Source organism: Nycticebus coucang, chromosome 13 (assembly GCF_027406575.1).
Source record: "Nycticebus coucang isolate mNycCou1 chromosome 13, mNycCou1.pri, whole genome shotgun sequence".
NCBI classification, from domain to species: Eukaryota; Metazoa; Chordata; class Mammalia; order Primates; family Lorisidae; genus Nycticebus; species Nycticebus coucang.
The window spans coordinates 98,535,733-99,525,977 of NC_069792.1; the positions used below are offsets into that span (position 1 = coordinate 98,535,733).

Below are 990,245 nucleotides of genomic sequence, written 5' to 3' on the forward strand. Positions count from 1 at the left end.
ATTTAATAAGAAACACCAACCAATGAAATATCTAATGAAACCAGTTGCAGAATTTTGATAAAGTGCTAAGGCATTTTAGCTCACCTCTTTAACATCCCCCTCCTCCCCAGCTCAGCAGTAGCTATGAAGACTAAACCCCATATTCCTAGTAGAGGCTGCCGGTATCAGAGAGAAAAACATAGACTTTATTCTCAGAGAAATGTGATTATATGTTTTGATCTACTCAGTAACCTTCAGCTTGTCCTGGCTTCACCTTCCCTAGAGCTTCCCTGCAGATGAAGTGGGTGGCATTTGTCCAGAGGATTGAGAGGCAAATATGTTAGCCATGGCTTCCTGAGGAAAGGCATAACAGTCAAACAGTGGGGCAAAAGGCCTTGGGGGGAAAGGTTAGAGGAGATATTTGGGGGAAATAAAGGTTCTGAAAAAACACCCACATATAGTGAGAACTAGAATGTCACACACATGTCTAGGACAAAACTCCTACTCAGCAAAGACCTGAAAAGACCCTAAGCTCTTACCTCTGGCGGACCTTTAGGCATTCTACAAGGACCGGAAGGCTAAGACAGTTGTGAATGGCCCAACACAGTGTTGGGGGTGGGGGGCCAATACAGAGGCAATTTGCAAAGATTAGGAGATTACTTTTGTCTTTTTCTCATTTTGGGCTTGAAATTTTGAGGAAATCTTTTTTGAGTTACCTAAGTCTGTTCAGCTAACTGAACATTAAGTTAAAGGTATGGAAATTTTACTGGCCACACATGACAATACAAACCATACATAAATAAGAAAAGTCACAAGACAGTGACCCACAACAGGAAGTAACAAAGATTTCTAGTCTTACTATAATATTAAAAATATCTAGTTTTCAACAAAATTGAGGCATGGAAAACAGGTACACTTACAGGGGAAAATGTTAAGAGGTACTGTCCCTGAGGAAGTCCAGACATTGGACTTATTTAATGATTTTAAATCAATTCTTAAATATGCTCAGAGCTAAAGGCAACCATGGACATAGAACTAGAGGAAAAAAGTCTCAAATGGTGAATATCAACAAAAAGATAAATTATAAGAAATCTACAGTTGAAATGCACAATATCTAAAATAAACTCACCATGGGTTCCAACAACAGATGATAACAGGCAGTAAAAAAGAATCAGTACATTCATTCAAAGGTTAGGTCAATTGATCTTTAGTCTGAAAAACACAAATGAAGAAAATTTATACAATCTAAGATTTGTTAGGCATACCAATGTGTTCATTGGAGAAAAAGGGCAGAAAGACTCTTGGAAGAGAGAATGCCCTCCCCCAAAAAAAACTTGATGAAAGACTGGCAAGAGAAAGCTCAAATTCTCAGTAGGGTAAACTTGAAGAGCTCCACACTGAGACACATTATAATCAAATTGTAGAAAGACAAGAGACTCTTGTAAGCAGCAAGCAAGAAGCAACTTGACACAGATAAGGGATCCTCAGTGAGATTAACAACTGACTTCTCATCAGACCATGGAAGCCAGAAGACAGTGGGATGTCATATTTAAAATTCTGAAATAAGCCTATCAATTCTATATGTGGCAAAACTATTTTACAAAGAATGAAGGAGAAATTGACAGTTTCAGATAATAAACAACTCAGGGAGTACATTACCAGTGGACCTGCCCTACAAGAAATACTAAACCGTCTTTCAGGATTAAATGAAAAGACCATGGAAAGTAACGCATTTAAATGAAGTAATAGTGACTATGGTGTTTCCTTTGGGGGTGAAAAAAACATTCTGAAACTAGACAGTAATGGCTGCATAACATTGTAAATATACTGAATGCCATCAGCTAATGCACTTTAGAATGGTTTGGTTTTCTTTTGTAAATTTTCCATGAGTTAAAAAGTCTTCTGGAATACATAAAGTAAACTTAGGAACTGTTTAAGACCCATGCAATGGAACTACTATACTCCCAAAAGAGCTCACGTCAGCAAATCAAGGGTAAATTTTTGGAGCTACACAATCTTTACTTTGGAACAGCCAAGATTTGCGGAAGACGAGTTTAGCAAAATGTGTACACAGATTAGGTTACCTTGGCAGAATTTACTTCAACCTTTAAGCTTTATGAACTCATAATAAAGTCTTAGTTCAAGAACCATCAGATTAAATTGATGGCATTAAGACTCAGACTGAGCTCACCACTGAAAACTCTTGGACACTGAAAGATAGTATTCCATGCTATCTTGTCTACCATCTCTTCCTCAGATCTGATTAACTTCAGGAATTAGGGAAAAAAGTGGATCTTTTCTCAATATTACTCCTTTTTTGAGCCATATTGGCTCTTTCTCTCAAACCCACACCAGCCCCTAGCAAAGACAATCTAGTCCTTAGCAGCAATGGTCTTACAAACTGCCACGCTTGAATCTCTAAAGATGAGGTCCCCTTTTTCTTTCCTGTTAGGTCATCTAGGATGATGCCCCCATGGCCATAACTCTGGTTTCTCTGTCATGGATCATTCACCAAAAGAAACTATCTGCTGTTTAATGCAGATCCTCTGAAATTACAGATTCAAATTCTGAAGCCATTACAGAACCAGCCCAGGAAGTCGGATGAGTCTGGACATAATTCTTAAGGGCAGGAGCCCTTGCAGAGCAAGTCCTCTGGAAGCAGACTGAGACAGATTAATGTGTAAGATGCTTATTGCAGAGTGCTTTGGGGATTAATACCTGTGGAAAGAAAAGCAGCGGGAGTAAATAGAGAAGCTGAGCTATGACACAGACCATTGAAGGACACAGCTTACCCTGCAGGGAATTTTGAAGCTAGGATGGTGATTCAGAGCTATCCCAAGATTGGTGAAAAGAGCCAGGACTTTATGGTCCTGCCAAGTCAGTCAAGGCTGAGGACATGTTGCATGACTTTAGGCAAAACAAAGCTCTCTTCAGCTGAAGCAATTCCCACAGAGCAGGAGTAGCTGAGGGCTGGCTTCAGGCAGCACTTTCCTTGGGTGGCATTTCAGGTAGCTGAGGAAGAGTAGCCAGCTGCCCTTTACTTCTGATTGGGAACCTGAGTAGCAGGTGAGTGTCCACCATAGTCTGCCTTTGTACCAAGAAATAGATCTGGGTGGTATAGGCTCTAAGAAGTGCCCCTGGGATTCCTGTGCTGTGCTTTCCTGAGAGAAGTTATGTCCCGTGAAGCAGCTGGTGTTTGCTAGTCTTAGTGGCTTGCCTGGTAGTATGAACCAGGTCCTCATCCCTCATGGGTCTGCGTTCCCATACATCACATTCTTCTCAAGCTGTGGGTTCTGGACACTTGCCCCTTTATGGACAAAACAGAATAAGAGATCACCAAGAAGAACCCAAATCAGTCACCTGGTATAAGCAATCCTATCTCCTCCTGATGATCGGACTCAATTACTTCTATGCAGATGGTGTCCCTTTTGCCTGCTGGTCCCTTAGCTAAAGGAGTCTAGCATGCTCAGGGAGCAACCACCACTTATGGTCAAACAGGTTTCTTGTTGTACCTCCTTTGAAAGCCAGTATCTCTAAATCTGAGAAGTCCCAAATTGTGGGATCAGAAAAAGGGACCAGTCCAAACATGGGTCACTGGGGGTCTTGGTAGATGGGAGCCACACCTACCAGAAGCCCTTGGTTCCAGACCCATTGCAATGCCCACCATGATTCACCTCTTGCATTCTTAAATCTACTTTGTATTATGATACAGAACTATAGAAAGGTCTCTGATGTAAAATATACTGCATTAAGAAATTATTACTCCAAGCCTGTACAGTAAAGAAATTAACTTAGCACCTCTGAGTGGTCAATACCCTGCTTGTTCAAATGACAAGTTTGTCCCTACTTGGCTCCTGGGGAGATGGTGTCAAACCTTGGCCCAAGTGTGGCCAGGTCAGCCATGACGTTCTGAAGGCATCTGAATCTTCTATATCCCTCGGTTTCACAAAGGTAGCCTAACTTCTGTGATCCTGCCCACGTGGAGTTGGAGGCCCTGTGACCTCGTAGATTTTAGGCTCCTGACCACTTCTGTTTCCAAACTCAGCAGACCACAGTATCATGCCCTGCTTTTTGCATGGTTCTGTGTCACCTCTAAACATATCTTTTATCTTTTTTCTATTTTGAGATTGTGGGAGATTTAAACAATATTTCACCATACCCTACGTTGGTTGTTTGGGATTTATTTTAAAAATAGGAGACTAGATATCTGGTCTGACAAGGATTTTAAGCCCAATAATTTAAAAAGTACACATGGGTAGGAAAGAATTTTTAACTCCAGAAGTCTAAGACTTCCGAATGATTGTACATAATTGGTCACCAATTTATATCACATATTCGTTCCCTTGGTGGTACTGCTTTCTTTCAATCTTGTACAAATTCCTATTTAGCATCAATGAAGTATAATGTGATTTAGTTTTGTTCACGTTAATAGAATCTCCAAACAGAAGTATCCAACTTAACATTGTCCTTTGGATAGCAATTGCACTTCTGGACTTTTGCGTATATTAACATGAAAACTCAGTCTATGATGTTTGACAATTAAGTTCACAAACTTGTCCTGAAAAATGTGCTATATACCTTGTTGGTGAATCTGTCGCTTTTGACTTACTCTCCTTGGGAACTATGTACCAATCCAGCACCTAGTCCACCCTTCATAGAAATTTTGGAACTCTTTATTTTGAATGGCCCTCAGAGCCATCATATTACTCTTGATGTCCTGAATGCCATCAAAATGTCTTTCAATATTTTCTGCAGCTAAAAAGTCACTGGGGGCCACATCAGCTGAATAGGGAGACATCTCAATGAAGTTATTTGTTTACTGGCTAAAAACTCCCTCACAGACAGTGCTGTGTGAGCTGGTGCATTGTGGTGATGAAAGAGCACAAGTTGTTGGCCAAGATTTTCAGTTAAGATTTCCTAACTATCAATGTTTACTTGTTCTGCTAATCTTCACACAGTCAGCCAACAATTTTGATGCACAATTTTTCAGTTTCACAATGTTTTAATCAGTTCTGCTTGTTACTGGCCCCCCTGTCCTCTCATCAGTGATACTTTCTCTCCCCTCAGAAAAATGTGTAATCCCTTTGTACACTACTGTTTTCTTCATGGAATTATCACCATAAACTTGGACTAAAGTTTCACTCCCACTCTTCCTAGGTTTAACAAATTTACAAATATTTGTTCTTTGCTCTAGTTCAAGCTCTGACATTCTCACAACACACACCCAAGAATAATGAATGCCACTCAGTAAGACACTACATGTCCATATGAGCGCACAGTGAGACACTGATACACCACGGTTATGAAATCTGTTTATACAGTGCTGCCAATGTAAGGGCACAGTGGCAAGTTAGTGAACTTAATTGTCAAACCTCTTATTCTTCCTGAAATGTAAGCTTCTCCTTTAGATAGGCTTGCCTGATAAAATATATAACATTCAGTTACATAAAAATTTTCTAAAATTCAAATGTAAGTGTGTCCCTAATCTTGTAAGACATATGTATGCTAAAATATTAGTGTTTTTTGAATTTAAGTGTAACTGGGCATCCTATGCTTTTATTTACTAAATCTGAAAAACTTCTTGATACAAAGGCAGTAAAGATAAAGACCCCTGCAGCCCTCACACAGCAATTCCACAAACCAATATTCCGATTTCTCAGTATTTGCCACCAAAAACAAAGCCAGATTGCTTTATGCCACTAAGTGGATATTGAGATCAGAGGCTATTGTGACTCCATGAATGACCTCCATGCTTCAGGATAGGGGGACCCAGAGAAGTCGCCTTAGAAATCACCTTCCTCTGCCCATGTTCCCACTGCCACTGAACTGTGAAGTGGAACCCTGACTCCAACTTGCAACACTAGCAATGATAATACGGAGAACCACGTACTAGGAGAACCACGTACCTGAGAAATCAACTGGAGGCCTCTAAATTTGCAATAATTGGGGGATCCTAAAAATGTTTTGACCATTATTTAGCATATATTCATGATTCATCTCTTTTTATCTCTTGGACCATTAACTGAATCTTAGCCTCTACATGGTTGGGTGAATTGGGAATCTGTCTTTTAGCATTTTCTTCATGAATGTCCTTCAGTGACATTTTCAAATGATTCCCATATACAGTAGCACCTCTGCAAGTTTACCACCCAAAAGAGTATAAAAAAAAAAATTGGTCAACTTACAGAGGTAATCAACATAAGGAACTAGGCCTACTATGCTGTGGACATGTCCTTAAGTTGACCTAATTGTCACAGAGCAGACATGTCTGGTGGAGGTGGTCAGCTATGGAGATTCTACTGTATTTGGTAACTTTTTATTAAAGACTGCTTTCCCCAAACAACTCCCTCATCTTTACGCTTATTATACTCTAAAATACCAGGTGTAGGCAAATATCTTGAAGCAGAGGCCATGCAGTTCTCACCTGTTCTCAACATTCATTGGTCAGAAATCAGGAAGGCAGCTTCTTAGGGTCTGGTGGGTGGTGGCAAGTTAGTGCATTTGTCTAAGCCTATTGATTGTAGTGACACAAAATAAACTTTCTAATTTTCTTACCAATGCTCAAGTTATTTCCAGGCTTTCTATATAAAGCTGTAGACTGCAAAAGGAATCCAGATAAAAGATAAATTGGGATTTTCTTTTCTCATTTCTATAAAAGGAGTTATGACTACCTCTACAGTTAATTGACTGAAGATGGGACACTAGGATGTGAGAGGAAGCCTCTAAGTCACAACAGTTCACCTTGGTGTCACGTGATAGCAGACACCCCTCTTACTACATATAAGCCCTCACATCAGTGTGGTTAACTGCATAGTGAAGTAGCCCAGATCATTTTCCTTGACAGCCTCATCTGAGAACAGCCAGGCTTCCTGCAGACAGAGGTCTTCGAGGGCTCACTAGTGAGCACAGTGAAATGGCACACAGAAGGTAGGCACTTGGGCTGGGTGCAGTAGCTCACACCTGTAATCCTAGCACTCTGGGATGCAGGGATGAGTGGATTGCTTGAGCTCAAGAGTTTGAGACCACCCTGAGCAAGAGTGAGATTCTGTCTCTTCTAGAAATAGAAAAACTAACCAGGCATTGTGGTGGTCACCAGCAGTCCCAGCTACTTGGGAGGCTGAAGCAAAAGGATCACTTGAGAGTTTGAGGTTGCTGTGATGCCACAGCAGTCTACGCAGGGCACCAAAGTGAGACTGTCTCAAAAAAAAAAAAAATTCTATGCACTTAGAGAAAATAGTGAAAAGGAAAAGGCAGGCAGATACTAGTCTTAAAGTTTTGTCTCCTGAACCTTCCTTGTTCCTCAGGCCAGAAATCTAGATCTCTCTTCATATGTATTTAAAACGAATGTGTCAAACAGTCTATGAACCAAGGGTATGGTGCCCCATGATCATACTAATGTACACAGCTATGATTTAATAAATAAATAAATAAATAAAAATAATAATAAAAATAAAACATAAAATATCTTCCCCAAATTTTTAAATCTTTAAAACCTGATAGTGATAGATCCTTCACCTAGATCAGCACCTAACATTTGTTACATTTGATCGACATCTATAAACCCTATTTCCTTCCCTCACCTACCAATGAAGGTTTTCACTTTGCATTTGTTCTAGTCCCCTTTTGTATGTTTTCGAGTTTTACAGAGTTGTAATTCATAAGCCATAAAATCCACCCATATAAAGTATGCAGTTCAGTAGGCACATTCCTGGACTGTGTGACCATCACCACTGCCTAACTTTATAACACCCACCTGTATGGAAATGCCATACAATTAGCAGTCACTGCTTCCTCCCCTCAGTCCCCTCCCTAATCACTGGTAAACATTGATATGCTTCGTCTCTTAGACTATGCTGGGTGTTTTATATGAACAGTCCTACAACACGGATCTCGTTTTTTTCTCGCCTACCTTAATGTTGGCACATACTGTGCCCCATAACACACTTCAATTCCCTTGCACAGGCAGACACTATTCACTGCACAGATACACCACAATTTTTTAAACCTATTCTTCCAGTGATAGACATGTGGATTGTTTCCAGGTTTTTGGCTATTGGGAATAATGTAGCTATAATCATTTGGGTACAAGTTTTACACAATGTTTTCTTCATTTCTCTGGGGTCTATACTTAGGAGTGGAGTTGCTGGATCACATGCTAACATAACGTTTAATGTTTTGAGGAAATGTCAACCTGTTTTCCAAAGCAACTGTGCTGTGTTCCAGTCATGTGAGGGCGTAGTGAATTCCTACGGTCTTGTGTTGCCTTGGCATCTGTTTTGAACACAAGTTGGGCTTTCTCATACCAAGGACCCAGTTACCTTGACACATATCCTAGTTCTCTGCCTCCTCCCAGTTCCTCAATGTGATCAGTTTAGATATCTGCTCTATATAACTGCCTCCTGGTGACCACCTCCCCTGTGGGACTCACATCTGCTTGCTCTAAACCTACCAGTTAGAATTGAAAATGTGTGAGGCTTTAGCCCATAAGTTCTTCTCACTCAGTACCCACCACTTGTTGAGCGAGTGTGTCCTAGATGGCTTCCCTCCTGTCCCCTCAGCACACTCCCATCTTTCGGGCATATGTGAATAACAAAATACTCCACTCACTTCGTGTTGAGTTGACCCAACCAGCACACCCCTAACTCTTTCCCAATTGAGGTTCTCTTAGAGAATGGCTCTCTCAGTAGAAGTAACCTAGACACAGGTCAGGCAAGAGCCACAAGGGGGTCTTCCAGGGTAAACCAGTTTCCTGGTCATGGTGCAGACACTGGAGCACTGGAATGAGAAGTGCCCCAGGAACAGCACACCACAAACACCAGGATCAAATCCTCTGGAGCCCTTCCATGCAGGGCTGGAGTTTACAGCCACTCGAGAGACCTCCAAACCAAGTTAGAAAAGATACAACAGAACTTCCAGCTTCTCCACACCTTCATTGTGTCTTTTTTTTTTTTTTTTTTTTTTGTCTATTCTGGTGAGCACAGTAGTATTTCACTACAGTTTTATTTCCCTGGTGGTGACTTCCAGCATCTTTTCATAGACTTGTTAGCCATGCACATATCTACTTTGAGGAAATGCCTAATGCCCACTTGAAAAATGTGGCCTTTTGCCTCTTTGATCTGTAGGAAATTTTTACATCAAATTATACACTCTATATTTAATGTTTGTTCAATTATTCAGAGTTTTATTTTGCTCTAGGATACTTAGAAGTAATAAATCACTGATTTTCTGAGTAATTAAGAAACTCAAAGACTTATCAAACACTCAACTTGGCCAAGACACAAACATATTATAAATAGGAGATTCTAAAATAAGCATCTTACAAATTTAGCAATGGAAATTTCATGTCTCCAATTAAGTAACATAATTGATTGTTGAGAAGGCATCTTCCCAAACAATTACTTCCAAACTTTTGCAAATGCTAAGCACTAATTTTAACCCAATTATCTCTATACATATTTCAACAAATTCAAGTCCAAGACCAGCGTGCCTTAGATTTGCTATCCAATTTCTTTGCCAAAAGTGGGATTTCTTTTTCAGCATTTCTTTCTCTACATTTCAAAGCCAGCAAACTCAGGAACATATTTGGGTGTATGTGAGATGGTGATTTATTGTTTATGGGGAAGACAACCACAATTCTTCTCTTTCCCTGTAGCAGAGGGGCCAGAAGTTACCAGAGTCCTTTACCTCTAGAGTCCTAGACAAAATTTACATTTTCTTCATGAGAAATACTCATGTAAGGCTGGAAAGTAAAATTTGCAAAGGATCCATTTCTTCATCTCTGTGTGTGTTTGCCAAATGTGAGCTTTACCAGTGTCCTTCAAGCTCCTGGGAAATCCTGCCTCAGGCCTGCGGATCAGCATGAAATCTGCAATGATGTCCTTGAGGGCCTCAACTCTGGGTGGCAGCTGCTGAGTCTTTGTAACAGAGTGCCAGGGTCCCACCCTAGGGGCAAGGTCCTTTAAGACCTGTGGAAATGGATGGAAGGAAATTAAAAAGTGCCAAGAGATTAAAAGATAGGACACAGAATAGTTTTCAAAGGTGGGAAACACGGGACCATCGCTAACTTGGGTTCACAGCAAATGGCCTGAGTACTTGTTCTACTCAGCTTTTATAGAAGGTTATTATCTCATTTAACCCAGAGGGTAAGCTGAGGAAGGGAACCAGAACGCCAGCAGTTTGTGAGTAAGCATATTAGTTCTTATTCTTTCTACAATCATTAACTTTAAGGGTCTGAGCAGCCTTGAGAAATCCAAAACCTGAGCCTTGTGTAGGGCAGCCTCCTGTCTGTGGTCACACACAGATTCCTTAGGGGAGCCTCATCTCCACTAGTTCACTGTGGAGCAGACACCATGGCATCAGTTCCCTCTGAAGAATCATGGAACAGAAGTATTTCCTCGAATCTCCACCCCAGAGGCATCTTTCTCTGTGATAAGGGGCTACAAGCCCTCCTGCCCATATGTCAGGGCTCGAGCTTTTCCCTCGATCTCTGCTCATGATACAAATGCTTACATGGGGTATTTGCTTTGGCTGTTGACTGGGCAGGGGACAGCCTAGGTAACGCTTCTTGCCAGGCCTTGCCATAGCCATTATTGTGGCCATTATTTCTTCAGAGTGTTCACAGACCCAGCAGGGGTGTTTCCAAGCTGTATTCCTTACAGACCAGGCTTCTAGGAAAAGCAGGAACTGCTCAGAGAAGGAATTTAGTGGCTGATTTAAAAGGAAACTAGCTAACCTGTTTTTATTCTGCCTTGCTCAGCTTATTTCTGTTTTCCCCCTTTTCTGGGGGATGTTTTCCCTTGCCAAGAATGGGGTCTCCATTCCCCATTCTGCCTGTAGGCTGAACCTGTAAGTTAGAGGTGGTCCCTGCAAATTCCACTCCTCTCATCATCCTGGCAGTTTTGTACAATTCCCTAAGTCAAATCATTTCCACTCAGAAATCTATGGTAATTGGTCTATTTTCCTGTATGCTGAATCGGGTGGTACTTGATGACCCCAAAATGGGCAGCCTGCCTACTTCTGGCCATACCAAGGTGCTTATAGAATTAGAAATGACAAGTGAAGGCCTTCATATTTTCATTGCAAGGTTTTGCCAAAATCAGTTTCTAAGACGTCCCTAAACATTTCTCCTGTGTATCATAAAGTCAAACGCAGACTTTAATCCTTCAGGTTGCAAAACAATCACAAAACTTAGCTTAGTATCTCCATGAGCTCAATGTAAAGGTCAGATTCATTCTCAACACTCCAATTCTCAAGATACTATTACTTCCAAATCAGTCACAAACTCCAAAATCCTGCTGAGCACCACGACTACACAAGTTTCCCTTCCTCACCTGTCTGAGGATTTTAATCTTTTTTTGTTTAAAAGACCCTGTAAGGATTTCTCCTGAGGAAGAGTCCCCCTTGCAAGCCGACTCTGAATCTCCACAAAGCCCACCTCCACCTCTCCCTTCTTCCGGACCAGTAACAAGAATTAGAGCCAGACATACCCAGAGGGCAGCGTCAAATGTAGTGATAGTGTCCCACACTTTTGATAGTCCTATCAGCAGAAACCTCTGTGTGTGTGTGGGGGGGGGGGGGCGGATAGATTATAGAGGTTGTTAAAATAGGAAAGAAATATAACGTTGTATTGATTCAAAACCCAGCAAAGCACCAACTGTAAGAGTCCACATTAACATCAGCGGCTTGGCCTGAGCATGAGTCCGGTGCTGGCCTGCGCTAAGTGAAGTTAACATGCCAGAACTTCTTAACAAATACAGAGAAAATAATCCAAAGACTTAAAAAGATGGAGGAGATGTTGGAGTGTGGATCTAGTCATCTTTCATGCCCTATCTCATATACTCTCAGCCCGCCTTTTTGCTCCTGAGTTGCTGCAGTTATGTAAGAACAGCTTAACATGCCAGTTCATCTGCCATGCCACGAGGCAAATTAGCACCTGAATCTTTGCACTACATCTGCTCTGCTGCTGCCCAGAGCCTTGTAGAGGCCTGTGGGAGCCCCTTCTCAATTTTTGGCTCAGGCACAAACCTGGAATTGCAAGGGAACTGTGACCAGAACTGTGACCAGCGTGATAGAACAGAGGAGAATTATTCTCTCCTATGCCCTTTGTGGCACATGCTGCGTGGTTCCTTAGAGCAGGGTTCTCAACCTTTCTAATGCCATGGCCCTTTAATACAGTTCCTGTAGGTCTGTATTGAGAAGGTTGAGAAGCGGTGCCTTAGAGGGTTCCAGAAAAGTTCAGGTAGTCCCAGTTTCTAGCAGTAATAACAACTCAAATAATTCACTGAAGCAGATGCCATTGGGTCCCCCCCTTATACCTTCCTATCATGCATGTGCTGACCCCGCCATCTTCCCTCAGCTGAGCACTGTCTCCAACCACTGGAGCCCACTGCTCATGCATACCACAGACCTGAAGAGCCTGAGACGCTGCACCCAGACCCTCTCCCCAGAGCCTGCTAAAAAGTTAGTGCATACCTTTCCACAGCCTCCTTGACCTGTGGGTGGGACAATCCTGAGCCCCAGTTCTGTGCTGGTTCTGAGTCCTCCAATGGCATTCAGCTCTTGTTACCCACAGGGTTAGCTTGGTTAGCAATGTGCACCTTATTCAGAAGATACTCCTAGGACATGGTGAAGAAAGGTGCAAATCAAAGGGAATGTCAGCCAGTTAGCACTTGGATCCTGTCCGAAGGCCTGCTTCTAGGGGAACCTCAAGGCAATTGTTACCAGAATGACACTTGGAGGAAGATGCTCAGAGTGGAGAGCTGGAATTGGGTCACATGGCCCAAGGGCCAGAAGCACCACTGTGATTCCCTGGCATGCTAGGGGAATTACTAAGACCCCCCAATGTGGTTCATTATGGTAGGACATGGGTAGACTGTTACATAGTTTAACAGGGGATACACTTGGCATGTCTCACACAGTTTTGGTTGTCATACTGGGTAGGAGGTGCTGCTGGTGTGTAGGGGGCAGAGGCAGCTAGACAGCTCATAATGTGTATGACAGTCCCTCACAAAGAATTACTGGGTCCAACATCTCCCGGTGGGGATTAGAGCCCCAGGTCTTTGATTACATTAGTCTCTAAGGTTTATACTCTATATTAAACCACTGAACTTTTGTATACAATTCAAATTAACCTAGCATGTTTTTAATCTATGTACTAGTCAATCAAAAATTTTAGAGTACTTGCAAGTCTTTAAAAAATTAACACTTTAAGGTCTCCTAATAAAAAGCAAATGACACATGCAGGTATTTCTATTTAAAAAAAAAAAAATGGTCAACAAGTATGTGAAATGATATCCTCATTTAGTAATCAAAGAAATAGAAATGTGTCAGCCAGGATTCAGTCAGGAAAACGGAACCATAGTGTTCTGGTTTTTTAAAACGGGATTAAATGTTTATAAAACGTCTGGGAAAGATGGGTCACTGCTGGCTCTGAGATGTCCCTCTGCAGAAGTAGCCACCTGGGTGAGAAGAGCAGGAAGCCATCACTTAGAACCAGCAGCAAGGAGGCAGATGGTTTCAGCATCATGTCATTAGGACAGCAAGCTCTACGTCACACAGGGGCTTTTCAGCCACTAAACATAAGAGATGTGTTTGTATTTATTGGAGCATTGATTTTCTGCGCCCCCTTTTGACCTTCAGTTAAAATCCAAAGTCCTCACCTGCAGGTGTCTGGGCATCGTGGCCCCGGCTTGCTGCTCCAACTTCATCCTGTGCTATTCCTCATGCTATTTTTCACACCACCAGTGCCACCTCCCTCCCCAGGGCCCCATTCACACTGTTCTTCTGCCTGGAACACACCACCATCCTACTTAAGCATTTATGTAAAAGCACACGTAAATATATGCATACAGAGAATGGTTTTAAAAGGAGCTTTCCTGTATTTCTGTACAGGGTTATTCGCAACTCTACAGAAGCTTATTAAATTACTTTGTTACTCTGACAGTTAATTTGAAAACCTAGAAGAAATTATACATGCAACTTTGCAACAGATTTGAAATTCTAGTGGAAACAGATGCTTTTTTCACAAAATGTTAAAAGAATGACTCACCAAAAGGGGGGGGAATTGACCAACCCATAACCATAGAAAACCTTTGAGTCACCACATTTATAAGATTCTCTTGAAAATATAATAGAGGTAGATTTTATTTTATAAACCAGTTTGAGAATCAGTGGGGGTGAAACTCCCACATAGGAGGGAGTTTATGACATATGGGTATAATTTAATTTTCTTTGTTTACTATTCAGGTAAAAATCCACTAACGAAGTGCCCTGAAGGCCTCTCTATGCCCCCATGATAATTTCTCTTCATCCCAGAACCCAGGAGATTGACAGCAATACTGATCATGATTTCTTTTTTTTTTTTTTTTGGACGGAGCCGGGTTTGAACCCACCACCTCCAGTATATGAGGCCCGTGCCCTACTCCTTGAGCCACAGATACCGCCCTGATCATGATTTCCTTTTTAAAAAAATAAATGTAAATCCTGCATAGGAATGCCAACACAACATATTGTATAGCTTTTTTTTTTATTTTTTTTTTGAGACAGGGTCTCACTCTGTCACCCTGGTTGGAGGGCAGTGGTGTGGCCATAGCCTCCCAGACTGCTGGGATTGCAGCTACCAGCCACCACACCCAGGTTGTGTGCCTTTTTAAGTGTGTGAATAACAAGCATAATCCTAGATAAGGAAAAGGCACTTACCTCTACTAGACAAGGGCTCCTAAAAGGAGAAAAGCAGATTCTTTGGGTCTCAGTCTGGCGTGACCCTCTCCGGCTGTTTGCAAGAGTCTGTGAGCTACAGTTAGCAGGACAAAGGAGTTCTGAGAGAGAAACTCACCACAGGTGGGGTGTGTAGCTGACTACAAGGAAGAGGCTATTCTTGGCTTTTCCCTTGCCTACCTCCAGTTCTGGAAATTTCTGAACAGAATTGTTCTGTTTTGACCTGAGTTTCTTCCAGGGACTCCAGCACCTGGAACTGGAGGGGAAGAAAAACTTCATTAGCTCAAGACAAACCAGACACCACAAAGAGGATGAGTCGAGCTGACCTGGGGAATTGTGGGCTATGTTTAAAGAGGATTGCTCATTCTTTGGACACTCTGGGAACCCAGCCATCAAACTGTGAAGTCCAAGCTCCCTGACGAGACCATGTGAGCATTCTCGTGACTCCCCAGCCAGCAGCTGAGCACCCAGCCACAGCAACGTCACCTGCCAGCCCTGCACTGGGCCTGTGCAGCATCCACCTGGTGGAGGCTCCAGGTGACTGCGGACCCCTGGAGTGTTCAGTCCTAGGTGTCACCTCAGCTAGGCAATGGGGCCCAATTGTCGGGGCAAACACCAGAACGGAGGTTGCTGTAAGTGTTTTGTAGATGTGATTCACATCTAAGTAGACTTTGAACAAAGCAGATTACCCTCCACACTGAGGTAGGCCTTACCTGATGGGTTAAAAGCCTGAATGGAATAAGACTGTCCCCAAGCAAGAGGGAGTCCTGCCAGCCACACATTTCTAACATGAACGGCAATGTTCTACAAAATATTTATGAAATATTCTCGATATGTTGGCCACCTCTGTGTAAAATTTTCTAATGAATATTATGTAAATTACATTTAATTCCAATTTCCCATTTTTCCCTACGTGTGGTGAACTTGAAGGTGACTTTCAGGACACCCCATGCATGTGCCTCTGTTTCTTAAGAGTAATCTTATCCTAAAGTAGCAGCACCCAGGGCACTTTCGTTCTCTAAACTCCTTCCCATTCTTCCAAGTTCTTACTTCATTTCATTTTTGTAGTATCTCTAAAGTTCTCAAGACTTCACTTATTAAAAGTCCAATCTGAGATTCCTTATGAAAACTTCCAGCAACACAAACGTACGGCCTGGAGGTGGATTAACCCTCTTGGTACACGTAAGTACGTCATCACACTGACGACACCAGCCTTGCTCTGATACTTAAATTCTTTGAGATTTACTTTCTTCAAAAGTGTGCAGATAAAAGGGAAACATTGTACTTCCATGGAGAACTGTAGAAAAGTGTCTGCAGCACCCTGAGTTGGGTTCTCATGGGAGCTATTTTACAGCTCTAAGTTGTAGATGGCCAAGGACGGCGCGAGCTGGTTATTATATGAACACATTTCAGTTCCACGGGGACGTCCATATTTTTGATCAACAAAATATAAGGTGCATGTTCTCTGGAGTCCCCTTTGAATTGGTTGTACCACCTCAATTTTCTCATTAATTGAAATCTTATTTCATCTTTAGGTCTGTATGAGGGTAAAAATTCTTTTAACACTATTCTGTCAAACTGATCTGTGTGGTGGAGGCCACGTCACACAGTGAGGGGAAAGGACTGTCTCCTGGACAGTGGAGACCACGTCACACAGTGAGGGGAAAGGACTGTCTCCTGGACAAATGTCACCAGTCTGCTTGGCTCCCACCTAGAAGGAGCAGAGATAGATCCCCTAAGATTCCATCTATGAAGATGAACTCAAGACAGGTGGAAAATTTCAATGTAAAGATGTAAAAAATGTTAAAACCTGAAGAGTTAAATGCAGAAAAAAATGTAATAAAACTGCTAGAACACTCAGGAAACTTTTTAATCAGTGGGGTGTGATGGAGACCTTCTATTCACAATGGGGAAGCATACCACCTGATTATCTGGGATGCCAAGGTTTATCTTCCATGTAGGTTATAGAAGACTCTTGCTTATTAAACTAGTAATAAAAGGACAGACATCTCCTTGGGCTATTTTTCTTTTCACTTTATCATGCTTATTGTTCAGAATTTGAAACTTCTTAGTCAAATCTATTTTACTGCAAGGCTTCTGGGTTTTTTGTCTGGCCTAGGAAGGTCTCTACCATTCCAACATTATTATTTTTCTATCCATATAGAGAAAGCTCTTTGGAGATTTAATAATAGAAGACATATCTGGATGATTATGTACCAAAGCATACATACCATTTTTTTCTGAGGGCAGGATTACAGGTAATTTTATTCTCTTGGTTTCTGTTCATATCTGCATTAAACAAGTAATTTGCTCATTGTGGAGATATTACAAAAGAAACATAACTTTCTAAGAATGAAAATGCTACCTCTAGAAGGACACATAAAAGCTGGGTAAATTGGTTGCCTCCATGGCAGGGAACTAAATAAATGGGAGATAGGAGTGAGAGGAACGTATTGCTAGATACTCTTTCGTACCTTTTAAATTGTGAACCCTGAAAATGTGGCACCTCTTCAAAAAATGAAAACGTGATTTCTTCCTTCCCTCGGGATATTCTCTCTCCCACCCAGTACTTTAGGCACCAATTGTCCAGGCTCGTATCCCCCAGTATCAGGCCTGCGTTAGCTCCTTCAAAACTCGAGTTGAGATTTAATTGCTGCTGTAGCAGACAGAGGTGAAATTTTAAGTATTAAACCATGAGGGCTCCATCCTCATGAGTGGGTTTCATGCCTTAGGTAAAGGGCTTTCAAAGAGGGTCTCTTTTTGCCACCTTGCCTTCAGCCAGCATGTATCAGCCTCTTGAATTGGACTTCTCAGCCTCTAGAAACATGAGCTAGTAAGTTTCTGTTTCTTATCACTTACCTCATCTGTCATCACAGGGCAAAATGGACTGAGACCAGTCCCTTGCCATCAGACATGAACACAGCCAACTCCACAGCATGGTACAACCTGTCACGGGTATGTGGCTCCTTTGCCTGGGGTTCTAGCCATTGAAGGCCTGAGTTTTAGAGTCAAAGCCATTTCAGTTTTGTCAACCTAAGAGGAAGAAGCTGAGGCAAAATGAATATAAGCAGAGTTTATCTGGCCAAGCTTAAGGATTTACAACCCAGGAGCAGGGATTCAAGGTGCCCATTCAGGACACTCAATATTCAAATACTCCAATTAGCAGTTGCATGTGGATTTTTTAAAGGCAAAGAGGGAAGAAGTGGACCAATAGCAGGTTGTCAGGAATTCTCCTTGGTTTACAGAAATGGCATTGATCAGCGAATGGCTATGCATTGCTATGCTTCAGGTTTGTGTTAGAGCTTTGGTTAGTGTACAGCTACCTGTGACAATAGCAAGAAGTCTCCAGAGATGTGTCCTACTCCGGCCTTTGAGCCGTGTGCACAACTGCTATCTCCTGGGTCTGATAATTAAAAGGACCCAGGTTCCTCAGGTAAGAGGCAGAGAGAATTAGAGAATTTGATCATTCCATGTGCAAGCCCAGGTCAGCCACCACATGGATTCGATTTGAATCCATGTCCCAGGGCATCCTGAGGAACTTGCTTCAGCGCTCTGCTCAGGGTGGTCGTTTCCAAAGCGAAGGCAGTTAACCTCAACAAGCCTGAGTCTGGAGCGAAGGTAACGCAGGCAACATGTTTTGTATGCAGTAAATGCTTATTAGATGGTCACTGTAATTACATTGGTAAACCCATTCTTTACAACCTGGCATTGCTGACATTTGGATGGGACAATTCTCCATTGCGGATCTGTCCTGTGTTCTGTGTGACACTTGGCAGCACCTCTGCCCCTCCTCTCTGAATAACAGCAGCACCCACCCTATGAAGCTGTGACAACCAAAAGTATCTCTAGATTTTTCCAAATAGCCCCTGGTGGGCAGTATCAGCCCCAGTTGGCCAGCCCATGGATCTAGAAATCCAGAGTCCAATTAAGCCAACTATTGCTGAGTTCTCATAAACAGGTTGGTGGTCACCCTGTATCCTGGATAAGGGCAACCCTGACTAGCTAGACCTATGAGCAAGTTGGAAAGCCACTTCATCTTTTTTTTTTTTTTTTTCCGCCAGGGCCGGGTTTGAACCCACCACCTCTGGTATATGGGGCTGGCGCCCTACTCCTTTGAACCACAGACGCCACCCAAGAAGCCACCTCATCTTTTCAGGGAACATAGGGCTTCCTGAGCCACATGACTGTGTCTGCCATTTTCACTCCCTCCCACTGGTGGAAATGCCCAGATATTCAAACAGGGTTTGTGACTTTGTAAGAGTAGAGAGCATGAGAACTTTCTGAAAACTGCAAAGGGCTGATGTAGATTTGAGAAGTGAGCTTCTCTTTTCTGGGGCCTTCTGTGTTGAGTTGTGAGTCCCTGGAATCTGACCTGGATTGTAGTTTCTCTTTTCAACCCCATCAGTAAGAAGAATCCCCAAAAAGGATGCAGGTAGACATTAATGGAGAATCCATCCCAGAAAGAATTAGAGCTGACTCTGTGTCCCCAGAAAGATTGGATTCCCTCAGGAAAGGAGTACAAAAATAGCTCATAAGCCTCTTAAAGTATGCAAAAAGGAAGGTCAGGGTTGGTGACCAAACGGTGTTCTCTGTGCTTGATGAGAATAGGACCCACCACTCTGTTTGTACTCAAGGAGGTGATGTGGGTGACACTACGCCATCCATATCAGAGCTGCAGAAGTCACTGCCTCTCCAGGGGCTGCCTTCTGAGTTTTGAATCACCTGAGAAGGCTGGAGTCTTACGCTGCCCAAAAGCTTGGCAGAGACAGAACTAGAGCACTTGACCCATCGCTCCATCTGTAAGCCCAGGTCAGCCGCCACCCCTTGCCATCATGAAAACTGTCCCAGCTCTCTGCTGTGGCCATGCCTAGCTTTCTGTGAGAGCACATGATGTGGGGTTCCTGAGCATAAGCCCCTTTGCTTGCTCACCCAAGTCAGCTGTCAGCCCAGCTTGGTGGTTGGCTTGAGTTTCAGAGACATTGTCCTAGGTTGGGCTCCCACCTTCCCCAAGGTGGAACTCTGGATAAGGGATAGGGAGGGAAAGTGAGGGAAGGAGAAAAGCCGACAGACCAAAGGGGCTTGAATGCTGCGGGCAACAGGCTCAGGCCCACTGAGGAACTGTGTACGTGCCTTAGACCAGCCATACACGGGGCTCAGAGGCTGGGCCTTGGTGCAGGTGCTCCCACTCTCTGTGGTTGAGGTTGCTCCTCAGCAACTCCCCTGTGCTCCAAGGTTGCATCTTCACGTGACTGAGCTATTTTCAATGGGCTCCTGAAAAGCAGAAGGTCTCCTTACCCAAGACAGACCTGGAAAGTGAGTGGAGCTGTCCAACACCACAGTGCTGAAATCAAGAGTCACCATGAGCGTCAGCTCCAGGTGTTGCCAAGCCTGAGGGCCCACTGTACTTTATAGGACATTGTGATATATGGGAATATTCCCAGGACAGGAGCCTTCTGGATCTCCCTGTCCAGCAACCCTCAATTTGCTAATATTTCCTCCACGTACCACACCCTCTGGCTTCACATCATCACCTGCATTGTGCTCTCTGCCCAGGCAGCCTCACCCAACCTCTTCTCTCCAGGTGCCTCTTTCCTCATCATTCTGCAGGTATTACTTCAGCATGTATTAATTCATCTATCCAAATCTCATGTTCCTCATCTGTAAAATGCCAGGGGCAGGAGGGTATTGTTATGTAAGAATTGTGGAGCTCATATACACGTGTGTTCCACATATGAACACACATAAAGTATATAAAGCAGAAGTGAAGCCACATGAAGTGCCTGGCACATGGTACATTTTGTCAGTGCAAATTATTACAATAACCATTGATCCCTAAGGCTTTCCCATCCCAGGTCCTGCCTGATTTCTTTGGGAGGATTACAAGAAATACCTTTTCTCAGATATTATTTCCAGGACCTCTAGGAATAGCATGTTGAGCTTGGGCATTGGTCTGCCAGGGGGAGGGACACCGGCCATGTGAAGCAGGAAAATCAATCAGCTGAGCAGGAATATCCCACCCCACTTACTGAGTGCTTTCCTAGTCCTGGGAATGTGGTCACAGGGATTTGTGGAGCCTTCCCACCCCTCAGATGAAGTCAAGGAAAAGGGACTGAAGCTGTTCTGGGTGCCCCTCTTCTCCCCACCCCTGCCATGAAGACACATCCCCAGCTCTCCCTTCAGGGAAGAACTTGCCGCCCCACTGTGAGTACTGCTGTTCACTGGCGGCTTCCTTCTGTGAGCACTTTGGGGCTTTGTCACAGCTCTGAACCAAGGCAACACTCTTCCCAGGCAGCTGACAAACAGTGACCAAGCACTGTGGGGGACAATGGCCTGGCTGTTTCTTCCCAACATGGACTCCTAAGGAGCTGACTTTGCTCTGAAGCTCCTTGTCGGGTTGACCTAGACTCTGTTGGACCTGCTCCTGATTCAAAGGCTTTCTCTGCCAATCCTGCTTCTTCCCTGCTCTGTCACAGACATCTCTCAGCCTATCTCTTGCAGTCCTGTCTTATGGTCAGCTTCCTGGAAGCCTCCGTCACACAGTCCTTTTGGCCAGTGTTGCCTCAGGTGCCTCAGCCTCCCCAGCTGGCCCTGAGGGGCCTCGCTGAGCACTTGGTCTCTGTCAGCTTTGGCCATGACTGAGTTTGGCCTCATCAGGATCCTTATTTACAGACCTGCATCATCATGGTGACATCATAACTCTGGTTTTAGCACTCTGGGAGGACCGCAACCCTCCACCACTGACATTTCCTGATGTTTTCTCTTTTGGGGATGCTTTCAAATGCCTTGCTTGGCCCTTCCCCTCTCCCCACAAAGCTTCACAGTCTTGGTTCCCATCTAGGAGCTTCATCCTATATGAGCATGGATTTGTGAGAGAATCAGAGTTTTCTAGTACTAATCTCAGGTGAACAAAAATAAGACACTTTAAGGCCCAGAAAGGGGAAGGGCTCAGGCAGGGCTATATCTACCGTGGGCAGAGAGCGCAAGAGAAGTGTGATCTGGAGACCTTCTACCTGAAACTTTCTCTTCTCAGGGTGGCATATTATGAAAATATATCTGATGTCACTGACTCCTGAAATCCCCACTAAAACTATAGAAAGGAATTTTTAAAGCTCTTGGCAGCAAAACATTTTAGTAGCAGGAGGGCAGCCTGAATGGTAATACTTAACTGGGCCTCCCTGAGAAAATCAAATACTGTGAGCAGGCAGCCTGGACAGGCAAGAGTCAACTGGAAATACACAACAGAATCTTCAAAAGACTCCACAACTGATGGTGCCACCTGCTTCTTCTAGAGGTGGAGGTTAGAAGGGAGACTTCACTGATAGCTGTCTTGGAAGCAGTTTTAGCCTAGATCCCTCAGTCCACACCCTTTGGTGGCTTTCCTCCCCTACTCTGGCAAAAGATAGGAAGACGACTTTGGGAAGTCCTTCAGAGAAAGTCCTGCTATGTCACCTTATGTTGATGTTCACAGTCAGCAAGTCCTACCATGTGCTTAGGGACCTCATCAATTCCACTGTTCCCCACTCCTAAACATGTGCAGATAGATTCCCAGAAATCTGAAGGAAAATATCTAACATGAAAACAGAACAAAAGAAGCAAGCGGGAAAAAACAAAATTGGAGCAAAGCAGGAAGAAATGTCAAAGATTCTACATCAGTATTGTCAAAGATAGGATATCCGTGACTTAAAACAGTTTGCTATTCTTTTTAGAGGAAAATGTTAGAGAACAAGTGAGTTTGGGGATTTGAAAACAAATACATGAAAAACTCAATAGAAATAAATGTAATAGAAGCTATTAAAAAATTGAGATTTCCAAAAAATAAGAACAAAGATAAATAAGATATATGAGAATATTAAGAATACCCTAGGAGAAACAAGTTTTAAATAAGAAAGGCTCCAGAAAGGAAAACCGGGGAATAAGAAAGCATTAATAAAACAAAGTTTTAGAATGTTCTCAGAGGTGAAGGACATGACTTTCTAGATAGAAAGGCCCTAGCAAGTTTCCTGCATATCAATGCACATCATCATGAAATTATGGAATGATGAGGATTCCAATGAAGAGGAGATTGTACACATCTGAAGGGAAAACCATCTCCCAAACACAGGAGCAGGAATCACATGTCTTTAGACTTCCTGGCAGCAGGGCTAGAAGAGAGAATTCTAGAACATCTGTGAGAACTTGCAGGAAAATGATTTTCAGCTCAGAATTCTATTCCCATTCAAACTATTAATCTAATAGTAAAAGATATTTTTAAAAAGGAGGATCTCCAAAGATTGATCTTCCATGCAACCACTTTGCATAAAGCTCCTTGATGAGGTGCTCTAGGAAAGTAGAACATAGTGAAGGTGGAATGGAGGAAGCCAAAGATGAAACAAAGTCAAAGCGAGATCAAGGGTGACTGAAGTGTACCAAGCAATTAGTCCGAATTAGAGAAGAGTGAATCAGGAACAGAAATTTTGAGGACTGTTGGTACCAAGAGACCTATTGCCATTGTTAGTAAGATCAAGGATTTGTTTTGTCTGGAGGTGTTTTTATTCTACATAGGTAACTTTGCTGGATATAGAATTATAAGTTTAAGTCATTTTCCTTCCAAATTTTATGAAGCAGATTGAGTATAGTTTTAACTTAAATTGTTAGACTGTTATCTTTTCAAATGAAAGCTAATGTGGCTAAGCCAATGCTTTGCATTCTCAAGTTATAAAAGTTAGTTTAGGAAGATATTCTCTTTAACTGTTAGATCAATCTTGTGGCCTATGGTTTCTGTCAAATTTTAAAGTAAAATCAAAGAAATGTAGGGCTTAGGAATTTCTACCAAAAGTAAGCATGTGAGATTTGCTATCCAATGATTGCCAAAGAACCCTAACAGACTGGCCTCTGCGGAGACTACTGTACTGCTGGAGTCAGTTGCCCACATAGTCAAAAATCCATCAAACTTTATCCATAGACGGAGACTCTCCATTCTTATGGCCCCCGAATTGAGGATCTGAAGGCACTACCTAGTTATTTCTCCCCCAGGGGCTGTCTCCAGAACCTTCTCAGTTATTTAGGATTATTTAATCTTTGTGTTTTAATTTCCTCCTATGCCAGTTGGGGATAAATGGTAGGGCCTACCGTGTAGAGATGATGGTTGAGATGATGCATGTAAAGCACTCAGACACATGCCTACCTAGCACACAGCAAGTGCCAGGGAAGCATTTGCTATGTGAGGTTCAGAGATTGATGGAACAAAACAGAGGAAAGTTTCTTTTCAGTAAGGGTGATTCCTCAGATGTCTGTCTACTCTTTCAAGAGAAAGTCACGCTTTTGTTACTGATTTACTCATTTAATTGAGGAAACATTCATTAGCACTCACCGTGTGGCAGGTTCTCTGGTGCTGAGTACAACAGTGACAGGCCAGATTCTGCTCTAAGTGGGCAGAGGCATATACAGTTGTCTTGTTATCTATTAACATTGTCTTACAAAGTTTTGCAGATGCTATAACATAAATGTTCAGGACATTGTGAGAGCAGAGGAAAACAATGAAGGGTAGGAGGGGGCATGGTCAGGGAAGTCCCCCTGAGCCCTAAAGGACGAGTAAGAGTTTACCAGGCCCCAGGAGAGGGCATTTCAGGCAGACCAAAGAGCAAGGGCCAGGATCTGAGTCAGGAGGACACTTGGTGCCCTGAAGATGCTGAGACATGACTGGGGCAGCGGTAGAGAGCCAGGAGGAACAAGTTGAAAGATGGGGAGGTGACTGGGCCCAACCTCGTAGAATCTCGTGGTATATGGCAAAGAATTCAGACAATGGCCTTCCTCTGTACAAAACCCACTGTGACTTCTCATTAGCTTAGGACAACAGTATTGTGGTCAAGAGTCGTCGTCACTTTTCACAGCAAGTGAAAACCAGTGTCACCATCGCCCAAAAAGAGGCTCTGATCTGATTCAGAGCAGACAGCGACCCTTTGGATTCCTGGTGAGATTCAAGACTTCAATACCAGTTTGATCAGTACCTCAAAATCCCCTGGAGGTCTCGGGACCTGGAGGAGTTGATTCACGTGCCATCATTTCACCTTCTCTGGCTAACCTGGAGGTAATGAGGACAGCAACAGACATGGCATGGGAGAGGGCTGGAGCTGTGCTCTGTGCTGCCCAGACAATCCCTGGCTCCAAGTGAGCATTCACCAGCCTGTCTGTGGAGCAAGTGAGGGTAGGCACAGCTTGTGTTATCAGTGAGCCAATGTATGTAAAGGCAGGTTCATGTAACCCAAAGTCTCTGCCTGGCATCAGTGATTAATCACAAACTTCTGCTCACGCTTCCCTATCAGGACTTCAGGAGGAGGTGGCCCATGAGTTGACATTGTCATGATAGCAATTAAGCGTGCCAAGGGGATTCCCAACCTTAGGTGAGAGGCACAGAGGAGGAGTGCTTATCTGGTTGTATTTTAATGATTATTAAATCCTCAGTAATTGTGCCGGGCCCTGGGGATGTCATCTGCCAGGCAATTACACTGAGCTGTACCTTCAGAAGGAAAATGTTTCTAGACTATGAGCTCCTGAGGTGAGGCTGGGAAGAAAGGGCCTTGGTCTCTTCAAGGTATGTCCCTCCCACCTCCTCTGGGGAGCCTGGACCCGAGCACCTGCTGATGGCTCTGGGCATCTCCTAAGGATGGTGCATCCCCCACAGCAGTGGGCAGAGTGACTTAAGGGTGAATACTTGTCCTGGTCCTCCTGAGATGGAAGTTTGAGAATGTGGGACATTTGATGTTAAAATAAATCCCAAGCAAACCAAGACAACTGCATCCCCCTACTTGGTCCCTTACACATGCAATGGGACCAGGCCTCGCTGATCCTATCAAAGGCTCATAAAGTATGATGTCATTTTGAAGAGACTAGAGTGGCCCTGCTCACCCCCTATCTCAATTCCTATAAGGTACCCCCACCACCCTAGGCATGCCCCCACTTAGAACCCCACCTGCTCAGGGCTCCAACAGGAAGCAAATGAAATTAGTCAAAGGGTTTCCTTGAAGAGTTTCATGGGAGGAACTATTACGAGATGAGGGTAGTTAAAAGGTCAGAAAGGAGTGATAAGGCACCTGAGGTCTAGGAACTGTAGAAAGCCTTGTCCACCTGGGCCCACAGGGATCTGAAGGTGGGGGAGTCATCAGAGCCCAGGAAGAGACAGACCACCGCCCAGGCAAGATAGGGAGGGGCCGACAGTCAGGATATATCCTGAGATATTTCCCCACCTCCCACCTCCTACCAGGGTCTTCTGTTGATCAACTCCAAATAGAAGGAGCCCAGATGACGCAGCTGTGGAGTCCGCCTCCTGGGCCACAGAGTAGGGAAGAGGTGGGCAGAAAACAGATCTGGGGAAGAGCCAGCTCACACATACCCACGAGGCAGTTACCCCAGAGCTGAGGCTTGGAAGCTTGAGTTCAAGACCCCAAGGCCAACCAGGAGCTTCCCCCAAAGATGTGAAATACCCAGGACAGTGCAGGCCTGGGAGTCCTCCAGACCCCCACTTGACATAGCCAAGTAGAAATGGATGGTAGTTGGCAGGAAGGAGGCCAGTCCAGAGACAAAGGGGAATTAAGGGAAAGAACAGAAATGGAGTCTGAACCAGAGTCAGCTCAGCCCCTCCCAATTCTATGCATCTTTATCAAACTTATCACTATAGCAAGAATGTGGGTGGAGGTAGCCATGGAACGGGCAACCTCCCACAGAGGGGCTGCTAGCCAGGGTGGAAAGTCCACTCTGCCACATTCTGGGAGTAACTGCCCTGCAACACTCTGGAGACATGGGGCTTTAACCACTGTTCTGTGATTCCACCTGCGAATTGGCCATCATTCTGCAGTATAACCTTTGGCTCAATTCATTTGACTTTTTGGCCCAATTTCTCTAAATGGCCACCTTGCTAAAATGGCAATGTTTATGCTAAAGAGATGCCTACGTTTTGAGGATCCCTTTCCCACATTGTCTGCTAGGAAAGTGATGGGACCAGATTGAATTGGATCCTCCCACGATTCTTATATGTAAAGTGCCCAGCTCAGCACAGCACCTGGTGTAAAATGCATCATCTTTGGCTTCTGGACTCTGCTGGCTCTTGTGAGATCTTAAACTTAAGTAACTTGGCTCTGTTTCCCCTTCGGTAAATGAGGACTGCTACTGTTCATGTCCCCCCAAAATTCATATATTGGATATTTAATCCCCAATGTAACAGTGTTGGGACATGGGACCTAATAGGTGAATGGATTAGCTGTTATCTCAGAAGTGGGTTATTGTAAAGGTGAGCCTGGCCTCTGAGGCTGTCACACCAGTGCTCACTTCTGGCCCTTCCACACTTTGGCTGGGCGATGACCCTGGCTGGATTCTGAGCCATGCTCTTGGGACTTCCCAGTTTCCAGAACCACAGGCTAACTAAAATTCTACTCTCTATACTTACCCAGTCGGTAGTATTCTGTTACAGTGACAAAAAACAGACTGTAAGGCAAGGATCAAAAAGGCACCAGACAGGAGGCCCATTGTGAGAATTAGAGGTGCTTAGAACATACCTGGAACACAGCTGTCACTGGAGCTGCATTCATCACTTTATTGTTGCTAGTACCAGCAGCATGTAAATCACTCAGTGAACTCCCCAAAACCCACTAGCCCCACAAGGAAACACTCATGATGGTCTTCATGTGTCAATTTGGCTGGGCCATGGTCCCTAGCACTCACCCAAATGCTAACTTAGATGTTGCTGGGAAGGTGTTTTATAGGTGTGATTAAAGGTCATAATAAGTTGACTTTAAGGATGATTGTCCTAGTAACCTGGCAGACTCTGCTCAGTCAGTTGAAAGGCCTTGAGAAGAGACCCGAGGTTTCCCTGATGGAGAAGCAATTCCACCTGTGGACACCAGCATCCACCCATTCCCCAGGGTCCCAGCCTGCTCCTCCTGGAGCCCTGCCCTTCAGATTCTGCACTTGTCTAGCCAGACTCCACATTGGTGTGAACCACATCCTTGCAATAAATCTTTATTTCTGGTTATTTCTGTTTTCTGGTTGATGCCTGGCTAATACAATGTCTGAGCCTTCAAAACATTAAGAAATTTGCTCAGGGCTTGCTTGGCAAGAGGTGAAGAGCTGTAATTAGGAAGCAGGTACCCTGACCTAAGCCTTGTACTTCCCCATTAACTACAGGAGGCTACCTGTATGGCCAGGCTGGGTACTGACCCTCAAGCCTCCCACACCTGTGAGTATTGGTGGCTCCCCACCCCTAGCCCCCCAGGAACTCCTGGACTTTATACTTCTCTCCCCACCATGCCCTGCACGGTGACTTGAACTCCAGGCATGTGGCAGGTGTTTGTACCAGAATAAAAGCCAGACCTACCTGCTGTCAGGACAACAGCCCTGGACTGTGGCATACCCCTGGACTGTAGCTCCCTTCAGGAAAAGTCCCCTAGCCCCCAACCTACTAACATTTTTTCTTAACAAGATGCCACACCCCCCTTCAAAAAAACTATCTATTCTTGGTACTGCACTGGGGCGTTGTCATGGCAACAGGCAAAGCAGGAGGCCCAGCAAACAGACTTGCTTCTCTGATGGCTCTGTGGGGACTTCACTGCTCTCAGAGGCTGTGCGAGCCAGCACCATCTGCTCTGAGCAGCAAGTACAGACTCCCTCTTCACTTCCTTCCCTCCTCACCCCACACCCGGGCCCCTAGTGCTGAAACCAGGAGTGGGTTATGCCTCCTGTGCCACTTGGGCTCAGAGTGAGGGAGGTGGGGTTCCCAAGGAAGGGCTGGGTGGGTGATGCTCCCAGGGGGAACAGTGAGAGCAAAGAACTGAGGTACACAGTCGTTTCCTGCCAGCCTCGGTGGAGCCAACTATCTGCTGCAACTCTAGGGAGTTTTAGACCACTGCATGGCTGGTGTGGGAGGCTCTCGTCCCTCTCCAAGGTCAATACATCAAAGGCAGTCACCCCTGGCCTCAGACCCATCTCCAAGCCATTGCTGCCACCAGTCCGAGTTGGTACCTCTAGCAGGAAAGACAGCATGTGATGACAGATCCGTTGTCATCTGCCATGGACACATGGTGGCAGGAGCAGAGTGGACACTGGGCTGCACACTGGCTGTCCTCACAAGGCACTACTGACCCCGCAGAGCTTGCACAGCAGGACTGCCTCAAAGTCCCCAGACCTTGTTGTCCCACCATTCTTAGCCATAACCCCGCAAGGCAAGGTTCCAGTGAGATCACTACATGGGACGTACATCATAACTCCCACTGTCACAGACGCTGGAATCCCTAAAACAGAGGGAAGATGACCAGGCCAGAGTGTGCTCCTCCTCTGCACCCCACGCATCCTCCCATGTGCAATTCTACAGATGTCTGCCCCTGCCTCCCAATTCTGCTTGAATTATCATCTGCCCAAGAGCTGACATCAGATAAGGCCCAGGAGGAAGAAGATGGCTGGCAGACAAAGACGTGGCTGGGCCTGTGTGGTGGTGGGAGGCCTGGGGGAACAAAGGGGTACTTCTGAAGAGCAGGGCAGCGATCAGCCATAGGGGCCTCCCGGGACCCTGAGCAGACAGTAAACTTCCTGCCTGAGGTCTCCCCTCTGGCCTCTGCACTGAGCTCTTCCATGACATTGGCCCTGACTGCCGACTGTTTATAGCCACCTGCCTCCATTCTGGACTCCAAGCCCTGGTCTGCCTGTACAACTCTGGTACATTTATTTCTCACCCTGTAATAGAAAATAAGTTTCTCAATGGCATGTATGAGCCTAATAGTCACATTCCCAGTCCCTGGAGCATAATTCCTGGCATATAATAGGCTCTCAATAACCATTTCTTGAATGATTAAAGCATCTCAAATTGAGCCCACCTTAGTAGGTACACAATAAATGTGGTGGGTTTTGGATTTTTGTTTTTCTTTTTTTCCAAATTGGGAACTAGGCAAGTGCTAAACATGCCCACAGGGGATAATCTGCCTTCCACAATTAACATTCTGGCCTATTTGTGATTTAATTTATTGCTAACTCCAGAGTCTCTGATTTGGCCCTTCCATGCCCTGAGTGTGATATTTTTTGATTTATCTGATATACAAGACACAGGGCTGCAGTGTACAGTTGTACCTGTTATGCACTGCACAAGCAAGCTCAACTATGGTGATGTAAAGGCGTTGAAACAGGGCTAATGCTTACCAAGCCGTTCCTATACAAAGGAAAGAGTGACTTTGTCTTCCACAAAAGTGACATCTGCTCGCCAGACCTGGGCTATATCTCATTTTAACAGAGGTGACACAGGGGATCATGAAGCACTGTCCCTGTTTTGTGGGTGAGCCTCAATGGGAGTTCTTGAAAACCCCAGGTCTTGCCCTTCCCACTCCTAACTCCCAATCTCCAATCTCTTTACCTTGAGCACAGGAAATAGATAACCAGTCCTGTTCTGAGGTGATACAGCACAGGGTCCCAGCATAGGGTCCCGGATCAACCACACAAAACAGCAAGTCTTCTTTTTTTTCTTTTTTTTTTTTTTTCTTTTTTTTTAATTTTTTTATTAAATCATAACTGTATACAATGATATGATTATGAAGTGAGTGTAAAACAGCAAGTCTTATCTGCAGGAATCCAGAGACCAGACGCCAAGAAGCGGGTAGGAGACATAGACTCTGGTCATCCATGCCCCATCTGTCATCTCAGCCAACCTAGCATCTCCTTTTTCCTCGGAAGAGAAAGTGTCTGTACTTAAGTCACCCTGGCTTACCCCCAAGTAGGTCCTGTAATTCTAACCACAGATGTATGAACACAACCACATTTGGTCTACCAGATCCTCTCTTCTGGAATTTGGAAATGAGATTCTGATGATAACTAATTGTAGGAAGCCAGAGTGAAAGGTGAGGTAAATGTAGGGGCTGAGCCCCACTGGGGATAGCTTTAACCTTCACATTATGTTATGCCAGGAGTCTCTCAAAGACCGTACCACCAGACAAGTCAAATTTAAAGAGGAGTCCTTTTATTGAAGAGCTGGCCAGTGACTGCCTCAGTGTCCCAACATGGGGTTTCTCAGAGCAGCCCCGAGTTGTCTGAGGCTCTGGTTTTTATAAGGCAAAACCAGAACCTTGGGGTGGGGGGGCATGGTTACAGAAGCCAAAACAGCAGTTAGGGTAGGGCAGTTAGAATGCTATAATCACAAGGGCAATTAGCAATTTTTCCTTAACAAAGTGGGTACAATCTACAATGTCCTAAGGAAATGTAGAGAGGGGAACTTACAGTTGAAAGTCCAGTTCACAGTTATACAATGGGAAGGCAAATAAGAGGAACCAGTTTTGAAGGGAATGGAATGTAACAGAAAGGGAATGAATAGTAAAGTGAAGTCATACTTGCTCTTAACATCTCTATATCATATACGGATGGGATGAAGACCACCTTAACATCTCTTTCACCCTAACAATTAGAGAACTTAGAGATGTGAATTTGGTTTGCGTCATAACTCAGCCACCCACATGATTAAATGCTGAGCAACAGAATCGACTTGAAGTCTAGTCAGATCAATAAAAAAATCAATTCCTTGACCCTCTGCCCACCTGTGGCTACTTCCAGCACCAACAGCTGTATCTCATGCTCTGGGGAGGTGAAGACACTGTGAGTGGGAGTCAGAGGCTTGTGAGAATTAGACCCTACATGATGTGGGCAGGGCTCTGGAAAACTACTAAGAATATAAATCTGTGTCCTTAGATTCTCCTAGTTACACAGCAATCCCACTGCTTTTGTAACCCAAGAGACACGTTTCAGAATGTTCATAGCTGCATTATTCATAATAGTTGAAAACTAAAGAACAAAGCTCCACGAGCAGTGGCCTGGCGTGTTCACAGAGCAGGGCGCCATGGAATGCAGCAGGATGGAAGTCAGAGACGCTACAGAGCACATTAGGGTGCGGTTGATTCGGAAATGGAGATTAGAAAGTCAGAGTAGTGCCCTGGGAGGGGGAAGTGCTCAGGGTGGGCAGGAGGACGGCTGCTGGAGCTCCCATTGGGTTCCATGTCCTAGGGCTGTGGTGCGTGGTTCCATAGTATGTGTCAGGCCTCCATAAACTTAAGAAAAAAACCTTCGGAACTGCTTCCATTGGAGGATGAGCTGACATTGGGTGGGCTGTGAAAAAGTACATGAAACTCTAGAGTCCTACTCTAGCAGTAGGGCCAGTTCCGGGAAGCGCCCCAGAGGGAACCTGGCGTCAGGAGGTGCCCGATACTGTGCATGTCGTAGAGCAATGCTGGCTCTTAGGGGAAGCAGTAACTTTCCTAGATGACCTGTGTTCACTTTCCCAAGATCCCTGCCTGGACCACACTTGCATCCAGGTCTCGCAATGAAGTAATCTAACATTGACTAAAAGGATGCATTGTCCATTCAGGCTGGGCTGTCCGGGTGTGGCCATCAAATGGTATATAGAGCCTACACCTAAGAGACAGGGCACCTCCCACTGGGAGCTTTGTGGATGCTTCAGTGAGGTGGACCTGAGCTAGAATTCCCTGAATCATCTGACCTCCACAATCACCTGCTCTAACTGCCAGACCATGGGGCCTCAGGGTCAGTTCAGAGCCAGATCTGGTAACCCCTTAGACGTCTGCTTACTTCCCTCTCCTGCAGTCCCTCTGGTAAATGGCCACGGCACCCTCTGAGAAAGGCTGGAAGAAAAATTAATACAACCTGTGTAAGTTGACCATCCAAGGGATGTAACAAACTGGTCCACACACGGAGGTAGTCAACATAAGGAACGAGGCCTATTGTAAAGATACACACATGTGGTGCATGTCCAGTCTATGAAAATTAGGTCAGCTTGAGGTGGTCGATGTAGGGAGGTAGTCAGTGTGGAGGCTCTGCTGTGTTTGGTTTTGGCAGAGGATCAGGGTGCTGGGTCTCCCTTTCATTTGCAAGCCCCTGGGTCTGTATACTGGCTCTAGTCTCAACTATTACCAGAAGAGAAGAGGTGGGCACCAAGCCAATGAAAACGCTAGCAATCACTTTACATGGCAGATACACAGCCAGCAGGAACATGTTCCCAAGCACACACAGCTGAAGTAAAAATAATACTCACCAAGGCAGTGCCTCTGAGCAGAGCCTGGCACAGAGCTGCATTTATTATGAGCATTACATACATTATCTCAGTAGGTGCTGTGACTCATAGGGAGATGTTAATAATTCCTCAAAAGAGTACTGTTTACCCATGAGACCTGAGGTGCAGAAGAGTGAGCTGTACCACCTAGGATCCGTGTGATGTGGGCGTGGAGCCTAGCAGCAGACCCGGTCCCCACCCTGGGGAGCTCTGAGCCTCGCTGAGCCCAAGAGGGCCCAGCAGGCAACCCAGATGAGAGCTGAAATGGGGGCACCCACACGAGCAGGGTCTCTGGATTCATCTATCCACGCAATTGTTGGTCTGGCTCAGATGGAATCGGTCCAGGAAGCTAAGGCAGTGAACTTGAGCTTCTCTGGCAATTCTCGGTTAAGCCAACAGACCTAACTTCTCAGTGGGCCTAATCAGGCCACCCAGACCATGCCGGTAAGCCGCAGTCCTGAGCTCCGGCCAACCCTCTTCCGTTCTCTCCTCAGATGAATGAGTTGGATTCTTATGTGGACTTGGCAGACCTAGAATCACAGCTGAGCCTCAAATTTTTTCCTTGCAGCCCCCAGCTCTCAACACATCTTGAAAAACAAGATCTAGGTTCTTATATGAAACCAGCGCCTTTCTAATCCTCCCTCTGTGCTGCAGATCCAGAAAGGGACATGGCTCCCGGACATCCTCACTTAGAGAGGGGTGTCACCATCCCCTCGTGTGTTCCCTCAGTGCTGTTTTAAGGAGGGACCATTGAGAAATGGAAACAGAAGTCCCATTTAAAAGGAAAGGCCTGTACAAGCAAAAGAGGCTTTAAAAAATAAGTCCTCGGGAGGAGGCTAGACCTAGAGGGGGTGAAGGTAACCCAGAGAAGTGAGCCCACCATGAGACCCTCATTGCATACGAGCATCTCTAGGGAGACTCCTCTTACTGTTCAACCAGACATTGATTCAACACACTTTTAATAGGAACCATGTGCCAGGCACTGACCACATGAGGGACAAGTGACCACAGGAACAAATATGGGTCAGCAAGATAGGCTGATAGCCCCAGCGCAGAGGGAGCTTGTGGGCACTCTCCTCGTTTGCTGTGTCTACCTTAGGTGAACTGGAAAGCCTTTACCTCACCTCTTCTCCTCAGGACCTGTGCTTAGCAGCCCCTATCTGTCACTGTGACAGAGGGAGGACATTCTAGAGGGTCTCACACTGACAGTTAATATTCCAGCCAGGAAGTGTCCTGGGCCATGTCACCTGTGACTCACCAGCCAGAACTGATGGAGGGATTGCATCCACCCAGGGGACCAACAGGTGCAGGGGTGTGGCCTGGAGGGTGGGGCACCAGGAGGGGCCAGCCCACTGCATGGCAGACTGCAGGCAGCCGTGGATGGGTGGTGATGGGCAAAACCCAGGTGTTTGGGGTACAACAGATTTGCCCATCTCATTTGCTGAGGAGCCCCTGAGCTAGCAAAGCTCAGAAGTTTCCTTAGGTTAGTAAGTGCTATGAGGTATCCTGCGATGTGGTGGGCTACAAATCCATAGAAAAGGGACTTAGGTTACAGCAATGCACATGACCTTTGAGGGGGCTCCTAGGACTAGCGTTGTAGTCCACAGAACGCTAGTCCGCAGAAAACACTGGGCGGTTACATGGAAACCTCCCGGCATGCCATGCCTGGCACACACACCGTAACATGAATAGCCGCAGCTCATGAGGGTGAGCTACGAGGTTCTTAGTTGATAATTTCTACCTGTTTGTAGATGTAGAAAATGCCTAGGGACACAGGGGCAGTAAATGGTAGAGCTCACTTGCTGACGAGAATCATTAATCATTATAAAACAAAGAATCCCCTGCTATTGCTCGTCTGGAACCGGACATAGGTGGCCAATGAGCAGCCCAGTGAAAACCCTCCCCCCTGTGCTCTGAACCACCTACTCTGTGGCTTTTGGATTTGTGAAAAAGGAGGGAAAAAAATCTTTGAAACTTCATGTTCTTTACACTGTGGCATGTGGCTACCTATCGGGGTCACCTTAGTTTCAGGTGCCCTAGAGTATAACCGCTTTTCCCTCGGGGTCATCTGCAGGGAACACATGTACATCTGTCATGGGCTGCTGCGGTCACCAGCACAAACGTGTTCTGCATACTTGGTGAAAATCTAACCACGTGATATGGTAACAAACAGGGCGATATACAGGAAAAGATTGATTCTATTTAGAAGGATTATTTTTGGTAACAACTGAATGGTGATGACAATCTGGAAGATGATTCCCTGGAATGTGCCCGGAAGTCACCAGCCTGCGTGTCTGTACTGACGAACGCGCCGCACTGGTGAGACGCAGGACCAGCAGGAGAGTCCTGCAGTGCGGGAGGACCTCCGAGAGCTGCAGTCAGGTGGTGAAAGGAAGTTGTGGGTTCTCCACTGATTAGCCAGGGACTGGAGAAACCTCATCTGTGACTGCCCTGGGCAGTCCCTCTGAGCTAAGTGGGACTCAGCTAAAACAAAAATAGACAGGAAGGGAGCCCTGCCTGTGTTATCCTTGAGGAGTCTAGAAAGAGCAAGAGAGTATTCTTGGGGAGTGCTGACTTCACTGAGGACAGCAGTTGTCTTCAGAGAGAAGAGAAATAGACATTGTCTTAGTTCTTAAACCAAGAACCAGCCCTGGGAGCTGCCAGACCCCACTACGCAGTTCAGCAAGTCACCTCCCAAGGTGGATGGGCAGTGCGGACACCTGGTGCCTTGTGCCCTCCTTGTGACCTTCATGTCTCATGTCTCTTGGGACACATCTCCAAACTCGTGTTGGGGTTCTGGGGCCCGTTCGGTCTGGCCCTGGGCTAAGAGCGTCTCCTTCAGGGTCAGCATATGCTGAGAGGTTTATCTGCAGGCTGGGAGAAACAGAGGAAGAGTGGAAGGAAGCAGAGGCCTCCCTGCCCGCACCTGCAGCACCCTGACCGCGTCTCACCATCTACCTGATGCAGGAATCCTGAATGGTTTGCACCAGGCAAGGCTCTGGGTGCTGAGGTCCAGCAGTGAATGACGTGGGTGAAAATCCCCACCCTGGAGTGTGAGAGGTGGTGGTGGCAGCCAGTGGTGATCAGTGCTGTGGAGAAGGCGCTGCACTCAGGAAGGTCACCTTTGAGCAGAGCCCTGGGGCTAGAGGCCGTGGAATGTAGGGGGCTCAGGAAAGAGGTGCTGGGGGCTGGTAGGGACCAGGCAGCCCCTGTGGGTCAGCAGGGCCAGGTTTCTGGCCCAGGAAGCCAGTGCAAGGGTGGGGCAGATGAAGTGATCTGACCTTATTTTTATTATAAAAGGATTTCTTTAAGACCCTACTTCAGAATTCAGAGAATTGAGCACATAAAAGCAAAACTTTTTCTGTATGTAAATTAAACCTCGATAACCCCAGCTTTAAAACCCCAAAGATGCCTTGACTGCTGTGCCGAAAACTGCAGAAGGAGTGGGAAGTTGTTTGGAGAGGAGCGGGGCTCACACTGTTGGAATAATCCCAGTGCCACCAGGATGGTTTGGCTTAGGAGGGGGAGAAATTGGGTCAGATTCTGAAAGTATGTTGAGAGCCAACAGGATTTTCCATGGGATTGGATTTAGGTGGAGAAGGGGGGAGTCACTGACCCCAGAGTTCTTGGGTCTAAACATGCAGAAGGAGGAGCCTCTCACTGGGAGGAGGAAGGCGTCTGTGACAAGTGATGCCTGGATGCTTCCGGCACTCCACATGCAGATGTGGGAAAGGCCACTAGATACTGGGGGGATTTAATGAAGGTCTGTGGGAGGAGAGGAGAGGGAGGGGGGAAGCAGGACCCATAAGCCCCCCCGGGCCTTGGTGTGGTGCAGAGACAGGGACCCCACTAATCAGGCACAGGGGGGAGATCCAGGTTTAAATCCTGTGGGCAGGACCTGCACGTAATCTTTTCACCAATGCAACAGAGGAGGGTTGTGGAGACCTGCCAAGGTGGTGCAGGAGCCTGCTGAGGGGGCTCCCCAGCCCCTCGCTGTGATTTCTGACATGTGTGGAGTTTTGCCCATGGGAGGGTAGTGAGGAGGGCGTGCAGGAGAAAAGGAAGGACCCACAAGGTCCTTGTCTGGGCTCTAAACCTTCCACAGAGGTAAAGCCAGGAAGGATGGATAAAACTAAGACTCCTCCCTTCCAGCGCCTATTTTTAGCTCTTGCTACCCAAGAGAATAGCAAAGTAGCCAAACAGTATGGCCCCTGGCAGGCGCCACTGGCCTTCAAATTCTGGTTCTGCCATTCCTTCTGCAGACAAGCACACCAAGGGGCTAGTGATGGTCCCAACCGACCTTGGGGGCTATGTGAGGATGAAAGGAGTCCAAACACGTGACAGAGCTCAGAACAGGGGCCAGTAAGCTCTGACCCATGCCAAATCTGAATGTCTGTGGGATGAATGTCTGTTTTGTGTAACTCGATAGCTAAGAACAGTTTTTACGTTAATAAATGGTTGGGAGGGGGATTCAAAGAATAGAATTTTTGCAGCACATGAGAAGTGAGATTCGAATTTATTCCCATTAATGTGGCTTTGTTGGAACACTGTGCCACGTATTATTGTATAGTCTGTGGCTCTTCTCTGTCACCATGACAGAGTTTGGTTCTTGTACTTTCCGGCCATGACAGAAAAAGTTTGGCAACTCGTGGCTTAGAAGACTCAGCTCCTGAAACCAACTTTCCTATTAGGCGGACACATTGCAATGACTTTAAGTCATTACCGGGACCCAGGCCCATCTGTTTCCTGGTGAGCCCATGGGCAGGAACCCAGGGAAGCAAAACCAGAGCTGAGCAGGCAGCTAGAACAGGCACATCCCCCAGGACAGGCAGGAAGCAGCCTGGCTCAAGGCAGCCAGGGTTCTAGAATGTGACCTGTGGCCTTGGTCTGCTCTTGACCAGAATCTCTTGGCAGCAATCTTAGAGTTGGACAACACAGGGAAGCCTAGAGGTCCCCAGGAAGAGCTGGTGTCTCCACACCAGGTGCAGCAGCATCACCTGGGTCCTCGTAAGAAATGCACCTCTCAGCCCCACCCCGCCCCGACTGAGGGCTTGTCGGAAGCCATATAAGGCACAGCTCTGCCTTACTTCCTCTTTAAGTAAAAAACAGTTTCACCTTTTCCCGGTAACTTTACCCGGCAACTAGTCAACCAATTACCTTATGCCCCATCTTACTTACTCTAGCCAATCCCCAGTTAACAACTCCTTGAACCTCCCAACAAGACACACCCTCCTTCCCCGTAATGCTTATAAGGCACAAGTTTTTTCAATACAGTTTGAGACTTGATCAGAAAACTGTCTTGTCTCCCTTTCTCGCGCCCCTTGTTTGTTTTTCTCCTTTAGGTGGTTCCTGCGTCCCCCGTTGCTGTCCCGCGGGTCGGGACAAGGGCTGGGCCTAGGGGCCTATGTTTTCTTGAGGCCTCCAGGTGGAATTTGGAAGCCCCTAACCTTTGGCAGCTACTGCAGGGTTTTAGGGAGCAGACTCGGCCTGTGATACAGAGATAACACTGAGACCTCTTATCTACCTTTTTCCTTTTTTCCATACATAGATAAAAATCAGAGGCAATGTGGGTTGTCTCACTTTTGAACTAAGAGTTCTTGGCCAGGAAAAGAGGACTAAAAGTTGACAAAGTTAGTCTCAGTTCAGTTGAGATCAAACTCTCGTTTTGATTTGGTTTTAGTTCCGTCCTGGACACAATACTCATCCACCTTCTATCCACAAGTATCCTCCTTGGACTCCACCTGCTGACTCCGTATTCCTGGTGCTAGTAGGGTGTTTAAGGGAAGGGCGTTGTTGCAGGCACTGCCCGCGCGGAGGAAGCCCCATGGCAGACGGGATGCTGTCCACCCATCTGCTTTCAGAATGTGCTATAAAGGCAGAGACCAGTTGAATCCAAGTGCCTGCGGTCCCAAAGAAAGAGCAAGAGACATTTGTAAATGTGCCACAGATATTTTACTGAAAAATTAATGAAATGCATTATTTTACAACACGACAGCAAATGATTTTCTGTAAAGACACAGCAAAATGCTTACAGCGTTACTTAGTACATTTGTCACACAATAAAGAGGCAAGTCCTTGCCTAGGTTTACATGTGTTTATCACGTAAGCTGCGATAATAATAAATACCTCTAATATTCATTTGATAAACTTCAGAATGGCATTCAAAGGCTATTGGTGAAGGCACATTCTCCGCACATGGAGAAGCAGAGAAGATAAACAAAAGGAAAGCAAACAGTGACAGCAGCTGCTTTGAACTTGGTTCTCTGGGTGAGTTGGAATCACTGGGTCTGCCACCAGATGAGGTGCCGCTCCGTGCCCCAGGTGTGGCCGCACTTGGGCCTGCTGTCCAAGTCTCCCACAGCAAGAAGGCAGGTGTCTCTGATAAGGGCTCAGGACAAACAGGCCATCCTCCTGGAATGTGAACAGACTGGTTCCTGGGGTAACTAGCCCCCTTTCTGGTAGAACTGTCCTGAGCCCATCACCTTCCCCTGGAGTGTGCTGGCAGGCCTCTGGCAGTGTCCTCAGAACCTAATGCAGGGCCTCGTAGTGCACAGTCACAAAAGTGCCCAGCAGTGTCAGGAAACAAGATCCAGAGACCCACAGATGCCTGGTCAGTGCACATGAACCCTACACCCCAGTGAATGCTCAAGAGTCTGCATCCCACCCCGCCAAGAATGAGCCCGCAGGGAGTGTTGGGCTGATCATCTTGATGTGTGTGAGTTTGGACCTAATTTAAGCTTAAGTTCTATGCTTAGGGTCACAAATGACAGGTTTTCTGTTTGTGTGGGTTTTTTTATTTTGTAGTATGAGGATGCACAGTTAGCTAAAGCCAAGAAGACTGTGCATCAAAGAGGCATTATCAGCAATTCCTTGGCCTGCTGGAAATAGGCTAGAAATTCTTCCTGCTGTTAAGCAATTCAGTGGTTTGAATTCCACATATCTTTGATATCTTTGTCCCGTGTTTCCCACCTTTAATTATAAACCTCCTGATTGACATTGTTGGTTACATACGCTGTATTCCCAAATTAGTTGGGGTTAATCTGTTTTCTTATTTGAATTTTGCTCAGGGATGCCAACAATCCCACCTACACTGAGGCAGATCCCTTCAGCAGGTCTCTGATCCAGCCCAGAAGGGACTGAGATGGCCTCCTGAGGTCCTGCCTTGGAATGGTGTCAAAATGCGATTTGTGGGCTGAATAATCAAATATATAATTAGCCTCTTTCAGGAGTGTGTTCCTCTCTGAGGAGCCATCAAATTATAGAGAAATCTTGTTAATTGTGGGTTCTGCTTCATTGGGTTCCCACTAATCGTGTTTTTCTTTCATTAGATTTTAATTTTTCTACCCAACTTCTAAACTTCAGCCTGAGAAAACAAAACCATAGCCAAGCATGTGCCCTGTCCCCAGGGCCCTGCTCCCAGACCTCATGCATCTTGGAAGCTCTGTGGTCCACTGGAATCGTCTGCTGGGCAGGGGACTTGGCCATCTAGTGCTCCATGGTGGCACTTGGCTGAGACTGACACAGCAGGAGCTCAGTGTGCTCAGGGAGTAATGGCCGAAGCAGCAGCCAGCACTGCCCGGGGGGCCCTCAGAGTTGCTGGACCTGCCATTGCTGCAGTTCACATCCGCTAGCTGCGTCCTGCTCTGTTACAAAGAGGTGGGACTTCCCACAAAGCTTGTTGGGGGGAGAAGACTTTGGCTCCCTGGAAAACCCTCCTACCTACACTGCTGTCCAGGCATCTGGGTCCTTGGCAACTGGCATTTGGGGACATCAAGGAGTATTCATTTGATAGGAGAACATGTCAAAAGGATCAAAAGGGCTGGGTGAGGACCTGAGTCCTCAGTGAGAGGGAGCCTACAGAATGACATGTGAGGGACCCAGGAGACCCAGGAGAAAGGAGTTGGGCTACACCAAGGAACCCACCCAGGGCTGGAAGGACTTGGCCCTGTCCCTCCCCCTAACCCCCTGGCAAAATGAGGGCACTTAGCTCACTTTGTCATCACCCATAGCTGCCTGGGAGACACCTGCTGCTTGCTCTGCTGGTCCAGCTTTTGTGGGAGAGGTTAAGAAGTGACTTACCAGGGCCATGTGGCCTGATTACAAATGCAGGGAGGAGGGCAGCCGGGGTGGGGTGCTTAGGAAGGCCCCCGACCTCTCCACCCAGTGCCTGGCAAGCAGGAAGAGGCCAGGCTGAGAGCTTGTACCTCCAGAAGCCTGGTCTATGACTAAAGTTTGACACACCCTTCTCAAGACCAGGTGGTGGTCTCTGGATGATAGAGATTTCCAAAGAACTGGACCAACATCTTCCAAAAGGCCAGAGTTGGGACCCAAAGTCAATGGGGAGATGTCAAGAATAAAAACTTAACCCCAAATATTCCTTGCCCCTCATATGCTGTGTCCCCTCTTCCCTCCAGCCCTGCCCCCATTTCTGTCCTCCTAACAGTACCCTTCACGTGCTGAGACCACCTGTCACCATGTCAGACAGATGCCAAGTCCCACCTCCCGGGTGGCTGCCCACCCACTTGTCCACAAAGTTTCAAAAGAAGCCCAGGCAGCCCTTGGGGGAAGATTCCCAGTCTGTCTTAGACAGGCAGTCACACCAGCACCAGTGGGCAGGGGTCTCCATCCTTGCCCAGTCCTTCTGGAACAATCCCAACCTTACAGATCCTTTCTTCACAGCTGAGGATATTAAGGCTCAGAGACAAGGCACATTCACCAGATGGCCTATTTGAAAATTGTCCCTCCCTAAATCATTCTCACATCTGTGTCTCAGCAAAGGTGAGCGGCACGGGTCACGCAGCACAAAGTAGAGGGGCGTTCAGGCCCTGTGTCCCATGAAGGAGCTGTGGCCGGCTTCCTGCAAGCCTGTGCCCTTCACTTGCAGCCTACCAGCAACTGCACCCCCCTTCATGCCAGAGAATTTCTTACCACTGTTGTCAGGGCTGTCCTCAGGGCTCCATTGGTGAGAGAAAGAGACATCTGAGGACAAAGTTCTGCACATGGTTTTGGTCTTGGGGTTTTGCCCATGGTGCCAAGCACAGGACTGGCCTTTGAACCTGGTGACAGAACTAGCAAATTCCAGCTAGCCTGGAACATTATCCTCGCCAGCACCTGCCCATTGCAACACTCCCTCCCCAGCAGGAATCCCTACACCCATTCCATTTACCTGGAGAGGACAACCCTCTCCCTGCCCCTGAGGCACATCCTTCTCCTATAGCAGCTGGAGGGACCCACCCCCTCCCTATAGCTTGAGGATCAGCAGCCTGGAAGGTGTGGTCAGGACGTCTGGCTCAGAGTTGGAGCTCTGCCGCTTCTCTGAGCCTTGTCACCCCACCAGATGGGGTGCCCCAGACACCCCTGCCCAGAACAGAGACACGTGCAGTGGGAGGTGGTCCTTCTGGTGCACTCAGCTGCAGGTCTGAGGGCTCCCGGTGTGGTTTGGACCCCCCACAGAGCAAAGACTAGCTGCCTTGAGGGGAGGTCCCTTGCTGGGCCAACTGGGCCCTGTGGGTGGGGGGAGAGATGCTTTCAGGGAGCAAAGACAGCCCTGAAATAAGAACAATAAGGACAAGCCAGCATAGGACACAGGGTAGAACTATGTCTGGGGGTTGCATCTGGGGGAGTCACAGCCCTGTCCACACTGGGAGGGTGAGCACCAGGGCCAGGCCTGTGGGTACTCTGGGAGCCTATGTCCCCTGGCTCTGACCAGCTGAGGCTTTTTCTCGTAAAAGCAGGGTGTCTCTCTTGGTCAGGATGGGAACACAGCCTGGCACGAAACCAGGCCAAGGGGCAGCACATAGGGCTGCCAGCTGATTCAGCATCTACCTGGGAGTCAGTCACCTGCAGCAGACAGATTGGGAGAGACTTTCCCATGCAATTGTCAGCCCAGCCATTCCTCCCAAGGCTGGTGCCCCAGTGATGGACAATTGGAGGCAAGAGGGAACCTTGTGAGCTTGGCCTTCAGTCTGGAAATGAGGAAACCTAGGCTCAGTGAAATGACTCCCCCAGGTCACACAGCAAATCACTGAGGCAGTGGTCTGAGCCCTGGCTGTATCCATGTTCCCAAGCCTCAGCTCATTTCCTCAACTCTGTCCCCCTACCACCACCTCCACCCCCACCCCCAGAGTCCTCTGCTCAACATCAAGTTCATGTTGTAATTCCTGGGGAGGGCAGCTTTGCTGCAGAGCTCCTCACTGAGACATGCCATCCCTGGGCCCAGCACTCGCCATGATGGCACCCTGCATCTTCTGCCCATACCCTCAAAGGACCCTGTCCTGGGCACCAGACCCAAGGGCGGCCTCATCTCCAGGGGAGACACAGGCTACAGGAGCAGGTGCTGAGTGGGAACAGCTCAAGTTCCCACACGGTCTCAGTCTCACCCCATCCCCACAGGCCTGGTCAGTGTCTGCTGGTCACAGCACCAACCAGAAAACAAGCCCTCCGTGCCTAGCAAGCCCGAGAATCATTTCATGCACGTTTTCCTTTTGTTAGTTTCATGCTCATCTTTGGTAAAGCTGTCAGAAGACTCCACCAGGACAAGTCCCTGGGTTGCTTAAGTGAGACCGAGTTGGTCTAATTTAGAAATATTCCTATATGCAAATTAGAGCTAATGCTCCTCAAAGACAAACAATTAACGTCACCGAGGCAACAGGATGCCACAGAATACAAGTCTGAGACCCAGGATCTGCTTTTAGAATTTTATTGTCAGGAGGACCAAGAAGGGACATCGAGATTGATAGCTGTTCCATCAAAGCGCAGGACAGGGTTATTAGCAGCGTACAGGACCTTAAACAAACTCACTGTGCAGACACTGGGAAGCCAGGAATAATTCTTGAGCACAAGAATGACTTGGATGACTTAGGGTGTGGCCAGTTCTCGAAGGGCCTTGAGATTTATGCTGCCTCATCTCTTAGGCACGGGAGGGTCCCCTAGTCCCAGGATGGGGTCTGTGCCCCTGCACTTTAATGGCACTGTGCCTTTGCCCATGCTGTGTCTCTGCCTAAAATAGCACCCGCCTGCTCCATCAAGGCTGCTCTCAAAGATTTCCCAAAGCCAGTTCCTCAGTCAGACTCCATCACTTTCTTTCTGGAATCTGATTTCCAGTAACATGCCCCAGGAGCAACCTCCTCGGGGAGACATGGGCCTTGCTCTTCTGAGCAATGTGAACACACGTGGGCACGCTAGCGCGGTGCTCAGCACAGAACAGGTGCCAGGAAATGCCAGCACATCCAGCTCTCATAGGTGCCCTATCTGGTGTGGGCTATTCATAGTCTCCAACTGAAAGGTGGGAAGGTGAGGCTCAGGCGTCACCACCCACGTGTGGCAGAAGCCGGTGGCAGGTGTGCAAGATGCTCGTGCCTCAGCAGTTCCCACTTCCATCATGCTGTTCTGGGGGTGGGGGGGAGCGGGCAGGAGTCTTCTGCCCTTGCCTCTCTCAGGACCCAGAGCCAGGGGCTGGACACATACAGATCCACCGAGGCCCTGGCATCCTGTCTCACTCACTGCACGTGGCCCCACACCTGGCACTCTCCACCAGAGTCTCCACCAGAGGTACTACTCCAAGAAAATGGCACGGACCTGGTTCCCTGATGACATTCCCATCACTTCCGAGTGAAATGTCGTGAGCACATTCCTGGAGTCTGAAGATGGACTGGACCGTTCACCCGCCTTATGGGAAGCGCCCAGCCTGGGCAGCTCCTGGCCCTCTCGTGCACAGCACACTTGGCCCTGCCAGATGTGTGCCATTGAACTGTCAACAGTAGGATGGCAGGTTTTTATCACGTAGATTTGGATTGGTTTCCAAGGACTGACCAAATGCCTGCGTTGAATTACCTGTTCCTAATTACAGGGTGCACAGCCCTTTGCGAAGATGCCAGAATCTAACTGCCCTATCCGCGCCTGTTCTCCCCTCTGGGGGGCTGCCCCACACTCACTGCTGCCAGGGTGGGGGCCATGCAAGGTTTGCCCCCTCTATGTTCATCCAAGATAGAAACAAGGACTGGGGCAGTCCGGGGAGGACATTGTTGAGTCCATCAGGGCAAGAGAGTCAGAGACGAGGTGTGAGACGCTCCCTCCATACCTCCAAGCTGGAAGCAACAGGGAGACGCTCCAGGTGACGGCAGGGCACAGGCAAAGACACAGAGGTAGGAGCCCACGTGGACAAGTTCTCTTGATTGAAGGGAAAGTTTCCTTCACCACAGCAGGTAGGCTGCTTCCTGTTATCAGCGTTGACAAGGCTGTGATCTAGAACTTGCCAAAGTAAATATCTCAAGGACAGAGGTCATGAGTTATAGCCCTTAATGGCCAAGAGTACTTGCCATACAATAGATTACATTTTTAGGATTGCTAATGAGGAAGGGCCTATAATCATTACCACCTACCAGATGCCAAAATACCCCAACTGGTTTGCAGGGACCCTCACCACAAGCATTTCTCTGTGCTTCATGTCTACTTCTAGCTGGACCATCCCCAGGAGTGTTCAGGGAAAAGAGTCCTGACACTTGCCCAGCACAGAAGAGCTCCACGTGAGAAGTCAGATCCTGAAGCCTGCCCGGCTGTGGCAGTGAGAGCCAACATCCATGGACGCCTCTCTTGAATCTGCAGTTAGTTCCCCTAACAGAGGAAAACAAGATTTAATATGACGTATTTACCCACCATGAAAACAGTAACCACAGAAATCCCAGAGAGCCAAACATCAAATCATAAATCATGGCTGCACAACATCAGCTACGTTCTTTTTCTTGTCAAAAACTCTTTAACCTGAAGATACATGTGGATTACTCAGATCCTGGGCATTCTCCAAAACACCAGCCTGGGCTCTTCAAAAGCATGATCGCAAAAACAGTAGTGCAGGGGTGTCCTGGGGTGGGGGCTCTGGGGGCAAGAGACAAGCGTGGGGTGTGATCCTTAGACTCACAAAAAAGCCCTGGAGGACAATTTTGGAGTGAGGTGGGGGAGGGTACTAGAATCTATTGTATGAGTGCCAAATTTCTAGGGTGTGACAATGGCACTTCTATGTAGGAGAATGTGCTCATTCATGGCAGATAATTTTTTGCTTTGGCTGAACCACCTAAAAGTTGCAGACATCACACTCTGTTCTCTAAATCTACATGTGAATGTGAGAAGGTGGGGTGGGGTGGCTTAAGGGAAAGTGGCATCAGATGAAGCTAGGGGTCTGCATGGCAGGTTAGGGAAGTTCCTGTTCTTCCGACATTGCTCTGTAATTCTAAAATTTTCAGAATAGAAGGTCTGGGGGAATCACGGCCATAGATTTGTCTTCCTGAATCAGCGGCCTCTATGGAGGTGTGGCTAAGAACTGCGTAGTGGGGACCCTGGCCACAGGGAGCTGGGAGGGACTGGCCTGGTCCATGTGCTGCTGACTGTCATTCTCTCTGCTGTTGCTCATTTCTTTACATCTTCCCAGTTCCCCATTCCCTGCCAATCTGATGACTTTGGCTTACTTTTTGGTGGCTGAACCTTTGAATGTGCCCAGTGGTCAGAGTGTCCAGGCCTGATGCCTTTGTGGAGTAAACTCACGCTGTGCTGAGTGCATGACACCGTCCCCCTGCCCTGTTGTGCTGGTGAGGAAGCAATGGAGGCCCTGGGGTCAAACAACCTCCAGGAGCTCAGTGGAGCCAGACAGGACGGCAAGGGCCCTATCTCACCACCCCTTCCTCCCCAAGGTCACTCCCAGAGCCCTGGAAAGACCATGACTCTGCTAGAAGAACGCTTCAGACCCCCCAGCAACTGGCCCACACAAGATAGGCCCCAAGTCACAGCACTTTGAGAACACCGAGCGTGTCACAGGTGATAGCATCCATCCTGCCGATAAGACAGACACATCCCAGCACACGCCTCCTGCTTCACCTGGAGTCTTAGTGGGTATCTCAGGGCCTATTTTAAAAAGAAAAATTCTGTAAAGAGAAATGGGGCCATAAACCTTAGTGATGGGTCATCATCCTTCCATGATCATTTTCTCCTCTTACCCCCCTCTCCCACCCACTGCCCGCAGACAGTGGAGGCCTCCAAATAACTGTCGCCAGCTTCCAGAAGCAGTGATGGTCACTGAGAATCAGGACCCACAAGACTTTCAGCAATGGATGAGGCAGAGAAAAATGACCTGCCGAGGCTCATCTGTGTGTGTCTTAGTTACTGTCCAGATGTTCTCTCGAGGCCCTGGCACAGAGAATGAAGCGCCAGGATTAATCAGTCTCCTCCTTTTTTGCGCATGGGACTTGAGTGAGCACCTCCCAATCTGTGTAACAATCTGTGTCCATTTGCTTTCTCTCCTGGAAGGATGACGGGCCCAGGAGGACTCCTAGGCTGTAGATGACCTACTGTGATCATGCCCAAGTTCAGGCACTCCCCTCCAGACCAGCCCTGCACAAATGCCTCAGAAAGCGAGTTTAGATTTGGAGTAGCAGGCAGCTATGGTGCTTAAAAGACCACTGCCTTGGCTTCAAGACAGAGTGGTGCAGCTCTAGGGCTGAACAGACATTTCAAGACCTGGAGAGATACTTGGTTCACTCCCAAATAAGAAAAGAAAACAAAAGTCAAGTCAAACAGACCAAGACAGCACCTTCCACCAAGGATGGATGTGATGAAGATTAAAGTGGGACAGTCTCTAGAGACCGCTGGGCCCAGGGACTGCAGGGATAGTCAGTACCACTGGCCACCTTCCTTTGGTCTCTGATAGGAAAAATGAAGACTGAGGGCCCAGCTGAAAGGGGTCAGGTCAGAGTCAGAAATCTAAGCACCTACAAGGCATGTTGGCTTTTAGGGACTGGCCAGTGGGCCAGCTTCCCCTGACTCAGGAAGGTAGCTCTCCCTGAGCTCACTGGAACAGAAGGTGAGTCTTCCATCCAAACCACCTGGAGAGATTTCGTCCTTGCTGAGTGGGCAGGATTAACTGGAAGAAAGGTCTGAGAATCACCTGGCTGAAAAATCAGCAGGTGCCAGAGGGAGGAAGAAAGATTTGGGTCTAAGATACTGAGAAGTCTGGCAACAAAGGATCTCTTATTGATGCTGTTCACAGCCTGGGAACTGGGAGAAGGAAACAAGTGAGAAGAGACAGTCTGGCTCTGTGTGACCTTAAGCAGGAGTTCACTCTCTGAGCCTCAATTTCCTTCCCTGAAAATGAGGGAGTTCAGTGAGATGACTCAGACAAAGCTTCCACCTGGCTTTGAGGATCTGACTCTAATGATAATTGAGTAATGGAGATCTCATCAGAGATCTGTTTCATCAAGGGAGAAGACCCCTTGGGCATCCATAACTTGGTCCCTGCTCCCAGAGTACTTAGACAAGGACTCTTGGCCAGAGACCACAGACCAGGGAACAGATGGACCATCTGAGAAGATGACCATCGCAAGAGAAGAAAGACAAGGTTTACCCCGTGCCCTAAACACTTAGAGCATAAACAAGGATGTTTAACTTCAGAAGGGAGACTCAATGGTCACCCTTCAGTGGGCTAAAGATGGGAGGAAGATAGAACAAGACCAACCACAAGTTGCCTACACCCCTTGGTCAATGGTCATCACATGAGAAAAGACTTCATCTTTAATCCTAGTTTTTAAAAGTAAACTCTGTGAAAATAGTGTTTTCCGTATTTCCTGCAAAGAGAGGAGCTCCTTATTACCTTAAGCCTTCAAGCAGAATTTGGCCTGTGTAACCACCATATGCAGACACTTCAATGGGGGAACCAGCTCTGTGTGAAGATTGAGCCATTGTCTCCCCACCCCCCAGCTGTCCCCCAGGTCCCCCCAAGGGTTTGGTGCCTGTCCCTGTGGGGAAACAGAGCAGGCTCCCTCATCTGAGGGCTGAGTCGGCCCACCTTGGTGTGGTGGAGACGGCTCCTCGGACCCTTCTGGAATCCAGACTGAGACACTTGTCTCAGTTCTGTCAAGGACATTGTGACATTGAACAAATCACTCATCTTCAGTGACATTAATAGATCAAAGATCACACCCGCCCACCCCCATCTGAGGCCACATCTTACGAAGGTCTTCAGGAGAGCCCCCACGTTTATCCCAAGCAGCCTTCTCCAAACCGCCAAGCAGCCAGCTCTTCTAAGAGAAAAATGCACATAAAAAGAAGGGCTGCTTCTATTCTCTGGACACACTCCAGGGCCTGCACAGGGCATTCCACAAAACAAAATCTTAAAATGAGTAAATTGATAAAGACCTTTCCAGTTGAGAACTGTCAACTTTGGCCTAGAGAATCTGAGGTTCGCAGACTCCTTCGAAGGCCCTGTGTTCTAGACGAAGGGGGGATTTCAACAAGGGGTGTAGCATTAAAGTGCATGCACAGCCTTCTCAGAGGAGTCTTGAGTGCTCCTGTGGTTCAGCCCAGTGGCCAACATAGCGTTCGGGTGCTGTCTCTTAAGGAATCCTGTCGGTCTACTCTTTCTAGGGAGCAAAGCCTCCTTTCTGGGAGATGTCGCCGCAGCCTTCGACAGGCGCATGAACGTGCTCCTTCTGAGTAGTACAGCCAAAGTCCATTTCCATCCAAGAGCCATGAACTTCCAGCTTACGGAAAAGGGGAATGGGAGGATGGGTGGATGGGTGATTTGTAGAAATGGCAGAGATGGTAATGAGGGAAATTAAAGTCCCCTCTGGGAAGTGGGAGGTCAAACTGTCCTTTAATCCTGCCACCCTGAGGCCCCCCTATGTACTATATTCTACAAACTAAACTGCTCTCACGAGGTTAGCAGCTCTTCCCTTTGGGGCAGTCCCCCATTCAGAGTGGGGAAGAACTTCTTTCCTACTGCTCAGACAAAATTGTCCCCTGAGATCGGCAAGTTCCCAGTAGACCAAGACACAGATCCTTGCCTCTAAACTCTTCCTGAGACCAACATGAACTTTCTCCTATTTACAAATAAATGCAACTAGAGACAATCTTTCTTGAAATATATATGAATTTTAATGAGGAACACCCTGTCATGTCTCATTAGAAAAAGAAACCACATCCACATACTAATGCCCATTCTCTTCCAAGCATTCCAAAACCGTAATTCTTATTCATGCAGACAGTGCCCAAAACTGTCATCAGTGAGAGGGAAATACACTCTGTGGTTCCAACAATTTTCCAGTTTCTCCCGACAATTCCAGTTTCATGGTAAATTGTTGGAAGTGGAGATGATGAAATTAAAAAGTTCCCAATCAATTAATAGTGCTGACTTTTGATTATTCCATTGCTACTTTTGTTTTCTCGTGTTGAAAATGGCATATCAGTTTAATGAAGTGCATGCTTGTTAAAAATGTTTGAACTGGCAAGCCTAAAATGATCCAGGTTCACTTGCCCGCCCACTCCCTAAAAAAAAAAAAAAAAAAAAAAGTTAATTTAGAACCTAGCATTTAAAAAATATAATCAGGACATATCTGGGATAAGGACTGTCTGTGAAACGTGCTTGATTTGGCAACATGATACGTCAAAAACCTCATGGTGTGTTTGTTTTTTTCCAATTTGGTGTGGAGTGGTTTTCTTTTTCATTTGGAGGTAGCCAAAGCAAGCTAAGGCATAATTGTGTAATGGGAAAGAAAACTTGCTGATACTTTCCATTTTGTCACATTACATGCACACACACACACACTCACACCACACACACACAGTCACACAGTCCTGGAGGGGAGGAGTCGGGTCAGGGACCCTCTGTGGGGGGCAGTGCAGACTCCCAGCTGGGTGTGACTTTGGGCCGGGCATCCTCTCTGCTCTGCCTCCGTGGTCTTGGTCTCCCACCTGTCTTGGGAAAGCCACCGCCGAAGTGGGCAGGTCAGGGAGATATAAGGCATGCTCTTGGGGGAAGGAGGGAAGACATCCGGCTTCACGCTCAGAAGCGAGTTTCCGAGGAGGACGGGCCTTTCTCTTCCCTTTGGCCTGCTCTGTCTAGCTAGAGAGGTGGGGAGAACATGAGACCAAGAGACCAAGAAAGGAGAGAAAGAAATGATGACAATAATAATAAATAAATAAGAAAGAAAAGACGAGTTGGACCAATGGAACTGAATGTCGACTATGACAATGACTTTCCTGCCGCCCTCCCAAGCCTAAACAGACTTGCGGCGGCGCATCAGCCTGTTGTGGTCGTTAAAGCTGTGCAGCCCGGGAGAGACGGAGCTAATGGGGGATGGAAAGAGGCTGTGTTTTAATGTGCTTGGAGAGATCTCCTCCATCTGGTAAGAGATGGGTTGTAAGGAATGGGGGGGCTTGGCACTGATGGTGTTCGGCGGCACCTCCTCGGGGGGGTCCCCGCCAGCATCCTGCGAGCGGTAACACGTGCAGGTGCACACAGACAGCAGAGTCGCGATGTCCGCCTTGTACCTGGACCTGGCCGACCGCCGCTCCCTGCGGCCCTGGCGCTCCCCGTTTCCCTCGGGCAGGGCTGCTCTGTCCTCAAGGTCTGGCTGCTCTTCCTCGCCGTTCATGGTCAGGAAGCGGAGCACCACCAGGTTGAGGAAAGCCCCGATGACCGTCAGCCCCACCAGGATGTACATGAAGCTGAAGGCCACGTAGAGTGGCTTTCTCTGCAGAGCGCCTTTGCTCTGCAGGGCCACGTAGTCCCCGAAGCCGATGGTGGTCAAGGTGATGAAGCAGTAGTAGTAGGCGTGGAAGAAGCTCCACTCCTCACACTGGGAGAAGGCGGCCGCCCCGATGCACAGTGTGCCCATGCAGGAGAAGAAGCCGACGGTCACCATGTTCTCCATGGACACCTCCGTGTTGCGCATGCCACAGCACTTCTTAATGCGTTTCAGCAGGTAGCGCACGAAGGTGTTCATGCGCTCGCCCAGGCTCTGGAACATGACCAGCGTCAGCGGAATGCCCAGCACGGCATAGAACATGCAGAAGGCCTTGCCTGCGTCTGTGCCGGGGGCAGCGTGTCCGTAACCTGGGGGACGAGAAGGACAGGAAAAGCAGGTAAGCGGAGGACTGGGGGCGGGCGTGCATGTGGGACATTCCAGTGTGTGTGTACCGGGAAGCTTGGGCATGCCTGGGTCCTGGAGGGATGGGCAGAAAACCAGGGAGAACCAATTAAAAAGAGTCAGCAGTGGGTTAGAGTTAGGGTTAGGGGTGGGCAGAAAACCAGGGAGAACTAGTTCAAAAGAGTCAGCAGTGGGTGGTGGCTCAGCTGTAATCCCAGCACTCTGGGAGGCGGAGGCAGGTGAGTCTCTTGAACTCAGAAGTTCAATACCAGACTGAGCTAGAGCAAGACCCTATAAAAATAGGAAAATTAGCCAGGCATGGTGACAGGTGCCTGTAGTCCCTGTTACCCAGGAAGTTGAGGCAGGAGGATCATTTGAACCCAAGAGTTGGAGGCTGCTGTGAGTTATGATGGTACCATGGCACTCTACCTAGGGTGACAGAGTGAGACTCTGTCTCAAAAAAAGTCACATGATGGTTGGGGCAGAAGTGGGTGGGGCGTTGCAGCAGGGAGGACAGCGCAGGGGAGAACCAATAAAATAGCCCTTGTGGTTCAGTGTTAGAGGGATTTGGGTGGCCTCCCACTGTTGTCTTAGAGTAACATGAAGTTTTTAAAGAAAGAACATATTCACTACTGAGGCACCAAGCCCAAGCGAGAAAATTATTCATGCCCACCATGGACTGACATCAAGAATCAAGGAATTAGAATTCTGTCACATGCCTGGCACTGTGCTAAATCTTTTCACTCTAACCTCAAAACAGAGGTTAGAAAAACCTCCCCTATAAAGCAGACAGAATGGTGCCAACTCCACCAACAAGAAAAACGAAATAGCAGATGACTTGATTTCTTCAGATTTGAGATTTGAGCCAAGAGTTTCCAACCACCAAGAATGAGGCTTAAAAGCAGAGACTTTGAATCAAGAGAGGTACGGGTGGAGTGAGACGTAAGTGTTGTGTTCACTATTCCCTGTACCTGGAAAGTGAGGTATTTCTTTAATAAAGAAATGTCTGAATTCCTACCGCTATATGGACATAGCCTTAATGGAGAAGAGGAAACCACCCTTGAAGATCACACATCAAGACTTCTGAAAGTCTCTTGGTGACTCCATTGACCCTCTACCACAGCGAAGTCAAGCCTGTTTCCTACATTTAAAATGAGGACCGTGGTGCTAGAAAGGGGGAGTTATTTGCAGAGCCCCCAACTGGTCAGGGATAATGTCAGAGCCAGGGAAAAGCATGCCCTGTATGACAGAAGGAACACAGGATTTGGTAGGTTCTAGTTCAAGTTCTGGGACTAAAAATTCCCACAAAGAACCTGGGTCATGGACAATATTTGGACTGAGAAGTTAGAAGATAAGCCTGGTCTTCCAACATCTAAAATCCTGTCCCATCAAGAAAGGCATCCCTAATGTGACCCCAAGCCACATGCTCTTGATCACTTAACCAGCTACGGTACTGTGGGCTCCAGGTTTTTGAATCTGTCATATGGGACACAATAATAGTTCTCAGGTGGGGCTGTTTTGTTGTATGGACCTGCTGCAACCAGACAGCACCTAGCCCTGGGCCTGATCCACAGTGGGGCCCTATCAGACCTCAAGACCTCCACCCCCACCATCATTATCTCTGCAGGAGGCCGCACCGACTGCTCCAGCCTACACTTCTGGAGGGGCTTTCTCACTCAAGGTTCAGTCCACCCGTTGTCCCTCCCTTGGCGTGCGCATGTGCAGACCCACTGGCCCCTGGACCAAACTCTCGCTAGAGAAGTGACATCACACATTTGCCTATGAAAGGTCTTCTCACGCTCTCTGGCCCTTAATGCCACTCCCCCAGATGTCACTGAGTTCTGTCCCCTCACAAGCCCTTTGGTCCTTACAAAAGGAGAGATGGCATGGCACAACAGTATTGGAGGCAGGCCAGAAAGGATAAGGTGGGGAAATCTACTGTGCTCCCTTCCCACTCTCCTCTTCCCACTGATGAAAACCATCCAGTCTGAAAGCAAAGCCCTGCCCTGGTTCAAGTGGGAGCTGAGCAGTGGGCACGCTTGGTCACACAGAGCGACTTAATGGACCCTGGAGAGACTCAGAAGGGGGAGGGCAGGAAGGAGAGGGGGAAAATAAATTACCTATTGGTGTATTACCTATGAGTGTATTAAACGCCTTGACTCCACCACATGCAATTCTTCCATGTAACAAATCCATTTCTACTCTATAAAGCTACTTAATTTTTTTCTTTTCCCATTTCAAATCACATTTTATTATTACCTAACATTTTCTTTATCATATCTTATATAAACACCATTCTAAAATGTCTCCTTTGTATCTTTGAGGATTCATTGAGGGTACAAAGAATTAGGTTATACTGATTGCATGTCAGAGAAAGTCCCTCTTCTGTGTCCCACACCCCAGTGGTGTGCCGTACGCCGTGACCCCCCCATTCCCCTCCCTTCTCCCCACTCCCTCGTTCCTCTAACCCCGCCCTTGTATTAGCTCATCTACTGCCTTCATGTTAGAATTGAGTACATGGGATTCTTGCTTCTCCATTCTTGTGATGCTTTACTAAGAAGAATGGGTTGTACCTCCACCCAGGTTAACACAAAAGATGTAAAGTCTCCATCTTTTTTAACGGCTGAATAGTATTCTATGGTATACACGTACCATAGCTTGTTAATCCATTCCTGGGTTGGTGGGCGTTTAGGCTACTTAATTTTTTAAAACCTTATTCAAACTAAACAGAGAGGAACAAAGGTTAGAATAAAGCTTTGAGGATATGTAAGACAATATCAGAAGGTACAAAATTGAAAGACACAAATTGTCAGATTCAAAAAGCTCAGTGAACCCCAAACAAGATAAACACAAAACTACACCAGGGTCAAACTGCTCAAAGTCAAAGAATCTTGAAAGCATCCAGAGAGGAACCACACTTCACATCCAGAGCCACAGCCACTTAACACTGCTTCCTTCTAGGGATAAATGATGGGGGCCAGGAAACAGTGGAATCCTATCCTTAAAGAGTACAAAGACAAGACTGGTAACCTAGAATTCTAGATCCAGAGAAAACACCCTTAGATTGACAAGAGACATTTTCAGGTTAAATAAAACCAGACTTCGTTACCAGCAAATCTGAACCACATGATTACTGAAGGAAGTTCATCTGCCTGGGAAGGCTACCAGACGGAAACCTGGGGCTTCAGCACAGAGCCTGTCTCGGTAAACAGGGTAAATATAAAAGACACGGGAGTGGGAGTTCCACTACCTCTCATAGCTCACCTGTGCAGCTGATGCCAAGCCAGATGGAGAATGACAATAGATTGTTACAAACTTAATAAATAGTAATGCTAACAGTTCCAGATGTGAAATATTTACTGGAGGAAATCAACATTTTCTGGTCCCAAACCTGCACACCAGGCATCCTCCCCACATCCTGCCAGTAAAGATCAGAAGCAATTTTTCTTCAAGTGGCCTGGACAGTAAGTAGCACAGAGGGAGGGACCTCTGGTGAGTCACCCTGTAGACAGTTTCATCTGTCCTGCCCCACCAGCCCCCTGGCCCTGCCCTTCCCTGGTTCACAGCACTTGTCACCCCTACCCTCCAGCCAGTGGTGCTGCCCAGCAATGTGGTCTGCCTAGAGTCAGCCCAGTAGGGCTGACCAGGACATAGCTTTCAAATCAAGTACAAGTCCCCAAGTGCCCAAGCAGGTCTTCAGCCAACAATGTCTGGGCCTAGGGGAAGAATTGCCTTGCCTGGGCCTTCTCAGTTGGCTCACTTTGTACCCCCTTCCAGCCCCAACCCCAGGGGGTAAGGCTGGGGCTCCCAGGGCAGCACCACCCAGGCTGCATGCCTCTATCCCCTCAGATATGGACTGGCCCCACCAGGCAGTCACAGCCAAGGCTACCGTGGGCCAGACCTTTAGTTCCCAAGGAGCGCAGAACCACCTCCAAGTCCAGCACAGAGGAAGCACTCAGGACACTATGTAGATGGTTCCCTGAGAGTCCCAGCCACACCCAAGCCCCCAAAGGCACTAGGGGAAGCTTTGCCCAAGAGGCTGCATTGACTGGGCCGATTTTCATTGTCCTTTAATTAATGAATATACTTAGTGGGTCTCTTTGGTCTGTCCTGGGAGAGGCTTTGCAGAGAAGAGGCCTCCCTGCTGCAGCTGACTAACAAGATGAAGAGGCATCTCTGGGAGAAGAGAGGCAGAGGAGGAGGGCATGAAAACTAATCATTTCTATGGGGTCTGGGACTCCCCGAAGAACTAGCTGTGGCTGGAAAGTGCACTCACATGAGATGCCTCATGATCCCCACTGTAAGTTTCCAGAAGCTTCCACACCCCACTCCTGATCTGTCATTTGAAGACGCCATAAGCATCCCACAGGCTGTCCCATGGGAGAAAGGGAAATAAGGTGGCCTGGGCAAGGTGAATTGCAGACCAGCTCCAGCGCTCTGGAAGTCTCTGTGGTTCCCACCTGTCCCCTGGCCATAGTGACCTTCATGGACTTCCACGGCACTTCAGTCTGCGAAGCCTCTGCCCCTGTGTGGAGCCCCAGGGAAGGAGCTGCTTGAGTGCCCTGACCCCTCAGCCTGAGGCCATCAGGATGAGCTTTGAATTCCCAGCACAGTAGAGGGGAATAGAGACCACAGCGTGTGGCATAGGCCAATCCAGGTTTGGCCCTGACTCTGCCCCCCTGGAGCCTGTGGATGGCCACGGCCCTTGCCATGAGTTCCAGACCACCTAAGGAGCATGGGTGAGGGGTGGTCATGGCAATCTCCCCAGCCCACAGGTGTCCAGGTCCAGAATGACTACCCAACACGGAAGGAGAAGACCATGCAACTATTTGGACATCGAAATTTGCTGCCAGAAGAGTGAAATATGTATGAAGGACATGCAAGGTTTTGTTCTGGTAGGAATAAAAATAGGTGCAAATCCCATCAGAGCATGACTTAGGTGGCTCTGAGAAGGGGCTCGCTGGACACAGGAGCCACCTAGCTCCGGTCCCCCCTGGCTGGCATCCTGCTGAATCCTGTGCCCACCCCCGGGCGCCTGCCCAGCTCAAGCCCTCGAATGAGCTCAGAAAGATTAAGTCCCAGGTGTGACAAACACCAGAAGGAAAGTGATTCATGGGCTCCACAGGGGTAGAGGTGGGCAGAAGGGACTAAGCAGGCTCCCAGGCAGAAATCAGAAGGTCCAAGTTCTGAGTCTGGCTCTATCTCCCACTTACCAACCATAACCTTGGGCAAGCCATCTTGCATTCTCTAAGCCTCGACTTTATCTTCTATAAATGTGAAACGAAGCAGCCTCTTCCAATTACATAGCACTTCACAGGAGCTGCCCAGTCTCGAGTCACCTTTTCTTTGCAGTACAACAGACCCCAGTCTCCAGTCTGTACTGGGTATCACCACGCAGGCTGGTTCTCCCGTTCAGTCTGAGAGGGGAGTGGTGCTTCTGATGAGCTCTGATTGAGGCACCAGACAAGCCCTGAACCAGGCAGGTTTTTGCCCTTTTCTGCCAGGGTGTAAGGTCCGGAGCCATGGCAGTCATTTCCACATCATGAGGATGAGCCCCAACCATAGCAGAAAATACCCTTGATCTCAGAGCCATGGAGCCCTACAGAAGATATTGACCTGAGAGTCAGCCCCTACTTACAGACAAATCTTTTAGCCCTAGCCAGTGTTTTGACCACAAGTGATTAGCACTCAACCGAGAGTAAGTGTTATAATACCTAAAAGTGACTACCAATGATGAATAACAGTTTCGTTAGCAAAGCACTTTTTGATTCACATTTCCTGGCATCTCATGCTTAGAAGCTGCCTCAGCTCTGTCTAGAGGAGCTGGGCTGGGGTGGTGACCAGGCTCTGGGCAGACCCTGGCCCGCCGGGAAGCTGGGTCCTCTCACAAAGCAGATGCACCCCATCCCCGTACCCAGGATGTAGGCCAGGATGACTCCATTTTCTGAGTTTTAAAGAAAAGCTAGAAATATGGATTTTAAAATTGTGCTATCAAATTAGTGTCTAATTAAACATCCTAAACCATGGCACAGGCCAAACAAAATAGGACAAAACAGACCATCTGTGTCAAAAACAGAGGTCACACCTGCTCCAGAAATGGTGAAAGGGAGGAGAAAGACTGGCAGGAGAGACCTGGGTGGGGGCCAATGGGACACCCCCAGAAATCCCATCCTGCTCACTTTTCTCCATCCTCGTTAGGTTGTTGGGACGGGGGTCCCCAGCTGGCCCCATTTCACAGGTGAACAAAGACAGCAAGGTGGCTTCACACACAGCACCAGGGAGCCCCAAACCCTACCCACCAGGGTCACCCCGGGTCATTCACGGCCCCTGGACCCCAGCGCACAGATGGAAATGCACAGATCTCTGTCCCAGGCCCTTGCTCCCCACATTCAGGCAGGGCCTGCCACTCACATCCTCCATAGCCACCAGGAATGTGGGCCCCAAGTCCCAAGCCTTTGGCTGCTCTCGGAGCCACCAGAGGCCCTCGGGACTTGCTTGTTCAACATTTGGCCCTCCGTTCCCTAAAGCAAAGTCTGGCAGATTTGGTGTTTTATTTAATGAGAGCAATTTCCTCATATAATCTGTTATTAATTTCCAAAAAGAATTTCAGTTCCCTTTTGGTTTCTGTTCATTTTATGCCTTAAGGTGGAAAAGAGACTAAATATTTGATTTTTTTTAAAGCATTCCAGTTTGAGAAGCACAAATTTCCAACCACAGGTCTCCCTCCTCTCCTGTGTGGGCCTCGGGTGAGGATCCCCGCCTCAGGAGAGCCCTAAAGGCTCTTCCCACACCTATCCCTTCTCCCCCTTCCCGAAGAGGGCAGAGAAGCCAAGGGTGAGGGGATGAGGAGGGAGGAGTCCCCACACTCATGCCACCCACTCCTGGAACCCGCCCCTGGGCTGCTGAGTGTGCATGGCTCACCCTCGAGGTGGCTCACAGCTCTCCCCTCTCTTCCCGTCTCTGGCGGGGGGGGCGGGGGGGGGCGGCAGGGCCTGAGACAGTGGGCACAGACTGGGCTGGGAACCACAGAAGGCTGGGATCACATTCCCCCAAAGGGGCTGGGGGTCATTCATGCACCCAATAAGTTTGCCTTTGAAAAAGGCTCGTAGAAAATGTGGCCGGGGACTAGTGGCAATGACAGGAAAAGCCCCTGGCCTTCCTGGTTTCCAGGAGGCTCACAGGGATGGCTTTGGGACCGGACACCGCAGGTGCAAGGGTGCCCTCTGGCGGGTGCTCGGGCCACCAAAGAAATGCTGATGCAGGCACAGGGGCCACCCACATCCTCTCCTGGAACGGCAGCCAAGACCCAGGCGTCTTCAGCCGGCTGACTGACAGTCTTCCCTCTCTTTCATAGAGGGGTGTGTGTCACATGGTGAATAATTTCTCTCAGACTACTCCCAATCGATGACATTTCAGCATTGATAAAATATAACAAGTGATAAGGGTCCGGAACTGAGTTAAAATGTTTCACACTCCTTAACTCACCTAGCGGTGGCGCCCTTTGCAAGGCAGGTGGTAATTTCTCTGTAGGGAGAGTAACTCACCCTGCATCCTTGGGCAAAGCGTCTTTCTGAGCTCCCAAGTTAGATCCTAAGGCACAGTTATCAGCCACCCAGGTGGCCAAGGGCATGGTGGCAGGCACGGTGGCCATACCTTTCCAACACTCATGAGAAGTGGGGTTTTCCTTCGTCCCTCCTCCGTCCCTTACCAGCAAAATCCCCTCTATCTTGTCCGTTCACTCACCTACCTTCCTCACTAGTAAATAATTCCTCTCTCGCACACACACCCCCAAAACAATATTACAAGAAAATGTGAGAAAACAAACCTGTATTTAAGAACAAAATGCATAGGAAAAAATATAAAATGTGGTTGACTTTTGAAAAGTTCATGGGAGAATAAGAAAATTTAAAACCAAGGTAGGTCCTAATCCCCACTCATTAAGTGATGAGTGGTACATTTTGTTTTAAAGCAGTAAAACCAAGTGAAAAAAGGTTAAATCTCAGGCTTTTTTTCTGTGGGGGCCTCTCTCAGGAGTGCAGGAGGGGGAGCAGGTGCACTTACACCAGCAGATCCACCAGAGGAGAAGAGCAAAGCCTCGAATGCCAAGTTGCTCAAGCTCTAAGTGCCAGCCACACCTGACCAGGTGAGAGCATCCTCCACCCCACCCCCGGCTTTATTCAGATTGCTGCTGCGCCTCCACAGGATCACTCCCCTCTCTCTGGGCCCTGCTCCAACGCCACCATCTGCAGGAAGATACTGTGCTCCTAGCTCTGCATACACAGGGAGCTAAGTGCCCTGAAGTCTGGGCAGCCCTCACCTGTAAAATGAGTGTGAGTGCCCGGGGAAAAGCTGGGGCAAGGAGCCACATTAAAGGGTTGTGTTTGTGACTTCTAAGGCACGGCTTCCCAAACTTGGACGTCTGCATGGACAGGGTCACCTGGGTCTCATGGCAATGCAGGTTCGGTATCAGGAGGGCCTGGGACTCTGCACTCTTAACAAATAGTTTGGTGATGCAGACCCCAAGGACTCTGCACCATGCAGGCTGAGGCGAGTGTATGGCCTTGCTCTAAGCTCCAGCTGCTACAGCTGAAGCCATTTCACATTCAGAACAGCAGCAGCGAGGACTGGAGGGCAGCAACCTTGCTCCCAGGGCCTCTCACACGGAGACAGCTCATTTTGTTTCAAAGCAACAGAAGCAGGTGGGTTATAGCAGAGACTGAAGGTGTCCACCCACATATGACCCCTCCTGCTCCTGGAGGAGCTGGGCCACAGAGTCCGTTGCAAGCAGAGTGGCAATGTGACTCAGCGCCAGCCAAAGGGGTCTGAGCTGGACCCTGGGTCTCTCCTCCCCTCTCTTCCTTTCTCTTTCTAGCTCCCGTCCCCCTCCCCGCTCCTTCCCCCTCCCTGTCTCTCTCTACCCCCTTCCCTTTTCTTCCCCTCTTCCTCTCCCCCCTCCGTCTTCCCCACCCCCCACCCGTCTCTCTCTCCCCCTTTCCCTCTCTTCTGCTCTCTTCCCCCATCTTTCCCTCGGCCTCCCTCCTCCCCTCTCTCTCTCTCTCTCTCCCTCTCACTGAAGATGGAGAAGCCTCAACCTAAGGGAAGATTGACTGTCGAGCTGTCAGGTGCCTAGGTCCTGAGTGACCCTGTGGGACACAGTCCTCTTGATGTGTGGTGGCTGTGACGTGAGAGACAGAGGAACCAGGATATGTCTGCTATGCACCCAGCTCATAATAAGGGCCAAATAAAATGGTTCTCTGCCAGCATAGAAATTGAATTTTTAAGAGCAAATAGGTACAGACGGGACCCACCTGCTAGTCACCTTATTGTCCAACAAAATCCCAAGACCCTCACTTTGTAGACATGGGTAGTTCGCAAAACCCGTTGTTACCCTATCCTCACATCACAGGGCATGGTCAGGATGGGGACAGTCGTACCCGCTTTACAGATGACAACACAGGCTCAAGGACACAGCTAGCTGTTGGGCTATGACTGCAGAGTGCAGCTTGCTATGTGATAGTAAGACCACATGACCACACATACACCAGAAACACGCAGACATGTACACATCCCTGCAGAGACAGACGCACACAAGCACACAAGCACATAAGCACATGGAGAGGACACACCTGTGCCTGAGACAGCCTGTTAGAATGTACTAGAAGAGAAGAGAAAACTGAGGAATATTAGAGGCCCACTCAGTGTCCTGATCATGAATAGCCAACATGTAACCTTGTCACAAAGCTCAGAACACGGTCTTTCTGTCCTGTTTCCTTTTGGCCAGACAGGATGTAATGAGGACCTCCTGGGACTGAGGATTAAGTGATCACTGCCAAGCCCTGCACCCAAGGACACACGCTGATGCCTGGGCAATCCTTGATTGCTGGGAAGCTGCCCTGTGCTGACCTCCTGCCAAGAATGCTGTGGCCACACCTGCAGGACACACACAGGCACACTCACAGACACAGACGCACAGCAAGCAGGACCCCTTCCTTACATCACAGCACCCTGAGGTGCCTCCACGTCTGCAGAGCAGAGTGGAAAACCCCAGGCTGAGAGGCAGGCCAGGCGGCCGGCTGCCCGTGTGGCTGCAGCCCCTATGCCTACGTGTTTCATAGATGGTCAAACACACACAGGGCCTTCTCCCGGGGCTTGCTGCAAGCCTCAGGAAGATAACAGGAGGGCACAGGCCTGCCTGATCTGCCTGGATCCTACTGCTCTTTGATTTTGCCTTTAAGTTTCCAGGTCCCCCTGTAAAGGCTGTAAAGGAGCTCAGTTGAAAGATCTTTTCTTCTGCTTTCTGCCTCAGGGCCTTCGCATATGCTATGCTGGGCCTTGAACCCAGGCACCCTCCACAAGCCCCATCCCTCGCCTGTCAATTCACTCCCTTGGGCCTTGGTGGACCCAAAGGGCTGAGTCAAGGGGCCCCTACTTCTTGGTTCCCACAGGGTGGTGGACCCAAGTTCAAGTGGCTTTGGGGAACAGGTAAGTGCCAGTCTCAGGGAAGAGGGACCTCTTGGAGAGGTCAGAGGGAGGGTGGAGCCCTGATGAGGGAGAGAGCATGTGCCCCGCTAAGGAGGCAGCCATCACGAAGCCCCTGCCAGTTCCTGCCTCATGGGAGTGTGGCCAGGAGGCCTGACTTCCCTCTTCTCAGAAAGGCAGACCTCGAATGTGTGGGTGGTCCTGGCGGCCCTACTGTGTCAGCCTGTCTTCTCCATCCTATTGGCAGGAGGGTCTCGTGTCTGGGTGGCAGGGTCCACCCTCCCTGGAGCCCTCACTGCTCCCATTCGGTGTGTCCACCACCGCTGGCCCCCTGTGATGGCACCATCTCTTGAGATGCCCCACAGCCTCTCTCCTCTCGGTAAAGGGCCTTTACGGAACCCAGCTGGATTATCCACCTTGAGGGGCCAGCTGTGCCCTGCTGTGCCACCTGTCCTCCCCAGAGCCCAGGACACCCTGAGTGTAGCTCAGGCCTGGCCTGTGGTAGGTAACTGCCACATGTCTGGACCAGCGAGGCCCTTGCCAGGGTCTCCTGCCCAGCGTCATTCTGCACTTCATTGAAACTAAGGAGATGGGACCTTTGGGTGAGGCAGGATGGCAGGGAGGTGACATGGACATAAATTAGCCCAGTGTGCCAGGCCTGCCTTGAGGACCCAGGGAGGACAAGCGCCCGATCTTGCTGTCCTCACGACTCAATGTTTTGCAAAAAGCTTCCGGGCCTTCGTGTAGGGGGCGTTACCTAGACCACGGGAAGTGACAGAAGAAGGGACGGGAAGCACAGGGTATGCCAGGTGCCTGGGGGCAGCCTCAGGCTGATCTGACTTGGTCACCATCTGGGTTGTCCCTCTGCTGCAGCTGGCCATGGAAGGGTAAGCATGGGCAGCCAGCCTGTGGGCAGGGCCAGACCCTGCCTGTCTTAGAACCTTCCAGAGCCTGTTTTATTCACTGTCATGTGGTCCCTGTTGCCTGGCACACAGTGGCATCTCAGTGAAAATTGTTAAACATATAAATGAACAAAGAAAAACAATTAAGCATACACCAAATGCCAGCCATGAGCTAGCTACTGTTTTGAGCATGAAAGTACCTACTGGAGGTCCAGTTACCCATGCTAGGAACCAGGCACCCGAGGTCGGGAGCTGAGCAACTAGCACAAAGTTACTGAGCTGGTAACACCGTAAAACAGGGACTCAAACCCAGACCCGCCCGCCCCAAACTCCTGTCTCCCGGCCACCTTGCTACCAGGGTGGGATCAGATTCTATACACCTGACCAAGTCGTGCTATCCTATGGAGAGAACAGAGGCTGGGAGCCCAGTCCCCTCCCTCCTCAGCCAGCAGAGGGGAGCAGGTGCAAGGCCAGGGGGAGTTCAGGTAACAAGACGAAAGCTGAGGGTCCGACGTCAGGGTCAGATGGCTCACAGCTCTCCAAGGGTGTACACCTGCTCTGTATGAGCAGACTCTCGTCCAGGGTGGCAGGGGACGCCTCCCCTCCTGTCTTGGGTGAAAGGTTGTCTCTCATCTCTGCATTCCCAGGGCCTGGCCCAGGTAGGAGCCTTAGCTGAGCCCCTCATTCATCCAGCAGATAACTACTGAGTGCTCGCCATGGGTCAGGCACTGTGCTGGGCACCAGAGAGCCCAAGATGGTAATGACATCAGTGCCTGTGATAATGAGGCCATGTCTGCCCTGTCTGCAGAAAACACAGCAATAATGAAGGTCCATGTGCTCTGGGGAAGGCCTGCAACATCCCCAGCTCACAGGGGAGAAACTGAGGCACAGTAAGGCTGTCACTTGCCCAAGATCTCCTTTGCTGAACCCGCAGACTAGCACCCGGCTGCAAATGGGGAACCCAGCCCCCCAATATATAAGAAGGGGAGGATGCCTGTCCACCCACCTGTCCCAAAGGATGTGAAGAGCCTGCCCAGGCACCTCTGTCCCCACTGGAGGAGGTGTCACAAACAGGAACTGACCCCAATTCATCTCTCTGGAACTAGGGAGCCCTTTTAATGAAGGCGGCTGCCCAGCTGTCTGAGGATGAGGAATGGCCCTGGGACCATGAGAGCAGCTCACATCTGTCTTGTTAGTGGCTGGGAGTCCAGAAACTGCTTGTGTGGGGAGAGGAGAATCTACCTGGGCCAAAGGAGCTGGACAGGCAAGTGACAAGCAGGACGGCTGTAGCCTCAGTCACTGGGGAGCGCAAGGACTCCGGCAGGTGTGAGGTGAGGTCCCTCCTGGCTGGACGGTGCTTCTCATGTGGAGCTGCACCAGGGAAGCTGGCCTTCAAGGCACATCTGGGAAGAGCCCTGGGCTTAGGGTATGAGGAACTCTCTGACTTCTGACTGAGACTCAGTTCCTCCCTATCACTTTGGGACAAGACTGCCAAGCTGCCTGGCGTGGCTATGCGGGTTGAGTGGGGCAATTGGGCAAAGCACTTGAACTCTGCTATAATGGCACCAGATAGGAATCACCAGGTAACACCAACAAAATGCCAGGCCATCTGCTACTGAACTTCTTCCTAGAGAACCAGGGAGGGCACCAGTGTGGTCACAGGAAGGACACAGTAAGGTCTCAACGAATGTCCATGGAAACCCCTCACTGCCTGGGTCCCCAGGGAGTTCCTTCTCCCAGGAGATGGTCCTGGGAACTCAGGGCAGAATCATGGCACGAAGGTCTCTGCATCCCTTTCTAACAGGACCAAGGGGACATCCATGAGGAGCCCTGCATGGGTTGGTCTGAGAGCTAGACTGTGGCCCTCTGCCCGGTCCTGGGGCTGGGAGCCTCAGTTTTCTTATCTGTCACAGGGAAGGCAAGCTGTACTTGGGAGGCAGGCAAGCTGTACTTGGGAGGCTTGGGAGGCAGGCATCGAGTGTCACACTCACAGTCCATCCTGAACTCCTGGAAGTCCCTGCTGTGGCCTCTTTCTCCCCCAAGCTACCCTCGTGTCTTCCTGCAAAACCCCATGTCCCTTACATTTGAGGCACTGGCCACTCGTGCCCTCCCCAGCCGTGTATCTCACAGCATGGCCACAGGCTGTTCCCTGGAATCCTCGGGTGCTGGTCGGAATGCAGACTCCAGGGTCTGCCCAACACACTGACTCAGCACGCCAGGAGCAGGCCCTGGAATCTGCATCACAGAACACCCCCCAGCTGGGGGTTGAGAGCTGGGGCCTGGCACCCATTCCTGGCCTGCTATGAGGTGGAAAGCTAGACGGTGAGCCAGGGCTCATGCAGTTTAGACACAAAGCCCACAAGGTCCGCAAAGGCAGACACCCATGGATTTAGGCCTCTCAGCCCCAGCTCTGCAGGGAGCAAACTGGTGCCCTGTGAAAACATTGCCCTGGGTACCCTTCCGAAAAAGCCAAGGGTGACAGTTGCTGGGGTGGACACTCGCCTGCATCTGTCACTTCAGATTCACATCAACAGCCAGTGTCAGACACCACTAGCAAGGGGGGCGCTGGCCTTGCCCCGAGGGGTGCTTTGTAGTCATAATTACTATGATAACAGAGAAGACCCGGGTCCTGGCGAAACCGCCTCCCTGTCTTAGCTGTGTGACCTTGGGCAAGTCACCTAACCTTGTGGAGACCAAGAGACTTAACAAAAAGCCAGAAAGAAATGGGGAAATTCTGCCAGTCTAATCCTAATTCATTTACTCCCAGACTGCCAGCCACTTCTCTTTATTTTCTACTTTTTAGATTTTTCCATTTTGTAATTTGCTAATCAAAGGAATAGTATTTGCCCACTGAAGAGAATCACAAAGTTTAAAAAAAAAAGTCTAAAGAAGCAGAAAAAAAATCACCAAAAATCTTCCAAAGAAGCAAAAAATAATTACCCACAATCCCACCACTGAGAAGGCCACTTGTGCATGTTTTGTTATTTCCTGAGTCCTTTTCCTGAATATCCTCCATGGCCAACAGCAAGCTGTATGTAAGTAATTATGCAGCCTACTTTTTTTCCCTACTCATCAGAAAATACTTATGCTATTGTATTGCCAAAAAAATGCTTCATAAACATCATTTTTAATTTTTCATAAACTTCAGGGAGACAGGCCATCATTTCTTCACCTAAATAGGCTAAATAGGGAATCTGTTGTACTCCAGTTGTTTCTATTGCTAATAGACATTTGTGTTTTAGCCAAAAGATCCGTTTCTGGCCCCTGGGATTTTATTCACATTCCACACTCAAAGACCAGACACCAATTAAGCGGCTAGAATTTGAGCTATGTACTGCAAGAAACTCAACGAAATGGATCTGCCCAAGACTAATATGAAATATCCAGAATGGTCAAGTCCGTAGATACAGAAAACAGACCACCAGTTGTGGGGGGTTGAGGAGGAGGAGAATGGACAGCCACTGACCCCCATGGGGTGTTATTTGGAGTGATGTTTGGTAGAGGTGATGGTTGCACTCCCAATGTCAGGACCTTTGACTACAGAGGGGCAGAATTGCTTGCTTTTGCTGAAGATGGATGGACTCCAATTAAATTACCCTTTTTCACTCCAACTCAGCTGGTGGAAAGTGACAGGATTTTCAAGTCGATGAGATTTGGAAAATTGGCCCAAAGGATGTGTCAGAAGTATGTGTTTAATTATGGAAACGCTGAAGCCTGGGGCTCTGGGAACCTCTAGAGATGATCTTGGAACTTTTGATTTGGATGTTGGCAGAAAGTGGACGTTATAGGCATAGAAGGAAGATCCAACAAAATCCAAGAGGCATCAGGTGAGCTAACCTCACCCCCGATGGGTCCCACGGGTGTGCTGGCCCTCTACCGGGTCCCTGCTGACACCTGGCTACTATGGACTTTTCATCCCACCCCGGGGACAGCCACAGCCTTGGATGTGACCTTTCTGCATCTGGCCTGATACCCACACCTGATCCTTCTGCACTGTGTCAAGAGAGGCACCCACCTGCTCAAAAGCCCTCAATGGCTCCCTAGCACCTGAAGACAACAAAATCTAGTTCCAAGGCTGCGCTTGTGTCTTTCTCCCAGCCCGGTAACTTCTGAATTGTGTAACGCTGGGCAAACTACTTAACCTCTCTGCCTCAATCACTCAAAAAATATTTACTGGGCACCTTCCGTGTTCTTAGGTCTGGGGACACAGCAGAGAATGAAGCCACAGCAGCTGATTGGCCGTAGACAACGTCTACCCACCAGAATGGGGAATCCTGTAAGCTCAACAGGAACTCCGTGCTCACAGGGAGAGAGGAACACAGGGCCCAGAGAGAGGAAGGCCCTCTGTCCAGTTGGTTCCCTAAAGGTAGTGAGGGAGCGAGCCAGGCAGCCGCCCAGAGTAAGGGCATCGCAGGTGGAGCCTCTGCCAGGTGCAAAGGTCCTGTGATGGAGCGACTCCCCCGGCCACCTGGGGCCTGTGCCTGTGGGGAGAACTTGGCTTCAAACTCTCCAATGGCTTCTCATCCCCAGCCCAGAACAAGAGCCAAAGGAGTGAATCCAAGCTGCATTTTGAAGGGTTCATTCTGGCTGCTGTTCGAAGAGCAGACTGCAGGGGGCAAGGTGGGAGCGCCTTTGGGGATGTGGGCACAACTCTGAGATGCTAGTGATTTCCCTGCCCGCCCGAGCTCCATCACATCTCACTGTGAACAGAGCAGCCTGGCACGAGGACAGCCCACCAAGCACTTGCCGTGCCTATGAACAGAGCTGCAAAGGGCATGGCGGCGACAGCAGGGCCGGTGCTGCCTCAGGGCAAGGCAGGGGCTGAGCAGGGCCAGGTTGCCTGTGACCACCCTGGTGCCTCTGGCTGCTGCTCCTTGAGAGGGCAGAGGCTGAGGAAAGAGAGTCCGGGGGTGAACAAAGGGCCTGAGTGCCTTCCACCTCAGGGTCCCCGAGCATCTGACCCGTGAGCAGGCAGGGCCTGGCGCTGAATTGGATAGAGATCGGAGGTTTGCATCTGGACCAGAGTGGCTTTCAACCCCCAAAGTTCCCGGGAAATGGGAAGTTTTTTCTAGGCTATGTACCAGTGGGGCAGGCCAAGTGCCTGCCTAGCCATCTGCCACATGGAGGAGAGATGCGGCAGCCAGCACCTGCCCTCAGAGAGCTAAGCTCGGACCTCCTCATTCGAGAATTCCAGAGCAGAGGCCACCATTGTATGGTCCCAGCTGAGCCTGGGTGACCTTTAGAGTCCCGCCCAACCCTGCGAATATCTGCCCCTATTAATCCTGAAAGCTCCCGGACATCTGATGACATTCGTGCCTGGCACATTAGGAGAGATGCATTGCCCATGGGGAGATGGCAGAGGCCAGGGCCAAGCAACTCCCTTTGAACAGGTCCCCAAATGTGTGAGGGAGGCTGGGGGACCTTCTCAACCTCTGTCACCAAGTGCTGACACCCACACAGTCAGAGACACAGGTGTGTGGCCTACATTGCTTCCTCATCATACCTGTGTGACACTGCCAGGCCCCTCCCATTCTGTGGTACTGGCAGCCCCGCCCCCCTGACCACAGGTGGCATGGGAACCACACCTGGCCTGTGGCTCCTCCACCCTGTGGATAAATTCACTCCTTGGGCACACCTGGGCTCCATCCTGCTCCTTGGCCCAGCTCCTTCCCTGGCATTGCACATAAGGAGCAGTGTTTGCTCTGAAGTCGTCATCTGGCCCAGGGTGACAAATGCTATGGCCTGAGCCCAGCGAGGGACCAACCCACTGCAGAGAGAAGCAGCTGGCCTCCCCGTCTGGGCTCTGACATCGCTGGAACCCTTGGAGCCTTAAGTACCTGAAATCTGATCCCCTGAATGCCCTGTCTTCTGAACGCCTTGTGTTGCCAGCTTGGTCTCCAATGTCCTCATTCTCAAAGCTCTGAGGAGCCGGGGCACATGGTTCCCACTCCGTCCAGATCAAATGAGTTGATAGCATACAGAGCCACGGGGATAACTCCCACAACACCTGGGGCCCTCCCAGCAGACAAGTGGCCAAACAGCCCAGAATACAACACACAGGGCTTTCAAGACCTGATTTCCCCAAGGCACTGTTCTTTTGGGTCCCATTCCAGGTCCCCTGACCCCAATCCCAGCACTCACTCCTCACCCCATCAGGCCTCCAGGATTCTGTGCCCTTGTCCTCTGTGGAAGACATCTAAAGATGACTACCCAGGCACCTGGGCAGGGAGACATGAATGCATGGGGGGGCTGCACACATGTATGTGGGGCTTCACCTGCTTCACCGGGAGCCAGCCCCACTCTCTATAAAGCCGAGGGGGTGGGAGGAGCCTTCCCGCCCTGGGCCTCCTCCCAGGGCAGAATCTCGAGTCAGGAGCTGGAGGTTGATTAATGGTTATTTGTTCTGCCTTCCAAATGGGGAAAATAGGGACCTCAAAGGCCTTTCCAAAGTGCTTCACGATGATTATTTAATATTTTATAGGTTCATAAATACAGAGCACCGAGCTGCCAAATGCTGTCACGGCTAATGATGGAAACCCCCATTGGCAGGTGGGAGACTCCAGGCCTTCACAATGCCCAGATTCTGGGACAACAGTGGCCCTCTGGAGGCCCCTTTGAGACAAAAGCTACAGGGCCAGGCAGGGGCACACTCCAGGCTGCCCACACTGGCTCTGTCCTCACCTGTGTGTCCTAAAGTCAGAATTCAACATCATGGAGGCTGAAGCCACCTGCACACCAGGCATCGCATGCAGTGAAAGCAACGTGCTGCCTGCCACACCCTACGTGCCGTGTCCTTCCTTCTGCCCCACCCCCCGTACTCAGTGCTCCTCAAACAGTCACAGGATAAGGGTCTGTTGGGGTGAGGGAGCCTCACCTGCCTGTGACTGACACATGCAGGCTGCTCAGAGGGTCCACTGTGGGAGTCAAGGAAGAACCATCACAAAAGCCACCAGCCCTGTCACCCTCTGATTCCAGATTAGGTTTCTATATGGCACATCCAGACCCTGCCAGGTGACCCAGGAGTCCATCTGAGGGGCAGACACAGAGATGGACACTCTTTCACCCCCAGGCCCGGCTGGTCTGACCCCCACTCCCCACAGGTCATCCCTGCCCATCCCCCACTGAGCTCAGGGCCTCTGGCTGCTCCCCTCAAGACGACAGACCACTCCCCACCCTAAGGCCTCCCTGGGCTCTTCCCTCAGGTAGGGCAACAGAAGGGGCAGCAGATTCCCAGGTGGCCTCAGACCAGAGTACCAGAAGGGGCTGGTCCACGCCCCATGTTCTCAGATCCTATCACCTCCCAGAAGAGGCGTCTACCAGGTCCCTGTGCAGGCCCCCCACATGGCACCTGGGGATCCTGTAAGATCCACAAAGGCAATTGTTAAATGCCAAAATTGGTTGTCTAATCACAGCCACTGGTGGGAAGGCAGACTGTTTGCCATTCTACCCTGGACCCAGCACACAGCCCAGGATTTACAGAGCTCCTGTGTGTCTGCTGCTACTGGCCAGCAGGGTAGGGGGACAGCAGCGTGAATGGTAGGTGGGCAGATACAGGGTTATTGTTGGACACAGACAGGTGGGTGGAGAGATGATGGATCGATGGATGGGTGGTCAGCTAAGCCATTCAAATGGACAAGGAGGGGACAAGCCAGCAGACGCAGGGCTGGCCAGAAGCGCTAGAAATCAAAGTCTGTGTGTCAAGATCCAGGTGCCCTGGTTTCTGAGTTCTCCCTTCCCCCACTGCCCTGTTGTCAGACACTGTGGGATGCAAGCTGACAGTGACAAGAGACAAGGTTGGGCTGCAAACCCAGGTGGCCTGACAGTCCCTCCCCCAGAGAGCCATATTGCTCTTTCCTGCTTCATCCCTGCTCAGACCTCACTTGGTGTCCAAGAACACAGAGCAGGCCTCTGCCACCTCTTCTGTGCACAGGGGCAAACAAAACCAAACACTCCTTCCCAAAATAGCCTGCTCCAGACAGCCGGCTGGCTGCCCTCCCCCATTCCAGCCTGATGAGGCGGATTTTCTAGAGCTCTGGGCTGGGGCTGGGGGAAGAATGGGCGTGAACGGCGTGACCCCACCCGGTCCAGGTGGGGAGGAATAGAGGTGGTACCACCACAGAGTGGGGCAGGGGGCTTCACACTCATCTACATGATGAGACCCCCAAGCTTCCCTGCCCCCCTGCAGGCTGGAGTCAGGACCAACCAGGAGCAGACAGATGAGTAAGTAAAGAGAAGTGCTGAATCTGGTCCCACGACACCTCCTCCCAGAAGCCCTTCATCCTCCCTACCACTCCCTAGAAATGATCAGCTCTCCCCTCCTTCAGCCCAAGTTCAAGGGGCACAAACCCACACAATGCTCCCCTGTATGACACAGGCTTCCTAATGACCACCAGGACCCCTTTTATGTAGCTCCTCCTCCATTTGACCCCATCCCCACAGTGCAAACAACTCCAGGGAGCAAAGAGCCCACCGAGTCCCAGCCTTCTTGGGTCTAGCCACACTCTCTGAGAAGCAAGAGCTTAGTTCTGGCTGTCTCCAAAACCAGATGGATCCTCAGGCACCACCTCAGAGAAATAGGCTGATGGACTCCAGAGCCCCAGGTCTGCGACTGACGGGCCTGGACTCACTCACACCACATCACCCACAAGTGGCAGGGCCAGTGTCCATGAAGTAAGGCAGGTCTCCCCCTGCTCTGTTCCTTGCCTAAGTCCTAAGTCTGTCACTAGAGTGTAGACCTGGCTGCTAGGGCCGGCCTGGCTGCCTTGTGCGCTGTCCGTGGTGCTGACTCCCCCGCAGTACACACAGGCTCAGGGTGTAGTGGGAGGCTGGCGCTGGCTGAAGCACCCATGGAGGGGGCGGTCCCAGGATGCTCCCCCAAAGGGGTGAGATAAGGTAAATCTGAATACAAAAATTAGTATTTTTAGGAAACACAATTTAGTAACAAAGGCATTATAGGTAGAAGAAACAACATGTGCAAAGCCACTGAGCCTTGAGAATCTGAGAATGTCAAATTCATAGCAAGAAAGTGCTTTGTGATCTCAAGCATCCATATATATGGAGGCCTAACTGTCACTGTAGGGAACAAGCCAAAGGTGCCCCACTTGCTAGGGGTGGCTCCAAACTAGAGTCCCAGCCCTCTGAGACCAGCCCAAAGGATCTCCCTCCTCCACCACAAGGGTCTCCTTCAAATTTCTGAAACAAAGCCCATGCCTAGGATTGAGGATGCAGGATGGGCTTCCCTCTTCTCCTCATCCCTTACCTCTTCCATGCTGATTAAAAATAGAGAATCCTTTCCTGTCCTCCTCTCTCACAGCCAGGTGCTAGACTCCTGGCCTCTGGCTCAGACTATGCCAAGATCTCTAGGATTTATTGTTATGAGAAAAAAGCAAGAGACAGAACAGCAATCAAGCTGCCTTTTGTGCAAGAAAAGGGGGGATTATGTACATTTGTGTGTGTACTGGAAACACAAAATATTAATAGAATGATTCCCTATTATATGCAGGACGAGAATAAAGCAGGATAGACGGGACTGGGATGGAAAGAACAGGGTGGGCAGGAGTGGGATCCCAAAAACACCTGTGTTCTGTCTTAATATCTGAACTATGTAAATGCATTTGCCATTCAATAAAATTGCCAGTCAGAGCTGTCCTATTTGTTGGTTTTTATGTGACCCTAGGCACATTTCTGGATATACTATTATTGCCAATAAAACAGAGCCTCAACCTCTCTGGAATATGGGTATATTCATTAGTGGGAGAGTCTGTAAGAAGCACCGGGAATACCTCCTCACAGAGCTCTCACAGTGAAAAGTGGTGACACATCCCCCAGCTCCTTCACCAAGGCTCAAAAAATGTCAGGAAAAAACCAACAAATTAGATGTATTCTTCAGTTAGCCAATAAGCAATGTGTACAGCCATCATTAAGGGGTGGGGCACACAGGCAGCTCCTCCTCCAAGGCAATTATCATTGTCTTGATAATGTGTCTAATGACAATCCCCATTTTCCAGACGGGAAAACTAAAGCTCTGAAAGTCACATCATCTACCTAAGGGAGTCTCAGAGCTAGTTGGCCCAGTTCCTTCCAGCTTCTCATGGGGCTTCCAGCCATGGGCACCCTCACTCCACAGCTTATGACCGTACCTGGCACTCCCATGCACCTTTGGTACAAATGCAATGAAAATGCTCAACTCTAAAGAACTTTCCAGAGGCCCCTATGAGAAAGTAGCAGAGCCAGGACCCAAACCTAGGTGGCACACCCCAGGGTACCAGCTAGCCAACCACCCCCAAGATTCAGAGCACCCCAGTGGGGCCCCCTCATGCTGGTCACAGGGTATGCGGCTTCCAGCAGATGCAGGCACTGTTGTAAGTGCTGAGGATCTAGGTTGGCCTGTATGCCCTATGGTGGGGGCCTCCACCCCCATGGAGCTTACACTCCCCAGGGCAGATGCTCACCCACTCAACTTACTGCTCTGGGCCATTCCATTTTCCAGACAGCCAGGGCAGAGGGCTGCAGGCTCAGACCCTGGCCCATTGGTGGTTACCTCTGGCCCTGCCTTAGGACATCTGCCACAGGCTCTCCGGACCTCCTACCCTGGTTACATGGAAAAGCACACATGGTGGGGTCATGAGCACCAGGTCCCAGGCTGACCCTGTATCTGATGGAAGTGGTCAGGGCACCCAGCAAGAGTAAAGCCCCCTGTGGCCTCAGCTCCTCAGTAAGGATCACCTTCGAGATGCTGTGAATGCCGCGTTGCTCCAGCTCCCAGCCCCAGCCCCGACCAACGGGGACATAGAATTTCAAGAGAGGTCCCAGGAGAGGTCAGTTGGGACCAGTGTCTACAATACCGGGGCAAAGGAAAGCAGCCTGAGATCCTGACACATGGGAAGTGTAGGCTCTGTCGTCTTCAATACAGGGCTGTGGACAAGTCCCCAGGCCTCTCAAGGCCTCTGTCTCTGGGCTGCAAAGTGGCTCATTTGGCCTTCCTGGGTGGATGTGGTGGTGTCCAGGCCTAGAAGGGGGAGTAGAGGCCAGCTCCATGTGTTCCCTGCGCAGTGGCCGGGGGGAGGGTGTGGGCTCTCCTGCTGAGCTGTGCGTCCGTTTACCCTGTCGACCAACAGCTGCTCTGATAATAGAACCCTCAGGTTCAGAAAAGGGGGCTCCAGTCCTGAGCCGCCAGCCACCAACCCACCCCACACAGCAGGCCCAGGTTAAGACCAGCCTCCTGCCCCACCCCCCTGCCCTCCCAGCTATTCCTGGCCTTCGGGAAGGGTCATGCCGGATGACGCCAATGGTTCTTATGATGCCAAAGAACTGAAACGCTCCCCACCAACATTTTTAGTATAGTTCAGTGTCCTGTGAGGCTCTGAGCCCAACCCTGAAAGATATGGGGGTCAAGAAGAGAGACACAGTCTTGTCCTTCTGGTGTAAAGGGGAAGGAGCCTAAATACAGGCCTCAGGCTGGGAGCTTCTGGACCCCAGAATGGGTGGGGATGGCCTCAGGTCCAGGGGCTTAACAAAGGAAGCCCCTGCCCTTGCCTCAGCCTCTCACACCAGGGTGGTCCCCCACCCTCCCCCACGTGTCCCCAGTATTTGTTTTTGTGGGTGGTTCTAAGCATGTCTCCAACAGGTACATTCCCTGACCCCCAGCTAGGGAAGGCAGCAGTGGGTGGCCAAGGAAGGCGGGTGACCTGTGAGGCTTCACTGTGACACTGCACGTGTGTGCCTGTGTGCGTGCATGTGAAGCAGCATCCCAGTCTATTTCCAGCAGAGTCTCTGGGTGAGTCTGTACAAGCTCACCTCCAAAGACATGGGCTGGATCTGTGGGGCCTAGCTTGGCCCAGGGATGGGACGAGAGCTGAGAGGCAGCTCCCAGCCCAGAGGTGAGCAGTTACCACCACTGCAGAGACAAGAAGACTGAGGCCACGTGAGCAAAGAAGGTTCAGCAGTGTCAAGGGAGAGAACCACTGGCACCAGGGATGGTCTCCAGACACTGGCTCCAGCTCAGTGACCAGAGGCCCCTTTATCAAGGCAGACTGGTACAGGGGTGTCTGTGATCGTGACATTGCACTTCCAGCAATTTATTTGAAGGGGAAAATTGGACAAGTGTGTGCAAGGTGAACAACGGTCATCAGAGCATTCCTTATGATGGCACAGAACTAAAGCACTCTGCACCACATGGGGAAACAGCTAATGAGGGCTGCTTGCAAGTCCACAGCAGATGGGCCATCACCTGGTGCTTATCACATTTACACGCACCCTGTGTTCCATGGCGCTTCACTTCCCCGCACTTCCCAATTAGTGTGTTTTCTATAAGTCGGAGGTTTTGGCAACCCTGCATTGAGCAAGTCTATCAGCGCCGTTTTTCCAATAGCCTGTGCCCACTTCTGGTCCCTGTGTCAGCATATTTCAGTACTAAAGTATTTTTAAATCAAGGTATGTACATTTTTCTAAGACATAATGATACTGCATGCTTAACAGACCATGGTAGAGTGAAAATATAACTTTCATTTGCATTGGGAAATCAAAACATTTGTGAGGCTCACTTTATTGCAATATTCCTTTTATTTATGTATACAGTAGAACTGCCACAGCTGACCACCTCCCTAACTTGACCTGATTTCCATAGACTGGACATGCCCCACAGGCACGTATCAGTATAGCAGGCATAGTTCCTTATGTTGACCCCTCCATATGTTAGCCAGTCTGTTACAGTCCTTTGGGTGGTCAACTTACAGAGGTGCTCCTATAGTTATATTTATTTATATTTATTTATTTACTGCAACATTCCAAGGTACGGAACATATGTCATTTTTGCTTTCTTTGAGGTGCATCTTTGGTGCATTAAGCAGCTTCCTCATCTTGCTCACTTCTATCCTCTACACCTCCAAGATGCTGCGGGTTTGGTTCCAGACCACCATCATGGAGCAAATGTCACCATAAAATGAGTCACAGAAACATCTTGGTTCCTCAATGCATATAAAAGTTGTGTTTAGAATATATTGTCTGTTAGCTGTGCAATAGTGTTATTTCTAAAAACAATGTACACACATGCATTAATTAAAAATACTTCATTGCTACAAAGCTATGGCCACATTAGCCTTTAGTGAGTCATAAGCTTTTTGCTGGTGGAGGGTGTTGCCTTGATGCTGACAGCTCTGGCTGAAGGTCAGGATGGCTGTGGCAATTTCTTAAAATACAAGAACAATGAGTTTTGCTGCATTGACTCCTTTCATGAAAGATTTCTCTGCAGCATGTGATACTATTGGAGAGCATTTTACCCACCATAGAACCTCTTTCAAAATTGGAATCAGTCATCTCGAACCCTGCTACTGCTTTATTGACTGATTTGGCTTAATATTCTAATGCTTTAGCTGTCATTTCAACAATTTTCACAGTATTTTCCCCGGAAGTAGATTTCATCTCAAGAAACCACTTTGCTCATCCATAAGAAGCAACTCCTCATCCAGTCAAGTTTAACCATGAGATTGTAGCAGTTCAGTCCCATCTTCAGGTTGCACTTCTAACTCACTTGTCTTGCAATTTCTACCACATCTGCAGTTTCTTCTTACACTGAAGTCTGGAAGCCCTAAAAATCAGCCATGAGGGTTGTAATCAACTTCTAAGCTTCTGTTAACGCTGATATGTTGTCCTCCTCCCACGAATCACGATGTTCTTAATGGCATCTAGAATGGTGAATCATTTCCAGAAGGTTCTTGATTTACTTCACCCAGATCCATCCAAGGAATCATTATCTAGAGCAGATATGTACAGACTTACAAAATGTGTTTCTTAAATGATAAGATCTGAAAGTCAAAACTATTCCTTGATCTGTGGGTTATAGAATGGATGTTGTGCTAACAAGTATGAAAACAAAATTCATGTTCTTGTATATCTTCATCAGAGCTCTTGATGACTGTGTCATCACTGAGCAGCAGTATTTGGGGAGGAATCTTTCTGAGCAGTAGGTCTCAACAGTGGGCTTGAAACATTCAGTAAGCCATGCTGTAAACAATGTGCTGTCATCCAAGCTCGTTGTTGCATTTATAGAACATGGGCAGAGTAGATGGCGCATCATTCTTAAGGGCCCTAGGACTTTTGGAATGGCAGAAGAGCAGTGGTTTCAACTTAAAGTCATCAACTGCATTAGGCCCTTGCAAGCTGTCAGGCTTTCCTTTGAAGCTTTGAAGCCTGCCATTGACTTCTCTTCTTTAGCTCGCAAAGTCCTAAATGGCATCTTCTTCCAAAAATGGTGGTTTCATTCACATTGAAAACATGTTGTGAGTGCAGCCTCCTTCACCAAGGCTACATCTTAGCTACATCTTCTGTATAACTTGCTGCAGCTTCTCCCTTGGCACCTGCTGCCTCACCTTGCAGTTCTATTATGGAGACAGTTTCTATCCTAAGCCTCAAGAACCAACCTCTGCCAGCTTCTAACTTTCCTTCTTCAGCTTCTCCTCTCAGCCTTCATACAACTGAAGAGAGATCAGGCCTTGCTTTATATTAGGCTTTGGCTTCAAGGAATGCTGTGGCTGGTTTCATCTTCTATTCAGACCACTACAATGTTCTCTATATCAGCAAGAAGGCTGTTTTGCTTTCTCATCATTCCTGTGTTCACTGAAGTAGCACTTTTAATTTCCTTCAAGAACTTTTCGTTTGCATTCGTGACTTGGCTAACTGGCACAAGGGGCCCAGCCTTGGACCTACCGCAGTTTTCAACATGGCTTCCTCACCAAGTTTTCTCACTTCCAGCTGTGGATTTAAACAGTGACTCTTCCTTTTACTTGAACTCTTAAAGACCACTGTAGGATATTAATTGGCCTAATTTAAATATTGTTGTGTCTAGGGAACAGTGAGTCTCAAGGAGAGGTGGAGAGACAGGAGAATAGCCAGCCAGAACACACACAGTTACTCATTATGTGTACTATGTGACATGGGTGAGGTTAGTGATGCCCCAAAACAGTCACACCAAAGATCACTGGCCACAGATGATCACAACAGATGAAATGATAATGAGACAGCAACACAGAGACACCAGTGAGCACATGCTGTTGAAAAAATGGTGCCAACAGACTTGTGTGAGGCAAAGTTGCCACGAACCTTCGTTTGTAAAAAATGAAATATCTGTGAAGTGCAATGAAGTAAAGCACAATAAAACAGGCTATGCCTGTACATTGCTTTAAGTATTCTAAGTAATCTGGATATTATTTAAAGTATAGGAAAGGGTTTTTAATATCTAAGAACCATTGATTTGGGGGGTAAGAGATTAGAACTTTTTTCCTCATCTATATCTTCTACTTTCTCTTATAATCCATATGTATTATCAATGTGATTAAATTTTTTTTAAGTTAAAAAAATTGTGGCGGGTCAAATATAGGTGATCTGACCTCCAACCTGTACATGCTCCAGTTCCAGGATGTGGTGACCTCCTGGGAATATTCCCATTACCAGGTAAGGACAGAGCCTTGAGCTGGCCCATGACCTGCACCTGCAGCTGCCTCTGTCCTCCTCTGAGCCCTGAGCCATGTGGAGACCTCAACTGTGTTTTACATCCTGCTCATCTCATGGGCCTCATTTCCTCACCCCTCCCCAGATCCACATCTGTTCTAATAATGATGTCAGGAAACAGAAGGAAGCATAAACATAATAGCAACCATCAGCCTGTCCAGGGATCACCCATCGTTTGGCCTCTCAAAGCCAGGGGCATCAAAATGAGCCCATTGCGGAGAATGCCCAGGCTGCAGGCTGTCTGACCCCAGGGACAGGGCTCCTGCATAAATGGGGGCTGTCCACTGATGGCACCACCCCTCTCTTTCCCTGTCTAACTCCCACAAATGCCCTCCTCTAGGAAATACCCTCTGGAACCTTTGGCTGATACCCTCACTTCTTTCCTCTGTGGTCCTGACCCCAAAGAAGGTGAGAGACACCTAACCTCTGAGCTCTCACTGGTAAGAAGCATGGAGGATCAGTCTGCACAGACAGCAGAAGCCGATCCCCAGGGCTACTTGCTAACATTCATTCTCGTATTCTATTTACCTAAGACTCCCTGTGACTGTCACACCATGCACACAGCAGGAGCAGCACCAGTCCCCACCTGTCCTTATGGGGTCTGCAGTCCAGTGGGAGAGGCAGATGTCACAAATGTGCACATGCAACTCCCACTGTGACGGCGTGATAAGAAGCACCTGGGGCTCAGAGCTATGGCGGGGCCAAGGCCCGACATCAGCCTGGGCAGGTGGACTTGACACCAATACAGCTCACCAAGGCTCAAGCCAGGTCACTTGCCCCAGGCCCCTGGGTAATTCCCTGGAGCCTGGAGGTAGTTCCCTAGGTTCCTCATCTGTCAAAGAGGGCACATGCCCACCCCCTGGATGTCATCCAACTGGCCAGAGGCAGGAGCCAGGCATCAGGGAAGAGACTCAAAATTAATGCTATGATTCCTTCCTGGGCACCTGCCTTCCATGCCCAGCCTTAGAAAAGAGTTCTCTAGAGGATCCAGCCACCTGCATCCGAAGATAAAAACAGCCCAAGCTCTCTGGCCAATCAAAATCCATTCACTTTAGCAAATGTTCCACCAACTTGGGGCCTCCCTCCTACCAGAGTTAGACCTGTACCCTGCTGGGGCCCTGTGTTTGCCACTTATCCACACTCTCATCCCATCCTTCAAGCTCCAAACCCCTCTACACGCCAGGGAGACAACCACCCCCACTTGGTCCGTAGCCCACTTGGGTGTATTGTGGACTGATGGTTTGTGTCCCCCAGAATTGCTATGTTCAAGCCCTAACCCCTAACTGACAGCATGCACAAGTAGGGCCTGGGAGAGGCGATCAGGTTTAGAAGGGACCGTGAGGGTGGGGTGGGGCCCCCTTGTAAGGAGAGGAAAGGGAAGATCTCTTTCTCCTCTTAATTCTTTCTCTCCGCCATGTGGGGCACAGCAAGAAGGCCACAGACCGCAGCCTGGACGAGGTTCTTCCCACTTCTCTCCAGAAGCTTCCTGCTGGTGCCCCAAGCACAGACCTCCAACCTCCAGAAGTGTGAGAAAAAAAATGTCTATGGTTTGAGTGACACAGTCAATGGAATCTTGTTACAGCCCAAGCCACTGAAGACAGGGTGCTGGGACCAGGTGGACAGACACCAATGTTTCCTGGAGCTATCTGTCTGAGGGTCAGGGGACTTTGCCCCTCACCCTCACATGAGGAATCCGGGTCTTTGTCACATCTTGGCACACAGCTATTGAGGGAGAAGTCAGGCCATGAACCAGAACTCCATGACCCCAGCCCCTGGCTCTGCCCAGAACACCTCTGCCACCCTTACCTAGCAGATAGCCCTTCTCCTCTCCTCGCCTGTTCTTCTCTGAGGCCTTCCCCTGCTACCCCATTTGTGAGAGCCACCAGGTGCTGTGACTGGGGCCAGGCTGTTGGTCACTAAGGCCCAAATACCCCAGTTTCCCTGAGGCCTGGATGCTGGGTCCCCTGCATGGCAGGTGCTTCCCTGAGAACCACAGGAAAAGCCATGTTCCCCCCACGTGTCACCCCCAAACCTGGCTCTTCCTCCTCTAAAGCCTTCCCTGCCCTGAACCCCTGCAGGCTCAGTGACAGTAAACACTGTCTGGGCTACTAGAAATAGCGCTCAGAGTCAGACACACTGGGATCTGATCCCAGTGCTATGCTTTCTGGCTGAGTGAGAACATTACCTCATCTCCCTAAGCCTCAGGGTCCTCCAACCCCAAAGGAAGTGGGGAGGACCAAATGAGGTAATAAGGTCCCCCCGGCAGGGCCTGAAAACACAGGGACCCAGGGTGGGGGCTGGGGAAAAAGAGGGCAGAAGGGAGGGGAGTGCCCCAGCACCTCCCTATATGCTCCACCACCCACCCTGGGACCCTGGCTTCTGGTCTTTCCCCAAATGTACTGTGCACTCTGCAATAGGCTCGATGTCCCCCAGAATTTGTATGTTGAAACCCTAATCCTAAAATGACAGCATTAGCAGGCAGGGGCTTTGGAGGTGATTAGGTCTTCATGAGAGCTAGGTTGCCCTCTATCCACCATGCACAGATACAAGAACTCAGCCATCTGCAACTGGAAGAGGACCCTCACAAGGGTCTGGCCTGCTGCCACTTGGATCTCAGACTTGCAACCTGTCTGTGATGTTTTGTTAAACCAGCCTAAACCAAGTCACAAGCTCAATCCTTGCCTTGCCAGAAGATGACCCCCTTCCTAGAGACCTGGTGTCTCTTCACCGTCACTTCCCAGCCATTTCCACAATCTTAGTCATCCCTGACACCTCTCAGAAGCCTCCTGTGAAAGAGCCTGCTGGTGTTCACCAAACCTCACAACTTTGTGCACATTTCCTCCTGGGCACAATGCTAGCCTACATTTCCCAGATTCCTTGGTGGTCAGGTAGGATCATGTGACCCAAGTGCTGGCCAATGGAATGTGGGCACAAATGATTCCTTGGTCGGCAGGTAGGATCACGTGACACAAGTGTTGGCCAATGGAATGTGGGCATACTACTTCCAGGCCTATCCTATATCCATGTACACCTGCAGGCTGTCCTTCCCTGTTGCCCCACTGGCTACTTGAATGGAGAGGATGCCAAGGCCCCAGAGGAGGGCAGACACAAGATGAACAGCCTGGGGCCCTGACTGACCAAGTGGAGCAGAGCCTCCAGGCTGACCTGCATTCATGTGAAAGCAAAGTAAATTTGTATGTGTTAAGGCACTGAGTAGCAAGGGCTGTTTGTTACAGCAGACAGACCATGAAGACTAATACACAGGCTTCCCTCCTCTCCCAACAGCAAAAGTGCCTGCCCAGTGGCAGCTCCCTCTTCCAGCTTCCCTCCTAGACCTTTGCTCTCTGAACCATCAATGGCTGGGTTCATCTCTGTCACCTGCTTTGGCCTTTTTGAGGACCAGAGCTACACTCTGTGACTTACTCCTTTCTGCTTCCCTAGCTGAGGCTGGTGCAGTGCAGGCTTATACATTCTGCCCAACAAGCACCAGATTTCTCAGAAGAGGGCCACCTGGAAAATAGGAAGTTTGTCCTCCAAGGGCTTTCTGGACTCAGCCTGCCCCTGATTCTCCAAGAAGATGCACATACTGTATAAGCCTCATGCCCGGCACCATCCTAAGTGTGCCCTGAGTGTGTGCTCACTGTAACCTGCCCAAGATGGACACACAGAGGAGGTGACTCACCGTCCACAGGATCATGATGGGTAGGCTGCAAAGACAGAATGGAAACCTGCACCAGCCAGGAGGCCCCAGGACACATGTGCATCCCTGGAGGCAGCTAGCAGGGCACCCTTGTTCCTGTCACCCTCTCACCCCTCCTGCTGCTGCAGAGACACCCAGGCAGACCCTGCACAATTCAGCCCACACAGGCTCAGCTGAGTGAAGATTCTGAGAGCCACCCCTTCAACTGACTGGCTGTGAGGCTTCTGAGAGAGGGATGGTGGTCCCTGCATCAGGGCCTATGTGCCAAGGAGCCTACCAGAGCTTGAGAATGAGGACTCATCCCCAGGGCTTAGGGACTAAAGACTGTCCCTCTAGAGGCAGGTAGGCATAGCATCAGTGCTCTCACCATCACTAACATGTTGACGTTCTTTGTCCCAGCTGGGAAACAGTCCTTTAACTGCCACCGCCCACACCCCAGCTAGAACCAACTAAAGGCCAATGCCAAGCACAGCAGATTGTGCCACTTCAGCCTCTGTGCCTGTGCCTGTTGCTGGATGCTCTGTCACCTGTGAGTGTGCATGCCCCTGGGCTGCAGATGAGGAAACTGAGGCACAGACGCTGACTCACACTGGGAACGAGAACCAGCTGGGCTTCTACGCTGGCCCATCTAACCACAGGGCCTATGGCTCTTTCCACAACACTTGTCCCATGGGCCAGTCTGACCCCAAATGCCAAGAAGCATTCATCACCCACTTGCCTGGGCTGCTGGTTTGTTTAAACCCCAAGAGGCAGCTCAGGGCCAAGAGAGACCATAATTCCTCTAAATGCCACACATTCAGCTAAGGAAGAAAAACTGGCCCAACAACCCCACAAAGAGGAGGAAAAATAAACCAGACACTCCCCATTGCTCACACTACAGAGTAACGCCCCATATCCCGCCCAGGGGCCCCACAGCCCAGCCAGCCCACCCTGCCCAGGCCCACTGGCAATGGCTAGGAGACTCCTCTCCCCACTGGCACCAAAGGCCAGTACCTGGTTAGGCCTGGAGATCACTGGGCTCATGTAGTCTGCAGTTTCCCACTGATTTCTCTGGGTCATGGGAACTCCTTAGAAGACTCTGGAATCAAGGCTCTGCCGAAGTTTCAAGCTTTCCTCTCTCAGGGTGAAAGAATTCCTTGGAAATTCCATGGAAAAGCCTCTCCTAGAACATACACCTTTAGGGCAGCCCCCTCTCAGATTCAAGATCAAACCTCAAATGATCTGTGGCTGAGAACCCTGAGGTCACTGTCTCTCTGGGACCACTGCCCCGTGTCCATCCAGGGCTTTCAGGAAGCGCCACTCTAGGTCAGCTGGCATAAACCATCTGACCTTTGCCCCCCCCCCTTTCCTGCCTGAAACAAATACCAATATGCTACAGAAGATAAAGTCAAAAAAGAAAAACCAAAGGAGGCCAGGTCCCAGATGGTCCTGAACAGTGTACCCCAGGGACTGGCACCATCACTTACCAGACATTCCACCCAGACATCGTCTGGGAACTCCACGGCCTCTGGTTGCTTCCAAGTCAGCAGCATTTCAGTGTGGTACTCACACCAACACAACATTACCTGGTGAACCCTCAGTGAAGGCATGAGAGTACATTTTTTTTGTGTAATTTAGCACCAAACATTTCCAATGATAGCAACTATAACATTTGACATGTTTTCTTTTTGTCCCTTCTCAAGGAAGCTACAAGTAAATTTGAACCTTTATCACAGTCAATATGAAGGTTAGTATACATGGACCACACATGCACCCCAGATTTGAGAGCTGTCTTTATACCTTATTTTTATGTCTTTTATTATAAGCCATGTCTTTTATTATAAAACCTTCCTAGAAGAAAAAAAGGGTAAAAGTAAGCTAAAACATAAACCTATATATAAGATGCTAAGAAATCAGGCAAAATGATAATATCAGGAAGAACAAAGAAATTAAGGCAAAAAGCATCAAACACCATAAAATGTCATGCTTTATACATGTATAGGCAAACTTGTATCCACCAAGAAGAAATAGCAAACATGAACCTTTATGTGTCTAACCATACAGCTTCAAAATATATGAAGCTTAAGATATCAGAAAAACAAAAACTGGTAAGTCACAGCAACAAATCATGGAAAGAAACACTAATGGATCCTCCTCAGAAATTAAGTAGACCTAATAATAATACCAAACTCTAAATAAAAAATAAATAAATAAATAAATAACTCTAAATCAAGTGGACAGTTTTAATACCTATAGAGCCAGGCAGTTGAAGTAAATGAGTGAGATGGCCTGATATGATGATTCTGGGTACTGTAGTGAACTGGAAAGAACACACAATGCTCCATTTAAGGCACAAAATTTAACAAAATAATGATAATTTAAGATGCTGCCTGTATAAGCTCAACACGTGTATGGGCTAACTGAGCCAGCAATCACTTCTTTTCAAATCTTGAAAAGTATCTGAATAAGATAATAAGTTTTATTTAATATATTTGTGTAAAACTTTATACACAAAGAGATAAATGTTCTTTTCAAATATCTGTGGAACTCTGAAAATGTAATTATTGAACTGTAAAGAAAAAAATCCAATAAATTATGCATTAGAAATGTGTCTGCAGATAGTTAACACCCAATATGTTAGCGATTTTAAATGTTTGCGATGCAATAGCTAACTCAATCTTCTCAACACCTTTGAAGGCTGTTGTTGTTGTATTGTAATCATCCTCATTTTGTACATGGCGAAACCAAGGCACCAAGAGGCTGAATTACATGCCAAATATCACAGTTAGTAAATGACCAAGACAGAATTATAGAGTCTTACTCTAAACTCACACTCTAATAACTGTGCAACAGAAGTGTGTATATGCGTGTGTGTGTGTAACTTCAAAACACATACTTCAAATAACCCTTCAATTAAAGAAAAAACTTAGAGATTATAAATAAAAAATAATGAAAGACCTATGAGATGCAGCCAAAGATGTAGCCTTTCGTATATTCATAAGACAGAGCCTAGTGTCTGCTAGTACATGATGCTAGGAAAAAATAAACCTAAAGCATGTAAAATAAGTACTTAATAAAGGTAAAAGTAAAAATCAATAAGATAGATAATGTACTACAACAAAACCAAGGGCTGGTTCTTTTAAAAGATTAGTAAATGTTGGCAACTAATTCCAAATATTTTCAAACAATGTAAGAGCCAAAGAAAGGATGCGTGCATGCCAAAGTCTGTGAAAGAGACAAGTGTTTCATCCTCTTCTACGCTGCAACCTGCTGCCAGCTGTCATCTCTTGGAAGTGGGGCTGAGGGGCTAGCCATGAGCCTTCCACTTTAATGCTATGTTTTGTTTGATTTTTCTTAAGTTTTTATTATGCAAATTTTGAAATATATACCAAGGCAGAGAAAAAAGTATAATTAACCTCTAGATATGAATAATCAAGCTTCAGCAATTAACAACTCATGGCCAATCTTGTTTCATCTAGACCCCCACCTACTTACCTTGTGATTCAGGTTATTTCAAAGCAAATCTCAGACATTTCATCTATAAATGTTCATTCTCTTTTAAAGATAAAGACTTCATTTATTATATGTAACCCTAATAAAGTAATTATACCAAGAGGGTAACATTGATGTGTGTGCAAATATTTCAATCACAGAAGCATTGCATGATACCTATTTAAAAATCTAACTAAGAAAAAGGTTTAAAAGCATAATAGACTTAATAGACCTCAGGACACACAGAAGGAGAGAGGATCCCCACAGCCTACAAATGGGGACACTGAGGCTGACAACAATGAGGTGGGCTGCTACCATTCCTGGCTGGTCAGAGGTAGTAGAAGGATTTGAGCCAAGGTCCCCACCACCTCCCACCTGTCACGGGCAGAGTCCACTATATCATGGCAGCTTTCAACCCAAAATATAGCCAGATTTTGAGAATGCTAGTAGATTAATTAACGACCCTCAAAAAATAAACTTGAGGGCAGCACCTGTGGCTCAGTCGGTAAGGCGCCGGCCCCATATACCGAGGGTGGCGGGTTCAAACCCAGCCCCAACCAAACTGCAACCAAAAAATAGCCGGGCATTGTGGCGGGAGCCTGCAGTCCCAGCTACTCGGGAGGCTGAGGCAAGAGAATCGCTTAAGCCTGGGAGCTGGAGGTTGCTGTGAGCTGTGTGAGGCCACGGCACTCTACCGAGGGCCATAAAGTGAGACTCTGTCTCTACAAAAAATAAATAAATAAATAAATAAACTTGACCCTCAAAAAATAAACATGGCAGAGAAACAACATGTATTGGAGTGACTGGCACAAGACAAGCCCTAAACAAGTGTTTCATTTCCTTGATCTCACATAATCCCTGCAGCAGTCCTAGAAGGTTGTTGTGAGCTGAACTGTGTCCCCTTGCACCAAATTCATTGTTCCAATCCCAACTCCCACTACCTCTAAATGTAACTGCATTTGGAGGGAATAAAGGTAAAATGAAGTCCTTAGTTTGGGGCCTAATCGAACCTAGCTGATGTCTGATAAGGAGGGGCAATCAGGATGCACACACGGAGGGAGATGACAATCATCTACCAGCCAAAAAGAGAGGCCTTAGGAGAAAAAACCCAGCTGACACTTGACCTCAGACTTCCAGCCGATGGAACTGTGAGAACATGAATTTCTATCATTTAAGTCACCCTGCCATTGGTACTTTATTATGGCAGTTCCAGCAAACTAATCCAAAGGTAGAATGTAGATTGTTTTCCAGACAAGAAAACAGCATAACGGTTGAGACCCATGCTGAGTGCAGGATTTGAACCTGGTGAGGACCCAACACTGTGCTCACCCCTGTACCAGGGAGCAAGTCATGGAGGAAGTGGTGTTTGGCACGAGCCATGGAACAGCTCTTGGTCAGACAGTAGGATGGGAAGCTGCACCAGAAAGTAGTGCCCGCCTCTGTCATGTGACTTTCTTGGCCCAATGGCATGTGGGGGAAATGATAGCTTAACAGAGGAGTCTTAGCATCAGAGGTCTCACTGGCTTCACTGCCCTCCTACAACGTTGATCAGCAAGAAGAAAACAGGTGATGGGGTGCTCCGGTCAGCCTGCAGACCAGCAGCAAGAAAATGCTGCCCAGCTCACTTTCTGCAACAGCCAAGCACAGCTAAGCCACAGACCATGAACAATAATAAATGGTTGTTTTTCTAAGTCTCTGTGTCTGTGGGTGATTTGTTATACGTTGCTAGCTAGCTGATACAAAAGGTCAAGAGAAGTAGCACATGATGACATGGTTATAAGCAGACTCTGCCGTCAGACCGCCCAGGGTGTCTCCTTCCTGCCACATATTAGCTAATGACCCTGAACAAGTTTCTTGGCCTCTCTGACCTTTCATGTCCTCATCTATAAAATCAGGTTACATGAAAATGTCTACCTCTTGGCAGATAGAATTAACTCATATAGTATCTGTAAAAGCCCAGAACACCCAGCCTTAAAGAAACATGGAGACTTTACCTCTTTCATGTTTACATGGATGGAGCTGGAACATATTCTTCTTAGTAAAGTATCTCAAGAATGGAAGAAAAAGTATCCAATGTACTCAGCCCTACTATGAAACTAATTTATGGCTTTCATATGAACGCCATAACCCAGTTACAACCTAAGAATATGGGGAAGGGGGAGAGAGAGTGGAGGAAGGAGGGAGGATGGGCAGAGGGAGGGTGATTGGTGGGATTACACCTGCGGTGCATCTTACAAGAGTACATGTGAAACTCAGTAAATGTAGAATACAAATGTCTTAACACAATAACTAAGAAAATGCCAGGAAGGCTATGTTAACCAGTGTGATGAAAATATGTCAAATGGTCTATAAAACCAGTGTATGGTGCCCCATGATCGCATTAATGAAGACAGCTATGATTTAATTAAAAAAAAAAAAAAGAAAGAAAGAAAGAAAAGAAAAAAAAAAAGCCCAGAACACCTTAAACATGCTGTGAACTGTAGCTCTCTTATTTTGGCAAGAGAATAAGAGATTACACTTGTCCTGGGGACTCCAGTTAGCAGGACCAAGACAAGCTGGTAAGTTATTTTGTCCTTTTGTTTTGTTCTAACATTGATGCCACATCTGCCTTTCCCTGTGAATTTAGTGAGACAATGAACTCCCTGTCATGGCAGGGTTCAGCAACAATGTATTCTGAGGGTAGAACAAGATGATTTCAGAGTCCTCTTGACAGATGATAATCACAGATGATGATCCTTTCTATTTCCAAGCCCACAATTCCAGACAGGGGACAGTGCCTGGGCCAGCACCCAGGAAAGTCTGTCAGTATAATACAGACCATGTTGGGCTTAAGGACAGAAGATGCGGGTTCAAGTCCCAAGCTCCACTGAGGGAACTTGGGCAAGTCACTAGATGTCTCTGAGCCTTATCAACATAACAGGGTTAGTTAGCCTGACTCTACTTCATAGGCTTGTTAATGGATAACAGACAGTCATGGATAGGAACCTTCCCTATAAACAAGATCATACCCAGGACAAGCAATAGTCACAGAGCTATTCCTAATGACATTCTCAACACACTGATGAAAAGCTCTCTGAAGTTCTCTCTTCCACCAGCCCAGGGTGGGCAAACAGGTGGCAAGCATGCTATCACTACCCATCCCCTACCCATGCAGACATGACTAATCAATCACACCCGTTACTCCTCCCCACTGGGCTGCTTCCCAGCAGAGAGTTCCAGTGACCACAGCCCACTGGCTGAAGCAGAGTGGCAAGCCAAAAGTTCCCATCCCTGTAGCTAGCCTGAGGTCTACAGGATCCTCTGCTCTGCTTGGTTCCATGGTGTCTCCAACTGCACATGCAGACACCCTAGGACTAGCTATGTCTGAAATGACTGGGGATTTCACAGCATGGGCACCAGCCTTCCACGCAACCTTGTCCCAACTGCCTTTTAAAGGTCAAATGAGGACTGCTAAGAAAACGTCTAAAATAAGAACATCAACACTGTGTTGCTGAGGACTGCCAGAGTTCCAGTGAAACCAGAAGACCCTTGTCAGACTTGTGCTGTTGTTGACAGGGACAATGGAGAAACACAACCCCTCTGACCTAGGAATTCTACCAGCAGCAGCAAACATGTAAAGGGAAGACCATGCAGAATCCATATACCCACAGAGATGTTCAACAAAGCATTATCTGTAATTAGCAAAAAAAAAAAAAAGGAAAATATATTAAATCACTATAAATAGTGGAGTGGCTAAATAGATAAGCATACAGTGAATATATAGCCATTGAAATAATTTCTCTAAGACTATGGAAACAGAAGGTAATATTTGGTATAAACACAAGAGGAAAGTGGCTCTGAAACACTACCCATACCACCCCAGATACCATGGTGCCTACCAATACCTGCCTCCAGTCCTTCCTTACCAGCAGCACCCAGTCTGCTCAGAGAAGATGCATGCACATCTTCCAGACCCGTAGGGTCCCAGGGTGCACAGCTCAGAAGGCAGGGAAGTGGGAGGGGTGGGGACCCAGGGGAGTCTCCGCAGGGTGGAGGGCTGGGCACCATGGCCTTGTGCCATGTGCCCCCAAGCCTCAGGTGAAAGCCTGATGACTCTGTCTGCTGGGAGGCTTCTCATCTTCCTGAGCAGGTTTCACCTTGCAGGTCTAACAGGACCAGTGACAGCCAAAGGCCTTTTCACAAGTGGGCATCTCTTCCTGCCAGGTAACCACCAGATTCTCATGTGCATGGCACCAACAGGTAACCTTGGGGACATATTTAAGCCTTAGGAGTGAGAAGCTCCTTACCTGGCAAGGTGGGTTCCTAAGCTGTCTTCTCCTGTTAAAAGCAACAGCTCAAGTTCAAAAGGCTGGAGCCTCAGTCCTGTGCCTGCCCAGTGGCCCCAATGCAAAGCTGAACAGAAAGATGTCACCTGAATCACTCAGCTCTAAGCCACTCCTGCTCCCACGTCAGCTCTCAGGGACCAGGAGTACGAGCTGATGTTGTTGGAAAGCCTTTTCTAACCACCTGTGTGGGCCTGGTTGGTGTCTTGTGAGCCCCTGGCCTGCCCTGGGGGCCTCAGATGACTACTAAGGAGACTGAGGCACAGCAGGCTGGGCAGAGGAACAGTCCTTTGCTCAAGAGCTTAAAGGACAATTGGGGAAGAGGAGGACAGAGCCGGAGCTGGGCAGGTGATGAGAGAATAGGGCCCAGGTGGGGCTGGAGTATGACCTGGGGCTTCCAGCTGAGCACAGGGGTCTGACTCCAACTGGGGCAGGAGGAAGGTGGTGGCTGTGGGCCTTGTAAAAGTCGCCACAGAGGCCAAGTGGAAGGTAGCATCCCAGGAGCCATATATTCCAAGAGAAATGGAGTGGGGGGACTCAAATTCCTCCAATGAACCCTGTGGTGCCAAAGCCTCCAGCCTGTCACACATACCAACCACCCACCCCACATCTCCTTCCACTGGGCGTGGGAGCCTTTCCATCTTGCAGGGGGCATTTCTAACCTGAAGGGGGTCTCAGGCAGCCCTTCACGAGGATTAGGGCCTTAAGGCTGGGCATCAGTGGTGTGGTGGAGTGTCAGGGCCACAGAGAGAGGGAAAGTGGCGAGGGGACTGCAGATGACAGAGTACACAGGACACAGGGCATCCACCCAAGGGTCACCATTACCCACCCACCATCTGCCTCTCTAGGCCTTTCACACGCACTTTTTTCTGCCCTACAACACCCCTGGGTTCTGTGTCTCTATTTCACAGATGAAGAAGCTGAGGCTTAAGGGACATGCCTTGGATTAGGCCTCTGGGACAGGCTATCAGCCAGATGTGAGCAGTCCTGCATGGGGCTGTGGCACCCCAGGATTCCTCTGCTCCCTTGTTCTCCGTGGATCCACAAATGATGCCCCAAAGCAGTCTCAAAAACCCTACCCAGGAGACAGGGGTATTGTGGCCCATTTATCTGATTGGAAGACTGAGTCTCCCCTTGGCTGGCTGGAGACAGGTTGGAACTCTCAACAGCCACCCCTGCCATAGCCCACTCTCCTTTAGTGTGGCTCCACCCTTCACTGCATGCCTGGCTCCTCTCTGCAGCCTGGCTCCCTGGACCACCTCAGCACACCCTACCCACTGCAGACTCACCCACATATTGCTGTGCAGAGATCCTTCTCCTCTCCAAGGCCTGAGGCCCTCAAGGTCCAGTTTTTAAATTATATCCACTGGTTCTCCTCAGGGGACCACTGCAGAGACTGGCAGCCCCTTTAAAGGAAGGCCCCTTCACCCATATGTACACACCCCTCCTCACCAGATCAGAACACCAAACAATAACCTCAGTGTTCATCTAAACACACACACCACTTCATTATGTGTGAGGTAATGAGCTCCCTGTCACTAGAAGCATTCAAGAAGATGACTGGCTGAGGAGTTCAAGGATGCTGGTAATATTTTGTGTCTTGTTTTGAATATTATGACAATTCATTTAACAAAATACTTGTGAAATGTGTACTTTTCTGTATAAACATTATACTAAAATACAAATGTTTTAAAATAAAAAATTATTGGGATTGAATAATCCACTTGGCGGGAAGGAGATAGGGCTGAGACATCTTGGAGATCCCTCTATGGAGGCCATCAAGCCACTAACGCTTACTAAGTCTCTAGTTATAGTACTATGTATGCTTACCACTATGCACCTCACACCAGTACAGGGCCTCCACCTATCACATGGACAGAGAGGGGAAAAATCCTGCCAATGGAGGAATAAGCAGATGAGTGTATGACCAAGGGAGCACAGAGGAATGAATAAGTGACAGAGTGAATGCACAGAAGGATGGATGGATGGATGGCTGACAGATGAATAACGGACGAATGGAGGATGAATGAAGAGTGATGGATGGGTGAATAGGTGATAGATGGATGAATGACAGAAGGGTGAAAGAGGGATGAAAGGATGAAGGATGAGTGGATGGATGATGGATAATAAAGGGATGGACAGATGATAGGCGATGGATGGATGATGGATGATGAATAGATGGATTGTAAATGAATGATGGATGGATGGCAATGGATGGATGATAAATGGATGATGAATGAATGAATGGGTGGATTATGGATGATGGATGTATAATGAATAAATGGATGATGATGAATAGATGATAGATGATTAATGAATAATGGATGGATGAATGATGGAAGGATGGATGGATGATGGATAGATAATAGACAATAAATGAATAAAGCCTAGATAGATGATGGATGGATAATGGATGGATGAAGGACGGATAATGGCTGGCTGGATGAAGGATGAATGGATGATGGACGATGAATGTGTTAATAGATGATAAATGGATAAGGGCTGGCTGCATGGATGATGGATAAATGATGAACGGATGGATGATGGATAGATGGATGGATGGATGGATAGGTGGTAGACGAATGCATGATGGTTGATGAATGGATGGATGATGGATTGATGTATGGATGGATGGGTGGGTGGGTGGTAGATGAATGCATGATGGTTGATGAATGGATGGATGGATGATGAGTAATGGATAAATGGATGATGAATGGATGATGGATGGATGGTGGGTGGGTGGTAGATGAATGCATGATGGTTGATGGATGGGTGATGAGTAATGGATAAATGGATGATGGATGGATAAATAATGGATGGCAGATAGATGGATGATAGATGGATGGATGATGGATGAATTATGGATGTATGAATGAGGAACGAATGGCTGGACAGATGGATAATGGATGGGTGGATGGTGGGTGGATGACAAATGTATAGATTGATGGATGATGAATAGATGATGGATGGATGATGGATGAATGAATAGTTAATGGATGAATGAATGATAGATAATGGATGAATTGTGGATGGGTGGATGGATAATAGAATGATGGATGATGAGTGATGGATAGATGGATGGTGAATGGATGATGGATAGATGATGGATCGTGGAGGGATGGATAGATAGACAATGGGTAAATGGATGAATGATGGATAGATAGATGATGAATAGACAATGGATGGATAAATGAAGGATAGTTAGTGGATGGATGAGGGATAGATGAATGGATGGATGGAGAGGTGAACAGCAGGAGGATCCAGTGAGTAAATACATGGAAAATGGAGGGTGTATGAGAAAGTGTACACCGAGGCCTGGTTCCCTTCCTGATCCTTCTCTGACCTCACTAGACTTAGCTGGTGAAAGTGATCCAGGAAAGACAGATGAAAGCACTCAAAATCCTCAGCCTTCCCTCACCTAATCCCCATCCCTGCCTCAGATCACCTAGCTGGGTGTCTCCATGTATCCAGGTCCCTCATGTATCCCATATGTTCCCAGAGTCAGAAGGAACCCTACTTTTCCCCCACTTTGCCTCCTCCAAGACATCTATAAACAGGCTGTGTTTCCTGGATGGCCCAGGGCTATCGAGTGAGCCCATGTCCAAGAAGGGTCTGAGAAAGAGGAGCTGCCCGCAGGCATCTCAAGCCTCCCCTGTGTGGCCAGCTGGCCCACCAGGTATTACCAAGGAACCGCTGCTCCTCCCTGTCTCAGAATGGCTCAGAGTAGGCCCTTCACCTGGGTCTGGATAAGCACATGTCCTAACTAGGGGAGCTAAAGAGAGAAGCAGAAAGACACAGAAGGAACACCCCAGGGGCTCAGCCCTGGCCATGGGAACAGCTCCACAGTGAGACCCTGCAATAAGCAGCTCTCAACTGCATTACAGAGTTCTAGGGCCTCTCTACCTTGGTGTGCATGGCCTTATCTTCCTCCGTTTCCTCATCTGGAAAGTGGGGCAGTATCTCCTGCCAGCCCAGTGGAGAAATGGAGTGCATGTGTGGAAGCTCCGTGTGCCCTCTAGCCCTGGCTTCCACCCTGCAGTCCTTCAGGAGACACCCTCTCTGGCCAGGCACTGTGCTGGGCCCTGCAGGTGCAGGAAGGAAAAATACAACTCAGGTATAGGCCCGGTGGAGGAAGGCAGGGAGTGCAAGGTCACAGCCCAGGGAAGCAATGAGAGGAAAGGCTGGGAAGTCTTGGAGGACAAGGACCTGTAAGAAAACTTCAGAGATGCAGCCGGGATGTGTGTCCTCTGCATGCTGAGCTGAGTGGCCCAGGGGGGTTAAGGCAGACCCTAGCTTAACTGCCTGCGCTTCACTCAGGACGGCCACCAGCTGTTTGGGTTTCCAGCTCCCTCCTTCTCCCCCCTCAAGGTCAGGCTTCTCATCTAGAAGCCTTGACCCCAGGGTCTCAGAGGTAGCACAGGCCAGGCAGGACCAGGTGCTCAACAAAGAGTGTGAACAGTGTATCACAAGTACACTCAAGACCACCAGAAAAAATGGCAAACACTCCATTTCCTGGAAGCTCTGCTTAAGGCTCTGTATATGAATGAGAAAAGGAAGGCCTCCCAATACATGCTGTTTTTAAGCAGGTGGAGGACCTAGAAACTACAGGAGCCCCAGAGCTTTTGCTCAGATGTGGCCTGTTCCCTGGCAGCAGACCTTGGCATCTATGTCGGTCATCACAATTCCTGCAGCAGCCACCTCTGGCTTCAGATGGTCCCCAAGGGCCTGGGGTAGCACTGCTCCTGATGTGCGTCCTCCTCCTCCAAACTGCAGCAAAAAAAAGGAAAAACCCATATCTCCTACCCTCCTTCCCTACGGCAATCCAGCTTCAGTTGTCCTTCACCCCTCTGCAGATGAGAACTGATTTCTAAGCACGGTTTCTTCTTTGTTAATGATCCTGGAGGTGGTAAGAGATCGCAGATGTTAGATCGAAAAAAGATGTGTCGTGGAAATTCCAGCTCTGTTCCTTAGAGCCTGGGTAGCAACTGATTGTGGGACACAATTTTGGCCTAAGCACCCACCGCAGGAAGGTTACAGGTCTGCACCAAGGGTCCCTTAACCACCAAGGCTTTAGCCCCAAGCAAAGCAAATTCGAATAAAGCACCTACACCCCTGTCCAGAGGCCGGCCTGCTCCCCAAGCTTCTACGTCTTTTGGTTGCAGGGGAGGACACTCCGACTGTCCTGCTGATCAGAGCAGCAGGGCAGGGTCCACATAGGAGCTTCCCACCCAAATGTCTGGGCTTCGCAAGTGTAGAACTGAGCACTATAATCTCCTTGGAAGTAGCTACAAGTGGCACAGACATCAAAGGAAGCCTCTGGGGAGGAACTGAAGCTGGAACGGGCATCAGTGATGTAACCAGTAACCAAATTTGCCCTTTTCAGAGCCAAGCTGGACTGTGTGCTTCCCTGGTTATTAGCAGAGCCACTGCACTCCGGGAACCCCAGAGAGCTGGGGAGGGATTCAGGTATTATCCTTCCAAAGCCTTTGACAAAGGCGCAGCCACAGATGCAATGTGAAGTGGTAATTATATATGTTTTTAAAATCCCTTTCACAGAGTGAGCTAATAAATGCATCTGAGAAGAATTGTTTGTTAGCAGATGCCCAGTGCCAGTAGCTCCCACCCCAGCCTCCAAGACCTGGGTGCAAAGGAGAAGCACACTGGAGAAACTGCGCAGGGTTAGATTAAAAACAAGAACTCCCATGAAGATGAACCGGACTCATTAATATCACTGTCCAGTAGAAGGCAATTCCTTGGAGGGCATGGATTGGGGCTGGTTTTTGTTCTAGGCCTAGGAGCACCTTAATTTGCATTTATATTTTAAAAAACAACAACAAACAATTAACTGGGAAGGTGCTTTGCTTCCTACACAGTTGAGCTTTTCCACTAAACAGCTTCTTGGGGCAGAGAGCACGAGGCTCGACCAGTCTACATCGAAGAGCAAGGATTCCACACCCACTAAGTGTAGGGTACACTGTGCCCGGCAGCTGTGGGTGTGGGGGGTCCCACGCAGCACTTCAAAATCAGCTGTCAGGTGGTCACTGCATAATGCTCCTTCTACAGGTGGGGAAACTGAGGTCAGGCATCAGGAAACGACCTCCTGTGGTCCTGCACTTTGGAAGGATTCAGATGCCCAGCCAGGTTTGTGGGCTCCCCCTGCAGCAGCTTTCCACCACCGGGCAGCTGTGTAAGGACCTTTTCTTTACACACACACACCTCAACCTTTCTTTCCACAAAATCAGTTGAAAACCCAATATAGTAAGTGAGAAAATCAGCATACTCCTCAGATGCCCTCTGGCCTGGCACTGACGTGAACGCTCCTGTCCCCTGGCCAATGTCCCCTCCTTCATGTAGCTACATACTCTTTCCTTCCCTCGTCTGCTCTTTGGAGTTTTGACCATTAGAAGCTCACGCCAGTCAATCAAATTCTATCATGAAAACAATTTCAATAAGAACTTCATCAGTCTCAATGTATTTCTTAAGGAAAACTGAAGATTTGCTTTCAACTCCAGTCCTCTCCCCAATGTTGTCGTTCAACTCCCCGGAGCAGCAACCATTTATGTACCTGTTTTACTCTGGCAGTTGGCATGCCCGCCAACTTCACCTGCTTATACTAGAGCCATGACCACATGGATAGGTGTTACCAGCTTTTTTCCTTCCGCAGTGTAGTCATTTAGCCCCAAGCAAAGCAAGAGGCATATTTCTCATTCTGGCAGTCCAGCCAACAGGCCCCTGGCCCCTGGAATCACTGCCCTGTGCATCTAAGTGCCACTACCACAGTTTAAAGACAGAGATGATAGCGATGACCTACCGGCCCTCTCAGACGCTTGGAAACAGCCTGGGGAAGGAAGGAATGGTCTGTGTTTGTGGCACTGGGCAAAGGTCACCGGCAGGCAGGAGCACAGCTGATTATGTCAACAACATAAGGATAATTTCCTTCATGAAGCGTGGAAACCTGCACCAATGGATTAAACATTTAAAACAAGATCACACTCTAAAAAGTCTTTTCAACCAAGAAGGAAAGACAGGCTGTCCTGTGCTGTGCTTTCTGTTGCATATGGCACCGAAAGTTCTGTTTTTCCAACATACAGAGCTTTCCAGACAAAGGAAAACACCACGGAAATCAGGGGAGCAGGAGGTGCTGCCAGTGAGGCGGACCGGAGAAGGGCAGGGAGGACAGAGCTCTTCTGGAGCACAGGAGGGGTGCAGGAAGGATCCACCCCAGATGTGCCATCCTGGGACAAGTGGCCAACCACAGAGACACCACCCTGGCTCCTGCCACAGCCCCTGGGCTGAAGGGACTGGCTCTAGTTCCCACGGGTATGTCTGTGCGTCCTCCCAGCCCCCGCCTTAGTGGGACTGACACCCTGCGCATTCACCAGAGACACTCCTCTGGGAACAGCATGCCTGGGCATCTCTGTTACCCCAAGTGGACCCTCTCTGGAGACTGGGGATAAACTTCCCCCTGGTTTCTGGGCAATATCCATGCTTGCTTTACACACTGTCAGTTGGACAGTGGGGGAGATGGGGGGCCCTCACCTCCACTCTAGACCAATTCACCACAATGCTCCCACCGCCAACTCCATCCCATGCCCAAGCCCCAGAGATCAAACTCTCTCCTCCCAGGGGCCTGAAAAGTTCAAGCTCTGAAACTCCTGGAAAAGGAACTAAGAGGGAAAGGGGGTGAAATCTGGGCTCAGAGAAGCCCGGAGAGGGGCCCAGAGGCCGTAGAGAGCCAGTGCCTCCCACGCACCAGGAAACTCCACGGCCACCCGAGTCCCTCTCGGAGCCGCGGGTGCCCTCTCCAACTCCTGGTGAAGTAGTAAGTGTAAGGCTTAGAACCATCGCAGCCCAGCCCGCGCTGGGGCGGTGGGTGGGTGGGTGTCTGCTGCGGGATTATTCTTAGCGCTCCACTCTCTTCCCAAAAGTGGCGCCTCCGCCCTCCTGGCTCCGGCACACTCGCGCCGGGCTCGCGCGCCCAGCCTAGCCAGCCGCGCGGTGGAGAGCCCCAGTGGGATCCCCGAAGGGTGAGGCTCAGAGCCATCGTGGAGGCGGGGGGGCTCCCTAAGGAGGAAGGGGCTCTACGGGAGGCTCCCCGCAAGAACTGCCTTTAACCCACCAAGCCCCACACCCAGCCCGGCGCGCGCTCCGCCGCCTCCTCGGACTCCTGCCGGGGCGCGGGGAGCCGGCGGCGGCGCGCCCAGCCCTTACCAATGGTGGTGATGACCGTGATGGCAAAGTAGAAGGATCCGGCGAATTTCCACTGGACGCCGGCCCGGTGCGGCTCCGACTGCAGGATCACCAGCTCCAGCTGCCGGTAGTCCTCCGTGCTGATGTTGTACTTGCCCCGGATCCGGGTCTCCTCGGCCTTGAGTTTCTCCTCCTCGCGCATCTCGTGGTCCGACTCGAGGGCATCGAAGACGGCGGCGCCCACCAGCAGGTAGGTGAAGGTGCAGATAATGAGGGACAGAGTCCGCACGTTCTGCTGCTTCATGGCCGCCAGCAGAGCGCCAGCGCGGCTCAGGTGTCCCATCGCGGGCAGACGGACACTCACCACCCGCGGTCGACGCCGGGCCCGCGACCGCTGCGCCGGACGGTCGCCACCACCTTCTTCGCCGCCGTCCCTGTCCCCGTCGCCGTCGCCGCCGCTTTCAAATTGTACGCGGCGGCGGCAGCAGCAGCAGCAGCAGCAGCAGTGGGAAGGCTGGGAAGCGGGAGACATTTCAGGGGCCCCATCGCTGGGGCCGCCACCGTCACCCTCACCGAGAGGCGGCTGGTTGGGCGCGGGTGGTGCGGGCCCATGCTCAGCTGAGAAAGGGGACAGGCACAGGAGGCTGCTTGAGCGCCGGGACCAGGCGCCCGGGAACCCGGACACCCTGCGCCAGACCCGGCTGAGACAGCCCTCCCCAGCGCCCAGGGCCACGGAGGGTTGCCCCTCCGGGCACTGCGCGGGCTCCGCCGCGGCTGCCGTCTCCTCCCCGACTCCCGCTTCTGCGGGAAGTGCAGGGTCTGGGATAGGCGCCAGCGGGAGAAAAGAGGTCGGCCCCTGGGGCCGGAGTCCTGCGGGATCCAGCTTGCCGGCTGTGGTATCCCGCGAGAAGCCCTTAGGGTTGAGGTCCGCGCGCGCTCCGCGGGACCTCCTTCCCCTTCCCTTCCTCGATCCCCCTTGGTGGCGGGGAGGAAAAGTTTGCTAAGTGGTGGCGTCTCTAGAGTCCTCCGCAAGCAGGGAAGGGGCTGAGCAGGTGCGGCTGCGGGCGGAGCAGCCCGAAGGTCTCAGAGTCCTGCGCCCACCGAGGCGCACCAGGGCGCAGCGGGGTCCCCGCCGGGCGTCGGCCAGTCGGCTAAGTTTGCTCGGCTCAACCCAGAGGCACGGAAGCGGGGCGCGGCCCCGGGACGGCAGGGACAGCGGTGGAGAGGCCTCGGAATGAGGGAGAGCCGGGGGACAGAGCGGCAGTGGTCGGCCAGCCCGATCCTCCAGAGGCGGCTAGCTCTGCGGCGGCGGCGGCGGGAAGGGTCCCGCCCGCCTAGAGGAGCAGCCGGTCCGGCGCGGGCTTCTAAGCAGCGCGGCGGTCCGGGCCCCTCTGGCGTCAGGGCGTCCGAGGAGGCGGCCGCCGCGCTGGTCTGCCGGGGGTGCTACGTGCGTGCGCGCTGGAGGGAGCCCGAATGTGTGTGAGTGTGCGTGTGTGCGCCTGGCAGCCCCGCTCGGGCGGGAGGGTCTGGGGAGCGGGGGCCGTGCCTCCCTCCCTCCTTCCCTCCCTCCCTCTCTAAGCCTCCGGGCGCGCCACCTCCCGCCTGGTCCCCAGCCAGCTGGCGAGGCTATTGTGGCAGCTCCCGCTGCAGACGGAGCGCGACGCAGGGCGCACGCTGAGGGAGCCCGGCAGAGGCGGCCTGAGACGCCCGGGAGGGGGCGGGGGCGAGCGGAGGTTTGGGTGTCGCCAGAGTGGGGGGTGGGGCGGAGCCACAGGCTGGTTTCGGCGGGGGATGGAGGGATAAACTAAGCTGCAGGGTCCTTCTAGCCCCACTCCACTAGAGCGCACGCAGCCGCTGCGGCTGAGAGTTTGAGGGACTGGGGTTGGGGGAGGGAAACAGGATTCAGCCCGAGATAGCAGATTGGCAGCTTAAGGGAGAAGAGAGGTCTGCGAGAGTGGGGAGAAGAGGAAGGGGCCGTGGGTATCCGAGAGCGCTGTGGTAACGGTGCACACTGTCCCCCCAACCCCCTTCCCCGGACCAGACACCTGGCACGGGAGCGTGTCACTGGCCAGAGACGCTGCCTCTTGGAGTGGCAGGGTCCTGGCTGCATCAGCCCCAAAGAATGGCGCCGCCAGGGTGGCCCAGCGCCTGCTGACCTGAGCACTTTTCCCAGAGAGCGCTGGGAATAACGCGAGCCGCCACTCTTGCAGTCAGGACTGCAGGGAGGGCGTCTCATCCTCCCTACCCAGTAACCTCTCGGTTGCTTTTCTGAAAAACACTTCTTGGTTTCTCACGGCCGGGCACAGGTTGCACCTGAGAGCAGAACACAGCTCTTTCTTTCCCCAAGCCGTGGGAAAGGAACACGAACCTAGAGCCAGGGCGCAGCTACTCCATGCGTCCAGGCTTGCCTCCTTCCCACTGCGGCTTCCTTTGCCCCGTCTCCCTCACCCCCTTCCTCCCTTTAGGATACCAACTTTCTCCTAAATCCTCCCACAGTAGCGCCCCAAAGGACAGGCCCAACCGAGGGAGACCCCTGGACAGCCTCTCCGGGCCCCAGCCAAGGAACGGACGGAGCCTTGGGGGGAAGGAGTTGGCGGGTGTTCTGTCCAGAGCTGGCCAAGGAGATTAGAAGTAGCCCCAGCCACCTGACAGCTCCCTGGCTCCAGGAGCTCTGTCTCTTCTGGGTGGCCCCCCTTGGGCCGTACCGAGGCTCCCTGTCCGCGGGAACTCGGGATTCAGCTGGTCTAGGACCCCTATGCCTCACCGAGGCTCCCCGTCTCGGACGCTCTCCACCCCACTTTGAAGGCTCCTGGGTGCCCACCGGGGTAGGGGAAACCCTCGCTGGGCGCTAAGTCTGGGCAGTTGGGTCTTTGCTGGGGCTGCGGGCGCCCTTGGGCACCCAACCGGGGAGCTCCGCCCTAAGCAGGCACTCTCCCCAGAATTCGTTTTGGAAACCGAGGCCCCCGCGCTCGCAAGTGAGCCTGGCTGCGGGGTGAGTCACAGCGAGCAGGCGAAAAGGATTCCCAGCAGCTGGTAATTAATTGTGCCGCGGCTCAGCCCACGACGGAACCCCAGTCAGGCCTCCCGCCGCCCTGGCAGCGGCACCACCCCGAGTCACCGCCGTCGGGCCTCGGCGCGCCCCGGAAGCGGCCTGCCCAGCCAGGCGCCACCAGGGGGCACTGGACTCCGACCCACGGCCCTGCGTGGGGCAGGCCCGGCTGTCCCCACTGGCAGACGCGGGAGGGGGCTGGGACACGCTGCGCTGACAGATTGCGCGTTTCCTTTCGCAGAGAGCCACTTTTATTTGGTTTATGGAACTGCCATTTACATACAGCCTTTCAGGAAAACGCAGCCGCCGTGTGTGAGTGCTGGGGGAGACCTCAGGGATGAGTTACTCCAAACTCCTTGTTTTACAGATGGGAAAACTTCCAGCCGGAGAGGGTCGCGTGCCCGGGATCACCCAGTAACGCGGACAGACCTGCACCTGCCGCGCCAGCAGCCGCTGCTCCGGGGCCAGTCCCTGCACCGCCGCAGCTGCCGCTTCAGTGAAAACACATGTATCCGACTGGTTAATAAAGAACGTCACGGCTCTATAGCTCCGCTTGCTGCTCACTTGCTAGCGCCTTGCTGTACACGCAGTGGGGGGTCTGCAGCCCCGCCCCGCCCCCGTCTACCCTGAGAGGCAGAGTAGTTAATCTGGGTCCCACGGTGAGTAGGAGAATCCACCTTCCGCATCACGTTAGGAGTCTGAGAAACACCCTGCTGCTCCTGCAGGCAGGAGGCACTGTGCTCTGAGTAGGGCTGCTGCCAGCCAACTGTCCTGTCTGTCACCCCGGGGCCAGGGCAGGTCCTACCTGCTGGAGCTGTCTGCTGCTCTCAGAACATCCTGACCCAGAGGATGTGCTTAATCCTTTGTCACTTAATAGGTACATCTCTGAAGATAGGCAGAGGCTGCAGAATCACCACACCCATTTTACAGATGGGGAAGGTGAGGCATCACCTTCCCCATCCAACTGTCCCTACATGACAGGAGCTGGGCAGAGTCCCCCCCAACTCAGGGCTCCATTGCCAGAAGTACATGCTCCTCGCCTACTAACATCCCTCCAGGGTGGTGATATTTGCACAGTTGATGGCGTGTCTCCACCTTAGACCCCCAGAAATGGCAGTTTCCGGAGAAAAGCATTCCCAAGGCATGCATCCAGGCTCATCCAGCACTTCCCAGACTGTTCCTTTTCCTCGTAAACAAGTGTTATCTTATAGTCATTCCCAGTTTGGGAAACACCAGGTTAAACAGGGGACATTTCAGGACTTCTCAAAGCCTTTGGTCCACAAGCGTTGTGGCTGCTGGACGTGATACTGTGGGCAGTACTCAGCCAGCCACAGAGCCTGCCTCTGGGGGCCCTGCTGCTGCAGGGCGGGGTGGGGGAAACTGTGTCCTTCTTCCCCAGGCATGGGCAGTAGGGGTCTGGGCCAGTGTGGTGTCAAGAAGACCAAGGCATGGGGGAGGGACAACTCAGTCTCAGTACACAGAGGTGCTCAATACTTGTTTCATTGGCTCCCTAATTAAATCCAAAATATGCCGAGATAAGTCCTCAGGGATCAGAGGCTAAGGATGTAGGTGTCAGAGGGAAGAGACAGAGGAAAACGGCTTGGAGCTTCTAAAACACAACAGGCAACCCCAGAAATGGGAGAGGGAAGCTGAGGCTGGGCTTGGCTGTGACTCCTGAGTGTAGACCTCCAGCTGCCCAGAATGTGGGCAGGTGACATGGGGACATGAGCCTACACTGGCTGGGGCCCCCTCCTTAGATGCCAACCCCTGGTGGGTCTTTCTGGGGGTTTCCAAGCCCCAGATTCTCAAGGTGCTATGGGGTCTCCAGGAATGACCACATGGGGGAGATGTGGGTGGCTCATGCTCACACCACTGCAGGGCCTGGGTGGGGGCAAAATCAGGGCATGGAGCAGAACTAGTCTGCCCTCAACACCCCCCCCCACCCCCGAGTGAGAGTGCCTTCGGGGACAGAACTAATGGATGACCAGCAAGCCCCTCTCGGACTCAAGGTAACAGAGCAAGTGAGGAAAAGCCCACCCCTCCACCCCTCCCAGTTTAGGCCAAGGAGGTGCCCAGCACGCCAGGAATGCACATATTCCTGCTTTATCAGGGGAAATCTGATTAGTGGATTTCAGGATTCTTAACATAGCCCGAACCACTGTCTATCTCCACACAGATCCATAGATAGCCTCCTTGCATTCCCAACAGAGCCCAAGTTACTGCCAGGATCAATTGGACAATCGGCAGAGGCTTCTTCAGCTAACAGCTCCGAGAGGGCTGTAGCGGCTGTGAGCCCTATGCGCTCAGTGACAGTCTCATTAACCCAGTCCTGTGAGGCAGAGCTGATGCCCCAGGACATGCGACTGTTCTGAAACCAATGCAAAGCGCAGGTAGTGCCTGTGGCTCAGTGGGTAGGGCACCGGCCCCATATACCCAGGGTGGCTGGTTCAAACCCAGCCCCAGCCAAACTGCAACAACAAAATAAATAGCCAGGCGTTGTGGCAAGCACCTGTAGTCCCAGCTACTCGGGAGGCTGAGGCAAGAGAATCACCTAAGCCCAGGAGTTGGAGGTTGCTGTGAGCTGTGTGATGCCATGGCACTCTACCAAGGGCAATAAAGTAAGACTCCATCTCTATCAAAAAAAAAAAAAAATTCTGAAACCAAGCAGAGGAGTCGAGAGGGCAGCCGTGCCCCACGGCAGGCTGCCGCAGTGACTGGAGCTTTTTCCGAGGAGCTGGGCCTCCTGGGCAATGGCGAGGGCATCCCTGTCCCCACCTATCCCCAGCTACACTTCTGGGTGCCTGGAGCTTGGCACAGATCAGAGGCTTCTGGACATCTTGACTAATGAAATAGATGGGGGGACAGTAGGGATATAGGTGGCCAGAAAATGGCATTGGTCACCTCCCCACCACCCAGTGCCCCACATAATTAGACATTCATAGTAAAGGGACATGAGTTTGACCCAGCTCTTTTTTTAAAATAAAGATAAAAATAAATTTTAAAATTTTCTATTAAAAACAAACAAGCAAAAATACCAATGAATCAGGAACCCACTCAATGTCAGACTTGGGAAAGAGCCCCAGTCAAGTTCCCTGATCTTGATTTTGGATATGAGTGGGGTCATTCTAGGGCTGCTGAAGTCATTAGGCTGCAGCTCCTGTGCAGGACCCAGCAGAGCTGGACAAAGCTGGGATTTGAATCGGGTCTGAAGACTCTCCCTCGGCCCTCGGGTGTCCCCAGCATGACCAGATGCTCCAGTACTTGAATCGGCAGGTTTCCCTGGACCACTCAGGCTGCGGGATGAGCCTGGCGTCCCAGTCAGGCCTGGTTCCAAGTCCTAATGTTGTCATTTACTCCCTGTGGGCCCTCTCTGTGCCTCTCTCCTTGTCCATAGAACAAGGGAAGAGCTGGTCCCCACCAGGGTGTGGTGACACAAGGCCTGCACGGCTCTGGCGGAGGCCTGGCCTGCACTGGCACACAGTTAATGTTGATTCTCTTCCTGCAGTAGAGGGCAGCCGCCCTCCTCTCTGCACCTAAGTGGCCACCAGCCGGGAGTGGTGCCAGCCCCACATGCCTGTGGGGCACTACTACACAGCCAGCCCCCCTCCCCAAGCAGGAGCTAACTTCAGCCCCATCACATGGAGCATTAGTTGCGCCCGTGCCAAGAGTTTACAGATCTCTGTGGAAGGTGTTTAAATATTTTTCCTTTTCGGAAACCTGGTTCTCACCTCTGCCATTTTCACCTTTGTGTAGCAGAAGGTATTTTTGCAAACACAGCCGAGGTGGCAGCAATTTCGCAGCACAATGTGGCATCCCTGTACACACTGCTGCTATTTCGGGGACTCACAGGTGTTTTGTATGTGTCATTATGGGTGCTGTCAACTCCCAGGCAAAGGGAAGAGAGGACCGGGTGCTTCCAAAGGTCCCCAAAGGCCTCTCTGCCTCCTGTCCCACTGGAATCTCCTCTAGGAGGCCTTTCTGGACCCCGGGGCAGGGTTAGAGCCATGGTCCTAAGAGTTCCCCATTGCAAATAGCCTAGACATCAGGCACACTGTTACTCTCCCACAACTAGGCCTGCACATCCTAAGGACAGGGCCTGGGTCAGATTCATCTGTGTCTCCAGCACCCAGAGCAGTGCCCAGCACAGAGGAGGGCTCTGTACTGTTCACCAAGTCAGGTGTACTCCCATGGCCTCCAGAGATGTGTGGGCTCAAGTCGGGTGCACCCCACGGCCTCCAGAGTGTGGGTGCCTCAGGACAGCTCCCATTCCCTCCGAGTTGCTCTCTGCTCCCAACATTACCACCAGTGACACAGGTAGGTGGGAGGTACCAGGGGATGGAGACCCAAAGAGCACACGGTGGGGGGTTGCCAGAGCCCAGATCAGCTTAGGCCGAGGGTCCCAGGGGGGTTCCCAGTAAGGGGACCTTAGCCTGCTACTCCCAGGCTGAAGGACGGGCCACTTCCCAGTGCAAGTTGCTGTGGGCCTTGAGCCGCCCAGATGAGGCCTCCGAGATGTATGTGGTACCAAGTAGGAAGCCCCTTCCTCCAGGGTAGGAAGGCGGGGGCAATTTAGCCTCTTCCTCTCTGACAGACGAGGAGATTAGGGCCTAGGGGAGTCCAGGGTCTTGCCCAAGGTCACAGAGCTAATTATTGGCATAACTGGGATATTACCTCCCAGGTTCTCTGAGGCTCCCTGGGGAGCCCAAGGCAGCTCAGTGGTCCAGCCCTTGCCTCCAGTACCTATGAGTGTTAGTGGAGATCAGGTGGTAAGACCCACCAAGCTCCTTCTGTCACAGAGCAGACATTCTGTGGGAGAGGCAAGCAAGAAACCAGTCAACCAGCAGGGTAAGGCTGGAGGAGATGATGGCGCTGAGGCCGTCACACAGACGACGGCCATAAGGAGGCCATCTACACATGGTGGGGAAGCTCTCCTGGATGCCTTGGTCAGGGAAGTGTGCTGAGGAGATGGCATTTGAACTGAGTCTGGCATGGCTTCTATGGACCTTGAAGGAGGGCACCAGGCAGAGGGGGACGGGACACCACAGCCCTAAGGGTGGAAGAACGAGAAGGCGTCTGTCACTGGGGTGTGGGGAGCCAGGGACATCTGGCTCAGGACAGGTTCAGAGGTCAGGTCGGGGTGGCCCTGAGGGAGACAGGAGGCAGAGCCAGGTCACACAGGTTCCTGAAGGCCAGGGGAGGGGTGTGGATTAATGTTGCTCATTTGCAGAAATCGACTCCATGCCTTGCAGGATGGAAGCTGAGGCCTCAGCGTGGGTGTGGGGTCTCTGCTCCCACATCCTGCTGGCATCTGCAGCACAGGAGTCAGGGCTCAGAGAGCCCTCCGAAAGCATTTCTGATTCTCGAGTGGCAAAGTTCTTCCCAAGAAATGGGTGGCCAATTAAATGATAATGACTCAGAGGCTGATGACTGTAAACACACTGGAGTTACAGTGTGCACAGCTCACATCACCAGCCCCCCAGGGGCCAATCTGGTTTCCTTTCCACCCTAGCCACCTCCACAATGTCAGGGTCCCCTCACAGGGACCAGGGACCAAGGGCTGCTGGGGGTGAGTTTGGCAAAGTTCCTGCAGCAGCTTCTGATACCGACTGGCTCTCCATGTCCTGGGCAGGCCTAGTGGACAACCCATGATTTTCACAGTACTAGGAAGGGCCTCTAAATCTACAAATCCCTCCCCATTTCCACCCCAATACCTAAAATCTCTTTAATTATGGTAGCAGGGTGAATCACTGACATTGATTTTGAAATCATGTTAAGCTTTTTACTTATTTTCAATCACAAAGTTGAAACTCTTTGCATAAAATCTGAAAAAGTAGAGCAAAGTATAAATATAAGAAAAGAAAGAGACGGTGCCTGTGGCTCAAAGGAGTAGGGAGCCGGCCCCACATGCCAGAGGTGGCGGGTTCAAAACCAGCCCCGGCCAAAAACTGCAAAAAAAAAAAAAGAAAGAAAGAAAGAAAGAAAAAATAAAAGAAAGAATGACTCCAAATCCTAAGGATTTTATCCCTAGGGAAGTTTGGCAGCAGCAACATTTCGGCAACAGGGTTCAACTCTGGGGAAGACTGACTTTTGTGCTCTAAAATTAGTTGATGCTGACTTAAGACCCTCTCTTAAGAGTCAAGTTGAACACAGAGGCAACGGATTCTCAAGATGGTTCTGGGAAGAGGAGGCCCCAGAGAGGAACGAGGGGCACTGACACCCCCGATGGCAGAGCTGAGAAGCTTTATCAGAGTTGGGCCACACCCCAGCCCCCCAGCTGTGCTCCACATCTGATCACAGCGCAGCCCAGGGTCAGCCGAGGCAGAGGCTCCTGTCTCCACCTGGCACAGGGCTCCTGCTGAGGCCAGAGAGCTGTTTCAGACTGTCTTGGAGAGCTGGACCCCAAACAGCTGCCCAGGCCCACCTGTGTCTCACATCCCCAAACTCCCCAGACAAGCGTTGTCCTCTCCAGCCCCAGCCGGCTGTGACGCAGCCCAAGAGGTGCCCATAAAGAGCTGGAAGAACTTCCTGAGCAGGAGGTTATGGGAGGGGCCACTTCCCAAAACTTCGGGAGGTTTCAGGCTGGCCTCCCTGACTCAGGTATGACATGCGTGTGGGACAGGTGGCTGGAAGGAAGGTGGCAGTGGTCAAGAACTCTGGCTACACCCTCTGGCAGGCCTGGCTCCGATCTTGGCCCTGATCTTGGCCCTACACCCAGATTTCCTGGGGAAGGACCCCGGACTCTGAGCCGCAGGCCCTGGCCTTGCAGAGTGGGTGTAATGAAGGCTCCGTGCAAACCAGGCCAGGTGGCCGTGGGGGCAGAAATCTGAGAAAGTGAGCAAGGGGCAGCCCTAGCAAGTCTCTCTGACCTGGAGGCAGCAGCTGTGCAGAAAGGAGAGCTTCGTGTGAGAGCGTCTCGGGCTGGAAGCCTGACCCCAGGCCAGTCACTGCCCCTCCGAGTCCTGGTTTCTCACCTGTAAAATGGGGAGGGGTGTGTGTTTTCCTCTCACAGATTCCCGGCCCAGGGCGCACTGAGGGGATGTGAGCTGGTCACACGTGTCTCTGTCCTCAGCCTCGTTTGCCCTGAGTCTCACTCTCGAGCAAGCTGCTGTTGATTCTCCTAATGGGCTGTGGTGACACCTGGAAACAGCCCCAGGGACTCATAACCCAGTCGAGCAGAAGGGACAGCAGAAGAATCCATCAGAGAGAAGGAAGGTGAGACAGAGAAAGTGACGGGAAGCAGGGTCAGGCAGTTGGGAGAGATGAGCGAGCAGCTTAACCTGTCTGGACATTTCTCTCATGCTGGTCCAGGCAGGCATCTCCCTGGCGTCTCACCCTGGAGTCCTACCTCTCCCAGACACGCGCGACCCTAGGGTCAGGCAGCCACACCACCAGCACAGAGATACGTGCCTTCATTCTTTCCCGACAGAAACATCTGTCCGGCATCTGCTTGGCCTATTTCTGGAGGTCATAAAGGTGAGGTGGGCACAATTCCTGCCCCCTAGCAGCTTGCACTGCAGACCAAGGCATAGGTCCATGTCGGCCACCATGGCAACCCAGGTCTGTTGTCACAGCAGCAGCACGTAAAGTTCAGCCCCAAATGCATCGCCCACCTCCTGGGGTGGCGTCCCTGGCTGTGCTGCCCGCAGCCCACCCGGCGCGTACAGCTCTCCCCTGCGGCTCTGCCACCTGCTCTGGCATCGTGGAAAGGACAGAGGGCCAGGTGCTGGGCCAGGGCTCCTTGTGTCCTTCCTTGCCTCTTTTCACTTGGGGCCAGACCTACATCAGGTGTGAGGCCTCCCCCAGCCTCTCCCCTTCCCCTCCCTCCCCTCCTCCTCTCACAGTCCCACCGCCACCGAATCAACTTCTCTCTCCTGGGTTCAATTGCGCCTCCAGATCTTAACCCAGTCACGCCTGAGACCCCAAGAGCTGACAAACAAAAATTATAGCATCTCAGGGGCCCAAAGCCAGACAGGAGAACAATTATGCCTAGAGAAAGAGAGCTCCCCACAATTTACTGGTTTCTTGCTCCATCAGGGTGGAAGAGATTATGTAACAGTGACAAAAGTTTAAAAACAATGACAAATCAGAATCTTAACACAGCAAAGAGGTACTTGTTGCCTGTGTGGGGTGTGGGATGACTGGGGGCTTTGCTCACTGAGGTTGCTGTCCGCCCCTGGTAGGGAAAGGAACGTCACAAGTGTGATGATCATTCCAAAAGCTTCTATGAAGAACCGTCCTACATCTGATCCCACTTCACGGCCACAGCACGTACCTGGGGTGTGCAGTCAGACCTCCCACCCAGAAGGACCTTGACCCAAGAATCCTGTGCCCAGACAAGCTCCCCGGAAGGTAAATGACAGAGATCAGGGGGGTGTCGCAGGAACCCTTGTATGCCACCCACACTCCTTGTTTAAGGAAAAGACTCAAGAGAAGAGTCAAGTCCAAGAACAAATGAGACAGACGGAGCCCACAGCATGAAGACAGACCAAAGACCTCGGACCTGCATAGATCAAACGGAAATGGATAAGGACAGGCCTGTCTCGGACGGGGCAGGGGAAGTGCTAAGCAAGGGCTCCTGAAGCAGAGGGCCGGGCTGGGAGGAGACATTCTAATGACAGCCTCTTCATAAAAGTCAGAGCTCAGCGACTTCAGGAGGGGGAAGGGAAGTTATAAACTTTCCAAAGGTTTCATCCCTGAGGGAGGAGGGAGGGGAGGAGAAGAAAAGAATTCTACAGGTGTCTTTTTTGGACCGAGAAGGAATAATTACAGAAAGAACAGAACATCTTATCGTGTGAAATAGATGGTGTGTTGTTTTTCACTAACAGCAGAGACGGCTGTGTGAGGTCACATGAGCAGGGACGGGGGTGGCCCTGACGGCAGTGGAAGGACCCAGCAATTAATTTCCCAAGCTGAGAAAGGGCCGACTAAATCAAAACATAAACAACAGGGAAAGAGGAAGGAGAAAACAATGGCACAGAATAAATAACGAGCGAAAGACACTGTAAGAGTGACATTAGCTGACTTAAATAAAGTCGGCGTTCTAAATGGGAAGATGTGAATTCTCCCCATAAAACGCAGACACAGCCATGTTGGGTTCAACAGGTAAAAGAAGCAAACGACAACAAAAAAATCCCAGTAACGTTCAATTTCTTAGAAATAGACTCAAAACAAAAGAATTTCTCAGAATAGTTTTTAAATGTCTGGGCAAACTGTGCAAGAATAAAGTACATGAAAATAAAGTAGGACCATCAGATGTTGATCTCAAAAATAGTTTAAAATATTTAAATGTGATAAATTAGAACATTTTACAATGAAGCAACGTAAGCCTGTCTGGGGAAAATAATAAAGAGGAGCTAAATACGTAAAGCTGGAACGATTAGAAAAGAAAAAATATTTTTGATAAAACTAAAATTGTAACAAGAGACAATTGCAGCCTCTGTGAGAAATGGACAAAATATTCGGCAATGAATGAAGAAGCAGCTCGGCGTACGCCATGCCCATTGATTGCATCCTGGCATCCTAGTTTAAAGAAATCAGATTTAAAGAGCCGTCTTAGGGACCAATAGAGAAATTTGAGTACGGATAGAGTTTTAGAAGATCATAGAACATCATTATTCTTTTCTTCTGTGTAATAATGGCATCATGGTTATACAAGGAAGCATCCTTTTTTTTATTGAAGATGGGAACTTAAGTATATAGGGGTAAAACGATTTTTTATCTTTTTTTTTTGTTTTTTTGAGACAGTGTCTCACTGTGTCACCCTTGGTAGACAGCAACCTCAAACTCTTGGGCTTAAGCGATTCTCTTGCCTCCGCCTCCCAAGTAGCTGGGACTACAGGCACCTGCCACAATGCCCGGCTACTTGTTTTTGGTTATAGTTGTCATTGTTGTTTAGCTGGCTTCGGTTGGGTTTGAACCTGCCAGCCCTGGTGTATGTGGCTGCCGCCGCAACCACTGTGCTATGGGCGCCGCCTATAATTTACTTTTAAAAACTTCAGTGGAAAACAAATACGGCAATATGTACAGTTATTGAATCTTGGTGATGTATATGTGGTGTTCATTAAACTTACCTCTGCTTTTCTACACATTTCAAACTGTTAAAAACAAAAACCCCCCAGAGGAATAACATTAGAATTGTAAAATGCAACCAATGAACGTGAATGTCTAAATGGTAAACAATGGAGAGTAGATTTTTCTTTAAGAGACAGAATTTCCCCATGTTACTCAGGCTAGCCTCAAACTCCTGCCTCTGCCTCCTGAGAAGCAAGGGATGCAGGCTGTGCCACCATGCCTGGCTAAAAATCAGTGTAGAATAGAAAAGAAAGAAAATGTTATAAAATTCAAGAACATAAGAACAAAGTTTTTCACAGGCCGCATGCTCAGGCCTTATTCCATGCAAGTAGAAATAAATAAAATAAAGAAAAAAAAACTCAAAGCACTTTACTTGAAAATTAAAAACATTCCTACTGGATCAAAGAGAAAATCAAAAGAGAAATTCAATACTACTTGGAAAATAAAGACAAAAGAAATTTCCTATTACAAATAAAGAGCAAAGTTAAGACTATTTAGAAACACCCAACCTAAATACCTTCATGAGAATAGGCAAAAGATGAGCTATAACATCATTTTTACTGCTTGTATCACGAAATTAGGAAAAGGAACCACAAAAGAAACGAGAGAGAGAGAATTCATCAAGATAAGAACTGAAATTGATGACATAGAAAATTAAAAAATAGTGAAATGAATAAGTAAATGCAAAAGCCAGTTCTTTGAAATGGCTAATAAAATAGAAAAAAGTCCCTCACAAGTCCAATTATGCAGCATGAAGAAAGAGAAAATGTGAAATTATACAAGATTCAGCATGAGGAGGCACAGCCACGTAACTACAGATGTAGGGGAGATAAAAGCAATTATAAGAGAATATTACATGCAACTCTGTGATAACAAATTGAAACCTCAAGTAAATGGACGGTTTCCTAGTAAAAGTAAATTACCAAAATCAATCCAAGAAAAAACAGAAATTTTTAATAGACCAGTTACCATGGAGGAGGTTATGAGGTGACTGTAGATCTATCAGGGAACAGACAGGAGAATCAGACAGGCTCACAGCTGAGTTTTATCTAAGTTCTAAAGAACTAATTATTTCAACGCTATTTAAACTATTTTGAGCCATAGAAAAAGATAGAAGAGGAACTCCTTTATTTATTCCGTGCATCTAGAATAACTTTAATATGAATAATACGTGATAATTGGAACTACACACAAACGGTGCTTATGAATATAGGTAAAAACATATTCTAAATAGAATATAAGTAACCCATCAGGTTTGTTCTGGGAATGCAATGTGTGGTTGAGGACCCTTGACCCTGGGGACTTTTTGTAGGATATTCTCACTGATCTTCTCCCAGGTTCTCTCAGCAAGACGGAAGGGCACCACCAGCAACGGTCACTACCACACGGAGGGGCTCACGCGAACAGAACTGTGCAGAAGGAAGACATCAGCAGAACCTTAACATCTTTTAGGAAATGCTGCTGATATCTTAGCAGAAATTTTACTGGGTTTATTTCCAAAGCAGGTTATAAAAGACGATATTGTTACAGAATCCTTTAAAACCATGCTAAAAGCAACTCCTTTCTGATTTGAAATCTACTGAGGGAAAGGCTAAGAGAATTTGTCTATTTTTAATTGAGCAGCAGGGCAGTACTCAGGTCACTGTGCTGTGACGTACCTATTAGCACTGAGCTCTCCCAGCACCTGTACAGGCAGGTGATCCACTCGACTCTGAGCTTGGAGAGGTGCAGCGATGTGCCAGTGCACTCAGATGGCCAACACAGAGTCCACATCGAAACTCTAATGAGACTGGATGCAAAGCCCATGCTGTCAGTGGGGGGTGTGGAAGCCTCACGTGTCTTCTGGTGACCTCCTGGTTCCAGGCCGAGTCCCAATCTGAAGCCAGGTGCAACACACCAAGCACTGAACTAGGGTATCACAAGACCTGGATGCTATTTCCTGATCTACCACCAGCTTCTTGGTGGCCTGGGTCCAGACTTTGAAGACTTCTGCACCTCTCCTCCGAGAGCCTCACACAGCTGTCTCGGCAGGGCCAGCGGCAGGTCTCTGTCCATGGTGCTGAAGGCACTCCTGCACGAGGGCTCCTGTCACCCATTTTCAGAGAAGCTGGCTTGAGCGGCTGCCAGGAGCATGCTGTGATTAATCAGCAGGTTTGAAATGGCAAACTAAATTCTAAAGGTGGATGGGAGGAAGAATTCTTTATTGGATTGCTGATTCGGTGCCAAAGGATCTTTTTCTTTTCTACCTCTCTTTTTTTCTTTTAACCCAAAGCTATGTCTTTGACAATTCTCATCACTTGAATTGACTATCTCAATTTTGAGACAGAGACATAGAATTAACTTTCCACAGTCCAGGTGAAGGAGTGGAGCCTTCCCTAATTCTCAGTGCTCCTGTTTGCTCTTCACAAATCTCATCCTTCTTTGCCTCAGAGGGAATCAGTATACTAAGTTTGGTGCTAATTACTTATTTCTCTTTATCAGGTGTGTGTGTGTGTGTGTGTGACTTGTGTGTACATCCTTAATAAATACACTGATTTGCCCTGGGAACCTCGCTTACTTGGAATCACATTGCACGTAGTCTTCTGTCCCCCGTTCTCTTCCTTCAACATCAGATTTTTGGTATGTTGTTGCATATTCACCGTTGTATAGTATTCTGTGACGTGAATGTGCCACAGGTTATTTCTTTCCTTTCATTCTCAACATGACAGATGGATTTTGTACCCTACTACTGGCAATTCTGCTATAATAAAGATCTTAAGAATTTTTTATGGAACTTGGCAAGCCGATTCTCACGTTCACACAGGAAAGCAAAGGTCCAATGATAGCCAACATGTTCTGGACTACGCCTTGCCTTACGCAAGTCCTTGAGTTTCACTAAGGAATACACCTGGTAGTGAAATCATCGGGTTACGGTGTATGACAAGTTCAGCTTTACTAGAAGTGGTAGAGACTTCTGGAGCTCACCACCCCCCATTCTCCCCTGTGCTTCATGGCAGTCATGACCTATTTTCAGGTATTTGAGGCCAGGTAATTTGCTGTGATCCATGGACTGTGAATGTAAGTGACACATCATTTCCAGGTTGCATCTCCTCAATACAGTGTCAGACCCTCATCATATGACCCCCAGTTTGTGACTTGTCTTTCCACTTTCCTTATATTTTAATGAATAAAAGTTCTTAAAATTTACCATTTTTATGGCTTGTGTTTTTTGTGCCTTTAGGACATCATTTCCTATGCCAAGATCTTAAAGACAGCTATAATGTCTTCTAAATGTCTCATATTTTGCCTTTCACATTTAGATCTTTACCTAGAATAGATTTTTTTTTTGTACGTAGTGTGTAGCAGGCTTTAATATCTCAGTTTCCCTAAGAAAATCCCCATCCTTTCCCCACGGTGATGGGACAGCAATATTTCATACATTGTGTCCATTACCCATGTGTTCATTTTGGGCTCTCCATTGGTCCAGCTGTTTACGTCTCACTGTCCAATTACCTGAGCATAATGTTTTAATTTATTCTTCAAGAACATGTTGGCTATCATTGGACCTTTGCTTTCCTGTGTGAATGTGAGAATCGGCTTGCCAAGTTCCATAAAAAATTCTTAAGATCTTTATTATATAGTGCTGCACTGAATCTGCAGATTGATCTGGGAACAATTTACATCCTTCTGAGAAGGTATCTCGCAACTCATTTGTTTAGACCTTCTTTCATGTCCTCCGGTTAAGTTTTAGAATTTTCTCCATAAAGGTCTTGGGCATTCAAGATCTATTTTTGAGTTCTGTATTAGTTTCCTATTGCAGCTGTAACAAATTACCACAAACTTAGTGGCTTATAACAACATAAATTCATTACCTTACAGTTCTGGAAGTTTAAAGGCTGAAATGAGTCTCATGGGGAAGAAATCAAGGTGTCAGCAGGGCTTCATTCCTTATGGTGGCTCCAGGGGAAAATCTGTTTCCTTACCTTTTCCAGCTTCTAAAGTTTGAGGCATTCCTTAGCTCATGACCCCTTCCTCTATCTGCAAAGCCAACATGGGGCTAAGTTCTTCTCAGATTACCACCTGTCTCGTTCTTCTTTGCCTCCCGTTGCTCCCTTTTAAGGACCCCTGGGATTACACTAGGTCTACCTGGATAAATATGCCTATCTTCAGGTCAGGTAATTAGTAATCCTTATTTTATACCCATCATTGCCCTTTGCCATGTAACCCGACATATCCACAGGTTCTGGGAATTAGGACATAGACATCTTTGGGATGCTATTATTCTGCTTGTCCCCAGTTCTTTGCATATATTTTTCACAGTTCTACAAATAGTAACATTGATTCTTTCATTTCCTAGGTGTTTGTTGTTGAGGTGCAGAAATGCTGTGGATATCTATATATTGATTTTGCATATAATTACTTAGTAATTACTTACCTAAGTAAGCTAAGTAATTCTAATGAATCTAAAGACTCTTTAGGGTTGGGCGGCACTTGTGGCTCAGTGGGTAGGGCGCTGGCCCCATATACTGAGGGTGGCGGGTTCGAGCCCAACCCCGACCAAATTGCAACAAAAAAAAAATAGCCAGGCGTTGTGCCAGGCGCCTGTAGTCCCAGCTGCTCGGGAGGCTGAGGCAAGAGAATCGCCTAAGCCCAGGAGCTGGAGGTTGCTGTGAGCTGTGACACCATGCCACTCTGCTGAGGGTGATAAAGTGAGACTCTGTCTCTACAGAAAAAAAAAAACTCTTTAGGGCTGTTCATGTTATCAATCATATAATGAATGACAGGTTTTTTTATTCCTTTCTGGATTTTATCATCTTCGTTATTTTTCTTTGGCTTTCTCTGCTGACATGGACCACTGATACATTGTTAAATGAAAGTGGAAAAAATAAGCATCCTTGTTTTATTCCTGCTCTCACAGAGAGTATCTCAACAGTGATGATGAGGTTTTCTCCATGTTCACTTTTAGGGGGTTAAGAGAACTCTCTTCTAGACCTAGGATGCTATGAGTTCTTTTGGGGGCTTAGGAGTTGTAGTCATGAAAGGATGACGAGTTTTATCAAATGCTTTTCCACATCTATAAAGATGATCATATGATTTTTCTAATTTGTTTATTTATTTATTTATTTTATTAAATCATAGCTGTGTACATTAGTATGATCATGGGGCACCATACACTTGGTTCATAGACCGTTGGACACATTTTCATCACACTAGTTAACATAGCTTTCCTGGCATTTTCTTAGTTATTTTGCTAAGACCTTCTAATTTGTTAAGGTGATGGATTTATTAATATCTTTTCCAATGTGAAACCAAACTTGCATTCTCTGAATAAAGACGCTCTGGTCCTGATACACTACCTTTTTCACACATCGCTGAATCTGTTTGTTAACGTTCTAGATCAGAAGTTTTGCATTTACATTGATGCCTGACTCAGCCTGAAATTCCCTTTCTCAGGCTGTTTTGGGCATTAAAATTACACTAGCCTCATAAGAAACACTTGAATGTTTACTCTTTTTCTGCATTTTGAAACATTTCATTGTATCATTATAACTTTTTGTTCCTTAAATGTTTATTAGAACCATTCAGGCCTATAGTTTTCTTCTTGGAAAGATTTTTAACTTGATTTGATCTCTTTAACAGCTTTAGGGTTATTCAGTCTATTATTGTTAGTTTTTATTACATTTTTCTAGAAAAATTTATATTTCATTTAAGTTGTCAGTTTTCTTGGTATAAAGTTCTTCGTAATTTCCTCTAATGTTTATAATATCCTCCTATTATTGTCTGCTGTATCTGATATCCCGTCTCTACTTGTAATACAGGTATTTGTACCTTTTCTTTATTAATATAGTCAGAGGTTTCTCTATTTTATCAGATTTTTCAAGAAATAACCTTTGGCTTTCTGCTATTGTGTGTTTCTTTCCTATTTTATTCGTCTGTGGTCTTATCTTTATTACGTTCCTCCATGTTCTCTGGTCCCTCCTGCCACCTCCTTGCTCCTGAGGGGGCTGCTTAGCTCATTAACTTTCACGTTGTCCTGTTTTGATTATAAGCATGTAAGTTTATAAATTCTCCCTCTAAATGTGGACTTACCTGAACCACCCAAGTTTGGATATATGTACACTTTTAATATTGTTCATTTTCAACATTACCTATTTCCCATAGTGACTGTTTTTTTCAACTATGAGTTATCTAGAAGTGTTTCTTAATTACCAAATACATGAGACTTTTATAATTATCTTTTTCAGAGAATTTAATCTGTATGGCTACTGTCCTTACACTGTATACGGGGACATAAGCAAATCATATGCTTGGTAAAATATGTCTTTCTACAGCTGTTGAGTGACATTTTCTACATACACCCATTAAGTAAAATTTATTAAATTTTTCAAATATTCTATATCCTTAATAATTTTTGACTTCTTGATGTTTCCTTTCTCCCACTGTAATTGTGGGTTTATATATTTCTCCTTGTAATTCTGTCAGGTTTTTGCCTATAGTATTTGAGACTATATTATTGGTTGCATACAAATTTGGAGTTATGATAGCTTCCCAGTCAGTTATCACTTTTATGTTATAATGTTATTACCTTTATTTCTAGAAGTGATTTATTCTTTGCCATTATGACTTTTCTGGCACATCCTTTATTACCATTTTATTTCAGTCTTCTATATTCTTATGTGTTAATGTCTGTTGTAAAACATAGATCTGATTTTGTGGGTTTTGTCTAATTTTTCATCTGGAATATTTAGTTTATTTCAATTTGTTATAAGTACTTATGTTCTTAATTTCTACAATTTATTTATACTCAGTTCTAATCAATATTCTAGCTGCTGTGTAACTGCTTTGTGCCTCATTTTTTTCCCAATGTAATATGAGGATAATATCTACTTTAAAGACCTTTCTAAGGAAGTTTAAAATATATATCTAAATATCTCAAAGGGAAGGAAAATAGACTGCCTTATAAGTATACTTATTTTATAGTCTAGCATATACACAAAGATTATATAAATCTTAGAATAACGCCTAACACAAAGCTCCCCATTAAGCATAAGCATTACTATGACCAATATGGTTGTGGTTTTATTCTACCATTTTTATTTTTCTTCTCCTGCTTTCATTGCTTGCCCTATTTGAGGCTGATACATTAGTTTTCCTTATTCTAATTTTTAAAGTTCACTAATTTAGAAGTTGTTCATATTATTTTTTATTTTCTTAATGATTACCCCAGAAACTGACATTTCCACAGTTAAAACACCAAAGTTAATCAACATCTTTGAAATTTAAATTAAATGGCCTTATATAATAATTCAATTCCAATCATCCCTTCATCAATATCTATGTTATTTTGCTGTATATAGGTATGTTAATTCTATTATAACTCCATAGTTCACAATTATTATTATTTGAACTGTAAATATTTGTTTTGACTTACCCTCATATGTATCACATAATTTGCCTTCCCATCTTTTATGTGTCTGGCATTCTATCTGGTATCAATTTCCTTCTGCCTCTAGTTCACTCTTTCACATTCTTTTTAATGAGGTTTTGGTGGTATAAAACTCTGTTTTTGTTTATAAGAAAATGTCCTCATTTCACCTATTGAATAGTATTTTTGTGACTCAGCACATTCTCAGATATTTTTCCACTAACTTCTGAAGACCATTGTTGTTGATGGGAAGTCAGCTGTCAATCAATTATCACATCTTTGAAAGCAATTTGTCTCTTCTTTCTAGCTCCTTTCATGATAATTTCTTTTTAAGTGGTCTGACATTTCATTAGGATGTGTCAGTTACGTGTTTTAAATGTTATGCTACTTGGAATTTCTTGGGATCCTCAGATCTGTGGATTTTTGTTCTTATCAATTCTGAGAAGTTCTTAGTCATTGTTTCTTCAAATACTACCTTTTCTCTGTTTTCTTTATCCTTTCCTCCAGGAACTCTGAGTAGATACTTATGGGGCTTCTCACTTTGTCTTCCATGTTTTCTTAAGTCTTTTTCATATTTTCAGGTTTTTCTGGGATGCATTTTTATGATACCATCAGCTCTATATTTCATTCACTAGTTCTCTCTTAAACTGGATTTAATCTGCTCTATAACCTATTCATTAAATATTTTCTTTCAATTAATTTTTCAATTATTGAGGTTATGTTTATTTCTTTTACAACATTCTAATCTAGCTCTTTACCCATTTTAATCTTCTTTTTAATTTCTTAGAACATGTTAAGCATATTTGTTCTATAGTCCGTGTCTGGTAAGTCTAATATCTGACTTTTTTTTTCTCAAGCCTGCATCTGATTTCTATCTTCTGGGTCACCCTCATGATGCATTATTTCCTTGTGTATTTAATGACTTTCTATGTTTATAAACTCAGAATTATTAATGTTCTTTGTAGAATTCCTTATAGGCTTGGGATAAAAGTAGATTCCTCCAGTAGTGTTATGTTTACTCCTGCGAGATGTCTGGTATATTTGTGTGTGACGGGTGCTGTCTAGGACTACTTTGAAATTAACAACTTGAGGTTTGGGAGAGGCATTTGGAGTATAATCTGAGACTGCAAATTCATGAGAGGACCAGTTTAGGTTGCAATCAGAAGATCAAGACAGGGCAGTTTTATTTCCACTCTCATAGAAGGTTGGAGAAGAGCATTATTTTTAGTTCACCCTTTATGAAAGGTATGATTACTTGGCCCCCAGATTAATGGGCAGCAGTCTCCTATTAGGTTCTATACCTGGTGCGTCCTGTGCTTCCAGTTTTGGAAGGCTGAGAAGTCTGAGGCTCCTGTTCTGGCAAAAAACCTCAAAGTGAAATCTGCCATCTGTGTACAATTCACCTCTCTAGTTTTTGCCTACATGCTGGTACTGGGCTATTTCCTACTTTCTTGCCAGATCACAGATGTACTTACAAACATGTTTATAGTATGTTTCACTAAGAGGATTTTTAGTTGTTTCAGTAAGAATCTTAGTCTGGACCCCTAGTCTGGGCCCTAGTCTATCATGTCAAAACCCTTTTCTTGATCTGTATTTATTGTCTTAATCCCTTAAGACATAGTTTGGCAGCCCCAGGAGCCAGGTGGCCACATATATCTCACTCTCCCTTCCCTGCATTCTGGAACAATGGCTGGTTCTTAAAATGTCATAATGACAGTGGTTTCATGGACTGGCAGGCGCAGAGGCCCCATACAATGCTGAATTTTTTTGAAAGCAGATCTAATCTGCTTGAATACCTCTAGTGACAAAGAGATATTCCTTTAGTGACAAATACCTCTAGTGACAAAGAACTTACTCCTTCATTAAAGCATTTGTGTGAGAAATTTCTGCCTTGTACTATTTCATGTTACCTCATGAATTAACCTAAACGAGGGATTAATGGAGCAGAGCAATGTCACATGTTAAGGGTCCAAGAGAATGGTGGCATTTCAAGCACGTGACATATGATTGCGATTAAAAAGGCAATGAGCAGGCTAGGAGAGGGAACCAGGATTTATTGAGAAATTGATACCAAGTGCTAGGGAAATCAAGGAGACTAAACCAAACTATTAAAATAAAAGTGCCCAGGAAATAAATATTTTAACTCAATTTATTTAGTTGAAAAAAAAATCAAGGCTTAAGTAACTTGTCTGAGGTCACAGAGTTGACAAGTGGCTAAGCTGGAATTTTGCTTCTCAGACATCTTCCTCTGAATCCTTGCTCTTCCTTGTGAATTTAGGATGACAGAGAATGATGGTTGGGTGATAACGGGGGCACTGCAGGCCTGTACTGCCCAAAGGGAATAAGTATCAGAAAGGCAAAACCAACCCACTCAGCTAGTGAAGTGAAATGGACCTGGTCTATTCTTATTCAGCCTCCTCTAGCCCTCAGAAGCAAAGAGGTCTCTAGATAAACCAGGGGCCAAGGGAAGTACCAGATGAAGGACTTCTGCGGCATAGACAGGATGGGCTCCCGGAAGAACCAAAAGACATTGTGCTGTCACTGTGACATCTGCCCCAGGTCTTGTGTCTCAGCCGTCACACACCAACACAACTCCACCACCAGAATGATTCAGCCAAGGGAATGCCAATGGAAGACAGCCCTGCGTGGAACAAGTCCCTGCTTTCCCACAGCCCCACAACAGAGCTCTGAGTGCTCACAGAACACCCAGGGCCTTCCTTGCCCAGATTCCAGGTCACTTTCTCCACTAGGAGAGAAAGGGCGCCCTGGGCATGAGGAAGGGCCCAAGGCCCAGGCCTTATCTGGGTCGTTTTCCCAGGTGCCTGGGTTATTTCTAGCACTTCTCTTCCAAGAATACAGTCTTTCCTCCCGCCCCGTGAATCCTCTTTGTTGTGGCATTCAACATCTCAGTAACTGTTGTGTTTTTTGTGTTTCTGGTAACTAAAAAACATAGAAAACTTCAAAAGGGAATTATGAATATGAACACCAATATGGTGATTACTCAACTAAAACACTGCCAGATTTTCCTTGTTAGTTGTTCTGGGCTCATATCTGTGTCAGTATCTGTATCATATCTGTGCCTTCACCTGTATCTGTAGCCGTGTCTATATCTGTGTTAGTATCTGTATCAGTATCTATGCCTATCTTCACCTTTGCCTGCGTCAATCTCTGTATCGATATCTACATCTGTGTTGACATCTACATCTGTATCAGTATCTACATCCGGGTGGGTATCTACATCTGTATCAGCATCTGTATCAGTGCCTATATCTTCACCTACATCTGTATTAGTCTCTACCTCTATCTCAGTATCTGTATCAGTATCCACATCTGTACCTTCACCTTCATCTGTATCTTCACCTATGTCTGTATCTGCATCTATTTCTGTACCTTCACCTATATCTGTTATCACTGTTTTATCTTTATTGGTGTCTACATTTTTATCAATCTATTGCATATTTGAAAAGAAAGTAAAACATTACCAAAGTCCCCCTTGACCTCGTTTTGACATCAGATGAGGTGTCACTTGCAGCCCCAGTCAAGGTCATGATTCTAAGAGAGGTACGTATCCTTTCTGCCTTGTGAACATGTTCTATAGAAAATGCACAGTTGGGGGGCACTGGTCACACAAGTGCACTGGGCTGCACCCATTACTCTGAAATGTGCTGTTTCATTGAACAGTGTATCTTGGGGCTCTGTCGTGTTGGTGTACATAGATATTATTCGTTCCGTTTAGAAACAGTCCACGTGGCCAGGCCACCCCTTGCTCAGGCTTCACCTGCTCTTCAGGCCTCCCTAGGGTCCCCATTGCCCACTACAGATGACCTTCCTGAGTTGTGGAGCCCTGAGCCATGGGCAGAGGGCAAATGTGTTTGAGAGGCTGGGGCAACGGGGCACCCACACACCACACCCCACAGCCCACATGGCAGGGAAACCCACCTCCTACCATATTCCAGGTGACAACAGGGGCCCTGGAGTTGCTTGGGAAGCTCCTCCAGCCCCATAGGGCACCTGATGCAAACATGACACTCAAACATGGGTGGCCAAGGAATGCCCTTCCTGTTGAGCCAAGTGGCCTTGGGTGAGACCCAGCTCTACTCTCCAACCCCCAGTATTCCTGGGGACTGTCAGTGTTCCAAGGGCTCCCCACAGGCTGGTATCCATGGGGCCCGAGGGCTGCTGCTGGGCACCGAGGGGCTCTGCCCTGCCCACACATGTCAGGTAGCAGTGCCAGGAAGGAGCCCCAAGCTGTGGCCCTCAGGACTTGGCATGCACAGGCTCCAGCTCTCACCTGGGGGATGATCCTGGGCTGTTCTTATTCTTCACCCATGTTTCCCTGAGGAATCCAGGGCCAGCTGCCCACTGTGGTAGTGACTAAGTAATGCTCCCTCTACCAGCTACTTCCCTTCCCTGGACCTGTGATCCTCCTGTGGAGGCTACTCCACCTCCCAGACAAGCTATAGGGGCCCAAGTTGTTGTCTTGCTCCCCGGAACCAAGCTAAGATCACAGACCTTCCTAAATCTGGCCTCTGCTGCCTGGGGGCTGAGGGGAGCACACTGGTTAAGCAGACAAAGGAGGCATGAGAGGTGGGAGGGGGCGGTCAGGCCTTTTATTGAAGTACTTGGTATAGACAGAACACACAGGCCACAGCACCCAGAGCCTAACCCAGGCAAGAGAGTACCCATGAGCATCCTTGGGCTTCAGACAAGCTGGCACCAGCCTGGACGTTTGCCTACCTCTCTTGGTGTCAGTCACCCATGAATCCATCCCCACAATGCCATCTCTCCCACCTGGGCTGCTGATAGGAGCCCAGGGCACTCCAAGTGTGTGGGGAGGCTCCACCCTCATGCTCACTTTTTCTTCCTACAGTCAAAGGGGTGAGAGCGGCAGGGCAGGGCTGGGGGCCCCAGGTCACGGGAATGGGTGCAGGGGCCCCCTGGATCAGGACTGGGCACGTGCCATCCTCTGGGTTTAGGCAGTACAGCATCTGCATGGGGGCCCCAGGGGACAGCATGGGCAGGGGTGAGGCTGCCGTGCCTACAGGTCTTGCTTAGCCCAGAACAGACATTGCCAGAGGAGAGAGGGCTTATGGGTGTAGGGGGCGAGGAGGACGCAGGAGCTGTGGAGAAGGCCTTGCCCAGCACAGGAGTGGAGGGCCGGGCAGGGTCAGGAGCAGGGCCCAGAACACACTCAGGCCTGCGCCTCCAGGGCACGCACGTGCACGCTGGGCAGACAGAACCAGGAGGGCGGCAGCTCCTTGCTCGTGCTGTCCTCATGGAAGCGGATGTGGAGGAAGAAGTCACCCGTGTAGAGGAAGAGGAGCGCCCCGAGGCAGGCCGACTGGCCCGACGGCTGCACCTGAGCAGGGAGAAGGAGGAGACATTAGCCTGGACCATCTGGTGGAGCCCTGGGAGCCGCAGGAGCCCCACGAGCTGCTGGACCAGGGCCATGGGGAGTCGAGGACTGCCTGGGCCTGCTCCAGCGCTTTCTCACCACGCTGCTGTGGGCAAACTGCTGGGCCTCTCTGCGCCTCAGGTTTTGTCCTTAAAAGTAGATACTCATTTTTGCCTCTCTGAACTGTTTGGGACTTCAGTGAGATCAGGAGTGTGGGTACAGGCAGGGTCAGGTGGGTACAGGCAGGGTCAGGTGAGTGTAGCAGGCCTGTGCGGGGGCAGCAGTGAGGGTCAGAGGTGGGCTGGGGATGCGCTGAGTACTGCACCAGTCCCGGCTGGGTGCGCAGCGCCCTCTGAGCAGCAGTGGCTGGCGTTGGGTGGGTGACAGTGGCGTCCTGGTGCTGTGCAGTAGGGTGTGCTCTACTGTGCAGCCTGTCCCAGGCACAGGTTCTAAGCTCTGTGAGTTTTCCCACCTTCAGCAACCCTCAGGGGAAGGGTTATCACCCTGGTCTCTGCGGCCAGGACTTGGGGTTTAGAAGGGGGAAAGTGCCTGAGCTCTCACAGCGAATGAAGGGACGCAGTGTTAGCATGCAGGACCACAGAAGCTCTTCGTGTGCTGATGTATGGAGACCTCAAAGCCTGCTGCCCAGGGAAGGGGGCCAGTGACTGTGAAAGCCTGGGCTGTGCACGGCCAGGGTCTCCCAGGCTGCCCTTGACGCCACCACGTACCGCGTCCAGGTGGAAGGTGCTGGAGCCGACGAAGGAGGTGACGTTGTGCAGGTCGTAGTTGTGCACGCCATTCTGGTGGTCCTGGAAGGGGACCACAGTGAGGGCGAAGGGCCCCACACTGCGTGGGCTCCGGTTGGTCAGCCGCACCTCCAGGTGCACAGGGTCACCCACCTGGCAGGCCGCTGCTGCCTCACAGTCACATAGCTGTCCATCCACTAGCACATCTGCAAGGGACACAAGACAGTCAGGTCTGGCCTGCACAGCCCAGTGGGTCTCCCCCCGCATGCTCAAGGATCTGTTTACTCTGTCCCTCCTTCCCTCTTCAAGTTGCCACCCACTGTGTGCCAGGCTGGGTGCTGGGGACACAGGTGTGTGACCAGCCCGTGGACTCCTGAAGAGCCATCTGGCAGAGACGGGTGTAGCTATAACTCAGGGTCTACATTCCACTGAAAGGGTGTCTGTGCCCCCCAGGTCCTCTCAGAGCCTGGAAGGGCCTCCTAGACACTCCTGCTATGGCTGCCTAGCAGGGGCCCAGCACCATCCAGAGAGTCAGGGCTCCTGTCCAGTGATAGATCCAGAAACCACAGGGGTGAGAACCTGGAAGGGGCACCTATGGTACCCTATGGTGCCCAAGTACCCCAGGCCAGGCATGCTGCACCCCTGAACACCCTGAGTGCTCTGGTGCATAGACAGCCCAGGGTCCCCTTCCCGTCTCACACCCTGGGGGTGGTGCCTTGTTAGTTGCTCCCTCCAGAGGCCCCAGAGTTTCCTTCCTGTGAGGCTAGAGAAGGGGCTGCATGTGTCTCCCTCCTCCAGTCTTCCCGGGTGCTGGGTCGCCAAAGAGCAAGTGGTCAGGGAGCCGCAGGGCCTGAAATCCACGAGTCCTTGCTAGGTGCAGGGATCTGTCCTGTCCCTCTCTCCTTCCCTCATTCACAGACCCTGGGAGCTTGCAGCCTGGGAGTTCACTCTCTAACCTGGGCAGCAGCAGGCAAGGGTGGACCCAGTGTCATCACGAGTCCTTACAGGGAGGCAGGAGAGCCAGAGAAGGCGAGGATGACGACAGGGGCAGAGACAGCTGGAAGGTGCTCGGCTGCGAGCTGGGAAGACGGAGGAAGGCCGAGACGGCACCTCCCACAGTGAGGACACAGGTCCTCCCCGAGTCCCAGGAGCAGGGCAGCCTGCTGACCTCTCAGACTCTGGCCTCTAGAGCGAGGCAGGGAATATGTGTTTGTTGTTTTAAGCCACTAAGCTTGTGGTCACTTGTTAGAACAGCCAAAGAGCCCAACATGGGTGGGGTCTGGGACCTGGGAGCCCATGTGCTCAGAGGTCCCACCTAGGGGCATCTCAGGCAGACAGGCATGGTTGGGCAAGCCCGACAGGCTCCCACAAGGTGCTCAGGCTCCCAGAGCCTCAGTTTCCACACTGTGATGGCAGTGCCTCCCTCACAAGGTTGTCAAGCATGTGTCAGGTCCTCTGTGAAAGTGCCAGACAGCGAAGTGCTCAAGGGATGTCGGGCACTGCCTGCCCCAGGCTAGGAGCACATACTCATCTATTTCACTCCCACTCTGAGCACCCAACAGCTCTGCCCAGGCATCGAAGCATCTCTTACACTTCACCTGGTCAAAGGGGACCCTCTGTTTTCTCCTAGAGCTCCTCCCTCCCACTTTCCCATACAGAGTGGCTCCACCACAAGGACAGGCTCGGGCGGAGCCCCTTCTACCTGGACCCCCCCGCCCTGGCTGCAGGTATATCCAATGGTCAGTGTGGCTGGTCCTTCCCTACCTCTCTCCACCCACCCTTGCCTGTTGCCCCTTTTGGGTCTCTCCACACCTACACTGGCTGTTCTGACCCCCTCGGCGCACAGCTATGGTGGTGGTGTGGAAGCACTCAGAGGACTGTCCTTTCCTTGCTGGCCCCTGTCTGGCCCACAGCTTCCCTTTATGCTCCGAATAAAAGGGAGTCCTGAGCACATCCAATCCCCCTGGGGTCCCTGTAGCCCACACGGCCCAGAGCTGGCTTCCCTCCAGTGCTGCGGCGTCCCCTCCCAGTTCCCCTCGCTGTTCCTCAGGCATGTCACTCCTGCCCCAGGGCCTTTGCACCCTCTGTCCTTGCCAGCTCCCTCCTGATGGTCCAGCCTTCGACCTCCCCCACAGCTGTCTCACATCCGCGTAAGGATGCTGAGTGATATGGCCCACCCAGCAGCAGGCGGGCCTGTCCTGGAGAGTTGGGGGTGAGGAGGGCAGACCCAAGGGGGTGTCCCACATGATGCTCTCATAAGGGGAGGTGAGCTCTTGGAGGACAGGTACCTGACTCAGGGCCATTGTCCCTGTTCTTGGAAGGGTCACCGGGGCTACAGTCCTGCTTCTTGGGCCAGGCCCTGCTCCTCAGCCTGTCCCGTCTCCCACTGTCCTAAACTGCTTACAGCTCTGGCTACAGGAGGGCAGACTTGGGCTAATTCAGGTATCCTGGCCTGGCTCTGCCAAGCGCTGTTGCTCCCGCACTCTGCTGCATTTGATGCCAGGAGGACAGGGCAGAGCTGACACAGCCCTGGGCAGCTGCCACGCTCATGGCACTCTGCAGCTCCAGGGCTTCCAGCCAAGGTTTCCGTGACTCCAGGAGCCCCAGGAGAAGGGTAGAGAATGTGGGGAAGTGGCCACTCTTCACTGACTACCGTAGTTGCAACAACCCATCCCTGGAACTGCCTGGTTGGGTGGGCACTGTCTCCGTCCTGCTTTGCGGGTGAAGGTACTGAGGGGCAGGAGGGGCAGGAGGAGACGGGCACAGGTGCCGAGCCCTGGAACCTGGCACCAAAGCTTGTCTGCGGTGCCTGTTTTTCTAGAAGCTTTACTGAGATGTAATTCACAGACCACTCAATCTATCCATTTAAGGTGCTTGAGTTAATGGTTTTTAGTATATTCACAGATGTGTGCAAACACAGTCTTAGAATGTTTTTATCCCCTCAAAGAAAAACCTGTGCCCTTTTGCATCTTGCCCTACCTTTCCAGTCCCTCCCCGCCTCCACCAGGCAACTGCTCCCCCACTTCCTAGCCCTCCCATGCCCCACTCTGGATTTTCCCATGAGTGGAACCCAATGGTGAGTGTCTTCTGGGATGGCTCCCTTCTCTCAGCATGATGTCCTGAAGTTCACCGGTGCCACTCCCTGTATGGGTGGTCACTCCTTTCCATGGCAGGACCATATTCCAGGGCATGGACACGGCATCCGGCATTCATCCCTTGGCTGTTACTAGCAGCGCTGCTGAGAACACTCCCAGGCAAGCTCCCTGCAGACACAGGGGTGCTTTTCTCTTGGGTGCACACCTCAGAGGGGAGCTGCTGGGTCAATGGCGGCTCTGTGAACTGTGCAGGGAGGGCCAGCTGCCTTCCAGGTGGCCACACCATTTCACAGTCCCACCAACCCTGCACAAAGGTTGTGTGATGTCTCCACACCTTTTATAACACCTGTTACTGTCTGTCTTTGGTTCTAGCCAGCCTTGTCAGGGTGAAGTGGCATCTCATTGTGGTTTTCATTTACATTGTACCAATTTAACTGTGCCTGGCCAGTGTCCCCTCGGCAGAGAGGCCCTCCCTGCACCCCTGCTGCTGGGGTCAGGTGTTTGGTGCAGTCTTCACTTGTTCCATCTATAAGCCCTGAGAACCCTCTGGAACTCAGTTCTGCGGGAGTTTCCCTCACTTTGGAGCCTGGGGGCCTGAAAGAGGGGTGGGACCCATGTTGGAAGTCTCTCCCCTTGAGAATGTACAGTTTGCAGAGTCAGGGGTCGGGCAGGCCAAGGACCACCACTGACAGTCAGGACACAAATTCAGGGAGGACACCAACTCTGAGTGAACCATCGACCAAGAACATGGCCATGGGCAAGAGACAGGATGGCTGGATGGACACAGGGGCCAAGAGGAATGGTCGGGTGGAGACCAGATCCCAGAACCTCCCACTGTCTTCTCGTCTGTTCTGTGGAGTGGGTGGGTGTGGCACCCAGAACATGTTTGCTAGATGCCATGTCCACAGGAGAATAGCAGGGGCTCAGGGTTCTAAACCACAGCAGACTTGTCAAGAGCCCTGCCTGGCCACATGGGGTCTTGGAGAGTCTGGTTTCCTGCATTTAGGTGGTGTTTCTGTCCAGGGCTGCAGGCCCAATGCACAAGCTCAGAGTGGGCACAGAGGGGCTGGGGAGGAGGAGGGGTGAAGACAGTGGGGCTTCCTCAGGGCAGAGCTTGTACTGCTGGCTCCTTCCTGTAGGTGGCTGAAAGAAAGACTTACTATATCCTAAAACATGAGCAAGCTCCAAGGTCATGGGGCAAAGAGGGATGACCCATGGATTTCTTTCCTCCCTGGATCATCCGACAGATTGAATGCTTGTCCTGTAGGACACACCTCACCTCCCACAGCCAGTAGCTGGAGGCTCTTATATTCAGAGCTCACATCCCAGAGGACGTCTTCCCTGCATCACCCCACAGCTCCACTCTCTTGCCTTTGCTGATGATGAGAAATAGGAGACCAAGTGAACTTTAGAGGGAAATTTCTAGTGGGGATAAAACATGAAAAGTACAGGCTTAAGAACAATGCAGTGGGAGTAAACGAGGTGAAAACCTGGGGACAGAGTGAGCCAAGTTTTCAAGGCTCTACCCAGCTTGCTTGATATGTTAATTAGCTTGATTTAATTATTTCATATTGTATTCATAAATCATAATGTCCCTTTGTATCCCATAAATATATACAACTATAATTGGTTGATTTATACTTAAAAATAAAAATTAAAAATAAACTAAAATAAATAAATAAATAAATAAATTTTAAATTTTAGAAGACACGCATATTTTTCTAGCTGACATAAATCGTAGGTGGTCCTAAATTTTAGCGCCAAATCTGACTCAGGCAAGGCTTGGCTTTGGAATTAATCAAGGAGCTCTGTCATTCTCTATGAAGCCAAACAAGTTCATAAGGGAAAGAGCAGCTGAGACTCGAGAGAGCCTTAAGCCGAAATCCTCGCGGTGTGGGTCTTGCCTCCTGCTCTTCAACGACACCCCCAGCTGTCCTGGGAGGGAAGGCCCAGGCAGATCCAGGATAAAGCCCTTTAACTTCCAATTAGCGAGTGCAAACTGGTGAACTTTTTCTAAAGCCAACACGGCTACTTGCTAGGTCCTCAATCACCCAAGCCACATGTTTTCTCTCTCTACAGATGACAGCCAAGTAACTGGCCTTTTCACTTTAGATGTTAGGAAGCTCATTATCAAATATATGCCAGCCCAGAGCACCACACTGGGCCTTGGTAGCTGTACCTCAGGCACACATGTGCTCACAGGCAGGTGCACGTGTGTGCCCACACAGCCTCTCCCGCACAGTGTTCTTCCAAGCCTTAACCAATTACACTAGTTACATATTCCTGTGGTCCAGAGTGGGGGTGGTGGTGCTGTGAGTGAGGGTCAAACTGCACAGTCCCCCCGCATTGGCTCCCAATCACATCTCCTGCCATCGACATCTGCAGAGCCCTTGGCTATGGGGGAGGGGCCCTTCTGCATGTGCTGGAGCCACAGAAGGCTTAGACGCAGAGGTGGCATGAGACGCAGGGTAAAGAACGCGTTCTGTCTTCTCCAGACCCAAAGCACAGCCTCCAAGGGCCACAGCAGGCTCCCACAGTCACACCTTCCCTGACCCGAATGGGGACAGAGCACAGGCTTTGTCCTCCTCAGTGGCGGTCATGGCATGCACTCGGGAAAGCTGGAGCATGGCTCCCCCATCCACTTAATGGCATGCATCGCTAACAGTTACCAAGGCAGCTAATTAGCTCACAGGCCACAGTGCCCCCTCCCACCACCCAGGGAGGGAGGACGTTCAACACCTGTGTGTGTAATTATCCTCAGTCAGAGCAGCTCCTGAGGAGCCACTTGGCTCTCTTGGGTAAATAATTTACTTTTACAACTTTTCATTAAAGATTCAAGGGAATTAAATTAAAATTAGGACAAATTGGAGGTGGAGAGGAGACCCATGTAGCTTGGAGCTCTCTCCTCCAGGCTCTGCTTCCTGAACTCAACCCCTCATCCACGGCCCCTGTGATGGGATGGCCGGGGACGCACAGGAGGGAGGTGGGCTCCAGAGTGGAGGGAGCGAGGGCCTCCTGCTCAGTGGCCTCCAGGGTGTGTCCTGTGTGTCCAGGGCTGGCTGTGGGCTGTGGCTGTGCCTGTGCCTTGTAGGGCAGGATGGAATGCTCTTCGGCAACACCATGCCCCATGTCCAGGATTTCCCAGCCCACCAATATCCTCCACAGCCCACCACCACACAAGGATCCTCAGGCCACATGGGTTTGGAGGCTTACAGCTCAGACCTGAGCTGGTGGGTGTGGTGGCTGGGGCTTGGGGGCTGAGGTGGGGCCTGGGTGAGCCCCTTCAGAAGCCAGAACTTCTAACCTTGTCTGAGACAGGCAGTGGTGCAGGGAGAAGGCAGAGCACTGGGAGAGGGCTGAGCTGTGCCTGGCCAGACAGGGAACGTGCTGTGAACAGAGGGGTGCGGGCCACTGGTGCCCTGGCCACCCACAGCCCGTGAGGCTGAGGAAGGAGTTATAAGCTAACCCAGGTCATACACTAGCAGTGCGTCTGATCCGCAGCACCTTTTCTGAGACTGGGAGGATGGCAGGTGAGGAGGGCAGCTCAAGCACAGAGGGCTGCACCTGCCCATGGCCTGGGCCCCCGGACCTTGTCGCCAGGTCTGCTCAGTGGTGGCCAGACACCCTGCTTAAGGAACTAATCCTCTTTTGGGCCCAGGAGCCCCTAGAGTCTCCTTATGGAAAAACAAAAAGAAGGGCAGGCAAGCAGAGAGAAATTGGATGTTTCTGGATGGGGTGAGGAGTCAGGAGTCAGGGTCTGGGCACCCACTCCCCCACCCGCCTGCTATATGACCTTTACCAAGGAGTTTACCTCTCTGAGTTCAAATTTACAAATCTATATAACAGGAATAAAATAAAATAAGTCACCAGACAACAGGCCACCTATACATGCCCAGGCCAGTACATATACTCCCACAGAAGACTGTCCCTTCCTTCAACGGACAAGTCCGCTTGGTTTAGAGACTGAGTGAGGGTCAGAGCTGGCACTTGGACCTGGTCTCCCTGGTACCAGAGCCCATGTGCCCCTCACCCCAGGGCACCTGCTGCCCCCTTTTCTGGGCCCCTGCGATGTCTCCACATTAGCATCCTGCTCGGTCTCTCAAGGTCTACTCTCATGCCTCCTCAACAGGGGGTCTACACGGAACACTTGACCTTGAGAATGTCCTGGCTACAGAGACTGTCTGAGAAAGCCATTTCCTTTCTTGCTGGGTACAGCCAGACTGCAGCCCCAGCCTCCCTGGCACTGAGTTGTGAACACGTGGTCTAATCTGGCCAATGGAAAACACATGGGGGAACTGACAGACCTGGGTCACAAACATGTCCCTCTCATAGACCCCTCTCCGGGCTGAGAGCAGAAATGATGAGACAGGGACAAAGGCAGGAGGGGCCATGAGACACGCAGGCCCTGGGCCTGGCAGAGCCACATAATAGACAGAGTCACAGGGTGGTCAGAGCCACAGCATGCATGGGTGGACCTGGGGTCCCCAGATGAGCTCCAGAAAGGCACCTCCACACAGAACACCATGAGACTTAAGTGAAATAAGGTCAGTGTGTTAGGTCCCCGAAATTTGGGACCTGTTCGGTAGAGCATCTGGCTGGGACATTTATAGCCCTGACGTGCCATGGCCAGGCTGGGTGCTGGTGGCAGGGTGGGTGCTGGAACTTGGCCCCCATTCCTCTGACAGAAGCAAAGTGTTTTTCACTCCAGGAACACCTTGACTTGTGGAGACAACGACTATATTAAACCCTTCCCCTTCAGTCTTCTCTTCTTGGACATGCACTTCAGACAACTGAAGATGAACCAGAAGAAAAAGATGGGAGGAATAAAATGGAAAATACACCTGCTGGCTGGGAGAATTATGCAAAGACAGCTTTCTGAGAACAGCAGAGAATTTAAAATGACTCCTCTGTCCCCGAGCAATGTCTCTACCTTTTCAATCTCTCATTTTTCATCTCCTCTCAAGCTTTTCTAAATAAAGCGAAGTCTCTTGCCACCCAGGCAGGCCCCCACAGCTCTACTGACTCTGGCTCTGTGCTGGGCCCTCCCATCCACCGTCCACTCCAGGCTTGGGCCTTCTCATTGCTGGTCAAATCACACATGGGCACAGTGGGCACAGGAGGGTGGAGGGAGCCTGCAGCCCTTCCTTTCCTGGAGGAGGAGGCTGGGGCCTGGAAGGGAAGGAGCATGGGAGGGTCAGAGGGGTGTGAAGGCCCTCAGCATTCTGCACCCCTAGTCAGATATGTGAGTGCCCCCCAGAGAGGCTCTCCCTTCCCACCCCCTTTCCAGGAGCCCAGCAGGGCCTGTATACGTGAGCCTCTACTGGAATCAAAGACTTGTGACTGGTTGGTCGCAGCCTAGAAGCAGGTCTCTGGACTCCTGGGTCTGTCCAGTGGGGGAGACAGTCCCGGGGATGACAAAGGGTTTCCAGTGAGAAATCACCAAACTATCACAGGTGCAGGACTGATACCCCCATTTCCCCTCCAGAGTCTTTGAGGTTGTCTGTCTGTGTCTCTCCCTTATCCCAACACCCCACACAACACCCTCTCGGCCACAGTTGCCCTCACATCTTGCCCCTGCTGACTCCTGTCAGCCTTTTTGAAGTCTGGCTCCAGCTGTACGTGCTCCAGCCAGTCTTCCTGCACCAGGTCCAGCCCCCCACGTGCCCTTCATAGCGTGTATGTCCTCGTGTGGGAATCTTCTGGTGACAGACTGTCTCCCCTGAGCTCCTTGGGGACAGGGGCTCAGAGACCATCCAGTGTATTAATGGATAAATTAATAAATAACCTTTGCCCTTTGATGCTTACTATATGACCTTGGGTAAATCACTTAACCTCTCTGAGCCTCAGTTTCCTCATCCATTAAATGAGAGGAACGTACCTGGATGATGTCAGAACAGGCTCACCATTTTGTGTTCTCACCCCTGGCCCCACTCCAGATCTTCCTTCTACTGGGAGAAGACTCATGGGCAGAGCACCCGGGAGACTCCCCTCTCTGTGCCCCTCCCCACAGTCCAAGGCCTGACACCTGCCTGGTGCTGGGTCAATATTTACAGGGTCAAACAGACTCCAAGAGGTGACAGCCAAAGCTTCACAGAGAACCACAAAGTCGCGAAACACAGACAAATCAACTGAGAAGGACACGGGGCGCAAAAAATGCTTCTGAGTGGCCTGTCTGCCTAAACCTCAGTATGGGGCCGCTGGGTGGAGGAGGTGGCAAGCCCGCTGCCACTGTGCTCAGCCAGGAACTGGGTCTGGGCTGTTCCTGACTATGAGAAAGAGCCTCCCTTTTTGAGTCCACCAGAGTATCCAGGGTAAAGGGGCTTTCAGAAAAGGGCCACAGACAGCCCTGAAGATTCCTAAGGATAAGGTCAAGGTGTCTGGGGCCCTCGCGTGCCCTTCACTCCAGGCTTTAGCTGGCAGCACACAGGTGAGCATGGTGCAGCATGTCTCTGGGAGCTCCCAGCATGGAGGAGACCGAGGCCTGCATAACCCAGGAGCAGGTGAGGAGGGTCTCCATCCCAGTGGGCACAGCAGGGCTAGACGCAGGGGGCCGGCCCAGTGTGGCATGGACGTGGCCCCTCCTCAGTGCTCCACTAGCAGTCACCCTGCTGACTGAGGCCCTGGGGGTGACCTTCCCTGCCTGGGCTTCTCTGACCAGAACTTGAGTACTGATGAGGATCCCAGCCTTAATTTGGGGTATGGCAGGCACCTGAGAATGAGTGCTGATTTACCAGACCCTGGTGGCAAACAACATCTTCCCAGAGCCCTGGCCAGGCTCCCACTGCCCTTCCTCCCACACAGACCATTGCCTCTTCCTGTCACTGGCTTTGGTCTTCTCTATCTGAAAGGGGGAAGTCTGGGTTCAGGCAGCACCCCTGCAGCGTGAAAGGGCCCATAGAGCTGTATTTGGCACAGGCTAAGGGCAGTCTGGGCAGCACTGAACTAGAGAAGAGAGAACTTGCAGGGCCCTGAAGTGGGCTTGTGGCCCTCTGCTCCTGGACCCGGGCCTCTGGCCTCCCTCCAAGGACTGTGTGGCTTCTCTAAATGAGCCTTCCAGCCCTGAGAGGACAGGAACAAAGAGGCCCTCCCCAAGGGCCTCCCTGGGATGAGTCCCGAGGGATGTTCGAACTGCACCTGTCCACCAGCTCCCGTTGTCTGCAGCACCTGGCAATGTGCCTGTGGGAGAAACTGTCTCGACAATCTCAGTGGCTGCACATCAGACCAGTTTCTGCTGACCAAGGTGGTGCCAATGCAGGACAACACCAAATGGTGACATGCCTAACTCTGTTGGAGCCTGTTGACTCCCCCAAACTTTCTGTAGGAAACTGCCACCATCACCATAGCCTTCCTTCCCTACTCCTTCTAGATATCAAGACAGCCACCAGCTGTCCTCAGGGAAATGGCTCTGGGTCCTGAGACTGCACAGAGGGCAGGCTGCCAGGTCACTCACCCTTAGGATGGCTACAGGCTGCCACTCTCCCTCCCAGCCTAAGTCTTCCCCTCTGTAAGACAGGCTGGTGACACCAGCTGGCAAGGTCAGTAGAGGAGCACCTGAAATAAAGGTCCAGGACATTCTCCACGTGCAGGCCCTGTGTGAGCACTGCCTGTGAACATGCAGGGTCGCCGGAGCTCTGCTGGGCAGATCTTCCCTCTTCTTGGACCCCTTCCTGCAGCGCTGCAGCCATGTCTGCTCAGTCATGTGCCAGAGCCTGGGGCCTCCAGCCCACTCCCAGGCACAGTGCCTCAGTCATTCTCCTCACAGGCTGGGAGCCCAGTGAGCAGGGGCCACGGTGCCCTTGTCTCTGCCTAGAGATGTCTGCAATGAATGCACAAGTGGGGCAAATGCAGAGAGCCCTTCTGGTGTGGACACCTGTCTTCCAGCTCCCAAGAGCCCCTCTCCCCTGAGTACCTGCGTTCGAGGGTCACTGCACTCACCCTACACAGGAGCTCTTGTAAGGATGGAGACATTTACTGTTTCCATTTTATGGATGAGGCACGTGGAGTTTGGGTCACTCGCCCAAGCGGGGACCCCACCTGCACAGCTCACTGTCTCTGGGAGCCACTTCACTCCTACAGCAGCAGCAAGTGATGCTGGCAGGTGGGTCTTCATCCTGCTGGACAGAGAGATGCCAAGTGCAACTCCAGTAAGACAGCCGAGAGCCCTCCTGGCCTCGCAGCACAGTGCAGTCCTGGCCTGCTCTGAAGGCTCTGACAGCCAAGTGCGAGGAGGAGGCCAGGCACAGCAGCACCTGGCAGGTCATCCTGGGCCATGGCTGGCCTGATCCCCGTTCCAGCTGATCAATATGCATTTAAAATGGGCACAGCCTAGTCTGAGAGAAAGGTCATGGGTGGCCAACATAGTCAGAAATCTCTGGCCCAATTCTCTCAGGCGTTCATCTGGAAATCACAGTAGATTTCTCAGCCGTGAAGTGACCAGTGGCCAGAAGTAAACAGAAAGCATCTTGTAGCAGTCCAGAGGCCAGCGATGCCCAGGGGCCAAGCCCACAACACCTGGGATTAGCTCCAACCTTGGCTTGTCAATAAACACAGCCCTTCCAGAAATCAGATGACCCAGAGCATCCCTGCTGCAGGTACCAGGGCCATGGCCTGCCCTTGCTCACTTCTGTCTCTGCACACTGCCCACCTGTGTCCAATGCCAGCTGGTAGCCACTGACAAAAGTATTGGCTCTCCTCTTTCATTTACTGAAGTCCTTGACCTCCACCCTGGTGTCCTCCCAGCTAGTATGACCCACATAGCTCTATCTGCTTAGCTATTTAGCCTTAACTCTGGAACAAAGACCTGGATTCTGCCTTCAAAAACTTACCTAACACTGAACTACATGGCACCTATCCATCCCTCATCCATCTATCCATCCATCCCCTTGTCCACTATCCTCCCAACCATTCCCCATCCATGCATCCATCTACACGTCTTTCCAAAAATCCATGCATTCACCCACCATCCCATTCATCCACCCCCCCATCCTCTATCCATCCATCCATTCACCCACCCATCCGCGATCCACCCCCATCCATCCACCCATCCATCTCCTCATCCACTTGTCCAACCATTCACCCACCCATCTGCGATCCACCCCCATCCACCCACCCATCTCCTCAACCACTTGTCCATCTGTTCACCCACCCCTCTGTCCATCTGTCCTTCCCTCTATCCTCCTTCCTTTCATTTACTTTCCATCAGATTTCCCAACAGCCTTTTCCTGTATTTTCCCATTTTATGGATTTGTTCTCAGGGTGGGGTCCCTGCAGCACCTGCTTCACTGTCCCCTACATGGAGGCTCAGACCCACTCAAGCTGTCACTGCCAATCTTCTCTCCATGCCTGCTGGGCCCCAGCTGTGCCTGTACTTGGTTTTCTGAGTCAAGTGGTTCCCACAAAGCCTGAGTCTGCCACTATGATCCACTCACTTGGAAGGGCCCCAGTGCACAATGCTCTGGCCCTCAGCACACACCCGTGCTGGGATGGCGCCATCTCTCTTCCTCAGCCAGCGTCATGGCAATAGGACGGCTGCCTCTGCTCCCTTGGTGGGAGCACAATCATGGTGGTTAGTGTGTCCCAATTCTGCTTCTTGCTCACAGCAGGTATTCAACAAATATTCGCTGAGTCACACTGACTTCATCTCAGACAGTCTGAACCTTGAACTGAGAAGTGTAAGAAGAGAGACCGTCTGGGGTGTTCTGAGCTTGTGCTGGCTCTATAGGGACAGTTGGACCTGCGGTGGGCAGCAGCCATCGGCCTGGGACAGCTGAGGCCATCTGGCCTGCTGCTCCTCCTGGCCTTCTCCAGCCCGGGCAGCTGAGGTCACCTGGCCTGCTGCTCCTCCTACCCTTGTCTTGAGCCTCTGAGGAGCCTGGTGCTCTCTGGATCTTGGTTTCCTCCTCTGTGAAATGAAGTGATCAAACCAGTGACCCCGGAAGCCCTGTCCCCTTTGACTGCCTGGTATTAGTTGCCTAATTGACAGCAAATGCCACCAAGGGTTGGTTGGCATAAACTATGGCTGTCCACATCTGCCTAAGGCATGCAGAGGTCTGCAGAGACAGCAGTGGCCACTGCCTGGTGCTCCTCAGGAGTAGGGGCCTGAGTCCACAGGCATAGGGGTGCTCCATGCAGACAGCCTCCTCCAAAGACTGCCTTAGTCAGGAGCACTGTCTTGACCAAGGTCACAGCCCCTCATCCAGCAACTGATTTCCAACTTGGGATAACAGCAAGGACCCATCCCTGGTCCCATGGATGGGCAGGAGGCCTCATGTGTCTGCCTGCCCAGCTCTCCCTCTGCATGGCCACTTCCTCCTTTCTCTCCCACAGTGTGGACCCAGGTACACCACCTGCCAGCATGTTTTCCAGGAACTCCCAACAAGATGAATAGCACCCCTCCTTTCCCCAGCTGAGAGAGGCCTCCCACTGCTACAAGACCAGGGTCCGATGTCCGCTCGGAGGGACTTAAATCTTGGCTCCACGCTAAGAGACTGAGTTTCCCTTCCCTCACCTGCCAAATTGGGGTGAAGCACTAAGAACATGTGGTGTGGTGCTGATGAGGTGAGGCAGGCCACAGGAGCACGGTGGCACAGGAGCTGTCCCTGCTGGGCATCCTGGGAAAGACCAGCTAGGGCCATCTGTCTTGGCTGTCTGGAGCCAATAGGACAGCTTCGTGGTTACCACAACTTGGGAAACCATGAGCTCCAAGCCAGCGTCCACCCACCTCTTGCTGCCGGCTCAGTGCTGGGACAAGACCTGTGTCCTCAGCTAATCTGTGCTCACTGAGTCAGTGACTCCAGGAATATACAGGGCAGACACTGGAGGAGATGGCCAAGGGCCCTCATTGGCCAGACAGTTTGGGGCATTAGGAGAAGGTGCTGGGCTCACTGGAGTCGGCCATGAAAGAGGGTGTGGGGCGGCTACCCTGCCAGTGCTGGGCAGCATCCTCCTCAGGCCTGGCCCCAGCCATCATCCATCTCTGGGGCCCTAGCCAGACACACATCAGTGTCTCAGGGCCAATGCCCCTAAGCACAGAGATGTGCCCCTGCTGCTCTGGGCCGCCGCCCTCTGTACCCTTGGTGGGTGCACACGTCACGCTGCTGCCGCCTTTCCTTCCTGTCTCAGGGGAAATGCCTGAACCTGAGCAGGGCCACCTCCTGCCTGGCATCCACCAGCAAGACCTGTGCGAGGAAGCAACATGTGCTGTGCCAGGAGGATTTTTCCAGTGATTAAAACTGTGGCCCTGTTGGACTGGCCTCATTTTTTATTTTAAACAAACATGGTCCCACGGATGGTGCCTGGGCCCTATGGCAGCCTCCTTGAGAGAAGAGCGCAATTAGAAGATGAATTAAAAACAAATTAATCTTTGTCCTCTTGCACTTGGAAGGGAGCCCTGTGACACGGAGGAGGCCAAGTGCTGGGGCCTGGGATGCCAGCACCTGCCCCTCATGGATGGGAATGGCCAGAGGTGCCCATGGCTAGACTTGCCAGCTGGGGACAAAGCGAATTCCAGGGTCTGCGTAGTGGGGAGAAAGCTGGGCCAATGTGAAGGCTACATCAGTGGGGTGGGACCCACACTGGGCATCAGCTCTCCTAATTGGTCATGCAGCTTCCTCCTGCCCATCACAGACAGGACAAGAAACAAAGACTGAGCTTGGTGCACAAGTTGAGTCCATCAGCATCCTGGTCTTGTCCTAGCTCTGGGTGTGTTATGACGAGACCAGGAACATCCTTGACTAAAAGGGAGGGAGGCAAGGAGTAGTGTGACAACTCTCTTGCCTGTGACCACAAAAACAGGTGGAGACGAGGATGGGGAGTCCAGGCCCGCAGACCACCTACTGGTTGCAGGCCTCCTGGAGGGCGTGGGGACCCAAGGCAAGGGGCCCTTTGCATGGCAAGGTGGAGGCAAGCGGAACTTGTGTCAGAGGGTGACGGAGATGGGGGTGGAACATGGAGCCTGGTGCCTCCCAAACTTTCAGTGTGGGAGGTGGTGACAGGGAAGGAGGCCAGAGAGGTAGAAAAACTGAATTATGACAGAAATCAGCCAAGGGATAGAGTTACGGAAATTGCTCAAAGTCACAGTTGGTGAGTCCGAGTTGAGTTTCTGAGGCCAGGGTGTGTGTTGCTACCACTCCTGAAGTGGTTCCTGTGCAAGCACCAAGGAGTCACACGGAGACCATCTGGAAGGGCAGGAGCAGCCGTGGACTCCCCAGTACTGAACCAAGACACTGCCCCTGTGAGCTGAGGCCTCTGTTCTCTTTCTGGTCTGACACAAAATGAACAGGGGTGGCATTTCTGCTAATGACGGCAGCTCACGTTTGTCCAGAGCTTGCACAGACCGTGGGCTCTGTTCTAATTCCCCCACATTCCCTGAATTAGGGACTGTTACTGCCCCATTTCACAGATGAGGAAACTGAGATTCAGAGAAGTCAATAACTTGCGCAGGCTGCACAGTAGTGGCCCTGGAGTTTGAATGTAGGTGGTTGTTTACAACTTAGCAGCAGGTTATCCCCTGGGGAATGGAGGAAAAAATGGGGGCAGGAGGCTGCCATTTACTGAGTTTATCATCTTCCTGGCCCTGTACTGGGCATCTTGTATACACTGTCCCCTGGAATCCTGGCCACAGTCCTCTGTCACTGGGTGCTGTCTTCACAAGGAAAGTGAAGGTAAGAGGAAGAAGCACCTTGGCCACACTGGAGAGGCAGGGGCAGGAACATAGGTGAGTTCTGGGCTATGTCACACTGGCAAGGCCAGAATGGCAGGACCTCAGGAAAGCACGGAATTCAAAGGTCCACAAAGATACAGGGAAGACAGACTTTGCTTCCTGATCTTGGGCTATGCTGATCATCTCCTGCAGAGGAGCAGGGAGTGAAGGAGCTTGGCAATTTTTTAAACAAGGCTGAGACAGATGAGTGGCTGTTCTGAACAGAAGCCGAGGAGGTTTCTGAAAGGCAGCCTCTGCTGGGAGATACCAACTGTAAGCAGACTTGGGCTCTGGGCTCCCAAGGGAAGAACAAATTCTGCATCCAGCTGCCGCTCAAATGCTTCCAGGAGGTCAGTCACCCACTCCTTCCCTTCCCCAGTCAGTCCTATAGATGTGGAGGCAAGACTGCTCCCCCCTGCAGCCGCCCAGCATCACCACTGTCACCAGAACAAACTCGCAGGCCAGTGCCCACCCAGCCATTACTGTGGGGGTAGCTGGGCTCCAATCCCAGCCCTGCCTCTGGACCACCCCACTGCACAGCTGACCTCTGGTCTCTAAAGATGAAGTGTGTGCGTTTGTGTGGTGTGCTGCGTATGGGTCATATCACCACCTTCAGTAGGGCTTGTGAAACAGGCAAGGCCACACCTGTGTGACTGGATGTGGACCCTTCACTCCCTGTCCTTGTATTACCAGATCCAGAGAGTGCAGAGCAGGGAAGGGACGGTGGTGGCAGTAAGACATGTGGGGGCCCAGCCCAGGGAGGGTGTGGGGGCCTAGGTACACTCTTGCCCCCTGGCTGCCAGTGTCCCGTCTCAGGGCAGGCAGAAAACCCAAAGGACCTCCAGTTCCTTTGCAAAGGGAGCAAGATTCTCTCCTTAACCAGACTCTCTGCCAGCTCCCCTGAGCACTTTCTCGACACGGCCGGGCTGTCTCTGCATTGTCTAATCTGCACAAGAATCCTGCTAAGTCAGTTTATCCAGCCTCTGTATCTGATCACCCTTGACATTTGACGGGCTCCTCACTCTCCACCAGCCAGAGGGCTGTCTAACCTCCCTGGCCTGTCTCAGGATCCCCCATCTCCCGAGGCTGCCTCTTAGTAATTTTCCATCTACTGATGCTTCTGCAGCTCCTTGCCTATAAATTCCCACTTTCCCTGCACTCAGAGTTGAGCCCAATCTCCACCCCCCACTGCAGAACCCCACTGCAGTGGTCCCTATGCCCATGTCACCGGCCTGCCTTGCATCAAGTCTGCTGTACTGTTCTTGAATAAGTGTGCTGAATAATGTTTTCTTTAACAAAAGCTTCTGATGTGTCCTCAGAGGACCCTGGCTGCAAAGAAGGTTTCCTCCTGGCCCTTCAGCACCCATGTCCTTGCCTGCTCCTCCATGAAGCTCTTCCGGATTGGTCTGAGCAGCACCAGGGGCTCCTGTCCGTACCTTCCCATACCCCTGTGGGCAACGTCTCTCCCTGAGCAGGAAGCTCTGAGTCTGAGTGACTATTGTCCTTCCCCATCATCTCTGCACAGTCCCTGAGCTCCTCCAGGGTTCACCCAGGACACAGGACCTTCTCGCCCCTCAGCACCCCGCCCATCCCCCACCCCATCCCCCAGGGGCCTCCCTGATCTGGTGTGAATTTATCAGCAACAGATCAGATCTCTGCCCACTCACAACATTCTCCACCTTTGGGTGGTGAATTGTAGGTCTACACCTGTTAAACAGCAGGTCTGTTTCCTACCCTCAGGCCCCGTGTTTAAGGTACAGGGTAAAGGCTGCCAGCTTCTTATTCCCGGGTAGAGGAACCTTAGTAGAAGCAATCTTGGCACAGTTGTGAAATCCAACTCCCACCCCAACAAACCGGAGTTAAACCGGAGCATCTGGTAAGACTGATGCTCATCTTACCAGATATTTGTCAACTGGCTTGTCATTAACTGAAATAAAAAATAAAAGACAAAAAACACTGATGAGATGCAAGAGGGGTGGATTATGGGTAGGGATGAGGTACTTGTGGCTGTCCCCTGGGGCTCAGTGGTCACATCCTCATACCTACCCCAGCACCCCGTAGAGATGGGGAAAGCTGGGTGAGGGGTGCAGGCGACGCTAGGCCTGCCTGAACCCCTCAGATTCCACTATGGGAGGCCTGGCCCAGAGTGGTGCTCAGGGAACATGTGTTGCCCGGGCTGCTTAGCCTCTCTAGTCCAGCCTGCCTCAGCGGGCCAAGGGAAGGGGCATGCACCTCACCACCCCAATGTTCAATTAGGGCTCCAAGGTCCTTCAAGAGGCCCAGAAAATGCAGGTCGAGGTCCTGGTTTCCTCCTGCTGGGCTCCTCAGAGAGGAGAGTAAACAGCGTCCCGTCTGGCTAATACTAGCCAGACAATGGGCACGTCACCCCCATGCCACCCTTGGGGCCATACGGTACCAGCCACCCTGGGTATCTTTGGCTCAGTGGCACTGGCACCCACAGTCAGCCAGAGAGAAACCAGATGTCAATCACATTCTGTCCCTGCCAGCCCCGGTCCCCTCGGGCCTGCCTGATCACTCCAGCTACACTGGTGCTCTCTCTACCACCCCTACCCGGCAGGTAGCTGGAGAGCAGAGGCTCAGACCAGGGACTGTGGGGACCATGGGCCTGGGTTTAAACCCTGAGCCAGCCTACACCATCTTGGGGTCTGGAGCATCTGTCCCACATTCTGAGCCCCAGAGCCCACTGTGGTCTCTGCAGCCCCACAGTTCTACTGTGCACACCAATGGGTGGCCCAGGAGCTCTTCCCAGAGCTGGGTGCAGGACGGCAGTCACCAAGCAGAGTGTGGGTACCCTTCCAGGCCCCTGCGCCTCCTGTTTCTGGGGCATGGGATCCCCTCTCCTGACACTGAGGATGCCCCTTTCTCCTCCCCTCTCTGCTTCTGCCCTATGGCTCCAGTCAGGCCTGTACAATCCCTTCCCTCTGATCCTGCACCTGCCTCAGGCTGTCCTCCTTGGAGGTCCTGTCTGCCATGTGGACTGTGCATTTCTCAGGGCACGGCCTGTCCCTAGTGCAGAGCACAGCACATAGCAGCTGAGATAGCCCTGCTGACTGATGGAGCCTGACCTTGCCACCTTGCTGCCACAACATGTGGGTCCCATGTGAACAAGTCAGAACAGGGCTGGCCCTAAGGTGCTTCCTGAAGATAGTTCCCGTGGCAAAGTCCAGGGGTCTGTGAACACAAATATAATGACCACAGGTTCAGCCCTCAGAAATCAGAGCCTTGAGGCAAACACCAAGCCTGAGCCCCTTAACCTTAAACAGCACAAGGAACATGGGGCAAATACATCCCACTCCCTGGCAGAAGGGTCAGAGCCCAGGGATGAGAACACAGCACGCTTCCTGGCTTACTTGACAGAGACTGAAGAAATGACCTGAAAATTAGTGCATTAACATACACAGTTATGATTTAATAAAAAAAAAAAAGAAAAGAAAATTAGTGAACCCTGGTTCTTGGGGAAAAGCGGAAGCCAAAGGCCCTGGGTGATTTACCCAAGAAGGTCGCTCAGCAGCGTGAGAGGCTGAGGAGCTCTCCAGTGATTCTGAGGTCTCCCCAGACCTCCCTGAAGCTATTCCTAGTGTTGCGTCACTTTGACGAGTGTCATGGAAGCTGCCCTTGCTGGCTTCCAGGTGTGCTGGGCTGCAGTGAGACTGTGCACCTTCTCACAGCACTGCGGGGAGAGCACAAATGCTGCCTGTTTGCAGATGAGAACGCTGAGGCTCAGAGAAAGTCAAGGGGCCAAGTGGGCAGCCCCACATCTGTGCTGGTGCCCTGGCCAGCTGGCCAGCACTCCCCCCGCCACCTGCCGTGCTCAGCTCAGGGCCTGCCCTCTCTGGCCGGCCTGACCTGCCCTCTGGGCTGTACAATCACTTTTTGAGCTCCACTAGGTCCTTGTGCCATTACAAGGATGCCACACAGCTGCCATCTCCATGAGGCTGTGAGCTTGTCACTGGCTCCAAAGCACCAAGTTCCTCCTCACCCCGAGCCTACCTCACCTCTCTATCTTAAGAAAGGCCCCATGTGGGAAGGGCCAGGCTCGATGCCCACCCTCACCTCGTCTCCTCCATCCACTCCAGGGCATGCAGCAGAAGCCACCATCTACCTGGCCTCCCAGCTGCTGTTCCTGTGCATAGAGCAGTGCAAGCCACATGGTGTGACTTCTCTGCTTAAAAACCTTGGGTGGCTTTGCAATTTTCTTAGAATAAAATCCACTCTGCCTCGCAGCCTCCACAAGACTTTATATCCCTTGGCTCCTGGAACCATCTCCTTTCCCCCTTTACCATGGGGCTTCTTTTGTTCCTCAAATGCACTGAGTTTGTCCCTACCTCAGGGCCTTTGCATATGCTTTCTCAGCCCTCGCCTGCATGCAATACTGTACTCAGATCTTCACATGGCTACTCATCCCTCCCTATTTTGCTCCCAGCTCAGGGTTTCCCCTCAGAGAGGTCTTTCCTGGCACTCGTTGTCTCTCAGTCACATGAACTTGTTTCTTAACTGACTAAGCAGCTGCATACATTAATTAGGGCCTCTATGTACCAGCTGTCTCTCTACCACAAGCTAGAAGAGGGTGGAGCAGATTCTCTCTCACAGCCTTCCAAAGGCGCCAACCTTGCCCGACCTTGATCTTGGACTTGCAGCCTCCAGAACTGTGAAACAATAAATACCCATTGTTTAAGCTGCTAAATTTGTGATACTTTGTCATGGCAGCCTCAGGACACTGATACAATAGGCCTCTATGAAAAGTAAAGCAGGCATCCCACCACCCCCTGGAGAGGCAGATGACAATACTTGAGAGTAGGGAGAGTTCCATTTATCCACTGTAGCACAGCAAACTCCCCCAAACATAATGGCTTCAAACAGCCATTATGTTTTGCTCATGATTTTGTGTAACAGCTCAGGAGTTGAAGAAGGGTTCAGCTGGGTGGTTCATCTCTGATCCACACAGCATCAACTGGGCAAGTGACACTAGGGGACCCACTGGCAAGAAGGCATCTCCACATCTGTCTTGGTGCTCTTTAGCCTACCTGCCTTTCCCCCTCCCTCCCTGGAGGACGGCTCATTTTTCAAGGCCCCTCCACGTGACTTGGGCTTCTCACAGCAGGGTCATCACGCTTCTTATATGGCAGCTGACTTGCAAGAGGCAGGAAGTAAAAGCTGTTAGATCAGTTAAAGGCACATTCTCCCTTCCACCACCTTCAGTGGGTCAAAGAAGTCACAGGGCCTCCCTAGACTCAAGGGGGCAGAGAAATAGAGTGTACTTCTTCATGGGGGGGGGGGCGTGGCAAGGCAGTGCTGCAAAAAGTTATGTGGTAGTGGAAGATATTATACAATCAGCCGTAAGTAGATTTCTTTTGGAAATAGATTAACATTCTTGGTGCTCCCAAGGCAAGGAATTGATTCCAAATAGCAGATGCTGGCTCACGTCTCTGACTTCAAGTCCAGTGGTCATGGTGGTATCTGGTCTCCAGCCCTGCCCTCATGGCTCCCACTGGGGGACAAGCAGGGCAGTGAGGGCTGCGGGGAGGGACCAGCCGGGACTGGGGCCTGAGGAGGTACAGAGAGGAACAAGGGGCTGTGGCACACTGGTCTTTGGAGGAGGCACAGAGGATGTGATTTTCAGCTCAGTGAATGCATATGAAGGAATAAACGCTGGGACTTGTGGTCCTTGGAGGATAGGGAGCCTTGGGACACCTCGCACAGGCCCTGCCCCTTCCTGTTTGGCTGGTCAGCCTCTTATCATCCAATGCAGAGTGGCACATACCTCTCTGCCAACAACACAGCTGCCAGGAGAGAAACAGGATTTTTGAATGCCACTGGGAAATGATTGCCTGCCATGTCGTTTGCTTCCTCAACAGAAAGCAATTTTAGACCACTAGGCAGCACCCTGGGTGAGACGAGGCTCCTGACCTAGGAGAGTCATTGGTAAGGGCTGGGCACCAGGGCAAGAGCACAGGTGTGGATCCACCTGCCACACTAGTATCAGTCAGTGGCCAGTTAGTAACCAGGCCCTATAGCAAGAGGCGACTGGCAGGTGACCAGGCAAAGCTTCATCTGTATTTACAGCCATTCTCCATTGCTTACATCACCTCCTGGGCTCTGCCCCTGTCACATCAACAGTGACATTAGATGCTCCTAGGAGCACAAACCCTACTGCCAACTGTTCATGAGAAGGATTTGGCTTGTGTGCTTCTTATGAGAATCTGAGGCCCCATGATCTGTGGTGGTGATGCTAGAGCTGGGGAGCAGCTGCAAATACAGGTTATCGTTAACAGAGAGGTTTGACTGCACAGAGCGTATAATACATCAATTGCTTGCAGATTCATGTCAAAACCATCCTCCCTTTGGTCCATGAAAAAATTATCTTCCAAAAAACTGATCCATGGTGCCAAAAAGGTTGGGGATCCCTGCCTTATATCACAGCCCTACCCCCTACCTTGGATCCCAAGACCAAGGATACTCCTGCCTGGGCCCTGGTCCAGCCCTGCAGACAATCTAGCCCTGCACTCCAAATGGGCCTGTTGCAGGCCAGTCAGTCTGTGCGAGAACCCTGGACACCTCCACAGCACTGCTTGTGTGCAGAGCAGACTGCTGGAGTGCTGCTTCAGAGGACCAAGAAGGATCGCTTATAATTGGCGTGTTAAGAGCCAGTATGCAAATCAGCACACTTTACAACAGTTTGCTCTCTTAAATACAGTCACCTTGTTGAAGGACTGGGCTATGGTCTGAGAAACACATCAGGTGACTCTGTCCTTGTGCAGACATCACAGAGTGTTCTCACAGCCCAGCTGGGCAGCCTACTGCTCCCAGGCTGCTAGCCTGCACACATGTTACCGTGGGGAGGCTGTGGCACTGTGACTCAGTGCTAGGCAGGTGAACGGTGTAGTGGAAAAACAGTGCTGCGCCGCCTGGGTCCACGGTCATACATGTGGTCCATTGTTGGATGAAACATCACTGTGTGGCACATGCCCGTGATTCAGTCCTCTCTACTACCATGTCTCCCCACAGTGTGCCTGTACTTAGGAAACAGACGGCCAAGGTGGGTGAGGGGACCAGGGTTCAGAAAGCCCCCGAGCCATGGGAACTTCAGCCTCTGAGCAGCTCACTCTGGACTCCAGCCCTGCAGCAGCCTGGGGACAGAGGAGGAGTAGCGGCCCAGGTAGCTCCTGTACACCCCCAGGATGTGAGCACTGAGGCTACAGCTCCAGGGGGGAAGGGCCCTCACTTCCCCAGCCTCCTGAATGTGGGGAGCAGGTCTCAGTCATGGGATGGGCAGAACCTTTCTTTATTCTGTGGCTGAACAGCAGTAATTCTTCCCTTGGGCCTCAATTTAGAATCAACCAGGTGCTACATACAGCAATAGGCATTTTTCAAGCAACTCACTTTTGTCTTCCTAATAACTCTAGGAGGTAGGCTTTATAGAGGAAAAAGACCCAGGCTCGGAGAGGGTGAGCCAATCCAATCAAAGCCATAAAGTAGTGCTGGGGTAAAATGTGGCTCTGCCTAACATAAAGCCCGTGATCTTTCACCACGACCACACTAGGCCGAGCCTTCAGAAAGAATGAGGAAGATCCATGGATTTATCTAGGAAACCACATAAATCCTTGTTGAAACATCTTTACTGAGTCATGGTAAAGCATGGTCCCAGAAATGACAGACCATCGTCCATGCTGCAGCTGTGCTCAAAGTGTAGGCCTTGCCACTCATTCTCACCTAGGTCTGTCCTACTGCGGCCTTAGCTTACTCTCCAGAGCATGCCTGTGTTCACAAGGACGCACCAGGTTAATGCCCTTGGATCCTGAGGCTCCAGGAGTCCTTGTCCTCCGTGTGGATGTAGTAGGCATGCAGAGACAGGAGGACTGGGGTCAGCCAGGCAGCTGTCTGAAGGCCATGACACCACCACTGAGCACCACTCCCTACCCATGGCCACATGGGTCGAATCTCTCAGATGTGCTGGCACTGAGTGAAGATAGCGCACATAGGAGACTGAGCTTCTCTGGGGATTCTGCCCCTCTCTGCACCATCTGCAGTATCCAGCACATAGTGGGTTAGCAGGCAACGTAATATCCATTTGTTCTAATAGGAGATGCTCTGTGGCCTCTCAGCCAGTCTCTGCCAGTCAAGCTTGGTTCCCTCTCGAGGATTCACTGAGCGTCTGTTTGGGTTGGCCCAGGGGCTCCCAGGAGCTGCCTGAGGGTGGAATCGTGGTCACACCACTTCCCCACGCTCTCTCCCCCAGCTGGGTCATTTGCTGTCCTGGCCACTGTGTGCTGGGAACACTCAGAGGGAACCTCTAGTAGGTCCTGGTAAGTGCCAAGCTCTGGGAACAAGACAGAGGGGAGGCCAGGCCAAAGCCACTAGGACCACAGGATGAGTCTCCTGGCACTCGCCCATCTCTAGAGGCTGGTCCTCCCATGGACGCCCCGGTGAGGACACTGTGTGGACGTGTGGGTATACACTCTGGACACTCACCCATCTCTAGAGGCTGGTCCTCCCATGGACGCCCCGGTGAGGACACTGTGTGGACGTGTAGGTATACACTCTGGACACTCACCCATCTCTAGAGGCTGGTCCTCCCATGGACGCCCCGGTGAGGACACTGTGTGGACGTGTGGGTATACACTCTGGACACTCACCCATCTCTAGAGGCTGGTCCTCCCATGGACGCCCCGGTGAGGACACTGTGTGGACGTGTGGGTATACACTCTGGACACTCACCCATCTCTAGAGGCTGGTCCTCCCATGGACGCCCCGGTGAGGACACTGTGTGGACGTGTGGGTATACACTCTGGACACTCGCCTATCTCTAGAGGCTGGTCCTCCCACGGACGCCCCGGTGAGGACACTGTGTGGACGTGTGGGTGTACACTCCAGACATTCGCCCATCTCCAGAGGCTGGTCCTCCCAGGGACGCCCTGGTAAGGACACTGTGTGGACGTGTGGGTGTACACTCTGGACACTCACCCCATCTCCAGAGGCTGGTCCTCTCACGGACGCCCTGGTGAGGACACTGTGTGGACATTTTCCTGCACTGGTTTGGAAGCTTTCATTTGATTCTCAAAATGCTCTGAGGCCTCACAGGGTTAATAGCCACTATCTTAAAGGACAGGTTTGACTTGGGTTGGAGGAAGAATAGTTTAGAAAAAGGAAGTTAAAGAGGGCTCTTGTTCTGTTCTGGGTCAGACCTATGTCAAGTGGCTGGTGGGAGAGGTGGCAGTAGTTTTTATGGCCCGTGGCAAAGGGCAGGCACTGGGGATGGTGTGAGTGTCTGGGGGACGGAAGAAGGACGGCAGCAGGGTGTGCTCAGGTCACGTGCTCTGGAAACTGAAAGCCCACACCAGTCTGCTAATTTACACCCTGAGAGAGTGCCTCTGCCACACTGAGTTTGGATCCCCCAATCTGTGCAGCCCCACGGCTGGAACCTGTGCTGGGGTAGGAGGTGGGGACCTGCTTAGCCAGGCTCCCCCAGCATCTGAACAGCAGGGTACAGACGTGGCCCTGAAGGTTCATTCCCCTAAAATGATCACTGCATAATCTCCACAGGCACGCATCCAACAGCAAGGCCTCAGGGAAACTTCCTAGACCCTTTGGCCCCCAACACAAGGAGCAGAGAGGGAAAAAGAGAGGTGGCTGGCAGCTCCAGCCTCCCCTCCGTTCTGCCAGCCTCCTGTGAAAGGAGGGGCATACAAGTCCCCTCCTCCACTGTACTGGGAGTGGTCATCCACGGCTGGCTCCAGCCCCTGTGGCCCTTCGACTTTAGAAATGCCCCCAGCTAGGCCCAGCCTCCCACTTCCCACCCTCTGGTCCCCACAGTGGGTGTGGCAGCCCTGCCCAGCCTCCCCTACAGGCCGCTGCTACAGCGCCACAGCTTGCTCTCCAAATGGGAACTGTGGCTCTAAGTCCTTCCCTAACTTCCAGACCAGGGGCTCTGGAACCAGACACATGTTCCAATCAGGGCTCTTACCACCGGCAGGACCTGGGGGCCCGGGGACCTGAGTTCTTAACCATGACAGCCCTGATTGGGGACTCAGTAGATACTCAGCAAGCACATCTACGATGGGCCCTCAGCACGTGGTGTTTATCATTAAAATCCTACCACAGAGGGGGGTGACAAGGGGGTTCACGGCTGAGCATTCTGCCTCCAAGAGGCTCCCTACTGAGATCCTCCTAAGGTGTTGTGTGTGCACCGTCACACCACTGAAGATGCTGACAGGGACCCTGCACCCCGTGCCCACCGCCACACCTGCTGAGGATGCTGATGGGGACCCTGCACCCCGTGCCCACCACCACACCCGCTGAGGATGCTGACGGGGACCCTGCAGCAAGTGTCAGTCACCACTTGGCTCCAGGCGCTTCACAGGCATCAGCAGGTTCACTGTTACTGTTCACAGCATCCTGCAAGGCAGGACTGACTATTTCTTACATAGCCAACAAGAAGATGGCCTGCGAGAGGCTGCTCAAAGTGTGCAGCCAGATGGGTGAAGCACAGACACGGCCCAGGTCTCTGACTCAATCAGAGCAGTGCCTTTCCCATGCCAGCATGCTTTCTCAGGTGAGCCGAGTTAATCAGCCTAACCAGGTAGAAAGTGCAAATTGCCAGGAGAGCAGCAGACGGAGCGGCTGCCCCAGGAAGTGCACTGTCCCCACAAAGGCCCACATGGAGTAGCCTCCCAGGCTGGGGAGAGAGGTCCAGGTAGAAACTCAGGCAGGTGTGGGCGGGTATGTGAGGAGGGAGAGAGAGAAGATTCCAGATGGAAGAAACTGACAAGCTCTGGTGCAGAGACGTGGGCTTGAGCTGCAATAAGCAGTCTCTCTGGCTGGGCTCAGATTCCTCACGGAGACAAGAGAAATAGCCACCAGGACAGGCTTCATCAAAGGAGCAGCACCCGCAGCCGATGACCATGCGGCCAAGGCTGTGCCTCGCCAGATGCAAAGCAAGCAGACTGGAAGGCTGCAACTCCATTCTTCTTAACCTAGGTGACTGACACAGACTTTTACGGAAAACACAAGCTATTGCTGACAAGAGTCAAGGGAAATGGATATTTTTATACCTGGCTGATTGGAGCCTAAAAGCTATAAAATTTATGGAGGACAATCTCATACTAAGTAGCAAACAGCCTTGAAAAAGATATAGACCCTTTGACTCAGCCATTTCCCTTCTAGAACATTATTAATATGAGAAGATTTATAATATAGACAGGATTTTAATATAATACTGAGAAACTGGAAACTACCTATAGGTCAAAAATATGGGGGATGGGCTAAATAAATCAGGGACTATTAGAATAAAGTAACACCATGCACCCATTAATAATCTTAAATTAGACTTAAATTAGAAAAGATGGTGCCTATATATGTTAAGCAATGACATAGTTATATACCCAATGTTCAGTAATATCTCATTTTTTATAAAGCATGTACCTAGAAAATAGTCAGATAGCACATGCCCGGGTCACACGGTGGAACCTCCACAGTCAGATAGCACATGACTGGGTCACACGGTGGAACCTCCACAGTCAGACAGCACACGCCCGGGTCACACCGCGGAACTTCCACAGTCAGATAGCGCATGCCCGGGTCACACGGTGGAACCTCCACAGTCAGACAGCACGTGCCCAGGTCACACCACGGAACCTCCGCAGTCAGATAGCACGTGCCCAGGTCACACTGCGGAACCTCCACAGTCAGACAGCACATGCCCAGGTCACACTGCGGAACCTCCACAGTCAGATAGCACAGGCCCAGGTCACACCGTGGAACCTCCATAGTCAGATAGCACATGCCCGGGTCACACGGTGGAACCTCCACAGTCAAATAGCACAGGCCCGGGTCACACCGTGGAAAGTCCACAGTCAGATAGCACATGCCCGGTTTACACTGTGGAACCTCCACAGTCAGATAGCACAGGCCCAGGGCACACCGTGGAAAGTCCACAGTCAGATAGCACATGCCTGGTTTACACCGTGGAACCTCCACAGTCAGATAGCACATGCCCGGGTCACACCATGGAACCTCCATAGTCAGATAGCACAGGCCCGATTGACACCGTGGAACCTCCATAGCTGACCGCCGCCTTCCACTGACCGCCTCCTTCACCTGACCTAATTTTCATAGACCCACATGAATATAGGAGTGCAGTAGGCCTCGTTCCTTGTGTTGACCACCTCCACATGTTGACCAATCTGCTGTAGTCCTGTGTGGGTCCCTTACAGAGATGCTACTGTAGTTATCTCTGAATAGTAGGACTTCTGGTAATATTTAATTTCTACTTTGTGTACACCTGTGTTGTTATTTTTCTACAATGAGCATGAAGTATTTTTCCATTTTAATTAGTTAACAGGGGTTATCTGAACACAGAGCTCACAGGTTACTTTTATTCTCATCTTTGTACAATGGTATTAAATGTACATTTAATGTATGTCACATCTAATGTTAGAGGCTGTATTTGATGCCAAAAATTCAGCTGTTGAAGCCATAAAACCCAGCATAGTACCTCAACATGGGACTGAATTTGGAGACAGGCAAAGAGGCCATTAAGGTAAAATGAGGCTCCAGGTGGTTCCCCACCCTATATGCCTGGTGTCATAAGAGAAGGGGATTCAGACACCAACACACCTGTGGGAAAGGCCTCAGGAGAAGCCCTTCTGGCACCTTGTCTTTTTGAATTTCCAGCCTCCAGAACTCGGAACTAAATTCTGTTGTTTAAGACGTGCAGACTATAGTATTTAATGTAGCAGTAATGTTTTGCTCTGGCAGTTCTCGCAGACTGGTACATAGCCCCCATTATCTGTAGGGGATATACTCCAGTGAGTGCCAGAAACTAAGGATAGTTCTAAACTCTTACTTATACTGTGGTGCTTTGACCAGATAACAGAGAGGGGTATGGGGTGACTCACGGGCAGGTAGTGCAGACAGCGTGGACATGCTGGACAAAGATGATTCACACCCAGGCAGGACAGAGAGTGACCGCATGAGATTTCATCATACTACTCGTAACAGTGCACAATTTAAAACTTATGAATTGTTTATTTCTGGAATTTTCCATTTCATGTCTTCAGACTGCAGCTGACTGCAGATAACTGAAACCTTGGAAAACAAAACTATGGCTAAGGAGGGGGACCTCTTATACCCCTTCTTATCCCCCATTCATTTAAAAAGAAATAAATGCAAACAGAATTAATCAAAAATAAAATTAAGAAGAAAGATAAAATTAAATAAAATAATTCCTCAAAGATTTAAAATAAAAAGCAGATAGAGTGACACAGAACTTAAATGGTCAGGAAAGATGAATGGGGAACTAAAATTTTTAGAGCACTCACTATATTTAAGGTAGAACATGAATTACTTTTTATTTAACACATGTTTTAAAAAAGAAAAAATACATAAAAGAACCAAACATTTATTCAGCAGCAGCTGATGGAGTGCCCCAGGTGCTGGACCCTGACCTAAGCAGTGACTGTGACAATCCTGATCCCAGCTCCTGTAGCTTCCCCGGCAGGCAGGTTCTGCCGCCTGCTAGAGCTGGGGCCAGGCTCTCTGGGCCATGCTGACCACATTGGCCTGTCAGCCCCTCATCCACCCCAGGCAGGCTCTAAACAAGGCCCATCTGCAAGTCTGGACAATCCCCTGCACTGTTTGCCTCTTTAAGACCCTTCATTCCCCATATGCTTCAACACTGCCACCCCTTTTACTCCCAGCAGCCCGGCATGGAGGGCAGCGGCAAAGGGGCACAGCGGCTATGGACAGCATCCTATGGCTCAGACCCCCAGAAAGCAGCCCGCTGTCTGCTGATCTCATGCAGAACTGTGACCTCCTACCCAAAGAAGTCTTGGCTCCTGGAAGCTCATCCTCCAGCACAGAGGAGCTCTGTCCTCTCTCTAGACTGACTTTCTTTCCAGTCTCCACTTCCCGCAGATTACAGGGGATTTAGAGACTCATAGTGGGAATGTCATTTTAGTGACCGTCCCTGGCATGGCTTTACACAAAGGTCACAGGAAAGAGTAGCACTCTTGTCAGATGGGCCTGGCTCTCCACTTTCCTGTATCATTCTCTAGCTCTGTGACCTTGAGAAGTAAAACGAACTGTGGCTTGACCTTGTCAGCTCTAAAATAGGACCAGCACCACCTAGCCGAGTGCTTAAATGTGGCCCTAAACTGAATGCACTTAGCCAGTGCATGGTGTTCCTGAGGACGTGGGGCATAGGGTGACTTCATGGGCAGATCCCTGAAGAATAGAGTGGTGGAGTTAGAAGAGCCTTCACTGATCATCTGAACCAGCTCCCACAGAGGGAGAGACAGATGGACCCCAGGCTGTGGCAGACTCAGAGGACCCCATGGACTTCTGTGGCATCAAGGGGGTCAGGGCCCAGATGTCAGTGGCTCCGGCCTGTGTGTGCAGAACACCTGGCCTGAACCTGGCCCTGCAGTTCTCCTGCCCAGGCCAGGCAGCCTCCACCTCCCAGGTCAGGGTACCAATGGACACAGGAGCCTGAATCTAGTGCCCATAGCTCTCCTTACCTGACAAGAGATGAGGGCAGGAAAGGTACCCTCCCTTCATATGAATCGGATGGCTGCCCAGGTTGGTTGGGCAGGAAGATGACTCAGTTAGCAGTGACAGCCCCTTTGGTAGAAACGTCTATGACAATAAAGCTACAGCCTGGCTCAGAGGGATGGAAGGGGAGCTGGTTGCCTAAATGTTGCTAATGGCTATAGATTTGTCCCGCCAATCTCTGGTACCTATATATAGCCTGCTTGTAAAATCACTTGGAATCAAAATGGAAAGTGATCATTAATCAAGCCACACAGCCCACATGGTGCACACGTGCTTACATGCGTGCACATGCACCAGGTGGTCACACCCATAGACAGATCTGAGGCCTGTGCACATAGCCAAGGGGCCCATTCTGGGTAAGGGTGAGGCCAAGGCGAGTGCCCTCCCAGAGCCTCATGCCACAGGGGAGAGTAATATGCCTGTTTCACAGACAAGAAACTAGGGCTCGGAGCTCAGAGACTGTCCCATAGGCATCCTTCCAGCCCCTCGCTGGGGGGCAAGACATTGGTAGCCACTCCTTATTTTAGAAGGGGCCAGGGGCCAGGGGCCGAGGGAGCAGAGTTGGCCTCTTTCTCCCAGATCCCTGTGCCCTTCTTGGTGGAGTGAAGAAGAGGGAACAGATTAGTCTCCTACCAGGGGACAGATGCTGCCGCAGGGGCTGGCAAGCTCCTGGGGGCCCTCCCTCTTAGGAGCTACAGAGTCTCCTCAGAGGGGAAGGTGGGCATGAGGGGTCTTGCAAGGGACTTACCCGACAATCCCCAATTTTTTCACTCTAGCCATCACCACGGCCACTGTCTCAGCCCTGAGCAATGCTACACTCTGCCCACGAGCTCCCTGGGAGTCTGTCTTCCAGGCTTCCCCTTCTCCATGGGCCTGGATCAATAAGGCTGACCCCACCACCTCTGCCTGCGGTCCTCTGTTCATCTCCCTGATGCCACCTGGGGTTCCCAGGGCTGAGCCCAGATATACCTCTGTAGAGTAGCCTATGGAACTAGTGGGGGCACAGGCTGAGATTGTTGCATTTCTCTGTGGCCCAAAGCCTGCTGTGCCAAGCGTGGCACCGGTCCAGCTGCTTCCCTCCTGGGCCTCCTTGCCGCAGCATGGGTCCTGAGGCAGGGCCTTGCCCTGATGGAGTGTGGCTTTACCTGCTGGCAGGTGGGCCACACGGTGCCCAGCACAATTCCTCCTGCTGGTGGCTGTAATAGGGTTTAGCAAAAATCCTAAGTAGAAGCTATAGAGTATTTAGCACTAAAGGGATCATTAAATACAAATGAATACATAGTTCCCAATGGCTGCCAGAGGCCCTGATGACACCTGTGTGGTCTGTCTGGAGCACTGATATAATTCCCTGGGAGTAGACAGTGCAGCAGACAGAATGCTGTGGGGACCGGAGACCGGACTGACCTGTGATGAGAACCCAAGGAGATGATGGGGAGAATCCTCATGAGAGAGTGAGGATATTCAATACTCAGAGGGTGCTGGGACAGCTGGGTCTATAGACCGAGAGACACAATGAAGCAGCTTCCTACTTACCCTCATCATCCCTCCTGCCCTGTGCTCTAAGTCTTCTGGCACTTTCACCTGCAGGCTCCAGCCCTGGCTTCCAGGGGCTCTGCAGCCCGCCCTGGCTGGCCCTCGTCACCCACTGACCCAAACCAAGCTCTGGGGGCCTCACTGCATGTGTGATGGCAGTCCCTTCACCTACAAGCAACCAACCAGTCAGCCAATGCATTGGTTCATCTGATGACTCCATTTGGCTCCTCCTATGTGCCTAGCACTCTTCTAGGAAAAAAATTAAAATTTCTAGAAATAAAACAAATAGAAGGACAAAATGCCTGTTTTCGTGGAGCTCATGCTCTGCTGGGGAAGGCAGAAAACACTCAAGGGTCATCCCTATGCCAGGCAGTAGTCAGCTCTAGGAAGGCGAGTGAGACAGGGTGGGAGAGGGTGCGTGGTGCTGTGTCAGAGAGGGTGCCTGGGGAAGGATGGGGCTGTGTGAGTGGGCACAATGCGGGGTGGGGGTGGGCACAGCACTTCCCAGGCTGGGTAGATACAAGGTAAGGTCCCCAGGGCAGTGGGCATGAAGGAGGCAGCCAACTGATGCTTGCTCCAGTGAGAAAACAGGAGAGGCTCGGCAGAAGATTCACAGTCTGATTTATGGGTCCAAGGCCACTCAGGCTGCCGTGTGGGAAGACTGTGGGTGGTGATGCTGAGTGAGGACAGATGGAAGGCCCTAGAAGGAGCCCAAGGGAAACCTAGGATAGAGGCCTGGACTGGGTGTGCTGGTGCCTTGGGGCGGAGCACGTGTCTTTGTGTGTTTATCTGCATGCATCTACCGGCGTGTGTGCGTCCATGTGTATGTCCACACCGGAGGTCTTTCTTCTCTCCACTCACAGCCTGCCCTGTCCTGACCTTCAAGCCCTTGTGGAGTGGCTTTTCTGAAGCCCAATAGCAGTCACAGCTATCCCCTGCCCTTGGCCAGGTGCTATGTTTTCCCATCTCCCAGGGCCAGAATAGCATGTGGCAGGAAGCGGGCCTGCTTAGCAGCATTTACCTAAGAGATGAGGGCATCTTTCTGACAACTCTGAGAGCGGCTCATTACCATTAATTATTGAAATTATTGTTTCCCAGAAAGGACAGGCAGGGTAAACAGGGGAATGGAGGCTCTCCGACTGACAGAAGAGGGACAGAGCTGACCCCTGTTCTTCCGGCCCAACTTGGACCCCTGCCCATTTGGGGGGGGGTCCTTGGGGTGACAGGACATAACATAGAGTATCAATAGAAAAGTCTACAAGTCACGGGAACTCGAGAAAGAGGGAAACACTGATGGTATCATGCCACCTTGGGCTGACACCTGGTAAAAAGCAGGTGAAGGCTGTGATTTAGGGGTCCCTAGGGCTCTGGTCTGGGACATGCAAGGGCCAGGGACCCACGAGGCATCTCCCAAGGCCACTGCGGGCTGTAAGTCACATGTAGTGCCAATGTGGGGGGGACTCCTGGGAGAGCGGGGGACTCTGTGCATACCTACATTTCCCCAGGGGTCTAGAAGGCACCTCAATCCTTTCCTGCCCTTTGACCAGGAGCCTTTGAGGGTCTGACTCCCAGTTCTCAGGGCGAGCTCTCTCAGCTCACTTCTCAAATAAAAGCAACTAGACTAGAATATTGCTCTCTGGGGCCCAAGAACTGGGCCATGATTATTCATTCATTTTGTGTCTTCCATCCCTATAAACATTTCCCCTTTTCACAAGCTGATAAATTTGCTTTTCCCAGAAATTCTTAGAAAAGGGCCTTTGGCCCCAGCTGGGCACAGCATGTCACTCAGGGGTAGATCATCGCTGCTTTTCTGGGCTCGGGGAAATGGAGGGCTGTGGGCTAGCTTGGGCACAGGGCTGACCCAGGACTGAGTCCCAAGGGGCTCTGAGGGTTTTCTTGGTGGTCGCCAAGCAGATCTGAGCCAGGGCTTTGAGTCTAGCAGGCTGGGGTCACCCCCTTACTGGCCACTTCCCTCTTTCCCTGCTACTTCATAGAGTGAAGCCCAAACTCTCAGTCGAGATGAAGGACTCAGTCCTCGGCGATCATCCATCCTTCCGGCCCAGTACCTGGCCTCCCTGTGCAAGGAATGCCCCATCTCCATTTCTGCCACTGAGATTCCACTCTGCCCTGGGCTCACCCCAGGCAGGCCCCCTCCTGAGCACCTGCATCTCTGGGACGTGCCTGTGATAGCCAGGCTGCTCAGGCCTCAGGACCCCTGCTGCCTCCCACTCCCTACATCCAAGCTGCCTATCTCCTCTCACTGGTTACTTTTGGAGAGCTTAGGCATGAGTAGCCACCAGCCCTGACACTTCCTTGCTGAGGACAAGAGGAGGCTTGGCATACTCTGCCAGCCCCATGTGCTAGCTAGTGGGCATGTGCTCCCAGCCAGAGTCTTTCTTGTTCCTGAGGCCCCCCACTTGCCTGAGCACTAAAGCCAGGCTGCGCCCTCCCAGGTAGACAGGTAGACAACTTGAGCACTCAACTCAGCACATGAGCTGAGGCCAAGAGGACTCAACTCAACAGGGGAGCGTCAGCTGCTGCGTGACGTCATGCCACTCATCACAACACAGTACTGACCCACAGAGCAGCCAAGCTGAACTGAAAGGACAGGCCACCACAGAGGTGAAGACAAATGTCTGTGCCCTAGGGGTTGGCACCTCTTGTTTACACAAAGTGAATGTATACATGTATTAGCTCGTTTAGGAAATAGGAGTCTAATTAGAAAATGGCCTAATTAGGAAAGCACAGTGACCACCATAGTGGCCCAGTGGCCTCCCTTGCAGCTGGACCCCGAACTTGGCCTCCAAAGCGACTTCTGCCATAAGGCTTAGAGCCTATTGGATTTGGAGCCTGTCATCTGCCTGTGTGCATGTGTGTGCCCACACAAACAGGCACATGTGTGCTGGCTTCAAGAGCTCGGGATGGGACAGGCTCCCATGTCAACAAAAGGAATTAAAAATTGTACCTAGGAAATGACTATAAATAAAGTTCCTCAGGGAAACCAAAATGATTTTGAGGCAATAAAAGCAAGAGCCCACTGTGCCTCTGATTCCGTATAAAATGATAACATAATCATTTTTCCTTCAGCTGCAGACTCATGAGGCTGGGGCCGTGCCTGGAACTATCAGCAGCTCCTACTTGCCTCCTCCACCTGCCTGTGACCCTGACTTTGGTTCCAGCCACACCAGGCCCTCCCACTCGGAGGCACTACCACAGTCTCACCGCAGGGTCTCTTGTCTCAGCATCTCTCAAGAGCCAGTTTGACTGCCGCCTTCTCTGGGAAGTGGTCTCTTTCTTTCTACCTCATGATCAACATTAAACATGATCTTCTCTGTGGACTTCCCTTTCTGTGTTTAGTAGGAAGTATTCTGATTGTCCCTCTGCCTCTGTTAGACCACATGCAGTGCCTGGCAGGGTCGGGGGAATGCTGGGTGTTAGTAAATGTTTGCTAAATGAATGACAGAGAGCTTTATTTTTTCTTAAATTTAGTGAAGAGAATTATTAAAATTCCTTAGGTCAGGTTCCAAATAAGCCCCAGGGAGAACAGAGTACACCTATTTTATTTACTGTGTCTTCCCCAGACTTCTACAGACTAATAGGTAAATGGTTCCTGAATGAGCAAACGAATGGATTTCTCCTTGACAATAAAGACTTCATAGATGATTTATTCACCCTGGCCATGAGACGTCTCACATATTAATGTGCATGTTGTCAAAACAAAATCTTGTCAAAACAAAATCTTATCAAAACACTCTAGTGAAAGAGAATTCTGCTTCCAGCCAAGATGGAGTAACAAGGACACGTTTACCCTCCTTCTGAAACAAATAAAGCAAAACAATGAAACAGACAAAATATATGAAACAATTATTTCCAAGACACTGGCCGTCAGGGAACAAAGAAGAGCGAGAGATGAGACACAAATGAATTGAGCTCGATGATCCCACTAGGTGCTTTGAAAGAAGGATGAGGCCACAGGGCAGCTTCAGGTGACCTCCTGGGGACGTCTCAAGTCTCTGTGAATTGAACAGATGAAACTGAGAGTCGAGCTGAAGACACAGGGAGCTAGAGTTTATAGGGCAGAATGCTGGAGAGGACAGAAGAGAGCTGGAGAGAAAAGGGAAGGGAGAAAGAGAAGCTACAGAGATCCGTGGAGGGTTCTCTTAGGTCTCCATTGAGATGCTAAAAGTCTCCAAGGCTGGGAGCAAGAAATCTGAGAAGATTATAGGAAAAAGTACCTGATACTCGTAAAGAGCAGTGAATAGTGCATGTTCCCATCAGACAAAAACAAACAAACAATATCCTTAAGGTACTGTTCGTACACTTAAAAAGCTCTTGCATTAGTAGTAAGTAATAATTAGCCCCAGACTAGTACTAGTCCTGCCTAAAACATCTTAAAAGCAAAACTCAAAAGGACATAACTACTTCTGTGTAATTCAACAGTATCCCAGCATCTCAAGTATATTTATATCCAGTACCCAATAAAATAAAATTTATAATGTCTGGCATTTAATTAAAGACTACCAAGAATGCAAAGAATAGAAAAATATGACTTACAATGAGAAAAAAAGCAACTAATCAAAACATGCCCCAACTGACACAAATGTTATAATTAGCAAACAGGACATAAAAATAGTTACTGTAACTGTAGTCCCTTTGTTCAAAAAGTTAAGTAATGAACAGCCAATAAAGGGCTAGTAACCAGAATTTATAAAGAACTCAAGCAAATCAGCATGAAAAAAACAAATTACGGTATTACAAAGTAGGCAACAGACACTAAGTTTCTCAAAAGAAATGAACAAATGGCCAATAAACATGAAAAAATGCTCAACATCACTAATGCAAATGCAAATTAAAACCATAATGAGATGTCACCTTACCTCAGTTAGAATGGCATTTATGAAAAAATGCAGAAACAATAGATGCTAGTGTAGATACAGAGAGAAAGAAAAGCTTATGTACTTTTGGAGGGACTACAAATTAGTACAACCTGTACAGAAAATGGTACAGAGATGACTCAAAGAACTAAAAGTGGGATCCAGCAATCCCACTTTTGGGTATCTACCCAATAGAAAAAAAGACTTTTCACCAAAAAGACTCCTGTGCTTGATTATTCACTTCAACATAATTCACAATTACAAAGGTGTGGAATCAACACAAATGCCCATCAATTCATGAATGGATTTAAAAAATGTGGTAAATGTTTACTACAGAATACTATCAGCCTTTAAAAAAAGGTGAACTTTTGAATAATATCTTTTGAAACAATATGGATGGAATTGGAGACCATTCTTGAGTGGAGTAAAGTGTCTCAGAATAGAAAAATAAGCACCACATATACTCACCAATAAATTGGAACTGATGAGCGCACATGTGCACAGAAGGAAGCAAAATCCAGTGGAAATCAACTGGGGAGAGAGGGCGGGAGAGAGGGGACAAAACCCTTAGAGGTACCAGGAATAGTATTTGGGTGATGGGTACACCGTTAGCTGGGACTCAAGAATTATAAAAATTACCCATGTAACCTAAAACATGTGTACCCCCTTAATGTTTTGAAATTAAAAATAAATAAATAAATATGGGAAAAAGTTAAGTAATAACATAGAAGATACAAAAATGAACTAAATTGAACTTATATGTCAATGAAATTTATAGTATCTGAGATAAAAAATAAAGTAGATAGGTTAGCAGAAGATTAGACCTTGCGGGGGGGGGAACTAAGTGAACTTGAAGACATAGCAATAGAAACTACTCAAAATAAAATATACAGATTAAAAAAATTATAAAAAGAACATCAGTAAGCTCTGAGACAATATCCAGTTGCCAAACATAACTGGAGTTTCTTGAAGAATGGGAGAGTGGAGGGAGACAGGAAACATAATTTAAAAAATAGGGGCCGAACATTTTCCAAAAGTCACAAAAACTCATAGATCCAAGGAGGTAAACAAACTCCAAGTAAACCACATTATAATCATACTGCTCAAAGCAAGAGATAAAGAACCTCAAACCTGCCAGAGAAAGAAGCCATCCTATCCACAGAAGAGCAAAGACAAGGAGGAGAGACAGCGGTGAGCAAACCCTTAAAGCGCTGGGGTAGGGGTGGGGGGGATGTTAATCCAGAATTCTGAATCCAGCAGAAACCAACTCTTTCAAAAAATAAGAAAACTTTTTCAGAAATACAAAAGCCGAAAGAATTTAGCTACAGCAGACCTGCATTGTCAGAAATATTAAAACAAAGCCTTTTAGGCACAAAGAAAATGATGGAAGCATCGATCAATAAAAACAAGTGAAGGCACGGGAAATGGTAACTACATGAACTAATACATAACCTAAGTTTTGTTTTTTTTTCTTACTGAAATCTGTTAAAAAAAATAACAATGTTCTGTGGGGTTCATAACATATATAAATAAAACATATGACAACATTAGTATTAAAGCCCATAGGGAAAGATTAGAACTGCCATGATAAGGTCTTTATAGCACACATAAAGTTGTATAATTTCACTTCGAGACAGACTGTGAGAAGTTAAAGATGTATATTCTAAACCTGAAAGCAACCACTAAAATAGTAAGAGACAACAAAGGAAGTCAACTGTCTTTGTTTGCAGATAACATGATTGTCTATTTAGAAAATCTGAAAGAACTGATAAAAAAAAAAGACTCCTGGAATGAATAACCAATAATTACAAGGTTGAGGATACAAAGATACAAAGTCAACTGCTTTCCTATATAACAGCAATTAACCAGTAAAATTAAAAACATTAATACCCCCCAAAATGAAATACTGAGATACAAATCTAACATATTTTTCTGTACAAGATGTACCTGAGGAAAGCTACAAAACTCTGATAAAAGATATCAAAGAGGAAATAAATGAACAGAGAAATATTCTATATTTATGGATAGAAAGATCAATATTGTCAAGATATCCATTCTTCTCACCTTAATCTATACATTTAATATAATTCCAACTAAAATCACAGAAAGTTATTTTATGGACATTGACAAATTGATCCTAAATTTTACAGGGGCAGGCAAAATGCCCAGAAGAACCAAGTTAGAGAACTGACACTGCCCTACCGTAAGCCTGGTGGACAGTTACAGTGATCAGACAGTGGGCACACCAATGGAACAGAACAGGGAGTTCAGAAATACACCCATGTCAGTACAGTCAACTGATCTTTGACCAAGGAGCAAAGGCAGCAAAATGAAGAAAAGAAAGTCTCTTCAACAATGGTACTAGAACAACTAAACATTCACATGCAAAGAAATTAATCTAGACACAGACTTTATACCTTCAAAAAAACTTAGCTCAAAATGGATCATAGACCTCGATGTAAAATGCAAACCTATAAAACTCCTAGAAGGTAACATAGGAAAAAATCTAGATGATCTTGGGTATAGCAATGACATTTTGGACATAACACCACGAAAGGAAGAATTGGTAAGCTGGACTTCAATACAATTTCAGCTTATGTTCTGTGAAAGAGACTCAGAAGGAAAGACACGGAGTGGGAGCAAGTGTTCTCAAACATTTGCCTGGTGAAGGGCTGATTTTGTGTATCTGTAATCCAAAATATACAAAGAACTCTAAAAACTCAATGATAAGAAAATGAACACTTGATTAAAAATAGGCCAGAGACCTGAACAGACACTTTATCAAATAAGAGAAAATGATTGCAAATAAGCATATGAAAAAGATGTTCCAACATTACATGTCATTAGGGAACTGCGAATGGAAACCACAATGAGATATTGCTATGCGCTTATTAGAATGGCCAAAATCCAAGACACTGACAACACTAAATGCTGGCTGGCGGGAACGCAAAATGGCACAGCTACGTTAGAAGATAGTATGTGGACTTCTTACAAAACTAAACATACTCTTACCACATGATCTAGGATTTACGCTCCTTGTATGTATCCAAATGAACTGAAAAATTATGTCTACACAAAAACCTATACACAGATATTTATAGCAGTTTTATTCATCATTGTCCAAACTTGGAAGCAACAAAAATGTGCTTCAATAGGTGTGTGGGTAAACTGTAGTATACACAGACAATGGAATATTAGTCAGCACCACTTCTACACTGCTGGTGGGAATGCACATTAATACATTCCTTTTGGAAACATGTTTAGAGAACACTTAGAGATCTAAAAATAGATCTGCCATTCAATCCTATAATTCCTCTACTAGGTATGTACCCAGAAGACCAAAAATCACATTATAACAAAGATATTTGTGCCAGAATGTTTATTGCAGCCCAATTCATAATTGCTAAGTCATGGAAAAAGCCCAAGTGCCCATTGATCCACGAATGGATTAATAAATTGTAGTACATGTACACCATGGAATATTATGCAGCCTTAAAGAAAGATGGAGACGTTACCTCTTTCATGTTTACATGGATGGAGCTGGAACATATTCTTCTTAGTAAAGTATCTCAAGAATGGAACAAAAAGTATCCAATGTACTCAGCCCTACTATGATACTAATTTATGGCTTTCACATGAAAGCTATAACCCAGTTATAACCTAAGAATATGGGGAAGGGGGAGAGGATGGGTGGAGGGAGGGTGATTGGTATGATTACACCTATGGTGCATCTTACCAGGGTACACGTGAAACTTACTAAATATAGAATATAAATGTCTTAACACAATAACTAAGAAAATGCCAGGAAGGCTATGTTAACCAGTGTGATGAAAATATGTCAAATGGTCTATAAAACCAGTGTATGGTGCTCCATGATCGCATTAATGTACACAGCTATGATTTAATAATTAAATTAAATTAAAAAAAAATGTGTTATCAGCCATGAAAAGATATGGAGGAAACATAAATGCATATTATGAAGTGAAAGAAACCATTCTGAAAAGGCTAAACACTGCATCATTCTCGCTATAGGACACTGTAGAAAAGGTAAAGCCACCAGGGTTAGGGAAGAATTAACAGTCAGAGGGCAGAGGATATTTTCAGGGTAGTGGAAATGTTCTGCATGGTACTCTAATTGTGCATACACGACAGTATACCTTTGTCCAAACCCACAGACAAAACCCACGTGCCCATAGATCCACAAATGGATTAATAAAGGTAGCACACAGAAGGTAGCACATCCCCAAGACTGAATTCCACCATAAACTAAAACTCTGGATGACAGTCACGTGTCAATGCAGGTTCATTGATTACAACAAATACAGTAGAACCTCTGTAAGTTGACCATGTGAGGGACTGTAACAAATTGGCCAATACAGAGTGGTGGTCAACATAAGGAACTAGGCCTAGTGTACTGATATGTAATATGGTGCATGTCCAGTCTATGAAAATTAAGTCAACTTAAGGAGGTGGTCAATGTAGGGAGGTGCTCAACTATGGGGGAGGCGGGGATCTGCTGTATATCACTCTAGCTTGGGATGTTGAGCTTGAGAGGTTATGTGTGTGTGGTGGGGAATGGAAGGTATGTGGAAACTGGACTTTCTGTTCAATTTTGCTGTGAACCTAAAGCTCCTGTAGCAAATAGTCTATAAAAAATAATGGAATCATAAAAATACTCAGTGAAAACAAGAGAAGGCAGGAAAAGAGGAAAATGGAACAAAGAGCAGTTGGGAAAGAAAGGGAGCTGATAAAACTGATAGACGTAAACCTAAGCATGTTAATAATCACATTAATTATAAATGGAGTAAAGGCAAATTGACCCAGTAAAAGGCAGACAGCGATCGTAAGTATAAAAAAGCAAAAAATGTACTTTAAATATTTAGAAACAAATAAGTTCAAATTAGAAGTGCAAAAAATGGTACGTCATATTAATACTAATATAAAAAAAGACTGGAGTAACACTAGAACAATTGACATTATAAAATTAAGAATGCCATTACGTAAGTACAAGGGGTCAATTCATCAAAGAAGACATAAGAATTCTAAATTACATACTAATAACAGAACTTCAAAAATCACAAAGTAAAACCTGATAAGGAAGAACAGAAACTAACAGGCCCACTGCAGTAGTTAAATATTTCAATAGCCCTTCTCAATGACTGATGTAAGTCTACAGAAAAATCAGTCAACAGAAGACTTCAATGACACTATCAAAAACTTGATCTCATTAATATTTATAGAATATCCTACCCAAAAAACAGACTCTATATCATTTTCAAGTGCACACAAAATATTTATCAATATAGACTATATTCTTGATTATAAATTTAAAAGAATTCAAATCACACAAAGATACTCTATGATAACAGTAAAATTAAATTAGTAGTTACTAATAGAAAGATACATGGAAAATATCCAAACATTTAGAACATGAACAATATACTTCCAAATAATCCTCAGACCAAAGAGCAAATTAAATGGGAAAGTAGGATTTATTTTGAACTGAGTAAAAATTAAAGCATAATATATCAAATTTGTGAGATGTCACTAAAGCAATGCTTAGAAAGAAATTTGTAGCACTAATCACCTATTAGGAAAAAGAAAAAAATCCTCAAACATATGATTTCACCTTCTACTTTAAAAATCCAGAAATAGAAGAACAATTAAATCCGAAGTAAGGGAGAAAAAAGAAATAAGTAGCAAAGTGGAAGTCAATGAAATAGAAAACAAAAAATCAACAGGAAAAAAAAATCAATGAAACCAAAGATGGGTCCTTGAGAAGCTCAATAGAATTTACAAACGTCTAGCTAAACTGATTGGGAAAGAAGAAAGAAGATGTAAGTGATCAATACCATGCATTAAAGAGGCAATATTACTACAGATCCTCCAAATATTAAAAGAAATACAAGGAAATATTCGGAAAAGTTTTATTCCCTTAAAGTTGACAACTTAGATAAAATGGTTACATTCCTCAAAAAACATGTGCTACCAAAGCCCACTAAAGGAAAAACAGGTAACCAGAATACTTTTTAATGCAGCTATTAAATAAATTGAATTTGTAGTCAATATCCTTACCACAAAAAAACTCTAGGCCCAGATTATTTCACTAGTAAATTCTACCAAGCATTCTAGAAAGAAATAATTTCAGTTCTTTTCTTCTAGAAAATCTAAGAGGGGATACTTCGCAACTCACCCTGTGTCAGCATTATCCTCATGCCAAAACCAGACAGAAATGTTACAAGAAAAGAACAAATATTCCTTATAAACATGGATGGAAAAAATTCAAAAATGTTTTTTTGCAAGTTGAATATATTAAAAGAATAATACATCATTACCAACTGAAGCTTATCTCAGGAGTGCAAGGTTAGTTTAGCATTTAAAAATCAATCAAGGTAATTCATCACATTAACAAATTTAAAAAGAAACCATTTCAATAGTTGAAGAAAAAGCATGGGACACAGTCCAATATTCATTCCTGATTAAAACTCTCACCAAGCTAGGAATAGAAGAAAATTGCTCCAATTTGATAAAGGGCATCTCTGAAAACCTACTAATATTGTACTTAATGGTAGAAGACTCAGAGCTTCCCCCTCTGATTAAGATCTGGGTGAAATGTCTTACTTTCACCACTCTACTCAACACTGGACTGCAAGTTGTAGGTAAGGAATAAGTAAGAACATCGGATTGGAAAAGAAGCAAAATGGTCTTTATCCTCACAAACCCCAATGGAATCTCTAAAAACAGCAACTGGAGCTAACAAGTAAGTTTAGAAAGGCTGTAGGATACAAGATTGCCATATGAAAATCAGTTGTATTTCTATATACCAAACAATTGCAAATTGAAATTTAAAAAATAATAGCACTTATAATAGCATGAAGAATATGAAATCTTTAGGGCTGACAGAAAATGTGCCAGACTGGTGCATGGAAATCAAAACACTCCTTGGAGAAATCAGAGATAGCTTAAATAAGTGAACAGATATATCTTGGTCATGCTTCTGGAAACTCAATATTAACATGTCAATTCTCCCCCGTCGATCCATATGTTCAACATAATTCCAGTTAAAAAACCAAGCAGGCTTAAAAAAAAGAAAAAAACTACCAAGTGACAAACTGAACAGAAGATTCACATGGAAATATAAAACCCAGAACAGCCAAAATAGGACCTGACTTCAAGGGCTTTCATAGAGCTGTGATAATTAAGACTCTGTGGTGTGAGCTTCCAGATAAACAAGCTTATCATGAAATAGAATAAACAGTCCAGAAATAGATCCACGCATATATGGACAAAAGATTTTTGACAAATGTGCAAAAGCAATTCAGACGAGAAAAGATATTCTTTTTAACAAATGATGCTACAACAATTGAATATACATAGTAAACATGCTAAAATGAAGTTCAATCCCTAATCCGTATTCCATACAGAATTAACTCAAAATCAGAGACCCAAACACTTTAATACTATAAAACTCCTAGAAGAAAAGGCAGTGCCTTTGGCTCAGTGGGTGGGGTGCTGGCCCCATATACCGAGGGTGGCAGGTTTGAACCCGGCCCTGGCCAAACTGCAACAAAAAATAGCTGGGCATTGTGGTGGGTGGCCTGTAGTCCCAGCTATTTGGGAGGGTGAGGCCAGAGAATTGCCTAAGCCCAAGAGCTGGAGGTTGCTGTGAGCTGTGACGCAACGGCACTCTACCAAGGGTGACAAGGTGAGACTCTGTCTCAATAAAAAACACACACACACACATACACACACACACAAACTCCTAGAAGAACACATGGGGGAAACTCTTTGCGACCTTAAGTTAGGCCAACATTTCTTAAAAACAACACCCAAACACACTCCATAAAAGAAAAACTTGTTGAGCCGGACTTTGAAATTAAACATTTCTACTTTAAAAAGATGCTATCAAGAGAATAAGAAGACAAGTGATAATCTGGGAGGATTTATTTGCAAATCATAAACTTGATGAAGGACTTTCACACACAATCTATTCTCACAGGTTAATACGAGTAAGAAAATTATCTATAAATAGGCAAATGATTTGGATAGATGCTTCACTGAAGCAAAGAGGATATGATATGACACTTCGCAGCGTTAGTCAGTAGAGAGGCACAGATGCCAATCACAACCACAGAGAGACGCCACATCATCTGTTAGAAGGGCTGAAGTTAAAATGCCGACCTAGCGAGTGCTGGTAAGGATGTGGAGAAACTGGCTCTCTCACAAATTGCCAGCGGGAATGCAAATTGTATGACCCCTTTGGAGGATGGTTTGGCAATTTTTTAGAAAAATAAAAACACAGCTATCATGACCTAGCAATTCTACTCGTAGGTAATTACTCCACATAAATGAAAGTGTATCTCCATACAAAGACTTTTACACAAAAGGTTGTAGCTGCTTTACTTTGACTAGCCCAGAACTGGAAGCCTGCGAGTGTCCGAGAGAGCCGATGAAGCACACTGAGGCACATACAAATGGTGGGATACTACTCAGCAATAAAACGGAACTTGCGAAACACACAAAACATAAGTGAATCTCAAAATAATCATGCTGCATGATAGAAGCCAGTCAAAAAAAGAGTGTACAGTGTACAAATCTATTCAAATGAACTCTAGAAAGTGCAGACTCATCTGCAGTGACAGGAGGCAGATCGGGGACTGGTGGGGAAGGAGTGGAGGAGGGGCGGGGAGATGTACGGGACCCACTCTGCATCATGGCTGTGGTGAGGGGGTGCACGGTGTACACACTTGTCAAGCTTATCAAATTATGCCCTGTCATTATGTTTATTAGACCACAACAAAGCTGCTTTTAAGAAAAATTCAGAGATGGAATCAACCATGGTGTACCAATGTTTACTTTTATTACCACCAACACTGAGCAAGGCCAGGCCTTTTCTGTGAAAAAGTATTGAACTGTCAGGAATGAGGGAGTGTGGCCACAGAGCACAGTCATGGCCTGGGGGAATGTCCAGTCTCTGCTTAATTGGAATTTGAGGAGGAAAAATCTTGTTCATAGGCAACCAAGCTGCTTCTCATCTCCGTTGCCGCCTGAGCAGAGAGAGGCCGGGAGTGTGGGCTGAGCCTGTTGCACACTTGGTGCTGGCTTTGTCCTCAGTGTGTGTGTGGGGGGCCTGCTGTGTCCCCGAAGGACCTGGGCTCAGAGAGGCAACTTCTCTGAGGTCTCACTGCTAGACAGGGACAGAGCTGGGGGGCAGGGGACGGGAACCAGGCCTGCCTGCTGTCCCTACCCTGGGCAGCATTCAAATGCCTGGATAGAAACGGGTCCCCTGAAGAGTGAAATGTAAATGTAAATGTAAATGGAGCAAGCTAAAGACACTGAGATATGTTTAACTTTTTCTCTAAATCTTTATCAAGTAAATAGTTAAAAATTATTGACTATTTAACTTGGACTTTAAATTCATTTTTCCAGTTAACGCTACTGTGTCTCAAGTTGTGAATCTAAAACTTCCCTGTACTGGGTCAGTGCTACTTCCTAAGGGCATGCAGGCCAGTTTCTGTCCAGGGTCCTCTGGGTGCTCACTGGGCCCCATAAAAGGGCGCTCCAAGGGCTCCAACGTTTGTCCTGGGTAAACATGGGGACAGAAATCTTGATTCGTCTTCTCTCCCAATGTGACCATCAGGAAACTATTGGGTGGGGACGTGGATGGGCTTTAAAAGGCAGAAGGCCATTTGGAAGTGAGAGGAGGCCCCACTGAGAACTGGGGACCCTGGGATCTCCATCCTGCCAGCCCATTTGCAAGGCTGGCCACATGCAACAAAGGGCATGGCCCCAGATTCCAACCAGGCTCAGACCTACGAGATGCTTACCCCTCTGCATTTGTTTCCTGCTGGGGACTACGATAATAATGCCCTGTGTCTAACAGGACCACTGCCCAGATCAGAGACCAAGTGGAGTACACAGGCCTTGTGGACATACCCCTTCCCCAACCCCTCCCCAGGCCAGGCCTTCACCGGGCTCCGCATCGGAGTGGACACCATGTGTATGTTAGCGTGTGCTAGAGGAGGAGAAGGGCGGAAGATTAATTTTAAAATTTAACTTGCTTTCTTTTTTCCTACAGGGAAAAGGAGTGGGAACAGGGTTTCTAAAAATAGCCTGGCCTGTCAAAACTGCTAACTATCAGGCAGGGCAAAGATGGGGGCTTCTGGGGAGGCAGAGCCAGAAGGAGCCTCCGGAGCTGCGGAGCATCCACACCCGGGACCTTCCCGGCGCTGACGCCTGCTGGAGACGGTTACCCAGCAGGCAACCTGTACTCCTGGGGCCATGGTGGCCGTCAAAACCTAGCATGGGGGTCACATGAATGCTTCAGGGCAGCCACCAAGAAGAAGAATGGTGACCACCTCCATGTCAGATGCTGGCCCTGGGTCATGGGCTTTGTCCTGCTCTTTCACTGACAGCCATGCTAGGGTTGAGTTACTGTCACTCTCACCTTCATGGGTGCAAACTGAGGCTCTGAGAGAGGTACGCAGCTGGCACACCTCCAGGAAGGCTGCAAACCCTGCTTCTCTGGTGGGGATGCTCATAACTGCTGGGGTTGATGCTGCCTGTGCACCACAGTCCCCAGCTCTACCCCAGCGGGGCTGGCTCTCTCCAATACCTGCCTTCCTTTCCAGAGACAGAGCAGACTAGCAAGGGAAAGGGTAAAACCTGGAGCAGTATCAAGGTCACTGACAGAGAGTACAAGGCACACAGCCCTCCCCAGACACCAAGTCAACTCACCATGACCCCCAAATCACGTTTAACACCCTAGACTCTCTGTTCTCCTGGGACAGGTAGGGGGAATTTCAGGGACAAATAAGATGTCAGGGGCCAGGCTGGGGGCCGTGCTGCTGACACTGCAAGTCAGACCAAGCAGATTTGAAAGAAGAAAAGAACAACTTCATTTCATAAAAGCCAAAAAACAAAACCCTTGGTCCTTTTTAACCCAAGAACTATTCTATACATAAAGATGTGAAGAAGGAAGGTACAGGGAGCTAAGAGCACAGAACAGCTAAAATCAGCAGCTAACATGCATGGTAATCTAACATCACAGATTACACAGAGCGCACCAGAACACCAGTCTGGAGCCTGTGTTTGGAAAAGTATACCATTCACTCAAGCATTTGTTCTCTTATATCTGCAGCTAGCTCCTCTTCTCCAGGTGGGCACCTGGATAAGGAGCCCACAGCCATGGCCCCTTGGGGCAAGTGAACACCACACCTGCCTTGGCAGCACAGAGCCAGGGTGACTCAGGTTTAGGGCCCCTTCCATGCCCTAGAGCTGCCCTTGAACATGAATGGCCACGAGTGAGGCAGCAACCAGGGACCCACACCCCCAGGCTTGATGGGAGCTGCAGGGATGTGGCCCGGGGATGAGCACACTGTCCGGTGCCATGCCATGGTTGGTCATCGTCAGACATCACCAAACCTGTCTTGATGCCAGGTTTAGGCCCAGCCTCACTGCTCCCCAGGCTGCTTAAATTTCCGCCATGCTGAAGCACACCACGTAACACACCCGCGAGGTCAGGAGTTTGATGCCCATTGAAGCGGTGGAGGATAACAGCTGGGGTAAATTTGCCACCAAAGTCCACCCAACAAGTAAGGACAGCCTAGGGGTGGCAGCTGCTAGAGCTCAAGCACCCAGATCTCCCTCTTCCAACTGTCCGCATGCTCCAGGCTATTTCCTCCTATGCTGGGGTGAGTGGTCAGTGTACCAGTAACCCTGGAAGCATGATTTAGTCTCCAAGGGAGGCGTGGGCAGGGGGGGTAGAAAAACTGAGAGAATGGTGTTGTCCAGGGTGCACAAACAGTGGTGTACTGAGCACAGACCTGGACTCTGAGACCAGCAGATCCATTTTATTAACAAGCCTCAGCTGGAACATTTAAACTGTGTAATCTGATTAGGGAGGGCCCTGCTGGCTGCCGCCTCTGGCTCTCCCCCCTCTGGCCACCCTCCCCACCTGTGGGAAGGACATTTGCTGTAGATCATCTTTCTTGGTAATGGGGTTATCTGGGGCCTGGCTGGGCTGGGGACATCACGACGTGTCGGTGCTGAACTAGAACAGCAGGTGTCTGTGGATGCATCTGTGGGAAATGCTCACAGCACAATCTCTGCATCAGGACACACACGGGCAAGGACGCTGGGAAATTGAATCTTATTACTAATTAATGGCTCTAATGCCTATGATTAGGCCTCAAAAACAGTCTATTTTCTGAAAGATAAGTTTAGCCCTGTTTGAACAGGAACTCAAGTGCTCTGCTAAAGCTGACTCCAAAGAGCTCAGCTCTGCTAATCAAATTCACAAGTTCTGAATCAACCGCCTAGATTTTCAAAAAACTGTGATCCGAGAATAAATGAGAGCAGGAAGGTGCTTTGTTCTTAAGCTAGAGGTGCTACGGTCTGGGAGTGGATGAGCACAGGGTGTAGGGTGCAGGGCCCAGGAGCCAGCATTCACTGGGCCAGTCCCACTGGCCAGGCCCCGCAGCCGGCACCTAGGAAGGCTGTGCTCTCTCCCTGAGAGAGCAGTTCTCAGCTAGTAGTGATTCCATCCCCCAAGGAATACGTGGTGATGTCTGGTGACATGTATTAGTCCTTACATCTGAGGGAGGGTGCCAGTGGGTAGAGAGGCCAGGGACAAGACAGAATATCCATGACCCACAGGACAGCCAAACAGCAAAGGATGGCGCAGCCTGAATGTGGAGAGGCACCAGGTGGACGGCCCTTGAGGAGAAGGCACAGGGCATGCAGGGGAGTTCCCAGCACAGCCCGGTGAGAATGGGGTCTCAGGACTCCAGGAGCCAGCCCCAGCCACCTTCTGCAGCCCACATGTGGGAGCATGCTCTCTCACACACCGTCTCTCCCTTGACTCAACTTGCCATAAAATCATGGCCTGGGCTCTCTGATCTTAAGAGTCCCTTCTAGGCCAGTTATCACATGGATGAATGCCGGAGCCCAAAGTCAAAGACGCAGGAGTGGCCCTGGCTCTGCCTCTGCCCGGATGAGTGGTCACCAGCACATTAGAACCTCTGTTGCCTAACACACAGGGATGGAGACACCACATAGGCCGTCTGCCACAGGACATGGCTATGCCACCCTGGACTCAGCAACCCTGTGTACTCGTTCCTCTGCAACACAGGCAGGGTGTGTATGCCTGGCTGGTGCTGTGAGGGAGTGTGGGTGTGCGTACCTGGGAACGTGTACATGTGTCTGGCTGGTGCTGTGGGTGCATGTGTGTGCGTGTACCTGTGTGTGTGTGTGTGAGTGTGCACCTGCGTGTGTGCATCTATGCTTGGCTGGCACTGTGGGTGCACATATGTTTGCCTGCCTGGTACTGTGGGTGTGTGTGTGTGTGCCTGTATGCCTGGCTGGTGATATGCCTGCGTCTATGTGTGTATCCCTGGGTGCTGCTATGGGTGCATGTGTATGTGTGTGCCTGGGTAGTGCTCTGGGTACGTGTGTGTGCCTGCATGTGTGTGTGCGCGCTTGTATGTGTGCCTGGCTGGTACTGTGGGTGCATGTGTGTGTGTATGTGTGTGTGCCTGGCTGGTACTATGGGTGTGTGTGCCTGTGTGTGTGCGTGCCTGTGTGTGTCTGGCTGGTACTATGGGATGTGTGCCTGGCTGGTGCTACGGGGATATGTGTGGAGGTGTGTGTATATGTGTGCCTGAGTGGTGTTGTGGGTGCGTATGTGGGTGTATATGCCTATATGTGCCTGGCTGGTACTGGTACTAAGGGTGTGGGGGTGGGTATGTGTGCCTGTGTGTGTGGGTCTGTGTACACGTCTGGCTGGTACTGAGGGTGCATGTGTGCATGCATGCCTGTGTGTGCCTGGCTGGTACTGCGGGGGGAGAGGGGGGTGTGCCTGTGTGCCTAGCTGGTACTGTTGGTGCTCATGCAGACTGGTGAACTGGGAGACAAATGCCCCGCTACTCTTACTGAGCAGAGTCATGACCTGGTGGCAGGGGCTGGGCTGGGCGAGCCCTGCTTTCCTGTCTCTGAAGACTACCCTGGTCCATCCCCTGAAGGTAGCACGTCCTCCATGACGGCAAGAGGAGCTCGATGGCTGCAGGCCTTGGACCTCTTGCCACACTGCCTACTGTGGAGCTGCATCCAACTCCTACTACCTATAGTCATCAGGAAAAACATTATTTACAGGGAAGGGAACCGTAACAAAGAGTCTCCCAGGGATGTCATTTGTCAAGGGACAGGGAACAGCTCTGTAGAGCAGCCCCCAGCATTCTCAGGGCCCACTGGACTCGGCTGACATGTAGGCTGAGGGATGTACTGGGTCTGGTGAGGTGCGGCCTCTTCAAACCTAGCTTCTGCCCCCAACTAGGCTTTGTGCCCTAGGCAAGACACAGAGCCTCTCTGAGACTCAGTCTCCTCTCAGAGTGGTTGTGCAGACTGAGCTGGGGGAGCTGACTGCTCTCTCCTCTGGAGCCCTCCTCCAGCCCATTCCTGCAGACACACCCCCCACACCCTCACCTGCTAGCCCACTTTCTCCACTAGTCTCCGTCCACATGTGGTCCCAGCTCCTGCCCATGGCTCTCCCACCCTATGCCATACTGGTTCTGGCCATAGGCACTCAATCTCCCTGAAGACCACAGTCCTGTCTCTTCTGTGCATCAGGACACTGTTCATCTCTCAAGGATCCACTGGCATGATTTCTTCAAGGAAGCCACTTTCAGCCTTCTCAGACTCCCTGCTTACTGCCCACCTCCCTGGCCCTGGACACCCCATCATGCCCCATGCTGACCCAGAGCCAGGCCTCAGCCCTCGAGAGTTCATAATCAGTCATCTCATTGTGCAACCCTGGAGCGAGAGCTGGATGGAGTCCTCATCTCTGTGTCATGGCACTTGGCCCAGGACCATGTGAAGAGTGTGTCGGGGGTGGGGCAGAGTGATTCATGTCAGATTCTGGTCCTGAGGAGGCCCCATCTCCACTCAGGAGGTAGGGAGACTGGGGCCTGGGCCTGCCCTCTCCATATCATTGACAATCTCTGTCCTCTCTGGAGTTCTTGGCCTGCAGAGTACTGCCCAAGATTCGTGACACATGGGGTTCCAAATGGATCCTGACTAAAGAAGCCAGTTAATGGCTCAGGCAATGGCAGGGGTCCCATCAGGCCCTTGGGTCATTGCACATGCAGGGGAACCGCCATAGCCCACAGGTGTCCATCTGCATCAGCCAGATCATGGGTGCTCTGTGACGCCGGGTGCCCTAGGACCATGTGTAGGGGAGATGGGCACAGGGAGTGTTGTTCCAAGGGAGACAGTGAGTGAGAGGCTGTGGATGAGGCATCTCTACTCTCTCCCAGAGGGCCAAACCAAGTGGTCATGAGTGTCCACTTTGGAATCATACAGATGGGCTGAGTATGAGTCCTGTGTCTGCCATCTATCAGCTGTGACAATAGGGTGGCAGGAAGATGATGTAGCAACCCATGGAAGAAGAGAAGTACCCAAAGGGGTAGGTTGGGAACAGAAGAATAACGTCACTGGGAGCCACGTGGCTTTTGCCCTTCCTGGTCAGAGAGCTGGGGCAATTCATTTAAAAGTGGAAAGAAAACATAGACTCTCACTATAAATGACCTGGCCCTGTGGCTCGCCCTGCAAATGACCCGGCCCCTTGGCTCTCACTGTAAATGACCTGACCCTGTGGCTCGCCCTGCAAATGCCCCAACCCGTGGCTCTCACTATGAATGGCCTCACCCCATGACCCTGTAGCTATCACTGTAAATGACCCAGCCCTGTAGCTCTCACTATAAATGGCCTTATCCCATGGCCCCATGGCTCTCACTGTAAATGACCCGGCCCTGTAGCTCTCACTATACATGGCCTCATCCCATGGCCCTGTGGCTCTCACTGTAAATGACCCGGCCCTGTAGCTCTCACTATAAATGGCCTCATCCCATGGCTCTGTGGCTCTCACTGTAAGTGACCCGGCCCTGTAGCTCTCACTATAAATGGCCTCACCCCATGGCCCTGTGGCTCTCACTATAAATGGCCTCACCCCATGACCCTGTAGCTCTCACTGTAAATGACCTGGCCCTGTAGCTCTCACTATAAATGGCCTCATCCCATGGCCCTGTGGCTCTCACTGTAAATGACCCGGCACTGTAGCTCTCACTATAAATGGCCTCATCCCATGGCCCTGTGGCTCTCACTGTAAGTGACCCGCCCTGTAGCTCTCACTATAAATGGCCTCACCCCATGGCCCTGTGGTTCTCACTATAAATGGCCTCATCCCATGGCCCTGTGGCTCTCACTGTAAGTGACCCGGCCCTGTAGCTCTCACTATAAATGGCCTCACCCCATGGCCCTGTGGCTCTCACTATAAATGGCCTCACCCCATGACCCTGTAGCTCTCACTGTAAATGACCCGGCCCTGTGGCTCTCACTATAAATGGCCTCACCCCATGGCCCCATGGCTCTCACTGTAAGTGACCCAGCCCTGTAGCTCTCACTATAAATGGCCTCACCCCATGACCCCGTAGCTCTCACTGTAAATGACCCGGCCCTGTAGCTCTCACTATACATGGCCTCACCCCATGGCCCCGTGGCTCTCACTGTAAATGACCCGGCCCTGTGGCTCTCACTATAAATGGCCTCATCCCATGGCCCTGTGGCTCTCACTGTAAATGACCCGGCCCTGTAGCTCTCACTATAAATGGCCTCATCCCATGGCCCTGTGGCTCTCACTGTAAATGACCCGGCCCTGTAGCTCTCACTATAAATGGCCTCATCCCATGGCCCTGTGGCTCTCACTGTAAGTGACCCGGCCCTGTAGCTCTCACTATAAATGGCCTCACCCCATGATCCTGTAGCTCTCACTGTAAATGACCCGGCCCTGTGGCTCTCACTATAAATGGCCTCACCCCATGGCCCCATGGCTCTCACTGTAAGTGACCCAGCCCTGTAGCTCTCACTATAAATGGCCTCACCCCATGACCCCGTAGCTCTCACTGTAAATGACCCGGCCCTGTAGCTCTCACTATACATGGCCTCACCCCATGGCCCCGTGGCTCTCACTGTAAATGACCTGGCCCTGTGGTTCTCACTATAAATGGCCTCATCCCATGGCCCCGTGGCTCTCACTGTAAATGACCCGGCCCTATAGCTCTCACTATAAATGGCCTCATCCCATGGCCCCGTGGCTCTCACTGTAAATGACCCGGCCCTGTGGCTCTCACTATAAATGGCCTCACCCCATGGCCCTGTGGCTCTCACTGTAAACGACGTGGACCCATAGCTCTAACTATAAATGGCCTCACCCCATGGCTCCATGGCTCTCAATGGCCTGGCCCTGTGGCTCTCACTATAAACGGCCTCACCCCATGGCTCTGTGGCTCTCACTGTAAACGACATGGACCCATGGCCGTCACTGAAAATGACCACGCCTCCTACTGCAGACATTCACGTGCCTGCATCTCCGTGGCCACGATGATTCCCTCTGAGCCTCCCCACATGAGGATGAGAAAGGTCGTGGAGCTGTGAAGTTCTGCTCCAGCACTAGCTGTTTCCAGCCCTGCTGCGTTGGGGCTAGGCTATTCTCAGGAGTAGCCCAGCCCAGTCCTGAGGAATCACAAATCTCAGGGTCAGTCAAGACTCACAGAGAAGTGAATATAAAAAGCAAAAGAGAGGAGTGAAGCAGCCATCACCTGGAAACTGCCCCCTCTGAGCCTCAGAAAGCTATGGAAGCGACTTCTGTGAAACGGCCAGCTTGATATCCAATGTTGGCCTTGCACAACTTGCAATCATAAACTGTGTCTTTGCATTCCTAAGCTATTCCACAATTGGTCCCTGAGAGAAAGGACCCCAGCAGTAGCCACCTTCATCATGTCTGTTCTCAAGTTCCATTCCTACCTCTTGGCCAATGAGCAAGCCAGCCTCCTCCAGCCCTGCAGCCCTCCCTTGGAGAACCAGTGGGATGCCCCCAGGGTCAGAGTCACAGGCAAGAGAGAGGGCAGGCAGGCTCCTGCCAATGATTTGGCGGGTCCTTTGGCCGGGCTGGGGAACCTCTCCAAATCCTTGGCATGGCTAGAAGAGGCCCTGTGACTCTTGAGAACTACCTAGACTCTTAAGTTACAATTCAGCAGTCATCTTCCAACATGCCTGTCCTCACTACCCGGGATGTGGCCTCTGAGCCACCCTCTGGGCTCCCATAGACCTCTCTGTGGCGGCCCACCCTAGACTGGCAGTCATCCGTCCGGGAGGCTCTTCTCACATCTGACAGCCAGGGCCTGGGCAGCCTTGCACCTCTCAGGCCCTGCCACCTGGGCCAGTACTGGGGTGGGGGTGCTGGAGGCGGTAGTAGAATGAATGAGGGAAGGGACGGGTGAGTGAGCTAGTAAACAATCCCCAGGGCAGCCAATCTGTGGGGCAGGTCAGAAGTGACAAGGAACAGCAGAGCAGGAGACAAGCCATGAGGCTCTGCCATGGAGAGAAGTGGTACCCCACCTGCTCTGCCCGGGGTTCTCACTCACTCCATACTCCAGGGAGGAGCCAGTCTGCTGAGATGCCTGAGGCTGGAGGTGCAGTGGCCACTCTACCTCCCACTCACACACAGCAGAGGACCTCTGCTGTCCAGGAGCACTGCTGCAGCCCAGGTCCCCTGTGCAGAATGTGTCCACCCTGACCCACAATGTCACCACGACACCCAGGCAGATAGCTTCTCAATGGCTACCCTTACCTCATGCCACCACTGTGTCTACCAGGATGGACCCTGGGAAGAGACTGCTCGTTCACACATGGCAGAAGACCCTGAACCACGCTCAGGCCCAGCCCAGACACAGCTTCCCTGGGGATGAGAGTCCTTATGGGTGGGGGGCCCTGTCCCTTGGGGCCGGCATGGGGACCGAGGGTCTGCCTGTTTCAGAACACAGCATAGGAAGGGGAACAGCATGAGCTTCAGTTCACAAAGCCCCACCCAACTCCAGCAGTTCCAGATTGTGGGGAAACGGTGAAACATCTCACTACCTGAGTCTGGGCAAAGGAAAGGGAGAGGGTAACCCTCAGAATGAAACGTGATGGCCCGTCCCTGAGCTTGTACTCGAGCCCTGCTGTCAACCACCCTGCAGCACCCTCCCCACCCAGATCCTCCACAAGCACAGTGCTTCCCTGCCCCTGCAGGTGTCTCTGGAAGAGGCCTCCCTTGACGGCTCCCTGCCCCCACCCTGCTCTGCTGCTCTCGCTCAAGCGCAGCACCTCTGCACAGACCCATGACCCCCACCTAGCCTGTCTGACCTGCCTCCTGAGATCCACCAGCGCGAGGCTTGGCTCCCGACTGTGGTCTCAGCTCCTGGAACCCGTACCTGGCACTGTGACCTTGGCCATCCACTAACAGTGCAGGGAGGAGCACACAGTGCCTGCCTTTTCCCCCTGGATGTCTCCAGAATTCCGACCCTCAGCATCTGCCTACAGAGTTCTCAAACTATCATCCTAGTCAGAGGCAGTTTCCCAAGGCTGCTGTCCACAGAAAAAGAAAGTTCCAGGGCCGAAGGAAAGTGTTCTTGCTAACAAGGAGCCAGTTCCATCACAGAGGGCTCCCAGGAGTCTCGCCCACGCCAAGGTATAGTGTTTCTCCACTAGGGGTGCTACCAGGTAGCGTCCCAAATGCAACAGGGTGCTGGGCACAGCCCAGAGACGCACTTTGGGTGTGAACTCCACCAGCAACTCTGTACCCCTAGAGCATGCAATGACCTGGCTGTCATTCCTGGCACAGGCCAGGTTGCCATCTGTCTCCCACACCACAGACCAGCCTCCCTCCTTCCTCCCCAGGAGCACTGCGTGGGCATGCTGCTTCTGCCTGGAAGCTGCAGGTGTCCGACCTGTGCACCCTACCTCCTCAGAGGGCTGGCGGGGATGGGTGCTAAACAAAGATAGGCTGGTCAGTGCCACCATCTGCAGGATCACCTCACTGTCCAAGCAAGCAGCACTGGAGTGCCAAGAATTCCTATACTTATAAGGCCATTCACGTGGCAAAGACTGTGCCACCCTGTGAGTCACCTGATGTCAGCCCCATGGCCAAGACACCTGGGCAAGGAGAGCACAGGGAATAAAAGAGCAGCAGCAGCATTCACCGGGCGTCTACTTTGTGCTGGCTACTTTCCATGCCTTATCTTGCTGAGGCCTCTCAACTCCCTAGGAAGAACAAATTCATCAGAGAGAGCCCTAAGAAAATGGGCAGGCATGAAAACCCATTCTCTGTACCAATCAGGCTGCTGGGGCAGGTCTCCCACAGGCTGCGGTAGGGCCAGGATGGGGGCCCTTGTTCTGCTCTTCTTTGTATTCTGCCCATGACTCCATGTACCTGGTAGGTACAGTGGGCGGAAGGGCACTGCCTAGAAGCCAGGAAAGCCAGGCAGACACCCCATGTGTCCTAACTCCCCAGGGGTTCTTCAGCAAGATGCCATGCTTGTCCTGAATATAGAGGTCTCAAGACACTGCCCACAAGATGAAGAGTTAGGCCACAGAATCCTTTAGGATCCTTGTCGCTCTAGCAGCCTATGCCACACGATTCAAACCGATTCAAACCGGCTTTTCCCCTGAACACCAAATGGCTTAATTGCTAGGCAATGCGGCTGATAAGATCTGTAATCAAAGTCGGGCAGGGAGGGGTGGTGGGGGCGATGGGGAGAACTGAAGTCATCACTAAGTGGACACTCTGGTGAGTACTTACAACCACTATTTACCATCTGAAAGCATCCTTTTCAATTATCTGAAAAATAATCCACAAACTAACCTGAACCCCAGAGTACACAATTAAAGTGCCGGGAAATGATCAGAGATGCCATGATGCTCTCTTGGGTCCAGTGAGTACGAGGGGTGGGAGGCAGACCTCTGGAATTGAAAACCAGCCAAGCACAAGCCAACTACCACCCTGAGATCAATCCTCAAAATGGCACAGGGAGGGAGCTGGATCCCAGCGTGAGAACGCTCAGGGTCATTCGTCCATGGTGAACAGTCACTGAGCAAACAAAGCAGAAGGCAGCCAAACCCGGCCTGGGGTGGGGAGGAGGAGGAGGAGATTTTACTTAGGACTCTTCTTACGCTGCTTTCACATATACTCCTAAAACTCAGCCTATTTGATCAGAACCCACTGTGCCCCGTCTGTGGGGTCTGGGCAGGTCTCTCAGTGCTCAGGGAGAGGAGGTGGCCTTGCAGTCACCTGATAGGTTGCTGGTTCCAGCCTGGGGACCTTGCTGCCATGATGTGTGCCTGGCACCAGACACCCAACCCCAGCAACCACTCACTGAACATACGTCTGTGGACACTGGATATAATGGAGTCGCACAGTCTGCGGCCTTCTACGCCTGGCTTCTTTCTTTTCCAGGTTCGTCCGTGTGATACCATGTGTCCGTGCTCACTCCTGCTCACGGCTGCATAGTAGTGCATCATGGACACGGTACATTCGTTGATCCATTCATCAGTGGAGGCATATTTACATGGTTTCTACTTTTTGGTTATCATAAATAATGCTGCTATGAATATTTGTGTACAAGTTCTTGTGTGAACATATTTTCAATTCTCTTGGGTATACAAGTGTCCATAAAATTTGTGTGCTGTTTAAAACAGTATGCAATTTAAAAGCCCACACAAACTTTATGGCCACTCATAAAGGTATTTATCTAGAATTGGAATTGCTGGGTCATATAGTAACTTTTTGTTTAACTTTTTGAGGAAACCGCCAAACTTTTCTCCAAAGCAGCTGCTCTGTTTTTCACTTTTCGCCAGCAGTGTATGAGGGCTCCAATTTTTCTTCATAATCATTGATGCTTGTTATTGTCTGGCCTTTTGATTCTAGCCATCCTAGCTGGTGAGAAGTAGTGCCTCATTGTGGTTTTGATTTGCATTTCCCAAGTGACGGATTAATGATGTTGGGTGTCTTTTCAAGTGCTTGTTAGCCATATGTATTTCTCTTTGAAGAAAGGTCTATTTAAGTCCTTTACCCAGTTGCAAAAGTTCTTCATATATTCCGGATGCCAGTCCCTTATCAGATATGTGATTTGCAAATATTTTCTTCCATTCCACAGATTATCTTGAATTTCACTTTCTTGATGGTGCCCTTAAGCATATAAGTTTTTAACTTTGATGAAGTCCAATTTATCTGTTTTCCTTTTTGTGTGTGTGTGTGTGTGTGTGCGCGCTTATATTTTTGGTGCCCTACCTAGGAAACTATTCCAAAATTCAAGGCCATCAAGGTATCCCCTATGTTTTCTCCTAAGAGTTTTATAGTTTTAGCTTTTATATTTAGATATCTGATCAATTTCATTCTTTTACATATGGATATACAATTGTTCAAGCACCACTTCCTAAAAATACTATTCTTTCTCTATTGAATTGTCTTGGAACTTTTGTTGAAAATCAATTGGCCATAAATGCAAGGTTTTCCTTCTTATAACTCAATCTTATTGCATCAATTTATATGGTCATTCTTGTGACAGTACCATACTGTCTTGATTAATGAAGCTATGCAGTAACTTTTGAAATTGAGAAGTATGAGATGTCCAACTTTGTTCTTTTCAAGATAACTTTGTCTGTTCTGGGTCCCTTAAATTTTCATATAAATGTTAGAATCAGCAACTTGCCATTTTCTACCAGGAAGCCAGCTGGAATTTTGAGAGGGATTGTGTCAAATCTGTGTATCAATTTGGGGAGTATTGCCATCTTAAAAAAATTGTCTTCCAAACCACGGAGATAGGACATCTTTCTAGTCATTTAGGTTTTTGAAACATATAATTACTTTTAATAGTGTTTTAAGATTTTCATGTTCTTTTTATGTTAAATTTATTAGTATTTTATTGATTTTTGCTACTATAATAGTTTGAATTGTTTCCTTAATATCATTTTTGGATTGTTCATTGCTAGTATATAGAAATACAATTGATTTTTTTTGTTGTAGTTGGTCGGGGCTGGGTTTGAACCCGCCACCTCCGGTATATGGGGCCAGCGCCCTATTCCTTGAGCCACAGGTGCTACCCTAGAAATACAATTGATTTTTGTATACCAGTCTTATATGGAAACAGAAACTTTTAAATAGAGTCAGGATTTATTTTAATAGAAATACTACCTTAGCCTCCTCAAGAGAAGATTCTGGGGATGCATAGGAAGGTGGTGGTGCTAACCCAGGACAGGGAGATGGGGACCTGGATTGCAGGAATCGCTGCTCCTAATCATGTGTTTCTTTAGGTTTTTCGAAGACGGGGTGGAAGTTCTGAGTAGGATGTGGCCCAAGGCATGGCTATCTCAGGATCCATGATTTGAAAGAGCTCATCCCCATAAGGGTGTAATTAGCTATTATTACAGACCCACTGGAGACGATGTGAGCTGGTCCCCAATGGTATCTTCTGAGACTTCAGGTCCTGGCTTCAGTAAGTCAATGTGGGAACACATAGTGGGGTCTGAGAAGTATTCCTGTGTGTTTCCTGTGAATGCTGTAACAAGTTACCACAAACTTGTACAGATCTTGGGCCCAGAAGTCTAAAATCAGTACCACTGGGCCAAAGCCAAGGGACTGCACTTTCTTTGGAGTCTCCATGGGGAGATTCTATTTAAGTCATATAGTAACTTTTTGTTTAACTTTTTTGTTTTTTAACTGTTTTGTCTTTGTTTTCTCCAGTTTAGGGTGGCCACTGGCCTTTACTGGCTTGCGACCTCTGAGTTCACATGGCCTCCTCCTCTGCTGTTTATAAATTCCCCTGTGTTCTCCTCTTACAATAGTATGTGTGATGGCATTTAGGGTGCACTCAGGATAATCTCCCCATTTCAAGTTCCTGCATCACATTTGCAAAGATCCTTTTTAAAAATACATATATAGCAAGAGGGACTTTACCTAATAAATGCAATCAGTGTAACCTGGCTTATTGTACCCTCAATGAATCCCCAACAATAAAAAAAAGAAAGAAAAAGAAAAAAATACATATATATATATATGAGGAAGGAGGAGAGGGAGGGGAGGGAGGGGAGAGGATGGGCGGAAGGAGGGTGGTTGGTGGGATTACACCTATGGTGCATATTACAAGGGTACATGTGAAACTTAGTAAATGTAGAATATGTCTTAACGCAATAACTAAGAAAATGCCAGGAAGGCTATGTTAACCAAGTGTGATGAAAATGTGTCAAATGGTCTATAAAACCAGTGTATGGTGCCCCATGATCACATTGATGTACACTGCTATGATTTAATAATAAAAAAAACAATAGGGAAAAAATAAATAAAAATACATATATTTAAGGTAACATACATAAGTTCCAGGGATTAGGACATGAATGACTTTGGGAGGGCCACTTTTTAGCCATCAAACTTCCCTTTGTGCAGGTGAGGATCACTCTGCATTATAAGGACATTATAAGGTTATAAGCGGCATCCTTATAACCAACCCCCTACATGCCAACTTTCAAATTCCGCAAAACACCAATAGAAGCCACCAATGCACTACTCCTAAAGGGTCTGTTTCCTCATGTTGCATTTGCTGTCCAGTCTCAGGGGGCTGAGACTCTGTACTTTCCATTCTACATCTTCTCCATGGAAACGCATCCCCAGCCAGACACACCAAGCCCCTGGGCAAGCAGCAAGGAAGAGCTCCTGAGAGCCCCTCTCCACAGCAGCAAGAGGGAGCACCTGAGGTTCAGTGGGCTGGGTGTCAGTTAGTCACTCATCAAACCTTTCCAGAGCCGGCCCTATTCCGGGTAGGAGGACACTGAGGCAAATACAACATGTACTTGCAGCTTTCAAGGGTTCTTGATCTGATGGGGAAAGACAGGCAAGAAAACTGATCATCATAATCTGAAGCGAGAAGTGCCAATGGGCCCAGAGGGCAGCAGCTCATAGGAGAATATGGAGGGATAAAGGGCCGAGTCGGAGCTGCTGCAGACGTACAGGAAACGTGGGCGACAGGTGCCACAAGACACCTAGGGGTTTCTGCAGCTCATCAGAGTTGCCAAAGGATGGCTCAGGCATCATACTGGATGGGTCAGACTGATTTCCTGCCTATTCACGGCACCTCTGTTGAGGTCCTCTGTCCACTGTGCTGTGTGGGATCACAGGATCTGCCACCTCTGCCAGGCTGACTGGATAGTGGCAGCTGTCTCGCTCCAGGGCTGCACTTTCTCAGCTGGGCAAGGCCTGGGCAGGGGTCAGGCCCCAGAACTGAGTCCCACAGGGATGGAGATGCTTGCTTGGGGCAGCTCCTGGAGACTAGCGAGGCTGACCTGGTGGCAGAAGGCACACATGTTCAGACCGAGGAGCAGGGCACAGGATTCTGGTAGGGCAGTACAGAGTAGAAAGGAGCTCAGAAAGGCCAGTTGCTCTCCTAGTCTGCTACTCTGCAGCTGAGGAGCAGCGAGACAAGCTGCTCCCTGGAAGAGCAGGGCTCCCCCAGGAAGGGCTGATGCTCAGGAGGTGGCCACCGTCACGCCTAGTTAGAGGCGGTTTTCTGTGTGGCAGATGGGACTCAGAGATAGTCAGTTACTGGCTCATGGTCCCAAGGCTAGTCTGTGGCAGGGCTGGGACTGGAGCCTAATAGAGCCATCTCCAAAATCACCTTCCTTCCCTTCAGCAACTGTCACTTAGTGGCATGGATGTGGGGTGTGTGTCAGGCAATGTGCTGATGGGTGCCCAGGACCAGGGTGGGGTGGGATGTAACCCTGGGTGCCTCCTCTCCTAGGAGATTCCTCTGTTGGTCTCCCTGCTTTGACCCATTCTCCTGAAGCGGATGCGGCCTCGACCTCCCCACTGCTTGAGGATGCCCCAGCACAGGGGCTCAGATGCCTTGAGAGCCAGGGAGCTCCCCAGGAACAAGGCCACAAGCCTCAGGGCTCACACATGATTGGGTGTGGTGGGAAGCTCACTGGGAGGTGTGTGCTGGAGTCCCTGCACTGTGTGTCCTCAGCCCAGGTCAGGCTGTCCTCCCCATCCCACCTGGGCTATGTCCCTCTTACTTGAACAAGGCATAGGAAGTGCAAACACTGGGGCTGTAACGGGGGCAGGGTGACCGGTCAGAACCACTGATGTCCTGGGCAGGAAGCGTCATGACAGTTAGAGCTCTGGGTCTGAAGTGTGCAGCGGCGGGCGGGACCGGCCCGGAGTCCGCACTAACTGCTCAGAATCAGTTATGCGTGTTACCTCCTTTCTTCAATTTTTCTTTATCCTTAAACCTCTCAAGTGCCAATTAATACTAATAAATGGGATTTGCCGAGCATGCAAACACCAAAGCAGTGGTTCTGCCTATTAAAGAATCAGTGTCTCCGTAACCTTCTAATCCAGGACTGGGCCTGCAGAATCTGTCTGGGAGTCCCCGAGGCCTGTCCACATGGCTCATGAGCTTCCCCTCCCCAGTGTCAGAGGCCCTTACCAGCCTGGGTGTCTGAGCAAACTCACACCAAGGGGCTGAGTCCTCCAGGACATGGCTGCAGCTTCTTCATCTAGCTCTGGGCTTCTTCCTCTCACCTGCTCCTCCCCTCCCCTCCCATGTCCCACAAGCTGGCTCAGTACCACCAGCATGTGCTAGGTAGAGTGAGGGGTGTCGAGAGTGTGCCCCAGTACAAACGTGCTTGGAGGGAAGACTGCCCAGCAAGTCACAAGGCAGGAAAGATAAGAAGTTGGACTGGTTCTTAATACAGGCTGGAAGGGAAATAAGGAGAGGTGCTGTTCGGGGGAAAAGTTCCCTTAGTAATCAGAGACCCTGGCCACATGAAGGCCACTGGAGCAGTGGTAGGTGGTCAGAGGAATAGGCTTCCCATCCTGGCTCCTACCACTGTCCAGGGAGACTTCAGACATCCTTGGGCCCGACTCAGTTTCATCCTTAACTTGGGGACAGCACCAAACGGCTCACATGGTCGCTGTGAAGATGAACATCAGGTCCTGCAAGGTGTTCACGTGAGTCCAGCAGACGGAAGTTGAGCAATAGCCTCTTTTACACCAAAATGTCAATGGTATTTATTTCTGATGATGCGGGAATGCACCCTATGTAGAACATTCTGTTTGAAAAAAATGACTGTTTTTTTCTCTGGGATTAGGAAGATGCACTCTGAAGCTTCAAGGCGTGGAATGTGAAATCTGTGCACGTGTGTCGGTGCACATCTATGTCTATGTCCGTGTGCAGCGTATCTGAGCGTGTCTGCGTGTGTGTGCTCCGAGTGTGAGCATGTCTGCGTGTGTGTGCTGCCGAGTGTGAGTGTGCCCATGTTCAGCGTATCTGAGCATGTCCGCGTGTGTGTGCTGAGTGTGAGCATGTCTGCGTGTGTGTGCTGAGTGTGAGTGTGCCCATGTTCAGCATATCTGAGCATGTCTGTGCGTGTGTGCTGCTGAGTGTGAGCGTGTCCACGTGTGTGCTGCCGAGTGTGAGCATGTCTGTGTGTGTGTGTGCTGCCGAGTGTGAGTGTGTCCGTGTGCAGCGTATCTGAGCGTGTTTGCGCGTGTGCTGCTGAGTGTGAGTGTGTCCACGTGTGTGCTGCCGAGTGTGTGTCCGTGTGCAGCGTATCTGAGCGTGTCTGTGTGTGTGTGCTGCTGAGTGTGAGCGTGTCCACGTGTATGTGCTGCCGAGTGTGAGCATGTCTGTGTGTATGTGCTGCTGAGTGTGAGCGTGCCCATGTTCAGCGTATCTGAGCATGCCTGAGTGTGTGTGCTGCTGAGTGTGAGCGTGTCTGTGTGCTGTCGAGTGTGTGTCTGTGTTCAATGTATCTGAACATGTCTACGTGTGTGTTCTGCTGAGTGTGAGAGTGTCTGTGTGTGTGTGTTGTCAAGTGTGAGCATGTCTGTGTACAGTGTATCTGAGCGTGTCTGCATGTGTGTGCTACTGAGTGTGTGTGTCCCTGTACAGGGTTTCTGAGTGTGTCCGTGTGTGTGCTGCCGAGTGTGAGTGTGTCTGCGTGTGTGTGCTATTGAGTGTGTGTGTCCCTGTACAGGGCATCTGAGTGTGTCTGTGTGTGCGTGTGCTGCCGAGTGTGAGTGTGTCTGCGGGTGTGTCCTGCTAGGTGTCCTGGCAGGCTCACCAAGCCCGGGGCCTCTCAGGCATCAAGGTCAGAGTAAACTTTAGACCAGCTAGTCATGCAGTCTGCCCCCGCACCCTGCCCTCCAGCCCCTTGTGCAGAACATGACATTGCTGCCACCAAGGAAGGGGGTAACTGTGCAGGATGGTCAGGCTGGGAGCCATGGCCTCAGCCCACACCTAATGGCCAGCACACATGTGGCTGCAGGCCAGCACCCTCTCGCGGCTCTACCTGGTAACCTGCCCATACAGACCACTAGCAAATGTCTGTTTCCTTCATTCCACAAGTAAAGGTGGAATGTTTTCCAAAGAACTTCAACTCCGCTTCCTCAAGGGAGAGGAGCCGGCAGCTGGGAAGGCAGGCCCGTTTCTCAAGGTGAATGCAGTGTGCGTTCTCGCTTCCCTTCTTGGAGCCTGCTTTACCTCTTCCCAGGAGGACCAGGCAGCAGTTGGGATTTTCTTTCATCACTTTGGCAGCAGTCTGTAACAAATGATACCCAAATGCGCCATTTGAACTTCCAGCGGAGTTCGCCATGGATAAAGCCAAGATGTGTCCCCATCTCCTTTAGTAGCAGCACTCCCTAGCGCTGCTACCAACAACCTATACTGCCTGGTCCTCAGACATCCACTCCACAGGGCCTACATGTGAATTCAACCAGGCGCTGCTTCCACCAGCCCTGACAGCTGATAGCAAAAGAGCTGGAATTTAGGAATTTAGGGCCAGGTCCTCTGCTTCCCTGGCCATGGCCATCCTCAAACAGTACCACTCCCAGCATGTCTCCTCCAAGGACTCACGAATCCCCGTTGCCCAGGGACAAGTCCTCATGTTTGGGCTCCACAGGCAGGACAGAGGCAGGACAGCACCTCCTAACTGTGTACCGGGTAGTGGCGAGGATCACACTAACGCTCTCTCCCTGCCTCCTTTGAGTACCTGCTCCACACCAAACCCTCCCGAGATACCCCCAGCCTTGGCCAGGTAGCCAGTGCAGAGAAGATGTCTCCTAGTGTGTGCATCCCTTGGCAGTTTTGGTGAGCTTGTGGAACCTGGAGGGGAGGACAAGGGTAGGAGTGTGCTGGGGCTCCTCCTGCCCAGTCTGACAACTCCAAGCCATACACAGGCACCTGGACGCCACCTAACTCAGCCTCTTACCATCTTGGGGCCCTTGTCAGAGCCAGATGGGGACAGGTCCTCCTGGTTCAGCAGGTGGGAGCCCACCAATGTTCTGCCGTCCACCAGGTATGCACCTGGGGCGAGGCAGGCAGCATCCCTGGCCCCTGTTTCTTGGTTCTCTTGCTTGCTGAGGGAATGTGTACTGAGCATCCAGAGCATGCCAGGCACTACCCTCGGCATCTACATCTGCACTAGAGGGCTAGCCTTCCCGCTTTGCAGGGACAGTGAATTAATTATTTCTAAGTAGTATACATTTTGACAGAAAAAAAAAAAAACTTTCAGAATGCAGAGTCCAGGAGAGGAGTTATAAAAGGAGCCCTTGGTATAAGTAGAAAGGCTGGCTAACTCCTGAAGTGTATTAGAAAGATCAAGCAGAATCTGGCCTTAGAGAACAGTCACTGAACAGAGCCTGTAAAATACCGTGTGAAGAACAGCTTGTGACATGCGTTTAAGTACCAGAATGTCCACTCCATGGTTGCTCCATGTACGAAAGGCTAGCCAAGACCACGCTATAATCATGCATGCCCACAAAGTCATACGATGGCACCGCAGAGTCAGAAGAGGTAGCCCTAACCCTTTGGTGCAGAACTCAAGGGCCCCACAACGGCTCTGAGAGAGGAAAGAAGGATCTAACGCTTTCTGTGTGCCAGCAGCATGCCAGGTGCTGAACATGCCCTGAGAGGATAACCCAGCACCACGACAGGGCAGGAGTCTCTCCCATGTCACCAGTGAGAACGCTGAGCCTCAGAGAGAGGCCTGGTCACCTTACACAGAGCAGAGGGTCTTCCCATTTTCCTTGTCATACAGTTTTGCTGCTTGGGTAGAGGTAGATGACCCTGTGTGGAGTGCTGGCGGCATGCAGGTCATGCCAACTTCGTGGCTAAGGGAGAGCTTCCCTGCCCATTCCCCATTCTTGGCAGCTAAGCCACGGGCACGTGACCTTGGCCACCTGGACGTTCCCACTGGAGGCTTGGAGAAGTGACAACAAGGACGCACACAAACTATTATAGTAGCATCAACGGGTGGGGCAAAAGCAGCTCCCTATGAGTGTACCTAAGCCAGATGGTTCCAGGGGTGACTATAGTCAGGGTGCAGGCAGCTGCCCAGCCTCCTGAAGCCCCTTTCTGAATCTGGGTGACTCCAAACCTCTCAGTATCCTTCTAGGGCATTCCTTTTCTGCCACAGTTGGCCAGAGGCAGCTTCTGCTATTCTCAACTAGGAACCCTGGCTCTCATCTGTGAGATCAATGCAGGCCTTTCTCACCAAAAGCCATGTTCCTTCCTGATCCTGCTTCTCACTGGGGTGAAAGAAAATTCCACTCCCTCCTCTCAGGTGATAGGAGCTTGTGGAAGGGTAAGGGTGCTGGAGAAAGCTTTCTTACAGCTTGGCTTTGGAAAAGAGCCAGTGCCTGATGGCAGTGGGCAGAAAGCCTGTGTGCCGAGTGGACCTGGTGGGCTGCTTGCCAATGCCTCCCTCAAAGCTGCCTCAGCCACCTAGGGACCCCCAAAGGAAGAAGGTCACCAACTAATAATGCCCCACAGAGTCCACATCCTCCTGCTTAAATGGGCCCCCACCCTCTCTGAAGGGCTGAGGCTTCCCAAGAAGGACTTGGGGCCTCCGGAAGCTGAGGGTTTCACTGTAGACAGCTGAGAGGGGCAGAAAACATGGCCAATCTGTCAAGAGTCCTTTGAAAAGACACCATTGTTCGTGAGACCACTACTGTGCACGTCACTCCATGCCTCTCAAAGCACAAAAGACCCAGCCCCAGAATCACATGCAGCACAACTCACAGATTGAGGAGCATCTCTAAGGTGCCAGGGGCACAGCTAACAGCACCTCATGGCCAGCACAGGGGGCATCTCTCGTACAGCTCAGTGGGGGAAGGAAGGTGAATCTGCTTTACTGAGCCCCTTCTAAAATAGGAGACACTGTGCTGGGTGTTTCCAAAGGTATTCCTACTTAATCATCAATAAAAACTGCAGGGAAACCCAATAGACGGCCTCTGCACCTGTTAGGTGTCTCAAACATAACTGCAGAATGAGGTGTTGCGGGGGAAAGTGCTCACGCTGAAGGAGGGAGGCACTTAACCAAGGTGGGAGTGCTGAGCGAGTAGGGTCCGTGTTACAGTCTGATCTGCTCAATGCCCACATGGCCTTTGATTGCAGGCAGAGAGGTTGGTAATGACTCTGAGAGGAAAACCACACCAACACAGGGCCCACAGTAAGAGCCCAAGAAAGCTTTCTTGAATGGAGAAAGTACACGTAGGTATCTGAGGGACATCCTAGAGGCAGGGACTGAGCTCTAGCTTTGCCCATGACAGGCTGGACTCATAAGATGAGAACTTCCCCACACAGAAGGGGTATTCAAAAGATGTGGGGGCAAGCGCATGTGTGGCAAGTGGACCTGCAGTTGGGTTTCACCAATGAAGCTGACACAGGGAAGGGCAAGATGCTGAAAGTTTAAGAAGCTTGGCTAAGACCATAGAGCCAAAGGGTCACAGAGGGGCATGACTGGTTTCTACTTAACTTTTACAAAATCATTATCTTTAACATCATCACTGAGACACATTCCACATATCTTATAACTCACCCATTTAAGGTACACACGTCAATATTTTAGAATATTCACAGATCTGTGCAACTATCAGCACCAATCTAATTCCAGAGCATTTCTATCCCCCCTCCCAGAAGGAACCCTGCACCTCTCAGCAGTGAGTTCTACCCGCTCTGATGACCACTGACCTCTCTCTGCCTCTAGGGACTCACCTAGTCTAGACTTTTCATACAAATAAAGCCATGTAGTATGTGGCCTTTTATTTACGGATTTTTTTTACTCTGTATTTTTTCACACTCATCCATATTTTCACGTGTATTAGTACTTCACTCCTTTTTCTAGCTGAGTAATATTCCACTGCGTGGATACGCCACACTAGCTGACGGACTTGAGGCTGTCACTATTCTGAGCAGCACTGCCATAAACACTCCCGCCTGGCATTGGTGGGACACCTGTTTTCACCTCCCCTGCCAGGGAGTGGGTGTGACTACTCATGCCCTGGGTCCTCTCTGCCTTGCTCCTGGTGGGGATTCCAATAAGAATTGACACCAGATTCTCTGTCGATTGTAATATTTTATGACTAAAAACATCTGAGAACTTTGTGAGGACTAGGAAACAAATGCCAAGTCTGGATAATCCCCTTAACTTGCCCCACTTAGCATCCATCACAAAAATGAGAAAAAAGTCAACTTGAATTGTACAGGAGGCAATTCTAAAATTGGCTTCCCAGTGCAGCCTGTCCAAAGGCAGACCCAGCAGTTTGCCCAGAGTGCATCAGCAGTATTTTGACGAAATGGGCACAGTGGCTGGGAGTGGCTGATATGTCCTCCTTCGCGCATGCCTGAAGGCCACAGTGCTTCAGAGGGAGGGGATGGGGAACCCAGAAATAGCAGGAGACTTCCTGAGAACCACTGGGAAGTCTCCTCCCCCAGAAGGGAGGTGGGTGAAGAAATCCCTCAGTGTGGCTGCGCTCACAGGTGTGAATCTTGGGGAAGGACCAGTCACCTTCCATGCCAGTCTCTCCCCCACCCCCGCACCCCACAGAGCCCTTCCACCGCCTCAGGCTGCAAGTCTGGTTCTGCCAGCCGGCACCCCAGGTCCCACAGAGCTGGGCCTCCCAACAGCCCAGCCCTGCTCCTGCTTGTTTCCCTGCTGAAGGCTCCTTCTCTAGTGGAACCCCAGACGGCAGTCAGCACAGCCCTGCAGGCATCACCCACTGCACACACCTTAGACCCGGCATACAAACAGCCACCACAATAACCCCCATTCCTAAGGCCTGCAATAACCTACACCCCAGCCCCCTGAGGTTTGCAAACCACATTCCTGAGCTATGTCTTCCCCTTCCTCCTACCCTTCCTGACCTCAAGGAGCAGAGGTTGCTGTAGGCACATCTGGCATCTCAGCACATCTGCCTGACGCTGAATCCCTGGGGAACTGGAAACATGCAGGTTGGGGGAGCTTCTGCTCAGGCCGACCTGGCACACACAGTCATCGCCTTGCCCTCCTGAACCCACAGAGGGACAGGGACAGGGACAGCATAAATAAGGTATGAAGCCACAAGGAAAAGGAGACAATGACAGATGTAGAGGGAGCAAAGAGGATGCGTGAGGGACACGCGGCCTAACAGCCTCAGGAACTACCCCAGGGGAGGTTGCATCTGCTGGGGTGGGGGTGGGGCTCAGAAATGAACCTTCAGGAGGGGCAGGGGAAGGAGAGGGGCAGAGCGGCAGAGCTGCAGAGCTGCAGAGCTGAGATCGTGCATGCAAAACGCACAGCTGAGACCACTGTCAGACAGGACAAATTTTGAAACTTCATGAGTTAGTTGACATCGTGATGGGAGCTTGAAATCGGCCGATGTAGGAGTATTTACATCTCAGAAACCAGCAAATGCTACCAACCAGGGCATCTGTTAAATGTGGTGGTTGTTAAACATTTACCAGCACACCATTGCTCAAAACCCTTCTCCTCCAAATGGCCTGGGATTGGTAGCACAATGGACCTGAGGCTGACAGCACAAAAGTTCTATTCTTGGCAGACCTCACCCCAGGGAGCCTCTGGACTCAGGATTCCATAAGTGGAGATTAAGTCAAAGTCGCACTAAGCAGTTCCCTTCTCGGACGCAGCTCCCAGAAGTTTGGCGGTGCAGCACATGGCTCTAGTGGAAGGTCTTCTCTGGAGATGCCAGTTAAAGGACAGATCTGAACACTGGGACAGTTGGGGGGGGTCCCCTGTGAGTTACGTGGGTCCCCAAACACTCCCCCATTACCCACCCAGCCCAAGCACTAAGCTTGGGACTTTCCACCCGTTTTAGGGCCTCATGCTCAGGAACAAAGGCAGAGGGCACAGACACCTGAGGACAACCTTTCAAAAGAAAGAGGCAAACAGAAATAAGAGAGATGACAGAGGAAAAGTGAAACAATGCAGGGAACAAAGAAAAGTGCAAAGAAGCTGCGACTCACATTCTCAGAGAGAGAAGAGAAGACAGTCCATCCACTGCAAGAGAACAAGACCCTGCAAAAAGGGGGGCCAGGGAGAAGAGCTCCTGGAAATTAAAAATTAAACAAAAGAAAGTTAATACACAGACTGGAAATGAAACAGGGGACATTTCTCAGGAAGCGGAATCAAAACTCTGAGAGATGGAAAATGGGATAGAAAAGAAAATGAAAGAACTAGTCAAGGAAGTCCAGGCCCCCATTAATAGGCATTGAGAAAAGAAAATAGGAAGGAAGGTAGAATCAGCTAAGAAATCATTTTAAAAGTCCTTTTGGTTTTGTTTGTTTGTTTACTGAAATGGCCCATTGGGGGCCTAGTACAAATGAATTTCAAGAGAACAACACCAGGACACATTGTGTGAAATTATAGGACATTGAAGACTGAAAAGGAAACACCAAAGGTGTCCCAAGAGGACAGAGCAGGTCACTCAGAAAAGGACCAGGAATTCAGAGTTCATATGGCAGGAGACTTCTCAACAAGAACACTGGAAGCTCATTTTTTTTTTTTTTTTATTTTTGGCCGGGGCTGGGCTTGAACCCGCCACCTCCGGCATATGGGACCGGCGCCCTACCTGTTGAGCCACAGGCGCCGCCCTGGAAGCTCATTTTTAAAGACATAAATTTCTGGAAGCTAAAAGATAAAGTTTTGTTGGAAGCTGGGAGACAAGAACAACACCCAAGGGATAAAGTCTAAACCCAGCCAAATGATCCATTAAGTTTGGGGGAGAATCAAGACACATTTTTTCAGACATGCAATCTTCCAAACCCCTTTTTTCCTAGACTTCCTTTCCCAGAAAGGTACCAGAGGATGTGCTTCAGCAAATGGAGAGACTAAACCTACGAAGAGAAAGATGGAGGAGCAGACGCAGGGCTCTGCACAGAGAAGAGGCCAGGGGCCTGCCGGGGACAGTGAGAGGGACATGCCAGGACTGCAGTATTGCAGCAGGCCCAGAGGACAGCAGAGCAGGATGAGAGAGTGCCAGGAGAGAGGGCTCCCAGGCCAAACACACATATTTCCTGCTTGTGTTGGAAAGTTCAAGAAAAATCAGTGATGGGTTCACAGAAAAAAATCAATAATAAAAAATATAGAGGCCAAGCGCAGTGGCTCACACCTGTAATCCCAGCACTTGGGAGACTGAAGCAGGTGGATTCCATGAATTCATAAGTTTGAGACCAGCCTGAGCTAGAGTGAGACCCCATCTCTAAAAAATAGCCAGGTTGGGAGTCACCTGTAGTCCCAGCTACCTGGGAGGCTGAGGCAAGAGGATCGCTTGAACCCAAGATTTTGAGGTTGCTGTGAACTAAGATGCCACGGCACTATACCAAGGCTGACCAAGTGAGACTCTGTCTCAAAAAAAAAAAAAAAAAATATATATATATATATACACACACACACGACAATTGTTAACTCTAGAAAAAGCAAAAAAATGTGCAAGGAAGGGAGGTGTCATCAGACAACTTGGCTCAGTCATGCTGTCATAGCAAAAATGAACAGAAGAACTCTATGAATTAATCAAAACTTGCAACAGGACTGTAGCAGGAAGCTAGCAGGAAGCAGTCAGCAGATGATGCCCAACGCTGAGATGCAGTTTAGATGAGCCACCATCCATAGCACCTGAAGAAACAGCTTGGCACCTGAGGGTGCCTTCGAGGGTCAGGCCCAGCATGAGGGAGGCTCCTGCTTTTCATCACATAGCCTGCAGAACTAATCAGCTTTTAAATCATGAGTGTATAATACTTTTAATAAAATGTATACAGAAAATTAATCATCAAAGGACAATGTTAATAAGTGAAAATATAAGCATTGTTAACTACAGGCTCCTATATAAATTAGAATGAGCATTTTATGTACCCCTGAAATCTCACAAATCAAGCATAAGAGTGTTAGAATCAGGGCCCGGCCACAGGCTATCACTAGTGTGAACTTCAGTTTCCCCAACCACAAAATGGGACAAAACTAACCTACTTCACGTGGTTTGGGAGAGGATTAGAGAAACTGAGCCCTCTTTGCAAACCCTTGTGCTCGGGGCACACTGACTGAGCCCCCCGGGTCCCTAACGGCTCTTTCTCAACAGTAGCGACTGGCCTGATTCTCTTACCTTCCCTCATGCCATCTTCTCGGGGGGCAGAGGGTGCAGAGAGCCTGGCCAGCTGCTCCTGTCTCTTCAGACAAGAAGAGTATGGCCCATCAAGCAGAACAAGAAAGCAGAAAGGGGGTGAGGGAGCCACTGCAGCAGACTCCAGGCCCATCTGACTTGAGTCAGTCATTCTCCCTCTTGGGCCTCATTTTCTTCTCTAAAATTCTGTCGTGGCCATGTACCTACCATGAGGCGGGCGTGAGGGTGGTATGAGAATGAGCGTGTAGCAACACACGGCTGTATATCACGGGGTCCAAGTCTAGCCTCTCTCCTCCCATCATGATCCAGAAAGGAGACACCCTCCAGAAGGTTCCTTTACCAAGACTGCGGATGCCAGTGCCTGGGTGAGAACAGGGCCTCCTAGAGCACTGAGCTGTCACCACCTTGGTGACAAACTGCCCACTGCAAGGTCTAAAGAGCTATCTCTGGGCCCAGCTCTGCTCAGCAACAGTGGGGGCCTCAGCAAGCTGGGGCCGAGGGCTTCCCAGGCCCTAACATGAGCCAGGCCTCAGACTGGGCTGCCTGGGGACACAGAACGAATCAGCAGTCAGAGCCCTCAAGCAGCCCACACAGAATCATGAGCAAGACAGGCGTGTAGCAAAGGCCACATGGTGACAGCACTGGGACAGAGGGCAGAATGACTGCAGAGTGGAGGAGAGCCCCCGGCCCAGCCTGGGGGAAGGGTGCCCGAAGCTTCCTGGAAGAGATAACAAAATCCTGCCCAAATCCAATGACTCCAAAGCCCTCTTATCTCTCCAGCTTCCCTCATGTCCTCTGAGCTTCTGCCCAGGAAGGAATAACCATGTTGTTCTAACAGCCACTGCTGGTATTGGGTCCCATCTGGTGCCCTCCTGCTCTGCAACGCTGGCAGTGAGTGGCCAGGGGCAGACTGTGATGTCAAACAGGGAGGCCTGTGGCTGCTGGGAGAGTCAGCAGAGACAGAGAACAGCCTGGAAGCTGAGCCTGTTTCCATGCCAATGGCCTTCCCAGTGGAGACAGGAAGATGAGAAGCCAAGAACAGTCACCACTGCTGCTCAGAAGCCCTCAAGCTGTCAGGGAGGAAGAGAGATGACTTGACTTGGAAGAACCAGCAGTCTAGCAGAAAAGGGTGAGATGCCCCCCAGGCTTGAGCTGGGCCAACAGTAGGTGTCCCGAAGCCCCCAAGCAGGATCAAAGGAGATGAGGGGACCACAGTGTAGAGGCTCACTCTGAGGTGGCCTTAGTCTCCCTGGCTCAGGGCTCACAGCCCTCCTTCCAGGTGGACATGAACTAGAGCTACAAAATACTCCCTTTTCCAGGGTTTTCCAGCAAATAAGCAGCAGAGCTGGAATCTGAATCCAGGTCTGATTTCAAAGCTTTCTCTCCTAAACTCTGCTAGTTGGCCTCAAGAAAAGAAAAGGAGAAGAGTAGCCGAGAGCTCCAAGTGTTCCCATCCTGAAAAACTCCCAGAAGGTGCCAAAGACAGACAGAGGAAGGATGTCGCTACAGAACTCTGTACCACAGAGCTCCTATAATCACCCAACGAGCCTGCAGACAAGGTCTGGGAAACATCCCAGTCCACTCTCTGAGGGCAGGCACAGCAGGGTACCAAGTGGATGAGAGCAGAGCCATGAACATGACAGAAAACCCACGTGTTCCCTGCTGCCAAAGAGGCACCCGGACCAGGCACTATGCTTCCCTCATTTCTTGGCACTGCTCAGCATCAATCCTAGGGTGAGCTCAAGAAGCTCTGCTGTGGACAATCTGCCCTAGAACATCTTATCAAGGAACTGGGATGGGCCACAGAAGTGTGAGAAGGGACGGGACAGCACCGTCAGGCCCCTCCCCTCATTTCACAGTTCCCGTGTCCTACGCAGAAGGCACGCCCAGGTGAAAAATAACATGCCCATGGTCACATGGCTCATTTGAGACTCAGATTCCTCCAAATAAATCACCAGGATGCCCAGCACTTGTTGCCACTCAGGGTTCACCCCGGGACTTGCTGAGGGCAGGCCCTGTGGAAGGGCGGAGGAGCCTGGCCTAGAGACCTCCAGCAGGAGGCGCACCTTGAGATGACAGGGAACCTTCTGCATACTACACGGGCGGGTTCCGTGCTGTCGCTTCACTCCTAGAACTCACTGAACATTCTCAACTGCCCTTGAGACCAGACACAGAATCCAAGGCCCAGAAAGGTTAAGGAACCTGAGCAAGGGCCACGGGCAGTGAGTGGCGGGGTCGGTGTGGGCACCTGGAGGCTGACTCTGAGCCTGAGCAAGACCAGTGAGGATGACCGCACCGTGATGCCGAGGTCATGAGCACAGGTGTGGCGGGGGAGCCTGGGGGACGCCCAGGGCAGCCCTGCTGACTGAGGAAGCTTCCTGAAGGGAGTGGCCAGGAAGGCCAGCGAGAGGGATGAGAGGCGGCGCTCTCTACAAAGCATCTACAACCAGGGAGGCTGGTTTCTCCAACAAGGTGCAGTGAGGGCAGCAAACAGTGTGGGCCGAGGGACAGGAGGCTCCACATGTAAAGCAGCCTAGCCCTGCCAGGCACAGGTGAGGCTAGGGAAGGAGAGGAGGAAAGGCTGGGGACTCTGTCCCTGGAACATCCCTTTTCAGTCTTCCAGCAGCAGACTGACAGCAGTGCTGCTCTAGCTTCAGGCACTCAGAGCGACCCAGGCTCCAGATGAGGAGCCGCAGAGCTTAGACAGCTCCTCCCCACCCTCTGTGCACTTAGAATATGCCAAGGCTCTGGAGAGTTCTCTCTGACTCACACATTCTAGGACTTGCCTACAAAGAGGAAATGGAGATTCCTACAGAGGGTCTTTTCATTGTTAAGTAATATTCACATTTTAAAATGAAGGGGCATCTGTCATGATCTTTGCAAAAGCCTAGGGTTCCTTCCTGTGCTTTGCAGGTAGGAACACCATCACGGTCTCCGCTCCTGCCAGAAACAGTGAATTTTCACCAGCATGTCCCTCCTGCCATCAGCTGCTCAGAACCAAACCCAGGGACCAGGCCTCTAGGCACACAGCCTCAGCTTTATCCCTGTCTCCATTCAATGACCACCCTTTCCTCCTTGTGCCCCAGTTTAAATGCGTGTTATTCTGCTTTCTTCAAGAATCCTTATAAGCCTCTCAAGTCCCATCTGCAGCAAGGAAGTCCACAGACACATTCTTGTGCCAACCGCTGTTTTCTGTGCACCCCGTGGGCGCCAGCCTCTGGGCCTGGTGTCTGCATGCATCAGCTCGACTCCCTGAGGACACTCCTGAGTAGCGTGCAGCGCCCAGCTGGAGCCAAGCCAGGGCAATTCTGAGCACAGAGAGGGGAGTCCCTTGCTTAGTAGACATAGCTGATGAGTACCAGGTTCAGGCTCCCATCTCTGAATATTTTCACTGTCCTATGCTGCAGTGGTGGGGACAGTTCTGTTTTTTGAGCACAGAATTTTAGAACATTTTAATGACAATTACACTTTGGGAGTTACTTTTTCCTTAAAAAGAGAAAAGTTATGGGCTACTGAGGGGGTGAGAGAGTGAAGAAGACCCTAGGAAGAGCAGCTTCTGGGTGGGGGAGCTCCTCTGCCCACCTGGCCTCCCACTCCTCAGGTGGCCGCAGCACTCACGTTCATTATTAGCTCATTTTTTTACTGGCAGCTGCTTCCTGTAGCAGGTATCACCTGGCCGGCAAGCAGAGCCAGGCACAAGCCCACGGCCACCACTCGCAGCACAGCTTTTAGAGCATTTTCCTTTATGAGGCTCTGAATTAATTCTGCTTCTGCCACTACTAGAGGACACTCAGCCATGAGCCACTCACTTCCCTGTGGATGGCGGTGGAACAACAGAGCCCAAGTGGGGCTGCTTCAGCAGACAGCCCCGGCTCTGGGGACCTCACGGAGCTGCAAGGCCATCCCCACCCACACCCCTGGGTCAGAGAGACATGCTTATTTTTGTCTTAGGAAGATGAAGCCATTCTGAGATCCACAAAGACAAACGGGAGGATCACAAAAATGTGGTGACTAATCAATGCATAAGTTCAGTTCTGTGATTTTACTTTTCTGCTACTGCTTGCAGCAGTATGGGCTACACAGCTGACTGCACTATTGACCCAAGATGTGGGGTTTGCCACCTAATTTCATGGGCGAGGAAAGAGGGCTCAGGGACTTCAGGTAAGCTGCCTTCGGCTAGAAGCGACTGACACGAGGGTGCTCAGACTCAAGCTTGTGTTCTTGACAGCTTGGCTGAGGGTCAAGTCTCTAGGGCCAGGCCCTGTGAGGTGATAAAATGACAGATCCCGGCCCTCAGGGATCTGGGAGATCTCTCCCAGGGAGAGTCTGGTTAGGCACCGAAGGTAAGATAAGAAGACAGACAGCAACACAGTCTGTGGCAAGCTGGCAAAGTTGTGACAACCGGCTGTCTGGGGGAAGAAACAAGCTGATTTTCACAGTACAAACACTTCCCACCTGCCTGATTTCTAGCTACCAACATGATGTTACCTGGCTCACAAAACTCCTGCCTCCAGCACACCCTGGCCAGCCTTTCTCCTCTGTTGCCGGTAGAAACTGATTCATTCTGTGAGACCCAGTTCAAATGTCAGAACCTAAAGAAAGCTTTCTCTGACCTCTGGTGACACAACATGTGACAATATTTCTGTGCTCTTAGGCCCCTGGACGCATCTCAACCACACGCTCATCTGCCAGCACTTACTGCTGTTCTTTGGAAACCCCCAAGTCAGGGATGATCTCATCAGTATGTAGAGAAGATGGGAGACAGTGGCACGGCAGTGACAACCACAGATACAGTCCCCTCACAGGCATAGAGGCAAAAATTCTAACGAAACATTGCAAAACATTGTATCAAAAGAATAATTCATCATGACCAATGGGTCATGTCAAGAAATCCATCAGCCTAAATCGTTACATTTATAAGTGGGAAAAAAATTATGTTAATAAACGCCCAATGTTATTTGATTTTAAAATTTCAGAAGCCTTCTGAAGAAAAAAAAGAAAAACAACTCTTAAAACAGGAAGAGAATGAACCATTAAATTTTTAAGAACTATTTTACAAAAAGCAAATATTCCACATACATACTTTTTTTTTGTATTTCCAAATAGAAACCTCATTTTAAACTGGACAAAAATGTTCTTGATATTGATATAGACACATAACCAAGGACACTGTCCAAGATTTGAGGGGGACGGCTTGATGTAGCAGGTGTTAAATAAAGCTTGCCCTGAGGCCACTATAGCGAAAGGGTGTGGCATTAGCACAGAAACAGACAGATCATTGCAGCGGAACACATAAGGGAGAATTCAGAAATAGTTCACACTTACACAGTAACAAGATCCATTACAAAGGTGACATGCTAATTCAGACAAGGAAAGACGCTCTTTAAAATAAATTGGCTCTGGCAGAACTGACCAAACATCAAATAAAACAAGAATTTACTTCATCCTCTATGCACAAGTTCCAGGTAGATTAATGTTTTAAATGAAAAACCTAATAAATTAAGAGACGGCATACACACACATACATACTTACACACATAATCTGGTAATGGGGGAGACACAACGTATGACAGAAGAATGGACAAATTTTATTTGGCAGAAGCCATGGAAACAAAGTCAAAAGAAACAAAAAACTAGGAAAGTGTATCTGTAACATATAAGTTTCTGCCCTAGGTTACAATTTCCTACAAATGGGTAAGAAAAGGTACAGTTGGAGGGAGGAGCAAGATGGTGGCCGAGTAACAGCTTCCTTGCAACTGGGCACGGTGAGACTGGGGAGAGAAGATTCCAGGCATCTCTGGCTGGTGGGATCTGCTCAGAAACATCCCTTTGGGGACACAGGGAGTCAGCGAGAGACTTCTGGACCCCATGAGGAGGACAAAAGCAGTGAAGAACTGCAAGTGGTTGTGTGTGTTTGGTCGGTCTAATCCCGCCAGCAGCTGTAAGTACAGCGGCAGTGAGATGGAAAACTGGAAAGGCCTTACCTGTTAGCTGTTTTTTTTTGTTTTTGTTTTTTTTTTTTTTGACTTGTCACTCAGTTGAACTACTTTTGGAGAACTTGGGTGAGAGTGTGGAGGATGTTAAGTGTTGTCTAGGGCCCCAGACTGTGCCACTGAGCTGAACGGGGCTAATAGTGTTTGGCTGTGGGCCATGCGGAGCCACTGTGGGAGAAGGGCCCTGAAAGCTCTGCCCTCAGGGTGGCAGAGTGAGGATCGGGCGGGAGACCTTGGGTGAGTAATATAGTGACTGAGCAGCCTAAAGGAGGGGACTGAGACACCTTATAGCTTTGGCCCTCAGGAGCATAGAGTGAGACCGGTTTGGGCAAACTGGGTAGCAGGCAGCCAACTCAGGAGTGATCCCAGTGACAAATGCTTTCCTGGGAAGGCTTCTACTTAGCCAAGGTTGACAGTTTAAAGTGCCTTTTAAGTGGGCTGAGGAGAATTTAGACTTTCCAACCTGTGGAGTTCAAGAAGTCAGCAGAGGCCTCCAGTCACCATCTTGTATAGCTGTATCAGCATTGTGAATAATATCTCATACCCCAGAAGATCACCTGTTGCCCAGACAATATTCAGCCCTATACCAAAAGGATTCATCGAAACCCTAGGTCAGAGGCATGGTAACTTAAAGAACAAGAGGAAGTGAAAGGAAAATTAGGGCAAGGAAACAGATAAAAGAAAAAACACTGTGAGGAACAATCATCAGAAAAATCCTGGCAACATGAAAAACCAATCCCCGCAAGGGACTGGTTTCCCTTGCTATTGCCGAGGATTCCACCTACAAAGAAATGTTAGAAATGACAGAAAGAGAATTTAGAATACACATGATGAAAACAACGAAGGAAATGATGGAAACAATGAAGGAAACTGCTGGTAAAGTGGAAAATAACCAAAAGGAAACAAAAAAACAGAATCAAATAAGAGATGAACCATATGAAGAATATAGAAAGGACATAGCAGAGCTGAAGGAACTGAAGCAGTCAATTAGTAAATTAAAGATGCAATAGAAACTATCAACAATAGATTAGACCATGCAGAAGAATCTCAGAGGTAGAGGACAAAGCTCTTGAGATAACTCAGATGGTTAAAGAGGCAGAAAAGAAGAGAGAGAGAAAGTAGAACGTTCACTGAAAGAATTATCGGACTTTATGAAGTGTTCAAACCATACGAGTTGTAGGTATCCCAGAAGGGGAAGAAGCATACCCCAGGGGAGTGGAAGCCATACTAGAAAATATTATAAATGAAAATTTCCCAAATATCACCAAAGATTCTGACACATTCCTTTCAGAGGGATATCAGACCCGAGGTCGCCTCAACTCTAACAGAGCTTCTCCAAGACACATTGTGATGAACATGTCTAAAGTCAAGACAAAAGAAAAAATTCTTCAAGCTGCCAGGAGTAAGCACTAGTTGACCTATAGGGGCAAATCCATTAGGGTGACTTGCAGCCTTCTCTAATGAAACTTTTCAAGCAAGAAGACAATGGTCATCTACCTTTAATCTACTTAAACAGAAAAATTTCCAGCCCAGAATTTTATATCCTGCTAAGCTAAGCTTTAAAATTGACAGAGAAATCAAATCATTTACTGATATACAAACATTGAGGAAATTTGCCACCACAAGACCAGCTCTATAGGAAATACTTCAACCTGTTCTACACACTGACCATCACAATAGATCAACAGGAAATTGAGAACTCAGAAATTAAAGGAGAGAATCTAACTTCCACAATGCTGCACAAGGTAAAACTATGGAATGGACTCTCACAAAATAAGATGAATAGAACACTACCACATTTATCAATTATCTCAATAAATGTTAATGGCTTGAATTCCCCACCAAAGAGGCATAGATTGGCTGACTGGATTAAAAAACACAAGCCTTCCATTTGCTGTCTGCAGGACACACACCTAGCTTCAAAAGACAAATTAAAACTCCAAGTTAAGGGATGGAAGACAATTTTTCAGGCAAACGGAATTCAGAAGAAAAGAGGGGTTGCAATCTTACTTTCAGACACATGTGGATTTAAAGCAAGTAAAGTCAAAAAAGACAAAGATGGTCACTTTATATTGGTAAAGGGAAAAATACAACAAGAAGACGTTTCGATTCTAAATATTTATGCACCTAATTTAAATGCTCCCAGATTCTTGAAAAAGACCTTACTCAGTCTGAGCAATATGATATCCTGTAACAGCATAATAACAGGGGACTTTAACACTCTTCTTACAGAGATGGACAGATCCTCTAAACAGAAATTAAACAAAGATAAAAGGGACTTAAATGAGACCCTAGAACAACTGTGCTTGATAGACGTATATAGAACATTCCATCCCAAAGATAAAGAATATACATTCTTCTCATCACCCCATGGAATATTCTCCAAAATTGATCATATCCTAGGGCACAAAACAAACCTCAACAGAATGAAAAGAATTGAAATTTTACCTTGTATCTTCTCAGAACACAAGGCACTAAGGGTGGAACTCAACTCCAACAAAAATGTTCAACTCCACATAAAGGCATGGAAATTAAACAACCTTCTGTTGGATGACAGTTGGGTGCAGGAAAAAATAAAAAGAGGAAATCATTAATTTCCTGCAGCACAACAACAATGAAGACACAAGCTACCAAAACCTGTGGGATACTGCAAAAGCAGTTCTGAGAGGAAAAATTATCACTTTTGATGCCTACATTTGAAGAACAGAAAGAGAGCACATCGACAAACTCACAAGCCATCTCATGGAATTGGAAAAAGAAGAACAATCTAAGCCTAAACCCAGCAGAAGAAAAGAAATATCCAAAATTAAATCAGAGATCAATGAAATGGAAAACAAAGAATCATTCAGAAAATTAAGGAAATAAGGTATTGGTTTTTTGATTAAAGAAAAAAATAGACAAACCTTTGGCCAGACTGAGTGGAAAAGGAAAAATAAAATCTCTAGTAACCTCAATCAGAAATGATAAAGGGGAAATAACAACTGATCCCACAGAGATACAAGAGATCATCTCTGAATACTACCAGAAACTCTATGCCCAGAAATTTGACAATGTGAAGGAAATGGATCAATATTTGGAATCACACCCTCTCCCTAGACTTAGCCAGGAAGAAATAGAGCTCCTGAACAGACCAATTTCAAGCACTGAGATTAAAGAAACAATAAAAAAGCTTCCAACCAAAAAATGCCCTGGTCCAGATGGCTTCACACTAGAATTCTATGAAACCTTCAAGGAAGAGCTTATTCCTGTACTATAGAAATTATTCCAAAAAATTGAGGAAGAAGGAATCTTCCCCAACACGTTCTATGAAGCAAACATCAACCTGATACCAAAACCAGGAAAAGACCCAACCAAAAAGGAGAATTTCAGACCAATTTCACTCATGAATATAGATGCAAAAATTCTCAACAAAATCCTAGCCAATAGATTACAGCTTATCATCAAAAAAGTCATACATCATGATCAAGTAGGTTTCATCCCAGGGATGCAAGGCTGGTTTAACATACGCAAGTCCATAAACGTTATCCACCATATTAACAGAGGCAAAAATAAAGATCATATGATCCTCTCAATAGATGCAGAAAAAGCATTTGATAAAATCCAGCATCCTTTTCTAATTAGAACACTGAAGAATATAGGCACAGGTGGCACATTTCTGAGACTGACTGAAGCTATCTATGACAAACCCACAGCTAATATTTTACTGAATGGAGTAAAACTGAAAGCTTCTCCTCTCAGAACTGGAACCAGACAAGGTTGTCCTCTGTCAACATTACTATTCAACTTAGTGCTGGAAGTTCTAGCCAATACAATTAGGCAAGACAAGGAAATAAAGGACATCCAAATGGGAGCAGAGGAGGTCAAACTCTCCCTCTGTGCTGATGTTATAATATTATACTTAGAGAACCCCAAGGACTTGACCCAAGATTCCTGGAAGTCATCAAAAAATACAGCAATGTCTCAGGATATAAAATCAGTGTCCACAAGTCAGTAGCCTTTGTATATGCCAATAACAGCCAAGATGAGAGGCTAATTAAGGACACAATTCCCTTCACCATAGCTTCAAAGAAAATGAAATACCTAGGAATATACCTAACAAAAGAGGTGACGGACCTCTATAAAGAAAATTATGAAACCCTAAGAAAGGAAATAGCAGAGGATATTAACAAATGGAAGAACATACCATGCTCACGGCTGGGAAGAATCAACATTGTTAAAATGTCTATACTTCCCAAGGCAATCTACCTATTCAATGCCATCCCTATTAAAATACCAACATCGTACTTTCAAAACTTGGAAAAAATGATTCTGCATTTTGTATGGAACCAGAAAAAAACCCATATAGCCAAGGCAGTTCTTAGTAATAGAAACAAAACCAGGGCACCAGCATACTATATTTTAGGGTGTACTACAAAGCCATAGTGGTCAAGACAGCATGATACTGGCACAAAAATAGAGACACAGACATTTGGAATGGAATAGAAAACCAGGAAATGAAACTAACATGTTACAACCACCTAATCTTTGATAAACCAAACAAGAACATAAACTGGGGGAAAGAATCCCTATTCAATAAATGGTGCTGGGAGAACTGGATATCCACATGTAAAAGACTGAAACTGGACCCACACCTTTCTCCAGTCACAAAAATTGATTCAAGATGGATAAAGGACTTAAATTTAAGGCATGAAACAATAAAAATCCTTAAAGAAAGCATAGGAAAATTACTGGAAGATACCGGCCTGGGGAAAGACTTCATGAAGAAGACTGCCATGGCAATTGCAACAAAAACGAAAATAAACAAATGGGACTTCGTTAAACTGAAAAGCTTCTGTACAGTTAAGGAGACAACAACCAAAGCAAATAGACAACCTACACAATGGGAAAGGATATTTGCATATTTTGAATCAGACAAAAGCTTGACAACTAGGATCTATAGAGAGCTCAAATTAATCCACATGAAAAAAGCCAACAATCCCTTATATCAATGGGCAAGAGACATGAATAGAACCTTCTCTAAAGAAGACAGACGAATGGCTAACAAACATATGAAAAAATGTTCATCATTCCTATCTATTAGAGAAATGCAAATCAAAACCACCCTGACATACCATCTAACCCCAGTAAGAATGGCCCAAATCACAAAATCTCAAAACTGCAGATGCTGGCGTGGATGTGGAGAGAAGGGAACACTTTTACACTGCTGGTGGGACTGCAAACTAGTACAACCTTTTTTGGAAAGAAGTATGGAGAACTCTCAAAGAACTCAAGCTAGACCTCCCATTTGATCCTACAATCCCATTACTGGGCATCTACCCAAAAGGAAAAAAAAATCCTTTTCTATCATAAGGACACTTGCACTAGACTGTTTATTGCAGCTCAATTTACAGTCGCCAAAATGTGGAAACAGCCTAAATGCCCACCAACCCAGGAATGGATTAACAAGCTGTAGTATGTACACCAGGGAATACTATTCAGCCATTAAAAATGGAGACTTTACATCCTTCGTATTAACCTGGATGGAAGTGGAAGACATTATTCTTACTAAAGCATCACAAGAATGGAGAAGCATGAATCCTATGTACTCAATTTTGATATGAGGACAATTAATGGCATGGTTAGGTTGGGGGAAAGGAAGAGCAGAGAGAGGGAAGGAGGGAGGGGGGTGGGGCTCTGGTGTGTGCAACACCTTTTGGGGGCAAGACACGATTGCAAGAGGGACTTAAGCTAACAAATGCCATCAGTGTAACCTGGTTTCTTGTACCCTCAATGAATCCCCAACAATTTAAAAAAAAAAAAAAAAGAAAGAAAGAAAAGGCACAATTTTGTAGGAGAAGAGGTAGAGAATGTGAATAGAGCATCTGAGGAGGGAGAGCCACGTGACTGATGAAGAGACACCCCAGTCCACACACAGTGAGGGAAAGGTGCTGTACGTAAAGGCACAAGGACATGCTTCACATGCTGGACCACCAACATGACGCGGCGCTGCCCCCTGGAAAGTATGCTGGGGAATGGACGAGGATGGCGGGGACACGGACCTTAGAGGGACCCAAGAGTAGCAGGACCTCACTGCTGTAAAGCAAATACATTTCCTGTATATAAATACATGTCTGTACAATTTCATACAAGCCTACAAAAATGTATAAAAGGACCAATGCCAGTGCTGAGACCAGGCTTCTCCTCAGAGGGGTGAAAATGAGGAAGACAGGCAAGATTGATGCATTTTACACTAGTTAGAACGAGCAGGGATTACTTTTATGATAAAAAATGTAAAAAACAGTTCTTGAGTGCTTTCTAGACTGCACAGCCCCCACACAAGGCCTGATGAGTGGCACAGCCATTACTGCTTACAGGGCTCGCGAGCGTGTTAAAGCATCTGAGTGGAGATCACAGACCCGCACCGTAACAGCCTGGTAAATAGGAATGGAAAAGGTAGCAGCTGGAGCTTTCCCAGCGGAGCTCAGCAGAGAGAAAAAGAATCGCAGTGCCCTGCTCAGCTATTGGCTGGGCCTAAATTGGTCCTCTCTCTGAGAATTCATTAAGTGGCTGAGCAATAAAGGAGAGAGATTTGTGAGTCCTTTCTCGGCACGATGGCTTTGACTTCTGCCCTTTAGTCGGGATGCCTTCATTAGGGATTTGGCTGTTGCAGACTCTCCGAGCTCCAGGCTCTAGGCAGACCAGTCTACCCAGCTCAGTTAAAAACCCATTGCCTGGAGCTGGGCTGGGCCAGGCCAGGAGGAGCAGAGCGACTTCCCCAGGCCTTCCTCAGTTAGGCACCAGCACATCTTCCAGAATGAGCCCCGCCTCGAGGAAATGGATCTGGAAACACGGACCCCGCCCCAAAGTGGCTCCCATGCCACGGGATCCCAACAGCTTTCTGGTTTGCAGCTTCACATTTGTCAAGTGAGAGGGTGGAACCTAAATACTCCCCCAAGTGTTCACATGATCTGAGGGAAGGATGCCAGGTGTAAGGTACACAGGGCAAAGAGAACTGACCCCAGGCTCCTGGGGAGTCCCGCTGAGGGCAGGGATGCTGGCAGTTGTTGCCTGTGATTCACAACTTGCTCTACCCCTTAAGGGGGTGCACCAGGGGCCAGATCTCAAGCGAGTACTAGAGATGGCCCTTCCTGAAGAAGAGCCATCTGGCCGAGAACTGCAAGGTGGAGAAAGCTTACTTTGACCTCAGGGGAACAACAGCAGTGGGGCTACCCCTGCCGGGGGAGGGCTGCAGAGCAGACCCTCTCACACACTGCCCGCTGCTGGTATTCCAGGTCCTCAGATACAGGCCATGTCTGGATAGGGCACTGGCAATGGAAAGATGAACAGAGCCTTGTCCACACCCATCATAGCCAGCTTGGGCTGCCAGAACAACATACCATGACTGTGTGGCTTAAATAACAGACATTGATTCCTACAGTTTTGGAGGCTGCAAGCCCGCCATGTCCCTCCCTGGACTTGCTGTCTGCTGCTGTCTCACTGTGCTCACCTGGCCTTCCCTTGGCATTGTGCTACTCTCTGATGGCTCTTTTTAAAAGGACACACTAATTCTGTTGGTTCAGGCCCCACCATTATACCTCTTTTAAGCTCAGCAGAGAGGCCTCCTGAGGCAGGCAGAATAGAGGGGCGGGTGAGGGTAAGAAGAGGGCCCACAGAGAGGGAGACGCTCCTCTCACTTGGGGCTCCAGGCGGTGGCACGGGCACGAGGTCTGGGGAGTGCTGACCATGCCTCGCCCTTGCCGTGCTGCTTCTTTTGATGCCCTGGCAGACCAGCAGGCCAGAACCTGAATCCTGATTCTGCCACTTACAATCTTTGATTTGGGGACAAGTTTCTTCAACTCCCAAATAAAGACATATCTCACAGGGCTATAGTGAGGACCAGAGGAGGTGACATGTGCCCAAAAAGTCTCTGTCTACTGTGAAGTGCTCCTGAAAGGGCAGGGATTATTACTGATTGTTCATTCGGATCCCACTGTCAGCACAACCTTCAGCTCAGATGTGCCCTGTGGGTGCTGGAGTCTGTCTTTCTCTATATTAAGCTCCAGGGAGTAATATGTCTCTGTCCTGTGTCATGAGTCCAGAGGCCAGGGCCCTGGGTGTGGGGAGCAGTGACCCAAGTGGGAGGGACTGGAAGGTCTTACAAACGGACAAGGTAGCCTCAGTGCAAAGCCAGGCATGTGGATTGGAAGTGCTCAGGCACAAGCTGACGGGCAGCTGTGCAGGGTGCGGCAAGGACGGCTCCTGCCTCTCCTAGAAGTAGCCTTTCTCTGGGGATCCTCGGGCCCACTTGCCCCTTTGAGCAGAGGGAGCACAAGCACAGGGCTGGTGTGAACAGTGCTGACACCCTCTCCAGGGCCAATGTCCTGGCCCTCTCGTGGCTGCACAGGATGAAAAATGCTGAGCTGTGGGCCCAGGACATGCTCGCTGGACACTGGATGCTAGACATCAGGGCTAGAACAGGGAGTCCAGGGCACAGAAACATCCAGCGCATACAGTCTCAGACCGCCAGGATCTGAAACTGCCCAAACAATCTCTGCACTCAGTCCCTTTGGGATCAATTAATGTTCCCAATAAAAATGGAAATTTAATCTCCATAATAAGTTCTGAGAGAAAGGTCACTTCCACCCACGGGAAATTTCATGGCCCTGGTTTGCTTGCTTTTGGCTGAGCATTCTGCAGGCTAGGGCTGGTAAGTGGACCCCGTGGAGGCTCCTGAGCAGCAAGCCCAGAATGCAAAGGGGAGCAACTCGGGAGGACAGCGGCAGCTCTGTGGCAACGAACGGAGCCGGTCCGTACAGGAGCACTCCAGGGCTGCCTCACTCCTGCTTGGGTGAGCTGAGCCCTTCCCTGCTGAGTGTTGTACTTGGCTCTAGGGTGAAAGGACAGCAGTAGAACACAAGCTGCCCGGGGTCCTGTCCTCCCACTGGTGGGAGTGGGAGCTCGTTCTGCCTGGAGGACCAGAGAGGAAGGTAGCCAGGGGTGGGCTCTTGGGCAGAGAGAGAGCCTGGGAAAGCTGGGGCGTACCCCAGCCTGGAGGCTTCTTGGTCCTTCCAGGCCTGGGGGAGGTGACATCTCTAAGGGACTCCCTAGGTGCCAGGCACATTATGTGTGCAGCCTCTTTCAATCCTCCCAGCCTCCCTACAGAGCAAGGATCATTTTCTCTTCTGCAAAGTTGAAGAAACAGATGTTCAGAGACACAAGGCCACAAGCCCTGTTCCTGCTGTTAGAGGTGGGGCTGGTGTTACAACCTCTGTGCCCTGGCACCAGGCTCATGCTCATCCACCAACAATCTGCCCTAGTTTCTGCAGCCCCCTCCCTCTTGTTCCTGGGTTTGAGCAGTCACTTGTCTAGCACATCAGGGCCAAAAGACATCATGGAGGCCGCAAGGCCTCTGGCTACAGCATGGGCTTGGAGGCCAGTGGGGGTTGAGGCCATTCCAGCCTCATTTCTTGGTTTCATATAATTCCCAGCCCCTTCACACTGGGGAGGTACAGAACACATCCCTCCAGCTATGATATTGTTAAATTAGTGCCAGCCATGACTCACTATGCAGCAAATACACAGAGGCACAGGTCACCCCTGGGGCTGAAAGAAGAGCACAGGGAGAAGGGGACAAACAAATGGTCTTCTGAGCACCCACACTGTGCCAATCTCTTCCAGCCATTATTGTACTTTCATTTAGTCCTCTAGCAAGCCCATGGTGGTGATGCCATGCCCACTGTATCAGGTGACAAGGCACAGACCTGGGAAGGGTCCCATAAGTCTAACCAGGCCATAGCACTGGGGGCAGGAGCCAGCTGGGCAACAGAGCTCCTGACCTGCTTCCATCCTACAAGCAGACGCTGAGTGTCAAATCCCTGCAGAGCAGTGGAGACTGAAGACCATAGGAGCAAGGATTGTTATCATGTATGCCATGCTGGGGAGCCTGCAGTGGGAGAGCCACTGAAGAAAGCCAGCCACGAGGCTGGCCCGCTGTGCTCAGGAGGGCCCCTCCAGATCTTGTGAAGGGAGGCTGCAATGGAGGGAGCACAAACTCGTGACCCCTTGCTGCCTTCCTGCCAGGCTGGGAAGTGGGGTTATAATGAGGCCTAGGGTACAGACAATAAATGGTGGCCACGTGGCAGTGAAGCGAAGTGACATGGAAAGTCAGATGCTGGAACAGTGGAGGAGGAGCTCCCCCTGTGGAGGTGGGAAGAGAGGTTGATAACGGCCCAGCAAGAGAGGGGACCAAGCCTGCAGATGAGAAAGGGCAGCAGGCTGAAAAGATTCCAGACTTCAGATTAACAAGAAGTTATCAACAAGGATGGAGACATGGGTCAGAGGAATCCATGACTTTCCTCCACTCTAGACATGACTGACGAGTATCGGATGCCCCCCTGTCACCTTCCTCCCAACCTCAGCCTGCAGCCACGCCCCAGCCATGTTGAGACGGTGCTCTGGAGGGTGACGCCATTGGGGCTGTAGGAAGCAGTCATTCAAGCCCTCATAGTGCAGAACGCAAACCGCAGTGGCTTTACACACAGATTGACAGCACAGCAAGGGACTGGTCTTTAGTCACCTGGTCATCCAGGCATGCCTACAGGCTCCAATTTCTCTGGGTGTTCATCTGACAAACCCATGCCAAATCCCAAAGTTAGTATCTGAAAACCTAGGAGCCCAAGGTGCTGAATCCAGTCTTGATTTTCTTCTACCAAGAGATTTCCTTTACTCACTAACAGGCTGAAGCCAAGTTTACAGTTGTCAGTTGAGCAAACTCGTAAGGCACAGTCCCTGGGAGTGACCGAGTGGTGACCTAAGGCCCGTGGGCTTCTTCTGGACCTTGCCTTCCTTCCCACCATGGAAGCTCATAGCGAGCCCCCCAAACCCCTCCCTGGCCTTGCTATGCGTGTCTCTACTCCCCTCACCCTGCCTGACATCTGCACAGAGCCATCGTGACTCAGAAAAAGGAAAGTGTGGGAAGGGACCTTGAACAGACCTCAGAAGTCCAGAATTCAAGCCAAAATGTCACCTGGCCTGAGCCTGAATACTTCAGGCGAAAGTCACCACCTTCTGGAGTCACCATGCAGCTTCTGAAGGCTCTGACCACCAGGCAGTCATCCTTAGGGCCTTCCCATCCTATGTGAGGCTTTGCTACCGGGGGCCCTAGGGCAAGGCATAGGAGGGATAAAGGGATAGGCTATATTTCCCAGTGACAGCCTCGCAAAGATTTGAAGATTCTGCCTTCTAAGACCAGTAGATCACAAAGAGCCCACAGTAGATGTCACAGTGAATGTCACTGCAGACAAGAGCTCATTATTCTTGAGGCAAAGCCTGATGAGAGGCTCTTCCACTGCCCCCCCACCCCGAGCCATCAGTGGCCCAAAGTATGCTCATGGCCAGACCGAGGCCCAGCCCCACATCAATGGCTAGCACTTGATATTTGTGATAAAATTTGTGTTTTTTGCTCAGTAGAAAAAGAAGGAATTGTCCAAGAAACTGAGTTCCTTGTCTCATAATTTCAGGGCTGCCCAACAGTCCAGCCCGTAGCCATAACTGTTATCATGTCTTAAGCATATCCCTAAAGGTAAGTGTCCAAAATCAAACTCAGGTCAAAGAATCTGAGGAAGTCCAGGCTGGAGGGAGCTATAGGTAGGTGATCACCTGAGGCAAATCCCATCATTTAGAGATTTAAAAATACAGGTCAAAAGATTGTAGAAAATTGCAGTTCCACCTGGTTTCGATAATCTTAGGGTAAGTCCATTGCTGGTGGCCCTGCATGAAGAAAAAAGAAGACTGTACCAAGGCTGGTCCCTGCAGTCCTGTTTCCACTTCTGATGACGTCATACTTGGCTGGGGACTAGCAAGTGGGGGATGAGGGCTCTGGCAGCAGGGTGGCATTCAGACAGGGCTGACAGAGACAGTCTCCGAGAATACCACTGGCTTTCTCAGGAGCATGGGTAGCAGTGAAGAGCCAGTCAGGCAGCTCTGCTTTGATGTCAGGCCTGTCCCATGCTGCGGTGTTGCTAGGGAGGACTGTTCACCCATTTGACTGATGAGCAAACTGAGGCTCTGAGAAGTCGGGAGTCGTGGCTGTCAGCCAGTGGGGCAGCAGTAGAGAGAAGCGCCTTCCAGCCACCCAGCTGTAGAGCTGTGCCGTCCTGCTGCTCTCTGCTCCATAGCACCTGTCTTGTGTGCTCCCAAAAAGCCACCTGGGGCTGGCGCTCGCAGTCGCTGGCACATAGAAGTACTGTGCTTCCGCCAGCTCATTCTGAACTGGCCCAAGGACAGAGCACCCTCTACCCCGAAGGGTGGCTGTCTGTCCCCCAGCATTCTCTTTCTGATCTGCTCAGCATCTTTGGTCCCCATGAGCTAATCTAGGAAACTACACTCCTGTTATCCTGAAATAAGCCGGACAATGTGGTCCAAGCCCCACTGTAAGTTGTCAGCTGAAGTAACTGTTCATATTTTCTATCAAGTGGATCAAAGACCAAGCTCCACCAAGAAAAGTGATTACTGGCCTGGGAACCTGTTCTTTAGAGGAGCACCCTGAACTGCTCAGCATGGACTGTGTGACGCAGTTACTATTCACTGCTTGACAGCCCAAGGTGCCTGACTTTGGGCCAGGGGTCAATCTGCCCATCATTTTGTTTCCCTGCAGTTGATCTCCAGAGAGTAACTGGAATGAACCCTGCCCAGGTCTGTCTGGCTCCAGAGACAGCACCCTAGGACCATGCCAGCAGGCCCTCTGTCCCCAGAGCTCCGAGTTGAGACCTAGGCAGGAAATCAGTAAATAATTAAAGAGCAATATTTATACAAATGCATGCCAACCAAAAGGGAGCTCAAGAAATGAAATGACAGATGCATTTCAATAAAATCAGCTAAAGATACCCAACCATTCTATATTTGTATGATCAAAACTTAGAAAAGAAATTCTTTTTTCCTTCCATATATGTTCTGTGCTTAAAAATTCTGACAGAGCAACATGGCAAGCTTCTTCCTGCTTGTTCATGTACATGCCTTTATAGAGTGAGGGCTTCTTTCCTGACTAGCACTAACACGTGAACCAGGCGGATGTGTGAGGATGCTGCGCACACAGACTCGCTTCCGGAGGGTGGGAAGCCTCCTCTCTTGGTTCTCACTGCATACAGTCCCGTCCTGCTTCAGCTATGCACCACTTTTTGAAGCCATCCTCTCACTGCTCAAGCACCATGCAGGTGAGGAAGGAGGAGAAAGCTGCCTGCAGGGAGGGCAGACAGGTGCCTGCTCACAGCCCAGGAGGGGCAGGCCTGGTCTGGGCTGCAGCAGGGACTCTTTCTACCACTGAACATGTGCTTCCTAAACGTGATATGAGGTGGGAGCCTCCACACCTGCCTGCCTGCAGACACGCGCAGCACCGGAGGGGTGCCGCTCGGGACAGTAAAAGAGAGAGAGAAACGGAGGCCTAGACAAATTAAATCACTTGTCTCGGCCTACAAGGGGAGAGCCGAGAGGCTGCCCAAGCAACTCCTGCATCTTCTTCTACAGAGCCTCCTTTAGTGTGTCTATATATCCCATCATGCCTCTGAGAACAGCTCTTGTTTCAGAAGCACACGTTACTCAATAACCCCTTCTCCTCTGTATAAAGTGTCCACTGACCTTGTCTTTCCGGGTTCCTGCTCCCTCCCCTTTACACTGTCATGGGTCCAGCTCTGAGAGGGGTGAGGACCCTCTCAGAGGGCTCCCTCTAGCTCAGAGGCCTGCAGTGGGACGATTCCCAGGCCCCATGAGACACACCAATCTCATCAGATGGAGTCTGATACCTCATGAGTGCATTTTCTAATCAAAGTGAAAGTCTCTTTCTTCCTTGGCCTTCCTGTAAAAATAGTAACATTTGCATGATAACATCTGACTGCTCAGAGTCTGTTTTTTAATACTTGAAATCTGACAAGGCACTCACAACATGGAGACAAAACACTCGGGTATTCTGGCGGGAGTAACTGTCCATCTTGGCCAGAAAGCTGTACTACTGGTCAGTTCTGAGGCAAGTAGGAACTGCCTGCAGCAGAGGAGGCGACTTTGAAGATAAAGGTATCCCCTATGAAGTGGGCACTGGGCCAGCTGCAGATGCCTTTGGCCCTCCTAATACTTAGGTATTTCTGCTGATTGGGGTTTCGCCGCTAATGAATGTGACCTTGGGCAAATCTCTCCTCTTCAAGCCTCAGACTAGAGCACTAGTTTTCAAGCTGGGGTGTGTAAGGAGGTGGGGTAAAAGCATCCCAAATCTTCACTCACCTGACTAGCTTCTTTGTTCTCCTCATCCCCTTCAACGAAAGAGGAGCTGCTTTTTATTTGTATAATACATTGACTTGTTTGATATATCTGTTTGATACAATCATGGCCTTTGATTGATAAATTTCTAAAGCTACTGAGCCAAAGAAGCCCGAAGGCCTTCTGAGCCTGCCCCCAGACCCTGTCTGAGCACCCTCGCAGCCAGAGGTCTTCCCTGCCGCAGCCCGCAGGGCCCCTGTGAGTGTGCACGTCACTCCCTCACTCTGGCTGCTGAACCCACATGTGCACGCGCATCTAGTCATCTACGTACCTATTTTTGTATCCACAACATCCTAACTAATAACTCTGGGGATGGCACTGGGAAGCAGCAAGAATGGCCAATCAGTGCCACTACTATAAGCAATCGAGTCCCAAGTGACAGCAGATAAGAGACACTGGGGCCAAATCTGCTTTCTTAATTAAGGGGAAGACTGATAAGAGCTGTCAGAGTAAAATGAAGCTGTCAGAGTCACTGGTTTGCTAAGACATGAGAGGGAAAGCCCCAGATTAAAACAAGTTTCCCAGCAAGCACATGAGGGGGTGGGGGGCGTGAACGGCAGACAGCAGGAAGATGTATGGCACTGCCGATCACCGCCTCAGTCACCAGCAGAGGACACGGCCTGATCTCGCCAGCTGTTTGGGCCAATGACACATATTACATCTGGCTCTCCCTACCCATCTATCTATCACAGATTGTGTTTTCTACTGGGGCAAGCTAGGTGTAGCACAAAGGGCAGTGTTTCTGGGGGAACGAATCTTCCCTCTCAGGCACTCATGAGAGCCCAGCATGGCTCTGACCCCGTGCCCGGCATTCCCCTGCATGCATCTCATGTGTCCCTCCCCAAACCCTGGGTGCACTGGAGGCTTCTCTGAAGCCTTTCTCCTGAAGGGACGTGACAGGAGCACCTCTATGACCAAGCCCCGGCCTGCATTAAGGCCCCTCTGCTCCTTCACTCGGTCCTGGGGATGCTGTACCCCATTGGGACTGACTGGAAATTCACACAACTATATGGATTCCAGAAAGAAGTGGAAATAAGCAAGCATGGCTTGCTGAATGTCATTTGGAACGGTCTCTTGAATTCCCATGAGCAGACACCAAGGCTCTAAGAAATGTCAGCATACATACAATTTCATATGAGAAGAAACAAACCTTCTTTCAGGAGGATGCTTCTAATTGGAGATATTTTATTTTGTAAACTAAAAACAGGACCTTTTAAAACCTCAACGTTTGGTATTATTGCTGAAAACAATAAGATATGATTGAGCCCCACTGTCTCTAGGGAAGTCAGAGAGGCTTCATGGAAATTACTTTTTCCATCTCTGCATACAAAGAAATAACAACGAAGACTTGACACCTAGAGACAGCCCCACTTGGTTGTGAGACCTAGCAAGGAACAAAGCACCATAGAGTTTAGTTAGGAATCATCACCAACTACCCATGGTGCTAGTTTAGGGAACAAACCAGAAAGTGGACAGAAAAATACTGTGTTAGTTTCAAAGTTCAAGGTAACACATCTGTGGAACACAGACAGGCCTGTGTGAGGCACTATGGTTCTTGGGGTTATCGTGACATAATGTGAGACCTCCATCACTGGTGGTGTGCACACAATGACACGCCCTTGGAGCGAACTCAAGCACAATTGTGTTTGACCCCAACCACCACTTCCTAGTGTCTCTAAGCACCAGGCTCCACCAGTTACACTTACTTGTCAATTTCTCCCTCCTACAATCCCTCCATCAATCCACAATGTTTAATGTCAGGGCTCCACTTTACAGATGTGGCAGTGGAGGGGTGCCTGGGTCAGGTGACAAACAGCTGAGCTACCTGGGTGAAAAAGTCCTTGGCCTCCTCATTTGCACACAGCAATCAGGTAAAGAGCCATGCGGCATCAAGTATGCCATAATGCTGGGTGTGCCAGATGCCACAGAAGCACAGATTCTGGGGGGCAGGGGAGAGTGGCAGAAACACAGGAGAGGATGGTGCATTGGTGTTGCCTTCAATGTCACGGGAGGGGGCTGTGACTCGCACAAAAAAGGACCTAATGGTCACAGCCATCCCCTCGTGAGTGAGCTGCCTCAAGCCTGCATCACTGAAGTCCCTTCCTATGGCTGAAAAGTCCTCGCTGGGGTATTCAGGACTAGGGAGAACATGGGAACAAGGCCTTCAGAGGCCCTGTCCACTCTGGATCCCAGATTTTGTGGTTCTGGACCTACCCAATATTTCATTCACTCACTCATCCATCTCTCCAATGAACACTCATCGACCTGGTGCAGGGCTGGGAGCACACCCCTGGCCTCTGTTCTGCTCCTGCCTTTAACACAGGACACCGGAGGCTGAGGCCTTTGAAGGGACTTTCAAGAAAATGTGCCTTCAGACTGACAAACATGAGCATTGTTCAGACATGCTCTGCTTCCCCACCCCATACTTTCCCCTTGTGGGAACCAACATTCCCCTCATGGGAATGTGCTCCTGCAATGGGGGCCCACTGTCCAAACCAGAACAGAGCTTTCTTGCTTCATGAGCCCCATGCAGACTCATCCACCAGCAGCTAGTTTTGTCCTCCTCACAAGAGCATATGGTAATAGAGGCGGGGAGTCACAAAGGGAGAGATTGCCCCAGGTTGGAAAGAGCATACCTCAGGTCCCATGCTACCAAACACTGGGGACTGTGGCCCACCAGCTACCCAGCTCAGCAGCCCATGGTGAGTGGCTCAGCTCCCTGCTGGGCTCCTGTGACCAGTGGCCGCAGCAGCAATTCCCACCTAGCTTCTGTCACCTGTGGCCCGTGACTGGTGACTCCCCTCTGGCTCCTGAGACCCGAAGTCTGCCACTCCCGTCCGGCTACTGCAACCCGTGGCCTGCGCCTAAGGACTCCCACCCACCTTCTGTGACAAGTGTGGCCCACAGCCGGAGTCTCCGCCCTCTGATTCCCTGCCTGGCTGCTGTGACCTGCACACAGCAGTACCCTAGACCGGTGGCACCACCCCAACAGTGGCAGTACCACCCCTGACAGTAGTGGCAGCTCCACAGGGGAGAGTGGCAGAGACATAGGGGAGGATGAGCTGCCAGTGGACCTCCACTGCCTAGATGCTGAAGATCCTTTGAACTTTCCCACCTGATTGGTGTTTGTGTTGACCAGGACAATTGGCTTGGAACTCCTGACCCGGGCTGATCACCCGGGGACCCACCAAGGTTGTACTCTGGTTGTGTTGTTGTGGGACTGTGAGATAATCCCCTTTCAGTTGTTGCCTATAGTGGGGTGTTTTAGTTGCTTATATATCTCCACATCTGAGATTTCAGCCCAAAGCCACTGATTCACTAGGATTGGACAGAGACTAGCTGAATACCGGTCAGTGCCATCTAGCCCCACCACACCAAGCAGGTGCCCAGAGTTTCAGGCAGTAGTTCTGAATGGGACATTTCTAAAGCTCTAAGGGAAAAGCCACAATCACCGTTCCAGTTCTTTGGTAAAGGCCTGGTTAATTACAACTCCAGGAGCCCTCAATCCAATTTCATCTTGCCAGTTTCTCTAGCCAAATGGTGAAAAATAATTATGAGGCTGAATCAGCAGAAAAACTCTGGCAACATGAATAATCAGGGTAGATCAACTTCCCCAGGGAATGACAAAGGAGACACAACAGAAGATTCTATTCATAAACAAATGGCTGAGATGTCAGAAATCAAATTCAGAATTTGGATTGCGAATAAGAATAACAGAATGGAGGCAAAGATGGAATTAGAAATTCAAGGATCAATTCAAAAGTTGTCTCAAGAATTCAATGAATTCAAAGACAAAATCACCAAAGATTTTGACACATTGAGGCAAGAACTTGCAGCCCTCAAAGAGCTGAGAAATATGGTAGAATCCCTCAGTAAGAGAATGGAGCAGGCAGAAGAAAGAATCTCTGACATTGAAGACAAAGCTTTTGAATGCTTCCAAATGCTGAAAGAGGAAGAGAAGTGGAGAGCAAAAATTGATCATTTCCTGAGAGAATTCTGGGACCACTCCAGAAGAGCAAACATTCGCCTCATAGGAATCCCTGAAGGAGAACAGGATAATCCAAAAGGCACAGATACTCTACTCCAAGAGATAATTGAGGAGAACTTCCCAAGCATGGCAAGAGATATTAAAATTCAGATAGCAGACAGTTTCAGAATCCCAGCACGACTCAACCCAAATAAAGCATCTTCTAGATACATTGTAATTAACTTTGCCAAAGTTAATATAAAGGAGAAAATCCTGCAAGCAGCCAGATGTAAGAAAAACATAACCTACAAGGGGAAGAATATTAGAATGACTGCAGATCTTCCTGCTAAAACTATTCAAGCCAGAACACAATGGTCAGCGACCTTCAATCTCCTAAAACAAAACAACTTTCAGCCCAGGATCCTGTATCCAGCTAAAGTAAGCTTCATTTATGACGGAGAAGTTAAATACTTTAATGACATACACACATTGAAGAAATTTGCCATAACTAAACCAGCTCTTCAGGATATCCTCAGAACCCATCCTCCATAATGACCAGCACAATGTTCTACCACCAAAGTAAACTTACTCGGAAATTCTTGACCAAAACCCAATTTCCAAAGTGGTGAAAAGATTCAAAATGGACTTTTGAAAAACTTAACATCCAAAATACTACCAGGCTTATCAATACTCTCAATTAATGTGACCAGTTTAGTCTGTCCTCTTAAGAGGCACAGGTTGGCTAACTGGATACAAAGACTCAGGCCAGATATCTGCTGCACATAAGAATCTCATCTTACCTTAAAAGATAAATATAGACTCAAGGTGAAGGGATTGGCATCTGTAATCCAGGCAAACGGAAATCAGAAAAAAAGCAGGGGTGACAATTTTATTTGCAGATACACTAGCCTTTAAACCAACAAAAGTAAAGAAAGACAAGGATGGTCACTTCATATTTGTTAAGGGAAACACTCAACTTGATGAGATGTCAATTATTAACATTTATGCACCCAACCAGAATGGTCTTCAATTTATAAAGGAGACCCTAACAGACATGAGCAATTTAATATCTTCCAGCACCATAATAGTTAGAGATTTTGACACCCCTTTGGCAGTGTGTTAGATAGATCCTCCAAGAAGAAACTAAGCAAAGAAATTTGGACTTAAACTTCACCATACGACAATTGAATTTAACAGACATCTGCGGCACATTTCATTCTAAAAAAAATGAATACACATTCTTCTCATCAGCTCAGGGAACATCCTCCAAAATTGATCACATCTTAGGTCACAAGTCTAACCTCCACAAATTTAAAAGTATAGAAATTATTCCTCGTATTTTCTCGGATCATCACACAATAAAAGTTGAACTCACCAACAACAGGTGTATCTGCATACTCATGCAAAGACATGGAAATTAAATAACCTTATGCTGAATGATAGCTGGGTCATAGATGAGATTAAGAAGGAGATTGCCAAATTTTGGAACAAAATAATAATGAAGTCACAAATTATCAGAACCTGTGGGATACTGCAAAGGCAGTCCTAAGAGGGAAATTTATAGCATTGCAAGACTTCCTTAAGAGAATTGAAAGAGACGAAGTCAATAACTTAAATGGACATCTTAATCAACTGCAAAAGGAAGAATATTCCAAACCCAAACCCATCAGAAGAAAAGAAATAACTAAAATTACAGCAGAATTAAATGAAATAAAAAACAAAAGAATTATTCAAAAGATCAATGAATCAAAAAGTTGGTTTTTTGAAAAATCCAACAAAATTGATAAACCTTTGGCCAACCTAACCAAAAATAGAAAATTAAAGTCCATAGTGTCATCAATCAAAAATGACAAAGGCGAAATAACAGACACCTCAGAAATTAAAAAAATCCTTAATGAATACTATAAAATCTTTAGTCTCAGAAATATGAAAATCTGAAAGAAATTGACCAAAACTTGGAAGCACGCTAACTTCCTAGACTCAATCAGAAAGAATTGGAAATGCTGAACAGACCTATATCAAGTACTGAAATAGCATCAACTATACGAAATCTCCCAAAAAAGTAGACTCTGGGACAAGATGGCTTCACATCAGAATTCTACCAAACCTTTAAAGAGGAACTAGTACCTATATTACTTAACGTTTTCCAAAACATCAAAAAAGAAGGAATACTTCCCACCACATTCTATGAAGCAAATATCACCCTGATCCCCAAACCAGGAAAAGACACAACAAGAAAAGAAAACTATAGACTAATATCTTTAATGAACATAGATGCAAAAATATTCAGTAAGATCCTAGCAAACAGAATCCAGCAACACATCAAATTAATTATACAACATAAAACCCACATCAAGTTAATTATACAACATAAAACCCACATCAAGTGGGTTTTATCCCAGGGTCTCAAGGTTGTTTCAATATATGTAAATCTATAAATATAATACATCACATAAACAAACTAAAAAACAAAGAACATATGATTCTCTCAATAGCAGAGAGACAATTGAAGCAACAGCACAAATACATTACTGGGATCTGATCAAACTAAAAAGCTTCTGTACAGCCAAGAACACAGTAAGTAGACAGCCCTTTGAATGGGAGAGGATATTTGCAGGTTATGCTTCTGACAAAGGTTTGATAACCAGAATCCACAGAGAACTCAAACTTATTAATAAGAAAAGAATAAGTAATCCCATTTCATTATGGGCATGGGACTTGAACAGAAGCTTCTCTGAAGATGATAGGTGCATGGCCTACAGACACATGAAAAAATGCTCATCATCTTTAATCATCAGAGAAAAGCAAATCAAACTACTCTAGATATCATCTAACTCCAGTAAGAGTGGCTCACATAACAAAATCCCAAAACTATAGGTGTTGGCATGGATGTGGAGAAAAGGGAACACTTCTGCACTGCTGGTGGGAGTGCAAGCTAATATGTCCCTTTTGGAAAGAAGTATGGAGAATACTCAGGGATCTAAAAGTAGACCTGCTGTTTGATCCTGCAATTCCTCTACTAGTTGTATATCCAAAAGGCCAAAATCACTTTATAACAAAGATATTTGCATCAGACTGTTCATTGCAGCTCAATTCATAATAGCCAAGTCATGGAAGAAGCCCAAGTATCCATTGACCCATGAATGGATTCATAAATTCTGGTATATGCATACCATGGAATATTATGCAGCCTTAAAAAAGATGGAGACTTTACCTCTTTTACATTTACATGGATGGAGCTGGAACATATCCTACTTAGTAAAGTATCTCAAGAATGGAAGAAAAAATATCCAGTGTACTCAGTACTATTATGAAACCAATTTACAATCACTCACACTTTCATTTGAAGAATAGATCACAACTATGGCCCAGGATGAAGGAGGGAGGAGGGGGGAAGGGGGAGGTCAGATCCAGGGAGGGTGATTGCAGACGGAATTAAGCCTACTAATCAGTTGACCTTAACATGGGGAAATTAGCCTGGATTATGCATGGGCCCAGTGTAATCACGGGGGTCCACAGAAGTGGCAGACGTGGTGGAGGGGCAATCAGAGTGCTGCCGAGAGACGTGGGCAGCCAGAGCAGGAGCAGGCAAGGCAGCAGGCAGATGCCAACCAGGAGTCTCTAGAATAGCGGTTCTCAACCTATGGGTCACGACCCATAGGAACTGTATTCAAGGCCTGTAGCATTAGGAAGGTTGAAAACCGTTGCTTTAGAAGGAATGTGGGCCCACCAACATCTTGATTTTAACCAGGTGAGACCCATTTTAGATCTATGGTGCATAATGCAAGGTACATGTTGGATCTATTAGTATAGATTATAAATGTGTTTAAGGTATATATTAACCAGTGTGATGTAAGCGTTCCTAATTCCATATGAAATCAGCACACTGTACCCCATAAATGCATTAATGTACACATGGTCTATGTCTTTATGAGTTAATAAAAAACAAAACAAAACGAGAGCATACGGTGACTTATATCCTATCGGGAGCAAGGACTGGATTGGGTGGGCTGAAGAGTGTGCCTCCAACTCTGCCAAGTTTATGTCTACCCAAACCTCAAAGTATAACCTTATTTGCAACAGGATCTTTAAAGATATAAATAAGAAGGGATCTTCAGACAAAATCATGCTTGATTAAGGGTGGCCCTAAATCCAATGAATCGTGTCCCTCTACGAAGAGAAGACAGAGACAAAGGCACAAAGAAAAGGTCAAAGACCAGCTTGATGCAGTGACAAGCCATGAGCACCAAGGATGGCAGTGGTCACCGGAGCTAGAGGAGGTAAAAGAGGGTTCTCTCCTAGACCCTTCACAGAGAGCTCAGCCCTTCTGACACCCCAATCACAGACTGCCAGACTCCAGAACTGGAAGAGAATACATTTCTGATGTCTTAAGCTACCTAGTTTATGGAATTTTGTTATGGCAGCGACAGAAAAATAGGACAGAGTCTGTATGAGATAGCTCTGAACAGCAGAGTCTACCCCACGGCCTCGCATGCGTGGATCTAGTAGATCTGGGTCACACAGGAGTGGACCTGCCTGCTTCCACAGTTCCACTCTGCATGGCCTCTGATGGACCCTTTGGCCCTGTGCACAGAGCTCACCTGCAGGAGGTGCCTGCAGAGGACACTCAGCTCAGATGCTAGGAGGTGAGGAACATGAAGCATGTGTCTGCTGTGGTTACTGCGACACTTCTCATTTGTCCAGCTGAGTTTAGTGTGTGTCTACGCTGTATCAGGTACCAGATGCTGGGAATACAAAGTGGACTCAACTGAGATACAAATGCTTAAGTCTTCTTAACAAAGTAACAGGTGAGCAGGGCCTGACAGGGTGCTGGCTTTGCAGAGGTGGATGGGGATGAGGAGACAGTGTGACCACAGCGTGGAAGGAGGAGAGGGAAGTGGATGTGCAGCATCATGCTAGTCTTAGAGGGCCTTGAAGATGTTGGAGACGTTCCGCACTCACACCCTGGCCAGGAAGAGTGGATGGTTTCCATGCACAGGAGGTTTCCCAGCAAGGGAGTGACATGGCCCAACTCAGCTCTGGGGCTCTACCCTGGGTGACTCTTCCCAAGGCCTCACCCCTACTCAGCTAAGCCAATCCAGTGTCACACACAGCTCCCCCACCCCAGCCCAGCATTATTAACAGAGATCTGGCTGCCCCTCTCTGGCTTTCCTTTTCCCCTGCTGAAGTCAGAGAGTTTCCTGCCACTTTCCACTATGGTTGCCTGAATAACATTCCCTCAATGATCCAGCCACCCCTCTTCTAGGGTGCTTGGAAGGCTAGGAGCTAATGCCTATGCCTGGAAGGTATTAATGGGATGTCTTAGCTTCTTACTGCTGAGGCTTAAAGCAATACAGATTTAGTCTTTTATAATTCCAGAGGTCAGAGATCTAAAATGGGTCTCACCTGGTAAAATCAAGATGTTGGTGGGCCCACATTCCTTCTAAAGCAATGGTTTTCCACCTTCCTAATGCCGCGGCCCTTGAATAGTTCCTATGGGTCGTGACCCATAGGTTGAGAACCGCTATTCTAGAGACTCCCGGTTGGCATCTGCCTGCTGCCTTGCCTGCTCCTGCTCTGGCTGCCCACGTCCCTCGGCAGCACTCTGATTGCCCCTCCACCACGTCTGCCACTTCTGTGGACCCCCGTGATTACACTGGGCTCATGCATAATCCAGGCTAATTTCCCCATGTTAAGGTCAACTGATCAGTAGGCTTAATTCCGTCCGCAATTTTAATTTCCCTTCACCAGATAAGGTAACTGAGGATGGGGCTGTGAATATCCCTGGGCACCGTGACTCTATCCAACACTTGGGTGAGTAGGAGGTGCCCACAGCTCTGGGATGGCATGCCCTGCTCGGTATGTCTCTGCCCCGTCTCTGCCCCGTCTCTCCCAGGATTCCCACCCTCCTGGCAAGAGGCAACTTAGTGCACGGAGTCAGCCGCACAGAAATGACTGTGCTCATGGCCCACACACCTGCTGAGTGCAGGCTTTGCCTGATCTGTCCCAGGGCAGGGTGACCAGGTGGGAAGGGTGGTGCTGACAGCTTTCTTGGCACCTCATGGATGCAGGTGCTCCTGGAGTAGGAGCCTGTACTGTCCACAGCAGGCAGCCTATGGAAGGCCCCTCTGTGTTGGGAGACACGTGGCAGTCCAGTGCCCCCCAAGGAGCTTGCTGACCTGAGGGATATCCAGCCCTCCAAGACCATGTGATGAGTCCCAGAAAAGTGACACCCCCATTGGGAACAGTCCGGGTAGGCTTCACAGCAGAGGGAGCCTCTCAGTCTCCGTGTAAATGACCAGCTCGAGTTTTTACCAGGTGTTATGTAGGAGGGAGGCAGTGGCACTGTGGCCTGGGCTCTGAGCCCAGGAAGATAAGGGCTAGGGGTTCACTTTGAGAATGCGGCAACATGCCTGTGGCTGAAGCGCATGGGCTTCGGGAAGAGGAAGAAAAACTCAGCAGAAGCCAGTCCACAAAGTCTTTGCATTGGAAACTAAGAAGGCTGGACTGGGCTTTTGGCCACTGGTCAGGGCTGGCTTTTAGAAGATTGTCCTGGCATCAGCTTGGCCAATTTGCAGCCTCTCTTTTGACAGCTGCAGGGAGAGTTAATGTCCCTGCCTGTTGAAATATTGCTACTGCTTGGCCTTGGGGCTTTTTTTTCTCCTCCTCCTTTTTAAAGAAAAGCCTGGACATAGAGCTTTCTACCTATGGAAACTTGCTGTAAAATTCCCACTAGTGTCCAGATCTCTGTCCTGAGGAGAAGCCCCCAGCCAGGCCCACACTCCATTCAAAGTGAACAGCGGGAGTTTCTCAGGGAAAAACAAACCCTGCTTCTAACTCCTGTCAAAGCTTGTCCTGGCTTCGATCGGCACAGACATCCCCCACTGACACCAGGCTTCACAGCAGCCCTGACAAATAAACACAGTCAGCGGGCGATTCATCACATTCATAAATTGAATCAACATCTTTTGCCTTCTTGCCCAGGGCCATGATCACAGCTTCCCCTGCACAGCGAGGCTGAACTCCCACAGAGGAGGGGCAGATGGGGTGAGCTGAGGATGTAGGGGCTGGCTTCCAGGGAGGCCAAGGGCAGTGGCCTCAGCCCTGTCCTGGGGTCCCCATACTACCTGTTTATAGTCTTTCTGCCTCTGGTCTCTGCCACAGTGTACATCCCACCATTGCTGCAGAGCGTATGCCCCTGGTAGGCCCAGGGACAAAGCCTTGTTTAAGGCTATAGTCCCAGGAGATGGCTATGAGCATTTTCATTCCACAGATGAGGAAGCTGAGACCTGGGGAGAAGAACTGACGGGTGCATAGCAGGCTGGGCCTATCTTGCCAGATGTTCCCAGCAACCCTGGCCTGTCCAGCACCACCCAGCCCCAGGCTGGGCAGTCCAACTAGAGGCAGCCAGAGAGAGGCACTGGCCTGTGCTATTTAATGGCTCATTCCCAGAGCCCAGCACCATGCCTAGCACATAGTATGCAGTCAACAAATACTGAGCCAGTGAAAGAGCAGGTAGCAAACAGTAGGTATTTGAGCACCTGGTGAATAAACTGCCATGGAGATAACAAGGCAGAGATAGGTGGCCTGGTTTTACACACGAACAAACTGAGTCTTGAGGAAGTGAAAAGATGGTTAGCAGGTGGCAGGACCAGGACTAGAACCCAGAGCTGGTCCCCAGCTCGCTGCTCTCTGGGACTTCCAGCCTCCTGCAGCACCAGGTAAGCAAAGCCCCAAACTACCCATCTGCCCCCCAAGATGAAGCTGAACTCCTCTGAACTTTGGTCTCATAGCAAAGTTGAGTTTCTCGAACTTGAAGCAGCTGAAAATGACGTAGGCTTTCAGAAAATACAGGGTTTGATGCTGGCTTAGTATCTACTGGTTTTATGGCCTGTTCAAATAACTTCACTTTTTCTAAGTCTCAAGAACAAGATTGAGGCCACCTGGGCACTTTGAGGCTAGGGAGGTGGAAGGGAGCTTCATAGGGCACAGGTCTGGTGCGGCTGGCACTTGACAGAAGCTCAAGTCCTCTCCTGGCACCATGTTGTCCCCTTTGGGTGCTCATAAACATATATAGTACTCTGCCAAAGTCAAGTGTGAAATGGCTTCAAGTGGAAGACTGCTGTCAGTCAGCTACTTCCCTGTGCACAAGAATGGGACCCCAATGTCCAGCCTGCATATTAATAGAGCCCACACTTCCTGGCCTCCCTCGCAGCCAGGCCAATGGAGTATATATAAAAAGAGGAGACTCATGCACATTCCGGGAAGTCTCCCTAACAGAGGAGAGTGTGCCCTCCTTCTCCCTCTCTGCATCCTGCTGGATGAAACCTTGGTGTGTCAGCTGCTGTGGGGGCAGCCCTGGACTCCTGGGGGCCAGGAACGACAGGGCAGGAGCAGAGCAGCAGCTCTGGTTCCTGGCACAGGGAGGTCATGCCATCTTTGGCCTGTCTGCCACCAGATTTGCATGGGACAGAGACACAGAACTTCACTAAAGCCAAGCAGAGCTCCAACAGACAGCTGTGTGTGTCAGGCACGGTTCTGTTCTACAGGGGCCCTTAGTCCAATGAGGGAGCCCCCAGGTCAGCTGTGATCCGCACAGATGCTCTGAAAAGGGAGCAGAAAGGACTGGGGTACCAGAAGGCTTTGCAGGGGAGGTAGGCACAGGGACACCTCACAGGGCCAGCAGGCATTGCAGAGACAGGACGGGAGGCACCACCAGCCCCAGGTCAATGTCAGCAGAGGGGCCACAGGGAAGCAGCCGTGAAGGTGGCTGGCCCACGATGGGCCTTGAATTTAGCCATGTGAAGGAAGGCCTCAGACGGATTGCAGTTAGAGTGGCCACGGTGGGACCACACTGCAGGAAGACAGCTGGGCTCAGAGCTGCGAACAGTCCCAACAAGAATTGGTGGTGGCTGGCCTGAGGCCCCCACAAAGCCAACATCAATTCTGAAGTGAACCGGGCTCTCAGTGACCAGGGTGACTCTTGCTGCCTTGGTGGCTGATTTCCTCTCCAGCCTGCAAACCCTGGACTCTCTTTTCTCCAAACTCACTGCCTCTGGCAGGATGAGGTGAATTACAGCCTAATCAACTGAATGCAATGAGTATGTTATCTCAGGAACAAAATGAGTAATGAAGATGGATATTTACAAACTACTTTAAAGAAACTCATCCATGCACACATACAATTTTAATGGTCTCTGAATGCAAATGTAACTTCCACAGAGTTCCAGTTCCTCTGTGTCAGTAAACTACTCTGGCCCCAGTGGGAGCAGACCAGAGCACTGGCAAGTGTGACAGACACGAGGCCATCCATCTCAGCAGCCTCGAAGTGAGCACAGAACCGCGGTGCCACAGCCCTCTCACCTTCTGTCTGGTATTTGCTGCTGAGCACTGTGCCCAGCTGGCCATGCCCTGCACTGCCTGCAGGGAGGACAAGGTGAGCCTGGTGGGCTGGCTTTCAGACTTCACACACAGGCTGCCATATCAATCACTACCTTTATCATGCAAATTGATTATCCAAGTTCATTAATAAGCAAGTGGAGCTGTCTGGTCTAGTCCAGATAGTCATCCGCCCAGTCGCTCGCTCATTGATGACTTATTAAAAGATGACTCTGTGCCAAGACCTGGGCCTGAAGCCATCCCTGCTCTGTGGGGTCCCCAAATGCCAGTGACTGTGGGTACACAGGCAGAATGAGGCCCTGACTGTGGGACGGAAGGAAGGCGCAAGACCACTGAGAAGCAGACCAGAGGCTGGAGGAGCGGATGTATCAGTTTTCCGAAATCAAGGGCTTGTGCCAAAACAGCTGAGTGCTGGCTTATGGTAAACAGAAAAAACACACAAACACCTGGGTGCTCTGCCACCCCTGCACACTCAGCAGTGAGGTGAAAACCAAGTGGAACCAGGCCTCACCCTGGTTGAGGAGTGGGATCATTCAATTATTCAATAATTCAGTCACAATGAGATACACACGTTAACTCGTGGGTTTCTGGAGTCAGCTGATCATACCGCTCACCCAAACCCAGGGGCCAGAAAACATAACACAGCTCTGCACGGCCTGGCCAGGGGTGCGTGGGCATCTACTCCGTTCCCCCCAGGAGTGCTGAGTGCATTTAAAGACCTCTCCCGGCAGCCAGATCACTTGCTCCCCAGCCCGCTGTGAGCACGACGCCACAGAGCAATGGCCCTGGGATATCAGGGGTTGGGCTTGAGTTTACAGGACCGGAACAAGGGCCTCAGTTACTCCCACAGAGATTGCACTCTGGACTCCACAACTTCCCCTCCTCAGACAAATCACAATCAAAATGGCTTTCCCAGCAGGCCTTGAAGGGAGGAGGATGAGAAGGGAAGCAGGTGGTGGGAGAATGTGGCAGATGAGAGCACAGCTGGGCCGGCGGGCGAAGGCAACATCCTCTGTACAAACAGCCACCAGTTCTGGACTCCTGAGCGGGTCTTCAGTAAACACTGACCAAGCAAGAATGAGGGAGGAACGCACTGCAGGTATTCACAGTGGGGGAGTGCGTCCACGCCAGCAAGCTTCCCACCAGCACTGTGGGCGACAGTGCTGCGAACGGGCCTCCCTGTCCCCAGAGCGCATGTTGCTTCCCTAAAGATTACAGAGAGCATGTGCACACACACATATTCTTAAGTGGCATGTCACACAACGCTGTACACCTACAATGGAACCTTCTGATGTTTATTAGAAAACCAGGATATGATGCCTGGAATTTACATAGATACGTGTAGTTTAAATACACACACAGCCTATTATGTGCAGGCATCTCAAGCTGGCTCACTGTCTGTAAAGAGATATACCAGTGTGCAGACACAGCTCTCCCCACATGAATATGCATGTGTGTATATATATCTCCCAGCCCAGAAATAGAAACCTATATCCTTAGATGAATTACGGAGCTGCGTGTGCCTGTGTTTCCACTAAAAGCGTCTCTCTCTCTCCCCCTTAGGCAGCCTCCCCGCTCAGCACTTGCTCCTCTGATTCTCAGTCATGGGGCTGCCAAAGTCCCACTGCAGGCTCACTGTCCAGACTGCTGTGCCGCCACAGGGCTGAGACAGGTTTGTTCTGTACTGAGTGTTTTGCAGATGTCAAAAGTAGGATGGAAATCATCTTGAAAGGTTCCTAAGATTCAATGCAGATGACTTTCTAAATATTGCTGCCTGACAGTCAAGGTGCCCACTGATCCCCACAGCCCCCAGGTACCATGAAGATGCTCAGGGTCCCCTCAGACCCTAATGGCACATCTCCAGCCATTCGTTAGGTGACACTATTCCTGAGACATGTTCTTCTCTCCAGCCTTTCTCTAGGATACGGAGGGAAAAGACATCCTGGGAACCTCACAAATATTTCTAAAGGGCCACAGCAAGAAACACAGAGCAAACAGGAGAGGGAAGGCAGGGCCAGGCCGCCAAAACACTGCCCTAAAGTCACTAGGAAGAGTTCGCGCTGACACCAAGCGTTCACATCGCTCCCTGTGGGGCTGTCCTTGCCTGCTTAGGGCCAGCAGCAGCAGAGCTAACACACTGGGAGGTGCCCAGGAGCTGGGGACGGGGACAGCACTCAGTCTTTCCCCCACCTCTCAGGGCCCTGTGTTCCCTCCGCCCTCATCATTCTAACAATGTGCTGTCCTAACAACAGTAGGGGGACTACAGAATAATTACTGTTCTAGAGCACAGATCATCATACTCACTCTATGAAGCAGACCCTAAATTCTAGGGCATATATTATAGGATGTAATATTCCATAACATCATGCATGATTGTGAATACTGTTGAGAAAACATTACCAAATGCTCTGTGCCCTCCTCCCCCACTCTGCCCTGCCAGGTAGATATTAATGTGCCCCTTCTGTGGGAGAGGGCAGGTGGGGGGTAAACAGCATCCTCAAGGTCACCTTGCTGAGACTCACATCTGAGTCTGACTCAAACCAGCTCTACCAGGACACCTGGAGGCCCCAGGCCCTTCCTGTTCAGGAGAGAGCCGGGCTGTTCTCACCCTCCTTGTGACCAGTGACCAGGCCTCCTGATGGCTCTCCACTTTCTCTCTCAGTCCCTGCACAACTCTCCTGTGACACCGAGCCCAGATCTAAGTCTTGGTCTAGTTGTTCAGGGCTCTGAGCCCCCAGGCCACCATAAAAGCTCCCTGGCATCCGTTTTCTCATCTGGTACATATTACAAATGGCTCCGGAAGGTGATATGAAAACTAAAGTTTTTGAGCGCTTACCACATGCCAGTGACTGTGGTAATAATCATTTATGTGCATGGCAGCAACTAATGCTCAGTTCTGCAGCTGGCCAGCTCTCACGCGGAGAGATGGCAGAGCCAGCACTAGAATCAGGGCTCCTGCCTCCCCCAGCCCTGTGTTCCTTCCAGGTATCCCAACTCATCGGCACCCCTCATGAGGCAGGAACTCCTAGGGACTCTCTTGCCATGGCATCCCAGCACTGCCTTGCTTTGTCCTGGGGAGAAACTGGGCCACCTGTGACAACATTTTAATCATGAGTCACAATAACTGTTAAAGAAAAGTAAGAGAGAGAGTATAATGAACATGCCAATGCATCTGAAAAGGCTAAGCCATGTAATCTGCCATTTTTAGGGATTTAAGTCACAGAAGACAGACATCTTTCTATGTCAATGAGTTGTGCAACAGAATCATCCCTCTGACTCCAAATGCAATACTACGGACGACATCTACACGGTACCCTTTCCACCCTCCAGCTAATCCCTTATTCAACATTCCATTCAGATACCCAACCACGTGTCAAACTCCCCCCAGCCATTTACCCATTTAGCTGTCAACTCATCCTTCCATCTACCCAGCCCTGTCCACCTCTCCATCAATTACTTCTTGAAGTCCTAGGCACATGCCACGATATTCCAGATATCACAGCAAAAAGCTAAGTAAGATATGCTCCCTGCTCGAGGTAACTCCCTCAAAAAAAGAGATCATCATGGAAAACAAATCGCAGAGGTTCTCCATCTGTGGGTTCTCACCTTAGGAACTTTCAGGAGAATCAACAATGGAGAAAATCCACATCAGCTCAGCTCATTACTAGCAGATGATGTTAAGGGTCCTTACATGGTATTACTTTCAGAGCCTAACCTGCTGGGTCATAGCAGAACTTCTGCACAACTGAGAACTGTGGGGCCAGGAGAACACTGCACCAGGGTGAAGGAAAACTGTATCTGTTTGAACTTAACCGGATTCAAATCCAAGTCAGTGTTATTCAAAGTGCACATTCTCCCTGTGTTACCATATTGCTTTCAACAAGAATTGAGGAGTTTAGGCCCAAGGCAACTCAGACAATAGAAATGCTGACTGCAGATGCTAACACAGCCCCTCCATCTGCACTCCACGAGCTGTGTAAGAATGACACGGAATGGTGGTCTCTGGAAAATGGCATGTCCTGGGAGGCAAGATTCCAGGCTGGTGCTCTTCAGAAGGTCTCTAAGCTCTGGTCTCCAGAGGAAGCATAGCTAGAGGGGTGCTATCGACCCTGAGAGACAGCCTGGAAGCTTAGAGAGTGCCGGGAAACCAAAGAGAAGCAGTCAATGAAGAAATGAGTCAGGAAGGGAAAGGACTTTCCATGGACTTATTGGAAATATCTATATTTAATAACTTTTGGAGCATATGTGTGGCTGCACAAATTATTTTACTGATAACATTTTGGAGGAGACTGAACTGGCATTAGAAATACCTAATCTCCAAAGTCGTTCGGCTGCAAACAGCCTCGTCACTCTCCCATGAAGGTGGTGAGGGAGAGAGGACACTGGAGTTTGGCTGGTAGGTGGGCCATGCATCCTGTGGGTGTTCCTGGATGGCCCGTGACACAGGGAGCACTCTGCCAGCCTGGGGGCAGGTCTCTGGGGCCTGTTCTCTTCCCTTTCTACACATTGCATGTACTCACTTGATTTTTGCTACTGGGTCCTAAATCCGTCTGTTTACACTCGTCTCTGCCACTGGGCCATAAGCCCCTCGCAAAGGGTCAGGCACACGTGGCCGATGCCTGCTCAACACCTGCTTTCTTCCCAGTCCTGGTTCTGACACTTGAGAACTTCCTTCATGTAGACACAGTTTCCAAATGCATGAAATAACAAGAGGCACACTGATGGCTCTCACCCAGGCTCCCAAGGGCACTGATGGTATAAAAGGTAATGATTTTCAGCATTTCAGAGAATTAAACTAGAAATCTTATGTTTATCCTCCATCAGGCAGCACAAACCAAAGAAAACTTTATGGTTCTCCCTTTGAGCTGGAATGATTTCTGTTCCCTGAGGTTGCAGCAGTTACCTCAGGCTGGCCAGGAGCTCTGCTTGGCAGATATGTATTTTTGATTAATGACTTGAAGAAAATGAGTTCATCATCCTTCATTGAATAGGTTTGGACACAATTTTTCAAAATCTGGGTAGACCCTGGGGAAAGGGAGCTATAAACAGAACTTCTCGGAGGTGGGTGAGGGTCCTTGGACCCTCGCCTGCACCCTCCCCAGCTCCTGTGCCTGCTGTTGACCAGGACACACATGGTTCTTCTTCCCATCTTCTTTCCCAGAACAGTCTGTTTCGGCCTCCTGTGAAGCGTTCCAAGGTGATGCCAAAGCCTGGCATTCAACCATTCCTGTCCTTTCAGCACAGGAAGCCCCGTGCTCAATTCTGGTAAGGCCCCTGGCCCCCAGGCCTTCCCCATTCCGGCCCCTTTTGGCCAACCTTCCTACACACACCACCCACACACAGCGTGGCTGTGGCTGGGGTGTGCACATCCAGGACACTTGCCCTCCTGGTTTCCCATGTGTGACCTGGGTCTTCACACCACTGTGATAAGGAGAAGCCATGTGTTCAGTGTGTAGCCCCTTGGAAGCACTTTCCAAATCTCTTCTTTTTTGGAAAGAGCTAGAAACTGTATCCTCACAGCCGTGGTGCCCTGTGATCTGTCCACTTCATTCACCACCAGTGTCTGCCCTGCAGTAGGGGAGTCTGGGAAGAAAGGGACAGGGCCTCGCCCATCCTCATCACCAGCAGCTCGCACAAGGCAGGTGTTCACTAAATGCCTGCGAGGCTATGAGGCTACAGCTGCCTCCTACTGGGGTGGTGGAGGAAGAGGAGGGGGCGGGGCTAACTGGGAGTCAGGACACAGCATTGTGCATTCACCCGGAGGCCCGGAGGACGGGGATGGACCAGGCAGGCACCCCTAAATGGGCGGGGCCTGAGGGCCAAGGTGGGGAGCACTGTATAGAGGAAGCAAAGGGCTCTTGTTTGGGTTTGGGATTTTGTCATTTTTACTTGTGAATAAATCTGTAAATATTTAATGTTATGCTACCTTTCCCTAGTATATCCAATTACCACTCACGCACATATTTACATATATTTACATAATACATAAACATTATTTAATTTTATTATTTAATTTTGTTTTGGGTTAACTCTCAGGGCAAATGGTCTCACTGCAGCATCTAAATAAAACAGTAAAACCAAGAACATTAACACAGTTGATCGTATTTTATGTCTGAGTGTTCCACAGGAGAAAAATTCATCATTTTCTATCAAATTATCAGACCCTGGGAGGGTTTTGTGAGGGCTTACTCTGGTCAGAAACCTCTTCCAACACTCTGGAATTTTCTCCACTCCCCACATGACTTTGGAACATCAAGAACAGAAATCACCTCATTCTCTTTGACTCAGAATTATGTTAATTATGCTGTTGGTGTGGGAAGGAGATGAGGCCTCTGCTGGAACAGGCCTGGTGACAGTCCTGCTCTGCCCCCGGTCAGCTGTGGGAGCTGCGCACTGGTCAGAAAGACCCCCGGCGTCCTCATGTGGGCGCCCAGCACGAGGCCTGGCACCTGGGATGCCTCAGTAAGGGCAGCAGATCAAACCACCCAGCCTCAAACCCTGGCCCCCTGCTTCCCAGCTGTGTGGCTCTGAGGAAGAGGTGTAGCCTCTCTGAGCCTCCATGAGGTGCCAGTGGCAGCAGTGGTGGGAGCAGTGCTCATTATCACGGCTAGCACGTGGTAAAGTCGGAATCAGGGCTGCTCTCATTAACTCTCTTCTCTTCCTCTCTCCTGCTCAATCCCACAGAAGACCTGCTGGTAAACCTCCCCAGCCAGGTCCAAGGACTTAGCAGCGGCAGGTTCTCAAAGGAGCTTGGAAAAGAGGGTGCCGAGAGGGTACTGAGGCCATCACTGGATCCCCTAAAGTCCACCTGGGAAGCACACAGGCCTGCTGACATCCCCAAAACATGCCAGCGTTGCTGCCCACTTCTCAGCTTGAAGCAAGGCCAGTGGGGTCCTCAGCCTCGGTATGGTTCCCCAGTTCCTCTGCTGTGCGATCACTGATCTTCACTTGCAGCTGGCCCTGTGCTTCTGGGGCAGACACGTCAATCATTGTACCACTGTATGTGCACATCACAGAGGCGGGAGCTGGCCTCCTCCGTAAATATCCCTGCAAGACTGTTGGGCCCCCCTGGTTAGCCTGTAACCAAGAGCTGGGCCACAGATCAAAATAAATGAATAAATAAATGAACAGGCCCAAAGATTTCAAATTGAAGGACATGAATTAAAATGTATGGGGAGTGAATAAAGAGCCCCTAAAGATCTGCCTTCTTGGTTTTCAGGAGAGAGGCTGGGGCCTTCTGTTCAGGGCCACACACTGAGCTCTGGGGCTCCGGCCAGCAGTGCAACCTCAGCATGTTGCTTTGCTTCTCTGCACCTGAGATTCAACAACTTTCAAATGATAATGGATTCACCAATGTGGCAAATGCACATGGAGACCCAAGGCAGTGGCAGGCAGAAAGTCCCGGCAGCCTCACCCAAGAAGCTGGTGGAGGGGCACCAGGTAGACATGGGCTCTACTCCCGACTTCTAAGTGAGAACTTTTAGTAGGTAAAGGGGCCAGAATCCTCCCACACAAGCCCTTCAGATGGTCTTACGAGGCCAGCCCAGCCCTGCTGCCCTCCCTTCCTCTGGGAACCTCTGAAAAGAGCCCTGGCAGCTGTGGGCACCCAGAGCTCCCTGGTACATGAATGCTTTTCTCTTGGAAGCCCCAGCTCTACCCTGGCACCCAAGGGCCTCCACATGACAGAAGCCACTTGATTGTGGTTTATAAAGCCTGTAAGATTAGCAATTCCTGGAGGCAAAGGCCCCGCTGTGTTCGTCCTATTGCACCAGAACTGCCAGTCTGGGTCCCCAGAGAACCACAGATCTGGGAGACTTGGGGCCTGAAGAAAGCACATATATGTTGAGTCAGAAATGGGTTTAAATTCTTTATTTTCTCTTTCTGGCTGTTTGACCTTGAGCAAGTTACCCCAGCTCCACAAGCCCCACCCCTTCACTGGGTCACTGGCACACTGGGAATGACGGTCTGCCCCTGGGTGACATTAGAGACCCAGCGAGACGATGAACACAGAGGGACGACATACGTGGACTGGGCACACACAGTGACCAGCTCCTGCCCCGGGTGGTGGTCTCTGATCTCGTCCTCTCAAACATGCACATGACACGCAGGGCCCCGGACTCTGGAGGAGAGACCGGCAGGGCCAGGGACTAAAGATCAAGGACAGAGCTGGGAAATCTCAGCAGGGACCAGTAACATGTTGAACTCAATGCACCTTTCCCAAAGCCACCACCTCTACCTGGAACCATATCACGACAAAGGCTACTGCTGTCAGGGAGACACTGGTGCTGCCTTCTCCTGCACCACTCCAACCTCTGGGTCCAGGAGGCAGAGAAGACTTGGCTTTGGGGTGTAGACCCACCTGCTGCCTGCTGTAGCCTGAGTTGTGGCAGGAGAGACAGGTATGGGCCACCCTCTTCCTTGGGCCATCTCAGCCTCCCCTGACAGTGATGACACTGCAGCTGCACTGGGGTGGGCAAAACAGATTTGTGGATTTCTTTTCATGAAAGCAACTACATTAACTGCATGTGAGTGTGAAGACAGGCTTGCTTTCAATGTTAACTTTCAATGTTCCCAGTCAGAACCTAGTACCGCCAGAAAACACCTAATGGGGAAGAGAGAGGGGCATGGAGGGAAAGCACAGGCAAAATCAGTTAGGGTGAACGAGAATGTGCTCATTTACTCATTCAAATATTCATTCATTCTAATATTGTTGGCTTACTCATTCACTCGTCTTTCATTCAAATTTTTTCTGAGTAACTGTTAGGAATCTGACACTGCTCAGCATGGGACAGAGACATGACTCAGCCACACACCTCTGCTCTCCAGAAGGGCTTGTGGTCTGTGAGAGAAAACCAGGCAATACAGAACGCGGAAGGATAGTCAGGACACTCTGGGAACTCTGGGTAGGGGAGCTGGCCCAGATGGAGGCGCATGCTGTCCTGTGCTGTGAGAGAGCAGGAGGGCACCCTGGGTGCTCCAGGCATAGTGGAAAACATGTGCAAAGTTCTAAGGGACATGGCAATTACACATGGTGAAGCATGGAAGAGGAACTGGCTGAGTGACAGCAGGGGAGGCCAGAGGCTGGCAGCAGCTCATGAGCCTGGTCTTGCAGGCCGGGCTCGGGAGTCTGGTTTGTTATTCTGAGGACAAGGAGCATCAGTGAATATTTGTAGTAGCAGGTCTTTAGAAAGCCAACCACAAGCTCACATACAATCCTCCCATTGTACCCTAACAACAACACTAAGAGACAGCCCCCATTTTATCTCCATTCAACAGCCAAGGAACCTACAGGCCACATAAGAAGCAAATGGGGCCGTGTGGATCCCAGGCCAGGCCTGCTGACACCAAGGCCAGCACCCTCACCTCTCCCAGCTAGCGGTGACGAAGAACAACACCCTGACCACAGAGCAGCCACACAGTAGCCGGAAAGCCACAGGAGCTCTGCGTCATGCCTCTGAGGGTCAGGAGCCAGGTGCTGGGCCCTTCGGCCACACCTACCTCTCCCTTCCCAGGCTGCTCCCACCTTATGAAGCAGCTTCCATGGCAGGAGAAACATGCATGTCAGTGACTACATGAAGCATGCAGGTGCCAGAGGCGAAACAAGCCCCCCAGGAAGGTGTGATGGATCCTGCAGCCTTTCAACCACTACTGTAGTCACTGAAGAGGCAACGTCCCCAGGGCGGAGGCATCGTCATCTGGGAAAGCAGCCAGAAAAAGTGGCTGCTTGAGGTAGAGCTGCTTACACGTGGGCCAGACTGCCGTGGCAAATAGTGTAAACAAAATGGGCCTGGGGGGTTTGCCTTGAAAAAGGAAATGAAAAACTTATGAAAACAAGTTGATTATAGGTTTACTTAATCAACTTTATATTGTATCTGCCTTATGCACTGACTCTTTAACAGAATAGCAGGAGAGTCAAGTTTCAGTTTCTTTTTTTTGCACTTTTCTGACAAACATGCCTGTGAAAGGCACAAAACACACACTCCGTGGGCGTCTGATCCCACACCCTTGAACGTCTAGAGCATGTCCGCCTCACCCTGAAGCCCCCGGCCAGGCCGTGCACCCTCCTGGCTGTGGACAGCTGCGCCTCCACTCAGGTGGGATCTGGCAGCAGCTCCTCGTGCTGCTTTCACTGACTTTAAGAAATACTGCATTTTTTACAAGATTTTTTTTTTTTTTATTAAATCATAGCTGTGTACATTAGTATGATCATGGGGCACCATACACTTGGTTCATAGACCGTTTGACACATTTTCATCACACTAGTTAACATAGCTTTCGTGGCATTTTCTTAGTTATTTTGCTAAGACCTTTACATTCCACATTTACTAGGATTCACCTATACCCTTGTAAGATGCACCGCAGGTGTAATCCCATTAATCCCCCTCCCTCCACTTACCTCCCACCTCCCTCCCCTCCCTTTCCCCCTTCTCCCTATTCTTAGGTTGTAACTGGGTTATAGCTTTCATGTGGAGGTCCTACATTAGTTTCATAGTAGGTCTGAGTACATTGGGTACTTTTTCTTCCATTCTTGAGATACTTTACTAAGAAGAATATGTTCCAGCTCCATCCATGTAAACATGAAAGAGGTAAAGTCTCCATCTTTTTTTAAGGCTGCATAATATTCCATGGTGTACATATACCACAATTTATTAATCCATTTGTGGAGATTTTAAATTATTTTGCAATTAGTCCCCATTTTCTCTGCACTTTACTGTCAGATGTTTGAAATACACAACCAGGAGGCCCACATAGAAACGGTGACTCATGGGGACATGGATGCTGGAGAGAGGAACAGGACGGGTTGGGGGTTCCCTAGGGTTCTTTCATTCGTGATGTCCATATCTGAGACATGGCCTGCACCTGCAGGGACCTGAATCCTGAGTGGCAATCCTCTGTGCATTCAAGAAGTGCCAAAAGGTTTGCCAAGGCCAGAGCCAGCAAGCTGCCACTGCAACTTGGGACTGCTAATTCAGGGACACAGTCTGCACCGCCACCCACCTTGAATAGCCCCACTTCAGTGCCCTGGCTCATCCTGCTATCTCCATCTAGAAACCTTTTCTTCTATTTCACGTGGCAAAAGTCCATCCCTTCTTTTAGACTTCTCTGAGATGTCACTTCTTCCATGAACTCTCCCTCGTCACCCTCAGCAGATATGGGCCCTACAGTATCTCCTGTTCTCAATACCATGGGAATGGTGTGCAGGCCACACTGGCATACTCTGAGTCTGGCTACCTCTCTGCCCCTCAGGTGCCCAGCCTAAGTCAAAGTTCAGAACATGTCCTTGATTTGTACTGAGTGCCTTTGTCTGATGCCCAGATGCCCACAAGTGTGGCCCTGTGGTCTGAGGGGCCTGTCTATTCCCGTCCTGCTCATAGCACCCAGGAGCCCATAGGTCAGGTCCCTTCCCAGTAGCCCAGCCCCATTCAGGTGCAGCGATCACTGCTGTTCCAGGGACCCGCAGAGACACTGTACTGAGCAGGGCTTCACTGTTTACCAAGCGAAGCAGAGATTCTCATAAGGAAGTTCATGCTTCTGGAAATAGGAAGGGCATCTGTATGGTAGCATGCCATGCCTTCAGGAAGAATGGGAATGAACACATCCTTCTAATGACAGTGTGACAGTTTCCACATTCCCCAAAAGAGAACTGACCAACCATGACTCTGCTCTCCAACCAGAATTAGGCCTGTGGCACTTGCCCCTGCACGCGAGGCAGGCCCTGCTCCATGCAGCCAGTAAGGTGATGGGGACAGGCAAGAGCTCAGCCAGGCCCTGACCCCCTGAGGACATGGGATGCCAAGGAAGGAGGCATGTAGATGGCACTTATATGGGAAGAGCTGCCATTCCAGGGGGTGACATGGAGGGAGCTCAGGGGTCAGCAGCCTAGGTCAGAGGGGACAGCAAGCCGTGCCTTGAAGGATGGAGCCTAGAAGGCAGAGGGGAAGGAACTGCTATCCTAATGATTTAAATAAAGCCATCCCAGCCTCTTTGGGACCACAAATGTGATGAAAATGATGGACCCTATTCCCAGAAAAATGAACCCACACTTGTAAAGTGTACATAATTTCATGCCCTTTGAGGATGACTCATACCCCAATTTCTGGTTCAAACACTTGCTCACTGAAATGAGAGTTTTTTGAGGACAGATCATTTTTCATCTCTGCATCTCCAGTATTAGCACAGTGTCTGGTACATACAGTAGCTGAACAGATGCTTCTAGAATGAACAAACAATTGAATAAATGATCCTCCCAAACCACAGGGATGTGAGCACTAAACAAGCAAATGTGTTTTCTCTAGAGAAAAGCCCCTGGAGACCACCTCGCTATAACCCCATGCATGCTGAAGCTCTCAGGACTTGGTCCAAATGTGACTATACCAGTACCTCCAAGGTTCCCAGGGTGCAGGAAGGGACGTACCTCCCGGAGGCAACTGCCGCTCCTGCGCAAGGCACTTTGGTGGCTCTGTGTCTCTCCACCACAGGCCTCCTGGCCTAAGGAGACCAACAGCCTTCTGGTGCTTTCACACACAAGGCCAGGTGTGGTGGTCTCACCTGTAATCCCAGCACTTGGGGAGGCTTAAGGCCAGGAGTTCAAGACCAACCTGGGAAACACAATTAGTCCCTACCTTTACAAAAAATTTTAAAAATTAGTCAGGAGCAGTGGCATGCACCTACAGTCCCAGATACTCAGGATGCTGTGGGAAGAGCATTGCTGGAGACCAGGAATTTGGGGCTACACTGAGCAAGGACAACATCAGTGCACTTAGGTGACAAAGGGAGATCCTGTCTCTAAAAACCATATTTTAATTGAAAAAAAAAAAAACAAAAACCCAAATAACAGCGCGGAGCAGGGGAAATAAGTCCATAGTAAACTGCAGGATATTTCATTCCCACTGTAGTTTTTTTTTTTTGAGACAGAGTCTTACTGTCATCCTCGGTAGAATGCCCTGACATCACAGCAACCTCAAACTCTTGAGCTTAAATGATTCTCCTGCCTCAGCCTCCCAAGTAGCTGGGACTACAGGCGCCTGACACAACATCTGCCTATTTTTTTTCATTGCAGTTGTCATTGTTGATTTTAGCAGGCCCCAGCCTGGGTTCGAACCCACCGGTGTATGTGGCTGGCACCCTAGCCGCTGAGCTATGGACGCCACCCCCACTGTAGTTTCTTAAAAACTTAAACTGGATTCTCACCAAAACTCAGCCAAACAAATTCAAACCAATCTATTACATACTGAAATTTCAGAGCACAATAGAATTTCGGCTCTGGGTAACACTTCCTTCCCTGCTGCCTGCTGTCCTTCCATTTCAAATCATTCATGGTGATCTCTGAATTCTTTTTTCTTATGGCTGCCCCAATTCTGACTGTCACAGTGGTTCAGGAGCCCCCCCACCTTCACATCTGCAGTGATGCCCTCACATCTCACAGGCTGCCTGTTGAAGTGCGAGACCTTAGGTCAGATTCTGGGCCCTGGTTTTTGCTTCAGAAATATGGGATGTGGCAGTCTGCGTCCAGGACCCCATGTGACATGTAATGAACTATGAATGAGATCTGACCTTGAGAAGATCAAAGGACAAGAAAACACCACCGTCCAGAGAAAAGTGGCAGGAACCCCAGGAAGGCAGAGGTAACGACGTGCTAGGCAGGCAATGACTGTGACTCCTCACTGGGAGCCCAGACTCACCACAGCTCCTACGAGAGTGCACAGGAATTGGGGGTCACGGTGACTGCAGAGACTCGGCATTTGACGTCTATGTCCAGTGACAACTCACATCATCTGTCCATGGTCCTCTCCTTTCTCTTGTCCTTCATGGTCAGCTCCCCTGTGTTCCTGGCGCCCTGCCTAGGCTCCCTTCCTCCCTGCATCCACGTGGTAGGACTTCCTGAGACTGCCCTGTGACTGTGCGCTCCTCCCGTAGTTCCCAGGGACAACCTGCTTCCTCCTCTGGCCACATGACCATCAAGCCCTATGTTTAATTGATGTGCCCTCTGTCTACACTTCAGAAATGTATGCCCACCTGCCTTATGAACTCCCCCACAGGACATCCCAGGCTGTGTCCAGTCAGCCAGCTCGGCTGGCTGTGAGAGCTCCTCCAGTTCCCCACTGGGCCCAGCTCCTCTGTACCCCCAACATCAGTTTTAGTTTGGGAACTGTGTGACATTGAGAAAGAAGCCCACCTGGAAACACAATCCAAGAAAACTGGCCGACTGGAGGATGAGACCCTCCTGCTCTGGGCACCAGCTTGCCCCTCTTGACTCCTGCCCAGACAGGGGTCCTCACCCATGCTGGGGATGTATAGATCAAGAACCTTCTGTCTGGGCTCGGTGCCTAAGCTCAGTGGCTAGGGCGTCGGCCACATACACTAGAGCTGGTGGGTTCAAACCCAGCCCAGGCCTGCTAAACAACAGCCAAAAAAATAGCCGGGTGTGGTGGTGGGCACCTATAGTCCCAGCTACTTGGGAGGGTGAGGCAAGAGAATTGCTTAAGCCCAAGAGTTTGAGGTTGCTGTGAGCTGTGATGCTATGGCACTCTACCGGGGGCAATGTAGGGAGACTCTGTCTCAAAAAAAAAAAAAGAACCTCTGTCTGTCAGGCATAGCACTTGACAATAGAATCTGCTCATGCTTGGACTCCTTCTTGCCCCTTTTCCTATGTAATTCTTCTTTGAACGGAGTACGCTCCCTTCCTGCCCACATCTCATCCTCCCCTTCCTCCTATGAGCCCAGCAAACACAGCAGCTTCTAACTACAGGGCAGAAGTGCAGAGCTCTCCCTGTCTCCAGACTATACACAGACTCTCAGGAGTTCCTAGACTTCTATCATCCACTGGTCTCTGAGGAACAGTGGGGCTGGAGCCTCAGTCTCCAACCTACCCCATGAGACAACCTCACTTCCATGCCATAAAGGAAGCACACCCCAACAAGTGGGAACTCTGCGTCCTCCTGCTGCCAAACTCGCACCTCCCACATCTGGGCCACACCAGACTCCACCTCCTGCCTGCCTCCTTGCACCAGGGCAGATCTGACCTACCTCAGCCCACCCGGGCTCTAGCCCCATTGTCCCTTAGAGATCTTTGGCCCTCTCATCCTCACACATGCCACCCAGGGCCTGCTCTGTCCCCTACCACCTCTGAGCCTGGTGAGCCTAAGGTCACTTCTGGGCACCCTGTCCTGATCACCCAGAGTAAACCCAATCTCCCTATTACTTTCATGGCCCCACACACTACCCCCACATAGCATCTGCTACCAACAGAATTCTATGCTACACGTGTGACCTCCTGGTACACGAACAGTCATCTCTCTGGGGCAGTCAGCCCCTGACGCCAGGATCTGTGTACAGCAGTCTCCCCAGCCCCAACCTCAGAGATAATTCAACACTTTGCCAGTGTGCTCATGGTTATCCCATAAGCCAGGACTGGTACTCAGGGCGGTCTGCAGCCTAGCCCCAGCTCTTTCTGTCACATCACAGGACACTACCTGCAGCATCCCCTACCAGCCCTACCCTCTCCTACCCCAGGTTCCTGAGGTAGGAGCTGGGCTCACGGTCTGTTTTCAGAAAACAAGTGAAGAGTGAGTGAGCCCTCAGTGAGCAGCGACCAAGCACCTGCAGCCGCCTGCCATCCCTCTCTCCAGGCTCCCTGCTGAGAGACCCCCCCCCAAGCCCTGAGCTCTGCCCCTAGCTTGGCTGCACAGAAGTAGCTGCTCCTTCATAAGCTGCACCAGCAGATGTATAGCCTGCAGACCGGGCTGCGTGCTCATGGCACAGCAGGCTTCTCCCAGGCTGGCAGGCACTGACTCTGTGGCACTTTCCCACCGGGGCCCTTCTGTACTTTGTCCAGTGCATGCTGACGGGAGAACTGGTTTCCCTCTGTGCTCTGCACTCTTCCTCTGCCTGTCCCAGACTGGGGAGAGTGAACATGCTTGGGAGTGCTGTGAAGCCTCCAATTTCAGGGATTTTGAGCAGATATTCTGTGCCTCCAAGATGGCTCCTTATGTGAAAAAGTGGAGCCTACAGTCCTCTCCTTCCTCTGCTGCCCTGCTCTGATGTGCTGTACCCGGTGCCCTCAGGAAGCAGAACTCTCCACCAGAACCCGCAGTTTCTGGGAGGAATATGAGTCTGTGTCCTCGAAGCACCCTCCCTATTTGAAGGTGATGTCAGCAGGCACATTTGCTAGATGGATACGATGTGTACGCTACCCACTGAATCTTCCACACAGTCATATAAATCAGAATTATGGTCTACCTTACAGATTCAGAAACTAGGGCAGTGTGAAGTGAGGCAGAGAGTGAAAACAGCTGAGTGGGAAACTGAGGCACAGGCCCCAGCTGTGGGGTGGGGGGTGCTGCACCTTCACAGCCCAGTGGGATCTAGACACTTCCCCTCAGCAAGGGAGACCTGAGAACTTGTCACAAGCTTAGGAGCTTGTCCTCAATGAAGCCGAGGTCTCAAAGCGAAGGTTGCTTGGCTGTTTTTTTCCAGTAGATAAACTGGACCAACCGTCCAGTGACAAAGCAGCAGCCTTGGGCCTTGGGGAGAAGGACAGCATCAGGAGCTGTCTGGGAAAGGCCAGGGGCCTGTGGCTTTGAAGTTGCCTATCAGGCTCAAGGTCTGCTTCAAAGCGGCCTGAGGCCACATGCCTGCAAGGGTCACTTCCTTTGTCCATCCTCCAGGAGGGGAGAAATTATTTTTCCCCAAACCTCTCAGCACTGAGGCCCAAGCTGACCCACATTTTCTTCCAGATCTCTTCTCCTTCCTAAGAAATTAAACATCTTAATTTCACACGCTCTCCACTGAGCATCTGCTCTTGCTTATTTTGCAAGTTCTAAGGACCCTCAGTACATCACCCAGAATGGGTGACACATGCAAAGGACCCTTCTCTGACAGCACAGTGCACCGGGGTTGGTGTTCTATCTCTGGGCCTTGCATCCAGCACGTGCAGCAAGGAAGGTGAGGTGGCTTGAGAGGTCCCAGTCGTGCCCATGGTCTGGGTCACCACACACTCAGCTCGGAAAGGAGGTGGGGGAAGTTCTGATCCCCTCTCCCACAACCTGGCTCTGAGACCACCACTGTTGCAATCTGCGTGGGTGCCATCCCCCTGGGGCAGGGATGGGTAGCATGCAGTGGCCTCCCTTCATCTCCCAGCATGGGCCGGAGGAAGCTCCAGAACCCTGGGCTGAGCAAGGGGCTCTGAGACCAAGTAGATGGTTCCAAAAACACTGACAAAAGCTCATTTAGTTCATTGTCCCATAAGAAAGAGCCATAGGAATCAGCAGCAGTCAACTCAAAGTGTCAGACTAGGATGGAGATGGTTCCCAAGGCCCTTTCAGCCCTCCCTGTACGTGGTCCGAGCACAGAGCCTGGTGCACTAACCTGACATGTCAGCCCTGTGCTCAGGGGGTCTAAATGAGTGAACCCTGAGTATCAGGAAGCCGGGGGGCATGGAGCACGGGTGAGCAGGGGACAGGAACCACAGCGGGGGAGGAGGCACTCCCCCTGCTGCCTGATGGATGCCCTCTACCAGGGTGGTCCCCACACTTGCTGGTGAAATCTTGGGGTGCAGCTTCTCTGCCCCAAGCACTGTGATTGGCCTGTGCCCCCAGTGAGCCAGTGGGACCCCACATGGTAAGTGAGGCCCATGTGCCCACAGGGCCATGTGAGGTGCAGAGCCCCTGGCAGGAGCACTATGGGGAGGGAGGGCAGCTCCCCACTCAGGCCTTCTGCAACCGGCATTAGGCATGGCTCAGCAACGTGCTCTAGGTAGGATGGAGGTTTCCGGTCCAGAAGTCCGGCTTCCACTCTGAGAAAGGTGGGGAAACACTTTGACATGGGGAAGGCAGAGACAGCCCTCGGGCCCCCACGGTGCTCATCAACACTGACTGACTGCAGCCTCGGTTTGAAGACTGTGGCTAAAAATAGATCTGCCACTGAGAAGCATGGGAGGGGACTACAGCGTGGGCAGGAGCTGCGTTTTTGCCATAGTAGGCTGGAAATGGAGTCCAGGATTTGGGGCTCTAGTTGATGTCACACAGGATGGCTGGAAAGCTTAGGGGTTCCCAGCCAGGCCTGAGAGGGGGCACCATGGCACCCTCCAGTGGGAGCATAAACGCCGCCCCACCCTGCTTACCCCATTCCAGGCCCAGCTCTGTCAGGCCACCACAGAGCCCCTCTCCTGTGCACAGGGGACACTCACGGCCTGGATCTCAGTTCCCTAAGGTCACATCTCATTACCTTAAAAGCTGCCCTGTGGGGCTGAGGGAGCAATGGAGACTGGCTTCACCATCCACTGACTATCAGCCCCTAAGTCACCTCCCAGGGCTCAGGTCAAGAGAGATGCTTGAGCTCTCAAGTCCTCAATGGAGCCCAGGTCAGCTGCCTCCCATCTCCCCAAATCCCTGTCCCCAGTTCAGCAAGGAGGCAGTCAAGCACCCCAACCACTGCCCTATACCCAGGGTCCAGCGCTTGGCAGATGTTTTTGTCTCCTTGCTCCAGAGGCCACACCCCTCACTGGGCCTAATGCCCAGTAGGTGAGGTCACAGGGGAACCTCTCTGGGCATTCAAGGAGCACAGCTAAAGGAGTCCAAAGCCTGGATTTGACTCCTGGCAGAGACACCCTGGACAAATCACCCCCTCACTGGATGCCCCAGGGTGTGCATTTGTGAACCAGGGATGGATAATAATATCACCCTCCAGGATTGTTAGAAGGCTCTCATGCAACATTCATGCACTCTGTAAACTGCACACATGTCACCACCCTAAAGGGTAAATAATGTGGGCCTCTGAACCCAGCATGTTCTCAAGGGAAGTTGGAGAATAAGGAAAGCAAACCCTCTGTCTGTGCTCAAGGAGCTTCTGGGATAAATTCTGAAAAATAAGGTAATTTAAAGAAAGTAAAGGTGGTCCCCATACAGAGGCACAGAGTTGGCACAGGGCCTGCCCTCACCTGCATCTGTGCAAGGACATCCAACAGAGGACAAGAGGACTGGGCAGATGGGGAAGATTTTCACAGATGAAACGTGAGCCTCAGCAGACTTGTGAGGTTAGAAAGAGATGGGAAGGACAGGGAGGCAAGGCTGCTTGGCTGGGGCTGCCCTGGAAGTGGACAGGATCCCCTGGCAGAGGCAGGTTCCTTCCTTGGGGCTCCCACAGCATCTGTGTGGACTAGGGTCACTGAGTCTGGGAAGGGACTGTGGAGATAGGCAAGCAGAGTCTCTGGGCAGAGGGAGCAGGGGGGAAGTAGCCTGCAAGGAACTTTACATGATAGAATCCACAGAGCATGGGGGCCCCACATGCCAGCCTTCAGCTTTATTTGGGCAACTGGGGCCATGGCAGGACCTGGGATAGGGAAGGCCATTACCAGGAGGGAGTCTTTTGGAAACAGCAAAGAATTTCGTGAATGGGTGAGGAGCCTGGAGGCAAGTCATCCAGCAGAGAGACCCATGTACCAGATAGGGTGAGGAAGCAGGGCCACTGCTGGGCCTCTCCAGGCGCAGGATGTGGGAGGCCATCACCCACCAGCCTGGAACAATCTGAGACAACACCTGCCGGAGTCTATGGCTGCCTCACCCAGGCAAGGGCAAGATTTGTCAGGCAGATGGTCTCTACCACGCAGAGGCTTCAGCTGCCTCTGCATGTGCTCAGCAGAATAATGGACGCCAGGGTTCTCAACAAGGCCCTGTTTGATGAGCATGACTTTCGGTGCTCCCAGGAAGCTCCAACAGCTGCACAGACTTGGTCAGCAGACTCATCCCTCTCCTCGAGTGAGCTACCCTGCCAGAGCCCTTAGTGCCTGGCTAGTTTGCAGAGCCATTTAGTCAGCTGGCGCCTGAGGCTCTTTTCTGCACTGTCCTTGGACAAAGCATTTCAGAAAAACAAGAGATTTCATTCACTGGTGCAGTGAGTCCCAGCTGATCCACATCCAGACACTCCATTCAATTACTCTTATCTCCACCAACAACATATGTTTTCTCCCTCCAAGTTCTTAACACAAGGGTTTAGAAACACTGCAAAACCCAGAGATACAAAATTTCCTGCAAGATGAAAGCACCAGGGGTTAATATTTTTTTCTAATCTTATAAACAATGGAAATTTGGAGAAAGATTGAAATCTCTGTCACTTATTTCAGCATGCCATGTATCTTAAAATTCACTTGAATTTCTAATTTACGGGGTGGAATACACCTAGGACAATGAGATACAGGTCCAGCCCTGTGGACGACACCAGACAGGCACTGATTCAAATGCTGGCTCTGTGACGTCCTGGCCGGGAGACTGCAGAGCCCCAGTGTCCACCTCCCTGGGCCCATAGGGAGCAAGGCGACAATGTCTGCAGAGCAGACGGTCCCAGCAGCACCCCCAGGGCTGTATGCCTGATCTGGGAGGTGAAGTCTCAGCACATAGAAAGGGCTTGGGTGGGCACCAGCCATGTACCAGCGCTGGGCCTGCCTCTGCTGCTAGAATGAAGGGGCTTTGCGCTGACAGCCATTCAACTGCACCACTGTGAGCGGTGGAAAGCATCCCCAGGGAATGAATGTCCACAGGTCCAAGAGTGATGACACGAGCTATGCAGGAAACACATCTGTTAATTCTGCTGGGAACTCACATGAAACTGTGGAACCAGGAAGCCCCCTGAGACCTGGCATGGTGCACCCTGCACTAATTAGCACTGAGTCAACCAGCAGTCTGAGCTCTCTTGATTTTGCTGTGATTAGGTGGCAGCAGAGGGAAGACTCAACACAACTAGGGCTGTCCCCATGGGGTCTGAGAGAAGAGCTGCCCCAAGCAGGGGCTGCCCCATGTGGGGTACCAGAGCCCAGCTAGGGAGGAGGGTGTCCACACAGAGGACAGCAGATGGGATGGGCAGACAGGACCCAGTGGTTCATGCAGGGCACATCCCCTTGGTGAGAACGCCCAGAGAAGATGCGAGATTGGTCACATCGAGGAGGACTTATAAATCAGTGATTATAGCATGAAAGAGAATGAAAACTGAGTCCTCAATTCTGAGGAAGTATGGCACACACGACAAAAAAGAGCAAACTAGAAGGAACCGTGCAGTGTTGGGCAGGAATTAGAGGGATAAGTGTGAACCTGTGGCTACTAATATGGATAGATATTGAACGTGTGTGTGGCTGTTTCCTGGCTGTATCCTCTGAGAAGCCTTGGGAGCAGGACAGAAGGGCAAATACCACTTTAATCAAATAATCAAATGACCGTCATTGATAATGAACAACTAGAAAACATGGGCCACCAGAGAGGGGCAAAAAGAAGGACACAGCCTTACTTCTGTGACGTTCCTGCCGAGGTGCATGAAACGGAACTGAACCATGAGGACGCCTCAGACACATCCAAATTAAGGGACTTTCTATGTAATCGCCGATACCTTAAAATTGTCAAAGTGATAAAAGTCAAAAACGATTGAAGAACTATTCCAAAACAAAGGAGACTAAAGATATATAACAACTAAATGAAAAAGTGATTCTGCAGGAAACCTGGGTCCTTTAGGTATAGACTCTATTGGGACAACAGGCAAAAGTTGAAAGAGGGTCTCCATATTAGATGGTTGTGATATATTAATGTTAGTTTCCTGATTTGGGTGGCTGCATGGTGGTTAAACATGAGAATGTCCTTGTCTGTAGGAAATGAGCATCAAAGACTTTGGAAGTGACAGGACGTAGGGTAAATCATGTGCTCCAACATGGTGGAGGGAGAAACCATTCTCACCACTGTGCTTTCAACTTCTCCACAAGTGTGTGTGTAACATCACCACTTCACTTCTTTCTTCTTAAAGGATACCTTAAGAAAGTGGTGAAGTGGAGTGTCTGCCTGGAAGTCATCTGGAGCCAAGTAGCTCTTCGTATGATTCTGGGATGTGCCATAGAATGGAAAAGGCGTGGACTTTGAAATCAGAGTGACTATGTTCCAGGTCTCGCGTTCCAGGCTGAATGACAACCATGCACACTCTTCAGGGGCGTCTCCTTCCCCCATGCACAGGAGTGGCACTGCCGACTTCAGAGGCCACATGATTAACTTCTCCCACAAGTTTTTATTAAGCATGAATTAAATGCTCCAGTGATAGTTCTAGGTTCTGAAATACAGTGGAGGGAAAAATCTGTCTGCTTGGAGCTTATACTATGATGGAGGTGGGGAGACAAATGAGAAATAATTCTGCAAATATAATGAAATTTCAGAGAATTATAAGGATTGTGACAAAAAATAGAGCAAGTGAGAACTCACCAGGAGGGATGGAGAGAGGTCAGATGAGAAGTAGAAGGAAAGATGAGAAAGGAAAAAGAAGAAAATCATCACACAAAACCATGAAAATACAGATCACAGAGGTAATGACAAAAGCTATAAACAAAAAGCAAAACAATCTTTGACATAACTGAGACCAAACAAATACGGCATAGCAGTGAATGTAAATGGTTACCTCAGTCAGTAATGAGAAAGATTTCAAAGTTAGAGCACAAAGAAAAACTCAGTGCTTCATCCAAGAGAACCAGATTTTCCCAAAGGTTTAAAATAACTAGGCAAAGGTAGACCAGCCAAACAAAAAGAAGAAAGCAGAGGCAAGACCAGGCTGAAATAAGGGCAAAAACATTAAAGGAGACAGAAGTTATAACAAAATGAGAAAAGATAAAAGGTACGACGAAACTATAATAATTATTAATATCTATGCATCAAAAATCAATATTCATACCACAGATATTATGGGACACATACACCGATGGACAAAAAGCTCATTTGTGGTGAAACAGACTCATATAAGTATCAATTATAATTCACCTCTCAAAGCTCACGGTATATCAAATAATTAAGGATAGCAAACACCTACCCCATATAATCAATAAAGAAGAGCCGGTGGATACATTTTCAAATACAATGCACTAAAAACAAGGAATATACCTTTTTAAAACTTGTCCATGTAGTAGTTCCCCAAAACAACTTTAGCACAAAGAAATCTCAGTATATTCCAAGAGGTGAAAGTAATACTAAACTGATTATAATGCCATTATATTACAAAGCTACAACAAAAGCAGAAAACAAAACAAAATTTAACATGACCACAGGAAGATACATTTTTTAAAAGCTTTCTTTTAAACAACTCTTGGGACAGAGATGAAACATAATTTAAAACTGCAGAATACTTAAAAAATTTCAAATGTAAAAACATTGAATTCTAGAACATGGAATAGAGTTAAAGCATGTGACCACAAGAAAATTCATGACCTTAAATAATCATAGGTAATTCCAAATAAATTTATTAAATATCCCACTTACAGGTGAGGACTAAAAAATTACAAAAAGTGCAAATAAAGCAGAAACAAGAAACTAATTAAGACAGAAGCAACAATTACTGAATTAGTAAGGAGAAAGGGGACAGGATTAATTAATAAAGTAGATCATCAGTTTGCCAGCTTAATCAAGAAAATCAAGAGGGGAGTAAAAATATACAAAAAAAAACAACAACAACAAAACAAGGATGGGGAGATAATCTCAGGTAGAGTCAGTTGAACACCAGTAGAAGATTTTCTTGTTTTTTTTTTTAAATGTTAGGCAAGCTTTCTGAAATTATGTAAAAATAAATAATCAATATGAACAGTCCTGTTCAATGGGTGGAGAGTTTCAGTTTTGCCGTAGGAGAATTTCTAGAGCCTATTGCATAATAAGACAAACAGGTAGCACCACTGGGCTGTACCCTTTAAAATGGATAAGGTGGGAAATTTAGAGGGTTTTTTTTTACATAAAGGGCCCAAAAAAATGGCATTGAAGAAGGATGCTCCATTGCAGATATGACAATATACTATACTATAAAGCTCTAATAATTAGAGTCCCAATAATCAGTCCCAAAATCCCTGTAAACATATGAGGAAAGTGATACTGCTTATTAGTGGAAAAGTATATTATCAATTTATTAAATGACAATTAGGCAGCTTTCTGGAAAAAGAAAGGGTGGACCCATGACTCACATCTTATTAAATTCCAGATAAATTATTTACATATTAAAACAAATGAGCCCATGAAAGTATTAGGAAAAAGCAGGCAATAATTTTTTTTTAATAATACAAATTAGGAAGGTCTTTTTAAGTAGGATACAAAAACAGAAGGTATTTTTTAAAAGATTGTTCAATCTGAAATAAATATCCTACAGTGTGACTCACTGGTGTGAAGAATGACATATTTATAAGAATATTTATTGCAACAATGTTTATAACAGCAAAAGATTGGAAACAGCCTAAGAGTCTCTCAAGAGGTAAAGAGTAAACAAATGCAGACACATCTCATGCCACACTAGAAAGAATGAGGCAGCTCTTCACAGAGTGGCTGGGGACTGAGACAGAATGACGCTCACGTGAAAACCGTGGAAGTGGCAGAACAGAGCGTGCATGTGCTATGGACAGGGTGGGGAGGGGAGGCACGGCCTGCACAGAGGACTGGGCTGGGAGGGAGACCTTGTTCCTGCATAACCTTTTGCACCACTTAATTCCAAAGTATGTTTGTGCATGGCTTTTCTTTGCAAAATAAATAGTATGTGGGCTCTCAGGGGTTGCCCTGCAGTGAGGGAGGGCTGTCACTTCTGTGCTGAGTCTTCCCCTGGGAGAGGGAAGTGCAGAGAAAAGAGTCTACCCTTAGAGTCAGCCTAGAATTGCTCGGCACTCTGTTGGACACTTGCTGGTGATTGTCAAACGCTCTTTCTAATTTTCAAGTCCCTCTCTGTAAAATAACAGTATCTATCTTGGAGAGGGCGGCGGGTGGGGGGTGAGTGGGGGTAGGGTCGGGAGGACTGTGCATAAATTACATTAAATACCAACCCTGATCTTGCCATGGCGGCTTCTCAATGAAGGCAGTTCTGTTGCCTCCTGGTGAAAGTCTGCACTCTGAGCGGCTTCTTGCTTTACAGCTCAGTTTTCTTATAACCTGGGTGCCTGGGCCCACTTTGGGTGGGCAGAGAGCATGTTCTTGCTAGCAAATTCTTACTAGCTCTTAGCTTAGCAGGATGGATAACCTGGGACCTGCCACTCCGTGGAGATTTCAGACTTCTCTCCTGAACTGTTTTCCATCTCCTCGACACTCGTAGGCCACTGTGCTGCCAGACCACTCACACTGCACCTCTGCTCTCCTACCAATGGCCTGTCCTGGCCCAGGGAGCCAGAAGGCACTGGGAGCACACCAGCTTGCCAAATACCACACCGGCCAGGGGGACTGTTAAATCTTAACTTTCCTGGAGTCTGAATCCAGAGATGAAAGGCAGGCCCAATGCCTGGTGCAGAGTAGTGGATCAGCAGGGATTTACTGAATGAATGAATCAATCAATCCATCAATCAACATGCTCCCTGCAGCCTAAGGTATAATAGTTATGACCGAACAGACATGTGTGGGTCAGACAAGATGCTTACAACAGTCTGGACCATGAGTCTGTCCCCCACATGTGAGGAAGCCATACCCTCTCTGAGGCCAGGTGTGAAGTGTCCCTTATACAAGTTGCCAAGGCACCACTCTGATTTCCAGATTGCTATTAGCATCATGCCTCTAAGAGTTCCCTTCACATTACCACTCAGAACGCAAGCTCACAAGTAGGATTTGTGTGGTGATTATTTGGAAAATGTGTACTGAAGATGTCCACTCCATAATGCAGCGGAAACCTACTTTGTATTCGCTGGATGTCTATGAAAACCTTCACAGACTGATCGTTGATGTATCTAAGCAGACGAAGGTGCGAGAAAAGTGTTACCAGTTGAAGAAGCAGGTGGAGGAGGGCACAGCAGTGGGACGTGCAATCTGTGTGGCGAACACTTAGCCCCATTAGTCACCGTGACCGGGTATCTATGGAAACGTCCGGAAGCTGGTCCTCAAAATAGACAGTCAGGGAGCACACTGATTTCTACAGCAGGCACAGAGAGCCCACCCTGCTTCCCTTTTCTCGCCTGGAGTATTGGGCCAGTACCCACCGTTCCCAGGGCTGTTCGCAGACTGAGATGTGAAGATTCAGTGCCCAGTCCCGTGCTGCCCCAGCTCCCAGCCAGCTCTGCCCTGTGTGCCTCTTGCAATCAGATCCCCTGCAGGAACACTCTCAGCCCTGGGTTCATGCCCTACGATCTCAGCTTCTTCCTCTCTACAACTGAGATATGTTAAGAGACCCTGGCAGCCCCCACTTCCTGCAGTCTAGCTCCAGCACCCACAAAACAGCCCCCAAGGGCCACACCCGCCTCTGTGAGCCTGAGAAACATGCTCTGCACTGGGATAACAGCATTTCTTCAACCATCACTGAGGATTCGGTGCTTCAGCATCTCCATTTCACAAAGAGGAAACTGAGACTCAGAGAGCTGACCACTAGCCTGTGTCAGGATTCAGCCTGGGACAGAGCAGAGCCGACACAGCAGTCCAGGTCTTAGCACTCACGCTCTGCCCATCCAGGCCGTGCAGCTGCTGTCACCACATAGTAAAAGTTGATGGCTCTGCTCTCTGCCAAGATCCCATAAAAGATTAATAACTTCTGAGAATCTATGCTGAGAAAATAACATCCAAACACAGAAAAAGCTCTGTGTACAAACCACTGCATGAAACTTATAATTGGAGACATTTGGGGACAATCTAAACACTCAACAATAGAACAAGTATTAAATTATCCTATATCCACTAAATTGATGAAATATAGTTCAGTCTTTAACAGTATGTGTAAGACATATTTATAAAATGGGAAATGATTATGTTTTGTCAAGCATAAAAACGAATGCACATGTGCAAATACCATCTGGTCATCTCTAGGAACAATATTAAAACCAGGGAAGAGCAAAAAGACTTGGAGTGCATAGCAATGAAGTAGGGATTGTTTGCGGGACAGGAAAAGGCTTTTTTGTCTGTCTAAATTTTCTGATTTTCTCTAAGCTTCTACTGTGAGAATATATTACTTTCAGGCTGTGATCTAGCAGAAAGGTCAAAGTTCTAAAGTGAAGAAATAACGTTCGTACCTAGGCCTATGTCTCCAGCTGTGCAGGCTGTGAGGCCGCCCTTGCTGACTGGCACCTGGGCCTGAGTCTCCAGCTGTGCAGGCTGTGAGACCGCCCTTGCTGAGTGGCACCTAGGCCTATGTCTCCAGCTGTGCAGGCTGTGAGGCCGCCCTTGCTGAGTGGCACCTAAGCCTATGTCTCCAGCTGTGCAGGCTGTGAGGCCGCCCTTGCTGAGTGGCACCTGGGCCTATGTCTCCAGCTGTGCAGGCTGTGAGGCCACCCTTGCTGAGTGGCACCTGGGCCTGAGTCTCCAGCTGTGCAGGCTGTGAGGCCGCCCTTGCTGAGTGGCACCTAGGCCTATGTCTCCAGCTGTGCAGGCTGTGAGGCCGCCCTTGCTGAGTGGCACCTGGGCCTATGTCTCCAGCTGTGCAGGCTGTGAGGCTGCCCTTGCTGACTGGCACCTGGGCCTGTGTCTCCAGCTGTGCAGGCTGCGAGGCTGCCCTTGCTGAGTGGCACCTGGGCTTATGTCTCCAGCTGTGCAGGCTGTGAGGCCGCCCTTGCTGAGTGGCACTTGGGCCTGTGTCTCCAGCTGTGCAGGCTGTGAGGCTGCCCTTGCTGACTGGCACCTGGGCCTGTGTCTCCAGCTGTGTAGGCTGTGAGGCCACCCTTGCTGAGTGGCACCTGGGCCTGAGTCTCCAGCTGTGTAGGCTGTGAGGCCGCCCTTGCTGAGTGGCACCTGGGCCTGTGTCTCCAGCTGTGTAGGCTGTGAGGCCACCCTTGCTGAGTGGCACCTGGGCCTGTGTCTCCAGCTCTGCAGGCTGCGAGTCCACCCTTGCTGAGTGGCACCTGGGCCTGAGTGTCCAGCTATGCAGGCTGCGAGGCCACCCTTGCTGAGTGGCACCTGGGCCTGAGTGTCCAGCTGTGCAGGCTGCAAGGCCACCTTTGCTGAGTGGCACCTGGGCCTGAGTCTCCTGCTGTGCAGGCTGCGAGGCTGCCCTTGCTGAGTGGCACCTGGGCCTGTGTCTCCAGCTCTGCAGGCTGCGAGTCCACCCTTGCTGAGTGGCACCTGGGCCTGAGTGTCCAGCTATGCAGGCTGCGAGGCCACCCTTGCTGAGTGGCACCTGGGCCTGAGTGTCCAGCTGTGCAGGCTGCAAGGCCACCTTTGCTGAGTGGCACCTGGGCCTGAGTCTCCTGCTTGCAGGCTGTGAGGCCGCCCTTGCTGAGTGGCACCTGGGCCTGTGTCTCCAGCTCTGCAGGCTGCGAGTCCACCCTTGCTGAGTGGCACCTGGGCCTGAGTCTCCTGCTGTGCAGGCTGCGAGGCCGCCCTTGCTGAGTGGCACCTGGGCCTATGTCTCCAGCTCTGCAGGCTACGAGTCCACCCTTGCTGAGTGGCACCTGGGTCTGAGTGTCCAGCTGTGCAGGCTGCGAGGCCGCCCTTGTTGAGTGGCACCTGGGCCTGTGTCTCCAGCTGGGCAGGATTCGAGGCCACCCTTGCTGAGTGGCACCTGGGCCTGAGTCTCCCACTGTGCAGGCTGCAAGGCCGCCCTTGCTGAGTGGCAGGAGAGGCTGGGAATGTGGGGAGACTCGGCTCCAAGTAACAGCACAAAGTCCTCACACCTTGCCCAGCAGGTGATATGTACTTGCAAAATGGTTACTATAAAATAACAAACTTTTTCTTTAGAAATGACCACATGAGCCTGCTCTGAGTCAGAGCCATCAGTGGGCTGGGCCAAACACACTGTGACTGGAAGCTCAAGACAGTGCTGCTGGGGCAAAAGGGCCCAGCCGGAGGCAGGCAGCCTGTAGGATCTGAACTCCTTTGGGCCATGGGGGCACTTGAGGACTGCAGCCTCAGTTCATCCTCTGGGGGTCTCTGGTAGAATCACTAGGGGAGCCTAAGTCAGGTAAGTGGGGGATGAGGTAGGCCAAAACCCTGGCTGGGGACTAGGAACAGGTGGGCCCAAGACAGAGGATCTACTGCACAAGTGACAAGTGAGGTGGGAGGCAACGGTGCCAGAGCCAGGGATGGACACCCTGCACCACCAAACAGGGTATGCTCAGAAGTGAGAGTGGCAGACAGAACTCACTTTCTCTTGTATGCACCCTCACTGGGCCACCATCTAGCTTCTTGGCCTGGCCCTCCCCAGATGGTCGACTCTGGTCAACTCAACCCAATCAGCCATCCTACCAAGTCCAGCTGAGCATCCCACCCACTTCAACGTGACCTCCCTCCTCCCAAGGGCTCCCGCTGGTGGGACTGGGCTGCTCTGCCACTGGGGTCTCAACAAGCACTCACTGTACAGTTGATGTTGTTCTTATTTGAGATAAATCTTTTCTCCTAGGCTGGGAGCTCCTTGAGGAAATGAATAGAGAGAAAGAGACAGAGAAAAAATAAAACAGACAAAGAGGGCAGCGCCTGCGGCTCAAAGGAGTAGGGCACTGGCCCCATATGCCAGAGGTGGTGGGTTCAAACCTGACCCCAGCCAAAAACTGCAAAAAAAAAAAAAAAAAAAAAAAGACAAAGAAAGCTCTATCTGTGAGCACTAGTCACATGGCAAGGGAAAGGTCTGTCCGTGTGAGCTTCTTTAATTCTTCCCTACACCCTATGAGGTAGCTGTGTCACAACACTTCACAGAGAGGACCACGGTTCAGAGCATAAGTAACCACTCAAGGCACACAGCAACTCAACAAAATACAGCAGTCAAGACCAGAAGCAGGTCTGTGCGGCTTCAAAGCCACTATCATTCCACAGGGTCTGTGTCTAGCTTATTTTTCTATATCCCAAGGCCTGAACTATGAGTCACAGAGCAAGGGTGCCTGTTCTCCAGAATAAAATTTTTAATATTTGAATTATTAGCCAACATACTGGCATCCCCGTGAAATGTATCCAACTGACTCAAACAGCATCAACTGCCAAACAGAAAAAGCAAACCCCTGTGAGGAAAGCAAGGCAGCAGAAGGAGCCGCCCCTGCCCCAGAGCCCAGTCGTCTCTGGCCAGAGAGGCCCTGGCAGGCTCAGCTGTGGGACTGCTCCTTCTCTGGGGAACCATTTCTTCTCACCTACAAGATGCTTAGTCTTATTAGCCTTTTGGGGAAACCCAGCTTACTTTAGAGCCAGTGGATTTTTTGCTCAAATCTTAAGAATATAACAAAAACAGGTCGCACTGTCCATAGCATCACAGTTCACAGAGTTTGTCCACCAGACATCAGTTACGAAGCACCCCACATGTGGTGGGTAATCTCCCTCCCACCCCCAATGCCCTCTGAGCCACCCAACACCCCAGTGACGGGAGCATTACTGGGGCCTACAAACTAGCAATCTTCTCTGGCCTCACCAGGAAGAAGTCAAGCCACGTCTGGAAATTGTCCTCAGATTTCCAACATGCAGCATCTCAAACACAACCGTGAAAGCACTCTGACCTTTCTGTACCATGAAGAAAAGAGCTGGCGTCCAAAGTGCTGACCATCTCTCTCTGCCATACACAGGAGACCCCCAAAACAACCTTCTCAAACTCTCCAAGGACAAGAGAGAGTAATGACAGCAACTCTCGGGCCAACTCCGATTCACTGGTAGCAGGAAAACCGTAACCATTATGAACAATGTCCACCAGCCCGCTATCCTCACAGGCCCTCCCCCAGACTGCTGGGGAGAGCGACTACCGGGGAAGCTCCCTGAGCTCCCCCTAAAGATGTCCCAGGATTGTACAGATATCAGAAAGGAGTCCTCCTGCTGCCCAATCCCTGGGGCAGGGTGCCAGGGTGAACAGACTGAATTTACAGAGCACCCCACTCCAATTTCATCATGGCACGGCTCAGACATGTGGCTCCTAGAACTCAGCTGATCTTCCAGGAATATCAAAAATATCTGTATGAAAGACTCTGTAACTTTTAAAACATAAGTGATTGTAATCAACCTTTGCTCTTCAGCCAGTAGGGACTTTACAAATGTCCTTTCACTTTGATTCTGCCCCTCAGAGCAAAACTGAGGTGCTATAGGAGATGTCCATGCCAGCTTGTGATGGGGAAATGGAGGTTCACAGACATGCCACAGTCTGTCCAGACTGACCCCCACCCCCAACATGTGGCAAACCCAAAACTTGAATTCAGTTTCATCTGACTTCACCAACAGCGCACGATACACCAGGAGGGTAACTGAGAGAGCCCTGACAAAGGCCCCTGCTTTCAGATAAGGATGCAGTTGGAACCTCTGGCTCTGGTCTCTCACCCATCCCCACCTTCTCCCTCAGGCTGCACTGCAGTGAGGGGAGTGACCTCACACCCTGCGCTGAGGTCAGAGGCCAGTGGGGATCCGAGGGTCCTCGTCCCACAGCTGGCTGCATTTCCTGTGTGGAAGGAGAGCCAGCTCAGGAGGTGGGAGGGGACGCGATGGACCAGGGAGGCAGAGACTGCAGAGCACCCAACTGATGGCATCTCACATGGCCTTCCTCCCGCCAGCCTGGCACTGTCCAAACTGCTCCCCACAGGACTTCACAGGGCAGGCATTATCCTCTCATTCTATAAATAAGGAAACTAGAGCTAGAGAGGTTGAGCGACTTGCCGGAGGTTATGAAGCTAACATATAAGACAGCTAAGATGAAACCTCAAGGCTGCCTGATTGGGAAAGGCCTGGGACCAGATGGCCTTTCTGAAAGAACTCCCTGAACTTCTCTGACAAAAGGGTGCCACGCTGGAATGTCCCCTATAACACTCATGCTGAAACTTAATTCCCAAAGTGCAGAGCTAAGAAGTGGGCCTTTGACCAGTGACTGGGTCAGGAGGGCTCTGCCCTCATGAAGAGTCTCCCTGACTATAGACTAATGGGTCATCACTGAGGGAACTGGTAGCTTCTTAAGAAGAGGAAGAGAGACCTGAGCTAGCAGGTGACAACGCTCGGGGCCCTCACCTGGTGATGCTCTGCACGGCCTTAGGGTCCTGCAGAGAGGTCCCACCAGCAAGGAGACCTTGGACATAGACCCTCAATCTGGAACTTCTCAGCCTCTATGTCTATAAGAAATAAATTTCTTTTCTTTATAAATTACCTAGTTTCAGGTATTCTGTTATAAGCAACAGAAAATGGAATAATACAAAGGGGACAAAAAAGAGCAAGAAACAGAAGTGGGGTAACACAGCAGGGTCTGTGCCGGGGCAGCCTCTCCACGCGTGGTGGAAACCCTCACTCCCGGGACCATGGCAGGAGTCAAGGGCATCTCGCATGGAAAATGCCAGGGGAGATGCTCGACAAGCCAAGCTCCCTCCTCTCCTCTGCCCTGTATCTATCCAGTCTCAGAACTCTCATCTTACTTAGGGTTACCTAGAACAGCACCAAGAACCGGCCCTGCTCTCGGAAAGGCGTCCTCTGCAGCCTGTCCTGCCAACTAGAAGAGCAGTGGAATGGAGAGGGCCTTTCTCCCGGCAGCCCAGACTACTGCCCAGACTTCTCCCCAGGGCTCTGCTTGTTGGTGCCCACTGGTCACTCCTCACCTAAGGCCCTAAGCCAGCTTGTAGACCTTGACAGGGGCTGGGGCTACTGACCCCGGGGCAGAAGGAGGGGAGCACACATGCTGCCCACCTACCCACCCCAAGTCACCCTGCTCTTTGCTCTTGGGCCCTAACCCTGTCCTGCCTGTGACCTCCCATTTGCTCATGTTCCCCATGAAAGTCCTGCTTATCTGCCAGATGGAACCTCCTCTGGCTATGGATTAAGTTAGGACCAATTATTGGGGTCTGTTGCAGCCCCATGGCCAGGAGGGTACAGTTATCTGACCCTTTTCAGCTGCCCGAATCTGGTGAAAGCAGCTGACTATGCCCAGGTAATCAGGAGACTGGACATTGCAACCTAGAAAAGTGTCTGGGCGACAGGAAGTCTCCAGAGGACCAAACTATGAAAACCTCTACAGAAACACCAAGCCCCTCCTCCCACTCAGGGTGGGCCAGTGAGGATGCCACAGAAAGAGACCCACCCCCCAAGTATTAAATACACAGCAGTCACAGCTGCCACAGCTACCTGGCCTCCCTGGCTTTCACCTGTGAGAAGCCAGAGGCCAGCAGCGATGAGGCCACCTCTGCAGGGAGCAGGTCTGAAGGGTAAAGAGGGATGATGGGGTCTAAAGAGAAAGGCTTATTCTCTCTTCAAGCTGCCGGGATAATTTCCACGTCTCTCTCATGCAAAAGGGCAGGTGGGTCAAGTTTATTAATTAACTGGATCTTAGATCAAAGAGGAAATACTCATTTAAAATGATCTCTTGGGTAAAGAGGAGGAAAGAGGATATATATGTGTGTAATCATTTATTTGCAGTTGATCCAAAATAGATTATCTAATGAAAGAATTTTCTAGAAATACTGTTTGTTTCTCAGCAAAATATTTTTGAGTTTAGCAGTTTAGCAAGGCACAGACCAGGGTAAAAGCTCCTAGCTGCAAAAGGAAGCAAACATTCAAATGGTCATCCTGAATGTTAGATAACATGGGCTCTTTGGGGTTCCTCAACCTAGTTGAGTTGAGGTTTTTCATACCAACAGTATGAAATGCTCTCAAAGTCCAGTCCTGGTGAGTAGAGTAAAAGCAAGGAAGTAACTTTACTCTGTTCTCTTCTACCATTCAAAACTACTCAAAGTTCCAGAAACATTCCCAGAACACACACCTTGCCAGACAAGGTCACTGGCCATTTTGGAACACGGTCAACTATATAGCAACCAGAAGTCCGGGCGTAGATGGAACGCATGGTGCTGTGCAGCATGGAGCCCTCCCCCGAGGTTAGGCCAACAGGGCTGCCTGGCTCGGGAACGCACACAGCTGCGAGCACAGGCAGTACTCTGGTGTGCTGAGTTCTCCTCTCTCAAAGTTTCCCATGATGACCTTTTTAGCACGCTCCATTTGGGGCATCTAACCACATATCCCTCAAGCACTTGCTTGCACGTTGTCAGAAATGAAGCCTGTTCACCCAGACCGGGTGAGCGGCAGCAGCTACTCACCCCACTGCAGCGGCGCCAGCTGTAGGTGGTCCAGCACCAGCTGGGTCAGGAGTCCTTCCACACTTGCCTCGCCACTGCGTTTCAGAGAGGGGTGAACTTGAGTCAAGGAAAACTCGGACCCTGCTAAGCTTGAGACAGGAGGGGCTCCAGACAGAGACCCCCAGATGGGGAAACTCATACAGATGTGTCTCCCCTCTCCCCAGGTGAGCTACTGACCCACCACGAAGATGTCACCAGAGCATGTACAAACCAGGGCCACATAAACACACCAGCGCTTCTCCCCTCACCCTGACATCTATTAAATTAGGCCAGTATTGTACAAGAAAGGGAAATCCACTGGGATAATTGTAATCCAACAACTATTCTTGCTGTGTGAAATAAAAAAAAAATGAAAGGTTATTTTTTCCTTAATAAAACATGCCAACTGGGATTCACCATTCAATGCACCCACACGTTTCTCCACCCATTATCAGTTTCCTGCTGGTTTCGTGTCTGTCATGTTATACATCTAGATGTAATTACACATATTATTACAAATGGGCTCACTTAAGCGAGTCCATAATCGAGGAAGTCATAGAGTTCCCAGCCAGTATCAGTGGATGAAGAAATTAGGTTTAGAAACCCAGAAAACAAAATTTACTGAGACTAATATTAAACCACCAACGTGGTTCTCAGAACCAGATTTTCTATAAATTTCTGTCCTGTCCCTTTCCTACATACACTAAAGCCACCACCACATTTAACTTGCAATCAAAAGGGAATATTTTGGTTTCTGACATTCTCTAGTGATTGGGAAAGTGGGGAAAACCCCCCACTTTCTTCTTCCTCCAGAAAGTTAATTCCATTGCAGACACATCCAGTGCCTCCAGCAAGCCAGGCACTTAGGTGGGAGGCACTGAGGGTGCAGGCGTGAGTGCTCCAGTTGTGAGGCTCATGTCCTGGTGAAGATGGCAACATGGAAACTGAAAATCACATGTGCCACACTGAGAGACAGTTGAGTGGGGACAAAGGCCTTGAGGGTTGAGGTAGAAGGGATGCAGAAGCTGGAGTGGGGTTGGGGAGCAAGAGGATGGTCAGTGCAGGCTCCTGGGACTCTCTAGCTGGCCCCAGGAGGACTCTAGGCTGAGGACCACCCAGCATAGCGAGCACATTTCCCGGGTCAAACAGGATGAGTGGGCATCCCTGGTGAGCTATCCAGACAAGGGAGCTGCCCAGGCGAGCCAGGCTAGCCTCACCAGGACAGCCACTCACAGAAGCACAGGATGGGGTGTGGGATCCCCTGTCCCCTGGGATGGGCAAGGGATCAAGTCTTCTAAAATACCATGTGCTCTCTCTGGACTCCATACCTCTCAGTACTCTTGTGTTTTTGCTGGAGATGCTTTTCCCTGCCCTCTTCTCCTTCCTGAATCTACTCACCCACTGCATTTGGACTTAGACCTTGCTTCCTTAAAGAAGTCTTCCCTGACCACCTGTTTGTAAGGCTTATTTATATCCTCTTGTAACCTCACTGGATGTGCTGTCTCCCCACAACTTGGCTGCCCCCTAACCTATGAGCTCAATGAGGGTAGAGGCCTGGTTCAGGGCCCTAGAACAGTGTCTGGTTCACAGCAGTTGCTCAACAAATCCTGTTTGGTGCATAAGTGAACCCTAAGAAGACATTCTAGGTAAGTAGTGCAGGGCCAGGCCTCTACCCTTAGTGCAGCTCCCAGGCTGTGAGACACAGCAGATCTCCCCCAGCCTGAGCCCCACAGTCCTGCCCACCGGCTTCTATTTCCACCCATGCTATTTGCTTCATTCCACACCAACCTGAACTTCCAGTTCTTTCCTTCTTCCCTCACTGCCACTCAGCTAAGATTCCAGAGCTTGGAAGCTGTCATGAAGCTCTGGGGTGCTCCAGGGAGGCCCAGCCCCAAGGAATCTGCTCTATGCCCTCTCCTCCCCATAGAACTTGATGCTGGAAGGTCATGTTTGGGAGACTCCACCCAGCTTTAAATTTGGCACCAAGTCTGATGAGCTCTGGTTGGGCTACTCAGAAGCCCGGGTCTCAGTTCTATCCTCTGCAGGGTAGGTGTCGTGAAGAATAGCCAGAAGGCCACTCCTGGCCCACAGTGAGCAGCAATACATGTCACCCACTGTCACTGTAGTCCCATTCTCCTCCTGTCTCCTGACCTCCTCCCTCTCCCAGGGCACATGGAAACTGCTGTTGCCTCAGGAATTTGGCCATCATTTTTGTTGCTTCAAACTCCTTCAGGGATCTTACTCTCCTATAAGCAATTTATCAAAGTGTTTCTTCTCTCTTAAAAGAATTATCCAGATGACATTTTCTCCATCTCATCACACACAGTCTGTGTTTGTGGAACTGATATTGTTATTGATGAATGCTCTTGCAATGTATTTTTAATTATCTTATTTGGTCCTGTGATAATCTTGGAGATTAGATTCATTCATTCACCTCAATCATTCAATGCTTCCTAAAGCAGCTCTGAGCAATCCTTTAGGGGTCCTGGGCTCACGCTGTGACCCAAGCCCTAATAAAGACAGGCTTGTCAGAAGAGCCTGACCGCTAGCAATCACATCCCTAGGTTCATGCCCCAAAGAATTGCAAGCAGAGACTCAGACAGACATCTGATACCCATCTTCACAGCAGCACTCTTCACCACAGCCAAAAGGCAGAGCCTCCTAGGTGTCCTTCTAGGATAAGATGGATAAGAAAAGGTGGGCTCCGTGCCCGCTTCCCAGTGAACTGTGAGAGCTGTCCCCATGGCACCCAGCGGCCCAGTCTCGGTCGTGTCCTGTGATTTGTTTTGTTTTACTTCTGCCCTCATGCAGCAGGCAGCCAGGGAGAAGACTACAGGGAGACCCCAGACACCTCTCTCTGCAGTCCCAGCATTCATCTTTAAAAGGAGGTGATTAGAAGATGGCGACTGCGTAACAGCTTCCCTGCAACTGGGCACCATGAGTCTGGGGAGATAAGACTCCAGGCAACTCTGGCTGGTGGGATCTGCCTATAATCATCCCTTTGAGGACACAGGGAGTCAGTGAGAGACTTCTGGACCCCAAGAGGAAGACAAAAACAGTGGAAAACTGGCAAGTGGTCGCGTGTGTTCAATTGGTCTAATCCCGCTGGCAGCTGTAAGTACAGCAGCTGCGAGATTGCAAACCAGAAAGGCCTTACCTGTGAACCGTTTCGGTGTTTTTGGACTTGGCACTCAGTTGAACTACCTTGGAGAGAGCTTGAGCAGGAGTGCAGAGAACTTTGGGCGTTGTTTAGGGCCCCAGACTGAGCCACGAAGCCGGAGGAGCTAACAGTGTTTGGCTGTGGTCCACAGGGAGCCATTGTGAGAGAACTGCCCCAGCAAGCTCTGCCCTCAGGGTTGCAGAGCAAGGATCAGGTGGGAGCTGGTAACCTAGTGACAGAGTAGCCTACAGGCGGGGACTGAGCCACCTTACAGCCTTAACCTTCAGGGGCAGAGTGAGACCGGTTTTGGCACCAGGGGTAAGTAGATAGCCACTTCAGCAGTGATCCCAGCCACAAGCACTTTCCTGGGAAAGCTTCTGCTTAGCCAAGTTTAGAAGTTTAAAGTGCCTTTTAAGAGGGCTGAAGAGAGATTCAGGGTGTCCACCCTGTGGGGTTTGAGAAATCAGTGGAGGCTTCCAGCATTGTTATCAGCATTGTGATTAACATCTCATACCCCAGAAGACCACCTGTTGCCCAGACAATATTCAACAAGATATATATAGCTTTGTTTTTGGTTGTTTTTGTTGTTGTTTTGTTTTTTAATTTCAACCTTTTCTGTACAGATTTTTTTTCTTTCTTTTCTTTCTCCATTTTTCAAGGTTAAATACAATTTTCCATAGCTACCTTTTTCAATAATTACAACTTCATTTTTGCTAGTGTTTCTACCCCTATTATTGGGTTTTTCACCCAATTTTATCCCGTAAAGTTTTCTGTTTGCTTTTTTTGGTTTGATTTATAGCATTTTTGTCTTTCCTCTCTACTTGGTGGAGGTGGGGTACTGTGTCCGATCAGATTAGCAAAGAGCTGCTGACCTCAAGGGAACCACCGAACCAGGCACTCCCAGAGATTGGGTTTTTTTTTTTTTCTTTTTTTTTTTGTAGAGACAGAGTCTCACTGTACTACCCTCGGGTAGAGTGCCGTGGCGTCACACAGCTCACAGCAACCTCTAACTCGTGGGCCTACGCTATTCTCTTGCCTCAGCCTCCCGAGCAGCTGGGACTACAGGCGCCCGCCACAACGCCCGGCTATTTTTTTGTTGCAGTTTGGCCGGGGCTGGGTTTGAACCCGCCACCCTCGGCATATGGGGCCGGCGCCCTACTCACTGAGCCACAGGTGCCACCCAAGATTGGGGTTTTTTTAAGGTTGTGTCAAAGTACCCTACTGTACACTTATATTGCTCTGTCTCCCTCTTTCTGTGCCTCTCTTCTTTTTGTCAACATTCCCTTTTACCCACTGCCCCTCCAGTAAGATTAGCCTATATCACAAAATCCCAAGACCAGAGATGTTGGCGTGGATGTGGAGAAAAGGGAACACTTCTACACTGCTAGTGAGAATGCAAATTAATACATTCCTTTTGGAAAGATGTTTGGAGAACACTTAGAGATCTAAAAATAGACCTCCATTCAATCCTATAATTCCTCTACTAGGCATATACCCAGAAGACCAAAAATCACATTATAACAAAGATATTTTTACCAGAATGTTTATTGCAGCCCAATTCATAATTGCTAAGTCATGGGAAAAGCCCAAGTGCCCATCGATCCATGAATGGATTAATAAATTGTGGTATATGTACACCATGGAATATTACTCAGCCTTAAAGAAAGATGGAGACTTTACCTCTTTCATGTTTACATGGATGGAGCTGGAACATATTCTTTTTAGTAAAGTATCTCAAGAATGGAAGAAAAAGTATCCAATGTACTCAGCCCTACTATGAAACTAATCTACGGCTTTCACATGAAAGCTATAACCCAGTTATAACCCAAAAATAGAAGGAAGGGAGAAAGGGAGGGGAGGGAGGGGGAAGGTGGGCGGAAGGAGGGTGATTGGTGGGATTACACCTCTGGTGCATCTTACAAGGGTATATGTGAAACTTAGTAAATGTAGAATGTAAATGTCTTAACACAATAACTAAGAAAATGCCAGGAAGGCTATGTTAACCAGTGTGATGAAAATGTGTCAAACAGTCTATAAAACCAGTGTATGGTGCCCCATGATCGCATTAATGTACACAGCTATTATTTAATAAAAAAAAATAAGGAGAAGATGACAATGGTCATCTACCTTTAATGTACTTAAACAGAACAATTTCCAGCCCAGAATTCTATACCCTGCTAAGCTAAGCTTCAAAATTGACGGAGAAATCAAATCATTTACGGATATATAAACATTGAGGAAATTCGCCACAACAAGACCAGCTCTACAGGAAATACTTCAACCTGTTCTACACACTGACCACCACAATGGATCAGCAGCAAAGTAAGAACTCAGAAATTAAAGGACAGAACCTAACCTCCACACTGATGCAAAAGATAAAACTAAACAATGGACTCTCACAAAATAAGATGAATAGAATACTACCACACTTATCAATTATCTCAATAAATGTTAATGGCTTGAATTCCCCACTGAAGAGACATAGATTGGCTGACTGGATTAAAAAACACAAGCCATCCGTTTGCTGTCTGCAAGAAACAAACCTGGCTTCAAAAGACAAATTAAAACTCCGAGTCAAGGGTTGGAAGGCAATTTTTCAGGCAAATGGAATTCAAAAGAAAAGAGGAGTTGCAATCTTATTTTCAGATACATGTGGACTGAAAGCAACTAAAGTCAAAAAAGACAAAGATGGTCACTTTATATTGGTCAAGGGAAAAATACAACAAGAAGACATTTCAATTCTAAATATTTGTGCACCCAATTTAAATGCCCCCAGATTCTTGAAACAGACCTTACTCAGTCTGAGCAATATGACATCCAATAATACCATAATAACAGGGACTTTAACACTCCTCTTACAGAGCTGGACAGATCCTCTAAACAGAAATTAAACAAAGGTATAAGAGATTTAAATGAGACCCTAGAACAACAGTGCTTGATAGACGCATAAAGAACACTCCATCCCAAAGATAAAGAATATACATTCTTCTCATCACCCCATGGAACATTCTCCAAAACTGATCATATCCTGGGACACAAAACAAATATCAACAGAATCAAAAGAATTGAAAATTTACCTTGTATCTTCTCAGACCATAAGGCACTAAAGGTGGAACTCAACTCTAACAAAAACGTTCAACCCCACACAAAGGCATGGAAATTAAACAACCTTCTGTTGAATAATAGACGGGTGCAAGAAGAAATAAAACAGGAAATTATTAACTTCCTTGAGCATAACAACAATGAAGATACAAGCTACCAAAACCTGTGGGATACTGCAAAAGCAGTTTTGAGAGGAAAATTTATTGCTTTAGATGACTACATTTGAAAAACAGAAAGAGAACGCATCAACAAATCATAAGCCATCTTATGGAACTGGAAAAAGAAGAACAATTTAAGCCTAAACCCAGTAGAAGAAAAGAAATATCCAAAATCAAATCAGAGATCAATGAAATTGAAAACAAAACAATCATTCAGAAAATTAATGAAACAAGGAGTTGTTTTTTTGAAAAAATAAATAAAATAGATAAACCATTGGCCAGACTAATGAGAAATAGAAAAGTAAAATCCCTAGTAACCTCAATCAGAAATGATAAAGGGGAAATCACAACTGATGCCACAGAGATACAAGAGATCATCTCTGAATACTACCAGAAACTCTATGCCCAGAAATTTGACAATGTGAAGGAAATGGATCAATATTTGGAATCACACCCTCTCCCTAGACTTAGCCAGGAAGAAATAGAGCTCCTGAACAGACCAATTTCAAGCACTGAGATTAAAGAAACGATAAAAAATCTTCCAACCAAAAAATGCCCTGGTCCAGATGGCTTCACACCAGAATTCTATCAAACCTTCAAGGAAGAGCTTATTCCTGTACTATAGAAATTATTCCAAAAAATTGAGAAAGAAGGAACCTTCCCCAACACGTTCTATGAAGCAAACATCAACCTGATACCAAAACCAGGAAAAGACCCAACCAAAAAGGAGAATTTCAGACCAATTTCACTCATGAATATAGATGCAAAAATTCTCAACAAAATCCTAGCCAATAGATTACAGCTTATCATCAAAAAGTCATACATCATGATCAAGTAGGTTTCATCCCAGGGATGCAAGGCTGGGTTAACATACGCAAGTCCATAAACGTTATCCACCATATTAACAGAGGCAAAAATAAAGATCATATGATCCTCTCAATAGATGCAGAAAAAGCATTTGATAAAATTCAGCATCCTTTTCTAATTAGAACACTTAAGAGTATAGGCATAGGTGACACATTTCTAAAACTGATTGAAGCTATCTATGGCAAACCCACAGCTAATATTTTACTGAATGGAGTAAAACTGAAAGCTTTTCCTCTTAGAGCTGGAACCAGACAAGGTTGTCCTCTGTGCTGGAAGTTCTAGCCAATACAATTAGGCAAGACAAGGAAATAAAGGGAATCCAAATGGGAGCAGAGGTCAAACTCTGCCTCTTTGCTGACGACATGATCTTATACTTAGAGACTCCCAAAGACTCAACCACAAGACTCCTAGAAGTCATCAAAAAATACAGTAATGTTTCAGGATATAAAATGAATGTCCAGAAGTCAGTAGCCTTTGTATATGCCAATAACAGTGAAGATGAAAAGCTAATTAAGGACACAACTCCCGGGCAGCGCCTGTGGCTCAAGGAGTAGGGCGCCGGTCCCATATGCCGGAGGTGGCGGGTTCAAACCCAGCTCCGGCCAAAAAAACCACACACACACACAAAAAAAAGGACACAACTCCCTTCACCATAGTTCCAAAGAAAATGAAATACCTAGGAATATACCTAACGAAGGAAGTGAAGGACCTCTATAAAGAAAATTATGAAATCCTCTGAAAGGAAATAGCAGAGAATATTAACAAATGGAAGAACATACCATGCTCATGGATGGGAAGAATCAACATTGGTAAAATGTCTATACTTCCCAAAGCAATCTACCTATTCAATGCCATTCCTATTAAAATACCAACATCATACTCTCAAGATTTGGAAAACATGATTCTGCATTTTGTATGGAACCAGAACAAACCCCATATAGCTAAGGCAATTCTTAGTAATAAAAATAAAGCTGGAGGCATCACCATACCAGATTTTAGGCTGTACTACAAAGCCATAGTGGTCAAGACAGCATGGTACTGGCACAAAAATAGAGACATAGACACTTGGAATCGAATAGAAAACCAGGAAATGAAACTAACATCTTACAACCTCCTAATCTTTGATAAACCAAACAAGAACACACCTTGGGGGAAAGACTCCCTATTCAATAAATGGTGTTGGGAGAACTGGATATCCACATGTAAAAGACTGAAACTGGACCCACACCTTTCCCCACTCACAAAAATTGATTCAAGATGGATAAAGGACTTAAATTTGAGGTATGAAACAATAAAAATCCTCAAAGAAAGCATAGGAAAAACACTGGAAGATATTGGCTGGGAAAAGACTTGATGAAGAAGACTGCCATGGCAATTGCAACAAAAACAAAAATAAACAAATAGGACTTCATTAAACTGAAAAGCTTCTGTACAGCTAAGGAGACAACAACCAAAGCAAACAGACAACCTACACAATGGGAAAGGATATTTGCATATTTTGAATCAGACAAAAGCTTGATATCTAGGATCTATAGAGAACTCAAATTAATCCACATGAAAAAAGCCAACAATCCCATATATCAATGGGCAAGAGACATGAATAGAACCTTCTCTAAAGAAGACAGACGAATGGCTAACAAACATATGAAAAAATGTTCATTATCCCTATCTATTAGAGAAATGCAAATCAAAACCACCCTGAGATACCATCTAACCCCAACAAGAATGGCCGACATCACAAAATCTCAGAACTGCAGATGCTGGCGTGGATGTAGAGAGAAGGGAACACTTTTACACTGCTGGTGGGACTGCAAACTAGTACAACCTTTCTGGAAGGAAGTATAGAGAAACCTCAAAGCACTCAAGCTAGACCTCCCATTTGATCCTGCAATCCCATTACTGGGCATCTACCCAGAAGGGAAAAAATCCTTTTATCATAAGGACACTTGTACTAGACTGTTTATTGCAGCTCAATTTACAATCGCCAAAATGTGGAAACAGCCTAAATGCCCACCAACCCAGGAATGGATTAACAAGCTGTGGTATATGTATACCATGGAATACTATTCAGCTATTTAAAAAAAATGGAGACGTTACATCCTTCGTATTAACCTGGATGGAAGTGGAAGACATTATTCTTAGTAAAGCATCACGAGAATGGAGAAGCATGAATCCTATGTACTCAATTTTGATATGAGGACAATTAAGGTCATGGTGGGGTAGGGGGAAGGGGAGAGCAGAGAGAAAAAAGGAGGGAGGGGTGGGGAAAAGAAGAGCAGAGAGAGGGAAGGAGGGAGCGGGGTGGGGCCTTGGTGTGTGCCACACCTTCTGGGGGCAAGACACTATTGCAAGAGGGACTTTATCTAAAAAATGCAATCAGTGTAACCTGGCTTATTGTACCCTCAATGAATCCCCAACAATAAAAAAATATTAAATTAAAAAAAAAAGAATATGTGGGCTTTCTGTACTAGGGAATATCATCAGCTTCAAAAGGAAGGAGATTCTGACATGCACTACAACATAAATGGTCCTTGAAGGCTTCATGCTGAAAGGAACAAGCCAGTCAAAGAGGGACAACTCCTGTGTGTGCCCACTCTCACACAGTCCCCAGAAGAGTCAGCTCTGTGGAGACAGGAAGCAGAATGGTGGGGTCAGTGGCTGGGGAGAGGGTGTGGGGAGTCAGTAGTCTGATGGGGACAAATCTCAGGTTGGGACAGTGAGGAAGTTCTGGACATAGATGGTGGTGATGGTTTCATAAGAATGTGAAAGTAGTTAACACCACTGAACTGCACACTTAAATATGGTCAAGATGGTACTTTCTCTCTCAAGGAGCCAGGGCAGGTAGAAAGCAGCAGGTGCTGTGGACACTTGAGTTATTTGGGACCTCAGGCATGACCTCTGAGCTCCAGGCCCCCCACAGGCACCTGGGGCAGGAAACACACCACACCAGTGAGACTATTAGAGGTTCCAGGCAATTTGTTTTCATTTAGGTTTCTAGGAGGCCCCACACTGGCTCAGAGGCTCAGGGGTGCTGTGCTGCTGGTCAGTGCCGACCCAGGATGAGGCTGCAAGTCCCTGCACACACACTTGCCAGACTTGGGGTGGGTCAGCTCTCCTGAGTCAGTCTCCCTGAGTCCCGCCCTGCCAGCAGCCTAGCTCAGTGTCACACTGCTATTGTACACTCCCCAGTGTGACATCTCAGAGTCTACCCCCAGTGGAAAGGCCATCCTCTGAAGAGGCTAGTGAGGACTAGAGTGCAGGGACTATGTAGTGGGCAGAAGTAGGGCTGCCGCCTCCTCTCTCTCCCTGTGCAGCCATTATGGGACAGAGCCACTTTGTCGTTCATAAAGAAGACATCAGATCTCCCCTTCCTTAGCTCATGAGGTGCTCAAATCTCTGTGAGGTGTGCCATGATCCACTCTCATCAAAGGCAGAGGGAGGGTGGTAAATCTCCTGGCTCTGGTGTGGGCACTCAGCTGTCATCTCATGGCCCATATGACTCACAGCACCCACATGCACAAAGTGCTGACCCTTCTCAGTGAAGAAGACGCTCCCAGGGAGGCAGTCTCAGAGTCATTTGACTGGGCCTCACTGAGCAGGAACAGGGAAGGAAAGTGATGTTGGGATGGTCCTGAAACATGGTGAGCACAGTCCAATGGGACACACTCCCTCCAACCAGGGGGACTGGACAGCTGGCACTCACGAGAGGAGAGTCCTGCCAAGCTCTTGTGACTCCCACACCTTCAAGGAGGGAAAGGCAAGAACACACCTGCCAGGCTGGCAAAACCCAGAAGTTCAAATGTGTCCTTATCAGTATAGGCAGGTTCACACTTTGCTGTAATTTTTTTGTAGCTGGAAAGAGGAGATTCTCCATAAAATGATTAAGCAGAGTTTTCCAAGATACATAGTAAGTGAAAAAAGCAAGATGCAAGAGAGCATATACCTTTTCTATTAAAAAGAAGAAAAGGAAAAAATATAAGACTTTTGGCATTTCACTTATAATTTCAGAAAGAAATTCATGAAAGTTTATTCAAGGAATGAATGAATGAAAGTGGGAGCTCTGGTGGTAGGAATTGGGCAAATGAGAATATCTATGTTTTTTTTTTAATTTTGAACTGCATGTACCTACTTAAAATAATATTAAAATTATTTTAGAAAAAATACAATATAAAGTACCCTTGACAACATCAGGAGTAAAACTCAGCTCTGAGAGTCGGCCATAAAGCAGGGACAGGGCATAGCCAAGCTCGAGGGAGCCCCAGCCAGTCAGAAAGAAGTGCACTCAGGGATGCAAATTATTGATACATTTGGGTTTAAAACGCACATTTTTATGTTTCTGCTTTCTTCCATTATTCTCTCTAGGGTTTATTTTCCCTTGAATGAAATTAAGACCTCAAACCATGGCACAGTATTATCTTATTAAAACGCTCAAGTCAGGCTAGCAAGGTGGAGAGCACCCCGGTGCCCACAGAAGAGCAGCCGTGTGTAGCAGACCTGGCCAGGCTGCAGAGTTCTAGAACAATTAGTCAGAGGAACAAGTTAGGCTGTGAGTCATCAACAAGTTGCCAAATGGCACTGGGGCTTTGGAAACCATTCCAACAGCATATTTCTATATTAATTTGCTTTCGGACGTGAGCCGTAAAATTATATAGCTGAGCTTATAAAGCTAATTACCTGCATGCACATCCTCCTTCCTTTCAGCACCATAAGCCACCGAGACAGCCTCGCATCTGAGCCACAGCATGGGGCGGCATAGCTGCCCAGTCGGTCAGCCTCGTCATGGCCCCCACTGTAACAGGATAACAGCAGTGCCAGTGTGGGGGATACTATTTCTTAAATGCACAGACTCTGGCATTCAGCGCAGCTCCTCCTGCCCATCACTGCCACCAGAGAGCACATCTCCAAGGTGTGCGTCATGACAGGGGCCTGTGGTCAGTGTTCAACCGGTATCTTCTCATTTTTTTCACATTAAGACTTCAGGACATGATAGGCATGAGATAGATACTGCTATTTCCATTTCAAATGTTAAAAATAAAACAAACTCAGGCCCAGGGAGGGGATAAGAAAGCTAACACTGCTAGGAAGTGGCTTGGTCCAGACGTGACCCCAGGCAGGCTGACCCAGGCAACCACACTCTGAAACCCAAGTTAGGACTCTACAGATACACTGTATTGATTCCTCACAGTAAACCTGGAAACCAGGAATCACCCTGCTGCTCATGAGCCTGGGGCACGCCAGGCCCCTGCATCTGGCCAGAAGCCAGTCAGCATCCAAACTGGCCTGACCAGTCCTCCCAGCCCAGAGGGAAGCTCTGCTGGAAGCTCTCCGTGGTGCTGAACAGGCTGCCTCCACAGAAGGCTTTTAGTCACTCGGGGACACAGCCATCCATTTCTAAATCGCCAACAGGTTCTTCTTACTGCAGCTCTGTCCATCTCCTAGGAGACAGAGATGACGACCTTGGCAGGAGGAGGACTGTGAAGTTACTGTTGGTGCCAACCCAGGCTCCACAAACGTCCTCTAAGACACAGCCCTTGTTCAACGCCTGCTACCCCTGCACACCTGAAGTCCCACACACATCAGCCAGCCCACATTCTCTTTGCTGGTGCTGGCCACAGGTGGCTTCTAATGCCCTGGTAGGGACACTGAGGGTCCTCTCAAGATGCCCTTTGAGCTTGCTGCTTTCTGCCTCAGAGACACTGCTGAGTTACCTGAAGTTCACTAAAGTTTGATCACACTTCCTGCTGGTCTCAAGCCCTTGGGGACAGTTAGCCAGGAGGCCCAGGGTCCAGGGCTGGCTCTTGCTCAGCAGAATCTTTCTCTGCCATCGCTGGCTCAGACCAGCACGGTCAGTGAGCAGGCAGCCCCACCCCCCAACTGCTGGCCGCCTGGCTTTCTTGTGAGAATGTATTAACCATAGAACAGAAAAAAACGAAACCCAAAAAAGAAAGAAGCATTGGGGGAGTGAGAGATAGTGTCCCTGGTCACCAGCACCCTGTCCAGCACATGGTAGCGATTTGTGAGGCACCGCATGCTTTCACACACACATGTGCACTGGCCATGGGCTGTGCTGTCACTGCCCTGGCACCTCTGCTTTGCTTTCCCTCTGGCCAAGCACTCCGAGCCTCATTTTCCTAGTGGACACCTTCACATCTTCTAGAGCTTGAACGTCACCTTGGAAGGCCACCTGTCCTGCCCCCTGCTGTCACCACCACACCCTGCACAGCGCTCACCCAGCATCTGCCACGTGGCGGAGCACTTGTGTCCACACACCTCCTCCCTCTGAATGCTGTGACTCACAGCAAAGTTGTCACCAACACCTCCTGTGCACACCACGGTAGATGCTGGGGATAAAAAGATCAAGATGGGATGTTGCCTACTTCGAGGAAGCCCAGGTGCTTCTGCAAGATTACATCTCACTTATCAGTCATTCCTCATTATTTATTACATTTAATTGATGAATCAGTATTTGTACACAGTCTTTCTGTTTACAAATATTTTTACTCACACCGCCTCAGTTAATCTACCTATCTTGGGAACCATGAACATTCACTTGCAAATCTTTGAAAAATATGGCCAGATGCAAAGAAAATGCGGAAGGTTAATAAACAACTTCCCTGTCGTTTTCTGACAGGCCGTTAGGAATAAAATATTTGGTAATGTGCTATATTCAAAGACTGTGTGAAAGCATCAGGGACCTTCTGAGATCCTGTCTATACATTTATTCACTAAAGTTTACTATAACTCAGTTTGACATGTGAGAAATAAATGAGCAAGCCGGGCATTGTGGTGGGTGCCTGAGGTCCCAACTACTCAGGAGGCTGAGGCAAGAAGATTGCTCAAGCCCAGAAGTTTGAGGTTGCTATGAGCTACGACACCATGGCACTCTACTTAGGGTGACAAAGTGAGACTCTGTCTCAAAAAAAAGGTAAGAAATGACCAATCAACTCTTCCCTTGGGGGATATGAGGCCCAGCAGGGATTTTTAAGGTCCTCCTCTGACCCTATAGACCTGAGGTGGGTTAGCCTCACCTCCCAAAGGAGAAATGAGCACCATTCTCAGAAAGTCTGGTTATATCCAAAGACCACTGAGCAGAAGCTGGAAACCCATCAGCTTTCTGGGCTTTGGGACCCAAGTGCTCTCAGGTGGTGGCCTCTCTGCCCACCTGCCAGGAAAACGGGCTGTCTGCACATCCCGTGCCAGCTTGGGAGTGAGCAGGGTGCAGGGGCTCAGCACGGCCCTGCTCAGATCAAGCAAATCAGCAAATTGTCCACCTAGAAACCACACTCATGGAAAGACCGCTTTAAGTTACTAATGAGGCTCTTGATCATGACTTTGTTTTCTAATTTACGTCACAAACTTCTGGAACACTGCTCCTGCTGTTCCCATCTCCTGAGTGCTCCAGCACCTCAGCTGAGCTCCCTGGCATCAGAGACGCGCTGCACAGAAAACACCGTGTGGCAGGATGGGCTGCCTAGGGGAGAGGCCGGAAAGTCTTTCCCAGGTGAGCACGCCCCAAGTGCAGGTGAAACGACAGAGCTCTGTGTGAGGAGTGGGCACTGATCAGTGGTATAACCAAGACACACTGTCGCCTCTACAGGTTTCCTCTAACAGGTAGAATAACTTGATAGCTGTGGCAGAGGCCGGAGGCCCTGCTATTCCTGGATGGAACTAGGGGCTCAGCCCCGAGGCAGACAGCTGCATGTGAGCCCAGCTTTGCTACTATGGTCTGGGTGACCCGGAGCAAGTGAATTAATCTCTCCATGCCTCTGTTTTCTTATCTGTGGATCATGAATAAAAGCCACTTCTGACAGTTGTAAAAATCAAGTGAATAAATCTATGTAAATTGCTCAGAATGGTACCTGGCATCTAGTAAGTACCATATGGGCGTTAGCTGTTACTTCAATTCTGTGATTTTGTGATTCTATTATATAAGATACAAATGTCCACAATAATTATCACACTAAAAACACACAGAAAGTGTGTGGTTCCCAACAGCAATGATCACACAAATATAAACCGTATCAACCATAGTGTGTATTCCAGGTGAGCACACACACAGATCTGAAATGGTGCTGGGCTGCAGGGGACATGCCCCTCCTCACCCTCGTGAGCCAGCCAAATCTGAAATCTTGGCTCCCCACATGCCACTCCCTGATTCCTTTCAAAGTAATTTCAAGGTGCGCGCAGCCACCAGATCTGGACTTGGGAGAGACAGCAATCAAATCTGTGCTTCTCCCACCTCAACCCCCCACCCACCAAGGCCACACAGCCAGGCAGTGTGACAGCCTTACTGGCCAGGTACGAGCTTTCCTTTTGGCTGGCAAAGTTTCCCTGCTAGAAGAGATTAAAGGCCTCTGAACTACATTATTACAAACGGCTATAAAAGTCAAATTCCCTCAAGGCAGATACAAAATGCAACCCCGAATTTTACTAAAGATGATCAAGGAATCAGCTGTACTGATGACAGAAGCCATTTGTATTAAAATTCATTTAGATAAAACTATTTCTCCAAATGTGACTTTAGAAAAACACAGTGTACTGCGTTTAAAAGAGTCTTATTTATAGGTTTGTTATTTTTTTTTTCAGATGAGAAGGCAGAGCTCCACTGAGAAGCATCCTGCAGAATAGACTAGAAGCCAATCAGACAGGCTGAAGGGTACGAGCAGTGCAGCCCCTGCCTCTGTCATAAAAGGGAGGAGAGGTAAGTTAAAGGCAGCTTTTCCTTAGTGAGAAGGAAGTGGTCTTACAAATTGAGAACCAAGCCCAGGTGAGCTGTATCGCAGGTGGGGCATCCTGATCATGGTTACTGAGGGCACTGTGCCTAAAATCCTTATAGGGTTACACTTGTGAAATCCCAAATAAAAAGTGAGCCAAAGGTCTCAGCCACTGCTGAGACTCTTCAAGTTTTATGGGTTGATGTCTGTGAGACAGGCACAGACACCACTGACAGCCTGGGATGAGACCTGTCCAAGGGCTCCTCTCCCTGGAGGAGCTGCCCCTGCACTCTGAGGCCACACCCAAATTCCAAGTCATGTATGTGTATTTGACCTTTGCCTCTCACTAAGATGTTATACCTCCCATCTGAGGCACAGATTCCTAGGTATCTACAGCTTCTGCTTCTCTCAACATAGCCAAACTGGTTAAAAATACTTCCCAAACTGAACACGGGAGGCAGATGCTTATCAGACCTCCTGGAAAAGGCTGCCTAGATAGTCCAGGTCATCAGCCATGGGGGTCACCAACCAGGTTGGATGCTGGTATGCCACCAGCGCTCATGTCTACCCTTGAAATGCTCAAAACAAAGAAAATCAGATGGGGAGATGACCCCACACTTGCTCAGAGCTTATCTCTCCCATTACAGCCATAGACAGTCTATGCGAGGCTGCCTCTGGCAAAGGAGCAAATTTTAGCTCAGGTTCATCCTGCTACTTGCAAACTCCCTTCATATATTCATCACAGCAGCCAGCACAGCACAACTAAGCTGGTCACCACACACAGCACAACTAAGCTGGTCACCACCTGCCACATTACTGGCATGGAAACTATTCATTCAACAAACAGTTTAATGCCTAAGTGATGGGGATCATGTTCAGTACTGGGGACAGGAAAGAGAATACAAGCTCTTGGCGCTGGGTCTACATCTGTTTGTGTGTACCACGGTGCCTCTGGGTGCTCAGCACAGGGCAGGTCCTCAATAGCTCGCTGCTGAGAGGATGGGATTCCTCCTCACCTCAAGGCCAGGCCAAAGAGGCACCTTCAGAAAAAAACTAACTTTCTGCCCTCCCTAAAGACTATAACAAACAGGACTGAGGCCCAGGGTGCTTTGCTGCAGGAACCCACAGGAAAGGGCACTGGGCATGATGGGCAGGAGGCCGGTAGACAGAAGACTCCTCAGAGAAAGGCCCACGTTGGGGATGGGGTGGGCTTGAGGAAGAGCCCTGCCCAAGGTCAGGCCGCAGAGCAGTCTGAGGTCTCCAGTAAGAAATGGAGGTGTCGCCTTTGCTGACACCTTCCAGGGTTAAAGGCTATGGTCATACCTTGCAAATGTGACCTCAGATGATGTAGTCAATGGTAAAGTAATACAAACTTGGAGATCCTGACTATCCCACCAGCTGTGCAGTCTCGGGTGAGTTACTGAATTTACAAAGCTTGCTTATTTTTCAAAGGTATAGATACTGCCTGTTCTGCAGGTTTGGGTAAGTGAAATGCTAGTTTACAGCTTGGTGCCCTAATGGCTACTCTGCAGCAGGCTTCCTCTCCTTGCCCGGACAGAGGAGGACACAGACCCTATAGGTCAAACAGCAGGGCCAGCCTGCTGACCCCAGGGCTCCGGGCCCCACAACACAGCATCTTTAGTCCTGTACCAAAGTCAGATAGAGAAGATTTCTGGATCACGTGCTGAAGGCTATTATCTGCTATTAACAGTGTTCACAAAGCATTGGCTATATTAAGGTTTTCCAAGTTCAGTAAAAATTGTCCAATATTGGTAACTGGAGGATAAGAAAAAGGTTAAAAGGAGAGAATACCAAGGAGCTGAAAGTGAGGGGCTGTTTTATCCCAACAGCATCCATGTACATCAAATAAGCCCAGCTCCCTAGGGCCAGATGCCGCTGGTGCCAGGCAGAGATACCTCCACCCCCAGGGAAACTGCACAGACTTACAAACAAGCATGTTCTCATCAAGAAAGCAAGCTCTGGGTGAAAAATTCCTTTTAAAAGCCCCCAGGCTAATGTGGGCAATATGGACTATGTGACGCAGATGCAGGAGAAAGAGCTTAATACACAGAGCAGGAGTCCTCCACGAGAACTCCAGTCCTGGGGCAGAGACGTGCAGGCCTCCAGGCACATCAGTGGCAGTGAGAGGCACAGGAGAGAGCCCCAGCTGCACACAAGGCATGGGCCACGCACACACTTCTCGCCAGCACCTTGGAGGTGGGCGCCACCCCATCCCCACTTGATGGTGAGAACAGAGAAGCAAAGCAAGAAGTCCATGGCTGAAGTCACACCGGGAAGGAAGTGGTGGGAGGATGGCGGGAACCCGCCATGTCCCACTGCCGGGTTGGGCTCCTATGCCTGTGGGACATGCTGCCCAGCCTCTTGCAGGACACACGGGGTGTAGGGAGGACAACACAACAAGCAGCCAACACACAGTCGTCAATAAGAAGTCATGATGACAATGACAATGACGAACGGGGCTACCAACAGAGATCTCTTTAAAAAAGAAAGTGATATCTAATACATTAGCTCATCTGGACAGGCTCAGTGCCAAGGAGTGTAAATTCTACCCCAGAATGAGGGAATCCCAGGGCTGAATATACCATTAAGGTTCCCAGGGCTCCCCATCACTTGGATGATTACCTGGCCTGGGCCTCCAGCTCCGCTGAAGTCACCCTGCCCCTTCCAGGGATGGGGCCCTCATGGCCTCTCTGGGCAGCCTATGGAATGCAACCCTGGGAACACCATGCTTGCTACACTTGGCTTCTTCCTAGGGGTGTGATCCTAAGGTTCTTCACCTTAAGCTCTCTGGTCTCACACTCCTTGTGACGGACCCTGCTGCCTCCATCACAAAGCAGGTGTGAGGCTCGGGGGAAGAGGCCTGAAGTAGTGAGGAGCTGGTCAGCACAGCTGGGGATGCTCAGAGGCCACACTCTATGCAGGAGGCCCCTGGGAGTGCCCACTGAGTGTAGCTCTTTGTCTTCACCCAAAGAAAGGGCATTGGTGCTTCCCCCAAACCAGAACTCTGCAGGCCCTCGGTGAGGAGCACCCCCTGCACTGAATTACTGTGGCACGTGGCTGTCTTCCACTTCTTTCCCAGGGCACCCTGTTAAGTCCCCCATGGTCCCTGGCTTAGACTGTGTGCATAGCGAGCGTCTCCTCCCCTGCTCAACCTCTCCATAGTGGCCCAGGCCAGTTAGCCACCCAAGTGATGGTGAGCCCTGAGGAGCATAATGGTGTTCTCAGCCCTGGAATTCATGGTTATGCTGTGGCCAGGGTGGCTTTCTAAGACATCTATCTGGCCATACCAACACTCTGCCTTCTGGGTCTCCACTGCCCCAAGGAGAAAGACTCTACACCATAGCACAGCAAGAGGCTGCTGTGGGCCCACTGCCCTCTCCTGTCTCACTATCACCAGACACACAGGCACCTTGGGGCTGCTGCTTGCCAGGCTCTGGAACATGCTGAGAGCACTGCCCCTGCGGCCCCTTCCCTGTGGAAGCTCCCGCTGAGCCCTTCAGTGCCACGCTGGCCCAGAGCGGGAATGCCCAGATCTGCACGAGATGCCCCACTCACAGGGGAAGGCGCAGGCACCACGTGTCCACTGACAGGTCCCCATTCCCTTTAAAACATGTCTCCTCAGCCTTAGAGCTACATATGTGCAACAGCCATAACCAGGGACAGGTGTTAAATTAAGTTCAAATTTTTGTATAAAGTCTAAATATTTAGAAAATATTAAAATGCATAATGAAATTAATAGCCAATTCAATCTTTGGTCTTTCCATCTGCTTGGATTCAGGTTTACAATAGCAAAAATCTGCTATTCAGCCCATGCCAGATGTCATCACCAGATGATAGAGAAAGAGAGACAGAGAGACGGAGAAAGAGAGAGAGAGAGAGAGAGAGCGAGAGAGAGGCAGAGGCAGAGAAAAAGAGAGAGAGAGAGAGGGAGGGAGGGATAGGATATCCTTAATGATAAGTCTCTTTAAATTTGCTGATGGGAACAATCTCTCATAAACTTATCAGTAAGTTTGTGGGACTGATGTGCCTGCCACATGGTAAGCATTCAATAAATATTTTTGTACGAATTATTAAGCAAATATAGAAAACAGGAAAGTCAGATGCAAAGACATTTTCAGTACACTAGTTTGCAAAGGACATAGGGGTTCTGTTGGTCACTGTTATCCCAGTAGAAAGCAGCTTCCCTGGGGAAAGAGCACCGGCTCGGAGGCCGATCACTGGACTCTGGCACCCCTCTACTTTCCACCTGTGAACAGGAGTCACAGTTTTCATCTACCAGACATGATAAGAAACTGTGCTGGAGCTGAGCTGCGAGACACGGCCACATCCTAGGGCAGGGCCTGGGAAGTGGTGGGTCTGCCATCAGCAGGACATCTGAGCGCCCACCACTAATGGACCTGGTGGGGGGGGTGTCTCTGTGGAGCACACGAACACAGGGGTCACCACTGCAACCACTGGCTGCTGTATTGAGCTGAGGCTGAATCAGCCCCGTCTAGGCCTGCCTTGCTCTGAGAGGGGTCTCTTGCTTAAAGCTAAAGCTCAGAGACCACAGGCGAGGGGCACCTCCTGCCTCACATGGAGGCCCCCACAGCATGAGGGTAGGATCCCCTCCAACCCCATCAGAAGGCTGTGCCCTGGCTCCAGCGTCACAGCACAGACACCGGAGGTGAGGGCTCACGGCCCTTTGCTTCCACAGTCTGATGGTCTGCATGCTGTTTGCATAGCCCTCTCGCTTGAAGTCTGGGGCTTGGAGTGAGAGCTTTGCCAGCACACAGAGCTGGCTGGCCCCTGGCACTACCTCTTACTGGCTGGCCCTTGCTGAAGCTCCATTTTCATGGGAAGCATCAGGTGAGGTGTGGAATGCCACGTGTCAGCACACAGCCAGAGGGTGCCCACCTGGTGCCCTCACTCACCACACATTCAGCAGCGAGGACCGAGTGACCCTGGCTGGGAGTTGGGGGGTTCTGGGATGGCAAGAGCACACCTCCCATCATTCTCCCTTCACTTCTCTTGCCACCAAAGTCAACACCTGTGACTCCTCAACAGGCTGCTGCTGTGCCCTCTGCCAGTCCCAAGCACGCTATTTTTAGTGCCCATTCATAAAACCTTTTCTCTACATGTAAAGTGCTTATTTTGTCACAAACTCCTTGGAGACAGTAGGTCAACCAGGCCCAAATTCACTTTAGGTTGAATGAAGAAACTTGCCTCAAATCCAGGAGCCTCTGGGGCAAGTAGACACAGGGTGTTTTCAGAATCCAGGAGGCCATTGGAGCCATGTGAGACCAGGCCATGCAACTTGAGCATCACCATAGCCACAGAACCCACACGTAACTAAGATAACTATCTGACACGCGTACCCCTGTGACTCTTCATGGAGACATCCCCTGAGCCCTGCTCTTCTGCCTCAGCACCCTTGAGGCCCTTCCTACCCTCGTGCCTTTGATAAACTCCTATCTACCCATAACAGCCATACAAATGCTGCCACCCCTGTGGCGCCTTCCCTGTTGTCCCCGTCTAGCACTTGGCCCAGGGCTCTGTCCTCGCTGTCCCACCACACGCATACCTCCCAGATGACACCCCCAAGTCCCTTAAGACTGCACAACTGCACTGAGACCTTATTTTTCATCCCAGCCGCTTAAGTGCCTCAGAAAATGCTTGACCCCAAAGTAGGTGCTCTGTGAAGACTGCTGGACACACAAGTGAGAGAACCTAGGTTTCTCCAGCGTGTTTATTGGGTCAGTGGAGTACCTACTACAAGCCAGGACTCAGCAGTTTCATGAAATACTCCCTGACAGTGCTGTCCTTCTGAAATCTCTCTCAGTCTTTCTGAAAGGGCATCTTCATGCCTTGGTAAGCTGTACAAGTAGCTTTCAGTTTCTCAGACAACTGCTGTGTTTTCAGCTGTCTGTCTGTGAACTCCTCAAGCCCAGCCCTGATAGATGGCCATTAGAACTTGTCACTAACATGAATATCAAGGTTGGTAAGAAACACGTGACCCAGAGACAAGAACACCACCAGCTCTATGAAGACCTTTCCTCACACCCAATCAATACTTCACTAAGTGGGGCCTTCGAAGTGTTAACAGGTTAAGAAAAGGCCAATCGTTGGTTCACATCTCCTTACCATGGCATTTTTGAGCTATCTGTGGTTGAAATTCAATAGCTAAACACCTCCTGGGTCCTTCTCAGTGGTCAGAAGCCCTGGACAGGGCTCCCTCAAGGTCCCAGGTGGGCCACCGTGAAAAGGATATGATGCCCCAGCGAATGTCCAGTCTGCTGCTGATCTCCAGGCCTCGGGCTTCCTGCCTCTCCTCTTCCAGCTGCTTTGGACTTGCAAGTTGCCCCTTCTCCCCAGGGGATTCTGGGAAACTCTCAAAGTTGAACTTGTCCACTTGAATCGCCATTCTAAGAAGCAGAAAAACACAGCAGAGGATTAATAAGAAGGGCAATTCCTTCTGCCGGCTGTCGGGGAATCAGCACAAGCCAGCGTGAGAACAGGATAATGAATCGTTATTGTTAGTAACTCATAACAGACTCATTCCAAGAAAATGAAATAATAGACTCCCAAGGTGGCCCTGACTTCAGAGCTGGTGTAACACACAGTTTGGAACTGAAGACACAGTAATAGATTTCCATCTCTGAGAAGACCCACGTTACCCCAAATGAAAATTTCAATTCTGTAACAGGGTAAGGCAGACAGTGGGTCAGACTGGGATTACACTGCTTGGAGATAATCATCCTGAAGATCCTAAAAGCCTACAGGGCACTCGCAGCTCACGCTCTGTGCACATCCCTCTCTGGCCAGGTGGACTTGCTGCCCAGCGCCCACACTGCCACAGCCAGCTTCCTGTGCCTCGGGCCCCACTGTGTCTGGAGCTGCTGCCCATCCTCCCTGCAGGCCTCTGCTCAAAATCACGTCCTCCTCCAAGCACCCCCCCATCCTCTGCATTGCTTATCTGGCCCTTTTGACCCTCTGACAGTTTCTGGAACATACCAGACTCTCCCTGCCTCACCCCTTGCACTCTCTGCCCCCACACCTGGAATGTTCTTTTCCAGGTCCTTGGCACCACCAGATTCCTTCACTCTTGAGGTTGCAGCTTAAGAAAGCAGCCCCCAGGCCACAATGGGCTGCAGCTGCTTCTCTCTCACCCCTTGCCTCATTCTCTGCGGCAGCAGCCAACTTACTTCTGTCAGGGCATTTATCATGAGCTTAAAGATCTAGCTTTGGATTTGTTAATTGTGTATCAACTCTATTGGAACTTAGCTCCTTGAGGACAGAGATCCTCTTGTATTTGTTTACCAGTCTCCCCAGGCTGAGGAGAATAATCAGTAAATAATGAGGGGAATAAATGAGTGAGTGAATAAAAAGCCTCCCAGATGCCCCAAGCCAGTGTTCACCTCTGCCTCCTTACTGCTCACCAGGCCTTGCACTACACCCAGCTCTGCCTGGGTCTCTGGACACAGAGTCTGTTATGTGGAAGGCGCACAACCCATGTGTCTGGAAGCTCTACCGACCTTCTGTAGCCTGTCTCCACTTCAGAGCACCAGGTTCACATAGGCTGGGGCTGGTCCCACCTCTCAGCACAAAATCAGACCAACAGTAAGTGCTCAACAAAAGTGCATTACATGGGGCGGCACCTGTGGCTCAAGGAGTAGGGCACCGGTCCCATATGCCGGAAGTGGTGGGTCCAAACCCAGCCCTGGCCAAAATAAAAAAAAGTGCATTACATGGATGAATGCGGGAGAGAGGGAAGGAGTGGTTTTGTTCAAATCCAGCTGAGAGATGACGGAGAGTTCATCAGTCAGGGGACAGAAGTGGGTGCCTTGGATCATCACGGAGACTGCACTAGGGCCAGAATTATTCTGGAAAGCCACGCTCCAACTTCCCTCTGAAGCTGTCCCTTAACTAAGAGGCAGGAGGAACTACTGTTAAAGGGGCAAAGACACAAGATTAAACCCAAAGAAGAGGCCTTGGTAGCCACGACAGCATGGGAAGAAGCACTGTGGTACCCTAAGCTAACAGCTCTCAGCGCAGCAGGTCCAGCCGAGCCCACAGGCGCCAGACGCTGCTGTGTGAGCACCCAGCACGGTGCCTTTGTGGCACAAACACTTGGTCAAAAACACATTTGTTGATCTTCTCTGTTATTTAAGCAGATAGCTTAGTGTAAAAAATTGAGTAATAGAAAGAAGCATAAGAAAGAAAAGAATAGCAATCAAATTTTATACTCTCGTGTTAATATATTAATTCCATAGTATTTTCCCTAAGTATGAGATCAGATAATTCAGTTCACAAACTCATGCTACAAAAGGTGCTACATACCTCATTGTTGAGTAACACTGCAGCCACCTCTGAAGTACTCCCCTTGGGAAGCCTGTGCCTATTCCACCCTTCAAAATAATTTTGGAACTCTTTTTCTGGAATGACTATCAGCACTGTCGTCGCATGAGGTTTGACAATTAAATTTGCAAACCTGTCCTAGGAAAACTGCTTTGAAGTGTGGTCTAGGTCCTGGTGCTGGTGTATAGTTCCCCTCGGGAGTACATCGAAGATGACCACAGTGATATTCAGCAACAAGGTATAGAGCACTTTTTCTAGGGTGGGTTCACAAGCTTTATTGTCTGACCTTGTATGTGTACCTGAATGTAGTATAAATCATTATACATGTACAAATCCTTATGCGTTATTATATATACATATATAATTTAAAGTCTTATTTTATTCTCTTAACATACCATGAACACTTTTCATATCATTAACATTTTTTTCAAAATATTCTATCATATGGATGTCATAATTTACATAACAATTCCTCTATTTTTTGAACTGTGAAGTCTTTTCTATTAAAAAAAAAATTACTATTATAAAAACAACCCGGACAAACATCTCTGTGCTGAATGCTTCTGTGCGCGTTCAGGACTGGCCCCTGGGTCTGCGTCTAGAACTGGAACCACCACCGTGAGAGCGCGCGGTCTGTGAGGTGCAAGTGCAGAGTGCCAGGCTCCTGTGCAGCTTCCACAGAGGCCTTCTCCAGGGGCGCAGCGGGCACCCGCCTCTCTGGGCACCCTTGCCACTAATAGCAAAGATCAATTTTTAATCTTTGGTAGTAAAACGCAAAGTGCTAGCTCATTGATGTTTTCATTTGCAGGTCTGAATCATCCTTGGGACTGACCGCTTTTTCCAGGTGCTTAACCCGGCTCTGAGAGTGAGCATTTCCCACCCTGCAGAAGCCCTTCTAACTTCCTCACCTCCTAGGTACACTGGAGCCCACCAGAGCTCTCTTCAAATGGAAAGGCAAAATATTTCTGAAGTTTCACTAAAAATGCCAATTTAAGTTCATCGCATAATAACGCAAAAGGAACTAATAACTTTAACTCTTCAATTGGGTATGAAAATAGTCTCCAGTTCCAGGCTTCTTCCTGTTGAACACAGAAGGGAGAGAAAACTCCAGCAGGCAGCAACCTTGGGGTCAGAATACACACTGGCCGAGGCAGCCACTGGAACTGCATTTATCTGGTCATCTGGGGGGTACCTTTCAATAATTCCTCATTGAGTTAAGCACCCTATGTTACCCACCTCCAACTGTAACAAAATTGTGGCCAACAGTGCCCATAAAATTAACAAGAGAAAAAAAACAAAACGAAGGGACACTTACTATGCACCAAGCCTGCGCCAGGTGCTTTCTACACATTCTTCCTGCTTAACTTGCACCAGCCGGGAAAAGCCTGCAATTTGCTTCACATTATAGATGACAGGGTGACGCCCTGGATGCACAGGTCCCCTGCCTGGCATCACAGGGCCAGTGGGCCTCCTGCTGAGTGTCTCTCACACTCAGCCCTCTCAGCTTCACTTTCAGCTTTCCTGGGCTCTCCTTTGCTGAGGCCAAGCACCTCAAAGTAGACCACTTCTTACTTCCGCTGTCGGCAGAGCCACGCAGGATAGACCCGCCCACCATGGCCTGCTGCCTGGCGAGCGGCCGACTGTTTCCCTAGTGTGCAGCCACCCCTGCACGGGCAGCCCTGGGATGGCCATGCTGGGAAGCACCCCCAAGGCAGTATTCCATCTCCTGCAGTTACAAAACTGAGATACCAAGAAACTGAGTAACTCAACTAGGGCCACCCAGAATAACATCCCATTGCCAGGATTCCAGCTCAGATCCATCTGACTCTAAGAGCCAAGGATTATTCCCCAAGTCCCTGTGGAGCACTGCCAGCCCCTCCAGGCCTCTGCCCATGTCCTGGCACAGCTCTAATCCTAACCCCGCCTTCTTAGTTCTCCACCCCAGGAAGTGATGTCAATGACTATTAACCTGGGAAATTGCAAGGTGTTTTCCTGAAGAGGAGTCTTCACACTGGAGCTCACCACCAGCCTGCAGACACTGCTGTATCATGACAATGCCTTCCAGGGAGGTCTACTGGCCTGGGTGCCCTAGTAGCGAGCTGGCTCTAAGTCCAGCCACATAACTGCAGGACTTGTAACTGAGGGCTGAAGCCACCCTGTTTTGAGCCTTGTTGCTTTTGTGGGTACCAGAGCTCCACAGTGATAGGAGGTAGCTTTAGAGGTGTGTATGGAGAGTCAGCTACAGCAGGCTGCTGCCAGAGAGCATTCCAGGATGGCAGGTGCTCAGTTGACAACAGCTCATAAGGGGAACTGACCCAGCTTGCAGAAACCCAGGTTGAAAGGTGGAGACGAAATGCAGAGGAGTGGAGGGAAGAGAGGGAGAGACCATCTGCTGCCATCACCTCTATAGGGGAGGGAGCCAAGGAGCTCAGGCTTTGGCGCTAACCACCTGGGCAGCATTCCCAGCTCTGCCTGATTTGGAGGTGACCTTGGGGCAAGGCCCTCCATGGCCCTGCACATCTCTGTGGAGCGTGATCAGCACTGTCTGCCTCTAGGGGACAGTGGGGAGGATTCAAACATTCTTACTTAGTGTCAGCAGTGGGCTCCACCACTCCCCCATTTCAACAGGCTTCAAGATCAGCTTAGCTCCTGAACAGCTTGACAGCTACAGTCTCAACTAGCAGCCACTTTCATAATGACGACAACGACAAAGCAATACGTGTGCAACTTTGCTGCCAAATTAACTTTCCCCACACAGCCTCTCAGAGTCCACCTGCCTGCCAGTGCAGACCTTATGCTGGGGCACCCACTTTGGGCTTAAGGTTGAACACACAGGTGAGATTTTTTACCAGGGTGGGGCAACATACATCAGAGAATATTTGTGCAGCCCCACCCACTAGAAAAGGTCCAAAGAGTAATTCAGAACTGTGGCTAATGTTTCTGGAAAATCAGAGCAAAATGGTTGGGAAGCACAGTCTTTGGAAATAAAGCAGGCATATGCCCCTCGGGGGGACCTTCTTCCTCTGTGCCACAGGTGCTGGAGGGAGTGGTCATCCGGGTGGGCTCCTAAGGGGTGGCAGCACACAGCCCTTGCCCAGAAGCCTGCCCATTGTGGTAATACCTCTTTTGAGCAACGACTCTTTGCCAGAGTGGTTTTACTGTTATTGTTGTTTCGTTTTTTTTAAATATCTTTTTTAATGATTATTATTAAATCATAGCTGTGTACATTAATGCGATCATGGGGCACCATACACTGGTGTTATAGACCATATGACATATTTTCATCACACTGGTTAACATAGCCTTCCTGGCATTTTCTTAGTTTTTTTTTTTTTTGCAGTTTTTGGTCGGGGCCGGGTATGAACCTGCCATCTCCAGTATATGGGGCCAGCACCCAACTCCTTGAGCCATAGGCACCACCCATTTTCTTAGTTACTGTGTTAAGACATCCATATTCTACATTTACTAAGTTTCGCATGTACCCTTGTAAGATGCACCGTAGGTGTGCTGTTTCGATTTTTAATAAAGTAAGGGCATTGTGCCAAGGATAAGGTGTATTACCCACTCTTGGCATCTGGCCAAGGACAAGAATCCAGTCTCTGGTTCCCATGCTCCCAGGAATGAGAGGACGTTGCAGTGAATGGGCAGAGTGGACAGGAGGCCAGTCCTTGCCATAGCCACTTGCTGGCCCAGGGAGCAACACTCGGGCTGGGCTTGGTGCTCCAAGGGCGGAGCTCCCACCATCCTCTAAGTCTCTCCCACACACTCCTCAGCATCTCTGCATCTTGGGTCATAGGTCACTGTGAAGACGGTGCTCATGTGGGAGCTCACTGGCACCCTGACTCGGTCCCCGAGGACAGCTGAAGGGACAGACTGGAATCCCGGGGGGAGGAGAGGACCCGCCCACACAGTCTTCCAGGATAGGACTTCTGCGGATCTTATAAAACATGCCATCAGGCTTGTGCAACCATATAAACCCTGTTACAACATCTCCCTCCTGGAATAGTTGTTTCACCTTACAATTAAAGTTGCAAACACTGAAGATTAGTATTTTCATCTTATTGGGGCTAATCAAGATTGTGCAGACTAAATAAGATAGCACAAATGGTCAGCACAGGGCCTCATACAAAAACCACCCTCTATCAATAGTGGCTACTGTTAGGATTATGATCCTGTGTCACTGACAAAGGGACTGAGGTACTGAGAGGTTAAGGAAACAACCTATGGCTGAAGGGATAGGCCAAGGCCCTAGAAGAGCTTGATTTCAATACCAAATTCAGCTCTGCCCCCAGCTAGTGACTCTGCACCATGCTCTTCCTGCCCCCACAGCCCTCTTCACCATACTTGATTCATCGTTGATGAATTGGAGTCAAATAAAATTAATACTATTACTGGATGCCAATTTTCATGTTTAACTTTATGGGCAAATGTGACAATAATAGTTAAGAGTTGGCACTAAAAAAAGTGCTGTGATTTTTGAAGAGTCTATAAAAAAGCAGTGGCTTTTAAAACACGGCATCATATGATTCAGTCTCCGAGCAGCTGATACCGCACCGGGAAGTCATAATGATGACATTTAAATACAAATCAAGGGTCGGATTTAAAAGGACTATCCACATGTAATTAAATTGAACTTTCATTGGGAGATAATTGTTAGTTGTAAGACTGGTATTCTAAATTTATGTGGTGCGTCTCATGGGAATCTATTTGACTACGCAGATACCAGCCGATGCTGTTGTACAACGAAGTCAATGCCCAATGGATGGGAAGCAGCCGCCCCCCAGAGCCATCCATTCTGAATGGTGGACAAGGAAACGGAGCGAACACTGACGTCTGGCTCAGCTCACACCAAAGAGAAGATTATTTTCTCGTTAGGCCTCACAAATCTATTATGGTAAAAAGAGAAACCCTTCCTCATTATTACTTTTAATTGAAGGAAAAAGATAAGCTGTATTTTAAAGTCAAAGCTCTACGTGCTCCGCCCAAAGCATCATCTGGGATTGTGCCCACACACAGCACAGGTGCCCGGCGCAGCCTGCACCCACATGCTTTGTCAACCAGGAGGGGGCACACCTGCCTGCTACAGGGAACAAGGTCCCTTGCCCAAGGCCACAGAGGGGGCAAGTGAAAGACGGAGAACTCAAAGCCACACCGGGAGAGCCTGGAGCCTACAGCAAGTGATGACCAAAAGGATCCAGAGAGCCATCCCTGTCACCTGACCTGGGGCACAGGCCCGACAGGGTACTTGGGAATCACATCATTCTCATGCTGACAAGCAGCCCAGTCCCCCACAGTCAGCTATGTCCCACACGCTATGGGGATAGGGACAGGGTGCTCCATCAGGGGTCAGTGCAGCATATAAACAAGGTGGGGCCTGGGGCCAGGCATCTGGGTCCTGTTCTCTGCCCGCTGCATAGGCCAGAAGATCATTCAATGGGAGAGACTTGGGAAGGTGCAAGCGTGAGCTAGACCTTGGGTCTCTTCTAATCTACAATTCTGAGGCAATTCATTTCTTAGAATCCTTACTGTAGACTGGAAGTTGCTCAGGCCTATCTATTTCTGCAGCAGGAGGCTGGGAGTTCGGAGGCGGCCAAGGGTTGGGACTGCTGTGGCTATGAGGCGACAGACGCCTACTACTGCAGGGACAGCTTCTCAGCAGCGACATGTGGTCTGCACGCCCTGGTTCCTAAATCTGTCTCAGTCTGGCTCGTCCCATAGGGGGAGGCCAGGGAAAAGACCCCCACCCTGTGCTGAGAAAGCCCCTGAACATGCATGATCTCATTTTACACCCACAATCCCAGGTCACTACCCTCATTTTACAGAGAGGTGAGCTGAGCTCCTAAGAGCAAAAGCCACCCACTGTCACTGGAGTGCTCGTCAGAGCCAGCCTCTACATCATTTCTCCTATATCCACAGAGCACCTGAGCTCAGGGGACCTCTCAGCTGGGAATGAGCCCTCACCAGGCTCCTGCCCCTGCTGCCCACTGTGCACCCACCCCTGCACTGCCCCTCCTATCCACTCTATCATTACTGTCTGGGTGGGTCTTCCCTGAGGCCAGGGCCAGTCTCGGTCGTCTGTGTGTCTCTGTCTACAACACACCACTGCTAAGTAAAACTGTGTGTGTCGATGAGTGGTGCCTGCGCCTAGAGCCTCAGGAATATTTCCTCAAACACTGATAATAGTTCACATAACATTTATACATATTTATCCTGTATTGGAGGGAAAATATGAAGTGACACTTCTGGACTAAGATGCTACGGAGAAGCCAGCTGTGCAGTGTTAGAGCAACAGGAGCACGGCCCTCCCCCAGCCAGCATGGCTGTGGAAAGCACAGCCCTGTATCTTGTATTTCTATGCATGAACCTTTAAGGACCTTTAAGTACTTTCTTTCCTCAGCACAGAAAACAGTGCTCAATAAAATGAGACTCACTCTTAATGCCACTGTCTGCCAGCTGCCCTCCCTCACCAAACTGCAGAAGGTAGAACCAGGCTGGGTTCCTGCATCAGGAGTCATTTCTAAATGACCCCTCCACACAGGCCTCCGGGAAGCAGCTTTTCCATCTAACAGAACAGTCTGGCCCACTGGACCCCAGCAGCTGACCAGCAAAAGTAAGCTTATGCTTCTGTCCCCACGACCTCGTCAGTGCAGGGGAGGGCCGGGTTCCAAGTCAGTAGACGGGAGCTCCCTCAGCTCCTGGCTACACATGGGGTCCTGTACGGGGCACCTCCCAGCTGTGGGGTGCAACTGGGGTGGAGAACTGTGGAGACGAGGGGGCAGTGGGCCTTGAAGCAACACACAACAGACTCCAACCCACTCTTTTTCACCTGTTAACTTTTGGTCAGAGGCAAGATACCCAAGTGTCTCTGCCTCAGCTTTTGATCCACAAAATGGACATTCCACACTGTGGGTTAGTCAGGATTTAGAAGAATTAATTTGCACCCTTGACGCATAATCGGTGCTCAAAAAAAGTATAGTTGTTACTTTGGGGGGTAATGAAAATGTTTTAAAATGGATTGTGGTGATGATTATACAACTCTGTAAATATGCTAAAAACCACTGAATGTATGCTTTAAATGGATAAATTGCCTGGTATATACAGCAAATCTCAATAATGCTGTTATAAAAAATTATGGCTATGAAAGGAAGTTATAATATAGATCAAAGAAGATAAGTTTTATGAAGCCATTTTGTGAAGTATAAAATGCCAGATAAATATTAGCTATTTTGTGTATTGTATTCACTCATCGTCTTGTGTTCATAAGTGATATTTCACTTCCACTAATATCAAGGTGCTTCTGTCTCCCCCACATCCTCACCTTAGTTGTGTCAAAGCTGTTTCTTCATTTCGGTCCCCCGACACACACACACACACACGCTACCAGAGAGCAGCACAGGACAGTCCTGAAGACCCCTACCTGAAGGAGGCAGAGGCTTGGAGGTCTCTGTGCCCATTCCCAGCCCCAGGAACGACATGATGTTGGCCACAGCCTCTTGGAAATCATTTCAACCTTTCTCCAGATTTGCTCTGTCACTAAAGGTGGGTTCCTCACTGAATATTTCAGGGATACATGTACTAAGATTAAAGTACCTATCTGATCCTCTATTGATTTTCTGCTATTCTTTTAAAGACAGAATTGCTTTTCCCAAAGGGTCATGCTTAGTGCACAGTAAGCTAGAAAAATCTGCTACCACAGCAACGGCCAGGCAAAGGAGCTCAGACTAGGACCAGCAGCACCTGTCAAGGCAGGTAGCTACGGTTCCAAATTTCCTTAAATGCAAACTCTAAGGCATATTTCAGCTCCTTTAATGTTCTTCTAAGTAACTAGCTTGGGGAGCAGATTAAGGAGTGGCATGTGGCAGTCACAGCCTGCTTCTGCTCCCCATAGCCCACAGCAGGCAGACCTCTGCAGGGGTCCCCTTACGGTGCAGGTGCCCCAGCCGGGGGCTGCACTGCCATCACATTCATGTAATTTGAATCATCTTGGACAATAGCTGGGGGACACTGTCCCCATAAGACGCAGGCTGGTGTGACCACCCAGCTATAGTCTTGTGAGGTCCTGCACGGCCTCACTGTCCTAGGCAACTCCACTAGCTAGCACGTGCGGGCGGGCAGGCAGCAACACTGTGGTTTACACAGGGCTGCTGCCCAGGGCTCAGTCTAGGGCAGGAACCTAGGGACAAACCACACTGGGATCAGCAAAGCAGCACTCAGAGAGTAGCTTTCAGGTTGTAGACCCTGTGCTAGGTACATGAGGACATTAAATGAGTCAGAAACAGGCTCCTACTGTTTGGCAAGACGGACCCCAGAGAGCCAGACAACTACGTTTCTGGGAAGTTGTGTTAAGTGCTACGATGTAGGACTTCAGGAAGTTACAAGAGGGTAGAAAGAAAAAGCCAATTTTGCCTGAGGAGCTTTGGGGAGAGTTGGAGAGATGCTGTCCAGGTTCAGATGTGCAGGCCAGGGGAGCAGGTACAGAACCACCCCAGGTCCGGAGAACATTACCTGCAAAGGGTCAGGCGTGGTGGTGCCTGTAGGCCAGCTCAGGCCCAGCAGAGCAGTCTGGGCAGGCAGAACGGACTAGGAAGAACTGAAGTGGAGAGACAAGCAGCGCTCACAGGCCTTGCCAAGGACTCTGGATGCCCACCTCCCCACTGCTGCCCGTAGATGGCTAAACAGATGGGCAGGTGGTCCAAAGTGGAAGGAAGGTCAAAGGCTGTTCTCAGGAGAGAGGAAATCTAAAAAGGTCACACAAAAAAGGAACTGAGGAAGGTGAAGAGGAGGTGGCAAACCATGGAGGGCGGGAATACGTGCTCACTGTGGTGATCACGTGACCACATATAGAACTCATTTATGTTCATTCCCCTCCATATTTAATCCTTGAAATGGGCTTTATCTTCAAAAAGCAGATGAGGAGACTGTGGCTCCAGCAGTGAAGTGACTGCCAAGGGGCAGGTCTCCGGGGACACTAGCAAGTCCTCCCAGGGAGCCTACCGGGAGGAGTGGCTGGAGACCAAGCCAGGGCAGCCAGAGCCCTGTGTGCACACGGGGGTGTCCAGAGCAGAGGAGGGCAAGGCACGGCTTTCTCCCAGTTCTAGGTAACCAGAAGCCAGACCCCCAACCTCAGCCCATGACTCCGTAATAAGAGCACAGCCTTCCCATACACCTCACACCACAGCAGACAGGCCAGGGAGCAAGTGGTCCGAATCCACTTAGTGACACAAGGCGGAGCCCGGACACAAACCCATCTTCTCACTTCAAGCCCAGAGAGATTTTTTCCTGGTATGTCACTAAAGAAAGGAAGCAAGAGAAATCCACGAAAGGCTTTTTAACATCCGGATTTTGGAAGGGTCATGGCAGCCTCCCTCATCAAGCTAATGAGAAGCCAAAGAACCAATAGAGTCAAATGCTAAAATAGCTCTTGTTAGAACAGCTTCAGACAGATCAGACTGGTAAACCGGCTGAAAGGCTGCTTGAGGACCGTGGTACGCTGCCAGCGGCCTGGGTATACAGACCACTGTGCTTCAGTCATTTGGTCTCTGTGGAAATAAAAATCCCCTTGTATAAAAATGCCGTTAAGTGGAGCTGAACCAATAAAAGATGGCCATGTTGCATCAATCTTCCAGGATTGTTGCATCAATTTCGACAGAAATCTTTCCATTTTAGGGTGCAAATTTCTCTGTCTTCCAGGATGTGTGCCCAGGCCCTGAGTGTTCTCTGCACAGCGGGTGCATGGGCACATCAGACTCAGATGTTGCTCCTGGGCCTCGGGGTGGCCCGGGGAGGGCCATCACCCCGCCTCCCCACAGGCCAGGACACATCACCGTCAGAGCCTGTACCCACTCAGAGAGGAAATAGAGGCTCAGCATTTCCCCACTTCGTAGGAGCCCACAGAAGTTGTGTGCGGTGGGATCAGGCATGCACTGACAAAGCAGACGTGGCCCTATCATCAACAGAGTGAAGCCTCCTTGTGACACAGGTCACAGCAGGCCTGGCAAAGTGCACTCAGTCCCTAGCAAAGAGCTCAAATGCACAGAGGTCACCATGGACTCTGCTTGCACCACAAGACCTAGTGACTTGTGTTATCTTGACCACAACAGAGGTGACCTGGGAAGGTGTCATGATTAGTGCAAGTGTCAGATTGTCATGTGAAACATGAGCACAATACCCACCCAGACAGAGACGATCTGTGGCATACCTGAGATAGCATATTTTTCATAAGGAAGACCTTTACATAAATTCTAGTTCCTTTACAGCTACAGCTTTCCACTGGCATCTCAAACTCAACACATCTAAAACCAGACACACCTATTGGTAAACTCATGGGTCCTCTGCCCCACCCAGCCGTCACGGGGCCAAGGCTCACCTTAGATTCCTCCTTCTCCTTTGCCCCCAGGTCTAGGCAGTCACCAGGCAGAGCACACCTGACCCTGCCCATCTCACATCCATTGTCCCCGTCCCCTTCCTGGGGCAGGCCTCTGGCTGCCTCCTCCTTGGGCGAATGACGACAATGTCGTTGTGCCTCCCAGATCCTGCCTCTCTCCTCCCAACCCTCTTTGCCATGCACCCCACCCCCACCCCCTGCTCTCTCTCCACAGGAATCAAGTCACATATGAACCAGAACACACAGGAGCCTGGTTCTGAAGGGCTCCTGCTTGCCTTTCACACGAGACAAAATCCCACTCTTAGGTATTCACCAAGGCAAATGAAAACAGACACCTGTTCAAAGGCTTGTATGTGAATGGTCATAGCAGCTTTTTTTTTTTTTTCTTTTTTAGACAGGATCTCACTCTGTCACCCACTGGTGTCAACATAGCTCATGCAGCATCAGTCTCCTGGGACCAAGAGATCCTCCTGCCTCAGCCTCCCCCGTGGCTAGGACTATAGACATGCACTCCCATGCCCAGCTCATTTTTCTATTTTTTGTAGAGACAGGGTCTCATTATGGTGCTCAGGCTGGTCTCACTCCTGTCCTCAAGGGATCCTCCTGCCTCAGCCTCCCCCGTGGCTAGGACTATAGGGATGCACTCCCATGCCCAGCTCATTTTTCTATTTTTTGTAGAGACAGGGTCTCATTATGGTGCTCAGGCTGGTCTCACTCCTGTCCTCAAGTGATCCTCCTGCCTCAGCCTCCCAAAGTACCCTGTAGCTTTAACTCTAACAGCCAAAAAAGTACATAACCCAAATGCCCTTCAACAGACGAATGGATATATAAATAATGATGTCTTTTTAGAATGAAATAGTAGTTGAGTATGGTGGCTCACATCTGTAACCCTAGCACTCTGAGAGGCCAAGGCAGTATACTGCGTGAGCTCAGGAGTTCAGGACCAGCCTAAATAAGAGCAAGACCTCGTCTAAAATAAAAAAAACTAGCCAGGCGTTGTGGCAAGTACCTGTATTCCTAGGTTCTTGGGAGGCTGAGGCAAAAGAATCACTTGAGCCAAAGAGTTTGAGGTTGCTGTGAGCTATGATGCCATGGTACTATACCCAGGGCAACAGAGTAAGACTTAGTCTCAAAAGAAAAAAAAAGGAATACTAGTCAACTATAAAAAGGAATGAACTATTGTTACATGCCAACAATGTGGATGAATCTCAAAATCCTTGTGCTGAGTGAGTGAGGTCAGACTAACATGAACACATACTATACAATCCCCTTTATAGAAACCTCTCTGGAACATTTAAGCTAACCGATAGCAGCAGAAACAGGACAGTGGGCGCCAGGCATAGATCACACAAGGGCATAAAGAACTTTTGGGGGTGACAGAAGTACCTGTGGTGAGTGTGCTGGACAGTACCTGAGGGTCTGGGGGGGGCATATGTCGAAGTGGGTCACTGTGCACTGTAAACATGTCTGGTTTACTCCACTGTACCACCCATATGTAATGTGTAAAGGTCTCACCTAAGGACTGTCTGCCTCTCAACTACTAGGGTCTGGGAAACCTGGATCTGAATCCTAGATCGTTGAAGTCCCCCTACCTCAATTTCTTTGTGTGTAAATTAGGAAAACCCACCATGTCCACCCACCTCAGGGCTCCTGCCAGTGTCCCGAGTGTGTGGCCACAGCTCTGCTCCTGAGCCATGTTGACAAAGGGGACTCTGGTTCTACTTCCTTCCTCTGAATGCCAGAGCACTGTTTATGGTCTTCTTTTGTTGGTATGTTTGACATCACTAGGAAAGTGCAAGTGTCTCAGGGGGAGGATACAGCTCACTGCCACCGTGCCCACAACTCCGAGCGCGAGGCCTGTGAGCAGCAGGTCCTGGGACACTGTGTAAGGAGGGCCCTGACAGATGCATCCTACGTGCTGAAGGCAGTTCTAGCTGGTGGTAAATTTGTGACAAGCCAGTAATTAATGAAATTGGGAATTATCATTAGTTCTATTTTTTTTTTAATTTTTTTTCTATAAAATCTATCAAGTCATAAACAGTGCCCTAAACTAAGTGTACACCTTGGTGCTGCTTTCCCTGACAGTCACACAGACAGGGACCGTGACCGTCATGTTTTAAACATGATGTTTCTGAAGGCTTGCACAGCATAGAGCAGATGGTCAGTAAATGGCTACACTGAAGGCTTAGAGTTGCAATAATGAAACAGAAAGTCTGATGCATTGTAGTAACACAAGGTGCCTGTAAGTACCCTCAGGACACGGAGCAGCGCTTGCTCAGGGCGAGGGTGGGCTCGGCCTCTCCAGTGTCTGCAGTAGCCATGCTGCCCTTGGCTTTGCTTTTCGCTTCCTGCCTGCTGCCCTTCTGATGTTCAGGGATCCATAGTGCCTCTGCATGTGTCCTGAAATCCTGGGGTGCCATGCACCTGACAGCAGGTGTGCAAGGAGTAGACTGAGGCCTCCCTGGCCTGAGACCGTGACTGGGCGAAGCTGTGAGGGCTGCAGTGGAACAGAGCTGAGGACAGGCCACTGGGACACATCCTCACTGCCCCTCTGTCCTCCGCTCCAGCCCATCCCTCTCTGTTTCAGCCCCTTCAGTCATCTCCAGGGGCCAAAGTACAGCCGTTAATCTGTAAAACAAGAGTGACTGCCACTTTGTAGGTAGGGAGTAGTGCTGGACGCAAACAAGGCCACGGAGTAGCTGGTGCTGTGAGTGGATTCTGCTGCTCCTCTGCACTCCTCTGTTGCACACAGATAACGTACAGAAAATATTTAGCATCATGTAAGGCACAGAACTGATGTTGAACAAGCATAACTTCACCCTATTTCTAGGATCTCCTCGTGTCTCAGACGTGACAAGCGGGCCGTGTATGTGCTGCCCTGTGTTCTGACTCCTGCAGTGGGGCAGGAGGGTAAAGCTGGCTGCAGAGCTGTAGCCAACCTGTGGCTGACGTACATGCTCATAGAAATGTGACACAGAGGCCACGTGTGCAGCCGGGAGAAGAGCATGAAGGCACACAAACCAGTCTCTCTTGGGCAGACTTCAACCACAGCGCAGGGAGGACAGATAGCTCAGGATTATGTGGGGAGACAAGGGAATAATGACTAGAATGAAGCCTTGGAAATGAACTTGTTTTGCCTTCCAAAGAGTAAATGTGAGGTGGGTCTTTAAGCAAACAGGCTGGTGCTGTTCACATCCCTCTTTTTTCAAGTCTAGACATAAAAAAGACAAAAAAGTTTCAGCAAGGGGGTAATATTCAAAGGCAATCTCACCCCTTCATAGCCTGCAAGTACAATAAGGGGCATGCCCACGTTTGACCCTACAGAGGAGGGAACTTAATATGAAAAGAGATTTCACTTTTAGCCAATCCTCCTGAGTAGCCACGTGGAGCTAGAGATCCCTTAGAGACCTGACCTGACTTCACGACTGTCTTACATATGGGACCCTACGGGGAGAGGCTCAGAGGAGGAAGGAGGTGGGAATGGGGCTGCCTAAAGGTTACCATGAAGATGACACCAGAGCAACAGTGACCTTACTGCATGTTCAGCACATACCAGACACAGGCATTAACTCATGTACTGTTCACACCACTAGTGTCTCCAGTTTGCACAGGTGTGAAACAGGCTTAGGCAGGCGACCACCGACTGCAGTCAGCCCCCAGGCACCAGGGCTGTCCCTTAATGGTTCTACAGACTGAACACGAAGCATGCCCAAAGCCCTAGCTCTTGTCCTCTCGCCTCCCAGGCTGCTCCAAAGGGGGTGAGAGAAGGAGCTGCTAGAAGATTCCAAGCCCATCTCCACAACTACAAGCTATTAGAGATCACTGGGAACTCTTGTGAGGTGCTCCTATCTGAAAACTGAGAATATTAATAACATAATTTCCAGTCACAGAGGGCCTGGCACACGAGGCACTATTTACCTGTAATCCCTACAAACACCTTAGGGGCTGGACATTACTATCTCCATTTCACAGAGGAGGAAAATGAGGTCTGGGCAGGTTATATAACAACAGCTTTCAACAAGATTCTACTGGTGGAATCCCATGAAATTAGAACTCTGGAGAGAAGTATTCTTATCCCCAGGGCCTGGCATACACCTTGCGATAGCTAACGACCCAGAAGCCCGCCTGCAGCTGAAAGGAACCCTGAGGGTCACCTACACAGACCTGAGCCACAAGGCTGCACAGGGCTTTGGGCTTTGGCCTCTAGGCCCTGCCGTCTGCAAAGAGCTCCATTCTCTGCATAGTGCTTATTAACTTGAGATGGTCCGTCTGCAAAATCCAATCCTGGTATAGGCAGGTGATGGACTGGGCACAGATCTCTACAATCTGTTGACCCATCTTGGTGAGACGGAGGCTCTGACCATCATATCTGATCATCGCACCCTAAGGATCACCATTCCCATGCAGTAGACCAAGAGGGAAAACATGTTTCCAACAACAAGAAATTAGACCCATTTCACCCGGAAGACATGACTCAGATTTATTGCTCTAAGGCAGCTGATGATGGCCTGTCAGAGGAATTCTGTGTTGAAAATAAAGAATAAAAATTGCCCAGAGTTGTTTTCCACACATCCAAATTAGAAAACACTACTCCGGGTGATTTGTGCTTCAGTTTTCCCCTCATTCACAGAGAATTTGTCCAGCACTTATAGAAGCACCTGAGAACAGCAGCACAATTCAAAATGAAGGAAAGAGCTGATGACACCCAGAGGCACAGCTAAGGTCTGGTGCCATTCCCAGGTCGGCAGTGCAGTCCTCAGAGCACAGGAGAAGCAGCTGGGCACAGCCCTGCACAGCCCTCAGCACCACCGCACTGCGGAGCCTGGCTCAGAGCAGCCTCCATGGGACGAGTCTATCTCACCCCGACAGACAGCGGGCCTGGCTATATGGGTTTGGCTACTGGCCCTGAGCAGGGTGACATATGCCTTGTGGGGTCAGAAGCACATCTGACCCGGTGTAACAAGGGGAAGATGGCTGGCCCAACTCCCGGGACAGGAAAGGCTGTAGCACAGGGTCCTTGAGCCTCAGTCAGTCCCTCGCTGACGTGTAATGGGAGGAGATGGCAACCTCCAACAACTAGGAAGGATCTGTTATCACCACAGAAACAGCTAGAAGCCATAGGCTTCCCGCAGCGCCCTGGACCTCTGGGCAGCACAGGGACACTGCCCCGTTGGAAGGCCGCAACATCCAAAAGCATTTCCTTACTCCCACAGCAGCTTTGCTCTTCTCAAAACCCCTTGCTGTTGACCTGTGGACCTCCTTGGTGTCTGTTTTTTTGCACTATGATTGTCTAGGACCAAGCTTTGTTTCTCCTGCTGTTTGAGGACATGCCCCAGGGAGCAGCGTTCTGAATCCTAGCTGGACCCCGCACCTACTGTTCTATATGATGTGTGTAAACAAGGAAACTCCGTAACCAAGACCCCTTCCAGCATTTAAGGCACATGGCACATGAAGATGTGTTGGATTATGAATGAATAAGTGAATGAGGAAAGCACACTATCCTGATACTTGCAGAACCAACGCTGCTCCTGAGGGAAGTAACCCACTGTTCACCCGTCATTTAGCACATCGGCTGTGCAGAGCAGAGCTGCCAGTTCCAGACCTCAAGTCGGAGTTAAGACTCAACAGAGGTGAGGTGAGCATGGGGCCAGAGTCTTGAGCTCACACCAGATGCTTCACCCACCCTTGGCACAGAAGGACGCTCATTCATGGTTTTGCCCAGACTCTGCACCCTGCGGCCACATCTAACTTCCCTGAGGCCACAGCTGACTGTGTCTCAAAACATGGACTCTGCCACCTTGGCTCACTCATCATCTTCTTCCTCCTTGGCCTTAGCTGGTCCCTGTCCTGGTCTCTATTCCTCCCAGGAATAGAGGAAGTTTTGGGAATCAGCTATGACACACTTGAGATTAGTCTAAGTCCCTGGTCGGTTTTTGATTGATGTGTACCCCAGATCCCCTTGCACAGCTGTGTGAGCTCACACAAATCTCATGACCTATCTGAACTCCAGTTTCTTTATCTAAGTCAGCAGTCACTAATTAACCTATCGGTGTCACACAAGATTGAGGTAAAGGTGAGAAATAACATCTAAAAGGCATCTCCGAGGCCACGCTGTTACTAAAGGGCCAGCTATTATTTTATAAATCTATCTGAGGGTAATAGCACCCTTTCCGTATTTCTCCATCCTTAGCTGATATTAAATTATAGAAAACTACATTACAAGTTACACTTAGCAGAATCATTTTTGATAACAATTAAAAAAAAAAAAAAAGATCAAGCCACGTCATTGCTTTCAATCATTCAACAAAAGGCTCAGTGTGCTGACTCAGTAACAGCCGAGAGAGGGCGGGAGCCCCATGCTCATGCAAGGCTGCCTGGAAGGGGTGTCTCCATCATTATGGTTAGTAGTGACAGTAAGGAGAAATATCTGACTGCCATGGATGGCAATTTGGAAAATCTGGGCTCTTTAAACTTCACTCTTCTAACCTCATTTAGACTGCGTATTGCTAGTTGGCTTTCCTGGTGCTTTTCCAGTGGTATTACAGTATAGAGCATCTTTTACTAAATAATCAGCCCCTGTCTGAGTCATGAGTTTTAAAATGCTAAGCAATTCTCTTTTAATTTTCTTCTATTGTCAGGAAACTGGCTTCAGTCCTGCCAGTAACCTCCAGGGCTACATAGGTGGCCAGAGACCCCAGCCCTGAGATGGATGAGGCTCACCTGCCCTGCTCTCATGAACAGACACCCTGGGCCCCCTCCAAGAGTCCTTCCTCAGTTGGTGTTCACGGACAAGTGACACTTCTCTGGACAGTGTGCTGGCCAAAGTACAAAGCCAGCCTGAGCTGGAGTTGCTCACACTTGCCAAGTCCTATTGTGGTCTGGTTCAAACCAGGTAAGTGCTGTGTGGTTCTGCTTTCCTGAGCTGCACAATGGGGGCAAGAATCCCAGCTTCCCAGATGGTAATGAGAATTAAGATAATGTTCAAGGAGACTTTGGACAATACAAGTAGAAGGCAGAAAGAAATAAAGGTACTCCCTAGGAAACCTGTCACTTCATCCATCAAGATTTTAGCCCTGCCTGTAAAGGATCTTACAGGAGCCCAGTGAAGACCAGTCTAGGCAACACTGACAGAATGTGCAGGGACCAGGGCAGCTGAGGCCTCTGTGCAGAACTGCCTGTCCCAGATGCTGCCTCACCCCTCCCCCCCTGCCCCACAGGGTACATCCGGGGATTTGTAAATGGAATCACTGAGAGGGAAGAGGGTGACATGACAGAGTGGGTGACAGGCTCAGAGTGGTGCATAGACAAGGCCACGGCCAGTGCACGAGAGCCCTCCCTCCGCCCAGTTCTCACCTAGGACATGGGCAAAAGGCAGAATTTTGTTTCCTCCCAGAGCTCAGTACTACGGAGCAGGGATATGATAAGCCATTTTTTTAAGCATCTCTCAGATCTGTACCTTACATTAAAATATGTTTCTTCAGATTTAGAATTATTTTATATCAGTTTCAAGTTCAGCTACTTTGTCAGAACTCTGGTAAGGTGCATGATATTGATCACAAACGAAAGCATTCCTTTTGCTACTGGGATCAACCATGACTTGGTGTGTTGTAATTTCACGTACCTGCAGACTAATCACCTCATCTCATTAGCACAAGAGCCCTTCCTCATTCAGTGATGGGGAAACTGAGACACACAGCTGATAAACGAGGTGCCTAAAGCCCAGTGCTGGCCTAATGCAGTGCAGGCCCCTGCTCGCCTCCGCCTCATATGCTCTCTGATTTCTGGCCTCTGAAGACCTTATGACAGGATGCCCAGAGCCCAGGAGAGCCACGGGTTGACAAACTGTCTAGCATAGCCCAACACAGCTGTCAGTCCTGTAAAGGAGCATCTAGAGTTGGAAAATCCCAGGCACCTCCAAAACTGCCTTCCCAGGGAGGCAGTGCGCTCACTCATCCACAGCATGCATCCTGCGTGCCTGCACTGATAGCAGCTCCAGACCACATGCCAGAAACTCGGAGACCAGTGAAACGCAGCCCCCGTAGCCAAGAGCAAACAGTTAGCGAGGAGACAGACACCTGTCTGCAGAGGGTGTGAGATGCTACAATAGCACCGGAGAAAGACCCAATAGGGTGCAGGGAGACCACTCAGGGTGGCAACTGGACAAGGTGGAGGCCCAGACTGAGGACTGGGCGGGGTGTGCAGCGTCCTCAGGGCTGAGCAGTCCTTCAGCCTGGTGCTAAAGTGAGCTGGATCGGGACCTTCGGGCTGGAAGGGGCAAGGTCAGACCATCACCTGGCTCATCCCTAGGAGGCTTAAGCCAACTGTGTTTATAGGATGTCATGAAACCGTGAAAAATTACATTCTTGAAGTGTAGAAACAGAAACTCGTTAAATGTAGGGTCAAGCCCAGCTACAAAAAAATGAACACAAAGTGATACCAATTTTGCACAAATAGACCCAGATCAACATGGATGTGGGTCTAGAGAGTGAGGCATCATCTCTGGGAGGTGGGATTAAATGTAATTTAAAAATTATTTTCTTCATACTTTTCCTTATTTTCAAATTAAATTTATGTTGTTTTTATAGGAGTTGGCTGAAGTTCTCTCAAAGAAGAAAAGAAACTCCTCTCCTGGGAAGCTGAGGACAGTGGTGAGTAGCTTTGGGCTGGAGCACAGGTGGGGCCCAGGCAGCAGGGACAGGCTGGGGTGAGGGTGCCAGGAAAGAGGCAGGGACAGAGCAAGTGAGATGGGCCTCATCCACCAAGACAGCAGAGAGTGACGGGGGAAACTCGAGGGAGGAATTCCTGGAGGTGCTCCTGGCAGTGGCAGGACCATGAAAGAAAATGCTTGGAAGGCACAGTGTGTGGTGGGAACTCGAACATAAATGTCACGTTTATAGTTTCTAATTGCATTAAGCACGGGCAATGGAGTTTTCTCTGACCAGCTCTTACAAAGCCAGCACTGAGTAGAGGCCACTGTGGCCCTACACTCCTTCAATGCTGGATGTGGCTCAGAACACAGGAAAAAAAATGTTGCTGAGGCACATAAAGAGAGACACACATCCTAAACTGTTCTGCATCTTTGGGGATTTGGAAACAGAGAAGTCAGCTTTGTGAAAGATCTATTCAACTAGAAAAAACTTTCAGGAATCATGTTTAATATTGAAAATGCCACCACCATTGCAAGATAAATAGAGAAGGTCCCCTTAACAATATGGAATTGGCAAGTTGGGATAAGAATTACATTCCTGATTTGAAACAGGAAAGCAGGAGCCTCTCTGCTTCCCAGGCTGGCCAGTCTTCATCTGGGGAGCTGAGTAAAGGGGTGCCCTCCCTACGTGTCACTTCAGAGGTCCCTACACCAAAATCAGATGAGAAAATCAAAGAGGCCTTGGTCATTTGAAGCAGTCAAGTCATTTGAAACAGTCACTATTTTTACATGAAAACTTAAATATATAATTGCTTCAGACCAGCAGCATTCTCCCAGACTAATTTTTGAAGGTCAAAGGAGAAATAAGATTGCTGAACAAAGTGTCATGTCCTCTGATTCACCTTTCCACCCTTTCTCTCTGACCCAGAGTGACTGCTGGGTGCTATGCTTGGTACTAGCCCCAAAAGCAATCCCCACATGGTCCTGCATTCAAAGAACTGGCCAGACATCTCAGGGGAGAGACACATGGACAGACAGACAAGCAAGTGAACCCACCTTTGGTAAGAGCAAACTTTGGGGGACACATCACAAAAGCCAGAGAATGGGCACAAACCCAGATGGAGGTCATGGACCATCCCAGAAGAGGTAATGCCTCAGCTGGGTGCTAAAGCCTGAAGAGGAGGGAGAGCCCAGAAGCCAAGGCCCACATGGCAAGAAGCATGAAAGGCAAGTGCTAGAACCTGCAAAGGAAGGGCCATGGGGGGAGGCACCCCATGTATCAGTCTAGAAGGAAGGGGCCCAGCAAGTTCAATGGTGCAGAAAGGTCAGAGCATGCCCAGCCAACACCCTTACCCACCCTTACGCCTTCATTCCCAGGGTAGAATCTGCTCCCGTGGGAGGTGGGGAATAAGCCCTGTGTCCTAGGTCACCCCAACTCTGGAGCCTCTGAGTTCCTCTGTGGTCCTTCTAAGCCACTGCTCACAGGCTCTGATGGTCTAGACCAGATACCACCCAATAATGGTGTTCTGTGTTTAAATCCTAGAATTGGAAAAACATCTCTAAATTCAGGGTGGCAACAAAAATGCCTCCAAGACCCAGGAAGAGAGAGAATGAGCAGAGTCAGTGTGACCAGTGTGTACACGTGTGTGTGTGTGTGTGTGTGTGTGTGTGTGTGTGTTGTGGGGGCCTGCTGGGGCTGGGCCCCTAGACGGTGGAGATGTGGCATGTGGCTCTGTGTTGCCCAAGCTCCCAATCTTTCGAGAGAACCAGAACTGGATTGAATCTGAAATTTTTATAACTTTAAAATGACAGCTCAATTTGCCAGGCTGTTTGTTTTTTTTTTTTCTTCACCCTAGGCAGGCTGAATACCTCTGTGAGCTGGACAGAGCCTACCGGCCTGTGTTTACAATTCTCTGAGGGTCACTTGGCTGGCATACACCCTCCTCAGTGCCCTGCAGACCCAAAACACCTCCTTAGAGAATCTGCCACAGCCCCCCCGCCAGGCACAAGGAGCCTGGTTAGGTCACTGCTTGGAGGTAAGTGTCATTTCTGAACAGCTCTGTTAGGCAAGTTTTTCTTAGTACATCTTTCTCTGCCATCTCTCTGTATACAATGACACAATTACTAAATATAGAAATATTCTAAAGATTGTTTCGGAGGGAGGCAAGATGGCTGACTGAAGCCAGCTTTTGGCAGAGGCTCCTGTCCAGAGGGAGAAATAATGGCCAGAAATAACCCAATGAAGCAGAAGATGGGAAGCTGAGCTGAGAGAGAGGATTGATAGTTTGCATCGTCCCTGTTGCGACAAGCTGGGACTCCAAGGAAACAAATTTCAGATACAAAACCCATCCCAAAGCGGACAGGAATCCTTCCCCCCACCCACCCAGGACAGCAGCTTGAGGTGAGTAGAGAACAGAGGACCTTTTGTTTCACCAAGGGGAGAGAGCCACTGAGGCACCAGACTCCCTCCATGGAGAGATACTGCTGCAAGCCCAGGCAGTCTTCTGCCTGGGCCAAAAGTTCATCTAATATTCTCCCTACTTTCCTGAACTCCCAATCCACCCCTCCCCTCTCTCCTGGCAGTCTGGAAGACTACCCCCTGCAAAATCCAAAGCATTAGGCAGATTTTTGCTAGGGCAGGGCACCTCATGAGCTATAGGGCAGTTGTGCTGAAACTGTAACTTTAATAGAGGCAGGGAATCACAAGGGGAGAGAGACTTGCCTGTGTTGGAAAGAACATAGCTTGGGACTTCTACTGACCACTGGGGACCGTGGCCCACCAGCTCCCAGACTCAGCAGCCATGGGGGCACAGCTCAGCTCCCTGCCAGGCTCCTATAACTGATGGCCGTAGCCGAGACTTCCACCTGGCTCCTGCAGTCTGCGGCCCACAGCCAGCAACTCCCAGCTGGCTCCTGTGACCCATGCAGCCCAGCGCTGGCAATTGCCCCCTCTAGCTCCTGTGATCCATGCGGTCCACAGCTGGCGACTCCCACCCAGGACCTGAGACCTGCGGCCCGCAGCCAGCGACTTGCACCGGGCCCTTGCAACCCACAGCCCATGACTCCTGCCTGGCTCCTGAGACCTACACCTTTTGGCCAGGGACTCCCACCAGGCCCCTGCAACCTGTGGCCCTCCTGTGGCGACTCCCACCTGCCTCTTGCCACCTGGGGCCTGGGACGGCAATTCTGCCCTTCGGCTTCCCTCCCAGCTCCTGAAATCTGTGGCCTGTACCTGGCGACTTGTGCCTGGCTCCTGCAACTCCTGAGGCCCCCAAGGCCGGCGACTCAGCCCTCTGGCTTCCCACCTGGCTCCTTGGGCCCAGGGTGAGCGGATCCAACCTCTGATTCCCTGCCCAGCTCCTGTGACCCTTGCGACTGGTGGCAAAGCCCTCCAGCTCCCCACTGGCTCCTGCAACCTGCACACAGCAGTACCCAGAGTGGCCCCTGACAGTGGTGGTGGCTCTACAGTCCCTCCCACTGGGGTCAAATTGAGCTGCCAGTGGATTCCTGCTGCCTAGATGCTGAAGACCTTTTGAACTCTCCCAACTGATGGGTGTTTGTTGACCAGGACAATTGGTTTGGAATTCTTGACCTGGGCCGATCACCCAGGGACCCATTAAGGTTATACCCTAGTTGTGTTCTTGTGGGAGTGTGGGATTCTCCTCTTTCAGTTGTCGCCTGTGTGTGTGTGATGGGGTATCTTAGTTACTTACATATCTCCACAGCTGAGATTTCAGCCCAAAGCCACTGATTCACTAGGATTGGACAGAGACTAGCTGAATACCGGTCAGTGCCATCTAGCCCCACCACACCAAGCAGGTGCCCAGAGTTTCAGGCTGTAGTTCTGAATGGGACATTTCTAAAGCTCTAAGGGAAAAGCCACAATCACCGTTCCAGTTCTTTGGTAAAGGGCTGGTTAATTACAACTCCAGGAGCCCTCAATCCAATTTCACCTTGCCAGTTTCTCTAGCCAAATAGTGAAAAAATAATCATGGGCCAAAATCAGTGGAAACACTCTGGCAATACAAATAATCTGAGTAGATCAACTCCCCCAAGGAATGACAAAGGAGACACAACAGAAGATCCCATTCATAAATAAATGGCTGAGATGTCAGAAACTGAATTCAGAATTTGGATTGCAAATAAGATTAACAGAATGGAAGTAAAGCTGGAATTTGAAATTCTAGGAATAACTCAAAAGTTGTCTCAAGAATTCAATGAATTCAAAGACAAAATCACCAAAGACTTTGACACATTGAAAAAGAAATTATAGCCCTCCAAGATGAGAAATACAGTGTAATCCCTCATTAACAGAAGAAAGAATCTCTGACATTGAAGACAAAGCTTTTGAACGCTCCCAAACGTTCAAAGAAGAGGAGGAGAGCAAAACCAGATCATTCCCTGAGAGAACTGTGGGACCACTCCAAAAGAGCAAACATTCACCTCATGGGAATCCCTGAAGGAGAACAGGATGGTCCGAAAGGCACAGATACTCTACTCCAAGAGACAATTGAGAAGAATTTCCCAAGCATGGCAAGAGATATTAAAATTCAGATAGCAGACAGTTTCCTACTTAGTAAAGTATCTCAAGAATGGAAGAAAAAATATCCAATGTACTCAGTACTATTATGAAACCAATTTATAATCACTCACACTTTCATATGAAGGACAGATCACAACTATGGCCCAAGATGAAGGAGGGAAGAGGGGGGAGGTCAGATCCAGGGAGGGTGAATGGTGGGATCACACCTATGGTGCATAATGCAAGGGTACATGTCAGATCTATTAGTATAGAGTATAAACGTCTTAACACAATAATTAAGTAAACGAGATGAGGTATATACTAAACAGTGTGATGTAAGTGTTCCTAATTCCATATGAAATCAGCACATTGTACCCCATAAATGCATTAATGTAGACATGATCTATGTGTTTATGATTTAATAAAAAATAAAAAATAAATTTACAAAAGATTGTTTTAGTTGGGGAGATTTTTTACTACAGTCCATTCCAACCAATAATATCATCTTCATCATCTTCAGTTTAAATTTCATACTGTAAGAATCTTGCAGTGCCAGATGGAAGGAAATGAAACATCATAAGGAAGGAAACACCATAATGAAACAGGGGGAAATTAAAAAGTGAATGAATCAGACACACAGCTGGAACATAACTGCTCCTTCTCCAAAGAAGCAGGATACAGTGAGGGGAGCCCTAGACTCAGAGGAATCATAGGCCCATACTCACCTGCCCGGAGGGGTCAGTAGTCAGCCCAGCAGAAGGCGCACAGACGGCTGGGTTGACGGGGACACAGGGCAGGGACCACAACCCAGCCAGACCAACAGCAGTTCCACTGCCACCTACAGAGCATTCTCCAAGAAGCATGACCACATCAGCCAGAAGGGAGTGACAGGCACCTTGGCAAATGCCCCTGTTCACTCTCCCAACCTCGTAGCTATACAGATCTTTCGGAATTAGGTTCCAATGGCATCAGCTCTGACTGCCCTCATAGCACAGAGGTGGCCACACTGAGAAGCCATGGGTGAGGAGAGAATACACTGCTTTCCACAGTGGGACCCAGACTGGGTGAGGAGGTGTTGGGGAAGGGGCCAAGACTGTGGTTGGCTCTAAGCATCCACAAAAGCAAAGGCTGAGAGCCAGGGCAGCCAGCAAAGAGGCCCTGTGCTGGCACTTTCCATCACTATCCTCACCAAGGGTTAACCAAGAACAGACCCCTTGGTTTTCTGACCATCCTCAAACTCCTTGCTGTGTACGAATTGGATTAGCTATCTGGTCCTCTGCAGGCTCTGGACTGAGAAAGAGCCAGGGGAAAGACAGTTAGCTTGTCCTCACAGGATGTGGGTGCCCTCCTGTCCCTCAACTGCCCCAGTCCACATGTACCAGCACCAGGCCCTGGGCTGAGAGACCTAAGCAGGGTAGAGAGGAAGATCATCTGAGCAGGAGTGGATTATCTAAGAGGGCCACGTCACACAGGCCAGGGAGCGGTAGCTTTTAGCAAGGGCAACACTATTTTGGTTTTCTTAGCCTTGTTATACCATGCTACCTTCCCAGGGGCAAACCGTACTTACCATTTATTGCCTCACTGGACATTGACCATGAAGAGTCCTATTTGGATCAGGAATTTGGTCATTTATCTTTAGAAAAGAATAGGAATCTTAAAAGCTTCTAAGGGAAGCAACATGCTAAAAGTAGAACTTCCCAAGATATCTCAGAAAATCATTGTTCCCCAAACTTCTTATTGGTATTTAATACATACGGCAAGAGTTCTATAGTCAGATAAACACAAGAAACGTAAAATTTTAAGAGGCAGAAAAGTTCCAGTATGTCTGAGCAAGTTCCAACTACTTCTGCAAATAACAACTATAAATTCTGGACAAAATCTTATTAAATGATCTGAAGCCACTGGGTGAAGAAAAACAGGCAGATTATAGAAAAAAGCATTTGGAGAAGGAAACAACACACAAGTGGTTACACTTTCTTCAAGTCGGCTTCACGTGAAAACTAACCTCTGGTGGAGAACCTGCCAAAAAGTCAGAAGGCAGAGTTTGGAGCAAGTAAAGCAAATTAAAGTCGGGGGATGCCAGAAAGGGGAGGCCACAGTAACAGGGTCCAGACGCACAGCCTACCCAACACTGTGCTCGGAGCAGAGGCGGCATGGTCCAGTTAAAGATGGTCTAGAGAATCGAGGTGTCCGAGGGGTGGAGTTTCCAATGAGTCTAGCAAGGTAAATGCCTTCTAAAGAATAATTTTTAAAAAACTGGTTCTCTCCAAAGGAATATAGCAAAGACCAAACATAAGATCACAGTGTCCAGGATACAAATGAAAATAACTGACTGATGAAGAAATGGAACCCATTCTTAAGAAAAAAAGACAATCAATAATTTGACATCAATCTTGAAATCAATATCATATACATGCTGTAATTAGTAGGCAAATAATTTTCTTAAGTTATTGAAAATATACTCAGGAACATCATGGCAAATATTCTGGCAATGAATCAAAAAGATAGAAAACTTCGACAGGTAAGAATTGTAGAGAAATAAGCAGAGAAGCTTAAACTGAGAAACGGACTATCTTTAATAAAACATGCACAGGAGCAAGGAGTTAGGAGACTAGAATAGAAGTTAGAGCAAAAGAAGTGATGCAGTCTTAAGAGAGATAAATGAAGACTAGAACAACAACAAAAAAAGAGCTTCGGGAACATGCAGAATAACACTAAAAATTCTAACACGCCTGTCCTTGGTGTCCCAAAAGGGAAGAATGGGGCAGCAAAAGACATGTTTTGAAAGAAGTAATAGCCAAAAAGTTCCCTAATTTGGTGAAAGACATAAATATATAGGCTCATGAGCTTCAGTGAAGCCCAAGCAAGATAAATGCAAAGAAAATCATGAGGAAGCATTTCATAGTCAAGCTGCTGAAACCAAAGATCAGAAGAAAATCTTGGAATCATCCAGGAAAAAAAGGGGCACATCACATACAGAGGAGCACCAATTCAAGTAAGTGCTGGCTTCTCATCGTACACTGTGGAAGCCAGGACACAGCGCTGAGTAAGACTTTTTAAAGTGCCGAATAAAAGTAACTAGTAACCAGAATTCTATATCCAGCAAAAATATGCTTCAGAAACAAAGGCAAAATAAAAACATTCAAATGAAAGAAAACTAACAGTAACTATCTGAGGAAGACCTCCTCTGCAAGAAAAGTTAAAGAAAGTCAGTTCTTGAGGCTGAAGGGAGCGAGCACCAGAAGGAAACATGGATATTGGGGTGAAAGTGAAAACCCTCAGAAATGGTCAGACACTTGGGCAAACACAAAATACCCTCTTCTTCTTTTTTTAAATATATACGACTTCTCAAAGCAGAAATTACAACACTGTCGTTTGTGCTTTATAACAGGCATCAATTTAATATATATGATGACTATAGCTTAAAGGATAGGGCAAGACACGTGAACCTATTAGATTGCAAAGTCTCTACATTTTATCATAAATGGTACAATTTAACTTTAAGCAGATCATGAAAATTGAGCTTGTATATTGTAATCTCAATGGCAACCATTAAAAACATATAAAGAGATACAGGTAAAAAGTTGACAGATTAATGTATATACGAATACATAATTCAGGTATAAATACAGACACATACTATGTTACTATATATAATTAATTCAAAAGAAGGAAGGTATGGTGAACCTGAATATCAGTAGATACTTTAAATATTTTTCTTCTGTATACATTTATGGGGTACAATGTGATGATTTGATATACAATGTAGAATGCTTAAATCAAATTGATTAACATAACCATTATGTCACTTACTTATTTTCTGTGGTAAGACATTTGTGATTTTCTCTTAGTTATTTTGAAGTGTACCCTTGCACTGTGCACATTAGGCGAGATCCCACCAAATGCCCTCCCTCATCCCCTCCCTTCTGCTTCCTTTCCCCTTCCTCTTGCTAGACTATATATATATATATATATATATATATATATATTTTTTTTTTTTTTTTTTGGTAGAGACAGAGTCTCACTTTACCACCCTCGGTAGAGTGCCATGACGTCACACGGCTCACAGGAACCTCCAGCTCTTGGGCTTACGCGATTCTCTTATCTCAGCCTCCCAGGCAGCTGGGACTACAGGCACCCGCCACAATGCCCGGCTATTTTTTGGTTGCAGTTTGGCCAAGGCTGGGCCCGAACCTGCCACCCTCGGTATATGGGGCTGGCGCCCTACTCACTGAGCCACAGGCGCCACCCTATCATTCGTGTGAATGTGCAAGTGTTTACACCATAATGGGATTGAGTACATTGGATACATTTTTTCCATTTTGGAGACACTTTACTAAGAAGGATAAACTTTAAATATCAATGAACTCAATGCTCTGAACCTGCAGGCCCCAACCCCAGATACTAGTGTGCAGCCTGTTCGCAGCAGGAGCAGAGCTCCCACTCCTAGCACACTCCAACTCCCCTCCAGAGACCCCAGTCCCCCTCTGTGAAAAACCATCTTTCATGAAACTTAGGACCAGGCCACACAGCAGCAGTGAGCAGCCACAGTTCCTCTGTATCTCCACCAGCTGTGCCCCATCAACCCCATTCCCCCTGCCGGTCTGTGGAAAATTTTCTTTCATGAAAGTGGTCCCTGGTCTCTAAAAGTCAGAGTTTTTTACAATAGATGAAAGCAGTAAAATTCAATTCATGTTATCTACAAGTGATATAATTTAAATAATAAAGTGAATGGATTGAAAAAGATATCCCTTGCAAATAGTCTGGTTATATTAACATCATATAAAATAGACTTCGAGCCAAAGTGTATTACCAAAGAGAAAAAGTCCATGATGGTAAAGAAGTGATGTGTCAGAAAGACGTACAGTCATAACCATGTGGGAGATGGAAGGACGGCATCTCTCTGACTAACTTCAAAATACATGAACAGAAATTGGCCGCAATTCAAGAAGTCAAGACAGTTCCACAGTTATAGTTGGAGATTTTTAATAACACATTCTCAGCAAATGGTAGGAGAAATCTTTAAAATTTAGTAAACACATGAATGAACTGAGAACGCTATTGGCTCCAGAAATGGTACCGACCACACCCAGCAACAAGCTGAGCTCTGCACTCTTTTCCAGGGTATCAGAATTCAGCAGGACCAATCACAAAACAAATCTTAAAATATTTAAATGACTGGAATTGTACAGAGTATCCACTAAACTCCAGTTAATGACACAGCGAGGTTCTTGGGGGGAATATACTGGTATTTACAATTTATTTTAAAATGCATGAGCAAACTATGATATATTAATAGGTGGATAAAAAGATGGATAGGTGATAAAGCAAAGACAGCAAAAATATTAGTAGCTTTAACTTTGTTGTTCAGTTAAACATGTGCCTGTATATGAAGAAGAGAATGAAACAAAGAGTGAGGAAGATGCATGATAATGTGTGCATGCTTCATACACAGGCATGTGCATGCTTCATACACAGGCGTGTGCATGATAATTACATGCTTCATACACAGGCGCGTGTATAATGTGTACGTGCTTCATACACAGGCGTGTGCATGATAATGTGTGTATGTTTTATACACAGGCACATGCATGATAATGTGTTCATGCTTCATACACAGGCGTGTGCATGATAATGTGTGCATGCTTCATATACAGGCGTGTGCATGCTTCATACACAGGCATGTGCATGATAATGTGTGCATGCTACATACACAGGCGTGTGCATGATAATTACATGCTTCATACACAGGCACGTGTATAATGTGTACGTGCTTCATACACAGGCGTGTGCATGATAATGTGTGTATGCTTTATACACAGGCACATGCATGATAATGTGTTCATGCTTCATACACAGGCGTGTGCATGATAATGTGTGCATGCTTCATACACAGGCGTGTGCATGATAATGTGTGCATGCTTTATACACAGGCGTGTGCATGCTTCATACACAGGCACATGCATGATAATGTGTTCATGCTTCATACACAGGCGTGTGCATGATAATGTGTGCATGCTTCATACACAGGCGTGTGCATGATAATGTGTGCATGCTTCATACACAGCGTGTGCATGATAATGTGTGCATGCTTTGCATGATAATGTGTGCATGCTTTATACACAGGCGCGTGCATGATAATGTGTGTATGCTTTATACACAGGTATGTGTATGATGATGTGTGCATGCTTCATACACAGGCGCGTGTATGATAACGTGTGGATGCTTCATACACAGGCACTTGTATGATAAAGTGTGCATGCTTTATACACAGGCACATGTATAAAGTCTGTGGTGACGGATTCTAGGGTGGTCTCCATGATTCCACTCTGTGTTCACACCCAGTGTAGCTTAGTGCCCTTCCTTCAGCGGGGAGGGGAGACCAATCCAAGGAGCAAGGACAGCCAAATGTCAACAGTCTCAAGCAAGAGAGAGAGAGAAAGAGAGAGAGGGACAGGGGAGAAACCACAGATTACAGAGTGGGGAGGAGGGTGGCCCAGCACCCTCCTCCCCACTCTCCTCTCATTACAGCACTCCCTTCCTTTTCCATTTCAAATATGAAAGAAGCCCAACCTGCTGGCGGCAGGTCTGGAGCTGTGAGCCAGGCCTAGCTCTCAAGGACTCTCTGTCTGCCCCGCTCTCTGTTACACAAAGGAGCCTGTCAACCAGGTGTGAGCTCTGAGATATTAAAAAGACAATAACAAACTAATTAAAATCGAAATATCTGGTGAGAATGATCAAGGGGAAAAATGAGAAGGCACAGATAGAAATATTAAGAATACGAAAACCTGACTTCATTAAAGATACTAATACAGTAAAAGGGTAGGAGAAAATTATAAACTTTTCGCCAATGAATTTTAAACTTTAGGTAAAATTGACAAGTTCACAAGGGAAGAAATGCAACTCACCAATGCTGATGCAGCATTACCATATAGATGCATGGCCCAGCAAATTCATTCCTAGGTATAGACCCAAGAGAAAGGAAAACAAGTGTCCACACAAGGGGAGGCAATCTGGATGCCCACGGGCATAGACAAAGTGTGCCATACCCACACAGAAGTGTAACCTAGCCACAGAAGGAAAGAAGCATTGACACGCACTAAATACCACGGATGCCTCTTGAAGCACTGTGCTGCAGAGGAGGAGCCAGTCACCAAAGGCCATCCACTGCGTGACCCCGTGTGCGGGGCTGTCCAGAAGGGGCCAGTGTACAGACACTGGAAGTGGGTCCACGGCTGCCTGGGGAGGGGGGCAGATGGGAAGGGGCAGTGATGGCTACTGGGCAGGGGATTGCAGGGATGAAAAGGCTCTATAATTGAGTGTGACAATGTCTACACAACTCCATGAATATACCAAAAAGAAATTACTGATGCTATATATGTTAATTAGCTCAATAAAGCAGTATTTAAAATTGTGATCAAGGCTGGGAGCAGTGACTCATGCCTCCTAGCAGTCTAGGAGGCCGTGGCATGTAGATTGCCTGAGCTCACAGGTTCAAGACCAGCCTGAGCCAAAGTGAGACCCCTCCCTCTAAAAATAGCCAGGTGTTGTGGCGAGCACCTGTCGTCCCAACTACTTGGGAAGTTGAGGCAAGAGAATCGCTTGAGCCCAAGAGTTTGAGGTTGCTGGGAGCTGTGACGTACTCTACTGAGGGCAACAAAGTGAGACTCTGTCTTAAAAGAAATAATAAAATAAAATAAAATAGTGATCAATCCATCTGATATAATTAACTCTGCCCCTCCTTCAACAGGGACATCTAAACCTACACACCACACTCTGCAAAACAAATGTCTGTAATGTCATTCAGGACAGCAGAAGACACCTCTTAGAAGGTCCATGCTGCAAAACCAGTATAAGTACATACGGCCAAAGGAGCATCAGATGGATGGTTGTTCTGAAGCCCAGCTTCTGCTTAATTCTCTTCTATATAATGAAGGTGACTTTCATCTTCAAGTAGCGATAGCAAGGATTAAAGACAATACTATGTGGAAATACTCCATCCTCTGCAAACTGCAGTGCTCAGCCTGGTACCACTCGTATGCTGAGTAGAGCCCGAGTCTGTCTGCAGCTGGGATCAGCTACGTGGTCCCTGTCAATCGATTATTATTCTCCACCGATTCAAGGGTGCGGTAACTCAGCTCAGAGTGGTTAGGACACGTCTAGAGTGACAGTGCTAATTCCACAATTAGTAAACCAGGACTCAAATCAAACCTGCTGCTGCTGAACAGATAGGCAACTTCCCACTGAGCAGGATATCCAAGTGGCCATGGCACCATTCTCAGCAGCAAGAGTGTTTAACTCACTGTGAAGAAAACAGGTGTCATACTGATGATGTCTCACCAGCTGAGGGCTTTCCAAGCACTGATGATAAAAGCATCAAACAAAACCAAATAAAAACACTTAAAATACTACTACCAGTATTTCCCAAATAATCTTTTTTTTTTTGGAAACAGTCTCACTTTGTCACCCTCGGTAGAGTGCTGTGGCATCACAGCTCACAGCAACCTCAAACTCTTGGGCGTAAGAGATTCTCTTGCCTCAGCCTCTGAAGTAGCTGGGACTTCAGGAGCCTGTCACAACGCCTGGCTATTCTCGCTCTTGCTCAGGCTGGTCTCCATATCATCATTTCTTCATAAAGTCATAGAAACCAACAACTTAGACATCTGTGGATAACGACTTGCTAATGTGCTGCAGTGGCTGCAGGGCACTTGTGGGCGACCTCAGCCCTGCAGCTCTCTGGCACGCACCACAGGCCCCACCTGCAGGCTCTGCAGCAGAGAGGCCGCACCCATGCTTACTTCACGGTCAAAGCAAACAAGCTGTAAAGGGGTCGGATGAGTCAGCTGAGGACAACCCCTGGCAAACAGCATGCCTCACTCTGTCCACACTCTGGAGTTGGCCAGACACAGGCTGGGATGTCCCCAGTGCCACTTCCTCACCTGTGCCCTGGGAACAACTGCATCACCTCTCTGAGCTTGACTTCTGTATCTAAAGAATCAGGAGAATCACCCTAACATCCCACAGAATCAATATGGAAAGGACAGAAGCAAGTGGGTACTCCCCAACACAAACCCTGGCCCACACAGTTCTCTCTCTCCTTGGAAGTGCCACAAATTCACATCCCAGGGACTAGAACACAAGTCTGGCTGGGTGAAGCCAACCATTTCTTTCTGTCATCTGAGTGTTCTCAACAGCGAACAAAATCTGTGCCCAGGAATTAAAGAGGAAGAAGAGAGGAGAGAGGCACATTCTGGGGCAGCTGTCATCACAGCCCCCTGCAGGCCGTCTTCCCCAGCAGGCTGTTCCTGACGGCTCACAGAGCCCCTGGACCTCCATTACTTCCCCTTGATTTTGAATCCCAGAGGGCAGTAGGTGCTACATTAGGTGTTGGTGGTGTTGTTCATTTAAGGAATACATGCCCATTCTGCACACAGACCTGACACCTGGGTGGTGCTTTACTCTAGGCTGCAAGGCCAGCAGCTGAGACACAGACCCAGGCTCCGCACTGTGCACTACACAGTTGCCGGTTCCGAGTTCACTCCAAGTATGCACCAAAGGACTTGGGCAGGACAGGAGGGGGCTCACAAAGATGATCTTACGCCCAGAGCATTAGTACTGATTAATTAGTCATTTCAACTGTGACATAATTCAAAAAAAACACACCCTTGAAGCCGTAAGGCCTGGGGAGGCTCACACACACCGTCATTGCTGCGTGTGCCAAGCATAAGGAGGGAGGGGGGCATTCTGGCTGCCACATTTCAATCATTTGTTCATCGCCAAAAAATATATTTTTATAAAGGGCAAATTTTCTCTTCTAACTTCCTTCTTTTGAAGGAGTAAGGAGAAGGAAATGAACCATCATTCCAGGCTTAAAATATGAAGAAATACCTCACTTTATTTCTACCCCACAACTTAAGTTGTGATTAAATTCACTCTCAAAATGATTGTTTTCTTTCCTTTTCTTTTGTGGCAAAAGCCCTGATCCATGCAACTTTCAGAATTAGGTTAATTAATAACAAGTGTGTGCCAGGGGCTATTGTATCCAGCATCGCATTTAATCTTCACAGTAATCACAATAATGAAAAAATCATTCCTTTTTTTATTACTGTAGAAGAATCGGGCCCAGAGAGTTTAAATGACTTGTCTAAATCAAACAGTTAACTAAGCGACAAAATCATGGTATAAACCTGAGTCTGTCAGACTCCAGGTCCAGAGCTTTCTCTCTCACTGGACTTTTAAGGAAAACTAAAGTAGAACGTATAAAACAGGGCCCGAAATGGCAAGATTTTACAGGCACCCAGCGGCCCGGCTTCTGAGAGGGCTCTCCCTGGGGGCAGTGAACAAAGGGCTGTGCACAGAGCAGACCCAGCAAATGGAACAAGAGGGAACAATGTGCCAAGAAAATGGAACAAGAGGATATAAAAAAAGACTCAGATGTGAGGATTCTAGGGTGCCTATGTTTGAGAACAAGGTATTAGGAGACAAGGCAGGACATCAAAGGAGGGGGCCGAGGGGCACTGGCAGTGAACTCAGAAAGCAGCTCAGGCAGTAGACTACTGCCCAGGACGACAGTGGCGGTAACAACATCGATGTTGCTATTTACTGAGCACTCCTCTGTACCAGGTCATACTAACTATTAATACATTGTATATTAATACTTTGTCTAATCTGATTCCCCAGCAACCCTAACAAGAATATTCTACCATGAAGCACACACTACAGACAAAATAAAAGAAGGTTAAAAGATCTGTTAACTTCCCAAGGCCCCACAGCTTCTAAGTGGCAGCACTGGACTGGAATCCACGTAGCCTGACTGTGGACCTGACTGTGGAGCCTGAGCTGAGACTCTACCCCAGCCCACCTGCTGCCTGTGAGAGGCACACGGCTGGCAGCTGCCCTGGATTTAAAGGCAGAGAACATGTGAGAACAGCTGGGTATCTATACGCCCAAATCCTCACTCTGACCTACACCTTGCACTCTTTACAATTAACTCAAAATGGACCACCAAAATGAATGTAAAACCTGAAACTATAAAACTTGAACAAGTGAACATAAGAAAAAAGATTACCTAGAAACGATATGGAAGGCATGACTCATCAAAGCACTGACTGACAAATTGGACTTCACCAAAATTAAAAACTTCTACTCTTTGAATGACACTTGAAAAGAAAAACCAGATTGGAATTAAATATTGGAAATCATATATTGATTAACGTTGTGTATCTAGAATATGCAAAAATGGCAAAACTCAATAGGAACAAAATAACTCGACTGAAAAATAAAGGGCTTAAATACAAACTTCAAATTTTACAGTTGGCAAATAAGGACATAAAAAGATGCCGCTTAGGGCGGCACCTGTGGCTCAAGGAGTAGGGCGCCAGCCCCGTATACCGCAGGTGGTGGGTTCAAACCTGGCCCTGGCCAAAAACTGAAAAAAAAAAAAAAAAAAAAAAAAGAAGCTACCCCTTAATCGGTAGGGAAATTCAAATTAAAACTATAATGATATGCTACCAAAACATATTAGAATGTCTACAGTAAAAAAGATTGACCACAGCAAACACTGGAGTAGAAATGGGGAACTGTTAAACACTCAGCAACACGAACAAGGCTCAAAATAATTACCTGAATGAAAAGAGCCAGACCAACAAATGAGTGAATAGTACACGGTTCATCTATGTAAAACTCTGGAAAATGCAACATAATGTATCAGGTGATTACCCAGGTACTGGGCCAGGGACAGGGAGAGATGTGGGGGCTGCAGGGAAACTCTTGGTGATGAATATGTTCCTTCTCTTGATTATGGCAATGTTTTCTTGGATTCAAACATATGCCTACACACTTTTACACATGTGTAGTTTTTGATACATCAATTATACCTTAATAAAGCTGTTAGTATAAATTGAACGTTTATATCCCCTAAAAATATTGCACATTGAAGCACCAACCCCCGTGTGACAGAAGTAGGAGGCAGGGCCTTGGGGAGGTAGTCAGAGTTGCATGTGGTCATAAGGGTGGGCCTCCACCATACGATTAGTACCCTTATAAAAAGAGATAGCCAAGAGCTTACTTCCTCTCTCTCCACACAGGCAGACAGGAGAGGCCTGTGAGGACACAGCAAGAGGGCAGCCATCTGCAAGCTGGGAAGAGAGTCCACAGGAGGAACCAAATGCCTGGTACCCGTATAAGACATCCAGCCTCTAGACCCGTGAGAAAGAAACTGCTGTAGTTTAAGCCAGCCAGTCCACAGTATTTTCTCCTGGAAGCCTGAGCATACCAAGACAGCAGTCAAGAACCAAGATAAGTGTATTCCAAATGGAAGAACCTACTGAGTAATCTCAGGAACTACACTTGCTTCTGTTATTACTGACGCCGATAGCCGACAGCAAAGGGACAAAGGCAGACATGCTTACGTCACTTGACACACAGATGACATTGGGGCATGTCGGCAAAGGGCTTGCCCTGGTTTGAATAAGGGCAATGTAGAGAATACAAATCTATCCATCCCTTCAGTCAGTTCTATAGCTATCAGTATTACAGTCACAATTCTGCTAGCAATTTAGTCACACCAAAACATCTTGTTGAGTCAGTCTGGTAATTTTATTTGTATTGGTCTTATAATTTGGCACAAAATTTGAAAAGAGTAGTTTCACAAATATAAGTGCATAAGAACTCTCCATTTAATTTTGTGTTAATATGTATTTAAATACTTATTACAGTATTAGTACATAAGTAGTAGGAACCCAAGGCCTGCTTTCTTATTAAAGGGGTCAGATTTCTAAGCCTCTGCCCTGGACCACACTGGCCATCATCCACCCTCCCTGACTGCCTTCCAAGCTTAGCTTGCCCGTGGCTCATAACAATCACAAAAGAGCTGCCATTCAATCCTGTAATTCCTCTACTGGGCATATACCCAGAAGACCAAAAATCACATCATGACAAAGATATTTGTACCAGAATGTTTATTGCAGCCCTATTCATAATTGCTTTTTCCATAAGTCATGGAAAAAGCCCAAGTACCCATCGATCCATGAATGGATTAATAAATTGTGGTATATGTACACCATGGAATATTATGCAGGTTTAAAGAAATATGAAGACTTTACCTCTTTCATGTTTACATGGATGGAGCTGGAACATATTCTTCTTAGTAAAGTATCTCAAGAATGGAAGAAAAAGTATCCAATGTACTCAGCCCTACTATGAAACTAATTTAGGGCTTTCACATGAAAGCTATAACCCAGTTACAACCTAAGAATAGGGGGAAGGGGGAGAGGGAGGGGAGGGAGGGGGGAGGGGGGTAGAGGGAAGGGAATTGGTGGGATTGGGATTGGTGGGATTACACATGCGGTGCATCTTACAAGGATGTATGTGAAACTTAGTAGATGTGGAATGTAAATGTCTTGGCACAGTAACTGAGAGAATGCCAGGAAGGCTACGTTAACCAGTGTGATGAAAGTGGGTCAAACGGTCTGTGAAGCTAGTGTATGATGCCCCATGATCATATCAATGTACACAGCTATGATTTAATTAAAAAAAGAAAAAGAGCTATCAGGACGAGAAGGGAACGTGCAAGAGCAATGTGCAAGCCTTCAGCTTGGATCTTGACCATCTCCTTGTGAGTTCTGGGCATGTTGAACATAAAGAACTAGGGTGGGTTCTGGGGCTCCTCAAAGGCAGATCCGAGAGTCAGTTTAGTTTCAATTACCTGCCCTACATTCAGCATCAGCAAACAAGGTAAATGTCAACGTGAAAAAGCTCCTACGTATCAGAAAGAGGAAAGACTTCAACTCCACTGTTGCAAATTCTCTAAGATAAGAGGGAACTAAGGTTAACACTAGACAGCCAGTCCAAAAACAGATGATATATAATCACCACATACAAGTTGAATGCTATGAAAAGTACTGAACTGAAAAAGCACAGTAGTAGGAACATGGGCCACAGCTGCTGGAAAAGAGTCAGAAAATCTACCCATTTAAGCTGGTTATCTACTAGACTTACCTCCATTCTGAGTCTCCTGTTTTTGAAGTTCTGCACTAACAGTGTCCAGAAAATTCCAGAAAGCTTCAAATGGGCTAAAGTCTTCTTTAGCACGCCAAGGACAAGTGGTAAGTGGTCTACAGGAGGTGACATCTATCTGGTTCCCGGGCCCCGACCTCCTCTCACTACTCGAGGGATACCCTGAGCACCATGAGCAAAGGCCAGTGTCCTTGTCCTGGTCCCCACCGTCCCCCATCGCTGGCTGAGGGAGGCAGCTGCTGAGCACGCAGACTGCAGGGGACAGGGCAGGTGTGTCTTGACCCAACACAACCCCCTCATTTGGCAGGCACCTCACCCCCACACAGCACTCTATGCGGAGTATTGTTCCTCAAGTGTGTGTCCCCATCTGTTTCCAGCACAGGGTGTCCTTGGCATGGGGGCCAATGCCGGGCCTATTTCTCTATCATCTGCCACGGTACTGCATGCACAGCAAATGCTTCACAGGGACTGTTTGAGACCAGGACAGGCCCTTTTTGTTGATGAGAAACTAAGACCTGCATGTCTGAGACAGCTCTTTTCAGCTCACTGGAGCCTGACGCCTATGGAAAGTGGCAAGGGGACGGAGCTATCTGGTCTTCAGTTGCTCAGAAGCACCGAACTAGGAAGGGCCTGAATTCAGCCTGGGTGAAGGAGTCCAGTAGAAGGTGATAGACACCAAAGGTGAACCTTAAGGGACAAGAAAGACTTGGTCGGGCCCAGTGATGTGATAGGGCAAGGTGGGGCTAGAGGCAGAAGAGGAGCCAGGGCTTGTCGGAGCTCCACCCTATACACGCCAAGGGCCACCAAGGGCCACGGAGCAGAGTGCCCTGCTGCAGTGCTTCTCAGACCACTGAGGGGCATGGGGCAGACACAGTGGGCGGGTGGGGCATGATGATGGGAGGGGCTGCCACAAGGCCCTGCTGAGAGACAGCCAGTGCCCCCGCAGAGAGGGCACTCTATGGACCAAGAGGGTACCTCCCTGGGGACCCTACTCTCTGGGAACTACACAGGGTCAGAGTTTGAGAAGCACAGACAGCGCTGTGAACCATCAAGTTGGGAACAATTCGAGGCTTGCCCAGCAGCCCTGACCATCAGCCGTAGAGATAGGACAGGGTCCTGAGGGGCCGGGACCTGACACCTCCCACCGGAACCCACGCAGAGCTAGCACAGGGTCCTGGAGGCCCGTGGCCTGACATCTCCCTCCGGGACTCACGCAGAGCTAGCACAGGGTCCTGAGGGCCCGTGGCCTGACATCTTCCCCCGGGACCCACGCAGAGCTAGCACAGGGTCCTGAGGGCCCGTGGCCTGACATCTTCCCCCGGGACCCACGCAGAGGTAGCATGGGGTCCTGAGGGCCTGTGCCCTGACATCTCCCTCTAGGACCCATGCAGAGCTAGCACGGGGTCCTGAGGGCCCCAGGAACTGACATCTTCCTCCAGGACCCACGCAGAGCTAGCACAGGGTTCTGGAGGCCTGTGCCCTGACATCTCCCTCCGGGACCCACAGGCGGCTCCACCAACACATGGCTCCCACTCAGGGGCACAGCTCCGTGGTGATGTTGGCACCAGACGAGCCTGCCTCACCACCCCAGCGCCACACGGACACAGACACAATGTGCGACCCTGGCATGTCATGTGACTTCTGCTCACCTCTGCCTCACAGGGCAGACCCCTCCCCCCGGAAAGAAAGCACCTCGCCTTCAGGCAGTCTTCATGGAATAAATTCTAGTTGGTAAGAGAACCATCATCTCTTCTATTTATCCCACAAATCTTTTTTTTTTTTTTTTTGGCCGGGGCTGGGTTTGAACCCGCCACCTCCAGCATATGGGACTGGCGCCCTACTCCTTGAGCCACAGGCGCCGCCCTATCCCACAAATCTTAAAGGGGTTTCAGGAGCTAAAAGAGTGAGAGAAAGTGAATCGGGAGGAATGAAAGGCACTTTTAGAGTGCCTCCAAGTTTGAAAGAAGATGGCATCAAAAGGCCACACCCCACAATGGGTGTGTTTTACACTTTAAAAACATATCTGATCCTGTAACATTTATAAGTCAAAAGATTTTCCTTACAGGAGCTAAAAATAGCTAACACAATTCCAAGTAATCCCAACAGCAAAAACCACCTTTGCCTAGGAAACCTGGGCAAGCCCAGGCTGAGAGTTGCCATGGAAATGGCAGGTGCAGGGAAGGTACCTGAGCAGAGGACGCGCTGCCTGCACAGCCTCAGCGACCTGAGAGGTGGCCATCCTGGAAGGCTGGGCTGTTTGCCTTGAGATGCTTCTCCAAGCATCCATCTTAGGTGAACATCAGATAACCTTTCATGCTCTAACATGTAACTTATTCTTTTCTTTTTAAAATAAAGTAAGAGATAATGGGATGTTTTGGAAAGGACCAGAACTCTAGAACCTGAAAGAGGTGGGATCAAAGGCAGCTATTGCATACTAACTGCCAGGACCAAGGCAGATCACGGAGCCCTCAGGAATAAAGTGGGGACCACAATGTCCATGCCATAGAAGGGTCACGTGACAATGTGATCGGCCTTCTGACCTGGCACAGGCTGTTCTCTCTACCTCCAGCTGTGATACCCAGACAGAGAGAAGGTAAAGAAATGAATGTCAAATTCCCTGGCTCAGACAGACACAGCATCAGGTTCACCTCAGAACAGAGCTGGGGGTCATAGTCGAGGTGCCAGGATACTGGCTTCCTAAGCTGATGGAGAAGCCCCACAAGCAAGGCCGACCACGGCTCCCCTGGGGCTGAGCCCTCCACACAGGGCTGGCTGCCCCACCCTGCGCTGCAGGGTCTCCAAAGACCCTGTGTTCTCATCAACCTGACCTATTTTCAGTTCTCAAACATACCAGGCTTTTCTGCCAATTCCCCAGCTCCATCCACAGCACAGCAAGGAGCGGCTGTGAACAAAAGGTACAAGTCTTGAGTGTGGCTGATCACCCAGGATGGACGCTTCATCCAAGCAGCTAATTTCCCTGGCTGGCCAGGCAGGGATCACACACTCTCTGCAAATGAATTCACACACTGGAATCACTTGGTGGGAACTCTGGGTGAAAGGGCTTGCTGTGCTAGGGCCAGGGCCAGACCCCAGCAGCCAAAGATCCCTACAGCTCACAGTGAGGGTGGCAAAAGGAGCCCAACTGTAGGCAGGAACGAGGCAGCCAAATACCAAGTTCCACAAAACAGGGAGAGTGGTCACCCCAAGCCTGGGGCCCCAGAACCCATCCCTGTGGCAGCCATCCAACTCTGACTTCTGGGGCTCATAAATGGGGTATCTTTGTTTCTGCCACTAAATATTCACATTTATTTAACCTTAATGCCTCTTCTTTAGTTTTTCCTCATTATCTCAGCACACTGAAACCACACCATTTCATAGTGCTGAGCTCAAATGTGTCCACTGAGGCTCAGGCAAGTTCCTCACACTCAGTGGTTGCTGACACCTGTTTCCAGTGGCTGTTGTCTGTGTCACAGTGTGCCTGTTTTGTCTCCTCCACCACATAGCAGGCTTTGCAAGCTAAGACTCGTTTTAGCATGATTCCTATTGTCCTAGCTGCACTCAGCAGAGAGCAATTAGTTACTCAGTAAAATGTGTCTGATAGATAAGAGACCCACACTCTTCTGCAAAAGTGCCAGTTCCACCAAGAAAGGGACTCACGGTTTCCGAAGACCACACAGCTAGAGGGAGGAACAACCAACCCACAGCACAGAGGCCAGTTCCTGACCCGGCAGGGACCACCTCATTCACAGACACACCTTCCAAAATGGGTGGCGGGCAAAGCAAGCTTCCTTGGTGTGAAAGTGCCCTTTCTTTTCCACAAGCAGAGTCCATGAGACAACAGAACCATGACCTGAGCCCGGGAGGCGCATGCCCGATGGAGAGGACCAGGCAAATCAGCTGGAAACCACCAGCCTCGCGCAGGCCACGTGGCTGAGCACTGAGCTCCACGTCACACTGAAGAGGGTAAGCTCCCGGCTTTGCCATGTGCTACATGAGTAACCGAGAGCAAGTCCTATAAGCACAGGGGCCCCATGTGTGGAACGAGGCTAAATGACCATCTAACCCAAGCGCTGTCAGCAGAGTCTGATGAAGGACTCCCACATATCTGGGGGTTTTTAGTGTCAATTTCAGTAAATGTTCATCAAGTGCTTCCTATGCCAGGTACTCCCTGGGGAGCCACAATATCCGTAAATCAATAGCCTTCACAGAAAGCTTGTAAAACACATTGCTATTCCCATTTTATGGCCAATAAAATGGAGGCTCAGAGAGGCACTGAGTGGCTTCTGGTCCACAGCTGGTGAGAGCTGATGCCAAGCCTTGAACCTGGAGTGCAGTGACACCAAGCGGGCAGGCCAGGCCCTCTGAAAGGACACCACCGCCATCACCAGCACCCCCTACTGCCTCCTTAGCACTCTGGGCTTCTGATGGGACAAACAGAAAGAGAAGAAGAGACAAGAAGAATGAATAGGACCACTGAGGGAAACCCCATCAAGAGAATGCGCTACAATCCTAGGCCTCCTTTAGCCAAGACAGAAAGTCCATAGGCAAGAACCAAAGGCCAAATGACACCCACCCAACACCAGGCTACAATGGGCCTCCTGCAGAGCAGGAAGGGTGGAGATACTGACTCAGCCCCTTGCTGAGCTCCTTCCAGGTAAATGGAGCCTTCAGAGGGGCAACGAGGCCACCCTGGCCGTTGTTTCAGACCACACAAGACCTGGGAGTCTTAGCAAAGCCTCGAGTTAGGCCCAAGAAAAAGACAGAAAGAGAGAGGACTGCAGGGACAGTGAGGGGAGGTGAGTGGAGCCTGTGCACTGAGCACCCCCCTAAGATGCTCGCACAGGTGTTTTATGTGTAATAGAGTGACTCATGTAATATTCAAAAGAAATCATTTTTCAGATGTGGAAATCGAGGTGCCAGGGTTAAGTATCTTGCCCAGGGTCAATGGCACACAAATGCCGGGGCTGAGATCCAAGCACAGTCCTGCCTGGCCACATGGCCTGTCGTCAGCTGAGACAGTTCCCTCCTGACAGGGCTCCTCTGAGCACACTGCACCTCCTGCAGCTCAGAGGCCTGAGTGGCAAACGTGTCCCCAAAGCACAGAAGCCCAGCAAGAGTCCTGTCAGGGTGAGTCTGCACCACATACACTGTCCGAGGGAGTTGACCTGGCCCGTGCCCTCTCCTGCCCAGTGTCCAGAGGGCTCAACCTCTGTCCTTGTTCTAGATGCCCCCCTACCCCTCAGCACCCATCTCTCAGTGTTATTTATACTTTTGTAAGCCTGACTCTCCACAGGCTGACCCCCAGCACCTAGGACAGTGGCCAACCCAAAGGCCAGACCCCACCAACCAGAAAACCCAGGCACTGCTGCTCACTGTAATTTATCAGTCTCTCCAAATCTCAATGTCCTCGCTGGGAAACTGGAAGAATGCCTGCCCCACAGAGCTGTGAAGCAGACAGTGGTGCCATGGAGACACGTGGAGGCTCAGGCCCTACAGTCCCATAGCAGTGATGCCAACTGGGAGCTCAGTTATCACAGGGGCTCTGAGACAAGAGAAGCTACAATCCCAGTGATGCCCACAAGAGGTTCAGACAAGTAAAGGTTGTTGGCAGCTTAACCCCCAACTTTTGAAGGCCTGCCTCCAGTTGTCTTCAGTACCGAGTTTCATAAAACAAAGAGATAACAAGAAAACACCTTCTCTTATGAGCCCTTCTTAGAGACGGCGGGGAAAAAAAAAAAAAAGAAAAGAACAGGCAGAGTATGAGACATCAGGTCCCAGTCCGGATGTCCTTTTTCTGCTATATATTTAAGAGAAGAGATGACATTTGAACAGTAGAAGAGCAGCCGGAGCGTACTAACCCCAGAGCAGCTAAACCACAGGTCTGCACCGTTGCACTGTGCAAGGTTCACTGCACGCTGCTGCACGGAGGTGAGCCGAGGTGTGGAGCCCAGCCTCCGACTCGAGGACCTTAATTCTGTAACAGAGCATGGCTAAGTCACTGTGGTTCCAACACCACAGAATAAACCTGATAGACACTCCATAAGCAACAGATGCCTAAGCCAAGGCCCAGATGTGCAGGCCACAGCTGGACTTCTCCATCTTCATCCGTCCATCCCACAGGCACCCACTGAGGACAAGCTGAGCAGCCTCTCAGTACTCAGAGTCTCAAAAGGTGCAGCCCCCGACACAAGAAGTTTAGTATGGGTGGCAAATATGGAAACAAATTAATAGACTATAAAGAGTTAAATACAAAAACTGAAAATACATGCACGTTAAAGAGAAATGCAGTGGCTCACCGCAGCGGGGGTGGCCAGGCCAGGCTGCAGAGAAGAGAGCACCTCACAGAGAAGAAGGGAGGAGAGAGTGCCCAGCGAGGATGGGAGAGAGCAGGGAAAGGCAGAGGCATAGCACGTGCGCGGCCCCTAACCGGAAAGGAGGTCAAGCGGACAACGAAGGAGCCTAGGAAAATAATGGCAGGACAGGAAGCTAGAGGGCCCCTCACACCCTGCCCTCGCAAACTATTACCTGTCAGCCGCCTTACTAGTGAATTTTCAAGAGCAGAAACTAGTTCTGCTGCCACTGAATCCAGAGCCTCACCAGTGTAATCTCAACACCTGTCTGAACAAAGGATGGGAGGGAAGAAAGGAAGATGGAGAACTTGTTAGTCATGTGAAGGGATTCAGACTTTACTGTATAGGTAAAGAGGATTTCCAAAGGGACCGTACACAGAGGTGAAAAGATCACCTGTGTGGTAGTCCTAAAATGGACAGACAAGCAAGACAGCAGGGAGCCCTGGTAGGCTGGCAGATGGCAGGACCCTAAAAATAAGACTAGTGCCTCACAAGAGTACTGGGCAAGAGCCCCCCACAGGCTGGGGCAAATGAAGGAGGTCAGACACAGCTGCAGAGAGCTGCGAATGCACACAGGGTCAAGGAGGCTGCCCAGATGCACTGCCTCCTCACACTGGGGTGACACTCGTAAACACTCTCACTCTGGGGTGCTGGGCAAGGCCTCAGTGGCTGAGCAAACTTGAGACACAAAAGCTGGGAGACGGAATGAATGAAGTGAAAAAATGATACAGCCAGCATAGGTTGTAATGATTTCAGAATTAGTGTCTCCCTCCTCAAGGGAGCACTGACCTGGCAGTTTCTTTTCTACACAGGTTTAATTTTATTTCAGGGCCCACAATGAGTGGTCTCCAGATCTCCAAAGACCACTCCTGCCGGCCAAGGCAATGCCTAGCTGCTCAGCAGAGAAGCCCCAGGCAGTGTGGAAAACTTAGACCGGTGCTTGAATTGCAAGGTTGGCCAAAGTGAAATGGGAAAAGTGTCAAGTTCAAGTCTGTGCCAAATACATATGACGCTCCCACGTACCGAGGAGACATATGCAGTCCAGTGGACAAAAAGTGAGCAAACCCAAACACACATACAAAACAACAAAAATGGCATAAATGAGCACGGTGATGCTTCAAAATGCAAATAGCACTTTGTATGTAATGCAAGGTGGTGAAGGGTGTTTTTTAAACAGCTCATATACATATCAAATAATAATACTACATGCGCACTATTAAACTTGAAAAACACAGGACACAAATCACCCATGACTCTCCGTGAGAACACATCGCTGCACTTCCTTCCAGATACATGTGCACACACACACATGTTCTCTATGGTGGTTGATTTTTATGTATTTATATCATATTCTAAATGTCCATGTAGTAGTAATAAACTTGGGATAAAGCTGAAGCTGGGCCTCGACATGGATGCGGGGAGCCCAGCCTCATAGTCCAGTGCCCTGGGACCCTCTGAGGGTCAGGCTGCGTCTGTCTGGGGGACATTCCCTTCATACCTTTCACTTACACTTAAGGAGTTTGTTTCTTTTGCCTGTGTCCATTCCTGTCATTACCTCCTTGTGACAACTGAGCATAGCATTAAAAATTCTACAAAAACAATTCTTGGTAGCCATATAATAGTTAATTGTACAAATGCACCATAATTTACCAATCATGCCCTGTTGTCGGCTTCAACTGCAGTTTAGATATTTTTGTGTGAGAAGAGTTTCCAGGAGGGAACCCCTCACTGGCTCCCAGGCTTCCCAGGCTCCGTGCTGTGCAGCAAGGGCTCAGCATGGAGGTGCCTACTGTCGTAGACTCCTGAACTTTTCTTAGCAGGACATCTGAAAGTGAAAGGGAGAGGAGCCCACATGAACTAAGGCCCTGCAAAAAGAATAAGTTGTGTTGCCTTCAATTAAAAGGAGATGCCCCTATCCCTCCAACAGTTCCTTCATATCTGTGGGCTACTGGGAGCCGAGTCTACTCCCACAACAAGGAAGAAAGGGGAATGCATACGCTGACCAACATCCCCAAAGCCACTTCCTGAGACACCACACCCAGCAATGCAAGAACAGACAACAGCATCTGGGGGCACCAAAGGTAAAGACAGTGCCCAGGCCTGAAACCAGCAACACCCGGGTTCAGAACCCGGTTTCTCTCTGTAACATCGGTCAGATCATGTCAGTCCTTCAGCTAAAAGCCCCTGAGCCATCCTGGCTCTGAGTCACCTCCTCAATGCCCCACGCACCTGAGTGACCCTGCACTATCCCTCCTCTGCCCAGCATCTGCCTCCTACAGGACACGTCCCATTGCTTGACACAGCGTGGTGGCCTGCAGAAGCCTCTGCTTCTGTTCACGTCTTCTGACTCTGACCCTACTGCCTCCTTCTTTCCCTTATGAGGACCTTGTGATGACACTGGGCCTACCCACATGACCCAGGATCACCCCCATCTCAATGTCCATAACTTAATCACATCTGCAAAGTCCCTTTCCACGAACAGGTGCTGGGGATTAGGATGTACCCATCATGGGAGGAGCATTATTCTGCCTCCCACACAGGCTAATCACTTGCCCTCGCAGTGGGCACTGTGGGAAGGCAGAAGGAATGAGCTATGGCCCCTGCTCCTGGTGCTCCCCTCTGTCAGGGGACCTGAGATAATGGCATGGGGGCAGGGTAAGTTGAGGAACTATAGGACCCAGAGAAGAAAGGACTCATCTGCAAGGCCAGGGAAGGCCTCAGGGTGAAGAGGGTACCTGGAGCAGCTCAGGAGGATGAGCTGTAGTTCTCAGGACTTGGCAGGCAGAAGGAAAGACATGGGGTGCGCAGAGAACCTGTGTACATCTCACCCAGCGAGCCCTGACTCGACCCCCTGCTGACAATCCACTGCCACAAGGTCAGAAAATGGCTGAGATCTAAGAATCAGAAAATGAAGCCCTAGTCTGGGCTCTTCTGCCACACCTGACCAAGCCACTGCCTTCCTGAGCTTAGGGCTGCTCACCTGTGAGATGGGGGTCTGGGCTGTCCATATGTCAGAGACCCCTGCCATGTTAACACTCCAAAATTTAATGGACACAAGAGGCATTTTCCCAAACAATCATTGCAAATATTCAGAACTGCATCTCCAAAAATAATATAAGAATAGTTTTTTTAAAAAAACATTGAAAGATGGAATGGAAGGGAAACCTAGCAAGATCGTATAACTTCAAGCACTCAGCAAATTTTGGGAAAAGCATTTGATGGAGACTAGATTTTTAATTCCCCTAAAACTAAGCATTTCCAACAAAGAACCTTGACCCCAGTGCTATTATTAATACATGCCCTTGAGAAGATCATTTAATGAAAGCTGTAAAGAAATGCTGTTGAAAATCACCCAACGGTAACCAACTTACTCCATTGTTCTGCACATAACCAGAAGCTTTACTCATATTGATCCAGTGAACACAGGCAGGGAAGAGCTGGACTGTCCGCAGCTCTCTGGGCTGAGTCTGCGATTGCTCTCCCCAGGCTGGCCTCATGCTATGGCCTTGCCTATCTTAGCCCCTTCATCCAGGAGGCCCCTGGGGAAGGGGCTGTCCACCTCTCTTCTACACACTTCTAACTGCACTACAAGGCAGCCAGCTAGTTCATCTGTAGATCCTACACACTGCCTCACATACTTGGGCATTTAGAAATGATTATTCAATGGGAAAGAACTACTTGGAATATTCTGATGTAATCTGCAATGTGCCCTCTGCAGCTTTCAATACCAGGCCTTGTTGTACTCTCTGAAGTTATAGATTGACAGTCCTTGAAAAGTCGCCTTTTCTGCAGGCTACACCCTGGGGTGCTACAGCAGCTCCCCGGGCACTCGGCGGCCCCTCTGTCTTCCCCTAAACAGACTCAGGTCTGTACGCCCTTCTCACAGGGAGTCAGGGGAGTCAGAATGAGTCTCGGGGCACAGAGCTGCAGAACTTGGGCTAGGAAGGGGGGCCTGAGAAAATCTCATTTAGCAGAAAATGATGCATTTATGAATCTTTAATAGTCCTAAAATTCATCAAGAATAAAGAATTAAGGTTTCCACAGCAAAGCAGCTGGGCCTCCCAGTCTCCAGGAGCTCCAGCCAACACCAGCTGAGACTTGCCTCCCCAGTTGTCCCCACCCGCCTCCCCAGCATTCCTCAACCATACACTCTGCTCCCTTTTTCCTGAGACGGCCCCCAGACAGCAGGAGCAAACACAAGCAGTGCAGTTACTTTGTGAAAATAGAGAAGACCACAGAGGGCAGCAAGGAGCCTCCATGCCAGGTGACGATGCAGTTGTGGGCAGATGTGCAGTGGGCCTACCAGGGCGACTGCCTACCTGGAGTGAAAGCACGCCCTTTAGCCTGATCACCAGCCACAGCAGGGAAGGAAGCAAAGCTGGCTGATGCCTCCAAGTGCAGTGTGTATACGGCACCTTCTAGCACAACCCAGGCCCAAACTGAAGATCTATAAAGGGGAAAACGTCCTCAGTAACTATCACTTTTAAGAATGACAACTTCTAAATTGGACATTTCTGTGAAGTCACGAAGAGAGTTCTGTTCAGCCGGTGCCTACAGACACCTCCTCTGAGCCAACCTCTGTATTAGAGGAGAGGGTTCAGGACCAAAAGACAAGGGCCCCAGCTTGACAGTCTCTAATCCCAGTGTAGAGGTGGACACAGGGCAAAGTCATGCCACACAACTCCAGAGCAAGAGACCAGATGCAAAGTGACCTGCACCCAGGTCCTGTCTCAGCAGACTTCTGGGCATCTGACGTGGAAGGAACACAGGACCAACCTGTGCCCGACTCTCTCTGACAGGGCAGACAGCACTTGCTGCAGGGCAGGTAATTCTCTCAACTCAGCTCTCAAACCCTGTACCCTATTCCCAGGGGACGCACCCTACACCTTCCTCAGCACTGGTTCCCGTGATGGTGGAGCACTGCAAGTGGGGCACACAGGCCCAAGCTTGCTCCTTTCAGAATAGCCTACTATTTTTCATTACATTTTTAACTTGTTCCCCAAGTCAGTTTCCTCATTTGTAACATAGGTATAAACTTCCCTGCTCTTAGGGCTGCAGATAGCAGGATGCCTAGCACCTACTGAATGTTAGTAAATGCCAGACCATTTCTGATCCCCTATAACAACATGTCCTTCCAGCAGACACAGGGCTGTTTCTGTGTACTAGCCACAGTCCCCAAGTCCTATAGGTGCTAACAAGCCCCAAGTAAAATGACAAGTTCCACATTTACAGGCTGAGCGCATGTGCACAAGTGTCACCAGGTATTACTGTGTGACTCAGCACAGTACCTGGCATGCTGCCTAGCACATACTAGGTGCTCCTTTAAAGCCTTCTGAATGAACACAGGAAGGAGTGAAAGAGCAAAATAACTAAGAAAATGCTACAAAAGCTATGTTAACTAACGTGATGAAAATGTGTCAAACGATCTATGAACCAAGTGTATGGTGCCCCATGATCATACTAATGTACACAGCTATGGTTTAATAAAAATAAATGAAAAAAAAAAAGAAAGAACACAACATGAACTATAAAGTGGCATGTTAATATAGGACAAGAAAAAAACATGCATCCTTCAAAGGGGGCAAAAAGTTACATAAGAAGACAAAGCGTTAAGAAACATGGTAAGCCTCCCCTAAAAATGCACAGGTCTCCCCTAAAAGTGCTCCCCTCCTCTGCCCGAACACCAGCCTGTCTCAGTGAGGACAGGGGTCACTGGGTGAAAACAGGCTACAGCCACAATGACCCACCTGAGACCAGCACCCAACCTCCCACCAGCCATCACCCACTTCCAGGCCCTTCCTAAAAGGCCAGTCTCATCCCACCCCCACCACAGGAGACCCAGGTTGCCCTTGGCTCTCAGGCCCTGCTGCCTCTGCAGCCCCCTACCCCCACCCCAGACTCTACTCTCTGCCCTGTCACCCCAGCTCTGAACAGTGTCCTCTTCCCTGGCCTCCTGGCCTGGCGCACAGGCTGTTGTCTCTGGCTAAGCAGCCCCCACCCAGTCTACCCTCTGTTAGCCCAGCTCCTCTGACCCATTCATTGCCTTTCAAGGCCACATCTACCAAGAAGCTGCCCCAAGGCCCGCCAGGCTGGCAGGGGGATAAGCCCTGCTTAGCAGCCAGCCCCTGGGCAGCCCTACCACCTTGGGGCCCAGGGCCCTGAACAAAGAACTGCCTTGTCCTCAGCTATCTCACCAGCACCTAGCGCGCTCGGCAGGATGATGTGCATCTGACAGATGTGGAGTGTTAGGGATGAATGCTAAAGCACTATCTACATATTCTTAGTTTTCAGTATAAAAGGGGACATTGCACTGCCACGTTCCCCACTGCCACCCCATCCTCATACCCTCATGCCACCAAAGCTCTGGGGAGAGGTTAACAGAATGCATTTCAGAGGACAAATACTTTTATCTGTCTCAGCTTATGAAATACCCATGGCACAAGGCTGGGGGGCGGGGCGGAGGGGGTGGTTCTATACAGAATAACACTTTATCCCTGTTTTTACCAAAGTTTCCCCACAGAAATAGAGTTAAATTAAGAAGATAAAAGTCATCTGGGAGGATGTGCGCAGGACTCTGGGAGCACATGGAGCCCTCCTGTCGCTAGCAAGTGTGCCTCTGCGAAACTCTGCTCCTTCTGGGAAAAGGTGAGAGAAAAAGGTCTTCTCCCTCCAAGCCAGCATCAGGCCCCAACAGGGCCCCAAGCGGAATGTGGGTGAGGTTTCAGCTCCTTAGGTCACAGACGAGTCACACAGGCATAACCTATACCCCACGCTCCATTGCCCCAGCCACGACTCAACCCAAAGCAACAAAGGTCATTACTGCTGTGGTGGAAGCATTTCCTATCTGTCCCTCAGCCAGACTGCAGCATCCGAGGCTGGACCCCGGAGTGACAGAGAATAACAATTTCAGACCCCAAAGAATTTCTTCAAAACAATGTGGAGTATGCAGAGCAAACAGAAACGGCTTTTCTCCATTGACAAATGCTTACAGGTGAGGCAAAGGGGAAGGGGGTCAAAGTTCAAACTCTGCACGGCTGACACTTGCTGCAGCCCCAGGCCATCACCGCCTCTCGTCCAAGTGGCCAGTGCTGGGGCACAGCAGCCCTGATGCCTTTGATGACAACCAGGTGCTCCTTTCTATCTCCAGCTTACCCAGTGGAGCAGGGGAAGAAGGAAGAAACGGTCCTGACAGCCAGAGAGCAGTGGGTATAAAAGCCATTATGTTTTATGGCAAACGTTTCCACAAAGTAAGCTTCGGATACTGCATTCCTGCATGAACAGGTATCCAGCAAGCATGTGCAGATGTGGACCCAGTGAGAACTGGCCTCTACGGTGTGCTGGGAGGTGAGCTACCAGATGGAGAGTCGGTGCACACTGAGCGGTCAGCCCAAGGCAGGGTGGCCACGTGCAGCATTCCCTGGACAGTCGGGGCTTAGGGCTATTTCCCTACAAAATTACTTCCACTATCACTGTCTCCATGTCATTCTGAAAAATACCAAGGAATGGATGAGAATCCTATGGTCACACTGCCCACCAGTCCTTGCCTGTTCTCAAGGTGGCCATGAGGTCAGCAAGCAAACCCACCTACCCAGGCCTGACCAGACAAGTGGCCTAACTGATAAATATGTGAAAAAGTTGAAATATTATACTGATAAGAAAAGAAGGAACACAACTGTAAGTAAAAATCATTGAAAATTTTCTGTGAAATTAGAAAATGTTGAATGAACAGAAGTGCTTCCCTCTTGAGGCGTTGACACTGCTCTGCCTCTCGAGGCGCTGACACTGAGAGCAAACAGCACCAAGGATGCCACACTTGTCTGAGTAGCACCAAGGCCCCGTGTCCAGCCAGGAGGCTGGCAGGTATGGGAGGGGTTGGGGGGGGCGAGGGCACCACACTTGTCTCAGTAGCACCAAGGCCCCTTGTCCACCTGGGAGGCTGGAAGGTGTGAGAGGGACCAGGTGGGCGAGGACAGCACAATTGTCTGAGTAGCACCAAGGCCCCCTTGTCCACCCGGGAAGCTGGCAGGTATGGGAGGGGCCGGGTGGAGGCCAGGCCCTCACATTGTCCTGGCAATATCCCCAACAGACCCACTCCTGCACCCCAGGGTGGAGAAGCTCACCCAGCCCCCCAAGACACTGCCCTCCCTGTGTCCCCGCTGACCTCCCCATGTGCCCTGTGGGCCACCAGAGGAAGAAATGTTCTCCAAGGGTCATTTTAACATAAACTCCTGGGACGACTAGATATCCACAGGTAACCAAAACTTAGTTTTTACCTTACATCATACACAAAAAATATTTGACTCAAAATGGATTACAGACCTAAATGTAAGATCTAAAATATAAAGAAAACATTGGAGAAAATATTTGTGACTAAATTATACAAAGTTTTCTCAGATATGACACCAAAAGCACAATCTATTAAACTGGACTTTATCAACATTTAAAACTTATGCTCACCTTTAAGCAAAAGACAAATCACAGACTAGAAAAAAAATTATTTCCAAATCACATATCAGCAAAGGACTTTCAACCACTCTACATCACGAACTCTTGTGACTCAGTAATAAGCAGGACTCTAAACCAATTGTCAAAAGTAGGCAAAAGCCAGGTACTGAGCTTCATGCCAGTGGTCCCAGATACTCAGGAAGATCATTTGACTCCAGGCGTTCCAGGCTGCGGTAAGCTAGGATTGTGCCACTGCACTCCAGCCTGGGTGACAGAGCAAGATCCTGCTTCTAAGAAATAAGAAAGTGAGCAAAAGACTCAGACCCTTCACCAAATGAGTTATCTAGAGTGGCTCAGAGCACCAGAGAAGATGTACATCACTAGCCAGGAACTGCGGAACTGCAGATCAAAGCCACAGTGAGACACCATGCAGGTCTCTTAGAAGGCTGAAGGTTAAAACTTACACAAAGTATCCTGTTCGGAGTCTGAGCCCCCTTTTCCTCCTGCAGTGGCACTGGCACCAGAGGCAGCGACACACCGTGGGCACTTGGCGGTGAGGACAGTGCCCGCTCCTCTCTGTACCTCTGTCACTAAGGCGTGGCAGAAGGCAGGGTGGACTGGAGGGAGACGCATGAAGAAAACCGACAGAGTGCCCCCACTGTGTCTGCGAAGCAGCGCTGAAAAGGAAAATCACTGAACAGGACCAGCCCTCCAGCTCCCACAACTAACTTATCCAGGAATAAGGGAAATGAAAGAAGTCGGAGAAACAAGTTAAACGCCACTACAGACACACAACTGGCAGAATCCCACCGGTAGGACCTGGTTTGTTCAATGAAAAGTTTGCAAGAGAGAAAAAGATGAAAAGGAAACCTATAGATCAAAAATGGATTTCAGACATGTCAATTTCTTTAATTCTGACTCAGACAAATATTAAAAACCATGACACAGATAATTGGAAATGTAAACATCGGCTGGATATTTGTTGATAATGAGGAATTATTAATTTTAAAGCATATATACAGGGTGCCCCAAAAGTTACCATACATAGGGAAACTGGAAGATTATAGCTATGTGTACTTTTATTTATCAAAGATTCATTATAAAATATTTATAAAACCTTCTCTGGATGTTGGCCACTTCTTTCTACACACACAGTTTCTTTCCCACTGTTATAATTCTTCCTAATGTATGATAATTTTTGGGACACCCCACAGTATTGTGATTTTTAAAATAGTTCTAGCATCAGGCCAGGCCCACTGGTTCACGGCTGTTATCCCAGCACTTTGGGAAGCTGAGGCAAAAGGATCGTTCAAGGTCAGGAGTTCAAGACCATCCTGGGCAACATAACAAAACTCCATTTCTAAAATATTCGTTTTAAATATTAGCCAGGTGTGCTAGGCACCCATAGTCCTGGCTACTCAAGAGGCTGAGGTGGGAAGATGACTTGTGCCCAGGAGTTTAAGGTTACAGTGAGCTCCGACGGCCATGAATGGCTGTTTGTAGAAGCTGGGTGACAGGCATGTGAGGGTTCTTTATGCCATTATGGCACTTCTGGCATCATTCGAGCACATGCATTAAGAAGGCCCAGGGAAGCTCATGTATCTACCTATGCTACTGCCTGCAGAGTCCTTTCAGGCCCCTTCACAGAAGCTGCTCAGTCCTGAGAGAACCAGGGCTGGGATCCTTACTCCCTTGGACAGAGGAGCTAAATGTCAGAGGAGCTAAAGGTCCTGACCAAAGACCAGCCCAGCTGGGATGATGACACACGTCTCTGCTCAGTCCAGGACATGCTCTTTGTCCCTTTCCTAACATGAACAGAGACATGTGGCAGCCCAGACAGGTGGGGGGGCACCACCCAAGACCTCTGCCTATGGGGCGGAGTAGCCATTCCAACACCCGGGAAGGAAGAAGTCTTCTAGTTGCCAGACAAATTGGAGCTCTGTGATTCAGGGACAACTGGGCCTACAGGTTGAAATGACAAGCCCTGACCAGAACATGAACACTGACCAATGATAATGGGAGACTGGTGTCAGTGCACAGCCTTCGGGGGACCAGAAGGCTGACTCCCAATTCGTCCCCCAGGAACACTTCCTGTCTGAGTGAGGCTTCCTTAATAACTAGGTGAGCAGGGGGGATGAGAGTCTGAGCAGTGACGGCACTGGTGGACGCACGTCACCAAAGAGGAGGGGGACACAGTGAGTGGCCAGATGCTGCAGCAGAACTGCTGACTCACCAGCCAAACATGCCCTGAGCCCCAAATGCCTTGGCCAGAGGACAAATGGGTGGCAGAGCAGAGCTGCACAAGACACCAGGCTGCTATCCCAGCTTGCGTATGGCCTGCCTCTGCTTCCTGCATTTCGCTGCTGCAAGTTAGTCACCAGGCACGATCTGAATACCCTGGGGCCCAGGATTGCACCTCTCCTGTCAAATCAGAATGTTGGCAGGGGTGAGGGTAGGGACAGGCATCACTCTTTTGTAAAGATCCCTTGATAGTTACAATATGCAGCGAAGTTTGGGAACTTCTCGTCCAGCAAGAGCAAGAATTTGAGGAAGAAAACAACAAACCCCATCCAAGAGACCCACAGCATTCAGAAGAGAAGACTTTACTTCTCACGGCAAGACTGAGGAGGGCACAGGGCAGAGCTGTTTTGAAGCAGAGCACAGAGGAAAAGAAGTTGGTGGCTGACGTGCAGAGGGACAGGGTGCTGGCTGCTGTGTGCAGCCTGGGATGTGGGGGGAGCCTCTGCAGACCACACTTTGGCTCTGCCTGCAGCTCCCTGCCAGGTTATGCCCGTGAGGCATTGCAGGAGGCCTCAGGAGTGCAGGAAGAAGAAGGGATCTGTACTTGTCCTGAGGGTTTCCGGCTGTTGTCAACCCAACAGCACTATACCTCACTTCCAAGGCCCCAGAAGCCCTTTCCTCAGAGGATGGCCCCAGCCCCAGACTTCTAGGTGTGATGATTCCATACCCCTGCTTGGCTCCCCAGCCCCGGGGCTAGTGCTTCCCTCTACAGCTGGAAGCAGACACCTTGATGCTGTCTTCTACCTGTTCAGCAACCCAGCAGCTGACTGTCTGACCCATGCATAGCTCCAGGTTAAATCCGCTTTCCTGGCAGATGAAGAGAGCACTTTCTCACCCTCCACCTTAGACACCACTGAGAAAATGGGCAAATGAGGGCACAACTTACCTGGGCAAAAATCTAGTCCTTTCCACAGCAGGAAAGCAGAGCCCTTAGATGCACCCCTACACAGGCCACAGTGTGCTCAAGCTAATAGACCCAGATGCAGAAAGGTCTTGACACGGTAAAAGGGGCGCCCAAAAGATGACGGCATCGTCACGAGCTCCTGAGCACCTGCTCACATTAGCGTGGCCCAGGTACTTAACGGATGAACATCACTACTTACAACATGTAGGACATGGATTATAATCTCTATTTTAGAGAAAAGCAGTCATCAGCTTGACAAGCCCAGGTGACTTGCCCAAGACAGATAAGCCAGGTTGTGACAGAGCCAGACTGCAAAAGGGCTCTGGGTGGCCCCAGCTTTTGTTGAGCAGAGGAAGCTGCAGAAAGCTAGTCTGCAGACAGGAGGGGGTGTACCTGGGGATAAGCCACACAGTGCACACATCCAAGACAAGGCCCTCCCGGAGAAGTCACTCAAAAACAGAGGAAAAACCCAGAAGGAGAAAATGACCTTGCAAGATGGCTGACTGAAGCCAGCTTTCCATAGAGGCTCCTGTCCAGAAGGAGAGTTAAAGGACAGAAATTTAGCAAGTAACCTGGCAGATTAGAACTGCGCCAAGAAAGAAGGTTGAAGAACACACATCAACCCTGCTGAGGTGAGCTGTGACCCCAAGGATATAAACAAAAGGTACGAAATTCATCACCAAGCAGACGGGAGTCCCCTTCCCCATGAGAATGGCTCAGAGTACCCCATAAACAAACGAGCAGAGTTCAAAAGTCCTCCCATTATACTCCACAGGACACACCCTCTAAAAACTGGACCTACTTCCCCTACTAGGGTGCCATGGCGCTCTCCTACCAGGCAAAAATCTGTGTAAAAAAATATATATTATCTATCTGCAATTCTGAGCTCCCAGTACTCCCCTCCACTCTCACTCTGAGGTCTGGAGGCCTGTCCCCCAGGAGTCCAGATTCTTGGGTGATTGATTGAGGGATGTGGACAGGGCCTGGACTGCAGCTGGTTAGTGCTGATTCTGTGGCACGGGAGTGAGGAAAGGACAGTCAGCTGAGAGGGAACCACGCAGGAGCCGCGGTGCCCTGAGGCACAGAGCAGCAGCCATTTTTGGCAACAATAGGGCTCACCCTTGAATATTCTGGGATCACACCCCCTGTCTCTCTGGGCAACCAGAGGAGGCCGGGAATCTTCTCAGGTGGCAAGCACAGGTGGAACAGATCTGGGACGGAAACACAGGCCCCATGAGTAAAGGGTTTGCATGAGGTGGTACCGGCTGGGTAGAGCATGGGGACTAGAAAACGCACGTGTAGTGCCGGCTGACTCCCAGGGTGGGGCTGACCCAGAGGATTAATTTACTGAGCCTAAGATGCACCCGGCCCCCAGGGGATCATCGGCCTAGACAAAGGAGGGCAGGAGGCTAGAACTGACAGCTAACCATGCTGCGAATACAAACTACCAGGCAGCAGTAAAGACAGGACCCAAGGAACAGGTTCTGTGAACTCAACACAGCCTCTCTTCTGCAGGGGAATTTAGCCAGGACAGAAACAAATTCCGCAAAGTTGTTTTGTTCTGTCAGGAACATCAATCAGGGGCGGGGCTGGAAATGAGTGAACACCCCCAGCCTCCATCAAGCACCAGAGGTTGTCAGGCCTCACCTCCCCCTGCTGGATAGAGGCAGAGAACAGGGGCCTGGCTGAGGAGAAATAGATTTCCTTGTGATTCAGGCAGGTGCAAACCTCTGGAGTATCTGCTCATTGGAGGCAACTGGGTCACAGCCCTGCAGGATTATTAGTGACTGCATGTGACAGAGGTGCAAGGTGGGGAAAGAGGCATCAACCTTCCCAGACTAATCTATTTCCTGGGTGGGTCATCCCGACCTCATGAAGCACCAGAACAAGTCATATTTGAGTTCTCAACAGACCCCCACGATCTAGTTGCCAGAGACCTTATAAACTCTTCCACCTGAGACAGGTGCTGACTGAGACAATTGATTTGGACCTTTTGAACTAAGTTAATCGCCCAAGGACTATCCAAGTGGTGCCCTGGGTATGTGGTTGTAGGAAGGTTTGATTTTCCTTTTCCAATTGTTGCCTGTGGGGGGGGCGGGGTGACTTAATTGCTGCTATTTCTCCACAACTGAGACTTCAACCCAGAGTAACTGTTTCACTAGGGTTAGATAGAGACCAGCTGAAAACAAGACAGAGCCACTTAGCCACACCATATGAAACAGGTCCCCAGTTTCTCAGGCCGTAGCACTGTACAGGTCCTCTACAAAGCTCCAGGAAAAAGTCAAACGGTGTAAAATAATCATGGGGCAGAATAAGCGGAAAAACTCTGGTAACATGAATAACCAGAGTAGATCAACCGCCCCAAGGAAAAATATGGCAGATGTAACTGAAAATCCCATTCATAAACAGATGGCCGAGATGTCAGAAATCGAATTGAGAATTTGGAATGCAAACAAGATTAATAGAATGGAGGAAAATTTGCAATTAGAAATTCGAGGAGCAATTCAAAAGTTGGAATTAGAAATTCAAGGAGAAATTCAAAAGTTGTCTCAAGAATTCAACAAATTTAAAGATAAAACCACCAAAGATTTTGACACATTGAAGTAAGAATTTACAGTCCTCAAAGATCTGAAAAATACAGTAAAATCCCTCAGTAACAAAGTGGAGCAAGCAGAAGAAAGGATTTCTGACATTGAAGACAAAGCTTTTGAACACTCCCAAACTCTCAAAGAGGAAGAGAAATAGAGAGCAAAAAAGGATCATTCTCTCAGAGAGCTCTGGGATAATTTGAAGAAGGCCAATATCCGCCTCATTGGAATCCCCGAAAGCAATGACGTGGCTTCGCAAGGCACAGAGGCCCTTCTCCATGAACTTATGAAAGAGAATTTTCCAGACATGCCAAGAGATTCTGAAATTCAGATAGCAGACAGTTTCAGAATCCCAGCACAATTCAACCCGAATAAGACATCCCCCAGGCACATCATAATTAACTTTACTAAAGTTAATATGAAGGAGAAAATTCTGAAAGTAGCCAGACATAAGAAAACCATTACCTACAAAGGGAAGAATATTAGAATGACTGCAGATCTTTCTGTTGAAACTTTTCAAGCCAGAAGAGGGTGGTCATTGACTTTTAATCTCCTAAAACAAAATAACGTTCAACCCCAGATCCTGTGTCCAGCTAAACTGAATTTAATTTATGATGGAGAAATTAAATATTTAATGATACTCACATGTTGAAGAAATTTGCCATAACCAACCAAACCAGCTCTTCAGGATATTCTCAGACCTATCCTTCATAACGACCAGCCTAATCCTCTACCACAAAAGTAAACTCACTCAGAAACTTTTAATCAAACTCCAACTTCCACAGTGGCGAAAGGATTAAAAATGTCCACTGGACTTTTGAAAAACTCGATACCCCAAATTTGACCAGACTTATCAATATTCTCCATTAATGTGAACGGTTTGAACTGTCCTCTAAAGAGGCACAGGTTAGCTGACTGGATACAAAAACTCCAGATATTTGCTGCATACAAGAGTTACATCTTACCTTAAAAGATAAATATAGACTCAGGTGAAAGGATGGTGGTCCATATTTCAGGCAAATGGTAATCAGAAAAAAGCAGGTGTTGCGATTCTATTTGCAGACACACTAAGCTTTAAACCAACAAAAGTACGGAAGGATAAGAATGGTCGCTTCATATTTGTTAAGGGTAATACTCAATATGATGAGTTTCCAATTATTAATATTTATGCACCCAACCAGAATGCACCTCAATTTATAAGAGAAACTCTAACAGATATGAGCAACTTGATTTCCTCCAGCTCCATAACAGTCAGAGATTTCAACACTCCTTTGGCAGTGTTGAATCAATCCTCCAACAAGAAGCTGAGCAAAGAAATTTTAGATTTAAAGTTAACCATCAAACATTTGGATTTAGCAGACATCTACAGAACATTTCATCACAACAAAACTGAATACACATACTCCAGCCCACGGAACATACTCCAAAATCAATCACCTCTTAGGTCATAAGTCTAACCTCAGTAAATTTAAAGGAATATAAATTATTCCTTGTATCTTCTCAGACCACCATGGAATAAAAGTTGAACTCAGTAACAACAGGAATCTGCATATTCATACAAAAACATGGAAGTTAAATAACCTTATGCCAAATGATAGCTGGGTCAGAGATGAGATTAAGAAGGAAATTGCCAAATTTATGGAACAAAACAACAATGAAGACACGAATTATCAGAACCTCTGGAATACCGCAAAGGCAGTCCTAAGAGGGAAATTTACAGCACTGCAAGCCTTCCTCAAGAGAATGGAAAGAGAGGAAGTTAACAACTTAATGGGACATTTCAAGCAACTGGAAAAGGAAGAACATTCCAACCCCAAACCCAGTAGAAGAAAATAAATAACCAAAGTTAGAGCAAAATTAAATGAAATTGAAAACAAAAGAATTATACAACAGATCAATAAATCAAAAAGTTGGTTTTTTGAAAAGGTCAATAAAATAGATAAACCTTTGGCTAACCTAACCAGGAAAAAAAGAGTAAAATCTCTAATTTCATCAATCAGAAATGACAAAGACAAAATAACAACAGACTCCTCAGAAATTCAAAAAAATCCTTAATGAATATTACATGAAACTTTATTCTCAGAAATATGAAAATCTGAAGGAAATTGACCAATACTTGGAAGCACATCACCTTCCAAGACTTAGCCAGAATCAAGTGGAAATCTTGAACAGGCCTATACCACGTTCTGAAATAGCATCAACCATACAAAATCTCCCTAAAAAGAAAAGCCCGGGACCAGATGGCTTCACATCAGAACTCTACCAAACCTTTAAAGAGGAACTAGTACCTATATTACTCAACCTTTTCCAAAATGTAGAAAAAGAAGGAAGACTACCCAACATGTTCTATGAAGCAAATATCACCCTGATCCCCAAACCAGGAAAAGACCCAACAAGAAAAGAAAATTATAGACCAATATTACTAATGAATATAGATGCAAAAATACTCAACAAGATCCTAACAAACAGAATCCAGCAACACATCAAACAAATTATGTATAATGACCAAGTCGGTTTTATCCCAGGGTCTCAAGGCTGGTTCAATATACATAAATCTATAAATATAATTCAGCACATAAACAAATTAAAAAACAAAGACCATATGATTCTCTCAATTGATGTAGAAAAAGCTTTTGAAAATATCTAGCATCCCTTCATGATCAGAACACTTAAGAAAATCGGTATAGAAGGAACATTTCTTAAACGGATAGAGGCCATCTACAGCAAACCCACAGCCAATATCATATTGAATGGAGCTAAATTGAAATCATTTCCACTCAGGTCAGGAACCAGACAAGGTTGCCCATTGTCTCCACTGCTCTTTACCATTGTAATGGAAGTTTTAGCCATTGCAATTAGGGAAGAAAAGGTGATCAAGGGTATCCACATAGGGTCAAGAGATCAAACTTTCACTCTTTGCAGATGATATGAGGGGGATTGGTGGGATTACACCTGCAGTGCATCTTACAAGGGTACTTGTGAAACTTACTAAATATAGAATATAAATGTCTTGACACAATAACTAAGAAAATGCCAGGAAGTCTATGTTAACCAGTGTGATGAAAATATGCCAAATGGTCTATAAAACCAGTGTATGGTGCCCCATGATCGCATTAATGTACACAGCTATGATTTAATAATAAAATAAATAAATAATAAAATAAAACAAATTTTAAAAACCCAGAAGTAAAACCTCCCATCTGAGATTGCAGTGGAAGTCTGTGCAGTGCATGAAACCCAATCAAATAATCTTATTTTTCTTTTCTCACAAAGAGGAAAGAATTTCTTCTGTCATCTGAGTCAGCACACCACTGTATCTTCCCAAGTATTGAATTTCTCTAATCAAATTGCTTCCCTAGGCTGAACTCTAACATTTCTGCCTTCTGCCTATTAATCATTCGGAGGCGCCTATTGATTCAAGAGCCATCTGGGTTTCTATTAGGAAAACTTTAAAACTGCTAATTAGCAGAGAGGCAGTGTGGAGTGGCAGAGACCCTGGACAGATAGCTTGGAGCCTAGGCTCCTAACAGCCTCTGCCGAGGACTCTCCGGATGAATTTGATCCTCAGTTTCCCCTACAATCAGTTGTAGTTTCTCCTTGTTTCTAGAAGTCAAGTTTCTGAAGAACTCTCCCATTTTCCTCTCAGATGAAAAACATAGCATAATACATGGGAAATTTTAAAAATCACCTTCAACTCAGATGAAAGGGAACACAGAGGGTTGAGAAATGCTAATAACATAAATGAGGTTGAGCAACAACTAGGAATCAAGCTTGGTTCCACGCAGCAGTGTCCCACGGGGGACTCACAGGGTTCTTAGGAATGTTCCAAGATATCAAACAAGCCCCAAAAGAGACAGTTGAGAGGCAGAGCTGGATATCTGAGTTTTGAAGCTGCTCTGGGTGGGGATAAACAATAACATGGGGCAACAGCATGGGCCCCAGGAGAAGAGACTGCACAGAATTCCTCCAGGAGAATTTCAGAGCACCCTGCACTGCAGATTGCTCAGGGAGCTCTTCCCTGCCCCTCTTGCACCAAAGCCACGCTGTGATCCACAGGCATGCACTGGTAAGACAGGCAGCAGAGCTGATCCATTCAGATCCTCCCAGCAATCAATCTCTCCAGCGATGACAATGTTTGGACACATCCTGTGAACGTGGTGCCTCTGCGGTGAGGGGGGACAGAGCAAAACCGAGCATCTTGAGGCATGTAATGAGATAACATTTATTACCATAAATTATAAAGAGGCTTATGTGTAAGTGAGGGTTGCCATGAAATTTAATCCTAATGGTTTGATAATTAAACAAAAAACACAATAATTATCATATCTTAATTTTCCAGTAAATTTGCTGCTGTTGACACTGTATCTTCTTAAGAAAGTTCATGCTGCTTCATTCAGAAAAGCTGCTACTGTCTGTGGTTATCCCTTGAAACTGGATGACCAGGGCTGTCCAGATCTGCATGGCTTATGGGTAACTCATGCACAGAGGCCTGCTGCAGTGCAATGGTGGCTGGTGCTCAGCTCTTGGGTCTGATTCCAACTGACTGCACTGTCCCTTGGAAGCTTCAACTGGCCTGACTCATAGGGAAAATGGGCACAAAGCCCATCCCCACAGAGGACTGCAGAAGCCAGGTGTGTGAAAGTGTCTTGCGTGACACCATTCCTAGGACGGAAATGAAAGTTAATACTGGCCTTCAGCTGCACAACTGGGGACAGTGTTTTTAGTGTCATGACGGATGGTGCAGAGCCCAGGAAATGTAATCACTGCACACCAGGAACCACAAATCATGTCGGGCAAGAGCAAAGTTAACCAAGGGTCCTTAATCACAGAGCTGATGCATCGAGCATGTCACAGAAACTCACAAACTGAGATGAGTCACTAATTTCCAAAGGACATTTTAAAGAAGAGATTAGGAAGGTGAAAAACATTTTCTACACTCATTTGCTTAAATGTTCTAAGACAAAGAAGATATCTCTAAAAAATAATGATGGCAGGAGTGTTATTTCCAATTTTTAAAAGCTCGATTATTTAAAAAAAAAAAAAAAAAACCTCAATTTTTCAGAGTCTGCAAACAACCCATCCATGCTACCCTTTCCCCTGCACCCCTCCCCAGCATGCCCCCATCCCACACCATGTGCTCCAGCCCTAGCTAACTCCTGCTGTCCGTCACATCCTGCTGTGGAACGAATACCTATGTCCCCTCAGAATCCTCATGTTGACATCCTCACCCCCAAAGGTGGTAGTTAGGAGGTAGGGCCTTTGGGAGGTGACTGGCTCATGAAACAGAGCCCACATGACTGAGATTTGCATCCTTGTAAAGTCAGCTCAGGAAAAACCCACTGCCTTCCCCACAGTGTGAGGACACAGCAGGAGGGCTCCATCTACGGACCAGGGAGTGGGGCCTTGCCAGATGCAGAATCTGCTGGCACCTTGAGCTTGGACTTGTAGCCTCCAGAACTGTGAGAAATAAATTTCTGCTATTCGTAAGCCACCCATGTCTGTGGGGTTTCTGTTACAGCAGCCCAAGCAAACTAAGATGGATTCCATGTTCACACCACCTCCGCCGGGATGCCTTCTCCGCCACCTTCCGCTGCCCCTCTACACTGTCAACTGTCCTCGTGCTGTGTCACGAGGCATGTGTGTGCTCTTCCTCATACCAAAGTGTCACTGTTGTGAGGCATGAGCTGCACCATATCTACTCGCCAGCTTCACTCCCAGCAAACTCTGACACCAGGTAGACCCTCGGGAAAAGTTTGCTGATGGACACAGGAACACCCTGGAAGCCAGACGTCTCACCTGTTTCTCTGCCTCCCCCTTTCTTCTGCTGGCTAGAGTCATTCTTAACAATGCTGAACACAATTTACCAAAGGTCACACGGAGCAGAACCCTGCCGCAGCCTCTCCCACATCACACCAGGCTTAGATCAAAGTTACCTGCCCTTGGCATGAGACACGTGTGGTTCCCTCTATGTGATGTTGACCAACTCACTCAGTTTGCTTATCTATAAAATGAGAGCAAAATCTCCCTCACGAGGCTTTTAGGAGGTTGACTGTGATTTCACATGGGAAATGGTAAGTCAACGTTGCTTCCCCTGCTTTCTTCCCTGGGAGCACGCTGCTCCTCCTTCCTGCTGCCAGGGAGCACCTCTGACCTCAGCTCTTATACTAAGTCAAACAAGATCACCCCTTTCCATCAGGAGGAAGGGACCTAGGCAGGTGCCCCAGGAATCTGACTGGGGTTGTTCTCTCCCCCAGATTGCATACCACCCTTACATGCCCAGGTTCTGCAAAGGGCAGCATTGATGCCACATGGATATCAGGAGTGTGGCTCTTCTTTTCAGACTAGGCTGTGCTCTCTCTAGAATACAGCGGTTCTCAACCTGTGGGTCACGACCCCTTTTTAACAATGAAAATACACTGCGGCATTAGGAAGGTTGAGAACCCTTGCTCTAGAAGAAAGTACCATGTACCTACCCTCTTCCTAGGGAGAAGCGTATCACTCGCTGCTCTTTTGGTAGAGAGATAAAGATGGAGTCTTGAGCAACATTCACACCCACCCACAGCAGAGCCCACCCTCTGCCCTCTTCAGAGTGGCAAAGCCCAGGCAGAGGGAAGCTTGCTTTGGCACCTAGCAAAGCCCAAGGAGTGGCAGGAAAGGCTCCTCATAGGGGAATGGGAGAGGTGTGAAGCTCAGGGCTATGGGAAAGACAGGACACTGAGGAGACAAAGCCTGGATGTATCAGGAATTGTCTAAGGCCAAGGTCTGCAGGTGCTGCCCAGTAACATACAGCTACCTCCCCTTTCCTCTGGACCCCTCAATGAAGGTTTCTGACCCCAGGAGGCTGACAAAGCAAAAGAGGTGTAAGAAAGGGAAGGGAAGTGCTTCTCTGCCTGCTGACCCTCAGGGCTCAGACCTCCCAAACAAGGACTCATGGCAGAGTCACCATGGGTTAGTGGGTGCTGTTAGCAGTGGAGACACTGGGGAAGGTACCTACAATGACATCCCAGAGCAATGGAATGTCGCGACCTCTAGTTTTCCCACTGCTCCCACTGCCCCCAGGACAGCAAGATGTCTTGGTCAGGCACAGAGGTGGGACTGCCCTGGAAGGAGCAGACATGTGTCACACTGTGGCACTCCCCAGCTGGGAGAAGTCCTTATTTATTCATCTCAGCACTCCTGGAGCCTGGTGCAGGGCCTACCACACAGCAAGTTCTTGAAGTATCAATATTTATTAAATGAATATTTTATGAATGAAAGAAACAATATATGAGTTAGGAACATTGAGAAATGAGAATTTAAGCAAAAAAAACTCAATAATGCAGAAAGCTGAAGCACAGGAATCAACTGCAACTATTTGCAACTGGGATTGATAATATCACTCAGCCTTCCCTTGCCAAGAATGATTCAAGCTTACTATACTGACAAGTTTAGCAATTTATAATTTTTAAAAAGTGTTTCATATTAGTGTCAAAAGAAGAAAAGATTTATGTTCTTTGGGATCTTGGGCTACAGCAAAATACCTAGACACGGAGGACAAGAGAGAGGCAGACAGGTCCCTACACAACTGTGGACAACGTCACTGGGGCCCACGCCTGCCAGTGGCTTAGACCCCAAAGGATGCAGAGGTGACTTCTAAGGCACCTGTCTTTACCCTCAGGGGCCTGAGACACCACATTCAGCCATAGCGCTTGTGGCTCACACATGGAAGAGTACAGGAGCCCCCCAGGCCCACTCACATCTCTGTGGGAGGTTCTGTTTGGGGAATAAGCACAAGGAGGGTTACCTGGCCCCTCTCTAAGTAAGGCCATAAATGGCTCCCAAGCCATTGGACCTCTAGCTTCCAACTACAGGCCCACAGGGCCTAACTTGGCATTCGTGTATGTCATGAACAGTCCTCACATTAAATACAAACACCCTGGAAACCACCTCACAGTTAGTGCATTAGCACGGAAATGAAAAAGTGAAATATTTACACAATGAAATATTAATAGCAGTCAAAATGAAAGAACCAGATTTATATTTAGCTCTAAAGGATAATTCTGATTTTAAAAGTTTTCAAAGGACAAACATGATATGGAATCACTTATGTCATTAACAAAAACCGTTCTCAAAGTAATGTTTGGTTGTGGAGATGCATATATGCTATACGATAAAAGTATACAGCATGTGTGTGAATGACACCATCACCACCAAGTCAGAACCCCCCCCGAAGAGGAAAGAAGATGGATGAGGGTGCACGGGAAGGTTCAGCTATTTTTTTCTTTTGTTTATTTTTTCCAACATTTTTCATGAAAAATTTAAAATACAAAGTTTGAAACATTTTAGTGGACCCCTATGTGCCCACCCGTACTCTCACCTGCTCACCTCACCTGTCCCTCTGCCCACCTGTTAATCCACCTAATATTTCACACATCCAAAGACTACTGCAGACACCACACACAGACCCCACATCCTTTAGTCACTGACTAGAGTTCAATGTTTGTTCACACTTTTTGAAATACAGAAATCCCAAGTGAATATTTGCTGACTTTCCCCAGACATACACACTTGTGTAGCCCAGACCCCTACTGAATCAGACCTCAGGACCACCACTTAGAAAAGTACCTCGCCCCTTTCCCACTCACATCTCCTGGAAACCCCTCCAGAGGGAACTGATATTGTTATGACCTGTTTCCATAGTGGACTGGTTTTGCTTGTTCTAAGATTTCATATAAATGTAATCACATGGAGTGTGCTCTTTTGAGTAAAGCTCCCTTCACTCAGCACAACGTTCCTGAGACTCACTCATCTTGGTTTGTGTACAAGCAATTCATTCATTCTTGCTGCAGAGTACTGTCCCATTTGTAAGAAAATACCAGCACCTGTTTATCCATTCTCCTATAATGGACACCTGGGTTCTTTCTATTTTTTTGGCCAGGAACATTCTTGTATAGGTCCTTTTGTAACCATGTTTTACAGCTTTCTTGAATAAATAACTAGAGTTGGCCAAATGTGGTGGCTCACTCCTATAATCCCAACACTTTGGAGGCTGAGGCAAGAGAATTGCTCAAGGCTAGGAGTTCAAAACCAACCTGGGAAACATAGTGAGATCCTGTCCTACAAAAAAAATAATCTTTTTAATTAGCTGGGTGTGGTCGCATGTGCCTGTAGTCTGAGGCAAGAGTTGGAGACTACCGTGAACTCTGATCTGGCCACTGTACTCCAGCCTGGGTGACAGAGCAATACCTTGTCTCTAAAAAATGAGTAAGTACCTAGGGTTGAAATAGTTGGGCAAAGGGTAAGTGTATGTCTAGTTTTATAAACAAGTGCCAGATCTTTTTCCAAAGCAGTGGCACTATTTTACCTTCTCACAAACAAGGCATGAGAGTTCTAGTGACTCCACACCCTCTCCAACATCTGGGATTATCTTTTCTACTCTCACCATTGTGAGGAATGTGTTGTGAGTATCTCATCATACTTCAGGTTCACATCTCCTCACTAACCAGTAATATTAATGTCAGCTATTTCTTTTTTTCATTTTTTTTTTATTGTTGGGGATTCATTGAGGGTACAATAAGCCAGGTTACACTGATTGCATTTGTTAGGTAAAGTCCCTCTTGCAATCATGTCTTGCCCCCAGAAGGTGTGGCACACACCAAGGCCCCACCCCTCTCCCTCCTTCCCTCTCTCTGCTCTTCCTTTCCCCACCCCTCCCTCCTTCTTTCTCTCTCTGCTCTCCCCTTGCCCCACCCCCACCGTGTCCTTAATTGTCATTAATCGTCCTCATATCAAAATTGAGTAGATAGGACTCATGCTTCTCCATTCTTGTGATGCTTTACTAAGAATAATGTCTTCCACTTCCATCCAGGTTAATACGAAGGATGTAAAGTCTCCATTTTTTTTTTAATAGCTGAATAGTATTCCATGGTATACATATACCAAAGCTTATTAATCCATTCCTGGGTTGGTGGGCATTTAGGCTATTTCCACATTTTGGCAATGGTAAATTGAGCTGCAATAAACAGTCTAGTACAAGTGTCCTTATGACAAAAGGATTTTTTTCCTTCTGGGTAGATGCCCAGTAATGGGATTGCAGGATCAAATGGGAGGTCTAGCTTGAGCGTGGATGTGGAGAGAAGGGAACACTTTTACACTGCTGGTGGGACTGCAAACTAGTACAACCTTTCTGGAAGGAAGTATGGAGAAACCTCAATGTCAGCTATTTCTTAAAACATTTTATTTCTTTAAAATAAAAGAGAGATAGAAAGAAAGATAGATCCGGAGCAAAGAAAGCAAAATGCTTAAACTAGAACACAGACTTGTTAGTTTCTAAATTATTTTTTGTATGTTTGACGTGTTTAGCAATTTAAAATAAAAAATGTTATTCCATCTCTAATTCCATCTCTGGGCATATGCCCTTACAGCCTAGGCTGGGATTGGAGCCACGGCATCTTGGTATGCAGGAAGGCCCGGGGTAGAGAGCCGGGCTCATCCAAGGGGCTATTTCACAGAAGGATGACATGTTTCTAAAGTCACTGAGCTCTGCCTGCCTCAGGGATATCTCCTAGTGGCCCTGGCTTTGCTCCTGGCCAGTTCTCACTTCCACCTCTGGACCCCATTCACCTCTGCTGGCCCAGGGCATCTCCCAAGGCTGGCCCTGGGCTCCCTAGTGTCACCCCTCTCTCCCTTGGTGACTGGGCTCAAGTGGCAGTGCTCCTCTCTGAAAAGTGTGAGATTAGCCTCTTTTACTAGAATTAACTCCTCAAAGGAATTCCTACTGATGTTAATAATACAGCTTCCAAATCAATGCCAAATTTTAAAAGTGAAAGATGCTCAGATGAGTCAAAGTCTTCAAATGTGGTATCTGAAAGCATGTGCTGTTGCTGCCTCAGACAAATGCCTCCCGGTTTAGCCACTTTACACTTGTCTCTAATTTGAAGCCATCACAGACGAATAACTACTATAGTATCTCTGAAAGGGAAATAAGACTGGACCATCCCGTCCTCCAAGATGTCAGAGGGTGATTATATGCACAGCATCCCCAGCAGGGTGGTGAAAGCACAGGGACGTGGGACATGGGGACACTCACCGCTGGCACTCGCCGGCATGCAGGACAAGCTCTTCGTTGCTCCTGGCACTGACAGTCAGCTCATGCTCAGTGGAGTTGAAGGCGTCCAGGAGCAGGTGGCACTGCCGGGTGCTGTGTTAAAAGACACAAGAAAGTTCAGAATCCTTTGCCGGCCAAAGAGGAGTGACTTCGCCTTTCCTTCCTCTTCAATATCTTACTACTTATGATGTACAAAGTGCGATTATGAAAGTGTCAAATGCCTTCGGGCTTAGAGGATCCCTGGGACTCACTCTGAACACGTGTGAACTCTAAAAAGGGGGTTTGGGCAGCAGGTCCTCTGAGGTCCTGGGGACATGTTCTTACAACCTAGTCATCCCCTATACTAAGTGACCTTGAAAAGGTCACTAGAAGCTCTCCAAACCTTGATATAAAATGACGTCTAGAATACCTGACCCTTAAGATAAGCCCCAGGAAAATGCCAGGCATATAGTGCCAATCACTAACCACTGCGTCTGAGTCAGGACCCTTCAGCTGACAGGCACCAGGAAAGGTGCCAGGGGCTGCAAGGTGAAAACTCAAGTGCTGGCTACCATACACACACCCACCATGATACAGTTTAGACATCTGTCCCCTCCAAATCTCATGTTGAAGTGTGGACCCCAATGGAAGTGTGTAGAGGTGAGGCCTAGGGAAGGTGGCTCCCTCACGGATGGCTCGGGGTCCTCATTCCACAGGAATGAGTGAGCTCCGGCTTCACTAGTCTCTGAGAGTTGGTTGTTCACCTCCCCCCCACCCCCTTGCTGCCTTCCTCACACCATGTGACACGTCTGCTCCCCTTTGCCTGAGCCGAGAGTAAAAGCTCCCCGAGGCCCTCACCAGAAGCAGATGCTGGTGCCGCACTTCTTATACAGCCTGTAGAACCCTGAGCCAAGAAAACTTCTCTGCTTTATAAATCACTCAGACTCAGGTGTTCCTTTATAGCAATGAAAGGACAGACCACCACCTCCTCATTCAGGGGCTCCATCTCACTGCTCCTTATCACCACGGCAGACACCCAGCTTTACTCACCACCCATCCAAACCCTACTCCTTTGTTCATGGCAGAGGTGGAGAGGAAGATGCTCAAGAAACTGTTGGTCCTTGCAAGGGGTAGTCCACATGGCAAAGTTCTAGCCAATGGGCTTCCAGAAATGTCATCCTAACGAAATACAGTGCCTTGAGGGAAGGCTTTACCCCTCAGCCTCTCTCCTTCCTTTGGCGTCCTCTGTAGAAATGAGCTGGGTGCCTAGAAGCTGAGCAACCATCCAGAGACAATGAGGACAACCACCCAGCTGTGGGTGTCAGAAGGAGCCTAAGACAGGTGACATTCTTGAATGCCTGGGGCAGCTCCATGTGCCTCTCTCCCTCCATGAAAATGGAAAAAAAGCAAAAACACATGTCATTTGTGTTAGCTACCATTTGTTAAGTTTCCATTGCAGTCGACCATCTAGAACTAACACAGTCTCGCAAATACCAAGCATCACAGCTAGCATGACAGGTGATCAGTGAGTGTCTACTGACCTAAACCAGTGGCTGCACCCAAGGCAGGACAGATGGAAACACAGCCACAGAACAGAGCTATTTGTGTTCAGGAGCAAGCTAAATAGTGCTCCTTGGAGGGAAAACACTCAGAGACAAAGATCGTGTTCTGGGTCATTTTTAGCTGAGTCTGACTTCAGAACACAGCCTTCCAGAGGGCAGTCAGGTGTTCGGTGTGCTTCCCGAAAAGGAAGGCAAGGCTTTGATGGCTGTTAAAGGGAAGTCTAGACACGGTGGACAAGGATGGTCAGCCCTGATGGGCACCTGCTGCTCCTCTCACTGGCCCTGAGGTGACTAGAAGGCTCTGGAGAGGCCCAGCATGCTGCAGGGATGACTGAGACCCAAGACTTAGAACTCAAACCCACAGCCTTCCTTGGTGGACGGAACCTATGTTCCTAAGGCCTGCCTGTCCTCTGCTCATTCCAGAGAAGGGAACTAAGGCGCAGATGGTGCAAGGACGTCTCCACAGGTTCACAAACACATGCAATTCAGCCATTGTCAAAAGGCTCATGAAATGCCTTTTTTTTTTCTCCAGAATACAGGTGTGTGATCTACCATCAGAAGGGAAAGCAGGGAGCACAGTTACCATTTCTACGGCACACTGCAGGGTGGACAGGGCACCATGTCTTTAGAGGGTTCTCCTGGGACTTGGGGGTAGAGTATCTTCCCCAGAGGCTCAGAACTTAGAAAATATTCACCAGTTCTGACAAGAGGGCTCCATCCTGAGATCACACACAAAACAGCTTCTAAGAATGAAGATCTATTCCACCATTGCCATAACCTCATGAAATCTTTAATCACAGCAAAATCTTTCATCAGAAAAGGGAACTCGTAAAACATTTATCAGAAGAGGAAAATTGAAGTGATTTTTTTAAAGCCTAGAATAAAAGACAAATATATGTTGTTTTCACTCACAGAATATGCTACTTAGAAAACAGCACAGGAACAAACAGCATCAATACAAAATAGATTTTTTTTGTCCTCTTCTTTCTTCTGAGTCACTGTCTGAGTGTGGGGGTGGCTCGAGCTAGCGTCCCCTCTCCTCCTCCTAGTTGGTGACATTATGATATATTGGTGGATCTTGGCTTTCTATCTGTTATTCATGAATAAATTTCCTTTCCCAGACTGCACCAGCATTTTGTGCCCACCATAATGTCATTTGCTCTGTGTATCTTTCTATATCACTTTGGATGATTTGTTTTAAGGCTTAGATTCTGCTGGAACATACAGATAATGTTTAATTCTTGTTTGCTTTTTGTTTTTGTTTTCTGGATCTATCTTTCTGAAGTATGAGAAAATCCAAGAAAACTTCCTGCAAGAAGTGAGATCAGAACAAGCCTTGGAAAGACAGATACACCTGCCTGGATTCCAAGAGGGAGGGAGCATAGGCCCAGCAGCCCCAGGAGCACCTGCAGTCGGGCTGAGGGAGGGGAATGAGGCTTATCAGGCGAGAGGGAGAAGCACACTCCAGCAAAGAGGAGCAATACTGCGTGTGCATTATTCCTTCAGCCCAGAATTAGGAACTTGATTAACTAATTCCTCTAATGAATATCTACTGAGCCCCTCTATGAGCCAGGTATAGGTTTAGGCACTTGGAGTAGGGGAGGGAACAAGGAAGACAAGATCTTTGCTTCCATGGACATTGTGCCCTGTGTACAGGAAGGGCAGAAAAGATGGAGGAATTAAAAAAGCAAATTTTAGCCATTTTTGTAAAGTTAAAGAAAGAGGTTTAAAAAGATTATTGAATAAAAGAATAAGACACCAAATGAATAATTTTCCTATACATCAATTAAAAACAACTACAGATAAATTTTCAAGAAAATAAATTTATAGCCACAGTGCGGGTAGGAATAAATTTAACAAACTATACACAAGATATTTATGTAGAAAATTATAAAGCTTTATGAAACTATATTAAAGAAGATAAAATAAATGCAGCGATATATAGGTTGAGTATTCCTTATCCAAAACATTTGGGACCAGATGTGTTTTAAATTTTGAATTTTTTGCACTTTGAAGTATTTGCATCATATTTCGCAATCATTCCAAATCAGAAGATCTGAAACCTGAAACACTGTAATGAGGACTTTCTATGGTGTCGTGTCAGCACTCACAAGGTTTCCAATCTCTATATTGTTTATAAGCATTAAGTTTTGCAGCAGTCATTTCCAGCAAGAGAGGAAAGAGACTTTGTGCTAAGGAGAACCATACAGAGCTTTAATTGAATTTAATTTTTTTAAAAAAGCAAGGGTCAAGTATCGTGGCTCTACCTATAATCCTAGCATTTGAAAAGGCCAAGGTGGGAAAATTACTTGAGGCCAGGAGTTTGAGACCAGCCTGAGCAAAGAGGAGACCATGTCTCTGCAAAGGCATAGAAATATTAGCCAGTGCGGTGGCATGCGCTTGTAGTGGGAGGCTGGACTGAGGCAAGAAGACAGCTTCCGCCCAGGAGTTTGAAGTTCAGTGAGCTATGAAGAGGCCACTACACTTCCAGCCTCGGTGACAGACACCCTGTCTCAAAAAAAAAAAAAAAACAACTGGCAAATATACTATAGTGAAATCTTAAAATTTGACAATCTTTGTGGTAGATATCCTGTCCTTTCTTTATATTCCTATACTTGAGATGATTTATAACAAGTATTTTTAAAGTCACATAGAATATTGTCTTGGTCTGAGCAGAGTCTGAGAAAACGTTCTGCACAGAGCTGGGGTTGGGGAAGAGACGTGACGAGGAGGGGAGCGTGAGCAGAATGGGGCATGAGGCACAGCTGGTGTGTCGCTGAGCTGGTTGCCCCGTGGGCAGCGGGAGCTCCATCACACTGTTCCCCTGAGGAGCTGTGCACCTGAGGCGCAGAGCAGAGAATAATTTCTCCACCAGCTCTTGCCCTGCCTGGCCAATCTCTCCCCAGAGAGGTCGATTCTCTTATACTTCATGCATGCACTGTGCAGAGTGAGCACCCAGGGGCATCAATTCTTAAATGCCTCAGAGAAGGCATTTAGAATGGTCTTAGAAAGCAAGGGATGCTCAGCACAGCTGAGGTGAGCTGCTGTTTGCATAAATCTTGTTGCCATGGCAATGGCTAGTGTAAAAAGTGGGCTACTATATGAGGCAGGGCACAAGACAGACATGACACAAAGACTTTTTAAAAATTAAGTGAATCTCTTAAAAGAGAAATTTTAACACTGACTTCATGTATGATGGGTAAGGAAAGCCTCCCTGAAGAAATGATATTTTATCTGAGGTTCAAATAACAAGAAAGCAATCATGTGAAGGTCTTAGAAGGGAGCTTTTCAGAGAGAATGAAAAAGTCATGCAAAAAGTCTCAAGGCACAGCATGATCGAGGGATAGAAAAAGCAAAGAAGAAAGTGGAGTGAGAATAATAATGGAGGAAAAGTTGTGGGGAATACTCAGATTTTATTCTAAGTATGACAGTAAGTTATTTCGAGAGTTTTAAGCAGATGAGTGACATGAATTGGTTTATGTTTAAAAAAAAAATAAAAAAGATGAGCTACAATTCTGGAAAAGATGGAGTAAGCACAATTCACCCTGTCTCTCCTGCTAAATGCAACTATAAATCATGGATAGAATGCAAGGAGCTGAAAAGCAGACTCAGATATAAATTGAAGAAGGCACATCACGGTGGGAGGCCAGATCTGAAGCTACTCTGAGTGGGCCGTGAGCTGCATCTCCCCCAGTACGGCCTGGCCTGAACTGAAAGGGTGTGCGGCCTGGGCGTGGCTAGGAGCTCCCAGCGCAGCCTCTCGTCCTGGTCTGATGAGTGGAAAAATTGGCCTAGGAAGGGCCAAACTAACAGTAGCCCTGGTTTTTTCCCTTCCCCTTTTTCCTTCCCTTTTCTTCCTGCCCAGCCCCTCAGCAGACCACAGGAGATGATGCCATGAGGGAAAGTCACCAATAGACAGGCACGCCCCGCCCCGACACAAGCCTCTTCCTCACCCAGGGAACTGAAGTTCCCATACCACGGAACCAGCCCCATCACTCTATTCCTCTCTTGGTGCTAACCCTAGATTTGTAGATGGAAGGTTCCCAGAAAGTGTTGGGGAGGTTTCAGAAATGAGAGAGATAAGGAGAGCAGTCTTGATAAAGTGATACATGATTCCTGGGGTGGAGCTGAGCATGAGAGAATCAGACCCTGAACAGCAAATCATGGGGCTTGGTAACTAAGCTCCAGGGAAGAATGCTAAGAGGCACACGTGTGGGGCTGGTCCAAAGAGCACCACAAATGCTTTCAACCAGAAGTACAGCACTGCTCACAACAGGCACCAAGACTGTGGCAAAAAAAACCCACAACAAAACAAACAAACAAAATGCACGGACTACTTGCTGAAACAAAAATAGTGACATCTTCACAGTATTCAAATGAGACAGCGATGTATCCCAGCATTATATGCAAAATGTCCAGAATACAATCTAAAACAACTCAACCCATAAACAACCAAGAAAATACCACTTTCAATGGAAAAGTGAATTAACGCAACAACTTCAAGATGACTGTCTTATCAGAAAAAGACTTTAAACGCATTCAAAGATGTGAACACACTTGGAAGAAATGAAAAGACAGAAAACCTCAGCAAAGAAAGAGAAGATACAAAGACCCAAAGACAGACTTTAAAAAAGAAAAAAAACTGAACTGAAGAACTCCCCAGATGCCGAATTATCTTAGTAATTGATAGGACAAGTAGACATAAAATCAGAAAGGAACAGAACCACCACTGACCCCCTAGACGTGACTGACACTCAGAGCACAGCCTCCCCCCCCGCAAAAAAAAAAAAAAAAACAGCAGAAAACTCATCCTTCTCAAGTGTATGTGCAACATCTACTAAAAACCATATTCCAGGCCATGAAAAAAAATCCAAAAGTGTAAAAGAATAGAAATCATATAAAGTATGTTTTTGGACCACCAAAGAGTTAAAATAGTAAATTGAAAGATAGATTAAAAAATCACCCAATGGAAACAGAGACAGCGGAGGAGGAAAGATTGGAGAAAAAAGTAGAAAGGGCAGGTTTGGTGGTAGAGGGGTAAGTGGAGGCGTTTCTTTATCAAAGGTCAACAAGCCGTCCAGACCTCTGGGGGGCGACATACTGAAGGCAGGAAGGGTGTCTGTCTTTAACTTTTCAATTAATAAATTTTAAATTGTGTTTTTAAAATGTTACTTTAAAAGAAATAATCTGAAGTGGCTATAACCAAAAGATATACACAATAACAAATATTTGGCAAGGATGTGCAGAAATTGGATACTCATGCACTATTTGTGGGAATGATGCAACCACTTTGGAAAACAATCTGGCAGCTCCTTAAACATTTATACACAGAGTGGCTGTAGGAGCCAGCAATTCCACTCCTAGGGTTATAGCCAAGAGAAATGAAAACATACATCCACACAAAAACTTGTACATCAATGCTCATAACAGCATTATGTGTTATAGCCAAAAGGTGGGTTCAACCCCCAATGTCCCTGAACTAGTGAATGAATTAACAACATGTGGTACATCCACATAATAGATTCAGCAATAGAAAAAAATGACATACTGATACATCATTGTGGTTGAACCTTGAAAACATGCTCAGTGGAAGAAGCCAGTGACAAGTCGTTTGCTTCTGTTTATGTGAAATATATGGAATAAGCAAATCTACAAGACAGAAAGTATTTTGGAGGATGTCTAGGGGGAACACCAAAGTAGGAATGGGGGGTGAAAGCCAGTGGGCACAGGGTTTCTTTTGAAGGACGAAATGTTCCAAAATTAGATTGTTGTGAGGGTTGAACAACTCTGAATACACTATAACATTGAAAAGGACAGTTGAATTGGTATTAAATGGTATGGTAAGTAAATTACATTTCAATAAAACTATTTGGTGCAAATGTTCTCATGGTAAAATGAATTTTTTTTCTTCTGGGTCAATGCCTAGTTAGTGGGATTGCAGGGTCAAATGGGAGATCTCATTCGAGTTCTTTGAGGATTCTCCATACTTCTTTCCAAAAAGGCTGCATTAGTTTGCAGTCCCAGAAACAGTGTAAAAGTGTTCCCCTCTTTCCACATCTGCACCAGCATCTGCACTTTGGGACTTTGTGATGTTAAATAATCCTTTTTGTTTTGTTGAGACAGAGTCTCACTATGTCGCCCAGTAGAGTACTGTTGCATCACAGCTCACAGCAATGTCAACTCTTGGGCTTAAGTGATTCTCTTGCCTCAGCCTCCCATAATGCCCTGCTATTTTTTTGTTGCAGTTGTCATTGTTGTTTAGCTGGCCCAGGCCAGGTTCGAACCCGCCAGCCTCGGTGCATGTGGCCGGCACCATAACCACTGTGCTACAGGTGCCAAGCCGATGTTAAATAATCTTACTGGGGTTAGGTGATATCTCAGGGTGGTTTTGGTTTGCATTTCTCTGATGATTAGAGACGATGAGAATTTTTTCATCTATTTGTTAGCCATTTGTCTGTCTTCCTTAGAGAAGGCTCTGTTCATGTCTCTTGCCCAGTGATAGATGAGATTGTTGGCTCTTTTTTGTTGTTGATTAATTTGAGTTCACTGTAGATCCTAGTTATCAAGCCTTTGTCTGATTCGTAATATGCAAATATCTTTTCCCATTCTGAAGGCTGTCAATTTGCTTTGGTTGTTGTCTCCTTCACTGTACAGAAGCTTTTCAGTTTAATTAAGTCCCATTTATTTATTTTTGTTGTTGTTGCAATTGCACTAGATTGTTCATCACAGCTCAATTTACAACCCCAAGATGTAGAAACAATCTAAATGCCCATCAACTCAGGAATGGATTAACAAATTGTGGTACAAGCACACCATGAAATACTATTCACCCATTAAAAAAATGGTGACTTTACATTTTTGTAATATCCTGATGGAGCTGAAACATATTCTTCTTAGTAAAGTATCACAAGAATGGAAAAGCAAATATCCAATGTGTTCAATACTAATATGAAGCCAGTAGATGATGTAATGAATACCCAAAGAGGAGAAAAACTCACTTCAATTCAAGTTGGGGGGATGGGTGCTCTCACTGAATGAGCATCAGGTGGGGGAGGGTTGGCACAACTTTTGTGTGTGGGATGGAACCACAAGACAAACTCTACCTAACAAAAATCAAATACTGTGACCTGGGTGCTTCTACCCTCACATTAACCTGTAATAAATTTACTTATAAACAATTTTTTTCTTTTTTTTGCAGTTTTTGGCCAGGGCTGGGTTTGAACCCCCCACCTCTGGCATATGGGGCCGGCGCCCTACTCCTTGGAGCCACAGGCACCGCCCCCATAAATAATTTTTTAAAACAAGAATTCTTCATCCGATGAATGCAGCATATATATTCCTCAAATACCCATAAAACATTCTCCAGGATATATCGTATATTAGGCCACAAAACAAGTCTTAATAAATTTTTAAAAACTTGGAAAAAAAATAAAGCTATTGAGAAGGAAAGAAACCACTTGAGATCCTGAATGAACAGAAGAACTCTGGGAGTGGGTGGAGATCAGATAAATGTGCTCATGATCTAGTCACACCTTTGCTTTATCTCTTGACTGACGGATGCTCAGCACCATAGCGGTTTTGATGAACAAACAGTTTAAGCTCTGCTAAATTATCAAATGTGTGCCAATAATAATGGACCATTGGTTAGAGAAAAGAGCAATGAAGAACACACATTAATGAGGGACATAAAAATGACCCAGCCATTGTGCCTCCAAGTGACGGTTACGAGGCCAGGGGGCTGAATTCATCTAATCAGAATTCATTTGTAGCATACCAGGAAATTTGTAGTGCCTCAAAAACAATGTTTAAAATATGCCATATAATGATGACTCAGTCCAATTTTGCTTTTCATTTTCTGAGAATTAAAATAATCCAAATTCAAAAAAGATTATTTGTAGAAAATTTCTTGCAAATAACAATCTCAAATCATATTTTATGTATCATCAACTAGAAATTAAACTCTACAATGATTGAACAAACAGTAGAACTTTAAAAACACAAGAATTCAGAACATGAAGTTGAAAAGAAATTCTGGCCAAGTGTTGATGTTGAACAGTCTACCTTTTGACACACATTCAATTCCCAAACCAAACAGGACAAACTCATTTTTAGTTGATGTTTATAAAGTAGGCTTTTAAGTATATTAAATAGTGTTCAGTACTTATTAGATGGAAAAACTTTAAATCTGTCTTTAGATAATATGATGTAAAAACCAACATTAACATGTAGAAATAAACCAATCTTAGAATATAGTTCACTTAAAATTACTGATTTTAATAATTTAATAATATGAGCCAGGCATGGTGGTTCACACCTATAATCCTAGCACTCTGGAAGGTCAAGGTGGGTGGTGCTTGATCTCAGGAGTTTGAGACAAGCCTGAGCAAGAGCAAAACCCCATCTATACTAAAAATAAAAAAACTAGCCAGGCGTCATGGCAGGCACCAGTACTCCCAGCTACTTGGGCAGCTGAGGCAAAAAGGATACAGTTGCTAGTTGCAGAATTTCTTTTCAACTCTTGCTCAAGCCCAAGAGTTTGCCATTGCTGTGAGCCATGATGCCACAGCACTCTACCCAGGGAGACACAGTAAGGCTCTGTCTCAAAATAAATAAATACATAATTTAATAATATGCATCACTGAAATATAAACTATGTCCTCCTCAAGATATACCTGTGAGCAAAGACAGAACAATGTGAAGTCGTTTTCCAGGAGGTGGTACATTTGAGTGGATCACAGCTGGGTGACACCTGGAACCAGGGAGTTTTAATTAGGGAGTAGATGTCAGTTGGGATGGAATGTCTGGCTCCTCCTGCCATGTGGCAGGCTAGGCCCCAGCTCCTGACCTTTACAGATCCACTTAACAATTGGAAAGGCAACAAAAAGCATGTTCATCATTTCAGGGGACACAAGCCAACAGGTGAGGGGTGGGGTGCACACACACATTGAGTTGCTAGGATGCTTTCCAGGCTGAGATTCCAGGAATCGACTGTGACGGCAATCTCATGTTGGTGTGATGTGCACAGCCTGCAACAGCAGCTCACATGCGCTCTCCAGCTCCCTTTTCTCACAAAGGCGATCTCAGTACAGACCTTACAGGACGTCTCTGTGACTTTCCTGATCCTCCTCAGGGCCCACCACAATTAGTGACAGATGCTGAGGGCGATGGGCCAGGGCTTCCCGCTAATTGGCACCACCCTTTCCTCGTACCAATGCCAAAGATGGGATTCTCCCAGCTTCCACGAGGAAGAGGGTAAGCCCCTCACCTTGCCCTTGAACTGTCTTTCTGAGAATTTCTGAGATGTAAAACAGCCACTGATGTTAGCATCTGGATTCTAAAATCACCAGTCTAAGAGAGAGCAGAGTCTAAGAGTCACGAACCTGGCTTGGCTTGACAAGCACTTACTCTGGAGAAAGGGCAAAGCCCCGGGCACAACACTCAGGAGAAATCTCTGCCCCTTCACCTTCGTCTGCTTTGGCCACCAGTCATCTCCTGGCCTATCATGACTCGCCTATGTTAAATGCCTCCTTATAGACACATACTCAGAAAGTTGATCAGATTTAATAAGTTGGTCGGATTTTAAAAATATTACAAAGCCATCTTAATTTTGGCACTTAAAATAATTCCTTTCAATATTTGTTTTCTACATATCCCAGCCAAAGACCTGAATATTTTGTATCCCAGTAGGGAAGGCTGGGTGTAGAGTACATAGAATTTTCCTATACACCTTTTTTTTTTTTTTTTAAATTTTTGGTGCAACTGCCTATGAATCTATAATTATTTCAAAATAAACAAAAAATATTGTGGGTCTGAATCAAACCAACAGAACCTAAAAACTTTTATTGTTAGTTATCTACAGAGGGGAGAAGGGGGAAAAAAAGGTTTTGTCTACAGCCTTAAAATTCTTTCCAGGATTTGGAAGCATAATGGAATTAGAACATTTTTCCCCTTTGCAGGAATATCCTTATCAGGGGGTCGGGGGTTAACAGAAAGTCTTAAATCCTTGATACTTCAGAAGAACAGACTACCCCATTTCCACACTAGGTCAACCAACCACCAAGATCAAGAAATTACTTTCAATTGTTGTATGCATTCATTATTTCTACCATGAATAAAGAAACAAAATTTAGTTTTTAACAGTTATAACAACTCAATTTGCATAGTTATATTTTACATTGTCCTTTAAATTTTTATTGTTAAGAAAGTTTCCAACCCTTACCAAATATAAAAAATAAATGAAAGATGTATGAATAATCTAATTGTAAAATTATAAACATATTAGCAGAAAATAAAGAACATTTATTTAAGCAGAAGTTTTTCAAAAAATATATGAAACCTAAAAGCCAGTAAGAACAAAATGATAATTTTTCTACATAAAAATAAAATCTACAGCAAGAAAAATACAAAATAATTTGTTTAAAATACAAATGACAAATTAGGATAAGGTTAAAATATGCAGCACACAAAAGAGTTCCCATTAAATAAATGAATAAAAATTTTTAAATCGGCTAAGACTAAATATAAAAACACATAGAAGAAATATAAATGTTCAATAAACATATACAAAGATATCTTGCCTTACATTAAATTAAAATTATAGACAGTGAGATAGTTCACAACCATCAAACTTCAAACCATGAAAAAAGAATGATATATTCAAAGATGACTAAGATAAAAAGAAATCAGCATTCTCAATACTCAGGAGTATAAACTGTGGAAGAAATTTGATAACACACATTAAAACTAAAAATTCTTATCATTTATATTATAAAAACCATTCCATACATGCACAAAATTTTATATATGAGAATATTCCTATTTTGAAATAGGAAAATCCCAAAAACAATCCAAATATCTCCCAATAGAGAAGTACTTAAAACATTATGATATCTCTAATACAATGGTTCTCAACCTATGGGTCACGACCCACAGGAACTGTGTTGAAGGGTCCCAGCATTAGGAAGGTTGAGAACCACTGCTCTAGTCAATGAAAAGTATGCAATCTGTAAACAAATAAGGAGAACGATCTATATATACTGATATGGAAAGATGATCAATCAACATGTACTATTTTTTTTAATTTGCAAAAGAATAAGGTTTTATTTTTAAAATAATAGTAATAACTATATACATGTATATACATATATATATTTAGGTGAGTACATAATTTGTAGAAATTTGCATCAAACTGGTAATGGGTGCCTCTGTGAGATGATAATAGATTTCTTAACAGATGTATTTTCTACTTAACATATTTCCACAAGACATGCATTTTGTATAACAAGTTTGAATGATTTGGGCTTTCAGGGGGAAAAAATGTGAAAGAAAACACATCGTTTTATATAATTGTCCCACTATTTTTAGACAGAGAAAAGCAGGGCTCAGAGCATCTAAGGGACCAATTCAAGGCCAGGCGGAGAGATCCATAAATCCAAAGCACTCATCATTCACAGCCCTTTGCAACGTTCCTACCATGTGCCAGTGATTTTAGGGACTTGCTGAAAAGCAGCAAACAAAGACCAGGCCTTGCCTGCAACACCCATACAAAGCCCGGAGCGAAGGACGGCACCAGGTCCCAGGAGCAGCCGGCTCGCCACACGCCCGGCTCTGCTTTAACACTTAATATGTGATTTCTTACTTCAGTCCTCCCACCAATCCCATAAGTCACAGCATTTTAAAGGATTCTACAACTTGCCCAAGGTAGCAGAGCTGGGACCCCAACACAAATCAGTCTGCCCCCCAAACCCATTTCCTCTTCTGTTGGTTATCCGTGGCTCCCCAGTGGCTTGGGACCAACTGCAGCCATGGAGAAGGACAGGCTAGTTATTTCTCCTGTCTTAGCCCTTCTGCTATAAAATGGGATACAATACTTTACATTTTTATAGCCAACACTCCCCTGCACTCACATGTGCTTTATGGGACAGACTACTTAAGCTCCCACAGGTCTCTGAGGAAGGTGCTGTGACCTCATCACACAAAGGTCACCTGAAGCACAGAAAGGTGGCAAACCCAGAAATACCTCCCAGTGGAGCTCCAGCTGGTCACTTCTCTCTGCTCACACCATTCCTGATTGAGGGGGAGTGACTGCACCCCTCCCTGACAGAAACTCCTCCCGCACTTCATCTGACCACTCAGTGCAAACTTCACTTTTCTTTCTAAAAAGCTCCTGTCACACTTCAATTATCTTCCAGTTGCACTACTCCATTTATTCACCAATTTCAGTGAGTACCAACTACTCATTCAACACCAGGCACTATACTAGGTGTTGTGGGAAGGACCAGCTGCGGGTGTTTGTCTGCTAGGACTGACGCTGACGAGGGAAGGAAGGTCAGCAACAGGGCTTGTGCATGCGCCACGGGGCCAGCTGCTGCAAAGCTGCTGTGCTTATAGGACTGACTCATCACCTTGTCCCTAGAATCTGGCACACAATAGATCACACATACAAGAAAAAGACAGCCACCAATTTTTTATTATGTACCTCGTGTCAGACACTGTATACAGATTTTCAGACACATTATATACAATTTTTAAACATACAATTTTATGACCCCGCAAGATCGATGCTATCTCCATTGCAAGATGAAGGAAAATGATGCTTAACAAAATGGGAATGACGCACCCAAGACCACAGTACAAATAAGGAGAATCAAGATGTGAAAGCAGACGCAGGTACATTTGGTTCTGAATCCTGGTGCTCACCCAAATCCTGAAGTCTTGTTAAATTTAAAACAATTTAATAAATAAATATGAAAACTTGAAAAAGATGTCCCACGACAAAACTCAACATTAAAAGTGCCTTTCCTAGGTATCCACAAACAGACTCTCCCCGCAAAGCCCAGTTGTCCCTACCCACAGGAGCAAATGTGACATTTTAAAACAACCGCAGGAGTGCTGTGGTGTCTCAAGTGGTACAATTTCCATCAATAATGTAATAACTATCACATGCCACACCCTCCTCAGAGGAGTATATTTTCCAGATATCTCAGAGTAGAAATGTCTAAGATTGGATCATTTATTGCCACAGGCTAGAAAGAAATTGGTCCTCGGAAGACAGAAGCTCAGCCTTCAGACAGGGACAAGCTCAGCCTAATCCATTTCAATCTAGTCCCTAACGACATTACCAGCCAGCTCTGTGTAAAAAGTGAACCTCAAAGGCAATTGATCTTCTAAATAAAAGTCAGCTGAGACGGATGTGCTCCCCAGAGGGAGAACTGTAAAAAAATAATGAGGATTCCACCTCACATCTATATTGTGCTTTGGTGTTTAGGGAAAAAACGCCCCTCTGTTGTTGAATCTGTTTCTCTTATCACTCTGATGAGGTGAGTAGAGCTGAGAGGGTCACTCCAATGAGGGACAGGAAAGCTGACGCTGGGAGAGATGAAAACCAAACCAAACGAAAATCTACACAAAACCCTCCAAAGATAGGTCTCTTATAAAGAGTGTGAGCCTCAGGATGGAAAGCTGCAGCCAGGGCTCTGGACACCCGTCCCAGAGGTGTGGCAGAAAGCCTCGGTCTAGGGGCGGTGCCTGTGGCTCAAAGGAGTAAGGCACCGGCCCCATATACCAGAGGTGGCGAATTCAAACCTGGCCCCAGCCCCTCCGCCCCCCCCCAAAAAAAAAACCTGCAGAAAGCCTCGGTCTGGGCACTGGGAAGGCCATGATTCAAACCACATCTCTGCCACTCATCAATGTGCCTGCCATGAGTCAGGGATTTAACATCTCCAGATAATGATGCCAACCTCACAGTGTTCTCTGGAGTTTAAATGAGAGCCAACCACGATGTACCTAGGACAGTTGTTGGACTATAACAGGCCCTGAGTAAATAGGACTGACTTCTCTTTCTCTTTTCTCTTCTAGAATACTATCATTTAAAAAAATACTATCAATGAGAAAAACTGCAGAAATTATCAATATTAATGAGAGGTTCAGACACACACTCTCCTGGGGCAAATAACTGACATCCATTTGTTTCACAAAAGATGATTCTGTTCCTGCCAGGACAGTTGTTGGACTGTAACAGGCCCTGAGTAAATAGGACTGACTTCTCTTTCTCTTTTCTCTTCTAGAATACTATCATTTAAAAAAATACTATCAATGAGAAAAACTGCAGAAATTATCGATATTAATGAGAGGTTCAGACACACACTCTCCTGGGGCAAATAACTGATATCCATTTGTTTCACAAAAGATGATTCTGTTCCTGCCGCAGTAAAGTGACCTTTGGCCATATACTTGGCTTCTATTTGCACTACAATCAACCCGAACCTTTATGCAAGCTCCTTAGCTATGGTCTCCTTGTAATGCCCCATCATCAGTGAGCTGTGTGAATCCAGGCAAATCAGATAACCTCTCTGGGCCTCTTTTGTAATACACTTAGGTTGAAATAGGCCATCTCTGGGAATGTGGATAATTCTAACGACATGATGCTAAAAGAAAACTCTTCACCTGTGAGTAAAATAAAAAATAATGGATTCACAATATACTATGTCACAGAACTTCAATAACTTGCAACGGTTGGATGCCCAAAAGGCAAGCTAATTCCGCAGTGTTCCAGGCCACTCACTCTACACAGGTATCTAAGAAAAACACAACTTAAGGTAGACAGAGGTCATTTCTTTGACATAAAAAGACACTTGAATATGGGTGGCACCTGTGGCTCAGTGAGAAGGGTGCCGGCCCAATATACCAGAGGTAGTGGGTTCAAGCCCAGCCCTGGCAAAAAACTGCAAAAAACAAACAAACAAAAAAAGACACCCGAATAAAATTAGTTTGGCTATTTTGCATCCAGTCATTCCTGAGATGCTCACGAGCTGCCTACAATGGGCCAAGGTCCTGGGTTCTGCGGTACAAAGGTGAACACGGTGGCTCCAGGTGCCACTCAAACTCCAACAAGGACTCAGAAACACTTCCCCTGTTCCCTACATTTGGCAGGATGGTGGATCCTACTCTTTCCTCAAGAAATAGTGCAATGCTTCATTTTCTGTGATGCCTTTCTGACCTCACCAGCAAAAATTAGGGGTTCTCTCCAATTGTAGATGTATTCTTTATATGATTTACATATAATGAAATACACAAACCTGAAGTGTATACTAGTTTTACATGTACTTACATTAGTCTACAACCTACAACCCACAACCTTATCAGGATCGACAGCATTTCATCAACTGAGAAAGACACGCTCTTCCTTCTAGAGTCACCAACTGTTCTGGTTTGCCCAGTACTGAGGGTTCTCCGAGGCTAAGGGAATTCCGAAACTAGTCTCTGGCAAATCCCAGGCCAGCCCTAATCCCTTCCTAGTCAATTCTTGCCACACCCCACTTCAACCCAGAGTCAACCACTGTTCAGACTTGCTTTATCGTAAAATAGGTTTCCCTGTGCTAGGAATTTGCATCAATGGAATGGTGCAGTCTGTTTCCTGTTGTGACTAGACTCCTTGATAGGTCTGTAGCATGACTCTGAGCGCACCCCTGGTTGTTACAGGCACTGCATGAATAAACCACAAATTCTTTGTTGATTCACTCACGTGTTGATGAACATTTGAGGTTGCTTCCAGTTTGGAATTACTAAGAATAAAGCTGTTATGAATTTCTTGTGGGAGTCTTTTTGTGGATATGGATTTTTATTTCTCTTGAGTAAATATCTAGAAATGAAACTGCCAGATCACTAGAAAGGTAGCTGTTTAAATTCATGAGGAGCTGCCTGACTGATTTATAAAGCAGTTGTACCATTTTACATGCCAACCAGCAATTTATGTTAGTTCCCATTGTTTCCTGTACTCATCAACATTTGGTGGTTTGTTTTTTTTTAATTTCAGCTTGCTTGTTCATTCTTCTTTGTTTGAAGTACTCTTTTTGTTGTTGTTCATTTTCTTCTTCCTCTGGCGGTGCTCTTTCCCATTGCCTCCCGGGACGGCTGTTTGGTGTGAATATAAATCTATATCACTGTGGTGCCTCCCACCACAACGTCCGGCTGTTTTTGATGTTGTTAGTAGAGACGGGGTCTTACTCTGGATCACTGCTGCTCAAACTGGTCTCGAACCTCTGAGCTCAGACAATCCACCCGCCTCGGCCTCCCACAGCGCTGGGACTATAGGTGTGAGCCACCACGCCTGGCCAGTGTTGTGTTTTTTTAACGTTAGCCATTTTAGTGGGTATATAGTGGCATCTAATTGTGGTCTTAATTCCCATTCTCTAATGCTTAATGATGTTGAACATTTTCCAGGTGATTTTAGGCCATTTGAGAACTATCTGTTCAAATCTTCTGCCTATTTTTTATCTTTTCAGTATCTATTTTACAACTTCATTATACATATATGTGTATATTATGTAAGACATTTATTAAATATTTTACCCCAGTGTGTAATTTGTCTTCAGAAGAGCTAAAGTTTTTAATTTTAATGAAATACATCTTACTAACTTCTTATTTTATTTAAGAAATCTTTTTCCCAAAGTTAAGAAGACATTCTGCTACAATTTAGCAAATTTTGGGTATGATGCCAAGTGTAAAGTCCATTTTTTCCCACACACATATCCAGTTGTTCCAGCACCATTTGTTAAAAAGACTTTTCTTTCTCTGTGAAAAATTTTTTTGCATCTTGTTAAAAACTAACTGATAAAATATGATTGATTCTATTTCTGGACTATCCATTATAACCCATTGATGTCTTTGTCAATATTCACACCAATAACACACTCTGTTGATCACTGCAACTCAAAATCATGTGGCCTAAGTCCTCCAACTTTGTTCTTTTTTGTCAAATTATTTATCCATTCTAAGTCTATTCCATTTCAAAATGATTTTTAAAACTAGTTATCAATTTCCACTAAAAAACAAATCCTAGTAGAATTTTGATTGCGATTGCATTAAATTTATAATCAATTTTGGTAATAAAACCTGACTCTTGATCAATAAGCATGATATACTTCTCCAATTATTTAAGTGTTCTTTAATTTCTTATCATTTTATATTATCTTATATGTAGAAACCATATTTTTAGAAAATATTCCTTAAGCATTTATGGTTTTGATTCTATTACATAATTTTCAAAATTTCATTTTCAAATTGTTAGTTGCTAATATATAGAAATACAATTGATTTTAAAATACTGCACAGTATCCTGCAATCTTGCTAAGTTGACTTCTTATTTCTAATAATTTCTTTGGTGTGCTAGATTTCTTGGGGTATTTATGTAAAAGAATCCAATTTTTACCTTTAATTATTATTATTACAGTATTCCTCTGGTTAGGATGACTCAAAAAGCAATGAATATAGTGGATGCTTGTCTAATTATTCCTCATCTTACGAGGAAAAGTGAACAGAATTTTACCTCTAAGTATAACATTAACAATAGGACTTTTTGTAGATGGTCTTTATCAGGTTAATTTCTCATCTAATCCTGGTTTACTGGATGTTTCTAACACAAATAAGCGTGAGTTTTGTCAAATAATGTTTCTTCATTAACAACAATAATCATATGATATTCTCCTTTATTTTTCTAATATGGTAAATTCCAACAACTGATTTTTCATTGGTAAAGCAACCTTACATTTCTAGGTAAAACCTGAAATGTTCATGCTGTTTTAGCTCTTTCATATATCGTTGATGTTAATTTGATTAATAATTTGTTTACAGAGTCTACATTTTATACATGAAATTGTTGGTCTAAAGCTTCCTCATAATGTCACTGTCTCTGTTGGGCATCAAGGGGATGCTGTTGTCGTAAAAGGGGAGTTATTTTCTGAAAGAGTTTTTAGTAAAGGTGATATTTCTTTCTTAAAAGCGTGATATATGCCACAGTGAAGACATCTAGACCTAAAGTTTGCTTCACAGGAAGTTTTTCATTGAGAATTTAAATTCTTCAGCTGATGTGTGACAATTCTTCTTGTGTCAATTTTAGTAATTTGTGTCTTTCAGAACATTAGTGTCTTTCATCTAAGTTGTCCAATTTATTGGAATATAATTTTTCACAATATTCAATCATCATTTTATTGTCTGCAGAATCGGTGGTGATGTTTACCTCCTTTGTCACTCATTCTTCTCCTAATCATCCTGATCACCAATTATTAATTTTATTATTAATCTTTTCAAAGAACCAGCTGGTTTCACTGACTTTATGCATTCTTTCTTTCATATTCTATTTCAATGTTATCTACTCTTTATTATTTCCTCTGTTTATTCTGGCTACATTTTGCTTTTCTTTTTCTAATGAAGAATCTATATCACTAATTGTAAACCATCCACATTTCTACTACCATGTATAAAAATTTACTGCTTTACAAATAATAATTAGGAGAATTAGTTAATAGAATTGTTCAAATCTTCTATATTTTTACTGGTTTTTGTCTACTTATTCTATCAAATACCAGGACACAAGTGTTGACATATGAAACTGTAATAGTTAGAATTATCTATTCCTGCCATTAGTATGTCAGTTTTATTTTAAACTTATGCTTTGAAATACATTTGCACATAGGATTATTGTGGATTTTTGGTGGCTTGATCCTTCTATTATTACAAATTGTCCTTTTTCTTTTTCACTTGAGTGTCTACCTGTTTGATTTTAATATACCCTAACCAGCTTTCTACTCGTTACTGTTGACATGATGTCTTTTCCTTCATCTTTTTGTTTTTACATTATGCATATTTAATTTCAGCTTCTGATAAAAAGCACATAGTTGGCATCTTGCTTTCTTATAAAGTTTGACAATCTTGACTTTTAAATGTAGTGTTAAGTATATTTACATTTAATTCTCTTTTTATATTTAATTCTTGACACAGTGGGTTTAAGTCTACCCAGGAGTTTGCTATTCAACTATGTCTCTTGTCCTCTTCCCCTCCTTTGTTGACACCTCTGCCCCTTTGTTCTGGGTTAAATATTTTTTAATATTCCATTTTATCCCTCCTGATTTATTATCTATAGTGTAAGTGATTGCTCTACAGTTCACAATATGTATATTTAGCTTATCACAACCTCACTTCATTTTTTTTTTTTTGAGACAGAGTCTCACTATGTCCCCCTTGGTAGAGTGCATGGTATCACAGCTCATAGCAACCTCAAACTCTTGGGCTTAAGCGATTCTCTTGCTTCAGCCTCCCAAGTAGCTGGGACTACAGGCACCTGCCACAATGCCTGGTTACTTTTTGTTGCAGTTGTCATTGTTGTTTAGCAGGCTCGGGCCAGGTTGGAACCCACCTGCCTCAGTGTATGTGGCCGGCACCCTAACCACTGGACTATGGGGCGCTGAGCCCTCACTTCAAATAATATTTAACTTTTTGCTTATAACCCAAGAACTTCTATTTCCCTACCCATTTTTATGTTCTATTTTTGTTACATATTTTATTTGAATATATGCTATATACTATAGAATCAAATATTATTTAGTCTCTAAATGTTCAATAGTCTTCTAAAGAAATTAAGAAATGATGTGCACTCTAGGAGGCTGAGGTGGATGGATTGCCTGAGCTCAGAGGCTGGAGACCAGACTGAGCAAGAGTGAGACCCCATCTCTAAAAATTATCTGGGCCTCATGGCGGATGCCTGTAGTACCAAGTACTAGGGAGGCCAAGGCAAGAGAATCACTTAAGCCCAAGAGTTTGAGGTTGTTGTGAGTTATGATGCCACGGCACTCTACTGAGGGTGACAAAGTGAGACTCTGAAAAGAAAAAATGAGGAAAATACATTTTTTATAATTATTCTTTATTTACATTTCCTGGTTTTAAGTTTCCATTTGGTGTTATATCTGACTGATGAGCTCATACCAGGCTGGTGAGAAAAAAGGACTATTTCCAATCCACATCTCAGCCCAGGAAGTGCTTCACAAAGGTCCTAAAACTTCAGAGGTGCGGTGTAAAGAATGCACAGAAGTGATTCCAGTGCAGACTGGTGAGTGCTTCCCTGGAAGTACAGGGATGTGAAGAGAGCCCACAGAAAAACCACTCCACTCTGCCTAGTCAGGCTCAGGAAAACTTTACAAAAATGGTAACATAGACTACAGGCAAATAGGTATTTTCCAAAAGATTAAATGAAAGAATGATAGTTTAAGAAAGATAACAGTTTTAGAAAAAGATGTGTGCAAAAGCTCCCTGGGATATCCCAGTGACAGTGCAAAATGAAGTGAATTGTACATGAAGTATGGAATTGAGATAAACAGAGCAAAAGAGGAAGGTCTAGGTGGGATGTTTAAGCACCTTGAATATCACAGGAGGAACTCTGAATTTTATCTCACAGGCACTGGGAAAGTCTTCAGCAGGGCTATGGCATGGGAACACTCATATTAAAAGATGACTCAGGACAAGACTAAAGACAGAGTGACAGATTAGGCACTCAGTCTACGTGACAATGTGCAGTGGAACATAGAAGGCATCGGAAAACATTTCAGAGGCTCAATCTACAGGACCTGGTGATCAATCAGATTTGGGAATAATGGAAAAGCAAAATTAGAAGAAATCAAATCATAGTCCTAAGAGCAAGAAAAAGAAACATGTAGGCCAAAAGAAAAGAAAGCAGGGTCCCCAGACTGGGGGACCCAGATCTGCACACCACCTCCCCTAACTATCAATGCTTCCAATCTGTGTTTGCAGCATTTCCCATCTTTAACTGTCATATAGACCTCCAGGGCCCATGATGTGAAAGCCAGATATCAACAGAAGAAAGAAAAACAAACAAACAAAAAAAAAACAACTCAATAACTGCCTGTCCGCTTCCAGGGATTATTTATATGGGCACCTCACAGGAGATGAGAGGATGAGAAAGAAACACCCCAGGTTCATGATGTCACAAATCTAATGCACAGAGAGGGCCTGAGATACTCTGACTGTGCCTGGCAGCAGTCCTGGCCAGGCCCTCCCCAGGAGCAACGGTTTTAATGCTTTATACAAAAGCCAAATAGAGGTGAGCCTTGACAGGAAAGGCTCCTATTCTAGGACAAGTGATAGATGATGAAATGTGATGCTAAAAGGCCCAGATAAGCTGTTAGTTCTTGCTGAAGGCATTCTCCAATGGCTGGGAAGAAGTCTTTCCTACAAACTAAAACCACACTTATTACTTGGAGTTGTATCACTGTAAAGGGACTTTCATCTCCACATTAACATACCTCTGTGCTGGGGCTGCTGCGTTCAGGGCAGCCGTGTGTGGCATCGCTGCTATCATAACTCCACTGGGAGTAAACACCAACCAGCCGCTCCACCCCCAGAAGCAAGGCCCTGATGAACAGGAACTCAGGGAAGGACTCCATGGGGACTGCCCCTGCTTCCCACAGGCTGCTGGCTCCAGGGCAAGAATCTGGGCTGCGGAAGGATTCCAGCTGGCTGCAGCCCCACTCAGAGCTCTCAGACCCCATTACTCCCACTTCACCAGAAATCAAATTTGGGGAGGAGAAACTGTCATTCTCCCACCTCAAAGAAGGTAAATACCCTTACTGACCTCAAAGAAGAAGAATACCCTTATTATCTCTTGCTTCTTCCGGTTTTGAAGTAAACAAAGGGTCCAGTTTCCTTCTTAAGAGCACCCTGGGAAGGAAGCCTTTGTAGGAGAAGGGCTCTCGGCCTCAGAATAACCTGACGCTCCAAATGGCTGTGGGCTACAGGAGATGCTGGACAGCCAGGCACCTGTCTCACTGGAATGCCAGGAGTGACACAAAAGGAGATGTCAGGCTCCTCCAGGAGTTTGACATGTGGCTTTCTACTGATCCCCCCACCCCAGCTAACAGGAAAGGCAAGCCAGGCTGCACCAGGCCCAGGCTGCTCAGGCACATGACTGCACACAAGGCCCACACACGGAGCGCCGCAGTCCTTGGTGCTGCTGTTCCAGCATGCCATGCGGTGTAAAGCCCACCCACTTGCACCCACCCGAAGGCACAGTTCTGATAGGCCTGTCTTTCTAATGAAGAACCGAAATTGAAAAAGAGTAAGCAACATGGTATAATGGTACAGATAGGGGCAGGACCAAAGCCCACCCTGAGGTCAGCGTTCCAAACTCAGCAGACTACGTCCAGCTCTAGAATAAGGCAGTGGGACATTTACCTGGTTGCTGGGAGTGTACTGACACGGGTGAAAAATACGGATGGCTCAACTTCGACATGCAGCCCCATGGACAGGCTCCTATAATAGCCTTCAACGTGGCCTGGGCCTCCAGAGTATTTGAAATTCAGGATAGCTTCCAGGGTCTAAAGAGATGTGAAAAAGGATAAGTTAGTACTCCCTATGTTGACCAACACCCCTCGCCAGGAGGCAGGCTTCACTGTGAAGAGTCCGTGAGTAATCCCCGAGGCTAACGTTACAGCATTAACACCTCTCACTGACTCCGCCCAGCTGAGACCTGGCACCTGGCACCTCACACCATCTTTCCTGTGCTGCCTCAATATATACACAAAAATTCTCAGTCTGGACATGCAAATGGAAAGGGGTTCTAAAGTTTGTTCTGTGGTTGAATACAGCATTTTAAAGAGAAAAACACAGTTTAGTGGGCATCACTTAGATACACAGATCAGATGAGGTGCAGAAAGGGGGCGTTTGTGTCAAGGAGGTAGAAAACGGCTGCACACTAATGTTGAGTAAATGATGACAAACTCCACATCCACAATGCTTCTCTGAATGTGTCCACAACATGAGGTCACAGGGCAACCAGGACCCCTCCACAAGGGGCAGGATGCCACATTTGCTCCCCAACAGCAGAGTAAAGGGTAAGGAGCCACTCCAGGGTAGTGAATTGCTAAAAGCTGAGTAGGACCTCTGAGCCCAGGCAGGAGAGCAGTTCCCAGGTACTCCCAGGCTCCCCTCCGTGGGTCTCTGCCGGGTGCTTACACAACGGACTGCAAGGAGGACAGGACAGCAGAGACACCCACCACCTTAGGGCAGGCTGGGCACAGAGAAGGCCAGCCACCTCCACGGGATAGGAGAGAAACTGAGAACTGCACCCAAGCTCCTCTGGAGGAGGCAGCCCTGAGCCAAGACACCACACCACTGCTGTCAGAGGTCCTGCCACTAGGTCAGGGATGAGAAATTGCTCACGCGCAGTACCCACCAGGCTACTGAGCAGAGCCCCGCTGCTGTGGGCATTGGGCAGCAATACCAAGAAGGCCCAGTCCCACAGGCCTACCTACCTGGGGCTGAGGAGACGTGAGGATGGCAGGGGCCCATCTGCCCTGCTAGGACGCCCGCCGCCCCACCAGGCAAGGGGGAGGTATGGAGAAACCTAGCCAGAGGCCGGCACGCAGGAGGACCGATTGCTGAGCAGGAAGGGGAGCACACAGAAACCCTGTATCTTCACCAGAGGACTCTGGAGCCTGGGGGACACCAAAAGTAACCACAGCAACAAGAAATCCGAGCACAGCTCGACTCCCGCCTGCACGACTCAGCCTTCCAGAGCAATGTCCTAAAACAGGTCTCACAAGCTATGACCTCTGGGCCAAACCTGGTTCGCAGCCTCTCTCCTAGCCTGAGAGCTAAGAATAGTTTTTACATTTTTTTAAAGGCTGTAAAACAAAACAAAACAAAAACAGAGAAGAACAGGTACAAAAATCATATGTGGTTGGCAAAGCCTAAAGTATTTCCTATACGGCCTTTTACGTTAAAAAAAAAAAAAAATTACCCATAAAACTCTTAAAAGAGGCCAAGTATGGTGGCTCCTGCCTTTAATCTTAGCACTTTGGGAGCCCAAAGCAGGAGGATCATAGCGGGCAGAGATTTAAGACCAGCCTGAGCACCACAGAGAGACACCCTCCCTGCCCTCCAGGCTGCCTCTATAAAAGACGTGATGCACCCATAGCTCAGGCAGAGGGATCACTCTAGCCCAGGAGTTGGAGGTTGCAATGAGCTATGATGACACCACTGCACACTGGCCTGGTCAACAAACAGAGCAAGACCCCTGTCTCAAAAAAAGGGGAGAGAATATAGGAATAAATCTTCAAGACCTTGGATTAGGCAATGGTTTTATAGATATGACATAAAAAGTGCCAGCAATAAGCAAAAAAATAACAGGATACTATTGTAGAAATCTGAGAAGGGCAAAGCCTCAGTAGGAAGGGTCAGGCGTGTCCACTGCTGCAGGCAATTATGGCAAATGAGAGGTCTGGCACTGACTGTGCCCAGTCAGGGCCCAAAGCCGTGTGCTAAGTGCAGAAGTAAGCACACTCTCTCACCTGTTGAAAGCAACCAAAGCCATGTTTCCAAAAGGTTAAGACAAGGCTGCTGCCTTCCTCCCTGCCTCCCTAAGCTTCAAAAGTCTCATTTCCAGAAGCCTTCCTGGCAAGTTGCATTAGGCCTTGGTTACAGCTTTTGTTGACAACCTATTTTCCTTTCCAATGAGGAGGCAGTCACAGCTACAGAATTTTTAAAAAATAAAGAAAACAGCCTGTTTGAGCATGGTGTCAGCCCAGAGCAAGCTCAGGAGAGTGCATCCCTGGGGGAGGGCAGCAGACACACCTGGCAGCCAGCAGGGCAGAGGGACAGCAGGGGCGGTGCCGGACCAACCTGGCTTGCCACTCTGGCTCCGTGCGACCTTGGGCACTCACCTCGCCCTTCTCAGCCTCGATTTCTCCACTATTAAATGGGAACAACAATGAACACAATCTCACTAGACTTTAGTGAGGATTCCGTGAGAAAACGCAGTAACAGAACAAGTGCTTGCTCACTCAACAAACTCCTTTCTCCCTCTGAAACTATGCATCTGACAGCCTGGGTGACAGTGCTTAGAATAGGAGGAAATGGATTTCAGCCCTATTTCTCCTATTTATTTTTCTTCCTTTTTATTGAGCTAAAATATAATAATATAGAAGCTACCACTTTCCCTGGATTTAAACAGCTCTGTGGTGTGAAGTGCACCCACACTATGGAGGAACTGTCACCGTCATCTGTCTGTGGAACCGCTTCTCCTTCTCAAACTGAAACTTCGAACCCATCAAGCAGTAACCCCTGCCCCCCTGTCTCCCACCCCTGGTAACCTTTCTACTTTTTATCTCCACAGACTTGACTGCTCTAGGAGCCTCATATAAATGTTGTCACACAAAATTTGTCCTCCTGTGATTGGCTGATCTCACTCCAGCGTAACGTCCATGTTGCAGCCCATGCTAGAATTTCCTCTTTTGTAAGGCTGAGTGATACCCTGTCCTGTGAGGTATCACATTTTATTTATCCATTCATCCATCACAAACACTTGGATGGCTTCCCACCCTCTGGCTGTTGTGACTAGTACTGCTATGAAGACAGAGTGTACAAGGACCAAGGCCCTGTTTACTCTTTAGAGTAAACACCCAGAAGCGGGTTTCTGAACCATGTGGTTGGTCCACACTGAGCTTTTCTGCAGACTCACCACCCCGTGTTCCACGGCAGCTGCACCATGCTACATTCCCACCGCAATGCGTAGGGTCCTATTTGCCCATATCCTCACCAAACGCTGCTTACTTTCTGTGTGTGTGAAAACAGCCGACCTAATAGTTGTGAAGTGGTGTCTCACTGTGGTTTTGACTTGCATTTCCCTAATAACTAGTGATATGTAGCATCTTTGCATCTGTTTATTGGTCATTTGTGCATCTTCTTTGGAGAAATTTCTATTCAAGTCCTTCAACTCCATTTTAAAAGCTCCTCCCCTGACTCCTCAAGATGTCTTCCATGCCTACGTGTTTATAGGTTCCCTTCAACTTCTGTACTACCAGAAATGCCTCAGTGATTCTCTCTACCTATATAAATATTACTCCTCCTGAGAGCCCAGATAAAGCCACATCTTCTCACTACCAAGGTGCTCGATGCAACACAGATTTTAATAGTCAGGATCATATTTTGGCCTTACCAAAATTCCAAAATCTTTTCCCACTCCCCTTAGCCCAAAGCACTGCCCTATCATCTCAGAAAGCAGTGCTGTTTCCTTGTGTCATAAACCTCTTGAAATTGCCCTTGCCATCGTCAGAACTTAGTAAGCGTTTCTGTAAGAACTCTGAGCCTACTTTCACCTGTTTGATCTAGTCTTTCATTCATCTTTTCAAATACTTGCTGGGTGTCTTCTGAGTACCAGGCTCTGTGCTCAGCATAAGACAAATAAGATGTGGTCCCTGGTTGCAGAAAGCTCAGTAAATGCTGAGTGAACAAATGTGTGAATAAATTAAGCAATAAATATACGAAGCCAGCCCATTACCTAACACATAGACGGCATCCTTCTCAAATTGCAGGCATAGTAGTCAAAAAGATAAATAAATAAACAGATTCTCAATAACAACCTCAAAAAGCCAAAATCTGTGAAGCAACAACAAATATCACACTGGCTTTTTGTCTTTTTAAAGTAAACTTAAAGTCATCTCCAGAGAGTGATGCAGGAAAAAAAACCCAGAGAACGGGCAAAAAAATACTAACATAGGTAACTGTCAAGTCCTATGTAAGAAAGAAACAGTCTGTTTCTATTTTCTTGGAATTATCTGGTTCTCTATTCTGCAGAGAAGTAAGGAAAATACATAATTATGGGGGAAATATCTAATTTATGAAAACTGAGCATAGACCAGGTCTCATGAAATTGAATATTACTACCTTTCCTCCTTAATTAAAAATATAATAATAATCCTCCTCTTTAACCTGGTGAAATTAGAATATTTTCATAAAAGCATAAAGTGGGCTGAGAAGGACAAAGTCATGAATGCCCAAGCTTTTTTTCCATCGAGTTAATGAGAATCAGGCCCTACTTTGCATAAGACTTTCCCTCCTGAGTATTTCTCAGTCCTCACTTTGAAAGAAGATTATTGCAACAATCAGAAAGACAAAAAGGGGACTAAAAATGAAATATTTCTGCAACTTATTATTCAAGCTACAGTGAAAGTTCTTCAATGGCTGCCTTTTCCTGAGCAACTAGCAGGTGCCAAGGAAACAAGCGATCCTTGTTTCGATCAGGCACACTGACCACACAAGGAAAGGGCCAAGGTGCCCCCAACGAGCGACCAGGCACACTGACCACACAGGAAAAGGCGATTCTCTCAAGTGAGGCTCAGGGCAGGTGAGTGGCTGGCCCAGGCCACACATCCAGGAAGTGGTATATCCAGAATTTGAATACCATACCATGAATACCATGTCTGGGCTGATAATCTCTTCACCATTAATACCAACTGCTGAGAACAGCATCCATTCCCTACGCAGCCGTTCACTCGCTAGCCCTGGAAGGGTGTCTATCATGTGCCAGGAACCATGGCAAGTGAGAGGAGGAAGATGATCAAGTCTGGTAAAGGAAACAAGCCCAGAGTCTTCTAAAGCAAACTGGGATATGTTATGTCACGAGAAAGTGCGTCAGGACACATGAAGACATGAGGAGGAAGGACTGCGTGTGCCTGTCGGGCAGGAGCTGGGCAGGGAACAACAATAAGCTGGAGACAGGACAAGACCACTGTTAAATTGATGGAAATCAGACAAATCAGAGAAAAACCAATTAAATTAAAACCCACTTCTTGAAAATATCAATAAATAGAACAGTCCTCTAAGCTGGGATGTTTGATGGAAAAGAGGAGAAAAATGACCAACACCAGGCATGAAAATGAGCATCAGCAGAGAAAGACCCAATGGACACTGAGAGCCTGACGAAGGGACAGTGCTGACAACTGTGTACCAGCAGAGCAACAACTTGGATAAAATGAGCATCAGCAGAGACCCAGTGGACACTGAGAGCCTGACGAAGGGACAGTGCTGACAACTGTGTACCAGCAGAGCAACAACTTGGATAAAATGAGCATCAGCAGAGACCCAATGGACACCGAGAGCCTGACAAAGGGGCAGCGCTGACAACTGTGTACCAGCAGAGCAACAACTTGGATAAAATGAGCATCAGCAGAGACCCAGTGGACACCGAGAGCCTGACGAAGGGACAGCGCTGACAACTGTGTACCAGCAGAGCAACAACTTGGATAAAATGGACACCCACCACCCAAAACAATCAGGAGAAACAGCAAACCCCAAGAGCCTCGTGTCAACTGAAGACACTGGATTCATAATCAAAAACATACTCTGAAAAGAAACAGCAAGTTCAGGTGGTTTCTCAGATGAATTCTATCAAACATTTAGGTTATAGAGATTACCAATCTTATACAAAAATTTTAAGAAAGTAGAAGAAAGGAAAAAACCCTCCCCATTCTTTTTACAAGACTAGTCAAATGAATATGAAAATCAGAGAGTTTATGAGAAAACTATTCATGAGGCCAATACCTCTCATAAAGTTCACTGTGAAAATTCTTACCAAAATATTAATGAACCAAATTCAGTAACACGCACTCTATGAAGTAGGTAATACATCGTGGCTATCAGTAATACAAGATTGGTTTAACCTTCAAAAATCAATCAGCATCATTCTCCAATTAACAGACTACTAACAGACAAAAAACTATATGATCAATGCCTCAGAAAAAATGTGGAGGGAGGGTAATTGGTGGGATTACACCTACGGTGCATCTTACAAGGGTACATGTGAAACTTACTAAATGTAGAATATAAATGTCTTAACACAATAACTAAGAAAATGCCAGGAAGGCTACGTTAACCAGTTTGATGAAAATATTTCAAATTGTATATAAAACCAGTGCATGGTGCCCCATGATTGCATTAATGTACACAGCTATGATTTAATAAAAAAAAAATAGCACAATTCAATAAAATTCAAAACTCATTTATGATTTTTAAAAACTCTCAGAACATCCTCAGTCCATGAAATGCTCCCATTTAAAACCACACTTAATGGTAAACAACTGAACGTTTTGTCCCTAGAAACCACAATAAGGCAAGGATGTGGTCACAGTCACGTCTATCACTGTCATACTCAAGATTCTAACAACTTTAATAAGGCCAAAGAATTAAAGGCATACATGTTGGAAAGGAACAAATAAAATTATCTTTGTTTGCTTTATATATGATCATATATAAAAAATAAAAAACGAAGAAATCTTTTGGAATTCTCAGAAATTACTGGTAGTAACGTAAAATACACAATCACTTTGAAAAATGGTTAGGCAATTCCTCATAGACTTAAAGTTAAAATCAATATATTACTCAGCAACACGGCTCCTACCAAAACAAAAATAAAAATATATATACACACAAAGACATGTGTGTCAATGTCCATAGAAACTTTATTTATAATCTTAAACTAGAAATAACCTCAAAAAGAGGCAGGTAACTTGATAAACTCATGACAATACATCCATAAAATGAAACACAACTCAGCAACAAAATGGAACAACAACACAGAAGAATCTAAAAACGTTATTCTGAGTGGAGGAAGCCAGACACAGAGAGTTTCTCCTGCGGGCACACACCTTACATGGGATACTAAAGAAGGCTGACCTTTAGTGACAAGGAGACGGGGACATCGGTGGTTGCCTAGGTCTCGGAGGCAGGACAGGACTGTCTGCAACAGGGTCAGAGAACTTAAGGGGTGATGAAAATATTCTACATCTTATGATGATAGTGATTATTTAGGGTACACTTTGGTTAAAATTCATCAAACTGTATGGTTAGTGAGGCTACATTTTATAGGATGCAAACTACACTCAGTAATGTTGATTTGAGAAACTGACCCTGACCATTATCAGGCACATGGGTCCACCATGACTCGTAAACATTAAAACAAAAACTCCAAGTCACAGCATAGGCCATGCTGGTGTGCTGCCCACATCTGGAGATGAGTGCGAAGCCCTGGAAAAGGGTACAGATGAAGATTAGGATTCCCAGCTTGTTCAGCAAAAATAATGGAAGAGAGGCCATGATTTACTATAACCAAAACTTCACATGACCTTGGAAAAGTCAGGACCCTTCTCTGGTTCTCAGTATGCTCACCTTAAAATCTGAGTGTTGTACCAGATACCACCTGAGGTTTTGACTAGCCCTTACGTGAACTGTTAGGGTTCATTTTACATCACTAATCTAATAAAGATGATCCCCCATGGCTTCCAATATAAGTACGGCTATTACCAGAGAAAAACAATCACTCTCACATGTATACTAGCCAACTTCAATGTATATGAATTAGATCTCTAATTTTTAAAGACCCCAATTGAACCTGTCGCCATAGATTTCCTTCTGCTCTATTTCTGTGTTGTGACATAAAATTAATAGCTCTGATGTGATCCACTTAATCAGTCAAATGCTCAGGACCAGAGGCTGAGGCTCTTCCCCAGGAGACCAGTGCAATGAAACTTACAAATGAAAGCCATACCATTACTTTCCAGTTAATTAGCACTTTCAGCCAAAGTCTTTCTTCAGTGTTAATTACTCCTGAAAGATGCCAAGTGACTACAAATTAAGTGGTCGGTCCACACTAAAGCCAGAATGGGAGTGAGCAGCTGCAGCCATCCAAACAGCTCTGACACCAAGGAGGCCCCGCAGTCCCGCAGTGGCAAAGAAGAGTGAGGACACAGGTTGGGGGCGTGTGCCTGGGCACTGTTAGAAGACCATATCAAAAGCCTGGTTTGGGACACCAAGTAAAGAAGGTCAGAGACTTGTGGGTTAGATGAGGAACAGGAACCATGCCTCAGACTACAGCAGAGCAGAGGGCTGCCGTGTCCCAGGTGGACTTATCCCCAGGTTGGATGTCACCTCCGCTGAGAAGCCGGCCAGTGTCTTCAAGAAGAGTCTGCTAACCCTGACAGGTGCTTCATGGGCCCTGCTTTTACTCTGCTCTGGCACCTGCACTTTTGAATTAAGTGCTTTTCTCAACAAGAAATGTATTCACATGATTTAAAGCCTAAATGATATAAAATGATAGGCATGGAGAGGGCCTGCATCCCCCACAATGCCCATGCCATCGCCCCTCCCACTGCATGTAGGTAACTGCTTTTATTAGTTTTTCTAATGTGTCCACCAGGTGTTTATTAACAGAGACACAAGAAAATACAAATATAAACTTTCTTCCTCACCACCCTCTCCCAAAGCCCACCCCCCTACCAAATATATATATAATATCCCCCTTTGTGCACCATCTTGTTTATTAATTTTCATTTGACTATCCCTGGAGAGTTGCACTTGTCAATACAGAGAAAGCATTCCTTGTAGAATATTCCTTATAAATTATTTGTAGACGTGTAGTATTCCATTGTGTGGATATGCTTTGGCTCGTTTAAAACAGTCCCCTAGATACTGGCTTTCTGGTCGTGTCCAGTATTTTGCTGTTAGGAACAACACCACAATAAATAGCCACATACAATAAATAGCCTTCTCAATAAATAGCCACATACAATAAATAGACTTCTATAGACATGTCCCTGTCTATAGAAGGTAGTAATTCTGAAAGATACACTTTCCAAAGGGGACTTCTGGGTCAAAAAGTAAATCCATTTATAATTTTAATAGAGACTACCAACATTTGGGTAGGTCTGAGCCATTTCCCATGCTCACAGCCATGTTTGAGGCACTTCTTTCCTCAAAACCTTGAAAGTAGTGTCTACCGTGAACAGATAAGGAATCTCAGTGTAGTTCGTTTTACATTATTCCATTGTTAAGAGAGATGAACATCTTTTCCTATGTTCAGGATGTTTCATGCCTTTTTGTGAATTCCCTGCTCCTGTCACTTGATCATCCTTTATTGACCTGTCAGTCTTTTTCCCCTAAGGTCCTCAGAGGTTTTTTAGATTAAGGAGATTACCTCTTATATAAACCCAGGCCTGCAAATAACGAAGTTTTCCTGCTTCTTCATTTCTAATATCTAATATCTCTTTTTGGGCCTACTGCACTGGTAAAGATCAGTAAATCAATGGATGAGAATAAAGATTCCAAAAATAAACCCACATTGTCACAGATTATTGTTTTTTGAGCAAGGGCTAAGGCAATTCAATGATCAAATTCACCTTTGCCAGTCATGGTACAATAACTACATAAGTGTACAGAGACAAATAAATCTCGACCTCTGCCACACATCATACATGCACAGTTTATTCTGAGGTGACATAAATATCTAAACATATAATGTAAACACCTAAAACTTCTAGAAGAAAGCAGAGTATCTCTGTAACCTTGGGATAGGCAAAGAGACCACAAAGAAAGAACTGAATATGAAGTGAGTAGTTTAATTCAATTAAAAGTCTTTTTATGCAGAGAAATCTCCAGTAGCAAGAAAAAATTTATCTATTTCACCCAAGCTGCCAAATTTCTTAAAATGCAAATGTGAATAACGCCCCTTTAACCTTTGCATGTCTGTAGGATCCACACTAGTCCCTCTTTCGTTCTTGATGTTAATAATCTGTGTTTCTCTTTCTTTGTCGTTGGTATGTCTGCTAGGGCATTATCAATTTTATTGATGCTTGAAAAAATCAATTTTTGTTTTTTGTTAATTTTCTCAAATGTTTGTACTCAACATAGGGCTTGGCACAGAGCAAGTATTCAATAAATGCTTGCTAAGGAATGAAGTTTGTGGATGATTCAGACATCAACTATATGTCAATGTCCATTAAATAGAGAGATGTTATTATTGTATTCATAAACACATTTTTCCCATACTTCACCACCTGGCTTTAGAAAACTCTGCCCCCGCTGCCCTAAACCCACCAGCAAATTCTTCCTTGGATATTGTTTTTCAGCATACCCTTCACACCACTCAGAGAGCCTCAGGGATCCTGCAAGGTCTAGGCCGGCTGCCCCTCTTCGTGTGACATTACAGTGCAGGGTCCTTTCCAGGTCTGTCACCAGCCACACTGCAGCATGTGTGCTCAGCTGCTTTGATAGAAGGTGCTCGACACACTTGCTTGATTTAACTGAGTGACAGCATCTTCACCATTAATCTCAGAGGAAGAAAGAAGCTAACCTTTATCAGGCTCCTCCTCCATAGTGATATGAGTTAAATGGTTTTGGGAATCATTACCTTAGAAGCTTATGATTATCTAAAACTTAGAGAAATGAAGAATCTAAACCTACAGAAGTGAGGAATCTTGCCACAAGATCTTGGTATGAAGTGTTGCATTCAAGATGTTCACAGTTTTTCTCCATGTACACACTGGAAGAGGGTGGGCTGGGAAAGGGATATTTTTTAATAAATTTAGTAAAACTTAAACACAATCAGCATGGAATTAGGCAGCAGAGATGCGCTGGAATCAGCAGAATCATACCTATATTAAAGTACGGTTACAAGCCATGAGCAATTAGGACATTTTCCATTCGCGCTCAGTTACCAGAAACAGTCTCTGGCCATAATATACAACCCTTTAAGAACTGTTCACCTTCAGTATTAGAGAAATATATTTGAAAACCGAGCACCCCAACAAATTTCTGACATGCAGAAAGGAAAGTTATACCCTTCTAAAGCTCTAAGACTGAACTTCCACTGCAGAGCAAATACTAAGGTACTACATAGGCAGGGAACTTAGGGGGACCTGCAGAAGGCTAACAGAGACTGCTAACAGGTCAGCAATGAGCTACCATAGCAAGCAGTGTGTGGGAGGTGGCCAGCACCAGCCGACACATTGCTAGGAGCTGCACACAGTCCATCTCTCCCACCTTCCCCATCCTGGCAGAGGAAGGCACCTGCATATGAACTGAGCATGCAGGGTAAGTGCGGTGACCAAGTTCCCACACCTAGTCATGAGAAAGCCCAGGTGTATCTGACCCCACAAGCCACATCTGCCAGACCCTAACTGCACTGGAGGCCACTGATGAAGGAAGCGTGGGTACATCACCAGAGTTCAGCTCCGAGAAGAGCTGCCGACCCTCGTACCCACGTGAGCCCACAGCCAACAGCACAGCCAACAGCAGGTGGACCGAGCATCCCGCAGAAGAGAAAGTGGAGTCTGCTCACATTTCAGCCACCAAGCTTAGGTGTATGGTAGACAAAGTCATTTTTCCCTTCTTGCAGTGAAATATGGATTTGTACCAAGCAATTCCAGTGGCCCTTTCCACATTACTATTCTACATGTGCTAATTATGCCCTACGTCTAGACATTTGGCAAACATTTAGTAAGATGTACCATGTGCTGGGGATGGAGACTGAGCAGAAGAGGCCTGCTCAGAAACATATACACCACCAAGAAGGGCCAAACGATAAGCAAGCAAGCACGCGTCAGGTGGCGACAGACACGAGGAAGTAGAACACGAGTTTCAGAGGCGGAAAACAATGGGCCAGGCTGTTCCGTCAGGGGCAAACAGAATGAAGACTCAGTTCAAACTTCCCAGATGCAGGAAGGGACAGTGGGACGGCATTTGATGAGCTCCAGCGCGGAGGGAGGCAGGCAGAGGGAGCATGGATAGGCAAGCTCAGAGCGGAGGGCAGAGCCAGGCCATACAGGCCTGTGGCAGCCAGGAAGAACGTGAGCTTGTACCCCAAAGGTGGTGGAAAGGCTTCAAAGATTTGTGGCAAAGGCACAATCTGAACGACTTCTTTAAAAGAACACTCTGGCTGCAATGTGGAAAACAGATTGTACAGGACAAAGCCAGAGAGACGGCGTGAATCAGAGGGCAAATGTCACCATCCAGGTGGAGGGCGGTGGAGACGTGTCCATGGGCAGCCGTGGGGTGAACACCAGCACTCAGACTCTGCAAATGTGCTGGTGTGGAGACATCAGGACAGACCGACAGACTGTATTCTGGGGGGAGGGGGTCACAGGCATCTTCAGATGTCCGGCTGAAGACACTAGAACAGGCAGCTGTTTCCACAGCGAGGGGGGACGGTGGAGGGGCAGGGTGAACAGGGTGTGGTGGGAAGACCCAGGGCTTTAGCTTGCCATGCGCTCAGTTTTAAATTCCCAAGGTCATAGTGAAGACAATATGATGTACAAATCTTGAGTTGGGGGTAAAGTCAGGGCCAAAGAGCCAGCACTCACATCCCGAGAGCCGCAGCCTGAGGACAGACGCAATCTGTCAGGAGAGAGCAGGACACTCAGCCTGACTCCTCGGTCCCCTCAACAGAGATGATGCCGAGCGTGTTAACTGAAGCACATCGAAATAATAAAATTATTTTTATTTTTATAATATGGTTTTTCGGACTTCTTGGTATTAAATATTTGTCAAACGAAGTATTTCAAACTTTTATAAAATGCATTTTAAGCAGCAAAGAATAAAATAGTTAATAGCATCCACTCTGAAAGCAGACTGCCCGAGTTCAGACCCCATCTGTCATTTACTGCCCATGTCCATGAGCCAGTGATTGAATCTCTTCATGCAGCAGCTCTCTCATCTGGGTTATCAGTGACATAAAACCAGAAGGTCAGTGGTCAAGAGGCAAGGTCATTTGTGAGCTCAGTGGGAGCAAACTGGCAAGGCGTCCACGTCCCACCCACCCCCTCAGGTTTCTCTAAGAGAACTGCTGACTGCAAAAAGCCAATTACAATGACATAAAGAAGGTGGAGAAGCAGTTAGTCCAGGACTCCCTGGAGGACATCCTGACAATAAGGAGACTAGGTCTCCTGAAACTGTAATAGAGATAGCCACTGATTGACAGGTGAAAACTTTTGATGCTGCAGCTAGTATTACCTTCAACAACTGCCCTATCAAGGACACTTCCAGATATGAATCAGGCTACAGGTACATTGTGAACTTGTGGTCCATATGACCTCCCAGATGACCAGCCCTAACAATAGAAGAGGAAAACATGCCCTGGGATTCCTGACCCAGATCTATCCACACGAGATCCCAACCCCCTATGGATTCTATCCCTAGATCCCTGAAAAAGAGAGAGTAGGAGAACTATGTACAATCAACACCCAGCAGGAAGAAAGATACATAGTTAAATGTGCAAATAACTAGAGTCCTGCAAAGTGAGAGGCCTGCAAACAAGAGCTCTCTGTCAGTCCCTGTGTTCATACAGTGAACAGCTGTTAAGGCCACACCGCCTTGTGAAGTGATCTAACTGACTTCTCCAATAATTCTTCCCAACATCAAAAAAAATTAGCCACAAAAAATCAGAATTAAACAATAACTGCCCTTAGAAATAATCAAGTCAGAAACCTTGTTTTTCAACTGGGGGAACCAAAGGTCTAGAAAGAAATTGACCTGGATCCCAAGCCAAAGCTGTGCTCCAATCTGGCCCCATCACACAAACCCATCGTGATGGAGATGGGAAGAATGCCCTTGCCTTATCCTGCACATTGGTCACACACCACTGAGAGGCCCCTCGTTACAGCCCTTAGGTCTAGACCAGTTTCTTATCAGTGACGTAAACCAAGAGAACATCTTAGAACAAGCTGCACTGGGAGAAAAAGGAATTACAGACTGAGGTATAGACTCCGTATCCAACAAAGAAAAGATTATCAACAAATTGATATGTGGGGACAAATGGAGAAATTTGAATATAGAATGTATATTGGACAACAGTATTGTACCAATGTCAAAGTTCTTGGGTTTTTTTTTTTTTCTTTTTTTGTAGAGAGTCTCACTTTACCGCCCTCCATAGAGTTCCATGGCGTCACACGACTCATAGCAACTTCCAGCTCCTGGGCTTAGGCGATCCTCTTGCCTCAGCCTCCCGAGCAGCTGGGACTACAGGCGCCCGCCACAACGCCTGGCTTTTTTATTGTTGTTGCAAGTTTTGCCGGGGTCGAGTTTGAACCTGCTATCCTCGGTATATGGGGCCGGCGCCCTACTCACTGAGCCACAGGCGCCGCCCTCTTGGGTTTAATAATAATGGTTACTTAGGAAAACATTGTTGTTCTCAGGAGCTGTGTGAAGAAGTATTTAAGGATAAGTAACATCAAGTGTGCAACTTACTCTCCAATGGTGTCGACAGGGCATATGTGTGCCTGGATGTGCACACAAGCGTAAAGAAGAGAGAAAGAAGAGAAAGAATACAGATGTTCACTATGCTATTCTTTCAACTTTGTGTTTGAAATATTTCAAAATTAAATGTTGGGAAAAGCATTAACAAATCAAGTCTGCTAGAGCCTTTTACTTTAAAAATAACTAAAAATGTGTAAAGGATATAGCTACCTTGCTGAGCATATACATACAAGCTGCAAGGATAGTTCTAGCTGCTTTTTATAGAAGATTGCTAATTTCCCCTCAAACACTTTGGCATACATATTAGTACCCTCCTCTTCCTCAGTTGAGCTAACTGGGGTTCGGCCAGGGTCACAGAGGTCATCCCAGGACACTCGGTCTTCAAGAAGCTTTGCTGGACTCACGCCCTCTTCCTCAGGGCCCTCCCAAGTGCACAGCCCAACAGATAGTGGGTAACCAGCCAGGAGGGCCCTTTGCATGTGTCAGAGGAAGCCAGCAGGCAGCAGAGGCCACAAGCCTCCTCCCTCACAAGTCTCCAGCACTTGGCGGCCCTCAATTTAATTTTTCTTTGGTTATTCAGTGCCTCTTCTAGTTTGTGATCTTTACTTCTTTCTCGCTCTAGCAAAATTCCTTATTTAAACAGAACACAGAAACTTTGTGCAGCTGAGTGTGGGCTCCTCCCAGCTGGGCCACCGCAGTGAACCCCCACCTCTCCCAGAGCCCCGTCCCTGATCTTTCAAGGGAAATAAAGTCAGTAACTCCCACAGAATTGTTTTCAGCTCAATTGGCACAAAAGCATGCGAGCTAGAGCCCACTTGCCCTGTCTCTCCCTTGGACGTCAGCTGCCCATACCCCCAGCGGAGAAGTGAGCAGCTGAGACTCCATGAGAAGTGCTGTTCTAAGCTCTCTGCTGGTGTGTAGTTGCAACAGTCAAGGCTGAATCAATTATCTAGAATTTCCTCCTATAAACTGCTCCTCCATTTTTGAGAACTTCCAGAATATCTTACGTAAGACAATAGCAAAAGAGGGTAAGGAAAGGAAACTGCCTTTAAATGAACATCTATTAGTTTTGTTTGTCATGTGGTTTAAGCCTCAAATAACCCTACAGAAAAGAGCCCATTATTCCAATTTCATAGGTATGGGAAATGAGGCTGAAGGATTAAGTAGCATGCCCCATGTGGCCCCTTCCTGCAGAAGCCTGGTTCCCCATTCTTCTTGTTTTCCATGTGGAGGATCCCGGAGAAGTCCCGTTACCCTGGCTGCCCCAAACCCATCTGAACATCCTGAGGCCTGAGGGCTACCTCTGGCTTTCCAGGAACCCACTCACAGCACACCTGCATCAGAAAGGCCCAGGAACTTATTTCAACACAGTTTTCTGGGCCCAATGCCAAGGTTTCTGACTTATTCGTCTAGAAGGAGCCTGAGAATTTGCATTTCTTTCTTTCTTTTTTTGAGACAGAGTTTCTCACTCTGTCACCCTGGGTAGAGTGCCATAGTGTCTCTTAGACTCAAGGGATCCTCTTGCCTAAAACTGAAGACATCTGGGGCTGACAGTCAATGCAGGGCCTGATGCCAAATGGCATGCCCTCCTCTTCTCCCTCACGGCAGGCCAATGCAGTGCACATGCCTCGACTACTCAGCACGCGCTAGCCGGCCACCTCCTCCTTCTTCTCCCTCACGGCAGGACAACGCAGTGCACATGCCTCGACTACTCAGCGTGCGCTAGCCGGCCACCTCCTCCTTCCTCTCCCTCACGGCAGGCCAACGCAGTGCACATGCCTCGACTACTCAGCACGCACTAGCCGGCCACCTCCTCCTTCCTCTCCCTCACGGCAGGCCAATGCAGTGCACATGCCTCGACTACTCAGCACGTGCTAGCCGGGCACCCCCTCCTTCCTCTCCCTCACGGCAGGCCAATGCAGTGCACATGCCTCGACTACTCAGCATGCGCTAGCCAGCCACCTCCTCCTTCCTCTCCCTCATGGCAGGACAATGCAGTGCACATGCCTCGACTACTCAGCACGCGCTACCCGGCCACCTCCTCCTTCCTCTCCCTCACGGCAGGACAACGCAGTGCACATGCCTCGACTACTCAGCACACGCTAGCCGGCCACCCCCTTGCACCATACACCGCACTGGTCTAGAAGCAAATGAACCACAATCACCAAAAAGAAAAAGTCCCAATAGACTGAGACACAACATTCTACCAAGGCAGGGACTCCCAAGACTGCATCCTTGACCACTATCACCTGCTACCTCTCGTGGGCCAAGAAAGAAACTGGGGCTTGGATCTGTACCTTGCCAAACTAATCCCACCGCTTGCCAGTGGCAGAATTCAATCCCATTATCTGCCCAGTTCTAAAGCCCTTGCTAAGAGATAGACACAGTGCTACTGTGGAAATGGACACATACAACCTGTTTTGACTTCAATGCCCTTGTCAGAGAGCCCTAGTGCCCACCATGCTTAGCACAGAGCCTAGCAAGCTGCCCAGGGAAGAAGCCCATCAGTGCTCACAGAATAAATAAATAAACAAAAGAAACACCGTCAGCATTTCCATCCAGGGCTTTCAGAGGATTATCGCTTCTAGCCCCTGGGAGAATAGTCCCTATTATAAATGGAAACCTTATAGTCCTGCAGATGCTATTTATTTTTTCTCATGCACAGCTATGAAAGAGAAAATTATCCCTGTGTGCTAAATATGCATTTCTAATTAAACTCACCTAAGACTATTTCACTCCAAAGAGTAAGAATAGCTAAATGATACAACTTATGAAGGAGGACTATTCTATTTTAGCTGAAAAAATTAAGCCAGAGGTAAGCTAGGATTAGAGAATAGTCAATAAGTCATCACAAGGAATCTCTAGTATTAAAACAAATCGCAGTACAGAATGAAGGCACAGAACTTCATTCCTAACACAAGAGCTACGTTGTCCACCAAGGCATTTGACTGTACATTTCATTTGGGTCCTTGCCTTTGAGTAGACAGGAGTCCAAAGGGCCAACGTCAGACACCAGTCCAGTACCGCACAGGCCGTGAGGCCTGGGCCGACGTCCTCACTAACTGCACTTCAGATTCCTATGTGCACAGTGAGAGGATAAAGGTGCACCTGTCTGCAGGTGGCTGTGGCATTAAATGAGAGGATGAGGGCCTTGTTAGTTCCATTTACTTCTGCTTAGAAAACATCTTGCTTCTTTTACTTCTGCTTAGAAAACATCTTGCTTCCTAAGGATAATGATGGTGGCCACTCAGGTCTCCTGGGCTTACCCTGAGGCTGCAGAGAGCCTGATCAGTTATGTCCCTCTACTTATCCTTTGACCAAACAGTTGTTCTAAGTCCATACTATTCTATTTAACTAAGAAAAATGAAAAGCCGTTATCACCAAGACTACAATCTGAACTTGGTTAATATTCTAGCAATATTGACTTGTCATAAATCAGCTCTCCTTCTCAAAAAAACAGTGAAATTTTAGCCAGAAGAAAAAGGAATTTGAGGATTCTTTTTAAATAAAATAGAAGGATGGATTTAGACAGGGACTCTAATGACACGGCAAACCCACCTCCTTCTTTTTTTTTTTTTTTTTTTATTGTTGGGGATTCATTGAGGGTACAATAAGCCAGTTACACTGATTGCAATTGTCAGGTAAAGTCCCTCTTGCAATCATGTCTTGCCCCCATAAAGTGTGACACACACCAAGGCCCCACCCCCCTCCCTCCATCCCTCTTTCTGCTCCCCCCCCCATAACCTTAATTGTCATTAATTGTCCTCATATCAAGATTGAGTACATAGGATTCATGCTTCTCCATTCTTGTGATGCTTTACTAAGAATAATGTCTTCCACTTCCATCCAGGTTAATACGAAGGATGTAAAGTCAGAAGACTGCCATGGCAATTGCAACAACAACCCACCTCCTTCTTAAGGAACACCTGGCTAGGAACTGGAGAACTTCCAGAGACCAGCACCCCTGCCATAGACTCCACTGTGCAGCATGGGCCTGCTGCCCCAGGCAGTGCTTAGCAAGCTCCACTGCATGGGCAACTCTGCCCAGCAAGCAGGGGCCCTGGCTCATCCCTCGGATCCCTCTCTGATGGCTGTGAGGCCTGCCCCCTCACTGTGAGATGGAGCAACAATGCCCACATGCCAGGGAAAGACAAGCTCCCGGTGCGGCTAGAGCTCAGGCTTTTCTTCATCTGTAAAACCAGAAAAATATTACTTATTCTGTAGGCTTGTTCTGATGAACACCAACATGGATGGGAAAAACCTAGAAAGGTTCCTGCTTCGCCCACAGTAAACTGCTCTCGCTCTTTTCTGCAGAGATGGCTGCACATGGGCCACAACTCTCGTGACCTCTTGTGTGTGAGGAGTCCTGGAAGGCAGGACTGCGGCCCCCACCTGTACCGCATTCCCCCCAGCACACATAGGCACCTCAGGGGAGGTACCTTCCAGAAACACACGGAAGCCCAATCAATCCACCTCTACCTACTGAGAACAGCATGTCAGAACCAGAGTCCACACGCAAGAGTGTATCAGCCACTCTCTGAGGAGGCCCACCTGGCGCATGGAGAGCCAGGCAGAGCAGCCCCTGGGGAAGGCTGGTCCCACAGAGGTCCCAGGGGAGGCCGAGAGAACAGGCAGGAAACAAGGGACTGCCCTGGGATAAAGGGGGTGTGAAGAAAAGAACAAGAGCAGCCTGGAGGTCTCAGCGGCCATCACCTAACTCCTCCACCCGCCCACACAGCCCAGCCTCTGCTGGAGAAACTAGAGAGCACGGGGAGTGATGACTCAGGGGTAACGCCTTCAGGAGCTGGGGTGTCACAGCACTCCTCAGAGCTGCCGGGCACATGAGCCTCGCCCTGCTGGCTCTGCCACCATTAGCAGAAAGCCGAGTTGGTATCCACTCAGGCGCCAGCCCAAGTAGTGGTGCACACCACTTCCATAACCAGCTGAGGAGGGGCAGAGTGGGGAGAGAGGTCAGGAAGCCGATGACCATCAAGAGCCAGGGGAAGGTGCTGACGAGCCAAAGCCTCAGGCCCCAACCACCGTAGGACCGGGCCTGTCCCCGCCTCTTTCCAAATAGCCCAGCACAGGCTGGGCTTGCTGGAAGCCTCTCTATTGAGAAGTCCCCTAGATTTCCCTCCTGAAATGCTGCCTCTAGAGATGGAGACATCTGGCTTTCCCTGCAACCTCCACTCTAACACCTGTGTGCCCCTGAGCAAGTCCATCTCTGTGTCTAAAAGATGAGGTCAACCCCTGTGACTTCACAAGGTTGCTGTGAAAACAGAGCCTGGCATATACAAAGTGCACAATAAATGGTCACAAAAAAGATAATGACAGTGACTCCACTTCCCATGTCATAACACTTACATGGAATAAAGACAATCTTACTAGAACCTCTGAAAGAAACCACCACCGACTCTTTGAGGCCCACCTTTATACAGCTCCGGGAAGGAGGGGTAGGAGAGGCTGGGGCCAACATTCCTGGACATCAGTACTGTGCCCAGCACCAGGCTGTCCATGAAATGGAGGCCAAGAGCTCCACCCAACAGATAAGCAGACCGAGGCTTGCAAAGGTTGGCATCTGTAGCTCAGGCAAAAATCCCCAATGCAAATTCTGACTCCCAAGTTGTGCTCCTTACAGAGGAGGAGACTGAGTCTGAGAGAACTGAAGTGATTCGCACAAAGCCAGGGGACATACAGGATCAAGCAGAGAGGGAGCAGCCCGTGAGCCCAGGACTCCCGTCTTCTATGAATACTAACACTGGCAAAACTCTTCCTTGGGTCCTACGCCCCCACCTTGCTCACTCCTAGTTCTAATCAACTAGCTGGCATCACCCCTCTCTCTGAAGGCGGGAATTGGGCAATATGGATCTTTATGACCTCAGTGGCAGCAATACAGCAGAAATTCCAGAAATGTTTACCAAACATTTCCTTTTTCCAAAAGGAAAACATGAGAGAGTGAGATAGAAGGCAGGCAGACCTACAGGCCGGGTTGCAGAGAAGGCCTAAACGTCCCCTGATTGTGGAGTTGGTTTTATGTCTTTTATTTCATAGCTAGGACTCTAATAGAAACTTCACCTAATCCTCTCACTTTGCAGATATGGAAACTGAGGCCCATGTAGGTTAATTCCCCAAGTTCACAAGACCAAAGGAAGGCGGGGCTGGGGTCAAAATCCATGACTAGGGACTGCTGGACCAGAGTTTATCCTAATGCACCAGGCTCCTAAAAGTTTGGCAAAGAGAGCCATATCATCCAATTTAGAAAAATAAATGCTCCCTTCCTGACCTAAATGGAAAATCAATGCATTCCAAATCAGCCTTGCTACTGCCTGAGGGAGCGGCTTTCAGAGGCTAATGCTCATGAGACTGGGCTCCTGTTAGTGGGACTTGTGGAGGGCTCACGGAACTGATGGTCTCCTGGTGGGAAGAGACAGCCCACAGTGAGACCTGACGCACCCAGTCAAATCTCTCATCAAGTGTGAAGGTAACGGCTTCTTTCAGAGGCCCCCAGATTATTTCCCTGGCAACCAAGAAAGCGGCCAGAAGATTTCCTAATTATGTGTCCTCCCCACTCTGCTCATCCATCCTTAAGAACTAATATCCCATCTGCAAGTGGAGGGAAGTAGCACGCCCTGACCAACCAAAACCCTGGCATGTCCTTGAGGTGGTGATCAGAGTAGAACAGCAAGCTGCCATCCGCAGCACCCGCGTCCACCCAACACAGGCGCTGAACCCTTAGAATAACTGTGAGGTGCTGGCTTTTTTCATTATACACATCAGAAAACTTGCCCAAGATCAAGTGGGAAAACCTTGTCCTTCAATTCCATTGCAACCCAGCCCCCAAATCAGACAGTCACTGAGCAAACAGTGGAAGTGCTGGTAAAACTGCTGCCTGAACTACCAGTGACACTTGCCCATGCTGGGGGGCGGTGACTGCTGAAAGAGGAGGAGGGCTGTGAACTCAGAGCACGTCAACAGGCCTTCGGACACTCAGGGATCCCAGGTCTGCAATGAGCTGGTGAGAGGCCCGGGCAGCAGAGATCTCTGGTTTTCATACTGGACAGTCATGTGTCCAGGCAGCTTGGATGGGAATCCCTCAGTGATTCACAAGTCATTAAAAAACTCCTTTTCAGAGATCTTTTAATGTCAGCTGTGGCGAGTATGGTATGAACATGTGTATTAGCTATGCTGAGTGGAGAATGAGGAGACCTGGGTCCCCCTCAGAGAACTGATTTCTGTGCCAGGCCTACTGTGTGCTGGGCAAGGAACACACGCTCTCCCACATGACTCTCACAAATGAGGAGAGAGAGGCTCCAGGAAGCAGCCACTCTGCTCACCAGCCTCTAGCCTCTATAAGAACTTGGAGGTGCCTAAACTCACAGCAAGGCTCTGGCCACCTTTCCCTGGAATGTCCTGCCTAAGCAAGGCACCCAGCCCAACTCCCAGCTCAGGCACCACTGCCTCCCAAGGTAGCCATTGGCCCTCCTTCCACTGAACCCCAAATAAAAAGAATTTCCCCCTGTGACTCTTTGGGGCTCACAGACCCTCCCTGATTCTCACAAGAACTCAGCACACCCTTCCTGATCTCTCAACACGCCCCATACAGGCACAATAATGCTCAAGAAACATCTCTGGAGGTGGAGAGAAAGCGAAAGGGAGCTGGGGTCAAAGAGGAAGGAAGGAAGGCGTGATCAGAAGTGAGCCAGGAGTCTCACAGACAAGGCAGAATTCCCTCACCACCACCACCACCTCACAGAGCACAGATGCCAGGGGGCACACTGGGGAGAAGGTGCTGTGCACACCCCTTGTTCTCAGCACGGCACTTCATTGCTCCCATGTCTTCTGGACGTTGCCCTCCAAGTTGACAGTACAGAAGTCACTGAAGCAGTCCTTATTGCTATTTTTAGACCCAACTGTTGTTAAGACACAATCTCACACACAGAGCCCTTGTGGCTGCTCTGTACTAGGAATTAAAATAAATAAAAAAGATTTCCACCAGGTTACTTTGTACTTTTTGTCTTACATTTCCTATTTGTTTTATTTTTCCTTCTTATGCTTTTGAATTTATTGAATATCAGCTTATTCCATTTTTTCTGCTCCACTAGTTTTTAGTCATTCTTATTGCATTTCTTGTGTTTCTATGTATACCTCTGAAATTTTGTCATAGTAAGCATTTGTAGTAAAGTTTAAAGTTAATATTTTTTTAGTCATCCTCCTGAACATAAAAAGACCTTAGAATTCTTGAACTATAACACCATCATTTCCAACTTATGTAAATCAGTTTGCTCTTTTAGCTTTTAGTTCTAACACATAAGTACAAATTATTGTTTCTTTTGCTCATTACTATTTGTGGACATTGTCCTGTAATTGCAGGTTTATATTTTTCTTTCAATACATAAAGTATATTCTTCAGATATTTCTTTTGTGAGCATATATTGGTAATAAAATGTCTTTTCCTTTAAAAAAAAAAAAAAAAAAAGGAAGATGAGCGTCCCTGCAGACATTTTCCTTACGTGAGTCACTGGAGACGCCCAGATGTTAACAAAAGAGATGTCACCATTCATCTTCCTCTCCCACGGCTGTCAGACCTGAGGGGCAGACGGGCTATTGCAGTGAGAGCCCAAGAGCACGTGAGAGCTCTGTGGTCACTGTGTGACCCACCAGGATGGACACAGCAGTGTGCAAATCTGGACCAGGGCCCTGGCTGTTGTTGCAAGCCCCATGCTGTCGGTGGGTCGTTTTTCACATGGGTACGTCTGAACACCTGCCCCCCACGTTGGATTCAGAATCATTAAAATCTCCACATCTCTCTGATTCTCATTGCCCCACTCTCTTTCCTGACAAGCAAGCACAGGATGCTGCACCTGACAGGTGCACCAAACACCCTCTGCTCACACCTGGGAGGAATGGCTCACTGCTTCCCACACCCTCACACCCACATGACGAAATGTTTGGTTTTGGCTTTTTTTTTTTTTTTTTTTTTTTGCCTTTAAGAACTTAAGATAAATAGCAAACATAAAGCAAATTCTTGGAAAAGGGAATATTTTGTTCCCCAGAGATTTATACTAAATGGCCCATAAAGGACATTCATAATTATTTAAAGATGCTTAATTAGGATGGCTGCTTCTCCACCTGAGACAGAGATATTATTTGTCGTCTTGAACCACTTCTGGGTAAGCATATGCAGAGAGGACCTAAACAGAAGAGCACACGTTTAAACTCACCATTAGTGACTCAATAGTTTTAATTCTCACATAAGGTCACAGCAGGAGTTTAAATGCATTTCCAATCCATATTTCGTTCCATTATAATCAGGGTAAAGGAACCAGAGAGAGGAGGAGGAAGGGTGGGGAGAAGGAAATGTTCTCTATTTGCCACTTCTCTCCAGCACTGGAAGTGGCAGCACAAGTGACTCAGGAAGGTAGACTAGCCAGGGCCAGCGAGGTGACCCACCGTGGTGGATAGTGGAACAGGCCCAGAGCCAAGGCTTGGCAAGAAAGGTGAAATTTCGTCATTCCAGCTCAAAGGTATATATATATATTTTTTGTTTGTTTGTTTTTTGAGATAGCGCCTCACTTTGTTACCTTCGGTAGAGTGCCGTGGAATCACAGCTCACAGCAACCTCAAACTGTTGGGCTCAAGTGATTCTCTTGCTTCAGCCTCCCGAGTAGCTGGGACTACAGGCACCCGCCACAATGCCCGGCTACTTTTGGAGACAATGCCTCGCTCTGGCTGGTTTGAACCGGTGAGCTCAGGCAGTCTACCCGCCGCAGCCTCACAGAGCAGGAGGATTACAGGCGTGAGCCACTGTGCCAGGCCTCAAAGGTTTATAATTCTAATTCAAGATCACTGTAGCAAGTTTAAAGAACATGCAAACCTATCTCATTACACAGTATTCTCCCAAAAATCCAAAAACAAAATAACATAAAACAGAACAAAAAGCCAGAGCTCTTTCTCTTAATTGGAAGGAAACACAGGGAAACCTTCTACTCAAAAGTGAGTCACGGATAATTTGAGCAATAAAATGAATAATGATAATATCAGACTCTAATCCATAGAATAAAACAAATGCCCATGACCTCCTATCAGTGAGTAAAAGGGGAGAAGAGACATCTCTTTCCTACAGCAGAATTCCCACACAGGAAGAGTGATGAAAACAGAGTCGTCACCATTTGGCAGACTCTACATAGTCACTGCTGAAGGTAAAAATGATCACCAGATACTAAAGTTGTGAGTAAAAGGAAAATAAGAACCAGGGTACTTACATAATCTCAAAGTACCTCTCACAGGTATTTATTAAACACAAAAGGAAAACTGGAAACTTGTCAGTGGGGCAAACTGGGAGGTGCCACTTAACCACATGACCAGCTCCCATCTCCAGAAATGAGGCAGCACAACATCAGGTGCCCGCAGATGCAAGGCCCAGTGAAGGGCACATTCTCTCTAACCTATTTGTGCCAAAAATAGATAGCTTCTGTTTAATCACGGGGGAATCCCCCTAGACTGAGGGACATTTAAAAAAAAAATAACTGGCCGTGTTCTTCAAAAGTCTTAAGACCACGAAAGACAAAGACTGAGGAACTCCCCAGATTAAGGAGCCCTAACAACTAAATGCACCATGCAGTCTGTGGCTGGGTCCTGACCTGGAAAATGGACATTTGTCAAGACAACTGACAAAATCTGAATATGGCCTATAAATTAATTAATAGAATTATATCAGTGTTAGTTTCCTAGCTATAATAATTTCAGAGATATTACTAATATTTGGAGAAGATAGGTGACAGATAGACAAATTCTTTGAACTACTTTAGCTATTTCTTTGAAATTATTTTTAGGCGCAGGCAAGAAGTCTCAGCAGCAGCTAACACTTCCAGAGCACAGACCTGGACAGTATACCAAACGTGGTTCCTGTTCTAACTCATGTAATTCTACCCACAGTCACTTGAGGTAGGTTCATTTATTATTCCCACTTTAGAGGGTATAAAACTAAGGCAGAAAGAGGTTAAGGTCACACAGCTATTAAGTGGAGGACCAAGCTTAGGAGGACAGGGAGAGGAGCAGGTGTTGATTCCAGGTGCTGCCTTACCCAAAGGGTCTGGCATATACATGTGTCTCTAAGCTGTAGGACTCCACAAGGCTCCTTTGTGACCGACCAGAGGTGACCCCTGTGAAGAGTCAGGTGTGTGTCACCTGGGGTCACACATCTAGTCATGATGTGTATATTGACATGTGTCTATAAGCAGTAGAACTCCACAGGCTCCTTTGTGACCAGAGCTGAGCCCTGTGAAGAGTCAGGTGTGTGTCACCTGGGGGTCACACATCTAGTCATGATGCGTATATTGATATGTGTCTCTAAGCTGTAGGACTCCACAAGGTTCCTTTGTGACCAGAATGAGCCCTGTGAAGAGTACCACCTGGGGTTGCACATCTAGTCATGATGCATATGTTGACATGTGTCTCTAAGCTGTAGGACTCCACAAGGTTCCTTTGTGACCAGAGGTGAGCCCTGTGAAGAGTCAGGTGTGTGTCACCTGGGGTCACACATCTAGTCACGATGCATATGTTGACATGTGTCTCTAAGCTGTAGGACTCCACAAGGCTCCTTTGTGACCAGAATGAGCCCTGTGAAGAGTATCACCTGGGGTCGCACTTGTAGTCATGATGACTATATTGCACCCCAGGACCTCTGACTGCCCAGCCCCAGAACATTCTGGTAGCACTTTCTAGGGAGACAGGAGAGAACTGGGAAGGCAGAGGGATTGAAGCAGGGCACTGGAAGGCTCAGGACTGGAACAGAAGGCCTGAGCACTGACAGCCCCACATGAAATCCACATGAGCCACCTGGGCTCATTCATTAGCCCTTGCCTCTGGGTTCTCACCTTAAAAGGGAATCATCACCTCCTTCCCCTTTTTGAGAGCGCTAGTGCCAACTCAAATGTAATTCTGGTACAAAAGGTGACTAATGAGGGCCTCATTCATTCACAGGGATGTGGAATTTCCCATATGCCCTCAACTCTGAAAGCAGAAGACCTCCAGGACCACAGAAAACATGAACATTGCATCTGGACCAGGCAGGCCTGGGAAGGACACTAACACTTGGTTTTACTTAATTATCATAAAGCTTCATAAGATACTTATTATACCTACATTTCACAGATGAGAGGATAGACTTGAAAAGTCAAGATACCAAAGTCCCCATACTTGGAATTGGAAACAAGCACTGCCAGACTCCAAAGCCAATAATATCTCTATTTTATGAAATTTCCTCTAAAGATAGATACAAACAACCAAACTGTCTACTGAGTGTTCACATAAAGCTCCTCTCATTTAGACTGAGAGAATTCTCTTACCAAAAAAAGTCTTTTTTCCCCCGAATAATCCCTTGAGATATTGTTGTATAACAACACTGCCATTTCAAAAGGAAGGTAGGTCACAAGAAGCAAAGAAAGCAAGTCTTATAATTTCTCTCCCCCTATTCACGATGTGAATGCAGATGTGAGCAAGCTTCTCAACCTTTCCATGTCAATCTCCCGTTTGAAAGGGAAGATGTGACACTCGGCTGAGAGGACTGTGTTACAGATGAGAGCAGGTCACTAGGAAGACGGTGTAACAGGAGTCGCTAGGCTCTCCCTCCTGCTGGCCCACACAGACAGACTGTCAACAGCAACATACAAACAAATTCCATTTGTGATAAATCCAGAAACTAGTTGAGTTGATTCTTGAACCCTAGGCAAGTGCAAATGAGCAAGATGGAAGCCAGAAGGAAAATACAAAAAGTTCTCTCACCAGAAGTCCTACTCCTAGCCTGGTGCTAAAGAGTCAAAGAAAAGCTCCGGCTCTCAGCTCCTCTCTGAGAGGGAACGGGTTGGACCTCACGTTCTATGCACCACCATTTCAGGAGCTTTTCAGGAGCCTGAATTCTGTCTCTCAAGTCTCAGAGTGTTGATAGAACCAGCATACTGTAGATGCCTGGGACCACTGAGAACAAAAGACAATGGTTTGGATGAGCATGCAGCACTCACGTACCCCACACACACACTGTGCAGAGCAGGCAGAGGGAAAAAAATGAAAAAGAAAAAAAACCCCTCTCATTCCAGCTTCTTCTGGGAAGGGAACATTTCAACTTTTCCAGGGGCTGCCTAAAAGAATGAACTCTGTCTCAGAGTGTTGACAGAAACTGGTAAACTCTGGACACTAAGCATAAAGACGGCAGTTTCCAGCAGCACAGAAGCTTGCCCATCCCCCAGAACCTCTGGGCAGGATGACCAGGGAGGGAGGGGCTTCTCATGTATCAGTGGCATCATGAAGACTGGCAAAGGTGGCTGATTTTTCTGTGGATACCAACACAAAGGATGAAAGAAAATGAAGAAACAGGGAAATATATCCCAAACAAATGAACAAAATAAATCTCCAAAAATCTATCCTAACAAAATGGAGGTATATTATTTACCTGAGCGCAAATCCAAAATTGCCATCATAAAGATAAGCAACAAGGTCACAGAGAACCTGCGTGTTCAAACAGACTGAGACTTTCCCAAGAAACAGAATATACTCTAAAAGTACCAGTTATCCTAAAAATGAGGACTATTACAGCAACACTGACAAATTCACTAGGGCAGTGCAACAGCAGACAAATCAAGTGGAAGATAAGGTCAGCAAACTCAACGATGGGCCCTTGGAACTGGATACGGTCAGTGTAATAAGACAAAAAAAGGAAAAAGGTAAGTCCATCAACAGTGGACCAAGACGGGTATTATGAGAGTCCTAGAAAAGAGAAAGGAGCATAAAGCATATTCAAAAATAATAATAACAGCAGAAAACTCCCCAAATCTGGAAAAAGAAACAGATACCCAGATCCAGGACACCAAACAGATGCCAAATAAAATAAATGCAAAGTAGTACACACTAAGACACGTTATGACCAAATTGTCAGAAATAAAAGTCAAAGAGAGGGCGGCGCCTGTGGCTCAGTCGGTAAGGCGCCAGCCCCATATGCCGAGGGTGGCAGGTTCAAACCCAGCCCCGGCCAAACTACAACCAAAAAATAGCCGGGCGTTGTGGCGGGCGCCTGTAGTCCCAGCTGCTCAGGAAGCTGAGGCAAGAGAATCGCTTAAGCCCAGGAGTTGAAGGTTGCTGTGAGCTGTGTGAGGCCACGGCACTCTACCGAGGGCCATAAAGTGAGACTCTGTCTCTACAAAAAAAAAAAAGACAAAGAGAATTTCAAAATGATAAAAATTGTTCGTAAATATAAATATGTAAATATAGGACACTCTAATACTATAACAGTGGTATATAAATCACTTAATTCTAGTATAAAAATTAAAAGACAAAATTGTGACCTAAAATATGTTAATGAATAAACAATATAAAAGATAAATTAAGACATCTATAAGTTAAAATGAGAGAGAAGTAAATGTGTAGACTTTTTATATAGTTGAAGTTAAGTTGGTTTTAGCTTAAAATAAATTATTAAAAGATATCTTAGATTAGCTCTATTATAACCACAAATGAAATACCCAAAGAAAAAAGAGAAGAAATAAAGAACATCAATATTTTATAAATCAACAAAAGACAAAGAAAAAATATTGAAAAGAACTAAGAGACAAACAGAAAACAATTAACAAAATCGCAATACTAAGTTCTTCCCTATCATTAATTACTTTAAATATAAATGGATTAAACTCCTCAACCAAAAAATAGAGTCACTAAATGGATTTTCTTTAAAAAAATAAATAAATCAAAAAAATGCTGTCTCCTAGAGACTCACATTAGATTTAAGGACCCATATGCTAAAAGTGAAAAAATGGTATAAAATGTTGTACGAAAATGGTAACCAAAAGAGAGCAGGAGTGGCCATACTTGTATTAGACAAAATAAACATAATGTCAAAAACTGTCACAAGAATAAAAAGCTATCAAAGTGTCAATTCCAGGAAGATTTAACAATTAAAGGATATATACATCCAATATCAGAGCACCTCAATACATAAAACAAACAGTGACTAAAGGGAGAAGTAGAGTCAGTAATGATCAGCATCCAGACGGAGTCAGTAAGCAGTCAGTGGATGTGCATGCGACGTTCCACCAACGGCAGCAGAATGTACATTCTCCTCATATGCACACAGAATATTTTCTAGAAGCGATCACACGGTAAGTCACCAAACAAGTCCTAACAAATTTCAAAAGACTGAAATCATACCAAGTATCTTTTCCAACTCAACAGAATAAAACTAGAAATCAGCAGAGGGGAAAATTACAAAATTACTATATATGTGGAAATTAAACAATACACTCCTGAAAAACCAATGCGCCAAAGAAGAAATCAAAAAAGAAATTAGAAAATATCTTCAGACAATAACAAAAGTATAACATACCAAAACCTACAGGAGGTAGCAAATCCCACCTGTGGTGACAAACACTTTCAATGAAAAAGAAGACTTCAGATAAACAATCTAACTGGACACTTAAAGGAACTAGAAAAACAACAAACTGAACCCCACATTAGGATAAGGAATAAAACAATAAAGATAAAAGCAGAATAAGTGAAATAGAGACTGGAAAACAATTTTTTAAGATAACTGAATTTTTAAGAAGATGTTTTAAATTGTCAAAGCTGTAAGCCTGACTAAATAAGAAAAAATGAAAGATGCTGCAAATAAATAAAAACAGAAAGAGTACCCATGACAATCAATGCCACACAAGTAAAAAGATCATTAAGTGACTACTATGAAAAATTATACAAAAATTGGATACCCTAGAAGAAATAAACAAATTCCTCGAAACACAAAACCTCCAAGACTGAATAATGAAGAAATAGAAAATCTGCAGGAAACTACAACCAGTAAGGTGATCGAATTGCTAATCAAAAATTTCTCAACAAACTAAATTTCAGCTCTAGATAGCTTTGCTGGTAAACACTATCAAACATTTAAAGAAGAGTTACTTCCAATTCTTCTCAACTTTACAAAATAAATAAATAAATAAATAAAGAGGGAATATTTCCAAACAAATTTTATGAGGTCAGCATTACCCTAATACCAAAGCTAGAAAAAAATCCTACAAAAAAAGAAAACTATAGGCTATATCTCTGTTGAACACAGATGTAAAAATCACCAGTGAAATAGAGAAAACTAAATTCAATAATACATTGAAAGGAGTGTGTACACCATAACGAAGTGGGGTTTTATCCCTGGGATGCAAGGATGATTCAACATAAGGAACCAATTAAAATGCTACATCACATGAACAAAATGAAGGATAATAAGCAACATGATTATCAATCGATCTAGAAAAAGCATTTGACAAAATTCCATACCTTTTCATAATAAAAACTCTCAGCAAATCAGTAATAGAAAGAAATTGCCTCAACATATAAAAGCTGTATATGAAAAGCCCACAACGAATGTCATACTTGATGGTAAAATACTGAAAGCTTTTCCCCTAAGATCAGGAACAAGACAAGGATGTCCATCCTTGCCACTCCTATTCAACATAGTACTGGAAATTCTGACTGAGCAATTAAGCAAGAAAAAGAAATGAAATGCATCCAAAGTAAAAAGAAAGAAGTGAAATTCTCTCTTCTTTCAGATGGCATGATTTTATACATAGAAAACATTAAAGACTCCACAAGCTATTAGAACTGCTCAACAGCTACCACTGCAGATACAGCACACAAAATCAACATAAAAAATTAGTTGCATTTCTAAATACTAGCATAAAAGGAAATTAAGAAAACAATCTCGTATTAATATCAAAAAGAGTAGCACGCTTGGAAATTAAGTTAACAGAGGAGGTGAAAGACTTAAACATAGACAACCACAAAACACTAATGAAAGAAATTAAAGACACAATTAAATAAAGACATCCCATGTCCATAGAGTGAATGAATATATTGATAGCTATCCACAGCAATCTATATGCAATTCCCAGCTAAACAATGTTTTTTATTTGTTCTTTGTTTTTGTTTTTTTACAAAAATACGAAAACAACCTTAAAATGTATATGAAACCACCAGGGACTGAGACTAGCTAAAACAATCTTTTAAAAAAGCAAAAAAAGCAGGAGGAGTGGAAAGGCAGCTGCAGAACAGGGGAGACATCTGCACACCATCCAGTGATACGGATTCAGTTTCTAAAATACATGAGGGACTCCTACAACTATTATGTAATAAATTAATATTAATAAAAACCCAATTAAAAGAGGTTAAGGCTGGGCGCAGTGGCTCATGCCTGTAATCCCAGCACTTAGGAGGCTGAGGAGGGTGGATGGCTTAAGCTCACAGGTTCAAGACCAGCCTGAGGAAGAACAAGACCCCTCTAAAAATAGCCGGGCATTGTGGTGGGCGCCTGTAGTCCCAGCTACTCGGGAGGCTGAGGCAAGAGAATCGCCCAAGAGTTGGAGGTTGCTGTGAGCTGTGACACCATGGCACTCTACCCAGGGTGACCAAATAAGATTCTGTCTCAAAAAAAAAAAAAAAAAAGTGGTTAAAAGATTTCAATGGAAACATTTCTCCAAAAAAAACATACAAACACCAACAAGAACACGAAAATATGCTACACATCACTAATAATTAGGGAAATGAAAATCAAAACCACAAAGATTATCATTTCACATTAAGATTGTTATTAGCAAAAATATACATATAACTGTTAGTATGGATGTGGAGTTACTGGCACCCTTGGAAACCATTGATAAGACTGTAAAATGGTGAAGATGGTATGAAGGTTCTTCAAAACTTCAAAGTAGTCGCGGGTAGCAGCTCATACCTATAATCCCAACACTTTGGGAGGCTGAGACAGGAGGATTACTTGAGGCTAGGAGTTCCAGACCAGCCTGGGCACATGAAGAAACACTGTCTCATAAAATACAAATAAACCAATAAAATAAAATAGGCTGGGCGTGGTAGGAGGCTAAGATAGGAGAATGGCTTTGCTGGAGACCTGGAGTTGGAGACCTGGACTGAGCTATAATCAGACCACTGCACACTGGCCTAGGTGACAAAGCAAGATCCTCTCTCAAAATAAAATAACACAACATTAAAAAAATAGAGTAAAATCAAAATAGAACTACTGTAAGATCCAGCAATCCCACTTATGGGAATATATCCAGAAGAATTAAAATCCAGATCTCAAGGAGAGATTGCACTTCCATGTTCACTGCAACATTATTCACAATAGTTGTGATGTAAAAGCACCTAAATACACATGGACAGAGGAATGGACAAATGAAACATGGCATATGAATACAACGAAACATCACTCCATCTTTCAAAGGAAAGAAGTCCCACCGTGTGCTCCACCACGGATGAACCTGAGGATACGACGCTAGGACACGCAGCTGCAGAGAATGACTGGGACTCCACTTCCAGGGGGGTGTACAACAGTCACACTCACAGGAGCAGGAAATACAATGGCAGTGTCCAGTGGGTGGGGAGGGGAACGGGGTGTTTTGTTCAAGGATATAAAGTTTCAGTTGTGTAAGATGAATATGATCTAGAGATCAGCTGTACAACATAGTACCTCACTATAGGCACTAACTACGGTTAGTTAACTACAGGCATTAACTATAGTCAACACTGAATTGCACACATAAAAATTTGTTACAAGGGAAGATCTCATTGTAATGTTACCACAGTGAGAAGAAAATGAAAGCGAACACAAGATGCAGCAATGAGATCAGTGCCTGGAAGAAAGGTCCCAGGCCCCTGCACTCCCACGCTGCAGCGAGCGGCACTGGTGTGAGTGTTTGTGTTCCCAAGCACACTGCATACAGGAAGCTCTTGCAAACGTGACAGAGAGCAGGGCACATCTACTCCCAACTTCTGGGATACTGTCCTGTGTGGCCTTAGAAAATTCCCAGGTCAGCCATTAAATGAGCTGAGGTAGAAATCAGGCAACAACAATGGAAAATCAATTTCCTTTCCCCCAGTGCCTTTTCAGAATCTTTAATATATAAGGTTTGGGGGAAGGGCGGTCACAGATATGGTGGTGTCACTTTGACAGCTAGTTCCAAAAAGCCCTCCCTATGGATGTCCACAGGGCTCAGTGTCAACTTAGCAGCCTGTGAATGAGAAGATAAACCCATTGACAAGATCTCCTTGAAATCTCCTTCACTAATTTTTCTCTTTCTCTATATCAGAACGTAGCCCCCACCTCTTCAAGCCCCATTCATCCAGTTTCCTCTATATCGCTTTCCTCAACTACTCACTAGTTCACTCATTATTCATTTATTCAGCCTCTCCTTGGCTGGCTGTGCATCAGGAACAGAGAGGTGAAAACCCAGGGCCTGGGAGAGAGGCTCTCACAATGGAGGAGGAGAAGAAACCTGAGACAAAGACAAGCCAGGCAGGAGACGTCCCAATGGAAACCTGCAGGACACAGGTAGAAGGAGGGGAAAGATCAGCCAGCACTGCCAGGGCCACCACAAAGGCTGAGGGGAGGAGGATGTGGAAGACACACTGCAGGTGAGTGCGACAGGTTGGGAAAAGAAAAGGCCCCCAGCTGCAATCCTGGGTGGGCTCTGTCTGGCCACAGCATAAAGAGCTATGAGTGGAGAAAGAGTCAGGAATTAAGAGAGGGGCAGAGGCTCAGCACCTGTAGCTCAGCAGCGAGGGCACCAGCCACATACACCGGAGCTGGCGGGTTTGAACCCAGCCTGGCCTGCCAAACAACCATGACAACTACAATCAAAAAATAGCCAGGCATTGTGGCAGGCACCTGTAGTCCCAGCTACTTGGGAGGCTGAGGCAAGAGAATCACTCAAGCCCAAGAGTTTGAGGTTGCTGTGAGCTGTGACATCATGGCACTCTACCCAGGATGACATAGTGAGACTCTGTATCAAAAAAGAAGAGGGGCACAGCTGGACTCTGAAGGCTATGAGGCAGCCATTCTCTAACTCCACCGCACAGTACAAACCTCTGGGGAGGCGGGATCTTTGTTGTTGCTGCTGTTATTTAAACCCATAGTATGGTATAATTTCCATACAATAAAACAACTTACTTAACTGTCAAGTTCAATGTGTTTTGACAAATGTATACTTACATAATTGACACAGAAAAAAGGTAAAGCCTCTGCACTACTCCCAAAAAGTTCCTTCCTGAAACTTCCCCAACAGGTTCTATGAAGCAAACATCACCCTGTTAACAAACCAGGAAAAGACCCAACTAAAAAGGAGAACTTCAGACAAATGTCACTAATGAATATAGAAAAATTGTCAATAAAATCCTAGTCAATAGATTACAGCTTCACATTTAAAAAGTCATACATCATGATCAAGTAGGTTTCATCCCAGGGATGCAAGGCTGGTTTAACGTATGCAAGTCCATAAACGTAGTTCACCATATCAACAGAAGGAAACACAAAGAGAATGTGATCCTCTCAATAGATGCAGAAAAAGCATTCGATAAAATTCAGCATCTTTTTCTAATTAGAACACTTAAGAATATAGGCAAAGGTGGCACATTTCTTGATCAAAGCCATCTACAACAAACCCACAGCTAATATTATACTGAATGGAGTAAAATTAAAAGCTTTTCCACTTAGAACTGGAACCAGACAAGGTTGTCCTCTATCCCCATGACTATTCAACATAGTACTGGAAGTTCTTGCCAATATAATCAGGCAAGAAAAGGAAATAAATGGCATCCAAATGGGAGCAGAGGAGGCCAAGCTCTCACTCTTTGCTGATGACATAATTTTATACTTAGGGAACCCCAAAGACTCAACCACAAGACTCTTGGAAGTGATCGAAAAATGCAATAATGTCTCAAGATATAAAATCAATGTCTACAAATCAGTAGCCTTTGTATATGCCAATAACAGCCAAGTTGAGAAGCTAATCAAGGACACAATTCCCTTCACAGTAGCTTCAAAAAAAATGAAATACCTAGGAATATCCATAACAAAAGAGGTGAAGGACTTCTATAAAGAAAACTATGAAACCCTAAGAAAAGAAATAGCAGAAGATATTAACAAATGAAAGAACATACCATGCTCATGGCTGGGAAGTATCACCATTGTTAAAATGTCTATTTTACCCAAAGCAATCTACAGATTCAATGCAATCCCCATTAAAATCCTAACATCACACTTTGAAGAACTGGAAAAAATATTACCTTGTTTTGTATGGAACCAGAAAAAAACCTTGTATAGTTAAGGCAATTCTTAATAATAAAAACAAAGATAGGGGCATCACCCTACCAGATTTCAGGCTATACTACAAGGCTATAGTGATCAAAACAGCATGGTCTTGGCACAAAAATAAAGACAGACATTTGGAACCAAATAGAAAACCAGTAAATGAAACTAACATTTTACAGCCCCCAATCTTTGATAAACCAAACAAGAACATGCAATGGGGAAAAGAATTCCCATTCAATAAATGGTGCTAGGATAGCCACATGTAAAAGACTGAAACTGGACCCACACTTCTCACCACTTACAAAAATTGATTCAAGATGGATAAAAGGCTTAAATCTAAGGCATGAAATAATAAAAATCCTCAAAGAAAGTACTGGGAAAACACTTGAAGATACTGGCTTGGGAAAAGACTTTATTGGCCTAGAAGAAGACTTCTGTGGCAACTGCAACAACAACAAAAATAAACAAATGGGACTTAATTAAACTGAAAAGCTTCTGTACAGCTAACGAGACAACAACCAAAGCAAACAGACAATGTTCAGAATAGGAAAAGATATTTGCATTTTATGAATTGGACAAAAATCTTGATAACTAGGATCTACACAGAACTCAAATTAATCAACAAAAAAAGAGCCAAAAATCCCATATATCACTAGGCAAGAGACATGAATAGTAACTTCTCTAAAGAAGACAGATGAATGGCTAACAAGCATATGAAAAAATGCTCATCATCCCTAATCATGAGAGAACTGTAAATCAAAACCAACCTGAGATATCATATAACCCCAGTGAAAATGGCCCACATCACAAAGTCCCAAAGCTGCAGATGCTGGCATGATGTGAAGAGAGGGGAACACTTTTACACTGCTGGTGGGACTGCAAACTAATACAACTTTTTGGAAGGAAGTATGGAGAATCCTCAAAGAACTCAAATTAGACCTCCCATTTGATCTTGCAATCCCATTTTGAAGCATCTATCCAGAAGAAAAAAGTTCTTTTATCATGAGGACATTTGCACCAAACTGTTTATTGTGGCAGTTTATAATCGCCAAAATGTGGAAACAGCCTAAATGCCCACCACCCAGGAATGTATTAACAAGCTGTGGTGGATGTATACTGCGAATACTGTGCAGCTTTTAAAAGAGATGGAGACTTTACATCTTTTGTATTAACCTGGATTGAGGTGGAAGGCATTCTTAGTAAAGCATCAGAAGAATGGAGAAGCAAGAATCCAATGTTCTCAATTCTGATATGAAGGCAGTAGATGACCAGATACAAGGTTGGGGGTGGGAGGAGATGTCAGGGAATAAGGGAGTGGGGAGAGAGGAGGCGGGAGGAGGTGGGGGGGTCACAGTGTATCACACACCTCTTGGGGGCAGGTCACAATTATAAGAGGGACTTTACCTAATAAATGTAATCTAATCCTTTGTACTCCAACAAATCCCAAACAACTAAAAAAAAAAAAAAAGTTCCTTCCTGCCTTCCTGCTCCTTTACAACCAATCCTCCCACTTCCCAGGACAACAAAGATCTGCATTCTAGCATTACATAGCTTTGCCTAGTCTAGAATTAATGTAAATAGAATAATACAGCACGCATGTTCTGTGTCCACCATCTTTCAGACAGCACGTTTTTTAAATTCCTTCATGTTCATGAGTGTATTAATAGTTTGTTCCTCGGCCAGGCACAGTGGCACACACCTGTAATCCCAGCGCTTTGGAAAGCTGAGGCAGGAATATCACTTGAGGCCAGGAGTTAGAGACCAGCATAGGCAACACAGCAAGAGCCCATCTCTACAAAACAAAAATTTTTTTTTTTTTTTTTTTTTGTGGTTTTTGGCCGGGGCTGGGTTTGAACCCACCACCTCCGGCATATGGGACTGGCGCCCTACTCCTTGAGCCACAGGCACCGCCCTACAAAAAGAAAATTTTTAATTAGCTGTGTAGCGAGGCACATGCCTACTGTCCCAGCTACTTAGGAGGCTAAACCAGGAAGGTCGCTTAAAAATGGAAATTTGAAGTTATAGTGACCCATGATGCGGCCACTACACTCCGGCCTGGGCAATTTCTAAACTAAAAAAAAAAAAAATTTTTAAGTAGTTTGTCTGGCTTGGCGCCCATAGCACAGTGGTTACGGTGCCAGCCATATGCACCAGGGCTTGCAGGTTTGAAACTGGCCCGGGTCAGCTAAACAATAATGACAACTGCAACAAAAAATAGCCGGGCGTTGTGGCAGGTGCCTGTAGTCCCAGCTACTTGGGAGGCTGAGGCAAGAGAATCGCTTAAGCCCAACAGTTTGAGTTTTCTGTGAGCTGTGATGCCATGGCACTCTACCGAGGGTGACATAGTGAGACTCTGTCTCAAAAAACGAACAAAAAATAAATAAATATAGTTTGTCCCTTACTATTACTAGTAGTATTCCACAATACCACAATTATTGATTTATATATAGTTGTACACAGGGGTTATTAGCACTCTGGAACTATTCTGAATAAAGCTATAACAAACATCAATGCATACATCTTGTATAGATATTCTTTTCCATTTCTCTTCGATGAGTACCACAGAAAGGGATTATTTTGTTGTTTCGGAGCCCTACGTTTCACTTTAAAAGAAGAATTCCCCAAAGCGGCCCTACTACTCTCCATCATCACCAGCAGAGCTTTCCAGCTGTCCACACGCCTGGTCATCATGTAGCATGTGTGCTGGTAAGTTTAATGATGATTCCAACCTGAATTTCCCTGAAAATCTGTGATGTTGCACATCTTTTTCCACACTTATTGGCTATTTTGGCACACTTTTAAGTGTGTCTTCTTATTGTTGGGTTATAAATTTTCCTTATATGTTCTAGATGTAAGAACTAAATTTTCAGCTATAAATAAATGTTCCATTTTATCCGTTTCCTTCCGTTTCTTTCCTCATCATATTTATGTTTTTCTTTAAATCCTTGAACGTGATTATAACAACTATCTCCAAGTCTGCTAATACCATCATCCTTATCATTTCTGAATCTGTTTCAATTGGCTGGCTTTTCTCCTGGTTATTATTCCTATTTTCCTACTACTTTTGTAGGACATTGTGAATTTTAAGTTGTTGAATATCCAAATTTTCTGTCTTCTTTGCCGGGGTGTCCAACCTTTTTTCTTTTCTTCTAAACATTGGAAGAATAAGGGTTATCTTGGGCCACACATTAAATATAAAAATACTAATGAAAGCTGATGGCCAAAAAATAAAAAATGGTCCATGTATACTTTTTGCAATATCCAACACCACAGATAAGCAAAACAGGCCTCAAATAATGTGCAGACAGCCCACAGGCTGGAGGGTGGACAACCCTACAAGAGCATTGTCTTTCATTCTGATTGGCAGTTACACCTGTGCAAGGCCAGTACAGACTCTGGAGTGGGGCTGGCCCAACTGAGTCATGACTCTTGTGTGGGTTCTTCTTCAGAATGCCTCAATTGTTCAGTTAGGTCTCTCCACTGCCTGCTCAGACTTGACTGTCCCCATTCCTGTGTGAGTTCTTGGAATTGTTTGGCTGACATTCCCTGGTAGCTCTTTGCCTGGCCTCCCAGTGCTCAGCTTAGAAGGTTTAGCAATGAGTGAAATGAAGTCTTCTAGGTTCTGGAGCTCTCTCTTTGCGTAGCTCCTTTTTCACCAGTACTCTGCCCTAGAATTTCAGCCACCTCACCCTTCCTGAACTCTGACGTCCAGCCCTTCTGCTCAGCCAAACTGGCATCCTTTGCTTGAGTTCTATCTCCCTATACACCAACCAGGACTGTGGCTTCAGGGAGGAAGCCAAAGCTACACAGGGCTCACTGAACTCGCCTCTCTTCTCTCGGAGATCACAGTGCTGCACTGGGTGGGTTTGTGTTGTTTTGTGTGTGGGTAGGTGTGTTAGTCTATTATCTGCAAATCCTTATTAGTTCGGTTTAGTCTGTTATCTGCAAATCCTTATTAGTTCATCCCCAATTTTTAGTAGTCTGCAGCAGGACAGCAAGTCTGGCATCAATTGCTCCATAATGGCAGAAGCGAATTATGAACCCAGTGAAGGTTTTAGAAATCTCTAAGCGGAGAGAGCCTCTTACTTAGGTAAGTCTTGGTGGTCAGTAGTCGGTGGGCAGGGAGGCTAGCTGGCTAATCAGCACAGGCCAGGAGGCCAGCGTGCAGCCAGTCCTTAGGCACAGGAAACCCAGCAGAACACAATTGTTCACAGAGTGTGACTTGAATTAGCTTGGACTTAAAGTGGTGCGGCCACTGAGCCTCCTTATATTAGGCATTGGCAACATGAGTTGGGGGAACAAGAGAGAGCCAGCACCAGCTCTCTAGGGATTCACAGATATTAAATAAACATTGTTATGTGGCAGAACACAATTGTTCACAGAGTGTGACTTGAATTAGCTTGGACTTAAAGTGGTGCGGCCACTGAGCCTCCTTATATTAGGCATTGGCAACATGAGTTGGGGGAACAAGAGAGAGCCAGCACCAGCTCTCTAGGGATTCACAGATATTAAATAAACATTGTTATGTGAAGAAGGAAGGAAGGAAGGAAGGAAGGAAGGAAGGAAGGAAGGAAGGAAGGAAGGAAGGAAGGAAGGAAGGAAGGAAGGAAGGAAGGAAGGAAGGAAGGAAGGAAGGAAGGAAGGAAGGAAGGAAGGAAGGAAGGAAGGAAGGAAGGAAGGAAGGAAGGAAGGAAGGAAGGAAGGAAGGAAGGAAGGAAGGAAGGAAGGAAGGAAGGAAGGAAGGAAGGAAGGAAGGAAGGAAGGAAGGAAGGAAGGAAGGAAGGAAGGAAGGAAGGAAGGAAGGAAGGAAGGAAGGAAGGAAGGAAGGAAGGAAGGAAGGAAGGAAGGAAGGAAGGAAGGAAGGAAGGAAGGAAGGAAGGAAGGAAGGAAGGAAGGAAGGAAGGAAGGAAGGAAGGAAGGAAGGAAGGAAGGAAGGAAGGAAGGAAGGAAGGAAGGAAGGAAGGAAGGAAGGAAGGAAGGAAGGAAGGAAGGAAGGAAGGAAGGAAGGAAGGAAGGAAGGAAGGAAGGAAGGAAGGAAGGAAGGAAGGAAGGAAGGAAGGAAGGAAGGAAGGAAGGAAGGAAGGAAGGAAGGAAGGAAGGAAGGAAGGAAGGAAGGAAGGAAGGAAGGAAGGAAGGAAGGAAGGAAGGAATCTCTAAGTGAACCCCTTGTTCAAAGCAAGTGAATCGGAATATTTGGGAGCAGTCCCTGGGCAAGGATAGTTTTAAGCTCCCAGGGTGATCCCATATTCAATTAATTTAAGAAAACAAGGCTTTAAGAGGGTTGATCTAATGCACAGACCAGCACTTCTCAGTCACATTGAAACAGTCTAGGGATATTGTCAAGACTCACTACCTCAGGTTCTGACTCAATCAGCCTGGCATGGAGCCCAAGTATTTTTTTTAATACCTGCAGAAAATTCAAATCTAATGTGAAACTAGAATTGAGAAACAGATCTGTAGGCACTGAAAGCCACTGAAAGATTTCAAAAACAGTTCAGGCTAACATGTGGCCTCATACTGAAGTTAGTACAAATCCTTAGTTTACAAATACTCTCTTAGCTCAGTGAAAGGATTAAGTTGCCCACAGGGAGCCTGTCATCCCCAAGACTACCAGGCAGCCTACCGTGTCCTCTCCTGTGGCTCTTGAGGCTCCAACTTTTATTTTGATTCTTTCAATCAAGAAGCATTTCCTGAATATCCTGAATATCTAAAATGTGGCAGATACCATCTCAAAGCCTGAATAAGGCTCCTCTGTCCTCAAGGAGCCCACAGGCAAGATGGGAGCAGGGACGCAGATACACACTGCAGCACAGGGAGCCAGTGCATGGCGCTCTGATGGCCACACAGCATGGAACCACGGAACATAGGCACTGAGTGCGGCCCCGGCAGTCTGGGAGGCCAGCCCAAAGACAGACTGCTGAGCTGAGCTCTGAAGGATAAGGAGGTGCAGACAGGCAAGTGAAGTAGAGCATTTGCAAAACTGTACAGGACAGGAGCCTGGACAGAAGTGGGCAGAGACGGAGTGGGCTGAGCATGGGGAGGCAGCCCAGCCTGTGCCATGGCTGGCACGGACACCTCTGACTACATCATAACATAGCACCGGAAACCATAAGCCCTGATGCAACTTCTCTCGGCCAGGCCTTGCACTGTTTGGGAAGACCAGGCCTGCTCCTAATATTACAGGGAGCGGCATGAGAACACAGACAGGAGACCCTGACCACACATCTCAACACTTAACAAGGCATAAGTCAAGCTAAGCTCACAGCCCAGCACCCACTCCACACAGGTGCACACACACTTGGGGGACTTCCTGGAGTTCACTCTCATGATCTGAGGGTGAAGGAAATAATCTTCAGGACCAGTCTCAATTCTGAGGAGCCTCAGCCTGGGGCAGGACAGGAGGAGTACCTGCCTGAAAGGAGGGTGAGGACCCCATCTCTCCTGCATGTGTCAGAGTCACAAGGTCACCCCCCTCCAAAAACATTTCCGATGTTCCATGCTACCACGTATGATCAGACCCCAGCATAAATTCAGGCTTAGAAAAAACCACACTACTGAGCATAGCTTGCTGGCAGGATGTGTGTGACCTGGATCCTGCCTGCTCTTCCAACTCACCCTGTGTGTCTCTCTCTGGTTCCCTGCGCCCCAGCCATGCCCCTCCAGCCCCAAGGTCTTCCTTTAGCTGCCGCTTCTCCCAGCTTCTTTCTCTGGCCTTTAGATGCTTCTTATTCTTTAAGGCTTACCTCCAACCACACCCTGAAAGAAGCCTTCCCTGCTTCCTGTAGCCCCCATGCATTGCAAACGTGTCACTGTTGGCAGTCTGAACAGCACTTTTCACCAGCCACACTCTTACTTTCCTGTTCACTTGCTCACTACCTGCTCTCCCACGAGAAGGTGAGCTCCCTGCAGGCAGGAACCTCATCTTATTCACTACCCATCTCCAATACACACAATGGCACCTGGCACACAGTGGCGCTCAGTAAGCAAACGTGGTGGTGCCCGGTATACAGTGGAGCTCCAGGAGCATACAGGGTGGTGCCTGGCGCACAGCGATGGTTACTGTTCAGTACATACTTTATCCATAAAATATTTTAGCAGGATGCTGAATGAATGAATAGAAACTAAAAATATCTCTGCTTTAAGAATCCATCTATGTGTCTTATGAAGAGATGCTTGTAGACAGGTGACGCCTGGCCATCACCCTGCGTGGCCCGTGCTGCCCTGCTCTCTTTCCTGCCCTGAGTTCACGCCGTGCCCACTCCCTCAAGGCACACTGGTGGCCCTGCCCCCCAAACACACCTCCACTGATGCTGTGCCCTTTCCGTTCTAGCCACCAAAATTCTACTCTCTTCCGAAGGTTCAACTGAAAGTCTTTCCTGGAGAAAATGAATTCTTTTTACTGTCATTGTTTTTCACTTAGCCATTTATTGCCTGTGATTTTCTGACTCTATGCATCAAAACAGGATACCTGTCTATAATGACATATTCAAATAATTAATTTTTCCAGCTCAACTCTTACATTTGGCAGGAATAACAAATGCCTATGCCAATTACACACAACCCACATGACCCTTTCCTGAAAAGCATGAAGAATATAGTACTGTGTTCCCACAATAATGGCTTACACGAAATGGGCAGCTTTCTGTTCCTTTTCCTTGTTCTACAAGTGACATTCATGGATTTAGACCCAGAAGTGTCTGTAACAAGACAGGGAGACAGGAAGGCATTTGCAGATGGATGAACTAGAATGGCTCATCGAAACCAGAAGCTTGGACAGCAGCCCCTCATCTCTGCCCACCCAAAAGCACAGGGGCAGGAATCGTGTTTTACATGTGAATCTCCCCTGTGCTCAGCAGAGATCCCTAACAGAATTAAAGAGCTGATAGATGAAAGAGAGCTTCCTGGCCCTCTGCATAGCTCTCTAGCATTTAGATGTCTAGAACTTGCATATTCTAAACACCTAAATGCTAGAGGGCTAAGCAGAGGGCCAGGAAGCTGTGTGAGGACAGCTAGTCCTGAGAATTTGCAAACATTGGTCAACATATCTTGGCAACATCCTGAACTCCTGGTAATAGGATCTATATGAGGTGCTTCTCTGGGACTGGTACAGACGTCAGATTAGAGAAAAGGGAGAATACTGGGGTCCGGGTGTGCTGCTAGTACATACAGGCTTCCTGTGGGACTGCAAAGGCCTCTGCACGTGCAGGTCCCCTAGGCGAGGCTGCCCATGGGAACTGCCAGGGAAGGAGCAATCCTGTGACGCTCACAAAACTGCCATCACCCCTTCCTAATGCACACAGACCTTGTCAAAAGGAAAGGGTTGGTGATTTTAGCAATAAGATGTTATCCCTATAAAGGGAAATCATACACACAGGTTTAATACAGCATCTATTAATGTCCCTTACCACCTGTTACTGACTGTGCCTTTTTTCCTTTCCAAATTGGGAAAGCCTGTGTAAAACTAAAGCACACATCGCTGAGAGCCTCTGATGGTGGAGGTAATTATCTTAAGTGAAACAAGCCAGGCACAGAAAGCCAAATCTCACATGTCCTCACTGGTAAGTGGGTGCTAAGAACAGTGCACGCGTGGACCTGGGAGCAGAATAACAGACTTGGAGACTCAGAGGGGTGAGGCGGGAAGGGAGGACTCAGTTAATGGGCACAACATACGTTATTCAGGAGACAGATGCCCTAAAAGCCCTGTTCTGACCACTGTACGCCCATGCCTGTAACACAATTCCACCTGTACCCCATTAATTTGTACAAATAAAAAATCCCAAGTTTACGATGAGGATGATGTAAGGCACTTTGTACAGCACCTGTGTAATACAGCACCCAGCTGACTGTGGTGCTCAGGAAATGTTAATGGAATTTAAATTTGGGGAATATAGGGCCATTTCTAATTGTAAAGTTTCATGTGTCATCTGAGTCTTCAACACTGCAACAAGTTAAATGACCTACATTCACCTATAGTCCTGCTTCCAAGAGAAGCTTTCTGAATGATGGCACAACTGTGCTAAGTGACCTACGTTAATAGCCACTTAAGGGCACTAAGTAACACTAATCTATTAACTTTACAAAATAATAATAGATTATTCTATAAAAATTTTTAAAAAACACTTGGGCAGTTAAAGAAAAAGTGGTAATTCAGAAACAGTATCAACTGGGTATATTGGAAAGGCAGAATCCCATCAACGTTCTGCCTTTCAGGGCGGACGAGCACAAGGCCTACCTCCATCTTCTCCCCAACCCAGCCTCCTCTCCCAGCCCCTGCCATGATGCAGAGCAGTAGGGCACTAGGAAGCTTCTTGTCACCTCCCCACATCCCCATTCCTCTTCTACAGACGCTTATAAGCTCACCTTGAACATCTCCTCTTCCAAGAAGCTTTCTCTGAAAACTGCCACTGCTGCATTTAAAACAGGGTGTGGCTGTGCCCAGTGTCTGGCTGTGCCCTGTGTGCGGCTGTGCCCTGTGTGTGGCTGTGCCCTGTGTGCAGCTGTGCCCCGTGTGTGGCGGCCATCCATCAAGACCATCAGTGACCTGTGCTTTTCCTCCTAAGAGTCTAGGATGCATTTCTCAATACAGGCATACCTCATTTTACTTCATTTCACTTTATTCCACTTCGCAGTTGTTATGAGTTTGTCTTTATGTATTTATTTATTTATTTACAAATTGAAGGTTGGTGGCAACCCTTTGTCAAGCAAATCTATTTGCACCATTTTTCCAACAGCATGTGCTCATTTCATGTCTGTGTATCAATTTCCAAACTGACCTGTTTTTCTGAATCTCATGGGTCTTTCTTCAGCACATATTAACTTAGTTCATTTCAATTCACCATGTTTTGACAGATACTCACTGTGCCCACTGTGGGGGAATCACATTAAACATAGCATGATCCCTGTTCTTAAGGAGCTCACAGGCGTCTGAGGACGATCCCCACAGCTTTCACGTCTGTCTTCACTCTGTCTCCACGGCTTAGAATGTTTCTGTGAAATCTCCACCACACCTGTTGCTCCCATGTCTCCCTCTTGTGTATCAGTGATGGACTCCTTCAAAAAGAGTCAAACGTCTATTGACTATTTACCAACATCCAGAGAAAAGTACTGGCATACCTCGAAGATATTATGGGTTTACCTCAAACTACCACCACAAAAGCAAATATTACAATAAAGTGAGTCACAAATATTTTGGTTTCCCAGTGCATATCCAAGTTATGTTTATGGCCAGCCCCAGTGGCTCACACCTATAAATCCTAAAACTTTGGAAGGAAGATGAAGAGGACTGACTGACTGAGGTCAGGAGTTTGAGAATAGCCTGGGCCACCTAGTGAGATCCTGTCTATCAAAATAGGAGGGGAAGGGGAAGGGGAAAAAATTAACTGGGTATGGTGGCACATGCCAATGTCCCAGCTTCTTGGGAGGCTAAGAGAGGAAGATCACTTGATCCCAGGAGTCTGAAGTTGCAGTGAGCTTACATGAGGATAGGACCTGGTCTCTGGGTGAATCTAAGCAAAGGGAAGAACTGAAAGGGAACTTGGAGGGCATATTCCCCAATTTCTTCATTTCACAGATGAAAAATCCAGAGTAAATGTATTCATGATCTATGTGTATATGACTTAATAAAAGGGAAAAAAATAAAAGAAAAAGAAAAATCCAGAGAATAACATGAGATAAAGGTCTTAAGGCAAGTAAACAGAATGCAAGAACATTAAAGGAGGTGAGTATAAAATAGAATTGTTTCATTGTTTTCCAATCTATAAGTGCTATTAGCCTAGACCAAGTACTCATGCAGAGAAAGTACAAGGTTTATGAGAAATAGGTGAAGGAAAGGAATCCAGTGGAGCTTCATTGCCAACTTCAAAGCTCTAAGGGACAGTGGAAAGAGGAACTGAGGCGTGCATGGTATCTAACCAGGGGCAGAACCAGGCCCCCCACCTAAAATGTCTAAAGGAGGCACATTTTGTATATAGAGAGAAAGGAGCTTTCTTACTGAGCAAATAAAACCTGTTTATTTATGCATTAATTTACTTTGTTGACTGGCTGTACTGCTTGTGAACTTTGCACTTGCCTATAGTACGTGTGTGAGAGAGAGAAAGGGGCAGAGAGAGAGCGCCCCCGCCCTGTGTGGGAACTTAGTCTCCTTACATGTCTGAGCTCCTCGCCAGCAAGGTTGACGACAGATTCACCGTTCCATCCCCAGTGCTGGGCTTGGCACTCAGGGATGGAACACAGCTGTCTGGGAAGCAGATATGGCTTCATGGAGAAATGACTTTTGATCCATTTAAGAAATAAATGTTGGCTTCAGAGGGGACAGAGAAAGGACAGAAGACTTTCCAGGCAAAGGAAGCAGCTCTATCTTCTGCTGGCCTTGGGCAGCCTTGAAGACACTGGTACCGGAAGACGACCAATCCCAACAGAACCGTGAGAGATGCTGCAGTCGCCTCACATCATGGCAAAAACTCTCGAGCAGGCAGCTGAAGTGAAGACATTTTTATTTTTCTTTTACAGATTAATATTACAATACAACTGATTAGGATACAATGTTTGTGTTTGTTAGGTAAAAATCCCTGTTGTAGTTGTGCGCTGCACCCAGGAGCTGTGCCATACGTACTTACATTGCGTCCATTAGTTCTGAGCACACCAGCGACACAACCTTTACGTTTGGAGAGAACCTTCACTCAGAAATTTTATATTATATGAAATAAATAATTTTCACCTTCAAAAATATTTCCATCATTAATATTCCTATTCTAAAAGAAAATTCAAACTCTGCCATCCTCCTAATGAAATCAGGCCACTGGATAACACAAGAAAAAGTGATCACCTGTATTATGAAATTCTTAAATCAAAATAGCTTAATTAGTCCATTTGTATTTTGCAGGCAGCAATCAAAGCCTAATTAGTTTACCATAAACAGCACTACTCTGGACACTTGTTCAATCCTCATTCACAACAACGCTTCATTTGGTACAATATAGCTTTGCCTAATAAATTAAATCAGTGAATATTAAGCACCTGAATTATGCATGAGCCTTTCTATGTCAATGCAAATTTGATTATTTAATTTGTGTTACAATATTGAGTAATTTACCTTTGAATTTCCCTTGCATCCACAATATATAGGGATAAAAAAATATAAGAAGGAAAAGAAAATTTAAAAATAACACTGAGAAAATTACTTTCTGATATGCACAGACCAGCTAGCTGTGCCCGAGTTCAGTTCCCAGCACAAACAGAACGAGTTTCCCAGGCCCAGACCTCTGAGCACAATTATGCCATAAAGAAAGAAAAAAAGAGATCCCACTTCCCTTTCTGACGCCACCAGGCTCGTGACACTATTAATGAATGCAAGCATAATGCAGAATTCAAAATCTATCAAATAAGGAGAAAGCTCAGACCAATTTTGTTCTCTGTCCACCACTCCAAGATGGGGCAGTAGCACAGGGTCTGGGAGGCACAGCTCTTAGAGGGGGCAGGATCTGGACAAGCACATGCGACTTACATGCTTCTAACTACCCGGCAAGGTATCATCACCAAAATGAACCGCACACTACCAAAAATGTTCCCTCCTGAAGGGTTTATTAGTCAGGTTTCTCTAAAGAAACAGAGCCAATAGGATATAGGCGAGTGTATAGAGAAACACAGATACATGAGGGGAGTTATCAGGGAAATCAGATCACTCGACTGCGGACATTGAGAAGTCCCATACAGGGCCATCTGTGCCCTGGAGAACCAGTGCAGCTGGTGGCATGGCTCAATCCACGCCCCAAAATCTCAGAAGCCAGGAAGCCAAAGAACAGAGAACCACGGGAATGCTGGTCTAAGTCCTGGAGTCCAGAGGCCAGACAGCCTGGGGCTCTGACACCCAAGGGCAGGAGAAGAACTGGCCCCAGCTCCCAAAGACACTAATTCATAGACATACCTGTAAATAATACTTCACCAGTACTCTGAGTATTCCTTTTTTTTTGTAATCAACTGAATTATTTTCTTTTTATTATTTTATTTTTTTGTTTTTGTTAAATCATGACTGTGTACATTGATGCGTTTATGGGTTTCAGTGTACTGATTTGATATACAATGTGAAATGCTTACACGGAACTAAGTAACACATCCATCACAATTATATTCTTTTCTTAATAGTTTTGAAATGTACCATTGCATCATGCACATTAAGTGAGGTCCCCCCAAACACCCTCCCTCCTCATATCTCCCCTCCCCTCTCTCTCCTCTTCCCTTCTACTTTCTGAACTATAGTTCTGTTTTTCCGTTCATATGAATGTGTGGGTGATAACATATTGATTTCATATTAGTATTGAGTACATTGGATACTTTTTTTTTCCATTCTTCAGGTACTTTGCTAAGAAAAATATGCTCCAGCTCCACCCAGGTAAAAATAAAAGATGTGAAGTCACCATTTTTTATGACTGCATAGTATTCCATGGTGTACACACAGCACAGATTGTTCATTCTCTGGCTATTCCTTAATCTAGTCAACCCAACACCTAACATTAACGTCACACAGGCATTTAGCTTGCTCTCATATTTGCCGATACAAATAAACTTGGAAGAGTGTCTTCATGTCAATGTTTGGTTTTTTTTCTACTTTTGGATTATTTTAAGGCAGAAGCAAAACACAGAAAAGTCATCTCAGCACAGATGTTGTATGTTGACATGCAATCTTCTTAAGAGATTGTACCAACTTAACGTTGGCCACAGAAAAATATTAATACATCAATCTTTTGCCAGCACTGAAATTAATGTAAAAAACAACATGCACACATCTATAATACACATATCCATGTATAATGGCATCTCAAAGCTAAGTGAATTTTTCTTTGAATAATTAACATTTCATTATTAATTTCCATGACAAAAAATAAAAAAAGATCAGATAAACCAGACTGTTCTTGCTCCATAACTAGACAAAGAGCTCCCTGAGGGGAGGAACAGTGGAGTTTTATTTTGAAATGTGACATGGTGACAAAATAGTATGACAGGTTCTCAAAACATGCTAAAAACTGGCTAAGAAGGATCAGATGATTCCAGTATTTCACACCAGCATGGCTGTCCCCAAAGCCTCACACATACACATACTCTCAGTGGCCTAGCACACAATCAAGGCCATCGAAAGGCCTAGGAAACATTTTTAGAGGGCCTTGAAACATGCTGACAAGAGTCCTCAAGCTGCCATGCATGTTGGTGCCTCTGTTTCTCTTCCTAAAGCTCAGGGCAAGGTTGTAAAGCAGAGGACACTAGGCGCACAGGCCTCGGTGGCACACCCACTGAAGAAAAGGGGACAGAAACAATACCTGACCCACAGCAGCCCATCAACAAGGACTGGTCACCCGATCAGCCCAGCACATCGAGCTCCTTTGTGCCAGCTACAGGACCAACTGTTTTACCCATATTATCTTGCCTAATCCTCATAACCACCCTAAAAAGTAAATAGCATTTTTTTTCTCCTAGTACAGCTGCTAGGCCCTGCCCCTAAAAGGCACCAGAAATGCACTGTCCTGTAAGCCCCAACCAGACTCCTACCATGGGTGAGCAGGGCGGTAGAGAGAAACAAGCACTTGGCCCAGATGAGAGAGAGGAAGTGGGGCCTGAGTGCTGAGTCTCCCTATTGCAAAGCAGCTGTTTAGTATTCAACAAAGCCTCAACGTCTCATGAGGCCTTCCCTGGAGTCATGCAGTCCTGCCCGCAGACAAAGTGCTGACCTCTGGAACCCTCAGTCTCCCTCTGTGGATGGGATAGTAATGCCCGCCTCTCAGGGTGGTTGGGGGGTCAGGTTTATTGCACATGCAGCACACCCAGCTGTTCTCCTAGTAGTGGTTCCTTTCTCTCACTAGGCCTCTCTGAACAGTGCAGATACCACAGTCTGCCTCCTAGAAAGATTCTGAGGCTAAAACGAGGTGGCATGCATTCTGTCAGTGACAAGCAGCGGGCAGGAAAAGACAAGATATACCAGACATTCATCCCTGGGATGCAAGGATGGCTCAGCGGAGGAAACCAACCAAGACGCTGTAACACATTAATAAAATAAAAGATAAAAAGTATACGATCATCTCAATTGGTGCAAAAAAGTGTTTGACAAAACTACAGAACATAAATCAGGATCAATGCTTGTCAAGACCTCAGAGAAAGGCCAGGTGCTACCAAAGAGGATAAGGACATTTTAAGGAGAAGGAACTATTCTGGATCTTGATTTTGGTGGTGGTAGTTACACGTATAACTGTCAAAACTCATAGAATTGTACACCAAAAAGAGTGTGGGTAAATTACACTTCCATAAATCTCAACTTTTAAAAAATGAAGAGACAACCCATCAACTAGGAAAAAATATTACATATCTCCACCCTGTGTGTGGGGACTGCTCCACTGCGCGTCTCGGCCCTGTGCGTGTGGACAGCTCCACTGCTGTGCATGTCTGTGAGTACGTGTGCGAGCGTGCACAGTTATATCGCCACTAAACATGTCTGCACTATGTATCTGACCAGTGATTTAGTCCAAATATGCAAAGTACTCCTACAACTCAATAAAAATACAAACAACCCATAAAATGGACGAAAGGCTTTAAGACACACTTCAGAAAGGAAGGTAGTGGATGGCCAATAAGTACATGAAAAATTATTCAAAGTCATTACACTTAGGGAAACACAAATCATAACACAGAAGATAATCACTAGAATGACTAAAATTTTAAAACTTGGTAACATTGTCCTATGATGAAGCTATGAGCAACTACACATCTTAACACTGCCAGGAGGGATATAAAATGGTGCTACCACTTTGTAAAACTGCTTTGATGCCTTCCTATTATTAAACATAGAGTTAACAAATGACCTAACTATTCCACCCCTATGTAAATCCCAATATGTTCAAACTACCAATATTTCCAAGAGAAAATAAATCATATGTACAGGCTGGGCACCATGGCTCACGCCTATAATCTCAGCATTCTGGGAGGTGGAGGCAGATGGATCACCTGAGCTCAGGAGTTCAAGATCAACCTGAGCAAGAGTGAGACCCTCTTCTCTACTAAAAAATAGAAAAGCTAGCTGGGTGTTGTGGCAGGCACCTGTAGTCTCAGCTACTCAGGAGACTGAGGCAAGGGGATCTCTTGAGCCCAAGAGTTTGAGGTTGCTGTGAGCTGTGACGCCACTGTACTCTACCAAGAGACAAAGTAAGACTATCTCTCTCTCTCACACACACACACACAAAATAATCATATATACACAAAATTACTTGGTTAATAATGTTCATAACAGCTTTATAATAATAAAAATAATAATATTATTTTAACCAAAATAATTTGGTTATTATATAACCAAAAAGTGGAAACATTTACAGTAATGGTAGATTTCTTTTTTCTTCTCCCCTCACAAGATTTTATACATCTTATTTTAAAAAGTCCTATGAATGTAAGTGTATGTTATTAAAATTGCTTTTTCTCAGTTAAACAAAAAAGGGAAAACAACTAAAATGTCTATCATCCAGAGAATGAGTAAACAAATTGCGGTATGTCCATACCATGAATTACTAATTCAGTAATGAAAAGAAATGAACTGCTGGTACAGCAATGTGGATGAATCTCAAGAAGGTTATGCAGAGCAGAGGTAGCTGGTCACATAACAGCACTCACAACTCGATTCCTATCACACAACGTGCTAAAGTAGGCAAAGGCAAACAACCAGAACAGAGGTCACCTATAATTAAGGTACGAGGATGGACCTACAAGGGATAGGAGAGAACCTTCTGGTAAGGTGAAAATGTTCTTTATCATGTGATGGTAAGGATTAAAAGAATCTAGCTATCTATCAAAATTGCAGTTTATGCAGTTAAATGTATGTAACTTTAGCTTCCAAAAAAGTAACTGAAAATCATTATCATCATCATTGTGGACCTCATCATTCAGCGAGGGTGGAGCAGGCAGTGATCATGAGAAAGGGCAGAACCTGACGGTTACTGAAGCAGGCTGGTGGGCACGCGGAGGATTCATCACACTGTTCTTTTACTTCCTATCTGTGTCAAATTTTCCATAATAAATGTTTAAAATTCAATCACCTGTTATGTCCCAGATACACACCCGCTGAGTCTGCTACCTCATTAAATCCTCACAACAACTCTGTGAGGCAAATTCATTACACAGAAGAAAAAATGAAACTTGGGGAGCCCTAAGTCACTAACTGGCGTCGCTTCACAAAGGAGCTCTGAGGCCACCTTTCCTCCTGACTGCCTCTGCCCAAATGCAGGCCTGTGTAATCACAGACAGGGAGCGATGCGGACATTGACCAAGTCCAGGAGGACTCGCGGGCTGGTGGCAGTGAGGCAGATGTATAGGGTAACTAAGCAAACGCACGGGGAGGAGGGAGGCAGGACCACGTCCCTGGATACGCTGCCTCCCCATCCCGGCACCAGATGGTGTGTGGACAGGCCGACCTCTCTTCCTCCCTAGGGCCCAGCACCGCCACTCCACACCACAATCCTGCCATGTGAAGTGTCAGTTTCCCTTGGAGTGCAATGTGGTACACACCCTGCTGAAAACCAGTGACCCTGGGGAGAAATACTCAGAAAAGCTGCTACCTTTGGCTTTGGGGCAAGTGTATCCCCCCCTCGTCCTCCCACCCCTCCTCATGTCCAGAAGAGTGGCCGCTTCATCAACATCTATTTCCACTGGGGCTTTGTCCACCTGGGCCCCTCTCTAGTGGAAAGAGGAAGAAGCAGGGGAGATGGTGGGGCTAGAAGAAAACATGGTTCTTGCCTAAGAACAAACACTGGGTGCCCACTGTCAGTCAAACTTTGTACTAGATGATAGAAAACCTCAAAGGAAAGACAGTCACCCTCAGGGGCCCATATTTTGGAAGAAGACAAACAAGATCAAGCTGTTGAAGAAGTAAGCTCCCCAAGAACCAGTCCAGCTCTGTTAGGGAACAAAGAACTCTGGAGGAAGAGGGTGGGAGGAGGGCTGCTTGGAGCGGCTGGAGGTGCTCCAGGATGACAAAGCTCACAGGCAGACAGACACAGGAGGAGGCAGCAATACAGGGGCTGCCGGCAGCAGCGGAGCCCCTGGCTCCTCTATCACTAGTGGTAGGACCTATATTCAGATACTATCCCACTGAAGTTTCAGGGAAATGCTACCAAGTTTCTCAGCTGAGGGAACTGGAGCCCAAAAAAGAGGCATAATTCGCCCAAACCTCGTGTTATAAGAGATCTCAAATCAGATCTCCTGTCTCTGGCCACTCTCTTCCCTGTGATGTCCAAAGGCAGCGTGTACACATCAAGGGGGTTGCTTGGCCTCGACAGGTACCTCCAGAAAAACACCTCCCTTCTCTGCCTCCCAGGCCTCACATCTATAAAATGGATTTTGAATGTCTGCTTCAGTAGTCTGTCCTGGGGCTTAGATACCATGATGGATATAAAACTACTCACAGAGAAACTGTGTTTGTTATTCTAATGATGAATATTACTTTTAATAACTGACTGGTTGGGGCCAACCAAGACTACAGCAGGTTGTCTATGGAGTGGAGAAAAAGACCCAGCCAGCCACAGGAAGCAGCTAGCACTGCTGGTGAGACCCACACTGTGCCTCTGCGACCAAGGTGCCACTGCCTCCTGACCACCACCACTCTGGGTGAGTAAGTGCCAATTCCTCCCCCATTAGGGGATGTCTGAACCCCACTGAACTGCCTTCACCCCTCCGCATCAGCAGTAGCAGCACTGCCACCGTCTTTACCGGCTCCACCATGTAGTAAACATCTACATTATACGAGTATGCAAGACAGTAAAGTGAGCACGTCCTCATCCACCTCATTCATTTCTGTTGCTGGACTTTTTTTAATAGAGACAGGATCTTGCTCTGTTGCCCAGGCTATACCTCACGGAATCAAGCCATCCTCCTGCCTTGCCTCTGAGTAGCTGGGTTTACAGTAGCTGTGACTACAGACATAAGCCACCATGCCCAGCTAAATTTTTTTGTTATTTTTTGTGAAGATGGGGTCTCGCTATATTGCTCAGACTGGTCTCCCACTCCTGGCCTCAAACTATTCTCCTCCGTCAGGCTCCCAAAGAGCTAGGATTATAGGCATGAGCTACGTACTTGGCCTCACTTTAGTTCTTATAATCACTTTTCCATAGAACAAGAGACTGCCAAGTAGAGGGAACCCCCTCACCATTATGGTGCCCATGTCTGTGATCTTTCTGGGACCTACTTGGGATTGACCATAGTTTCAAGTTGACCTGGGCAGCAGCCATAAGAGAAATAACTTCTGAAGCTAGGCACCTGGCATTCTGAATCACCTGTATTTATGCTTTTTGCTTTACTGCCTTTGAGTAACAAAATGTTAAAGTCTCCTATGATAGCCCAATTCTAACACACTGACACCAAGAGCAATGATAATAACAGCACTAACACCAAGTCCTCACTTGTCTACAAGCACACTGTGACTATTTCTCATGAACCACACTCCAGTCCTGAGAGGAGGCCATAACAGCATCCCTATTTTACCAGTAAGGAAACGGAGAGGCAGCAAGCCATCCACCACTCTTAAGCACCACCTGTGTACACAGCATCGCTATGATGACCCTGCCTCAGGAGAAGAGACTCTGATTTGCATTACTGGCAGATGGAATGGCCCATAAATGTGCAGATGACATCACTGCAAAATGACGTGCTCAAGAGCCACTCAAAAAATCTGGCACCTTCCTCTGAGGTCCCACGGACCCTGCTCATCAGTAAGCTCTGATACTGGGCACTCTCCAGTCACACTTACTCATACAAGTTTTCATGTAAAAGCATTCTTAATACTGTTCTCTCTGAAAAAGCCAGGATGTAGCCAGGATCAGCCATTAAAAACGTGAAGACAAAGTAAGAAAGAGCCCAGAAGAGAGAGTCAGGCCCCCAGTCCCTGGCACACATCCATTCACAGTCCTGTTGTGCCCTGTAGGCAACAAGGCCTGTCCCCTCTGGGTGCTAGGACTCAGACACAGCAATATGTGCTTCCTCAGCAGGTCACTGTGCAGTCTCACAAAGAGCAACCAACGTGCCCCAAGGCCAACCTCCACATGGTGCCCAGCCACACACTGTCCCCAAGATCACACCCAAGCTGCTAGTAAATGATTTAATCCACTACACTAAACCAACTAATTTATCATGACATCATTTTCAATTTGTGTTGACATGTTTGTACTAGCTATACACTATATATGTAATTATATATAAGATAAATGTAAATAATATATTACACATAGAATTACAAAATACAAACAACATAATTTAATACATACTTGTTTATGGATTGAACAAATACCTCCCCGTTAAGCTAAAAGCTCTGTGACTACAGAGATCTTGGCTCATTGCTCCACAATGGGAATTCAATAAGTACTTGTTGAATGAACAGACATACTCTGCTTTTAACAAACATGTCATTTAATGGAAGAGAATAAAAAACAAACAATCTAGTGGATTTCCAGCTTTCTTTTCTGCCATCTCACAAAGAAAGGTAAAAAAGGCAAGTCTGACCTGACCTCCCTACTCTTGAATTTTGAAGAATTAAGCCCATAGGTCCCAGACTGAGCTCAGGGCCAAGGCAGCCCAGAGAAGATGCTTCGAGACACCTCAGCTTGCAAGCCTTCGAACAGGGCATGCGCTGCCCAGAGCGGACTCTCCAGCAAAGCATGTGCACAGGACCTGATGGAGGAAGCAGGCAAGGGGGCAGGGAGGGCCCTTCCACTATAGACACCCAGAGATGCTTCTTGAATGAGGGGCAGCCACACAGCATGGGGGAAAGAAGGACTAGAAATTTTGAGGTATGAGGACCAGGCAGAGAAATTATTGTGTAGAAAATAGGCAGAAAAGCTATAGGAAAACAAAAGACCAAAAGGAAGCCTTTGGAGAAGAGGTGAAAAAGTCCACCACAGTCTTAGAGAGAGAAAAGCCCAACACAGGCTATCACAGTGTTTCCTAAAGAAAAAAACATGGTTTTCCTCAGAAAATAAAGAACTTTATCCTTTATTTGTCATGGAGTTAAAATAACTAGATATGAAGCATGTAAAAACCCAATAACATTAGTAAAAACACTGCAAGGCAAGACACACCTTCGAAGCCATTTGGTTCATCTGCATTTAACTGAAAATTACTTTCAAAGAAAGAAAAAACTGTCCTGCGATCAGCTCACAGATAAGAAGGAGCCTATTTCAATGCATTTCCTCATTGTTTTCTTTTTCAAAATTGCCCTACACTGTCACTTGCAAGAGTACAAAGTTTCATGGAATTTTAAGACAACTTTGTAAAAAGTTATTTTTAACGAAAGAAAAAGGAAGATCGCAGAAGTGCTAGTGGCTTTATAGCAGTGGCTCATTTACTGCTCTGAGGAAGAAGCTGTCTTTGTGCTCAGAGGAGTTTAAGTGTCTCAAAGGGGCTGGGTTCAAATTCCAACCCAGGCTTATCAGCTCTCTCTGACCCCCGCCCAAATGTGGGCCTCAGGAAGAGAGGGTGGGGGCTCAGGGAGAGCTTCTAGAAGGATGACAGGTCAGGAAAAGAGATTCCCAGGTAGGGAAAGGGAACTATACTATTACAGAAACCAAAGTAAGTCTGAGTAAAACCCTGAATCACAAGGACAAAGTGAAGTCTGATCCAGGAATGGAGCCCACTTTAAGAAAAGGCAGCTCAGAGTCAAGCCAGCACTGTCTCCTGAGAAGCCTAAGTACAGAAGCAAAGCCCCCAGCTCAGAGGTCCCATGCTCTGAAACCTCACCACCACCTCCCCTCTCTAACTCACCACCACCAATCACTTGGGAGGCCCGCCCAGCAAAGGCGCAGGCTTTTTTGGCTCTGACATTCCTGAAGCTGAGTTGTTCCTAATCATTTACTTAAAAACATACAGCCTTGGACAGCCAAAAAAAAAGAGTTCAGGCTTTGAACAGGCTGAACTTGGTTCAAATTCTGGTTCTGCTCCTTTATCAGGCTTATGAATTTAGCAAGTTTCTCAACCTGGTGAGGCCCCTAAGACGCAAGGTGCCACACTCTGCAAACAGCTCCATAAGCCAGAGGGGACAGGAAGGGACTCCAGTAGGAAGGAGGCACCAAAAGAAGGTATGTGACATTTGCTGATATTATCACAAGTGCACTCCCTATACTCAAGCACCCAGACTATTGTTTTTCTCACTTTGTAATGACAGGAGCACAATGGTAACAAGAAATCTAATTCTATATCATGATAAAGTATCATCTTCACCTGATCAGATGTTGCATCTCAAAGTTTTGCTTCAAAATCACACCTTGCAATGATTAGTCCTGTTTCGTCAAAAGGCCAAGATCCCAGAAAGTGATGTTGGATAATCCAGAAGAACCATGGATATAAAGGATCATGAATGAAATGTTCAATGACAAACATTTTGTGGTCCCACGTGTAAGCACGTTTATAGTTTTCCTTTCAACTTAATGCTCAGCATTGTGGATACTCAGAACATCAGTAAACTTTCCTTCAGCTTGCGATTTAGAACAGCTAAGAGAATAAAACACACACACCATTCACTCTGTCTCAGTCTGTTTAGTGTTACTATGACAGAAAATCTGAGGCTGGGCAATTTATAAAGAAAAGATGTTTATTTAGCTCTAGATCCTAGTGGCTGGAAAGTCCAAGAGCATGGCACTGGCACCTGCTCAGATCCTGGAAAGGCCACGTGCGGCGTGAAGACACAGCAGAGAAAGGAAAGGCTGGCAGCTGTGCAAGGAGACAAACACGAGGGGAACCTTGCTGTGTAACTACCTGCCGTCTCTCAGGGACAAATCCAGTCCTGTGGGAGCCAGTGCCAATCTGTACATGAGGGCTGTGCCCCACAACCCAAACACCTCCCACTATGTCCACCTCCCAGCCCTGCCACAAAGGTAGTGATTAACTTAAACATGGCCTGGCGCCGTGGCTCACACTTGAAATCCCAGCACTCTGGGAGGCTGAGGCAGGTGGATTGCCTGAGCTCACAGGTTGGAGACCAGCCTGAGCCAGAACGAGACCTTGTCTCTAAAAAGAGCCGGGTGTTGTGGCGGGCACCTATAGTCCCTGCTACTTGGGAGGCTGAGGAAAGAGAATGGCTTGAGCCCAAGAGTTTAAGGTTGCTGTGAGCTGTGATGCAACAGCAACAAAGTGAGACTCTGTCTCAAAAAATAAATAAATAAATAAACTTCAACATGAGTCTTGGCAGGGACAAACCACACCTAATCCCTAGCACATGTCACACACCCTGAAAACATGAATTCTAGTGCTATGTGACTAAAGCTGGATGAGTCACGTTATGTGGACACTGACCCTGCAAACTGTCCCAAGTGCCAAAGAAATAAGCACAGAACAAGAAACTTTCTGCTGAACAGTTCAGGGCACAAAGTACTTCCCATCCATTCTCTTCAAGGTCCTGACATCAGCACTGTAGGGAAGGTACTGGTATGGCCCCCTTGTGTCCACAGTGCAAAGCCCAGACTTCTCCTGTACCACTAGCCAGGAAAGCCCCCTTCTCCAGGGAGGTACCAAGACTGGCTCTGGAAGTGTGACTGCAGGTCTCAAAATTATCTGCCCCACACCAGCTGCTCCCAGCTGCCTCTGCAGGGACAGACCTGCCCTCCCTCCACCTAGAGTGCTCCCCAGCCCAACCCACATCTCCAGCCTCACATCCCAGCTCAAATGCCCTCCCCTAGTATCTTTTTCTTTTCAGTGTTTCTCTCCATTCTAGTCAGGTTAAAGAATAAAAGGAATGCATTCTGAAATGTATGTTTGCTCTGTAATACATTTCATATAATGATACTTACAAATGAAGGAAAACTCTGTTGAGTCATGCACGCTTTTTTTGGAGGGGTGGGAAAAATGGTCACACGCCTGTGTTTCAGTCACTGTTCTCTAAGACACAGATGCCTTCCCACCAGTCTGTGTGCCTCTCAACACATTTCTCTGTCCTCTACATGGAGCCCACGGCCTAGAGGATGAGCTCGGTAAACGTGCCTTAACCAGCGCTGGCTGAATGTAGCTGGCGGCACTACCATCTCTGCCTCTCCCGGGGACCTCACACACCTTGTTTCCTTTGATTACTCAGGCCCACCTTCTCCGGCACACGTGTCCCCAAAACAGACCGGAGAACCAAATCAAACTGAAGAACGCTTACAAGGAAAGGATGGTGCCAATGGAAGAAAAAAACTTTTTAAATGTTTTGACCCATTTTTTTCCTTATCTGAAATTTGAGTTTCAACCCATAGGAAAGCCACATTTCTGTTATCATACCCAACAGCCACATGAAAACCACATGTTTTGGGCAGCGCCTGTAGCTCAGTCGGTAAGGCGCCGGCCCCATATACCGAGGGTGACAGGTTCAAACCCGGCCCCGGCCAAACTGCAACCAAAAAATAGCTGTTTTGGCGGGCGCCTGTAGTCCTAGCTACTCGGGAGGCTGAGGCAAGAGAATTGCTTAAGCCCAGGAGTTGGAGGTTGCTGTGAGCTGTGTGAGGCTACGGCACTCTACCAAGGGCCATAAAGTGAGACCCTGTCTCTACAAAAAAAAAAAAAAGAAAGAAAGAAAACCACATGTTTTTCTGACCTGGGCCTGGCAATGGCTTTTTTTTTTTTCTAAGAATTTAAAAGAAGGAAGAATCTGAAACTTAACTAGGCAGAAATGTGTCCTAAGGATGGAAAATGTGCTGAATAAAGTAGTGAATTGTTCTTTCTTCTTCACAAACATAACTCAACTACAGCATGCCCCATATGAATGGGCAAGAAGAAAACCCCAAAAGCACCGGCAGAAAGGGCCCTCTCACTTCCCAAATAATAAAAATAGGTGAGAATAGAAAGTCACCACATCTTGACATGTTAATGCATTTCAACAACCTAAGGAACATTAATAAGGTGGTTACAGATACAGAAAAGAAAGGGGGTTAAGAAGTAAAGGATTATAAACTACTGAACTTGAAAATACTGTTTTGAATAGCCCAGCCCTTAACAAACTTGCTATTAACTTCATATTTCTCCAGCTTGATGTCCAAGTTCATTTTTCCTTTTTCTTTTTTTTTTTTTTTGAGACAGAGTCTCACTATGTCACCCTGTGTAGAGTGCTATGGGCGTCACAGCTCACGGCAACCTTCAACTCTTGGACTTAAGTGATTCTCTTGCCTCAGCCTCCAAAGTAGCTGGGACTATGGGTGCCCACCACAATCCCTGGCTACTTTTTTTTGTTGCAGTTGTCATTGTTGTTTAGCTGAGCCAGGCCAGGTTCTCACCACCTCCAGTGTATGTGGCTGGCGCCCTAGGCACTGAGTTACAGGCACCAAGCCCAAATTAATTTTTCTGATAGAAACAAAACTTCTTCAAAAGATTGTGAAACACATTCTTTTCTCTTTTGGTTGAATAAAATTTAAGAAAAGAAATCAAATAAATATGATTTATTTCAAGATTATGTGACTAGAAATCAAAATTATATACATTTCAGTTAAGTTCACATCTGTTTGAGTCCATGATAATGAGGATGTCGGAGTAAGATAAACATCCTCAAACACGGCTGGTAATGCTGATTTGAGATAGCTTTTCTGAAAAGCAATTTTACAGTACATAACAAAGGACTTAAAAATGTCCATACCTTTTGACTAATTCTACTTCTGAGAATCTGTCCTAAGAATATAATCTAGAATTCAGAAAAAAAATCTTTCCACAAAAATAAACTTTATCACAACAGTGTTCACAAAATTAAAAAGGGCAAAACTAAATGTCTAACATTTTGAAATAATATTTAGAATATTCTAGTAACATCATGTACATCCTTTAAAATTATGTTGACAATAAATGTTGAATGAAATGGAAAAATGCAGGTACGTTGACATTGGGCAAATAAGATAGGACACAGAAATGGACACACAATTTAGTAAAATAGAAATAGCAAGAACCATGGACTCAGAAAGACAAGGACTCAAATCTTTGCTTTACCATTTACTAGCTAGGAGATCTTGGTCAATCTTCAGCTTCCATGTACATAAAATGGGGAAAAGGACTTGGCACCTGTAGCTTAGCAGCTAGGGGGCCAGCCACATACACCGGAGCTGGCAGGTTCAAATCCAGCCAGGGCCTGCCAAACAACAATGCCAACTACAACCAAAAAATAGCTGGGGGTTGTGGTGGGCTCCTGTAGTCCCAGCTACTTGAGAGGCAGAGGCAAGAGAATTGCTTAAGCCCAGGAGTTTGAGGATGCTGTGAGCTGTGACAGCACAGCACTCTATGGAGGGGGACTGAGACTCTGTCTCAAAAAAAAAAATAAAATAAAATAAGGAAAAGAATACCCACTCAAGTTTTTCTGTTCCTTCCACTGTATCCTGCAAACCTAAATTCAAGCTTGTTGCCCACCTGCCCTCAGTAATGCTGAAATGCAAAAGCAGATTAAGGCTGGGTGCAGTGGCCCACGCCTATAATCCTAGCAACTTTGGGATGTCAAGGCAGAAGGGTCGCTTGATCTCAAGATTTAGAGGTTGCAGAGAGCTATGATGATGCCACTGCACTCTAGCCCAGGAGACAGAGCAATACTCTGTCTTAAAAAAAAAAAAGAGAGAGAAAAATTGGCACATGATGGCTTTCACTGAGTAAGAAGCCAATGAGAAAACAGCAGAAACAGATGCAAAGGCAGAAAGAGTTCAACATCGACAAAGGGTGGCTTGTGCAAACACAAAGATTGAAGATTACATTATGAAAAAGGCAAAAGAGCAGACTGAGCTGCAGAAGAAAATTCAGATGAGCAATTTGATGACTAAAGCAAGATTTGAAGTCCTCAGAGTGAGAAATGACCTTATCACAGACCTACTAAATGAAGTAAAACAGGGAGTAAAAGATACACTCAGGGACCAAGTGCTGCTGGATGGATGGACCTGTCCTCCAGGGTCTGTACCAATTGTTAGAGCTCCAAACAATTGTTTCAGGAAACAAGATTTCCTTCTGGTAAAGGCTACAGTACAAATGGCCATCTCTATGTATAAAACTTCCACTAAAAAGAATGTTGATATCCAAATTGATCAGGAAACCTACCTGCCTGAAAAAATAACTGGTGGCACTGAGATCTATAATAGGATGGCAAAATAAAGGTTTCCAACACCCTGGAAAGCAGGCCGGATCTCACAGCCTAGCAGGTGTTGCCTTAAGTCTAGGGAGGCTGGTTTGATACAAAAGCTAACAGGAAGTTTTTGAACTTAGCCTTTGGGCAGTGGAGTGCATCCACTGGTCAATTGCCGTGATATGGAAGTTTCTGATTTCTGAAGAAACGAGGGTGTCTAGGCAGCTTCCTCTTTGTTGCCCTAAATACTGCCCTGCATTTATCACTGGTTACTCTCCTATAGCTGATGTCTTTGGCATAATTGTTAAAAATGGGAGAACATTTCACTTACTATCAGCAGGAAACTACCTCTAATTCACCTAATAGTAGCTTTCAGCTGGGCCTGGTGAAGGGCTCAGATGGTGGTGTGTGAACTTCACCAAGTCGCCAGCCCCCTCCCCAACCCCAGTTGTCCAGCCCAGAGGGTGGCGTGGGTGGTGCTCTCTGCCTTGCAGTCTCTACCCTGTGGGTGTAAAACACACATGGTGCATGCATTCTTTCCACCACACGTAGCTTCACTATCACTTCTTTGGGCCTAGAATTTTCTTTTCATCTATAAATGTGATTTTTGGCTAGGCATCCATAGCACAGTGGTTATGGCACCAGACATATATACCGAGGCTGGCGGGTTCGAACCCAGCCAGGGCTAGCTAAAACAACAATGACAAATGCAACAAAAAATAGCTGGGCATCCTGACGGGTGCCTGTAGTCCCAGCTACTTGGAAGGCTGAGGCAAGAGAATCGCTTAACCCCAAGAGTTGGAGGTTGCTGTGAGCTGGGATGCCACGGACTCTACCAAGGGCAACAAAGTGAGACTCTGTCTCAAAAATATGTGTGTGTGTGTGTGTGTGAGATTTTAAAATCTAAGCCATGAATATGCTTTATTTATTAAAACAAAAAAAATTATGTGGGGGAAAAAAAAAAGAATACCCACCCAAGTCATTGTTTTCTTTATTTTCAGAGACAGTCTTCTTATGTTGCTCAGGCCTGAGTGCAGTGGCTATTCTCAGGCACGATCACTCCTAGTAATATTTCAGTAAAGAGCTTAGAACAGGGAAAAGGGAGGGCAAGTGGCCCGATCTCACCTAACGCACACAATGTGAGTGCGTTGTACAGCCCCTCCCACCGTGAAGTGCTCAAATACAACTTGAACTCTACCTGAGAATTGAAAATAATGTAACTTAAAAATTTGTCCCCTCATATTAATTTGAAATTAAAATAAAAAAAAGTAGGCCCTCCGTAGACTAACTAATACACACTTATACAAGAGAAAAACTCCATTTAACTCAAGTGGGAGGGAGAAGAGAAAAGGAGGGGGACTGGTGTGCTCACCCGAGGGGCACAATATAAGGCTATCTGGCACACCTCCTGGGTGTGGGATGCAATTAGAACAGGGACCTCACCTAACAAATGCAAACGCTGTTGTAACCTAATCTTTCTACCCTCATATTAATCTGAAAAAAAAGCTTAGAACATTATGTATGCAGTGCAAGCACTCAAAAAATGGTAGCTATTATTATTATAATTGTGCATAAAAAAGAGAATAAAGCGCCAGGCACCCCGGGGCTCATGTCTGTAATCCTAGCACTCTGGGAGGCCCAGGCGAGTTTGAGCTCAAGGTTTGAGACTGGACTGAGCAAAAAGCAAGACCTCATCTCTACTAAAAACAGAAGAAAAAAAAAAAAATGAGGCAAGAGGTTCACTTGAACCCAAGAGTTGGAGGTTGCTGTGAGCTAAATGTCATAGCACTCTTCCCAGGACAACAGCTTGAGACTCCATCTCAGAAAAAAAAAAAAAGAGAGAGAGAGCATAAAAACGTAAAATTAAGTTTGGGCAGTAGAACCATGGTTAATTATTTTTTTCCTCCAACATTTTCACATTGTTAATATCTTCTATAATAAACATGGTATACTGCTATAATGAAAATAAATCTCTACAAACCTAAAACCATCCACTAAAAAATCTCAAATAGATCAGGTAATAAAAGTATCATTGGTATCCTCACTTTCACTTCCTCTCTGCCTCAGATGGGAACCCATCTGTCTCTCATCCATGTGTGATGGCTACCTCCATGGTGAACGCGCTGGCACACCCCTGTTCTGGTTAAAAACCTTCAAGAGCACCCAGGCTCACCTGACCCCAACCTATCTTTCCAAAGGCCAAAATGAAAATGAGAATGGATCATTTCACCAGCGCTAATTTTGCCTTCACAGTTGAGTTGCATGAGAGTGTCCAAGGACAGGCCTGCTCTCTGACTGGCCTGAGGACCAGGACCTTCCAAGCCTGCCGATGAAGAACAGCATCCAGAAAAATCTGTCTTGCTCCTGAGCCAGATGATCCATCTGTCTGAAAGGCCCTGTGGATCTGGGAGCCTGAAACCTTAAGAGACAAAACAATCTTTTCCCCTGTGGAGATGTCTGTCAAGCCTGAGAGAGCAGAAGCCACAGGGCCAGCCTCTTTCCTAGCATCTTTTTCATTTCTCAGGAAAACACCCTTAGAGTAGACATATCATTACTCTCATCTTACAGATAGGAAACCAGTTCCTCGTGAGGTGCAGTAACTTGCCCAACCCAACAGGGCTGGGATAAGGTTAAGCTGGACTCTCAATGCCCCACTCTTCTAGCTTTGTAACTATGTGACCTATACCCAAGACCAGGTACAGACGTGAGTTCCAGGAGGATGCGGAGACATAGATATAGGCGTAATATGTACATATAGACAGAATATCAGCCATTTTTCACTTCAAACACCTTTGGCCCATGAGTTCTTAAACACAAAGATGATATGTTTCAAGAATGATCAGGTCCACGATTAAGGCTCCAAGAGCCCACATGCCCACTCCTGTCAAGTCCATTCTACTTGTGGTGGTTTTATACTTTGGGCTCTCTCTGCATGGTTTTGTTTGCAGAAAGAATTTTGCTGTTAAAAAAGGGGGGGAGGGGTTGGAAACCACTAGAATAGACTGAAAAATATTATTTCAACCTTTTCTAACTTTACCATCCTGTTAAACATCTCTCTTTAAATATAAACAATACTTTCTTTTCCATGCAGGTCTTTCTGCCGTAAAATGATAACCACCAAAAACTCTCTTGAATGGAAATGCCAGGGAAGAACATCAACCAGCCCAGTCTGAGTGCGCGCAGAGGCGCTGGAGGGGAGCATGGGCCTCCAATTCCACCAGGTGACTGATTCTGTTGTTTCAAATGGGCATCTCTCTTCTGATCTGCCTGTGTACATTTTTTTAGATAAGAAGGGGCAAGTCATTAACTCCCAGCACCTGCTGGGGTCCACCCTCCACCCCACCCTGCAGAAGCAGATGACAGCCATTGGTTTTGGTTAATACAATGCCCTGATTTGGTGCTCTCCGTGGGAAGCCACAGCCCATTTCTGTCAATACCCTGCCTCTCATTTCTTTGATTCATTGTTAAAAATAAACATTTCTTCTTCAAAATGCTGGCAGAACTTTCTCTTGAGGCTATTGTTTTCTTCCCCCCACCCTTTGCAATCGCTGTGACTTTCTACAAGGGTAAGCTGGCAGAGGAAACAAAGAGGAAGCAGTTCAGGCCTGCACACCTCCCTTTAAGAAGACTTCATTTTCTATGACTTTCCCCAACCTAGCAGGCAGTTGGATTGTCCATCCTCCTGAAGAGTAGACTACAAGTCTGCCCTGACCAGGATTCAGATCCTGTGGAACACACAGGTTCTGAACTATGCTGTTGTGAAGAAAGCGTGAGCGGAGCTCAGAATCTGGAGGATGGGGAAGTGGAGAGGGAGATGAGACAAGCGGGGGATGAGAGCTGCTGGGGGAGACAGAGAGAGTGAGAAGATGGGGAGAGGCAGAGGGGCACGGGGAGGCGACCAGCTGGAATGGTGGTCTGTCCACCAACAACTCTCTACTGCAGCCAAGGCTTCCTTCAGTAACCAGGGGGGGGCAGCGTCCCCCTGGCTTTTACATCCACCTTCTCCTGCCCCCCGCTCCTCAGCTCTGCTGCCTTCAGACAGGTGCTCTCAGGCCTCGCCCACCTGCCCAGCTCCATCGGTGGTCTCTCCACTCTTGGGTCCCTCTCAATGGCAAACAGCCACACACTGCCATCATTTCCCCTCGCCCCACACTCTCCAGCCACCGTCCTCTTCCTTTGCTCTCCAAAGCACCACCCGCTCTTGCTGCGTCCTCTTCTCACCACTCCTTCTCTCCCCAACTACTCCAGTCAGGTTTCCAACCTCCCAACTGCAAAGCCAGTGGTCCATCTTCCAGCCTCCTCTTCCTTGACGTTCTCAGATCTGTCTATCCCACACTTCTATGATGCCCACTTTTCTTCCCAGCTCACTGGCTATTCCTTTGTGTTCTCCTCTGCCCACTCCCCCACCAGTCATGCTGAAGATGTTGGGGTGCCTCCAAAGCATACGCTCTATCTTGGCAACCTCCTCAAGAATGTCACCTAGGCCCAGGGTTTTAAATGCTATCTACAAGCTGCCAACTCTCATACTTTTCTGCCAACCCAGACCTCTCTCATGAGCACCAGAGGGAGCACCCACAGGCTCCTGTGCAGACTTGGAGGTCTGAATGGCTCACAAACATGATAGGCCTGAAAAGAATGATTACATTTTCCCCACAATCAAATCTTCACCAAGCTCACTCCAGCCCTGCAAATAATTCCACAATCCACAATCCAGCTGCTCAGGCCAAAAGTCTACAAGACACCCTTGCTTACTCCTGGTAAGGGTGAACCCCCGCCTCCACCCTGAAACCCTGGACATTGCTTGTTTGGACAGTACCATGTTTCCCCACCTCCTGTCCCCTGCCTCTGCTCACCCACTCCTTCCCTCTGTATTCTGTAATCCATATCCAGCTGGCAGGGGCAGCAAGCATCCTAAAGCATGAAAAGGGCGTGCACTGTCCCATAGCATCCTCCGTGGCTTCCCAGCCTTCCTCAGTGAGAGCTCTGCCCACCAAGGAGGCCCAGGAGCAGGCTTTCTCTCCGCAGCCCTCACAGGCAGCACACTCAGTGCCATCTTTTCGCAACTGCTTGGAAGATATTGCCTACCCCACACCCTAGGGTATTCAACCTGCAGCCCTTAGGCCATGTGCTGATTTTGTGAAGACTTTTTTTGCTTATTTATGGTGTCAGATATCACAAAAAGTATGCACAGACCTTTTATTTGCTCATCAGCTTTCCTTAGTGTTTGTATATTTATTTACTATATAGCCCAAGACAACTCTTCTTCTCCCAAAGTGGAGCAAAAAAAAAAAAAAAGAAAAGTTTGGACATCCCTGCTAGATCTTTATATGTCTGCTTCTAATCATTCAGAACTCAGAACAAATGCCACCTCCTTTTCTTCCTGGAAATGTCACTCTCTGCAACTATTTTATTTGTTCACAATCATTCTTTACCTTCTTCTCCCACTAAAATAAATGTAAGTTCTTTGAAGGTAGGATTCTGTTTATCTTGTTCACTATTATATGTCCCTTGCCTCAAAATCTGTCTGACACATAGTAGTTATTCAGTAAGTATTTGTTGATAAGCGGTTACGTAAGAAATATAAAAATAACACCTAAAACACATTCCCAAATAAAAAAATCTTGCTGGTAAGATACAACCAACTTAGAGACAATTAAGAACAAACTTGAGAATGGAAAAGTTGTAGCAAAGGGCAATCGGTTAGCATTGTCTCCACATAAATACACACTGGGCCCAAATATCTTTTGAAATGAGGATTTGAGAACAGAATGTAAACATTATAAAACTTAACAATAAATAAATGGCCAATACTTAGGAGTTGGGAGGACATGGTAGGAAGTGTTTTAAGAGTATAAATTTCCTCATTTTTCCTAAGAAATTAACCAATAATTGGGAAAACTGAAATACATAGTCCTACAATATAACTCTGCTACTTCTTCGGGTTTTTCACTCTTTTGTTCACCTTAAAGAGATGTGACAGGGAATAATTTCTCGTCATGAGTAAACGTAACAGAAGTTTAGCAAGTCCTTCAATCTCACCCTTATTTCTTTTTTTCTCTGTTACACTAACATAAAATAAAACATAATAGTTTTATTTAAAAAATAGCATGCAAACAATTTCAAAAAAAAATCAAAAAACAAACAAAAAAAGTAGCATGCGTAGTATGATGTTACTTTTAGGAGAAGTAATTTCTCCTTCCCACCAGTCTCTCTCTCCATGCTCCAGACAGAAGAGCGGTCTGTTTGAACGTTTACCTAACATTAAAAAGTATTTCTAGGTAATAAGATTTGGGATGCTTCCTTCTATAGGCCTTTCTGCTGTGCTTACATTTGTAAAAATGAAAAACATATTTACAGTTAAACAAATAGCATTTAAGAAACAAACACAAAAACAAAAACAATAGCTCCGCCTTCTGATTTACTGAACAAGTTCTTGATGTGGTTATACAGTTTCTCCTCCAGGTCCCTCAGTTTGCTGGAGTCCCGGAAAAGCCATTTCTTCAGTCTTCTCTCCCTACCCAACAGACTACTTCAAAAGCCCCTTGCTATCCAACACCTTCCCTGATGTGTTCCCCAGAGGCAGCGCCTCCCCAACTTCTCTATTTCAGATGTCAGAAAAACACTGGCCCAAAAGTCCTTGAAGCCAGGTGTTTTTCAGAACTGAGACTTCTTTAGGTATCAGAGAGGCTCTGTGTACACGCACTCCAGACGAGGCAGCACCCTGGCATCGGACAAATAAAGTCTGCAACAAAACCTATAAATAGCCCTGCTCAGTAAATAAAGACTCTAAATGACATCCCTCACCCCCACATACACACACACACAAAATGAGTGTGTACCATCTTCATAAAAAGAAAAGCCTTTCTTTGGAGAGTTTTTTGGATTTGGGAATAGCAGGTAGAGGGCCACAAACCTTTCTAGGCTGCCTTCCTGCCTGTCTCCCTGAAATGCTGAGTTCCTTAAGGACAGGCACTCACCTTCTCCTACAGAGAACCCCCAGAGTCAAGCAAAGAACCTGGCATGTGAGAGATGTCCAATACTGGATGGAGGGGTAGGCTAGTAGATCTCTGGAGCTTACATGAAAACCTATGAGCTGGAAATGTTCATGCATATGCAAATACACCAGTGAGGACATAGGTCTCTATTAGCTGTTACATGTAGGCTGACCCAGTTTTGAAGTCCAGTCGAATGCATCTGTATGAATCCAGCTTCTGCCTGTAATACAGAAATACTCAAACCAACACATACAAATGGAAACATGCTGTTGCCTGGCTCCAGCACTGCCTTCCATCCCATGAGCAGCTCCTATAGAAGCCCTCCAGCTGTGGCTACACCTGCTCAGAACAGAAACCAAGAGAACTCAGCTCTCAGCGTGTCCTATGCTTGGAGCAAGACCTCACCAGAGGACTGACTTCATTTTTTCACTTGATATTAAATAGCTGACACTTGTAAAAGATAATCTCATTATCTTATCTCCAAAAAATAACCTCATTACCAGGTACAAAATGACTCACTTCCAGTTTATTGAGAAACCAGGGGATTGGAGATACTCCCAATAATTCTTTATTTACTAGGTACTTGGGCTGTGCCAAGGTCTGTGCCAGATTCTCAACACACTTCCTCACTAACCCTGAACATCTTATCCCCCATCGAGTGTACCTATCTCCCCCAGTTTCAGAGCATGGTGTATCAGAATATTCCAGGCTAAGCAGAATGAACAGATGAGCCCTTCTCTACCTCTCAGCTCTCATCTCTGGCTCATCGAGCAATGTGGGCTTGCAGCCCAGCTTCCCACATAGCGGCTCATGCACAGCCGTGGCCCACAGGCTGCTAGGAAGTGGAACGGGGTATACACAAAACCCTCTTTCTAGAATGCATTAAGAGAATGGCTTCTGGGTGACATATCCAGCTCCCAGGAGCAGGACAACATGAGACGCATGTGCTCTCAGTGCTAAGAAAATGTAGTATTAGACCTGGAAAGGCTGAAGACGGCCTTCAAGGACTGATTGAAGACACAGCACAGAAAGGCAAAAACCCATAAATACACAGGAACAAGTCATAAACAGTTAAAATACTAGACAAGACATCATACCTCCTCTCAATGAAAACAAAGTCACCATGAGGTAAAATAGCTCCCCTGCACCCCGGCAACTGCCCCACTCAGCCACACTCTCCCTCTTCTCTCTCTCTCCCCACACCTCTCTGGCACATACTGGGTGGCCTTGGCTGGCTTGGGAACTGCAGGGTGTCACACCAGGCCTGCACGTAGTAAAAACCAAGTGCCTTTGTGGAGGAAAAGGCAGGAGGGTGTACAGCCAAGGCTGAGTCAGCTGGAGGGTTCTCAGTTTGATGCTCCAGGGAAAAGCAGTCAGAGGCTTTCAGGGCCCCAAGTACTCCTTCCAAAGTCTCCAGCTGAGTTTGCTCAAAGACCCTTTTAAAATCACTTGCATGTGGGCACTGCTGTATCTGTTTCTTGGGCACCGAAATATTACCACCAAAGGTATTTCTTGTGGAAACCAGGCTCTTCCTGTTGGAAGATGATTGAAAATCTCATTATAAAGTCACGGATGGAGTTAATATTTGGAGAAATAATTAACTGCAGTGATCTAGATAAGAGCACAGATGAAAGACGGCAGGAAGTCCGCAGCCAAGCAGGGGCAAAAGGGGCCTCTGAAGTTGGCTTCAAAGGGTTCTGATCTGCTGTCCCGCCTGCTGCGATTAAGTTACAAAAATAACAGAGAATTAAAAACTGTCCTCAACCCAGGACTGCTCTACCCAGCAGTCTCCTCTCAACTGTTGGTGACTGCCTGGGGACAAAGGCCAACCCCTGCATGGCTTTCCAGGCCTTCCATGGTTGGGCCATCCCAGCTCTGCAGACCCATCCCCCTGCAGCCTCACCGATACCCTACAATTCAACCACGGAAAGTTGACCACCCCCAAACCCAGTCCTCCGCCATTTCCGCAGTCTAGAAACCTCCCTTCTCCTGCCAGCCAGCTTAGGCAATTTCCAGGCACTCACAAATGCCTTCATTATCAAAATATTAATGGAAACCACTGTTAAGTGAGTACATGCTCTACTAGTAAACAATATTATTTTACCAATTCTTCGGTATTTTAGATGCTACACACACACTTATTCTTATTTGACAAATAAGAAAAGTGGTATCAAAGATGATGCCAGTCCCACAGGACTGGAGCAGGCCCAGGAATCCAACCCTGCACTGGCTGCCAAGGCACTTCTCTTTCCCTGTGACCTACCCCACTAAGACCTAAAGTCACCACTGCCTACTTCTGGCAAACGAAGGATGAAGACGATAAAATATCACACGGTGTGATCGTGTCTAGCTGCTAGAAAATGACAATGATATTTTAATCTTTTCTATACTTTCCATGTTTTTGTCTTTGTTTGAATTCTGAATACGAGGGTTAAAAAAACGGAACTCAGGGTCAGACAGATCTAGATTCTTGGCTTGTCATTTAGTAAGCCTGAGAACTTAACCTCTCCAAACCCTACTTTTCTAATCTGTTAAATGAGGACAACACATTTACTTTGTGCTACAAAATCAAACTAGGTATTTGTAAGGAGCTAAGTACCTTGCTAATACAATATCTGTGCAATAATAACATTTATAAGGGGGGAAAGCGAGCTTTTCAAAACATCCTGCACGTTTTTTCTCTTTTATCAGCCTATACATAAACCATCCCCATACATGACTGGTTGTAATCCTGAAATAGCTACATTAACAAGAAGCTCTCTGTGTCAAGTAAAGAGAGAAAGAAGAGGAGGAAAAAGAGGAGGAAAGGAAGGAGGCCAGGACGTGCTCCCCAGAATGGCAGTGTGATCTTTTTACAGCAGTGAAAGCTTGCTGCCCTTTAAGTGACATGGAAAAGCAACGTAACAATCAAGAACACTTCCCACACTTATCAGGAGGAACACTTGTAAAATTTACTTATTAAATGGTTTGACTTGCGCGGCATATGGAATACAGCAATAAACAAAACAAAGTTACCCGACCCCCCCCCACCATGCACAAAAAACTTAACCTTCAAACAAGGGGAGAAAGACAATAAATAACAGACATAATAAACAAGCATATCATATCGAATGTCATGGGATTAAAATTGCTCTGAAAGAAGAGAAAGTAGAGCAACGTAGAGGGGTGAGAAGGAAGAGGAGGCGGGGCTGCATTTAAAACACTGTTCAGAGCCCGCCTGGCTTTACTGGAAATGTTCGATTTTAGTGAAGACCTGAAAAAGCTGAAGAAGTCAGCCTTGGATGTATCTGGGGCCAGAGCACCAGGAAAGGGTGACAGCCTCCTCTGAAAGATAATGTAATATAGACACATGCCCACGACTTCCTTCAACAGCTAAAATGGTTTGGGCCTGAGTGTCAAAGGGAGAAAAGACAGCCAGGAAGTACAGGTGGGAAGTGGAGTAGGGAGAGGAGACTTTGAACTTTGCTCTGAGCAGGTAGGGAGCCACAGCAGAGAAGCAGTACATCCCACTGAGATGTTAAGAGGGTCTCCCTGGCTTTGTTGTTTAAAACAGAACAGACCGCAGAGAGGAAAAACTGAAAACATGGAGCCCAGTTAGGAAACTACTGCAATAATTCTATCGAGAACTAATGGTGACCAGGATCAGTGAAACAGGTGAGAAGTAGCTGGATTCTAGATATCCTTCAGAAAAAAAGAATTTACTCGAGAATTTGATATGTAGTTTAAGAAAAAAAGGTTAAGATTGACTCCAAGGTATTTGGCATAAGCAGCTGGAAGGGCAGCATTGCCAATCAGTGAAGACTGGAAAGCTGCAGGCAGAGCAGGTGCAGGATCCATCCCGTCTGAAGGATGTCCAGCACAGGCTGCACCAAAGGTGCCTGCGGAGTGCCGAGCAAGCAAGCGGGTAGGAGTCCCCGCAGCTCAGAGAGTGCAGACGTCGCTCCTCCGCTGACTGAACCGGCGTAGACGCAGCACAAAGGGGCCCACGAACACGTAGGAGGGTACGTGCTCGCAGCTCCACCGCAAGTGCCTCACAACCAGCCGCCAGAACCAACAGCAAAGGATCCCCGACTTCTCCTGCAAAGAGGCACGCGAGCTGGTCTAGTCGCAGTCCCCAGGACAGGGCCATCTGCCTGGGTCCAAGTCCTCTGAAGGCAGCTGTAGCGGTGCGGCAGGGGAAGACTGCACGCCTGGGTTCCCCGCACAGCCACGCTGCAATCTGCATGGTTTCCTGTGCCGACCACGGGCCTCAGCGCGCAGTCACAGCTGTGCCTCCAGCCCAGGTTCTCGGGGAGCGGTCTCGGTTGAGCTCCCGTGTGCGGGTAAAGGACACTGAGCTGGGTCCTCAGTGCGCAACCAGGAGGTAATCCACAGGGTAAGGACTTCAGTCTGGGTTCTCGGGGAGCGAATGCTGCCACGCTGTCATCTGCAGGTAGACTCCCAAATAGGCCCCCAGGTGTGACTGCTGGCGTGCCACCACTCACAGAGTAAAAACACCTACCCTAGTCCAGGTGTGCGGCCTCAGTCCACAGGGTACGGATGCCCACTGGGCTCCTCCATACACAGTCTGGGCAGCGCTGTTCTCGGTAGGGAACGGACCCCCAAACTGGCTCCGCAGTGTGTAGCCGTGCTTCTCTGAAAGAAAAGGATCCCCAAACCGGCTTCGCCATGCGTCGCAGCAGTGCCCTCTCCTAAGGGAAAGGACCCCCAAACCGGCTCCTCGGTGCGTACCCGTGGCAGCGCCCAACTCCAAGGGAAAAGAACCCCAAAGCCGGCTCTTCTGTACTTAGCTGCGGCAGCACCAATCTCCGAAAGCAGAGGATCTCCAAACCCGCTCCACAGGTCTCTTAAAAAAAAAAAAAGGATCCCCAAATCCGCTCCGCGGGGCGTAGCTACAGTGCAGTTCTCTGAAGGGAAAGAATCCCCAAACCGGTTCTTCTTTGTGTAGCAGCAGCAGCGCCTTGTCTGAAAGGAAAGGACCCCCAAACCCACTCCGCGGTGCGTAGCCGCGGCAGCGCCTTCTCCAAAAGTACCCCAAACCAGCTCCTCTGTGCGTACCCGCGGCAGCACCCAACTCCAAAGGGAAAGGATCCCCAAACCGGCTCTTCTGTGCGTAGCTGCGGCAGCGCCAATCTCCGAAAGAAAAGGATCCCCAAACCCGCTCCGCGGGGCGTAGCCGCAGCGCAGTTCTCTGAAGGGAAAGGACCCCCAAACCGGCTCCATCGTGCAAAGCTGCAGCAGCGCCTTGTCCAAAAGGAAAGGACCCAAAACCGGCTACTCGGTGCGTCCCCGCCTCAGCGCCCAACCCCAAAGGGAAAGGACCCCCAAGCCGGCTCTTTCTGTACGTAGCTGCAGCAGCGCCGATCTCCGAAAGAAAAGGATCCCCGAACTCACTCCACAGTGCGTAGCCGCGGTTCTCCGAAAGGAAAGGATCCCCAAACCGGCTTCGCCGTGCGTCGCAGCAGTGCCCTCTCCAAAGGGAAAGGACCCCCAAACCGGTTCCGCAGTACGTAGCCGCGGCAGCGCCAATCTCCAAAGGAAAAGGACCCCCAAACCGGCTCCACTGTGCGTAGCCGCGGCAGTGACAGTCTCCATAGGGAAAGGACCCTCAAACCGGCTCCACTGTGCATAGTCGTGGCAGCGACGATCTCCATAGGGAAAGGACCCTCAAACCGGCTCCACTGTCCATAGTCGTGGCAGCGACGATCTCCATAGGGAAAGGACCCTCAAACCGGCTCCACTGTGCATAGTCGTGGCAGCGACGATCTCCATAGGGAAAGGTCCCTAAAACCCGTTCCGCGGTACGTAGCCGCGGCAGCGCTGGTGTCCGAAGGGAAAGTACCCCCAAACAGGCTCCATGATGGGTAGGCACGGCAGAACTGTTCTCCAAAAGAAAAAGACCCACAAAGTGGCTCCTCGGTGAGTAGCGTTGGCAGCGCAGGGCTCTGAAGGGAAAGGACCCCCGCCCGGCCTCTCCGTGCACAGCCCCAGCAGCGCCATTGTGTGCAGAGAGACGACCCTTGCCGGGCTCCTTATCCGAAGGGAAGGACCCCCGCCCTGCTCTTCAGTGCGCAGCTCCAGCAGTGCCCTTGTCCAAAAGGTGAAGATCCCTCCCCCCCCCCCGCTTGGCTCCTTGGTAAAATGGTGCAATTGTTATCCAAAGGGAAAGGACCTCCGCCTGGCTCCTTGGCAAAACGGCGCAACTGTTATCCAAAGGGAAAGGACGCCCGCCCGCCTGCCTCCGCAGCGCATAGCCGGGCAGCACCAATATCCGAAGGGCAAGACCCCTGCCTGGTTCCTTGGTACGCAGCCTCAGCAGCGCCATTTTCTGAAGGGTAAGGACTTCTGCCTGGCTCCTTAGTAAGACGGTGCATGCTGTTATCCGCAGGGCTAGAACCGCGCCTGGCTCCTCGGTGTGTAGCCTGCGCAATGCAGTTGTCTTAGGAGAAAGGATTCCTGCCTGGCTCCTCCTTGGTAAGACCGTGCAGCGGTGCCGCAGTCCAGAGGGAAAGAAGCCTATGATTAAGCAGCCTCCACCCTCAGAATAGTGACGCAGGCCCAGGTCAGTGCGCAGCCGCCGACGTGCCGCAATCTGCAGAGCAATGACGCCACCCTAGGTTGTCAGCCTGCTGCTCGGTATTTGCCGCAGTGCGCAGAGGAAGAACTGCCGGCTGGATTCTCGGCAGCCGTGCTACAGTAGGCAGGGTGAGGACACCCGCCTAGATTCTCTGCAGCCTTCCGTAGGGTGAGGGCCCCCAGCTAGGTCTTGGCGCTAGCTGTCGCAGCGCCACCATCTACAAAGTAAAGAAGCCCGGCTAGGTCCTCCTTAGCCTTCCACCAGTGCCACAGCCCATAATCCCTAAGTCTTGGCGTGTTGCTGCCCCAGTGCCACAGCCCACAGAGTAACAACACCCGCCTGGATCCTCCGCAGCCATCAGCAGGCTAAGCACCCTCACCTAAATTTTGGCACATGGCTACTGCAGTGCCACAGTCCACAAAGTGAGGACACTCGCCTGGGTGCTCCACAGTCGTCCGCAGGGTAAGGAACCCCTAGCTAGTTCTTGGCACCCAGCTGCCGCGGGGCCAATTCAAAGAGTAAGAACACTGGCCTGGGTGCTCTGCCCAGATAGGACTTGGCCACAGGCTGCAGAGAAAGGGCCCCACTGGGTCTCGGTGTGCAGCTGCCTCGATGGCACATTCTGCTGGGGGGACTCCCAGCTAAGTCTTAGTGTATTGGTGCGGCAGTGCCACAACTGCAGGGTAATAACGCAAGTGAGGAAGGCAGCCTGAGTCCTCCACTGTGGTTTCCAGACTCCTGCTGGGTAGTATTCAGTGCACGACTGTGCAAATGCAGCGTCTTCAGAGTAAGGGTACCTGCTTGGGTCCTCCAGAGCCATGCACAGAGTAAGGACCCCCAGCTAAGTCTTCACCACAATACGAAAGGAGAGAGCCCCCAGCTACGACTTGGGGCACAGCCGTCTCAGTGCTTCAGTCTACAGGGTAGGACCCTCCCCCCACCCCAATAGGTCTTGGCCGGCGGCTGGTACAGTGCTACAATCTGCAGCATAAGGACGCCCGCCTAGGTTCTCTGCAGTCCCAGCTAGGTCATGGTGGCAGGTGGCACAGTGCCACAGTGAGGAGCCAGCCTGAGTCCTCCACAGCGGTCTACAGAGTGGGGACCCCAGGTAGGTTTCCGTGCACCACTGCGGCAGTGCCGCGGTCTGCATAGTACGGATGCCTGCTTGGTTCCTCCGCAGCCGTCTGCAAGGTAAGGATCCTCATCTAGGTCTTAGGGTATGGCTGCTGCGGTGCCACCATCTGAGGAACGCCCGCCTATAGCTGTGCTGAAAATCCCAGGGTAAAGACGTCCAGGCAGCTCTGCTAAGGCTCACATCCCAGGTTTGCCATGCTTTATCCTGTTCTAAAGCCCCTCCCTTCTTGGGCACCACTGAGGCCTCCTTGGTGGCGGGGCTGGCCCTATGTCAAGCAGAATCCGTCTGTACATTCGGGCACTATTGGGAGTGGACCCTGCGCTCGGAATCACTCACTGCGAGCTTGCGCGCTCTCGAAGGAAGAGGGCGGGAGACAGGCGAGTCGGCTGCTGGTGAGCTCTGCGGTTTAGGTTTGCAGTTAATCTTAGGCGGAGGTGATGGGGACCCTGCGGGGGACCCAGTGGCCCTTGACTGCCAGCCGCCACGGGTGGGTATTTGCACAGGGACTTTTCCATGCCTAGTTCAAAAGCGTCAGGAGGGTCAGTAGTAAAATAGTATAGGTAAAGTTTCAAGGCTTCCTGCTCTGGTAACCGAAGAGACTAGTCAGAGGATCTCAGAGCGCTCCCTGGGGGGCAATTTGCAATGCACTAATTTCTAACAAAAAGTTGAAATAAAAATAATCTTGCCTTGTTTCTGTTCATGGAGCCTTTTTTGAAAGTCTTTTTGTTTGCCCTTACTCTTACAGCAACCGGTTGTTTTTTGGCCAGGGAAAAAAAGCTTTACTCTAAATCATAATGAGCATTTTATTTTATTTTATGGCCGGGGCTGGGTTTGAACCCGCCACCTCCAGCACATGGGGCCGGCGCCCTACCCCTTTGAGCCACAGACGCCCCCCATACTGAGCATTTTAAAATATACTTTAAGTATGTAAGTTATTATAGACAACTGTTTGAAAATTCTAGTTGCTAAAACTTTGGGCTGGTTTTATCATTTTCCTTTTTGGCAAATTTTGCATATGGAAAGGAAAGACTTCCAACTTGGGAAAAATGTTTATTTTGTGATACCAGTATTATTACAATTTGGAATATCAAATCCTAATTAAATCTCAGATTGGCTCCAGCAAATGCATATTTGTTTTAAGGAGTTTGCTTTTTGTTCTGATATTTTGTTGGTTTGTATCGGCCTGGTTACCACACTTCAAATCATAATGGAATATAGTTAAAACTAGTGACTGATGCAACTTACGATGCTTTGTAAGAGACAATGAATGATAGCCATGCTTGGTGATGTTTGCTGTGGATTCCCAGTATAACTCAAAATTATGGCTTTTCTCAAAGTTTACAACACTCTGTGTTGTTTAATCTTTTCTTTTTTTTCTTTTTTTGAGACAGAGTCTCACTTTGTTGCCCCAGTAGAGTGCTATGCTGTCCTAGCTCATAGCAACCTCAAACTCAGGCTCAAAGCGATTCTTTTGCCTCAGCCTCCCAAGTAGCTGGGAGTACGGGTGCCTGCCACAACTGTGCACAGCTATTTCTTAGAGACGGGGTCTCACACTTGCTCAGGCTGGTCTCAAAACTCCTAAACTCAGAAGATCCACTTTAGGCCACCTAAAGTGCTAGGGTTACAGGCGTGAGCCACTAAGCCTAGCCTTTCAACTTTCTAAATATACTTGTTTTACCTGTTTTCCTGACTAAGCAGGTGGAAATGTATATGTAACAAACATATACAAATTTAATTGAAAATCTTAGCCTAGGCCTCGGAGAAATTGAAAGTCTTATAAATGTCTTAAGTCAATGTCTGGCACATTCTAGTGCCAAATAAATGTTTGTTCTGTAAATAAAATACCTTCCCACACACACAAACACACACGCACATGGAAAAGGAGAAGAAAACACAATTTACCACGTTCTTTCCCTCTTTGCACAGGGACTTTTCCATGCCACCTTAGGAGTTAAGTTTCGCTCCCCCTCACCATTTCACTCAGTAAGTTTAACTTTCCAGGCAAGCCCAGGCAATTCCCTGAAATCATGAGACAACTGCCCACCAATCAGGGACCCCCCCCACCTGACCAATCCAGAAGCGCCCCCTTTGTTTCGAGCTGTGCACGCCCACCCGCTGCGCAGGACCTTAAGAACCCCCCTATTCCAGAGCTCGGGGCTCCTGGCTCGGATCCACTGTAGCAGAGACCCCGGGAGCCCAAAACATCCCTTTTGCTTTTGCATCGGACTCTGCTCCCTGGTGGTCTTTGTGGGGGATTTCAAGATCTGGGCACAACAGCACCTTACTCACTGATTGCCAAACACACACCCATTGGTTTGTTTTTCTCCTAATTCACAGCTCACACCTTGCAGGCTCTGTCGTCAGACTGGAGTGGGCTGAAGGAAGAATGGAAGGAGAGGACCTGGAGGCAGTGAGCAGAGACAGCCTTTCCAGGAAGAGTGACAGTGTGGACTGGAAAGACACGACAAAGCTGTCTCGCATTTGAAGCTGTCTTGCCTGATGCTGGGCAAGTCCTTTCACGTTCTATGCTTTTCACTTTGTCCACCACCAGAGTAAGGGCACAGGGCACAATAACCCTCAATCTCCACACTCCTGGGGTCCCTACTGCAACAGAATTACAAAGCCGAAGGTTTCCCAAGAGCCAGGACCATGTCTGACTTATCTCGACTACTCACAATTCTGACACGTAAGACAACCAACCCAATGTACTCAGCCCAATCCCAATGTACTCAGCCCTACTATGAAACTAATTTAGGGTTTTCACATGAAAGCTATAACCCAGTTACAACCTAAGAATAGGGGGAAGGGGGAAAGGGAGGGGAGGGAGGGGGAAGGTGGGTAGAGGGAAGGGGATTGGTGGGATTACACCAGGGGTACATCTTACAAGGGTATATGTGAAACTTGGTAAATGGTCTGTAAAGCTAGTGAATGATTCCCCCTGATCATATCAATGTACACAGCTATGATTTAATAAAAAAAAAATAAAATAAAATAAAAAAGATTTTGAGATGTTACTTTCCTTTTGCTAATTCAAAAAAAAAAAAAAAAAGACAACCAAAAGGACACGAGGAGCACTAGAAACTAGGAATCCACTGCCAGAGCAGCCTCAGAGACCCCCTACCAGGAATCCCACTGGCACAGCAGCCTCAGAGACCCCCTACCAGGAATCCCACTGGAAGAGCAGACTCAGAGACCCCCTACCAGGAATCCCACTGGCACAGCAGCCTCAGAGACCCCCTACCAGGAATCCCACTGGCAGAGCAGACTCAGAGACCCCCTGCCAGGAATCCCACTGGCACAGCAGCCTCAGAGACCCCCTGCCAGGAATCCCACTGGCAGAGCAGACTCAGAGACCCCCTGCCAGGAATCCCACTGGCACAGCAGCCTCAGAGACCTCCTGCCAGGAATCCCACTGGCAGAGCAGATGCAGAGACCCCCTGCCAGGAATCCCACTGGCAGAGCAGATGCAGAGACCCCCCTACCAGGAATCCCACTGGCAGAGCAGCCTCAGAGACCCCCTGCCTCACCTCTCCACAGTACAGATGGGAAGACAGAGAAGTAGCAGCAAATCTCCTTGTGCTCAACCTCTAGATTCCCTCCCTAACTACCTCACCTCTCTCTTCTGGGCCCCTGATAAGAACTATTTAGGAAGCTTCCTTTTTTTCAACACATCTTTTTTCTTTTATTATTAAATCATAAAGAGGTAGATCATGTATACATCAATGCATTTATGTGGTACAATGTGCTGATTTCATATACAATTTGGAAAGCTTACATCGTACTAGTAAATATATCCCTCACCTCATTTACTTAATTATTGTGTTAGACATTTAAGTATAGCACTCTCAAGGCAATTATTCACCTCCCTGTGCCTCACTTTCCTTATCTGTAAGCTAATGGCAGGACCCCTCAGAGAACTGTGGGGACTGAATGACAGAACTCAGGGGAGGCAGGGCTCTCACCAGGGGGCGGTCCTCCCCACCACCAAGCCACCCCCACATTTCTCTGGGGACATTTGGCACTTGGCAATATCTGGAGAGATTCTGGTTGTCTCACTGGTGGAGGTGGACTAGGGGGACTACTGACGTCTAGGGGTAGAAGTCAGGGGTGCTACTCTGTAGCCCACACCCAACAAAGAATCATCCAGTAGAATATGTCAGTAGTGCTGCTGCTGAGCAACCTTCATGTGAAATATTAGAACAGAGCCTGGAATCTAATCAGTAGCCATAAGTAACAGTGTGTAAGGTATTGTCATTGATACCATCATACCTTCAAAGCTGTCATTAGCTGAGTTGTTATTCCAGCAAGTCTTCACAACAGCCTTTTGAAATATACTACTATTCTTTTTTTATAGATGAAGGTATATGACTTGGTATCGAGTCACCCAGCTGGTACCGGACAGAACCAGGTCGGGAACCTGGGCAGCCTAACTGTCTGTGGTCTTTCCACCGCTGCCTCCTTCCTACTGGAGAGAGGCGATATGCACCAACAGCTGACTCCTCAACTCCAGAAATGTGTTTCTGAACATATTGAAGGAGATCAGAATGTTTTACCCTAAAATAAATTTCTTTGACATGTTTTGAGGTAGCTACCACAAGTCCAGCAGACACAAGTGAGGCTGCAAATCTGTCTTTTATGGGAGAAATTTGCATCTGTAGAGAATCTCCATCCACGTGGCCAGGTCTTTTCTTCTCTGATCTAAGATTAACTAAGGATCTGACACCGTTAAAGGTCTAGAAAGGAACATTTGCCACCTATTCTCTCCAAAGCTTACTACTTGTCATGTTTCATTTACATAACAAGACTATCTTTCTTTCTTGCTGGCATAACTTCTCTTGCCCCTAAAATCTGTTTTATTATAATCCAAGCCCCCACTCTTTATAAACTTCTATACCTCCTCAGGAGTTTGATTCTTCATTCACAAGATTCCCATGTATACATGCTTAATAAATTTGTATGCTTTTTCTCCTGTTAATCAATCTACCTCAAGTAAGTGATTTTTCAGTATCCTTTAAAAGGCCAAGGGCCTTGGTCCCCACAATGTCAATGAAGATATCAGAATAGGTAATTTATTAAATGAATCTGTAAATTCAGACAGTAGACATCCTTTGCTTCACATATTTATTCATTCACTCGACATTTACTTAGCACTTACATGCTGGGTACCAAGCATTATACTATATACCCGGAGATATGGGGCTGAAATAGTCTTGGGGAAGGCAGAACTGTAAACAGAGTGACAGTGTAATACACATATACGCAGTACATGCAAATATATTGTATGCCCAAGTTGTACACTCTTCAGCATAGGGTTACAGGGCCAGAGGAAAGATCCCTGCATGTGCCTAAACGGAACCAGGACTATTCTCCCTCTAAACTGGGACTTGAAGAAAGTGACCTTTTCTGAGCAGGTCACTGAGGGAGGACATTGCAGGAAGGGGAGGAACATGAAGAAGCCCAGAATACCATCAGGAATAAAGGTGGCTGTGATACCAATATGCAGCCTTGAGACACAGGCTAGTGCAACAGTTAGATGTAATAAATGAACATGACAATCGTTTGTGAAAATATTATGTATGTAGTGTGATACAGATGGGAGGAGGCAAGAACCAGCTATGTTAAAAGAAGGAATAGGCTAAGTTATCCCTGATGTTCTCAGCCCTGGTTACTCAGTAGCTCTGAGGAAGGAAGCTGACCACTCTGGTTTAAGGGATGTATACAACAGGTGTCATGAAAGTTACAACGTGTGCCCCCCTAGAGGATGTGGTCCCCCTCAGCACTGGGGCCCAGACTAGTTCCTGTTACAGCAACAGAAGGAGGATTCATACTGACATGGGTACTTCTTTTTTTTTTTTTTTTTTTTTTTTATTGTTAACATGGGTACTTCTTAACATCACTCTCAGGAGTAGAACATTTCCCAGAGTTGTGCAAGAAAACTGCCTCCTCACTTCCTCCTTCTAACCCTTTTATAGAAATAATGCTAAATGGCCACACTCAATGATTCTGAGCTCACAGAGCTAACTCTGCCCCATTTGCCCCCAGACAGTGAACTGGGCCACACTATGACGGGACAGTTTCTCCAAGAGCCCACGTGCGGTCAGCCACAGTCTTTGTGACAAGAGGTGACAGGGCAGCCTGCTCAGCTTCGTCCCCGGAAGTGAGAACTCGGGTTTATACGCAATACAGAGTCCCACCCTTCTCTTCCTCTCCGTTATACAGTCCTACCCTTCCCTCATACCATCCTTCTTCCAACCCAAGCTCATAAGGCGTTAGGGTCCTGTTTCCTTACTGTGATTTAGTATCATTCCATTATAATTAGTAGCCTCACCCAGAGGCCTCATCAAGGGAAATGTTGGCTGTGCTCAAATAGTACATGACATATAATGAATGCTCTGTAAATACGCAGCAAATTGACAGATCAATTCATAATTTATTCTCAACAGTCAGCTCTGGTCTTAAGACTTCAGCTAATACTGCTGAACGTGCCTCCCCCAGTTGTTGAGCTATGACTCCTTGGGTGATCAGATCCCTCTTTCTCTGGACCCATGTGGCTCCCTATCTTACTGTGGCTTATAGTGATACGTGCTCAGGAAAGAAGTCAGACCTACACATATAATAAACAACCTGTTACGCTCTTGTCTTTTCACGCTCTTGCTTTGAACATCCTTTCCACCTTCCTAGGATAAACTCTGCCCATCATTTTCCTGCCTGCCTGGTAAATGCTGCCTTTCCTTATCGCTCTAGCAGTATTTGAAGCCTGTCCTCATCTCTCTGTCCATACCTCCCTTATGACACCTCTGTGTCCTCAGTCCTGTCTCCATACCTCATTCGCCACATGAGGAAAGGATCCAGGAAGGAGGCAAACTGCACGTGGTCTGGGTCAGGGACCACCTGAGGGTCTCTCCTCTGTGACAAGAGCCAGCAGGCAGCATTCAGGAGTGACCACCAGTTCCCATTAGACCCCAGGTGGCAGAAGGGTCTGTCCCTACCTTTCCTTGGAAGCAGCAATGAAGGGAAAGAGCAGTGAAAGGTCTAAGCCTATCCAAAGAGTTAAATCAAGTCGAATGTAGATTTTGTAATGATAAATTTTTTTTTTTAATGTCTGGTGCTCAGATCAAAAAGAAACACTGATGACAAAGTGCTGGATGATGAATCACACAGGCTCAGTTCAACCTTCAGAACAAAGGCAAGGTTAGTGCTGCCTCAGTGAGAGCCTCTCTGCTTCCTCACTGGGCTCCCAAACAAAGGCCATTGCGCCATCAGAGCCAAGGCCCTGGGTCCCCAAAAATGAACACCAGGTTTATATTTTTGGGTCAGACAGTAGTTCACAGAAAAGCCAGAAAAGCTGATGGTAGACTAGGGCCCGGGAAACTGATTTTTGATTCAAGATCAGAAAGAATTTCCTAGCTGTCAGGGTTATCTGAAAAGTAGACAAAATGCCTAGACAGGAACCGCCAGTTACTAGGCACGTTCATGCAGCATCTGTCCTTGTAGAGGGCAGAGCAAGCCAGGCCTGGCCAGAGTGCCTATGGGGTGAGTCAATACCCGGCAGCGGCGGCTGGGATGGCCTCGCAGAGCAACCAGCAGTGGACAGAGGCAGAGGCCGAGAGCAAGCGACACTCTCCGGGAGCGGTCAGGGAGAAGGAGGAAACCCAGACCTTTGAGCAGGAGAAACTAACTCTAACCTTCCACTGGCTAGCTGTATGACCTTGAAAAAGTCATTTCACCTCTCTCAGACTAATTTTCTCCCTATGGCAAAAGGGGACAATGTCTGCTCCATAAGCATCATATGAGAATTAGCAGGACAGTCTGTATCAAGGGCTTGAACAGTGCCAAGTTCCAGTGTACAAAAGCAGGCCCTCCCCACTTTCTTGGAGTTTCACTTAGCTTTACCAAAGCACTGGCACAGAGGATGATCTTAAGAAACTTCTGCGAAAGTTCAGATCTGATTTAGTGAGTGCCTCTGTGGAGAGTAGTTCTCACCCTGAGCTCCACGGGCTCCAGGAGGTCTAAGAACCTCCCCACAGTGCAGAGGAGATTTTGTGCACATGATACTTTCTTTTGAAGAAATGATCCATGGCTTTTATTAGTGATTCAAAGGAGTCCTTGACCAAAAATACCACAAGGACCACTGTACTACAGACACTGAAGCCACCCCCAGGCATATTCAATTCCTCTCCTCTACTCAACCGTCAAGCCCTAGTTCAATTCCAATTGCCTCCTCTCAAGTCTTAGAGCAGTTATTGTCTGTACAAGGTCTTAGTAATTTCAGAATCTCAGACCCATAGAAAGGCAGACTTAGAAGACACCTTACAGTCCCTCGTTCATTTATTCACATATCAAATATTTAATTCCACTCCTACAATGGACTAAGCATGGTGCTAACCACTGAGAATAGAGTAGCTGGTAAGATGGAACAGTCCCTGCTCTCAGGTGACTGCAACACAGATACAGTAAAGCAACCAGAGAATTACAACATCTTTGTAAAGCGGGGCTGGGCAGCCTTTTTTTTTTTTCTCTGCCGCACATTGGAAGAGTAAGAGTTGTCTTGGGCCACACATTACATACACAAATTATTAACCACAAAGGGAAGCAGATTAGCTCCAACACACTAAAAGTTTGCAGGGAAAACAAGTAAGACTTAAAAAGTCCTGCATGCTTCCCCTTGTCCACAGCTGTGGCCAAGAAAGGCAAATACAAGGCTGTCAGTTTTCAATATGTGAAGAAAATGATAGAAAAAGAGGTACGGTGACTCACGCCGGCCTATAATCCTAGCATTTGTACAGGGTGAGGCAGAAGATTGCAGAGACCAGGTGTTCCTGGCTTGAGCAAGAGCAAGACCCTATCTCTACAAAAAATAGAAAAATAAATTTGTTGTGGTAGTCCACACCTATAGGCCCAGCTACTTGGGAGGCTGTGGCAGGAGGATGGCTTGAGACAAAGAGTTTGAGGTTGCTGTGAGCTGTGATGACATCACTGCACTCTATCCCATATAGGTATGCGTATATATGGATGGAAGTCTGTTCGTGTTGCTTCTGTCTATATGTAAATAGAATATCCTTTGGGTAATATCTGAAGTTAAAACTCATCAGCTCATACATCTCTGGGGGCATGTCAGCAGTTTATCCAATCCAGTCCTCTATTTCTAAATAAGGAAACCGAGTCCTTTGAGAGGGCAGCCAGCCAACTACACAATTATCAAGTAAGTTTTCTGCAAAACCAGAATCAGAAGCCAAACTGCCAATTCCCAGCCCTAAGCTCTTTGTTATCCATCTGAGATCCTTGCCGGCCTCTCACAGTGGACGGCTATCCTGTTGCTCATTTTTCACAAGCTATTTTGGTCTTCTGTTCCTAACCTGATCACATTGAGGAGCTCCCCATGCTCAGCACGGTGCTGAGCACAGAGTAGGTCCGTTAACTCTATGGCATTTCTGCCTGCACTTACACCCCTACTTGCCAGGCCACTCCTGCCCCTCGGACCTCCTAGATGCCTGTGACCAGAGGGATGAGTTAAAGGTATAAACTTTATTTGAACAGTGTGTTTTCAGAGTCTCCCCACTTAGTACAGCATCTTCCTGGCAATGTTTTTTGTCTTTCTCATTCTCTGTTGCGTCCCTGGTGCTTAGAGCCCTCCTGGCACGTAGCAGACCCTCAGCAAATACGCATGGAGTTAATTGGCAAATGTCCCAGGACCTGAGATGGCCACTGTTTGCTTTACCCAAAGTTGCTTGACATTATCTGTTATGTATCTGGGGTTCTGTGAATGTTTCACTTGAAATAACATCCTACGGCTAAAATTAAATCTAAAACAACTATCCAGAGGGTGGATTTTTTTTTTCTTTATTGCAAGAAGCATTTTTACTTACTGAAAAACAGAGTAATATAAATGGAATTTCCAAAAACCAAAACAGAGATAATTTATAACTACTCAAAATACTTTTCCTCTCCAATTCTGAAATAAATGTGATTCCAAATTGCCTCTAGGTACATGTTCAAATTTTATAAAAATCACCAAATGAAAATGATGCCTCACAAACAACAGGGAGGCAAGGTCGAACCAGCCTTGCTCTGCACCAGGGCCCTCCCACCAGAGAGTGCAGGAGCTAAGTGGAAACAACCTGAGTGACTCTGGGACATCATGAGACAAGGAAGCAGCACTGATAATAATTAGTCTAGGGCAACATCTCAGACAAACAGGGTCACCCTAAGGAATGACCAGCAAGAAGTCACCTCTAGTCAGAACAGATGATGACCATCTAGAAAGGGTCATGCATTAGTGAAATATGGCCACTCAAAAAATGCTAAAGAGGAGATAGGCCACGTGGTACAGTGGAGCCAACACATCGGGGCTTGACTTCCAAGCCTGCTCTTTACTAGATGGGTGACCTTGGGCAAAATACTATACTACTTACCCAGAGGGTTAAGGATTAAGTAAGAAACGATACCTCGAGTTTACTCTGGACTGCACCCTGTGTTCAGGTGAGAGTAGGCAAAGAGAGAAGCAACTGAGGGTGCGTGGCTGCCATTTTACTCCACCTTCTCCCGGAACCGGGAGTTGCGGGGCAAGTTATTATTAAACGTCTCAACAAATCTGTCTCCTGATTTGCCAGCCAATAATCTCTCCCACCTGACAGCATCAAATCAGATAACAGACAGCCAAACAGGCCCAGACTGCCTGCTTCCTGGTCTGATGGACACAAAGGAAAGTTAACAGAGGTTCAGCAGCCTTGTAAAAATTAATTACACTAAATCCTGAATGCTGGGCATGTGCTGTGTGCTCCTCCTTCACTGCTCCCACTCTCCACTGTGCGCCAACAGGCCAGCTCAGGCAACAGTGGCAACAGGCTCCCCATGCTCCTGAGCTTCCCACTAGGCTCAGCCCATGGGAGATACCAGCAGCAGATGAGAGAGCAGAGAACAGGACAGTACAGTGGTTCCCTTAACTGTGGGGCTGTGCTCTACCTCCAGGAAGAGCCCTAGTGCCTTCCTGCAGCAGTCCCCTCCTCTCCCCTGCAGCAGCCCTTCCACCTCCTGCAGCAGCTCCTCCTCCCCCTGCAGCAGGCCCCACCATAGCAGCCCCTTCTCCCCCTGCAGCAGTCCCTCCTCCCCCTGCAGCAGCCCCTCCACCTCCTGCAGCAGGCCCCACCATAGCAGCCCCTTCTCCCCCTGCAGCAGCCCCACTCCCCTTCAGCAGCCCCTCCTCCCCCTGCAGGAGCCCCACCCCCCTTCAGCAGCCCCTCCTCCCCCTGCAGCAGCCCCTCCTCTCCCCTGCAGCAGCCCCTCCATGCCCTGCAGCAGCTCCTCCTCCCCCTTCAGCAGCCCCACCATAGCAGCTCCTCTCCCCCTGCAGCAGCCCCTCCACCCCCTGCAGCAGCCCCTCCTCTCCCGGCACCAGGCCCCACCATAGCAGCCCCTCTCCCCCTGCAGCAGCCCCTCCTCCCCCTGCAGCAGCCCCTCCACCCCCTGCAACAGTCCCTCCTCCTCCTGCAGCAGGCCCCACCGTAGCAGCCCCTCTCCCCCTGCAGCAGCCCCCACTGCAGTAGCTGGCCCCTCTATAGCAACCACATGCCAGTCACTGTGTAGGGAAGTTAAACCTCTGCCCCCTAAGGCTCAGACAGGTCAGCTCCTCCTACAGTACAAGCTCAGAGGTCACCACATCCAAAACATCCATCTAGACCAGCTGTTCTCAACCCATGGGTCATGACCCACAGAAACTGTATTAAAGGGTCGCAGCATTAGGAAGGTTCCACTGATCTAGACTCTTTTCTGCCTGCCACTGCCTAGGCTGGCCTCAGCAGCCCTCAGCTCCAGCACCATGCCCTTGCTCCCTGAGCACCAAGCCCCATGCTGTTCCTAGCTCACCTGTTGTTGGTTGTCTCTAGAACTTGGTCTGGGGAGAGAGAAGCAAAGAGAACAACTTCCAGCCCTTCCCTCAACCCTGCACCCAGAACCTGGCAGGCCTTCCATAGCAGCTGGGCTGATGCCCATGAGAAGGACGCAACACCTAGGGCCAGGCAGTCTTAGACCACCAAACCTAGTCACACACACTCATGTTTTCCTCAGGATGACAGTAACGCAGTGAAGTGCCCAGTGTATGGATGAGGGCAACAGAGAACTCTGCTTCAAAACTGAAGTAAAACAGAACGGAAAGAAACTGTCCATAGTATTTGTGACTCCCTGGTAAGAACAAGGCAAGGTACTTTGTCTTTAAAAAAGTGATCAGTATGATAGATTAGTATACAGAAAACAGTGGGCAGATAAACCTGCTTAAAATATTTATAACTTTCCAGTGATTCTGAAAGGAAGCACGCTTTCCCGGTGCACGCCAGCACACTCCATCAAGGGGACACTTTAATAAGGTGACTCCTGTAGGAGGCTCAGGCGTCACTGCAGGACTCCACGGTGTGTTTCATAAAATATTCAGAGAAATATTCAGTTTTCTCTAGCAAAGAACATCTTGGGTAGCCCTTCTCCTTTATCAACTCGGCCATAAACAGAGAAGTAATAATACAACTGATGTGTCAACAGGAAGCTTTGGCCTGTTTTGCCTAAGTTTTGCCTAAGACATAAGGAAGATAACTAGGAATTCTGGCCGATAAGCCTCTGCCTCCCATCAGGTAGCTTTGTGAGCTGTGGCATCCGTACGGGAGGAACTGCAGGTCAGAGCCGTCCCAATGCAGTCATCACCTCTGCACCTCACCGCCTCCTGTCAGACAGAATGGCCACATCTGCTCAGAGGCCCCACTTTTCCTAAGTGGCTTCACAGATTGCAAGCTGCAGTTCAAACCAAGTCTGTCTGAGTCTAGGGTTACGTCTCCCCCAGCACGTGATACTATATCCTGCATTTTTTAGATTAATTTCTTGACATCAAAAAATAAAAATATTCTTCCCACCAAATTTTTCCTGAACTCACTTATTACTTAGTGGTCATTTATTAAGTCAATATTTGCTGAGCATCCATATGTCAGACTATTTCAGGGACTAGAAATATGTCCATGCTATTTGGGGAGCAGAGAGATGGGAGAAGAAAGGACGTACTGTGGCCCAGTAGTGACTGATGTGCTAGAAGGTGTGACAAATAGAACATGGTCTCCTGGCCAAAAGGAGCTTCATTTTAGAAGAATGAGACCAACAGTACCTTTTTGGCCAGTGTCTGCCACGTCACCCAGAGCTGAGGCCTGCCCATGGACTTACAGGAGGGTAGGGCACTCCCAACAGGGACACCAGGAAAGCATCAAGGAGGTGCCCAGAAGGGGGGCCTTTGGGAGTAAAATGGCGTCTGCCATCTTTTACTAGGCCAAGGCGAGCTGCTTTAAAACAGCCAAAATGTTAGGTGGTTCTTTCAAAGTCAGGAGGGGGAAAGAGCCTTTTCCCAACTTCCTGTTTTCACAGGAGCAGGCTCCATGAAAGGAGTGCCCTGGTCACTGTCCGGACCCCTCATTCACTCAGAGGGACTCCATAAATATTCAGAATGGTAACTCTGAGAAGAAAAGTTTGGTGTGCTCCACATGGGCCCCCCACCGCTGCAACTTGGCCATCTGCCTGTCCACAAGAAGCAGTATTCCATTTTCCCTTTTCTGTGCCATGAGTGGGGGCGTGGGCAGGTTCCCTATGGAGGAAGCCTGGAGTTTGGGGGGAAGGGGAGGTAAGTCCTATTCAGCAAAGTCTCCACAAGTCTATTTGACTAAGACAGTGGTTCTCAACCTTCCTAGTGTCCACAGGTTGAGGACCGCTGGACTAGGAGAACAAACTGAACTCCCCATTAATGACTTTATTAGTAATGCATGTGGCATTTTAACCTCCCAACTGATTTCTACCTTCAAATGAACCCAAACTCAAAAGGCCCTTTCCCTTCCCACGTGGGAAGCATCTGCAGCATAGACGTGAGGGCAACCTCCACACCCCTGCAGAATTGCTGGCTTATTTGCAAACTGGCTGATTCTGGCATATGGACCACTCTTCGTGAGAATGACCTTAAAGTCTCAGATCAGAAAGCATCACTTCCACAACTCTCTGCAGCACAGCAGCACCTGGGGCATGTCTCCTTATCTCTGCTGTTAACTTGCCAAAGTTTTCCTATAACTCATACATACTCCCTTGGAGCACAGACAAGTTTTATTCCTGTTTCTAATCCCCACCTCCAGGGCAGAATGGAGGTGTACTCCTTACAACCTTTGTTTGTAAACTGAATGCCATCCCCAGGTAAAGTTTCTCCTAAAAGAAAATATTCCTAACAGCAACTGTGACATCACGGAAGACACAAGGTACTTTACGGCCATGTTGTCCAGAGAGAAATCTGTTACCAGGTCATTCAAGTGACTGTTGTCATGGACAAAAATTTGAGTTAAGCTTGATCAAAAAGAGGGCATTAATGCAGTCACCCTGAGCAATTCACCATCAGGTCTTTAATCCCCACACAGGGGGGAATCCAAATTATAATTGCGTTTAGGCCCCGGGTCATTACAAACAAGACATAAGACAAAGGAAGAGGAAAGAGCATAAGTACCTGTGATTAGGACAGCAAGTAAGTGGCTAGTGACAAAAAGGTATATGGGAGGGTGGGTGTTGTGGGCTTGGAGAACCAGTTTCCACAAAGACTTCTCAGGAACAGAAAAGGCTGGAAGAAGAAGGGAAGTAAAAGAAGCCAAGAGACAAGATGAGGGAGGGAATTGCTAGTGATGCAAAAATAATGCAGTTTTCTAGGCTTTGTGAATAATAATATAGGGCTCAAAGAAAAAGGTGCAAGATCCACAGCATAATCCGTTCAATTACGTTCAGCCAAGAGTCCAACCACCTCCGGGGAACTAGGCCTGAGCTAGACCATGGAGGGAAAGCAAAGTATAAGAAAAGATAGCTCCCGATCAAAGGAAGCCCACAATCTAGAGAAATCAGAAGTGCAAATAATAAATTACAATACAGTGTACTTGTGATAGCAACAAAAAGTGCAGCTGTCTCTCAGGGCCCGGGGGGATTACTTCCAGGAACCCTGGACACCAACATGGTGGATGCTCCAATCCCTGGTCTACCACAGCGCACTGTGGCATATGACCTACCCACAGCCTCCTGTGTACTTCCCATCATCCCCAATTACTTACAACACCTAATGTAATAGAAATGCTCTCTAAGTAACCACTACACTATGTTTTTATTATATTGCTTTATCTCCCCCAATATTTTCTACCCGAGATTGATTGACTCTACAGATGCACTGCCTGAGAGGGGAGCACACAGACTTGGGGTTAAAACCTTGTACAACGACACCACAGACTGGGAGACACCAGGCATGTCAGCCCCTCAGGCCCTGCTCTTCCAAGGTCCCGTAATAATCCCCCTTCTGGGGACTGCTGGCAGAATGTTTGTGGGGAAGGAAAGACGGGCCAAAAGGCAGCACCTGAGTGAGGGTCTGAAGGTGCTCAGGAGCCCCAGAGGTGAGGAAGGCTGTTCTGAGCATAGGAGCCATGCAACACAGTCAGCCTGGGGAGGGAGTGCTGCTCCGGCAAGCGAGGGACGGGGGAGAAGCAGGGGCAGGAGTGTATGTCTGTGGGCAAAGAGGGTGGATTTTTATTTTGGCAGCTATGAGTAATAATGAAAAGGCTGAAAGCAGGGTGAGGTATAATCGTACCTGCATTTTAGAAAGATCATGTCAGCAAGTATATGGAAGCTACAGAGGGTTTATTTTGCACCTGCTGGAAGAAATTCAGGCCAACTTTCAGAGGCAGGAAACTTGTACCTAAAAGTAAGGACCATCACTCCCCAGGAGGCAGGCTAATTTCTAGTGTGACATGCTCTCTCTTGTGGTAATTTCAGAGCAATCCAGTTAAGCAGTCAACTAAACACACATTTTTCTTCCTTTGAGAGGAGGTAAGAATCTTACAGAACCTAAGGGAAGAAGACAAGCCATTTGTTTGGTATTGTCATTATTTTATTGATGCTGATGTCTGTAATTTACAAATTTTAGGGGACCATTAGAATCACAGATATTGCTCAAGCACTAAAATTGATTCATAGCACTATTGTATTTTAAAGACAAAGAATGCCCGCAGTGACTGGGAGAGTAAGGTTGCCCACAAGCCCACAGGTCTGGGGAGTGTCTCCCGCAGCAGCTGGCAAGCTAGGAAGGAGAAGAGACCTGTGGCTTCCAACTGAGTCCTGAGCAACAGAGGATTCCCAGGAGGTGGGGGAGAGGTTATGGTGGGGCTGTGGGTATGGGCCTCGGGCTCTCCCACACCACTCAGATGCAGCACAGCCACCACCACATTCAGGATGGTATAGACACGAGAAGAAGGGGTCTTCTCACCTGAAATTCTAACATCCCCTCATTCTGAATTATGATGCAGTGTGGGACTGTCGGAAGAAGGATTCTTTGGAGTCTGAGTCTTACTAAGTTGTACAAGTCAATTTTAACTGCCAAGACTCAGTTTCTTCCTCTGTTCACTGTAGACTGGTGTAAGGATAGAAATGAGATGATGCGTATAAAATGCTCGCACTGTAGTAGGCACCGTCTTAGTCTATTTTCTGTTGCTATGACAGAACACCTGACTAGGTAATTTATAAGAAATAGAAATGTATTGGCTCATAGTTCTGGAGGCTAGAAAATCCAAGACCAGGGTGCCAGCAGTTTAGGGCCTGGTTTCTCTGCTTCGAAGATGGTACCCTGCACCCTCTGTAGAGAGGGTAGCACTGGACCCTCATATGACAGGAAGCAGAAGGGCCAAGAGAGAGCCCACTTCCAAAATCCTTTCATCTAGGCATTGCATCCATCTCTGAGGGAGGAGTGCTCCTGGCCTAATTATCTTTCAAAGATCCCATCTCTTACCACTGTCATAATGGCAGTTAAATCTCATTCAGACCACACATTCAAACCATAAAAAGACATGGGATGGTAGCTTTAATTTTGTGCCCAGCAGTGAAAAAATATAAATCTACAGGAAGTGAATCAGGCTCTAATTCCTGAATAATGGAACTTGGTGAATAGCAAAAGTAAGCTTGATATTTTTTTCCTCTTAAAGAGAATTTTGAAAATAAATTCTGATTCAACACTTTGTGTTAAAAGATACATAGATTTCTCCTAATCTTAAGACCTACAAAGACAAACAGTACAATTCACTTCTCATGACTGAACCATTTACCTGCAGCCACTAGGAATTTGAAATCAGAACTATATGATCAATACAGTTATTTATCAATACAGATAAAAATATATCTGTACAGAAGTCTATACAGATATATTTTCTCATTCAAACCTCGTAACAACCCTGACATGGTTACTATTAATCCTATTTTGTAAATTAGGAGCTAAGATTTGCTGCAGTCAAAGTTCTGTGAGATGTACTTTGGTGCCTTCTTGCTAGCAAGAAGTAGGACCTAATGGCTGCATGCCCACAGGCCAACCTGACCACAGGAATGGGGAGTGGACAATGAAGTCAGCTACATGCAGCCAAAACAAAGCTTCCTGGTAAACCTGGATTCCTACAGTCTTCTGGGAAGCAACTATGGAAACACATTTTATCCCCAGAATCTAACTAGTGCCTGCCATTATAGGTAACTAAGAAATATTTAATGAATCAAGAGCCATCACTTCTGCTGTTACGGCCTTCAAGGGGGTCATGAGATTTCAGGCTAGTAGTCAAAGGATTCAACAACTTCTAAGTACCTTAATAGATACCCTCTGAAGCCTCTGCCCCTCCCACAAAGGCCTCCTCCTTAGAAAGCTGTCCTCTGTAGGCAGGAAAGTAATTTGTCACTACTAGACTCAGGTCCCACTGGGCCCAGGTGACAGGACCAGGAAAGAACACCCAAGAGAAGCTGGGCCATGGAAGATGCCTCCTCGTGGAGTCCAGAGTTGGGGCTGAGAGACTGTAGTGAGTCAGGGCTGTTGGTCTCACCTGTGGTGACGTGAACTGAGGGCTGGCCCCCAGCTACTGTTGGAGGCCATGAGTTTGAAGAAGCAGAGGAGCCGGTGAATGGAAGAGACAGAGGAGGGACAAGAAACCATTGCACACTGGAGCTAATAGCCTGGCAGTGGTTCTGAGGACTTCCTCCAGCCCATGGCCCACTTGCTGCCCAGCTCTGCAGTGCCCTTGCATTCTATGTGATACCCAAGCTTCTCCCCAGTGCTTTCTCTCTTCTTAAGATACCTTTAAAGGGAGTTTGTTAACTACAAGTCTTACTTTAGACAAGACACTTCCAAATGCAGTATAATGTCATATGCCAAAGCCATCTAAAGTGGAAGAGTCTCCAGGAGACCAAGGTGGACGCAGCTGTGTCATGGTAAGGTAAGGCAAAGAGAAATGAGGAATGGGGAGCCAGAGCACACCGCAGGGGGCTAGAACAAATCAGAGGCAGCTGAACATCCCAGGCAGTGCCATCCTGCAGCCAGCAAGTACCTGGGCTTCAGGATTGCCATTTGGAATAAGTCCAGGAAATTCAGGCTAATTCTAGCCATAATCTAAGAAAACTGTGATCATGATGATGAATTGGCTGAACAAAAATGCAATCATGATGAAGCAAAAGAGAACTTCTTTCAGGATAGCCCTGGAGGGGCTCTTCTCACTCACCCCACCCAGGCCCCTCCCACAACCAGCAGCCAGACTGAGCAGGAGCAGCCTCGCTCAGCCCCGCCGAGGACCCCACCAGCTATAAGGCCCTTTTTTCCTGCGCAGCTCCAGCCTTCTGCTAAGGGCAGCTTCTGCACACCGTCATAATGAATGTAATCCTTAAGGAAGGCTCTTTCATGTACTGTTAAGTCATGTGATCATCACGTATATACACTTGGTTTGGGTTAAAATCTGAGGTAAGAAGAGATTGTGCAGCTAGGGTGAGAAACAAAGCCAGGAATTCAGCCAGGTCTTTCGACTCCAAATTCCTCTCTGCCTCACATCATGAGGCCTCCCAAATGTCATCTCCTCTATTAAAACCTTCCAAGTTCATCTCCATCAGAAAGGAAGCCCTGCCCCTCCTTCCTGTGGGGGGACTCCCTCAGGACTGTGGGCTTCTCTGAGCATCCCCTGTGCCTGTTTCTGGCTGCACCGCTGCCTGCACATCTCTCAGCACCCCTCAAGACTGGATTCCCTGGTTCCAAACCTGACTCGGATTCTGGGGTACCACAGTTGCACACGAGTGGTCAGTATCTGTTCAGGCAGTGAATGAGGATAAATCTAGCACAGAGCTTTCTCCTGGACCTATTTCTCGTGCTAGTGCATGGGGGTGTAGTGGGTTAGCACTCGTCTGTGCATGGTGGTGGATGAGAAGGGCGCACAGCCCTGGCCCTGAGTTAGGCAGAATCTAACACGTATCCACAGAGTAGAAATGAAGGTGCCTGTGGACTCTAATGGAAAATCCCTTCAGCTCAAAGTATGGCACAATTTCTTTTCATTATTTACCAGAAAAATAAGCACGGACAGACCCAAGCTGAAAATGATGACTGAAGCAGGTGCTCTGCCAGCTCCTCTCCTAGCAACCAGAAGAAGAGGCCCTTACCACTTCCCTGATTCACAGGTTTCCGAGTTAATTAATACAATATAGGGTGCTTCTCCCAGAAAAGAACTTTGAATAGATTTTGCTCTTCAGATCTTCACTTCTACACAGCTCCACTGCAGTACTCTCAATTCATTCCTTCATCTATCACCATTCATTAATTCAGTCACAGCATATGGAGCGTGTACTATCAACAAATTCTGCGGAACAAAAACCAAATCTCTACACGAAATGCTGAGTTCTGTGAGAGGAGGCTGCATGGAACTGGGTGGTGAAGCACAGGGAGGATGGACACTTCCCAAGGACATCAAGGAGCCAGGCTCCCCTGAGGAATGACCTTCGCAGCACACCCTGAAGGAGAAGTAGGAGTTCACTAACCCACACATGTATATGGGAAAGTAAAGAGTGCAAGCAGATAAGAGCAGAACACAACAGGTGCAAAGGCAGGAGGCATAGACCACAGAACCACCAGGACACCCAAACTCTCGGGCATTGTTGACTATGGAGATGTCCAGAGATAGGGCTGGAAAAGTAAGAACAGAAAAGCCCATGGAGGACGGGGCATGGCCAAGGAGCTTGGGTTTTATACCAGAGCTAGGAGGAAGTCAGAGTCAGATAATCATGTGAGAATACTCCAGCAGGAGGAAAGAGAGCAGACTGGTCAGACCTGCCCAAAGGCAGAAAATGACCAAGGGGGGAAGTGGTAGGGCTTGGGGCTGCAGTCAGGGCTTGGGCAGTGGCAGCAACAGCAGCAACAGCAGGACCAGAGGTGACCTGATGGATTCAGAGAGATGACCTGGATTTTTTCGCCAGTGTTATAGTTACAGGCACATCATGAGGTCATCATGTGGCAGACAGCCTGCCTGTCCTACTGCAGACTCAACTGTAAGTTATTTGATGGAGAATCAGCAGCTTAAACTTCACCATCACTTTTTAAAGGCCTCCTCTGCAGGGCTCTGTGCTCCTTCCAGTAGGGGTGAAAGTAAAAAATAGGACACCATCATTGCCACCTTCTGGTGTTCACACTTCTGTGTGAGACACTTGCCTTGCGTGTGGGTGGGTCCTGTGACTTGCTTCTAACCAGTAGGACCTGGCAAGATTGACAGGACTTATGTCATACACAGACATGAGCACACCGCCTGAGACTGTGGTGCCCATCTTGCTGAAGTCTCTCTGTCCTGTGCTGTTTGAGGAATCAAGCAGGCAGTCATGTGGCTGGGACCTGTAAGTGGCTCTAGAGGCTGAGGCCAGTCACCAGCCAACAGGCAGCTAGAAATTGAAGCTCTCCTATGACTGCAAAGAGTTATTTATCCAGCGTCCTGAGGGAGACTGGAAACTGATCTGGCCTCAGACAAGAAAGACTGTGGCTCTGGCCAACACCTTGACTTTAGCCTTGTGAGACCCTAAGCAGAAGACCCAGCCAAGCCATGCCTGGACTGCGTACTTGCAAAAACTGTGGTAATAAACACATGTTGTTCTAGGCCACTTAGTTTGTGGTAAGTCGTTCCAAAGATACATACCTAATACATATAGTATAAGTGAGCAAAAAAATTAGGATTACAGAGACCTAATTCCGTTCCTAAATCTGCTACTTACTAGCTCTATGACTTGGAATATAATACAAAAGCTCTCAAGCCTTAGTTTTCCTTTTCTGGGAGAAATAACGCCTATATCCTAATGTTTCTGTAAGAACTAACTTTTTTAAAAGTGTATGTCTGGATTCAGCACAAAGGAGCTCAATGCCTCTCCTGTGCCTCAAAGCCCAGGTGAGGAGTGGAGACAGGCGGGGAAGAACAAAGTTTTCTCCAGTGTCTGAGGAGGGAACACAGCAGGACACAGACACCGGGGAAGCCACTGTCCATGGCCCTCAGACAGTTCCTCTCAGTGTGAGCATCTGGGTGGTCTTGTGGACAGGAACAAGTCTGTGAGGCTGAGGTCAGCAATGCTGAGATCTGTTGCCAAGATGATCACCATTGTTTTCTATAGTTTGCACACGCTTAATGTTTACTGAAGGCACATACAGAAAAGCTTTACTGTGCCCCATAACTATTTACTTTTACTTTATATTGAGCAAAACTCATCTACACAACTGCCCATCTGACATCTCCAGGTGCAAGTCACACAAATACCTCGAGTTAATGCCTCCATAGCTGAAATTTCTTCCTTTCCCTTCAGACCAGGTCCTCATCCAGACTCCATCTTAGTAAATGGCTCCACCACCCCTTGTCACTTATCACTACCCCCATTCCTCATTTTCTCTCACATCTTGGCCAGTCTGGTTATTTGCCTTTGGAAAATAACTTGAAAGCTCTCTTCCATCACAGTAACAGCCACAACACCCAGTGCCACCCAAACAGGTGCCACACCCAGCCCCCACCCCAGCCATGTTTGCGCCCTTCCTCTTCTTCTCCACACTCTAGCCATCATGGCTATTTGTTTCTAAGTGAAATTTGCAATTCACTGCTTAAAAATCCTCCTTGGCATCTGCTGCCTCTTGGTCACGCGTAGACCCTGGATGGGCCACGTGCTCCCACCTGTCCTGCCCTCCCTTTGAGGCCTGGCCACACGTTCTCTGCACCAGGCATTGCAGGGTTGGGGCTGCGTCTCCCCTGGCAGTCACTGTGCCCACCCCATTTTGGTAGGACTGGGTTGATCCTGCCCTCACCGTCTCAGCCTCAGCACTGCCTCGGGCAGAAGGCCTTCCCATAGCCACTCCATTGTACTTCATGGGTTTCTGGCCTATCACTCCTCAGAAATTATAATTACACACTCATTTACTACTTACTGATCTTTGGTCTTCAATGAATAAGAATGATGGATGTCTGTCTGTGGTCAACTATATACCAGGCTAATATGGCCTATCAAACAGTAAAAGTGTTCTTTGTGAGGAGTACAGACAGGGTGGGTCAGTCAGAGGAACTAGGTTCCACTGCAGGATCAAACAGCCCCCATACCTCTGCGGCTTATGGCAAAGGCTCACTTCTTCCACTGGACAGGGTCTATCTAGTCCACATCAGTTTTCCCCCTGGGCCCTGGCTGGGCCTGCTAATGCTAGAGGTGAAAGAAAGATGGCCACACTCCCCAGCAGCTCTTTAAACTTCTGCGTACCTATGCCTATGCCAGATTCTTACTGCTGTTATGACAAATAACCACAAATTTAGCAGCTTACAACAACGCAGATGTATTCTCTCCCAGCTCTTGAGGTCAGAAGTCTGCAAGCCAAGGGGACCGCAGAGCTGCACTGCCTCAGGGGAGGCTATGCCCGCCTGCACGTGTCCTGCCAGCTTTCTGACCCTCCCACCCCTCTCACAAGGGCCCAGTGATTGCACAGGGCCTACATGGAGAATCCAGGATCCTCCCTGCATCTCAAGGTCCTTAATTTAATTACTTCAACAAAATCCATTTTGCTCTGTGGGATCACATACTCACGAGGTCTGAGGATTACAGCATGAACCTCTTTGGGGGGACTCAATTCTATCTACTGCATTCCCCCACCATTCACACAGCCCAAACCTGACACCAACAGGTTAGGGAAGCAGGGGGTGAAAGTCAGAGGGGTGAGCAGGTGTAAGCCTACCACAGGTAGGTAACAATATATTTCGGTAACAATATTTGGTAACAATAATAATATCTACCACAGTAGGGGTAATCACCTGGAGAAAAGAGACTTTACTATTTGGCTCTAGGAAACATGTAGTTTTACCTTTTAGAAAGCTTGAAAAGATGACATCCTCAGGCTTAAATCTAGCCATTTTTAGAATGAAATACCCTGGTTCTGAATGTATGCTCTTGATAAAAGGTATGGGGGCCTGACTGCACCCCAGTGGGATGCCCTTGCATAAACCCATGTCTTTAAAGCAGAGATAGCAGTCATCTCCTGGACACTTCCTCAAAGGGGCTGCGAGGGAGTATGAAGCAGGGAGAGTGGCCAGAGCTAGATAGCCACAACGCACCAGAGCCCTGCAGCCCCTCTGCAATCCCAGGTGCAGGACATGCTGTCCCTGAGGGCTTCAAAGGCAGCTGACTAGAGGGTACTAACAGGGCCCCACAGAGCTGGGCTGTTCCTGAGGAAGACCCCGCTGGAAGCTGTGTAGGATGCTCAGAAAGGAGTACAGATTAGAGTTAGAAGGGTTGCTCAGAAAACAACCACAGGAACCCATGCCCGGCAACAGTGCAGAGACATGCAGGTGGCCGGTTCCGCACTTAGTTAAGGGAAAGCATCACTCATTCACATGGAAATCTGGAAAAGACCAGTCTCATCTATAATTTCAGAGAGGCTGACAGTGCTTGGCTGGGAACTGGGGTACAGGCTGAGGGGACCTGTGGGGTGATGGGAATGTCCTGTGTCTGGCTGTGATGATAGCTTCAAGGCCGTGTATATTTTTCAATCTCATCTTTTATGCAATTAAAATAGGAGCATTGGGGATCTAAGTTATACCTCAGTAAAATGGACTTGAAAACAATTGTCTAGAGAACTCAGCGGCAGCCAGAGGAGGTGAAGAGGAACAGAGCTATGCTAGGCCTCTCCTCTGGACTGGCTAGTGCCTGAGGGAGGAGGCCCAGCAGAAAAAGAGGATGGCCTGGCTAAGGAAGGAGGCCTGGCTAAGAGGAGGGAATGGTGGGCTCTGCTGGGAGCATCTTAATCCTGAGAAGAGGTCTGTGGCCACCAGATAAATGCAAATGTGCAGCCCCATTTCAGAACTAGACTCCCTAGACACTAGGCTCCAGACAAATAAGTTAACTAACCAAGCCCCCAATGCCACTTCCCCCCATGTCAAGGAGCTCTCTCAAAGAACATCAGAGGAAGGGAATTCAAACACCCCATCACGACAAGTTAATCAGACACTTGTAAGAACATAATATTTTATAGTGTATAAAAGCTCTAAGATAGGGTCCAATTTAGTCTGCAGTTGAATACAAGAAGCACAATGATCCTGAAATTAAATGACATCATCTGTCAAAACAGCAGCTTTCTAATTTGAATTATAGCACTGTGGAATTTTAAATGAAAAAGAGACATTTAATTAGGACAGTGTATTTAACGAAAGTGTAAGTAGTGAGAAGTGGCTCGGTCTGGCTAACTCTACCAGAGCTTCCCTCCAGGCCCTGCATGGAGGGGGCCTCACAGCCTGCAGGGTCTACTTGGCCTGGAAAGGGGCAGTTGGAGGCATAGCTCCTGTGACCCTCACTATTCCAGCAACACTGGACGTGTCACTGACTGTGCACCTGACTTCATGGCACACCATTAGCAGCTGTGGGTTCTAATCTTCATGCAATTCCTCCTCTAGAGGGGCCAAGACACTACTCAGAACTCAGCAGGGGCAGAAGGGGTCTGGAGTCTAGGTCTGCCTGTCCCCAGCAGCCAGCCTTGCCTCTCTGGGTACAGTACTTGCCGCCTAGACCCAGAGAAACACTCCTCCTTGTGGACCCTGAGAACTAACTAAATATGGACATGTGCAAAAAAGCATTTAGGACGGTAATTGGCTCCGAGTAGATACCTGATAGCTGTTCCTTTACCACGTTAACTGTGGTGTGAGTTTTGAGCTTAGGGCCCTGTGAAACTGTGAAACTTCTGCTCACTATTTTCACTGTCATTGTGCTCCTCCAGCCCACCCAAGCGCGCCACACGTGCTGGACTACAGTCTCTGGTTACCATGATTTCCAACTACATGTTTCCCCTTGCATGTTTGCCTGGCAGCTCTTTGAACGAAGTAGATAGGGTAGTAGGTGGCAGCATGACTCTGTTGCACATACTCAGAGAGTACGATCCAGGACCACCCATGGGCCACTAGAGATATCACTAAATACTTGTAAAATGACAAAAGACTCAATTCTTAGCAACAAATTCAATAAGTATATTGTGAGTCACATGGCATGCACCATATGGGTCACATATACACACAGAAAACAATAAAAAAAAAAAAAGATTCATTTTGTTTTTGAGGTTTTTATGCTATTTTTGTAATATAACACCTTGGCCCCAAGGGAAAGTAGTTTTTTTTCTAGCATGGCAGTCCTGTATTCAAACAGAGCTTGAGATAGCTGTGTTCTACAGAGCCAGCTTGGCTTGCTAGGCTGATGGGAGCAAGCTCAGCTCACACCGACTCACCCACTGACTGAATGAATGAATGAACAAATGAATGTGCAGGTGAAACAGAACCACGCACACACGAATACACAGCCAGATATGTGAAGAGACAGAAGAAACGGGAATTTATTTTCAATGAGTTAGGTACTGAAAGGAAAAACTAAATTCCATCATCATGTATCATACTCTATAAAGCCACTGTCAACTCAGGTCCTTCCAGTGGGGCCTTCAGCACCTGGAGGGCAGGGCCATGGTTCACACGCCACCATACCCCAGCAGTCAGGTGTGTATCTGGCACATAGTAGGTACTCAGTAAACATTCAATGACGTAAGAAATAGTTTCCTTTGGCCCCCTTATTTACAGAGTCATTTTAAGGATGCAGCCGTGGGGGCTTTTTTGAAGCCACATATTTCGCTCCAGCACTTCATGTTATCAGTGAACATTTAAAGGAGGTTGTGGTCTTGGCTGGGAAGGCGAACCCTCCACAGGAAGTGCCTGCCACGTCAGGAAGTTTTGTCCTTATACATCAACTAGAGGGAGCTGAAAACCATAACAGTAAAGAAAATCTGGGGGGGAAAAAGAAAAGAAAGAAAGAAAATCTGGGTTTACAGATCTTTGCAGCTCCAATAAGTTCTTGCCAAAAATGAGAATATAAAAAGCAAGGTGATTTTACTAGATTAACCAAAAGTCAGAAATTCTAAAGCCCAAATTGACCTTTATTATGAAAGCATAAGCGATACTATAACTTTTGCAGGTTAAGTTACACCAACGAACAGATAGCTTCTACTCGCCTTACTAAAATGATTTACCGTGACGAGCTAAATTGGCTTTTCAGCAAAAAACAAAGACAGGACAATGACATTTACAAATTTGGGATTTACAATTGAGTTAATTTGTTTTTATTAACACCAAAGGCAAGAAATGTTTATCTTTAACTGTGTTAAAATTGTAATAATATATGTCAATAACAAAAGATGAATGCAAGTCACACTGAGCACTTGCAGAAATCAAATGTAACTTAAGCATTACAATTTTAATAGTTTTTTCCTTTCTTAAATTGTCTATACATTTTTTTGGCACCCTCCATATATGAGTTTTCATGACCCCTACCATAGCACTGGCACTAATGGGCCATCCACACGAGATAGCTGGGACTAGAAGGGCGGGGTTCTCATGTAGGAAACAATGAATAAGGGTCTGAGGCTGTTGTGCAGGCTGAAGGCCAGGGATGGGGACAAAGGCTATAGTATACATTGTTTCCAGGTTTTCAAAGTCTGCTGGAGCAAGTTCACTTTCTTTGAGAGAAGTGACAGAAGGGAAAGGGCTCTAATTGAATACTGACTACTCCCCTCACTGAAGAGCCCCCAAGCTAGCATGTGAGACAGGGATGATCAGTGCTGCACTTTACCTGAGTAAACTGGGCAAGGGGTGAGGGGGAGTACAGGAAGGAGGGGGCCTGGCAGCCCAAGGGGCCAGTGTGATTTAGCCAGTAAATGGCAGAGCTTAGCCACTGCTCTGCTCTCTCTTTGGCTCCATTCTACCTCAGTTAAAGCAGGATGGTAATGAATCAGTCCCACGAAAAGGTCTGCACACAGGGGGATACGAAAGCTGATTCCTTGCAAAAGCAGGCAACCGCACAGTTATTTAAGCTCCCCATTAAGAAGACTCCTCTTCTGAAGATCATCTTTGCTCTGCCAATGAGGTTGATTTTCACGGGGATTTTTATTTAGCCGGAAGGCAAAGTCCTCCTCTCTAAGCCTTCAGTCACCTCTAAAGCATATGCTAATTCCACACTTACATCTGTTGCTTTAGCAACAACAAACTGGTGTCCACCTCCCTTCTTAACCAGTCAGTCCTCAGGTTACCAGTGAGGCAGCGCAAGGCAGGCATCCACCAGAAGGGAGGATGTCAGAACCCAGGCAGGTTAAGGGGCAGTGCCCTGTAGGAGGCAAAGCCTCCCAGACAGGAGGACACCCATGTGTGGGATCTCAGAGCCTGAGCGGGGGTAAGGGCATCTGGGTGAGGGCTGCTCTGGACAGAAGGTGGAGTACACACAGTCCACCGTGAAGAGCCCAGGTAGGAGAGGGCAGACTGCATGGACGTCTGACCAATGAGGGGCACAGAGGCTATCTATCCACAGGGCAAGCAGCAAGGGAGCAAAGCCTGGGTTGGGGAGTGATCCCCACGAAGGACAGCGCAGCAGCGAGACACAGATTACACAGAGGAGACTGAGCACGCAGGTGGACACGTGAGGACAGGGAGAGCCAGGGTTTCCATGAGAGAAAGGGGAGTTAAAGATACAGAGAGGTGAAATGAGAAGAGCGCCGATGCAGCTGTGCTGGAATGGGAGACAGGGCTGAGAACTCACACTTCACAGTACATGGAGATGGTCAGAGAAATAAATATAGACATAGACGTGTGTGTACAGATGTGCACGTGCACACAATTATAACCTGGCCACAGGTCTTCAGGAGCCTGAAAGCAGTGACATCCCAATCAGCTGTGCCCACACTTAGAGCCCCAATCTTGGCTACTAAGGAATGAGGACTCCTGGAGAAATGACTGGCTATAGGGCAGGAGCAGGTCTGAAGCTTGAAGCATCTTCTGCCAGAAGCAAAGGAAAACTCAAAGAATGATGCACACATGCGGAAAAAACAAAAGCAGCTCCAAGGGGGTCCTGCTAGTCAAATATAAGATGTTGAATCTCAAAATAAACAGCTGTAATGGATTATAACCTAAATAAAATGAAACCGAGTGCACGGTGTCATGAATTGATGAAAGGACTCCGAGTCTGGACTTTACAAGGGTACCTGCCTAGCAGAACCTTCCTTCCTCTAGTGATCACAGTGACATCGTCAGAATTGGGAGAGATGAATGGGGCACTAGCTGATACAATGGGGTACAGCATCATTTCCGTGATATTCCTGCCCAAATCACAGAACCTGAGGGCATAGCAAACCCAAACTGAAGGGCACTATCCAGAGTAACTGAATTATAATCTTTAAAAATCAAGGTCATGAAAATTGAAGAAAGCCCAAGGAACTGCCCCAGATCACAGGTACAGCTAGACTAAAGGGATGTAAGTGGAGAGAAACGAAGGATTCTGAGTGGGTGCCTGTCATCAAGAGCACTGCTGGGAGAGCTGGCAAACGGGAGCAGGGTCTCAGGACCTGTTTCCTGTTTGGATGGCCACACTGTGCTCGTGTAGGGAATGCTTTGTTTGTAAGATGTTCACAACAGAGTGTCTGAGGGCGAGGACACATCAGGTCGACAACTCAACTGAAGGGCAAAAAGAGTTTCGGGACTAGGCTTGAAACGTCTATAAGTGTCTGATTGTTCCAAAAATGTTTTTAATTACATAAAAAAATTACCAAGCATAATAAATGTTCATCATAAAAAAATTTTTGAATGGAACAGAAAATTAAAATGTGTTATTTTAATACATTAATTCCATGTGCAGACTTCCAGTCCTTTGTCTATGAATAGATTTTTTTAATAAGCTGAAATTATACTTTAAGGATATTTTATAATGTACTTTTTAAACTTTCTCAGTGGTTACTATTCCCCTGTAAAAGTGTCCAAGAATTCAATTAATTGATTCTCCGTTATTACACATTTGGTTGTTTGCAGTTTTCTTTGTTATGGATAACACTGCAGGGCCTCCCTGCACACAGATCACTGTGCACATCAGCTTCCCCCTTAGGGTATATTAGTAGACGTGAAATCATTGGGCAATAGGGTGTAGACTTTTTAAAGGTTCTTGATATATAAAGACTGCCAAGATTCCCTGCAGAAACATTATACTCAACAGCACTACTTATACAAGCTGTATTTAGAGGATCTGCTAAAAAGCGCTTTAGATTTTAACACAATCACCATCTGTCCAGCACTAGCTACTTATGAGGCTTGCTCAGAGACAGCTCATCTGGCCTCGGCAACAACCCTTTGAAGAAGGAGGGAGATCAGCATGAGTTGGGAGAGCCAGGCTGGAGGGCCGGTAAGGGGCTGAAGCTCTGTGATAGAAATTGTGCACCTTTCTCCTAGATGACCTGCCTCCTATAAATGCAGCACTGACTTTGCCTCCAGAGTTCAAACCCAAGACCTGTTCATTCACAGAGAACCTTGAAGGAGCAAAGTCTTGAGGTCCAGTCACCCAGACTTACGTGCCCAGGTGGTTCTCTCCCTCCAGACACTCCAGGGGCTCACCCACACACATTCAGCAGCCTCTCACCAACTTCAGGGCTTAGCTCAGAGTCCACCAAAACTACCCTCTATCCTCACCTCCCACAAGAACAGGCCACCTGATGCCTGCCCCACACTGAGTCAGCAGACTCAGAGGCCTGGGCCTCCCCAGGAAGAGTTCTCTCTCCTGGGCCCTCCTAAGCCTCCCCAGGAGGAATTCCCCCCATGGAATTCCAGCCTGCCTCTCCCAATCTCCCTTGCCACACCTCCACTGTCACCTTCCACACTGTGCCAGGAGAGCTGCCTGGGAGGACAGAGATCCTCTCATTTCTTCACCCAGGGTACTCTGCTCAGAGCCCAGAGGAGTCAGTGCCTCCCAAACAATGCACTTTCTTTTTAAGAAATGTTAATTCTCGTTTACATGGGTGGAGCTGGAATATATTCTTCTTAGTAAAGTAGTTCAAGAATGGAGGAAAAAGTATCCAATGTACTCAGCCCTACTATGAAACTAATTTATGGCTTCCATATGAAAACTATAACCCAGTTATAACCTAAGAATATGGGGAAGAGGGAGAGGGAGGGGAGGGAAGCTGGAGGATGGGCGGAGGGAGGGTGATTGGTGGGATTACACCTACGGTGCATCTTACAAGGGTACATGTGAAACTTAGTAAATGTAGAATATAAATGTCTTAACACAATAACTAAGAAAATGCCAGGAAGGCTATATTAACCAGTGTGATGAAAATGTGTCAAATGGTCTATAAAAATCAGTGTATGGTGCCCCATGATCACATTAATGTACACAGCTATGATTTAATTATAATAAAAAAAATAAAAAATAAAAAAACGATGTTAATTCTCAAAAGAGGAAAAAGGCCATCTGAAAAGGGACTGAAGCCACAGAAGACTTAATTTCTGATTGTGAAACCCAAGGATATTTTCATTTGCCAGAGGTGTTTTTAAAACAGCATAACTTTCTCTCATATTATTGTATTATCACCCAAACTTCAGTCCCAGTGGCTGCTGCTATCTTCCCTGTTTATGATGTGAGTCACTGAGAAATGAGATTATGGCTTTGCTTTTGCTACTGCAGCTTCACTTTGTCAAGCCCACCACTGCAGAGCTTGACACAAAGATGGAACAAACAGCAGTCTTCACGCACACAGGGCGTCCTCCTGTCCTCTCCAGTAAGCGCTTATCAAGTAATCCCTGTGTGCCTGGAGCTGCAGGTGTAAAGATGAACAGTAAAGACCTCAGTCTCCAAGACCTGAGAAAGGTCGCAAGACAATGGCAGGATACCAGTGAGGACAGAAAGGGATGCAAAGAGCCTGGGGGGGAAGAGTCAAGGAGGAAGAGGAGAAGGAAGAACCAGGGATGGTGGGAAGAGGAACCTAGGGAGAGGACACACAGCACCCTGCTAAGGCCTGGAGGCCGGCCAGAGAGGGCAGGGGCATCCAAAGAACTCCACAGAGAACTGTCATCAACTGTTACCTTCTCCAGGCAAGGAGAAGGTGAGGACCAGATGGCTTCACTGGCAAATTTCATCCTTCTCAAACTCTTCCAAAAAATAGAAGAGGAGGGAATACTTCCAAACTCATTCAATGAGGCCAACATTACCCAGAATACAAAATCCAGACAAAGACTTCACCAGAAAAGAAAGTTACAGACCAATACTCCTGATGAATATGGATGCAGAAATGTTCAACAAAGTGCTAGGAAGCCAAATTGCATGGCACACTAAAGGAATCATATACCATGACCAGCTGGGATTTATTCCTGTAACGAAAGGATGGCTCAACATTCAAAAATTAGCGGCACCCTACTAATAACAATGAAGGAGCAAACCACATGTTCGTCTCAGTAGATTAAGGAAAGGCATTTGTGAATCTTGTGAATTCATATTCACAAAAAAAGCAGTCAGCAAAATAGAAACAGAAAGGAACGTCCTCAACTTAAGAACAGGTATCTGTGAAAAACCCACAGCAAACACCACACTCAGGAAAGACTAAAAGCTTCCCCTAAGATCAGGTGTGGAGCAGTGTGCCTCCCCCCCTCCCCACCAGGGGGAATGTGCAGAAACTAGAACACTTGCACTTTATACCTAGTCCTAGCAAGAGGATTGGACAACAAAGAAATAAAAGGCATCAAAACTGGAAAGGAAGAAGTAAAACTATCTGCATTCACAGATGACATGATCCTACATACAGAAAATCCAAAGAATACACAGGAAGCTACTAGAGCTAATAAACAAATTCAGCAAAATTTCAGGACACAACATCAAAACACAAACAGTTGTATTTCTATATACCACAAACAAGCAAGCTGAAAGGAAAACTCAGAAAGCAATTCCATTTACAATAGCATTTGAAAGAGGAAAATAACTGGGAACAAACTTAACCAAAGAGATAAAGACTTGTACAATAAAAATTATAAAACATTGCTTTAAAAAAAATTAAAACAGGTCAGTGCCTGTAGCTCAAGTGGTAGGGCCCCGGCCACATACACCCCCATGATGCCGTGGCATCATAGCTCACAGCAACTTCAAACTAGAGTTGAATGCTAGGATTATGGGCATGAGCCATGGTGACCAGCCTTAATTGTTTTTTTCTTTTTCTTTTCTTTTTTTTTTTTTTTTTAACTATTTGGGGTCTTTCCAGTTCCTAAAGAAGTTAAAGTCATCTTTTCCATTTCTGGAGAAAAGTGCTATTGGAAATTTGAAAGGGATTGTGTTGAATCTTTATTTTGTCTGGGTAGTATTGTCATCTTAATAATAAATCTTCCGCTCCATGAACATGGGTGTTCTTCCATTTATATAAGTTGTTTTAATTTTTTTTTTTTTTTTTTAGACAGAGTCTCAAGCTGTCACCCTGGGTAGAGTGCCGTGGCATCACAGCTCACAGCAACCTCCAACTCCTGGGCTCAAGTGATTCTCCTGCCTCCGCCTCCCAAGTAGCTGGGACTACAGGCGCCCGCCACAACGCCCGGCTATTTTTTGGTTGCAGTTGTCATTGTTGTTTAGGCCACCTGGGCTAAACCAGCAATGAAAACTGGTTCTTGTATAAGGACAGACACAGTATAATAGAATTCAGAGTTGAGACATAAACCCATATTTCTACAGCCAGTTGCTTTTCAGCAAGAGTGCCAAGTTCACGCAATGTGAAAAGAATAGTCTCTTCAATAAATGTTACTTGGGGGTGGTGCCTGTGGCTCAAGGAGTAGAGCGCCAGCCCCATATGCTGAGGGTGGCGGGTTCGAGCCCAGCCCCGGCCAAAACTGCAAATAATAAATAAATAAATAAATAAATGTTACTTGGGAAACTGGATTTTCACATGTAAAGGTATAAAATTGACCATTACCTTACATCATATATTAACTTATATTGGATCAATGCCCTAAATCAGGGCTAAAATCATAAAGCTCTTAGAAGCAAACATAGGGATAAATCTTCATGACATTGGACTTGGCAATGGATTCTTAGGCATGACACTAAAAACATAAGCAATAAAAGAAAAATATACCATAAACGGACTTGATCACAATTAAAAACTTTTGTGCCTCAGAAGACATTAACGAGAAAATGGAAAGACAATCTACAGAATGGGAGAAAATATTTGAAAATCTTACAGGATTTAATAATATTCAGACTACATGAAGAACTCCTACAACTCAACAACAAAAATAAACAACCCAATTTAAAATGGGCAAAAAAATTGAATAGATATTTCTTCAAAAAGATATACAAATGGCCAATAAGCATGTGAAAAGATAATGAACATCATTACTCATTAGAGAAACGCAAATCAAAATTATAATAGGAGATAACACCATAATCAGAAAAACAGACAGTAACAAGGGGCAAAGGGAATGTGGAGAAATTAGAACACTTGCACGTTGCTGGTGGGAATATGAAACGGTGCAGCTGATGTGGGAAAGTTTGGTGGCTCCTCAAAAAGCTGACCATGAGCCCGTGGTCAGATGTCTCACATGACACAGCAATTCCAGTCCTAAGTCTATACCCAAAAAAAGTGAAAACGGGGCACAGACACATATACATCTATATGAATGCTGATAGTAGCATTACTCTTCATAGCCAAAACAATCCAAGTGTCTGTCAACGGATAAATGGATAAACATTGTACTATATACATACAACAGAATATTATTCAGCCATAAAAAGAAATGAAATTCACCCACTTTATGGGTGAACCTTAAAGATTATTATGCTAGGCAAAATAATCCACACACAAAAGGGCAAACATTGTATAATACCACATATTGAAATATCTAGAATAGGCAAATTCATGGAGACAGAAAGTAGATTAAAGTTACTGGGGACTGGGAGCATGAAGGGATGGGAAATTATCACTCAATGGACATAGAGTTTCTATGAAAACCTGAGGCATTTTTGACCAAGGTAGTAACTAGGTTGACATTCAAATCCTGGTATGTCTATTTCGTAACCCACAAATATATACAACTATAATTTTTTGATAAAATAAATAAAAATAAATCCAGGTGTGTGTATGTCTGTTTCTGAAATGTATACCTCTAGGCATATTGTGTGGCCATATATATTAGCAAATCTCCATGGGATATTGGCAAATACATGGCAATGTTACTGTCATGTTATTAATGGTGCTAACAATTAATGCTGTTAATTAAAACAGCAGCTGATACTTAGGAGCAGTAAATTTAGTGCAGGGCACTGTGTGGCTAGCACACAGTATCTGTCTGCTCTCTGTGTCTCCTTAAGAAGGAGCTTGGGAGGAGCAACGAGGATGGTCCATGTCCCAAAGGCCCTTCCTGCAACACTGTCATTATCTCACCCTGGGTGTTCTCTCGGTGCACCCCCGGTTTCCTCTGTGTACTAGTTGGAATTCATGGTAATTTTCAGTTCTGCCTAACTGATCCCAGAGGGCAAGGCCAGCTTCTATCTCTGGGCTGATGCTGTCCTGTATGGCGACAGCAGCTCAGAACAATAAGCAGATACTGCTTTGTCCACTCGGAGTCTCGATAAACAGAAATACAGAATGACAGGATGCATCTGTTGTCCTCTGCCTTAAGAAGACAGAGACAAGTGGTAAACAAACAGGCTGAAGCCAGGGTTTTTCCTTTAAAAAAAGATGATGAAGAAAAGAAAGAAAAAAAAAGAAGAAGGGCAGCTGTTTAGAAGACAGGCAGCAGCAGCAGGTTGGCGGCTGCCATCTGCAGCCTGGGGCAGTGACTTTCTGAGGATGCAGAGGGCTGAACCATTGCAGGAGACCAGCTGTGTTGGGCCGAGTCACGGACTCCATGGCATCCTAATGCTGGAGTTTAGACCCAGAAGTCTACATGGGCTCTAGAAAGAACAGCCAAATGAAGAATTTCAGAGCAAAGCACAGCGCAGCTAAAGGATTGCTGAACTCATGAGTCCAACAGGCACAGAGGAGAAAAGGCAGATAGCAGGTGGTGGGTGCCTGTGACTCCTCCCCCTCGGCCCGGGGTCCATCCACCCTCTGCTTGGCATATTCCACTGGCTACCTGACGGCTTTCTCAGATTCTGAGACACTCTTCTTAAGACCTTCCCTGGGAAAGTTAAGTCCTCTTCTTTCTTTGAGCTCATTTCGTCTTCACTACGCTGCAGCTACAGAGCTTATCATCCAGCACTCCTATATGGAGAGTTATACCTAACAGAAATAAGTGAATATGGGAACCAAAAAGACATATGCAAGAACATCCATCTAGCATTCTTCTGTATTATCTCCAGACTGGAAATAACCCAAAGGTCCATCAACAGTAGAACTGTTATATATCTATACAGCCGAACACTATACCCCATTAAAAAATGAATTAACTACCGCCACATGCAAAAACGTAACACTGAAGCCATTTATATAAAGTTCCAAATAGAGAAACTAACGTGGGTGCCCAAATCTGGGAGAGCTGTCACTCTGGGGACTAGTGGCTAGTGAGGGAGCAGGGCCACTGCAGGCGGACTTCCAGGCACTGTGATGTTCTATGTTTGATCCAAGAGGTGGCCAGATGAGAGCACTTAAAAGTTCACAGTTAGGTAAGTGTTCAATATTTCATTAAGCTGTATGAAACCTTATGATTTATGTGTTTATTCAACTTTGTGTTTTAATTCAATAAAAAGTTCATTTTAAAAAGCCATCAGCTACCATCTACTGAGAAACTCTTATGGGACTATGCCTGGTTGGGCAGAGTACAGATATCATCAGACTTAGCACCATCCCTGCTCAGCCGGAGACCTCTGTGTTTTCTAGATGGGTATCTGAGGCTTGAAGCCATTGGGAGGCACAGCCTAACGTCACTCAGTACCCAGGACTTCAACCAAGGTTTTTTTGTTTCGTTTTTTACAATAAAGCCTGTATGGTATTTCTACAATAACAAGGGCATCACTAATCACCTGTTTTCCCCATGGTTTCACTAACTAGACTGAGTGCCCAAAAGCAGACATTGCCCCTCCCTCACTCTGCATCCCCCAGCACCAACACAGCCTCAGTGGAGGAATGAACAAGGGATGTCGAGCACATAACAACAGCTGAGGCTGACATGGCACCACGCAAGGGGCAGGTACTGTGCTGAGAGCCAGGCCTATGGCATCTCCTTTAATCTTCATCACAGCTTTATTTTTCTTTTCTTTTTTGACCGAGTCTCACTTTGTCTCCCTTGGCAGAGTGCCATGGCATCATAGCTCACACCACCTCAAACTCTTGGGCTCAAGCGATTCTCTTGCCTGAGCCTCCAGAGTAGCTGCGACTACAGGCACCTGCCACAAAGCCCAGCTATTTTTAGAGATGAGATCTCGCTCTGGCTCAGGCTGCTCTCAAACCCATGGGATCCATGGGATCAGGCGATCCACCTGCCTGGGCCTCCCAGAGTACTGGGATTATAGGTGTGAACCACCACACCCGGCCTTTATAAAGTTATGACTTTATAAAGCAGATAACTAGAATCTTCTTAGCTTTCCTGATGAGGAAATGGAGTGAGTAGAGATATGTCCACATGCACATGTGCCTGAAAGAATGAATGAGATGTGAAGGCTCCTCCACCCTCAATGAACTTGGGCAACAAGCCACCGCCATGAGACATCTCCCAAAGTCTGCAGCTGTCTCACAGTCCATGAGCTTCTGCTTGCTCCAGTAGGAATAATTCCCTTTGGAGTACAGTACTTTCAACTCATTTGAAAATTGATTCCACCTCTCCCTTTCTGAAGTTTTAAATGCCAGAGGAACCCCACCAACCATGAGAGAGCTTGCTGTAGGACATGCCATTAGCAAATCAAAGACGGCCTCATGGGGTGGCCTGTAATCCCAGCACTCTGGGAGGGTGGGTGGATCGCTTGAGCTCCGGAGTTCAAGAAAGAGTGAGACCCCATCTCTCAGAAAAATCTCTAGGCATTGTGCTGGGCATCTGTAGTCCCAACTTCTTGGGAGACTGAGGCAAGGCAATCACTTGTGCCCAAGAGTTTGAGCTATGACACCACGGCACTCTACCAAGGTGACAAAGTGAGACTCTGCTTTAAAAAACAAAAACATAAACAAAGATCGCCTCTTCCCAAGAGGCAAGGTAGCCTCCTGTGGATTCAATATTTCAACAAAGGGTGACCTGGTTAGCCCCAAACTACCCCACAAGGAAGGCACACATGCTCTGATTTAAATCCACCCAGAAGCAGATAAACAAGAATAAAAAAATGTCCACAATCCAATTACAGATTGATGGTACAGTCTCTTTACCAGCTACGGGGCATTTTAACAGGAGCACAATCATGCACTGGGAGAAAGTGGCTGAATTATTCCTGGAATTTCCTCTCAGGTCCACACGCCTGCTCATGTGGTTACCTTCTTCTCAGGCAACTAATACTAAACAATTTAGGTGACCCTGTGAAAGGCAGAACAGAAATCCATCTCACTGGCACATCTTTTTTCTTTTTTTAATAAACATTTTTGAGAAAACAATGTTGTGTTTTTTAGTTTTCTAGAAGTTGATAGCTATAGTTGGTGTCTAATCTGCAGCAATTCATGGCGTGCTCAATAATAAGAAAAGACTCACTGGATAAAACTAAAGTTATTGGATAATATACTGATTTTTTTTTCTTGTGGTAAGAAAAACAATATTGAAAAACCCAAAACATCTAATTTATTTACAAATAAACATGAATAAGTGGAGCTCATGATATTATGTTTCAAAGTCAATGTCAAAAGAAAAGCCCAATTTCTTGGGACTTCATAGCTTTCTGGGATATTTTCAAGTGTAGTTGATGAAAATTTCTACATTATTACATTCCTAGGGTCCAGTTTCCTCATTCGTGGAATAATAGGCTGTGATAGCTAAAATACAGATGAAAAGAGAAAATAAACGTGAAAGTGCTTTGCAAACTACAAAGTCCGCATACAAGGAAAGTCCTCATCATTTAAATCACACTGGCAGGTGTGACCTCCAACCCAGGGCACAGACCCCACACTGAGCTGTGCTCCCTTCCCAGGCCCTGACCTCCCCCATGCTGAGGTTCTGGGACTCACCTCTCCGCCTCTCATGTTGTCTCTCCCAATGTGTGACCTGACATGGCCTTGGAAGCTGGTTTCTAAATTCCATTCCAATTCAAACAATACAATTTATTAACACCTTAAAATATGTAAATCAACATAGACGCTATGGATGAGTGGTACCTGTTTAGTGGAAGCATGAGAATGAGAACCACCCAGCCGAGGACAGTGGGTGGTAGATACAGGACCCATCAGGACATCCTTTCACTATGTCCCAACAAATGTTATAAAAAGCCACTCCACTGAAAAGCCATTAATTTCTTAGTTTTATTTTCCTTTATTTACTCATTCAACACTCATGATACCTATTATGTGTAAAGGTCCATTCTAGAATGAGTAATACACAAATAACTAATATCAGTTCCTGCCTTTAAAGGAACATACTGGGAGTGGGTAGGGGGAGAAATAAAGAAAGTGGAAGACATTATTCTTAGTAAAGCATCACAAGAATGGAGGATGAATCCTATGTACTCAATTTTGATATGAGGACAAACCTTAATGACAATTAAGGTTATGCGGGGGGAAGCAGAAAGAGGGATGGAGGGAGGGGGGTGGGGCCTTGGTGTGTGTCACACTTCACGGGGGCAAGACATGATTGCAAGAGGGACTTTACCTAACAATTGCAATCAGTGTAACCTGGCTTATTGTACCCTCAATGAATCCCCAACAATAAAAAAAAAAAAAAGGCAAGAAAGAAGGGATAGAGGGAGGGAGGAAGGGAGAGAGAGATTGAAAGAAAGATAGATTGATTATTGTGGAACATGGCCAAAAAGTTTGCAAACCACAAGTTTAATTTACAGCAATACATATCTAATTTCTACAAAATACAAACACTAACCATATGAATTCTTGAAGCAAGCTAGTGGGTGAAAAAAAAGCTATGTTTTTCTCCTTTCCTGCTTCATAGGAGTGAAGCACCTCTCTGCAAGGTCAAAGTCTAAAATGTGTTATTTGTAGTCCCTTTCTTCTCAGTCCTCAGTAAAAATAAATTTTCCAATTGTCAAAAAAAAAAAAGATGAGCACACCCACGACAGCACTACCACCAGAGGGCGCGTGTACGCAGCGCAGGTGAGCAGCTACCGGCCAAGAGATGACGGGGGAGCACAGGGCAGAGGAAAGGAGACAGAGGACAACATCTTGTAAGTCTCCTGTTCCTCTCTTTGACCACTCACTGAATCTGGAGCTATTCTCTCCTTTCTCTTTTACACATTAGGAAACAGAAGCCAAAGAGTTAGAATTCAGACATCCTGGCTCCCAGCAGCAGCCCTTTGATTTCCTAAACCACTTCTTCCATGCTTAGAAATGATATTTTACATTTAACTTGTCCAGACAGACTATTCTTCCCAGAGATGCATATCCTCCAATTAAGTGGGAAGTTCTAACGAGCAAGAATCATCTGTCCTCCTGCTGGTGTCTGTCTGTGCCTATATACTTAATATCTCGCTTTCCCCAATATGCTTGGCATTACTTCTGGCATTTAACATGAGCATAAATGTGTCTCTTTGTATACAAAGAGAATGAATGAATGGAATATAATTCATCTCAAACAACTATCCTCCTATATATCAATCAGGAGAGAAAAATTCTGTGTACTTTAGAATTCCACCCAGAAACACTTCAGATTCTACTATTTTTCTGCCTCCCAGATCTTGATTCACACAGCTGTCTTCACAAAACAGAAATCAGATCAAATTAACCCTCTTTCTCAAGAACCTCAGTGTCTCCTCAATAAGTCGCCAGTCCTCAGCTTGCATCTTTGGCCTTCAGTGGTCAAGCACCATGTCGTCTTTCCAGCGTCAACTACCACTGGATCCTCCCGAGGTTCACGAACACCACCATCACTGCCCTGGCAGGCTGTGCACTGCCAGTTTCCCCAGCCAGTTATTCTGCCTCTGCCAATCATAATTAACCCTTGAGGACTAGCACAAATGGCTACTTCTCTATGTTTCGATAGAACATTTTTGCTATCTTTTTATAATACTTATTTTGTTCTTCATGCTAAAATATCTGTTTAATTCCTCTTCCAACTAAAAGCTACACGTGGGTAGGAGAACCAAGCACACTTCTAATACACCATGCCTCATGGTAAAGGTTCTTTATTCACTGGACTACAGTAGTCCCCCCCCTTAAGCATGGTTTCAGTTGCACATGGTCAACCACAGTCTGAAAATATTAAATGGAAAATTTCAGAAATAAACAATTCACAAGCTTTACATTGCATGCCATTCGCAGTGGTGTCACGAAATCTCTCACCCTCCTGCTCCATCTTGCCTTAACAAGAACATCCCTTTGTCCATCACATCCACAGCCATCGGTCACTTGGGAGCCGTCTTGGTTTCTTCAGATGGAAGAAACACAACAAATACAGACTCAGTGCGACCAGAACTTTGAGGCATCTGCCTTGGAATATGCCCCCTCGCATAAGGGGGGCTATTTTACATCTCTATGTGTTTCAAGCCTACAGACCCATGAGTCTTTCTAAGAGATGAACTCTGCCCTAAGAGATGCCAGTTTTGAAGCTTGTTATGATGTTCTGGTTAAAGAATGAATATTAATAAAGAGATACTTTGATTTTTAAAATCAATAAGTATATGTAATGAAGCAAGAACAATGTATCTTAAGGAACTGAGTAGTCTTTCCTATGGGTTAGTGTATATTCAAATTCAAAGGATGATCACCCACCTACCCCCACACTTGGCAGTGGCTACAAAGCTACCTTTATTGTTATTTATTTTTTTAAGAAAGAGAGAAATCTCTAATATTAATTACTACCCATTCATTTATCAAGTTTATTTACTGTTTAAACATAAAACGCACTCAATTTTTATTTCCATTTCAGAGTACATTTATGTATTCAGATGCTACTGAGCACCCTGGGGGAACAAAGCATAGAACTGATAGACTCTTCCAAAGCAAAAGGGTTAATGGTAACCATGGCAACTGCCTCCAAGAATAGCATCATCTGCAGCAGCATTCATGCTGGGGCAGTCGACAGAATGGTTATAAATATACCTATTAGCAGCCTGAGCTGAATCTTTAAACAGCACTGTTGGGAGGAAAGGTGCCTAAAAATAGCTCCCCACGATTGCATTTGAAGACGTGTCCTCAGAAACAGCATCTCGTGCACACATTCACACACACACACAAGATTTTTAATTTTCTTTTTTCCAAGTGCCAAGAATTGAATAAGAAGGCACACAACAGACAATGTGACAGATTAGGACCTTTCTTTCTCACTACCATATTCCAAAAGGAAGTCCCCACCACAGCCAGGCGTGGGCCCAGATTCAGCAGTCAGCTGGAGCTGGCACCACAGTAGCCCCAGCATCCCGCACAGCAGGGTTGCCCCCAGGCAGGCTCCATCTGCCCTTCTCGCCAGGAAGGCTGTTACTGCAGTTGCCCCATGTGGAGGACAACGGGCTACCCTGAATGGCAGCTCCAGCAAGGGGGTGGCATCCCACCCTCACAGCACTGCGGTGCACAGTGGCCCACTTCTGTCCAGTCTTCTCCTATCTCCCCCACTTTTACACTCCAAAGATGTCTTATGCACATTCCTCCTAAAAGACAGATTATTTTCTACACACGAGCAGGGGGCTCAGAGCTAGTTGCAGACATGAATTTCAGCTTGGCCACATTACTAGTTGACTTGCATAAACAAATTGGCCACTCCAAACCTTCATCTCTTCATTTTTAAAGAGGGATAATGAAAAACCAAATTTATTTTTTGTGGGTTTTTTTGTTTGTTTGTTTTTATTTCTTTCAAATTAATATGAGGGTATAATTTTTAGGTTACATTGTTCTCACTTCCAAGGTAAAGTTCCATTTGTAGAAGAGCCCCTCACCCAGGGGAAAAACCAAATTTAGAGGGCTGTTACAAGTAATAAATCAAAGAGTAAAAGAAAAATGCCTAGCACTTGTTACCGTTCAACTTGTGAGGTTTGTTTTCACTTTCCCTCCTACTCTAAATTATAAACCTCTGGGAGGCAAGACCATATCACCCAAACCATGTATCCACATAGCACAGTGCCCGCCCGGCATAAAAGCAGCTATCTGTGGAGCAAGTGAGTAAGTGAACAGGAGCTCCATTCTGGGCCCTCGGACACAAACGTAGAATGAAACAGTGCAGAGAACAGAGAGCTGTGATGTTAAAGTGTGCTAATTAACACTTATTTTCCTGATTAGCATCACTAGAGCAATATTAAAAACAGCAATCGATCGTGGTGGGGGCAGGGGGGGGAGGAGCACCAGTACATCAAAGCTGAGCATGGCCCTGCCAGAAGCCAGGTGCAGGACCCAGCCCTGACCACTCCGGCTCCCTCTGCTGGAGAGTTCTCGGCAGCCCCACCGCCATTTCCTCCTCACTGACCTCCTGTCAGGGAGAGGCAACGTCTAGACACCTGTCCTCTGTTGGGTAAGTGTCAGTCGAGGGATTCTCTCTCCCTCTGTCTTTTTAACTTCTATTTATTTGAGTTATATAATATGTGCAGGAAAATGCTTAACACATAATGTACATGTGACTTAGCTTTTAAATTTTGCTGTGTCCTTTGTAGAATTCTGTTGATGTTTGACGGAATCACACTCACTGATCAGTCTTTTCCTTTTGATTTGAGCTGTATCTGCTGAGCTTCAGAAACCCTTCCCTTCCCCAAGATCTTTAAGATCATCTCCTACATTACCTTCTAAAATGTTAAACATGTTTCTCTTTCATACTTGTGTATTTATCCTACCTGATGTTGATTTTGTACATGGCATTCCAATTTTTTCATATGTATAACTAACCATCCGCATAGGACATATCAGCTTTCCCTTCCTGTGGATCTGATGTGGGACCTTTTGTTCTTTCTCTCATCTACCTGTCCCTGTACAATTTATCAGACCATGTTTATTACTCTTGCTTTATCAGCCTTCATCTGTGACAGGGTCACGTCCCCTAGTTCATCTTGGCTATTCTTGGTCTCTTGTTTTGCTACATGAATTCTGAGATTAGCATCTCAAATTGATTTTAAATTCCTATTGGAATTTCTCCAAGAGTTAGATATAATTCTTAGAATAATCAGGTGTTACATGGACATCTTCACAATATTGAGTCATCCAGTCCATGAAGATGGTATAATTTGCTATTTCAAAGAGTCTACTTTATGCCTCAGCACCCATAGCACCAGCCACATACACCAAAGTTGGCAGGTTCGAACCCAGCCTGGGATCCAGCTAAAACAACAATGACAACTGCAACAAAAAGTAGCTGGGCGTTGTGGCAGGCGCCTGTAGTCCCAGCTACTTGAGAAGCTGAGGCAAGAGAATCTCTTAAGCCCAAGAGTTTGAGGTTGCTGTGAGCTGTGAGACCACAGCACTCTACCAAGGGTGACATAGTGGGACTCTATCTCAAAAAAAAAAAAAAGCAAAAGGTCAACTTCCATGTTCTGTATGTTTCTTGTTTTGTAATACTCTTCATGAAGGTCTAGCACACATCGGAGGATTTTTTTTCAAGGTACCTTAGAGTACTAGCGGCTTGTGAATGGGAATATTTTCAATTGTGTTTTCTAATTGGTTTTTACTGTGATAGAGGTGTGCTATTAATTTTTTACATTGAATCAAGCAAACAGGTTGACCTCTCACTCTTAAATTTTCCATACAGAAAACCCTCTCATCTATCAATAAAAATAGTTTTGCTTCTTCTATTCTAATTCATATACTCTTTTGCCTATTCTTATTGCAGTAACTAAAACTGAGATAGTTTCGAATATAAGCCATGATAGCAGACATCCCTGTCTTGTTCATGACTTAAAATGTCATGAGTCTGAAGTTTCACCAATAAGCATCATGCTCCTTAGCGATGTGGAGAGACATCCTTTATTAAGCCAATAAGCCTCCCTTGTAGTCTCAGTTCACAAAGAGCTGTTATTATGAATAAATGGTGGATTTTACTGAATTCTTCTATAACTATTTACATTTTATATTGGTCCTCAATTAATCTGATAGTATATAATACGTAACACTGAATAATTTTCTCATGTAGAACCATCTTTGCATTTCTGAGATAAACTTGAACTCATCCTGAAATATTCTTTTATACCTGGCAGGTTCTAACTTGCTGATATTTTATTTAGCTTTCTTTGCATTGTGCTAAAATCCTCACCACCAATGAATCTTTTGGACCTCAAACCCAGATAACAGCTTCATATCGTATTTATAATATTCTATTTCATGAAATGCTTATCTTATATTTTTTAACTCATAGGGGTTTTTTTCACCTTTTAAATGTTTTCTATTCTTTCTTTCTGTCCTTGCCTTTTGCTGGCAAGGAACACATCAAAGCTTGGATGGAATGCCGTGCCAATTTCCTCTCCATAATTCCATCCTCATTGTCTCTCCTTTTTTCGAACCTTCACATAAACTCAGTACTTAACTACCTTACATGGAACGATGTATGTTAAATTTCCTAGTAGAATATCAGGCATGTAATAGAGTTGATTCAATCCAATTAACAAATTGCTTTATGTTCGATATGCTTGTTGAATTTTCAAAACAAGTTTTTTCAAGGACTTAGAGTTTGAAAATGTTATATATTAAAGAAATATATGAGAATATACTTAATAAATTCTTCAGTAGCTACTCAATATATATATGAGTATATTCTATATATATATATTCTATATGCTGGACTTTGTAAATACATCCTCTGCCTCCTTTGGAAATGTATCAGTCAAAGCTATAGAGTGGCAAGTAGCTGTGTGGACCCCACAGCACGCATATCAGTGGCCCTAGCAGACACTCATTTTAGAGCAGCTTTCAAGTAATTCTTTAGTGAAGAATTGAATCCTGCACTCATCCTCTAGGAATGGGCACTGTGTACACATGTGTGTAGGGGCTGGAGGAAGGGGAGGCATATGATTGTAAACACACACACCAATACAGTTTGGGTATTAGTCTCCTCCAAACTTCATGTTGAAACGTCGTCCCAGGTGTTGGAGGTGGGTTCTCGTAGGAGTTGGGGTCATGGGGATGGATACCTCTTGCACAACTTGGTGTCATCCTCATGGTCATGAACAGGTTTCTAGCTCTATGAGTTCCCATGAGAACTGACTGTTGAACAGAGCCTGGCACATCCTCCCTTCCTCTCTTGCCTCCTTATTCTCACCATGTGACATCCGCTCCCCCTTCCCCTTCTGCCATGAGTGGAAGTTCCCTGAGGCCCTCGCCAGATGCAGGTGCTAGCCCCATGCTTCTTGCACAGCCTGAAGAACCATGAGCCAAATAAACCTTTGTTCTTTATAAATTACAGCCTCAAGTATTATTCTATAGCAATGGAAAATGGACTAAGCCATATACTTTTTTTAACTCAATTTATATTCCAGCTCATATAAGTATCTCCATTTTTTGTCTCCTGGAAACCAGCTCTACTTTAAAAGACTGTTTTTAATCTCAACGACATTTTGTAATTAATTTTTGAGTGTTAAAATTCGCTTCACTTTCACCTTAATGAGACGGCTCTTGCCTGCCTCCCCCGCATTACTTTGCCTTTCCTACTTGGTGATAAATAAGAACTCACCAGCTTCTTACAGCTTCCTAGGTACCAGGCCCTGAAGCCACTTGCTCTATCGTTTATAAACTCTACAACTTTGGGCAAGTTACTTAGTGTCTATAAGCCTTGGTTTTCTTACAGAAAGAAAGTGGGGACAATGTTGACAGCACTTATTGAACAGCACTGTTTTTATAACTGAATGTAATGAAGTGCCCACGGCTGCACAGGTACTTGATAAAGATCAATTTCCATCCAGCAATATTTCTAATTATCAATTTATCCTTTTCTTTGAACAGTTTTGCCTCCTTTTCTTCCATTTTTTAGTTCCATATTTTACTCTACAGTACAGAATTAACACCTAAATACCCACTTTATTATCCCTACTTTTTCTTGGTTCTCTTATACTATGTTTGTTTTCTTTAAATACCCACTTTAGTGTGAACTTCTGCAGAAAAACCAGTAAAGCGTAAGTGCTTCCATGAGCAAGAGCATCTTTTTATGTCTGAATCCCTCTCCTATGTCAACCATAATACCATCCATCCCTTATTCAGCAAGTATTCAAACAAGTTACTTTACTGAGTGAAGGAAGCACATGCTCTTAGCACACAGGCAGAGCTTTACATCTCATAAACGTCTGAATTTCAGTTGATACCTTATAATAACACAGGGGTACACAGGCTAACACTGTAAAGATAAGTTAGTTGTGTCAGATAAGAAGCCCAGTTTCAATTCTTCTATCATAAAACAGTCATAATATTTATTTATAGATTTATAACTTTGGGGCAAAGAGATGAGAAACAAAGACTAAATCAGAATTTACTGACATTATAGTTATCTTTGTCCTAAGTGTGAACAGCACTCTGGCTTACGTAAGCATAACTGCAGTGATATATAGTGATGGACAGACACCGGTTTAATCACCAACACCACTTGATGGTTTAAAAGCATTTTCAATAACTATTATTACTTGACTTTATTCCCAAATAAGCTAGAGAGAGTTAATCTACAGAAGATACTGAAACCAGAGAACTGACCTCAGCAAAGTGACACAGCATTGTCTGAGGAAAGGCATGGGGGTCAGCGCCAGACCACACAGGCCAGGGATGTTCACACCTGGCACCAGGTGCCGTCCAGTTCCGTGCAGCTCCCCTCCCCACACTGGGACTCTGCAGAGAGGAAGGCAGCTGTGCTTGCATTCCTGTGTTCAGGGAACATTCATCGAGGTCTAGTACTGCTAGGTGCTGGCTCAGGCGCTGAGAACAGCAGTGAATAGGACAGACAACTCACTGGCCTCTTGGAGCTTCCCTCAGTGGGCAACACCCACAGAACGAGGCGTGAGGCCCAGAAGGAGGTGACCATGCAGGGAGGAAGGACAGTCCTCAGACTGCTGGAGGGACTCAGATGGGTTCTGAACATTTTGTATGTAAACACCTAGATCATTTTAATAAAAATGACTCAGGCATTGTTCTATACATTCAGAGCAAATTTCCATTCACCATTCATAGGAATAAATCACATTTTCACTTGACTTTCACACGCACAGCCTAGTTATGATAAATTCTTTGCCATGCCAAGTTTTCCATTGTCAGAGAAATGAAAATTGCCAATGTCCTTCATGGACTCATCTGAAAAGAAATATAAGACGTGTCCCTTTATCATCTCCTTTTTTTTTTTTAATTAAGTCATATATACATAGATAATGAATACATTTATGCCTTTGTGGGATTCAATATGTTGATTATTTGTACAAATTGGAGTGTTTACATCCTACTAATTAACATAGCTTTCACCTCATTTACTTAATCACAGTGTTAAGACATTGTGTTCTATACTTGATAGATCTGACCTGGACCCTTGCAATATGCTCCATAGGTGTGGTCCCACCATTAACCCTCCCTCTATCGAACCACCCCCTCCCTTCCATCCCCTCCCCTTCCCTCCTTCATCCTGGGCTATAGTTGTGATTCATCTTTCATATGAAAGTGTGAGTGATTATAAATTGGTTTCATAGCAGTACTGAGTACATTGGATATTTTTTTCCATTCCTGAGATACTTTACTAAGAAGAATATTTTCCAGCTCTATCCATGTAAACATAAAAGAGGTAAAGTCTCCATCTTTTTTTAATGCTGCATAATATTCCATGGTGTACATATACCAGAATTTATTAATCCATTCATGGGTCGAGGGGCACTTAGGCTTCTTCCATGATTTGGCAATTATGAATTGAACTACAATGAACAATCTGGTGCAAATATCTTTGTTGCAAAGTGATTTTTGGTCCTTTGAATATACACCTAGTAGAGGAATTGCAGGATCAAATAGCAGGTCTAGATTTAGATCCCTGAGTGTTTTCCAAACTTCTTTCCAAAAGGAACATACTAGCTTGCATTCCCACCAGCAGTGCAGAAGTGCTCCCTTTTCTCCACATCCACACCAACATCTGTTGTTTGGGGATTTTGTGATGTGGGCTACTCTTACTGGAGTTAGATGGTATCTCAGAGAGGTTTTGGTTTGCATTTCTCTGATGATTAAAGATGATGAGCATTTTTTCATGTGTCTGTAGGCCATGCGCCTTATCTTCTTCAGAGAAGCTTCTGTTCATGTCTCTTGCCCACAATGAAATGGGATCACTTATTATTTTCTTATTAATAAGTTTGAGTTCTCTGTGGATTCTGGTTATCAAACCTTTGTTAGAAATATAACTTGCAAAAATCCTCTACCATTCTGAGGGCCGTCTACATGCTTTACTTACTGAGTTCTTGGCAGTGAAGAACCTTTCTAGTTTGATCTGATCCCAGTAATGGATTTTTGGTGTTGCTTCAGTTGCCCGGGGGGTCTTCCTCATAAAGTATTCTCCCAGGCCAATTTTTTTCAAGTGTTTCTCCTGCACTCTCTCCAAGAATTTTTATAGTTTCATGTCTTAAGTTTAAGTCCTTTAACCAGTTACAGTCAGTTTTTGTTAGAGGAGAAAGGTGTGGGTTCAGTTTCAGTCTTCCACAGGTCACCAGCCAATTCACCCAGCATCATTTGTTAAATAGGGAATCTTTCCCCCAATTTATATTTTTGATAGGCTTATCAAAGATCAAATGACGATAAGTGTCTGGGTTCATCTCTTGGTTTTCAATTCTGTTCCATACATCTACCTCTCTATTTTTGTGCCAGTATCATGGTGTTTTGATCACTATAGATTTATAGTATAGTCTGAAGTCTGGTAGCATGATTCCTCCTGATTTGTTTTTATTTCTGAGTAATGTCTTGGCTATTCGAGATTTTTTTTCTGTTTCCATATAAAACAAAGTACTAATTTTTCCAGATCTTTAAAATATGACAGAGGTGCTTTAATAGGGATTGCATTAAATCTATAGATTGCTTTGGGTAGTACAGACAACATTTTAACAATGTTGATTCTTCCCAGCCATGAGCATGGTGTATTTTTCCATTGGTTAACATCTTCAACTTTTCTCAGAGTTTCATAGTTCTCTTTATAGAGATCTTTCACATCCTTTGTTAGGTACACTCCCAAATATTTCATCTTCTTTGGCGCTACTGTAAAGGGAATAGAGTCCTTGACTGTTTTTTCACCTTGACTATTGTCAGTACACATAAAGGCTACAGATTTGTGAATATTGATTTTGTATCTTGAGATGCTGCTGTATTCCTTGATCACTTCTAGGAGTTTTGTAGTTGAGTCCCTGGGGTTTTCCAGATATACAATCATATATCATCTGCAAAGAGTGACAGTTTGATCCCCTCTGATCCTATTTGGATACCCTTGATTGCCTTCTCCTGCCTAAGACTTCCATTACAATGTTAAAAAGCAGTGAAGACAAAGGGCAACCTTGCCTGGTTCCTGATCTGAGTGGAAATGATTTCAATTTAACTCCATTCAATACAATATTGGTCGTGGGTTTACTGCAGATGGCCTCTATCAGTTTAAGAAATGTTCTTTCAGCCGGGTAGGGTGGCTCACACCTATAATTCCAGCACTGTGGGAGGATGAGGGAGAATTGCTTGAGCTTAGGAGTTCGAGACTTGCCTGAGTGAAAGTGAGACCCTGACTCCTTTAAAAAAAAAAAAAAAAGAAAGAAAAGAAAAGAAAAATGAAAAAAATAAAAAAAAAAAAACCAGCTGGGTACCATGGTGAGCGCCTGTAATCCCAGGGGCTTCCAGAGGCTGAGGCAGCGGGATTCCCACAGCCCGAGTCTGAGGTTGCAGTAAGCTATGACGCCATTGTACTCTGCTCAGGGCATAGGGGTGGAACTCTGTCTCAACAACAATAAAAAAAAAAAAAAAGAAAGAAAAAAAGAAATGTTCCTTCTATACCTATTTTCTTAAGCATTCTGATCAAGAAAGGATGCTGAATAATATCAAAAGCTTTTTCTGCATTAATTGAGAGAATCATATGGTCTTTGTTTTTTATTGTTTATATGATGCATTATATTTATAGATTTATGTAAATTGAATCATCCTTGGGATCCTGGATGAAACCCACCTGGTCATGATGTATAATTTGTTTGATCTGTTGCTGGATTTTATCAACTCCTTCTTACTGCCCTGAGTCATTTAATGTACCACAATGCCTTAAGTCCTCACTAGGAGGATGAGGATGTGAGCATCCCTCAGATGTGGAGCCCAACACCCGGCAGCCCCAACTCATCAATGGAAAGCCTCGTGGTCCCACTAATCTCGGTCCCAGGAGGGCGCCCGTACCTCCCAGCCGCCTTCCTCCACAGCAGGGGACAGCAGGCAGTGTGCTCAGAGGCCACACCCAGCAGTGCTTGCATTTGCCTCTCAGTAGCAGACACACAAACGTTCCAGGGACAGCGAGTTTGCAGTTCTCAACACAAGATGAATGACAGAGTCATTCTCACTTTTATGCTCACTTTTTATATTTACTGCTGTAATCTCTTCATACTTTATTGGGATTGCACATCGTTAATTTACAGCCACTATTTATAGCCATGTTCTATTGACTGATTCCTGAAAGAGCTAGCCCATTTGGGGGGTGGTTTTCTTGTTAACTTCTCCGTCTCTAATCATGAAGAAGTCTTACGTTCCAGTCTGTACTTTGCTGGGCTACACTAGTTCATCCTGTGGAGCTCACTAATACACAGGAAAATGCTTTCCAGGTGGCAGGACTAGTAGCACGAGCATGCTCCCGAGGGCATCATGCTGTCACCCTCTGGTCTTGTTTCATTGCTCTAGTCTACCTGCAAACAATGACCAGAAAGTCCCACTAGCACGACCAACACGGCCCTTGATGGCAAGCCAATCCCAAATGGACCAGGAAGTTCAAAAGCAACTGCAGGCTCTCTGGGCTCTCAGATAGGAATAAGGAGACTATTCCCTGGGACAAGTGACTTGGCTTTGATTCCTGGTTTGTGAAATGGGGATAAAATATCTACCACACAGGGCTGCTATGTATATAAGTCATTTTCCATGGTATCTAGCAAGTATTTATAGATCCCCTGCACAACTCCATGTATCTGCTCAACTTGACCCAGTATATGAGGATCCAGTGCTAGTCCTTGGACCTATGTGAGATGGCTCTATCCACACATATATATCTTGTATATACACATACGCGTGCATACGTGTGTATATATATGTATGTTTAAAGCCCAAAAGATTCTAGACTGGATAAGAAGAGGAAGCAGGAGAGCTACTCAGCTACAGCTAAACATCCATAGCCTGCCATCCAATAGCGAGGCACAGGGAGAGACACAGGGAGGCCATCTCCAAGGAGACATGCATGCCACGTGACAATGGTGGTGCAGCAGCTATAATGATGGTGCACATAGAGTGAGGCTTAGTTTGTAGCAGGCACTGTGGCCAAGTTCTCTACTGATGTTGCCTAATTTAATCAGCACAACAACCTCATGTATGTGTATTATTATCTTCATCTTACAAATAAGGAAACCAAAGCCCAAGAGTTCATCAGCTCAAAGAAATTCACGCAAAGAGGCACTGACCACAGATGGTGGAACCTGGAGGCAGAGAGCAGACTGCCAGCACAGAGAAGGGCATGTAAAGGTCTGGTGGGTGAAGACCAGACCCAGGCCACGGGAAAAACAGGAAGCTAGGAGGGAATCAGGGACAAGTAGGATGAGCAGAGCTTCCAGGGTCCAGAGGAGAAGGATGCTCAGCGCAGACTCTACCCCTTTGGCACTGTCTCTACAGCTTGTTGGTTTGTTTTTGCTTTGTTTTTTTCCCATCAATGACTTAAATAAGGACAAAAGAAGTAAGTTTGTTTCAAGTTTTCTCCTGCCTGATACACAGAACCAAAACTAGCAAGATGACATTTAACAGGGACTCATTTAGCTCCCACATTCAGGATCAGATATGGGGCAGTTAAGATTGATGGCAGATGAGGGAATACACCTAGGTTGGGACACCTGACCCCCACTTCTGCTCCAGGAGAGCCAGGAATGTGACTGGGGTGGGGGGTGACACCTCAGGTCCTATTAGCACCAAGGTAGATCCAGACAGGAGGCTGTGACCTCAAGTCCAAGAGCCAGCTCAGACCTCACAGACAGTGTACATCATCTCTCTCTGTATTGGTCTGCAAGGATTGTCACAATAAAAGACCACACTACTTTAGGGCGGTGCCTGTGGCTCAGTCGGTAAGGCGCCGGCCCCATATACCGAGGATGGCGGGTTCAAACCTGGCCCCGGATGAACTGTAACCAAAAAAAAAAAAAAAAAAAAGACCACACTACTGAGTGACTGGACAACACATCTGTTCTGTTCGTGTCATAGTTCAGAACTCTGAGCTCGGGCTGTTGGCAGAGTAGGCTCTTCTGAGGCATCTCTCCTTGGCTCACAGACGGTGCCATCCACGGCATCACGTGATGTTCTCCCCATGTGCATGTCTGCCTCCACATTTCCCTTTTATGAGGCCACTAGACAGATTAGATCAGGGCCCACCCCAATAACTTCATTTTATTTAGATTGCCCCTGAAAGACCATCTCCAAATAACACCACATTCTAAAGTACTGGCAGTTGAAAGTTCAACATATGGACTTGGAGGAACACAGTTTAACCTTTATGTCAGTGACATCTACCTTTATGTCAGTGATGCTCAAATCTTTATCCCAAACCAAGCTCTCTCTCCTGCTTTCAGGTGTGAAGCCAGCTGCCTGCTGCACACCTGCATTCATATGTCCAGAAACTTCTGACTCAACATGCCCACACTGCTCCTGCCATCTCTGGCCCATTAAAGGAGGAGGCAGTACTCCAAGGGGGTGACAACCAAGGACTCAAGGCAGAATGCCTGGTTAAAACTCTGGCTCCCCTGCTTCCCAGCTATGTCACCTCTGGCTAGTTATTTTCTATTCCTTTGTCTATTAGTGGTGGACTTACAGGCTTCTTATAAAGATTAACTAGTTAATGCATTGTATCTTGTACAATGTCAACTATCTGTTAGGTTAGCTATGACTGGGTAAGGCCATTCTCCAACCAACTCATGCTAGAAAAACATGTCAGTTTTAGGATTTGCTTGTCAACTTCTGCAAAGAAGCCAGCTGGGATTTTGCTAAGGAATGCACTGAATCTGTACGTCAATTTGGGTAGCATTGCCATGCTAATATTAAATCTCCCGATCCAGGAACACAGTATCTTCCCATTATTTAGGTGGTCTTCAACTTCCTTCAGTGATATTCTGTGTTGGTCAGTGTACAAGTCTTAAACTTCTTTCTGTTAAGTTTATTCTTCATTATTTTATTATTTTTTCCAGTTATTATTATCCAGAAAAGAATTATTTTCTGGATTTCATTTCCTGGCTGTTCGTTGTATCTGTACAGAGATACAACTAATTTTTTGTAGATGCATCTAGTAGTCTGCAACCTTGGAGAATTCATTAATTCAAAGAATATTTTACTGAATTACGTACGCTTTTCCATACGCAACATCACAGAGGCAGCTTAACTTCTTTTCTAGCCAATTCCTGGCCCAATTACTACATTGGCTGGAACCAGTGCTGAATAGAAATGGCAGTGGTGGGCATCCTGGTCTTATCCTGACCTTAGGGAAGAGCCTTCAGTCTTTGACTATTCAGTAGGGTGCTAGCAGTGAGTTTTTCGCAGATACCCTTTATCCATTTGAGGAAGTTCACTTTTATTTCTACTGAGTTTTGTTTGGTTTTGTTACCAGTTTTATCATGAAGGTGTCCTCCTCGGTCTCTTGCCTGCAAATCCATTCTCCCCACAGCGACTGGTTTGATCTTTCTAAAATGCAAAACTAATAGTGTCCCGGCCTTTTCTCTTAGACAACAAGACTTGTCCAAGCTGAGGCCCCCCCTTCATTCCTCTATCTTCAGTTCTTGCCACTTTTGCTTTGCTCTTTGCCTTCTGGCAAAAAAAAAAAAAAAATTGATTGTGATTTGCCAACATAGTCTGTCAGCCCCTTCTTCCCTCCCTGACTCTGCTCTTTCTGTTCCTTCGGTTTGAAATGCAACTCCTATCACCATCCATTGGCCTCTACAATTCTTCTACAACTTTGAGAAACCTTCCCTAAAAAAAGTGCAGAGAACTTCTCCTAAGACACTGTGCACATTACAATTACCACATCACACTCTGAGACTGTGTTTGTGTGTCTGTCTTCCCCACAATCAGTTGTTAAAGGTGTTATCTCTGCCTGTTGACCTTTGTTTTGCAGCATTTAACACAGTGCTTAGCATACCATAGATAACCTACAGCGCTGCTGAATCAATGAATGACTCATCAAATGGATCCCATATTTTACTGGCTTAGTGATTTTCTAAAATGCAAATTATATCAATTGCATAAAAATCATTCAGTTGCTAAAACCTCTCAGTAGCTGTAGATACCATTTAGGATAAAGTCCAAATTTCTTAACACAGCATCAAAGATTCTCCAGGATTTGATCCTGCTCTGCTCTCTCCATCCACATCTTCTGTGACACCTACCAAGCTAAAACTACGTACAACCCCCCTAACGTGTTGGCCCTCTGCCTCAGGCTGCCTTCAACATCCTTCCCTGCTGTTCACCTGGAAACTGCCCAATCCTTTTCTCAAGAGTCACCTCAAACATCACCTTTGAGCTCTAGATTTGTTTATACATCTGTCTACTTTGCTTGAATGTCTCAAAGGTACCCTAAGTTCCCCAAATCTGAGCATGCACTTGCCGCGATCTTTACCCTGCCACTGACAGTGAGGGAAGAACATCTCGCCTTCCCGCCTTCCCTCGTCTCAGCACAGTCATGACGCCACTCCCCATTTGTTTCTCCCAGGACAGAAACCTGGGAGCCATTCCCCTCTCGTTCTCCAAATATCTCTGGAATCCTCAATTTCTCTCCAGCTCCATGTCTGCGGACTTTTCCCTGGTTGTGTACAAAGACCTGCTCGCTGGGCCGCCCACCCTGCAGCGGGGGTGCAAACCTCAGCATCTCATTCTTTCCTGCCCCTCCTACACCTGCTGATAATGAACTCCAGACCTCACTGTGGCCTCCACAGCTGTGTGTTCAGACCTCCCGGCCCCTGCTGCAGTCCCCAGCCCTATCTCTACTTTGAACACTCTCCTCCCTCACCTTGCACGTCACCTTTGGAGAAAACCCTGGTCTGAATATCAGAGTCAGTCTACGGCCTTGTATCACATCTCTTTTCTGCATGGCCTTTATCGCAGTCTGAAATAATACACTCATTTGAACTGGATTACTACATCGACCACAGATTGTGAACCCGCGGAGAAGGCACCACACAATCACGCCTCACTCTTCCGGCACAGGGCTGGTGCAAAGAAGGCACTCGGCAAAGTTACCGTTGACTGAAATCTTTATTCACTGCAACTCTCAAGTAGAAATGACCAGTTTGCTACTGTGGGCTATGCCCGTCCCAGGGACGTAGCTGTCCTTTATTAGTGTCCTAGCATAGCAATTAGAGTATCTTATTAGAACATCCTGTTCAGATAGCCCCTCCTCCTGGGCTGTGAGTCCCATGTAGACAAGCTTTTTCATTTCAATCCCTGGCACTCAGCAGATGCTCAGTAAATACCTCACAACGAAAGGTATTCCACTGGTTAAGCACAATGAAAGTGGTGAGAAGATGGGTTTCCAGATGGAGGCCACTTAGCTCAAAGACAGAGAGGCTTAGAGGAGACAGGCTCTTTCTCCTCAGGGTTAGGAGGTGCTTGAGCAGATGCAGTGGGGCCCCAAAGGCAGGGTCTAGGTCCACCAAATTCAGACTGTAGGGTGGCCACAGAAAAGAACCTGTGCCCCCTCTCCCAGGAGGTGGCCCAGAAGGACCCCACAACTTCTGCACCCTCTGCCTGTGGGAGAGGTTAGATTGGATTCTTTTTTAGTCCAGTATGTATTTGCTGCACACCTTATGACATAGACAGCAAGAGCTAGGTAAACAGAGAGAGAAGACCCACGCTGCAACCAGGAGAGCCTGCAGATGACTGTGCAGATTGCTTTCAACCCTTAGATTCTAAGAAATTACTTTAATAATTTAATAAATTAGAAGAACAGTCTCATTTATTTTCTTTTTTTCTTTTTTTGGAAACAGAGTCTCACTTTATCACCTTCGGTAGAGTGCTGTGGCGTCACAGCTCACAGCAATCTCCAATTCCTGGGCTTAGGTGATTCTCTTGCCTCAGCCTCCCAAGTAGCTGGGACTACAGGTGCCCACCACAACGCCCGGCTATTTTTCTATTGCAGTTTGGCCAGAGCTGGGTTCGAGCCCACCACCCTCAGTATACGGAACCGGTACCCTACTCACTGAGCCACAGGCACCGCCTGTGGGAGGGACCCCAGAGCTCCCTCCCTCACATGGGCTATGTCAGTAAGGGCGGCTTTCTTCACCTCTCTGAGTGAGACGGAAAGGGAAAAATTCAACGCAGATAGGACATCAGGAGAATCAGAGAAGAATCACACTGGGGGGCTTAACACACAAGCACCCCTCAACCCTGCTCCACACCTCCAGTCCCCACCTGCTTTATGGATCACATGATCCCTTGGCCAAACACAGCAACGTCCGGCAGCCCTGGAGATCTGAGCATACAACCTAACCTGGACACTCACTGCTTATGTAACTTCAATGCAGTCATTTAGCATCTTAAAGCCTCAGTGTCTGTCTCTGAAAAGTGAAAATCATGACAATGCCCCAGGAAAGATAGATACAGAATTGTGAAACTTTTGTTATCATCACCACAAGCACTATCAAATTATTTTTTAATTAAAAATTTATTTTCTTTCTTCTACCATACAAAAAAATTAAAAGACCATGTGATTCCTAAGAGAAATCTGGCAGCAGTCCGCATCTGCAGCAGGAGCCTGGGAGAGTCTGTAACACCGTGAACTGCTGAGAGCAGGGGAGCGCCAGCCCCTCCCTCCAGGACCTCTGCAGTCAGGGAGACAAAGGAAAGAGTACAGCCACTGATACACTAGGAAGACGGGGAGATAGAGCTGAGAAAAACGTGTAAAAATTAACCGTGTGAAAGCAGAGAGAACAAAAAAAATGTAACGTAAGAAGGAGAGAGCTTCAAAAAAGCAGATCCAAATAAAATGAGCATAAGCCCATTGTGCCGCAGCAAACATGGAAAAAGCATTCCTTTTCCATTCAACACCTTTCCTTTTCTTCTCTCTGTGGATGGGAGGAGAGGGAAAGGAGGGAGGGAGCCACCAAATCACCAGGCTGGATGAGGAAGCAAGTACAGGGGTCTGCAGAGACCACAGAGCAGAGGAATGGACTTCATCCAACACTCCCAAGCACTAAGCAAGGGGCTGCATCCAATCTGGGGCTAAAGACTCAATTTAAATAAAAACACAACTCTCTTCAATGAATGGAACTCTCAGATGCCAATTCTACATTAGATCACAATTTTTTTCCACCAAATTCAGTAATCTTTTCTTTAAAAAGGAGATTCTTTTTATAAGAATAATGTATTTTCACTGTCAAAACATTACAGTAAAAAACAAAAAGAAGAAAAATTGCCTGTAATCCCAAAACACAGAAATCACCCTTGTTAACGTCTTGGTGTATATTCTTCTAGACATTTTTCCATGCACACATCTACATGCATATCTTTTATAAGACCAGGGTATCATTCATACTGTCTTGTTATTTGCCTTTTATTTCTTAAGACATAGATACCTTCCCACATTAATATATGCATCTAGATCTTTGCTTTTCACAGTCATATATAAACAGATACATCACTTGTTTAACTATTTCTCTATTATTGGACATTTATATTGATTCTAATAATTCTGGCATTGTAAGTAATGCTATGACAGGCACCTGGTATACACATCCTGGTGCACTAGTCCATTTTTTTGGTAAGATAAACTCAATATGGAATTGTTCTGTCAAAATATTTATACATGTGATAGACCCAATAAAAGCCTCCTTCCCAGAGACACTCACATCCCAATCCTTAGAACCTGTGAATATGAACTTTGAGGTGGAATGAGTACTTGGACACTCATTCACATGGACTCTCAATGTGACCATGAGATCCTCATTTAGAAAGAAGGAATCAGGAGAGTTGCACAGGGACCTGCAGCTGCTGTAGTGTAGGCTTTGAAGACAGAGGAAGGGCCTATGGGCAGCCCGCAGAAGCTAAGAAGGCAAGGAACACCTTCTCCCCAGAGCCTCAGAAGGAAGGTGTTTTGCTCAGTCAGAATTTGGGCCTCTACTAACTGTAAGATGATAAACTTGTGTTGTATTAAATCATTGAGTTTACAGTATTTGTTATAGCAGCAATAGGAACCACACACATTTTTAATATACATTTATTATATAAATATAATATATTTTAAATATAACATAAAAATATGTTACTAATTTTAAGGTAAACTGTATAAAATATTACCATTCAATACAACGCTCCCTTTCTGGTCCCCTCAGCCGAGGATCATTGTTTCTACTTTGGAGCCACCTAGACTCCACTGCTACAGATGGGTGGGGAACTAAGATTTAAGATTTAAGATTTTCTTGAGCATATACTATATGCCAAGCACTGCCCCAGACTGATCCCATATCTTCTCCTAAGCTTGTAAACAATGACTTAATGACATGATTTTACAGATGAACAAACTATAGTTCAATAATGTCAAGTGACATTTATTCATTCAACAACTATTGGAAGAATAACTACTGTCACACAGGCCCTGAAGTTCTAGGCATTAAAGATGCAGCTTCCACCCCGGGAACATGACTGGGAAAGGGGAGAGCCAGGCTGGAAGCCTCAGCCCTGCCTGCCACCCTATGGCACATGGTACCTGCTCTCACCCGCAAGTCATTCTTCCTCCACTCTTTTTTCTTCTCTTACATATTATCTAAAGTTCTACTTAGATACATTTGAGTTTAAAATACCTAAATCTAAGCATTACTACATTCACAATCACCTCTACTCAAGTGCAGCCTCCCCCAGGGCAGGGCAATGCGTCCCCATAGGCAGAAAGGTATGCCCTGCACGGAGTAAGGCCCTCAATAAGTATTTGTTGAGTTACTGTCCAAAACCCACACCCTTTCCTTTATATCCACATTCTCCAACGCCTTAGAAACCTGCAGATGTTTCCTCTGCAAAGGTTTGCCTCCCACCTGCCTCTAAATCGCGCCCACAAGTAAAGCACATTAGGCAAGGGAAAAACAGAGTACTGCATTTTAAATGAAGCAATATTTCACAGATAACACCAGAATTTCTTCTGAATCTAATTAGCTAAAGTAAGAAAAGAAGTCATGTCTCTCTGAAAATCCAAAGAAAATCAGGAATAACATGTAAAAGAGGAACAAAAAAAGAAAGAAAGAAAAAAGAAAAACAAATCAAATTCTCAATACTGTTCCTTAAACAAGACTCTATGCCCCCAGACAGCGGCGCAGCCTTTTTGTGAGAAAGGGCAGCCCCGTGTGGCAGAACGTAGGAACTGCAGCGTTCTGGGTCACCAGCCACCTCATCAACCTGGGTCCTCTGGCTCAAGCCAGAGAAAACAGGTTAACAAGTTAGTTTGCCAGCCTCTGTTCTAGAAGTCTCTGCCCCTTCTCCCCTTCAGCATAATGGAAGAAATACCTGCAGGCATTTTCTGGGAGCTGAGTTTGTTACAGGCACCTTGCACACATTACCTCTACTCATACGACGTGTGAGGTAATCCTGATCCCACATGAGGGAGGCGTAGCTCAAAGAGAGTGGGTGACACAGCTAGCAAGGAGCAGAGTCAAGATCACTCCCTGGTCCTGCTGCTGCAAATAGAGTTTGAGTATCCCTTACTGAAATGCTTGGGACCAGAATCATCTCAGATTGCATGTTTTTCTTAGATTTTTGGAATATCTACATATATGTAATGAGATATACACATATTGGGTATGGGTCCCAAGTCTGAACATGAAATTCATTTGGGTTTTATATGCACCTTATAACCATAGCCTGAAGGAAATTTTATATCATATTTTTACTAGGTTTGTCTATGGAACAAAGTTTTGTTTGTAACCTGTCACAGGAGGTCAGGTGTGGAATTTTCCATCTATGGCATCATGTCTGCACTCAAGAAATTTTGGGTTTTGGAGCATTTCAGATTTTGGATCAGAGAAGCCTGGCCTGTACAACTGCTCATTGAACAATGGGCTCAATATCTAAACCTGGGCAGTGTGGGGCCTGTAAAGGACAGGAAGAGGAGAGGAAGAGAGGGTTGGAGGTACCAGGGAACAGGCCACCAGGATGCCGGGAGCAACTGCACAGTGTGCAGACACCAGCAGAGGCAGCCAAGTCCCAGTGTCTGGCAGTGAGGAGTCCAGAGATGTCTCTACCTCTAGCAACTCTTTGTGCTGCCCTGTCTTGCCTTCTGTGGACAAAGGTGCCCCACCAGCCCCTACTAGACTTCTGTCAGGACACTGACAACATCTATCTGCCTTGATCTCATAGCTTGTCACTCTTAAGTACAAATTGTACTGCCCTGACCTACCAAAATCCAGCTAAGTCTGAGAATGATTGAAATGTCCAGTTTTCTGTTTTAAGAAAATCCCAAGTGGAGGTTACCAGGTACACCACAGCCTACCACTCTGTTTCCTGCCTCACTGCTGCCACCCGCAGGCCTGCACTCTGTCTCACAACACGGTGAGCTCCAGCTGGAGTGGGCTATTCATGTTTTCCCCAATGGTCATGCTGTTCATGGAAGGTTTTCCATGCACTCTAACCTGGTCCGCAATTGGCTTCTTACTGTGACAGTATGAGTTCCTTGAAGAAAGTATCTACTTTATTTGATCTGTATTGCCAGGACTGAGTTCAATGCTTAATACATAGTAGGTGTTCAATAAGTATTTAATGAATGAATGAAAAAAAAATCAATGAAATCTATGTAGACTGTTTACTACTGTGAAATAATTAAATGGGGGGGAAGGAATATAGAATCATAAGCATGAAGTTCTGTGGATGGATCATGGCCACACACAATTGAATGCGCTTAATGTGACTGAACTATGCACTTGAAAATGGCTACAATGGTACTTTTTTTTTTTTTTTTTTGTAGAGACAGAGTCTCACTTTACCGCCCTCGGTAGAGTGCCATGATGTCACAGGACTCACAGCAACCTCCAGCTCTTGCGCTTTTGCGATTCTCCTGCCTCAGCCTCCCAAGCAGCTGGGACTACAGGCGCCCGCCACAACGCCTGGCTATTTTTTGGTTGCAGTGGGGCTGGGTTTGAACCCGCCACCCTCAGTATATGGGGCCGGCACCCTACTCACTGAGCCACAGGTGCCACCCTACAATGGTACATTTTATGTTCTGTGTATTCTACCACAGTTTTTTGTTTGTTTTGTTTTTGAGACAAAGTCTCACTCTATTGCCCAGGCTAGAGTCCTGGGTGTAAGCCTAGCTCACAGCAACCTCAAACTTTTAGGTTGAAGGGATCCTCCTGCCTCAGCCTCCCAAGTTGCTGGGACTACAGGTGCCCACCACAATAACTGGCTAATTTTTCTGTTTTTAGTAGAAACGGGGTCTGACTCTCATTCAGGTTGGTATTACATTCCTGAACTCAAGAGATCCTCCCACCATGCTAGAATTACAGGCATGAGCCATCATGCCTAGCCTCTACCACAATTTCTAAAAATGATTTTTAAAAAGCATGGTCTGTACTCTTTCAGCTCTGTGGAACTGCCTAGCTCCTGAAGCAAGGTGGCAGCTATGTAAATATGGAAAATGTGTTCACCACCAACCCAGCCTGTCCCAGGCAGAGCTGTAGCCCCACTCCATGGCCTCTGTCCCTGGCAGAGCTGCAGCCCTGCTCCATGGCCTCTGTCCCTACCAGAGCCCTCATCTTCATAGAATACCAGATTCATTTACCTCACAGTGACTTTCTTTTTTTTTCAATTAATTAATTTATTTTTTTTATTAAATCATAGCAGTGTACATTAGTATGATCATGGGGCACCATACACTTGGTTCACAGACCGTTTGACACATTTTCATCACACTAGTTAACATAGCTTTCCTGGCATTTTCTTAGTTATTTTGCTAAGACCTTTACATTCCACATTTACTAAGATTCACATATACCCTTGTAAGATGATATTAAATTGTGGTATATGTACACCATGGAATATTATGCAGCCTTAAAGAAAGATGGAGACTTTACCTCTTTCATGTTTACATGGGTGGAGCTCACAGTAACTTTCAAAGCCAAATGACACTAGTATCTCATTCAGGCTATGAGCTCTTTAAAAAGAAGGACCAATCTCTTCCAATGCCCAGAACCCAGAGTTCTAGACCCAGCAGGCCTTCAGTAGGAAAGAACAGTAGCTAGTGGTCATAGAGCAGAGACCAGATTTTGGATGTCAGATTTTCTGGATGTTATTTCCATTTTCCACTAAACAGAATCAAATTTGAGTCTGATACCATCTCAATGATGAATGAAACTACAAATAAATGAATATGAAGTGCTGAATAAATAAATTCAGTAAGAAAGGGAAAGGTTGGCAAGGCGTGGGCACAAAGAGGCTTAGAAAGCCACACTGCATGTCTCACATGTCTGAGTCCTGAAATCTGATTGGTCTGACTATACCTACAGAATACATCAAGATTTTCTGTTTGTTATCATAGCCATTGTTTTAATGGATTGCCCTTTAAAGGGACAATGGAGGAGAAGGGCAGGCAGGGGAGGGGAGAGAAGAGAAAGGGAGGGGAGGGGAGAGGAAGGGAGAAGATTTAGAATATAATTACTAGTTTAGATCTCAAAAAAGGGATAAGGCCAATGCAAAAGCCTATTAACGCCAGGTCCAAGAAGAGAATTCTGAAGAGAGAATAGACTCACAAATTATATTTTTTAAAAAAGCAAGGTTAGCATTAATTAACAAATGGAAAGGAGAAATTTTTTGAGAAACTAAAAATAGCTCACATAATAAAAGAATTGCTAATTTAAATCATTAGTGAAGACAAGATAATGAAGAATTTAAAAAGCGTAAAATCTTTATACTGTGTATCTTTCATCAAAGTATGTGGCAGACAGATGGGGAGGTGTCAGGGGCACACATCTACCTAGCACACAGCCACGCGCCTGCCATGAGCAGTGGCTCTGGGCCGAGGAGAAACAAAGATGCACAGGCCGGCTCCTCCTCTCTGACTCTTTCTCTCATGATGTTTACCACCAAAGCACTTGAGGCTTACTCCACCCTAATGACTCCTCAAAGCAGAGCTTGGCATCTGCCCATATGCTCTATAGAATCTTCTCCCAAATACTTAATAAGACCATCAACAAGTTCCACATTGCCAAATTCCATGGATATTTTACACATTTTTCTACTGGACTGCCCTCCTATCATTTATATCTTTTCTGGACAAGCCCTGGGTTTCTGTGACCCACCTCCTTTCTTCTTCCTCCAGTCTCTCCCATGCAAACTTCTTCATTTCCCACCACTCAGTCATTCAGCACTCCAGCAATGGCCCCATTTCTCCTCCCACAAGGTAAATCCCTGAGCGTCTGCTGCCATCGCACTGCTGTCTTCCCCCTACCTGGTACAGCCACTGGCCTCTGGACCTGCAGGTGGCACAGGGGCCACAGACCCAGCAAGTCCCGAACTCAGCTTGGACCTGCCATTCCCACCTTCCATCCAGAACCACCCTAGGCAGAAACCAAAATCCACCCCCTGCCACATCCTATCAATTGCTGAGGTTTCTCAGTTTTACCCTTTGATGCTTTTTTTTTTTTTTTTTGAGACAGTCTCACTTTGTCACCCTCAATAGAGTGCCGTGGTGTCACAGCTCATAGCAACCTCCAAATCCTGGGCTTAGGCGATTCTCTTGCCTCAGCCTCACAAGTAGCTGGGACCACAGGCCTTTTGATGCTTCTTTTATGCATCCTCTCCTGTGTAGACTTAACATCTGGTTCAAGCACACATCTTTCTCTCAGCCCCACCAGCAGCGGCCACCTGTGTCCTCTCTCTAGTCTTCTGTGAGCAGGCTGTGGGGAAGATGAGGCCGCAGCACAGGCCTGGCGCGCAGCACTCCGCCCTGCTCGTATGTAGTCTGACGACACCTAGCACTGACTGCACGAAACACTCCAATGGGTAAATGGATTTCACCTTTGATGTCCATCTTATAAAATGGGTCCCACACTATCCTCATCTGACAGATGAAAAAGCTGAAGTCACGGTGCTTAAAGAACTTATCCAAGATGACACACAGATCAGTTGCAGAGCCACAACTTCAGCCACAGCAATCTGTCCAGAGCCCATGCTCCGAGCCACTCCTCCCTGGCACCTCTGCCCACCTCTGAGTATCATCTCATATTACCTTTCCACCTCACCTCCTGCCAAATGTAGAATCTGGTAAATGGCTCCCTATTCCGCACCTTCCTCTGCTCACGCTGCATCCAGGATCCATTAAGGATCCTGCCTTCCTTAATGCCTGGAGTCAGCTGCCCTGTCCTTCCCAAGGTGTCCTTCCCACACCATCCCCGTCTCCTTTAGGAGCCCTCCCTGCATGGCCACAGCAACCTGTGCACACATTCACTTTGGACCAGGTGGAGAGGGACCCAACTGGGATGGACAACTTGGAGAGGTGACACTAACCAAGACAAACCACTGTTAAATCTGTGCTGATGGGGAAGGTGGCCCCCTTGCCAGACAGCGTTTGTGCAAGCATAGACAATGAATACCATTTCCGGACATGAGTTTAGAACAATAAAACTTAACTAGAAAAAAGAGAAACAGAAAGCAGCCTCTGGCTCTAACCTTCTAGGTAGCTGCACTTATCTAAATGTATTTCCTCTTAGAGGGCCTTGTTCCCTAGAAGCTGGAACAGTATCGCTCCTGGGTGGACATCTGCAGAAGCACATGGTCCTCAGAGTTCAGGAGGGGAGCAAGGACCTCATACACACAGCCCCTGTGTCAGCAGCTTCCATGCATGAGGCCTTAGGCAGGGCCTGAGCTGGAGATGCTGCCCCAAACCTTCCCAACCTCAAAAGATGGGGAGGGAGAGTTCTGTCCAAGATCTCCCAGCTTCTTACAATAACGGCTGCTTAGGCTCATCAGAATCCAAAAGCCACACCCTCCATCGCACCACTGAAGACAAATGGGTAGCTGAACCAACAAACGCAGTGTTGACAGCCAGCTGCTTCATTTTCACCATGACTCCAGGTCACACAAGACAGAGCAATCTAAGTGACAGTCTCTAGTCTTAAAACAAAACGTGGAGTCAGATTGAGGGGATGAGAATATATAGAAATATTGTCACCAACAGAGCTACACAGAGTACAGGTACAGAAGAAACAGCTAAGCCTCTTGGAACATAATAGTGCCAATGACAGTTAGGTGAGGGTTTAATGCTTATGCCATAGATTATATAAGAGGATTTCAAAAATAAGGGTGACGTGCTTTAGTGATTATATGAGAGAGAAAAAAACCCTTTTGTGCATGTGGAGGGCCTCACTGAGAGTGCAGCGTGAGGCCCTCCACATGCATCGTCAATGTAACCCTCAGAACAGCCCTCTGCAGGTATCAGCACTGCCACTTTACAAGTAGGGAAACTGAGGCTCTGAGAACTGGGCAAGATCACACAGCTGTGAGAGGCCAAAACGGGTCTCAACTAGTTTCAAGGTAGCTTCAATTTAGACATGCTTAGAACACTAAAGTCATCTGGATGGGAATACCTCAAAGAAAATTGAAAATTCAGGAGGAAAGGCCAGGCGCAGTGGCTCACACCTGTAACTCTAGCACTCTGGGAGGCCGAGGCGAATGGATTGCCTGAGCTCACAGGTTCAAGGCCAGCCTGAGCCAGAGTGAGACCTCGTCTCTAAAAATAGCCAGGCATCGTGGTGGTGCCTGTAGTCTCTGCTACTCAGGAGGCTGAGGCAAGAGAATTGCTTGAGCCCAAGAGTTTGAGGTTGCTGTGGGCTATGATGCCATGGGACTCTACCAAGGGTGACAAAGTAAAATTCTGTCTCAAAAAAAAGGAAGGGAGGGAAGGAGGGAAGGAAGGAAATTCAGGAGGAAGGCTCAGAAGGCTCAGGTAGGAAGATGGAGCTGAGACAAATGTTAAGTTCCTACTACTTCATGCACATGAATATGGATTTTTCTTTCACTGCAAAACCAAAAGGCGACATGAGAGATGGCCCAGCACTCCTACGCAGAAATGGCTGTTGCTGCATGGGAACATCTCTATTTTCCTGATGATTGAAAGTTTCCCTCAGCTCTGACTGAACCTGCTCAAAGACCAAAGGTAACTCTAGCGCCCAAAAAAATCTGCATCATGGATAAAAGGGAAAGTTGCAGCTTTGTAGAAATCGCTACAGCACCTGTGCGAAAAAGGGTTGGTGGTTCTTGCCCAGAACGGGTGAAGCTGAGAAGGACATCAAGCGCCACCTCCCTCTCCTGCACCAACGGCTCCCTCGTCCACTAGATAAGGAGCTTCATGAAGAAATGCTTTGAAAACAGGGCACTTGCAAGGGTATCTATAGATGTCTTACTGGTGGTCATTTCAAAGTGATCAGGGTTTTCATTTTCAATAACTTTTTAAATTCAAAGTCAAGTTGACATAACATTAACCATTTTAAAGTGAACAATTCAATGACATTTAGTGCATTTGCAATGCCATGCAATCACTGCCATCTATCCACTTCTGAAACATTTGCTTCAACACAAAAGGAAACCTCAGCTACTCGCCATACCCACCCCCAGGTCCCAGAAACCACCAGTCCATATCCTGCCTCTACAGACTCACCCATTCTGAATATTCACATTAGTGAAATCACACACTTTCACTTCACTTCTTGCACTCAAAATGTTCTCCAAGCATACTGCTCAAGACAACAGGCCCAGGGCAGAGAACACAACCTGTCCACGCCCCAGAGTACTCACATTCCAGTGAAGGAGACCACAGTAAACTATTCAGTATGTAACAGCGTTAACGACTGTGGAGAAAACTCAAGCCAGGAGAAAAGATGGAGCTAGAGAAAGTAAAATGCCCCTCAGAGATAGACAGCCTGGCCCCAGGCCACCTCCTGGATGCTGGCCCTCCAGCAGCACCTCCACACCTGGCCTCAGCCCACTCATCCCTGCCTCTTAGGGAGGACCAGACGTGAAAACAAGAAATGCCACACACGGGAAGATGGACTCAACTCTGATGACAGTGAGGCGTCCTCAGAGAGCCCTCACAGCTAGGAGCAGCTATTACTTAGCTGCCTCAGTGGGCTACCACTCTGAGCAGACCAGGCCACACGCCCTGCCGTGTCAGTGTTGGCTTAAAGAGTGGTGAAGACCAGTGCTGGCCAAATCTCTTCTATAGAGCAACAAAAGCAGCAGCAAGGAACATGAATTTGGAAACACGGTCAAGCAAAGCAACAAAGGAAATGAACCACATGGACGGGTAATGAAGACGCAGGCGGCCCAAGAGTTTTCAATCAAGAAAGAAGTACACGTTCTCTTCTTCTCATCTTACCTAGCATACTGGCCTCTCGTTACTACAGCCATTTTTTCTGCCACGTGGAACTTAACAATGAAATCAACTTTCAGAAAACAGAGAAGAGAGCAGAGAGATGATGTCTAAATGTGAAAAACAAGCCTACATCTGAAGTTTTCCATTAAATGAGCTGATAAATTACCTATGCTGAATAAACCACTTAGAGCTGGGGCTTCTGCTATGAACAATGTCAAGAATCTTGCTGCAGAAATACTGGACTTTGAGTAAGTACATAGATGTAAGGGAGGACCGCGGTTGACAGAGGGGCACTGTAGAGGCAAACACTTCTCAGGCACACCGCCGAGTAAGTAGTAGACTCCGGTATCTAAGGACATGAGCGCAAGGGAGTAGGTGCCTGGTGCTCCCTCTGCAGCTCCCAGCTGAGTGGTCCGACTGGTGGGCACCTGAGACGTGGCTGGCATGTGTTAGTGAGAGGAATCATTGCGTCCTCCCACTCTTCCCCTGTGCTCTCCTATGGCCACCAGGAACACAGGGGACCAGACCTTTGTCCCCAGCTCCCTCTAAGAGAGCAGTAAGAGTCAGAAGTAGGAGTGGGGACAGTATTGAAAGAAAACAAATCTGACAGAGGTAACTGGCCTAAGGCTTGCACCCCAAGCACCTCTGTGCCAGAGCTCAGGCCTGCGGGTGGCGCCACACACACCATGCAGGCGGTGATACTTTGAGTCCTCTTAGACCATCTTTCTTGCTCAGCTACCTCAAAACCTCCGGTGGAGATGAGGAGGCAATTAGCTGGTCATCAATGGGCAGGTTGGGGTCTCTGGCTAGACAATCAAAATGTCCTCCTCAATCTTAATTTTCTTATATGTAAGTGTTATGGAGATAAAGAAAATTGTTTCACTAGCTATAGGCAGAACTAGATCAGTGATAGGTGAGAAAAAATACTCTTAAAAGAAGAAAAATAACTAAATGCTGTGATACCACTTATTCATCCATCCACTGAAAACATTAAATGTTTACTATTTAATGGGAAATTATCTAGGCATCCCCTGAAGATTAAGTTTTCAGAAAGAAAGAACATGTCTTAAAAAATTTACTTGTGAGTCACTGAGGGTCTTCATGATTACCTATGTGATAGCTGTGTCCTGTTAAATCTTACAAGTTATTAACAGCAAGCATTATAAATAACAAAGTCAACAGTAACTGCTCATAGCAGTCAAAGCACAGAGAAAGACCTGAGTCCTCTGCCACACAGCTCCTCCCCTCCCTCAAGCCCCCAAACACCTGCATTGTCTGGCAAAGGGAACCCCATGGAGCCACACAAGGAACAAAATGAAAGACCTCTAAGTCTGTATTTCTGAGATCCTCTCTGCTTCATTCAGTGCCAGAGAAATATTCATACTTTGTAACACGCTGAAAGTGAAGCCTTGGTGTAGGAGCTGGCACTCTGAGAAACCACCTAGGTGCTGAGGGCCATGGATGCGGAACACAAGGACTCTGTCTTCAGAAGCACCTGGGGTAGTGAGGACAGAAGAGTAACAGGAAGTGAAAGCTGCTGTAGAGCCCGCGTGTGCTCTCAGGCCACGCTTGGAGAAAGGCTGAGTTCATATCTGAAGGATAAGTAAACAAATAATGGAAATTCAATGATTCTCATCACTCAAGTGTGTGCAAACTGCAATGGACCTGCAAGAAGAGCTGCTCTTTATTCAAGCACAGAAAGGCAGGCTGAGCTGCGACACTGTTGGACCCAAGAGCACCGGGGCGTACAAGACACAGCAAAACAGCAGAGCGCTGAGCGGGAGGGTGCCTTCCATGAGGAGAGGAAAGGACACCAGTAGAGACAAACTGAAAAGCCAGGAGTGTATCCGGGTGAAAGATAACCCCGATGTTGATAAACCAAACAAGAACATACCTTGGGGGAAAGACTCCCTATTCAATGAATGGTGTTGGGAGAACTGGATGTCTACATGTAAAAGACTGAAACTGGACCCACACCTTTCCCCACTCACAAAAATTGATTCAAGATGGATAAAGGACTTAAACTTAAGGCATGAAACAATAAAAATCCTCCAAGAAAGCATAGGAAAAACACTGGAAGATATTGGCCTGGGGAAAGACTTCATGAAGAAGACTGCCATGGCAATTGCAACAACAACAAAAATAAACAAATGGGACTTCATTAAACTGAAAAGCTTCTGTACAGCTAAGGAGACAACAACCAAAACAAAGAGACAACCTACACAATGGGAAAGGATATTTGCATATTTTCAATCAGACAAAAGCTTGATAACTAGGATCTATAGAGAACTCAAATTAATCCACATGAAAAAAGCCAACAATCCCATAGATCAATGGGCAAGAGACATGAATAGAACCTTCTCTAAAGATGACAGACGAATGGCTAACAAACACATGAAAAAATGTTCATCATCTCTATATATTAGAGAAATGCAAATCAAAACAACCCTGAGATATCATCTAACCCCAGTGAGAATGGCCCACATCACAAAATCTCAAAACTGCAGATGCTGGCGTGGATGTGGAGAGAAGGGAACACTTTTACACTGCTGGTGGGACTGCAAACTAGTACAACCTTTCTGGAAGGAAGTATGGAGAAACCTCAAAGCACTCAACCTAGACTTCCCATTTGATCCTGCAATCCCATTACTTGGCATCTACTCAGAAGGGAAAAAATCCTTTGATCATAAGGACACTTGTACTAGACTATTTATTGCAGCTCAATTTACAATCGACAAAATGTGGAAACAGCCTAAGTGCCCACCAACCCGGGAATGGATTAACAAGCCGTGGTATATGTATACCATGGAATACTATTCAGCTATTAAAAAAAAATGGAGACTTTACATCCTTCGTATTAACCTGGATGGACGTGGAAGACATTATTCTTAGTAAAGCATCACGAGAATGGAGAAGCATGAATCCTATGTACTCAATTTTGATACGAGGACAATTAATGACAATTATGGTTATGGGGGGGAACAGAAAGAGGGAAGGAGGGAGGTGGGTGGGGCCTTGGTGTGTGTCACACTTTATGGGGGCAAGACATGATTGCAAGAGGGACTTTACCTAACAATTGCAATCAGTGTAACCTGGCTTATTGTACCCTCAATGAATCCCCAACAATAAAAAAAAAAAAAAGAGAGAACCCCGATGATAGTTTGAACTACTTCTGGACAGTGGAAGAGGAAGTAAGAAAGGAGCAGACTAACTGGAGTTTTATAAGAGATACAATAGCATTGAACATTTCCTGAGGGCTTGGCAATGCTTCCCACAATGCTTGATGCTCTGCGTGAGTTTAGAAAGTCCCGAGCACTTAGTAAGCAGGCAATGACATAGCTACTACTATTAAAATAATTATTTTAATAAACCTATTATTCTTCCCAGTTGTATAGGTGAGAAAACTGAGGTTCAGTGAGATTAGGATTAATTTGACCAAGGTCAACAGCTACTAAATGGTTGGATCCAACAGCCTGACTGCAGAAACTGTCTCTGAGCCACCACACCTGCTGGCAGTCCAGCGGAGAATGGACTAGAAGGTAAGAAACCAAAGCTGGGGATATCTGTGCCCAAGGACAGCAGCTATGGAGACAGACACACAGAAAAGTTGGATCATACCCTTGATGGGCAGAGACACTGCTGTTCTGTCCAGGCTGCATTAGTACTAGATTTACACCAAATGCATGACCTTAACAGATAGGACTTTTGACTAATGGTTTACAACGGCAAGAATGAAGAGAACAAAGAGGGAACACATGCAGGAAGCAGGTAAACCATAAACTAGAGCCCTCAGGTTAAAGACACCTCTACCTTTCAGTCAGGGTACTTTCTGGGTACCCCACATACCTCCAGAAGAGAATCTGCAATGCCCTGCAAGCATCTGCTCACCCTGATCTCAGGTATGTCTGTGGACCAAGTGCAAACTTAGCTATCTCTCCACTCACTGAAAATATACACCAGGAAGACTTCTTTGAACGAGATAGAATATTAGCGAGAGCCCAAGGGCTATCCAGTCATCAGAACATTCTCTAATCCTGGCCCTGCTCTTTATTGGCACATGAAATTGGGAAAGCAGCTCAGCTTTTCTGAGCCTCTGATGATGTCAGCATCTGTAAATGGAGTTATTATAATCATTAGATAAAATGATAAATATTCAGTGCCTAGCACAGCAGAAGACACATGGTAGGAACCTAATTAGTGGTAACCATTAGAATTGTTATTCAGAAGACATGAACTGAGGGGTAAAGGGTAAGAAGGGAAGTGGAAGGGGAGGAAAAAAATGCTTAGCTTTAGGGATTTTTAAAATTGAGGAATAATTCACACGCCGGAAAACTCATCTTTTAAAAGCATAATTCAGTGCTTTTTAGTACAGTCACAAAACTATGCAACCATTGCTACTAATTTCAGAATATTACCATCATCCCAAAAAGAAGCCCAGTGCCCATTAGCCATCATTCCCAATCCCCTATCCAATGCCCATTAGCCATCGCTTCTCCCAATCCCCTCCTCCCTTCCCCTACCCTCTGGCAACCCCCAATCTGTTTCTGTCTCTATGGAACCTCCTAGTCTGGACATTCCCTGTAAATGGTGTCATATGATGTATGTCCTTTTGTTTTTTGGCTACTTCCACTTACCATAATGTTTTTAAGGTTTCTCATGTTGCATCTATCAGTACTTCATTCCTTATTAGGGCTCCATAATACTCTGTTGGATATGTAAACTAAAATAAAATCTTAAGCACCCCCTCTGGCTGACTGACTGGATCTCCCTCTTGGCAGAGGGCACCCTAGAAATACCCGAAAGCTGAGTTTCTGGCCATGAGAAGAAAAGTCAGGCCTCCTCATCACATCCCTCCCTTCCTGGTTGCCTTGATGGCATCAACAGGCCCAAGGCCATGCAAGACAAAGCTTAAACCACACCTACAGGTCAAATATTTACTTAACAGATCACTGAGTCTGGGTATATGTCTGGTGGCTTATCTCTAATTAACAGACTTCTTTATCTTAAAACATTCCTAGTCTTCAGACAAAGCTTCATTTCTTCAACCAATCACAAATCAAAGAATCTTTAGACATATCTGCAACCTGTAAGCCCCTGCTTCATAATGTCCTCCTTTTCCAGGCCAAACCCACATAACGCCTTCTATGTATTGATTTATGACTTTGTATGTAATTCCTGTTTCTCTGAAATGCATAAAACCCAACTGTAACTCAACCACAGGGAGACCACTTTCTCAAGGCTTCTTGGGAATGGCTCTCCAGGCCATGGTCAAACATAATCAGCTCAGAATAAACCTCTTTTCCATTGACACATACATAAAGCAGTTTGTTTATCCATTCTTCAACTGATAGACATTTGGGTTGTTTCAACTATTTGGCTATCATGAATATTCGTGTTCAAGTTTTTCTGTAAACGTGTTTTCAATTCTCTTGAGTATATGCCCAGATGGTACTGCTGGCTGATATGATAATTCTGTTTTCTGAGGAAGTATCAATGTACCCAGGATTGTTTCTTCACTATAAGCTAACATCAAAGATATTTAAAAATCTCTTCAGATTTTAATAGAAAAGAAAAATGTGGTGTGCCTGGTGTTGCCTAGTTTCCAATCATCAAGTCTCAGAATCCACTCAATATAATGTAATTTCCAACAAATAACCACTTGCCACATTTCTTTGGAAAACAGTGCACACAGCTAACAGGAAAATCAGCCAACAAAAGGATGCTGACGAAAATTCATCCAATAGTTCCCAAAATAATTGGTTTTTGAATTATGGACTTCCATTATGCTGAGTGTCAGGAAGAGATTTATTTTTTCTTTGAGGGAAAGGGAACAAGCAGAAATTGGCATCACAGTTGTCACAAGAGTTTTTTAAGCCTCTAACACACAGTTAGTTTATTATGCAATTAAGCAAACAGCAATGCAACTCAACTTACATGCCTGGCCAGGCTCTGAAGATGGGTAGGTTCCAGCATAGTTCTTGCTTTAAATCATTCACTCAAACAAAAGAAACTGATATCAAAGAAATTAGAAAAGGTAAGGCTCACATCTCTAAGGTAAACTCTACCTGAAAAGAACAATTCTAAAAACAGAAAAGTAACTGAGTCTTAAATACATGGAAACAAAAGCTGAAGACCTGAATCTAAAACAATAGAATCTGGTAACTTCCAGGGATTTTAATCCTGACACTGCCATTCAACAGTTTCATGATCTTAAGCAAATATTTAAATCATTTAACCTTCAGCTTTTATGTATAATATACCTGATGATAGTACAGCCATGTTACCAAAATTTCTGCAATGTATTAACAGACATTTACTATGTACCAAACTTTTACTAAGGATCAGAAATAATAAAAAACATCTAGCACTATCTTTGGCACATAGTAGGCAATCAACTAATTGAAGCTATTATATGAAACACAAACAGTAGAGCCTCTATATGTGACCATCCAAAGGACTGTGATGGTCACATGTAGAGGCTCTACTGTCTGTGTTTGGAGACAGTAGAGGTGGTCGACATAAGAAACTAAGCCTGCTGTGCTGATGCATACATGTGCTGCATGTCTGGTCTATGAAAATTAGATCAACTTAAAGAGGTGGCCAGTGTAGCGAAATGGTCAACTATGGAGGTTCTATTGTACATATTAAGAGATGAATTAGCCATGCCAAACATTGGGCTGTTCTCAGGGGATAAACGCATAAAAGACATTCCTTGCTCTTAAGAAACAGGGCCTGAAGGGTGAGTCAGGAAGCAATTACAACTCACTGTGTGCTAAGTGATATAAGAAAAACTTGCAGGTTGCCACTCAACACATCAGCAGATGGAATGGTGAGGAAAAACAGTCAAAGAGACTTCTCTTGAACTAGGAAAGTAATTTTGATCAACATATTTGAGGAATAATTAACTTATAATAAAATACTGCCACTTTAAGTGTATGTAGAAAAACTTTTAATAAATTAACCATTGTAACTACCAGCACAATTAACATGCAGAATGTTTTCACCCCCCCTAAAAGTTCCTTCTTGTCTCCTGTCAATGCTAATGTTCATTCCACTGACCAATAACCTGTGTACTTAAACAGATTACCATGAAGTTAAATAAAATCCTAACCCTCCCCTACCAGCGAATGACTGACTGACCCCCCCTTGGGCAAGTGGATCCCTAAAACTGAGTTGCTAGCCATGAGAAGGGAGGTCAGACATGTCTTCTAATGTCCCCCTGCCTTCTTAGAGACATCCTTTGTGACTCCTTAACAGGCCTAAGGCCATGAAAGACATACCTGCAGGTCCTCAAATATACATAACAAATCACTTGGGACTGGGCATGTGTCCTATAGTTTGTCTCTGATTAATAGACTCACTTTCATCTTAGCTCAGCATTCCTTTTCCCTGACTCCTTGTCTATTAGACAAAGCTTAACGCTTTTAGCCAATTAGCTGAAGAATCTTTAAACCCAGAGAGCCTCCACCCTTTCCCAGCTTTTCAGGTCAAACCAATGTACCCCTTCCATGTATTGATTTATGACTTTACCTGTAATTCCTGTCTCCCTGAAATGTATAAAAGCACACTGTAACCCCACTACAGCAAGTCCACGTGCTCAAGGCTTCTTAGATGTGTGATAGTTCTCAAGCTTGGCTTAGAATCACTGTCTTTAAATTATTTTACAGAGGATGGCTTCTTTCCCATTGATATTACTATAGTCTTATGTTACACATTTCACAATTCCTTATATATGGAATCATACTTTTTGTGTCCTGCTTCGTTGGCAGATTATAGTGTTTTTGAGATTCTTTTGTATGGTTGAGCATGTGAGCAGTTCATTTCTTTTTACTGCTACAAGGTATTTGATAGGTTGGGGAACCTACAGCCTCAGGGCCACATGTAGCCCAATGCATCCCCAAGTAAAGCCCTTCCATGGAATCCAAATTTTACAGGGCAAATAGGCGGTAGACCTATGCTTTCATTTTTCTAGGGTAAATACCAAAGAGTAGAATTTATGGTTCCTAAGGAGAGTGTATGTTGACTGTAATAAATGACTAGGAGGAGGCAAGATGGCTGACAAGAGCCAGCTTTACAGAGAGGCTCCAGTCCAGAAGAGTTAAAGGACAGAAGTTTAGCAAGTAAGCTGATGATTTGGAGCTGAGCCAAGAGAGAAGATTGAAGACCGCACATCACCCCTGAGAGTGAGAATGAGAGTGGAGGTGAGCTGAAACCCCAAGGAAACAAACAATAGGTACAAAACCCATTGCCAAGCAGACTGGATTCCCCTCCGCCATGAGAATGGCTCGCAGTATACTTTATACAAACAAGCGAGCAGAGTTCAGATCTCCTCTTATTTTATCCAAAGGGAGAGACCCTCTAAAAACCAGAACTCCTTCCACAGAGAGGACCCACTAATGTGCCATGGCACTCTCCCACCAGGCATAAAACTGAACGTATACTCTACCCACAATTGTGAACTCCAAGCACTCCCCTCCAATCTCACCCCATGGTCTGAAAGCCTATCCCACATGGATTCTAGATTCTTGGGCATTTTCTCAAAAGGTGTGGACAGGGCATGGGCTGTTACAAGTCTGTGCTGAATCAGCAGGGGCACGGGTGTAAAGCAGGACTGTGGAGCGAGAGAGCTATATAGGAGAGGGAGAGATGGTGCCCCGCCGCACCGTGCAGCAGGGGCAGCAGTGGGAACAATAGGGCTCACACCTCTGGTGATGTTTTGGAGAAATATTTCCCACCTCTTTTAGCAAGCAGAGGGAGACAGGCCTCTGCTCTTGTGGTGACCACAGCTGGATCAGATCTGGGTTGGAAACACAGGCCCTGAGAGCAGAGGGTATGCCTGACGTGGTACCTGCCTGGGCGGTGAGTGGTGAGGACAGAGAGCAGAATCCGCAATCACGCAGAGGTGGCATACTCCCAGGGCAGGGCTGAGTCAGAATTGCTGCTTTTGTGAGCCCAAGATGCAACTGGCCCCCAGGAGAGCATAGCTCGGACAAAAGCAGGCATGGCAGCAGCATCAGCCCAAGGAAGGACAGGAACTGAGAGCCATTTGTGAGCTCTAACTGTGCCCTCCCCAACACAGAATGCAGTGGAAACAGAGACCCCAGCTCTGTGAGAACTGGCACAGTGGCAGTGGCACTGGGCGGGACTGAGTCCCAGTTTCTGTGAACTCAAACAGCGCCTGGCCTGCAGGGGAATATAGCCAGGATAGAAATGCAAATTCTGTGAGCATATAAGTGGCAGCAACATCAATCGGGGCAGGGCTGCAACTGAGTGAAACTCCCCAGCCTCCATTAAGCTCCTGAGGTAGTCAGGCAGCTGGTGGCAGAGTCGGCAGCCAGACCGACAAGGCATAGATTTCACAGTGACTCAAACAGGAGCAAACTCCTGGTGAATCTGCTCATTGGAAGGAACTGGGTCACAGTCCTGTGGGGTTACCAGTGACTGGGCGTGACAGAGGTGTAAGAAAGGGAAGGAGACATTAACCTTCCCAGACTAATTCATTTGCTGGGTGGGCCCTTCTGACTCCATGGAGCACCACAGCGAGTCATACTCGAGCTGCCAGCAGACCCCTGCTATCTAGATGCTGAAGACCTTTTGGACTCTCCCAATTGAGACTGGGTGTGGACTGAGACAACTGATTTGGAACTTGTGACCTGCACCAATCACCCGAGGACCATCAAAGGTGGTACCCTGGGTTGTCTTGTTCTGTGAAAGTTTGAGTTTTCCTTTTCCAGGTGTTGCCCATGGTGGGGAGGGGTGTCTTAGTTGCTTGTATTTCTCCACAGCTGAGACTTCAACCCAGAGTTATTGATTCACTAGGATTGGACAGAGACCAGCTGAAAACAAGACAGAGCCACTTAGCCTCACCACATCAAGCAGGTCCCCAGTGGCTCAGGCTGTAGTAATTTAGGGGTCCTTTGCAAATCTGTAGGGGGAAACGTGCAGTCACCAGTGCCAGCTCTTGGGCAAAGGGCTGGCTAATCACTACTCTAGGAGCCCCCAATCAAATTTCACCTTATCTGCTCATCTAGCCAAATGGTGAAAAATAACGATGGGGCAGAATCAGCAGAAAAACTCTGCCAACATGAATAATCAGAGTAGATAAACTCACCAAAGGAATGACGAGGCAGACACACCAGAAGATCCCATTCATAAACAAATGGCTGAGATGTCAGAAATTAAATTCAGAATTTGGATTGCAAATAAGATTAATAGAATGGAGGTAAAGTTGGAATTAGAAATTCAAGGAGCATTTCAAAAGTTGTCTCAAGAATTGAATAAATTCAGAGACAAAATTACCAAATATTTTGACACATTGAGGCAAGCACTTACAGCCCTTAAAGATCTGAGAAATACAGTAGAATCCCTCAGTAACAGAATGGAACAGGCAGAAGAAAGGATTTCTGACGGTGAAGACAAAACTTCTAAAAGCTCCCAAATGCTCAAAGAGGAAGAAAAGTGGACAGCAAAAACAGATCATTATCTCACAGAGCTCTGGGACAATTCAAAGAAAACTAATATTCACCATATAGAAATTTCTGAAGGTGACGACATTACTTCAAAAGGCCCAGATGCTCTACTCCTAGAAATAATTGTGGAGAATGTCCCAAACATGGCAAGAGATTCTGAAATTCAGATAGCAGACAATTTCAGAACCCCAACACAACTCACTCAAATAAAGCATCTCCCAGACAATCACATTATAATTAACTTTGCCAAAGTTAATATGAAGGAGAAAATTCTGTAAGCAGCCAGACATAAGAAAACTATAACCTACAAGGGCAAGAATGTTAGAATGATTGCAGATCTCTCTGCTAAAACCTTTCAAGCTAGAAGAGGGTGGCCATCAACCTTTAATCTGCAAAAACAAAATAACTTTCAACCCAGGATCCTGTATCCAGCTAAACAGAGTTTCATTTATGATGGAGAAATTAAATACTTTAATACTTTCTTCAACACTCACATGTTGAAGAAATTTGCCATAACTAAACCAGCTTCTCCAGGATATTCTCAGACCTATCCTCCATAATGACCAGCGCAATCCTCTACCACCAAAGTAAACTCATTCAGAAACTGTTGATCAAATTCCAAATTCCACAGTTGCAAAAGGATTAAAAATGTCCACTGGGCTTTCGAAAAACATGATACCCAAAATACTACCAGGCTTATCAATATTCTCAATTAATGTGAACGGTTTAAATTGTCCTCTAAAGAGGCACAGGTTGGCTAACTGGATACAAAAACTCAGGCCAGATATCTGCTGCATACAAGAATCTCATCTTACCTTAAAAGATAAATATAGACTTAGGGTGAAGGGGTGGTCATCTATAATTCGGGCAAATGGAAATCAGAAAAAAGCAAGTGTTGCAATTTTATTCACAGATACAATAGGCTTTAAACCAATAAAAGTAAGGAAAGATAAGGATAGACACTTCATATTTGTTAAGGGTAACACTCAACATGATATTTCAATTATTAACATTTATGCACCCAACCAGAATGCACCTCAATTTATAAGAGAGACTCTAACAGACATGAGCAACTTGATTTCCTCTAGCACCATAATAGTCAGAGATTTTAACACCCCTTTGGCAGTGTTGGATACATCCTCCAATTAGAAACTCAGCAAAGAAATTTTAGACTTAACCATTCAACAATTGGATTGAACAGATATCTACAGAACATTCCATCCTAATAAAACTGAATATACATTCTTCTCATCAGCCCACGGAACATCCTCCAAAATTGATCACATCTTAGGTCACAAGTCTAACCTCAGCAAATTTAAAAGAATAGAAATCATTCCTTGCATCTTCTCAGACCATCATGGAATAAAAGTTGAACTCAGTAACAACAGGAATCTGCATAGTCATACAGAAACATGGAAACTAAATAACCTTATGCTGAACAATAGCTGGGTCATAGCTGAGATTAAGAAGGAAACTACCAAATTTTGGAACAAAACGATAATGAAGACACAAATTACCAGAACCTCTGGGATACCGCAAAGGCCATCCTAAGAGGGAAATTTATAGCACTGCAAGCCTTCCCCAAGAGAATAGAAAGAGAGGAAGTTAACAACTTAATGAGACATCTCAAGCAACTGGAAAAGGAAGAACATTCCAATCCCAAACCCAGCAGAAGAAAAAAAAATCCAAAATTAGAGCAGAATTAAATGAAATTGAAAACAAAGGGATTATACAACAGATCAATAAGTCAAAAAGTTGTTTTGAAAAGGTCAATAAAATAGATAAACCTTTGGCTAACCTAACCAGGAAAAAAAGAGTAAAATGTCTAATTTCATCAATCAGAAATGACAAAGATGAAACAACAGCAGACGCCTCAGAAATTCAAAAAATCCTTAATGAATATTACAAGAAACTTTATTCTCAGAAATACGAAAATCTGAAGGAAATTGACCAATACTTGGAAGCACATAACCTTCCTAGACTTAGCCAGAATGAAGTGAAAATGTTTAACAGGCCTGTATCAAGTTCTGAAATAGCATCAACTATACAAAAATCTCCCTAAAAAGAAAAGCCCGGGACCGGATGGTTTCACGTCAGAATTCTACCAAACCTTGAAAGAGGAACTAGTACCTATATTACTCAACCTTTTCCAAAATATAGAAAAAGAAGGAATACTACCCAACACATTCCATGAAGCAAACATCACCTTGATCCCCAAACCAGGAAGACTCAACAAATAAAGAAAATTATAGACCAATGTCACTAATGAATATTGATGCAAAAATATTCAACAAGATTCTAGCAAACAGAATCCAGCAACACATCAAACAAATTGTACACCATGACCAAGTGGGTTTTAACCCAGGGTCTCAAGGCTGATTTAGTATATGTAAATCTATAAATATAATTTATCTCATATACAAAATAAAAAACAAAGACTATATGATTTTCTAAATTGATGCAGAAAAAGCTTTTGATAATATCAAGCATCCTTTCATGATCAGAATACTTAAGGAAATTGGTATAGAAGGGACATTTCTTAAACTGATAGAGGCCATCTTCAGCAAATCCACAGCCAATATCATATTGAATGGAGTTAAATTGAAATCATTTCCACTCAGATCAGGAACCAGGCCAGGTGCCCATTGTCTCCACTGCTTTTTAACATTTTTTTTTTAAGAATGCAAAACCCATTTTTATTTATTTTCACATCAGATGGGTAATGTGCCCATGTCATAACAAGGTTTGAGGGAAACGCATCTCACATCAGTGTGAAAACCCAATTATCATGCTTATAAACTGTAAAAGGATCATCCTTTGCATGTTTTTATTTTAGAGCCAGGGACTCTATGTTACCCACGCTGGTCTTGAACTCTTGGTGTCAAGTGACCTCCTGCCTCAGATTCCCAAGTGGCTGGACTATGGGCATGCACCACTATGCCCAGCTCCATTTGGATCAGGGACATCAAACACAGACCTTCATTGCCCTGCCCCTTCAACCTACTTGCTCACCCCTGCCTCCCATGTCCTACCCCCTCAGGGGGACCAATGGACTCACCTCTGTAATTAAGAGCTTCTCAAAGGGAAGCCTGGAGAAACAATGTGACTAGAAAGCCCCGCACATGGATTTGGGAGACTCCACTGGTTACTGTGACCTTGGGCCCTGTTTCCCTGGTTTCACTGGTAAAATGAAGTTAACAATGCCTATATGCAAGATTGTGGTAACAGACAAGATAAAGTGTATGAAAGTGCTTGGCACAATGCCCGATCAATAATATGTGCTTAATAAATGTTAGGTTATCAGGGGCCAAGGAGACGGAGCCAAAGGAGCATGGGAGATAGAGCAGAAGCTACTACATTATTGCCGTTAAATCTCCTAGGTTTTTACAGAGAATGGGGTGGGGACCTGTGTCCTTACAGCAGTGATTCCACATGGCCAATCTGCACTGGCTTTTTAACATTTTAATGGAAGTCTTAGCCATCACCATCAGGCAAGAAAAGGCAATGAAGAGTATCCATATAGAATCAGAGGAGATCAAACTTTCACTCTTCACAGATGATATGATTGTATATGTAGAAAACACCAGGGATTCCACTACAAAACTCTTAGAAGTGATCAAGGAATACAGCAGCATTTCAGGTTACAAAATCAACACTCATAAATCTGTAGCCTTTTTATATACCAATAACAGTCAAGCTAAAAAAACAGTCAAGGACTCTATTCCTTTTACAGTAGTACAAAAGAAGATGAACATTTTGGGAGTTTACCTAATAAAGGATGTGAAAGATCTCTATAAAGAGAACTATGAAACTCTAAGAAAATAAATAGCTGAAGATGTTAACAAATAGAAAAACATACCATGCTCATGGCTGGGAAGAATCAACATTGTTAAAATGTCCATACTACCCAAATCAATATAAAATTTTAACGCAATCCCTATTAAAGCACCACTGTCATACTTTACAGACTTCGAAAAAATAATTTTTCATTTTATATGGAATCAGAAAAAAACTTGAATAGCCAAGACATTACTCAGACATTACTTTGTTTTTATAAACAAAGCAGGAGGAATCACGCTACCAGACCTCAGATTACACTATAAGTTAATAATGATCAAAACAGCATGGTACTGGCACAAAAACAGACAGGTAGATGTATGGAACAGAATAAAGAACCAAGAGATAAACCTAGCTACTTACCATCATTTGACCTTCAATACACCAATTAAAAACATTCAGTGGGGAAAAGACTCCCTATTTAACAAATGGTGCTGGATGAACTGGCTGGCGACCTGTAGAAGACTGAAACTGGACCCACACCTTTCACCATTAACTAAGATAGACTCTCACTGGATTAAAGATTTAAACTTAAGATAAGAAACTATAAAAATATTACAAGAAAGTGCAGGGGAAACACTTGAAGAAATTGGCCTGGGAGAATATTTTATGAGGAGCACTCCCCCAGGCAATTGAAGCAACACCAAAAATACATTACTGGGATCTGATCAAACCAAAAAGCTTCTGCACAGCTAATAACACAGTAAGTAAAGCAAACAGACAGCCCTCAGAATGGGAGAAGATATTTGCAGGGTATGTCTCTGACAAATGTTTAATAAACAATCCACAGAGAACTGAAATGTATTAGCAAGAAAAGAACGAGTGATCCCATCTCAGGATGGGCAAGGGACTTGAATAGAAACTTCTCTGAAGAAGACAGGCGCATGGCCTACAGACACATGAAAAAATGCTCATCATCCTTAATCATTAGAGAAATGCAAATCAAACCACTTTTGAGATATCATCTAACTCCAATAAGATTGGCCCACATCACAAAATCCTAAAACCATAGATGTTGGTGTGGATGTGGAGAAAAGGGAACACTTCCGCACTGCTAGTGGGAATGCAAACTAGTATGTTCCCTTTGGAAAGATGTTTGGAGATCACTTAGGGATATAAAAATAGACCTGCCATTCGATCCTGCAATTCCTCTATTAGGTATATAGCCAGGGGACCAAAAATCACTTTATAACAAAGATATTTGCACCAGAATGTTTATTGAAGCCCAATTCATAATTTCTAAGTCATGGAAGAAGCCCAAGTGCTTCTTCCCAAGCCCAAGCCCATCAACCCATGAATGGATTAATAAATTGTGCTATATACACCATGGAATATTATGCAGCCTTAAAAAATGGAGACTTTACCTCTTTCTCATTCTTCTTAGCAAAGTATCTCAAGAATGGAAGAAAAAGTATCCAATGTACTCAACCCTACTATGAAACTACTTTATAAGCACCCACACTTCCATATGAATGCTATAACCCAACTCCAGCCCAAGATGAAGGGAAAAGAAGAGAGGGAGGGGCGGGGAGGGGGGAAGATGGGTGGAGGGAGGATAATTGGTGGGACCACACCTATGGTGCATTTTATAAGGGTAAATGTTAAATCTACTAAGGGTAGAATATAAATATCTTAACACAATAACTAAGAAAATGTGGTGAAGGCTCTGTTAACCAGTTTGATGAAAGTATTTCAAATTGTGTATAAAACCAGCACATTGTACCCCATAATTGATTAATGTACACAGCTATGATTTAAATGGCTAAGCAGTTTCTCTAAAATAGCTGCACTATTTTACCTTCTTGTTAACATGCTCCAAGGTAATTCAATTGAGTTCCAATTCAATATGAGTTCCAATTCCTCTATAGCCTCACTGAAACTAAAAATAATCACCCTTTTTAATTGTAGTCACTCTAGTGGGTTGTATGCTGACGCCCACTACCATCTTAGTTTGCATTTCCCTACTGACAGGCAATACTGAGCATCTTTCCCTGTGTCTGTCTGCCATGCTATTCAAATCATTTGCCTATCTTGAAATCAGATTCTTTGTCTTACTATTGGTGTAAGACTTTTATGTATATTCTGGATACAAGTTCTTTCATATATATATGTTTTGCAAATACTCCAAGGCTGAAATTGCTTTTGCATTTCCTTAAAAGTGGGCTTTTGATGAGAAGATTTAATTTTGATGAAGTCTAATTTACCATTTTGTCCTTTATGTTTTATGCTCTTTTCTTGTATGCTAAGAAATCTTCACCCAGTCCATGACTGAGATTTTCTTCAATGTTTTCTTCTAGAAACCTTAACATATTATCCTTTATATATAGATGCATGATTCATTTTTATTTAATTTTTATGTATGTGTGGGGTAAGGGTCAAAGTTAATTTTTTTACATAGAGATAATATCATTGTTCTAGTATCATGTGTTGAAAAAGTTCTCTTCCCCTTTGAATTACCTTGGAGCATTTGTCCAAAATCAATTGTCTGTTTATAGATAAGTCTATTGCTGGGCTCCCCATTTTGCTCCCATTGATCTGTATTTATCCTTATGCCAATACCACTCACTGCTTTAACTACTATAGCTTTACTGTCTGGGATATTTCACTTCCTATGTACTTCAACATAAATTTTATAATAAAACAATCCATTTCTTAAAAAAAAAAAAAAAATAATAAGCCTGCCAGAATTTTGATTACTATTGCACTGAATCTGAAAATCAATTCGGAAATAACCACCATCTTAGCATTATGCATCACTACCCATAATCATATACATCTCTGAATATCTATTTATTTGGATCTTTATTTCCTTAAGAAATAAAGACAATCTTTATAACTTAAGATTATCTTTTAAGACAATCTTTTATAACTTTCGATGTATAATTCTTACATATCTTTTCTTAAATTTAAGAAATTTAAGAAAATTTCTGTTTTTCTGTTTTTATAAATGGTATGGTATTCTTAATTTCATTTTCCAAATGTGCACTGATGATAAACAGAAATAAAATTGATTTTTATATATTAGCCATATACTTTACTAAATTAATTATTCTAGCAGACTTTTTTGTAAAGTCCTCGATATTTTCTATGTATACGGTAATGTTTTCATTTCTGTAATAGAGTTTTATTTCTTCTTTTCTAAAGTATTTTTGTTTCTTTTTTATTCCTTCTGGGAGCAACTTGACTATTCACTACCATGTTAAAGAAAAGTAATGAGAGTGAACATCCTTGCCTTCATACCAATCTTAGGAGAAAAGCATTCACCATTAAGGATAAGGTTACATATAGATTTCTCTATATATGCCAATTAGCAAGTTAAACAAGTAGCTTTCTGCTTCTAGTTTACTAGGTGTTATTTATTTCATCAAAGGCTTTTTACTCATCTATTGATATGATAGTTCTTATTCTCCTTTGATAATTATGATAATTATGCTGATTGAATATTTAACAAACTTGCATTCTTAGAATAAATCCCAGTGGATCACAATAAATTAATCATTTTACACAATGCTGAATTTTTCTTCTTTAGTTAAGTATATGGCTTGATTACATTTGCTAATTTTTTAAGGATTCTTACATATGTATGCATGAAGGATATTAGTCTGTAATTTTCTTATAATGTCTTCATCTGATTTTGGTATTAGTATAATGCCAGCCTTATGATATACACTCTTCTATGTTCTGAGAGCTTTGATAAAAATCTTTATTTCTTTATTATAAAGTGATAAAAATTCACTGGTGAAGCTATATGACTTTAATTTGGGGAAATATTTCTTAAAATGAAAGCATTTCCACTTAGATCAAGAACCAGGCAAGGTTGCCCATTGTCTCCACTGCTTTTTAACATTGTAATGGAAGTCTTAGCCATCACAAGCAGGCAAACGAAGGCGAGCAAGGGTATCCATATAGGGTCAGAAGACATCAAACTTTCACTCTTTGCAGATGATATGATTTTATACCTGGAAAACCCCAGGGACTCAACCACAAAACTCTTAGAAGTGATCAAGGAATACAGTAGCATCTCAAGATACAAAATCAATACTCACAAATCAGTAGCTTTTATATATACCAATAATAGTCAAGCCGAAAAAATAGTCAAGGACTCTATTTCCTTTACAGTTGTGCCAAAGATGATGAAATATTTGGGAACTTACCCAACAAAGGATGTGAAAGATCTCTATAAAGAGAATTATGAAACTCTGAAAAAATAAATTGCTGAAGATGTTAACAAATGTAAAAACATACCATGCTCATGGCTGAGAAGAATCAACATGGTTAAAATGTCCATATTACCCAAAAAAAATTATAAATTTAATGCAATCCCTATCAAAGCACCACCGTCATGCTTTAAAGATCTGGAAAAAATAGTACTTCCTTTTATATGGAATCAGAAAAAACCTCAAATAGCCAAGACATTACTCAGAAATAAAAACAAATCAGGAGGAATCACACTACCAGACTTCTATACTATAAATCTATACTGATGGTATTGGCACAAAAATAGAGAGCTAGATGTATGGAACAGAATAGAGAACCAAGAGATGAACCCAGACACTTATCATCATTTGATCTTTCATAAGTCTGTCAAAAAATATAAATTGGGGGAAGATCCCCTATTTAACAAATGGTACTGAGAGAATTGGCTGGCAACTTGTAAAAAACTGAAACTGGACCCACACCTTTCACCATTAACAAAAATTGACTCTCACTGGATAAAAGATTAAATTTAAGAAACAAAACTATAAAAATACTACAAGAAAGTGCAGGGAAAACACTTGAAGAAATTGGCCTGGGAGAATACTTTATGAGAAGGTCCCCCACCCCCACCCCCAACCAGGGCAATTGAAGCAGCACTAAAAATACAATACTGAGATCTGATCAAACCAAAAAAGCTTCTGCATAGCCAAGAACACAGTAAGTAAAGCAAGCAGACAGCCCTCAGAATGGGAGAAGACATTGGCAGGTTATGACAAAGGTTTGATGACCAGAATCCACAGAGAACTCAAACTAATTAATAAGAAAAGAATAAGTGATCCCATTTCATCATGGACAAGGGACTTGAACAGAAGCTTCTCTGAAAATGATAGGCACATCGCCTACAGACACATGAAAAAATGCTCATCATCTTTAATCATCAGAGAAATGCAAATCAAAACCACTTTGAGATATCATCTAACTCCAGTAAGAGTGGCTCACATAACAAAATCCCAAAACTACAGATGTTGGTGTGGATGTGGAGAAAAGGGAGCACTTCTGCACTGCTGGTGGGAGTGCAAGCTAATATGTCCCTTTTGGAAAGAAGTATGGAAAATACTCAGGGATCTAAAAGTAGACCTGCCATTTGATCCTGCAATTCCTCTACTAGGTGTATATCCAAAAGACCAAAAATCTCTTAATAACAAAGATATTTGCACCAGATTGTTCACTACAGCTCAATTCATAATGGCCAAGTCATGGAAGAAGCCCAAGTGCCCATCGACCCATGAATGGATTAATAAATTCTGGCATACGTATACCATGGAATATTATGCAGCCTTAAAAAAAAAGATGGAGACTTTACCTCTTTTACATTTACATGGTTAGAGCTGGAACATACCCTACTTAGTAAAGTATCTCAAGAATGGAAGAAAAATATTCAATGTACTCAGTACTATTATGAAACCAATTTACAATAACTCACACTTTTATATGAAGAACAGATCACAACTATGGCCCAAGACGAAGGAGGGAGGAGGGAGGATGGAAGGGACGGGAGGAGGTCAGATCGAGGGAGGGTGAATGGTGGGATCACACCTATGGTGCATAATGCAAAGGTACATGTCTGATCTATTAGTATAGAGTATAAATGTCTTAACACAATAATTAAGTAAATGAGATGAGGTATATATTAACCAGTGTGATGTGAACGTTCCTAATTCTATATGAAATCAGCACATTGTACCCTATAAATGCATTAACGTATACATGATCTATGTGTTTATGATTTAATAAAAAATAAATAATTTAAAAAAGAAAGGGCTGTTTAGATATTATTTCATCTTGAATCGATTTTAATGTGTCTTTCAAGAAACTTTTTCATTTTATCTAACTTAACAAATTTACTCTCAACATGAAATTGCCCCTTAAAATCCTTTATTTTCCTTTTAATGTCTATAGGAAAGAATGATGTCCAGATACTGATACTTTACATCTTCTCCACCTTGATCACTCTGGCTAAAGATGTATCCATTTTATTGATCTTTTTACAGAACAAGTTCTTGGTTGCATTGAGCTTTCTCTATTGTTTGTTTTTCATTTCTTTGATTTCTGATCTCTATTTTCTCCTTTCTGGGTCTTTGGCTTTAATTTCTTCTTTTTAAAAAATAAGTTTAAGGTAGAATTCATTAATTGTAAACCATCTTCTTTTCCCGTGGTAAGTATTTACAGCTATAAATTTTCCTCTAGACAATATGATATGCTGTGTTTTTATTTTTATTCAATCCACAGTGTTTTCAAATTGCTCTTGTGATTTCTCCTTGCAGTCTCTCAGTTATTCAGAAGTGTGGAGCTTAATTTCCAAATACTTGGGGCTTATTGACACATGTTATTGTTATGGAGTTTAATTGTGTTGTGCTCATAAAACATACTCTGTATTATTTAAATCTTTTTAAATGTACTAAGACTTGATTTACGGCCCTGCATATGGCATATCTTGCCAAATGTTCACCACGTATTTAAAAAGGATGTATTATTTTTGTTGTTGAATGATATATACATGTCAGGTAGATCAAGTCGGTTGTGTTGCTCAAGCCTTCTGTTTCTTGTCTAATATCTATTTGATCTATCAATTACTAAGAGTGGTGAAAACCCCAACTGTAATTACAATTTTGTCCATTTCTCATTTCATTTCAATTTTGTCCATTTCTCATTTCTCATGTCAGTTTTTTGCTTTATGTATTTGGAAGATCTGTTATTACTTAGGTACACACTTCAAAATGTAACATCTTCTTGAGGAATTTAGCCTTTGATCATTACTAAATGTCCCTCTTTACCCATCACAACATTCCTGGTCTACTGTTTCTTACATTGATAAAGCTTCTCCTGCTTTTGCAAGTCAGATCTTTTCCAATCTATTTATACTTAAACTGTGTTTTTATATTTTAAATGAATTTCCTGTAAGCAATATATAGTTTGGTCCTGATTTTTTTTATTTATTTATTTTTTTGTGTGTGGTTTTTGGCCGGGGCTGGATTTGAACCCACCACCTCCGGCCTATGGGACTGGCACCCTATTCCTTGAGCCACAGGCGCCGCCCGGTCTTGATTTTTGTTTTTTTTTCTTTTGAAGTTTTAAGACCGTTGACATTTCAGGTAATTATAGATACGCTTGGGTTTAGTTCTACCACCTTACTATTTCTCCCATCTCTTTTCTGTTCCCTTTTTGCTCTTTTCCTTTCTCATTTTATGATTAACTCTTGTTTTGAGGTTGTTCTATGGTTTATCGTGTAGATATATGTTTTTTTTCTCTCTCTCTCTCTTTTTTTTTTTGAGACAGAATCTCACTTTCTTGCCCCTGGTTGAGTGCCCTGTCATCACAGCTCACAGCAATCTCAAACTCTGGGGCTCAAGTGATCCTCTGACATCAGCCTCCCAAGTAGCTAAGACTACAGGTGCCTACCATATGTCCAGCTATTTTTAGAGATGGGGACTTACTCTAACTCAGTCTGGTCTCAAACTCCTGAGCTCAAGTGATCCATCTGCCTCAGCCTCCCAGAGTGCTAGAATTATGGATGTGAGTCACCACACCCAGTCTATTGTATACATCAAGTGATATCATATAACTTTACATACAGTGTAAGAATTCATCATCTCATATTTCCATTTCTCCCTCCCAACCTATGTATGTTTTAAAAACATAACAAAATAGTGAAGTCTTTTCTTTGTTTTGCTTAAAATGTAGTCAATTTTCTTTTAAGGAAACTTAAAAATTCCAAAAAGTAAGTCCTATATTTCTATCATTTCCAAAACATTCCAAATCTGAGGTATTACTTTTCTGCTTTAAGAACCTCCTTTAACCACTTTTGCAGAGTGAGTGTGTTGGAGATTATTTCTCTCAACTTTTGTTTGTATTTCACCTTTATTTTTAAAGGATATTTTTGCTGGATATAGAATCCTGGAATAATAGCTGTTTTCTTTTACCAAGTGGAAGATGAAATTCCATTGTCTTCCCACTATTATCTTTGTTCCCATATAATGTATGTTTTTTCTCTACCTGTTTTGAAGATATTTTTCCTTTAATACAACCAATTTTCAGCAATTTGATTACAATGTATCTTGATGTGTGTTTCTTGGTGTTCATCCTGATTGGGGTTTATTAAACATCTTGGATCTGAGGACTTCATCATCATTAAACTTGAAAACTCAAACTTTGATGTACATGTCCAACATAAGGGCTCACACACTTGTTTACCTAATTCTCAGTCACTGTCTCTTTGTATATTTTTCACTCTAAGATTTTTTTTTCCTGCTTTCTATTCCTGGACCTCCCCTTAGCCGTGTATTGGAGCCTCTTATTTTAGCCTCTTAACTGCTCTCATGATTTCTACCTATGTCGGGGGAACCCAGTATGAGATCCCTAAGCTCTATTTTCTGACACACTTATTCTGTCTCCTTTAATCCAACCATTGTGTGTTTTTAATATTTTTACTTCAATAGCTATATATATGTGTGTGTGTGTGTATTTAACTTCAGAATGTCAATGTGGCTCTTCATATCAGCCTGCTTTTGTTTAGTACTTGTGGTTTTATTTCTTCCAATACCATTCTGACCATTTCAAACAGGATTGTTTAAAAGTCTCTTTCTTGCGGTATAAAATTCTCCCATCTGCCATACCTGTAGATTGCCCTTCATGGAGGGCTGTTTGTATAGTTTGTAGTCTATGATTCTACACTCACCCTCGGTAGAACTTACTTCATATGGAAAGTCCATGTGTCTGTGGCCAGGAAAGCATCTATATAGAGCAATTCTAATCTGGATATGGCTACCCCCCACCCCCGGAGGTTTCAAGATGCACTGCATCCTAAGGGTAACTCTTTGCGTCCTCATGCTGCAGGGCCATAGCATGCTTCCCTGCCTCTCCCCAGTCCAAAGAGAAGACTCTCCTGGTCCAATTTCAGGGGACCCCTTCAAAACTCAGAAGCTGAGACCTGCAGCCTGGACTCCCTTCTCCACATCAGCATAAGAAGCCCAGCACTGGTTAGTAAAGTTTATCTCAAGCAAGCACTTTGTATTTACTTTCCATTAATCACCTGGATTTTAAATTTCCTTTGTTTAAGGTACCTAGAAATCTTGATCTCTAGGTTTCTAGTACATATTTAATTTAAAAAATGTTTAAATTATAGTTTCTGGATTGAAGTACGCAAGTGTTTCAGAAGCTTTTCTTTCCCTAAGAACTTGGTCTACAAATCTATTTTCTGTTTTGTTTTTGTTTTTTTGAGACTGAGTCTCACTACGTCACCCTCAGTAGAGTGCCATTGCGTCACAGCTCACAGCAACCTCAAACGCTTGGGCTTAAGCAATTCTCATGCCTCAGCCTCCCAAGCAGCTGGGACTACAGTACTAATCTGTTTTCTACATATTTCAACTAAATTTTAAAAATTTAGTTTAGGAATGTTGGTTTCCAAAAGTAACTGCCTACTACTTTAAATTGTCTCTCAAATATTTCTAAGAATGGCTGCTTCCAAGTTGTTATTCAGTCAACAGAAAATATCTTCACTGCTGATAGACACATGTCTGCTAATTCTTAAACTGACAGATCTACCTCCATACTTATTTTAAATGATTTAGTGCACATTGATCTATTGAAAAGTGTCATTTTGTTAAGTGTACTCTCAACCTCCTTGTCAGAGCCTTCCCATTTCATTTGCCAATGAACAATATTAGGAGCTGGCAGAACAGATCCTGTACCATTTAGCTATTAAATCCTATGAGCTTACTTTAAGATTTGGGATCTAAAAATACAATCTCTTGGCCCTTGGACCTTATTGACCTGGCTCTCAGTCTCAGCCACACACACCATCATAGACACTGCCAATTGCATCACCCCATTCCCCTTTCTCTGCCTGATGAATGTTAATGTGGTCGCTAAATTATAATTCAACCATCAGCTTCCCAGTGCAGCCTTTCCAAGGTACAGAAACCAGTAATTTCTCCATCCTAGAGTGGTTTGTGTCACTATTATTACCTCACTGTTACCTTCCAGAATAAACTAGAAGCTTCCATATATATCACCTCCCTTATTTTTCACCATACTCTGATGTGGGAAAAAGAAATGTTATTGAATTTGTCATATTTTCCCCCATAGTTCTAGCTTTCTCTACCACTAAACAATATCTTCCTTCAGGGGGAGAACCAGATCTTCACTCATTCTTTAATCCAAAAAGCATTTGCTGAGCCTACTAGGTGCCAGGCACTACACTGGGCACTCGGAGAGAATAAAATTAAAGAAACCCTGCCTAGAGGTGTTCACAACAGAGTTGGGAAACAGAGATAGCTGGTGGAAGACCTGCAGGCAGATAAAGAGCAGCAAACTTGTCCATCTTGTTTCTACACCCCAGCTCCTAACAGTTGAGTGAACATGGGAAGGGGAGAAGTGGAGAGGAAGACCATTGAGTCCAGCAAAACCAATTCAGGACAGAGATGAAAAATATTACAAACTGCTAAGGACAGAACTCCACCTCTGTTATTTCTCATCACATGGGGCAGCTCTAAGAGTTCATGTCTCAATTGAGAAGGGTTCAAAAAAACATTAGCTGGTAAACAGTCATGAGCTTCTGCCAATAAGTAATTGGGACTGACTTGGCTTGTCTACCCTGTGATTGGGCCTGACCCTTCTGGTTGCTGACCAGGCCTAAGAACTAGCCAGCACCATGTCTCCCCAGCAGGAGCAGGCTGCGGGTGGGAATGGGGCCACATCTGGTAGGAGAGCAGGATGGCAGGGAAAGAACTCAGAGGGTGGACATCTGTAAGATCTGAGTCATATCTCTGAGAATGCCCTCTCTAAATATGTGCTATTCTAATTTGCCCAAGACATGCTATGTGGCTCTTTTTTCATTTTAAAAGTGTTATACTGTTCTTTAAAAAGCAATACACAAGGAAGAGAGGATTGAAAGAGAATTAATTCATCAGAAGTTGACACCAATTGGCTAATTTATACAGTTAATGCTTTTTTTTTTTTTTTTTTGGAGACATGGTTTCACTTTCTTGCCAGGGCTACAGAGTACAGTGGGTCATCATAGCTCACTGCAGCCTCAAACTCCTGGACTTATGCAACCTTTCTGGCTCAGCTCCTGGGTGGCTTGGACTATAGGTCACACAGTATGCCATCTAATTTTTGTAATTTTTGTAGATACAGTATCTCACTATCCCCCAAATGCTGATATTACAGGCATGAGCCACTGCACCTAGCCGAAATATTCATATTTTATACCAATTTTGTATTTTAAAGTAATTAAAATTAATTACCTCTTAAACACTACCTTTACTATGAAGTAAAACATAAATACATAAAATTACCCAAAATATAAAGGTTAGATCCATTAACTATCACAAAGCACACATCTAAATCAAGGGCTTAGCTACAAGAGAGATCACCTACTCCCGAGGTCCTCCTGCCTACTCTCAGTTGCCAGGCTTGTCCCTCCCTCCAAAGTAACCTCTATCCTGACCTGTTACACAAAATTTTAGATTTGAATAGAATAAATAAAAATGAAAGAACTTTTCATTCTCAAATTCATTACACTATTCCCAGACAGAAGAGCACTCCTTCCATGATCTACCTAGTAGCAGGATAATAGCTATAATCCCACTATAGTCTCATATTCACCCATCAATTCAGCTATAGAGTGACAGTCTTTGGCAGTGGCTCATGCCTATAATCCCAGCACTTTGGGAGGATCGCTTGAAGCCAGCAGTTCAAGGCAGCAATGAGATATGAATCCTGCCAGTGCATTCCAGACTGGGCAAAAGAACAAACCCTATCGCAAAAGAAAAAATAAATGATAGAGCGTTTTTCACAGCTAGAGACTACAACCGATCCAGGGTTTTCCACTTGGTACCAGGCACAGAAGACACTGGAATCAGCTGGCAGGCATATGGGTCACAGGAACTCTTCAGCACTAATGGCACAAACAAAGACAAAACGTCCTCCTGCCCTCAAGAGGCTCAGAGTCCAGTGGATATATACACACATCTGGTTATACAATGCAGTGGATGGAGTGATGGACAGGCCCACCTGTCTATAAGAATGGGGAGGAGAAGGCACGGAGGGGAGGACCAGGTGGCTAGGGAGGAAGGCTAGCCAGGACACAGTTCTGGGTGCAACGGTACCACCAAAATACCAATGACTAAAAGACCATCAAACTGTATCTCTCCCTTCACAGGCCTGCCAGGCAGGCTGGGGACAGATTCCTGCTGCTCTGCCACCCCCAGGGTGTGGCCTAATCTTTAGAGAGCAAGACTGGTCACCATCTCATGGCATTCCCAGCTGGAGGGAGGACACAGAGTTCTGTTCACGTGGCCTGTATTCTAGACGGGTTGCTGCCTACAGCTCAGTCGCATTCTCACACCTAGGGCCAAGAGCAGCCTTTACCACATTAAGGAGTGCTGTGTATGACATATCAAGGAATATGGCATTATCTCACAACTAAGAAAGAAGCTGGGAAGGGTTTTAAGTGAGGATTGATGTAAACAAATTTATAATTTAGGAAGTGCTTAAGTAGCTTCGCATCAAAGAAAAGCACAAGCAGGAGAAGCAGTTAGGACACTGCTGTGAAGCTCCAGGCACTGAAGGTAGGAATTAGTTATCAAGAAGGTGAGGCTGCAGAGGGGACCACAGGAGGATGCCTCTGCACCTGGCCTCTTTGTCCATCAAGTTGGGATATTGATATCTAATGCTACTGTCAAAAGGCTGTTGTGAAGGTCAAAAACATACAGGATAGAAAAGCCCTGTGAAAAGTATAAATCGCTACAACTTAATTTGACGAACTCATAAAATAAATTTAAAGAATCCTATTAAAGAATTTCTATAACCACAAGGTAATAGTCACTTCATAATTTTTACGATTTTTGTATTGTTTCTTGCTTAACAGGACTAATTCTGTTTCATTTTAAAAGTTATTAATAAATTGCAATCAGTGTAACCTGGCTTATTATACCCTCAATGAATCCCCAACAATTAAAAAAGAAAAAAAAAGTTATTAATAAGGCCAGCATTACCCTGACACCAAAGCCAGACAAGGACACAGTAAAAAAAGAAAGCTGTAAGCCACTATCTCTGATGAACATAAAGGCAAAAATCCTCAACAAAGTACTAGAAAACGGAAGACAACTACACATTAAAAAGACCATTCACCATGATCAAGTGGGATTTATTCCAGGGATGCAAGGATGGTTCAACATATGCAAATCAATATGTTACACCACATTTATAGAATCAATCACAAAGACCATGTGGTTATTTTAACAGATGCTGACTACACTTAATAAAATTCAACATCTCTTTATGATAAAAACCCTCATCAGAGTTGGTGTAGAAGGAAAATACCTCATAATAATAGAAGGTTTTCTATGACAAACCCACAGCAAACACAGTAATGAACAAGGAAAACACAGTCCTTTCCTTTGAAGGCTAGAATAAGTCAAGGATGCCCATTTCATTACTGTTATTCAGCATAATATTGGAAATCCTGACCAGTGCAATTAGGCAAGAGAAAAAAAAAAGGGTATCCAAATTGGAAAGGAAGAAGTCAAATTAGCCTCAATCACAGAAGACATGACCTTATAGCTAAAAAATCCTAAAGACTCCACAAAAAAACTGCTAGAATTGATCAAATGAATTCATTAAAAACTGTAGGATAAAAAAAATTAGCATACAAAATTAGTAGCATTTATATATACCAACACCAAACAATATGAAAAAGAAATCAAGAACAGAATACATAGCCACAAAGAATATAAAATACCTAGGAATTAATCTAACCAAAGAAGTAAAAGATCTGTACAAGAAAACGATAAAATTATGATGAAAGAAATAATAAGATGGCCAGGTGCGGTGGCTCATGCCTGTAATCCTAGCACTCTGGGAGGCCAAGGCCAGTGTACTGCCTGAGCTCATAGGTTCGAGACCAGCCTGAGCCAGAATGGGACCTCTTCTTTAAAAAAAAAAAAAAAATAGCCGGGCATTGCAATGGGCACCTATAGTCCCAGCTATTTGGGAGGCTGAGGTCAGAGAATCACTTGGGCCCAAGAGTTTGTCAGGTTGCTGACAGCTATGACACCATGGCACTCTACCCAGGATGACAAAGTGAGAATCTTGTCTCAAAAAAAAGGAACTATTAAGAGGACACACAAAAAAGGAAAGATATTCCATGCTAAAGGATTGAAATAATTAATATTATTGAAATGATAATACTCCACAAAGCAATTTATAGATTAGTACAATCTCTATCAAAATACCAGTTATACTTTTTACAGAAATAGACAAGAAAAATCTTAAGATTTAAGTGGAACCACGAAAGACCCCAAATAGCCAAAGCAATCTTGAGTAAAAAGAACAAAGCTAGAGGCTTTGTTCATACTAACCTGACTTCAAAATTACAAAGCCATTAAAACCAAAACAGCATGTTACTGGCATAAAAATAGACACATGGACTAATGGAACAGAATAGAGAACTCAGATATCAATCCATTCATTTATAACCAATTCATTTTTAACAAAGGCACCAAGAATTTACAGTGGAGAAAGGAGAGTTTTTTTCAATAAATGGTGCTGGGAAAACTAGACTAACTATATGCAAAAAATGAAAATAGACCCCTACCTCTCACCATACACAAAAATCAAATCAAAATGAATTAAAGACTTGAATATAAGACCTGAAACTATGAAACTACTACTAGAAGAAAACATTGCAGAAATGCTCCCAGGACATTGGTCTGGGCAAAGATTTTTTGTGTAAGACCTCAAAAGCACAGGCAACTAAAGCAAAAATAGACAAATGGTATTATCACATCAACCTATAAAAGTCTTCTATAAAGCAAAGGAAACGATCAACAAAGTGCATAGACAACCCATGTAAGAAAGAAAATACTTTCTTTCTATCCATCTGATAAGAGATTAATCACCAACTCAACAGCAAAATAATTATAATAATTATAAGAAGAAAGCAAATAAAAAGTAAGTAAAAGATCTAAACACACATTCTCAAAAGAAAACATACAAATAGGCTAGAGTTACATGAAAAAAATGCTCAGCATCACTAATAAGAAAAATGTAAATCAAAACCACAGTGCAATATCATCTCACCCCAGCTAAAATGGCTTATATCAAAAAGACAAGTACCACTGGATGCTGGCAAGGATGTAGAGAAAGAAGAATTCTGCTACACTCTTGGTGGGAATGTAAACTGGCACAGCCACTAGAAGAACAGTATGGCTGTTTCTCAAAAAAATAAAAGCAGAGCTTCCATATTATCTAGCAACTCCACTCCTGGATATACATCAAAAAGAAAGGAAATCAACGTATCAAAGCGATAGCTGCACCCCATCTGTATTATACCACTATTCACAACAGCCAAGGTGTGGAATCAACCTCAGTACCCGTCAATGGATGAATGGATAAAGAAAATGTGGTGCATACACACAACGGAATACTATTCAGCCATACAAAAGAATGAAATCCTGGCACTTGTGGAACACAGACAGAACTGGAGATCACTGTGTCAAGTGATGTAAACCAAGCACAGGAAGACAAATATTGCATGTTCTTACTCACAAGTGTGAGTTGACACTGGGGTCTTATGAAGGCAGAGTTGACAGGGGTCACCACAGGCTGGGAAGGGGAGGGAGAAAGGGGTGATGACAGGGAAAAATATATAAATATATTTAAACTTTACACTTAAAAATAGTTAAAATTATTAAATTATATATGTGTATGTATATTTTACCTCAATAAAAAGGTTTAAGTTATTAAATGTTACATTTAACATTACTATTTATAAGCAATGATCCTTTTCTTCTTGAAGTTTCTGTGTCCCTACATTTTATTTAATTACTTGAAGCAGGTAGAAAAAAAGGAATCCTAAAATGATCAGATCTTAAAAATAAGAACGAGAATTTATGGATAGTGAAAAGATTTGCCCTAAGGTATAGAATCATCAGGTCTTAATAATTATTTTAACATTAAAAATTAAACCCGACATTTCAAAATCTTGCCTTGTTTTTTTCAATCAAACAAATCAATAAAACTATGATCGAAAGCCAATAAAAAAACACACCAAACATTGGTGTTATTATTCTAGTGGCACTAGTCGTCCTATTCATCAACAATACTCACTTGCTACTTTTCCCTGCACAATATTCAACAGGTCAAGTATCCCTTATCTGAAATGCTTGGGACCAGTAATGTTTCAGATTTTGAAATATAGTTGGCCCTTGAACAACCTGGATTTGAACTTTGTGGATCTACTTATAAGCAATTTTTTTAGTTAGAAAATATAGAAATCTCAGGATGCAAAACCAACCTGTACAGAAGGCCAACTTTTCACATATACCAGTTCTGCAGGGCTTACTGGAAGACTTGAAGACATGCAGATTTGGGTGCATGTGGGGGTCCTGGAACCAATCCACAGCCTGTGTTTGCACTATACTAACCAGTTATGCATCCCAGCTCTGAACATCTGAAATGCTCAACTGAGTGTTTCCTTTGAATGTCACGTTGGTGCTAAAAAAAAACTTTCAAATTTTGGAGCATTTCTGATTTGGGATGCTCAGCCTGCATTAAAAAGCTGTGGCCACTGTAGGTCCAAGGGTCCCATGTGGCTCAGACTCAGCTCAGGGCTCCCCTTCATGGAGGACGGGTCAACAGCCATGAGTTACTGAAGATTCCTCATTCCAGTCCCTTGAAGAACGCTGAAAAGCAACCACTGCACACCTCTAAATATCTTTCACACATTCCAATTTTCTTCCAACAGCACAAAGACTCTGGAACCAACAGAAAGACCTCAATTCCAGCTCACACATGTCCATTCTTGCAGATGGTCGGCCGCTGAGCTCTTCCCACACCTGTAAGGCCTCTGGGCTTATTTGGCTCTTTTCATTATCCCAGTTTGTTCCCCAAAAAGATCTCAGAGCAGCCAAGAAAATAGAGCCCTCCTCAGAGATTGTGGGAGGAGAACCTGAATGCGTGAGCCAGACCAGCATATTCTTCTGCAGGTTAGTAGGGGGTGAGGAGAGAGTTCCTCCAGCATGAATGAATGACAGTGTCACTGCCTCCAGGGAATTCAAACTTTGAACGATCTTTGATATTGTAAGTACACAAAACATGGTAATGAAATCAATGCGCAAGTCCAGAATTAAACAAATATATGAAAACATGAATAGAAACCCATGAATGAAGGTGTCTTTGCTGATCCTTCAACTGATGTCCTCTAGACTCTCAGATTTAAGTGACATCTCCCTCCTCTGAACTCCAAAACACACTGCTTCTCAGCACTACTCTTAGAAAATTAGTACTCTATATTCTACAGCACTGTTAATTATAGGCACAGCTTACAGCTTTACCTCTACTGGATCACTGCTCCCTATGAAAATTCCAACTCCTTCCACTCTGGCCTTGCCGTCACAGCCTCCCAACCACGCTAATATGTTCTGCTTTGAACACAGGCTTCTTCACCAGCCTCTGCCCTGCTCTTGCTGGCACCCAGGCCTGAAATGCCCTTCCCCTATTCATCCAGCAAGTCTCTTCACTTTCCTGACTGCCCCTTAAACGGGGATCAACCTTTGCTCCTCTTCTCTCTCAATTCATTTCAAGGAATCACACAATTTCAACCACCACTCGCAGGCTCATGGCCCTGAAGTGGTGCCACCAGGCTGTAGCTTCCTCCAGAATCCCAGCTGAAATTTACTTATCTAGTAGCACACATCCACCTGCTGGCCAACAACTGTAACCCAGGGGGTGGCTCTGCCATCTGCTACATGCCCAAATAATACAACAAAAGCTTCCAGAGTCTACCCCATATCCAAATATTGTTTTTTACCCAAATACTTCTAACATCGGTCCCCTGCACTCAATCTGCACTAAAACTGCCTTCTGCAAACTTTAATCATCTATTCCTGGGCTCTTTCAACAGCCTCCTAAATGGCCCATCACATGCTTGGCATGTATTTGCTGAAAACATGCTAGAATAAGTGAACAGTGTTCCTGTCACCTCTAGCCTCTCCTGCTGCCAGTCTAGTTCCACACAGCCACAGAGTGACGGCCCTAAAAGTAAGATCTGATACATAACTCCCTGTTTACAAAGCTCTGCCAGCTCACGGTTTAGTAAGACAACCTTCTTTTCATCCAAGTGTCATCATCGTGAAAAACTAGCAACCCAAGCACAAACCAGAGGTGACTCATTTTATTACATAAGTCCTATAGTTCTATTGGGCAATAACTCAAGAATTTGCTTGACCGTCCTTTGATAAAGTGAAGGCAACAAAATTGGGTATGAAAGCTTTAGGGATGACAATTAGTTAATTAACAAATCAATTCACCAGTTAATTCCAGTCAAGTATGAACTGGTTCAGAGAGACTGGGTCCAACTGCCTGAGAGTGCAGAGAAACAGAGCCTGGAGCGCTTGGTGAGAAAATGCTTATAACTTTAGTGGAACACGCAGGAGACTAAACTATCCATAAGGTATGATTTCACCTGTATAAAAAGAAGCATAAAGAAAACACTAAACACGCCAGAATGATAAGAGCATCATTTCTGGGCAACAAGATCGTGGGGAATGTTGTGCTCTTCTCCTTCACATTTTTCCAAACTTTCCAGATTTTTCTTGCAAGGATCATTCATTACTTCTATGATTAAAAAAAAAAAAAAGCACAAATAAAAAAGCAAACCCCACCGTTTTTTGCTTTGGAGCTCCTTGTATCCACCAGCTGGTTCCCAGCCCTCCCTCTGGTCTCACCCACCCCAGGTCTCACACCTCAGCCCACAAGTCCCTCCCTCTCCTCAGTGCCCTGCATGTGACCTGGTCCTGGGATAACCACCAGGTTCTGCAGGGCAGATGCATGGTCTCCACCTCTCTTTGTCTGTGTTGGGCACCAACACATTCTACTGAACTTTAGAAGCACAGACACTTCCATTATAACTGATGGACTGAACTCAGAAGACAGGGAAACCAAAGCTACTAACTCTCTGTTGATAACTGTCTATTCCAGGAGCTCCCACCAGAAACCAGAAGTGAGTGTGTTACTCGAACTCTATAGAGACCAGCTGAGTATTAGGGATGATGATCAGCGGAACTGCCAGCAGGTATTAACTGGCTTAGGGAGACTGGATCCAGCTGCCCAGGTCTAACAGAAGCAGAGCCTGTCTTACTCGAGAAAAAGTGCTCATTGTGTTACCAAAGAGGCAAAAAGCTGAACAAAAGAAGAAATTGCTGGCCCCTGTGCCAATGCCTTCCATCCTTCCTCACTCTAGGAAGTTGTTATAGAAGATTTATCTCACACACACTTCTCAACAAATTCAAGAACTTACCCAGTTTTGTTGCCCAGCCTTAACCAAAGGAAGAAAGTCAAATCTTTAAGAGATGAATAGAGGGTAAAACAAACCTTTGAGCTCTGAAGTCAATTTTTGTTGCAGCCAGACAAAGGGCTATCTCTGATGCTACATGTTGAGGGATTCTCCAACAATGAGATTCTCAAGTTCACTGTCCAGTACCAAAATCATGTCTGCCATAAATCCCTGTTCATAAAGAGGAACGAGCAGTCTCTTGGAAAGGCCAGGTTAGCTGACAGTAGAGGATTACACAAGAGAGGTTGGGGTCACAATGTCCTCTAAAATTCTCAGCATCTGCCCCCACCAGGGCATAAGGGGGGCATTAGTTTAGGGTTGATCACTAGGACAGACAGCAAACTAACTTTTATAGAGGGTCTACAATGTGCCACATGCTTTCATGTGCATTTTCTCTGGTCTCACAAGAACTTTCTGAGGTCCACTTATTTTACAAATAAAGAAACTAAAATGCACAGCAGCTCAGGAACTTGCCGGTGGATGAGACTGGTAGTAGCAGACCCCAGAATGTGATGCCAGGTCGACCTTTACAGATCCAATTCTTTCCTAGTCCCATATTCACTCCAATAATACTATGCTGCTCACAAAGAGGCAGGTTTCACTGGGCTTATACCCCATAGTATAGAGAAAGGAGCACAGGAATAAGAATAAGAAACCCCAAATTTAAGTCTCTCCTACCCTTTCCAACTACATGACAGTAACAATTTACTTATTTGACCCTAAGTGACCCTGCAGGAAGATTTGAGCATCCCTTCTGCTCTGTATAAACGCTAACATCTCAGAGCTTTGCTTAATAGAGTCCCTAAATCATTTGTGTGCATTTCTAACACCGGGCTTCAACACGGCTCCCCAGACAGGCTATAATTTGCAAATCCACATGCAGTCAATGAAGGCCAAGGACACTGGGTAAACTGCCAAGCATAGAAAAGGGTTCCAGATAGTTAAAGCAAGGTCACGAGAGTGGCGCATGTATATTTCACTTATTTACCTGAAAGTGGCTTCCTCACAGCCATTCGGAGTAAAGGGTGCCATATCTCATGGCATAATCACCTCCAGGTAGGTGACAGAATTCTGTTCAGAAGTCACTGGCTGACTTCCATAATCAACAGAGCCATTTAGCCATAAAGTAAGGTGCTATACAGAAACCTCCCAGGACAGTGCCTGGGACATAGTTTGCAGCAATAAAAACAGGCAGCCTACTGTAAGGGAAAGAACAGGCAGACCTCCCCCAGCCTTCAGGCTCTGCTGTGTGGTCAGGAAGAAACTACTTCTACAACCTGCAAAACCCACCCCATCTAGGCTTAAATACTGGAGATAGCATGCAATGTTAGCAAATGTTTTTTCCCATTCTCTCAGCTGTCTATTTACTCTGATGAATACTTCTTTTGCTATGTAGAAGCTTTTTAGTTTAATTAAGTCCCATTTGCTTTTTATAGCTTTTCTTGCATTTGCTTTGGGGGTCTTAGTTCTAAATTCCTTGCATATGCCAATGTCCAGAGTTTTTCCTAGGTTTCCTTTTAGAATTTTCATAGTTTTAGTTCTTAAATTTTTGTATATGGTGGGGGATCCAGCTATATTCTTCTGCATATGGCTAAGTTTCTCAGCACCATTTATTGAATATAGTGTCCTTTCCCCGGTATATGGTTTTGTCTGCTTTGCCTAGGATCAGTTGGTTGTAGTTATATGGCTTTATTTCTCCATCCTGGTTCTCTAACCTGTTTTAATGATCTATGTGTCAATTTTTATGCCAACACCATGCTGTTTTGGTTACTGTACCACTGCAGCATAATTTCAGAATCTATAAGAAACTTATCAACTCAGTAAGAAACAAGCAAATATCCCCAATTTAAAAAATGAGCAAAAGATATAAGCAGACATTTTCAAAAACAGACATGCAAGGTTGGAGTGGAAGCGAGAGAGCAGCAGTGGTTCCAATGGAGGTGGAGAAGTGTGAGAGACCTTGCTGGCCCCACTGCAAAGAGACTCAGCGGTGGCAGCTCCGCAAGGATCCCCTTCTCCTCCTCTAGGACCAGGCAATGTTGGGGCTGGGTCCCTTCCTGGTTCCTCCCCTCACCGGCCAGTGCGGCCCAGACTGTGATGGTGGTGGCCAAGGTGATGGACCCTGGGCAGGTTGTTGGCGTGGGGTGGAGAACGAAGAGCCACCTTCTGAGCAGAGTATCTCTGGGATATCACATGTTCATACTTTTAAGGCAGGTTCATCCACCCAGACACCTCACTCTTGTGACATATGTGGCCCCAACTTGAAAGATATTTTGCACCTGGATGAACACCATGGCACACACCACGGACAGAAATCTCACGCGTGTAGGGCATGTGGGAGACAACTCCAGTTCAGTGCAAACATGCACCAGCAGCATTACAGTGTAGAGAAATTCTTAAGAAGGGATGAAGGCGAGGCCTCATTTGTGAAACCCTTTATGTGTGAAAAGGATCAGAAGACCCTCCCATCTAGTTTGGGTGATCACCAGCGAAAGGCCTCTCATTGCAAGAGGAAGACATCCAGGTGCACTGAGAATGGGAAGGACTTTCACATTGGACAAATGCATTCAAGTGCAGTGAGTGTGGAAAAGTGTTCAGCCGCAAAGACACACTTGTCCAACACCAGAGAATCAACAGTGGAGAAAGGCCTGATGAATGTAGTTAGAAAGACAACTTTTTACTCAGCACAAGGGAGTCCACCCTGGAGAAATGCCTTATAAGTGCAGTGAGTGTGGGAAATACTTCAGCCTTCACCCCAACCTAACTGTATACCCGAGAGTTCACAATGGAACAAGGCCTTACAAGTGCAATGATTGTGGGAAAGTCTTCAGACACAAATCCACACTTGTTCAGCATGAGAGGATTCACACTAGAGAAAATCCTCATGATTGCAGTGCTTATGGGAAATCCTTTGGCCACAAATACACACTTATTAAACACTAGAGAATTCACACTGAGACAAAACCTTTTGAATGGACTGAGTGTGGGAAATTCTTTAGTTGAAGTTCTGATTTTACTGCACACCAGAGGGTTCACACTGGTGAAAGACCTTTTGTGTGCAATAATGTGGGAAAGACTTCATAAGAACCTCCCGCCTTATTCGGCACCAAAGCGTTCACATTGGAGAAAGGCCATATGAGTGTAGTAAATGTGGGCTTTCCACATTTACTACAAAGCCCACAGCTTAAGCTCCCACCTCATTCAACACCAGAAAGTTCACACTGCTGGCAGGCTTTAGGAATGCTTTCAGTAAAACAAGACTCATCAGTCAGAAGTTGAACCTCAGATGTCTGAACATTCACAAGGGGGAGATGCCTTATGAGTGCACAGGAAGCTTCCAAGGATTGTATTGCACCTTCTGACCTGCTCAGGTTTCTTGCCAGAGTTATGTCACTGTCAATGTTTATGGATGAAACCACCTTAACTCTTAGCAGTTTGGTCACCCTAATATCTTTACAGAAGGCAGGACTGTGTACTGTCTCCAGTTCCTAGAGAGAATCAGAGATGATTGAGTTTACTGTGGGTCTTCATGCCCTCCTCTGTCTGGTATAACTGTGGACATGGCCCATCTTGAGCCAAGAGGACCTGAGCTACATTGTGTTAGTAGCTTACAGATATTTACTTTCTTGATGGACATTGCTGGCCGTAATACTTGGGATGGATTTTTCCAGTCTCTGTGTTACCCAGCCTGAGAAAATACTTGCCTCATATTGCTCTATTTGTGATAATAAAGTCCTTATAGTTTAAGCTACCTTAAAAAAAAAAAAAAGACATGCAAATGGACAACAAAATGAAAAAATGCTCAACATCATTAATCATCAGAGAAATGCAAATTAAAACCACAATGAGACACCATCTTATGCTAATAAAAATGGCCATTATTAAAAATTCAACAAACAACAGACACTGGTAAGAATTCAGAGAAGAAGGAATGCTTATACAATAGAAATTAGCACAACCTCTATGGAAGACAGTATGGAAATTTCTCAAAGAACTAAAAATAGATCTAGCATTCAATGCAGCAATCCCACTACTGGGTGTCTACCTAAGGGAAAAAAAAATCATCAAATCAAAATGATACTTGTATTCATATGATTATTGCAGTACTATCCAGAATAGCAAAGACATGGAATCAATGTAAGTGTCCACCCCCCACTAACTGGAGAAAGGAAATGCAGCGCGTGTATTCACCACGGAGCACTGCCAGCCATACAAAGGATGAAGTCAAGTCTTTTGCAGCAACTTGGATTTAACTAGAGGCCATTCTCCTGAGTAACTCAGAAAGTCCAATACCACATGCTCTCACTTACAAGTGGGAGCTAAGTAAGAAAACATGACACAGAGAGTGGAACAAGAGACATGGGAGGTGTAGAAGGTGCGGATGTGGGCAGGTGGAAGGCAGATGTGGAATGAATGGAAATTACCTAGTCAGGGCTCTATGTACACTAACTGGGTGAGGGCTGCACAAAAAGCCCAGACTTCACCTCTATGCAATATATCCAGGTAACAAATCCACACACAAATCCCATAAATCTATAAAACTAATTTTTAAGTGCAACGTATTAAATGGAATGCTTGTCATATAGGTAGCTATTAACCATTCTACCTAATAGCCAGTAGCCACTATTGATTAGGTCTTTTTCCCAAACTTCCAAGAAATGGCTATTTAAATCTAACAGTAAAATAAGCATTCCACTGGGGAAAACAACTCTGTCACATATACCTTCATTCTAGAGTTGCTTGGAGGAAACTTTCTAAATAAATAATCTTTTAAATCCTTGGGCTCATCAATCTAAAATGTGAAAATGTGTTCCAAAGTGACTGCCTAATGGAGATATTGGCTATTCCCCCACAGGAATAAATTTAATTTACACTCTCAGAGCTTAAGGCATAGATTCTTGCAAATCTAAGCTGAAAGTTATGAGCACAAATTCAACCAAACAGAGTGACCTACGTTCAGAACAGAGAGCAGCTTCATGTGGTAGACATTGCAAAGTCTAACTTTTTGCCTAAGTCAGTTTTTTGAATATAATTCTTAAACATACATCTGCAAAGTTGAGATGAAAACATCCACTAGGACAAACTGTTTCTTGTTTACCTCACCAGCATGTTTAAGAAGTTCAGATATGGACTGCAAACTAGTACAACCCTTTTGGAAGGAAGTATGGAGAAACCTCAAAGCACTCAACCTAGACCTCCCATTTGAACCTGCAATCCCATTTCTGGGCATCTACCCAGAAGGAAAATAATCCTTTTATCATAAGGACACTTGCACTAGACTGTTTATTGCAGCTCGATTTACAATTACCTAAATGTGGAAACTGCCTAAATGCCCACCAACCCAGGAATGGATTAACAAGCTGTGGTATATGTATACCATGGAATACTATTCAGCCATTAAAAAAAAATGGAGACTTTACATCCTTTGTATTAACCTGGATGGAAGTGGAAGACATTATTCTTAGTAAAGCATCATAAGAATGGAGAAGCATGAATCCTATGTACTCAATTTTGATATGAAGACAATTAATGACAATTAAGGACAGGATGAGAGTGGAGGAAGGGGAGAGCAGAGAGAGAAAGAGGAGGGAGGGGTGGGGAAAGGAAGAACAGAGAGAGGGAAGGAGGGAGGGGGGTGGGGCCTTGGTGTTTGCCACACCTTTTGGAGGCAAGACACGATTGCAAGAGGGACTTGGCCTAACAAATGCAATCAGTATAACCTGGTTTATTGTACCCTCAATGAATCCCCAACAATAAAAAGAAAAAAAAAGAAGTTCAGATATGAGCCAGAAAAGAGAAAATGACACTTTTCTACAAAGATTCATAACAGCAGAAGGAATCTCTATCCTTTCAGGGGGAAAAACACCGATGTGTTTGATAATTGTGCCCTCTGCTAGAATGTCCACCGGACAGTCTGAAGTGGACCTGGGAAAAGTCAACCATGCTAATGAGAAGAGCACATGTTTTAAGGTCAGGTGGCCAGGCCATCTCCATGCTGTGTGACTGGAAACCAACTATCCCTGTGAATGAGGACGTAATGCTAACCACTTAGGGTTGATCTGAGAATTACTGGTAGTGTAATGCAAAGTACTCAGCAGAGTGCCGGACACAGAGCAGGTTCCCAAAATGCAGAAGCTAATACATGTTGTCATTTTACATAAGACAACTTTCTGGGAAAAGTCCAAGAACTGGATTTAGAAAATATAGGGTCCAATCCCAATTCTGGTGCTTACTTGGAGCCACAAATTCTAATCCAAGTTTTAATCCATCATTCTAACCCTAACTCCCAGAGTGAGCTCTCTTAAAATTGATTCCCTACAGATTGTTCCTCTGCTTAAAACCCTCACTTAAAATTCAAACGCAAAGGCCTTTGTCTCTTTTCTGCCTTTCCCTGGCCCTCCTAACTACTCCTATTCAGCCTTTCCCTGGCGTGTACCCCTTTGCACCCAGTCCACTTAAAACACCATTGTCCCTTGGTATCCATGGAAGACTGGTTCTAGAACCTCCCAAGGATGCCAAAATCCTCAGTGCTCAAATCCCTGACATACAATGGCATAGTGTTTGCACATAACCTATGTACATCTCCCTGTATACTTTAATCATCTCTAGATTACTGATAATACCTAACACAACGTAAATCCCATGTAAATAGCTGTTATACTATATTGTTTAGGGAATAATGGAATGAAAAAAGTCTATACGTGTTCAGTACAGAAGCAGTTTTTTTCCCAAATACTTTCAATCCACAGCTGGGCTGAGGAACCCAGATACGTGTGGATGGCAGACTATAAGTGAAGCTCCTGAAATGTGCTAAGCACACTTCCACACTCTGAAGGACCTGAATGCTACTCTTCTTTCAATACCCAGATAGCTCACCTATCAACTGGCCTTCAAAGCTTCAAAATTCATGTGTGCAGGTGCATGGATGCCCCCACATGGCTCTAACCAAACCTCCTAAACACACTTAATGATTTACACATGAACTCCTTTTGGGACAGTTCTGTTTTATCTCTTGTATCCCCAGCACCTAGCAATTGTCAGGAGCAGAGCGATGCTCAATGAATTTATACTACGCACATACATGAATGCATTCTTGATCACTGCCTCATAGAGATTTGTAGGAAACTAATAAAAAATGAAAGGGACTAGACTGGAAAAACCAGGAAGAAGACAGGAGAAGGATGACAAGCGCAAGAAGGAGAAAGAGAAGAGGGAGAAAAGGAAAAGAGAATGATTGGGGCCATCGTTGGGATAATTTAGAAAGGAACTAGGAATAAGCTTTGGAACTGACAGTCATAATTCTACCTGATATTAATTTAAGAATGCTGCAGTCTAAAAACCCCCACTTATCTGTTACTCCCCTTTGACCTTCTTAAAAGGCCGTGAAGACAGCAGAGCAGGCATTACCTCTCCACTTTGCAGATGAAAAGAGCAGCACAGTAACTTTCCCAAGGAAACAGGGATAATGGAAATTGGACTCAAACCCAGGGTGGCTTTGCTGTTTGCATGGCACATAGTCCTGCTATTGGGATGCACCTACCCCAATGTCAAGGACTGTCCAGATGAAACACTGCAATGTGGATGTTAATTTCTTTTTCCTAACCAGATATGTATTGACATTCAGCCCACAATCCAACCCTTAGGAATATTTCATGTAATGAGCTTCATGTTGCTTTTTAAAAACATCTGTATCTCGCTAAGAGCAGAGAATATAAAAGAACATAGAACAAAAGAAAACAAATCAAGATTTGTCGGGGGGAGCGACATAGGCTAAAGACAAGGGCAGAGCAGGCAGCCTTCAGGGCTCAAGAAGAGTCTTCTCCCTGAAGCTCACAGCGCACCTCAGATGAACTGGCTGTCACCTACTAATGCATCTAAGATTAATGTTCCAGCAACAAGAGAATGCCAGTTTTCCCCATGCCTGTGCAGTGAGGTGAGAAGGAAGCTCAGTGGATGGGTCGTCTAGTCTCTTCAGCATCAGCTTAAACAAAACCCATCCTGGGGAAACTCTCCGCTTCATCCACAGAGTATTCCCAGGTCTGGGTGACCTATGGTAAAAAAAGTCTGCCTCAAGTCTTTCTCCTCCCTGTGTTAAGAGTTCCTGAATGACAGGAACCATTTCTTTCCTCTATTAGTCTCAGAAGTTGGCCTAAAACCAAGAACATTTTTATATTCAGCAGCACATATTTATTGAGCACATTTAACATGACACATACTGTATTTGAGACAGAGGATACAACAGTGAGAAGGACAGAGAGGAACAGATGACAACAGCATGGAAGGCTAAACGCTGCAACAGAAGCTCGTGGCAAAGAGGTGAGTGGAGGGCTTCCTGGAGGAGACAGCAGGGCAGCTGAGGCCTGCACGTTGTAAGAAATCAGAAGGATGAGTGAAGCTGGGGGTGTGGGTGGATCACAGCACAGGGCAGGGCTTCTCCAGCATTATCACACACTCGAGTCCCTGGGGGGCTGTGAACATGCCAACTCCAGATTCAGCAAGGTCTGAGGAGACACTGATACTGTTAGCTGGTGAACCACACTTTGAGTAGCAAAAGTATAGAGTATTCAACCTACACATCAATCTCATCACATACACATTAACCAGTGTCACAGCAGGAAATGATTCCTTAGAGAGGCTAGGTAACACGCCTCATGTCACACAGTCAGCAGGTGCCGAGGCAGAATCTGAACCTCTCTCCCTCCCACTGTGTCTCTTGATGCTTTCCCAATAAGTGTTTGTGAAAACATCAAAAAGCTACTGGGGATCCCAAAGTCAAGGGTAAATATTTCTGTATCATTTGCACCATAATCTAAATCCATATATCTTCAATTTTCTGATTGTAGATACCTATGAGTTAAAAAAAAAAAAAACCCCTTCTGAGAATGTGCTCCCAATATGCACACTTACTTATACACAGTATATTTTTAAACACATGTAAAAATAAATCTTAAAAATGATGAGACAGTAATTTTGGAAGACAATGTGTAGACTGAAAACTGTGACTAAAGGAAAAGGCACCGCACAGAAACTCTGTACTCTGATGGGTAAAGCCACTCTTCGCAGGGTCTGGACTAACAGTTCCACAGAGACTGGGCTGAACAAACAAGCCAATGCCTGGTGCTGGTGAGCGTCTGGCGGCATTGGAGAGGGAAATTACAGATGAACAGGAGGGAAGAGAGAACAAACCCTGGGGGGCTGGATTAAGTTAAATTTGTAAATAATTACAGATATGTGAAGATACGTGGGTTTCCCAGCTCTATCCACTGTGGGGGCCTAGGAGCAACACCACACCAGGACAAATCCTTCCTATAGAATCCAAACAGTTTCTCTGGATACTCAGTCCCCTCCCCCCTACTCCCGCCTGCAGCCCCACAGCATGGTCTGCCCTTGGTGATCTGCTTCCCAAGAACAGAGGAGGGAAAGGTGACCCCAAAAGCAGCTTTCTGATGGAGAAAAATGGCGCCCTACTCACTGAGGCACAGGCATTGCCCAAAACAAAATATTCTTAAAGCACTATCTGGGCCAAACCTCAACCTGCAGGTTGAATTTCCCAGCCCATCCAGCCAGTTTGCTTCCTCTACAGATACTGGAGACTGTATTGTAATCTTTACGTATTCTTAGTAAAGCATCACAAAAATGGAGAAGCATGAATCCTATGTACTCAATTTTGATATGAGGACAATTAATGACAATTAAGGTCATGGGGGAGAAGGAAAAGCAGAGAGAGGGAAGGAGGAAGAGGGGTGGGGCCTCGGTGTGTGCCACACCTTCTGGGGGGCAAGACATGATTGCAAGAGGGACTTTACCTAACAATTGCAATCAGTGTAACCTGGCTTATTGTACCCTCAATGAATCCCCAACAATAAAAAAAAAAAAAAAAAAAATAGGGAAAAAAATCTTTATGGTGGGATTAACTTGCAGTTTTATATAGTTTCAACATACTTATTGTTTAGAATTTTTTATTAATATTAGGACTCTGTGAACTTATATAGACTAAACTTACTTACTGAGAAAAGCTTACCCATCTTGTATTTCTTAGTCAAACACTGCTAACCTACTGATGTGACTTGGTGTTTTAAAAAAAAAAGGGTGGCACCTGTGGCTCAGTGAGTAGGGCACAGGCCCCATATACCAAGGGTGGTAGATTCAAACCCGGCCTCGGTCAAACTGCAACAAAAAAATAGCCGGGTGTTGTGGTAGGCGCCTGTAGTCCCAGCTACTTGGGAGGCTGAGGCAAGAGAATCACCTAAGCCCAGGAGTTGGAAGTTGCTGTGAGCTGTGACGCCATAGCACTTTACTGAGGGTGATAAAGTGAGACTCTGTCTCTAAAAAAAAAAATTCTAGATTCTTCCAAGGATGCCGTAGTTGATTTCTTTAATGTTCACTTGATATTTGACAAGTTTTATTTTAAACTTTTCCAGAAAACAAATTATAGAGTTAGTTCTCATTTACTTATTAAATGTCTACTGTGTATACATACTGTCACAGAATGCCTCTGATTCCCCAGATCTAATTTCAAACATTATACCTCATTGTCATTCATATGTTTTTTTCAGATGACAAGTCTTCATATTTAATTTTAAAATACAGTCATAGTTTAACTATGAGTCATCTTGATGATGGGGACATTGTTATGCAATGCATCTGGCTCCCACTCAACTACCAATCAGTATTATCATCCTAGAGCTTATCAAAAGGGAAGGATGAGGTAAAGGACAGCAGCAGGGACGGGAGGAGGCGAAGGCCCGGATGACGGCCTGGCTCTGTGCAGCAGGCATCACCCTGAGAACACTAGCAAGGTGCAGACAGAATAGGTGCCAATAGCAGTGCTCAGTGCCAGGAGGGGCCAGGGAAGGTGGTGAAGAAAGAACAATCAATTAACTGTGATAAAACACGGTCAGAGCCACAGCAGAAGAGGGAAGGCTATGAAAAAAGAACATAGAAGCTTCCAGCTCTGTGGGAAAGATGTTGGTGTCAGACACACCTGAATTTGGACCACCATGACGGCATTCATTAACTGGTTTGGGTTTTGTTTTTTGTGACACATCCTTGCCCTGTTGCCCAGTCAAGAGAACAGTAGCATCATCACATCACGGCAATCTCAAAGTCCTGGGCGCACGGGATCCTCCTGCCTCAGCCTCCAGGGTAGCTGGGACTAAAGGCACATACCTCAATGCCCAGCTAATTTTTTTTTTCTAATTTTTCATAGAGACAGGGTCTCACTACTGTCCAGGCTAGTTTCAAACTCCTGGCCTCGTGTGATCCTCCTGCCTTACCCTCCCAAGGGACTAGGATATTTATTAGGCATGAGCCATCACACCTGGCCTCATTAGCTATATTAACTGTTTAAAAGTATCTGGTACAGGCCTGGGTTTACCCCTACAAATGGAGATGTGCATACATTACAGGTTACTAGTGATACGAAAAGAGGTCAACCTTTATAACAAAAAGCAATAAACCTTTCAAAGCCTAATAAGTCAAAAGGGCACAGGAAGCAATTCAAGAAAGCTCTCTTTGGCCAAATTATGACAATTTGGGCAGTAAGAATAATGACTAAGTGGATCAAAACACTGAATCAGTGAAAATCCACATGTCCACAGTGATAATTACAAACAAAAAAGGGGGGGGAGGATAAAACCCTAACTTTTTGCCATATGAAGAATCTCTTAAAGGGCTTATTAATTTGAAATAAGAAAGTAAATGAAAAAGGATTTTGCTTTTGTCTTTCAAGTAGGCACTGTATTTCTGAGGAACCAAATAGCCCCAGTAGTTGAGCTAAAAATTCTAATTTATAAGCTAAGGTCGCTTTATGAAAGTAAAAGAAATAATGGAGAAAACCCATTTTATAAAATTTTAACGATATTAAATCAAAGATTATCAATTGATTTTAAATCCATTACATGCACAACTGATGCATTTTTGTAACTGCTAAAGTATTGCCACTCAGAATGCTCCAGTTACAATTCATCACCCCATCCAGGGGTGGATCTTAATCCCACTCATGGCAGGACACCCAGAGACTGGGCATCTCTAGGTAATACACCTTGAGGTACCAACTTCACCTACGAAATATTCTGGCAAAAATGTTTCATCTCAACCCAGCAAGTCTTTACATACAACTTCCAGTTTACAGGAAATCAGGGGGTAGAGCAGTGGTTCTCAACCTTCCTAATGCCGCGGCCCTTTAATATAGTTCCTGTGGGTTGCGACCCACAGGTTGAGAATCGCTGGGATAGAGGAACAAATTGAATAGAACTGTGAGGAAGCAACCAGACAAATCCAAAAGGTAGGACGTTCTACAGGACAACTGGTCTCTTCAACAAGTCAGTGCCCACCCACCCCCACCAAAAAAAAAAAAAAAATGGTGCTTAAAACAAACTTAAGCAACACAGTCATCAGATGCAATGAGTGGACCTGGATTGTATATTGATCCAGACTAAATAGTTATAACAGAATCTGGGGGGCAACTGGGGGAAATTTTAATATTGTCTGCATCTTAGAGGCAATAAAGTATTACTGAAACAAAGAATGGAATAGCACTAATTGAACAAAGCAAGTTACAAAACAGTACTTATAATGATGTAATTTTAACTTAGGGGAAACACACACACACACACACACACACACACACACACACACACACGGGTATCAGTGTATGTGCGTTCATTAAGAAAAGATCCAGAGCAATATACACTCTAGTTTCACAGCAGTGATCTCTGGGCAGGACAATGAATTTCACCCCTCTCTTTGTTGCTGTCTCAACTGCATTATTGGCTTAGGTTTTGCTGACACCGCTTCTGTAATGATGAATGTTTCCAGTTCGTCTGAAATGTCCCCATGCTCTAATAGCCTGGCAATACTGCTTAGTGAGATCAGGACAGTGATAGTGCTAAATGTTTGTCATTTATGCTAAGGTCAACGACAACTTTATTTGATTGACAGTAAGTCCTCTAACAGGAAAATGTGAAAAAGCAGGGATATTGCAGGGAGGTTGAACTAACAGGTAAGCGCAAAGTAGATTCCATAGAGGCAACAGATGAGGCCAGTTGGAAAAGACCAAAAGAATTCAGCTGGAAGTAGGTAGGGGCTCAACCAAGGTTGTGGTCATGTGCTATCATAGAAAAGGTCACAGTCGTCTAGAAACGTTTATAGGGAAGAACCTGCAGGATTTCCTGGGTAGCTGGGTGCTGTGGGAGGTGGAAGGGTCACTTAGGAGACCAGAGTATTAAGCTTCAAAGACATAGAACTGGAAGACTTCTGTCACACACAGAAGGAGATGAGGCAAATGAGGGAAATTACAGCATCCAGCAGGATCAAATTTGGTGAAAAGATGAACAATGAGTGAGGGCATTGAGAAGATCAACTACAGAAAAGAAGTTCAAAGACAATCCCAGACAAAGTAGGTCCATCAAAATGCTGAGGATTTAAGCCAGATGCTAGAAGGTTAAAAGGAGGGAAAAAAACAAAAACAGAAAAAGAAACAAGTATATGTAGGAATATTCAAACTAGATGCATAGTGATCATATTAAGTAGCTATAATAAGTCTCTATTACTATGACTAATGTCAAGTTTATGCTGCCTTGAAAATTCTTAGGGTCACCAGGAGTATTCAGAAAATAAGACATTAGAATACTCAAAAGTTATCAAAAGAAAGTCATTTATATGGTCCAATGCATGAAATCATGTCCTAAAGGCTATAGTAAATGTGCTCATTTATTGTTTGCTTTGCAAGAAAGATTGAAAACATTCATCACTAAAACCTTTATAAAGAGATTGTTATATAAAGCTCATTAATATAGAATTAATGTTCTTTAAGTGCCGTGATCCAGAGGAAATGATAAGACTAAGAACTTTAACTTAAATAAACAGAAAAGACCGTCACTTCATGGCCTACACGAAAATTACAGATTTTAACTGTAAACTACCATGAACTACCATATTTTAAAAATCAAAGTGTAAAACTCACAGAAATTTTGTTGAGAATACAGATGGAGTCCAAGTACAGGAGCCATGCTAGACTCTGTCTACCTGCCATCCTGACAGCAGTTCAGGAAGGTCAGGATACAGTCCTGCCACTGCTCCTCCTCCATTCTCCATCTCAGGTACCAGAGGCACCATTTGCCGAATCCTTGCAGCCAGCCATCGTGGGCCTTTAACCTCACACTAGACTCTGACTTGCCTCACAAGGTGTTGTTGCTAGAAGTCTCTGAAAGGCGGCCACACCTCCCTATTCCCACTTGTGGGGTCTCATTTCAGACCCTCACCATCTGCCCCAGAGACTACCTAGGTGAACAGATCCTTCACACCTTTTGTCAGATTCACTCCTACGTATTTAGTGTATTTTGAAGGTAAAAAAGATGCTACATCAAGATGAGGTAAGGTTTTCCCAAGAATGCAAGGTTGGTTTAACATCCTAAAACTAATCAATGTAAGTCAGCATATTAACAAACTATTAAAGAACTATCTGATCATCTGATAAGAAACATTAAAAAGCATTTGAGAAAATCTAACAGCCATTCCTGGTTAAAAAAAAAAAAAAATTCTCAGCAAACCAGGTTTAGAGGCTCAGAAAGGTAAAATAATTATCTTCCGTGTTATAGAACTGCTTTTAAAGTCAGCCAAAGCCTTTTTCTACTGTACTGAACTCTTTATGTATTTGATCTTACGTTTGCTTTCTTGGTTCTCATTCTTGTCTTAAATTTTTCCTTAGAGGCTATTATTTACAAAGCAATGATTTTCTTTATACGAGATGTTTTAGGCATAATTTGAGATGAACACCAACATATTGTCCGTATCCTGTCATCCTTGGCAGAGCAAGGAAGAAAACCCAGGACATTCAAGTTTTGGTTTACAAAGGCAATAAATTTAGCTAGGGGTAGGTCATATGTTATTACTCCCTGTGGCCTACGGTGCCTCCATGGCCCATGCTATAGAGTCTGGGTCTTTAAAGTGGCATTCTGGATTCTTCACTTGTGGTCTCATCTTATTTTTTCTTATTTCATCTTTTATTAGAACACATCAGCAAAACTGCTCCAAATATGTAAAAGAAGCCACTCCTGGCTTTTGCCGAGGATGGTCCCTCATTTTGGAAGGCCCTTTCCCCATTCTGCTGACAGGATGCTTCTCCCTCCTTCCTCATGGTTCCTTTACAGGTAACCCTCATTTATCGTCCACCCACGCCGTGCTAGATATTCTGCTAGAAGAACAGTGAAGCAGCATTTTCTGCCTTTATGGAGCTTGGGATTTAGCGAGATGACAGACAAGTAAATACTGATGACTCCAACAAGTGACGATGAGTGACACAGCAGGCCAGAGGGAGTGTGGGAGTCCTAGTCCCAGAGCACCTAGTCATTTTCTTTAGTTGGACTCCATGTAACCTGCTTCCTTCCAGTCCTGCTTCTAGGACATCACTAAGGATTATCTCCACTTCACAGATGACTGGAAGTAACCCATGATAAGATGAGGTTCCCCCTAGGTCATCGAAAACCAAATAAATGTGTGTGTTTCAGGGAGAGGTAGGTTCATCCTTCATTTTGCCTGTTTCAATAGTGCAGATATTTCCAGGGGCGAAGAATAAAGTTTTCTTGTTTGATGTCATCTCTATTTAGACTGTTTTGGATTTTTTAGGAACTAATAACGTCACCTAAATGCCTTTACCCAAGGCAAATATATTTGCTTTCTGTCAGTCATTCTGAATAGCAAAATGAAGTCAATTTTCCCGTTTGGCAAGAACGTGGTAACAGTGCACATTTCTTCTGACTGTCTGTTTCCATTCCCCACTGTCTCCAGATGAATCACACTGAAGACAGTAGCAGAAGCTGGTTTCCAGATAATAGTTCACAAGTCTTGTCTAGCACCAAGAAGCTGCCTCACAATCCCTACAGACCCTGCAGATGAATTACCAGACACCTCATGGCAATATAACCTCATAGTCAAAGATTTGGGGGGTGCTGGTGCTGTGCCACCATTACTCCCAGCCTATGGAGTGCCCTCCGCCAGAGCAGGGCTGCAGGTTTATATACTTGCTAGGTGTGTGTTTCTTGACTTACCCCAAATAAGCATTTTAATGCCTAGATTTAATTTTAATTATATGCTTTTGTTATGTTAAAAATTTACCACTAATGTTTATGAAAATTCCTTCTCAGGAATCCTGTTACTATATAAATCAGTCACTGGGGCACCTCAGATTGAGACACTTAGAGAAAGCTTACCCTGTGCGAACCGCAGTGAGGTACATCAGAAGGTCGAGAAGTGTTCTTAAGGATGTTTATAGTCTAGACCAGCATTTCTCAAATTTTTTCTTTTTTTTTATCTCATGGCACATTTAAACCTACAGTTAAACTTCCATGGCATATTTACATTATGTTGATCAAAATAAGAGTAAAAAAAGAATATACTTCGTGTGCTTTGACTTCTTTTGAAAATAATGATCTTTAAAAATTTTTGCAGCACACCAGTTGAAAATTAATAGTCTAGACACACAGACAACAAAAAATGCGAAACGAATCAGAAAATATTTCCTCTCGTAAAGCAGCAGTCCTCCTAAAGGGCTCCCCACACCAGCAGCAGTGGGCACTTATTGGAAATGCAGATTCACAGGCCTACTGAGGGTGGGGCCCAGCAGGCTTGTGCTAAGGAGCCCAGCAAGTGATGCTGGTGCACGCTGAGCTTACAAGCCACACCCCGAGGCACAGGTATGATCAGAGGCAGCACACGGTCCACAGGAAAAGGAACAGAGAAGGCACAGCAATTCTTTAGAAGCCATTTCATTTTCTTTCCTGGCTATTCATTCAGCATTTACTGGGAGCCTGCTATGTGTCAGTCCCTGCACAAGGTGCTGGAAATGCAAAGATGAACACAGTATCATCCTTAGTTGTCATTAACTCACAATTTACTAGGGAATTAGGCATATAAATAATGTAAAATGTTGGCAGCTGACAATGCACATACTGTCGACTTCATTACAGTCAACAACCAGCCCTGACACGGCGGAAAGAGCCAGCATGGTCATGTTCCTCCTCTGCAGCGAGCCCTTTGCTGAGGAGCTACCTGAACTAGCAAGCAGAATACACTCCCATTTCTTCACTTTTCTATGCAGCACCTGTCACCCGCTGTCTGTCCCTTCTGCTACAAGGTCAGCTCTGGGACTTCCTTCACTGTTGTACCCCAAGCAGCAGTTGCTCACTAGATATTTGTTGAATGAATGAATCAGATGGAATGTTGTAGAAGGTTCAGAGGATCAGCAATCATCATAGAAGGCAAAAGTTCTAAAGTGTCATAGAACCTCAAGGAATATTCCTTTGACCTCTCTCTGTCCTGAATACGTTTTAGAATTCCACATGCAGCAGACTCATCTCTTACCTCTAAATTTCTTATTAAGTTTTGAAATTGTTGAGCAGATTAAAGGATTCCTTTGAAGCTTTTATGCTTAAACTTTGTAGAAAGAAATTCTCTGTCTCTGTAACTATTACTGGGACAGATTAGAAATAATTTGGAGCTGACTTGGATTTGCTGTTTTTTCTTTTTTTTTTTTTTTTTATTGTTGGGGATTCATTGAGGGTACAACAAGCCAGGTTACACTGATTGCAATTGTTAGGTAAAGTCCCTCTTGCAATCATGTCTTGCCCCCATAAAGTATGACACACACCAAGGCCCCACCCACCCCCCGTCCCTCTTTCTGCTCCCCCCCCCATAATTGCTGTTTTGTAAGCTTTTCTTCTCTCCCAGGGCTAATAGCAGACACTTACCCCTTACAACAACCCAGGAGAAAGTATGACCACCCACAGTTCACAGAGGAGAAGCTGAGGGTCAGGCAGGCTAAAAACCTCACACTGGACTGCTCTGTGAATATAGCTGAGTCAAAAGAGAATGCCGTGCATCCCACAGTAAGTTTGGGAACTTGGCAATTATACAGACAGGGGTAGCATGCTATCATGAAAACAGCACAAGCTGTGGATTCAGACGTATCTGGGCTTCAATTCTAACTTCTATTTAGCAACTGCTTGACCTTTGGGCATATTATTTAAGCTGTTTAGTAATTTCCACTTGAATAGTGTGAAGCTGTAGTCATGAGGAAAGTCATCTGTAAACACTGTTAAAGTGATAAATCTCCCTGGAGTGACATCCCTCGCCTCTCTGTCCCCACACGCCTCCCTGACCTTGGTGCATTCAACTGCTTGCCATCCTCAGGTGCCAGTGTCCTGGAAGGGCTGGGACTGTGAGCTCTATGATCAGATGGCCCGCTGCCACTGGGGGATTCTGGGCAAATCATCCACCAGGTCCATGCCACCCTGTCCTCATCTATAGAATAAAGTGCTGAAAGCAACTCCATCTCGCAGGTGGCCATCCCCATCACCTTGTCTGCCTGGTGAATCCCACCCAGCTCCAGGGCTGACACCTTCACTCTTCCCGACTCTCCCGCTCTGCTTCCCACACCTCCCCTCCCTTTCCCACACTGCTCCTCTCCTCTCCTTTTCCTCCACTCCCACCCCTTTTCCTACCCAGCAAACAGATTATTGCACTAATGCCCTGGGGATACATATAGATGATGATCGTATTGCCTGCCCCCAAGAAAGTCAGCAGTTCTAACTGCACAGCTCTATGGCAAGATCAGCCTTGGGCTTCTCTACTTACATGTACCTTCCTGCCCAGCCCTACCGTGCACTTTTCAAGGGTGGTAAGTCTGACTCACTGAGCCTGTGGCCAGAGAGCCTCGTACACATCAGGGTTCTGTACAGTAAATAAGAGGCATAACACATGTTCTCCTCGCAGTTGATGGGAACTTTAATCTGTTGCCCCCAGGCTACAAAGGCTCAAGGAACAATTTTTAATCTATAACAGAGTTTGGTGAAAAAACAATGCTATTTTGTTGCATAAGATTTTTTTAAACTTAAATACTTTTGATTATAAGTTTTCTTTGCAGATTGTTCCAGGCAGTCCTTTTGTAGCTATAATTATTAAAATGTAAAAGCATATAAAACTTTATGAACACCCCACAATTCTTTATTTTAAAAGCTAAAGCAATATAAAATGTTTTTATAGGACACATCACTCAAATGTTGTTGGGATTCTGAAGCACTCTACAGAGTTGAGATTCACTCAGATTAGGGCAGTGCCTGTGACTCAAAGGAGTAGTGCGCTGGTCCCATATGCTGGTGGTGGCAGGTTCAAACCCAGCCCTGGCCAAAACCACAAAAAAAAAGAAAAGATCACTCAGATTGAACAAGAAGTGTACTTTACTATCTTGCTCTGATTCTCTACTGAAGACAATCTCCAGTCAATTCCATGGAGAGCAAATATTTGACCTAGCAATCTGGAATATCAAGATCAAGAAACACGGGCCAGGCTCAGTGGCTGGCACCTGTAATTCTAGCGCGCTGAGAGGCCAAGGAGGATGGATTGCTTGAGCTTACAAGTTTGAGATCAGCCTAAGCAAAAGCAAGACCCCCATCTCTACTAAGAATAGAAAAACTAAGGCAAGAGGATCGCTTCAGCCCAAGAGTTGGAGGTTGCTGTGAGCTATGACACCACAGCACTCTACCCAGGGCAACAATTTGACATTCTGTCTTAAAAAAAAAAAAAAAAAAAAAAAAATCAAGAAATATTTACCAGGCCAGACACAGTGGCTCATGCCTGTAATCCTGGCACTTTGGGAGGCCACGGCAGGAGGATCATTTGAGGCCAGGAGTTCGAGACCAGCCTGACCAAGAGCAAGTCTCCATCTCTACAAAAAATTAAAAAATTAGCCAGGTGTGATGGTGAGCACCAGTAGTCCCAACTGCTCAGGAGGCTGAGACCAGAGGATCCCTGGAGTCCAAGAGTCTGAGGTTGCAGTGAACTATGATCATGCCACGATACTTCAGCCTGGACAATAGCACAAGACCCTATCACAAAGAAAAAAAAAGGGGGGGGGCACATTTTATCAGTCCATGGCCATGAGAAGTTTACATCTAAGGGGAACTAAGGGATATAAGCAAAGGACAACAATGGACAACATTGTAAGCACTACAACAGGTAGGACAGAGAGCTGAGCAAGAACACAGTGAAAAGGGCCTGACTCCATATGCCACCCACGGAGGAAAGCAGGGCAGCTCAGGTGACTTCAGAGCTGGCCCAGAAGGAGGATGTAGAAACATGCCAGGAATGCAAAGAAGTGAGAAAGAATGTCCAATCAGAGTGACCAGCCCGCGCACCTGGCTGGCAGCGTGAGTAGCCATGCCTTGTCTGAGCCAGGTGCACAGGTGAGAACAGCTGACCTCCAGGAGCCCAATCAGCCTCTCACCACCTGGGACAATGGTAGCTGTCCGGGTTTTGACAATAGATGCACTTTATCAGATAGGGACATTCCCTTGCGTTGCTAGTTTGCTGAGAGTTTTTATTGGAAATAGACATTAGATTTTTTTCAAATGCTTTTTCCTTATCTATTAAGATGCTTATATAGTTTTCCCTTCTTAGTTTTTTAATATGGAGATATACTTTTTTGGCTTTCTAATGTTAAACTAACTTTGCATTTTTCACATAAGCCCCACTCAGTCAATATTTTTACATATTGTTAAATTTCTGTTTAAAATATTTGCATCTGTGTTCAGAAGAGCTATTGGTCTACAGTGCTGATGGTCTGGGTTTTTGGTTTGGAGAGCTTTTTTTCACCATCTTGTATTCCCTTTTTCAAGTTTCCTAAAAGAAGAGTTTATGTCGATTTTATATTATTTCTCCCTTAAATCTATGTTAAGACGCATGAGTAAAGCCATCTGGACCTGGAATTTTCTCTGTAGGAAGATTTTAACAAAATTCTATTTCCTTAGTGGAGATAGAGACATCAGGGTTATCTATCTCTTTCTATGAGTAAGCTTTAGTATATCTTTCAGGGAATTTGTCATTTCATCTTAGTTTTCACATTTATTACCATAAAGTTATTCATAATGTATCCTGTTATCCTTTAATACCTATAATATCCGTGTGATTCCAGCTCACTCATTCCTAATATTGGTAATTTGTGTCTTTTCCCTGTTAAACCTGGCAGGAAGCTTTTGTTTGCCTCATCTATGTTAGTTTTTTTGTTTCCTATTTCACTGATTTCTGCTCTGTTCTTTATTTCCTTTTCTACTTTCTTTGGGTTAATTTGCACATTTCTTTCCTAATTTCTTAAAGTTGAAGCACAATCCCAGGCTCCCATGGGAGGTGCTGATGAATGAAACTGTAGCTATTATGCCTACCTGCTAAAATTTTAAAAGGCAAGATGTTGTTGATAAGGGTGACCAAGTACCAATAAGCTCTCCAAAGCCAAAAGTGCACAGAGCCTACAGGAAGGGCTGGCCCCTGCCTCCTGGCAAACTCTGGTTTTGTTAGGATTTCAAAATCGCTTTCCAGCAAGCTATAAGCAGGTGTGAAGTGTTTACAGAGCAATATTGTAGATGGAGGAGAGAATGGAACCTATCTGGCAGCCAGAGAACACACTATGGTGAATAGCTGCAGCAGTCTTTGCTAGAGTTGGCTCCCTGACTGTTCCGCAGTCACTCCAGCCTCTCAAAATGCTTTATGCTCCAGGGCTCAGCTGGTTCCCAAATCTCCACATAGTCCAGCTCTGGGGTTGTGAGTTGGATGCTTCTGACAGGCAAAGCTATGGGTAGCAGTTTGTGAGACAGAGCAACCTAACTCAGGTGAAAAGCTTCCTATTGCCTGGGTATTTCTGCAGCCCAAGCCCAGGACACAGCACCCTGGAGCTTTGGCCCCTCTCAGAAGCCCTTGCCATGTAGAAAGTAGACACTAGTCTCCCTTTGCAGTTGAGGACAGCAGGGCTAAGTAGCACTAGGTATGGCCTCCAGAATACAGCTGATCTGGGCAAAGGCCAGGCTCCAAGTCACCTTGGTAACCCCATGACCCTGCTTATTCCAGAGCTGTTCTTGCTATTAACAACCTGCAGGTCAGAGACTGACCAGGGCTCAATGACCAAATCCCATTTTTCTCTTTACAAAGAATGAAGTTCCAGGTAATGACTATTTCTTGATTTGAAGCAGCTTTACTTCTTTCCCCTATTAGCCTCCTTTATTATTTAAGCCTCTTGACAACTCTACAAAGGAAACATTTTACAGATGGAGAGGTCTTACTGTGAAGTCTGGCTTTTATAAATACTATTTCTAATATGCATCCACTTCACATAATCTCCATTTTCAGTCCTAGCAGATTCTTCCCAGGTATGCAGGAAGAACAGCCATGAACACGGACAGACAGTCACCCCTGGCTGGACAGGGGCAAGTATCTTTTCGAAAGATCTAAGGGAACACATGTTATCTTTTCCCTAGAAGCCGCTATCTTCCCCATGTTATCTTGGTACTCCCTAGAAGCCGCTTTCACTTCGTTACTTGTTTCCATGACTACGCCATTCCTCAGTGATAATTTTATAGGTTTAGCACAATTCCAATTAAATCATACCATTCCCGCTTTAGGGAGAAGGGCTCTGTAACAAGCTCACGGTGCCAGATGCCCCCGGGCGAGATGTCCCCACAGATGGTACCACCAGCTGTTTTGCTTACACAGGTCCTGCCCACTCCCCAGAGAAGCCCGACTACCACAGAAGACACCCTTAACAGGTTTGAAATTACCACCACTGGATCTCAGACAAACTGAAGTGCTCCCTTTTACCTGTGATGGCTCCCAACACCCCACCCTGGCGACCTTTGATGGTGCCATGTCTGTGAGCAGGAATGCCCTTCTCAGACCTTCTTTGTCAGATCCTGTCCTCCCCAGGACGAGGGACAGTAGAAAGGATGTGGACCCTTGCCCTTTCTCCACCACCCACCAAGTCCATGAGCTTGGGCAGGTCTTCCCTAAACTCCAGTGTCTCACTCACCTCATAGGGCCCTTGCAAGGATTGAGTAACTTAGAATGTCACAAACTGAGCTCAGCTCCTGGCCCTTCACACACAATCTATAATGTTAATTCTTCCATCCTCACTTTCCCAAGAAGACACCAGTGGAGGCAGGTGCCCAGGATGTTCGATAGAAACTGCAGGAATCTCAGTGTGGTTTAGAGTGGGATGGGAGTTCTGCAACAGGGAGAACCAATGAACAGGGCGGTCTACCAGGCCAAAGTACAAAGGGCTTGAGCGCAGAACACAGAGGCTCTGGGACTCCGATGCACAAGTAAAATTCAGGAGGAAGATGTCGTAAGAGAAGAAGGCAGCATAGTGCAGTGGGCAGAGACCAAAATGGGTGACTTAGACAGTGTCACATGACCTGACGGAGCCTTGGTTTTCTCAGTGGCAGAGAATACCATCTACTCAAACAGCTGTCGTGATACTCCAGAACAGCGGTTCTCAAGAGACCAAAATGGGTGACTTAGACAGTGTCACATGACCTGACGGAGCCTTGGTTTTCTCAGTGGCAGAGAATACCATCTACTCAAACAGCTGTCGTGATACTCCAGAACAGCGGTTCTCAACCTGTGGGTAGCAACCCACAGGAACTGTATGAAATGGCCACGGCATTAGGAAGATTAAGAACTGCTGCTCTAGAAGGACTTACTTGGTAAATGGTTTAAATAAACTTAAATAAACATAAACTATGTTTAAATAAATACATTTAAATACATCAAAGAGCATTCATCCACATCCATACACATTTATAATCGTTCAGACAGAAAACACCACATTCACTCTTGCAACATCCAGGTGAAGAAAACAAAATCCACGCCACAGGCACAATTACTCAACCAAGTGTGAACACCATCTCCTGAATTTTGAAATTTTACCCTCAGCTGTAAGAGTTTATCCTGTGGGAGAAAGAAACCCTCTCGTCATCTGACAGAGTACCTAAAATGTGTTAGATACTCCCAAAAGAAGTGTGAATGACTAACAGATGATGGAGCCGACAAACTCAGCACGCCTCGGAAGCCCTTCACAGCCTGACCACAGCTTCCCTCCAGCCCTGCCCCATGTTCCTGCTCTCCAGGGCACCACTCATGCAGCAGAAGGTGATACATGCACAGACCTCCGTGTATCACAGAGTGTATCACGGAGTGTGCAGACACTACTCTGCACATGCCATTTCCAACGTCAGGAATACCTCTCCACCCTGGGTTGCTGGCCACTCCAATTTGTTCTTCCTTCAATATTCAAGTGCCACTTCCTCTGACAGGCCTTCCTTGACTTCCTCTGTGTGCCCATAGCAATGAGCATTACCTGTATTCTTTTTTTTTTTTTTTTTTTTTTTGCACCTTAAGAAAAAAAGTTTATTTTATTTATTTATTTATTTTTATTGTTGGGGATTCATTGAGGGTACAATAAGCCAGGTTACACTGATTGCAATTGTTAGGTAAAGTCCCTCTTGCAATCATGTCTTGCCCTCATAAAGTGTGACACACACCTGTATTCTAACTGCTTTTTCTTGTTTTATTTCTTTCTGTCTTGCCCACCAGCTCCAGATTCCCTGAAGGAGAAGTGCTATCTGATACACCCCTGCAGGCCCATCATCTGGCACACTACTCAGGCATAGTAGGTGCTTAATAAATAACACTGAGTGATAGCAGGGTACTATCCATGTTTCAGTTGCTGACATGTATGGCAGCACCCCCCCCCCACCATGAGACAGCACTTAAAAAGTAGGCCCCTGAATTTAATCACTCTGTCCCACCTCCAGGGCCAAGCATCACGGATGACCCATGAATGGAAAACAATATATGTTGTGCTTTAATTAAGCGAACAGAGTGAGGGTGGCTCAGAAACAGGCCTGAGCCCAACCTCAGTAAAGAGTCGCAGTGCTAAGGTAGGGACCCTGTCCAAAGGAACACCCAATGCCCCAGATGCGTGATCAAGGCCAGAGGGCACAGGAGCACAGTTGTGGAAGGCAGAGCTGCTCACCAGGCCCCGCTGCATCAGGGCAAAACGGATGAAGGGACAAGTTGGGGGAAGGGGGTGGGAAACCTCATCTCTGGCCTCCACCTGGGAAGAGATGTGGAAGAGCACGAGGAAAGGTGAGGGGAAGACTCAGAGCATCACGAGGAGGAAGGTGAACCACGGGCAGCGGGGCCTGTGGGTGGGAGGAGGTGTCAGGGGCAGTAGACAGCCTCTCACAGGATTGGAGTGTAGAAAGAAAAAGTGGAGACTGGTTGGGCTCCTTTCCCACAAAAGGGTCCACAAACCTGTGTCTGAATTCATGTCATAATACAAATAGATACGCCACCCGACTTTTGCATCAAAACAGTTTGTAAATAAGCGTAAGCACCCTGGCCCCCAGATTTCATTAGGGTGCCATAGCAGGTAATCCCTACTATAATAAGGGGAAATAAACAATAAAAGGAATCACACATTGAATAAGCAATTGTATTCAAAGTAATGGAGAAAGCTGTAAGGAATCCAAGTGCTCAGACAGCAATGGCGTCCACACAGACACGCACCAGCTCCTCACCAGACACAGCAGAGCTGCAGGAAGGTACTATGAAACTTAGGTCTTCCTGTAACTCTGTCAACTTTTAGGAAATAAACACTTGAGATATTAATGGGCTCAAAGCTACACCTTTCCAAATAAGTATTTTTCATTCATCCTCAGCTTTGAAAATAATCAGAAAGCATGTGGGTACAGGCAGGGTAGCATTTCCAGAATGGCTTAGTGAGAAGTGTTGCTAAACCCCTGCCCAGATGGCAAAGATAAAAATGTGCAAAGTCATCAAGACGATCATTTACAGATGTTCTGAACTGAGCAAAGGCATACCACAATTGAGGAGCACTTACTCATGAAAATATGCTTGGTCTCAATAAAAGCAAGGGAGACAGCATGTGTTGCCACATAAGAGAGAAGCCTGAGGGCTGCTCTCCATGGTGGACACGGGCCAGGCACTGAGCTTGGTGGCAAAGTTACGATGCTGAGTATGTGAACACAAAGTCGGAGGGTGGTGAGGCTGAGGGTATAGGCTGAGGGTGTAGGGAAGCTGGGGGTGGGGGAAGGCCAGCCTTCTGGGAGGGCCCTCCAGCCTCCTCCCCGGCTTCCCTGGCCCAGCTTCGACCCCAGCAGCTTCCCCTGCTGTTGGCTCCTCTGTGCCTGGGCTGCTGCTGAGAGTCAGCATCCACACCCAGCCCGCTGGCCATCAGGAGGCTGTGGGACGGTTCCCAACCATACCAACAACCTCTTTCTCCCTTGCAGAGCAAAGAAAAGGGGGAGAAGACCCTCTCCCTAAACTTAGGTCTTCATAGTTGCGATCCACCAATCTGACTTCTATCAACCACAACTGCCTTGTTCCCTCTGGATGACCTCACTCCAGACAACATCTCACATTACCCTTCATCCTGGTATAGTCAGAGCAGCCCCAGTCCTCAAAGTCTGCTGTACCCTGACCCACAAGCATCTTGGCTAAGACATTCTTACGATGCTAACCAGTCGATGCCCCTCTTGGATTTTGGTGTGAGGATTATAAACAGCATTCCCAAGGCTGGCCCTAAACACACTCACCCCAACGTGACTGTGCTGCCTGCGGCCCAGCCTTAGCTCTCAAGACCTTCAGTTCAATCCTCCTGCCAGACACAGCATCAGGACAAGGCAGGAAATACTCTACTTTGATGGCACTCTCTGAGTCAGCCCACAAAATCTCAATGTCTCAAGGAAGAAGAGTTTGCAACACCACAACACAATATGCTCAAGCATCACTGGGACTATTTCCAAAACGCTGCACAAGAACAACAAAGACTAAGAAAGCAGTTTTCAAATACACGCTTCCTTTCTCTTCTTAAAAAACTCAAAACTGTTTCAGAAAAGGCTTTGCAGAAACCACCCAGGGCACTCAGGAGACTCGCCTTCTGCAGAACAGACTCACCTTCACATGGCTGCAGTCACCAGCGCGGCTGCTCTCAGGTGGGTTCACAGGCTTGCTCTCCACGCGGGGCCGAACGACCTGTCGGAAAGGACTGGACAGAGGAAAGCTGCTCACACTGATTCCATCTAAAAAAGAGGAGGAGAATTGTAAGTTAGTTTGTTTTGTTTTTTTTTTAACATAGGGGGTCTTATTCAAGGACAATAATTGCTAGAGCCTGAGACAGGAGGATGGTTTGAGCCCAGGAGTTCAAGATCAAAGTGGGCAACAAAGCAAGATCCCGCCTCTGAAAAAATAAAAGCCACTGGAAGAGCATTCAAGTCTCTGTCCTCACTAAACTATCTTGTATTAATGACAACTGCATATGAATCTTCCATGAGCATACATTCATGCCTACTATGCCTAAAAAGTAGAGAATGGACCATCCTAAAAAAGAACAGTTCCTCTCCACCTGCAGTTGACAGCCCTGAGGTCCCCACAGTCTTGAGCTCAGACCATGCCAGGCCCGTCCCTCCCCTTGGGCCTCTGTACAAGCTGCTCCCTTGGGCTGGGATGCTTCTCCCCTGACTTTGTGGCCAGCTCCACCTTACCACTTTATCTTAGTCAAAATGTCACCTCCTCTGCCAATTTCTAGCAGCCACCATCTTTGCCATAAGACCCTATTTCCACCTCCAAAGCACTCATTGCCATCTGGTCTTAGTTGCTAATGTTCACTGTTGCCTGATCAGTCAGTCCTTTCTGTCTCACACCCCACACTCAATCCTGCCCTCCCTCAGCACCCTGGTCCGAGTCACGGCCTTTTCCATCCTGGCCGTGCTCCCAAGTCACCATCACTCCTCTACTGTCTACTGTCCTCACAGTGGGCACAGGGAGCCTACTGAAGTGTAAATCACATCATGCCTTTCCCACAGTGCCCACTGTACTCAAGAGGAAATGCCAAATTCTGCACAGGTCTCCAAGGCCTCTACCTGCTCTGGCCCTCATTCCCTCTCTAATTCCTTCCCATTAACTGAAGAGAAGACCCCAGCTGAATTAGTGAGTTGACTATAGTTTTATTATCTTTCAAGAACATAAAGAGATTTACCCCTAATTCATCTTCCAGTAGTTTAAGTTTCCTAACACAAAGCAGCTGGCATGTAGGAGAAGCATAGCCATGAGTGTGTGAAGTGTGAGAGACTTCCAGGGTAAAGCAGGCCAAGAGAACAAACAACCACAGGCAATCTCTACAAGAGCTGAGAGTTAATCCTAATTTTGATGGAAACAGCAGAGATGAAAGAGCAAATGGTAGAAAATGAGATTGGCAAGATGCCAGCTTATATCATATGGTACTTTATAGTTTACAAACTTGCCCTGTTTTAAAGAGCAATGAACAACCTCCCCAAAGTCACATCAGTAGTAAATGATCCTAGACACAGTACCACACATAAATGGACATTTGGTAAACTTGGATGGAGGAAGGAAGGAAGGAAGGAAGGAAGGAAGGAAGGAAGGAAGGAAGGAAGGAAGGAAGGAAGGAAGGAAGGAAGGAAGGAAAGAAGGAAGAAAGGAAGGAAGGGTGGCAGATCTGAAACTTAGACACTCCGTAATTTTCATTCCAAGCCTACTATCCTTTTCACTATGCATAGTTGTTGGGAAAGAAAACATAAATGGTTGCACATCTCAAACAATCTAGGTAATTTCTTACTAAAAAAGCAAAGTTTCTTGTGATAAGATAAAGAGTGCTTATTTTTAATTAATACAAAGCAAATATTTCCAAATTCCCAGTCACTTAGACCCAAGGCCTTATGTCTAATATCTCTTTGCAAGAACTTATAATTAATCAAGCATAATAGAAATAATTCATAATTTTCTTTTAAAATAGAAAAACTTCCCTTAAACATCATTTGCTAAGGTATTTTCCATTAAGTAATTCAATTTTCAGGATGTCAAGAAATAGTCCACTAAGTAAAGAATTAAATTCTGTTTAGAGACTTGAAATCTTCAAATGCTAAATTATCTCAAATAAGAAAATAGTCTGTTATAGTCTAAAATAGTCTATTAAGAAAAGTTTATTATACGTTACGTTCAATCAGACTCTGAGCATCTACAGTAAAAAAACATTACAAATTGATCTGTTTCTATTAGCAATGCCTATGGATGACATCCATGAAGACCGTGATTAAGCCTTTAAGGGCAAGCTGTTCTCCACACTTCCCAAGTGTCGAGCCACAGAGGCACATCCAATGCCCCCAGAGCAGCTTAAGCTAAAGAGGCACAAAGCTGCACAACAGAAGATTCTGCTCCTGATGACAAGGCAAAGCAGACAAGCTCAGCCGGTGAGAACAATTGGAAAGCATGGACAAGGAATCTGAAAATCCACTCAGGCATTAGAGCCCTAACAAGAACAAGAGGGCTGAGCTAGCAGAGGAAAATAGAGACATGAGCCTGATGTGAAATTTCCCCTAGTGGTGCCTGCAGATCCCAGGAGATTTGACCAAGAGACAGAGAATCTGGGCAGAGCTTTGGACATATTCCAAGGACTAGGTATAAAACAACACCACCACCACTAGGACCTGGCATTCAGCGCTCCCTGCCCCCGACAGAGAGGGGACAGCGAAGTCCAACGCTTTATTAGAACCCCAAAGGATGACACACGGAGTGAAGGACAGCCTGGAAAGAAGGCAGGGGCACACTTCTGAATCATGCCAGTCCCTAAAATTGGATTAGGCATTTTTTCTACCAAAACATTTTGCTGGTCACTCCTGGCTCTGCCCCATATTCTTTCATCTTTACATGTTGTTAATTCTCTTCCTTCTGACCACCCTCCTGCATATCCTCAGATCCCCAAAATCTCTGCCATGCTTCAAAAGCTGCCTGTCCCATAATCCCTCCCCAGGTCCCCAACTGAAAGCAAATGCACCTTCTGAAATACAGCAAATTCTCTGTCCCCGGCCCCCATGCTCAGGTGTGACAGCCCGTGGGCAGGCGAGCAGCCAGGCACGGTAGGTCTGAATCTTGGCCCCCACCCTCTGGCTGACCTTTACCAGGTTACATAACCTCTATGAGCTTTAATTTCCTCATCCCTAAAATGAGAATAATTAGAACAAATAAACTGTAGGATTATCTTGAAGAATAAAAGAATGACTGCATATGAAGTTTTTATCACAATGCCTGGTACTCGGCAAGCATTCAACAGAAACTGCCATTGTTACTATTGCAGCGGCTTATACAACTGCAAACTCCTCAAAAACTGAATTCTTGTCAAATTCATCATTGTAGCCCTCACAATAGCTGACACAGGATCTAGCAAATTGTAAGCCCCCCACAGTAAATACTAATTGAATTAATAAATTACAGGGTCAAATTTAACATTTGGTTCACCCACAACAGTTACACACACACACACACACACACACTCTCTCAACAAAAATTCCATCACCCCAAAGTCACAGTCAATAACCAAATACTAATTAACTTGAAATTTTATCAGGTTTCTCTCATTTGCAAAGATTCAGTCAAAAGCTGTTAAGTTTAAATAAGTTAATTTTCTTTTTTCTCATTCTCCTAGCACCATGGACACAATGTATAAAACCTGTCTACTCCACATAATGCCTGCTGTCAAGGGGAACTAGAATTATGAACAAAGACATTTGTAAAACGTAAACTCCACATTTTTTAGCATCCTACACTTATTTGGGCATTAAGGCCCAGTGCCCAAAAGGAGTATGCCATCTCCCTGCCACACCCTGCCCTGGCCCCCTGCCTGGGAAACAGCTGGGTCAGCTCTTCCCTTAGGAAGGCTCCCACCATCAGCAAACTACACAAATGCTATTACCTGCCCAAGGACTGAGATTCTTTTTTAACTTGCAAATACCAATCCTGTTTTATACTTATAACAATGCTAAATTTTTCATTTCTGGAGAGGGCCAGAGGCATTGGCCATAGTGCAGAGAGGCGGGGAGCATCTGTGCAGCTTTGCCTGCCCAGCACGCCACACCTCTCTGCAGAGCACTCCTTCTCCATCCCATGGGGTTCCAAGACAGAAACATCCCACCAACAGAAAATAATCAGAAGACACAAAGGATCATACACAGTCCATCTATGAAATTTCAATTATAGATTTGAGGAGAAAAGAGAGTCAGGTATGTGTTCCTCTAAATCGGGCATCCTCAAACTGCGGCCCACGGGCCACATGAAACGGTGTGAATTGTATTTGTTCCCGTTTTGTTTTTTACTTCAAAATAAGATATGTGCAGTGTGCATAGGAATTTGTTCATAGTTTTTTGTTTTTAAACTATAGTCCGGCCCTCCAATGGTCTGAGGGACAGTGAATTGGCCCCCTGTTTAAAAAGTTTGAGGACACCTGCTCTAAATCATATGCTAGGAAGATGCAGCTATGAGGCTTTCCTGCAGCCATCCCTCCCAGCACACTCGGAGACTCCAGAGACTCACATCAGTCTGTTAACCCCCCTTGTCATTGCTCTAAAATGGGAACCAACTCAAGGAACTCCATGAAATAAGAGGTATAAAAATGCCTTGGAAAATACAAATTTGCAACATCCTGGAAATGGCAGCCTCTAGAATATGGGCATTTAAAAAGGAGGGGGCTAAAAATTACATCTGAAATTTGCCTCCTTTTTTGGACACAGACCTCATAAACTTGTAATCTTCGATATCAGAAAAATGCTAAGAAAACCACTCTATGGATTCTTTATAGACTAAAGAAGTCTGTTCTCTAATCCAACTGAAAATGGGAAAGACAAATAGCATATAAATTACAAATGGGGGCAGAATATCACAGCATAGGCAGGAGGCAGAAGCCAGCATTTGGAAAACGAAAACTAAGCCTTAGTCCGATACAAGAAGAGAGCTGGAGAGGAGAAGGGGGCAGCTGCAGAAGGACAGTGAGAGAGGCAGAGGGACAGGATGTCCCAAGCAGGGCAGCAAATCCTTAGGAAGGGCCATGAAGGTTCTCTTTCCAGCTGGGGGAGCATGGAGGGGAGAAAATTATGTTCAATCATTTGGCCAATTTTTTTCTGCCAACACAGGCTATCACAAATAGAACAGAGACCAGATTGAGATGACAGCTAATAGGAAGACAAGACAAAAAAAGTTACAAACAGATGGAGGCAGCTTAGTAGAAAGACCAAAAAGTCTACTGGATGTATCAGGACAGAGGCTATTTAAGAATGATGTGAGTCTGGTAGATGATCATGAATAAAACTGAGCTTTTAGAGAGAATTTCATAGTTACCATTCATAGTGCTCAATTTTTCTATTAAGAGCATTTCTGCGGGCAATTCAGAAATATAATTTTGTATGTTGAAATAATACTTCTGTCTTGAATTCAGCAATATCACAACTGTGATGACAATTGGGAAAAATGACAGCTGAAAGCAGGATTTGTACAGCAGAAAGAAAAACCACAGTCACAGTAGAAACGGCTCTGCTAGTAAGAACTGCTGGGTGAACACCACACCCTTGGCTTGGCAGCGGGCTCTCAGTGCATGCCCTTTGACTGACTCCTCCCTCTGCCCAGTAAGCATCACCTGGTCAATTCTATAGATGAGGAGGCTGAGTTTCAAAGACGATACATAACTTGTTCAATACTACACTGTCCATCAGAAACACAACCAGAACAAGAAGTCAGCACAGTGGGAATTACCAATACCCAGCAGAACTGGGCCCAATAACACAGTTCTGTCTTAACACTAAGCTCACCATCTCAGGCGGCTCTGCAGCACCGCAGGGTTACAACCATGCCCCGCATTCCACTGAACCTACTGAACGAACTCTCCCAATGGCGTAAGCAGCCATCTCCAGCGGTGGGGTCTACTGAGCTAGTGTGTCCATTTTGGCACACTTTCAAAAGAGATACTATAGTGCAATGTAACTAGAATGAAATATATTAGCAAAGGCAAAAAGATGCAACAATCTCTTAGTGGAAGTTTGTCTGTGTTCGCTGTTCCAGGTAGAGCATATTTTTGAGACATGTTCTTAATTATTCATAAAATCTATAGGTGCCAAAAAAGCCCATCTGGTTATCATAAAATATCCTCAAGAAAACCAAAGCAGTAGAAGCAGTTGGCTAAGCAATTAGCCAATACTCATCCTTAATTTCCATAGAGAAAGCAGCATGTTCATTCATTCAGAAACTTTGGAATATACTTAGAAAAGAAAAAAAAATAATCACACAGAAGCAACAGCCTTCACATGCTATCGGATGGCAGCAGGCCTCACCTTCCATGGCAGCCTCACCCTGAGACTGGTCTCGCTCTCCCTGCAACGGGACCAGGCTTGAGGTCTTCTGCCCTCACTGTTACTGGCCTTAGTGTAAGTGGAGGCTTCATAACTACCAGATGAACACGTGAAATGTGTTGGACGTGTCCCAACTTGTTCTAAACTTAGATTTTGGTGACAACTGCCCAACTCTGAATACATGAAAAATCACTGAACTTACGGTATGTGAATTTTATCTCAACAAAGTTTTTTAAAAGTAAAGGAATAGCACAATTTTCTTAGGATACAAACATACGTCAGAGGAAAACAAAGATAAGGGGAAAAGATTACATCCAAACAAATAACAATTAAACCAGCAGCTAACCTAGCCGCAATGGAGGCCAACGGACAGTGATAATTCATCTTCAAAGTATCGAAGACACGTTTGCAAACGAGTGATCTAATATCATTTCCTAGTGACCATGTGATGAGAAATATCTCATAGGCTCAAGTGCTGTGTGACACACAGGTGGCCAGTGTCCTCCTCCCTGCCATATCGTGCACAAGGACAGTGACACAGAGGTGCTCCCTGAAGTTTTATATGTAGTGGTCTGGGACTGCACACCTGTTTGAAAAGCACCTAATCAGAAGGGGATAAATTAATGACTTTGTGAATAAATGATATCATGAATGAACAGGTAAATGACCATCTTCCAGCAAAAAGAAAGAAAAGCAGGTTATTGCTAGGCTTTCAAATCCAGGGATTATTTGGGGCAACTACTAGTAAATCATTTCAGTATAAGAATGTCAGAATGGACTTCTCAGAAGAGTAGTGAGTCTCTTGTCACTAGAACTGGCCAAACCAAAGGCAGATAACCTCTTAACCTCCATCCTCTTCTCCTGTCCTCAGCACCAAGGACACCCTCTCTCAGGCCTTCCCCTGCTGTGGGTCTGGGTTCAAATCCCGCTGTGTTCTCTGCCCTTCTTCAGAAGCAATCTGCTAAAAGGAGTACTGGACAGGGGTCAGAGCCCTGGGGGCCACCCCACCCTGCCCCTCTGGCCTGAGCAGAGACACACAGTGTCGCTGAGGACCCACTTCAGACGTTAAATCTTCTACATCTTGTTTACAGGTGTTACTCCATTTCTAAAATACACAAGTAAATGAACATCAATTCTCCAAAGAAAGCCGCAGTTAACTTGCTATTTTAGGTAAAAATATCCGAGAAAGAAAACCAAAGTAATGTTAGTTTGAAATTAAAGGAGAATGTTTTTTTTCATAAGATAATAAAGGGAGGATGACGGTGTCTCAAGCCAAATAATGACATGTGCTTATCCTTCTTTGAGAAACTAGAAATTCAAAGTATAATCTGAATGTTTTATGCAGTCTTCACATGGGTCCCAAAGCACTGCACATCCCTAAAAGACAGTGCAGGTCATCATTTCCTCATTAAACAGTCAGCCAAATCAAAGAAATCACAAGGTGGGCATTGATTTTAAAAAGTTTTCAAGGACGGCACCTATGGCTCAGTGAGTAGGGCGCTGGCCCCACATACCAAGGGTGGCGGGTTCAAACCCAGTCCCAGCCAAACTGCAACAAAAAAACAGCTGGCACCTGTAGTCCTAGCTACTCAGGAGGCTGAGGCAAGAGAATCAGCTAAGCCCAGGAGTTGGAGATTGCTGTGAGCTGGGACGCCACAGCACTCTACTGAGGGTGATAAAGTGAGACTTTGTCTCTAAAAAAATAAACAAATAAATAAAAAGTTCTCAAAAGCAAAGGCTCACCTATCAGCCCACAAAACCTTTCTTCCCCATAAACTAGTTTTAATCTTGTGGCCTAAGCCTCTCAAGGACTATCTTCCTACGAGCTTCCCTTCTCTCCCTTGCTTCGTCTTTCACATACACACACTTTTCGAAAACATTAAGTTCTTGGGATTTGCTTTGCCCTTTTCTGCCACAGAGCTTTTATACAGGCATAAAAACTACTCTCCCACCCCAGCATTTCCCCCTATTTAAGTGCAGCTCCTTGTGTAAATCTTACCTCCTCCATCACTATTTCCATGGAAAAGCCTTCCCGAGCCTTTGAAATCAGGCCAGCTCTGACTGCACATCTACACTCACACACCCCTCTATACTTCCCAGACCCAGCACTTAGCGAAGTAGCAGCACTTCATTTACTCATGAAACTGCTTCTCTCCCCCACTATGGACATATGCTGTGTAATACAGTGGCCACTAGAGAAACGTGGGTATGTAAAGTGACAAAAATCAAATAAAGTTAATAATCAGTCCTTCAGATCTACCATCCATGACTCATGTAACCAAAGCCACACATACCTAGTGGCCAGCTCGGTGAACAGCACTGGACAGGCCAGGTCCGCCAGGGAGAGTCCTGTTAGACAGCACTGCACTAACATGAGCTCCATGGGGGCGGGCCGGGGTCTCACTCCCCACACAGAATAAACCAGACATTCAACAAACACTTGTGAGCGAGAGAGGGAGAATAGGAACTACCATTGCTTATTTTGCTAAATTATATACCCATTTAAAAAAAAAAAAAAAAAAAAAAACAGAAAAAGGAAGGAAATTGTACAATTCCTGTTACCTCATTAGAACAAAATATTAAAATTAGTTATTTCTATAACTTAAAACTGTAAGACACAATTTCAAACATTCTAGACTGCCTGCTCCCTATTCATCTAACATGTCCCACACAATACTACGCACAATATTTAATTCAGGACAGCTCGCAGGCCTAAATGTGACAACTAATAAAGTTTCCGGAAGAAAACGTAAAATATTAATAATACTTCCACGACCTTGATGTAAGAAGTGAAGAGTTCCGGCTCAACGCCCATAGCACAGGGGTGATGGAGCCAGCCACATACACTGAGGCTGGTGGGCTCAAACCTGGCCGGGCCTGATAAAATGATAATGACAATTGCAACAAAAAATAGCCGAGCGTTGTGGCAGGCACCTGTAGTCCCAGCTACTCAGGAGGTTGAGGCAAGAGAATCGCTTGAGCCCAGGAGTTGGAGGATGCTGTGAGCTATGATGCCATGACACAGTACCATGAAGGTGACATAGTGGGACTATCTCAAAAAAAAAAAAAAAAAGAAGTAAAGAGTTCCTAAAAAAATTAATGCTAACCAAAAGGAAGTGAATGATGATAAAGTTAAGAAATTACACTCATCAAAGGACATTAAGAGAGTAGAAAGCCCAGGTGTGGACTGTAAGAAGATGCCTGGAATATTCACGAGTGACAATGGAACACTGTCCAAAATGTGCGGCATACTCCTGTCAATCACTTAGAAGGTAAAAAGCCCATGGGAAAAAATGGGAAACTATTTTATCAGACACCTCACAAAAGTAAATATCCAAATAATAAGCACATGAAAGGTGTGCGACATCTTTGGTTAACTGGGAAAAAGAAATTTCAACCACAGCGAGGCACCGCTGTACGTGGGCCAGGAGAGCTGTAATGTAAAGACGGATGGCACTGAGGGCCGGCGAGAGGAACTCACACATGTGCCCGTGGATGTGGAAGACAAAATAACAACTGTGAAAGTCTGTTTGGCTATAGATCCATTAAAACCAGCAAAAACGTGGGCTGTGTCCACCAAATACCCATACAAGAGTGTTTACAGCAGCATCACTCTAACAGCCAAAAGGTGCAAACAGCCCAGATGTTCATCGCAAGCAGAACCCATAGACTGTAGTCCTTACACACAACAGAATATCATCCAGTGATAAAAACAAACAAATGTGACAAATAATAATATTCATAGATCTCAGATACAACGCTGAATGGAAAGGAAAAAACAAGACCCAGACACTCACAGGTCCTGGACTTCTAATCTCGAGAAATGCAAAAGAACACATTGTGTCACTTTAAGCCAAAGAAGAAAAAAGAAAACAACACACAAGAATGTATCCTGGGGCAGCGCCTGTGGCTCAAAGGAGTAGGGCACTGGCCCCATATGCTGGAGGTTCAAACCCAGCCCTGGCCAAAACTGCAAAAAAGAAAAAAAAAATAAAAGAATGTATCCTGGACTTATTACTTCTACATGAAATATAAGAAGCAGCAAAACTGCCCAATGAAGAGAGAAGTCACAGCAATCTTTGCAGGGAGATACTGCCTAGCACAGGACTCAAGGGAACCGGGGTGCTGGGAATTATTCGTATAGTGATCTGAGTGGTTACAGATTAATATGCAAATAAAAATTAAAGTTCATCAAGCTGCAAACTTAACATTTGTGCTAATTATTGTATGTAAGTTATATTTCCATTAAAAAGGCTTCAAATACCATTTGCAACACAACAAAAATAATATATTTGGGACTAAATCTCATAAAATACTGTAAGACTTTTACAGAGAAAATTATAAAATGTAATTGAAAGATGTTAAAGACAAGTAAAAAGACATATAATAGTCACCAATAGGAAGACTAAGTATCATAAAAATATCACTTTTTCCCCAAATTAATCTGCAGATTCAGTGCAACCCCAATCAATAGTCTAACAGACTACTTTGAGAAACATGACAAATTGATTCTAAAATTAGTAGGGAAAATGAAAGGACAAAGAACATCCAAAAAGCTCCTGAAAGATCACCCGCCCTCCACCCACCCGGTTTCTAAACTCATCAGTGCAGGGAGAGAGAACAGCAGCACCTGGAGAGAGGCCCCAGCGCCCACTGGGAGCCACGCGCGTCGGGGGGTTCAGAGTGAGGGAGAACACAGCAGAAGGAAGACAGTCGACTCCCAAACTTTGCTGCACTTCAGAGCAATTTGGTGGTGAGCTTTAAAAAACCCTAATGGTAATTAAATCACAATGGCTAGATGTGGGGTTTTGTAAGATCCCCAAGAGATTCCTAAGTGCAGAGAAGTGAACCACTGCAACCCATACTTGCAGGCAGCAAACAAACATATGGGCCTGCCAGTCAGTAAAGTGGGAGTAATCCAGGCTTTCTGAACACAAGGCAAACAAGGGAGAAGGGCCGGCCATGAGCTAAATAGCAGCAAGGGGGCAAGACCACACAGGCCCCAGGAGAGACGCTGTCCCAGAGCGGTGGAAGTTGTGCAACCAAAGAGGAACAAAATCAGATTCCACTTTAGAAATCTGACTGTGATGACAAAAACAGTGGAAAGGGGCTCAATTAACAGCTGAGAGACCAATCAAAATACTAGAAAAGTAGTAATGGTGAGAAATGGCAGGACCTGAATCAGAACAGTGACGCAGATGTGAAAAGAAGAGGTGGGAATGCTCAGAAAACAAAATTGGCAACCCTAGATGTGATCAAAATCCCAGACTAACAGTAAGCCACCCTGCAGTGATCCATAGAAATCATCCCTTTCCTCTTTGGACAAAAATACTCTTAAATCCCCTCTAGTGAACACCTACCTAATTTGTTTCATGGTGAGTCATCACCAGCTTTGTTGGAAAAGGTAATAATGAGATCAGTGAGACCAATGGTCTTGAAGACTTCACCTCCTGGCCGGCAGCAGGGTCACCTGTTGCTGAGGAATGACAAACACTTGGATTTTCATTCCATCTTGGTGGTTTAGGAAGTTATTTTACAGCCCTGATGTAAATTAAAGAAGCAGCTCAACCTTCCTACCTGCAGGGCAAGCGATGGCTAGGGATAAGTGCACTTCACAGGTTATTAGACAGATGTCTGGAGCGAGAATTCAGCTTAAGGGTGTTGTAAAACTTTCCGTATCAAAGAAAGCCTGACACTCAGAGCTGTGGTCCTCAGAGCCCCCAGGAAGCAGGAGCAGGCTGACCTTTCCCTGGCTAAACCATCATGTTGTGAAATTACTGTTTGTGAGTCAGAAGCCTGTAGGTGGCACAGACTAAATATAACAATGGGCAGCCTGTCCAATGCATGAGTAACCTTTTTCCTTCAGAACAAAGGCAGATAACCCTCTGAACATAAAACAAAAGCAGTATACAATATGACTAATAGCCAACACAATCTGAAAGTGATTGCGGATTTAAATGAAAATATAAGATGTAAACTGATTTCAGTTGGAGAGAGCTAGAAGATGTAGAGAGCTGGAAAAAAGCATTGCTCACACCTTTATAATATCGGGAAAAAAGACTGGACAAACCAACTTTCCCTGACTGATCAAAGAGCTGAAGTCACAGGGAAAACAACTAACCCAAAATGTGGAGAGAGGCAACAGCAGAGAGGAGTAGGACCCCAATATTGCCAACACGAGGCTCTGCCAAATGCCAGGCAAGCCAACAAAAAGGTTCAGCTGGGCTCTTCAATGAACGACTAAAGACCCAGCACAGGCAAGAATACCCGGGGCTTCAGGCAGGGGCTTTCCACTGCATGTAGGCCTTTCCACCAGGAGCCCAGTGGAAGACAAGGAAGGACCCTGAGAAGGCTTCTCCTTGGAGCCTGTGCACCAGCCCAGCCTTCCCATTTCCCTTACAGAGTCAAAGCAGGGGAAGAACAGTGAAGCCCACAGCAGCAGGAGGCCGCTGCTGGAAACCCACCACCACTGGGGAAGGGGAATGGCAGCCCAGACTCACCGCCCCATCGCCCTACAGTTGGAGAGCCTTGCAGGCAGGTGGTGGGATGGGCTGGAGGGGCTGCTGCCGACATGTGAGCAGATGAGAAGGTTTTGAGAGAGCCTAGGAACAAAGTAGAAGAGGACCCTGGATAGAGCCTGCAGGAATTCTAATATTTGACGGTGAAGAGGAAAAGGAAGAGTCTCCAGATAAAATGGACAAACAGCTGCCTCAGCAGCAGAAGGAAAGGCAAGAGTATAGGAAGAGAAAGAATCCAGCAGCACAGAGCAGGGAGCTGGGATCCTGGCCCTGCCCTTCTGAGGCACACGGTGGAGTGCAAAAGGCCAAAGTGAAGGCACAATTCCATCTGTGGGGACAGTGTGGGCACGGGAGTGCGCCCAGAAGTGGGGAGGTCATGTCTGACCTCCCGTCACTGCTATAGTGAGAGCAAGTAGGAAGTACCCTCCCAACATCCCAACATGGTGAGCACTCAGATATTTATGCTCTTTTCGTCCCCTCTACTCTCTAGCCACAAGAAAAAACCCAAGTTTCAGTAAAGTCCCTGGCCTTCTTCTTAATAGAGCATGTTTATGGAAAAAATCTTGGAATTTCAAAGAAATAAAGAATTATGGCATTAATATTCTAATCCCCTTTGTCTATGAATTCTGGCTAGTTTGGGATGGGTCTCTGTTCTTTAAAAACTAAGACCGAGACCCCAGCTAATATCATACTGAATGGAGTAAAACTGAAAGCTTTTCCACTTAGAACTGTAAACCGACGAGGCTGCCCTCTATCCCCACTACTACTCAACACAGGGCTGGAAGCTCTAACCAAAGCAACCGGGCAAGAGAAGGAAATAAAGGGCATTCAAAGGGGGGCAGAGGAGGCCAAACTCTCGCTCTTTGCTAATGATATGATCTTATACTTAGAGAACCCCAAAAGACTCAACCACAAGACTCCTGAAAGTAACCAAAAAATACAGCAATGTCTCAGGACATAAAATCAATGTCCACAAATCAGTAGCCTTTGTATATGCCAATAACAGCCAAGATGAGAAGCTAACCACGGGCACAGTTTCCTTCACAGTAGCTTAAAAAAAAGAAACACCTAGGAATATATCTAACAAAAGAGGTGAAGGACCTCTATGAAGAAAACTATGAAACCCTAAGAAAATAAATAGCAGAAGATATTAACAAATGGAACAACATACCATGCTCATGGCTGGGAAGAATCAACATTGTTAAAATGTCTATACTTCCCAAAGCAATCTACAGATTTTATGCAATCCCCTTTAAAATACTAACATCATACTTTCAAGATTTGGAAAAAATAATTATTTGTTTCATATGAAAAAAACCCATATAGCCAAGATGATTCTTAGTAATAAAAACAAAGTCAGGGGCAACAGCCTACCAGACTTTAGGCTATACTACAAGGCCACAGTGATCAAAACAGCATGGTATAGGCACAAAAATAAAGACACAGACATCTGGAACCAAACAGAAAACCATGACATGAACCTAACATCTTACAGCCCCCTGATCTTTGATAAACCAAACAAGAGCACACATTGTGGAAAAGACTCTCTATTCAATAAATGATGCTGGGAAAACTGGATAACCACATGTAAAAGACTGAAACTGGACTCACACCTTTCACCACTTACAAAAATTAATTCAAGATGGATAAAAGATTTAAATCTAAGACATGAAACAATAAAAATCCTCAAAGACAATGTGAGGAAAACACTTGAAGATATCAGCCTGGGGAAAGATTTTATGAAGAAGACTTCTGTGGCAATTGCAACAACAACAAAAATTTTTTTCTGCAGTTTTTTGGCCAAGGCTGGGTTTGAACCCTCCAATATATGGGGCCAGCAACCTACTCCTTTGAGGTACAGGTGCTACACAACAACAAAAATACATAAATGGAACTTAATTAAACTGAAAAGCTTCTGTACAGCTAAGACAGTGGTTCTCAACCTTTCTAATGCCACGGCCCTTTAATACAGTTCTGTGAGTTGGAATTCACAAGTTGAGAGCTGCTGAGCTAAGGAGACAACAACCAAAGCAAATAAACAACCTTCAGAATGGGAAAAGATATTTACATATTACGAATCAGACAAAGGCTTAATAACTAGGATCTACAGAGAACTCAAATTAATCAACAACAAAAAAAGCTAACAATCCCATCCATCACTGGGCAAGAGACATGAACAGAAGACAGAAAAATGGCTAACAAACTTATGAAAAAAATGCTCATCGTCCCTACTCATCGGAGACATGCAAATCAAAACCACCCTGAGATATCAGCTAACCCCAGTGAGAATGGCCCACATCACAAAGTCCCAACGCTGCAGATGCTGGCATGATGTGGAGAGAGGAGAACACTTTTACACTGTTGGTGGGACTGCAAACTAATACAGCCTCTTTGGAAAGAAGTATGGAGAATCCTCAAAGAACTCAAATTAGAACTCAAATTCCCATTTGACCTCACAATCCCACTACTAGGCATCTACCCAGAAGAAAAGAAATCATTTTATCATAAGGACATTTATACTAGCTTGTTTCTTGCAGCTTAATTTACAATCGCCAAGATGTGGAAATAACCTAAATGCCCATCAACTCAAGAATGGATTAACAAACTGTGGTACATGCACACCACAGAATACTATTCAGCCATTAAAAACGATGGTGAATTTGCATCTTTTGTAATATCCTGGATCGATGTGAAACACATTCTTCTTAGTAAAGTATCACAAGAATAGAAAAACAATTATCCAATGTACTCAATACTAATATGAAGCCTGTAGATGATCTGATGTATGCCCACAGAGGAGAAAAACTCACTTCAATTCAAGTTGGGGGGAGGAGTAATGAGGGAGGGTTGGGGTGCTCTCACTGAATGGCCATGGGATGGAGATATTTGGTACCCCTTTTATGGGTGGGACATAACCACGAGGGGGACTCTATCAAACAAAATCAAATATTTTGACCTGGTTGTTTGTACCCTCATATTAACCTGAAATAAATTTACTTTTCAAAAAATAAAAATAATAAAGTGAGACTGAGAATTCAAAAAATTGGTATTTATTTTCAAGAGGAGCAGCACACTAGGAGAAAGACATTGAGTAAGTGTCCCAGTTTCAAAGCCCAGTAATAGGGTAGGAGGCAAGTTATGAGAGTGAATATTTTATGTTCTAAAGTGAAAGCTCTCAAAAGTAATTCCTGGCCACAATGCTAAGTTGAAGCATCTATTATCATTAAATTGCAGAGAAGCAAAATATAATGAAATGCCAAATAGAAATTTTCCTTTATAAAACCAATGTATGGTGCCCCATGATCGCATTAATGTACACAGCTATAATTTAATATTAATTAAAAAAAAGAAATTTTTCTTTAAAACTAGCCTCCAGTTCCCAGACCAAAAAAAAAAAAACTAAACTGATCTGAATGATACCACCTTCCTATGGGCAGAATTGTCTTTAGCCTGATAACATGAGGCATTTCAGGCAAGAAGAAATGCATTTTCCTGTGGAGACAGAACACATTCTAACAGGAGCTCACCAAACTGTGTGGCTGGCTACTAAACTATATGCTGCAAACAAAGCATTCGCACGGTCTGCCTGCTCTCCAGCCCCTGGGGCACACCCCTGGCTACGAACTACATCCCTCACCTTCTGCAGTCTCACTGGTCACCTGCCACACCCAAGTAACTCTCAGGGGACACTTCCAATCCAGCTCACTCACCGTCTTGAAACAAAGTCTGCATCCTACCAAACTTCTTTTTAAAAGCTTTCAGTGACTCCACAGTTTCTTCCCAATAAAGCCCAATTCCTTCTGGAGTTCCGGGCCTTCCGTGGCCTAAGTCTACCATTCCCACCCAGACTCCCCCTCCTCCTGAAGTATCCTCTGAGCTACCCAGACTTGCCTGTATTGAGGCAACCCCGTTGCCCCCATCCCTACCCAGTAGTGTTGAGCTCATCTCAGACCCCATCCAAGTCTCACTTTCACCCTTCTGGGTGGATGGCTTTTGTCAGTAGAGGAAACAGAAAGATGAGCAGGTTTGGAGTGAATTGCAGCATATCAGAGTTGGGTTTTTTCGTTTGTTTGTTTTTTGAGACAGAGTCTCACTATGTCGCCCTCAGTAGAGTGCTGTGGCGTCACAGTTCACAGCAACCTCAAACTCTTGGGCTTAAGCAATTCTCTTGCCTCAGCTTCCCAAGTAGCTGGAACTAGAGGCAACCACCACAACATCCAGCTATATTTTGCAGTTATCATTGTTGTTTTAGCTGGCCTAGGCCAGGTTTGAACCCGCCAGCCTCAGAGCATGTGGCTGATGCCCTAACCACCGTGCTTCAGCTGCCGAGCCCGTATCAGAGTTTAGACAGGTAAAATTTGAAGCACTCTGAGGAATGCCAGGTGAAAATATAAAAGTGGAATTCAAGACCAGAAATAAAAATTTCAGAGTTGGTACCAAAGTATTTGAGCTTGTGAAATCATTTAAGGAAAATACAGTGTAAGAAAAGGATTAAGGAAAAGACTGTCAGGAATATCAACAGCTAGAATGCAGGCGGTGAAGGAGACTCAGGAGGAAAGTCCACGTGGTAAAGGAAGGGCCAGGAGAGTGAAGCACCTCAGCCTGAGAGGAGGACTATGTCCTTAAGAAAGACAAAAATTGAGCTTATCTGCTGAGGGACTGGTACAAAACTGCTCCAACCTTGGGTTATAGAAGACTCTCCAGGAGAATAGGCCAGAACCACAGGTCCCAGCCCAGTCCCCACAAAGAGGGATGTGGAAGAGCCAGGTGGGCTGAGGCAGTGGTCTCCAACCTTTTTGGCCCCAGGGACTGGTTTTACAGAAGATGATTTTTCCATAGGTGGAGGGGACAGGCGGGGGAGCTCAGGCAGTGATACTGTGCAGCCCTTTCCTAACAGGCCAGGGAAGGGACCAAAGGGCTGAGGAATCTACATTTAAGCAAGTACCCTCTGACATAGGTCGTCCAGGACCATGACTTAGAGTTCCAAAGTCCAAAGAGAGGATTCCTAATCCAGAACACAAGCCACAGGACTAGTCTCCGATGAGTAGCAACACATCTTCTAAGACAGTGGTTCTCGACCTTCCTAATGTCACGACCCACAGGTTGAGAACCCCTGTTCTAAGATCAAATAGATGGAAAGGAGGAAGCTGAGAAAGGTTCTGCTTAGTGGCCTCCATCTATCCCTGAAGGGGTACAAGAGTGAGAAGGGACTTTTAACAGGGTGGCACACTGACAATAGCCAAAACTGGGTATGTATTTTTTTAATGAATGGATGTTTAATAGTGGGAGAGCCCTCACATACAGATAAGCATATTTTCCCCATAGCACTAAAATTATTGAGGTTAAACAAATGCTACTCACCAAAGTTAACTAGTCCCTTCTCAAGACACAAAAGCAGCAGATAATTCAAAGGACAAGGTCTACCATGCACTGCCTATCACCCCCATCTGCCAAGGGTGGGAGACACCTCACATGGACTGATATGATATCCCTATTTCTGCCTATCACCCCCATATGCCAAGGACGGGAAGACACCTCACAGGGACTGGAATAGCAGCCCCATTTTTAAAAAAGTGTCCATTTGTCCAATAGAACCGTGACGTCCAATTCCCAAGAAACCAGAATTTTACCTTATAATAACCCTAAAGATGCACGTAGAAATATTGTTCTGTTTGTTCCCTAAGGGAGGCGAGAAGCAGAGGACAAACAGTAGGTTGAGCTCCCATGATAAGCAGGGACACTGGTGCTTTGTCAGGACTTGGAGGAATCATTCTGCCTTTCCTGTTTTGTAAAACACATTACACCAGATGACATCTACCATCTCACCTCATCCTGTGACGCCAAGGATCACTATTTCCCATATTGAAATTGAAATGCCACATTTAATTATCATGTCTAACAGAACAGTTAGCAGGGAAAGCTGGCATTTCTCTTACAAAACTGAGAGCCAAAAAGTACACAGATAAAGAAAACCAAATTAAAGAATTAATTAATTACCAAGAAAACCCAAAGCAAGTGATGCTGTCATTCCACTGTCAAGAAACAGCAACCCCTGAAGGTAATTTTCATCTAAAGCATCAGTCCCAGTCAAATCCAAACACTAATTTATCAGTCTGTCTGGGACCTCGCCGTGCTCAGACGCAGCCCTCAGACGCAGTGGGCACAGCCAGCAGCCTGTCCTGATCTTCTAGATCGGGGTCCTCAAACTACGGCCCGCAGGCCACATGCGGCAGTGTGAATTGTATTTGTTCCCGTTTTGTTTTTTACTTCAAAATAAGATACATGCAGTGTGCATAGGAATTTGTTCATAGTGTTTTTTTAACTATAGTCCGGCCCTCCAATGGTCTGAGGAACAGTAAATTGGCCCCCTGTTTAAAAAGTTTGAGGACACCTGTTCTAGATAATGCCTTGATGAAAAATTTCTTGGATAATTTTTCAGTCTTACCACATGAGAAAGCTGCTATACAAAAGTATTATTGCATTACCAAGACATTGTTTCATTCTTTTTAAACATTTTTTGTAAATCACAGTACTGATTGACAAAATAAAGACAGCTTAATAAATTACTATGAAGCAAACACTGTGAAAGCCACCACACAGCTCAAGTAATAGAATTATGCCAGCCCCCCCGAAGCCTCAGGATGCCTCACCCTGGTCCTCAGACCTCTCTGGCCCCAGAATGCCCACTGGCCTGACTTGGTGGCAATCACATCCTCGCTGTTCCTTGTCGTTTTACCATCTAAGCACCCGCCTGTGAACACCATGGTTTAGCTGTGCCTGTTTATTACCAAATACGTGATTTAACTCTCTTTTCAACTACAAGTAGTCCTTTTATCCCTTTCTATGTTGTGTTTTATATATGTCAAATATACCTCACTTAAAATTGGTCAACGTAGCCGTTTTCAAGAGTGGAGATCAGTGACACTAAGGGCCTCTCGCTGCTGTGCAGTCGTCACCACCATCCACTTCCAGGACTTCATCCCTTTTCCCCACTTGTAATTTACTTGTTGAAGAAAACAAGTTGTTTGACTGCAGAGTTTCCTGGAGTCTGGACTGCTGACTGTGTCCCCACAGTGTAGTTTAACACATTCTTCTGTCCTCTGAAGTCCTGTAAATTAGTACGTAGAGCAAGGTAGAGCTGGGGGGCTGATCAGCCTCAGATGGGATTTGGGGGCGACACTAATTCCCAGAAGGTGCTGTGTTCTCTCAGCAGGAGGGACATAATGTGTCTCTTGCTATATGGATTTTTATTTTTTTTTTAGAGACAGAGTCTCACTTTGTCTCCTTCAGTAGAGTACCGTGGCGTCACAGCTCACAGCAACCTCAAACTCTTAGGCTTAGGCGATTCTCTTGCCTCAGCCTCCCGAGTAGCTAGGACTACAGGTGCCCACCACAACGCCGGGCTATTTTTTACTGCAGTTTGTCTGGGGCCAGGTTCAAACCTGCCACCTTTAGTATATGGGGCCAGCACCCTACTCACTGAGCCACAGGCACCATCCATATGGATTATTTTTGTTTTATTTTGTTTTGTTTTTCCGTTCCAACTGTACCCCGCCCTCACCCAACTGCAACTGCCGGAATGGAGCTCCTGGATCCCTGCAGGTTGAGCCTGGCCTCTATGAATCCCTTCTGTGTGCCACCCATTTTGTCTGCCTGCCCCTTATTATTATCATCCATTAATCTCTTAGAGATCTCAAGATGGTAATATTCTAGTTCTAGCATCCCTTTTTCAATTGTTAGCTGGAATACTAATACAAAGAGAAACTTTCCTCATCAACTATTAGGCTGTCCAATTGTACAGTTTGTAGGAAATGGCAGAATAAATACTAATTACCATTTTCTAAAATAATGAATCAAGTTTTCCATTGTTTTCCAAAGGTGACCAATTCTTTTGAGCAGCATTGGGAACTAACCAATTGAAACATAGTTACCTTTATGGATGCTCAGGTTGTGAAAGTGTCTTTTTTTTTTTTTTTTTTTAAGACAGGGTCTCACTCTGTTGCCCAAGCTAGAGCGCCGTGGTGTTAGCCTAGCTCACAGCAACCTCAAACTCCTGGGTTCAAGGAATTCTCCTGCTTCAGCACCCCCAGTAGCTGGGACAACTGGTGCCTGACAAGACTCTCAGCTAGTTTTTCTATGTTTAGTAGAGACAGGGTCAGGGTCTTGCTCTTGCTCAGGCTGGTCTTAAACTCTTGAGTTCAGGGATCCTCCCGTCTCGGCCTCCCAGAGGGCTGGGATTATAGACGTGAGCCACCATGCAGGCCTGGCTGGCCCCTTTTCAACACAACCTCAGTACTCTCTAGTGGCTCCCATGGGTTTGACAAGAGGCTCCAAGATCACCTTGCTGCTCCAACTCCTGTTACAGACCTGGAATTTGTTATTTCCCTAGGAAGCACTGGTTTCTTTAAGTAAGAAAGAATATTCTAAGACCATGATGTGGGCATTAAGAACATCATTGCTACTGGGCTGGTCAGTTTCTAGGCTTTAATTATGTACAGGGCTAGGAGATGGGTAATTGATTGATAGGTCATAAAATAGCTCATGATTTCTTACTGATTTTTTAATTCAAATTCTAGCCTACAAGATTTTTACTTAATCTGTTATATCTTACATCAGTTTCCTATCTTACATATAAGAATCCTAGTTTAAGACTAGACTCTTATGATAGAGTTAAGTAGTAACAAAATCATTAACTTTATTCTACATTAATACAAGGTTTCAGAATATCAATACTGACACAATATCTACCAAAATAATTACCAAAGACAGTTATAAAATTATTTTTGCATATGATTTCCTTATGTTCCCCTCTGTCAAATTATTGTAGTGTATGGACATCTTAAGAGCAGAGTGCCTCGATACACTATATTCTCTCTCCCAACACTCAATTTGTCTCAGCTATACAAGTGACTGTGTTTAATGCTCCCCATAAGTCCTTACAACAATCTCTCTCCTCATTCTGGCTGCCCTTCCCTAGCAGAATCCTCAAGAAGGAATCATGAGAACATAATCCTCACTTTACAAAATGTTGACAACAATTTGTCTAAGTTCTTTATACCTAAAAGTTAATATGGCTGGGCCTAAAATTTCTGGCTCACATTTTCATTGTGTGAGTATCAAAAACACTCTATTTCATTAACTTTTGGCATATACTGTTGTTGTCAAAAAGTCCAATGACAATCTGATTTTCTTTATTTCATAAATCACTTGCTTTTTTGGCCTGAAGGCCCAGGAGGTTTTTTTCCAGGTCTGGTAATTTAATTAGAATATGTCTTGGTCATTCTGGGTCAACATTCTCAGCAGCCCATTTAGTAAATAGCTTCAAAGGTATTTTTTTTTATTTTAGAAAGTTTTTTTGAATTGTAGTTTTTAACACATTATGGTCCTACTGTTCTGGTTTCCTTTGGTGTTTCACAGCAGATTATATATATATGTATATATGTATGTTAGATCTTCTTTGCCTACTTTTGAAATGTGTCACTTTCTCTTTAACCATTTTTCTCTTACCTTTTTTTTTTCCCTTCTTTTTATGTTCTGTTTCCCTTAAAGTATTTGTTGGGTATATTCCACTCACTGGAGACTACATTGATAAAAAAAAAAAAAAAATTTAATTCTTTCCTGAGTTCCATCCATCTCATTTCTTGTTTTTTTTTAATTAGGATTCAGGTTATTCTTCTGTACTTGTATTACTTCTTAGTATCTCTTAGCTCATTTTGAAATACTTTATAATTCCCATCAGCTCTGAGCATGTTCTTCTGGCATGCTTTCATGGTTTGTATATTATTTTGCTTCTTATATTTTCATTCCAATTACTTTATAGGGTATTTGACCATATTTATTATTTTCTGTTGACTACTTTTACATGAAATTCGTTTACATACACTTTTGGGAGAGATGATTGGGGTATCTCTTCCAACTGATGAATCCACACTCTATACTCTGTGTTTCTAGGTGGCTGTTTAGAACATGAGGGCTTATTTCAGATGATCAGAGTATCTCTTGTAACTGATGAATCCACACTCTACACTCTGTGTTTCTAGGTGGTTGTCTGGAACATGAGGCTTATTTTCTCAGCTGCTTGGCCGCTCTCCTCCCCACTTTCAGGTGGACTCGTTCCTTAGTTCTACTGCATGTATCACACATCTATTCCTAACAGCTCCTCCTCAGCTGAGTCTTGCTCTAAAAGAATTCTTTGCACTTCTCTGCTATCACAACATGTAGGAGCCTGCCCTGTGTCAGTCCTCTCAGGCCAATGAGTGCTGGCCAGAGATGCCCAGGTCTGTGAGTAACTGCGTCCATGCTCTCGTCGCCCATTTTGCTGTGTATCTTGCCCAGGCGTACTGGTTTCCTATCTGAGTTGGGCAGTCTCTTTTGTTTTTTTTTTTTTTTTTAAACCAAAAAACATTTTTTCATTTAGAAAAGTATTTAGAACACATAAAACAAGGCAGCATCTATTCCTTTTTCTCATCTTCTGGTATGGGATCTGCTGGTGGCTCCTCCACGGTGGCACTGTTGCTCTCTGAGCTCATGTTGCTCTCACTGGTTCCTTCCTCGGCCGTGCTGTCGGCCCCTTCCTGCCCACTCTCCTTGTCATCAGGAGTTTTGTGCCTTCTTCGCCATTCTGCTGGCTCTCTGTCGTTTCTTCAAGGTGTGTCTCCTCTGTGTCCATTGGAATGTTCTCATCGTCTTTCTTTTCCTCAGTTTTGCTCGCAGCTTGCTCCTCCTCGGGGATGATGCTGCTCTGGCCGCGCTCGGCCTGCTCGGCGGCCTCCTCCTCCCTCTCCGCCTGTCTCTTGCCGGCCTGCTCCTCTGCCTGCGCAATCTCGGCGGCGATCTTCTCCATATCCACTTCTACATTCAGACCGCACAACCTTTTAAGTTCATTGTTAAATGAATCTGTGCTTTCCAGAAATTTCCTCTTCTTTTCTTGATGTCGTTCCTCTATTTGAAGAAGTTCAGCTTCTAGTTTTCGCTGATGAACCATTAAAGACTGGACCTGTCGTTTGAGGACCTGCATCCTAGTTGTTGTGACAACTGACCGAATGTCCAGCACCACAGTCTCACTAAGGATTTCACTGATGAGGCGGTGGTTTCTCTGGAAACGGACAGTGGCTGTATGCTTCATTGAAAAGCCATCATCATAATCATCTGGATCTTCAGCAGGCTGAATGCTCATGTAAGGTTCTCCTTTCTCCATGCGAGACTGTCTCTGTCGACTTTCTTCCTCTAAAGCAGCTTCTGCATGACTTTTTGCATTTATGTAAGCAAGGTATGCGGGGGAATTATGATAGGCCTTCATAGATTCATTGTATTCTATCTTTTCTGCTTTGTATTTGTTTAAATATTCTTGTTTCTCTTCATCAGTAAGATCTCGCCACATGCCACCAATAATCTTGCCAATCTCCCACAACTTCAGGTCAGGGTTAGAAGCCTTTACTTGGTCCCAGACCTTTCTGCTGTACCTCATGTAGGGCATCAGCGGCTTATCTGGTGGCCTTGGGGGTTTTGGAATCGTAATACCAGAGGATGCCAGGCCCCAGCTGTTCGTGCGTGGGTTTCCTCCCAGGCTGTAGTTGTTGTAGGTGAGATGACTGTATGGATTGTATCCCACAAACCCTGGTGTGCTGGGCATTTGTGTTGCAGGAGCTGGGGTGGGAGGTGGGGTATAAGATGGTCTTTTTGACATTTTGGAAAATTAAGTTCTCAGTTCCTTAAGAATGAATCTGAGACACAGCGGGCAGGAAAAGCCTGGGCAGTCTGTTTTATTGAATATTTCAGAAATATCTAAAACCTATGAAGGTTTGCCACCATCTTCCAAGATCTCTAATCTTAAACATAAAATTCTAAGAAATCAGATTTCTGGGTGTCATAGGAAAAGATATGCCATTTTCTAGGTGAAAATTTGACTTCTTTTGTGCTAGGCTGGTTATGTGAGAAAAAACAGAGAGAGAGCTCCCAAGAATTTGAAGACACAGGAAAAAATCTTCCATGTGAAAATTCATGTAGAAGGGCTGGGTGCAGTGGCTCACATCAGTAATCCCAGCACTTGGGAGGCCAAGGTGGGTGGATTGCCTGACCTCACAGGTTTGAGATCAGCCTGAGCCAGAGTGAGACCTCATCTCTAAAAATAGCCGGGTGTCATGCCGGGCACCTGTAGTCCCAGTTACTTGGGAGACGGAGGCAAGAGAAGCACTTAAGCCCAAGAGTTTGAGGTTGCTGTCAGCTGTGATGTCACAGCACTCTACTAAGGGCTACAAAGCAAGACTCTGTCTCAAAAAAAAAAAAAGAAAGAAAGATAAAGAAAATTCATTTAGAAATCAAAACAATAGATCAAAGCAGGCACTCTACAAAGTCATCTTTCCCCACTACTTTTTATTTAAAAAAATACAAAACCTACAGAAAAGTTACAAGAATAAAAATAAATACCCATATTCCTTTTTCTAAAGCCACTAATTTTTAAGAATTTGACAAATTTACTTTATTTCTCTCTATATTCACATTCATACAGTATTTTTTTTTTCTCAATCATATCAAAGTAAATGCAGGCATAATTATCTTTCACCTGTGAATACTTCTGCGTACAGGCTCGGCACCTGTAGCCTAGAGGGTAGGTTCGGACCTGGCCCAGGCCTGCTAAACAACAATGACAACTGCAATAAAAAAATAACCAGGCATCAGGAACTTGGGAGGCTGAAGCAAGAGAATGGCTTAAGCCCAAGAGTTTGAGGTTGCTGTGAACTGTGACGCCAGGGCACTCTCCCAAGGGTGACATAATGAGACTTTGTATCAAAAAAAAAAAAAAAAAACTTCTGTGTATACAGGAACATTCTGCTACAATTTTAATTTCATTATCACATTTAATATATTTGTCATTGATACAATGATATTATCTCCTATATGGTACATATTCAGTTTCCCCAATTATCCCCCAAATCTGTTGTTTGTAAATCCAGGATACAATTAAGTTCCATACATAGCATTTGACTGTTATATTGCTTCAATCTCCTTTAATCTAGATCATTCTTCCCACTTACTCTTACAAAATGGGAATTATGAAATTTACTTTATAGAGTTGTTGGGAAATTTACATGGAAATAAAGCAAATAAAGTAGCTAGCCCAGACTTTATAAGTAATTATATATAATACTCAATAAATATGAATTATCTTCCATCTGTCTATAGCCCACACTGAGTCCAGTACCCTGTATTGTGGGACAGCTATATTTATTGCTATAAATTTTAAAAGTGGTATCTATTTTCAGTAACCATAGTTAATGTGAGTCCAAAGCACATTCGTGTACATATGTGGTCCCAGATAGAGGTTTCTGAGGCTGTCTTCAGACTGTGATCCACATGAGGGGTCCCCTCCCAGTCCCAAGAGGCCACAGCGAGCCTCTGTCACTGAATCTGCAGCTGTCTCCAAAGGAAGGCTTACTGATGGCCTGACAATTGCTTAGACTGAACTGTGAGATATTCAGCAAGGCACCACCCACGGACCACATTTTTTAAGGGTTCTGTGAGTTCACCTTGCTCCTCTATAAACCTTGGACCTGGTTTCCTCTGTAAGACTTGCCCATTAAGATTCTGGCTCAGTCTATCATCTGCTGTATAAATAACTTGCAGAACTTCTACCAACCATTATCAATAAGGGGGGGCATCTAGTTAATAATAATCATGTGCTATTTCACATATATGCTATACCTGATTAGAATTTAGGACAGCCTTACATTTACAAAGCACTTGATAACTGTAATTCTAGTTCTGATTTGGTTTCATTTTTAAAAGTAGAAGAAAGTATTTCCAAACTGCAATTTTACTCTCAGGTTAGAAAGGGGGAGCAAATGCCCAGTCCCCTCTGCAACAAAAATCAGAAGCAAAACACAGACCAAAATAGGCCTGCACTGAACACGTAGTCTCATCTTGTAGTACCCAGAAAAGGGACCCCTAAAGGCCCCTAACTGTCTCAGCCTGAGTCCCTGCACATCTCAAACCCCTCCTTGGGTTAATTCTGAGAACAGGTTTCAGAACAAGGAAGTTCCCTGAGTTCCCAAAAAACTTCTAGCCACAGAAAAAACAATGGTAGAACTTACCCCAACCCCCTAGCAATGGCTAAACAATGGTGGAAAGCTTATTCAAACTTAGTTTCCCAAGCTCAGTTTGTCCTGGTGCCAATTGCCACGATGTAACCCCCTGAGCCAGCTCACTGTAACCCCACCACATTGTAGCCCCCCTGACTGTAACCCCACCCCTGAGCTAACCGGCCACGTTCTGCTTCTATGTTTGCCAGCTTACCTGCCAACACAGCACAAAAATGGTACAAAAGTCAACCTGCTCCTCACTTCACCACCGTTTGTCCTTTGGGCAGTGACCTGCCTGCGCAGGTGTAGTAAGTCGCCATCTGATTCGCACCTGAAATAGGGTCTGAGTCTTTCTTACAGGTGGCACATGAGTGCAACAACATAGACACCAAAACATAAGAGCCAAGGTTTCCACCTGGACGCCTTCTAGACAATTCCACAGAACAACACGACACAGGTGTTCAGTGGCAGAAGCCCCAGTCACAATCACTTCTAGGTGACTTCCCTTCCAGCCTGGAAATCTACCAAGATATGCACACCTGGGACAATATCCAACTAAGTATTCCTAGGACTGGTGTTGGACACCATCCACCTGTGCCAAATTCCTGTCTGGGAAGAAAAAAGTCAGAACCTAGGTGACCTTTTGTCTACTGATTAAATAAAATACATAGTTCAGTAGAATAAAGCATTTTACTAACAAAAATCCATTCCAGTCCCGGTGTAATTTTAAATCCACCTGACTTTCTGGTATCTAATGTGGCAAACACTAAATCTGTTTTTCTTAACATTATAAAAAGAATGTTTTATTAAGCATTAGCATTACACAAGGAACCTCATAACGATTTTCTTTTCTTTTTTTTTTTTTGAGACAGACTCTGTCACCCTGGGAAGAGTGCTGGGTTCACCTCAGGCTCCTGGGCTCAAGTGATCCTCTTGCCTCAGCTCCCGAGTAGCTGAGACTACAGGTGCCTGCCACTATGCCTGGCTAGCTTTTCCACTTTTAGTAGTGATGGGGTCTCACTCTTGCTCAGTCTCAAACTCCTGACCTCAAGAAAGCCACCTGCCTCAGCCTCCCAGTATGCTAGGATTATAGGCGTGAGCCACCACACCTGGCCATGAGGATTATTTGAACATTGCAGAGAGTACAGAAAGCAAATTTTATGGAGTGTGTTAGGACCAAATTATGCCCCCTACCCATATTCCATGTTGAAGTCTCACAATATCAAAGTGGGGCCTTCAGGGGTGACTAGGTGCAGATGGGTGGTGGGGGTAGAGCCCCCAGGATGAGACAAGTGGCCTCATAAGAAGAGGCAGAGACACCAGAGCTCCCTCTCCCCACGATGGGGATGCAGCAAGAAGGCGCCTCTGCACAGCTGATCGACACACCCCACAGTACCTCCAAATGAATGTCTGAGCACATGTTCCATAACTGGGCATCATTAATCTGCGAATCTCGTCCCTCATCAGTCCTAATGTTACAACAAATATAAATGCCCATTTCCTTCACACTCCAGCTCCCTTATAGAAATCACCAAACTTTGAAGGGGAACTTTATCATCACAGCTAATTAGATATCTAAGGAATCACAGCAGTTATTCTTGAAATAAATGCAGTAATTCCTACATTCCACTAGTTCAGAATGACCTCTTGGCAAATGAGTACAAAACTGTAAAGAGTGAGAATTAAGACATCATTTAGCTAAAATGTACTTTTATTACTTTCAGACACATACAGTAATTCACTCTGTTAACAAAGTGCCCAAGAGATGTCTCAGGCAACTTGAGTTAATGAATGATGAGTAAGTTACAAAGAGAAAACAGCAGGCATCAAGGAATGGAGACTGCTACACTGTCTCTTGGACTGTGACGTGCTAATTAAAATTAGGAAAAGAGCTTACCGTCACTAAGGTCCTGGAGGAGGTTCTCCTGGCAGGAGAAATCCAGCTTCACTCTGATGCTGATGGTGAAAGTGGCCACCTTCCCAGGCTGCAGTGGAAACTGGGCAAGGGTTTCTTCCATCTTCCAGCTCAAGAAGTCGCCATATAATTTTTCTATAATAAAAATAATAATAATAATAATGGTGGTGATGATGATGATATAACTGAGGCAATATGAGATTTACTGATCCCCTAGAAAATTCTGGTGAATTCTCAAAAGCAAAGTAAAATGATTTTAAAATGTGTTAGCTCAAACTGCCAAGAAAATTCCAGAACCTAAGAGGTGTAACAAGGAAATCCCCCCTGTCTATGAGCAAGCCACAAAGAGCAGGAAGAGAAGGGCATCATTAGAGGCATGAGCGCCCAGCCACGTTTACTCCTAAGGAGCAGTTCCTTCTTGCTGACAAAATAAATGCTTTTTTTGCTCTTACTAATAACTAAATCAGAGTTAGCCTAAATTTTTCCACAATGAATATTTTCTGTATTATATCACTTTAAAGAGATATAGATCCAATTTTAGTAGAGAAGCATACTCAACATGAGACCCTTTTCAGAAAAAGAGAACACAAAATCGGAAAGAGGGAACTAAGTGCAGCACCTGGGAAGGGCCTGTGGAGAGAGGCCTACCCTTAGCTTTCCTGCAAATACACTGCTGTCTTTTAAAGATCTCCATTGCCCAGTCAAATGGCCCTGGGTTTGGCATTTTTTTGACACTGACTAGCTAAATGCCATGGAAAAGGGCGACTCCTTTGCTCCAAGGCTTCTTCACATATAAAATGGGAACAGTGACTGCTGCTCCACAGGGTAGCTGTACAGATCAAACAGTAGTGCCTGCAAAGGACCGAGAATTGCAGCATATAAGACCCAACCGCACAGCGTGCTGGGTACAGAGGACAGGAAGGGCACACAGATGACCCCATCTCCGTCAGACACTGGGGGTGATGTGTGACAAAATCAAGGCCCAATGTGAAGCACAGCCTCCGTATCCAGCGAAACCCAGAGGGCCTCAATGGTCTCTCCACAAGTCTCCTTTCCCACTTTACTATCATAAATAATGTCCTCCAGCCAAACAGCCCTCCTGGCCATGCAGCCAGGTGCAGCCCTGCATATCCCTGAGGGGTCAGTTTCAGATGACCACACTGAGCTAATCACGTCCTCCCGGGGAATTGGTGCATCCCCACCATCCTCCTGCAACACAGGCCTCCCATGGGGTTGTCACTCTGCTCCTGAGGGCAGCCCCCACATGATCCTGTGTGGCGCGGGGTCCTCCCAGGGCTCTGAGTAATGTGCTAATACACTGCTTTCAGGCTCACCTGTCTGGTGTCCGGCCTTGTGTGTTCAGCTATCCCCGCAGGGCAGAGAATCCCTCCTCACCAACAGGGAACAGAAGGCCATTAACACAGGGCCCTCCTTCTACCCAGAGCCTGGCATCTGGATACTGTGAACAAGCCCCCCACCCCGTTGTGCCCTCAGCCTGGGGACAGGAGCAACTTGCTGCTCTTCCTACCCAGAAGACCTGGCTGTGTTCTCCCTGCTGACTGGAGGGCCTGGCATCTGGGTCCTGTGAACAACCCCACCACCACCACCGTTGTGCCCTCAGCCTGGAGACAGGAGCAACTTGCTGCTCTTCCTACCCACAACCTTTTTGTGAACCAGTTACCTATGCTGAATTTCCTCTCTCTGAGCAAGGAAACTGAGGCTGAGAGAGATGAAGTAACTTATCCATGGTCACAAACTGGGAGATTCCAGAGCCAAATTATTCCAAAGCCATTACGTTCATTTCCAGTATAAAAACACTTCATATTAAATTTGAAATACAAAGTCCTATCTAGGGACCCAGAAACCAACCTGACAGGAATTTAGTGAAAGATAGCTTGGCCCAGTCCCTATGAAAGAAAAAAGATCTGCAACATTTGATAACCACAAGACCAGGATGCCAAACTGTGCTACCAAGGCAGAGTAAGTTAATACCTCCCCAGCAGGGGGTGCTGGGTCACTGCACAGCTCCTCCAGAACTGGCCGCGCTCTGGCCAGAGCGTGTCTGAAAGGTGACATTGAGTTCTGTGTTTCCTTAAAGAAGGTGCCGACAAATAGGGACAGGTCCAGGGGCTGGTGTCATTAAAAGGTGTTCACAAACCACATCACATTCATTTATTTACTTTGTCATTCACTGAACACATCTAATGTGCCAGCCACTTGCCACCTGTCACCCAATCCTCCCAATAACTAGTAACACAGTCATCATTATCCCCACGGGGAACAAAGACAGCACATGTCCCCGGGGCCATTCAGTCAGGAAGCTGCAGCCGCACATGTGACAGGCGCCAAATAAATACCCACTGCCCTTCAGCATTCCCTACCCTACTACCTTACGAGGTGTTCAGGAGTTTTGTGAAGTGCTGTTATCACATTATTCCAGAATGATCTGGAAAAAAATAGATAAGAAAAGGATGAAAGGACTGGTATCTGGAAAGTAAGGTTTTAATGACAGTGTAAGGGATTAATCACCACAGCCTGGGAGGCCTTCAGGAAGCTGTGGATATTACAAGATTCCTACAGGAATTTAGAGACAGACCCAGGGATGGAGAATTGGGGGGTGCGGGGGGGTCAATTATTAGCCAAATCCCTAATACAGTGGGAAAAGGAATGGGCCAACAAAAATAGCCTAAGTAGAAGTGCATTTCATCTAAGACTATAGTTGTAAGATCAAAAATCTAAATATTTAGCCAAAGTTTTGGGGGGCAAAGGACATAAAACACTGATTCTTTAGGCATTTAACTGTGATAATAGGATACTGAATTATCTTTCCAGAAACCTATTTCAACATTTCACTTGGCTCCTAAATGTTCAGGGAATGTGTGGACATTCACATATGATCTGTCCTTCAGAGGGTGAGTCAAAAAAGAACAAAGACTGCCTCCAAACTGGAAAAGAACTTCAAAGCCTAAATAAACAAATAAAATAAAAAGAACTTCAAAGCTATCTCATGTGTGAGGAAAAATAAAGAAAAAAGAAAGTCATGATTGCAAGAGGGACTTTACCTAACAATTGCAATCAGTGTAACCTGGCTTATTGTACCCTCAATGAATCCCCAACAATAAAAAAAAAAAAAGAAAAAGAAAAAAGAAAGAGTCTGACCTAAAATCACACAGCCAGTTGAGCTGTATCTTCTTTTTTTTTTTTTTTTTTTACAGTTTTTGGCGGGGGCTGGGTTTGAACCCACCACCTCTGGCATATAGGGCCAGGGCATCTTGGTTCATTACCAAAGAAAATAACTGGTTTCCTTCACTTTGCTCTTTTGAGAAACTGATCCCACCTGTCTCTCCATCCATGTCAGTTCGCTCCCTATCAATGTGACTTCTTTCAGGAAGCATCCCCAGGACAGGCTCACCGAGCTCCACTTGGCTATTGCTCGAATAATCCAAGTGGGTAGAGAGCCTCAAAGCTATCTGGTCCACTCTCCCCTTTCACTGTGCTCTTCTGGAGATACCAACCATCTGTGAGTGGCAGCAGAGAACATGGTTAAAAATAAACTGAACCAACTCCTGGGTTCATACCCCAGGTCCATCCTTTGCTGTCTTGCCCTTGGGTATGTTATTCTGAAGGGGGTTCAACTTCCTCTGTCCTTTCCAAGTAAAGGGAGGAACTAATAATATCTAGGAATTTTGTGAGGGTAAGAGAGTTTGAACCATGGAGAGTAGTTAGAACACTCCAGAGTACCCAGTAAGTCTTAAATAAGCATTTGTGAGTATAATTATTCAAGCCTGGCAAAAACACCTCCAATGACAAAAACTGACAGCCTTCCAAGCCTGCTGGTTCCATTATGGAATGGCTCTAGGATGTTTTCAAGGGCATGAGCCCCAGCTCCGGGCCAGGCACTGTCTGAAGCTCACACTCTTGGGACAGAGTGGGCACGTGCACGTCAGCCATGTGCTGGTTACTTGCATCACCTTCAGTTCTTCACAAACTCTCCACACATTAGCAATATCCACATTCTATAAGTGAGCAAACTGGGCTTCAAAGAGTTCAAGTGCCTTTCTTAAAAGTGCAGAGCAGGGGTGTCCAGAGCCAAGGGCTAGACTCTGGGCTCCCATACCAGCACCTTGGCACGGTCCTCTGCTCCAGCTCTCAGTGCAGTTTCTGCCTCTCTCCCACACCTGCCTAGGCCTGATGTGGCAGCTCCTGCACCCTGGTGTTAGCTGGGTATCCAAGTTATAAAACTTCTGTGTGCCTCAATTTACTTGTCTACAAAGTGGGTTGTGGTGCAGAATCAGTAATTGATAAAAGCCCAAACACTGAGAAGAGCCTCGCTCAGAGCTGTACTCAGGCAGCACTAGTGACTCCTCACTCCGCAAAGCCCCATCTCCCTTTCCTAACCGGATAATCTCCATTCCTCCTTCACCAGAGCTGTGTGAAGTGCAGTAATTCTTGCAGAATACCTAAGGCCGTGCTTGGCATTCGGTCAGTGTGCACTGGGGTTGGCTGCTATCGACGACCCTTCCCAGTCAGTGACTCACGGGCCCTGGCACTCAACAGGCACTCACTAGTGCTGATGCTGAGCACACAAATGTAAGACAAGGCATCACTCTAGATTTATTGTTAAGGCAGATGGAGATGACTTACATGAAAACAGAATACGAAATTGCTCATACAATATAGTTTCAACTGCATAAAAATATTCACATAGGGTGGCGCCTGTGGCTCAAAGGAGTAGGGTACCAGCCCCATATACCAGAGGTGGTAGGTTCAAATCCAGCCCCGGCCAAAAACTGCAACTTTGTGAATATATATATTCACATAGAAAAAATGAGGAAAATATAGCTCTATTGCTAATATTGGTTGTCTGAGTTGTGGGATCATGTAAATTTCACATTGTTTTATATTTTCTGAATTTTCTACAATGAGTATATATTATATTTTCATACCTGTAAACAAATACATACACATGTACACACACACCCCTATAAAAGCATACCAACCAACAGTTCACTCTTGAGTCTAAGTTCACTACCCCTCCATTTACAATAGGGAGAAGCCCTGTGAATCTGACCTGCAAGTCCACATGCCAGAGTACCATGCTGAGGACTGTGGGCACCCAGGAGAGCGAGGTGGGCTCTGAGCCAATGCAGATACTGTTTGTGGAACCCTAAACCAGGGTCAGATAGTAAGTGACTTGGTGACAAGGACAACAATTAACTGGAATCCCCAGACTCAGTACATCAGCTGAATTGTCTTCTCTGAAGTGGTAGATTAACTCTGCAGTGGCCTTGCAAACTGGCGATAAAATGCCTAGAAAAAAATTGATCAGGTAAGGCCCTACCTCTCCTCTGCATGCCCTGCGCTAACTTGGCAAGGGGCACTCTGGAAGAAATAGAAAAGAACAGGCCCAGGGACTGCAAGACAATAGCCAAAGGGACCACCTATCAAGCACCGTTTTCAACTTCACATATGTCATTCCCAGTTTATAAAAGAGCCAACCAGTGCTCAGGGAGCTTCGGCTTCAGCTTCAGCTTCAGCTTTAACTGACCTAAAGCTAAACAGATAGTAAATAATGGAACCAGGAGGACTGGCAAAGACACCACACTCTTTCCTTATACCACCTGCTTCTCGCCCCTTTTCTGAAACAATTAGCCTCCCCAGCATTATAACCAGAGTGGAGAGTACCCACATGGAAACATCACTGAGGTGATGTGATATAGCACCTTGCAAAGAGATGGCAGAAAATATAATACTTAAGTACATGAGATTTGGGGTCAGACATACCAGAATTCAGATCCTAACATAGCTATCTGACTAGTTCTTTGGACACGGGCAGTCACATATCCTCTTGTCATCCGAAGGCACCCCATCAGGAGATGGAGACAGTGTTGGGGTTTGAAAATAAAGTGAGACGATGTAAAACCTCAGCACAGCAACTCATACTTAGAAACTGCTTGGGTAATTTACATGAAAGTCTTCTGTAAACTACACAGCACTATGATGAGACTTGCTTTTTACATGCTATTATTGCCCATTTAATTCATTCAACGAACATTCACAGCATAGCCATTAAATATCCTCACTGGCAAGTGCTACACTAGCTTCTGGGGACAGAGAGATAAATATGATTCTGGGGGGTGAAGGGGTGTGTCTGACTATAGAAGAAACAGGTGTCAGAGGCATAGGAGAAGCCCCCAAAAACGCAGAGATGAGAGATGAGAGAATCCTCGCAATCTGAAGATTTCTTAAAACTTTAAGAAAGTTCAATAATTGTTTGCTGAATTAATCACCCAAATCTGGGTGGCACATAACTAAAATAAGACTTAATGTCCAATTAAAAAGTAGACCTACTAGAGTCCCAGATCTGCATAAAAGAACTAATTATTTCAGCTGTCAGTCTAGCCCACCAGGGGTTTATAACTTGTGGGTGGAGGGGACTAAACTCAGAAACTACAGCACTGTGCTGTGTGGATGGCTTTTCATCTCTGAAAAGATTTTTGACTAAGAGATCGATTCCACTCAAATGCACTCTGAGCCATCTGACAGGCTCCCCCAGGGCCATGGCTGAGGGACACCTAAGGACCCAGAGACCAGGAGACAGTGGCTTATAATGGAAAAGTGAAAGTAAGGAATGTCTCCCGCGACTTCAATGGGGTGTTGAGGGGCGAGGGGAACCCATCACACACAGCCCATAAGGAAGGGAAGGGCAGGTGACAAATATTTGCTGAGTGCTAAGTGATGTCACTTAAATACCCACCACCAGTGAGCCTCTGTGGAGCACTCCATGGACCAATACTGAGACCTATATGTCCACGGGCTCATTAAATCCCCACCATTGTTCTCTGAGCAGACCAAACCTCTATCACATTCATCTCAGGGAAGCTGCCCAGGCACACAGAAGTGGGCGCAGCCGGAAGCCACCTCTCTACAGTATGGCCTGTCCTTAGTGGGTTCACATGTGTGTCCTACAAAACTAGGAAATAGAGCTGTTTCAATTTTATACCTTTTTTTTTTTTTTTTTTTGCAGTTTTTGACTGGGGCTGGGTTTGAACCCACCACCTCCGGTATATGGGGCCAGTACCCTATTCCTTGAGCTACAGGCACCGCCCTCAGTTTTATACTTTTTTACCTCATTTTAATGTTTTACAGAGGCGTAACACACCAAAGACCCCAACCAACTACCTGGGAATTTATTGATATTGAAAAGTTCCCAAATGGCAGGGCCAGCTGTCCTAATGCCTTCTGCCCTCCAGCCTTATTTACTTCCTATCCATGCTCCCAACAAGCAGAACACAGAAGTCCTCCCTCAGCAATTAAAAGGCATTGCATTTTGTATTACAATCAACTCATTTTGTAGACTTTCCCAGCATCACGCTAGAACTGTGTAAAATGCTAAACTGCAAAAGAAAACCACTCTAATTATCTATTATACAAGAGGGTATCAAGTTGAATGGCTTCTACTCATTCAGAAATCTGATGTCTTTCTAGGAGGCATACCAATAAATCCATTCACTGTGACATCCAGCAGAAACAGTGCAGGATGTGCAGTCAGAATTCAATCAGTGAGCACATCTGAACTGTGAGCTCCTTCAGGCCTGGGTTTATGTATTATTCATGTGCCTGGCATGGTGACTGGCATATAAATGTTTGATTGTTAAATAATACAAAGCCAAGTGAGGTGAGTGTTATTCTAACAGTGTAAGCAAGGTAATATATGGGAGGAGGGGCATAATTAATTCTACTGGAAGGGCTCAGAAAAGCTTTCAGGAGGTTGCACTTGGACTAAGCTGTGACTGAGGGATAGATTTTGAGATACACAGAGGACATCTGAGAGTCAGCAAAGTTCTGAATACACAAAAGCATGTTCCAATATGGCCAGAGCACAAAGATTTGGAAGCACCTTCTGCTCTCCATGGGCAGAGCCCCGTCTGATTCCCCTGGGTATCCCCCATGTCCGACACAATGGCCACATGTAGGAGGAGGTCAGTAATGGCTGGTCAAAGCATTAAGCAAGGGCTGAAAAGAGGCTAGCCAGAAGGACAGATAAGTGAACAGCAGAGGAATCAGCGGTGGCCAAGCAAAGCTGAGTGGCTGATCCTGCCCGTGCCTCCATCCCACCCTCTGCTTTCAGAGGACACGCTGCATCTGCTCACTGTCCAACCTCCCCACTACACCTGAGCCCCATGAGGACAGGCGTTACTGTGGTCCTGCTCCCCAAACCACAGAACCTAAAACACAATAGGTACTAAATAAGTATTTGTGGGAAAAAAAATAAAGAAAAGAAAAGAAAGAAGGTGGGCAACAAGCCATGTGACAAATTTCTTTGAATGCTGTGCTAAGAAACGGAGTATAGAAAAAGTATTTTAGTCGGCGCCTGTGGCTCAAGGAGTAGGGCGCAGTCCCATATGCCGGAGGTGGCGGGTTCAAACCCAGCCCCGGCCAAAAACCACAAAAGAAAAGAAAAAGTATTTTAAAATGTTTAAGAAAAGTGGCAAGTGAACTGACATTTTATTTATTTATTTTTATTTATTTAGTTATTTATTTATTTTTCTGAAACAGAGTCTCAAGCTGTTGCTGTCACAGCTCACAGCAACCTCAAACTCTTGGGCTTAAGCAATTCTCTTGCCTCAGCCTCCCAAGTAGCTGGGACTACAGATGCCCGCCACAACGCCCAGTTATGTTGTTGTTGTTGTTATTGTTGCAGTTGTCATCATTGTTTTAGCTGGCCTGAGCCGGGTTTGAACCTGCCAGCCTCAGTGTCTGTGGCCAGAGCCCTACCCACCAAGCTATGGGCACCGCCAGACCTGACATTTTTATAAGATACAGCAATGGTGGCTGCATCAATGATGACAACACCACCTACAGGAAGAGCCGCTGTTTACTGAACTCCTAGTAATGCCAATGCTGTATTAGGTGCTTACCCTGCCTGACCATAACCAGCAGAGTAACGGATCACCCTCTCCTCTGTGAGGGCACCTACTGTCACAGAAGCAAAGAACCTGGTCCAAGTCATCCCGCCAGTAAGTGGTAAAGCCAGGATTCTAACACAAGTTAGTCTGACTCTAAAGACTGTGATGTGAACCAGAATACTAAGTTTAAGTCTGAGGTGCCCTGACCCTGGGAGGTATCCTACCAGCCTTCTCCCCACTGACCTAGTGCCAGCCCCACAGCCTGCTCTCAGCTTCACTCTGGCCTCTGCGCCTGCACACGCAGGTAGAACTTGGCATGAAAACCGAAGGGAAGATGGAAGATGGAAGACTCTGAGTCTTTTCCTTCTGCTCGAGATGCTCTGCTCTTTGACAATACCAAGAAGTAGAACTCACTTTTCTCCAAGATTTATTTTTAAATGTTTTCCCTGTGTTGTCATAATGTTTTTTAAAAAAAGAATTATATAAAAATAGCATAATAACCTGGTTTCTTGTACCCTCAATGAATCCCCAACAATAAAAAAAAGAAAGAAAAAAGAAAAATAGCATAATAAAAACACCTCAGAAATAGGCCAGGCCAAAAAGGCAGGAAGCCCAGCAGGGTGGGAGCTCTCACAAGGCACCTCACCCAGCTTATTACTGAACCCCTCAGGTCCTGAGAACTGCACTGCTAACAGGTCTCCCTTTGTCAACAGGAGCAAACAGCAAATCTTCTCCTCATTGTCACAGCTGCCTGCGGCCTCCCCCCAGGCACTTCTCACTCTCACCTTTCCCGGCTTCATCTCTGTGTAATGAGTAGGGCTTATGCTGACTCTACTAAGTGATCTCTAGTTGTTGTTGTTGTTGTTGTTTTTTGCAGTTTCTGGCCAGGGCTGGGTTTGAACCGACCACCTCCGGCATATGAGGCCAGTGCCCTACTCCTTTGAGCCACAGGCACCACCCTGATCTCTAGTTTTAATATGCTACAGCTTTAATTTAATATACACCCTCATTCATCTGAAAAAATTGTTAAATTTCAACATTCTAGAGAAAGTGAGGACAAAGAGAAAGCTAACAAAGTTTTGTGAAGCATTTTAGAGGGAAAAAAAGAGAGCAATCAAGCCAGGGCACGTGGATGAAGGCTCCCGTCTCCCTTACACAGGACACATACTTGCTCACTCAGTCAGACCTACGTTTCTGCTCATCTATTTCCCCAGGCCCCAGTAGACAAAGGAGGCCAAACCCTCAGCACTGGGACTGCAGTTTAGCAGTTACTCCTCCCTACCTCATGCTAACACTGTGCCAGGCACTTCAGAGACATGAATGGGTGTTCTGGAACTACAGCCTGAAGGAAAGACTGAGTCCTGGTTGTTCTCCTGATGAACATCCTAAGCCTCCAGCAGTCAGTTAACTCTCACACCGCTGATAATTAACAGAGCGGGGCAGGGAGCAAAATCCATCAGGCTCCAAAACGTGAGTTTTGGAGCTGAAAAGAGGCTGTGCTGACAACCTTCACTAACAGAGTAACTAGCAACAGCTCCAACCAGGAAAGGGAAAGACAAATTCACACAAACCGAGACTGCACAGGAGGGATGTGAAGAAACCGCAACTAAATAATGCTCAAAGTCCTATACTCAGAATCTCACTATCTCCAAGCACAAGGTATACTTAGGAAGCCGTCTGGCTGCACTGCTTATTTTTGTATTAAGTTCTGCAGCTTAAGAGTGACGCATTCAAATAACAGGCAAATCCACTCGCAAGGCAATAGCTTATTCCCTCTGATGCCAAATAACCAAGGTATTTACAGCTAAGAAATAGCACAGAGGAAATTCACAGTGCAAAGCCTTTTTTGTAGCTGCATTAAAGAAAGCTGAATGACTTCGTTCTCAGATTTAATCCTGTTGTGTGCCGCAGAAGTCGGCCTCTCCATCTCTGTTTCTTCCCTCCATTACTGCAGCACAGAACGGCATGACTGAAGGGCTTTGCAGAACCCCACGTAATAACATTCCGTCAAGAATGATGAGAGAAACATACATCAATCGTGTAGCATTGTACATCACCCATTCTTCCCTCTGAGAAATTAGCTTTAGAAATAGTAGTTATCATTCTAATGTTAGAGTTTACTTGAGTGCTGTCAACTGAAATCAGTTATTTTACATTGATAATCATGCAGAAATTGTTACTGTTCTGGACCTTCAACATCTGAGAAGCCATTAATATTTGCTTCTATTTGCAGAGATGCTATGCTATCACATTCATGAGAAAAGTAAGCAGCAAAAAGAATCTCACCTCAAAACATTTATGAATTTTTAATTATACTAACAGTCATTGTTTTCTGTTAAAATATTAAACTGTACATTTATGTACATATGTACGTGTATATTTGTTTGTATACACTCACATACTGACATGCATCTTAGAACATTTGTAGAAAACTTAATATAGTACATTTTTCTTACTTAGAGCTTTATTGCAATGAAATCTATAATTATTTATGCAAAGGCTGTGTACATGTTTCACAACCGACAAAGACTTACGAGTGAATTATAATTAGAATGATTACATGACATTACTAAATAATCCTTTTCTGGAAATGAGATGGATTATAAATACTTATCTCTGTATCAGGAACTTGTGAACACAAGGACACATTCGCCCCATAAGCACCCACATGTTTATGACAGTCTAGGACCCTGAGAGGCCTACAAAGCTCTATCTGACCCTTAATATCACTGATCCTTATCATACGCTTAATATGGAATCATTATCCCTCAGGCAAACGTGCTCAGTATTGTCCCAAAACCTGTCTGTGTCCTGCAATGAACATTTCATCCTTGAGACCTCCCTATGTGCTGGTACTAGTACTGACATTTACTGAGTGCCTACTATGTGCCAAGCACTGTTCTTAGTTCTTCAATACTGGGAATGTAGCAGTGAAATAAATAGACCCCCACCACCTGCTCAAAAAAAACTCTCAAGGCTGTTTAATTATTTCATAAGAAAAATGCTATGAAGTATCCCTCACCTCAAACACGGAGAGCACTAAGAGTTATTACCACCAGCGAGATACAAAATAACCTTAATAGCTATACAAAGAAAATAATATGGGAATCCAGAGAAGGGCACGCTTAATCCCATGCAGCAGAGTTTCAGAAACATTTCAGAGATCATTAAAGAAGCTAAAACAAAGCTTTTAAAATAAAAATAATGCTGAAATAGAATTAGATGCTACTTCATATCCACAACTAAATCTTATATCATCTCTGCTTCTCCCAGCCCAACACACAGGTCTTGCTATGTTCTCAGCTGGAGACATTCTCCCGTCTTCTCCTAGAGAGCAGGCCTTCTATTAATACTGATGGCTTTTTGGAACTGTAGAACAAAAGTCACAGGAATTATTATTCCCTTTGTATATTTTGGAAACAGATGGTTTGTTTTCATTAATTCAATTCCACATGTAAATGTACTGCAGCTTGAGACACGAATAAAAAAAGAATGATGCCTTTAATTTTTCACTCATAACCACGTTGCTCTGAAAATGACTGCACCTGCTGTATATTACATGTTTGTCACGACACAGAGCTGAGAACTGGGAAAGTCCACTCTCACCCTGGTCCTCATGAACCTGCTGTGTGACCTGAGGCGGGTCCTGAACCCCCTTTGCTTTTACTCTCCCTGGCCATAAAGTTGAGGGCAAATGATATTTGCTCTACACATCATTGGCCGGACAAGAGGGGCACTGATTAGAGATAAGAACAGAAAATGACACGACAGGACAAGGACAGGTTGGGCACAAGCTAGGCAGAACAGAAAACCGAGCTTGACGGCTGGGGAGAGCGTCAGTACAGACCACTCCACAAAGCTCCCCCCTGGGAGTACTGGGGGTACTGTCTGGTTTCTGCCTCACTGCTAGTAAAAACTTACTAGGGGTGACCAGGTAAATGGAGAAGAATAGTTGCCTCTGGGGGTAGGACAGAGATTGGCTGGGGAAGGAATGCGAGGGATTTTCTGGGGTGATGGAAATCTTCTACACTACATCTTAATGAGGGTTTCAGTTAGACAGATATGTGTATTTGCCAAAACTCATCAAATGGTGCACTGAAGATTGGTATATTCTACTGCACAGATACTTTACAAAAAAATAACGAACTCTAATGATACCCAAGCAGAAGCATTTAGGAGTAAAATGCACTGAAATCTGTAAGTTAGTTTAAACTGTATTAAAAAATAAGATGGATTAACGGATGGATAGGAGGGTGGACAGATGTGTAATAAAGCAAATATAGCAAATGCTAATTACAGAATTTAGATGGTAGGTATACACGTGTTCACCACAAATTCTTTTAACTCTTCTGTATATTTGTTTTCATAGTAAAAGATTGGGAGGGAAGGGTGGCAGATACAAAGACTAAATTCTAGAAGAGTTCCAAGGCATGAGGAACACCAAGGATACAGTTGCCTAGAAGAGCATGCTGTCAGCTGGACCCTGACACAGCAGCTCTCAGCTGACCAAGCCACAGCAGAAGGCCCTTCTGAGCAGAGGCAGAGGCAGTGACGTGCCCGGAGGCGGGAGGTGGAGAGGTGAGTCCCTAAAGGGGACTCATGAGAAATTAAAAAGTGATTCTCATACATTCATTTCTTTCTTCCACTTAGCCAACAAGTGAGACAGGCATACTCTCAACGCCCTCATTCTATAAATGCAAAAATGTCTTCCCCAACCATCCCTGAGCACTGAGCACCTACGATGAGACAGGCCTTGTAAATAACACCCTGGTTGGAAACAGAGGCCAATAAACAAGCAATCACAACACCTACCACGTGCTTATAATACACCATTTGCAGCAGCTAGAGCACTCTGAGACATCAGGGAGGGAACCCAGCAGTGCGGTCTCAGCAAGACTTTCCAGAAGAGTGGCCACTAAGCAGAGAAGCAAAGGATAAGTTACTCAAAGTTGAGGGGGCGAAGGCAAGAGAAGCAGACACCAGCAAGCTGTGCCCTGTGAGAGGAAATTCACACCACAGTCTCACACAGACAGCAGGAATGCCCATGTTCCCAGGGACCAACACAACCACAGCTAAGAGGAGAGGTGGCAAGAGAGGAAGCCAAAGCTCGGGGCCGAGGCTCAGTCATATAGGCCCTTAGAGCATCAGGGACAAAGGGGTATTGTGCCAGGATTGCAAAAGGAGACAAACAGGTGAGGATTCGTGCTTCAGGAAGAACAAGAAGTTCTGTAATGAATAATGGGCACACCATTACCATTTGGGTTTATCTGAGAGAAGGAAAAAATATTTTCCAGTTGCTAAGCTGCAAAGGCAAGATAAATTACGGGAGATGTGAAAAAAGTTTGCCGTACAGACTATAATTTTCTGTCATTCAATATTAGCTTGCTTGTTCAAACATTAACCAAACCCTATAACCAATTAATTAAATTCAGAATACCAGATAAAAGGTTTTTATATCCCAGAAAGGCTAAAATGCTAGCTCAAATGTATCTGGTTCCAAAAATAGGAGAGGAAAGGAAGAAAGCATGAAATTAAAGCAGTATCATTACATTTCCCAAAGAGTGAGAGTATATAAAGTTTTTAAAACAAGACACAAAAAGTAACATTTTTAAAAGAAAAAAGTGAGTAAGTGAACCAGGTTAAGGTTAAGAACTTCTGTTCATCCAAAGGTACCACTAAGAGGGTACTGATGACCAGAGAGTGGAAGATGAAGGCCAACGCCATGCCACATACTTCTGACAACGAATCCATACCCAGAATATACTGGATATGCCAAAAACTGGATACACATTTTAAGAAATATTATATATGTATTAACTTTTGAAGTGGAATTGAATTATGGTGGTAATATGTAGTATGACATTTGCTCAAAAAACAGCATTAATCAAATGAGTACTAGTGACAACACCTGACAGGCAGGCGTCAAAGAAAATGGGGGAAGACCAACATTGCTCCAGCACAGTTCACCATAATCACAAGCGTCTGGATGCTGGTGGTAACCACACTGAGCACTTCTTACAATTACAGCAGCCAAACCTGACTTGTATTCATCTTTTGTCATCGGTATACATTGAGTATTACAGCTTTAATACAGTTTTTCACTTTCTTAAATTGTGTGTGTATTTTGGGGGGGGGTACCCTCTGTATATAAAGAAGTCCTACAAGTCAGGAGAGAAGGGAAGGGGAAGAGATAGAGACAGAGAGAATAATCCTGTGATATAGGCACTATTATGGGCATTATTTTATAAAACAGGAAAATGACACAAGAGGTTAAGCTGTTTGCCCAAGAGAATACACAGCTGGTAAGTGACAGCCAGGATTTGGATCAAGACAACATATCTCATGAGAAAAAGGAAACACGATGAGGTGGGTCAGTGTAAAAGGGACCGACAGCACTGCCCGAAGTGCCCTCCTAGGAGGCCTGGGTCTTCTGAGCTCCAGACCCCAGTATCACAGACCAGACTCTCTTCTGAGGCCTGAGCTTCAGTCCTGGGTACTTTCTCTAACTTTCTGGGCTTTCCTCGTCTCAGCGTCTTCCCATGTTCTCCCAGCCCAGGGGCAGTAGCTTCTTCCTCTCCTTGCTACTTCTATGTTATCTTGGAGTTATCTTTTTTCCCTTCAATCATCTAACTCTTTATACCTAGAGGACAACTGTTCACATTCATTCTCATCTGATGTGACTTGTCCCCTGGCTGACTCCACATGACATGAGGAAGGGCCTAGCATTTGGTGGTTGTGCCTGGCTGTGGTTGAGCTACACTTCCACCAGTTCCCTTAGTCCAGCGCAGGCCTCCCTGGGTATTTATTGCTTAAAAGGTGGATGAGGCTAACAGTGACGCTCTCAGTGAAGCTCGGACATTACCTCACCTCTTCCGGCCAAGGGCCTGGCACAGAAAAGGGAGTCCCACAGCATCCCCATGCTCCAGGGGCTTTCCCAGGCCCCTTCTCCATGCTTCCATCATTTGGATACTCTGCAATATGATGTTGCCCAGTCCCAGGGGAACCTTTTCCTGATGACGCCCTGTAGGAGTGCAGCTTCTGCTGCCCTTGGCCCTCACCCTGACCTAGCTTCCACAGCACTTGCAGCCAATGCTTCAGTGTTTGGGGTTGAAATAATTTCTTTGCTTCACAGGGACTGATTTTATTGTAACTATTGTCATACTTTGTAATTCTGAGGAGATTTCAGAGAAAAAGTAGATTAAAAATGTTACTCTTCTGCCATATTGGCCCAGAAACCACACTACGCTAACAACTGCCAGTGAGTCCTGAGCTTGGCCACCTCCCTCCAACCTCCTGGGACTGAAGTAAGCCCTAGATGAGTGTGAGAACCATTCTTGGGGGGCAGGATGAAGAGAGGAGCCCATCTGACTTTTACTTGTAATAACTATGTAGCATGAACACTTCAGGGCTCACTAGTAAGAAACATCTATATGTATACGTATGTGTGTGTGTTCCATGTCGTGTGATCAGCACTACAAGGAAAAAAAGAGAAAACATCATGAAGAAGGAAAGGATTCAAGACCAGATATGTCCAGCCCACCTGTAGCCAACTTCGGCCTTCATCCTCACTACCTGCGGGGCACCCCAATCCTTCTGATCAAGAAAGACCAAGAGCAAATGACGCTCAGCAGCTCCACTTCCAGGACAACTTACACAATCACTGAAACAACAGGCCTACTTACCAGTGCAAGGCTCCTTCAGGGGAGACCCGACAGGGAGAACAGGCTGGAGGATGCAGATTCGGAGATACACCCCATACGTAGATTGCCATCAAAGTAAGTGAGAGAAATACAGGAATACAAGACACCCTGAAATTCTCCAGAGTAGTACAAACTCAAATTACCCTTTTCTTATGCTCCCCAAACTCATCTTCCTCTGAGATAATTCTTACATGGAAATTCCTCCAAACTCATCCGTGGACCTTCCCTCAAGCTAGAACTAACCAGATGATCTGTGTCTTTATCTCTAGCAAACTTAGTTTTTCCCATTATAACGTCATTAGCATGAGGAAGGGAGCCCTCTGCCAGGGAAAGACAGATGATTAGTACATCCTTATTAGAAGCTTAACCAGAACCAGTCGAACTCTCACTGTATGCCTGGGTCACCTCACTCCTATACCAAAAGCATGTAAAATGCCCAAAGTTCTGCCAGCTTGCTGTCCTCCTCTTTTTCATTCTCTGTCTGGTCTCACTGGCCTGTATAATTTCCCTAATTTTATTAAATTACTTGGTTTTATCTCCATGCATTACTCATCATACCTTTCCTTCTCCTACACAATATATTCCCCCTTTGATAGATGAGCCCCTCACATCTAACACACTTGGTATTCTATTCTGCCACACACTACTTCATTTCACTCTATGACAACTGTGTATCATAAGCACTCTCTCCGCTATTCACTCATGAGAAATCAAGGCAAAATCTCAACAAGCCCAAGCTACAGTGCCTCCCTCTCAGAGGAAGCTCTGAGAGTGGAACCTGCGGAGCAGCCCGGGCTGGATGTGTCTGGAGTGGGTCCCATGAGGAATGCCTCCAAGCCCGCTCCTGTTCTCTCTCATCATTCCAGGATGGGTTGTGCTGAAGGTCTGACCAGCTTTCAGGCCCGGGAGTGAGCCCCAGGAACGCGTCAGGCCTTCAGGCCCAGGAGTGAGCCCCGGGGACACGTCAGGCCTTCAGGCCCGGGAGTGAGCCTCGGGGACGCGTCAGGCCTTCAGGCCCGGGAGTGAGCCTCAGGGACACATCAGCATGTGCTTTGTCAGGTCCTCCTCTTCTGAGTGCTCTTCGTGCACAACTTGCCACTGTCATGATGGCACCAAATTAAAAGTGGAAGAAGCTTTTAGATGTTGTAAGCACTGGCTATTTATTTTTATTTTTTGAGACAGATTCTCACTATGTTGTCCTCGGCAGAGTGCCGTGGTGGCGTCACAGCTCACAGCAACCTCAAACTCTTGGGCTTAAGCGATTCTCTTGCCTCAGCCTCCCAAGTAATTGGGATTAAAGGCGCCCACCACAACGCCCAGCTATTTTTTGTTGTTGTTGTTGTTGCAGTTGTCATTGTTGTTTAGCTGGCCCGGGCCGGGTTCGAACCTACCAGTGTGGGTGTCTGTGGCCAGCGCCTTACCCACTGAGCTACAGGAACCACCCAGCACTGGCTATTTAAAGTGTCTCTTCTGCAAGTAAACAATACAAACATTCCTAGGGTGAAAACTGCTTAAAATACTTACCTTTGGTGGTGAGAATTTTTGAGGTGACTTCCAGTTTCTCCAAAGGTTCCATTCCAATATTTTCCAATTTAATGATAACTTGCTGAGTTTCTCCATTGTAAAGCTGGACAGATATGTTGGTAGATATTTCATCACCAGAAGAGGGTTGCAATGAATGTGCAGATCTAAAATAATAGTAATAACAATAATAAATGTAGAGAAGAGATAAGAAACCATGGCATTTTAGAATCATTCACATCAGATAAAAGGATCACCACACTTACACATTTCAAAAATCGGTGTTGGGAAACCCTGACTCTAAATATGAAATCCAGTCCTGAGCTATCAAGAACAGAGAGTGAGCCGCAACTTGCCACGTACTGCCCACAGGCAGACCTGTCTGGGTCTGCTTGTCAGAAACACAATCACCTTCACTCAGCTCATATGTATGTAAAGCACAGAAATGCTTAATTACTGAATTATGGAAGATAAAAACTAAAGAACGAATTAATTCAAATGAACCATCAATGTTGTTCTTCCTAAATCTAAAAAAAAAAAAATTTGATGCTATTATTGCCTTGGGAAAATCCATAGATTTAAAAGGAAAACTTGTATGTTATCTCACTTGATAACATGAGAACTGAGATCAAAGAGAAATGAAAATATATGTGACAGACTACCCCACAGGTTAAACACTATGAGAGATGACCACCAATACCCAATCTGACACAGGCAGCTCAGCCATGGTCTGGGGTCAGACTGTGTCCACAGGGCTCTGTCCATGGGGCTCCATCCACACACCAGTCTGCTGAGGCAGCCACCCCTCCCTGGTAGTGCAGCCCAGAGGCCACGCCTCCCCCAAGATTCCTGCGTTAAAGCTCTCGGTCTGTAAGCTCCCACCTGAGTTCCACTGCCTCTAACCAATAGCATAAAGCTAATATCCTGGTTGTCTCTATCTCAACCCAGAGGCAGCAAACAGATTTCCAGGCAAGGAAGTCACTGTTGACCATGACCACAGGGAAAAGGCTTTGCTTAGCACAATGGGGACAAAAGCCAACAGATGAGGAACAGAGGTGTGTGTGGGAGGTGAGGTTAAAATGTATACCCAACTCTCAGAAGAGGTCTGCCCACAAAAGAGAGGGGAAGCTGGAAGGACCCATCAGAGGGGAAAGGTCAGTACATCCTCCTGGGACCAGAAAGGTTTATGAGCACCTTACTATTTTCTCTCTGTACCTGAAGGATATCCACAGACAGCCACATTAGCTAAACCCATATGAGGCAACAGTTGGCCTCAGGGAACCAGAAGTGACTTATGAAGTCTGCTAAGCAGCCTCTGGGCTGTACCTCCCCAGCCAATACCCAACAGCCTTTCCAACAACCAGACCCTTCCAACTCTACTCTTGGCCACAGCACAAAGGATAAGAGTCAGGCCAAGTGCTGTTTTTCAAGCCACAGGTCAGGTTTCTGTCCTCACACTATTTGATCCAAAGGACAAATAAGAATGTTCTAGACAGTGATGGTCTCACACTTCTGGCCAAGGAAAGAAATACTTAAAACAAGTCAGGCTCATCCATCCAGTCACATACTTCCCAGGGGCTTCCACTTCCAGACTCTGATAGCAGAATGTTTATATCCAAACCAAATATTCATAAAATAATAGCATAATGAATTGAGGTGAATTCCTTTGCATTAAAATATGTTTAATATTGCTCGTAAGTCAAGAAATAAACTTCGTTTTGTCAAGGAAGGAAAATTGACTCAGGTCCTCTCACCTTTTATCAGGCCATTGTTCCCAAGTGAAAGCTGTATGTAGTCCATCTGGATTTGCAGAGAAGGTATTAGGAAAAAAACAAAATATTTCCCAGACTAATTACTGTGTGTCTCCAAACAACAGGGTGCCAAAGCCCCTGGTGCTGTGGAGAAAGAGAGGCCGAAGAAAGTACCCAGAGTGGAGGACCCAGACAAGCCCGCATGGCCCCAACCCAGGCAACTGAAGAGCCACAGTGTAGTGCCACAAGGGTCCTGGGCACCCCTCTGGGTAGCTCTGCCCTCTCCATCCCTATGTTGAACCAAAAGCTTTTTCAGGGTAGAGACACTATTTGTATTTCTGCACTACCAACTCAGACCTAGCCAGATACCTGGCACACAATAAGTACCATTAAATATCAACTGAACAAATGAATAGGCATCTCAAATTTGAATGACTTGTACAACACAGAAAAGCACCCCTGGCAGGAATTGGACATAGGCCCAGGAGAGAGACCCATTACACACTCAATGGCTGCCTCCTAGTAGCTCAGCCAAATGGCGTCTCATCACGGGCTACTGGGACACAGAGAAAGCAGGACAATGCATCTCCATAGGAGACGCCATCAGGCCACCTGCCCTTGACTACTACCCTTCCCTACAACCTCCTGCTCTGCCTCCCTCCCACCCCAATCACAGCTGGCTGCCTACAGGCCCCTGCTCCTCTGAAGAGCCCTTTCTTTTTTTTTTTTTATTATTTATTTTGTTTTGTTTGGTTTTTATTAAATCATAACTGTGTAAATTGATGCATGCATGGGGTTCAGTGTACTGATTTGATATACAATGTAAAATGCTCATATTGAACTGATTAACACATCCATCACAATTATACTCTTTTCTTAAAAGTTTTAAAATGCACCATTGCATCATGCACATTATGTGAGGCCCCACCCCCACCCCCAAATACACTCCCTTCTCTCTCCCTTCCCCTCTCTCTCCTCTTCCCTTCTACTTTCTGGACTATAGTCATGTTTTACCATTTGTATGAAACTCAGGTGATTATATATTGATTTCATAATACTATTGAGTACATTGGATACTGTTTTTTCTATTCTTGACATACTTTACTAAGAAGAATATGTTCCAGCTCCATCCATGTAAACATAAAAGATGTGAAGTCTCCATCTTTTTTATGGCTTCGTAGTATTCCATGGTGTACATATACCACTATTTGTTAATCCATTCATGGGTCAGTGGGCACTTGGTCTGTTTCCATGTCTTGGCAATTATGAATTGGGCTGCAATAAACATTCTGGTGCAAATGTCTTTGTTGTAAAATGATTTTTGATCATCTGGGTATATACCTAGTAGAGGAATTGCAGGATAGAACAGTAGGTCTACTTTTAGTTCCTTGAGTATTCTCCAAACTTCTTTCCAAAAAGGTCATATTGCATTCCCACCAGCAGTGTAGAAGTGTTCCCTTCTCTCCACATCCACACCAACATCTGTAGTTTTGAGATTTTGTTATGTGGGCTAGTCTTACTGGAGTTAGATGATATCTCAAAGTGGTTTTGATTTGCATTTCTCTGATGATTAAAGATGATCAGCATTTTTTCACGTGTTTGTAGGCCATGCACCTGTCTTCTTCAGAGAAGCTTCTCACAAAGAAATGGGGTTCTTTGTTCTTTTCTTATTAATTAGTTTGAGTTATCTGTGGATTCTAGTTATCAGATCTTTGGATTCTAATTATCAGACCTTTGTCGAAAGCAATAACCTGCAAAAATCTTCTCCCATTCTGAAGGTTGTGTGTTTGCTTTACTTACTGTGCTCTTGGCTGTACAGAAGCTTTTTAGTTTGATCAGATCCCAGTGATGGATTTTGGTGTTGCTTCAGTTGCCTAGGTGGTCTTCCTCATAGAATATTCTCCCATGCCAATTTCTTCAAGTGTTTTCCCTGCGCGCTCTTCTAGTATATTTATAGTTTCATGTCTTAAGTTTAAATCTTTTATCCAGTGAGAATCAATTTTTGTTAATGGTGAAAGGTGGGGGTCCAGTTTCAGTTTTCTACAGGTTGCCAGCCAGTTCACCCAGCACCATTTGTTAAATAGGGAGTCTTTCCTCCACTGAATGTTTTTGATAGGCTTATCAAAGATCAACTGCTGATAAGTAGCTGGGTTCATCTCTTGGTTCTCTATTCTGTTCCATAAATCTACCACTCTGTTTTTGTGCTAATAGCATGCTGTTTTGATCACTATAGATTTATAGTATAGCCTGAAGTCTAGTAACATGATACCTCTTGATTTGTTTTTATTTCTGAGTAATGTATTTGCTATTCAAGGTTTTTTCCGATTCCATATAAAACGAAGCACTATTTTTTCAACCTCTTTAAAGTATGACAAGGTGCTTTAATAGGGATCGCATTAAATCTGTAGATTGCTTTGGGCAGTATGGACATGTTAACAATGTTGATTATTCCCAGCCATGAGCATGGTATGTTTTTCCATTTGTTAACATCTTCAGCTATTTCTTTTCTCAGAGTTTCATAATTCTCTTTATAGAGATGTTTCATATCCTTTGTTAGGTAAATTCCCAGATATTTCATCTTTCTTGGCCCTACTTTAAACGGAACAAAGTCCTTAACTATATTTTCAACTTGACTATTGTTGGCATATATATAAGCTACTGATTTGTAAGTCTTGATTTTATATCTGGAGATACTGCTGTATTCCTTGATCACTTCTAAGAGTTTTGTAGCTGAGTCCCTAGGATTTTCCAGGTATAGGATCATATCATCAGTGAAGAGCGAGAGTTTGATCTCTTCTGACCCTATTTGGATATCCTTGATCACCTTCTCTTGCCTGATTGCAAGGCTAAGACTTCAATTACTATGTTGAATAGCAGCGGAGACAATGGGCATCCTTTCCTAGTTCCTGATCTGAGTGGAAATATTTTCAATTTTATACCATTCAATATGATATGGCTGTGGGTTTGCTGTAGATGGCCTCTTTGAGACCATCAGTTTAAGAAATGTCCTTTCTATGCCTATCTTCTTAAGTGTTCTGATCATGAAAGGATGCTGGATATTATCAAAAGCTTTTTCTGCATCAATTGAGAGAATCATATGGTCTTTTTTATTTTATTTATGTGATATATTATATTTATAGATTTGCACATCTTGAACCAACCCTGTAACCCTGGAATAAAACCAACTTGATCATGGTGTATAATTTTTTGGATGTGTTGCTGAATTCTGTTTGCTAAGATCTTATTGAATATTTTTGCAACAATATTCATTAATGATATTGGTCTATAATTTTCTTTCTTTGTTGGATCCTTTCCTGGTTTGGGAATCAGGGTGATATTTACTCCATAGAATGTGTTTGGAAGTATTCCTTCTTTTTCTATGCTTTGGAAAACGTTGTATAATATAGGTACTAGTTCCTCTTGAAAGGTTTGATAGAATTCAGGTATGATACCATCTGGTCTCGGACTTTTCTGTTTGGGAGATTTCGTATTGTTGATACAATTTCAGTGATTGATATAGGTCTATTCAAGATTTCTAATTATTTCTGGTTGTGTCTAGGAAGGTGGCATGCTTCCAGGTATTGGTCCATTTCCTTCAGATTTTCATATTTTGGGGAATAGAGTTTTTAATACTAATCATTGAGGATTTTTTTTTTTTGAAGTTCTGAGGTATCTGTTGTTACTTCTCCTTTATCATTTCTGATAGATGATATTAGAGATTTTACGTTTCTGTTTCTGGGTAGGTTAGCCAAAGGTTTATCAATTTTATTAATCTTTTCCAAAAATCAACTTTCTGTTTTGTTGATCTTCTGAATGATTCTTTTGTTTTCAATTTCATTTAATTCTGCCCTAATTTTGGTTATTTCTTTTTGTCTGCTGGGTTTGGGGTTGAAATGTTCTTCCTTTTCCAGTTGCTTGAGATGATCCATTAAGTTGTTGGCTTCCTCTCTGTTTTCTTGGTGAAGGCTTCCAATGCTTTAAATTTCCCTCTTAGGACTGCCTTTGCAGTATCCCACAGGTTTTGATAATTTGTGTCTTCATTGTCATTTTGTTCCAAGACTGTGGTGATTTCCTTCTTAATCTCATCTTTGACCCAGCTATCATTCAGCCTAAGATTATTTAGTTTCCATGACTTTGTTTGAGTATGAAGATTCCTGTTGCTGTTGAGTTCATCTTTTTATTCCATGGTGGTCCAAGAAGATACAAAGAATAATTTCTGTTCTTTTAAATTTGATGAGCTTAGACTTGTGTCCTAAGATATGATTAATTTTGGAGGATGACCCATTGGCTGATGAGAAGAATGTATATTCAGTTTTATTAGTATGAAATGTTCGGTAGAGGTCTGTTAAGTCCATTTGTTCTACGGCAGTGGTTCTCAACCTTCCTAATGCCGCGACCCTTTAGGACAGTTCCTGTGGGTTGAGAACCATTGTTCTAGATTCAGATTTAAGTCTAATATTTCTTTGTTTAGTTTCTTCTTGGAGGATCTATCCAAAACTGTCAAAGGGATGTTAAAATTTCCAACGGTTGTAGTGCAGGAAGATATCAAGTTGTTCATCTCCACTAGTGTTTGCTTTATAAATTGAGGAGCATTCTGGTAGGGTGCATAAATGTTAATTATTGAAATCTCTTCATGTTTGGTGTTTCCCTTGACAAATATGTAGTGACTATCCTTATCTTTCTTTATCTTTGTTGGTTTAAAGCCAATTATATCTGCAAATAAAATTGCAACTCCTGCTTTTTTCTGGTTTCCATTTGCCTATATTATAGATATCCATCTCTTTACCCTGAGTCTATTTTTATCCTTTAAGGTGAAGATGAGATTCTTTTATACAGCAGATATATGGTCTGAATTTATGTATCCAGTCAGCCAACCTGCTCCTCTTTAGAGAACAACTTAAACCATTCACAGTAATTGAGAGAATGGATAAGCCTAATAGAGTTTTGGGTGTCACGTTTTTCAAATCCTTTTTAATCCTTTCACCACTGTGGAAGTTTGGTTTTGTTCAAAAATTTCTGAATGAGTTTACTTTGGTGGTAGAGCATTTTCCTGGTCATTGTGGAGGATGGGTCTGAGAATATCCTGAAAAGCTGGTTTAGTTATGGCAAATTTCTTCAAAATGTGTATATCATTAAAGTATTTGATTTCTACATCACAAATGAAACACAGTTTAGCTGGATACAGGATCCTAGGCTGAAAGTTGTTTTGTTTTAGGAGACTGAAGATGACCATACTCTTCTGACTTGAAACGTTTCAGCTGAGAGATCTGCAGTATTTCTCCCTTTGTAGGTGATACTTTTCTTACAACTGGCTGCTTGCAGAATTTTCTCCTCCATCTTAACTTTGGCAAATGTGTCCAGGAGATGCTTTATTTGGATTGAGTCTTTCTGGGATTGTGAAACTGTACTATCTGGACTTCTTTATCTTTTGCCATCTTGGGAAATTCTCCTTCACAATCTCTTGGAGTACAGCATCTGTACCTTTAAGACCATCCTCTTCTTCAGAAATTCCTATAAGATGAATGTTTGATCTTAGAATGATCCCACAACTCTCTGAGGGAATGCTCAGTTTTTGCTCTCCATTTGTCTGCCTCTTTGAGTGATTAGGAATTTCAAAAGCTTTGTCTTCAATTTCAGAGATCCTTTCTTCTGCCTGGTCAACTTTATTGCTGAGGAATTCCACTGTACTTCGGAGCTCCTCAAATAACTTTTTCATTTCCTTGAACTCTGCTATCTCTTTTCTCATTATGTCCATATCTTTGGTGACTTTGTCTTTGAATTCATTAATTTTTTGAGACAACTTTAGAACTACTCTTTGGATCTCAGTTTCCAACTTTTCTTCCATTCTATTCATCTTATTTGCCATCCATATTCTGAATTAGATTTTTGACATTTTATCCATTTGTTTATGCATGGCATCTTCAGTTGTATCTCCTTTGTCATTCCTTGGTGGGAGGTGGTGGTCTACTCTGGTTATTCATGTTGCCAGAGTTCTTCTGCTGGTTCCACCCCATGTTTATTTTCCACCATTTGGTAGGATGAGATTGAATTGGGATTTCCAGGTAGTAGAGTTAATCAGCCCCTTGCCCAAAGTGCTAGGCTTTGTAATTATGGCTTGTCCCCTACAACCTTACAAAGACCCCTTTCAGAGTTTTGGCCAGAGACTCTGAGGACCTACTTGGTGAGATAGTGCAAGGTGGCTCTGTTTTGAAATCAGGCAACCTCTACCCTATCCTAAGAAGCCATGGTATTAGGTTTAAATATCAGCTGTGGAGACATACAGATAGCTGCAGTTCCCCCCCCCTCGCCCCCCATTCAGTTATTTTCTGCTAGAACTTCCAAGGTCAAACTCAGTGTGTCCCCGGGTGGACAGCCCCAGACGAAAGTTCCAATCAAATTATCTTGTGCAGTACAAACCCTGCTCAACAGAGAGGGATCCAAGGGTCTCCAACAGGTCAATTGGAGCCAGGAATCCATGCCCCCTCACACCAGACTCAGTCCACACTGTTGTCTGCTTCTCTGCTTGCTGGTCCAGTTGGAGGTGGGGACCCACACCCCCGCCTGCACATCTCAGTCCACACCCAGCAACCCTCTGCTCTCCAGCCAGTTGGAGTCAGGGGACCATGCCCACGCCCACTGGTCTCAGTCCACACCCGACAAGCCTCTGCTCACTGGTGCAGAGCCCTTTCTTAAGAAACTCCCTGCCAAGAGGACACACCATCCTACCCTGCACTGAAGGTAATCTGCCTTCCATTGTTACAGGTGCACCTTTCTGGACATTTCATCTGACTCTGCTCTGTCCTTGTCACAGCATTTAATTCTACTCCACTGCAGTATATTCTTGTTTAGTTGATTCACTTTCCCTCATTGTGTGTTCTTCCTTACTTGATTACCCAAATAATGTTTGTGAATCTCAAAGGGTTACCTTGAGCAACATATGCTCTATGAAGCCTTCCTGAATTGAACCCCACTCCTCTTCCCATTTTCTTTTTTTTTTTTTTTTTTGTAGAGACAGAGTTTCACTTTATTGCCCTCCGGTAGAGTGCCGTGGTGTCACATGGCTCACAGCAACCTCCAACTCCTGGGCTTAGGCGATTCTCCTGCCTCAGCCTCCCGAGTAGCTGGGACCACAGGCGCCTGCCACAACGCCCGGCTATTTTTTTGTTGCAGTTTGGCTGGGGCTGGGTTTGAACCCGCCACCCTCGGCATATGGGGCCGGCGCCCTACTCACTGAGCCACAGGCGCCGCCCCCTCTTCCCATTTTCATATGACAGGAACCATCAGCAGATTTAGTTAGACTATAGTTACTCAACCTCCCCTCCAGAGTATGAGCTCATATAAGAGATGAGGCCTCAGTCAAGGGCATTTTTTTTATTAATTGCTAGTCCCATGGCACAAGGCCTAAAGCATATAGTAGGTGTCAATAAATGTGAGTGAATTTGATGAATCAGTGACAGGGATGTTTACATTAGATTAATTCCAATCAAGACTCACTTAAAGAATAGTGACTTTTTATTTCAGAAGATCGCCCTAGGGAAAAAATATATAACACACAGGGTATCCACAAAGTTTATCAACTATTTTAAATTGCACACAAACTTTATAAACACCCTGTATACGATTTTTTTTTTTTTTTTTTGAGACAGAGTCTCATTATGTCACCCTCGGTAGAGTGCCGTGGTATCACAGCTCACAGTGACCTCAAACTCTTGGGCTTAAGCGATTCTCTTGCCTCAGCCTCCCAAGTAGCTGGGACTATAGGCAACCATCACAACACCCAGCTATGTATATGATCTTTTAAAATAAGAAACTGAAAAAAAAAAAAACATTATAACTCCAAATGAGTTCCATGACACTGGGCCCTCCCTCCCATGGCACCTGGTTTCTAGTGGCTCAGTCAACCCAGCAGGGCTTGCTAGGGCCTGTGCTCCTCACAGGGGTCCTGGTTCCATGCTGTGGGTAAGCTGCCCTGGCACAGGTCTTCTCAGTGGGAGGAAACACATCCCAGAAAGGACAAGTGCAGCCCTCATCAAAGCACATGCATAAGACAATAAAAAATGGGGAAGGACAGACATTATCTCTGCAACCTATTCTAAAAGCTGGGAAAAACAGGGTGGCAAAGTATGTCAGCTGGCTAATTCTTGTAATCACTGACTGATACAGCTGGGGAGAAGACCTTCAAGACAGCCTTACTAGCAAGACAAATGACAAAGCTGCCTTTTCCCAAAATATTTTCCATTGTGGTAACAGCCTTTCCACTTAGTGCCCTCTGCCTTCAGCCACCCATGCCCACCTTTTGCCGAGCTGCTGGTCCTAGCAAACCCTGCCTCCATAACTAGACTGCTCATCACCAGCCTCCTTAACTAGACTGCTCGTCACCCTGTCTCCTTAACTAGACTGCTCATCACCAGCCTCCTTAACTAGACTGCTCGTCACCCTGCCTCCTTAACTAGACTGCTCGTCACCCTGCCCCCTTAACTAGACTGCTCATCACCCTGCCCCATAACTAGACTGCTCATCACCCTGCCCCATAACTAGACTGCTCGTCACCAGCCTCCTTAACTAGACTGCTCGTCACCAGCCTCCTTAACTAGACTGCTCGTCACCAGCCTCCTTAACTAGACTGCTCATCACCCTGCCCTGTAACTAGACTGCTCATCACACTGCCCCGTAACTAGACTGCTCATCACCCAGCCTCCTTAACTAGACTGCTCATTACCCTGCCCCATAACTAGACTGCTCGTCACCAGCCTCCTTAACTAGACTGCTCATCACCCTGCCCTGTAACTAGACCGCTCATCACACTGCCCCGTAACTAGACTGCTCATCACCCAGCCTCCTTAACTAGACTGCTCATCACCCTGCCCCATAACTAGACTGCTCATCACCAGCCTCCTTAACTAGACTGCTCATCACCAGCCTCCTTAACTAGACTGCTCATCACACTGCCCCATAACTAGACTGCTCATCACCAGCCTCCTTAACTAGACTGCTCGTCACCCTTCCCTGTAACTAGACTGCTCATCACACTGCCCCATAACTAGACTGCTCATCACCCAGCCTCCTTAACTAGACTGCTCATCACTTACCTCCAGCTCTCGCTCAGTGGCAGGTACTCTGTACAAGCTGTAAGCCCATGCCTTAAGACCACGTGCCAAGGCCTATGTTCTCCCTAGCCTAATGCCACTAAGTGCCACAGCACTACAGGGAGCAGTGGCAGGATTCATTGCCAGAGCCTGCACTGGGAGTTGGCAAATTTGGCTATTCATGCCAATGTGCTCAGAGGTATCCTTTGAGACCAGAGTCTCATTATGTCACCCTCGGTAGAGTGCCGTGGTATCACAGCTCACAGTGACCTCAAACTCTTGGGCTTAAGCGATTCTCTTGCCTCAGCCTCTCAAGTAGCTGGGACTACAGGCAACCATCACAACACCCAGCTATGTATATGATCTTTTAAAATAAGAAACTGAAAAAAAAAAAAAAAACATTATAACTCCAAATGAGTCTGGGGAGCACTGGTTTCTTTATACCCAGAACAAAGACAAGAAAGAATCTCCTCCTGAGGCCCCTGTGGCTGCAACAAAATACGTGTGTCTATTCTGCACTGGAGCCAAACCAAAATTCACTTTTCTGAATAGTTTAATTCAGGTATATATAACTTATATACCATAAATTCACCCATTTTAAGTACACAATTCAATTATTTTTAATAAATTTAGAAAGCCATACAACCATCACTTATACCAGTTTTAAAAGCACTCCCAGCACCCAAAAAGATGCCTCAGTACAATCAATCCCTACTCTCACTGCCAGTCCAAGCAGCCACTGAGCTACATTCTGTCCCTACGGACCTGCCTTTGCTCGACATTTCACCCCCAAAGACTCACATGCTAGATGACCTTTTGCATCTGGCTTCTTTCATTTACCAATGTTTCCAAGGTTCCTCTATATAGGAGCACATATCCAGTCACGCCTTTTCATTGCTGAGTAGTATTCCATAGTATAAACACCCCACATTTTGTTTATCCATCCATCCATCCATGTCCAGTTGATGGACATGTGGCCCTTCCCCTTTTTTAGTATAAATAATGCTGCTATGAACACTCATGTGCATGTTTTTGTGTCAACCTATGTTTGACACAAACATCATTTGTCTAAACTACTTAGGAGTAGAATTGTTGGGTCGTATGATAAATTCACTTATGTTGGCTCTTTAAGAAATTGCCAAAGAGTTTTGAAAATGATGTACCATTGTACATTCCCATCAGCAGCGCATGAGGATTCTAGCTTCTCCACCACCTTGCAGCCCATGCTATTACCTGTCTTTTGATTATAAGCCTTCTCAGTTGGTATGAGCTAGATTCTCATGAACTACCAGTTCTGTAAGATTAATGAGGCTGAACATCCTTCCAGATAGTTTATTAGCTATTTGAATACTTCTCTTTTTTTTTTTACATATACATGTTTTATTAGGTTTCCACTTTTTGCCTTCACAGAATTAAAAAAGGCTTAAAATTTAATAACAATAACAATGTTTAAGATAAGGACTAGAAACAAAAACCTCATAAAGAACAAAGATACATACATTCAGTAAAGAAATCAGACGTGACTGCTGCATCGAAATATTAAGCAATAATAATAATAATGCAAAGAAAGTAACATTCACATTGCCAGATAAGAGTATGTCTATTATAAAATGCTTTGACTCTGAGGTTCAGTATGGAGTCATCAGTTGACTTATTATTATTTTTTTTCCAAAGTCTCAAAAAATAGACAACTAGGAAAGAAAGGGAGAGGGGAAGGGAGGGGGGGTCAGTCAATATAGGGAGGATTAGTAGGGGCACCACGCCGATGGAACATATTGCAAGTACAAGTGGGATCTATCAGGTGTAGAACACAAATGTCTTAATGCTGTAATCGGGTAAATGAGGTGAAGGCTATGTTGATTAGTAAGATGTAAGCACTCCTATTTATACAAATAATCAACACATTGAATCCCATAATGGCATAAATGTATTTATGATCTATGTACAAATGACTTAATAAAAAAAATAAAAGATAATTTCAAAAAACAGATCATGCCAAATCTTATAAACAACAGAAAAAGAAGAAATACTTCAAAATCATCTGGATACACCTGATATTAAAATTGGAGAAAATATATTATTATAAAGGGGAAATTACAAACATATTTCACTTATAAATGAAGATGTAATATCCTAAACAACATATTATTTGAATACTTTTTTTTTGTTTGTTTGTTTTTTGTAGTTTTTGGCCAGGGTCAGGTTTGAACCCACCACCTCTGGTATATGGGGCCGGTGCCCCACTCCTTGAGCCACAGGTGCCACCCTTTGAATACTCCTTTAGTGGTGAAATAGCTATTGTAATATTTTGGCAATTATTTAATTAGGTTGTTTGTCTTCTTAAGTTTTAAGAATTCTGATATGAATAAAAGCTACTGATCAGACATATGACGTGCAGATATTCTCTTCCAGCCTGTGATTTGTCTTTCATTTTCTTAATGGTGTCTTTGGAAGCATAGAAGTTTTTAATCTTGTTGAAGTCTAATTTATCAGCATTTTATTTTATGGATCTGGGTTTTGGTGTCACATCAAAGTGTTCTCTGCCTAAGCCAAGGTCATGAAAAATTTCTCCCATTTTATTCTAAAAGTGTTACATTTTTAGCTCTTACACTCGATCCACAACCGCTTCTGAGTAGGCGTTTCCTGCATTTCTCTTTATTCCCCAGCCATGCCTGTTTCTCACCCTCCTTCCTTTGTCAGGAAACTGCTCCCACTACCCATCCCGCACAGCTCATTCCTCCTCCCTGTACCTGGGCATACCTGTGAATTTTACCTCCTTAGAGAAAATCTTCTCTAAGCCCTGTGATCCCCCCTCACCAGTCCTGATAACAGTGCACTGAGACCATCTGGCTACTTGTCAATCTCTCCCACCTGACAGAACCACCGTGAGGACAGAGACCAGCCCATTGTGGCCCCTGTTATAGTCCTAGCACCTAGCACAGTGCCTGGCAGATGAAAAGGATCACTGAACAAATGAATGGGCTTTAAAAACATTTTGGAAAATCCCAAAGTACATTTTACAAAAATAGCCAAAAGGATATCCATTAAGTATTATTCATAAGAGCCAAAACTGAGACTATCCCAAATTCTAAATAGCAAGGAAATTAATGAGTATGCAATTTTGAGTTATATTTATGACGTACTTTTTTGAGGCATTTAAAATTTAATTTTATAAAAACATTTGTAAGAGCATAAGGAAAAGCTTATATTATATAGCTGTGAAAAAAGTAATCTATGATATCATTTATGATGTAGTATAACCTCAACTATTCAAATTTGTATTTTAAAAATGAAATGGGCCAAGCATGGTGGCTCACACCTGTAATCCCAGCACTCTGGGAAGATGAAGGAGGAGAATCAGTTGAGGCCAGGAGTTTTAGACCAGCTGGGGCAACGTAGTAAGACCTTGTCTCTATAAAACCAATATTTTAATTAGCTGGGCATGGTGGTGTGCACCTGTAGGCCTAGCTACTCAGAAACTGTGGCAAGAAGATCGCTTGAGCTCAGGAGTTCGAGGCTGCAGTGACCTGTGATCATGCCACTGCACTCTAGCCTGTGCAACAGAGTGACACCCTGTCTCTAAAAAGAAAAAAATAGGCTAGATAAAACACTAGGAGATCCCACACAGCATTCATAGAAATTGCTTCTGAAATGCTGAGAATTATTTCCCTTTCTTCTTTATGCTTTTCTACAATGCTTAAAAAAAAAAAAAAAAAAAAAAAACTTTTCTTAAAAAATAAGAGTTTTTTCTTAAATTCCCTATATGTTTTTAGGAAATTTCTTAAATCTCTATATTTCCTAATTTGTTTAAAAAAATAATGATTCCATAGGCTAATTTCACATTTTGTTCTAATCTTGGTAAGAAAGATTTCAACTTTTTTCCAATTCACTGTAAGCAAAACATATTGACTATTGGTTATCAGATAGCCTTCACCCATATTCTGGTCATAAGAATTACAAATTAATTCAGGTTCTTTATGTCATTAAAACAATGCATGTAACTAAAAAACATTCATAAGAGCCATTTCCTGTCAACAATTAGACACCTGTGCTCCCTAGGTACACTACCTGGGCAGAGGAGTGCTGATCTGTAGTCTTGGCAAAGCAGGAATGACTTCAACTGTGGAGCCACCAGTTTTTACTCCTGGGAGGCTGTCCAGCAAGCAATCACTGAAGACACCAAAGACCGTGGTGTGGTAGCCTGGAACACAGAAGGAGAACCTCATACCACCTGCCAAGGTTTGGCATCTCACACCCATGGCCAAAATCATGGAAACAGGACACAGTTTGTCTTCTGAAGACCCAAGTTCAGATGATGGCCCGTCACCTGCTAGTTCTCACCCAGAGTTCCTGCCCTCTACCCTGCAGCACCTTGATGTCTTCAGGCATAAAGGAGATGATACTAGCACCTATATTCCTATTTTGTAAGGCTGACTAGGTCCAAATAAAAGTGTGTACATGAAAGTCTTTATAAATTATAAATCTCTATCCAACTTAATAATTAGTATCTCATCCCTTTACTTATTTGCTTTTCAGATTTATCCATCTCTAAAATGAGAATAGCTAATATTAGATGAGATGAGAATAGCTAATATTCCTTTCCAGGGCATAATATGATTTAATGAGCATTTGAAAAATGCTTTAAAACCTTCTTTTGAGCAATGAAAGTTCAAAAGCCAATTGTTGTGATCATAGCTGCTCCATGACATGGCCAATCTTGTGGTATGTGAACAAGTACTATAATTTAAGATTAGCAAATTCCACACCAGGCATAGTGGCTCGCACCTGTAATCCCAGCACTCTGGGATGCCGAGGCCAAGTAGACCGCTTAAGCTCACGAGTTTGAGACTAGCCTGAGCAAGAACGAGACCCTATCTCTAAGTAAATAGCTGGGCATTGTGGCAGACACTTGTAGCCCCAAATACTTGGGAGGCTGAGGCAAGAGGATCACGTGAGCCCAAGAGTTTGAAATTGCTGTGAGCTATGACACCATAGCACTCTACTGGAGACAAGAAGGTGAAACTCTGTCTCAAAAAATAATAATAATAACAAAGAACAGCAAATTTGCAAAGCATGCCAAGAAAATGTCCATTGGTTAGATAAGTACTTGAAATTGTTCAAGCAAAGCTTTAAAATGATTTTTAAAATTTTAAGAGATAATTATTATCAATAACATTCACAGTATAACAAAATTAAATAATACCCAATGGCTAGAAGCCCGGGGTGACAGTTTTTGTACATTCACACGAAACTGTTAAACATTCTAAACAGAGAAGCAAGCCATTCTCTCCAGGGTAAATCAGGGCCCTCAGATATGCCATCGGCCCTGCCCTTCACCCTCCACCAGCTTTAAGCTGTTCTTCCAATATAATTCCAATTCACAGCACCCACATTACCTCCTTTCTCAAATATATTTCTTGAAAGACTTCTTTATCTGGCCAACATTTTCCTCCCCAGAAACCCACATCTGGCACTAATGTCCTTTATACTTTTCTTTCTATAAAACCTGGTTATGAAATGGTTTCGTCTGCTAAGCACCCATTATTTTACAATTCTTAACTAAAATCAGTCATTTTCCTTTTCTTACCCTCTGCTTAAAATAACTGCCATAAACCCAGAAGTCTGATGACAAATATTCAGCACATTATTATATCTGATAATACAAGGTCAGCCCTTTTGACTTCAGACATACGGCATGACAAAAATGAACAGTTGTTAGTCTGCGCCAAAGAAAAATCACTAAGAAATATGTTACCAAGGCTCCTACTACTCATCTCTGAACATATGAGTTATAGTTATGTGTTATTCTGAATCCTCATTATTTCCTCTCCAATCTGTCTCCTTTGTACTGTTCCCAGCCACAGCTCTGGTCCTTCTTCATTATTTTCTACCCAGTTCATCCCAGAGCTTGATAACTGGTCTCCCATCTCCAGCCTGGACTTCTGAGGAATCACTCCCAACTGTCCATCTGTACACATCTCTCCTCAAACAGGGTGGTGCCCCCCACTTCCCTCAGGAGAAAACCAGTATCCTCTGGCCTGATTTACAGCCATTCTAGGTCTGCCCTCTGCCCACCTACTCTGACCACCCCAGCCCCCCAAGCATATTGTGTTCTCTCTCAGCACCAGGCCTTGGAAAAGTAGTTCCTTCTGCCTGGAACTCCCTTCCTACCCCCCATTTACTATCCTTTCTCCCCCATTTCCCCACTGCATATTTGAAGATCTCCTACTGGACTTTAAAACTCTGGGTACTTACTAAGAGAGGCCTTTGCCCGCCCACACCCCCTCTAGTTATATGCCCAGAAGGGTTTACTTAGCCATGCATTGGGCTTGCTGAACACACCCTAACCTATGGCTATGCCTTCCTTACCCACATTCCCAGAGAACGTCTGTTCTTTCAGCCAAGAAATACATACTGAAAACCTGCTATGTACAAGGCTCCCCATTAAACACTGAGCTGCAACCAAGCAAGACAGACGAGGCCAGCAAGGCATCGTTACTATGTAGGACACAAAGGAGGGTCCATGGGGGCCTGAGTCAGCATGAGCACACTGAGGGCTCCAGGGGGAAAGGAAGCCTGGACGCAGACCAAGGAAAGCTCAGGGGTCAGTCAGGGCTCAGAGCACCTGACAGCACACAGGCAAAGGGTCAGAGAGCACATAAGACTCCAGAACTAGACATCTCTCAAGATGAAGTGTCATGTGGGAGAGGAGACTGGAGCAGGGCTTCAGCCTCAAGAACAAGGGTCTCTCCGAGGCTTGCAGCCAAGAGACAACAAAGCAGACTGTACCAGAAAGACCACCTGGCTGCAGATGGAGATAGATTTCTCAGCAAGCAGGACTGGAGGCAGAAGACCTATTCTAACCCTTTGTGGCAGTCCCGTAGCAAGAGTCATGGTCTGCAAGACCAGAAGTTTTCATGGAGATAGACAGAAGTGGCCATTCTCAGAAGGTTCCCAAGAGTCAAGGTGGGGGTGGTGACAGACAGGGAGGGGTCAGTGGTGACTCCCAGGAAGCTGGTTAAGGCCCCTAGCTAATGGAGATGCCTACACTGAGATGAGCCTGGGGGTACAGGGGAACTTTGAGGAGGAGAACCTAGCAATCTGGCTTGGACACGTATGTGCAGTGCCCATGAGACTTTCCAGCCACAGCTATAGGCAGCTGGATGTGAAGGCCAGGAAGAGACCTGCCCTGGTGATCACCAGCATGTCAACAGGAAGGCAGGAAGGTCCACTGAGGGATGGATCACTGAAGGTAGCTTGTGGAAAAGCAATGGGAGTGGAGGGAAGAACAAGACAAGAAGAGGGCTGGAGGCAGGGGTGGGGAAGAGGAGGCAGAGACAGGGCAGGAAAGAAGGGGCGATGCAGAGCCTGGAGGGTCAGGCTGCACAAGAGGCCCCTACAGAACATATGGAGCCCACACAGAAGGGCCAGGAGGCCCAGCAGCAGCAGCAAAGGCCACTGAGCAGTGAGCTTATAAGAAAACTAAACAGCAGGCCTCGGATTCAGCCAGGAAAATACTGCTAGTGACCTTGGGACAGTTTTAGTGAAGTGATAAGAGCTAAATGCAGGATAGAGAAGGTTAAAGAACCACTACAGAGGTGGAAAGGCAGGTTCAGTGTGTACGGAAACCTCTCTGAGGAGGCCCAGCTGAGAGGTCCATAACTGACCAGAGCCCTGGCTTGTTTTTAAGACTCCATGGAGGAAAACAGGAAAAGGAGAGAGAGGAGAGGCAGAGAGGCCAGAGCCCAGAAGGATCCCTCCCACAGCTACAGCAGAGGCCCGCCACATCCTGCACACTCAAGAACAGGCTTTTTATATCACGTCCCCCCAAAAGAGGTCCTGACATGATATTTTCCTTGTCTTCTATTGGTTAGGGCTGGAAGGTCAAGGGAGGATCCGTGCTCGGCCTCAGGGACACAACACAAGAGTTCCGCAGTCCTTCTTGAGCAAAAAGCACCACATGATTCTCCTTACCATTCACAGTAATTGTGCCAGTCGTCTGTGGGACCCCAACGAGCGTCACTGGGTACAGGCCAGACTCAGCAGGAAGGGACAGCGCCGCAGGAAGAGATTCAAACTCCACTCCACTGGTGAGAAGCCCCTGAAACAAGTGACAGAGCATCGTGAGCCCAGCCCGAACCCACCATGTGGGCCTCAGATAAGCTTTAAGGTATCACTACGGCACACTCCAGAAGTGTTGGATGAACACTCTGATGGTCGTTATAAAACCCAGCAAGGTGGGTGTGTGTCACACTTTATGGGGGCAAGACATGATTGCAAGAGGGACTTTACCTAACAATTGCAATCAGTGTAACCTGGCTTATTGTACCCTCAATGAATCCCCAACAATAAAAAAAAAAAAAAAACAATTATATAAAAAAAAAAAAAAAAAACCAGCAAGAACTTCAGAGACGATCTAAAGAGTGATTAACACAAAACAATCCTGACACAATAAGCACTGTGGGTACTCAGGTGAAAAACAATTCCACTTGCTTTTATATTTTGTTATGTTTGTTATATTTTTGTTATTTGTTTTATCGTTTTACCAGATGGGAATGTGAACCCAAAGAAAAAATAATTTTTTTTTTATTTATGAACATAGAGAAACAAAAACTTGAAATGTGGAAATATATCATCAGCCAATACCCCTCCAGCACATCTAAGAATTACAAATTCATTCCAAAATGCCCTAAGCACTAAGCTTGCTGGTGAACAAGCAGATGGATTCTCTACATCAAGGAGCTGCCTCATGATTGTAAAGATGCAGGGATGTCAGCTCAGGGCTTCTCAACATTGTCATAGGGTCCTACTCAGGACAATAATGGAATAAAAAGAAAGAAAGCCATACAGACAACTATTCACGCACACGCACACAAAATGAACATGGAAAACCCTAGGGAATCTACAATGAAACTTAAACAAGTACATTTAGCAAAGTGACAAAATCAGAAGAAAAAAGCAAACATATTTCTATAATTTAGCAACAAACAATTGGAAAGTAAGATGTAGAAAAATATCATTAATAAAAGATCAAAAACATCAACTATACTGGCATAAATCTAACGAATGATATGCAAGGGTGTCCAACCTTTTGGCTTCACTAAGTCACATTGGAAGAAGAGTTGTCTTGGGCCACAAGTTAAATACACAAACACTAACAAGAGCTGATGAGAGGAAAAAAAACATGCATAATTTTCATGATATCTGCTATCAAAGATAAGCAAAAAAGTCCTCACGTAATAATCCTAATTATGCAGCAGCCCATTCAAAGAGACTTTCTAAATTGTCAAGGATGTTCCAAGTTTGCAATCACTAATATAGAAAATATACATAGCTAAGCAATAAAATGTCTTTGGGTTGTTTTCATACTTTTTATTATAAAATTAAAAGAAATGTGGGCAATACAAAACTTAGGGATATTCAGCATTGCTTCTGAGAAACTAATGCATTAGTATCTGGTGTGATGGAAGTAGCTGCAATTCTCCGTGAGCTCTCAAGGTGCTCATCAGATATTTTGGTTCTAATTTTACTCTTAATGTGCTTCATTCTTGAAAATAATTGCTTGGGGATGTAGGTGCTGCCAAAAAGCAATGACATGAATTAAGGTGTGATTGTGAAACAAGGGATATTTGTCTCTGGGAGGCCAGGATCTACTCAAGTCTAGTAAAGAGACTGATCAAATTTTTCTTTAAGTTGAATGTCAGATTGCAGCACTATACGTTCCATTTGAAACCCTATTTGGTAACATATTTATTTCAAATGAAAATGGAGGCAGAAACGCACCAAAATATTGATTATTTTCCTATCGAATCAAAAAACAAGGCCACATATTTTTTGCTATTCACAGAACTGTGTGTAGCCAATGTGTCAAAATGCATGAAACTGTTTCCCTTATTTGACCCTGCCATAATTTTCAGTACCATTTGGAATGCAGCTATGGTTTGAAACACTGTATTGACAAGTTCATTTTCACCTTGAAGATGCATGGCTAACTCATTTAAATGAGTGGTTAAATCTACAACTGTTAAATTTATAAGCCAGTTTTGATTGTAAAGTTCTGGCACCTATTCGGTTTTTGAACTATAAACAACTTGATAACATGTTGCAAATCATACAATCTTTTCAACATCTGGTGTCAACTCAGCTATCTTACTTCCATCCAGTAAAGGATGTTTCCATAGTCAGCATCAATACTTATAAAGAATTCCTATAATTGGCAATAACTCAGATCCTTGGCCTTTATGAAATTCAGGGAATCATCCTGGAACTTCCTTTACCATTCAAAGATTCCTGCCAAAAGGAAGTTATAATCCTATTGGCCCTAATAGGGCCTTAAATCCAGCCCTACCCCAGGAAACCCCCCTTCTCCTGCTCCTTCCCCTTCCACCCAACTACCAACTACAGTGGCACCCCGCCTATAGCCACACCCCAACCTAGATGCAGTGTTCCAGTATATGAATAGTAGTAGCCCTAATATTACTAGAGATTGTTGGCTTTGCTTAAACCCTGCCCCTCCATATTGCATGGGTCTAGCTATAAATGGAAGTATAGAAGAGAGTGGTCAAATCCAAAATATAACATATGAAGAACAACAAACTCACTGTAGACGGGGAGAAGAACCTAAACTGACTTTAGGGGATTTGCAAGGGAAAGGATTTTGTATAAAAGCATTAGGATTTACTCTTTTTGTTTGTTTTGTTTTTGCAGTTTTTGGCTGGGGCTGGGTTTGAACCTGCCACCTCCAGTATATTGGGCCGGCACCCTACTCCTTTGAGCCACAGGCGCTGCCCCATTAGGATTTACTTTAAAGGAATCACCCTAGAAGGCTTCCTGCCTCACTGTGTGAACCCCGCTGTCCTCCAGGGAAGGGTATGTTCTTAAAGCACTGGCTGGAGCCTGGTTTGCATGTACTACTGGTATTAGCCCATGTGTAAGTTCCACATATTTAGAAAAGGTTCCTACCCTTTGCATTTTTGCCCCAAGTATATTATTACTCTGGGGATGGCAGGCGGGAACATTTAGGATTAAATTCAGGAGATTTATCAAAACATTTCCATAGAAAAAGAGCACCAATTTTAATACCTATAGTCACAGGAATTGGAATAGCTGGATCAGCTGCCATAGGTGCAGGTACCCTAATAAAGGAAGGAGGAAGTTTCAAGGCCCTAACTCGGATAATAGATAAAGAAATAGAGGCAATAGAAAGATCTGTGACAAGATTGAAAACTTCACTGGATTTCCTAGCAGAAGTAGTCCTTCAGAATAGAAGAGGCCTTGATCTCCTGTTTTTAAAGCAAGGGGGGCTTTGTGCTGCCTTGGGAGAAGCTTGTTGTTTTTATACTAATAATTCAGGAGTCATAAGAAATAGCATGGCTGAAGTAAGAAAGAGATTAAAAGAGAGAGGGGGACTGAACTAGGGCCAAAGAATTGGTATGAAGGAATGTTTCAGTGGTTGCCCTGGTTAACAACACTCCTTTCTGCAATTGCAGGCCCCTTATACTCCTTTTGTTAGGATTAACTTTTGGGTCATGCATAATAAATTGTCTCACTTTATACATTCAAAAACAAGTGCAGGCAGTAAAATTGCTGGTCTTGAGAACCCGCTATAAAAATACAATACAAGAAGATGAAGAGGATGAAACAAAGATTTAGTTCATCCCCGAATCAGAAGGGGGGAGTGAGGTGGGATAAGAAACCCCCTATAACCCCTTGCCCTTGCTTAAAAGAAGGAAGTAAAGTAGCAAAAATAAAATCAAGGAATAAGAATAGCTGCCAGTGTAGTGCCATAGTTATTGCCTGACCCACTGTCCAGAAATAAAATTGTTTCCCTATCCAGTCCTGTGACCACGGTAACTGCAAGTGCAGTAATGCTGTTTCTGCTTCTATAACAAACCAATTACGGAAGTCAGTTGCTTACTTGCTGGTTGGACTACACGCAGCCCCTGATAGTATAGATAATTTACCCTATATAAACCCTTCCCTTTTCACGGCCAGTACCGTTCCCTCTGTATCCACACAGAGGGGCAGTCGGTTGGCCAACCTAATGAAGACTCCTAAAATTGGCTTTAATTAATTGATGTCCCTGGTGGTCTTTTAATCTCGCACTCTATAACAGGAGCAAAGCTGTGCAATGACCCACATGTGGAACAGATGCCACGGGCAAGGGTGGAACCAAGATGCCACTGTCTCTCGGCAGTATATCCTCGTATGCATTTCTTATTAAAATAGCTAAAGCAATATAGCCAACCGTTAACATTTGTTAAATGTGGACAGTGGATACATGAGTGATTATTCTTCCCTATAGCATTTCTTATGTTTAAAATATTTCATAATTTAGTTTGTAAAATTTTGACCACAATCCGTGATCTTTGTGGTGCTTTTTCTTTTATTCTTTATACTTTCTAATTTTCTTATAATAAGCACATATTATTCTTAAAACAGATACAAACAGGGAGGCGCCTGTGGCTCAGTGAGTAGGGCGCCGGCCCCATATGCCAAGGGTGGCGGGTTCAAACCCAGCCCCGGCCAAACTGCAACAAAAAAATAGCCAGGCGTTGTGGCGGGTGCCTGTAGTCCCAGCTGCTTGGGAGGCTGAGGCAAGAGAATCGCGTAAGCCCAAGAGTTAGAGGTTGCTGTGAGCCGTGTGACACCATCGCACTCTACCCGAGGGCGGTACAGTGAGACTCTGTCTCTACAAAAAAAAAAACAGATACAAACAAAAGCTATTTTTTTTAAATGAAAAATGTGTAATAAAAAGCAGCAGGCATATAACACTTTAACCACTGTGGGGAAAAATCCCTGAACAACGATCATTCCTGTTTTAGGCTGGAGACAGAGCGACGGGCGGGCCTGCTGCTCCTGCTGGTGCATCCTTGTGATAAGAGGAAGAATGAGGAAAGCCCTCATCTCCAGTGAGCCTCCAGCGCAGTGAGCTTAGCTTTCAGCTGCGCTTCTAAGAGCTCAAACAGATTTTGGAAAACTATGCCACTTGCTGGAAGCTTCAGCACCATCTAAATAACTACCAAACAGTCCGCCTGGCGGACTATATCTCAGGCTTACAGCCCTGGTAGAGCTGCCCGTCTGGCCCAGGACGCCTTCTCTGACTTTCTACGACAGGCACATGCCCCTCACATTGGTCCTGCAACACCTCCTGCTCTCCCAACACAGCCCTGACCACGGAAAGCAAACACCAGGGTCTGTCCATCTGGGTCCCCTCAGAGCCTTGCCCAGGGCCTGACACACGATGTAGGTACTTGGCATTAAGAGCTGCCTGCTACCCTGAACACCAGTCATAAATCTCTAAAAGAAACCAACAACCATGCCAGCACCAGCCTTTGCATGTTGCTGAAAAGTGACCCAGAAGTACACATAGCAACAGAGAGGAGACTGCAGGGATGGAATCCTCCGGGGGCCAGGGTCGGGGAGTCTGCCCGGAAAACACAGAATGAACATAGAAATCTCCTTCCTCCAACTGTGGGCTCTGGTGAGGAGGACCCACGAGTGGGACTACAAAGTGCATCTCTAAAGCCCTATACAAAGCACAGAAATAGAACACCAGGATTTCAAAAAGGAGAAACCTCACAGTAGCAGCACAGTGATTTATTCTCTTATTTGACCACTTGTTTTTCCCTTGGGCCCTGATCACCTTATCTTCTTGCTGCAATAAAATAATGGTGACACTATTAAGTAGCGGGCATATGGTAGACTTTGTAACTGGTGCTCATCTCATATAAACTTCAAAATGATCATTTCAGATCTTATATCCAATCATCTAAGCTCAAGGTGTGTTTAAATAGGTTTCTGTGTTGATTCAATTATTTATTGAGTACCAAGCCCAAAGACAGGAATGATAAAGCATGTTCTTAGGTCATAATAAGCTTGTAACCTTTGGCAAAACAAATATAAAAACAGACATCTGACATGAGACGTGTGCCTCAAATATTAAGTAAAGGACACTTTAATGAGAAGTTGGTGCGTTGGCCCAGAAAGGTCGAATGACTGGTGATACGTACCATATTTTCCACTCTAAGTTCAAAGGGCATAGGGTTGTATACCATCAGCTGAACTTCACAGACGTCTCCTTGAACCCACTGGAAATCTAGAAAATACACAGCCCATAGAATCCATGTATTAGTTGGCATTTTCTCACTTTACACATGGTTATGGGTTATTCCTCTGGTAATTTATTTTCCAGTGAGGCACTGGGCACCAGGATCACAGTGGGAAGAACAATTTGAAGCTGGCTTTTCCACCAAGCCATCCCCTTCCTGAGAGTGCCCCTTCCTGAGGGGTCACATGGCAAAGACAGAAAGTGGCCTCCAGGAACTGAGAGCAGTGAACCACATTCAAGAGAACAGAGGCTTCAGTTGTGCCACCACAGGGAAAGAATGAGGAGCAACCCGCAGAATTCTGAGTGCAGGTTGTTCCTCAGCTGAGCCTCCAGATGAGAACACAGCCTGAGTTGATTTCAGCTTTGTGAATCCCTGAGCAGAGAACCCAGCAAAAATTCCTAACCCATATAGTGAGAAAATAAATTTGTGTTGTTTTAAGCCACTCAGTTTTTGGTAGTGTGTCACAAAGCAAAAGAAGTTGATACAACTCCCATGTCCATTTCCATCATCCCCTCCTCCCTGGCAGATACTCCCCTAAGCAAACCAGAGAGAGTTCAGAATCAATTAACAGGCCTTGGGCACACCTCAGGTGTGAGGCACTGGGAATCAGGTCATCTCATCACTCTTAATAATTACCTCATGAGATAAGTATTGTAAGCCCTATTGTTATAAGGCAGGCAGTTAAGGTCCAAACAGGTTGATAAATTTGCCTACGAATCACAAAGCTAGTGGTACAACAGAGAGTCAAGTGCAGGCCTTTGAACTCAACGCCGTATCTAGAATGGACATGGGTGGCAAAGAAAGCAGTGTGGGATTTTTTCTAGAGTAGACACAGAGACTTATTGACCAGAATTCTTCAACTTCCACAGAGCTTTCATAATAACCATGTTTCCAAGACACAGCTACACAGCTTCTTGCAAACACTTGGTACAGGCACCCTGCACAGAGATAAAGACTGGCCCCACCAAATCTATGAGATATGACACAAAGTTGGCATCTTGAGACTGCACAAACTAATAAGGAGCCTGCCAGGTGAATTTACAAAATTCTTGCACAGCCGTGTATTCGTTTGAGCCTCTGGGCAATGCACGGAATAACCAAGGTCTACTTGGTTGGTAGAACAATTATTCTTCTCATTCTAAATAAAGGAAAACTTCACCTGACAGGTTGAAATGCCTGCCCGCCTTATGGCCCTTATAAATGAGATAGCTAGGATTCAAACCCAAGTATGCTCTTTGCACTCTACTGCTTCACCCCTTAGGGCTCTGGAAATTCAAGTCTTGTCCCTCCATCATCCCAGCAGCTGCATCCAGCCTGCCCGGATTTGCAGGTGCCAGTGTCCTGGCTTACTCTTCACCACAGACAGAAACACTCATTCTTTTCAAACAAGTTGCCGTGCCTAATAATTAAGAAATTGTTTCCTCTGTCATGGTCAAAAAATAATTTTTAAAAATCATTTAAAAAAAGATTTTAAAAATTATTTTCTGAGAGGGGCCACACATGGTAGCTCATACCTATAATCCCAGCACGCTGGGAGGCAAAGGCAGTTGGATTGCCTGAGCTCAGGAGTTCAAGACCAGCCTGAACAAGAACAAGATCCCATCTCTAAAAATAGCCAGGCATTGTGGTGGGCACCTGTAGTCCCAGCTACTCGGGGGGCTGAGGTAAGAAGACCACTTGATCCCAAGAGTCTGAGGTTGCTGTGAGCTATGACGCCACAGCACTCTACCCAGGGCAACAAAGTGAGACTCTGTCTCAAAAAAACAAAATCATTTTCTGGGGTGCTGAAAGGATACTTAGGTGGTCTTTGTCTACTAAAGGATGGTTCTAAGATAAATTACTTATTGCATGACAAGTTATTTTTGCCTGAAGAAGGAGATAATCCCTCTCCAATCCTTAGTGTGTCAGAGCATGTGGTGATGCCCTTCCTTGATGTTCTTCCCCAGGAGCAGTGGGAAGGACAGGAATTAGCAGCTATTAAGCATATATATTGCCAAAAATATATTAGAAGCCAGAGAATATAAATTACCTTTTCCTACTTATGAGTAGGAAACAAATAATATGCATTCTGGCTGAACCTTCTGCTATATTTCAGAAAAAAAATTCTACATCATCCACTAAATTTACCCTCAGTCAAGATGAGCAGGTATTTCTTACCATGGTGAGCACTGAGTCGCACAAGCTGGGATGGAGACGGGCTCCACCACCTCCTCATGAGCTCTCTCACCTAAGGCAGGTAATTTATATTTGTTCAGGCTCTATTTTTCATCTGTAAATAGGGAATATAATAATGGCTGCAGCGTCAGCATCAAACAGTTATAAGAATCACTGCATAGTGTCTGCTTAAGCCCTCTTCAACAAGCGTAGGGCATGACTTCATAAAAAGGAGCCCTCACAGTTTCTTAAGACTGAAGAGGCACCAGAGGCCTGTGATCCACAGTCAGGGGCGCTGGCCCCACACTCAGAGGCCACATTTGGTTGTCTGTGTCTTTGAATCCTCAGTAATATTTGAACAAAGGACCTCGTGCTTTCCTTTTGTACTGGATCCCACACATTACATCCCTGGTCCTAAGAGGGATTTCATGCCTCCAGAGCTCTCAATCATGTCTAGAAGTTTCTCTTCCGTAAAAGTTCTTTAAGGAGAAGACTCATCACCAACCCTAATGAGACCCAAAAAGAGCAGCCCGAGACCCTCGGAGGGTTTCAGAGAGAAGAGCCTCCGTACTTCCACGTCCATCAGCCCAGGTCTGCTGGAGAGAGAGGCTCCTGCAGAGTAGCATGCCCGTTGTCTCAGAGCTGGTGGGACAAGCACCAGCACAGGACCACATCTCCCACCTCCAATGAGGGGAAAGGGGAATTCTGGTTGCTGGACATTGATGATCACTCACAGCTGTGCCCACAGGTCACTAAGATAGCTCTCTAGGGGCTAAAGCCTAGCTCCTGCCTGGCGATTGCCGACTCCCTCTCAAGACTGTAAGTAGAACTGGAACTTTTGAACTCTGCTTTGAAATTCAGAGGAGTCTCAGTTAACAGAAGTCTTCCTGGTTTCCAGAACTTCCACAAAATCGCCTTTTATGAAATAAATTTTCTAAAAATCAGATCTATGGGCAACTCTCTGATAAAGGCAGCAAAAACCAAATAAACTTATAGAGAATATACGCACGCCTATATACCTGTATGTGCACACACATGTGGATGAACTGGCCTGAGGTTGCAAAACTCTAGGAAAACATTGGGAATCAGGGATAGAAAACAGTTAGGAAGCCCGGATAGATGGTCCTACCTATTTTCTTGTTCCGCTCTTCTCCACGGCTGTGTGCGATAATTGGTGAATAGATGAAAGGACTCTTGGTCGACACGTTCTGACCCACCAAGCTTTTCATCTTGTGCGGCTGCAGGCTGGCAGGAAGGTTCAACAGTTTCACACGCCTATTGTTTCAAAGGGAACACAAATACTTCAACTGCCTTGTTAGCTTGGTTTCAGGATAAACACTACCAAATGCCAAGTTAGAAAAACAGTTAAGTCAGTCAAAATAGAAAATAAACAGAGAGAAGAAAAGCACTTCAATTCACCAGGACAAAGCAGAAGAATGCTGCATGAAGCTCAGGACTACCCCAGAGGGCATCTCGGGCCTTTGTAGGCCCCGGAGATTGGGCCCCGGGACAGTGAGTCAAGGGCCAAGCTGAAATCTCACTGCAATACTTACCAGCTGTGTGGCCCCTGGGCAGTGCCTTGCCCTCCCCAAGACCTGGGCTCCTTGTCTATAAAGTGCAGACAGGGCCACCACCTTCAGGATGCCTGCAGCACAGCATCCAGGGCTCAGCCAGGCTGGCTCTTCCCTCTTTGCCACTCCCTGCCCTGTGGGCCTCCCTGCAGCAAGAGGAAGCTGAAGCCTGGCCCATGACCTGAGAAGGCACCACAGGAGACAGGTAATAGCACCTCTGTGTTAGGGACAGGAACGGCTGCTTCTCCAGCAGCACCATCTGTGCCTTAAATTGCTTTCCCTGCTGTGGATGTCTGCTGATCTGTGCTCATGCTCAAATTCAACCAGCCAGCATTTAGTGAAAATGTACTGATCCATGGAGCCTGAGCATATGTAGGTGCTCAGGTTCCATGCTAATCACTTCTTGTGTATTATCTTGATCAAACATCACAACCACCTGCTTAGTTTGGGTGCTATTTCTATTGTCTCCATATTATCAACGGGGACACTGGACACGAGAAGGACTAAGTATACTGCCCCAAATCCCATGGCTGAAAGTGATGGTGACAGGAGGCACTGTGCTCTTAAGATCATTTAATATGCTGGAACCTCAGCCTTTTCACTCACAAAATGGGAAAAATAAGAGGTATCTTTTTTTTTTTTTAATTTAAGAGGTATCTTATAATGTCATATGGATTAGAGAACACCTCCTTTCCCCGGTTCCATGTTTCCACTGGGGGGTGGGTACCCATTAGAGATACTGTGGGAGAGAAAGTTCTGAACAGTGGTATGAACCTGTTAGGATTATAAAGAATACATCTGGGAGGCCGAAAAACTGCCCTGAGTTTGGATCCCTAAGCCCCTTTTTGAAAAAATGCCTATAATCTTTCCTCAATAGTATAATTAACTTAAAAGTTGAAGATTTACCGTGAAAAAAAAAAGTTGAAGATTTAAAAACACCAAAGACACTCAAAGCAGCTCAAACCTCACTCTGACTGGAAGGTTTTGATCTTTAGCAATTTAAATACCTTCATTAAACTCTAGAGCTCTTTTCCAGGTTGAAAGAGTTCAATGTTAGTCCCTTAGAAGAAGAGCATCAGGGGAAGGGGGGGGAGGGGCAAAAGCCTACCTAATGGGTACAAAGAACACTGTTTGGGTGACTGGCACACTTATGGCTGTGACTACAGCATTACAAACGCAATCCATGTACCAAGAACATTTGTACCCCATATTTTGAAATTTAAAAAAAAAAAAATCAGTGAATAATCCTTCCCCATCATTGCCACCAAATTAAAGACTCATTGGTTAACTGAAAATGGCACCTGAACTCTATCTCAAATCTATAATTTATAGTGTGTTAATAATCTATGTAATTACAGTGGAACCTCATAGCTGACCATCTCCCTATATTGACCAACTCCTTAAGTTGACCTAATTTTCATAGACCAGACATGTACCACATGCATGTATCAGTAAAGCAGGCCTTGCTCCTATGTCGACTACCACCACATGGTTATAAGTCTGTTATAAACCTTGGGTGGTCACTTGCAGAGGTTCTACTATATTTAGGGCCTGATATCTACTATTGGCTATTGTGTACATATTTTTATCATTTCCATAAGTAATTACTTTTGTTGGGCCAGGCATGGTGGCTCATGTCCCAGTACTTTGGGAAGCTGAGGAGGAAGGTTTGCTTTACAACAGGAGTTTGAGAGGACTTCGAGACCAGCCTAGGCAATATAGGAAGGCCCCATATCTAAAACCAAAAAAGAAAAAATTAGCCAGGCATGGTGATGCCTGTAATACCACCTACTTGGGAGGGTGAGGCAGGAGGATCATTTGTGCCAGGAGTTCAAGGTTATAGTGAGTTGTCATTATGTGTCACTACACTCCAGCCTGAGCTCATACTGAGCACTAGCCACCCTCCCTCCTCTGCCTCCCAGAGTACTAGAATTATAGGCAAGAGCCACTGCACCCGGCCCAACAATGTTCTCTTTAAGAGAAAGCACAATATATGGGGGCAAGACATGATTGCAAGAGGGACTTTACCTAACAATTGCAATCAGTGTAACCTGGCTTATTATACCCTCAATGAATCCCCAACAATTAAAAAAAAAAAAAAGAGAAAGCACAATAGGAATTTCTGGTCCCATTACCCTGAACAGGTGCTACTTCTCCAGGATAACTGACAGGTGTCTGTTTATGAGAAACAGAGGATTTTATAGTCAATTGCAATTCCTTCTCATTAGTTTATCAGAATCATGCTTCTTCCCGCCTCAACCCAGCACAGAGGCCCTTAGGATCTCTAGGTACTAACAGAACTCATCACTCTAATTTCTTATCCCACCCTTACTTTCCCTTCATTCTGGTTAACTTTAACTATTTTTAACATAATATTTATATAAGCTTCCTCAAGTGTTTTAGGAAATAAGGCAAAATACGTATCTGCATCACCCATTCTGAGGTGAGCTTAGTTCATGTTGTACTAAGATCTTAAAAACAAGCTTATTTATTGCTCAAAACAGAACAAAAATCATCTGCCCCTTTCCTATGTCCCCCTAACAATTCAGTCATGAAGCCCTCAAGGAGGGCAGAGCCAGGGAAGCACAGGTGCTGGGCTGCCACAGGAAATCAGAGTCCAAGGGGCAAGAAGGGCGCATAGGGGCGGGAACAGCAGCAGCCTAGCACAAAGCCCAGGAGCTCCATCTGGAGAAACCATGGTGTTCATCTGATTCTTAATCAACCCAGAGAGGGTGGCATAAGTTTACTATCATCCTGTCTATGACTATACTGGGCAAGAGCAGCGGCACCAGGACTCTAGGCAGCACTCAGTAAGCTGCCCACAGGGAACTCTGAAATCTGAGCCACAAAGAATCTGACAGTGAAAGAGAGGCTCTGCCACCCCCAAACAACACAGAGCACAGGAGATTCAGGGGCCAGCAGCTGCATAAATCTCATACTAATAAACTTTACCTCAACTGTTTAAAGTTTGTAAACAGCAACAGGGATTAAAATGTTAGTATTATAGTATTTCTTTTAATCAATGTACTGTTTAAAAAACAGGTGTAAAAGTGTTTCCAAGAGGAAAACTAGTATTTACTGAGTGCTTATGGTACGCTAGGCACTGGGCTCCGTGCTTTTGTATGTATCAACTTGGCTAAAACAAAACCAAACTACAATTTTTGTGGAGGGGACAATTTTTATACTCCCTTTAGAGGTAAAGAAAATGAACCTTAAAGACGCTCCATCCTCACCCAAGGTCACTTGCTAGTGACAGATAAACCCAAGGACTTTAACTTCTAGCCAAGGCTGCCTCATTGACCCAGCCTGTTTATCTTCTGTAATCTCTGTGAGAACAGAGGCACTTTTCTTCTTTGGTTCCAATCACCTGCAAGGACGAATCTTCCCTAGTTTCAGACAAGAGGCCTGAGGCTTAGATATAGCATTGAAAGACCAGAATGTTCTGTGAGATTCAGAATGTCCTATTTTAGAAGATTTCCTAAATTTAAGAATGATCCAAGGCTTAGCTCAGTGGTTAGGGCGCAAGCCACATACACAGGGGTTGGTGGGTTCAAATCCAGCCCAGGCCTGCTAAACAACAACGACAACTACAAAAAAAAAAAAAAAATAGCCACGTGTTGTGGCGGGCACCTGTAGTCCCAGCTACTTAGAGGCTGAGGCAGGAGTATCACTTAAGCCCAAAAGTTTGAGACTGCTGTGAGCTAGGACACCAAGCACTCGACACTCTACTAAGGGTGACATAATGAGACTCTATCTCAAAAAATAAATAAAGAAAGAAAGAATGATCCAAGTCATGATGCAGATAAAAATTATTAAGAAAGGCTTTTCTACCAAGGACCAGATGGCTTCAGGTCACAATTCTACCAAACCTTTAAAGAGGAACTAGTACCTATATTACTCAACCTTTTCCAAAATATAGAAAAGGAAGGAAGACTACCCAACACATTCTATGAAGCAAACATCACCCTAATCCTCAAACCAGGAAAAGACCCAACAAGAAAAGAAAATTATAGACCAATATCACTAATGAATATAGATGCAAAAATATTCAACAAGATCCTAACAAACAGAATCCAGCAACACATTAAACAAATTATACATCATGACCAAGTCAGTTTTATCCCAGGGTCTCAAGGCTGGTTGAATATACGTAAATCTATAAGTATAATTCAGCACATAAACAAATTAAAAAACAAAGACCAGGGCAGTGCCTGTGGCTCAAGGAGTAGGGCGCCAGTCCCACATGCCGGAGGTGGTGGGTTCAAACCCAGCCCCTGCCAAAAAAAAAAAAAAGACCATATGATTCTCTCAATTGATGCAGAAAAAGCTTTTGATAATATCCAGCATCACTTCATGATCAGAACACTTAAGAAAATTGATATAGAAGGGACATTTCTTAAACTGATAGAGGCAATCTACAGCAAACCCACAGCCAATATCATATTGAATGGAGTTAAATCGAAATCATTTCCACTCAGGTCAGGAACCAGACCTGCTGTTTAACATTGTAATGGAAGTTTTAGCCATCGCAATTAGGGAAGAAAAGGCGATCAAGGGTATCCATATAGGGTCAGAAGAGATCAAACTTTTGCTCTTCGCAGATGATATGATTGTAAACATGATTGAAAACACCAGGGATTCTACTACAAAACTCTTAGAAGTGATCAAGGAATACAGTAGCATCTCAGGTTACAAAATCAACATTCGTAAATCGGTAGCCTTTATATATACCAACAATAGTCAAGCTGAAACAACAGTTAAGGACTCTATTCCATTCACAGTAGTGCCAAAAAAGAGGGAATATTTGGGAGTTTATCTAACAAGGACATGAAAGATCTCTATAAAGAGAACTATGAAACTCTAAGAAAAGAAATAGCTGAAAATGTTAACAAAAGGAGAAACATACCATGCTCATGGCTGGAAAGAATCAACATTGTTAAAATGTCCATACTACCCACAGCAATATATAATTTTAATGCAATCCCTATTAAAGCTCCACTGTCATACTTTAAAGATCTTGAAAAAATAATACTTCGTTTTATATGGAATCAGAAAAAAACTCAAATAGCCATTACTCAGAAATAAAAACAAAGCAGGAGGAATCACACTACCAGACCTCAGACTATACTATAAATCAATAGTGATCAAAACAGCATGGTACTGGCACAAAAACAGAGAGGTAGATGTATGGAACAGAATAGAGAACCAAGAGATTAACCCAGCTACTTAACCATCATTTGATCTTTGACAAGCCAATTAAAAACATTCAGTGGGGAAAAGATTCCCTATTTAACAAATGGTGCTGGGTGAACTAACTGGCAACCTGTAGAAGATTGAAACTGCACCCACACCTTTCACCATTAACTAAGATAGACTCTCACTGGATAAAAGATTTAAACTTAAGACATGAAACTATAAAAATACTTGAAGAAAGTACAGGGAAAACTCTTGAAGGAATCAGCCTGGGTGAATATTTTATGAGGAGGACTCCCCAGGCAATCGAAGAGGTATCAAAAATACACTACTGGGACCTGATCAAACTAAAAAGCTTCTGCACAGACAAGAACATAGTAAGTAAAGCAAGCAGACAGCCCTCAGAATGGGAGAAAATATTTACAGGTTATACCTCCGATAAAGGTCTAATAACCAGAATCCACAGAGAACTCAAACGTATTAGCAAAAAAAGAACATGTGATCCCATCTCAGGGTGGGCAAGGGACTTGAAGAGAAACTTCTCTAATGGAGACAGACGCACGATCCACAAACACATGAAAAAAAGCTCATCATCCTTAATCATCAGAGAAACGCAAATCAAAACTACTTTGAGATATCACCTAACCCCAGTAAGAGTAGCCCACATAACAAAATCCCAAAACCAGAGATGTTGGCTTACATGTGGAGAAAAGGGCACACTTCTACACTGCTGGTGGGAATGTACACTAATACGTTCCTTCTGGAAGGATGTTTGGAGAATACTTAGAGACCTAAAAATTGACCTGCCATTCGATCCTATAATTCCTTTACTAGCTTTATACCCAGAAGACCAAAAATCACAATATAACAAAGACATCTGTACCAGAACGTTTATTGCAGCCCAATTCATAATTGCTAAGTCTTGGAAGAAGCCCAAGTGCCCATCGACTGTCGAATGGACTAGCAAACTGTGGTACATGTATACCATGTAATATTATGCAGCCTTAAAGAAAGATGGAGACTTTACCTCTTTCATGTTTACATGGATGGAGCTGGAACATATTCTTCTTAGCAAAGTATCTCAGGAATGGAAGAAAAAGTATCCAATGTACTCAGCCCTACTATGAAGCTAAATTATAGCTTTCACATGAAGACTATAACCCAACTATAGCACAAGACTATGGGGAAAGGGCCAAGGTAGGGGAAGGGAGGGGGCAGGTCAGGGTGGAAGGAGAGCAATGGGTGGAGCCACACCTATGGTGCATCTTAGAATGGGTACAGGCGAAACTTACTAAATGCAGAATACAAATGTCTACATACATTAACTAAGAAAATGCCATGAAGGCTATGTTGAACAGTTCGATGAGAATATTTCAGATTATATATGAAACCTAGCACATTGTACCCCTTGATTTCACTAATGTACACAGCTATGATTTAACAATAAAAAAAAAAAACATTCAGTGAGGAAAAGATTTCCTATTTAACAAATGGTGCTGGGTGAACTGGCTGGCAACCTGTAGAAGACTGAAACTGGACCCACACCTTTCACCATTAACTAAGATAGACTCTCACTGGATTAATGATTTAAATTTAAGACATGAAACTATAAAAATACTAGAAGAGAGTGCAGGGAAAACCCTTGAAGAAATCGGTCTGGGCGAGTATTTTATGAGGAGAACCACCGGGCAATTGAAGCAGCTTCAAAAATACACTACTGGGACCTGATCAAACTAAAAATCTTCTGCACAGCCAAGAACACAGTAAGTAAAGCAAGCAAACAGCCCTCAGAATGGGAGAAGATATTTGCAGGTTATGTCTCCGACAAAGGTTTAATAACCAGAATCCCACAGAAAACTCAAACGTATAAGCAAGAAAAGAACAAGTGAACCCACCGCAGGCTGGGCAAGGGACTTGAAGAGAAACTTCTCTGAAGAAGACAGGCGCACAGCTTACAGACATATGAAAAAATGCTCATCATCCTTAATCATCAGAGAAATGCAAAAATCAAAACTACTTTGAGATATCATCTAACTCCAGTAAGATTAGCCCATATCACAAAATCCCAAGACCAGAGATGTTGACGTGGATGTGGGGAAAAGAGAACACTTCCACACTGCTAGGGGGAATGCAAATTAATACATTCCTTTTGGAAAGATGTTTGGAGAACACTTAGAGATCTAAAAATAGACCTGCCATTCAATCCTATAATTCCTCTACTAGGTATATACCCAGAAGACCAAAAATCACATTATATAACAAAGATATTTGTACCAGAATGTTTATTGCAGCCCAATTCATGATTGCTAAGTCATGGAAAAAGCCCAAGTGCTCATAGATCCACAAATGGATTAATAAATTGTGGTATATGTACACCATGGAATATTATGCAGCCTTAAAGAAAGATGGAGACTTTACCTCTTTCACGTTTACATGGATGGAGCTGGAACATATTCTTCTTAGTAAAGTATCTCAAGAATGGAAGAAAAAGTATCCAATGTACTCAGCCCTACTATGAAACTAATTTATGGCTTTCATATGAAAGCTATAACACAGTTATGACCTAAGAATATGGAGAAGGGGGAGAGAGAGGAGAGGAGAGGGAGGGGGAGGATGGGTGGAGGGAGGGTGATTGGTGGGATTACACCTGCGGTGCATCTTACGAGGGTACATGTGAAACTTAGTAAATGTAGAATATAAATGTCTTAACACAATAACTAAGAAAATGCCAGGAAGGCTATGTTAACCAGAGTGATGAAAATGTGTCAAACGGTCTATAAAACCAGTGTATGGTGCCCCATGATCGCATTAATGTACACAGCTATGATTTAATAAAAAAAATAAAATAAAATAAAAGAAAGGCTTTTCTAGCCTGCATTTCTTTTTAAATGAATCATGCCCTTAATCTCAAATCAAATACATTCTACTAGAAGTCTTACTCCTTGGAAAGCCCACAGAGGGCCTATCTGCTCCAGGCCGCACCAGTGTGAGGAGGCAGCACGGGCACCAGAGTGAACACTCCCTTCCTCGGGGCTGCACACTGCGATGCTCTAAGTCCATCCCAAGTAGCGACCAGAACAAAGTGTCAGGCCACAGCCAAGCCTTCTGAATGCTGCACCTTGCACCTCCCACATTCCCTGTAGAACGTATTCTTAAAATTCAACTGTGACCAGCAAGGGACTTCAGTGAACAGTACCCCTTCCTGCCCCTAAAATTCTCACTTTGGCAAAAAAAAATATTTCATTCAGCAGTCCTAAGAAATGCAGGAGAAAGAAAACTAACATGTATTAAGCACTGTACCACACAATTTTAAACGTTAGTTCTTCTGAATTCTCACAGTAACTTAATGCCATGGGTTTTCATTCTAAATTTGGTAGCGGGTGAGGGGAGGTGAGCAAACTGACCCCTGAAGGGTAACGTTCATGTAACACAGCCAGCCTATGAGTCAAAGCTCACTGCATAGCCAGGCAAAGGGGGACTGGGGAAATAGGAGCCACACCAAGAGAGTTTTAAAGATGCATCTTCACCACATCAGCACTTTTACTCAACCACAAAACATCTCATTTCAACTGTTTCATTTCAGCCTTCAAACAAATCTTTCAGAAATTCAGAAATTACTTCAATTACAAGATTAGGTTATAATCTTTCATAGGTACCCACTTTGCACATGCCAAAGGATTTCCACTCTGAAATCTCACTATCTGTTAGGAGCCCTTTTGGAGACAGGTAATTCCAAGACTGTACACAATAACAAACACCACAGGTGCCATGGAAACCCAGGGGCTGATAGGAAACACTCCCTGTAAACCGGGCTGGGAAAGAGTCACAGGGGTCCTTAAACTTTTTAAACAGGGGTCCAGTTCACTGTCCTTCAGACAGTTGAGGGCCGGACTATAGTTAAAAAAAAAAAAAGAAAAAAAGAACAAATTTCTATGCACACTGCACGTATCTTATTTTGAAGTAAAAAGCAAAACCAGAAGAAATACAATCACACCGCCTTATGTGGCCCACAGGCCGCAGTTTGAGGACCCCTGGACAGGAATGAGGATCAGACAGGATCAAGCCAGGGAGAGGAAAGTGATTGCCCGCTTGGCAGATGCAGGGCACGAGCACAGCTGCACAGCCGGAAAGTGCTGTCTTTGGAGGAGCTGCCCTGCCCCTGTGCCACTGGGGTGCCCAGTCCAGAAAAAGGAAACGGCTGACAGCTTAGAGGGAGAGTGATGTGGTCAGAGGGTTTCCACCACTGCACAGTGGTCACAATGCGAGCCTTGGAACCAGGCAGGCCTGGGTTTGTACGTAGCTCAGCCATTTAACAGGCTCATGACTGCAGCAGTTATGGGATGTCACTGGTCGTGATCCTCTAATTTCCACAGCATTCACACTTTACAGGACTGCTATCGCTTTCAATGACATAGCATGTCCAATACTCAGCCAAAAAAAAAACCCAGAACCTCTTCTAAGATCTCTATTCCCAATCAGCCCAGAGCACTGTCTGGGATGAAACACGCCTTTCCCACTCACCTGACGATGGGCAGCTTGGTAAAGGGGACCGGGGGCAAGGTGAGGCCCCCCGGCAGAGTGATGGGTTCCATGGTCCCAGGACACTTGGAGGTATAGTTCTCTAGGCTTTGAGTCACGTCTTTCTTTTCTGAAGAGAAAACAGAAACAAAATAAAGGTTTGTTGAGCAACAGTGGGTAGATTTTACTTGGAGCATTCACAACATAAATAAGGGGACAGGGAGCACAGAAAACAACCACAGAAGCTTCGTTCAACTTACGTGAAAACTGCTGCCGCCTCCCCACTTAGGAGGGTGAAGATGAAGTTACTGTCCTCTAGGAGATACCCAGTGTCAAAGAAAATAAACTCTTACAGATTCTAATTAGTTAGACAGGAATGCAGAATCAGTGTATGTTTATAACTTCATAATCTTCTTCTAGCAATTACTAGGTACCAAGCAAAATACCAGGACCTGTCCCTGAGAAGTTTATAATTTATCTACAGAACAGATTTTTAGGCAAATAACTATAAATTGTTATTTTACTGCAAATATAGAGCTGTCAGAGATAAGACTGTTTTCTCTACCCTGCCACATGCCTTTCATGAACAGGGGGAAAACAGGAGACAGGTGATGGTAACACTTGCTTCCTGTCCGCAGTGTGCTCTGGGCTGGTGCTCACACACTCACATTGTCCTCACTACTACAGTGCTCACAAGCTGACATGCAACAGCTCAGGAAGGTGGCATTACTGTTCCCACTCTGCAGACAAAACACCTGGGACCCCGGGAAGCAGTCTTGTTGAGGATCATGTATTTGGCCTTAAGCCTGGGTTTTCTCACTACAGTGTTTTAAAAAATTAGGAAAAGGAGGTAGAGCACAGTGGTTCACATCTATCATCCTTGTGCTTGGAGAGGTCAAAGCAGGAGGATCACATGAGGCCTGGAGTTCAAGACTAACCTGAGCAAGAGTGAGAACCCGTTTCCACAAAAAAAAAAAAAAATTAGTCAAGCGTGGTGATGGGTGCCTGCAGCCTCACTACTCAAGATGCTGAGACAGGAGGACCGCTGAGCCCAAAAGTTCAAGGCTGCAAGTGAGCTACGAAAAGGCCACTGCACACCAGCCTGGCTGATAGAGATCCTGTTGAGAGGAAGGGAAGAAAGGACAGGAAGGAAAGAGGAAGGGGAAGCGGAAGGAAAGGGAAAGGAGGGGAAGGGAAGGGAAAGGGGAGGGGAGGGGAGGGGAGGAAATTGGGGATTAGGGAGTTCACTCCTTTGGGCACCTATTTTCTGTGTAAAACCCCAAACTCATTGCAAAGAGAAAGACAGAGGTCTGGAAGAAAACAGCAGCAGAGGTATCCCTGGGGTTAGATGAGGTTAGACCCAGACTAGCCTTGGTCTTTCCCTGTCACACTGTCACCTTAGGGGAAGTCCTTCAACCACTCAGACTCTTGTTTTCCTGCAGTATGAGTAGTGCCTATATAAGGAATTACTAAGGATAAATGAGATAATGCATTGAAAAACAGTGACCAGTAGAAATGACACTGACTAAACTGAAATCATTGTAACCATTATTACCATTAGCAGATAGCTGCAGTGAAGAAACGGCAGAGAGTGGACAGAGACGAGGTCTATGGCTGCAAAGTGAAGCCAACTGCACCAGGAAGGCTGGCGGCCATAAATAACAAGTATCAAGGCACAGACTTTAAAGATCACGGGCACAAATATCGAATTGCTGCCACAATAATTTCCTTTGTCTAAGCATCATTCTTTAGGAAGTAAGAGGGCAGAAACCAGAACTACCTTTTTTTTTTTTAAATTATTTTTTTTTATTGTTGGGGATTCATTGAGAACTACTTTTAAATCTAACACAGTAAAGTTAATCTGCAACATAAAAAAAATTATTTAAATAATCAAATTGTTTTCAATCTAAAGATAAAAAAAAAAATCTCTCAGAGGGCTCCAGCTGGTATCATGCAAATTATCTAATCTGCCTAATGTTAGGTAGAGCATTTATGGCTTAGGTGTCTTATTGAGTTATACCACCGCCACAAGCATGCTCATGCTGCTAAAATAAAGGAAAGGAATCTATGCCTGATACCTAACACTACTTGCAAAGTTATCCGAGAAACGAAAGTCACCACAGTGCCTTACTTGGCTAAGCTCTGAATGGCACTTCCAGAGAGAAAATAGTATACCTAGTGAGGAGAAAGGGGGAGCACAGCAGCAGTGGGTATGCCGCAAGGGTGGCCGTGCTGTGCCACTTCCTCGGGAAACCCTCATGTTTTGCTTTGGGTCTGGTCATTTTCTTAGGAGGAATTTCCCACGAGGGAGGAAGGCCTGGCCATGAGTACCCCCACAGCTCTGAGGAAGGCGGGGTATATGTGAAGGGGTGAGCACAGAGGGGCTCAATGTCCTCTTATTCCCCTTGAGTGCAGAGGGGCACACCTCTCCAGCCGTGCCTCATGACTCCCAGCCAGGCATGCTTCCATTTTACCCTGCAAGGAGGCAAATACTAATCTTCTGCTGGATGGAAAAGGGACCATCACCAGCCTCAGGAGCAGAGACCTGTGGGTACAGCTGATTCATACACCAATTTTTAGCTGCCTTTCTGCTTCACTGCTGTCCCCACGCTCACATGTGGACGTGCCTGCTGCCTACGGGAGCTCTTGCTGGGCAAAGGGGTGCAGGACACTTCATGGCTTTCCTCTACCACCACAGGACCTTGTTGTCCTTTCAGAAGGCTTTTCAGAGTTCAATGCTCATGCTCGACTGTCATCACGGCCCATCCATCATAATGTCCCAATTGACCTTTCTCCTAGTGAATTTAAGTAGCTGCCATAAATTTTTGCCAGATCCATTATTTCATCAGATCCATCAGATCACAAACTGGTGATTTTCTAATTCTCTAATTTGCACTTATAACCTAGAATTTATCTATAAAGAAGGATTTTCCCCTCATCAACCTTTTAGAATCCTGACACAGATAGATGATACAGACAGGATAGTTAACAAATGACAGAGTCGTTCACTTTTTTTCCCTGAGTGGAGAATTCTTGCCCTATCAGCTTTGAGCAATGGCTGGGCATAATGGTTCATGCCTATAATTCCAGAACTTAGAAGGTGAGGTGGGAGGACTGCTTATGGCCAGGAGTTCGAGACCAGCCTGAGTAATATCACAAGACCCCATCTCTAGAAAAAACTAAAAATTAGCTGGCTATGGTGGCATGGGCCTGTAGTCCCAGCTATTTGGGAGGCTGAGGCAGAAGGATTCCTTGAGCCCAACAGTTTAAGCCACAGTCAGCTATGATCACACCACTGCATTCCAGCCTGGGCAACAAAGTAAGATTTTGTTTCCACAAGGGAGGTGGGAAATGCTCCCAGTAATGGCCAAGGAGTTATTATTTAATATTAATATGAACAGATGGGTTTTCACATAACTGATGTTGCCATCACAATCTTTTTTTACTTTTAATTGACACATAATAATGGTACATATTTATTGGGTACAGGGTTATGTTTTGATACACGTATGCACTGTATAATGATCAAATCAGGGTAATTAGCATAACCATTGCCTCAAACACTTATCAATTCTTTGTAGTGAGAACATTCAAATTCCTCTCCTCTAGCTTGTTTTGAAACATACATTATTCATAACTATAGTCACCCTTCTGTGCCCTAGAATATCAGAACTAATGTCTCCTGTGCAACTATAACATTGCACCCCTTGTCCAGCCTCTCCCCTCCCACTCCCCTGCACCTTCCCCAGCCTCTGGTAACCTCTCGTCTATTCTCTGCTTCTGTAAGATCGACTTTTGGAAATCCCACACGGGAAGGAGGCCATGGGGTACTTGTCTGTCTGCTCCTGGCTCATCTCACTTAACATCATGTCTTCCGGGTTCGTCCAAGTTGCCACAAACCACAAGACTTCTCTCTTGGTGGCTGAGTAGCATGCTGCCGTGTACATGCCACACTCTCCTTATCCATTCATCTGCTGATGGGCGCGTGAGTCGATCCCAGGCCCTGGCTGTTCTGAACAGTGCTGCAGTGGACACGGGTGCAGGCAACTCTTTGACACGTGGACTTCCTTTCCTTTGGCTGTACACCCAGGAGTGGGGCAACTTGATCATGTGGTAGCGGTAGCTCTATTTTTAGTTTTTTGAGGACCCTTTGTGGTGTTTTCTATATTGGCTATAGTAATTTACATTCCCATCAACAGTACGTAAGAGTTCTTTTTTCTGCACACCCTTGATAGAACTTGTTATTTTTTGTCTCTTTATCAAAATAGCCACTCCAACTGGGATATGATGATATCTTATGCTAGTTTTGATTTGCATTTCCCTAATGATTGGTGATGGTGAACGTTTTTTCATGTGCCTCTTGGCCATTTGTAAGTCTTCTTTTGAGAAAGATCTATTCAAGTTTTGCCCATTTTTTATTAGATTGCTTGCTTTTTGCTTTTGGCTGCTGGAACTCCTTATATATTTTGGCATAGTTTGTAAATATTTTCTCCCATTCTGCAGGTTGTCTCTTCACTTTGTTGATTGTTTCCTTTACTGTGCACAGGTTTTTAGTTTGATATAATCTCATTTTGTCTATTTTTGCTTTTGTTGTCCATGTATTTGAGATTTTATCCAAAAAAGACAATGCCTAGACCAATGTCATGGAGCTTTCCCCTAGTTTTCTTCTATTAGTTTCAGAGTTTGGGGTCTTACATTTAATCCACTTTGATTTAATTTTTGTTTTGGGGGGGTTTTTTTTTGAGACAGAGTCTCACTATGTTGCCCTCGGTAGAGTGCTGGGATGTCACAGCTCACAGCAACCTCAAACTCTTGGGCTTAAGCGATTCTCTTGCCTCAGTCTCCCAAGTAGCTGGGACTCCAGGCGCCCGTCACAAAGCCCGGCTATTTTTTGGTTATAGTCGTTACTGTTGTTTGGCAGGCCCAGGCTAGGTTTGAACCCACCAGCTCCAGTGTATGTGGCTGGCACCCTAGCCGCTGAGCTACAGGCACCGAGCCTTGATTTGATTTTTGTGTATGATGAGAGATAAAGGTCTAATTTCATTCTTCTGCATATGGATATCCAGTTTTTCTGACAACATTTATTAAAGAGGCTGCCTTGTTCCCATTGCCTGTTCTTGGTAACTTTGTTGACATTGGATTGCCTGTATACACACGGATTTATTTCTGGCTCTGTATTCTGTTCCATAGGTCTATGTGCCTATGTCCAACAATACCATGCTGTTTTGGTTACTGTAGCTTTGAGTATATGTTGAAGTCAGGTAGTATGATGCCAACAGCTTTGTTCTTTTTATTCAATATTGGTTTGGCTATTTCAGATCTTTTGTGGTTCCAGTTCCATCCAGGTTGTTTAAAGAAGGTATTAGTTCACCATTTTTATTTATTTACTTATTTATTTTTGTGTGGCTGAGTAGTCCATGGGTACATATATCACATTTTATTAATCCACTCACATGTTGATGTGCACCTGGACTGATTCCACATCACTGCAATTGCAAACTGTGCTGCAATAAACATTCGAGTGCACATGTCTTTTTGATAAAATGCTCTTTTTTTCTTTGGGCAAATACCCAATAGTGGGATTGGGTCAAAAATGGTAGCTCTACTTTTAGTTCTTTGAGATATCTCCATACGACTTTCCATAAATGTTATACTAGTTTTCAGTCCCATCAACAGACTATAAAGAGTTAATATCTCTCCCCATCCATACCAGCATCTGTTGTTTTGTGATTTTTGGATAAAAGCCATTCTCACTGGAGTTGGGTGACATCTCATTGTGGTTTTAATTTGTGCTTCACTGATGATTAGAGACACAGAATTGCTTTTTCTATTTCTGTGAACATTTTTACTGGTATTTCAATAGATACTGCACTGAATCTATAAATTATTTTGGGTAGTATACACATTTTAACAGTATTTACTCTTCTATCCATGAACACAGAATAGCTTTCCATTTATTTGTGTCTATATTTCTTTTACCAGTGTTTCAGGTTTCAGTATAAAAATCTTTCATCTTTCTAGTTAAATTCATTCCTAGGGTTTTGGGGGGGAGGGGCGGTTGGTAGCTCTTGTAAATGGGATTGTTTTCTTGACTTCTTTTCAAGAAAGTTTGTTGTTAGTATATAGAAATGCTTCTGATTTTTGCATATTGCTTTTAAATCCTGCTACTTTTCTGAATTCATTCATTAGATCTATCATTTATTTTCGGTGAGATTTTTAGGATTTTCTATTCATAAGATCATATTATCTGTAAACAGGAACAATTTAACTTCTTCCTTTCCAATTCGTGTGCCTTTTCTTTTTTTCTCTTGCCTGCTTTCTCTGGCTAGGAATATCAGTATTATGTTGAATATTAGTGGCAAGAGTAGACATCTTTGTTGTCTTCCTTACCTTAGAACAGGGGTCCTCAAACTTTTTAAACAGGGGGCCAATTCACTCAGACCGTTGGAGGGCCGGATTATAGTTTAAAAAAAAAAAAAACAACTATGAACAAATTCCTATGCACACTGCACATATCTTATTTTGAAGTAAAAAACAAAACGGGAACAAATACAATTCACACCGCCTCATGTGGCCTGCGGGCCGCAGTTTGAGGACGCCTGCCTTAGAAGAAAAGCTTTTAACTTTTCCCTATTTGGTATGATGCTAATTGTGAGTTTGTCATATATGGCCTTTACTGGATTGATATACATTCCCTTTATACTGAATTTGTTAAGAGTTTTATCATACGGGGCAGCGCCTGTGGCTCACTGAGTAGGGCACCGGCCCCCATATACCGAGGGTGGCGAGTTCGAAGCCAGCCCCAACCAAACTGCAACAACAAAAAAAAATAGCTGGGCGTTGTGGCGGGTGCTTGTAGTCCCTGCTACTTAGAAGGCTGAGGCTAAAGAATCTCCTAAGCCCAAGTTCATTTTTTTTTTCTTTCGAGACAGAGTCTATGTCACCCTCGGTAGAGCTCACATATGGAGTCATAGCTCACAATAACCTCAAACTCTTGGGCTTAAGAAATTCTCTTGCTTCAGCCCCCCAAGTAGCTGGGACTACAGGTGCCTGCCACAATGCCCAGCTATTTTTTGATATTGCTGTAGTTGGCATTGTCGTTTTTAGCAGGCCCAGGCAAGGTTTGAACCCGCCAGCCCTGGTGTATGTGGCCAGTGCCCTAACCACTGAGCTACAAGCACTGAGACTGAATATAAAATCTTAAAGGCAAGAGATTCTGGTACTGAACAGAACTTCAGTACTTTTGGGGTCTAAAATAGGAATGTAATACCCACCAACAAAATCTCTGCCAAAATGGGGAAACATTATTATCCCCCTTTTAAAGATTATAAAAAAAATATTATTAGAAAAAGTAGATTATAGATTGGTATTAAATGATACCAAAACAATTATTAATTTTTTAAAGTATAATATTAACATTGCAGTTACATAAGAAATGTCATTATTTTAGTAATGCATACTAAAGTATAAAGGTGTGAAATGAGATATCTCTAAGATTTTCTTTAAAATAATTCAGAAAATGGCTCGGCACCTGTAGCTCAAGCAGTTAGGGTGCCGGCCACATACACCAGAGCTGGCGGATTTGAATCCAGCCCAGGCCTGACAAACTACAACCAAAAAATAGGTGGCTGTTGTGGCAAGCACCTGTGGTTCCAGCTACCTGAGAGGCTGAGGTAAGAGAATCACTTAAGCAAGCCCAGGAGTTGGAGGTTGCTGTGAGCTGTGATGCCACAGCATTCTACCCAGGTAACAGCTTGAGGCTCTGTCTCAAAAATAAAAATAAAATAATATAATTCAGAAATAATAAAAAAAGCAAGAGATAAAGTGAAGTAAATGTATAAAAATCTTGATAACCATTGAATCTAGGTGACTGATACAAAAGGATTCATTTTACTGTTCTTTGTACTTTTATGTCTAAAAATATTTCACAGCAATAATTTATTATTCATGGGCAAATCACAGTTATATGTACTTATGGGCTACAAACTGATGTGGCGAGTTTTCAACACAATGTGGAACGATTAAATCAAGCTAATTAACACATCCATCACCCAATACAGTGAACATTTTTTGTGATGAGTGCGTTTGAACTTTACTCTATTTGTGATACCGAGATGTACAGTACTCAATTATTTGCAATGTTCACCACACTGTGTAATACATCTCAAAAAAAAAAAAAAATCAAACTTAATCCTATCTACTAAGGCTTTCTACCTACTGTTGGACCACCATCTCCCAAATCCCCTGACCCTCTAAGCTCTAAAACCACATTCTACTCTCTGCTTCTACAAAATCAATTGCTTTAGATTCCACATATAAGTGAGAATATGCAATAATTGTCTTTCTGCAGTTGGCTTATTTCACTAAGCATAAAGTTCTTCAGTTCCATCCATGTTGTCACAAGTGACAGAATTTCTTCCTTTATAATGCTGAATAGTATTCCATTTTGTGTGTGTGTGTATATATACTTATACAAATATGCACATATATATGTATACACACATGCAATATTTTCTTTATCCATTCACTGGTGGATACAGCAACAGTGCTTGGGGAACTGAAATTATTTTCTCAAGATCATGCAGAGGAACTGAGTATCTGAGTCCTCCTGTCCTGACGGGATGAGGCCTGACCATGGGTGCCAGTGTCACCAGACATAGATAAAAGAGCACAAGGCCATGAGGACTGCCCATCTGTTCCACATGACCCGCAGTAGTGAAGCTTGTGATGAGTCTTAACACTCTCGTCGCATATAATTTGGTCAGTGGGAGTCAACCACTCCTGAAGTAAAAAAGTCAATGTATCTCAGTCCATTTCCATCACAACGTCCAACAATAATTTCAGCTGAACTAGAATAACTGATATGTTTAAGAGTTATTTTTTCATTCCAAAAATTAAAGAATTCATGCTGACAGAACATTCTTAATGTCACCTAACTATATTATTCTTTATAGAAGCAGAAAATATGATAACTGAAACTTTGATAATAAACAACACAGAGGCTATTTGCCATTACAAGAAGTAGCTCCAGCTACTGTGACAACCAGCACATCAGGATTTCACAGTTCATTCTTGTTTCTTCTGAGTAATAATATGAGACAGCCATGTTTGCACTAAGTCTGTTACAGTATTCTACACAGGTAAAGGATAGGAGAAAGAAGTACATTTTTTTCTGAAATTGAGAGAAAAAAACTAAAGATGAAGGAAAAAAAGAATATAGAGGAAAAAGTACAGGTATGCTCTAAAATAATTTTAAATTATATTTTCAGAATTGATTCTGGTACTTTCACTTCTAAAAATAAAATACACAACTGTTATTGATCTTTCAACATAACTTGAGGTTTCCCGGGAGGTTCCCAATAGGCAATACCCCTTTTGTCCACCCAGTTTCTGCATAAGGTGAAAGTAAAACAGTACGAAGAAACAAGGCTAAAACATCTTTATTGCCAACACAGACACAACTGTAACAGTTGTGAAGAACACAACTGCAGGCTTCTCAGAAAGTGAAATTCCTCAGTGACACCAAGAATTGGGCAGATAGATCTTCCTCCCCAGACACGGCAGCAAGGAACTGGACAGGCCCCAGGGGAGGCTGCACCAACTTCCAGCCGGAGCTGCCGACAAGAGCCTGGGCTCCCCATGGCCACAGACCTCCCAAGAGGAAGCTGAGCACAGCCAAGCTGAGCCAAGCACACTAGTTATCAGGACCATTTAGCAAACAGGTAAGTTACTCTGTCTCTCCCAGCATGGGATAGCAAGACCTGCAGTCACCAACCAAATTCTTTTCTTAGAAAAGCAACTATCGAGACGCCATCTTCCAGTAATTCACCAAAATGACAAACACAAAGGGAAAGAGGAGAGGCACCCGATACATGTTCTCTAGGCCTTTTAGAAAACATGGAGTTGTTCCTTTGGCCACATATATGCGAATCTACAAGAAAGGTGATATTGTAGACATCAAGGGAATGGGTACTGTTCAAAAAGGCATGCCACACAAATGTTACCATGGCAAAACTGGAAGAGTTTACAATGTTACCCAGCATGCTGTTGGCATTGTTGTAAACAAACAAGTTAAGGGCAAGATCCTCGCGAAGAGGATTAATGTTCGTATTGAGCATATTAAGCACTCTAAGAGCCGAGATATCTTCCTGAAACGGGTGAAGGAAAATGATCAGAAAAAGAAGGAAGCCAAAGAGAAAGGTACCTGGGTTCAACTGAAGCGCCAGCCTGCTCCACCCAGAGAAGCCCACTTTGTGAGAACTAACGGAAAGGAGCCTGAGCTCCTGGAACCCATTCCCTATGAATTCATGGCATAATAAGCATATAACATGGCACAAAGGAGTACTAGTGGACCCATGTTTTTAGGAGCAAGAACCTATTTATTCCCCATTAGCTCATGGCATAATATGTGTACAGCATAGCACACAGGATAACCAATAGACCCCATGTAACAGTGATACAAGGTGCTGGGACCTATTTCCCACGCATTCAAAAGTCAATTAACACTTTGTCACATTAAATGGCAAGGTGCCTCCCTGAGCTGCTGGAACCTCTTCCCCTATGAATTCATGGCATGGTAGATACAAATAATAGCATAAAAATGTTTCTTGTTCATTCACTACAAGTGTGTTTTTTTTTCCCCCCCAAAGAAGTATTAAAGCAAATTTTAATGTGTCCTAAAAAAAAAAAAAAAAAAAAAGAAAAGCAACTATCACTTCCCCTCCGCTGGGAAGATGGAGGGTGGGCTTTGCCTCCGAGGGAAAAGACACTGTGAGGTAGCCAATGGGGAGAGGCTGAAGCTCCGCCGGCCCAGATGAAGCAGGAGGCTCACATCAGGTCCTGGAGTGCCAACAGTAAGTATACAAGCATTTGACAGGAGTATCTATGTATGCAGGACTCCTCACATGGGGCGGCGCCTGTGGCTCAGTGGGTAGGGCGCCGGCCCCATATACCGAGGGTGGCGGGTTCAAACCCGGCCCCGGCCAAACTGCAACCAAAAAATAGCCGGGCGTTGTGGCGGGCGCCTATAGTCCCAGCTGCTCGGGAGGCTGAGGCAAGAGAATCACTTAAGCCCAGGAGTTGGAGGTTGCTATGAGCTGTGTGAGGCCACGGCACTCTACCGAGGGCCATAAAGTGAGACTCTGTCTCTACAAAAAAAAAAAAAAAAAAAAAAGATTCCTCACATGGGAGCTGCAATACACAGATGTTGTGAGATGATTAAAAATGGAAGACCTGGAGGAAGCTGTGGCTCACTTAACCCTCTCAAAAATAATCACATTAAAAGTCAAGATGCTGAAGACCTAAAATTAAAACAGAACCAAGAAGAGCCTCAGGCAAGTGGGATCACTGTCACTTGTCCACCTATTAGAGGGCAGTGTAAGAAATCTGATCATTCTGTTAAAGTTAGCATGTTTTCTATTCCCAGATATCTTCCTGTAGACATTTCTTTCTTTTTCTTTGTATACTTCAAGAGAACTCAGCTTTCAACAAGTATAAGAATTATTGTATACATAATCCTAAAATTTTTACTTTATGGGCAACTTTGGAAACTTTCAAGAAAAGTTCTGTCATTAGCCAATGTTGGTGCACATAGTTGGGATTTGATGACCCATGAGCTGATCATCCCTGCTTCAGCATTAAAGCTCCTAGAAGATGACAGTCTTCAGTATTTGATGATGTTCCATCTAATTCTAATATTATATCATCACTTATTTAAACATAAACTTTTGGAATGCTGCTGAACCATACTTTTTTTATTTATTCAATAAAGTTTGATGCATCAAAAAAAAAAAAGAAAAGTGACTATCTCTATGCCTGAGGACTAAGAAGAGAAAGAGACTGACTTTAGGGTCACTGAAAACTGTTATTCTCCACTAACAAATAAGATAAATGTCATTATTATTCCCCATTTTATTACTGACATAAGTTAGCTCCAAGGAGATGAAGTGATTAGCTCAAAGTCACAAAACAAGTCATCTGTGAAGCTCAAACTCAGACTTTCAACCTTAAATCCCTCATCTTTCTATACTAACCTTGTTTATCTAATCCCACTGCCATAAAAGGGCAACAATATCCCAGTAGGTGCCCATTATAAATACAGCCACCCACAGCTACTTCCATTTCTGAGTAATTTAAAACAGAACAACACTCCTAGCCATTTAAAATATCAAAAGGGACACACACACACACACACACACACACACACACACACACACACACACACGGGGAGTTGCTAAGGCTTCAAAGATCTGAGAGGCTCCAGAGAGAAGGGAAACTCACTAAGATGAGCCAAACTTCTGACATGTTACTGTATCCCTGAAAGTTTGGGCAGATTCGTGGCAAGGAGAAAACTGCTGCCAAGAGGCAGGGGAGCCCCTTTGAGGTGTTTCATGGGGCTGGGAAGCAACAACTGAGGTTGGAGCCACCGAGTCAGCCAGGCCCCAAGAACCAGACCCCTAGGAGGAAGGAGGTACAGCGAGGGTGAGCTTGGTGTTCAGCAAGTGTGCCCCTCATGTCTTTAGGGGGATGCCAAGTCCCTCCAAAAGTGTCTCAAAGCAGAGTGGCAGTTCAGCTCTGAACAGTCTCTTTCCACACAACGAGAATAAAATACATAAGTTATAAAAGGGGCTTTTTTAAAAGCCCATCAGAGATCTGACAATGCACAGGAATATAAATGAACTGAATTCCAAAGGGCATCAAGCAGTCCCTATGAGAGGAGACCCCACAGCTGCCTTCACAGACGACAGGGTGCAGTGCAGGCTGAGGACAGGCAGAACTGGAGGGCAGCCCACCCACATGCTCAGAACCTTCCCCGCCACTGCCAGGCAGGTGTCCTCAGGAGCCTGGATAGGCAGAGAACTGGGAAATACCTGAGGTGCACTATGCTTTCTCTCAAGTGCAAAGCAGAAGCCCATGAGACTGTGCAGATGAGAGAATGGCAGGGATCTCCTCCAAGTACCTGGCCTGCAAAGGCTGGGGCCAAACAGAAGAGCAGGGAATCCCCACAAGGCATTAGAAAGTTTCACTGAGGACAGGAGGCTGAAGACACAGCCAAAAGAGAACTTCCAAAATGCAGAAAGTCAGAGGTGTGGCTGGAGATTAAGGAGAACTTCCCCAAACCCACAAATCCAGTGTCCAGGCTTAAAGCAGAAAGACACAGATCATGGTAGGAAAAGCAGCAGTGGCTGTAAACCAAATTCCAGAGTCTTTCCTGCCTCAGACCCCAAACCTAGTGAGTCAAATCTGAACAGCATTCCAGACACTTGGACCTAATGATGAATTGACCAAGAGGAGCACTGTGACAAAGGCTCACCCAGCTCACCTACAGATTACACTGGCAAAGCCCTAACCCTTTTTCTGAGGATAAATGTCACTTCATGCTCTACTGTTTTTTTTATACAAGTACAAAAGAGAAAGTAGTACATTATTATTGCAGGGGAACTATGCACTATGTAAAAATGCACATTACAATCTCTAGAGCAAGCACTTAAAAAATAGAGATGGGGTTTAAACAGCCAATAGAGATGACAAGGTAGAATGAAGTAAACCCAGAACCTTGGGAGGCAGGAGGCTCACGTGAGGTCAGGAGTTCCAGACCAGCCTGGACAACATATACTAAATGTATATATACTTATAACAGAGCTTTAAAATACATGAAGTAAAATATGATGGAGCTAAAGGAATAAGAAGATTCACAATTTTTTTTGAAGTTGTAAGTATTAAAACACCTTAATTAAAATAATTAAAAGAATAAGAAGACAAACAATAATGACATAGAATATTTGAACAGACTGTCAAAAAATTTCTCCTAATTGACGTTTATAGAACACTATATCCATCAACTGCAAAATACAAGTTTGGTCTAAGGGCTCATAGGAAATTCACCAAGACAAAACTTATGCTGTGCCATAAAATATGCCTCCACACCTGTGGTGCATATTACAGGGGTATTTGCGAAACTTGGTAAATGTAGAATGTAAATGTTTTGGCACAGTAACTGAGGTAACGCCGGAAAGGCTATGTTAACCACTGTGATAAAAATGTGTCAAATGGTTTATGAAGTGAGTGTATGATGCCCCATAATCATATCATTGTATACAGTTATGATTTAATAAAAAAATTAAAAAAAAAAATATGCCTCCATAAATTTTGAAAAACTGAAATCATACAGAATATGTTCTTTGACTATAACAGTATTAAAACAAAAACAGTAACAACAGCATGTCCACAAAAGCCACAAAAACCTGAAAAGGAAGTTATATACACAAGTCAAAAAAAAATGGCTTTTAAAACATTTCTAATTGAATGGTAATAAAAACACAACACATCAAAACTTGTGAGATGTACGAGATGTACCTGAAGCAGTGCTTTTCTAGAAAGAAAGTTATAGCTATAAATGTTTATATTAGGGGGGAAAAAAAGTCCAACCCAATTATATAGCTTTTTCCCTATAAAAGCTAGGGGAAAAAACATAAAATTAAATGCCAGCTAAGGAGAAAGTAACTAATACATGAAATAGGAAATAGAAAACAATAAGGAAAATCACCAAAGTCAAAAGTTGATTTTTTGGAAAAATAAATAAAATTTAATAGAGGTCTGCTTTTAGTTCCTTTAGTGTTCTCCAAACTTCTTTCCAAAAAGGTCATATTAGCTTGCATTCCCACCAGCAGTGTAGAAGTGCTCCCTTCTCTCCACATCCACGCCAACATCTGTAGTTGTGGGATTTTGTTATGTGGGCTAATCTTACTGGAGTTAGATGATAACTAGAAAGTGGTTTTAATTTGCATTTCTCTGATGATTAAGGATGATAAGCATTTTTTCATGTTTCTGTAGGCCACGCGCCTGTCTTCTTCAGAGAAATTTCTGTTCAAGTCTCTTGCCTACATAGAAATGGGGTTATTGAGAAAAATCCAGGCCTCTACTCCAGTGCAGCCACTGGCAGAACAGATCTGAGATGGGAACACAGGCCCCCTGAGACTTCAACCCAGAGTTACTGTTTCACTAGGAGTGGACAGAGACCAGCTAAAAACAAGACAGAAACACTTAGCCCCACCACACCAAGTAGGTCCTCAGTGTCTCAGGCCATAGCACTGTATGGGTCCTTTGCAAAGCTCTAGGGGAAAAGGTACAGACACCAGTCCCAGCTCTTGTCAAAGGGCTGGTTAATCCCTACTCCAGGAACCCTCAACCCAACTTCACCTTATCTGATCATCTAGCCAAACAGTGTAGAATGATCATGGGGCAGAATCAGTGGGAAAATTCCAGCAACATGAATAATCAGAGTAGATAAACTCCCCCAAAGAACATGATGGGCACACCAGAAGATTCCATTCATAAACAAATGGCTGAGATGTCAGAAAACAAATTCAGAATGTGGATTGATATTAAGATTAATAGAATGGAGGTAAAGTTGGAATTAGAAATTCAAGGAGCATTTCAAAAGTTGTCTCAAGAATTCAATGAATTCAAAGACAAAATCACCAAAGATTTTGACACATTGAGATAAGAACTTGCAGCCCTCAAAGATCTGAGAAATACAGTAGAATCCCTCAGTAACAAAATGGAGCAGGCAGAAGAAAGGATTTCTGACATTGAAGACAAAGCTTTTGAACGCTCCCAAATGCTCAAAGAGAAAGAGAAGTGGAGAGCAAAAATGGATCATTCTCTTATAGAGCTCTGGGATAATTAGAAGAAAACTAATATTTGCCTTATAGGAATCCCTGAAGGTGATGAGATTACTTCAGAAAGCCCAAATGCTCTACTCCATGAGATAATCAAGAAGAACACACCAGAGATGCCAAGAGATTCTGAAATCAGATAGCAGACAGTTTCAGAACCCCAGCACAACTCAACACAAAGAAGGCATCTCTGAGACACATTATAATTAACTTCACCAAAGTGAATATGAAGGAGAAAGTTCTGCAAGCAGCCCGACATAAGAAAACCATAACCTTCAAGGGAAAGAATGACTGCAGATCTCTCTGCTGAAACCTTTCAAGCTAGAAGAGGGTGGTCATCCACTTTTAATCTCCTAAAACAAAATAATTTTCAACCCAGGATTCTGTATCCAGCTAAGCTGAGTTTCATTTATGATGGAGAAATTAAATACTTTAATGACACACACGTTGAAGAAATTTGCCATAACTAAACTAGCTTCTCCAGGATATTCTCAGACCTATCCTCCATAATGACCAGCGCAATCCTCTACTACAAAAGTAAACTCACTCAGAAACTTTTGATCAAATTCCAACTTCCACAGCAGTGAAAAGATTAAAAATGTCCACTGGACTTTTGAAAAACTCAATACCCAAAATTTTACCAGGCTTATCAATATTCTCCATTAACGTGAATGGCTTAAATTGTCCTCTAAAGAGGCACAGGTTGGCTAACTGGACACAAAAACTCAGGCCAGATATCTGCTGCATACAAGAATCTCATCTTACCTTAAAAGATAAGTATAGCCTCAGGGTGAAGGGATGGTCATCTATATTTCAAGCAAATGGAAATCAGAAAAAAGCACGTGTTGTGATTTTTTTCGCAGATACAATAGGCTTTAAACCAACAAATGTAAGGAAAGATAAGGATGATCACTTCATATTTGTTAAGGGCAACACTCAACATGATGAGATTTCAATTATTAACATTTATGCACCCAACCAGAATGCACCTCATTTATAAAACAGACTTTAACAGACATGAGCAACTTGACTTCCTCTAGCACCATAATAGTTGGGGATTTTAACACTCCTTTGGCAGTCCTGGATAGATTCTCCAATAAGAAACTTAGCAAAAAAATTTTAGACTTAAAATTAACTATTCAACAACTGGATTTAACAGACATTTACAGAACATTTCATCCTAACAAAATTGAATACACATTCTTCTCATCAGCCCATGGAACATCCTCCAAATTTAATCACATCTTAGGTCACAAGTCTAACCTCAGCAAATTTAAAAGAATAGAAATTATTCCTTGCATCTTCTCAGACATCATGGAATAAAAGTTGAACTCAGTAACAACAGGAATCTGCATACTCATACAGAAACATGGAAACTAAATAACCTTATGCTGAACAATAACTGGGTCATACTTCAGATTAAAAGGAAACTACCAAATTTTGGAACAAAATGATAATGAAGACACAAATTATCAGAACCTCTGAGATACGCGAAAGGGAGTCCTAAGAGGGAAATTTACAGCATTGCAAGCCTTCCCCAAGAGAACAGAAAGAGAGGAAGTTAACAACTTAATGAGACATCTCAAGCAAGTGGAAAAGGAAGAACATTACAATCCCAAACCCAGCAGAAGAAAAGCAATAACCCAAATTAGAGTAGAATTAAATGAAATTGAAAACAAATGGATTATACAACAAATCGGTAAGTAAAAAAGTTGGTTTTTTGAAAAGGTTAATAAAATAGATAAACCTTTGGCTAACCTAACCAGGAAAAAAAGAATAAAATCTCTAATTTCATCAATCAGAAATGACAAAGACAAAATAACAACACACTGCTCAGAAATTCAAAAAATCCTTCTTATTCTCAGAAATATGAAAATCTGAAGGAAATTGACCAATACTTGGAAGCACGCCACCTTCCTAGACTTAGCCAGAATGAAGTAGAAATGTTGAACAGGCCTATAACAAATAGCATCAACCATACAAAATCTCCCTAAAAAGAAAAGCCCAGGACCAGATGGCTTCACATCAGAATTCTACCAAACCTTGAAAGAGGAACTAGTACCTATATTACCCAACCTTTTCCAAAATATAGAAAAAGAAGGAATACTACCCAACACATTCTATGAAGCAAACATCACCTTGATCTCCAAACCAGGAAAAGACCCAACAAGAAAATTATAGACCAATATCACTAATGAATACTGATGCAAAAATACTCAACAAGATCCTAGCAAACAGAATCCAGCAACACATCAAATTATACACCTTGACCAAGTGGGTTTTATCCCGGGGTCTCAAGGCTAGGTCAATATACATAAATCTATAAATACAATTCAGCACTAAACAAAATAAAAAAAAAAAAGACCATATGATTCTCTCAAATGATGCAGAAAAAGCTTTTGATAATATCCAGCATCCTTTCATGATCAGAACACTTAAGAAAATTGGTATAGAAGGGACATTTCTTAAACTCATAGAGGGCATCTACAGCCAATGTTGTATTGAATGGAGTTAAATTGAAATCATTTCCACTCAGATCAGGAACCAGACAAGGTTGCCCATTGTGTCCGCCACTCTTTAACATTGTAATGGAAGTTTTAGCCATCACAATTATGGAAGAAAAGGCTATCAAAGGTATCTATATAGGGTCAGAAGAGATCAAACTTTCACTCTTCGCAGATGATATGATTGTATATGTAGAAAACACCAGGGATTCACTACAAAACTCTTAGAAGTGACCAAGGAATACAGCAGTATCTCAGGTTACAAAAGCAACACTCATAAATCTGTAGCCTTTATATATACCAACAATAGTCAAGCTGAAAAAACAGTCAAAGACTCTATTCCATTCACAGTGGTGCCAAAGAAGATGACATATTTGGGAGTTTATCTAACAAAGGATGTGAAAAATCTCTATAAAGAGAACTATGAAACTCTAAGAAAAGAAATAGCTGAATATGTTAAAAAATGGAAAAACATACCATGCTCATGGCTGGGAAGAATCAACATTGTTAAAATGTCCATACTACCCAAAGCAATATACAATTTTAAAGCAATCCCTATTAAAGCTCCACTGTCATACTTTAAAGATCTCGAAAAAATACTTCATTTTATATGGAATCAGAAAAAACCTCAAATAGCCAAGACATTACTCAGAAATAAAAACAAAATAGGAGGAATCACCAGACCTCAGATTATACTACAAATTAATAGTGATCAAAACAGCATGGTACTGGTAGAAAAACAGCAAAGTAGATGTATGGAACAGAATAAAGAACCAAGAGATAAACCCAGCTACTTACTGTTATTTGATCTTTGATAAGCCAATCAAAAATATTCAGTGGGGGAAAGACTCCCTATTTAACAAATGGTGCTAGGTGAATTGGCTGGCAACCTGTAGAAGACTGAAACTGGACCCACACCTTTCACCACTAACTAAGCTAGACTCTCATTGGATTAAAGATTTAAACTTAAGACATGAAACTATAAAAATACTAGACAGAAGTGCAGGGAAAACACTTGAAGAAATCAGCCTGGGCAAATATTTTATGAGGAAGACCTTCCGGGCAATTGAAGCAACACCAAAAATCCATTACTAGGATCTGATCAAACTAAAAAGCTTCTGCACAGCCAAGAACACAGTAAGTAAAGCAAACAGACAGCCCTCAGAACGGGAGAAGATATTTGCAGGTTATGTCTCCGACAAAGGTTTAATAACCAGAATCCACAGAGAACTCAAATGTATTAGCAAGAAAAGAACAAGTGATCCCATCTCAGGGTGGGCAAGAGACTTGAAGAGAAACTTCTCTGAAGAAGACAGACATATGGCCTACAGACACATGAAAAAATGTTCATCATCCTTAATCATCAGAGAATGCAAATCAAAACCACTTTGAGATACCATCTAACCCCAGTAAGATTAGCCCACATCAAAAAATCCCAAAACCAGAGATGTTGGCGTGGATGTGGAGAAAAGGGAACACTTCTGCACTGCTGGTGGGAATGCAAACTAATATGTTCCTTTTGGAAAGATGTTTGGAGATCACTTAGGGATCTAAAAATAGGCCTGCCATTTGATCCTTCAATTCCTCTACTAGATATATACCCATAAGACCAAAAATCACTTTATAACAAAGATATTTGCACCAGAATGTTTATTGCAGCCCAATTCATAATGGCTAAGTCATGGAAGAAGCCCAAATGCCCATCGACCCATGAATGGATCAATAAATTGTGGTATATATACACTGTGGAATATTATGCAGCCTTTAAAAAGGCTGGAGACTTTACCTTTTTCATGTTTACATGGATAGAGCTGAAACAGATTCTTCTTAGCAAAGTATTTCAAGAATGGAAGAAAAAGTATCCAATGTATTCAGCCCTACTATACAACCAATTTGTAGCTTTCATATGAAAGCTATAACCCAACTATAGCCCAAGAAGAAGGGGAAAGAGGAGGAGGAGGGGAAGGGGGAGGATAGATGGAGGGAGGGTAACGGGAGGGGAAGGGGGGAGGATGGATGGAGGGAGGGTAATTGGTGGGATCACATCTATGGTGCATTTTACAAAGGTACATGTTAAATTTATTAAGTGTAGAATATAAATGTCTTAACACAGTAACTAAGAAAATGCGGTGAAGGCTATATTAACCAGTTTGATGAAAGTATTTCAAATGGTATATAAAACCAGCACATTGTACCCCATGATTGCATTAAGGTACACAGCTTGATTTAATAAAAAATATATAGATTTGGAACCAAAAGAAAGAAATGGGGTTATTTGTTCTTTTCTTATTGATTAGTTTGAGTTTTCTTATTAGATCTTTGTTGGAAGCATAACCTGCAAAAATCTCCCATTCTGAAGGCTGTCTGTTTGCTTTAATTACTGTGCTCTTGGCTGTACAGAAGGTTTTTTTGTTTTGCTTTGTTTTTTATGAAATAGACATATAAAATTTAATCCCCTTTGGTTTAAAGTACATCTTTGATGATATAATTAAAAACAACAAATAAGGAGGAGGCGGAGCAAGATGGCAGCCGAGTAACAGCTTCCTTGCATCTGGGCACCGTGAGTCTGGGGAGATAGGACTCCAGGCATCTCTGGCTGGTGGGAACTGCCTATCATCACTCGTATGAGGATACAGGGAGTCAGCGAGAGACTTCTGGACCCCAAGAGGAGGACTAAAACAGTGGAAAACGGGCAAGCGGTCGCGTGTGTTCAAAATGTCTAAACCCGCCCACAACTGTAAGTTCAGTAGCAGGGAGACTGCAAACCAGAAAGGCCTTACCTGTGAACTGTTTTGATGTCCTTGGACTTGGCACTGAGTTGAACTGCCTTGGGGAAGGCCTGAGTGGGAGTGCGGAGAACTTTGGCCGTTGTCTAGGGCCCCAGTCTGAGCCGCTGAGCCAGACGGAGCTAATAGTGTTTGGCTCTGGGTCACACGGAACCATTGTCAATGATCTGCCCCGGCAAGCTCTGCCCTCAGGGTCGCAGAGCTAGAAACGGGTGGGAGCTGGTAACCCAGCAACCAAGTAGCCTAAGGGTGGGGTCTGAGCCGCCTTGCAGTCCTAACCCTCAGGGGCAGAGTGAGACCGGTTTTGGCACACTGGGTAAGTGGATAGCCACTTCAGCAGTGATTCCAGCGAGAAAGCTTCTGCTCAGCAAGTTTACAAGTTCAAAGTGCCTTTTAAGTGGGCTGAAGAGAGACTTAGGGTGTCTACCTGCTGGGGTTTGAGAAATCAGCAGCCTCCAGTCGTATCAGAACTGTGATTAACATCTCATACCCCAGAAGACCACGTGTTGCCCAGACAATATTCAATAACATATACAAACTGCTTTGTTTTTGGTTGTGTATTTTTTCTTTTTTTTTTTGTTTGGTTGTTTTTTTTGTTTGTTTGTTTGTTTGTTTATTTTGACGTTGTTGATGTTCTTTTGTTTTTTAATTTCAATCTTTTCCATACAGATCCCTTTTTCTTTCTCAATTTTTCTAGTTTAATTATAATTTCCCATTGCTGCCTTTTTTAATAACTACAACTTCATTTTTGCTAGTGTTTCTACCGCTATCATTTGGTTTTTCACCCAATTTTATCCCTGTAAAGTTTTCTGTTTGCTTCTTTTGGTTTGATTTATAGCATTTTTGTCTTTCCTCTCTACTTGGTGGAGGTGGGGTACTGTGTCTGATCAGGTTAGCAAAGAGCTGCTGACCTCAAGGGAACCACCCAACTGGGCACCCCCAGAAGGTGGGGTTTCTTAAGGTTGTGTCAAAGTACCCTACTGTACACCTATATTGCCCTGTCTCCCTCTTTCTGTGCCTCTCTTCTTTTTGTCAATATTCCTTATACCCACCCCCTCTCCTTTCTCTATCTTTCTTTTTTTTCTTATCACTCGGTCCTCCTTTCTTTCATCCCTTTTTTGCTCTTCAACCTTCTCACCCTTCTGGTCCTGTAACCCTTAGTCCACAGGCACAAGAACTTAAAGAGCAAGAGGAAGTGAAAGGAAAATTAGGGCAAGGAAACAGATAAAAGAAATCACTCATGAGGAAGAATCAGCAGAAAACTCCAGGCAACATGAAGAACCAGTCTAGAACAACCCCACCAAGGGACCATGAGGTAGCTACTGCAGATGATTCCACCTGTAAAGAAATGTTAGGAATGACAGAAAGGGAATTTAGAATACACATGTTGAAAACAATGAAAGAAATGATGGAAACAATGAAGGAAATTGCTAATAAAGTGGAAAATAACCAAAAGGAAATCCAAAAACAGAATCAAATAAGAGATGAACGATATGAAGAATATAAAAAGGATATAGCAGACCTGAAGGAACTGAAACAGTCAATTAGGGAACTTAAAGATGCAATGGAAAGTATCAGCAACAGGTTAGACCATGCAGAAGAAAGAATTTCAGAGGTAGGAGACAAAGTTCTTGAGATAACTCAAGACAGTAAAAGAGGCAAAAAAAGAAGAGAGAGAAAGCAGAACGTTCACTGTCAGAATTCTGGGACTTTATGAAGCGTTCCAACATACAAGTTATAGGAATTCCAGAAGGGGAAGAAGAATGCCCCAGAGGAATGGAAGCCATACTAGAGAATATCATAAAAGAAAATTTCCCAAACATCACCAAAGATTCTGACACACTGCTTTCAGAGGGCTATCGGACCCCAGGTCGCCTCAACTCTAACCGAGCTTCTCCAAGACACATTGTGATGAACCTGTCCAAAGTCAAGACAAAAGAAAAGATTCTGCAAGCTGCCAGGAGTAAGCGCCAGTTGACCTACAGGGGCAAATCCATCAGAGTGACCGCAGACTTCTCTAATGAAACTTTCCAAGCAAGAAGACAATGGTCATCTACCTTTAATCTACTTAAACAGAACAATTTTCAGCCCAGTACCCTGCTAAGCTAAGCTTCGAAATTGACGGAGAAATCAAATCATTTACGGATATACAAACATTGAGGAAATTCGCCACAACAAGACCAGCTCTACAGGAAATACTTCAACCTGTTCTGCACACTGACCACCACAATGGATCAGCAGCAAAGTAAGAACTCAGAAATCAAAGGACAGAACCTAACCTCCACACTGATGCAAAAGATAAAACTAAGCAATGGACTCTCACCAAATAAGACGAATAGAATACTACCACACTTATCAATTATCTCAATAAATGTTAATGGCTTGAATTCCCCACTGAAGAGACATAGATTGGCTGACTGGATTAAAAAACACAAGCCATCCATTTGCTGTCTGCAAGAAACACACCTGGCTTCAAAAGACAAATTAAAGCTCCGAGTCAAGGGTTGGAAGACAATTTTTCAGGCAAATGGAATTCAGAAGAAAAGAGGAGTTGCAATCTGATTTCCAGATACATGTGGATTTAAAGCAACTAAAGTCAAAAAAGACAAAGATGGTCACTTTATATTGGTCAAGGGAAAACTACAACAAGAAGACATTTCAATTCTAAATATTTATGCACCCAATTTAAATGCTCCCAGATTCTTGAAGCAGACCTTACTCAGTCTGAGCAATATGATATCTGATAATACCATCATAACAGGGGACTTTAACACACACTCCGTATGAGCACATCTGACTGACAGTGGCATATACAACAGACAAGAATTGCGGTAGTGTTTAACAAACTTAAACAGTGCAGAAATCCAAATGGTAACATTCTCACTAACAAAGAGAATCTCTGTCATTTGAGAAGGTTTTGCTACGCTACAGCATGACTGTTCGTGTTTGGGAAAACAGAGAAAAAGGTTTTAAGTGGGTTCCGCTAAGCACAGAATTCTATCTGCTTGGTATACATTATCAAAAATAACTTACCCTTTTGTCTAGAGAAAGTCTTTAAGGTAGATCTGACTGCATGCTTCACTATATGTACACAGACACCATATTTATATATATTTATATAAGATATGTATGTACATATTTACAGACAAGACCTTCAAAAATATATTGCACTTATATACACTGCAGCTTTATCTTAATTGATTTCATACTGTAACCCATTTAAATTCTTCATAAGAAAGGCAGTTGATATGTCCAAGAAAGTTGCAAAGGAAGATTTCAGTAACATGCCCTATTTTAGTAAACATTTATTGGAAGATGAGAGGCTAAGGGAGAAAAGACTCAGCCCTGTACCCTTCAGGTGCTCCCACTAACCTGGGGCAATGGGAGTTACAGAGTTCAGGCAAGGACACAACGTCAAGGACACAACGTCCGTCCTTAAAGCCACACTTGTTCCTTCTGACTTCCATTAGTGAGCAGGCCCACCAATACTGCAGGAACAAGGCAGATACCCTAGTATTTTGATAAATAAGGTATTGGGTATCCTAAAAGTTCCCAGAGACTCTGTTAAGGCTCTGGAACAAAGTTTTACCTTTAATCCTAAATATGTCAGAAAATTCAAACACAATGGTATATGGATTTCTCTGTCATGTGAAAAACGCCAATGTAATAACTTAAATGCTGTTTCCAAGCCAAATGCAGCTCCATCTCCAACTCGAAAGGAAGCCCTTCCCTTGATGTCACCTGTTTGTGCAGTGCCGACTGGGGAAGCCGTGGCCAAACTGTAAGATCTAGTAACACCTTCTAGAACTAGTGGGGGCTGCGGATGTCTGGCCTCTAGATCTCTGTCAGGGTGAGCTTGTACGATCCCCCCCGCTTCTTCGATCTGTAGCTGGAAGGTGTCCTCATTGGAGTAATGCTTCACAATGTTGTCATCCATGTTCACCAGGATCCCCTTTTTACACTTCTTGAATATCTTCCCAAACTTGTCATGCAGAGCATCGTATTTGTCTGAGATAGCTTCCATCAAGCCCTTTAAAGACGGGGTCTTGAGCATGAGGGCATCAAAGACTTCTTCTGCCTCCTTTCCAACGCAGAGCAGCACTCTCTTCGGTTCTTCCATCCGGGTCAGCTTAGCCGGAGGTGGACGGCAAGGTCATCTTCCTGCCATATGGCCCTCTTTTCAAGGTGGAGCCTTCACCCTCCAGCTCCTCTGAGGCAATGGGAAGGACATGAGTGCCCCGCTGCAGGCTGGCAAAGTGCACGTCAGGAATGACGAGGACAGGCTGAGTGTCGAGATCAAGAAAGGGTTTGAAAACCGTGATGTCAGAAGGCTATGTTAACCAGTGTGATGAAAATGTGTCAAACGGTCTATGAAACCAGCGTATGGTGCCCCATGATCACACTTATGTACACAGCTATGATTTAATAAAAAATAAAGAAAACCATGATGTCCATGCGTTTGTGAGAAGGAAGCAGTGGCACTTTAACATCTGAAACTTTTCTCTTGCTTTGCTTTCATTCTTCATCCCTGATTTTCCGTTCGGCTCCCTTGTCACAGAAGACCTGTATCTGGCAGTAGGCCCCGTGCACTGGCTTGTTGCTGCAGTTGTTGTAACTGTAGTTGTCAATTTGAATGTTCAGAGGCGACCCCTTCATGCCCTTCTGAGAGGAGAAATCTGTGCTTAAGCAGTTCACAGAGATGAAAACTTGCATCATCATGGGCGGCGTCTGTGGCTCAAGGAGTAGGGCGCTGGTCCCATATGCCGGAGGTAGTGGGTTCAAACCTAGCCCCGGCCAAAAAAAAAGAGTCAGAAAACTTGCGTCATCGTTAATGTCCCAGGTGAAGGAAATAGCATTATAAGCGACCTCCTCAATGCCGCTGATGGTGTTGAAGCTTTCTTTGTAGTCAGCTATGTCAACGCACCTCTGTTTGGCCGTGTGCTGGCGGGAGTGCCAGTACTTCCAATGCCTTAACTGATCTTCTCTGCTTTTGTCTTCAGCAAAAACCACCATGATCACACTTCGGACTTTGCTGATGGGGTGATAAATTCCTTCATTGCTGCTCACCTCCTTCAAGGTGACAGGGTAGAACTGGCCTTTCTTCAGGCATGTCATAGTGCTGTCTCCTGGCTTCTGGCGAAGCGATTTTGAAGCTTCTAGAGTATATTCAAAGTTGTTCCAGAAACACTGTCAAAACATAGTCCTCTGAATTCATCCCAGGCATCCGCAGACTGAGATTCGAGGAGAAGAAAACCTCCTGAACGCCCTCCTTGAAGGTCTCTGAGAAAGTAGAGTCCGGAGTCCGCCATTGAGCATTTGGGGGTTGAGCACCAGAGCTGAACTGGTCAAGATTGAGGTTACGGTCGAAAACTACCACCCGCTCGGTGGGCTCGGGGTGTTATACTGTGGGGGGTATTCCCACAGCAAAGCCATGTGGCTGGGTTTCAGTCTTGATGGAGTGAGTAGGCATTGTTGCTATGGAAACTGTGACCATCATATCAGGAGCAGTGAGGTGGCCTCACTTATCAATGCCCAGCTGATTGCCGTGGGGAAGGACAATGTTAAACGGCACATTTTTCAGTACTTGCACTCTGCTTTCTCCAGCAGAAATGAGGGGCTGCTCTGCCACTACTGGTATGCTGTTTCTTTTGCTGTGATCTGGCTCTGGGTGCTCAACATCTGACTTTACTGTTGAAGACCTTCTCTCTCTTGGAACCTTGTAATAGTCATAGAGCAAGCCCAGCATGGCCGCGCTGTCTTCATCCCCATTGATGCTCATCATGGCTTTGGTTGCTGCAGTGAGAGGATTTTCCAGGAAAGATTTCCAGGCTTCATCCTCACTAGTGTAGGAGCGCCGCTGCAGATAAAGCGCTTCATTCTGAAGAACCAATACAGGCCGTATTGGTTTGTTGTCGTATTCCTGTGTCATCGCACTCGCTGGCTGCAGCCGGGCCACAGAAGTGGACTTTCGAGTTGGGACAGTACACCCGATCTGGGGAGAGGAGGAGGCTGGCGGCGGGTCCGAGCAGTGGCCCCAAAGGGTTGGGTTTGCTTTTCTCCTGTACAGAAGCTTTTTAGTATGATCAGATCCCAGCAATGGATTTTTGGTGTTGCTTCAATTGCCTGGGGGTGGGGGGGTCCTCCTCATAAAATATTCTCCTGGGCTGATTTCTTCAAGTGTTTTCCCTGCACTTCATTCTAGTATTTTTATAGTTTCATGTCTTAAATTTAAGTCTTTTATCCAGTGAGAATCAATTTTTGTTAATGGTGAAAGGTGTGGGTCCAGTTTCAGTCTTCTACAGGTCACCAGCCAGTTCACCCAGCACCATTTGTTAAATAAGGAGTCTTTCCTCCACTGAATGTTTTTGATAAGCTTATCAAAGATCAAATGATGATAAGTAGCTGGGTTCATCTCTTGGTTCTCTTTTCTGTTCCATAAATCTACCTCTCAGTTATAAAAAGAGTGATATTCTTAGAACAGAAGAACATTTCTTCTTGACCCCTTTTATAAATGATCACTGTGTAATACTGCTTGCATATACCATCTTTTGCCTATTTTTTATGCTAAGAATTATATTCAGTGTTTTGGGGGTGGCTGTCAACCTTAGTATACAGACCCTTTAGCTTGTTTTATTTACTAATTGCTCTTCAAAACAGAGCAGATGATAGAAAAGAGTGATGTGCTTGAGGTGGGAAATTGGCATGTCATGGCTCTACAATTTGGGCAGTTGTAACTTAGTCATTTAACTCACGAAACTTGGTATCTCCATTAGTTAAAGGGGAATGGTTAATCTTGGCAGCATTATGAAAGGACATATTCAGAGCAAAAAGTTAAATTAAATTAAATTAATAAAACTCTAGGAGAGAATCCCAAATCACTTATATCAGGAATAAAAAGGGGACAGATCCTATACTCATTACCGTATTTTTAGTTCTATATTTTTTATTTTGTCTTTGTGTCAATTTCTTTGTTGAGGCTTTCTATTTTTTTTTTTTTTGTTTGTTTGTTTGAGACAGACCCTCAAGCTGTCACCCTGGGTAGAGTAACATGGCATCACAGCTCACAGCAACCTCTAACTCCTAGGCTTAAGCAATTCTCTTGCCTCAGCCCCCCGAGTAGCTGGGACTACAGGTGCCCACCACAACACCCAGCTATTTTTTGGTTGCAGTTGTCATTGTTGTTTGGCCACCCAGGCTGGATTCGAACCCCTCCGTGGGGAAGGAGGGCACATGGAACCCATCCTCTCAGACCTGCAAACCTCCCTGTGGCTCTGCAGCACGGTGCACAAGTGTGGCGATCTGCCTGCCTGGAGCTGGCCTGCTCATCAGTGCAATGGGCTGCTTGGGTGTCAAGTGCAAGGGTAAGCCTCAGTGGTGCTGTGAGGCTTGCTGCTGGAACAGGGAGATGGAGAGAGGAGGCAAAGAAGGCAGTTAGTAATAACGGGCAGAGCACAGACTGTCTCATTTAACAATCTGAAAGATGAACCCTCAGACCCTCAGAGCTGCTCACAACAGGCAAAGCCAACACACCAAGGCCTGGCACCCTGCCATCTGCACCAGGTGTTCCAGGAGGGGCCCGAGATCAGGCTGAGCTGCCGTGGACTGAGGAGAGTCTTCTCCCTGAAAAGGGGGGTCATTTGTACACAGAGAGAAGATAAATGCTAAATGTTCTAAAGAGAATTTTATTTTACTAAAGGATATACCATTTCTTCCCCTAAAATAAGTTTCTTTCACTTAGAACTTGCTAAATGAATGTGATGAATGAAAATTAAACTCAATCTCTTTTTTAAAATGACATCCAGAAAAACCTGAACTGAAGCCTCCTCTTTCTCTCTGATCACTAAAACAGGAAAGTAGCAAGATTTAATGGCTCGCTGGGCTGACTAACTGCATTCGGTTCAGATACCACACATGTAAACAGAGCTGACAACTACGGGCCACTGGTCACAAGAGACCCTGAGGAGGAATCAGCGGACACATCTCAAATACACTGATGCCATTATCATTTCCGAAAGGGCAACGCTAGTGCACACCCTATGGTGTTGCAGGGGACAGTGACCAGTGACCTCTGAGATGGGATGGGATGGAGTGGATATGACAGGACAGGACGGATCATGGTTCATGTTACGGCTTGAATTATGTCCCCCCAATTCCTACCTTGATGTTCTCACCCCACTACCTCAGAATGTGACCATAGGTGGAGAAAGGTGATGTGAAGAGATAATTAGAGGAAAATGAGGTCTCGGGGTAGACCCTCATCTGACCCGTATCCTCATAAGAAGAGGACATCAAGACACAGACGCGCACAGAGGGGGACCATGTGGAGATGACCCTTCCAGAAGACGGCCATATACACACCCAGGAGAAAGGCCTCAAAGGAAGGCACCTCTGACGTGGCGATCTCCAGACTGCCGGCCTCCAGAACTGTGAGAGAGAAAGTGGCCGGTGAGAGGCACTTTGTGACAGCACCTGGCTATAGTCAGCAGACCAACAAAGACACCACATATGCAGGAATACACATAGATGCCGCTGCATGAAACATCTGATTTTACACAGACTGTGCACTTCCTGCAGGCATGGTGCTTCACGCCTGTGATCCCAGCACTCTGGAGGCCAAGGCAGGTGGATCGCTTGAGCGTGGGAGTTCAAGACCAGCCTGAGCAAGAGCAACAACAACTACCACTGTTACTGAGCACATGTTGTACTTCAGGCTCTTGATGTACGTCTAATTCTTATAGCAGTACAGCAAGATGGAGACAGTGTTAATGCTCCTGTCACTGATAAGAAAACAAGGCAATTGGATTTAACAATCTGTGAGCCAGGCTTTGTGGTAGGCTGGGGTTTAAAAAAGAAAAAGACTCAATTCCAGCTTTCCAGCCTTCACACACCAGAAAATTAAAAACTAACATGCTAAAACAAAATATAGCTGGGCAGGGTGACACCTGTGGCTCAAAGGAGTAGGACACCGGCCCCATATACTGAGGTGGAAGGCTCAAACCCAGCCCCGGCCAAAAACTGCAAAAAAAAAAAAAAAAAAAAAATAGCCAGGCGTTGTGGTGGGCCTCAGGAGGCTGAGGCAAGAGAATCGCTTGAGCCTAAGAGTTTGAAGTTGCTGTGAGCTATGATGCCACAGCATACTACCAAGGTGACATAGTGAGACTCTGTCTCAAAAAAATAATAATAAAAATTAAAACCAATATGCAATGTGAAAAGCACTACTATATATATGTGAGGGAAAAAGTTTGAAAAGAAAGAAAATTTTTCTATCTGAAGGAGTCAAGGAAAGGTCCTGGGGACAGGGAGGTTAGGGCTACATCCCGTGTATTGAAAAGCAGAGAAAGCTCACAAGGCAGAGGGTCTATTCTCAGAGCAGTGGCTAAGTCTCCTGCCTGAGCCAAGGGGACCACCTGGGTACAGAGGGAAACGACGCTGCCCAGGGGTGAAGGCATTCAGACCGATTCCTGCAAGCAGTGGGACAACTTCATGTGACTGCAGCAGAAGACTGCTTCGGATTAATACCTGTTTTAGAAAGATCACCCTATCATCTGGATAGAGGTCAGAAGAAAGAAGAGACTTGGGAGACAGTGAGATCCCTTAGGACAAGTTCCCACATTCTAGACCAGAAATGTCAAAGTCCAGCCTTGGCAATGGTGTCTTGGCACATTGCAGAGTAGACAAGTAAACAGAAAAACAGAACTCCACTCCACTGCTGAAAACTACAACACTCGGAGCCACATTGTCCTATGGAGACTAAATCCTTCAATGAGTTGCAAAAGGCCCCTTTTGATGCCACCCTGGGACGCTCTATTTTGGTTCACCTAAAACTTTGCAAATTACTATTTTCCTGTAACTAGTAAATCTACTAATACATTTGGGATTTTGACATACTGGTAGTTTTTCTTCACCTCATTATTTTACATGGGTGGTTTCTCACCAAGAATGTATTTCATTAGCAGGTACTTATGTCATACCACACAATATTTGTCTCTTCAGCATAGAACTGAAAGTAAGTCAAAAGCTTCCCTTCATTTCTGCTTGGGGTTTTATTCAGTCCCTTCTATTTCTCAACAAAAGGGCCTGTATAATTTGCAATGGAAACAAATTATACTCCTGTATTCAAGAACTCCCGCCAGGATTCTTTGTAACGCAACAATTCATATACATACCTTCCCTTCTCCCTGACCCAGGTAAAAAATGAAATACAGTAAACCAAATCTCCTAAAGAAAACACATACACCATCTGGGAAAAAGACATGGGGGGAAAGCATGTCAGGAATGGAAAACAGGAAGCAAAATAAATACATGTGTCCTTAGCAGCTCAAAAATCAAATCCTTCATTTTGGGCCACCATACATTTTGTAGCTCCTTACACTTTGTACATGTAGGTTAAGGGGTAAAAATGCAAATGAGAAGTCTACATATACTTCATAATGAAAACAAAACACAAAATACAACACATAAGGCCATAAACCCAAACCCCATATGTTTTAGTTTATTAGTCCATGTAATAGGAAGCTTTCAATAAGTATGGTCATGTTATTTTGCTCATAAACTCTGAGAGCAAAAGCTAGTAAAATAATGCATTCTTGTTTCCAATACTATTTTCTAATTTACTAATATTCAAAAAAAATAAGGAACACATATTAAAATACTCAGGATTATAAAAGACGACCAGAAAAGTACAATTCACAAAATTGCAGTAAGTGAGAAACAGCACAAGGTGGGAGAGGGAGGCACAGTCTCCAGACCCCTCTGCCCCTGCACTTGGCAGTGTTCAGCCTCACTACCTGGGTACACGAGATGAGAGAGGGAGGCACAGTCTCCAGACCCCTCTGGCCCTGCACTTGGCAGTGTTCAGCCTCACTACCTGGGTACACGAGATGAGAGAGGGAGGCACAGTCTCCAGACCCCTCTGGCCCTGCACTTGGCAGTGTTCAGCCTCACTACCTGGGTACACGAGATGAGAGAGGGGGGCAGAGTCTCCAGAGCCCTCTGGCCCTGCACTTGGCAGTGTTCGGCCTCACTACCTGGGTACACGAGATGAGAGAGGGAGGCACAGTCTCCAGAGCCCTCTGGCCATGCACTTGGCAGTGTTCGGCCTCACTACCTGGGTACACGAGATGAGATAGTGAGGCACAGTCTCCAGACCCCTCTGGCCCTGCATTTGGCAGTGTTCGGCCTCACTACCTGGGTACATGAGATGAGATAGTGAGGCACAGTCTCCAGAGCCCTCTGGCCCTGCACTTGGCAGTGTTCAGCCTCACTACCTGGGTACACGAGATGAGAGAGGGAGGCACAGTCTCCAGACCCCTCTGGCCCTGCACTTGGCAGTGTTCAGCCTCACTACCTGGGTACACGAGATGAGAGAGTGAGGCACAGTCTCCAGACCCCTCTGGCCCTGCACTTGGCAGTGTTCAGCCTCACTACCTGGGTACACGAGATGAGAGAGGGAGGCACAGTCTCCAGACCCCTCTGGCCCTGCACTTGGCAGTGTTCAGCCTCACTACCTGGGTACACGAGATGAGAGAGGGAGGCACAGTCTCCAGACCCCTCTGGCCCTGCACTTGGCAGTGTTCAGCCTCACTACCTGGGTACACAAGATGAGAGAGGGGGGCACAGTCTCCAGAGCCCTCTGGCCCTGCACTTGGCAGGGTTCGGCCTCACTACCTGGGTACACGAGATGAGAGAGGGGGGCACAGTCTCCAGACCCCTCTGGCCCTGCACTTGGCAGTGTTCAGCCTCACTACCTTGGTACACAAGATGGGAGAGGGAGGCACAGTCTCCAGACCCCTCTGGCCCTGCTCTTCGCAGTGTTCGGCCTCACTACCTGGGTACACGAGATGAGAGAGGGGGGCACAGTCTCCAGACCCCTCTGGCCCTGCACTTGGCAGTGTTCAGCCTCACTACCTGGGCACACGAGATGAGAGAGGGGGGCACAGTCTCCAGACCCCTCTGGCCCTGCACTTGGCAGTGTTCGGCCTCACTACCATGGCTCTCCAGGAGATGCCTGCTTGGCCAAAGTACGTGGCAACAACAACCACAATTATCATGCTAGCCGCAGCATCCTTCATTTCAATAAAAGCATTTCACTGGATCTATAAACAAAAGTGATACACTTGTATTGTTTGGCATGACTTTTCATACATATAAGCTCATGGGCCCATGTCATGAATTTGACTTGGGAAATATTACCACAGAAGGGTGTAGAAATTCTTTCAAAGAACATCAGGGCAGCAATGGTGATTCTATTCATTTTACTTCTCAACCAAATAATGACTAAGGAGGAGAAAGGAGGGAGGCTGGTTTTCAAAAACAGGCAAAGACCCAGAAAAGGCCTCAGTTAAAGACATTTGACTAATGATCTCCACTTCTCAAAGCCTGTATCTCAGACCACAGCATATACCTCCTGTCCTGACCTCTCCAGGGTTTTCATGAAGTACAGATTCCTGGGTCACAGGCCAGAGATTCTAACTTATAGGTCCAGAGTGAGGCCCTGGAATTGACACTAAATTCTGAAGATTTTCTTTTTCTTTTTTTATTTTTTTTTTTAAATGTAAGTATTGTCCCTAAGGACTAAGACGTCCTTAAACAAAATCAACAAATTCACACTCAGCTGAGTGACATCTGGAGAGAAGGGAGGGGAGTGGGGAGAGAACATAACACCCGCCAGAGTAAAATGGGAAGAGTGATCTGGGAAACTGCCTTTCATCTTCACAACAGCCTGCAGTGGTCTAAATGTTTATGTCCCCAGAAGGGTCTCCCCACAATTCACATGTTGAAATACCAATTAACCCCCAAGGTTACTCCTCTCCTTGGAAGACTGGGAAATGCACAATGAGGTGTGATACAGAAGAACTGGGGAGACGTGGGTCAGGGCGGCCCTAGAGAAAACAGCACGCGAAGTGAGACCCTCAGGATTGGAGAGGGAGGGCGGAAGGGAAGATCATTCTGAGAGTTGAGGCTTGAACATCTGAGCAGATGGTCATCCTGGGAAGGAGAGGAGACTGGAAGAAGAGCGCTCAGGGAGGTGGGAGGCGGCAGGGCTCTGACTCAGTTGCCGTTTCCCCCGTCCCTCCTCACGGGCTCCCCTGGTAGAGATGAAGAAAGCCAAGTGCAGTGGGGTCTGCCTACGGGAGGATTCCACCAACCAAGAACTTAAAATATCTGGAAAACAACTGCATCTGTACTGAACATGGACAGACATTTTCTTGTCATTATTCCCTAATCAATACAGTATAATAACTATTTATTAAGTATTTCAAGTAATCTAGAGATGATTTAATCTACACAGGAGGATGTGCCTAGGTTATACGCAAATACTGGGCCATTTGATATCAGGGAATTGAGCATCCACAGAGTTTGATATCTGAGCGAGGTCCTGGAACCAGTGCCTTAAGGGCACTGTAAGTCCAGTAAGTCCTAGCCACACTTACTCCTGGCCAGGGTGCCCACATGACCTAGTTCCAGCCAGTGACACAGACAGAATAGACTGTCTGCTACATACTTTTAAAAACTTTTGTGGCAGGTGTACTGAGATGTAATTCATGTACCACCCACCTGTCTAAAGCACACAATTCAATGGTTCTTAGTGAGTTTACGGTGTTGTGCAACCATCACCACAATACGTTCTTAGGATATTTTTATCACCTCAACCCCATTCTCTCTGGCCATCATTCCCCTAGTCCCCTAGTACCCCTAGCCCTAAGCAGTGACTAACCCACTTTCTGTCTTCGTATGTCTATTCCGATCATTTCAAGCAAAGGCTTCAGATAATGGTGTGCTCTTTAACACTTGGCTTCATTCACTTAGCAAAATGTTCTAAAGGACCACCTGTGTTGTAGTGTGAACATCACTTCACTACACACAGGGTAGTGATGAGACTAGGTCAGTCTCCTAGTTGTATGTATGTACAACTGCATACAAACACTAGCATACTTCAAATGAGTGAAGTCAATGGTATTGTTAAGACTTACTTCTTAACAAATGTGTTGATTTCTTTTAATTTGCGTAAGATAATCAGTTTCTTTTACATTAAAGCATGACCTGGGGAGAGAGGTATTACGTAGCAACAGTGTTTCTGGGGGTTTAAGATGTTCAAACATCCAAGGGCTGTTGTATACATAAATCTGGGGCTCAAAGAAAAAGCTGGGACACTAGGGCACCGATTTCAGATGTCACTATTTCATTTATTCTCCCACCAGCCTAGCAAGACAGTTGCTATAGTCCTCAGTTTCTGAGGAAGAAACTGCAGCTGAGGAGACCTGGGTCCTAGCTGGTCCACACTACGCCACGCCAGGAGGTGGAGGCTGGCGGAGCTCAGGCCCATCCGTGAACTCCCGCTGCACGGCACCAGGCCTGGGATGCTGGGTTCCTTCAGCTGCATGACCAGCTACTTGCAATACATCTGTTGCTTCCAATGACCCAGAGAGACACCATGGTCCCCGTGCCTTAAGTCAAACCCTGTGTAGACAGCACTTGTGAACGTCCCAGTTGTGCTGCACTCTCCTTGTCCAGAGAATACTTCTGGCGTTACCACCTGTGTGTCTCCTGTCCCTCTTCCTTTCTTTCAGAGACCAGTGGCAATGCCCTTGTCCATTATAGTCTCCAACACAAACCACAACGTCAGCATGCTGGGAGGAGAGCCATACTCATACCCACCAGCCCTTTGGGGTCGTTCTGCTGTTTCCTATTTCTCTCCTGGGAACCATTCAAGGTGCCTCAGACAAAAAAGCCACCAACCTTTGATCAAGGAGCCGGTGTCGAACTTCCCAAGAGAAAAACTATGTCATCCTGTGACATTTTTCCCCTTTCTCCCTTTTAAAGTTACGTGATGTCAAAGCAGAAAGCTTTTTATTTTCCATAAAAAAATAAAAACACCCTGGAACAGCCAGAACCTGATCAGGCCCACGAGCAGCAGTTTGCCAGACCCTGCTCAAAAGACTAATCAAAAACCACAAAAGGATCTTTCAATGAGCCAATTAGAAGAAATATCAACTTAGCAGCACAGCAGAGGATGGGCCTAGAGAGAGGTGTTCATTCATTCAACAGGCAATAAGGGCCTATAAGGTACCACCTGTGGGTGACAATTGGGGTCCTTAAGACTCAGGCAGGGGGAAGAGACCAGCCACTCCACTGCCCAGAGTGGAGGGAGCTCTACAGCAGTAGGCATGTGGCCCAGGGGCTCTCAGGAAGAGCGCTGCAGGCGTAGAGGGGCAAATTCCAGGGCAATGTGACAGTAACATCAACAGGATATACACAGCAGCCAAATGGAACGTTTCTCTATTGGAGAACTGTCAAACCTGAAATGTTCTTGGGCCCCCTAGGAAAGTGAGAGCAGAGGAGGCCGTAGTGGATGCACCGAGACCTTTCACAAAGGAAAGACCCCTTTCCTTTTTTAAAGAGTCTTTTAAAGAATTTACAGGGCCAGGTTTGGGTGTACAACCATGAAGCTTGACAGGATGACAGCTCTGTAAGTCTACTGCTATAACGCCATGGAAGCTCTGCATCTACACACCTAGTCAAGAAGCCTCAGCAAAGATGATCCTATACCAGTGATGAGAAAAAATAACATCGTGTATTTCCAAAGAAAATTCCACAAATCGTCAAGTTAGCACTCCTATCTTACAAAACATAGCAGAAGTCTTGGGGGAAGCAGATCTTTTTCATGTAAATAATTGCTTCATAGCTTCTCTTATAGCTTTGTTCATTTGCACACAGTAGAAGGTGTGTTTGGGGAGACAGCCCCAGGTTGTGCTCCTCACCTTCCAGTAACCAGAACAGCTTCACAGATGATGGGAGGCCAGAGAGACCCCTCCTGCAGCCTCACGTCATTTCTCTCTTTCTTGACTGTTCTTCTAGTCCACACTTAATTTCAATGCAGCAATATTTAGAAATGTTAATTATCAAGTCTGTGAGTGGTACCATAAGCTCTTCAGAAGAAAGGTCATTCAATAAATTATATTATCCACCATTAAAACGTAACAATATACCACATGGAATTGCCAAATCACTGTTGTCAAAATGAGAAAATGGAGGCCCAGGAAGGACTTAATTATCGATCTGAGGTTATGGTAATTAAAGGTTGAGGTGAGGGAGGAACCTTTCAGACCTCCTGACTTTTGTCCTTTTCTCAGACGACTCCAATTAACCAAATACCATTATACACAGGCCTTTCAGGAGACAGTTATTTGTTAAGAGTATCAAATGTCCCAAGTTCTTCTCCTCTTAAACAAAGTGTCTTTAAATCACATATAATATGATCTCAAATAGCCAGCAAGATACTGTCAGCATTTCATGGACAAACAAATGTTTCTGTCACCTAAAAGTATACAAGCAGGACTCTAACAGTCACAGCGTACAATGTGAATCATCTTCCCAAAACAGGAGGGACTCCACACTTCTGGAGTAAAGAGGTATGCGGCCTCCCCACCAGAAATAAAAAGTAGCTTATGTCTAATGGAAAGTAAGACAGCACAGAGGCACACTGACTCGCTCCTCAGTGTTCTCAATGGGAATTAACAATATAAGCACACACAAAAAAAAAAAAATCCTAGAAAGAAGCATATCATTATCACATCTGTTCCTTCCTCTTCCCATAAACCACCTGATATGAAATCTAATTGAGTCCCGTTGGAGCTTTGTCAGTTACCCAAATTTAGATGATGAATCTCTTCCAACCTAACTCTATGAGAAAAGAAATTCCTACCATGACTAATTCAAACTCAGATTTTAAATGTTATTTTCTCCTGTGGTACTTCTGGTAGATCTCAAAAAGAGAAAAAGAAATAAAACTACTTTCAGGATCCCAGTGTGTAGCAAAAGAGAACACAGCATGAAGCACAGTCACCTGAGGACATTGACCCTTCCTAAGCTCACGAAGTGCTTTTAAAAACCCCACCTGCCAGGCAGGGTTCGCTTCAGAAACTATTTCAAATGGCTTCATTAAAACCATAGGCCACAGTTAGCGATGTCAGTTCAATCATATTTTAAATTTTAAATATTTTACCTACATACTTTAAAAGAGCCTTCAATATGACCTGTTATAAAATAGGCAATTACTAAAAACGCAGCAAAGCCACCCCTCTTTTTGAAAGATCACATGAGGAATAAGGACAACAATCACATGATGGGTTTAGAAGTAAAACAAATCTTAAAAGTATAGGGTGGTGCCTGTGGCTCAAGGAGTAGGGCGCCGGTCCCATATGCCAGAGGTGGCAGGTTCAAACCCAGCCCCAGCCAAAAAAAAAAAAAAAAAGTATAACATAAACAGGATCAGAGCAAAAGGAGGAGAAAGGCAAGAGTCAGAGCTAAGGAAGATTGCTAAAGACTCAACCAGAACTCTTACTATATTTCTACTGTTTTCTTTATCACCTCAAGAAAGATGCTGATCTTAACTCCTAACAGGAAGTCGGGGTGGACGGGCAAACATTCCCCTCCACTCACAGGTATGTGGGCCTTTTTGTCCACAGAAAATGAATGCTGTTGACAAAAAAGAAAAAAGCAACAGAGATGCAACAGAGAGCCCTGGTGTGCTCACTCCCTGTGGTCATTTCTATTTTTTTCCCCCCACCCCGTGGTCATTTCGTGAGGCACACGCGACCCACTTCTCCATGCTGTCCTATAAAAGCAGGGCTTGGGGCTGCAGAAGGTGGCGCTCATCAGCCCAAAGTGGAAGAGTCGAGTGGATCATGCCAAGAGACCCTGCAAATGACCTCAGTCATTTAACAATCACCAAATGCTTCCAATGACCTATACAAACAGCAAGACACCCAAAGGGGAAGATATGGCTCAGGCTCATGAGAAATGTAAAATTCAACAGAAATAACAACATACAGCACACATATACTATACATACACATATATGCACACTGCTTAAAAAATGTATTTTTTAAAAATGCCTACAGACTCAAATCATAACCAACTTTCCCAGAAGCAATCATAATTACAGCTGCACTGGCCTGGGCTGAATGTGTCCAGCACCTACCCTTTGCCAGGTCCAGCCCTAGGAGCTGGAGATAGAGCAGGAGACCAGGCATACAGAGGTCGCTCTGCCATGGGGCTTCTGAAAGTGAAGACAGGCATTGACCAGCTAAGGATGCAACTGATCACTGAATTACCCCTGTGGTAAGTGCACAAAGGAAGCGAGCAAATGAGAGGAGTGCCTAGTCTAGCTGGGGACTTAAAAGGCTTCCAAGAGAAAGTCAGGACCTAGAAGAGCCACTTGGTGAAGTGGAGCAGGGACAGGCACAGGGGAGGTGCACAGGACCTGCTGTGGAAGGCAGGTGTGCACCGAAGAGGAAAAGGTGCAAGATGTGGCAGGTGAGATGGAAACATTAGGGGAAGGACATAGGGCCCCACTGCCATGTAAGAAGGCATGCACTGAGATGCGAGGTGTGTGGGGACACTGGCTGGAGAGGAACGTGCCCTGGAGCAGGGACACACAGAGTCTGGGTGCCAGGGGAAGAGTGCAGGGGTGGCACCCTGGGGATCAGAGGGAACAAACATTCCCCAGAGCAGCTCCTAAGCAGCAGCGCTCACCAGAAGAGACTCTGCCTCAGGGGGTCCTCTCACCTCACGGGAACACTGGAGTCCACAAGTCACCCACCCAGCTTCGCAGTGATCTTGCTGCTTACCTTCTGAACTCTGTGGGTGAGGTGAAGACAAACACGATTCAAACACAGCGCCAAAGGCAACAGAAACCAAACACATGCAGAGAAGCCACACAGCCCTCTGCAGGGGCAGCTGTCAGAGCAGTAATTCATCTGGGTCACCAGAAGTTCTAAATAGAGAATAATAGGTATACCACACCGAAGGGCACACAAATAGCCATAATAAGCAGTAAGTGTTTTAAGAACCTTAGCAACAAAGAGCTACAGGAGTTCACGGAGAATTCATTTCTAATAGAGATGGCAATGGAAATCACTCTGGAATAATCCACATTAAAGGACTCAACAGGTGCTGCTTAGAAGATGGGCTTCAGGAGTGCAGACAATGGCATGAGGACATAAATGTCATTCAAGGAATAAAGTTCACATCACCTGGTTTGAATAAAATTTAAGGACACACAGGGACACAGACGAGGACAGGTTACACAGGAAGAATCTGGCCAGACTCTGTAACGGACCTTGGAACTTCATCCTGCAAGCCAGGATTTTCAACCCTCTTTCTGCTGTATTATTTTCAGATAATAGCTATGACTGAAACACTTTCCTCTCCCACTTTAGGAAGACTTATTGGGATGAGTGAGTGAGGCTGACACAGCGTGTGTTACTGCCTGTCCAGAGAGGGGAGCGGGCAGCACGTCAAACTTCAACACTTCTGTTTGGAAGCTAAACATTATTGAGTTCTCAGGGTAAACTCCTATTCTAAATGCTTGACAGGAATTAATGCACTTAAACTTCACAATCACTCTAGGAGATACATACCCAGCATTATCCTGGAGCCAGAGGAGATGGCTACAATTACAGGAAGGAGAGAGCAGTCAGGGAATGGTGGGTAAGGAGAGAGAGAAACATGTATTGTGTAAAACCAGAAAAGCACAAAACTTCATAGACAGTAGGATGTGGCATGAGAGAGTAGGGTGCTGAGTCATCTGGGGTCCCCACTTGGACAGTGGCAATGGTGGTCCAGTGCTGCAGTGGATCACCTCTCAGGACAGAGTAACTAATCCCCCAGGTGCAAAAGTGCTGCCCCCAGCAGCTGTCCTCAGCTACAAAGTACCACTGCATCCATCATCATGTTCCTTCCTGGGAGCAGGGGCATCAGGGCCTAGGCAGGGTAATGAAGACTTGGCCCATCCCCATGTAGCAAGAGGTCTCTCCAATGGGCTGTCCTGGCTGCACAGGTCTCCCTGCGGTCACTGAGACCACATCCCCTTGCTGCTGTGAAGAGGTGCATCACCAAGTATGATCTGCCAGTTAGCAAGGCAGTAGAAAGGCCTGGCCACCTAGGAACAAGGCGGGACACTCAGGGCTCCCCATGGGTCAGCTGAGGCCCAACTTCTCCCTCCATCCACTCTGTCCTCTTCCTCTTCCCTACCACAGGGACTAACCCCACAAGTACTTCCCAATGAACTTTCCACACATTAGTCTTCACATCAAAGGACACTGCCCACAAGAACACACTAGCACCCAACACCCATGTGCTGGACTGGGGTAAATGGTACAGGTGGGAAGAAAGGGTGGGGCAGCAGAGTTCCACATCTGAGGTGCTGGTTCCCAAGTGCCTAGGCGGCCTCCAAGTGAAAAAGGCCCACAACAGCAAAAGAGACATATCTGGGGCTGGGGATAGACTCTGAGATGGAAATAAACAGATTATGACTGAAACTCAAAAGGCATATGACACCCAGGCACAACGTGAGAAGAGAAAATGACCACAGAAGGGCCAGGAAGAAAGCAGCTTTGAAATGTGGCAGAGACACTGCCTGACCCCGTTGAGAGCCCACACCCGCAAACCTCACCTTTGGTTCTGGACGGCAGGACAGAGTTACCCTGCAGTAGGCAGTGACAAGAGGACACAAAGGGCCCCCAAGCTTCTGCTCATGTTCCATTTCTAATCTGGCTGTCGGATACAGCGCGGCCACTTGTGAATAGTCCCTGAGCTCTACTCTCATGAGCTGTGCCCTACCCTGTACCAGTGCTGCACTGGGGCATTTACAGTTTATAAAGTGCAGAAAGCGGAAGCCACTAGGAAAGCTAAGCAGCAAAGAGAAAAACAGTAGGGCTGGTGCCAAGGGAGAGGGTAAGAAGGTGGGGAGGGCAGTGCACAGGTACCCTGAGATCTCGCCAGGCACAGGAGCTGGGAAACAGTGCCCACCCACCTAAACCCAAATCCAGGTCTGCATGAACCAGCATCTGGAGTGCGATCGCTCATATTGAAGAAAAGATTACAGTTGGAAATCACTCACCCTGATCTGACAAAAAGTCCAGCATGGTCTGCAAAAGGAAGGACAGGTGCCTGACAGAGAGAGCTGGGTTCCCCATTCTTCGGGAGGCGTAGACCAGCTCATGAAGCAAGCGCATCTGAACAGCAGCCCAGCCTCTATGCGTACCTGCAGTGGGAGTCACAAAACACACAAAAAGTGCCGTGAGAGGGTACAGGAAACACAGCTGATGTCATATGCAAACTTGGCAATCTGAAGATAAATGCCCCAACTATCAAACTCAAAGAGCAATAAAAATGTTTCCTCCATGTTTACTGATCCTAGAAAGAACTCTAAAGTGGTATGTCTCTCAGACCTTAAGTAGGTTTCATATGATAGTTTCATTCTTCTGCAAAGACACAATTTCAAAAATATCCCACTGTGAAATATTGTAAGCTTGTAACAAAAGGTTATGTTTTCCATGGCAAATATTTGAGTTATAGACCCAAATTTTTTTCAAGAAAATACTGATATTTGATTGACCTTAATTATCAGCCAAGGACAGTAAGTCTAAAAAGTACATTTCCCAAAAGTCTAAGAAAAATGCATAAAAGTAGGTAGCTAAATTAGAGAAAAAGTTATCAACGAACTCTAAAGCTACTCCCTCCAAAACACTTTAGCAGGTTTGAAATCGAAGGTGGGCGATGAAGATGGATGGCCAGTTGAAAGTATCTCTCCGGGTAATTACAGAGTTTTATTTATTCCATCTCCTTTGGGAAACCTTACTATTTTTAAAAAATTTTCACCTTAAAAGCCTTCATGAAGATATGGTAACAGGAACCCCCAAAAAACAAGTTGCCACACAGTGCTAGGGACTTAGGGGATTGAAGGGTTTGGGGGAAAGTGGCAAAGAAAAATTTAGGACACGAGTCTTGGTCATACCTGACCTGGCACAAAAACGTCACTGAATTAGGCTCCCCGTCAAGCTACCCAGACTTTGCTAACCTGGTGGACGACCCCGGCACCTCTGCTGCAGTGGTACCCACACCAGGCTGGTAAGCAGAGCCACTTGCTGGGACCACAGAACAGGGACTGCACCCCCTGTACTCAGACTGCGGTACAGCTAGTGAGGTTGAGAAATCCAAGCCTTTGCACAATGATAATCTACCAGACTGTAAATCACTGCTCCAGCTGACCCAAAACTTAGGTCAAAAAACACAGAAAGGTGCATTTAGGATCAGATAAAACGAACATTTACTGACTACGGTAGCTCATGACAGTCAGTCAGCTCACAAGTATTTCTTGAGAACTTAACACTGTACAAGGCAGGCATAAGAAAAACAGGAGGAGACAAAGTACCTGCCCTCACGGCATCCACGTCCCTGTGGGGACAGCCACGCAGTGAGCCCTTGGGAAACAACTACACTGGGGCATGCTGTGAGGGACGCGAATGAAGGGACCGCTGGCAGGAGGGAGTGCTGCTACGTTAGCTGGGGCAGGTAATTAGCTGGTGCTGAAGAGCAGCAACACTAAACTGTGGAACGGAGACAGCAACATGGTCGAGTCACGAGGTCTGAACGCAATGGTCCACTCAGAAGAACTTTAGCACTATGGTTCTCACTAAATGCTAGTTGCTATTAATATTATTATTCCATGAACATAATGTGGTCAACATATACATCAATCTTTGACTCTGGCTATAAAATGATTAATGATCCAACCTGTTTCATTGTTTCACCAAGAATGAACCTTCCATTTTTTAGATCTCTATTGATGTATTTATCAGGTAAAATTAGTGTGTGTGTGTGTGTGTGTATGTGCGTCAGAACCCCCAACCCAGGTGTGAGCTCCTGTACTGGAAGGCTGGGTGGCATATGCTGTTGCAGCCCAGGACAGGGCCAGCATGGAACTGGGCACTCAGTCGGTGCTGAATGATGTGTGAATGAAGCAAGGAACGCAGCCCCCTTTACCACTTAGGTAGCGCGGACTATTTCTCCTTCTATCCTGACCTCTCTTTGTTTGCCCGCTAACACTTTCAGACTCCCCTCCGAGGGGATCTGATCACAGCCCCTACTCAAGGTCTTCTCTCACCACCCCACCTCACACAGCTAACCAGTCCCCCTTCTGTATTTCCACCGTACCCTACACAAAGTGCAGCTGTGTCTGACAGGTACAGCAAGCTACCTACTAGCACATGTCTTCCTTTCTTCCATCAACCCTTAATTTCCACACGTCCTTAATGCCTAGCAGGATACCTGGTACACAGTGGGTGCTTAATGAGCATGTGGATCAAGATCAAAGTCTGATGAGAGAAAATTTTAGACATGCAGACTCAAGTACACAGGAATAAAATGGTGTGATTTCAGGGATTTGCTATAAACTATTTCAACAAATAATGAATAAAAGAAAAACAAACGTAAAAATTAAGTATGCCAGTACGGGTAATTATTTAATTTAGGTGATGGATTTATTGTTCTATACTTTCTCATTTTTATGCAATTGAAATATTTCATAATAATTTTTAATTGAAATCCTTGGAGCTAACCAAACACCCCCACATGCTGCCACCACCATCGCCACCACCACTACTTTATATCCTAGTACTTTATCTTCCAGAAATATTTTGAAATATAAAATGGCAGCACTTCTCCCATAACTATAGGAAAGGAAAGAAAGATAAGTCCCTGCAATATTCTACACTGTCATAAGAGGCTAAGACCAAATGCCTATAGGTTTAAAAAGCCAAAATCAAAGCCATGACTAACCTAGCCATGAATTCAAAAAGACCCAATTTAACTTATCTCAAGAAGGTTATTCCACATAAGAATTGGACAAATATCCCTTTGCTAACTTTTTTAAGAGACAGATAATGATCCAGCTCCTGTCAGAGAGAGGAGGCAAAGCAAGACGGGCAAACAGAAACCTCCAGCAAGCATCTGTCTGCGCAGATGCCAAGCCCAACTATCCACACAACCAAACACCTTCAGGAAAACCAAGAATCAAAGAAAGACATCAGCTCCTATGACAGGCAGTGATGAGTGATACAGAGAATAAACATTCTTATAACAGTAAGCGTGTACAGGTCATAATATCTACATGATTCAAAGTGCTTCCCCTATAAATATGAATTCTTTTTTTCAAAAGACAGATTTGTGATAAAATTTTCAACACGCTTATAATTGAAAAGTTCGCCAATTTGGCGATCCGTTACATATGTTGACTATTGTCTTTAGCAATGTCATTTGCCTTACCAGTCTCTTTCATAAGAATTCCTAGGGAAAATATAATTCTTGTTTAGGAAAAGGACTGAATAAAAGGCATGATCAAAAATTTCATATGTAGCAACATAGCTAAGTTTTTTTGTTTTTTTTTTCTTTGAGACAGAGCCTCAAGCTGTCACCCTGGTTAGAGTACTGTGGCATCACAGCTCACAGCAACCTTCAGCTCCTGGACTTAAAGAATTCTCTTGCCTCAGCCTCCCAAGTAGCTGAGACTACAGATGCCTGCTACAATGCCTGGCTATTTTTTAGTTGCACCCGTCATTGTTGTTTGGTGGGCCCGGGCTGGATTCGAACCTGCCAGCTCAGGTGTATGTGGCCAGCGCCTTAGCTGCTTGAGCCACAAGCGCCAAGCCAACATAGCTAAGATTAAAATGATAATAAGCAGCCTTGTAAACCAGCAAATATACACAGTACACATCTATACTCCTACCTAATGCTGTGTAAGCAGCTAGTGAGAATAATGTCCATCTCAAAAAAGAGAGGGAAACATTCCAGATAACTTACCTTTTATTCACAGGTACAAGGCTTATAGCAGGTTCCCATTTAAGTCTCTGAGAAATGTTTAAAGTGGTCCAAAGCAATATTAGAAATGAGATTTAAAGAGATTTTTATTTTTCATTAAAAATATAACCAGCAAAAAAAAAAATATATATATATATAACCAGCTGAAATTTATGATTTTTACATGATTTGATCCCAGTCCTTTTTTTATTATTATTATTAAATCATAGCTGTGTACATTAATGCGATCATGGGGCACCATACACTGGTTTTACAGACCATTTGACACATTCTCATCACACTGGTTAACATAGCCTTCCTGGCATTTTCTTAGTTATTGTGTTAAGACATTTATATTCTACATTTACTAAGTTTCACATGTACCCTTGTAAGATGCACCGTAGGTGTAATCCCACCAATCACCCTCCCTCCACCCATCCTCCCCACTCTCTCCCCCTCTTCCCATATTCTTAGGTTGTAACTGGGTTATAGCTTTCATGTGAAAGCCATAATTAGTTTCATAGCAGGGCTGAGCACATTGGATACTTTTTCTTCCATTCTTGAGATACTTTACTAAGAAGAATATGTTCCAGCTCCATCCGTGTAAACATGAAAGAGGTAAAGTCTCCATCTTTCTTTAAGGCTGCATAATGTTCCATGGTGTACATATACCACAATTTATTAATCCATTTGTGGATCGATGGGCACTTGGGCTTTTTCCATGACATAGCAATTATGAATTGGGCTGATAAACATTCTGGTACAAATATCTTTGTTATAATGTGATTTTTGGTCTTCTGGGTATATACCTAGTAGAGGAATTATAGGATCGAATGGCAGATCTATTTTTAGATCTCTAAGTGTTCTCCAAACATCTTTCCAAAAGGAATGTATTAATTTGCATTCCCACCAGCAGTGTAGAAGTGTTCCCTTTTCTCCACATCCACACCAACATCTCTGGTCTTGGGACTTTGTGATTTGGGCTAATCTTACTGGAGTTAGATGGTATCTCAAGGTAGTTTTGATTTGCATTTCTCTGATGATTAAGGATGATGAGCATTTTTTCATGTGAATGTAGGCTGTGCACCTATCTTCTTCAGAGAAGTTTCTCTTCAAGTCCCTTGCCCAGCCTGCGATGGGATCACTTGTTCTTTTCTTGCTTATACGTTTGAGTTCTCTGTGGATTCTGGTTATTAAACCTTTGTCAGAGACATAACCTACAAATATCTTCTCCCATTCTGAAGGCTGTCTGCTTGCTTTATTTACTGTGTTCTTGGCTGCGCAGAAGCTTTTTAGTTTGATCAGGTCCCAGTAGTGTATTTTTGAAGCTGCTTCAATTGCCCTGGAGTCCTCCTCATAAAATACTCACCCAAGAACACTTCAGGATAAAACCAAGCCTCCTGGGGTTTATGCAAGTTACACTAGGAGTTGTCTTATTTTTTCTTTTTATACCAGGGCCAATTATCCATACCTAAGAACATACAAGTCTGAGGTCTTCAGATAGCTCTTCCTTCCTCTAGGAATGCTCTTCTGCTGTTCTTCCTGCCTAATTCCCAGCTACCCTCCGATCACAGATGAATGCTGTTTCTTCATCTTCAGTGAAGTCCCCTATGGACTAAGCCTTCAGCCTAAGTGGAATCCTTTTATTTTTCTCTTTCATGGAATCCTGTTGTTCTCACAGCACTTCTCCTAACTTATAAGTATGTTAAAAACAGTTAGGGGTAGTTATTTAAATGTCTGCTTTCCCTCCTAGACTGTAGGTACTGCAAGATCAGAGGCCCCTGTGTCTTACCCTGAACTGGGCCATGTGGGAGGCCTGCTCTTCTCTTCCGCCAGTAACTCTTCACCTTTTAAATGTAAATCCTATCATTTTCTGAGGCTTGTCCAGTTGTTTTTGCCCTTAATTCCAACCAACACAACCAAAGGGCTAGGGTAAGGAGCAGCGACCCCATAGCGCACTTCTTGGGCACAGGCCTTATGAGCCCCACACTTGATGCTGCTCTTCTCAGCCCGTTCACTCTGGGCACAGAGAGCTACAGAAAGAGCCCTAGTCCCAGTCAGAGGATCTCACTTGCCAGAAAATACACAAACGGGTGCTAAGCACTGTCCTGGGCACACAGGGACTGACCATTCAATCCTCACAACCTCCCACTGGATAAACTAGTACCCCACTTACAGATGAGGAACAAAGACGCGAAACATTAGGTGCCTTGGCCAAGGTCAACAGCAGTATGACCTTGGACTGGTCACCTCGCCAAGCTGCTGTTTCCTCCAGGGCTCGTGTTGCTCAGGGTCCCTGGCGGCCAAGCAGTGAGAAGCAATGAGGCCATAGCTAGCCTGTGTGGAGGGAGAGAGATAACTCTCTGGGCAAATGCAGCTGCAGGCCAAGGCTTAGCAAAGAAAGTCCCCGTGTGGGAAACAGACAAAGCCACTCCTTTGCAGCCTGGCACACAGCTGGACATGTGCAGCCAGCACCCCTGTGCAGGTTACAACTGCAGGCAGTGACCCTGCCCAGTACAGCAGGTGCTCAAGATAGGCCACTTAAAATACCAGGAAATAGTGAAGAAAATGTGAACAATCACCTTTTGTGAATAATTAATTTTTGTGTAACATCTAATAAGGACAGTTTTTTAATAAATTAAAAATATCCCCAACTTCAAGATTTACTATAAAGCTACAATGCTCAAGACAGTGTGGTACTAGTAAAGGATTAGACTAATAGATCAGTGGAACATAATAGACAGCCCCAAAATAGACCTAAGTAAGTACAGTCAACTGATCCTTGGCAAAGCAGTGATGGCAATCAATGGAACGAAGATAGTCTTTCCAACAAACGGTGCTGGAACAACTGAACATCCACAAGGAAAAAAACAATAGTAGTCTAGACACAGACCTTACACATTCATCACAAATGAACTCAAAATGAATCATGGACCAAAATGTAAAATGCAAAACTATACGACTCCCGGAGGGTTGGAGGTCACAGTGTGTGGCACACCTCTTGGGGGTGGGACACAATTATAAGAGGGACTTTACCTAACAAATGCAATCAGTGTAACCTGGCTCTTTGTACCTTCAATGAATCCCCAACAATTAAAAAAAAAATGGATGTACAACTTCTAGAAGTTAACATAGAAGAAAATAAGGACAACCTGAGGGATAGTAATTTTTTAGATACATCACCAAGGATACAATCCGTAAAAGAAAGAATTGTTGAATGCTAGTGAGGAAGGAGTATATAGTAAAGTTTAAAGTGCTTTATTTAGGATATGGACTAATAAATTTTTCTCAATTAATAAAACTAAGTGGTTTTAATGTTTTGTTTTGTTTTGCTTTTGCGGTTTTTGACCAGGGCTGGGTTTGAACCCGCCACCTCCAGCATATGAGGCCGGTGCCCTACCCCTTTGAGCCACAGGTGCCACCCAAAATGGTTTTAATGTTTTAACACTGATGTGCAATGCATGAAATGGGACTCTGCCACCTATGCTAACCTTTATTTTGTCCAAGACTGTGGCTAACAGGAGAAAATAATGTACCATTTGGATAATAAAGTGGAATAAACTTCTTTAGAAGTATCTTTCTCCTACATTTTTGATAATTTGGAGAATATTATTCTCAAAGTTACTATCAGTGTTCTTTTCTAATTTTTGTAACTATGGGGATATTGATATAGTTATAATAAAGATTACATGAAAGTAAAAAAAGAATTGATAAGCTAGACTTTATTAACATTTAAAATGTCTGCTCTATAAAAGACATACCAAGAAAATGAGAATATAAAAGACAGACTGAGAGAAAATATTTGCAAAATATGTATCTGATAAAGGACTATTATCCAAACTTAAAAATGTAAACACAGACCTCACCAAAGAAGAAATAGGGATGGCAAAAAAGAATATGAAAAGGGGCATAATATCACATGTCATCGGGGAACTGCAAGTTAAAACACTGAGATGTCACTGCACAGCTACAAGGACGGCCAAAACACGGACACCACCAAATGCTGGCAAGGATGTGGAGCATCAGGAACTCTCCCTTACTGCTGATAGGACGCAGAATGGAGGAGAGTGTGGCAGGCCTGCAAAACTAAACCTATTTTTACCATATTATCCATCAGTCATGCTCCTTGATATTTACCCAAATGAGTGGAAAACTTAAGTCCACGCAAAACTTGCACACAAACATTTACAGCTACTTAATTCATAATTGCCAAAACTTGGAAGAACCAAGATTCATCGGGTGAACATATAAACAACTGATATATTCAGAGAGCAGAAGTTATTCAGCATCATAAAGAAATGAGCCACCAGGCCACGAAAAAATGTGAAGAAAACATAAATGCATGTTACCAGATGAAAGAAACCAACCTGAAAAGGCTACCTACTGCGTGATTCCAACTTTAAGACATTCTGGAAAAGACAAAACGATGGATAAAGTAAAAAACGAGGATGAGGTGGTAGAGCACTGAGGACTTTAGGGCAATGACAGGACTCTGTATGACGCTGTGATGGCGGACGGGTGGCAGCGCACATCTGTCAAAACCACAGAATGTACAACACCAAGAGTGAGCCCTCCTGTAAACTGTGGGCTCTGGGCACTGATGTGCCAGCACAGGCTCCTCGACTAACAAACACACCCCTGGCCAGGGGTGAACGGAGGGAGGCTGCATGTGTGCAAGGGCCGTGTGTGTGTGCGTGTGTGTGTGTGTGATTCCCCATACTTCACACCCACTTCTGCTAGGAGCTGAAAACAGCTCTAAAAAATAAAGTCTATTTTTTTTTTTTTTTTGTAAATAAAGTAAAATCACACAGGGGAAAGTATAGTGATGGGAAGAACATGAAAAAATTAACACTTAAGTGACTTATATTTTTTTAAAAAAGAATAAACACACTTCAAAGCTGCTTGGTAATATGGACATATACATAATATTGCTTCCTATGCTATAGAACTGAACATTGAATGCAAAAGACGCCTTAGATGCTGAGATACCCTCCAGTGCAAACAGCTACTGTTAGTTACAGCAGAATCAGCACTAGCAGACTGCCTGCAGGGTCAGCAGAGCAAGTGAGTGAGGCTAACAAACACCCCTCTGGTCACTGCTCCGCTCATCCTGGAAAGCAAACCATGGTAACGCCAACCCATTATGAGAGCACTATTTGGTTTGCAGGCCTAGTCTCATCTTCACATCTCTGTCTTCAGAAAAGCTGAAAAATGCTTACCACTGGACTGCTGGAGTGCCACAAAAAGGCCAGGAATTGGGAAATGGCCTTGCCCTAGGAGCCAGTCCTGAGAATGCCAGGCACTCAATGGGCAGGAATAAAGTAAACTCTGGCCAGTGAGGATGCAAGAACCCAGCTCTTCTAAGAAAGTTGCCATCTCTTCACAGCCTCCCTGTCTGTAACTTTGGCTCCAGCTGAGCTTCCTGTAAAACACACCAGCCACAAAGGCAACAGCAAATCTTATTTTACCCCAAATCCCTATCCTAGCTCAGTCTGACCTTGGTTCCTGAAATCCAGCAACCTCTTAATCAGTGCTCACACCTTTTCCTAGGCCCTTAGCTGACCTCAGTGCCCTACCTGGTGGTCATCCTAGACCAAGAGCCTTTCTTTCCCCATCACCAATGAGTATTTCCAGCAGAAAGGACACTAAGCAGACGCCAACCCCCATCTATAACAGAGGGTGAACTAGATCAGTCTTCCCAAAACTGTGTGAGAATTTCCCAAACACATATGCCCAGACCTCACTCTACATGTCTCCTACCTACCATGAGGCGCTGTCCTCACTTCTAGAACAAAAATGGAAGCCACAAGAAAAGAATCTTCCTGTCTTTGAAGTGCAGAAAGAGGCAGACCCACACTCAGTGGGGCAGGCAGCTAGCCCCACCACCACACAGCCCAGGGCAGAGACGGCTAATGCACAGGTCCACCAAGGACTCCACCAGCAGCAGTGGGCCTCTTTGAAGGTTTTCATTCAAACTGTGAGTTCCAATTGTCCTCAGGTGCAAAAAGAATGTTCTGTTAAGCACCATGTGATCTTAACAGTGCTCTGGGAAACTAACAGTCCTGTAACCACAGGTGGGACACAGCTGTGACAGTGGAAGCAGCCCTGACAAGGCAGTTAAAGGGGTTTGTTTGCCAGGGGTGTGTCTGTTAGTTGAGGAGCCTGGTCTGGCATATACAAGGCACTGTGCAGAGGCCACCAGTCTCTGGAGAAGCACCTGCCTGCCCTGAGGTTCCTCATATGTAGAAGATAGAGACCAGTATGAAAACCAGAGGTCGTAAGTCTCAATTAATACACACTTAGGTCCAACTGAAGTGCCAGCCATTAAACCCAGGGGCCCTGTAAACCTTAGGTTCCATCCATCTCTTGAGGGAACACAGAGGAAAAAGAAAGCAAGAGCAGGTGACAGGGCAGGTGAAAAAATCCTGTCGTGACATTTGTCTGGGCAAGATGGCAAAAACAGTTGCCAGTGAATGGATGTGGATGTGGCTGAGATCAGGCAGAGAGCCTGGCACATCTGTACGTTCATCCTCAACGCAGGGCACAGTGTCCAGCACAAAGCAAAACCAGGAAATCTCTGGAGCAGTGGTTCTCAACCTTCGTAATGCCGCGAGCCTTTAATACAGTTCCTGTGGGTCGCGGTAGACAACCACAGGTTGACAACTGCTACTGTAGAATAGAAGACTTCTTAGAGAGGGGCCCAAATTATATATATATATATTTTTTTTTAATGGCATTCAGGATGGTTCAATGACTCACTTTATTAACAGTTTTAAAGAGGAAAAAAAGACATATAATGTGGAAAAGGCATTTGAAAAAATAATGGACAACCATTCTTGAAAAGTAATGTTAAAGTTCATTATAAAGTCCAACACAAGAGGATAAAATACCAAGGATCAATGGGGGCAGCACCTGTGGCTCAGTGGATAGGGCGCCAGCCCCATATATCAAGGGTAGCAGGTTCAAATCCGGCCCTGCCCAAACTGCGACAAAAAAAATAGCCGGGCATTGTGGCAGACACCTGTAGTCCCAGCTATACAGGAGGCTGAGGCAAGAGAATCACCTAAGCCCAGGAGTTGGAGCTTACTATAAGCTGTGACACCACAGCACTCTACTGAGGGCAATAAAGTGAGATTCTGTCTCTATTTAAAAAAAAAAAAAAAAAACAAGTATCAACAGTATAGAACAGTATGTTTATATGTAGACCCCTTGTTACTCTTTCTCTACCTCCCAGAATAAACACTCATTAAGTCTCTGCCTCAGGCGGCGCCTGTAGCTCAATGAGTAGGGCACTGGCCCCAAATACCGAGGGTGGCAGGTTCAAACCCACCCCGGCCAAACTGCAACAACAACAAAAAATAGCTGGGTGTTGTGGCAGGCACCTGTAATCCCAGCTACTCGGGAGGCTAAGAGAATCGCCTAAGCCCAAGAGCTGGAGGTTGCTGTGAGCTGTGATGCCATGACACTCTATCGAGGAGACAAAGTGAAACTCTGTCTCAAAAAAAAAAAAAAAAAGTCTCTGCCACCAGGGAGGTTAAATACTCATTAAGTAATGAATAGAATTGGGCTTGTGAGTCTTCCACTACCTCCAAATTCTTGACCTCTTTGCATACAATACCATCAATAACAGCTGAGACAAAAATCAAGGGATAGAATCCAGGTTCCAAATGAACTTGAGGCTCGGTGCCCGCAGCACAGTGGTTAGGGCGCCAGCCACATACACGGAAGGTAGTGGATTCAACCCAGCCCAGGCCAGCTAAACAACTGCAACAAAAAATAGCCAGGTGTTGTGGCAGGGGCCTGTAGTCCCAGCTACTTGGGAGGCCGAGGCAAGAGAATCACTTAAGCCCAAGAGTTTGAGGTTGCTATGAGCTGTGATGTCATAGCATTCTACTGAGGGTGAAACAGTGAGACTCTGTCTCAAAAAAAAAAAAAAATTAACTTGAGCAACAACATATGAGTCACAGTCATTGACAGTATCCCACACAAATATCATGCCCTGTTTTTAACTTTTAAAAAAAGTCCATAGCATGGGTACAGAACAGAGGAGACCTGGCAAGGTCAAGTAAAAGATATGGTGTGCTCTTATAAGGGAATAGCACTCTGCCTGCCTTATATCGTCCAGGGGCTCCAGAAAGGCAGGACATGTTAGGCCCTGAAGATAAAACTCCAGGGCTGCTCCCTTCCTACAGAACCCTCCTGAACACACCTGCTCACACTCAGGGGCTCGGCTCCTCCCAGCACAGCTTCAGGCCAAAACATAGGTGCACTCCCCTGGCTGCACTGGTTTAGGGATCTCCCTGGAGACAGGCAAGGGCCTACAGCACTGCAGGTGCTCCACAGGCTCCATCCCAGCTTCACTCACTCCCCTCACACCCGGCACAAGAAAACCTTCCTTCCGCTACACTACTCACTCAATCCCCCTTTTCTCTCCCAAACCCCAGTGTTCTCCCTCTAAAGGATTTTAGAAAGCATTTTAGAAAAATGTTTTTAAGTAATTTTTAGCAAAAAATTGTTCTCAGTCTGTGGTTGGCAAAGTACATTTGTGCACCAAATCTGGCAACTTTCTATGTTTGTAAATAAAGTTTTATTGGATTTCCAGTTGCCTATGGCTGCTTTCACACGGTAACAGCAGAGTCAAGTAGTTGTGACCATATCAGTGGTAAAGCCTAAAATATTTACTTATCTGGGCCCGTACAGGAAAAGTTTGCTAACCCCTTCTCTAAGCAAGGCAGAATTCACCCTCAGAATCTGATTTAGGAGAGACAGATTCAATCAAATTAAGTGTTGATTTGGGAAGATGGTCAGAATGGCAAGAAGTCTAGACAGTGTCAGCAACTGAAGATGCAGGAATTAGAAAACGGACCTGAAAGCACCTGAGAGCTGTCTGCGAAGAGCAAGAGGGCTGTCATATGTAAGAAACCGCCTGTTTATTTTTACTGTAGAGAGCAGGAATTGTCTTCCTTCTTTTGGAGACAGCGTCTCACTCTGTTACTGGGCTGGAGCGAAGCGGCGCCATCAGAGCTCACCACAACCTTCAACTCCAGGACTCCAGCAACCCTCCTGCCTTGGCCTCCCAAAGTGCTAACAGTACAGGCATGAGCCACTGAACCCGGCCAGAGCGTCTTCCTTGCCACTGCCTCACCCACATGACACACCCCACGGTACAGGGCAATAGCACAACACTTTATCTGTTGAAGTCATTGGAAAAAGGTAAGTAGAAATGTCTTTAGGTATTCAGATAGGGGAAAGTAAAGAGAAACACGGTTTTTCATCCAATCAGAATTATCCAAAGTAGAACTGCATTCATCATTAAACCATTATCTGGGCAGCACCTGTAGCTCAGTGGTTATGGCACCAGCCACATACACCAAGGCTGGGGGGTTCAAACCCTGGCCAGGGCCAGCTAAAACAACAATGACAACTACAACAACAACAACAAAAAATAGTCGGTCGTTGTGGCAGGCGCCTGTAGTCCCAGCTACTTGGGAGGCTGAGGCAAGAGAATCACCTAAGCCCAAGAGGTGGAGGTTGCTGTGAGTTGTGACGCCACGGCACTCTACCAAGGGCAACAGCTTGAGACTCTGTCTCAAAAAAAAAAAAAAAAAAACCATGAGCTGCTCCAGTCTGCAGAGGTCTTTGAGAGATGTGACCATGTAAAAATGATTCTGGAAGATCCATCTTTGCACTGCTGGGACAACCTACATAACTGCCTGCACAGCCTCTTTCCTACCAAGACGCCTTCACTAACTCTAGGTGTGAGTTGGAGAAAGATGTTACGTGTTCCCTATCTAGAACAGTAACTCAAAAAAATTTTTTTCACCTATTAAGACTTTGTCTGATATTGGACATTATAATCATGTATACTTATTATCAGATTTATAGTTTCATTTTTACTATGTATTACCTTGCATTAACATTGCAAGAATAAGAATTTATTACCAAATGTACAGATACATGTATATACATACACCCAGGTATATTTCTTCCCAATTCATTGGTTTTGCAAACTTAACTAAATTTCGTAAGGTAAGTAAAGTTCTTAGCGTTTTATTGATATAGCATGCCCATGAACCCAAGGCAACTTCTGACTACCACATATAAAGACTTACAAACGCAAACCCCAGAGTACCTCAGGGTTTTAGTCACCTTTGCACTGCCAGCCCCAATCACAATGTCTGTCATATGCCACAGGTGCTCAAACAGTGCCTGATTAATTGAATTAAAACATCATTTTAGTTCCAGAAGCAGGACTTCAGTACCTCTGTTGAAGTCTTTTGGATCCAGAGACAGACTGTAGCCAGGAAGTGTCTCCAGGAGGAGTTTGTAGCAGGCCCTCCACCCGGGCTCCGGGATGCTTGGGGCCACGCACTGCATGGCAGCCACGCGCTTGAAGAATGCTGACTTGCGATGAAAGCCGATCAGCTCGTAGAGCTCAGAGAGGATGCTGTATCGCTGGATTTTTTCTTCCTCAGAAAGCTGAAGCACGGAAACAAAGTAAAGAGCTTTTGAAAGAAATTTCTAAGTGAAACAAGAGACACACACACAAAAAAAGTTTTTTTTGTTAAACAAAGACCTGATGAAACATGAAGGAGAGGGAGAGGGAGAGGGAGAGCCTCATTACCGGCAGCACGACACACACCACCAAGAAAGCAGCAAGCGGCTTCCGTGGACACTCCAAACCTTTAACAAGCCCATCGCTTCAAGTGCAGCCTGTCATTCTGCTAATAAGGCTCAGATTCTCTGGAACAAAGGTATTTGCTACACATCACATAAGACATCTACTTTAAGTTCCTTTATAAAAGAAAAGAAAAGGAACAAGAGTTCATCTAGACAAGTGGATTTTAGCAGGGACTTTTATCAAATACAGAAATTCTTAAAACCCCAGAATACATAAATCCATGTAACTAGATAATGAATTCTTAATAATAACGCCACCTATCTTAGACATAAGACTTTACACCTTACAAAAAGTTTTCTTTCATCCAAGATTTAAGTCCTCCCAACAACCCTGTGATGCAGGAATAACAACTTCTGTTTCTTAAGCACCTACTACTATATGCCAGCAAACTTAATGTACCTCATTTAATCAAAACAACAATCCTATGAGCTTACAGATAACAAGATTTGAGCTCAGGGAGACATTAATAACCTGCATAAAATCACACAGCCAGAACCTTCAGAGACAAGACCCGACTCTGGGCCCAGGCTCTGCTCACTGCCTGGCGTCTACCTCATTGCATTGCAGGCACCTTCAGAGAGGAGGGAAGGCAGGGCCCACACTGTGCTCAAGCCATGCTAAAGAAGTGGTTCTCTGACACCCCTCCCCTGGGCAATAAACACGTTTCCCAGATATATCTGTGAGCTCCAAATTTAGTTCAAACTAAATTTGAACACTCTTTCAACCAATGCCCTTTAATCCCTCCATCCATTCCCCACTCTTAACCCCCACAGTCACAGCCCTCTAGATTTGAATCATCTTCCTACCACCTTTTCCGCCTTCCTAACTCACCCACATACCCCAGCCAGAATAACACTCCTGAAGCAGGGCTCAGAACCCATCAGATGTGCTATGGTCTGAATGTTTGTATCTCCTCCCCAAATTCACATGTTGAAACCTGCCCCCAAGGTGATGGACTTAGGATCTGAGGCCTCTGGGAGATGATGATCATGGGGGTGGGACATGAATGGGATCTGTGCCCTTATAAAAGAGACCCCAGAGAGACTTCCCTCACCCCTTCCGCCAGGTGAGGACACAGTGAAAAGACATCTATGAACCAGGAAGTGAGCCCACATGAGACACCAAATCTGCCAGCACCTTAAACTTGGACTTCCCAGACTTCAGAACTGTGAGGAATAAATTTCTGTTGTTTATAAACTACCCAGTCTTATGATTTTTTTTTTTACAGCAGCCCAAACAAACAAAGACAGCCCCCACCTCAAAACCACTGAGGAACCCTTCATCACTATCAAATGAAGCCCAAATGCCCTCATGGGCCTTGAGTTAGTTAGCAGCAACCTGTCCTTATAACTCCATGTCCCACTGCCTACCTACCGTCTAGCCCGACTGAGCAAAGTTAATTCATTTGTTCTCTCATTCTGGCAACACATTTACTGAATGCCCACTTTGTACCAGCCACTGTTATTATGGGAGATAGGGCAGTGAAGGAAACAGATTGAGAGCTCCACTCAGGGCCCTCCATGCCAGGACAGGCAAGTCCTCCTGGCTTAGAATCAGCACAGGCAAGACAGCAATCGGCCAGCACAGTGCCAGAGTAGCTGCTCCAGGGGCACTCACACACTCTTGACACTGAAGAAGGGTGGAGAGGGGATGGCAGGGCTGGACCAGGTGAAGGGCACACAGGCTCCCCAACACCCCCGCCATGGCTCTCTGCTCCTGGCTCCCTCTGCCTGAAGGGCCCTTCCCCACAACCGCCTTCAAAGAGCCCATTCCAATGCTGCCCTGTCCCTGAAGCCTATGGTCCTGCCCTTCAGCTATGATTGGCCACTTCTTTCATTAATTCTCAAAACCATTCTGGACTGTTGTTTCTCTCTCCATGTCTCAAATTACTCAAGTGCGTGTCACCATGCCCCCCACCCCATCATTTCAGGCTCATGCCAGTGACAGGTGCTGATCGCTGCTGCTCCACAGGCTCGATAGTGTCGTCTGTTGAACTTCAGCCACTCTGGTGGCTTTAATTTGCATTTCCCTGATAACTAATGATGCTGAACACTTTTTATATGATTGCTAGCTGCTTGTGTATCTTCCTTTATGAAGTGTTTATTCAAATCTTATGACAGCTTTTAAAATTAGACCATTTGTTTATTATTGAGTGGTAGGAGTTCTTTTTATATCCTGAATTTAAGTCCTTAGTCATATACGTTTTGCAAATATTTTCTCCCAGTCTGTTGACAATTTATTTTCCTAAGGGAGTTTTGATAAGCAGAAACATTACATTGTGATACAGCTTGATTTACCGGTTTTGTCTTTTACTATTAGTGCTTCTTGGGTCCTTATCTAAGACATTTGCCCAAAGTCACAAAGATATTCTCCTGTTTTCTTCTAGAAGCTTCTTGTCTAAGTCTATGATTCGTGGATATTCAAATTTGAATAGGACAGTGCCTCTGTTTCCCAGGAGTGTGCAGTACAGCTGCAGAGAGAGATCCCTGGGCTGTAGGATAGTCACCACTGGCAGAGGAATGAGGAGATACCTAAAGAAAGGGCACTAGGGCATAATGCCTTCCTCACAAACCTGGAAGTCCTGGACATTCAGCTGCAGTACTGTGTGCCAAGCATGAGAAAAGATGCTAGGGATGATGAAATAGTGATCTTACCCAGTGCCCTTAAAGAGACCACCATCTAAAATAAAAGTGACAGCTAGGGAAGCTCACAAGCCTTCAGCTCCAATCCATCAGAATTTCCATTGATTCTTTCATAGAACCTATCTAAGATGAAAGGTTGTAATACTCTGAACAATAATATATTATTTCAATCTTCTTGTTATCATTTGAATGTAATAAGAAAGCAAATAAGAAACACTATGTTACAGATGGAATGAAATTCCTTCAAGCCCTAAAAAAGATCCTTGATTAGAAAAACTTGCACAACTCCATCTGAACACTAGATAAATACTTAACTAAACAGCTTCTTATTAGTGTCAAACCCTGGGAGCCTTGAGACAAAGTCATGTCAGGTCAACACAGGTACCTATAGCACAAGGACCTGGGGAACACGGAATGGCCCTGGGCAAGATGCTAGGCCAAGATCCTCTTGAAATCTTGAAATAAAATCAAATTCCCAAACTCATTTCTGACATGCTACTCTTTTAGGGAACATTAATCAGCACATTCTGTGTTCTAATTTTTCAATAGGCTACACGGTCACAAAGTCTGAGTTCAGGGCCCAGATGTTTCTAAGAGGGTCCAACAGAAGTGGCTCAAAGATCACTCAAGCCAAGTACCTTTATTCATAAGACACACTCTGGAGAATTCAAATATTAATTCACTTTTCCATTTCCAACTTGAAAGTAGTTTAGATCTGGGCGGCACCTGTGGCTCAGTCAGCAAGGCGCCGGCCCCATATACCAAGGGTGGCGGGTTCAAGCCCAGCCCCGGCCGAACGGCAACCAAAAAATAGCCAGGCGTTGTGGCAGGCGCCTGTAGTCCCAGCTACTCGGGAGGCTGAGGCAAGAGAATCGCTTAAGCCCAGGAGTTGGAGGTTGCTGTGAGCTGTGTGAGGCCACGGCACTCTACCAAGGGCCATAAAGTGAGACTCTGTCTCTACCAAAAAAAAAGAAAGTAGTTTAGATCTGTTTTATTCCACTAATGAGAAAGAAAGTGGTAATATTAGTGGGAAACTCGACATCCAGGACTAGTCTCTGGCAAGAAGATTTAGGGAAGAATAGACTAGAAAGTACCACGTTCCAGGCCAAAGCTGCACATCACTGGCTCTGCCACTTTCCTTATCTACAAAATGGGGACAATCAAACCTAACTGTGATTGTTGGAAAGACAAAATGAAATAATGGGAACCTTAGCATCAGCCTAAAATTCTAAGTGTTCCAGGAAGAGGAAATATTATTGTTAGTTAATGCCTTTGAAATCACAGGTCCTAACCCCAAATTAGCCAGCCAAAGATGATCTAGAAAATGCCTCAACCTCTGTCAGCCTTCTCAAACACGGGAACGTGTGGTGACCTAAAGAACCAGGCAGTGGAGATGGTTGGGACCGCCTGGTGAGAGCGCTCCAGTGATGACCACAGAAGGATATAGGATGGACAACGCAGAGACTACGTATTCCCAGGTATGAGAAACACACTATGTTTTTCTCCACAGTTATTTCTAACCATAAGGATATGGAGATAAAATTTATATTCAAAATTATACAAAATTTCTATGTATCTTTCCAAAAAGTGTGGGGAAAAAAATGTAACTTTCTTCCCTACATACCAGAGCAGGGGTAATAAGGCATACGCCCAAAACTTTTCTTTAAAAAGCATAGAGGAGGGGGAGACAAGATGGCGGACTGAAGCCAGCTTTCAACAAAGGCTCCCGTCCAGAAGGAGAGTTAAGGGACAGGAATTTAGTAAGTATCCTGGTGGACTTGAGCCTCACCAAGAGAGAAGGCTGAAGAACGCACATCAACACCGCTGAGGCAAGTTGTGATCACAAGGACGCAAATAAAAGGTACAAAATCCACCACCAAGCGGACGGGAGTCCCCCTCCCCCATGAGACTGGCTCAAGAGCCCCACAATTGAAAAAGCGGGCAGAAATTAAAGGCCCTCCCACTACACTCCATGGGAGAGACCTTCTAAAAACTGGACCTACCTCCCCTACTGGGGTGCCGTGGCGTTCTCCTGCCGGACATAGGGCTGAATAAAACTTTGGGAATCCTTTGCCGGCAACCCTGAATCCCCAGCGCTCCCCTCCCGCCCACTGAGGTCTGGAGGCCTGTCCCCCAGGACTTCGGATCCTGGGGTGATTTCTCAAGGGGAGTGGACAGTCCCCGAGTTGCGACTGGTCAGCATTGACTCTGAGGCGCGCGAGTGAGGAGAGGGCACCGGGCTGAGGGGGAGTCACGCCTCGCGGCACTTCCCTGCGGTGCAGTGCACCAACCCTCCCCGGGCATAGGGGGCCCAAGACTGAATCAGACTCTGGCCTCCCCGCTGAGAGCTGAGAACCCCTACTCTCACTCGGGGTCTGAGGGCCTATCCCCCCGGAGTTTGGATCCTTGGGTGATTTCTCAAGGGGAGTGCACAGTGCCTGAGCTGCGTCAGCGCTGACTGTGAGACACGTGAGCGAGGAGAGGGCACTCTGCTGAGGGGAAATCAAGCCTTGGCGGCACTTCCCTGCGGTGCAGTGCAGGAGCCCTCCCCGGACCGTAGTATTGCGTAAAACTGAATGAAACTCTAGCTTCCCCCCCCCACTCCCAATCGGGGTCTGGGGGCCCATCCCCCAAGAGTTCTGATTCTTGGGGGATCTCTTAAGGGGTGTGGACCCAGCACAAACTGCGGCCGCTCAGTGCTGACTCTGGGGCGCGGGACAGAGGAGAAAAGGGTCGCCTGAGTGCCCACACCAGAGCAGCAGTTCCCTGGAGGTAGATCAACAGCCGTTTTTTCTTTAACGGCAGAACGCTCACTTCTGGATATTCTGAGGCCACACCCCCTGTCTCCCTGGGCAACCAGAGGAGGCCACCGGGGACAGGGCTCACAAACCCGGGAAGCTTCCAGGGCGGGGCCGACCCAGAGAGGTGTTCAGACGCAATTCTCCAGCAGCAAAGATGTTTGAACTCAAAACAGCCCGTCTTCTGTAGGTGACGACAGGAACAGAGACAGAACCTCACAAAGTTGTCTGTTCTGTTCTGTTCTGTTAGCAGCATCCATCAGGGACGGGGCTAAGCCTGAGTGAACACCTCCTTCCCATCACCTGCATCAAACACTCAAAGATGTCAGGCCCCATCTCCTCCTGCTAGATAGCGGCAGTCTGCGGGGGCCTGGCAGACTTCCTTGCGATTCAGGCAGGTGCAAACCCCTGGAGTGTATGTTCACTGCAGGCAACTGGGTTAGCCATCTGCAGAGATACCAGTGACTGGGTCCGACGGAGGGGCAAAGTGGGGAAGGAGACGTCAACCTTCCCAGACTGCTCTGTTTGCTGGGTGGCTCCTCCTGACTCCACGCTGCACTGGGGTGAGCTGTGTCAGAGAAGTCACCAGGCCCCTGTGATCCAGTTCCCAGAGACCTCTTGAACCATTCCACCCAAGACAAGTGCCGATTGAGACAGTTGATTCGGACCTTTTGAACTGGGCTAATAGACTGAGGACTTTTCAGGTGGTGCCCTGGGTGTGCGATTGTAGGAAGGTTTGATTCTCCTTTTCCAACTGGGGCCAGAGGTGGGCAGGCGGGGTGACTTAATTGCTGATTTTTCCACACAGCTGAGACTTCAAGCCAGAGTAGAAGTTGCAATAGGATCGAACAGAAACCAGCTGAAAATAAGACAGAACCACTTTGCTCCACCACACCAGATAGGGCCCCAGTTTCTCAGGCCACAACACTGTACGAGCCCTCGATAAAACCCCAGGGGAAAAACCAAAGGGAGTAAACCATGGGGCGGAATCAGCGGAAAAACTCTGGTAACATGAATAACCAGAATAGATCAACCCCCCCAAGAAAAGATACGGCAGATGTGATTGAAGATCCCATTCATAAACAACTGGCTGAGATGTCAGAAGTCGAATTCAGAATTTGGTTTGCAGACAAGATTAATAAAATGGAATTAGGAATTCGAGGAGGAATTCAAAAATTGTCTCAAGAATTTAACGAATTTAAAGACAAAACCACCAAAGACTTAGACACACTGAAACAAGAACTTACAGCCCTCAAGGATATGAAAAATACAGTAGAATCCCTCAGTAACAGAATGGAGCAAGCAGAAGAAAGGATTTCTGACATTGAAGATAAAGTCTTCGAACGCTCCCAATCTCTCAAAGAGGAAGAGAAATGGAGAGCAAAAACGGATCACTCACTCAGAGAACTCTCAGATAATTCGAAAAAAAAACAACATAAGGGTTATAGGAATTTCGGAGAACGATGAAGTGGCTGCCAAGGGCACAGAGGCCCTTCTACATGAAATTATGAAAGAAAATTTTCCAGACATGCCTAGAGAATCTGAAATTCAGATAGCAGACAGCTTCAGAACCCCAGCACGATTCAACCCCAATAAGCCATCTCCCAGACATATCATAATTAGTTTCACTAAAGTTAACATGAAAGAGAAGATTCTCAAAGCAGCCCGGCGAAAGAAAACTATAACGTACAAAGGTAAGAATATTAGAATAACTGCAGATCTCTCTGCTGAAACTTTTCAAGCCAGAAGAGGCTGGTCATCAACTTTTAATCTCCTAAAGCAAAAAAACTTTCAACCCAGGATCTTGTATCCAGCTAAACTGAGTTTCATCTATGATGGAGAAATTAAATACTTCAATGACATTCATATGTTGAAAAAATTTGCCATAAGTAAACCAGCTCTTCAGGATGTTCTCAGACCTATCCTCCACAATGACCAACCCAATCCTATATCACAAAAGTAAACTCACTCAGAAACTTCGGATCAAACTCCAACTTCCACACTGGCGAAAGGATTAAAAATGTCCACTGGACCTTTGAAAAACTCGATACCCAAAATTCCACCAGACTTATCAATACTCTCCATCAATGTGAATGGCTTAAACTGTCCTCTAAAGAGGCATAGGTTAGCTGACTGGATACAAAAACTCAAGCCAGATATTTGTTGCATACAAGAGTCACATCTCAACTTAAAAGACAAATACAGACTCAGGGTGAAAGGATGGTCATCCATATTTCAGGCAAATGGTAATCAGAAAAAAGCAGGTGTTGCAATTTTATTTGCAGATACAGTAGGCTTTAAACCATCAAAAGTAAGGAAGGACAAGAATGGTCACTTCATATTTGTTAAGGGTAATACTCAATATGACGAGATCTCAATTATTAATATCTATGCACCCAACCAGAATGCACCTCAATTTATATGAGAAACTCTAACAGACATGAGTAACTTGATTTCCTCCAGCTCCATAATCGTTGGAGATTTCAACACTCCCTTGGCAGTGTTGGATCGATCCTCCAGAAAGAAGCTGAGCAAAGAAATCTTAGATTTAAACCTAACCATCCAATATTTAGATTTAGCAGACATCTACAGAACATTTCATCCCAACAAAACTGAATACACATACTTCTCATCAGCCCACGGAACTTACTCCAAAATTGATCACATTTTAGGTCACAAGTCTAACCTCAGTAAATTTAAAGGAATAGAAATTATTCCATGCATCTTCTCGGACCATCATGGAATAAAACTTGAATTCAGTAACAACAGGAATCTGCATACCCATACAAAAACATGGAAGTTAAATAACCTTATGCTGAATGATAGCTGGGTCAGAGATGAGATTAAGAAAGAAATCACCAATTTTTTGGAACAAAACGACAATGAACACACAAACTATCAGAACCTCTGGGACACTGCAAAGGCAGTTCTAAGAGGGAAATTTATAGCACTGCAAGCCTTCCTCAAGAGAACGGAAAGAGAGGAAGTTAACAACTTAATGGGACATCTCAAGCAACTGGAAAAGGAAGAACATTCCAACCCCAAACCCAGTAGAAGAAAAGAAATAACCAAAATTAGAGCAGAATTAAATGAAATTGAAAACAAAAGAATAATATAACAGATCAATAAATCAAAAAGCTGGTTTTTTGAAAAGGTCAATAAAATAGATAAACCTCTGGCCAACCTAATCAGGAAAAAAAGAGTAAAATCTCTAATATCATCAATCAGAAACAACAAAGACGAAATAACCACAGACTCATCAGAAATCCAAAAAATCCTTAATGAATATTACAAGAAACTTTATTCTCAGAAATATGAAAATCTGAAGGAAATAGACCGATACTTGGAAGCACGCCACCTTCCAAGACTTAACCAGAATCAAGTGGAAATGTTGAACAGACCCATATCAAGTTCAGAAATAGCATCAACTATACAAAACCTCCCTAAAAAGAAAAGCCCGGGACCAGATGGTTTCACATCAGAATTCTACCAAACCTTTAAAGAGGAATTAGTACCTATATTACTCAACCTGTTCCAAAATGTAGAAAAAGAAGGAAGACTACCCAACACGTTCTAGGAAGCAAACATCACCCTGATCCCCAAACCAGGAAAAGACCCAACAAGAAAAGAAAATTATAGACCAATATCACTAATGAATATAGACGCAAAAATATTCAACAAGATCCTAACAAACAGAATCCAGCAACACATCAAACAAATTATACATCATGACCAAGTTGGTTTTATCCCAGGGTCTCAAGGCTGGTTCAATATACGTGAATCTATAAATGTAATTCAGCACATAAACAAATTAAAAAACAAAGACCATATGATTCTCTCAATTGATGCAGAAAAAGCTTTTGATAATATCCAGCACCACTTCATGATCAGAACACTCAAGAAAATTGGTCTAGAAGGGACTTTTCTTAAACTGATAGAGGCTATCTACAGCAAACCCACAGCCAATATCATATTGAATGGAGTTAAATTGGAATCCTTTCCACTCAGATCAGGAACCAGACAAGGCTGCCCATTGGCTCCATTGCTTTTCAACATTGTAATGGAAGTTTTAGCCACCACAATTAGGGAAGAAAAGGCGATCAAGGGTATCCATATAGGGTCAGAAGAGATCAAACTCTCGCTCCTCGCAGATGATATGATTGTGTATCTGGAAAACACTAGGGACTCTACTACAAAACTCCTAGAAGTGATCAAGGAATACAGCAACGTCTCAGGTTACAAAATCAACATTCATAAATCGGTAGCCTTTATATACACCAACAACGGTCAAATTGAAAAAGCAGTTAAGGACTCTATCCCATTCACAGTAGTGCCAAAGAAGATGAAATATTTGGGAATTTACCTAACAAAAGACGTGAAAGATCTCTATAAAGAGAACTATGAAACTCTAAGAAAAGAAATAGCTGAAAATGTTAACAAATGGAAAAACATACCATGCTCATGGCTAGGAAGAATCAACATTATCAAAATGTCCATACTACCCAAAGCAATATATAATTTCAACGCACTCCCTATTAAAGCTCCACTGTCATATTTTAAAGATCTTGAAAAAACATTACTTCGTTTTATATGGAATCAGAAAAAACCTCGAATAGCCAAGACATTACTCAGAAATAAAAACAAAACAGGAGGAATCACACTACCAGACCTCAGACTTTACTACAAATCGATAGTGATCAAAACAGCATGGTATTGGCACAAAAACAGAGAAGCAGATATCTGGAATAGAATAGAGAACCAAGAGATGAATCCAGCTACTTACCGCTATTTGATTTTTGACAAGCCAATTAAAAACATTCAGTGGGGAAAAGATTCCCTATTTAACTAATGGTGCTGGGTGAACTGGCTGGCAACCTGCAGAAGACTGAAATTGGACCCACACCTTTCACCATTAACTAAGATAGACTCTCATTGGATTAAAGATTTAAACTTAAGACATGAAACTATAAAAATACTAAAGGAGAATGCAGGGAAAACCCTTGAAGAAATTGGTCTGGGTGAGTATTTCATGAGGAGAACCCCCCGGGCAATTGAAGCAGCTTCAAAAATACACTACTGGGACTTGATCAAACTAAAAAGCTTCTGCACAGCTAAGAACACAGTAAGCAGAGCAAGCAGGCAGCCCTCAGAATGGGAGAAGATATTTGCAGGGTATATCTATGACAAAGGTTTAATAACCAGAATCCACAGAGAACTCAAACGCATCAGCAAGAAAAAAACAAGGGATCCCATCGCAGGCTGGGCAAGGGATTTGAAGAGAAACTTCTCGAAGAAGACAGGCGCGGCCTTCAGACATATGAAAAAATGCTCATCATCTTTAATCATCAGAGAAATGCAAATCAAAACTACTTTGAGATATCATCTAACTCCAATGAGACTAGCCTATATCACAAAATCTCAAGACCAGAGATGTTGGCGTGGATGCGGAGAAAAGGGAACACTTCTGCACTGCTGGTGGGAATGCAAATTAATACATTCCTTTTGGAAAGATATATGGAGAACACTCAGAGAACTAAAAATAGATCTGCCATTCAATCCTGTAATTCCTCTGCTGGGCATATACCCAGAAGACCAAAAATCACAACATAACAAAGATATTTGTATCAGAATGTTTATTGCAGCCCAATTCATAATAGCTAAGTCATGGAAAAAGCCCAAGTGCCCATCGATCCATGAATGGATTAATAAATTGTGGTATATGTATACCATGGAATACTATGCAGCCTTAAAGAAAGATGGAGACTTTACCTCTTTCATGTTTACATGGATGGAGCTGGAACATATTCTTCTTAGTAAAGTATCCCAAGAATGGAAGAAAAAATACCCAATGTACACAGCCGTACTATGAAACTAATTTGGGACTCTCACATGAAAGCTATAACCCAGCTACAACTTAACAATAGGGGGAAGTGGGAAAGGGGAGGGGAATCGGTGGGATCACACCTGTGGTGCATATTACAGGGGTATTTGCGAAACTTGGTAAATGTAGAATGTAAATGTTTTGGCACAGTAACTGAGATAACGCCAGAAAGGCTATGTTAACCACTGTGATAAAAATGTGTCAAATGGTTTATGAAGTGAGTGTATGATGCCCCATAATCATATCATTGTATACAGTTATGATTTAATAAAAAAAATAAAAAATAAAAAAAAAAAGCATAGAACAGGCTAAGTGCAGTGACTCATACCTATAAACCTAGCACTCTGGGAGGCCAAAGCAGATGGATTGCTTGAGCTCAAGAGTTCAAGACCAGCATCAGCAAGAAGAGCGAAACCCCATCTCTACTAAAAATAGAAAAACTAGCCAGGCATTGTGCAGGCACCTGCAGGAGGCTGAGGTTGCGGTGAGCTATAATGATGCCAGGGCATTCCACCCAGAGCCACAGAGTGAGACTCTGTCTCAATTAAAAAAAAAAAAAAAAATAGGACTCCAGGCATCTCTGGCTGGTGGGAACTGCCTATCATCACTCCTATGAAGATACAGGGAGTCAGCGAGAGACTTCTGGACCCCAAAAGGAGGACTAAAACAGTGGAAAACCGGCAAGTGGTCGCGTGTGTTCAATCCGTCTAAACCCGCCCACAACTTCCACAGGCACAAGAACTTAAAGAGCAAGAGGAAGTGAAAGGAAAATTAGGGCAAGGAAACAGATAAAAGAAATCACTCATGAGAAAGAATCAGCAGAAAACTCCAGGCAACATGAAGAACCAGTCTAGAACAACCCCACCAAGGGACCATGAGGTAGCTACTGCAGATGATTCCACCAGTATAGAAATGTTAGGAATGACAGAAAGGGAATTTAGAATACACATGTTGAAAACAATGAAAGAAATGATGGAAACAATGAAGGAAATTGCTAATAAAGTGGAAAATAACCAAAAGGAAATCCAAAAACAGAATCAAATAAGAGATGAACGATATGAAGAATATAAAAAGGATATAGCAGACCTGAAGGAACTGAAACAGTCAATTAGGGAACTTAAAGATACAATGGAAAGTATCAGCAACAGGTTAGACCATGCAGAAGAAAGAATTTCAGAGGTAGAAGACAAAGTTCTTGAGATAACTCAGACAGTAAAAGAGGCAGAAAAGAAGAGAGAGAAAGCAGAACGTTCACTGTCAGAATTATGGGACTTTATGAAGCGTTCCAACATACGAGTTATAGGAATTCCAGAAGGGAAAGAAGAATACCCAGAGGAATGGAAGCCATACTAGAGAATATTATAAAAGAAAATTTCCCAAACATCACCAAAGATTCTGACACACTGCTTTCAGAGGGATATCGGACCCCAGGTCGCCTCAACTCTAACCGAGCTTCTCCAAGACACATTGTGATTAACCTGTCCAAAGTCAAGACAAAAGAAAAGATTCTGCAAGCTGCCAGGAGTAAGCGCCAGTTGACCTACAGGGGCAAATCCATCAGAGTTACCGCAGACTTCTCTAATGAAACTTTCCAAGCAAGAAGACAATGGTCATCTACCTTTAATCTACTTAAACAGAACAATTTTCAGCCCAGAATTCTGTACCCTGCTAAGCTAAGCTTCAAAATTGACAGAGAAATCAAATCATTTACGGATATACAAACATTGAGGAAATTCGCCAGAACAAGACCAGCTCTACAAGAAATACTTCAACCTATTCTGCACACTGACCACCACAATGGATCAGCAGCAAAGTAAGAACTCAGAAATCAAAGGACAGAACCTAACCTCCACACTGATGCAAAAGATAAAACTAAGCAATGGACTCTCACCAAATAAGACAAATAGAATACTACCACACTTATCAATTATCTCAATAAATGTTAATGGCTTGAATTCCCCACTGAAGAGACATAGATTGGCTGACTGGATTAAAAAACACAAGCCATCCATTTGCTGTCTGCAAGAAACACACCTGGCTTCAAAAGACAAATTAAAGCTCCGAGTCAAGGGTTGGAAGACAATTTTTCAGGCAAATGGAATTCAGAAGAAAAGAGGAGTTGCAATCTTATTTTCAGATACATGTGGATTTAAAGCAACTAAAGTCAAAAAAGACAAAGATGGTCACTTTATATTGGTCAAAGGAAAACTACAACAAGAAGACATTTCAATTCTAAATATTTATGCACCCAATTTAAATGCTCCCAGATTCTTGAAGCAGAACTTACTCAGTCTGAGCAATATGATATCTGATAATACCATCATAACAGGGGACTTTAACACACCTCTTACAGAGCTGGACAGATCCTCTAAACAGAAATTAAACAAAGATGTAAGAGATTTAAATGAGACCCTAGAACAACTATGCTTGATAGACGCATATAGAACACTCCACCCCAAAGATAAAGAATATACATTCTTCTCATCACCCCATGGAACATTCTCCAAAATTGATCATATCCTGGGACACAAAACAAATATCAACAGAATCAAAAGAATTGAAATTTTACCTTGTATCTTCTCAGACCATAAGGCACTAAAGGTGGAACTCAACTCTAACAAAAATGCTCAAGCCCACCCAAAGGCATGGAAATTAAACAATCTTCTGTTGAATAACAGATGGGTGAAGGAAGAAATAAAACAGAAAATCATTAACTTCCTTGAGCATAACAACAATGAAGACACAAGCTACCAAAACCTGTGGGATACTGCAAAAGCAGTTTTGAGAGGAAAATTCATCGCTTTAGATGCCTACATTTGAAAAACAGAAAGAGAGCACATCAACAATCTCACAAGAGATCTTATGGAATTGGAAAAAGAAGAACAATCTAAGCCTAAACTCAGTAGAAGAAAAGAAATATCCAAAATCAAATCAGAGATCAATGAAATTGAAAACAAAACAATCATTCAGAAAATTAATGAAACAAGGAGTTGGTTTTTTGAAAAAATAAATAAAATAGATAAACCATTGGCCAGACTAACTAGAAATAGAAAAGTAAAATCTCTAATAACCTCAATCAGAAACGATAAAGGGGAAATAACAACTGATCCCACAGAGATACAAGAGATCATCTCTGAATACTACCAGAAACTCTACGCCCAGAAATTTGACAATGTGAAGGAAATGGATCAATATTTGGAATCACAACCTCTCCCTAGACTTAGCCAGGATGAAATAGACCTCCTGAACAGACCAATTTCAAGCACTGAGATCAAAGAAACAATAAAAAAGCTTCCAACTAAAAAATGCCCTGGTCCAGATGGCTTCACCCCAGAATTCTATCAAACCTTCAAGGAAGAGCTTATTCCTGTACTGCAGAAATTATTCCAAAAAACTGAGGAAGAAGGAATCTTCCCCAACACATTCTATGAAGCAAACATCACCCTGATACCAAAACCAGGAAAAGACCCAAACAAAAAGGAGAATTTCAGACCAATCTCACTCATGAATATAGATGGAAAAATTCTCAACAAAATCCTAGCCAATAGATTACAGCTTATCATCAAAAAAGTCATTCATCATGATCAAGTAGGCTTCATCCCAGGGATGCAAGGCTGGTTTAACATACGCAAGTCCATAAACGTTATCCACCATATTAACAGAGGCAAAAATAAAGATCACATGATCCTCTCAATAGATGCAGAAAAAGCATTTGATAAAATCCAGCATCCTTTTCTAATTAGAACACTGAAGAGTATAGGCATAGGTGGCACATTTCTAAAACTGATTGAAGCTATCTATGACAAACCCACAGCCAATATTTTACTGAATGGAGTAAAACTGAAAGCTTTTCCTCTTAGAACTGGAACCAGACAAGGTTGTCCTCTGTCACCTTTACTATTCAACATAGTGCTGGAAGTTCTAGCCAATACAATTAGGCAAGACAAGGAAATAAAGGGAATCCAAATGGGAGCAGAGGAGGTCAAACTCTCCCTCTTTGCTGATGACATGATCTTATACTTAGAGAACCCCAAAGACTCAACCACAAGACTCCTAGAAGTCATCAAAAAATACAGTAATGTTTCAGGATATAAAATCAATGTCCACAAGTCAGTAGCCTTTATATACACCAATAACAGTCAAGATGGGAAGCTAATTAAGGACACAACTCCCTTCACCATAGTTTCAAAGAAAATGAAATACCTAGGAATATACCTAACGAAGGAGGTGAAGGACCTCTATAAAGAAAACTATGAAATCCTCAGAAAGGAAATAGCAGAGGATATTAACAAATGGAAGAACATACCATGCTCATGGATGGGAAGAATCAACATTGTTAAAATGTCTATACTTCCCAAAGCTATCTACCTATTCAATGCCATTCCTATCAAAGTACCTACATCGTACTTTCAAGATTTGGAAAAAATGATTCTGCGTTTTGTATGGAACCGGAAAAAACCCCGTATAGCTAAGGCAGTTCTTAGAACAAAAATAAAGCTGGGGGCATCAGCATACCAGATTTTAGTCTGTACTACAAAGCCATAGTGCTCAAGACAGCATGGTACTGGCACAAAAACAGAGACATAGACACTTGGAATCGAATTGAACACCAAGAAATGAAACTAACATCTTACAACCACCTAATCCTTGATAAACCAAACAAGAACTTACCTTGGGGGAAAGACCCCCTATTCAATAAATGGTGTTGGGAGAACTGGATGTCTACATGTAAAAGACTGAAACTGGACCCACACCTTTCCCCACTCACAAAAATTGATTCAAGATGGATAAAGGACTTAAATTTAAGGCATGAAACAATAAAAATCCTCAAAGAAAACATAGGAAAAACACTGGAAGATATTGGCCTGGGGGAAGACTTCATGAAGAAGACTGCCATGGCAATTGCAACAACAACAAAAATAAACAAATGGGACTTCATTAAACTGAAAAGCTTCTGTACAGCTAAGGACACAATAACCAAAGCAAAGAGACAACCTACACAATGGGAAAGGATATTTGCATATTTTCAATCAGACAAAAGCTTGATAACCAGGATCTATAGAGAACTCAAATTAATCCACATGAAAAAAGCCAACAACCCCTTATATCAATGGGCAAGAGACATGAATAGAACTTTCTCTAAAGATGACAGACGAATGGCTAACAGACACATGAAAAAATGTTCATCATCTCTATATATTAGAGAAATGCAAATCAAAACAACCCTGAGATATCATCTAACCCCAGTGAGAATGGCCCACATCACAAAATCTCAAAACTGCAGATGCTGGCGTGGATGTGGAGAGAAGGGAACACTTTTACACTGCTGGTGGGACTGCAAACTAGTACAGCCTTTCTGGAAGGAAGTATGGAGAAACCTCAAAGCACTCAACCTAGACCTCCCATTCAATCCTGCAATCCCATTACTGGGCATCTACCCAGAAGGAAAAAAATCCTTTTATCATAAGGACACTTGTACTAGACTGTTTATTGCAGCTCAATTTACCATTGCCAAAATGTGGAAACAGCCTAAATGCCCACCAACCCAGGAATGGATTAACAAGCTGTGGTATATGTATACCATGGAATACTATTCAGCTATTAAAAAAAATGGAGACTTTACATCCTTCGTATTAACCTGGATGGAAGTGGAAGACATTATTCTTAGTAAAGCATCACAAAAATGGAGAAGCATGAATCCTATGTACTCAATCTTGATATGAGGACAATTAATGACAATTAAATTTATGGGGGGGGGAAGCAGAAAGAGGGATGGAGGGAGGAGGGTGGGGCCTTAGTGTATGTCACACTTTATGGGGGCAAGACATGATTGCAAGAGGGACTTTACCTAACAATTGCAATCAGTGTAACTGGCTTATTGTACCCTCAATGAATCCCCAACAATAAAAAAAAAAAAAAAAAAAGAATATACATTCTTCTCATCACCCCATGGAACATTCTCCAAAATTGATCATATCCTGGGACACAAAACAAATATCAACAGAATCAAAAGAATTGAAATTTTACCTTGTATCTTCTCAGAACATAAGGCAATAAAGGTGGAACTCAACTCTAACAAAAACGTTCGACAAAGTCATGGAAATTAAAAAACCTTCTGTTGAATAACAGATGGGTGCAGGAAGAAATAAAACAGGAAATCACTAACTTCCTTGAGCATAACAACAATGAAGACACAAGCTACCAAAATAGTGGGATACTGCAAAAGCAGTTTTGAGAGAAAATTTATCACTTTAGATGCCTACATTCGAAAAACAGAAAGAGAGCACATCAACAAACTCACAAGCCATCTTATGGAATTGGAAAAAGAAGAACAATCTAAGCCTAAACCCAGTAGAAGAAAAGAAATATCCAAAATCAAATCAGAGATCAATGAAATTGAAAACAAAACAATCATTCAGAAAATTAATGAAACAAAGAGTTGGTTTTTTGAAAAAATAAATAAAATAGATAAACCATTGGCCAGACTGAGAAATAGACAAGTAAAATCTCTAGTAACCTCAATCAGAAATGATAAAGGGGAAATAACTGATCCCACAGAGATACAAGAGATCATCTCTGAATACTACCAAAAACTCTATGCCCAGAAATTTGACAATGTGAAGGAAATGGATCAATATTTGGAATCACAACCTCTCCCTAGACTTAGCCAGGAAGAAATAGAGCTCCTGAACAGACCAATTTCAAGCACTCAGATTAAAGAAACGATAAAAAAGCTTCCAACCAAAAAATGCCCTGGTCCAGATAGGTTCACACCAGAATTCTATTAAACCTTCAAGGAAGAGCTTATTCCTGTACTGCAGAAATTATTCCAAATACTTGAGAAAGAAGGAATCTTCCCCAACACATTCTATGAAGCAAACATCACCCTGATACCAAAACCAGGAAAAGACGCAAACAAAAAGGAGAATTTCAGGCCAATCTCACTCATAAATATAGATGCAAAAATTCTCAACAAAATCCCAGCCAATAGATTACATCTTATCATCAAGTAGGTTTCATTCCAGGGATGCAAGGCTGGTTTAACATACGCAAGTCCATAAACGTTATCCACCATATTAACAGAGGCAAAAATAAAGATCATATGATCCTCTCAATAGATGCAGAAAAAGTATTTGATAAAATCCAGCATCCTGAAAATAAATAAATTTAAAAAAAAATATCCAGCATCCTTTTCTAATTAGAACACTGAAGAGTATAGGCATAGGTGGCACATTTCTAAAACTGATTGAAGCTATCTATGACAAATCCACAGCCAATATTTTACTGAATGGAGTAAAACTGAAAGCTTTTCCTCTTAGAACTGGAACCAGACAAGGTTGTCCTCTGTCATCTTTACTATTCAACATAGTGCTGGAAGTTCTAGCCAATACATCAGGCAACACAAGGAAATAAAGGGAATCCAAATGGGAGCAGAGGAGGTCAAACTCTTCCTCTTTGCTGACGACATGATCTTACACTTAGAGAATCCCAAAAACTCAACCACAAGACTCTTAGAAGTCATCAAAAAATACAGTAATGTTTCAGGATATAAAATGAATGTCCACAAGTCAGTAGCCTTTGTACGCGCCAATAACACTGAAGATGAGAAGATAATTAAGGACACAACTCCCTTCACCATAGTTTCAAAGAAAATGAAATACCTAGGAATATACCTAACGAAGGTGGTGAAGGACCTCTATAAAGAAAATTATGAAATCCTCAGAAAGGAAATAGCAGAAGATATTAACAAATGGAAGAACATACCATGCTCATGGATGGGAAGAATCAACATTGTTAAAATGTCTATACTTCCCAAAGCAATCTACCTATTCAATGCCATTCCTATTAAAATACTAACATCGTACTTTTAAGATTTGGAAAAAATGATTCTGCATTTTGTGTGGAACCAGAAAAAACCCCATATAGCTAAGGCAGTTCATAGTAATAAAAACAAAGCTGGGGGCATCAGCATACCAGATTTTAGACTGTACTACAAAGCCATAGTGGTCAAGACAACATGGTACTGGCACAAAAACAGAGACATAGACACTTGGAATTGAATAGAAAACCAAGAAATGAAACTAACATCTTACAACCACCTAATCTTCGATAAACCAAACAAGAACATACCTTGGGGGAAAGACTCCCTATTCAATAAATGGTGTTGGGAGAACTGGATATCCACATGTAAAAGACTGAAACTGGACCTGCACCTTTCCCCATTCACAAAAATTGATTCAAGATGGTAAAGGACTTAAATTTAAGGCATGAGACAATAAAAATCCTCAAAGAAAGCATAGGAAAAACACTGGAAGATATTGGCCTGGGGAAAGACTTCATGAAGAAGACTGCCATGGCAATTGCAACAACAACAAAAATAAACAAATGGGACTTCATTAAACTGAAAAGCTTCTGCACAGCTAAGGAGACAACAACCAAAGCAAATAGACAACCTACACAATGGGAAAGGATATTTACATATTTTGAATCAGACAAAAGCTTGACAACTAGGATCTATAGAGAACTCAAATTAATCCACATGAAAAAAGCCAACAATCCCATATATCAATGGGCAAGAGACATGAATAGAACCTTCTCTAAAGAAGACAGACGAATGGCTAACAAACATATGAAAAAATGTTCATCATCCCTATTAGAGAACTGCAAATCAAAATCACCCTGAGATACCATGTAACCCCAGCGAGAATGGCCCACATCACAAAATCTCAAAACTGGAGATGCTGGCGTGGATGTGGAGAGAAGGGAACACTTTTACACTGCTGGTGGGACTGCAAACTAGTACAACCTTTCTGGAAGGAAGTATGGAGAAATCTCAAAGCACTCAAGCTAGACCTCCCATTTGATCCGGCAATCCCATTACTGGGCATCTATCCAAAAGGAAAAAAATCCTTTTATCATAAGGACACTTGTACTAGACTGTTTATTGCAGCTCAATTACAATCGCCAAAATGTGGAAACAGCCTAAATGCCCACCAATCCAGGAATGGATTAACAAGCTATGGTATATGTATACCATGTAATACTATTCAGCTATTTAAAAAAATAGAGACTTTACATCCTTCATATTAACCTGGATGGAAGTGAAAGACATTATTCTTAGTAAAGCATCACAAAGAATGGAGAAACATGAATCCTATGTACTCAATTTTGATATGAGGACAATTAATGGGGGGGAGGGGAGGAAAAGCAGAGAGAGGGAAGGAGGGAGGGGGTTGGGGCCTTGGTGTGTGCCACACCTTCTGGGGTCAAGACATGATTGCAAGAGGGACTTTACCTAACAAATGCAATCAGTGTAACCTGGCTTATTGTACCCTCAATGAATCCCCAACAATTAAAAAAAAAAAAAAAAACACGAAAACAGGCTAGAGAGGTTATAACTATACCAAATCACCCTGGGCAGAAATGGTGACTTAAACCTAAATCTGGGGTGCCAGAGTCCTTGTTCCTTCCACCTCACCTCTCTCTTACCATTTGCTTGTAAAATCTACATGTCAAACACACACATTCATAAAAAGGCAGTTGTTAAATGAAATGTGTGCTGCCATTTGTCAATTAGCATAGCTAGGTAATTATTATAAACTACACACCAAAACAGCAAGAGAAAAGCAATTCAATCTGTGTCCCTGAACACAAAGAGGGGAATTCTGTACTGAATTCTGTAAAGTGAAGACACCACTTTCCAACACCACTAAATCCAAATGTATTATTTATCAGTTTTTATGGGTGCACAGGGATTTCTGAAGCAGAAGGAACCTGCAATAATAATATCTCAGCTCCTTTCAAAATTTCCATATCAGCCAGAATCATTTCCAGGAATAGACATAACACATCACTTCTACAATAGAATACACTTGATCAAGAACCAAAAGCTGGTTCTATTTCAGAAGAACCACAGGCCTTTCTTTTTTATTGTTATAATAAAATCCCACCAGAACTCATTATTTTGCCGCCTGCTCATCTGGCAAACAAACATGGAGATGAGTCAAAGAAAGCAAAGGATCCTGTTGGGGAAAACTCAGAAGGCCAAGTAAAACACGTCCACCCTGTCCCTGCCGCCAAGCGGCAGGCGTACACTGTGTCTTCCACCCCCTTCCCATGTGTCTTTGCTGACCTCTAGTGGTCCAGGGGAAGACTGGGAGAACAGAAAAGGAAGGGCTGCTGCAAACAGCAACGAATTCCCACACATTTTTAATGAATACATTTTATTTTATAAAATACATTTTTATATACCCACCTGTGAAAACAGTTTGTGGCAAGCCCAAATTTCCGACCTTAAAAGGGAACTCTAGCCGTTAAGGTCGAGTAAGTCTCAAATTCCTCCTGTACTGGCTCCCAGCAAGACTGTAATTCTGTAGCTTTAGGCCTTTAAGAATCTGTTTGAAAAGCACAATCTTTTTCCTGTCTGTCACAAGGTGTCTCTCTAAGCTCTACAACCTGATCATAGCCCTTGCCCATCACAGTCACTTATGGGATGGGTGCTGAAAAAGTGCAGGACATGAAGCACTCATCTAACCAGGCCGTCTAATCAACAGGAGTTCATCCTTCCACCAGTTCACAGATGATAACACTAGAGTCAGACATCTGAGCGCTTCTGCCCAGGGTTATGCAGCTAACAAGGGGCAGAAGTGGTCTTCGAAGCCAAGCCCACGGGACTGCCCCTCAGCTTGGGTCCACGAATCTCTCTTGCCCACCTGACAAGTCCATCATCCTTTACTTTTTTTTTTATTAAGCCATATATGCATAGATCAATACATTTATGCATATGTGGAGTACAACGTGTTGATTTTTTTATACAATCTGACATGCTTACATCAAACCAATCAACATAGCTTTCACTTCATTTACTTGATTATTGTGTTAAGACATTTATGTTCTGCACTTGACAGATTTGACTTGTACCCTTGCAATATGCTCCATAAATCCTTTACTTTTATACATGATCTTCAACAGGACCTGCCCCAAACTGCCTCCAAGGTATCTTTTCCCCAGTGTCCCTCACAAACAAAAGCACTCTGGCCCCTGAATTATTTCCTACTCAGTTCTCAGCCCTAGCCACACATTTACCCCCCAGCCCCTCTGCCCAAAGGCTCTTCAGCCCACTCTCTGGAAAGCCTTGCCTCACATCCTCAGCAGGGCCCTCCAGACAAGTCCTGAATGTCTGTCAACAAGCACAGGACATTTAGACTACACCCTCACCATCCCTGTGAATCTACAGTCTCACACAGTGCTCAGCCCTGGGAGGTCACCCCAAGGTGACCATGTTAAATGATAAATGCAATCCACACATTGCTTCTTCCCCTGCATCACGAGGGACTATCTCACTGAAGTAACTGAAGCTTCCACTGTGACATGCCAGGTTTCTGGTCTTTCTACTCATCTTTACAGGAAACAACATAAACCAAAAGAATGGAGTTGAAACACATTCTTCTTAGTAAAGCATCACAAGATGAAAATGCAAGTATCCAATGTACTCAATACTAATACAAAGCCAATAGACAAACTAATACACACCCAAACAAGAGAAAAACTCAATTCATTTAAGTTAAGACGAGGGAGAGGAAGAGGGATGGTGAAGAGAGGAGGAGTGAGGGGGACTGGTGTGCTCCCACCTAATGGGCACAGTGTAAGGGTATATGGCACACTTCCTGGGTAAGGGGCACAACTACAACAGCAACTTCATCTAACAAATGCAAACATTGTAACCTAATCCTTTGTACCATTATATTAATCTGAAGAAGAAAAAAAACATAAACCAAGAGATGTACCTCTTCTTAGTTCTTTTCTCATGACGCATTGGACCAGCGATACCAATACGTTCCACAGCTCTGAGGCACTGTTTCCCTTATACTAAATGATCTAAAACATTGTGGGAATTGTTGTTGTTTGTTTGTTTTGGGCTCTCTTCTGGTTGTGTCTCCCCTTAGGTGCTGGCTGAAGGCTGACACCCTGACATCGCTTGGCCAGCCTCACACCCAATGTCCAGTCCTGGAAATTAGCTGAGATGAGGATCAAGGGGCTGTGAACTCGTTTTGAAGAGGAGGGAACTAAAGCACAGAGAGCTTAACTATCCTGCCAAAGAGAGTGGAGCCAGAACTCCAACCCCAGCAGTCTGCATCTGACCCTGATGCTAGAATATGTCTCTTTTTATAGAACCATGATTATAAAAATATAAAGTATCAAAGTATGGCCAGGAATGATACTCACCAACTCTAAGATGGGAGTTAACTCTGTTATTTTGTTTCTATTTAAGTTATTTTCTATTGAAAAAATTAAAAATCTCCACAGTCGGGCAGCGCCTATGGCTCAGTGGGTAGGGTACCGGCCCCATATACCGAGGGTGACAGGTTCAAACCCAGCCCCAGCCAAACTGCAACAAAAAATAGCCAGGCATTGTAGTGGGCGCCTGTAGTCCCAGCTGCTCAGGAGGCTGAGGCAAGAGAATCACCTAAGCCCAAGAGCTGGAGGTTGCTATGAGCTGTGACGCCATGATACTCTACCAAGGGCGACAAAGTGAGATTCTGTCACTTTAAAAAAAAAAAAAAAACCTCTACAGTAGATATGGCAAAATGTCAACATTATAGATGTCAATGTCCTCCATCTGGATAATGGAGGCATGAGCATCTTATTAGTATAATTTTTTATATGTTTAGTCATACTTTATGTTCAAAGTGGGAAAGGATTGTGAAGTCTCTCCCTCTTCTCCCCTCCATGCACCACCCTCTCACCTAAGGCCAAGCCCCACACAGCTCAGTCTTTTCATTATGTCCAAAGCTGACTTTCTCACCCTTCCCTTCCCAACTTCTTCTGCAGCTTGCCCCTCTCTGACCAAGGTCAGCCATCGTTCACCTAACAGAACAAGCAGAGACCTGGCTGTGACGCCCTCTGACCCTCTAACACAACCAGTCATTAATCCTTTCTGTGTAAACCGGACCATGTTTTTGGTTGGTTCACTTTTCCATGGACAGCCCCACTCCTCTGGAGGAAGCCATCAGTACCACTTGCCTGGACTCCTCAAGGTCCTCCAAACTACCTACTCCATAAAAATCCAATCACATTGTTCTTCTGCTTTTAAGACCTTTGTTTTAAAATCCACTACTATGTGTACACCATGGAATACTATTCAGCTATAAAAAAGATGATGACTTTATGTCTTTTATATTTACCTGGGTGGAAATAAAATACACCCTTCTTAGTAAAGTATCACAAGATTGGAAATGCAAGTATCCTCTGTACTCAATACCGATATGAATCTGATAAAAAAAAAAAACTACATGCCCATAAGAGAGAATAACACAAGTAAATTCAAATGGGGGGAGAAGGGACAAGGAGGGAAAGGAGAAACAGGAAAGGAGAGGAGGGAGGAGTATTGGTAAACTCTCCCCTGATGGGCACACTGTGAGGGTGGACAGCACACCCCAGGATGAAGGGCTCAACTACAACCTGAACTTTACCCTGGAAACATAAATAATGTAACCTAATCACTTGTACCATCATATTAATCTGAATTTTAAAAATAAAATATAAAAAGTAAAATAAAAGGGCTTGTTGCCCATAGCTCAATGATTAAAGCGCCAGACCTGTGCACAGGGGATGGTGGGTTCAAACCTGGCCAGGGCCTGCTAAACAAAAATAAATAAATAAAATAAAATCCACAAATCTTAGAAGAAACCCCACCTTCTGCAGCTGGGCCATAAAGCCCTCCTGCGTGGACCTGTCCCTTCCTCCCACTCTCCTCCCCTCTGTCCAGATCTCCAGCTGGGCCATAAAGCCCTCCTGCGTGGACCTGTCCCTTCCTCCCACTCTCCTCCCCTCTGTCCAGATCTCCAGTTGGGCCATAAAGCCCTCCTGCGTGAACCTGTCCCTTCCTCCCACTCTCCTCCCCTCTGTCCAGATCTCCAGCTGGGCCATAAAGCCCTCCTGCGTGGACCTGTCCCTTCCTCCCACTCTCCTCCCCTCTGTCCAGATCTCCAGCTGGGCCATAAAGCCCTCCTGCGTGGACCTGTCCCTTCCTCCCACTCTCCTCCCCTCTGTCCAGATCTCCAGCTGGGCCATAAAGCCCTCCTGCGTGGACCTGTCCCTTCCTCCCACTCTCCTCCCCTCTGTCCAGATCTCCATCTGGGCCATAAAGCCCTCCTGCATGGACCTGTCCCTTCCTCCCACTCTCCTCCCCTCTGTCCAGATCTCCAGCTGGGCCATAAAGCCCTCCTGCATGGACCTGTCCCTTCCTCCCATTCTCCTCCCCTCTGTCCCAATCTCCGGCTGGGCCATAAAGCCCTCCTGCGTGGACCTGTCCCTTCCTCCCACTCTCTTCCTCTCTGTCCCGATCTCCGTCTCCTGCCTCGTTTGGCCCCTCCCAGTGACCTGCCCTGTTGGTTTCAGACACACTCATGCTAAGCCATCTTCTTCCTGAACGCTCTTTCCCATGCATCCTCTTCATCTGGCCATCTCCAATCTCCAGGTTAAATCCTTGTGCTACCAACTTGCTCTGTAGTGCTGCACCTTCACTGTTTCTCACTTACCCACTGTTCCATGTCTGCCTTTCCTACAGAACTGTCAGCTCAAGGAGGGCAGGGCCTACCTGCTTCCTCTCTATTTCCCCACTCTTAGCTCAACATCCTGCTCACTCAGCACCTGCTAAATCACAGAGACCCATGTTTTCCTTCTACCCTTGCGTCCTAAGCTGTTTAACCTTGGAGTCTTGGTTTCCCTGTGAAGATCCCAGTTAGACTAGCTAAATAGCTCACCTGGCGGAGATTAATGTAAACCGCATTCTGAAGAAATTCTGAGGCTTCCATGCTCCGCTTCTGAATTGCAAGGACACGTACTGCTTTGACACATGCTTCCAATTCAATCACTCCAGCATTCTTATACTGTAGGATACAAAGGAGGTTCCTTAGCCAAAGAAGTGTGAAGATGTTTCTGTCATTTTCTGAAGGCTGCACCACTGGGACTCAACAACTCTACAACAGCAATTTCCCCAGCTCAAGGCTTCTGACAACCCATCCCACCCCAAGAAATGAGAAATTGTTTTTGAGAGTCTATCATTTGGGGGAGGCAAAAGAATGAGACTGACTGAACCCACATACATATGTGTTCATTAAAATAACTCAATCACAATAGCTTGTTGTTTTGCAAAATTTCAAAATATTATCAACAGATACTTTGCTATTCATTTCCGCTTATCATCCCTTAAAGTACTCTAGAACATTTTTAGAATTTCTCAGACCTGCAGCTAGCTTTACTACAGTTTGTAAATGCATTTTACTTTATTGGAAAAATTCTGGCTCCCTGTATGTTCAATGTCTTCCTGATTTCCTATCTCCAAATTGCTTGTTCCTATTTCTTCCTATGGTTCCTGAGATAAAGACCAAAGACATTTGGAACAAAAAAGCCTTTGTAGAACTTCATTTAACTACTCGATAAACTGGGGGGTATGTCTCAAACATCACCCCCAATTCTCCTAACTTCAAGCCAGGATCCACCACCAGCCACATTGGGTGGCTCCAGACTCAGAGCAGGTAACAAAGCCAGGTCCTGGCCCCAGCCCCACCCCCATACCCTCCTCTCTCCCAGGCCTCTGCTGTAAAATCCCCCAGGCTAACTGTTCTTCTGCCTTTTTCTATTCCAAACACTTTTTGTTTCCTAGTTATCCCAGCTGGAATCGTTTTCAATTGATATAACTAAAAAAACTTCTTCAAATTAAGGATATGTTTATAGACATTAAGTCCATGTATACAAGTTCCTAAGGAGACCCTGACGTTTAGGAGAGATAACACACTGACATTCTTTTGTGAAGGCATTAAAACATAAAAATTGATGCATTTAATCTAAAATAAGCATTTGCTGAGACCACCGTAGGCCTGGCCCGGTACACGTGCCCAAGAACATGTAGTCTGCCTATTTACCCATCACCAAAGAGCACAGGTGTGACTGGTCACCTTTCATCCTAAACGTATCTGTGAGGTGGCACAAATCTTCATCCTTTCCCCTTTTCTACACATGTAACATGCACATAAGCTGTGACATATCACAATTTATGAAAGACAGTCAGAAAAAGAAACTATTTATACTTACCTAAATGCCAACACCGAAGTCAGAAATGTATCGATTTTATGTACTATTTAATAACACACACACACAAAAAAAAAAAAATACCTAACATAGGGATTTGATTCTTTTGAAAGAAAATGATTGTTTTTCCTTCAGAACTCTTAAAACAGTTTCTACTGAAGTGTGAAAGAAAGTCAACCCAGGGCCAGTGTGGTGGCTCATGCCTGGAACCCCCTAGCACTTGGGAGGCCGAGGCGGGTGGATTGCCTGAGCCCACAGGTTCAAGACCAGCCTGAGCTAGAGTGAGGCCTCATCTCTAAAAATAGCTGGGCATTGTGGGGGACGCCTGTAGTCTCAGCTACTCGGGAGGCAGAGGCAAGAGAATCACTTGAGCCGAAGAGTTGGAGGTTGCTATGAGCTGTGATGCCACAACACTCTACCAACGGTGACAAAGTAAGACTCTGTCTCAAAAAAAAAGTCAACTCAGGGTTTTTTCCACATATTTTTAGTTTAATTCACATATTTTAATTTTATTACAAAGATATTTAAACTGAAATCATAAAAAATTATTCTATATTAGTAGAAAGACACCCACAATCAATGGAGATTAGGGGGAAATGGCCATTTGCTAAAAATCTATGACACACCTGGCCCTCTATAGGCATCACCTGGTACACAGCTCTTAGGCAGGCACTGGGCCTCCATTCTCACTGTTCAGTCCCTATAACTACCTACTAAGGGCCCAGCATAGTACCACACAACCAATATTTTAGGAATAAATAAGGGAATTATCCTCATTCAATTCTAAAACAAAAACCCCAAAATAAATATAATCCTTATTTACAAAAAAAAAAAATGGGACCCAAAAAGTACAGTTACTTGTTCAAAGTCACAAAATCAGTAACTAGTGAAGGCAGGATTTGAATGCAAGTCGCAAAGCTAAAGTGAAAATGAGAGAAGGTTCAGCACCGCAGATTTTTACCCTCACTTTATTCAAGGCTAACCTTATCTAGCCATAGACAGCACCCTACATGGAGGGTCCTGGAGGGCAAAGTACAACCATAGCGTTTTATACCCAATAGTCTCTCTCTGGAAAATGTGAATGGGTCCACAGCATCTTCTTGACTAGAAATTCAGTTGATTGGGGGAGAGTGGCCTTCCCTGGAGAAGCCACAATGGACATAAACTAATGGCAGGTCAGCACTAAGAACTCTACCAAACATGGAAACCAAGAGAGGAGGGTCCTCTGCCCTCCCAAATCACTGGCTTGCTGTCTGTGTAGTTCAAATCAGCCACTGTATGACTCTGATGAAGACACGTAACCCAGGGCCCGGCATCGTGGCTCACACCTGCAACCCCACAACTCTGGGAGGCTGAGGTAGGCAGATTGCTTGAGCTCATGAGTTCGAGACCAGCTTGAGCCAAAGCAACACCCCACCTCTAAAAATAGAGACAGCCTGCAGGACATTGTGAAAGGCACCTGTAGTCTCAATTACTCCTAATGCTAAGGCAAGAGAATCACTTAAGCCCAAGACTTTGAGGTTGCTGTGAGCTATGATATCACCGCATTCTACCCAGGGTGACAAAGTGACAAAAAAAAAACCCTTGGGTAACCCCTGGGGCTTCAGTTTCATTATACCTACTAAATGGCATAAGGCCATCTACTACCTAAGATTCCTTCCAATTCAAAATACGATAACACCAATATCTCAGAAGAATGCCGAAGGGCTCCATTTCATCTCTTCTAATAGAGAGCATTTCCTTAGCCAAAAATCAGAAATCCAATATAAAATTATAGAGACATTAACATATTCTATAAAGGAAAGCAATAATGTAAATAGAAAAGTTCTCTGAAAAATAATTTAAAACCTACTGCAAGCCTCATCAAAACTTCAATCTGATTTTTTTAACTTGAACAAATTATTTTATTATTCCTCAAGAATACTAAATTCTTACTAGAGACAAAAATTGGGGATGGGAGGAAATAATTTAAGAAAAAGACTCATACTATTAGATAGTAAGTAAACTACAATAGATAAAATATCACGGTGCTAGAGTTAAAAAAGATAGATTAGCAGAAAGGAATAAAAAGTTTGGAAACAGACACAGCATTTAGTATAGGTAAAGAATTCAATCAAAGAAAAAATATAAATTCAATCAATTTTGGTGAGACAATTAGATAACCTGGAAAAAATAAACTGCACTTTGATGTCATAAAACACAAAAAATAAATTATAAATAACAATGCAAACACTAAAAAATACTAATAATAGACAAGTATTTTGTATATGTTATCTCAGCATATGAGATACAGGATACCTGTCTACAGCTCCATGAGATGATGGGTACTTAACTTCATCCCCATTTTAGATATAAAAAAGTTCTATTAGATATAAAAAGAGTTTAGTATTGATTTTACTTAGATATAAAAAGAGTTGTATTCTATTGTTAAGAAAGTATTTCTAAGGCCAGGCACAGTGTCTCATGCCTATAATCCTAGCACTCTAGGAGGCCAAGGCAGAAGTTATCACTTGAGCTCAAGAGTTCAAGACCAGGGTGGCACCTGTGGCTCAGTGAGTAGGGTGCCGGCCCCATATACCAAGGCTGGCGGGTTCAAACCCAGCCCCGGCCAAACTGCAACAAAAAAAATAGCCAGGCATTGTGGTGGGTGCCTGTGGTCCCAGCTACACGGGAGGATGAGGCAAGAGAATCACCTAAGCCCAGGAATTGGAGGTTGCTTTGAGCTGTGTGATGCCATGGCACTCCACCGAAGGCAACAAAGTGTCTCTGTCTCTTAAAAAAAAAAAAAGAATTCAAGACCAGCCTAAGCAAGAATGAGACCCTATCTCTACTAAAAATAGAGAAATTAACTGGGTGTCATGGCACACACCTATAGTCCCAGCTACTTGGGAGGCTGAGGCAGGAGGTTTGCGTGAGCCCAGGAGTTAGAGGTTACAATGAGCTATGATGACACCGCTGCACTCTACCCAAGGTGGCAGAGCAAGCCTCTGTCTCAAAAACAATAAAAGGTGTTTCTAAGCATAACACTAAAGATAAAACCCGTGAGGAAAAACTTACTACATTAAAAATACATTTTGACCGAACCAAAAGGAAACGCCTCATAAAGAAAATTAAAAGGCAAATAACATTTAAAAAATGGATAATGTTTATGATACACAAGAAGTTAATGTTCACAATATACAAAGAGCTATCACAGAGCAATGAGAAAAGCTCCCTAAGTTAAATGTGTGCAAGGGCCACAAATGGATAGTTCATAAAAGAAATACAAATGGCTAACAAGAAATGTGCAGTACCTTACTGGTGTGATCAAATGCAAACTAAGCTAGAAATGGTGGTGCACTTACAATCCCAGCTATTGGGGAGGCTGCATTGAGAGGATGCCTTGAGTGCAGGAGTTCAAGTCCAGTCTGGGCAATAGTGAGAGACTTCACCTCAAAAGAAAAAGTTAATGCAAACTGCAACAATGAAAAATTGTGTCTGCCATTCATACTGGTAAATATTTTTAAAGGATAATAGCTAGTGTTCATTTGCGGGAGAGTAAATTAACAATATAGTAATATATAACCCCCCAAAATGTATACTCTTTGACTCGAGTTCACTTTTAGGAATTGTTCCCTTAATAAAAAAAAAAAAAATCAATCCAAAAAGATTCATTGGCTTGGCACCTGTAGCTCAAGCGGCTAAGGCGCCAGCCACATACACCAGAGCTGGTGGGTTCAAATCCGGCGCACCTGCCAAACAATGACAACTACAACCAAAAAATAGCCAGGAGTTATGGCAGGCACATGTAGTCCCAGCTACTTGGGAGGCTGAGGCAAGAGAATCACTTGAGCTCAGGAGTTGGAGGTTGCTGTGAGCTGTGATACCACAGCACTCTAACCAGGGCAACAGCTTGAGGCTCTGTCTCAAAAAAAAAAAAAAAGATTTATCTACAGGGACATTTATGAGAGCATTGTTTCCAATAGTGGAAAAAGAAAAATCAATACTAAATAATATTCAGTAATAAAAGATGGGTTAACTAAATAATTCTATGTCTTTCATTCTCTAATAGAGAAGGAATTTTAAGAGTAACTTGAACAGAACCCATGTAAATGCCATACACAGCAATTAAATTTCTAGGAATACATGTATCTAAGCTAAAGGAATACTCATACAAGAACACAATATAGGTACAAGACTGTTTAGTACTCTGGAAGGCCGAGGCAGGTGAATTGCTTGGGTTCAGGAGTTCAAGACCAGCCTAGCAAAAGCAAGACCCCGTCTCTACTAAAAATAGAAAAAACTGAGGCAAGAGAATCATTTACTCCAAGAGCTGGAGGTTGTTGTGAGCTATGATGCCACAGCAGTCTACCCAGGGTGACAGCTTGAAATTCTGCCTCAAAAAAAAAAAAAAAGACTGTTCAGTACAGCATCTTTTTCTAACTTTGAAAAAGTGAGAAACCCTAAGAATCTATCAACAAGGGAATAATTAAGTAAATTACCGCAAGCTGTGAACTCTAAGAGACCCGGCATTTCATCTTACTCTAGGTGCCGGTTAGCAGAATCTCTCCCGAGATGTGCTGCGGAGTAAACGACCACATCCACAGTGGAGAAGCCCTCTCTCCCCTGAGAGAGTCAAGCAGGCCTTGAGGTAGGAGGCATCTATGATCTCTGATATATTGCTAACTGAATAAAGCAAGAGGCAAAATAACATAAGACAGCACAATCCCATTTTTGAAAATAAAACCTGTATGTGTGTGTATTTCATAGGCATAGATAAAGGCCATGAAGGATACATCTAAGTTTTTCATACGTGCCACCCTTAGGAAATAGGGGCAGAGAAGATGGAGGACTTTCATTTTTCACCCATTGCCACTCTTCTGTACAACTTAAGTTTTCTTTTACAGAATTTTAGTAAGTGCATTTGAAATTTACAATTGTTTTACATCCAAAGTAGAAAGAATAGTGCACCCACAAGACGAATGCCATATAGGTCTTCAAAAATCATCCCAGGGAAGATTTAATAACATAGAAAAACACATAATGTGCCAAATGAAAAATTTACTGTCACCACGCAGCATGTAAATTCAGTACGCTCACCATTTTTTATATGGATAATGTACATTAACAAAAGGACAAGAAAATAGATTCTTACTGTTGCTATAATAGCATTTTCCCCCCTTTTCCACATTTATTATATTAAATGTATTGTTTTGAATTAGAAAACATCTCTGGGTATACAGTATCATGCATTAGAGAATAATACATGAATAATTATAGACAAAAATAATTAAGAGCTATCTTAGCATCACACTATGTAAAATGTGAACTTCTGATTACAATACATTTACATATAAAATTTACAAAGCAATAAAATCACCTTGCTGTAATAAGAAATGGCCTCTTTATATTTGTCAATTATGTCTTCGGGGCTGAGACAGTTCTTAGCACGTCCAATTTCAGCACTGGTGTCGGGATTTATGCCATTGGTGGTGAGGGCACCTGCAAACCAAGAGGAAGGAAAGAAATAATCTATTGCTTTCTCTGTCTTATTTCTTCGTTAAAGAGGGGCATAAATAAGATAAAACTTAAATATGCCATACTGAAATTTAAATAATGAAGCAGTGTTTAGTTTTCACAGCTTACCTACTTCCTATAATAGTCTTACTATCAAAGCATTGTATTAAGTGTGAATTAAGCCAGAATAAGCTTTCCTCCCTGTTGAAATGTTTTATTAAAGGAGCGTGAAATGCATTACATAAAAAATAACGTGTTTATAATAACTGGCTTAGTTGTCTTGAAGACAACGGCAAAGTCAGCATGCATTCTCTCAGCGGGAAGCTCTCAATGCTGGCAAGAGACCACGCTGCATCGTCAAAGAAGATAAACTATAAAAGCATTTTCTGACCTGTGCAACATTTAAAAAAATAGCTTATCAACACTAGTATCCTTTCCATGGCTATCATTTTCTATTTCTGACCAACTCCTATCAATAAGCAAAACCACTTAATTCCCTAGCCATCATACCCAATAGGGAAGAGTTTTGGAGAAACATCCATTTATAAAATATAACCAATTATAAACAGAACACTGGTGGGAAAAAAAGTAAGATGAAATATTTTTTAATTTCATAGAACACTAAAAGAAAAATCTCCTAAATTTCTTTTTTTGTTTGTTTTTGGTTTTTTGAGATAGAGTTTCACTATGTCACCCTCAGTAGAGCGCTGTAACAATCACAGCTCACAACAACCTCAAACTCATGGGCTGAAGCAATTCTCCCTCCTCAGCCTCCCAAGAAGCTGGGACTACAGACACCCGCCACAACAGCCGGCTATTTTTTGTTGTTGTTGTCATTGTTGTTTAGCAGGCCCAGGCCGGGTTCGAACCTGCCAGCCCTTGTGTATGTGGCCAGTGGCCTAGCCACTGAGCTATGGATGCTGAGCCAAATCTTCTAAATTTCAATCACAAGAAAAGCTGGGGCTTGGTACCCATAGCTCAGTGGTTAGGGCGCCAGCCACATACACGGGCACTGGCGGGTTGGAACCTGGCCTGGGCCAGCTAAACAACGACAACTACAACAAAAAGTAGCTGGCTGTTGTGGTGAGCTGGGCACCTGTAGTCCCAGCTACTTGAGAGGCTGAGGCAAGAGAATCACTTAAGCCCAAGAATTTGAGGTTGCTGTGAGCTGTGACACCACAACACTCTAAGAGTGACAAAGTGAGACTCTGTCTCAAAAAAAAAAAGAAAAAGAAAAAAGCTGGGATTCTCCTTAGCCACTTATTTCTCTTGCAGACAGTAGGCATCGTCCATAAAGTCTGTTTTTCTTGTGCGTGCTAAGAGGCTGGGGGCCGTGTCTGCTGCCCATCTGGGTAACTAACCGCGCACATGGACAGCAGGGACTTGCTCCTCACGCTGCCTGAACACTGTGCAGGCTTATTTCTCTTATCCTGGTTTTCTAATCTTGGTCTAACTTTCTAACCTGCTTATTTTTTATTCTCCAATTCTGTAAGCTGCCTCAAGTGCTTTCTGGAATAAGACAAAAGAAGAAGAAATAAATAAGTGGATAGAGATCAATGGACAAACAGGGAGAGAAACTCAGGAACAAAGAATTTCATATGCAGAATCCCCTTCCAGTAAGGAAAGAAAGAACAATAACAGAGAATTGTGAAGAGCCAGGTCGTTTAAAATTTTGTTTCCTGCAGATTTTGTGAAAATCACAGCAAGAAACGAGATGTAAGAACTATAAATAACAGTACAAAAGGGCATGCTTAGAAAAAAGTATCCAAAATATGTAATTTTTAAAGAATAGATTCAAATCCACAAGACCCAATGACAGAACCCATGGGTAATTACTGAATTGAGAATTCCACCTCCAAGCCAGACCCCCTTGGAACGGCAAGGATGTGCCCAGGTCACCATTGGACACCCTCATCACACCGAAAGCAGCATTTTTCCCACTTAGGGAAAATGGGGCCCTTGCCAAAAACCCACGTTCTCCTTTACAGCTCATAGCAACTCCATGAGAGAAATTCCCTTAGTGTCCCCATTTCTGTGAGTGAGGTGACCCTTAAGAGGAAGTATTATTAGTTCTCAAGATTACAGAGCTGGTGAGTCCAGGGTAGGAGTCCATCGTGGGCCTGTTCTTAACTGGAGTATGGCCTGGTTTATGTGTTTGCATTGCTCATGCTTACAAGACACTTGTTTGTGGCATAAATTAGTGCTTCATAAATAACAGAGGGTCATGATTTATTTCTTTAGCTTTAACAAATTATCTTTACTTTTTTTTTTTATTAAGACAGAGTCTCACTTTGTCACCCTCAGTACAATACTGTGGCATCAGAGCTCACAGTCAAGCCAGAACCCCTTGGAGCAAGACCCCCTAACCCAGGGGTCCTCAAACTATGACCTGTGGGCCACATGTGACCCACCAAGGACATTTATCGGGCCCGCGGGTGTTTTTGCCGCAGCTGCCTGTCCTGCTCAGCAGTCAACTCATTCCGGCCACAGTGCACATGTGTGGAATGTGTGCCAACTCTCCGACTCCCCTCCTTCTCTCTGTCTCCTCTCAGTCTCAGGTGTGATCAAACTAGTCGCCAGCTTGCCTGTGCAGAGCCTGCTGCTGCCTGAGGACCACGGTAAAAACAAGTTAGGATTTTTTTTTTTTTTGAAGTTAGGAGGTCTATTTTTTTTTTTTATTTTGCAGTTAGTAGGGCCTTTTTTTGCAGTTAAAGGGGGCCTTTTTCTGGTTAGGAGGTCTTTTTTGGCAGATGGGGGCACATTTTTTTTGAAGGCACCCTATCAACTGAGCCACAGGTGCTGCCTAGAGAGCCTTTTTTTAAAGTTGGTTAGTTGGTGGGGGTGGTTTTTAGGGGGGTTGCATCACAGTGATAACACAGTCAGCGCTCAGTGCTAAAGCAAATTGTCAGTGCTCAGAGGTAATGCAAATAGTCAGTGCTCAGTGGTAAGATAATTGTAAGTGCTCAGTGTTAATGCAAATTGTCAGTGGTCAGTGTTATCGCAAATGGTCAGCGGTCAGTGTTAATGCAAATGGTCAGTGCTCAGTGTTATCGCATGGGGGCCCCAAACTGGTAATCTGCCTAAGGCCCCATGGGAACTTAATCTGGCTCTGCAGACAGCTGAGGAGTAGGAAACCCGATTTAATTGACAGTGAGTACATTTATATTCTGATTGCTATTCAGGTGTGTATGATGTTCTATGTTGTATGCTGTGTAAGCCCCAATTCACACTGTTGCGATCTCTGAGCAGTGCGAGTTCAGCCATATGCTTGTATGGCTGAACTTGCATTAGATTAGAAAGAAAAAAGGCATACATGCCTTCTTTTTTCCTGCAGTGGAATTTGATCGCATGGGTGAGAAGAACTACCCTGGACAGTTCACACAGGGTAGTGTGTACTGGAAAGGTAGTGGAGGAACAGGCTCTGTAATTGTGCCAGTTCCTGCACTGCACCAGTGTGAGCCTGAGGTAAAGCGCAGTTCCACCATATGGGCACTGGCGAGGCTGAAATGATGTGGACTGGCAAGGCTGCATTGATGGGCACTGATCAGACTGCATTGATGGAATCCCTAGGAAACAATGATATCAAGAAAGAGAAAAATTGACTCGGAGTGTAGGATATTCAAAGAACAGTGGACTTACGATTACTTTTTCATGCAATACAAGGAAAGAGCTGCGTGTTTGATATGCCAGAATATAGTGTCTGTGTTTAAAAGAAGACAATTTGCGTCGACACTATCAAACTCAACATAAAGATAAATATGATTGTTTGGTCAGAGAAGTGAGAAAAGATAAAATATTAAAACTGAAAAATACATTGACAACTCAGCAAAATACTTTTGTGAAGCAGAAGCAGCTAAATATTTCATCACTGTGAGCAAGTTTTCAAGTTGCCAAGCTAATAGCATGCACTGGCAGACCATTCGTGGAGGGAGAATTTGTTAAAGAATGCCTTCTTTCTGTTGCCAAAGAGATGTGTCCAGAGAAGGCCGATTTATTGAGTACAGTGAGTCTTTCAGGACCTACAATTACACGAAGGATTGAAGAAATGGGGAACAATTTGCATCAGCATTGGCAAAACTCTGAGAAAAAACTTTCCTATTTTTCCTTGGCACTTGAAGAAAATAATGATGTTTGTGATTCTACACAACTTCTAATTTTTATTCATGGGACGAATGACTATTTCGAAGTCACAGAAGAGCTTGCTGCACTGCAAAGCATCAAAGGAACAACTACAGGAGAGGATATCTATGAAAAGGTTTGCCAAACTGTGAATGGTTTGGAGCTGGACTGGGCTAAACTAGCCAGTGTGACAACTGATGGTGCTCCTCGCGTGGTGGGGTCTAAGAAAGGAGCAATTGCTCACATTAACCAAGAGATGGACAAACATAACCATTCTCATCCAATAGCCATACGCTGCCTCATCCACCAACAAGCGCTGTGTAGTAAATCACTGAAGTGGGACTCTGTTATGAAAATTGTGGTATCTTGTGTGAACTTCATTAGAGCTAATGCACTAAACCACAAACAATTGCAGGAATTTCTCTCTGAGCTAAATGTTGTCTATGAAGATGTTCTGTACCACACAGAAGTCCGTTGGCTGAGTCGAGGGAGAGTTTTGAAACATTTCTATGACTGACTTCCACAGATTACAGCTTTTCAGCTTTCAAAAAACAAAGAAATACCACAGCTCAATGATGCAGAGTGGAAATGGCACCTTGCCTTTCTGACAGATGTAACAGAGTTACTCAACAGGTTCAATGTGCAATTTCAAGGAAAGGGGAAGCTCATCTGTGATATGCAATCATATGTGAAAGCATCTGAAGTAAAATCAGGCCTCCTCATCAAACAAGTGAAGGAGGAAAATTTTTGCCATCTCCCCACAACTCAAAATCTGTTAGCAGAAAAACCTTTGGTTGCATTCCCAAACAAAACATGTGTGGATTCACTGGAAAAGTTGCAAAAGGAGTTCCAATTTAGATTTAAAGAGCTTCATCTCCATGAACAGGACATACAGCTTTTCTGTAACCCATTTTCTATTGACATTGAAAATGTAGATACAATTTACCAAATGAAACTGGCTGAACTGCAGAATTGTGACTCTCCGAAAGATGCGTTCAAGTCAAGCAGCCTTCCTAATTTCTATGCATCTCTCCCCTCTGAGACATATCCTAATCTCAGGAACCATGCACTCAAAATGGCAACCATCTTTGGCAGCACTTATGTCTGTGAACAGACTTTTTCCAGAATGAAACATCTGAAATCTCCAACCAGACCTAGACTCACTGATGCAAACTGCATCACTTGTTACGACTAGCAGTGACAAATATGGAACCGGACATTGACCGTCTCATTAGCCAAAAGCAGGCCCATAGTTCCCATTGAAATACTGGTAAGTTCGTTGATTTAACTTTATTGTTCTTCATTTTAAATATTGTATTTTTTCCTGTTTTGTTTTTTTATTTCAAAATAAGATATGTGCAGTGTGCATAGGAATTTTTTCATAGTTTTTTTTTAAAAACTATAGTCCTGTCCTCCAATGGTCTGAGGGACAGTGAACTGGCCCCCTGTTTAAAAAGTTTGAGGACCCCTGCCCTAACCCAACACTTAGGAGCAACCCACCTAGCCCAAGCTCAAACTCTTGGGCTTAAGCAATCCTCTTGCCTCAGCCTCCAGAGTAGCTGGGACTACAGGCACCCACCACAATACCCAGCTATTTTTTGATTGCAGTTGTCATTGTTGTTTAGCAGGCTCAGGCCGGCTCAAACCCACCAGCTTCAGAGTATGTGGCCAGAGCCCTACTCACTGAGCTATGAGCACCGAGCCTATCTTTATATTATTGAGTTTTACTCTTTTTTTCCCTTGGAAAAAAGAAAACAGGGTAAGAATGAGGTGGGCTTTTCTTTCTTCATATGGTACCTCTTCTCTTCTAAGAAGTACATGTTCAAAGCACTGTGGAGAACTCCCAACCATGAAGAAGGGGCAACTAATTGTCCCTTCTATCTTTTAAAAAGACCTCTAGTCCCTTACTGATAAACTTAACTCCAATTCCAAAGTTAGAGGAAAAAATTCTACATGGAGTAACCAAGAACAATACAATCTGTGGGAAGGTAAAAAGAGCGTAGCTCATGAGAAAGCTCAGTGGGTCAGACTGATTTAGTGTTTCTCAAGAAAAGAATAACAAGCTTTAAAAAATACTAGTGCACAACATATTTGATCTTTCTTGACATCTACAAAGTTTTGCAGGCCTCATGTAACATTACTGTGAACTAGTGAAACAAAGAGTTTTCAAGTCCCACAGGCTTTCAACAACAGGCAGGAAAATCAATCCCACAGGCAGACTAAAGCCCAGAATGGAAGAAAGAAAAAGAAACAGCATAGTTAAAAAGAAGTAGGGGAGAAAAGGCAGAGAAAGACGCCATCACAAAGGTTCTTAAGTATCAGTACAACAACAGTTTAATCATTCACTTGAGAAATAGTTACTGAGTTCCAATTATGTGCAAGAATGTATACAAGGCAAAAACTGGAAACTCACACACACAAGTAAAACAAAGCAGGAGGACTGATCACATAATAAAGCAGATTATAACAACTGATGAAGCTGGATGACCAGCATATTAGAGTTTTTTGTGCTACTCTTGAAACTTGAAACCTTTTTGTAAAAATTTTAAGTTTTAAATTATTTCAAAATCAACAGTTAAAAAAATTAGAATCCTAGTAAACTCAATAAATTACAAAACAAGTGTCGAAAACAGGATGTATTTCAGAAGAGACAAGAGCATTGAAACATATACAATTAGGAATATAGAATGAAATGAAAATTAAAATGATAAACTAAGATCATAGAGCAGGATGAGTCGTTTGTTCACTCATAACACCCACTGTCTGTCTCTGTGGCAGGTACTGGGTTGAGCCCTGGGAATGTGCCACCGCGGCAGCATGTGCAGTAATGAAGAGCGACCATTAGGGCACCAGGACAAAAGCAACACCTGCCAGACCCTTGAAAGAATCAAGTCTAGGATTCTAAGAATCAACAAAACTAAAAGTCGGTTCTTTAAAGTGACCAACAAAAATCGATAAACTGGCCAAGAAAAAAAAAAGAAAAGACCCCCAAATTACTAAAATCAGGGCTGAATGAGCCCCACACTGCAACTCACCTTGTAGGAGGGGGAAAAGGATTAGGAGGGAATACAATGAATAAGGACATACGTGAGATAGACAACTTCCTACAAAGACATACACTACCAAAGTCACCCCGAGAAGAAACAGAAAATCTGACTCATAATGAGAAAAGAAATTGAATTGATCTTCCCAGAAAGAAAAGCCCAGATACACATGGTTTTAGTGATGAATCCACCAAACATTTAAAGACAAGTCAGCCCCAAATCTTCACAAACTCTTTCAAAAGATGTAAAAGGAAGGGGCACTAACCAACTCATTCTATGAGGCCAATGTTGCCCTCATACCAAGACCAGAAAAAGATACCAAAGGAAAAAATTCTACAGACCAGTATCTCTCTTGAACATAGATGCAAACATCCTCAAGAAAATATTAGCAAGCTGCATCTAGCAAGATACATAAAGAATTGGGCAGTGCCTGTGCCTCAGAGGAGTAGGGCACCGGCTCCATAACCCAGAGGTTGCAGGTTCCAATCCAGCCCTGGTCAAAAACTGCAAAAAAAAAAAAAGAATTATGCAACATGATCAGGTGAAACATGTCTCATGAATGTAAGGCTCAACAACTTTAAAGCTAATTAATGTAATACATATACGAGTATAAAGAACAAAACCCACATGATCATCTCAATTCATACAGAAAAAGCATTTGACAAATTCTACACCTTTAATGATAAAAACACTCAACAAACTAGGAATAGAAACTAGGAATTGACCTGCTAATAGCAAAGACTAATTGCTTTCCACCTAAAACCAAGAATCAGACAAAACACCCAAATTAGAAAGGAAAAAGTAAAACTACCTCCATATTCAGATGACATAATTTTGCATATAGAAAATCCTAAAGAGGCTCGACACCTGTGGCTCAAGCGGCTAAGGCGCCAGCCACATACACCTGAGCTGGTGGGTCTGAATCCAGCCCAGGCCTGCCAAACAACAATGACAGCTGCAAGCAAAAAATAGCTGGGCACTGTGGTGGGTGCCTGTAGTCCCAGCTACTTGAGAGGCTGAGGCAGGAGAATCTCTTGAGCCCAGGAGTTGGAGGTTGCTGTGAGCTGTGATGCCACGGCGCTCTACCCAGGGTGACAGCTTGAGGCTCTGTCTCAAAAAAAAAAAAAGAAAAGAAAAAAGAAAATCCTAAAGAATTCACAAAAAATTGGTTGAAACTAACAAATGAGTTTATCAAAGTTGAATTAAAAAGATTAATATACAAAAAATTAATGGGGCGGCACCTGTGGCTCAAAGGAGTAGAGCGCTGGCCCCATATACGGGAGGTGGTGGGTTCAAACCCAGCCCCGGCAAAAAACTGCAAAATAAATAAATAAATAAATAAAAATAAAAAATTAATTATATTTCTACATACTTACAATGAACAATCTGAAAATAAAATTAAGAAAATAATTCTATTCACAACAGCATCAAAAAGAATAAAATACTTAGGTATAAATTTAACCCAAAAAAGGATAAATTAATACTCTGAAAATTTAAAATATTGGCTGACACAATATCTTGAAGAAGATAAACAAATGGAACAGATCTTACATCCATGGGTGGTGATGCACAGTACCCTTAAAATAGCAATATTTCCATAATTTAGCCACAGATTCAATGGAATCTACCAAATTCCCAGCTAGATTCTTTGCAGAAATCAACTATCTAATCCAAATATTCTTATGGAAATCAAGAAATCCAGAATAGCCAAAACCATCTCGAGAAAAAGAGAACAAACTTGAAGGACTGATTTCACATTTTATTACAAGAGGAGGAGTAAGGAATTTTTTAATGTATTTATTTTGTTTATCATTATTTTCTTTCTTTTTTTTGTTTCTGAGACAGAGTCTCAAGCTGTCACCCTGGATAGAGTGCCATGGCATCACAGAAACCTCAAACTCTTGGGCTTAAGTGATTCTCTTGCTTTGGCCTCCCAAGTAGCTGGGACTATAGGCAACCAGCAAACCCCCAGCCACCTATTTTGTTGCAGTTGTCATGTTGTTTTAATTGGCCCTGGCCAGTTCAAACCCGCCAGCCTTGGTATAGGTGGCCAACGCCCTACCCACTGAGCTACGGGTGCCACCTTATCTTTATTTTCTAAATTCTCTATGATATGACTTCTACAATAAGGAAAAAATAAGTTTTTACAAATACGCACACCTTTTAATTGTAAAGAAATTAAAAAAAAAAAAAAAACCTGGTTAAAAAATAACTGATAAATAAAAGTGAATTTGGGCAGTGCCAGTGGCTCAGTGAGTAGGGCGCCGGCCCCACATATCAAGGGTGGCAGATTTGAGCCTGGCCCCAGCCAAACTGCAACAAAAAAATAGCCAGGCATTGTGGTGGGCACCAATAGTCCCAGCTACTTGGGAGGCTGAGGCAAGAGAATCGCCTAAGCCCAGGAGTTGGAGGTTGCTGTGAGCTGTGTGACGCCACGGCACTCTACCCAGGGTGATAAAGTGAGACTCTGTCTCTACAAAAAATAAAATAAAAATAAATACAAAACTGAACTTAAGCTTTCCATAAATTTTGACAATAGGATCTAATATTTATTTCAAAACAGTAGGGTGGTGCCTGTGGCTCAAGGAGTAGGGCGCCGGTCCCATATGCCGGAGGTGGCGGGTTCAAACCCAGCCCCGGCCATAAAAAAAAACCACAAAAAAAAAAAAAAAAAAAACAGTAATGATTCTAGGTCCTAGGGAAATTTATGTAATATATTTAATTCACTTTTTTTTTTTTTGTTTGGCAGGTTTTGGCCGGGGCTGGGTTTGAATCCGTCACCTCTGGTATATGGGGCTGGCACCCTACTCACTGAACCACAGATGCCGCCCTTAATTCACTTTTAAAAATTCTAGCTAGGGGCCGGGCATGGTGGCTCCCACCTATAATCTTAGCATTCTGGGAGGCCGAGGCAGGTGAACTGCCTGAGCTCACAGGTTCAAGACCAGCCTGAGAGGGGAGAGACAAGATGGCGGACTGAAGCCAGCTTTCAACAGAGGCTCCTGTCCAGAAGGAGAGTTAAGGGACAGGAATTTAGTAAGTATCCTGGTGGATTTGAGCCGCACGAAGAGAGAAGGTTGAAGAATGCACATCAACACCGCTGAGGCAAGCTGTGATCACAAGGACGCAAACAAAAGGTACAAAATCCACCACCAAGCGGACAGGAGTCCCCCTCCCCCATGAGACCGGCTCAAGAGCCCCACAATTAAACAAACGGGCAGAAATTAAAGGCCCTCCCACTACACTCCACGGGAGAGACCTTCTAAAAACTGGACCTACCTCCCCTACTAGGGTGCCATTGCGTTCTCCTGCCAGGCATAAAACTGTATAAAACTTTAAAAATCCTTTGCCGGCAACCCTGAACCCCCAACACTCCCCTCCCACTCACTGAGGTCTGGAGGCCTGTCCCCCAGGAGTTCGGATTCGTGGGTGATTTCTCAAGGGGAGTGAACAGTCCCCAAGCTGCAACTGGTCAGTGCTGACTCTGAGGCACGCGAGTGTGGAGAGGGCACCCGGCTAAGGGGGAGTCACGCCTCAGTAGCACTTCCCTGCGGTGCGGTGCAGCAGCCCTCCCCGGGCATCAATACGGCCAGGCATAAAACTGAATGAAACTCGAGCTTCCCCCCACTCTCACTCGGGGTCTGGGGACCTGTCCCTCAGGAGTTCGGATCCTTGGGTGATTTCTCGAGGAGAGTGCACAGTGCCCGAGCCGTGACTGGTCAGCGCTGACTCTAAGACATGCGAGTGAGGAGAGGGCACTCGGCTGAGGGGGAGTCACACCTTGGCGGCACTTCCCTGTGGTGCGGTGCAGCAGCCCTCCCCGGGCAACAATATGACCAGGCATAAAACTGAATGAAACTCTAGCTTCCCCCCACTCTCACTCAGGGGTCTGGGGGCCTGCTCCCCAGGAGTCCGGATTCTTGGGAGATCTCTCGAGGGGTGTGGACAGAGCATAAACTGCAGCCACTCAGTGCTGACTCTGGGGCACAAGACAGAGGAGAAAAGGGTCGGCTGGGTGCCCACACCAGAGCGGCAGTTCCTGGAGGCAAATCAACAGCCATTTTTTCTTTAACAGCAAAACGGCTCACTTTTGGATATTCGGAAGCCACACCCCCTGTCTCCCTGGGCAACCAGAGGAGGCCACCAGTGAGCAAAGGATTTGCCTGACACTGCTCACAAACCCAGGAAGCTTCCAGGGTAGGGCCGACTCAGAGAGGTAATCGGACACAAACCTCCAGCAGCAAAGACGTTTGAACACAGAACAGCCTGTCTTCTGTAGGCGATTTTAGCAGAAACAGAGACAGAACCCCGCAAAGTTGTCTGTTCTGTTCTGTTTTGTTCTGTTAGCAACATCAATCAGGGATGGGGCTAAGCCTGAGTGAACACCTCCCTCCCACCACCTGCATCAAGCACTCAAAGATGTCAGGCCCCATCTCCTCCTGCTAGATAGCGGCAGAATGCATGGGCCTGGCAGACTTCCTTGAAATTCAGGCAGGTGCAAGCCCCTGGAGTATCTGTTCACTACAGGCAACTGGGTTAGCCATCTGCAGAGATACCAGTGACTGGGTCCGACGGAGGGGCAAAGTGGGGAAGGAGACATCAACCTTCCCAGACTGATCTATTTGCTAGGTGGCTCCTCCTGACTCCATGCAGCACTGGAGTAAGCCATATCAGAGGAGTAACCAGACCCCTGTGATCCAGTTCCCAGAGACCTCTTGAACTCTCCCACCCGAGACAGGTGCCGATTGAGACAATCGATTTGGACCTTTTGAACTGAACTAATAGACTGAGGACTTTTCGGGCGGTGCCCTGGGTATGCCGTCGTAGGAAGGTTTGATTTTCCTATTCCTTTCAAATTGGTGCCAGAGGTGGGCGGGCGGGGTGACTTAATTGCTGGTTTTTCCACACAGCTGAGACTTCAAGCCACAGTAAATGTTACAATAGGATTGAACAGAAACCAACTGAAAACAAGACAGAACCACTTCGCCCCACCACACAAGGCAGGGCCCAAGTTTCTCAGGCCACAACACTGTACGGGCCCTCGATAAAGCCCCAGGGGAAAAATCAAAGGGAGTAAAATAACCATGGGGCGGAATCAGCGGAAAAACTCTGGTAACATGAATAACCAGAATAGATCAACCCCCCCAAGAAAAGATACGGCAGATGTGATTGAAGATCCCATTCATAAACAACTGGCTGAGATGTCAGAAATCGAATTCAGAATTTGGATTGCAGACAAGATTAATAAAATGGAATTAGGAATTCGAGGAGAAATTCAAAAGTTGTCTCAAGAATTTAACGAATTTAAAGACAAAACCACCAAAGACTTAGACACACTGAAGCAAGAATTTACAGCCCTCAAAGATATGAAAAATACAGTAGAATCCCTCAGCAACAGAATGGAGCAAGCAGAAGAAAGGATTTCTGACATTGAAGATAAAGTCTTCGAACGCTCCCAATCTCTCAAAGAGGAAGAGAAATGGAGAGCAAAAACAGATCATTCACTCAGAGAACTCCCGGATAATTCGAAGAAAAGAGATATACGAATAATTGGGATTTCGGAGAATGATGAAGTGGCCTCGAAGGGCACAGAGGCCCTTCTGCATGAAATTATGAAAGAAAATTTTCCAGACATACCTAGAGAATCTGAAATTCAGATAGCAGACACCTTCAGAACCCCAGCACGATTCAACCCCAATAAGTCATCCCCCAGGCATATCATAATTAGCTTCACTAAAGTTAATATGAAAGAGAAGATTCTCAAAGCAGGCCAGCGAAAGAAAACCATTACATACAAAGAAAAGAATATTAGAATAACTGCAGATCTCTCTGCTGAAACTTTTCAAGCCAGAATAGGGTGGTCATCGACTTTTAATCTCCTAAAGCAAAAGAACTTTCAACCCAGGATCTTGTATCCAGCTAAACTGAGTTTCATTTATGATGGAGAAATTAAATACTTCAATGACATTCATATGTTGAAAAAATTTGCCATAAGTAAACCAGTTCTTCAGGATATTCTCAGACCTATCCTCCACAATTAACAACCCAATCCTATACCACAAAAGTAAACTCACTCAGAAACTTCAGATCAAACTCCAACTTCCACACTGGCAAAAGGATTAAAAATGTCCACTGGACCTTTGAAAAACTCGATACCCAAAATTCCACCAGACTTATCAATACTCTCCATTAATGTGAATGGCTTAAACTGTCCTCTAAAGAGGCATAGGTTAGCTGACTGGATACAAAAACTCAAGCCAGATATTTGTTGCATACAAGAGTCACATCTTAACCTAAAAGACAAATACAGACTCAGGGTGAAAGGATGGTCATCCATATTTCAGGCAAATGGTAATCAGAAAAAAGCAGATGTTGCAATTTTATTTCAGATACAGTAGGCTTTAAACCAACAAAAGTAAGGAAGGACAAGAATGGTCACTTCATATTTGTTAAGGGTAATACTCAATATGATGAGATCTCAATTATTAATATCTATGCACCCAACTAGAATGCACCTCAATTTATAAGAGAAACTCTAACAGACATGAGTAACTTGATTTCCTCCAGCTCCATAATCGTCAGAGATTTCAACCTTTGGCAGTGTTGGATCAATCCTCCAGCAAGAAGCTGAGCAAAGAAATCTTAGATTTAAACCTAACCATCCAATATTTAGATTTAGCAGACATCTACAGAACATTTCATCCCAAGAAAACTGAATACACATACTTCTCATCAGCCCACGGAACTTACTCCATAATTGACCACATTTTAGGTCACAAGTCTAACCTCAGTAAATTTAAAGGAATAGAAATTATTCCTTGCATCTTCTCGGACCATCATGGAATAAAACTTGAATTGAGTAACAACAGGAACCTACATACTCATACAAAAACATGGAAGTTAAATAACCTTATCCTGAATGATAGCTGGGTCAGAGATGAGATTAAGAAAGAACTCGCCAATTTTTTGGAACAAAACGACAATGAAGACACAAACTATCAGAACCTCAGGGACACCGCAAAGGCAGTTCTAAGAGGGAAATTTATAGCACTGCAAGCCTTCCTCAAGAGAACGGAAAGAGAGGAAGTTAACAACTTAATGGGACATCTCAAGCAACTGGAAAAGGAAGAACATTCCAACCCCAAACCCAGTAGAAGAAAAGAAATAACCAAAATTAGAGCAGAATTAAATGAAATTGAAAACAAAAGAATAATACAACAGATCAATAAATCAAAAAGTTGGTTTTTTGAAAAGGTCAATAAAATAGATAAACCTCTGGCCAACCTAATCAGAAAAAAAAGAGTAAAATCTCTAATATTATCAATCAGAAACAACAAAGACAAAATAACAACAGACTCCTCAGAAATCCAAAAAATCCTTAATGAATATTACAAGAAACTTTATTCTCAGAAATATGAAAATCTGAAGGATATTGACCGATACTTGGAAGCACACCACCTTCCAAGACTTAGCCAGAATCAAGTGGAAATGTTGAACAGACCCATATCAAGTTCAGAAATAGCATCAACTGTATGAAACCTCCCTAAAAAGAAAAGCCCGGGACCAGATGGTTTCACGTCAGAATTCTACCAAACCTTTAAAGAGGAATTAGTACCTATATTACTCAACCTGTTCCAAAAGGTAGAAAAAGAAGGAAGACTACCCAACACGTTCTATGAAGCAAACATCACCCTGATCCCCAAACCAGGAAAAGACCAACAAGAAAAGAAAATTATAGACCAATATCACTAATGAATATAGATGCAAAAATATTCAACAAGATCCTAACAAACAGAATCCAGCAACACATCAAACAAATTATACATCATGACCAAGTTGGTTTTATCCCAGGGTCTCAAGGCTGGTTCAATATACGTAAATCTATAAATGTAATTCAGCACATAAACAAATTAAAAAACAAAGACCATGTGATTCTCTCAATCAATGCAGAAAAAGCTTTTGATAATATCCAGCATCCCTTCATGATCAGAACACTCAAGAAAATTGAGTTCTAGAAGGGACTTTTCTTAAACTGATAGAGGCCATCTATAGCAAACCCACAGCCAATATCATATTGAATGGAGTTAAATTGGAATCATTTCCACTCAGATCAGGAACCAGACAAGGCTGCCCATTGGCTCCATTGCTTTTCAACATTGTAATGGAAGTTTTAGCCACCGCAATTAGGGAAGAAAAGGCGATCGAGGGTATCCATATAGGGTCAGAAGACATCAAACTTTCGCTCTTCGCAGATGATATGATTGTCTATCTGGAAAACACTAGGGACTCTACTACAAAACTCCTAGAAGTGATCAAGGAACACAGCAGCGTCTCAGGTTACAAAATCAACATCCATAAATCGGTAGCCTTTATATACACCAACAACAGTCAAGTTGAAAAAGCAGTTAAGGACTCTATCCCATTCACAGTAGTGCCAAATAAGATGAAATATTTGGGAATTTACCTAACAAAAGACGTGAAAGATCTCTATAAAGAGAACTATGAAACTCTAAGAAAAGAAATAGCTGAAAATGTTAACAAATGGAAAAACATACCATGCTCATGGCTAGGAAGAATCAACATTATTAAAATGTCCATACTACCCAAAGCAATATATAATTTCAACGCACTCCCTATTAAAGCTCCACTGTCATACTTTAAAGATCTTGAAAAAACATTACTTCGTTTTATATGGAATCAGAAAAAACCTCGAATAGCCAAGACATTACTCAGAAATAAAAACAAAACAGGAGGAATCACACTACCAGACCTCAGACTTTACTACAAATCGATAGTGATCAAAACAGCATGGTATTGGCACAAAAACAGAGAAGTAGGTATGTGAAACAGAACAGAGAACCAAGAGATGAATCCAGCTACTTACCGCTATTTGATCTTTGACAAGCCAATTAAAAACATTCAGTGGGGAAAAGATTCCCTATTTAACAAATGGTGCTGGGTGAACTGGCTGGTAACCTGCAGAAGACTGAAATTGGACCCACACCTTTCACCATCAACTAAGATAGACTCTCATTGGATTAAAGATTTAAACTTAAGACATGAAACTATAAAAATACTAGAGAAGAGTGCAGGGAAAACCCTTGAAGAAATTGGTCTGGGTGAGTATTTTATGAGGAGGACCCCCCGGGCAATTGAAGCAGCTTCAAAAATACACTACTGGGACTTGATCAAACTAAAAAGCTTCTGCACAGCCAAGAACACAGTAAGTAAAGCAAGCAAACAGCCCTCAGAATGGGAGAAGATATTTGCAGGGTATATCTCTGACAAAGGTTTAATAACAAGAATCCACAGAGAACTCAAACGCATCAGCAAGAAAAAAACAAGGGATCCCATCACAGGGGGCAAGGGATTTGAAGAGAAACTTCTCTGAAGAAGACAGGCGCACAGCCTTCAGACATATAAAAAAATGCTCATCATCTTTAATCATCAGAGAAATGCAAATCAAAACTACTTTGAGATATCATCTAACTCCAGTGAGACTAGCCTATATCACAAAATCTCAAGACCAGAGATGTTGGCGTGGATGTGGAGAAAAGGGAACACTTCTGCACTGCTGGTGGGAATGCAAATTAATACATTCCTTTCGGAAAGATATATGGAGAACACTCAGAGATCTAAAAATAGATCTGCCATTCAATCCTGTAATTCCTCTGCTGGGCATATACCCAGAAGACCAAAAATCACAACATAACAAAGATATTTGTACCAGAATGTTTATTGCAGCCCAATTCATAATTGCTCAGTCATGGAAAAAGTCCAAGTGCCCATCGATCCACGAATGGATTAATAAATTGTGGTATATGTACACCATGGAATATTATGCAGCCTTAAAGAAAGATGGAGACTTTACCTCTTTCATGTTTACATGAATGGAGCTGGAACATATTCTTCTTAGTAAAGTATCTCAAGAATGGAAGAAAAAGTACCCAATGTACTCAGCCCTACTATGAAACTAATTTGGGGCTCTCACATGAAAGCTATAACCCAGTTACAACCTAACAATAGGGGGAAGTGGGAAAGGGAGGGGAGGGAGGGGGTGGTGGGTGGAGGGAGGGGGATTGGTGGGATCATACCTGTGGTGTATCCTACAGGGGTATTTGCGAAACTTGGTAAATGTAGAATGTAAATGTTTTGGCACAGTAACTGAGATAATGCCAGGAAGGCTATGTTAACCATTGTGATGAAAATGTGTCAAATGGTCTATGAAGCGAGTGTATGATGCCTCATGATCATATCAGTGTATACAGTTATGATTTAATAAAAAAAAAAAAAAAAAGACCAGCCTGAGCCAGAGCAAGACCTTTTCTCTAAAAGTAGCTGGGCGTTGTGGCAGGTGCCTATAGTCCCTGCTACTTGGGAAGGTGAGGCAAGAGAATCACTTAAACCCAAGAGATTGAGGTTGCTGTGAGCTGTGACGCCACATCACTCTACTGAGGGCTACAAAGTGATACTCTGCCTCAAAAAATAAATAAATAAATAAATAATAATAAAAATTCTACCTAAATAGTGAAAATTCATGAAACAAAAAGAGAAACACATTGGACAGCCAATTTTCTTGGCTAAATTGCCATGGCATCACAGCTCACAGCAACCTCAAACTCATGGGTGCAAGCATTTTGTCTTGCCTCAGACTCCCTGAGTAGCTGGAACTACAGGTATATGCCACCATGTCTGGCTAGTTTTTCTGTTTGTCAGTAGAGACAGGTTCTTGCTCAGGCTGGTCTCAAACTCCTAAACTTAAGCAATCCACCCACCTCAACCTCCCAGAGTGCTAGGATTATAGGCATGAGCCACCATGCCTAGCCTGACAGCCAACTTTAAATATAAGAAGAAAGAGCTGGACATGGTGGCTCACACCTATAATCCTAGCACTCTGGGAAGCCGAGGAGGGTGGATTGCTTGAGCTCACCAATACAAGTCCAGCCTGAGCAAAGCAAGACCCCGTCTCTACTAAAAATAGAAATACTGAGAGACGATTGCTTGAGCCGAAGAGTTGGAGGTTGCTGTGAGCTGCGATGCCACAGCACTCTACCCAAGGCAACAGCTTAAGACTCTGTCTCAAAAAAAAAAGGAGAGGAAAGGTCTAGAAATCATACTTCCTAACTCTGAAACTCAGTCAATATAACGAAAGGAAAATCTTTACCTAGGAGACATAAAACAGGATAAACTCCCGTAGCTCAATGGTTAGGGCGCTAGCCACATACATGGAGGCTGGCAGGTTTGAAACCAGCCTAGGCCTTCTCAAAAATAATGACAACTACAAAAAAAAATAGCCAGGTGTGGCTCAGTGCCCGTAGCACAGTGGTTACAGCGCCAGCCACATACACAGAGGCTGGCGGGTTCAAACCTGGCCTGGGCCAGCTAAATAACAATGACAACTGCCTGGGCATTGTGGCAGGCGCCTGTGGTCCCAGCTACTTGGGAGACTGAGGCAAGAGAATCACTTAAGCTCAAGAGTTAGAGGTTCTTTCATGTTTACATGGATGGAGCTGGAACATATTCTTCTTAGTAAAGTATCTCAAGAATGGAAGAAAAAGTATCCAATGTACTCAGCCCTACTATGAAACTAATTTACGGTTTTCATATGAAAGCTATAACCCAGTTATAACCTAAGAATAGGGGGAAGGGGGAGAAGGAGGGAAGGGAGGGGGGCGGATGGGCAGAGGGAGGGTGATTGGTGGGATTACACCTACGGTGCATCTTACAAGGGTACATGTGAAACTTAGTAAATGTAGAATATAAATGTCTTAACACAATAACTAAGAAAATGCCAGGAAGGCTACGTTAACCAGTGTGATGAAAATATGTCAAATGGTCTACAAAAACCAGTGTATGGTGCCCTATGATCGCATTAATGTACACAGCTATGATTTAATAATAAAAAATAAAATAAAATAAAATAAAAAGAGTTAGAGGTTGCTGTGAGCTGTGACGCCACATCACTCCACCCAGGGCGACATAGTTAGACTCTGTCTCAAAAAAAAAAAAAAAAGCCAGGCATTGTAGTGGGCACCTACAGTCCCAGCTATGTGGGAGGCTGAGGGAAGAGAATTGCTTAAACCCGAGAGTTGGAGGTTGCTGTGAGCTGTGACACCACAGCACTCTACCGAGGGTGACACAACAAAACTCTGTCTCAAAAAAAGGACAGGATAAACTCAGTCCAAACTGCATTAGACACAGTAATAATTTTTTAAATAGAATTCTAAAGTTACAACATTATTGAAAAGCTAAAAAGTCTCCAAAAAAAGACAGAAAAACATGCACACACCCCTACACATACACGTAGAAGACTGCTCCCATGTCACATATAAGTGATAAATTATTTTTGTTTCTCATGAGTACTAATCACTTTAACAGAGGCAGAATATTTTAATTATGACAAGTTAATAAATATTATCCTTCTCTTGTCAAATCTAGTTAATGAATTTACTCAGCTGTGTAACTATAACATGTCTACAAACTTAAGGAAAACATCTTTGTTTGGTTTATGGAACTCTTCTCAAAACTTTAGGCTTTTTTAATATATCTCAGAGATATTTCTATATCATCTTTTCCTACTAGTTTTTTTCTCATTAGGGACCTCTTCTCTCCATTCACCTCATTCACCTTGCAGATAATGTTCAGGGCAGGTTTATTTTAGGTTTACTAGAGGCAGAATCATTGCCACTATGAAACAAACAGGTGCTTTTGTCAAAATTCTATCATTACAGATAATGACTCAAAAGCATTGTGTGCTGACTAATGTGCTGGACAATAAGGAACACTGACAAGAAGGAATGAAGTCAAGAAAGGCCACGCCCCACCGTGCAGGTGCTCACAGGCTGGGTCAGCACTGCCCCACTGCCCGACAACATGGACTTTCTCTACTTGTAGTGTGATGACCAGAAAAGGCTTACACATGACTTTGTTAAGTCAACTAGCAACAATCATTACTAGACAGAAGTAACGCAGAAATGAACTAATTCCAGTTTCCTCATCTATAGACTAGGATAACAACACTACTTATCTATCTAAATTGTGAGGAATAAATTGCTCTCTATATAAAGTTTATATAAAATACCTTAGATCATAGGTAAGACACCAAAAGCACAGCAACAACAGAAAAAAAAAAGCATAAACTGGATTTAATCGAAATTTAAAATCAGTATATTTCCAAGGACACCATCAAGAAAATGAAAGGAAGCAAGACATACTTGTAAGAGGGACTTTACCTAACAAATGCAATCAGTGTAACCTGGTTCTCTGTATCCTCACTGAATATCTTACAATAAAAAAAAAAAAAGAAAAGATACACAGAATAGAAGAAAATGCTTGCTATTCTTATGTCTGATAAGGGACTCATATATAGAATAATAAGAGCTGTTACAACTCAATAAGACAAATAACCCAATTAAAAGTGGATAATCTGAGGGCCGGCGTGGTGCCTCACACCTGTAATCCTAGCGCTCTGGGAGGCCAAGGCAGGTGGATAGCCTGAGCCAGAGCAAGGCTGGGATAGTGGCAGTGCCTGAAGTCCTCGCTACTCAGGAGGCTGAGGCAAGAGGATTGCTTGAGCCAAAGAGTTTGAAGTTGCTGTGAGCTATGCTGCCACAGCACTCTACCCAGGGTGACAACATGCAACTGTCTCAAAAAAAAACAAAGTGGATAATCTGAATAGACATTTGTCCAAAGAAAATAAACAAATAACCAATAAGTATATGAAAAGATGCTCAATGTCATTAGCTATAAGAGAAATGCAAATCAAAATCACAATGAGGTACCACACCCACCAGGACAGCCAGAATCACAAAGGTAACGAGTTTTGAGGAGGATGTAGAAAAATCAGAACTCCCACATGTTGCTCTGACCCAGCAATTCCACTTCCTAGACATATACATAAGATAATATAAAACACATGTCCATGCAAAAACTATACAGAAATGTTCATGGCATCATTATTCATAACAGCCAAAAACTAGAAACAATGCAAGTGTCCATCAACTAACAGACTGAATAAACAAAATGTGGAATGGCAAGACCACAGAATATTATTCAGCAGTAAAAAGAAAGGAAGTGCCATACCCGGGATGGCACTTGAAAACACCATGTGAAGTTAGAGAAGCCAGTCACACAGGACCCTGCACTTTATGATGCTGTAACATGAAATGTCCAGAAGAGGTGAACCCAGGAAGGATTAGTAGTTGCCTGGGGCTGGGGGGGGTGGAGGGAAATGGGGATTGACTGCTATTGGGTCCAGAACTTCTTGTTGGCGTGATGAAAAATTGACTGTGGTGAGGGTTCCACAATTCTATAAATATACTAAAAAACACGGAATTTTACAATTTAAATGAGTGAATTTTAATCAAGGCTTTTTTTCTTAAAGCACCTAAGAACAATGCCTCTGGCACAGTAAGTACAAACTGCTAATTTTTTTTTTTTTTTTTTGAGATAGAATCTTACTTTGTCGCCCTCAGTAGAGTGCTATGGCATCATAGCTCACAGCAACCCTGATCTCTTGGGCTCAAGCAATTCTTTTGCCTCAGTCTCCCAAGTAGTTGGGACTACAGGAGCCTACCGCAACACCCAACTATGTTTAGAGACCGGGTCTCACTGTTGCTCAGGCAGGTCTTGAACCTGTGAGCTCCAGCAATCCACCTGCCTCAGCCTCCCAGAGTGCTGGGATTACAAGTGTGAGCCACCATGCCCAGCCTAAATTGCTAATTGTTATTATAGGAAGAAACTCACTCCCCTCAACATGAAAATGAGAAAACCAAATGAGTGAAGTAAAACTAACCAAAAGATCATTTTACTTGAAGTAGCTGCTTCAGGTATAAAAAATGTTTAGAAATAACAAGAAAAAAAGAGTTCTAAAAAAAGAATCATTATGGCTCAGCACCTGTGGCTCAAACAGCTAAGGCACCAGCCACATACACCTGAGCTGGCAGGTTCGAATCCAGCCTGGGGCCCGCCAAACAACAATGATGGCTGCAACCAAAAAATAGCCGGGCATTGTGGTGGGCACCTGTAGTCCCAGCTACTTGGGAGGCGGCAGCAGGAGAATCGCTTGAGCCCAGGAGTTGGAGGTTGCTATGAGCTGTGATGCCACAGCACTCTACCTAGGGTGACAGCTTGAGGCTCTGTCTCAAAAAAAAAAAAAGAATCATTCCATTTAAAATGCAGATAAAGAACTCAAAGTCCTAAGAAGTGCCAGGAGGAGCAGCTCTGTGCCTAGGACGAGAGATGGAGGGAGACACCAAAGACCTCCAACTCTTCTCCCTCAGCTCTAGAAATAATTATAGGAAAGGTGGGCATAAAATAAATTCTGAAACAGTTTGCTTCAAACATTATATCTCTTTAAATGCAAAGATAAAATGAAAGTGATATAATTTTGTTGCAGCTTGATGTGAACTGGTTTTCTGAGAGAATGTTATTTAGTTAGCTGTTCAGACGAAGAGGTTTCGCTCCTAGGAGCTCCAACCACACACCCTACCAACACACTCAGGGTTTAGCTAACAGAGGAGGGTCCAATGCTTAAAAGACAGGTAAGATTTTAATAGCAGGTCAGTCCTGATACAAAAGCCCCTGGGAGCAGAGGTCAAAAGGCACCAGCTGAACGGGAGCTGTCTAGAAGGCGGGAACTGGAGAGAGCAGCGTCTCAGCTCTTCCCCTGCTCTGCCTTCTATGCGGAGGCCAAGTTCACTGTTCTAATTTGGGATCATAACACAAGATGGCCTTGAACACCAAACACTGGTTTCTGGGTCCTTTCCCAGTGGTTTTGACTATATGGCAAGATCCTGACACAACCCCGAATAACAAAGCCCTACAGAAGCATCCTTAATTTTACTCCCAGCTCTCTTAACTTAATTGCATTCCTGCACAGCCTTGGTTTAAAAAGTTCCAGAAATTTAAAAAAAAAGTTCCCCAGGCTCAGCGCCTGTGGCTCAAGTGGCTAAGGCATCAGCCATATACACCTGAACTGGTGGGTTCTAATCCAGCCTAGGCCTGCCAAACAACAATGACAGCTACAACCAAAAATAGCCGGGCATTGTGGCAGGTGCCTGTAATCCCAGCTACTTGGGAGGCAGAGGCAGGAGAATCGCTTGAACCCAGGAGTTGGAGGTTGCTGTAAGCTGTGATGCCACAGCACTCTACCCAAGGTAACAGCTTCAGGCTCTGTCTCAAAAAAAGAAAAAAAAGTTCCCTTTTTATCTCAACAAATGTCTGATTTTTTGTATAGTTCCAACTGTACACATCTAATGCTCCTACAACCAAAGCAGAGGATCTTAGGTGTGCTGCAAACATTTTTAAAGATCATTAATTAAATGATTTTTGAAAGAAGTTCAAAACATAGCAAGTATATATATATATATATATGTTTTTTTGTTTTTTTTTTTTTTTTTGTGTGTGGTTTTTGGCCGGGGCTGGGTTTGAACCCGCCACCTCCGGCATATGGGATCGGCACCCTACTCCTCGAGCCACAGGCGCCGCCCCAAGTATATTTTTTTAACTCCTTTTGTTAATCAACATAATTCAAGTGTACCACAGAAATTTAATAATAGGTTCAAGTGTGCCATGAGATTAAAAAAAAAAAGGTTGAAAAATACTGCACTCAAGTGATTAACAAACTACAATTCAGTATTTTACATCAGGCATAACTAGCCAGCCTGGGCCCAATAACTTGCAATGACCCAATACCAATACAGTCGACACTGGTGTGAGTTTTTGTCAGTGCTGGTTTAGGGGGGAGGCCCTGGTTCCCCGTCACGTGAGCCTACCATACAGTGACACTAATGTGAGTTTTTGTCAGTGCTAGTTTAGAGGAGGAAGCCCTGGTTCCCCGTCACGTAAGCCTACCATACAGTCGACACTGGTGTGAGTTTTTGTCAGTGCTGGTTTTGGGGGGGAGGCCCTGGTTCCCCATCATGTAAGCCTACAATACAGTCAACACTGATATGAATCTTCGTCAGTGCTGGTTTAGGGGGGAGGCCCTGGTTCCCTGTCACGTAAGCCTACAAGACAGTCCACACTGATGTGAGTTTTTGTCAGTGCTGGTTTTGGGGGAGGCCCTGGTTCCCCATCGCATAAGCCTACCATATGCCTAGCTGCATCAATTTGTTTTCTCAACAGCAACTCAGGTCTCCTGAAAATAAGACTAAGCATTTGTTGTCCTTCTTCTACACGTTCCACAAACCCTACCAGGAAACTTATCCATTAGCCTAGAGAAAGAATTTAACACAAATGTTAAAACAGAAATCTGCAAGTCTGACCAGCATCATTCCAGAATCCAGATGCAGATGAGATGAGAGTGAATGTTCTGGTCTCTGAGTCTGTGTAAGCACAACTATCCGATTTTTATCCTTCAAGTGAGGAAAGTTTTTCATTCTTTAAATTTATTTACACTGTTATTTTTGATCAGGACAGAAAATAATCCAGCTCATCATGAAATAAGCACTGTAATAAAAGAGATTTTTGTTCTATCAATTACAGAAGGTTATTAAAAGAAGGAAAGAAAAGCCCGCCGCCTCTGCAAAAAATGCAAAATGTCTTTCCTTGTTAAGAAAACACAGACAAAATGCAGTTGAGAATTCAAATTCATGTTGTAGGAAGCACAAGCCATAGAAACAGAGCCAAGTCATTACTACAAATAAATTCAAAACAAGACACACATGCTCAAGGCATTCAAAGAATCAAAGGCACAATTCCCAAATCATTGACTTAACCATGCTGGAGGAAGAACTTTCCTCTTCAACAGACAACATATAGCAAAGGGTGCCCCATCAAACAAAGACCAAACAATAATCAGATTTTTAACAGTTCTGATTTAAGATTATTTAAATCAGAATGTTCCAAATATCAAAATCCAGACATTTTAACCATTCATTCACACCACCATGAAACAAGCACTTAAAAAAATAACCAAAAGAAAACTAAACACATAGATCATGTACCTGGATCAATGAGAACTTCTTGTGCCCCTGGAAGAAAGAACAGATTATGGTCTTTTATTTGGAAAACAAACTACATTTAAAGACAACTACTAAAATACATTTCATAATTCACATAGCCTTGAAACCTGAGAAACCTGTATATGATCAGAAAAGCAATTCTGAGTAATAGTATGGTACAAGTTTAGTGCCTTTTTGCATTAGAAGAAAAAAAGAGAAAGGAAAAGCTACTGTTACATCCTAAACAAATTTATAAAGCGCTTCCTCATCCCTTTCCCTCACCACTTTCAAAGCCCATGCTCGTAAACAAGTGTATCTTATTTCCACAAATAATTAACAAAGGAATACTATTTGTTCAATTCCATGTCAACACTTGGAGGGTGAAAAAGAAGTGCCAGCAGCCTATGTAGAATTTTGCACTGCCCCCCTAAAAATCTGTCTCTCTCTCCCCTCCCCACTCAACACACACACACAAACACACACACTTAATTACTGGACGCATCATCAAGCTAAGGATTTCCAATTTTTAGAAGACACATTTGTAGTTAGTTTAAAATATAAAACAATAAACTTTATTATGATTGAGAAGTTTTTGAAAGCCTTCATCATCTACTAAGCTATTCCGAATATCAATGAAATCTAATTAGATTTCTCTGTAGAATGTAATTTCCTATCATGGCAAAATACACCCCAAGAGATGCTAGTCCTAAGAGATATTTATCCTTAGCTTCTAAGGGTTGTGTTTATTGTTAGCAATTATCTTTTTTTTTTCTTTTTGAGACAGGGTCTCACTCTGTTGGAGTGCAGTGGCAGCATCTTAGCTCACTGCACCCTCAAACTCCTGAGCTAATGCAATTCTCTTGCCTCGACATCCAGAGTAGCTGGGACTATATATGTATGCTATCATGTCTTGCTAATTTTTTTCTATTTTTTAAACAGACGGGGTCTTGCTGTGTTGCTCAGGCTATATTACCATTTTCAAACTTTTTTTTTTTTTTTGTAGAGACAGTTTCACTTTATTGCCCTCGGTAGAGTGCCGTGGCGTCACACAGCTCACAGCAACCTCCAACTCCTGGGCTTAGGCAATTCTTCTGCCTCAGCCTCCCGAGCAGCTGGGACTACAGGCGCCCGCCACAACGCCCGGCTATTTTTTTGTTGCAGTTTGGCCAGGGCTGGGCTTGAACCCGCCACCCTCGGTATATGGGGCTGGCACCTGCTCACAGAGCCACAGGCGCCGCCCCATTTTTAAACATTTTAAGGAGATTCAAAAAGGTATGTTCCAATGACATGTAGTCTTACTGAAATAGCATATTTATTCAATTATCTAAAATGGACCCCACGATTATGATGCTATTTAAGAGCTATTTTGTTTATAGCAATCTCTGTTTTTAAATACAGACCAAAAATCACTACAATCTTGAAACAACCATTAAAATAAAAAACAGGCTTGGCGCCTGTAGCTCAAGCAGCTAAGGCGCCAGCCACATACACCAGAGCTGGCGGGTTCGAATCCAGCCCAGGCCTGCCAAACAACAACGACAACTAACAACCAAAAAATAGCTGGGAATTGTGGTGGGCTCCTGTAGTTCCAGCTACTTGAAAGGCTGAGGCAAGAGAATCACTTAAGCCCAAGAGTTGGAGGTTGCTATGAGCTGTGAAACCACAGCACTGCCCAGGATGACAGCTTGAGGCTCTGCCTCAAAAAATAAAATAAAATAAAATAACAAGCATTTTATTTTTACTTCTTTTGGGGGGGGGGGTTGTTGTCACTACTTTTTCTATTTTTTCAAAAAATGTCAGAATATGAGAGGGGCATATGTTTTGGTTACATAATTTGCTTTGGTATATTTTAAGTCAAAAAAACAACAGGTGTTTTCTATTGAATATCATGTCTATGTCAAACATAATGCTTGACAAACACCATGGGTGACTCTCTGAGCAACTCCACAAAGTAGACAGATATTATTAACCCTGCACTGCAGACGAGGACAGGGAAGCTCAGAGAAGCCAAGAAGTGCCCAGCACCACACACCCCATGACTCTGGCCCATGACAGTGAGGTGACTGGTCTCACTGAGCAGATGCTCTGCTACATGGAAACTTGGGAAAGTCTGGATTTCCAAATGACCCTACAAACTTCTTCTGTGAAAAACCTGATCAAATAGATTATATGGCATGTCCTTTAAACAGGGGACAGAATTCAAACTTCTGATGCCTTGGAGTCATTATCACTATCATCAATCATTTGATTATCGGTATCATCAGGCCCTGGGTGCAATGATTTCACATTAACCAAACTTATAAGAGACTGATATAGAAAAACTGGATGTTTAACTTATTAATGCAACAGGAAACATAAAATTATTAATAAGACCAAAATACCAGGGTTCAACAATCAGCACATTTTCTCCTCAATAGCTAAGGGAGGAGGTGATGTGGCAAGCATGAACAGAGGCAGAGCAGGAGGGGCTTTCTAGGGCAGTGCCTGTGGCTCAAAGGAGTAGGGCGCTGGCCCTATATTCCAGAAGTGGAAGGTTCAAGCCCAGCCCCAGCCAAAAAGTGCAAAAAAAAAAAAAAAAGAGGGGCTTTCTACACCAACAACAGGGACAGACCTGCTGCCCAAGCAACTAATGCGAACCACAGCGCACAGCCCATGGACAGTGGCCAAGACACTGCGCCAATGTTTGCTTAACTTCCCCTTTGCCACCCTTCCTAGGCTAGCCAGTCCCTGACTAATGTACAGACATGTGTACCTGAAAAGCTCATCTCTAGGAGCTCAGCCAGCCTTCCAGGGCTTAAATGTCCCAGCTCTTCCACTTACTGATTCTACAACCTTGGTGAAGTTACTTAACTTCTTTGTGCCTCACTTTCCACAACTATAAAATTGGAATGATAATCTGAATGGCCGTACCTGGTTGTTGTGATGATTAAAAGATGAAATAAGTTTATATAAAATACTTAAAATAGTATACAGCACATTTTAAGTGCTCTGTACTGTTGTCTATTGAGGTGATTTTACAAATCTCCATTCCAATCATCTTTTGTATTTCCTTGCTAGTCTAAGTCCCAAAGGATATCTTTAATTTCTCTATTTATAAATTCTTGGGGCGCGCCCTTCTGATCCTCCCACAACTTATTTACACTCTAGGGACAGGAGCACTTACTTGCTCCCCACTCCTCTGATCTCCATAACCCCTGTCCACCCCTATTTGAGATTACTGAGTTGGGGAGACAAGCTAGGTATGTAAAACTCTTATTTGTCCTTGAGTGCTGCCTACCCTCCTACCCTAAGCCTGACAGGGAAGGGAAGAGTCCACTCATAGGAAGGCCTGCCATGGTCCACAGCTGCCTGGGAGTGGCTCAGTCTTTCCAGACCTGAGATATAATATTAAGACACTCACTGTCCTGCATCCCTCAAATTCATGGAGAATGTGACTTTACCAGTAATAAAGGGGACATTCTGATTCCCTATTTGCTTACTGTTTCGTTTCATCTCTCAACTGGTTGTTAGAGAAAATTGGAGTGTTAATATCGGGCCCCTGTAAGCTCCATCATATACTAATTTATAAATAATTTCTGTGACCTTAGTAGGTTCAAGAGGAATCTATTAGCCACATCTCTACTACTATGAAAACATGGCTATAGGAACTATTGACCCTTCACAAATATTTTTCTTTTTTTTTTTTTTTTATTGAAACAGAGTCTCACTCCATGCCTGAGTAGAGTGCCATGGTGTCATCACAGTGACCCTCAAAGTCTTGGGCACAAGCAATCCTCTCACCTCAGCCTCCCAAGTAGCTGGGACTACAGGCACCACAACGCCTGGCTAGTTTTTTTCTATTTTTAGTAGAATGGGGTCTCGCTTTTGCTCAGGCAGGCCTCCAATTCCAGAGTTCTAGAAATCCACTTGCCTTAGTCTCCCAGAATGCTGTGATTACACACATGAGCCACTGTGCCCGGTCTCTCTCCTGTTAATTGGGTCTTTCTTCATAAAACAATTTTTTCCTATTTTAAGTCCTTAGTTATTTCAAAAAAAAGTTATAAAATGATGTCCTCACACAAAATAATAAATAGGCAATGGTTATGAGGTGTTTTATGAGATGACCACTATGTGAAACACTTTGTGTACATTGAGGAAAAACTCTGGGAAGGAACTGTAGCAATTAGCAGGGCTAAGTGGTAGCAACTGCATTCAAACACAAGTCAATAAATCAGCTGAACTTGGCTTTTTCCATGATACCAAAATACCACCCACTAATAAGCATACAGCAGTGGATTCAGTACTCAGGGAGGTTCAATATTCTTTTCAAATGTAAGGTGCTTCAGAGACAGCTTCTGTCTCTTTTATAAAATCAGTATTGGAAGAAAAGCCCAATTTCCCCACTGTTCACACAGCACGTCTGAAATTTTCATGCTGAGATGACAGGATAAAAATAAGATATAACTAGAATACTTTTTCCAGGTATCCAAATACAGTGGACATGGTGCTATTCTGAAGCATTAAACAACAACAACAGAAAAATCAAATTAAAGGAAACTTGCTTGTCTTCTTTTACAAACAGGAAAATTAGGACCTTAAAAAAATGGTGCAACAGCACCACCTACGGCCAGAAAAGTATTTCCAAGTTGCTGGAAAAGATGCAACAAAATAAATTGCTGGTGAAATAAAAAATGATCAGTGGGTTTTTTTCAAATAGGATGCTTAGAAACTATAACTAGAAAATCAGCTACTACATACTGAATTCTGCACTGGGGAAGGGAGTGGTATTCAGGACTTCTTCTGAAAGCTTTAAAATCCCTAAATTTAAACAAAAGTCATAGGCTTATAGAAGCTAATCTTAGAACACCGAGAAATCTTGGTAATCTGACCCAGTCTCTTCATTTAACAAGTACGGAGGCTGAGACCCTGGGAATTTGTCCTTTTAGCAATCAGCAGGGCTTTCTCCTAGTTCTTGCATTCTTTTTCTTTTTTTTTTTTTTTTTTTGAGATGGGTGCCTTGCTATGCTTCTCAGGCTGGTCTCAAACTCCTGGGCTCAAGCAATCCTCCCCCCAGTCTCCCAAGTAGCTGGAGTACAGGAGCAAGACCAGCTAGTCCTTATATTTTGTATCATACCAAAAGTCACCTTGGTCTATACTGCCTCCAAAGTCAAAAAAGTCATGTCTATATTTTTCAATTAGTAAACAGCCTGAGTATCTGGCAAGAAACTTCCCAAAGGTGTGGCAACTATTACTCATACAATTTTACTGAAATACAACAACATTTATTTATATTTTAAAATAACCTGAACTAGTCAGTGACATCTCCTTTTATTCTTTCTACCATATTTTACAAAGGAAAGGCGACAGATGTCAAATGAACATTTCTATTATTTTAACCTATTCAAGTTAAAAGAAAAAAAAATCAAAGTTTTCTTCAATCACAAAAAAGATAAGCTAATTCCCAAAAGATAGCTCAATGTATCAATTTTTTTCTTATGAGACAGAGTCACAAGCTATCCCTCTGGGTAGAATGCCATGGCGCCACAGCTCACAGCAACCTCAAACTCTTGGGCTTCAGCGATTCTCTTGCCTCAGCCTCCCAGCTAGCTAGGACTATAGGTACCCGCCACAACGCCCGGCTATTTTTTAGAGATGGGATCTCACTCTTCCTCAGGCTGGTCTCAAACCTGTGAGCTCAGGCAATCCACCCGCCTCAGCCTCCCAGAGTGCTGGGGTTACACACTGTTTTTTGAGAAAGAGTCTCACTCTGTCACCCTGCCTAGAGTGCCCTGGAGCCATCATAGCTCACAGCAACCTCAAACTCTTGGACTCAAGAGATCCTCTTGCCTCACCCTCCCAAGGAGCTGGACCACAGGCACCTGCCAGAGTGCCCAACTAGTTTTTCTTTTTTTAGTAGAGATGGGGTCTCCCTCTTGTTCAGGCTGATCTTGAACTCCTAAGCTAGAGCAATCCAACTACCTCAGCCTCTAAGAGTGCTGGGATTATAGGCCTGAGCCACCACACTGGCCTTTTTTAAGTTTTTAGCAAAGTAATTTAGCTATTCCCTATGTTACTAGAATAACACTAATTTCATCAAAACTCACATTACACTACAAAAACATAATTGAATCTGAATCACTTTAAATCATATTCATATATATTATATGTATGTATGTATTGAATATGCATCAGAAATAAACCACCATCTTCCCTGCGCAAAGCTGATGCTTCCAACCAACTTACGTCACTGCAACAGCTCATTTCTGCTGAGTGCCTCCTAGGGGCTTTGTATGCATGTATACAATTCTCACAACTGTACAAAGTAAGTAACATTTACTAATTTCACAAATGAGAAAATATATTCAGGCCATAAAAACAAAGCTGACAAGTCCCAAGTCCCACAAAACATATATTCATCATCAGGAAAGAAAAGAACATAGATTTTTACATTCAAAATTCACTAATTTAATCTTTTCTTCCATACTAAACACTGCACAAAACCAATTCAGTGTAACTTTTTCTCTTAACAAGCATCACTAGAGCCGGGCACTGTGGCAAGTGCCTGTAGTCCCAGCTAACTGGGAGGTGGAGGCAGGAGAATCACTTGAGCCCAGGAGTTGGAGGTTGCTGTGAGCTGTGACGTCACAGCACTCTACCAAGGGCAACACAATGAGACTCTGTCTCAAAAAAAAAAAAAAAAAGCATCACTAGAGAAAAAGAAGCAGTAACTCAGTAAGTCATTAGCAATGGCTGGATTTTTTTTTTTTTTTGAGACAGAGCCTCAAGCTGTCACCCTGGGTAGAGTGCCGTGGCATCACAGCTCACAGCAACCTCCAACTCCTGGGCTCAAGAGATTCTCCTGCCTCCACCTCCCAAGTAACTGAGAGTACAGGCGCCCACCACAACGCCCGGCTATTTTTTGGTTGCAGCCGTCATTGTTGTTTGGCGGGCTTGGGCTGGATTCGAGCCCACCAGCTCAGGTGTATGTGGCTGGCGTCTTAGCCACTTGAGCCACAGGCGCCAGGTCAGCAATGGCTAGATTTTTAAAGCCACTTTTTTGCACTGTAATCATTTCTTTTTTTTTTTTTTTTTTTTGCAGTTTTTGGTCGGGGCTGGGTTTGAACCTGCCAACTCCAGCATATGGGGCTGGCGCCCTACTCCTTTGAGCCACAGGTGCCGCCCAAACTGTAATCATTTTTAATGTGTTATTTTTGCATTTATAAAGCTAACAGAAATGGGCAGCCCCTGTGGCTCAGTGAGTAGGGTGCTGGCCCCATATACCGAGCATGGTAGGTTCGAACACAGCCCCAGCCAAAGCTGCAATTAAAAAAAAAAAAAAAATAGCCGGGGGTTGCGGGCACCTTAAGTCCCAACTACTTGGGAGGCTAAGGCAAGAGAATCACCTAAGCCCAAGAGCTAGAGGTTGCTGTGAGCTGTGAGGGCTTAGTGGCTCAAGTGAGACTGTGGCTCAAGTGGTGCCTGTGGCTCAAGTAAGACTCTGTCTCTAAAAAAAAAAAAAAAAAGCTAACAAAATATAAATATTAACCATTTTAGGTTGTTATCTGGAAAAAAAAAATTTATAAAAGGCACAATTTCAATCCATGTCACTCTGTCTCATATTCTCACTGATATTCCTTCTTCTAACGCCTAGTTAGGCACAGACCACTGAAGTCTGTCATTATGAACTCAGACTTTCAGGTAACGCATCAAGGGGAGGCTGATTGCAGTAGCAGTTAAAAATGCACGCTTTGCGGTCAAACCAACCCTGGTTCAAATCCTAACTCCACCACTCACCAGATCAGTGATTTATGGCATTTCCCAGCCTCAGTCTCCTCACCTGCAAAATGGAGCCACTGCTGCCGCCCTCACCCACCTAGTAGAAGCCATTGGCTGGGCTGAATAATTCATAGCTATTTGATAATTACGACAATGTTAGATCAAAAAGTAGAAAATGCCACAAACATTTATAAGTCAATGATAAGCATTTTCATTTAGATTGCTTCTAGATTGTCCCATCATTATTATTATTTTTTTTTTTTTTTTTAGATAGACTTTCACTCTATTGCCCTGGCTCGAGTACCCTGGCATCATAGCTCACACAACCTCAAACTCTTGGGCTCAAGCAGTCCTCTTTTGCCTCAGCCTCCCAAGTAACTGGAATTACAGGAGCCCACCACCATGTCCAGCTCATTTTTTTTACTTTTTACTAGTGATGGGGGTCGCGCTCTTGGTCAGGCTGGTCTCGAACCTGTGAGCTCAGGCAATCCACCCGTCTCGGCATCCCAGAGTGCTAGGATTATAGGCGTGAGTCACAACACCCAGCCTGTTAATTTTTAAGTAAAGTAAGTTTTGCCCATTAATTATAGACTTATAGGTTCATATACAAGTCTCCCAAATAAAGATTTAATGGCCCTATCCTTTGAGTTCTGTGAAAGTAAAGTTTTCATAAAATTAAAACAAAAGAAGAACTAAAGCAAAAAGAGGCAGGGACTATAGAACTGTTTTTTAAACTAAGATAATTCTAAGAAGAAAACAATTCCCTTTTCTCAGAGAAAGCTGTTTAAAAACTATGCAATCTGGATTTGAGATGTCAAGAGTCTGTTAAAAGTATTCCTGAATTCACGACTCGGTGACTGTGGCTCAAGTGGCTAAGGCGCCAGCCACATACACCTGAGCTGGTGGGTTCGAATACAGCCCAGGCCCAACAAACAACAACGACAGCTGCAATCAAAAAATAGCCAGGCATAGGGTGGCACCTGTGGCTCAACGGTATAGGGCGCCGGCCCCATACGCCAGAGGTGGCAGGTTCAAACCCAGCCCTGGCCAAAAACTGCAAAAAAAAAAAAAAAACAATTGATCATATATGTTTGGTGGCGCCTGTGGCTCAAAGAAGTAGGGCACCAGCTCCATATGCCAGAGGTGGCGGGTTCAAACCCAGCCCCTGCCAAAAACTGCTGAAAGTAAAAAAAAAAAAGCCAGGCATTGTGGCGGGCGCCTATGGTCCCAGCTACTTGGGAGGTGGAGGCAGGAGAATCGCTTGAGCCCAGGAGTTGGAGGTTGCTGTGAGCTATGATGCCACAACACTCTACCCAGGGCGATAGCTTGAGGCTCTATCTCAAAAAAAAAAAAAGAAAGAAAGAAAGTATTCCTGAATTCATATGTGATAATCAGCTACAATAATCAAGTGCCAGGTTAGAGGTGTTCTAGGCCCTTTATAGGGACTGTTACTATCTTCCCCATTTTACAGATAAGAAAACTGAGGGGAAAGAGATTTAAAAACTTGCTTCAGGTCACACTGATATTAAATGACATCTCTATGCCTGCTATTTTGCTGCTAAAAGGGCATCTGAGATAGTTATTCCATGAAATTCAAAGAAATAATCCGTTTGTCTGGTCTTTCTCTTAGGTAGCAGATGCCATAAATTCCTGATGTGAGATGAGGCTGCCACTACAAACTGACTAATCTTGAGATCAATACCCAAGATAAGATAATCCACCTGTCAATGAGATCAGGCCTGTTAACAGACCTGGATGCCGTCCTGCATCAAAGACATTCAAATCACTGCTGAGCTCCTAAATGAGAGTCAACCACTCATTCCTCCACTTGTTGTCTGGGCATCACTGGATATTCTTTGCAGTAGACGTCTTCAAAAGCAAAAAGCTGGCTCGGCGCCTGTAGCCCAAGCAGCTAGGGCACCAGTCACATACATCAGAGCTGGTGAGTTCAAATCCAGCCCAGGCCTACCAAACAACAATGACAACTACAACCAAAAAAAAAATAGCCAGGCATTGTGGCGAGCACCTGTAGTCCCAGCTATATGGGAGGCTGAGGCAAGCAAATCGCTTAAGCCCAAAAGTCTGAGGTGCTATGAGCCCTCAGCACTCTACCAAGGGTGACAAAGTGAGACTATCTCAAAAAATAAATAAGTAAATAAATAAATCAAAAGCAAAAAGCTCCCAAGTTTTCACTCTAAACAAATCTAAAAGACATTCCTATACTGCAGACAGAGCAGCTTTTCAAGTTCTTTAAGCTTGATTCAGGAAAGGGAAAAACTGAAATGTTACCCTAAAAAGTTTCAGTCTCAGGGCGGCGCCTGTGGCTTAAAGGAGTAGGGCACCAGCCCCTTATGCCAGAGGTGGTGGGTTCAAACCCAGCCCTGGCCAGAAACTGCAAAAAAAAAAAAGTTTCAGTTTCACTAATCACATCAGTGGGACAATCTCAACACATTTACAACTCTTCAAACCATGGTTTAAAAAAATAAAAAGTAAAAAAAAACCTCCAACCAAAAGCACTCCTAGAAAGTACATGAGACTTTCTTTTAAACACAAAATTAAACCTGCTTTCACAATTATGCTTGTGTTAGAGATTTTAGCATTTGGTGACTGACTAGAGAAAACAGTGAAACTTGGCGCAGCACCTGTGGCTCAAGCAGCTAAGGCACCAGCCACATACACCTGAGCTGGCGGGTTTGAATCCAGCCCACCCACCAAACAAACAAAGACGACGGCAACCCAAAAATAGCCGGGCGTTGTGGCAGGCACCTGTAGTCCCAGCTACTTGGGAGGCTGAGGCAAGAGAATCCTTAAGCCCAAGAGTTGGAGGTTGCTGTGAGCTGTAATGCCACGGCACTCTACCTAGGGTGATAGCTTGAGGCTCTGTCTCAAAAAAAAAGAAAAAAAAAGAAAACAGTGAAACTTAAAGTGCTGTTCTCTCCTACCAAAGACAGCAACCGTAAGGACAAGGAAGAAACATAGGTGAACAGTGACAGAGCACAGCAGGTGAACAGTGACAGAGCACAGCAGGCGAACACTGACAGAGCACAGCAGGCGAACAGTGACAGAGCACAGCAGGCGAACACTGACAGAGCACAGCAGGCGAACAGTGACAGCACAGCAGGCGAACACTGACAGAGCACAGCAGGCGAACACTGACAGAGCACAGCAGGCGAACACTGACAGAGCACAGCAGGCGAACACTGACAGAGCACAGCAGGCGAACAGTGACAGAGCACAGCAGGCGAACACTGACAGAGCACAGCAGGCGAACACTGACAGAGCACAGCAGGTGAACACTGACAGAGCACAGCAGGTGAACACTGACAGAGCACAGCAGGTGAACAGTGACAGAGCACAGCAGGTGAACACTGACAGAGCACAGCAGGTGAACAGTGACAGAGCACAGCAGGTGAACACTGACAGAGCACAGCAGGTGAACACTGACAGAGCACAGCAGGTGAACACTGACAGAGCACAGCAGGTAAACACTGACAGAGCACAGCAGGTGAACAGTGACAGAGCACAGCAGGTGAACAGTGACAGAGCACAGCGCAAGTCAGGTCACAGCACAGGGAAAGAGAAGCAGGGACACTACTACCTTGAACCTTCCGACTTGCAAAAGCACCTCCCAGCCTGGTTCACATTCCTCTCAAATAACTGAGAAACCACCCACGGACCCTTCTGCTGAAGAATGACTGAGTATCTTCAAGAATTATTCACTTAGCTTCACTAAGCAGCTCATGAAAGTGGTCTCTGCATTCTTAGCTGATCATGGGAGGGGGATATAATTTAGGCGAAAATAAAAAATTCAAGGTACTTCCTCACAAAATATATTTTAGCACATTGACTACCACACAAAAAAAATAGAAAAATTTTCCTTGGGGCCATAATGTTTTATTATGAAAATAGAATAAAAACTTAGAAAACAAAACAATCCTAAAACATATACCAATTAAAAAGCAATATAAAAACTTGAAAGTTGAGTGGTGCCTATGGCTCAAAGGAGTAAGGTGCCGGCCCCATATACAGGAGATAGCAGGTTCATACCTAGCCCCAGCCAAAAAACTGCAAAAAAAAAATTTAAAAAAAAAAACTTGAAAATTAGTAATGCAAAAAGTAATGTGAAAACTTAAAATATAGTTCATAATGCACATGACAGTTAATGTATTAACTACCCTTTTTTCTCTTTAGGGGAAAAAAATATCTAAAAGTCTTATGGACCAAAAATACACAGCAGTTTTGTGTATGGCCTTGAGCTCTACATTTCTTGTTATTATCTCCATGATTTCTGCAACATGATGACTGAGCCATTAATGGCAAGTTCATTCAGCATTCATGGATCTAATCCTCCCAAGAAGATTTTTCCCTCTTCATTGGTACTAACATACAGAAGCAAATCAAACTTAACTCATTAAGAGAACTTCATCAACCAAGAAAATAAGAAATAGCCCCATACCCTGAATTACGTGTTCAAAGTGACTTCTGGCGCTAGCTGAAAATTGCGAAAAAAACCCAGACACAGGCTCGGCGCCCATAGCACAGTGGTTACAGTGCAAGCCACATACACTGAGGGTGGCAGGTTCAAACCTGGCCCAGGCCAGCTAACCAACAATGACAACTGACACAAAAAATAGCCGGGTATTGTGGCGGGCACCTGCTACAACCACCTACTTGGGAGGCTGAGGCAAGAGAATCGCTTAAGCCCAAGAGTTTAAGGTTGTGGTTGCTGTGAGCTGTGACATCACAGCACTCTACCAAGGGTGATATAGTGAGACTCTGTCTCAAAAAAAAAAAAAAAAAAGACCCGGGCGGCACCTGTGGCTCAAAGGAGTAGGGCGCCGGGCCCATATGCCGGAGGTGGCAGGTTCAAACCCAGCCCTGGCCAAAAACTGCAAAAAAAAGACCCAGACACAGAACCTAAAGTCTGTTACACCATAAAATTTTATCTAAGTGTTCCAGAAATCAGCCAATCATTATAACCCATTAATGATGTTCAATAAAAGCCATATGTAGGCGGCACCTGTGGCTCAAAGGGGTAGGGTGCTGGCCCCATGTGCTGGAGGTGGCGGGTTCAAACCCAGCCCTGGCCAAAAACTGCAATAAATAAATAAATAAAAGCCATATGTATTCAATAAAATCAGAAGAAAATGTCTCATGCAAGATTTCGGACAATAGATTTTATACTTTATTTAAACATTAGTCAAGTGGAACTCAGAGAAAAAAGTAATAAACTGCTCCTGCTTTCTTTAAAGACTACAAATGAAAACAGGCCAGAAAAAACGTAGAGCTCACCTGGCCGGTGTCTGTTGGCTGCTTCAGCAGGAAGTGAGCTGCCCTGGAACCTCCGTGCTGCGCTCTTACCACCAGTCCCCCCAGGATAGTGATAGATGACAGAAGCTGAACACAATCCTTCAAGGGCAGCTGGGCATTAAAAAAGAAAAAAAAAAGTATAATTAGTAATGTTAGTGGCCCATCATTAGCTCAAACTGCAGTGGCTAAGAAGGATTTGAACAGTTGGATTATTTGGAAATGTCCATTTTTCCCCAAAACAAAGATAAAACCTAAAGATCACTAGTTTTGTTGGAAATGGGAACTTGCCACCTACTTTCCCACCCACATACCAAGGCTGGTCACACAGAACATTCCTACCATGCTCAAGGCCAGGCTCCTCACTCATTTATTCACGGGACCAACATTTTTACATACACTGTGTGCCAGACTCTGTGCCAGGTTCTAGAGCTATAGAGATGTGTAGCAGAAAATGTTCTAGGTTGAAAATATTTAAAAGTTATAGCACCAAATCAGGTCCAGAACCCCTTTCCATACCATATATTCTAAATGCACCTGCTCATTTGGGGGCTGTAGCAAACACTTCCTCAAAAGCAGCTGCACCTACCTGCTGCACATCCAGTTCTCCTCTCACTGGCAGTTACATCCCCATAGTCTCGAACTGTGCCACACATCTTGTAATTTGTGCTACAGTATTCATCTTTATCATCTTTATTCATTAATTCAATAGTTCTTAAATTTTTGGTCTCCTTACTCCTTGATACTCTTAAAACTTGCTAAGGATTAGCCGGGTACAGTGGCTCCCCCCTATAATCCCAGCATCACTATGATTCTGGAACATTTTTATCACCCAGAAAGAAACCTTAGGCCTATTAACAGTCACTCTTCATCCTCCTTCTCCCCAGCCCCTGGCAATCAGGAAAGCTGCTTCCAGACATTGGCCTTCCCTGGACACGTCATATAAATACAGTCACACAATATGTGGCCTTTGGTGTCTGGCTTTTTCACTTAGCACAATGCTGTATCAGTATTTCAGTCATCTTTAAGGTTGAATAATATTTCACACCCTGCTTCTTCATTCGTCATCTGATACATAGAGGAGGTTTTGGAGAATGAGTTAAGAGATGAAGACCATGGGGAACGGCCTGCGTAGCAGAGGGCAAGATGTTCTGAGCACATGAAGAAGGCCATGCAGGGTGATGGAGGAAAAGGGTGTGGAAATCCTCCTCCAGAGGACGGCACCAGGGTGGGGGAGGAGCACAGAGAGGCAGCAAGGGTGCTTCCCCAGACAACTCCTCATGGCAACCAGCACAGGCCAGCCAGCTTCCCCCTCATCCTTTCTTTTTAGAGACTTTGTTTTCCTGCTTCCTCTTATTTCAAATAATACCTTATTTCAACACTTAAAATAATTACATATCAGATCATCTTCCTCAGATAATCTTACCTCCCAGCCACAGAAAGTCATTCACGGAGCGGAGAAGTTCCACCGACATGTGGTAATGCACCAGGGAGTCCTGCAGCATCCCCGCCTGAAGGCATAAGTCCCCCACGTGTTTCCGCATGCGTCCTTGGCACCGCTTCTTGTAATGTCTACAAAACAAAATGCAACAAAAATGCATCATCATTACACTACATGACTCCCACCTAAAACCTGACTAGGCACTATTCAATTCTCCCACTACCAAAAAATGCTAAGAAGACAACATTAGGTTCTATAATTGAAAGCCAGCAATAATCACTGCCAGTATGTGAGCTAGAGTGGTCCTGACTTCAAAAATTGACTGCCAAGTGATTTATTAGAGGTGATAGGTACATGGGACATCTACCACTTCACTTATACGATATTAGAGGAGGATTTTTCTTTTTATTTTTTTTTTTCCGGAGGATTTTTTTTCTTTTTTTTTTTTATTAAATCATAATTGTATACATTGATATGATCATGGGGCATCATACACTCGCTTCATAAACCATTTCACACATTTTTATCACAGTGGTTAACATAGCCTTTCTGGCGTTATCTCAGTTACTGTGCCAAAACATTTACATTCTACATTTACCAAGTTTCTTTTAAGATTTTCCAATTGCAGCATTAGCATAAGAAAGTTTATATTTCAGCTTTTTAAAAAATCAATTATGTTCCTCTTTCTTAACTTCAAACCTATTATTATTTAATAAAGAGAGATTGCTGCATATTATTAGCCAACCATTTGGCTTTCGCAAACAAGAGCTTTTTTTTTTTTTTTTTTTTTTTTTTGAGACAGTCTCACTATTTCACCCTCAGTAGAGTGCTATGGCATCATGGCTCACAGCAACCTCAAACTCTTGGGCTTAAGCAATTCTCTTCTCTCAGCCTCCCAAGTAGCTGGGACTACAGGCACCTGCCACAATGCCCAGAACAAGAAATTTTTTTTTTTTTCACTATTTCAGAGCAAGATTTAATAACATTCTCAGAGGGCAGGGCCTGGGGTACTTGCTAACAGCTCTTTAAATATTGGCAAGGATATGCTATTAAATAATACAAGGACTTCTGATTCTGTATCAATTCAGAAACCAAAGTAACTACTCTGAAATCTTCATCATTTTTAAATATTTCTCATCTTTTAAATATTAAATTCCTTAAGAGATTTGATTTTTCTTTTAAGAAAAATGGCAGCTGTATTAAATGCTCCGTCCCCAAGAAAATTTCTCTCACCCTATGGAAATCCAGAAGATGTGACATTTCTAACTAAATGAATGTTACTGACAAATCAATATAAACTTAAATCCCATCAGGTCTAACTCTAACAAGTTCAACAAATTCTTTGACTACTCTTGAATTTAGCTTTTCTGTTCCAAATATTGCTTAAACCAGGATATGACGTAAGGCAGAGAGGAGGGGAGAAGAAACGTCAGCCGTCACATGCCTTCCTCCTAGTCAGCCACCAGGCAGTGTCAGAATGGCCCCCGCTAACAAACTCTTTCTCCTAAGGAGACACTACATTTGGGCTGCTCCCGCCCTCCCTGGCAGACAGTGGCCACCTCGGCAGCCTCTGTCTGGTCTCCGACCCCCCCCACTCTGTCACTTCTCCCTTTGGTGTTTCTATACACGCAGCCAGAGTGGCCTTCTCAGTGCACACCAGATTATGTCCCTCCACCACTTCAAACCCTTCCAAGAACCCCAACTCAGTCCTGGAGAGAAACACGGCTCAGGAGTGCCTCCATTGACTCGCCTCACCACAGCCTCCCCTCTGACCTCTGCTCCCCACATGCCATAGCCTCTCTGCAGCACCCAGGCTCCATCTGCGCGTTCCTCACAATGCTCCATGCTTCTTCAGGCTCATTTCAACTGCCATTTTCTCAAGGAAGACTTCCCTGTGTCCAACCTCCGCACTGTGGGTTAGGTGTCCTTCCTGTGTTCTAGAATATTCCATACTAAATCAGTTTCTCATATCTGTAAGTTCCAAAAAGGCAAGTATGTTTTGCTGACTATTGTATGTCCATTCCTCTCCCTTAGATACTCAAAATGTGTTTGTTATGAATAAACAAGTGAACAGATGGGTCTCAAAGGGACACACTGCTCTGGCTCATCCCAATCTCTTCTTTTGGCAGAACTATCAGCAGAGGCAGAACCAAGAATGCTTTACCAAAAGGTCACTCCCTGCTAAAACTCTTCATTGACTCCATCTCAGTTTTAATAAAAACTGAGCTCCTTTACAGTTTCATGTCTTAAGTTTAAATCTTTTATACACTGAGAGTCAATTTTTGTGAAAGATGTGGATCCAGTTTCAGTCTTCTACAAATCACCAGCCAGTCTCCAAGCACCATTTGTCAAACAGGGAATCTTTTCACCAATTTATATTTTGATAGGCTTATCAAGGATCAAATGACGATTAGTGTCTGGGTTCATCTCTTGGCTCTCAATTCTGTTCCATATATCTACTTCTCCATTTTTGTGCCAGTACCAAGCTGTTTTGATCACTACAGATTTATAGTATAGACTGAAGTCTAGCAGCATGATTCCTCCTGATTTGTTCTTATTTCTGAATAATATCTTGGCTATTTGAGGTTTTTCTTGTTCTATATAAAACAAAGTATCATTTTTTCCAGATCTTTAAAGTATGATGGTGGTGCTTTGATAGGGTTGCATTAAATTTGTATATTAGGTATACAAATTTGTATACTGTATATTTGTATATTAGGCATACAAATTTGGGTAATATGGACATTTTAACAATGTTGATTCTTCCCAGCCATGTGCATGGTATGTTTTTCCATTTGTTAACATCTTCAGCTACTTCTTTTCTCACAGTTTCATAATTCTCTTTACAGAGATCTTTCGCGTCCTTCATTAGGTAAATTCCCAAACATTTCGTCTTCTTTGGCACTACTGTAAAAGGAATAGAGTCCTTGACTGTTTTTTCAGCTTAACTGTTATTGGTATATATAAAAGCTAGTGATTGATGAGTATTGATTTTGTATCCTGAGACCCTACTGTATTCCTTGATCACTTCTAAAGAGTTTTGTAGTTGAGTTCCTGGGGTTTTCCAGGTATAAAATCATATCATCTGGGAAGAGTGAAATTGTGATCTCCTCTGACCCTATTTGGATACCCTTCCTCACCTTCTCTTCCCCGATTACGATGGCTAAGACTTCCATCACAATGTTAAAAAGCAGTGGAGACAATGGGCAACCTTGCCTAATTCTCGGAGAGGGTGCAGGGGAAACACATGAAGAAATTAGCCTGGGAGAATACTTTATGAGGAGGACCCCCCTGGGCAATTGAAGCAACACCAAAAATCCATTACTGGGATCTGATCAAACGAAAAAGCTTCTGCACATCCAAGAACACAGTAAGTAAAGCAAGCAGACGGCCCTCAGAATGGGAGAGGATATTTGCAGGTTATGTTTCTAACAAAGGTTTGATAACCAGAATCCACAGAGAACTCAAACTTATTAATAAGAAAAGAACAAGTAATCTCATTTCTTTGTGGGCAAGGGATTTAAACAGAAGCTTCTCTGAAGAAGATAGGTGCATGGCCTACAGACACATGAAAAAATGCTCATCATCCTTAATCATCAGAGAAATGCAAATCAAAACCACTTTGAGATATCATCTAACTCCATTAAGAGTGGCTCACATAATAAAATCCCAAAACTACTGATGTTGGCGTGGATGTGGAGAAAAGGGAACATTTCTGCACTGCTGGTGGGAATGCAAGCTAATACTTCCCCTTTGGAAAGAAGTATGGAGAATACTCAGGGATCTAAAAGTAGACCTGCCATTCAATCCTGCAATTCCTCTACTAGGTGTAAAAGACCAAAAATCATAAAAATTTATAAAAATCTTTTATAACAAAGATATTTGCACCAAATTGTTCATTGCAGCTCAATTCATAATAGCCAACTCATGGAAGAAGCCCAAGTGCCCATCGACCCATGAGTGGATTAACAAATTGTGGTATAATGTATACCATGGAATATTATGCAGCCTTAAAAAAGATAGAGACTTTACCTCTTTTATGTTTATATGGATGAAACTGAAACATATCCTACTTAGTAAGTAACTCAAGAATGGAGGAAAAAGTATCCAATGTACTCAGTACTATTATGAAACCAATTTACAATCACTCACACTTTCATATGAAGAATAGATCACAACTATGGCCCAGGATGAGGGGGGATATGGGAGGGGAGAGGAGAGGTCATATGGAGGGAGGGTTAATGGTGGGATCACACCTATGTGAATATTACAAGGGCACATGTCGGATCTATTAAGTATAGAGTATAAATGTCTTCACACAATATAATTAAGTAAATAAGGTGAGGGATATATTAACCAGTACGATGTAAGCATTCCAAATTATATATGAAATCAGCACACTGTACCTCATAAATGTATTAGTGTATACATGATCTACCTCTTTATGATTTAATAAAAAAAAATAAAAACATTAAAATGGCAAAAAAAAACTGAGCTCCTCCAAAGCCTTCCAAGACCAGGCTCTCTCCAGCATCTTCCCTCAGTGGGGCAGCCCTCGTACCCTGAACTCTAGGACATGGGCTGGCTCAGAGCTTTTCAGCACAGAGTATTCTCCCCAAACCCCAGTCTCTGCTCATGCTGTTCCTTTCACCTGAGCTACCTCCTTGCCCCTTCACCCAGCTAACTCTTACTCTGTCTTCAGAACTCTACATAGCCCTCTTCCTCTCTAGAAGTCTTCCTTGATAATGTCCTTTAGCTCTTGGCTGGGTACCCCTCCACAACAGGACTGTATAGTCATTATTAATATATGGGTATTTTGGTGGCTCATGCCTGTAATCCTAGCACTCTGGAAGGCTGAGGCAGGTGGATGACTAGAGCTCAAGAATTTAAGACTAGCCTGAGCCAAGATCCCCATCTCTATTAAAAACAGAAAAATTAGGCTCAGCGCCTGTGGCTCAAGCAGCTAAGGCGCCAGCCACATACACCTGCTGGGCATTGTGGCAGATACCTGTAGTCCCAGCTACTCAGGAGGCTAAGGCAAGAGAATCGCCTAAGCCCAAGAACTGGAGGTTGCTGTGAGCTGTGATGCCACAGCACTCTACCAAGGGCGACAAAGGGAGAGTCTGTCTCTAAAAAAAAAAAAAAAAAGTTTAGAAGTAGCCAAGTTTTATTTTGCATATGTGTATTAATTGCACCATATCATTGCAGAAATGAAAACTTAGTCTCTCCGGGATATACAACACTTTGATGCTACCTAACCTTCAAAGAAGTCTGATCTTCATGAAGTCAATCCATAGCACTCAAGCAAGACAAATTTTTTGGAGAGTTTTTCTGAAAGGCTCCAAAACTGAAGTACTTGTATAATGAGGAGATGAGAGAATTAGGAGAGCGCACACCTTTAAAGTCTGATGACCCTAAGTCTGAATGCTGCTGCTTCGCTTCCTGGCTGTGTGATGCTGGACTAATTACTGAAGCACTGTAAGAATGCCTCCCCCTCTGCACAATGGGCCTGTTACCACACCTGTGACCGTCAGTGTGACACGCGTGGACTAGGAAGACATGGTGGCTAGCTGGTACCTGACATACCACCATGCTAGCTGCCCTCCCCTCTTCCCTTTCAAACTTGTATTACTCCCCTAGAAAGTATTAATCCTCTAATGACAGATTGTCTAATCCGTTCTTGTATCTACCCAATACAGTGCCTCACACTTAGAAGGAACAAAAAAGAACTGCTTCCTTGATAGTTAACTATCAATGTTCATTAGAGGTTTGGTTTTTTGAGCCACTATTCCAGAACTGTCCAATGGTCCTTCTCCCAATTCTCCCTTGTTCCCTCAGAACCCCACCCCAGTGTGTCCTTTCCGGCCATGGAAAGACAACCTGTTCAGCTGGGAACCCTGCTCTCACACCCCTCTTCCTTCCCTCAAGGGAGAATCGCCTCTACCTTCTGCCTATTCCCACCCAACTGTGGCCCTACCTGGGCTCACTGCCTCCTTCCTGCCGCCAGAGCAATCTTCCTAAAACACAAATCTGGCCACATCAGTTAGGAGCAACCCTGCCTCCAGCACCTTTAGGATCAATGGCAGCTAGTCCTAAAACTGAAACTTCATAGAATAATACATAAAACCTCCATGGTCTGGGCTTCCCGCCAACCCCGTAGTCCTGGTGGGTACCCAGGAGTCAGCCCTGGACCTTCCTACCGCCTCAGTCTTCAGTCTCTCTAGACCAGCTCTTCACATTCATGGTTTTAATACAGGCTAAACACTGACAACACCCCGTGAATATGTCTAGTCCAACTACTTCCCCTACCTCAATCCAACTGCCTCTTTAGTGTCTCCATCAAATGCCCAATAGGAGTCTGAAAAGCACATCCATATGTATCTCCGAGTCTTCCCCACTGTAGTAAACTGCCCCACCACATCCCCATTTGTTCCCATCAGAAACCTAAGTATCACACTTGGTTTCCTCTTTCTGTCATCGTCTTTTCTTCACCTCTGTCTCTAAAGCATGTCTTGACTTGGTTCCCCAGCACCTAGCACAGTGCACAGCAAGCACCAGTAAGTATGTGCTGAGTCGCTCCAGAGGGCACTCAGTAACGTGGGAGGGCTCTCCCAGCACAGGTCCCTTAGGAAGGGCACTTGTCTGTTATAGAGCAGACCAAGAGAACAACCGAGAGCAAGGATTCACAGTTCTCCCATGCTCTGGACTCTGAAGGGCCTGATGTCCAGAACAGTTCCTAGGTAATGGTCTTGGTGATAGTCCTGCCAGAGGAGAGCAGATGAGGAGGGGAGCCCAGACCAACTATCCTCACATTGGTCCTGGGATCCAGCAGGCAGCAGGAAAGACCCTGAAGCCCAGGATACATCAGCCAGCCTAGGATCCCTGCCCGGCATTTTCCAAGCTGAACAGCTCCTACTTCTTATACTTGCTACTATAGTTTCTCACCCCAGAATGTGATGACATATTTCAGAAAGCCTGGCCTGTCTCAAGTGAGACAAAGTAAATGAAGAATGAAAGTGCCCACCCTCGGACCCGGGCACTAAAGAAGAAACAAGGCCCCCAGGCAGCACATTGGTGATGACAGAACAATAGTGTGAACCTTTCCCTGCAGTGAGATGAAAGGGGGTGGGTGGGCACTAGGTCAGCCAAAGACTGTCCTGTAGACTGACCACAGGCGCTAAGGAGTCTAGGTCAGTAACACAAATAAACGACGTGCCATCAGTGATGTTCATTGTTGGTGTAAGTGCCGGGGAAACAGCCTCCCTGCCTTCACAGGGTTAAAGAGAAGATAAGTCTGATACAAGTAAAGGCCTGTAGGATGGCCACAGGTGCAGTGACTCTGGCTCTGAATGCTCAGGGCAGGAGCAGAGAGGAAACAGTGGTCAATGACAGAGGTTCTCATGTCCCTAAGATCTAAATGAACTGCCTATTTAGGAGAAGGCCATGTTTTCATGATACTTAGAAAAATTACACTTCAGCCCTTATAAAGGGAGGGCAAAAGACTAGTGTCAATTTTAGAATGGCCTCTGCCCCGTTTATAGGGGAGAGTTGCTGAGATGAAGGCAAAGGGGAAATAGCATGCTCAAGGCAAAAGCAAAAGAACAGCCAGCAGACGCACCCTCCCACAGCTCCCTTTGCCGCCAGAACCCTCCTGTGCCAGCTGCTTCCTCACCCCATGCACAGCGCAGCTGCAGCCGAGAATCACGTGCCAAATGTGCTCGCTTAGAAGCCCGGGCCAAGCAAGGCATGGCACTCTTAGACCTTCCCAGTTAAAATATGCTGTGAAAAATCCTTCTGCAGCCAAATAAATCAATTAGCATTTCACTTCCTCAAAAAAAAATTAATTAATAAAGGCTTATTTGTTACCAAACACTGAAGACCAAACAAGTTGTCCCAGAGCAAATATTTTAACAAATATCAGACCCCATTAGGCTGTGTGCTAAAAAAGCTAAAATTAAAAACATAAAAAATAAAAAAAAACTCAGTTAACATATGGATATAGGCAGCAGTAAGTTTCTGTTTAAAGCGCTGAAGGCTATCAGAAGGCAGCACATGGGGAAATCTAGCTGTTGGTAATGCAATGTGTTCACAGCCTACCTTTTCAGACCCAACAACACACTCACGGGGCAGTATGATGGAAAAAAAAGAAAGAGGAACAGCAAAAATTAGAAACACATAAGAACAAAAATAACTTTGATAGCTACAATACCACATTACAAGAACAGACCATGGGATTTCATGAGTAGGGGAACGTGTGAACTTCTAGGTAAAATACATCCGCAACTAGTGTTACTGGGAAGTCTAGAACCTGAAGTTATAATGATCTGTCACAGACTCTATCGGTGTGGCCAGTGTGTCAAATCAAACCTGGACACACATCTAGAAATTTCCTATTGAGCTACAAAATACTATCTCATCTCAGGTTAGATACTTTCCTCACTCCTACCAAGAGTTGCAGGTGAGAGCAAGCCTCTGTTCCTACACCAAATCTCAGCTTCCAAATTAGGGAACTATGGAGCAGTGAAACCAGAACCAATTAGCAGTTATCAAAGGAGAATGTATTTGATTTGAGGTCACTTGAGTCATTACCTCATTGAAGCCCAAATGATGACTGACCCCTAGAGTAGAAAGAGCAGCCCTGAGGGCAGTTTTTCCCCCTGCTGCTGCATTTTTAGTGCCTAGGGCTGTGCCTGGCACATGAGGTTCTTAGTAAACTCGGGTCAGATATTATCCACTATGTGTGAGGCACCACATCCCAATACATTTTCTTTATTCCTTTATTGTGAGCACAGATTTTGAAAGGCAAAATAGGCTGAGCACAGTGGTTCACGCCTGTAATCCCAGCACTTTTGGAGGCCAAGGTGGGAGGATCACTTGAGGCCAGGAGTTCAAGACTAGCCTAGGCAAAATAGTAAGATCCCTCCCGTATCTACAAAAAAATTAAAAATTAGCTGGGCCTGGTACCGTGCTCCTGTAGTCCCAGGTACTTAAGAAGATAAGATGGGAGGATCTCTTGAGCCCAGTAGTTCAAGGTTACAGTAAGCCATGATCGCACCACTGCACATTCCAGCCTGGGCAATAGAGTAACACTCTGTCTCTTAAAAAAAAGGGGGGGGGGGCAAGAAAGCTGGTATTCAGAAGTTGGTGAATGAAAAACATCATTGGTGGCTCGGCACCTGTGGCTCAAGCAGCTAAGGCGCTAGCCACATACACCTGAGCTGGCAGGTTCGAATCCAGCCCGGGCCCGCCAAACAACGATAGCTGCAACTGAAAAATAGCCAGGTGTTGTGGCAGGCGCCTGTAGTTCCAGCTGCTTGGGAGGCGGAGGCAGGAGAATCGCTTGAGCCCAGGAGTTGGAGGTTGCTATGAGATGTGATGCTACAGCACTCTACCCAGGGTGACAGCTTGAGGCTCTATCTCAAAAAAAATAAAATAAAATAAAAAAGAAAAAGAAAAAGAAAAAAAGAAAAACATCACTGGTGTCCCATGTTGGCAAAAGAGGAAGGTACCAGTCAAGGGAATATACATACTGTGTACACTATACAATACCACTTTATAAAAATGAAGGTGCCTGCCCATCCTTAGGGCAGTATGGGTTCTTCAAGAGGCATAGCAGGCATACCAGTGTGCAGCAAGGTAAGGTGGGAAGGCCCCAGACTTTGGAGTCAGACCCAGTGAGCATATCAGCTCTGCTGCTCGTTGCCTGCCCAGGTTTCTAAACCTTGCTGCCTTAGCCCTGCAGCAGCCAGGCAGAGCAATCACAGTAAATCAGAGGGCTACCATGAGGATTAAACACAGATCTGGTTTATGATATGTCACGTTCCCTTTTCTTAAGCCAAATACACATTTGGGTGAGAAAGAAAAAATTCCTTCCAGACCCCGTGAAGTGCTACACACAGGTGTGAGGGCTACTCTGTGCTTCCAACTCCTAGGGCTGGGCTTGGACTTTGTTTTCTTAATTCTATGATATTTTCTCCCCAGATTTACCAACAACCAGAAAATCACTGTTTGACCTTAGATAAATTCTAGAAACACACTGAGCACCTACTTTGCAGCAGGCACATTGTGTTCTTTAACCCTCACCTGGGGATCATAGCTGACTCCTACAGAAGAGGACAGATTCACCCTGCCCACGTCCACACGGTCAGTGAGTGACACAGCTACACAGCACTCACACAGGGTTGCTGCCAAGCTTGCATTTCATCCTCCTCTGCCAGAAAGCCACCATGACAGCACGGTGAAACAGAGGAGTGGATGAAATGGCAAAGAAGAACAAATCTGTAATTCTGGTTCTCAGTAACGTTTCTGAATTAATATCAGGCAAGATGTGAAGACTGACCTTTTCCTGCCCTACTCAACAGTCCTTGGTATACAGAGAATACAGGCATACTTTCCATTTGTGTAAGGCAGCTCTTGAGGGACTCCCTGAGGCTGTTTCTGCCATCCTGACACTCACCTTGGCTGCTACACAGTGAGGAATCTGATATGGTGACCACTAAGAGAAGGCAGCCTGAGACATTCACTATGCCCAGTCTGGGAGCCAGGAGATGCAGGCTCTACCTCTAGTCCAACCCAGACCTGGTTTCTACCTCTGCAGATTCAGCGCCTCCTCTAGGAATCAAAGGTATGAGACTAGAAAAAAAGGTTTTAATCTGTGCTACAGGGCAGTAATGCCCAACCAAAAAAAATGTAGGCTGGGTACAGTGGCTCACACCTGTAATCCTAGGACTCTGGGAGGCTGACGCGGGCGGATTGCTTGAGCTCACAGGTTCAAGATCAGCCCAAGCAAGAGCCAGATCCCGTCTCTAAAATCAAATAGCCAGATGTTGTGTCAGGCGCCTGTAGCCCCAGCTATTTGGGAGGCTGAGGCAAGAGGATCCCTTGAGCCCAAGACTTTGAGGTTGCTGTGAGCTATGACACCACAGCACTGAATCCCAGGGACACTGAGTGAGACTCTGTCTCAAAAAATAAATAAAACAAAATGCAAACTACATAACTAAATTGAGTTTCTAGTTGCCACATTTTAAAAAGTAAAAAACAGGTTTGGCACCTATACTCGGTGGCTAGGGTACCGGCCATATACACCATGGCTGGCAGGTTCAAACCCAGCCAGGCTTGCAAACAACAAATACAACTACAATAACGACAACAACAAAAGTACCTAGGAGTTGTGGCAGGCGCCTATAGTCTCAGCTACTTGGGAGGCTGAGGCAAGAGCATCACTTAAGCCCAAGAGTTTGAGGTTGCTGTGAGCTGTGACAGCACTCTACTGAGGGTGACATAATGAGACTGTCTCAAAATAAAATAAAAAGTAAAGAACAGTTAAATTGATTTCAATAAAATATTTTATTTAATCTAATATATTTAAGATACTATCATTTTAACACTTTTTTTCATTTTTTTTTTATTTTTATTTCCTTGGGGTTTTTTTATTATTTTCTTTTTATTTCCTTGTTGTTTTGTTGTTGTTGTTGAGACAGAGTCCTACCCTATGACCTGAACAAAGTGCAATGGTGTCGTAGCTCACTGCAACCTCAGACTCAGGGTATGGACATCCTGCTGCCTCAGCCTCTAGAAGCAGCTGGGATTACAGGCTCTCCCCACACACAATTAGAATCTCACTCTCACTCAGACAAGTCTCGAACTCCTAAGCTCAAGCAATTCCCCTGCCTCAGTGGAATTAGTGCTGATTACAGGTGTGAGCCACCACGCCTGACATTTTGACACATTTATATAAAAAATACTAGAAAGGGGCAGCACCTGTGGCTCAAAGGAGTAGGGCGCCGGCCTCAAATACCAGAGGTGGCAGGTTCAAACCCAGCCCCAGCCAAAAATTGCAAAAAAAAAAAAAAAAAAAAATACTAGAAAGATATTTAATATTTTTTTCAATAGTAAGTCTCAAAATCTCGTATGCATTTCACTCACAGAACATCCCAACCAGCCTCATTCCTGGTGCTTGACAGCAAGTGGCTACAGCTCCTGCCCTGGGGGCAGCCCCCTGGAGCCCCACTTGGGGTACCCCTGGAATACTCGGGCTAACCAGGTTTTATAAGCCAGTGGGCAACACCTTTCTACACCTTACTGCAGTAACCTCTCCCTTGGAACCGGAGACTCTAGGTAAACTTACCTACTGTCTGTGTCCAGTCCCACGAAGTCCTTTTTCTCAAACGGGACGCAGAGAAGGGGGATCTTATCCCCAGACTTGTCGGTGGCTCTGTCCAGACGCTTGGACTCGAGCACAATGAAGAGCGACTCGATGAAGTCCTCGATTCTCTTCTCCACCGACTCACAGGCCTCGTAGCTGGGGTAGAAGGCCACGTCAGTGCGGGGCTGCTCCGCAATGTCCCCCTGCAGCCCAAAGACAAAGAGCCGGGAGTCATACAGGGTGGAGCCATAGATCTCCTTCTGCACGTGGAACTTCTCGAAGGTCTGCGGCCAGTCCTTGGCCGAGCAGCAGTCTGTGATGGTGACGAGGCCCACGACCTTGCGGTGCGTCTGCAGGTCGCCCCACTCGTTGTTCTCGGGCGGGTAGTGGTGGCGGTAGCGGATGTAGAGCGCTCGCTGGGAGTCCCGCACGCTGAGGTGGCTCACGGAGCAGATCCTCCTGTAGATCCGGAAGAAGTTCTCCTCAGAGACGATGCCCACAGGCTGGACCACCACGAGCAGGGTCTGGTGGTCCTCGGCACACTGCATATAGTCGGGGACGCTCATTTCGAAGTCCCTGTTTGGAGAGGATAAAAACGAGGCTTTGAGACGCACAGTTGAGATCGCCGTTGGCACCCGCTGGGATGCAGCAATCTGGAAGCTTCCTATCTGGATGGCAAGGGAGCCCCCCACACACACACACCGCGGACTGTGAACAGAATTCCTTACCTGTGCTCCCTTGGCTCTCATAGCTCTCACCACAGTCCTGAAACTGCAGGGTTTTGGTCTCTGGGACTCAGTTTTGAATTTCTGCAGAAATGGAGCTGCTTCTTATCTTTCTATTCCCACCACCTAACTAGATAGTGGTATAGAGTCAATGCTCAAAAATGCTTATTGGATGAATGAAAGAACATATGAATAATTGCCCCTACCCCCTCGCCAGGATATGATGAAAAAACCCACAGTGAATCAGATCTAGATTGAATTCCAGTCCCCTGAGCTCTTCTGCTACAAAATAAGGGAGATGATAAAACTTGCCTCTTGCTCTGTGCCAATGGCTCACACCTGTAATCTTAGCACTCTGGGGGCTGAGGAGGCTGGATTGTTTGAGCTCAGGAGTTCTATACCAGCCTAAACAAGAGGGAGACCCCATCTCTAAGAAAAAGAGAAAAAATTACCTGGGCTAGTGGCAGGCACCTGTAGTCCTAGCTACTCAGGAGGCTGAGGCAAGAGGATAGCTTGAGCCCAGGAGTTTGAGGTTGCTGTGAATGATGCCACAGCACTCTACCCAGGGGGACAGAGTGAAACTCTGTCTTTAAAAAAAAAAAAAAAACAGCCAGGCACCCCAGCACTGTGGGAAGCTGAGGAGGGAGAATTGCTTGAGCTCAGGAGTTCAAGACTTGCCTGAGCGAGAGTGAGACCCCGACTCCTAAAAAAGAAAAAACCTAGCCAGGCACTACAGCAAGCACCTGTAATCCCAGCAGCTTCCAGAGGCTGAGGCAGCAGGATGCCCACAGCCTGAGTCTGAGGTTGCAGGGAGCTATGACGCCACTGTATTCTGCTCAGGGCATAGGGTGGGCCTCTGTCTCAACAACAACAAAAAAAAGAAAGAAAGAAAGAGGAAGGAAGGAAGGAAGGAAGGGAGGGAGGGAGGGAGGGAGGGAGGGAGGGAGGGACGAAGGAAGGAAGGAAAGAAAGAGCACAGCTGCCTTCTGAAACTGCATCCAGATTAAAGGAGGCTGCAGATGTAAAGTGTCTAGCACAGTACCTGGCATAAAAGGAGGGATTATACAAATCAATATACTGACTCTCCTTTGTAAATGTTTTATAATCTCTCAGAGCTAGTTTTTCCAGATGTAAAAATAAAGTGCTGACTTTTAGTGCTGTTGAAGAATCAAATTAGATAACTATATGAAAGAATCTGGCTGCTCAATAGATGTTTGTTGAAGGACTGAATGGACAAATAACCAATCAAACAAATGCGGCCCCAGCCCTGGACAGTCAGATGGAAATTTCACACCCTGGTAGTCAGAGATGATGTTCAACTCCTAGGTGAACTGGGACAAGCCTGTACATTCACGACCCTCAGTCTAATCATGAATAAAAATGGGAATAACAACACATACCTTAAAGGGTTAGTGAGGCAATATTTTGGTTTTGATAATGTACCATCATTTTATAAGATGGTATCACTGGGGAAATTTGGCAAAGGGTACACAGGCTTTTTTTTTTTTTTTTTTGGCCGGGGCTGGGTTTGAACCCACCACCTCCAGCATATGGGGCCGGTGCCCTACTCTGTTGAGCCACAGGTGCCACCCGGTACACAGGCTTTTTCTGTATTATTTCTTACAACTAACATGAATCTATAATTATATCTCAAAAAAAAAAGTCAAATTTTATGAAAGGTTACTGAGATTAAATGAGCTCCCTGTATTGAGCAAGGAGTGTGAAAATATGTTCTCTGCAAGATGTACTCAATAAATATTTCTGCTGTTTGGTAGGCATGGTGGCTTGTGTCTATAATCCCAGGACTTTGGGAAGCCAAGGCAGAGGATCTCTTGAGGCCAGGAGTTCAGTACCACCCTGGGCAACATAGCAAGACCCTGTCTCCAGCAAAAACAATTTTTTTAATTAACTCAGCATGGTGGTGAGTATCTGTAGTTCCAGCTACTTGGAAGATGGAAGCAGAAAGATCACTTGAACCAAAGAGTTCAAGGTTACAGAACACTATGATTGTGTCACTGCATTCCAGCCTGGGCAACAGAGCAATACCCCATCTTAAACAAAGAAATCAATCTGCTGTCCCTATAAGTATGCTTATACTTATGAGGGTACCCATGGCAGAGGCACCTTTACCATGAAGCTAGTGGAGGTTAGGCTCTGTTTTAATTCTGGATGTACAGATACTGGACCATCTATCCCATGGTAGACTTTAGATCTTAACACTCATCCTCCACAAACTTCAAGAACACACATGAATAGACGGGTATGAACAAAATTAAATTAAAAAACAAATGAATCCCTGGCCTGCCAACATATTTTTTTGTTGTTGTTGTTGTTAGAGACAGAGTCTCACTTTGTCACCCTTGGTAGAGTGCCATGACATCACAGGTCTCAGCAACCTCCAGCTCTTGAGCTTAGGTGATTCTCTTGCCTCAGCCTCCCCAGTAGCTGGGACTACAGGCACCAGCCACAACACCCAGCTATTTTTTTGTTGCAGTTTGGCCAAGGCCGGGTTCAAACCTGCCACCCTCGGTATATGGGGCTGGCGCCCTACTCACTGAGCTACAGGTGCAGCCCTCCTAATATATCTTATTTCTACCCAGATCCTAAATGGGTCACACCTATATCACCATGTTCACTCTCAAGGCAATATCACCCCTTTCACTGCAGAGGTCCTCTGAAGAGCTTTTTCCTCACAGAAAAATCATCTTGGAAAGAACCAAAAAAATCACAAACTTTCAACAAAAAGGTATGGCACTGCCCAATCTTGGGGGCAGGAGACTTGGGAGCTCATATTTCTCAAAAGGAGGCATTGGTTATTTTTATGTTTGTGAGACAGAGTCTCACTCAGTCACCCTGGGGTTGAGTGCCATGGTGTCATAGCTCACTGCAACCTCAAACTCTTGGGCTCAAGTGATTCTCTTGCCTCAGCCTCCCATGTAGCTGGGACTACAGGCACCTGCCACAATGCCCAGCTTTTTTTTTTTTTAGAGTTGGGGTCTCACTCTTGCTCAAGCTGGTCTCGACTCCTGAGCTCAAGCAATACACCCCCCCTCAGCTTCCCAGAGTGCTGGGATAGGCATTGGTTTAAAAGAAGTTAAAAAACACAGATCTAGTCTAAGCTTACAATGTATAAAAAAGGAAACTGAGGCCCAGATCAGATGAGCAAAGGGCCTTGTTTTAAAAGTACAGATTGTCTGGTGGTACCCATAGCTCAGTGGGTAGGGCCCTGGCCACATATACTCAGGCTGGTGGGTTCAAACCCAGCCTGGGCCAGCTAAACAACAATGACAACTGCAACAACAAAAACATAGCCAGGCGTTGTGGCGGGCGCCTGTAGTTCCAGCTACTTGGTAGGCTGAGGCAAGAGAATCTCTTAAGCCCAAGAGTTTGAGGTTACTGTGAGCTGTGATGCCATAGCACTTTACTAAGGGCAATATAGTGAGACTCTGTCTCTAAAAAAAAAAAAAAAAAGTACGTATTGTCTTATCCAGAAAGTAGAATGAGGTTTCCAGGGACTGAAGATAGAAGAAATGGAGAGTTAATGTTTACAGGTATAGGGTTTTAGTTTAGAAAAATAAAATGTTCTGGGTAGATAGTGGCAATCAATGCATAACAATATGAATGTACTTAATATCACTGATCTGTATACACAAAATGTTTAAGATGGCAAATTTTAAGTTATGAGTATTTTACCACAATTTTTTAAAATTAAAAGGAAAAAAATAGTATTTTCTCATCATAACAGCAAGCAAGCCCTGAGCATTGCCGAATGAACAGAGTGATATTTAAGGCCCTAGAACACGAGTTTGTTTTTGTTTTCACAAACAATGTTTTATTTTCTTTAAATACTTTTAAGACAGGGTCCAGGATGGCCTTCTGGGCTCAGGCCATCCCCAGTAATGCCTGTCTGTGCAGAAGGCTTATGGGAGGGTGGGGGAGCTGGCAGGTAACAGCGGAGGAAACCCAGGCCAGACCTGAGTGACGCTCAGGAGGTCGGAATGGCAGGGTGTTTGGAGGAAGGACTGATGAGTGCATCCTTCTAAGTGGAAACAAGTTGCTCTTACAATGCCTTTCTCAACCAGTGTAAAACAGGAGTTTTAAAAATGAAGAAAAGAAAGGAAAACATACAAGGCCCTGTCCAGGTAATACTGAATAATGGAATTTCACCAAGTTATTCAATATATTTGCATCCAAAATTAAAGTGGACTTACACATAATAGACTATGAAAACTTAAACCGGAATGGAAATTCCAGCCCCTATTATGAGTTTTTCCTAATTCAAACATGTGTTTAGTGGGCATTATCTGCCAGGTACTACACCAGGTAGAGTTCCCCAAATACCAATCTTTACTGCTAACGTGCACAAATCACAGACAGGCCCAAGAGAGAAATTCACCTACATACAATACGGTGTTGATGAAATTTAAAGCAGCAATGCAGCATAGGTTATTAGCAAAATGTATGCTGCCATCCCATTAGCAGTGTGTGAGCAGCTAACTCTGTGTCAAGCACCAGGCCCCATGTTAGGTTCATGACCTAGGACTGGCTATCACACGACGTGATCTTAAGTGATTCACATGATATCAGTAAAGTTTACTTTTCTCTTTTGTGAAAGGCTACAGTTAAAACTAAAGATGTATAATATCTCACCATTCACATACCCAACATGTAGTGAGGACTTTCCAAGTGTAAGGCTCTGAATAGATGAAAAGATAGGGTCCCAGATATATTCACAAATAGAAAGAATTAATATCATAAAGATGTTAAATTCCCCCAGATTGAATTGTCAGATTCAATGCAATTCTGATTATAATCCCTACCAGATTTTTGATAGAATATAACAAGATAATTTATGATCAAGAATAGCTAAGAAATTCCTGATGTACTACCCTCAGGGAAGGGCATTTGTCCCACAAGAAAGCAAGACCAGGTAAACTATAGGGTCTCTTTTCACAGAGAGATGAAAATGTTCTAACGTTGACTGTGTTGAGGCTGGGCGCGGTGGCTCATGCCTGTAATCCTAGCACTCTGGGAGGCAGAGGCAGATGGATTTCCCTGAGCTCATAGGTTTGAGACCAGCCTGAGCTAGAGCAAGACCCCATCTCTAAAAATAGCCAGCTTTTGTGGCGGACGCCTGTAGTCCCAGCTACTTGGGAAGCTGAGGCAAGAGAATCTCTTGAGTCTAAGAGTTTGAGGTCACTGTGAGCTATGACGTCACAGCACTCAACCCCAGGGTGACTGAGACTCTGTCTCAAAAACAAATAAATAAAATAAAATTGATTGTGTTCACAAAGCAGCTCACTTTGTTAATACACTAAACCCACTGAATTATATATTTAAATTGATGCACTAAAATAAATCAGTGGACTATATAGTATGTGAATTATATCTCAATAAAGCTGTTAAAAAAAAAATGACTGCCTGCCAGATGTGGTGGCTCATGCCTATAATCCTAGCACCCTGGGAGGCAAGGCAGGTGGACTGCCTGAGCTCACAGATTTGAGACAAGCCTGAGCCAGAGCAAGACCCCATCTCCAAAAATAGCCAGCCATTGTGGTGGCCACAATTCCAGCTACTCAGGAGGCTGAGGCGAGGGGATCACTTGAGCCCAAGAGTTTGAGGTTGCGCCGAGCTATTACGCCAGGACACTCTACCAGGAGTGACAAAGTAAGACTCTGTCTTAAAAAAATAAAAAATCAAACATCAAAAATAGGCCAAGCATAGTGGCTCACGCCTGTAATCCCAGCACTTTGGAAGGCTGTGGCAGGAGAATTGCTTGAGCTCAGGAGTTCGAGAACAGCCTGAGCAACATAGCAAGGCTCCATCTCCACAAAAAAATTAAAAATTACCTGGGTGTGGTGGCATATGCCTGTAGTCCCAAGCTACTCGGGAGGCTGAGGCAGGAGAATCATTTGAGCCCAGGAGTTTGAGGTTGCTGTGAGCTGTGATGATGTCACTGCACTCTAGATTGGTCAATGGAGTGACAGCTTTTCTGTCTACTTTTATAAAAAATAAAAAATCAAAGATATGACCCAGCACGGTAGCTCACTCTGTCATCTTAGCACTCTGGGAGGCCTAGGCAAGTGGATTACTTGAGCTCACAAGTTTGAAAACAGCCTGAATAAAAAAATCAGACCCCGTCTCTACTAAAAATTGAAAAACCGAGGCAAGAGGATCATTTGAGCCCAAGAGTTGGAGGCTGCTGTGAGCTATTGACGCCATGGCACTCAACCCAGGGCAACAGCTTGAGACCCTGTCTCAAAAAAAAAAAAATCAAAGAGATATTTCTTCAACACTTTAACTTCTCAGAAAGTTAAGAGTTAAAACCAGCAATTCTTTTTCTCTTGGTATACAGCCAAGAGATCTGAAAACACAAGCCATGCCAAAAATTTGTACAGTAATGTTCACAGCAGCCTTATTTATAACAGCTAAAAAGTTAAAACAACACAAATATCCATCAACTGCCAAACAGATACACAAAATGTGGTATATCCAAACAATGGAATATTATTCAGCCATAAAAAGGAACACAGTGCTGGTGTATGCTACAAAATGAATGAATCTTGAAAATATTTCAGAGTAAAAAAAGCCAGATACGAAAGGCCACATGCTGTATAATACCATTAATAAGCATTAATATGAAATGTCCCAAATCCATACACACAGAAAGTAAATTAGTGCTGTCAGAGGCTGTAGGAGGGGGGAACCAGGAGTGACTGCTAATGAGTATGGAGTTTCTTTCTGGGGTGATGAAAATGTTCTGGAATGGTAATGGTTGCACTACTGTGGACATACTAAAAAAATCATTCAACTGCACACTTTAAACCAGCGTTTCTCAACCTGTGGATCATGACCCCTTTAAGGGTGGAAAGACCTTTTCACAGGGGTCACCTAAATACATCCTGCATATCAGATATTTACATTACAATTCATAACAGTAGCAAAATTACAGTTATGAAGTAGCAACGAAAATAATTTTATGGTTGGGGGTCACCACAGCATGAGGAACTGTATTAAAGGGTCACGGCATTAGGAAGTTTGAGAATCACTGCTTTAAACAAATGAATTTAATGGTAGGTAAACAATGTCTCAATAAAGCTCTTATTTAAAAAACTGTTTCTTGGGCGGCGCCTGTGGCTCAGTGGGTAGGGGGCCGGCTCCATATACCGAGGGTGGCGGGTTCAAACCCAGCCCCGGCCAAACTGCAACGAAAAAATAGCCGGGCGTTGTGGCGGGCGCCTGTAGTCCCAGCTGCTCGGGAGGCTGAGGCAGGAGAATCGCTTAAGCCCAGGAGTTGGAGGTTGCTGTGAGCTGTGTGTTGCTATGGCACTCTACTGAGGGTTATAAAGTGAGACTCTGTCTCTACAAAAAAAAAACACAAAAAACTGTTTCTTGATGGGTGGCGCCTGTGGCTCAGTGGGTAGGGGGCCGGCCCCATATACCAAGGGTGACGGGTTCCAACCCCGGCCAAATGGCCGGGCGTTGTGGCAGGCACCTGTAGTCCTAGCTACTCTGGAGGCTGAGGCAAGAGAATCGCTTAAACCCAAGAGTTGGAGGTTGCTGTGAGTTGTGACACTACTGCACGAAGGCGACAAAAAGGAGACTGTGTCTCTAAAAAAAAGAGAGAGAATTTCTTGATATTTTTCTCGTTATGCTCCTAGTCTTCCACACAATTTTAAAAAACAAATATACAAAACGCGACACAACAAAACCTTGTCCAGAGATCTTGAGGACGGCAATATTTCTGGATCTCCAACACCACGCTATTGTTTCACGTTAAAAAATAAAACTGGTCTGGGCAGCGCCTGTGGCTCAAAGGAGTAGGGAGCCGGCCCCATATGCCAGAGGTGGCGGGTTCAAACCCAGCCCCGGCCAAAAACTGAAAAAAAAAAAAAAAACCCTGGTCTGGAAATACCTTTAACTGCTTATAAAAAACTAGAGAGTCACTAGTTTAAACTGGAAAGGGGGTGTCACAGGCCATCTCTTCCGCTTTCAGCATTTTAATCGCTTTCTCTATAAAAACACGTGAAGACACAAACACCACAGCCTACCACCAGGCAACTTAATGAAAAGTCATTTATGTGGGGAAGTAAACTGGGGGCGGTACCAGCACTTACAGAGAAGAACCCCAAGCCAGCAGCCCGCTGCCGCCTTCCTTAAGACTTCACTAGGATACAGTGGAGTTTATAACACGAAGATCTTAACCTGGGGGAACAGTGCCTGGTGCCGCCCGGCCGGATTCGAGGCACTTTTAATCCCGAAGAGATACAGGAGGCAAGGGGAGCGAAGCGCTGCCTCGGGATCGCTGGGCAGGGAGGGCGGCCGGCGGGGGCGTGGGGCCCAGACCCACGGGGGACCAGCCAGGCCCGGGGCTGGCGCGGGCGGGGGTCGCCCTGCAGGCGGTCGCGCAGGGGACGCCTTGGCGGAGGAAGCCCCGTGAGCCGGGGAGGGGAAGAGAGTGACAGCCGCGAGCTGAGGAGAGCAAAGGCCGGGGCCCAAGAGACGGCAGGTGTGGGCCGGATCTGGGACAGGTGTAGACCGGGCTATTCAGCGAGTGTGGACACGGCCCCGGACAGGTGTCAGAGGGCGGCAGGCTGGGGCAGCCGGGCCTCAAGCAGGTGTAAGCTGAACCCCAGGCTGGACAGCTGGACCCGCACAGAGTGTGGGCTGACTGGGCCCGGAACAGGTGTGGGCTGGGTCGAGCCCCTCAGCGGGAACACGCCGACTCGCACGCCGGGGACACAGACAGCCCTCCCCTCAGCCGGCCCGGGCTCCGTCACCGGGAACCCCCCACGTACCACTTACACAGCCGGTGGCCCGGGCCCGGAGCAGGAGCCAACCGCCTGGCGGGCAGCGGGACCGAGCAACCTCTGCGGCCGCTTCCCCGGCTCAGGGCTGGCGCTTCCGATTGGCCGGCGAGCCGGCGCCGCTCCTGCGCGTGCGCGGGGCCAGTCCCGGGCCGGCGATCCGCGCCAGGTTTTGAGAGAGACGCGATGGGAGCAAGCGACCAGTAGGAGGCGGAGGGAGGGGAGGAGGAAGAGAAGGGAAAAGAAGGCGGGACGAAGCAGGAGGAGGGCCCGGGAAGGGGAGGAGCAGAGGCAGAGCGGGAGGAGCAGAGGCAGAGGGGGAGGAGCAGAGGCAGAGGAGGAGGAGCAGAGCCGGAGGGGGTGGAGCCGAGCCGGAGGGGGTGGAGCCGAGCCGGAGGGGTGGAGCCAAGCCGGAGGGGGAGGAGCCGAGCCGGAGGGGGAGGAGCCGGGGAGGAGGGCAAATCTTGTGAGGCGATGTGGGGTGCCGGGAAGAAAGGGATTGTCCTGCGTCCTTGCCATTTACTAGTTCCCGCAGGCGCGCAGCTCAAATTTCACTTCCTTTGAGCAGCCGGGCGCAAAGTCCTACTGTGACCCTCACGCTCGCCAGCTCTGCGGCCTCGGGGATTAAGCGCTCCGCTGGCGTCCCCACTTTTGCAGGTTGACAAGCTGAGGCGTGCGCTGTCCCGGAGATCCTCCCGGGTGTGCTCGCCGCCGGCCCGCAGGTGCTCGAGGCTCAGCCTGGTCTCGGACCCTCGCGGATCAAAGGGCACTTCTGCCTTTGAAGACCCCAGCGGTCAGTCCACACAAAGGGCTTTGAACAGGCTGTGGGAGAATAGGACAGCTGCGGTTACCGCCAAAGCGAAGAAGCCCACTTGCTAAATGGGGGCGGGAGCCATTTAGGGATTAAACCCCTCTGGCTTTTAAAAAAAGCTGGGAGGAGACTTAAACACTTGTGTTAGAAGTGCACAGTGCCCAAGGAATTAACAATGGCATCTGCGGGAAAGAGGAAGAACAGGGACACTCTCCCCTTGAGTATTTTTATGTTATGCTTAAATTTCCTATCATATGCATTATTTCTTTTCCCATTAAGGAATGTTAAAAAATAATAATAATAATAACGAAGAACTAGAATTGTCAGCACATATACCAGCAACGGAAAAATGGTCTGAGGCAGCGTTTTCTGCTTTAAGCCAGAAAGCATTTATTGACTCTAATATGTGACTAGGATTGTTTATGACTTACTTTATTATTCATACTTTTTTGTAAAATAATGTTATCCCTCATCTCTAGTCAGGGCCAGTGAAAAACCAATTGCATTTTTCTTAAATTTTTTTCTAAGGAGTAAGAATAAGTTACAAATAAAACACATCTTCAGGGCAAATCAAATAGAGCTGATTTCCAGCAACCCAGACAGCCAGGAAAGTTTATCAACAGAGGTGCCCAGGGGTTGAGGAAGAGTGTCTTCCAGACACAAAAAGCTGCCCAAGGTGGATAGATGCTCCATGGTGTTGAACAGTGCATGGGGCTGACATTCTAGGCTAGATGAAAAAAAATTTTTTTTAAGTGCATGGGGTTAAGTTATAAAACATAAATGAGACATTAAAAAGGCCACCATTTAGCCGGGCGTTGTGGCGGGCGCCTGTAATCCCAGCTACTTGGAAGGCTGAGGCAAGAGAATCGCCTAAGCCTAGGAGTTGGAGGTTGCTGTGAGCTGTGTGACGCCACGGCACTCTACCAAGGGTGATAAAGTGAGACTCTGTCTCTACAAAAAAAAAAAGGCCACCATTAATGGAGGTCTGAGTGCAAGCTTAGCTCACACAGTCTTCCTAAGAGCTATGGTGGGGAAGCTATTCTCAGTGCTGAGTCCTGAAAGGATACCCCACTTGACTGGGGTCACACAAGTGATTGGTGCTATTTAGGGCATCAAATCCAGGCCTGTCAGACTCCACAGTCTATACTATTTCTGTTTTTTGTTTTTTTTTTTACAGTTTTCTTTTTTTTTTTTGGCCAGGGCTGCGTTTGAACCCGCCACCTCCAGAATATGGGACCAGTGCCCTACTCCTTGAGCCACAGGCGCCGCCCGAGCCTGTACTATTTCATAGCTCTTTTCTGTTCTTCATTCTATAAATGGATGAGGCAAGCAACTTGGAAAATAAGATTGAATGTTGGCAAAAGGAAACATTGCTTATTTTTGTATACCATTTCTGTTTGCAATGTACTCATATTAATTTATTTTATTGCCTCAGCAAATCTGTGGAGGAGGGAGGGAGGGGAGTCATTACTCTGCATTTTTACCAATGAGAAACTGAGGCTCAAAGAGTGTAAGAGCTTGCTACAGCCCCATCAAATGGGAGAGTTTAAATAAGTTCCAGGGCTGCCTTCCTCCTGGGGCTATTCTCTTTTAGTAGCTTTACTATTTCCTAAGCATCTCCTCTAAAAGTTAAGAATTTAGAGGAAACATAGCCGGGCGTTGTGGTGGGCGCCTGTAGTCCCAGCTACTCGGGAGGCTGAGGCAAGAGAATCGCTTAAGCCCAGGAGTTGGAGGTTGCTGTGAGCTGTGTGAGGCCATGGCACTCTACCGAGGGCCATAAAGTGAAACTCTGTCTCTAAAAAAAAAAAAAAGAATTTAGAGGAAGGTGTGGTGGCTCCCACTTGTAACCCCAGCAATCTAGGAGGCCTAGGTGGGTGGATTGCTTAAGCTCAGGAGTTCAAGACCAGCCTGGGCAAGAGCAAGACCCGTCTGTACTAAAAATATAAAAATTAGGGCGGCGCCTGTGGCTCAGGCGCTAGGGCACCGGCCCCATATACCGAGGGTGATGGGTTCAAACCCGGCCCCGGCCAAACTGCAACCAAAAAATAGCCGGGCGTTGTGGCGGGCGCCTGTAGTCCCAGCTGCTCGGGAGGCTGAGACAAGAGAATCGCTTAAGCCCAGGAGTTGGAGGTTGCTGTGAGCTGTGTGAGGCCACAGCACTCTACGGAGGGCCATAAAGTGAGACTCTGTCTCTACAAAAAAAAAATATATATATATATAAATTAGCACTTTGCAGTGTGATGTCATTACACTAAGAAATGGTTATCTCGGGTGGCGCCTGTGGCTCAAAGGGGTAGGGCGCCAGCCCCATATGCCGGAGGTGGCGGGTTCATATCCAGCCCTGGCCAAAAAAAAAAAGAAATGGTTATCTCAAAAGCTTGTGACTTGAGGGTGGGTAGGCAAGAACATCAACTTCGGCTGTGCACAGTGGCTCAAGCCTCTAATCCCAGCATCTGGGAGGCTGAGCCAGGTGGATTGCTTGAGTTCAGGAGTTTGAGACCAGTGGGAGCAAGAGCAAGAGTAAAACCCCCTCTCTAAAAATAGCCGGGCATTGTGGCAAGTGCCTGTATTCCCAGTTACCCAGCAGGCTGAGCAAAAGAAAAGAGTTTGAGGTTGCTATGAGCTATGACATGGCACTCTACCAAGGGCAACAAAGTGAGACTCTGTCTCAAATAATAATAATAATAATAATAATAGTAATTTAGAGAATATACAAAGCCTGCCCTCCAGGAATTTCTAGACATTCTACCCAGGGCGACAGCATGAGACTCTGTCTCAAAAAAAAAATCTCCAGTAAATTGACCCAAAATCTCCCTCCCTGCAATATAATAGAGTACGAAAGAATAAGGCCAATGCCCAAAGAGGTGTGGTGACAACTACAACCGACAACCATCCGACTCTGTCTCAAAAAATAAATAAATAAAAGAACTACATGTCTTCATCCATTAAATGGGGGATAATCACTTCATAGGACTGTAACTAGGATTAAATAAAATATAAAAAAAAGCAACTTGAAACAGAATAGGACAAAGTCTGTCACATACTACTTGTACAGTTTGAGATAAGGGGACCATGTATCTTTATTTGGCTGGCACAATCCCAGTTTATGACTGTTGTCTTAGCTAAAAGTGTCCTGCTTGGGGGATATGATCACCCCATCTTGGACAAGTCATCACCTCTCAGAGGTTTTGATCCCCCTCCACTGCTATAAAGAGTTTCTTTGGCTTGGTGCCCGTAGCTCAGTGAGTTGGGGGCCAGCCACATACACCAAGGCTGGCAAGTTCAAGCCCAGCCCCGGCCTGCCAAACAATGACAACTTTATCCAAAACATAGCCAGGCGTTGTGGGGGGGTGCACCTGTAGTCCCAGCTACTTGGGAGGCTGAGGCAAGAGAATCGCTTAAGCCCAAGAGTTTGATATTGCTGTGAGCTGTGATGCCATGGCACTCTACCAAGGGTGACATGAGACTGTCTCAAAAAAAAAAAAAGTTTCTTTCTCCTTCTTATGTTGTAGAGCTCTCTTTTCCTATGAAGTCCAAGAGGACACTTGTCCACAGTACCACGTCTCGCCTTGGGCTTTCCAGTTCACAGGCTAAGGAGAGAAGACATTTATTTGTTCAATTATTTATTTAGCACCACCAGAAGCAGCCACTTGGCTAGACCTTTGCACAGTAACACAATTGTGGTAGCTACAACTGATGGAACTCCTACCTGGAAAGGAATGTACAATGTGCTTGGCATAAATATCTCATATAGTCCTCACTGTGACCCATTAAGGTAGGTCTTTCTAGTTTAGGGAGCAATTTTTTCCCTTCCTGAGTGTGGAACAATTAAGAAATAAGACACAGGAATCAGGCTCAGTGCCCATAGCACAGTGGTTAAGGCACCAAGCACATACACCGAGGGTGACAGGTTCGAACCCGGCCTGGGCCAGCTAAACAACAGATAACAACTGCAACCAAAAAACAGCTGGACTTTGTGGCAGGCGCCTATAGTCCCAGCTACATGGGAGGCTGAGGCAAGAGAATAGCTTAAACTCAAGAGTTGGAGGTTGCTGTGAGCTGTGACACCACAGTACGCTACTGAGGGCAACATAGTGAGACTCTGTCTCAAAAAAAAAAAAAGAGGAATCAGACAATGGAAATTACAATGTCAATTTTATCATCAATATGTCGGTTGAAGAGGGTGTTTTAGATCTGGAGCCAAAATTTTGGGATCGGTATGCTAAATCCTTCATGTTAGAATTATTCAGACCCCAGGCCTGGCACAGTGCTTCATGCCTTATTATAGTCCTAGCTAACTGGGAAGGAGGATCACTTGAGCTGAGGAGTAAAAGGCCGCAGTAAGCTATGATCGTGCCACTGTGCTTCAGACTACACAACAGAGAGGGAGAGACCCTGCCTCTAAAACAAAACAAATTTAAAGAATAACAATAAATTTAAAATCTTTGAAAGGTATTATTCAGGCTGGGTGTGGTGATTCATGCCAGTAATCCTAGCATTCTGGGAGATCAAGATCGGAGTACTGCATGAGCTCAGCAGCTCAAGACCAGCCTAAACAAGAGTTAAGATTCCATCTCTAGGGCGGCGCCTGTGGCTCAGTCGGTAGGGCGCCGGCCCCATATACCGAGGGTAACGGGTTCAAACCCGGCCCCGGCCAAACTGCAACCAAAAAATAGCCGGGCGTTGTGGCGGGCGCCTATAGTCCCAGCTACTTGGGAGGCTGAGGCAAGAGAATCGCTGAAGCCCAGGAGTTGGAGGTTGCTGTGAGCTGTGTGAGGCCACGGCACTCTACCGAGGGCCATAAAGTGAGACACTGTCTCTACAAAAAAAAAAAAAAAAAAAAAGATTCCATCTCTACTCAAAATAGAGAAAAAACATTAGCCAGGCATTTCGGCAGGTGCCTGTACTCCCAGCTACTGGGAAGGCTGAGGCAGGAGGATGGCTTAAGCCCAGGAGTTTCAGGTTGCTGTGAACTAAGCTGACACCACGGCACTAGCCTGGATGACACAGGGAAACTGTTCCCAAAAAATAAATAAATAAAACTAAAAAAAAAAAAGCATTATTCAGACTCAAATTTCAGCCAGCACTGGACAATCACCACGAGCCTCCCCTGGATAGCCCAAAGTCACACAGCTAAATGAGGAAGGAAGCTCGATTGCCAAACCTCATTTTAAACCCCTCTGCAAGTTAACGATACCGATGCTTTAGGACTTATGCCCGCTTTACTTCCCGATAAACCTATCACAGAAGATGACGATAGTGATTGGGGACGTCTACATTATTCTTTCTGAAGCGAATGTAAGGTGGGAGAAGGAGGGTGGCACCTGTGGCTCAGTGAGTAGGTCGCCGGCCCCATATACCAAGGGTGGCAGGTAAACTGCAACAACAACAAAAAAAATAGCCGAGCGTTGTGATGGGCGCCTGTAATCCCAGCTATTCGGGAGGCTGAGGCAAGAGAATCAGCTAAGACCAAAAGCTGGAGGTTGCTGTGAGCTGTGACACCACAGCACTCTACGGAGGGCGACATAGTTGAGACTCAGTCTCAAAATAAAAATAAAAAAAGTGGGAGAAGGAGCTCAGTGAGTGAGCACTAGCCAGGATTCCACCTGGCCTTTCAATGCTCAGCAGCTGCCTTCACGTGGTGGAACCAGCGGAAAGGGTCCCGGATAAAACTGGTTGAGGGTCACCTTCTTTAGCAAGAACCAGATCACATCAGTCTTGAGAGAAGTCTGAAAAGTAAGAATGGAGGGATCACCGTAGTGTCCACCGCAGCGTGGGCTTCTCTGGGACAAGGACTACATGTGACTCATCTGAAAACCCCGGCACACACTTTCACAGTGTATACTCAGTAAACAGAGCCAAACCCATGAATGAATCAGAGACTGGACACCAGAGGCCGCCATGGGGGCTGGGGCTTCTAACCGACCAATCAATACCTTCCCTGGCCCGCCCCGCCCTTGGCAGCCGAGCCTACTACGTGCCCCTCCGCCTTCCCTTTGGTTGCGTGGAAAACCCGGAACAGTGGACCGCCAAAGAGTCCTTGGGCGGAGAGCGCATGCTCCAGGGTCTGCAGCCCCGAGGCATCATTTTCCCGCGGCGCCTATGGGACGGATTTGAAAGCGATTGGCCGAGAGAACGAAAGCCAACCTCTACTCGCCAGCGGTCCCTGCCCTTCCCGGCTCTTTTCCCAGAATCGAAGACTCGTTTTGAATAGCCCTTTCCCAATGCCACCCTCATGTTGACGCCCTGATCCCAATTGGAACCTGGTCTGAAACAGGATGGAAAAAAAGAGGGGAACGACCGGAAGTGACGCACAGCGCGAGCGGAAGAAAAGGGGCCCGGCGCCTGTTGCCCTAGAAACTGAGTTCTCCGCCTGCGTCACGACTCCCAGGGGCCCCGCCCCTGCCACGGTCCAAAGCAGCTGGCTGGGACCTGAGCTGACCGCGCAGCCGCAGGGCACGCGGCGGAGCTGGGAAGGCTTTCCTTTGTACTTTCGGCTGTGCAGCCAGCCCAAAAATATGTATTAAGCTCCCGCCGTACGCCAGGAGTTGTGGAAGCTGGCATGCGGGGAAAATTGTGACGTGTCCTGGTCACTGTTCACTCCTCCTTGAAAGTCCCTCCTCATCTCATCTGTTCATTCTTCAAACCCTTGACTCCTCTTATTTTCCCTAAGCCATCCCTTTCACACTTCCCTGTCTTTTTCTGTATTGCCCCTTCTGTCCAGAATATTCTCCACCTAGCACATTTCTGCCCCTCCGTTGACATTTCTGAAATAACACTAAGTCTTTCCAGGCAGACGTGGGCAGTAATGTGTCAGTGACTGATGGGTTTTCTTCTTTTTACTTTTATACATTTCCTCCTTTTTTTTCTTTAAGCACATATCGATTTCATAATGAAAAAAATAAATCATCTAAAAGAAAATCAGTTCTTTGTTCTCAAACAGCTTGTTACTTTGTGGAACACTTCCAGAGGTTAACTTTTTATATACAGTATTTACTTTCAAACTCACAGAAAATTGGCATGAATCGTAACAAGGATTCTTATACACACTTTAGCCATAATTACCAGATTTTTACGTTTCTGCCTCATACGTTTTACCATTTCTCTCTCTCCCCTCTCAGTTATATCCTTTATAGCTAGTTTTCCCTCTGTCTAGAATCATACTGTTGCAATTAGTTGTCAAGTCTTTTTTAGTATCCTTTTATCTAGAACAGTGTCTCAGTCTCTGTCTTTCATGACTTTGTGAAAGTTGCAGATACCAGGATGAAATCACTCTTGTCAGCCTCACTGAGATAAGAACCATCTCAAAGACTTCCTAAAATAATCCCACAAAAATTTCCTTCATGTATCTCATGCTTTTCACCACCTACATTTTGCACATATGCACACATTTCTTTTTCTTTTTCTTTAGAGAGGGGGTCTTATTATGCTGGCCAGACTAGACTAGAACTTACAGACTCAAGGAATCCTCCCTACCTCCCCAGCGTCTCCTGTAGCTGGGACTATGGGCCGCTCTGTCTGCCGTATCCATGTTTCTCCATGACCAGGTTTATCACTAGACATTCTTTAGACTCTAGCAATTAAGATAAGATGCTCTCAAAGAACATTTGCCTAGTAACAGAAACTCCACCAAAGAATTGACTCTAGCTTTGAGACTCCAAACCAATGAACTCTACTGCCAAACAGATTATGTGAATTACTTTTGGCCAATAAAAGATTTGCCCTGCCCTCTCCACTTCAGGTGCACCTATGGCTTGCCATAGTTATGCATCCCAAATTATAACCCTTTCTGCTCACTTCTGAATAAATTCATTGTATTAAGAGATATTTTTCCCTGATCTCTGATGCCATTTTTTAAAGTGAACAACTTTAGTATGTATATTAGAAGGCTACAAGCCAGCTATTTTGTAAAATGTTCTTCAATTTTATTTTGTCAAATGCTTTCTAATTATTAGACTCAGGTTATGTATTTTTGCAAAAAGAAAAAAATACCACAAAAGTGAGTCCTTATTGCATTATATTAGGAACCATACAGTGTTGGTTTGTCCCATTAATGTTAACTTTGATCAATCGATTAAGCTTCAGTCTGCCAAGTTTCTCCACTACAAAGTTACTATTTTTTTCCTTTGTAATCAATAAATAATGTGCAGGATGATACTTTGAGATGACACAACTGGCCTATTCCTCATCAAAGTTTCACTAATGAATTTAACATCCACAAACATCTCAAGAATGATGATCAAAAACCACCTACCCGGCAGCTCCTGTGGCTCAAGGAGTAGGGCGCTGCCCCATATACCGGAGGTGGTGGATTCAAACCCAGCCCCGGCAAAAAAAAAAAAAAACCGCCTACTTTTGACATTTTCTGGGAAATAGCATGTGTTCACCTTGGACATAATAGGTGACCGATAAATATTATTTACTGTTAGGTTTCCTCTGTTTGTAGTCTAATAAAGAAGTTTCCTGTTTCATGGGACATGGTCAGAAGCAGGTTAATTAGCCATCTAGGCCATTCTTATTCCTTTATTTTTTTATTTTTTTGAGACAGAGCCTCAAGCTGTCGCCCTGGGTAGAGTGCTATGGCATCACAGCTCACAGCAACCTCCGACTCCTGGGCTCAAGCGATTCTCCTGCCTCCGCCTCCCAAGTAGTTGGGACTACAGGCGTGCACCACAACACCTGGCTATTTTTTTGGTTGCAGCCATCATTGTTGTTTGGCAGGCCCAGGCTGGATTCGAACCTGTGAGCTCAGATGTATTGTGGCTGGCACCTTAGCCACTTGAGCCACAGGCGCCAAGCCTTTTTTTTTTGAGGTTTTTGGCAGAGGCTGGGTTTGAATCCGCCACCTCCAGCATATGGGACCGGCACCCTACTCCTTTGAGCAACCGGCACCGCCCCCCCTTTTTTTTTGGGACAGAGTCTGGCTGTGTCGCCCTCTGTAGAGAACTGTGGCATCACAGCTCAAAGCAACCTCAGATTCTTGGGCTTAAGCAATTCTCTTGCCTCAGCCTCCCAAGTAGTCGGGACTACAAGCACCTGCCACAACACCCAGCTATTTTTTGGTTGCAGTTGTCATTGTTGTTTAGCTGGCCTGGGCCAGGTTTGAACCTGCCATGCCAGCCTGGGTGTATGCAGCCAGCGCCGCGCTGCCTAGACTGTTCTTATTTCAAAGCAGCATCTACCTCAGTGCCTATCATATAATTAGCAATAAAAGTTTTAACTAATAAATACCATGTACATACATATACACATACACGCACATGCTCCAAGAAACTATGTCAAAAAATTGAAAAATTATGATAATTGAGCTTCTAATGCTTAAACGAGTATTCTCACCAATGCATGATAGTAATTTGTAAAATTGGAAAACTTGTAAAAATAAGATATAGTGTATCTAACTTAAGAAAAACAGACTTTACATTTCAAAATAAAACAAAGAAAGGAAAAAAATCCCTGACAAGGACTACTTATAAAGCTGCAATTCCATGTGAGAACGCCAGAGGCCAGGGCAAGCTCGGTAGCTACTCCGGAAAAACAGACGTCCACATCTGGGTTGAATTAGGATCTAATTGCTTCAAGTTGCTTCCGAAACCGCAGGTTTTGTCACTTTGTCAGGGGAGCCTAGGTCAGTAGTTGTGAGAAAATTTGGAGTAGACTTAAGCCGGGAGGAAATTCATTCACAAGAGATTAAATTGAATTGACAGTGCTTAATTCATATATATATTTTTGTTTGTTTGTTTTGTTCTGTTTGAGACAGAGCCTCATGCTGTCACCCTGGGTAGAGTGCTGTGACATCACAGCTCACAGCAACCTCCAACTCTTGGGCTTAAGCAATTCTCTTGCCTCAGCCTCCCAAGTAGCTGGGACTACAGGTGCCCGCCACAACGTCCAGCTATTTTTTTGGCTGTAGTTGTCATTGTTGTTTGGCAGGTCTGGGCTGGTTTCAAACCTGCCAGCTCTGGTTTATGTAGCTGGTGCCTTAGGCGCTTGAGCAACAGGCACTGAGCCAGTGCTTAATTGTTAAACTGGGTTAAGAATTCAAGTTATTATACAATTTGTTGTGTTGTATTATTATACAGTAATATATAGTAAGCCAATCAGAAGTACATGTTGTCTATGATAGATCAAGTTTTATATTCAATTTATTTTTTTATTTCAGTTTAATGGGAGGGTGCAAACAACTAGGTTACAATATTTGCATACGTTAGGTAGAGTTCCTCTTGTAGTTGCGTCCTGCATCTAAAAGGTGTGCCATGGACCCTTACATTGTGCCACTAAGTGGGAGCACACCAGTTCCTCTTCCTCCTCCTCTCTGCCCCCCTCTATTTCCTCCTCTCCCCAGCTTCAGTTGATGAGTTTTTCTCTTATGTGGGCATATATCAGATCATCTACTGGCTTCATATTAGTATTGAGTACATTGGATATTTACTTTCCATCCTTGTGATACTTTATGGAGAAGAATATGTTTCAATTCCATCCAGGTTAATACAAAAGATGTAAAGTCTCCATCTTTTTTTTTTTTTTTCTTTTTTTGCAGTTTTTGGCCAGGGCTGGGTTTGAACCCACCACCTCTGGCATATGTGCCACCCAGTCTCCATCTTTTTTATTTCTGAATAGAATTCCATGGTATATATATGCCACAGCTTGTTAATCCATTCCTGAGTCGATGGGCATTTAGCTTGTTTCCACATCTTTGTGGTTGTAAATCAAGCTGCAATAAACAATCTAGTGCAAATGTCCGTATGATAAAAGGATTTCTTTTTTCTTCTGGGTAGATGCCTACTAATGGGATTGCAGGATCAAATGGGGGTCTAACTTGAGTTCTTTGAGGAGTCTCCATACTTCTTTCCAAAGAGGCTATATTAGTTTGCAGTCCCACCAACAGCGTAAAAGTGTTCCCTCCTGTCCACAACTGCACCAGCATCTGCAACTTTGGAACTACGTGATGTGGACCCATTCTCACTGGGGTTAGGTGATATCTCAGGGTGGTTTTGATTTGCATTTCTCTGATGATTAGAGACAATGAGCATTTTTTCATGTTTGTTAGCCATTTGTGTGTGCTTCCTCAGAGGAGATTCTATTCATGTCTCTTGCTCAGTGATAGATGGGATTGTTTGTCCCTTTTTTGTTGATTAATTTGAGTTCTCTGTAGATTCTAATTATCAATCAATTTATATTATTATTATATTTTTCTAATTATCAATCAATTTTTATTATTATTATTATTATTTTTTTTTTTTTTTTTTTTTTTAGTGAGGGAGGCCTCACTTTGTCACCCAGGTGTGAGTCCAATGATATATTCAAAGCTTACTGCACCCTTGAACTATTGGGCTCAAATGATCCTCCTGCCTCAGCCTTTTGAGTAGCTGGGACTACAGGCATGTACAACCACACTCAGCTAAGTTTATTTTTATTTTTATTTTTTTGCAGTTTTGGCCAGGGTCAGGCTTGAACCCATCACCCCTGGTATATGGGGCCCGTGCCCTACTCCTTGAGCCACCCTAAGTTTATTTTTTTTAAGACAAGTTCTTTCCAGACTGGGTGAGGTGGCTCACGCCTGTAATCCTAGCACTTTGGGAGGCCGAGGCGGGTGGATTACCTGAGATCACAGGTTCAAAACCAGCCTGAGCCAGAGTGAGATCTCGTTTCTAAAAAGTTTGAAATTGCTGTGAGCTAGGACGCCACAACACTCTACCAAGGGTGACAAAGTGATACTCTGTCTCCAAAAAAAATAAGAAAAGACAGGGTGTAGCTAAGTTGACCAGGTTATTCTGGAAGTCCTGAGCTCAAGTGATCCTTCTGCCTAAGCTTCCCAAGTCTTGGGGATTACAGGCATCAGCCACTATGCCTAGTATGTTATTCTTCATATCTTTTGTGTATATTAAATATCACAGCATTAAGGCAACATTTTTTTTCCTTTTTATTTTTAATTTTTTTTTTTTTTTTGTAGAGACAGAGTCTCACTTTACTGCCTTCAGTAGAGTGCCATGATGTCACAGGACTCACAGCAACCTCTAGCTCTTGGGCTTCCGCGATTCTCCTGCCTCAGCCTCCTGAGTAGCTGGGACTACAGGCGCCTGCCACAACGCCTGGCTATTTTTTGGTTGCAGTTCAGCCGGGGCTGGGTTTGAAGCCGCCACCCTCGGTATATGGGGCAGGCGCCCTACTCACTGAGCCACAGGGTACCCTAAGGCAACATTTTTAAAGAATGAGAGACAACGTTTCTTCTATATGCCAACTAGATACAATAGTCATCTAAATTATTCAAACATGTATCAAGAGCAGGATTTGCAGGCCGGGAATAGGGGCTCATGCCTGTGATCCTGGCACTCTGGGAAGCTGAGGTGCCTGGATTGCCTGAGACCAGCTGAGCCAGAGTTGAGACCTTGTCTCTAAAAACAGCCGAGCGTTGTGGTGGGCTCCCAGCTACTCCAGAGGCTGATGCAAGAGAATCGCTTGAGCCCAAGAGTTTGAGGTTACTGTGAGCTGTGACACCACAGCATTCTACCTAGGGTGACAAAATAAGACTCTGTCTCAAAAAAAAAAACAGAGGAGGATTTGGGGAGTTTTAAAAAGCACAATTACCCATACTTTTGCCATTCCTTTCCTTCTCTCTCTGAAGCAGGAAAAGAGATCACACTGAACGTCAATCATAATGTGACAAATCTAAATTGGTCCTCCACACCTACCTGATGGGGTTCAGTGAGGAGAGCCAGGGATGCATGACCCAACCCGGCTCCAATCATCCAGAAACAACAGAGACAAACCAAAATAAGGGCCATTTTACAAAACCACTGGCTTGTGATCTTCAAAGCATCAAGGCCATGAAAATCAAGGAAAGACTGAGGAACCATCCAAATGAAAGGAGACTAACGAGACATGACAACTAAACATTATGCATGATTCTTTCCTTTTCTTTAAAATATGGATTGCTTCACGAATTCTCATGTCATCCTTGCGCAGGGGCCATGCTCATCTCCTCTGTCTCGTTTCAATTTTTTTTTTTGTAGTTTTTTGGCCGGGGCCAGGTTTGAACCCGCCACCTCCAGTATATGGGGCTGGCACCTTACTCCTTGAGCCACAGGCGCCACCCAATGGTATTGTTTTTTGTTTGTTTGTTTGTTTGTTTTTGTAGAGACAGAGTCTCACTGTACCGCCCTTGGGTAGAGTGCCATGATGTCACACGGCTCACAGCAACCTCTAATTCTTGGGCTTATGCGATTCTCTTGCCTCAGCCTCCCAAGCAGCTGGGACTACAGGCGCCTGCCACAACGCCCGGCTATTTTTTTGTTGCAGTTTGGCCGGGGCTGGGTTTGAACCTGCCACCCTCGGCATATGGGGCCAGCGCCCTACTCACTGAGCCACAGGCGCCACCCGTCTTGTTTCAATTTTAATACATGTGCTGCCACAGCCCCACTCACAGGTGATTCTGAAGTGGATCATTTTGCCTTAAAAAAAAAAATAGAAGCAGGCTCAGCACCCGTGGCTCAAGCGGCTAAGGCACCAGCCACATACACCTGAGCTGCCAGGTTCAAATCCAGCCCAGGCCTGCCAAACAACAATGACGGCTGCAACCAAAAAATAGCTGGGCATTGTGGTGGGCGCCTATAGTCCCAACTACTTGGGAGGTGGAGGCAGGAGAATCGCTTGAGCCCAGGAGTTGGAGGTTGCTGTGAGCTGTGAAGCCATTGCACTTTACCCAGGGTGACAGCTTGAGGCTCTGTCTCAAAAAAAAAAAAAATTGAAGTAACTGGAGAAAACGTGAATAGAGCCCTAGGGTGAGATGACAGCAACACGTCAGTGTTCATGTCCTGACCTTGATGGTGGGGATATTGTTTGTGGTGGGCCATCAGGTGACTTAGTCGCTCTAAGATGGCTCAGAAAAATAAGCTATCTGTACTGTTTTTGAAAGTTAAATTCAAAGTTGTTTCAAAAAAAATTTTTTTTGCTTTTTGAGACAGATTCTCTTTTTTTTTTTTTTCCACTTTGTCACCCTCAGTAGAGTGCTGTACCGTCACAGCTCACAGCAATCTCAAACTCTTGGGCTTATGCGATTCTCTTGCCTCCCAGGTAGCTCAGACTACAGGCGCCCGCCATAATGCCTGGCTATTTTTTTTTTTTTTTGCAGTTTTTGGCTGGGGCTGGGCTTGAACCCCCACCTCCAGCATATGGGGCCGGTGCTCTACTCCTTTGAGCCACAGGCACCGCCCTGCCTGGCTATTTTTATTTTGTGGTTGTAGTTGTCATTGTTGTCTGGGAGGCCCAGCTAGATTCGAACCCACCAGCTTCAGTGTATGTGGCTGGCGCCCTAGCCCCTGAGTTACAGGCGCTGAGCCTCAAAATTTGTTAAAAAGAGGATGCTAGAGAAAGTCCAAGCTGTTAAAAATGCACCATGATTCTCTGACCTGTCTCTGGCATACTGAACGGGAACCCTGCAGTGTGGCCTTGAGCTGTGTGTTTTTAGGAGCACAGCCAAGTTTGGAAAGCAGCTCTTCCTCATGGCCTGGGCAAAGGAAGAACAGCCTGTGACTGCAGACCAGTTTCCTGCAGAAAAGGATCACTGCCTTGCTCTTTTCTGCCTGGATTCAGGTGCTGCTCCCATCCACATCATCCAGGGTAGCTAAAATGATTTGTTCCATACAAGTTGCCTGGTTAAATTCGGCCTCCACTGATCTCTGAGGTTTAAACGTTTTCCATTCCTACCCGCAAACTGGATGCCTTCCCTCTTCCATGTTTAAAAAAAAAAGGTACCACGTTAAGCAAGAAAATGAAAAACCTTTTTGAAAGTGCTCCTCCCAGTGTTCCACCCTTGCCAGCTCTGGGGCACCTCTGTTCTGCATCTGGAAAATGAAGGGGGAGTTCTCAGCCTGCTCAGGCCCCACATTCTTGGTGCTCTTTATGGTCTCCTTGCTTTGGCTGTGATGACACAGCCCCAGGCCACTGGAGCTGAGGCCCCTGGTGGGGAGTGCACTTCCTTCCCCTCCTCACTGGCCCCAGGAAACCTGCTACAGCTCTGCTTAGCTCAGGGCAAGGATCACTGACTTTCTTTTCTGACTGGATCCAAATGCTGCTTCAGCTTCTCTAGTCTCCAGGAACCCACACCTCCCCTAAAAGGCAGCCAGGGGCCCCAAGACCCCACAAGGGCTTCTCTGAGGTTGCATCCAACTCTGGGAACACCCTAAAAGCCAGTAAAGTCAGGTGTAGTGGTGGCATCTGGAGTCCCAGCTACATGGGAGGCTGAGGCAGGATCACTTGAGCCCAGCGGTTCCAGCCCTCAGGGCTTTAGGATGTCACCTATGAAGAGCCCCTGCCCTCCGAAAGAACAGCCACTGAACTGTGCTCTTCGAATGGGTGAACTGTGTGGCATGTAATTCATATCTCAGTGAGGTTGTACAAAACAAATTGGTCCTGCCTACCAGTCCAGCTTCGCCCCCTGTGGTTGCCCCTCTCCACAGCTCAGCCTTGCTGAACTGCTGTTACCTGGTTTCCTAGATGTCACTCGCCCATGTTGCTGAGCTCCCCACCATGTCCATCTGAGAAATTTGTACCTGCTCTCAAAACTTAATTCACTGCTTGGTGCCCACAGCCCAGTGATTACGGTGCCAGCCATATACACCAAGGATGGTGGGTTTGAACAGGACGAGCCAGCTAAATAACTGTAACAAAAAAATAGCCAGGCATTGTGGCAGACCCCTGTAGTCCCAGCTGGGAGGCTGAGGCAAGAGAATTCCTTAAGCCCAAGAGTTTGAGGTTGCTATGAGCTGTGACCCCACAGCACTCTATCCAGGGCAACATAGTGAGACTCTGTCTCAAAAAAAAAAAAAAACGGGCAGTGCCTGTGACTCAACGGAGTAGGGTGCCGGCCCCATATGCCAGAGGTGGCAGGTTCGACCCGGCCCTGGCCAAAAAAAAAAAAAAACTGCAAAAACAAAACAAAACTTAATTCATGAGCTTCCTCCTCTGCAAAGCCTTCCCTGACCCCGCAAGCAGAAAGAGTTACTCTGTCCCCGGGCTCCCTCTACATCTCCTGTTGTAAGACCTTCCTCCAGAACTGTGATTGACTGTCCTCAGGCGTGACTGTCACACTGTTCTGTGAGCTTTGTCTCTAGCACAGGGACTGGCATCCAGCAAGGACATAAATGGAGTGCTGTCAAGAGAGTAGAAAGAGCCAGGCACAGTGGCTCACGCCTGTAATCCCAGCACTTTGGGAGGACAAGGCAGGTGGATGGCATGAGCTCAGGAGTTCGAGACCAGCCTGAGCCAGAACAAGACCCATCTCTAAAAGAAAATAGCTGGGTATTACGGTGGGCACCTGTAGTCCCAGCTACTTGGGAGGCTAAGACAAGAGGATCACTTGAGCTCAAGAGTTCGAGGTTGTTATGAGCTATGACACCACGGCACACAACCCAGGGTGACAAAGTGAGACTCTGTCTCAAAAAAAAAAAAAAACGAGAGAGAGTAGAAAGAGAGATGATAATGAGATAGGGGATATAGCCCAGGGAAAGCAGGTTTAGATCACAAACCCTGGGCTGGGAAGAATAACAAAATGAAGACCCCAGGGGAGGCCAGATGTGGTGAGGAGCTCTTATAGCCCCATACTTGGGAACCTGAGGCAGGAGGATCACTTGAGCTCAGTGAGGCTGCCTGAGCAAGGGTGACACCACTGTACTACAGACCAAGACCCTGTTTCCAAACAAAGGAACCCCAAGGGGCTCAGGGGAAAAGTAGCATGCTCCAAAGAAAGCAGCTAACAGAAACCCCTCTATTGTATTATATTAGACTAATGAACCCCTATTGTATTGCATTATACTAATAACAGCCACCATGTACTGGCCACTTGCAACGTGACAGACACATTTCAAAACCACAGGCATCATCTGACTGTTGGGGACTTAATTGCACCACTGAAAATACCGGTTTTCAGGTGTGCACTTTCCTAAAGTGGCTCTGCCTCGATCTCACCTGGAGTGGAGTGTTAGGCCCTCCCTCCCTGGTAAGATAGAGTCTGTGAGAGTGAAGGAGAGATTGCAAAAGGGGACAACAGGGGTGGAGACAACCTGTTTCGTCTACACAACAAATTCCTGGCAAAGCTCCATGCCTTATTTATGTATCTGTCTTAAAATTATGTATAAGTATGCTTTTTTAAAAGTATAAAGCAGGGGGCAGCATCTGTGGCTCAGTGAGTAGGGCGCCGGCCCCATATACCAAGGGTGGTGGGTTCAAACCCAGCCCCGGCCAAACTGCAACAAAAAACAAACAAAGTGTAAAACAAATCTAGGTGGGGAGAGCAAAAAGGAAAACTTTTTGTTTAGTTTAGTAGGCCCCAGGGTTCAAACCCACCACCCAGGGCCAGAACTCTAACCACTGAGCTGTGGGTGCCCAGCCAGGAAACTGTTTTCAGACACTCAGGCAGCTCAGAACTGCTCCCTCACAAGGGAGAAATGAACCAGGTGAGCGCTGTGATGACCCAGGCCTAATACATGAAGCCTACATCCAGGTCACGGCACCAGTTTCACTGAGTTGAGGAGACAGAGGAAAAAGCTGGAGACTGCTAATCCCTAAACTTGGTGTGAGCTTCTGGGCTCACCACTGAGATGTTCATGCATGGATCCAAATGGCTACAATTAAAACCTTGATACCACCAAATATTAGGGAGAAACTGGAATTCCTATACACTGCTAGAGGAAATATAAGATGTACAAGTACTTTGGAAAAAAGTTTGGCAACTTAGAAAATTAAACCTACGTTTACTATTTGAGACAGCAATTCCATGTCTAGGTATTTATCCAACATCAATTATAACATTATGGCTGGGCCAGGTGGCCCACGCCTGTAATCCCAGCACTTGGGGGGCCAAGGTGGATGGATTGCCTGAGCTCATGAGTTCGAGACCAGCCTGAGCCGGAGTGAGACCTCGTCTCTAAAAAAAAATAACCGGGGGGTGGCGCCCGTGGCTCAGTGAGCAGGGCGCCGGCCCCATATACCGAGGGTGATGGGTTCAAGCCCAGCCCTGGCCAAACTGCAACAAAAAAATAGCCGGGCATTGTGGCGGGCGCCTGTAGTCCCAGCAGCTCGGGAGGCTGAGGCAAGAGAATCGCGTAAGCCCAGGAGTTGGAGGTTGCTGTGAGCCATGTGACGCCACGGCACTCTACCGAGGGCGGTACAGTGAGACTCTGTCTCTACAAAAAAAAAAAAACAAAAAAAAAACAGGGGATTGTGTTAGGCAGTCAACAGTAGTCGCAGCTACTTGGGAGGCTGAGGCAAGACTGTCACTTGAGCCCAAAAGTTTGAGGTTGCTGTAAGCTGTGACGCCATGGCACTCTACTAAGAGTGAAAAAGTGAGACTCTGTCTCTCAAAAAAAAAAAAAGAAAGAAAAAGAAAAAAATGTTCATAAAAAAGATTTGTCCAAGAAAGATCAGAGACTTTATTTAAAATGGCCAAGAATTGGACACAATTCAAGTTGTCCATTGGTGGGAAAATTGATAAACAAACCATTGCATATTCATGTAATGTGATATTACTGAGCGATAAAAATAAACTATTGATGCAGGCAACAGCACAGCCTAGCCTCGCCATACAATGCTGAGTGTGGGAAGCTATATCCAAGAGTTGGGCAGTGCCTGTGGCTCAGTGAGTAGGGCGCAGGCCCCATATACTGAGGGAGGCGGGTTCGAACCTGCCCCCAGCCAAACTGCAACAAAAAAATAGACCGGTGTTGTGGCGGGCACCTATAGTCCCAGCTACTTGGGAGACTGAGGCAAGAGAATCACCTAAGCCCAGGAGATGGAGGTTGCTGTGAGCTATGACGCCACAGCACTCTACGGAGGGCGACAAAGTGAGACAAAAAAAAGAAAAGAAACCTAAGAGTTCATGTGTTATGGTTCCATTCACATAAAGTACAGACGAAAGTCATCCAAGGTGGAAAAAAAAATCAGATACACAGCCCTAAGGATCTCCCTCTATGCCCGGGAAACACAGCAGTCCCAGTCACATCCCCAACAGACCACCTTGTCAGGGCAGACCCATTCTGATAAGAATTCCCATCTCCAGGGTGGCGCCTGTGGCTCAGTGAGTAGGGCGCCGGCCCCATATACCAAGGATGGTGGGTTCAAACCCAGCCCCGGCCAAACTGCAACAAAAAAATAGCTGGGCATTGTGGCGGGTGCCTGTAGTCCCAGCTACAGGGGAGGCTGAGGCAAGAGAATCATGTAAGTCCAAGAGCTGGAGGTTGCTGTGAGCCATGTGATGCCACGGCACTCTACTGAGGGCGGTAAAGTGAGACTCTGTCTCTACAAAAAAAAAAAAAAAAAAAAGAATTCCCATCTCCAATACGAAGGCTATAACCCAATCTCAGTACAAGAATATGGGGAAGGGGGGAAAGGAGGAGAAGGGAGGGGGAAGAAGGGTGAGGGAGGAGGAACCTGTGAATGGTAGGTACCTGATGGGCAGAAGGGATTGTGCTTATGTGATTAGGTTTTGGATTTTGTGATGAGAGGTCATCCAGGTTACCTGTATAGGCCCAATGTAATCACGAGGGTCAGTGTCAGAGAAGGAGACATGGTAACAGAAGTCTCTCTCTCCTTGCCAGAGCGAGTTCTGCCATTGGCCTTGAGGACCAGGAGGGCCAGGAAGCAACAGATGCAGGCACTTCTGGGAGCTGGAAAGAGCAAGAAGATAGAGTCTCCCCTGCAGCTTCTGCAAGGGGACAGCCCTGGCCACACATAGATTTCAGGACCCCTTGAACTCTAAAGCAATAAATTCATGTTGTTTTAAGCAACTGAGTTTGTGGCAATTTGTTGCAGGAGCCATCACGAGAAACTAACAAAACCTCCCTGTTGTGAGGGAGTGACAGTGATGCAGCCTAAGGTCCTCTGTTAGTACACGGAGAACAAGGACATGACCAAGTTCCCACCCCACCCCCACTCTACCCTGTCCAGTGTCTGTGTCCCAGGCCTGTGAAAGTGTCCAGCAGGGCGCTTGGGCCAACCCAGACCTGCCCAGAGGCACAAGGCTGCTCAGAAGGCACAGATCCAGGGAGGCAGAAGACTCCAGGTAGCCGTGCCCCATGCCAGGCTGCTATGGGGCCACCACTGCTGCAAGCCAGGCCATGTGCTACCAGGGTTGTAAGAAAGCCTGGTGCGCTGGGGCCCATAGCTGGGCAGCATTTCTACTGGCTAGAGGTTCTTTTTTTTTGTAGAGACAGAGTCTCACTTTATGGCCCTCGGTAGAGTGCCGTGGCATCACACAGCTCACAGCAACCTCCAACTCCTGGGCTGAAGCGATTCTCTTGCCTCAGCCTCCCGAGTAGCTGGGACTACAGGCGCCCGCCACAACGCCCAGCTATTTTTTGGTTTGCAGTTCAGCCGGGGCCGGGTTTGAACCCGCCACCCTCCGTATATGGGGCCGGCGCCTTACCGACTGAGCCACAGGCGCCGCCCCTGGCCAGAGGTTCTTACTCAGGCCAGCCCCGCAGCCTGTCCAGCACCAGCCCTGGGCTGTCACCAGGCTCAGCTTTGGTGGATCTTCTGCTCTGTTCCTGTCTGATGCATATTAGCCCCAAATCTCTCACTAGTCCTTCTGTTTCCCATCCAGGTGGTGATGTCAGCCCTGGGAACAATGAGCACTTGAAATAAATTTCCTTTTAGAGAAATGTGTCTGAGGCAGAGGAGCCGAGAAAAAGTGGGTCAGCACTTATCTTTTTTTAAAACAAGTACACTCACATCCAGAGCTTCGTGCGGGCACAAAGCCAAGTGAGCTTGGCCTTCCCAAGGTCCTACTGCCCCGCCCATGTCCAGGACAGAGACCCTAGAGGGACAGCCCTGCACTTGGTCTCAGGAAGGCCTGACTGGGAGTCCAGCACCTGCTGTGCGACTCAAGGACCGGGTGAGGACAGATCCTCTGCCCCAGTGGGAAGGAAGTGAGGGGAGAGTATTTGTTTTCTATCATTGCCATCACAAATTACTACAAATTGAGAGGCATACAACAACACAGGTCTGTTATCTCACAGTTGTGTCAGGGGACACCCAGGAGGCTCGGGGGGTCCCTCTGCTCATCTGTGGTGTTGGCAGTAGCTACTTCATTGTGGTGGCAGGACTGAGAGCCCTACTTCCCAATTTGCCCTCAAACAGTTGCTCTCAGCTTTCAGAGGCCACTCGTCCACCTCTCAAAGCCACTGAGGTCTGGCTGAGTCTCTATCTCACGTGTTTTTCTGTCACTGCCTCTGTCTGGCAATTCTGGCTTCCTCTTCCTCTTCTGAAGATTCCTGCAATTCCATTGGACCCACCTGGATAATACAAGATCCTCTTCCCACTCAGGTCTGTTGCCTGAGTCACACCTGCAGAGTCTTTTCTGCCATGTAAGGCAGCATATTCACAAGATCTGGGCTGAGGGCACATCTTTGGGGGCTGTTATTTGGCTAGTGCAGAGAGGAAGCAGAGAAGTTAGGGACTCTTTACCAAAGCCACATGGGCTGACCCCTGCCTAGGGGAGAATGGAATTCATAGCTAAAGTAAAGCTGCTATCCAGAGAGCCCAGCTGGTGCACAGGTTACCTCCCACCCTCTCCCCTGTCTCTGCACAGGAAGCAGCTCAGGCCTGGAAAAGCAATCAGAGTGCTCAGGTCACAAATGCTAGAGGGGAACACGGCTGCCCACTCCCCTTCTCTTGCTGACAGGCACCCTTTGGGGCCCTGTTCTCACAATATCTGAAAAGAGCTAAACAGGTAGAAATGTAAATTTTTTCCTTTACATTCACTATGCCTATTGACTTAAAACTGCCTTTTAGAACTTGATTTTTACAGCCTTGAAGAGCTCCTGAATGGGACAGAAGGGGGTGTGAGCCACAAGCCTCAGCTCCTGGCAGAATCACCTCCAAGATCACAGTCACCTGGGATAAGCCTGTCTCCAAAAGGAAGGCAGCCACTGTTGTCACCAGCCTGCTGCTAAGAAGAGAAAAGGGCAGAAGCAGCAGTTTACAGCACCCTGTTAATTTGGCTATAGCCATAAATCTTCTTCACCCCTTCTTACCCTAAACAAAAAGCCAGACTACCTGGTTCTCTCTGTCAATACTATCTCCCTCTCTTTCACTTCTGTGTTGGCCCTTTTCTGTCTGGAAAAGTAAAATAAACCTTTCCCTCTTTCTGTCCTAATTTTTGGAGAAATCGTTCTCCACTTGCGATGTGAGCACCTACTTCAGTGAGTTTCCCACCTCTGACTCTTGCTATCTGCTCAGCTTCCTCCAGCACCCTGGGTGACATCTGATCACCCTGGATGCCTGCCTCCAGCAAGAATCCTGTTAGGTCCATGAACCAGAATCATCCTCACCTTGATGTTTCCTCCTAGTAACTTTCTATCCCTGACCCCTCCCTGCTCCTTGGCCATAAACCCCTGCTGGCTGGATGTTCAGAGCTGAGCCCAATCTCCCTGCCCACTGCAAGACCCTGTTGTAGGGGTCCCCATGCCTATCTACATGGTTCTGAATAAAGTCTTCCTTACTGTGCTTTAATTAGTATAATTGAAGAATGTTTTTCTTTAACAAACCTCAGCTAAGAAGTAATGAATCTGAGCAGTCAAGTGAGCAAGAGCAACAAGGAGACTTCTGGGAGGTCGGTCACTGGTGGGGCCAGCAAAGGCAGGCTGCATGAGGGCCCTCACTGAGAGGCCTCCAGACCCCCAGTGGGCTCCAGAGTCTGAGGAAGAGGCTTTGCAAATACCTCCCACATGGGCTGAGTTTAGCTCCCAGTGGAGGCTGATTCTCTGAATATTCTTTGCCAAGTGAGGCAAACTTTATGCTCCCTAACTGTCCCACAGTGGAGGCGAACCTGAGGTGCTGAGAGAAGGTTGGCAACACGTAACAGAGGGCCCCCCACCCCTGGGCTTGCCCACACTCAGGGCTGCTCTTGGTTTGTAGCGGGCCAGTAACCCAGCCTAGAGGAGTGCCCGGAATTGATCACAAACACAGCGGTTTTCCCTGCAGTGGCCCAGGGAAAGACAGCAGGGGTGTCAGTGACACAGGAGACATTGAGCAGGCACTGCCTGGAGAGGAATCTGGCCATGTGGATAACACACGTGTGCCCTTGGGGACTGATTCAGCCTTATCACTGATGGGGGAAATCAATAGTTTTGTGGTTAGGGACAATGGCATGATTTTCACATCAGAGCTGGATTCCTGAATCCCTTCCCACCCCCCACCTCCCCCACCCCAGGAACCGTGATAAGCCTGTGATACCTTTACTCTTGGTAGCCCCAGCTGCAGCTGGGATGGTGGCCTGGCCATGTCTGTCCCGGATAACTCAGACCACATCAAGTAGCAGGATTCCTGGTAGGATCACCTGCCTGGAGTTTACCTCACAGCCCCACCTTCATCGTGGCTGTTCCTGGACCCCAAAGTGCCCTTCCCTCTCTCGCTGGCCTTGTCAACTCCTGCTGGTCCTTCAAGGCCTACCTCAACAGGAAGGGTCCAGAGGGGTACACCCAGAAATGTGCAGGAGGTGTTTCTTTTTTTCTTTGAGACAGTCTCACTTGTCCTCCTGGGTAGAGTCATAGCTCACAGCAACCTCAAACTCTTGGGTGTAAGCGATTCTCCTGCATCTGTCACCCTCCTGAGTAGCTAGGACTATAAGTGCCCACCATGATGCCCAGCTGATTTTTTCTACTTTTAGTGAAGACAGGATCTCACTCTTGCTCAGGCTGGTCTCAAAGTTCTGAACTCAGGCAATCCACCTGCCTTGGCCTCCCTGAGTGCTGGGATCACAGGCGTGAGCCACTGCACCCAACCAGGTGTTTCTTTTTCTTCTTTTTGCCTTATCTGCTTTTTCTCAGTTTTTCTATACTCAAGAGGTATTGCTTTTGTAATAAGAAAAAAATTTCTTTTTAATAATGATGAAGATGTCCCAAAGCAGATTTCATCTCTACAATGAAACCCACCTCACAGTCCCCAAGTAGGCTTGCTCTTGGGGCTCCCAACATCTAGGATGGGTGACTGTCTCTTGTGAAAAGAGAGCCAGAGAAAAGCCTGGTTGCCACCATCATAGACAATCCATCCACATGCCTTCCAGGGAGGCCCTGCAAGCCACCCGAGCAAGCACCCTGGCCAGCAGCTGTCAGTGGACACATCCTTCCTGAGCAGACTGGACAATAAGGATAAAATAAAGACTATAGGCCACTTTGGAGTATTCAGAGTTTATTCCAAGATGCAAAAAGCTCTACAAAGATACTATAAGGCCAATAGTAGAAGGGTGGCAAAAACAACTCACGACCTCCTACTCAAATCTTTAATTCTTATATACCTACAGCTACCTTTTTCTAGTGTGGGATTCTTTCTTAATTTGCATAGTCTCAGCAACCCCCTCTCCACCCTCCTGTGAGTCTTTCAAAGTCGGTGTTCCTGGGGAGCTTCAATCTCCTACCCCGGTCCTGATGGGCACTAGAGATAAGATGCTGGTGCAAGATAAACCCCTGTTGTGGAAGGTGCTGATTCTAAAATCCATCTGGGACACAGCGTCATTCACTCTGCTGGAAAGACAGCTGCCTCCACCTTCTCAGGATGCCCTTTCTCAGCCTACAGGGGTTCCCTCTGCCTTTGATAAGTTCATTCCTATGTTAATCTTCTCTGCGTTTTGTTCATTTCTAACTGTTTACTGCAGGGCTGCTGCCAGATTTTCAGAGACTTCCTCTGAAAGAGGAAGACAGGGCTGATTTTTGCTTTTTAAAGACCTCCTTCGGAGTCTTTTATTTTTATTATAGAGACAGGGTCTCACTCTGTCACCTAGGCTGGAGTGCAGTGGTGTCATCATAGTTCACTGCAACTTCAAATTCCTGGGCTAAAGCTATCCTCCCGTCTCAGTTTCCTCCACAGCTACACCTACAGGCATTGGCCACTGTGCTTGCTTTTTTAAGAGATGGAGACTTTTTTTTTTTTTTGGACAGAGTCTCACTTTGTCACTCTGGGTAGAGTCCCATAGTGTCATAGCTCACAGCAACCTTAAACTCTTGGTTTCAAAGTGATTCTCTTGCCTCAACCTCCCTGGTACATTGGGACTACAGGCGGTTGCCACAATGCCTGGCTATTTTTAGAGATGGCCAGCTCAGGAAATCTACCCATCTCGGCCTCCCAGAATGCTGGATTACAGGTGTGAACCATCGTGCCCGCCTGAGTCCTTGTTTTTTTGTTTTGTAGAGACAGAGTCTCACTTTATCGCCCTCAGTAGAGTGCCATGGTGTCACACAGCTTACAGCAACCTCCAACTCCTGGGCTTAGGCGATTCTCTTGCCTCAGCCTCCCCAGTAGCTGGGACTACAGGCACCTGCCTGTACAATGCCTAGCTACTTTTTTGTTGCAGTTTGGCTGGGGCTGGGTTTGAACCCACCACCTTCGGTATATGGGGCTGGCGCCCTACCCACTGAGCCACTTCTTTTTGTGATTTTTTTTAGTACTACTTTTGTGGCTAATGTAAAACAAAAGCTTGATTTTCCAGTCCAAAAGAACAATTTATCTGCAAAGAAATTTATGTATTCAAATCCTTTATGCACAGAACCTGCACAGGCCCTTCCCTCAACCTGGGATCCTCCCCCCCACAGTTGCCCCCTTTAACAGATTAATGCCAACTCACCCTCTGCTCCGGCTGTGGATCCTACCCCAAACTTGGGTCTCCCTCTGTGTGGTTTTCAAAGCCCCCGGGGAATTTTCTTCAAGATATTTATCACAGTTTGTGACTCTATATGCATTTCTGTCATTCCTTGAATTGTTATCTCTTATTCCTCCATCTTCCCCAGCTCCAAGAGAGCAGTGACAATGCCTTTTCTAAGCCAATTTCATCATGACATAATTTCATAGTGTAAAAAGACATCCCTTTTAACGCTTGGCGCCTGTAGCACAGTAGTTATGGCGCCAACCACATACACACCTACCGGGGCAGGTTTGAACCTGACCTGGGCCAGCTAACCAACAATGGCAACTGCAACAAAAAATAGCTGGGCGTTGTGACTGGCTCTTGTGGTCCCAGCTACTCGGAAGGCTGGGGCAAGAGAATCACCTAAGCCCAGGAGTTGGAAGTTTCTGTGAGCTGTGATGCCACCGCACTCTACCTAGGGTGTCAAAGTGAGACTCTGTGTCTCTTTAAAAAAAAAAAAAGGCTCGGTGCCTGTGGCTCAAGAGTGTAAGGCACCAGCCACATACACCTGAGCTGGTGGGTTTGAATCCAGCCTGGGCCCACCAAACAACAATGACAGCTACAACCAAAAATAGCTGGGTGTTGTGTCGGGTGCCTGTAGTCCCAGCTACTTGTGAGGCAGAGGCAGGAGAATCGCTTGAGCCCAGGAGTTGGAGGTTGCTGTGAGCTGTGATGCCACAGCACTCTACCCAGGGTGAAAGCTTGAGGTTCTGTCTCAACAAAAAAAAAAAAAAAAAAAAGAACATGTTCCCTGTCCTCGAGGGCTCTACAGGCCATTCAGTCTCCAGCTGCACAGACAAGGTGGGCAGGCAAGGTTAAACAGAGATGGCCGCCCAGGAGGAGGCAGCCCTGAGGCCTGCTGCAGGAGGCACTTAACGGAACTGGCCTCAGTCTCCTGAGTTGCTAGGATTACAGGCATGGGCCACTGCGCCCAGCTCTTCACAACACTGGATTTGGCAATTTTTTTTTTTTTTTTTTTTTTTTGGATATGACACCAAAGGCACAGGCAATGAAACAAACAAACAAAAAACAGACAAAGCAGGGTGGCGTCTGTGGCTTAAGGAGTAGGGCATCGGTCCCACATACTGGGGGTGCCAGGTTCAAATCTGACCCCGGCAAAAAACTGCAAAAGAAAAAAAAACAGACAAAGCAGACTAAACTTCATGAAAATGTTAAAAACATGTGCATCAAAAGATACTATTAAAAAAAGCAAAAGGGCAACACACAGAATGTGAGAAAATATTTGTAAGTCATATATCTAAAAAAGGATTATAGTCCCAGCTACTTGGGAGGCTGAGGCAAGAGAATCGCCTAAGCCCAGGAGTTGGAGGTTGCTGTGAGCTGTGTGATGCCACGGCACTCTACCAAGGGCAATAAAGTGAGACTCTGTCTCTACGAAAAAAAAAAAAAAAGATTAATATCTAGAACATACAGAGAATCCCTAAAATTCAACAATAACAGAAACAAACAACTGATTTAAAAATGAGCAAAAGACTTGAATAGACTTTTCTCCAAAGAAGATATAGTAAACTCCCCATTACCCAGAACTCAAGCAACTGGTACACCACCGGCCAAGGAAATCCAAGGAAAACCAAGGAAATCCAAGTTTCAACCTGGTTTCCTTGTCCTCAGCGGGCTGACACTTAATGCATCACCCACAGGCACTTTCCTCTAACAGTGTTAAGTGTTATTTGTGCTACTTGAACTTAAAAAAATATGTAGTGAAATTGAAAAGTGTACTGACTGCCATTTAACTAGAATCATACACTGCTTCTACAAAGCTGTTTTATAATACAGTACAACTGTGTTACAGTAAATAAAGTTTGTCTTTGTTTTAATTTGCTTTCAATTAGTATATTTCAATATTAATATCAAATCAATACACAGTGTATGGTACAGTATGGTACGGTATGGTATGCTATGGGGTACAGAATTTGTTAGGTCTATTTTTAACAGTAACTCTCAAGCAACCGAAAACTAGATTTATCTGGAATCTACCAATTCCTGGGGGTCCTGGTATTGGGGAGATTATTGTATACAAATGGCCAATAAGTACAGGAAAAGATGCTCAATATCACTAATCATTAGGGAAATGAAAATCAAAAGTACAATGAGATGCCACCTCCCACCCATTAGGATGGCAACTATAAAAACAAAATGGGTGGTGCCTGTGGCTCAAAGGAGTAGGGTGCCAGCCCCATATACTGGAGGTGGTGGGTTCAAACCCGGCCCCAGCCAAAAACTGCAAAAAAAAAAAAAAAAAAAAAAATGGGCCATGCATGGTGGCTCGTACCTGTAAACCTACCACTGGGGAGGCCAAGGCAGGAAGATTGTTTGAGTTCACAAGTTCAAGACCAGTCTGAACAAAAGGGAAACTCCATCACTACCAAAAATAGAAAAAATTAGCCAAGTGTCAGTGAGCACCTGTAGTCCCAGCTACTTGGGAGGCTGAGGTGGGAGGGTCGCTTGAGCCCAGGAGTTTGAGGTTGCTGTGAGCTGTGATGCCACAGTATTCTAGTCTGGTAACAGAGTCTGTCTCAAAGAAAAACAAACATTAAACAAAAGGTAAAATAACAAATGTTGGCAAAGATGTGAAACCTGGAACCCTGCACACTGCTGGCAGGTTCCTCAAAAAATTAAATATGGAATTATCATATGACCCGGCAATTAATTCCACTTTTGGATTTACACACAAAAGAATTGAAAGCAGGCAGGCACCTGGAACAGATATCTGCAGCATTATTCACAATTCTCAAAGGGTAAAAGCAACGCAAGTATTGGGCGGCACCTGTGGCTCAAAGGAATGGGGCACCAGCCCCATACACCGGAGGTGGTGGGTTCAAACCTGGCCCTGGCCAAAAACTGCAAAAAGAAAAAGCAACTCAAGTATCCAATGATGAACAAATTTATAGGCAAAATGTGGCATATACATGTAATGGAATATTATGCAGCCTTAAAAAGGAAGACAATTCTGACACACGATTCAACTATGAACCTTGCTGTGCTATGAACCTTGAAGACTTTTTTTTGAGACAGAGTCTCATTCAGTAGCCCTGGGTAGAGTGCCCTGGCATGATAGCTCATAGCAACCTCAAATTCCTGGGCTCAAGTGATTCTCATGCCTCAGCCTCCTGGGTAGCTGGGACTATAGGCACCTGCCACAATACTTAGCTGTTTTTATTATTTTATTTTATTTTATTTTTGTTGTTGTAGAGACAGAGTCTCACTTTATGGCCCTCGGTAGAGTGCCGTGGCCTCACACAGCTCACAGCAACCTCCAACTCCTGGGCTTAAGCTATTCTCTTGCCTCAGCCTCCGGAGTAGCTGGGACTACAGGCACCCACCACAACACCCGGCTATTTTTGGTTGCAGTTTGGCCGGGGCCGGGTTTGAACCCGCCACCCTCGGTATATGGGGTTGGCGCCCTACCGACTGAGCCACAGGTGCCACCCTATTATTTTATTTTTTGAGACAAAGAGTCTCACTATGTTGCCCTCGGCTCACAGTATCCTCCAACTCTTGGGCTTAAGCAATTCTCTTGCCTCAGCCTCCCAAGTAGCTGGGACTACAGGTGCCTGCCACAACACCCGGCTATTTTTTTGTTGCAGTTGTCTCTGTTGTTTAGCTGGCCTGGGCCAGGTTCAAACCTGCTGGCCTCGGTGTATGTGGCTGGCGCTGTAACCACTGTGCTACGAGCGCTGAGCCACCTGGATGTTTTTATAGACAGGATCTCACTGCTGCTCAGGATGGTCTCAAACTCCTGAGCTCAAGCAATCCACCCGCCTCGGCCTCCCAGAGTGCTGGGTTTACAAGTGTGAGCCATCGCACCTGGCCAAGACTTTCTACTAAGTGAAAAAATCCAGTCACAAATGGACAAATGCTATATGATTCCACTAACGTGAGGTACCTAGAGTAGTCAAACTCGTACAGACACAAAGTAAAATGGTGGTTGCCAGGGTCTGGGGTGATGGTTGTATGATAACATGGATGCATCTAATGCCAGTGAACTATACACTTAAAAATGGTTAAAATGGTAAATTCTATGCTGTATACATTTTACCATAATACAAAAATTAACAAAGTCGTGTATCTCCCCCTGTTACTCTCATTTTGAGATCTTTCCGTTACTTCCCACTCTGTCATTCTGTGGGACGGAACTACCATCCGGGCTCAGGAGGCTCTGCACAGCGTGGTGCCCACCGACCTTCCCCCTTGGCCCAGACGGCTCTGTCCTAGGCCTCTCTCACAGCTGCCACCTGCCCTCTCCCCATGAGGATTTACAGCAGCTCTCTGAGCTGCCCGCCTGCTGGCAGCATCACAGCAGTGGGTTCTGGTCTGCCCCTCATTACCCCTATATTCATGCCATTATCTGTAATGATAGCCTGGCATAATTTTATTTTCAAATTTGTATAATTATATTCCATCAAACTAAATTATCATTATTAAATATTTATTAAGCACTTCTAAGCATGCAAAGCATAATAAGATGTGGCCTCTGCTCTTAAATTCTTTTTTTTTTTTTTTGTGGTTTTTTGGCCGGGGCTGGGTTTGAACCGGCCACCTCCGGCATATGGGACCGGCGCCCTACTCCTTGAGCCACAGGGGCCGCCCTGCTCTTAAATTCTTCCTTCCTAATTCCATTCAATATTCTTTTTAACTTCACTTATTCTTCTTTCTTGGAAAAGAAGGGAACTTTTGTGGTTATTGTCTGGGGTTTTACACTGAGGTCACAGGAGCATCTCAACAATGCTGGAAACAGACGTTACAGACTTGGTGTCATGGGTAAGGAAACAGAATCAGACTGAGGAAGCCAGTAATTAGCAGAGGTGAGATTCAAATTTAAGTTGTTCTTTGCAAAGCCTTTACGACTCCTCTTATGTATCATGATGGCTTAGCTTGTTGGAATAGGTTATTTCTTTCCTTTTTTTTTGCAGTTTTTGGCCAGGGCCAGGTTTGAACCCACCACCTCTGGTATATGGGGCTGGTGCCCTACTTCTTTGAGCCACAGGCTCCGCCCAGTTACTTTCTTTTTTTTAACATGCCAAACACAGTGCTAGCCCACTGGTAGAAAGACATAGTCAAAAAGATCACTCTTGAGCAATGTCCCAAGTCAGGGTCACAAACATAAAGGCACCCATAATCACATTAATGCACACAGCTATGATTTAATAAAAAACAAAAACAAAAACCATAAAGGCAAAGAGGGTCGGAGCAGACAGGTGAGTGAAAGACATCCAAACAGACACAGATCCACTCACACTGCGCTCCCCGTTCTGAGGTCCAGCCACACAGTCCTCCCCAGACCTTCTTGTCTTCCAGTGTTCAAACTTCTTCTTTCCAACTTCCTGGACCTCCAGTCAAATTATTAGCTTCTGTCCTTGAACTGCTATAGACCCTACGCCTTTTGCTTTCTCTCCAGGCAAGTGACCCACATGGGTGGTGGGGGGAATTTCCATCCATTTCTGCAGTTTCGGGCACACTCTGGGGACAAAGCTTTCCTGCTACACTTTAGGCCGTGCTGGCACATTTACAAACAATCTGTGAACTGGGTCAGCATTTTCTTTTCTCCATTCTTCTGCCCACTGATAATCCCTATGAAGACACAGTGGAGGGGATTGGGGGAAGAGGTACCATAGGTCTTCACCCTCACGGTGGAGTGTGGTGTGTGGCTCAAGGGGTCACATTACACAAGTTCAGGTCACACACTCATTCAGGGTCTCAGAGCCTGGCATCTGCTGTTGACCAGTGCCCAGCAGCAAATCTGAAGCCATTGCTTAATTGGGGATCCTCAAACTTTTTAAACAGGGGGCCAGTTCACTGTCCCTCAGACCGTTGGAGGGCCGGACTATAGTTTAAAAAAAAAAACTATGAACAAATTCCTATGCACACTGCACATATCTTATTCTGAAGCAAAAAAACACGACGGGAACAAATACAATCAGACCGCCTCCTGTGGCCCAGGGGCTGTAGTTTGAGGACCCCTGGTTACAGAAGAGGGTATAGCTTCGCTCTAAACCCCCTGGAGTTTGTGCTATAATCTTCTCACTGAGCCTTGCCAGAATTTATAGGAGGGTGACGGTTATGGACACCCGAGCACCACTAACTCTTTGGGGTTATGTGGTAAGTGGGGAAGAGCAGTATGCTCAAATGCAGTCTATATTATCTCCAAAATCAAAGAAAGCCATCAGTGTAGGACACCCGAGTCCAGACCTCACTTCACTCTGGCTTAGCTAAGCAACTGTTGGGGCCATTCCCAGCTGCTGGTGCTGACATGTTGAGCTGGTAAGTCAGCTTATTGATAAGTTAAGCCTGATGTTTCTTACACTCTGGGTTGACACCACAGAATTCATTGCCTATATATTCCCTAGGATTCTGCTGATAAAAATGGATTAATATTCTATACATCTCCCACATGAGGTTTGCAGTCGTTTCCCTGGGGCATGAGGCATCTGACTCAAATGAGGAACTGGAGTTAGTGAGGGGCAGATCTTCAGCATTCAGCATCTCTTTGCCAGGTACCCACTCAAGTGAGGGCATTAATAGGACTGAAGCAAGCAAAGACTAACCTCAGGCAGGCAGGAAGCCATCAGCTATTCCTGCTGATAAAGAGGCCCTCAGGGGTTAGGGTTGAAGGTTCTCAGATTTACTGCATCATCCCAACTGTCCCCATTTCAATTCTCAGGACCCCACTGTTCCCAATCAGTAGCCTAACATCACAAAGAAGACTCAGTGACCCTGTGAATCCAGTTCATGCTGTAATCAGGCATCAGGGAGGATCAAAGCCTGCTCAGGCTCCACAAGGTCAGGGAGCCTCTTCCCATCGTGGAAACTGGGTCTGCTCACCCTTCATCTGGGAGTTAAAAGCTGACCTTTTAATTTTCCCTCTGAAATCTCTCCTTTGAAATCAGAAGAAGCTAGCTCATCCCACAAGCTTTGCGATCAGTATTCCCCGCCGTGATGGTCACTCGCAGCAGCCTGACTTTCAGTGGACCTCTAGGCAGTGGTAGGCAACACTTTAACTGCTGCCAGGGCATGCTCTACAGACCAGTGCAATCAATTTAGACGCCACTCCATCCTCATTTCCGTGTGTCTGCTTCCTAGCACCACAGTAGGGATTAAGCACGTTTCAATGCTCAGTCAAAAGGGCAGAAACTTCTGTAGGTATTTCAAACAGAGATGGACTTTATGTCAAGAGTTGATTTCAAGGGGGGCTGGGAGAGCTAGAGGGGTGTGAGGGAGGTGGGGGAGTTGCCACCTGGAGATCAGGAAGCTGGGGACTGCTCCAGGTGCTACGGCAGCACAGAAACTCGGGGCAGATCTGCCCGAACCATCATCTGTGTTGGTCCCACTCACTGTAACCTCTGTGGTCACAATCTTGCAGCCAGAGCCACCAGGTAGATAATGCTGCCTCCTACTGCCCTGCTGCAACCTCTCACAGGTGCCTGCCCTTGGCAGAACCTAACATGGGCCAGCTGGCAGGGACTGTGGGAAACATAGTTATGTGCCTTGCAGCGCCCTGGGTTACCCAGGAGAATGTACAGCCAGGCACTGCTGTGAAGATAAAGTGAGCTGGCAGCGCCTGTGGCTCAAAGGAGTAAGGTGCCAGCTCCATATGCCAGAGGTGGTGGGTTCAAAATCCAGCCCCGGCCAAAAACTGCAAAAAAAAAAAAAAAAAAAAAAAAAGAAGATAAAGTGAGCTAACTGATAAAAAGAGCTATGACAGCATCAGTAGGACACTAACTCATTGTGCTTTTCCCAGCGTGGGGGTGGGGGAGAGGCAGGGGCGGCCTCAAGGATAATAGTGTCTTTAGTTCTCCTAAGGTCTTAGGTTTGAAGTTGATTTCTTTAAGTGGTAAGCACTTTCCCTGTCCTCCAGCTGAAGAGTTTCTGCTTTGCTCCTCTTCCTGCTTCTCAAATGATTAATAGCTGCACACATCACCTACCAATCCCACACCCGACTTCTCTTGGCTCTCTTCGTTCAGCTCTCTAAACATCTTCCTCTTCTGGTATCTTTCCTAATCTTAACCCATCCTGCTCTTGAACATACAGCACTGAAAAGAGAAAAGACAAGCCATACAAAAAGCAAGATCAGCTAAGGAACCAAGACACCTCAAAGCTTAAAAATGTCAACCTCAGAGCTTGTTTCTTGCGTGGACCGAAGGGTTCTACTATGCTGCTAGTTCTTCTGGGGCAGTTTCTTGCCATTGTCTTTGTGACTGTCAAGGACTTTCCCAAAAGGTCAGGAAGCAGAGAAAAGGAAATCCTTGACTAAAAACAGAATGTTGAGGGCGGCTCCTGTGGCTCAGTAAGGAGGGCACTGGCCCCATATACTGAGGGTGGCGGGTTCAAACCAGGCCCCGGCCAAATTGGAACAAAAAAACAAACAGAATGTTGAGGCTGAAGCAGCATCTCCTGCCTCTGCAGACCCAGAGGAGTCTGCTCTGAATGTCTTTTTTTTTTTTTTTGTAGAGTCAGAATCTCACTTTACCACCTTTGGTAGAGTGCCATGACGTCACAGGATTCACAGCAACCTCTAGCTCTTGGGCTTCCGCAATTCTCCTGCCTCAGCCTCCCAAGCAGCTGGGACTACAGGCGCCCACTACAATGCCTGGCTATTTTTAGAGATGAGGTGTCACTCTGGCTCAGGCTGGTCTGGAACTCATGAGCTCAGGCAATCCACCCACCTCGGCCTCCCAGAATGTTAGGATTACCAGTGTGAGCCACCGCACTCAGCCCTAAAAATTCTTACCTTAAAGCTCTCCATTTTCTGCTGCTCTCAGAATGTAAGCCAAAAGTACTACCCACCTTCCTGAGCTGGTCTCACCTACCTTGCTAACCACACCTGCTGTGTGCTCTACCTCAATAAGCTCCAGCCATGCTGGCCTTTTGGTTCCTCCAATCATGAGACTACCTGCTCAGGTGTTATTCCCATATGCTGTCTTGTTCAGAAAGTTCATCTTGCCCTGGCTTTTTTGCTTGCTGGCTTCTTTTCTTTCTTCAGATCTGGGTGCACATGTCGCTTCTCAGAGAAGCTACCCTATCACCCTCCCATGGTTTGGTTTTCTTCATAGCTCTTACCATTGGAGGACATTTTAACCTAGAACTTGGGAGCAAGCTCCCCAAGACCAGGGACCATGAAGTCTTGGTCACCATCTGTCCCCTTGTGCCTAGTAGTGTCTGACATGTATTTCTGTACTCAATTATTTGGGCCAGGACCTGAGGTCACAATGGGGAAGAAAACATTGAACCTAACACATTCCAACCAAAACCCCTGTTACAACTGGTCCCTCACACGGTATGGTCCATCACAAAAGAAGGCTCTTACTGGGGGGCCAATTCTCTCTTTTCTTCAGACAGGGTCTCCCTCTTTTGCCTAGGCTGGAGTGTAGAGGTGTGATCATAGTTCACAGCAACCTCAAACTCCTAGCCTCAAGTGATCCTCTTGCCTCTGCTTCCCAAGTAGCTGGGACTAAAGGAGCATGTCATTGTGCCTGGTTAATTTTTCTATGTTTAGTAGAGACAGGGTCTCAATCTTGCTCAGGCTGGGTTTGAGATCCTGAATTCAAGGGATCCTCCTACTTCAGCCTTTCAGAGTGTTGGAATTGTAGGCATGAGCCACTGCACTTGGCCCTCTTTACTGGGCTATTTCAGGTATCTAGTACATTCTGTTGATGATTCATGGCACATCAGAAAGTCCTGTTGTTATACCCAAAGCGGGTGGAATAGAGAAATGCCAGCATACTGAGTCCAAATTAAGCAAGGGTCCTTTTACTGATCTGCCAGGCCAAGAGGGGTCTCAAGCCTCAGTCTCTTAACCCCTAGAAGCAGTGGTGGAAACCTTTTATAAGGGGCTTTTGGTAGGGGCAGGGGAATCCTTAATGCAAACCGAATTTGACAAGAGCCAACAGCTGGTAAGGGGAGTCCTTACAAGGGGAAGCTGGGGTTTTGTGGTTATTATTGAACTCTCAGCTGAGCTTCCGGTCTTAAAGGGGGAGTGCTGAAAGCCCCCAGGAAGATGGAGTTGGCTCTGTCTTCAAATGAGGTTTCAAATCCTACCACTTCCCATGATCCTTTGAAAAGTTAAGTTGAACCACCTTATTCTTCCATAGGCCTCCTCACTCATTTGGAAAGAAGTCTGTGGTCTCTGCTGTCCTTGCTCTGGCCACCTCCTGCCATTCCTTTTCTAGGTAGTTTCACCTTAGCCCTGCTGGCCTCCTCATCACCACCTACCTTCTTTCTGGCTCTCTACTTCTCCCCCACCTCACTATCAATAGCCAGAGGGGTCTTTTTAAAAATGAGGACACAGTTCATAACTCCATTGTTGAAATCCTTCAACCACTGCCTGCTTTTCCTAGGCAAAATTCCAACAAGCCCCAGTGCTGGCTGCCTCTCAAATCTCATCAGGAATACCTGGCTCCCCACATCAGTCTTCCCTGAAAAGGCTGTTCATGCTAGGCCTCAGGACCTATGTATCTGTAGAGTGCCTCATCCTGGGAAAAAGCTTCCTCCTACTGAGTAGAGCTTGATTTCTTTTATTTTTTTTTTGAGGCAGAGCCTCAAGCTGTCCCCTGGGTAGAATGCCATGGCATCACAGCTCACAGCAACCTCTAACTCCTGGGCTCAAGCAATTCTCCTGCCTCCGCCTCCCAAGTAGCTGGTACTACAGGTGTCTGCCACAACGCCCGGCTATTTTTTTGGTTGCAGCTGTCGTTGTTGTTTGGTGGGCCTGGGCTGGATTCAAACCTGCCAGCTCAAGTGTATGTGGCCGGCCCCTTAGCCGCTTAAGCCACAGGCGCTGAGCCTTGTTTTCTCTTTTCTATCGCCCTGTAAGCTCCAGTTGCTCTGTATCTGCTCACACTGCTTTGTTTTCCTTCCCCAAAGGTCTCAGTACCAGACAGTGGAGCATGTCTTTGCTTATTTTGTCTTCCCCTCTCTAGAGCATGAGCTTCAAGAAAGATTTACTTTTGAGACAGAGTCTCACTATGTCGCCCTGGGTAGAGTGCCCTGGCGTCATAGCTCACAGCAACCTCCAACTCTTGGGCTTACGCGATTTTCTTGCCTCAGCCTCCCAAATAGCTGGGACTACAGACTACAACACCACCGAGCTATTTTTTTTTTTTGGTAGTTGTCATTGTTGTTTGGCAGGCCCGGTGCATGTGGCCGGTGCCCTAACCACTGAGCAACAGGCACGCCGAGCCTAAAAAGTTACTTTCCATTCGCCGCATTCCCTCTCCCCGCAGAGCAAGCGCTTGATCCGCAGTTACTGGGTGACGAGGCTCTGAGGGTGAAGCCTTTCCTGGGCTGTCGGGAGAACTCTCACCCATCCTTCAAAGGGCCCATCCTAATCCCAGCCCTTTGGGAGGAAGGAGGATCCCTTGGGGTCAAGAGTTTGATACCAGCCTGAAGAACACAGTGAGACGTTTCCATAAAAAATTGTTTTAGATTAGCGAAGCGTGGCGGCGCGTGCCCGTAGTCCGATCTACTCGGAAGGCTGAGGCAGGAGGACCGCTTCAGCCCAGACGTTTAAGGCTGCAGGGAGTTAGGCCAACGCCATGGCACTTTCGCCCGGCGACAGAGCCAGACCCCGTCTCAAGAAAACAAAACCGAGTTCCAGGCCTCAGGGCCGCTTCCTCCGCGTCCCGCGGGCAGATACGCGCGCCCCACGGCACGAAGACGCCGCACGCGCGGGCGGTGTGAGCCCCGGAGGCGGCGCGCGGGGCATCTCGGGGGATGTAGTCCCCTAGAAGGTCCGCCCCGGCTCGCGGCCGCGCCTCCCAGCACTACAACTCCCACGCGGCAGCGGGACACTGGCTGCCCGCGCCGGCCGACGGATCGGGCCTCCGGCTCGCGCTCGGGCCCTGGCTGGCGCCGCGCTGGCGGGGTAGGAAGATGGCGGACGTGGCCGCGGGCAAGGACAAGTGTGGGGAGCACCGGCTCGTGTCGCTGCCCCTGTCCCGCATCCGAGTCATCATGAAGAGCTCCCCCGAGGTGTCCAGCATCAACCAGGAGGCACTGGTGCTCACGGCCAAGGCCACGGTGAGCGGGCCGAGCGCGGGAAGAAGAAGGGGGAACTGGGGACTGCCCTTAACCGTCGCGGCCGACCCTGCGGGCTCCCAGCGCCGTCCAGTCCCCTTCGGCCAGTGCGCCGCTTAGCTGCCCGCTCCCACGCCTGTTTGCGCGCGCGCGCGCGCCTTCGCCCCGCCCAAAGGCTCGCTCCGGTCCTTCTTCACAAGCTTCACCCCGCCCATAAGCCCTCTCCCGCCCTCCCTCGCCCCGCCCACTGGCCCGCTCCCGCCCTTCCCCGCTGGCTTCACCCCGCCCACAAGCCCGCTCCCGCCCACTGGCCGGCTCCCGTCTTCCCTGGCGCGCTCTCACCCCACCCCCAGATCAGTTCCCGTCTTCCCTTGCGCGCGGCGCGTACCTCGCGGCCTTCCCGGTTCAGTGGACGGCGATGTAGACCCGCTGGTTTTCGTTGGGATTCTGTGGCGGCGGCTCCACTTTTGTACCCCCTCGCAAAGCCTTCTATTTTGTAGTGACCAGCCTGCCTGGTAGTTTGGGGCTCTAACTCCAGTGCCCCGTGCGAGGGCCGGTGCTCCCCTCGTGGATCCCTGGAGGCGCCGAGCGCTTCCCTCGCAGCTCCGGGCTGTCCTCCCGCGGCCGCGACTCCGGTTCTGCAGTTCCAGGATTCTCGAACCCGCCCGAACCTGGCAGTACTTCTAGCCAGAATTTAAGAAGTTCCAGGGAACTTAGTTTTACAATTGTGACAGCCCCCACCTGAGTGCAAAATAGATAAAATTGCTCACTTTTGTTTAGTTTTGACAGTGATGAGCCAGAAACTTTTTTGCTGTTAATCAGGGCCATGTTTAAGCTATACAGTTAAGTGTTTTAACTCTGCTTAGATTGCATTTTCCATTCTCCACTTGTACTTCAGTAGTTGTGTCCCTACGGAATGTAACAGAGCTGAGGGAAGTGGGAAATGACGGATTTCTTGCCTGCTTTGTGCCAGAGCCATGCTTTCTTGGCGCCCAGGAGGGTAATTTTTGATTCAGCATGAGATCTGGGACATTCTTTTTTGTTGTTGTTGAGGCCGAGACTCATTTTGTCGCCCTTGGTAGAGTGCTGTGGTGTCATAGCTCACAGCAACCCCAAACTCTTGGGCTCAAGCGATTCTCTTGTCTCAACCTCCGGAGTAGCAGGGACTGCAGGCGCCCGACACAACGCCTGACTAGTTTTATAGAAGGGGGTTTCACACTTGCTCAGGTTGGTCCCTGTGAGCTCAGGGCAACCCACGGGCCTCGGCCTCCCAAAGTGCTAGGATTACAGGCTTGAGCCACTGTACCCGGCCACATTCATGTCCTGCAGTTTCCTTCTGTTAGGATTATTGGACTAAGATTTATGCAGGCACTTCTCTGATCCCTCATTAACTGAACTACATGGATTAACCAAAGTCAACACCTTGGGAAAGACAGAGGCTCAATTTAGGTTGTAGCCTTAGGTCAGTGTAAGGATTGCATGTCTGTTCCTAGCATAGAAGAAGAGTTTGGGCAAAATGGCAAATGTGGCCAATTTTCAGCTTCAATTTGTTGATTACTATAGTTGTAGGTGAACACCTTATAAGATGTATTCAAATAGAAAAACATAAATGCATTCCTAACTTAGATATATAATCCTCTGGAAAATGCCTTCTTGCTACCATTTTTGATACGGCCTTGCTTTTCATGTTTCTCCTTTCCCCAGTGACTTCTTGTAATTTAATTTGAGTAACCAGGATAATCTGAAGTCTTTTAAACTTAATAGAAACATAAACTTAGTGTAATTTAAACAATTAAGCTCTGTGGTAATTTTTAAAGCACACCTTTCATGTTACTTTTTCATTTTGTTTTAGGAACTCTTTGTTCAATATCTAGCCACCTATTCCTACAGACATGGCAGTGGAAGGGAAAAGAAAGCCCTGACTTACAGCGACTTAGCAAATACTGCAGAGGAATCCGAAACTTTTCAGTTTCTTGCAGGTATTTAGTTTTTGTAACATTCTGGTTAAAAAATTAGTTACTGTAACTTTTTTTTTCCCTGTTCTTTCACTGAATGAGATATTTTGCTGCTTTCTCCAGGTGGCAAAGTTTACTATGGGTTGGCACAGGAAGATATTTTTAATCTTCTCTATTTTTTTTTTTTTTGCAGTTTTTGGCCAGAGCTGGGTTTGAACCCATCACCTCTGGCATATGGGGCCAGCGCCCTACTCCTTTGAGCCACAGGCACCACCCAATCTTTTCTATTTGAATATGTAATGTGGTGCACTTAGAACTATAACGAGGTCAACAACATGCACAGGATGTGGTTGGCTGGGTGAGAGGCAGCCTCTTCCCCATCAGGATTCTCCCACCACTGAAGGGAATACTGGGCCTGTCCACTAGGCCCCAGCAACAGAGTTAGTAGTGCTTGCTGCCCACAGGCAGCGGGCCCACAGCTAAAACGATCTAAAGTCTACCCAGCAGACGTTAGGCAGCCCAGCCTATCTCAGGGTGCGGAGTGTTGATTACAGAAATATTGTATGGAGCGCATTGGTTTATGGTCAGTGGAATGCGAATGAGTCTATGGCATTAGTCAGAAGACAATGCTGGTTTCTCTGATAGTTCACACAGAAGAGTAGCCTGAATTTTGTCTTGTTTTGGAACCTGTTATAAAAGCAGGAACTAGTACATTTTGAAATTTGTATTACTGTATTTATAGTCTACATAACCGATTGTTGATGTAAGTTTTATGTTTTTAAGATATATTACCAAAGAAGATTTTAGCTAGTAAATACCTGAAAATGCTAAAAGAAGAAAAGAGGGAAGATGATGATGAGGAGGAGAATGACCACGATGACGAAAATGACAACGAAGCTGAACCCTAAACTAGAGTTTTAAAAGTCAGCCTGGTGAGGAGCCTCCGGGGTCAGCACAGTTGCTTTGGTAGATGTGTGGCTGCTACACCTTTATCTCTCTTCCTTTTAAGAGACTTCCAGTTTATTGTATCCTTTCCTGGCTAAGATCAGCATCTCAGCACTTACACCACAAACAGTCCCAGGGGAGGTGACCCAGACAGCGGCCTCTGAGAGGGCATCGCTGCAGTGGGAGGTAACTGAGAAAGCTGCCGGGACGGTCGGGCACTGCTGGTTACTCTGCTCAGCTCCAAACTGGAGAGGCAAAGATGACTTTGCTTCATTTTCTAATTTACAAATAGATTTTGAAGAGCTTCTAAAATACCGGTTGTGTAAATTCGTATATGTATATTGTGGAATTCTTATAAACAGATTCAGTTTTAGCTAAATTTGTAGTTTATAGGTAGAGTATGTTACATCAGAACTTTTATATTTTGCAGGTACTGGATTCAAATGTTAATCTTTTATACTTTTTTCTATTAAAGATATGTACATATTTTTACAGAAGTACTTTTCAGAACAAGTTTTAGAGTTTGCTGTTGGTGTAGTGTTCTGTTGTTTACTGCTTGAGAATTTTGTGTAATTTAAAAATAAGCATTTCCAACACTTTCATTACTGGAGTAAAATTCCAAGTCAGGATTACCAAACAAAAAGAAATATTTCTTCTGCATATGCATGTTCTTAAAATTAAAAAAAAATATTTTGTGGGGTGGCGCCTGTGGCTCAAGGAGTAGGGCACCGGTCCCATATGCCAGAGGTGGCGGGTTCAAACCCAGCCCCGGCTAAGAACCAAAAAAAAAAAAAAAAAAATTTGTGTATTGATAATATCTCTTCTTACTGTTCTTTGCTTTAAATCCTTTTACTGTCTAAGAGAAAACCATAAGCCTTATTTTTTCCCTCATATATGGTGAATGTTTGACTCCTGTCTCTTCAATGTCTCTTAAAAAAAAAAAAAGAATTATAATTTACGGGCGGCGCCTGTGGCTCAGTGAGTAGGGCGCCAGCCCCATATGCTGAGGGTGGCGGGTTCAAACCCAGCCCCGGCCAAACTGCAACCAAAAAATAGCCGGGCGTTGTGGCGGGCGCCTGTAGTCCCAGCTGCTCGGGAGGCTGAGGCAAGAGAATCGCGTAAGCCCAAGGGTTAAGAGGTTGCTGTGAGCCGTGTGACGCCACGGCACTCTACCCGAGGGCGGTACAGTGAGACTCTGTCTCTACAAAAAAAAAAAAAAAAAGAATTATAATTTACATCCAGTAAATTACCCTTTGTAGTGTCCAAAGTGAATCTTGATGGATGCGGAACAGTTCCATCACCCAAGTGCTGCCCTCTGCACCTGTGCAGTCGCTCCACCACCCCCCCCCCCCCCCCCAGCAGCTACTGTTTTCTGTCCCTCTTATTAAACTTACTCCTGAGTTTGGACAAATGTAGTCATGCATGTAACCACCACAATTAAGATACCACAGTTCTCCCCCCAAATTTCCTCATGGTCAAATCCATCCCCATCTTTTACCCTGGCAACCACTGAGGTATCCTCTGTCCTTGTAGCAGGGGTCAGCCAGTTTTTTCTGGAAAAGGCCATTTAGCAAGTATTTTAAGCTTTGTGGGCTTATCTGTCACAGCTACTAAACTCTGCCACTGTTGTACAAAAGCAGCCGTAGATGAAAGGAATGAGTGTGGCTATACTTCAATAAAGCTTTATTTCTGGAAACTGAAATTTGGATTTGGTATAACTTTCATGTGTCATGAAATCTTTTTTCTCCAGGCATTTAAAAATGTAAAGTTTTAGCTTATATGCTGTACAAAAACAGGACTGGGTTTGGCCTAGAGACCATACACTGCTGACCAGACTTGTCTGGAAAAGTCTTACAAATAGAATCATACAGTATGTAGCACTTTTATTATTTATTTATTTATTTATCTTTTTGAGACAGAGTCTCAAGCTGTTGCCCTGTGTAGAGTGCTGTGGCTTCACACCTCACAGCAACCTCAAATTCTTCGGGCTTAAACTCTCTTGCCTCAGCCTCCCAAGTAGCTGGGACTATAGGCACCCAGCACAAGCCCAGGTATGTTTTTTTGGTTGTAGTTGTCATTGTTGTTTGGCAGACCCGGGCTGGATTCGAACCCGCCAGTACTGGTGTATGTAGCTAGCACCCTAGCCACTGAGTTACAGGTGCTGAGCCCAGTATGTAGCATTTGAGTCTAATTTTTTTCTTTGAGGCAGTTTCACTGTTGCCTCAGGTTAGAGTGCCCTGGCCTCACCCTAGCTCACAGCAACTTCAAACTCCTGGGTTCAGGGTGGCACCTGTGGCTCAGAGGAGTAGGGCGCCAGCCCCATGTGCCGGAGGTGGCAAATTCAAACCCAGCCCTGGCCAAAAACTGCAAAAAAAAAGAAAAACAGAAACAAAAAACCTCCTGGGTTCAAGCAATCCTTCTGCCTCAGTCTCCTTAGTAGCTGTGTCTATAGATGCCTGCCACTATACCTGGATAATTTTTCTGTTTTTAGTAGAGACAGGAGTCTCACTCTTGCTCAGGCTGGTCTCAAACTCCTGACTTCAAGTGATCCTTCCACCTCAGCCTGCCAGAGTGCTAGGATATAGATGTGAGGCACAGTGCCCAGCCAAGTCTAATTTTTATGTTTAGCATAAGGCATTTGAGATTAATCCATGTTGTTGCAGGTAACTAGTAGTCCATCCTTGTCTTTGCTTAGTAGCATAGTATGGACACACCAGTTTGTTTTTCCATTCCTTTATTACATGGATAATTACTTAGATTGTTTCCAGTTGAAGAGATGGTGGTCTCACTCCATAATCCAGGCTAGATCATAGCTCACTGTAGCCTCCAACTTCTGGGCTCAAACAGTCCTCCTGCCTCAGCCTCCTCAGTAGCTGGGACTACAGGTGTGTGCTGCCACACCTGGCTAGCTTTTTATTTTTGGTAGAGAGGGGAGTTCACTTATTCTGTCCAGGCTGGGTTCAGACTCTGCTACTCAGCCGATCTTCCTGCTGTCATCTCCCCACTGTGCCTGGCTTCTCTCTAGTTTTGATGATTATAAAGCCCTATCAGCATTTGTACACAGGTTTTTTTTTTTTTTTTTTTTTGAGACAGATTCTCACTATGTGCCCTCGGTAGAGTGCCGTGGTGTCAGTTCACAGCAACCTCAAACTCTTGGGCTGAAGCAATTCTTTTGCCTCAGCCTCCCAAGTAGCTGGGACTATAGGTGCCTGCCACAAAGCGCAGCTACCGGCTATTTTTTGGTTGTAGTTGTCATTGTTTGGCAAGCCAGGCTGGATTTGAACCTGTCAGCTCCAGTGTATGTGGCTGGTGCCCTAACCACTGAGCACAGGCACCAAGTGTACACATTGATTGCATGTTATACATTGGTAAGAAGTGCCAATATGTTTTCCAAAGTGGCTGTGCTATACCGCATTCCTGTCAGCAGTGAATCATTCCACTTGCTCAGCAAAACTTGGTATCAGTTTTTGTTGAGTTTTGAGTTTTCTATGTTATGAATACTAGTCCTTTGCCAGATACGTCTTTATTCTCTTAATAGCATCTTCTAAAGAGGAGGTCTTAATATGGGGAAAGTCCAATTTATTCATCTTTTTTCTTTCATGGATCATGCTTTTTGTGTCATACCTAAAAACTCATCACCAGAAAAACAAAACAAAACAAAAAAACCTCATCAGGTCCAGTCACAAAGGCTTCCTGCCACTCTTTCAGGGGCTGTGCTTGGCCTGCAGTGCCTGTGCCTAAAGCATTGTGATGTTTAACAATCCCCAGGACAAATATTAATCCACCACAGCACTTCAGATCCAGTCATCTGGGGAGCACTGACATGCTAGACTGTACAGTAGCTTCCTAACTGGTTTCCTATCATGTTGCATACTGCTGTTAGATCATCAAAATGACTTTAGGAAGATGAGTTTCCTTTTCCTGGTTAGAAGTGTTAGAAATAGCTGATATTTTGAGTAGCCAGTGAGGGCTGAGCCCAGTCTACGTGCGTTACATATATTTTCATTGAATCCTCACAACTTGCAAAGTAAACAACCACATTTTACAGAGAAGGGAATGGAATCCCAGAGTACGGACGTGGTGGATGTGGGATTCAGAGCGCAGGCTGAACTCTTCACTGGTTCATGCAGCTTTGAAATGTGCAGTCTGAGCCATGCCGGCTTGGAGTTCCAGGTCTTTGACTGTGACCTTACTCTGTTGCACTGCTCTCCTGCATCATCCTTCCTTCCTATAGACAGGGTTGATCCTATATGGGGCAGAAATGTTCATCTCACGTCCTCTGATGAAAGAGTTATTATTTGGAGTCCTTTCCTCATTCACACAGCACTTAGCATCAAATATTGCTTCTCTATTTAAGTTCTTCCATCAGATCATGAGTGCTTCTGGCCATTTAATAAATGTTGAAATGACAAGAATGAACAAAGGCAGGGCATGGAGAACACATTGTAGATCTCATCAGTTGATGCATATTCTTCCATTTTTGACTAGTGTTATGTCTCGGGCAGTGGGCACAAAAGTGCTTTGTGCTTGAGATACTAAGAAGTGGTACAGGATTCTAGGTACATTAAGAAATAAGCACAGGCTCGGTGCCCATAGCCCAGTGGTTATGGCGCCAGATACATATCCTGGGGCTGGCAGGTTCAAACCCAGACCAGACCTGCTAAACAACAAAAAAATAGCCGGGTGTTGGGGTGGGCACCTGTAATCCCAGCTACTTGGGAAGCTGAGGCAAAAGAATTGCTTAAGCCCAAGAGTTTGAAGTTGCTGTGAGCTGTGATACACTTTAGAGTGACACGAGAGTGACTCGTTTCAAAAAAAAAAAAAAAGCACAGCTTAATTTTGTTTAAAAAAATATTCTGGAAAAAAATAGACCATTAATAGGTGATTAATTACCTATCAGTGCCATGATTACAGATAATTTAAAAATTTCACCTTGTTTATCTGAACATTGTTTTCCATAATAAATACATATCCTTAAAAATCATTAGTTTTTTTTTTTTTTTTTTTTGAGACAGAGTCTCACTTTGCCTTTGGTAGAGTGCCGTGGCATCACAGCTTATAGCAACCTCAAACTCAAACTCTTGGGCTTAAGCAATTCTCTTGCCTCAGCCTCCCAAGTAGCTGGCACTATAGGTGTCTGGCACAATACCTGGCTATTTTTTGTTGCAGTTGTCATTGTTTTTAGCTGGCCTGGGCCAGGTTCAAACCCACCAACCTTGGTGTATGTAGCTGGTGCCGTAACCACTGTGCTACAGGCGCTGAGCCAGAGAATATTTTTAAGTGAAGATAAAACCCTGGACTGCTTTAGCAAAAATGTACATCCCAGGGGTTTTCTGCCTTTTTTTTTTTTTTTTGCTTTTTTAATTGAACCCTCCCTTTTCCCTACAGATGGAAGTCAAAAACAGTCCAGTCAAAATGAGGCCCTCAGGGATTTCAGAGCAGGCTGATGTATAAACCCAGTCACACTAGGGGGCTGAGAGACCAGCAGCCTGAGAACCAGGACTGGGCAGCTTGCCGGAGCTCACCTGAATGGCTTTTTTTTTTTTTTTTTTGAGACAGTCTCACTAGGTCGCTTCTCTTGCGCCAGCCTCCCGAGTAGCGAGGACTACAGGCCCCAGCCATAATGCCTGGCTAAGCTGAATGGCTTTTTACTTCCTCTTCCCTCCTGGTTGCTAAGAGGAGCAATACCCATTGTCCAAGCTATCATGGTGGCCCCGCTCCTGTCCAACTCATGCCAAATTCTCAGTAACACCTAGCTTTGCCAAGGACATTCTTCGCAGCTCTGCAGTCTGCGGAATGGGGCCTGGACCTCCGTTCCCGAGGGCACGCTTCCACTTCGGAAACATGGACTCCAACCTGTGCTGAAGGAAGTGCTCAAATAAATATGCTTGGAAGAGGCAGCTGTAAATAGGAGGAATTTTATTTTATTTTTTGCTGACATACTATGAGGCAAAACAAAATTGACACCATACAAAATAACTTTATAAAATATCATTCACATCATATTTTATCAGATTTACAGCATTCTGTGCATGTTAGGGGTTATGTAAGGAGGTGAAAAAACACTATGCCAAACTCTTAGTATTAGTTTATATACACACAGTAAGAAACAAAAACAAGTAACTGTTAGGTTTTCCATGAATTTATTGCAAAAATAGTGCAAACTACTTAACCTAGTAAGCTGTAAAAACAAACTTGAAAGGACCCAGCTAAGCTTAAACATGACAATAGATGCTCAGTCTCTCAGCATTTAGCTTTCTTCACCAGTTTTATCTTGTCAATCAAGACCACTCCCCATCTGTTCAGTTTAGGGTGAATACTGAGGAATAAAGGTGTGTGAAGACCAGCCCTCTGGAAAGACCAGTTAATGGGGCTGCCTAATTTCAGCAATGCATTTAGCATCATGCTATTTACTCAATGGCAATATTTTGAGGTCTGGGTTAAAAAAAAAATTAAAGATGCCATGATTTTTACCTTTGAGCACAGAAATAAGTTATCCAACCTCTTGATGACATGGAGATAACATATTAAGAAAGCAGCATGAACAGAACAGATTCAGAACATTATTGTCTGCTTATAAACATACTATCCTTTTCCTCAGGTGTATTTAGGTAAAGTATTATTTTAATGTAGGGCAACCTTTGAACCAGATATTGCAGTAAAGTTTTTTTTTTTTTTTTTAAAGGGTACTATATCTCTACAAAAGTAACTTTAAATTTTCTTTCAACAGTCTTTTGGGGTCCAAAAAGCATATATCTAAACAAAATAACAAAAACAAAACAAAACGCTACATGTAAAAGCTAAAGAAATAAAATGCAGCATATTCAGGTTCGTGTTTTTTTTTTTTTTTTTTTTGAGGTACCTATATAAATGTAATCTCTTGCCCCAAAGTACTCTTGTTAGGTTAAAAACAAAATGCTTACCGGTGAGCCAATTGCAGGGCATTTATTATTACTGAGAAAGTGCAACAATGCTGATCTTTATATGCAGCATACTAAAGGATGATCTACGCTTTATAAAATATAGCTCAAGTATTAACCTGATGGAAGTTAAAAAATTAAAAACATTTAACTAGAATCACCTTTTTTTTTTTTTTTTTGAGATCCTTCAGCTAAAAGCTTCCCAAATCAACTTTCAAAGTTCTGCCACTAAGGAATGTTGGTTCTCTTGTAAAATTCAGAGATCCCTTTAAAATAGTAAAACTATATACTACAGGAAAGATCTCTAATCTTTATTTCTTATTGGTATAAAATCAAATTCTTAAGACTCCAAAATACTGTGTTACCTCCAAAGACTTAAGTAAGAAAAAGCTTGCCATAGTAGGAAAAGTCTAGAATTGTAAACTGCCAAATAGAAAAGCTTGCGAAGTCGTCTGCCTCCCGTCTCCCTTGCTCCCCTGTCCGAGTTCTCCCAACCCATGGAGATGGCTCTGTGTTCAGCAGCAGCCACAGCCTTTCCCTTTCTGTCTGTGGTCACTAGCACCCAGCAGGTGGGTCAGGAGAGAGGGATCGACAACAGTCCACTCGCTGCTTATGAAATAAATTCCTAGAAAATGTGCCAGAGGAAGAGGGGGCATGAATGGCAGAAAAGCAGTAAGAGGACTTGTGATTTTTTTCTTTTTTTTTGGCCGCCCCTTCACTGGCACAGAAATGAAGTGACAGTTATAAATATATGCATAGAAGAGTTTGGAATTTATTGTTTATAAAATGTTAATTTGCTCTTGGACATACATGTTTTTTCTTTTCACGACAGGGCGGTTGGGATTCCAATACATTATTATGAGTTGGCTGGGGGGGAAATCTATAAAATTCCATGACCAATTGAGCTTTTCTCTCCACCTGTGATACAAAACATTTAATTTTGTACTGATTTTTTAATGCATTAGGGTTCAACTAAAAGGCACAAAAATAAATAAAAATATTATTAAATAAACGGAAATGACGATTTCAAGTTTCATGTGGAGTTGTATCTCACTGTTTGGTTACTTTTTCCAATTTAATTTGACAGCCTTAGTAAATAGCACCCAACTGTTTAACTGAGGTAGATCCACATTGTAAAGAAAGCTGGGTCCCCTCCATTTTATCTCTAAATTTCAGATGCTTTTACAAAAACAAAAATGCATTTTAATCATATGCAGAAACAGTGACGGGTGGCACTACCTGAAGAAAGCTTAGATCACGAGCAGGTCTGCAAGGGAGACCCGCACCAAAATCGCACACTCCACCAGCCGTAGTGAATCTCAACTGAGACCCACACCAAAATTGACACTCCATCAGCCATGATAAATCTCAGACTGGAAGGGGGAAAACCCAAACATTAAAAATAACCCTGAAAATGTCTCAAGACTTTCAGAACAGGTCTTTTTGACTGACTGCCACAGAAAAGCACAATGGTCCATTTTCACCAGGCAATGGCAACAGCCAAGACAGACCAGGGGGAGGGGGAGGAGGACCGGACAGGGAGGTGTATCGCTGAATGCTTCCCTTTTTAACTCCAGAGAAAAGACTTGCTGAATCATGATATAGCATCTTGATCTGAACAGTTTAAACTCACTCTGCCTAGTATTTTTGCATACTCTGAAACTAAATTTAACATCTGATTAAGGCTTAATTTAAAGTGGCATCACCACCTAGTATCATGCAAGCAATGGACATCCTCAACACACACAGCATGGTATTAAACTAAAGACAATGACATGAAGCCCCAGAATTGTATTTAGCAGGTACTATAATTTCATAATTAATTTTACAATACATGTAGCAAATGAAAACTTACACAGAGAAGCCAAGGTATATAAATAATAGTTTATACAGGAACTGTCAATTTACAAAACAGCACTGCCTGGTTCCCATGTCGCAAACACAAGACGCCATCACGTAGCTGCACTGTACAGGTTCAAAGGAGCCCCCAGACGCACACGGGTACCACCTGAACGAGGCCCTGCGAGCTGCTCAGCTTCTTAGAAAATAGTAAACTTTAAATGGTCATAATACATTTTGATTCAAAATGTCTTACTGTGGGGTAAATTAAAAAGGAACTTCTAAATTCATTTTTGGTTCTTTTTCAGTTATTTTATAAAAATAAAATAAAACTAGAAAAATTGGTAAAACTTAAGGGTTAAAACCCCTCAATACAATATTAGGTAAGTAATCTGCAGTGTACCAGAGGTAAGAAAAATCTGCATTTAGATACTACATTCTCTTCTTATATTTGATGAGTAATTAGCCACTTTGCTGCACAGAAACTTACAATTATTCTCTTACAACTTTTTAAAAAATAAAAAACTTGCTTGCCTCTACAGTTATAAAACATGAATTCATACCTGTAACAACTACATTAAAATCCACCATCAAACTCAGGACTGAGGTTTCAGTTAATGCTAAACTATATACTTTCGGATGTGAGTCACATGTGTCTGGCTTTGAAGAGGAACTAAATTGTTAACAAACATGTCACCCCTCTGAAGCCAGCACCTCTGCTAAAGGCAGCGGAGGGTCTGGGGGGAGGGATGGGCTGAGAGAAGTAAAAAGGGTCTCCTACAGATTTAAAAATGAGTGCACTGGGTTATTTTCCACTTAAAACCAAGAAAACCATCCCTTAACAGAGAAGGGTGTTGGCCAAAAAACTGCTCAATACCTGGCTTGAAGAAGAAAAACTGCATGTTAGGTATATCACAACTGGAATCGGACGTGCACGCCACACCTAAGCAAGCAGCTTCCCCAAGTCACAAAACAGCAATAATGAAAAGCGTTCTAAAATAAGGACGGGCGGACTCAGTAGCACCTTACGTCTGAGGACTTCACAAGCATTTTACAAACACATGATTCCAATTCCTTTTAAAACATCTACTTCCATTACAATAAATATTCTTGATGAGTGACTATGAGAACAAAACCAACAGGTTTTGCTGATGGTCATGGCCACTGCCTAAGAGTTGGGTTGTGCACCAACCTCCTGACATCCCAGCAGAGGTGGACTGGTCAGGATGTGACTGAACTAAGCGTATTTTTTTTTTTGCAACAAGACCGAGCACATCACCTGTGGGTTAGACAGTGCATGGCCAGCGCCAGTTCGCTGAGGAGCAGAGGGGAGGACATTCCAAGGCAAGAGGCAATGAATGACCTGGGAATGGCGCAGGCTAACCTCCCAGCAGAGATGTAGCCTGACATGATTCTGAAAGGACAGTGAGGACCGGACTTTAAAGGCACAGAGTCTGAGACTGGGTCTTCCAGAACACGACCAGGCTGGCACCTTCAGGACCCTAGGAAGGCCCAGGCACCACCTGCTTCTTGGGACAGAGGGCCTGCCCTTTCCTGTCCCTCGAGATTGTGCACACCATCTCCAGAGTTTGAAGGAGCCCCAGGTCCCGCACACGAGCACCTGGACCTGGTAAGCCATCTGCATTGCGCCTCCCGGCCAGTGGCAAAGGGTATGCTAGGGACAAATTCACAAATTTTACAGACCTTGAAGCTGCGGGAAGAACTGAATGAGGACGACCTCAAAGTCTAGTTCCTGGAGACACTTGGGGAAAAGTGTTAATATTTGGTGTTTTAGCTTTAACTCTGAACTACTTAATCCAAGGAGGTTTTAAGTAGGAGATAACTCAACCTCCTTTCACTGCCCCCCAAAGGGGACTGGCCTTAACCCTTCAGTCATGACACCAGGGGCATCTTAAGGACTTAACACATCGAAATTTGCCACACCAGCCAATAAGACAGGAAAGTGTCACCAAAGCACCAGTAATCTTCAGTTCTCCCATTTTGATAATCTTTCATAAATGTAGACATGATGAGAAGGGCCCACTTGGGTCTTCTGCAGATGTGCGCAAAAAGCTCACAGGCAGATCTGAGTGCAACAGCTCACATCACTACAGGGAGGAGAGCAGCGCCCTCTCCAGCACCCTGGGTGGGTTCTGGAAACCGGAGGGCAACCCCGTGGGCCCAAGCAGACAGGCGGGGGTGGGAGAGGCGCACCCACCCTGAATGCCTGTGCTTCCTGGGTGGTCTCTATGTGCAGAGTTATAAGACATTCTTAGAAAGACTGCAAAGGGCACTTAGCTCTTTCAGAATTAAAGCATGCCATGTAGCATAAAAAGCATCAAAACCCCAAACAGCAGTTAAAGGCAACTCCTTCCAGGTAACGATGTGTTGAACCCCTCTGGGCCAAAGTCAATGTCTGATGATCAGCCAGCCCGAGAACACAGCTGCCTCCAGAACCCCAGACACATCTGTAACTCAGGAGTAAACCAACAGAGGTGCTTTGGAGAGATGCTGACCTTCTGAAGGCTGGAGGACACAGGGGGCCTACAGAAAATGGAGGTGGCCAGGATCCACAGTACAGCACAGTGTGTGGGTGGGTTACATTGCTGACAGCAAAGTGGTTAATTATAGGGAGGGTGGGCAGAGTCATCAGCTTGCCCAGGACAGACTTCCTAGGAGTCAGCGTCAGGCGTCCGTGGTGCCCCTAGTGGCCTTGGACCTCTCTCTCCTTTCAAACAAAGGGCCCTGGATTTGGACAGAACACTTCGCTTTTGACCCTCAGTTCATTTTGTGGGGAGTGATAGCAATTCAAGGCCCTAAAGTCAAAGGTCTAACAAATCTGCATGTCTTCTGAAACCACGCCAACTATTTAAAACATATTACTAGTACAAGAGTTGGTGTTGAAGCACCTTCGTAATTTTACAGAGTGTATAAAAAGGGAGAAGAGACTGGAGGAAGCTATTTCCAACCCATTCCTAAGTAAAGCAAAAAAAAAAACCAAAACAAAAAACCCCAAAAGTGCTTTCTTCTATTAAACAGTAAAGGGAAGAGCCAGGCAGGACATGTTCAAGGTTCTGCCACACGTAGCCCTGCGTAGAGATGCTCCTTGCCAGCCTGGGAGGACAGTGTGCTGTCCCATGCAGAAAAGCCCTCCCATTCCATTTGTGCTGGCCTCTCAGAATCCGAGGGTCCCAGAGCCGGGCAGCGCTGAGGAGTCCACCCGACACAGCAGAGGAAGAAGGCACTGCCCAAGGCTCACAGGCTGGCACACAAATTTTCAAGCCAGAACTGAACAAAGAGATGTTCACAATTCAGTTTATTCAGGCAACAATTTTGGCTATTTTCAGTGTGGACAGCTATGCTTAAGAGCAAACATGATGAATCTATTGAGAATTCAGAGGTAGCCTTTATCTGCATCCATTTTTAAACAAAAAGGTATTTAGAAACCACCTTCTGTAGTGATTTGGCTAAGCCAATACATTCGCTTTAGACAAGAAAATGGCAAAACACATCCAAAGAAGCATGAGTAGAGCGCATGCCACAGAACGGACGTGACACTGACACACAGACAGGTCTGGATTCAACACTTCCTTTCTGTGACCTTGGGGAGCCTGACCACAGACAGACCCACAATGTCACAAGAGCACGGGAACAGCACTGTGCCTCCGGTCTCTCTGGCATCCATGGCTGCAGCCAGATAGGATGGTCTTGACACAGTGACACACAGATGGTCTTGATATCTCAGGGCTGTGACTTCTGAGCAGAGACGCAAAGGAGGCCGTCGTGTTCTAGTAACACGGGCTCATGGCTGCCCCTTATCCAAACCGTCAAAGGCCAGATGAAACTGGAAAAAACTTCAGGGAGCCATGGCAAACAAGGAGTTAAACAGACCAAAAAGTGTTCAAAAGATTTACAATTATTCCTTTTAAGATAAAATCTTCAGATATCAAGAGAGCACATTCCCCTTTTAATAAATTGAAAAAGTCCTTTCAGAAAAACAAGAAAATGAGGCTAATTTGTCCTTCATGAACGGTCAACAGACATCAGGCTAAAGACACGAACAGAATGAATGAAGTCCGCACGGCTCTAACAGGCAACACTGCAACACGGGAAGTGCCACAAGAAACACAACACGTTGTGTTCACACCATTATTACTTTAACCATAAATCTATTTACAATCATTTCAACAAATACAGCAGATGCAAAGTTGGACATAATAAAAAGAAGTTGTCGAAAAATCAGTGCAATTATTTTGAGTTGAAAATTTTCCTTACAAAAATGAGTCAGCATGTGTGTGTGTAACATGGACACCTCCATTACAAAGCCACACGTGCACTATGTCTACGTGAAAACGCCGTAGCAGACGGAACTGCTGGCACGGCAGCTAGAAAGAATATTCTTGGTTGCTTTGGGGAAGGGCTTAAAATATAAATAATACACTTGCAATTCGCAAGTGAGGCGTATGAACACTGAGGAAGTTTCTGTTTCTATTTATTGTACATTCCTTTCCTCATGAGCGTGAGAGATGAGTCAGAGAGAGGTCACAGGAAAATTTCTTATGGCTTGTCTGGGCCACTGGGATTGTCCACTGTCTGGACTATGTCAACTTCTAAAGCTCCTCCTAATGGAACTGCCTTAGTGGAGGAAATGCCCATGAAAATTCCTTTCAACTGTCCAACAGGTCAAGCCAGGTTGGAGGACTCCATCCATCCAGTTCCTGCAGGCTCATGAAACATGTCAAGTGCTACCATGGCAAGCAGCCAAGAAGAGCGTCCCAGCCCCCAAAGGCCCCGCGAGACATTCTGGTGGTGTCCCCACCGCATGACACCTGGCTGGTCATCCTTAACATATTGTATCAAATATATAATTTGACTGAAAAACTGCCTTGTAAAAATAAAATTTAAATCACCCTGCAGATCAATGTACAATTACATTGCTGCATATATAAGAAAAACAATTCATCCAGAAAAATTACATTTGTGGCTTTCAAAAATAAATCATCCGGCAAACTTGAAGGTGAACATTAGGGAATTTATAAAAGTTGCGGAAAATAACTTCTATCATATCCGTTAGTAACCACATGCACCAGAGTATCCACAGTGGCCAAATCAAACCAGAGCAGGGGCCAAAAAAATAAATAGCAACATTTGCATTTAACAACAATAAAAATAATATATAACAACAACAATAAACCACCTCTCAACCCCACATAGGAGCTGAGCATAAACTGTCCTTTCTAATGAGCACTTGATCGCGGGGAAACACAAGCAGAGCGGTGTTCAGGCTCAAACCGCACGGAGCCCCCGCTTCCAGCAGCGCCCTCGTGGCCAGCCGACGCAACGGAGTGTGAGAACACTGCCAAGAAGCCACACACTCCTGAAAAGAAAAAGCAGGCCCTCAAATGTAGGATCAGAAGTAAGTACTTGAAACAAAACCAAAATAAAACAATCCCTTTCTAAAAGTACAGTTATGCCCAGTTTTACAAAATTTATCTAAACTAGGAAAACGTGAGCTTATGATACACTGATGACAGAGTGGCATCTTTGCAGTACCAAAGGGCTCTTATACAGAGTGACAACTTCACATGACTCCCCTGGGTTCCTCGAATCACTTATTAGATACGTGTAGAATGTACTAGATAGTGGTGAAGGGATGGGAGTACCTCAATGGTTTTTTAAAAGCTAATATTTTAAAATATATTAGGAAAAGTCCAGTATAGGAATCTAATTGGGAGACCTCTCTTAAAGAGACGAGATATATCCCAGTTTTTCTTTCAAATAAACCCAGATTTCTACGTCATAATTTTCACATTCAGTTTACTTAAAGCAAGGCACACCTTACTTAACAGTGGGGTGGGGACAAAGCCAGCAAGTGGCACCCCCAGTCTGAATGGGCCCGGTGCCCTGGGGAAGCAGTGAAGGCACAGAGAGGGTGCTGCCTGGGACCCCTGCTCTGGCTGGACAGGACTGGCTTCCTTGTGAACAGGGTTGGGACTTAGCATACTGTACTTTGAGATTTTAAGCTGTCTCAAAATTCATCCTAATAATGGAGGGATTGGTAGAAATTTGGGAAAACAACTGTTTACCTGAGAAACTGTAACTATAGCCATTTAAATTCTGAATCATCAGACATGTACAAAGGTATGTAGTGGACCCAACTGGACACATTTGGTCTATGATAACATTTTTAGTATTAAAAGTTTTATAAAGTAAGCATAGGGCTATAAAAAAGTACCCCTCTAAAAGTACTTTGGCCCACCAAAAAGAAAATTTTTCTTCAAAAGGACAAAACATTTTTATAGGTCCAATTTTCTGCCAGCATGAACTCTTTTCTGGGTATCAGCTTAGAAAACATTGCCTACATGGCTGAGGGGTTCTCCCTCGCTGGCCCCTTAGTACCAGGGAGAGAAAGTCCCAGATCAGGGAGCCCAGGGTTACGGTGATCTTTAAAATGCAGGTGCTGTGCCCAGGCCTTGGAGAATCTAATTCAAGAGGTTTGCAGCAGGCCTAGCAATCTGCATTGTAAGAACCACCATTCCCCAGACAACTGAGAGCCTGTTGCATGTGGCAGAAACACACCTTTAAGATACATGGTTCCAGATGACTCTAAAAATGGCTGAAAACTAACCTAATTTTAGATTTTAAAACTTTGTTAGTCAAAAGATTCCCTCTTTTAGCTTGATTGCATCTGGTAATTTAAGAGTGTATTTGAATCCTTCTGCAAAGAGAAGAAAGTGCCACTTGCTAATAAAACAACAGGGAATTGCAATGTTTCTTAGAGCAGAGGCTTCTGTCACTTCAAAAGATTAAAAAAAAGATACAGCAAGAAGAGACTAATGCCATTAATAAGACACCTGCGCTCAAATGCACACACACGTGTACACACACACACACACACACAGAGCTCCAAGTGTGAATCTTCACAAATAACTGTCATCCCTTTGTCACTGCCTTGAATCCAGGCAGAGTGCCCAGGGCTCTTGCAGCTGGACTGACCATCCCTCCCATCACCTGCAAAACAGGTCAACAAGAAGGCAGAGGTGGGCGTTCACTCTGCATGGGGCCCGCCACTGGGCCTCAGCCCACTGCAGTGCCAGAGGTAAATGTCACTAGGGCTGGGGAGGGGACATGGCAGGAGGGAGAACACCTAAAGAGCATGAAGCAGCCCCAGGGAAGGGTCAGCCCCTTCCCTGAATCTACATGAAACATGGATCTGATTCTTACCAAAGTTGTGTACGAGGACTAAAAGCCCACTTGGCATAGAGCTGTCTGTTGTCATCCTTTAGAACTCCTTGTGGTGGCCCTCATATTGGCAAACCCACACTGAGGGCCCCCAGTGCAGACGCCACAGTATGGCCGTGCCCTGTGGGGGCTCTGCAGGCAGCCAGCCTCACACCCGACAGGAGCTGCAGAGACAGACGCCCCGTGATGCGTGAACCTGGCTCCCGGCAACGGAAGAATAAATTCCATTTGTGCTTCACCAACTGAGCGACATGGGATGGGGATGGGAATGGGGAGGTGGGAGGGTGCGAGCAAATGTGGTGAGCACACTCGTCCCTCTGGAAGGTACAGGCTATACAATCTACACGGGGGAGGCTGTCGCTGTCACATTAAGTCAGTTGCATATTCCGGTACTTGAGCACTAAGAACCGCAGGCGTGGTCCACTCTGCAGGCGCCAAACACTCTTAATATGCCAAACAGATCACAAGAAGCACCCCGTAGTCAAGAAAATGAAAAACAGCTTCTATCTATCACATTAATACTGCAAACCAGATATATATATTTTTTTCTCTTACATTAAAGACATTAACAGTGAAAAAGGATTGTACTGTATTTATCACCACAGACCCGTATTCTTTAGAAACTTTGGAAAATAAATGTCACAGTCCTATAGGACAAATCTTATGATTAGACTGTCGGTATATTGTCTTTTTTCTTTTTTAAATAAATTTTTATTAAAATGGCACTTGTCTGCCAATCTCTCTGGACCTGTAAATGCTGTAAACACACAGGGCCACCTTCTGCCACTGCCCCCTAGCTCAGGCTGCATGTGAGGCCAGCAGCAGCAGAACAAGACACCTGCGGACACCTCGGCACGGCCACCTGCCCTCTGTCCCAAAGAGCTTGTGTGAGCCATGTCAGGAGCACACGAGCATCATTTGGAAATCAACTTTAGTGACAACATCAGAATGTTCAAGGCTTTAAAACCACAATTGTGTTTCATGTTGCTTTTACTCTCAGAGAACGTTCATAGCTAGTTTGAGCCCATCAATTTCATAGAGAATCATGTGTTAAAAATAAGTAAATTGAATGACCAAATAAATTAAAAATGTTTTAAAGCCCTGAGTTCATAGACTGGTTTTAGGAGATTTTCAGGAAACATGGGACTCTATTTTAATAAGCAGCTTATAGATTTTGGCAAACCATATTTCCTACGACATTGGGGTCTCATACAGGTCTGCAGTTCAAAATCCAAGTTTGAAATCTGGGACGGAAGGCATTCTGGAAAATGGAGAATCTAAGAAAACCAATGATGTCTCATGTTTGATGCTGGCTGTCACGGAAGGGCTGGCCATCGGTTGGTCTGAGTGTAGCTGGTCTCATGTGAATCCAACTCGGTATACAATCGCTAAACACTAAAACATGTCAAGCAAAGTACATAGTGCGCAGAGTGTCCTGATGAACCTGGACCGCCTTGGCCAGTGCTTGGTGGTCTCGCCCGTTACTCTGCCCAGAGGTGTGGCTTCCTTCAGCACTGCAGGGACAGAGACAGTGGAGCGTGAGAACATGCGGCGTTCTCACACCACAAGGCAGAACAGGAAGAACCACTTTAGGGTGACACAGGGAACATCTGGGGAGGGGAGAGCAGCGTGCTGACAGCCACACGGCCCACAAGTGGCCCAGAAGATGCTGGCAATCAGGGCTGTCTGTGTCACAGTGAGCTCTGGCCCTGTGGCCCTACAGCTGGCTCTTCTAGAAAACCAGTGGTCAGTGCCTGTGTCAGAAACAGCCCTGCCAGGACCTTGAGGGCAGGCATGCGGCTCACCTGTCATGCTCCTTATCCACCAGGTGGTACCTGGCCCGGAAGGCCACCAGGTGAGCATAGTATGCTGGCGCGGGGATGGACACGGAGCGTGTGCAGCGCACGTAGGTGTGACACAGCTGGTAGGTTAGAATCTGCAGCTCATCGGAAGAGAAACGATTGTCATCCCAAAGGACATGATAGTGCGAAGGCCTGCTTGTCCCCTAAAAGTAGATGAGAGCATCAGACAGCGAGCCCTGCCCTGAGGCCTTGAAAGAGAAGACATTTATATCTCCAAAGATGCATCTGAGCCACATATGTTAAACAGCTTCTTGTTGGTAAAATATAACTGTGCACGCGTTTACTCACACGCAGACATCATATCCAGAGATGAAGCAACGTTAAAACTGGCTACATCAAGGGCAGTGTATCTGTACAAACCAGGTCTTCCACAATGTTTTATTTATTTTGAGGAGTCTCACTATGCCGCCCTTGGTGGACTGCTGTGGCATGACAGCTCACAGTAACCTCAAACTCTTGGGCTTAAGTGATTTTCTTGCCTCCGTCTTCCAAGGAGCTGGGACTATAGGCACCCACCATAATGCCCAGCTACTTTTTTTTGGTTTGTTTTTAGAAACAGTTTCACTTTATCACCCTCAGTAGAGTGCCATGGCATCACAGCTCACAGAAACCTCCAACTCCTGGGCTTAAGCAATTCTCTTGCCCTTGCCTCCCGAGTAGCTGGGACTACAGGTGCCCGCCAAAATGCCCGGCCATTTTTTGTTGCAATTTGGCTGGGGTTGGGCTCGAATTCACCACCCTTGGTATATGGGGCTGGCGCCCTATCCACTGAGCTACAGGTGCCGCTTGCCCTTGGCTATTTTTGTTGTTGTTGTTCTCATTGTTGTTTATCAGGCCTGGGCTGGGTTTGAAGCCGCCAGCCCCGGTGTATGTGGCCAGCGCCGTAATCACTGAGCTACAGGCACTGAGCCTATAAGGTTTTACTTATCAATGGCAAGGAAAAAATTCTCCAACGTAAGTTATGTGCTAACAGCAACATCTCACGGTGGGGTCTGCACGTGAGCACTGCATGGGCATGGCAGGAGCTGCTTAGCCTGCCAGGTGTCCGAGGCCCACTGCAGAGGCATCCCCCTGAGGAGCCCTGCTCACTCCTACTTGGTCTGGCCTAGTACCACTGCTGCCTGTCCCATGTCTGACCCTGCACCGAGGCCACTGGTATTAGCAGGAGACAGAATGTTCCTGCTCCCTGATAGATACTCCCAGACACTGGCATCCACTTCCTGGCATTCAATTCGTGGTGGTCATGGACTGGGAGCAGTGACCATGTGGGTCACTGAGGATACCTCCTGGGCCCACCCTTAAACATGTCACCAGAGAAGTCTCCCATCAGAAAGTTCCTGGGCAGAAAACTCAGGGAGAAGGGTTTGCCCAGGATGTGCTAGAGGACAAGGGCTTTGCTTACCAGGAGGGAAGCTAGGGAGCAGATGGAGCAGGCGACCCCACACTGGCATGGACGCCGCCCACCAACAAGTGACGTAAAAACCTTCCAGCTCATGGTTGCATGTTCTTTCTTTTTAATACCCTTCCAAAATGCAAACATCATTCTCATCTTTCTGGTGGCACTGAAGCAGCCCAGGGGCTGGATGTGGCTCCAGGCGTCTCTGGGGGCCACATCAATGATGTGGGGCTTCAGGCATTTCAGTGGACTTCTAAAAGTCCATACAAAGCTCACAGATGCTCTTAACTGGAGAACAAAATCCTCCAGGGAGGGATATTTAAGTCTTTCTCATTTTTGAATAACCAAGAGCCCCCTATGAAGGCAGGGCCACGAACCCAAGGATCCTCCTATCTCGAGGAGTCTCCGGGCTGTGCAGAGCCTGGCAGCTCAATTCCCACAGTGGTGTCATGTGGGGGTGCTGAGGTGGAATAGCCTTGGCTAGATGTGGTCTCTTCATGAAGAGCCCAGGAGAGCCTCCAGGTGACAACCAGCCATACAGTGACTTCTCCACATGCCCAGTGCCTGGCTAAAGCCTGGCCTCACCCAGCAATCATGCTGACCACACCAAGTTTGCCTGAATGGATGTGAGCCAGTCCCTGGTGTCCCCCCACCTGCAAAAGCTTCCTGGGGGTCCCCTGCCCACCACCGTTCCTCGTGGCAGCCCTAAGGTTATTGTTCCTACTCAGATCTTAACTTTTAGCTTACCAGGGTCTAGCCCCACGATACCTCACGTCCCCCCAAAGTGCTCTGGCCTTGGCATGCACTGTTACTTCAAGGACCTCAACTGAGGCCTCCTCGGGAGGCCAGGGCTGAGCATCCCCACCATACACAACACTGGGGGCCCCTTCCTTCCTAGTGCCAGAGACAGCCTGGAAGCTCCTCATTGCCTGCTTACCCTCCTGTCTGTCCTCACACTCTGCCCGCATGCTGCCCAGGGCACAGCACCATGGGTGTCTGGGACTCGGTTTGAAGGGGCCACTCTGTGCTCACCTGGATGCCTGCGTGACTGCACAGGTAAAAATCGAACTCTGTCGGGTGGGTGATCTTCGTGTCCACAGTCGTGCCTGCTGGAATGTTTCCACTCTTCCCAACCTTTGGCAACATAGTCATCTCGTTAGATACGGCCTAGGGACCAGGGGACGGCAGGGCAGAGCAAGCAGGAGCCCAGGCAGCCAAGCTCCAGCTTGGCCAGAGGCTACTATATTTTGAAACTTTTTAACTGGCTAATACATTTACTTGGTTGTTTAGTGGCAAAGTAAAATGCAACCCCAAGCTAAGCTGGCTAGCATTCCGTCTGGGCCAGGGCTACCTGCCACACCTCTCGCTGGCCTGTGAGCCTCTTTTCACCGGTAACCCTGCCTCACCTTAAGAGCTCTTCGGTACCGTTGGTGCTAGCTGAGGTCAAGATGAAAATCGTGACCGACATATAACCCTAAAGCCAAACTGGATGACAGGCACTTGACAGTCTCCCAGCACAGACACGCCGACGCTCAAGTCAGAGAGCTGGGGAGTCAGAGCTCACGGCTAGTGGCCACCATCCAAGGGAACAGGGCAGCCTCCTAAGTGACCATCCAGGAGGCTAGGGGCACAGGCAATAAATAGAACTAGAAAACAACTGATTCATAAATTTATAAGCTGGATCAGAAAGTCAGCAAAGAACAGTCGGTGTCACCACAGCAGTAAAGCCTCCCACCCCCCCCAGCCCTGTCCCCAGTTACCTAAGCCCCTGATGGACTGTTTTAGATGTTTAATATCTCAAATATCCATACAAAAAAAGAACCTCCAGTGTACTCCCCTTTTGTTCTTTTAGGTTTATTGTTTTACTTCTCATCAACATTTTTCAAACTTTCAGAGTTTTTTTTTGTAGGGACAGAGTCTCACTTTACCGCCCTCGGTACAGTGCCATGACATCACACGGCTCACAGCAACCTCCAGCTTTTGGGCTTACGTGATTCTCTTGCCTCAGCCTCCCGAGCAGCTGGGACTACAGGCGCCCGCCACAACGCCCGGCTATTTTTTGGTTGCAGTTTGGCCGAGGCCGGGTTTGAACCCGCTACCCTCGGTATATGGGGCCGGTGCCCTACTCACTGAGCCACAGGCGCCATCCCAAACTTTCAGAGTTTTTAAAGGGAAAAAATATTTGGAAATAGTGATCCCCTTTGTCTTCTAGACTCTGTCCTTCCGCTTCCTGCCCCTAGAGCAACTGCAGGCACAGACTTTATTCTCCGCACACACTTCTCCCTTCCTGCTACTCACTTCCCGCCCTGCAGACTCGGACCCCACACACGCACTGCCCTTCTTGGCTCAATGTCACACTTGTGAGATGTCCCCATTTGATAGTTACTAATTTCCATTGCTGCACAGAATGCCAATATATGAACACATCACAAGCTTTTCTTCTGTCAGTGGACAGATGATTTTCATTTTGTTTATTTTATTTTTTTTTTTTGTTTTTTTTTGGAGACAGGAGTCTCACCCTGTTGCCCTGGGTAGAGTGCCATGGTGTCACAGCTCACAGTGACCTCGAACTTGTGGGCTTGAGCAATCCTCTTATCTCAGCCTCCGCAGGTGCCCACCACAATACTCAACTAGTTTTTCTATTTTTAGCAGAGACCGGGTCTTGCTCTGGCTCAGGCTGGTCTCAAACTACTGAGCTCAGGCAATCCACTTGCTTTGGCCTCTCAGAGTGCTAGGATTATAGGCATAAGCCACCTCACTCAGCCAATTTAATTAAAACTTTATTTTTTGAGACAGGGTGTCTATATGTTGTCCAGGATGGTCTTGAACTCCTGCGCTCAAGTGATCCTCCTGCCTCAGTCTCCCTCCCGAGTTGCTGGGACTACAGGTGTTCAGCCACATATTATAAATTCTTACACACACATCTCCTTGCACAGCACCCACATCTTGCCAATACTTGAGCCTACCAGGCTGATCTCCTAATGTGAACTAGCAATTTCCCCTCCTCCCTATTCTCTGAAATACTTCATATGAGATTGTTTCTTGAAGATTTGTTGAGACTTGCCTGTAAAGATCTCTGGACCACCCTCACATAAGAAGCTCAGTCAATCCCCCAGGCTGTCTAGCTGAGTCTCTGTCACACTTTAAGATTTTCTATTCTTGAAGGTTTGGCAAAACTTGCCTAGAAAGCTGTGTCTGACATTTTTGGGGGTGGGAATCTGCTAAGAAGGCCTATTGGATTATTCTCTTCAGCAAGTTTTGGTTATTTTGATATTTATGTAATTTGACAAAAAATTCATATGTAAGTTTCCAAGTTTATTGGCATAAAATTGTTAACAATAGCACATTATAATTTAAATAGCAAGTAGATTTTCTGTAGTTAAGTTCCTTTTTTTGTTCCTAATATTGAGGTAAGTGTTCTCTTTATTTTTCTTTGAGCCTTGCTTGGTTTTGATGCTCTTTCCCTTCTCCACTCTCTACTGTGTCACTGTCCATTCTCGGGTGGGGGTGGGTGCGATGGTGCCAACCACTGCTGACTCTGGAGCCCTCCTGTACCCGCCCACAAGCTCCTAGGGCCCGAGAGCTCGTCCTTCCTTCCTAGCTCTTCCTTAGGCTTCTTTTTGTTCTTTTCTGTGTTTTGAGACACTGTTTTAACTGTACTGCGTACAGTTTGATATGACGTTCTCTCGTTTTTGTTCAGTTCTGAGTATTTTGCAGTTTCTCTTCTTGTTACATGTTTAATACATCACTACTTAAAAGTTGGCTGAAACTTTTAAGAACTCTTAAACTTGGTTTCTACTGCTGATTTAAAATTTAATTGTGTAATGATCAAAAATACGGTTTATAAAAGATGGACTTTAGGAAATCTCGGACTTCCTTTCTCCTGGTAGGAGGCCAACTTTCAGAATCCCCCATGTGAGTAAACACAGTTGTTTGAAGCTGGCGTTTTTCTCTTCTCTCTCTCTCCTTTTAAAACTGTGATCCAAAATTTTATCTGTTCATTTCTTGCATTTGAAGTACTCTTCGATGACATCCTGGGCCCGACCTGTGATGAGGGCAGCCTTCAGTTCCTGTGGTAAAGCAGAACTGATGCCCATTACGCTCCCAGCAGCAATGCCTTCCTCAGCCGCAGTGGGAGATTATGGGTGAAGCCAAATCTTGAATAGGCCTGAGCCTCACCTTTTCTTTTTTTTCCGCAGAAGACCAACTCTGGAACCCAGGCGGAGTTCAGTGGGGCCATCAGAGCATCACAGTTCACAGCAACCTCAAGCTCTTTGGCTCAAATGGTCCTCCTACCTCAGCCTCCCAAGTTCTTGGGACTACAGGAGTACCTAGCTAACTTAAAAACCAATCAAGTAGGTGTGATGACAGGTGAAATCTACTGTACCCAGCTGGGGGGCAGGATTCTTTTTTTTTTTTTTTTTTGTGGAGACAGAGTCTCACTGTACTGCCCTTGGTAGAGTGCCGCGGCGTCACACGGCTCACAGCAACCTCTAACTCTTGGGCTTACATGATTCTCTTGCCTCAGCCTCCAGAGCAGCTGGGACTACAGGCGCCCGCCACAACGCCCGGCTATTTTTTTTTTTTTTGTTGTTGTTGTTGCAGTTTGGCCGGGGCTGGGTTTGAACCTGCCACCCTCGGCATGTGGGGCCGGCGCCCTACTCACTGAGCCACAGGCACCGCCCAGGATTCTTTCTATTATATCTGCCTGTTCATTTTACCCTCCCAACCTTCAGTTTTTACTGATTTTTGCCTGTTTCCACTTCTGATAGGTATGTTAAAGTATCCCTCTTTGACGGTGGACTTGTGAATTTCTCATTAAAATTCTGTTAGTTTCCGCTTTGTTTTTATGTCCTTACGTAATTTTAGGACACTGGGTTGGGGACACGCGAGCTTCTTGCTGCTGTACCCTCTTGCTTTACCCCCTTTCTAGCTACAACCTCAGACTCTGGTCTGCCTTCCACTTACCCATCTGCACTCCCTGTGCTCTTGCCCTGGTGTGGCAGCCAGGACTAGAGCTCTAGGTTACTTTCCCTTGGTGCTGAGTGGACATCAACAGGAGATGACCGTGTCCGGCTCCAGGGTGCTGGTTGTAAACTTAAGTTCTCTTCTTTCTGGGCAGGGTCTTTTTTCTCAGGAGGCCACCTTGTGCTGTTTAGCACAATGTATCTAGGTGTGGATTTCTTTTTATTTACACTCTCAGAAACATGGAAAACAATTTTAATCCAAGGACTCCTATCTTTTTCAGCTGTGTTGAATTCTTGGCTGCTCTGTCCACAGCCTTGGCCCTCCCAGAGCACCCATGAGAGGAACCCGGCACCCTGCACCTACCTGCCACCCGTGTGCTCTGTTCAGCCGAACAAACTCTTAGCAGCATCACCCTGTCCCCGGCTTGCCAGGATGCGCCCTGGGGTCCCAGTTCACTCCACCCTGGCAATCTCCAGGACTGTGTTGTCCCTTGCTATACTTTCTACCTAACTGGGTCTTTCTCAGAGCCGCCTCCTTGGGCAATTTATTAGATAAGTGGCATCTCACTTGGACCTGTCCCAGACCTAAGGGATTTAATCAATTAAGATTTCTCACCAAACAGAGCCTTTCTCTGGGGCCTAAGGCTGGTTCCCCAGGAAGCGTTTGGAGGATGAAGTCTCCTGAGAACCTGGACAGAGCACCGAGGAGCCAGCAGATCCCGAGTGTGACTCTAATGACCGTGCCTGGCGTGGCCTGACAACCCTGGGAACTCACCCGCTCGTTCTTGTCGGTGCAGAAGAGCCGTGTGTGGTGCCTCTTCTGCACGACGATGAAGGTGATCCCCGGCTGGTAGTCCTTCTCCAGCTTGATGCAGGCCTCGCGGATGGCCAGCAGCTCATGGTGGAGAACCTGGGCAGAGGGTGCACTCAGGGGTTAGTTCTATGTCAGCACTGGTTAAGAACGGAATGCTGGGTTACAGTGTCTCAAAAATACGTCTTGTCTTCTGGGTTCAGAAAACCCAGTTGTGGTGATTCTCACTGAGTGTGCTAGTTCACAGCTGGGAAAAACAGAGAAAGGCAGAAATCTCCCCTCTTACAGGGAGGTCTGTGGTGCGGGATGAGAGAGCCGGGAGCTCAATAAGGGGAGAACATTTCCTACTGGAGGGTACCCAGAAGGTTCTGTGAAGAGGCTGCCAGGATGCCGGACTGGAAGGCACAGGGCAGCAGCTCCCCCAGAGACACAGGCTGCAGGGCAGGGCATGGTGGCTCACACCTGTAAGCTTAACACTGGGAGGCTGAGGTGAGTGGATTACCTGAGCTCACGAGTTAGAAACCAGCCTGAGCCAGAGCGAAACCTCGTCTCTAAAAAAAATAAATAAATAAATAAAATAGCCGGGTGTTGTGGCGAGCAACTGTAGTCCCAACTATTTGGGAGGCTGAGGACGAAGAATCACTTGTGCCCAAGAGTTTGAGGTTGCTGTGAACTATGATGCCAGGGCACTCAATCCCAGGGGAACTGAATGGGACTCTGTCTCAAATAAAACAAGACAAAACAAACCACATAAAAACATAGGCTTCGGCCAGGAAATGCCAGCCACTTAGGAGCAGGGGCCTCAGTACCAGGCACTCTTCCCTTTGGCCCCAGAAAAGCTGTGCGTGCCTTGTGGAGTGTGCTCTGGCCTGGTGATCAGGCAGGTGGGTTCTTGAACACCAGGGCTACATCCTTAGCAGGTACGGCCTATGGCTAATGCCTCCCAGGGGAGTGGAGTAAGGCAGAGGAGGCAGGCCTGGCCATGAGCAAGGCATGTCCTGGGTACCAATGGCCCAAAATCCAGGCTAGGATGGATTTATGACTGCCCACAGGTCACTGTGGGGTGGTATGGGTGCTTTCAACTAAAGAGAATAATGAAAACCCTACCCGCCTCAGTGGCCCTGACTGTGACGACTCCCCTGGCCTGCTACTCTTTCCACACCCAGCTGGCCCCATGTGACAACTCTCACCCTGCTGTCCCGCAGCCACCCTCTGGATTGGCCCTCACATTGCAGACAGGTGTCCCCAGACATGATAGGACTGGGTCCCTCAAGCACGCTGTCCCTATATAGCTCGCAACCAACCACTTACAAGGCTAAGCCCAGAGTCTCGGAAGGCACACAGATGGCACACCGCACGTGCACCACTGCCAGACACACACCCTTCCCCTGGTTCTTGGTCTCCAAGCACGTACCTGTCCCTCCACCTCTCCCTCAGTCCTGCCTCAGCATTCAGCCAGTGCCTGGACAACCCATCTCCTCTCTCCTCCCCATCCCGCCAGGTCAACAGCGGGGCAGAGAGTAAACGACATAGTTCCCTGCCCTGGGGACCTGGGGAGGCAGCTCTGGCACAAACGGGAATCAAAGACGCTTGAAAAGTGGGGGAAGCTCAGAGGCGCCAACCTGCTGGAACTGTCCCTCGGAGACTCCGTCACGGTAGAAGATGATGCGGGTGGGCTTGAAGCGCGTGGACTTGTAGAACTGAATGAGGAGCTCACGGACCATGGCGGCCAAGTCCTGGATGATCTCCTGCCGGTGTTGCTGCACGCGCACCGTGGCACAGTAGCGGTTGGGGTGGGCGTCCATGCTACCCACCACCTGTGGGCACAGGCAGTGAGTGTGGGCAAGAGTCCCTGAAAGCTCCCTCTCCCAGTGTGTGCAGGAGCAGGGAGGGACAAAAGCACCTTCACCCTGGCACTCCCGCCATAGCCGACACTCCCACTGCTCATGAGCTCACAACCTCTACCCTCTCCCCGATGGTCTGGCAGTTGTAGTGTTTACAAATGTGTTTTAAGGCACAGAAGTTAGCCCCAAGGTATGTAATAAAAAAATAGAAGATTACTCAGAAACTCATTCTGCTTGTGGTCAGATTTGGCTGAATTAATTCCAAGTAAAGCAACTGGTGCGGGTGTCCCTGGTGCTCTCACGGCAAACGAACTGCTCTTTCTAAGAAGCCACATGAACATCCCCACATGGTATGCCAAGAATGTGGCCCCCAGGAATGAGAGCAGCCCAAAGCAAACTGGCCCTGTGAACAGCCTCCGGAAGGTGCCGGGTCCCCACCAAGGGGACAGAAGGAGCAAGGCCGCGAGGGCAGTCCCTGTTGGGGGAGGGCCGTGAGGATGACAGCCCCCCGTGAAGAGGCCCGGCCAGGCTGTTCTTGCACCTCTCACCTCCTGGCTGGGACTGGCAAGTCTCCCGAATTTCTGAAAAACACTGAGAGTGACAAGCTCCTTTTGTGTCCCTGAAAAATGAGATATATTTCTTGGCAACCTGCCTTCGTTGGAAATCCTCACAGAACATTTTCTCCCCAATTTTCCTCCCATGTATTCCATATCCTTTCTCCTGTTCCATCTAAACAAGAGAAGAACAGACTCTGAAATGTTTCTAGTTGGAAAAATACACACAGAAATCTCTGCTCCTAGTGATTGACAAGTGAGGGACGGAGGGAGACATGCAGCTCTGTCTGCTCCTGAGGACGTGAAGAAGCCAGCACAAGTCTTTTAAGACCAGGGACACGTTTCAATGTGACACAATGTTTGTGCAGAAAAAGGCGAAGAGGGACCCAGAGAGGCGAGACAGGAAGAGGGTGGCTGTGCCTGCTGGAGGCGGCGGCTCACACCCCAGCACACAGCACCACCAAGGGGACCTACGTGCTGGTCTCTGCTGATCAGAAGAGGAAAGGGCTGGAAAACACCCAGTGAGAGGAGACACACTGTGTGCATGGGAAGGGGTGGGGCCGTGACTGGTGACTGCTGGGCCATGCGGCAGGAATTACTTCAGTGACACTAATTCACTGGAGGAAGTGTGGCCTCTGAGTGACACCCAAGCACCTGCTGTTCTCCTCTACCCAGGGCAGCTTACCTGGCCCCTCATGTCCCAGCGGGACGTCCTGCCCACACTCCCTCCAGGCCAACCAAGAAATAACACTGGCAGCACCCAAGCATCTGCTGTGCGCCAGGCACTGTGCCAAGGCCTGGACCCCATCGCTTCATAAGAAGAGGTCAATATTTGCTTCCTCATTTTACACATGAGAAGGTTCATAAATGTTAAGCTCAATTGTCCAAGAGGAACAGTAGAAAATAGAGCTCAAGTGTGTCTGGGGTTCAGGGCTGAGCTCATAGCTGGTATTTTCATTCTTGGTATAGAAAGCTGGGGGTGGGGGAGGTTCAGGGCACCCACGGCTGTCCCTAGCCTGACAGGCCCCCGTGTGCAAGGGCTTTGGGCTCCAATTTCTGCCCAGGCCTCTGAGTCACTTCTTTGGGGATGGGGGTGGGGCAGGGGATCCCAGGAGGATTTGCCAGCATCAGGAGGGGCATACCAGGGGAGGGGGTGGGGTTCAGACTCATGACTGGAGTAGAAGCCCCGTGCTTCCTTCCACATGGCTGTGCTACTACAGCACATGGCGGTCTCCCAAGGTGATTTTGAGTTAACACTCTGCTCTCTGCATTTCCAATTTAAAAATCAGACTATTGACTGTACGTGGTTTGGTTCTGTCCTTTTAAAAAGAAAGCCACAATGACAATTATACTGCCCCCTCCAGAGAACAAGCACCCTGGGACTTCCTAGAGAGTGACCAGAGGGTGGGTGCAAAGCACCCACATGCATTGCTGCCACCGCCCTGAGTCCAGGTGGTGGCCTCACTCCGACCTGAGGACACTCTCAAGAGAAGAACTGGAGCCAGGCACAGTGGCTCACACCTGTGGTCCCAGCACTCTGGGAAGCTGAGGAGGGCTGATTGCTTAACCTCATGAGTTTGAGACCAGCCTGAGCTAGAGTGAGACCCTGTCTCTAAAAATCGCCGGGCATTGTGGCGGGCACCTATAGTCCCAGCTACTTAGGAGGCTGAGGCAAGAGAACTGCTTAAGCCCAAGAGTTTGAGGTTGCTGTGACCTATGACGCCACAGCACTCTACCAGGAGTGACAAAGTGAGACTAACTAAAAAAAAAAAGTAGAACTGGTAACAGCTCTACACCTGAAGCTACTTCACAGCTTTTAAAATGATGGCCTGTTTGGGTGCAGTGGCTCAGCCTAATCTCAGCCCTTCAGGAGGACTGCCTGAGGCCAGGGATACAAGACCATGGGGGCAACACAGCAAGACCCCATCTCTGCAAAACACATGCACATACGCACACACACATACGCACACACACACACACACATATATTAATTAGTCAGGAATGGCAGTAGCTGTCTATAGTCCTGGCTGCTTGGGAGGCTGATGTGGGAGGATCACTAGAGCCCAGGAGTTGGAGGCTGCAGTGAGCTGTTAATATGATCACGTAACTGCCCCTTAGTCTAGGCAACAGAGCAAGACCCTGTTTCAAAACAAACAAACAAACCCACAAAACCAGCTAATAACAGTTGCCTTTAGGAGATTGCAAACAGGTCAGAGAAAAAAAGAGTAGAATTTTGGGTGGCAGGTTCAAACCTGGCTCTGGCCAAACTGCAACAACAACAACAACAACAACAACAACAACAACAAAATAGCCGGGTGTTGCGGTGGGTGCCTGTAGTCCCAGCTACTCGGGAGGCTGAGGCAAGAGAATCGCCTAAGCCCAAGAGCTGGAGGTTGCACTTTACCAAGGGCAACAAAGTGAGACTCTGTCTCACAAAAAAACAAAAAAAAACAAAAAAAACAAAGGGCGGCACCTGTGGCTCATCGGAGTAGGGCGCTGGCCCCATATGCTGGAGGTGGCGGGTTCAAACCCAGCCCCAGCCAAAAACTGCAAAAAAAAAATTTTTTTTTTTTTTTTTTTGTAGAGACAGAGTCTCACTTTATGGCCCTTGGTAGAGTGCAGTGGCCTCACACAGCTCACAGCAACCTCCAACTCCTGGGCTTAAGCGATTCTCTTGCCTCAGCCTCCTGAGTAGCTGGGACTACAGGCGCCCGCCATAACGCCCAGCTATTTTTTGGTTGCAGTTTGGCCGGGGCCGGGTTTGAACCCGCCACCCTCGGTATATGGGGCCGGCGCCTTACCAACTGAGCCATAGGCACCGCCCGTGCAAAAAAAAAAAATTAAAAAGTAGAATTTTAACTTGGCTGCTATGTTACATTTGATATTTCATAAGAAAAAATAAAATAGCAAGAACAGGCCCAACATCGGTCCCCACAGGCCACGAAACCATCAGGTGCTACATGAGTCCAGGTGAGATGGCAGGGTGAGCCCTCCCTGCAGGCTGGTGTCCGGCATACGTTTGGACAAGGCTTGTGTACACGGCTCCCACTGCTTCCCAGGACTTATCTCATGCCAGCATTAGCATCACCTTCCTGCCAGCAGACCCCAGCTATACTTCAGGGAGCCTCATCCTTCCAGAAAGAAACCCCCAGTCCTACTGCTACAGTGGGACCTGTGTGTGTGAGGGGGTGTTGTGGGGCAAACACAGAGCAGCATGTCACCAACAGAGAAACCAAGAGAAAGTGTGGAACACTCACAGCAGCAATGGAAGGCTTCTTCCCATCCCCTGCGGGTGGGTGAGTGACGTCTGCTCCCAGGAAGATGACGGGCTGCTGGAACACTGGAGGCCTGTAGGGACAAGCACAGTCAGGGGCCAGGGAGGGCCACAGCAGGCACTGGCATCACCTTTGGGGTGGTAAGTGCGTTATGGTTGCATTTCTGAAAAGAATCCTACCCTGGGGCATGGCAGCTCAGGCCTGGAATCCTAGCACTGTGGGAGACTGAGGTGGGAGGACCACCTGAGGCCATTACCTTACCATGTCATAGTAATTACAGAAAGTTTCCGAGTAAAAGAAGTCTGTTTCAGGAAAATGGGGTTTTGGGGGGCCTAGGTGGAAGACCTCTCAGACCAGACTGGCCGGAGTTCAGGCCACAAAGGTTCACCATTCCATAGCTTCTACCTTGGTATATACTTGAATGTTTCCAAAATAAAAATTGGCCGGGCGCAGTGGTTCGCACCTGTAATCCCAGTCCTCATCCTGGCTGAAGCAGGTGGATCACCTGAGCTCAGGAGTCTGAAACCAGCATGAGCAAGAGTGAGATCCTGTCTCACTAAAAACAGAAAAGTTAGCCAGGCATCTTGGCAGGCATCTGTAGTCCCAGCTACTTGGGAAGTTGAAGCAGGATTGCATAAGCCCAAGAGTTTGAGGTTGTTGTGAGCTATGATGATACCATGGCACTCTACCCACAGTGTAGTGCCATGGGACTGTCTCAAAAAATACAATAATAACAATAAATAAAATTAAAATTACCCAAAAGAGCTCCACAGCCTGCTACTCAGCTCTGGCTCACCACTGTGCTATAGTCCCCAGGGTTTTGCAGCCTTGACACCCCTGGGCTGGATCGTGCTTTGTTGGGGAAAAGGAATTTAATAGCATCATGGCCCCTAACCACTAATGCCAGCAGCATCCCCAAATCCTGACATTCCAAATGTCCCCAGCCATTGTCAGACATGCCCTGGGGGTTCCACCCCTGCTGAGAACCTCTGCCTGCTGCTATGTCCTAGAGCCACTTTCTGAGGCAGGGCAGGCTGGTGGCAGCCCTCCCTGTACCTAAGTGAGAAGTGGAGGGATAATTCAAACCAGACCCTTGTCCACGTCACCACAAACTCGAGTCTTCCCAGTTAGTGCTCAATTAACAGTATAACTCAGGTTCCCAAGTGTGGCCATATCTAGTGCACCAGCACCGCACAGCAGCCTGGTGGGAGTGTGAATTCATGGGCCCAACTGCCAGTCAGATGCTGTGGGAGCCAGCCCGGCGGGTGGTGTGACACCAAGACACCTGGGGAAGGCTGAGGTCTAGGCTCGCCACTGCCATTTCCCAGCACAGAAGGTCCTCAGCTTACAATGGTTTGACTTAGGATTCTCTTTTCTTTCTTTCTTTTTGAGACAGAGTCTCAGTATGTCACCCTGGGTAGAGTGCTATGGCGTCACAGCTCACAGCAACCTCAAACTCTTGGGCTTAAGCGATTCTCCTGCCTCTGCCTCCCAAGTAGCAAGCACCTGCCACAATGCTCAGCTATTTTTTGTTGCAGTTGTCATTGTTGTTTTTAGCTGGCCCAGGCTGTGTTCAAACCAGTCACCCTTGGTGTATGTGCCGTAACCACTGTGCTATGGGCGCTGAGCCTGACTTAGAATTTTCAGAGCTATGATGGTGCGTGAGCCCTAGCCTCAGTATGATCCTTGACTGAGGAAGAGTTTGTCAGGACATGGCCTGGAGATAAGGGAGGCACTGACCACCTTCTGTCTTCGCGGCTCCCTCCTGCACAGGGATAGCCGGAATCATGGATGAGCCGGATCATGGGAAGTGTAGGGGAATGCTCTGGCAGCCGCTCTTCCAAGGGCCCCTAGTCCCTTGTTTGCACCACTGTTGGTCATTTGCATGTGAAGACAGTTGCTGGGATCTTTGAAAATGACTGCTGTTCTGGAGACCCTCTTTCTGCCTGCAGAGGCGGGTGGTTTTGGTGGAGGAGCAAAACCCCCTTGCCCTTGAACATGGGGGCCACACTCCAGCACTGGGGGTGCCTGAGGAAGGTGCAACTTGGTCACCCTTCCTGCCTTGGCCTGGGACCTGCCAACAGCTATAGTCCAATGAGGAGCATTTCAGTCTAAAATGTGAAGACCCAGCACAAGGCGGTACCATGACCCCATGGGAAGTGTAGGGGAATGCTCTGGCAGCCACTCTTCCAAGGGCCCCGGAGGTAAACCAGGGAAGCCCATCTCCTGCCCAGTTGAGGTGGGCCCTTGTTTACTGCATTTAAGGTGCAGCCCTATGACTCTTGTTCTAGGACCCTAGCCCTAGCTGGGGAGGAGTCCCTTCTTCCCTGGCCCTGCTTGTGGCCCTGATCTATCTGGAAACCTGGCCACGGCACTCAACATGAGCAGACGCCAGGTCTCCTGGGCAGACAGGATATACACCTGACTTCCTGCTCCATGGTGTCCAGGACAGTGCTCGGCCCCAGGAAGGGGCCTGCTGCCCGTGCACCACTCCACATGCAGGCGCTGGCCTCACCTGCCCTGGGGCAGCAGAATGTTGTTCACGCCTCCCAGCTTGACATTGATCTTCAGGCAGAGGTTGGACAGGGTCTGCGGAGTGGTCCGCTGCACGTTCTTCATCTGCACACACTGCGTGGCCATGCCCAGCACAGTGTCTCCCACGCGTTTCACTTCAGCTGTGGGACACAGAAGGCACATGTAACTGCTTCTAATAGCACCCCACCCTCAGCAGCTCAGCAGCCCCAAATGTCACTAGGCGACCCCTGCTGCCCACCTGAAATACACAGCAGCATGCAGCCCCAGCAGCTGCCACAGATCTGCTCTGACGGGGTCCCTGGCCAAGCCACGAGTTGTCCTGCCTCTGTCCTACCTTCATCTCACTCAGGCGAGGACGCTGGGCAAGTGGCTGAACAAAGACTGTTTTTTTTTTTTTTTTTCTGAGACAGAGACTCCCTTTGTCGCCCTTGGTAGGGTGCTGTGGTGTCATAGCTCACAGCAACCTCAAACTTAAGTGATTCTCTTGCCTCAGCTTCCCAAGTAGCTGGGACTACAGGCGCCCACCACAATGCCTGGCTATTTTCTGTTTTTTTTTTTTGTTTTTTTTTTTTTTTTTGTGGTTTTTTGGCCAGGGCTGGGTTTGAACCCGCCACCTCCGGCATATGGGACCGGCACCCTACTCCTTGAGCCACAGGCGCCGCCCAATGCCTGGCTATTTTCTTATTGCAGTTGTCAGTGTTGTTTAGCTAGTCCGGTCCAGGCTCGAACCCACCAGCCTCGGTGCATGTGGCTGGTACTGTAACCACTGTCCAACAGGTGCCAAGCCACAACGACTATTCTTTTTTTTTTGTTTGTTTGTTTTTGGCCGGGGCTAGGTTTGAACCCGCCACTTCTGGCATATGGGACCGGCGCCCTACTCCTTGAGCCACAGGCACCACCCCACAAAGACTATTCTAATGATGAATACAGGCAGGGACCAGTCAGAGCAGAGAACTTGGCGTATCAAGCAGGGATGATACCTCCTAATCCCGGGGCCATAGCTACATGTAAATGCTCCAATAGTTAAAATAAAAATGGTGGCATCCGCAGACTCCTCAGCAAATGTAAACTAGACATCAAAGAACTGTTTCCTCCCCACTCCCTGGAGTCTTTCTGGGAGCAACTGGTTAGCAGCTCCCTGGGCAGCCCCGTGGGCAACTGATGCCCAGGATGCAAACCCCATGGGTTTTCTTTCTTCTTCTGGATATTGGGCTTGGAGAAGTGGCTTCTGTACATTTGAAATCCATCACTGGCCAGAGGGGGCCCTGTGGAACACTCCCAAGTCCCAGCTGCACCCCTGAGCCCTGCGGCCCCCATCACCACAGGTTCGTGTTCCAATACCTCCTCTACAGGTGTCTCCGTGCTCCTCTGACTTCTAAGACCTCCCACCTCACTGTGTCAGAGTCGCCTGTCTGCATGTCTCTCCCTCCTACCCTGGAGCTTCCCGAGTTTTCTCTGCATTCTCCAGGGGCGCAGCACATTCTAGTTGGAGAAATATGCATTGCCCTTTGGCGTAAGACACTTTGACCAGCTGACCCTTGTGTGGTGTGGAGGATGAGACGCCTGCACACGTGCTGGGTTCTGTGTCCCGAAGGTGCTGGCTTCCCACTGCTATGGCCTGGATGGTGATCAGAAACCACCTCTTCTTTCCCAGCTCATAAATGGGCCTAAAACTGGCAGCTCCTCAGTGTGGCAGAAACATGAAGGGACTCAGGTGGTGACGAATACTCAGAGACACTACAGCTCCCCAAGGCCAGCAGACGGCCAGATGCTTACCATACACAGGGGTTTTGCCGGGCAGGATGACCACCACCAGCTGCAGACCCGCGTACGTGTTCTTCAGGTGCCTGAACATGGGCTCCACGCTATCCGCTCCCTGCGCATACTTGCAGAAGCACGGCTGGCCCTGGATGGGCATGCCAGCGTCTCTTGAGATCTTTCTGAGCTGCTCTGTGAAGGACCTACAGCACAGGGGTCACACCACTGACACGCATGGCGAGTGGCAGGGAACTCAGCCCAGCCTGAGGCCCCCCAAAAGCCACTAGTTTTATAAGCCAAAAACACTTTTATCAAGATCACTATCAAAGTTTTCTTAAAGTCCTGCATAAAGCCAGAAATCAAAGCTTCATCTCTGGAACATGCTTGACACAGACCTCAGTTTACTGAAAGTCCTTTGTGGCTACTGTGCCACGACACGATGGCAGGCTTCAGACAGAGGTCGTGTTACCCGCCATGGTGACACTCCCAGTACACGGCGACAAGACGCTGTCCTTGCAGAGCAAAGCGAGGAGCAGCTGGCACACACCCAGCCGCCTACACGGCCCCTCGCTCGAGTCTGGGCACAGAACAAGGCCAGGCTTCACAAGGCATCGAGGGAAGTTTCAGCTAGCTGTCCCTCTGAATTTTCCCCAGTCGTTTTACTGGCTACAGTGTGGACTGGGGTGATGCAATCATGAGCAAAACCAAAACAGGAACACTGGCAGCTGCAGGCAGCTGGCCCAGTGACACTCAGGGTGGGGCAGAGACAGATCAACAGTTTCTATTTTAAGTCAAAAAATAAAAATCATATCACCTTCAACAACAAGGATGAGGCTGCTGTGACCTATCCTAGCCAGTTACTGTTCAATTTCCTGGGCACTGGAGCACCTGAAGAAATTCTGAGTTCTAGGTAAGGCAGGAGGAAGGGCCCAAGGAGAAAAAACAGGGCAGGAGAGTGACCCAGTTCTCCACCTCTTGCCTGCTCCAGTCTTGTTCCCCAAATCCTCTCTGTGCTTCTAGCGCCTCTGCCAGCTGTGTGCACAGAGCAGCCCAAATGTCAGCCTTCACACCTTGCCCTCGCTGAATGGCCAGCAGCAGCCTCCAGGCCAGGAGTCCTCCCTGCTGCCCACCACAGAGCAGGAAGCAAAATGGCCAATCCCATGCCCCTGCAAGGAACCATGGTGAGTGTCCAGTGAGGGTGGCCCTTACGTGGCACACAGCCTTCTTGGGAGGGTGACCCCTCACCTGGGCTACCTGGGCGGGTGTGGCAGGGACAGAACCAGAGCTGTGTCTCTCCTCTTGAGCTTCTCCCCTTCCTGGGGATAGCCTCCACATGGGCATCTCTTCCCACCCTACCTTCAGTTTCTCTGTTTCAACTTACAAATTCAAAACTAAAGCATTTTTTTTTTTCGAGATAGAGCCTCAAGCTGTCACCCTGGGTAGAGTGCTGTAGTATGATAGCTCACAGTAACCTCCAACTCCTGGGCTCAAGCGATTCTCCTGCCTCCACCTCCCAAGTAGCTGGGACTACAGGCGCCTACCACAACGCCCAGCCATTTTTTGGTTGCAGCCGTCATTGTTGTTGGGCAGGCCCGGGCTGGATTCAAACCCGCCAGCTCAGGTGTATGTGGCTGGCACTTTAGCTGCTTGAGCCACAGGTACCAAGCCTAAAGCATTTTTTAATAACGCACTTCACTGACTCTCAAGTTCACTGTTGCCTCTACATTTTAACTCATCCCTTAGTCACTGGTTTGCTTCTTCAACAGTCCATGTGGCTTCTCCATGCTCCCTCCTGCAGGGGGCAGGGTGGGGGCCACAGGTGTCCATGCCCTGCTGGCCTGACCTGGGTGGGCTTTGACAGGGAAAGGCTGAGGGAACTGACATCAGAACCCAAGCTGCAGCCTGGGCCCCACCCACCCTACGGCCAGTCTTCCAAGTGGTCAGTCACCTGTGCCCCTGCAGGGGCCAGGCCAGGGCCGCAGCTGGTCACACGGGGCGCTTACTTCAGATGGACTTCTGTGCACTGGCGCTGTGGGGCAAAGCATGCGATGGCCCACACCTTGATCTCGATGCCCGTGTGGAACTGCTTGTTCCTCATGTCCCAGACGCCCTGGACAGGGGTGGCAATGGCTTTATTCTGCAAATGGCAAAAAGTTCAGAGTAAGTAAAAATAGGAAATGTTTCCCCAACTTTGGACATGGTCCCTCTGTTAGCCCCTGACCAATTCAGCTCCTTCTTAAGAATAGGAATGACACCTTCATGCTGTCCCTGTCTTTGATCTGCAACGCACGTCTGCGGGAGGGTGGCATGCAGACAGCAGAGAGTGGGCGAGAGTTCGAGGGAGGCTGGCCAACTGGTGATGGCAGGCAGGTGGGGCAAGGCCAGCAAGGTGGGAGGCCCAAGCTCCAGTCGACCCTCTGAGCAGCCTGGACCAAGAAGCACCTTGTGATGCTTCAAGAAAGCCTTCTGTTCTAGAAAATTCTGTCCCTTATTTTCATCCAGTGGCCTCTGAGGCCAGTTGGGACTAAGCCCACAGCTCTGTTTACTCTGCCTGCAGCTGTGTGAGAAACAGAAGGCACCCCTCCTGAAAGGACTCTACTGGCTTTTGCCACCTCTCATCTAGACGGGACCAAACCTCAACTACGTCACCCCAGGGAAGTCTGAATGGCCCGAGAAGGGAAGGGTCAGGAAGGGGTGGGGCAGAGGGCTGCTGCAATTCCAGGCCTATGGGCACTGCCGAAGGACACAGCCATGCCAAGTTGCTATCATTTACTCTACACAGGTTTTTTTAAAAGCATTATCTTTCTTACAAAAGAAGTAAAAGCTTCTAAAAATCGGGCAGGATGTAGAAATGAATGCTTTTATTTGTTGTGCTTTTATAACCACTGTCTGCTCCCACCAGCGTCCTATGCATGACACTGGACAGTCCGGGCTCCAGTCAGGAGACAGACACACACAGACACACGATTTCAACAGAAACCGGCGGGCCTTCGTCGAAGTACACTTCTAGACCCTGGTGCTGCTGCCAATGGGGCAGTGGGTCTGGCTGCAGGGCAGCCCTGAGGATGACGGGCTGTCTGTCTCACCTCCCAGGGCTGTGATGATGGCAGACAATCCCTGGCTGAGGACTCTGCTCACACACCTTGCTTGCTGAGGTATGTTTAATCATTTGCTCTAACAGTGGACCTCAGTAGGGCAGAGGATAAAGAGTATTTCTTCTCACTGAAACATTCAGGGATCTGGAAAAATGTATTCCTTTGGAAACATCTCAAGCTCTCTTAATCCATACAATTCTAAGGGTTTTCCAAAATTGGATTACACGAGCAATGGTGCTTTTCAGACGGCTGTGCCTTGGCTAAGAGGTAGAAAGTGGAGGGACAAACAGAGAGGGCTGTAACCGAGGGCTGCATTTGAAGCCCGACCTCTCACAGGTGGCCTCTCGCCACATGGCTCCTCCCTGCTTACTGCTGGGGGGCCACACTCTTCCCTTGGGGCTGCAGGGAGCCGGGGCTGAGTTTATAATGTCTGGGGCCCAAGGGGTGGACATACAAGCTGAGGAGGGGCCGAAGGGCCTTGCTCAGAACCCTTCTGCAGAAACATGGGCAGCGACCTCCTGCCCAGTGAACAGGGATGCTGGGCAACACTCTCAAAAGACAGGACCTTGTATGACAGCAGCACGGATGATCGCACACTCTCAGCGAGCTTCAAAAGGAAATGGTAAGGAAAAAGAAAGGGCCAGAAGTATGTCTACATACTAATACTTGAACAGTATATTGACAATTCATGAGTTTACCAAGGAGAAAGATAATACCCATTGCTTCTTCAGACGCCAAGTAAGGGCTGAGGAAAAAGAGAACTTTTTCTACAATTCTTTTATATATTTTGAAACAAAACCCCCCTAATTATTTTAAAGTAAGAAAAGGGTGAGAAAACTACAACAGAATAAAACTTTGCCACAGTCTCAAGAACTGGAGGAAAGGGTGTAAAGTCAGGTGAAAATCAGAGCTGGTGACCTCTCAGGCCAAGGCCCCACAGAGCTCTGGGTATCCCCCGCCACAGTCACCCAGCGCTTGCCCCCCTGCCAGGCGTGCTGAGTGCTGAGCTCTGAGGCCGTGGGCCTCCCCAGGAGGCAGTGAGAGGAAACACTTCTCAAGCACCACCAGGCTTAGTGGTTCAGACACCTTTGGTTACCCGCCAATGAAAACTAGAGGTAAAGCTGGCAAAAACAAAACCCCAAAACCCCTAATTGCTATGTTTGCTAACAGATGCCCCCAAAGCAAATGTTAGAGAAAAATAGTACAGGCTTCTGAGATAAGAGTCAACACCGGCAGAGTGCCCATCACACAAAGAAGGGTGCTTTCTGAAGGGATAATAAAATTTACCTTTTGAGGCTCAGTGCCCGTAACTCAGTGGTTAGGGGACCGGCCACATATGCCGGGGCTGGCGGGTCCGAACCTGGCCCGGGCCTGCTAAACAACGACAACTACAACAAAGGGTGTTGTGGTGGGCGCCTATAGTCCCAGCTACTTGGGAGGCTGAGGCAAGAGAATCACTTAAGCCCAAGAGTTTGAGGTTGCTGTGAGCTGTGACGCCACAGCACTCTACCAAGGGTGACATAGTGAGACACTGTCTCAAAAAAAAAAAAAAATAAATAAATAAAATTACCTTTTGAAAACATTAAGGATAATTCTGAAAAACTTTAAAGCCATTCTCTATGAAGGCCAAGGTACAGCCCAGAGTAGAAAGAGTGCCCATACTCAGAACAGGGCCTGCACTATGGGTGATGGCTCAGGACCTGATGGGGACACTGTGGGGGACACACGCCCACACCCGAAAGCCCACCCTCAGCCACACATACCCTGCCCCCATAGAGGATGGAGGGCGGCTGCAGCACCCGTCCAGTCACATCCGTCATTTCATCTTTAACCATGATCCCAAACTCACGAACATACGGGTCTGTGTTAAAACTCGCACTTCGCATCTGGAGAAGGGGAGAAGCAGCCCAGCGTCAGATGGGGTCTTCCTTCTGTCCAGGGGCCACCTCTGCCCAAAGCCTGGGTGTCCCAAACTCACCAATTTGCTAATCTCTTCTTGCCGATCGGGTGCCGACCTAGCAGTCGCTCTGATCATGGTTGAAGTCTGATTGTCTGTCAGTTTTTTAATACACCTCTGTCCTGCCACTATGTTACAGACCTGTGGATATGAAGCAGAGGCACTTGTTTTCCTGGGGAAAACAAGGGAGGCCAGAGCAGAAGGAGAGGGCTGGTGCCCTGGCACTGCCTGGGACCATCTCTTCCTTGTCCGTGGGCTGCTCCAGTGCCGCCTGGTAACAGAAATGTCCCCTGAGTGACCCTGACGTAATGCTCCGTACTCAGCAGGCCAGGTAGGCAGGGCAGTCCCAACAACACAGTTCTGGACTCCCTCTAGTCCTCAGTGGCTGTGAGGGCCAAACAGGTGAGCACAGAAACGGCTGCAAACGCAAAGCCACCACCCTGCTGGACTTTTCCCTGGAAACACAGGCCCTACCTGACTACAAAAGATCTGTGAATGTAAAATACTGAAGGAGATGAATAGAAATGCATTGCCTGATCTCAGTGTCCCATCTTTTCCCAACAGGATTTTCAAACAGTCTTAAAGCTAGACAAAAAGCAAACAAACAAACGGTGTACTACTGAGCACTGATTTCCTCCTACCAGGGATCTGCCGGGTGTGTTACACACTCTCAGTCCATCCTCACACTAGTGGCACCTGGGAGCTACAAATCCCATTTTATTTATTTATTTTTTTTGTAGAAACAGAGTTTCACTTTATGGCCCTCGGTAGAGTGCCGTAGCCTCACACAGCTCACAGCAACCTCCAACTCCTGGGCTGAAGCGATTCTCTTGCCTCAGCCTCCCGAGTAGCTGGGACTATAGGCGCCCGCCACAACGCCCGGCTATTTTTTGGTTGCAGTTCAGCCGGGGCCAGGTCTGAACCCACCACCCTCGGTATATGGGGCCGGCACCTTACCAACTGAGCCACAGGCGCTGCCCAGCAAATCCCATTTTATTAAAGGCAAAATTGAGACTCCACAAAGCCCATGAATGCACCTAAGATCCTACAGCCGTGGGGATGATGGCAGCTGTGCCCGACTGGGGCTTGGCCCTGCTCTCGGCTGCATGGCCCCTTGCCCCATCCTCCCAGCCCTGCAGGCCCAAGGCAAGAGGGCTACGTGCCTCCAAGGGAAGGTAGGTGTGTTTCTGCTCCTGTCCGACTTGTAAACATGGAAGGTGGGGGTAGCGCAGAACCAGCTTGTGCCTGTCCTTGAAGTACTGGGCCACCGTACACTCCACCGTCTGCCCGCTCTCCTGCTGCAGCGGGAACCTGGGGAGTAGAGGCAGCTCAGGCCACGGGCTCGCCAGGGCCCCCTGGGGACAGGCCACCAGCACACACACACTCCACTCAGGGCCCCCTGGGGACAGGCCACCAGCACACACACACTCCACTCAGGCTGTTTCCACATGGACTGGCGTCTTTGGAGGGATGCTTGGGGAGCACACACGCAAAGCCCTTCCTGGGAACAAAAGCCAAATGTCTTCTGTATCTGGAATATTCCCGAGACGCCATTCTTGTTTTGTCTCTGGAGGTGGGAAATAAAAAATTCCTACACGCATACAGTATAATACACAATCACCATAAATTGTGCACAGCATCTGTAGTAGGCATAAAGGACTCAGGACGAATGAAGACAAATCCAGAAAGGCAGCCCTGTGTGTCTGACCGCAGGCCAGGGACCTAAAGGCCATTTATGTATCGGGGGCTCCAAGGGCCCAGCAGAGACAGAAACCTCCCAGGACAGGAGGAAGGAAGGAGCACCCTGGGTCTGCTCACGTGCCCCCAGCCCCTGGGTGGGCAGGGCCCGGCTTCCCTCGACCGACTCCTCTGCTTTGTCCAAACTGCCTGGCAGTCACCCTCTGCTCCCAAGGCTCCCAAGCTCAGCAACAGGCCAGGCATTTTCCATGGGATGACTCATGAAATAGATGAGTCCTCATTGGGCCTAGAGACCCAGGTGGGGACAAGGACCAACTCCATCACTGTGTTCCACAGTGAACACATACTTAAGACAGCACGTTCCTGTGGCCAAGCTGGTTATGACACGCACTTGGACTCTAGACTACAGAAGGCAGGGCCCCCAGTGGACCAGCTGGGGTGGGGGCGTGGCCCTACCATGCTCAGCTCTCCTCACCCCCCATCCCCAGAAGCCAGGGGACAACAGATACAGAAGACCCTTCTCTCTCTGTGAGGTTTAGGAAGGAGACAGGGCAGGAACCCGGTCCTCCCGCCTGCCACAGAGGGGGAATCTCATTATTTGCATTCATTTTATTAGGTGAGGTTTGGAATCTATGGAGCCACCCAAGGCATAGCTTTGGCATTTAAAACCAGAATGTGGTAATCTTCCCACAAGAATCGTGGCTCCAGGGTGGAAATCTGAATGGCAGTGAGGGCCCGAGCTGACGGGAATGTAAGCAAGGCGGTTTACGTTTGGTGGCTGGCAGGCCGCCGGGTCACATTGCAGACTCGGTACTTCCTCTTCATCTGCCCACAGTGCGTTATCTCCACCTTTAGACCTGTTGACACAGAATGGTGGGCTTTAGAGTCTAGGTTACCCAAGTCTGAAGTGCGAACTTCACTTTCCCAAGCTATGGACATAGACCCAAGTCACTTGGGCCCTGGAGCTGCTGCAGGGCTCTGAGGCAGAGGAAGGTGGACACGTGGCCACCCACAGACACTCTGGCTGGACCCATTTACCTACAGGGATGCCCCTTGTCTGAGAAACTCAGACCTTTGGCCAAGGCCAAGAGTCAAGATAGGGTGTCCACACAAATAGGAGGCCATGCAGGGTCCAGCTTAGAGCACAGGTGTCCACCTTCTCAACATTCCACACTCCCACAGGCTCACTGCTGTAAGCAACACTGCCGATGGCCTTCAAAAAGCACAGGTGCAGTGGGCATAGCCATTTAGCTGCTGCTGGGCAGAGGGGCCCAAAGCAAGTCTGGATCTGCATTTCCTGGAGTGGGACTAGGCTGAAGGGGTACGGACACCAGCTCAGATTGCATAAAGGTGGAGGAAGAACAGAATGCACCTTGCATTCCGGAACACGATGAAATGCCAGCCGTGGCTCTGAAAGGGGACTTCCTGTCCCAACATCACGACTCACCAACCTGCCCCTCACCTACACAGAAGCTGTATTTATTACTATTCTCTCTCTCCTACTTTGAGATAGGTTGAATTTATCACTGTGCAAATTCATCTGAGGGCTAACTCCCCCTGCCACCACCACCTCCCCCTCCCTACCCATGGGTAGGGACCAGAGCCCACAAAACACATCAAGGAGGGAACCATACCCAGCCCCCTACCCCAGCGCCCTGAGAAGTTCATTACCTTTAATTTCTTTGGTAAACTTTACCCTTTGGGAATCTGTCAGAGGTTTTTGTTGTTCTTCAATACTTTTAAAATCCAAAACTTCACAAACAAACTCGATAACTGGCTGTGCCTTATAAAACGCTGTTGCTGACACTATAGGCAAGAAAAGAAAGAACAAGGACCATGGCATGATGACATGTCTGCTGGACGGTGCCCAGGCAGGTGGACCACACACCAGGGCCGGCCCTGTTGGGCCCCAGGCAGCCCAAGGAGGACACTGGCCTTGGTTCTCTTTCTACAGACAGCAGACGTGTGCTCTGGTCAGGTGCCATGCAAATAGGGACTGGTTGAGTCTAAAGATTAAGCTACCCTCTGAGAACAAAAACTAGTTTTTTAAAACAAACAAAACTTAGCAGTCCATGAATGTTGGATTTTGCAGGATTTTTCTACCTTGTAGTGTAGATATTTCTGAAATTTATCATTCTCCCTTATATAATTACTTTTCAATAAATGTATAGCTGAGCAAGATATAATTTTCTTTCCTTTCTAGAGCTTTTTGTATTAATTCCCAACTGAGAAGGCGACATCCTTCTCTGACCTTCATGTTTGTCTTTTTAGAAAGAGGGAAGTGGGGTCCAACAAAGTGAAGCGGGGGGCAGCTATCCCAGCAGCCAGGCACCCAATTCACAGAAGCTAAATCTGAGCCTGTGAGATAAAGGGGAAGGATGCCTGGGGGCGGCCGCCAGACCCTGTGCTGGGGACACGAGCAGCAACAGCGCAAATCTGTGTATCTGCAAAGCCCACAGGCCAGGACTCTGGGGCAAGTGCTCCAGGTGGATACAGTGTTCCTCTGGGGATCCAGTGTTCCTCATGAGCTCCCAAACAGCATGTAGGTAGGGCCTCAGTGGGGCCAGGTCCGGAGCTGGCCATGTGTACTCCTCAAGGTCTTGGAATTCAGCAATTCCCTGATCCCACCTCAGTGTGTCACTTACCATCAATGTTCAGCATCATTTTCCAAAGAGAAGGTCGGACAGACTGATGGAAGCCGAACCACACTTCTCGGCCCCCACCAAGGGGGTTGGAGCAGCCCTCAGACGCGGTGAAGAAGGAGCGGCCCACAGGCGTGTACCTGAGGCCAGGAGACCAGCGTCCATTAGGTAAGATTTCAGGAAGGAACAGGTCATTCCAAATCTGCTCCCACCCCACCAATCCTGCAGCACATGCACACACCCGGAGGCTGCTCATCCCTCGGTATAAAACTGCTTCTCTACATGGCTTCTAGGCCCTGCTGAGGGATGCTGTGGGCATACCCTTGGGGACCCACAGCCTCTCGGCAGGGGCAGCAAAAGGCTGAGTGCCCCACGCCGGGTAGAGGGCCAGCCCCTGAGCCGGATGTGTTTCTAGCTCAGGGACACGTGGCTCCTGCTTGGTGGTATCTTCTTGGTATGGCCCCTGTGGAGATAAGAGCCCAGAAGGGGACAGCTGCAGCTGCAGCTCAGCCAGGGCCCATGTGGGGCCCTGGCAGGGTTCTATTCCCACCCCACCCTCTCCTGGCCTCAACATCCTTACTGCTCACACCCACCTCACAGCATCCACGCCAGCCACTGTCAGGCCCAGCCACAGGCCTTGGGGAGATTTGCTGCTTTGGGCAGGTGGCTTGGGGGATGCAGTGTTTGTTCCCTGTTTGCAGCAGCTCCTGTTATGGGCTGTCTCCTTAGCACTAGGCACTGAGGGCTCACACAAAGGGGACAGTAGGTCAGGTGTGAGGAGATTCACGCATTGCTGCAAGGCCAGGTTCAGATAGAGCGGTGACTTAGGCTGGAGCCTGCCTGACCGAGGCAGACACGCTCTTCAGCACAGAGGGCCTGCTGCACCAACACACAGGGGCCTGGTGGAGACACGTGCCATCAACAACAATTCTCAAGGGAGCATGTCCCCTTCATGGCAATGCCTTCCAGGTGTGGGCTGCCCTGTTAACAAAATCACCTATATGATAGCATTTTTTACTTTCCACCTGAAACGGATTCATCCTGATTATTTCTAGTGTTTTCGAAAATGAAAACAGCAGTTTCCTGATTCTAAAATCAACATAAATAATCCAAAAGAATTAAGAAAAGAGAAACCACGGTAATTCCTGCCACTTGATTTAAGAAGTGGACATTTTACCGACCGCCTGCCACCAACAGTTCAAAGCAGCGCCCATCATACCGGGGCTGGGGTGCTCCTGTGAGGAGGGACAACCTGTCCAGTACTGCGTCACTTCAACCCATGCCTGAAGGCAGGGTGCACGGTCCCCTCTTCAGAGCATGTGGCTCTGAAGCCCCTGCTCTGTGTTAGAAAGGAAGCCTTGACTTTCTCCTCAACACTTAAGTCTGGTCAGTCCTGGAAGTCTGTCAGTGCACACACATTGGTGTCAGTTTTAGGCTTTTGTGCTTTTACTCATACATTCAAATTGCTCCTGAGGTCCCTGGTGCAGCTGAGGACAGGGGCTCCTGCAAGAGCCTGAGGCCTCGTGCGGAGATCCTGCCTTGTTCCTATGACCTCAGGTCTCACAGGAAACTAGTGCAACCTTTTGCACAACAAGTAGGCAGGTTCTAGGCCATCAAAATGTTCCCCTCACCCCTCTCCTAACAGTTCATGTGTGGCGATTTATGGTAAAAGAGCAGTAATCCCATAGCACAAAAATAAGTCTGAGTATCTATGGTGTTAACAGATCACTAAGCTGGTGGCCACGGCCCTCCTGTGGGGCACACGCTGCGCCCCCTGGTCCTGGGAACAGAGTTTTATTCTAGTCTCACAGTCCTGAGCACAAAGGCCACAGGGAGAAGGAACCCAGTGCTGCTGGCACAGGGCTGGGTAGAGAGTGAATGTGCCAGTGTGCACAGACAGAGCTGCCCTCTTTCTGCCAGGTTAAGAGTGCTGGTGATTTGCCAGGCGCGGTGGCTCACGCCTGTAATCCCAGCACTGTGGGAGGCTGAGGCGGGAGGATTGCTTGAGCTCAGGAGTTCGAGGCTTGTCTGAGCGAGAGTGAGACCCCAACTCGTGAAAAAAATGGAAAAACCCAGCCGGGCGCAGCGGCGAGCGCCTGTAATCCCAGTGGCCCCGGAGGCTGAGGCAGCAGGGTGCCCACAGCCGGAGTCCGAGGCTGCGGTGAGCTCCGACGCCACTGCCCTCTGCTCAGGGCATAGGGTAGAACTCTGCCTCGACAAAAAAAAAAAAAAAAAAAAAAAAAAAAGAGTGCTGGTGATTTATTTATTTATTGTTTGAGATAGAGTCTCACTACGTCACCGTCTGTAGAGTGCTATAGCGTCACAGCTCACAGCAACCTCCAACTCTTGGGGTTAAGCGATTCTCTTGCCTCAGCTCCCGAGTACCTGGGACTACAGGCGCCCACCACAATGCCTGGCTACTAGTGATTTATTTTTATTTTAGAATTCCTGTCCATCTCAGCACCAATTATCTCCATGGCAGAAAACCCACGTGATCATCACTACCCCAACTCTGAGAATCATCTCTTCTTGAACACTCAGGGCTCAAAGTGATGCTCCTGATCCTTTGGCCCCCTCACCTCATGGATGGCAAATGCCTCATAACCACATCCAGGGCCTGTATCGTCTCGAAGGGGACGCTGGGCAGCCGCCCAGAAAGTGCATCGTGTAACGCCTGTAAGCTCACGCAGGACACCCACTTGATGGACACCTTGAAGATGCGATCTTTGCCTTCTCCTGGCAGCGTGACCTCCAGCTCCACCTGCAAGGGGGACCCAGGCACAGAGGTTATTCCCCTCATGCAGCCGTGTGTGGGCCCGTGGTGCTCCGTGTCCAAGCACAACCATCTGGCTACACAGTGCTCCTGAGCACATGAAGTGTGACTGATTTTCTGAAATTTCTAATTTTACTTGTATGTTCAATTTAAACTTACACAGCCACGTGTGGCCAGTGGCCAATGTTCTGGAGAGTGGTCTGATATGTGCCCTCCTGATTCAAGGCTGAGCAGTGAGCCCACTTCCTCTTTCCTCCATGGCCTCTCCCACCTTTGCCACCTGTGTGTCTGACAGCAGCCCACCTGAAGCAGTGCTCTCCCCTGCGCCAGAGCCCGCACATTCACTGCTGCCTGCCCCCAACGTATCCTGAGCAGGCGACTGACCAGCGTTCACAGAATGATACATACTTTGTCTTTATATGCTCAAAAACTCCAGCAAGAGAAAATTTGCCCTTTTTTATACATAAAAACACAGAAACTTGGATTAAAAAAAAAAAAACACTGGGCCAGACAGCCATGAAAGGGCAGGCCCAGGATCTGGACTCAGGCTAGTGTGATGCGAAAGGCACTTGGCTCAGAGTGTGATGGCCAGGGCTACGGCCCTCAGCAACACAGCGACACGCGGCAGGGGTGCCCAGCTACAGCCCAGAGGCCCAGCCTGTGCTGCGTGCCCGAAACCTCTCCCTGACTCAGTCTGCATGCCCAGGATAAGTGTCGCCTGGCTCGCCCACCGCCACCTCTGCTCCCACCTGCTCATCCTCATAACCAAGGCCTTGCAAAGACTGGCCTACTTGCCACACCTTATTGAACCTCACAAGAGCGAGGCCCAGCCTACACACCCTTGTCACCTGCCCACCTGTCCAAGGCAGACGCATCCTCCTGCCTGACCCAGGCTTGCTCCAGCAATGCTCCCCTACGTGGCAGCAGGCAGAGTGTCCGACAGCCCAAACCGGTGGGGGCCCCAGGAAAAAGACAAAAGCAACGAAAAAGGAACAGATCCTTCAAGCTGGGTGGCTGCAAAGATCTCATACCAAGTCACAGCAGCAAGGCACAGAGGGCAGTGCAAAATGGTCAGAGCAGAGGGAACAAGCACCGGGGGAGGCACCAGCCCGACCCACGTCAGCAGGGCGGTGGCCACGAGGAGGGGAGCCCTGCGAAGTGCAGGCGTGGAACACACTTTGTTACCGCTCTTTAGTGTGTGTACAGCTGGACCCAGCCGTGCGCACCCCGCCGCTGTGCCCTGAGGAAGGCTAAGTCCTCCCCCTCCTTAGTGTGGAGCCTACGAGGATGACTTTTACCAAGACCCACCTCCTCTTAGTGAACAGAAAACATCCTCTCATCCTTACCTTCTTCTTAGAAACATTTTCTTAACACTAGTTTTAAGAATACAGTGTACCGGGCAGCGCCTGTGGCTCAAGGAGTAGGGCGCCGGTCCCATATGCCGGAGGTGGTGGGTTCAAACCTAGCCCCAGCCAAAAAACCACAAAAAAAAAAAAAAAAAAAGAATACAGTGTACCAGGTGTGTAACACACAGGACTCGTGTTTGTCAGGGGCGTGATGGTGAGGCTTCCATCAACAGTAGCCTGCTAGCAGTTAAGCTCTTGGGGAGTCAAATGTTCCACATGAACGTCAACTGTGCATGTCAGGGCCCAAGCTTTGCGTTGGATCAAGGGTCAGCCACATGTGTGTTTTTTTCATTCACTGTATTTCCTAATAAAATTGTAAATACATATAAAAGTAATAAAAGGCTGAGGCAGTGGCTGAACCCTATCATCTCAGCACTTTTAGAGGCTAAGGCAGGATCACTGAGGTCGAGAGTTCGTGACCAGTCTAGACAACATTTGAGACCCCTATTTCTTCCAAAAATTGGAGAAAAAGTCCTAGCTGGTCTGGGCATAGTGGCACATGTCTGCGGTTCCTGGTACTTCGGTGGCTGAGGCAGGAGGAACCCTGGAGCCCGGGGGTTTGGGAATGCAGTGAGCTGTGGTCACATCATCGCACTCCAGCCTCCCGAGTCTCACTCTGCCATCTCCACCCAAAATCAACAATAACTAAAAGCAAATATTTGACAGCTAACAAAATGACAGACATTGTTCCATTAGACCGATAACCGATTAGCCTTACTTCCAGTTATGACAAGAGATCCACAGAGTCTGGACCGTGCAGCAGAAAGTAGAAGGGACAAGTCCCCACCTCGGTCTGAGTTCAGAAAAGGAGATGAAGCCACAATGTGTCCAGGACCAGCAGCTCAACCGGACATGAGGGGGTGACTCCAGTTTGGACTGGCAGGGGCCTGGCTGAGATGAGAGTGAGACGGATGCACTTACCCAGAATGGCACCCCAGGGTTGCTGCACACAGGTGGGAGCGGGTGAGTGAATGGAAACCAGTGTGCTAATTTCTAAATTACACAGCCACCTCACCAGCAGGTACTTGAAGCCTACTGTCCACATCTCCATCAAACAGCACTAGAGGTATCTAAACAGTGACACTTGAATTGGCGCTAACTAGATGCTTATTCATGCCATCTTTCAAAACACTTCTGTAATCAAAACTGAGGGGGAATTCCGAGGGGTCTATTTTCCTACAGCAAAACATAAGCAATTTAAAAATATATTGTAGTCCAGTCCCCAGAGAAGGACAGCAGTCATCGTGGGCTCTACAACACCTCTTTGCCAATTGTGCTATCTGCGGCAGCTGGCTGAGGTGGGCACCATCAGGGACGAGGGCAGAGGGGCACACGCCTCTCTGACAACAGCCCCTCTGTCCCACTGCATGCAACCAGTAGCTGCTCCACAGCCCCAAGACACAACAGCCAGAGGTCGCAGACTAGAACGTGTAGAAGAGGGCCCAACCTCCAGCTCTGCAGCCTCCTACGGCCTGACCTAATGAAGGTGGCTCCATTAGGCCCTCACTGTATGTGAGGTGACAAGCAGGTGGCTCTGCCAACCTCACAGAACCCTTGCATCAGCCGTGGACACCAGCGCTCTGGGATCTGGAGATGCTACAACTGCTATTTGTTGAACCCAAACAATGGAAAATGTTAGCCCATGGCACCAGCCCGGAGCCTAGAAAATAGCGAGGCACTTGTGAAATCTGATCTTTCTAGAGCAAGTGTCCTCAAACTTTTTTTTTTTTTTTATTGTTGGGGATTCATTGAGGGTACAATAAGCCAGGTTACACTGATTGCAATTGTTAGGTAAAGTCCCTCTTGCAATCATGTCTTGCCCCCATAAAGTGTGACACACACCAAGGCCCCACCCCTCCCTCCTTCCCTCTTTCTGCTTCCCCCCCCATAACCTTAATTGTCATTAATTGTCCTCATATCAAAATTGAGTACATAGGATTCATGCTTCTCCATTCTTGTGATGCTTTACTAAGAATAATCCTCAAACTTTTTAAACAGGGGGCCAATTCACTGTCCCTCAGACTGTTGGAGGGCCGGACTATAGTTTAAAAAAAAACAACTATGAACAAATTCCTATGCACACTGCACATAAAAAACAAAACAGGAATAAATACAATTCGCACCGCTTCATGTGGCCCGTGGGCTGCAGTTTGAGGATGCCTAGAGATTCCATGTGCCTATCGCCAAAATTCCTGTTTGAAAATCAGGATGAGAGAATTAGAAGCGTAATAGGAAGATTTCTGTTTTGGTACCACTACACAACTCAGAAACAAAGCAAGGGGAAATAGCACTTTAAAGAACACAAAGCAACTGCAGAAACCCAGAGAGAGAGAGCTCAAAGCAGCAGCTGTGTTTCAAAAGGATTTTCTTGCCCTAAACTGGCTGCAGCGCCAGCAAATGCCTGCCCTCCACTAAGGAGGGAGTGGTACTGGCAGGCGTGTGGGTTGGCTGCAAGGACCAGGACCTGGCTGTGGCCCTCGAGGGTTTTGGGAAGAGTGGTCACAGCTTCTGCGCCTGCCACAGCCCTGGCCAGGGTGACAGCTGTCAGGCTCTGTGCCATAGGCCCTTCCCAGAAGGGGACATGCAGGTCACGTCCATTTAAACGTGCCAGGGAGCTGAGGTCCACAGGCATTCTGTCACTCTGCACAGTGAGAACTCCTGGGAAAGGTCAGTGCCCCTGAACACATTGGTGTGAAGACCAGTCTCACCCAGCATGGGGCAGGGTACAGGCCACTTGAAGGCAAGCCGGTGGGCAACATGACACAGCCAGGCACTCAGGTAAGGCACCCGGACAAACACTGTGGCTCTGCTAGAGGGACCCTCAGCCCCAAGGGGCAGCAGGTCACCCTAAGGGAGAAGAGAACCTCCTCTGTGTGCCCCCAAGACCTCCCAGGACTCTCCTCTGCCTCCACCTGCTCTCCTGTGCTCCCCCCACCAGGTGAGCAGGTACCAGCTGGGTACAACTGGGGCCACAGCATGGCCAAGCCAGCGCAGAGGTGAACAGGCAGGAGCACTGGGCAAACTGTCTCCTCTGGCAGGGGAGTTCATGTGTAGCTGTCTTGCTCCACAGCAAGCTGCTCCCTGCAGGGCATGTAACTGAGCTGTGGGTCTGTCCTGACTCCCCCCAGGCAGGCAACACTTGTGCCCTCTCTGAACAAGAAGCACAGGCCCTCCACAGGCGGCCCATGCAGGGGACACAGGGCTGGACCCAGAGCCAGGGACAACAGACGACACAGATTATACCTCTTCACTGCCAAAAAGGATCTGGGAGCTGAACGTAAAACATGTTTCAACTTGGATGGCTTCCTGGGCCTCAGCCTCAGCCTCCTGCCCTGACATGAGGGAGGGGCCTGGCGCTCACAGGGTCTCTGGTCATGCAGGGGTAGGAATAAGGCAGGCAGGCCAATGTTTTCATGGGAGAGATTAGGGAGGGCCTTAAAGAGGGACCTTGCGGAGTGAGGGTGACATGATACAGGCCCTGTGTGCAAGGACCTCACTGTCCCTGTCATGCCGGCAGACACTGGGGCAACGGAGGGCCTGATTGCTCCACACCTGCCACAGGTGATGCTCAAGGAAAAAGAGCAAATGGGCTCCTGTGGGTGTCCGTACCCCAGAAAACGCTCTGCTAGGCTAGGCTACCAGACCAGCACCTGCCACCTCCAGGATCCACTGAGGGCCCAGCATGTCCCCGGCACCATGATGACGTGTTCTACCCCTCACCATGCAGTGTGGACCAGCGGCAGCGGTGTGGGCTGGCAGCTGGTCAGGCACGTGGGGCAGTGGAGAGGGCCTCCCACAGGGCCCCGCAGGGGAGGAGGTGCACCCACTGCCTGCTCCAGTGAAGGCAAAGCGAGCACACAGCCCAGACAGGCCGGCCCCAGGGCCTCTGCGCTGCTCACGCCTTCAGCGACATGTCTCAGATATGACCACAGGCTTCCCTGCCCCCTCAAGGAAAACTGTCCCTATGCCCTCCTATGTCCACCTATAAATAAGCACAGACAAGACTATGAATAAACGCTTTATGCTTTTTCTCTTATATCTCTTTAAGCAAAAACAAAGATATAAATTCAATATGAAATGCTAAAAATCTATAAATTTCCAATTCACAGCATGTTATTGGGCAGGGGGTGATCCTGCTCAGCCTCCATGCACAGGTCCTGGGGTTCCTCCCACTGGGAGCATCACAGCTGTCACCACGGCTGGCAGTGACAAACCTAGAGATTGCTTGGGACAGAGCCCACTCTCGTGGCTGGGCCCTCCTCACGGTGCTCATTCCTCCCATCAGAGCACCTAACCTGGGAGCAGAGGGGCCCTAAGGCTACCCAGAAAGGCTGAAAGGCACCATATACATTTTCAGACCATCATTAAAATGCAAAAGGAAAACAATTTCAATGTCTGTAGAGAGCCTCCCAACCGTGTGTCCCTGGCAGCAGTTTGAGACCCTTGGTGCCCTGAACTAAAGCCTCCTCAGGGGCCTGGGAGTTTGGGAAGTGAATGGTTAGGTGTCTCCCGAGGAGCTGCTGGTGTTTGCACTCTTACAGGTGTGGTGGCGTCAGCTGTTCTGTAGGGCCATGCCTGAGCCAGGTCTCTGCTCTCCCAGGAACACACCACACCTGTTCCCACCCTGCAGCATGTTTGCTGAGAGATGGTGCCATGAGGAGGAAAATTTCTAAGCAGAAATTTCATTACTTTTTAAACAAAGCTATGATAAGGATAATGGTAACAAGGAAAGGAAATATTTTAATGTAACCACCACTCCCCAGTTCACTAATTGCTACCATCCTGATTCCAGATGAATCACTAGCTGCAGCAGCATGTTAACTTGCCACGGGCTCAGGCAGGGATGCTCGCAGACACCTACATGATCACACACCTTCCACAGGTCTCTAGAACACCACGCTGCACCCAGGCTCTCGTCTGGTGGTGGCCTGTGACTTCCATAAACCACCAGTTTGGTGGTTTCAGGAAGTTCTCAGCATCTGTGCCGGGACCTAGACCAATGGGCCTCTGTCATGGGAAACCACAGCACACAGAAAACAGTCGTAATTTCTATGGGTCTCAGGGTGAAGCACGCGGCCAAGGAGTTGAAAAATTGTGTAGCATGTGACTCTGCAGCACATGTGAGTTCTATTCCCCACACGCCACCTGCCACCTCTGCTGGCTTACCTTCTCCCTCCCAATTGGAAGGGGCATGGCTGTGTAAAGATTCTTCCTTCCATCAAACACTGGTTTCCGATCCCCAAAGATCTGTGTTTTAAAGTGCTGGACCATGTGTTCCACTATTTCCCTGAAACAAAGACAGAATTCAGGCAAATATCAATAAAATCAAAGAAATGGCACACAAGGATGACATTTTTCTGACACTGCTTTTTAAACAACTTTGTAAGACCCGTGGCTCCTTTTGGTAATATGACTTCCTTCTATAGAGAGTCAAGCTAGAATATTGAGTGGGTTTTGCTCCTTTGAGTCACACCAGGATGGAAGAACTTGCTATGTGCAGGCATTTTACACACTGATACTCCCAGACCATCCAGGATTCCCCAGGGACACTGGGGAAGGAGGTCTGGTTCCACAGCTGTGGGGTGGGCTGCCTGGGGCCCTGGCATGGAGACTACACCCCCACCACACAACACCAGGGTGGGGCTGGGCTCAGCAGGGAACCTTGTGTGGCTACTGGAGCTGGTCAGAGGATGTGATGTGAAACCCCTGCCAAGGCATGTGTGTGGCTGACTTGGCCTGTGGCTCCTGTGATTGTCAGAAGAGATAAACCAAGTATTGCTGCTACTTCCACCTAGACCCCAAAACGAAGACCTTGAACTTGACTCAAATCCCATCCAGCCTGACAAAGCAGGCCGAGGCAAACCACAGCCCACCTGCAGAGCTGTAAGTGTAAAATAGTTACTGGCATTAAAGCACCAAGAAGGATCTGCTGTCCCTCCTCCCAGGAGACCAGGGCTTCCCTTGCCCCACACCCAGCTCCAGAGACACATGCTACATATGACCAGCCTCCTGGCTCCCAAACGGAAGACAACTCCCTCCTGCCCCTGCTTTGGAGGGGGCCCCACCTGGCGCAGAGTTCTTGGCCATATTATGGTGGTTTTGAGGCCATGCATTCAGCTAACCAGACAGCGGCCCTTACACGCAGTGCCTGCAGGACACACACACACACGCAGCAGGGCCCTGCTCGCCACAGAAGCCCACACAGGGGACATGTAAAGCGCCCTCAGATGCATGTCAATCTCTCTTCAGAACAGCAGCTGGGGGCTGTGTAGGGAAAAGAGGGGCTCCACAGCAGCAGGGGGCAGGGAGAGCACAGCATATTCATTCACGAGGAGGTAGCATCGGAGCCCAGTCTGGCAGGTCCTTCTCCCAGGCAGAGCTGTTGTCATCCCTTAGGAAGCAGGAACCCAGTGACTCGATCCACCCCCTCCCAGAATATGGGGACAGCTAGCCTAGAAGGCTTTGCCCAGCTGCCCTTCCACAACGAAACCAGGAGGTGCGCCTCTAGGGATCCAGCCAAGCTCACCCCACCCCCTGGGTCTGGGGCAAGGTGACGGCATTGCAGCCTCACAGAAGCCTGGAGACACCAGACTTGGTGCCACCAAGGCAGATCCAGCTGGGCAGGCCACAGCCCAAGGGCGGTCAGTGCACTGCCAGCTCCCTTGCCATAGCTGCCCTCGGCTGGGTGGGGTGCAATCTCACCAAGCAGCTCCCCAAACTACTCTGGGCCACCTCCGACAAGGTGTGCCCTGTGGCCCTCACAGCAGGGCAGTGCTTCCCTCCACATTCTCCAGACCTTCACGGGGATCCCCAACCTTCAAGGGTGTTTCCTCCAGGCAAAGACTCTTGGGTCAACTCTGCCTCACTGGGGGGGGGTGTGTGTTTGTCCCACTCACACTCGAAGACAATAATCATTCTAACCAAATATGGAGTAAGAGGGCACACATCCCGACCCAGCTTACCAGGCCAGCAAACCTTCACCTTGAAGTCAGTATGTGGAGCAGTAAGTGGGGTCAGGGGTTGATCTGCTGAGAAACTCAGGTGCTGAACCAAACAGTTTCAAACTGGGGCCAGCAATCAGTTAAAGAAAACACACCCCAGGGAAGTTCAGTCTATACCAGACACGAGAGGCTGTGCCTAGTAAGAAATCAACACAAAACAGGCTATAAAGTAAAAGCTGTAACTATGAAACTTCCAGAAGAAAATAAAAGAGAAAAATCTTCATGGGCTTCGGAACAGACAGATATTTCTTAGGACATAAAAAGTATGAACTATGGGGGTGGTGCCTGTGGCTCAAAGGGGTAGGGCGCCGATCCTGTATGCCGGAGGTGGTGGGTTCAAATCCAGCCCCGGCCAAAAACTGGAAAAAAAAAAAAAAAAAAAAAAGTATAAACTATGTAAAAGAAAAAATTAAGTTCAAGACCAGCCTGAGAAAGAGCGAGACCCTGTCTCTAAAGAAACAAAAAATTAGCTGGGTACCAAGTATGGTGGGGGGTACCTGTAGTCCCAGTTACTCGAGAGGCTGAGGCAAGAGGATTGCTTGAGTCCAAGAGTCTGAGGTTGCTGTGAGCTGTGATGCCATGGTGCACTATCAAGGGCAACAAAGTGAGACTCTGTCTCAAAAAAGTTAAAAAAGAAAAGAAAAGAAAAGAAAAAATTGAAAATTAGACCATTAAAGTTAAAAACTTTTTACTTTTCAAGACTCCATTATAAAAGGGGAAAGGTGAGCAACTGACTAGGACAAAATACTCCAAAACACACAGCTGGCTCGGTGCCTGTGGCTCAAGGGGCTAAGGCACCAGCCACATACACCTGAGCTGGCAGGTTCAAATCCAGCCTGGGCCCACAAACAACAATGATGGCTGCAACCAAAAAAAAGCCGGGTGTTGTGGCAGGCACCTGTAGTCCCACCTACTTGGGAGGCAGAGGCAGGAGAATCACTTGAGCCCAGGAGTTGGAGGTTGCTGTGAGAAGTGATGCCACAGCACTACCCAGGGCGATAGCTTGAGGCTCTGTCTCAAAAAACAAACAAACAAACAAAACACACAGCTGTATCTCTGACAAAGGACTTGTGTGCATAGTATCTTGAAAAACCCTACATCTCAGTAAGGCGAATAATCCAATTCAAAAAATGAGTGACAGATTAGATCAGACACATGGCAAAAGGCACAGTAAAGGAAGTTCTTCCCTAGTCACTAGGGAAACACTCATCAGACCACAGAGAGACACCCAGCAGACTGGCTACAAGTAAAAAGGCGGACAATACAAGAGGCAGGATGATACAACCACTTTGTAAGAAACTGCAAAGCGTTCCCCCAGAGGTCACTGTACGCCTGCCATCCCACCTGGCAAAACTCACAGTCACACAAGACACACAAAAACAGACCTGCACAGACACTCGTGTACAACAGTACCAACCTGGGAACAACTCAAACACCGTCAACGGGTGAATGGACAAATTCATGACATAGCCACACAATACTTGTGCTCCACTGAATGAATCACTGTTACGTGCAAACTGAAACTGAAAAATGTGCTCGGAGAACGAAACACGCAGACACAAAGCAGGGTGTTTATAAGATGATAATAATTCCATTTTATCCAAGATTCCCTATGAGCCAAAAACCAATCCATGTTGACAAAAAGCAGGTTGTCTGGGACTGCCCAGGAAAGGGGGGGGGGGCACCTCTGGGGCGGGTGGCGTGCTCTACATCATGACTGTAGTGGTTTTGTACATGAGTGCAAACATTTCCTAAAGTTCTCAGAACTACACACAGGCAGACCTCAGAGATACTGCAGGCGTCGCCCCAGACCACCAAAATAGAGGGAATATGAAAATAAAGCCAGTCACACAAAGTCTTTGGTTTCCTGTGCACACAGAAGTTGCATTCACACTAATGTTGATCTCTTAAGTATGAGACAGCATCGCATGTACAGAACATGCGGACACAGAGACAGGAGATGAGCACACACTGTCCACACTGTTGGAAGAATGCTACTTGGAGCTGGGTTGCCACAAACCTTCAATTTGTTAAAAAAAACAAAACAAAACAAAAAACCAACCCTAAAATAAAAAACCACAGTATCTGCAAAGCATAACAAGGTATGTCTGTACTTAAAAACAATGGTTTTTGTTGTATGTAAATTGTACCTCAATAAAGTGGGTTTATGTTTTTAAAGATCAATGTAACAAAAAATATAATCTCAAAGACGCACAAGTCAGCATTTAATAAAATTGAACACTCATTCATGATTTTTTAAAACTAGGAATGGAAGGTACATTTTAATGTGGTAAAAAGTCCTGGAAGCCTCAGAGTCTACAGATACACCCGTCATCTCCACTGCTGTTCAAGCCTATACTGCAGGTCACGGCACCACCACAGAAGGAGACAAACAACACTGGCCACCCCTGGAGGACATCAGGACTGTATCTTCTGAAAATGTAGGTGGCTTCAGAGGAAAACTCAGCTTCAGAACAACAACACTGGGCCTCTTCACCTCTGCACATGTGGGCCGGCACAAGTGAAGCTGCCCAGACGTTTCCTGGATGAAACGTACAGTGTCCTCCAGGCATGCAGACTTTTTCCCTTCATTACCTGTTCTTGGGAAGAAGTGGAGAAGGGAAGGACCTTGGTGCTCGGGAATGAAGAGCCTGGAATGGCAAAGTCAACCACAGGCTGAACAGACCTTGGACACAAGCACAGCCTCCCACCGTGGCCCCAAGCCTCTCTCTAGGCTCAAGACGCCCCCCAGAGCTCAGGTCTCCAGCAGTATACTGGGAGCTGCCCTTTTTCTTCTATGAGACATTATACCCTCTGACACGAGTTTCTTATAGCAGTAGAGGACTTCCTGGGTGATTTGGTTGCACAGGATCGTTGTGTTTGGAAACAGACTTTTTACATTATCTAATTGTACAATGTAACATAATGTCAGTACTTTACTTACTACATTCCAGAACCTGTGACCACCCTGTACCTTCCCTTCTTCCAGTTTCTTTTTTTTTTGAAACAAGGACTTGTTCTATTGCCCAAGCTAGAGAACAGCGGCACCATCACAGCCTCCTGTAGCCTTCACCTCTTAGGCCCAAGTGATCCTCCTGCCTCACCCTCCAGAGCAGCTGGAACTACAGACACAGGGCACCACACTTACTAATTTTTTAAAATTTTATTTCCAGTTTCTAAAAGGAAAGCCACCCACCACCCTGTGACACATCCCTTCCACCTGCCCCGACCCTCCCCACCCGCCTCCAACCAGGGACTGTCCATGACCAGCTCAGCACTGTGGAGATCCCTGTAGGAACTTTGGGGGGCTTTTCCTAGAGTTCTAGAGTTTGGTTCTTCCCTTCTCCTGAGTGACCCCTGGAAGGCACAGCACTTTTGCTGCACGGGGTGGGCACCAGAGAAACACCTTTGCTGCCAGCACTCTCAGGCATGACCTTGACCTTGCTCAAAAGGCAACAGCCTGGAGACCAATTGCACATCCTGCAGGCCAGGCCATCACATACCCAGCGTCCCACAGAGTGACCCCCACACTCAGAGAATAAAGCTAATGGTGGCAAACCTGCAGCACTTACCTCTGCTACATGCTTGATGAGGGACAACTCATTCAGTCCTCACAATGGCCCCTGGGGAGGCACAAAGCCACGTGCAAGAGAGGGCAGAACCCAGACACAACCCTGGGCGTCCTCTCCCGGGCCCGTTCCTGACTGCCAAACAGGACTGCCCTGTAGTGCCCGGAACATGTCTGCTGGTACAGGGAAGCCAACACACCCCCATTAGTTTGTGGGTCCCTTTGTCACTCTGTCATAATTTTGAGAAGTTTCTTCTTTGGAAAAACTTATTCTTTAACTTCTAACTACACAGGCTCCGCATTCGTATATTCCCAGTGTAGGTTTCACGTTCTGATAAAGCTAGAGGTCTGCCTAGACTGCTCCTCGTCTCAAGCTCCTTCTCTGACGTCATCTCATCTTCAAAGCCACACTTATAACAAACAGTAGGTATGTAAAAGAAATGTTGTCACAGCTTTCACACACGCAGGATCAAGCACGGTTCTGGCCTCGCTGTCTTCCAGCTCTTTGAGACCTTCCCTGTCACTGTATGTAACGAGGCCAACGTCCAGCAACATAACCACAATTTTACCACGTGCTGTTTTAATATATTAATGAACCGCAGTCGCCTACATTTCTGGATGTGGGGGCCGCACTGGGGAGAGTCACAAGTGTCACAGCATCCCACAGTGCATTTCATTTCACCATCTCCCACTAACAGACAGCCGGACGGCCCCTCGTTGTGCCATCACACTATCAGGGTAGACGTCCTGCACGGGGCTCTTTGCGATGAAACTGAGAAGCAGAAGTGGGGACTGACTAGAAGGGGACACTACGCTTTACTTTAAACTGCCTCCTAAAGTGCCCAACCCCACTCATACTCCCCGGACAGCTGGTGCCCAGGGGCCAGGCGCCCTCGGTGAGTGGCTGCCTAGGGCACAGTTGCACTGCTCCAACCTTCTCTCCCAGATTTGGTGCCAAGGGTCACTCAGTGGATGTCAAGACTGAGGAAGAACAGTGGAGAGGTGAGGAGAGCACTTCCAAGCCACACCTCTGGGCCAAGAGCTGCTGGCTGGCTGTGCATGACCCAGAGCACACCAGCTGCCCACGTGGCCGCATATAGAGATGGGGCCTTGCCACGACTAAATCCAAGAGCGGCAGCCCCTCGGCAGCAGTCCACAGTGCTGTCATGACCAAGGGTGTGTGAGGCCAGGTCTTGAGAAGCCGTCCTCAGGATGTCCTTCCTCCCGTGACCGAGAGATGATGGCTTTGGCCTTGTGGCCTTGAATAGAGCTTCAGCACTGGGCTGACTGAGAACCTGCCGTGTGCACATGTTCCAGGAACTCATAACTAGGACCCATCTTTGCTTTCCCTGAGTACAGTGTGGCAGGAGCAGCAGGGAGAGAGCTGGAGGTCCAAGGCTGGGACGGAGTGATCCCCAGGGCCCTGAGCACTCCCCTCCCACCTCCCCTTCTACTCTGAACTCACCTATCCCAATGCGGATCCCGGGCACTGTGGATCCTGGGTCTGCCTCTCTGCCCCATTAGAGACAGGAACCACGACCATGGCAGGCCCAGGGGCATACCCCACGGAGGCCTTGCGTGGAGGAGGTAGGGAGGGAGACCGTCAAGGTGTTCCACCTGGGTTTTGCATTTTCATGAGGTTTTGAGATCGAACCTGACAGACTATCAGTATTAACAGTAAAAAGAAGAACCCTAAAGTTTCATAGTTTGACCAGCCAGAACTCTCACAAAACCTCTTGGGCCGGCCGTGACCAGGACATACAGCACCTGCTAACAGTGTGCTCAGACACATTTTCCAAACACGGCAACCGGAGGGTCTGACAGGTGGATTACAGCAGGCAAATACCAGTGCAGTGAGGTAAGGACAGCCCTTTTTAATCACCACTAGCCTTTTGCTGGTGGCAGATGACAAAGCTTCTGATTGGTAGGGGAGCAGGTGGGCTCTCACACCTATTTTACAAGGAAAGCTGCGCGTGCGCTGTGGCTGACAACACAAGCGTCTACTTGCCACCAGGCCAATCAAAAGCCCAGAAAATGTGCATGCTTTTTCATTCCTTCATTCCAGTTCTAAAAAATGCCCTAAACATAGGTTCATAAATGTTTCTGTCTCAGGGAGACTCGACCACAGCCAAAAATACCCATTTATGAAAGAATCACAAAGCATGAGACGTATTAAAAGATCTAAAAAGACTTTCAGTAAAGAAAGCTGTTTAACCCAGTTGTACCCATGAGTTTTGTTCAGAAATACAGTTTAGTAAGTGCATATTTGAAGATCTAACAAAATTATCAACATATTCCAGGTGCACTGAGTGAATCTGACGGCTTAGTTTTATAGATCTGGGAATGGGGTGCACAGACATCCTTCCTTTTACAGCCTTTGTGAAAAGTATTAAAGCAAAGAGAACTTAAGAGGCGCCAGGACAAACTGGGTGGCCCATCGGAGTCATCAGATCGCAAGTGAGACTTTTTTTTCTGGCCATGATGAAGCAATTGGATTAGAATAAACAACTACAAAACCAGAGAGAAAGGGACTTTACCTAACAATTGCAATCAGTGTAACCTGGCTTATTGTACCCTCAATGAATCCCCAACAATAAAAAAAAAAAAAAAAGAATACATTTCAATAATCTTAAAAAAAAAAAAACAGAGAGAATATGAGAAAGCTGATTTTTGGCATTAGAAAACTGGCAGCTTACAACTGTGGTCTCTGAGGAAAGGAAGCACGAGTTCACTCCAGCAGTTACACACCACAACACAGGGCTCAGAGCACTGGACAGCAACAGCCTTTTCCAGCCAAACAGAATGGTGGATTCTAGGGTGCTGAGGATACAGGGTACCAGGAAAGATAGCAACTCAACTTTGTCAACAAAACATACACAATGGGCAGCACCTATAGCTCAGTAAGTAGGGCGCCAGCCACATACACCAAGGCTGGCAGGTTCAAACCCGGCCCGGGGCCAGCTAAATAATGACAACTGCAACGAAAAATAGCTGGGCATTATGGTGGGTGTCTGCAGTCCCAGATGCTCAGGAGGCTGAGGCAAGAGAATCGCCTAAGCCCAAGAGCTGGAGGTTGCTGTGAGCTGTGATGCCACGGCACTCTACCAAAGGTGACATGGTGAGACTCTTGTCTCAAAAAAAAATAAATAAATAAAAATAAATAAAATAAAATAATAAATATACACAATTATCTAAAAGAACAAAAGTATTGCTATGTGTTTAATTAAGCAAAGGAAGGAGACATGTGATCTAAGGCAAAGCCTGAGATGAACCATCTGTTGTATTTAAGTAGATAAGGGCTCTTATGACAAATATGCTATTACTATAAATACATCCAAGGTACATAAGAAAAAGGTGGAAATAATGAATGAACAGATGAGGAAATCTCAGCAGAGAACATCAACGATGAAAAAGAAGCAAATGCAAATTCGAAAACGGAAAAGTACAGGGTGTCCCCAAAATTACCATACTTAAGGAAAAATGGGAAATTGTAGCTACAGGTACATTTATGAAATATTCATTACAAAATTTTACAAAGATGAGGACAACATATTGAGAATATTTTGTAAAATTTTATAATGAATAATTTGGTAAGTAAAGGTAATGTAGCTACAATCCCATTTCCCCTATGTATGGCAACTTGTGGGACAGCGTGCCATATCTATACAGAAGCCTGGGCCCAATGGCTCGCACATGCAGTCTCAGCATTTTGGGAGACATGGGTGGGAGGACTGCTTGAGCCCAGGTGTTCAAGACTAACAGGGGCAATATAGCAAGATCTGCTATTTACCAAAAGTAAAAAAATTAGCTGGCCACGGTGGCATGTGCTTGCAGTCCGAGCTACATGGGAGGCCAAGGCAGGAGGATTACTTCAGCCCAGGAGTTGGTGGTTATAGTGAGCTATGATCATGCCACGCACTCCAGCCTGGGCAACAGAACAAGACCTTAACTCTATAAAATAATCAAATAAATAGTTAAATGGAAAAAATTCACTGGATAGTTACAATAGGAGAAAGAATAAATAGTACAGAAAAAATGGCAATGTGATCTTGAGAACAAATAGAAATTAATTCAAACTGAGAAAAAGGGTGAGGGAATACACACACACACAGACATACATATCTTTTAATTGAGACAGTTTCACTCTGTTGTCCACGTTAGAGTGCCGGGGGGGGGGGGGGGGGGGTCAGCCTAGCTCACTGTAACCTCAAACTCCTTGGTTCAGGTGATCCTCCTGCCTCAGTCTCAAAGAACATAACATACGTTGGATTCAAAGCACTCGCAATAAAAAAAAAAAATTATAAAGGCTTTCTGGTAGAAATTAACAAGTTGTTTATTATTTTACTTATTCGGAAAAACAAAGGATCTAGGAATTATTCTGATTTTAAGCCTTACAATAAGACTACAGTTAATAAGACAATCAGTTACTGCCCTAAAAATGCAACAAAAGAGAATCCAGAAATAGATCCACACACATAAAGTTTGAGCATCCCTAATTTGAAAATCCAGAATGCTCCAGAATATGGAATCCTATACTAAAAGGAAATACTCACAGGAGCATTTCAGACTTTGGATTTCCAGATTGAGAGTGTCCAACAAGTATAATGCACATATTCTAAAACCTAAAAACATCTTAAGTCTGAAACATTTCAAGCATTTGGGTCCCATTTTGGAAAAGGGATACCCAACCTACACAACTGACTGATGTTGTTTGCAAAAGTTCAAAAGGCAAATCAATGGGGAAAGGAATGAATGTCTTCACAACAGAACTGAACCTCACACCATACACAAAAGCTACTTCCAGACTGACCACAGACCTAACCACAAACCCAATGTCTAATTATTTTAGAAGAACACACAGGAAAGTGTCTCGAAGATCTGTGGGTAGACAAAAATTTCCTACAGAGGATACACAATGTAACAGCCATTTAAAAAAATGTATAACTTGGGACTTGAACAAAAGTAACAAGTTCTACTCTGCAAAGGACACCATTAACAAAGTGAAAAGCCAACCTTGACACTGGGAGAAAAAATTCCCAGTATAAACTTGGCTGGTGGTTAATCGTGGCCATAACTTTGACTGGAGGTCAAGAAACCAGTAAGGCCCCACTCTGGGTGTGCCGTTGAAGCACGGAGGGTGGGAGCCACCCTCAAGTGACGGGGACAGAGGGAACAAAAAGGGCAGTGGAAAGGCAAATTCCTCTCTCCTTCCTCGAGCTGGGACATCAGAACTTCAAGCTGCCTGACCTGTGGACTCCAGGACTGACCAGCAGCCCCTGGGCTCTCAGGCCTTCAGTCACACCAAGAGGCCGCTGGACTTGGCCTCAGCCCGGGCCTCCAGCTTGGGAGGGGGTGCTCAGCCCCCACAGCGATGTGAGCCCTCCTCTAATAAATACCCTGCATCTGTCCCATGACAGCGGGTGTACAAAAGCCCAGAGGGGCAGCCCGCCCCCACCCATGCTATCACGCCCCGGTGGCAGCACCAACGTACAGAAACCCAGTGGAATGGGAACAGCCGCATACTGGGCTGCAATAGCACTAAGCAGCAGGGTCTTCCAGCTCCATGACCATCTCGCCATCACTGTACACGCAGAGTGTGAACCCAAACGGGCCACACGGTATGTACATATAGCCTACTGTTCTCTCTGCAGAACCCTAATACGATTTGATTCGAGAATGCACTAAAAATTCCTACAAATCAGGGCTTGGCGCTTGTGGCTCAAGCAGCTAAGGCGCCAGCCACATACACCTGAGCTGGCGGGTTCGAATCCAGCCCAGGCCCGCCAAACAACAATGACGGCTGCAACCAAAAAATAGCCAGGTGTTGTGGAGGGCGCCTGTGGTCCCAGCTACTTGGGAGGCGGAAGCAGGAGAATTGCTTGAGCCCAGGAGTTGGAGGTTACTGTGAGATGTGATGCCACAGCACTCTACCCAGGGTGACAGCGTGAGGCTCTGTTTCAAAAAAAGAAAAGAAAAAGAAAAATTCCCATAAATCAGTAACAAAAAGACAAATAATAAAGAATGGGCAAAAGACTTCAACAGACACTTTACTAGAAATATTTAATACAGGAAAATAGTGTATACACACAAACACATGAAAAGCTGCTTAGCTTATCAAGTTATTAGGGAAATGAAAACTGAAACCACAATGAAAAGCCATCACACACCCATTGCTAACCAAAATTCAGAAAAGGTAACCACACTATGTGTTGCAGAAGCCAGAGGGCCTCACACGCTGCGGACAGGAGCGGATGGCACGGCCACCGTGGCCCATCATAGGCCGAGCTCCCATGGAGTGAAAGCTGCACCCACCCTCTGGCTTAGCAATTCTCCCCCAGGTGTTGATGAGAACGTATCTCCACAAAAAAGACTTGAACAGGAATGTCCACAGCAGCTTTCCTCATGACGGCCAAGGCCTTGACCACCCAACTATCTAACAAGAAGATGAAAAATTATGAAATATTAATAGATTATCCCTTAGCAATACAAATAAATATACACGATGACACGGTGAATCTCAACAGACTGTGCTGAGTAAAGGAAGTCAGGATCAAGGGGATATGATCTCACGGGCTACTATGCTTTGGTTTCCGTAGAAACCAATCTACGCTGATGCCAGGCAGCACGGCGTGGCACTGGGCTAGGGACTGACTGAAAGATACAAGGAGGCAACTTCCCAGGATGATGGGCACACTCGCAGGATGTGGTGCTTCTCTGTACCGCAACTGTCTTAATACAAAAGCATTTTTTGAAATACAAAGGCATCCAAAACTTTCCAGAAAAATGCCAGATGGTTCGCTGAGAATTCCAGAGTCGGTTTAAAATATCTTGTTTGTGGGCACAGCACCCGCACAGATCAATAAAGGGCAGCACGTAATACCTGTTGACTCTCCTTGGACATTTCTCGGGCTTGATATCCAATTCATAATGATAGATGTCAATTTTGGGGATGTCCATTTCGAAGAAATTGGCCTGCAATTTGATTGTTCTCCCGGAGGTCCCAAAGTCAGGTCTGGGTGGAGGCTTGAAGGCATATCCTTGGATGGGGGGCGGCGGCGCAGGAGGCGCAAGCACTGGAAAACAGCAGAGGACGCCAGTTAGTGGGGGTGGTGGACTTGCTCCTCAGCCCTGCCCACCACCCTGGGACCCCCAGCCAGCACACACCGCCGCGGTCCTTCCCCTCAGGCCTAGACCAATGCCGCCCTTCCACAGAGCCAGCATCTCCTCCAGAAGCCCATAACTCCCTAGAACACGCTGTCTCGTTGGTGAGCACCTTCACCCCATGTGCTCACACGAGGACTGAGAAAGACGGGCAGCGTGAACTACGAGCAAGGGACACACAGCCAAAGGGACAAGACCCATGAGTAGTTAACAGGGCCAACACTGTCAAGGCAATGACCTTCCTCTGTTGCTGTTAAATCATTAATTTACTCAGGAAATAAAGACAAAAACTTTGTCTCTACTCAAGTTTTCAGCAATTCCATAGTAGTAAAATTCAACTGCAGGTTTAAAAGGAAAAAAAAACAAAGTACTGTTTCAATAACAGAATGTGTTAATTTTCACTCAAGTGTCTTTGATTAAAAAAAAATAGATCCAACCCCATTTTCTTTAATTACATGAACTGAAATTCCTACTGACATTCAGTAGAAATAGGAACACCCTACTAAAAAGAGTGTGAGCTATGCTGTTTCTCTAGTGAGAAGAGTGTGAGCCGGTCTGACTGTGTCTCTAGTGAGAAGAGTGTGAGCCGGTCTGTGTCTCTACTAAAAATAATATGAAGCTGGGCACCTGTAGCTCAGTGGGTAGGGCGCCAGCCATACACCGGAGCTGGCAGGTTAGAACCCAGCCCGGGCCCCCTAAACAATGACAACTACAACCAAAACACAGCCAGGTGTTGTGGTGGGCATCTGTAGTCCCAGGTACTAGGAGGCTGAGGCAAGAAAACCACTTAAGCCCAAGAATTTGAGGTTGCTGTGAGCTGTGACGCCACAGCACTCTACCCAGGGCAACACAGTGAGACTCTGTCTCAGAAAAAAAAAAAAAAAAAAAGAATATCAGCTGTTCTGTGTTTCTTACCTAGAAAAATGCAACAATTCTTTGAATTGCTTGTTTTCTACGAGAAAATTAATGTGCTTTAAAGGCTATTAATCTCTCCGAGTTAGACTGTCTGGAAATACTCAGGCCTCTCTGCAGCTGAGCCACTGCGCCTTCACAGATGGTGTTACTCACCGACGTTCCCAACACCCTGTCCCTTCCACAGCATGCGCCATGAGCCCCATACCTGCCGGGGCCAAGGATATAAAACAAACTGTTCTCGAGCAGCTCACGTGTTACTTCCCAGGACAGTTTCTGAGAGTGGGTTGTCTGACGATGGTTTATAAGCTCTGCAGTTCCCTGGGATTCTCCCTCCCACAGACCCTGACAGGGCTCGCAGCGGACTTCACCGTCCACATCAGCTCAGCAAACCCATCTATACCCTGGGGGACTGACTGAGCTTCCCTGTATGAGGCACTCAGGGGGCAGAGAGAGCACTAGCACATGTCCCTGCTCCCTGGTGCTGTCCATCAACCCAGCAAGAGGAAACTTTGAAGGCAGAAACAAAGTTAAACCTCAGTTACATTTGTGTCCCAGGAAACCACAGTCACAGGGCCCCACGGTCAACTTCAGTTTCAGGACCAGGAACATCTCCACATGGAAGAGAATAACTAACTGCCTTTTGTTCAGTGATCACCAAGTTATGAAGTGCTCACACACGTTAGTACTGAGCCTCATGACCCAGAACAAAGGGGGAACCCTGAGCTGAGCCACAAGGCCCTTCACTCGTCTCCGCCAGAGGATCCCCAGCCCACGTGTGGCTGGTGGTCTGGTGGCCTTATGTTACTTAAATCTGACTAAACACAGACTGGCCCATTTCTCCTAAGGAGCCCCCTCCAAACCCTATTCCTTTCACGACATGCACAGCGAGACACAGGAGACTTGTGACCCTGCGTGTGCCACTAGCCCGTATGAAAAGCCCTGGGGGAAAGGAAAAGGCAGTTCACAAATTGTGTTGCTTCACAAGCCTCTTCTTGCTTTTTAGCTATTAATACAAATACAGACACTCCACAGGAAGTCACGAGGCACACAGAACCACAAGTTAAAGCTGTAAGAGTTTTCCAGGTAGAGGGAGCAGGCCGTGGGGCCCACCTTCCCCCAACATGGGCAAGGAAACTCTACCCCTGAAGAAGAGGAACCGTGCAGAGCCTCGGGCTGCCCTGGGAGACACCTGGGACCATTCTGATCATTTGCAGGGAGGGGAAGCTGCCCTAACAGGGTCACCAGAACACCAGAAGGGGCAAGCCCAGCAAAGGATGCAGGACAGAATTCGAGTGGGTGTGCCAGCCAAGGGGGCGGCCGCCCTCCCTGCAGGGCGAACTCATGGTCCCAAAGGTAAGTGACATACCCAGATGGAAACCAAGCGCACTAGTGGCCAGAAGGTGGTGCCACTCTCTGTCCAACAAAAGGAAAGCCTAAGTATCAGCCACAGAGTGAAAGCACCTGGGAGAATGTAGCCAGGGAGATTGGGCTGGTGGCCACACAATCTGTTGTGGCTCTCACTGTCTGCGCAGCAGCAACCCAGCCCCAAATCCACACAGTGCCTGAGCGCCCACTTCTACCTCCCCGCTACGGTCAGGCTGCCAGACCATGCTGGTTTGAGTCATGTGCCCCCACTGTCTCCATCCTGCAGGAGAAATCATGGTTCTCTGACACCAGCTTGTCGTCCTGCCCCGGCTACACAGCCACACTTCTCTGGCAACTAATCAAACAGCTTTGTCTTAAACACATTTCTGGTCGTTTGTGTTAATGTTGTCTCTGCAGCAGGGGTCAACACCCTTAAGCATTAGAAGGGCCAATCTTTTTTTTCTTCCCTCCCACCCCCCAGACAGAGTCTCACTTTGTCGTCCCCTGTCCAGTATGGTGGCGTCACAGCTCACAGCATCCTCAAACTCTTGAGCTCAAGTGATTCTTTTGCCTCAGCCTCCCAAGTAGCTGGGACTACAGGTGCCCACCACAATGCCTGGCCATTTCCTTTTTTTTTTTAAGATGAGGTCTCGCTCTTGCTCAGGCTGGTCTCAACCACCCACCTCAGCCTCCCAGAGTGCTGGGAGAAAGGCAAATCTTTTTCATCCAGGAGTTCCTTGATCAGAACGTAGGCACACCTCAGGGCTGTAGGTGCAGTCCCGGACCACTGCAATAAAGCAAGCCACACGCATGTGTGGGTTTCCCAGTACGTGCACCAGTCATGCCACAGTCCACCCCAGTGCACCTGGACTGTCTTCATGGTGCACATACCTGAGACACCACGTTGCTACACACAAGACAGAAACGTGGAGTGGACACCTGCTGGCAGAGCATGGTGCCAGGGGACTTGCCCAGGGCAGGGTTGCTGCAAACCTCCCATTTGTAAAAAGTGCAATAAAACAAGGTGTGTTTGCAGGAGGGCCCCCACTACTTCTGGCAGGGCCAACGGCTCCTCTGGGGCTCACAGTTGGCAGTGCTGCTCACCACTTTCCGGGGCTCTTACCAGAGCAAGTTCCAAGGGCAGGGACTGCCAAGGCTGGAGCCCAGACAGTGCCAGGCACCACACAGGACCCAGCACTCACCGGCTTGCTCATCACAACACCCGTTTGTTTCAACATTCCATTTTTAGAGCCACATCGCAGACAGTAAAAGGGAAATGTGTAGTAAATGAGTAACAGACTTCCTGTATGAGCAACTGGGTCATGGGACCAAAAGCGTTTTGGCGTGTGCAGCAGAGAATGTAAGGAAGCCTTCTGTAGAGCCGCCAGCAGAGAAGGCTATGGGAACCCTGCCCCCAAGGGCCACCTCCCTGCAGCCCCTGGCCATGGGGTGGTCTCACTCCCAGCTCTCCAAGTAAGGGACAGGGAAACCTGGGACACAGGAGAGCAAGATAGGGGCTACCCAGGTTCTCAAGGGGCTGAATGCCTGGGTGGAGCGAGGGGCTACAGAAATTGAGACAGTCGCAATATGAAAAAGGGCCTACAGGGGGTGGCGCCTGTGGCTCAGTGAGTAGGGCGCCGAACCCAGCCCAGGCCGAACTGCAACAAAAAAATAGCTGGGCGTTGCCTGTGGCTCAAGGAGTAGGGTGCCGGTTCCATATGCCGGAGGTGGCGGGTTCAAACCCAGCCCCGGCCAAAAACCACACACACACACACAAAAAAGTAATAAAAAAAAAAAAAATAGCCCGGCATTGTGGCGGGCGCCTACAGTCCCAGCTGCTCGGGAGGCTGAGGCAGGAGAATCGCGGAAGCCCAAGAGCTGGAGGTTGCTGTGAATCCTGTGACATCATGGCACTCTGTTGAGGGCGGTAAAGTGAGACTCTGTCTCTACAAAAAAAAAAAAAAGAGAGAAAGAAAAGAAAAAGGGCCTACAGCGGCCCCACTAGGAACCCTGTCTAAGAACTTCTGCTTATACCCAACAGCCTTCATGATGGTGAATGGGGGAGGCCAGAGACCCTGGGGAGCCTCAGGGTCTCAAGGGAGACCCCAGGGAGCAGCCTATATAGTGCATGCAAGTGTGGTGTGGGCCACCCATGGAACCCCCAGGTTCCCTTGCAGACAGGCCTGGTCACAGAGTCACATCATTGGCACTGGGCGGGGCATAGCATCTGGCCTCACAGCTGGCCAGAAAGAAGATTGGGAGGCAGGAGGGCAGCTTCCACCTGGCTACAAAGTCCTCTGAGGGAAGGCAGCGTGCTGCCTTCCAGAAGATTTCTGATGTACGCTCTCTCCTCATGAACAGACCTGCATGAGGAGGCTGAGGAGGGATCATCCTGGGCACCAGTCTGCAAATCTGGCTTTTCCCACTTAACCAGAGATCACAGAGCACCTTCTAGTCAACACCTGTGGGTGACACTCCCCTGAACAAAGGAAACTTGTCCATCTACCTGCTGGGAGACACGACAAGGTGACTGTGTTCACACACTATACTTTTTTACTTGACTATCAAAGCTTACTACAGAAGATGAAATATAAAAATAAAAGTCACCCATAATGCCATTACTCAGAGATAATCCCTGTAAAGCACGGGTCTCTTTCTATACACACATACATAATTCTGTGCACATGTGCCAACTTGAGATTAGGCTGTTCTGTATCCTGCTTCTTGCATTTGTCATTAGATTATGCACATAAAATATTCTCCAAAGAAGCATCTCTAGCGATCACATTAGTCACTGAGTCATTGCCTACTTAGGCCATTCCAGTGGTTTCCCAGTTCTCACTTTCAATGGTATAACGCTGTGCTGAAGCATCTCTCCAGAGCACAGGCATCTGCACCCGGAGAGGAGCCAGGACCTGCACGATGGCGCCTGGTGCCATCTCCTGCCAGCCCCACCCTCCACCAAGCAGTGCCAACACGATGCTCCAGGCAGCCCTGCCCAGCCCTGCCTGCCCATCTCTCATGTCTGGGTCTGACCCTCATCTGCAGCCTCCACCTCCGCGTGCTCACTGGCACTTCCTGCCACCTAAAAGGGCACAAGACCCTGTGTGCGTGAGGTTGTGCATGAGGCCGAGTCCAGGTGTGAGGCACTGCTGCCCACTTCTTGGCTCCCCCAGCCTCGCCTCTCACCCCAGCTCCACCACCTCCCAAGGTACCGCTTCACCCCAGGATTCTGTGATCCCCCTGCTGTTTTTTGATGTCTTTTGCTTCTTTGAGAAACAGGTGTACCCTCTGGCCCTTCCCTGAGAACAAACGCTATACACACACAGTTTGTCAGGTGAAACTGCAGACCCTCCAGGCCAGCCCTGCCTGTAGCCCCTCCGAGGCCTGGGCCTATCCCTGGAGGTGGTCTGGCTCCCTGGGGCTCATGTCAGACACAGAGCGTCCCAGGACAGGCTTACTAGAGTGCACTGGCAGGAGAAGCCCAGCTGGCCACATGAAAACCAGAAAAGTACTAAAAAATAAAATTTATTAATTAAAAAAAAAAAAAAACCCTAGAGAATTGGCTTTGGTGGGGAGAGGTCCAGAGCCAACAGCAGGAGGTCTCAACCTGGGGTCTACACAGAGAACTTGGGGTCTGTGAACTTGTATCGGGAACATTCTTCCAATGCATTTCACTGATAAGTAATTTAACTTAGCATTCCTGGCAAGGTCAGCAGAACCTGAGACCCCGACAAGACACACAGGCACGCCCTGTCACTGGGCAGTCGCTGCCTACACCAGAGTGTGCTTCCAACTGGCTGGTGGCTGGACTCTGCACCTAAAGGTAACGAGGGTCACTCATTACTTTGTTGCACACTTGACGTGACATTTTGGTAGCTACTTCAATGTGACTGGTTTTCTCTGCTAGCCTACATATTTTGTTTTGTGCCTTGAAAACTACTCCTCTGGAAAAGACCTCGCCCAAGGTCTACCGGGCTGGCGTGGGGGGTTTAAGTATATGAATGTATATGAATCTCCTGCTCACAGGGGACAGAGTAGCCTCACATTTAAACAGAGAGGACGGTGAGATGGTGTCTCAGCTCCCCAAAACACCACCAGTCTCCAGTGGCTTCTGTTGCGCTGCAGATGGGCCAGGTCTGCCCTCTGGGCCATCCTCTCCTGTGGCGGTAGCCAAGACCGGAGAGGCTCTGACGACAGGACTGCGCCCAGCTGGCCTGGCAGGGGCTCTCCTGTCTCCATGGCGGCTGACGTGCACTGAGCTCACGATTTACTGGCTGCCATGACAACTGGGCTCTCACTCAGCTGCCCGGGCATGGGCGGGGCTGGCAGTTGGGAATTAACGCTGCTGCATCCCGCTGGGGCTGACAGCAGTGCCGAGATGCCAGGGCACATGTGTACGAGGGCCACACGGGTACAGCAGGAGTAGAGCAGCTCGGGGGCTCCGGGGAAGCAGCTCTGCCAGTGCCTGGCACGGAAGGTGAGCTGTTCTGGGCCACGCAAGCGTGACCATCTAGAGATTTTGACGCTGCTGTTTTCTACTTGTGCATATGAAACTGATTTTTGGAAAAACTGTTCAACATGTTCCATTGGGCACAGACCACAAACCTAGAAGACAACCTACCACAGTCCGGCCCCGAACACCCCACAAACCCAGGCTTTTATTAAGCACCGACCATGTAACGAGCACACGTGTAAGTGTCATCAGGCTACACCCCCGGACCGAGGAAAACATCCTTGAGCAGAGAGGACATGAAATTAAGGATTTAGAGCCCTCTCTGGGAGTTGCCTTGGAAACCCAGGGCTCAGAGACAGTAACTCTGCGCTCCGTCCAACCTGCTGAGTCATCGACTGTGAGCTGGGCCTGTGGCAGGTGCTGGAGACATAATGCCAAGGAGACTAGTGTGGGGCTGGGTCTGGGAGATGGAGAAAGATCCGGGGACATGGACGCCGAGACTTCCCAGCAGTGGGGTTCCTGCCTCTGCCTCCACCCACAGATGGGTGTTCTGTCTGTGACAGCTTACTATGAGTTATGTGACCTTTAAAAAACAAAAAGAACCTCCTGACTATGCACTCCTAGTGACTTACATGTTCCTTAGGAAAGCTCTAAGCCACACAGCCTGTTAAGTAGACCAACAGCCCGGCTCATAAATCAAGCAGCATTGGCCATTGGCTAGGAAACCACAAGACCCAGGTCCATGTCAGGTGCATGCCACCATCAGGATAATGTCACAGCTCTGCCATGAGCAGGTGCTTTCTCCTAGGAAGCCAGCACCACCCCTGGCACCTGTGTCTCAGGCTGTGTAAACACCGAAACCCCTGCCACCCAAATGACATGCAAAGAAAGTGAACATCATTACTTGAAGCACATACGCCCTGTGCTTCATTCTATGGAGCTTCAGCCAGAAATTACGAAGGCTAAAGGAAAGTGATAAAAATAGCTCAGGGCCTGACTGCAAGAGGGACTTTACCTAACAATTGCAATCAGTGTAACCTGGCTTACTGTACCCTCAATGAATCCCCAACATAAAAAAAAAAATAGCTCAGGGCCGTGGAGCAAGGCAGGCATAGACAGTCTCCTCCATACCCAGAGACTTCCAGACGGAGCAACTTGTCAGGGTGCCCTGGACAGGCAGCGACCCAGCAGCATGACCACGTGGACTGGGGTGGGTCACTCTGAGCTACAGAGGAGGGCAGAGCCATAGCTCACCAGAACACAGACCAGAAAGCAGATGTTCAAACTATGCTCCTGCTAAAGCCAGGACATCTAGTTGACGATTCACTTGTTGTCTACATAGGCCATCCTTGCTTATGGTCCCTCAGTGACTACACTGGATTAAACACCATCAGCGCAGCCTCCCTGGCGAATGAGGCCTTCTCAGAGCAACAGTAAGCATGCAGACAGGAAGGGCTGCTTCTGTCCATGTTATGCTACCATCCCCCCAGCCAACTGGGGACACAGAAAACCAAGCCAAACCTCGGCTGTGTACATGGGGAAGGAGATTTGAGTCTGGACAAATGCTGAGACAGGGGTCACTCGCTCTGGCACTCGTGCTAGCATCATGACCCAGGGAAGCCCAGCTGGGACCCAGGTCCACACCCAGACGCCTTCCACCAGCGCAGCCTGACATCCAGACCTTGGTGAACTCAGCTGAAAGTGAGCTCTGAAACGCCCTGGGATTTCAGGAACACAAAGAAAGTACAATGCGACGGGACAGTGGGGGAAAGGGACCCTTGTCCTTTGGGTTCCCCCGTCCCAGGCCTGGAGGACCCCTCAGTACATGGGAGAGGAATCAGCAGGCACACCTCACTGCCGCTTTGCACCCAACACCGGCCAGAGCACAGGCCACAGAGTGAGCCATGTTCAGCAGAAATGACGTCACTGGTGATCTTATCAACCACGGGCATCTGATGACACCACATGGTTTTAACCAAGGACACTGGGCTCACGGAGCACATCACCGACCCCTACCATCAGGCTGAGCTCCGTCCTTTTGTTCCCTGAGGACAGAACCTTCTGCAATCTCAGGCCTTGTGGGTCCCAGGGAAGGAGGTGACCCTTCCCTTTCTCACCTTGCCCCAGCCCTGCATCTGCTCTGAGAAGGAACTTTTACTTCTGGCCCCACAGCCCTTAGCAAGGCTGGGTGGCACCTCCCACTCAGAACAAAAGAGAAAGGAGGGCCCAGCAGGGGAGGCGCCACTGCTGAGCCGGAGCTGCTCTCTGGAAATGTGTCATCTTCACACATGGGTCTCAGTTCCTGGAAGTTTCATTTCTGTTCTCCTGGGCAAAAATTAAAAATTCTCTGGGCATTCCCAAGCTGTCTCAGCCTGGTTCTTGGCAATGATCAAAGAAGGGGCCCGGGTGGTGGGGCAGGGACTTGAAAGGGGAGCAGTCACTCCAGAAAGCAGCAGGCTAGGCAGGTGCCGGGCAAGGGCAGCCGCCAGGACGCCTGAGAGAAGCTGGGCAGGCGGGTGGGCCCAGCGTCCTGTGCCGAAGCCACACACGCCGCCAGCCTCCCAAGTCAGGCCTGGGAGTACTAGAAACCAAAACTACTCATTCATCTCTCTGGGTTTAATGAGTAATATTCTAAAAGTATTCTAACCTTATTGCAGTGAGTAACACACATGTGCGCCATGCACAGGAGAACACGACACACACAGAGGTCAGGATTAATTACAAAACAAGCATCTAACTGCCTCCCACAGATGACTAACAACAGTGTTATTTTCATTACAAATTTAAAGAATGTCATCTACAAATGGTTTTTTAATGGACTTCTGTGATTTGACTTGAAATTCCAACCATCATCTTTTTGAGAAATGGTCTCCAAAACCACCCCTGGGACCTATAAAAAGAAAACTTTGTTTTCTTGTAAACTTTAAATAAATTTTCCCTCATAAGTCAAAAACCTCCCCTCTGATCCACCATCTGTCTTTCTTCAACATTAGAAATACTAAAATAAATGCAAAAAGGTATTAAAGAATTACTGTAAATTCCCTATCCAAACCATGGGGGCTGACGGACAGCACAGTCCCCACCACCCTGCTTCTGTGGGTTTGGGTAACCCGTGTTCTTTTAGAGCAGTGGTTCTCAACCTTCCTAATGCCATGACCCTTTCATCACCGAAAATAATTTTATGGTTGGGGGTTACCACAAATGAGGAGCTGTATTAAAGGGTTGCGGCACTAGGAAGGTTGAGAACCACTGTTTCAGAGCACTTCTCAAAAACTGCAGCCATGTGATGCCAACATGTGACAGAAGCTTGGTAAAGACCTGAAAGACGCCTCACATGCACATTCCCCAGTTCACTCCAGCCCTTTTGGGTTCTGTCTGTTTCTTTTGTGGTTCTGAGGAGTCCCTGCCTCTCCTGCTAGAGTGTCAGCATTACAACAGCAGGGACTACAACCAGGTTTGTGCAACTTTTCACCAAATGAATAAACGAGCAGACAAATATGAGATAGAATGTCATGTGACCCTTAGTTAAACCACCTGTTGACCTGGCTTGGTGGCTCGAGTCTATAGTCCCAGCACTTTGGGAGACCAAGGTGAGAGGATCCCTTGAACCAGGAGTTTGAGGCTGTGACGGTGCCCAGGCAAGAAAGTGAGACCCTGACTCAAGATAAAACAAACACGCACCTTCCTGATTTATAACTCAAGCCAAGTGTTTTTAGGGTAAAATCATGAGGCACCCCCAGGAACACTCTTACCCCACCTTTTGCAAACAGTCTGCATCTTTCAACTAAAGAAGCCAGCATTTATCAGGCACCTGCCACACTGTAAGAGTGAGATTTCAGACAGAAGCCTTCTCATCCTTCTGCACACCCAGCCCTTGGGACGCAGGTGCTCGCTGCACCGCAGAGAAGCCAGTGCCCCACAGGCTGGGGAGATCTGCCCCAGCCCCTGGCCAGCAGAGCACAGGGCCAGCGTCTCGATTTCAAGGACATCCTCTGCCAACAGTGTCCACCGAACGAGGCAGTCTCAAGACTTCATCCCTCGTAGCTCAGTAAACAGTCTTTTCAGTAAAAAAATCTCATTCCTTCTTGTTTCACCTAAAACATAACAAGAATCTGACCTTGCATCTATCACATGCACCCCCGAAAAGTACACCTATTATTTATCAAGACAAAATGTTTGTTTTTTTGAGACAGAGCCTCAAGCTGTCACCCTGGGTAGAGTACCGTAACATCACAGCTCACAGTAACCTCAAACTCCTGGGCTCAAGCAATTCTCCTGCCTCCACCTCCCAAGTAGCCGGGACCACAGGTGCCTGCCACAACACCCGGCTATTTTTTGGTTACAGCCATCATTGTTTGGAGGGCCTGGGCTGGATTCGAACCTGCCAGCTCAGGTATATGTGGCTGGCACCTTAGCCGCTTGAGCCACAGGTGCAGAGCCTCTTTTTTTTCTTTTGTGATAGAGTCTCCCCTTGTCACCTTTGGTAGACTGACAAGGTATCACAGCTCACAGCAACCTCTAACTCTTGGGCTCAAGCGATTCTCTTGCCTCAGCCTCCCAAGTAGCTGGGATTACAGGCATCTACCACAACACCTGGCTATTTTCAGAGACAGGGTCTTGCTCTGGCTCAGGCTGGTCTTGAACCTGTGAGCTCAGGCGATCGGCCAGCCTCGGCCTTCCAGAGTGCTGGGATTACAGGCGTTAGCCACCATCCCTGGCCCATGCTTTTAACCCCCCACAAAGAGTCTGATACTACCTTCACACTTCCCCCTCTGTGTTAAATAGCCAGGAAAATTCAGAACTCCTTTGCGCTCTTTTATATAGTAAATGATCCATCTGAGATTCCTAGAACATTTCTCAATACCTTCGTAAAATGTTTAATTTCTCTTTGATATATATGTGTTCACATTTTAAGCTCCCATAATAGCTTACGTAATGGATTACTGCACCAGGCATGGTGCAAATATCCTTGCCCATCGCATTTCCTTTAATCCTTAAAATGGGTTCAGCAAATATGACCCTCACGACGGAAACCAAGATGCCCACAAGTTGGCTCATAGGCAAAGCTGGACCCAAACACAGGCCCTGTAGCTATCAGAGCTCGTTGTGTTGCTACCACACCAAGCTGCCCCAAATCCTTTTGAGATCGAGGATATGCTTAAAGCAAGAAGAGACGCAGAAGCTATGGCAGCTTAACAGCCGTCTAGCCTCACCAAATTCCCTCCGATAGACCCAAGAGCCTGTCCTGAGATCTGACATGCCAAGCCCAGCACAGGTCCCCTCACTCACTGTCCCAGCACCTGCTGGGTCCCCATTCTCCAAGTGCTCACCTTCAGAAGAGGGCAGGAAGAAAAGCCATCAAAGTCTCCCTACCCATGGGGTGTGTGAGTAGGCCAATAGGACCACGCAGGCTGGACCACAGTGGCGTTCTAATCAACTGGCAGGACAGGAAAACAGTGTGGGAACACATTTCTGAATACTTGAGGGAGAAAAAATAAGGTGAGCTCCCTCTCACATCTTATTTCAAAATATATTCCAAATGGGTGTAAACTATAAATAGATAGTATTTTTAAATGAAACACAAGCATTCATAGAAATGTATTTCCCTGGCTGGGTGTGGTGGCTCATGCCTGTAATCCCAGCACTCTGGGAGGGCAAGGCAGGTGGATTGCTTAAGACCAGCCTGAGCAGGAGCAAAACCCCATCTCTACTGGCTCTTTTTTTGTGTGTGTGTGGTTTTTGGGCAGGGCTGGGTTTGAACTCGCCACCTCCGGTATATGGGACCGGCGCCCTACTCCTTGAGCCACAGGCGCCGCCCCCAACCCCATCTCTACTAAAAATAGAAAAAACAGCATGGTGGTGTGTGCCTTTAGTCTCAGCTACTCAGGAGACTGAAGTAGGAGGATCACTTGAGCCCAAGAGTTTGAGGTTGCTGTGAATTACCATAATGCCAGGGCACTCTAGCCAGGGCGCCAAAGACTATCTCAAAAACAAAACAAAACAAAACAAAAACAAAAAAAAAGGAATATATATATATATATTTTTTTTTCTTAAAAAAATTTTTTTTTCTTGAAACTTGTTTTTTCCGTCTCACTACTGTCTCCTGGGCTAGAATGCAGCGACGTTGTCATAGCTCACTTCAGACTCAAACTCTGGGCAGCTTAAGCAATCCTCTTGCCTCAGCCTCCCGAGTAGCTAAGGCACATGCCACCACAACCAGTTAATAATTTCATTTACTATTATTATTATTATTCTTAATTTTTGAGACAGAGTCTCACTATGTCACCCTTAGTAGAGTGTCATAGCATCACAGCTCACAGCAAGCTCAAACTCTTGGGCTTAAGCAATTTCTCTTGCTTCACCCTCCCAAGTAGCTGGGACTACAGGTGCCCGCCACGACACCTGACTTTTTTTTTTTTTTTTTTGGTGGTTGTTGCAGTTGTCATTCTTGTTTGGCAGGCCCGGGCTGGGTTCGAACCTGCCAGCCTTGGTGCCTGTGGCTGGTGCTGTAACCACGGTGCTAGGGGCACTGAGCCTGGTTATTTTATTTATTTATTTATTTATTTTTGTGCAGTTTTTGGCCAGGGCTGGGTTTGAACCCGCCACCTCCAGCATATGGGACTGGCGCTCTACCCCTTTGAGCCACAGGCCCTGCCCCTATTTTATTTTTTTGAGAGATGGGGGGGTCTCATTATGTTGTTCAGTTTGGTCTTAATCTCTTGGCCCTCAAGTGAGCCACCGTGACCAGTCAAAATATTTTAAAATTTAGTAATCTTTTATATAATTTGGGGGAAGGAATGCCTTTTTTTGTTTTTAGAACCAAACGTCAGAGGCCACAAAAGACAAACTCGACTACATAAGATTTTTTAAAACTTCACCAATGATATGACAAACTCAAAATTGTGTAACATCATAAGTCCACAAACCTAAAACATATAAACCTAAATATGTAAAGTCTGTATAAAGAAAGAAAGAAAATTTAAAACTCCAGCAGGAAGGAGACCAGGGAGATGAACGGACCACACATCTGAGAAACGGAGGCACCTGATTCACACATGAAAACACATTTAGCCTTTTATCAAAGAAATACAGATGACAATTATGAGTGACTTTCTGCCTAGCCAGGGACAATTATGACCACCCTCATCCATGCTGGGTGATTTTAACAGTCTGTCACAGCAGTCTTTTAAAATGACATGCCCTCTGGTCTAGGAACTCAGCGTCTAGGCGTCTGTCTGATGGTGACACGCAGGCACCTGGGTCTGAGAGCACAGAAAAGACAGAAGGTAACCACAGCGCCCATCAGGAGGAAACAGGCTGAATGGTCCAGGATGACAGCGCAGCGACATTGCGCATCTATTAACCACGTGGAAAAGAGGTCCATATTTGTTAAGTGGGGAGAAAGTTTCAAAATGGTATTTGATGCAACCCATCTATCCTATAATCTCCCCTTCCCCGCTCCATGCACACGCCTGGCATACGAATAGGGAAATTCACACAAGGTTTATAAAACAAAGTATTTTACAGTGATTACTCCAGAGTAGTCAAACTACAATTGGCCTTTCTACTCTTCCTTATTCTTTGGTATTAAGGGTTTTTTTTTTTAAAGATACGGGATCTCATTATTTTACCTAGGCTGGACTCAAACTCTTGAGTTCATAGGATCATCCCACCTCAGCCCCACACTGTGCCCAGCTGCTTCTGTTTGAAAGGTAACAGATTTAACATTAAAAAATAAGTTACGGGCTCAGCGCCTGTAGCACAGTGGTTACAGTGCCAGCCACTTACGCCGAGGGTGGCAGGTTCGAACCTGGCCCCAGCCAGCTAAACAACAACAACAAAATAGCTGGGCATTGTGGCGGGCACCTGTAGTCCCAGCTACTTGGGAGGCTGAGGCAAGAGAATTGCTTAAAAACCCAAGAACTGGAGGTTGCTGTGAGCTGTGATGCCACAGCACCCTAATGAGAGCTACGTAGTGAGACTGTCTCAAAAAAACAAAAAGTTACAGTCAGGCACGGAGGCTCATGCCTGTAATCCCAGCACTCAGGGAGGCCGAGGTGGAAGGATTGCCTGGGCCTAGGAGTTTGAGGTCACTGTGAGCTAAGCTAAGGCCACAGCATTCTAGCCCAGGCAATAAAGTAAGACTCTCAAAAAAAAAAGGAAAGAAAGAAAAGGAAGTTATTTTTTAAATGCCTACAAAGATAAACTTGAACAATTTCTGGGAGGACAAAGGAATGTTTGATAAATCATTCTATTCTTCTCTAACACTTTCCTATGTTAAAGAAAATTAAAACTTAGAATGCAGGCTCAGCGCCCATAGCTCAGTGGCTAGGGCGCCAGTCATATACACCAGGGCTGGAGGGTTCAAACCCGGCCAGGGCCTGCTAAAAACAATGACAACCAAAAATTAGCCAGGTGTTGTGGCTGGAGGGTTCGAACCCAGCCAGGGCCTGCTAAAAACAACAATGACAACTATAACCAAAAAATAGCTGGGTGTTGTGGTAGGCGCCTGTAGTCCCAGCCACTTGGGAGGCCGAGGCAAGAGAATTGATTGAGCCCAAGAGTTTAAGGTTGCTGTGAGCTGTGATGCCACGGCACTCTACCAAGGGTGACATTGTGAGATTCTGTCTCCAAAAAAAAAAAAAAGAAAGAAAAAAACAGAAACAGACATTCAGAGAGTATCTGTGCTCAACTCAAGGTCTGATGCAGGCCTGCTTTCCCACTGTATTTCACAAATGAGCAAAGTGAGACTTGCAGGCTTGTCCCCAGGAACACAGATGCTGGAAGGCAGGAGGTGGTGCGGCAAGTGGGAGGGGAGCCCGTCACCTGCCATGTGCATGGGTGGCACTGTGATCACTGCCTCACCCCGCGGCCTTGTGGTCGTGTCCTGGGGAAATCCCCCATGCCTGCCAGCCCCCAGGGATCTGCCCAAGGGCCAGGGTGAATTGTCAACACGAATCCGTGGCCCAGAGCACATAACAGTCCTTTGCACCTTTGCTAGGGATCCTATCATTTGAGATAGAGACTAAAGCCACCACCGGCCTTACACACCACAGTTGAAGGAGCTCATACTCCAACTCTCAGCAGGTCTGCTTCCTCCCGTGTCACCATACACTGTGACGCCTGCTTCTCTTCACGGCTGCCAACTCGGGCGGGAGGCCCCCTCTGCCTCCCACTCACAGGGCTGAATCTTTTTCCAAGGTGGCAAGAAAGCCACCTCATTTACGTAAACCTTTTCCACCAGGCACAAGCTGAGACTCCAGGCTCTAGCATGTCACTGCCTTTCCAGTGTCAGCTCTGGGGTAGCACAGTGTCTGCATAAACATAGGCCCTGTCCTGGGGAAACTCCCCTAGTGCCAGCCATCTCCTGGGGACCTGGTGTCTGCAGTGACAGGCCTGCGGCTGGCCACCCATGGTGAGCTTTCTTTTATTTGGTAACGGCACACCTTTCCTCACCAGGAAAGCACCAAAGCACAGCTCTGCAAACTCTGAATCATCACGCTGCACTCAGGTATGAGGGCGATGAGCTGCATGACAGACTTCTCACTGTGAGCAAGAGCTGCCACTGCTGTCTGACTGCTTTCTGGCAATAGCTAGACAGACGCCAAAGGGCCAGGGCCACTCCTTGCCTTCCTGCAGGACACATGCCTGATTTCAAAGGCTGAATCTTGGTACTGGAATAAGAAATTAGCATTCGGAAATCTCCAGCACACTTAAACCTAATCTCTTGGTATTAGTTTGTGAGGCCTCATTTTAAGAGAAAGAGAATCAGTAAGAAAAAAGCGACATTGAAAATGAAAAACCACAATTTCAGTTCTGTCCCATGGGGCTTGACTTGCCTTAGCATTTGCCTGTCTTAAAAATCATGTCTATTTTTATCAGCTAGGCAGCAAAGCCCATCAACATCTCCCACTCATCTGCTAAAATGCACAAGCCTGTTACACTTAACACAGACGTGCTGCGTCATCTGCCGCCCAGGAGAACCCACGATAACCCCGTCTTCCAGAGGGGTAGCCCCGTCTTCCCAAGGCTCGATGCAGCCCTTGGCTGCAGGGCACACAGCATCTGGGCCACCACTGAGCCCATAGTTCTTACAGGTTCTCCAACCCTGAGCCATTTCACTCCTCCAATAGCCCAGGAGTTTGAGGATGCAGGGAGCTGCCTCAGGCACTGCTGAGACTGCTTCAGAAAAAAAAAAGGAACATCTTTTAAAAGAGACATCTGAAAAGACTAGGTAAAATTTGCTCAGTCTAGTTGAATGCAAATTCCACTTTAATTCCTGGCACTTGGAACAAACACAACTCCCTGAGGGGATACTTAAAAGCAAATTTAACCAATGACAGAAATCAGAAATATTTCTCCAATTTGTCCAACCAGATATTTGAAATGTCTCTTCTAAATACTGGCTTCCTGGACAGGTATAATTTCTTTTCTTGTCAGAATAATTAATTAGGAGTAACCTGCTGAAAATCAAGCAGATAAAACCCCCAGCACTATTTGGCTTCTTTAATCAATTTTTTCCTGACAAGACAAGCTCACAATTCAAACAAACTGAAATTATGCTCTATAGTCTTCAGAAGACTCGAAATGCTAAGCCAGGCTGGCACATATTTTGGCTTATGGACTGTGCCCAGATGCAGAGCCCTGCCTGCCACCTTTAAATGACATAATTGGGATCTCTGTAAAGGCTGAGCTCCATCAGCGCTCACCTGCTGCCTGCGAGGCGCTCCCTCCACTGCCAACCCTGCTGGTTTCCCCAGCACCACCCCCCACGACAGCCTGGACACCAGAGTCCGGGTTTTATGGACCCCATGACACCATTTAGCCTAAGGTGGAACCCTAAATATTACCTGGGAGTTGAGTGACCAGATGCGTACCTCAAAGCAAAGAGCACCAGGCTTCCAAGCTCCCTAGGCTGGGAAAGCTATGCTGTAAATATGCATGATGTGATCCAGGGCAGGTTTTTTCCCTCCATATTAAAATCCACATAAAATTTATCATCTTACCTGGGCACAGTGGCTCACACCTTTAATGCTAGCACTCTGGGAGGCCAGGCGGGTAGACTACCTAAGCTCACAGGTTCAAGACCAGCCTGAGCCAGCGCGAGACCTTATCTCTAAAAATAGCCGGGTATTGTGGTGGGTGCCTGCAGTCCCAGCTACTTGGGAGGCTGAGGCATGAGAATCGCTTAAGCCCAAGAGTTTGAGGATGCTGAGAGCTGTGACGCCACGGCACTCTACTAAGGGCGACAAAGTGGGACTCTATCTTAAAAAAAAAAAAAACAAAAAACTTTACCATCGTAGCCATTTTAAAGTGTACAGTATAGTGGCTTTTACTACATTTGCAACACTATGTCAACTGTCACCACTGTAATTCCTGAACATTTTGTCACCCCGAGAGAAACCTCACACCCCCTCAGCAGTCACTCCCATACCCTCTCCGGCAACCCTCCATCTGCTGTGTCTCTGTGGGTTTGCCTGCTCGGGAATCAGGCAGGTGGCCGTGTGGGTCTGGCCCCTTGAACTCTGCCATGGTGTGTTCGAGATCACCATGTCGCAGCTGGTGTTGGTGCCTCCCTGGGACCAGATCTGACAGACTCCCCCTTCCAAGGACTCAGACCTCCACCACCACACCATGCGGTGGACTGTCCTCAATCCACTCCCTTTAACTCTGTGGCCCCTTCCACAGACTCAGGCTCAGCCACGTGACCCCTAGGCATGAGCCACCCTTCCCTACAAAGGCAGCAGGGCTGAGGTGGTCCCCCACTGGCAGGCCTGTGAGAGAATCTGGCCAAGTTGGCTGGTGACCAGACACCCCAAGGGGTCAATCACCTAGATCCAGCAGCTCCACAGCTCAGGGGAAAGAGGAAATGTTGGTGTAAACCACAAGGTGTGAGGAACACCAGGGCAATGACATGATGGAAACACATTCTCAAACTCATCTGAGTGACCTGCACATGTTCTGAGCCACCAAGGAAGTGGAAGGCAAACAGCAGCTCTCACCTAGCAGCGAGTTCACTTTCAAGAACCTGAAAGTCACATAAGTGAAAATGCTTAGTGTGCCAGGATCACAGGCAGTTATGTGTATACATGCAGATTCAAACAAGCCAAGACAATCGGGGAGATGGAGAAACGCCGGTCTACCATGGTCATGGCACAGCGGCTCAGTTTGTGAAGAGCCCTGGAGTCCACCACAGTGTGGTGCATCTGCGGTCCCAGCACCTCCAGGGACCAGCCCAGGGAGCTTGGAGGGACTGAGGCGGGACTGACCTAGGAGCTCTAGAGAATCATCAAAAACAAGCAGAGTCCCGCCCGGCTCTTGCTGAATGCCTGCTCTGGCAGCACACACACTGAACGGGACATCAGTGACAAGGTCAAGTGAAACAGGAGTCGTCCCTCAGAGACACACCTCCAAGTGTTTAGGGATAAATGAAGCAGTCTGTGGGGCTGGCTTCAAAGTCTGAAGGTAAGGAAATGAGATTGTTGAGACGTCTTGAGGCTGGTTGATGAACACATTAGACTTTCTCACCCCTCATACATTTTTCAAATTTAAAAATATTTTTTAAAGCTTAAAATAATACAGCAGCAAGGGGAAAACCCGCACTGGGCTAGGGAGGAGGAGGGGCCAGCAAGCTGCAGGCTGGGGAAGCCACAGGACAGGTAGGTCTGCAGGAAGACAGACCAGGGCCCTGGCCCAGGCTGCACGCGAGGGCACGGTGAGCAAGGGCACTCTCTCCTGAGAAAGGGTCACCAGCCTTCATAGCAGTGCAAGCCCCACTCTGAATGGGGTGACCTGCTAAGTCAGAAGCCGCTGTCCTGGGGGCTGACTGATGAGGGACCTCACACCCTCAGCCAGAGGTTTTTAAAACTGTGGGGTGGGGGATCTGGGCCTGGTGACTCACACCTATAATCCCAGCACTCTGGGAAGCCAAGGCAGGTGGATTGCTTGAGGCCAGGAGTTCGAGACTAGTCTGAGCAACAGCAAGACCCTATCTCTACTAAAAATAGAAAAATTAGCCAGGCATAGTGGCGGGCACATGTAGTCCCAGCTGCTCAGAAGGTTGAGGCAAGATGATTGCTCAAGCCCAAGAGTCTGAGATTGCTGTGAGCTATGACACCATGGCACTCTACCCAGGGCGCTGGGGCTGCTGGGTCTAGGTTAGACTACTTAAAAAAGAATAATAATAAGATTAAAATATTTTACCTTTCATTATTTTAAAATATTGCCTTTTATCCCCCTTCTTTATTTTTTTCCTCATAAAATCATTGTTAGCCATTGTCTGGGGTTAGATGTCATTCCCAGTCATTTTCCCTTGACTACAAATTTGAATAAGAAAAGCGCCTGTGGCTCAAGGGGTAGGGCGCCGGTCCCATATGCCGGAGGTGGAGGGTTCAAACCCAGCCCCGGCCAAAAAAAAAAAAAAAAACCCAAAAAAAAAAAAAAAAGAAAGAAAAGAAACAACGGCAAACATGACTGAGGAACCGTGAGAGGGCCACTCGGGGGCAGGAGTTCCAGACCAGCCTGAACAAGGGCGAGACACCCATCTCTACTAAAAATAGAAAAAAGATAGCCGGGCGTTGTGGCGGGCGCCTGTAGTCCCAGCTGCTCGGGAGGCTGAGGCAAGAGAATCGCGTAAGCCCAAGAGTTAGAGGTTGCTGTGAGCCGTGTGACGCCACGGCTCTCTACCGGAGGGCAGTACAGTGAGACTCTGTCTCTACAAAAAAAAAAAAAAAAAAATAGAAAAAAGATTACTCAGGTGTTACGGGGGGTGCTTGTAAGTCCCAGCTACTCCAGGGGCTGAGACAGGAGTATGGCTTCAGCCCAGGAGTTTAGGGCTACAGTGAGCCTTCAGCCCAGCAGCAAAGTGAGATGGGAAGTTAGCAGCTAGCTATGGCGCTGGAGAAACCGCCAGGTGCACTGAGGTCTCCTGTACGGGAGTGCCAGTTAACTCCTGCAAAACCGAGCAGTGTCAAAAATGACTTCGTTTTCCCTACTCTGCTTAACACCCCATGCCTTCAAGGCTTGAAATACACAAAACATGGCCAAGGTTAAACAAATAATTGTGTAGAATAAGCCATTTTTCATGATTATAAATCAGGCATGCTTACATTAAAATATTTACAACTCATATTTACTAAAAATGAGGTAAGATTTTTCCATAATTACCACTCAGAGAAGTACCACTGAAGTTTACCCTTCTAGGAGGACGACATTTCATTTGCCTCAAGTTCTGGTTGCTAAGGAGGGGGCTCAGGGAGACACAGGAACCAACTCACAGTCTGGGACGCCAAGCTCCCACCTCCCACAAAAGCGCAGGAGGTTCTTAGAAACTGTAACTCTAAGCAAAACAACTCACAGCAGGTACTGTGATACTAAGTTTCATTATATTGTTAAGGAAAAAAACTGGTTTTGTTAAAGGTTGCTTCACTTAAAGTCACAGTTTGCAAGGAGCTGTGGACAATGTACAGGGAGGACTTAACTGTACAGCGGGTCTCCCAAAGTTGGTGCTTCAGCACAGCAGGAAAAAATGGCCAAACTGGGTATGTACCACAACATAATGTCACGCATGTTTGTAATTCTAGAAAGGCTTGAAAGCACAGAATTTTATAATCACAAAATAAGCCAGGCTGGGAGTTGCAAGGCTGTCTTTTCCGGGACTGGGGCAAGGCGGCAGGTGAGCCCATGCCTATGGCAACAAAGTTACATTCTTGTACTGATGGTGGTGCAGACCCCAGCAAGCACTTCTTTTTTTTTTTTTTTTTTTGAGACAGAGTCTCACTTTGTCACCGTTGGTAGAATGCCGTGCTGTCACAGCTCATAGCAACCTCAAACTCTTAGGCTTAATTAAGCGATTCTCATGCCTCAGCCTCCCAGGTAGTTGGGACTATAGGCACCCGCCACAACGCCTGGCTATTTTTTGTTGCAGCTGTCATTGTTGTTTAACAGGCCCAGGCTAGGTTCAAACCCACCATCCCCGGTGTATGTGGCTGGTACCCTAATCACTGACCTACGGGCGCAGAGCCTCGAACAGGCACTTCTTGCACTCACAGGCCCCTGGACTGGGTCAGAACCCACCAGCAAAAGCCTACAAAAACCATCCTGAGGGGTGGTACGTGTGGCTCAAAGGAGTAGGGCACCAGCCCCGTATACTGGAGGTGGTGGGTTCAAACCCAGCCCCGCCCAAAACAAACAAACAAAAAAACCATCCTGAGGACACAGCCACAGCCACAGCCACAGCCACAGCAAAGACCTTCCCTTTAAGAACACCCACCAACAGGGGCAGCTCCTGTGGCTCAAGGAGTAGGGTGCCGGCCCCATATACCGGAGGTGGTGGGTTCAAACCCAGCCCCGGCAAAAAAAAAAGAACACCCACCAACAAATCTCCGTGTGGGTACTGGCTATTTCTTAGGAAGGCAGGGATATGCTTTATTTTTAAATACAGTGGAAATTAGGAACAGGCAGGATAGGGAACAGGGCCAAGGTCTTTTCCTGTGACCCCTGACAATGCTTAAAAGTCCATTCTGGATGCTAGTAAGAGCAGAAAGCACGTTCAGGCTGCTATCTCCCGTCAGTTGAGCACCCCGACCCCAAGTGTGCTTAAACTATCAGTGTTCCACCTGCATCTCTTGGTAAAGACAAATTTTATAAGAAGGCAGCAGCTCTCAGACTTCTCCACAAAAAGCACAAATAGACCTTGAACACACTGCAGACAACACTCACTGAAGTGGCTATTTTCACAGACTACTCTGCAAGACGTGTGTAAGAAGGCCAGCTCCTTACCACACCCCGCTCAAGATGACAGCCCTCAGGCCTCACCTCCTCTCCACATGGGGGTGGGGACCTTGTCCCGCCTGCAGCCTCTATCCCCAACACCTGCTCAAAAGCCTACGGCAAAGGCTGGCCTCCCAGATGCCCAGGGGTCCTCAAACTACGGCCTGCAGGCCACAGGAGGCAGTATTTGTTCCCGTTTTGTTTTTTTTACCTCAAAATAAGATATGTGCAGTGTGCATAGGAATTTGTTCATAGTTTTTTTTTTTTTAAACTATAGTGTAGCCCTCCAACAGTCTGAGGGACAGTGAACTGGCCCCCTGTTTAAAAAGTTTGAGGACCCGGGCAGCGCCTGTGGCTCAAGGAGTAGGGCACTGGTCCCATATGCCGGAGGTGGCGGGTTCAAACCCAGCCCCGGCCAAAAACCACAAAAAAAAAAAAAAAAAAAGTTTGAGGACCCCACGCACTTCCGCACACAAAACAATAGATTCCAAATTAGACCATATTCTGGGGCAGCTTTATTTAAGCGTGTTTATAAAAGTATGATGCAATTTAATTAAAGTGGAACATCTCTCAGACACCCTGGGATTCAGCTGTTCTCTAAGTGTGGCCCCTAGACTTCCTGAGGGTCCCCAGGGACAAAGCTGTTTGTCCCTGTGCTGATAATGATTCAGTAGCAGGTGAAGCCACAGGTGCACCAGCAGAGAGCAAGGTGGGGACACCTACTGCCCCGGTCACTCAGTTATACACACACAGCATGGAGAAAACATCAGTTTACCTTAAACATCTTGAATATCATGCTCACCTAGGGGGACACACCCATCTGAGTGAGGAACATATCCCTAATGTACGACTGCAGGCCCAAGGAGCGGGTGAGTGCCTGGTCGTGAGCCATCACTTCTGTGGGAGACCAGAGCTGGTATTGGCACCTGTCTTCTCAAAACTGAGCCAAGTGACCTTCCACCTCAAAGAAGATGGACAGTGGGAACTGCTACAATTATAAAATTCAAGCTTTAATGTAAAAACTAGAAATGTGGAAAACATGTATTCATCACCCTGAGTTTAAAGCTTCCACACACAAAGACTTCTGATGAGATCAGTGTTGCTTTTCCTGAACGAAATGTTTCGATCTTGTAATTAAATGTGCCGATATCTGGATGATTGCGTAACTCAGTGAACCAGTGTGTTCCCAGGGACATAATCACATGAGTCAAGGACCTGCACAAACTGCACCTGACATGATTTTGGATTCTACACTGCAAGAAAGTTTAAAAAAACTACTATTCGGGCGGCGCCTGTGGCTCAGAGAAGTAGGGTGCTGACCCCATATGCCAGAGGTGGCAGGTTCAAACCCAGCCCCGACCAGAAACTGTAAAAACAAAACAAAAAACTCCTGGGTTCAAGTGATCCTCCTGCCTCAGCATCCCAAAGAGCTGGGATTGCCAGCGTGTACCACCATACCTGGCTAATTTTTCAAAATTTTATAGAGGCTTGGGTGTCTTAGTATGTTGCTCAGGCAGGTTTCAAACTCCTGACCTCAAGTGATCTTTCTGCCTCAGCCTCCCAAAGTGCTAGGATTACAGGTCTGGCCACCCTACCTGGCCCATGATATAAAACTTTATATTGACATATGATTATTAATTATAACAATTACCAATGATGATAGGTACTATTTCATTTATTTCCCCCCATTTTACAGAACAGGTCACGGGCCCAGAAAGCTGAAGTGATGAGCACACCTGGTGTGTGCCCGGGGAGGGGGGCCTGCCCTGGGATGGAGTGCCCTAAGAGTACAGAGCTCATTCCTCCCCACCCCACGCAGCTGTGGGCACAGCCCCTACCCAGTGGGTACTCAGCAGACATTAACCCCCCAGGGAAGAGCCGTGCCCTGGCACTGGCAGTGTCTGTGTAAGGTGCCTGTGCTCACACACATGCACACCCCAGCATCCCAAACCTCCTGGTGCTCTGTCCCCCATCAGCACTGTGCTGAGGCTGGGGGTGAGCAGCAGACAGCCCAGCCTGACGGGGAGGGGCAGACACCAGATCGCCTTGAGCACCTTACCAGACTGTGCGGTGGAGTGGAAGGGGGTGCTCCAGAAGGACAAAGAGGACCAACAGCAAGACCAGCAACGAACAGGCGGCCTCACCGTGCACAGGACTCGGGCTCACTGACCCACTGCCTCTCCATAGTGACTCAGGCGCAGTACCAGCAGCACAGGCTCCACTGACGTCACATGTGTCCCTGCCCCTCGGGAGCCCACCCTCTGATCTGCGTAATCCTATCAGCTTTTTACTTTAAAGACTGTTGTAGGCCAGGCATGGTGGCTCACACCTATAATCCCTACACTTTGGGAGGCCACAGTGGGAGGATCACTTGAGGCCAGGAATTCAAGACCAGCCCGGTCAACATAGCGAGACTCTGTCACTACAGAAAACTTAATTAGCTAGGCATGGTGGTATATGCTTACGGCTCCAGCTACTCAGGAGGATCACCATCACTTGGGCCCAGGAATTGAGGCTGCAGTGAGGTATGACTGGAACACGGCACCCCAGCCTGAGCAACAGTGAGAGACTGTCTCCAACGAATAAATGAAAATTGTTGTAAGCATGCCCTCCCCAAAAAATGGCACTCAGAAATGTTCACAATAATACTAGGTCAACAAAAAAGACATAAAACTGGTGGCACCAGTAGCTCAGTGGGTGGAGTGCCAGACACATACACAGAGGCTGGTGGTTTTGAACCCAGCCCAGGCCAGGTTAACGACAAGAGACAAGTGCAACAAAAAAATAGCCAGGCATTTTGGCAGGTGCCTATAGTCCCAGCTACTTGGGAGGCTGAGACCAACTCTTAAACCCAAGAGTTGGAGGTTGCTGTGAGCTGTGATACCACAGCACTCTACTGAGGGTGACATAATGAGACTCTGTCTCAAAAAAAAAAAAAAACCCACAAAATTACAAATATAAGCTAATCTTGCCTACGTATGCACAGAAAAAAATGTCTGGAAATAAATACTTATGAACAGATGTTTCTTGTAATACCATGGGTGGCTTTTCCCCCTCTTTATTTCCCCATCTTCTAAATTCTCTGAAATGAGTACATATTTTTTTTTTTTTATTGTGAAGGTAAGAATAATTTTTTAAAAACTAGAGTTGAAAGGCAACACTGCCTGTGGTCACAGCCCACACAGCTGTGGTGCAGCCCTCCAGGCAGTGACAGTGGCTGCTATCTAAAGATAACAGCCGTGGGCTCCTTGCCCCCTGGGCCCTATCACTGCACTACAGAGCAGGGTGGGAGCAGGGCCACAGGCACTGGCCCCAACTGCCACACGCAAACAGCTGTCACCATGTTTGGCAGCCACTATGGCCAGGTCGCGGTGCCTGGGCTCTAGCACACTCGGCATCCACTCTCCATAACTCCCCCCTGCACAAGGGGCAGGGGGTCTCCCCTCCCCAAGGGGCTTCAGGCTGTAACTGCCACATGATTCATAATGTCATTGTCCACCCCAGACTCCTCATTCTCCCCACAGACATTTCACTGGATTACTCACATGTTAAAACTGGATGCAGCGACACAGCACATGCTGGGTCTGACCTGTGTGGGTCTAGCAGCGGGAAGGGAGCACGGCAAACAGAAGTGGCGTGAGCAGGTGGGCACGAAAGCTGAAGGAGGCAGGCTGGCCACACTGCAGGACGCAGAGAAGGAAGCTGCTGACGGGCCATGCCACTGTGGGCACTGCTCTGACCTCGCACTATAAGGCTAAGGACGGAAACAACCACGCTCACGTCCCAGTGCTGTGCACGCACCCCAGGTCCTCACCATCCAGAGAAGTCACCAGTAAGGGATGAGACTTGGATTCGAATCAGAAACATCACCACAAGCACATGGTTTGTTTGGGGTTTTGTTTTATTTTTTTTGAGACCTTGCCTTACTCCATTGCCCTAAATAGAGTGCCATGGGGTCACAGCTCACAGTAACAAACTCCTGGGCTACAGTGATCCCCTCGCCTCAGCCTCCTGAGTAGCTGGAACTACAGGCACCCTCCACAGCGCCTGGCTAGTTTACTTCTAGTAAAGATGGGGTCTCACTCTTGCTCAAGCTGGTCTCAGATTCCTAAGCTCAAAGCGATCTGCCCACCTGGGCCTCCCGGAGTGCTAGGGTCAGAGCCACTGCACCAGCTGCACCCACAGTTTTGGAGAAACAGACACAGACTCGCATGAGTAACCACAGCAGAGGGCAGGACGTCCCGGGTCCTCCTTCCCAACAGTGTCCCCAGCCGAAGGAACAAGAGCCCACGCCCAGGACAGAATGAACACAACTTGGACCATGAGTACCTTGCAGGTTGGAGGAGAGACACTCAGTAAGTGGCCGGCACACCGCGAAGTGACAGGGGCAGCCTGCAGAGCATCATGCCACGCCACAGGCAACCCCTCCCAGTGTGCCAGGCGGCACTGTCCTGAAGCCCCCAAGGTTTTGACACCTGTCCTGGGACGTGAGATGCTGATACTTGGGGACGCTGACCACAGGGCTCTGTACTACTCCAGCCACTTTTCTCTAAGTCCCAAATTACTTCAAAATAAAATGTTAAAGAACATTTGTGAGTGAAAGACATGACACATCAAACCAGGGAGGGCTAGGAGCATCCAGGGGGCGCCTGAGCAAGTACCCACCCTGTTCTCGGGTCTGAGGAAGGGCTGCCAGGGCTCCTCACATTTTCTCCTCCAATTTTGTATACATTCAAACTTTCCCACAATACAAAGTCCTTTAAATCCTTCCCTCACCTCAAAGTTTTCAAATGCCACATAACTCTGGCCTCTAGTGTCTGTGACCTGCACCCCGAGTCCGGGCCACGCACCTCCTCTCCCTCGCCCACATCACCCCCTCCAGCCTCAGCCTCCCTCACAAGGCACTTTGGGTCCAAGCTGCCTGCCCGCTGCCCCCAAGCCTGCAGCCAGCAGGCCCTCAGGAGCTGCCACCCACACACCTGGTATAGGGACCACACCCTGGGCCTTGCTTGCTTGTGCTAAAGACACTAGCCATTTCCCATGGATTCCTGAGCGACCAATCACATGACTCAGGAGACCCCAGCCTGGGCACGGCAGAGCCGGCACTGGGTATCTATCTACTCAAAGAGTGAACTGCTTTGCCGTGATACAGGCAGGGCTGTATTTTTGTTCCCCTGTTAGGTTCTGTTTACCTTCACAGTGTTCGGCTCTCTGTCCAGGTCCCAAACATACTCTACACTCTGACACAAAGAGATGAGTGTACATGTATCTATTAATTCCATCAGGGCAAAAGGTGCTTAAATCCAACATTTTTTCCACTTTGGTAACTAAAAGATGCCAGAAATGGTTTACTATAATACTTAAGAATGTCCCTTTCTGAAACGCTGAGATGACAATCACAACTGCTGATGAGGATGTAAAGAAACTGAAATCTTAATAAATTGTTGGCTGGAATGTGAAAGGGGGCAGCTGCTGTAAAACAGTTACCAACTGTCTCAGGAAGTCCAACACAGAGTTATCATATGACCCAACAATGTCCAGAGAAATGCCCAAGAGAAACCGAGACACCCATCTACACAAATACCTGTACGCAAATGCTCACTCAGCAGTACGATTCCCAACAGCCAAAAAGTGGAAGTGACCCAAATGTCCACCCACAAATAAAGCACGGTACGTCCATACCATGGAATATTACGTGGCAAGAGAACAGAATTGCGCATTCCCACCTGCTGCCACACAGACCTTGGCAGCATGCGAGGGAAAGACAGCAGAAGTCCACATTTGCAGGACTTCACGTGTAGAACATGGTCAGAGCAGGGAGACCCAGGACAGAACACAAATTGGTGGTTTCCACGGTCCAGGTGGGAGAAATGGGGCTGAGTACTCAGTGCACACGGTTTCCCTTGAGAGTAAAGAAAAGGTTTGCAGGAGACAGAGGGGACAGCCACCAGCATTGGGAATGCACTAAATGCCGTTGAAGTGTTCACTTTAAAATGGTTACGTTTACATTATGTGAATTTTGCCTCAATTTCTTTTATTTTTTATTTTTTTTTAGAGAAGAATCTCATTTTGTCACCCTGGGTCGAGTGCCGTGACATCATCATAGCTCACAGCAACTTCAAACTCTTGGGTTCAAATGGTCCTTTGCCTCAGCCTCCCAAGTAGCTGAGACTACAGGTGCCCCTCACAACAGCCGGGTATTTTTTAAAGCCAGAGTCTCATTCTTGCTCAGGCTGGTCTTGAACTCTTGACCTCAAGCGATCCTGTCACCTCTGCCCTCCAGAGAAAAGGTCACACCTTTAAAAAAAGAAAAATTAGGCTGGGCAGGTTGGCTCACTCCTGTAATCTTAGCATTCTGGGAAGCCAAGACAGTATGTGACTATCTCAATTACATGATTCAAAGTCATATTTTTTTCCTTCTATCATTTTTCTTTTGCCTTTGTTAACCATGCTGCTATAGGGCGGCACCTGTGGCTCAGTCGGTAAGGCGCCGGCCCCATATACCGAGGGTGGTGGGTTCAAACCCGGCCCCGGCCAAACTGCAACCAAAAAATAGCCGGGTGTTGTGGCGGGCGCCTGCAGTCCCAGCTACTCAGGAGGCTGAGGCAAGAGAATCGCTTAAGCCCAGGAGTTGGAGGTTGCTGTGAGCTGTGTGAGGCCACGGTGCTCTACCGAGGGCCATAAAGTGAGACTCTGTCTCTTAAAAAAAAAAAACAATGCTGCTATACTTGGAACAGGCCACACAAACAATGTGAATAGCAGCCAAGAGCACTGTGGGGTTGGACTTGGAGTTCAGGGTGTGAAAGGCTTCCTGACAAGTGCAGATGTGAACGTACCCAGGAGGCTCAGGGCTCTCTCCACAGGAAAAGTAAAAACCCCCACTTGCAGCATCAGTCTGAGAAACTTAGATCCAAAAGGTGACTCTGCAAGATTCTACAACATCAACTTAAAAACACTTTATCTCAATAAAAACGTACAAACATACAATAAAATCACACTTCAAATAAATAAATGTTTCTCAGAATGATACCTGGGACCACTGGAAAGCTTAGCAGACTATGCTAGTACCAGCTGTGAGTTAAACTCCCCTGACATGTCACTCAGGACGCCCCCACAGTGCCACCCTCCTGCTGCCCCGTAGCAGACACTGATCACCCAGCAAGGCGCCCTTCCCCAGGCGCTGGGACTCAGGCTCAGCCTCCATTTGAACACAGAGCTCCAGGAAGCCAGGACACCTCTGTCACCATCAACTCAGGTGAGGACCGTGATGGAGCAAAATTCAAAGCCCCCCAGAGGGCCCTTCCTCTGAACACACGTGATTCTGGCCACGCAGCAGTCTCACTAACAGCCTGGAGATCCAGTTTCTCACCATCTTTTCTACTTACTTCACAGCATGTATTTTGCAAAGATTTTTCACCCAAGGCAACTACTTTTTCCCTTAGTTCACCTTTAGAATCTCACCACCACCTCAGATGACGGGAAAACAAGCCCCCATCTCAAAGGACTCCAGTGTCACAGGGAAGCCACAAATCCTTACTCAGACCCAAGTCATCTCCCAGTGAACGGATAGTGCAGGCACAGCCTGGAGCACGTCGCAGGAGTGTGGCTCTCCTAGGGAGAAGGTGTTGGAATGGCCTTGCTGCAGCCCTAAGACCGTGACACTGTGCACCTGGGTGGTCCAGGCTGTGCTTCCCACCTGGCACCACTGGGGTCCCTCATGCTGTCCCCTGGGAGTACAGCTTGGGACCAGCCTGAGGAAGCAGGAGGGGGCATTAGCCTTCACCAGCCAGGGATGGACAGGGTTGCCCACCTGAATCAGCAATACCTGGGACCACTTACACGGGGCTGGGAGGTTTGGGGCAAGAGCAGCTTTTCACAACAGCCCTGTCTTACTTAACCAAGTACATCCCTTACCCACCTAAGTCAGGGTGGTGAAAGGTCCCAAGGCCCAGCTCCCTCCCTAATGTCCAAAGGCAGCACCCACCCCAAACACAGCCCAGGGAGCCCCTCAGCCTCCAGCCCAGCCCAAGGCAGAATGAGGAAAGACACGATTTCTAAAGTGTAAAGGAGGCTGGGCACCCCTGTAATCCCAGCACTCTGGGAGGCCCAGTGCAAAGATGCCTTGAGCTCAAGGGTTCGAGGCCAGCCTGAGCAAGTGAGACCCTGTCTCTCCCAAAAGTAGAAAACTAGCTGGCTATGGCAGTGGCACCTGTAGTCCCATCTACTCAGGAGGCTGAGGCAGAAGGGATCACTGAGTGCAGGAGTCTGAGGCTGCCGTGAGCTGGGCTGACACCACGGCACCCTAGCCTGGGTCTCAAAAAAAAAAAAAAGGAAACTATTCTCAACACACAGATTTAACCTCTAACTTAGAAATAACTAAGTGTGGGAACCATTTAGTGACTAAAAAGAAAACACCTGGGTGGCCCTGTGGCTCAAGGGAGTAGGGCACCGGCCCCATATACGGGAGGTGGTGGGTTCAAACCTGGCCCTGGCCAAAAACTGCAAAAAAAAAAAAGAAAACACCAAGGCAGAAGTAGAAACAGCATTGAAGGTGACCAAGACGATCCTGTCTCAAGAACTCACAGCCAGGTGGACAGACAGATTACAGGGCCAGCCCCCGCAAGGCGGAGCCACCTGGGTGCCCCAAGGATGCAAAGGCAATTTTCCCAAGCTCTTCACATTTAGCTCACCCCAGTCACTCCCTGCCCACCCCCAAAGTGAGCATCTTCCCATCCAGGCCTTACCTGCCCTCCCCATGCCCCAGGCAACACCTGTTCTGTGCCCTCCGGGAGTCCCTGCTGCCTCACTCAGCACCACCTGTCCCGCCTGGCAGCCTACCTGTCCCAGACCCACGCCACTCACAGCAGTGCCCTCTGCCCTCAACACACACCTAAAACCAAACAGTTGATAGCGCAAGGTTTCACATGTGGAAGTAGTGTAAGAATTCCAACATGTCACACACCCTAATGAATTTCTGGATCCCAGGGACTGCTAGCCAACAGCAGCCAGAGGCCACCTGCTGATGAGAGCCTCTGTCACCGTGATGGGCCAGCACCGAAACCCAACCCCACCAAACCAAAGCACTAGACCCTGCGTCAGACAGAGCCTCTAGATACGACTACAGATCTGCAGGAAGTGGGCAGAGGGGCGTGCCAAACCACACCCAGATGATGCCTGACACACAGACTGCCCACTAGTTTCTTCGGCAAGTGGTAAGGCGGGTGGGGAGAAGAGGAAGCACGGGGCCCTGTTGGGTGACCCGACCACCACATGGTTCACGCGACTCCCCACCCCACATCTGTGGTCTGCCGGCCATCGCTCTCCCCACTCACCCAGCACACCTCGCAGCTAGCCGTGCACATCTTGCTCTGGCTATCCAGCCCTTCACATGGTGCCATGTGCCCTTCTCCAATCACACATCCTGAGTGGGCAGCCCACCCCACCCCACCTCACCCTTTTATGTCTCACTCAAATGGCACTTCCTTTGGGAGGATTTCTCTGGATATTCCAGCCTACTCCAGCTGTCTGTGTCACTGTCCCAGCTGTGTCCAGGAATAGCTAAGCTGTGTCCACAAAGTCACCCATAAATGTTCCAGAACAGGCCATGCATGGTGGCTTATGCCTGGTGCCTCATAATCCCAGCACTTTGGGAGGCCAGGGCAGGAATATGCTGTAAACCCAGGAGTTCCAGAGCAGCCTGGGCAATATAGCAAGACTCCTTCTCTACTAAAAATGGAAAAAGTAGATGAGGGCCATGGCGTGTGCCAGGAGACCCAGGTCCCCCACAGGGTGAAGCAGTAGGATCACTTGAGCACTGGAGCTGGAGGCTGCAGTGAGCTCTGGTGATGCCACTGCACTCTAGCCTGGGTGACAGAATGACAGACACCCTGTCTCTCGGGGAGAGACAGCAGCCGTCTGGCTGAGACCCTCGTGCCTTGGCCTTCTTGTCTCAGCTGCTCTGAGAAACTTCCAAGTCCAGCATGGCCATCTTCTTGGGAACTACGTGCTTTAATATTTGGCAAACTCTACATGAGCAGAGCCCAGCACCAGCGGCGGTGATTCAGGCTCATCCCCCGGGTCAGAGCTTGAGTCTCCCTGCCTTGCTAACGCCCTCTCCAACGCCCACCCCAACCTCCAGCTGAGCTCAACTGCCCGCACCTCAAATGCGTCCCGACCTGTACATGACTCTCCTTCCCAAAGTGCGCTGGTCCCTCGTTCCATCCCCCATTCCTTAATTTTGTTATTGGTGTTTCCACATGCTAGTATCACCCCATGGCCTAGCAAGTCACTGGCAGAACATCCAGTGAACAGGCCTTGTCACCCCAGGGTGCATTTCAAACTTACAGACCCCCCTGTGGGGAAGGATCAGACCCTCTGCCAGACTCATCCCATCCCAATTCACCCCTGCAACAGCCCCAGGCAGGCTATCACCCACCCCAAGTAGCAGAGCTGAGGACCAGGAGAGGGGCAGCCTGGGGCCCAGACAGGCCAAGCCCAAGGCCCCAGAGCACACTCACCTCCTCCAGAACATTGTCCAGAGTCCCAATTTCCAGAGCTCTGAGGTGCAGATGGGAAGGGCCACTGCTGTACCCACAGCCACCTAGGGGGCACTCCTGTCCTGACCATACAACACTCAGAGCACAGCTGGCGTACAATTCCCACCACTCGCAGAACCCGGCGTATCCGTGGTCACCATTCCTCCCCAACACTCTTGGGGACAGCAAGAGGGTTGTCCGGCCTCAGCACACCTGTTTCCAGGAGCAATTCCTGGGGGTGTCTGTTTCTGTGACAGACACCCCCCGGCCCTCTCTTTACAGAACTGACACCATCCAGCTGCCAAAACCCCACACAGCTTTCCCGGCTCTCACTCTGTACCACCCTCAGTAGTGTGTCCACTTCCTCCCGAGGTGGCCCTGACCTCACCCGCTGTAACCTACTGCCTCCTGGGGCTGCCAGGTGCACAGCACAGAGATATATGTGCTTCCCAAAGGGGCAGCCGAGTGACCTGAGGAGTTCGGAGCAGATGCTTGTGGAGATGTGCGTGCGCATGTGTGTCTGTGTGTGCGTGCATTCATGGCGCACATGGGCAATGTTTTTATTCCCTTGGCATCTCTGCAATCTTCCACCATGTTAGACAGCACAGATGTTGGGAAGCATCAACTATTCTGACATGCTGAACAAGAAAAATGCTGCAGGCCACGTAACCGGGTGGCCAGAGCCATGCTCTGCCAGGGGAATGTGAACACCAGCCCTGACCATCACTGCCAGCCTCAGGCAGCCTTCTCGGGGTCCCGGGTCACTGTACTGTCCCCATCACAACACTGTGAACATGAGCTGGGGTAATGCAGTCCTCTTCAGCAGAGTCCTGGGCCTCCCCAGGCCACTGCTGAGTCAAAAGGTAGGAGAACAGGCTCAGCACCTGTAGCTCAGCGGCTAGGGTGCCAGCCACATACACTGGAGCTCATGGGTTCGAATACAGCCTGGGCCTGCCAAACAACTACTACAACCAAAAAATAGCCAGGAGTTGTGGTGGGTGCCTGTAGTTCCAGCTACTTGGGAGGCTGAGGCAGAAGAATCGCTTAAATCCAAGAGTTTGAGGTTGCTGTGTGCTGTGATGTCACAGCATTCTACCCAGGGTGGCATAGCATGGCTCTAACCACATGATTACATGGCCTGTCTCAAAAAAAAAAAAAAAAAGTTCAAGTCTGTTATTTATTTATTTATTTATTTATTTTGAGACAGAGTCTCACTATGTTGCCCTTGGCTATTTTGTTAGGGCATTTGTTAACAACGCCTGACTGTTTTTTTGTGGCAGTTGTCATTGTTGTTTTAATTGGCCTGGGCCAGGTTCAAAACCGCCAGCCCTGGTGTATGTGGCTGGCACTGTTACCACTGTGCTACGGCCGCTGAGCCTCAAGTCTGTTATTTTTGAGCCTACTTATGAGGCTAAGATTTTTTAAATGTATTTAGAGAGATCATCCATCCTGATTTGCCTACAACAGCTCCTTTATGCTTGCTGTCCCAGGGAAATGATTATGAGTGTCCCACTTCCCTGTCCAAAGTTCTCAGTTTAGGTGATAAATTGTACACAGGGCACAGCTGCACTCTGGGTACAGCTCTATGGAAAGACAAATTAGAAGGGCACAGTTATTTGGTCACAAAGAATAAGGAACCAGAGAACAAATAGTGGTTTCAGGTTTTTAAACTTTTGTAGGAAAAAAATTATGCTATTTCACCACAGCAAGAGCTTGACCTTAAATGGCTGGAGTGAAAAAGGACAGGCCCCCGACCCTGGCTGCAGGTGGGGCTCAGGGCATGGGCAGTGCCAGGGAATTTCCAACTGAGGACAAGATAACAGAGCTGGGGGGGGGGGGGAAGTGTAAGGAACGGCAGGGAACAGATAAGGAAAGAAGCTCCCAACCTACAGCTGGGGAAGAAAGAACCCCTTATTTGAATAAGAGAGAAACATAACAATGTTCACAAGTATCATTCAATTTTTCATACATTATAAAATGTCACTTCTGATGAAAGAGTGCCACCCCAAACCAGGATTCTACCGAAAATGAAAATTAAAGATGCAGAGTTGATCTGTCCACCTGACAGTATGTAAGATAAATGTGTCAGAATTAAAACCATGAGAGACTGGATCTCCAATTAGCCCTCCTCAACAAAATAAGGGACCCAGAAAAAAAGTATCTTGACACAACACGGTTCTTTCTAGAACTCATTAAATAAAAAATCTGATGGGGTGGGAGGTAAGAGATACACACTCTGAAGAAGAGAGTTTTTTTTAAGCTTAAATGTAGTAAGTCAAAAAGCAGAGGGGAAAATATAGGCAGGCCTAAGTGCAAGACAGAAACACACGTGTGGACTTTCATTAAAATCTATGATCCAAACAACCAAGTGTGACACATTTCTGAAAGAATGAGAGAAACTGATTCCAGGCTAGGAAGTGTGACAACTTGTTGGTTCTGTTTACAGTGGCCCTTTGGTTAGACATGCAAACTTAACCATCAGGGGGAAATGACAGGTCTGTGACTCACTTTGGAAAATGTTGGCCACTACTGAAGCTTGGTGATGGATAAAGGGGAGAGTACTGTACTAGTCAACTTTTTTTTTTTTTTTTGTAGAGACAGAGTCTCACTTTATAGCCCTCGGTAGAGTGCCGTGGCATCACACAGCTCACAGCAACCTCCAACTCCTGGGCTTAAGCGATTCTCCTGCCTCAGCCTCCCGAGTAGCTGGGACTACAGGCGCCCGCCACAACGCCCAGCTATTTTTTGGTTTGCAGTTCAGCCGGGGCCGGGTTTGAACCCGTCACCCTCGGTATATGGGGCCGGCGCCTTACCGACTGAGCCACAGGCGCCGCCTGTACTAGTCAACTTTTGCATTTTAAAAATTATTTCACAATAGAAACTATTTTAGAAACTCAAGTGTTACCTTTTGAAAGTTCACAATAACAATTCACAGAAGCACATTTTATCAGACACCTTAAGGTAGAGTGTTGCATAACTCATGAAGAATAAGCCCAACTGGCACTGGTAAAACTTCTAGCATGGAAAGTACAAGTTAAAAAATAATTCTGCTCTTAAAACCTTACAGATTTCAGGAGTTGAAGCTTTCGTATCTTTTCTTACACACGGCTTTTAACAGACCAAGAGAGACTGCAAGTACCCAGCCCTGCCGCCAGGGCCTCCAGAAGCACCACCATGGGCAGAGGCACCACCATGGAGGGTGCAGGCGGTAAGGGGAGAAATGGGTGCTCGAGGGGTTAAATGACTAGCAAGCACAATGAAGCCTCACTATTGTTAGAGCCACAATTCTGTTGATACAACTGTCAAGCAAGTCTTAGGTGTCACAAAGGTTACTTTGTAGCAAATCCACAAGGGGTATGACAGAGTTTGAGCAAAACCAAGAGAAACAATCCCTTTAGCAAACAATCACTTGGACACTGCAAGATCTTTAAGTGGTTAAAACCAAAACAAAACCCCCAAAACAAAAAATTTATTCATCTATGAAGGCTTAGGGTTGCTGCTGAATCCACCCATCCTGAACCACTAACTTTTTCATATAGTTCAAAAAAAATTGTCACATTCCTACCTTTAGTTTAGGTGTGGGTTCACATAGGTAACAGTATTTGCTTGTACTAGGCACAACGTGAACTGTTTTCAAGTTCATTTACTTAGTAAATTGCTCATAAGCACAATTACAATTAATTGGAACTAACAAAATTATTTGTAATTTTTCTACAATTCAGATCAAATGTCTTTTCATTATTCTATGTTAGGAAATAGAATACTAAAAAGAGCTTTGATGAAAAGACTATTCCAAAAATTCCTTTTAAACAAAATTAAAAGCCTTACTATATAGAATAAAGTTGGCCTGTCCTCCAACCTTGTAATTACAGCACATCACAGACCTGAAACTTGGGCTCATTCCCATCTTGCCATTAGCTGAGAATTATCCTGCAGACACTTCTTTTTTCCACCCAAAGCTGCCCCATTCCAGGAGGCATAACAACAATCTTTAGAAACCAGCTTCAATTAAAACGAAGCGAGGTCCCACTACACCCACACAGTAGGCCAGCAAGAGCTGCTTCCAAAGCCCTGGGAGCAACAGGTGTGGAGGCTAGTGCTGTCCAGTCTCTGCTCATCAGGCATTTCTTACTGTGAGTCAAGGTCAAAAGGGACCACAAGCCGGTTTCCTAATGGGGAATCAGGCAGACAGTCCAGATGCTGGCTGGAGACCAAGGCAAAGGTCTTAACCTCTCTGAGCCCCTGCTACTTGTCTTTAAAAATGAAGACCCACCACCAACTGTGGCAAGCATAAAACACAACCGAAAATCTTGACCTTCCTCAAAGTCCTTCACTTTCATGAGCTTCCAATTTCTAAACCAGTAATCTGAAGAAACATGTTCTGGGCTCCTTTACAAGGATGAGCTGGAAGATTCTCAACTCAAACAGGGCAAGAGGTTGCTTTGTCCATTTCACAGGTAGGGAATTGGCCATGAATGGTCCCCAGAGCCCAACATCTGCCCCCAGGGCTGTGGAACCTCCAAAACCATTCTTCTAATTGGTGAGAGCTCGGTCAGGCTCTATCTAGAAGAAGTGACATCTGAATATGGACAGGCACCAGGCACAGAGCCCAGGACAGACCCAGCGGGGCCACCATTACGGGACGCGAGTGGAGAAGGTCTGGAGTAGGGCAGGCTGGGCCGGGAATGGGGACCCCCCAGAACCAGGCCAGGTACACAAGCCCGGAGCCCCGGCAGGGCCTGCGGCCAGGGCAGCCCAGCCGAAGCCTGGCGGACAAAGGGGAGCGAGCAGCGCCCGTCCAAGGGGCCAGCCGGGAAATTTAGGAACCACGTGCCTGGCGGGAGAAGGCAAAAGCATTATAACATTCCTAGGCCTTCTACTCTTCATTAAAAAAAGAAATGTGTTACTCCTTAAGTTTCTTAGAACTTTCCCAAAGAAAGACGCTGGCTGGTAAGGAGGGTGCTAAGGAGATCAACGTCCCCTACCCCCTCCAGTAAATCGTAAAAGGCAATTAGCACTTGAATAAGGAGGACAGCGTGTCTGTTATGAAAACAAGACGCGCACTCCGTGTCGGGGGTTTTGGGGAACGCTTCCTATCTCCTCGCGTCTATACAGTCCTAACTACCGATAGAGATTGGCCAAAATTCAGCGTTTCCAGACTTTCCTTCAAAAATGGGGCTGAAGAAGTGCTGGCAAGAAAGAAAAACGAAACTGAGCACGCCCCAGGCTCGCCGCGGCTCGGTGCGGGCGCAGCAGCCTCCTCTCCCCTGTCCAGCCCGAGCTCGCCCACGACCCGGGCCTGACCACTTCGGGCACTTAGTGTCGGCCCAGCCACGTCCCCCGGCCTCGCGCCCCGGCTCCCGCCCGGCACAGCGGGCCGCGGGGCAGTAAGACCGGAGCCGCGGCCCGGCCCGGCAAGCGCTCCCGGCCTCAGGCCTACACGCGGCGGCCCGCCCGGCCCCGGCCCGCCGGGCCCCGAGCGGGGACCCGGGAAGCGGGGCGCGGGAAGGGCCCAGGCCGCGCTGGGCGCCCCGACGTCCGCGGGGGCCGAGGAGGCCGGGGAGCGCGGCCGCCGCGGGGCCGAGGAAGCAGCCGGTCTGGACCCCGCGGCCCCGACCCCCGCCCCCAGCCCCGCCGCCCGCGCCGCGCTCGCGCCGGGCCCGCCAACCGCCGCCGGCGCCGCGGGGTGGAGCGCGCGAGCGGCCGGGCCCGCGCCCCGCGCGCGAGGACTCACCGGGGCCGGCTCCCGAGTACATGGTGGCGCCGCCGAGGGGCTCCGGGGCCGAGGGGCGGCCGCGAGCCGCGAGGGAGCCGCCGGCCGCACGATCCGCCCCGGTGTGGCCGCCTCGCCAAACAGGTTTACCCGACGCGGCCCGGGCGGCGGGCGGAGGCGGCGGCGGGCTGGAGCGGGAGGGGGTGGAGGGAGGGCGGGGAGGGGAGGGGAGGGAGGGGAGGCGAGCGGAGGGAGGGGTGGGGCGGGGGCGGGGCGGGGGCGGGGCGCGCACCCGCGGGTGGGGAGCGCGGGGCGGGGCGTGCGGCGGCCGCTCCGGGGGCTGCGGGGCCCAGGGCGGGACTGCGGACCACGCCCGGCGGTGGAGGCGGGGGCGGCGCTGCAGCGGGCACCCCGCGCAGCCACTCAGAAAGCAGCGGGCGCGGCGGGGCCCGGGATGAAAGACCCAGCGGCCTGGCTGTCCCCGTGCGCCCGGGGCGCCCTCTCGAAGCCTTGCCCCCTCCCCCGCGGGGCGGGCTGGGCGCAGAGCCCGCGTGGTGCAGGGGGCAGCGCTGGCCGAGGCAACCTGGCCTGGCTCTTTAAGTCATTAACGAAACATGAATGTCGGGAAGCTTCCCCCACACCCAGAGCTTGAACTTGAACGCGTTCCGGCCCCTGGCGCACGACCATACCGCCACCTCCCGGCGCTGCAGGAGAACCCAGATAATCCCTTAAAGCACTTGAAGTGTAGTGAGTTTCTAGTCAATTTTAGCTGTGGTCCGAGGTCACATCAGGCTGACGCTCCCCACCCCCAGCAGTCGGGGGCCTCCCCACATCCTTTCCTCTGGAGGCCGTACCCGACACTTGTGCACTTGCGTTTCTGTGCTCGCCACACTTTTTGCTGAAATGTTCTCCCTACATCCTCTTCATCCTCCAAGTTCCCCTGGGTCTAACCAGATTTGGGGCCTTTTTTCGAAGAAGCCAGCCAACAGTTCGCTGGGTCATGGGGAAGACAGAAGGTGAAACGGCACCGGACTTGCTCATGGAGCTTTATCCGCCGGCTCGTTTCCTCATCCCACAAACACCGTGGTCTTTATTTTGGCTGCGAGGCCTTATGGTCTGGGCCCTGGTGAAGGATAAATAGAAGTCCTGCCTGTTTATCCAGGAGCTGAGCAGACAACAGGTGTATTACCAGTTCTCTGTAGCCCTCGAGGGCAGACATAAATCAGAGAGGAAAACCAGCCGGGCCCAGGGCGGGACTGCGGGAACTTTTCGTGTTCCAGGGACACGAAAGCGCACCCATCTCCAGCAAGTTGTTGAGACGAGTTTGTTTCTGGGCTCCGGGAGCCCTGGTGGTGCGCACACAACATCCCTCAGCACAGCCAGGACTGGGTGCACCCGAGTGTCCCTCAGCAGCAGGACAGAGAAAGAGTTTGTAAAATGGAATCTGGCCCGGAAAATGAACGAAGTGCAGCCACGTGCACCTGAGCTGGTGGGTTCGAATCCAGCCCAGGCCCACCAAACAATAATGACGGCTGCAACCAAAAAATAGCCGGGCATTGTGGCAGGCGCCTGTAGTCCCAGCTACTTGGGAGGCTGAGGCAGGAGAATTGCTTGAGCCCAGGAGTTGGAGGTTGCTGTGAGCTGTGATGCCACAGCTCTCTACCTAGGGTGAAAGCTTGAGGCTCTGTCTCAAAAAAGAAAAAAAAGCTCCCAGACAGGCAAAACTAAACTGCATAATTGAGGGGACATTAATTATGTAGTAAAGGCTGACAGAGAAGGTGGTCACCCTCAGGGTCATAATGGTGGACACAGCCCTTGGAGCAGGGCTGGGGGACTTTGGAGCCACCAGCAAGTTCCTTCCTGTGACAATGCTGTTCATTTTGCAACTGTCTTAAGCTGCACATTTATGTTTTATATACTTTTTTTGTACCTTTGTTACATTGCTTCACAATAAACGTCAGGAACATCATAACTCTCCTTGTGAACCTCATACCCTCACAAACTTCCCTCTCTTCACAGATGCTGCCCCGTTTGCCCAGCTCCCACACATACCCCCCAACCCAGTTTTTGCCCTGGGTACCTAGAGGCCTCACTGCTGGCTTCTGGCAGCCCAGCAGAGAGACCGGAGGCTGCCCTGCCTCTCTGCAGCCCGCCTCCTGCATGGCCAGGCGTGGGCAATGGGAACTCTGCTGCCAGGATCCCATCTCAGGAGGCCCAGCAAGAAGGCATCTCTCACAGGACCTGACACTCCCACCTCTGGATGGGGGGGGGGGGGGTGAAGGGGGGTGGGGGTGGGGCCTTTTTCCTAAATAAAGCCACCCTGCTGGGCTCCACCTCCCACCACTCCCAATAACTCCAAGCCCACAAGTGAAGCCAATATCAGTAGCTCCCCCCTGCAGCTCTCTCACCAGCCCTGCATGGCCAGTAGTCACTGCCCAGCTGTTAAGCTTAAAAGTCCAGGCCCCTCTGCTCTTTGCCCCTCCCACAGCCAGTGAACCTGTTTAATCCACTTGAATAAGCCTCACTTCTTTGGTGAGAAACCTCTGGAACACTTTTCTCTGCCCTGCCACTCCAGGTCCACGTGCAAAGCTCAGGTATGCACGTGCAACACCCAGGTGCCCATGTTCCCGTGTAATGCTCAGATGTCAACCATCGAGTGCTGATGCCAGGCCTTCTGTGCTGTTCCCTGATCCCTGTTGTTCTGTATTTTAGGATCTCAATGCTCTGTTAGGACTTGAGGCTATAATCACGGCCAGGGCAGCTGGACCTGCAGCTTTGCACATTGGGTGCACCCCATCTAAAGCACCCCCAGGAACGAGAAAGAGCAGCCTGAGGAACAAGCACAAAGATGCTCCTGAGGACACAGGACCTATAAAGTTCTCAAGTCAGGGGGCTCTTGGTTTCTTCCAGACTAAAATTCAGGCACTGGAAGAAGTTAGTCCTTCCCCAAACACACTTTGCACATGATTAAAGAAGCATCAGAAAAAGGCTGGGTGCATCTGGGACTAGCACTCTGGGAGGCCGGTGGATTGCCTGAGCTCAGGAGTTCGAGACCAGCCTAAGCAAGAGCAAGACCCCGTCTCTAAAAATAGCCAGGCATTGTGGCAGGTACCTGTCCTCTCAGCTGCTCAAGAAGCTGAGGCAAGAGAATCATTTGAGCCCAAGAGTTTGAGGTTGGTGTAAGCTATGACGCCACAGCACTCTACCAAGGGTGACAAAGTGAGACTCTGTCTCAAAAAAAGGATCAGAAAGCCAAGTAAATGGTGAGTCACCGAGCTAAACAACACTAAGCAAGTTCACTGACTGTAAGCCTTCTCAGTGCCTTTACCAAGGTATGAAGAATCATGCTTTTGCATGGGAAAGAGGGAAAGACACTTTGTGCCCTGTTGTAAATGCATTTTTTCACGAGGTTTCATGGAGTACACTTTGAGAAACATGGAGGTAGAAAGCTTCTGTGACCCCCTCCAGCTCTAATGTTCTAAGGTTCTTTGAATAAAAGTATTGCTTTTTGGCTGGGCGCGGTGGCTCACGCCTGTACCCAGCACTTGGGAGGCCGAGGCAGGTGGATTGTCTAAGCTCACAGGTTTGAAACCAGCCTGAGTCAGAGCAAGACCTTGTCTATAAAAATAGCCAGGCATTGTGGAGGGCACCTGTAGTCCCAGCTACTTGGTAGGCTGACACAAGAGAAGTTTAAGCCCAGGAGTTTGAGGTTGCTGTGAGGTGTGACGCCATGGCACTCTACAAAGGGTGACAAAGTGAGACTCTGTCTCAAAAAAGAAAAGTATTGCTTATTGTATTTTTTAAAATAAAATTTAAATAGGCATAGTGACACACGGCTATAGCCCCAGCCATTTACTTGAGGCTAAGGTGGGAGGATCCCTTGAGCCCAGGAGTTCAAATTCAGCCTAGGCAGTATAGTGAGACCTGATCTCAAAAATAAATTTAAAATAATTAAAAAAAATCCCACAGACCAGGTGTGGTGGCTCTTGCCTGTAATCCTAGCACTGTGAGAGGCCTAGGCAGTGGATTGTTTGAGTTCAGGAATTCTAGACCAGCCTGAGCAAGAGCAAGACCCCATCTGTACTAAAATAGAAAAATTAGGCATAATGGCACATACCTGTCATCCAGGTACTCAGAGGCGGAGGCAGGAGGGTGGCTTGAGCCCAGGAATTCCAGGCTACAGCACTGCACTTGAGCCTGGGCAACAGAGCAAGACCCTGTGACACAATTTGGATACTTTCCCCTCCAAACCTCATGTTGAAATTCTATCCCCAATGTTGAAAGTGGGGCCACGTGAGAGGTTTGGGCCATGGGAAGGGGGTGTGCAGATCCCTTGTGAATGGCTTGGTGCCCCTCCGTGATGGTGAGTTCTCAGCAGAGCCAGTTGCTTAAGAGAACCTAGCACCCCTCCTCCTCTCTTGCTCCCTCTCTCACCACGTGACACCTGCTTCCTCTTCACCTTCTGCCTCGAGTGTAAACTCCCTGAGGCCCCCATAAGAACCAGGTGCCAGGGCCACACCTCCAGTGTAGTCTGCAGAACCCGCACCAAATAAACCTCTTTTCTTTATAAATTACCTAGTCTCAGGTATTTCCTTTATTTATAGCAACACAAAGTGGACTAACATAGTCTCTAACAAAGGGAAAAGAAAAAAAATATTCAAAAGCAAATGCATACTCCCCAAAGTTCTTGGAAGATGCATGTACACATGGTGTATCCAATTCTTAAGTGTTTTCTAGAGTTAATAGAGATAAATAAGCTATCTTTCCTATCAGGAGAAGCCATTAGGCTGAAGTTACATCATTTGTCAAAAGAGTAAAGCACACGATGATGTGGGCAAGTGTTGGTTTCAGCTCTCCAGAATGGCTCCTTTCTGCTGTCATTCTTATTTAGCATCATGTTTCTCTCTTAATTAATTTTTTGAGACAGAGTCTCATTTTGTCATCCTCAGTAGAGTGCCATGGCGTCATAGCGCACAGCAACCTCAAACTCCTGGGCTCAAGTTATCCCCTTGCCTTAGGCCCTGGGACTACAGGCACCTGCCACCACACCCAGGTTTTGTAGAGACGAGGTTTTGCTCTTGCTCAGGCTGGTTTCCAACTCCTGAGCTCAGGCAATCCACCTGCCTCGGCCTCCCGGAGTGCTAGGATTACAGCCATGAGCCACTGCACCTGACCTATTTATTTTTTTAGAGACTAGGTCTCACTCTGTCACCCAGGCTGGAGTACAGTGGCATAACTGTACCTTACTGTAACCTTGAAGGCCATGGCTCAAGCAATCCTGTCTCAGCCTCCTGAGTAGTTGGTACTACAGGAGCATGCTACCACACCTGGCTAATTTTTTATAGTTTTGTAGAGATGGGGTCTCACTATGTTGCCCTGGCTGGCCTAGAATAAGCACACAAAGTGCCGGATTACAGGTGTGAGGCAGTGCAACCCACCTATGTTTCCTTGAAATAATCTACTGATAAATTACTTAGCAAAATTTTTGGCTATAAGGTCAATATTTTAAAATTAATCATAATTCTATATGCTGGTGACAATTAAAAATGAAAATTTTTTTTTTTTTTTTTGTAGAGACAGAGTCTCACTTTATGGCCCTCGGTAGAGTGCCATGGCATCACACAGCTCACAGCAACCTCCAACTCCCGGGCTTAAGCGATTCTCTTGCCTCAGCCTCCTGAGTAGCTGGGACTACAGGTGCCCGCCACAATGCCCAGCTATTTTTTTTGGTTGCAGTTCAGCCGGGGCCGGGTTTGAACCCGCCACCCTCGGTATATGGGGCTGGCGTCCTACCGACTAAGCCACAGGTGCTGCCCCAATTAAAAATGAAATTTAAATGAAATTAGGACGGCACCTGTTGCTCAGTGAGTAGGGCACCAGCCCCATATATCGAGGGTAGTGGGTTCAAACCTGGCCCCGGCCAAACTGCAACAAAAAATAGCTGGGCTTTGTGGCAGGCACCTGCAGTCCCAGCTACTTGGGAGGCTGAGGCAAGAGAATCGCCTAAGCCCAAGAGCTAGAGTTTGCTGTGAGCTGTGATGCCATGGCACTCTACTGAGGGCGACAAAATGAGACTCTGTCTCTAAAAAAAAAAAGAAATATGAATAAATCTAATGAACATGCAAAAGTGTCTTCACAGAAATCTATAAAACATTACTGAGACAATTATTAAGACCTAAATCAACGGCAGGAGATGGCACATTCATGGGTCAGGACTCAGTACTACCCCAGATAGATCTATAGATTCATTGCAATCCCAGTAGTTTTAGGATTTGGGGGGGAAGGAGAGGAAAGGAAACTTGACAAGCTTATCTTATATTTATGTGGAAATGCAAAAGGCAAAAATATCCAACTCCCTCTTGAGAAAGAACTTATTATGACATGTTAGTAACCTAGTCAGAACAGCATCACTGTGTTGGTAGACAGAGACCACCAGAATAGAAGAGAGGGCCCAGGAAGTGATCCTAAGTGTGTGAGTACCTGATGTTGCCACACAGTAGTGGAGAAGAGGACTAATTTTGATAAATGGTGCTGGGGCACGTGGGTATTGATACGAGAAAAATACATCAAAAACCCATTCTAGGGCTGGGCAAAGTGGTGCATACCTATAACCCTAGCACTCTGGGAGGCCGAGGTGGGTGGACTGCTTGCGCTCACGAGTTCAAGACCAGCCTGAGCAAAAAAGACCCCCATCTCTACTAAAAATAGAAAAACATAGAGGCAATAGGGGTGACAGCTTGAGACTCGGCCTCAAAAAAAAAAAAAAATTCTAGGTGCGTTGTGGACTAAATATGAAAGGCAAAACAATAGAAATGTATCCATTTATTTATTATTATTTTTTAATAATTAATTTATTTTTTGCAGTTTTTTGGCCAGGGCTGGGTTTGAACCTGCCACCTCCAGTATATGGGGCCAGCACCCCACTCCTTGAGGCACAGGCGCCGCCCCAAATTTATTTATTTTTTTATTGAGACAGAGTCTTACCTTGTCATCCTTGGGAGAGTGCTATGGCATCACAGCTTACAGCAACCTCAAACTCTTGGAGTCAAGCGATTCTCCTGCCTCAACCTCCTTAGTATAGCTGGAACTACAAGCGCCCGCCACAAAGCCCAGCTATGTGAAGACTGCTTCCTTGACCTTGCAGTAGACAAAAAAATTTTTTTCTTTTTTTTGAGATGGGAGTCTCACTATGTCACCCTTGGTAGAGTTCCGTGGTGTAACAGCCCACAGCAACCTCAAACTCTGGGCTCAAGCGATTCTCTTGCCTTAGTCTCCTAACTAGCTGGGACTACAGGTGCCCGCCACAATGCCTAGCCATTTTTTGTTGCAGTTGTCATTGTTGTTTAGCTGGCCTGAGCCAGCTTTGAACCTGCCACCCTTGGTGCATGTGGCTGGCACTGTAACCACTGTGCTACAGGCACTGCGCCGGAAAATCATTCTTTAAGACAAAAGAGCACTACCATGAAGGAAAATAATGAAAAACTGGATTTTATTAAAGTAAGAACACCTGTTCACCGAAAGACACCACAGTGTTACCACTTCATTTGGATTTTGATTTAAAATGAAATCATGAGACTGTAAGGAAAATTTGAATTCTGACTGGATATGTGATGGCATTAAGGAATAATTATAATTGTTAGCTGTGGTAATAGTGTTTTGATTATGTCATTATGTCAAGGCAAAAGGCGTCCTTATCTTTTAGAGAAGCATGTTGAAATATTTTCAAATAATGAGACAACATGATGTTTGGAATTTGCTTCGGAGTAACCCAGGAGGCCTGGTTGTGGGGCTACAGTGGAAGGTAGTCAGTGGGGGCACTGGGGGCTTCATTCTGCTGTTCTATGTTTATATATATTTGAAATTTTCCACAATGTAAAGTTAAAGAGACCAGATGCAATGGCTAAGGCCTGTAATCCAAGTGCTTTGGGAGGATCACTTGAGGCCAGGAGTTCAAGTCCATCCTGGGAAACAGAACAAGACCCGGTCTCTACAAAAAAAAAAAAAAAAATTAAAGGGCAGCGCCTGTGGCTCAGTTGGTAAGGCGCCGGCCCCATGTACCGAGGATGGCGGGTTCAAACCCGGCCCCGGCCGAACTGCAACCAAAAAATAACCGGGCGTTGTGGCGGGCGCCTGTAGTCCCAGCTACTCGGGAGGCTGAGTCAAGAGAATCGCTTAAGCCCAGGAAGTTGCTGTGAGCTGTGTGATGCCATGGCACTCTACCGAGGGCCATAAAGCAAGACTCTGTCTCCACACACACACATACACACACACTCACACAAAAATTAAAGTTAAAGAAAGGCATCATTTTAAAAAGTAAAAAATAGCCCACAGAATAGGAAAAGACATTTGCACCATATACGTCTAACAATAAACCAAGAGAACCTATCTAGAATATGGGTGTTTCTTTAAAAAGAAAAATGACAATCCAATAGATAAATGGGCAAAACATTTGAACACTTAAAGAAACCCAAATGTCCAATAAACATCTGGAAAGGTGCTGCTGTTCTCAGGAACCAGGGAAGTGGTTATTAAAGCCACAAGACGACAACATCGCAGACCACCAGCTCAGGGAGGTCTTGGCCCTCAGGAGGGGAGAGGTGAATGTGTTCTCTAGGAAACCACTGAGCTCTCAGTGCATAAGCAATGTTTCTGATTTGAAGTTCCTTCTGTTACCTCCCGTGCCTCACCATGTGGACCATCCACTTCTGTCCCCTCATTGCCTCCTGCATGGCCTGCTAAAGTCACTCCTTGCTGAAACTTCTGCCTTTCTGCTGCTCGAGGTGGGTGAAGGCAGACCCTGGTGCTGCTGGCCTCTGACATCCCCTGACATCCCCACCCTCTGCTGGCCATCCTGCCCCTCCGTCAATTGTCCTCATCATCCCGAGCCTACAGCTGAGGGTGTTGTGCAAGGTGACCCAGAAGCCTGTTAGAGAAATCTAGGTCCCCAAACTGCAGGAGGCCTAGAACCCACATCTGCACCTCAGCCCATGACTGGAACATGACCTCCATGTCCAGGCAACACCTGCGCTAACGCTGATGAGCCTGGAAGAGTCACAACACCTCGGTAGAGTGCTGTGTTGTCACAGCTCACAGCAACCTCAAACTCTTGGGCTTATGCGATTCTCTTGCCTCAGCCTTCCAAGTAGCTAGGACTTACAGGCGCCTGCCACAACGCCCAATTATTACTTTTTTCTTTTTTTAGAGACGAGGTCTTACTCTGGCTCAGGCTAGTCTCGAACCTGTGAGCTCAGGCAATCCACCCGCCGTGGCCTCCCAGAGTGCTGGGATTATAGGCGTGAGCCACCATGCTCGGCCTTTTGAGACCAAGTCTCACTCTGTTACCCTGAGTAGAGTTCTGTAGAGTCATAAATCACAGTAACGTCAAACTTCTGGGCTTGAGCAATCCTTCTGCCTTAATCTCCTGAGTTGCAGGGACTATAGGCACCACAACGCCAGCTAGTTTTTCTATTTTTAGTAGAGACAAGGTCTTGCTCTTGCTAAGGCTGGTCTCTAACTCCTGAGCTTAAGCAATCCACTTGTCTTGGCCTCAAGACCTGTGCTTTGAACTTGGACTTACCAGCCTCCAGAAATATGAGAAATAATTAAAAAAATTTTTTTTTTACTTTTTAAGAGATAAGGTCTTACTTACTCTGTCACCAAGGCTGGAGTGCAATAGTATCATCATAGCTCACTATGACTTTGAACTCCTGGGCTCGAGCCGTCCTCCCACCTCAGTTCCCTGAGTAGCTAGGGAACAAATGCATTTCACCACATCCAGCTAATTAAAAAAAATGTTTTGCAGAAATTTCATCTTGCTGTGTTGTCTAGGCCAGTCTTGAACTCCTGGCCTCAAGCAATCCTCCCACCTCAGCGATCCTCCCACCTCAGCTAGGATTACAAGCATGAGCCACCATACCCAGCTCTGTGTTGTTTATCAGCCACTCAGACTATCATATTCTGTTATAACAGCACAAAATGGGCTAATGCCCTGACTGGGCTCTTATATTGGGAAAAGAAGAGTGTTGTGATTCCACGGGAGGAATAAGCTGACAGCCCATGAGCCCATGTGTTCCCTGGTAAAAGATGCATCTCCATCAGGAAGGTGGAGGGGGGCGCAGTGCACTTTTCCAGCCCAAGCACCAGTTCCACGCACTGTAGGAGCATTTACACATTTAAACGCTGCCCTGACACTACAGATGGGAAACTGAGGCAGAGGGCTCACACAGTCAGGCTTTGCACCCAACAGCCTGGCATAAAGCTCCACACCAGCTATTTCTTTTTTTTTTTAGAGACAGAGTCTCACTTTGTCACCCTTGGTAGAGTGCCATGGTGTCACAGCTCACAGCAACCTCTAACTCTTGGGCTTAGGTGATTGATTCTCTTGCCTCAGCCTCCCAAGTAGCTGGGACTACAGGTGCCCACCACAATGCCTGGCTGTTTTTTTGTTGCAGTTTGGCCGGGGCCAGGTTCGAACCTGCCACCCTCAGTATATGGGGCCAGCGCCCTACCCACTGAGCCACAGCCTTCCAAGTACCTGGGATTACAGGCACCTGCAACAACATCTGGCTGTGTTTAGAGACAAGGTCTTACTCTGGCTCAGGCTGGTCTCAAACCTGTAAGCTCAGGCAATCCACCTGCCTCAGTCTCCCAGAGTGCTAGGATTACAGGCATGAGCCACCATGCCTGGTCTCAAACACCAGCTATTTCTGCAGAGGCACAGGGGCACTCTCACATCCAGGGGCGCTTCTCCGCTCCCCCCTCACCCCAACATAGTCTTACTCAGTTGCCCAGCCTAGACTGCTAAGTCATCACAGCTCACAGCAACCTCAAACACCTGGGCTCAAGTGATCCTTTTGCCTCAGGCTCCTAAGTAATTGAGACTACAGACACCCACTACTATGCCTGGTCAGCTTTTCTACCTTTAGTAGAGAAGGGGGTCTCACTCTTGCTCAGGCTGGTCTCGAACTCCTGAGCCCAAGCAATCTACCGGGCTTGGTCTCCCAGAGTGCTAGGATTACAGGTGTGAGCTACCAGCCTGGCCTCACTGGGGGTTTCTGACTCTGAGATTCACTGCATGTATGCCAAACCAGTGGTCTTCAGGCAGTTTTGTTTACATACCCTCTAAAAGAATCTTAAATTTTTTTTTACCCCCTTTACACACTAACACCTAAAATATTACATAAGTTTAAATAGTTAAAAAGAACACAACTTCTGGCATACTGTAAATATTAACACTTAAAAATAAAACTGTCATATCACTTTAAGAAATGTAACCAGATGGAATATATCAATTTGATATCCAACAAAAAAAAATTACACATAAATTGAAATCTTTTTTTTTTTTTTGGTTTTTGGCCAGGGCTAGGTTTGAACCCGCCACCTCTGGCATATGGGACCGGCGCCCTACTCCTTGAGCCACAGGCGCCGCCCATAAATTGAAATCTTAAAATTTGTTTGATTCCTGCAAGGCTCTGAGTGTCAGTAAAATTCTTCAGGGTTTATTTATCATTATAGTTATCAGTACACAATTGATCAAAACAAATATATTACACATTTTGAATAATTTCTAGCAACAAAAAGTACAATTGTCCCTAGATTGCTTAGAATATCTCAGATGATGTGGACAGCTGTCACTCTGCACAGTGGAACGTGCATGTTCAGCATAGACACGGCTGTGAATTGTGGCTGGGTGGCTCTGTGGCCATGGAACCCCTGGAGCAGGGGGGGACTGTGATGATCTTCAACATTTAGACACTTGCCACCTCTCTTTACTTGCAGAAGTAACATTTCCATTTTAATTCTTACATGAATATTTATTATAAGGTACCTTTTTAATGTTGATTACACTAGGGATGATTTAAAGGGGTGTGCATAGGTCACATGCAAACACTGCACAGGCTGGTGTCAGGGACTCCACCATCTGAAGGGGGGTCCTGGTGTGGAAACCCTGTAGGTTCTGAGGGATGACTGCACTGTTTTACAAGGGTTTTGTTGGGAGTGCATTTCTTAAGGAAAAGAAGGGGTCTTTCTTTTGTGAGTTCCCAGATCCAGAGGACTGGATGGACCGTGGCAGGCTCCTTGTCACTTCCATTCCCATTTCCCCGCTTTGCAGGTGTCAGTGCTGAGCGCTCTGGCTCCATAAATAGGAGATGAGAACAAAAGGAAATTCTGTTACAGCAGCTCAGTTCCCTGAGCCTTTTCCAGGTCACACAATTGACCCCTGACAGCGGTTATGGACAACCCCACAGTCCTACCTGCAGGGTGACAACCGCTAGCCCTGGAAATCATCTAGCTTCCCAAGGCCCTTTTGCAATGGGGCACTGTGACACATTCCTATAATCCCAGCACTTTGGGAGGCTGAGGCAGGAGGACTGCCTAAGGTATTCCCCAATATTCCCCAATATTTCTGGCACCGGAACCAGTTTTATGGAAGACAATTTTTCCACGGGGTGGGTGGATAGTACAGGAAGCAGACCTCAGGTGGTGATGCTGTGTGGCTGGGTTACTATCAAGCCAGACTGTACTGGTCTTTGTTTTTAGTTTTTTGGAGATGGAGTCTCACTCTGTCACCATGGGTAGAGTGCCACGGTGTCATCATAGCTCATAGCAACCTCAAACTCTTGGGCTTAAGTGATCCTTTTGCCTCAGCCTCTCCATTAGCTGGGACTACAGGTACCTGCCACAATGCCACCTAATTTTTTCTATTTTAGTAGAGACAGGGTCTCACTCTTAACTCAGGCTGGTCTCTAACTCCAGGGCTTAAGCAATCCACCTGCCTCAGCCTCCTAGAGTAGTACTAGTTTTTAGCCTGGGGGTTGGAGACTGCAGGCTTAAGGCCAGGAGTTTGACCCCATGTCTCTACAAAAAGTAAAAAAAAAAATCAGCCAGGCATGGTGGTGGGTACCTGTTGTCCCAGTGACTTGGGAGGCTGAGGCCAAAGTTATCACTTGAGCCCAGGAGTTGGCGGCTGCTATGAGCTATAATGACATTATTGCTCTCCATCCTGGGTGACAGAGCAAGACCCTGTCTCAAAAACAAACAAACAGGGCGGCGCCTGTGGCTCAGCGGGTAGGGCGCCGGTCCCATATGCCGGAGGTGGTGGGTTCAAACCCAGCCCCGGCCAAATTAAAAAAAAAAAAAAAAACAAACAAACCCCACAATACAATATTTTGTGACCCTGTTGGGTCTGGGTATCTGCAGAAGTTGCAGTGGATTAGATGACTGACCCAAAGTCATCACTGCCTCTCCCTCTCCCTTGGGAGCAACGTTACTGCCCGCTTGGCTGGCACTGGCTGCAGCATGTGCCTCAAGTGAGCCACTGGGACCTATGCAGGGCTGCTGTCAGAGGCTGAAGGGTGGCTGCCCACTCTGGCCACAGGTTTGGTCCCCACCAGGCCAAGAGAAACATTCCTTCCTGAAGCTGCTGCTTCTGCCTGGTCCCCGAGGGACCATGAAGATAAGTGCATCTGGGGGAAGAGCCTCACAGCCCGGAGCAGTTGAAAGCACACAGATACGGAGGGAACCAAGCGAGTGCTGTTACCCCACAGAGCTAACTGATTCAGAAAGCTATGGGGCTTTTATTTATTTTTTCTTTTTTTGAGGCAGAGCCTCATTCTATCACTCTGGGTAGGGCGCTATGACATCAGCATAACGCACAGGTCTCTCAAACTCCTGGGCTCAAGCAATTCTCTTGCCTCAGCCTTCCAAGTAGCTAGGACTATAGGTGCCTGCCATGATGCTGGGTTAGTTTTTCAATTTTTTAGTAGAGATGGGGCCACACTCTTGCTTGGGCTGGTTCTGAGTTCAGGTAATACATCTGCCTTGGCCTCCCAGAGTGCTAGGATTACAGGTGTGAGCCACCATACCCAGCCTACCATGGGGCTTTTTCAAAAATGGAACCTGGCCTGGCAGTGTATAGTGACTCAGGCCTAATCCCAGCACTCTGGAAGGCTGAGGCTGGAAGATCACTTGAACCCATGAGGGCAAGGCTGCAGCTAGTCATGGTTACACCATTGCACTCCAGCCTGTGTGACAGAGCAAGATCCTGTCTCAAAAATAAATAGCCAAGGCTCGGTGCCTGTTGCACAGTGGTTACAGCACCAACCACATACACTGAGGCTGGCAGGTTTGAACCTGGCCCAGGCCAGCTAAAATAATGACAACAACAACAACAACAACAAAATAGCCATGCGTTGTGGGCACCTGTAATCCCAGCTACTTGGGAGGCTGAGGCAAGAGAATCACTTAAGCCTAGGAGTCTGAGGTTGCTGTGAGCTATGTTGACATAGCACTCTACCGAGGGTGACAGATTGAGACTCTGTCTCAAAAAAAAAAAAAAAAAAAAAAAAAGATCTTGGGCGGTGCCTGTGGCTCAGCGGGTAGGGCGCCGGTCCCACATGCCGGAGATGGCGGGTTCAAACCCAGCCCTGGCCAAATTAAAAAAAAAAAAAAAAAAGATCTTGGTAAAGAACAAAATTGGATGACTTATAGTACCTAATGTCAAAACTGACTATACTCGATTTCAAGACCAATTATAAAGCTGGTGTCACCAAGATCAATGGAACCAAGTAGCGAGTCTAGAAATAAACCCATACATATGGTCAACAGATTTCCAGCTGAGCTACCAAGGCCAGTTAATGGTTTTGGATGTCCACATGGAAGGTAACAAACTTCTATATTCAGCTCATACCCCTCACCCAGATTCAGTCAAGAAAAATCACAGGCCTAAATATGAAACTAATTGCACATGAACTTTATGCCACCTTGTATTACAGAGCTTTTTGGCAGCAATATGGTGAATGCCTTGGGGTAGGCGATTCCACTCTAGGGAGAAGATGCAAAAAGCATTATGTATAAAAAAAAAACACACACAAATTGGCTGGGTGCGGGAGCTCACACCTATAATCCTAGCACTTTGAGAGGCCAAGGCCAGTGGATTACTTGACCTCAGGAGTTCAAGACGCACCTAAGCAAGAGTGAGACCCCCATCTGTATTAAAATAGAAAAACGAGCTGGGTGTTGTGGTGGGTGCTTGTAGTCCCTGCAAGATAGGAGGCTGAGGCAAGAGAATCACTGAGTCCAAGAGTTTGAGGTTGCTGTGAGCTATGATGCTATAGCACTCAAGTATGACAGAATGAGACTGTCTCAAAAAAAAAAAAAAAAAAAAAAAAACAGTGGCACCAGCCCCATATACCAAGGGTGGCAGTTCAAACCCAGCCCCGGCCAAACTGCAACAAAAAGCTGGGCATTGTGGTGGGTGCCTGTAGTCCCAACTGCTCGGGAGGCTGAGGCAGAAGAATCACGGAAACCCAAGAGCTAGAAGTTGCTGTGAGCCCTGTGACGTCATGGCACTCTACCAAGAGCGGTAAAGTGAGACTCTGTCTCTACAAAAAACAAAACAAGGGCGGCGCTTGTGGGTCAAGGAGTAGGGCGCCGGTCCCATATGCTGGAGGTGGCGGGTTCAAACCTAGCCCCGGCCAAAAAAAAAAAAAGAAAATTTGTCCCTGGGGCGGCGCCTGTGGCTCAAAGGAATAGGGCACTAGCCCCATATGCCAGAGATGGTGGGTTCAAACCCAGCCCCGGCAAAAAACTGCAAAAAAAACAAAAAAAATTCAATAAAAAAAACCAAAAAACAAAAAACAAAAAACAAAAAACCCCAAACCAAAAAGACATTGCTAAGAAACAAAAGGCAAGCCTCAGACTGGTAGATAATATTTGCAATACATACAGCTGGCAAAGGTCTTGAATCCAGAATACAAAGAAATATTACAGATCTATAGTAAAGAGTATGAACTTCCATCAGAAACTAAGTGAATAAAAAGTAAACAACTCAATTTTTAAAAACAGGCAAATGACTCAAGTAGACATTTCACAAAATAAATTAGTCAAATGAAGAAAAAAAAAGAAAATAGTGAAATGGTAAGTGCCCATGCTGGTGGTGTCACTAGTCACCAAGGAAATGCAGGCTAGAGCCACAGTGAAACCACTTCCCATCCGCTAGAGTAACTCCTAAGAAAACAGGAGGAGCAGATGCAGCCAGATGCATAGCATGTGGGACTCTCGGGTGTTGCTGACAGAAGTGAAAAATGCTGTTTAACCTCTGGAAACTATCTGTCACTTTCTAATGAAAGTAAACATACATTTATCCAATGACCCAGCAATTCCACTCCAGGGATTTACTCAACAGAAATGAAAACATACCTACACACAAATGTTCACGGCCACTTTACTCATGAAGCCCCAAGTGGGAAACTATGCACACATCTATCCACAGGAGAGTGGACCAACTGCAGCATGTGTTCACAACAGAAGGGTATGCAGCATTTATAAAACGTGATGAAACATGGTTGAATCTCAAAAACATCAAGAGAAAGAAAGTAGATACAAAAAAAGTACACACTCTATGCTTCACTTGATATAAATTTGAGAACAGGCAAAACTAATCTGTCCATGGAAATCAGAACAGGTTGGCAGACGGCTCTGAGGACTTGCTGGGAGATGGGCATGTTCTAGATCTCAGCAAGTGATGGCCACGCAGATGTAACATTTGCTAAAACTTGATGAAGTGTGGATTTCACTGTATGTACAATTACTTCAATTTCATAAAAAACTTTTCTGAGGGTGATGACACCTAATATTTAATTTAGAAGCATCAGGTTTAACCCAACAGATTCAGAAAGGTTTGGGGAACATAAAAATATTAAATTCATTTATACCTTTGCCAAGAAAATGTTTCTAAAATAGAAGTTTTATTATTTATTTATTTATTTTGAGACAGAGTCTCACTATGTCACCTTTGGTAGAGTGCCGTTGCGTCACAGCTCACAGCAACCTCAAAGTCTTGGGCTTACGTGATTCTCTTGCCTCAGCCTCCCAAGTAGCTGGGACTACAGGCGCCTGCCACAATGCCCAGCTCAGACTGGAAAAGTTTTAATTTCTAAACACAATGTTTAAAAAAACAATCACTTTGGCAATTTACAAGTCATTTTTACTTTTTGCTGTTAGAAGTGAAAAATATCAAGCATTTGATAAGATGAAATAAGAAGAGGACTGACCAAAATTAGAGCATTTGTTAAAACAATTAAAAAAAAATCATCTTCTCTTTTTTAATTAATGCTCATTCAATATGAAAGAGATTGGGCAAAAGTCTAGCTTTTGTTTTGTTTTTGGTAGAGATGGGGTCTTGCTTGGTTGCCCAGGCTGGTCTTGAATTTCTGGCCTCAAGCAATCCTCCAGCCACAGCCTTCCAAAGTACTGAAATTACAGGCATGAGCCACTGTGCCCCACTGAGATTAAGCAAACGTTTTAACTGGGTTTTATCCACTAAATCTTAATGTGATGGTCCCAGAAAACTGTCCAATTAGTACTGCTGCTTAAACTCTTTGAAGGTGCTTTCTCTGACTCCTAATGATATGCCAACTAGAGTTAAATCCTGAGATGAGGGGGGAAAAAAAGAATTGATTAAAAAGATGTTGAAAAATAGCCCAGGATGAAGGAGGGAAGGGAGGGGGTGGTTCGATAGAGGGAGGGCTAATGGTGGGACTACACCCATGGAGCATATTGCAAGGGTACAAGTCAAATCTATCGAGTATTGAACACAAATGTCTGAACATTGGGATTAAGTAAATGAGATGAAAGCTATGTTAATCAGTACAATGTAAGCACTCCAATTTGTACAAATAATCAACACATTGAATCCCACAAAGGCATAAATGTATTCATGATCTATGTACATATGACTTAATAAAAAAAAAGGAAAAATCCCATTTTTGGCATTTAGCGTTTCTTTTTTTTTTTGCAGTTTTTGGCTAGGGCTGGGTTTGAACCCACTACCTCTGGCATATGGGGCCAGTGCCCTACTCCTTTGAGCCACAGGCACCGCCCTGAGCATTTCTTATCAATGTATCTTTGCTCTGCTCTTGTGAAAGTCTGTCTCCTTCCAAGGCCATGGGCTCTTTGTCACCTGTTGGGTTTGGGAAGGAAGGAGTAGAGCCAAGGCCAGCCCCCAACCCCCAGCTTAGAGCACCCCTGCAGAGCCAGCATGCCCAGCAGCTCACCTCAGGTGCAGGCACCTCAGATTTGGGCAGGTGAGGGTGGGACTTCTTTTGAACAGGGAGAAGCATACAGAGAAGTGGAACTTCTGGAAATTGGCCTTCAAAGCTCTCTTAGCTCTTTAGTAAATTTTAGGGTATCTTAAGGACAGCCCTCCCCAGCCTGGAGACTATTACTCTGGACAGCTCTGTGATTCAGACCACACCCTTGACCTTGAGATCCTGGGTGTGGCTCCCTAAGGAGGTAACAGGAAGCCACACCTGACAGGTGTAGGATTTCTGTTCTCCAAGACAGGGTCTCACCCTTTGGTATGGTGCAGTGACCTCAGCCTGGCTCACAGCAACTTCAAATTCTTGGCTTCAGCCTCCTGAGTAGCTGGGACTACAGGTTCCCACCACAATACCCTGCTAGTTTTTTTCTGTTTTTAGTAGAGACGGGCTGGTCTGTCTCCACCTCCTGAGCTCAGGCAATCCACCCGTCCTGTCCTCTGGGAGTGTGAGGATTACATATGGGAGCTGCTCAAGCCCCACATTAGAAGGTCCTGTTTTCTTGGGTGATTTGCTGGTGGCTGGTTTCCAGGTGAAACAGTGACGGGGCCTGGGCTGCTCCCAGCACCCAGAGTACCCAGGACCAGCTCTCTGGTTCTTTCCTTTGGCAAGGCCAGGGCCAGCATGTGTCACCAGCTCAGCTGTCAAATTTTTTCTGCCTTCTGGTCTCCTTGAGTGTGATTTGGTGAATAAACCAGACTGACCCCTCGGGTCTCTAAAAGTCCTGACCCTGGGATTCCCACTAGTCCCTATTGAGGTGTCAGTACTCATCAGACCTGGTGTGTTAAGTGCCAAGGACATTTCTACTTTGACACAGACTAAGATGCTGCCAAGTGGGTTAGGTGTGGTGGCTCACGCCTGTAATCCTAACACTCTGGGAGGCTGAAGCGGGTGGATTCCTTGAGCTCATGAGTTCAAGACCAGCCTGAGCCAAGAGCAAGACCCTGACTCTAAAAATAGATTGGTGTTGTGGTCGGCACTTGTAGTCCCAGCTACTCAGGAGGCTGAGGCTAAAGGATTGCTTGAGCCCAGGAGTTTGAGATTGCTGTGAGCTATGATGACGTAGCACTCTACCCAGAGCAACAAAGTGAGACTCTGACTCAAAACAAACAAACAAAAGAAGCTGCAAAATTACGCACTACTTATTTTTATGGGGGAGAAAAGCTGCAAAGTCAAAGTTTATCTCTAAGTGTGGCAGCAGGGGCTGTCCTGGGTCCTAGACCTCAGGGATAATAATGCTGGGTGCCACTGCTCTTGCCTTGAGGACCCAGGAACAGCATCCAGTC

At 46.1% G+C, this 990,245-nt stretch overlaps 4 protein-coding genes, 1 non-coding gene and 4 pseudogenes across 16 annotated transcripts; 2 read left to right on the forward strand and 7 right to left on the reverse strand.

Moving 5' to 3' along the window:
- Window positions 1-43,447: 43,447 nt before the first annotated feature.
- KCNK9 (potassium two pore domain channel subfamily K member 9) lies at window positions 43,448-99,683 on the reverse strand. 2 transcript variants are annotated; one of them, XM_053559617.1, is made up of 3 exons: window positions 98,259-99,683; window positions 51,071-51,635; window positions 43,448-45,370 (listed from the first exon to the last, which is right to left on the reverse strand). In XM_053559617.1, exons 1-3 carry the CDS (start codon window positions 98,767-98,769, stop codon window positions 45,055-45,057), a joined length of 1,392 nt encoding a protein of 463 aa, XP_053415592.1. In that variant the 5' UTR covers window positions 98,770-99,683; the 3' UTR covers window positions 43,448-45,054. The 2 variants fall into 2 exon arrangements, with proteins under 2 accessions (XP_053415592.1, XP_053415593.1); XM_053559618.1 differs by having other exon boundaries at window positions 45,253-45,370; window positions 48,938-51,635.
- A 23,667-nt stretch (window positions 99,684-123,350) lies between these two features.
- Window positions 123,351-824,503, reverse strand: TRAPPC9 (trafficking protein particle complex subunit 9). 7 transcript variants are annotated; one of them, XM_053558763.1, is made up of 24 exons: window positions 824,381-824,466; window positions 823,078-823,193; window positions 814,840-815,433; window positions 802,698-802,843; window positions 801,257-801,385; window positions 788,213-788,239; window positions 762,965-763,086; window positions 756,279-756,404; window positions 729,774-729,990; window positions 715,775-715,918; window positions 673,906-674,032; window positions 663,750-663,895; window positions 660,368-660,453; window positions 654,330-654,456; window positions 650,424-650,556; window positions 635,522-635,685; window positions 617,371-617,523; window positions 588,645-588,769; window positions 382,717-382,859; window positions 359,138-359,248; window positions 287,826-287,979; window positions 265,536-265,626; window positions 124,886-125,109; window positions 123,351-124,121 (listed from the first exon to the last, which is right to left on the reverse strand). In XM_053558763.1, exons 3-24 carry the CDS (start codon window positions 815,421-815,423, stop codon window positions 123,954-123,956), a joined length of 3,447 nt encoding a protein of 1,148 aa, XP_053414738.1. In that variant the 5' UTR covers window positions 815,424-815,433; window positions 823,078-823,193; window positions 824,381-824,466; the 3' UTR covers window positions 123,351-123,953. The 7 variants fall into 7 exon arrangements, with proteins under 7 accessions (XP_053414738.1, XP_053414739.1, XP_053414736.1 ...); XM_053558764.1 differs by having other exon boundaries at window positions 824,388-824,403; XM_053558761.1 differs by lacking the exon at window positions 823,078-823,193 and having other exon boundaries at window positions 824,388-824,503.
- Window positions 445,058-446,250, forward strand: LOC128563472 (V-type proton ATPase subunit E 1-like; annotated as a pseudogene).
- Window positions 541,121-541,222, reverse strand: LOC128564210 (small nucleolar RNA U13). Its single transcript, XR_008374070.1, has one exon. It is a non-coding gene; the product is annotated as a small nucleolar RNA U13 (small nucleolar RNA).
- LOC128563470 (SWI/SNF-related matrix-associated actin-dependent regulator of chromatin subfamily E member 1-like) lies at window positions 611,847-613,137 on the reverse strand (annotated as a pseudogene). The gene has a single exon (XR_008373792.1). The product of XR_008373792.1 is annotated as an SWI/SNF-related matrix-associated actin-dependent regulator of chromatin subfamily E member 1-like (transcript).
- On the reverse strand, window positions 698,510-700,798 carry LOC128563469 (grainyhead-like protein 1 homolog; annotated as a pseudogene).
- A 13,615-nt stretch (window positions 824,504-838,118) lies between the features above and the next one.
- LOC128564111 (uncharacterized) lies at window positions 838,119-838,219 on the reverse strand (annotated as a pseudogene).
- Window positions 838,220-861,980: 23,761 nt separating this feature from the next.
- CHRAC1 (chromatin accessibility complex subunit 1) lies at window positions 861,981-866,965 on the forward strand. The gene is made up of 3 exons (XM_053559562.1): window positions 861,981-862,905; window positions 864,755-864,881; window positions 865,641-866,965. The coding sequence occupies exons 1-3, from the start codon at window positions 862,759-862,761 to the stop codon at window positions 865,763-865,765; spliced, it is 399 nt and encodes a 132-aa protein (XP_053415537.1). The 5' UTR covers window positions 861,981-862,758; the 3' UTR covers window positions 865,766-866,965.
- A 4,741-nt stretch (window positions 866,966-871,706) lies between these two features.
- Window positions 871,707-971,041, reverse strand: AGO2 (argonaute RISC catalytic component 2). Of its 4 annotated transcripts, XM_053558629.1 has the most exons (19): window positions 970,883-971,041; window positions 931,826-932,018; window positions 919,543-919,663; window positions 912,777-912,958; window positions 910,201-910,337; window positions 909,227-909,361; window positions 908,325-908,412; window positions 907,021-907,168; window positions 905,879-905,998; window positions 905,664-905,786; window positions 902,809-902,942; window positions 900,824-901,008; window positions 899,028-899,187; window positions 896,495-896,585; window positions 892,462-892,656; window positions 890,804-890,938; window positions 886,094-886,195; window positions 883,609-883,808; window positions 871,707-883,317 (listed from the first exon to the last, which is right to left on the reverse strand). In XM_053558629.1, exons 1-19 carry the CDS (start codon window positions 970,902-970,904, stop codon window positions 883,209-883,211), a joined length of 2,580 nt encoding a protein of 859 aa, XP_053414604.1. In that variant the 5' UTR covers window positions 970,905-971,041; the 3' UTR covers window positions 871,707-883,208. The 4 variants fall into 4 exon arrangements, with proteins under 4 accessions (XP_053414604.1, XP_053414605.1, XP_053414606.1 ...); XM_053558630.1 differs by lacking the exons at window positions 871,707-883,317; window positions 883,609-883,808; window positions 886,094-886,195 and adding an exon at window positions 887,090-889,106; XM_053558631.1 differs by lacking the exons at window positions 871,707-883,317; window positions 883,609-883,808; window positions 886,094-886,195 and adding an exon at window positions 887,090-889,131.
- Between the last annotated feature and the right edge of the window lie 19,204 nt (window positions 971,042-990,245).

What these genes read in the sequence shown, in the direction of transcription:
- TRAPPC9 (XM_053558761.1), bottom strand. Translation starts at nt 815,423, where the DNA reads ATGAGCGTCCCCGACTATATGCAGTGTGCCGAGGACCACCAGACCCTG. An exon ending in AGAAGTTCTCATTGATCCAG is followed by an intron (nt 763,087 to 788,212) that starts GTACATGATCTA and finishes CTTGGTTTGCAG; the next exon opens with GTGCCCTCACCACCAATGGC. An exon ending in CCATTTCTTATTACAGCAAG is followed by an intron (nt 756,405 to 762,964) that starts GTGATTTTATTG and finishes TGTATCCTACAG; the next exon opens with TATAAGAATGCTGGAGTGAT.
- AGO2 (XM_053558629.1), bottom strand. Translation starts at nt 970,904, where the DNA reads ATGTACTCGGGAGCCGGCCCCG. An exon ending in CCGAGGGACAGTTCCAGCAG is followed by an intron (nt 890,939 to 892,461) that starts GTTGGCGCCTCT and finishes CCCTCTGCCCAG; the next exon opens with GTTCTCCACCATGAGCTGCT. An exon ending in GCACCGACAAGAACGAGCGG is followed by an intron (nt 886,196 to 890,803) that starts GTGAGTTCCCAG and finishes ATGTTGCCAAAG; the next exon opens with GTTGGGAAGAGTGGAAACAT.
- KCNK9 (XM_053559617.1), bottom strand. Translation starts at nt 98,769, where the DNA reads ATGTCTCCCGCTTCCCAGCCTTCCCACTGCTGCTGCTGCTGCTGCTGC. An exon ending in CACGGTCATCACCACCATTG is followed by an intron (nt 51,636 to 98,258) that starts GTAAGGGCTGGG and finishes CTCGTCCCCCAG; the next exon opens with GTTACGGACACGCTGCCCCC. An exon ending in CGGCGGTCGGCCAGGTCCAG is followed by an intron (nt 45,371 to 51,070) that starts GTACAAGGCGGA and finishes TTCCTCTGTTAG; the next exon opens with GGGAACTAACTGCAGATTCA.
- CHRAC1 (XM_053559562.1), top strand. Translation starts at nt 862,759, where the DNA reads ATGGCGGACGTGGCCGCGGGCAAGGACAAGTGTGGGGAGCACCGGCTC. An exon ending in TGCTCACGGCCAAGGCCACG is followed by an intron (nt 862,906 to 864,754) that starts GTGAGCGGGCCG and finishes ATTTTGTTTTAG; the next exon opens with GAACTCTTTGTTCAATATCT. An exon ending in AACTTTTCAGTTTCTTGCAG is followed by an intron (nt 864,882 to 865,640) that starts GTATTTAGTTTT and finishes TATGTTTTTAAG; the next exon opens with ATATATTACCAAAGAAGATT.